Below are 1,153,433 nucleotides of genomic sequence, written 5' to 3' on the forward strand. Positions count from 1 at the left end.
GAGGCCCAACAGTTGCTATGTTTTAAGGATAATAAGGTTTGGTGTGACTTCTTCTGCTTTTTTGTTTGCAAAGAATAAAAACTAAAGAAATCTGCTGAAAGGGAAAGGAATTCTTCCTTAGCCCCACAGGGCAGCCAGCTGCCCACTCATCGGCCCCTGAGCGGCCCTGCTCCCTGAGGGAAGCCTGTGCTCTGGCTGCCGGTTTTCAAAATGTTTTCAGTCTGCTGCCTCATCTCTCATACAAGTGCAGCTTTAGAGTCACAAGCCAACCCTTGGTCCCCAGCCAGGCTGGCCCTGCAGCTGCCCAAATGACCAGTGCCACCCTCCACACCCACCGGGTGTGCAAAGAAAAATCTCTGACTTAAAGTTTGCCTTTCTTACTGGAAGAATTTTTATTAGGCCAAAGCGTTGACAAGTTTGTCATTCCCAGAATCTGCTAACACCCTCCCCCATTCCCTTCGGTTTTTAGTACTTTCCCCTCACCATTTTTAGAGGGGAGGAAAAACTCTCCCGAACAGGCAGAAAGTTTTATCCAAGGTGTTTGGCAGTGACTCTGTGCGCTGGGAAAGATTTATGTCTCCCTGCTCTGGCACGGCCTAGTGTGAGCTCACTTAAAACAACTGAATAAATGAGTTCACTTTATCCTGTCAAAATGGAACTGAGGGCGGCACGGTACCCAGCTGGGGTCCACGGGGACCCTGAGGCCACGTTCATGTCTCCGTCACTTGTGCTGAGCTCAGCTGTTTTTATGTCTGTCTGAGATCATTAAAACAAGGAGGGCAGGGAGCAGAAAGCCCTGTGGGATGAATGGTGTGATGGAAACACTGCATGGCGTCTCGAGGGCTCAGCCCAAAGCATGGATTTAGGGTTTCATTTCAAAGCCTGCTCTCACCCAGTCCTGTCCTTCACATGGGTTTGACCTGCTGTCTCTACCAGCTGTTTTGACCTGTGCTTCTTGAAGAGGCCTCCCCAGAAAGATTTCTCCATGCTGATGGTCCCGAGAATGTTTGTGTTTTCCTTTCTTAAGTCCTGTTTTTTCTTTCCTCCTGCCCTACTACCACTAACATTAGGTCCACTAAGGCAGGGCCTTACTGCTCCTGCACAAGGGAAGGTGCTTCTTCCCAGATGGACTTTCTGGGCCAGGCCTCTCACATGGGTTTGGCTCAAAGGTCACCCACATCTTTGTTGTCAACCAGAGGCAGCAGGATTTGAAATGTATCAGCTGCCCTGCCAGGAAGGATGGTGCTGCTTGATCAGGAGCTGAGGGAAGCTGGAAAACTGGAGGGCCGGGACCCTTGTCTACACATCAGGAGAGATGGCTACAGGGCCCTCTGTTCTCCCCAACACCAGGACTTCTCCCTTCTTCCAGAGTCTTCTGGCTGCAGCCAGAGGGAGGGGTGGTTTCTCTTCTAGGGTGGCAGACCTGGCACTATAATAACCTCTGGCAATTTCATAGCAGTTGAATGTTGACACTTTTGCCCCTCCTGGAATCGCAGTGTCCCCAAGAATAAAGAGCCAGGGGCCTCCTTGGTGGCGCAGGGTTAAAGTCTCAGCACTATCAAGCTATCCTCAACTACTGCAGCATGAGTTCGATCCCCAGCCAGGGAAATGACCCACATGGCACAGCAGACGTCTCCTGTCTGCCCCACTGCTCCCCTCAGCAGAGTATTTCAGTAGATCTGTCTGTTTTGCTCCACATTCTTTCTCACCCCACCCCATGCCTCTGGCCTGCACCCCAGTTCTTATATGCATAAATAAAACAAAATAAATCTTCATAAAAGAAGAAGAAAGAGCAGATGAAAGCCCTGGATGAAGCACTACATCCATGTTTAAACTAGACCTAGCCTGTGAGAGAGAATTCAGCTGTGATGGGGAAGACCCAGGAAAGCAGAGCTGTCAGACAGAACCTTCTGTGGTGGTGCAAGTGTTCAATATTTGCACTGTGCTGGGAGACCTTCGCCAGGAGGCTCTCACAATTCTGCCCATTTTGCAAGCAGGCGCATGGAATTTCTTTTTTCTGGACACATTTTAAGAGTGTTTGTATAGCCCACAGCCTTGGAAAGCAGCATCTTCCTTCAGATCCAAGGACAGCAAGCTTCCTCCCAGTACAAAATATTCAGGTTCCCTAGACACAGGGGTCCTTTCTGATGCTGCATGTACAAGTAGCATATGGTCCACCTCACGCTGCCCTGTGGGAACTGGAGCTTGGGAAACTGAGTAAGAAAAAGCTGATGCTCTGGTCACTGAGAGTGCTGTAGCTTGTCACGCCCTTTGTCTCTAAGTCTGGAATCGCATATCTTCTGCCTGCAACCTTGAAACTAGCAGATTAACTTGTTGACATGCAACTAGGGTAAACAGGAGATCCTTCACACTTTTTTTTTTAAAGATTTATTTATTTATTTCATACAAGAACTGGGGTACAGGCCAGATGTGCGGGAGGATGAGAATATTCACCAGAGACAGAGTGGGGAACAGAACAGGCAGATACACACTGACGAAATACACTGCTGAGGGGAGTAGCAGGTGCGACAGGAGAGGTCTTCTGTGCCATGTGGGATTCTCGCCGGCTGGCCGGGATCCAACGGGCGCTGCAGAGGCTGCCGACAGCTTCACAGCACTGCGCTCAACTGCCTGCGCCACCAGGGGAGGCCCCAGATCCTTCACACTTCTTGAGACATTGTCCAGCACGCATGGCTACTGAGCACTTGAAATGTGGCCAGTGTGATTAAGAAACCAACTTTTTTATTTTTAATTTTCCACCTTTATTGAGGTATAATTGACAGTTATATTTTTTAAAGTATACAACATTAAGTTTGAGATATATATATATACAACTTACAAAATGATTACCACAATCAAGTTAATTAACATATCCATCACCTCACATAGTTACCTTTTAAGATTTACTCTCAGCAAACTCTACGCATACAATCTGGTATTATTAACTATAGTCACCATGCTATATGTTAAATCCTCAGAATTTATTCATCTTACAACTGAAAGTGGGTACCCTGTGACCAAATCTTCCCATTTCCCTCAGCCCCCAAACATGGGCAGTCACTACTCTACTCTTTCTATAAGTTTGACTTTATTTTTTAAGATTCCACAAATAAGTGACAGCACACAGCACTTTTCTTTGGTTTATTTCATTTATCATATTGCTCAAGTTCTAGCCATATTTCACAAATGGCAGGTTTTCCTTTATGACTGAACAATATTCTGGTACTTGTGTGTGTATGTGTGTGTGTGTGTGCCCATATATATCATATCTTGCTTATCCATTCCTCTATTGATGGACACTAGGGTTGTTTCCATATCTCAGTGATTGTGAATTAAGCTACAATGAGCACAGGAGTGCAAACATTGATTTCATTTCCTTTGGATGTATATCAAGAAGTGGCATTTATTTTTAAATACTCATGTGTAGCCAGGGTCTACCATATTGGACCTCATAGCTTAGAATTTTCAAGTATCAACTGTCATGACCATTGGTCCGAGGGAGTTTCTACACTGAGATGGAGTTGACACTCAGGATATCAAAGTTACTTTTAATATTTGAGATTTGATGGTTCTGCAGCTCTAGTAAAAGTGGAATTGTGGAAAAGACTTTTCATTTTAATTATTTCCAAAGCTGTTTCTTGTGATAGCTGAAAGATGAAAAGTGAGGCTGAGTTTGGAGCCTGGAGATGGGGACAGGTCTTTTGCGAGTGGCCTGGAGGCCAGAGAGAGAAGATGTGGCTTAAGAAGATGAGCAGATCAAAGGCCCTGGAAGAATTTACCAGCCTCCCTGTCCCCTTCTCCCCTCAGCTTGAGAGAACCCCCATTGCCTCCTGGCTGACTGAGGACTCCTTTGGGTCCTACTCAGCACCCCCAGGTCCCTGCCCCTCTCACCTCCTAGCTCAGAACAATCTCCTCTTTGATTGCTACCTCAGGCCCTGCAGACAGGTCAGGTCACAAGTACCTAATCAGGAGGAGCCGGGGCTTGAGGGATGATAAACGGTGCCTCTGATTTCAATAAAGTTTTTTGCAGAATATTGAAAACAGCTGTGGGCCTTGGCGGATGGTGCCAGAACCTGTAGGGCCTAGTGTCTGGGGGAGAGGGGTTGAGATGGGAGAACACCAGGGAAAGATCTAAAGGGTGTTTTGCCAGCAAAGGCTGACAAAGCCCGGGAGCTTAGTTCAAGGCCAGCTCCTGCCAGGAATCCTGGGTACTGAGGAGGGTAGAGAGACTGTGGAATCAGAAGACTCCGTCAAGGCCCCACAGATCTGCTGCAATTATTATACTTACTTTCACTTATTCCACAAGGGCCACAGAGTTTTCTTGCTTTTCTCACCTAACATTTCTGTGGTAAAATAGATACAATATAAAATTTACCTACTTTACCATGTTTAAGTTGAAGGTTCAGTAGTGTTTGTTCATTTACATTGTTGTGCAGCCAATCTCCAGAACTTTCTTATCTTGCAAAACTGGAGTTCTGTACCCATTAAACAAACACTCCCTGTTCCCCCTCCTGTGCAGCCTCTGATACCCCCTCTTCCTTCTGCTTTTACGAGCCTGGCTACTACTCTTACAAGTATAATCATACAGCATTTGTTTTTTTGTAATTTATCTTTTTTAATAGTTGCATTGTATTGCATTATGTGGATATATGTGTGTGTATATATATCTCAACCATTACTAGTATTTTTGCTTACACAAAAAATGCTGGAAAAAATTTTTTGTGTGTATATGTTCGCATGCTACAGTTTGCTGTGTTGGATTTTCTTTCTTTTTTTTTTTTTTTTTTGTGGTAAAAATTCCAGAAGTGACATAGCTGATCAAAGAAATGCATCTTTTCAGTTTTCATATATGGTACCAGGTACCTTCTCAAAATTCTGGTAATTCACAATCCACCAGTCATGAGTCATGTTATTGTTTCTCCCTCATCGTCTCCAGCCTTGGTATCATCATTCTTTCTAAGTTTTGCTCTTCTGATCAATGACAAGTGATGTGGCACTTCTTAAATTTGTATTTCCTTGACTGTTAGTGAGATTGAGCATCTTTCCATAAATATATTGGCCATTTGGATTTTCTCCTTTATAAACCATCAATTCATATGTTTTGTCCATTTTCTGCCAGGTTATTTATCTATCTTATTGGTATAAAGGAGCTCTTTGTATATTAAAGATTGTAGGGTAAGGTAAAAGTATCAGGCTTTTCTGCCCTCCTGCCATTAGGACAGATGACGGAACCCTGCAGTCCCGAATGCATGCCTGATGGCGGGCACCTGGAAAAGGGTGTGGGCATATGTAGATGGGATTCACCTGGGCTAAGACTGGGCTTTTAAGGGCAGCGTCACGGGGACACCAGCAGAAGCCGAGAGAGAAGGAGAAGCAGAGTAGAAGTACCGTGAGAGAGCAGAGCAGCAGAGACTACCAGAGAATGCCAGAGAGCCCAGAAAGAGTGAAGACTTGCTGGGGGGCTGGGAGGCCTGCCAGCCTCCCAGCCCCCTGGAACCCCTACCTGCCATGTACCTGGTAAATCCCAATAAAAGCCTGAAAAAGCCACTGAGGGCTCTAGGACTCCTTCTTTACCTGGTCTGCTGGATCAGAAAACCTGCCCTGTGTCCATTCCTGCCTTTACAAAGATGTCAAGTCTTTATTAGTTGTATATATTGATATACTTCTTCCAGTCTGTAATTTGTCTTTTGACCTTATCTATCTCTTTCACCCTTCTAAAATTTAAACATTTTATGTCTATCTTTTCTCTATTGCTTCTAGATTTTCTGTTTTGTTTAGAAAAATATCCTCAAATCCTAGACTATATAAATATTCTCCTAATTTTTTTCCTCAGGAAATTATTTCAAATATTTAAGTTGTTTTAAATATTTAAGCTGTTTTAAATGTTATTTTAAATTATTTTAAATATCCTCATGAAGTTGTTAAATATAGAAAACAGCTTTAAATTGTTTTAAGTATTTAAGTTTAAATACATTTAAATCCTTCATCTGTTTTAAATTGTTTTAATGACTTGAGAGATAAAGCTGAAACTTGCTTTGTTTTTTCAGTCAGTTGTGTTATACAATTTATTCTTTCCCTCACTGACTTGAAATGCCACCTTTATATTGTATTATAATCCATATGTATTGGGATCTATTTCTGGACTTGTCTCTATTTCTGTCCCATGGATCTATTTATTTTGTCCTTCACCCTTCACACAGGATTTGATCACAGTAATGTCGAGTTAGTTTTCCTAAGGCCACTCTTACCTAAACATTCCTTCACTGATGTTGTTTTCATCATGTCACCATGCAAATTCCTTCCAGCTGTCAGGCTCTAGAAGTCAGTAAGGTTCAAGACAAGCCTGAGGAAGGCCTGCTGATGGCACTTTTCAGAATCAACCTAGACAGAGGACGATGATATTAACTGAGCACCTACTATGTGCTCAGCTCAGCTCTTTTCACTAAAGGTAGGGCTAGAAGACCAGAACTTCCTGGCCCACAGTGACTAATAATTCAAGGTTCTTGTTGCTCAGCTCCAGACCTATTTTCTAGCCACAGCTTTTCAGTGTTGACCTTCAGCCCTGCAAACCCCCACGTCTGCTTTGCCACTAGAGGGAGGTTACAGCCTGGAGGAAGAAAAGGGTCACGGTCGTTCCTCTTCGAGGTCATTGCTCCCTGTCACCCCAACATTTCTTCACCCCAGTGCATTGAACCCATCTTGAAGCAGCAGCTAAACCCAGTTTGTAGTTTTCTAACACTTGCCGCTTCATCTCCCACCACCCACCCATACCCCCTAACACAAGGACCCCAATACCTGCTGACTGGTACCCCTTCTTCAGAAGTCTAGGTCCCAGCCTCTGTGGCCTCTCAGAATGTCTATGATTTAGTCATTCTAACTACATCCTTTGGTTTCCCCAGGCCTGGGCACTGTAGCTGCCGTTGCAGCCTCCATGATACCCCAGCTTTCTCTTATCATCCTTTCATTATCTCACTAGCAACTTTATCCCTAGTTATCAATTCCTTATATTAAATTTTCCCTTTTCAGCTGAGTGGTGTGGTTTCTGTCTCTTGACAGGACCCCAACTAACTCAGGTAATGAGAAACTAAAGTTTTCTGGGCTGTGAGGGCTACTGCTCTTGGCCTTGGGCAGAGAACTCCCTCCCTCCTCCATTCCCAGAATTATTTGGCTGCTGGTCGCCAAGGAAACGGCTGACAATTTCCAGTTGCCAAGCCTCTCCCTGAAGCTCTATGGAGACATTCTGGAAACTCCCTACTCCTTCCAGTTCCCCAGCCAGAGAATCTTGGAGAATCTCACTGGAGAATCTCACTTGGAGAATCTCACTGGGTTGGGGAGTTGGGGGTGGGGTGGGGGAGGTGGGCACTTGGAAGGAGGAGGAGGATCAGGCCTGAAGAGTAAGAGATAACAGGTTTCCCTGGGGCTCTGGTTTCTCCACAGACTTCAAGTGCTGGGCCTATAGTCCCAGAGGCCCGCTACAGCCAAGGCTGAGTTCTCCAAGCAGGCTCTCAGCCATAGAAAGCTCGCCTAACATGGTTACTGCAGGTTGGGTGGAAGCCCATTGCCAGCTGGAGCAGGGAAAAGTCAGAGAGCTGGAAGGTCTGGAACCTTCACATGGGGAGGAACATTAACCATTCCTGGGCACTCCTCTCAGCAAAGCAGCATTCAAACCACAAAGAAACCTGGTCTTAAGGCCCAGGCTCCAGTTTACTTTGTAACAAAAATGGCAACTCTGATTATAAGAACAGTAGAGTAGGTGTGAAACTTCCTTTACAAACTTAGATGTGCAAGAGTAGATAAAGATCCTTTATTTCATGAAAATCAAAGTTGACTCCTTAACTAGGATCCCTGTCCCTCTCAGAGTACCCCTGGAATCCGGGAGGCTTGGGAAGTGCCAGAAACAGTAGAGTCCTCTAACCGCTCCAGTCCATTCCACTGAACTTCTTATTGCCAAGCCCCCAGGAGGTCCAAGACCTCAAGGCCAGCTCTCCACTTCTCTGCCCTGAGGGTCCTGGGCCTGCCTGGCCCCAAACTCAGGGAACTCTCTCCCTCTCTACTTTGCTTCAAAGGTATACTCCTTTCTCCCTCTCACCCCTTCCACCAAGAGTGCCTACCACAACTTTTTAGTGAATTTAGACTTTTACAAAAATAGGGAAATTTTCGCCTGGGTGATAAACAGGCTCTGCCTCCACCTCATAAACATCTCTGAGGTGATGAAGAACTATAGACCTGACTAAAGCTTCATCTGCTTTACTTTTTTTTTTTTTTTTTTATTTGTATAGATTTATTCATCAATTGTTCATTCGTTATTTACACCATATACTTTCTTTCTCCATAGCACGGAAGAAATCACAAGTGTTTAGGGACTCAGGGGCCAACTTGAAGTGGGTACCCACAGGGAAACTCAATTATTTCTTTGCATAAGAATGTGCTTGATTGTTAAGTGACCGCTTGGCCAAAGCAGGACAGGCACAAAAGAGCCCATGGGTGGTGCTGAGTTGAGCTCACCACTGTTCAACTTTCTTCTCCATGACAAACTGTCCATGAGGCCGGTCAGCGTCTGAGGGCAGAAGGGCCAGGTAGACCGGGGTCTCTGCTCCTTCTTCTGGACTTTTGGTGGCTTTGGGACCAGCCATGTCGGTCCTCACCCACCCTGGGCAGCAGGCATTCAGAAGGATCTTGTCTCCTCCCCTCTGCTCACTCAGTTTCCTGGCATGGATTCGGGACAGGACTGTGACCCCGATTTTGGACACGCCGTAGGCAGTGTTAGGCCAGCCCTCCTTCTGGTGCACCCCATTCTTTGTGTCTTCCACAAACTTGTTCATGAGTGCCACCAGCTCCTCCTCCGTGATGGTCTCACTTCTGAACTTCTGCTGCAGGTCGGGGCTGCAGTTTTTGAGGGCTCTGAGAGACACCATGCTGGATATGTTCACCACCCTACCTTGGGGCTTTATAAGGGGCAGCAGTTCTGCGCTGACATCTCTAGTTCCAAAAAAGTTTGTTTTCATGGTTACCTCTGCTTGGACGTGGAACGGTGTGGGATCATTCACCTTGAAGGCGATGCCCGCGTTGTTGACCAGCACGTCGAGGCCCCCGTACTCCCGGCGCAGGAAGTCGCGCAGCGCGCGGACGCTGCCCGGGTCGTCGATGTCCAGCGGGTGGAAGCGCGGGCGCAGGCCCTCGGCCTCGAGCTGCTGCACGGCCGCCCGGCCCCGCGCCGCGTCCCGCGCCGTGAGCACCACGTCCCCCGAGAACTGGCGGCACAGGGCGCGCGCGATGGCGAAGCCGATGCCCTTGTTGGCGCCGGTCACCAGCGCCACGCGCGTGGAGGACGCCATGGCGGGCGCGCGGGCCGGGCGGGAGGGCGAGGCCGCGGGAACCGACCCCCGAGTCCGCCCGTCCCGCGGCGCAGGTTCATCTGCTTTACTTTTGAAGCAGCATTTTAAAGTAAACTAAAGACACATCTCATCCCTGAATATTTTAATATCCATTAAGAAAAAATGAATAGATTGTCTTACATGACCTTAAAGATACTATTACACATAACAAAATTAATGATAATGTTCTAATTGTAAGCATTAAACATTTGGCCTCCTTTCTGCGGAAAAACAGATATTGAGTGCGTACATTGCTCCAGGTCACTTGGCTAGAGAGCAATGGGGAACACTGATGCGATTCTAAGATATACTCTCTGCACACCCCATTTTTGTGCAATGGTTTAAATTTTTCACTGTTGGGCCTCCCTGGTGGCACAAGGGGTTAAGCACAGCACTCTGCAAGGGGTTATCCACAGCCTCTGCAGCATGAGTTCGATCCCTGGCAGGCCAGGGAGATACCCACATGGTGCAGCAGATTTCTCCTTTCTTGCCCACTGCTCCCCTCAGCAGTATATTTCAGTCAGTCTGCCTGTTCTGCTCCCCACTCTGTCTCTGGTGAATCCTCTCACCCCCTGCACCTCTGGCCTGTACCCCAGTTCTCGTATGCATAAATAAATAAATCTTAAATTTTTCACCGTCCTCCCCTGCTCATTGACTTATCTGGCTCTTACTATAACCCTCAGAAATGTCTGGTGGGCATTAGCACCACATTTTGAGCAGATCAGGAAATGGAGGCCCAGAGAGATAGAGTGCTTTGCCCCAGGTGGCCCAGAAAGGGCAGGTTGCAGAGCTGCTCCTGGAAAAGTGAAGCCTCTGCAGGAAGGCGGGGTGAGCAGGCAGAGCAGGCAGGAAACCAGGCTCCTTCACTGCAGCCCAAGGGGCTCTAACCTCAACTTCTTTACCTTGGCCTCTGCCTCCCTGCCTCCCCTTCTTTCTTCACCAGATCTGGTTTTGGGAGAAGAGCCTCCTTGCTTCACCTCTCTATCTAGGGCCTCGCTCATTTCCTCTCTGGTCTCCAAGGAACAGTTTACAAAGTGACTAAGCAGTGACCCCTACCAGGCCCTTGTCCCTCTCGCCCCTCCCTCCTCCTCTCAGCCATGAACACAGCGGGATCCCATTTCCTCTCCAACCCTCTGCTCATCTCCTGCTGGAGCCCCCAATGGCCTAGGTTTGGCCTCCAGCAAGGCCCACATGGACACATATGGAAAAGCCATTTATTTCCAGGAGCTTTTGCTTCCTCCACTCCAGGTCGGCTGTACCCATCCTTCCACATTCTGCTCCTCAGGATTCAAAATGGTCACAACAGACTGGAGAATGGGTTAAACCCAAGCGTGAAAGGCCTACGGATTGATTCTGAGAAGCAGAGATATGTGTGTGAGGCCACAAAGGAACAAGAATCAATAGGCCCCAAATTTAACAAATGTCACAGTCTGATGTGCTATTTTTCAGAGTGTGGCAGAAGTTTCTGGAAAGTGAGGCAGCAGCAGGAAACCCGGGATCTTGTTGCAGCTACATTAAAGAGACCTGGGGAAACCAACGGAGCTGCCATTGCCTCTCAAAACACAAAGTTCAACCCTATCTTGCTCAGGGGTCTGGGAAAGTGCCCAGGTGAGCAGTAGCATGAACATTTTCTGGTGCACAGTGGCCAGGACATATGTGTTAACTACATGGAAGAACGTTTGAAATTCTTATCAGGGCAGAATGATTTTGAGTCTATCAGAGAGAAAGGACTTAGCAGTTCCAAGGCCTCTGGCCTGTCCAGAATGAGCATAGGTGAATAGCCTCAGGTGGATGGGGACAAACTGGAGAGAGTTCAAAGGCAGGGAGGAATGCGGGAAATCAAGTCATGGGAAAGAATGGGTAGACTCTGAGCTATTCATACAGTGTGGCCAGACACTGGCACAGGGAGTGTGTGCCTGGCACACCTGGGAGCTCTTGCTATGTAGGTAGAGAAGAGATGGGCTGGGCATGCTCTTTCAAATATTGGATGACTGTCACCTGAAAGAGAAATTGGAGTGATTTTGCAAAGTTTCAATGGAAGAACTCCACCCTAAGGATAGAAGTGTCAGGGAACATGGGCCTCCCCGGTGGCACAGCGGTTGAGCTCTGGGTTGCGAAGCTGCCCGCAGTCTCTGCAGCGCCGGTTCGATCCCCGGCCGCTCCCCGGCCACCGGAGGAGGGTCCCACATGGCGCGCAGACCTCTCCTGCCGCCCGCTGCTCCCCTCAGCAGTGTACTTCGGTCCTTCTGCCTGCTCTGCTCCCCGCTCTGGCTCTGGTGAATTCTCTCACCCTCCCACACTTCTGACTGTACCCAGTGCATGTATAAATAAATAAAAAATAAATTCATTAAAAAAAAAAGAAGTGTCAGGGAACAGATTTCCATTCAACTTCAAGAGAAAGAAGGCAAGAAAGAACATTTATTGACTGTGTACTGGGTGCTGGGTGCTTTCAAGGTGCTTGATGTAAGTGTTGTACTTTATCATTCCTTACTAAAGAGGACATTATTATCATTCACATTTTAAAGGTGAAGACAGGAATCTGAGAGAGGGCAGGCCACTGGTCCAAGGTCATGTGCTCATACTGTGCCTGCCCGATGTTGGTCAATGGGATAGGATGAAGGGCCTCCAGGAGGCTGCAGAAGGGTTTCCTGAGCTGCAATGGGGGTGCCACTGGGCCTCTCAGAGCCCTCAACCTGGCTCTCCAAAATGACAGCTCAAGCTTCTCAAGTCCATCCTAACCTCCCTGCTTCTGAGTTTAGCTGAAAGCCCATAGCAAGGTTGACCTCCCCATTATTCCTGAGTCCACACCATCAACTCTCCCTCCCTCCAGATCTCCCAGAGCAATGAATGCAGGGGTTGAGGTGGGCCTTAGGGATCCAGTTGGGCTGTAGATGGAAGCTCTACAGCGACAGGGGGGTACATGGGACCTGAGCAAGATGGGGTGATGAGAAGTACCACAACCTGAGAGTCTGCAGCCTTGCTTTCCTAGGGCCTAGATACTGAGCACGCCTGGAACAAAACATGAGGCTACCCTGGCTTGGCAGATGCTCCTGAAGGAAAGGGACATGCCTTACCATAGACAGCATAGTGCCTTGCACTTAATAGGTGCTCCAGAAATGTTTGTTAAATAGTTTAAAATCCTTAGGTCAAGGAGTGTAAGTAGTTTTAATAGGCAGGTGCTATATTCTTCCTCACTAATTCTTCTCAAGGATATTATATGAATGAAAATAAAGCTCAGAGGGGATAAGTAACATGCTAAGGTCACACAGCAGTAAACAGCCAAAGCTGTATTCTGACCACTGTATTCTCTTGTCTCTCAAAAGGGAAGGACCCCTCCTCACCTGTCTCTTCTGGCCCCTGAGCTCCAACTATGTCAGAGATAGGAGCCCTTGGCTTGCTTATTCATTCAAGCCATGCTTCCTCTTTGCTTTCAGACAGGGGCTTCAGCTCTGTCATGGGGTCCTGGCCTGGTTGAGCCAGGACCTACATAGGAAGGGGGATACATTTCACCTCTGTGATGATTAATTTTATGTGTCCACCTCACTGGGTCACAGGGTGCCCAGATATTTAGTCAAACATTATTCCAGTGTTTTTGGATGAGAGTAATTGAATTGGTGGGCTAAGTAAAGCAGACTACCCTCCCTCGTGTGGTTGGGCCTCATCCAATCAGTTGAAGGCTTGACTAGAACAAAAAGACTGATGCTGTTCCACCCCCAAATAAGAGTGAATTTCCTGCTTGATGGTTTTGAGCTGGGACTTTGGTCTTTTCCTACCTCTGGACTCAACTGAAACATCAGCTCTTCTTGGGTCTTGAATGAGCCAATTCATTATAATAAATCTCTTTATAAATATACACACATCCCATCGGTTCTGTTTTCTCTGGCGAATCCTAAGGAATACATCTCCTACCCCGATTCTCCTTTCCAGAGTCTCCCTACTAAGGAGAAAGAGTGGGTTGAGGAGCACCTCCTAAATCTTCTATGCTCATGTGGTCCAAATGAGAAATGGCTGGAAGGGCTAATCCACTAGCAGAATAGATCAATAGGCCCAGCACAAACCCTGGCTGCAGGCCCTAGCTGCCTTTTAAAAAGTTTCTGGATTCCCGCTGCCTAAATTCTTGTGTTCTCTCTAAAACAGAGGCTGCTGCCTTCCCACCCTGAGAAGGGCTGCAATGCCAGATCGCCAGTCGTTGCGCCCAAAGGAATGTCTAATGGAGGCTCCAAGACATTCCCAGTTCATGCCCACGACGTGGAAGCTGCCACTCTGCTGCAAGCTGAATTAGGGGGAAATGGGTGTACAAGGAGGGCATGGAGGGGCTTTGGCCCTGAATTGGGTGAGGGTGGCCACTGTCCTAGGGCAAGTGAGAGACCAAGTGTCCCACTGTGAGCCTCTCTGGGCCAGGAGGAGCTGCCGGGCACTCAGCTATGATAGCTCTTTTCAGGCCCAAGCCCTGGTGAACCTGACTCCAGACACCAGATCCCATCTCACTGGGGTCTAGGGATATCACCCACCAGAGGATGGAAAACTGACCTCATCTCAGGCTGTCAAGCACAGACGGCAGGGCAGCAGGATATGCTGAAAGCAGGAGAGAGAACTCCCTGGGAGTCAATAGCCCCAGGTAGCAAGGAAGCTGCATCTGTGCAGTCCTAAAGGCCAGACTTTGTAGGTGAAACCTGGCACAGAGCTTGAATGGCACATTACGACCTGTTGGGCACCATTCCCGCGTGCAAGTGTTCGTGCAAGTGTGTCTGCGTGCGCGCGCCTGTGTGTGTGCATGCGTACAGGCAGGTGTGAATCTTAACACCCATATGCAAAAAAGGTATATAAAAAACAAATGTAAAAGCTGATGAACTGTAACCTTTACCCATGTCATGAATTAAATATTATCAGGACGCAGGAAGCCTCCCCATATGCCAGTATAATTTTTCCTCATTTAATATTCACAGTATCTTCACAAGAAGTTGTCATTACCCCCATTTACCTGTGATGAAACTAAAGCTCACAGGGGTTCAACAATTTCCTAAAGTTTCAGTTTGTCTGTCAAACCTAAACTCTGAAGTTGTGTTCGACTCCAGAGCTCCTTCCGTGGCTCTGCCAGCCGCTCCCACGAAAGGCAAGGAAAACACTGGGGGGACGAAGGGCATTTATTTATTTATTTTTTAAGATTTATTTATACAAGCACTGGGTACAGTCAGAAGTGCGGGAGGGTGAGAGGATTCACCAGAGCCAGGGTGGGGAACAGAACAGGCAGACTGACAAAATATACTGCTGAGGGGAGCAGCGGCGCGGCAGGAGAGGTTTGAGCATCATGTGGGACCCTCGCCGGTGGCCGGGGATCGAAACGGCACTGCAGAGGCTGTGGGCAGCTTCACAGCCCAGCGCTCAACTGTTGCACCACCAGAAGAGGCCTGGACGAAGGGCATTTGAAGGCTTGGAATTTCCTGACCCCTCAGAGGCTCCCACAGGGCGGGTGTTTGAACTAGATGTGAGGGGCCCTTTCAACTCTAGGCTCAGTGGCTCTAATCATCTATCATCAAAATGAAAATGCAGGAACTTGGGGTCTGCCCAAGCACATCTCACCCTCCCAACTCTGCATTATGGATGGAGCGCATTCTCCTGGTAAATAATTCACTCATAAATGGGGCAGTGAGGGTAACAGGAGAGCAGGGGTGAGGTGTCAGGAGGGCTGAGATTGGCAACCTGAGCCAGACCCCCATCCTCCCAGGGCTGTGCCTTGCTCTGAGGAGAAGGGAACTGGAGGTCAGGCGGGAGCCTCAGACAAGCAGCTGCCTGGAAGATGGGGCCATGGTGCCTCCGGAGGTCCTGTCCAGACCGCCCGGCCTCCTGCTGCTTGTTCACTTCTGCCTTCTGCCTCCAGCGGCCTCGGGTGAGTGATGCTCAGCCACCCCAAGGTGACCCGTTCCCCTTCACATCCCATTACTTCTCCCCCTTCTTCTTCAGGTCCTTCGGCACTTGCCTAGCCACCCAGCAGTGTCCGTTGACTTTGCTCATCTGCTGGACATTGACCAACAAGCACAGAGCGACAGCTGTGCGTCAGGTAGGGCAGCACGTAGGACAGAGCACAGCTCAGGTCCGGGTTCTGGAAGCCCCCTCCTAGCCAGAGGGTTTTCGGGTGCTGAGAGCAGTTGGGAGAGTGTCCCGAGAGTCTAGGGGAGAGGGGCTGGCAGCTTGGCCAATGCAGTGTCCACGGGAGGGAAAGCACCCGGGCTGAGCGAGCTGCTTTGCTTCCTGATCAGTTCCACAGCAGACGGTCACCTTTGATCCTTTCCCCCCACCTCTACCTCCACGTCTGTCTCCTCTTCTCTCTGGAGAAGCTGAGAGCTGTGGGAAGAGACCAAGGTGGGGGTTAGATAGAGCTCCAGCCCCAGCTCACTGCCTTCCGTGTGGCTTTAGGCAAAGTGACTTCTCCCTTCCGAGCGATGTGCATGTGCTCCAGTTACAACCACTGGACCATGCCATGAAGAGTCCAGGCTGGGGCCTAGCATGATGGAGGCTGCAGTGCATGGAAGCTCGTCTGAATGACCTTGCAGCTTGGTTGTCCCTTAGGGCACTTACTTTCGCCCACACTGGCTGAGGCTCTCAGCATGTTGTGGCATCCTGGCCAAAGGGGCAGAGGCTGGGGTTCCATGCTAGGCCCTGAGCCTTACCCCACACTGACCACTTAGTGTCTGAGAGACTGAAAGCTCCATGAGCTTGGGATGTTTTTCTCTACAACTCTGGTGCCTGGTATGGAGCGGGCTGCACACTAACAGTTGACAGATAAATGGTGGATGGGCTGATGGCAACTGCTGCATCTTCCCTTTGCTACAGAGGGTCTGGAACCCCCCAAGACCCCCACACAGAGATGTCCAGGACCTGAATTGCCAGTGACAATGGCAACATCCTGATGTCAGGGTTAGGGTGAGAGTCTTGGGGGTTGTGATCTGGCTTATGATCCTATTAACATCTGGGTGCTTGTTTAAATACAGATTCCCAGGCCCTGACCTTTGGGGATTCTGACTCAGTAGTTTGGGATGAGGTCCAGAAATCTATATTTTTATCAAGTTTTCCAAATGTTCTGATGCTATTGGGAACCCTTGCGCAGGTCCATTTTCTGAGCTCTGAGTCAAGAATCCCTCCACCCCAGATATCCAGACAAGACCTGTAGGTGCCTGAGAAACTGTCTCTTGCCCATCAACTCCAAAAGGACTGTGCTATCTTATCAAATACTTACTGCCCATGTCCCAACTCCTGAACAATAAACCAAAGCCCTAGACCAGAAGGAAGGAGAGGAGAACCCAGAACCATCCAAATGTCCGGCGTTGCTGCTCTCTCCCCAGGCCAGCTGCACTCTACTCTCACAGGCCCTGGGCAGGAGGCTGCATACATCCAAGGAGTAAGGGGCAGCTTGTGTACAGCTGGCCTGTGGCTCCTGGGCCGCCCCTCTGGTGGTCTTTTGGAGATTCACCCCCCCGGGCTCACTAGTGCCCCAGCCTTTGGCGGTCATCAGCAGAGCAGAGTCCAAAGTGGCGGCAGGGGCCTCAGTTCTGGGGACTGTGCATCTGCAGAACAGCAGCCTGGTGCTGTGTGAGCTACAGGAGGGTGCCCGTGGCCACTTCTTGTGCCAGACCCTGCACACAACCAGCGACCAGCTCCATACCACCTATTCCTACCTCACACTGGCCATCCTGGGTGAGGGCCTACTCAAAGCCTAGCTAGGCTGACGTGAGCTGCTTTGCATGCAGCTTTGCATCTACCTGCATGTGCTTTGCATTTCCTCTGCTGGGCCCAACCTCCAGGGAGCGGGGGAAACCTGGGATAGGCAAGAAAACCCCCAGCTAGCAAAGGCTGGGTGACTAGACACAGGCAGACCCAGCCTGGGGCTGTGATATCAAACAGAGTTCCTCTCCTTCCTCTGGCCAGTGCCTGTATCGAAGCCTCAGGTGAGGCCGAGTGCCCCATCTCCGGAGGAGGGAAGCAACCTGGTAGCCACATGTGCTGTGAGGGAGGGCACAGAGCCGGTGACCTTTGCCTGGCAGCATCAGCCAGCCCAAGGAGCTGGGGAGGCCCTGGTGGGGGTCACTAAGTCGCTGCTCCACTTGGGTCCAGTCAACCGGACGCACCTGGGCTGGTACATGTGCAGTGCCCACAACGCTGTCAACCAGCTGAGCAGTGACCAAGTCTTCTTGGATGTCATCTGTGAGTCGTGCTGGTGTGGGTGGGAGTGAGGGGGTCAGGAGCCCACCTACCCAGACACTCTCAGGGCATCTTCCCACATGTTTTCTTCCCTCTCCAGTGTAGAAGGGCAACTGTCCCATATAGAGAAACTCCTCAATCCCAGGCAAATGGGAGAGGGAGGCACCCTACTCTCTTTTGCCAAGCCAACACCGTTCATCCCCCTACCTCAGGCCAACCTACCAGTCCCTCCCGGGAGCCTAGTAGGATCAAGATGCACTCCTGAGCTCCCATAGCCCAGGGTGCTCCCCTCAGTAGACCCCAGATCCCCACACTAGACTGTGCCTGTGGCCCCTAGACTCTGAGTTCCTTCCTTGGGGGTCTAGCACAGTGACTGACACAGTTGGTGCATAATACATGCTCTTCAGATATAAGGAGATTCAGAGATGCTTATGTGAATGAATGAGGGAGTGAAGATTAGTGGGTATGACAGAACTTTCTTGCTCTCTAGATGATCCAGAAAAACCTGTGGTCACTGTGGAGCCCCTGGGCTTCTCCGAGGAGGGTTTTTGGGCCACTGAGAGAGAAGAGGTGACCCTGAGCTGCCTGGCTGTATCCACCCCCCCTAGTCACTGTGGCTCCATGACCACACTCAGGTCCACATTGAACCTACTTACATCATCACCAGCACTGGCCGAGCCCACACAGGTCTGTACACCTGCCTGGCCCACAACAGCCACTTGGACACCCGCATGCAGGCCACTGTCCAGCTCACCATCTACTGTGAGTGTGTGGTCAGGGCTACCCACAGCTGGGGCCACCCAAGCTCTGGCTCTGGCTGACCCCAGGTGCCCTGTGAAAAGTGGTACAGAAATTGAGGGTGATGGAGGAAGATCTGGGAAAACAAACGGAGCTGCAGAGCACTATCAATGGAAGGGGGAGAGGGAAGAGGCTAAGAGAACCATAGGAAGGGGCTGGGGGAGGGAAGCCCCTTGTCCCTGTTATTATTCCCACAGAGGATGAACTGAGGCACAGAGAAAGGTAAAATGATGGCATTAGGCAAAGCGCCCAGAGGCAAAGAAGAAAATAAGAGGTGGGGGTTTCCACAGGGCCTCTGGGGTTCCTACAGGACTCTGAACTCCCTGCCCCCACTCAAACTCACCCCAACCCTTACCCCTTGATGTGAGAGCTTAGCCTTTTCTCCACCAGCTCATCAGAGGGATCAGTTTTTCTCTGCTCACCTACTTCTGACTTCCCTACCTTGCCTATGACTCCTCCACATCCAGGCCTCCCATCTGGCACTTGCGCCTGCATCAACCCCACCCTTCCTCTCCACCCAGATCCCCCTGAGGGGCAGCCCTCCTGTGCTGTGCTCCCCACCCTTGGGGCTGTGACTTTGACCTGCGCATGGCCTGGGGGCTTCCAGCTGTGCAGCTGCAGTGGGAAGGGCCCCAGGAACCTGGCCCAACTGCCTTCAGCAATGTCACCTGGAGTCCTGCCTCCTCCCAGCGCCCCAACAACAACGTCTTCACCTGCACTGGCCAGCACCCAGCCCTGGCACTGCTGGCACTCTGCAGGGTCAAGCTGTGTGAGTGGACACGGGGAACATTCCAGGCAGAGGAGTGGGTAGGGGTGAGGGGAGAGGCCTGGAGGGACTCTGGTATCTGGAGTGGATCTTAAGGCAGCCAATTCTAAGACTTGCATGTAACAGGAGGTACCAGTTCCTTTCACCCCAGCCCTGATCACCATCCACTGTGCCTGTCGTCCTGTCGAGCCTCTGACACTCTTGCAATGATCTCCCAGTCTCTAGAGCCAGCAGGTTCTTACCTACCTCTCAAGCTCCTACCCATCTCTGAAGACCAAATTCAAATGTCGTCCTGTCTGCAGTCTTTCTCCTGTCTGCAGAACCTCCTAGAGAGGTTCTCTTTCTACTTTTACTTTAGTAGGCATCACATTATGTTGTAATTGCTTGTTTGGCATCTGTCCCATTATTTCCCTGGCCCGTGCTTAGCCTCCATCCTTGATGAAGGAACAAATAAATGAGTGACTGGGTAAATGGAGGAATGAACTAACTGAAGGAGGGAGGGATGGGGTAGGTCTGTCAAGTCTGCCTCCTACTGTTGGGCCTTCCTGAGCCATTATTCCCTATCCAGGGGAGCCCTTCAGGAGCCCCACCTGCTGGGCCACAGCCACAGTGGAAGGCCAGTTCATCATGCTGAGCTGTGAGTGGCCAGGAGGCGAGCCCCCTGCCGTGCTGAACTGGCTGGATGGGGAGCAGCAGCCTCTGGGTGTCAGTAGCTCCTCGCTGGCTGTCCACCTCCTGTGGGTCTAGGAAGAGCTGGCGGGCAGAGAGTTCACATGCTGGGGCTCCCAAACACTCAGGACCCCTGCTCCCCACTGCCAGCTCCAGCTGGGTGAGTGGCGACTGAGTTCTAGAGCTGGGTGGGAGAAGCAGCCCTTGGGAGTCAGGATGAGAGGCTGGGGGTGGGCGTGGGTGGGGAATGTGCTGGGCTGCAAAGGGAGTCAAGAAATAGTCCTGTCCTTCCCAGGGACTCAATTTTTTTTGCTCCATAATATAAGGGATCTTGGTCTAGACTTATATATAATTTAAAATTTTCTATATATAATTTTGAATGTTCTAGTAACCACATTAATAAAAGTAAAAAGAAACAGGTGAAATATTTAACTTGACATATCCAATATATTATTATTTCAACATGTAATGATGTATCATTGAGACTTTTTATTATTCTGTCTGCAAAATCTCGGGTGAGTCTTTATAGTTGTATATACAGCATATTTCAAGGTGGCTGGGCCACAGTTCAAGTACTCAGGGGGTGGGGGGAGGGAGGGACACACGTGGCCTGTTGAGGGATTCAGAGTCTCCCTCATTTGCCTCAGCTTGAGGCCCCTGATTATATTCTTGACTTGCATTCATGTTTCAGGTGCCTGGGGTCTCTTCCCCTCTCTCACTCCCTCTATTTGTTTTTGCTCTGGTTTCTTTCTCTGTCTTTCTCTGGTCCTGTCAATCCTATTTATTACCAGCTCAAGAAAAAAGAATTAGATCTCACAGAAAAAAATATGAGAAAAGCAAACAGGAGCCGTCACATATGACCATTTTCACAACACGATTTTCATCTTGGTTTCCAAAGACTGGGTGATTAGCATGTTTTGGGGTTCTAAGTTGGTCCTCAATCCCAAATACCCCCTTCCTTATTACTCAGTCTTAGGGCCTGATATTAATTCCTTCATAGGAGATTCATTGACACCTGAAACTCTGGGTCTTCAGGAGTCTGTCTCAGCCTAACACTAGGAGGGGGAGGGAGTTAAGGCAGCGGTGAGCAAGGCAGGGGCCCACCCACAGAAGCCAAGCCTGGGGTGCAGTGGGCGAGACCTGCAGGAACGCCGCCATTCTCATAAACCTTGAAGAAGATTCTGACAGGAATTGGGAACCTAAAAGGGAGGCCCAGTGTCCTCTCCACTCCCTACCCCTCCACCCCTGGCCAGCACCCTACTCCAGGCCTTCCTTCTAACCTGGACTTGGGGCACATCCTCTGCCTCACCCTCTCTGTCCCTACAGAAGCTCCGCAGCTGGTGGTGGCTGAGCACCAGCTGTCAGTGCTGGAGGGGGGCGAGGCCTGGCTGGGGTGTGCCCTTCTGTGGGGCACACCACCTGCCCAGCTCCTCTGGCTGGGACCCCAGCAACAGCAGGTGGAACCAGGTGCTTCCGGATTCACGCTGCACAGCGAAGGGCCCCAGCTCCGCCTGCATGTCCAGCCCGCTGACCCAGCTCGCCATGGGGGCACCTACTGGTCCGTGGGCCGCAACGCCGTGGGCAGCAGCCAGAGGAGTGTCCTGCTGGAGGTGCTGAGTGAGTGAGGGCTTGTGTGTGCTTGTGTGGCGAGGGGGAAGGGGAACTTTAGGTCAAAAGGCACCTGCTCCAAAACATGGACACATTAGCTCCCTCAGGAACAGGCAGGCCCTCAAGAGCACAACCCTCAGTGGGCCTGGGAGCAAGAACAGGAGGACAGGCCAGCAGGATCCATGTGACCAGGAGAATCATTCCCTCAGCTTCTAGATGGAGGAAACTGAGGCTCTGAAGCTAAGTCTCAGGTTACACAGGCCGAGACTGAAAAGACTGAACGAGTCTATAAATCTATCTGGTGCTTCTTCACACCATGCTCTCACCCCACTGGACATTCACAGACATGCACAGACATCCGTGGTTGCAGGTACGAGTGCCTATGTGCTTCTCCACCTCACCCCAAGGATATCCATCTCCTCTCAATGTCACCATCCGACGCCTGATCTATGGGAGACACCGGAGGGAGGTGCAGCTACACTGGGTCACTGAGGGCCCCGAGAACCTGACTGGCTTTCTGGTGCAGCAAAGGAGTGGGGTCCCGGCCCCAGGAGCAGGGACCTAGGGACGGCAGCCAGTGGCATTGAGCCAGAGAGCAGGGGCCGGCGACTGGGTGGCTTGGACCCAGGGGTCCTCTATGCCTTCCAGGTCCTGGCTCTGAATCACCACACGGCTGGACATCCGTCTGAGGTGAAGATACCAGGTTTCAGCCCCACAGAGGGACTCACATTTTCTCCACAAAACTGAAGCCTGGCTCATCTTCCTTCTCTTCCCTCAATTCTTTTCCACTGAACTTCTTCATACCTAGCCTGTCCTCTACTCCGCCAGGTCCTCGGGCATCTCTTCTGACATCTTTTCCATTCCCCCCCAGGAAGCTCCAGAGGCCCTGAGCGTGGGGGTCAAGGCAGAGTCCCACTTGATTAAGAAGGAGTGAGGAAGGAGGCCCAGGGTGCTGGTGATATAATAAGGGTAGGAGCCCAACTCTGTGCCTCAGTCTCCCTTTCCCTCCGGGGCGTAGGTGGCCTCTCAGTTTCTTGCTTGCTCTTGCTCCATCCTGGGAATTCCTTATTTTATGACATCCTTCCCTTCTGCCCCAAGCTGCCAAGATAACTAGCCTGCTGCCTCTGTGCCAGAAATAAGGATCTTGGCAGGGGATTTGAAACCCCAAGAGCACCAGCAGGCAATGCACTTCTCCTTGGGAGATACTTGGTTTCCAGATCCTCTGGGTCAGTCAGGCCTTCCTCTTCATCGCTTGTGCAGAGGCAGGGGGCACTGGGTGAGCAGGGCATTGTCTGCTTGGTGCCTTAGGAGCCACAGTTGCCAAGTTCAGCTGTGGTTCTAAACTTGTCCCATGCAATAGCACTCTCCCCTCCTAGTGGACCCCCCCCCATTCAGTGCCTACCCAGCAGTGCTGGGTGCAGCAGGCACAGGAATGGTGGTGGCAATGGTGGCCTCTCTCCTGGTGTTCCAGTATGCGGCCCGGCACCCGGAGACTTTCCCCTGTGAGTGGGAGGCAGGAGGGTGGGGTTCACCCCATACTGTGGCCAGTAGACCGAGCCCAAGGATGTAAAGCTCCCAGGGCCAAGATTCTTGGCTCTGCTAGGATTCTGTGGCCTCTCCCCAGTGCTAGATGTCCTTTGGTGCACCAACCCCCAACTTCAGGCATCCGGGCCATCTGCCCATGGGAAAAGAAAGGGTTACTCTCCTGGGGTCTATGCCAGATTCCTCAATTTATGGTTTCCTTTACTCCCTGCAGGTCTTGGTCAATTGCTTATTCCCACGTGAGTGTGGAACCCATCATCCTGGGGGGTCACAACTGTTTTCTGAGTGGCAAGGAAGTTTGGGGAAGTGTGGTTGTCACTCACTTGACTCTCACTTCAGCCTCAGGGAGCAAAGTCACCAAGAAAGAGGTTCAAGGGAAGACCCTGGCGCACAGGCACGATAGCAGGATTTGAGCTCAAAGATACACTCAGGGAAAAGAAAGCAGTCCCGAGTTTCATGTGTGATTTTCATTCTCTCTTGTCCCCTGGGAACAACCTGGGACACCCCCAAACATCTACCATTCCTTTAATCATGTCTGCTCTCTGTAGGCACTGAAACACTCCCCACCACCCATGGTTCAGGTCCTACTCAAGACTCCATGGACATGCCTGTAAATGTCACCATCCCAGTGTCTGCGACGCCATGAGGTCCCCCAAGAGAAGATAAGCATAGGGAAGACAGGTGGGGAACACCCCTTAGGCCCGAAGAGGACTTAAAACCAAGGTAGTTAAGATACCAATTACCCCTTCCTCAATGAATACCCTACAGTGTCAGGTTCAGCTGCAGTGCTTCTGTGACCTGGTCACAAAAGAAGACCTGGCCCAGCTTGTGAAGACAGGTGGAAGGACGAGCTGGAGTGAAATCCGTGGTGTCTGATGCTTCCAGACTGAGTTTGTGAATTGAGCAACACCTGAATAAATTATAAATCATCCTTGATGCTCTCACAGTAGAGGGTTATTTTTTTTTTTTTTTAAGATTTATTTATTTATACTAGAACAGGGTACAGGCCAGATGTGCAAGAGGGTGAGAGGATTCACCAGAGACAGAGGAGTAGAGAGTTATTTCAATTGCAGCTCCCACGGGAGAGGCTGATCCCAGGTTCAGCTGGATCCCAGGTTTTCCTAGTGAGAGAAAGTGAGGGCATGAGAGACGGGTCATGTAGGCATGTTCCCTTCACTCAACTGTAGCAAGTAAGATGCTTTTCTAGTTATTTTCCAAATCTCAAAGTCCTTCCCCGAGAGCGCAAGCTTCTATTAGAGGAGCTTAATCAGTGTTGGCAGCAGCCTTAGGTGTTGACCCCAGGGTCTGTTTTCCCCTTACCTGTGGGTGGGGAAGATCATGGGGTCTGCAGCAGTCAAGGGACAGCGTGCACTAGGCTCCCAGAGTCCGTGCCAGGAAGACAGAGCCGGAGCTTTACCGATGCAACTTCCTGTCACCAGGCCTGGGGGAGCTGGATGGCAGGGGACGGGGGCTGTTTCAAAGTCGCAGTCCAGCCCCTGCCAGCATGACTCACTGGCTCCAAGTGTGTCTGAAGCCCGGGTGAAACAAACGAATGCTTGTTCAACCGGCTCCAAGAGTCAGGACTCGGAGCTGCCCCCACGGGGAACTGAGATGAGAAGAAACAGCAGGAGAGCCAAGGGATGAGCTTGCCAGGAATAAGGAAGTGGCGCCTGAAAGGAGATGGAAAACTGACAGAAACTTAAGTTGTTTCTTAGGTTCTCACAGATTTAGACTTTATTTGAAAAGGGGTCTCAAATTCCGTCAAAGCTCTTAGGACTGGGGCTCAGGTTTAAGAAACGCTTACTTAAATATGGAGAATAAAATACAAAATGGCCACACCCAATGCCTAAGATCCCATCGGCTTTCTTGTCAAAGCAGCCCAGACAGACTTTTTTAGGGCAAGCGAAAGCTGCTCCTTGGGGAGGCTATCCCTGGAGTTGATACACACATTGCTCTAGGTTGTTGGTAAAAACAGACGACAGAAGGGACCAGTCCTCCCTGTTCTCTTCATGCTTCTCTCCCACCCTCCTTCCTGCCAAAGAATAGAGAGTGAGTTCCCCCAAGGGGGTGTGCCTGCTTCCACACAGCTCCTTGGCTCAGGTATTTCCCAGGCTCTCCATAAAACACTTGTTCTGGACTCTGTTCCTTCAGGGCCTGGACTTCTGCAGTCAGAATAGAAGAGATTAAATCACTCGCTTTTGGGTGTGCACAGGGGATTTTCAGGGATGACAGGAGGTTCCAAAGAATTTCAGAGTCAGACAAACACCGGCCCCCGTCACACTTTACACAAACAGGGAGTACATGGGTATCTTCATCTTCACATGCTACTCTACAAGGAAGCAGCATTCTCTTTTAATATAAAATCATATCAATCAAATAGAACCTGTCAAAGCTACATCATTTAAAATATGTACAATTTCAAACATAATATTACAACTTTAAGGAAAATAAAACATACTTTTCAATATGATACAAAGACATGCATCTCAAAGTCATTGCTTTAAAAGAGCAACACAGGTGACGTTCAGTTCTGAAATCAACTTCTTGGCGGTCCTGCAGCTGGAATGAGGTTTGTTGCAACGCCATCAGCCTAATATGGATGCACTGGTCTTCACAGACTCATTCAACCGAAACAAAACCCAGGATGAAATGCTTTTCAAAAGACCACTCAAAAGGTTTAAAGCGTTGCAATTTAAGTTACATCGTGTACCGCATCTATCACCAGACTATCAGTGCATCACCAAAAAGGAAATAGTGAAATGAGATCACAGGCGCAGGGCAAGTTCAATGCTAAAACAAAGAATTACAGAGAATTCTAAGAGAAGGAACATGACAAGGCCTGACCGATTACATGCTTACTAAGCCAAGAGAAGATCAAGTTCCCTCCCTGGTGGGGGTTGGGGGGCGGCGGTAAGGGGTGGAGGGTGACCGGAAGAAACGTGGACTCCACGCAATAAGCATAGAGCGCTGCCCACATAGGACAGAGGGCAGCCTCCCTAGCTGTAGCCAGCCTCAGAGCAATCACACAGCAGGGGTGGGCAGGAGCATTCAAAACTGGGCTGGTTCTGTCGAAAGAGTGGATGAACCACAATGCTTCTGGAAAGCAGTGCGGAACCACAGAGAGAGCCCAGATTACAGCCCTAGAAGAATCGGGTTCCAATTCAGGCTCTGTGGCTCACTGTGTTACTTGGGGACTCTAACGCCAACTTTGCAGATCTGTCGTGAGGGTAAAGTAACGAACATCAAGTTCTTCTACAAATGTGTGTGCCATGGCCCGCACTGCATTATATCCTCTGACATTACATCCTGTGAAGTGACATCAGGTCGCACTGTTTCTCTGACTGTGCCAGGCACAGAAGTTCAGAACAACTCATAGCTCCTAAACATAAAGGCAATTTTATGTATATATATATATATATATTTATCTCTTTATATTTATATATCTCAATATATAAAGGCATTTTTTATAAATAAAATACAATAAAAGGAATAACACTTAAAACAGCGTTACTAATAATATAAATAAAAGCAGTCCACAATGAGATATTTTCTCTTCCTAGTGGACAAATCCCATATTCAAACTCAATCTTTATAAAAGCAGTTTATGACCTAAGGCTCATGCTAATACACCTCTGTTTCCTGAATCAAAATGACTGCCTACAAACATTTACTCCCCAGTTTTCTAAACTCCCTTTGTGACAGCGTCACTGTAACATGATTGGCAAACACAGGGTATATTTTCATGTTCTGTGTACTAGGACTTTGTCCTTTGCTAGTCACAGAAGTAAGGGATGCAGCTATCCCCCTCCAAAGCTAATTGCATCTAAGCAACATGAAGAATAAATCCAGGGTACTACAGGCAAGGATGTCTGGAAGGTAGAACTTGATTCTAGAGCATCCCTAACACCCGACTATGAAATTATATTCACTACTTTCTACTCGAAGTAACCCTTGCATAGTGACTCAGCCTAAACAGCACATTTCACTAACAGTTCTATTTATAAAATATATAGACATATGTAAAGGAATAGTGATGCATTTATATAGCAAGTTGATTAACATAGTATTCTAGTTTATTTCACTGCGATTTCTGGGAAACTGTAACATTTCTTTATGTATGCTGGAACTGCTTACTCCATGGACATAAAGAGAATCATTTTCTGTTTCTTTTCCCAAAGGGATGTACAATCCAAAAAGAGCAGTGATCCACTAAAGCTTGACTCAAGCTATTAAACACACTTAGTGTTTTTTTTTCTTTTTTTTTTCAAGATGTGGAGAAGAAAAGCCAAGGCAGCTGCAAATGTCCTTGTCACTCAGAGGCAGCAGTAACTGTGATTTATGAGCTCTGCTAACCAAAGCTTCATGTGACTGTTTCAAGTGACAACGTTCTGAACAAATGCCGGGGAATGTCAAACCATACAGCTCTCCCTTCAAATTAAATCTCTTCTGACATGCACCTCTTCCAGGTACTGCTCCTACTGGGAGTCAGAAGACGATGATTTGGGGTGACACAGCCCCATGAACATAATCTTACACCAGTGGAGAGTTTCTGCCAACACAGGCCCAAGGAGTCCTCCCTGGTCTTCTGAAAACATGTATCTTTCTCTTTCAAGTTGCCACCTTAACATCTTATTTTACTCCTATTCTTAGAAATAGAAGAGTCCATGGTGACCACTTTCTAAAGGAATGCACTTTAAAGAAGTAGGGTTTGAAAGCATTCTCTCTGGCCTTGGTCCCTTCCTGCATAGCTTAATAACCCAACTAGACTGTAACCTCACCATGTCCAGGACGCTGCTTAGGATTAGTGCCTAGAAAACCGAACACCACTTGTACTCAGGTGCAGACAGTGAGTCAACAGGTCAGCCATCACTTTTGCGAAAGGCACTCATACAATTCATAGGAGATCTGCTATTTAAAACACCAGGTTACAACTGTGGTTGACTTTAACTGTTCTCAGAACGTCCACTAACACAATATTGAAAGATAGCAGAAAACCTGAACAGCCTGTACAATTCCCTCTTAGCTGATCCACCAAGCTTGGTCCTTGCAAGGGGAGCTCTTACTGCCAACAAGGTCCCTGGAAAACCCTCTGATTCCACTGTTCTCTAGATGATTGAAAACTGCAAAAGTAGGTCACTTCCTACTGATCGGGGAGGAAGGAATAGGGAAGGGAATTTTTAAGGCATAAATAATATAAAAGGGCACACATTTTAGGATACATTCATAGGACATCACCACTACAAAAAAATAAATAATGATTTTCTCTGATTTGAATTAATGTCCTTCACAAAGTCCATCCCCAGGTCTTTCTGCGCAGTTCCTGGCTTGAAGTAGGATGTGGCTAGTTGTTTGCACATCCTCAGGTTTCCTGGGGTTGCTGAAGGACCCCTGAAGGGCTGTCTAAAGGAGGATCAGGAGACCATGCTGTCTTTTCAATACAGTCCTCTGAAACAGGTGGCAAAATAAGCGGATTCCAACTTAGAATTTTGTTCTCTGTTTCTGAATGGACACAGCTGTTGCCTGAAAAAGAAAAACAAAAACAAAAACAAAGGTTTGGGAGCCTTGTGAAATGATAAAGGCTGATTTTTACAAAATAGTCCAAAAACATTATTCTGAGTAGTAAAGAAGGAATCATGGGCAAAAGCAGAGCCAGGCTATGTTTAGGAAACTTGAGGGAGACAGTAGATTTAAAAGGTCTAAAATAAAGTTGAGCTCTCATGAACAGTTATATTGGCAGTTAAAGCAAACTCCTTAAATGCCCCCAAATAACCTCCTTAAAAAGAAAGGCTGGAGCTCCAGAACCCACTTTCATGACAAAGAGGCCCATGATCACACAATGCGCTCCTCCAGCAAGTCTACTTTCCAGGTACAAACTGAATCAGCGCCATTTGGATTTATTTTCTAAAAGGTAATGGGATAAACAGCTCGAGGAAGGATGTGATTAGAAAATCTACTTTCTGGGAGGTAGATATCTAACACCCTCCACTCAGCCTCTTTAGAGGAGAGGTGATCACAGAGAACAATAAAAAAAAATCACCTTCCCTTATAGAGTTCTCAGTTAACTAGAAACTTAACATTTAAAGATTTATAATGTCTCCCTGTACCTCTGCTGAACTCTGCTGTATCTTCTGTGCAATCAGAGTTGACCTCATTTCTGTTGTCCCGACAGCACCTATTCTGAGCAGGTCTTGGTGACACATCATCCTTGATGCTCTCCTCAGGGGACTGGCCACAGCCAGGGATTGTGGATGCCAGACACACAGACATCTTCATGTGACTGAGGGGCTTCATTTCCAAACCATCCTGAGCGTAAGGTGCTACCACGGGGACTACAGGCAGTGGGCTGCTGCTGAAGGTGCTGCTGGTTTTGGTGAAACACCTAGAAAGCGTAAGCCAGAAGAAACAGAATTGTGTCTAGAGGGCTTAGTAATCATTGGGCATTTAGTTTTCAGATTCTTGAGAAGATTAATGCTTAAAAATAGCTAAATAGTTCAAAATGACTTGAAATATCAAAAATTAGTTTCCTTGGGTTTCTGAATCTAGTAAGGTATGTGTATGGGATTGGGGGGTTTCCACACCACTGATAAGCAGTTTTGGACACCCTGCTGGTATCCTTTCTGACACTATCTACCTGGAGACAGCATTCACAGGTTCCAGACCCCACAGGCTAAAGGTTCAGTCCAACAAAACAGACCTAGCCACCCCCACACTTCACATACCAGTTGCAAGTCAGGTGTTACCTGGACTTTTGACCAACTGGCTACAAATAAGAGGTTCCCCCAAATTCTTCCCTCCTTGGACTCAATCTGCTAGATCATCTCACAGAACTCAGAAATATTTTACTTTCTAGATTACCAGTTTATTGTAAGTAGATCTAACTCAGAAACAGTCAGATGGAAGAGGCGCACAGGGCAAGGGATGGAGAAGGGACATGGAGTGTCCATGCATTCTCAGACATGCCGGTCTCCTAGCATCTCCACGTGCTCGCCACACATGGAGTCCTTTTGGGGTTCCATGACATAAGCATGATTATTAAGTCTTGGACCATTGGTGACTGAACTTCATCTCCAGTCTCTTTTCCCTCCCTGGAGGTCAGGGAGTGGGACTAAAAGTTCCAACTCTTCAAGCACCTAAGCTTTCAGTCTTTGGTACTTTCCAAAAGTCACCCAATTCACAAACAAAAGAGATCTGTATTGCTCTCATCACAGGAAATTGCAAGAGTCTGGGGAACTGTAAGCCAGGGATTGTGGATCTAACCAAACATACAATTCTCATTATAAACCATAATATCACACCGTTAAAGTAGAATACAACAGGAGAATATATCAAAAGGCAACCCACTTAAGAATGAAATGTCATATGACAGTCCATTCCTTATGTTTCCTTTGCCTTAGTTCCCTGTCAGAGTTGTCTCCCATTTCATAATTAACTGGCTCCTGAATAGAGCACACAGAAGGAAAATGTCACAGCCAATGGAAAAAATGAGGGAGAAAAAGAGGATAGAGTACAGAGAAGACTTATCGTCACATGAGAGACTTTATGGAAGCCAACAAAACAGCTTTGAAATCAGGTATTATGTTACCTCTCACCCTAGGGAGAAACATTATAAGGATTTTAAACATTCAGAATCCAGGTTTCCATTATTTTTCAAATTTTTTTCTTTTGCAGAATTTTAGGATTTATTAGCACTGAGCATTCACTTCAATTTTGTTCTTTTATTTCCTGCTTTCACCTAAGTGTTTTCTTTCAGTTATATTGATCTTCTAGATCACTGACTCTTCTGTTGTCTCCAGTCTGTTTTTTAGCCCATGAAATATGTTTTCCACTTATTGTGCTCTTCATAATAACTTTAGAATTCCATTTGATCTTAGTTTCCATTCTCAATTGAATTTCCCCATACATGAAATTATTGTGTGTATTTTCTTCAAGTCCTTGAATATGTTCATAACAGCTTCTTCAAAGTCACCTCCTAATTGTGACATCTGGGTCATTGCAAGGTCTGTTTCTATCGATCTTTTTTCTTCAGTATCACATTTTCTTAATTCTTCCTATGTATAGTCATAGCTTTGCTGGGTTTTTCCTTCTAATTTTCTGTTTATAGCATAGGTCTCAAACTTCATCCATTCTCTGACACTTCTATTTTGGTCTTAAGACTGGAGAATTCCCTCAAGCAAAAGCCCATAAACCAATGTCACCTATTGTCTTTCAAGGTAAGATTTACTCAGTTTCTGTCTGCTTCTGGTTACTTTCAAATTGTTCACATTTCATCATCATTACCTGTGGATGATTAAGCTATGCCAACATTAACAAAAGCTGGAGTCTCTGAAATAATATTTTTTATTTCCAAAATTGGGAGCAAGAAAAGTATGGAGAAGACATTTCATTTGGCTTTGATTTGGGCATGTTAGGAAGGAAACTTACAGCACTGACCAGCAGTATGCTGGTGCTAGTCAACATTAGGGAATACAGAAAAGAATCATTTGGGGCCTCCTGTGGTGGCACAGGTGGTTGAGCGCTGCGCTGTGAGGCTGTCTGCAGCCTCTGCAGCACCGGTTTGATCCCAGCTGGCCAGTGATGGTCCCACATGGCACAGCAGACCTCTCCTGTGTCATCCGCTGCTCCCCTCAGCAGTGTATTTCGTCAGCTGTGTCTGTTCTCTTCCCCGTTTTGTATCTGGTGAATCGTCTTACCCTCCTGCGTATCTGGCCTGTACCCCGGTTCTTGTATAAATAAATAAATCTTTAAAAAAAAATCATTTGGATTTCCATCCTGCAAGCATGGGGTGGTATGTTTCTGTGACATATGGTAATAAGCAAAAGGAAGTTCAGGTAACCATTATTAGAGGTTCTGATGGTGCAAGTTATTGGAAATACCAAATGTTAAGCGTGAGGTAGATCTGAACCTGAAAGAGAATGAGATATTTGTCAGTAAACCCAATCCTTATTTTAAATTAATAAATTTTAATTTCAAATAGAGAAATTTACTCACTATACACTTGGTGGTATTCAGCACTAGTCATTAGGAATGAAAGCAAAGTATCTCTGGTATTCATCTCTACAAAATATTACCAAGCATGACTATAATTTTAACTTTAATAATGTGTGTGTATGTATGAATGATTCAAATAAAACCTTAGTGTTCTCATGCATATCTTAAGTCCATAAAAAGTAAAGGAAGTAGTGGTAAAAAGGAAGTTTGTTGGGGCCAGAATCAGTACTGGGCTAGATGATTGTGATCTCAGACAAGTAGAGCACTCCACATTTGTTCTGGTGTACATTTTATTTGACTCAGAACTTTGTATTTTTTTCTATATGCTGAAAATGTCCATGCTTATCAGTACCCAGGAAACCCAAGAATCTCCCTGAAGGTACTCGCTTCATTGCTCATCCAAAATGTAGGGCAAAGTAGGAGAGAGGGGAAATTTCCTGAACCAAACTACTACTGATGAGAATTTAGTGGACATTATCCATCTACATAAGTAACCTTATCTAGAAGAATCTTTTATTCTAAAAGTATTTGCTAAATACTTTAAAAGTGCCAGAACGCTGTCGTAGACACTAAAAATACAAAGGTAAAATATAGCAGAGTTCCAGCCACCACTTTAGTGGAGGAGATGGACAAGTAAATAAATGGTTACAATATAAGTTTATATAATGAGTTCTAGAAGTTTACACAAGAAGATGTAAAAGACACTGGAGCACTAACTTTGAGATGGGTTACAGATGTGTGGCTGATGAAAATAGGCATTTCCCACATTACTAGCTAGAGACCTGTGTGCATATTCTTCTGTACTATTTTAGATTGTCTCATTAGGGAGCAATTACAGAATTAAAAATAAGATTCTGATTTCAAAAGCCCAGCATTATCACTGGCCAAGGAAATCGATATTCCTACCATGATTTTTTGGAAATAATTCTTAAAAATGAGATATCTGGCTTCTGGCTATGACTGATTAGTCTGTATCAGAACAATTCCTCTGCCAAGAACAACTGCACAGGATGGAGAAACTTCATTTAAATCTGTTGAAATCATCAGTGAGCCACCACAGCATTTGAGTGGCTGATTCCAGAAAGAAGGTAAATGTGAAGCAGAGTTTTAGCACTTTTCTTTTGGGGGCATTTGCCCGATTGAGTGCAAGATGAAACACTAAGAAGTCAAGCAGGAAGTGGGTAGCTAGGATGCTGAGCAAAACTTTTGGCAGTTTCATGGGGCTGGGAAGACAGAAATTGTACTTCAGAGCCTGCCAAAGAGAAGAGGTCCAATAAACATCCCAGCCATTTGACTGGGACCCTTGCTAAATTGTAAAAATAATGGTGAAACAGAAATAGAAGAGGATTTTACAAACACTGAAACTCAGCATTTAATCAGCTTAATCCCCACTTGGGTTAAAGGGATCTGTCCCTTGCCTTGTTGCCTGCCCAAATCCTTTCTGGAGGAAGAAAAGTGAATCTTTTCTGGAGAGAAAAAACATCTTCCAGAGTCTCAATGACTTTTTAGATACAATGTCCAGAACTGAATAAAAAACTCCCAGGCATACGAGGAGACAGAAACAAGTGACAAAGATGCTGACTTAGGAGGCAAAGACTTTGAAAGAAATGGATGAATACATTCAAGAAAACTGATGACAGGATGGAGGGTTTTAACAGGGAACTAGAATCTAATAATAAAAAATAACTTAAAATGTCTAAGCCCAAACATAGAATAACTAAAATTAGGAACATATTACAAAGTGTTAGGGCCAAATGGGGCACACATGAACAGAGGATTTACTGAACATGAAGCATGTCCTGGCACACTACTGAGACTGAAGCACAAACACAAAAGGATGGAAATATAGAAAAAACTTTAGAGACATAAGGGACACAGTGGAAAGCTCAAAATGGGGATAGATGGAGTCTCTCTGAAGCAGAGGAAGAGAATAGGGCACAAGCCATGGTTTTAAGAATTTCCTAAAACCAATGAAAGCTCATGACCATGGATTCAAGAAGGTCTATGAACCCCAAGTGAAATAAACAGGAAGAAAATAACACCTGTTCAAATGTGAATAATTAAACTGCTGAAAGGAAAACACAAAATGAAAGCAATAAAAAGCAGTCAGGAAAAAAAAAAGACATTATTACCTTGAAAGGGAATAACAGATGTAGAGATAATTTTTCAACATAAATGACAAGCAATGCAATAAAGGAATGATATCTTTAACATTAAAGACCATTAAAGTTTCTTTCTTTCTTTTTTTTTTTTAAAGATTTATTTATTTATTTATACAAGCACTGGGTACAGTCAGAAGCGCGGGAGGGTGAGAGAATTCACCAGAGCCAGAGCGGGAGGCAGAGCAGGCAGAAGGACCGAAGTACACTGCTGAGGGGAGCAGCAGGCAGCAGAAGGGGTCTGCGTGCCATGTGGGACCCTTCTCCAGTGGCCGGGGAGCAGCCGGGGATCGAACCAGCGCTGCAGAGGCTGCGGGCAGCTTCGCAACCCAGCGCTCAACCGCTGCACCACTGGGGAGGACCTAAAGTTTCTTTCTTTAACAGAAAGAAAGTAAACTGCCAACCAAGAATTCAATAAACAGTAAAATATACTCTTGAAAAGAAGATGAACTGAAGACATTATCCAACCAAAACCTGGGAGAATTTCTCACCCTTAGACCTGTACTATAATAACAAATAACAAAGAAATATTGTCATTTTTCAAGTTGGAAAAAAAAAAATGAGTAGCAACAGAAAGGCAATACAGGAAGCAACAAGTAACAAAAAAAAAGTAATGGGAATTCTGAATAAATTAGTAATTTTAAAATCACAGAGGGTTTAAGTATTTATAGAATTAAAATATAGCACAAAAACAACATCTAACACTATAAAGGAAATGGAGCTAAAACATCCTAATGTGTTTTACTATGTAGGAAGCAGTAAAGAACTCATGTATATGTGACTCTAATTAAAATTATAATGCCCAGCACCAATAGCAGAGTACATGGCAGGTGGTAGGCCCTCAAATACATGAAATAAATATAACATATACATTAGAATGCCAGATTTAAAAAAAAATTTTTTTTTCAGCAACAAAATATATTAGCAGGGAGCAACAGTTAAACTAGTTAGGCAAAACAGACCACATGTAGGACTATGAGAAGACACGATGTTAAAATTAACGAAACCTGGTACACTTACCCGTTCAGATTTCGTATCACAATGGTAGCTATCCCTGTCCTTGCTCAATACTGATTCTGGTGTCTGGTTTTTCTTAACCTCTGTTGACTTCAAAGTTGTCAGATTTGAACCTTAGTCTCCCAAAGGACAACACTGTCCTCAGCGTCAGAAAAAGCTCTCCCAACAGCGGGATGTACACATAGACACTCACTAAAACCCCCAATGGTGATGCAAGACAGGATAAATGAGCGACTGGCTTGATGCTCTATTTTCCAGCAAGAATCTTAAGTAATATGAAGGCACTAGAAACCAGAAAACAAAATAGTATGAGGTCAGAAAGAAAAGACTTCATTTCAAAGAAATAAAGTTAAGCTGTAGAAAAGAAAATACTTGCCAGAATTTGAAATACACGAGCAGTTCCCTAAGGAAACAAAATATTATAAATTAATAGTTTGTTTAGAAATCTAACATAAATGAAATTTCAAAATGTTGACATAAAATAATGAATGCTTACCAGATAATGAAATGCCTTAAATTCTCCTTTCTTCTTTCAATTTCTTTTTTCTGCTCATTTCTTTAATTTAAAGCAAAGGATGAGATTTTTAAATGAGGGCAGCCGACTGTTTGAGTGTAGAGTATTTTTGTGAGGATGATGGCAAAGGTGGGTGAAGTGGAGGGTGCAGGACCCACGAGGGTGCTATCTAGTCCCTTAGTGGGTCGATCCTGCCAGGGGCTTATATGCTGGAGTAAACAAGCAGGTTAAATACATAACTGCTTTCAAGGAAATCACATTTATTTAGCAACAGAAAAGTACAATTTCTTTATTATTTAGAATCTGTTTTCCAGATAAGGGAAATCAAAAATCACCACAAGGTTGATTTTTACTCTGAATTGTGATTCTCAATAGCAGGGAACAGCTTGTTCAAGTGATTATAACCCCAATTTCAACATGATAAACCAAGTTGATTTAAGATTTTCCAATACATTGAATCCTAACTTATATTGAGCAGTAATTACTATCATCAAATATAAAGATTCAGTCACGTTGCTGTTAGTTCAATTTCAGATATCTCTATGTGTCAGCATAAAAATAGCTTTAAATTTGGAGGTTACAAGCTAATGTAATCATAGAGGGCATAGTTTATAGAAAAGTGAATATAATGTTTGTTCTGAATATACCTGGGTAGATAGGATGCAAAAGCCATTCATTTATAGGTAATGCTTTAATTAAAATTTCTAAAGCAATCAAATAATCACACAAAAATATGTGGATATATGTAACTTTAAGAGACCCAAATCTACAGATAATGAAAGACAGGTTAGGATGAATGTCCATGCCTGCTTACACATGACACTCAATAAGATGCTCTTACAATATACCTTTTATACCTTTTATAGCTTTTATAGCTTATACGATACAAAGAATTTGCAATTTCACTATTCAGGCTCCTTAAATCTTTCATTTGCAGTTATTATTGGTTAAGGTGGAACAAAAATTTTGTTGTCTCTGGCTCAATGAAACTACCTTTCTTAACTTTAAGTTAAAAACTTTCAGTAACTGGAACTCTGCATCTTGCCACATAGAAAATCTGTGCTGTTTTGCAAAAACAGGTGGTCTGGGACCTGTTAGTTTACTAAGGTAACCTTTTTGTAAACAAACAGGAGAGCCTATTTGATCAACATGTATGACAGGAAAATGCTACTATGGTATCATAAAAATTAATATATTATTCACCTAACAACTTTGAAAACAAAGACTAGGAAAAAGAGACAGAAAGGTAGCACAGGATCAAGCTACTTCAGTATTTGACTTAAACATACATCAGATATTCCAATAAAAGTATACACCACTTCTGAGTATATAGTCTCAATGTATTTTTGAGAGAAGGATTCCATTTCCAATTACATAGCTGAACATTTGTGAAGCATGATTATGTGCAGAATTACTCTGATTAGATGATTATATAAATTTTGCATTACGTTTCCCCTTTTGATTATTCCTGAAGGGCAAGAACTAACCATCCATGAATCTCTTGGCTTTGTGATACTTATTTTTATGAGTATGTTCTCAAGACTTCTGAGACAGTCACATCTTGGAGGTGGTTTGCTTTACTGTTCAGCTCAACCTCTGCTGTTTCCTCTTGCCACTGTGTCTGGGTCATTTTGGTGACCCAGCCCTTATGCTGAAGAGCTCATCAGTTACCATGCAGTGGGACCCTGATGACATTCCTCCAGGGCTGAGGCTGGATTCCATTCCATTTTCTTTTTTTAAAAACTTTTTATTTTTTATAAAGATTTATTTATTTTTATACAAGAGCTGGGGTACAGGCCAGAGATGCAGGGGGTGAGAGGACTCACCAGAGACAGAGTGGGGAAAAGAACAGGCAGACTGACTGAAATACACTGCTGAGAGGAGCAGTGGGGGCAACAGGAGAGGTCTGCTGCGCCATGTGGGAATCTCCCTGGCTGGCCAGGAATCAACCTGCATTGCGGAGGCTGCAGACAGCTTCACAGCACTGCGCTCAACCCACTGAGCCACGGGGGAGGCCCATTCATTCCATTTTCATTGTACACTCTGTTGGCTGCTGCAGTGACCCAATCTTAGGGTGCAAGTTTGTTCTTGGGAATTCATGAATTGGTGGTTGTCACATAATACACCACAATGTACGCTGTGTGACAATACATGACTGAGCACATAACTGACGTGGCCAGCTGACAACAAAGAACACAAGACCAAAAGCACTATGCTATGCTATGACAATCGGCCTTTTGTCTCCACATGAGAAGTAGGAGATACATATCTTCTCTCAGAGAAACATACCGATCAATTTAGAAAATCAGTGCTCAGAACTTTTTCCTTTAGGGAATCAAGCAAAACACCAGAGGTTGGAAGAGAAACTGAGCCTTAGGTTTTGGGTGTTTTCTTCTTTTGGTTTTACAGCTAACTCTGAGGTGGCTAAGTGACTGGAAAAAGGGGGCTTGAGTCACAGCAAATTGACTTGCCGGAGGAAAGAGTTCAGATGTACTAGATAAACAGTTGTTTTTACACTTAAACTAAGTGGGTAGATAAAACCCTGCATCTGAAAGAATCGCTACTACAATGAAATGTTTCCAGGTTCATCTCTATACACTTTTAATCTTAATATACTTGACATCAGTAAAAAGTTTTAGGTTGGTGAAAAAGCATCTTCAAGTCCAACAACACACACTTTCAAGGCTATCATTATGAAAACATTTGGAGATCATTTGTCATACCTGTGTTTTCCAAAACACTATTCCCAACAGTCTTATTCTCCTCCTGTCTATCAGCCATGGATAGCTCGTACTTTTTCTCCCAGATGGATTATATACATTTTTCCAAGCTGATTTTTACTTAGCTGCTTCCTGCCTAGTTCCAGTATCTCTAGGACTCTTAAAGTTAATTTCTTTTTCCTTCCTGATGGGATCTCTTGGTCATTCATCTGTGAAGTTCATCAGTGTCCTCTCTCCTCTTTTACAAATTACTGAGACTGATGGTAAACAGACAAGATTTAATGTCAATCCCTTACCATTAAACTAGCCCAGCAACTGACAAACCACATGTGATTACAAATCCAGAACTACATTACTGCCTTTTGAACTGAGAAGAGGAGAAAGATAGAAGCATAGGATTTATTTGATTAAAACCTGTTTATCTCTTGGAATGGCCAAATTGCACAAGAACTTCTCAATGAAATCTTTAGTGTAAGGGACTGGCTTCTTGCAAAGCTGCATGAAATATGCCTCTTCCGAACTGTTCAGAGTGAGCTATTACATATTACACTTAAAACCTGAAAAAGGTTCGAATTAAGGAACACAGTCAAGAAGGCAGTTGTTTATAATGTGCCAAAAAAGCCCTACAATCTAATAAAACTCCACAGGTTGCTACAGGACACATTCCGCTCTGACCTAGTCTCAACTTTTATATTACTACTCCAATTTAGTCAGCAAAGGCAATTTTTTTCTCCAGGTAGTCATTACTAAAATTTAGGTATGATAGAAAGGGTCTAAGGTGGGCAAAGACTGGCTTCTTAAAGCCCACTCCAAGAAAACATTTATGTTTAAACCTTAGGTGACAGAGAAGAGAGAATCTATAGCTAAGGGTGAAGGGCAGGTAAGAACCCACATAGGAAAGGCAGGGAGCACAATTTTTGCAGCTTTGAGGCAGCCAAGGGACAGGAGAGCTACTGGATATCCACTTCTCTCCACCCCTACTGCACCATTTCTTACATGGCACATGGACGACTGCAACAGTCACTGACCCGGTCCTGGCCCCTCTCTTATGCAAATTTATTCTCCAAACTCTTTGCAGAGTGTTCTAGCCCACTTCAGTTCTTTCACTGACTCACCGTAGCTCTAGACGATCTGATTTCCCTCACCTTTACCTCTGAGCCCTGCCGCATTAGCCTTCTTTGCATCCCATGAGGATTCTGGCAGTCTGCTTTAGAGATTTTGCATAAAAATCTGGAAAGCTTTAATCTGATTCCCTCTCTTTTACCTAATTTTATAAATTCTTCAGTGTTACAGAACAAAAGCTTTTGCCTACAGAAGTCTTTTCTCTAATAAATTCATTATTTTTCCTTTATGTCAATTTAGAAAAAGATATGCCTCCTCATCAAACTAACAGCTCAGAAAAGGCAGAAACGACATCTGTTTTAATCACTGCTCTATGACTGCTTGGCCCACACCATACCTTTAACAAATGTTTGTTTTGAATAAATGAATGTATTCTCTTTATCCTTCTCACTCTTTTTATTTTATCATTCCCCTTACCTCACCTCCTTGAAGATACATGAATGCAAAAAATAGTATGTGCCTAGTCACTTTAAATAATTAAGAATAAGGCAAGTAAACGTGTTAATTAAATATATAAAGAAAATCAATGAGTCAAGGCTATTGTTTCCATTGGTGATCTCAACCATCTATGACTTTGACACAAATGACTACTAAATCTAGATCTCATGATATCAATCAACCCCTGAACCCAAGACCAGCATTTTCATTAGTCCTCTTGACTTAGCTATCTAACTGGCACTTGAAACTCTACATGCCTAGAATCAAATCCATCACCTTTCTCAATATATCATTTTATTAATTTTATTATTTATATGACTACCATGGCAATTACCACATCATCCATGTTTGAAACTTTCTATTTTTTTCAACCTTGTCTTTTTTCCAGATCTCTACAATGGTCAGATTTTAAAGATTTTAACTGTAGAATCATCTCTTCCTTTCTATGCCCATTCTTTGCATGAAGACTAAGGTCTTCATTACAACAACAGTCTAATTGATCTCTTCCTTCCAATCCCACCTCTATACTGCTATAAACACATCTCTAAGTAGATTACTTTATTCTCAAAAACCTGCAAAAGAATTATGCTACTGTTAGGGGAAAAAGGATGTCCTAAACCTAATTCCCTACAGGCTTTGTAGACTCCACCCCCCACTCCAGACCAAAGCCAAAAGACACTGGTAACTCCAAAGCCCACGTGTCTGGCTTTATACCAAACCTGGCTGCTTAACCCCATTCCCATTGCTTCTCAATATTTAATATGCACCCCTACCCCCACTTAATGTAAAAATCTCATATCCTTTTTGCACTCTGTTTTACAAAAATGGGAATTTTTTCCCCATTCCTTAATATAAAAGTATAAGGTTCAATGTGTTTCTTCAAATTCTGCTCATTATAGTCAGAGCTCGGTCTATGAATCACTATTATTAGATTATGAGCTCTCTGGAGGTAGGGCTCTAGTGACATGGTAGGCACTCAATAAATGTTTAAACTACAAAACTCAAACACTGTTATTCAGAATCATTCATGATATAAACTCAGTCTGGTTTTCCAGTTTTATATCCTACTACTCTCTTCTTGCAGGTTATTTCAGTGGTTCTGAAACCAAAGTTGCAGGACCAGCAGCATTAGCATCACTGAGAACTCATTAGAAATGCAAATTCTCAAGTTCCACCCCAGCCTGACTAAAGCAGAAATACTAGGGGTCCAGTCAAAAACATATAATGGCTCCTAGGAGCCAGGTGAGACTAAAGGAAACGCAGGCAAGCAAAAGACTTGCTGTGTTTTAAACAGGTAGACTCTCAGGCTGGAAGAATACTTAAACCAAGGAAAAACAGAAACCGGTTTTCTCAGACTGAAGAGAATTCACCTATGTTCCAGGTAAGGTAAAGTCCCCAAACATGAAATGCAAGAATTTATTAACTTGAACAGAAATACAACTGTCCATTTTCCTCAAGGAAAAAATATGTATAATAAAATCCACAACTACTACTACTACACACACACACACAGGCACAAATGACCATGAATGCAAGATGGTAGAGTTTATTCAAATTCCTTTAAGGAACTGGGAAGTATTTTGGATACTAAGAAGACATCCCATCATAAAGACATAATTAACAGCAAATTACCAAAATCTATAATCAGAGTATGTTGGATGTGATCTGTGACAATTTTCCATTTTTCAGATAAGGAAATAGACTCAGAAAGACTATTTAATTTTTCCTAGGACCACAAATTTAAGCAGTGGCAAAGTGTATGTATACTTACTCTTAGACCAGAGGAAAACACATGTATTTAGCAATACCATTTTTCTAATTAAATCCATTTGACTTAATTAGATGTAGAAACTATTTCAATCTGTTCTTTAACATGTTCCTGCCATGATAAACTCAGGACAAAAATATAGCCTCATCTTATAAACATCTGAAAATCTGTTTAGGATCATACAGAATTTAAAAATGTAACAAGCAAATGTCTGGTATAGCAGGTTCTCAAATAACATCATTTCATCCAACATCATTTTGCTAAAATGTTGATAAGAAAAAAATAAAGATTCCTTGCCAGACTTGGTTTTGTTATGCATCACCTTACTTAAAGTTACAGTTCCCATGGGTTAATGAGAACCGAATACCTCCAGTAAGCTTTACGACTTGTGTTCTGAAACTCTTAAAACATAGGCTGAAATAGTCAATCCTGAAACAACATGGGAGTCAGGGGCACCCACTTGCAGAAAATTTGCAGAAAAATTGTGCTTCCATATCTGTGGACTCCCCATCTGCACATTTAACCAGCAGACACCTGTGGCTGGCTGAATCCTTGAGTAAAAAAGTGCAGTACAAACCCATTCTGTTCAAGGATCAACTGTACTTTTTATAATTCTATGGTTGATCAGATCCTTCTTCATTCTGGTTTTGGTAACTCCTAGACACAACTCTTCACCTTGTAATTACAATTTTAAAAATATAAGTCAAATCTCATTTCAATAAAGAAATATCTAGACTTCAGTTATTTTATGTTTTAACTATAATATTGAGTTACTGTGTCATAATATGATACAATTATGATGTTTTAGAGCTGGGAAGGACTTTTGAGACCAAATATTAGAATATTATCATTATGTGAAAGAAAAAACTAAGATTTCTGACAGACATGAAAACTGATAACCCTGTGGAATTAGCATATATGGAGGTAGGATGACAGCTTTCTAAATATTCTGTCCAAATTTAAATGTGCTACTCTACATATTTCTTACTTAAAATGTGTATAGCTATACTTTCAAAATGTAAAAATGCCCAGAAAATTAAAGCAAGATTTTGCTACTTATCTTAAAGTTTTAAGAATTAAAAAAAAAACAACAATTGAAAATCTGGTAAGAAAATTTTCAGCTAATACTATGAAAAAGGCGTTGTTAAAGACATGGGATTTTCTTTCCCCTAACATTCAAACATGGCTCTCATTCACAACATAGAAAATAACAGGGGAGGAAAGATAAAGTCTGTATTTCAGAGAATGACTCTCAAGTTTTCAAAACATCAAACCTTTCAATAATAATCTGTTATTATTAAATTTGTGACAACTGAGTCTTTTTTTTGAAACACTTAATTTACTTTATAAGAGAAACAGATGCATTTAATTTATGAACCCCAAAACAATAATCTATGAATTATAAAAGAACACCATAAATATTCTACTTAATTTATTAATTTATTAGTAAGTTAAATAATATAGAGTCACTGGGAACGTATAGTTAAATGTTACCACTCAGCAAATGTTTTTACAAAAATGATCTTTTATTACTAACCGCAGTGGTTATTATTTGTCATCATCACCATCTTTCATAATGGTAGAAGAGAGAAACATGAAACAGTATTAGGCCTTTTATAGTGATTCCAGGAGAGAAACAGTTGACTACTGGGAATATATTTACTGGGGAAATGAGGCAAATGTTTCCTTGCAAATATCACCAAGAGAGCAGCTAAAAACTCAAAAAATCTTCAGCTGGAAGTCAAATGTTTAATATGCTGAAATAGCTAAGGAAACAGAGGCACAGAAAGACAAAAATTGTGAAGCAGGGGCAAACAACCTGGAATTTAAGACTCCATATTCTCATTTATATCTTAGGTAAAATTTCAAGAACTTCTTTTGCTGAATGAAAAACCACAATTATCTACTTTACAGCACAACCACGTGAATACCTATCAACATACCTGTTGTTGTTGCAGCAATTTCGACAGTTCACACACTCCAGCGGGTCCGTCTGGGGGATTGCTGTGTACACTCCACCGCCCTTGTCAGGAAGGAGCAGGGGAGAGAAGAAAGAGAGCTTGAAGGTGCCACACACCAGTCACCCAATTATGTCAAATATAAAAGTCGTGCCAATAATAGATGGACATATGGTATATTTTAACTCCCTAAGCAATGTTATGCTTAGTCATCTCCTTATATTCACAGATGAGCTCTGCACAGCATTAAAACTGTGTTCTCAAACCGCAACTGCCATGTTTTTTTCAACTATTTTTGTTTTGGAAAGAGGCAAACAAGTAAGAGGAGAAGTTTAGTTACTTCCCTCCAGTGTTTCAAATCTAATCGGGCCCCAATACACTATACATTATTCCCTCCTCCTGATTTTGACTTTTCTAGCCATCATGGAAGAATTTTTTGTGATGCCAATTGGAGAAGCAGGGTGGAAATGTTTGAGTGATGTCACAAGATATACCCATCTTCATTTTCCTGTAATTATTTTGATGAGGTCTGTTCACTTGACTACCCTAAGTTTTTAAACATGCTATATTTTTCCAGATGGAGTAGATTCTCAGCCAGCAATGACTTGGAAGGGAGTATTCATATTTTGATGTTGCTTTTGGCGGCAACTACCTAGCAATTAAGAAAAATGCCCAAATTAACACATACCTCATTGTAAAATGTTCACTTGACATATACAATGGCAAGCAAACCTCATAACTGAAGTAAGAATTGAACTAGCCTCCTGATCAGAGTCAGAATTCTGCTTTCATGCTTTCAGATGGAAAACGGCAGAACTGAATTTGATAAGGTTGGGAAGGCTGTCACACTGCACCAAACCCAGACAGGCCTTCAGGGTTAGGAAAAGTTCAGGCAATTGTTTTTCCCAGAATACTTTCCATTCATCTCATAACAACAGCCAAAATCTAAGCAAACCAAAAGTACTGAAAATTTCTGAGCATTCCTGATCCAAGGAGTAACTGGAATATTTTAGAAAACATCTTAAAAGAAAGAAAATTCCTATACTTTATAACTAGTCCATAAGAATAAACTCCAAAAGTTCAGAAAATGAAATTGTCACCTACAGGGTAATATATTTACTTGAATCACTAAACAAATTAAGGTTAACTCAATGATTTTTATGATTATCACAATTAAAAAAATTTCCCTATTTCTTCCCACCTGGAAAGGAAGAATAAGAAAAATTACAGATGATAAGCTCTGAAACAGTATACCTAATGGGGCAACTATATATAAATAGCAATTCATTATTCAAAAAACTGTGTTAAAATGCTAAAACAAACATCAGACTCGTTTTTTCTTCTTATGGAAACAGCATGTACTATTCAAACTTGAATGCTCCCTCCTTCAGTTTCTTGGACAACATTAGTAGTTCAGACTCGGAACAGTGACAAAAAGTTTAGAAAGTCTGAATAGAATCCATGTTTTCCATACAAAATAATGAAATCATTATTCTGTTTTGGTAATGATATGCACGAAAGCAAATTAAATATTTTTTAAACAATAAACTAAAGCCAGGTCACACGGAAGCCATTAGATTCCTGCTTTAAGATACCCATATTTAAAATTTTGTTCTCCAAACATAATAGTCTAATACACATCTTTATTAAAATTGAAGATCGAAAGAATTCAAATTTTAGTATATTGTGCATCAGGGCAAATTTATCTATAATCAGAAGCAGGACAAAAACTAAATGAACGCTTAATTTGATCAATGAAACAAATGACCTCTTTGTTTGAAAAATGATGTGGATGCGTATGCAATGTAATATATCAACCTTCCTAGTGCAAAGAATCTCCTCAACCAGCATAAATCTTAAATATGCTAGTCAGTTTATTCTCATTTCAAACAGTAAACTATATCAGCTAGTTATCCCTGAAATACTGTAGGTATTAATACTACTGTTTAAATACTATTTTAGTAATAAACTTATTACTCCTGTGGCTAAAGAAAACCAATTTTTTAAAATGCAAAAATCTTACAGGCAACAACAAAACTCAATGGGCAAAAGAAATTCCCAAGAGGTCAGAAGTCACACTGGTGGCCTACAGACATGCTTGGCCTTCAAATGCTTTCAAAAATTGGAACTAGTTGCCACCATTTGGCAATTTTTGTTGGATTTACATGTTTTGAAAAATCATAAAACCTGGCAATATTGGGCCCCCTTTTCTGCATGCCCACAAAAGGAACTGAATTATGCTTCCTTTTTAAGCTGTCCGGCTTGCTATCAGCTCTACCACATCTGTCCCAGCCCCAACCAGCTTCACTCAATTTTACGATCTGCCTGACTCCTCAAAGCATATGAGTGTCCATTCCCAGTGGTATTTCCATTTCATCTCAAAGATTACTCTGCATTCCAGTGCACCTGCGAGGATTCTGTACTGAAAATGGTCAGGTCCGCCAAGCCTGATCTTCCACGCTGGCACTGTGGGGCATCAGAAAGATGTTATTTAGAGTTAGGTGTCTTACATTCACTAGATGATGAGGATGTTCAAAATCCACATGGGTCCTGGTCAGAGAGTTTGTGCGCCCAGAGTAGAGCCCTCCATTTATGCTCCCATTCATGATCCCACTCACTCCATTGGGGACTTTGTGGTGGGGGTGGGAGCAGCCATTGCTGAGTCCCCCCTTGCTGATGAAGTGTCCGTGGACATTTCCGTTTATCCGGTTTGTACCGGGCAGGGTGGTGTATTCCACCATATGCCCATTAATATCTGACCCTTGGTAGAGATATCCTGGTGGGTCATATTCTGTCAAGAGAGAACATAAAAGGAAAATAAGAAACAAGTGAGATTCTTAAAAGGACAACCTTCTTGCTGAGCAAGTTTTGTTAATGAAATCACTATGAAACTTCAAATACACTAAAACACTACATTGAAAACTTGCTTGTGAGGTATGTGTTAATAAAGTGATCGCTGCTGTTTCCTTTATGGTCGCTGGTAGCTAGGAATCTTGAGTTAATTATGATTCTGTTAATGGAAAAATAAATGAGCGGTTCTTCTATGCATAAATAAAAATAAATCTTTAAAAAATTTCTGATTTCCAGAGGTACATCTCCCAAATATACTTATAAAAGTAAAATATCCCTTAGAAAGAACAGTATCTAAACTGCACAGGATTTGTCAGGGCTTTAGTAAATTCTTCAAAGGTATTCAAGTGTGTGTATGTCAAGACTGAATTAGGTGAGCCTCCTGTTACTGAACTTCTTACACAGGTGAATTAATGTCAGTAGACCTACATATTTTCTCCACTAAACTATACACTTTAAGACACTAGAGGTCATCTTTGTTTACATTACATTTCCACTGTCTGCCTGTATGCCTGGCACACAAGATAAAGATGAGTATCTTTTGAATGAATGACTGAATGAACACTATTCTTACAAGTTTCCATTTTTAAACATATTATCAGTTCACAAAGGAAATAAATTCTGCCTAATTAACCTTGCTCAGACAACCAGAGTAACACTTTTAACCATTCACCACATACTCACATAGTTGAAGTCAATGACATTAAAACCATTTAGGGAGGGCCTCCCTGGTGGCGCAAAGTGTGAAGCACCGCTCTATGAAGCAATCTGCAGCTTCTACAGTACTCTATCCATGGCCGGCCAGGGAGCAACCCACACGGTGCAGCAGACCTCTCCTGACTTGCCCGCTGCTCCCCTCAGCAGTGTACTTTGGTCAATCTGCCTGTTCTGTTCCCCACTCTGTCTCTGGTGCATCCTCTCACCCCCAACACCTCTGGCCTGTACCCCAGTTCTTGTATGTATAATTAAATAAATCTAAAAAAAAAACCATTTAGGGAAAAAAGACCCAATCAAATGATCCCCAACTCCTTCACTGTGGTACCAGTAGCACCACCACCTCTGCCCAGCCTATCTTCAGGAAGGTAGGAAATTTAAGAAACTTCCCCCCAGGCACTTCCCCTACCCTCCTCAGACCAAAACTCCTCCCTGCCACTCCCTCTACCCCTCCCCTCCCCAAATTACTTAAAAAGGCACCTGTGGGAATGTCACATATGGGAGGCCTGTGACTACCGTTATCTTCCTTTGCTTTTCATCCCTTATTCTGGGGCCAAAGAGGAAGCCAAAAAACTTCTTACCAGTGAGGGAAGTCCCTGCTCTGATCAGATTATCCTAGTTTACAATAATTGGGAGAATAGGAAAGATAGGAAGCTCGGGGGAAGAGAACTGAGGGAACAGACAAGTATCTCTAGACACTAAAAAAGAAGTTCTGGGTTATTTGCCTCAAGCCAGCACCCTCATGGGCCTGCGAGATGCACCCACAGCAGATACGACCCTGGAGCACAACGGGGACATCAGGGACAGGAGCAGACCATATGGTTGTCTGGGTTGTGCCATTCAGTGAAAGTAACTCAGAAGGGTCTTCACCAGCTTCCTTTCTATCCCTGTTGACTATCCCTGTTGACAAGATCTGTACCAGTCTGTAGGTGTTCCCATAGCAAATTCCAAAGCTCCTACTTCAAGTACGCCTCCGCTTTTGGTGGTCTGACAAAGCCAGAGTTTCCCAGCACTATGTCAGCTCTGTACTTAGAGACCTGCTTAGTTTGAGCTTTGTTGTTTATTTCCACTGGGCAATTTAATTGGATGCGCCACGTACTTTGGCTGACAGCTAGAACAGCTTTAAAGTCATCTCCTTTGAGTGAAGAGTAAGTATCTCATGTTTTTTATACCTTGACATTAATCATGAAAGTGTTAGAAATCAATATTTATTCTGACAATATTTTTCTACCCATCTTCAGAAAAAAAGCAGGAAATACTGATGGATGACTCACTCTGAATGGTACTCTGCTGGCGATTCTTCCACAGGCACATGGCAATGAAAACCATAAGAATGAGGACCATGACGCCGAGCACACAGCCAACGATCAGATACAGCATGTCACTGCTCCTGGCAGGGCTGGTCGCAGGCCCAGCATTTCCTCCACTCCCGGAGGAACTCGGAGGCGTGCTCAAGTCTTTGACGGGATACTCAGAAGCTCCAGGGACACGTTTCACTAGTTGAAATAAAAAGGAAAACATGATGTCAGACCGAATACAGACTCTAGGAGATGGTTTACTCTCTGAAGGAGGTCTGGTTGGAAAGCAAGCCAGTCTGTTTATGCTTGTTACTGAGATGAGGTGACCACCAACGAGTCACAAAGGGGCTCAAAAGCTTACAGATCTCAAGTGCCAAGGTTTTCGTTCACAAATCCTGGAGAAACATATGCACTTGGTCTTAACCTAAACTGCTATGTGATTATCTGCTCAAGGGTAGAAGACGCCCACAGACTTAAAATAAAAGTACTTTGGCATATGGCTGGTACAAGAACTCCTTTTTATCTAACATATTTTGAGCTTAGACAAGGAATTCCTATGTTATGCCTCTACAGCTGACTAGTATTAGAAGATAGATTATTAGACAGATTATTAGACAATTATATACGCCAAAAATCTCATACATAATATTAACCTAAAGCCAAAGCTTTTAGAATTCTCCTAAATGCTGTATTTTTACTGAATTCAGTAGTATTCTGATTACAACCATAAAAAAAGCTAATAGCCTATTTTGTCTGTATCCAAATAAAACGCTCATAATCTCTCCGTGTCGGAGAAGAGCAGTAGAACACAGTGGATGACAGCCTGGCTTCTGGAATCAGACTGCCTGGGTGTATCACCAGCTCAACCACCTATACTTAGCTGTGTGGCTTTCACCTCCATGGACCAGCTTCTGCATGTGGGAAATGGATATAATGCCAGCAGCCCCATCGAAGGTTGCAGTGAAGGGGAGAGGAGTTAAGCTACGGAGAACACTTAATAGAAGCTGGCACATTGCACAATGTAGTTATGGTTATTGGCTATTATACTACCTTTCCTGTTATGGCTCCTAACACCCCACAAGAACAGAGTTGTGTTTTTAAAAAATCTACTTCAACAAACATTATTCTATAGTTTAACTTTCTAACTTGAATTACACAGAACAAAGCAGGGAATTAGGAAAGAGGAGGCTGCCTTTCAAAGGAAGGAGCTCTCCATCACTGAAAGCTGTATGAATATTTGGCAGAGACTCGAAAGGAAATTTCTACTTCAGGAGGTATGTTGGCTTATACAATTCTAAGATCCCTGCCAGGTCTAAAGAAAACAAACAAGGTTCTGAGGCAAAATGGATGTTACACATCATACATTAAAGATCATGATTACTCATAGGGAAGTCCTCCAGGTTTATTCCCTCTTTATTTACTCTCAATTTGTTCATCATTCTACCAAGCTTGATGGTCTGGTTTCCAAACTCTTGCTCTCACACACAATGTTATAAACCAATGTTACTGCAATAAAAACAAAAAACAAAAAACTGAGGACAGAGGTCTTACAGTGGAGGGGGAGAGAGAGAGAGACCCATTAGCTTCAGTAAGAAGACACAGCTAAGGCCCTGCAGCAAGAAAGGTGAGGTGAAAAACATAAACTAAAGGACAAATGGAAGGCTCATGACAGTCTGATCTTTCAGGGTAGAGGACATGGCTGGACTTCAATGTCATTTCTGAAAACCTCGCAGATTAAAAAATCACAGTTCATGACAAGAACCTGAGTCATTTCTCAAGAGATGGTAGTATTTTACAGTTGGTGTATGTATGTAGGCAGAGTTGAGAATTTCCACTTAGAAGTAGCATATGCTAATTCAAGCTGAACAATTACAGTTAGACAAGCAGTGTTACACATATCTGCCACTCAAGAAACCATTTTTAACACAAGCATAATGCTTTTCCTTCAAATCTTACACTTTGTTTTAGTATTCCCATTCTCACAGCAATCTCAGAAATTGGTCAGCAAATACTTACGCTAACTGAGGAAAAAATATAAGGGAAATGACTTACTTTGGTCACACAGAAATTAACAAGTAGGATTAATGCTTGGGTAAACCACTTTTTATTTATTTATTTATTTTTTAATAGAAGCATGTTTTATTTATTTATTTGTTTGTTTGTTTTGTTTATACATGCACTGGGTACAGTCAGAAGCACGGGAGGGTGAGAGAATTCACCAGAGCCAGAGCAGGGAGCAGAGCAGGCAGAAGGACCGAAGTACACTGCTGAGGGGAGCAGCGGGTGGCAGGAGAGGTCTGCGCGCCATGTGGGACCCTCCTCCGGTAGCCGGGGAGCAGCCGGGGATCGAACCGGCGCCGCAGAGGCTGTGGGCAGCTTCACAACCCAGCGCTCAACCGCTGCGCCACTGGGGAGGCCCTAAACCACTTTTTAGATAAGTGTGATTCTTGACACCATATTATACTTTCTGTTGAGACAATCTAAATGTAAACACCTACAAAATGGTCCAAAGCAGACATTTCCTTAGGTAAACATATCGACAGTCAGAAGGACTAATCTAGAGTTTGGAATTTTAGGATCCTTTAGGAGAAAAGCACAAATTCTCAAAAAGCTCCTACCTTTAGTTTCACAGATCATCACGTTGCTGAACTCACTCTCTCCTCCTTCATTGAAACACTGCATTTTAATATCGTAAGAGGTTTCTGGCTGCAGGTGGCCAATCATGTGCCACTGCTTTGAACCTAGACAGGAAGTAAATAAGATAATTAGCTGTATATACTTACATACATTTAGGTACAACGTAAATGATAGTGTAATTATAATTAGCAATTTCCAAATGAAGTTGGAGCAGCACCCATCACCATAGAGTGCTGTTTGTGCAATAAAAACATACTTAACATTAAGTATCTTAGTAATGCATCACATATAAATAGCATCCCTATTATATCACAAGAAAAAACAACAAAGAGAAGAGATAAACTGAATTAAAGCTATACAGGTGTGTTGGTAGTAATACTTTGTCTCATTACAAATAAGTAGTGATGAGACTTATGAAATACATGGTAATTTTATGCAATATAAAAAAATCCTTCAAGTCTTCTGATCCCTGTTTTCAGAACAAGTCAGTCCACTCTATCCACCTGTCAGAAAGCAACAGGATATACAAAATCAGCAAAATCAGAGCAAGCAGTCATTTACAAGATAGGTGTTAGGGAAACTTTCAGTTTCATTACATTGGACATGGCAAGAACATAAAGGTAAACAAATGCCTGAATAAAAGATTACGCATAATCAAAAAGCAAATCTACAAGGAAAACTCTTAGCCACTGTTCCCCCTATTTCTTTTCTTTTGAGTCAGGGTCTCCAAATTCCACAAGTATCTCTAATAGAATGATTCTGTTATCCATGGCACACAGCCCAAATTTAATTTAGAAACATTCTTAAACTGAACACTCCAGATAAATCACTCTCCATTTTTACTTCCACAGACCTGTGACAAAATTTAACAAACAGAGACACTTCTGCCAGATTTAATTAACTCTTCAAGCACCTTTAATCCCTCTTAGAAAATACCTCTTCAAACTGTTTCTACTGTTTCTTAGAAACTCAACTATACCACCAACCGATTTAAGCATTAATTAAAGGGAGAGAAAAACCTAAACAAAACCATATATACAAGTCAAATCTACTTGGTTGACAGCACCAGTATCACCAGGCTCCTTTTTAATTCAACACAGACAAAAATATTTCAATCCAGAAGTAAAACTCCTTATCATATCAAAACCCCATATCACAATACAAATCTCCTCATTCATACAGATGTATATTCTATAAGGAAGAGAATCTGCTTGTTTTAGGATCAAGGGACTCTGAAAGGGGAATTTTGTGTTCCATTTACAAATATAAAGAGAACCCTAAAAGAATCTTGGCTCCAAATCTGGTTGAAACTGGAACAGAACTATTTTTAAACGAAAAACTCTCTAAAAAACATCTGTTTTTTTCCCTCCATCCTAAGGTAATTCTTGGCATAGTCCTGTTCTCACTTAACTACAAACATTCTATTGAATAATTACTACACTAGATTTGAAGTTTTCCTTTCATAGCACAGTAAAGATGGAACAAAACAAAGCTTCTGATATGCTGATAAGGGAAAATAATTAAAATAATACATATACTATTAGATTAATAGTCCAATGTTATGGTAACTCCTCCAATGACCAAAATTACAGAGTAAAAGAGTTTCTACTGATCATAGATAAATAAGACAACAAAGTGTATTATTAGGTTTAAATCCAACAACTAACATATCCTTCGCTTAACAGGCATTTTTTTTCCTTCAAGGGACATTTTAGAAAAGGTGAGAAACCAAAGATTTAAATATCAGGATAGCTGGTCCTCTGATTTATGCAGAACTCAACTTTATAAAATAAAATTATCTATCACAAAAGCACTGGTATGTTGGAAGCATGTACAACAAGATAATGTAATTGTTCTTCTATTACTGTATTCTTTAACAATTTGAGCTTTCTATTTTTCCCAAAAGTTTAAACAATCCTGAATACGCATAAGTAATCTAATACTTTAAAGAAAACTTTAGGTACAAAGAGTAAATACTTGTGTGCCTGGGTTTAGGAGAACAGGCCAATAGTTTCCAACTGCCACAAAAAGAATTTCAAAAGCATAAACTTGAAAATAAGGAATAAGCAAATTACACAGCACAGTGAAGCCCACTTAAACATCTAAGTGCTCCATCTACTACATTTATAAACAAGTTCTCTGTGAACCACAAGGCAAAAAAAAACACATTTGCAGACATTACTACTGGATACAAAAGCTCCCTTAAAGTAATTTCCCAGCTCACCACTCCTATTCACATCACACAAGCTCGCGAAAGTTCAAAGATTTAACTAGAGAATACAGTTTCAAAATTCTTCACCAGTGGATATTTCTAGAGAGTGGAACTAGGAAGACCAAGGAGTGGAGAGATAGAAACAGAGAGGGATATTGATTTTATTTACATTTCTCTTGTTTAGAACTGTTTTATAGCAAATGTAAAACCTCTGTCAGAAGAATTTTATTTTATTTAAAGATTTATTTATTTATTTATACAAGCACTGGGTACAGTCAGCAGCATGGGAGGGTGAGAGAATTCACCAGAGCCAGAGCAGGGAACAGAACAAGCAGACTGACGAAGTACACTGCTGAGGGGAGCAGCGGGCGGCCCGAGAGGTCTGCGCGCCAAGTGGGATCCTCGCAGGTGGCCGGGGATTGAACGGGCGCTGCAGAGGCTGCAGGCAGCTTCGCAGCCCAGCGCTCAACCGCTGCGCCACCGGGGAGGCCCTGTCAGAAGAATTTTAAAATAGAAATCTGACCATTCCATTCTCTTCAGTCAGCTGAACTAAAATGAAGACTTACCTAAGGACTAAAATGAGGAACAGTCACTAACAGTTCTCTCCATTTCTTCTTTTAAATAGCTATTTTTACAAAGTAAATATGCATACGGAAAAGTACCCCTAAGTGTACACCTCACTGAATGCTGACAAACTGAACACATCCATGGTACCGACACCTGGCCAAGAAAGAGAGTATTACTGGGGCCTCCCCGGTGGCGCAGCGGTTGAGCGCTGGGTTGCGAAGCTGCCCGCAGCCTCTGTGGCGCCGGTTCGATCCCCGGCTGCTCCCCGGCCACTGGAGGAGGGTCCCACATGGCGCGCAGACCTCTCCTGCCGCCCGCTGCTCCCCTCAGCAGTGTACTTCGGTCCTTCTGCCTGCTCTGCTCCCCGCTCTGGCTCTGGTGAATTCTCTCACCCTCCCGCGCTTCTGACTGTACCCAGTGCATGTATAAACAAAACAAACAAACAAATAAATAAATAAATAAAGCATGCCTCTATAAAAAAAAAAAAAGAAAGAGAGTATTACTGGCACCCAAGACCCAGCAGGTGTCTTTCAAGTCATATCTCTCACTTAAGAAAGCTGTCATCTTAAATTAACAGAATAGTTTGCACTAATAATTACCTCCCCTCATTTTCTCTATTCTGTATGCTTAAAGCAGATTTTACTTGTGTGCCTGGGTTTAGGATATTTTCTTATATGATATTTTCTTGAAAATATCAATGATATTTTCTTATACCATTGTCATTTTTTGTACAATATTTGATTTCTCCCCTTAGGTGTAGTCCCCATACTTCTCCCACCACCACAGCACCCGTGACTCACCACCATAGTGCCTTGTGCTCTTCCCTCCCCTGATTTGACCCCTGCTCCTCCCCCACCCCTGCTGGATGCCTCAAATCTATGGTCGATTTGCAAGTTTTGTCTTTTTCCTGACCTTTTGTTCGGTTTTTCTATATTCCACCTATAAGTGAAACCATCTGGTATTTTTCTTTTTCCTTCTCACTTATTTTGCTCAGCATAATTGGGAACCAATTTATTTCCTACTTTTACAGATGAAAATAAACAATCATTCCTTCACTTAAAGAATATTTATTGAGCACCTACTATGTGCCAGGCATGACAACTCAAATGATAATTTTTCATTTGGATAAAATGATAATTTTTCATTTGGATAAACATATGGTAACATAAGGGATGCTACCATATTTAAAGAAACATTATAGGGAATATTTAAAGTGCTTTATAATATGACTATTGTCAGCACAAACTATGCAGTACTAGATATAGAGAAATCATAATACAGATGTCAAATAACAATGCTGTATGCCTGATACTTACATAATTTTATAATTTTATCTTAAAATTAATTTTAAAAAAGAAGTCATATAAAAATAACCTTGACTTACAGCAATTTTCTAACATGAGCCATTGGCACATTTAATATTTCAAAAACATGGTATCTTTAATATTTTAAAAACGTGGTATCTTGGAGTATCTTATTCCACCCAAAATAAGAGCCCCTTTCAAGATAGTAATGAGAAATAGATATCAAACTTCTCTAAACATCTCCATAATCTATTTATTGTTTCTAGCCTATGTTAGAAATGTTATGTTAGAAGGTTCTCTCTTATACTGTTTCCTTTTAGTTGCCACATCTCTAACTGTGGAATTCTCTTCCATATATTAGTCCTTAAATATTTGAAGAAAGCTGTCATGTTGATTCTGTTAGTCTGTTCTATTACTTTTTTTTTCTAGCCTGATCACCCCCAGATATTCCATTATTCTTTGCGGTCTCCATTCATTCATTCATTCATTGACTCATTCATTCATTCAATCAAACTGAACCCCTCACCACTGTAAGGGCTAGAGATATAGCAGTGGGAAAAAAGATCCCTTGCCCACAAAGAGGTTAACATTTAATGGAGGAGACCAGCTTTAAGCAAATAATTTCATACATGTACACACATCTAAATTGTGGTAAATTCTATAAAACAAACATAAGAGGTGGTATTAGCAACTGTAACAGGTTACCTCATGTAAATGGGAGGAGGTTATCTGAGGCAAGAAAAATGTTGGTGCACACAAGGAAACTGAAAGGCCAGTGCGTGATGGGAGGCAGTGAGAAGAGGAGAGGTGCAATGGACAGGCTGAGTGTCTGCAGCACCACCAATCACATGGGGCCTGCAGACCAGAGGCCATACTACGGTTCCATTTTCAGTCAGTAAAAAGGCAGTTTAACAGACTTTACCATCTTGGCTGGTTTTGCCTTACACATATCCAAGTTTCTCAAGATATCTCTAAAAGTAGTAACATGCTCAAAATGGGATCTTTCTACTACAGACCTCCATGGAACTACTGACTGAGTTACATTATTTAAATATAGCTAAAAGTTGCAACTGATTTTTATACTCATTACTCATCTTTAAACAGAAATCAAGAATTCTTTTCAGATAAATTACTGACAAGTCATCTGTCTTCCATATTTTTGTAAATGTTTACTTCTATAACCAAAAGGTAAAGCACTATATATGTGTTAAATTGGAAAAAATGACTTTCTTTGAGAAAAACTCAAGAAAATAAAGCATACACCATTTTTCACTCTATTTTAACTGCCGGTTTTTTTTTTGTTTGTTTGTTTGTTTTGTAATATTTATAAACCTCTTCCCACCAAAGCTTCCATATTAGAACTTCAGCTTGACAATGGAACTTACCTTCTACAATATCCCTCTTGTAATCACTGTCATTGTCACTATCTGTTGGCCGGTAATAGATATAAAATCCTTGAATGGGAGTGTTATTATTAATTGATGGAATGTACTAAAAAAAAAAAAAGGTAGAAGCAAAGCCTTGTCAGAGACAAAATAAATGTAAATTTCATGTCCATTAAGATTTACTTTTCAGTGTTGGTAACATTCTTTTAGCTTCATATTGCAAACATCCCTGATGGCCATTTTTAATTCAAAGTGTTAAGAACATTTTGCTTACTGCAGAGTAATATATTTCATGAGGTTCAAAGGCATAAAAATACATGTGGTTCCAAATGAATACTTCATGAAATGCTAAATTAACACTTGTATGACAGCTGATTAAATTAAATGATAATTTTATTTTCAACACTGCTCCAATTACAAATGTGCTTTCAGACAATTATATATGTCCTAGGTTTTTTCTGCAGTTAAAAGTTGAAAGATATGCTGTTCATTGTATCATCTCATGAGAATATTAAATTGTCAAATAGGCCAAAACAGAGAACCTTCTCATCATAGAAGATGCTTTACTTACTGTCCACTTTAGCATGATCTGAGTGTCACTGACAGCTTCTGTATACGCAATGTGAGGTCCAGCGATCGGACGGTTTGAAAAACGATTGGGGAACCCCGCCACCTGATAAGGACGAGATGCTGAACTCCGAAAACTTTCACCATAGTGGTTGATGGCAATGACCCTAAATTTGTATGTTGAGCCTTTTGAGGAAGGAAAAAAATAAATAAAAGATAAATTTTAAAAGTCATAAATGACAACTGAAGGTATAAATTCAAAATATGACAATTGTACTTTAGTATTTACCTACAGTAACAGTAACATACTCTAAAGCCTGTAAGGTAAATGGCTTTCAACCCACGTGACATCTTCTGTTAACTACAGTGACTATTGAGTGCACTGCATTCAAGAATCCAACGCCTTATTAGCAGTCACTGGGAGAGAAAGCCATGCAGTGATCTGTGTCATGGAGGGGCCGGATAGAGAACAGGGAGAGTACATTTTTAACCATCCTCATCCTTAAGTCATATCTATCAGATACTGTGTAAGCTGAAGTATCTGTGCCCCAAACTAGGTTCTTTTTCCTTTGAAAGAAACCACTGAGGCGAAGTCTAATATGATGAATACATTTAAGAAGGGCACTGTGTGGGTGATGGCAGATGTCACTCTGACTACTAATAATAGGGCAAGAGGGAGCAGATTTGAACTACAACAGAAGGTATTTCTTTGGATTGGATATTAAGAAGATAAAAAAGGGCATATCTGGTAGCACAAGGGGTTAAGAACCGCACTACAAAGCAGGCCGCAGACTCTGCAGCAAGAGTTCAATCCCCAGCCGGCCAGGGAGAAACCCACATGGCACTACAGACCTCTCCTAACTCGCCCGCTGCTCCCCTCAGCAGCGTATTTCAGTCAGTCTGCCTGTTCTGTTCCCCATTCTGTCTCTGGTGAATCCTCTCACCCCACGCATCTCTGGCCTGTACCCCAGTTCTTGTATGCATAAGTAAATAAATCTTTTTAAAAAAAGGAAGATAAAAAAATCTAAGGATTATGAGTTTCTAAAAATCTGAATTTAAAAGAATAAATTAGAATTCTAAAGCATGTTTCCTAATAACACAAACATAACCACTTCTGAAGACAGTGTTTTCCATTGGTAAATGTTCTTCAGTTTTCTCCACATTTAAAACTGCCTCTACAGTTCCCAACTGTACCAACATATTTCTGCACTCCTTGTGGTACCTGTTTAGACAAACACAGACATTTCCTACTAAAACTCATCTAAAAGTCCACAAAGGAAAATGGTTCTGAGACCTAAATAAATGACAGGTTGTGATCCCTGCTTATCTCTTTTACTGTACAATTTCTTCCATATAGCCTCAACATATTGGGGGGAAGGGGTTGTCTGCTGAAACAAAATTGACAGAAAATACAAGTACTAAGTGTTGTTTTATTTCTACATAACTAAGTTCTGAGTTTAATAGCAATGAGATCAAATTATTTTGGCCAAAGGACCAATTTCCTTCATAGCAAAACACACAAAGACTTTGCCACAATATTATTTCTAATTGTGAAGAAGTAAAAATAATCTAAAATAAACCTAGAAATAAAGAATGGATAGAGTAAATGATGATCTATTACTATGGTAGACATATATAGCTACTAAAACTTGAGTTTTTGAAGCATTTTTAATGATTAGAATATATATATGAGGGAAATGGGTCACAAAATAATAATATTTATGGCATGAGTCTGTATTAAAAAGAGAAAAAAAGCTAGGGAGAAATACACCAAAATGTAAACAATGGCTATCTCTGGATGAGTAGATTTCAGGAGGCTGATTCTCTCTCTCTTTTTTTTTTTTAATTTTCAAATTTTTATACAATAAGCTTGCATCACTTTAATAATTAGAAAACTGTAAGATTATTAAAAATAAGCATCTAGGGCCTCCCCTGGTGGCGCAGCGGTTGAGCGCTGGGCTGCGAGGCTGCCCGCAGCCTCTGCAGCGCCGGTTTGTTCCCCGGCGAGGGTCCCAAAAAAAAAAAAAAAAAAAAAAAGCATCTAAAGTCAGCACTGAAGATAATAGAAGGAAATATCTAATATTACAACCTGGTTCTAAACTGCGGACTTCCACAGAGAGTTTAGAAGGAGGGATGTCTTCTGCTGCCACCAGCCAATCACTGGTCCTCATCCGCTTATATTCAACCTTGAAGGCTGTGATTGGAGAGCCCCCATTTGCCCGAGGAATCCAAGTAACGTAGACAGATGTCTCTGAAGCAGTAGAGATTGTAGGCCTATCTGGGGCCTCTGGAACTACAAATGCAAAATATTCATTTTAATAACCTGCGGTGTCAGAGATACAGATAGCTACAATAAACCAAACAGGATAGACCTCAAACCACAGTTTATTAAAGGTTCTTCACCAAACATTTTGCCAGAGTTAATAGTATTCTGAATACCTTCCCATCCTCCGCTAAAAGCTAGTCAGCAGTGAAATGGCCGAATACAAGAAGGAAAAGTAAAATAATCTATAAATTTTATAATTAGCTCTGAAAAAGGTAAAGTTAATGAGCCTGATAACTGTGACCACACTCTTCTGGATTCATGACTCTAACATTAAATAATTATTTGGTGATTCAAGTCTGCTTATGGCTATAAATTTTCAGTTATGCTATCTTATTTAAATGTTTTTCTTTATCCATCCAAGCTACACAAAACACATTCAACAAACGATCTACAAATGATTACATTAGCTACAGCTATTATGTCCTATCTTAACATAGCTTAAGGTTTCACGAATGCTACTCTAAAAAACAGACCCAGGTAACAGACAAAGTTTGATTAATGAATCAAGCTGACAAAAATGGGAAGAGAGCACTCAGGCTGAAAGCAGAAAGACACACTGTGCAGTTAAATAAAGTGCTATCAGAAAACAGATGATCCTTATGAACAGGAGGTATCAACAGGGGGTATGAGAGCTGAAGCCTGGTAGTTTTGAGTGAGCACTGCCAAGTGGAGGGTATGCCTCAAGCCACAGGTCAGTCGTGTGGATCCTGTAGCAGGTGGAAACATGGGGAGGAAGTTCACCAGCCATTTAAACCACAGACCACTCTCCTTGAGATGCTAATTGGCTCCCCACTCTGCTCCCACAAGAAAACAATGCTGATAGAAGCAATTTGGTCTCTGTAATAGCCACATCAATTAGTAAATTAGTAAACTGTCGTTCACCTGTGAATTTTTGTAAACTTGAGTTGGTTCTCTAAAGAACAGCTCTCTCAGCATATTGCTAATCAAATGTCCAGAGCTTGGATGTGAGGACCTGATCTGGGCCCTTGGTTCTGTGACTGCGGTAAAATCACTAAGGGTGTCCTGGCTCTGTCTAGCCCGTGCCCACTCCCCAGGCAACACCTCTGTCTCAACACCTTTTCACTCCACAATACAACATGTAGAAATGAAGGAAATATGGATGCATAACTTGCATGGAAAAATTATGCAGGCAACTTTGAGTGATACTTACTGTATTCCTTTCAAATTAGAAAGCAATGGAAACAGAATGAACAGAACTGTTAGTGAATCTCTTTTTTTTAAAACTAAACAGCTGAATAACTTCCTTATGCTGATTTGTATGAGGTTAAAAATCACCAAAGATCAAATAGGAAAAAGAAAATTTTGGGGGGACAGGGGGGAATGTATCTAGAAATACCATACATTTTGATAAGACACAAACCCAAAGTGTCATCAAAGTTCAAAATATGAATTTGCTCACTGATGGATGAATGGATAAAGAAGATTGGTGTTTGCACAAGGGAATATTAGCTATGAGAAAGAATGAAATCTTGCTATTTGTGATAACATGGATGGACCTTGAGTGTATTAGGCTAAATGAAACAAACAAATAAAACAAAACTGAAATCACAGAAGCAGGAAATAGATTGGTGGTTACCACATAAAGGGTTGGGAGTAAGTGAAATGGATGAAGGGGATCAAGAGGTATGAATTTCAGTTACAAAATAAATATGTCAAGGATATGTAAAGTATGGCGTGAGAACTATACTTAATAATATGGCATTACAAAATTGAAAGTTGCTAAGAAAAGATGGTAAACAGACTTATTGTGATATTCAACAATATGTACAAATATCAAATTATTATGCTGAGTTTCATTTCCTGAAACCAAAATAATGTAACATAAAGATGGAATTTATTTATTTTTTAGATTTGGCTTCCTTGCCAGAAAGGAGACAGAAAAACCCTTTTTGTAAGTTATAACAACTTATCGAAATATTTAGAACCTGAGTTCATGATCATAAATACCAGTTATGTCAGTGAGTTACTAAGATTTGAATGCAGGACATTAAAATAGTTGAAAGAGAACCTAATAGACCTACAGGGTAGCATATAATCTGAGTAACAAACATCCAGTTCTGTCCCACCCCCTAGATAATCTAAAACCAGTCAGTTACATTTGTTTTGGCTTTTTTGTTTTGTTTTGTTTTGTTTTGTTTTTCCAGTCAGTTACATTTGTAAACAAAGAAAATGAACAAGATGAAGATTCTTCTCTTTACCTCCACTATGCCTAGAGGAATCTTTAAGTACCACTCCAAAATTTTCTGCAGTCTCTGATATTATGGGGCGCTTAGGGACACCCACGGGTGGAGAGGATATCTGGGTGTTCTTCGATGATGTTGTTTTCTCTAGAAAGGTTAAAAAACATACACTGTAACATAACCTTATGTTCACATATAAAGTAAGAAAAGATACTATGCAGCTCAACCAGTATATAGACATAAATGCAGGGATTTATCTGTTATAGTGTCTAAAATCTAAGACCTAATTAAAAACCCGTTGACTTTTTTCTAATATCTTTAAAGGAAACCTAAAATGTGTCTTTCTTCATCAGTTAACTTTAATTTACACATACAAAATAATAACGCATGGGAAAAAGCCAAATAACTAAAGATTCTCAAATATTCATCCATTTTTCTTATTGTATATAAATCTTAATTCTAAAACATAAAATTCATCATTCAAGAGCTGTTAAGTTTCTTCACAGAAAAATTGTCAAGTTAAGTTCTAAAATTTCAAGAGGCAAAAAGTGAAACTGGGTGATGACTTTTAAATTAACACACATTTAATATTCAGCATTTGTAAGTTCACACTATAAATAAGGACTAATTATAAAATCAGAATACTTTTGAAGTAAGAAATACTCATTCTTCTAGTCAGTCTCAGCAATTAGAGTAAGAGTCTTTTTCAAAAATTAACATAAAATTTCTTCTCAATCATATCTCCTTCCACCCAATTCTCATCTCTGCTCGCTAAGTCTTTTTGCCCATTTATGGCCAGTGTAAGAAGTCACCTTTTCAGCCACACTTGCCCTCATAAACTGCCCCACAGAAAGAGCATCCTTTTTTTGTACTCCAGCGCTCTCTATGTAAGTCTCTCACAGAACTTGTCATGGTCTGGTCTCTTTGCCTACACCTTTGCCCTCCTCCAGTTTATCCCTCCCTACAGACAGAATCATCCCATTGAAACAGCCAGCAAAACTTGCGACTCTGTTCAAAGCCCTCTAATGCCTCCAGCTCCCTCAGAATCAAAGTCAAAGTCCTTGCAGAGTGGACCAGGGTTGTGTGATTTGGTCACTCTGCCAAGTCCTGAGAGCACTCCCTGCAGCCTCCTCACTCACTCCCATCACCGTGGCCCCCTCAGTGCTCCCTGGGCACACCAGATACCCCACTCCAGAGCCTCTGCACTAGTAATTCCCCTGAGGGGTGTTCTTTTGCTAGATGGCCCAGTGGCTTTCCACTTCACCTCTTTAAGTTCTGCTCTGCTGTCATTTGTTCACTGATAGCTCTGGCCACCTGCTTCAACAGTGACAACTGTTATACCCCTTACACTCCCGTATCTACCCCCTAACTTATTTCTCTCATTAACACTTACAACCTTCTAATATACTTAGAATTTAGGTATAAGTCTCTCCCAACTGGAATGCAAACTGCATGAGGGAAAGGTGTTTTGTCGATTGACCAACACACAGAAGAAAGTCAATAAATGCTAGCTGAACTGGAATTTTTGCCTTGTAGTTAGGATTTATGTATATGTGTGACCTTTCTGAGCTAAGTAGAAACTCTGTTAGGATGGACCTTACTTTGGTCATTTTGTTTCCCCTGTATCATCTACCCAAATGCCTTATATATCATAAGCTCGCAAAAATATTTGTGGAATATTGGCTTAGACAGAATAATGCAGCATGAAAACATGGCACAATCATAAACTTATTTAACCAATGTATATATGAGAATCTGCACTACCCCCAAAAAAATATCTACTAATAAAGTATTAGCACAATAGCCAGCTCATTCTTCTAAAAGGCAGATTATACTCACCTTTGCTAGTTCGGAAGGTAAGCATAGCAGGCTGTCCTTCACCTGCTGCACTTCTTGCTACCATCAAGACCTCATAGAGACTAGATGGCTCCAGTTCTGTTAAGTGGAGCTCATTTTCACTTCCTGGGACCCGAACAGTGTGCCAGCTTCCCGCCGCGCCAACACCATCATCTAACTGCTCCAGAGAAGTCAAGTTGTTAAAAAGAGGAGACAAAGGACTGGAAAGCCTTCCACTCACATTAGCTAAAAACTAGAAGTCATTCAATTTTAGATGAATTTTGGGAAGTGATATACTATTTCAAGTAAAAGAGACATACATCAAAAACTTGGTAACTTTCACTATAAAATGACTGCTGGCTTCTCTACTTACTCAAACACGTTCCATTTGCCTTTCTAAAGTGTGTTTCCCTTATTTGTAATGGACACAATACTCCCTTCTTGCTGGGCTACTGAGAGGATAAAATAAGTATACAATAATATGTAGTAATAACAACATGTAACATACATAATGTATAATAAATTAGAATACAGACTATATATGCTTGTATGTTTGTGAATTATACAATTATATATTTCCAGCATTCCTGTTTCATGTCTTGAATTGTTCGATCTGTATTGGAGGGAATAAAGAGATCCAATCCCCTATGTCCTGGTTACGGAGCCAACAATCTTACATGGATTTTCATGTGGATAAGAACAATGAACATTCTTCATGTAGAATCATCAGTTTAGAAACAGTGGGCAAACTTTCAACTATCACCATGTTAATCTTTCCAGATGTAAAACTGTAACTATTAAATGATGAATACCAAAATACCTTGGACAAAGAACATTAAATATGAGCACATCGAACAGAAGCTACCAGCAGGAAAGGGTAGGGATGGAACATGGGGTGGAGGTTCAGTGCACTTTGGTGAAGGACTATGGGTACTTTGTGGTGGGTGTGATGTGGTGACATACATCTGAAGTGGTATGAACCTATACCCCTAAGTCATACAATCAGCTACAGTACTGTAAACTAGTGATAACTCACAAATATATATATGAGTGCATCTCCTCTCATTTCTTTCATTTACTAGTCTTACTAAACAGAGCAAAGATTTTTTTCATTTTCCTTTAATACAAGCTTCCAAAGAGAAAGCATCTGGGAAATCAACTGATAGAGGACCTACGTTTACCATAAATAAGTAATCAAAGTGGCCACACAATGTAAGATTCTAATACAATCAAGGAGGAAACAACTTGAAATGCAGATAATTTTTAGAGATGACTCCAGACTTTGTTCAAGCAATTGTTTCTAATAAGAAACTGCTTGAGGGCCTCCCCGGTGGCGCAGCGGTTGAGCGCTGGGTTGCGAAGCTGCCCGCAGCCTCTGCAGCGCTGGTTCGATCCCCGGCTGCTCCCCGGCAACCGGAGGAGGGTCCCGCATGGCGCACAGACCTCTCCTGCCACCCGCTGCTCCCCTCAGCAGTGTACTTCGGTCCTTCTGCCTGCTCTGCTCTCCGCTCTGGCTCTGGTGAATTCTCTCACCCTCCCGCGCTTCTGACTGTACCCAGTGCTCGTATAAATAAATAAATAAACAAATCTTTAAAAAAAAAAGAAAAAGAGAAACTTTATTAAAAAAAAAAAACTGCTTGAGGGCCTCCCCTGGTGGCGCAGCGGTTGAGCACCGGGCTGTGAGGCTGCTAAATAAACTGTATACTACTATCTTAGAAAGGGAAGGAATAACCTTTTAAAAAATGGTTTATATGATCCAGCAATTCCACTCCTAGGTATTTGCCCAAAGGACACAGAAACATCAATTCCAAAAAGCACCTGCACCCCTATGTTTATAGCAGCACTGTTTACAATAGCTAAGCTTTGGAAACAACCCAAACGCCCAAAAATAGATGACTGGATCAAGAAGATGTGGTACATATACACCATGGAATATTACTCAGCAATCAAGAAAGATAAACACATGCAGTTTGCAGCAACATGGATGGCGCTGGAAGGGATCATGCTCAGCAAAATAAGTCAAAGAAAAAGAAAAAATACCGGATGGTCTCACTCATAGCAGGAATTTAGAAAACCTAAATAAGAGACCAGGAAAAAGACTAATCAATACAAAGTAAAAATCAAAATCAACAAACAACTATAAACCAGAGACACACGAGGTGGGGGGGGAGGGGTGCGGGAGGGGCGGGAAGGACTAGAGTCAAAATAAGGGGGGGTGGGTATTGTATGGGGAATATAACCAAAATGAAAATGCATACATTGTGCAAAGGTGAAAAAAGATGTAAAAATTATATAAAATAAAACATTTAAAAAAAATCATTTGCCATCCTGAAAAAAAAAAAAAAAAAAAAAATGGTTTATAGCATTTTATACCCAAGGTGTGAAAATGCTTGATTAACAAGAAGTCAAGATGTTACTGGGTCATCAGAATCTCAGTTTGGGAGGAAAATTATTTATACTTCATTCTTACTGCTTTTATAAGGCTGATGAAGCCAGCACAAATGCTGGGCTCTCTCTGCCAAAGCCAACATCCTGGGCTTTTGTCCTGTTTCCCACCACTCCACCAATGTAAAGGATAGTATATGCTATACACGCGAGGTGTGAGAAGAGAAAGATGATACATGGGAAGACATTACCTTTCGATACTTCACAAAATAGGCGTTGATGGGCAGTCCACCGTCCTTCCCTGCCCTCCACACCAGGCTGTATGTGTCTGCTGTGTGGGTCTGTGGGGGGCTCAAAATGATGGGGGCATCAGGGACCAAGACCCCACTAGCATTTTTCTCTGATGATGATTCTACCACACTGGAATGTTCCTTCGCTGGAAATGCGCTCAATAACCCAGTTTCTGAACCATCTCTTCCATCATTCTGAGTGGCATCTGAAGGTGTGACTGTGTCTGCTTTTGTGTTTGTTTCATAAGGAACTACAGAGAAAGGGAGAAAGAGAAAAAAATATTCAGAGCAATTCATGAGCTCAGGGTCGTCTGAACAACAATCCAGCTGCCAGCACTGATGCTGTTAGCACAGGTGAGCCCTAGAATTTAAAACGGGTAGCATTTCAGTTCATAGCTCATGGAAACATTGACCCTCCAGCAGCAGTCTTGCTGATGAAGGAACAATTTAACCATTTGAAAATTTCACAATGCAGTCATTTAGTGATTTACAGAATTTGTTATCCTTGTTCTACATATGTAGTAAAACAACTTGCTAGTTTAACCTCAGAAGATTTTAAGTAGAAGAACATGGAGCTTTAAATGTTGTTGGAGAAACATGCACTCCCTTGGTAACAAAGTGAATTAAATAGTGAGGGAATGATTGAGAGGCAGGCTACTATAACCATCTGGGGAACTAGTCTCCAAGGATACCTCCTGGGCTGAATCTAGATTGGCCCTGTAACCAGCTCTAACCATGGAAAGCAGAAAGGAGGCTGTGCTCTCCCAGTTCGAAGCCTTAAGAATACCTGGCACTTCTATGTTTGTGTTGCCACATAAGGATGTATAAGGGGAGGAGGGAGAGAAAAGGGCGTTAGGTAGTGCCTTCCCAAGGACATGTGAGTGAAGTCACTATGTCTGTTCCAGCACCAGACTCCATCTGATTAGAACTGATTAGAGACCCCAAGCAAGGCCAGCAGGACTGCCTAGCTTCATCCAACTGACCAGAGACTTCTAGGAGATAATAAAGGGGTTAATATTTTTATTTTATTTTATTTTATATATTTTTACATCATTTTTTATTTTTTCACAATGTATGCATTTTCATCTTGGTTATATTCCCCATATAATTCCCACTCCCCCTTATTTTGACCCTAATCCCTCCTCCTTCTCCCTCACCCCCGTAGTGTGTCTCTGGTTTATAGTTGCTTGTTGATTTTGATTTTTACTTTATTACAGTTAGTCATTTTCCTGGTCCCTTATTTAGGTTTTCTAAATTCCTGCTATGAGAGAGACCATCTGATATTTTTCTTTTTCTTTCTGGCTTATTTCGCTGAGCATGATCCCTTCCAGCTCCATCCATATTACTGCAAATGGCATGAGCTTATCTTTTTTGAATGCTGAGTAATATTCCATGGTGTATATGTACCACATCTTCTTGATCCAGTCATCTATTTTTGGGCATTTGGGTTGTATCCATAGCTTACCTATTGTAAATAGTGCTGTTACAAATATAGGGATGCAGGTGCCCTTTTGAATTAATGATTCTGTGTCCTTTGGGTAAATACCTAGGAGTGCAATTGCTGGATCATATGGAAGCTCCATTAAAGGGGTTAATGTTTTAAGTCATTAATCCTTTGGGTAGTTATGCAGCAATACTTAAAATACCTATCATCCACATGGGAAACAGTCTACATTCAAGAAGAGGCAAGAAATGAAACAAGATCACAAAGACAAAAGGAGAGTTTACTTATTTCCAACAAGCTGTCCTTCTGGATCGAACTGAAGGTTAAGAAAGTGCCAATCTGAAGACAGGTAAAAGAAGCAGACAGCCTTAATACTTACTACTCAAAGCCTACAGAAGAGACAAAGATAAAAATAATTTTCACTAGAAAAATAAATAGGCATCAAATAATCCAGAAAAAAAAAATTGAGCACATCTGTGCCAAGCATTGTGTTAAATACTTAATAAACATAGTCTCATTTAATTCTCTAAACATTTCTATGGGCCTCCCTGGTGGTGCAGGTGGTAGAGCACCACTCTGTGAAGCTGTCTGCAGCCTCTGCAGTATGGGTTTGATCCTGGCCACCTGGCCAGCAAGAATCCCACATGGCAAAGCAAACCTCTCCTGTCGCGCCCGCTGCTCCCCTCAGCAGTGTGTTTCGTCAGTCTGCCTGTTCTGCTCTCCACTCTGTCTCTGGTGAATCCTCTCACCCTCCCACGCATCTGGCCTATACCCCGTTCTTGTATAAATAAATAAATCTTTAAAAAAAATTAAAAAAAAATAAACATTTCTAGTAGAGAGTAATACTGTCACTTTACAGATGAAGGAGGTAGGATTCTGAGATATTAAGCAATAATAGGCAGGAGAATGTGTAGGGGTGCTACAGTGAAAAAATGAGAGCAATTTATGAAAACAAACACACTGCCAGTACAATAAAATAAATTTAAGAATTGACAACTTGGCTTCTCTAACAGTGTTTTTAATACTGGCAGCAAAAAGTCTCCTACTCCTGCCTACTTTTGTCGGGCAATAGAGCAGAGGAAACAATCTTACAGTTTCTTTTCCACAATGAAGTCAGATTCCTGTAAAAGGTGGGTGTGTTTTTAGGAGAACTCCTACAGTTTAGTAAAGAAGCAATAGAAAACAGGAGTAACCGGGTAAGGCCAGTTCTCTGTTTAAAAAAAGGAAAAGGTGTCCCAGAAGCATCTCCATCTAAGAAAGCAAGAAACCAGTAAAAAAAAAAAAAAAAAAAATGGAGAAAACTAATGAAGTTCACTGAGACAACTTCAAAACATTGCTCCTGGAACAGGCCTGTTTATGGAGTGAGTCAGAGTTGGGCTGGGTGGACGGGGGTGAGCCGGCGCTGCTAATGCAGAGCTGGACTCCAGCAAGTGGAGGTAATTAGCTGTGGCTTAGAGTAGTGGGACAGCCTTTTTGTCACTGGAAGTTTCACAGATTCTCTGCACAGGATACCATTGGGATGTGGTATCTGGCTTTAGAAGAGTTTAAAATACCACGATGCCTCAGTTTATATAGAGGCAAGAGAAAAAGTTGATGTGAAAGCTGGGGCTGCTCTGTGGGCATCAAAATTCCATTTCTGTTATTTATAATGCAAGGAGACTTCTCTGTAACTTGTATTTAAAAGGGGTTGCAATTAATTTTCCTCTCCAACTCTCAATAATTTAATATAAGCACTCACACTCAATTTGACACTACTTACAAATTAAATTAATGCTTTTAAGTTTTTCCGCATATGTTATCTCAATTTATCTTCAAAATAACTCTGTGAAATGGTCAGAATAGACATCTGGCATTTTTTAAAGTAAGATTTTTTTAATTGCAATAAAAGGCTGACAAAACTCCAGTTTGCTCAGTACTATAACTATGGCAATGGAACGAATGAATGACTGAATGGAACCAATTAAACAGGGAATATAACCAGATCTGTGCCCACTCATGCCAGCAACTCCCATCTCAAACTACTCAGGAAACCCAGGCCAACTTCCATTAACACCATAAAGAGCTGCAACTCTCTCTACAAACATGTGTACATCCAGGACCTCAAAAACCCAAGGTCTCTGGAAAGAAGGGGCTTTGGGCAAGGAGCCATCTCTCCAATCTTGCTTACTGCCTCCTTCACAATAAGCCAAGTAAATGGTATTAATATGCTAGAATTTAATAAGGCTCAACTTCCTGTAGAAAGAAATGGGCCGTTAGAGTCTGCCTGAGCTTTAACAAATTCAGCTGTATCTTCCTAATTATCATACAGCATGAACAAGAGCCAATGCAGGGCCATGTAGGTAGGATGCAGCTAATGGGGTTATTTATCCCCTGATAAATAAAAAGGGTCTTGGGGCCTCCCTGGTGGCACAAGGGTTAAGACGCAACCTATGAGGCTGTCCGCAGCCACTGCAGCACAAGTTCGATTCCTGGCCAGCCAGGGAGCAACCCACATGGCGCAGCAGACCTCTCCTGACACGCCTGCTGCTCCCCTCAGCAGTGTATTTCAGTCGATCTGCCTGTTCTGTTCCCCACTCTGTCTCTGGTGAATCCTCTCTCACACACCCCCCACACACACCTCTGGCCTGTACCCCAGCTCTTGTATGCATAAATAAATAAATAAATCTTTAAAAAATAAATAAAAAGGGTCTTTATCAAGACATAAAATCCTGGAAGGGGAGAATCTTGAAGATCTAAAGAAGTTTTTTATGTATTTTCTAAGGGCTTCAGATAGCTTATATTCCAAGCGAGGCAGTTAGATAAAATATTTGGTTCCATCAGCTACTACTGTAATATCTTTGGCTCCTTCTACTCTATAATTACATAAAATAATCACTTCAGCTAAAAGTTACCCAAACAACACCTGCATGACACCTGTCTTCTAGCTAACAATTTTGAGCAGAGCCACTCTTATTTTCGCTTGGCAGAATAAACATAACATACACATTCGCATATCTGTATAGATTTATACAACTACCTTCATTTGAGGATTCTTAAGGTTACTACAATCAGTGGCTATTTCTTTCTTCCCTATACACTACGATGTATTAATAATTATTAAATCATTATTATAATACATGTTAAAATAACTAAAAACAATTAGCAATAATTATGATGTAATTGAAGGCTTTCTATTGCCAGATACCATTCTAAGCACTTTACTCCTTAAATTCTTAAATCAGCCCCACAAGTAGCCACCTTCATTATACCTGTCACACCAATGAGGAAATAAGCAGAGGCACCTGATGCAGGCTACAAAGCTCCTCAGCATCAGGGCCCACATGCTCTACCTCTGGCACTCAGGGAGCATCACAAGAACATAACAAAGTCCCTGGCCTCCCCACTTCTCTTCCTACCTCTGGCTTCATCCAGAGCCAGAGCTCCTTGTGCCCGTGTGAATGGAAACACCTGAGCACACATCCAAACTGTCTAGCTCATCATCACACCTTTGCCGAAGAGCTCCCATGGCCACTCCTTTAGTGAGTTCAGGGCACCTGCACAGTGGTGAGGGGTTCCACACTCTGGAGGATGGACCTGGGGAAAGACCTGTGTGGAGCAAGACTGTAAAGTAATAAAAGGCAATTCTGCAGCCCCACACCTGTTGTCTAGAAGGAGAACATGGGCTCCAAGCTCCAGGTAAGCACAGCCCTTTGCCCTCATGAACTTTTTAACCTGTGGTATCTGAGGACCAAGGCACAAGAGGGTCACAAGAAGCCCTCCAATTCAGAGGCTCAGGGCAGGGACCCCAGCTGCCAAGACTAAGGACAGTACAACTGCTCCATGACACTGAGCCTGCCACATGATAAATACTGACTATGTGTTGGGACCATTGCTCTAAAGGTTGATATAAGGTTTGAATATGAAACTTAAGTCAAATTTGAATTGATTTTAATTGTATTAATATCCCATACATGAATACTTCAAAAATTTTACAAATTTTTTAAGCCACCATCACCAAATACCAGCAAAATAGAATTAATAAAATGCATTCCATTAGCAAAATAACTACTAATAAGATGGGAGGGGAGATACACACACGTAATATTTGACAGTCCTATGACTACATCCTTAATGAAAGCCAATTTTAGACTTTGAATGCTTATCCAGGGCTCACCTGGAAAATATCAGCAATGACATTTTCAATAGCTTAGAAAACCACAAAAGCATTAACCTCAAAAATAGGTCAAATCTTGGGGTTTGCTCCCAAACGAGAACTTTCTATATGACAACTACAAATTAAAGAAACACATCAGAAATAGAGATGGAGGCTCAGGGAAGGCCAAATCACCAAAAATACGCTTATATATTTCACGCTCATCAGAAAAATATATACATATTTAGAGATTGCTAGGTTAACAAACTTTATCCCCAACAATCAAAGGAAACTGTTTACCTGAGAAAAACACTAATGCAACTCACCAACTGTGAGGACTGATTCTGACCGTGTGGTGCCATGTGAGTTGGTAGCTTCGCAGATGTACTTCCCGGCGTGCTCCTGAGTGACAGTCTGGATATACAGAGAGCTTGAGCCAGCCCGGGACATGATAAAATAGACAGGATCCAGGTCCACACTCCCAGGTCTCAGTAAGTGTGATTTTCGGGATTTGGATCTGAGGACTTGAGACGGATGACTGGTTATCAACCCATGCCTGTCGTACCAACGAATGACTGGAACAGGCACCCCGGTGGCATTGCAGGACAAAGTAACGAAGTCTCCATCCACCACCTTCACACTTGCTGGTGCTGTGATTATAACTGGCTTCCGTCCACTGCCTGTTGGGAAAGTAATCCACATACAAAACATTCATCCACAATGAGAAATAATTTCACCCTACTACGTAAATGTTCTCAGTGTCACGTGCAAGCAGCAATCTGGAAACCTTTTATACATGTGCTTCTAAACAGTGTTTTACACGCTTAACAGTGTGGTGGACATATTCGTCCCCTGAAATCAGTGTTTGAAAGGTCACGAGCAAGGATGATACAGTAATGACAGTGTAGTGGTCTCCCTTCTCCATGGTTTCACGTTCTGAGATTTCATTTAACCGTGGTTAACCACAGTCTAAAAATACATATAATGAGAAAATCTGAGACAGAGAGAGACCACATTCACCTCATTTTTATTGCAGTATATGGTTATAATTGTTCTATTTTAGTACGGCTGTTCTTGAGATCTTAAACTGATTGATATGTTAAACTATCACGTATGTGTAGGAAAAACAGCATGTAGAGTACTCGGTACAGTCTGCAGTTTCAGGCATCATCTGGGGGTCTCAGAACACATCCCCCCAAGGATAAGGGGGCCACTATGATGAGGAGAACAAAGATAATCCCTTTCCTGTTAGTTCACTTCGCAATTTTCACCAAGTACAATAATCAATAAAAGAGTATTTCATAGTTATGGGCTCCTAGACATTTCCCACACGGGTTCCTGCCCTTCAGAAAGAAAGGAATGCACAGAAAGGCAACTGTCAAGAGGTTCCCATAGCTATCCTACATGCAGCTGATCACTGTAAACACAGAACATGTGAAGCCAAAACCTGAGACTTTAACAAAAGGGTGTAAAGGAGCAGAAAACTAAACAAGATTCTTTCACAAAAATAGTCAATTTGTTGAGGGAGGTAAGTAGATCTGATGATAAAAAGCCTCAGAGAAAACCTGTTCTGAATGAAATTGAGTAAACATATTCCTTACCACGTATATGGAGGTTATTTTTGTTTCGAGACTGAACTAGCACCAATTGCTAAGTGCACCTATGCTAGAATATTGATTACAAATGACATTTTCTCCAGCAATTTTCTTTCTCTGATCCTACTTCCTGTTTTTTTTTTGTTTGTTTGTTTTCTGAATTAAAGTAACATTGCCTTATATTGTTGTGTTTTTAGAAGGATCGATCTCCCCCTTCAAGTTACTACCCCACACCCACCACCAGAGCACCCCAGTTCATCCCCACTGCCCCCCACTATGCCCCACTGCCACTCTGTTCTCACCTCTCCCCCACTCTGGTAGCCTCAGTTCTCTAGTCAGAGTTCTAGGGTTTGTTATTAGTGTGGCTTTATCTGACCCTTTGTTTAAATTCTCTATATTCCACGTAAGATACACCACTCAGGCTTATTTCACTTAACCATCTCCCTTCAGGTCTAAGTTTGACAAAAGTAATCAATACTTAGCATCATCAGGTTCCTGAATTTTTACCCATTCAGTAGGTAAGTAGGTATCAAAATGCTGACTCACTGGTCAGAGCCTGCATTTCCTGAGCACTAATGAGGCTGAATATCTTTTCAAGTGTGTGCCACTCACATGCTCCCTCCTTTTTTTTTTTTTCTTGGTACCATTTTTTTACTTTTATTTTATTTTATATATTTTTTACATCATTTTTCATTTTTGCACAATGTATGCATATACACAATGGAATATTACTCAGCAATCAAAAAAGATAAACACATGCAATTTGCAGCAACATGGATGGAGCTGGAAGGGATCATGCTCAGCAAAATAAGCCAGAAAGAAAAAGAAAAATACTGGATGGTCTGACTCATAGCAGAAATTTAGAAAACCTAAATAAGGGACCAGGAAAAAGACTAATTATAATAAAGTAAAAATCAAAATCCCTCCTCCTTTTTGTCCATTTTTCTATTAGGCCGTTTATCTTTCTTGTAATGATTCAGAGTTGTTTGTGGATACTAGATACAGGTATTGTTCTTTTGTTAGTTATATATGTTACTAGAGCTTCACCCAGTTTATTACTTTTAATTTTTTATTAGTATGTTATAATAACGAGGATGTTTGAGTTTTAGTCTATTCATATCAATCTTTTTTAAAAGTCAGGGTTTTTTTTTTTGTAAAGATTTTTTTGTTTGTTTGTTTATACAAGGCCTGGGGTATAGGCCAGAGGTGTGGGAGGGTGAGACACAGAGCGGGAAGCAAAACAGGCAGACGGACCGAAGACACTGCTGAGGGCAGCAGCAGGTGAGACAGGAGAGGTCTGCCACGCCATGTGGGTAGCTCCCTGGCGGGCTGGGAATCAAACCCATGCTGCAGAGGCTGCAGACAGCTTCACAGTGCTGTGCTCAACCTGCTGCACCGCCGGGGAGGCCCTAAAGTTAGGCTTTTGAAAATGTATTGTTAAAAAGTTTTACTCAGATCATTTATTCTCCTATATTTTCTTCAAAAATTTTCCATTTTGCCTTTCATATTCATATTGCCTCCCTACTTAATCTTTGTATATAGTATGAGAACTATGATTTCATTATTTTCTCCATTTTGATAATCAGTTACCCCATATTAAAACTTGAAATGGATATCCTCCTTTGGGTGACCTGCAGTGCCACCTACACCAAGTTCTTATGGGCAAATGTCTTTTTGGCAGAATCTGTCTTATTCCAAGAGTCTATATTTCTGTTCCTGCACCAATAGAATAGTGTAATCACGAGAGATTGTTTTATACATTCTACTATCTGATAAGGAAGTCCCCTACAGTCTTTTTCTTCTTTTTTTAAGAGTATCTTAGCTCTACTTAGTCCTTGATCATTGATATAAATTTTAGAATCAGTTTGTCAAGGTCCTCAAAATGTTCTGATGGGATTTTAATTGGAGTTGCAAGACTCTACAGAAAATTTCTGGAAAGTATTGATAACTGTGTAGTACTGAATTCTGGTATCCATGAACTGATAATTCATTCTACGTCCTTCCCAACGTAGATGGGTACCATCTAATCTGTTGAGGACCTCAAAAGAACAAAGATGTGGAGTAAGGGAGAATTCTCATTCTCTCTCTCTCCATTGCTCCCTTCTGTCTGTCTGTCTATCTGTCTCTCTTTCCTTGAGTTGAGCCATTTTTTTCCTGCCCAAAGGACATTAGCACTCCTGATTTTCTGGCTTTAAGACTTAGGTTCAGACTTATACCATCAGCTTCCTTCCTCCCTACCCCCAACAACTGAACCATGCCATTGGCTTTTCTGCTTTCCTACCCTGCACAGAGCAGACCATGGGACTTCCTGACCTCTATAACCATTTGACCAGTTCCTATAATAAATCTCCTCCTAGGTATATCTTATATACATTGGCTTTGTTTCTCTAGAAAAATCTAGCCAGTATACTGGCCTATAGAAAGGCTACTGATTCTTTACTGGTCTTCACTGAGATATAAGAGTTTGCCAGCAAACGATTGAGGTTTCTCTATATTGACAATCATAGCAGTTGTAAACTAATAATAATTTAGTTTCTTTCAATTTTATCCTTATATCTTTTATTTCTTTTTATTTTTATTCTGCGCTGGTCAGACTCTCCAGTATGATGATGAAGAAAAGATATTTTAAAGGGAATACCCCCAATATTTCACTTTTAAATTTTTTTTTCGTTAAGTTTTTGTTAGATACTCTTCATTAAGTTCTATTCCATTTTTCTAACACTGTCTACATGGATACTGAATTAAGTTGAATTGTTTTTCTACTTCTAGTGAGAGAATAATATTGTTTTTCTCCTTTTTTTTCAATAAACACTATGAATGGTTTTAAATTTTCTGATTAAGCTTTTTGATTGATTCCTGTAATAACTCCTTAATTAAGATATATTTTCTTTTTGATAGATTGATGGCTTGCTATTATTTTATTTAGGATTTTTTGCACTTACATTCATAAATGAGACCGGTCCTTTATTTTCCTTTTTCATATACCATTCTTTTGTGATTTTGGAACCCAAATTATACTGACTGTAGAATTTCCATTTTTTCCTTTTCTTTGGAAGAGTCTGTGTATTATTTGGAGTGGTGTGTTGGCTAAACTAGTCATAAAGCCATCTGGCCTGGTGTTTTCTTTGTGAGAAGATTTTTTAACTCCTAATCAGTTTCCCTCATAAACATAGGCTTATTCAGGTTTATTTATTTATTTTAAGTGAGTTTTACTGAGTTATAGTTTTTCTAATAATGTTTCCATTTCTGTCTGTGTTTGTAAATTATTGGCATAAAATTTACCATAGTCATATCTTATTGTTTTTAATCTTTACAAGACATGGAATTATAGTACCTTCTTATTCCTAATATTGTTTGTGTTTTGCCAAATATATGACCATTTTACTAGCCTTTACAAAGAACTAGCTTTTATTTTTTCTGATGTTCTCTGTTTATCTTTATTTTCTATTTAATTAATTTCTGCCCTTCTATTTATTATGTCCTATTTATTTTTAAGTTTTGAATATATGGTGATTTAAAAGTATTTTTTATTATTAGTTTCTAAATCCATTATATTAAGGTCACAGAATTGGTCTGTATCATATTGATTCTCTGAAATCTTAAATAACATAACTCATACACAAAAGATTAGTTTCTCTAATATATTTTAAAAAATCCTACAAATCATTAAGAAAAAAATAACCAATAACCTAATTTTTAAAATGAACAGTTAATATACAGGAAAACAAATTCAAATGGCTCATAAACATGAAAAGATGTCCAAATTCACTCATAATCGAAGAAATATAAATGAAAGGGTTCTTGTTTTTAACCTATCAGATTGGCAAAGATTAAGCAACCATTTTTGAAAAAAGAAACAAAAATACTCTTTAATGGATCTATGGGAGATCTCCAAGACATATGTTAAGTGAGAAATTCAAAGTAAAGAACGCTACTACTAGTTATGTTAAAAATACATATATTTAGTTATTAAATGCACACACGTTGTGTATAAGAGATTATATATGCACACACAAGGACATTCGAGAAGCTAATTAAAGAGATATCTGGCTGTCTGGGGAATAGGAATGAGAGAATTTTACTTTTAAACTGTGTCATACCTGCTGAAAATTTTTTTTTTAATTTATTGAACTTGATTAAATATGGTGGCCTTTTCATGGAAATGCCCTGCTGCAACTAGAAAGGAATATGGAAAATGAACACAATTCTGTTATGGTGATGGTGTTATTTTTCTTTAGCAAAAGTAATTTAGTTTTTAACACCATAAAAGTTTATCTGCATAGTAAAATTTCCTAAGATTACATGGCCTAAAAGCCTACCTTTTTCAATTTCAAGTCTCCCAGTAGACTGCATAAATCCAATCCCGTTATCTGCTACACACTGATACAACCCAGAATCTTCCATGGTAACACCACTGATTTTCAGGCCATCTCCTGCAATTAGATGCCTTGGGGAAGGTTGAATGGGCAGGGCGTTATGAAACCAAGTGTGGTTGGGGGCAGGGTTCCCATGTATATCACAAGTAAACAGCACGGTGGCACCCAGAGATGCTCTCTGCTCCTGCAGTCCTTTAGAAATTGAAGCACGCTCTGAAAGAAAGCATATAAATCAAACGCTAGACCTCAAGATGTACTTTTTAAATTATCACACAAGTCATATAAAAATCTCTCTACCCATAACTACTAGTTGAAACCAAATTGTATTGTTTACTCACATTCTCCCATCTGCTGTGGTCATTAAGAAAAAATTAAAAATGTATTTCAACTTTCCTCTAGGAGGATAAACCATATGTTACTAGTATGTCACAGTGTATTTTTATAGCTCTCTCTACCCACTCAACTCCCCCAACACACAGGAGTACATACACAACCACAAATAAACATGGTTTCTTTTAGCATTTGTCTCAGGTGATTGGTTTTAAAGAAAGTAATAGTTTCCCTGGATTTCACAGTACACATGAACCAAAACTAAAGAAGAGACTGAACTATTCAGAGACTGAATTCTTTTCCTCGTCAACGCTGCTTTGACGTTAGGTGTACACTAGGCAAAAAACTTCCTTTAGAAGTTTTTTGTTATTTACACTAAGTACATCCTGCACTGGCATACAAAACAAGCCCAAATGAAATGATTATGCATGTTAAACTTATCATTAAAGTTTAAAGTCTACTTGCCACATACTTATATACATCAAGTCATTGTAAAAAAAATGCAGAAAGTTTATAAAACCATATTTACTATGAAACAACTTACTACCCATTTTTTGTTTTTCACAAAAATCTGTTCTGATAAAGAACACATATCATGCTACAAATGACAGTGAGATAAGTAGCTAAAAGAAGATATAAAGAACATATACAGAAATGGGGGTGCAATTCTTTATAAGCTGAATATAGGTAAAAATATTCCAAAACAGAAAATCAAAGGAAAGATTTCTTTTTGAGATGAAATTTTCTAGTCAGTATTCTGTCTTAGTTATAAGTCAGTACTACACACTGATTCAGCCTCTTCCCTTCTGTTGGTTTCTAATCTCTCTTCTCCATGTCATGAAGAAATACGAACAAGATCTGAGTCATGTCATCAACTTGGGGGTGAGGTTCCCAAGCACATCCCAAGTGAAATGTTCTGTGCCTACAAGAAATACAGCCTCACTGATCCATCCTTTAGAAAAATGAAGCTTGTAGATATTTCTAGATAATCATTATTTCATTCATATTTCACAAATGGATTTTCCATTCAAACATCAGTTAGACCAGGAAAATAGCCTGACTTGAAAAATATTAATCAGTAGCATCTTACCAAGCACATTAACCATGTAAGTGACATGTTTCACGTTTCCAGACTTGTTTCCCACCATACAGGAATAGTTCCCAGAGTCTGCTGGGTCAATGCTATCAGTGGCAAGATGAGAATACAACCTCCTCCAGTTGCTTCCGAGCACAGCATCCTGACCGTCCTTCAGCCAGAACACCTGAGAGCCTGGGACTCCGCTCACCACACACTCCAGGGTGACAGGGCTGTGAGAAAGAACAGCTAATGTCTGTGGGAGGGTGGGATGAAGAATGTGAAAATGATCTGAAGATGCGCCTGAAAAAAAAGGGTAAACAGAAAAAATACTATTAATAGGTATTCTCTTCCAATCTCTCCCTTAACAAAGCATTGAGCCTTCCCATTTTCCAATATACACTTCTTTTTTTTTTTTGCTTTTTAAAAAATTATTATTATTTTTTTATTTTATATACCAATATGCACTTCTTTACGCTATCAGGTGCTGTTATACTTCTTCACGCTCTCAGTAGCTAAACCATTTTGAGTTGAGAATTAGGGGCTTCTGAATGAGCAGTTTCTCCGCAAGTAGAGGTACTTGTAAACAAATACTTTTTTATGGTGTTACCTCAACTCAACTACCATCATCCAAAACTCAGCTATCACTATTATCATATCTGCGATAGAGAACAAATATATTTTTCATAATTCAGTTAGCTATCATTTGATTGCCATAATATTTTCTCTATTAATTCTTTTTATTGAGCAATGCAACAAAGTTTTCCACTTGTCATCTTGACCAATATGCCCTTCTAAAAACTCACTATATTTTTAAAACACATGTAATACTATTGCATAATGTATTTACGTATTTGATTTTTTGTAAGACTTCCTTATGATACACAAAACCTGAAAAAAATGAACTGTTTATTTCCCAGCTTCTCGATCAGGAATGCTTTCAAGAACCCTTCCTCGTTACCATTATTCTCCCAAATACTTACGACTCACAAGGAGCTTTTGGCCAATGGGTTCAACTTTTAATTCATGTGTGACAGGATTAAAAGCTGCACATTTATATGATCCTTTGTCCTCTAAAGATACATTCAAAATCTGAAGATTTCCTGATGGAAGGATCAAGTAATTTTCTGAGGAAGGAAGGGAATATGATTAAGGCCTCTCTTCATGAAGGACATCAACACTACTAAAAGCAACAAAGGTTGATAGCTATGCTTTAAATTTAGGCATAAAGGGCCTCCCCTGGTGGCGCAGCGGTTGAGCACTGGACTGCAAGGCTGCCCGCGGCCTCTGCAGCACCGGTTCGATCCCCGGCCACCTCGAGTGTCCCACATGGCGCACAGACCTCTCCTGCCGCCCGCTGCTCCCCTCAGCAGTGTATTTCATCAGTCTGCCTGTTCTGTTCCCCGCTCTGGCTCTGGTGAATTCTCTCACCCTCCCGCGCTTCTAACTGTACCCAGTGCTTGTATAAATAAATAAATAAATAAATAAACAAACAAATAAATAAATAAATCTTTAAAAAATAATTTAGGCATAAAACTAGCAGCAAAGATACAATCCAGGAAAAGTCATTAAATGAAGGAAAGGGAATATTAAGACAGGAAAGAAGTCAGTAGTAACATCCCACTCCCTCCTCCCCTCATCCATGGTTTTGCTTTTCCATTCTCAGTTAACTGTAATCAACCCTGGCCTATACCCCAGCTCTTGTATGCATAAATAAATAAATCTTAAAAAAAAATTGTATATGCAGTAACTTTGAGATAACCCATCATATAACTTTATTACAGTGTACTGTCATGATTGTTCATTTCATTATTAGTTGCTGTTAATCTCTTATTGTGCCTAATTCATAAATTTCATGTAGGAAAATCACAGTATAGGAAGGGTTCAGTGTTATCCACAGTTTCAGGCTTCCACTGGGGTCTTGGAATATAACCGTCTCAGATAAAGGGGAAACTACTCAAGTGAAAATATTAAACCCATCAGAAACACTTTGGCAACAGACCACTCACTGCACAAGCCTCTCTGATTACCTGTCATTCATTTATTTTTTTCCCCAACATTAAGTCCTGAGTGCCTATTTCCTGTCACGAAGGCCCTGTATGGCCAGGGTATAGGTAATACAGCAATGAAGAAATCAAAGGCCCTGCCCTTGAGCAGCCAGCTGCCTCGTGCAGGGAATGTGGGTGGCAAGAGAAATGGATAATTAACAAACATGCAAACAGAAAAATACATAACACAATGCTTTGCGGAGGGGTAAAGCTGAATAAAGGGGACATCAGACAGCAAGGCATACTGCTGCGGACATCAGGGAGGGGCAGTCTTCTCCAGGATGAGGACATGATATCTGACACCAGGGGACTGAGAAAGTGAGTCCTGGTGGTGTGAGACTGAAATCATTTCTACACTGTAACCATTTGCTCTAGTCTCTCCACTTGACTTCTGAGAGCAGCCACAATATATCTTAGGTATTTTTTTTGTATCCAGAGTCCCTGGCACACGGAGCTTAGAGAGTTTGTTCTGGGGGTACCACTGGCATTTTATAAAAAATCTCACCTGTGGAATGTTTCAGCCATTTTCCCCGGATTTTATAGCGCACCTCAGCTTTGGGGTTACTCTCTGGTACCCTGCAGCCAATGAAACCAGTGCTTTTTTCTTCTGCTGTAATAACAGGCTTTGTTGATGAACCAAAATCACCAAGAACTAAAATAAAGAAGTAGGTAGAAGTAAGCAAATAAGCAGATAAATAAATACATGGAAATTTGAACTCTACCAAAGGAAATTTAAACTAGAAACAACATCTGCAGCATGGTGGTTGGGCAGCTAATCCCAGTTCAGAGAGTTGCATGATCTTTTTATCTTAGAAAGCAGGTGAGGTAGAGGTGGCGTGGCTGAGGACTGGAGCCAAATCCTGGCACTCTTTTCCAGAAGTCAACACTACAAGGAGATTATAAGAAAGGCCACTGTTCTTAAAACCTTAGGAAGAACTATAAAACTTAATTGCTCCTACGCTGTCAAGATAAACCCTTTCAACTCAGCCCTTCATCAAAACTCACTTTGCCTAAGCATCTTTATTCCTTTTGTAGCTACTCAGTTGCAGTGATTTATGGGAATAAACTAGCACGTCGAAAAACAAAGCAATGCTTGGTAAGAATTATCTGAATATACTACCTAGGTCTTAACTCTCCTCAGTTGAAGTTTACTACAGATGGAGCCTGCAAGGAGGGCCCTTTATTATCTCCAATGCTAAAGAATTCAGCAGACTGACACGAGGAGCTCAGCCTGCCAGTGTGTGTCTTGCAGCTGTCCATGGGTCACAGCTCTACAAAAACATTTACTCTTCTCAGTTATGACAAACTCACTACTCCTGGGGAATCCAGATTTGTTCTGTAAATAGGGGTGCCCTTACAAAGAAGTTTTCCATTACTGGAAGCCATCATCGTTTGAAAGGCAGATGGCTCAAACTTACTAAGAAAACCACGCATTCCAGATCTTCCATAAGTTCAATACTCAACATTCCTTTCTTTACAGTCAGTTTTTCCCCCTGCTTCTTTAGCCTGGTTTCAATTAAATAAATTAAAATCACTCAGTAATCAAGGCAAATAAAACAATTCAATGTGAAAGAAAGATAAAAAAGTACACGAAATAATGGAGTGTCAAAGTAGACAACAGCAATTTTTTTGTTGTCAAAATTAAGGACTTTTAAGCAAAGAAATTCAGATCTCATATTAGAAAGCTGTCCTTGTTATGAAAAAAATCATTCCCATATCCCATGCAGTCACTACGCTAGGCTCACAGAGGTTCAAGTACATTTCCCCAAGTTAAACAAAGACAAAGTAAAAGCTGGAATGAGAATGCCCCTATGTGTTTACTCTAAAGCCTATGTTCCTCCTACTATTCAAAAACTGTAAACACTAACTGATTTCAGGGGAAAGCATATGTAACAGGGACCAAATTTAACTCACCTGCAATGGATACTGTTGCAGGGCGGCTCACAATTGCACCCACACTATTGTTGGCGATGCACTGGTAGTAACCCACAAGGGAGGGGTTAAGAGAAAGGATAGTCAAAGTCTCCTGATGAATCTTAATCTGTTCCATGTTTCTATCCAATCTTTTTCCATTATGCAACCATGAGATATGAGTAGTCACAGGTTTGGCAGAACAATGTAGTACTACAGATCCTCCAGCTTTCTGGACAGCAGACAGCGGCTCAGAAATGAAGTAAGGTGCCAAGTCTACAAGGGAACATTCCCCATGTGCAAAAGGGGTGGGGGAGAAAAGGGGAGAGAAAGGGAGAGAAAAAAGAGCACATTAAATGCATTTCATCTGAATCTTTACTCACTAAAGACAATCCCCCCTTATTTTATCTATGTATGTTATGGTTCTTAACGGTTATAAAAGTTCTAGGAACATTCTTACAAGTCCATTTTGGGAGAACAAAAGGCAGCAAGTTAACCAAGGACTTAACAATGAGGGTAAAATAGGTGAGAATACTTATGATATGAGTTAGACAAAATACCAATTCTATAAATGAAAAATAATAAATTGCTCTTTTAAGAAGCTTTTAAGAAACAGAAGCTAAGAATCTGAAAGAGTAAAGATGACTTTCAAAATAAAAAGAATTCTCTGCTCTATTACCAACAAGATTTGACTTTAAGAGCAAATTATTCTATAAAAAAAAGGTTATAGTACTTCTTTACCACTTCTCTTTAATAGAAAATAATGTTCAAGTTTAAAGAAAGCAGCACCAGAAATTTAGGAAGCCATACAAAGTCCATACATTTTGGGATGTAAGGCTAAATAGGGTACTCAGTCTTAAAACAAAATTTTGTGATGTTTGGAATAGTTTCATTTGTTATGTCTGTTCCTCCAAAACTTGGGTGGGGGTTCTTACACTGAAATATCAAAACAGATCACCCTCCTCCATCCAAAAAGTGGGGGAAGGGACAGGAATACTGTTGATTTGGTGGAATAAAATGGTTAAAAGGAAAAAAATCAATAAATTGTTGGATCTACTTTTATAGGATAGTTAATCAAAAATAAAGATTAAGAGAAATGTATCTCTTAACTGAATCTGAATTTTATGTTTAGCAAAACAAAAGCATAAACCATTAAACCACTTCTTCCTTATCAAACCTAATTTTTAACAGAGATTATAAATATTAATAAATAAACACCATTATAATATATATGCTTTTATATAAATCTTGACACAAATCCAAAAAGAAATATATGGGGGTCATGAATTAGGTTCAGGCTTAAATACATTAACAATAATCACATTTAAGTTTTTCAATAAGCAAAAGAATTAGATAATAAATGAGACAAGGTCATGAAGGAAAGAGCTAGATATGGGATTTAAACCAAGTATGCTTCACTCCAACCTGAGTACTACTACATGTTAATTCTAAAATTTTCTCTTTGGCAGTATGTAGTCAGCATTTTATTCCTGTTTTCAGAATTCAGAATTTCCAAATTCAGAAATTTGTAACATACCCACTTACTGATAAAAGCACAATAGGAAAATATTTATTTATTTATTCATTTATTTGTTTACACAAGAACTGGGGTGCAGGCCAGAGGTGTGGGAGGGGGTGAGAGGATTCACTAGAGACAGAGTGGGGAGCAGAACAGGCAGATCTACTGAAAGACACTCCTGAGGGGAGAAGCGGGTGAGGCAGGAGAGATCTGCTGCCCCATATTATGAGTTAGCTCCCTGGCCAGGGATCAATTCATGCTGCAGTGACTGTCTCAGCACTTGATAGCGCTGAGACTATTAACCAGTGTCACCAGGGAGGCCCAGGAAAATATTTATTTTTAAGGCAATAAAAGGAATAAATTACAAGGAGAGTGATGAGAAGATCTGCTAGTGCCCAGGAGGCAATGAGAAATCTTTAAATTAAGTAATTAATCAAAGTTCATAAATAACTCAGGTGGTCAAATTTCAGGAATGTCTTTAGACACCATTTTAGTTAGTAATGGAGTAAAGTCAAAGTTTGATTTTATAGGATTAAGATGAAGAAAAGCTTCAGCCAAAACATGACTCTTAGGTCCTCCCTTCAGCCAAAACATGACTCTGGTGGCGCAAGGGGTTAAACAACACACTGTGAAGTAATCCGCAGCCTCTGCAGCATGAGTTCGATCCCCGGCCCGCCAGGGAGCAACCCACATGGCGCAGCAGACCTCTCCTGACTCACCCGCTGCTCTCCTCAGCAGTGTATTTCCGTTAGTCTGCCTGTTCTGTTCCTCCTCTCACTTCCCCCCCACCCCAGCATCTCTGGCCTGTGCCCCAGCTCTTGTATGCATAAATAAATAAATCTTTAAAAAACAAACAAACAAACAAACAAAAAACCCCACCACTCTTACCTGAACTCACAGGAGAGCACAGAATCACAAGCATCACATACAGCAGTGTCTGTAAGGGTCCAGAGTCTGGATGCATAGCGCCAGATTACAGAAGCAGGCAGGACAGACTTCCAGAGCAAAACCCAGGCCTTGGCTCACTGAAAGACATCCAAAAGAAAAAAAAGAAAACCTAAAGCACAAAAACAGCTGGAAACTTTTCTCTGAATAGCCAGAGCTGTGAGCATGATGGCACACATATTTGGGTGTGGAGCGGGGAGCATGAAGTAAGACTTTTTTGGTGTGAAGTCACCAGACTTTTGAGAGGTATATAGTTTTTTCTTTGTTTTATTTTTATTGTTTTTTTTTTAATTGATGTAACATTGGTTTATAATGCTGCATGTGATTTAACAGTATAGGTTCACACCTCTTCTTAAAAGCTCTGTATACAGTATGTCAGATATAAGATACTTAATGATCCTTATCTTCCCAATTCACAAGCTAACCTCTAGGCACTAAATTTAAAGTCAGAAGTTTTGTTCATTCTTCCAAGGCTCTAAGATACCTCTTATTACACAGAATCAATCATTGCAAATGAAAACGTTAAACTGCCTTTCACACATCTCATTAGCACTTCTAAAATTCAATACAACTGAAATGCATACTTCCTCCACGTTCCCTAAAATAGAATCCATAACAGAAACAACAAAATAAGAGCTAACTTTTGTACATACGGTGCTTAGCATGTGCCAGATACCATTTCAGGGCTTTTTATACTTTAATCTTCACAACAACCCAATGTGTATTACCGGTTTTCTTCCTTTTTTTTTTTTTTTTTTTTTTTTCCAGATAGGGAACTCAGGTTCATGGATTGTTCAAACAAAAAGACTATAAAGTGAGCTTGGCATGCCTGCCGACTATCCAAAAACCACTGTGGTGAGGGAGGGAGAACCCAGGAGAAAGTAGAGGAAAGCTGGGCCAGATGATACCCAGCTTCAAAGGCCGTGGTAAAGATGACGGAATTTATCCTAAATGTGATGGCAAACATGCAGAGGACATATAAAAGGGGCGTGTGTGATCTCATTTATGCTTGCAATGCAATAAAATGTAAGGATAAAGCTACATTAGTAACATTTCAGAAACGAGTATTTTTTTTTTAAGGATTTATTTATTCATGCATATAAGAACCGCGGTATAGGCCAGATGCACGGAAGGGCAAGAGGATTCACCAGAGCCAGAGCGGGGAACAGAACAGGCAGACTGACAAACTACACTGCTGAGGGGAGCAGCGGGCAAGACAGGTGAGGTCTGCCGCACCATGTGGGACCCTCCCCGGCTGGCCAGGATCGAACCGGCGCTGCCAGGATCGAACCGGTGCTGCAGATGCTGCAGACAGCTTCACAGCACTGCAATCAACCGACTGCGTGGTAATACAAAACGAAGTGCCTTAAGTATGCTTTTTTATACATTAAACAAGGATCTCCACTTCTGTACGCCAGGGACTCCAAAATCTACACATTGCAAACCCAGTTTATCATGTACTATCAATTGATCACAGATTATCAGTTCAGGAACTACCATTTTCATTTTTTCTCTTTTGCACAATGGGAGAGGATATTTTGATACCACTCTTTGGCAGAAGGGGCCAGCTGTGTGAAAGCACTTTTAGGTTTATTTGAATTCTCACTTGGTTCATGGGGAAGAACCGCCATCCCACTGGTAAGCAGTCAAGGCAAAGTAAACATTCAAATAACAGGAGACATTTTCCTGAGAGAATGAGGACAAGGAGGAATGTTTCTTCCTTTTGCCAGATCTTTCTTCAACTATTTATTTATTAAAAAGCGGTGAAACAAATTCCGGAGTCAACTTTAACCCTAGCACATGATCTACAGAGTTACTTTTCAGCTGTCTTTTAAGACTTCACAGCTCGTTGTTGCTAACTAAATATTAACACACAGGAATACCTCTGTCTCGCTATTACATTACTCTGAACAAGATGTCAATTTGATGTTGGAGGCGGGAATGAATCTATGACCAGAACAGGCATTTACTCTGTATTGTTACCTTGGTGTATAGTTATCCATCACAAGTTTGATCAGTTTGTGAGAAAAGTGTAATAATAAGATTATTATTAATCTTAGATTTAATATTATTTAAGATTATTATTAATTTTGGTTGGGTAGCTTAAAAATCTTTCAAGAGCACCAAGAGGAAATCCAGTCCAACCCCACAAATAAACACCACAAAGAGTTACATGATATATAAATCAGAGGATATCATTAGCACTACTAGAAAACTATTCAATGCTACATCATTTTCAAAAGTACTGTCTTTATCAAAAAAGGAAATATATAATGATATTGGTGGCATTGTTATTTAACAAGTAACAGTCAATAATATTTAACTTGGAAAACCAGTAAGAAATAAACATATTTTTAATCTATCATGTTTATCTGCAGATATCATCTAAGGGTTTGCCAATTTTATCAATAAATATAGAAATATAGGTATATACATAAATTTTCCCCTGCATTGCATTAGCAAATGAACAATTTTTTTTGTCTGGCAGAAGACTGCTGCCATCTTCTTACACACAGATCAGTAGCTTTAACTATATGTCACCATTCTCTTTTTTTTTTAATATTTATTTTATGTATTTATGCATACAAGAACTAGAGTGTAGGCCAGAGGGTGCAGCGGGGTGAGAGGACCCACCAGAGACAGAGTGGGGAACAGAACAGGGGGATCCACTGAAATACACTGATGAGGGGAGCAGTGGGTGAGACAGGAGAGATCTGCTGCACTATGTGGGTAGCTCCCTGGCCGGGGATCGAACCCACATCGTTGCAGTGGCTGAGACTTTGACCCCTGCGCCTCCAGGGAGGCTCCTATATGTCACCATTCTTACCCATAAAAATTCACCTTGGCAAGGATGACAACAGCCCTAGTTCCATCTACATGAAAATTGTTCTCCCATCATCCTCTCATCCTCTCTTCTCATCTGGAAACAGTGACCAGCAAAGAAAAAGTCTGGCCCACTCCACCACACAAAACTAATACGTCACTTGCCAAAGGCTCTTGGATCTCTGTTCTAGTAAACATAATGTTCAAATATTCTCATGCAAAAATTAAAAAACAGAATTCTGATTTAAATCATATTGGAAACAGAATAGAATCTTATTTAAATCATGTTGTCAGTTTTTAGACTTCAGTGTTTTTTCTCATCTAGAATATATTTAAAGCACCCAGTGTTGGTAACATAATGCTAGGTGATTTTAAAAAAATGGTTGAGTTTTTTTCACATCTTCTATACTGAATATGTTACTTTCACAAGTAGAAAATAGTTAACAGAAGGTTTCTATAAATACTCATTGACAAAAACACACTCAACACAGAAAATATGGAAAAATATAAATGTAAAAAAAAATACACACAGCAACACCATCACCTAAAGATAACATATCAATATTTTAATGCACTTCCTTCTACTCCTTTTCCTTTTCCTATGGGTGTCTGTTTACTTACAACATTGAGATAATAACATGTATGCAAAACAGTCTTAAATCTTGACTTCCCCATTTATTATCTAGTTACTTATTAAAATTTTTCATAATCATAATTTTAACAGTGATAGGTACTTTGTAGGTCTGTACTTTTAGATACTTTTCAGGACATACTTAATTTACTTGGCTACTCCTTTTTGGATATTTAAGCTGCTTTTTTTATAGTTATGTGTATATGTTTGTCTTTTATCAAAGCTAATGCTGCAATGAATATTTGTGCCTAAAAGTCCTTAACCATTGTAAGTACGTCCTTAGTATAGATTTTTCAAAGTCAAATGATTTAATCAAGGAGTTACAAACATTTATAAGACACACTGTGTGTGTGTGTTTGTGTGTGTGTGTGTGTGTGTGTAAGGAAATCAAACACAAACACACACACAGAGTCATATACTGTTTTCCAGAAAGGAAGCAACAACATCCTCCCCTTTCCACAACCACTGTTAGCACCTGGGGGTACCTCCAGCTCATCGGCATACATGATTTAGATCTTGACTCAATGGTAAGCAATATAAACATAAAACATAAATTTGAGCAATTAATTAAAAACATTTCACAGGGCATAAGACAACACTGACTGCCTAATTTTTACTGACTTTTCTAACAATACTTTAAATGTATACAAAAGTAACTGCAAAAGAAATGAAAGCAATGGACACTGCCGGTCGCATTTAGCACACCCCAACAATCCCTGAACTTCCAATAAACAAAAAACACCATAGACACACAATCTCTGCTTTTTACCCAAAATCATCATAAAGGAGAATAAGAAGCAACTGTTATTATACTGAGAAGTTTTAACTTGTGACATATATTTCTCTAAAAATAAATGTGTGAGCAAAAACTGATGCCATTTGTAGGAATATTTGTTGGCATTTAAAACAGTAAATCACCATTCATTTCAAAACATTACCCTCCCTTCCTTACTGCTTTCCTGGTTCATAAAGCATATAAACACCTCTACTTCCCTAAATTACTAGAGGCAGTAAAATAACACAGGGGGTTGGATTTTAAATTGGGTTCAACCTCGCCTTACTATTTGGACTTTAGCAAAGAAATGATCAATTCCCTATGTGGAAAACAGAACTGTTAAACCTTATCCAACTCACTGGTCTCAGAAGGAATGAATGTAACCAGGAGGGAGTTTGACCTCCTTCCTCTCTTGAAAGGAAGTTAATGGCCAACATAACTCCCATTATTTTCACTGCAGTTCTGAGTGGCTGATTTAAGTATCTGAGATGGTCACCTGTGCCCAGAACAGCACATTAGTACAGTCTCCCCAGGAAAAAGACTGGAGGTTTCACAACAAACAAAGGAAACAGCAAAATGTACAATGGTTGTGCCTCAATAAACCTACAAATCAAGGGGCGATTCGTCCTTCCTTGCTGTAAAAAGTTTTGGAGGACTCCCCACTTTCACCAGGCATGAACAACTCCCGGAGTCCTTGTCTGACTTTACTTAGAAAAGCTGGAATGTGGGTCTCCCTGTTGGCGCAAGGGGTTAAGCACCACACTATGAAGCACTCCGTAGCCTCTGCAGCACGAGTTCGATCCCCGGCCGGCTAGGGAGAAACTCACATGGCACAGCAGATCTCTCCTGTCTCGCCTGCTGTTCCCTCAGCAGTGTATTTCAGTCAGTCTGCCTGTTCTGTTCCCAGCTCTGTCTCTGGTGAATCCTCTCACCCCTCCACACCTCTGGCCTGTACCCCAGTTCTTATATGCATAAATAAATAACTCTTTAAAAAAATAAAAAAGAAAAGCTGGAACATCCTACATATCTTCTTTAAGCCTTTCCTTCACATCCACATAGAGGGCAATTTGTCTTCCATAACCAACTACTTTCATGTCATCCCAGACTTAGAAACATTTCTGTTGGCAAAAGAAACCAAAGGTATGCCCCGTCTTAGAATAAGAAAGGAAATACTTCCCTAACATTTACTTAACTTATTGTGCAGGTTGTGAACTTAATGCTTTTATAACCCCTTTTCAACATGCTGCCAGAATAATCCTTAGGGAAAAGTCTTTCCTGAATTTCTAGATTGGATTCCTTTGTTTTTGAAACAACGCCTTTGCTTTTTCAAGGATGATCTGAATTATCCCCTCCCTCGGCTCCTACGTCCATTTTTTGATAATTTTCTTTCAAGTTTAGGAAATAACTATTGTGATTGTATTGTGAACAAAAAAATGCAGCTTTTGGATTGGCATAGTTCTTCAAAACAGAAAATAATTTTAGTTTCATTTAAAGGAATTTATTCTGGATGAAACTTTAATTTCTTCCTTCCATTAACAGTTGATCCCTATTTTCAAACAATCTATTTCAAAACATGCTATTTTTCAAGTGCTTTTTTAAAAATGAATTGTGTACACTAACCAAAAAGATAAAAAAATAAATCTACTTAAAATTTGTTAAGTATTCACAAGATTGATTCAGCACAATTTCAAGTTTATTCAACCAGTATTTTGTGCGTGGCCCCTGGCTGTGTGTCAGGCACTGTGCTTTGCTAGTCAGTCACACACACAACAGACAGGACATCTGCTTTAGTGAGCCTGTGGCCAGGTGACAACTACAGAGCTCGTTCAAACAGAGAGTGAGCTAAATCACGCCATCCACACCACAACACTTTCCCACAAAGGTTTCTACAAAGTTATTCCACTTTTTTAGGTGGCTTCTTTTTATTGTCTAACAACTTTTCAATCAGAAACTAAAAAGTATTACTTTGGTATTAGACCTTCAGGCAAAGATACATCCACCCATTTATATGACATCAGTTTTTTCTGTCATAAAACATGCCATGAAAATTTGAATGGCCTACTGTTTGTGAGTGGACACATCACACTGGGCTGTGTGTACAGATGTCAAGTGAGAGGCAGGATGGGGGGTGCTTTCCTCCGATCTTCCATTTGCAGCGCTGAGGGTGCCATTTCCATGAATTGTGGAATATTCTTGGTCTTTTGCCCATATTTTAGGCCATCAGGTATTTATCTGTGTTGTCTCTCTGTTTTTAGTGCAATGTGAATGCAAGATAAGTATGTGCCTTAAAAAGACTTCCCATCTACTGCACACATATGTTTATAGCAGCACTATTTACAATAGCTATGGAAGCAACCCAAATGCCCAAAAATAGATGACTGGATCAAGAAGATGTGGTACACGTACACAATGGAATATTACTCAGCAATCAAAAACGATAAACACATGCAGTTTGCAGCAACATGGATGGAGCTAGAAGGGATCATGCTCGGCGAAATAAGTCAGAAAGAAAAAGAAAAATACCAAATGGTCTCACTCATAGCAGGAATTTAGAAAACCTAAATAAGAGACCAGGAAAAAGACTAATCAATACAAAGTAATAATCAAAATCAACAAGCAACTATAAATAAACCAGAGACACACTACGGGGGAGGGAGAGGTGGAGAGAGGAAGGACTAGAGTCAAAATAAGGGGGGGTGCATATGGGGAATATAACCAAAATGAAAATGCATACATTGTGCAAAGATGAAAAAAGATGTAAGAATTATATAAAATAAAATATTTAAATAAAATAAATAATAAATAATAAATAAATAATTAGATAGATAGATAGATAGATAGATAGATAGATAGATAGATAGATAGATAAATAAATAAGACTTCCCACCTGAAGGGAGATTTCCTGACTCTCCGCCACCTTTGAGGGAAAACTTCCTTACCGGCCCTCCTTCACCACCGAACACCCTCAAGTGTTCTCTTACTCCTTTGCTGTGCACAACAAGCTCACTGCTTTACATTTAAGAACAACCTGTATTTATTTACTTTCAAAATATTGTTTATCACCTCACAAATTTGCTTTTATTGCTCAGTTGATCTATTTTGTGACCTGTGATAACTGGTTACTTTGGGTGGGATGGCCACGTAACAAATTATTTCCCCATCAAAATCAATGGAAATGGTTTTTCCTAAGAGGCAAGGTTTTAGGAAATAAAGGTTTTCAGCAGTAAAGTAGCTGAGGGAAGGAGGGACATGAGAGCAAGAGAATAAAGAAGTAGAGGTGCTATGGGAAACACAGAAGGTTGACTTAACCTAGACATGGAGGGTTGAAGACTTCCCTGAGGAAACAAGGATTAGTGAAAACAGATGGGGAGGTAGAGGGTGGAGGGAAGGAGGAAAAGCAAGGGGTGGGTTGGGGGGAATAACATATTTGCAGAATCTGAGGTAGAGAGAGCAAAGAGGTTAGGGATGGAGAGTACAGTAAGAGGAGGAGGGCACAAAGTCGAGAGAGACAAGGCCACGTGGATGAGCAGAAGTTAGAGCATAAAGAACAATATAGATCAAGTCAGGGAAACTTGCTTTTATCCCGAGAGGGAAGTGCTGAGGGCTTCTAAGCAGGCTAGGGGCAAGATCAGGCTTGTACCTTTGAAAAATAATTTTCACTACAATGTGGAGAATGGCAGAAGAGAGGGTAGGAGGCTGTTAGCAAAGAGAATGGAGACCTGCACTAGCGTGTTCTAGAAAAACATCAGGGGATACATTTTCAAGATACATAAAATTTTAGGAAGTGTACATATTTATTTATTTTTTAGTTTTTACTTTATTTTATATATTTTTACATCATTTTTTGTTTTTGCACCATGTATGCATTTTCATCTTGGTTATAGTCCCCAAACAATTCCCACCCCCCCTTGTTCTGATCCTACTCTCTTCTCCACCCCCAACCCCCTGTAGAGTGTCTCTGGTTTATAGTTGCTTGTTGATTTTGATTTTTTTTTTTAATATATATATATTTTTTTTTTATAGAGGCATGTTTTCTTTCTTTCTTTCTTTCTTTGTTTTCGTTTATACATGCACTGGGTACAGTCAGAAGCGCGGGAGGGTGAGAGAATTCACCAGAGCCAGAGCGGGGAGCAGAGCAGGCAGAAGGACCGAAGTACACTGCTGAGGGGAGCAGCGGGCGGCAGGAGAGGTCTGCGCGCCATGCGGGACCCTCCTCCGGTGGCCGGGGAGCAGCCGGGGATCGAACCGGCGCCACAGAGGCTGCGGGCAGCTTCGCAAGCCAGCGCTCAACCGCTGCGCCACCGGGGAGGCCCTGATTTTGATTTTTATTTTATTATAGTTAGTCATTTTCCTGGTCCCTTATTTAGGTTTTCTAAATTCCTGCTATGAGTGAGCCATCTGGTATTTTTCTTTTTCTTTCTGGCTTATTTCACTGAGCATGATCCCTTTCAGCTCCATCCATGTTGCTGCAAATGGCATGAGTTTATCTTTTTTGATTGCTGAGTAATATTCCATTGTATATATATATCACATTTTCTTGATCCAGTCATCTATTTTTGGGCATTTGGGTTGTTTCCATAGCCTAGCTATTGTAAATAGTGCTGCTATAAACATAGGGGTGCAGGTGCCCTTTTGAATTAATGTAAGAAGTGTACATATTTAAAAGAGATCTAAGATAGGATAATTGATAGGCCTTAGTGAATGATTTGGATTAGAAAATACCTCTTAGAAACCCTTGCAATCCATTACCTATCCACTGCTCTGATCCTCAGGGCCATGACCATAAATATAGGAATCATGGCCGCTGCCTGGTTTCCTGACTTGGAGAAGTGAGTGGCTGTGTGTTTACTAACATGGGAAATACATGAGCAGCAGCAGGGTTTTCTGTTGCCGTTTTAAAGGTGGTAGGGAATGGAGAGTGTATCTTAAGTTAGAGAGACAGGAGTTGAGTTGGACATAGGGGAACTCTAAGAAGAGACCTAGAAGGCAAGCAGAGGGAAGCCTGAAGTGCTTAAGAGAGATTTGGGACACAACCGCTGCTCCCTAGAGAAGAGGGGAGAATCCTCAGGCTGAATCCTAAATGCACCAGCTTTGATGGGGCAGGAATTTCTCATTTGGAAAACCCACATTATCAATACTCTTAATAAAAAAAAAAATTTTAAACAAAAAAGGAAATGATAGATAATGATATTGCAGGGATAGAATCAAAGACTCAGGCTTTCTAAAAATGACTTTCAAAATACCACTGAATTTCACCCTCATCTACCTTTCAAAGGTGCTACAGTTTAGGTTAATCTGACACATTCCTTCCCTGTTGTCACTAAAGCCTTTGATCAGTGACACTCCTCATGCTGTCCACATGGGGTCTTGAAAAATGAGAGGAGCAGCTGGCATACATCTTTCAGAGATTTTACTGGTGAACGGGGAAGGGGCAGGAGGAGGGTGAAAAAAAAAAGAAGGAAGAAAAGGGCTGTATTACGTCCAGTTGCAACAAATACACCATCTAATAGCTGGCATGTTCATCTCTGAGGGTTAGTCTCCCTTCGTTTAGAAACCCAAGAATGGGGCCTCCCTGGTGGCTCAAGAGGTTAAGACGCAACCTGTAAAGCTATCTGCAGCCACTGCAGCACGAGTTCCATCCCGGGCCAGGGAGCAACCCACATGAAGCAGCAGACCTCTCCTGTCTCACCTGCTGCTCCCCTCAGCAGTGTATTCCAGTCAGTCTGCCTGTTCTGTTCCCCACTCTGTCTCTGGTGAATCCTCTCACCCGCCCACACCACCACCTCTGGCCTGTACTCCAGTTTTGTATGCATAAATAAATCAATCTAAAAAAAAAACCAAGAACCCAAGAATGCCTCAAAGTGTTCATATGCAATCAACAACAATGCATTCTCTGGCCTGCCACTTAGCTCTGAGGCAGTAAGAGGAAAATATAAATCTTAGAAAAGCTAGAGCTGGGGTATCAAACACCCAGGGCCTCGCCAGTAACTTGCAGGGCTCCCTTCTTGCCAGAATTCAGAGCCCTCACTATGAAAGCAGCTCTTCCCAGTACCTTTTTATTAGCAAGTAATGATGACACAATCATTCAGATCAACTTTTTAAAAAACTGTTGACACCTACAGACTTCACAAACCCTCCCCCACTTCTCCAGAGTCTCAATCGAGTCAGTCAAGCATACAAGCCGATGCTGCTGCCTGCAAAAGCATTTCCTTTCACTGTGGACTGTCAAAAGTAGAAGAAGAAAATGGAAGTGACTTGGAGTTATGGCACCAAAAAGGCCAAATGAGCAAAGAAATAATCAACTCCACATGAGCCACTTCAGCTCCAACACAATGAAAAGGGCCTAGGACTAACCCCAGGAAAGGTCACTGAGATCAAAGGTCACAAGCAGAAAAAGGCAGCAGTGAGGGGCTGCCAGCTGCAGTGGGAGTCAATGTGGTCCTAATTACACCCCAAGAGAAGGAGCTTGAGCAAGAGCACAGTTAGCCCCTATTCACAATATGTGCGTGTTTTTAAAAAAAAAAAATCAAGTGTTCCTGTTCCACTCTCTTTCAAAGAAGCTATTTCTTCCTGCTTCTAGAGCACAGGAAACCAAGAATTATGGAGATAAGATGATTCTGGCATCCACAGAGAGTAGTACAGGAACAGCAGATACAAGCAGTGAAATTCTAAAAAGTGACTTGGGAGAGATTATTATAAAGACAAAACACAAGTTTCAACATGCGCTACAAACCCAATATTCTGGATTTTCAATTCTATTGGAATTGGCTTCATGGCGAAAAAAATAACAGGGTTACAGTAACCACAAAACAAATGCTAAAAGCAAAATTTTTAAGTTCGCAAAGATCTGGCTGAACTTGAACGGACCAACATTATAAAGACCCAAACAGAATTCTGGCTACCCTTCTTTGAAGGATGATGAAAGAATTTGAAAAAGAGCTCTAGATAAGGGTTAGGTAATAGAGTTGTTAATAAGTCCAGTGCTTTGCTTAGACCTCTGCAGAGAAAACAAATTTTCCCTGGCAGTTACAAAAGACTCAACAGTAGTTGTGGGGTTTGGTTTAACCTTCATTTTAATAACAAAGAAATAAAACCTCAAGGAAACACTCAAGTGCATTAAATACTTTCTAATGTATACAAACATTTAGTAAACAGGAAAATAAGAAAAAAATAGAAATCTAAGAAAAATATCTTTGCTGCAAATGTTGGCTGAATGCTAGATCTTTGTTCCAAGGACTTTTATACATTCGTTTACCTGCTGAATTATGAGTTTCCCAGAGAACTGAACACAGTGGTAACCAGCTTCCAAGTATCCTGTGCCATCTTTAAATTTGGCCGTATAAGTTACTGAAAAAGTCTAGATTTCCTAGACATCCCGGCTTTGTTACTCTGGTAATGGGAATTAGGTCAGGCATCACTTCATCAAAGCTGTTGTGGCACCATGGAAGAGTGGCCGAGCATTGACGATGGACTCTTCAAGCACATTCGTCAAGTGACATACAAGTCAATCACAGTTGACTATGTGGTCAGGAAACCATCACCACAAACGAGCAGAGAAGACTAAAGATCTGCAATAACACACCAACCCGCATCAAGAAAACTTGCTCTCCAGAAAACTTTGATAGGTAATTAAAAGCAAAGAAATGATGGAGATACAAAGCTTGGATGAACTAGAAAATAGAAAAGCAAGTAATCAAGGTCATGGTGTCTTTGTAACAGTACAACAAAACCAAGAAACTTTAGACCAATGGGGAGAGCCCAAGAAACACTAGGTCCAGATGAAGAAAGCTTGCAGAGATGTTCTGCTAGGCTGTATGTGTACAAAACAAAACTGCTGCATTGGGAAAATTACTGGCGACAGTAAACTGGATGGTTGAAAGAAAGAATTCAAGCACAAGCTAACAGAGGACAGACACTTAAAAATACAATACATACATACACCACTGGAAAAACCATAGCAGCAGACAGACTCAATCTGTAAGACAAATAAACTTACTCCAATGATGCTCCTCTGTGCAAAATTCTTCCCAAAATTTTGTGTTGATTATTTTCAGCATCATTGCATAAAAAAGCATAAAATTCTTTCACCTTGTTATAATTACACCGGATTTTTATAAACCCATATAATCTTAACTCCAACACTATCAACCAATGTATTAATTAATGACTATTTTTTAAAAATCAAAAACACCAAAATGATAAAGTAAAGATAATTCCAAAAGAACTCCAACTTTTTTGGCAAAGAAACAGCACTATGAGATTATACGGTTACTAAGAAGTCGGGAATCTATAAGGGCACAATTCTTATTTAGATATCTAAGTTCCAGTTTAATTCTTACATTTTTTCTTTATATTAGACTACTCCTGTTTCTTATTTATACTCCACTAGTCATACGTTGCACTTGCAGAATACATTTTATATGTTGGCACATCCAAATACCCTGGGTGTAGACTGCTCTTTTAAGGACTGGTCATCACAGCCCACTGTGCCCCCCCCACTTTGAGATCACCCTTTCCCTCCCCTTCTGATGTCTCAGTTCTACAGTCTGCTAGCATTTAAAACATTTTCGAGGTATAAAAATATTTCCAAAAGTGACAGGAGCCCTAACTGTTACAATAATATTTTTAAATGTTATAAAGTATTTTAATAATTAAATATATGTTGATATCATTTTTAAAATTAATAGTTGGTGGTCTAAGTTGATGTATTTGTTTTTCCTACAGAATGTCAGTCAGGTAGAACATTTACTAATTTACTATGGCTTAGGTTGTGTCTGCAAAGGGGAAAAAAAAACTCCCCAATTTTTTCCACCTTTAGAATTCTATGACATTTTACAAGTGCTGTGTTTAAGTGAAAAAAAAGACTTGAAAGCACCTCTTACACTAGTTTTGCCTCATCTTTGGCAGACTCCAAAAATGACTGCACTAATGAAAGAGGAAAAGGAAAAAAAAAATAGGCAAAGGAATCCAAAATCAACAAAATTTCAGCTCTAAAAATTAAGTCTAAAGCATATAGTTCAGCACTTGAGTTCGCAAGCAAAAGAGTATTTGTGTTCGCTCAGGAAAAAAAAAAGTCAAGCTGAAGTGGGAAAAAAAAGGAGACTAGTTTACGATTTCATTGTAAAAACTTGGAGAAGTAGCCCTTTACTCTGCGTTCAGGTAAAGAAAGTAGAGACATTTTGCTAGCGTTCATTCTTGTTTTGTGAAAGCATCATCCATCACACAAATTATCTGAGGTTTTCACACAATTCTGGAAACACTGTTAGAAACATGCATGCAATGGAAAAGAGAGTATCATGAAAACTCAGCATTTATCTTTAAAAAGAAGCACTGCTTGGGCCTCCCTGGTGGCACAAGGGGTTAAGTCTCAGCACTATGAAGCTATCCGCAGCCACTGTGCCATGAGTTCCATCCAGGGAGCTACCCACATGGGGCAGCAGACCTCTCCTGCCTTGTTCCTGTTCCCCTCAGCAGTGTATTTCAGTCAATTCGCCTGTTCTGCTCCCTACTCTGTCTCTGGTGAATCCTCTCACTCCCTACCCTGCACCTCTGGCCTACACCTCAGCTCTTATATGTATAAATAAATAAAAATCTGAAAGAAAGAAAGAGAGAGAGAAACACTGCTTATGAAGAAAACAGCATTACCAACTTGAAAACTGCTTAGCGACCAAGCTTTCCAAGAATTTACTTTTAAAACGTTTCATAACTCCACATAACCACCTCCTTTTTCTCTTCCTAGATTCCCTGCCAACCTAAGTACCTTAAAGCTCAAATGGCAGGTGTGGGTGTTTCAAAACATCAGATATTATTTTGTTTGTTTGAATTACAGTCTTTGCTTGAACAGCCTCAGGGTGCAAATAAAACAAGCTACTAATTAAAATAACCAACAGCAGTACTAATAAAACATCTAAAAAGCAGTTTTTATATAGGAACTATTTAGGTAGTGCCTCCTGACCTTACTATATAGAACAATGAAGGTGCACTTAAAACTAAGTGAGGCAAGAGTGTGCGTTTCCAGAAGCAACTGAGCAGTGTGGTTGCTACTGATGGCTGGACCTCTGTCCCTCAATTGAGATCTGCATAGAACAAACCAGAAACCTATCATTGTCACCTCCACCAAAATCTGTACTAGTGGTGTGAAAATCCCAAGACATCCCACTGATACTAATGTCAAGAAGCAGCAGCTGCATCAGCCCTAGTCCCAGGAAGGTGAGCTCTTCAACAGAGAAGGAGAAATGCTAGATGACAGAGCAGTGCAGGGTTGATCAGAGAACCAGGGAGCCACAAATTCTGTGAGAAATCAAAGCATTTCCTCAGCTCCAGGGCTACTTCTGCTCTGTGTTTGCTCTCACAAATGGAATGTAACCTCACAAATGGTTGTTCTAAATTTCTTTAAAAGAATCTAATTAAATAATACTCCACTTCAAAAAAAGTGAGGCATTTCCATTTCCATTGGAGAAAAACAGTCAACCAAAGTCTGTGGCTACAGAGAGAACCCTCCTTGAAATGGATGCATCATAAACACTTGGGCAGAAATCAGACCAGAGAGAGAACATCTTGCATAAGAAACTACACCCTGATATGGATAACTGTGTACTGATAATTTATTAAATTTAATCTACAGCTATGGTTCCCAGGATATTGGATTCAATAATCAGTGATATTTAAAAATAAAACAGGGCCTCCCTGGTGAAGCAGCAGGTTGAGTGCAGCGCTATGAAGCTGTCTGCAGCCTCTGCAGTGCAGGTTCGATTCCCGGCTGGCCAGGGAGATACCCAGATGGTGCGGCAGACCTCTCCTGTCTCACCTGCTGCTCCCCTCAGCAGCGCTTTCGGTCCGTCTGTCTGCCTGTTCTGCTCCCTGTTCTGTCTCTGGTGAATTCTCTCACCCTCCCATGCCTCTGGCCTATACCCCAGTTTTTGTATAAATAAAAAATAAATCTTAAAAAAAAAAACTTTATGTCCCATAAAAGACTGCCAAAAATTTGCCAAGAATATTTTTAAAAAATTAAGAATCGCCATCTGCTTTCCTTGTTTCATCAAGACAGAAAAGAAGCTTGGCAAAAATTAATTTCAGAATAAATTTAGTTTTCGAAGCAATGTCTTTTAGTTTCTCATTGTGCTCCAAAAAGATATAAAATCTTCATTATAAGTCCATGCTGGTTTGAAGATCAATGTGAGAAACAGCTGATGTAAACACTTTAAGCTTTCTTTCTTCAATCAAAAGATTATGTTATCACAGCTCAAGACCAACATGCAGTTATAAAATGGGCTCAACCATGTATCCCTTAATAGATCACTAAGCACAGCTTTTCATCCTGACTGTCCATCAACACGCTCCACCAAAGCAGCTCTTTCACACTTCTTGATATTGACAGGTTCCTGCCACTCAGAAAGACCCAACTGGTCCCAGAGTGCTCCTGGTTATTAAGGTTCCCCTCCAAAACAGGTGAAGCTGGGCCTCCCCGGTGGTGCAGCGGTTGAGCGCTGGGTTGCGAAGCTCCCTGCAGCCTCTGCAGCGCCGGTTCGATCCCTGGCTGCTCTCCAGCCACCGGAGGAGGGTCCCACATGGCGCGCAGACCTCTCCTGCCGCCCACTGCTCCCCTCAGCAGTGTACTTCCGTCCTTCTGCCTGCTCCGCTCCCCGCTCTGGCTCTGGTGAATTCTCTCACCCTCCCGCGCTTCTGACTGTACCCAGTGCTTGTATAAATAAATAAATAAATAAATCTTTTAAAAAAATAAAAATAAAAATAAAAAAAAAACAGGTGAAGCTTTTAGACCTGCCTAGGAAAACGGCAGGGGGCCCTTGACGTCTACATCCATACATTCCACTCAATTCTCTCCTCACTGCCATTCCCTGGTGGTCTAGTGGTTAGGATTCAGTGTTTTCAATTCTCTCCTCACGCTCCTCATTCTCTCTGCACCACACTCTAAAATCTCCTGTTTTAAAACCTCTTTCCTTCTTCAGAAATGACCTTGATTTTCATTTCAGTCTGATTTTCATTGGGTAAAAACCAGAGCCAAGGAAGTGCAGAATTTCATTTTACCTGACTCATTCTACTGTAAGAATAGAACTAGGCCAGATTTTACAGGGCACATAGGTGTAAAAAATATCTCTAGCCCCAGATTCATCACTGTTTTGTCAGTTCCATGAGGGAAGAGAAACAGGTCGACTTTGTTCACCACTGTCCATCCAACACTCTGGAAGAATCTTGCACAAATGTGTGCTTAATAAATGTTGATAAGTGAATAAACTGTGACTGCTAGAAACCCATTAACGATTTCTGAGAATTATGAAGTTGCTAACAGACCACTGATGTGACATGCTTTATAACATTCTAGCAGGCCAAAAGAAGGAGTTACAAGAATGGTCTGATGTTATTCAAGGGCTGTTTAAGAGCATCTGTAAGTACTAATGCTTTATGACCTGTTCAGTGAGTTAATTCACTTGGTCTTCTATGGAAGTGACCACCCATATTGACTTATTTCTATGCCAATTTTTAAAAATCAATAGCTAATAGTTACATGACATACATACTACTAGGTGCTGAAGTCAAACGACTAAGGAAGTGCATGGTGCATCATTATAGAAAAACTGCAAAAAATGAACAGAATTTAAATCATGGGTGTTATCAAAAGACCTTTTCAACCTAAGGAAAAAGATACAGAAAGCACCAAATTACTTTGCTGACAAACAGAAATGACTCAGTAGGCGGGAAAACATTCAGCAACATATTAAGTTAAAAAGACAGAGGCTCAACAGTGAGTGGGTAAATGTAAATCTCTACTTTGGGGGTTATTATAAGGATCTGTAGCTAAAAGAAATGCAACAGACTTTCTCATACGCATATGGCGCAGGTCAGCATTACAGTTTAAAATATCATAGTTATGTTTCCTGCAATGTGGAATGAACTTTTGTACAGTCAAAAACATGTAAGCACAATCCTACCACATAATGCTATTAATCAGGAAGTAAATTCTCTAGGAAGAATTTCAAAAATACCTGAAGAGTACTGGTCAAATTAACTAGGTCAAACCACAAAGAGTTTTATAAATTTCCTTAAAAACATCAAATCAATCTGTCTACCTCTTGCCAACATTTATTTTCAAAGTTCTGAATTTGGCAAATAGGCAAAAAAATAGTAACATACAAAGATCAAGATTTAAAGCAACCTGCCACCATGCTAATTTAATTTTACACAACATGAAGTAGATAAGTCATTCACTAATATTTGCCAATTTATTTGCAGAAATAAGCTAGTTCATCTTTATATTAGTTAATTATGAAATTAAGATTTTTAAAGATTGTTTAAGTATTTAAACTGGAGTTACTGGGCCTCCCCGGTGGCGCAGCGGTTGAGTGCTGGGTTGCGAAGCTGCCTGCAGCCTCTGCAGCACCGGTTCGATCCCCGGCTGCTCCCCGGCCACCGCAGACCTCTCCTGCCACCCGCTGCTCCCCTCAGCAGTGTCTTCGGTCCTTCTGCCTGCTCTGCTCCCCACTCTGGCTCTGGTGAATTCTCTCACCCTCCCGCGCTTCTGACTGTACCCAATGCTTGTATAAATAAATAAATAAATATTTAAAAAAATAAAATACAATAAAATAAAATAAAATAAACTGGATCTACTAAAGAAAGACTCATGTTTTAATCTGGATTAGTCATTCTCCTGCAGGGACAAGACAGGGTTCTACATGCAGTATGAAAAACATGCCAGATACCTGTAATACTCCACTCCACCCTGCCTCCTGCTTCCACAAAGCAGGGCATAATTGGTTTGGGTGAAAATTAATTATACACACACATATCTATATGTATATATATTTGATACACATGATACATAAGACTTTCATTTTATGAGATTATTTCAAAGAATAACAATCTACCAATCATTAAGCCTATGGGTGAATGATTTTACATATATTATTATTGGTCTTCTTATTAGAAGTAGGTATTATTTCCTTTTCACAAGTAAGGAAACAGAAATGCAGAAAACTCAGTCTCCCCAAGATTCCATATTAATAAGTATCAGGGGGGAAACTGGAGTCCAGGGCAATCAATCCCAGGCTTTCTCCAGCCTATAAACAGCTCCCAAAATAGAGGGGAGGCTTTGAGTTCAGGTCTGTTATTATGTCCATGGACTTCAACGTGGATGCAGTTACTTCTCATTCTGGAAGAATTCTTAAGCCTACAAGGTCTTATTTCTTTTTCCTTATCCTAATCTACAGATGGATTTCTGAAGATATAAAATTTATTTTTTTTAAATGTCATTGTGTGGCCACACTGCTGAAATGCTAATTATTATAAGCTTCCTCTGGAGCATTGGCCAGACAATGAAGAAAGCCTCGAGTTTCAATGCCCAATTTGCATTTGTGTGCAGGTCAAATTAATATTACAGGATACTATACAAAGTAAGTTTTGACACAGATTAAAAAAAAAAGAAAGTAGGAGGTGTGGACTATCTCCTAGCTCACAGCAGCACAAGCATGCCACACCTGAAAAGCAAGCAACATGCTTTTCAGCCACAGAGCCTCACACAAATTAGGGACACACATTGCAAAGACCCCACATTTCCATGGTTCACTGATACTAAGTCAATATTAATACATAAATATATTTCACTGGATGGGCTTTTTAACTTTTCAGTATTATATAGTAGGATACACTTTAAGGCAACTGCCCTTAATATTGGAACAGTGATTAAAAACAAGTTCATTATTAAAAAGAAAAAAGTAATCTCAATCATGCTTGAAATTAAAAGAACCTAATCAAATAGACAAGGGAAATGTAAAAAAGCCAAAGTATCCTTCTACTAATAAACTCAATGTTGATAATCTAAAAATAAGATTCTTGAAAATTTTTGAATTGTATTGGGTTTGTGGTTTTTTCAGTTATTTACTTTGTAAATTTTAGCTTTATAAGAAGTTTGCATCTAGTTGATCTTATACATAATTAATGAGATTATAATGTTATTCAATTACCATTAGGTGTTTATAAGAATTTTTTTCTTTCAAAAAGTCACATACTATTCAAGTTTGAGCGTTAAATCCTTTTTAGCAAGATACAGGACATTATCATCTCAGTTAAGATCTTAAGATCTAATCAAACACACAACTATGCCTTGATCACACACATCTTTGCAAATCTGGGCTACAAATGGGGTTGGATATGACAAAAACTGTCATTTCAAATACAAAATTTCTATTCCCCCAAATCTAAAAAGGTTAAAAGAATCCTGTAAATACAACTCGACTCCATACCCACAAAGACCACCACCCTAAGCAAACTCTATAAATGCAATACAACCAAGCTTTATCCTCTATTTTATAAGCCCCGAATGGAATATCTTAAGAGTCTATGCACTTGTAGACTGGTGGTACAATGTTTTCTTCTGTAAAACACATTCAGTACCACTACAAAAATCACTGTGCTTCCCTGAAAACCTGGGTCCCAGTGGTAAAAATAAAATAATTAGGCCAACCTGTGGGGTAGAAGAAATAAATGGAATTCTCAACATTTAGCTAAAAAAAATTTTAAAACAACAGTAACAAAACAAGACAAGCATGTCTTTGCTGAAGCGTTATAACTATTACTGCTGAGGATTGAAAGAAACTGCAGGATAAAGAGTGATGAGCTACAAGGAGAGAATGACAGCTCACCACTTGCCTTGTCCCCATCTTACGAGTCCTGACACTCCCAGATCTTTGAAGCCCTCTCCACTGCTAAATTCACTGAGGGGACTTTTCCTGGCCCACTAGAAACAAGAGAGGGAGTGGCGCTGGGTGGGGCTGACAGTACACAGAGCTGGCCTGTCTCCAATTCAAATATTTGCATCTGAAGAACCCACATTCACGCTATTCCTTTTTCTGACATAACTTGGAAATGGCATTTTATTGAAGGTCTTTCACATGACCAAGCCTGGTTAACCATTTATCTGCTCTGACCATATGTACTTCCCAACCAAGTAGAAAATCTGAAAGAACAAACACAAGAATCAAGCTCATTATTTAAGTATACATATAAGAATTCTCGAAAGCACTGAGATTTCCCATAGATGACAACACTTGTACTTTTGGTGGAAAATTCACAAACAGAAAAATTAGCAAAAGTTTCAATAAAAACTATCTCATGCTTTTTAAGAATATGTCAGTAAGGTGAGGTATGAAGTAAATCTCTTATGTTATTTTCCTGTATTAAACTGAAATGTTTATGTTGAGTTTAGGGAGATAAGAAAGGAGAGGACACAAAATATCAAATTAAAAGTTTGGGGCAAGAAAGTCACGATAGTGTTTAGTTGTTTGGATATATGACAATTTATTTCAAGTTTACCATTAGTCATTACAATACCCACCTCACTGCTCTCTTTGCTACCATGTCCTAAGCAATCCATGAGCAAAAACATATAATCAGTTCCAGCTTATCCTTACATCTATCTCCAAAGCTTAATCCTCATTATAGTCTCTAACTCAGCTATATCACAATAACATCACATCTGTCACCAACAGTCCTCATCTCACACATAACAATAGGACCAGCAATAGCAACTGACATTCAAGAAGCACCAAGCAAGGGCTGTGGCTCTGTGTGTGAGAACTACATGGATGAAGCTACAGCCAGGTGAGCTACCATTCCCATCACACAGAGACAGAGAGACTACATCCCCAGATGATGGTAGACTCCACTTTGACTCCCAGCGCTAGAACTTCAGAGCTTACCCTAGGTGAATTGGTTTGATGCGCTGCCTGAAGACTCCCAGGTGATGGCTTCCATTTTCTGAACACGAATTCACTCCCAATTTAATAATTCCATTAATCTGAAAATTCCTTACACCAAATTTATTTAAAATTTGGTGGGGTGGGAGAGTCCTCTATCCATTTCTACTAAGCAACATGATTAATTAAAAAAACAAGAAATGGTCTTCTTTAGTTGGATTTAGCACTACATGTAGACTAACGGTATAGTGTTAACCAAGAACATGTCAGTCACTCATAGAGTGAGTGGTAATAAATGGTGGTGGTATCAATTTGGCGGTAGTGAGAATGAGATTAAGAATAAGAAGTGTTACAATGGAGTCATCAGCAATACTAGGTAGGCCAGAAATGCTATTACCATTGTCCAAATAATTTTCATTCAGGTAGAAACCAAAGGGTTGAAAATGCCTTAAATTAAGCCAGCTAACTCAATTTCATTACCATATGAAGAGGAAAATTCCTTATAAGTTAAAAATTCTGCTACTGAAGAATAAATAACAAAGCAAACCATGTTAAAGAAGATGTTAAGGTATGAAGCCAGCTCTCTAAAATCTCAAGAATTTAAGCATGTAAAGCCAAACTAATCTGCCAACATAAAATATTACATCTAAAGCTATTAAATTATAAACTAAAAATGTACACAAATTAATTAACATACATTAATCACTATAGATAAAACCATATTACAGACTTGGCTTATTCTTGACAATTCAAGATATGAACAAGTACTCATTCTTGTTCAGTTTGTCTCTTTTCAAATTAAAAAAAAAAAAAAAAAGACTTACAAACAAAGTTCATCAATCATTGAGAGGGCCTGGTTCTGATATTATATGTGCCCTGTCAACCTTAATCAAATTGCTTGCCAGATCGGAGATAAGTAATGACTTGCTTAGGTTAAGCAAGGCCAGAGTTTTCCTTCTGTAGTATATACATCTCCAGAGTGAAAATAAACAGCCTCACACCTCTCACTGGAGCTGGACTCTGTTGCTATTATAACTCAGTCTTGACTCCAAGGGAGGAGGGGCAAAATGTGCTTTTAGGAAGATCACTTCTCTTTCTTTGTTTTTCAGTCTGGCGATCAAAACCATTTTAAACTCATTAAACAGTTAACAACTGCTTTGATCTACATCAAAATAACACAGATTAGCTATTAATATATGCTTTAGTATTAACAATTGTTTTAGCCAACATGGTATGTGATAAAAAACAAAAGAGAAATAACTAACACTTCACAAAGGCAAAATAAAAGAACCATTTAAAACTGCAAAGCTTGTATTCATTTTCTAACATGTCCAAGAAATGAAAAACCAAATTATATTTTGCCATCATCTGTCATGTTTTGGATAAAGAGGAAGAGCATATCAATTGAGTTTTATATTCACTCCACAACCAAAGACACAAATGCAAAATCAGATTTACTTCTAAAAAACTCCCTTAGCTATTTGTCTTACTTTACATATAATTGGAAAGGCCTTTTCAAACTTCATTTTCAGGTAGGATATACTGTTAAAGAATTTCTAAGCATCAAGAATTCTGCCTATGCTGAAGGTAGGATCTCTGAGACTAGGGGGAAAAAATGAAATGAACTCTTTAAAGAGTTTTAAAAAAACACTAGAAAGTCAACTTTGGGAGTGGGGGCAAAATTCACTTTAGTATCTTCTATTAGGTCTACAGAATCTAGAATCCAAAGCTTATGGTTTAAAAATGTCAAAGACAAAACAAAAGTTTTGCATTTTTAGACCATTTTAATCTTTGAACATTTCAATTTAAATCTAATTTTGAAACTTAATAAATTTTAATCTGATTTAATATCTTAATCTATTCCTAAGCACAAACAAATGTGTGATCATAAATTAAGGCACCCCTCTGCAAAGCAGTACTTCACTCTTTTGTCACCATCTATTTATTGTTAAATTGCCCACTTACACCACAGTACACTCAATCCAGGTAAATCAGATACTAGCTTTTCTCAATGAATGAGAAAGAACTTTTATAAGTGAATGGGGACGTCATTTGACTACTAAGTGTCAAATGATTTTTTTCCAGAAAACTCGTATTTCAAAATGAAGGGGGGAAAGTCCTCTTAATGGCACAAATGAAAACCTCAAAACTCAGTTTCTCATTCTTAGTTGTTGAAGGTCCCAGGAGTTTGGACTGTGGTGCCTGTTAATTTGATTACATAACCGGTTGGGATCTATATCACAACTAATCGAATATTCTGTATATATGTACAACCAGCTAAGGAAATGATTCTGCTGAAGTATTAAAATCTTTTTCTATAGGGTCAATCATTTTCTTATCTTTTCCCTAAATAATCTACCCATCTGGAAAGGAAATCACAAAATTTTAAAACATCAACAATTTTTCTTTAGAACAATCTCTCCTGTTATTCTCATGTGGACTGAAAGACAGCCTAGATTTACAAGGTTTGCATTCAGAAACCCACTTGGGAAGTTAGCTACAAGATTCCTATTAACATTAATAAGATATATGTACTCAAATCCCTGAGCTAAAATTTATTTGATCCCACAAAGCACTGATATCAAGCCTTTACACAAGTTGTATTGTATAATTAAAAACCGCAGCACGGCTGCTATCATACTAACAAACGTGAAATGATTTTAAGACCTAGCCACCACCACAATAGTTCTTTTACAATGCATCCTCAAACACAAACAAAATGACAAATGATGACAATTGTGTTCGTCTAATAAGAGACCACAGTTAACAACCCATTCTATAATGACTCAAAATCGGCTTTACATAGCCATGGGATTAAAAAAAAAAAGTTAGCTCTAAAATGTATGATGAAAATTACATGAGACCTAGAAACATCTACAAAATAGGAGTATTTGCGATTTTTTTCCAAAGAGCACTCCAATTAAATTACAAAACTGTTTAAAACATGCTCACTAGAGCTTAGAATTAGGAATTCAGGGTGAAAGTTTGATCTATTTCTTTTGTTTTAATCTTGGAAAGGACTTGAGCCATAGGAAAAAAAAATTAATTTTCAATAAACAGGAATCAAAAGAACTGACTTAGAAACTGGAACCATTCAAATCAGATTAAGACTTGAAAATATGTTCTTAAGTAGATGTCTCTATTTAGAATTAGGCTTAAATATACTTTAACTCGTCAGAACTATAATCCTCCTTACTGTAAAACAAAATTTGTAATTTCATTTTGGCCAAAAATCCAAGAATTTAATGGAAGAAACCAAAAAATGACCTTGTTTAAAAACGTGGTCACAGTAAGATGAACCCACGGGGTAAATAAGGGCAAAACATAATAAGCCTTTAGTGTGGTTCTACTCAGGAATTTAAAAATCTAGTGAGAACTATAAAAATATCTTCTCAGTATTTAGCAGTCCCAAGATCTACTAGCTCTCTTGTTTGGACTGTCGGGCATCAAATTTAAATCCTGGTATATAAGTTGTCACTAAGTCATGGTAACAGCTAAAAATAGAATTTCACAATAAGAGTAAACAGGGTAAAGTGGGCAGGAAACAAAACTATATTCAATCAAACTGATTTGATTGGCAATATGACGTTATTTACTGGTGTTTATAAGGAGAATAAATAGTTCCTTTCCTAGGAAACTATGCAGTCACGCTGATAATCAATTCACCCTCACATGGTCAATTTATAAGCCAACTGTCAAACTTTTTCAATATGTTGCAAGCCATGTAACATCAAGCCAAATAATGAAAGTTTAATCCCATTTTTATAGATCAGCCTTCTTCATACCTCCTCTTGGACTCTCAGAGTCGCCAATCTAAGGGGGGGGTGCATGATGAATACTATGTGCGTGCCAGCTGAAATGTTCACTCCCTAATTCTCATTGCCTGTTATTCACTGTGTTGTTATTTTGTTAAACACACGCCCTGAGGCCAAAACCAGGAAAACAAGCCAAAATAAATGGGCAAGAAAAATGTCTTATCCCTAGCTTATGATGCTATTTTTCTTTTTATTGGAATAAAAGATGTTGCCAAGCTCTGATGTCACTACAGTAATTTCATGGCCTGACAAAAGCAGTATTTTCTCCATTAAACATTCATCTTCCTTGCCAGTTTTACCTCCTACCAGGCAGGGTGTACAATCACTCACTGAAGAGATACTAATAACTTTAATTCTGATACCATAAAAAGCCAATAACTCGGTAAGTTCCCTGGCAAAAGACAGAAGCCAGAATGTACTTTTTAGTACTTTAGTACCCAGGAGAGCACCCGTAATATTGAGTATTAAAAAACAATGAAACAAAACATGACATCAGCTCTCTCGGCACCAAATAATGTTGCAGAGGAGAAAAATACATATTTTAAACATATAAAACCATTGAAATCGTCAAAATATTTGGCAAGCATTCCAGTAATAATGTGGCAAGAAATGTCCTAGACTCTTCAACATTTAACTATTTTTTTTTTCTTTCTCTAAACCTTTAATCCTCTTTATTTGCACTGGTGGTATACCTGAACTATACGAGTCATTCATTTCCATGATTTCCCTCAATCACGGATCTAGAGAAGGCAGTTTAGCATCTTGCTGCTTAGTGTGATATGTGTGGTGTCATTGACATCATCCAGAAACTTGTTAAAATGGGAAAATCTTAGAATGCACACCAGACCTACAAAATCAGAGCGTGCCTTTAACATCCTCCAAGAAATTCAGTCAGACATGAGAAGCTCTGCTTTAACTCTCTGGTTCATTTAGGGCATGTAGCTGTCTAGTGTTTGTTAGACTTAAGTGAAGAAAGGTGTGAGAGGGATGACTGAACACAGGGGAAGTCACATTGTCCTTAAGGAGTGAGATAAGGGAGAGGCTGACATGTATACAATGATATCCAGTATCAGTGCCATGAGAGACACTCCCAGGCTGCAGGAGACGAAGCAAGGTATTTCCAAGAATGCCAAGGGGCTGATGATGGCAAAAATACCCATGGGCAGCTGGGTGGGTAAGAACCTTAACACCCTGCTGAAAATCTCTGCTTTCGTGAGATCCAAGCCTTTTGGAGAAGTCAGTTTTAAAGGAGAGCAGTCATAATATAATCACCTTTGTGTTTTTAGGAATTTCACTGCCCTGGCAAGATGTAGGAAAATGAATGATTTGGGAAGGGCAAAACCAAGACTGGAGAGAGAGATGAGCTAGAAGTAGTTCAAGGAGAGGGGCCTCCCTGCTGGCACAAGAGGTTAAGCACTGCACTATGAAGCAATCCCAAGCCTCTACAGTACAAGTTCAATCCCTGGCCAGACAGGGAGCAACCCACATGGCATAGCAGACCTCTCCTGTCTCACCCACTGCTCCCCTGTTCTGTTCCCCACTGTCTCTGATGAATCCTCTCACCCCGCCAAACCGCCCCCCCACCCCGCATCTCTGGCCTGTACCACCAGCTCTTCTATGCATAAATAAATAAATCTTTAAAAAAAAAAAAAAAGTAGTTTGAGGAGGCATGAAGGACATTTTCTTCTTAGTTCTGAATTTCTTCTCACCCCCTCCCAAATTTTGAAAGGGTGGTTATAGGGATCCGGGGGTGATAGTAAAGAGATAAGAGAGAGATCTGCTTCTAGGTGACATGTGGGGCACACATAGATAAATACAAAACAGCAAAAACTCTGTATACTTTTCTGTTTCATAAAACTTGAGAAAATATTATTTTGGTGGTTCAGGATTCAATACTCCAATCTTTCTAAATGTCAATTCTTGACATATATTTATAGATCAAGATGGGCACATAGTTTACATTAAATAACTATGGGCCCCACTGAATATCCTGAAAATCGTTTTGTTGCTTTTATAAGTCACTTTTTAAAAAAGATTTATTTATTCATCCATACAAGAACCGGGTACAGGCAGAGGTGCAGGAGGGGTGAGAAGATTCACCAGAGACAGAGCAATTTGCAGAACAGGCAGACTGACCGAAATACACTGCTAAGGGGAGCAGCGAGTGAGACAGGAGAGGTCTGCCGTGCCATGTGGGTGTCTCGCCAGCCTGCCAGGATCAAACCCGCACTACAGAGGCTGCGGACAGCTTCACAAGGCTGCGCTCAACCACCTGCACCACCAGGGAGGCCTTTATATTGGCCTTTCTCCCCCACGAGTTATTTTTCTCTCGAGACTCAAGTGTAAAAGATGTAGGTGGAAGACAGAAGGTAGAGCATAGAGAGGTACATTTACTAATTTAACCTAGCATATACCTTACTGTAGGAGTGAGTAAATAATGGCTTCAAGTAACTTCTCGGATGTATATAAAAAGAGAGCAAATACTATACCTGTCAAGTATTATCATTTCTGATTCTGATATACAGACTACTGCAAAAGCCCCTGTTTATCTTTAAGAAAGACAGTAAGAAATTTTGACATTAGTTATTAATGATAAGCTAAGAATTACATTTAAAGGGGGAAAGGTAATAAGTAGAAGCCGCCAACTTTAAACTAGGGTTGCTCTGAAAAAAATGTATTTAATGACCGTTTGGAACTTTATAACACATCTTCTCCCTCCAAAATTACATATGTCGGAATTATGCAGTTTAGTGACCCCATAAAAGCCTATTCTATAGAATCTTATACTGAAAAGGCCCTTAGAGATCATGTGGACCAATCTCTCACCAAAGAAGAGATTATTTCCACATTACCTTTTGCAAACACCACTAGCACACATCCAGTAATGAGGAACTCATGCCTTCAAAAGGGCATTTTCTGTCATGAGGCAGCTCTATTTATCAGTTCTTCCTTCTTTTGAAACAAAATCTGCATCTTCTGAGTGCCTCTATGGAACAAAAGATGAACCATATATCACGGTATCAACTCTCCCCACCCCCATTGAAATCTTGGCCACTGGTGGTCTGATTTAAGAAAACAAGCAGACATCTTGCCCCTCTGGAGTCAGGGGACCCATCTCTGCACAGGGCTGACCATGAAGAATGACCTTGTGTCAAAGAGTTATGAATTATAAGATTTAATGAAATTCCAAATGCTGAAAAAAAATCTCTCCTGAGAGAGGAGTGGCTTGTGTTCAAGCAGAACATCAGAAAATCCTTCAACAACACTTCCAAGAAGAGAAACATAAGCTATTAACCTCAGCCCCACCCCTCTTCAAAATTGTTTTAAAGAGCTTCAGATGCATTAATATGGATGTATCAACATCATCTGGTGTTCTTGTTTCACTGTTCTGTGGAACAAATTTCACTTAGCCTGTAAAGGAATTGAATTCCAACAATACAAACAGAAATTCTAAACACATACGCAATGCCTGACAGTAAATGTTGAGGTTAACAGCCAAAATTATTCTTCCTGATGTAAGTGCATGATCCCATTCTTCAAAATTTTCCTAGAATACAACATCCTAGTTCCTTTGTTTTCTGTTTTTGATGGAGTCTCCCCCCCAAAAAATATATATATTTCATTTTCTCCTAAAATAATATTATGCTAATGCTGGGCTAGTGGGTACTTCTATACAATTCTAAGTATTGATTATAGCATTGAATCCTAAACTTGGAGGATATAAGCTAGCTTAGATGGTCCTTCTCTATTTTGTAGCTGCCCCTTCCCCTCCAAAACACACACACACAGAGAGAGAGAGAGAGATCAAAAGATTCAGTTTATGCAATTGTAACTGGAGGTTTTTATATAAACCTTCAACCAAATTTTAGACATTAAAAATAAAGATCATGGACTATGGGGATGGTTCACGGGTGTCTTGGCGGTGGTAGTTTTATGGGGATAACACCTGAGAGAATGAATAATGATGTAAAAATATATAAATAAAAATGGTCATGGTGACAGTTTTCTAAGATCTGATTTTCTAACAACTTAGGGAAAATTGTTCTTTCCTTTTTTTCCCCAATGACCATGTACTCAAGGTGCCAATAAAATGAACTACTATGAATTTCAAATGACACAATTTTAAAAGCATGAATTATTACTGTATACAATAACCCGACAAATCTCATACACATGTGAGAAACCACATATAAAAGAGTACATCCGATATGAGTCCAGTTTAAGATCGGGCAAGAATAATCTATGAGACCGATCAGAATAGTTGCTTCCTCTGGGGGGCAGGGCTGTCTGGGAAGGGGCACCCAGGAGTCTCCCAAGGTGAAAGAAATACTCCTTATCTTCATCTGGGTAATGGTTATAACAGGTAAGTGTGTATGTAAAGCCTCACCTAACTGTCTACTTAGTGTACATTAACTGCACACTTGTATACATTTTTATATCATACCTCATCTGGGAAAAATGCAACACATTTCCAAGTGCTTTCTAAGTTTCAATTGCAAAATTAGGAGAACTATAGCAAATAAGACTGTAACAATTACATATACACACACTATTACTAATTCTAAGAATTCCTCATTATCTAGTACTTTAAAGAAATCCTTTCTGGATGAAAGTAGTAGACTAACATGCAGAGGAGTAAAAAATAACAACAACTAACCTTTACAGAGATTTTTATTATATGCCAACCGATTTACCTTCATTATCTCATTTAATCCCCACACCAGTAAAAAATACCATTGTTATCCCCATTTTGCAGATGAGGAACCTAAGGCTTACATCAAGATCTCTGCCCAAGCTCATGGGCACACACACGCATGTGTGCACTAAACTATTAACAAATCACTGACAAGCAAGTTATATGTCAATTTCTTAATTCTATAAAAACAAATCAACCATACTGTTCCAAGCAACAAACAAGAACTCAGATAATCTAAGTTCAGCAATCTAACCTCTATTTTTTCTCCTTTCAAGTAAGATGTAAGGAACTTCATGGTTGCTTAATTCTGTGATTAAAAGGCACATCATTGGCTCAAGAGAACTGGAGTCCTTACTCGCAACCTAACTGATATGTAGCAAAACAAAATGTTCTTTGGGGTAGTTTTTTTTAATTATGTCCGGCCATCAAAATATATCACACCGCAAAGTGACCGAACAACTGTGAGCCAAAAGAAGCACAATGCTAACTTTCGTGTTTACTCAGTTCATTCAAGAGTCCTTTCAATTTGGCCATACTAGTAGAAGGCATGCCTAGGATTAAGGTAGAAAAAAAATTAAATATATTCTCTAAAGGGCTTCTTTATTTTCTAAACACTGTATTGTGAATTTGGTAAAGGACTACATGTTAATAGGATGGAAAGAACTGTGATGCACAGTATGATTTTAATCAGGAGTAAAACATATCAAATCAGCCATCAAATATGCCACAGCATTCTGCATTAGCTGAAAATTACAAGCACTGAAATTCACATCCCTTTTTAACTATTCTCACAAGAGGAAATCAATTAACTATATCATCCATCCAAGATTCAGAACTGCTCTTTCTTGAGAAATATACAAGAAACAAACTGGGCTAATAACTCTGAAAAATGTTTGTATCGAAAAATTATTTGGGGTGGAGAAGGACAGACAAGAGGGAGGAAGACACACTATTATCTCTCAAAAACTTAACTGCAAAGATTTTTAGAGTATTTTTGGTAGATATGTTTTTATTTGCTTGCTAGCAAGTCTGTAAAGCAATATCTTAGAAAAATACTAGACATCAGAGATAATTCTTAAAAAGACAACAGGAAAGAGAGACATACCCTAACTGAATTTAAATTCTATAATAATAACATAACAAAAACAAAATCAGATTTTTAAAAAGCCAATTAAAACATGCCCATTTAAACAAGCATTTCATTTCTGCAAAACAAATTGCCTCACATGAAAGTCTGATTTTGCTCTCAGTCTAAAAGCTATTAAAATAATATGCGGGCTTTTACAGGCAAGACCAAACTGTAACGCAATTTTACATATTTATCAAAAGATCATTTAAAAAAAAAACTTACCAAGTCTGCAACATGTATATGCTTGCGCTTCAGAGGCAAAGTAAAGCAGTGACTTTCTGTACTTAGAGTGGCGAGTACTTCAGTGCTAAAAACATCACCACAGTCCTGATGAAGTCCTTACTAGCAATCTGCCTTTGGGTTGGGCTTTTCTCTTACAAGATAAGCTGTTAAGTCATGCCTTGATTTTAGATCTGCTAACATATGGAGACTTCTTATGTAGCCTCTCTCCACCCTCCGCCCCCCTCCCATCACCACTCCGCTCCACTCCCTCTCCACACACACACATACACACATACAAAAAAGGCACTGCAGGGCAGAAATTCCTCAGGTGCTCGCTAATGGAATTCCCAGGGTCTTGGAGCCGCTTCGGGGATCAAGAGATCTCATAGCCCCTGCTGGGGTAAGGAGCAGCGAGTCTGTTCCATTTAATCAAATACAGAATGAATTTTCAGCTCTATTCACTAGCTTGTCTCCAGGGCTCTCAAAAGGCACCAGGCAGCTAGAATCACACACATGTGGCTCTTTTAGGCAAGTATAATTAGTTTGATTTTAAAAAGCCACATTAATAATATCACCTCAGGACCATTATTCAGGGGACAGATGACAATGATACTGTATGTTTTAAGCCTGACAATGGGGGAAAAGAGCACAAACAATAAGGGAAAACTTGAAGGATTAAAAAAAAAAAAACCAACAAACCAGTTTTTCATTTAATCGTAATCCAATATTTTTAAAGCAACATTATGTGTACGCGTATACCATCTCTTAATTTTAATTAAAAATAATCAAGAAAGCCCTCCTCCCCATTCTCTTGAAAGTGAATTAGTACCATACACACAACAAAAATTTATAAATGGAATGTTTATAAATAAATGGAGTGTTTACATACAATATAAAAATTTAAATAAAAACAATAAAACATTCTTTAATTCAATCCAAGTTAATAAAAATGTTTGGGGAAAAAAGCACCAATCAAAAACCACTATAAAAATCAAGTCCTTCAAAGCAATATATTTAGCAACCAGACTCCAAATTCCCTTTCAAACCTAATTAGCTCCTATTATGTGGCAAGATAAAATATGAAAAGAAAGACTACCCGGTAGACAATGCATCCACTCTTCTGATTATCATCTTATCTATACGTCTTCATAGTACAAATGCTAATCACAAGGTGATAGTTAATATAATTACATGTTACAAATAACACATTTTTCGATTAGTTTTCATTTCCTATTCCCAGCGTGATTTCACTATAGTGTCCGATTTCTGAGATCATTTCCCTAAGATTTTACTTAGAAACAATCACCAATTGTTAATCCAAATGTCTGCACAAATAAACATTTCTAGAGAAGAAATTTTCACTTCCACTTAAGAGTCTGACAAAAGCATAAATGAAATCGTCCAGTAAATCATGACAGCGTAAGGGCAAAATGGAAAAATAAGAGAATAGCATGAGAACTGGTCAACAGATTTTACCTGACCTCTTTAGAGCAAAGCCCAATGACAGAAGTTCCTATCACGACACAAAGCCTTCATCTATATATACCTCGCTGAAGGGGGGTAGGGGAGGGAGTAAGGGGGTGGGGGGCGGGGAGAGGTTCTATCTTAAAGTGAACTTAATTCTTTTCATGCAGTTCAACCACCTGCAAAGAAGGCAAGGAGTAAGATTGATTTAGAAGCCAACCTGAATAAGCTAGATCAGTATGCTCCAAGTCCTAAGAGTTCTTTGTACTTCCTGGCTTGAGAGTCAGAGCTGTTTAAGTACTTTCCACAGAAGAGGAGGCTGATGAGAACTACAGCAATCAATCAAAGCATCCCAAGTGAGTTACTACACAAACAATAGCACAGTACTTCTAGTAACTGATTTTCCTGGTTGACTAAACTATTCAAACAAAGACGGATTTCCCAAATATTATGTCCGAGTTTTTGCATGAAAGTTAAACAATATACACTTGTGTGTCTTTTATAGAAATATAAATGTTTCTGCTCTCCACACTGCCAAACACACCCAGGGCACGTCTTTACAAAATGAAACAGGTTTTCTCCATCCTTCTCATATAACTTCAAGTATGAGGCAGTTTATTTCAACATGTGCATAACAGAAACTACAGTATTTGCAGCCTCTCCGGGTTCCGGAGAATGCTTTCTACTTTAACATTAATTTAAAATTTCCAGAAAATTTCTGAAGTTTTTTTTTTCATCTTGCCCTAAAAGTTGAACTACCTCCTACATTTTCAGCTAAAACAGACTTCAAAAAAAAAAAAAAAGAGCTATAAAATGTAATAGAATGTTTAGAATTCGACTGAGAATAAACCCATCTCATTCTCCAGTCACCTCTCCAAGTTTTCCTCCCACTGTCCTCACCCTAGGTAGTCAGTAGTGAGTTTGAAGGTTCTGGTATCAGTGAGGCATGGAATCTGAATCGGCTCTTTCATCGTGACTGGCCACTGGCCTGAGAATAAATCTAACGTTATCTTTCAGTGCAATCTCCTCTTTCTCAAGGTTTGTGAACGAGGACATAGAAGTTTGTTGCAGAAGTTCCCTAAATTCTAGATCTCAACTGGAAGGCAGCCTGCCTTTAAAACACCTGCCACTCTCTGTAGCCTTGACCAGGAAAGGCAAGCCTTCTGGAGAGCTCCGTGTGGAGAGCCTTCCACCTGATTTGATGGGGACAGGGAGAACAATGAAGGGAAGGGCCCAAGACTCTATCTATGCCCCTCAGTGATTTATTACTCAAATTCCTAGATGTGGCGAGAAAGCAACAAAGGTCTAGAAGCTGCAGACTGAAATAAATAGCGAGCTGTAATGTATTTAGCAAACGATAATGCAAGCCACAGAAAGCTTTACAGAGGAGAAGGAAAAATGCACTCCCTGGGGCTGGGAAGTCACTGAGTCTGTGAAGGCAGAGAAAGATACATTGTGCAGGAAATTTCTCTTGCTTCTCCCTACGCATAAATCACTGTCTCTCGCGGGCGCTCTGCGGGGATCGAGGTTGAGAGAGGCGAGGGACCCCGCTCCCTTGGGAAAACACGCTGGCGCCCCTTGCTCCCCGCTATACAGCATCTCACCTGCCCCAGCGGATCATTGTCAAAGAGATTTAATCGTGTCACTGACACCTCACCCCGCCTCCTCCCACGAGGTGGCTCAGAGTCCGCCAGGACGCGGGACGTCGGAGCTCCAGCTGGGCATCAGTCACCTTCCCTGGCCAGCCCCAAACGCAGCCCTGGACCCCACACCCTCCCGGCCTGGCGCACCCGGGCCCCCCGCCCCCAAGCCTCGTGGTCCCCAAGCCCCGGGCCACCCCTCCCTCCGATCCTGCGGCTGGACCTCCACCCCCGCACCTCTCAGCGGGGCTGGTTAAGTCCCCCGACCTCCTGCGCGGCAGCCGGCTCCGAGAGCCACCCCCAGGTCATCCCCCGCGCGCTGGCGGCGGCTACGGCGGCGGCGGCTGCGATCCGAACGGGCCCCTCCATGCACCGGGCAGGGCGGCTGGAGGGCGCGGCGCCTCGCACGCCGGGACGGGGGCGCGAGGGCGGGCGGACCGGCGGGCTGGCGCGGGGTCCCGGGTCTCCTCGCACCGAGCCGCGCGCGCCGGGCACCCGGGACGCAGGGGAGGGGAGCGGAGCTGGGGGGCGGAGTCACCCGGCGCGCCCCCGCGGCGCGCTCCTCCCCAGCCTGCGCGCGCGCGCGCGCTCCCCGGCGGGCGCGGGGCCAGCGCGGAGCACGCGAGGAGCTGGGGGGGGGGGACCCGGCCGCGGAGGCCACAGCGCCCGGACGGCCCGCGCCCCGCCGGAGGGTGCGCGCGCAGGCTGCCAGATCAGCGGCGGGGGGATGGGCCGTACCAATGCACGGAGGGGGGACGCTCGGGGCAGGACCTTCGCCTCGTCGCCTTGCTACTTGGTCGCCCAGGAAGCCACCCCGGGAGAGCCGAGGACAGCCTCTGCTGGGGTTTGCAATAGGCCAGGAGGAGGTGCCTTAGCAACTCCCGGAGATGCCCATAATGCACGCGCCCTCGTTCCCCTCACCTTGACTTCCCCGGAGAGGCGGCATTTCTGCCCTGTCCACAAATGGTCTATTTGTTCCACTGCTCCCGCCCAGGCCCCGCCTCTGGCCCCTGCACCTAAGTTCTCCGAGAAGCCAATTAGCCCCATCCCTGCTCTTGGCTCTTACCTTAAGGTAACTGCCTTGTGTGTCCAGCTTCCCGCCGCGTCTGGTTGCTTGGCCTTTACACCGCTGTCGATATTAAATTTTTGAGGCACCCTCCTCTGAGTCCCACCCTACCTGCCTTGCATTCATTCGCATACAAGTTTTGCAAGCTGGCAGCAGAACTTTTCAGAGACCTGGAGAAGCTCTGTGTTGCCTGGTGAACCCTGCGCGTGGCCTTTGACCCCAGATCTGCTCTCCTGGGCTGTTGGAATCCTGCCCCAAGTGATCTGATCTTAGTGAACTTAAGTTCAAACAAAAGGGGGTAAATAATTTCTATCGAAAAGGTTGTCACGAGGCATAAATAAATATGATAGTGAAAGCACCTGCCAGCCTGAAGGACTGACTTCAGTAATAATCATATTAGCAGGTCGTTCTTTTTTTAACCATCATGTTATCTCCTATTAGTGAACCACAAAAGGATCCCTAATGGTGTTTGAAGTTCAAAGCTCTAGGTACTGGAACTTCAGTAGAAATATGCTAAACTTCCCCCTTACCCCCCTCCCCTTTACCTTTTACTTGAATTTCACAAAGAAATGCTTTGAAAGTGTAGTGTTCAAACAGTGTAGCTTTCTGCTTTAACTGGATCCAGGGTCTTTGTCAAAGCATTGGGGCCTAAGAAAGTCAGCAAAGGAGGGGAAAAAAGAACTCTAACTCTAGATTGTTGTATTTGTTACTTATTCAAACCAAGAATCTCTATGCTGTTAATATAGCAAGGTATAGTAACTAATTTTTCATTCAACAAATAAGATACCCTATAAACCTTGAAGGTTTAACTGAAATGAGTTTTGTGTGACTGAAAGTCTTGTAGGTCTCTGGTGGCACTTTCTAAAAACCCTAGCTGTCCCCTATGACAGCAGCTCCACAACATGTCCTTCCAGTTGGGGTCCCACTGACGCTGGGTATCCCCCAAATCTCAGCATCATTTGAATATCACTATGCCTATCAATATCATTAATCAAGCCTGAGAAATAATCATGATGTTTGTTGATGGTGATTACACCTCTCTGCCTTGTTTGGAAAGTGGAGAAATCATTTCAGACACAAAATACGTTTCACTAATGAATCACTCATTAATTCAACATTTCCCTTAAAAGTATTTACTGAGTGGGCCTCCCCTGGTGGCGCAGTGGTTGAGCGCTGGGCTGCGAAGCTGCCTGTAGCCTCTGCAGTGCCGGTTCAATCCCCGGCCGCCAGTGAGGGTCCCACATGGCATGCAGTGTATTTTATCAGTCTGTCTGTTCTGCTCCCCGCACTGGCTCTGGTGAATTCTCTCACCCTCCCGCGCTTCTGACTGTACCCAGTGCTTGTATAAATAAATTAATTAATTTTAAAAAATCTTTAAAAAAAGAAGTATTTACTGCACCTACCCTATGCCACCGCTAGGCAAAACAGTATGTAGAGAATTATGACTTAATCCCAAGCTTCTGAGAGCTCTCAGTGTAGTGGTACAGACACATAAATGTGTAAGTACACTGAGATGAACAGGGAACTGCAGGGGTACAGGTGCTGTGTTGCTAACCCTTTCTGGAGTTTGGGGGTAAAGCTTGTCAACAAATGCTTCCCAAAAGAAAAGACCCACGAACTAAGCCTTAAAGGATAGTAGGAGTTGACCATGTAAAGGTGAAGGGTGATCTCAGCAGAGGGGACATTATGAATAAAGGCAGAGGTTAAAAAAAAAGAACAAGGCTGCTCCAAGGAACTGCAAGCTCTTTGTGGCTCTAGTGTAAGAGACCAGATAAAGCTTGCTGAGTGAAAGCACTGCAGAAAGAAGCTGAAGGCAGATTATAAAAACAGTGCCTATCATGCTAGGAAGCTGAAACTTTATCCTGTAGGCAATGGGAGTCAATGCAAGGTTTTAAGTGGGAGTGTGATGTGGTCAGGTTGGTGTTTAGAAAGATCTGCTGGTAGTGATAAGGATAGTTTGGAGATAAGCAAGCTTGAACCCCCAAATTTGGAAGCTTCTGGAGCAGTTCAGGCAGTTCAGTTGTCTCAAGAGACTGAACTAGTACAATAATAATAAAGGCAGAGAGAGGAGAAATTCCAGAAACAAGAGGGGCTTTGGGCAGGACTTGAAAACTAATTGCATGTGGAAGGTAAAGAAAAGAAAGTACTCAAAGATGAAATCGGCCTTCCAGCTTAAGAGGATGGTAGTCACCCCCCCATCCCATGATTCTCGGAGGAGAATAATGTGCCCTGAGGGAAAAGCAGATTTTAGAGGAAGAACAATGTGTTCACATGTTGAACCTTTTGAATTTGAAGTACCTGTGGAACCTCCAAGTACAGTTCTCTACTCAACAAATAAGTCCAAGCTGGAGATAGACATTTGAGAGTCATCAGCATAGAGTAGTCTTTATCCCATGACAGTAAAAGTGATCCCTTAGGAAGAATATGGAACTGTGGAAAGTTATGGTTAAGAACATATCTCTAAAACTCCAGTAACTAAAATCCTCCAGGAATTAAAGTCTAAACTCAGGATATAGCAACTGGAAAAGGAAACTCCAGGCCAGAGTTCAGAAATCATTAGGAAAAAATGAGAATTTAAAATTGAAAGTTGAAAATCACTCACAGGACTGATCGGTGATCCTGAGGGCCTAGCTGAGGCTGGAGATCATGAATTAGTAGTGAGGGAATCTAAGAGATTGTGTGATTCTTCTCCAGTGAGAGTTAACCACTCTGGTGTGTATGGGGGTTAGGGGGAGCATAACACATCCAAATTTGGCATTTTTCTGTGGAGTGTGCTAGAAGGAGAATAATACATGGTGTTGATAAGAAAATAATTCAAATCATCAATGAGAGAATCCAGACTGTGAGCGGGAGAAGATTGATAGACTGAGATAAAATGACAGATTAAGAAAAAGGAGATTTCTGTGAGATCAAAGAGCAATTGTCACAAGATGGAGGAGTGAAATGCAAAGAGGTCTTTTGTTACAAACTCCATTTCCAAAGTAGAATAGTTGCAAGTAAAGATTACATCTAGGCTGTATACATGTTGGTGCATGAAATGTAGAGAAACTTGCAGTCATCAAAATGTATGCAACCAGGGGACACTGGGGCTTGAGAAATGAACAGACATTGAAGGGACCAAGAAGATGTCAAGGAAAATGCCATGAACCGAGTGCCTGAGTCTTGCTATCTTGGCAAATCGGTAGAAAGATCGATAGATGCTAAGTGACAGGGGTGTAACTTCAATGAATTTTAGACCTGAATTGGGTGCTTTTTTATAATATTATGTCAATGTGTAAAAACAAAAAAAAATTAAGAAAAGAACCCTGGTTCTCCAAGAATAATGATAGACTGAACAAAGCAGTCTGGTAAAGCAGACCTGCATCAATTGTGACTCCATTTCATTGGACGTGGTTAAGTTCCTTAAACTCCTGGAGTTTTGATTTCACCATTTGTAAAATAAGGATGATACTAAAGGCTCATATAGGGTTGGTACTGCACTTACTTCATAGGGTTGCTGGGTTAATTGAGATGATATATCTGAAGCACTTAGTACGCAGCACATAGCCAAAATCTGAATAAAAGTTAGGTGCAATAATAAAAGTAAATGCTTAGCTAGTACTGGCTATATGCCAAGTTTCACGTTAGGCATTAATCCCATATTATAACTGAGAAAATCGAGGCCAGAAATGTGACATGTCCTATCTAGGATCACACAGCATTTCAGGGTCAGAGTTGGTGTTTACACCAAGGCAGTCCAGTTCTCAAGGCTGGACTCTCAGCTACTATACATTACTAATGCTCCTGCAATGAGAATGTTTATTTTTATTAACTCCACTTCAAATGAATTTATCAATTGAAAACTTTTATTGAGGACCTTTTTGGTGGATAGCACTAAATTAAAAAGGTGTAAGAAAGCACCTGAATGAACAGGCCTGCTCTGGGTCCCTTGGCCTCGCCTGGGTCTGGGTGCCTCTGTACTCCTCTCACTCTCTTGGACACTGCAAAGAGGAAGCTGGCTTCCCTTGCATCTGCTGAGAGGGCCAAGTGACCCCAGCCAAAAGTGTGGGCATGTTCCCTCACCCATGAATGTGAGAAAGGCATGGGAGGAGCAGGACAGATTTGATTCCTCTCTGTCCATCCAGCAGACTTTCCTGAGGCAGGCCTTCACTACATCTTGTATGGAGGCATCCCCTGTGATCCAGCAGAAGCGTCTGTGGTGTGACCAGGTGTTACTCTGGGGATGTGTCAAAAGCTGTGGTCACATGGTCACCTGTTCCCTTGCCTTACTTTCCCGACTTTTCCAGCCCATTTACCTTTTCCCTCAGTCTCTTCTGTGGTCAACTTAATTGCCTCAATCTCTGTTTAACTAGAGAGTTTCTGAACACAGAAGTTAATCAGGAAGCTTTGGAAAGACTAGGTCTGTGCCTCCATAAAATAAGTAACAGTGCAAATAACTATTTGAAAAATATCAAATGAGTAGAATGCATCAGAGCACAAGTTTGAATAGTAACCTGAGTATTCACTACATGATCTTGTATTTTCCATATATATTTCCTTATATATAAAATGGAAATGGTGATGCCTGTGTAGCATGTACTTCAAATTCAAAAGGTTCAACATGTGAACACATTATACTTGGTGAGAATTTAAGAAAAGGTACAACCTCCAAGGGAAAAAAATTTGACAGTGTTTCTCAAAATTTAGCCTTTTTTTGCCATTTGATCCAATAGGGCCACTCTTGGAAATTTATGCTACAGGTACTCTTAACACTCATATGAAATGTCCCATGTAAAAGTGCATAAACTGCAACTTTGTTTATTTTGTTAAAAACAACCCAGTGTACATCATTAGAAACTATATCCACACTATGGAATACTACACAGCTGAAAGAAAGACGTCTCAAAACTGCTATGGAAAAAAACTCTAGATCTTGCCATTTATGACAATATGGATGAGGCTTGAGGACATAATGCTAAGGAAAATAAGTCAGAAAAAGAGGGATACTGTATGATCTAACATATATGTGGACTCTAAAAAAACAAAAACCAAAAAACCGAATTCCTAGGAACCCAGGATAGAGTAGAGGTTTCCAGAGTCAGGGATTGTTATCTGAAAGCACAAACTTTCAGCAGCCACAGATGAATAAGATGAATAAGAATGTATAGCATGGTGACGATAGTTAACTATATTGTGTTGTATCTCTGAAAGTTGTGTATTTGAGAGTAGATCTTGAAAGTTCTCATCACAAGAGAAAAAACTGTAATTATGTGAAATGAAAGATGCTAACTAAATTTATTGCGGTGCTCATTTCACAATACATAACATCTATCAAATACATACTCTAGGACACATTATCTAATGGGGAAAAAAAGTAAAGGAGATATAGATGAAGGATGGTGTATATAATATGCCCTATTTTCTACGAGGGAGAAACGGAACATATATATCTCTATTTGCTGATCCTTTACATCAAGAACCATTGAAAGGATCCAGTGGTTATCCAAAGATTAGCTTTAAAAATGATTACCTCTGGTAGAAGGTGGATAATAGGGTTGACAGCTACAGGGGTATGGTTAATTTTTTTTATAGCTGTTTATAATATTTTGATTTTTAAATCATATAAATGGGTTACTTACCCAAAACAAAAACACTTAACATGAATATAATACCCACCTCTCAAGGTTTAAATGAGATAAAGTGTCAAATTCCTAGCACAACATCTCAGGAAATGGCAAATACAAAATAATCTCCCATTGAAGTGGAGGAAGAAAGACTCCCAGAAGGAAGAACTTATTCTTAGCCTGGCACTAGGGAAGACTCAGAGAGAGGAAGAGAAATAGGAACAGTCTCAACAAAGGAGTGGGAGAGGCAGTGAGACCAAGTCTGTTGTCAGACTCGCAGGTGGAAGCTCTGGGGATTGACTTGACCATGGGAGAAGAGCAAAGAGGTAGAGCCAAGAAGCAGTGGGAGATGAAGTTAGTAAATTGGGGACCTGTAGGGCAGGGTTTGAATTGTAGGTGAGAACTTGGGACTTTATTCTTTGGGTCATAGTGTAACAGGGTGGTCCCCAGGAAAGGGGGAGGTTCCAGGTTCCCTGCCCCACCCAAGGAAGGGTGGAGCTGAGCAAAAAGAAAAGAAACTGTAGAAGAGACTGAGGAAGGAAGCAGGATGGAGCCAGGAGACCTGGAGGAGGCGCATGGAACCTAGAGACACGTGAAGAAACTGCACTTGTCTTTTGGTCATGGACTAGGTGACACAGATGTGGGTGAGACTCATGGGGAGGTGACAATGGCAGCTTTTATCTTGATGTTGATTTTGCTCTTTTCCTTCCGGGCTTGTCTGCTTATTTCTGACCCTTTGCTGTGGGTCCCCACTGGAAGATGCTTTAGACTTGTGGCAGGCTTTGGGGCCTTGCTCTGGGCCGACCCCATATGGATGGAGTTTTACCCATGAGGGGATGGGTAACTTTGGGTGCTTCATTTAGAAACTAGACTCTTTGTCTTACCTGTATTGTTTCCTAGTTTTTATTAAAGTTCCTTCCCATTAAATTCTCATATGTTTTATGTTGATGCGGCGGATGGCAGAACCCATTTAGAATAGACAGGTTTGCGGGGTTTGGGCTGCCCCTCTCCCTGTCCTATAACAATACTAATAATAATTTATAGTATCTTATGGCTTATGGAACCCTAATTGTAGATTCCCATATCAGATAGAAACTTAGATCTTATTGTCTGGATTGATAACATTCCAATGTTAGGAGCCTCTAAAATATTCTTGGACTTAAAAGGATCTAGTGGGTGATAAATATTAAAAAGTGTTCCTTTTAGCAAGAGGGGTCAAAGTTGACCATCACCAGTCTGGCTCAGTCTGTTGTAAGTTCTCAAGCTTACTAGTGACTTCACATGTTTTGCTTTGGTCATGGCTTTGGGTTTTATTTATTCTTATTTATATACAAAAACATAATGATCAATTTAAAAGTGAAAAGGGGAAGGGAAAATGACCATCTAAAAGTCAATGGGTTTAGCTCTCTGCAAAAGGTTCCAAAGTTCAAAACAACAACCCAGCCCTCACCATAAGTTAGTCCCAGAGGGCTAAACAATAACAGAAGTCGCTTGTCTCCATTTGGATGATTTCCAAATTTATACAACAAAGTTCCCCTTAAATATGCAGGAAGTTCTGATTATTTATGATGTAATTTAATATTGACATGTCATTAAATGACCCGACCCTCCCCCAAGCCTGTGGAATTTTACATCGAATCACTGCAAGATAATTCTCCTAGCAAGGCTGGAAAGTTGGTGATCAGCAGCTTTGCTCTGCAATATGCTTTTTTTTCCTTATAAAAGAAATTCCAATAGGTTGACTATATTCTCACTGTCTTGTACATTTCCTGAATTGCGTGCAAGAGGATTTCACGGAGAGAGAGATTTCTATGGCCTTTTTTATGCTGAGCAGGCTAAGCCCCGGAGACTCACTGCCTAAACCCATTACACACAGATCACCTAACTCTGACTGGGTTTGTGATGCTAGATTAATTTACCCACACACCAGGTCAGGAGAAAATGACTTTACACATCTTCTTTGCACTAGCAAAGAATGCGGAGATCCTCTTACAGGAAAAGAGAAAGACAGGTCTGTAATGGAGGCCAGTACTGACATATACGGACGCCACCCTCCATGTCAGTTACAAATGGCAAAGGAGTCTCTGTCCGAGATGTGAAAGAAAGCCAAGTCTCTGAAAGAGAATGATTTGGACTTGGGGACATTTGCAAAGTGTAGCAGCTAACGGCTGAGTTATTTGAGGCTGGACGGTCTCATAGAAAAAGCACTGAACGGCGGATTGGGAAACCTGTCCAGTGTAATTTATTCCTGGATCCCTCATTATCCTCCTGTCTGCTATGTGAACTTGGGCCAAACTCTTAGTCTCTGTGATAGAATTTCCCTCTTCCTCTCAGGGAGGAAAAATGAACTACAGTATGTCAAGGTCTCTGAGGGGTTGGCATTGTTAAAGCAATTTCTGGCAACATTAGCAGCTCCAGCATAGGTTGGAACAAAAGGAGTTTGACATAATGTCTTAGCTGCTGCTTGAAAAATTTGGTTTTAAGTCCCTTCGGGACATCTAACAAGGAAGGCAGCTCTGAGTAGGCTTTTACTGGAGGTGCCAGGGGTCTTCTGTTTGGTCCTGTTGCCTATTAGCTGTACCAACTAGGACAAGTTACCTCATCAGCAAAACCGGTATAAATATACTATGGTAATTGGGTTATTTTGAGGATTTAAGATGTATTACATGCCTTTGTAGAGTGGCTGACGCTGTTAGGCATGTCATAGGTGATTATTCTTCATCAACTTGGCTTAGACAACCACAGTTTCTTATCAGTTGTGATTATTATATCAGCAGCAAAAAAAATGTTATTAAAATGAACTTGGATGTTGTACAAATTACCAATTTTGTGCATCTATATTCTCATTTGTGAAACAGTAACAGTACCTATTTTCTATGACTATCGTGAGGATTAAGGAAATAATGTATAAAAAAACTTGGTCCAGAAGCAAGGATATATAAATAATAAACATTACTATTTTTATCATCATCATCATCATCGTTATCATGGTAAAATCATTATGAATTCTCTTCCTTTGGGCCCAGGATGAAAATTTTCTCTAATTATTTTAGTTGGGGATGTGTATCCATGCTGTATGAGCCGTAAAAGATTGAGCACACAAGAACGATTGGCTTGTGTTATAACTTTCCACACATTGATAATCAGCGTAGTACTGGCTCTACATATTGGTATTTATGTATGAATGACGTAAATTTAGAAGACCGTTGTGAGAATTAAATAAGCTTGGCATATGGTAAACATTAGTGTTTCCTAGCAAGATAAACACACAGGCAAGACAAGGCAATCTCATGAATCCTTAGTCTTGCTTTCACATATCTAACTAAAAATGTCTTCTCTTCTCTTGCTTAGTTATAAGTACATTTATAAAGAGCATCAATGCTGATGTCTCTCAAGACAAAGGCTCTGATCCAACCCCTTTAAATGTCCTCATGTCTTCCACCATTGCTCACCCTGTCTAGCCAGCAAGCTTTCCAGTTTCCCGCTTCTGTGCCCCATGGTCTCCCCTTAACTTCATCCTTGGCCAACTCATTGCTGCCTCCTGTCCAATTACTGTCTGTCCAGCCCTGGGGGTTCTGGGTATCAAATGTCTTGGGAGGCATGGAATCCTTTCTCTGCCACTGCCTCAGCCTGATCACATCCCTGAGGGCTAGAGAGACCCTGAACCAGAGCAGGAGCAAGGAGAGGACTGCAAGGGAAGAGACTGAAAACGCAGGCCCCTGGGGCAGAGGTGGGAGACCAGAGAAGTTAGCAGCTCCTGCTTTGACCTAAACTCTCACAGCCATTTTGGGTACAACCTTTACTTTCACATTTAGTTAGAAAGGGAGGGAAGGCAAGTAGGGAGAAAGCACCTGGGAATTAGATCCTCGAATGAGAGAAGTTTAGGTGGAGGTGGCAGGGATTGAGAATAATTTAAATTGGGGGTTATTTCCCTTCCCCTTCCAATCTGTTTTTCTCTGATGAGTCACTGCTGTTACACAGTGGTCACTCACTGTACCTTGCCTCCTTGCATCAGGGACTCCCTTGGTTAATGAGGGGTGTGAAGTGGAGAAAGAAACCGAATTTCTCCAGCTTTTGCCAAGTTGGAGATTTAAACTAGCTAAAGGCTTTTCAACATGGTTTCAGGTGGACTAATTCTAAGGAGCCAATAACCAAAAGCAGCTTTATAGTTACTTCTCCCAGGATGGGATGTGACCACTGTCCAGGAAGACTCTCAGATCCTAGAGCAGGCCCCCAGAGAGAGATTTGGGGGACACTCTGCCTCCTCCACCTTTCAGATCACAGCACACTTTTGGCTTTTTATGCTACCTACAGTTAACCTCCAATTCCTTTATTCTTCTGGCCCCAAAGCCAGTGATCTCCCAGGTGACAATTAATGCTTTAGGGACTGAGATTAGTCCCCACACTTGCGTAAGGGTCCCAGACAGGGAGGGAGCCTGAGAAGACATGTAGAAAAACCCTTTCCCATCCTCAGACCGCCTCCCTCATTCAGGAGCACCTCTAATCTCACTCCTCTGTTGTATTCATGTCATGGATTTGTCAAAAAGCTCAACATTAAGGAGCCTCCCTGGTGGCGCAAGGGGTTAAGTCGCAGCACTATGACGCTATCCGCAGCCACTGCAGCATGAGTTCGATCCCCAGGCAGGGAGGTGACCCACATGGCCCAGCAGACCTCTCCTCAGTAGATCTGCCTGTTCTGCTCCCCAATCTGTCTCTGGTGAATCCTCTCACCCTTGCACCTCTGGCCTGCACCCCAGCTCTGTATGCATAAATAAATAAATCTTTAAGAAAAAAAAATGCTCAACATTGAGCCAATCAGTCCCTCCGCAGGCCATCCCGATTACATAACCGTACAAGATGGAGGCTTTCTGAGGGAGGGAAGGAGGAAAATCTGAGGCTGAATCCAATACAAAATGTCAGGATTCTGGGACTTCTTTCCAGAGTAATTTTCTCTTCTACCTAATCTCAGGAGCCATGACTGGGTCCCTCCATGTGCTCTCGTCCGCCCTGCAGATCCCGGACCTTCTCTCCATGCCTGAGGGTGGCTCAACAAAGCTTGCTCCTGTCCAAACAGCCCTGGTTTACCTTTCTCTCTCACATATCAGTATCTGCACTCCAGATCATGAGGCAAGTCTTCTTGAGGGCCCCTTCCAGAATGGGAAGGCTGGTTTACTGCCTTCTTACACAGGAAACACTCAGGGCCTCTGAGAAGCTCAACCTGAGCTGAGTCTGGATTCCTGTCGGTGAGCCCTGCCCTCCGTCTGCGGCAGACACCACCGATAAGCTGGTTATGCCCTGGCTGCTCTTTCTGTCAATGTTAGTTAGGAGCCACAGTTTGGAGATTTAACCCTGTGTTTTTCTCTCAGGCCTGGATCTGGGCATATTTCTACCCTAAGGTTGTCCTGGAGATGACTCAGAAGATGCTGGGCTTAACAAACACTTGGAAAATAAACCAAGGGTGCCAAGGTGGTGGAATAGATCACCTTCCCTCTTCCACGACTGTCTTCTATTTTTTCCCTACCTTGAAACCACTGAAATTGCCATAATTCTCAATTTTTTAATCAATTTGCTGATTTTTAAGTATAATGAAATTTCTCAATGACCTTTGTTAAGGACCTGCAGGATATTATCAAGCAAAAGGTATTATCAAGCAAAAGGTACTTATTTATGTTTGCCTCCTATTTTGCTGCTTTCCAGGGAGGGTCAGTATCATCCGTCACCATTTATTTATTTATTTATTTTTGAGCCAGCTTTTCTGGTTTTCTCTACTTGTTCACCACTAGCTTGGCACTTAAAGAAAAACACATTAGCCTTTCTGCCCTTGAGACACACACTTTTTGGTGAGATAAAATATGCCTTTATATGGTACCTATTAAGTGCCAGACACAGACTTCTAAGCACTTTGCATGAGCTCTCACTTAGCATTCCTACGACATGAATACTGTTGTTCCTACTTTATAGATGAGGAAACCAAGGCAAGGTTGAGGACCTTGCCCAAGGTGACAGCTAGAGAGGGTAGCACTGGACTCAGAAGTGAGCAATCTAGGGCCTCCCTGGTGGCGCACGAGGTTAAGATGCAACCTAGGAAGCTGTCTGCAGCCACTGCAGCACGAGTTCGATCCCCACCCAGGGAGCTGCCCACATGGCACAGCAGACCTCTCCTGATTTGCACGCTGCTCCCCTCAGCAGTGTATTTCAGTCAATTCACCTGTTCTCTTCCCCACTCTGTCTCTGGTGAATCCTTTCACCACCACCACCCCCACATACATACACACACAAACACCTCTGGCCTGTATCCCAGTTCTTGTACGCGTAAATAAGTCTTATAAAAAAAAAAAAAAAGAACTGAGCAATCTGAATTCAAAATTTACACACTTAGCCACCATGCTATGCAGGCTTTCAAACATGTCTCCACAACACTGAGAAAATCATGCAAAGCAGTTTATAAACAAACAGTCATTTGTTATGGTGTAGACTGGGGTTATGGGTTTAAAGAGCAAGAAAGAAATGGCTCTTGGGAGAGAACCACAGAAAGAGCTGGGTTGGACTGTTTCAAGGGTAATAGAGTCTGTTTACATGCAGAATGACGGGAACAACCCCGAGATACAAAGAGGAGCCACGAGGGGAGCGGCGCCTGACTTCAGAGCAAGGAAACCAGGTTTGTTCCTCTCTACAACATGACGACAACCTTAGTTCTTCCCTCTGGTTGTTGAGGGGATTAGAACAAAGTCTTGCACGTACTCAGCTCAGCCAAAGTGTTGGCTATACTATTACTATTATTGTTCTTGGATGAACTGTGTTACTTCAGCCGGGGGAGAGGGGAGCCTGGCTTATATTATGGTGTCTTAGGTTAGTGACTGCAACACACTGAAAACCTTTGTTCCTGGCAAAGTAACACTGTGCTCTCATTTCAAATCCACTTATAAATTCTGCAATGGAAAAAGCGGGGCTAGCCCTTAGGGAACTCACGGTAAGAGCTCGAGACGTGGGCCACACTCTCACTAAACCCGCTGGCAGAGGACCTTCAGGCCACCTAGTCCCACCTGGAGGTGGAAGGCCATTAAATGGGTGATCTCACCCGGTCCCTTTTCACCACGGAGAGGGCCCAAGTCTGTGATCCTGTAAACAGACTCCTATGCAGTGCAAACCATGGGCGTTTTTGTGGATTGTTCTTTGTTCCGAAAAAGCCAGAGCAGTTTTGAGAAGTCTGCAGAATGTTAGAGCTGTCACTTCTGAAGTAACGTGACTCTGTCTGTTACCCAGCCGATCTGCAAAGCAAAGCAAGGTATATGTCTCCATGAGTCAGGGTTTATTTAATAGTCACAACCATGGCAGTTTTTTGACTGATGAAAATGTTTTGCAAACAGAACCTGGTCCTGTTTTTCTCCCTGCTCCTTCCCCCTGCCAAACGCAGAGAGAGAGGTTGGCAGAGGTAGTGCTAAACGAGAAGAGTCGATGAGATACTATCTCCATCTCCTTGTAACGCAAAACATTTCTTTTGCAGCGAATGAACACAAAATTGAAAGGGGTCCAAGACTTCTGGGAGCAGGAGGCTTGGTCTTCCCCGGAGCTGGATGGCCCTGCTAGTTAACTTTCTGCCTTTTGTGTCCTGCACAGCAGTACAGAGCTCCACCTGAGACATGTGCCATTAGAAGTGCCACCTGTACGCCCCACCTGTACCCCAGAAATTTGGAAAATTACTGAGGGATAAGGCAACATTCTGTGAATGAGAACTCTGACAGGCAAAACCACATTGGGTGACTTCTTTCCCTCCTATTTTGCCCTCTAGATGCAAACCTGGGGGTTTGCAGACACAGCTTGGGGTTCACACAGCAGCAGCAGCAAATGCACTAAGCACTTTGCTGAGGGTATGTGTCAAGATCTGTGACCACCAAGAGAATTTCAGGGCAGACTTGCCTCCCTGGCTGCACAAATTTAAGATACTGTGCGGTTCAAATCCCCGCTTTTTGTAAGGTACAAGGCCTTGGCATGTTATTTAATTTCTATGTCTGCAAAATGGGAACAATAATAGTACTTACCCCCCGGACTGTTGCTAGAAATAGAGTAGTAAGGTCAATATAAATGCTAGTTCTGCTATCAGTACTATTACAGTTGACCTTTGAACAACATGGATCTACTTAGTGGTGAGTTTTTTCTATCCTTGGGTTCCTGCGCTGACAGATTCAACCAACCTTCAATGTCAGTGCTTGATGCCACAGATTCGGAACCCATGGACACTGATGATCAACAATAAATTTTACTTGAATTTTTTACCTCGAGCACATGTATGTTAAGGGGATGGGGAAGTGGTTTAGCACTTCTAAACCCCTGTGTTCTTCAAGGGTCAACTGTATTGTGAAAGTTAAGATGTGAGCATACTTTTCATAGTCCGAGTCACTGACACCTGTTCTCAGCTGCCCCCAGTGCCCACGAGCTGAAGACTTACCTTGCTCAGCATCAGCACTGACTTTGTGTCCTCTCAAGTTTCCTTGGAGTCGTAACCAATTTCTCAGTCCTGCCTTTTGCAGGGAGTTCCAGCACAGCCGTACCACTCAGCTTCCATTTGTCTGTTCAGTTATTTATTTATGTTTAATTTTTTAAAGATTTTTTTTAAAGGTTATTTATGCATACAAGAACTGGAGTGTAAGCCAGAGGTGCAGAGGTTGAGAGGATTCCCCAGAGACACTGAGGAGCAGAACAGGTGGATCTACTGAAATACACTACTAAGGGGAGCAGAGGGCGAGTCAGGAGAGGTCTGCTGCGCCATGTGGTTGTTTCCTGGCCAGGAATGGCTGGCGATAACTTGATAGTGCTGTTTTAAACCCCTGCACCACCAGGGAGGCCCTGTTCAGTTATTTAAAACACAATTATTGTCCAAACTCTTCCTTCTGAGACAGGAAAGATAGCTGGTCCCAGATTTACAACCAGATCAGATTTACAAGTGATTTACAATCACACCACTGTGGTCTTGCTCCAGAAAATATGCCCACTCTTCAGTTATTTTTACATCTAACTCAGATTTTTGAGGACTGTTTACACCAGGATTTCTCAAACACTGTTGATACTTTGGGTCAAATAACTCTTTGTTGAGGAGGTTTTCCTGAACACCGTAGGACAATTATCTACATGCCTGGTCTCCACCCCCAAGATGCCAGCAGCATTTATTCCTTCAATTGTGACAACCTCAAATATCTCTAGACATTGCCAATGTCCCCAGGGGTAACTTTGTCAGATCTAGCAAATAAAAGTATAAAGATACATTTTATCTGGCGGTCTTACTCCGAGGGAAGATCACCCAGGTCGAAAGCACCATGCTGGTGCCAGCCCTGTATCTGCGGCACTCACGTCCATTACCTACGTGATTGCCCTGTAAGGCAGTTGTCAGAACCCCCTCCGAAGATGAGCAGCCTGGGTCTTAGAGAGGGAAAGTGACTTGTCCATGGTCACCCCAGTGGATGACCCATTTCAGTGCTCTTTCCTTCTATGCCCACAGCTGAATAGAACTTGTCCTTTTCTAGTACCTTCCATGTTCATGAACATTCAGGAGTCCCCATTCCTAACCTTCTGTACAGATGCTCTGATAATTGGGACATCAGTTGTATGATGGGTCAAACTAGACTTTGTCCTATAAACCTCTTCACCCCACATAACTCTGAAAGGCTCTCTAGGAGAGAAGGCAAAGGAAGGAGAGGAGGGGGAAGGAACAGCAGGGGGTGCAGGGTCCCTGCCTCCCACAGCTCTGCAGCCAAAGCCTGGAGAGACAAAAGGCAGCACGGTGTGGCGGTGATTATTTCCCTTGCTCTATCACCCAGCTCAATGGGGCATTCTGGATCCCTGCCCTCCAATGCTCAGGGGCCTTATTAACAGACCTCAGCTGTTGCCCAAAGCCCTTACCTCACCCAAGAGGGCTCTATTTGCATGATAATGCCCTCTTTGGGGGAATTATTGCTTAATTAAAGAACAGCAATCACTTTAATTAGCATGTCTCCTTGCTCCCTGGTACTTTCATGGATTCAAATGAGCTCCTCATTAGGTATTGGCACTTGGACAAATCTGGGGCCTCTGGCTGCAAAGAGAGGCTCTCAGGGCAGGCGGCCCCAGCCAGGACCTCAGTGACAGGGAGGCCCAGCTCTGCCAAGAGCACAACCCAGGCTTTGTGAGGAGAACAGCAGACAGGGCCTGGGCCAGCACCCTTCGGGGCCCAGCACTGGGCACACAGGGCAGGCCAGGCCCCGGATGGTGGCCTTTGCAGGCTTTCTTTGCCTCTGCCTATTTTCTGAAGCTCAACTTTTGTTTTAGCTCTTTTGCCCTTAACATTTAGCTACCTCCTCTTCCCAGGTAAATGTTTGAGTTTCTATCATAGCAACTTCTTCCCCTACACGCTCTCATACACACACACACACACACACACACACACACACACACACACACACACACACACACACACCCTCTGAATGCAATTTCACTCAGCGCACCTCAGCTTCTTTGCTCAAACAAGAAAACATCCACCTGTTCTGATCCAACAGAACCTTAGGCAAGATCATTCCCTGTCTCTAACTTCCTTCTCTGAGATCTAGAAACAGATCTCAGGAACCCTGAGAACAACTCCAGGTACCACTCTAATCCCAGTCAGGATTTCCAGAAACACAGCCTCTATTTTTTTGTTTTTTGTTACTTGTATTTTGCTTGCAGCAACAGCTCACCCTTCCCTGATTATTGATAAAACAGAAGTCATTTCGTAGATCACAGGACAACCACATTCTATACATTACAAATAAAGTCAACCTAACTAGACTTTGCTACTTCTCTTGATATTTTCTAGAAAGTATTTTCTAGGAAACAAAACAATAATCTCCTCTTCCAGAAAAAGTCTTCACTCTTATGCCTGGGATGTCAATGTACTTAAAATCAATGGACCGTCATCCTTCTTTATAAGTCACACACCTACACACACACACACACACACACACACACACACACACTGTCCCCAGGGCCCGGATCTGTAACATTATGCCTGGTGCAAATAAAGATAAAAGTGAATAGAATTTTAAAAGCATCATTTAAAAAGCATCAAGGGAGAAGTAGCCCTAGATTTGCACTCAGGAGATCTGACTCCAGGGCAAGTCAGCATCCACCATAGAACCATCCATTCTGACCATCTTCTGGGGGTCTCAAAAAGAGAAAGGGACTCACTCCAGGCTCTGGCCCAGAGAGAGTTCAAGCCCAGCCTCCCACTCAATTCAGGACTCTCTTCCACCACAGCCTGGCAAGGTCACACCCAGCCTTTGACTGTCTCCATCTCTCTGCCCTTTGTGTCCCCCAAAATGAGCCAGTGGGGGCTCCCCTACCTTCAGAGTCCCCGCTTTCGCCTGCGTGACAGAAGAATTCATGGGAGGAGTGGGTCTCTGGGAACGGTTTCAGGGACTCGGGCTGGAGAGAGATGGGGAGGGGAGGGGAGCTCGAGGTGGGGGTGTCTAGGGAGAAAGGGACTCTCTCCCCCTTGGCATCACCCTGTGGAGAGAGTAACAACAAATCAGAGGTAAATCCACTTCCTGGCAGGAAGCTGAGCCTGAAACCAGATGAAGCCACAGCAGTTCAAAGGGAGAGTGACACCCAAACAAGAGAGCAGCTCTTAATCCCCCATAGAAAGATGAGAATGGAGAGCTCAGGCCCAGGAGGGAGACCGCTCGGCTTTGTTTAACCAAGACTGAAAACACAGCCCTATTGAGAGGCTGGGACTTTGAGACACAGACCCCGAGGGGCAGTTGCCAAGTTGAAGGCAGCCCAGGCTGCCAGCTTTCACCTCTTTAGTTCTGGGCTTGGCAGTAATGAGGCGAAGGGCCAGGACTTTTAACTGGCTAGGTCAAAAAGGTTTCCTTATTAGACAAACAGTTTGGTGGGGAGTGTTGGGGGGGGGTGGTGGAGGGGGGTTATTCAGGTCTGAGGTTGGAACTGAGAACTTCCAGAGAAGAGGCAGAGCCAGAGGCTGTTCCACAGTCTCCTTCAGGACCCTCCACCCCCACCACTGAGGCTGAGCCCCTCCCTTCTCCCCATCCCCAGTCCTGTCATATTTCCACAACTTGAAGGGGAACTTGAAGTGTCAAGTGGGTCTGAAGAGAACCTAAACAGATATGAAGTGACTGACAGGAGGCCAGGCTGGGGCAGGGGCCTGCCTTGAGGCTAGTTCCTAACCAGTTGGTGGGTCTCTGTGAGGTAAAGTGTTGGGGGGCAGGGAGAGGACCCTTAGCCTGAGGCACACTGGCTGGGTAGAACAGTTCAGTGGACAACTGCGGAGACCCAGCTCTTGCCCTGGGGCCCAAGGTATCTCACCCAACTGTTTTCTAAAGCTGTTCATCAAGTCTTGCTTGGCAGAGACTTAAAACTTAGGAGTTGGGCCTACCTAAGCTACCTAAGCTTACGTAAGGTGGGCCTACCTACCTAAGCCAGGGGGCTAAGGGGTAGGTGGGAAGGAGATGGCCAGGCTGAAGGGGGTCCCCCATCCTCTCACCCAGAAAGGTGAGATTTTTTTCACTTTTTTATTTCCTTGCTCTATCTTCTGTGTAAGACTTTAGTTGAAGAAACAATCCAAGAACTTACAAAGTGTGGGAAAGCTCTGTTCTAAAGGATAAATTGCTCTGGAGGGAAGAGTACCAGTTCTCAATTCTGAATACTATCTCTGCAGAGTTAGCATCCAAGCTCAATTCATTAAATGACTGTTTACTAAGCACCTGATTTATATGCCCACTTCTTCCCCAGAAGACTTTAGGCAGCCTTGAAAGAGATGTGAATAATAAAATTGAGGTAAATTAACAGGACTAGAGAAAATATGCATGAAATGAGATCCAGACTAGGGAAGAGAGGCCTATATATGCAGGCTGTAAAGTTCTATGTGTTCACTGTTATTAGACAGAGGGACAGAGACGGGGGAGGGAGAGAGAATCTAATTCTCTTTATTAGCATGGAAACCATATACCAGATTGTCAGGCTAAGCAAAAATTTTACAGCATAAAGTTTTAAAAGAAATTGTCACAATGAACTTCATAAAGGCAGTGCTGGGTAATAGAACTGGCAGTCTTTAGCTGACTTCCTACAGTCATAAACTCCTGTGGCTGATTCTGGGATTAGTCAATAAAAACTAAAGGTATTAACATTAAAACATAACTCAGTAAAAGCAGGTTGATGAAGATACAAGATAAAACAGAGGAAAAGAATGAACTTGTGCTGTAGTTTGCTCCAAGCAAACCTATCTGCCTTAGCTAGGGAGGTGCAGAGGGGGCTCCCTAAAAACAAACCTTAGAAAAGGATTTACATGCAAGCTGCTTGTTTGGTATCTGATCCCAGGAACCATGGCAGTGGAGTGGGCATGGGAGACAGGAAAGGAAAAGAAAAAAAAATGTTATCAGGCTAGTTACTGCTGAAGATGTTGGACCTTACCCTACATGGGGAATTCTGAAAGTGTGATCAGTCTCAGAGATCTCCAACCTGAATTATCCTTTCTGGGCAGTTCTATACCAACTCCCATTCATCTTTGGTTGAAGGTCAGTCCCGTTGAGCATTAATTTCCTGTCATTCCAACCTTCCATGCACATGGCAGAGCAGGTTCCAGCAGGCAGAGAAGGCCTCTAGGCAGAGAACGCAGGTGCTGGCACTGGAATGAGGGCCAGCATGCCCAGAAATAGTACAGGCCAAGGAATTGTGGGCAGGGTGTTGGTAGTATCTGCCACATCACCCTGCTCTGGTCACATCAGCAAAGGGAGCCTATGGTGATACCCTAGCAGTCATAGCCCATAGCCTCTTTGCTCTTACTCAGACCTACTCATGCAGGAACTTTTAGTTCTCTGCAGTGTCTTCCCATAAGTAGTCTTACAAGAACCCAGGAGTGTCTCAGATATGCATATGGGCAAAGCAGGTTCCAGCAGGCAGAACCATGTAAACTCTGCCAAGAATAGCTTGTACTAAGTCCCAGATCACCTGCCCTTTCTTCTGGGCACTGGCAGCACCACAGGGAGCCCACCAGCCCTGCTCCACACCTCCACTGGACACGCCATCTTGCCCTTAGAGCTGAAAGTGAGATGGAGCGTACTTTGAAGCCCTCGGAAAACCACACTGTGTGCTCAACTGAAAGGGAGAAAGTGCTGTTATTTCCACATAAACTGTGTTCTGTTGGATGTCCACTGAAGCCTTGTAGCCTAATGTATTAATTTCAACCAAGATTTTAATGAAAATGGGTCTTGATTTTTACGTGCTGCCTCTTTTCTTCCAAGGAAGGGGACAAACCCATAAAAGAATACTGCATAAAGATTAGCTCTCCCTTCCAAAAGTATGTATTCAGAAATACCCCCTCTCCTCCTTCAATGTCAAGCTTGGATACTGGAGCAACAATGTTCCCTTCTCTTTTCCCTTGTGATTATTTCCTGGGAGGTGAGTCCTTCATGCAAGCAGACTTCTAAGGGCCTACCTTACCCGTTTGCCAAATTTGCTTAAGACATCTGCCAAGTTGCAGTGGTAGGTACAGTTTAGATCAGAACTGGAACTCCTGCTTCAAAAGGAAATTTTAAAATTGGGGTAAATGGATAAACTCTATATTTTTAAATAATCTTCCATAAAGATCACTTCTGGTAAGTGCTGGACGGCTGGTAAGTGCTTTATGCCCCATAAAGAGACCCTGGGATGCTGATATTCTTTGTTGATAAATGAGAATAGGTGAATTTGGATGGAACCCAGCTGAGCAGTCATAAAATTATTATTGTTTCTTAGGTGTCTAATCAGAACTCTCACCTGTCTCGAGGGTCATTCCAATTTGTCTTCTGAAGTTCGACACTATGGTGTACTTGGCCCCCAAGAGTATGTGTGCTGAGGTCTTCATTACTGAAGTGCAGTTTCTGAGGCAACAACATAGGGCATAAAAATCTCATTTTTAAAAAAATATTTCTTTACTTAGGCATACAAGAACTGGGGTGCAGGCCAGAGGTGCAAGGGGTGAGAGGATTCACCAGAGACAGTGGGGAGCGGAACAGGTAGACTGACTGAAATACATTGCTGAGGGGAGCAGTGGGCGAGACAGGAGAGGTCTGCTGCGCCATGTGGGTAGCTCCCTGGCCGGCAGGGGATTGAACTTGTGCTGCAGAGGCTACAGATAGCTTCACGGTGCTGTGTTTAACCCCTTGCATCACCAGGGAGGCCCTCTTTAGAGGAGAGTTTTGAATAACAAAGGATTTAATTCCCTTGAGAACATTCATGTGTCTTTGGGACATTTTTTTCAAACATGGCCTTCCTTATGGGCCTGCCTTGACTGTCTGAAGAGATAGCAGAATAATGTGTCATGTAACAGGTTTGGCTTTGTGTCTCCGCAAAATCTTACCAAAGCTTAAATCATTTATTTTTCAAATGATCTATGATGATTTTACTCATATGTAAAATATAAATAAAACAAACAAAAAAACAAAAACAAACGAAGTGACAAAGCTAGACTAGAATAAACCCTAGAAATGACTGCAAAACTGAAGCTGCTGGTGGTGGAAACACAGGAGGGAGAGGGAGGGACCCAGTGACCCCTGTGGTGTGGTGGGAGGTGGAAACAGACATTTGAGAAGATATGAACCTGTTCCCCTAAATCATGTAAAGCATTGTAAACCCCAGTTACTTCAATAAAAGGGGGAAGAACAAAACTGGGAATAACAATAAAAAACGAAATTGGACATAATTGCAATGATAAATTGTGTTCAACATAGGGTAAAATGAACTTAGTGTTCTTGTCTTTTTGTTTAATTGTCAATGTAAAACTCAAATCTACACCTTTTCCCCCACTATTTACTATGAAAATTTGGTCCTTGTTTTAAGTGCATTCACCTTTAGTGACCATTTCTCACCATCAATTGTTCTTTAATAATGAGAAATGACTGTGCAGCCCCAAGGGCCTGAGACAGGGACTTGAAGTACTTTGCCATTAACATAAAGCTTCTTTAAAGATTTCCCTTTTATCTTAAAAATTCATACAACTTTTACACTCTAGTCTACCTCTGATAAATTATGTATCTGCTAAAGTATTCGCTTTTCACTAAAAGTTTTTAATAAAACAGATATACCTGGAAGAGGAGCTCTATTTATCCTGTGCATATATATGTGTGTGTGTGTGTGTGTGTGTGTGTGTGTGTGTGTGTATACACACACATATATATCCTTGTGGCAGGCTGCACATTTTCCTTGGGGTATATGAATTCCAGTTGAAAAATCTAGTCATAAAGAATGATCAAAATGACCCAGGCCTTGACAATGTCCAGAGGGGAATGTTGCCAGTCCACTATTCTTCTTTTCGGTGATGGAAAAATCTCAAAAATGCTTTCTTAGAAATATCCAATGGGGGCGGGGGGGGGCTCCCTAGTGGTGCAAGGAGTTAAGCGTCAGCACTATGAAGCTATCTGCAACTACTGGAGCATGAGTTCAATCCCTGGCCAGGGAGGTGACCCACATGGTGCAGCAGACCTCTCCTGTCCCAGCTACTACTCCCCTCAGCAGTGTATTTCAGTCAATCTGCCTGTTTTTCTCCCCACTCTATCTCTGGTGAATCCTCTCACCCCCACGCCACTGGCCTACATCCCAGTTCTTATATGCATAAATAAATAAATCTTTTTTAAAAAAGAAAAAGAATCTTCTGATTTATTCTGGTTTAAAATGTTATTAAGGATGGTATTCTGGGGCCTCCCCGGTGGTGCAGCAGGTTGAGTGCAATGCTGTGAAGCTGTCCGCAACCTCAGCGGTGCGGGTTTCAATCCCCGCCGGCCGGCGAGAATCCCACATGTCGTGGCAGACCTCTCCTGTCTCGCCCGCTGCTCCCCCCAGCAGTGTATTTCGTCAGTCTGCCTGTTTTGTTCCCTGCTCTGTCTCCCGTGAATCCTCTCACCCTCCCACCCCTCTGGCCTGTACTCCAGCTCTTGTATAAAAATTTTTTAAAAATTAGAAAAAGAATGGTATTCTGGTTTAGAATGTTCTAAATTGTTATTTGCTCTTCCAGGAAATGCTTCCTATGCACTTTACTCCTCATGGTGGCATCAAAGCATAGGGTTCATATGAATACCAACAAGCAGGGATTTTATGTTCTTATGTGCTCCATTTCTTATCCTCTGAGTCAGGCTGATGAAAGGCTGGTGAAAAACCTCAAACAATCTGATACTGGCTTTGCTGGTTTCCTTCACAGAGAGTAAATCAGTGATCAACAACTGGCTGTGCTTGAAAACCCCAGTTGCTGACCATGAAAAACATTGCTCTGGGAAACTCATTGGCTAAGAAGAAAATTGTGCACAATTTTATTAGATATAATTTATTTCATCTTATCTCTGTAACAGAAAGGGTATTATTGCATGTCATCAAATATCACACGCACATTGCTGAATAAAATGAAAACTAAAATGAAGCTATACAAGGCCTCCCCGGTGGCACAATGGTTGAGCACTGGGTTGCGAAGCTGCCTGCAGCCTCTGTGGCGCCGGTTGGATCCCCGGCTGCTCCCCGGCCACCAGAGGAGGGTCCCACATGGTGCGCAGACCTCTCCTGCCACCGGCTGCTCCCCTCAGCAGTGTACTTCGGTCCTTCTGCCTGCTCTGCTCCCCACTCTGGCTCTGGTGAATTCTCTCACCCTCCCGCGCTTCTGACTGTACCCAGTGCTTGCATAAATAAATAAATAAATAAATAAATAAATAAATAAATAAATAAATAAATAAATAAATAAATCTTTAAAAAAAAAAAAAAGCTATACAGTCTCTCTTCAGATAGAGACACCTGAGTCTTGGACACCTTCATGGGTTGGGAGGAAGTTTCTCTCTGAAGCCTGCCTGGGTCAGTGGTGTTTGAAGAAATGAAGAAATGCAGGTCACTGCAGTCAGAAATCTAATCCAGGTCAAATGAATGTTTTCTAGTCTAATGGACCTTCTCACTGTCTACTCTTGGGCAAAATCATTTATTTTTTTTGTTTTCTCTCTTTTTTTTTAAGATTTATTTATTTATTTATACAAGCACTGGGTAAGGTCAGATGCACGGGAGGGTGAGAGAATTCACCGGAACCAGAGCAGGGAGCAGAACAGGCAGAAAAACCGAAATACACTGCTGAGAGGAGCAACGGCGAGACAGGAGAGGTCTGCATGCCATGTGGGACCCTCGCCGGTGGCCGGGGATCAAACCGGTACTGCAGAGGCTGCAGGTAGCTTTGCAACCCAGTGCTCAACTGCTGCGCCACCAGGGAGGCCCTCTCATATTTTTTAAAGATTTATTTTATTACGTTATGCATATGAGAGCTGGGATGCATACAAGAGCTTATGCAAACAAGACCAGAGGTGTGGGGGTGGGGATGTGAGAGAATTCACCAGACACAGAGTGGGGAGCAGAACAGACAGATTTGCTGAAATACACTGCTGAGGGGAGCACCAGTAGAGACAGGAGAGATCTGCTGTGCCATGTGGGACAGCCCCTTGGCCAGATAGAACTCTTGCTGCTGTGGCTGCCCATAGCTTCAGAGTGCTGAGTTTTAGCCCTTTGTGCCACCAGGGAGGCCCCTGCTTTCTCATTTTCAAAAAGAGGCTAATATCTATCTTTTAAGACTGTCATGAGGATTACAGATAATGCATTGAAGTGCCAGCCCTGTTTCCGATGAGCGCGGCAAAAATAATTAATTAATTTTTAAATAAATCAATAAATAAAAAGCATCACCAAAAAGGGGGTGAGTTGTGTGGTGGTAAATGGAAACTAGACTTTTGGTGCTGATCATCAAGTGGTATAAATAGATGTTTAGAATTACAGAAAGACAGAGACTTACAGAAAGCTATAAACCAGTGTTACTTCAGTAAAATCTTATCAAGTTTAATTCCCAGAGAAGTAAAACAACTTTTTAAAATCTTTTTGATTGTTTTGTTTTGTTAGCAGTTTTGTCAAGAAGTTAAGCACTTTTTGTAAGAAGTTATCGCAATTCTGCATCTTTTGAAAAACTATTAGTTGAAGATACTATTCATTCTGCTCCCCCTTCAGTATCCTTGTGTTCGGTATCAAAGGATCCAGATACTTTGCTGGAATATGACAGATTGCTTTGAATTTAGCACAAAAACAGCTTTTTCTAGTTTTTGTTGCTTTTTATCAATCAGAACCACAGTGTTTTCATTTTTTGTTTCGTTTCCAGGAAGTCCAGAACTAAACTACATACAATATATGCCTTTGTCTCCCTCTTCCTCCCTCTATGGTTTTTGGGGTTGTATTTCTATTTTAAGCCTAATTTATAGGTGTATTACCGCTGCTGCTGCTGTTGCTACTACTACTACTACAGAGCAGGGTTTGGATAGTGGCAACGTTGCATTTCTCTGAGGCCCATGACCTTGGAAAACAGTGAAGGTTAAGAAATTTCCCATCCTGTTTTCCAGAAAATTGTTCATTGCAAGGACCCACACTTCCCCATGATACCCCCTTGTTTGCCTATGACAAGACCAGACACAGACCCTCAAAATTCCCTGCTTTGTCTTAGAAATAATGATCTGAACTGCTTGTTCCCACTGATCAAAGAAAATGCTTGTTAGCCCCACTTTGGTTACACGTCCCCTCTTCCCCCAGCCTCTGCACTAGGGTGCACCCCGGTTGGTGACAGCTGTGCTGGGAACTGACTGACCACAAGGTCAAACCTCTGACCTATTGTCTTGGAAACCACTATTCATCCATCCCACTTCCCTATACCTGGTTCTTTCCAGCCTTGATTATTCTTCACTAGAAATGAAATGCTTTTTGCCAATTCTTGAGGTGCTTGTAGGTCTTAAGGACAATGGTGTTTTCCTTCTTGCTATAGCTCCTTCCCCTCTTCGAATTTTGCAATAACCCTATCTGAATACAAGTCTACCATTATGAAGACTGGATTAGATTTTTAAAATATACCTGGCCAGGGCCTCCCTGGTGGCACAAGGGGTAAAGTCTCAGTACTATCAAGCTATTGGCAGCCTCTGCAGCACGAGTTCCATCCCCAGCCGGCCAGGAAAAAACCCACATGGCAACAGACCTCTCCTGTCTCGCCTGCTCCTCCCCTCAGCAGTATATTTCGGTACATCTGCTTGTTCTGCTCCCCATTCTGTCTCTGGTGAACCCTCTCACACACACCCTCTATACCTCTGGCCTATACCCGAGCTCTTGAACGCATAAATATATAAATCTTTAAAAAAATATATGAGCATGCATACACATACAATCTCACTTACATGATAACCACATAATGTGGTCAATATTCTTATTATCAGCTCCGATTTACCAGTGAGGGATCCTAGTTTCAAGAAATGTCTTGCCAATAGGGGAAGTAGACTGCCAGACCCAGATTTTCTGCCTTTAAATCCCAGCTTACGGTGGGGGAGAAGGGGGTAGAATCAAAACAAGAGGGGGTGGGAATTGCATGGGAACTATAACCAAGATGAAAATGCATATGTTGTGTAAAAATGAAAAATGATGTAAAAAATATATAAAATTAAAAAATAATAAAATAATAATATGTAAATAAATACTGTGACTATTTAAAAAAAATAAATAAATCCCAGCTTACACTGATGACAGCATCCTTGACCTTTTTTGCAAGTGGGCAAGACCTAAACGAATGCTGTGCACAGGGATATTTCCCTCCGGTCTTTCTGGTCTCCTGCATGGCCAGATGGGATGACTCAGGGCATTATGATGGTTGGTTGTTTGTTTTCCCAGGAGCATGCTGCTGTTCTGGTAATTAGGAACATTCTGCCTGTTAAGATGGGGACAGGCCAAATGTGAAACATTTAACACAGAGGCCTACATGGAGTAAACACCCTGTAAATGTAAGTGTCACAGGCACCTTGTTGGAACTTACTAAAGTCATTTTGTCTCATTCCAAATGAGGTTGAGGTTTAACTTAGTTACTTCAGCTCCCAACAACTTAATGAGCAGGTGATTATCTCCACTGGCCAAATGAGAAAACTAGGTCTAATCCTTTGATGGATCTGACTGTGGTTCCAAAAATAATAGCTACTGTGTATCAGAGACAAAAGGAGCACTGTGAGTTAGGGACTGCGATCCCAACGTCTGGAGGAGGAAATCAGAGAATTAAATAATTTGCCCCAAAATAGCAGAGCCCAACCTTAACTGGACTCTGCTGAGTTCTTTTCTTCCCCTTCCTGCTCCTCCTTCTGTCCCTCATCATTTTTTTCTTTAATCAAAATTTTCTTACAAGTAGTTTAAAGATACCAACAGTTCTGCAAGGCTAAGAAACACAGCAGCCCCTGCCAACCCCTGCTTTCAGGCCAGAACTCTTCAACTCTCTGAAACCAATTCTTTACCATCACGTTATTAAATAGCAAGATTTTGTTATTACTAATTCTTGTTGTTTCGATCTTAGGTACATCTTAAATATCCTTAACTTAGGCACTACTTTATTCCCCATTACAGTGGAGGATTTCTCCTGCCTTCATACCCAGGCACATTTCCTGCCCCACTCAGCCTGCACTTCCCCTGGTACAGTTAGATCATGATTTATTTATTTATTTATACAAGCACTGGGTACAGTCAGAAGCGCGGGAGGGTGAGAGAATTCACCAGAGCCAGAGCGGGGAACAGAACAAGCAGACTGACAAAATACACTGCTGACAGGAGCAGCGGGCGGCAGGAGAGGTCTGCCATGCCACGTGTGGGACCCTCGCCGGTGGCCAGGGATCAAACTGGCGCTGCAGAGGCTGCTGGCATCTACGCAGCCCGGAGCTCAACCGCTGAGCCACCAGGGGAGGCCCCACAGTCAAATTGTTAGTGTGCAACCAAGGAGCACCCAGGACTCCCATGCTCTAAAGTGGGGTTCTGCCATCCATCACATAGAGACAAAGAAAGCAGACTCTTAGTGTGATAGATCTTTAATAGAAATAGTATGAATAGAGAAAGAGGAGAAGAAATGGTATTTCTAATAAAAGTTTTCTGATAAAACTCCCCAAATTATCTATTCCCTTGTGGGTAAATGTCCAGACAAACAGGTTTGGCCCGAAGCAGAGTGACAAGTCCTAAAAACTTGCCACACGACTAAAATACCTCCTGGAGGGCCTCCCTGGTGGCGCAGGGTTTTTTTGTTTGTTTGTTTAACTTTTTTCTCTTTGAAGATTTATTTTATTTGGGCCTCCCTAGTGGTACAAGGGGTTAAGTGTCAGCATTATGAAGCTATTGACAGCCAGCCACTGCAGCACAAGTTCCATCCCCAGCCAGGGAGCTGACCCACACGGTGCAGCAGACCTCTCCTGTCTCACCCGCTGCTCCCCTCAGCAATGCATCTCAGTATATCTGCCTGTTCTGCTCCCCACTCTGTCTCTGGTGAATCCTCTCACCACCCTCTCCCCCTGCACCTCTGACCTACACCCCAGTTCTCATATATAAAAATAAATAAAAGAAAAGAAATAATAAATAAATAAATAAATAAATCTTAAAATTTTTTTTTAAAAAGTCTTAGAAAAAAAAAGAAAACAGCTGTCCGCCTCCCCACTTGTCTCTCACCCCATACGTCTCTCGCAAGTGTCTCTCCATATCTCTTCTCCACTTGTCTCCTTCCAAGTTCCTGGTGCAAGTCAAAGCCAGAGAAGGCAGAGCCCTTTTTAGAGCCTACTTGCCTTCTGTGTTCTAGAGCTTCAACCTGACCACTCAGCTCCACCCCTAGTACCCAGTAGCCAGTCTAAGGTGGTTGCAGGTGAGTTGGATGGGATAAATGGTAACCCCCTAGCAAGATCATATGTATATAATGATTATTTCCCTTTTTCTGCTAACTTTCCCTGCTGGTGTTAAAAGATTATTTCAGTTTTGTTTATTTATTTATTTGTTTATTTGTTTAGTTAGTCACTAACTTAATCTCGAACTCTCCCCCAAATTAAGCAACCACTTCTCATTCATTTCAAATGCTGAAACTCCTTAGCTATTGTGTCTGTCTCATTGTCTCTAAGAGACAGTCAGGAATGGGTGCTCCCTAGAGCAGCTGCGAAGTCATTGACTTGGGGTATCCTTCCACTACCTAATTGGAGCTTTCCTTCTCTCTCAAACAGGGTCTGCTTTTCTCCAGGTGCCACATCTTCATCTTTTCTTTTATTCCCCTATTTTGGGTGGAGAATTTTCTTTCTGAGATAGAATGCATGGGAGACAAATTTTGGAGACTATGCGTATCTGAAAATGTCATTATTGTGTCTTCACACTCGCTTGAGAGATTAGATGAATAGAAGATAATAGGTTGGAAATAATTGCCTTTATCTTCTAGCTTCAGAATTATTCCTAGGAGGTCTACTGCTATTCTGATTCATTTGTATGAAACCCAGGTACACACAGCCCACCACTTACAATTATGGTTTGCCTTACAATTTTTCATTGATGACGATGCAAAAGTGATATGCATGCAGGAGAGACCATACTTGCAACTTGGAGCGTTGGTCTTTTCCTGGGCAGTGACCACACTCCCTCACGATGCCGAGAGCACTTCAAATTGCAACTCCCAGTCAGCCACATGATCTGTTTTTCTCATTTCAGTATGCAATAAATTGCACGAGATAGTCAAGACTTTATCATAAAATACATTTTGTGTTCAATGAGTTCACCTGACTATAGGTTCCCATAAGTGTTCTGAGCATCCTCAAGGTAGGCTAAGCTAAGCCATGATGGTGGGTAGCTTAGGTGTATTAAATGCATTGCTGACTTAGGGCATTTTTAACTTACAAATATTGGGTTTATCAGGAAACAATCCCATTGTAAGTTGAGGAAGAGCTGTGTTCGCTCTGGAACCTTGTAGGATCCTCTTTGTCTGCAATATGCTAAAATGCCATGATGATGTCCCTTTCTGTGGGGTTTTTTTTCCACTGGTTTTTCTGGGTATTCAATTGGCTCTTTTGAACTGGATACCCATATCTCTAAGACTGGGACAATTTTCTTGAATTATGCTTTTGATAATTTTTTAACCTCTATTTTGTCTACTCTTATTTTTAGAATTCCTCTAGTTTGGATGTTAGCTCTCTTGCTATAGCCTCCAATTTTCCCTTTCTCTTCTAATTATTCCCTCCACAAGTAATTTCCTCAACTTAATTTCCCATCATCTATTGATTTTTTAAAGAAATTCTTCTAAATTTAATTTCCAAGAGCTCTTTTTTGTTTCCTGACAATTCCCATGCTTGCCTTTTAGATGCAATATCACATCTTTTTTACATACATTTTCTTCTTCTGAATCATGTTTCTCTGGGATTATTTGTCTGTTATTTGTTTGAGTCTTTGCTTTTTATATCAGACGCTTAAATGTCTAGTGCTTCTTGCCTGATTGCTCAGGGCAGATCACTAAAAAGCTGTTGAACGGGACTTATCAGTGCCTGGGTAGGGGTTGTCAATTGTAGATTTCACTACAGGGTGATCTGGGCTGGGTAATTCCTTAGGGAAATTCTTGATGTCATTTGATAAAGTTTCCCAGAGAAACTCTATCTGGTCTCCTGCCTGAAGAATATAAGCCTGGCTCTCAACATTCGGTCTGAAAACTTGCACACAATCCCCATGCTTTCACATACCTTTAATTGTGCCTGCTATCCCCTGGTCTAGAAACTCTCTGTTTTATCTCCTCTGGAGAGGTCTCATCTTTGCTAGAAATGAGAGCATGGAGTAGGAAGGGATCTGGGTCGACCTATTTTTTTGAGCAAGCTTTCAAATGATCTTATGTTTTCAGTGCTAACTTTGCCCCTTCTAGAAATATCTCATATCACCCATTCCTGAGTCTCTGGGGTCTCTGTGCTATAACTTGGGGTGTTCCTGTCTGAGTTAGAATCTAACTTTCTCAGGCCTGCTTAGACAGTTTCCACTTATTAATATGGTATTTATTAAATGTGCTTTTTTTGCCTCCAGATTTTTGTTGCTGTTGTCTCCTTTCCCATGTTTTTGTGGGTTTATACTTTTTTTTTTAAGTTTCCTTTAGTTTTTGTTTTAATGAGGTTTTAGGAGGAATGAAGTTAAAGAATGTCTTTAATCCGCCATCTTTAACTGGAAGTTCAAGCCAGTGCTTGGATGTGAACTCTACTTTTCTATACTGGCTGCCCAAGAAACAACCCAAATAATAATGATAATAACAATAATAATAATAATAGCCATTATTATTATTATAAATGGTTAAGCTTTTATGGTCTGTCAGAAACTATTTTAAGCAAATGGGCACCAACCACACCCTAAATGGCCTCACAGAATGTTTGATGACCCTCTTTGGAGCCTGCCCCTGCCCCAGGGAAGCCTGAGTGAGAACTTCAAGAACTACTTAGCACTAATGATATTGAGTTCTGGGGTGATTTGGGTTTGTTTTTGGTTTCTCCTCTACTAGCTATGTAACTAACTTCTCTCTGTCTCAGCATCCACATCTGTAATATGTGGCTACTAAATAGTCCCTATCTGCCTTTCAGTGTTATTTGTGCATATTATATAATATAAGGCATATAATGTTCTTAGTGCAGCATCTAGAAATAATAAGCATTCAGAGAAAAAAAATGCAGGATTCTTATGTTCACTCTATCCTCCCACAAGTGGGGCCTCCTAGTGGCGCAAGGGGTTAAGACACAGCACTACGAAGCTATCTGCAGCCTCTGCAGCATGAGTTCGATTCCTAGCCAGGGAGGTGACCCACATGGCGCAGCAGACCTCTCCTGCCTTGCCTGCTGCTCCCCTCAGCAGTGTATTTCAGTCAGTCTGCCTGTTCTGTTCCCCACTCTGTCTCTGGTGAATCCTCTCATCCTCCCCCCCCCAAGTCTCTGAACTGTACCCCAGTTCTTGTATGCATAAATAAATAAATCTTTAAAAAAAAAATCCTCCCACAAGAGGTTCCGTGTGTGTCTCTGTGTGTGTGTGTTTCTGTGTGTATGTGTGTGTCTCCCAATGGTGAGTGTTACTTTGGCAACATTGACCTGGAGACAGATCTGGACTTGGGGAGGAAGCTGATATTCTGAGGCCCCAGGGATGACCCTGAGAAGCCTAGTTCTGCACATGTGGCCCCTGCCCCTGTGATTTGACATTTCTCTGTATCTCTCTCTGGCGCTGCCTTTCTTCTTGAACTCTACTTTTCCTAGTGTTCCAATCTCTCTGTTAATCTTATTGTCTCTGTCTGTATTTGCTAATTTAATGCACATAGAAGCCCTAAAAGGAAAGAACTTTTCTCTCTCATTGCAAATAAGGAAACTGAGGCACACTGATGAACCATGTCCAAAGTCACACAAAACTGCAGCTGGGACTCAAACAGCAGGTCTGCTCCAGGTCTGCATTCTTCACCCACCTGTCCTCATGTCCTTCCGGCACCTCGTGGGTCTGTCCTTTGGATCATCCTCTCCTCCATCACCAAATCTATTGATTATTTTTTTTTCATTCTCAACCAATTTCTTCTTCTCTATGAGCTCTTCTTATACACATCGTCATATCTTTCCTCTTCCTTGCTCCCAGTGGGACTTTTTTTTTTTAAGATTTATTTATTTATGCATGCAAGAACTGGGGTATAGACCAGAGGTGTGGGGGGTGAGAGGAGTAACCAGAGACAGAGCAGGGAGCAGAACAGGCAGATCTACTGAAATACACTGCTGAGGGAACAGCGGGTGAGACTGGAGAGGTCTGCTATGCCATGTGGATAAGCTCCCTGTTGGGGGATCGAACTCCTGCTGCAGTGGCTGTGGATAACTTCATAGTGCTGATGCTTAACCCCTAGTGCCACCAGGGAGGCTCTCCCAGTGGGTCTTTCAAACACGTTTTCGGCTCAGAAGCCCACTATATAGAAACAGAGCCCTGACAGGGGCTGCCTTACAGAGAAGATGATCAAGAAGTTTCTCGTGCCCGGTCACATGGTGGGTAGGTACATGCCAGGCCTTGTCACTTACTACACCTCCCATCCTGTGTCCGTCATGAGCCAGAATCTCAAAATCCCTCCTTCACATTTAGTCTGAGATGAGCCAAAGGGACAGAGCAGGGGATTCTGCCATGTTTATTCGGGCACAGGGAAGCTTGTCTGGTGCTGGGCTCCTGGATCATCTGCAGCCTCTCCCCAGTCACTCCCCTGTCCTGTAGCAAGTTTTCTTCATTGGCTGTGGAAATGGGGCACAGAGAAGCAGGGCCAAGGGGGCCTGATGCTTAGCATTACCATGGACCAACCTGGACCAATCTACACTTATTCCTCACCCTCCTCCCCATTTGATATTTTGAGAAATTGAACCCAAGAGAGATCTATTTATTGACATACATCCTGTAAGGTCACACAACCAGAAAATGTTAGAACTAGAATTATCCTCATATCTGATTTCAGAGCAAATGAAACTGAATAAAGAGATAGGGTCCTGGGACTGATCGGGAGGGAAACTGAGGAGGAGGAGGTTCAGAGGGCACCCAGAAAAAGCTGACGAGTAGAAAAGGTGATGGAGTCAAAAACACATTCAGTTGGATGGACACTGTAAATCTGAGTCCTCTGAACTGTGGCAACAGGGCCGTGGGAAAGGGAGACACACAGGCATTTGGGATTAGTGAGGCCATGTACTGTCATGATTACCCGAGTGTTTGATGCCTTTCAGAGCCCCCAGATCTCTTTGCCTATCCCCAGGGTGCTGGGCAGAGGCTCAGGAATTGAGAGTTAGCGTGGGCAATCCTGGCTGCTGATGTGTTAGTGTCAGCAGAGCCCAAAAGCAGGCAGGAGGACTGGCTGGGCAGCTAATGCTGTAGCCTCCATGAGGCAGCATTTCCAAAGCCTGGATTGTTCTCTTTTTCCACCTCTGGGACTCCAGGGCGAGGATAAAGGAAGGGACATTCAGTCAGGAACCTGGTTTCCATTTCAGATGGAGACTAATTGATTCGGACCTGAGCCTCTTCACTTCTCATTACCACCAGGAGCCACTGAGTTCCTTTCATGTTGCAGGAGACCCAGTCCTCTCCCTCTCCAGCAAAGGTGGTGGCTTAACCCATTCCTGGCCCGCAAATGTTAGTATGTCCAGGCCAGTGCATGCTTGCAGAGCAGAGGGCAGTGGGGAGGAATCCACGCAGGGGCAAGATACAGAATAAAGTGCCACCCACTCCACACCTCGGTTTCAGGCTATTGGACACCATCTGGCCTGAATCCCTCCTGTATGCTTCCCATGCTCCTGTCCCTGCAGCTGAACTGGACAGACCCTTAAAGGCCATCTCCCAGGCATTTCAAGGATCAAGATTAGAAATCCCACTTATTGTCCTGAGTGTGATCTTGTGTAAGTTATTTAATTCTTTTGTGTTGCATACTTCTTAATTACAGAATGTATTGGGCCTTTTTGCTTCCATCTGGAATATTTCATTTTAATAAATTTTTAAAAATAGTTTATATGGTAAAAAAAATAATGAAAGTAGTTTTCTGTTTCCAGAGGAAAAAAAAAAATACGCTTCTATGTCCTTGGAGAGATTTGAGCAGCTTTTGGATCTTCAACTGTGCACTGGAGTGTCGATTGACTTCAATCACAACTTCAGTCATTTGTTAAAACTAAAATCATGCTATAAAGATAAGTGAAGAGACTGAGCAAGCAGAAACCAAGGTTGATCAGAGCTTCTTCGGTGTGTAACTTCGACTGTCCTCAGCTGTATATTTCTGTCGGATCAAACAAGCCCATGTCACCATGAGGCACCATGATGAGCTGAGATATAGTTCAAGTGGCAACAGGCAAGTTGAGAAGGAAGATGAACCAGTGCAATGAAAGGAGCATTCATACAGTAACAATGGTGTGGCCAACCAGTTCTGGAACTACCCACTTGTTTAATTTCAAGCAACATGATCTGGCATGAATGTAACCACATTCTAAATCAGGCCAAGTAATCACGGAGGACACCGAGAGGAAGACGAGCATGCAACAGTGGGGAGACAGACAGAACCCCCCCACCACACACACACACACACACACACACACACACACACTGCCGCCACCCTCCTGCCAGACTCATTTCTATTCGTTTTCAGTACAAAATCAATATATGCCTTTGGTAAGAAAAAAATTAATATGTAAATATCTAAAGTCATCCCATTAACGGTTTTGTGTGTAGACTTTCAAATCTTTTCAAGCTGAACTTTAAATACCTCAATATATAATTACGTGGGTTTTTGCTTTGTTTTACAAATGTGATGTATATGCTACTGACTGTTCTAAAATAGGTTTTTTTTACTCAATAAATTGTGCATATTCTTCATCTAGAGTTGTATATTTCTACTTCAATCTTTATAGCAGCTGCATAGGATTCCATAAAAGGTGCCATGATTTATCTACCTGCTTTCCTAATGATAAGCAGGTAGGTTGTCTCTAAGATTTCATTATTCCAAAAATACTGTGATGAACTTTCTTTGTAACACACTCAATTGGGTTGATAGCTCAGCTCAAGATTCACATGGTGAGGGGTTAAGTCTCAGCGCTATCACCCCTAAAGCCTGAGTTCAATCCCCAGCCAAGGAAATAACTCACATGGCACAGCAAATCTCTCCTGTCTCACCGCTGTTCCCCTCAGCAGTGTGTTTCAGTCAATCTGCCTGTTTTTCTGCCCACTCTCTTTGGTGAATCCTCTCACCTCCCCCGCTTCCCGCACCTCTGGCCCACACCCCAGCTCTTGAATGCATAAACAAATAAAACTTAAAAAAAAACCTTTAAAAAAAAAGATTCAAACAATGGTAATAATGCCTGGGATACTCCTCATCTTGGGGACCATCTCATCCTCTGCACCCTTGAATCTGTAGTGTATATATGTGCTGGTTTGGAGGCCACTTGTGTCCCCACCACCCTGTTTCCAGGGCTGCCATGGGGTCCTAGGGTGGCGAGCAGACTGCAAGCTGAATCACAGCAGAGTCCCTTCCCAGGATCTTCCACCTGGACCCAGGAGAGAGAGGCCTTATTATCTTTCCAGTTAGGAGGCAAGGATGACAAAAACCCAGGAGCTGTCAGATGGCATGAGAGAAGGAAATCAACATAGAGCCGCAGAGTTAAAGGAGACTTTCTCATTTTTTAACCAAAGAACTAGGTTCTTTCCTTGGCTTCTAACATTCTCTGATTCTGGGGCAGCAGTTTGCAGGGGAAGCCAGGGCTCCTCCCACCCTTACTTTCTACTCCATCAAAGTCTGAGAGCTGGAGCTTCTGAGCCCTGGAAGATCAGGGATCTCTCTAGGAAAGCCCTTTCTTCTTCTCACTGGAGTATCTTCTCGCTGAAATTGCATCTGTACTGCATGAACTAACTTCTTTGGGAGGTCTCCTTTGAAAGCTATCACACAATATCTCAGGGCACTTTTTATATTTTTATTTATTTATTTTGTATTGAGGTAACATGGGTTTACAACAGTGTATATGTGATTTAGAGCTATAGGAGCACACTCCTTCAGATGTTCGTTACCACACCACATCCACCACCAAAGCTCCCAGAGTCCTTCACCACAGCCCACTGGGCCTCGCCCCTCGTTGCTCTCCCCTTCTCACTCCCCCACTGGCAGCCTCACTTCTGAACCTTTGTTTCATTTCTCTGCATTCCACATATCTCAGCATAGCTCTCAGGTCTTTCATGACAGCAAACATGAGAGCAGGAGAGATAAAGCAGGAGAACGGTGGACACATTCCATTATTCAACAAACATTTATGAAATACCGCCAATGTCCCAGCACAGGGGTGGAAAGTTTCCAAGGTCCTGGCCCCCCCATCATGGACTACTATCCCTCCAGGCTCTCTGATATCCTCCCTATGTCCATCCAGCCATCATTTGAGGCAGCTGCGACGTTCATGTGAGCACGCCACCCAACACCACTCAACTCCTCGCCTCCATAGACCTCAACTCCTTTTCCCTTCCTTCCTGCATAAAATGAGGATTGCCCACTTCATAGGGTTCTTCTAAGGATCAAATGATTTCGTGCATGTAAGTGTGCATTGTAAATGGACAAGTGCCGCTAGATTAACACCCAGGAAGAGGAAGCTCAGGGGGAAAGAAAGAGGCAGGAGGGGAGGGAGCGGTGGATAATTGCGAGGGCAGAGAAGGGCAGGCCCTGAGGACCCCACACTGATAGAAGTGGCCAGTAGGACTGGATATTGGGGCTGGGTCAGAGTGGGGGAGGAGAGGTACTTTGGAATGTAAAAAGCATGCAGTTTCCAACCAGGAGTGAGACCCTCCCAGCTCCAGCATTGTTTATTCTCTTGATGGGGGGTGGTCTCAAGAGATTTCTGTGACCTGTTTGGAGCAGGGGCCTCCTGAGGCCTGGCAGCCTCTCCCTGGGATATCTGTCCATCTGTCCTTCCTCTCTCCCCAGCCCTAGAATCAGGCAAGATTCTCAGCGGAAGCTCCCTCTTTCCCCCACCTGTTTCTCAGATTTCCTGAGCCAGACCAGGAGATGCTTCCACCTGGGAACACTGAGGGGAACGGAGGGGGCTAGATTTGGACACTCCCCACCCCACCACCACCTCAAGGGCCACAGGGGGCAGTTGGGGGCAGACAGCTTGGGGATGTGCGGCTCCCCTAAGGCGGGGCTGGGATATCAAAGCTGGAAGCTGGGGGGGTGGGGGGCATGTCAGCCCAGCTTTGTCAGCCCCGCTCCCATCAATGCATGAAAGCCTGGCTGTACAAACTGCATTCGCCTCGCTCTCAACCTGCATTCCCGATTGGTCATGGCCTGGCCCCAGCTGCATTCCTGGGCTAGAGGAGGCAGAGGGGCCTGGCCTCTTTGTTCTTCCCAAATCAGAGCTCAGAACCATGACAGGCTGATCACATTACCCAGCTGAGGTCAGCCTGGCAGGAATGACCCCCCTCCAGGGCCCTCCCCCACCCCACCAAGACAGAGCTACACACCCCATACCACCTAGTTCCTTACCTGTACCCCGATGGCAGGCTGCAGTGGGTCTTATTTCAGGAAGGGAAGACTCCCAAACCACAATTTTCTGCTGCCTCCTTCCAAGATCAGATGCTGGGAGCAGTGCCCAGACCTTCATTCCAGGGCTTGTCCAATTTCCCACCATCTCCAAGGACATGCAGCTGCTCCAGGGGGTCCAAATGTCCCAATAGTCATTGGACAGCTCAGAACCACATAGCATGTTCCTAGGTGGCATTTCGGTTTCAGGACAAGCCAAGCTTTCAGAGACAGATGCATTTATGTCATAAGCCCCATTTAAGCCACTGACCCTTCTCCTGGGAGTGAAATCTTTTCACCCTTTTCCTCTCCCAAGAATGCAAATTTGAACATCTGATCTGCCTGTTTTGAATCCTGGCTCTGCCACTTTTCTTGCTGTGTGACTTTGGATGACTTATTTAACTTGTCTGGGCCTCACTTTCCTCATTTGTGAAACTGGGAAAACCCTGGCAATTAAAAAAGCTCCTGTGTGAGAGGTGGATGGCATGTTGAGATATGTGACAAATGTTACTTTTCCTGCTCTCTTCCCTTCCCCCTCAAGTGAGTGGCCTCAAGCAGAGTCATCAGGATCATTAATACCCTTTCCTCCTTTCTCTGAATTCCTAAAGCCCCAAGAGTGAGGGCCAAACTATCTGGAGACAGCTATACACAAATTATCCTGTGTTGCTCTGAATAGTTTTATATGTCAGTCTTTGTCTCCCCAGCAAGCCTGTTGGTATTCCAGGAAAGACCTTTTACTTTGTTATTCATTCAACAAATATGCATTGAGAAGAAGCAGACCCCTGAGGCCTCAGCAGGGGAGACAGCAGTCAAGGTCGCTGCTCTTCCAAAGAGAAATGGGCAGTGAGTGGACAGACAGGCAGATAAGGGCCCATCACACTGTAAGTTGCAGCAAAGTTTCCCCCATTGCAAAGATGGGGAAGTCTAGGCCTTAGGGCCCCAGGAAGTTGCCACTGAGTAAATGACATTTAACCTGAGATCTGAAGTATAATGGGGGACAAGGGACGGAAAACAGTCCCCGTGGAGAGTGGAAGAGCAGCTGTGAGAGGGTCAGGGCCTCTGCAGCTCCATAAGGAATCCAGATTGTGTTCTAAGAGAACTTAAGAAGTCATTTTGAGGTGGTGATGGAGGAAAGGCCTAATCCATTGTGACCCCACACAGAAAAGAAAGTGGCTGTGGCCAGGAATGGAAAATGGTGAAATTTGTGAGGCTGCTGGACAGCAGTCCAGCCTGGAGGTACACTATCTTTTTTGATCTTAAGAGTTTTCCTGGTTTTACACTGAGGCCCAGAGAAGTTAAGTAAGTCATCCAAAGTCACACAGCAACTAAGTGGCAGAGTCAGGAATTAAACCAGGCAGGTCAGGTATCAAAGTTTGAGTTCTTGTAACTAACACATAGGAAAGGAAGAGGGTGGGTATAGCTCCACCCCCAGGCAAAGTGATATAGATCAGTGACTTGGGCTTCACAGGGGCTGCAGAGATGGAGAGGAAGAAAGGTCCAGAGGGGCTGCTCCCCAAATGTCCAATTACATTTTGGGGTCAGGTTGGTCTGGGAAGAGCACGCATTGACTTGCTGTTATTATAATTATGCAAGAAATGTGAACATCCCTGGAACTGCCCACCATCATGACTAATGGGATATTTTCAGAGATTTCCAACACCAAGGCCTCCTTTTATTACACTCACTCTCACCCATGAATTGTTTGGAACAATCCTTTTCCACTAAACAAACTGAATCTGTTAAATTACTAATTAACTTTGTTGCCTGGTGTTTTACTAATCAGAAGGTGGTTCTGCTGCAGAAGATACTGGCTGTTGCCACACTGAGATGATTGAATTTCAACCAAAGCAAAGAAGTGTGCGGTTTTTAGTTCATCTGAGCAACCTCTTAATTCATTTTTCCCAATGGATTTTATTGCTCACATATGAAAAACCACAGTCCCTGCCCTCAAGGACATTTAAGTCTTTTTGGAGATACAGACAAGAAAACAGCTGATCACATGAGAACATGAGAACATCCTACTCCAGGAAGCACAGGTTTGAGTGGGACATTCAGGAGACACCAAGTGTACTCTCGGGAGGTGTTAAGGACCAAATGCAGGAATTGAAGCTATAAGAAGTATCAGAAAGCTCACGCTCTCTCCCAAGTCTGCACCAAGGAAAGGCAATGTGATGTGAGGGCACAATGACAAAGCAGCCATCTATAAGCCGGGAGGAAGACTGTCACCAGCAAGCTGACCCGCACCTTGATCTTGGACTTCCATCCTCCAGAACTATGAGAAATAGATTCCTATTGATCAAGCCATCTGATCTATGTATTTGGTATGGCAGCAAAGCAGTCTAATACAGGAAGGGAGCTATAATTTCCCTGTGCCCCCTCAGATCCACTCAGCACCTATTATCACCCCACTCTGTACCCCAAGACCTAACTGCATCAATGGGGCTCCTCTGCCCTCTTGCTTCCAGCTGGGTGAGGTCATTTCCCTCCCCCATCAGTCACCAGGGATCAGCCAGCTGTGATCACCTAAGAATGCCACAGTGCCTGTCAGGTAGCCCCTTCTTATCACTACTGGGGTCCAGAAAATGCCCCCTTCCCTTGAGCCTTTAGGTCCAGGATTGATGAGGACTGAGATGCTGTTGTTAGCTATTTCACCACCCCTCCTTCCTACCCCTTAATGTCTTTGTTAATAGTCCCTTCTTAAGGTCTCATCAATTACCTGGTTAGAATGAGCCATCTGTTTCTGCTGGGAACCTGACTTCGGCATAAGGTTGAAAAAGACTTCCCAGAGGGGTGACATTTCAGGTGCTTTCTAAAAGGTGAGTAGGAGTCTTATTGCAGGAAATACACGATTTCTATGAAGTTTTTACTAACACTAAAATAACCACCCCCCCAATCTCCCAGGACACTCAGGGCTGGGTGTGTCCAGACTTGGACTCACCCATCCAGAGCCAAACAAGGCTGCACAGGCCCACATTCAGAGTCCGGGCTTTCTCCTTTCAGCCAGACCCAAAGGTGGGAGGAGAGAAAACTGGGGGCTGCATGCACTGGAGGTGGTTCCCTATCACACCACTCTGGGCTTTCCTGGAACATGAGGGGAGGCCCTGCCATTTCCAACCCATTCTCAGCCCCTCAGAGAGCCACCCTGCCAAGAGCACATGGAAATGATACCTTGGGAAGGAACAGCCCTTCCACCACCTCCCCTGGCCCCTCAGGCTGAAGGGGAGCAGCTGCCTGGAAGATCAGGTTTCAGGAAAAACAGGCCTCCCTCTCCTGTGGGGCAATCTGGGCATCGGGACACCTGCTGAGGGCTCACCACCCCCCATCCCACCACGCTATCCCCCCACCCCCAGATGGGAAAGGACTGAGCCAGGTTGCAAGTCTGTCACGCTCCTCCGTCCCATCGTACAAATCTAGTCCCTTCCCCACTCCCTGTCATCTCCCATCAGACAATTTATGTTCATGCTTTTCAGAATCTGGTCTTCCCACCAGCTTAATGCAGCACCTGCCCATCTCCTCCCCCTGGCCCCTGCTTCCTGGGGCTGACCTCATCCTGTGCGTCTTTGTGGAGAAAACACTGCAGTGTTCTTGCTTCTGGGCAGTTGCCAGGCCCCATCCTCCAGCATCATCCCGTCGGCCATGCACCTCCAGCCTCCTGTCAATGCTCCCTTGTACTTTCATTTAAATAACACCAGCCACTCATCCTGTTCTGGGCCAGGCCCTTCAGGAGATGGTCCTCGCAATAGCCCCACCCGCTGGCATTGTCTTCTGTCTTAAAGGCTTGGCGCTGACCCCTGCTCCACACGGCCTGACTCCCCCATACAGTGTGCATCTTTGTGGGTAGAGGCCAGTGATGTGGCAGCTCCAGCTAACCTGTGGCCCCCACAGAGCAGCTACAAGTGTCATTTAAGGCAAAAATCAGGCTACATCAGTGCTCTGCTCAGAGGCTTCTGTTGCCCTTCCTTCTCACTTAGGATCCAAGCCAGTCTTTCTGACTTACCTGCAAGACCATGTGATCTATGTATACTCACACTCATACATACGCATTCTCACAAATTCACATGCACACTCACACATTAACACACACACATACACCCCACTTACATACTCACTCACAGCAAAAGGGCTCCTTGCTCTTTCTCACGGGTTCCCAGTGTGGCTCAGAGTAGTTGGCAAAGCCAGCCCCAGGACTCCGTGCTATGGGGCCAGAGCTCTATCCATCCTGTGAGGCTGCCGCCCAATGGCCCTGTCACAGCCTTAGGTGCTGCAGAGCCCAGGAGCTGTGTCATTTCCGAGCAGCTAGCTCCCAAGTGAGGCCTTTCTCTGGGACCTGTGGCCTCCTCCAACCCTCTGCTAATAATAGAGCCTTCAAGGGATCCCCTCCAACCCTTGTATTTTGCTCCCTCTTCTCCCTTTCTTCCTGACCCCAAACATCAGGTACCCTATCCCCAGTGTGCTCCAGAGTCCCTCCCCACCAGGCTGTGTGGTCCCCTCTAAAAAAAAAAAAAAATCACCCTCTCGGTGTTACCTACTGGAGTCATCAAGGCTGCTCCAATTACAGCTCACACACCCCTTCTCCCCTTCCCCCACCAAGTCCCATGCCCCAGGCTCTTCTCCACCCTACTAGCAGCTAGTCCCTTTCCCTCTGCAATTCTCAGTGGTATCTGACACCCCCCCACCTCCAGTGCCCCCGCCAATGGCACTGTGACCCTTTCTTAGCCAACCTTCGCATAGGGACCCTGCAAAGGCAGAGGTTCCTGTGCTTACCTGGTCCCTGGCATTTGGTGCCCAATTCATGCCTGTGGATTTAAAGAGTTCTCAGAGGGGAGACTGAGGTGGGTCAAAAAAAGAGGTGACACTGATCATGAAGCCAAGTCCACTGCAGGTCTAATCCCGGCAGAGCTGCCAAGAACACACGTGACTCTGGCAGCTGTCAGTTCTCACAATACATTTCAGGTGCACATGGTAGGCAGCATTTGAGAGGACCCCGTGACTTTTGTGTGTTGATGTTGTCCCTGGGGTTATGTTACAGTGTATAGCTGAAGACAGGTGATCTAGGTGAGGCCAAAATAATCAGCCAGCAAGGAAACAGGGTCCTCAGTCCTAGTCCCACACAAGTAGGGAGCCAACAACTACTATGAGCTGAGAAGTGGGTTCATCTCAGAACCTCTGGAAAGGAATGCAGCCTGGCTGACACCTTGATTTTGGACCGGGACTGAGCAGAGGCCCCAGGTGAGGCATGCGACACTGACTTCTGACCCACAGAAATGTGAATTAATGAACTTGTGCTATTTAAATTGCTACTTTCCAATAACTTATCACACAGTAATAGAAAAATAATATAAGTATGTCCCAAATATGAGTTGTACCTACACTAATTATTCATGATTTATCTGTATAAATCAGATGTAACTAGGCTTTCTATAATTTTTTTCTTTTTTTTTGAGATTTTAATTATTTATTTTTGCATAAAAGAACTGGGGTATAGGCCAGAGGTGCAGGAAGAGGGGAGTGAAAGGATTCACCAGAGATAGAGAGGGGAGCAGAACAGGTGGATCTACTGCAATACACTGCTTAGACTAGGAGAGCAGGCGAGGCAGGAGAGGTCTGTGCCATGTGTGTCAGCTCCCTGGCCAGGGATCGAACACAGACTGTAGAATACAGGCTATCGCAGTGATAGAGGTGAGACTTAGCCCTAGGCCACCAAGGAGGCCCCTGTAATTTTTTTTTCTTTTTGCTAAATCCCACAACCCTATATCCCAGGCAGGTCACAAGGACAGGCCAGATAGGGCTGGGTCAAAGGGTCACTGGAGATTTCCCCAGTTGGCACAGAGCTCCACAGCCTGGAAGTGGTCTGCAGACCTCCTTCCTCCAGAGCCCGCATACAAGCTGTGGCCTTCCCTCTAAAGCAGAATCCCCTTAGGCACCTAGAGAGCGCCTTCTGGGGGTCTGGGTGCCTTTTTTTTCACATCTCACTACCTGAAACTTAATATTGCTTCAATAAAGAATACAGGTAACATCAGAACCTGTAGCTTCTTTACCAGCAGAAATCACCTAGCAGGTTTTGCTGTTAATCACAAAATACTGTTTTCATTGATCAGTATTTTGAAATTATGAGAGTTATTAGATCTTGTTGTTTAATGTGTTAATAAAGAAGTATATATATATATATTACTATGTAACACGTTTGCAGTGTTTTAACAACTCTATTTCAATAAAATTGGTTTAATTAGCAAATTGAATGCATTTTTAACAGCACATGATTCTGAGGAGGGAGATTTTACCAGGCTGTGTCCGAGCACAAGAAGATTAGACTCTGGTAGAAACAAAGTAGCAGGATGGAAAAGATGCCAGGTAAACTAGGTTCAAATCCCAGCTCTACTGCTTCATTGCTGGGAGAATGAGATCACATATTAACCTTTCTGAGCGCCCCCATTTCCTCATCTGCGCAATAAGATTCTTGTGAGAAAGAAAGAAATAGTATGAACCGCCCAGCTCAGGCAGGTCCTCAGTGAATGCTCATTATTATTATCAGCAACAAATATGGCCGCTGCCTCCAAAGCCACGGACCCTTCCTGTCCTTCACCCTGAGCCTTTGTACAGCGGCCTTGTGTTCCAGCCGGGATAGTGTTTTCCTGTGGCCATCAAGTGGCTTTGCCCCATAGAACCACGGTCTTCACACTAGGCCACAAAAGCCCCCACACACCCCGTCCCTGACTCAGCCCGCATATCCCCACCACCATCTACCCACTGCTCCAGCAAACAGGACAAAAATGCACCCTCCCCCCCCCCCCCCCCCCCCCCCCCCCCCCCCCCCGTGGTGATGACGTCCTGCAGTTTGCTAATGAGAAACAAGTGGCCTGCTGTGCTCACAGCAGAGGGGGGAGGACAGAGCCCCACCGCAGCTCAAACCCACATTCCTGAGGTGGCACAGGGTGACACAGCCAGGGACATGCAAAGGACTTCTCTGCCCTGTCCTCTCCTTGTGGAGGCCCTCGGGCAGAGGGATGCTGGGAGCACCCCCTCACACCACAGCCCTTCCTGTTATGAGGCACTGGACTCAGCCTGGGGTGGGGCAGGGGCACAGCCAAGGCCTGAGTCACTGGGAGGGGACAGTTACGTCTTGAGTTGTGGTCTCTGTGGGGAAGACTCGGAGCACAGGGAGGAGTAGAAAGCTCTTCCTCCAATCCCAATCCCTTCCGGCTGAGCAGAACCCCGCGTCCCCGAGGCTGGAGCTCTCTGCCCTGGCCTCAGACCTCAACTGTGCTCTGTCTCCTGGCTCTGTCTCCCCAGCCACCTCCTGCTTTAGACACCCACCCCCTCACGCTGTCTTCTCTCCTACACCCAACGTCATGGTCCAGTAGGAAAACAGACCACAGCACTGCTGACTCAGCCCAGGTCACAGGGCCGTGTAAGGACGATGGGTTGAGCTGGAGACTCTGGCTGGACCCAAAGTACAGGAAAGAGGGGATGTCCCTGAGGCCCGAATGGCCTGGTGAATGTCTGTCTGTCCTGGCCTGTTGGAGGCCCCACGCCCAGTGCTAGAGGTTCAGGCAGGAAGAAGCCAAACTCCCACGCAAGGCCTGCCTGATGCCCAGAACTCAGCTGCTGTCTGGCTACCCGGCTCATGCAAGGGTCACTGTTTCCACCCATGGGGTCACATGCTCGCACTTGCTGCCTGGATTATGGGTCCCTGATCCTTTAGTGCTCCCTTCTTTTACCCAGTCACTTTAGGGTGTCTGTTCAGCTGGGTTTTGGTCTCTTATGCAGCTTTGGGAGAGGTACTCCCTCCTTCTGGCTCAGGCAGCACCAGGACGTGTTTGACACTGTGATGTGGTTGGGGTACACTGACCCCCATGGAACTATTCCCACCTCCAGCTGCCTCCTTGTGCTCCCAGGCAGGGACTGGCTATCCAGTACCTCATCCCTTGCCCCTGCCCCACAGGACCACGGTCCTGCTGCCTCCTCCAGGTATCACAACTGAACCACCCCCCCCCCACACTTCATTGTAGTCCCAGACAGGTTAGGGACCAATCCTGGCAAAAACAAGGAGCATATTAGTCTGAGGGGCAGGGTGTAGAAAGATTCCCCTCTCTCCAGGAATGGGAGAACTCTATCAAGTACCTCCATGAGATCTTAGACATTGTTCTCAGAAGTTCCCACACAGCATCTTCATTACTCCACAATATCGATGTGTTCTCCAAGTTATGGTGAGAACACAGGTTCCGAGAGTTGACTTGCCCAAGGCCATGCATTGGAGCAGGACTTCCCACCATGTCTATGTGGTCCTATAACTCACGTTCTTTCCTATATACTAGAAACCCCCTGGCCTGCTCACCCTCATTCTCCCCTCTGCCTATTTGGTCTTGCAACAGATCCTCACTGGAAAGAAAGCTCATTGGGAATCCTTTCCAATATGACTGAAGCCCCAAGACACCTAATGCTCCCCTGTCCCTTCTCCTGGGACTTGCCTCTCCCTCTATGGTCCCCAAGGTCCACAGGACCCCTGTGCCAACTGGACGGCCTCCAAAGCCACATTCTGCTGCCCTAGCTGACTTATGTCTTGCTGTTCTGTCCCTTGCATAGGACTGGGTCTCTTTAGAAAAATGCTGGCCCCAAAGAAGGCTGGTTTGCACTATCCTTTTGGACACTGGTGTGGGGCATTAGGATTCTTCTCTGCAGCTCAGCCTTATGGCTGCCTGGCCTCTCCCTTCTCCTTCCAGATCCCATCATGCCTGGAGACTAAATCCACAGGACTCACGAGAAGGGCCGCTTCTGACTCAACCAACAGGTTCTATGCCATTTCTTTACTTCTCTCTCTCCTCCAAGGGAGGAACCAGCTTTGCCTGGAGGTCTGGACTTCTTGCTCAGGAAATGGGAATCAGGCATGATAAGAAACAGCCAAAGACAAATGTGGACGTTGGGAAGGAGGCCTGGAAAGGCCTCTCCAAGACAGCGTGGATGCAGGAAGCGTGGTAGAGAGTGCCTGGAAAAGCTGTCCAGACCCGGGCTTCCTGGGCATGGAGGGAAGCAAGACCTGGGGGGTGGAGAAGGAGCCAGGAGCCGCCCTCACCTCCCATGGTGCTGCCTGTTTACATTCTGTCTGCTCACACTGTCTTTTCCAGACTGCTGGCCCAGCTCCCTCACGCTGTTGTCAACACCCTCCTTGTTGCCTGGTGCCCCCATGGAAGGACACTGCTGTCTGTGATGGCTGCCACCCCACTGCCTTGGGAGACTAGGACTATATTCATTGCACTACTCCAGAGAGCCCAGAGACCTCACAGTCCCTGCTATGGCGCTCCCATTGGGGTGCTCCTCACCTTTTCTTTGCTTCTCTCACCTGAGTGTTAGCTCTTTCCCAAACTATACTTATCTCTTCTCCAAAAGTCCAGGAGAAAAGGCTCTAGAGGTTTTGACATCACTCTCGCCACCACACAGGAAAGTCCGAAGCAGAAGCTCATGTCCTGCTTAGCAGTGTTGCCCAGACCCACACCCCGTCTTCACTATGGTGGCTACTAAGGGTCTAGTTCAAAAAAATGGCCAGCACCTGCCTGAGCCCTTCCTACACCTAAGGCCGCCCTGTATTTCCATGGCAGTGTGGTTTCCCCATCCATTCAGGGACACCCTCGGTCAAGGTTGCCAGGAGGAGTTGTGGAGGGCTTGGGGCAGGTAGCCGGGGTGTGCTCTCTACTTCCATGGCCACCCAGGGATGCAGGAGCAGCTATTTCCTAGGAGAGAACAGAGAAGCCCCCAGACAGGCTGGGGAGAGACAGAGACATGGACAAAAGAATGGAGAGATTGGAGCTGGGAGAGACAGAGAGATGGAAACTGAGAGGCCCAAATTGACACCACATGGCCGCTAGGCTGGACCCCAGGGCCCAGCAAACAAGGTTTCGTGCTGAGTCAGTTGCCATGGTGACAAACATGCAGGAAATATCCAAGATAACTAGAATAGTGGCAATAACATGTGTTTTGGATAAAACCTCCTCCCCACCCCCAACTCTAATATATTCATTGCACTACTTGGGATAAACTTGGTTTTTGCACAATCACCTTTCCTGAGAGTTCTGGGGTGGGGGTTCTATGACCATCAGGTGAAAGCAACAGCTGTCCTCAGGAAACAGACAGACCTGAGGCAGTTTTTCTCAGGGAAGAAAGGTATGTTTCATGCTTCTCATTGCACTTCTGCCTTTTCAAGTCTATATTTGGGTTCCCATAAACCTCTGCTCCAGAACAGAGGCCCAAATGAATCTGCTTTCCTGTTTGAGGACATGTAGTAAGTCTGAAGCCAGGGAGGAGGTGGTGGGAGGTTCTTCATGAGCCCAAAAGCAGCCCAGAGGAGTTCAGATTCCACTGGGAAGCCAAAGCTAAAGCAAGGGCACAGGAAACAAGGTAAGAAGAGCCCAGAGTCCTGGGAATGCTGGCTCCCCTGGGGAGACCGCTGCCTTTATGCCCACAGCAAGGGCAAGATGATTGGGGAAGAAGGTGAAGCAGCAGAGGAACGGGGCTCTTTGGAACAGGCAACCCTGAACGAAGACAAGCTTTGGACAGTGTGCATGGGGGAAGGAGACCTGGGGAATGGGGCAAAGTTTCAGGAGAGACACACCTCTCAGAAAGCCCCTTGCCAGGGCCTCCCTGGTGGTGCAAGTGTTAAGATGCAAACTATGAAACCATCCGCAGCCACTGCAGCATAAGTTCGATTCCCGGCCAGCCAGGGAGCAACACACATGGGGCAGCAGACCTCTCCTGACTCGCCCCCTGCTCCCCTCAGCAGTGTACTTAGGTCAATCTGCCTGTTCTGTTCCCCACTCTGTCTCTGGTGAAACTTTTCACCTCCCCCCACACCTCTGGCCTGTACCCCAGCTCTTGTATGCACAAATAAATAAATCTTAAACAAACAAACAAACAAAGACCCTTGCCAGCCACTCTCCTCCTGAGGACCAGGCAGGGCCCAGGCGACCACAGAGGGTCCAGCTGGAAGCCAGTCAAGGCAGTCCCCTCCTGTCTCCAGCTTCAATCCCGCCAGAGGGCGAATACCCCCGTGTATCTCTGGTCGCTGACAGAAAGGAACCCGTGGAAAGAACCCAAGATTTCAAGTCAGGCCCAGCCTCTGCCTGCTTGTACTGTCTCCATCAGGCCCCACAACTCCCTGGGCCTCAGTTCTCGCCTCCTTTGGGTGGGGCTAACAGTGACTTAGCTCGCAGGGCCCGGAGGAGGAGTTAGCTACTCAGTGCAAGTGGGAGTACTTGGCACATGATGAAGGTCTTTGTCCAAGTTGTTGGTCACTGTCTTGACTCAGGCAGAGAGGAGTGGACAAGCCAAGGGAGCAAGGAGAGGTTCAGGCAACGAGGAGAATTCAAGAGGTTCATGTGAGGAGAATTTCTGGTTTCTCTAATGCCATTACACCCAGATTTTCCGATCTAAACAACCAGTTTCAGTTGTGAGTTCCCATTTTGGAAAGTTTTTGGGAAATGATCTGTGATAGAAATGGGTTTGGGAATGGTCCACCTGGACACAGTGGGTCTCACTTGGTTTAGAGCATTCCCCTGGGGCAGGCCAGCACCAAATCAGGGCCTGGGGGCACCAAGGAAGCCATCCTCTCTACTAACCCTCTCCAGCAACTGTGGTGACAAACCCCAGTCCCTCTGGCACCAAAAGCGTGGAGCCAGACCCCAAAGCAGCCCTTCCATAGCTCTCTAAGCTTAAATGAGGTGGATGGCCCAGCTCCCTTGGGATGTGGAAAGCTCTCAGATTGAGACCAGCTTGGCGGCCTTTTTGCTATTGGGAAGAGTGAAACCCATTGCACACACAACCTAAATTCAAAGCCTTACTTTCGCACCAAGCTGAAAGGGATGTGGATGGAGGTGAGGCAGAGACCAGTAGAAGAAAGCAAGAAGCAGCTCCACCCTTGGTGCCGAGCTTACCTGGTAACAGCCCAGCACGGGGAGGCTTAGGGGCAGGAGTCCTGTTCTATAAATCTGGGGCTCAGGCAGGACCACTGGGGGAGCAGGGGCCTGTAGTCCCATGCAGGTGGCATGCCTGCTGAGCCAGCAAGGGAAAGGAAGACCCAAAGCTGGGTTTGGGCCTCCACCCGGCCGGCCCTGGGTTCCAAGGGAGGACAGCGGGAGGTCTGCTAGGCAGAGCACCACCTCCCCAGTTGGCTGCATTTTCTGTATCTGGTTTCACTCTCTCCCCTGCTTTTTCCACACTGATTCTCTTTGGCCCGGGGGTGATTTTTCCAGCTCTTCATCTGTTTCTCTGTGGCACCAGCAGAATAGGCCGAGTGTGTGTGTGTGTGTGTGTGTGTGTGTGTTTGTGTGTGTTTGTGTGTGTGTTGGGGGCAGAAGTGGGTGGTGGGTGAAGGGGTAAGAGAAAAGGAGTTAGTCCCTTGAGTCTAGCAATCCCGGTTACCTCTCCAACCATTGTCAGGAAATCCATGAGCTAATAGAAGGCAGAGAAGACTGGAGCTTTGAGGGGCAAAGTGCCTGCCTGTCTTTTCTTCATAATTCCTCTGGCTGTTTAAGAGGCACAGGGGTAAACTAGATAACAGAAGAACTCAAACCTGAAAAAGAAGAACCAGAAGCCCAGCTGGGATCCCAGTGCAAGCACCCTGGGAATGTGGGCAGAACATTGAGGCACAAAGCCTGCTGACAGACCTTGGGGTACAGTGTTCTGTAGCCCCAGGGCAGGGGCAGAGTGCAGGCAACCATTCTTCTCTGTTTGCCAAAGAGCTTTCTCCCGGGGATTAACCAAGCCTTTCTGCCACCCCTCTGGCTAGTGCAGGAGCCAGAACACCACCCTTGGCTGCCAGCCAGCCTGCGCCTGGGGAGCCAGTGCGCTCTCAGAGACTGGCAGACACATTGCTCTGGCCATGGGGCAGGGGGAAAAGAAGAGGCGGTAAGGACCTCTGGGGAGTCCCTAGGGCCACCCAGCTGGGAAGAACCAACTGAAATTCAGCCTTTGGGGACATAAGCCTTCCTGGCCTATGACTGAGGATGGATAAGGAATCAGGAGAATCTCTTATTGGCTTGTCTTCTCTCTCTCCTGAAACAGGGGACATAGATACAACATAGAAGCTGTAGACAGAGGACAGGAGCCCAGACTATGCACTTGAACCTTGCACAGATGCCTCACCTGTTAGAAAGGCTAGCCTAGGCTGAGGGGCTTCACAGGGTGGAACTGTCCTGGGACAGGGATAAGTGCGGAACGGAGACCAGAGAACCGGTGCACACAGGTCCCATGGGATGGGAAGACACTGGTAGATATCTCCAAGCCATCTTGAAAGAAGCAATTGTGTAACGCCCAGAAAACTCTGAAGTCACCCTCACTGTGTAGATGAAGACAGGTAAGGTCCAATGAGGTTAAGTGACTTGCCAAAGGCCATGCATTATTGGTCCATGGAGCATAGATTAGTATCCAGTTCTGTGATCGGATCACTGTCCACCCCTTTTCTCCTCCAACTTCTTGCCCCTGCAGCCACAAGGCCCCCAGCATGAGGAGAAGTTGGGCCAACTGCCCTAGCGGGGAGTTAGCAATTCTACCCTGCTTGTTGGGGGGTGGGTAGGAGGGGATCAGCCAGAAATTGAACAGCTGGTGAGGAAGGGAAACCCGAACTGTGTCCCAGAAGAAGTCTCTGTAGACAGCAGCGCCTGTGGGATGGAGCTGTTCAAATGGCCCCAAGACCCACTCTACTTCTACGGAGCCTGCACTTGTCTCTCCCCTGTCCTTCCCTGCACTCTGCTAAGTAAACAAACAGCACTCCAGTAGCGCTCTGCTGGCAAACACCCCCAACTTAGCAACCACTCCTAGAATAAATAAACACACACATTGCACGCTTGCACACACTCGTTCCATACACCCGCCCGAGCTCGCTGCCGTCATGGTCCCTGGAGCCCCCTGGGCCCACCTCAAGCAGGCTGATGCATTGGACGCTGCCAGTGAGACTGCTGCCTTCTGCAGAGTGTGGGAACAACGTGGGACCCCAGATGTGTGAGGCCAGACCCCCAGGCTCCACAGCCTGTGCAAGAAGGAGACTCTAAGAGGCACTGAGGGTCCAGCTCAGCACATGGACACCCAGGAAGAAGGTGACCTGCTTGGGATCTTAAGAAGGAGTTTATAAGGGCCTCCCTAGTGGCGCAGGCAGTTGGGCGCTGCACTGTGAAGCTACCCACAGCCTCTGCAGCGCGGGTTCGATCCCAGCCGGCCAGCAAAAATCCCACATGGCACAGCAGACCTCTCCTGTCTCGCCCACTGCTCCCCTGAGCAGTGTATTTCAGTCGGTCTGCCTGTTCTGTTCCTCACTCTGTCTCTGGTGAGTCCTCTCACCCTCCCGCACATCTGGCCTGTACCCTGGTTCTTGTATAAATAAATAATTTTTTTTTTTTTTTAAAGAAGGAGCTTATAGAGGAGGATCAGAGTTCTTCCCTCCCTCACAAAACCCCTCTGCCAGTCCTGTGGATTATTTTCACCAGTTGTGGCCTTCTGCGGTCAGGATGGCCTAAAGGGATAGAGCACAATGCAGATGACAGAATCTCCAGAGATGATGATTGGATGGTAAAGTGTCCTGCCTAGTTCTGGAATGATGCTCTCAAGGGGGCCTGGGCCACATGAAGGAGAACCCTCATGAACCCTCACCCCATGTTGCCACATGGCCTGTGCCCTCACCTGGGAGTTTCCCAGGAGCTGCCCTGTCTTCTCCTTGGGAAGGGTGGCCTCCTGTGACACCCACTTCACAAAGTGCCAGGGCCCTCCTTGTCAGGAGGAGGGCAGAAGTGCCAGTCACTTAGAGCCTACCATCCCACTGGGGACAACAAAGGCAAAGTCATTTTAGGCCAAAGAAACAGGAAGTCAACACCAGAAAGTTGTGTTTAGTACATAAGAAAATGCAAAACAGGGCCTCTACTGTGGCACAAGCGGTTAAGCACAGCATTGTGAAGCTGCGCACAGCCTCTGCACCATGAGTTTGATCCCCTACTGGCCAAGGGGTTACCCACATGGTGCAGCAGACTTTTCCTGTCTCGTCCGCTACTCCCCTCAGCAGTGTACTTCACTCATTCTGCCTGTTCTGCTCCCCACTCTGTGTCTGGTGAATCTTCTCACCCACCCCACCCCCTGCTCCTCTAGCTTGTACCCTACTTCTTGTATGCATAAATAAATAAATCTTTTTTAAAAAAGAAAGAAAAATACTATCTTTAAAAAAGAAAGAAAAGAAAATGTGAAACAACCAAGAGGCTGCTGGTGGTGGTGATGGAGGTGGTGATAGTGGTGAAGGTGGCCGTGGTAGTGACGTTTCATCCTTCAATGAACCTCAGAGCACAGTGGGAGACAACTAGAACCTTCCATAGACAGAGAGCAGACCTGGCGTTGGGCAGTATGGCCTGGCAAAAGCTGTGAGACTCAGCATCAGACATATCTGGTTTGGTGTCTTAGTGGGGGACAGCGGCAATTCACATAAATTTTCCTGTTTCAAAAATGGCAATAACCCTATCCTCCATGGTTGTTGTAAATAATAATCAAAGGCTGGGGATTAAACTCTAGCATTGGTACAGTTGCCTTCCACAACAATGGGTGACTATGGCATCATTTGAAATCCCAGATCTACCACCCTTGTATGAAAAAACATATTGACTGAGTCCGAAAAAGATGATGTTCATAAAAGTGCAGTAAGATAAAAATTACCTGTAAAATTGAGGCACTGTCATATAGAATAGTCTCACTGTTCAGCTTCAGTCTGACTTCAGTATATTTCTAAAGTCCAAATCTTATTCATCAAGGAATAGTTATTGTTATTGTGATAATTACAGGCAGGTACCAATGAGCATTAAAACACCCATAAGACCATTTAGTCAGAAACATGCTGCTTGTATACTTGCATAAGTCTGCTGTGATAGAAGGAAGCACAGAAAGTAGGCCTGTGGCTCCGTAGTTCAAGTGTATGCTCTCCTGCTGCAGGTGTGAGGATAGAGACCACCAGGCATAGATCCATCTGTCCTTTCAGTCCCGGCATATGCCTGAAACTCACTGGCCTTTCCAAGAGTGCCCTCACTTCTCTTGTCTTCTCTGAATATCTGGGCCCTGAGCTGTGGTCAGCATGAGCAGGCAACAAGGTCCAAACTCAGGCTAGGAGGGCGCTGGCTTAGGGAACAGGCATGCTAAGAATGCTAGGTCTATGCAGGAGGGGGTCAGAGAAGAGCTGGGGGTGTGGACCAGGTGTGCACAGCAGGGATGAAGGCCCAGGCCTGAGCCAAGAGGCGGACAAGCCTGAGAAACCAAGGGCTATTGAGTGCTGCTGGCTATCAGCCTGCAGTGGGCAGGAAGCCGAACTCTTAGCCAGGAGACCAGGGAACAAACCAGGTGTCAGACCTGGAAGAGTCTGGGCAGGACTAGAGGACTCTAGCAGGGAGAAAGAATTTGATACGGAGCAAAGACTGGCTGAACTGGGAATGCTGAAAGCTTGCTTATCAAATACTGAAATCTTGCAGCTCTGAGTTAATAAAGCCCCAAGCAAACAATGAATGGGCGGGGGTAATGGGTTGAATGTAAAGCAGTTCAGGAGAGCAGCACCCATAATCCTTACATGCCCATTAACAGGAGACACTATAAGTTCACTGGTACTTCATTCAGAGCAAGGTTCACATCTCTTCCTTGCCCCTACTAGCTTGGGAGAGTTACTCCACCTCTCCAAGCCTCAATTTTCTCTTCCTTAAAATAAGGAAAATGACACCACTTACCTCATAGTGCAATTGTGTGAGCTACATGACATCATGAATGTTAAACTGCTCAACACTTTGCCTGACCTTATTGAAATGCTCAATAAAAGCAAGCATTATGACAATGAAACATTTATTGCGTGCCTATTTTGTGCCAGTCCCTCTGCTTTGTATAGGATCAATACTAACATGAATAGAAAGGGACGCTTCTCTGAAGAAGTTTATACTAAAAAGAAGTGGGCAGAGGATCCTACTGCAGGTCAGTAATTATAGTACAATAAGATCATTACCCCACAGGAGGCAAGTACAAAGTACAACAAGAGAACAGAAAAGCACTCAAATTTGCCGTGAGAAATCAAGGGAGACTTCCAGGAGGAGATCATGCATGCATTGTACCTAAAAAAAAAAAAAACAAAAAACACAGGAGTTTTCGTTGCAGCCAAATCAAGGAAGGGCAACATAGGCAGAGAAGGAGCAAGTGCAAAGAGCTTTCTCATAGGCAGAACTGTGAGAAACCTGCTGTGTTCTGGCAGTTCAAACAATGAAGTTCAGTGTTGCTGTAGCGTAGAGGACTGGCAGGGAGAAATGAGGCAGACTGACAGACAGAAACCAGACCATAAAGGATTTTTTTATGCTTTGCAGAAGAATTTAGATTTTATCCTGAGAGTGATGAGAAGCCACTGAAGAATTTTAAGTAAAAGAATGAAGAACAAGATTGGTATCATAAAAATTTCTCCCTTGCTCCTACTTATAGTATAGATTGAGCATGGACAAGAATGGCTGAAAGGAACCAGTTAGGAAAAGAGAGAAAAACCATCCAGAGCCTGGGCTAAGACCATGCATATGGGGCAGAACAGAGAGAACAGATGCTTACAGAGGAAAGTTGGCAAGACTTTGCGACTGTTGGGATTTAGTGGTAAGGTGAGGCACTGGGGAAAGGTTGACCTCTTCTCCAAGATGGGGGTTTTCAGAAAGGTAAGCAGATTCAAGGGTAGAGAGACACCTGCTAATGAGTCCTGCTTTGGTCTCAGAGAACTGAAAGTGGGGTTCAGAAGAAAGACCTTGGCTGGCAGTGCAGGTGTGGAGTCATGGGCCTGAGGGTCTGGTTTAGCCAGAAGTGAGCAGTGTGATTCATGAGAGAAGATATGTGGGGAGTTGTCAGCAGCTATGGGAAATCTGGTGGAAAGAGGGGAGCCCCCAAAAGGGATTAAAATGAATCTTCCAAAGTTGAAAAAAAGAGATTCAGGAAATAATAGTGTCACACAAATGAAAGGAGCAAAGCAATGTTATCAAATGGTGTCACCTTTTAAAAACATATTTATTTATGCATACAAGAACTGGGGTACAGGCCAGAGGTGTGGGGGGGGGTGCTGAGAGGATTCACCAGAGACAGAGTGGGGAACAGAACAGGCAGACTGACTGAAGTACACTGCTGAGGGGAGCAGCGGACGAATCAGGAGAGGTCTGCTGCACCATGTGGGTAGCTCCCTGGCTGGGAATCGAACTCGTGCTGCAGTGACTGCGGATAGCATCATAGGCTGCATCTTAACCCCTTAGCCACAGGGGGGGCTCCAAATAGTGTCACTTTTGACAAATGAAGAAAGAAAGAGACCACAGAGTGACTACAGTGACTATCAGTGATGTCTCAGTGTCCACTGTGGATGGCAGGCCGCTGTGGGTTGAGGCGTGAACGTGAGATAAAGGGAGTAAACACAGGTTATTCTTTCAAGAAGCTAGACCCACAGGGAAGATGTTAAATGGAAATAACTAGAGAAGGACTTTAGCTTTTGACGGTGAAATGAAGGTTTAATTCTTGCTTCTTAACATGAGTAAGACTAGGATAAACAGATCTTTCAACATATGATGGCACTATATTCTGATTAGCCCATCCTAAATTGAAAATATCTCAAATCAAAAATGCCTTTAATGGCCCTAACCTACCAAACATCATACTGTAAATGTGCTCACAACACTTGCATTAGCTTGCAGTCGGGCAAAATCACCTCGCACAAATCATATTGAACAACAGTGTTGGCTATTTCAAGCAATTTTTTGAGGACTGCACTAAAAGTGAAAAAGAGAATACTGTAGCTCACTGGTACTTCATTAAGTGCCACAAGGTGTTAAGTCTCAGCACTATGAAGCTATATGCAGACACTGCGGCATGAGTTTGATCCCCAGCCAGGGAGGTGACCTACATGGCACAGCAGACCTCTCCCGTCTCAATGCTGCTCCCCTCAGCAGTGTATTTTGGTCAATCTGCCTGTTCTGTTCCCAACTCTGTCTCTGGTGAATCCTCTCATACACACACCCCACACTTTGGTCTTACACCCCAGCTCTTGTATGCATAAATAAATAAATCTTTTTGTAAAATTGAGTATTTGGGGCCTCCCCGGTGGCACAGCGGTTGAGCGCTGGGTTGCAAAGCTGCCCTCGGCCTCTGAGGCGCAGGTTCGATCCCCGTCTGCTCCCGGCCACCGGACGAGGGTCCCACATGGCGCGCAGACCTCTCCTGCCGCCTGCTGCTCCCCTCAGCAGTGTATTTCATCACTCTGCCTGTTCTGCTCCCCACTCTGGCTCTGGTGAATTCTCTCACTCTCCTGCGCTTCTGACTGTACCCAGTGCATGTATAAACAAAAACAAAAAAACAAACAAATAAATAAATAAAACATGCCTCTATAAATTTTTTTAAAAAAATAAATAAAATTGAGTATTTGTATCACTTTTACATTATTGTCAAAATGAAAAATCGTAAGTCAAGAACAGTGTGTATATGGAGGTGCACGTTGAAGATTCAGGAAAAAGGAAATAATGAAATAAGGTCCCAGAGGACAAAGGGGAAAATAGAAACCCAATCACCAGCTCCCTCTGCCTGAAACACTCTTTCTTATCTCAGGAGGGTCTCCAGGAAATAAACTCTGAGATCATCACGCTGAACTAGTGTGGAGTGACCTGGGGGCCCACACCTTTGAGGAAGCAAAGGCGGTAGGACTGACAGAGAGGAGTTGAAGGGCAATGCATCCTCATTCATTTGCTGGGCGCTCTGAGGCTGTGCTGGGAGGGCTGCTCAGGCAGACAGGTTTGGGGACAGATAGTGAGTGGAGGAGATGCTCTCCTGATGAACTCCCCTCTCTCCGCAAAACAGAAAATTGTTGCAAAAGAGGGCTTGGGACTTTAGAAGAGTGGTGGAGTTCTGGAATGGTCTCAAAAACTCACCTAATGATGCCGCTGGGAAGTGTTAAGGGAGCATCAATCAGAGATTACAAGCCTTAAATTGGTGGTGACACCATCTTTTGGGTGGGGTGATTTTCCTCGGTAGGCCTCAGCATCCCAGAAGGTTTAGGTCAATCAAGGTATGTTTCTGGTATGTTGGCACTCCTCCTGCCCTGCTGTGCCTCCTGTCCCCAGCTCAGCCCAGGCCACTACTTCAAGTTGCCTCTGTCTTTCCAGCTAGTTATTTTGTCTTAGCCAACTCACCAACTCAGACATCAGGAAAAAAAAAGCAGTGTATATGTGAAACCTTTCCCAGAACCCAACTTGCGGATAATTTAAAGATCAATGAGTCAGATACATGTGGGTTACATTTTCCTCTAACTATATACTTAGTTAGAAAATCCTAGACTGGGACTTGGGACAGCATGTCATTACAAAGGAGAGAAGTATGTTTCATGCCCCCATTCACTGGACGAGGTCTGAACCCCTCTGTTCAGGACTGGGCCTGCAGGCCACCCGACCACAGAGCAGGAGAAGACACTAGACCCCTTGGTGATATCCTGACCCAAACCTCCAGTGAGGCCAGCTGGTGTCAAACGGGTCCTATATTTCCTGGCTTTTGCTACCCTCACCCATCCTTTCTGTTTAAGATGGGGCAGCCTTGAGACCACAGGGCAATGCCAAAATGGCCTCAAGGACATTAAACTCAAGGTAAGTCTCTATCACTTTTTTGGTATGAAGAAGCAAAAAAAAAAAAAAAAAAGAGGGTCCTGGGGTTAGGTAGGCATCAGGTAGCAGATGCTTTTCTGGAATGAATGAGTTTGCTGAGAATGCAGAGGAGAGACCATTTTGTTAGGGACAAAAAGGTCAAAAGACCCAAGTCCTCACTCTGATCATAAGAAGGTGACAAAAGTCACTGTCCCCTTGGGGTATTGGTGCCCTCCCCTAACAAAATAAATCAGATGGGAACCTCTCTGGTGGTGCAAGGGGTTAAGACGCAGCCTATGAAGCAATCCACAGCCACTGTAGCATTAGTTCAATTCCCAGCCAGAGAGGTGACCCACATGGTGCAGCAGACCTCTCCTGTCTTGCCCACTGCTCCCCTCAGCAGTGTACTTCAGTAAATCTGTCTGTTCTGTTCCCCACTCTGTGTCTGGTGAATCCTCTTACCCCCAGCACCTCTGGCCTATATGCCAGTTCTTGTATGCATAAATAAATAAATATTTAAAAATAAATAAATAAATCAGATGGTGGCCAAAGGCATTTCAGACCTCACTTATCCATGTTTTTACTTTGACTTACTCTTGTCCTTATTCTGCCTCTTCCATATTCTACTTTCTTCTTCCCAAAGGGCATTAAGGCATTTGGGGTGCTGAACCATCTTGGCCTTGTTCTTTTGTTGCTCAAACTTCAGTCAGTTCTTTAACTACCATGCATCCTCATTCATTCAGCAAAGATCCACTGACACCAAATTCCTGCTACCACGCTAGCCAGCGCTGGGCAATTAAACATGGGGTGACCTCCTGGGGAAGAAACAGTAAGTCCACTCCATGGTGGTGCAAGGGTTGAGACGCAACCTATGAGGCAATCCTCAGTCACTGCAGCATGAGTTCGATTCCCGGCCAGCCAGGAGCAGCCCACATGGTGCAGCAGACCTCGCCCACTGCTCCCCTCAGCAGTGTACTTTGGGTCAATCTGCCTGTTCTGCTCCCCGCTCTGTCTCTGGTGAATTCTCTCCTACCCCACACCTCTGGCCTGTACCCCAGCTCTTGTATATATAAATAAATAAATCTTTAAAAAAAAAAAGAAAAAAACAGGAAGTCCACTTGGGATCCCAGGGGCCAGAGAATTGGGTGAAAAATAGGTTAGGGACTAGCCCACTTAGATCCAAACTTCTTCCCACCCAGCCATCTCAGGAAGAAGTCTCCTTTTCCAGGCCCCACTTCCCCTACTCTTACCTTGCATAAAAAGGAGTAACTCATTGCTTGACCCCTCAATGAGGATGAAGAGGAGAAAAGCAATGTGATGAGACTTTGTGTCAGGTGGCAAGAGCTGGTGGCTCTCCACGCCTTGATGTCAAGGCCACAATCAAAAGAATGAGTGTGGGAGGGGCGCCAGCAAGAGTTCCTTGACATGGAATGCTGGAGCTTTCCGGATGGACAGGGTGCTGCAACAGCTGTCCTGCAGATGGGGAAGAGCATTGGAACCTTGAATTTATATTTCTAGAAAAACTGTCCACTCCCCCTCTCTTCTCTGCTCCCTCCCTTGTTGTATTATGGGTTTTTTGTGAGGTTTAGAAAAATAAACAGAATCTAACCATAACCGCCTGAAAGTGCTAAATTACCAAGAAGACATAACAGATTAGCGGTGCAAATTAAGCCTGGGAGGGAGATGGCCAGTGCACTGGGGAGTTGAGAATTACCCACAATTACCCAGGAGAGCTTTCCCTACTCTTTTCTTCCTGGGGGTGGGGGTGAGATGAGTTTTGTTTGCACACTGCAGCTTCTCCCAAGACTCTGAAGCCTGAGTCACAAGGTCTGTGGAGATGACCTTTAGGAATACTGATGTATCCACCTTAAAATCAGCATCACCCCCAGGCTTCATAAGATCTGGACTAATGCCATCTAGTCCATTCTCAGCTTTTAGGTTGGAGGTGAACTTTCCTTGCCTCTAACGCCCCTTGTTTGGAGATGAAACTTTTCTTGAATTTTAAAAAAAATCACCTCTTTTATCACTCCCCTCCAACCTGCTGTGGGGGGAAGGGGCTTATGAGTCCAAATTTATAGGGTTTCAAGGTGAAAAGGATCTTCGGATGCTGGTCTAACCCTTCACTTTCAAAGGAGTAAACTGAGATTCAGAGAGGAAACAAATTGCCCAAGGTTGCTGGTGAGGGACAGCCTGGTCTAGAACCCAGCCAGGTCTCCTTAAGCTCAGTCCAGGCACACTTTGTAACAGCCCTCTCCAAACCTCCATCCACTCACCCTGTCCCTTCATCACTTTTCTCTGGGTTCTGCTCGGTGAACTTGTATGTTCTTAACCTGTTTGCAACTGTTGCTTCCATGGTGTTAAGCCCTATTACTAAGTTTCCTCAGTTCAAATCAGTAGCTTCACTTGTTGAGACACAGTGTTAACTACCAGGGACACAAAAATGAACACCTTAAAGCCTTATGCACAGCCAGCACAGGATACCTGGTGTTCTTCCACTAACAACCCAAACCCTTCCTGCTAACTATCCCTATCCCCCACCCCCAGCCCCAAATCTTCAGGATATCTATAGTCTGTAAAGTGCAGTTCTGGGTTTGGAGGGGAGACCTCCTGTCTCTCCATATCCCAGGATATGAGAGACAAGAAAAAGGATTCTAGCATACTCACAGATTTAGGGACAGAAAACCTAGATTTAAATTATAATTTTACAACTTTCCAGCTATGAGACCATCAGCAAATTATCTAATCATCCTGAGCCTCAGTTTCTGAAAGAAGAATCATGAAAACCATCTTATAAGATTTAACAGATACAGGTTAAATCCAGCAGCTAAATACCGCAGCTCCAGGGCTACATGCCCCTGGCTCAGAGGAACTTCATTGAATGCTGGCTGCTCAGACCTCTCTTCTTCTGAGCTCCAGTTTCACAGGGTGACAGGTTATGCCTGCTGAAGGGCTTCAATGCTTGTTTGTTACAAAAACTGTTTCAATTGCTGTTGATTCCCTTCCAGTCACATGAAGGAGGTTAACACCTTAAATTTGCCTACTTGAGACCCTTAGACCTAGGCTCAACCCAACACCCCTTCCTGCTGGCCACCCTCCCTCCCCTGGGTCCACCATTGCAAACGAATGGACCCTAACTCTTATCTATTCTGAAGAAGGGAAAATGAAGGGAGTAGTCCCCCCAAAGCAAAAACCCCCTCCTTCAGGTGCCATGAAAGATGTATGGGATTTAAAGTCAGAAGATGCATGTTGGATAGCCAACTCTCCGCTTACTGTCTGTGTGATCCTGGTTTCCTAGCTGAGCCTCAGTTTCCTTATCTGTAAACAGGGCATAGAAAACCTGTTTCATTTAGTTCCTAGGAAGATTAAATTTGAAAGGACGAATGAAGGACCATAACTGAGGAAAGTAGACAGTAATAGGATGATTTTTTTCTCCTTCTGTTCCCCTAACACATCTCAAGTAAGGACAAGCCTGGACCAAATCTGGGGAGAGGCAATTTTATCTTGGCTGAGTCACCCCTCCCATCAGAAAGAGCAGGTTCTCCTCCCCCCACCTGAACTGGGGAAAGGAGGGGTAAAGGGTGGATCCTCCAGTGGGGAGCGCAGAGCTGTCTCCTTCTCCATCTGTCTTTGGGGAGTGCTCTTGGCAAGGAGCAACTGCTGCAAATGCCGAAGGTGAAATCCATCACCGGGGCCCAGGACTGAGATAAGATAGAGGAACATAAATCAAGTCTCCCTGAGATAAGAAGGCAGCCTGGGGCCAAAAAAATGCAATCCTCCTGCCAGCTGCCTATTTCTGCAAAGTTGCAAAGCATGAGACCTGAGAGCTGTGCTAGGCAGGGAGGGAACCCAAATTCTGGCCCCTTCCTAGAAAAGTAGGAGGAAGCTTAACCTGAGGCTTCTCTCCCCACTCAGCATAAGCCCCAGCATGAGAAGAACACAGTCTCTCTCTGGGAGAGAGGGGTGGGGAGTCAGGCAGAGAGAGAGAGAGAGAGAGAGACTTTCCACTGGTTTTGGAGCAAGGACAAAAGTGTTGGGTCAGGGTGCCTGGGCTAAAATCCTAGCTCTTCTGTTTACTGTGTTATCTTGAGCAGTCTCCCAGAGCCTGTTTCCAACAGGGGTAATGCTAAGGCTACTTTATGAGACTGTTTTGAAGACTAAATGTGATCCTTTTTCTGGGGCCTTTGGTAAAACGTCTGGCATATAGAAAGTGCTTAATCAGTAGGAGCTATAGTTATATACAAGGTTGGTAGAGATTAGGGAAACCCCCACCACTCTAACTTCCTTTTTATCTCATTTATGGCATCACCTCTTTATAATTCTCTCAATGGTATCCCCCAAAACCAAGTCTGATCACTGGGTCCCATTTGTTGAATGCTATGAATAGTGGCTTTCTCTCTGCCATCCTTTCCCAAGTCTTTGACATGAGTATCACCATTTGCAAAGAACTCCCTTAACCCCCCCTCCCCAAAAACACATATGTTTAAGTGCATGTCTGACTGGCTAAGCCTGGAGCAATTACAAGGAGGAATTTTGACCATACTTAGGTCAGGAAGGAGAGCAAATCGTTAACAGACACCTAGAGGCCAAAGAGGGTTCCAGAGAAGGAAGTGGCCAGAGGATACATGGGGGAGGCAAATGAATAATGACATAGGCAGGAGCCCCCACAGTCAGAGGGGTCAGTGCTGCATCCAAGCCCCTCCCGGTATTTAGCCTCTTCTTTCCCTCTCTCATTATCAACCAAGGCATAAATCTTTACTTTAAATGCTGGTAGGAGAAGTCCTGATCTAAAGTTGCCTACAATCTGATTAGAAGGGGAAACAAGGAACATGATTCAATACTGCAGAACCCTATGGTAGAGTTAAGATGTGCCCATTGGGGCCGGGGTGAGGGCTGGGGGTTGCTCTGGGGGCTGGGGCAAGTACTAAAAGACCAAAAGGCAGGCAAAAACATGTGACTAGATTGACAGAATCAGTGAAGGAAGCCTTTACCTCTTTTTTTAAAAAAAAAGATTTATTTATTTATGCATACAATAACTGGGGTGCAGGCCAGAGATGTGTGTGGGGGGAGAGGATTCACCAGAGACAGAGTGGGGAGCAGAACACATGTACTGAAATACACTGCTGCAGGGAGCAGTGGGCAAGACAAGAGAGGTCTGCTGTGCCATGTGGGTCACCACCCTGGCAGGGGATCGAACTTGTGCTGCAATGGCTGTGATAGCTTCACAAAGCTGAGACTTGACCCCTTGTGCCACCAGGAAGGCCCGCCTTTACCTCTTCTTGAGCAAAGAAATCAATTGATGAATGTGCTGTGTGTCAGGTCAGACAGACAGTGCAAGAAAGTGAAACCGCTGTAACAAAGTCCAAGTCTGCCCTCAGCTAAACACTAGCTACTTGGATGATACCCCAGCAAATTCCCTAACTTCTCTCTTAGGACTTCTCTTTGAGAATAATAAAGCCTAACTTCCAGATTTGTGAAGCCATGAGATGACGTATGTAAGGCCACTTAATGCCTTACATGGGTGGTGATGACTGGCACAGAGGAGATGGGCACTTAGAATGCAGACTGGCTGGGAATGGGAATAGGTGGGGGCTATTATGGAGAAGCAGGCAGGCAGTGATACAGGGAGAGGTGGGGGGTTGTTGAATCTCTTTGTCTATTGCTTTCCTCTTGCTCCGCACCTGAGCTGGAACCCACAGAGAAAGAGTCCCATCAACTTACACTCTCTCTTGGCCTAAAACTGATGATGGTAAGAGGCAGACAGCTGAGAATATCAGGAAGTGACAGAACATGAGTGGGTATACAAATAGACAAGATTAACTATTCCCTTTGTATACACAAGAGGCTTTGCTAACACTCAGCCAATTAGAAAACTAATCTAAACAGCCACTGGCTTCCACATCTCTTCAGAGCTCTTTCAAACAGCTGTTCAGCGTGCACTTGCTGCTGTTGCTGCAAGTGCCTAGAGCCTTCTCCTTGGGTCTGGTCCCCACTTGAACTTCAAGGGCTCCTCAGGAGCAAAGGACTGTGTCACCTCTGTTCCCTGGGCTCCCTCTAGATAGTCTTGCTACTGATATGTCCAGTGTCCCTCCCATGGACCTCCTCTGAGGAACCTTCCCCAGTGCCCACAAAACAGATGGGCCCTTATAGCACTTTCCATGTTGTATGAACATTTACCTGGAAGACATGGGGCATTCCCTCGGCAAGAGGTGCCCTCTCTGGGAAGATCGGGACTCTTGGGGCAGAAACCAGAGACTGGGAATCCTCAAGGAGAAGTGTCCTCACTGTGGAACTGAAGCTCACCTGCATGTGGATTTTGCCCTTCCTAACTCAGTTCCTGTTGCTGAAGATGAAGTAGAAACTCGTGGAAGCAGATGATGAGGGTAAGAGTTCAAAGTCTTTGAAGTCTGACAAGTTTGAGTTCAAAAACTCCTAGACCTCTAAACTGTGATCTGAGATTCTGTTCACTCAGCTCAAAATAAGATAATAATTGTACCGACTTAATAGAGATAAAAGCAAGTACATATAAAGAAGCTAGCACGGTTCTTAGCACACTATAGACACTGAACGCATTGCAATTGCCAGAGAACTAGAATCCCCACTACATTTCACCCTTGAACAATATCCATCTCCATCTAGTTGAAAGTGAGGATGAAAACATATTGCGGGCCTCCCCTGGTGGCACAGGTGGTTGAGCGCCACACTGTGAAGCTGTCCACAGCCTCTGCAGCGCTGGTTCGATCCTGGCCGCTGACGAGGGTCCCACATGGTAAAGCAGACCACTCCTATCTTACCCACTGCTGCCCTCAGCAGTGTATTTTGTCAGTCTGCCTGTTCTGTTCCCACTCTGTCTCTGGTGAATCCTCTCACCCTTCAGCGCATTTAGCCTGTACCCCGGTTCTTATATAAAATAAATAAATAAATCTTTTAAAAAATTATATTGCCTGTGATCAAAGCTACCATTGTTGGGGATTCTGAGTTACAAGAGAACAGGAAACAATTTGGCTTGTGTGTCTGGCAGACTAGGATGGTCCTGACAATTCCCATGTCACAGCTTTCACAGCCTTGAACAACCTCCTCCCCTTAAGGGTGGCAACAAAGACTTTCTTCTAATAAATAAAATATGGCAAAGGTGGCCTCATTGGTGGCATAGGGGTCATCTCAGTGCTATCACCAGCATGGCCTGAGTTTGATCTCCAGCCAGGGAGCTAACCCATATATGGGGCAGCAGACCTCTCCTGTCTCACGCGCTGCTCCCCTCAGCAGTGTATTTCAGTACATCTGCCTGTTGTGCTTCCCACTCTGTCTCTGGTGAATCCTCTCACTCTCCACACCACTGCCCTACACCCCAGTTCTTGTGTGCATAAATAAAAATAAATCTTATTCAAAAAAAAGAAATAGGTAACTAATACAACTTCTTTGTGTTCTCAAGATAGCACTTTGCATAGAGTAGAAGTCAGGTGTGGGTTGAGCATATAAATGAATGAATGAATGATGGTAACAGAAACTCATCAGGATCTGAGAAAAGCTTGGTTGGGCTACACCCAGAAAAGAGGGCTCCTTCTCAACCCTCGCAGTATTTATCTTTTGTCCTTTTCTTCTCCCTCACTTGTTACCCCAGGTCTTTCCTCCCTTCTCTAGTCCTCAGGACTTTCCTCTGCTTCTGGCTCCTGCATTGAGTTATTCCCTCCAAATTTTTATTTTCTTGCCTAAAAAAAAATCCAGTTCTCTCTAAAATATCTGACCCTAGTGAATTGAAATAATTTCTGATGGAAAGCAGTCTTGTCCAGAAAGCCTCTTACCCACCCTGCTTAGGAATGTGGTTGCTGTAGATATTAAAACAGACCTGCAGGCGTCTGCAGTGAGTGGGGAGCTGTGCCAGGAATGACCTCAGCCTGCACAGCAGGGCTCTTACCTATGAAAAGCTGCTGCTCTGGGCTGGATCACAACAGAACCCCCCTTCCCCAAACCCTTCCCTTTCAAGGTACACCAGGTTTCATCCCTCTAGTTCAATGCCTGAGCCTCAACTTCCCACCTAAGGCTGGTGCCAAAAGTCAAGAAGACGTTGCCATCAGACCTGCTGGTGAGGATGCTGTTGGTCTCTTTATCCAAGAGACTTTGGCTGAAGTGTGTGTGCCTCAGGGCTAGTGCCCCACCCCCACTCCTTCACCCTACTCCCCTCTCCCTCCCCCCACAGACAGCTGAGAAGGATCCTATTCAGGTCTAGAGGTATCAGGCTTCACTCCCTCCGCAAGAGGTGCCCTCTCTGGGAAGGTCGGGACTCTTGGGGCAGAAACCAGAGACTGGGAATCCTCAAGGAGAAGTGTCCTCACTGTGGAACTGAAGCTCACCAGCATGTGGATTTTGCCCTTCCTAACTCAGTTCCTGTTGCTGAAGATGAAGTAGAAGCTCATCAATCATCAGATTTCCCTCTTCTACTGAGATGCTCAGAGACCTAGAATCCCAACTACATTTGACCCCTGAACAGCATCTGTCTCCATGTAGTTGAGAATCTGAGTATAATGTTTTTGGGTTTTTGGGGTTTTTGGGGGTTTTTTTTGGTATAAAAGAACTGGGGTGTAGGCCAGAGGTGCAGGATAGGTATGTGAGAGGATTCACCAGAGACAGAGTGGAGAGCAGAACAGGCGGATCTACTGAAATACACTGCTAAGGGGGGTAAAAGGTGAGACAGGAGAGGTCTGCTGCACCATGTGGCTTAGCTCCCTGGCTGGGAATTGAACTCATGCTGGTTGGCGATAGACTGATAACGCTGAAACTTCAACCCCTGAGCAAGCAGGGAGGCCCCCTGAGTATAATTTTGACTTGCCCCAAATTTGACTTAAATAGCCTTCAGTTAACCAGAAGGTTTACTGACACATGAACAAATAACAGGCATTTTTATATTAAATGTATTATATACTTTTTTTTAATAATAGAGCAAGCTAGAGAAATGAGAATGTTGTTAAGAAAATTGTAAGGAAGAGCACATATTGCTTATGATTTTTCTCACAAGAATCTGACAGCATTTTGAGCTCCATTTAACAGATGAGTAAACTGTGGCTCAGAGAGTAAGCAGTGTTTTCCTGGTTACATAGTGAACAAGTAGAATAAGAATCTTTTTTTTTAAAAAAAATTGCCTTTTTTTTTTTTTAAAGATTTATTTATTTATTTATACAAGCCCCAGGTACAGTCAGAAGCGCGGGAGGGTGAGAGAATTCACCAGAGCCAGAGCGGGGAGCAGAGCAGGCAGCAGGACCAAAGTACACTGCTGAGGGGAGCAGCAGGCGGCAGGAGAGGTCTGCGCGCCATGTGGGACCCTCCTCCAGTGGCCGGGGAGCAGCCGGGGATCGAACCCGCACTGCAGAGGCTGCGGGCAGCTTCACAACCCAGCGCTCAACTGCTGCGCCACCGGGGAAGCCCCTTATATGACTTCTTGATGGAGAAGGAAGGGACAGGGACTTGGAAATCAGAGGCTCAAAACTTTGAGAAGGACTGATGGCCAGCATGGGGAGAAAGCTTGGATCCAGGAAGGATGGGGGGACTGTGGGGAGCCCCCTGGAGGAGGTCTCCAGCAGTGAGCCCACACCTGGCCCTGTGCAGGATGGAGTCTATTCTCGCTGATGGTTGGCTCCTTCTCCACCCTTGAAATTAGGATGGTGGCTGTTGTTCAGCTCCCCTGTGCCACCTAGCAGAAAGCCAGTCATTGTGTCCTCTGATGCCCTCAGTTAGATTCCCTACCAGGGGCCTTGCTGGTGGCGCAAGGGGTTAAGTGTCAACACTATGAAGCAATCCGCAGCCACTGCAGCAGGATTTCGATCCCCAGCCAGCGAGCTGACCCACATGGCACAGCAGACCTCTCCTGTCATGCCCACTGCTCCCCTCAGCAGTGTATTTCAGACAATCTGCCTGTTCTGCTTTCCACTCTGGCCTACACCCCAGCTCTTGTATGCATACATTAATAAATCTTTAAAAAATAAAATAAAAGACCCCCTACCGGCCATCCTTACAACCAGCACAGCCCTATGCTTCACTACTGCTCACACCCCAAAGCTATAGTGTTCATTGGTCTCTAACTTTGCATCTCATTCGTAAGAACACTTTATGTTGAAATGTGCACATCCTATTGCCCAGTTACCAACCTTTCACCTCAGCCTTTGCCCGTGCCAGCCCCTGGAGATCTGAGGTCGTGGCTTCATCCAGAGTGGCAAGGGGCTGACCCCTAGCCTTGAAATCAAAGACACCAGCTTTTTGAGCCCTGATTCCGATGCTAAAGAGAGTGTGATTTTGAGTAGTTTACCTCACTTTCCTAGTTATTATAATGTAAAAAAGGGATCAATTGGATGATCTCTGAGATCACTTTTAGCTCTAAAATGATAGGATTCTTTGATGCAATTCCCGGATGGACTCAATCCTGATAAGGGACAATTTCCCAAAAGTCATTGAGAAAGTGACTTGGGCTATTGCCCTATTCATGCCATCTGCATCTTGGCCTGGGATAGGAAATGTCTCGTTAGTTGCTGCGGAAAATGATAGGAGGACCCTGTCCCCCAGCTCCACCCCCACAGATCCCTTCAATCCTGCTCCTCTTTCTAGGGTTCCACAATGTCACAGTGATTGCTTTTAGGTAAGAATATGAGCTCTTAAAGGCCTCTGTCCTTGATCATTTTGACCAATGATGATTGCCCAACCCCATCACACACCAGACAGGCTGGCACTTCACTGATCTCACAGGATGTCTGTGAGCCCAGGCTGAAGGTTATTCACAATCTCCAAGCTCAGGGCGACCCGGGAGCCCTGCAGCTGCTCACAGCTGTCCAGCTGAACAATGCAGATTCTGTCAGGTCTCCCGGCTGAGCCTTCTTATTGAGGGGTATTCGGTTTGCAGTATTAACTGGAGGCATCTCAGCTGCTTCCTGCTTCTTGGGTCTCAGCACCAGTTCCTAGGCAAAGACCTTCTCTCCACACACCCCCAGAAGTTGGGGTGGGGCATGAAAGAGTTTCACCATCATCTTAGAGTGAGGAGTCAAACTTCCACGGTTGGTAGGGACCCCAAGGATCAAGGACTCCCATGTGTCTGTTTCTAGGCAGAGTGTAGCTGGGGTTTCAAAAACCTTTGCACACCTCTTTTGGTATTTAATAACTCCAACTGGAATCTTCTAATGACTGTCATTAGAAGTCAAAGTGCTTGCACAAATCACTTGTTCCAACTCTCAACTTTGGCAAGACATATCTTGCTGCCTGTCTCTTGAGCTCAGCTGTCCTCTCTGTTCCCAAAGGTAGCAAATGCTGTCTCCCAAGCTCAAATATGCCCCATGTTCACAGGCACCCTAGTTCTCCTCTTGCCTTCAGATCTCTGCTCAAGACTTATTTTCTACCCCCAACTGTTGTGATACCACAAGGCATAAACTAGCCCATTCATTGCCATTTTTCTTTCTTCCCTGCTTTCAAAATAAAGAGCTTACTAGATCATTTCTACTTACCTTTGCCAGTATTTTCTCCCTGATTTCTTTTCACTCTGTGACAGCGTGTCCCTCGCCTCCTGCCTAAACCAGGAGCTCCTCAGGTTTTTAGACCAGGTCTCCTCCTTCCCTTACTGGGCTTGTGTTTCTGATTATTGACTATCAGGAAGTTCCACCTGAGAGCTAACTTTTTGACTACAGTTTGAGATCATTTTTTACTTGGTTGGGGACTGGAAAAGTGATAAGGCCTTGACCATCTGCCAATGGGCTAGCTGGTCCCCAAGGCCAATTTGGGAATGTGAAAAGGAAAATGATTTCTATTATGTAAGTAGTATTTCAGGGTACGCCACAGTGAAAACAGTGGTCCTCTCTGCACCAAAACCCTTTCCTCTCACCCCCTTCCTCACACCAAGGATTCAGGCCTGGCAAGACCACAGTCCTCATAAGACATGCCCAGGAGGAACATTATAACTCAAAGCCACTGAGACTCGGAGTCATGTGGAAGGGAACTGGCTGGGCAGGGACACACCAAGGATCAGGGAAGGTAAGACTTGGGCTGGTTTCCGACTCCCCCTGCTGCCTCCTTGAACTGGCCAGTTTCTTCAAGGTTTTTCTTGAGTCCTAATGAAAAACAAGTCAGAGCTGTGAAAGGGAATGTTGGGGTAGGGGGTTTGCAGAGCAGAGTTTATAGGCACTTGCATTTTCTTAACGGCTCCCTCCTCACACATTCCTCTGCATTTTTACTTTTATTAATGTGGCATCTTTCCCAGGCCACTTTATGGGACCGTGTGTGTTTTTACTTACGCCCTGATTGGGTTTGATCGTGTCTCTCCTATGAAGTACCTTCAGATCTTGTTCAAGGCCCTCTACCCCTTCCCCCCTGCCCTTGCAGGGGGACCCCTGGGCTCATCTCTCAAGGGCTCCCCTGTGTTTCGACAACACTTTCCCCACTAGGGTCACACCTCATTTGGACCCCAAATAACACAACCCAGTGCGATTATTCACCCAAATCTGAAATGACTTCTGGCTCTTGCCCAAAAACCAAATCTGCCCCAGGGGGTGAAGAGGAAGATTTGCCACGACTGAAGATTTTCAAAGGAATGTGCTACAAGCCCTGAAGGCCATTGCCTAAGAGGAGCTCTGAAAATGTTTTAAGCAATAGCAGCTCTGATAGAAGACAGCTTTCCAAGGGGCTGCTCTAAAGGCATGGCACGCATTTTTGAAGAGTCAAGCTCTGGAGTGCTTATTAAAAAAGACACCGTCGTGTTCCTGTCAGGAACTCTGCTCTTCGCTTCAGAAGACAGGTTCTAAGAGGGCCAGGACTGAGGTCTAGAGATGACTTTCTCTCTTCAAGGCCCATTTTATCACTGTTTCCCCGTATGGGTCTCCTGGCATCTGCAGGATGACTCTGTCTCGCTCAAACATTAAGCAGGCCAGCCCAGGGGTGATCCTGTGACCTCTGGAGACCAACTCACCTCCTGCAGCTGCGGTTGCTTTTCTATAAAATGAGTAAAAAATACTACAGAGAGCAGGGCTGTGAGGATTACATGAAATAATGTCTGTAAGAGGCCTGGTGTGCTGGGGACACTCAGCAAACTGTGAGCACCTTTGCTACGAAAGTGGTGGGTCCCCTTCTTCAGCATCTGCTTTTGTTCCTTGATTCTGCATCTGTGTTGGTCCTGCTCCTCCTGGAAGCACCAATCCTTCCTGGGAACCCATGGTCATCACACTCCCAGCTACTTCGCAAGGCGAGAACATCCAACTCCTTTGGGAACTATAGTTCTGGATTGATTTTCCTCTTGTCAGCAGGCTCTAGGAGAGGCATGAGCTCCACAAGGCTTGATGTGGGAAATTTTTACAGGTACCATGCATCTGGCGGGCAGATGTCGCTTTTCTGCAAGACACAGCTCTGTCTTCCAGATGGGAGGGTGCTGGGACTCCTGAGGTGGGACTGATTTCTCTCTGCTCGGAGTCAGTCTGCGGACATTCTCATGGGTCTGTCTACTCCTTCCAAAGCCCTAGAGTCCTGGAGTCCACTCAGATGAAGCTGATTGTGTCCTTGTGCCCTCAAACCCTCTCATTGTAGCAGTCAATTGCCCATACCTGTCTCATTCCCATCCCCATCATACCACCACCACCCCCCTCCAACACACACACACACACACACACACACACACACACACACACACACACAGTGGTATTTGTAGGGAACAGAAGGGACATACTGGATAACATCAGTGTGTACACTAGATGTTTTTTTCACCAGGTAAGAAAATGCATTTATCCTCAAGGAGGAAGAATAAGACACAGAAGACTTCTGGAGTTAGGGCACCCCATGGTATTTGAGCATTTTCCCCAAAGGAAGGTGGAAGGAATTAATAGTAGCTGATGGCTGAGTTCTTCTCCCCTTGTAACCTCACACCGTAGAGCAGCCATCCCTAATTGTCCATTCTTGCCATGATAGAGTCAGAAAGTGTCTTGTCCAATAGCAGCTGGAGTCCAAACTTATTTGAGCTGGGTTTATTTGGGGACATTTTTTGCTAAAATGCCTCCTAGCCCATCACTTCTGGGCCAAGTACTTTTGATCACCAGGGCCAAACCCTATTCACATTTATAAAGTGAAACAGTGACAGCTGTTGTAGAGACAAAGGGGCTTCAAACAATTGAAACACCAGAGCTATCATTCCCTTTTCTCTGGGACACCCTGTCTCCCAGCTCCACTTGTCTGCGCATCATTTTAGTTGACTCATACTTTCATCACGTGACCCTAACTCAAGCCATCACTGAAACATGAAATTTTAGTTTAATTCCCCACAACAAAATGGCTACAGAGGTTTTTGTTTTTATGTCAAACTCTTGAGAAAAACTAAACGGTGGTTGCCCAACCAAGACATTGGCTGACCTTGGGCATCTATTCCCAGTCGAGTTAGCTGCGGCCGAGTCATAGTACATGTGGAATGAATCATGTTTAAGGTAGCAGGAGCTTGAAGTGTGGAATCAAGTTCTCTGGGAAGCAGTCATATCCCTCCCAAGGTATCTAATCCCCCCATGTGGTTCCAGGGTTCAATGGAAGAACTGGACCTTTCATCCTCTGGGAATCCATTCATGTCAGCAGATGAGTGTGGAGCATGAAAGCTGGGGAGACAGGGGTTCCACTGAAGCAACTGCCACCTCCATAGCACTCTGGGGTCATGGCAACTGTTCTCAAGAGTACTCCCAGAGTACTGTCCTGTGAAAATAACACCAGACTGGGAGTCACGAGTCCTGGTTCTGATCCCAGCACTGAAGTGTGGTCGAACAGCTTTGGGAAAATTGCTATCACCCTCTGGATCTTAGATTCTTCTTAAGTTTAAAAAAATAATAAATAATAACAACAATAAGTAAATAGCAATGAACAAAATAATCTCCAGGTCCTTTCCAATCCTGAAAAATTCCCTAAGCTCGTTTTCTTGCCCCCTGCCCCCAATTTCCCAGAAATGCACAGAACAGTGTTCTTTGACCCATGATTTTGGTGGGGTCTCTGCCAACTGCCTCTCCCGTGACAAACCGCCCATCCCTGGTGTGATCCCTGCTGGCGGCTTTCCAACCTGGCCCTGCCGCCATCCAAGAAAGTCCAGGCAGGGCCTTTCTAGCGGGTGGGGTCAGGAAAGCTCATTTCAATAAGCAAATTTATTTCTGTGCTTTGCAGAGTCTGCGGACAGGGTGGGAGCACTGACTATAGGACCAGGTCAGAAGGGCAGGCTGGGCACTGAGGACTCATCCAACTGGGAGGTTTCCAGCAGGGCCACTAGGCTTGTGAGGACAGGGGAAGCTGCAGAAGAGTCAGCAAAGGCTTTGGGGGGAGCAAGGATGCTAAGTAGCTTGCAGTTGGCAAGGGAGAGTGGGAAATGCTTCCCAAGGGGAAGATGGCAGGGCAGGGAGAATTGTTTGTGTCTTTTGGCCGGAAATGAGTAACATTCACAGAATATGCAAAATGCCACACTAATCAGCACCTGTTCATTTGGGGGCCAGTGGCCTGGCCCATGGCATCTGAGCTTGAACCTGGCTTTTTGTCTCCTCAGGGGAGGAAATACAGTACATTGAGATCCAGTCGAGTGTTGAATGAGGCACTGGACCTAAGTGGAGTGGAAGGAGGAAGGTACCCTCAGCCTCCACTCCTCCTTCCTGGCCCCAAATGGTCTGTTACACACCCCCAGCTCACCCCCAGGCAGATGGCTGCAAATTCTACAGGGGCCTCGGAGCATTCCCTTGGCTAATAGCCACATTCCAGGGCAGCATATGTTTCATCTCAGGCTCACAAGGTTTGCACTTCCAGGGAAGCCAAAGAGAAAACCTTGGCTCAGGCTGCAAATTTCATTGGAGAGGTGGGGGTGGGGAGGCATCAGGGAGGCTGAAGCTGTCGTGTGGAGGAATATTTGAGCTCGTGCAAGCTAGGTCTAGAATCAGTGACACCCTCATTCCTAACTCCTAGCCTTCACCTTCCCAGGAAACCGAGGACATGCAGATCACAGAACAAATCAGCTCTCATGCAGGTGCCTCGCACGCTGCCCACATGTTCGATCCCCTGAGTTCCATGTCTACACCTTTTCCTGAACTCGAGTCACTTCTAAATCAGTGGTTCAGGACCCAGGGCTGCATGGAATAAGGAAAGAAAGACAAAGGGGGTAATTCCTGATCTCTTTCTACCGCTTAAAAGGTGGCTGGACCTTCCCTCTTCTTATTCCATCTCTCCGCTCTGAGAGACCCTCAGTCGTGGAAAGACACCAAGTCTGGGGGAGGATTTAGGAAGGATCCAGAGGTGGGGTGGGGTGGGTTGGGGAAAGCAGGAAGGAGCCAGGATAGAGGGAGTAGGGGACCGAGGCCCAGAAAGGGAGCAAGAAAGGGTCTAGGACTAGAAAGAGTGAGGTGGAGTATCTTCTGGTGGGTGGGGAGCAAGAAGGGGAGGAATGTTGGGGTTCCCAGTCTCAGGGGCTCTGCTCTGTGGTAAGCTAAGGGATTTCTGACAGCAAAGTAAACTGTGGTGTGCTGAGTTTACCCAGCTCCAATAAGCAGTGTTTGGAGTGTTTAATGTTTCCTTCCCACAGAATTAGTTGACAGCACTGAACTGCAGCCGGCCCCTGCCTGTCTTTTGGGGAGGTAGCAGTGGGGAGGTAAGGAGAGGATTGTCAGCAAAGTCCCTGACCCCAACCCAGGACGTGGAGACTGGGATGCAAACTGGGAAGTCCAGCTCACATAGGCCCCAAATTCCCCATCAAGGCGAGAGCACCTCAAATACAAGTCGCTCCTTTCATCCCTCCTGCTCCGGGTGTCTGTCCCAGCCCAGCCCGCACACGCTCAGCCTCGGGCTGCCACAGAACACAGCCGGTTTACTTTGCTCACTGTACTGGCTTTATGAACGGCCTGAGGCTACAGTCTCAAACAACCGCGCTTATGTGGGGAGACGCAGAGGACACACAGATCACAGAATAAATCAGGACGACACCAGAGCTCAGCACCCATGAGCAAAATACATAAACCTTGCAGGGCGTGCGGGTGGAGTGTGCACTCAGTAAGGATGGGTGGGTTGAAAGAGTGGGGAAAGCAACTTCCCTTCCTTCCCATCCAGAGAGACTTCTAGGGAAAAAAATTGGCTTGTGAAAAGCTCATAAAAGAAGAGAAGGAGAAAGGTTTGGACAGAAGGGCATTGCAGGGAGTAGAATGGACAGAAGCACAGAGCAAAGGGGTGAGAGAACCAGGCAAGGGGTGCATTCCAAGGGAGAGTGAGCAAGATGTGAGCGTGCAAATGGGCGGGGAGCAGGTTAGGAGGAGAAGAGGAGGTGGGAAGGAGAGAGAGTGTTTTGGGCACAGAGCCAGAAGCTTGTCCCAGATGTAGCAGAGAGCTGGGGCCTGGGCTGCTGCTGCTCCTCCCCAACCCCTGCTGGGAGAACTGGAGGTCCCTCTGGGCCTAACCAGCAAAGGGAGGTGAGCACCTCATGGGGAAGAGAAAGGGACCCCAAAGACACCAAGAAGCAGTCAAGGCTGTGGGACCAGAACTTGGGATCCCCAGTAAGGATGGGCATGTGAGGGAGGAGAATGTGACCGTGATCCACGGGTGTGCACAGCAAGATGTGGGAGCAGCCAGGGCGAGCAGATTAAAAAGAAATAGAAACAACAGGAGGTCCTTGGCTGCCGACGCAGGTACACTGAAGAGTTTGAGGGTGCAGGTCAGGGTGATGGTGGTGTGGGTGAAGGTGTGTAAATGTGACGCAGCTGCCAGGATGGTGGTGCAAATAATTTAGCCACATTTAACTTGAATCTCCTCAGTCTAACATAACTCAGGTTCCGGAGAACCCACTCACTAGAACCCACCGCTGCAGCCTGAGTTTGACAGCCTGAGGTCATTCCCCAGCCAAGGAGTTAGCCCACATGGCGCAGCAGACCTCTCCTGCCTTGCTTGCTACTCCCCTCAGCAGTGTATTTCAGTAAATTCATCTGCTCTACTCCCCTCTTTCTCTGGTGAATCCTCTCACACCTGCCTCCCCAGCACCGCCCCGCCCCCCACACCTCTGGCCTACACCCCAGTTCTTCTATGCACAAATACGTAAATAACTGTTTTTTAAAAATCTTCCTAAAAGTGGAAAGGAGTAGATGAGGAGCTTCCTGGAGAGGATAGGTGGTGGGGAGAAGGAAGCTCACAGCAGAGGGGGCCCTCTGTCCTCTTCCTTTTTTTAACCAGAGAACCTCAACATTATCTGTTTATGTTTTGTAAGATTTCCCTGGAAAGTAAGACTTACCATATAAGCTTGTAAAAGAATTGTTTTAGGGCCTCTCCGGTGGCGTAGCAGTTGAGCGCTGGACTGCAAAGCTGCCTGCAGCCTCTGCAGCGCGGTTTGATCCCCGGCTGCCGGGTGAGGGTCCCACATGGCGCGCAGACCTCTCCTGCCGCCCGCTGCTCCCCTCAGCAGTGTACTTCGTCAGTCTGCCTGCTCTGCTCTCTGCTCTGGCTCTGGTGAATTCTCTCACCCTCCCGCGCCTCTGACTGTGCCCAATGCTTGTATAAATAAATAAATAAATCTTTAAATAAATAAATAAATAAAATAAAATAAAAAGAATTATTTGAGGGCCTCCCTGATGGCCTAGGGGTTAAGTCTCAATGCTATCATTGCTAAGGCCTGATTTCGATCCCTGACCTGGGATCTAACCCACTTAAAGCGCAGCAGACCTCTCCTGTCTCCGCTACTCCCCTCAGCAGTGTATTTCAGTACCCACTCTCTGGTAAATCCTCTCACACCCCTACCTCTGGCCTACACCCCAGTTCTTCTATGCAAAAATAAATAAATAAATAATCTTTGGGAAAAAAAAATTTTAAAAGAATGGTTTGAAAACCACAAAGATATAATTTCTCTCAGGAGTCCCTACCAGTTTTAAGACCTACAATTCTATGAAGGAACATGCAGAGAACACACATACCAACTCTGGGGCACAGTTCCTAAATTCAAATATTCTGGCCCATAGTCAGACCATTTGTTCTTATTTGTCTTGTTCAGAAGAACTCTGATCAGCCCGAGTATTTATCACTCTCCCTTCTTTTCATCTGTTCATCAATGGGAAAAGCAGCGGCAGATTTTACCATTCCTCCAGTTCGCACATCATCTCAGTCCATCAGAGCACTTTCAGAATAATAATGAAAGTGATGGTGATGCCAATGGTGATGCTGATGCTGATGATGGTGATGGCAGGTGATGCTGAGGTGTTGATGTTGATCATAGTGATAGTGGTGATGTAGTTTTGGAGTTGGTGGGTTTAGAGAGTGGGGTTCTTGGGTTCACTCTGGGAAAGGTTTCACCAGAGCTCCCCTTTCAGCACCACATGGTGAGTTTCCCAGGTGAGTTTCTCCATAAGACAGAGACATTAGTTATATTTAAAGGACATGTTTAGGGCCTCCCCGGTGGTGCAGCAGGTTGAGCGCTGTGAAGCTGTCCGCAGCCTCTGCAACACGGGTTCGATTCCCGGCTGGCCAGAGAAATACCCACATGGCACGGCAGACCTCACCTGTCTCCTCTGCTGCTCCCCTCAGCAGTGTCCTTGGTCCATCTGCCTGTTCTGCTCCCTGCTCTCTCTAGTAAAATCTCTCACCCTCTTACACCTCTGATCTATACCCCAGTTCTTGTATAAACAAATAAATAAATCTTAAAAAAAATTTAGAGAAGAAAAAAATATTTAAAATAAGAGCAGGTTTATTAGGGAAAGGGGACAGACACAAGTATGTATAGACACAAGCAGGCAGGAAGAGATGCTCCAAAAGGGACAGGTTTGCTGAGAGAGGTCTGCATGGTTGCAGGCCAGCAGCCTTGAGGAGAGCTGCCTCTGCTGAGGGAGGTCAGTGAGGAGAAGCTCCAGCATGGTACAAGTCATGGGCAGAAGGACAGATGCCCGGTGCCAGGGCAGAGACTGCACTGATATAGTCTTTTTTCTCTTTGGGAGGGGCTCACTCCTTTGTGGAGGGGCCTGTTTGCTGCTGATTTTGGAGGCCAGAAAGACTGGAGATTCCCCAATGGGCCCAATCATCCTATCTTCACCTTTGGGTCTGTGCTCCAGACACTCCCTACAGCAGTCTGATACCTGCTTGGGTCTTATGACCTGTGATAAGGCACTGGCACCTAAAGGATCTTGATTTCTACAGCTGGGTTAATGGTCATGTTAATCCCCTGTACCCCCACCTGCTTGTGTGAGTCAGGTTTTAGTGTGATGCCTCCTTTAGGTTTTTTATTCTTTCCTCCATCAGTGGCGGTGGTGGTGGTGATGGTGATTACAACTATATCAACACAGTCTCAGGAGCTATCTAAACAGAACACTCCAGGCAGCTATTCCCAATGAGAAAGAGTTGATACATGAGCTGGAACCAGCTCCCTTCATCTGGTGGGTTGTCTGACTCCAGGAAGGCTGAGTTAAAAGGGCACCCCCACCACTGCCCATCACAATGTCGTCCCTGGCTCCTGGATCTATAGGACAAGGTGTTGGCCCATATTTCCACCAGGAGACTAGGGTCGACCTTAACTTGGGAGGCAGATCTTTCAGTCTTGCCTGTTAGCTGCCTGGACTCTGAGTAAGGAGGCTGCACCCAGGAGAAGTGGGACCATTTTCTCATGATTTCCTTCTAGACAAGATCCAAGAACAGTCACCACGTATGATTTTGAACTCTAGCGGCATGTCTTGAGACTCTCCCCATCTGTTTATTCTCTATAGCTACCAAGAAAAAGACTCTTCAGAAAAATTTTAAAGGACTTTGAACTTATTTAAAGGGGAAGTATAAAAAGGGACAGAGAGTCTGCCTGTTCTGTTCCCTGCTCTGTGTCTGGTGAATCCTCTTACCCCCACACCTCTCTCTGGCCTGTACTCTCCCGTTCTTGTATGCATAAATAAATAAATCTTTACAAAATAAAAATAAAAAAAGGGACAGAGACAGAACTGGATTCCAAATCCAAAACTGGCTTGGGAAAGACAGATCTCTTCGTATGGGCAGCATCAGGCAAAGGATGTAGGGTATAGGAAGCAAATAGCTTTGGACTGATTTGGGGCACTGTAAATGAAACAAAGCAAAAGAGATTAAAATGGGGTGGAGGGAAGGGGTGGGTTAGGTGTTTAACTGTTTTTTTTTTAAAGATAAACAAGGTCATGTAACTCTTGTAATTAATAAAACATATTCTTCCTATTTCCAAAGCCTTAGGTTTGTAGGATGACAACTGAAACCTGTGATTTCTGCCATCAACACTCTACATTTATTTGGATTTTGACATTTTTTTTCTGAGCCTATGGAATAAAACTGCAGTTACATAACATTTTCCACGTGACATAACTGAAAAAAACCTGTCTTTGTCTATATGTTGTATGTCTGTATGTCCTTTCCTTGGGTCCTTGTCTTGGCCACTAGTGGTTGACAAATTGGTATACATGGTGCCTGTAGACATTGGTTATGGTTTGATTGTCGACATTGTACTACTGAACTAAGCCGGTGCCTTCATAGAGAGTGAATATTGTTGTTTCTGCTGTTTTCTGATATTTATGGCAAAGCTCCCCAGAAATCTAAATTCAAGTAAAAATTTGGTAGCCTGTCATTTGGTTGATCAAAGGAAATCTTGTGGAACCTCAGTAGAGCTCCTGAGTCACGCCACAAAATTTCTCCCTTTCCTCCTGGGAAAGGCATTAGATGAATTTGTCCTATTTGGCTTAATTAGTAAAGTAAAACTAGAAGGGAAGCCTTGTCACTTGGGAAAATGGTAAAATTTTGACATGTACAGAAACGTTAACACTGGTTTTCTAAAACGTATATAAAACCTCTCAGTACCTGATATGTATGTACATTGTCAATGGTGATTGTCACCTTGTAATATTGTATACTTCAATTGTTTGATATCTACAGAAATTGTTTCTGGAAAAAGTAGGGAGAAAAGATCTCAACAGATTCCTATTGATGAAACTGTTGAGTAAAAATCTCCTACAAAGGACTGGATAGACCTGGAGATACACTTGATTTTTTTACTAAGTTTTCTTTGACATAATACTGGTAATTTTTTTTTTTTTTTGCATTTTGTTCTGAATCCACGAAGTTTTCTTGTTTTGAGTGCCCAGGATCTGCAGCAAGATTGTGTTGTTTTTTTTTTCCAGCAAAGCTAACTCGTGTTTGCATTTATCTCTGAGTCTGTTTTTGCATAACTTCCATAGGGATTTTGTCTGCTTAAACTAAAAAATTGGACATGAGTTTTATTGTGTGACTTTGAGTGGAGTTCTTCCAGGAAGTTGAAACAGAGCTGAACCAAGAAGAGGAGAACCTGTTGCTTTGTTCATAGGGTTCCAGAGACCTCCAAAGAAGGTGAGGAAGCTTGCCTCCATTGGCAGGACTGGACAACCCGGCAAACGAAAAAGTCCTGGTACCCTCGAGAAGAGGAAAGCCCAGGTGGAGTCTGATGTAACCAACTTTGTTCCTGAAGCCTACGTGGACTGGATGTCAAGAGTTCGCTCTGATCCTGTATGGAGTATTCCAGCAAAGCCAGCTAAAATTGTTGTTTAATTATTCTGCCCTGTAATTATATGCAAAAATAGGTAATATGGTTTAAGAGTAGATTTAGTTTGCAAACTTGCTGTGCTGTTGAAACAATTTGGGATCAAGTTTGAGAGAATTTTTTTTTTACATAAGTTCAACCAATTTTAAGATTTTTTTTCCCTGTGAATTTGATGTATTTGCTGTCTTGTTTTAGCTAATGCCTCCAGATTTTTTTTTCTTTTGGCTGGATAATGGACTATTTTCCAGTAATGGAAAACTGTCATACTGGACATTCATTGACAAATGCTGCTGCTTAATTGTTGCTTCTCTTACACACATTGTAACTCTGAAAAAAGACTGTCTCCTAAGATTGCACCCTGAGATCTGTGACACCATAGATATGGTGGAATAAAAATTAAAAGGGGGGATTGTAACAGGGTAGCCCCGAGGAAAGGGCTGAAGGTTCCAGGTTTCCTGCCCCACCCAAGGGAGGGTGGAGCTGAGCAAGGAGAGAAGAAGCTGCAGAGGAGACTGAGGAAGGAAGAAGCAGGATGGAGAGCCAGAAGAAGATCTGGAGGAGGCACATGTTGCTAAGAGGTATGTGAAGAAACTGAGCTTGCCTTTTGGTCGTGGACTGGTTCACACAGATGTGGGTGAGAGACCTGTAGGGAGGTGACAATGGCGGGTTTTGTCTTGATTTTGATTTTGCTCTTTTCATTCCAGACTTGTCTGGTTGTTTCTGATCCTTTTCTGTGGGTCCCCACTGGAAGATGCTTTAGACTTGTGGCAGGCTTTGGGGCCTTGCTCTGGGCCAATCCCACTTGGGTGGACTTTTACCCAAGAGGGGATGGGTAACTTTGGGTACTTGATTTAGAAACTATATTCTTTGCCTTTCCTGTATTGTTTCCTAATTGTATTAAAGTTCCTTCCCATTAAAGTCTCATGTTTTGTGTTGATGCGGCAGATGGCAGAACCTATTTAGAGCAGGCAAGTTCGCGGGGTCTAGGGTGCCCCTCTCCCTGCCCTGTAACAAAACCAGTTCCTCTGGAGTTGTGGGGGCACACGGTACATCTGCAGGTACAATCCCTAACGTCCCCACCTCAGAGGGGTTTCCAGAGACTGGAAACTTTGGGCTTACTCAGAAGAGCCCCATTCCTGCCCTTACTTGGTCATTGAGCTATGATGTAGTCCTGCCTCCTCTGGATATGGTTAGCAAAAACACTTTGGAAGGTGGGCTTGAAGGGCCTCCACCCCAGCCTAACCCCCTCCCTCTTTCCCTTTCTTCCCCATCTCTGGGAAAACATGAGTGCATTCACTTCAATTTCTCTAGGACCCACTCCCTAGAACCTTACCCACTCAGGCCTGCCAAGCTTGGGACATGAGAGCAGGCCAGGTTCCCTATGGGGAGCCCTGGGGGGGCGGAGCCAGGTCTGACTGGGCCTCCAGGTTGGCCTGCCCTGGCCCCGGGGTTTAATAAACTCTGAGAGAGGTTTTCAAAGGCCACTTGATCTTCCCCATCAGGCAGCCCCTGTCTCCCTTTCAGAGCTGAGGGACTGGAAAGAAAAAACCGCTCAATGAACAAGGCGTCCAGAGAAAGCCGAGCCGCGGGGCACCTTCTATGAATTTCTGATGAGCACACGGTCCTGACTCCTGGGTCCCAGCCCAGTGCAGTCAGGGATGTTAGTTTAAGTCATTTCGCACGGTTCACTGGCTCTCTGAGAGCGGCTTGTCTCCAGCCTGGCCCTCTCTAACAAGCTCTTTTTACTCGGGGTTTCTCTGAGCAGAGACCTCAAACAATAGCCGCTTTCAAGGGGCAGGCCCTCCTCTGGCGGCTTCCTTCCCCAGCTCCATCCTCTCTCTGGTCTCCCTCCGCTTGCCCACCTGAACTGCCCAGCCCCAAGCTTGCAGGGATGGGGAGATTTCTTCTTCCCTCCTTCCTTCTTTTCCTCTCCCCTCCCTTCCCCTCCCCCTGCCCATTCCCCCTGTGAGCAGACACAGTGCCCAGTAATCATGCTCTCAAGAGCAAGCCAACTTGCCCCCCACCACCTCTAGAATACTGGAGGGGTGGTGGGCACCCCCAGAGCTGCGCAGTGAAGCTATGATCTAGTCCTGGGCAGGAGAAGCTGGATCCGACATTCCAGACCCTCTGGAAACTAAACAGTTTCCTCTTCCCTCTGCCCCAGGAGTGTGCTGGGGGCTTTCAGCCTGCGCCACAGGCCCAGGCTGTGGGGTGATGGAGGACCTCCGTGAGCCAAGCTGTGCAGGGCTTCTCAGCACAAGCCAAGAGGCTGCAGATAAGAAGTTGTTTCCAACTGCCAGCAGCTACCACCCAGACAAATAGGGGGCATGTTTCCCTTCATTTGGGGTGCTCTTTTCCCAAGCCCCCCTCTTTCTCTCCATCGTCCTGTCTCACACAGGGAAGGGAGGAGCCCACTTCCGGCCCTCCCCACAGCTGGTCTCCTTGATGGTGGGGATGCCTCTTCAGAGGAGACTGCCGAGGAAGAGGACATTGCTTATCAGCACGTGAGGGTCATGAACATGTTTAAACCGCCAGCCAAAACCAGCCAACCAAGTCCCATTCAAGACAAGTCAGTATTTTGGCTTAAATGAGAGCTTTGCCTTGACATGTGGAGCTTTTGATGGGGACCTTTGGCCTGGGGAGTGCCAGAAGCTTGGCCACCGGTCCCCTGACATTCTGCTCTGCTCCCGAGGCACCTGACAGCAGTGATAGGTCGTGCCTTTGGGATGTCTCTCCTTCTTTGAGAGCCCCAGCAACCTGACAGTGAGTCGGGTTCCCAAACCTGGCTCCCTTACCTTCCTACTTCATACCCCTACCCCCATGTTCACAGCCCACCTGCTTCAGGAAGTGAAGTTTGACCAGAATGAGCCTGGTGATCTGAAAAGACAAGAGATGCAGAAATGCTGGGTACAGCTTCCAGTGATAACGTGGTCTGGTTGTCCTGTCCCCACTTCTTTATGAGCATGGGACTGGCCAGTGTCCAGATGTCCAGTACAGGAATCCTCAGGAGGACTCATTAAAAATGCAGGATCTAAGTCCCACCCCATTCCACTAATGCAGAATTCCTGGGGGTGAGCACACCTGGTTCTACCACGTGCCCCAGGTGTGTCCTAGGACCCCTAAGGAGCAGATCCCATCTTGTTCCAAATGACAACTTTAAGAGAATCTGCCTATGTGTTCAGGTTGAACTTGCTCAAGCTCTGTTTGGGTTGAATTTTCCAGGGAGTGAATGACATTTGCACAGAGTCCCTGAAGGCCCCGGGAGCAGCCCAGGTTCCCTATGAATTCTCTTACTTAAAGGGAGCCCCACTGTATATTATAGAAGCTTAAGTTCCCCCAGCCTGTCTTGGCTCCTGGATGAACTTGTCAAATGGTGACTTTTATAGGGTCTCTAGACTGTCACACCTCTCCCTTGGGTGACAAGCCCAGCTTCAGTTTCTCTTGTAGTCCCCATTCCTCACTTAGTCCAAGGGCCTTGCACAGCCTTACCTCACCTCTGACAGTCATTTTGGTCATTCCAGAGGCCAAATTCCAACCCCTATGGCCACAAGTAAAAGTGATTCCAGAAACAGAGGTGGATCCCAGGCTGACTGATGCCTCCAAACCCAACTTTATTGGTCAAGAGTTTCAATTCCAAGTGCTTGGAAGAGGTACCATGGGAACCACATAGAGAAAGCCAGGCCGATTTTTTTGGGTAAGATTTTATTTATTTATTTATTTATGCATACAAGAGCTGGGGTGCAGGCCAAAGATGTGGGGAGGTGAGAGGATTCACCAGAGACAGAGTGGGGAGCAGAACAGGTGGACTGACTGAAATACACTGCTGAAGGGAGAAGCAGGTGAGACAGGGGAGGCCTGCTGCACCATGTGGGTCAGCTCCCTGGCTGGGGATCCATCTCCTGCAGCAGATAGCTTCATAGTGCTGTGCTTAACCCCTTGGGCCACCAGAGAGGCCCCAAGCCAGGCTGTTTTTAACATAATCAGCCATTCTTCACATCAAACCAGATTTGGGTCCAGTCTTTTCTTGGCCTTTATCGTTGAGTGATGCTGGAGCCTCAGACCCTTAAAAGCTGATAACCTGAGTCCCAGTGGAGACGTGGGCTGAGAAAGTGGATATAAAGGCATTTTGTGGTCCATAGGTACTAGCCAACTGTGGGACATCGCCAGCTGGGTGATATTTCTGCAGAGGGGCCTTGATATAACCCAGAGTCAGTGTTCGGGATGCTTAGCCTCGTGGATCATGCCCTAACCCTACCATGACAACTCCACTGCAGAGACCAAGGTGTCCTGCTGGATAAGCTCCCAGGGTAAGAGACCTGTCCATCATCACCCACTCTGCCTCTCACTGTTGGCATTGAACAGGCATTGTGTACTGCCCTCCACCCTTCCCCTGAGTGGGCCTCAGAGCTGGGCAGGGAGGCAGATGGGGAGAGCAGGATGTGGGGGGAGAGCCTCCCCCACTTTACCCCTGCAGCCCATGGCAAATCAGGGGAAGGAGGAGGAAGAGGAGGAAGTCACATCTGGTTTGAGTGAGGCTCCCAGCAGGGAAAGCAGGGATGCCAGAGGACATGTAGGAGTTGGGGAGGATGGGAAGCAGGGAGCAGGGGCGTGGGCCCCTGCCAGCCTGAGAGAAGAGAGGGAAAGTGGTTGGGGAGGAGGAAAAGCAAATAAACAGAGTGGTTGAGAGAATAACAATAAAGAGAGCTTCATTAAAGTGAAGAATGGAGACTGTGTCACACCCAAGACAAACAGAAAATAAACAGCCAGTAGATCCACTCTGCAGATGTCTGGCAAGGGAGGCAGACAGATTAAAGATGCGTGGAAGATGCCGTGGTGGACCAGGGCTCCAGCAGCAGCAGCTGGAGAGCAGGTGGACAGGAGCCCCAGCCAGCAAGGCCTTCACAGCTGGAAGAGAGCCACCTCCAGAGACCACATCTCACCCTCCTACAGCCGCAGACAAGCCCACCCCTCGCCTGATCCCACAGGACATATGGGGTATGATAGTAGAGGAAGGGCACCCTCATTTTCTGAGCCAGGTTGGGTCGGTCCTTCTGCAGGGAGGTCTCCATCCCAGCCACAATTTTCTCCCTGCAAGAGGAACCTAGTCTCCCAGTATTCACACAGAGTAGTTAACAAGGAAATACTGCTTTTCACTCCTTGGTCAACAACTCGCTTCGATGCACATTTTAATAAGTCTGTGGGGCCTCTCTAGTCTTTTTCTTCCTGGCATCTCAGGCACCAGTGTGAGGGTTGGGGGAGGTCAGTGTGCAGAGTATCCATGCCCTCATTTACACCCTGTCTGCTACATTAGGGGTTACAAAAACCAATAAGCCAGCATGCTATCCCTTAAGGCATTTCTAATCCAGGAATTAGATGGTCTGCCTTACTTATTCTTCACAATTTGATAGATGTTATTCCCTCATGCTTCTTAAAGGAGGAGGCAGAGGACCATTCTTGGCTCTGATCATAAAGCCAGGAATGGGATTCAGATCCAGGTTCATCTGAACCCAAAACTCAGTGTTCTTTCCCTGACACAATAAGCAACTAAAAGGTGAAGCAGAATTTGACAACTACCAAATAAAACCACAGGCTCCCAGAAGATACTAGAAAGGGTCTCCTGCCTCACATCCACCTCGGCTCCCTGCCCACTAATTGGAACCAAACTGCATCTTTCAGCTCCTGCACCAGCAGGGAGGAGCCGGCACATCCCATCCCCAGCCAGGGCCAAGCGCCTGCAGGTGTCTGAGGAATGCTAATGGCCATGGATTGGGGGAGGGTACGCACTGGGTTCTTCTATGGCATTTGCTTCCCATTAAGCCCTCTCCCTTCCTCTCCAGACCCTCCCTCCCCCTCCAGCGACAGGCGCTTTCATGAGCCAATTACCATGGCCAGGTTTTTCTGTTCCTCTGAACCCACTGGCACTGCTAACAAGACACAGATGCAGCGGGGCAGGCCCCTGCTGTCCACTTCAGAGCAGGGGCTTTTGCCCTGAAGGACCCCAAGTAGATAGAAGGAAGGTTCGATAGGCCCATTTCTATTCTGCCTCCCAAAAGGAGGGGTTAGCCTCAGAGAGCAACATGGCTGTGAGTGGTCCTGTTACAGAGCAACCCTGGTAAGAAACGGGTTGCGTGACTGTGGGTCCTCACCTGCACGCTTAAAATCATATCAGGGTTGCTCTGGAACAGTCTCAGAAAGGGGAGCAGAATGACCTGGACCTTCCCAGGCTTCCGTGTCACCACAGAACCCAAAAACAAAGCAGAGGACCCAAGGGGAGAATAGAAACTTAGCCTAAGGGAAAGCACACCCCCGAGAGGGTCGTGAAAGACTTTATCTCCCAGGCAGAGATCCAGAGTCTACCTAACTTAATTTAAAACAAAGTTCGTTAGGCCTCCCTGGTGGCGCAAGGGGTTAAGCACCACACTATGAAGCAATCCGCAGCCTCTGCAGCATGAGTTTGATCCCCGGCCAGGGAGAAACCCACATGGCGCAGCAGACCTCTCCTGTCTCACCCGCTGCTCCCCTCAGCAGTGTATTTCAGTCAGTCTGCCTGTTCTGCTCCCCACTCTGTCTCTGGTGAATCCTCTCACCGCCCACATCTCTGGCCTGTACCCCAGCTCTCGTATGCATAAATAAATCTTTAAAAAAAAAAAAAAAGTATGTTAAAACCTGCTCAAAAACTAGTCAGGCTGGTAGGAACTTTCTGTCTTCTGTTTCTTAGATCTCCTCACCAGCTTCACCAGTCTCTGCCTCTTAAATTCTACTCGGATTTCAAGCCTCAGTTTTCCATGAACTTTTCCAGGTATTCCTGGGCAATAGTTCCTGGACAGCCCTCCTTTCTGGTTAATCACTCAAGACAAGGGTTATGTTTCTTTAATTCCAGTTTTCAAACCTGCCTAATTCCTGCCCGGTGGTTCCTTGCCAGAGATACCTTAACATACTGTTACAGAATGGATCTCTGTAAGAGGGGACAGAGCATCACAGTGGGGTGAATGGGTGCCATTTTCCCCACCCCCACTTGCAGGCAGCCACCTTGGCCCACCAGTCCAGTATGCCCTCAACTGAACTTCCTGAGCAGGGGAGCCCCTGGGAACTAGGGGCACAGCTGAGCTGCCAGGTGACAATACAACATGCATGGCAAGCAGGTGCTCTCTCTTGCTGTTCTGGCTTCCACTTGCATCTGGCACTGCAGGAAGGAGACAGATGAAGGAGAGACATAAACAGAGATATGAGGAAGAGAGTCATGCAGAGAGAGACTTGTAGGTGACACACATGGGGAGGCTGCTCTTCCTGTAACAGGGTGGTCGCCAGGAAAGGGGGAGGTTCCCTGCCCCACCCAAGGGAGGGTGGAGCTGAGCAGGGAGAGGAGAAGCTGCAGAAGAGACTGAGGAAGGAAGCAGGATGGAGCCAGGAGACCTGGAGGAGGCGCATGGAGCCTAGAGACACGTGAAGAAACTGCGCTTATCTTTTGGTCGTGGACTGGGTGACACAGATGTGGGTGAGACCCGTGGGGAGGTGACAATGGCAGCTTTTATCTGGATGTTGATTTTGCTCTTTTCCTTGCGGGCTTGTCTGGTTGTTTCTGACCCTTTTCTGTGGGTCCCCACTGGAAGATGCTTTAGACTTGGGGCAGGCTTTGGGGCCTTGCTCTGGGCCGATCCCATATGGATGGACTTTTACCCACGAGGGGACGGGTAACTTTGGGTGCTTCATTTAGAAACTAGACTCTTTGTCTTACCTGTATTGTTTCCTAGTTTTTATTAAAGTTCCTTCCCATTAAAGTCTCCTATGTTTTGTGTTGATGCGGCGGATGGCAGAACCCACTTAGAATAGGCAGGTTTGCAGGGTTTGGGCTGCCCCTCTCCCTGTCCTATAACATTCCGTCCTCATCCTCAGCAGACACAATGTTAGCTGCTCTCTTGAGCTCATTGTGGACAATGTGTTGTAGTTTGCATTTTCTCTCTCTCCTTCTGTCCCTATTGCCTGGGGCCTCCTTCTGTCCCTGTTACCCTGCCTGGTGGTTCCTTGCTAGAAGACACCTTAGATTGTGGCAAAACTTTATGCTTCCATAGTCCCATTTTGGGTCTCATTTGCCCATGAGGACATGGGTAATTTTTGGAGTTTGCTGTTATTTGAAAGTCTCTTTCCTCCTTTTCTTTCTCCACACCAATTCTGTTTTTAAAAAATTCACACTGAGAGTATGTTTTTTTTTTTTTAGCTTGGTGTGTATGAATGGCTGAATCCCTTTTAAAACATGTTCCCCTTAAACAGTTTGGGACCCCTGGGTACCCCTCAGTCACATCCTGACAATACCTATATGTAGATATATTTTATTTATCCATCTTAGAATCCTCAATATTTCTTTTTTAAAAAAAAAAATTATTTGTGCATACAAGAGCTGGGGTGTATGACCAGAGGTGTGGAGGCTGAGAGGATTCTCCAGAGACAGAGTGGGGAACAGAACAGGCAGATTGACTGAAATACACTGCTGAGGAGAGCAGCGGAGGAGACTGGAGAGGTCTGCTGTACCATGTGGGTATCTCCCTGGCGGGCTGGGGATCGAACTCGTGCTGCAGAGGCTGTGGATATCTTTACAGTGCTGTGCTTAACCCCTTGTGTCACCAGGGAGGCCCAAACCCTCAATATTTCTTCAAGAAACTAGTCAGGCAGGTAGGAAATTTCTGTCTTTCTTCTGTTTCTTAGATCTCCTCACTAGCTTCACCATAATCTCTGCCTCTTAAATTCTACTCGGATTTCAAGCCTCAGTTTTCCATGAACTTTTCCAGGTATTCCTGGGCAATAGTTCCTGGACATCCCTCCTTTCTGGTTCATCACTCAAGACAAGGGTTGTGTTTCTTTAATTCCAGTTTTCATACCTGCCTAAGGTATGAAGGAGGAATGTCTGAGAAGGAATGTCTTCCATGAGTTCTGGAAAATTGAATATTGTCCTTTGTCCTTACAAAAAGGGGTGGGGGCTACAGTGGCAATTAGCATTCCCTCCTGCTGTAGGGTGATAAACCCGATGGGGGACCAGAAGGGAGAGCAGAAGACACAGTGACCAGTCCCTGGGTGCACAGGACCTCATCTGCCTCCAGCTTTAGGGGTTTCCTGAGCCTTGAACCGGGGACCCTGCATCTTAATGAGTCTCTCCAGCCAGTTCAGAAACAATGAATCAAAACCAGCTGGAAGCTGCCCTCCGACCCAGCTAATGACTTGTTTATTGTCAGAGCAGCAGTGTGTCATATAAGGGAATTTCAAAGTGTCACTAATTGGCAGAGGGCCAGTAAATAGCACCATATAAATCTGATGGCGCTTCCACAAGGGCTAAGGACCATGGAGCAGATATGGGGGAGGCAAAGGAAGAGGATCTGCCAGGACAGGGCTGTGGGTGCAGGGTAGCTCCCCTAGCTGCTGCTACCTCTGGTCTCTGCCATGCTGGGGAGACTGCAGTGCTTGTTCTGCACCCGGAGAAAGGAAAGGCAGCGTCCTAAGATGGTCCTAGCCCCATCTTGGCCACAAGCACATCCCCAGCCTCTAGACACCTGACTTCCTAGGGTAATACGGGAGATGTGTACTCTCTGAGGAAAGAACTCAGGATCTCTCTCTCTCTCTCTCTCTCTCTCTCTCACGCACACACACACACACACACACACACACACACACACACAGAGGTTTCTCGTGTCTGTCCTTCATCCATCTGCAGGTTTTAAGCCATCAGATGCTGTGAAGAGTCAAAAATGAAGGAGGAACCATAAAGTGGGAAACGAAAGACAAGTAGGGGAACATGAAGTCAATTTAAAGGTGGAGGCTCTGCAAAGTCTCCAGACCAGCCAGCCCATCCTGCACCTCCCGCACTGCCCCCTGACGCCCTCAGTAGGGAGGACATAGTCAGGGAGCTTTGCCTTGAGGCCCTGCTGGAGGGGGCAAGGGCTGACTCCTTAGGGTAACTATTCTGCCTGGGCTAGCTGGGCCCTAGTGTGCCGCCCCACCTAAAGCTGGCTCCGTTGAGAAGCCATGTGGGAATGGTAAGAAGGTAAAATCTGCACAAGGTAGAGTCAAAGTCCAGGGACACCTGGGGTCTCAAAGGGAGCACCATCACTGCCTGTATTTCTTGGGCATCCGTCAGATCCATGGGCACTGTTGAGAATGCCTAGCACAACCCAGCTCATTTCTCACAGTAGGTTCTGTTATTGCAATCCCTGTTTTTCAGATGAAAAACTGAGATTCAAAGAATCAGGACACAGCAGGGCCTGTCTAGGAGGTCCTGAGGCCTCCAAGCTACTCACTCAAACTTGCATCATAGCATTGGTGGAGAGCTTGTTATGTTTTGGGCACTGAGCTAGGGATTCTGGAACTAGTGTGAGCTGTGGTGTCTGTTACTCAAGGTTGGGGGGGTACTGCTCATGGTGGGGACTGGCATCCAAATAAATAAGAATGACATGAAACACAATGGAGGGAAGGATTAGAACAGAAAAAAAAGAGCAAAAAATTGTGGGACAGGATGGAGGGGGCGGATTTTGGTTTAGTGGGAACAGGGCAGAATCCAAGAGGAGTGGAATGTGCATGAAGTCTTGAGGAAAAGATGGACTTTTAACAAGTAGGAAGGCAGGCAGGGGAGAGGGCTCGCCAGGGAACCTCCAAGGCAGTGGCTGCAGCTTCCTGCCTCACCCTTGGCTCAGAGCAGCCCCTGCAGACACAGTGCTTGTGTCTAGCACACAATACTTACGCTTGGGCATAAAAGAAATCCACCCGGGATCATTCCAAAGAGCCACACACGACCTCCCCGAGGCCTTGGACCCTGTGCCTGCAGGAACCCTGCCTATTGTCCTCTGAAGAACCCCTACAATTAGCCCTTTCACTGAATTCTAGCAGCCCAACACCTTGAGGTTCCACAGTGAAGAAAGCTTGAGAAATCCCTTTCCCAGTATGTCTCCACTTTCATTTTTCTAGACTTAAAAATGGTATTTGTTGTTAAGAACTGGTGTTCTATGACGTAGACAGAACGAGAGTCAATAGGACACATGGTGAAATGCATTCCTTCGCACACTTGCAGCTACTGGTTGCTACGGTAGACTATATTGCACTATATTTTAGGAAGGGAGAGAGCTGTGTCAAGAACCTGTACATCCAGGGGAATCCCTTCCGAGCAACCTGAGTTTACAGGTCTCCCTGAGCAAACGCCATGAGGAAAGGACTTATCTGCAGCAAACATGAAAGTTAGCTTTTGGGAGGTCTTGAGAGATCACACTCCCCTTATACCCACAGCCCTGGGGACCCTCACAGATACTCTCTTTCTGCCTATCTTCTTTTTTTTTTGAAGATTTATTTTTTTTTATGTATACAAGAACTGGGGTACAGGCCAGAGGTGCAGGGTATGAGAGGATTAACCAGAGATAGAGTGGGGAGCAGAACAGGCAGACCAACTGAAGCACACGGATGAAGGGAGCAGCGGCAAGACAGGAGAGGTCTGCTGCACCATGTGGGTCAGCTCCCTGGCCTGGGTTCGAACTCATGCCGCAGTGGCTGGCGATAGCTTGATAGCGCTGAGACTTTAACCCTGTGCCACGAGGGAGGACCCTATCTATCTTCTTTAGAAATAACTTTCTGGCATGTTCTGGGACTTGCCTGCATGGAGGCAAGTGAGAAAAATATGCAATTCCTGGTCATGTGAGACAACAGAATCTGCTCTTAGATGCTATATATATAAATGATTTCACATGTTAACTCCCAGGACAGCAATCACTAATATTTGTTCCATAATGTGCATTCTCTCTTGCGCTGCTCCAAGAATCTTACTAAGGGTGAGTATTTCTTTTTTTCTTCCTATTGTTCTGTTAGTTATAATTCAATATCTCTATGGACATAAACTGGTAACTGGTTATGGACATAAACTGGTTATATTATTGAGCTCCTTTATTCTCTCTTAATCAATATAAAATAGACCTGAGGGTCAATATTATTTTCATCACCCCCGTTTTCCAGAGATAGAACCAAAGACACAGAGTGATTCAGAACTGTTCCCTTGCCAGCCAGCAAGTAAATGGCAGCACTGGGATTTGAACCCAGGTCTATCTGATCACACATCTTTGATTCAACTATTGCTGGGAAAAAGGGAGTGGAACCTGGATTTTGTAGGATGAAGTCTATGGAGGACTGGCGCGCAGAACAGAACATACAATCCACCTCTGCCTGGATGGCCAGGGAGAATTTCTCTGCAAGCAGCATTTCAGGTTAACTCAGATTTTTCTCACCCATCTCAGGTCTTGCACTATATTTCAGGAAGGGAGAGAGCTGTGTCAAGAACCTGTACATCCAGGGAAATCCCTTTGGGGCAACCTGAGTTTACAGATCTCCCTGGGCAAAGCCGTGAGGAAAGGACCTTATCTGCAGCAAAGATGAAAGTTGGCTTTTGGGAGGTCTTGAGTGATCACCCTCCCCTTTATCTTGTCCAAAGTAGCTGAGCCCTGAAAAGACATAAGTAAGGCCCATGCCCACAACCTTGGGGAGTGGGGGAGGTGTATCTGTGTGAGAGGCTTCCGGGAGAAGCTGGGGCCATCATGCCAGACAGGAATGATTGTGCTAATAAGGAGAAAGGTGGCCTGTAAGAGCCCTGTCTTGGCCCCAAGCTTCCAGTTAATGAGACTTTAAGGGGAGAAAGAGCCTCTGGATGTGTGGGGGTGGGGCCAGAGAACAGCTGGAGGCCAGCAATTGCTGGGCCTGTTTATTAGGAGACAAAGAAAGGACTTTGCTCCCTGCACCGAGGTCAAACTCAAGGTATCCCAGGGAAATGGCAGGGGAATTTATGAAGTGAGGAGGCAGCTGGTTTGACAAGCTGTCTGCTGGCCCCTGGCCCCTACACGATTTCCTGAACCCCTGAACCATCCTGGAGTGCATTCACCTTGAATGGGCATGATTCTCTTCTCACCAGCAAACGGGCAAATCCCCAAGTCTCCAGGCCAGTGGAGAGGTTTCTGGGAAATGATGCTCTCACTAGGTCACGGATTGGGGAAGGGGCTGGAAGGCAAGAAGGCAGGGACAGCTACTTCCAGGGTTTTCACAGAAGTCCCAAACCACCTACTCACTTCCTTCCTCCCTCCAACTATGACCTACGCACATTTCCCCAAGGCTGGACACCCCTCCATCACCCCAGCGCAACCCCCCACCAGCCAGATACAGGGGCAGGAGTCCCAACTCCACCCTCATGCCTGCTATTCCCACCCCAAATTCTCAGACATATAAGGAGGAAGGATGCAAGGAACTTGCATAGGAGAGGGACACTTTCTGGGACTGAGCAAGAATTTAAGCTCTGCATTTGGGGGATACCCGAGAAACAGGTGGGAGGAGATCATCTGTATTCAAAAATGCAAATTCAGACAGTTTAATGAAGGTGGGTAGGTTTCCATGGAAACCAGATTCCTAATCATTTTTTTTTTTTAAGGAAGATGGGGGGATGCAGTAGGGAGAGGATGATGACAGAAAGGAAATATTTACATTGACTGCATACTGCCTTTGGACCCAGTCGCTCCCCATACTCACACTCAGATACCCACAAGAAATACAGGCATTTTAGTCCTTTAGGAAGACTGGAAACAACTCAAGATGGTCCTCTATGTCCATGTTCTCCCAGAATATAATTCAGTCCCTCCCTCATGTGATCTGTTCTTCCTACCCCCCACTCCCGGCTTCTCAGCTGGGAAATACCCTGACACCCACCTCCCATCACCAGGTCCCCCTATCCGCCCCCCACCCCATGGACATTTTGGCGACCAGCAGCTCCCTCCGCCCTCAGCCTGACCTTGCCCCGCAGAGCTTGGGCCCCCGACCCCCAGCAGGGCGGCTGAAGCTGCTGCCAGGGCCATCCATCAGCCCTCCCTCCCCGCCAGCCCCTACCCACCCAGTCTGTAAATATCAGCAGAGCCGTCAGACAGTCCGTGGGGAAGGCCTCCTAGGGCCGATCTGCCGCCAGTCCCCCCTAGCTGTCCCCACGGTGTGATGTCAACTAGGCTGAGGAAAGTGATGATCCCTCCCCCACTTTTTCTGAGACGGACAGCCCCCTCCCACCTGGTGACCTGCTGGGACCTACAGAGACCAAAGCTTCAAGTCAACGATAAAAAATGCCTGGCTATTGACTGAAACACAATAAGGACCAATTTGCATGTCATTTACATAGCCAGTTAATGTCTGAATGGACCGCAAGCCTTCATCCCTACTGCTGTCTTCCTCAGTGGCCCTGATTTTCTCCCCAGAGATGCCCCCGCTTCTTACTGAGGCCCCAATGTGTGGTTGGAGCCTGCACTACACCTCAGTTGCCCTCTTTTCTCCTACAATCCCCCCACCAGGGTGGGAGTCTATTCCTGGTATCCTGAGGATGGCAGAGGCCTGCCTGTGTCTGTGGCCCTCCTCAGGCAAGTTTTCACAGCACCCAGAGAAAAGCCCAATCCCAACTTGCCGACCTCTCCCCTCCAGGGCCCCTACGACCTGCTATGTTTGCGCAGGAGCCCAGAGGATATAATGAGAGGCTGAAGTTCCTGCAGCTGGGCTGTGTCTGGTTTCTGGCAGGGGTGTGGGGAGGGCAGCAGGGCAGGTCCAGAAAGTGGAGGAGGGTGAGGGGGCAGCAGAATGCTTGGGACCCAGCAGTAACAGCTCACACACGCTTTTTCTCCCCACAACGCCCGCTTCTCCAAGTCTGCGGCCCCAAGTCAGAAGCTTCCAGGCCTATAACAGGCTTTAGTTTATCCACAAACAGCTGCATTTTCCTACTACTGTTTATTGCAAGGGAGCCAGGCCCAGCTTTCTCCCAGCTCCACTTGGCCTTGCCTGGCCTGCATGGGAGAACGAGGACAGCAGAGCCCATGAGAGGGGAGCATCCTGGGAGAGGGGGTCCAAACTCCTGGGTCTGGTATTTAGTTGCCTCCTGTTTTCCCGTCCATCAGGACCATGGGTTCCCTCCAACATCCCTCACCCCACTCCTAAGCACAGACAGTGGCATAGAGTTTTGGAATGGAGGTCAGTCATTTCAGAGTCAGTGAGACCATTTGTCAGGCAAAGGAATTACACATGATGATTCCAGTATCTCAGGGTGTTGTCACCTCCACTGGAGGTCAGGTGGGGGTGCACCGGACTCCTTCCATCTCCACTCTCACCAGGGTTGTTGTGAGTCAAGCAGACTCAGCCCCTGGGAACCTGGGTACTTATAACCAGGTGCTACCAGGCTCAGAGGGAGGCACGAGGAGGAAGGGGTCCCCCTCTTCAATGCAGGGCTTAGCTTGCCTCTTCAGTTCTCAGAGCTGCCAGGAGTTAAAGAAAGAGGTGCTGGCCCTGGGGGCTTTACTCCTCCCGCTCCCTCCACAGTGACCTGGGCCCTCTGGAGAGACAATTGATCTAACTGGAAATATGGGAGTATTGTGGCTATATGGCTAGGTGGTCATTCCGGGGAACCTGGGGGCAGACCCTGGGCTCCCTGAGTGGGGGACAAAGTGACTCAGCCTCTCTGTGCCTCAATTTTCCTCTTAAAATAGGGCAAAGAGCCCCGTTGCTATGGCTGTGCCTAGGACAACTGTGTTCCCCATATGACACTTGGAATGGACCGGACACTTAGAAGTGTCAATATTACCATGGAGCACAGGGGCCAGAGCAGGGGAGAAGGGGAATCAGGAATTTGACCGGGCCTTCGCTGCTTCTGTCTTCACGCTGCTAGTGTATTTCGTGTCTCCACCACCTTTCTTCAGAAAAAAAGTAAGAGGGCCAAATTTCCTTGTATATAGCCTCTTCTGAAAGTCCCTGCTCCTCATCCCCTTGATTCTGTTTCTCCATGACATCGGGGGAAGCATGGACTTTGGAATAGACAAGTCTGGGTTGAAATCCCAATTTGGGGGCTTCCCTGGTGGCGCAAGGGGTTGAGCACCACACTATGAAGCAATCCACAGCCTCTGCAGCATGAGTTCGATCCCCAGCCGACCAGAGAGAAACCCACATGGCAAGGCAGACCCCTCCTGTCTCGCCTGCTGCTCCCCTCAGCAGTGTATTTCAGTCAGTCTGCCTGTTCTGTTCCCCACTCTATCTCTGGTGGATCCTTTCACCCCCTCCCCACATCTCTGGTCTGGTACCCCAGCTCTTGTATGCATAAATAAATAAATCTTTTAAAAAAAATTAAATCCCAGTTTGGCCTGGAGCTGACTGTGGTCTCCAACAAGTGACTGATGTTACCTGATCATCGCTTCTCGGCCTTTTGGCTAAGATCAAGTGATGTTACCTGATCATCCCTGCTATAAAATCATGGCCAGTAGCACCTGTCATAAAGGTGAGACCCACCTACCAGTCAGCAGGCCCCCTGGAAGTGACCTGGGCCAAACCATCCAACCCCTGGGAGACAGGAGGGCCTCTCTCTCTCTCTCTCTCTCTCTCTCTCTCTCTCTCTCTCTCTCTTAAAGATTCATTTATTTATGCATACAAGAATAGGAGTACAGGCCAGAGGTGCAGGGGGTGGTGAGAGGATTCACCAGAGACAGAGTGGGGAACAGAACAGGCAGAGTGACTGAAATACCTGCTGAGGGGAGCAGCAGGTGAGACAGGAGAGGTCTGCTGTGCCATGTGGGTTGCTCCCTGGACAGTGGGGGGATCAAACTCATGCTGTAGAGGCTGCGGATAGCTTCATAGTGCTGTGACTTAAACCCTTGTGCCACCAGGGAGGCCCAGGGCCCTCTCTTGAATCCACTCTGATAATAAGCAATAATGTTCACAGGGGTCTTGGAGTGATGGGCAGGAGCTGAGGACCCCTGGATCCAGATTCATTATAGCCTTCCCTCTGAGAGAAAGGTGAAGCCCCATTTTCAAGGATAGCTGAGAAATTTCAGGGCCCTCTGTGAGGAGGGTGGCCATGAAGTTTTGCCAGGATCTTATCCTTCCAGGGACAGGATGAACTTCATTTCTCAGCCTCAATATGTCACACACACACACACACACACCTGGCAGGTGGACTCCTCAGTCACCGACAACCTGAGCATAGCTTCTCTCTCACCTGTCCAGAGAGAAGCATGCCTTTGACCAGGCCCTTCCACAGAGGCTCTCACATGAGGCCTCTGTGACGGGACCTGTACTCTCCCCACCCTCCTCCTGGGCAGCTCCTGAGACCCAGGGTACGCAGGGGATCTCAGTCAGGAAAGGCCCCTTGGCCAGTGGCCCTCGCCCCTTTACTGCAAGGAAAGGGGCTGAGGGAGGGGCAGCTTGGGGGAGAAAACAAACTTCAGACTCATTATCCCTTGGCTCCCAGCATGATTAAAGTTCTCTAATCCCAAGTGAAAAGCAAACACAGCTCTTCTCTTGTCCCAGGCTTCTTCTAATCAGGGCCCTGGGCCCTGGCTCCTGTTTTCAACACAAATATTCAATTAAACTTTCCTGGAGGTGTCAGTAATTGGGTCCCAAAGGGGGAGGTTCCGAGAGAGAGAGAGAGAGAGAGAGAGAGAGAGAGAGAGAGAGAGAGAGAGAGAGAGAGAGAGAGAGAAACAGAGAGAGAAAGACAGAGACAGAGACAGAGACAGAGAGACATTGGAAGACCCAGGAGGTAGAGATAGGAAGTGAGATAAGATGGAGAAAGTGGGGAGCCCAGTGGGGCTTTGCTTTAATGGTCAAGAACACTTTTCTAAAACCCTGTCTCCACAGGTCCTCGTTTCCTCTGAATTGTCCTGAGAGAAGACATGAATCTTCCAGAACTGACCGAGGACCTGCCTGGACCCACCACAAACCTGCCTGACTCCATGCCTTGGGCTTATGTAGATGGCAGCCACCTCTCCAGCCAGCAGTTCTAGCCCACCCCGGCCCCAAGGCCAGCCTCCATGTTTCCGTCAACACATTCCAGTCCAGCTCCACCTCTCAGTCCTTTAGACATCTCCCCTTTGAGGGCCTCCCTGGTGGTGCAGGGGTTAAAGACACAGGGCAATCAAGCTATCACCAGCCATTACAATATGAGTTCAATCCCCGGGCAGGTTGTTGACCCACATGGCGCAGCAGACCTCTCCTGTCTCGCCCACTGCTCCCCTCAGCAGTGTATTTCAGTCAGTCTGCCTGTTCTGCGCCTCACTCTGTCTCTGGTGAATCCTCTCACCCCCCGCACCTCTGGCCTACATCCCAGTTCTTGTATGCATAAATAAATAAATATTTTTTTAAAAAAAGATCCCTCTCCTTTGAGATGAATTGCTGCTCATGAAAATTACTCCTTTCCCTGGAGTACCTTTGAAAACGAAAGTATTCTCCCATTCCTATGAGGGAAAAATTGAGACCCAGGGAAGAGAAAAATGTAGCCCAAGGTCATCCTGAAAGTTAGGGTCTGAGCCTGACCAGCCCCCAGGGCTGCCAGCACCTTCTAGTTATTTCCAGCATCTTAGCTCCCATCAAGGCAGGAACAACCCACAGCTGAGAGCTAGAACACCAGTGAAAGAAATTTCTCTCCTTGACAACTTCCAGGACCCAGTCTCCTCCATCAGAAACTTCCTTTCTCCTCCTGAGGACGCTTCAGTACACAGGGCCTCAAGATTCAAGTAAACCAATCATGGGGTGATTCAATAAGACCAATCATGGGGTGATTTTTCAGAACACCAGGCAGGGGAACGTGGTGACTATTCTTTGTTCTTTTATTCTTTCTTTTTAATTTCTGTTTCCATCTTAAGAATTTGCAAGTCAGGCTGGGGATTGGGGGGCACTAAGGAGTCCAGCTGGCTCTTCTAATTACAAACCCTAAAGCCCTCTTGACAGATCTGCCTGACAGTGTGGGATTGACTCCTCTTATCCCAGCAAAAGCTGCACCTGGAGGTCTCTGCTCACGACCCCTAGATGAAGGGCAAGGTTGACTGGAAAAGGAAGAGGTGAGCAGAGGGGCCTCTCACCAGAGTGGAAGAGAGACAGACTCCTGGCAGCTGGTTGGTGCTGGGGGGGTGAGCTCAGTGCCCCCAGGACCCAGGTATTGGAGCCTCCACTAAAGGAAAGGCAAGTGAAGGTAGATTTTAACTAAACGTTTCCTGGTTTTCCTCCTCTCTTCACCCTCACAGGTTGGGTTGATGGTTATCTGGGCCCTCTCCCAAACCTAACCCATCAGCCCATCCCCAAAATGCTGAGTCAGGCTCTCCAGTTCCAGCACCCCCAAGTTTCAGAACTACTTGAGGCATATAGATCACCCTATACATGCTCATCCCTAGCAACCAGAGCAGGCACAAGGCCTCAGGCCAGGCAGGCAGAGCTGGCCCACAGGAGCCAGAAGTCAATGTGTGAAGTCTGCCGGGACAGAGGAAGAACAGATCAGGAGACGATCCCCATGGCAGGGAGCCCAGGAGGGGAGAGCTGAGCCAGGAGCTTCCAAGGGAGTCTGGCTTTGGGATTTACAAGTCTCTTGTATCCATTAAAATAGACTCTAGGCCTCAAGTGCTCTGGAGAGGACTGTCAGGGGGGGCCAAGACCCAGGGGGAAGGATTGAGAGGCACCATCCTTTCCCCTCCAAGGCCAGCTCCAGGCCTTCTGCACTCCCTGTCCCTGGCTGGGCTTGGAGCTTCTCTTTCTGTGATTTAGGATAAAGGATGTGCAGAAGAGGGAATAGACAACATTTCCTTGGTTTTGAACCCAAGAAGGGGCATCAAGTCCTTGAACACTGCATAGGGTCAAAGATACCTAGAGCCTGGGGCCACCTGAGTCAGAATTGGAGAGACCATTCTTTGTGACCTTGCTCTCTTCCCAGGATCACTTTTCTCTATTATCCCGAAAATGTCTCCCTGCTGGCAGTTCCCTCCCTCTGCAACTCCCCTTTTCACCTCCTATGCTAGGATTTGAGTGCCACGTAAGTCCTTTGCTTTAGATTCCACAGAAGGAATACTTTGGCTTCAGATTGTCAAATGGCACTGAGTTCTATGTGCCCTGCAGGGACAAGGGGCTGGATGGGCACTGTGGCTCCGGGTGCTGTTGTTGCTGTTGCTGAATTATCTTGTATTTATTGAAGGCTTTTGGCTTATTGAATGTACTTAGGGACTCTCCCAGGATGACTGGGGTTGTAAAGATGTGAGACCCAATAGGAAGCTAGCTGTTAGTGCTGGGAAAAGAGCAGTCCTAGGGGGCGCTAGACTACTCAAGAAGAGCGGTTCTGGCTTCAGTTTATGGGAGCAGGGGGAGGAGCAAGAAAGAAGAAAACGTGACAGGAGGGGTGGGCAGATGAATAGGCTCCAGGTTATGGTCCTATTAGATAAGGTGCAAATCCAGCAGGAGGCCAGTTATTGCAGGAGATTTTTTTTTTAAGATTTATTTATTTATGCATACAAGAGTTGGGGTATAGGCCAGAAGTGCGGGGGATGGGGAGGGTGAGAGGATTCACCAGAGACAGAGTGGGGAACAGAACAGGTGGGTTGGCTGAAATACACTGCTGCAGGGAGCAGCGGGTGAGACAGGAGAGGTCTGCTGCACCATGTAGGTAGCTCCCTGGCCGGGGATTGAACTCATGCTGTAGAGGTTGCAGAGAGCTTCACAGTGCTGTGCTTAACCCCTTGCACCACCAGGGAGGTCCTGAAGGAGATTGTTTTCAATGAAATAAAAATGCCTTGGAGATGTGTGAAATTCATCTTACAACAATTACCGATAGCAAGATATTCATGGGAATCTTTTCCTCTGTAACAGAGAAAAAATTTGCAGGAAGTATTAAGATCCCCAACCTCAGTTTGTGTGTGGTCCCTCCACACCTTTGCACATGCCATTCCATCTGCCTGGAATGACCTTTCCATATGTTCCTGCTCTTTGCTTTCCACTCCCCTTTAAGTGAGGTGCCCTCTCTATGCTCAGAGAACTGAAAGAGTGAATCTATGTGAAAGGCTCAGGCAGAGCCTGGATTAGAATACTCGAGCTGCTTGTTTTCATTTGTATTATTCTACCACAGTGCCCTGTACCGGCCACTGCTTGTGTCCATGAACTAGTTCTCTGCTGCACGCACCTGAGAGTCTTTGCCCAGCAGCAGAAACCATTCATTAGGTGCTCCCTGGTGGCGCAAGGGTTAAGACACAACCTAGGAAGCTATCCACAGCCACTGCAGCATGAGTTCGATCCCCGGCCAGGGAGCTACCCACATGGCAAAGCAGACCTCTCCTTATTTGCCCGTTGCTCCTCTCAGCAGTGTATTTAAGTCAGTCTGCCTGTTCCGCTCCCCACTTTGTCTCTGGTGAATCCTCTCACCCCCCACACCTGTGGCCTGTACCCCAGTTCTTGTATGCATAAATAAATAAATCTTAAAAAAAAAAGAAACCATTCATTAAATTCTTTCGTATCCTTAGAACCTGGGATGTGGGATGGTTTGGAGCCTGGCATATGCTAAGTTGTCATTAAATGTTGAATGAATATATAAATGAATAAATGAATGCCTACGCACTCTGGAGATGTATTAGGAGCGAAACATATGTCTGCCACCAGAGGTGGTCATGTTCTCTCGGACATGTGTTCCTTCACCCTCCACCCACTGCTTCAGGCCCTGAGACAACAACAGCCTGTGGTCCAAGCTCTTAGGAGAGTTCATTTTGCTTTTCTCCAAGGCAGCCAACATCAACAGCCATGTAGAGATGGAAAACAGACCAGGACCAATGAAAGTTGCTCCATCTCCAGATGAGGTTCCAACTGTTTTAATTCTGCTAATGAGACCCAGCTAGCAGTAATCAGGAAGTGTCTAAAATTAGCTGTTTTAATTTGAGCAAGAGGGAGAGGGACCGACACAGAAGGGGGCACAGTCTCTAAAGGAGAGAAATTCCAGAGAAGAAAGGAGCTCCAGCACCCAAGGGAACACCCAGGTTGGACTCAGTATCTCCATAACTCAACACTTGGTCACAAATGAGAACGATTCTAGATCAATAGAATTCATCGTATTTCAAGAAGTCATGGCTACAACCTGGAAAATATTAACTGGCATTTGACCAGAGACTGGTCCAACTGACCAATTTCTGCCTTCATTATTTTGGTTCTCATTTCCCACCACGAGGCAAATAGTGGGTGTTTCACTGCCCTTGTCAAACCTTCTTAACCATTCTGGTTCACAGGAATCCACATTCCTCTGAACTCTGAAAAGAAACATACTGTTTTGCCATTCATTTATCAACCTGTGGAACAGTCACTGAGCACCTAGCATTAAGTGAGATACTGGGGCCTCTCTGGTGGTGCAGGGGTTAAGGCGCAGCACTATGAAGCTACCTGAAGCCACTGGAGCATGAGTTCAATCCCCAGCCAGGGAGGTGACCCACATGGCGCAGCAGACTTCTCCTGTCTCGCCCACTGCTCCCCTCAGCAGTGTATTTCTGTCAACCCTCCTGTTCTGCTCCCCACTATGTCTCTGGTGAATCCTCTCACCCCCCTGCACCTCTGGCCTACACCCCAGCTCTTGCATGCATAACATAAATAAATCTTTTTTAAAAAGTGAGATACCAAGGTAGGAGATAGGGAGACACGCCAAGAGGGAAGAGACACAGTTCTGCCTCAAGGAAGCAAAATGTAAACGAACAACTACAAGACCTCAGGGTAACTACTATGTGGCAGAACATGTACCTGGAATAACAGGAGCACAGGCAGAGAAAACTCTAGGTCTGCCCAAGGCAATCTAGGAAGATTTTACCTGACACTTAGCATGCATTGCCTTGTGTTACTAGATTTCTATTTCCTTACACCCCCAATATGAACAACTTGCAGCCTAAGAAGTTACCTTCTAATTCCTTACTTCCCCATCTGCACAGACCCTTCCACATAGTAGACATGATTGCCTAAGTTTGGAGGACCTTCCAGTACAGCAAATGGTAACCATTTCCAATCCTTTTGAGGAGCTACAAATATTAAGTTGAAGCTGTAGTGGAAAAGAAACAGGAAGAAGTTTCCTGGACCAACCCATGGGTGGCCCAGTGAGGTTGGAGGCTCTCCCTCTTTAAAATTCTTCAAACACAGGAAAGTTTCTCAAGTATGCAGGCATTTGATGGGGTGCCACTTTAAGACATGAGATGAATTCAATGAATTTCTGAGGATTGCTGGCCCTCAACGAAGGGCAAGAGACCGAGTCCTGTGAGGAGGGAAACTCACAAAGTGGAGTAGGGCTATGGGTAAGAAACCCTTCGCTGGCTTCTCCAGTTCTTCCAGCTGCCTCGGCTGGTCTCTCCGGGCAACTCCTGGTCATTCCCCCAATGTGCCTCCATGGCTGCTATTACATCCCATGCTTAACAGGCCTTTCACCACCTGCATCCTCTCCCATACCTCATAGCTCCTCCTCCCTCATCTGGGGATGTCTACTGATTCAAAAAACTAGCAACAGCAAATGCTGGCAAGCATGTGGTGAAAAGAAACTCTCCTACATTGCTGGTGGGAGTGCAAACTGGTCCAACCACTATGGAAAGCTGTGTGGAGGTTCCTCAGTCTACTACAAATGGAGCTACCATATTGTAACAGGGTGGTCCCCAGGAAAGGGGGAGGTTCCAGGTTTCCTGCTCCACCCAAAGGAGGGTGGAGCTGAGCAGAGAGAAGCTTCAGAGGAGTCTGAGGAAGGAAGCAGGATGGAGAGCCAGAAGGAGACCTGGAAGAGGCACATGGAGCAGAGAGACACGTGAAGAAACTGCGCTTGCCTTTTGGTCGTGGACTGGGTGACACAGATGTGGGTGAGAGGCCCGTGGGGAGGTGACAATGGCGGTTTTTGTCTTGATTTTTTTTGCTCTTTTCCCTCCAGACTTTTCTGGTTGTTTCTGACCCTTTTCTGTGGGTCCCCACTGGAAGATGCTTTAGACTTGTGGCAGGCTTTGGGGCCTTGCTCTGGGCCAATCCCATTTGGATGGACTTTTACCCACAAGGGGACGGCTTACTTTGGGTGCTTCATTTAGAAACTAGATTCTTTGCCTTTCCTGTATTGTTTCCTAATTGTATTAAAGTTCCTTCCCATTAAAGTCTCATATGTTTTATGTTGATACAGTGGATGGCAGAACCTATTGAGAGCAGGCAGGTGTGTGGGGCCTGGGGTGCCTCTCTCCCTGACCTGTAACAATATGACCCAGCAATTCCACTCCTAGGGATCTACCCAAAGGACACAAAACCATTGATTTAAAAGAACACCTGTAACCCTATGTTTACTGCAGCACTATTTTTATAATAGGTAAAACTTGTAAACAACCCAAATCCCCCAGATGAGGGGGATGACTGGATCAAGAAGATGTGGTATATATACACAATGGAATACTATTCAGCAATCAAAAAAGATAAACTCATGCCATTCACAGCAACATGGATGAGGCTAGAAGGAATTATGCTTGGTGAATAAGTCGGGAGGAAAAAGAAAAATATCAGATGGTTTCACTTTTATGAGGAATATAGGGAAACCAAATAAGACATCAGGGGAAAAAATAATAACAATACAAAACACAACAAAACAAAAACAAACAGACGATTATAAACCAGAGACATTCTGCAGGGGAGGAGGGAGAGGGATGGGATGAAGGGTGGGAAGGAGGGAGGAGCACATGGGACTGAGGTGACGGTGCCCGGGTGCCTCGGGGAAGGAGATTCTATGGGAACTACACTTGAGGGGGAGGGAAAAAAAGTAAACAGTGTTTAAAAATGAACATTGAGGGGCCTCTCTGGTGGTGCAAGGGGTTAAGACGCAAGCTATGAAGTTGTCCACAGCCACTGCAGCACAAGTTCGATCCCCAGCCAGGGAGCTGCCCACATGGCGCAGCAGACCTCTCCTGTCTCGCCCGCTGCTCCCCTCAGCAGTGTATTTCAGTCAATCTACCTGTTCTGTTCCCCACTCTGTCTCTGGCAAATCCTCTCACCCCCTGCACTTCTGGTCTATACCCCAGTTCTTGCATGCATAAATAAATCTTTTCAAAAAATGAACAATGATGTGAAATATATACAATTTTCTTTTTTTTTAAAAACAGAACCAACTTAGGGGCCTCCCTGCCAGGGAGCTACCCACACAGCCAGCAGACCTTTTGTCTTGCCCGCTGCTCCCCCTCAGCAGTGTGTTTCAGTAGATCCACCTGTTCTGCTTCCCACTCTGTCTCTGGTGAATCCTCTTATTCCCTGGCCCCCCCGCCCCCGCAGCTCTGGCCTACACCCCAGTTCTTGTATGCATAAATAAATAAAAATGAATCTTTGAAAAAAAAAGAGCCAGTTCAAATACCACCTCCTCAGTACACCTCTCCCGACTTTCCCTAGTAGAGTTAGTCTCTTGGTTCTCTCGGCAGCTCTAGCATTTCACTTACATCCGCTATGACACTTGCCATGTTGTACTGGAGGAGTATTGGAGTTGAAGGACAAAGTGATCTGGACTTCAAAGCCTGGGTGATCTTCAGGGCACAACACAGCTCTCGTGCTTAGATGCTCCGGTGTGGTGTTAGCAGGCACGTTGGCATAGCAGTTATGGCCTAAAAATCAGAGGCCTCTGGGTCCCGCCTGCAGGGAATATCCCTTAACATCACTGCTGTGTTCTCCAACTTTTCTTCCCCACACACGTTACTCCAACTCCCATAAATTGAAGCCCAAGTTACTGCTCAAGTCTGTTTTCTGATCCTTGCCTCATCTGTTGCCACCTTAGTCCCAGTGGTTTCAGCTCTGAATATTTGATCACCTGGATAGCTTGTCCAACCTCCCAGTGGTTTCCCTCTGCTCTTAGGTTGCTGACCACAACCTGGCCTTGGCACGAAGGCCCTCATGGTCTGGCTGCTACCAGCTTCTGCCACCTCACCCTGGCCTCTCTCCCATGCTCACCACACTGGCCTTTCTCCTCCTTACCTGTACCAGGCCCTTTCCTCCTTGGGGCCTTCCTGGCCTCCCAGGAGAGTCCTTTCTCCCTGCCATGGTAGCTCCTTTTCCTCTTCCTCCTCTTCTTCCCCCCCTCCTCTTCTAAGGGCAGCAGAGGTGAAGAACAGGGAGCTCCAGAGCAAGATAACCTAGATTTAAATTGCAGCTCTGGACCAGACCCACCTTGATCATGTTGGCCTCCCTGAGTCACAGTATCTTCAAGATGCTGCTGCTTCAAGCTGTCCCTTCAGAAAGTGACTGTGGGCAGAGTTGTCGCCTACAGAAAACAGCCCGGTCATTTAGCTATCTGTCTCCCACTTCACTGGTGTTTATGGAAGAGGACCTGACTTCGTTACCTGGTACCTGATTCTGTCTGACACTTCCCAACAGCTCTGTGTCCTTTTTCAAATGTAAGAATGAACCTCCCTGTCACAGATCCCTGCCTGGATCTGCCTCCAGTCTTCCTGTATTTGGGGTACTGGAGCCATCTCCAGCTTTCCCAAAACTGGGCAATTTATAGCTAGAGAATCGTGACTTCCTCTTTCTCCCCCATAAAAAAGCAGAAAGCAAGTTGGACATCAAAGCCTCTTTAAAACCAACATTTTGATGACTTAAGAGTAAATGAATGAGAAACATACGGCTTAAATTTCCTTTATGATACACAAGGGCTCTTTCTGGACTCACTTTCCATTGCTGCCAAGCTAATGATGAGAGTAGAAGTTGCCCAATTCTCACATCATCAACAGATGGCTCCCCATATTTGGAAAATTTTCACGTGGCTGAGGAAGGAAACTGCCAGCTCCCCAATCAGCTATGTGCCTAGTGGTGCTTTGCCTGCTTCTAAATCTCATCCCAGTTGGAAAGATATCCCACACCCAGTGGCCGGAGGCCTGGTGCAGCAGGGAATGCCTTTCTGGAGCTGGCAGTTGGGCGTAGCCGAAAAAGCACTGGACCTAGCAAACATCCGGAGGCCCAGCTGCTAGTCTGGATTTGCCCCTGGCAAGGCCAGATTACTTCCCTGAGCTTTTCTCATTTGTGGGATGGAGATAATGATCTTTGTTTTCTTCCCCAAAGAGTTGTAAGGACAAATCAGATGGCATTCAATACAATGTCTGTTATATAGCAAAAGGTCAACATTAATTGACTGGGCAACACAAATGTAAGGTCACCAGGAATCTTAACATGCGAGCTGTGTCTACATCAGGAGCTGGTTTCTTTTGTTCCCTTCTGGTTAAGGAAACTGAGACTGCTTTGGTGGTATGGGAAGAGCGCCCAGGAGACGTGGCCCTTGTTCTGGTGTCTGAGAAGCCCCACTGTGGAGATGCAGATTTCAGGAAGTTTTTGTATATTCTCAGGGTGGTGACTTCCCCTGTGGCCCCAAGGCCTGTTCTCACTTTCCAAGTTATTGATGAATGGCTGTGATGTGAGCTATTCTTAAAACCTTTTTGATGCTGACTTGCTGTGTCAGGGCTTGAGGCAGAAAGCAGACATCCCCCAGGAGGGCCATACCCTGGGTTGGGGGACTACCCTGAACCCTGTGGTACCCTCTCTTTCCATTAACATTGGTTGATGGTGAAAATCAGTTCAACTGAACACCACACATAGCCCAAGCAAGGGCATAGGAGTGAGTGGGGTGGGGGTGGGTGAGAGATGGCATAAAAAGATGGGTGGCTGGGGTAGGTTGGCTAAGGAAAGATTTGGGAGTTGCCTCCTTCTCTCTCTCACCTCCATTTTCTCAAAATTGATTCATTGACTTTCCAAGAAGACCCTGCTCTGAACCAGGCTAAAACCTAGGCCAGAGTGAGGAAGGTAATAGATAAGGTTCCTTCTTTTTGGAACCCTGCTAACCAGGCTAAAACTAGGCCAGAGGAAGCTACCTGACAGAAGGAAATGACCCAGCACAAGGATGCTGAATGTTTAGGAAATGAGCTGGGTACTCCGTGAACAGATACCAGCCAGACCTACCTGTAATCAGGGTAATCAAGGAAGACTTCCTGGAAAGAGTGATAGCAAAGACAGAGAACAAGGAAGTCAATAGAACATACTTGGGAAGAAAACTTCTGTATGTTATAAGTTGTGGGCATACCAGGAGGCTGCTGTTACAAATCCTGGTTGTATGCTTGAAAAGCAGTGTCTGGGCTAAGGAAGGTGACACTGCAGCTCTGCCTCTCAGGTCAGATCAGCCCAGAGCATGGTGGCATGTTCTGAGTGTCACATTTTAAGAGGAGGTACTCAAAGTAAACCTGAGTCAGGACAGTGCAAGCCCTGATCATCACGTTCAAGCCTATCATCATCATGAGGATTGGTTGAAGGATCTAGCGTTTTCATCCCAGGAGAGAAGGTCCCCGGACATACTATCTCCCATTTACACATTCAAATATTTAAGGAATGCCTCTTCAGTGCTGGTCACGGGCCGTGTGTTGCCATGGCAATCAGTCTCCATTCTCAAGCCTATACTGGGGTACTAGACCCAAGACAGACAGACCCATCAGCCAGCTACTAGGAATGCTGAGGTGCTAGTAACCCACAATTGCTTCACCCAAGGTCATGCTTCCTCCTGGGGGCAGAAGGTGGTGGTCTATGCAGGAAAGAAATACCTGGTCGCCTGCCACATCTGGGAACCTGCAAGACCAGATGAGGCCTCAGCTCCACCTCGTGCAATGACTTCCCTGTCTCCTCTCATCATTCTCATTTTCTTACATGGGTGTCTCCCCAATATCTGGCCAGTGTATGGGTGCAGACAAGCCAGCAGATTGCAGTAATTGACTGGGCTAGGAATGGGGTGTCATGGGAGGACCTAGGGGAGCTACCTAATCTGGCCTTAAGGGGTTAAGGAGGCTGCCCAGAGAGGTCAACTGAAATGATGTTCAACATGGGGCATGGCTGGGCAGGGAAGATGATTTTTAATCCTTAGCAAGTCCTCAATGGAAAAAGGGAAGACCCAAGACCAGGCTTAAACCCACTCAGGAGTGGCCCTGTCTACCCTGCCCGCCAGTCCTCTGGGATCTCTGCCTGAAGCCCACACAGAAAGGGCCCCTGTTTTGCCAACTGCCAGATGCCGCCAGCCCATCCAGCTGACCTAGGACAGAGAGGACACTTCTTTGGGAGACTCAGTTTTCCTGCCTCCAACCCCCATCCCATCCTAAGTGAGGTTAACTCAGAGATTAAAAATTCATTCCCTTGGAGGAAATGAAGCACCACTGCCAGGACCGCCCAGCCAAGAAAATATGAACAAGATGCCTCGTGCTGCTGCTTAACTCCCAACTCCTACAGCCTCGGGGGAAGGCAGGAGGCGCTGGTGTCCCAGGCACTCCCATATTTGTTCTTAGCGGGGCTTCACCCAAGTGTGGGAAGTCCCTGGCTGTGAGCACACGCACAACCATAAAATGCCCTGGCTCCCAAGGCTATAAATCACCCTTTTGTTGTAGAGCACATCATTTCCCCCTAACACTTTCAGGGGGACAAAGGCATGGAGGGGTGCTGGGGCTAGACCCGCCTTGCAACCACTGGACTGTGTGATCTTGGGTGAATCTTGTCCACCTCTCTGGGCCTTGGTTACTTTATTTATAGAATGAGAATGTTGGGTTTCTAGAATTCTCAGGTTTCTTCCATTTTATTTCTAAGGAAGAAAATGGAAAAGCTTACCAATATGACCAGTCTCACAGTCCAACAGCTGAGATCTCTAGCCCCCAGTCCAAATTCTACTCTTCTTTCTAGAAGTGAGTTGGACTCAGGGAATCAGTGAAATATCTCTTCACTCCCCAGGTCCTCCCTTGTGGCACAACAGGTTAAGTACAGCACTGTGAAGCAATCTGCAGCCTCTGCAGCATGAGTTTGATCCCCAGCCAGGGAACTACCCACAAGGCACAGCAGACCTCTCCTGTCTCACCCACCACTCCCCTCAGCAGTGTATTTCAGTCAACCTCCCTGTTCTGTTCCCCGCTCTCTGGGGAATCCTCTCACACACACACCCCTGCCACAACTCTGGCCTATACCCCATTTATCGTATGCATAAATAAATAAATAAAAATCTTTGATTAAAAAAAAAAAACACAACCTCTCCAGTGTTTCCCTTGGGCATCCAGGTTGAGGTGAAGGCTGGTGAAAGCTTTAGACTGAGAAGGCAGGTGTGTTCCTCACAAGTCCAGATGTCAAGGTAGGTCACCCTTCAAGGTGTTCTGTGCAGACTCCTCCCTCTATATTTTCAGCACTTGAGCCTGTTACAGGGCAGGGAGAGGGGCACCCCAGACCCCACAAACCTGCCTGCTCTAAATAGGTTTTGCTACCCGCTGCATCAATGCAAAACATATAAGACTTTAATGGGAAGGAAATTTAATACAATTAGAAAACAATACAGGAAAGGCAAAGAATATGGTTTCTAAATCAAGCACCCAAAGTTACCCGTCCCCTCATGGGTAAAAGTCCACCCAAGCAGGATTGGCACAGGACAAGGCCCCAAAGCCTGCCACAAGTCTAAAGCACCTTCCAGCGGGGACCCACAAAAAAGGGTCAGAAACAACCAGAAAAGTCTGGGAGGAAAAGAGCAAAATCAAAATCAAGACAAAACCCGCCATTGTCACCTCCCCACGGGTCTCTCACCCACATCTGTGCCAACCAGTCCACGACCCAAAGGCAAGCGCTTCTTCACATGTCGCTCGGCTCCATGTGCCTCCTCCAGGTCTCCTTCTGGCTCTCCATCCTGCTTCCTTCCTTCCTCAGTCTCCTCTGCAGCAGCTTCTCTCCCTGCTCAGCTCCACCCTCCTTTGGGTTCCTTCCTGGCTGGCCGGGAATCGAACTCGTGCAGCAGTGGCTATGGATAGCTTCATAGGTTGTGTCTTAACCCTTGCGCTACCAGGCCCACAATTCCCCCTTTTAATTTTTATTCCACCATATCTATGGTGGCAAAGATCTCAGGGTCTAGTCTTAGGATACTGTCTTTTTTCCAAAATTTTTACTTGAATTTAGATTTCTAGGAAGCTTTGCTATAAATATCGGAAAAAACAGCAGAAGCAACAATATTTAATCTCTATGAAGGCACTGGCTTCGCTCAGTAGTACAATGTTGACAATCAAGCCATAACCTTTAGTTTTTTTCATAACTAGAGACTTTTTTTAATGTGAATAGGCACCATGTATACCAATTTTTAAACCTCTTGAGGCCAAGACAGTTAGACACAAGGACATACAGACATACAACATATAAACAAAGATAGTATTTTTAGTTATGTCACATGGAATATATTATGTAACTGCAGTTTTACTCCATATGTTATAGGACAGGGAGAGGGGCAGCCCAAACCCCGCAAACCTGCCTATTCTAAATGGGTTCTGCCATCCGCCGCATCAACACAAAACATATGACACTTTAATGGGAAGGATCTTTAATAAAACTAGGAAACAATACAGGTGAGGCAAAGAGTCTAGTTTCTAAATGAAGCACCCAAAGTTACCCATCCCCTCGTGGGTAAAACTCCATCCATATGGGGTCGGCCCAGAGCAAGGCCCCAAAGCCTGCCACAAGTCTAAAACATCTTCCAGTGGGGACCCACAGAAAAGGGTCACAAACAACCGGACAAGCCCGGAAGGAAAAGAGCAAAATCAACATCAAGATAAAAGCTGCCATTGTCACCTCCCCACGGGTCTCACCCACATCTGTGTCACCCAGTCCACGACCAAAAGACAAGCGCAGTTTCTTCACGTGTCTCTAGGCTCCACGCGCCTCCTCCAGGTCTCCTGGCTCCATCCTGCTTCCTTCCTTCCTCAGTCTCTTCTGCAGCTTCTCCTCTTCCTGCTCAGCTCCACCCTCCCTTGGGTGGGGCAGGGAACCTCCCCCTTTCCTGGGGACCACCCTGTTACACATAGGCTCAGAAAAAAATGTCAAAGTCCAAAAAAACGTGGAGGGTTAATGGCAGAAATCAGTTTCCAGTTGTCATCCTGTTATAGGACAGGGAGAGGGGTAGCCCAAGCCCCACAAACCTGCCTATTCTAAATGGGTTCTGCCATCTGCCGCATCAACAGAAAACATAGGAGACTTTAAGGGGAAGGAACTTTAATAAAACTAGGAAATAATACAGGTAAGGCAGAGTCTAGTTTCTAAATGAAGCACCCAAAGTTACCCGTCCCCTCGTGGGTAAAAGTCCATCCAAATGGGACTGGCCCAGAGCAAGGCCCCAAAGCCTGCCACAAGTCTAAAGCATCTTCCAGTGGGGACCCACAGAAAAGGGCCAGAAACAACCAGACAAGCCCGGAAGGAAAGGAGCAAAATCAACATCAAGATAAAAACTGCCATTGTCACCTCCCCACGGGTCTCACCCACATCTGTGTCACCCAGTCCACGACCAAAAGACAAGCGCAGTTTCTTCACGTGTCTCTAGGCTCCATGTGCCTCTTCCAGGTCTCCTGGCTCCATCCTGCTTCCTTCCTCAGTCTCTTCCTGCAGCTTCTTCTCTTGCTGCTCAGCTCCACCCTCCCTTGGGTGGGGCAGGGAACCTCCCCCTTTCCTGGGGACCACCCTGTTGCAATCCTACAAACCTAAGTCTTTGGAAATAGGAAGAAAAAGTTTTATTAATCACAAGAGTTACACGACCTTGTTTATCACTTTAGGGTTTTCAGTGTTCAAGCCTTTTTATTAGAAGTTAATACTGGGGTATCGTGTACGGCAGCTGAAAGAGCAAAAGCAACAGTTAACTTGTAAGCAAAAGGAGTCATCTCTTGTTAGCCACCAAGCAGGCAATACTTGGGTTTCCTGAAACAGAACCTGAAAGAGCAAAATCAAAATATCAGCAATTAAGTTTCAATTAAAAGGAGTCATCTGGGCCTCTCTGGTGGCTCAAGGGGGTAAGCACCACACTATGAAGCATTCCGCAGCCTCTGTAGCAAGAGTTCGATCCCCAGCCGGCCAGGGAGCAACCCACATGGCGCAGCAGACCTCTTCTGTCTGGCTCGCTGCTCCCCTCAGCAGTGTGCTTCAGTCAGTCGGCCTGTTCTGTTCCATACTCTGTCTCTGGTGAATCCTCCCACCCGCCCCATGTCTCTGGCCTGTACCCCAGCTCTTGTATGCATAAATAAATCCTTAAAAGGAATCATCTCCTTACTTCTGTTAGCCACTCTGGGACAGAAGCTGAAAGAGCAGATTCAACATCAAAGCACAGATCACACCTCCCCCACACTAGGGAGGGACAACAGCAACAACACAGGTATGAAAACCTGGTACAGTTACATCATGCACCATAAAGAGTGCTCTCCACAACAGACCTTCCTCAGCAGGAAGCAGAAACTTAGAATCTTGTCTTATACCAGCAGTTGAACAAATCCAGGATTCAAAAATGGCAAAACAAATTGTGTAGATAAAATACACAGCAGCAAATCATTTCAGACTCAGACAAAATCTTTTTAATTTTTCTGATCCGGACTTTGTAAAAATTTGAGTTATCGCCAAGAATCCATGAAGGCTACCAGCAATTACCAGTTACTGCTTAAGGCTACTCTTTCCTTAACACCCAGGCATACATTTGCTCATTTAAACATCACTACTCCACAGTTGGCTTGCAAAACCCCTCAGGCAGAGGTCAGGAAATAGTCCAAGACAAAGCAACATATCACTGAAGAATCATTATTGCCTTTAGAAATGCTAATGAGACAGCAGAGATCACAAAAAGAAAAAAGGTCCAAAGTCCTAGCAAAAAGAACCTCTGAGTTTTATAAGAGCCTGCCAAGTGGCCTCAGATGCCATCTTTGATCTGACCACATGGTCCAACGTACTACCTAATCTTTTGAGTAAAACTGTTGCACAGAACAATTTCCACAAAATCAAATCTCTTAGCAAGTCACTACAAACAAATTACACACAGACACACAGAATCTTGACAAAGCCCAAGCCAGTTTTTCAACAGCAAATCTACACATGAAACACACTAGAGAAACCAAAAATCACATTTGTGCTTATGGTAGCCAGTGCCATAGGGAAGCTTAATTTCCCCATGGGGCTGACGAACCATGAATGGCTCTGCCCTAAATCGTGTTGGGTGCAAATCTGTTAAAGGGCAGGGAGAGGGGCAGCCCAGACCCCGCAAACCTGCCTGCTCTAAATAGGTTTTGCCACCCACCGCATCAATACAAAACATATGAGACTTTAATGGGAAGGAACTTTAATACAATTAGAAAACAATACAGGAAAGGCAAAGAATATAGCTTCTAAATCGAGCACCCAAAGTTACCCGTCCCCTCCTGGGTTTTGTATCGGGGTTACTCTACAACAGAATCAGCCCTGGCAAGCAACGTGGGACGGTGCATCTCAGCCATTCCCTATTCCTAAAGGTGTGTGTGCCAGAGCTGCGAGGCAGAGTGGCGCATCCCAGGAGGAGCTGGTACCATGTTGCATACACTGGGCCACACAGGGAGAGCTAGACAGTGTCAGAAGAGACATGAGCAGAGGGAGGCAGGTGGGGACCTAGCCTTGTGTTTTCCCAAAAGAGGAGACAGGACTTAGTCACCATGTCAAATGTACAGAGAAGGCACTCAAATTCAAGCACGGAAGGGAGGAGGCAGCCCCTCTTCCTTGTCAGGTCACCCAATGCCTTTTGCAGGTAAGGCTCACCCAGCCCCCAGCCAGGAGCCAGCCCCACCTTTGTTTACTGGAGGGCAGAGATAAGAAGCTATGGGGTGGGGAATGCTAGGCATATCTGGCCTTTCCTAGAATTCAGTCTCCTTCAGAGACATCCTCAGCCCCTGCCTTCTCCCAAGCAGTTTCAAAGATCACGAGGCTGTAAAACAATCTCTTTCCTGTCTCATGACCGGCTCCTGCAGGAGATGCTGTAATAGGCACTTGTGGGTTTGGAAGCTCACCACTACCTGGAGAAGCTTTAAAGATGGCTTCCTCTCTCCTCTACGCAGGCAGCTACTAATGTTGTGCAGGTTGTGCGCTGCAAAAAAGGCACCAGTTTGTGGCTAAGGACTGCCTGGGACCTGAGGAAGGCTCTTGAAATTCACAGAGAAAACTAGACACATGGTCTAGTTGTCCTGTTCCCAAGTCCCATCAGGACCTGGAAGCTGAACATACAACTGAAGACATGTGGTCCTATACTGCTAAATCATACAGCATATTGTAAGCCAATGTTACCTGATTAAAAAAAAAAAAGATCTAGAAGCCACCATAGAGTTCAGCTAAGAACACAACCAATCACCCGCCCAGCATCTTTAAGAGGATCATGAAGGACCACCCCAACTTTGAAAGGATTGCTAGGAGAAGAACAAGCTAGAAAGGGGAAACAACCCAAATGTCCATTAATTGATGAACAAATAAACACAGTTTAGCATATCCATGCAATGGACTATTTTTTTAGCAATAAAAAGAAAGGAAATAGTGTCATATGCTGTCACTGGATGATCCTTGAAAACATTGGGGTGATGACCATAGGTTGTCAAGGACTTTCTGGCAGAATAGAGATTCTTAATCTGGGGTTCATGAATCCCTTGAATTGCAAAGTTCTATGAAAAGAACATCTATGTGTTTTCTATCAAGAAGAAGGTTTGCAGCTTTCATCACTTTCCCCAAAGGGTCCAGGCAACAAAAATTACTCCTTCTGTTAGGGGGAAATGATGTCCTGAGCTAATCCCATACAGGCTTTGTGGACCCCACCCCCACTCCAGACTAAAGCCATCAGGACATTGAGAAAGACAAATCCCATCACCACCAAAGGGAGGGTGGCTGGGACCTGAGGGTGGAGCTGGGCAGCCAGGTTGGATATAAAAACCAAACACGTGGGCCTTGTGGGGCTCACTGTCACTTGCCTCCTGGCTTCACGGCTCCTGGCTGGCGGCAGCTCTCAGAGTACCATTTGGGATTCCTGATCCGCGGATCGGGTAGGACGCATTTAAAACTTCGTCTCCCACTTTTCTCCCTGAGCTGTACATTTCCTCATTTCCCCTTCCCTTGTAAATAAACCTTTTATTAACCTTTCACGTGTGCCTGCAGTAGAGCATGGATAAGTCCTTTTAAGCACGCGGGTGAGGACCCACAGTCAGGCACCCCGTTTTGTATTGGGGTTGCTCTACAACAGTTCCTCTTAGCTGACCTAGGGCCAGTTGCTGGGAAGGTGGGAGAGCTCTCTGGGGAAGCCCTCTGAGGCTGGCTCCTGTGGAGGGGGGAGAGTGGGCAGGGCCTCCCCCCTCCCCCGGGGGTCCATTCTGGTCCTGGTCTATTTATTTAATACTTGCTCCTTAGTGAGGGTGTTATAGGACAGGGAGAGGGGCACCCCAGACCCCCACAAACCTGCCTATTCTACATGGGTTCTGCCATCCGCCGCATCAACACAAAACATAGGAGACTTTAATGGGAAGGAACTTTAATAAAACTAGGAAACAATACAGGTAAGGCAAAGAGTCTAGTTTCTAAATGAAGCACCCAAAGTTACCCATCCCCTCGTGGGTAAAACTCCATCCATATGGGGTCGGCCCAGAGCAAGGCCCCAAAGCCTGCCACAAGTCTAAAACATCTTCCAGTGGGGACCCACAGAAAAGGGTCACAAACAACCGGACAAGCCCGGAAGGAAAAGAGCAAAATCAACATCCAGATAAAAGCTGCCATTGTCACCTCCCCACGGGTCTCACCCACATCTGTGTCACCCAGTCCACAACCCAAAAGACAAGCGCAGTTTCTTCACATGTCTCTAGGCTCCATGTGCCTCCTCCAGGTCTCCTGGCTCCATCCTGCTTCCTTCCTCAGTCTCTTCTTCAGCTTCTCTTCTTCCTGCTCAGCTCCACCCTTCCTTGGGTGGGGCAGGGAACCTGGAACCTCCCCCAGGACAGGGTCCGGCAGCTGCCTCTCCTGGCACAGCCTCTGACCACAGCCTGCAGCCTGCAGGGATCTCCCAGCCCCTTCCCTCCGGACTCTCTTCTGTTCTTCCGCCTACTCCTGCAGGTCCTGCAAGACTCCTCATCCTCTTCCTCTCACTTGCTCAGCTATTAATTAGGAGTGTCCTGAACTGGATACTGGTATCCCCAGAAGCTGAGTGACAGTAGCCTGGCTGGCTGTGGACAGTCTTAGTTTAAGCCTGTGTGTTACCGAGTGTCATCTGTGTTCTTGAAAGTACCCTGGTTTGTAAGAGGGACTTCATTGTCCCCTTGTGTTAAGGTGATAGCATTATGTGTTCCAACACTGCAATTAAGAATTGCCATGGGAGGGGCCTCCCTGGTGGCGCAAGAGGTTAAGCATCAGCACTATGGAGCTATCAGCAACTACTGCAGCACAAGTTCGATGCCCAGCCAGGGAGGTATAGTACAGCAGACCTCTCTTGACTCGCCCGCTGCTCCCCTCAGCAGTGTATTTCAGTAGATCTGCCTGTCTGCTCCCCACTCTGTCTCTGGTGAATCCTCTCACCCCCACACCTCTGCCTTGTACCCCAGTTCTTGATGCATAAATAAATGAATCTTTAAAAAAAAAAAAAAAAGAATCACCATGGGAGATTTCCAAGTTCCAACCCAACCTCCCTGAAGCAGAGACTCCAGAGATGGGGCCTGAGAAGTTGTATTTTTAGAATCTTCCTCCTTTGCCTCTCAAATCCTGCCTCCTCCCCTTCTGTTTTCTAAAGCTCCAGTTAGGGCCAACTGAGGGGCACCCCTAGGCTGCATCCCAGCATAGCCCTCCCTCCCTCTACTCTGGGGATGAGCAACCTGGCCAACCCTGCCTTCCCTGGCTGTGGTGGGTCCCTTCTGAGGGACGCTGCTGCTGGTAAACCTCTGATGAAAGGCAAGAGGGACAGAGGAGGTCAAAGTTCACACAAGCTGCTCCGCCTTCTGTTTCATTTACAAGTGGTAGTCACCTCATTAAACCCAGCCCCCCCCACCCCTCCTCCCAGCCTACCCCTCACTTGCCCACCCGGCCCCTCCTCCCTCGGCCCTGGCCGGGACTTAGCATGGACACCAGGCCAGAGAACACGTGGTCTGAGACAATGACCTTCTGGATGCCCACCCACACCCTTTTGGGAGTCAGGACCCTCAAACTAGCGCAGTGCCTGGTGGGGAGAATGTTTTTTTAATTCAGGATGGGGGGTTCCTATATGCACACACCTGGCCTGTCAGTAGCTGTAGCAGGACTCATATCTGGAAATCAGTGCGGATGCCTCAGGCTGAATCGGGAGCAGCTCAGGGAGAAGAAAGTTCATGTGCCCCAGCTTACGTGGACCCTCAGTTCCCTCCTCTGTAAAAGGAGGCTCCCTGAGATGATTCTGTGGGGTAGACCGTCTGCAAGACACCAGTTCAGAGATGGCACATTGAAGATTTCAGCAAACATTCCCTCCCTGGGAGGGGGGTGCAAAGTCTAACAGGACACACACCTCAAAAGACAGTTTCCTCAGTGCTGAGGATGGCATGGAGGCTGTCAGGTGGTCAGACCTGCAGTCACGTGAAGGAGATAGCCATCTGCAACCCACCACCCCTGCCTGCACGGCTTTCTGGCTGTGGGACCTTGCCACTTAGCTCCGGGCTGGTGACGGTCTCTGGGGGCCGTGGCCTTTCTGCAGGAGGCTTGGAGAGCAGTGCCCATGGAAGGGAGGCCGCAAGGTCTGGAAACCTTTGCAGAAAAGGCTGCCTTGTACTTGGGTTGTTTGGAGAGGGTGAAGGGGGAAGTTATCAGGGTGCTAAAGCCCACTGCTCTCCACCCGCCCCCCACACACACAGGCCCCAGCTTTGGGGGGGTCCCAGAAAAGGGCACCATTATCTGTGGGCTCTGTGGCGGTGTCCCTAGGACTGGTAGGAGGTGAGCCCAGTGAGCTGCCACTGGGCCTCACTGAAAGGGGAACCTGAGGGGGAACAGGCTGGAGCTGCCACCCAGAGGAGGGACTAGAAAGTAACACTGAGAGGGAAACACACACACACAGACACACACAAACACACACACCAGAGGCAGAAAATATGATAGGCAGCCCGTCCTCCTTTGGAGCTTCACTTTGTTGGGGTCTTGACCTTGATGCTGGCTCAGGACCATGAGGGCCTGTCAGTCAATGCCATCCCCCAAATTTTCCACTGGGACCCTAGAGGCAGCGTCAAGGTTTCCATCCTCTCTATAAGGCTCTGGCTTTGCCAGAGACTCCCCTCCTACCCCCGGACAGGCCGACAGGGTGACAGGTCTGTGAGTGTCCCCAGGAGCAGGCCACGGGCCAACAGGGGAGGCTGACTAACAGGGGAGGGTGTCAGGAAGGAGAGCCCCCAGGCAGGACAAACGCGGAGCCTCCCAGGTGTCCCAGCCCAAGGTCGCACCCCTCAACTGCCACCCTCGGCAGGTGTTGGCACATGCTGCCTGGTTGGCGTCTGCCCAGTGGAGGGCTGAGAGCAGCGGCCCAGGAGGGCAGGCCCCAGACACATTAAGCAGGTGACCTATTCCCCTTGGAGCTTGCCCTGTCCTCATTCCCTCCGGAGGAGGGCTCTGAGCTCAGAACTTGGCCCTGAGCTGGTGCCCTGTGTGTGTGTGTGTGTGTGTGTGTGTGCGCGTTCACGTGCGTGTACATTCACAAAGTCCAGGTGTGGGGAAGCAGGACAGGGAGAGGGCCCTGGCAGAATGTGGCCCGTGACCAGCACAAAGGCGGTTTTGTTCCCACCCACCCTCCCCCGAGGGCCCTGGACCCTGCTCTGAAGTCCTGACTTTCCCAGGTGTCCTCAGCTGCCTGGCCTTGTCAGTGGTGGCTGGGACAGGAGAGCGCATTGACAGCTCTTGTCGCAGCCCCCCAGGCCTGATTCATGCTGGGGAGGTGAAGACAGCTTAATTCCCCACCCCAGACACAGGCCTGCTTGCCAGATAGGGTATGGGGCCACCACAATGACCCCTGCACCCCCATCTCAAAAGGTGCGCAGGGGGAACAAAGCCACCCAGGGCTCGCCCCTCGGCTCTCCTCCCGACTCCCCCTTCTCTGCCCCTCCCCCTGGAGTCACAGGCTTTCCCGTAATAGCTCAGGGATGAGTGACGCTTGGTGTTGAGTGAGCCGGCTTGGGAGACGGAGGGAAGAAAGTTTTCCACACAGCAGCCTCAGCCGCACCGCCACACGCGCACACAGAAATGGATTTGAAGACAGGGAAAGGAGTTGACATCAGGTCTGGGTGGACCTGGAGGCTTAGCCCTGGTGTCCTGGGCTTCTGGTCCTCATCAGGATCCAAAGGAGCCTCGTGCCAGCCCCCTCAAACCACTCCCCAGGTCCCTCAAGGACCCAGGCCCTTCAGGGGATGTGGGCAATGCTGAGTTTTCCCTTGTAGCTGGCCTGGGGGTGTTGGCTGAGGCCGCCTGCCATGTCCTTCAGTCTCTGAGTCCTGGTCGCCAACGTTCAGCTTTGGAGGACAATCCTGTTTGGGGAACACCTGCATTCTCACCCCATTCTGAGGGTGACCTCCGGTGTTACTGTGGGAGAGGGGCTCCCGCATGAACTCCCGAGGCTCTGACCACTTGGAGATTATCTAGCAACTGCCCAGCCAGTGTCTCCCCCACTAGCTTGGAGCCCCGAGTGGACATGCAGTGGGAAGGACCCACCTCTCTTTGCTTTCTCCCTTCTTCCCCAAACCATAGCAAGGATAGTGGCAGTAGCTGTTCTTTATCCCCTTAGGACTCTAGAAAAACATGCCAAAGGTGCAGAGAGCTTAACCTGATAGTTGCCCACTCTCTAGAAAAACCTGTGCTAATCTAAGCTGCCCCGGTGACCTCGGGCAGTGCCACAGTGTCATGACGGTTCCTCGAGTCAGGCCCAGCACAGTGGACAATTTGCTTGACTCCATTCCTGGTCTCTGCTTACCTGCTTTGGGGAACTGATGTGGGGATGTAAGATGATCACACAAATGAAACACACACACACACACACACACACACACGACATGCTAAGGGTAAACTGGCAGCTATTGCTTTAAATGTCCTCCCCCAAGGGCCTACCTGGTGGCACAGCAGTTGAGCACTGGGCTGCGAAACTGCCCACAGCCTCTGCAGCACCGGTTCGATCCCCAGCCAACAGGGAGGGTCCCACATGGCGCGCAGACCTCTCTTGCTGCACCTGCTGCTCCCCTCAGCAGTGTACTTCATCAGTCTGCCTGCTCTGCTCTCTCCTCTGGCTCTGGTGAATTCTCTCACCCTCCCGCGCTTCTGACTATACCCAGTGCTTGTATAAAAAAATAAATAAGTCTTTTAAAAAAAAAGAGTTTAAATGTCCTTCCCCAAGACGGCAGGTGTGGTCACCCACTGACCTGACCGGATGGTGGGCCATCCCTCACCAGTCTCGGTGCTGGGAGCTCCTTCCTGGGAGTCTCTACTCCCAAAGAAAGCCAAAAACTCCCAGCCTGCCCAAATACTGAATCGCACTGCTCTTCCCTGAGACCTTGAATTTATGGGTTCAGGCAAAGGGCTGTGGGTGTTACTCATTTTCCCAAATCAGCGATCTCAGCCTCATTGGACACAACTAGAAGGGATTTCAGAAGGGACCTGCAACTAGAAGGGATTCTAGAGACTGTCTTAGCCAAGGACTGAGATCACAGACTCTCGCATCCCCTCAGTATACAGCAAGGACATGGCGTGCAGAGAGGTGGTGGCTCAGCTCACGGCGTGCAGAGAGGTGGTAGCTCAGCTAGTGACAGAATAAAAATGGAACGCAGTGGAGTTGCTTTCCTATTCCAAACATGCCTGGCTGTCTCCTTGGGACTCTGTCAACCTGGCTGGGCTCTGGGAAGGCTGGAGCCAGGACAGGGTGACCTCTTGGTTGATGTCAAGGACCCCAGGGTCATAGGGGAAACACAGGTTATGAGCAAGGGCTCTGAGCTAATGGAGGAGGTTTCGAAAGCTACTTCTGTTCTGGAACTAGAAGAGGGCTTAGCTGACCACCTTGGGCCTCATGGGCCTCATCTGTAAAATCAAAATGAAAATTAGGAAGAATAGTGGATTCTTCATAAGGTTCTCATTGGGAACAGGGAGTGACCTAATTTACGTAAGAGGCTTTCCTTGAAAAGGTTGAAGTTTGGAGAGACTGAGGCACGAGAGGACTGCAGTTCTGCTCCCTGCTTTCCTGCCCTTTCTGGCTCTCCTTCCCCAGGCCAGAGAAGTAGGGGGGCGAGGGAAATCTGGTTTGTTAACTCCAAAAACAAAACAGGGAAACTTCTGGAAAATTCTGTAACTTTACACAGGAAAAAGGCCAGACTCCCCAGCTGGGCCAGGAAGAGCTGGCAGCCTTTCAGGCCTGGCTCTAGGAAGCCAGTGTGTGAGTGTGTGTGAGTGTGCATGTGAGAGTGTGTGTGGTATATGTATTTGTGTGTGGTGTGTGCATGTGCAATGTGCATATGCTCACATGTGTGAGCATTGTGTGCGTTGGTGTGGTGTATGTGTGTACTTCTGTGTGTGCACACGCAGAGTGTGCACTTTTGTGTGTGCGCATCTGTGTGGCTATGTGTGTGGCTGTGTGTTTGTGTGTGCACATGTCTGGTGTATATGCATGCTTTTGTGCATGTGTGTGTGGCTGGAGAAATGCAAGGTGCTCAGAGGAACCATGCCTTCCCTCCCTGTCTGTCTGTCCACTGCCTCCCTACCTCTGCTCATCTCTTCCCCACTGTGGGGACTTAAGGAAGCTCCTTGCAGGGCAAGTGTGTAGGGTGGGCAGCTGCTAGTTAAGAATATATCAATAGTTGAAGGCACAGACCACGCACCCCAACCCCTAGCACTGGGATCCTGATTCCAAGGGGTTACCCTCTTCTTTGACTCTCAGGACAGGGTGTTTCAAAGATGAAGTCACTACCACATGCCTCTCAGCATCAATTCCAAATCCAGCCCATGGCTTTGGCCCCCAAACTGGCTCTTCTTCCTGGCTCTCCTGGTCCCCATCTTCCCCAGAGCTCCCCCTTGCCAAAGAGGGGATGTGAGCAGCCCAGGCACCGTGAAGGCCAGGGAGGAGGGCCACGTTTGGCCCAGGCTGGAGGTTTGGGACCAGAAGCCAGGAGCAGTGCAGAGGTGTGGGTGGAGAACTGGCCCAGAGAAGGGAGAGATGAAAGGAGTGAGGAAGATGAGCTGGCTCTTCCCCACAGCAACCCTCCCCCTGGCCCTCACCTCCTGCTCCCTCCCTGACCTCAATGCTCACATCAAAGTGGGGACCCTTCCCCTGGCTCTGCTCCCTGAATGGGTCCAGGTCACCACTCCCTGCTCCTCAAAGCTGCTGATGGACAGATGGTAATAGCTCCCAGAGTGCTGAAAGAAGGCTTGGCTTCATCCTGGTCAGCACAGCCTCCCAGGTCCTCTGCCTGAGGCCTGCGCCCCACCTTTGCAGCTCCCCAGCTACACTCTGCTTAGTGTGTGCCTGGAAAATGGAGTGCACAGCAAGCTCTGATACTGGGGTTCAGAGGCCCTACCCTGTGGAGGTGGGAGGCTCAGGGCAAGAGGGGCCTAAAGACTCCTAAATCCTGCTCAGGAAGGCCTGGGGAGTCACAGAGGGCTCTGTAGGGGCAAAGGGGTGATTATCACTCAGGAGCAGGGGAGAAGGGAAGCGGGCAGCGAATACCTAAAACACAAGGCTGTGGCTTCCAAACTGATCACCATTGTTTTCCCTCCATTATTTATTAAATGATGTTTTGTCCATCTGCTCTTATTAGTCAAAACCATACATGGCTATCAGTCAGTGCTTCTGGTCAACAAAGATAGCAATTTTTTTATTGCGTAGAATCAAAACAAAATCAGCCAGGAGCTGAGAACTGTGCAACATTTAGCAAAATTGTATATACTTCCAATTGGCTTTTGATAGTTGGGAGCAGCTTGCTTACACTTCCCACTTTTCTATATTGGACGTGTAGCACTTTTTTTTAAGATTTATTTTTTATTTATACAATAACTGGTGTTTATGAAGCAGATTCTGTCTCATATTCACTCAGGAAGCCCAAACCTTGACCTCCTCCTACGACCTCACTCTCCACCAGAATCTCTGATTTAAAAACGAGGAAACTGAGATTTACAATATGGTTACAATATGGGGGTAACCAAAATCAGGGTTAGGAGGTTAGAAAGAGGCAGAGAAACACTCTGTGAAGAAGGATGCTTAATTAAAACTTATTTCCGACTTTTGGAGCCCGTCAACCTGGAAAGGCATGAACTCTGGGAGACTGCTGCCATCTGGTGGCCAAGTCACAAACTGCAGTTGCTCATTTTGTTTCATTCACCTTAGTATTGTAAATGAACTAATTTGTACCTTATGATGGTATCTATATTTCACCCAGTGTGATCTTTTAAAAGGGCAATTTATCAAAATGATTTCTTTGTGGAATAGTCTTTTGGACAAATGGTGCTGGAACAACAAATTATCCACTTGCAAATTTGGAAATCTTCCTTACATCAGGCACAAAAATTAACTTAAAATGCCTTATAGACCTAAATGTAAGAGTTAAAACTAGGAAACTACTAGAAAAAAATATAGGAAGGAAATCCCCATGACTTTTGATCAGGCAATGTTTTGGGTTTTTTTTTTTTTTTTGTATATGCTTTGTTTTAAAAACTAATTTTATTTTATTTTTTTTTTCTGGGGTCACATTTTTTTATTTTGGTTTCTTTTCTTTTTTTAATTTAAATTTTATTTTTATATTCCCCATACAATTACAACCCCCTTATTTTGACCCCAAGCCCTCCCTTCCCGCCCCCTACCCCCCATAGAGTGTCTCTGGTTCATAGTTGTTTGTTGATTTTGATATTTTCTTTCTTATAGTTATTCATTTTCCTGGTCCCTTATTTAAGTTTTCTAGATTCCTGCTATGAGTGAGACCATCCGATATTTTTCTTTTTCTTTCTGACTTATTTCGCTGAGCATGATCCCTTCCAGCTCCATCCATGTTGCTGCAAATTGCATGTGTTTATCTTTTTTGAATGCTGAGTAATATTCCATGGTGTATATGTACCACATCTCCTTGATCCAGTCATCTATTTTTGGGCATTTGGGTTGTTTCCAAAGCTTAGCTATTGTAAATAGTGCTGCTACAAACATAGGGGTGCAGGTGCTCTATGGAATTGATGTTTCTATGTCCCTTGGGTAAATACCTAGGAGTGGAACTGCTGGATCATATGGAAGCTCTATGTTTAGTAGGTCAAGAAATCTCCACACAGCTCTCCATAGTGGTTGGACTAGTTTGCACTCCCACCAGCAATGTAGGAGAGTTCCTTTTTCTCCACATCCTCGCCAACATTTGTTGTTGCTAGTTTTTTTAATATGTGCCATTCTCACTGGTGTAAGATGATATCTCATTGCAGTTTGGATTTGCATTTCCCTGATGACAAGTGATGTTGAACATTTTTTCATATGCCTGTTGGCCATTTGCATTTCCTCTTCAGAGAAGTTTCTTTTTAGCTCTTCTGCCCATTTTTTGACTGGATTATTTTCTTTGTTTTTGTTGAGTCTCGTCAGCATTTTGTAGATTTTTGTGATCAGTCCTTTATCATTACTGTTGTGTGCAAAAATTTTCTCCCAGTAAGTGGGGTTTCTCTTTGTTTTTGTTATTGTCTCTTTTGCTGTGCAGAAGCTCTTTAATTTGATGTAGTCCCAGCTGTTTATCTTTGCCTTCACTATCACTCAGGCAATGTTTTCTTATACATGACAACCACAACCACAAGCACAACTAACAAAAGGAAAAAAAAAATGGGCATCAAAATGAAAGGGCCTCCCTGGTGGTGCAGGGGTTAAAGATACAGCGCTATCAAGCTGTCACCAGCCACTGAAGCATGAGTTCAATTTCCTGGCCAACCAGGGAGCTGAGCCACATGGTGCAGCAGATCTCTCCCATCTCACCTGCTGTGTCATCCCTCAGCAGTGTATTTCAGTCAGTCTGCCTGTTCTGCTCCCCACTCTGTCTCTGGTGAATCCTTTCACCCCTCACCTCCACACCTCTGGCCTACACCCCAGTTCTTGTGTGCATAAATAAATAATCTTTAAAAAAATGAAAAGCTTTTGTGTTGCAAATGATATATAAGAAAGTGAAAAGGCAACCCACAGAAAGGGGAGAAAATTATTGTAAATAATATATCTGATAAAGACATGGCATGCAGAATAGAAAAAGAATTCTTACAACTTAATTTTAAAAAGACAACTGAATTTAAGAATGGGCAAAGTGGGGGGGCCTCCCTGGTGACATTAGGGGTTAAGACGCAGGAAGCTACCCACAACTACTGCAGCAGGAGTTCAATCCCCAGCCAAGGAGGTGACCCACATGGCACAGCAGACCTCTCCTGTCTGGCCCATTGCTCCCCTCAGCAGTGTATTTCAGGAGATCTGCCTGTTCTGCTCCCCACTCTGTCTCTGGTGAACCCTCTCACTTTCTGCCATCTCTGACCTGCACCCCAGCTCTTGTAAGCATAAATAAATAAATCTTAGAAAAAATGGGCAAAGGATATGAATCAATTCTTCTAACAAAGAATACAAAAAGCTATTAGACACATGGAAAGTTGCTTAATAGCATTAACAATCAGCAAAGTGCAAATCAAAACCACAGTGAGAAGCCACACATGTCACTGGGATGACTAGCATCAGAAAGACAGGTAATAATAACAAGCGTGGGTGAGAAACCTGGGCCTGCCTACATTGTTGCTGGGGACAATGTATGGTGCAGCCACTTTGGAAAACAGTCTGGCCATTCTACAATGCATTAAGCAGAGTTACCATAGGACCCAGCAACTGTACTCCAAGGGAGGTACCCTGGAGAGATGAAAACATGTCCACATGGAACTTATACAGGAAAGCTCACAGCAGCATGCCTCATAAGAACCAAAAAGTGAAGACAACCATCATTTGATGGAAAAACAAAATTTGGCATCTTATGCAATGGAATATTGTTCATCCATGAAAAGCAATTCAATCTTGATATGTGTTAGGACATGGGTGCACCTGGAAAACATATGTTGAGTGGAAGAGGTGGGCACAAGAGATCAGATGCTGCTGCATCCACTCACGGGCGGTGTCCAGAGTAGGCAAAGCTGTGGAGACAGCAGAGAGATGGGCGGTTGGTTATGACTGGCTGTGAGTGGCATAGGGCCGAGACCCCTAAGTGGCCATAGGGTTTCTTTTTTCTTTTCTTTTTTTTTAGATTTCCTTACATCGTTCTTCATTTTTGTACAATATCTGATTTCTCCCCTCAGATGTAATCCCCATAAATCTCCCATCACCACCTCACCCATGACCCGTCCATCACCATTGTCCCTTGTGTTCTTCCTCTCCCTCTCCCTCCCCTGCTGTGTGTCTCAGATCTATAATTTGCCTGCAAGTTTTGTCTTTTTTTTAACCCCAACCCTTTGTTTGGTTCCCCTATATTCTTCCTATAAGTGAAATCATCTAATAATCCTCTTTTTCCATCTGACTTATTTGAGCATAATCTGAAGGGTTTCTTTTTGTGAGAATGACAACAATCCAAAACTAGACAGTGGGCATAATTGTCCAGTTCTGTGAATAAGCTAAAACCACTGCGTTATATACTTTAAGTAGGTGAATTTCATGGTATGTGAATTGAATCTCGTTAAAGATATTTCTAAGTATCTTAGAAAACATTCTACGCACATCCACATTTGGCCTGTTCCAACCTAATGCAATACATGAATTGGGGTCTTATTACCATAAGTGAAGAACTCTTCTGGGAACTGAATATGAATTGTTTCCTTTAATCCTTTAAAGATCTGTCAACTATAGATTCTATTATTATTCCCATTTGCAGGTGAACCAAGGTTTGGATAAGTTAAATTAATGACCCACAGTGACAGCAAATCGCTGGCAGAGCCATGTATTAGCCCTCGGGTTCCAGAACCCAGAATCCAGCACAGGGCCAGGCCCATCCCTCTGCTCAGCAGTCACTTTTTCTGTTTTTTAAAGATTTATTTATTTATGCATACAAGAGCTGGGTGTAGGCCAAGGTGCAGGGGTGAGAGGATTCACCAGAGACAGAATGGGGAGCAGAACAGGCAGATGTACTAAAATACACTGCTGAAGGGAGCAGCGGTGAGACAGGAGAGGTCTGCTGTGCCATGTGGGTCACCTCCCTGGGCAACCAGGGAATCGAACTCATGCTGCAGTGACTGTCAATAGCATGATAGCGCTGTCTTTAACCCCTGTGCCACCAGGGAGGCCCAGCAATCACTTTTTGAGGTTTGCAGGTATAGGGGTTGGGGGTCAACAGCACAAAGATGAAATACTTGGGACTCACAGAAGCTCAGAGCCTGAGAGGAGGCAGATGTTGGTGCAGGAGGTACTGAAGCTGCGCTGTGGTGAGCGCTGAGTGGGAAGGATGGATGGACTGAGGCCAGTCCACTGATGGGTGTCCCCCTATGATGCACAAATGAATACAGCACTTACATCAGATTGCTCCTCCACTGCTTCATGCCAACTCAACTCATCTACCCCTAGATTGGTTCTCTCCTGAATAGTCAACCCGCCAGTCAGTTCTACCCATTCTACCTCCAGGCTGTATTTCTACTCTGTCTCTCTGATCCCAGCGTCCCGCCCTAGGGTAAGCCTCCTTCACATCTCCCCTGACTATTGATGGGCCCACTCACCATGTCCCAACTCCTACACTCATCTCCACATGAAACACTCTGCACACATCCACTGAGGAGTTCCACAGAGCGGGGAGTGGCCGGACCGTTCCACAGGCATAATGGAAGGGCATGAGCCTGGGTGGTGTTAGAGAGGCGATATGAGTAGTGGGAGGGTTTTGTTGTGTGTTGACACTCCAGTGGGGAGGGTGCATGTGTACGGACAGTGAGGTGGCACAGGCATGGACTCTGTGCACAGAGGATATGCAGGTATGAGCCATTGTGACTGCATCTGTTGCAGAATAAATTCTAGCCTTTTCGCCAGGCAGGGAAAGAACAAGCAATACTTTCAGAATGGTGAGGCCAGGAAAGCTTTATTACTCATGCATGAGGTCTCAGACCTGGGTAGTCCCATAAGGTCTGAGCACCTGTCTAGAGACAAAAGAGTTATGTAAGCACTGGGTACAGTCAGAAGCACAGGAGGGTGAGAGAATTCCCCAGAGCCAGAGCTGGGAGCAGAACAGGCAGAAGGACCAAAGTACACTGCTGAGGGGAGCAGCGGGCGGCAGGAGAAGTCTGCACGCCATGTGGGACCCTCGCTGGTGCCCGGGGATTGAACTGGCACTGCAGAGGCTGTGGGCAGCTTCGCAGCCCAGCGTTCAACTGCTGCGCCACCAGAGGAGGCCCAAGACATTTATACACAGCTACTTTACATTGATAAAGTTGGTTAGTTAGCATACAAATTCTTGACACAGGAAAAGGGGAAGGATACAGATCTTCCAGGATGGCCTGGGAGATCAATCAGCCTAGCAGGCTGCTAGACCTTGTTTAGATATGCTTATTAAGGAAGCAAATTTATTATTTACTTTATATTTCCAGGTCTAAGACTCTTTAACAGGGAAAGATTTCTTTTTCTCAGCAGTTCCCTTTCACATCTACAAAGGCATGATCCCCTGTGTGATCACTTGATTAAGGTCCCACTTTCCCTGCTGCAGATTGTAGCAGGTAGGAGTGTGGTAGTGGGGTGTGAGGCAGGAAGTGAGAAATATCTCAAGTGCCTGAGGCGCCTGCTGTTGGGAGCATCTACACAGGGTGAAGAGAGCACAGAGATGGGCCATCCAGAGATGACTAAGAGAACTGGGAACCTGGGGGGAAACTAAATGTTGTGTAAGAATATGCTTGGCCTTTGTCCCTGGCTTCTGGGTGGAAGCCTTTTAATCCCTGGAATTTTTCAGAAGATAGGAGTGTCTTTGTTATGCACCCTGGGCCCTGTGTTTATACTAAGCAGGTGACTCATGGTGGAGCCAGAGGTAGTTTCAGGATAGGCTTGGTCTTGTCTAAAAATCAACCATGCGATAAGGGGTTGGGGAGACTTTGAGATAGAGAGAGGAGCTGGGCCCAGCCGTCACATGATCTATGGCCTAATCAATCACACCTGTATTAATGAAACCCCAAGAAAAGTTCCAGACACTGAAACTTGAGTGACCTTCCTGGTGGATCATATACCTCCATGTGGAGGAGGGTGACACGTCCTGACCCCAGGAGTGAGGACTTGGTGAGCTTCATGTCTGGGACACTCCCAGTCCTGGCCTCTTCTTTTGGCTGGTCCTGGTTTTAATACAGTAATAAAATAGCTAGCCAGGGCCTCGCCGGTGGCGCAGTGGTGCTGAGCTGGGTTGAGAAGCTGCCCGCAGCCTCTGCTGCGCTGGTTCGATCCCCAGCTGCTCCCCGGCCACCGGAGGAGGGTCCCACATGGCGCGCAGACCTCTCCTGCCGCCCGCTGCTCCCCTCAGCAGTGTACTTCGGTCCTTCTGCCTGCTCTGCTCCCCGCTCTGGTTCTGGTGAATTCTCTCACCCTCCCGCGCTTCTGACTGTACCCAGTGTAGTATAAATAAATAAATCTTTAAAAAAAAAAAAAAAAAAAGTGCTACTTTAAAAAAAATAAATAAAATAGCTAGCCATGTAACACTTTCCTGAGTTCTAAGAGTTGTTCTAGTGAATTATTGAGCCTGAAGGGCAATGGGAATTTATAGCTGGTCTGTGATGGGGTTCAGGACACTCTACCCCAAAATATGGCACATTGGCATAATGAATACTTGAAACCGAGGAAGTCTGAGGAAATGGCAGAAGCAGGAATGTCATTCTAACTTCCCTCTTTGTCCCCTGAAAGCCATAAAGTCCTCAGGTGAGAGGTGCACTTTCTACCCCCAGGAAAGGAGCACCTTCATTTTCAAAGCCACAGGTATGTCAAGAAGAATCTGGACAAACAAGCCTCATGAGGCCCCCACTCCACCACCTCCCGTGTGTCACACTCAGCTCGCACTCTCACCCTGCCCTGGTCCTCCGTGGCTGTGCACACATCAGACCCGGCCAAGCACACAGGTCTAAGTTCCTTTGGGTTTTGTTTCTTTATGAAGGCCCCTGGGTCACGTCAAACTTGTATTAAACAAATGTGCACTCTTCCTCTTAATCTGCCTGTTTTTTTAGCCCCAGGCAGGAAACCTAAGAGGGTGGAGGAAAATGCTTCTTCCCTACATTGGTGAGAAGCATGGGTGCTCTGGGATTCCTGAGATTTATCTGTTGGGGTCTGGAGCAGAATCCCACAGGGTGAGATGGGTGTGCCCCTAACCTGAGGACTCTGGTGGGAATTAGTAGGTGGTGTGTGAGACCATTTCTAAGTTGCTCTGTGCCTCCCCTCCAGATCTAGCCCATCCTAGTTGAAAGTAGGCATTTCCCATTGGGTTTTAAAGTGCACTGCAACAGGTTTCTGCAGGCCGCTCCACCTACCCAGCTGCCGACTCCTGCAGTCCTGTCTGCCCTACATCTAGACTGCGGACTACTGCCTGGTCTCTTTGGGGAGGTTTCCTAGATACCTGGGGTTTCTCCAAATACACACAAGCCCAGGGGTCCTCTTCATTTGTCTCCCTAAATCAAAGTCAGTTATCAGTATTTTCCAAGTGTCATGTGACTTATAACTTTATCTTCAGAAGGCTTGAGAAATAGAAACTGAGTATTATCTAGGCCATGTGTAAACAGACATCTTGTCTGTGCATCTAAAGTTAAATCCATTATGCAATGGTTAAGAGGCTATCATGGAGACACAGAAGGGGGTTTAGAAAGCTGTGGCATCAGCAAAGAGGCCATTCTCGGTGATACTCCCAAGTCACTGCAATTTTTCTCAATTTAGCCCAAAATAATGTAGCATATTTATTGGCAAGACAGCACTGCTCACCAGAAATAAAGGGAAGCATGTTGGATCAGCTGAACAGGGAGATTAAGACAATTTCCATCCCTTGCTGATGTCTAGAAAGGCCCCCTCCTTCCTGAGACCCACAAATAGGAGGTTTGCTTCCAAAACAAAGATTTAAAAACCAGCAATTCCCTCCTAATCACATACAAAGTCATGCCACAGTCTGGTAAGGGCAGATACTACATGTAGCTCAATGCCAGTCCCTGATCCAGATTTCTAGAACGGCCATTAAAGCCTTAAACACAGACTGGGAAATGGTAGCTGGGCTGCCTAAGTATGTATGTGTGAGATTATTTTTTTATTTTATATATTTTTCACATTTTTCATTTTTGTACAGTGTATGCATTTTCATCTTGGTTATCATCCCCATAAAATTCCCACCCCCCGTTTTGATTCTACTCCCTTCTCCCCTCTGTAACATGCCTCTTGTTTACAGTTGCTTGTTGATTTTGGTTTTTCTTTATTATAATTAGTCTTTTTCCTGGTCCCTTATTTAGGTTTTCTAAATTCCTGCTATGAGCGAGACCATCTGGTAATTTTCTTTTTTCTTTCTGGCTTATTTCACTGAGCATGATCCCTTCCAGCTCCATCCATGTTGCTGTAAATGGCATGAGTTTATCTTTTTTGATTGCTGAGTAATATTCCATTGTGTATATGTACCACATCTTCTTGATCCAGTCATCTATTTTTGGGCATTTGGGTTGCTTCCATAGCTTACCTATTGTAAATAGTGCTGCAATCAACATAAGGGTGCAGGTGTCCTTTTGAATTAATGTTTTTGTGTCCTTTGGATAAATACCTAGGAGTGGGATTGCTGGATCATATGGAAGCTCCATTTTTAGCAGACTGAGGAACCCCCACACAGCTTTCGATAGTGATTGGACCAGTTTGCACTCCCACCAACAGTGCAGGAGAGTTCCTTTTTCTCCACATCCTTGCCAGCATTTGTTGTTGCTAGTTTTTTTAATATGTGCCCTTTTCATGTGAGATTTTTTTTTAATGAGCTTTAGTTGGCAATATACATAGATACCTGTTTCTGGACTCTGAAAAAAGTTAGAAAATCTGTTCCTCCATGGCAACAACCATTGCCCTCTTTAGGAAGTGAGTGTGCCCCACCACAGCCTTCACCCCACCTGTCATCTGCCAGCCTGGCTGCTCAAAACCCCGCTCACAGCTCCACAATCACGAGTGTGGAGGGGCCGTGTGGCAGCTGGAGAGAACCCCACACTCCCTCGATGTCACCCAACCCACTCGTTACAACCACAGGAACCTTCCTGATCCATCAAGAGCTTTATTGTTGGTGAAAGCACTTGCTGATCTCAGATTCAGGGCTTTACTTCTTGTCCAGTTGCTGGCCCAGTCTGCCTGGGCAGGGCACTCCCGCTCTTAGCTTTCCCATAGTGTGTGTGGCCAAACAGACTGCAGTCTCCAGTGAAAGTCCCAAGGCAACCAACTTCCTTCGCCATGCCACATCTGGCGCTGCTGGAGTCTGTCCCAAGTCAGAAGTGAGGAGAGTTCATAGAACAAACTGAAGAATTCAGGGGCCCAACTGCCCCCAAAGACTTCACTGTGCCCCCAGGTATGTTGCTTCACTGTCCCCCTCTGGATCCTGACTTGGTATGTCCAAGCCCAGGCGGCTCAGGGAGCGTACAAAGAACCTAGGAAGCTTGCAAGTCAAGTTCAGCTCCTCCTTCCGGGAGCCCAGGGCAGGCAGGATGAGCTGGCGAGCATGCAGGTGCAGGGGGATGTGGCGAGCCTTGGACTGCTGCAGCCCCAGCTTCTTCAGGGTGCCTGTGGGCAGCTTCTGCACAGAGAAAGAGAGTCCGTGAGAGCAAGTCCAGGGAAGGGCCCTGACTAGGCTCCCGGTCAGAAGGCTTCCACTCAAAGGCTAACGGGGAGCCAGCACCCACTCCTGGAAATCCCAGCACAGGCACAGCCTATTTTACTGCACTTAGCTTTGCAGATACCCAGGGGTTTTGTTTTGGTTAATTTTACAAATTGAAGTTTTGTGGCAACTGAGTGGAACAAGTCTATTGCTATCATGTTTTCAATAGCATGTGCTCCCTTTATGTGTTGGTGCCACATTTTGGTAATTCTTGCAATAGCTCAGACTTTCCCATTATCATTCTATCTGTGAGGGTGTCTGTGATCTTTGATGTTACTGCTGTAGTTGCCTGAGGGCACCATGAACCACAATAGGTAACACTGTGAACTTGACTGTAAATGCTATGTGCATTCTGACTGCATCACTGGCCAGCTGTGAAGCAGCTCCCCCACCTCTGGTCCTCCTATTCTCGGAGACACAACAATGTTGAAGTGAGGCCCATTAATAACCCTACAATGGCCTCTCAGTGTTCAAGTGAAAGGAAGAATCACACGTATCTCGCTTGAAATCAGAAGCTAGAAATTATGAAGCTTAGTGAGGAAGGCATGTTGAAAAACTAGACAGGCTGAAAGCTAGCCTGCATGTGCCAGTTAGCTGAGTTGCAAATGCAAAGGATAAGTTCTTTGCTGCTCCAGTGAACACATAAATGATAAGAAAGCAAAATAGCCTTACTGTTGATATGAGGGAAGTTTTAGTGGTCTGGAGAGATCAAAGCAGTTACAATATTCCCCTAAACCAAAATCTAATCCAGAGCAAGACCTCGTTCTTTTCAATTCTATGAAGGCTAAGAAGGTGAGGAAGCCACAGAAGGAAAGTCTGAAGCCAGCAGAGGTTGGTTCATGAGGTTTAAGAAAAGAAACTGTCTCTGTAACAAAAATACAAGCTGAAGCAGCAAGTGCTGATGTAGAAGCTGCAGCAAGTTACTCAGAAGACCTAGCTAAGGTCATTGATGAAGGTGGCTATACTAAACAGACTTTCAGTGTAAACAAAAACAGGCTTTGACTGGAACAAGATGCATCTAGGATGTTCACAGCTAGAAAGAAGTCAATGCTTGGCTTTAAAGTTTCAAAGGACAGGATGACTTGTTAGGGGTTAATACACCTGGTGATTTTAAGATGAGCTAAGGCTCATTTACCATTCTGAAAATCCTAGGGCACTTGAGAATGATGTTAAATCTACTCTGTACAACAACAAAATCTGTAGACCAAACATCTATTTACAACATGATTTACTATATATTTTAAGCCCACTGTTTAAGCCTATTGCTCAGAAAAAAAAGATTCCTTTCAAAGATTACTGCTCACTGACAATGCACATGGTCCCCCAAGAACTCTGATGGAGACAGACAGGGAGAGTCACATGGTTTTCGTGCCTGCTAACGCAACATCCATCCTGCAGCTTATGAAAAAAGGAGTGATTGTTTCAAACCTTTAAAAAACATATTTCTCCAGGTCAGAGCTCCTGTGATTTCTCTGACGGATCTGGGCAAAGTAAATAAGTAACCTTTTGGAGTGGATTCATCATTGCAGATGCCATTAAAAACTTGTGACTTGGGGACTCCCTAGCGGCCTAGGGGTTAAGTCTCAGCACTATCACTGCTGCAGCCTAAGTGTGATCCCTGGGCAGGGAGCTACTCATATATGGCAAAACAGACCTCTCTTGTCTCACCCACTGCTTCCCTTAGCAGTGTATTTCATTAGATCTGCCTTTTCTGCTCCCCATTCTGTCTTTGGTGAATCCTCTCACCCCCTAAACCTCCAGCCTACACCCTAGTTCTTCTATGCATAATAAATTAAAAAAAAAATCTGTGGGCCTCTCCTGGTGGCGCAGGCAGTTGAGCACAGCGCTGTGACTCATAGGAGGTGATCAAAATATCAACATTATAGAAGTTTAGTAGAAGCCTCATAGATGATTTGAGAGGTGAAGACTTAGTGAAGGGAGTACGTGCAGATGTGGTGGGAGGAGCAAGAGAACTAGAATTAGAGGTGAAAGTTGAAGATGTGACCGAATTGCTGCAATCTCTTGATAAACTTGGATGGATGAGAAATTTTCTTATGGGTAAGCAAAGAAAGTGCTTTCTTGAGATGGGATCTACTGGTGAAGATACTGTGAACATTGTTGAAATACAACAAAAGATTTAGAATGTGAAATAAATGTGGTTAATAAAGCAAGGCAGGGTTTATGAATATTGACTCCAATGTTGAAAGAAGCTCAGCTGTTACTAAACAGCATCACATGCTCCAGAGAAATCTTTTATGAAAGAAAGAATCAACTGATGCAGCAAGCTTCACTATTCTCTTATTTGAAGAAGTGGCCACCCCAGTCCTCAGCAACTCCCAACCCGATTAGTCAGCAGCCATCAGCATCTAGCCATCAGCCTTCCACCAGCAAAAAAACAATTCACTTAAGCTTCAGATGAGGGTTAGCATTTTTATGCAATTAAGGTATTTTTTAATTAAGGCAGATTTGAGACATAATGTATTGCACACTTAAGACTACAGTATAGGGGCCTCCCTGGTGGTGCAAGGGGTTAACCACTGCACTATGAAGCAATCCACAGCACGAGTTCGATCCCTGGCCAGCCAGGGAGAAACCCACATGGTGAGGCAGACTTCTCCTGTCTCCCCCGCTGCTGCCCTCAGCAGTGTATTTCAGTCAATCTGCCTACTCTGTTCCCCACTTTGTCTTTGGTGGATCCTCTCACCCCCCTGCATCTCTGGCCTGTGCCTCAGCTCTTGTATGCATAAATAAATAAATCTTTAGAAAAAGAAAAGAGACTACGGTATAGTAGAAAAATAACTTATATGTAATGGAAAACCAAAATTTATGCCTAAGTCTCTTTATTGCAATATTTGCTTTAGGGCAGTAGTCTGGAGCAGACCTGCAATATCTCTGAGGCAGGCCTAGAAGAGCGAGCTGGCTTCAGGGGCTTTTCTAGGAAGGATTCAGAACCCAGGCAGGAGAAAAACCACATCAGAGAGGCAATAGCTGGTGATTTATTGGAATTCCCAGAGAATGGGCTACATCAAAAGTCAAAGCAATTTCTGCCAGGGTTCTTTGGTAGTAGCACCAAGGCTGCTTCAAGTTTTTAGAGTCTCCACCCCTACTAAAGAGGAAAGTTTTACTTATAGATCCTGCAGTTTCATGAGCACAGTAGCTAACCACCCAAGAACTTCCTATACATTACACAACCAGGACGGTACTGTGTCTGAAGACAATCAACACATTATTTGTGTGACTCACTTCAGGGTTTTAATAAGGGGAAAGCGAAGTCCTCTACCTTATTCTGTTGCATATTGGTTCACACCAATATTACCTGGGGGGCCAGTCTATTCCAGTCTGAGTACTTGTGATCACCAAGGATTGGGCAATCCAACCCAAAAGACAGATGAACTCGAAGCTGATGTTTTACTCCTTAAAAAAAAAAAAAAGGAGAAAACTTATGAGAAACAATGCCATCGGCAACACTGCTTCTAATCATATTAAATCAAAGCTCAGTAAAACTGGCAGAGCCGGGCCTCCCTCATGGCACAAGGGGTTAAGACGCAACCTATGAAGTTTTCCGTAGCCATTGCAAGCACAAGTTCAATCCCTGGCCAGGGAGCAACCCACATGGCACAGCAGACCTCTCCTGACTTGCCCACTGCTCCCCTCAGCAGTGTATTTCAGTCAATCTGCCTGTTCTGCTCCCCACTGTGTCTCTGGTGAATCCTCTCACCCCCCACACCTCTGGCCTGTACCCCAGTTCTTGTATGCATAAATAAATAAATCTTAAAAAAAAAATTGGCAGAGCCCCCAAAGCAGTAAGGTATAAAGGATATCAGCACAAACTATAAGCTATGCAGCACCAACAGCTCAGGAAATCAACAGTACAGATACTGTTTTGTCTCTGAGTCCCCTCCTGGGCCCATCAACCTGGGCTCTATAGTCAGCATGCTTTTAATAATTTAACGATAACACTAAATAGTACTGCCTTGCACATTTACTTTTTATTGTGGTAAAACATATAACATATAAACATAAAACATATAACATAACATATAACATTTTAAACACTTTTAAGTGTACCATTTAGGGGCATAAAGTACATTCAATGTGTACCACTGATGTGACCATGGCATTCAGTCCCAGAAATTTTTCATCTCCCAGGCTGAAACTCTCAAACACTAACTCCCTCCAACTCTTACTAACCACTTTTCCCCTTTGTCTTCATGAATTTGAGTTCCAGGAAACTCACATAAAAGGAATCATACATTTGCCTTCTGTTGCCAACAATGGCATATTTCACTCAGCTATTTTCAAGGGCTGTTTATGTTGCGTGTGTGTTAGAATTTCCTTCTTTTTTTAAGGCTGAATAATATTCCATTGTAAGTACATACAGCATTTTGTTTATCCATTCATCTGTCGAACAGCTGAGTCACTTTCACCTTTAGGCTACCGTGAATAATGCTGCAATGAACACTGGTGCATAAACATCTTTTTGAGTGCCTACTTTCAGTTTTTTGGGTATATGCCCAGAAATAGTTTGCTAGATTTTATGGTAATTCTACTTTAATTTCTTGAGGAAGTGCTTTGCACATTCTTAAATAAATGTGATCAAACTACTTATATTCTTCTGCTACCCACTGTTTTTACCAGTTGTCCCACCCTCAGATTAGCACCAGAGGTACACTCTCAAGTCAGTCACAATCCCAGCCTCTCCCGCTAATACTGATGGGTCAGAACAAGAGCAGAGCCCAGTCTGAGGCCCTGGACAAAGCTCATCAGCAATGGGTTGCCATCCCACTGTGGAATGGGGACTCTCACCAGTAATAGGCTGGAGTTCCAGAAGGGCAGAAGAGATGGTGCTGCTTAGCACCTGGTACTGAGTCACAGCCACATGCGAGTTCCGGCTGGTCCGCATCCTCACCATTTTCCCATTGTCCATGCGGTAGCTTGGGGCGAGCGTCATCTGAAGCCAAAGAAATCAAGACATGATTCCAAGGAAGAACAGACGTCCCAGCCCTCAGAGAGGCTGCTCACTCACCTTGTGGTGTTGCTGCTGGCCTTGCACCTCCTTCTCGATGATGGGGATATCCACGACTCCCGCAGGGGGTACCGGTACATGCACGGTGATGGCCCTAGGGGTGACACATACCCTTGCTTAAGCTACAGGTGAATGAGGTGCTCCTTGGATCAGCTACTTAGAGGTTTAACACCAGACCTTCTGCACTAATGTGTTAGTCCTAAAGATCAAAGTATCCCATGCAATCTCTTGGTATAGTGTTTAGCCTGGGAACTTGATATTATTCTTACAAACATATCTTTTTTACTACCAAAGTAATACATGTTAACTGTAGAATATCTGGGAGAAAAAAAAAACAACAGGAAAACAAAATATTCTATTAATAACATGGTATTTTATTCTAGTCTTCAAAAATAATTATGTATAGTTTAAAATAAAAATTAGGACAATATGGTTCCACATTTTGGTTATCTTTCTTAAATAATAGAAAAATGGTGAAATTCTGACTGCATATGACATGAAGAAATAGAGGAATGAACGAATCGAATGGAGCACTCCTGCCCTCTCTGCCAGGGAGGTAAAACAGGGAGGAACTGTGCTCAGGAATTACAACCGCAAGTCAGTAACTCTTTCTGAATCCCTTTTGCTGGAGTTTCCTGTCATCACACCACAGACAGGTAGAAGACTGTATCGATCTATCCTTACATTTATACCTTTCCAGGTCAATCATGGAGAAGTCCTCCTGATGACCTATCACAGAATCACTGATCATGGGATCAAAAGTCCCTCAGATATAACACTTCCCACCCTGGACAGCCCACTTCAGGCTGGTAGAAAGGGGCACATTTAGCCTGAGGGGTAACTACTGGGACACCTTTCCTAATGCCATCATCCTACTGCTCTAGAAGTCCAGTCAGTAAATATTTACTGGATGTAAACAAGCACTGATTTAGGGAGGTGCTAAAAATATATAGACATACAAAACAAAAATTTCTATTCTAGAGCAACTCAGAGTCTAGTAAGAAGACTCAAATAACTATAATAAAATAAGTCGCTATCATGGTAAGTTAGCAAATGCTAATCAGTCGCATATTATGTTCTACTACTTCTTCCTGGGATGAAAGATCATCATAACTAGGCTCCAGTCTATTAGCTGCCACCATTGCCCCCTTCACATGGGACCGCCTGTGCTATTCCTTATGCACACTACTCCCACCATCTGGAACACACTTCTTCTGTCTTTCCATCTTAATCATTCATCCCAATTAACTGATTTCAACTATTCTGAAGTCTGATCCTGAAAATGGTTACCAATTCAGACAATTTTCATAAATAATACACTGTTTTAAATAAACTTACATTTTGATTACTTGTATACCTAATAATTTTGATTTTCCTATCTTTCAGCTTTTGTTATGACTTAGTACTGTGTTAAACACTTCACATGCAATGCTTCACGTAGCTGTTTCATAAGCCTACTCTTCCTACTTCTCATTTGAAGACAACAAAGCTTAGAAAAGTTTAGTAACTGGCCTCAGAGCCCACACTGCTGAATGACACAGCTGAAAGATGAACACAGATCTTTTTAAGCTCTTAGCCACTATGCTAAACTTCATCCATTATCCCTGATCTTTTATAATATTGTTCTTAAGTGTGATTCCACATCAAAGTCATTTGTGGAGCTTTTTAAAGACATAGATGCCCAATCCTCACACCCACCTAACTTATGAATCAGAAGCTGTGGGTGGGTCTCAAGCACACAGATTTTTAAATGCTCCCTAGATCAAAAAGTATCTGAAAATCTGTAATACAAAAGGACCAACATCCAAAATATAAAAAGAATACTTATAAAACAAGTAGAAATGAATAAACAACCCAACTGAAAAATAACAGCCCAAGAAACACTGTTTACAGAAAGGGAAATTCAAATAGACAACATATATAAAAAGAAAGCCAACATCGCTAGTATACAGGGAACTGGAAAGTAAAATCTGTCTTTTTTTTAAAAAAACTATCAGAGTTGAAAACCTTTTAAAAAATGCAATGGCCAGTTATAAGGGGACTTGAATACTCATCACTGCTAGTGAAAGTAAAAATGGACCATCACGGGGCCTCCCCAGTGGCACAGCGGTTGAGCACTGGGTTGCAAAGCTGCCCGCAGCCTCTGCTGCGCTGGTTCGATCCCCGGATGCTCCCCGGCCACCAGAGGAGGGTCCCACATGGCGCGCAGACCTCTCCTGCTGTCCGCTGCTCCCCTCAGCAGTGTACTTCGGTCCTTCTGCCTGCTCTGCTCCCTGCTCTGGCTCTGGTGAATTCTCTCACTCTCCTGTGCTTCTGACTGTACCCAGTGCTTGTATAAATAAATAAACAAATAAATCTTTAAAAAAAAAATAAATGGACCGTCACTTGGGAGAGCAATATGGGTGGTAACTATTAAAATTTTAAATATGTGTACCCTTTGATCCAGAAATTCCATTTCTAGCAATTTGTCCTAAAGATAGACTCACATATTGTTTGCAATAGGTTCTGAAAAATGGGACCATATCTAAATACCCACCAATAAGGAAATTACCATACATCTATAACATGGAATACTACATAGCCATTAGAAATAGCTCTAACTGTACAACTCACAATGCTCTCCAAGGTTTACTGTCCAAGTGGGGGAAAAAATGCGAAATATGCTGCCATATGATAATATGCTTAAAAAAGCCCAGTATACAACTCTGGAAGTTTACACGAGATGCTAGTAATAATGATTTGCTTTGGGAAAGGAAATTGAATATACGACAACAGGAGTGGTTTCATTTTTGCTCATATATCTTTTTTCCATTCAAAAACTTAGGGCCTGGGCTTCCCCTGGTGGCACAGGTGGTTGAGCGCAGCACTATGAAGCTGTCCACAGCCTCTGCAGTGCTGGTTCAATCCCGGCCAGCCGGCGAGGGTCCTAAATGGTGCAGCAGACCTCTCCTGTCTCGCCCGCTGCTCCCCTTAGCAGTGCGTTTCGTCAGTCTGCCTGTTCTGCTCCCCGCTCTGTCTCTGATGAATCCTCTCACCCTCCCGTGCATCTGGCCTGTACCCCGGTTCTTGTATAAATAAATAAATAAATCTTAAAAAACAAACAAACAAAAACCAAAAAACTTAGGGCCTCCCTGGTGGTGCAGGGGTTGAGTCTCAGTGCTATCAAACTGTCACCAGCCACTGTGACCTGAGTTTGATCCCTAGCCAGGGAGCTGACCCACATGACACTCTCCTGTCTTGCCTGCTGCTCCTCTCAGCAGCGTATTTCAGTAGAGCCACCTATTCTGCTTCCCACTCTGTCTCTGGTGAATCCTCTCACCCCAAAACCTTTGGCCTATATCCCAGTTCTTCTACACAAACTAAATAAATAAAAATCTTACAATAAAGGAATAATTCTTTAAAAAAAAAAAAACTTAGATAATCCTATATGCAGCAACATGGAAAGAGCCCTAAGACATAGAAATAAGGAGTTCAGTGGGAAAAGAAAGTGCAATATACATTGGAAATCTAATAGAGACACACACACACACACACACACACACACACACACAATGTATACTTAACAAGTATGTAAATACACTGAGTACAAAGCAGAGGAATAAAAAACCAAGCAAATAACTGGTTGCTACCCCAAGGGAAAAAACTAGAATAGTAGAGTGGGTGGATTTTCCAAGGGTTTTTTCCTTACCACATACTGAAGTTACCTATTATTTGTATAAATAATTTTTATGTATAGCCATAATTAAGAACAGGTGTTAATCTGTCTTACATTTATGCCTCTTTTGGGTCAATCACAGAAATGTACTACCTGGTACTTCATCACAGAATCCCTATTCTAGTAGACTCCCATATTCTGAGCACTAAATCTGTTTTTTGGGGTTTTTTTTTTAAAGATTTATTTTTATTTATTTATGCATATAAGAACTGGGGTATAGGCCAGAGGTATGGGGCTGAGAGGATTCCCCAGAGACAGAGTGGGGAGCAGAACAGGAGGAATACACTGCTGAGGGGAGCAGCAGGAGAGATAGGAGAGGTCTGCTGTGCCATGTGGGTCAGCTCCCTGGCTAGGGATCAAACTCAGGTCGCAGTGGCTGGTGACAGCTTGATAGCGCTGAGACTCAACCCCTGTGCCATCAGGGAGGCCCAGCAATTAATCTGTTTTATATACTTTTTACATGCCCACACACCCAAGTATAGTGCCTCCCATTAACTGAAGTTCTTGGTATATGAATGGTTGAATAAATGAATGGAATGTCTTTATTTAAACCACTTTATCACTATCATTGGGATTCATACCAGTACTTCTTTGCCACCTGGCGGCTTCTAAACAACTCTTGGACTTGATGCGCCATTTCCTTTTCCCAGGTCAACACCATTACACCTGTAGTTTCTTTGTCCAGTCGGTGGCACAGATGCAGGGGCTCTGCTTTGTGGCCATGAAGGATCTTTGCCAGGATAGGCAGTACATCACTGATGCAGAGCTGGACCCCAGGGCCACCTAAGAAGGGAAAAGCCAGAAGTGTGAGCAGCCAGGAAAAGATCCCATCAAAGAACTTTTCTTGTGATAAAAACTCTTAATGATTAACTATCAATGCTTTCTGTAGTCTAGCAACATCAGTATGTCTATGGAGTTTGCCAGAAATGAATCTCAAACCCTCAATCCATAGCATTAAGTCAAAATCTGCATTTTATTTTATTTTTTAAAAAAGATTTTATTTATTTTATACAAGAACTGGGGTACAGGTCAGAAGCACGGGAGGGTGAGATAATTCAACAGAGCCAGAGCAGGGAGCAGAACAGGCAGACGGACCAAAGACACTGCTGAGGAGAGCAGCGGGCGAGGCAGGAGAGGTCTGCCGCGCCATGTGGGGTTCTCCCTGGCTGGCGGGGAATCGAACCGGTGCTGCAGAGGCTGCGGACAGCTCCACAGTGCAGCGCTCAACTATTGTGCCACCGGGGAGGCCCAAAATCTGCATTTTAATAAGACACCTACGTAACCACATATATAAGGACTGTCTTCTTAGACATTTAGAAAACAAATCTATTTATGTACTCATATTAAAACTGACAATCTAACTATAAGAAAGTGAAAATCAAAATCAACAAAAAACTATGAACCAGAGACACTTTTTGGGGGGTGGGTGGCGGGAGGGGAGGGATTGGGGTCAAAATGGGGGGGTTGCAATTGTATGGGGAATATAAAAATAAAATTTATTATTAAAAAAAACAAAAAAACAAAAATAATAAAACTGACAATCAAAATGAGGAGGTCTGATATTTCACTATATAAAGAAGGGCTTGACAATTTGCCATGTAAACTTTAGTGAGAAATACAAGACCATGAAGCCATGCTGAGGCATCACATAAGAGATAAAAAGATGGGCTCTGAGGTGAGACAGTCCCGGGTTCTACTCTACATTCCCCCCCTCCTTTTTTTTTTTTTTTAAAGATTTATTTATTTATTTATACAAGCACTGGGTACAGTCAGAAGCACAGGAGGGTGAGAGAATTCACCAGAGCCAGAGTGGAGAATAGAACGGGCAGACTGACTAAACACACTGCTGAGGGGAGCAGCAGTGCGGCAGGAGCGGCAGGAGAGGTCTGCGAGCTATGTGGGACCCAGGGGCGGGGGATCAAACCGGAGCTGCAGAGGCTGTGGGCAGCTTCGCAGCCCAGCGCTCAACTGCTGCGCCACCAGGGGAGGCCCTCTACATTCCCTTTGAACTAATCATTTGACATACTGACTTGTTTCAACTTTCAGTTTTTTCATCTATAAAATGTAGATATCTACGGAATAATTATCTCATGGGGAATAAGAAAACAAGAAGCTATTAAAGGATCAAGAGAGAAAAAACACACAAAAGTACTTAGCAATGTCTGACTTAATTCCTTAACTTTATGTACAATCCTCTCCATAACTCACACAAAACATTCCTCTTCTTGCTAAAATATGCCTCCTCAGCAAAAGCCTTTCCATAAATTTTTTCTATCATTCCCGACTCAATCCACCTGTCTCTGAAAACTACATGCAACATTTATTTTATTTATTTTTTAATTTTTTTTTTTAATAGAGGCATGCTTTATTTATTTGTTTGCTGGTTTGTTTGTTTTGTTTATACATGCACTGGGTACAGTCAGAAGCGCGGGAGGGTGAGAGAATTCACCAGAGCCAGAGCGGGGAGCAGAGCAGGCAGAAGGACCAAAGGACACTGCTGAGGGGAGCAGCGGGCGGCAGGAGAGGTCTGCGCGCCATGTGGGACCCTCCTCCGGTGGCCGGGGAGCAGCCGGGGATCGAACCGGCGCCGCAGAGGCCGCGGGTAGCTTCGCAACCCAGCGCTCAACCGCTGCGCCACCGGGGAGGCCCGCAACATTTATTTTAAAACATTTGAGTGTCCATTAAATTCTAGGCAACTGGGAGTTTTGTTAGTTATACACACACAGAGAATACTACAGAGCTGTTAAAAGGGAAATAGTGTGCACACACTTTTTTTCCTTATGTTATTTCCTAGTTCTCAGGTTTTTTTAAATTTATGTATGCATACAAGAAATGGGGTGTAGGCCAGAGGTGCGGGGGTGGAAGGGTTGGGGGGAGGGCCTGAGAGGATTCCCCAGAAACAGAGTGGGAAGCAGAACAGGTGGATCTACTGAAATACACTGCTGAGGGGAGCAGCAGGCGGGGTACATAGTTCTCAGTTTTGATGGCAAAATAACCATCTAGGCTTTGTTATTTCTCTACAGCAATCCTTGTAAAGGTCTGTATACAGTGCATTTCATGAATCACTGTACTGCCAGCTATATGGAAGGTGGGGACTATAATTCATATGTGTTCTCGATAGTACCTTGTATAGGACAATATTCCACAACGGAAGTTTAATTATTTTGAATGCAGGCTTCGGAGAATACCACAGGTAATTGTGCACTTACCTCCAGCTTTAACAGAAAGCAGCACCAGTACTCCCCTTGCACCGCCACAACCCCCCCCAACCTGATCCATACCATGCACAGGGAGACCATAGGGCTTATTGATGACCACAAGGTCCTTATCCTGGTGGACAATCCCTCGGCTCAGCGCCTTAGCAAGCACGTTGGGGTGAACTCGCTGCAGTTGCTGTGTGAACCGCACTAGTTCATGCACTCTCCGCTGAACAGGGTTTGTGGGCACCTACGGGAAGAGGAGCGGCGGGAAATGCCTGGTGAGGAAGAGGTAGGGAAGATCCTCAATAAGTCAGAGCAAGAATTTGAGTAGAGAAAGACTGTTCTTTGTATTAGACTCGCGCCTTCCCGAGTAATTTGAAGGCAGGGGTCCATGTCTGCTTTACCTAAGTAGCTCTGCAGAAGCCAAAACCCAGCCCACAGCTTACTGACCTCTCCCCTCCGCTTTCTCCCACCATTTACTTGATATTTACTCGACATTTACCAGATAGCTGCCGACATCTGTCAACAGACCCTTCCTACCTCACTCCCCACCAGGGAAATCAGAGACAACACAGCCTCTTGGGAGTTGTGGTCCTTCCGGACTCACCGACTCCTTCTTCGACTTTTGTTCCCGTTTCTGGACTCGGAGCCTCTCTGCTAACTGTTGGGCATCCAGGGACCTCGAGGCAGCAGCGACGTTACAAAATGGCTTTGACCCAAGAGCAAAGAGACTCCCTGAACGCTGCCCAGTAGCCCGGACCCAGAGGCCCGGCACCTTACAGCTGGGCGCCGCCATCTTGCGAAGGGGGGGCGGGGCGAGCGCCCACGCGCACAGGGGAGCCGCGAGGGAGGCGGGAATGGGCGTGTTCTTCAGTCACGTGGGGGGCGGACTCTGGGCCGAGTCACGTGGGGCCGTGCGCGCTCAGTGCGGCTGCGCCGGCCGGTAGCTGCAGCTGGAGCGGTGGCGTTTGGTGGAGACGCGGTGAGTGTGTCGGGAAGCCGGGACGGGGCTGGAAGATGCCGGTGTTTCCAAGCGTTAAGGTTTTCGGCTCCCCAAGATTCACGTTCTCGAAGACCCCTGCCCTGGGGAACCGTTTCTCCCTTTGGGAGAGGATCCCACTCAAAAACACCTCCCCGCCCCCGCGCCCCCTTGGAAGCGATGCCCGGTAAACGCTCGCCCCACAGCCTTCTAGGGCGCCCCCTCGGCCCCCTGGGAATCACATCCCGGGGGTGAGGTCAGTCCCGGAGGGACGCCTCAGATCCCCTTTCATTTCCTCACTTCACGACCTGCGGAGATGCCCGGATCTCTTGAATCCTCTCCACTTATCTCCCAACTCCCAGCCTCTTTGTTTCGCGCTGTCCTCCCCCGGGGATGCTGTGCAAGCCCTCCCGTTACCCAGGCCCCCCATCCCGGGAACATCTACCTTCCTACCCCGGGAACATCTTGGGTTGCTTTTGCCCTTCCTCCAGAATTCGTTTCTTGGCGTCTTCTCTCCCCAACTCTCCCTACTTCCAAAGAAAAGCCTGAAAGTACGCAGCACGGTGCTTGCCTTTCGCCCTTCTGCTGCCTTCATTTTCCGATCCATAGTTTGCAGGCGCTCCACACCCGCTCTCCCTCTCTGAAAAGGTACAGCGTTGGGACGCCCGGCCCCAAACTGCAGGCGATACCCTCTGGTTTCGCTAAGGGTGGCTCGGAAGATAAACATCTGGTTCAGGATGTCGTGGGGCATACCTGCCGTTTGGAAGGAAACTGCTAATGCCGAGTTCTGAAAATGAGTAGGACCGTATTGGCGGTAGAGGAAAAGCATGTTTTTAGAGACTGCTTAGAATAACGGCTGCCTCGAGGAGTGGAGTAGGCAGTGGAATTAGGTTTGCGTCCTCCCCCCTCCAAAAGGGATTGGCAGAAGGGAGCCATGTTGAACGTGAAATAAAAGTTGAACAGGTAAGTGAGGCTAGCCTATGGAAAACTTTAAGTTGAAGAAGTGTTTGAACTCGAGTGATAAATGGTGAGGAGGCTTTGAAGCTTCCCGAGGAGGGGTGAGTTTCCTTGAAAGCGGACTTCTGGAGAGGAATCTGGCAATTGAAGGCCGGAGAAACTTAAAAGCAGAGGGCTTTGCGGGGGTATCAGCTAGGATGCTGCAATCTGTCTGGTCAGTAATGAGGTTATACCTGATTCAGTTGTCTTTTTTCCTTACACTGTAGTATACTTTCAGTTTGAATTGGTTTTGATTTGTACAAGTCAGGATGTACCGTTAGCACCTGCTCCTAAACTGTGAGTCCTCTAAGGACTTGTCTTTTTTTTTTATCCCACATCTGGCACAGTAATGGCACATATATTCATTCGAGGTTGAAGTGCATCATAGACATGTGTTAAATTTCTTATTTCTATCAGTTTTTGACCTCAACAATAGAGGTAGGATAATAATGTATTTGTAAGGAGTGGGAAAGAAGACTTGTGTATGTTTCTGTAATGAGTCGGATGTGGAGAACTCCTAGGGGTTTGAGAAATAACTCCCCTCTCTCCTGTTTTTCCTCCCTGCACATTTACTGTCAAAACATAGCTCTATAGAGGTTGAGAAATTCCACCTTAAAAGAATTATTACCTTTTGCTCGTATGCGCCTGACCCAGATTCTAATTTCACCAGTTAAGTAGTTGCATACCACATGTTACCTAGGTACATGACGCCTCCCTTTTCAAGGATGCTAAAATTTGTACACCAGGACTTAAATTCATATTGCTACCCTAATTACAAGCTTGTTTAGGGTATGGGGCTTTTATGATTTTGTGTGAGGGCTGGGAAATCCTGTTTCTGCCTTAACCTATCCTTGATAACATTCAGGAAATGACACCTATTCTGACCAGACTTAGCCCTGTAGGGCAGGAAATAAAATGAAGAAGCAACTCAGGTGTTTTTGCTAGTGACACAGAGCTTGCGTTCTTAGGTTTCAGGTTAAGCCAAGGTACGTACCATGGTGCTCAAGAATAAAAAAACACATCACTTTTTTCCTGGAAAATGGTCTTTTAAGTTTTTCTGTTGAAGCTTTGTAAGAGAAATTTGAAGAATTCAGAGTTTTTGTTTGTTTACTGGGTATCACAGTACAACTTTTCCCAATGTGGGTACCGAAGTTAACGGCTCCCTTAATGTTTCCCCTATGTGCAGGCACTAGGTGACTTAAGAGTTGGTCTCTGAGTATACAGGAATGTATTCAAATATGATGTGTGTGTTTTCTTTTTAATGTTATGTTGCCTTTCCCCATCATCAACCCAGTGGGTCCTAGTATAGGCTGTTCATTTTTCCATGTCTGCACCACGCTCATATCCTCTTCGCTCGACTGTTTTCTGAGTACAGAGAAGAAAATTCTGTTAGTGAGTTCTATAACCATATAAAGAAGAGCTTGATAATTACTTTTTAAAGGATAAGTTCCTAATGCAAGAGCAACAACGCTGCCTTTTTATTTCACATAGATATTCAAGGATTGACTTGAATAATTAGTATAAACATCACGAATTTAAGGTTAATTAGTGGCATAAAGTTAAGTTCTGAATCTGCAAACAGTGCTTTGCTAGTTGCAGACTAACCAGCAAATCAATTTCCCTAAAGAACAGGTGGTACTTGAACATTTTTTTTTTTTTTTTATGGTTTTAAAGAGATTCAGAGAAGCAATTAGCAGGAGCTCTCTGGAGGTGCCCTAGAAAGGCCAGTTGTTGGGAGCCTGAAGATCTGGGGACTAGTTCCAGTTCAGCTGCTTGTGAACTTGAGCAAGTAATTTGGGCTTTGGTTTTCTGTCTTTTTAAAGGTCCTTAAGCTTCTGTTCTTTGAAGATTTTCCATTGACACTTAAGTTCATAACGATTTATTTCAGACTTATGGTGAATACATTTAGCATTTGCACGGAGAACCAGCGTTCTGCTCTTGTCCCCAATATTTAACCTTATGCCACTGAACTAACTTCCTATTTGAAGGTACTTCATTGAGTGATGCTGGAATATATCTTAAGATTTCCCAAGTGGGATGCGTGAGAGACTGCAGGTAGAAAAAAATACTGGAAAATGATTATATGAACATTGCTATTCTTTATCTTACACCAGCATTTTAAGGAGATTCCATTATACTGTTGCCCCTCACACTTTATTCAAGTTTGGAGTAATGACCAAGACTGGTCTAACTTAAACCAGTACTTCCAAAACTTTTTTTCCTATCATGTGGGAGTAATTCTATCACTGAGGAAGACAGGTGGTGCCCCAAAGAAGATGACTGAACTGGAGTTTTGGCTGTCCCCAGTCCCCCGCTTCCATACCACAGGCAGTGGGGAGCCCTTATCTTGTGGTCCATCTGACCATTAAGAAGGTCAGCATTACACATTCAAGGTGTCTGCCCCAAATACAGCCTATCAGGAGGAACTGTGTCATTAATTAATTTTGCTAAATCTGCCTCTGATTTGTTTCTCCCTTAGAGGTCTTTATGCTTTTAGTTAGTTTATATTTAAAGGCCATACTTGTCCTTACAGTGTGACCTTTCTAGAAGGTAACTGATAAGGAGATGGGGGATGCTTCTGTCATGATGGTTTGACCTCATTAGATGATGGGCAGTCACTGCCTGTTTAGAGAAGATAGAAAATTTCTTTATATAGCTTATTTTATGTTTTCCATTGTACAAGTAATACAGAAAATGTGAAAATTGCAGAAGCAGAGTGTGAGAAAATCATTGATAGTTCTGTTTGCCAGAGACTATTAATATCACCTTTTTTCCCTCTTCCTTTTTTATCATGCTTTTTTTCCCTTAATTGTAAATTTCGAACATTTATATAAGTAGAGAAAATACTCTAATGGTCTTATCAGTTTCTACAACCAGCCAATACAGGGCCAGCCTTGTTCTACACCCCATCCTTACCTCCCAGATAATTTTGAATCAAATCCCAGACATAACTTCGTCTGTAAACACCTCAGTATATATCTGTAAAAGATAAGGACTTGTTTTTAACATAACCACAATACTATTATCACAAAAAATTCCTTAATACCACCAAGCAACCAGTGAGTGCACATATTTTCATGGCCTCATGTTATTTAAACAGTTAATTTGTTTGAATTAAGAGACAAAAAGGTCCATGTATAATGCATGCAACTTTTAATTAGAAGAATAAAGCCAAATAGACATTCCAAGGAGAAGGGTGCCTTAAGGATGCTTATAGCTCACTGCTTAAGACCTTGCACTTTGGAGTCAGTCAGCCTGCCTTCAGATTCCCCCTCTGCCTCTTGCTCAGTCTGTAACCTTGTGCATGTTACTAAACCTCCCTCACTTTAGTTTCCTTATCCTGTCATTATGGATAATATTTAAGACTTGTTGTGAGGATCAAATGAGTCAATTCAGGTTAAAGCACTCTTGTACAGCCTTAGCACATAGTTGCTGCCCAATAAATATTAGCTAAGTCCAGCACATAGTATAGCACCAGCTGCATACATTGATTGAATATCTTAAATAGAGTAAGAATCTGGAACTAGGAAATTTAGCCTAATCGGTCACATAGGTGATTCACTTTAAAGTTTTGCATTTTAAGTTTCTCATCCAAGAAAGGGTGAGGAGTGAATAACTCAATGATGTCTCAAATTCTAACATTTGCAGAAGAAAGTGAGACCGCTTGGTATTTTAGAAAGAGCATGAGCTTGGAAAACAGACTTGAATTTGCATCAAACTTTGTCATTTACAAGCATTTAATCTCCTAAACCTCAGTTATTCCATTATACATGTGGTGAGATTAATAATATCTTCTTAATAAGATTGTTGTGATGAGCAAGGAGCTAAATAGAGCTGGTGTCTAGCGTGTAGTAGATATTCAAATTATTAGTAACATTTCATGATTGTAAGATCAAATAAGAACATTACATTTGAGTATTTTCCAAACAGTAGAGAGCTGTGTATTTTATTTGCATTTATATAAATAAAGATGATCAAGTTACTTCATGGGATAAGGAATAGATACTGCAAGGGAAGTGGAGCATGCAAGCCATGTTTCCAGAACATGAATAATGGAAAATTGAAAGACCATGTGGTTGAATGAAAGCCAGAGGATATCAGGATCTATAGAGAAATTCAAGAAGGTATTTGCCACAGGTAGTTTTTTAAGTTGAATAGACTTATTTTCTGCCTTTTGGGGGAAATTTGAGCAATAGGTTAAAGATGTTGATTGTCATTTGTGCGTGTAGCGTTTGTTCTAATGATAGCTATACAATGAAAACAACCTCTCCAGCTGTCATGAGGCAGCTGCACTGTTGTTAATTGATTTAGAAAATCAAATCCATGCCAAGTTTACTGACCCCTAATAGTAGTCAGCCTTTCCCCAACTTGCATGAGGATAAGAATCACTGAGCTACCTTTAAAACTACAGATAATTCCTCCATAAATGTTGAGGTAGGGCCCAGGAATCAATTTCCCTCCCTCCTTCCTGCCCAACAAGCACCCAAGGGCCCTGGCTAAAAGTTCTTTCTTTTATGGATATAACAGATAAAAGATAAGTTTACTAAAAAATGTAAAGAGAAAAATTTTTAATTTTTATGTTGTTCCTTTTTTTTTCTTTTTATTTTTATACCAAAGTAATTCATGTTCGAGTAGTCTTAATACCTTAAACCTGAAATCCTTATTTTGTCTGCAAAAATCACATTTCTATCCCTCACTGAAATGATTGCTGGCATATCTGAAAAACAATAGTCTGAAATATACTGTGCACACATTTTCACATTTCTCTCATTTGAAAAATAAAATGTTTTTTATGGTCCTTGCTGCATCAAGACAACTAATGGGTTGTTTTGTTTACTTTAATTTTTAAAAGATTATTTATTTTAACATTTATCATTTTTACATTTTTTAGATTATATTTGCTTCCCCCATCCCCTTAATTTATTTTTAATGATTTGCAATGAAGTAGCATTGCCTTAATAAGTTGTGCATCATTACAAATCAGCATCTATATGTATTATATACATTAAGGACACCATTAAAACTCCAATTCTGTTCTTTACCATATAGTTAACTCTTTTTACTTGACTTACCTCTTCCCCCAACCTTTTGGTAGCCATTCATTTGGTTTTATCGTCTAAAAATCCATTCTTGTTTTAGTTAGTTAATTGTTTGATTTCCCTATATACCAATATGAATGAAATCATATGGCATTTGTCTTCCTCTCTCTGACTTGTTTCACTAAACTTAATAACCTTTAGTTACATCCATCTTGCAAATGGAAGGATTTCATTTGTTTTTTATAGTTGAGTGGTATTCCATTGTGTTTGAATACAACATCTGTCAGTGGGCACTTAAGTTGTTTCCAGCTCTTGCTCTTGTGAGTAATGCTGCAATAAACTTGGAGGTGCAGAGAACATTTCAAATTAATGTGTTTGGGGTGTTTTAGTTGGAAATGCTTTCTCTGTTGCACAATAAATTTCTTTCTTATAATTCTAATTATGAGCAACATCTTATATTTGAGTAGTTCATTCCACAAATATTTGAATGCCTACTATGTGCCAGGCACTGTTGTAAGATCTTGGGATACATTGTTAACTAAACAAGGATCCTTACCTTCCTTACCTCCTCTAGTGGGAGAGGGAAGATGACAAATAATAAACACAACTGGTGTATTTATTATACAAATGGTAAATATAGTTAGTATGTTAGAGGTTGGTGTGAGCTATGAAATAAAAATTAGAACAGTTACAGCCATAAGTGAAGAGGTTGCAATTTTAAATAGGTGATCAGGGTAGCAGCATTGGGAAGGTATGGTTTGAGCAAAGGCTTGGAAATTTGTGCAGATGCAAGGAGGCTGGGGAGGAGGCGGTGTGTGTGACCGGGCCAGGCAGAAGGAACAACTGATACAAAGAAAGACTCCAAAGCCAGAGTGTACCAGGCCTGTTTGAGGAACATTCAAGGGGCCAGTGAGTCTAGCAGGAGGAAGGGAGTTCCTCTACTTCCAGGAAGGGATTTTTGCATTAGTTTTTCAAAAAAATTCATAAGCCAAAGTAAATGAATAATTAGACAAAGAATTTTCATCTGACCAATGTTCTACAGATAGGAAACTGTAAATACCCAGACTAATGTCTTAACTTGAATTAGGTAATTCTAAAGTAACACAAATTTCTTAAATTCATTTTATAAGGCAACTGAACAAACAAAAAAGAATCTCTCTTTTTATGACTAAGAAACTGATGTTGGACCACATGCCTATTAACACTTAGTGCTCAGTAAAAACCAAAAGTTTTATCATAGATCTCCAAGTTGGAAAACTTTGTTTAATAGCAAAGGATGGCACACGCACTTGTCTCTGAGAGGGGCAGGGGTGGGGGGAAAATTGGACTGAGTCTGGGAGACTGGCCTTTAAGAACACTGCTAGTAACCTGCCTTATTTCTTTAAGATTCAGTGACTCTAAATTCTCTTAACATTTTTATTATCTGTTGTTTGAGTCAGTGAAATTTTCCGTGTGTTTATATGTCCCATTTTAAATTAGGCACACTGCTTTCATAAGGTCCTAATCAGTGACTATAGACTAGAATATCGCCAAAATTGTGTGCATATCAAATGTACTTTGTTGGTATATATTAAATATATCTTACCAATGTCGAGGTATATATATTAATATATTCTCACACACACTGATATTGATATATATTGTATTGATACTGGTTTTTTTAGTATCTTTGTTTCAGATGCACAGTACTCTTTAGCCTGTTTATCATAGAGTATTCTTTTGTAGTTTCTTAAACTTCTTTTGCATCGATTTCTTAATTTGTCATGGCTGTTTCTTGTTTGAGTCCTATCTGTGAATTCTGCTCGATATTTCTAGGTTAGTTTCTTACGAGGTTGAAGCTGAATTAAGATCACTAAAGAAAAGACTCAGAAGAATGGGTCTTTGACTGTTTGAAGCAAAACATTCTATTTCTCATAAAAAAGGAAAGGGGTACAAGTTCATACAACTGCAACTTGGAAGAACTGTTGACAGATTTCGACAGACCTTTTCTCTCCTTCCTGTAAGACCTGCATGTGAATCTCCCCCAGAATTAGTAATAGCCTCTTTTTCTTTAAAAGGAAACACCTCACCTTTTTAGGCTTCTAGTTCCATTGCCATTGTGAGAAAGTCAGAGTCTAGCATTTAGCAGACATTTAACAGCTGCTGAATGTTAAAATTAAAAGAGAAATTGAATGCACTCCAAGCAAGCTTATTCTTAAATTCCTTTTTATGGGATATTCTGATAACTGAATTTCAAACATAATTAAGAACCTGAGATAGGTGTTTAATGAATTATTTTTTATCTGTTAAATCTGTTTTTAAGGTTTTATACTCTTGAACATGAAATCAAAAGTGTAGTGATTAAATTGGACTTGAATGTTTTTTTCCCCTTTTAATAGCTAACAATAATCATAAAACAGAACTATACTGCGTTATCTTTCTTATATTCTGTCTTTGCTATTAGCTGAGTTTGGATTACATGACCATAACGTGGGGACCTCTGAGATGTCTCACCTGGTGTTGACAGTGAGTGCACTTAGTCACCATTAACATTCAGCTACACTTGGGGGTTTAAATCACAACATTTCCCAAGCTTCATGTTGTCAAAATAAAATACTGTTTAAATTGTCAAACTTAGTGCTCTTTAACTCAGAAATCTTCAAGAAAGTGAAAAGGGGTAGAAAATAGGTGGGATATTTTTACCAAACATTTTAATTTTTATTATGACAAAAAGTCTTCCCTTTAAGACTTGTGAAATTTCAACACATAGAGATCCTCTATAATGAGAGATCCTCTATAATGATAACATCCTCTGGGATCACCCCAACTTGGATGAATCTGAATTTATACCCAGCTTATTGTGTATACTCTGCTGACATAAAGTAAGCAGTTAGGGTATTGGCATCTGTAACCACACTGTTTTAATAGGAGGAATTTAGTTTTTAAGGACTCACTGGACCCTCAAATCTTAATCTTGAAGGTTGATTTAATTTCCTTTTTAATAAATAGTCTATCATTTGTGATGAGATTATGTGATCATACTACTTGATACCTGGAACGCATTTTTTTTTTTAAAAGGCACTTTTTTAGGATCTTAGCTTTTTATTTTTTATTTTTTTTAAGATTTATTTATTTATTCACACAAGCACTGAGTACAGTCGGAAGTGCGGGAGGATGAGAGAATTCACCAGAGCCAGAGCGGGGAGCAGAACAGGCAGAAGGACCGAAGTACACTGCTGAGGGGAGCAGTGGGCGACAGGAGAGGTCTGCGTGCCATGTGAGACCCTCCTCCGGTGGCCGGGGAGCAGCCGGGGATCAAACCGGTGCTGCAGAGGCTGCGGGCAGCTTCGCAACCCAGCGCTCAACCGCTGCTCCACCGGGGAGACCCTGGAACGCATTTTTATTAAATGTTTTTAAAGTCTCCTTCCTTAGCAACATGTGTCATTGTTTTCAGGATATACCTTCTCAGAAGCTTCAAAGGAGGGAAAGCAGTGACAAAGAAGGAAGTTATTCTTTGCACGGTAAAATCAACTTCCGTCACCACCTTCTAATTCAAATCAGGTTTTAATTTGGATGTTTCATTATTCCTTCTTGAAACAGTTTTGTTCCCTACTGTGCTGTATTACTTTGATTTTATAATTAGAAATAGCTGATATAAACAGAATGTGAACCCTTGAACCTAAAACACCAGAGTGGCTTATTGGGACTTGTGTTAAAAGGTTTTTTTAAGAATTGGAAGCTATATCTCTCAATCCTTAAAGTCTTTCAGAAACCCTACCTCTGATGAGGTCATTTTCACATTGTTCAGATAAGAGTCATTGTTGGGTGGTAAAATGCCAGGAATAGGTGGTATCCATCTGGCATTTTATCAGTGACTACCTTCAAGCAAGTTTTCAGGAAATGAGTGTAATACAGATCTTACTGACTGAGGTAGAGAGTGTCCAGTACATATAATTTAGGGATAAAAGTAGAGCAGACTAACTTAATCAGAGGTAGAGGAAATACTTCAAGGCTAGGGTACACAGAGAAATCAGTTCCTGGCACATCTAGCTGTTACTCATATATACAGTTCCATCTCTCTGTGTGTGTATTAGGAGGAAGAAAATGGAATTTTTTTTTTTTCCACACTGAGAGAAAAGGCTGCAGCCTACATTAATAGAACTGAATTTATCAACTACCTGAGTAAAATAGCTTATATAATTGTTAACTGCTGACAGACTCTTAAATGCTCCTTTGCAGCACCTTATCCTGGGTATCTTTTCCTCCTCCTTCCCCCCCACAGTTGCTAAAAACCAGATGTGTTGGAATTAGTCCTGAATCCACAATTAGATGGGTTTGTTTCTTCCAAGTTGGAGGATGACTATCTTTTTCCCTTAAAAAATGAAGTTAACCCTTTTCTGTGTTTATGCCAGAAAAATAAACCAGTCCTCATTTTCATTCACTGTTTCATTTTTTTAATTGGGGCCAGAAGGGGAGAGGCTGGAACTTGCTGGAAACTACAGCTGATCTTTTGAAGCAAGAAATATGCCATTTGTAGATCTTTTATTACCAGGCAAAAATGTCATTGTTAGAACTTTGCTCTCGATTTATTCCATCCACCCATATACCAGAGCATGTTGTTCTGAGTTCTTTCTGGCTTGTCACTTGTTTGAGCTGAGGACTATACCCTGGGAGCTCAGGGAGTAAGTAAGTAACACATCGCTCAGCTTGAGGAAGGCAGCCTGGGAGTCCTCACTCTGTTCTTAAAAGGAAAGAAGAACCTGATTTTGCTGTCTTTGCTGATGCCAAGATGCTGTGAAAGTGAGACTGCTGGGATTCTGTGTTGCTTTCAAATCCAGAGTACTCTACTTTGTACAAACTTAATTTATTCAGATAACCAGTCCCTTTTCCCTTGTTCCTTTCCCATGTTTCTTAATGGATTTTTCCTAGAACACTTGCCTAGGCTTCTCCCCTTTTTAAATCCAACAGATACCAGCTTTCTGTTTCCTGCCAAGCTGACAGGTTTCAAAATATAAATGTCCTGTTTTATAAGAAGACTTGATGATGGGGTTGCTGTTACTTTTTTCAGCATTTACCTAGTGTCTGATTTTTGTTTTTGCTAAACTCTGTTGGCCTTGAAGAGCTTTTCAGAGGCTTTTGCAGTAATCGGAGTAAAGAAGACAGTGCCACAGGAAACTGTCTTCGTTATCCTGTGGCAGAAAAGCATTTTCCATCTCTGCTGTTCATAACAAGTCTCACTAAAATGAAAACTCAGGGACTCCCTGGTGGTGCAGTGGGTTGAGCACTGCACTGTGAAGCCCTCCGCAGCCTCTGCAGCGCAGGTTTGATTCCTGGCTGGCCAGGGAGAAACCCACATGGTGGACCTCTCCTGTCTCGCTTGCTGCTTCCCTCAGCATTGTCTTCGGTCCGTCTGCCTATTCTGCTCCCCCCTCTCTCTGGTGAATTTTCTCACTCTCCCATGCCTCTGACCTGTACCCCAGTTCTTGTATACATAAATAAATCTTTTAAAAAAAAGAAAAAAAAAGAAAACTCAAAGAGTTTTAAATACATGTTAGGAACCTATGTAAATGTTTCCCAGTTAGCTTGGAAGCTCTTAACTGAATGTTGTTTAGGGTAAATGCTAAAATGGATTTTTCCCCCGAAACATTACTCTGAAAAGAATTAAAAATGGTTTGTGCTTAGATGCCACTGTGGTGTATGCATATGAGGCATCCTTGAGACTCAAGAGAAGATGTTACCCTGCTTAAAAAAAAAAAAAAAAAACAGGAAGGGTGTATGCTCAAGCAGACTGTGGGCATATTGAACTACTCTCATCCAGTTCTTTTTTTTTTTTTTTTAAAGATTTATTTATTTATACAAGAACCAGGGTACAAGTCAGATGTGCGGGAGGGTGAGAGGATTCACCAGAGACAGAGCAGAGAACAGAACAGGCAGACTGATGAAATACACTGCTGAAGGGAGCAGTGGGCGCAACAGGAGAGGTCTGCCGCGCCATGTGGGACCCCCGGCCGGGATCGAACTGGCACTGCAGAGGCTGCGGTCAACTGCCTGCCTGCGCCACCAGGGGAGGCCCTCTCATCCAGTTCTTAACCCTTTGCACTCCGCTGTCCCCTCTCAGGGGACATTGGAATTTATTAGTGATTACGGGGAATTGAGGTTATTTCAACGCAACTTTTTGAGACATGCATGTTTCCCTGAAGTTTTATCTTGAAATGGCACAAGAAATTAAATCAAAATATCATAAAATAGTTCAGAGTGCAAAGGGTTAAATGAGAAGACTGGTAACATTCCAGTAACAATTTATCAGGAAGTGTTGAACATATTTAATTCTCTTCTAGCGGATGGAACGGACCTTCAAAGCAGGTGATTCTGAAGAAAATAAATCAGAAAGTTTAATATTCAGGTACAGACATTAAGAATTGACCATTTGTCAGAAATGGAATCCAGCAAAAATGATCTTGCATATTTCCCAGGAAAGAATGCTAGACTGACCTAGGCTTCTGGGCGGTGGTTGGTGGTGGGAGCTACGTCACCCATAGTCCTTGTCACCAGAGAAGGCTGTTTGGCTCAGCTGCCGAATTCACCTGACTGCCTAGATTGCACCAGCAGAGCGCCTGGGTATATAGCCACTAGTAAGGGTCACCTCAGAATTAGTACAAGTAAGTCTGCTTCTTAGCACTGCAAGTTTTAAAAAAAAAAGACTGAGAAGCTAGTACTTTTTTTTTTTTTTTTTTATTCAAGGTAACATGAGTTTACAACACTATCTGATTCAGGTGTAGCTGTTCATTTAGCAACTGTGCTTATCACACCTTGCTCGCTACCAAATATCCCATCATCATCCACCATCCACCAGTCAACCCCTTACCTGTTCTCTTCCCTTCTGGTAACCATCATTCTGCTGTCAGAGTTTTATGGTTTGTTTTGCTTGTTTGATTGCTTTTTTCCCTTTTTATTCCACAAATGAAGATGAAATATGCCTTTTCTCCTTTGGATTTATTCACTTAGCATAATTCCCTCCAGTTCCATCCATGTTGTTAGAAATGACAGGAGTTCATTTTTTTTTCTTCAATAGCCGGAAGTATTCCATCGGGTATGCATGCCACATTTCCTCAATCCACCCATCCATCACCAGGCACATGGGATGTTTCCATGTCTTGACTGTTGGGAATAGCGCTGTGTGAGCGTAGGGGTTTGCATCTATCCAGAGAAACTAATCTTTGAATAATGTTTTTAGGTAGTAATGGTGGATTAAGAGCATGGACATGGGAGGCAGGCCCCCTTGATTTGAATTATGACACCCAGTCTTTCTGTACCTCAGTTTTCTCAGGAATAATAATAGTACTTTATAAGCTTATGGGGATTACATGTGTTTTTTTTTTTTTTTTTTTTTAAAAGATTGATTTATTTATTTATACAAGCACTGGGTACAGTCAGAAGCGTGGGAGGGTGAGAGAATTCACCAGAGCCAGAGTGGGGAGCAGAGCAGGCAGAAGGACCGAAGTACACTGCTGAGGGGAGCAGCGGGCGGCAGGAGAGGTCTGCGTGCCATGTGGGACCCTCCTCTGGTGGCCGGGGAGTAGCCGGGGATCGAACCGGCGCTGCAGAGGCTGCGGGCAGCTTCGCAACCCAGCGCTCAACCGCTGTGCCACCGGGGAGGCCCCTACATGTGTTATTTTTAAGTAGTGCCTGGCATGTTTAAGAGTTTGCGAAATGAAGGCACTATTTAAGAGTTTGTGAAATGAAACTCTGGTTTAGTAGCTGAATTCTAAAGATGTTTGTATTTCAAAACAATAAATATTAAATTTCCTCTGCATTTTACTGTCATCTTTCTTAATACACAGTGTTCTTTACAAGGGTGCAGTGTGTTCAAATCATGTGTGTCTGGAACCATATTTAGGGAAAGAGCATACGCGTGTACAGTTGACACTGTATGCTTTTAAAAAGTATCCCCAAACTGATGGGTGGTTCTGTATGTGGTGGAAGTAACCACGCTACCAACTATTTCTCCAGTCTAGATTTTAGAGTAGGAAGTGACTTCACATAATTTAAAACTTCATGGAAATATCTGAATGGTGATTAGCTCCTATTGTTATTTACAACCTAAGAACCCATTAAACTGCAGTGTATACTTTAAGGAAGGGAAGGTGGCATACAACATGCCAGCAGACCCCACATTCAGCAAAATGGTTGGATTTTACAAAAAACAGCATTCTGTTTAGGTGTTTCCTATTTGCCTCATCATAAGAATCCCCGGGAGACTCTAGAGACTCTGTTTCAGTAATTTGGAATTAGAGCCCAGGAATATATGCTGTCATTTAAATTAATAAGCTATATTTTTAAGAACTGGTACTTTTTAGACACTTCTCTGATGATTATTAAGTTAGAGAGATTTATTAAGCCCCAGCTTTCTCACCAGTGGAATTAAAGATTTGACTAGTAAAATGATCTACTTCGAACCAACTTCTGTGATTTGTGATTCCTTTTCTCCTGATTACTATGATACCAAATAAGAATTCTATTATATATGATGGAATATGGGGAGAAGAACTTCTATTTATCAGATAAGTGAATTCAACAAATTTTTTAAGTGTTATAAATTAAAACATTACTGCTGTTTTAGAATTAATAGTAATTAAATTTACCAAGTTCACTTAAGTTTTAAGCAGTTAAAACCTATAACTCATCCCGACCTGTACTAATTCTTTTACTTTTGCTAGTCCTTCCACCATCTGATTGGTTGTTTTCGTACATCTGTGCTCAGTAATACCGTTCCCATTCGTTACAGTGACACAAAGACCATCTCTGTTTAGTTGGAGGACATGCAGAATCTGCCTGTGAACACACAGTCGTTCCAGCAATGGGCTGCGGAACAGCCAGCAAATTAGTATTACTTGTTCTATTCTTTAATTGATAGGAAATGGATAATTGGGGTGGGGGGTAATGAGCACACTTATCCATGGGTTGTTTTTATTTGCTAAATCTTTCCCAAATCTGTCTCATTAGAAAATAAGTAGTTCTTATTTGATGGCCATAATTGACATGAGTTGACACTGGCTTGGAGGGGTTGGGGAGGAGGGAGAAGAAGGGAGCCTTCAGAAACAGAAGCAGGATGGTTGTATGGAGCACCAGAGTCATGCTTTTTAGGTTTCTTACCTTTCGATAAATTTAACTCAAGCTTGGGTGTTCATTAATTACTGAATTTCTGTTAAACAGAGGACCTCTCTAAAACACCTTTAGGTTATCCAGCTTATTAAAACTGTCTGATGTACATGCTGTTTTGAATGGTATACTTTACAGATCTAATCATGGTTCATGGTGTTTAATCTATTTTAGAAACTGGATGGCTTCTACAGGGAGCCAGGCCTCTGATATAGACAAGATTTTTGAATTCTTCAGTGATGGCGCACCCCCCACCAAAAAGCCCAGGTAAACAAGGGAAGGGAATCCGAGCAGCACAGTAAATTACCATTAATGGTAGGTAATGAAGATTAATCGACTTACCCAGTATACCAGTTGTTTTCACTAATACAGACTTTCATATAAAAATCAAATAACTTTGGTTTCAATTTTTGGTTTTTGTTCAAGTTAAAAATGTATCTCATTTTAAAAGTCAGTACTTCAAGGCTTCTAATGCCTCACCTCCTCTGAGATAACCACTTTCAGCTTTTCCATTTCTTCTAATATTTTGCACCCATATTTTTAAAAACTGTGTATCACTGTTTCTTTGTTTTGGGATTTTATTTGTTTCATTATGGGAGATAAGGATTGGACATGCTCTCCATGGATCCTCCTACCAGATTGCCACCCCTCACACACTTTGTCACACTCCCTACAGCCTCCTGGTATGTTTTATATCACATTTTTTGGTTAAAATGTGAAATAACATTGTAACCAAATGTTTATATCACATTTTGGTAAAATTTTATCTACATTATATTTATATTGTATTTACATTGTAAGACTGAATAAATAGTACTGAGCCTTATTTTCTTTCTTTAAACTTTCTTTGCTTTTCCATATTCTCATTTCCTGAAAGGTCCTTTCAGTCTGCTACTTTGTTTTGGGGTAACTCTGATCTTGGGATCTTTGCTCAAATGTAAGGTGATCCTTCTTTGTCTGTTCATGTTTAAGAGAAAACACTAGAAAGCCAATTGGGTAACCTGTGTGTGTATAGGTGCTTGGTCCCTATAGATTTCACTGTGATCTCTAGCATGGGCTAAATGTGCAGCTGAGGAACTCCCACCTATTGAACCTGGGGGTCTTTTCTCTTATGCTGTTTTCCCCAACGAGGAATCCCCCCAGCTCTTGACTGGGGGGGGGGGCGGGGAACAGGGTACAGGCTACCATTGTCTGGGAGTCTTCCTCTGGGGCAGGGGCCAATTGAAAGTCTTAAATTTCATAACATACTTTGACTTAATTCTCCTCCCTGAGCTGTGCACAGTATTCTCAAAAACAGAGTTCCCTCCAGAACTCTCCAAAACTGCTGCTGGCACAACCATGTACCTAAGTCTTCTCTTTCTGTCTTTCCGCTTCCAGAGCTGCCTGAGCATTCCCAAAGTTCTAAAGAGGAAATCAGCTCTCACTTTACAACTTATAAAATGTTGTTGACCCCTGTTATCTGCTATCATTCTTCCTACTTTTTACCAATTTGTGCCATTTCTAAAGGTTACTCTTAGTTGGTGGTTTTAAGAAGACCCAGAAGGGAAACACAGCTTTTACATTTTTCCTTTTTTAACTGGACGTACTAAATTAGGAAAAGTTCTGCCTCAAATGTACACATATATGACAAAAAATACAGCAATATCTGGTAAAAAGTAAAACACCTTACCCTTTCTAATTCCCAGAGCTAAACACTGTTTACAATTCTTTGTGACTCTTAGACATTTTTTATGTGAGTATATGTTTATGTATACATCCCTGTCTCAACTGGTTTGTTTTTCATTGTTTGCTTCTAATATCTATTCTCAGGCTTTTGCAGTAGATCTTTTGAGATCTATGTTCTTCATAGTTACCTCACTAATGCCTATCGTAGTGTCTGGTACTTACTTACAAGTCCATATGTTTGTTGAAAGCCTGAGTGCAGGAATGGGGGATCCAAAAGGCACTTCTCTTTTTTTTTAAGATTTATTTATTTATGGATACAAGAGCTGGGGTACAGGCCAGAGATGCGAGGGGTGAGAGGATTCACCAGAGACAGTGTGGGGAACAGAACAGGCAGATCGACTGAAATACACTGCTGAGGGGAGCAGCGGGCGAGTCAGGAGAGGTCTGCTGCGCCATGTGGGCTGCTCCCTGGCCAGCCAGGGATCAAACTTGTGCTACAGAGGCTGCGGATTGCTTCATAGTATGGTGCTTAACCCCTTGCGCCACCAGGGAGGCCCCAAAAGGCACTTGTGTTGGTTGTTTCCCCAAAATCAGGTTTCCCAAGGTTAAGAGTACTGTTCCTTTTGTTTCTATTCATTTTAATATTTGGACAAAAGGTTAAGAAAGGCAGTTTTTTGTTGGGGGAGGAATATGCCTGCCAAAGTTAATGTGGAGAAACACATTTCCAAACAGATTTTAATAAAGTTTCCAGAATGAAGGGAGGGGGTGAAGAACAAAACAGAGAAATGTGGCTCTCTGCTGTCTCACATAGAAGCTTTAGACAGAACTCTCTATACATGTGTCATGGATGGTAAGAAATGAATGTGTTTCACTTTTTTGTCACCTTGTCTGAGTAATTATTTCTTTATTTAGCTATGTGAGTCTCCTGTGTTTTCAGAATTTGGTTGGCCAGATTTATTTTCTTCTTTTCTTTCTGCCTGAGAATATCTAGAACAAAACGGAAGGCAGATTTTTTCCCATATTGGACTATCTCATGCTCAATTTTCCCTTAATAGTTCACAAAATTTGAGCTTACATTTTTAAAAATATTTATTTATTTATACAAGAACTGGGGTACAGTCCAGATGCATGGGAGGGTGAGAGGATTCACCAGAGACAGAGCGGGGAACAGAACAGGCAGACTGACTGAAATACACTGCTGAGGGGAGCAGTGGGTAAGACAGGAGATGTCTGCCACGCCATGTGGGACCCTCGCTGGCCAGCCGGGATTGAACTGGAGCTGCAGAGGCTGCAGACAGCTTCACAGCGCTGCTGAGCTTGCATTTTTTTAATTGACTTTCTTTCATCTTCTGTTTTACATTTCTCAGTCATAGGAATTTAATTTGTATGGGGTTCTTTTCTCTCTGGAATGCAAATCAAACATGTTCTTTTGAAATTCAATGTTGGATTAAAATATAATTTCAGTAGAATTCAGCTAAACTGTGATGTGATGTGATGTGATTTCCCTACTATTAGTGGGGTTTTTTTAGGTTGAAAGGACTCTGAAGGAAAAAATTGATTTTTAAGATTGTTTGTTAGAATTCTAGAATAAGTTTATTACTTTGTTTTTCAGCAAGCACTGGCTTAGTAGTCTGATCTTTTTGCTTAAGCTACTGTGGATAGGTCTCAGACACCCATGCTTGTCATCTTTGCAACTGTAAATGTAATAGCTAAAAACCGTAATTTGAGACAATCTCCCCATGAACCTCATTTGTACTGGATGTTCCCAATCCTGTTTGACTTTTTCAGGAAGCTGCTTCCAAGCCTAAAAACGAAGAAGCCTCGGGAACTCGTACTGGTGATTGGAACAGGCATTAGTGCTGCTGTTGCCCCTCAGGTTCCAGCCCTAAAATCCTGGAAGGGCTTAATTCAGGCCCTACTGGATGCTGCCATTGACTTTGATCTTCTAGAAGATGAGGAAAGCAAAAAATTTCAGAAATGTCTCCATGAAGACAAGAACCTTGTCCATGTTGCCCATGACCTTATCCAGAAACTCTCTCCTGTGAGTACCCTCCTGTGTCCCCTGGCACTTAAAAGTTCCTAAATCTGTGGTGTGCATGCTACATGCAATAGAATATTCATTTCTAGCTTCCAGATTTGCATAGCATTTGGCTGTTCTGCAAATGGTCTACTGTCCCTATTCAGGGCCGTTGTCTTGACTCACTTCAGTGTGTGGTATATGATGATGATGGTGATGGTGAGCCCTCTGTATTTACAAAAAATAAGATTGTCCCATTTTTCACTATGAAGCAACTCCAGTTTTTAACGTTCCTTTTAAAGGAATCACTCAGTATTTATTGTGGGTTTATTTTTTGTGGGTTTATTTTATTGTGGGTTTATTTTTTAATTTTTTTAATATTTATTTTTATTTATGCATACAAGAACTGGGGTGTAGGCCAGAATTTCAGGGGGGGGGGTGAGAGGACTCACCAGAGACAGAGTGGGAAACAGAACAGGCAGATCTACTAAAATACACTGCTAAGGAGAGCAGCAGGAAAGACAGGCGAGGTCTGCTGCGCCTTGTGGGTTAGCTCCCTGGCCGGGGATTGAACTCTTGGCTGTGATAGCTGATAGTGCTGACTAACTCCTGCGCCACTAGGGAGGCCCTCACTCAGTATTTGTAAGAAATTCTGTCCTTTATTGAACTGAGTCAGATATCAATTCCTGGATGATTAAAGGGCCGCCTTGTCTTGCTTTGTCATAAAAATTTCTTTAAAATCAGGATTCACTTGAGATATATTTGGAAAAATAAAATCCTTAAAGCATGTTCTAAATCATACGCGAATACATCTTGAAAAAACATACAGCTTTTTACTGCTTATGAAGTCATTTATCAGCGATGATTTTCCCCCAGGCCATAGGGCCTGTGGGAAAGAAGTCATTAAGAGTTAGCTTGAAAAATAAGCATTGAAAAGTAATATCCTCCTTGTTCATGACTCATTTCAGAAATTTAGGGTCTTTTTCTTCATTTATTTCCTTGTCCTTAATTGGGATCCATTGTTACAAATGTAAAGAATTATTAGGCTTTATAGAACTCATGGGACCTCTGCTTATACACAAAAATTAACTCAAAATGAATTAAACACCTAAATGAAAGGATGGAGACTATAACACTCTTAGAAGAAACATAGCCAAAAGGTAGAAATAACCCAAATGTCCACCAGCTGGATAAATAAACATGTGACATATTCATCCAATGGAATATTATTTGCCAATAAAAGTTAAGTACCGATTCATACTACAACAGATAGGAATCTTTAAAACATTATGCTAAATGGAAGACAGTCATAGAAGACCACATATTCTATACTTCTGTTCTTACTTTTATTCTTCTATATTTCTGTTCAAAGGAAATGTTCAAAATAGGAAATGTTCTATAAAATCTATATATAGAGAAAGTGGATTAGTGGTTGTCAGAGAGCAGGAAGGGAGGGCAGGAGAGTGGTCGTTAGGTGGTACAGGATTCTTTTTGAGATGATAAAAATGTAACATTGACTGTGGCGATGGTTGCACATGTGTGTATAGCTACAAATCATGGTTGAATTGTGCACTTCAAATAGGTGACTGTATGTTATGTGGGTTATATTTCAATCAAACTGCTAAAAATAAAGCTGGAAAGTTGGGAAAGGTGTGTGACTCAAACAATCAATAGAAAATAAGGGTGGTTAGGGCCTCCCCGGTGGCGCAGCGGTTGATCGCTGGGCTGCGAAGCTGCCTACAGCCTCTGCAGCGCCGGTTCGATCCCCGGCCACTGACGAGGGTCCCACATGGTGCGCAGACCTCTCCTGCCGCCCGCTGCTCCCCTCAGCAGTGTACTTCGGTCCTTCTGCCTGTTCTGCTCCCCGCTCTGGCTCTGGTGAATTCTCTCACCTTCCCGCGCTTCTGACTGTAACCAGTGCTTGTATAAATAAATAAATAAAATTTAAAAAAAAAAAAAAAGAAAGCTATGTTACTTTTAAAAAAAAAGAAAAGAAAAGAAAAGAAGGGTGGTTATATTACTATCTGACAGAGCAGAGAGGAAGGAAGACATAATTTTTTGAATGTTAAAAAACCAGTTTAAAAAAAAATTAAAAAAGCAGTTATTGGGATAGAAGGATAATTGAAAACTAGATAGCCAAAAACTGTAAGGAAAACATGCCGAAGAGGAGTGTTAGCATGTTAATTAATAAAAATGATATTTTCTTAAAAAGAAAGAAAAAGACTTTATGGGGAAAAAGAGTACCATAGTCTGGGAAGACTAGACTGTGGATGAGGAAGTCCTGTTTTAAACTGAACACACAGTGTTGCCATGCCACCCTATTTACATGAATTCACTCATTCATGAAAATGGTCTCCTAAGAATAGAAAGCATGATTTTGCTAGTTGGATTAGTTACTGTCCACAAGAAAGAGATTTAAAGTTAATGTGAATAAATCTGTATTGACCAAAGGTATCAAACTAGAGTTACTGTTTACTTATAGATGAAGATTTATTACTGACCATAAAGTATATTTGTAGAATCATTCCAGCGGAATCACAATTATCAGACTTTCTGGTCTCAACAGTTTCTTACACTTTTAAAGTTTATTGAAAATCTCAAACAGCTTTTCTTTATGTGGGTGGTGTCAATATCACTGTATCAAAGATTAAAGCGGAAAATTTTAAGATGCTGATTTTAAAATACTAATGAAGCCATTTTTACAAGTTACATAAATAATACGTTAATAAAAATGATTATATTTTCCAAAGCAAAAGTTACTGAGAGAAGTAGTATTGGTGTCACATTTTTGTGAATCTGTCTGACTTAATAGAAAACAGCTGGATTTTTTATCTGTTTCCTGTAGTTAGTTCATTGTATTTGTGTTGTGTTTTGGTTTAAGTAATGAAAAAAATCAGGTTTCACAGATACATAGTTGGGGAAAAAGAGTTTTTTAATAGTCTTTTAGATAACTGTAGATATTTTTTATTGAAAATCAAAAACCGAGCAAGTGGTAGCTTCCTAAAGCATAATAACAATATGGAATCTGAAATCAGATGCTAGCCAGTGATGGTAATAGGGCATCTGAACATTTCCTATTCTGTGGCATTAATATCCACTGATCCATCTTGCCTTTAGAATAAGTCTCACCCATGCATGATTTTGTGATATCATATATTGGATATTTGGGAAATAATGATTCACTAAGTTATACATATTTTCTAGATGTTGAAACATTTTACTACACAATGAAAAGTTATATTCTTAAATATCATCAGCAGTCTTATCAGAAAGGGACTTGGAAGCTGTCAGACACATGTTGGCAAATGAAAGTTTTCTAAAATTCTAATTTGTCCTCACTTGACAGGCTCACTTCATTTTTTTTTTTTTTTTTTTTTTTGTTTTCCAAATATTTATTGCAGCACAAGGTATCACATAGTTGTTGAAAAAAAGCAGTTTTATGGTAGTCAAAAATACTTTTCAGAAAGTATTCTAGCACAAGTCTCCTTCATTAACTAGATTATGCAGTAAACTCTATTTCTAATTCTTTCATGAGTGTTGGTTCTTAAGAACTAGAACTTACTCCTACTCCAAATCTATCTTGTGCTACCAAAACTGCAGCAAGGCACTTGAAAGCTGTTTCTTTAATATATGTAATTCTTATTCTTGCTGGTAGTATACTGTGGCACCAAGTGTGTGCACTTTTTATTCAAGGTCATCATGATGCTGAGAAGTTTCATTGATAACCTGTCCATCTCTAGTTTCAACCGTCTTAATCAGAAGTGTTCTCTTTGAGTGGGTGTCAACAAGAGGGAGGGATTCCAGATTGGTTTCCCTCAGGTTCAGGGAAGAAAAGTTTGGAAGAGGCAGAGCAATCCTGCTCTCCTCGCCTTCCAGCAACTTCCTGTAGGTGGCAATCTCGATGTCAAGAGCCATCTTGACATTCAGCAGGTCTTGGTATTCACGAAGATGTCGAGCCATTTCTTCCTTCATATTCTGAATCTCATCCTGCAGGCGGCCAATAGTGTCTTGGTAGTTAGCAGCTTCGACAGCAAAGTTCTCTTCCATTTCACGCATCTGGCGTTCCAGAGACTCATTAGTTCCTTTAAGCGCATCCACTTCACAAGTGAGGGACTGCACCTGTCTCCGATACTCATTTGATTCCTGCTTTGCCTGGCGCAGGGCATCATTGTTCCTGTTAGCAGCCTCGGAGAGGTCAGCAAACTTCGACTTGTACCATTCCTCGGCCTCCTGAAGGTTCTTGGCAGCCACACTTTCGTACTGCTGACGCACATCACGCAGAGCAGCAGTGAGGTCAGGTTTGGAAACATCCACATCGATCTGGACATGCTGTTCCTGAATCTGGGCCTGCAGCTCCTGGATTTCTTCATCATGTAGTTTCTTCAAAAAGGCAATCTCTTCCTGCAAGGATTCCACTTTACGTTCAAGGTCAAGACGTGCCAGCGAAGCATTGTCAACATCCTGTCTGAAAGATTGCAGGGTGCTCTCGGCATCTTCCCTCTGAAGCATTTCCTCCTGCAACTTCTCCCGGAGCCTCATGATGTCCTCGGCCAGGTTGTCGCGCTCCACCTCGACACGGCCTTTGTCGTTGGTCAGCTGGTCCACCTGCCTGCGCAGCTCCCGCATCTCCTCCTCGTAGAGGTCCCCCAGACGGGACTTGCCCTGGCCCTTAAGCTGCTCGAGCTCGGCCAGCAGGATCTTGTTCTGCTGCTCCAGGAAGCGCACCTTGTCGATGTAGTTGGCGAAGCGGTCGTTGAGCTCCTGCAGCTCCACTTTCTCGTTGGTGCGGGTGTTCTTGAACTCGGTGTTGATGGCGTCGGCCAGCGAGAAGTCCACCGAGTCCTGCAGCAGCCGCAGGCCGGGCACCCCGCTCCGCAGGCGCACCGCAGAGGAGCGCGTGGCGTACACGCCTCCCGGGGACGAGGTGTATAGGCTCCGGCTGGTGCTGGGGCGCAGCGAGCTGCCCAGGCTGTAGGTGCGGGTGGAGGTGGTCACGTAGCTCCGGCTGGCGCTCGGCCGGCTGGAGGTGCTGGGGCCACCGAACATCCTGCGGTAGGAGGACGAGGACATGGACCTGGTGGACATGGTTGCAGAGGGTGGCGGTGGGCTGGGCGGCTGCGGTGGCGCGGACTGGTCCGGGTGGAGACGCGAGCTGGCGCGCTGTGGGTGTGGGCGGTGGAGCGCTGCTGTGTCTCTGGAGCGGGGTCCTCGGAGCAAGAGTTGCAGAGCTCACTTCATTTATTTTTGCAAAAATGCATGAGGATACCCAAATGTGAATAGCAATTTTTCTGGCAGTCATTTTTTCAAGTAAAAATGATGTTTGATATAAAAAGGTGGTTCTGCTAACAACTCAAATGATCGGCCAAGCGTTTACCTCAAACCAGCCATCCGTTCCACTCTGCAGCACAAATGCTTTAAGCATTCTTCCTGTTTCGTCACACAGAAGATTGAAAGGACATGTACTCAAGGGTCAAGATTTAATTCAATTAATAATTTTACTGCTTCACTAAGAATATCCTTAAGTAAAACTGGCATTTTATCTTCCTGTAGCTCTACGGCAGTGACTGGCACAGACTCAAGCTAAGGCACCAGCAATTGTCCTCATAATTCCTTTTGTACCATCTGTGCAAATAATCCGCATAGTTTAAAAGACAAATATTGCCCTAATATGATTAAGAAAACTATTTTGAAATTATCCCCCCCCTCATTTTTTTTAAGAATCCTACCAACAGTAGTATGTCAGGGCTAATTCGCACCTTTACTGAGTCTGTTTCCTATATTAAGGAAGTGATAGTTTGTTCAGTGTGTGAAGCTTGGGTTGCAGAATCACAAAGACTGCCATTTAAATGCACTGGGGCACTGGACCAAATTACTCCTCAGAGTCTATTTTCGTACCTGTAGAACTGGTATACTTACTTCATTGGGGCTTTGCGAAGAGTGAATGAGATAATGTATAGGTGTCTGGCACGTAGTATATGCTCAATACATGTTATTACCCTAAGTGGAAAAGAGTCAGGATTTTTGTTGGTTTTACTATATCTGGGGTCAGGAAGGTGAGGGTTACAGGGTAGAGGAAATGTTTTAAATGAATGAGAAAATGTCCAAAAATTTATGTGGGAGTTTGGCATTTCCTTTAGACCGTGGAGCTCCTTGTTTGTTTTCATTCCTTTGTCTTTACTTAGAGAATAAGAGAGTGGGAAGTTTAGTTCTAGGGTCATCCACTTCAAAACATGTTCATTTTAAGTCTGAGGAAATCAGGGCAGCTACAAAGTACCCTCTCTCCCTTCTGTGGATGTGAGGATATAGTAACTTAAAGTCATAGGACTGAAAGATAGCTGGCGGAGCATGACATTTATTTCCAGATTTTAACCTTTTTATTTCTTTTTCTTAGAGGCAAGAAAATATATTCTATACCATGATTACCTGATTGTAGGCCCAGGAGTTCTTACCTATGTGTGTAATGATTAAACTGGTGTTGTATAATATGTGTGTGTGAGAATCAGGGTACAAAATGAAGTTACAGAAGCTCTTACAATCACCATATTCTTTAATTTTAAAATTAATCTTGCTTTTTTGAATAGCTACTGTCATTCATTGCAGAAATGATATAAAAAATTTTATATGTATCACCACATTTCACTCCCACCTATATCTTTGTCTACCTCTTCTCCCCAAACTCACCCTACCCCATAGGGTCATCGGTCTTAGATATTTGTTGTATATCCTCCCAGTGTTTGTTTTTGTAAAAAACAAACTAATAAGGCTGTATTTATTCTTTTCTTACTACCTCTATCCTCCATGTGAACAGGTAGCATTCTACACATGCTAATCTGCACCTGGTTTATTTTACTTTACGCTATTACCTGGAGATCTTTGCACACCCTGTCTCCTCTATATGTATAGTTGACTCATTTCTAGTTTTTTACAGAGCAGTGCTAACCTTATTTGCAATTATATCTGTGGGATATATACTCAGAAGTGGGATTGTAAGATTGTAGGTAATGTGGGTAAATAGGTTATAATTTTGATAAACACTAAAAGGATGCCCTTTTTTTTTTTTTTTTTTTTTTTAAATAACAAGTCTAGAAGACTGCCTGGATTCAATAGTAGTTGATTCTTGTATGTAGTGAAATGCCCTAACTAAGGCCAGAAATTCTTTAGTTTGTTCCTGGTCACATTGTTCATTCTGATAAACTGTGTTAGAGTGTCCAATTGGTTGCCTTTGAGCTGCTGATATGTTATGTCACTGTTTATGCTATTGCATGAAAAAGGACAAAACTTCAAAATCCCTATCTACATTCTTAATCACGTAAATTATGGGCTGCGCCATCTATTTAGCACTAGAAAAGAATCTTTGAGCTCACTGCCTATGGACCTGTCTAGTCGAAGATTAGCATGGAACAGTGATTGATAGCACCAGAAAAATTTCTGGGCTTATCACCACCAGGCATCCGTACTGTTTTGCTTTTGTACTGTGAAAATATTTACTATTTATTTTAAAGAAGAGATGACTTTTATATTTTTATGATTTTATTCTTTATGAAATATTTCATATTTTGTTTATGATTTTATATTTTATGATTACATATTTTGAAAACTTAGGAAGGGCCTTCCCGGTGGCGCAGCAGTTGAGCGCTGGGTTGCAAAGCTGCCCGCAGCTTTTGCAGTGCTGGTTTGATCCCAGGCTGCTCCCGGCCACCCGAGGAGGGTCCCACATGGCGCGCAGACCTCTCCTGCCTCCCCTGCCTCCCGCTGCTCCCCTCAGCAGTGTACCTCGGTCCTTTTTGCCTGTTCTGCTCCCCGCTCTGGCTCTGGTGAATTCTCTCACTCTCCCCGCGCTTCTGACTGTACCCAGTGCTTGTATAAATAAATAAATAAATCTTTTTTAAAAAAAGAAAAATTAGGAAAAGAATTTGGCAAATTGAAGCATGTTTCATGCATCTGCTTATGTGGTTCCATGGAAACAGATCTTTTATCATGCACTGTTAGAAAGACATACAAAGAAAACCAGGATGGTAAGGGAACTAGTATGAGGAAAAAGAGGAGGATTGTCTAGCAGCTAAGTGCAATTATGTGTGTTCGAACGGGAAAGAACTCATTCTTGGGTTATTACCTAATAGATTATATTACAGGAATAGGAAAGAGGTCAGACATTTGCTGTAGCATGTTACAAACTTACTTTCCCATTTCAGATTTTGTCCCAGAAAGCCAACTTCTTACATGAGGTTGGAATTATATTTCCTCATTGGTTCTTTTTTTTTTTTTTTAAAGATTTATTTTTTATTTATTTATACAAGCACTGGGTACAGTCAGAAGCGCGGGAGGGTGAGAGAATTCACCAGAGCCAGAGGGGAGAGCAGAGCAGGCAGAAGGACTGAAGTACACTGCTGAGGGGAGCAGCGGGCGGCAGGAGAGGTCTGCGTGCCATGTGGGACCCTTGCCCAGTGGCCGGGGATCGAACTGCCGCTGCAGAGGCTGTGGGCAGCTTCACAACCCAGCACTCAACTGCTGCGCCACGGGGGAGGCCCTCCTCATTAGTTCTTAAAGATAATTGCATTTATTTCAAATAAGTCTGGGAAAGCAGTTATTTAAATAAACCATATGCTTAAGAAATAGGGAGTCTCTTCAGAACTGGTTAGTTTTTAATGTTGTTGGCAATTGCAAAATGCAAATATTTGATAACCCTGAGAATATTCAAAATATTCTTCCTAGCATACCTGTAAACAAATTGTTGAATTATGCCAGGGGGGAAATAATCAGACAAGGAGAAGTTAAGCGGTTTTTTCCTAAACCCATAGCATCTGTAAAAAACATGTTCAATGATTGATTAGCATGGAACAGTGACTGACAGAACCAGAAAAGATGCTGGACACATTTAGCAATGTCTTCTGGTGGCTGTTCCCTAGACACGGAAAGTCTAACAGATGAAGTATTATCCTCCTACCTAGAACCTTGTTAGAGAGTAATTGGTGCTGGGTTTTCTACCTCAGCATTCCTTTAACCCTGGTAATCACACCTCTTGACTCTTTTTTTCATTCTATAAAATTGCTGATTTAGAGAGCAGGAGCTTTTTGGCACCTGCTGTAATGGTACTGATCACTTGCTGTGTCCTAGGCCTTGTGCTGAATACTTATCCTGTTTACTTATCCTGAATACTTATCCTGTTATCCTGTTTTACTTATTGTAACCCTGTGAGGTAAACATTACTTTATCATTATTTAAGTACAGAGTGTTCTTCAAGAGTGTGCTATTACTGTAATTAAAACAAATGACCTACCAAAACACCTAGGATTAATTTTTCTCTTTTAAATCCCTCCCTAGCGTACTAGTAATGTCCGATCCACATTTTTCAAAGACTGTTTATATGAAGTATTTGATGACTTGGAGTCAAAAATGGAAGATTCTGGAAAACAGCTACTTCAGTCAGTTCTCCACCTGATGGAAAATGGAGCCCTGGTGTTAACTACAAATTTTGATAATCTGCTAGAACTGTATGCAGCCGATCAGGGAAAACAACTTGAATCCCTTGACCTTACCGATGAGAAAAAGGTAAAAAGTAAAGTAGTAGTCTTTTCTTCAGACAGGTGGATTGTATCTTTATCAGAAAAACCCTTTGTTGTTATTGTATTGTGTAGTACTGGTATCCATGTAAAGGTAAGAAGGAAAATTCTTGTTCCTGGTTGGATTTTGGTTTTTGAGGTAATATATAGTAAAAGGCACAGATTGTGAAAGTGTTCAGTTCTGTGAGTTTTGACAATGTCACGCAATTTAAAGCAAGATTATAGAAAGTCATTTGAACTATTAATACCTCTTTAATGCTTAATAATATCAGGCAGGTGTAGTACTGATTTAGAGCTCCCTCTTAGAATATATTCTTTATGATATTCCTTGGAAATGTGTGAAAACTGCTTTATAAGGTCTTGGAAGAGCAATGTCTAGGCAGGTAATAGCTGATTGAGATCAGTGTTCAAGGAAGCCTCTATACACTTTTTGAAAAGGTAGCCCAGGCTACACCTAAGCCATCCACTAAACTAGCCATCCACTAAATTATAGGAGTTTTTGTTTTGATTAATTTTTCACCCTCCACCAGATGACCTGGGCCCCATACCCCATCTAAATTACAGATACTGGTCTGTGTGAACTAACAAGATGAGGCTTTATTGGAATAGTTATTTTATCTGAGTTCATAATGTGAAATCTAGTACCAATAGGAGATTCTATAGATACACCAATGTGTATTTAATTGATGAAACACAGTGAAGCCATAATAATAATGTTTTCACCACCATAAAGAAAAGTCTGAGACATAGTGAATAAATCAAAAAACAACAGTTTGTAAAACACCACCAGGTCTCATTTGTCCTATAACTTTTCTTCCACACTTTGTTTTCCCAGGAACCTGCCTTTATATCCCACTTGGAGCCCAGCTAAATAGAGTTTGAATAGACAAGTGATTTCCCCATTGGATGTATCCATTGTCACAGGGCCACCTCTGCCACAGTAGTAGTGTAATACTGCTCTTGTCAGATTTTAAAAGGAAATCAAATTTAAAAAATGGTGTCAGAGAGACTGATTTTCTCTGCCTAGAATATTTTCCCCCATGTGTTATAGTCCCACTCATTCTTTACCTGTGAAGCTTTACTTCAGTTCAGCTCCTCTAAGATGCCTTCTCTGACCTTTCTATTTAAAGTAGTTCTGAGGGCCTCCCCTGCTGGTGCAGCAGTTGAGCGCTGGGCTGTGAGGCTGCCCACAGCCTCTGCAGCGCCGGTTCGTTCCCGGCCGCCAGTGAGGGCCCCACAAAAAATAAATAAATAATAAATAAAAATAAAGTAGTACTGGTATTTAGAAAGGTGGAAAGGAAGGAACCCAGCCTTATTTCTTTGTGTATTTCCTTCATAGTGCTTACTCTGGCTTTTTAATTTTATTTTAACCCGTTTGTTTACCTCACAGGAATATAACCATTTGAATAGGAACTATGTCAGCCTTTCTTACTTTAGTGTCGCAGATAGCACATACTAAGTTATCAGTACATATTTTAGAGTTAATAGATGCTTGAATGAAATACAAAAATGAATGACTGGCAACCGTTTCCATGTGTTTCTGATGTATCTTCAGAGCTCATGGCCAACATCAGAAGTTAAGGATCTCTGTCAGACTTGACATTTTCCATCGCTGCATTTAAAATCTCAAAGCTTGAGATTTGCTTTGTGTTTTTAACAAACATTAGGGATGATATGGGTGATGGTTAAAGTCATGACTGAGCAGTCAGAACAGGGCCTGGTAATATTCAAATTCTAACTCTTTGTGCACTTAACTACTTTTCCTAATCTTACCATATTTCTCTAGAATGTTAATAATTTATATTGTCTCAAATCCATGGGAAAATGGAATCTTGAATGCAGGTGGCTGTTGGCGCAGCTGTCACCTAAATGGGTGTTCTTCATTGATAGCTTTGTAAGGAGCTCAGAGTGACTGAAGTGATTCTTTTACTGCTTATCAATTGCTGCAAGATGAAACCACCCTGAAACTTTGTGGCTTGAAACAGCATTTTATTTGCCTGTGATAACATGCACTAGCAATTAAACTGGGGAGTATCTGAACTGGGCATTTCTTCTGCTGTTTTGCTGGTCACCCACATGGCTGCAGTCATTTTGTGGTCAGACTCAGGCTGAGCATTGTAAGATGGCCTTGCTTCCTTGTCTGTTGGTGCGGTCAGGCTGTGCGCTGGGCCTCGCATCTCCAGCCGGCTAGCCCAGCCTTGTTCACTTGTAGCTGGGTTACAAAAGTAGTAAAAGGGAAGTAAGAGTCTGCCAACATTATTCCAACTTTTGTTGATGTCAAATTTGTTCATGCCCTGTTGGCTAAAGGAGTAAGTGTGAAAGCCATTTGCCCAAGTTTGGAGTAAGTGTGAAAAGGGGCAATACAAGGTGGTTTGATACCTTAGTGATCATTCCTGGGACAGTCCTCTTTAGCTGTCATATGTGAGAAAAGCCCCTACTGTTTCTACAAATGATGACAAATGAATCCTAATATTTTATTATTTTCGAAGAGAAAGCACTAGGCTTCTTTTCGTCAGTCCTAACAGTCATGCCTGTAGTGGAAACTGAGGCCACATCAGATTTGGCATTCTTGCCCTGTGATGTCATGACTTTGGTGTTATGTCGGAAGCCTCATCCTCAAAACAGCCTCTTGCCCATTGGAATCTTTAAACAAGTGCTCAGCCCTGCCAACCTGGCTGAGCTGTATTTATGTTGTGCAGGTCCTAGAGTGGGCTCAGGAGAAGCGGAAGCTGAGCGTGTTACACATCCATGGGGTCTATACCAACCCCAGTGGCATTGTCCTTCATCCAGCTGGGTATCAGAATGTGCTCAGGAACACTGAAGTTATGGTGAGTTGTGCTGACCTTGCTGGTTTGGGAAAGCCCTCCTGGAAAATCTAAATATGCAATTTGTCTTCAAGGAATAACATATTCTTTTTAATAATTAAAAATGCAAAGGCCAAACATTCTTTCCTGTGTTTCTAAGCTTGTTGGTGTGCTTGTCACCTTAGGAAATGTAGACCATCTCCTCAGCTATCAAGCCACATGTGGGGTTTTCTTTGTACCTGATTGACAGCCAGCAGATGGCACCCTGTCACTGGCATTATCTTCACATGCAGAGAATACATTTTACCCTTTATCATTTGGTTTTTTATAGTTCAGCTTTTTACTGATTCATTCCTACTAAAACATACATTTTAAGGAAATTTTGTGTAAATGGTGGTAGATTTATATTGAATTACCACACCTCATTTTTATGGTTCACTGGAAAAAATTCAGTTACAGTGATAAAATTGAGATTTTCTTCTTTGTGGAAAAACTTTCTGATCTTTTGAGAAGCAAGTTTTATACTTGTTCACTCGTACATGTTCAAACCAGAAGTGTTCGTGGCCAGTCACTGGTCCCCACTTCTGAGCATGAATACTGGCTGTTTTCAGCACTGTGTCACTGAGAATGTTAGTATCATTCCATGCTGTGGCAAAGAAAGACGGAGAAAGTATGGCATTTTCTAAAGCTTAAGAGACTTTTTCCCCACCTGTTTTTTCCTGACATCTATTGTAACTGTATTGATCACTGACATTGAGTCATCCCGTAAGCAGAATCATTTCTAATGCTTTGTATGTATGTGTATATGTATTCATGTATGTATACACATCTACATGTTCTGAGTATCATACTTTCTTTGAGCAAATTTAATGATGGGATTGTCTTCTCTGATGAGCCATGGATCAGGTCATAAGGCTTTAAAAAAAAAAAAGGCACATATGCTCCAGAAAATGGAAAGAATAAGATACATCAAAGACCTACTCATTCATTGCTCTGTGACCTCTGGGCACAAAGATCTAAAGTATAAACTACCAGACCAATAGAGTGCTTGCTGGATAGAGCGCCTACAGTAGACTATCTGGTAAAAATACAATCAAAACGATTCATTAGGTTACTGTAATGAACAAGAAGCTCATGCTCCTTCATGGGATGTGTGTACCCACTTAAATCTTGGCTAACTGGCCATCACAGTCTGCCCAGTGTGCCACATAGGACCTGATTGCCTTTTGTTTGTTTGTGCGTTTGTGGTGTCATTAATATACTGTTTCTTTTCCTGCAAGAGAGAGATTCAGAAACTCTATGAAAACAAGTCATTTCTTTTCCTGGGTTGTGGCTGGACTGTGGATGACACCACTTTCCAAGCCCTCTTTCTGGAGGCTGTCAAGCATAAATCTGACTTAGAACATTTCATGCTGGTTCGGAGAGGAGACGTAGATGAATTTAAGAAGCTTCGAGAAAACATGCTGGACAAAGGGATTAAGGTCATCTCTTATGGAAATGAATATGCTGATCTTCCGGAATACTTCAAGCGGCTGACGTGTGAGATCTCCACGAGGGGTAGATCAGGTAAGATGCATTTTGAGACTGACAGGGATCAGAGAGCAGCAAATCTTCAGCCTTCTGTGTATTTGTGATAGTCAAAATAGTTACGAAGAAGTTAACCAAATGGTGGAGGGACATCATGGTTAGTCCAGGTTAGACTAACATATCTTTGGGATAAATGGGAATTGATAAAGGATATACTTCAGTAGTTTAATAGAGAAATAGGAAGAATGAAAAAATATTCAGTCTCACCTGATTATCACTGAAATGCAATTAGAATTTAGATTTGAAATAGCTCAATTTTGTCTAAAGCTATGAGGAAAACAAATACAGCATTGACGGGATGGTAAAGTTGGAGCTTTCTGTAATGGCTTCAAAATTTTAAAATCTTTGGCCCACTCAATACAATTTGTTATTGGAGAAATTTCTCCTAAGGAGATAATTGGAAATTGTGCAGTTACACAATTGCACAAAGACTATAATCAGTGTTTTAAATAATGACAAAATATCGAAAGCAGCCTAAGATGTCCCAGGTAATAGGGAATCCTATATGTAGCCAGAGTTTATTCAAATTGATGAAATAAAATGAAGTCATAAAAGGGAAAATGTTTTTTCTTGTCCCCAAAAATGCCAGAGACATTGTACTGAAGAAGAAAAAATGAATTTTAAAACCCACCATGGCTAGTCCCATTCATAAAACTTGTAGATATAGTCTATGTTTGTGTGTTTGTATAGAAAAGTACCTGAAATATTCTGGAAGAATCTGTATGCGGTAGAATCTAAAGTGCTTTTAAATTTGATGCATCTGTGTTAGCATTTTCTATAATAAATATGCATAATCTTTATAAGTAGGGAAAAAAGCTTTTAAAGTGATATTTGGAGACAGCTTTGGTGATATTAAAGTCAGAGGTTAGCGGTGCCATTATTTGATATTTTACTCCAGGCATTAGAAAGATAGAGTCAAATGAGGATAAAAGATTCACTTTATTAATGGCTCCAGGCAAGTTCCCAGTAACTTTATAAAAAAGCAGAAGTTTTTGCTATCAGCTAAATTGAAGAGTGTTTTTTAAAACCATTTATTGACTAAAACCAGACCCTAGATATGGTTATTCTGACTCTCTTGGCCAGCTCCAAAGAAACTTTGCTTTTTACAAATAGAATTATGTTCTTGAAGGTTACATGTGTTTTTCTTGTCAATCTCAACAGGGACACCTGTTAAGGTACAGGTTATTTAATATATAAATAACTTTTCCCTGAGTCTAATAATCATTCCCAAATTTCTTTTCTGAATCAGATTGCTTCAAATGGGATTCTCCTGTAATGAATGTCCTCATTTCTTATTCTCCATGCCTATAGTTTGATGGAATAAAATTGTAAAAAGCATCACCATAAGGGAGTTTTGAAAACTCTGTCTACCCTCACTTCCGAAGGCTTTAGAAAACCCCAAGATTACAAACCTTTCAGTTTATCTCTCCTGGGAAACTATTCTTCTTTCTGAGGGATGTTTTCTGCTGTCTTGCAATATTCAGATTTTCTGCTGCTGTTTGTCCTACTTAGGACTTTGTGTAGATTTTTCCTTTGGGCATTTGTTTCATTAAACCAGAGGTACAAAACCAAACTCCACGTATTTCTTTTGACCTATACTCTGAGATCTTCTACCCAGGGAAGATGATAAATTGAAAACCACAAAAAAAAATCCCTCCTGACAGTTGTTCCTGCTGCACAAAATCATCACACATATTGTAAAGTGACTCTTGTTCTTTTTTTTTTTTTTTTTTTTTTTTTGAGATTTATTTATTTATTTATTTATACAAGCGCTGGGCACAGTCAGAAGCACGGGAGGGTGAGAGAATTCACCAGAGCCAGAGCGGGGAGCAGAGCAGGCAGAGTGACGAAGTACACTGCTAAGGGGAGCAGCGGGCGGCAGAAGAGGTCTGCGCGCCATGTGGGACCCTCCTTCGGTGGCCGGGAAGCAGCCGGGGGTTGAACCTGCGCTGCAGAGGCTGCGGGCAGCTTCGCAACCCAGCGCTCAACCGCTGTGCCACCGGGGAGGCCCGTGACTCCTGTTCTTTTATTGGCTGTGTAGATTTCTTACCAGAGTGGCTTTCCCCAAAGGTATCACTCATCAGGGTATTCTGAATTTTAAAAAACCAGGATTTTCAATATGCCTAGGGCTTTATAGAGTGATCAGCTAACTTGTAATTTGAAATCTAGCAGAACAGCCTTACATTAAAAACCTTTCATTTTGAGACAAGGCTAACTTCCGTCCTGGGTGAGTCTCTGTAGATACATTGCTAAAAGGTGCAAGATCTTTTGCTGCTGTAGCTAACACAGCATTTGCTGTGCGCCTGGCACTGTGCTGTGTGCTTACATTGCATAGTGAAAAGTACCTGGGTTCAAAAGATTATGTAAGATAATCTTACATAATTTTTTTAAAAAATTATGTACATTTATTTTTAAAAAAAATTCAAGTAATGGGGAGAAGAAAACCAATTATCTTATAATTCATTAACATAATACAAGCAGTTATTTTGGGACATTTCCAATGAAGTTTTTCCAATGCTTAGTTGTAAACAAAGTATACATTTTGATACTTGCTCTTTTTCATAGTGCACCACAGATTTTCCCACATGGCTAGTCTTCCTAACCGTTGTTTTATTATTATTATTATTTTTAATAATAAATTTTATTTTTATATTCCCCATACAATTGCACAATTGCAACCCCCTTATTTCGACCCCAAATCCTCCCCTCCCTCCCCTCCCGCCCTCTACCCCCCATAGAGTGTCTCTGGTTCCTAGTATTTTGTTGATTTTGATTTTCGCTTTCTTATAGTTATTCATTTTCCTGGTCCCTTATTTAAGTTTTCTAGATTCCTGCTATGAGTGAGACCATCCGGTATTTTTCTTTTTCTTTCTGGCTTATTTCGCTGAGCATGATCCCTTCCAGCTCCATCCATGTTGCTGCAAATTGCATGTGTTTATCTTTTTTGAATGCTGAGTAATATTCCATGGTGTATATGTACCACATCTTCTTGATCCAGTCATCTATTTTTGGGCATTTGGGTTGTTTCCAAAGCTTAGCTATTGTAAATAGTGCTGCTATAAACATAGGGGTGCAGGTGCTCTTTGGGATTGATGTTTCTGTGTCCTTTGGGTAAATACCTAGGAGTGGAATTGCTGGATCATATGGAAGTTCTATGTTTAGTAGGTCCAGAAATATCCACACAGCTCTCCATAGTGCCTAACCATTGTTTTAAATGGCTATGTTATAGGCCAGTGAGAATGTTATAGGTTACCTAATTATTACCTTACATTGGGCAATTTCTAATTTTTTTTCTATTGTAAGTACTGTGCAATGAATGACATCTTCATCCCTACAGTTTTTCTTTTAGTCAGTAATTTCCTTAGGATGAGTTCTCGGTGTAATTAGATCAAGGGGCATGAACATTTTAGTGGTTGATATATATATCACTAAAGTGCTTTCCAGTGGGAGAATGCTGACTCTATCAGGGCTTTTTTTAAAAGTCCCTAATTTGCTAATCACGTAGACTGATTTTCTTCCAAGAGTAAAATTCAGACTTCTTTTCTTTCATGTATCAGTTTTTTATTTTCTCCTGCATCATTATCTGTCCCACTCTTGTCCAGTAGAATTTTCTGCAGTGATAGAAATATTCTGTAATCTTTACAGTTCAATACTGTAACCACGAGCCACATGTGGCTGTTGAGCCCTTGAAACGTGGTTAGTGATTGAGGAACAGTTTTTAATTTGATCTAAAATGAAATAGCCACATGGCTGATGGCACCATGTTGGAGAATACAGACCTTACCCATTTTATGTATCCAGAGATACTTTTTACTATTCTTCTTGGTTGAATTTGTTCATTTGCATACTGTTCTCCACCCCTGGTCAGACTGATTTTTTTTTTTTTTCCACCTCGAGTTGGCCTTCTAGACTAGCGAGGAGCAGCAAATACCTTCCCCAGGTAGAGTATCTTGTTTATCAGCAAGCTGGGTGAACTCAGAGACCTTATTGCTTCCATTCTTTAATAACAGCAATCTGCAGACTAATCCAGTTTTTTCTCCCCACTGCCCTCTCTTCTAGAATATGCTCATTTCTAAAGTGTCATCCTTCTTAGACTGAGTATTTTCATCTCATTTTTCTGGCTGGATTTCTTTTTACTATTAATAGTTTTCACTTTTCAGTCTAATGTCTGATACTAACATACATTCTATTTAGCAGGGATGGTGAGAGAAGGTCAACTAAATGGCTCATCTACGGCACACAGTGAAAGAAGAGGTATACTATTTCCTATTCTATTTGTCGATTTGGCAGCAGAAAATGTTTTCCTAGAACATAGTTAAGACCTTGGAGAATTTGTCTTTCCTAGCAGTTAAGGATTCTATATTTTGCTATCAAGTCTATTACAAGGTATCTACTACCACTTATGTCTTGCCTTCTGAAAGATTAAAGCTTAAGTATTTGTAGCTTTAGCTGTATAAACCTGTTTTTGTGGAACTTTGTTTTATTCTCTACCTTTTCTTTCTCTCCACAGACTGTAGTACATGAAGGCTGGAGAAATCATCACCATTAGACCCAGCTATAAGGCCCACCGTGGACAGTGTTTAACAAGTAAACTTACAAGAACCCAACACAGCTCCTAGGAAGTTCCAAACCCAAAGGTTGAAGGGTGGGGGGTTGGTTGGGGGGATGAATGTTCCAACTTAATCTTCATGCCAGCCAGTTCTTGATATCCTGTGGCCTGTTCCAGTTCAAGAATCCCCAAGAGACCATGGGGCCCACGTGTAGCCCCCCACCCCACCCCACCCCACCCCGAGGCTGGACATGCCTGTTTCCACACAGCAGACCAGTGTGATACCTCCACTGACAGTGGCTGCGGCTCTGCATGAAGGACTTGGGCTCTGAAGGCCATGGAATCACGACTTGTTGCCGTTTTGTACTCTATACCTGGTTTTTCAATTAAGCTTAATGGCTTTTTTAAAACATGACTTGAAGCTCTAGTTTTCTAGATCTTTTACAGTGTACAGTATTTTACATAACTTGAGTTGTATTAAAAGCTTGTTCATTTACTTCCCAGGGCTCTACTTTTAGAGACACTTGAGTAGAAAACTCCTAAGCTGCACAGGTACTAACAAGCCTAACTTTTGTAATTCAATTTAAATTTCCTAAGTTTGTCTTTCACCGTAGTGATCTCATTTTCAGGATAATCCTTTACATACTTGCCTCATTCCTCAAAGCATTATCAATTCCTCTTTGTTTTCCTTTGTTACCATAAGTCCTAGAACTGTAGAGTGTTAGGTGGGATTTGAGTTTTGAATCCTATGTAAAATAACTCCAAGAACTAATAGGCAATTTACTTATGAAATTTATTTTCTTATATAAATTATGTATTTCTCTGGGCAGACAGCCTTCACCTTATTGCACTAATAGCACATCTGTAATACCAAGCTGCAGGACAAGTCTTAACAAGAGGTTTGGATTCTTCAATGTAGCACTTGTCTACCAGGCACTGTAGAGAGGATGAGGAAAAGCCAGGACCCACTCAGGAGGTGAAGAGTGGGGGGAGGGGGCAACGTGTGTATACCCTTCTGACAGTTGGTTTTCTCCCAAGAAGGGGAACATGCAAAGCTTACAACTGGATTTTGGGAGTGGGGAAGAGTCGGAAGGCAGAGTAGCCCAATGCAACACTGCAGCTTGGCTCCCTTAATTTCAGAGGGAATTGGGGGCTTATCTTTCACTCATTTGTAACAAATCACTCTGGCCTAGCTGATGCTTTAGGGGCATTATAGGGATTGGGGTCATCAGAATTAGCAGCAATTAAGAACACGCCATTTCATTTACTGCCAGTGTGGTGGGTGTGGTCCTGGAAGCTGTGTATCCTCGGGAGAAGGGCCACTCAAGACCCTGAGCTGGCTCTGGAAGTCTCTTTAACCTAGTGGAGCTGGGCCTTCACACAGCTCATTTATGCAGAGATGTCTCCATGACCACACTAAGCAAAGCTCTGGCAGTAGATCTTCCAACCACTGATCAAAGCTGTGATAAGACCAAGTTTGTAGGCAGAGTGAAGGGAATGCCTGAGAAGGAAGGGGAAGAGCCATGGAGGGGAGGGGGCAATGAGCAATGATTGTAACATGATTAGGCCCTCCTTGCCGATGAGGGCCAGGCTGAGCAGGGAGTGGGGTTGGGAAGAGCTCCCTTCACTCTGCCTTTGTACTACACCAAAGACAAGTTGCTCACATACTCTAAAGCACATTCTTGATACAGGAATAGGGGCATTGGGGGGTTGGGGGTGGGGAAGCAATGTTTTGGTATTGGGCAAGAGCCACATTAAGCCTTCATGAGGGCAGCCACCACAGCCTTGGCATTGAGACTGCGTAGATCAGAGTAGGTCTGTCCAGTGCCCACAAAGACGATGGGTTTGCTTGTGATGTAGGTCATAGAAATAGCAGCTCCCACCTGAAATGGAGAAAAGGACACACCCTATCAACTCAGCGCCACTTCTCTGTACTTCCTCAGTAACAGGAAGCTTCGAAAGCAACAGATCTTTAGAGCCTCAGCATCTCTGTGAGGGATGGTCACTCCCTCTCCCAGTTTTACTTTGTCCTGCGTCATCCATTTTTACCTTGTCATCAATGGTATCAAATTTGGTAAGGACGATGCCATCAATGAGCCGAGGTGTTTGAGCCATAGAATGGTCAGCCAAGGCTCTGTTAAACTTGACCTGGAAGGACAAAAGTGAGGTGAGTATAAGAAATGTGATGTGTTGGGCCTCCCCGGTGGCGCAGCGGTTGAGCGCTGGGTTGCGAAGCTGCCCGCAGCCTCTGCAGTGCCGGTTCGATCTCCGGCTGCTCCCCGGCCACTGGAGGAGGGTCCCACATGGCGCGCAGACCTCTCCTGCCGCCCGCTGCTCCCCTCAGCAGTGTACTTCGGTCCTTCTGCCTGCTCTGCTCCCCGCTCTGGCTCTGGTGAATTCTCTCACCCTCCCGTGCTTCTGACTGTACCCAGTGCTTGTATAAATAAATAAAAATAAATCTTAAAAAAAAAAATAAAATAAAATAAATTTAAAAAAAAAAAAAAAAAAAAAAAAAGAAATGTGATGTGAGCACCTAACTGGCCAAAGCTGAGGTGGAAAGAGAACAGGTCCTAGCTCTCACCAGTTGGTCCACGGCCTCATTGCCTACTAAGGCCTCCCCCACAAACAGCACCAAGTCGGGTGTGTTGACAGTAATGAGCTTGGCCAGGGCAGTCATCAGAGGGGCATTGTCTTGCATGCGGCCAGCTGTGTCCACCAGCACCACATCAAAGCCTTGGTTACGTGCTAAGGAGGAAAAACAGTGGTCAACTCAAAACTGCCAGACTCAATACATTTCCAGCTTCCTCTGAAAAGGTGTAGCCATCTTGCTTTCTTGGGTTCTGGACCTGGTTACAAGGTATAAGAGAAAAAACCTGTCTGGCCATCAAGCATGTTCAGAAAAGAAGGGCAATGTTAACAAAGGTGACCAAAGCAAGGGTTGGGAGATAGTATTAGGTTTGGTTGCAATAATACCTCCTACCCAAAAGCCAAGCTTGGTAAGTCACTCATCCTGACCTGTTATTGAGCAGTGAGTAGTAGGGTACCCAAAGGGGCCCAGACACACTCCCAGCTTTCTGCATGTTACCGAAGGAAATGGCTTCCATGGCGATGCCTGCTGCGTCCTTGCCATAGCCCTTCTCAAACAGCTGCACCATGGTGCGGCCGCCATGCTTCTCAGGGGGGTGAAGGGTAGTCAGCCGCCGGGTGTGTGTGCGCAGCTGCTCCACAGCCCCAGCACGGAACGTGTCACATGCAGCAATAAGGACGCTGAAGCCGTTCTCCAACAGCCAGAAAGAAATCTGCACAAGAGGCCAAAAAAACTGACCTAGAACCAGAGCTGCTGGGACATGGAGAGTGAAGAAATATCAGGGAAAGGCAGGAAAGTGCACGGACCTTGGCAAGATTAGTAGACTTGCCCACTCCATTAACACCACAGAAAGTGACAACATAAGGGCGCTGGCGACGCTGGGCATCCATGATGTCCCGGAGCATGTCTACACGACGCTGTGGCTGCAGAATCTGCACCAGGGACTCTTGCAGAGCTTGCTTTACTGTGGAAGTCACCGCTGAAAAGGGGAGGAAGCGGGGGGTGCATCAGTGAAACCCAAGAAATGGATTCCAATAACACCCAACACCTTTTTGAGCTAAGGGAACTAGGATCTGGATGATACTAAGATCTGTCCCAAGAGTCACACCACATCTGATACTGTCCTAAGTACTTTACAAGTATGAGCTCACTTAATCCTCCTAGCAACTCTTAAAGTGAAAGTTGTATAGCAGAGGTTGGGGTAGAGAGCTTGCCAAAAGTCACACCTCCTAAGAGTGAAGGTCAGTGTGCTTACCTTCTGGTAATTATAAGTAATACCTCTGGATCAGGAAGATACTTACTGCTGAACGTCCCCATCACCTTCCCTTCCAGCTTGTTGGCCACAGATTCACAGAGCTGGACCGCAATGTCTGCTGCCACATTCTTAGCTGAGAGAGGGGAACAGATGTGAGGGTACTGTGTCAACAGTGAACCACCTTACGGTACAGGTGAAATTCTAGGTGGTTCTCTCCATTTCCCTATCCTATGAACACTGAGTCCACCTGCTTTAGAACTCACCAATAAGGTGATCACGCATCTTGTCCAGCACAGACTCCATGTCTTCACGACTCAAGCTCTTGGAACCCACGAGGCCCTTCAGCATCCCAAACATGCCACCAAGAGTCCCCTTGGTAGCACTGCAGAAACACCACACACACAAAAAGCCAGTGGGCAGGAGTCAAGTCTCCAATCTCGAGCCACACATCCCACCAACCCTGAAATTCCCCTACCTAGGTTTGGTGGAGTTTTGAGCGGCCACTTCATCATCTGAGCTGCTGCAGTCCAGATCCTGAAGCTGCCCCCCAAGACCAGTCCCTCGAATCTGGAGGGCATAGGAAAAGAAAGGAGATGGGGTGAGGAACATTAAGGGCTGCTCTGAGAGGGCAGAAAGCCCAGGATTTGCCCTGTCTGCATTGCTCCATCTCTGGAAAGTACCAAATATAACTTACCCCCTTGCTTTAAATAAGTACCTGACTTAAAAAAATCAGGTACCGGCCCTCCTAGTCTCTACTTCCTCCCCAATTTCTTATTAATGGAACCTTCACTTTGGTCTGTTCCCTCTTACCAAATTGATGTCCTCAGGCGGAGCAACCTCTGGGGCGCCATTGGTGGTGGGAGTGCTATAATCCAAGACTTCGTTGTTAGCACCACCACCAAATGCCCACACCCGGGGTGCTTTTTTGCCCTTCTCCTTTGGAGCATCTGACTTCATGGACTTGCTGTAAAAAGTTACACACAATGGGTTATGATGAAGTAAGAAACATCTACCCAAGAGCCAGAGACAAAAATACCCTTGCCCCCAAGCACGGCTAGATAACCGTATTCATGGCAAAAGTTGGAATGCTCACCCGGACTTCTCCATACCCTTCCCATGCTTCTGAATGAACTCCTCTCGCTTCCTGCGTATCAGCTCCTCTTTGGAAAGTTCTACCCCATTCTCAGGCCCCACTGGGAGGCCTGACTTTTCTGCAGGAACTGTTTTGCTGGTAACCAAAGGGCCATCAGAACCTGTTAGGAGAAAACTCACTGAAGAAAAAGGACCAAATTCTAACAAAATAGACAATGGGTAAAACTTCCTTCTTCCTTAAGTGGAAACTAGGAGCAACTACATCTTGGGGTTACATAATGGAATGAGAGTAAGGGTGGTGAGCATTATGAGCAAGGGATGAGCAATGACATAAGGGACAAGCAATGACAAAGGACAGGCAGGGGACCTCAGTACCACACTAATAACTTTTCATGCCCCACGGTGTCCCAGGAGCTCAGACTCACCTTCCTTCTTGGCCCCCTTATTTTTTTTGCTGTTCTTTGATTTTTCCTTGGGCTTTTCACCCCGTGTCTCAATCATAGATCTCACAGGTTTCTTGGCCTTTTCAGAATCTTCAAATTTCTTCATGGTAGTGGGAGCACGGATCTTACTGCTCTCCTCTGCTTCACTGAAGAGAAAAGAAAATGATCAATGTCCAGAGAAAGGTCCCTCACACCAATAGGACAATTAGAACGAGGCAGCAAATCCAGTAGTGTCTTTCAAGACAAAGTTTACTACCCTTGGACCACAATCAGGAAGGAAGGGTGCTCATCAAGTCACACAAACTGATTTTGGAGAAGGGAGCCTCTCACCGAAGGAGCCGCATAAAGTCATTCTGGAAATCAAAAGTGCCATTCAATAGACTTAAAGCACTTTGTTGTTGGATCTCTGTGCGATACTTGTCCCGAAATAGCCGGTGCACATCATCTATCAATTTGTCTACATACGTCAGTGTTAGGATCTTCTGAAAACCAACCTGGTTAGGGAAAGAAACAGAGCCAACAGATCTGCTTACATTCAGGGCCAGAACAGGGAGGAAAGCCAACTCCACCCAAGCGTCTAGAGACTGGCTGAACACCTGGCAGGTTTCCCTGACCTGAGGGGCAACAAGCTCCCTGATGGCCCAGGAGCTTCTTCCCTTTCTCCCCCCACCTTTCTTGTCTTCTCAGTTAACTTCCCCATATAAACTAGGTACAAATGATCAAGGAAGGTCCTCTTCATAACCAAGACTGTGTTAAGAACATAATTATTTTATCTCTAAAATACCGCCACTTACCACAAACACCAGCTCAAACTGGTTGTCCAGTTTATACTTGAGTGTCAGTGCCTCATGGGTGAAGGAGTTGTTACCGCCCCTTTCCTGAAAAAAACAGTGTATCTCAGAATTCAGACTATTCCCAGAAAACCCAGACTTGGGCCTCTCCAGGATTACCTTCGGGGATGAACTAGACAAACCCCAAAATCAAACTTGAACCTAGGGCAAGAAGACGCTGGGGTATTGCTCTCTAACATCCCACCAAAGAAAAGGATGTACGTTGGGTGTAAGGGGAAAAGAGGCGAGAGGGGAGGCAAGACACGTGGGACCAGAAGGGAAGCAGCCCTGATGTAAACAATCAGATCTACTACCAGCTGTACACCGGTTAGTTTTAAAAAGGCAATTTCCCTTTCACTATCTCACTCGGCTTTCCAACAACAGAAAAGCAAGCTCCGTGGGAGAGTAGAGGGAACGATGGTTAAGTCTCAAGAGGCGCCAGAAGCGGGCTGGCGTCCCAGAAAGCCGAGAGAAGAGGGGGCGTCGCAAACTTGCGGGATTGTCCGATGGGGGCGGGAGAAAAAAGTGAAGGCCGGGTTTACGAGTGAAGGGCCAGTCTGAGACCGGCGGAGGGGGTGAAAAAGAAGTACGGGATTAGTCGAAGGGGACCATGGACCAAGTCAGGGGGTGAGTCCAGAGTTCTGATCCCGCGGGGGCGGTACCTGCAGCAGCACGGAACGAATCAACGCATTAACGGGCCCGGTGCATGAGTCGCTCACGCCCTGGAAGCACCAGAGCACGAGCCCACCCTTGGAGAAAATGGTGAAGAAGTCGAGCATGGCGGCAGCGGGAAAGGAGCCGGGGCCGGCGCCGGGAGCTCAGGCCGCGAACGCCGCCGCTTCCTGCTGCGCCAAGCGCGGGACACGTCACACCAGCGGCCCCGGAAACCTGCTCAGCCGCACTTCCGCTCGGAGTCGCCGGTTCCCACCCCGCCCGAAGGCGCGCAAGACTGACGTCAACGCCAGATTCGCCAATGGCGGGCCTGGCCGGGGCTCTCGAGGCGGTCACGGAGAGAGGGCGGCCTCTGCCACAGAGGGGCGGGGTCCAGAGGGGCCCGCGGACCAATGGGCGCGCTCACCTGAAGGCTGGCGGCGCGGAGCAGTGACGTCAGGGTGCGCGTGGTTTACAGGTTGAGCGCTGCTCCGGTAGGGGCCAAGCTGTCACCATGCTTCGAAGGGCGCTGCACCTCGGCTTTGCCCCCGGCCTTTTGAGCCGGGGACTGGGCACACGCAGAGGAGGCTCTACTCTGGGTAAAGTTGAGGGTAGCGGAGGGTATTGTGTGCGATGTGACCCTCAGAACGCGGCATCCCGGCCCACTTTGGGGAAACAAGGGATCAGCTGGGATAAGGGGTTACCTTCCTGCCAGAGCTTGTAGATCCTGATAGATCCTGAGCAGTTATATAGACTTAGGCCTTTATACCCCAGGTTACAAGTCCCAGATCGTTGTAGGCTTAGCTTACCACTGGGATAACAGAGAGCCTGACTCATTCACTGGCTGCACAGATGTGCGTTCATGCCTGCTTATTTGCAAAATGTAGTGCTTTAACCGTGGAAAAAAGAAAAAGGGGGGATTCAATATATGACCTGGGGGTGCCTGAAGTGTAGCTTGATTGGGAAGACTTCAGTAGGCTAGCTCAAGACCAGAGAGGATTCAGTTTGGAGAATGCCCTGCACTGCTAGTTACCAAAGCTCTATAATTTAAAAAATACATAGAGTAGGTGTGAACTGACATCATCCATGAAGGATAATGTTTTCTGGCTCAGGAAAGGTTCTGGGGAAATGCTCAAAGGTTCGGATGGGGGGGAGGGGGACTTGTTTTTGTGGAAGGAATTAGCAAAAAGAATCTAGATAGTTCAGGTAGCAGTAATGAACAGGTAAATGTTGTGTGGACAGGTAAGGTAAACCCAGATAAAAATAAAGAGTCAAATGCTGCTGAGACGATTTTGAATTTTTATTGAAGACAGGGACAAGAGTTGGAGATGTGTGGATTAGATGTGAATGACAAAAGTATTAATTTCTTCAAGGCATTTATTGTGCACTTAGGGTGTGCCAGGTATTGTGCTACACTGGAGATGGGAGGTAAAGAAAGGCGAAGCTTTGTACAGTGGGCCACATTAAAGATACTGAACTTTTATTTTAGACTAATAGAAAGCTATTGGGGGGTTTTAGTCAAGAGGACAACAGTAATTTGATATGATTTAGTACCACAGCTAATTCAGTGTGGCTAAACTAGTGCTTGGAAAAGGTCATGTAGAAAAGAAGCTGGGGGTGGGGATGTGAACAAGAAAATTTGTGGGAAGTCAGGAGACTTGTGTTAGTCTGGGGGAGCGATTGTAGTGGTTTGGTCTAGGGTGGCAGTGGGAGAGATGGGAAAAAAGGGGGAAAATTGAGGAGGCAAAGTTTTCAAACCTTGATAATAGATAGGACATGAATGTAGGTTCGCGGGTGGTGGTGGATATCCAGGATAAGTGCCACTCAGAGGCACCATGTTTCAGAGGATGCTGCAGCTGGGCATCTTGGTCCAGGAGCCTCGACTACCCATGCAAAGATGGCTATGCAGTCAAATATATGATCCTGGGGGCTCACAGGGAAGACAGATCTGTGCAGGAGATAAATATGTGTAAGTGGCCTCACCGAGAGAGATAGTATAGAGTGTTACTTTTAGGAAGTTGGTTCTTGCAGTGTGGGGCATGATGCATGGAAAGGAGGAGAGACTAATGACATCCATGACAAAGCTGTGGAATACTGCTGAGTGCAAGTTCAGCACATGACAGGGAATGACACTGGGACTGCCAACTCAGCATCAGTCTAGCCTTTCACTGTTCCCATCCTCTAACCCCCACCACCTGGAAAGGAAACAGATGGCCCTCTTTGACTCTGACTGCATCCCACAGACTGGGATGGAAAGGTGTCCGAGATTAAGAAGAAGCTCCAGTCAGTCCTTCCTGGAGGGACCTGGGATCCACTGTATGACACCAGCCACCTGCCCCCCGAACACTCGGATGTGGTGATTGTGGGGGGTGGGGTGCTTGGATTGTCTGTAGCCTATTGGCTGAAGAGGCTGGAGAAGCAGCGAGGTGCCATCCGTGTGCTGGTGGTGGAACGGGACCACACGGTGAGGTCTGAGGGAGGGCAGAGTCCTGACTGGGCACAGAGTCATGTTTATTACAAAGGAGGGCGGGCAGGGGAAAGATCTCAACTTTTGGAAGTCCTCGGGGCAGGGAGTGCACTTTGGACCTTGTTGAGAAATAGTCCCAGGTTCTTCTTCAAACTGGATCCCTTGGCAAAACGTGTTTGCTTTTGGAAGCAAATTTCACAACGTCGGAGATGGTTGGAGAAGTCACAGATCTGGCCAAGAGAGCCTGCGATTAGACGATAATGAACACACACAATGGTCTCCCTGCCTTTTTCGGCTCTATACTTCTGAGAGTTTTGTACCTTAGTTTTCCCTTTTTGCCACTGCCAGCCAGCTGTAACTCTTGCAATTGTGGTCAGTTTGTAGGTGAAATGTTAATCTCTGGCCCTTGGACTTCCAGGCCATTGCCATTTAGTATCACCACACCCAGCCCATTTAGAAGATGACTCTGCTCTGCACATCTGCTAATATGGATGTAATAACTTCTGTCCTCTTTGGGCTGCTGGCTGGCTTGCATAAAAGCTTTTCTACCACAGCTTCTCTTAGATTATAAACTTGCAAGTAGGACTGCCTTTAGGTGGGTGACTCACACTTCCGCTATAGTGTTCTCATTTGTGACACGGTACTGGTCTCCTCAACTTCTCTTATCTTTCCACAGTATTCCCAGGCCTCCACTGGGCTCTCCGTGGGTGGGATTCGTCAGCAGTTCTCGTTGCCTGAAAACATCCAGCTCTCCCTCTTTTCAATCAACTTTCTACGGAACATCAATGTATGTGCAATGAGATTTGGGGGTTGGGGTGGTGACCCTTTTTTTAGCCTAGAGAGAGAAGCAGCCCAGTTGGCTAAGGGAAGCAGGGAACAGGAGCAGTTGGGGCCTTTAGGAGTTGATCCGCCAGTCTTCCCTGCAGTGGTGCTTAGGGAGAGCTTGCTTGCTTGGGCCGTGGAGCCCCAGGAGCTGTGGGTGAGAAGCCCAGGAAAGCTCTCCCTTCCTCTAAATCCACTGTCTTGAGGAGCTTTTCTTTGCACACAGGAGTACCTGGCTGTAGTTGATGACCCTCCCCTGGACCTCCAGTTCAACCCTTCAGGCTACCTTTTGCTGGCTTCAGAACAGGATGCCGGGATCATGGAGCGCAACGTGAAAGTGCAGAGGTGGGTGCTGGGTCCGACCTCAGCCGTGCTCAGCCCCACGTGGGCCCTCCACTTCTGCTGCAAGCTAGGAACTGGGGTGGTGGGAGTCTTAGTTTCCTACTCTAGGACCTCACTCCATCAAGGAAGACAGACATGTACAGACCTTCCTTCTCCGGTGCTGGGTGCCATAAGAAAACACTGCCACAGTGGTTCCTAAATTTGCCAAATCATAAGAATCATGTACAACACATCTTAGACCTAATAAACCAGATCTCCAGGCAGGAGCCTAAGGATCTATAAACTTTTTCTGTAACACAGTAAGTTGGCCCTTAAGTTTTGCAGCCCATGTGGTCTCTGCTGTAGTCACGCAATTTTACAGTTGAAGCATAAATGCAACTATAGAAAAAAACAAATGAATAAATGTAGCTCATTTACGAAAACCAACAGCAGGCCAGATTTGGCAACCCCTGCCCTAAGTGGCTCTCCTGACCACTCAGGAGCGGGCATCTGTGACAGACTCTTCCACAAGCCTCACGAGTGACATTGGTATTAACTTGGTGTCAGACCATCTACATATTACATATCTTAGTGGGGAGACTAAGGCACGAGGAGCTAGTAAGGGGAGCACTGGACTTTGAACCCGTGTGTTCATTTAGCACCTATGGTGCTGCCTTGGTAGGACTCTGGAGGAGACTGCTGATGAGCAGCACTACACTAGGAGGTGTCAGGAAGGTCATTCCAGGCCAAGGAAAAGGAGTAGAGGGAACAACATGACCCACCCCGCCATCAGAGGATGCAGCACCTTTTTTTTTTCCTAAGATTTATTTATTTATGCATACAAGAGCTGGGGTACAGGCCAGAGGCGCCGGGGGTGGGAGGATTCACCAGAGACAGAATGGGGAACAGAACAGGCAGACTGACTGAAATACACTGCTGAGGAGAGCAGCGGGCGAGACAGGAGAGGTCTGCTGTGCCATGTGGGTATCTCCCTGGCTGGGGATCGAACTTGTGCTACAGTGGCTGCGAACAGCCTCATAGGTTGCGTCTTAACCCCTTGCGCCACCTGGGAAGCCCAAGGACACAGCATCTTTAGGGGATGGCATCATTAGTGTGGCCACAGGGATGCAAGGCTGGGAGGGGAAGGAAAAAGGGGCCAGAGGCCAAAGAACCTTGATTAGGAGGCTTGGTCTGTATCCCTTCAACAAGGAAAATTTGAGGGGTTTGGAGCAGAAAAGTGACATGAACAAGGTGAAACCCCTACTTGTGGAGCTGGATCCATAGCTCTCCCTTGAGGACTGCACACTTGCCCTGTCTAGCCCACATACACAGACTCATGTGTTTCTCTCAGGCAGGAAGGAGCCAAGGTTTGTCTGATGTCTCCTGAGCAGCTTCAGAACAAGTTTCCCTGGATCAACACAGAGGGCGTGGCTTTGGCATCCTATGGTGAGGCTCGCTTGCAGGGAGATCAGGGGTTGATGGGGGCCTCAGATGGGAAATGTCAGTGCTCTGTAGCCAATTCAAGGAGCACCCCTTCCCTACTCGCTGCCAGGGCCTTCCTTGATCGTGCCTGCTCTCTGTCCTTCCACAGGATTCGACCTCAGGACAGTTGATAAAGCATGACTTTCCCAGCTTACAAGCCCTAAAGAGGAGTTAGGGGTGCAAGAAATTAGTAAGAGGAGGGTCCTAGACCCTCTTCTTGAGACCTCTTTTTCTCATCACAGGGTTAGAGGGTGAGGGTTGGTTTGACCCATGGTGTCTGCTCCAGGGGCTTCGACGAAAGGTCCAGTCCATGGGAGTCACTTTCTGCCATGGAGAGGTGACACGTGAGTCTGGGGCCCCAACCCCACTTTTGTCTCTTCTGCCAGCCAGGCCTCAGGCTTAGACTGAGTCTTATCTTCATTCACAGGCCATGCTAGAGGTGGTGGGAAGGGGGTTCTCCTTAAGGCCTGGTCCTGGGCATCCTAATGCCAACTTTCAACTTGGCTTCTTCATGAGTCATGACCTACTTGCCCACATCAGCCCTCCTCTCCCTCGTGTAGCCAAGTTCATCCCAGTCACCCTACATCTGTTTGCTGTGGTGTCTATGGGAAAGCTCCCAGCCTTCCAGCGTTCTTTCCTTATGAAAACAGTGGAATCCCCATATCCTTGCTCTTAAAGGCCTTAAGGGTGTATTTTCTTTTCCTGCAGGTTTCATCTCTTCATCTGACTGTATGCAGACCATAAGTGGGGAAGAGGTGACTTTGAAAAGAATCCATGAAGTCCATGTAAGTGCCTAGACTTAAGTGTCTTCCTTGCCAAAGATGGAGGAATGAGAAACATAAAGACTGTCATTTGATCTTTTGCCACTTCCAACCTGGATAAATTAAGGCTTGGGAAGAAATGAAGTTCTAAAGGTACCCAGTGTCTGGGCCCAGCCCTGCCTCCCTCCCTGCTCTGTGTCTATAGGTGAAGATGGACCACAGCCTGGAGTACCAGCCTGTGGAGTGTGCCATAGTGATCAATGCAGCAGGGGCCTGGTCTGGGCAAGTTGCAGAGCTGGCTGGTATTGGGAAGGGGCAGCCTGGCACCCTGCAGGGCACCAAGCTACCTGTGGAGCCAAGGAAAAGGTGATTTCCCTCAGGGAGCTGAGGAGGTTGGTGAGAGAAGGAAAGAAATGACATAAAAGTTGATTAAGTTGGGAAGAGGTGGGAGTTGTCATTCCCAATGCTTCCTATGGCAGGTACGTGTACTTATGGCACTGCCCCCAGGGACCAGGCCTGGAGGCTCCACTGGTTGCAGATACCACTGGAGCCTATTTCCGCCGGGAAGGACTAGGTAGCAACTACCTGGGTGGCTGCAGCCCCACTGAGGTAAGTTAAGTGAGGTACGGGTGCTGGAAGGAGACATGGGCCAATTAAAGACATAGGAATATTTGGAGAGCACAGCCCAGTTCTTAATGTTGCTGCCCACTCTGGGTTTGAATTGAGCTGAGTCTGCCCTGTGTCCCAGGTATTATTACCAACCTTGTCCCCACTTCTCACCCCAGGGGGAGGAACCGGACCCAGATAACCTGGAAGTGGACCATGCCTTCTTCCAGGACAAGGTGTGGCCCCATTTGGCCCGGAGGGTACCAGCGTTTGAGACTCTCAAGGTAACTGGAAGGAGTCAGCTTTCACTGGAGCATCTCAGTCCCCTTGGAAAGTGTGTCTGCCGCCACTCACCCTCTACCTCACAACTGCTAAGGACCTTCAGTCTGAGGACTCATTCTAATCCCCCCTCGGCAGCTGGTAGAGGGAACCGTGTGCTGCCCCCAACCAAGAGGGTGGGTGGAGCGTGCGCAGCTTTTGAGAAGCCCGGTGCCTTCTGCACTCGCAGGTTCGGAGAGCTTGGGCTGGCTACTACGACTACAACACTTTTGACCAGAATGGCGTGGTGGGCCCCCACCCCCTCGTCGTCAACATGTACTTTGCTACGGGCTTCAGTGGCCATGGGCTCCAGCACTCTCCTGCTGTGGGGCGAGCCGTGGCGGAGATGGTGCTGGAGGGCCACTTCCAGACCATCAACCTGAGCCCCTTCCTCTTCACCCGCTTTTACTTGGGAGAGAAGGTCCTGGAGCACAATATCATCTGAGCCTGTAAGTTCTGCACTGGGCCCCACTGTCCCACCCGTCACCCACACCTCTAATTCTGGCCCATGTTCACATGCTCCTCAGTGTTCTCCGCTCCTCTTATCCAGGCCCTGCAGCCCCCAGATGGCTGGGCAGGGGTGGACTACCAGCTCTGAGGGTCTGTGCCTGAGGCCCAGGCTGACAGAGAATGATGGGACAGGACTCCAGGACTGATCCCTGGCTCAGGCTGATGCCTCCCGCCAAGGCTGTCCGCCTGGACAGAACACCACAGGGGCTGTGGCCCCGAACTGGCTTGTTCCTAATACCGCTCATAAAGAATGCCTCTGTCCTTCTCAGAGCCCGGGCAGGGAGGGGGTATTATGGCACAGCCAGGTCCAGATTTAGTGATTTGTCTGTTCCTCCTATTCATGTGTAATAAATGTGATTCATTCCTTCCAGTCTTCTTTCCCTTCCATTTTTCACCTCATGGCAGAGGCCTTGGACGCACCTGCTGGCCTCTGCTACCAGGCTGGGAGGAGCATAGCCTCCTTCCAGGAGCACTCTGAAGTCCTAGGTTTCAGCTAGTACCCCCTCCTCCCAAGCTCTTGCAGGGCTTTGGCTGTAGAAGGGATGGGTTCGTTGATCTGTTCAGTATTTACTCAGGTCCAGCTCTTCACCAGGCCCAGGACTGCATGCTAGAGAGACACTAGTAGGCAAAGCATAGCACAGACAGTGTACCCCTTATGATCATTCAACTTACAATTTTTAGACTTTATGATGGTGTGAAAACATACACATTCAGTAGAAAACCATCGTTTTGTCTTCTGCTGTTTTCCTGGGCTAGTGCTGTGCCTACCATACTCTCAGGATGCCAGGCGGAGGCGGCGAGCCAGATCACAACCCATATGCTATCATGTAGCGTCACCAGCATTTTTTGGATATTGTGTTTTGTGTCTCCCCATTCCATCTTGTCTGTATTTCATTGTCAATGCAACATTAAATAAATTATGTGAGATATTCAGCACTTTATTCTAAAATGAGGATTTTGCCCTCCTGTGGGCTAAGGTAGGCTAGGCTCAGCTATGTTCAGTATGTTAGCTACATTAAATGCTTTTTCAATTTACAGTATTTTCAACTTAGAACAGGTTCAGCAGGACATAACCCCATCGGAAGCTGAGGAAGATCTATATGTGTTCTCACTGGAGCATCCCTACCTCTCTCTACCCCTCGCTCCCTGAGCAGATGTAATGCATAACACACCTCCTCCCAGCTGGGGCGTCCTGTGTGAAGCTTCCCAGGGCAGCTGACCTCTGGGCTGAGCCTAAAGAGTGAGCAGTAAAACATACTGAAGGGAGGAGAGCAGGAAGGGGGTGATCCCAGGCTGAGGGGAAACCATATACAGTAGTCTGGAGGCGAGAACTAACATGATTCAAGGCACTGCAAGTGACTTGTCCTGACTAGATCATGGCGTGAAAGAAGGGGCAGCTTGGGAGGTAGTAATTAAGGACCCTGGACCAAAGAGCCATGCTGTGGAACTTGGATTTTGTCCTGTAGGCAGGGAGCCACTGAAAGATTTTTCAATAGGGAAGTGAGATGAGCTGATTTTTCTTTCAGGAAGATCATGCTAGGTGCCTTGTAGAGAATAGGTCACGATCCAGGCAAGAGGCCAGATGGGAGGCTGTCTCTGTGTCCACATGGCAGAGATGTCGGGGCCTACCCTGTCATGGTAAGGGCTTATGGGTCCAAGAAGTAACAATAGAACAAAAAGTGGCATCAGGTGAGATTCCCAGGCTTCTGACTCAGATAACTGGGTGGATGTGATGCCTTTCACTGAGATGAGGCACAACAGCATGGGAAGAGGTGTGGGACAAAATGAGGGGTACGGTTTGAGGCATGTTTGGTAAGGGTGCCTGTCCACCATTCAGCAGAGGGTTGAATTTTTTGCTGTGGCCCTTGGGTGATCTGGGCTGTAGGTCGGGAGATGAGCATCATGGAAGAGGATGGCATCACCCAGGAGGGCAGAAGAATTAGGGAGCCAAGGTGGAAGCTGGAGTGCTCCCACTGCCATTTAAGGAATGAACCAAAGAAGAAGACACTGAGGAAGTAGCCAAGGAATGAGGAGAAAAGCCAGGGGAGAGGTGTCATGGGGGTCTGGGAGGATGGTCGGGGTATACATACCCGTGCCAAATGGATTTGGTACCAAATTGGTCAGTGGGGACTACAGGGAAAGCAATTCTAGTGGGTTTGAGGTGTGGATAGTTATTCAGAAGGGAGAAGTGAGGGGGATAGAGGCAGCTAGTAAAATGCCCACTCCCCCTTCAAAATGGTTTTTGGAGACGAGTGAACGTGAAAGATGGGTGTGGGCTGACTAAATTGGTGATAGTGGGGGAGGGGAGACGTGCTACCAGGGAGGTAACATTAGAAGCACTGGTGCGGAGCTGGGGGTGTGGAGCAACCAGGAGCAATGAGGTGAGCAGAAGAGGAAGAGCCACCTCAGCATGGTGCTGCAAGACCGGAAGTAACTTGCCAGGAAGGAACTTGCCAGGGAGGGACACTCAGGCCAAACCCAACATCTATGTTAACCCTGTAAGGAGCCTCCTTAGGCACAGTATTCACTCACACCACTTCAGCACAGACACCCCTGTGCATGAATCAGAAGGAAAAAGCCTCCTTCTGGCTCCTCACCAGAAGCTGTTTTTTTCCAAGACAACAAAGGCTGTGCTTTTAAAGAATGCATTCACGAAGCCTCTACTCCCACAGAGCTTTCTTCAAATTACAGGAGAACACATGCCACAGGCGTCCTCCCTGTGCACCAACAACGAGCTGTCACCGTGCTTGTTCTACACTCGCTCCCCGGTCAGTGTTGCCCTGGGTGTCTCCTTGCTCACCCAGAGCTGAAGATGAGCCCTGGCCCCAGGAAAGGGTTGAGCTAAGAGAGGTCAGCTCCAAATAATGCGGGTACAATGGGGCTATGGGGAGGAAGGGCAGGGTTAAGACGTGTTTTTCCTGCTGAAGCTGCAAAAGTGTCTTTTGCTTAAAGTGGAGACTTTTGGAAGCTCAGAGCTGGAAAGAGGGAGGGCCGCTCAGGGGGAGGAAACAGCTGCACTAGCATGGGGGGGCGGGGATGTAAATGCTTAAAAGAACCCCTTCCTGTACTCCCCACTTCATCTCTATCTACACGTTAAAACTAGGCTAGAAACCAACAACTAATTTGGGTGAGGAAAATGAGCCCAAACACGTCACAAACTTCCCCCAAGTTCACATGGCTAGTAAGTGATGAGCCCTGGGGACCCTCTGATTCCAGGGCCCCCCTCAAACCTCCCAGGATTGAACACTCATTCCCTTTGGCTGGTGAGGAAAGCAAATTAAGAGAGAGCTCATGAGTCAGCTTGCAGTCAGGTGCCTAACCGTAGGAGTGTTTCCTGGACCCACGTGCTCAGGAAGCTGTCTCTGCTATGGTGAAATAAGGGTGGGAAATGCTCAGCAACAGCCCAAAAGGGAAGGGAATCCCTTCCCTTTGTTTCACGCAGCACTGGCGGAGAGCTCACCCATCACGCTATTGTAGCCGCTCCATCAGCGCTCTTCAGAAGCAGGACAGCCAAGCCTTTTGGGGACTCTGGCCAGGAGCCGGGCTTAGCTTTAGTGAACATTAATTAGGCTCCAGCTGGATGCCCAAGTAGCCCTCCAGACTTGTGCCCTGGTGGTCTGACTTACAGCTGCCAAACCACACACACCAGCTCTCCTGCACCCAGCCCCCTCTTACCAGCTACTGCTTGCGAACTTTGGAAAAATCCTTCCATCTTCAAGCCTCATTTTCTCATGTATAGAAAAAAGTGTAAACACCTCCCTTGCAGGGCTTTAAAGGACTAAATGAATGAAATAAAGGCCTCTTTCCTTCTCCCCCACAGTTCTCGTGAGTTTCAGGGGAACTCAGAGTAAAGGCTCATCACCCAGTTTCCCCAGCGGGTAGCTCCCGACACCTACCTGCTGGCACGGAAACCCCTCGCCGTGGCCAGTCCCGGAGACTCCGGAGGGGTCTCACGGAGGGCACTGCCCGCGACGCACGAGACGGCTCCAAACCTGGAGCGCGGGGCCAAGTCAGGCCGGCCGGGATCCCTGTGGCTCTGAGCTCCGCACCTCCCCTAAGCCGCGGTCCCAACGCCTCCAAGCGTCCGAGGGGGTGGAGGAAGGGCGGCGGGCCCGCCTCGCCGCTTCCGGGGGAGCGGGCGCCCTAGTGCTGGGGCCCGCGCGCGACACTTCCCCTCGGCGGGGGTCCGCCGGCACCACGCGTCGGAGCCCGCGCCCGCCCGCCCGCGCGCACCGCACCCGCCCGCCCAGCGCGCACCGCGCAGGTGAGCCAGCAGCGCTCCGGGTCCGCGCGGCCGACCTGGGCAGGCACCCGGGCCGGGGCGACGGGAGGGCGGCGGGGAGGGAAGGCAGCTCGGGCGCCGCCCGGGCCTCCGGAGGCAGCAGGATCGCGCGCCCCTGCCCCACCTCGAGCTGCGGGAATCCCCCCGCCCTGGAGCCCAGCCTGGTCCCGTGCCTGCGCCGCATCTGCCCGATTTACCGCCTCCCTCTTTCCTGCTTCCTTTACCTACTGCCTCAAACACCCAGGCCGCAGAAAGAGGAGGAAAAGGCTGCTGGAGAAGGCAGTCACCTTACTGTCCCAAAGAAACGCGTGTGCTGAATCCCTCCATTAGCTTGGCCTGAAGAGCCGGGCTGGGTCAGGTTGTTTCGATCTTTAACTGCAGCTGCTGTCTCTCCCACGCTGTGTTTCTACATCATTTCTTCACAGCCCTCTGCTCGGGTCACAGTCACTCTGCCCTGCTGATGGTCTTGGTGATGGTCTTGGCAAGAATATGGCTTTATTTAGGGTTAATGATTCCAGGCATTCCCTCCACCATCATTTCATGAGTTGACAGCCTTTCACAGAACAGATGCAGTCCTGGAGAGGTAAATTAGAAATCACAACCCGGCAGCTCTCCCACCTGCCTGTGACTATGCAGGCGTTTCTGTTCTCAAAACTTTCCCCTTTGCAAAGCAGCAGCGGAAGCTCTCGGCCTGTGTGTCCATGCAGGTGTCTCTCATGTTCTTTCTCCTTTACCTAATAAATGTAAAAAAAAAAAAAAGTAAAATGTAAAAAAAAATTTTTATGTTAAAAAAAAAAAAAGAAGAAGAAAGAGAAAAGAAATCACAATACACTACCCAGGTGCTGAATCCCTCCGTTAACTTGGCTTAAAGAGCTGGGCTGGGTCAGGTTGTTTCCACCTTTAACTATAGCTGTTTCACCCACAATGTATTTTTACACCATTTCTTCACGTCCCTCTGCTCGGGTCAGCTAAGAAGTGTGGAGAATTATGGCGTGCTCTAGGAACTAAGACACTTTACCCAGTGACTGTCAGAAGAACTTACACCTAGTTATTTTTTTAACTTTTTTTTTTAATGAAATACAACCTACATACAGAGAAGTGTACACATGGTCAGAGTACAGCTGCTTTCACACAGAGAACATGTGCCCTGCAGCCTGCATCCAGGATGAGACACAATATTAATACTGCAGAAGCCCTGTATGCCCACTCCAGTCACTACTTAAGAGTAGCTACTATCCTGGCTTCCAGCATTGCTAAACAGTTTTACTTGATTTTAAACCTTTGATACATGGAATCCTGTTGTATGCTTTCTGTATCATGCATTTTATGCTCAATATGTCAGATTCACCCATGTAGCATTTAGCAGGAATGCATTTGTTCTTATTGGTGTGGCGTGCTTCACTGTATGGCTAGACCACAATTTATTTCTGCATTCTCCTGTACTCTTGGATTCAAGTTGTTCCATATGGGATTATTTTACAGCTGCTTTGGCATTCTTGTGTTTGCTTCTAGGTGAATAGATGTGACCACTTCAGTTGGGTATACTCCTAGGAGTGGAATTGCTCTGTGGGGGGGGGGGGGGTGCGCAGTTTTAATATGAGTGCAATTTTTCAAAGTGTTTGTAGCATCTTACACTCCCACTGGCAGTGTGTGACTCCCTTTTTCTCCACACCTTTACCAATACTTGTGGTCTCTTATTTTCATGAAGTCATTCTGCTGAGAGTGAGTCACGGTGTGAGTAACGGCATGAAGGCCTTAATTTTGCTTTTCCCTGGTGACTCATGAATTGTGCATCTCTTCATATGCCTGTTGGTCATTTGGCTATCCTGTTGGTGAAGGGTATGTTCAGTTCTGCCCTGACACAAAGCTAATAAAGTGTCTCTTTTTCTTTATTAGTTTGTAGGTGTTCTTAAATACTCTGGATATGAGATATGTACTGGCTATCTTCTCTCACTCTCAAGAGATTGCCTATCACTTCCCTAGTGAGATCATTGGTGAACACAAGTTCCGCATTTTAATGTCCAATTTGTCATTTTTTCCCCTTACACCATTATTGTGTATGCCCAGTTTAAAAATATCTTTGCTCTCCTCAGACGGTGGTCAAATTTTATAAAATAAACTTTATAAAATAACTAAATAAGTCCTAAGCATGGAATTATTGCATAGTGACTATAGTTAATAATACTGTATTATCTATTTGAAAGTTGATCTTAGAGTTCTAAGATAGAGAATAGATCTTACAAGTTCTCATCACAAGAAAAAAAATTTAGAACTATGTGTGGTGATAGATGCTAACTAGACTTACTATGGTGATCATTTTGCAATATATGCAAATATCAAATTATTATGCTATACACCTAAAACTAAGGTAATATGTCAATTATATCTCACTTTAAAGACTTTTTTTTTGCCTATCCCAAAATCTGGAAAATAATCTTCTATGTTTTCCTTTAAGAACTTTATTGTTATTCTCACTTATAACTATTATCCATTTGAAATTAATATTTTTGTATTGTGTGAGATATGGATCATCATCCATTTTTTCCCCCAAGGTTATTTAAATTGACCCTGTACCATCTATTTTTAAAAAAGCAGCTTTCCCCACTTCTTTGCGGTGTCAGTTTTATCATAAGTTGGGAGATTATTTAGATGTGGGTTTGTTTCTGGACACCCTATTATTCCATTTGTCAGTTTGTCCTTTCACACTGCCTTAATTACTGTTGCTTAGTAGTAAGTCTTTATTATTATTATTCTTTTTTTTTTAAGATTTATTTATTTTTTTATACAAGGACTGGGTATAGTCAGAAGCGCGGGAGGGTGAGATAATTCACCAGAGCCAGAGCGGAGAGCAGAGCAGGCAGAGGGACTGAAGTACACTGCTGAGGGGAGCAGCGGGCGGCAGGAGAGGTCTGCGTGCCATGTGGGACCCTTGCCCTGTGGTCGGGGATCGAACTGACGCTGAGAGGCTGTGGGCAGCTTCACAACCCAGCGCTCAACTGCTGCGCCACGGGGGAGGCCCTATTATTGTTATTCTGTAAGACTTTAAATGAATGTCCTCAGCATTGTTCTTCTTTAAGTTCTTTGGCATTTTTATCTGACTTCTTTAAGGCTTTTTCAAAAATACATAAAATTTAATCATTTTGTAAGCTCACAAAGACAGGAATGTATTAAGGTATACAACTGGCGTAACTTGCAAGCCAGATGTGTGGGAAGGTGAGAGGATTCACCAGAGACAGAGTGGGGAGCAGAACAGGAGGATCTACTGAGATACACTGCTGAGAGGAGCAACAGACAGGAGAGGTCTGCTCCGCCATGTGGGTTAGCTCCCTGGCCTCACCTGCTGCTCCCCTTAGCAGTGTTTTCAGTCTGCCTGCCTGTTCTGCTCCCTGCTCTGTCTCTGGTTAATTCTCTCATCCTCCACGCCTCTGGCGTGTACTCCAGCTCTTATATATAAATAAATAAATCTTAAAAAAAAAAGAAAACTCAATGTCCTTAAAGTGAAAAATTAAAACTCATGCCACAATTGCTGGCGATAGCTTGACCATGCTAAGACCTTAATCCCTGCGCCACCAGAGAGGCCCCTGAAGCACTCTTAAAAATACAGATTCTTGGGTCCCCATCTGAACTACTGAGTAAGACTCTCCATGAGCAGCTATACTTTAAAATGTTCCTTTAGAGGGCCTCCCCTGGTGGTGCAGGCGGTTGAGCGCAGCACTGTGAAGCTGTCTGCAGCCTCTGCAGCACCAGTTCAATCCCGGCGAGGGTCCCACATGGTGCAGCAGACCTCTCCTGTCTCGCCACTGCTCCCCTTGGCAGTGCATTTCGTCAGTCTGCCTGTTCTGTTCCCCGTTCTGTCTCTGGTGAATCCTCTCACCCTCCGGTGCATCTGGCCTGTAGCCCAGTTTGTGTATAAATAAATAAATAAATCTTTAAAAAAAAGTTTCTTTAGATGATAATGATATACAACTTGGTTTGAGAACCATTGACATAGTGCACTGGAATCATCTTTAGTAACCCAGAAAAATCCTGGGTTACTTGTTTAAATTCAGGTTCCCAAGTCTTATGCTCCGAAATTTGATTAAGTAGATTTGGGTTGGGGCCCAGGAATTGGTATTTTAAACTATCATTGTTATTCATCCTTGTATTCTTTTTCTATGCTGCATAACAAATTACCACAAATTCAGCAGCTAAAACCAACACTTATTTACTATCTCAGTTCCTGTGGGTCAAGGGTCAAGAGTCTTGAGCAAGGCTTAGGGAGGTCTGCTTGGGGTCTTACCTGGCAGCAGTCCAGGTCTTAGCTGGGGCTGCGGTGTCACATTAGAGTCTCCAAAGGGAAAAGATTCACTTCCAAGTCTACTCAGGGTGTGTGTTGGCAAAACTGAACTTGCAGATCTGTTGCCTGCTGGCTGTTAGCTGGAGGCCACTGTGAGTGCCTGGAGGCTGTTTGCAGTTCCTTGAGCTCTCTCTCGACAAGCTCTTGAGCTCCTGGGCCCTCTCACGACATGGCAAATTCTTTCAAGGCAATAACGGAGTCTCTCCAGTCTGCTAAGGTAGAGACATAGATTTTTCAATAAAACCGGGGAGATAAAAGATGCTCTCTCACACACATGCATACACACAATAGTATACATGTGCTATAGATATGTCTCATATATTTAGTGTGTGTATACATCTTATGTATAGTAAATATATAGTATATGTATATATATAAATATATCTTTCCAGTGTATATGTATGCATATGTCTATAATCACATGACTGTTACTATATGTGTTTCTGTAATGTATATATACATGTACACACACACACAGAGTAATGCAATCATGTGAGTGGCATCCCATAATGTTTGCCCTATTCTATTGGTTAGAGGTCATGAATCCTGCCCTCAAATGTGTGAGCAGAGGCCCCACGCCAGGGCATGTCCATCACAGTCTTCCACTCTGAAAAACACACTATTGTGACTACTAGGTGTGAACAATGACATTCAGCACCATCGACAAGTCTCAATGAATCCTGCACCCACAAGTGTTTTAGCAAGTACTTGAAAAGAAGACTTGGGCCTCCCCAGTGGCACAGTGGGTTGAGCGCATTGCTGTGAAGCTGTCTGCAGCCTCTGCAGCACGGGTTCAATTCCCGGCCAGCCAGGGAGATACCCACATGGAGCGGCAGACATCTCCTGCCTCACCTGCTGCTCCCCTTAGCAGTGTTTTCAGTCTGCCTGCCTGTTGTGCTCCCTGCTCTGTCTCTGGTTAATTCTCTCATCCTCCACGCCTCTGGCGTGTACTCCAGCTCTTATATAAATAAATAAATCTTAAAAAAAAAGAAAACTCAATGTCCTTAAAGTGAAAAATTAAAAGAAGTGCTGATAATTTATTCAGCAAAGATGTAAAACAATCAAACAATGTAAACCTTTAAATAGATCAATGTTTAGCATTCAAAACCAAAGCTTTTGCTATTCATTAACCTGACAGTCAAAGATGGTGTACAACTTTCCTGTTGCTTCTGTAGCAAGTTACCACCAATGCACCAACGTGGTGCCTTAATACAATACAATGGATTATCTTACAATGATGTCAGTCAGAAGCCTGAAATAGATCAGTAGGGTACATTCTTTATTGAAGCTCTAAGGAAGAATCCAGATAGTTGCCCATTCCAGCTTCCAGAGGCTGCCTGTCTGCCTTTTCTCATGGGCCCACTGAGGAGGACTTCTGCTTCTGTTGTCAGATACTATGTTTATCTTTCTCTTTCTTTATTTCACTAAGCATATTACCTTGTAGATCCATCCATGTTGCAAATAACAGGATTTCATCTTTTTTATAGGTGAGTAGTATTCCATTATATATTTGTACTACATCTTCTTAATCTAATTGTCTGCCAGCGGGCACTTAAATTGTTCCCAGCTCTTGGCTAGTGTGAACAATACTGCATTGCACATGGGGATGCATATATTTCTTTGAATTAGTGTTTTTGGATCCTCAGATAAATGCCTAGAGGTGAGATAACTGAATCTCTCTCTTTTTTTTAAGATTTATTTATTTTTACAAGCACTGGGTACAGTTAGAAGTGTGGGAGGGTGAGAGAATTCACCAGAGCCAGAGCGGGGAGCAGAGCAGGCAGAAGGACTGAAGTACACTGCTGAGGGGAGCAGCGGGTGGCAGGAGAGGTCTGCGCGCCATGTGGGACCCTCCTCCAATGGCCGGGGAGCAGCCAGGGATCGAACCGGCATTGCAGAGGCTGAGGGCAGCTTCGCAACCCAGTGTTCAACCGCTGCGCCACCAGGGAGGCCCCAAGAGATAACTGAATCTTAGGGAATTTCTATTTTTAATTTTTTAAATTTTTAATTTCTATTTTTAGTTTTTTAATTTCCATACTGTTTTTGATAATAGCTGTATAATTTACATTCCCACCAATACTTTATAAATTTTTAAAAAGCACAAGGAAGTGACTACACATAAGATCACACAACAGCTCAAAGAATAGACAGAGCTACTGATTAAAGTTTCCAGTTGGAGATTTGGATTCATTATCTTCTTGTCTGTTTGACAGCTATATCTCCTATATTTCAATATGTGACTGTTACTAAATCTTGTGAAGATTAAAACATATTTGAGTGTGACAGCTGCACTGCTTTAGCTACACAAGAACTGAAAAGTAACAAGGAAGGTGCAGTGGGGTTTTAGATTCCATGAAGTAGACTGTATGGCTGATGGACTGTATCTGCCATTCTGCTCAGTCATCCAATGTCAATAGATGCTGCAGTTTCCTGTGTTTAAACTTTTCTGTCATGTTTGTCGCAAGGGCTTATGCCAATCTACTTCCAGTGGCATATGCTATTGGGCAAGTGGATTTCTTCTTAACCAAGCAATTACCAAAGATGCTCATGTATTGCCAAGAGAAACAAGTCAGTTCATAAAATGAGAAACTGAATCGTGTAAATCTGTTAAGTAGATTAAAATGTTCCCTTATACTGAGTCTCCAGTTTGTTAGTGTGTCAAGGCCAAATAATGAATTTTAACATTAAAACAAAATTGAGGGCCTCCCCTGGTGGTGCAGCGGTTGAGCACTGGCTGGGTCGGTTGACCTGGCCGCTGGCGAGGGTCCCACAAAAAAAAAAAAGAATATTGAAAAAATTATTTAAATAATATAAAAATCAAATGACGTTACGTCTACTACTGGGAGAAAAAAAGGATGACTTGAATGACTGAAATGAAGATGTAAAGAGACAGAAGAGAATTTCAAAGCCTAACACTGGCTATCAGGTACTGCCTTCACATCAGCCCACCACTTATTCTGAATCCAAAGAATATTATGTAGGAAGAGAAGCACAGATACACACTAATGATTAGTGTTTCGTGTACTTTTGGCTGGCTTAGCTGCTAACTGCTTTCCTCTTTCAAACATTTTGTCTGGTTTATGCATCCATTCAAACTCTTCTTTCTGCTTCTTTTGCTGCTGCAGTTAAAGTTTTCCCTTATTTTTTTAAAGATTTATTTTTTTATGCAAGAGCTGGGGTGCGGGCCAGCAGTGCAAGGGTGAGAGGATTCACCAGACAGAGTATGGGGAGCAGAACAGGCAGATCTACTGAAATACACCGCTGAGGGGAGCAGCAGAGGAGACAGGAGCGGTCTATTGCACCAAGTAGATCACCTCCCTGGCTGGGGATCGAACTCGTGCTGCAGTGGCTGTGGATAGCTTCATAGTGCTGACACTTAACCCCTTGTGCCATCAGGGAGGCTCCATTATTTTTTAATTGATGGGTTTTTATTTTTATATTTTTATCATTACTATCCCTTTTATATCCATCCTCTTGCATAAAAGCATTTAGCATCAGGCCTCCCTGATGGTACAGTGGTTAAAGTGTCAGCACTATCAAGCAATTTGCCAGCACTATCAAGCAATTTGTAGCATGAATTTGATCCCTGGCCAGAGAGCTAACCCACATGGCACAGCAGACCTCTCCTGTCTCACCCGCTGCTCCCCTCAGCAGTGTATTTCAGTCAATCTGCCTGTTCACCCACGCAGCTCTGGCTTACACCCCAGTACTTATATGCATAAATAAATAAAATAAATCTTTTAAAAAAGAGCATTTAGCATCAAGCAATGAACAAAGCATTATTGTCCAACACTGAATGACACTCCTTAAATAAAGAAACTGTTTATTTCAGTGCCTCTAGCAATACAAGTTGTTTCGATATGAGTTCTTTTTTTCCTTTTTTTAAATATTTATTTATTTATTTATACAAGCATTGGGTACAGTCAGAAGCACGGGAGGGTGAGAGAATTCACCAGAGCCAGAGGGCAGAGCAGAGCAGGCAGGCTGATGAAGTACACTGCTGAGGGGAGCAGCGGGCGGCAGGAGAGGTCTGCGCACCATGTGGGACCCTTGCCAGGCGGCCGGGGATCAAACCGGCGCTGCAGAAGCTGCGGGCAGCTTCGCAACCCAGTGCTCAACCTCTGCGCCACCAAGGAGGTCCTCGATGTGAGTTCTTAAGGGGTTTGTTTTGACCTCTGCAGATCCCCCAAGTGTGAGAAAGCAGTCCTCAGCCACTTGCTCCAAGTTTTAAGGCTCAGTTCTTCACCAGTCCTTTGTCTGCTCCATCATTAGATTGTGTCACCAGAATGTCACTAGCATAGGTCCATCTCAGATCAGGGCAGGCTCTGCTCCACATACTGTCCTCCCAGACACCCACACTGAAAAAGCCTTCACCATCAGGTTCATCCAGGTCATTGTGGTGTGAAGAGAATTTGGTCAGCTGCCATAAAAGTATTCTTGGCTCCTTGCATTTCTGTATGCGTTTAGAAGCAGTGTGATAAACTCTTTCCACCCCCCTCAAAACACCCACACACACACATGCACACACACACCAAAACCGGGATTTGGGATAACATTGATCTAAATATTAGCTTGGGGAAAACTGGTTATAGTACTGAGGGTTTTAACCATGAATATAATATATCCCTCGAAGATCTATATTATTTTAGGGCCTCCCCAGTGGCACAGCAGTTGAGCGCTGGGTTGCGAAGCTGCCTGCAGTCTCTGCAGCACCAGTTCGATTCCCGGCTGCTGGGCGAGGGTCCCACATGGCGCGCAGACCTCTCCTGCCGCCCGCTGCTCCCCTCAGCAGTGTACTTCATCAGCCTGCCTGTTCTGCTCCCTGCTCTGGCTCTGGTGAATTCTCTCACCCTCCCATGCCTCTGACTATACCCAGTGCTTGTATAAATAAATAAATCTTTAAAAAAAATCTATATTATTTTATTTTTTTATAATAAATTTTATTTTTATATTCCCCATACAATTTCAACCCCCCCATTTTGACCCCAATCCCTCTCCTCCCTCCACCCACCCCCCCAAAAGTGTCTCTGGTTCATAGATTTTTGTTGATTAAAAAAAATCTATATTATTTTAAATACATGTTAACCTGCACTATTTTCTGAACATTATATACTATACCATTAGCACTTTACATAAATGATCTCGTGCCATCTTTGAAATAATGCTGAGAAGCAGGATCTGCTATTATTTCACAGAGAAACTAAAGGTTAGTGAGATTAAGTCATTTGTCAAAGGCCACAGTTAGTATGAAGTAAAAAATCCAGGCAGCCCACACAAGATCTGTACTCTTCATCACTATGTGACAACTGTCATCTTCCTGAGCTGACAGCTGAGGGCAGGTGGGGTGGAGGGAAGAAGGACTGATAGATGAATGAATGACCAGATGGATGGATGGATGGATGGACAGACAGACAGATGGATGGATGGAAGGAATAATTTTTTTTTTTATAAAATGGCAGGTTTTTTAAAAGATTTATTTATTTTTATTTATACAAGCACTGGGTACAATCAGAAGCACAGGAGGGTGACAGAATTTACCAGAGCCGGAGCGGGAAACAGAACAGGCAGACTGATGATACACTGCTGAGGGGAGCAGCAGGCGGCAGGAGAGATCAGCGCGCCATGTGGGACTCTTGCCTGGTGGCCGGGGATCGAACCAGCGCTACAGAGGCTGCGGGCAGCTTTGCAACCCAGCGCTTAACCGCTGCGCCACCGGGGAGGCCCTGGAAGGAATAATTTACTGGAAGCAGACCTACAGGAAGGCTCCTATGGTTTTCTGCATGTGTTCAACCTCTTCTACTCAGCATCTGTCAACCTATACACATAATTATTTGTCCAAATACCAACAATCCTTCTTCCATTTCAGCACCTAGGCCAGAAATCTGCATCTAGAGCTGCCCGCCTGCTGCCCTCCCCCCATCCCGATGCACTCCCTCCGGACTAGGTGGAGCAGAGAACAGCCCCTTTACTGGTCATGCTGAGCTCATACTCTGTAAGTCTGAACATGCCACACACAGATCTGGGTTAACCTAGAAACCAGCATCAATCTCAGTAGTGTCTGTCCCTGATCCCATAAGAAATGAGGGATCCATTTAATGAATGAGCTTATCAAGCTTTAAGAGAGAAAGGACAGTCAGAATCCACCCACTGGGACTGAGTAAGGTGAGTGCAGCTTTTATGATCCTCTCTTTCTGTCCCTTGTAGGATGGCTGTTCCATGACTTCAAGATTGTGTCCCCACCCTTCTCCCTCTTTACCAATGCCTGATCTCATGGGGTTAGTTTTGAGCCCAACACGATGGCCTCATCCTCCCCAGCTCCTCCCTCTGAGTCCAAGAAGCCCCGGGGCAAGATGGCTGGTAGGTGAAAGCATACTCCTAATTCTACTCTTTTTTTTTAATAGTAAATATTTTCTTTTTTTTTTTTTTTAAGATTGATTTATTTATGCATACAAGAACTGGGATACAGGCCAGAGGTGTAGGCAGTTGGAGGATTCACCAGAGACAGAGCAGGGAACAGAACAGGCAGATTGACCGAAATACACTGCTGAGGGGAGCAGCAGGCGAGACAGGAGAGGTCTGCTGTGCCATGTGGGTAGCTCTCTGGCTGGGAATGGAATTTGTGATGCAGTGGTTGCAGATACTTCATAGTTTGCAACTCAATCCCTTGCGCCACCAGGGAGGCCCTCCTAATTCTACTTTTATGAGTGCAGTCCTCACTCATAAGTAGGACTGGTAGGAGGACTGGCTGGCCCATACATGGGCTGATGGTGGGTGATTCCAGCCTTGAGTGCAGTGTCTGGGTGCTTTGTGAGGAGAAGGCAGGCATCAGTGGAACCTGCAGTCCTTTTGGCGCAGGGAAAGGAAAACCTTTGGCTTTCCATGTATGTTTGGATAATTTCCCTAGCCTGGAAACCATGGTGCTGGGTGTATAACATTGTGTCTCTTAGCATTTAAATCTTCCCCAACCATTCAGAGCAAGGATCCAAGCAGGGAGAATGAAGATTTATCTGTTTAACAACAATCTAGGATTTCTCATCTGTTGATTCTCAAACAGATGCCAGTCCCTGCCTCACGTCTGCCCCCATAATGGGTAGCCCATCTTAATCTAAACCCATTTCCCTTCAGGGCTGGGAGTGGGCTTGGGCACCGACTGGTCCTTTCTAGCTTCCCATTGCGCTACTTACAGGCTCACAGTGGTTGACTAGTCAGGCTGTGTGGGAAGTCCTGGTGAAGGCAGGCTGGGTACCAAAAAATACAGGGTCTGCTGCAGGTCAAGGTCATCTTCCCCAGCTAGTCTCTAAAACAGCCAGAGTGCATATGTATTCCTGGAGCCTTTAAAGATAGTGAGAAAATTTAGGAAGGTCTAGAGGATGTACAAAAACAGCAGCGCAGTTGGTATCTGGGAATGTGTTGTTTGCCAGTGCAGGGAAGATGGACTGGAGCCCTGTGCCACCTCTGGCTCCTCCGTGGGGCCACCAGGAGGCAATAGGGTAAGAATACCAGGCCCAGCAGTGTTTCTTCCTCCGCAGACTGGTTCAGGAAGGTCCTATCAAAGAAGTCCAAGAAAATGCCTACCTCAGCAGAAAGCACCCCCAGTGACGTGTCACAGCCAAGCTCACAGGATGACCCCCCACGCATGGGTCTCAGCTCAGCCGTGTCTTCCACCCCACCACCACCACCGGAGGGTACCACCAGCAACGCTGGCAGCAGCAGCAGCAGCAGCAGTAGCAGACGCTGGAGCAAGGACTATGACGTCTGCGTGTGCCACAGTGAGGAGGACCTGGTGGCCGCCCAGGAGCTGGTCTCCTACCTGGAGGGCAGCAGTGCCAGCCTGCGCTGCTTCCTACAGCTTCGGGATGCAACCCCAGGCGGCGCCATTGTGTCCGAGCTGTGCCAGGCCCTGAGCAACAGTCACTGTCGGGTGCTGCTCATCACCCCAGGCTTCCTCCGGGACCAGTGGTGCAAGTACCAGATGCTGCAGGCCCTGACCGAGGCCCCCGGGGCAGAAGGCCGCACCATCCCCCTGCTGGCCGGCCTTGCCAGAACCGCCTACCCTGCTGAGCTGCGGTACATGTACTTTGTGGATGGCCGGGGCCCTGACGGTGGTTTCTGCCAAGTCAAGGACGCCGTCATGCGTTGTAAGCTGTGGAAGGACGGGAGAGGGGGCAGGGGCTCAGTCACAAAGGCTGATCTGCCTTAGACAGCCACTGTTGTAGCAATTCAAGATGCCATTAGCAAAGACTGCTGTTTGGACAAGTCACTCGACCCCTCTATGCCTGGGTTCCCTCCAGGTAAAAGGAGGTTAATAGTATATACCTAGATAAGTATATACACGAAGTGTTCAAAACCTGGCCTGGCACATGTGAAATACTCCTAACAGGCAGGGCCTAGCACCTATCTAGTCCTCAATAAATATTAGCCATCACTCTCATGATTAATAGTATTAGGTTGCTTTCACTGCTGTCAGGCTGGAAATGCCCACCAAGAGCTGGGAAAATGCCAAGAGGGACACAAGTTTAGTAAACCTGTGCAGAATCATAGGGAAGAATCACCTACAAGTGAATCCAGGGGAGGGGCATTTTATCACAATGGCTTTGACAGTAGCAAAATAGATATAAAGCTGGAAGAGGGTGGGGTGGGGGGTATTGGGGGAAATAAATATGCTGAGGTTTGGGGAGGGTGACAAGCCATGTGATCTGTTTGGTCTCTTTCAGATCTACAGACACTCAGCTGAGGAGTCTACCACGATGGGGCTCATAAAGTTGAAGCCAAGTTGGAGACTGAGTTAGAATCCTTGCAGCAAGGCCCTGGATTCCAGCAAGGGGTGTAAACAAATGTGACAGAGCTGGCGGCACTTTGTATGGGACCCTGGATCAGACCACCCACCAGGTTTCCATCCCTGTGGGCCCTCGGGAAGTGCATGGGGAAGCTAGGGACTCCCCCAGGAAGGTTATGGGGAAGCTGAGGACTCCTCTAGGAAGGTCATGAGGAAGTTGGGGACTCCCCAGGAAAGCCAGGGGGAAGCTGGAAATTGAAGGTGGTAGGAGGTACAGACATCAAGAGATCACTAATGTTTGACCTCCTACATCAGTGGACAAGAAGTCTGCTGTGCACCTCCGTTCCTGCCCTTGAGCAGGGCCCTAGTGGAGAGATGCACTCTTCCTACAGTGGGGTATCCAGACTGCTGGGGAGGCCCCGGAATGTGTACCCGCGGAAAGCAACAGCTTCCTTCCACACTCATACTACTGCCTTCGCAGTGACATCCATTCCCTTCAGACAGCCACGTGACAGGCATAAAGCATGGCACTGCAGTTTATTTTTGCTGTTAGCGTGTGCATGTCATTACAGACTCAAACCTAGAAACCCTCCTTTGTAGACACAGGAGGGGGCAGCAGGATGAAGAGTAGGAAAGCTCAGTCCCTTCAACTGGAATTGAAAGTCCATTCAGGGATGCTTTGACAACTGGGGGCCTTGTAAGCAGTCTGGCCAGAGGGCATGCTTTTACACCTCTGGACTGAGATGATGCCAGTTTTCTTCTGGCAGATGCACGTATACCTGTATATACTGTTCTTCTCAAGTTTGTCCTTGGAAGTGAGTTTCTTACTCCTCCAAGGTATACTTTTGCACCTCCTCTCATTTTCTCTACCACGATATGACATATGACATTGTTTTATAATGTTTTAGTATTTGTATATATTGTAAAAAAGCACTGTAGATTATGATTTATTTGATTACATACAAAGAGAATAAAAAATAATATAATGTACACTCATGTATCTTCCACCCACCTAAGATCCCCATGGTGCTTTTTGCCTTTGGTTATATCACCTCCTTTCTTCCACCAGAAGCAAGCACTATTTTGAATTTGGAATTGGCCACTGTTAGTTTTTTTTGATTTAATGTATTACACATGTGCATTCCTGACAACATATTTACTTTCTCGTGGTTTAATACTTTATATAATCAGCACTATGTTTGCATTCTGCAAATTCCTTTTATTTTTTGGTTTACCATGTTTGTAAGATTTCACCATGCTGATTCATGTAACCCCAGTTAATTCCCTTTTGTTCCATTATGTAAATATACTACTATTTAGTCACAAATTCTCCTACAAATGGCCATTTGGTTGTTCCCAATTTTTCGGCTATTAAAAACAAGGAACCTATGAACATCTCTGGGCAATTCTACAAGTAAGTTTCTAAGATATAGCCTAGATGGGGAACAGCTGGGGAGTAAAAAATACATACCATTACTTTAGTAGATTAGACCAAATTTTCTTCCAAATTATTCGTGCCGATTTATTTTCCTATCACATGTGTGTAAGAGTTCTCATTTTTTCATGTTCTCGCTAACTCAAAATTACCAGATTTTTAAATGCTTGCTAAAATGGTGGATGAAAAGTGGTACCTTTGTGTCATATTCTTTTTTTCCCCTACTTGCAATTTTTTTTTTTCCTGAAAAACTGTATCATATACTAGAAGGGAAAAGTTTAATGAAATCCCATCTATCCATCACCCAGCTTCAAGAATTTAATTACCAACTCAGAACTAAGCTGCTATAAACAATAACCCTAAACATTTCCTCACTTCCAGATGGTTTTGAAGCAAATGCCTGACATTACTTTATTCCTCCACATTTAAGTATGTATCTCCAAATTGTTACATAATAAGGATCAGCAACCTAAACTGGGGGTCAGCAACCTGAACTTGAGCCTCAGTTCTTAAAAGACCAATAATTTTCAGCTTCATGTTATGTCCATCATTCTGCTGCATCAAATACCAGTTGGTGGTTTCAAGCCACTCGTATCTAACAATAAAGAGGAACATTTCAAGCATGTCCAGAAGTTTCATTTTTAATATGACAATATAACATCACCCTTTAAAGAAGTTTTTTTTAATATAAAAAACTTTTACCTATTTGTAGTCAGTGCTTTTTGTGTCTCACTTAGGAAGTCCTTCCCTACTCTGGTATTTTCTTCTGAAAGTTTTTCACATTTACGTCTTTAATCCACCCAGATGTTTTGTTTGGGTTTGTTTTGTTGGGTTTATAAGTCAGAGATCCAATTTTTTCCCCATTTGTAAATAATGACTTACTGACTAGTCCATCCTTTACTAATTATGATGTCGTGGCTGTCATATATTGTCACATGCGGGGCTACTTCTGAGTTCTTTTGTGTGTTTGTGGATCCTGAACTTGAGCCTCAGTTCTCAAAAGACCAATGATTTCCTGGGTTCTCATTTGTGTGTTTGTGGATCTGTGCCAGTGGCACACTGGTTTAGTTACTATGGCTTATAATAAGCCTTGATAATTCGTAGGTCAATTCTTTCCACTCTTCTTACTCATCAAAATCACTTTGACTTGTCTTACATCTTTACTCTTTCATATAAATTCTTTATTCAGTCTGTCAACTTCCAGGAAAATGCCTGTTAGTGTTTTTATGGGACTTATATTGAGAGATTAATTTGGGAATAGATGGTTTTTTATGATGTTGAATTTTTCTCTCCCTAAAAATAGCATATCTCCATTTATTTATGTCTTCAATCCTGTTTCAATAAAACTTTATAAACCTTTTCCATATTGGTCAGTCACATCTTTTATTAGATTTATTTCTTAGAATTTCATGGTTTTGGTTGCCACTGTAAGAGATATTTTTAAATTATGGTTTCTTTCTACCATAAGGTTTAAATTGTTTTTATCTGTTATAGGATTGCACTTTATTTATTTTGCAATTTATTTTTTACATTGACCGGCTTAATTATTTACAAGACTGTAGATTTGGGGCCTCCCTGGTGGCACAGGGGTTAAGGTCTCAGTGCTGTCAGGCTATTGCCAGCCTCTGCAGCATGAGTTTGATCCCCAGCCAAGGAGCTAACCCACATGGCACAACAGACCTCTCCAGTCTCACCCGCTGCTCCACTCAGCAGTGTTCTTCAGTGGATCCACCTGTTCTGTTCTCCACTCTGTCTCTGGTGAATCCTCTCACCCTCCAAACCTCTGGCCTACACCCCAGTTCTTATATGCATAAATAAATAAAACAAATATTTAAAAAAGAGACTAGATTTTGTTGGGTTTCTACAAAGATAATCAAATAATTTGCAAAGCAAAAGAAACTTTAGTTCCTTCTATTTCTGTGTTGCTTAGGATTGCCAGTCAATTTGTTGAAAATGACAACAGCAGCCACCTTCTTCTCATTCATATTTGAAGGTACTTTTTTAAAAATCAAGTTGTAAGTGTTCTGCTGTTTCTAGCTGATAGTTTTATTTCACTTGAATAGGTTTTACATTTAATCTAAAACATCACATCTATTGAGATGATGTAGTTTTTTTCCCTTTAAATGATTAATGCAGTGGATAACATTAGACTTCCTAGTGTCAAGTTTACTCCATTCTTGGAGTAAACTCAATTTGACCATAATGCATTATCTTTATTATAAACCTCAGGATTTAGTCTAACATCTTCTTTAGAATTCTACATCTATTTTTACATGTAGGATTGGCTCTTTCTCTCAATCCTCTTTACATGTAGGATTGGCTCTTTCTCTTTTTCCTGATTGTATTACAGCTTTATAAAATAGTTGGAGAGTGGCCCTTTTTCCACTCATTGCAGTCTTAAGCTTGAAATTAATTGTTTCTTAAATGTTCAATAGACTCATCTGTAATCCACTTGTACCTGGCATTTGTTTTATCAGAAGAGTTAAAACTCCAATTTCAATGCCTGAGGAAGCTGCAGACGTATTTCAAATTTCCTTTTCTTCTAGAGTCAACTTGGCATAAACAGTCAATAAAGAATACAAGACAGTGGGGCTCCCTGGTGGTGCAAGGGGTTGAGACGCAACCTGTGGAGCTGTCCACAGCCACTGCAACACGAGTTCAATCCCCCGGCCTGCCAGGGAGCAGCCCATATGGAGCAGCAGACCTCTCCTGACTCGCCCTCACCCACTGCTTCCCTCAGCAGTATACTTCAGTCAATCTGCCTGTTCTGCTCCCCACTCTGTCTCTAGTGAATCCTCTCATCCCCCACACCTCTGGGCTGTACCCCAGCTCTCATATCTATAAATAAATAAATCTTAAAAAATTAAAAAAGGAGGGGCCTCCCCGGTGGCGCAGCAGTTGAGCGCTGGGTTGTGAAGCTGCCCGCAGCCTCTGCATCACTGGTTTGATCCCCGGCCGCTGGGCAAGGGTCCCACAGGGTGCAAAGACCTCTCCTGCCTCCCGCTCCTCCCCTCAGCAGTGTACTTCATCACTCTGCCTGTTCTGCTCCCTGCTCTGGCTCTGGTGAATTCTCTTGCCCTCCCACGCTTCTGACTGTACCCAGTGCTTGTATGAATAAATAAATAAATCTTTTTTTTTTTAAAGGAATACAAGACAGTCTTAAATAGATTTTTCAGTGTGAGCTTCATGGCACATGTAGATAATAAGAATCTGAAATCTTAACCTGGAGATTGGCTTGTGGTTATGAATTTTCAGGGGATTTCTTTTTCTTTCCTCTAAAGTCAGCTGTTGAGGCACAGAAGTTCCTCAAATATCTTTTGTCCTTTAATAGGCAAAAAGTTTTAACTTTAATTTACATAGTGGACCTTTTCACTGAGGTGGTGGACCGTTAGAGATTGTGGCTCTGTGGGAAATTTTCTATTCCACCTGCTCATCTTGCTTAAGCCAAAGTCTCATCTCCATGCTTTAAACATCACATTTAAAGCCCAGGGCTCTAGATTTCAAGGAACCAGCAATCACCCTGAGATGACCAGCTTTACTATCCAGTTACCATTCTATAGATTCATGCTCCCACATTTTTCATCTCTGAAGAGTTTATTTTCTTGAGAGATCAACAATGTGACCACAAAGGCTGTTTTTAATTGTGCATTCAAAATGTTGACCTTTTTTTAGTCAAGTCGTTTTTCAGACTATCTAGTCTGCCATAGTACCTGAAATAGAAGTGTCTAATCCTTCTTTAAACTAAAATAAGTAGCTATTGCTACTTTCAGGCGCATAACAAAGATGGTACATCTGGAGAAAGGGGTGGATTCAGGACAGTAGGGGTAGAGCCAGGCTGTTGTAAAAGCAGATGAAGTGTAGTCACGGCAAAGAACAGGTACAGATTTAGGACCTAGCAGGACAGAGACCAGGTTACTAGATTCTAACAAGTTATCTGGGAATTGATCAAGATTTCCAGCTAAAGTTGTTGGTGATACAGCTTGAGAGTCATTCTTCAAGTGGATCCATGTAAATAACTGTGAAGAAGATTCCAGATTTCAAGTGCTATGCCACTAACCTGCCCTTACAAAACCTGGAACTGAACCTTGCACCTACTCTGGGAGAGCATGGACCTGGTCCCAGATGAGTGGTACGGGGCAATTGCCAGTGACCACCAACATCCAATGGAAGGACAGTGTCTGTGATCTGGATTGACCCATCTCTTATGACCCAACCACCTGCCTCAACATCTGAAGTAACAGGCACTCTTTCCTCATGGAATTTGAAGATTTTACAGGTAAATCAGGTGAGAGCCAGACTAGTGGTCTCATCTGGAGTTGATGACAGTTTCATGTCAGCACAGGCCACAGCACACTACTTCCACTGGACCATGGCATGAGACTCACTGGACCTGCTTTTGAAAAACTTTGGTCAATACTAAAGATAGAACTTCCATATGATCCAGCAATTCCACTCCTAGGTATTTACCCAAATGACACAGAAACATTAATTCCAAAGGGCACTTGCATCCCTATGTTTATAGCAGCACTATTTACAATAGCTAAGCTACAGAAACAACCCAAATGCCCAAAAATAGATGACTGGATCAGGAAGATGTGGTACATATACACAATGGAATATTACTCAGCAATCAAAAGAGATAAACACATGCAGTTTGCAGCAACATGGATGGAGCTAGAAGGGATCATGCTCAGCGAAATAAGTCAGACAGAAAAAGAAAAATACCGGATGGTCTCACTCATAGCAGGAATTTAGAAAACCTAAATAAGGGACCAGGAAAAAGACTAATTAATACAAAGTAAAAATCAAAATCAAAAAGCAACCATAAACCAGAAGCACACTACGGGGGGTTGGGGGGGCAGAGAGGGAAGGGGAGAGGAAGGACTAGGGTCAAAATAAGGGGGGGGTGCAATTGTATGGGGAATATAACCAAAATGATAATGCATACATTGTGAAAAGATGAAAAATGATGTGAGAATTATATAAAATAAAATATTAATTAAAAAAAGAAAAATTGTGGTCAAAATACACATAACATGAATTTGCCATCTGAACCGTTTTTAAGTTCAGATGGTGTTAAGTACATTCACACTTGTAAATTGCAGCCATCACCATCACTCAGAATTCTTTTTCATCTTGCAAAAAAACTCTGTTCTTATTAATAACACTTTCTCCCACCCACTGCCCCGGCAATGACCATTTTACTTCCTGTCTCTATGAAGCTGACTACTGGGTACCTCATGTCAGTGGAATTTTACAGTATTGTCTTTTTATGGCTGGCTGATTTCACTTAGCATAATGCCCTTAATGTTTATCCATGTTGTAGTCTGTGTCAGAATTTCCTTCCTTCATAAGACTGCATAACATTCCATTGTATGGATAGGCCACATTTTGTTTATCTGTTCATTTCTCTGTGGACACTTGAGTTGCTGCCACCTTTTGGCTACTGTGGATAATGTTGCTATGAACACAGATGTACAAGTATGTTTTCAAGATGCTCTTTTCAGTTCTTTGGGTATATACCCAGGAAGTAGAATTGTTGGATCTTCACTGTGCTTTTTTGAGTGTATGAAGAGTCCTTAATCTTTTTTTTTTTAAAGATTTATTTATTTATGCATACAAGAATTGGGGGACAGGCCAGAGGTGCAAGGGGTGAGAGGATTCACCAGAGACAGAGAGGGGAACAAAACAGGAAGACTGACTGAAATACACTGTTGAGGGGAGCAGCGGGTGAGACAGGACAGTTCTGCTGTGCCATGTGGGTTGCTCCCTGGTGGCCCAGGGATTGAATTCACACTGCAAGGCTGCAGCTAGCTTCACAGTGCTGCGCTTAACCCCCTATGCCACCAGGGAGGCCTGAAAGTCCTTAATCTTAATATGGATGTTTTCTTTTAGTATACACACTGTTTTCTATTAACACATATACCTCAATATGCACATTTCATAATTAATCTCAAAAATAGGGTATGCCTTCAAAGCTTTGCCAGGAGTTAAAAATATATAAACTAAGTAAGGCATTCCAACAAAGAGTTTTAATGTAGATTTTTTGGGTACTCAGATATTGATTGCTAAATGTAACAGTCTGATCATGATTCTGAATAAATGTTTTAAAAATTAATAAAAAAAATTTCAGGGAAGTTTTGAGATTCCTCAAGAAGATTGCAGGGCTGATGCTTATATAGACTAACCTTTTAATACAGTAATGTCCTGGCAAACTTTCTAGGATAACAGAGATGCTCTACACCTGGGCTGCTGAATATAGTAGCCATGACCCATGCCTGGCTATCAAGCATTTGAAACATGGTTGTGTGATTATAGAACTGAATGTTAAATTTAATTTAATATAATTAAATGTTACATGTGGCTAGTGGGCACTGAGCCTTCCAGTGTTTCCAACAAGTTGACCTACAATTTGTCTGATTAACAAGTATTTCTGAAGCTCATGGAAACTTAGAGGACTGAGAACAGAAGTTTCACAAGGCCAGAAGCTATATATAGGTGGGGATGGAAATAATTAACGAGTTGTTAAAGCAGCTATGGAAGATCCAGAAGGACAGAAACCAGAGGTGTGGATATGCAGAATTGTCAGTCATTACAAAGAAGATCAGCAGTCCTTACAGATTAACCCAGCCAGATCTTAGATATGATAGATTTCACAACAGATACAATTCCACAAAGGAATGAATCCACCAAAGAATACTATATAAGGATATGCCTTGCAGCTCATGCCCTAAGTCTGTCTGCCTGTGTCTATGCAGGCAACTTTTTCCTAATATACCTGCCCTTTTAAAAATGCAGCCATTGCCTGGTTGTGTCTATGCAAACATCATTTTCCTTAACAAAATTGCCATGTGCTGCTGAATGGCGACCTGACGAAATCACTCTCAGAGGAAAACAAGAATGCACTCACTGAACCCCTGTTCCCCCAACAAAGTCAAGTGAACAGCTATGGTGTTGTCAAGTTCCTGTACACTCTCTGTCATTTTTGAATAGGTCCTTTAGTGGCTGAGACTTCCTATGAGCTCATCCTTTTCTCGAGCCACTTTTTAAACTTTTTAAAAAGTAAGTAAGGGCATCCCTGGTGGTGCAAGGTGTTAAGATGTGGGGTTAAGACTCAACCTATGCAGCTGTCCACAACCTCCGGCCAGGGAGCAACCCACATGGTGCAGCAGACCTCTCCTGACTCTCCCGCTGCTCCCCTCAGCAGTGTGTTTTGGTCAATCTACCTGTTCTGTCCCCCCCTCTGTCTCTGGTGAATCTGTTCACCTCCACACCTCTGGCCTGTACCCCAGCTCTTGTACGCATAAATAAATAAATCTTAAAAAAAAATAAGTCAAATTATGACTTTATGGATACTTTAATCAGAATTATACCCATGGTTTTTTTTTTTTTTGATTTAGCAGCTTTAATGAGGTAGAATTGTTATAGAGCAACCCCGATATTAAACGGGTTCCTGGCTGTGGGTCCTCACCCGCGCGCTTTAAAGGGACTTATGAATACTCTACTACAGACACACGCCAAAGGGTTAATAAAAGGTTTATTTACAAGAGAAAAAGAAATAAGGAAAATGTACAACTCAGGGAGAAAATAGGGAAATAAAGTCTTTAATGCATCCTACCCGATCCGATGACCTGGAAACCCAAAGTCACTCTCAGAGCTGGCCGCACGCTGCGAACTGGCCGAGAGCCCAAAAAATGGAGCGCCCCCAAAGCCCACGTGTCTGCCTTTTGTATCCACCTGGCTGCTTAACCCCACCCTCAGGTCCCAGCCACCTTCCCTTGGGTGGTGATGGGATTTGGAGTTCCCAGTGTCTTTGGCTTTGACCTGGGGTGGGGGTGGAGTCCACAAAGCCTATATGGAATTTGCTTTGGGACATCCTTTTTCCTCCTAACAGAATTAGCATACAATAAATAGCATATATTTAAACTTTTTTTTTCAATAGAGGCATTTTTTTTTTATTTGTTTGTTTGTTTGTTTGTTTATACATGCACTGGGTACAGTCAGAAGCACCGGAGCGTGAGAGAATTCACCAGAGCCAGAGCGGGGAGCAGAGCAGGCAGAAGGACCAAAGTACACTGCTGAGGGGAGCAGCGGGCGGCAGGAGAGGTCTGCGCACCATGTGGGACCCTCCTCTGGTGGCCAGGGAGCAGCCGGGGATCGAACCAGCGCCGCAGAGGCTGCGGGCAGCTTCACAACCCAGCGCTCAACCGCTGCGCCACCGGGGAGGCCCTAAATAGCATATATTTAGAGCACAAATTTTGGTGAGGATTAAATTCATATCCACCCATAAAATTATCATTACAAAATTGTCATCACAAGATAATGGACAAAACAATTATTCCCCAAATTCCATAATTTTCTTTTTTTCAGAACAAGATGGAGCTTTCTTTTTTTTTAAATTTTATTTAAATATTTTATTTTATATAGTTCTTACATCTTTTTTCATCTTTGCACAATGTATGCACTTTCGTTTTGGTTATATTCCCCATACAATTGCACCCCCCCTTATTTTGACTCTAGTCCTTCCTTTCCCCACCCCTTCCTCCCCCCCCCCCCCCCCCCGTATGTCTCTGGTTTATAGTTGCTTGTCGATTAGAATTATACCCATGTTGGTGAATTTGCCACTAGTGAATAAATTTTTCTACAATTTTGTTTCATATCTCTCCCTCTCTTCTATGCTCAGTACATTTTAGTCACAGAGCCATTCCTATTCCTGTTTCTACCAAATATCAAATTACTGCTAAGAGCTTGCATATCTGAGATCTACTCTGCCCTGGTCTCTTCACATGCCTGGTTCTTTCTGATCATGCAATTCTCAGCTGAAACTCACTTCCTTAGAAGCCATCTGACTACCTTATCTAAAATCCTCCTAGTCCCCAAGCTCGATCACATTACCCTTTTTTATTCTATAAATAGCACTCAATCATTATCTAAAATTATCATATTTATCTCACCCTCACCTGAATTATGAATTTTATGCAAATATAGATCTCTCCTGTTTTGTTTGGGACTGATAGTGTCTGCATTTAGAAAACCAGAGGCTCTGGCTGGGAAGTGATTTCCCAAAGTTGCAGAGCCAGTCAGTGGTGGGGGCAGACTTGAAGGCCCCCAATTCTGGGCTCTCCTGTGAAAACAAACCTACTCAGCTCAAATTCCTTTCCCAGTAGCTAGAAAGACAGAGTTGGGGGATGGGGGGTAGAGGAAGGGAGAGGGAAAAGACAGAGAAAGAAAGAAAATATCTAGAAATTTTCATAAGATTAGGACTTTGGATTTCTGAACAGGTTCTGCTATTGCCACTGGTCTCCGAGGACATTTTGTTCTAGTCTTGCATACAGTTCATAACCTCTTACGTGTATATATATTCCCAGGAGTGAGTAATGTATCCAGGAAACTTGTGGGCAAACAGCTAATTTTTTTTGTTGTTGTTGAAGATAATTATTCCAGATTCTAAGTCTCCCCTACTAATGCTCTCTACTTCACAAAGCGGCCTTAAATCAAACACATATTTCTTTTCTTTTTTTTAACTTCAAAGAAGAATTTCATTTCAAATGACAATTATTTTTCTGGAAAGCAGACACTTTGCTCTCCTGAAGTTTTCACCAAAGCGACCATAATTTATAACGGTCTTGCTGATAGCAAGTCATGGCAAGTGGGAGCTAGATGAGATGCTATAAATCAAATACAGGTAGCACAAATTCACCCAACAGGGTTTTAAAAACCTGCTTCTCAATATGCTCCCCACCACCCAAGTTAAAGTTAAAAAAAAGGGTGGGGAGTAGAAAATACAATGGCTTTGGCAGAAGGGAGTCACTTCTGAAGAAGTGACAGGCTGCCGGTCCCTGGAAGTAGGCGCACAAGCACTGGAGGTTGCAGAGAAATTATAAGTTAAAATTTTATATGCCCCCTCCTTCCCAAAAGAAAAAAATGAAAGAAACAAAAGAAACTCTGATAAGGGAATCAGACTCTTGACACTAATCAAGCCCAGGGTTAGCACAGCGGGCACATGGTCAAACTGCATACACACGTGGCAAACCAGCCCAACCCGAAAGAAAAAGAAACAGGCCAGGGCAATGCCTTTCTGCCCATGTTCATTTACCATTGTTTTCAGGGAAAGGCACTGAATCTATAAAGAACTAAGCACGATGAAGACTTCTATAAAATGAAAATGGTTGTAAAGTGAAAATGGGTTCAGTGCTAATTAAAAATCGACCAAGAGCTAAGATTAGTTCAGTAGATTTGTCTCAGAAACATTCCTTTCAAGCTAACGAATCAACGTAAGTATCATTTTGATTAAAATAGCTATGCAGGGCCTCCCTGGTAGCGCAAGGGGTTAAGCACTGCACTATGGGGCAGTTCGCAGCCTCTGCAGCACGAGTTCCATCCCCAGCCAGCCAGGGAGCAACCCACATGGCGCAGCAGACCTCTCCTGCCTCGCCCGCTGCTCCCCTCAGCAGTGTACTTAGGTCAATCTGCCTGTTCTGTACCCCACTCTGTCTCTGGTGATTTCTCTCACCCCCACACCTCTGTCCTGTACCCCAGCTCTTGTATGCATAAATAAATAAAATCTCTAAAAAAAAAAATAGTTATGCAGGGACTCCCCGGTGGCGCAGCGGTTGAGCGCTGGGTTGCGAAGCTGCCCACAGCCTCTGCAGCACCAGTTCGATCCCCGGCCTCCAGGGAGGGTCCCAATGGCACGCAGACCTCTCCTGCCGTGCCCACTGCTCCCCTCAGCAGTGTATTTCCTCGTTCTGCCTGTTCTGTTCCCCACTCCGGCTCTGGTGAATTCTCACAACCTCCAGTGCTTCTGACTGTACCCAGTGCTTGTATAAATAAATAAATACATCTTAAAAAAAAAATAGCTATGCAAACAAGGTGTCAAAGCTTTCAGAGATCAGCGGGTGTCTGCCATCTCTGGCCACTGCAACAACATCAGCGTGGCTGTTCAGGGACTCTGTCTTGTCTTACCCACCATCAGCACCAACCCCAACTCCGGGCTGGCCGGAATGGGGAGACCAAGGGCAGTAGCTTGAATGAAAACGCTCATTCTACGCAGGCCACAGGGCTCAGAGTTCCAAGGACCCCCTTCCCCCCTCTCCTCTCTCCCCCCTCCCTCCCCTCCCTCCCCTCCCTCCCCTCCCTCCCTCCCTCCCCTCCCTCCCCTCCCCTCATCTCCCTCCCCCCTCATCCCCCTCCCCCCGAGAACCCCGGGCTCCGACGCAGAGCATGTCGGGAGTTGTAGTCTCCGAGGCTACGCAGATACCCGGGAACGGCCCGGGAGGGGCGGAGCCACGGCTAGGTTTGCGCAGGCGCACACCTCCTGCCCGGCAGCATGGCGGACACTGTATCTCAGCCCAGCAAGAGAAAGCGCGAATTGGAGGTCGAGAAGACGGAAGCTCCCAGCAGAGAGGACAAGGAATCAGGCGCTGGGAATGGCACCTCTGACCCTGTGCGCTTACCTTTCTCCGGCTTTAGAGTGAAAAAAGTGCTCAGGGAGTCTGCGCGGGACAAAATCATTTTCCTACATGGGAAGGTACCATTAGGCACCCCCGGGGTGGCGTGCGTGGAGGAGTGATCCAATCATCGCTTTGGGGGCGGGTTTTTGGGATTTTTTTACCCTCCAGCTCTCTGCAGAAAAATACTAACCTAGTTCCTGGGGACGGTTACGATCTGAAGGCGCTGCCGGATACATTGGGGCCCGGGCGCTTAGAGGAGACAGGATGACCTAGAATGAAGTGAATTGGCTCACTTTTCTGATTCGTCCCTTACTAAAAGTAACAACTACACTTGTAAAGTGTGTTGCAGATTAAAAATCACGTGTTAAATTCCTCAAACACTCACCATTTATTTATTTAGACTGTAAAGGGGGGAGCCCCGTTGCTGTGCTGCACAGGCTTGCTCATTCATGCCTCTGGCAACGACACAGAGACTAGGCAATAGAATCCCCGCTGGACAGGACTTCAGCCCGAGCCCAGGAGACACTTTACTAAATTGGTAATTCAGTTCCACACATCTTGCTTTGACAGACCAGCACTGAGCTGCGTGCTGGGGATGTAGAGATGAAAGTTACCCTCCTTGATCTTCGGGAGTACTGAGTATCTTTAGATAGTCACAGCTGGCTCTCCTACTAGGTCAGCTTTCCTGCGGGCACTGAGGAAAGACTGGAGACCATTCAGGGAACTGGTGAGGAGGCCTGGCCATGTGCAAGTGTTAGCGTTCCCCAGAACTCCTACAGAAGCTCTCACTTTTGGGAGGATGGGGGCCTACCATGCCTCTCTGTGTGAGTCTTGTTCTTTAAAATGTTCTGCCTGGTTTTCTCTGCCCGGTCAGAACTTCTTGCTGCAGTATCTGCTGAAAACTTTAGCCATCAGAACCTTCACGCTGGGAGTTAGTTAGGGCTCATTGGTTTTTGCATCAACGTTGACTGTTCATGTGACTTTGGTCAAGCCACTTAATCTCAAGACCTCAGACTCTGCATACATTTGTAAAATGGAGAGAATTGGACAGTGATCTTGGGAGTCTAATACAGAAAATAACAGAGAAGCCTTGCATCTTTTAAGAGAAAGATTTGAGAGCTGCCCCAGGGATTTGTGTTAATGAGGTGCCTTTTCTGCAAGAAAAAACGTGAGTGCAATGGCTGTCCTTCCCCAGAGAGAAGACTACAGAAGTACATCCCAAGTGTTAGAATTTCAGAGGCCCCTTGAGCTTCCCTCTCCATTCTCCAGACCTCACCTGTGGCTCTGCCCTAATGCTATCTCTGCCCACAGGTGAACGAGGCCTCTGGGGATGAGGATGGAGAGGATGCCATTGTGATCCTGGAGAAGACGCCGTTTCAGGTGGAACAGGTGGCCCAGCTCTTGAAGGGCAGCCCTGAGCTTCAGTTGCAGCTGTCCAATGACATCTACAGCACCTATCACCTGTTCCCTCCAAGGCAATTGAGTGGTGAGCAAGTGGTGGCTCAGGTGGCTGCATGTGGGAACAGCGTGACAGTGGGAAATTAGGGGGTGTGGTGACCACTCTATTTTTTGTAAAGATTTATTTATTTGTGCAGACAAAAGCCGGGGTGTAGGCCAGAGGTGCAAGGGGTGAGAGGATTCACCAGAGACAGAGTGGGGAGCAGAACAGGTGGATATACTGAAATACACTGCTGGGGGTAGAGTAGCATGGAAGACAGGAGAGGTCTGCTGCACCATGTGGGTCACCTTCCTGGCCGGGAATCGAACTTGTGCTTCAGGGGCCACGACCTAACCCCTTACCCCATCAGGGAGGCCCTATATTAACCACTCTATAACTGATTTGTGAATTCTAATGCAGTAATTCTCAATGGCAGGAGGAACCTTTACCCCTCAGGAGACATTTGGCAATATATGAAGCAGTTTTTGCTGGAGAGCAGAGGCCAAGGGTGCTGCTAAATATGCAACGAAACATAAGATGGCTCCCCACAGCAGGAAGAGTCAGTGGTGCTGAGGCTGAGAAACCCTGCTCTGGGGGAGTGTGATTCATGAGCTAGAACAGTTTCATCTACAGAGTGAATGATAATGTCTGTCATACTCAGGAAACCCTTACCATTGTGCCATCTTGCTAAGTATGCTATTCTAAGTATTATCATATTTAATCTTCAAAATAACCCTATTGTGATAGAACTTCACAGGTGAGGCATCTGAGGTTTTGAAAGGCTAAGCAGCTTATCCAAGATCACACAGCCAATAGCAGCAGAAAGACTTGAAGATCTTTCAGAAGACTAAGGACTGGTTCACCACACCGCTTGACTGAGCAGTGTGCTGGGGTGTTGCTAAGATTAGTTTCTTCCCTGAGGGAATTCTCTATCTAATCAGGCATGTGAGGACTATGATCAAAGGGTAGATTTAAAAAGGGCAGGAACTTGGAGGTTAAAAGGCAGAGATTTGTTTTTAATCGCAAATATTTCTTCCATTATGAAGAAGAGGAAGAAGAATATCACATGCCGCAAGCCAGGTGTTAGGTGGGCCTTTTCCTGTTTTGATGGTCAGATTCAGTGGGCAGCTTTGTTGGAAGATTGGAGGAGACTGGTTGACTTTCAAGGTTCCTCCTAACCCGGAAATTCTGGGATCTGCTTTACAGCACATGACAGTTTCATAATATCCTCTTTTTATTTGCCCTCCGGCATTTAAGAAGTTTGACATTATGGATATCTTGCCATGGTCTTTTTGATAGATTTAGTGTTTTTTGCACTCCCAAGAAAGGGCACTATTGTGTCCTTTGAAAATATACGTGAGTATTTGATGTGAGACAAGCAAACCTTTCGCAACTGAAAGCCCAACAGCCTGGTCCTCTGTTGCAGGAGAGTCAGATTGATTGGTGCGAGTTGATGGAAATGACCGCTGTATTTACTTTCTCAGACCTTGACATTTAAGCAAATGCTTTCCTTAACATGGGGTAGCAGAAGTATGACAGAAGGGACGGTAGCCAAATACCACTTGGGGCAGCCCCCAAACTGTAGGCTCTGGGGCCATTCTGCTGCCACCCCTCCCCATCAGCCTTCCCAATCCTACCATATCTACCCTCCCCATCTGCAGCCAGAATTCAGAAGGTTCTGCTCCATGGAGTGACCCTGTTGAATTCACAGCCTTTCCTTTTCCATTTAATTTTTCCCCAACTTCTGTAATACATACCACAAGTGGGGTAGCCTGCCTTACCTTTCTATTTCTGTCATTTTTGTCTAAAATAAGCCTTGAAAGAGGCAGTTGTTCATCCACTCACCCCACAGGTCCTCACCACTCAGAACTCCACGTTTCTATACCTTTTTCCCAGTCCTACCTACTCCCACCTGAGAATTTGAGATGTTAGCTCCTCTTTTCCAGGGCTTAGCAGAAGCGTCAGCATACAGACAGTGCATTATCTCTCTGTTTTCCCTACACAAGCTAAGCGTGGTGATTTGGAAGTCATAATAGTTTGCTTCAGGGGTCAAGCTTTATCTCATTTTACTGTACACCCTGACCCTGGATAATCTTCTAGACTTTTTCTGTAAAAGACCAGAGAGTAAATATTTCAGACTTTGTGAGACACAAGTGGTCTTTGTCACGTATTCTCTTTTTCTTTTAACCCTTCAAAAATAAAAATGCCATTTTTTTTTTTTCATCAAGACTTTTCCATATTATATTTCTTTGAGGGACCAAAGGAAGTGTTAAGTTAAAGTAAGTTTAAATTATAAGATCTCTAAACATGCACATAAAAACTATAAAGTTTGCTAAAATGTTAACTTTGTGGTATACTCTTGTGTGATTTTTATTTTTTTTTTATTTTTTTTTTTAAAGCATATTCTTTTTTTTATTTTTTTTATAGAGGCATGTTTTATTTATTTATTTTGTTTGTTTGTTTTGTTTATACATGCACTGGGTACAGTCAGAAGCGCGGGAGGGTGAGAGAACTCACCAGAGCCAGAGCGGGGAGCAGAGCAGGCAGAAGGACCGAGGTACACTGCTGAGGGGAGCAGCGGGCGGCAGGAGAGGTCTGCGCGCCATGTGGGACCCTCCTCCGGCGGCTGGGGAGCAGCCGGGGATCGAACCGGCGCCACAGTGGCTGCGGGCAGCTTCGCAACCCAGCGCTCAACCGCTGCGCCACCGGGGAGGCCCCTCTTGAGTGATTTTTAACTTCTTTTTTTACATTAATTTTTTTTTTATTTTTTACATCATTGTTCATTTTTAAACAATATTTGCTTCCCCCCGACCCCCTCAGGTGTAGTCCCCATAGAGTTTCCTTCACCAAGGCACCCGTGCACCATCACCTCAGTCCCCTGTGCTCCTCCCTCCCTCCCTCTGATCCCTCTCCCGTTTCCTCCCCTGCAGGATGTCTCTGATTTATAATTGTCCATTTCTGCTTTGTTGTGTTTTGTACTGTTTTTTTTTTTTTACACTGATGTCGTGTTTGGTTCCCCTGTATTCCTGCTATAAGTGAAACCATCCGATATTTTTCTTTTTCCTTCTGGCTTATTTCGCTGAGCATAATTCCTTCTAGTTCCATCCACGTTGCTGCAAATGGCATGAATTTATCTTTTTTGATTGCTGAATAATATTCCATTGTGTATATATGCCACACCTTCTTGATCCAGTCATCTATTTTGGGCTTTTGGTTTGTTTCCAGATTTTTCCTATTGTAAATGGTGCTGCAATAAACGTAGGGGTACAGGGTTCTTTTGAATCATTGTTTTTGTGTCCTTTGGTTAGATCCCTAGAAGTGGAATTGCCAGGTCGTATGGTAGCTCCATTTTTAGTAGACTGAGGAACCTCCAGACAGCTTTCCATAGTGGTTGGACCAGTTTGCACTCCCACCAGCAGTGCAGGAAAGTACCTTTTCACCACATCCTCCCCAACATTTGTTGTTGCTTGTTTTTTTAATATTTGCCATTCTTATTGGTATAAGGTGAGATCTCAATGTGGTTTTAATTTGCATTTCCCTGATTATAAGGGATGTTGAACATTTTTTCATATGCCTGTTGGACATTTTCATTTCCTCTTTGGAGAAATGTCTTTTAAGTTTTTCTGCCCATTTCTTGACTGGATTGTTTATTTTGTTTTAAAAACGCCATTATTTGCTTGCTGGGTGTAGAGAAACAGACAATAGGCCAGATTTGACTTTCTGGCCATAGCTCATCATCCTCTGTTCCAGAATTTTCCCACTCAAAGGGTGTTCGGACTTGCAACATTGGTATCATCTGGAAGCTTGTTAGCAATGCAGAGTCTCAGACCCTACGCCAGGCCTCAGAATCTGCATTATAGCAAACCCCCCAGGTAAGTTACATGCATGTTAAACTTTTAGAGGCACTGGTCTGTAAACACCTTCTCTGTGTGGGTGGTGCTCACATTTATCCATCTCTGACCTCTCCGAGAACTGCCAGGTCATATTGGAAGAAAAAAAAAAAAAAACACCTACTTGACATCTCCATTAGGAGGTCTCACAGGTACCTCACAGGTAAAATGTGAGAATTAGAGGCATTAATGTCCTTAAAAGCACCTAGCACCTGTTAAATAGTAGCCTCTATGATTATTCTGATGTGCTGGGCCCTGGGCTTCAGAGATTAGTAAGATACTGTCTCTGCCTTCCCAGCCTTATTTGGAGGTGCTAACCCACAAGTGATGAAAAGAGGGAAGTAAACTCAGCAGGGTTTGGTCACTACCTGGATGTGGGAAACAGGGGTCCTTGAAAGTCAGAGTCAGGTCAGACTCATTTCCAGTCACCATAGCCAGACCTGTGTTAGATGCGCAGTAAGACCAGTGAAGAATGAGCCCAGAAACTGACCCATCGTGTCCCCTGTGGTCAAGCATCCCCCACGACCACAAGGTGGCGGTATTGCCTACACATTCCTGGGCCGGCCCCTTTGTCAGAGCCAGCCCTTCTCAGTCCTGCCTCTCCAATCTCTGTCTTGGTCACCAGCTCTTAATGTGTGCGGGGGGGTGGGGGGGGGGTGGGGGGTGTCTTAAAGAGGTTCCTGCAGCCTCAGTCCTCTGAACCTGCTGGACTGTTGCCCCTTGGAGTTTTTCTACTGTCTCTGGCAGTTTCTCCAGCCTTCCTTCCCATAGCACTGCTTGCCTAGGGGAGCCTTCAACCCCCATTTCTGAACTGGCTGCTCTCTTGATTCTTCTGGTATTTCTCTAGTCATTGGGAAATTTCTTCTAGCCTGAGGGTTTTGCACTCTCCTCATTTATTCCTTTGAGATCCTCAGCTGGCCACGAGACTGCTCCTGTAAGCCACTCAGGGCCTACACCCCATTGATGTAATTGGGAGAGTGTGGGCACCAGATTTGATGCACTGGCCAACGCTTCCCTACCTTATGGCCTGAGTGCACGTCTGCCATGTTTGAGTTTTAGTATATAGTGCAGGGGTTAGAGCAGGCTTGGCTTGCCAGACACACCTGGGCAGGAATCCTGGCAATGTCGTTTACCAACAGTGAGGACATGGGAAGTTTCTGTGTTCGCGTAACAAACAGGACGTGCCTGCTGGATGCCAAGCGCTGTGCTAGATGCTAGGTATGTACCTGAGAGTATATGAGATCATATCTCTGTCTCTGGAGTCAGAGTGGGGGAGGCATACAGCAAACAAGGAAGTAAATGTCTAAGCAACCACAAACGAATAGGGCTGCCCAGGCTGGGGTCCAAGGGCTCTCTGACCCCCAAGCAGAGAACTGAAGAATAGAAGGGAGCCAGCTGTGCCGAAAGCTGGGTGAGGGGGTGAAACAGCGTGCGAGACTGACGCAACAGATGTGTTCTGGGTGAGGAAAGAGGAACAGAGAAAAGGCCGTTGTATCAGGAGCCTGGAAGGACAGTTGGTGACTGGGGTGTGTGATCCAGAGGAAGTTGGGGAAACAGCTTCAGTTTTTTTATGTTAGTAGCTGGATATACCTCAGGATGGTTATGTAATAAAAACATCTTAAAGACATTGAGCTTCTGTCACAGTGACCTGGTATCGGAAAATACACATGGATGTAAGGGGGGACAAAAGGCTGATAAAACAATACTTAGCTTTACTTTATGAGCTGCTCTCTGGTATTCTCATCTTAATTCCAGTCTTATCTGTGTCCTTATTTAAAAATTTAAAAATGCTGGTTTTAATCTCCTAAATTAATTTCCTTCCCACTCTCATGGGTCAGGACCCATCCAGATAAGGTCTATAAAGCACTGAGCACAGAGGCTAGCATGTGGCGTGTGTTCAATAAGTGTTGAGTCATGTTCTATATTTGCTTTTCTGCCTTTAAAATAGACAAGCCTTAAATGGAAGAATATATGTACCCTATGGGCAAGGGCCTGGCCCTGACCACGGGCAGTTTCTTCCCCTTTGACAGTGTGGCGAGTGAGGACAGCAGCCAGATGAGTGGCCCCTTCTAGGTGTTCTGGCCCTTTAGGCAGGGCAGAGCCATGATCAGCTCCTGCTGAAGCTACAGCTCACGGCTTGCCTGTGGCCACAGATGGGGCTCTTGTGTTGAGACCCATTTTCCCTTTTACCTGGGGAAGGAGAGGCTAGTAGTAGGGAGAGGGGTGTGACTCAGAAATCCAGACTGCGTCTAAAAAAGCCAATTGTTTTCTCTGCTGTGGAGCAGGGTGTGGGATCTGTGGTTGAGAGGAGGAGCAGGCATCTGTGTGCCAGGGAGGCCAGTGTGGGGAACAGAACCATCCAGGGAAATCAAGTCTTCTTTGGTTGCGGAGAACGCCCAGTACTTTAGCTCCAGCCAGGGTTTCCCTCCCCATCCTCTTTACAGAGTCAAAACCTGGACCTTGGACCTCCCGGTGGCGCAGCAGGTTGAGCACAGCACTGTGAAGCTGTCCACAGCCTCTCTAGCACGGGTTCGATTCCTGGCTGGCCAGGGAGATACCCATATGGCACGGCAGACCTCTCCTATTGCACCTACTGCTCCCCTCAGCAGTGCTTTTGGTCTGTCTGCCTGTTCTGCTCCCCACTCTGTCTCTGGTTGAATTCTCTCACTCTCCCGTGCCTCCGGCCTGCACCCTAGCTATTGTATAAATAAAAAATAAATCTTAAAAAAAAAACAAAAAAAAAAACCTGGACCTCTTGAGTCCTGAGTGAGGACTAGTTTGGGAGGAGCATTTTAAAAGCTAGCCATTCTCCTTCTCCTAAGAGTTTCCCTGGCCGCATCGTTCATGGTAGAAAAAAACTAGAAACCAGATATCAACTAAAAATAGCATAGATAATAAATTAAGGTGTTTTCCTGCATGACTGCTTCTTTACGGCAGTGAAAATGAATGAACTCTGGCTCCCCACGTCAAGAAGGATGAATCTCACCACGTAGAGCAAGAAAAGCAAGACAAAATACACACAGTTGGATTCTGATTAGATAAAGTGGAAAAAACAAGCAGAACTAAGCAAAGTGCCACTAAGGAACGCCTACACACATGGTAAAACCAAGAAGACAAAAAAGAAATGGTAAACCCCTAATTCAGCAAGGCACTCTTCCATGGCGGGGGCAGGGCATACAGGAAGCTATGGTGATGTTTTGTTGTGTTAGACTTCATGCTCTATGTCCCAAGAGCATGACATAAGGGTCTTGTTATTACAGGATATTAGGTGGTACTTACTTTGCATATATATAAATATATGTAAAACACATTGTTTTTTATGTACAGTGTAGTTCCCAGGTTCTTAGAAGTGAGAATATTCCCCTACTTGTTATGGGACTGCACCCACGTTGTCAAGTTTGGTTTCTAATCACTGTATCTGAAAGTAAGAGTGGTTAAGGCCTTCTTCCTCTGGGGGTTGGGTACTAGCATAATTTAGTTCCTGCAAACTGCCTCCGCTGTGGGATGGAGGAGGGCAGGACCTTACTCAACTCCTTCCTGGTCAGCACAAGGAGGTGCATGCTGTGTTGGTCTTCTGACAATGCAGAAGACCCAGTGCCGGGCTCCGTGACCTCCCCTGCAGCACAGACTGGCACGGCCTCACCCCCATCTCCCTTGGTGTCTTCAGCAGCCTTCCCCTTGCAGCTGAACTGAAGGACAAGAGTTCTCTGAACAGCGACCAACAGGGAAAGCCTTGCCTGGCTTTGGGGTGTTGACAAGCACCTCTGTCATCTCCCGTGAGATACCCTGAGGCTTACAGCCAGTTGACAACACCAGGGCAAGTCACAGAATTGCTCTGAGATTTCTCTGCAAGATTCAATGGCTATGTGCCCTGCCCCGAAAGTGAGGAATCAAATGCCTGGCTAGCCTACTCAGGGCCTTCTGTGTCATAAGAGACCAGAGAACGGCCGAATCTCAGGATGAATGGAATGCCTGAGTTTACTTAGCAGTCTGGTTCTTAACTAGGACTTTTCATCAGCAATACTTACGGAGCTTTCTTGAATAAAGCATCTGGACCTACTGAGTCATTGGCTAGGGCTGGCATCAAAGTCACACAACAGCGTGGCCAAATAGTCAACCAGCCTCTGTAGACCAGCCTCATATCCTGCTCTGCTGACTTTACTGAAGTATCAAGAAAATCGAAAATTTCTGGGTTCAGTACCCCTGGTGGTTTCCCCCAGACCCTTAGCTGAATATTACTCTAGGACCTCCCTGGTGGTGCAAGGGGTTAAGCACAGCACTATGAAGCAATCCACAGTCTCTGCAATATGAGTTCGATCCCCGGCCGGCCAGGGAGCATCCCACATGGCGCAGCAGACCTCTCCTGTCTCTCCAGCATCTCCCCTCAGCAGTGTATTTCGGTCAGTCTGACTGTTCTGTTCCCCACTCTGTCTCTGGTGAATCCTCTCACCCCCCACACCCCGCATCTCTGGCCTATACCCCAGCTCTTGTATGCATAAATAAATAAAAAACCCTGAATAGGGGCCTCCCTGGTGGTGCAGCGGTTGAGCACTGGATTGCAAAGCTGCCCCGCAGCCTCTGCAGCACCGGTTCGATCCCCAGCTGCTGGGCAAGGGTCCCACATGGTGCGCAGACCTCTCCTGCCACCCGCTGCTCCCCTCAGCAGTGTACTTCGGTCCTTCTGCCTGTTCTGCTGCCCTCTCCGGCTCTGGTGAATTCTCTCACCCTCCCGTGCTGTATAAATAAATAATGTGACTGTACCCAGTGCATGTATAAATAAATAAAACCCTGAATATTATTCTAATACAACTCTGTTTTGATGTATCAAAATTGGACATTATCAGTTCCCCATAGTAGGAGATGAAAAGATTAACCCCTTATTTTCCTCACCCTTTCCTCTCCTGTCAACTTTTTTATTTTTTTTTTTAAGATTTATTTTTATTTATGCATGCATGCAAGAGTTGGGATGTGGGCCAGAGGTGTAAGGGGTGAGAGGATTCACTAGAGACAGAGTGGGGAGCAGAACAGGCAGATCTACTGAAACACACTGCTGAGGGGAGCAGCGGGTGAGACAGGAGAGGTCTGCCTTGCCATGTGGGTTGCTCCCTTGCTGGGAATTGAACTCATGCTGCAGTGGCTGCCGATAGCTTAATAGTGCTGAGACGTAACCTCTTGCACCACCAGGGAGGCCCTAACTTTTTGATGTTTATGCTATTACTTTTTGGGTTTTAAGAAGTTGCCTTTGGAATCCTAAGTATTTGGACATCTTTAGTCCTGATTCCATCTACCAGATGTTTTTTCTGTCAGGTGAGACTATCAGTGCCACCAGCTTTCCCTTCCCACCTCCTGGGAACTGTCCCCCAGCTTCTCTGTCAGCTGTACTTGGGCTTCCCAGTGTCATGGTATGTTCTGCCTGATCACAGTGAAGTCTTGTGTGTTTTGTCTGTCAGTCGCTGCTAAGTTGACAACCATGCATTGTGTTTACGCTGTCACGGCCATGTTCGCATGTGCTGCGCATTTAGGCTGCACACTGGGATTAGCGTCCCCTTCCATCTCCCCACTGTGTGATCCTCTTGATCTCTAGGTCAGGTGGAGCCTCTTTTCTTACATTCCAGCATTTCCTCCAAATCATGCTGCTTTTAAGTTTGTTGCATGCATCAACCATTATTCAACCAGCTTTGACTTTTTTCACAAAGTTTTCTATTGCCTTTTTTATGTGTGTGTGGTTAAAATACTGTACTTTTTACTCTGTTTTTGAAATTATCCAGTCACTCAGTTTGATAATTCATTACTTGGTAGCTCCTTCCTTTCCTTCCTGGAATCTTTTATTTCTAGACTGCCCTTTCCTGGGGTTCCTGCTAGGCAGCTGATTCCTCAACCCCTGACTTCCTTTCCAGTCTTCCTGGGGTAGACCCACTGTTTTCTGGAAACTATGTCTTTTTCTTTCTTGTTTCGCTCTCATTTAACTAAAGTTACATTCTTCAGTAGCTCCTCAGAAAGAATCCATGAGAGCTAAAATTTGAATCCTTTATTTTACTCTCACTTCTGATGTATGCTTTTACTGAACACAGAACTTAAATTTATTTCCCCTCAAAATGTTAAAGGCATTGTTCTGGTGACTGCAAGCATCCAGTGTTGCTAATGCGCATTTAATCCTCTTTTCTTTGTAGCTGACTTGTTTTCTTGTTTTTGTTTTACTTTGTTAGTTTCCTTTTCTGGACATGTATAATGTGATCTTTCTCTTTGGTGTTCTGAAAATTTTTAAGACTGTTTTGGGGTTGGGTTTTTTTCATTAATCATGCTGGGAACTTCTGGGCCCTTTGATATGAAGTCTTATGCCAAATTTTTACTCTTTGAGAATTTCCTTCTATCCATTTTCTTTATTTCCTCTTCCTGGAAATGCTATTCATTGTTAGACTTCCTAGATTTTCCCCATGTGCTACTTCTAATATCTCACTTCCCATTCATGCATATTCTTTCTTTGTCCAGACTTCTAGATTATCTTAACTTTTTCCCTTCCAGACTTTATAGAGAAGGTTTTTAATTTGGCAATTGTTTTAATTTTTCGTCCCTCTTGTTCTCTGATTATTTCATTTTCATAGCATCTTGTTCTTACTTTACAGAGGCCAGATTGGGTTGACTTTCTCTAACATACTAATGAGAATTGTTTTGAAAATTATCTCCTGACCCTTAAATGATCTCATTTCTACTGGGATCTGGTTCTGGTTGTTTATTTTGGTCATTCTTTTACAGGCTGCTGGTTTTCCCTTAATGTCTGGTGAATGTTAAGTTATTTGTCTTTAAAAGTGAAGAGCCAGTCTGACAGCCCAGCAACTCGTTGTGGGCTTTGCCCCTATGCAGAGGTAGGCCCGTTTTCTGCAAATGGCTTCAGCCCTTAATGGGCAGCTACCGGGGCCACTGTTGTGGGAGCGGGGCTTGGCCTCATTGACTGGTGGTCCTGCCTCAGTATGTGGGGAGCCCTCCTAAAGGTCCGAGTCCATGTGGGAGCCCTCACGCTCTAGTCCAGGGGTCAGTACACTACACCTTGTGGGCCAGATATGACTTCCTTGTTTTTGTATGTATTTTTTTTTAAGATTTATTTTTTTATTTATTCATACAAGAACTGGGGTACAGGCCAGAGGTGCAGGGGGTGAGAGGATTCACCAGAGACAGAGTGGGGAGTAGAACAGGCGGATCTATTGAAATACACTGCTGAGGGGAGCAGCGGGCGAATCAGGAGAGGTCTGCTATGCCATGTGGGTCACCTCCCTGGCTGGGGATCGAACTCATGCTGCAGTGGCTGCAGATAGCTTCATAGTGCTGCATCTTAACCCCTTGTACCACCAGGGAGGCCCCTGTTTTTGTATGTTTAAGATAAGAATGAATTTTATATTTCTATAGGATTATTATAAAAGAGAGAGAAAACAAAATTAAGGATATGAGAGAAAAGAATTTATGTATGCCTGCAAGGCCTATAAAATATTTGCTATCAAATTTTGCCTGCCCTTGCTCCAATCTACTGGTTTAACGTCTTTGGTGGATGAGCCTCCTGTTGTCACCTGGCATTACATGCCTGCCCCTGCGATGAGGCTGTGGTCGTGCATGGAGCTGACTGGGGTGTGTCTTCTCTAGACCGTCCTTCAGTTGACCCCAGTGTCCAACTTCATTTCCCAATCTGACCTCTGTACCCGCTTGTTCAGAGCCTAGATCTTCTCTTTGGCCAGGCTGGCATCACTTCCAGCCATGGGGTGCTGTAGCTGCAGCTCTTTCCAGGCTGCCTCATCCCTTCAGGGGTTTCTTTCCACTTGCTGACTTACAGAAATGAACTAGTCTCCCCTTCTCTGCTGCCTCCTAACACTTGTTCCCATCACTGTTATAGGTTTGCTCCCTTTTGTTCTTCATTACTACCCTTGCAATAGCTTTTTGAAATGGTCTGAGGGCCACCATTAAATAGGATTGGGGGGCATCCCACTGTGTCTAGATATATTGGGTGTGAGTTCTGCAGGTGTAGCTTATACAGCTATTGAGGCCACAACCATTATCTAGCTGACGTCGATGAGCCAAGACAAACACCTTAGTTTCCCCTAAACTCTCATGCATATAGTGGTTCCTAGGGGCTCAGGCACAGTGGGTGGGGGTGCAATTTATACATGGTTAGAACCGTAAGATTATAAAACCTGCATCCCTCTGACCAAATCTTTCTACTTCCAGGTGTCTGGCTTACACAATTGCTTGTGCAAGAGAGGTGTAAAAATGTTCACTGCAGCATCATTTGTGATAGGAAAATAAACGACTTAAGTGACTGTGGGGGCATGGGGAGGTGTCACAAGGTATAGTGTGAGCTGTGTGCGCTGCTGTTAGAGGGGAGGAAGAAAATCTGTGTGGACTGTCATGGGACATCACTGGGGTTACACACACCCCATGAAAGATCATCCCACTTTAAAGGAAAAGACCTGTCTGAGATATGTTCATATTTGTGTAAACTCATGAAAGAAAAGACTAGAACAATGAGTACCCAACCACCAGTGTTTATTTCACTTAAAGGTTAGCACTGGGGGACTAGACTTCCGAATAATATGAGAATATATTCGTGCAAGTCTCGGAAAGATAGACAATTTCTAGAACATTAAGTTCGTCACCAGACATAACAAAGAAGCAGATTAAAAGATTAGCCTGGAGTCTGGGGCCACTGGTTGCTTGCTTTTTTACAGCTGAATGACTCTCATTGTATGGAGCTTATCATGTCATCAACAAGTACTGCAAAACCCCAAGACATGTGGACCCCAGATTCTGGTGACTTACACTTTCTTATGGAGACGTTTCTGTGAGGTGCTTATTATGAGTGTGGCTATGGAGGGGGTTCCTGCGGGCTGGTGCATTGGGAGCGTGCAGAGGTGACTTCTCCCACACCTGAAGTCTTGGCGACTTCCTGGGATGAACTGGACTTGGTGACAGGCAGACAGGAGGGAGAAGGGGTGTTCCAGGAGAGGGATAGTGTGGCCAAGGGTGCCTGGCATCAGCTGGACTTTGAAATGGGATTTTGTGAATGGGGCGAGTCCACACGAGTCTCTTCACTTCTTTGGTTTCTTCGGTTGAGACCTCCTAACAATGGCATGATTCTGTGTACTTTTCTCCCTGGTGCTTCAGAGCTCACTCCTGAGGCCAGTAAGCCAGGGCCCCTCTGGGGCTTGGAAGGACAAGAGAATAACACCAAGGAGAAATTGCAAGATGGAAAGTTTCCTAAGGCCTGAGTAAAATTCTTGACCCAGAGTCTGGACTCACCCTTTCTCTTAGCTGTCCCTGTGGATGAAATCTGCCCCAAGCTCTCCTATTCCTGCCTCCTCAACTCAGAGAGCTTTTGAGTGCTCCATTCTCTGCACCCTTCACCAGTGAGAGCAGGGGCTTTCTGTCAGTTCTCCGTCTAGACTCATGGCTCCTGTGGGTGTCAAGGAGCCACTGCGATCAGAACTATTTAGAAATGAATAGATCCTGAGTAACTGAGATGAAGCCTCCACCACAGTACTGGTGTTCTCTTTCTCCCTCAGATGGGACAAGGTCCCAGGAATCTATAGCAGTCTTAGGACTTGAGTCAGCAGAAAAGCCAGCTTACTCAGGACCATTGGGAGAGGGTGAATTTCCCACAGGGTAGCTGGTTCCACCTCAGCCCTGGGCTGTGGCTGTGGCTGCCAGCCTGGGGCCTCCTGGTTCTATAGCCCACTCCCAAACCACACTTCTTCATGAGTAATATCTAGAATGCCCGTCATTCTCTGCTCCTCTCGGTAGAGGATGCATTCTTTGTTTTTCTTCTGTTCCCACCAACACATGCAGGGTCCATTGGTACCTGTGCACCTTTCACAGCAAATCAAGGAAACACCTTCAGACTGGAAGTTGGGTGAGAAGCCATATTTTAGAACTCCTGAGTGTTCAGTCTAATAACTCTTATAGTTTGGTCTGCTCAGCCCTTGTAGAGTTTCCTGCTGGGTTTGGGGAAGTAGAGGGGCTTGCTGCTCTAAGACCAGCACTGTCCGTTATCTCATTAGATATCTGCTCTCTGTCGTACTGTTCAAAGGGAACTTTGTGCAGTGATATGAGCCCCCATAACCATGTGAGCCCCCGTAGCCATCCTCCTGCAGCATTTTTCTTTTGTAAGGAACCACCCTCTATACCTTGTAACTGAAGGCCACATCTGGGCCGCATTCAGAGTGACCTAATTTGCTTGCGGGCCTTTCAGTCCTGTTCAGAGTCCCTCTTCCCCCTCCTGGGCCTCAGACAACTGAGGAGTGGGAGAGAAGGAGCCTGTGAGATCCAGGGTCCTGCAAAACTCAGCATCTGCCTCTCATCTGTCTCTAATAGCATCTTTCTTTCGTTGAGACAGGTAATTAGCGGTTTGGAGGTTTGCTGTGGAGTGGTTGAAGCTTCCGGTAGGATCCGGACCACACCCTAGCCCTGTTTATGCTTCTTCTGGAGGTCTCTTCAGGCCTCCACTGAGTGCTTCCAGTGCCCCTGCAGAGCTGAATGGCGAGGCCTGCCCCTCCTGGCCCACAGTTGGAGCAGGACAACCTCCTCTCCCTCCTCTGACTCGGTCTCTCTCGTCACCACGAGCACCACGAGGCCAGCGCTGAGGGCAGTGTGGCCCTGCCAGAGAAACCCCCTACCCCCCACTCCCACCTCCGCTCCCCCACCCTGCCTCTCTGCTGCCATCTCTCAGAGTTCTTTGATGACGCGTCATCCAGTCTGGGTCTGGCAGCTTGTTACCTGGGTGGCTGTGCTCGGCTCTCTGGAGGGAAGGTGGGGGGTGGGCCTCACACTCTCAGATCATGCTTTGCAGTTCTTGCTCCCTGGGTCTGCACATCTGGGTCAAATAAGTTGAAACTGGCTCCTATAATGAAGGGAGAGCAAAAGCCACAGACTGAGCCATAGAAATTACCTCATCCTGTAGAAGTCATCAGCAAGGGCTGGAAAGCAGTCTTGTTTGAACATGTGTATGGGAAGGAGAGCAGACTGTCTGTGGTTTGCATTTTCATGTTTCATGTGCAACAGCATTTTCCTGGGGATTTGGCTAAGCTAGCATTGGCAGAGAGCAAGAGAGGCAGCTGCTCTTTACTCTGCGTGGTCCTGCCTCCCACCACTGAAAGCAGTTGGGCTTTCATGTCTCAGTGGGGGATGGGGGGTGGATTGATTTATTGGCAAGAGCATGTCAGGAGACCCTAAGGGTCTTGATGGGCAGGACAGAGCTGTCTAAGCCAGGGGCCTACCAGCCTGCTCATCTGAGCTGCAGAGAGCAGGAACATGTGTGTGTGCAGGATGGATGGCCATTGCCACTGCTGAAATATCCCTGTGGTTGAAGAGCTGCTGCCTCAAGACCACCAGGTCCCCTGCGCCTGGGACCTCTGCGCTAGCTGTCCTTGCCTACGATCCAGCACAGTCATGTTTCTCCTATGCAGTAGGTCTGTGTTTTGGAGACCATACCATAGCACAGGTATCTTAGGAAAGGTCTAGAAGAGAAGGCCCTATGGCATTGGGAAGGCACTGTGGCATAGAGGAGCCAGACTGGCTAGGTCCACATCTCAGCTTCACCAGTTGCTAGCTGTGTGACTTTGGACAAGTTATTTAACCTCTCTGGGCCCCAGTTTTAAAGTGTGGCTTATTTTTTTGTTTTTAACATTTGTTATTTAAGTGATCCATGTTGGTTTTAGAAAGTGTAATACCAAAATAATTACCAATTATTAGTAAGCAAATAATTTAATAATTGTTAACAGCTTAACAATTACAATTGCATATGTAACTCCACCTCTTAGAAATAACCTCTCAACATCTTGGGATATGTCCACGTAACATCTTGGGATAAATTTCAGACTTCTTTCTTGCTCTTCCTTATGTGTGTGCCGTTGTGCATATACATTCGTTTGAATACATACCCTAACCTATAGGCTGTATTGTGAGGACCTGCTATGTGTCAGGTGCTGTTTCAGACACCACACACACACACACACCCCCCACACACACACAGAACAGACCACTTGCACACACACACAGAGAACAGACCACTTGCTCTCAAAGAATGTTTGCCCTGTTGGAAGAGATGGACCAGGAATAAGAAACATTATGTCAATAAACATACTAACAGCTAAGAAAAATATAAAGAATTGTAAAGGGAGCGAAGGACAAGGCCACCAGCTTCTGGTTAAAACAGGGCAATTTGAATGCCAACCTGCTTCCTTTAAAACCCTCACTGAGGGGCCTCCCTAGTGGTGCAGGGGTTAAAGTCTCAGTGCTATCAAGCTATCACCAGCTACTGCTACATGAGTTCAATCCCCAGCCAGGGAGCTATCCACATGGCTCAGCAGACCTCTCCTGTCTTGCCTACTGCTCCCCTCAGCAGTGTATTTCAGTTCTGCTTCCGCCTGTTCTGCTCCCTACTCTGTCTCTGGTGAATCCTCTCACCCCTCCCCCATCCCCCCTGCACCTCTAACCCACACCCCAGTTTTTTTATGTATAAATAAATAAATAAAACCCTCACTGAAGCTGACATTAAAGAAATTACCTTAAAAAAAGATAACCCATGGGCTTCCTTGGTGGTGCAAGGGACTAAGACGCAACATATGAAGCTGTCTGCAGCCATTGCAGCACCAAGTTCGATTCCCCAGCCAACCAGGGAGCAACCCACATGGTGCAGCAGACCTCTCCTGACATGCTCTCTGCTCCCCTCAGCAGTGTATTTCAGTGGATCTGCCTGTTCTACTCCCCACTCTGACTCTGGTGAATCCTCTCACCCCTCAAACCTCTGGTCTGTATCCCAACTCTGGTATGCATAAGTAAATAAATCTTTTTAAAAAGTTAAAAAAAAGTAAATTAAATTAAAGTAAATTAAAAAATATAACCCATAAAGACTAAGAAGAGAGAGTATACAAACCTAGGAAGCAAAGGGAGGAAGCATAACTGTCTTAGCAGATCTGAGAGAAATTCAACCGCAGATCAGCAACGTGAAAATCCCTTTTCTTTTTTTTTCTCTTTTTTAAAGATTTATTTATTTATGCACACAAGAGCTGGGGTACAGGCCAGAGGTGTGGGGGGTGAGAGGACTCACCAGAGACAGAGTGGGGAATAGAACAGGCAGACTGACTGAAGTATACTGCTAAAAGGAGCAACGGGCGAGTCAGGAGAGGTCTGTTGCGCCATGTGGGTTACTCCCTGGCTGGGAATTGAACTCATGCTGCAGTGGCTGTGGATTGCTTCATAGGTTGTGTCCTAACCCCTGCGTCACCAGGGAGGCCCTGAAAAATCCCTTTTCCCTTCCGACTGGTACCTGCTTCTTCCTCACCCCAGCACTTGGTTAGTCTCTGGAAAGTCTAAAATAGAGGTTCTGGAGAGCCTGGAGGGTCTAGAGATTGCAGGTTCTGTTGATAGTAGGGTTCTGGTACTGAAATGTAGAGAGGTTTAGGTGGAAGTTTATTCAAATGTGGAGAGGTTAAGTAGAAGTTTGTGTTCATTTCAACCCTTCCCAGCTGTTTCTCTTCCTCTTGACTCTGCTCACATCTCCATGTGCAGTCTATGAAGAATATGGTCAGCCCAAGAGAAAAGACTTAACTGTTAGGGGAGCCTGAGAATTATAAATTTATACAAAGGAATGGCCTGATCATCCTAAAATGAAGCTTCAGGTGAGCACACCTTTGTCCACAGAGCGTCCCACCAGCTCTTTAGAGCTCTGTTCTTAAATATTGAGTGATTGGCAGGCAAGGGAGACCAAACTTTTGACTGAAGGCTCAGCTGAAAAAGAAATAACAAGAAAATGGAAGGAAAAGAAAAAAATTCAAAGGAAAGAAACTTTGCAGGAAAGAAAATTTTTCAAAAACCATCAGTAATCCCAGAGAGAAATTATGACATAATGAATAGATATGAGAACAATATACAATCAGTATGAATTTCTTGAAACAGCTCTTGGAAATTGAAGGTAAAGCAGAAATTTTTAAAATTCATCAGAATAGAATATGAAGTTGACGAAATCTTCCTTTAAAGTGAGCAGAAAGACAAAGAGGTGGGAAATGGGAGAAAAAAGGAAAAAAAGCAAGAGGAATCCAAAAAGTTAAATATCCAAATAGGTATTCTAGAAAGAAAGGACAGAGAAAATGGGGAAGAAAATGATCAAGGAAGTAACTCAAGATAGTTTCTCAAGACTGAAGAACATGATTTTTGAGATGAAAGGACCCAACCAATTAACTTAGCACAGTGGGCGAAAAACCCACTGCAAGGCCCTTCCCCACCATCAGAACTTTGGAGACAATGAGAGAAAAAAACAGGTCCCAGTGACCACTAGCCCTGCAGTCTAGAAGATCATAGAGCTATGCTTCAGATGTTTAGGGTCGTTGGCCTCCTCTACAATTCTTCGGCCAAGCTCTTAGTTGTGATAGTAAGATAAAGGCATTTTCAGATGTTCCAAGTCTCTAGATAGATCTCCCTTGACTGTATCTTTGGAAAGAACTTACATGTGTGCTTTAGCACTGTGCTTCCTCTTGGGTGGTCCCGGAACCACCAAGAGTAGCCGCACGTGGGAGTGTATTAGAGATGCAGATTCCTGGGCACCACCCCAGACCTCCTGAATCACCTGGTTCTGTCACACACTTAAGTTTGATAAAAAAGACATAAACATGAACCAGGAGACAAGGTAGCCAGGTTTAGGGATAAGGGGAGGGTGCCCCCAGATAATTAGAGGTGCTGGGCTCCCAGGGCACAGCTCTGCAGTGGGTCAGAGGCTCCAGGAAGACACATTGCTTGTGTGCTTAATAAATCAAATGCAGACTTATGTAAACAGGAAAGTGGCTGTAGAGATGAATTAGTGGTGAGTTTATAGAAAATTAAGCCAATAAAAATGCAATTAGTAACTATGTGCCAGAAGTTGTGCTGAAAAGGAAAAATAATCGCTGGATACTATTATGTAGTGAATAGCATTTATATCACAATATTGTAAATGCTGACTGTTGACTTATCCAAAATTGTGATGTGGTAATATTGTGATGGTGGGGGCTTAGGCACACATGCACACATGTACACGCTTTTAGTAGAAGGCTGATAAGAAAGCTAAACTGTTCTCTTCCACAATGGGAAGTTAATAAGTAATAATAAAACTGAAAGGTCAAGGAGGAAGAAAATATAAAATCCCCCAACAGGGAGCTGACCCACATGGTGCAGCAGACCTCTCCTGTCTTGCCCACTGCTTTCCTCAGCAGAGTATTTCAATATATCTGCCTGTTCTGCTCCCTGCTCTGTCTCTGGTGAATCCTCTCACCACCCCCACCAACCCTTCCCCCCCACCCCCCCGCCCGCCCACCCCACACCTCTGGTCTATACTCCAGTTCTTGCATGCATGCATACATAAAAATTTTTTTTAAAATTTTTAAAAATCAACAAGCAACTGTAAACCAGAGACACACTATGAGGCGGGGGGAATAGGATAAAAAAAGGGAGGTGGGTGGGAGTTTTATGGGAACTATAACCAAGATGAAAATGCATACATTGTGCAAAAATGAAAAATATATAAAATTTAAAAAATAATAAATAAATTAAAAAAAATTAAAAAGAGCTGAAGTTGTGTACAATGAGGAGCAGAAACAAGCTTCATTTGTCTTTTTAATGTATGTACAAACACACCTCGAATTGAGAAACAAACACAAAACTTGTGAAAGCATGACAGGCCAGGGAAACCTTATAAGGAGTATCAGGGAAGGTTTTCAAGGGATGAGTTTTAAGGGCTTTGAGATTGCTCAGTGCTGGTTTTTGTTTGTTTGCATGTTTGCTTGTTTGTTTGAAGAATTCCAGCAGGAGGGCAGGGAGGGAGGTTCCTCATTGCTCCCCTGACTGCAGGAAAAGCTTCTGGGTGGGAAGGTGCCAGGGCCAGTCCCCTTCCAGGCAGGTAGCCCTTTAAGTCAACTTGCTTAGTGGGGTTGGCAGAGCAGGCACCAGGCCAGTCATCAGGTCACATCTGCTGAGCTGTGGAGCTATCATGGTGGTGGCGCTGCGGCCTAAGCCCAGCCCTGAGCTGTGGTACTGTGGGCACCTGTTTCCTCCTGTGTGAAATGGGTGTCATGATTCTCGCCTCCCACTGGTGGGAAGGAGTGAGGGGCAGTACTGTCACATCCGTTAGCAGTTAACACTGAGGGGGGTGTGTGTATGGTTGTCTTTTTAAAACATTTTTTATTTGGGGGGTGGGGAGAACACATTTCAACCCTACAGGAAAATTGTAACAGTACAGAGAAGTCCCTTTTCAAAATCCTTCACCTAGTGTTAACATTTTGTTATATTTGTTTTACCCATCCCCCTCCTAGTAGACCCATAAGAACATCATGTTACTATTATGATTCATTGAAAATGAAGTTGTGGGCATCATGAGCCTTCCTTGCTGAGCACTTCAGTATGCTACTCCCAGGAACCAGAGTAAAATGATCACTTTTAGGAAATTTCACATTTTTACAAAACTGTTCTGTAACATAGAAACCATTATTCAATTTAGTACCTTGCTCCAATACTGTCTGTGAATTGGCCTCTTCTCCCCCATCTAGGATCCAGTCCAGTGTTCCTGACCTTGAATCTGGAGGCGTCCTTTGTCTTTCTTTACTCTGGCACTGTTGAAGAGTTATTGAGTCGTTTGTTCTGTGCAAAAGTCTCATGATTAGAACCAGGTCATGCATCTTGGGCCAGAAAACCAAGGCACCTCCCTCAGGGGGCAATGATGTCAGCTTATTTTGTTAGGAGAGATGTTACCTCTGGTCACTTTGGTGTTTTCCCTTTGTGTTACTAGGTGATCGATGAGGAAATGGTCTTGAGTCTGTGCATGTATATCTTGTTCTCCAACATATTTTCAATCGATGGGGCGCTGAGCATTTATTGAAATTTGACTCTTTTTTAAGTTTATTTATTTATGCATGCAAGAACTGGGGTACAGACCAGAGATGTGGGGTGAGAGGATTCACCAGAGACAGAGTGGGGAACAGAGCGGACAGATTGGCTGAAACACACTGCTGAGGGGAGCAGCGGGCGAGTCAGGAGAGGTCTGCTGTGCCATGTGTGTTGCTCCCTGCCCGGGATCAAACTCATGCTGCAGTGGCTACGGATAGCTTCATAGGTTGCATTACCAGGGAGGCCCTGAACTTTGACTCTTAACCAAACTCTTCATGAAATTCGGTTGCAGGTCAACGTCTTGCCTGGTATTTGGGTAGACATCAGAGTTCACTTTTGGCTACCTCTGAGAAAATTGGCATTGGGAAGTAGATTTTTTTTCCATTTGGCACCAAAATGCTCTTTCTGTTTCTGAAGTCTGAAAAAGCCAGATTCATTTATTCATTGTCAGTGAGTGTGCACTGTTGAGCGCTGACTACATACCAGGTGCTATTTCAGGTGCTGAGGATAAAATGATTAAAACAAAAATGTAGGCAAAATCCCTGTGCCCTGGAAGGTACAGTCTAATGGAAATGGGACTGTCTCTAGTTGTTGTCATGATGATCGAGGAAAAAGCAAGATGGTGAAGGAGACAGGTGAGTGAGGGGTGCTTCTCTGGCCAGAGGTTTTCAGGAGGTCTGAGAAGCTGACCACTGGGCAGAGAACTGAAGGGGGCCGGGAGCTACCGTGACTCAGGCAGGACGGCCTGCCTGGCAGGCAGCTGGTGTGAGGCCCAGAGGCAGGCATGTGCTGACGGCAGTCAGTGGAAGTATTAAGAGGTTGGTGTGGCTGGAGCAGATGCCAACTGGGAGCCAGTGTGGTGGTCTAGCTTTGAGCCGGCAGCCACCCCTGGAGAACTGTGCAATACATTCAGCCTCCACCTTTGCTGCCCAGCACCTGGCGGCCAGCCTGCCCCTGCCCAGGGCTTCCAGTAGTGGGCTGACAGAGTCTGGACCCCCATGACCCAGGTATCCTGAATGCAGCAGTCAGGAGTTTGTCGGGAAAGGAAGAAGGATGACAGGAAGTGAGCAGCTGGAACTGCCTTTTATTTTTTCCCTGCTTCTGAGGGGCAGGTCAGAGGGGCTATTTCCCCAGCATCCTGGGTGCTTGTGGCAGTCTTTGACAAGCCTTGGTAGACATGGGCATGCTTGTAGGCCCAGCAGCTTTCTGATCTGGAACAGCCAGGGAGCTGCAGTCTGTGAGCCCAGGGTGGTATGTCCAGTGCCAGCAGGGCTAGGCTGCTGTCCAGCCTCAGCTCTGTCTTTGTCCCAGGCTGTCTCCCCAACACTAAAGGAGCTCCATTACTCAGAGCATCATTCCCCACCACCCAGCTCAGACAACCCAAGTAACAATGGACACAATAGCAGTAAAAGCCAGCATTGAGGAGCTCGGTTCTGTGTGACAGGCAGTTTCTAAATGCTTACCAGCTACTGCACACATACTTCTCACAACCCTGTGAGATGGGTCACTGCCAGGTTACACAGCTGCCAAGTGCAGAGTCAGAACTTGAACCCAGGCTGATTGATACCAGGGAATGTTTCTCTCCACACAGTTGCACTGAAGGTGCCATGGCATGTTCCTAGAGTCCACTGCAACGGCCCTGAGGGTGCTATTCCATCTATTTGAGGCAGTTTCCTGCTTTTGGGGTGCTTGACCTCTGGCCTGTGACCCTGGGCTCTCAGAGAGTGGTGGGAGTGAGAAGTAAAGCCTGGCTGCTGCTGCTCAGAGAGTGTGGGAGGTCTTTTGTGCCTCTCTTTCAGGGTCTGATCCAGAGTCCCAGCAAGTGGGATGATATTTATTTAGCACTTCCAATGTCTGCGCAAATGTTTTACTTTATGTTAACATCAACTCTGTGGGGCAGATTTTATGACCATCCTTTATCAGTTGAGGAAACTGAGGCCTTTAACATACCAGAGGGTACAGCCAGAATGGGAAGTCTCACAGTAGTGATGGGTCCATAGCCCGGTCTTCATGCTGCTCTGCCTCTCAGAGCTGACAGAGGACCAGGGCCTTCGATCCTCCCATAAGCCGTGTGCTTGGGGGAGCACCCTGGTCATCCCCACTGGACTGCAGAAAGACCAGATGGGGCCTTCCGGCAGATGTTGAAAGACCACTGACTTCAGGGTCAGAAGACCTCCATTCCTGTCTACGTGTTGAGAGCCTGAGAACCCCTTTCACTCACCTGCAAGGTGGAGAGTAATATCATATATTGCCAAGTATGAAAGTCTAGGTTGGTGGTTCTTAGCTGGGTCTTTGAGGTGTGTAGATGAGTGTGAGGATTTTCTGGATATTAAAACGGGCCTGCTGGGCTTCCCTGAGAGAGTGCCAGAGAGTCAGGGAGTCAGGCAGGATATGGGTCTTCTGAGAAACATCCGCTGGACTTTGAAACACTGTTTTCCTTTGCAGTCTCCATTTCTAGGTGGAGCACTATGTAGGAGTGATAGAGTCGTGGTAACAACTATAGCAAATGTTACTAGAAACAGGGAAAAGGACTTGACCCAAACTTGGTGGTGTTGGGCCAAGATCCCATCCTACAGCCTGTGAGGAAAATGCAAGATTCCCTTCCAATGAAAACAGTGGTCTCAGCCGGGGCAATTTGACCTGCCAGGGGATATTTGGCAATGTCTGGAGACATTTTTTATTTTCTCACCTGCAGAGAGAGTGCTGCGGACATCCCCATAGAATCCCTTACGACATGCTATAATGCACAGGACAGCCCCCTCAGCAAAGAATGACCCCGGCTAAAATGGGGGTGGTGCCCCATTCATTGAGAAGTCCCAGATTAAAAATAACCAGCCCTGATGTAATATTTACTATGTGTCAGACTGCATTGTTTTAACAACTTCACAGGTATTAACTTGCTCAGTCACCCCAATCCAACTACAAAGGAGCTATTATTATCCTCAGCTGTCAGCTGAGGAAGTGGGGGGCAAGGCCAGGTTAAATAACTGGATTGAGGATAGGGTCCCTCTTAGGTGGGAGAAAGGAACAGGCAGGCAGAGCTGGGACCTTGAACTCGAGGCTGTTTGACACCGGAGTCCGTGCCTTTAACCACCACTGCCTTGCACTGAGGGAGGTTTCCTGGCTTTAAACCAGATTTTTAGCTTTTGGGGTCAGAAAGCTACATATCTAGAAATTTCATATGTGAGAAGAGTCAGAAACTTTTCATTCCTGAGCTGAGAAACTAGAGAGGGAATGGCCAGGGTTACAGTAATGAGGGGCCCAGTGACCCATGAGAAAAAGCCTGTTTTCCAAATCTTGGGTGTGGCTCAGCTTGTGAGGATCGTGACAAGAGGCACCTTGTGGGAGCCGATCTCCACTCAGTCTAACCTGCTAGTCTTTGACTCCATTTGTTGGGGAATCAAAGACAGTGGTGATGCCTCCTCTCTGTGCTGCTGGTGGGGAGCAGAATGTGACAGGAATATGTAGAGTGGGCTTGGCCTTGAGTCCTGGGCTGTGTTGTGTCATTGCAGATGTCAAGACTACCGTGGTTTACCCCGCCACAGAGAAGCACCTGCAGAAGTACCTGCGCCAGGACCTCCACCTGGTCCGAGAGACAGGAAGTGATTACAAGAGCATCACCTTACCCCACTTGGAGTCCCAGACCCTCAGCATCCAGGTGACTGGCCACTGCATCTCAGAGGGGTCCGACACGGAGTGGTACACCCGAGGCCAGTGTTTCTTTCTTAAGCATCTGTCGAGATCTTACCAGGGGCAGGTACTGTTCCCTGGGCTGTGAGGATCATGGGGAGCAAGGGGGGCTGCCTTCATGGAGCCCACCTCCTCGTGCGGGGTCAGACAGTGTGCAGTTACATAAGTAATGCATGAATTATGAGACTGGGAGCTGTGAAGAGAGGTGAGCGAGTAAGTGACATAGAAAGTCCTGGGGTGAGGAGGTCACTGTTTCATAGAGCACGGTCAGAGGTTTCGCTGATAAGGGAATTGACCCTGGTCTTGGGCATGCCTTGGAGGCACTCAGGGGAATCTCAGAGCAATCTGGTCTGTTGGAAGAATTTATATCTACTCTACAATAACCCAGACTCAGTCTCAAAATAGCTGTGCCCTCCTATGGTCTGTAAATGTGTAAAGATTGATGCGGGACTCTGTCCCCCACCTATAGCAAACCAGCCTCCAGCAGCTGGGAAGGCCCAACCCAGAGTGAAAACCTCCCTTTGGCTCATTCTCCCTTGCATTCTTTCCATGAGGGCAGGTCCTTGGGCATGTGGTGCAGGGCCTTTCTCTCAGCGGCTTTGTTTTGGAGTTGGCAATGTCTCCTGCCAGAGGACCAGATAGAGGCAAAGCCATTAAGCTAAGAGATCCCGATTTCTTCTTGGGCCCAGGCCCAGCGCCAGGCAGAGCCTCTGCTTGGAATTGGCCCCATGTGAATGCTCAGAGTTAAACATGATGGATGCGCTGTTTCCTTACTCAATCACTGCTTCTCACTGTCACCATCTCATTATCGCTCACTCTTGCTCTCTGTGGGCATTTTTTACTTACTCTCCCCAAGACTCAGTTTACAGTGATTGGGGGTGGGGAAGTGTTATCATATGGGAAACTCTCAGTCATTTCTCCCAGGCTCAGAGGAAGCGAGAGTGTCTTGGTGTGGGGCACTGTGGGCCGAACTGTAATTGGGAGGAGGAAGGAAAGGGGTTGACAGGGCCCACAGGAGGACATGCAGTGACAGCCCTCTTCCGACGAGGGAAGGGCCAACCCGGCTTTTAGCACAGTCACCCTGTGCAGGAAGGATTTGCACAAATTCCCCTGGCTCATGCTAGCTTGGTTTGTTTTTGCTTTCATTTTTCTTTCCCTAAAGTTCCAGCACTTGCTGTCTTCTAATTGGAAAAGAGATATGTCTCCATCTTCCTAGATAGCTTCGGCTGTTCAGGATCCTAAAGGGATCTTCTAGAATATTTGTTCTGTGGCACTGACTGCACATACATGGTATTCGAGAGAGGAAGCCCTTAATACAGGCAATGCACGTCATGTGTATCCCTTCTTACACACCATTACACAGTTCCTCTCGGGACTTGTATCACACAAACTCCAGTACTCTGTCAGCACGAGCATTCATCTAGTCTTTCCTGGCCATTTTTAGCATATTTATAAGCATTCAGCTTCTAACAGTCATATTTATTGAACAACTGCCATGTACCAGTTCCTGTGGAGGCTCTGGAGAGCTCACCAAGATAGTCACTAGTGACTACCCCAGTAATCTTGTAGGGAAGGTGAGAAACTACTTAGAGGTGACACAAAGTGGGGGTGGGAGAAATGGTGAGTTCAGAGAGTGGGGGAGCTTCATGGAGGAGGGCATCCTCCAGTTTACAGGCAGACAAGGCATTCGAGCACATGAAGAGCAAGTACAGAGGCATAAATGTGATGCATCTGGAGAGGTGCAAAGAATTTGCTGTGCCAGGAGACGGGGAGAGGGGCTGGAAGGTCGGTTGGCTGGGAAAGGCAAGCAGGACCTAGGAAAGGGGTGTGCATTTTCTCCGGGAGACCAGGAGTTCCCAAACTTTGATCATCAGGATTGTCCGGTGAGATTTTTAAAAATATAGAACATGGTGCTGTCTTACATGCTTACTGAATTAGAGTATTCCGGAAGTAAAACTGGGAAATCTGCATTTTAAAAAAAATCTGTTTCTAATGAGCATCAGGTTTGAGAGCGATCTCTGTAGGCGATGAGGGTCCTGGAAGTGGTTTTGAGCATGTGGGGAACATGATCAGAAGTACAGAATTGGAGTGCAGTGAGACTCAAAAGGCCAGTGTGGGTCTGAACTGAGGCAGGGGCAATGAGGAAGCCTTCAGGAAGTAGGGGTTCGAATTTTTAAAGTTTTTTTTTTTTTTTTAAAGATTCATTTATTTATTTATACAAGCACTGGGTATAGTCAGAAGCGCGGGAGGGTAAGAGAATTCACCAGAGCCAGAGCGGGGAGCAGAGCAGGCAGAAGGACCGAAGTACACTGCTGAGGGGAGCAGTGGGCGGCAGGAGAGGTCTGCGTGCCATGTGGGACCCTCACCCGACAGCCGGAAATTGAACCAGCGCTGCAGAGTCTGGGGGCAGCTTCGCAACCCAGCGCTCAACCGCTGCGCCACCGGGGAGGCCCTCGAATTTTTAAAGTTTTAATGATTTGGGGAGGAGAGGGAAGGCTGCATATTGCTGCTTCCAGGTCTCGCTCAGCAGGAAGGAGGCATGAAGATAGTGAGCTCAGTTTGGGACTTACTGAGAACTCAGTAGGTGCCAGCAACTGTCAGCATTTTCCATGCATCACCTTGTCAAATCTTCCCAACAGTACTTTGGAGATGGTTTTCAGAGGCAAGTGGTCTGCCCTGGCCCCTGTGCTCTTAGCCTGATACCCTATCTCCTGACTTTCCTTTCAGGTACATGTAACTTCCCAGTTAAAATGCCCAGTGAAAAAATGCAGTGGGGTGTCCAGATCTGGCACAATAGGAATCATCAGGCCAAAAATGTCCATTTGTCAGTCATTAACTAAAGGTTTCGGTGTTGGCCCGGGTGGGTAGTCATGTGGTCATGAGTGACATTGCCCTTCACTTCTGAGCCCTTTTTCTCGTCTGGACAATGTGACTAACAGCACCGCCCTCTTAGGGTCCTGGTGGAAATTGAGAGAGTGCCTGTTTCCAGCACAGGGCAGGTGCCAGAATCGTGGCTGCCATTATGCACACAGAGAGGACAGTTCTGGGACAGGTGGGAGTGTGTGGAGCTGAGGCACCCTGGAGGCGTGCGCTGGGGGAGAGTCGCCAGAGGGGAGAGACCAGCAAGCGGGTGGGCAGGAAAGCATGAGGGTGAAGAGGGTGTGTGATGACCCAAAGGAGGAAAAATGCCTGCAGGGAGTTGCCACTGTCACCAGATGCACACAGGTTGTGACTGGAGTGTAGCAGAAGCTGTCGGTGCCACCCACAGCCCATTGTCAGCTGGGCTGGCTGGGTCTCCTGGGCTTGCTTTCAGAAGGTGTCTCTCCCCATTACAGAGTCCCCTGGGATGCATGTGCATTTTGTTCCCACATTCTCCTCCCTTTCTTATCTGTGTTTCTGGCCTTAACTTTATGTAGGTTCCGGGCCCTCCTGTTCTCCCAGTAACCTTCCTCACATGACCTCCAGTGTAGGCCCTGGAGTCAAGCTCTGGTTGGAATCGTGTGAATGTGGGGGAACTTCCTCACACCTGCTTTTCCTTTACCTGCAAAGTTGGGATCCTGAGTCCACCTGCCTCATGGTTTGCTGTGAGGCCCACCGAGCAGAGTACCTAGAACCAAGCCCCCCTGGATGAGACCTTTGTCAATCTCCTACCTTCTGAGAGTTGCACCCCTACCTTCAGTCTTGTTCTTCTTTGCCCTTTCCGCAGCACCCCTTCTGTGGCTGCATCCGCTTTGTCTCTCTTCCTTTCCTCAGTCGGTCTTGTGACCTCCAGCACACCACCCCTTGTGGTCAGTCAGGAGGCCCTGCCCAGCACCGCCTATGCTGGAACTTTCTGAGCACCTTCCTCTGCTTTTAAGGGCCTGTTCTCTGGTGGGTGTTTCCACGTGCATTTTTGCACTTACACTTCCCACCAGGACCTTAACATATAATTGTGATCTGCCCCATTTTACAAAGGTGGAAACTGAGGCTTTCTCAGCTTGACAGCTTACCAGTGGTGGGGGTCGAGGAGGAAACCAGTCTGGCTGACTCCACAGCCCACTGTTCTCTCTCTAATACCTCACATGGTTTTCTAAGTGGAGGCAGGAGCACCTTATCTCTGGGCAAAGGACAGCGCTCTGGAAGACCAACTTGTGGGCTAGGCCTCGCCAGGGGTCCCCAGGGAGAGTCTATATCCTCCTCCCTTCCCTTTAGTTTTGGGGTGCTCCTGGTCAGGTTCTGGCTGGCTTGCCTCCCACAGCATACTCCCAAGTTTTCTGGCCATAGAGGAAGTACCTCCCGGAGTGACTAACATGCTGTGCTATGCACTGCTCTGACCCAGGCCCGCACCAGGAAGCCTTCTCTGTGGGTTTGGCCAGACCCCCCACCCTCACCCCACACCCCAGGAAACGATTCGGCCAGGCTATTTTAAGGAGGGCCCTTTTGTAGAGGGTGGACCACATTGTGACTGGTGTGTGGGTCTTACCAGGATGGGCCGAGATACTCCCAGGCAGGTGTCTGCTGCTCTTCCTTTCCCCATCTCAGATAGTTGCACTTGACCTTGGCTGTGCTGGCTGAGAGCCAAGGAAGGACAGCAGTGTGAGTTCAGCCATTGTCCTCTCTGCTGCTCTCCAGCAGGGGCAGAGAGTTCATTGGCCTGGAAGGAAGCCACATTTGCAAGGGGCATTCAGGGGCTGGGGGAAGTGGTGAATTAGAGGTGTGTGGGTTTGAACTTTGTGAGAACAGGGACTTTCTTATCTGCTGACTGGCTGCTTCAGAAAGGCCTCTTTCTTAATTGTAAAGTGATGTTCTCGAGATCCATACAACCCCAGGGAAGGGTCCCCTGAAGACTGTGGACAGCAGCTGATCAAAGGGGAAGGAGGCCTGGAAGCTCTGGGTTAACAGGAACGGTCTTCGTAATTCATCTCCAGTGGCATTTCTGTTCCACTTTGTCATGCAGGACCCATATCAACTATGCCTGCTGTAGCTTCTGCAGGCTAAGGTGCTAATCCCACCACTAACTGCTAATGGAGAATTCCAACAGAATGGGAACCCCCCATATGCTGACTTCTAGAACCTAAGTCTTTCCTTGTCCTAATGTATAGCTGGCTCTCTCCGTGGAAGGAACTCTGTCTAGGGTCGTGAATAAAGGTCCATAGGGCCCATGGAGACACTTCCTGAGGCCTGTGAGGCCATGGTGGAGCTCCTACACACTGCTGACAGAACCCCAAGAGCAGGCCCATCTGAACTGCGTGGCCCCTGTAGGAATGTATATGGTGTTACCTGCTGTGAAGCACTGCAACTCTCTTCTGTACCCCCAAGAGCAGCTCCTTGGGGAAGGACAACCTGTGTGTAGATGTTCTGAACTTAGTGGCCTATATGGCTTGGCTGTTCTTGGAGGAGCCAGAGCACTTACCTAGCCTAGCCTGGGGTGTCATGCACAGTGTGGTAAATGGATCTCTGAACCTCCTCTTTCCCTCTTTTCCAGTGGGTGTACAACATTCTGGACAAGAAGGCTGAAGCCGACCGGATTGTTTTTGAGAATCCAGATCCCTCTGATGGCTTTGTCCTCATCCCCGACCTCAAGTGGAACCAGCAGCAGGTACGGGATCTCTTGATGGGGTTCTGGTCCCTGAGTACCCAGCTCCAAGTTGCTTCCCCCGCCTTGACCCTGCCCTTCTCGTGTTGGCCTCTCTCTTTAAGCAGATTATAATTAACTGACTCAGGGAGGTCTGAATCTCTGTAGTGAGAGTGCATACTCGTCACAAATGTTTACGTGGGTTACCTTAGTCCTTTCTGACTCCCCTCCCGCTCACGGAATAAAGGATGGATCAGTATTCACCTCCATAACCACATGACCATCCTAAACCAGCCAAGAGACTCACCCTCACTTCAGGACCTGGAGCCCTGGGGTGGACTATTACATTCTCTGCCCCCCTGGAACCCTCCAGATCCAGGCAGGCCTGCGGTCTGACGCACTGGCAGATGGCACGGTGGCGACCCATCTGGGGAGTCCCCTACCAGCCCCAGCTGAGTTATACAAGAATCATTCCCGGATGCGGGAGTCCAGGCTTCCACTCAGCCTCTTAGCTCTGCCTTCCCTGGCCTCACAGCACCCCTTACCTCCTAACCACCTCACAAGCAGGTTTTCCTTGGATCTGTCTTCACTCGCTATGGCGCTCCAGTTCCCGGTAGCCACTGTCTCTTCCTCTCTTTCCTCCCTTCCTCACTCTCCCACACTGGCCCACCACCAGAATCATCCATTGCCATCGCCTCTGTGGGTGGGCTTTTATATCCCAACTGTAGCGAGCAGCAGGGCTCTGTGTTTCTGGAAGTGCTATTCTCACCATTTAGAACTGGGCGTGGCTCAGCCTGCAGCAGCTCAGGGGGCAGAGAAGGCTGAAGAAGCCAGATTGCTGGGTAGAAGTGGGAGTAGGCAAAGTACCCCCTCTTCTGTTCAGATCTGCATGATCTGAGCCGGTTTGACGTTCTGCCCTAAGGCTGGCTCTCCAGTTTCTGGTGCTCCTCACAAGGTGACGGAATCGCAGAGCTACTGCTCTGGAGCCCAGGCCCTCCTGCCTCTCTGAGGTCACCTTCCATCTAGCCTTCTCAGTAATGTCCTGCTCCTGAGGCCTTTGGGTCCTAAGTGAGCTCACCTGAAGTGTGCTTGGTTTCAATTTGGTGACTTATAGACCTGCTTTGCCAACACACGTTGCCACCAAAAGGGCAACTAAAGGTCTGTGGTTTGGGGTAAAGAGGCAGGGTTTTGAGTTCACAAGTGAATAAACATCAGCTATCTGCTACAGGAGACTCATGGGAGGCCTGAACATGGCTCAAAGGGTGGTAGGGAATTTGAAGGGAGTTTCCAGAAGTCACAGCCCTGAGTGATGATCTGTGAGAGGCAGGTAAGATCAAAGAAGATGGCTCTCTGGTGTGGACTGTCGCATTGGACAGAGGCTGTGAGAATATCTGTCTCGACTCCCTGCCCTAGGCAGCTTATTCCACCTCAGGCCTTGAGGGAGGAAGCGGGGACCACTCTGGAGATAGTTGGGAAGTTGTGCCACCCCCACCATGGCAGCCTGTGCCTAGAGGTTCTGGAAGGCTGCCTGGGTCATGGGTGGTGGGGTGTGGGGTAACAGGAACTTCCAACTCATGAGCCCCTTGAAGACTGTAGAGCTTGTGCTTTGCAGGGGGTGATGGTCTGAGAGTTGTGCTGCAGCAACAAAAGAGTGACTTGTGTGTCTCCATCCAAGAAACCCCGAGCTCATTGAGCCCCCCGGCACTGAGAACGGAAATCCGCCGTCCTTCTGACCTGCTGCTGGCAGGCATGCTGCCTGGCCTGCCAGTGGAACTGCCCCCTCTCTGCCCCCTTGAAGGCAGAAAGGGCTTGGGGAACCGCACTGGGCTGCCAGCCACATGACTGCCCTCAGGGTTGTGAGTAGGCCAGCTGAAATGTCAGGCTTTCCTTGATGGTATAAAGGTGTGGTTGTTCTTAACCTTTGCCTAATTTGCACTTGGCTGCCAGCAGTGCCATGTTTCAAGATCTCAAATCCTTTACTTGTGACAGAACACTGACATCCACAGCCCCCTTAGAATAAGGCAGAATATCCAGAAGGGAGGCCTTTTGTTCTTTGTCCTTGCCCCCCAAGGAGGTGCAAGGAGATTGTTGCCTGGCACTTCCTTCCTCTCCTCCCTCAAATCTCCTCTCCTGCCACGTCGTCCAGAAATCTATCTTTATTGCCTCCAACTGACGGCCCGGTATTAAGGAATCTCTGTCCACAGTCCATCCAGCTGTCCATCGGCACATGCCTATGAAGTACCTGACGCTTTCTAGACTCTGCCTCCCTGGAAGTTATAACATCCCTTCCTCAGCTCTCTTTAAGTCACCTGTACATTCTCATGTACTTGCTTAATTATTTTTAGGCATAGCTCATGCAAGCACATGGTAGAAAGGTAAATAGTACAGAGCGTGAGTGAAAGTAAGTTACTTTGCCCCATATCCTCCCACTTCCCTTCCCAGAAGAGACAGTCTCTCCTTTCAAGAGGTTTTTGCAGTCTGTATGTATAAGCATGTAGATATGTGCTTATATAGACACACATGCACTTACAGCTCATATAATTTAGAGTCTTTGGTCTGAGTTCTCAGACCAGGAGATTCTTCCTTCGAGTCACTCCAGTGAGGGAGAGAGAACTCTCCAAAGCTGCAGCCTGCTAAGGAGATTGATGAATCACCTTCTGGGGTGCCATTCTGACACCCTCCCCTGCCCCCTGTCTAGCTTTTTTCTTCCCCCAGATCATTTCTCTGAGCCAGCAGCTCAATGCTGCCTGCTGAAAACTTGGGGTCACGTGTGCCTTCAAAGAATGGGTTTCTCTTCCCTGCCTCACCCAGCCTGTGAGCTCACACCGGCCCCAGGCTTCATGCTTCATTCCATGCCATTGGAGCAGAGAGTGTGATTTAATAGCATACTTGGAATTTGTCAATAGACATCATCTAAAACAAATGCTACTATTATTTGGGAGTCCTGTAACAGTAACACACAGAACAACTGGGGAGACACCCACAGATGCGTGCATACACACCCCACCGAGTGCAAGCAATTTTGTTTCCTACCTAGTGACAGAGTAAAGGTCCTGGTCACAGGCTGTGACAAGGGAGAGTCTGGAAGGGACTTTGGGCAAAACAGGCCTTGAAGGGCACAGCTCAGCCAACTGCTCTCAGATTCCCTCAGTCTGCAGCAGGTCTGGGCCAGAGAGACCAGAGTCAAAACTCGGACAGAGAAGAATGTCTGTGGCATGAAGAGACTATGGCACAGCTGGACATCAGGCATCCGAATGGAAATCCTTCTAGGTTTTAAATCAGGACCCTTGGGGGTTTGATTGGGTGACTCGTGGTCTCTAAATAATCTCCTGGAGGAGGTGGCAGCTCAGATTGCCCCTTAGAATCCTGGTATCTGGGGCCTGCTTGGCACATGATTGCCCCTCATAATCCTGGTATCTGGGGCCTGCTTGGCACATGATTGCCCCTCATAATCCTGGTATCTGGGGCCTGCTTGGCACATGGACACCAACCAGCCAAGCCTGATTGGAGTGTGCAGGGAGAGCTGGGAGGAGTTTCTGGACAAGAGGAAGAGCGCCTTTGCTCTCTGGCATAAGATCTTGTTGACTTTGGTTCTTTGCACTGTGGTGATCTCCAGGTTTGGTCACATACTTTTTCAGGAAGGGCAACAGGAAGGGCTGCCTGTGAGCCCTGTGAGATAGAGGAAGAGAGAAAAATGTCCAGCGCTCTGGTGATGCTCATTGCTGAGCTGACCCCAGGCTTCTTACACCTACACCCTCTATACCCTATCCCATGCCTTCTGCTGCAGACAAATGGGCTCCTTATGTTCTGCATTACATGCCCTGTACTTTCTTGCCTCTGAGCCTTTACTCCTACCAGCCGCTCTACTTGACTGTCCTTTCTTCAACTCTCCCTCTTTAAGACCTGGATGCCCTACTTTCTCTACCAGGAAGCCTCCCTGGATCACCCTAGCTAGGTAGAGTCTTTCCTTCTATGCTTTTATCACTTTATGCCTTTTGGTAGTTATTTCTGTACTTTACTGTAACTCTCAGAGAGAAGTTTGTCCTTGGCTCTTTCTTGGTATTCTCTCCACTGCTCCCACTCATCAGCTCTGGGAGTACATAAATGCCCCCACGTGATAGTTTCTAGCAGGAACAGTAACAGAAGTTCTGTCCCTTAGACTGGACTCTTACCTGGACACATGGCTGAACACATGGACCGGGTATGGGTCTCTGGGACTCACAATGGCTGGCACTGCAGCCCTTGGGGGTGGGTTCCCCTAGCTCCTTTGGGGTTCTAGGCATTGGCAGCTTCCCGGGCAATGTCCCCTGCTGAGCCTGTGCTCTGGTTAACCCTGGGTGTCTGCACAGCTCGATGACCTGTACCTGATCGCCATCTGCCGTCGCCGGGGCATCAAGTCACTGCGAGACCTCACTCCAGAGCATCTTCCACTGCTCAGGAACATCCTGCAGGAGGGCCAGGTGAGTCACTGAATCCCACAGAGGCCCAGAAAGACTCTACTCCCATTCCAGTTGGCCCCTGACTGTCTTTCTAACGCTTCCTAGAAGGGCGACAGGGCTTTTCTGGATGCCAGGCGCCTTAGGTGAAGTCTCAAGATCCTTGTTGCCTGGTCCTGCACTGCCTCCTGCTCTACTCAGTCCCCTGTCCTCCCGTGATGTCACTTTCCTTGGTGCAGTCTGTCGCTTTGCCTCCCTGTGTTTCCCCTGCAGGTCCCATGTGCTGTCCCCTCCCATCCTGGGATGACCTGTCTTACCCGTGAGAGCCACATGGGCAGATGTGTTTTCTGAGTAGATGGGGTACCTCCTTATCTTTCCTGGGGCAGAGACCATTCTGCAGTACCCCGCACTTTGGGATACTTTCTAGCTGGGATGTATGTTGAGTGAAATAAAATTATAGGGGTGCTGAAAGGAACCTGAGGGTGAGGGAAGATGGGGAAGGATGCAGATTCTTGGGTGGTGGTCCTGGTTCTGACTTATGACTGAAACCAGCTGAGTGACCTTAGAATACATATGGGGGTCCTTCGGGATCTATGATACTATGGGGCGGCTCTCAGCCTTTTTCCCTCTCTGAAACATTCTAAAGGAATCTGTGCCAGGCCCAGCAGTCATGAGGGTAACCACCTGGAGAGAGGCTCATTCCCTTTTGACAAGAGCTGCTCCGAGGCCCCAAGCAACCTGGAGGAAGGACTTGGGCTGGGTCTATTCTCTCTCAACCCCAGGTCCCCATTACTGTTTTCCTGAAGCAGAAAGTTGCTAAGTCTGCTGCTTGGAGTCCGCTGCTTGGATTCTGTTGCTTGCTGAAGCGGAAAGCTCCTGCGGTGTGCAGCTTGCCCACAGTAGTAGCCACAGCTGCCTTGACCCCTTCCCAAACAATAAAGAAAGTCTGTGATGGATGGGGTGACAGTGTTCTGCATACAAACTGTAAAACCTTACCATTCCTGCTATTTGGGGCTCAGTCTTTTGGGAGCTGTCCCACTCACCCCACTGGTGTGACAAATCCCTCTCTCTCCACTTCACTGAGTGTCTTCTGGTTTCTCTGAAAAACTGCTGTATCACCCCATCCTGTCTTCTCCTCTACGTGCCTGCCACATCCCTTCACCATCTCCCGGGAGTGGCTAGTTTTATCCTGAGACAGCCTCCGGATGGACTAGAGAGCCCTGGAGCACCAGTGGAGAATACAGTGGGGTATAATCTAAGCCCACTGAGGCCTAGTCTTTTTTTTCTTCACCTCTGACCCTCTTAGGGCTTTGCCCACAATGGAAACCAGAGTCTCCTCTTAATTCCAAGCCTTGGAATTAAGGCTGAATTAAGGTTGGTAGAAAAGGCCTAACCTTTGAGCACAGTAGGGGTAGGACCAAGTGAGTGGCTTTCCTCTTCTCCAGGAATCCTGGGAGGACTTTGTGGGTTCTTATGCCTCCTCTCAGTCTTTTCTGGGGGCAGCCCTTCCCACATTCTGTCCTCCATCTCATTATTCTCCAGCTCCTTAGCTCAGCCCCATGCCCTTCTCCCTTGTTTCCGGAAGCTGCTATGGTCTATGCAAAGAGAACAGGCTTTCTCCTACCCACTTGCTGGTGTATTCAGTGCTTAGAAACCTGCAGGGGAAGGTAGTCCCATAGTCCTGGGACCCTGGGCCTGTCCATCAGCCCTGGGACTTCTAGATTCCCAGCAGTGACTGTTTGAAGAGGTGTTGATCCAGGCCCGGGTGGGGAACTGTGTCCGGGCCACAGTCCCCTCCCCTGCTGCTGTTACTTGCCTGTGCCTAGAGTGAGAGGGAGCTCTGGAGCATGGGTCAGAGAGCTGTGTGCAGGCTTTTTGTTGGTGTCCAAGGCTGGTGGGGGGTTAGCACAGGTGGAGGTTCTGGCGCTGGCTGGAGGGCACACCTGAACCCTGCCCCAGCCCTGCCCTTTCTCACCAGGAAGCCATCCTGCAGCGCTACCAGGTCAAGGCCGACCGACTCCGGGTATACCTGCACTACCTGCCCTCCTACTACCACCTGCATGTGCACTTCACCGCCCTGGGCTTCGAGGCCCCTGGCTCAGGGGTGGAGCGGGCGCACCTGCTGGCGGATGTGATTGAGAACCTGGAGTGTGACCCCGAGTACTACCAGAAGCGCACCCTCACCTTCGCCCTCAGGGCCGACGACCCCCTGCTCAGGCTTCTGCAGGGGGCCCAGAAAAGCTGAGCAAACCCCAGGGCTGTGGGGAGAAGAGCAGAGAGATGAGGGATTGCGGTGGGACTGGGTGGGGGAGGGGAGGGGAGGGATGGCTGCATTTTTAGCACCAAGTGAATTTTTTTTAAATGTATTTTGTACTGGCTTATTCCTACATGTGAATAAAACCTTGATCTCATTCAGTGTGGATTGACGGCCTGGCCTGGGAGGCAGGGGATGAGGGAAAACAGTGGGTGGAGTCTGGTGGAAGGTCTTCAGAAAGGAGGAAGGTCCTGGGGTCTCCACACCTGGGCGGGTGCCAGGGGCCTCCTCCCACCTGGACATCCCATCCTTGACTTCTACATCTGAAATCTCTTCCTTCTTCCCATTTTCTGTGTCTTCCCAGTGATTTTCTAGGTTTACATGTCAATCTGGGAGTTCCCCAAAAAAACCAAGAGGAAATTGCGTAGACAGATTTTTGACAGCGCTTCTTTCCTTTTCCGAGGACTAAGGTCACACCTCCCCTTGTGTATCACTCTGTTGATAATCTTCTTGCTGACAAGGATGGGAGCTTGCCACTGCCATTGGGAGGGTTGTAACAAGAATCAGATGATGCAAGCCCGAATGGCCTGCATTTGCCTCTGTTATTTGGTCAGTGAGTCCCTGGCCTTGAGCTTATCACCTAGGCAGGAAGACAAAACAAACTCAGGCAGCAGCCAGAAGATCCTGTACAAAACAGTGTATCAGTGAGGGCACAGTGATTCAGTCACAGCTGTGTGCCAGCTCAGAACGGCTCAGAATGGCTCAGGTTCAAGGTGTGACAGCGCCACAGGCCCCTGTTCAGAGAATCTTGAGGTCAGCAAAGGACTTCAAAGTATCTGAGGCTAATGGTCTATCAAGAGCCCTTGGGTGCCTTTCTGGGAAGGGTCACGCCCACCCCTGCTCCAGCAGAGCAGGGATAGGGGCCCAATCAAGGACACGCAGGCAGACAAGCAAGCAGTGACACAGGGGAGTACAAAGAGGCAACTCACAGCAGAGGCTGCCTTGAAAACAAAGAGAGTCTGCCATAAAGGGTCACCCAGGAAGGTGACCACGGTGTGCTTTTGGACACCCCACAGGATAGCCTAAGTGGAATAAAGCTTTGAGGGTGACAAGCTGCAAGGGAAAGAGCTGGAGGGAGAGAGGTGTGCACTGGCGTGGGAGCTGGGTGCCTCGCCCAGCAATTGCAGCAGAACTCAGCTGGCATGAAGGGAAATGTGGTTTGTCTTTCTTCATATATAAGAAAAATAAGAGGGCCTCCCCGGTGGCGCAGCAGTTGAGCACTGGGCTGCGAAGCTCTGCAGTGCCAGTTCGATCCCCGGCTGCCGGGCGAGGGTCCCACATGGCGCGCAGACCTCTCCTGCCGCCCGCTGCTCCCCTCAGCAGTGTACTTGGTCACTGCCTGTTCTGCTCTCCTCTTTGGCTTTGGTGAATTCTCTCACCCTCCCACGCTTCTGACTGTACCCAGTGCTTGTATAAATAAATAAATAAATCTTAAAAAAAAAAAAAAAGGAAGAAAAATACAAGGGGAGGCCTGAAGAGAGACCCCTTTGTGAACTGTCATGAAGATAAATGAGGCTGAGGAGAAGAATGGAAGGGACATTATCCTAGAGAGCCCCCTCCTGATAGAGCAGGGGGACCCCATCATGGAAGACGTCTCTTCTCTGCAGATCAAGTTCTACCAGTGGGGGGGGGTCTCATCTGGCTTCACACTAAGGGTCTGTGGTTGGAAAAGACTAAGAGATGGTGAATCCTGAACCCAAAGGAAGACAGTGGGGAACCTCCCAGGGGCCCGGGGCTGTACCCCTGGAAATAGGACTTGACTCCTGGTCTGGTTGGGTCCCAACCCTCCTTCCTCCTCACAGGTTTACCCATCTGTCCATTAAATATCACCAATCATGTTGTGTGGGTGGGCACTACAAGGAGGATCAATAGGACATGTGCACCCTGGGCCCGCCACAGGTACAGCTTGCTGGAGCAGGAAACCTCGGGCTCAGGCTGTAGGGAAGGACGGGCAGAGAAGGCTCGCTTTGCTGCCTTGTAGTGCTGGGAGGCAGAGATTGGGCTGGTGCATGAAGATCAACTCTGCTTTCCAAGGGGAAGAGGATCCGTTCTCTAGTGCCTAGAGCTATAGGGAGTTTGGGGGGTTAGAGCCAGGGAACAGCCCTGCCAGCTGGAAAGGGCTCTGGAGAAGACCTTAGGCTTTCAGCCTCCTGTCACCCAGGACCACAACAGGGGCCAGACTCACTGCCCACGAGAGTATTTGCATTTGCTCCAGAATTAGATGCATGGTAGACTATGAAAGGAGTGGACTCTGTAAGATGCACCTATTGGGGGCCTCCCTGGTGGCACAAGGGGTTAAGCTCTGTGAAGCTGTCCACAGCCTCTGTGGTATGAGTTTGATCCCTGGCAGGCCAGAGAGCAACCCCTATGGCGCAGCAGACCTCTGCCTGCTGCTCCTCTCAGCAATGTATTTCAGTCAGTCTGCCTGTTTCCCACTCTGTCTCCGGTGAATCCTCTCACCTTCCCCCTACCCTGTGCCTCTGGCCTACACCCCAGTTCTTGTATGCATAAATAAATAAAATCTTTAAAAAAAAAAAAAAAAAAGGATGTACCTACTGGTCTTTGCAGGCATGTGCAGTTGCCCATGGTATCGAAAACTAGCTACACTGAACTGCCACTCTATCTTGTCTGAACCCCACCACTCTGGAAGAGCTCGGGGGAGGAACTGGCCAAGAACTGAAGGCCAAGTCACATGGGCACATGAGCTTGTAGGAGGCAGCTGCCCGCTAGGCCCCACCTAGGGCTCTCACCTGCAATGAAAGGAGCTTGTCTCTGAATTCTGTCTCCTGGTGTGCTCCCCATTATCATTAGCAGAACCCAACCTCCTGCCTCCCCTGAGAGGTTCCTAACAAGACCCCACAACCCTCAGCCCCACCTGGACTAGCAAATGGCAGCCCCTCCCTGGTTGGGTGCCACATCTGTTCTCTGAGCTGGAAAGCGCACCCTGTGTGTTTAACTGCCTGTCCTTCATGTGTGTGCCCCTATCCCCGCTCTGCTGGCACAGCGGTGGACATCATCGTTCCCAGATAAACCCCGGACAGCTCTGCCACTGACAAGTCTAGCCCCAGATCTGGGCTCACTGTCTCCCCAGCTGAGTTGCAGCCGGGAAGCAGTTGCGGGCGTGACTGCATCATTCCTTGGCTACTCTCCGTTTGCCCAAAAGTTTCCTCATAGAGCAAAATTGCTGAGTGTTCTGTATTTGTCAACATTCCTTCCTGAAACTGTGAAAAATAATTTCAGGATGAGTTGGACACGTTAGTTCCATTTTGCATTTCCCTGCTGACAAAGATCCCCAAACTGAGAAACACATCAAGGAGTGATTGCATACAAAGTATTGTTTTCAAATGTTTCTCTTGTGATACTTCCACATCCAAAACATGTCCTTGTAAGTGTAACCTTCTGAATAGGTTGGTGGAGGTCTTACTAAGCCTTCTCAGAAAGGGCTAAATATTCCAGTCATGCATAGAGTGTTAAAATGTCCTTTCTTTTACAAAAAGATGATGGTCATTATTGGCAGTTTTTAAAGTATGCTCACTGGAAAAATAAATGTTTCCAACACTATGCTTGTCTTATTATTATTGAAATGATAGATACTAAAATCCATATGCAAAAAATTAAATCTATATAAACTTGAAATTACTAAGTTTTAGCATGCTAGCCATTAGGAAATAAATCCAGAGTAAATCTGCTTAAAGTGTTTCAATTCAAAAAACAGGTGTTAAAGGTCTACCCTACTTTTTTCTTTTCTTTTTCTTTTTTTTTTTTTAAAGCTTTACTCTGGAGAGAGAACTCCCAGGGAACTTACAATTTACTGAGGAACATAGGCATTAATTACAAAGTACAAGAGTGATGAGTGCCTTGAAAAAAGCCTGGGAAGTTTATGCCAGTTGAAGCCAAACTTCTAGGCAGAAGCTTGATGGCTGAATGGCCAAGTGGTTCAGGGACATCCTGCCGTGGCATGGCTGGGAGCCGGAGCAAAGCTGCTAGCACAGGGCACGCATGTGCAGTCAGAACAGGAGCCAATTTCCCTTCAAGACGGTGATGAAGAAATGAAAGCCAAGACCAAGGGGAAACTTCTTGAGTTCTGTTCCCCTCCCTTGAGAGTCAGTGTGGTCTGATGGTTCCAGCAGACTCTGCACCATAACCAAGTATGATCCCCGGCCACTCACATAACTTCTACAATAGAGCAATAAAGTGCCTACCTCAAGGGTTTTGGTGAGGGTTAAGTAAGAGGATTTTTCTGGACATTGTAATTGCTTGGTAAATGCTAGCTGCTATTTTCCTATTCTGAGGACCAAAGAGGATATGACCAGATATTTGGGCCAGACGTTAAAAAGAATTTCCTGATTAGAAGGTGATGCAGGAGAGGCGTGGCAACCAAGAAACCTTAAGGCAAAAAGCAAGCCATAAACTATCTGCAGTTCATTGATCATGGCCCTGAACAGAGGCAATGGCTGTGCGCAAAGACTTCTCAGGATCTCTTCCAGCTGAAAGGTTCCTGGAATGCATTTTAGCCTTGGCCTGCGGGCAGGTTTCTAAGACTGTAACAGTGATGTCCCCTGCTATTGAGAACCCTGGGAACAGATCAGCTCCATGGTCCAGCCATATAAATCTGATAAAAATAGGAGCTGAAATACCATCCTGGAGTTGCTATTTTTAAAAGCGCCTGAGATGCTGGATTGGGTTTATTTCTTCCTCAAACGGCATCTTGCTATTCTCTCCTCTCAGTGGGCAGGATGCTAACGTGGCACATGGAAGGGACAGGGGCCAGAAGCCTGTGTGGCACATTTGTCAAGCAGTTCCACACCTCCTGCCCACACCCACTGCCTGCCAGAAAGGAGCCCCTGGGCCAGGGCTTCCCAGCTCCAGAAGCACCTGCCCTCCCTCCTATATCCCCTCTTTGCTCCTGAGACCCCTCTGTTTGCCCCAGCAGACAAGTTTCGTCCACAGCAGAGCTGGAGCCAGAGAGGTATAGGGAGGCAGAGGAAATGGAATGGAGTCTGCATGGCTTGGACGGGAACCGGGACCCAGACAATGTTCTTTAGGATGCTAATCCACTCTAGACACATGATCCTCTGGGAGGAACAGCACCCAGGAGCCAAAGTTCTGCTTGCCCCATCACTGTTTCCTCTTGTTGGGCAACATGCAGTGTCTTGTAGATGGGCCAAGGGAGTACATGAGAGCTGGAGGGGCTCCCAGTGGTTGCAGGAAGGCTTTCCTCCTGCCCTACAGATAAGGCTCCTCTGCAGTTAGCTAAGCAGCTGGCTGGGTCTGTAAGAAGCTGAAGGGGAAAGATCACAAATAAGCACACTGTGGTCTAAGGGGAGGAGTCAGAACTACAATTAGCACTGGACACCCAGTAACCAGGCCAGGGATAAGCCAGGGGTGGCGGGGGCGGGGGGGGGGAGCCCTCAAGACAGTTTATAGGTTAGTGGAGGGGTTCCAGCTGCATAATAGTAATAGCACATGCTTATATCACAAAGTATACTTTCAGAGCAAACTCATATCCATTGCCTGATTTAATACCAATAATAGCCTTTTGAATAAGCATTTATTTCCACTTTTTTTTAGTAAGAAAACTAAAGCCATTTAGTGGTGGAGGCAGAGTAGGAAATCTGGTCTCCAAGGGCAAAAGTTGGCATTTTGATTCTATTTTCCGGCAGAGTGAAGTTTACATGGTTTATAGCTAGCATCGCAAACTCTGTTTAGATCTAGTTCATCAAAGAGTTAGCAGTGTTTAGAAGTGGGGCCAATTCTCAGTTCAGCTCTGCCAGACTTAGCTAGTCACTTCTAGTGGTTGCTTGCTGCCTTTGGGCTAATTTTCCTTTCTGTAAAGCAGGGAGGATATCCCCTCTTCCTCTCAACTTCCCTAGGGCAGGGACTTTGGTCATTGTGTTCTTTCTGCCTAGCTTCGTTACAGGCCAGAACTAATATACAATACGTACTTGCTGAATGAATGGGCAGGCCATTCAAACATGTTAGACATTGGTGAAATGCAGAAAAATCATCCCACCCATGCAAGGTATGATTTAGAGTGGAACCTGGAAGTACATGCGGGTTGAATCTCTTCACCCGAGATGTCTCCACTTTGCTCATGGGGAGCAGTTTCTGGGTTATGTATTTTCACATAAGCCCTCCAGTTTCAGCTGAAGTTAACCATAAGCTAGCACATCTCTGAAGCCCCTTTGTGCTTGCTGTCAGTTATTCACACCCTGCAGTTAGTCAACATCCGGCTCTGCCTTATTCATCAACCATTCGTTGAGTCTTATCCCTGCAGCTGGAAGGTGAAGGTGAGTGTCCTGTCGTGGCGCCCACAGGCCCTCAACCTCTCATCCCCCAGATCAGTAAGCACTGCTCACTGTGAAAGCGTCTGGGGGTTGTGCAATGTCATCTGGACTGTTCACCTCTAGCTGGGCATTTCTCTGCTTTCACTGGGGATGTCTGGGCCCTTGTGGGGTTTCCCCATGGAGACAGGATGCTCGGCGCCCTCACTGAAGAACAGAAACGGACAGAAACCTTTCTGAAGGTCAAGAGAGGGTGTGCAAAAGAGGGGTGCAGAGGAAGCACTTTTGGGGTGCCAGTTCCAGACCAGGATAGAGGAAGAGCTCAGGGCACCTGGATACCATGCAAGGAAGTGTGTGTGGGGGGGCGCGCGTGTGAACAAGGCCTTCCCTCTTCCGTGCCTCAGTTTCCCCAGTAAGAGAAGGACACGCTTCGCCGCCTGGCAGAGCTGAGAACTCTTTGTTGGGTGTCATTGTTCCCGGACGGGTGTGCAGAGGCTGCGCCCAGCATATGCAACACAGCGCTCACAGGCGGCGCCCGCCCCAGCTCTACTCTCACCCCATTCGGCCTCCGCTTCAGCCCCTCCGCGGCAGCCGCGCCCGACCCCCGGGCGCCCCCTCGCTCCCCAGCACCGCCGCCCGTCCGGGCCCGGGGCCTCGGCGGCTTCCACGCGCCCCCCAGCCGGCGGCGGCCGCCCCGCCCTTCCTCCTCCCCGCCCGCCCTTCCTCTCCAGCCCGCCGGCTCCCGGAGTCGGCTCCCCGGCCGTGTGCGCAAGCGTGTCCGGCCCCTTCCCCGCCCCCCGCCCGGCCCGGGCTCGGGCCCCCGCCTCTCGGCAGGCGGACTTGCCCGCTCCCAGGCCGGCCCCGCGCCCGGGACAGGGACCCGGCGGAGCGGAGCCGCTGTGCCAGCGCCGCGCCGCCCTCCCGTGCGCCTAGCGGATCGGGGCTGCGCGCGGCACGGTCCTGCCCCGCCCCGCTCCGCTCCACCCGCGAGGGTGAGTACGCGGCGCCAGGTCCCCGTGGGGCCCGCGGGGGAGGGCGGGGGGCGCTTCGGGGTCTCCGCGGCTTGGCCCCCAGCCTCGCGCCGCGGGCGGGTGGGGGCGCGGGCTGGGCACGTGGGCGCCGCGTGGATCCAGGTCCGGGTGGGGCGGGCACAGCCGCGGGCTCCCTTTTCCTGGACCAAATTTTCGCGGGAAGCCAATTCTCTTCTCTCCCTTTGGAGAGCCCAGAGCTCCTGCCCAGAGCTGCCCAGAGCAAACTGGACGGTCCTCGCCTCCGGAAAGTTTCTAGCCCCCACCCCTACGCCTGGGCTGGAGAGGTGTCCCCACCTTCAGCATCGTCAGAACCATGGTGTCTTCCACCTCTACTAGACCTCATCAAGTCCAGGAGATGGGTGGGCTGCTTTCCTAGAGGTGACAGGCCTTGCGCACCCATTTGTGTGCAGGAGTGCAAGGTCACCAAGCAGAGCCCAAAGGTGGGGTTGCTAGCCGCAGACTGGCCTTGCCCAGGACACCGGTGCCAGGTTGCGTTGTGAGGGTCTTTGGGCCTAGGTCACTGTGCCTCAGAGCTGCTTGGACGGTGGGCAGTGGGTCGGGATGGGGTTGGCTTGAGGGTGGGGTACAGCTGGGGGCAGAACCGAGGGTCTGGGCTGTCTCCTGTGGGTGCCTTTCTGGGGCCCCTGCTGGGCAGGACCTCCCAGTCTGCCCAAAGCTGCCAACATGTCTGCCATGTTGGAGGCCAGCACTGCCCTCTCCATTCCTGGTCTCTGGGGGCAGGTTCCTGTCTGGGCCATTTGAAGCCTGTGTTGTGTTAAGGCCGCTGCCTGTCTTCCATAGACTGGGTCCTGAGGGCCTGGCTTAGAGGGTCTTTGCCAGAGGGTGGGGGTGTCAGCACTGCTCGAGTACTCGCCTGTCTGACCTCATGGCCACCCACAGCCTGGCACCCCTACAGGCTTCTCAGGAAAGCCTCTGCTTTCTACCACTGGAGGGAGGTGCAGTGTAGAAGCCAAGTTCAGGCGGACTTATTCTTTGGGGAGCCTTGGGAACGGGCCTGGTATGAGCTGGACTGTTACGAGAGGCACAGACACATGCTGCTGTTTCCTGAGCTGTGTTTGCCACACACCTCCTCCAGGCCTGGCCCCGAAATCTGTCAGGGAGATTCTGAATGAGTTGATACGCGTTGAGTGCTTTGAGAGGTGCCAGCACAGAGGAAAAGGTATGTAAGTGTTTGCCATTAGTAATGTTTCTCTCATACTCTTACTCTCCAGAGCAGCTCCATAGTTCTAGAGAGGGTGCCTAGAGGCTCCACATGTTTGGGGCTTAGAAAGTAACTTGTGGGGATTTTTCTGTCTGGGAGCCCTGCTCCAGCCAGGAGGACCCAGGTCCCTCCCACCTGTCCCCTGCTCTGCTCCTGTCTCCGTTCTCAGTGCTCTGGTTGCCCCATGTCTCAGCATCGCTGTGCTGGTAGAGAGCATAGGCTTCCCCATATGGCCTGGGCTCCATCGAGGAGTTGGTGCCAACACCCCCACCACAGTCCAAGTTGACAGGGGCCAGCAGGGATGGTGTAGATGGATGGAGATGTTAGGACAGTAAAGTGAGAATTGCCTGCTTAGACTTTGGGCTGAGGGTCCAGGAACTTGCACTTGCGAATGAATTGCTGCTCAAAGACAATAGGGACTGCCTTCCCCAGAGTGGAGGCCCAGGCTGAGGGAGCCCGGGGTACCTTCTGGCTATCATCCATTTCCTCTTTATCCTGCCTTGCCCACTCCTCAGAAATGAGGTTCCTCCATGCTCCATGCTCCCAGCCCTTTTAGATGATGAGGATCCAGTTTTCTGGGAGGAAGCAAGAATCTGCTCCTTTCTGGAATTGTAACAAATCCTGGAAAGGACCTCCTCCTCTCCCTCCCCCACCCCCCATCCTTGCCAGCAGGAGCAGAAATACTGGGCCCCCTTTCTGAGCTCCACTTAACCTGTGATCATTCTGTAGTAGGCCCACACCGGCCTGGCATCTACCCCAGTGTTGGGTACCCGCCCAGGCCCTCTCTGGACACATTCTCTGGGTCTTTGCTCAGGGGCTTCACCAGTGGAGCCATGAATTCGCACAGTCAGAGCAGCTCTAGGTCTTGTTCCCTCTGTCAGGGAAGGGGCAACTCTAGCTTTAAATAATACAAGACAACTCCAGCTCTCAGGGGACCCTCCAGATCAGCATCCCAGAGTGACCCAGAGTTGGAGGGCCAGGTCCACAGATGGTGATCCAGGGAGCCACGAGAACCCAGCGAGCTGCTGGGTCCAGTGTTGGGGAGGGGGCAGCCAGGAAGCTTATAGGAGCTGCCTCTCCCTCCTGATTCCTCAACTGCCTTTGGTTACACATTTCCCTTTAGCGAGTAAGCTGGTGGTTTAACTGTTGCTTTGATTTCCTTCTCAAGACCCAGACCTTGACCTAAAGCTTTTAATTGTTATGCGGAACTGATTGAGGCAGGCAGGTTTGAGTGTCTGTTGTCACTAGTTCCCTTCTCTCCTTCTCACCCCCTTCCTGGGAGGTGCTCTGTGCTTCTGCATGAGTGTTCTGGATGGGTGGCTGACCACCCCATCACCTCAGATCACCTCACCCTGACCCTACCACACTGGAACATATTGTGTGTGTGGGGGGGGAATGGAGGAAGTAGTCACTTGTGAAGCAGTGTCTGTGAAGTGTGGGCTCAGCAGGTGCCTTTAGATGGGTGCCCTGAGCCAGCAGGTGCTGAATCCCGCCCAGGGGTTCTGCGGAGCTGGTTGTTTTGCAGGGTGAGGCGGGCCATTTGTCAGAGCTGCAGGCTTTGTTTTAGTCAAGTCCAGAAGGCCTACAGCCAGGTTACTGCCCTATCTCTACCCTCCCCATCCCCGTGAAGCTGCCCTGCAGAATGGTGATGTGATTGCTCTAGAATCTGAAACTTCTGACCCAGCAGGGAGGAGCTATGTGAGGTGTCCACCTGAGCCAAAATGTGAGGAAGGCCTGGCTGCTAAAGCCTAGCAACCGTGGTTGTGGACAGTCCCTGCTTCCTCAGCTTCACTCCAAAGCTGAGTGAGTCAAGAGCTTTAAGATTTTGATTTCCTGGTGGGGCATGGGGTGGCTAGGAAGAGGACAGGGACAGTTCATGGAGTGCTGGACCAGCACCTTATCGTTCTACATTGGGCCCAAACTGTGCTCTAGAGTGCAGGGGCCAGGAGCTGCAGCAATGTGCTGGTGCCCACTTTTGGCCCTGTGTCCGCTACCCCTGCAGCCTCTGCAGACACCTGTCCCGATAATCAAAGGGACTCAGCACATAACAAAAGCGGTTACCATTTATATCATTAAAAACCCAGCCCAGGAAACTTAAAAAAAAAAGATGGGCTATTAACCGACCTACACGACTTATTGTAAGCCTCACCCAGCCCTTTCATGAAGCCGTTTATAAATGAAGAAATGGAGTCTCAGAAAGATTAAATGACTTGGCCAAGGTCACACGCCTCCTAAGCCGCTGAGCTGGGAATCATATCTAGGCCTTTTTCCAAAACCTGCACTTTTCAGCCCCGTTCCCCACTGCTTCCCTGTTCATCTTACCCTGTCCTGTGATTGATGAAGAAGCTGAGCCTCTAAGGTGTGAAGGGTTTGCTCAAGGCCACTGTGATGGTGACAAAGGCGTAACACAAACCCTCCTGATTCCCAGTCCAGAGCTCAGTGTGCGGCCCGAACCCCGCATCTCGCCCTGCCCATCCTGGCACTCTCCCCTGAGCCCAGGCAGTTTGCTTGTCAGCCCAGTCTCTGCTGGGCAGGGCAGGGTTCTCCTTCCTCCCTCCCGCCCTCCCCCCACCCTCCCAGCCCCCACCTCTCCCCTTTCCCGCCCGGTAATTGCTTCCATCTGGCCTGCCCGCCAGCTCCTATTCCTTTGGCAATGTGGCTCCCCCATGCCGCCCACATGGCTGCAAGGCCTCATCCGGCAACCACAGCGACACGTGGGGCAGGGGAGGGGCCCTCTGGGGTCTGAGCATGGGGAACCCAGCTACGGGTGGCTGCTCTGGTGCTGCTGGCGGAGCATCTTTGCTCCCGTGCCTTGTCCTGGTTTAAGGCTGGTCCTCCGTCTGAGCAGGTGAGCGTCCCTCTGTCCCACCCACGGTCCTCTCTGTGTCTCCTGGAGGTTGCTCAGCTGAGGCGGAGGGAAGGAGGCCTGCTTGGAGGGGACAGGCAGGAGCGAAGTGGGAGTCCGCTGAGGTGCACCCTGGGGACACCTGCTCGGGGTGGTGTCAGGTCACAGATGGGCTGAGGGGCCAGGTTGCTCTGAACAGGACTAGTTGGGGCCGACTTGTTTTCTTTGGTCCTAAGCAGTTGACTCAAAACCAGAGACAAAGCTTCCTATTTTGTCTTGATGTAAAAAAATAAACTGTGCACGTTCTAACAGTGCATTTAATGCTCCATTGACTCGCTTGCCTCAGACTCTGCCTTAGCCGCGCAGGGAAGGATGCCAGCAGGGTCCTAGGTCTGGAGACTTCTGGAGCATGCTTCTGCTGGGGTGTCGAAGACCTTCATGCATGGACCTGAGACCTTGACAGGGACAGTCCACGGCAGGAGGGGGCTTATTTGTGGTGTGGAATGGATTTGAAAACTTTTAGGGTGCTTTCCTTCCTGAGAGTCTGGGGTTTGAATGTAAGCTCCAGGAGCCTCTCTGTCTTAATGCCTGGAGTGATGTGTAGCAAAACAGTAAATGTTCAATAAATCTTTGTTTGGTGAGTGGACAGAAGACAGGTCAAATTGTCCTCACAGAGTGGTGGCTTTGCTTCCACTGTGACAGGTGAGCTGTTGTCAGACAAGGGCCAGGCCCTGCAGTGTGTGTGGGGGGTTATTTTTAGACACCAGAGAGGCGGTGGCAGCCCCAGGTGGGGGTGAGCAGGAGTCTGTCCCTGAAGAGAGCATTTCCCGTTCCACCCAGCCAGGGCCCATTCTCTGGTGACACCTCCGCCTTCCCTTTAGATCCTTGTACAAACTGGTCCTAACCTCACCTCCTGCCCCTGACATCAGCCCTTCTTATTGGGGTCCAAGAAAGGCACCCTTGAGTGAAATCCTCTCTCAGATGTGACCTCAAGAATGAGGACTCCAGAACAACTCCACTTTTATTTTCATATTGCATTTCTACATACAGTTTCATCTGAAAGTGGGACAGAGGTTTCTTGGTTTAAACATTTTTTTTTTTTAACTTGACTGTTCTCATGGTCCCATTAGCACACACTCGTGACCTCACCTCCACACCGCTGCCCTCACTGTCCCCCCATGGGGCTTGGGTTCTGTTGATATCTCCTTCCTAAATTGTCAGTGTTTGTCAGCTCCCAGCTCGAGCCCCTGCTCTCCAAAGCCTCCCCAACCACCTAGTTCGCTGTCCCTTCCTCCCTGATGGACATGAGTGCATGCTGAGCTGTTGTGAACCCTGTGTGGGCCACAGAGGGGTGCAAGCTGAGTCCCAGCAGGTTGAGGGGAGTGTGCTGTCGGTGGTAGGTTGGGAATGACCCACAAGATTTGTATTCTTGACAACAGGGACTGGTTGTCTGTTCTGGAGACTTCTGGAGCGTGCTTCTGCTAGTGCATCGAAGACTTTGGCTCATAGACCTGAGACCCTGACAGGGATAGTGCATGGCCGGAGAGGGCATGTTTGTGGTGTGGAATGGATTTGAAACCTTCCCCTGGCTGCAGGGGCTGGAGCACGACAGGCAGCCTCAGTTTCCTCCTCTGCGAAGTGCACACTTCTAGGTTAAAGCATTTCAGCTCACATGCCAGGGCCTGTAACATTTGCCATGTATTTTCTGTGCTTTCAGATCGGGGCCCAGAGACTGAAGAGCATTTCACTCTGGTCCAGGAGTGAGGGGCAGGTGGCTGGGTGAGCGGGAGCTGCTCTTGGAGACATCCTTTGTCTCCTCTCTGTCTGCTCCCAGCTATGTGACCTCCGGCAGGTCAGGACCACAGCTGTTAATTGGGGTGACAGTGTCTGCCCCTTCTCACAGGGTTGAGGTATATAAATGAGATTAACATTTACAAAATTGGAGAGTTTGTAAGCGATCAGACTACCGGACCATTTTACTGTCCTGTCCTGCCCCAGCACCCTACTGCTTGCAGTAGCCACTTGTTACATGTTCTTCTTTGCAATGAGGAGGCTGAGACTCAGAAACGTAATAGTAATGCTCAAGATCACAGAGCATTTCTTCCCCCAGGGGCCAAGACTGCTTCAGAGAGTGCCTCTGGCTATCTCTGCCCCTCCTTTGCACCCTATCTTATTCCTGTCTCTGAGATCTTGGTATCTTTCAGCTTGTGTGTTTCCAGACCCCAAAGATCCACATTGCTGAAGCTGAGCCCCCTGGGGTATGGCTCTCCATACCTGGACCAGCTACCTGCTTCTGGACTGGCCTGCTCCAGCTGAGAGGGGCTGTCCAGGGGCTGGTTGGGAGGCCATGTTCTGGAGTGGGAAGCCTGTGTTCACAGGCAGTGTGTGCCCTTCTCTGCTCCATTACTGCCCCTTCTTCTCTTATACCCCCACCCACCCCCTGCTTTCTAGTCTCTTTTTCTCTCCTGTCTTTTTTCTGCCTTCCTTCCCTATTCCTTCCTTGTGTCTGCTACTTCTTTCCCTTTGTCTTTCAGCCTGGCCCCCATCTCAGCACCTGGGTTGTCCTGACGGTATGGGGAGATTTGGGGGTGGGGTGGGCCCCTGCGGAACCATTGGGAGTTCAGGAGAGCTGCAGTTGTTGGCAGTTTCAGCATTTTAGAGTGAAAGGGCTCTCAGGTTGGTGGATTTGGTGGTGTGGCAGTGCCTGCTCGAGGGGTGGAGCGCCCTAATCAGCTCCCTGGCCCCTCACTCATGTCCATGAACATCTTCCCCGGTGCAGGAGGGGGAGGCCTGGTCCTGGAGCCTGGGGCCTCCGCGCAAGTGCTGGCTGATGTTGTTTCCCTGGCCTCTGACCTCTGCTCTCTGCCCTCTTCTCTCCAGAGGCCTGAGCTCTTTCCCCAGAGGTACCTGCTGGGATGGAGGAGGCTGGCCAGAGCAGGGAGGAGATTTCTGCTCAAACGCCTTCCAGGTGAGCACACACAGAGTGTTGTGCTTGGGCTGATGCGTGAGTTTGTGTGTGTGCTTGCATGCTAAAAGTGTGTCGGTGAGTGTGTACACGGGCTATGTGAGAGAGTACGGGCACGCATCCATGTGTGGACAAGAACATGGGTGCATTTGTGTGGGTCTGCACCCTGCTTCTGGGCCTGTCGCTGTGCAGCTCCACTCCTGGCCCGTAGCTCTTTTCTCCTGTCTTTGTGACCCTGGCTTTGCTCTGTGGCTTTGTTCTGTCTTGTGGGCCAGCTGGTTCCCTGCTGTGGTCCCACGCAGCAGTGACTGATCCCCGGCCACCCATTCAGCTGCCTGGAGGCCCTGGAGCCAGTGTTTGCCCCAACTTCCAAAATGGGGGTGTGTGGGGGCTTCCTGCCCAAGTGTCTCAACCCTGCCAAGGCGGACAGAATGGGGAACAGCTGCGTTGGCCAATTCCGGCTCCGTATGGATTTGGTTTGACAACAAAGCTCCCTCTGTGTGTTCTCAGGCCCCTTACATAACTGGGAGTGGGGGGCGGGGGAGGGGGCAGGCAGGAGGAGGTAGAGATGGGGACAGGGCGACACTAGGATGGGATGGCTAGAAAGGGGACAGGGACCAGGAGGAGAGGGGAGGTGAGTGAGAGAGAGTGAGAAGGGTGAGGGCGAAGCGTGTGTCTTGAGTCTATAATTCTACTTGTTGCCTCTGGGTGGGAAAGAGATCAATTTCCAGGTCTTTTGCTCTTTTCTTGTTGATGCTGAGTCTTCCTCTCCTTGAGCCCAGCCTGCCAACCTTGAACCCACTGGGGAGGGGGTTAGAGGCCTGTCAGGGAATGAGGCCAGATGGGGTTTGGGGCTGGACCTGAGAGGCCATCCTTAGCCCCACCTGAAATTGAACACTTTCCATAAAGAAGGGAATCATTCTCGCCCCCTCACACTTGGCCTTCTGTTCACTCCTCTCAGGCCTGGCTCCAGAAACCCCTCTGGATACCCCTCTGTGGTACCCCTGAGTGGCAGTGTGACTGTGGCAGTGGCCTTTCCCTGTACCCCTTAGGGCTGTTCCATGGCACCCAGCCACAATCTGGATCCAGAACTCCCCCTTCAGTGGCCCGTGGCTCTGTTCCCTGCGCCCCCACCCCCTTCAAAAATCAACATTTTCTTCTCACCATCACTGTCCCCGCAGCTGTCCAAATAGAATGAGAAGAAAATGTTCTATTTCTGGAACAGCTGGACTGACAGGCAAGGAAGGTCAGGTGAGCTGGCCAGGCTTGGGTGTGTTCTTGTTGGGGAGATACCATATCCCAGGGACCCTATCTCGTCCCCTGCTGGGCAGGAGAGAGCAGACCCTTGGAAGATGCCAGGAGGATTGGCTCAGCTCTGGCCTATCCCACCTTCAGATGGGGCCAGGCAACTGTGGGCTCAGTCTCCTGGGCTTTCCTTCATTTCTTTGAGTCTCCTTGGGATACCAGGCTTCTTTGGAAAGAGCCCTTGAACTTGGCTTGGTCCTGAGGGTAGTGCTGATTCCCAGAGGACAGTGAACTAATAGCCCTATTTTATTTCAACCTGAGAACAAGAACGGCTCCTAAAGCAGGAAGGGGAGCTATTGGCAAGGCCCAAGATTTTCCTGGGCCTCAGTGACAGACTACCCAGGGTGTTGGCACTGGACCCCTGGCACCGCACTCCTGGCACTGCCCTCATTTAGATTTAGGGTGTCTGGCTAAGGGGTATTCCCTGGGACCCTGGGCCTGCAGCTCTGTGGAGAGGTGCTGTACTATAGCACCCTCAGTCCCTAGCCCCTGGGCTGCCTGAGTCTGCTTTCCACCACTGCCCCCAGGTCTGGGCACTGGGGTGACCCTGAAGTTCCTAACGCCTCAGGGCTTGAGCCCAGAAAGTCTGGCCTGGAGGCAGGCAGCTCAGGGAAGGCCTAGCTGTCATATATTTATCATCATATATTTATATGTGAGTGAGCTCCTCACCCACAGTCTCTTATCTGGATCAGAATTAGGGCAGGTGCTGAGAGACAGGACAGGCCAGCAGGCTAGTGAGTGAGCTCTGAGGGTGCCAGTGGCTGCGCCTGCCTGCCCCTGCCTGTCCTCTCTGGGGACACCCCTATGAAGCCTACTGCCTATATCTGGGGCTCCTCCTAGGGCCTCTGCCTTGTATCTTCCTCCTCTCCTTTGCTTTCTGCACCTCCTACCTCCCTTCAAGTACTTCTGAGTTTGACAGGACCTGGGTTTAGCTCTGCAGAGGGCAGGGAGCCCTGGGCTTCCCTTTACCCAACTTCAGAGACAAGGAGAACCCCAGGGGATGAGCTTAGCCACTCCCTGCTCCTCTGGAAGCTCCTGGCTCCCTGGCTGATAGCTCCAGGGACCTGCAACATGACAAACAAACTCAGCTGGAGCTGAAGTTGAAGGAGCCCGCCAGGCCAGAAGAGAGGAGTTGGAAGCAGCAGCAGCAGCAGAGCGGCACCCCAGCCCCTGCTGCCCACCGCGGGATGGGGGAAGAGAGCACACAGGCAGAGGGCAGCCAGCAGGCCCCAGAAGCTGTATGTAGGGGTGGGGCAGGGCGGGCAGGGAAGGAAGTAGAATCAAGACATGTGCATGTGTGTGCGTGGGGGACACTGTAGTCCTGTGTTTCCAGGCTTTGTTTTGGGGGGTGCGCCTGTGTTTGAGCTGGGGTCCATATGTTTGTGCACAGAGATGCCTTTGTAGGTATTAATGTGGGAGGGTCTGAGCAGACAGAGCAGGGTTGACCTGAGAAAAGGCTCAGAGTGTCTCCCCTGTGCCTCTTGGTTTTGGGGTGTGGTTGGGATTGCAGGGTGCTCAGAGTTGCCCCCACAATCTCAAACCCCTTCCTCGCAGGGGCTGAAGGAGCCTGGGGCAGAAGTGGTTCTGAGTCATCCCTGACACCTGATTGTCAGCCAGCCCTGAAGCCAGTGTCCCCCCCTACTCTGCCCTGCATCCCCCAGAGGGTAAACCACCACCAGATCGGCGGTTCTGCACCTTCTCAGCAGCACCTATGCTAGCTACCCCTGCCCCCCGCCCATGTTACCCTTTACTTGGTACTCATGTGACACCACCTCAAAAGGGCCTCTGAATGGGTTGCACAGGCTGCTGCAGGAAATGAAGATCTTTAGTTTTCCTTCTCCACTTGTTTCACTTCTCTTTCTAGAGAGTTCTCCAGGGTGCCATGCACCTCCTCCAACATCAGCTGGCATGGCACTCCATTTTCCCCAGTGCCACCCCAGCTCCTCTGGCCCTAGTAGGCATTCAGGAATTGACCCTCCCCAGCCGCTGTCCTGAAACCACCCAGTTCCAGAGTCACTGTGGAGGCCAGTTTGTCCCCCTTGATGCTGACAGATGATCTGGTGGGAGAAGGAGGGTGGTATAAGTCCAGCAGAAGTAGGGTGCCTGTTGGGAGAAGGGGCAAAGGAAAGAGGTTGGGCCTCCCGGGTGGCTTAGGGCTTAAGTCTCAGTGCTATCACTGCTATGGCCTGAGTTCCATCCTGGCCAGGGAGCTACCCACATGGCGCAGCAGACCTCTACTGTCTTGCCCGCTGCTCCCCTCAGCAGTGTATTTCAGTCAATCTGCCTGTTCTGCTCCCCACTCTGTCTCTGGTGAATCCTCTCACTCCCAGAACTTCTGGCCTGTACTCCAGATCTTCTATGCAAAAATAAATAAAAAGCCCCCCAAACAGAGGAGAGAAGTTTCTATGCCTGAATCCCTGCTGCTCCTGTTGCTGGGATACCTCACATGCTGAGAGGCACCATTCCTGGGCAGAGCTGGGGTGTGTCCACTCTGTAGGAATCCTAGGATGAACTTCACCCTGCACTGTCCCTGCTCGGGGATGCTGGGAGTGTCTGCTCTAGAGAGGGGACATCAGCTAGCAGAGGGAACATTAGTCTGGAAATAAGGCACGGCTCGATGAAGGGCAGACTGCCTGGATCTGCTGTGGAAAGGGGGTGCTGCTTGGAAGAGGGAACACTCTGCCCTGGCTGAGGATCTCTGGTCTGTTCCCACTGGGAGCGCTGTCAATTGGAGCTGATTAGGGGTCTGGCACCATGTTAGGGGGTGCTGCACCAAAACGGAGTGGCTTCTCTAGGAAAACCTCCTTCCTCCCCCTCACCCCACGCTCCTCCCTACCCAGCAACACTTCTGCCCCGAGTCTGGCCAGTACATGGGATCTGCGTTTAGTGCAGGGCAGAGTCTGCATGGCAGTGTCCCTCCCTGTCCCCGGGAGCTGTGTGTCCCGGAGCCTGTGCACTGCTGTGGCAGGAGGACCGTGCAGGAGCTGTTTTTCTAGATCCTTCTCTTTGCTGGGATGGGGCAGACCTTGAGTGGAGAAGGGCTGTCACATGATCTGGGCCAAAGGCGCCCCAGACCCCAAGTCACCTTCTGCTGCCAGGGGCTGAGTGTTTGCCCTGGACTAAGGCTGTGGGCTTTCAATCCCAGGATGTGCTTTGGGGCTCACACCCCTCCCAGAACGTGGCTTTTGCCACCTCCCCCCACCCCCATTTCAAAGCTAATAAGGAACCTGGGGCTCTAAGAGATGCAGGACCTTGTCAGCGTTCCTCAGCCCATAATCACAGAGTGCAGAGGGAGCCCAGACAGCTCCCTTGAATGCAGGGGTGCAGAGAGCAGTTGCGGCCACTTGTGTTCTCTGTTCCCGGCTCCACCACCTCTAGCCATTTGGTCTTGGGGCCCTTCGTTTCTCTCTCTGCTGCTTCAGTTTCCTTTTCTGTCAGTCAGCACGAGAGAGCACTACCTCAGTGTTTGAAGATTAAATGAGCTCCTACGCTGTAGCCTGGGAACAGCGTGAGGGACCTTAGAAGATGAATTCAGTGTTGCTGTTCTGTTAGTCCCCTCCAGTGACTTCTCCTGGGACCTTGATAAAGTCCAAGCCCCTGTGGTGGCCAGTGACACGCTGTCCACCACCTTCCCAGGTGGCCTCCCTGGCTCTGCTGTGGGCTCCTCCTTGCTATCTCCAGTCCTGTCCTTCTTTCTGTTATTTACAGGGGACAAGCCTCAAGGTCTTAACTCTATTCAGTCTGGAGCCTTCTACCCCTAGCCCCTCTCTGCCATCTTTCATTTATGTCTGTTAGGTCTGAGGTCGTAGTCCCTTTGCTTTCTGTGCCACCCAGTTTCATTGGCCTCATAGTATGTATGGCTGTTGCATTATCTTGTTTGCATACTTTTTAATATTTCTCTCTCTCCACCCAGAGCAGCCTTGTTACCTTGTTACTGCTCCAGTGCAGTGCCTGAGACAGTCCTTTCCACACTTGAGGAATGGGAGACCCTGAGGGATTAGGTCCTTGCCCTGGGACACCAGCTGTGAGAGCAGTGGCTGAGTTCCACCTCAGGTCATGTGGAATTCAGATCCTTTTCCTCTGCTTCTCTGAGGCCGGAGGTGTTGGAGTCTAGAACCTGGGCTTTTAAGCTCTTGAAGTCAAATAAGGAGGAATGGAGGCTTTCCTGGGTAATAGGGTGTCTTCGTTGGTTGAGGTCAGCTTGTGGAATCACCCAGCACCCTAGGAGCTGGTGGTAGTTAAGATCAACCAAGCATGGCATTGGCCAATGCAAAAACTACCCCTGCCTCATGGTGAGGCTGTCCTTGTGAGCACAGTGGTCTTGGGCAGAACATGTGGCACCTGCTGGCTCGGCCAGCTCCCAAGCTGAGGCTCTAGGAAACCCCTGGCTTGTTAGATCCCCAGTATGTGCAAAGTGGGGTTTTTTAAACTCAATGAAGCTCTCTCTTCACATTTATTCTGCCTGTTTGCTCATTCATTTAGACATCTGTTCCTTTAAGAATTTGTTGATCACCTACCGTATGTCAGGCATTAAATTTCGGTGGTAGAGGTGCTGTGAGCCCCAAGAAGTCCCTACTTTCCTGGGGCATACAAAATCATGAGTACAGGGGACAGTGTGGTATAACTGCTGCAAAGGAAATAAAACAGGGCCATGTGGGGAGGGCAGAGTTGGGACTGGCCAGACGCGTGAGAGGGGCAGTGGCCAGGTCCAAGGGAGGCTGGGGAGGAATATCTGGGCTTGCAGCCCTGGTGATTCCAGATACCCCAACATTTATACTGTGGTCACCCCTGCCCTGACCAGGGTTCAGGTGGGAAATTGTTGGAACCAATCCCTGCCTCTGACCTGCCTCCATTCTCAAACAGCGCATGCCAGCTGAAATTCTTACCTTTCGGAGGAAGCATTGGTATGGCTTAGGAGTCATCCGGGACTTTCTCCATTCAGTGAACAGACAGTTGTATGTGGAAGGTTAAGGCTTCTTTGCTTTTGGTTACAGAACAGACTGGCTGAAAAAAAAAATGTTTTTGAAATGATGTTTTCATTCACCCCACATTCCACACAGTTGTAGCTTTGCATCCCACTCAGTGCATGAAGATGAAGTTCTGCTAATAGTTACAGAGAAGAGTTTCTCTGAGCATTTCTGTGGGCCTTGCTACGTTCTCTTGTTAACGACCTCGACCAAACTGTGGCAGGGACTCTTTATCTCCATTTTACAGATTGGGAGAGCAAGGCTTGGAGATGTGAAATAATTTCCCAAGTCACAGGTCTGGCAAGTCGCAGAAACAGGGGCAGGCCCCTTGACCGGTCTCTGGGGCACAGCTCTTGATAAGAGGAAGAGAGGAGGCTCTGGGGAGGCCATTCTGTGTGACCTGCTTGCCAGCCAGACACGGTCATCTGTGTGGGCCCTGAGCCAGTGCTGTGCGGGAGGTGAAGCTGCGAGGCCCCTGTCCGTGTGGGCCTCATGCAGGCTCTGAGGTGAGACGCCAGCATCGGGAAGGGGTTTGGTGTGGGCAGAGTGGAGGTTAGGCTGGTGGGCTGAGTGGCAGTGTCACCTCACACTGTGCCTCCACCAATAGCCCAATGGCCCGGGAGGAGGGGACAGAAGCAGCGGAAGCAAGGGGCCTTCTCCACTCTGACTTATTGAGACCTTAGGACAGTGCTCTCTGTGCCTGTGAAGCAGGCACCTCTGACTCCTGACTTAACCTTCCTGGACCCTGGAGCCTGTGGGGCGCAGTAAACTCTCCGACTGCTTCCAGTGGGTGGAGATGGGGAATGTCTCAGGGATTTCCTAGTCCAGACGCTGCCCAGTAGAAATGCAATGGGAACCACAAATGTGTGCCAGATGTGTGACTTAAGTTTTAAAAATTTAGCCCCATTTTTAAAATAAACATAAGGAGGTAAGATTAATTTTAAAATTTAAAACCATTAGAGAATAACTATAAGAAAGTAAAAATCAAAATCAACAAACAACTATGAACCAGAGACACTATGGGGGGTGGGGGGCGGGGAAAGGAGGGATTGGGGGCAAAATAAGGGGGTTACAATTTTATGGGGAATATAAAAATAAAATTTAAATTAAAAAAATTAAAAAAAATAAAACCTTTCGAGCCCAAGTAGTATTTCAGTGTATCATCAGTGGATTAATTTTTAGGGTGCTTCTTTACTCTTGTGCCATCTTTGACATCCACTTGCCTTTCACCTTGGCATGAACCAGCCACCCTGTGGGCCTTCTTGCATAGCCACGTGTGGCTGGGGCTACCACATGGGACAGGGCAGTGTTGGCACCATCCATCATTTCAGAAGAGGCATCCAGAGGCCAGAAGAGGGAGGGGGTGTCCCTGTAGGTAGTAAGCTGGCTTCCAGCCCCAGCTCCAGTATTGCATTTAGCTTTGGCTCCTTGGGGTCCAATTTACTGGCTCTGGGTGGGAGGTTCTGAGGAGGAAAACGTACCTTGGAGCCCCTGACCAGTAACCTGGGGCAGGCCCACGGCTGGCACCAGCTTTCTCCTCTATTTATTCTGGTGTGGGCCGCCCGTCGATTCCCCAGACTGTCCCGGTGTCAGCGTGCTCACCCAGGGAATGGAATTCGAAGCGTCTGCCCCTCCTGCCAGACACCAGAAGTGTGGTTTTCAAGTGGCTCCCTATGGTCTTGTGACTGGCAGCTGATAAAATGGATGATATGGTGTTTCTGGACAGGAAGCTGCAGTATCAGGTGGTCTGGGGAACAGGGTGGGGGGAGGCAGCCTGTGGACTCCAAGGGTGGGGAGCAGAGATCCTTCTTGGGCCGCACTGGGGACCAATCACTGGGCTTCTTCTCCCAGGTTGGGTGCCTGGAGAGATGCTCCATGCGCCCATTCATGGATGGTCAGTTGCTCTACCCCCCTGCTGCTGGGGGTAGGTGAGCCTGGGGCAGCCTGGCTCCCTCCTGGACATGGCAGTGTTCACACTATGCTGTTCAGTGATGATGAGAGGACAGCCTGCGGGGCACGTGTGGCCCAAGGCTGGGCCAGAGGGCTGGAGCAGGCTGCCAACCTCTTGTTACTGCTCTTCTTCTCTTCTCCGCCCACACTGTGGCAGTGATGGCCCCATAAATTCAATCCATTTATTTTTTTTTAAGATTTATTTATTTATGCATACAAGAACTGGGGTACAGGCCAAAAGTGTTGGGGATAAGAGGACTCACCAGAGACAGATTGGGGAACAGAACAGGCAGACTGACTGAAATACACTGCTGAGGGGAGCAGCAGGCCAGTCAGGAGAGGTCTGCTGTGTCATGTAGGTAGCTCCCCGGCCGGGGATCGAACCTGTGCTGCAGTGGCTGGGGATAGCCCTATAGGTTGTGTCTTAACCCCTTGCGCCACGAGGGAGGCCCCGATCCATTTATTAATTAACAGCTATGTATTGAGAGTCCACTGGGTACCAGACGCTCTTCTAAACACTGGTGATCGACGCAGTAGCAAACAAAACAACAAAGCTGTTTGCCAGCAGGGGAGAGGGATTTGAAATATCGGCAGTGTGTGGAATTTCAGATTGGAGGTGGAGAAGGTGAGGGAAGAATGAGTAGGTCCCAGGCCCCTGTGTGGGGAAAACATAGACCGAATGAACAGCTAGCGCGGAGGCCCCGAGGAGGGATGTACCTAGTTAATCAAGAGATGGTGCGAGTGGAGCCGAATAAAGGAGGGAAGTGTCAGGATGAGAGGGCAGAGAGGCACTGGCCAAGAGATCACATGTACACTCTAGCACACCTACAGGGGCTGGCTCTGTGTCTAAGTAGATGAGAAGCCCATGGAGGGTTTATACAGTGATGTGGGTTCATTCTGGAGAACTGGAATTAGTTGACCATCTCACCCAAGAGTGACTGATTAAAGGGGGTTGTGACCTTCCCTCCCCTCAAGAGAATGCCCATGACCTGTGGCCTCATCTTGTCTCACCTGGTTAATCATTGTACAAGTCATGTTAACTTGACATCCATCTTGGGTCCCTTCTGGAATATTGGTAGAGGACTCTCAACAGAGGAAGCATGTGGTTAGCTGATGCTATGGAGATTCACACACCACGACAGACTGGACACATGGCTCTAGATTCTTGACCTGACAGGTGTAAGCAGGTGTTGCCCAGTCCTGGGGTGCAGCTACCCAGCTACTCAAGTTCAGAACCCAGGAGACCTGGTTTCCTGCTGGAGGGACCTTGGTTCTGTGCTGGTGGAGTGACCTGGCAACCAAAAAGTGAACGCAGCCTTGGACAACTCTCATGGAGGCCTGGGGTCCAGATGGAGGCAGCAGCAATCCTAGAATGCAAATGCATGCACTGAGCATGCTGGAGAGCTTCCGGAGGAGTCCCAGGGGGCTCTGGACTGTGTCTCCCGAGGAGGAACCTCTGAAGGCTTCTATAAACAGTGCTAATAAACATTTGAAGGACTTTGATGTGACAGAGGACCCACTTCTTCCACTTGTCCCAAAGGGCACAGGTGGCATTCTGGGGATCTTGGCATCTGGAGAGGCATTCCTTCACAGGTTTGGGAGACAGTAGAGGGTGGAGGGCATGAGTGTGGCCCTGGCGCTAAGCCGTCTGTTTTCCAGTTTCACTCCCCACTGCCTTCAACCCTGGGCAAGTTGCTGACCTTTTTTTGCACCTCAGTGCCTATCTCTACAGTGGAGGTAATAATAGTGTTTAACTCCTAGGGTTGAGATCATACTTGGAAAGGCCTTATGGCGTCTAGCTGAATAGTTCTTAACATTCGGTAATGTCTGCAGATATTTTGGATGCCACAGCTGGGAAGTGGGGGGTCCTGCTGGCATCTAGTGGGTAGAGGTCAAAGATGCTGACAAACATACTGTGAGGCACAGGACAGCCCCCACCATGGCTTATCTGACTCCCAAAGCAATGGTATTGAGGTTCAGGGGTGCTGGTGTTGCACATAGTAAGTGCACAATTATTTGCATCAACTATTAATAAGAATGTAAGGCATTTTAAATCTCATTCCTTGCATGTCAAACGTTTATAAAACATCTGCTGCATTCTAGGCACTATATTAGAGTCTGGCGATAGAAAAAAATCCTGAACCACAGAGGTCACAGTCTTATGGACAAGACACGAAAGCACTTAATTACGTGGCATAAAGTTATATTCTGTGATAAAGTATTTCCTTCCTTCCAGCTACTGTTTTTTTTAAAGATGTATTTATTTATGCATACAAGAGCTGGGGTGCAGGCCAGAGATGCAGGGGGTGAGAGGATCCACCAGAGACAGAGTGGGGAGCAGAACAGGCAGATCCACTGAAATACACTGCTGAGGGGAGCAGCGGGCAAGACAGGAAAGGTCTGCTGCACCATGTGGGTAGCTCCCTGTCTGGGGATCAAACTCATGCTGCAGTGGCTGCCAGTAGCTTCATAGTGCTGACACTTAACCCCTTGCACCACTAGGGAGACCCCCTTCCAGCTACTCTTCATAAGACTCTTGGAATAAACAGTTCTCCAATTTCAGAGGTCAGAGGATAGTGGGCAAGACATGATGACCAGTAATTGTATAATATGAGATTACAATACTTGGTAAGTGCTAAACTTGAGGTATAAACAATATTTTGTGGGAAAATATCGGTTGTTTTGAAATGTTGGGAAAGACTTCACAAAGGAGGGGATTGTGGAGGGAACAGCATGGGGAAGCCTTGGGGCACTCCTGATGGGAGAAGTCTGTGCAGAAGTTGGTGGTGTGGGGCCTCCCTGGTGTCACAGGTGGTTTAGCACAGCACTGTGAAGCTGTCCGCAGTCTCTGCAGTGCGGGTTTGATTCCCAGCTGGCCGGTGAGAATCCTCCCACATGGCGTGGCAGACCTCTCCTGTCTTGCCCGCTGCTCCCCTCAGCAGTGTGTTTCAGTCAGTCTGCCTGTTCTGTTCCCTGCTCTGTCTCCGGTGAATCCTCTCACCCTATAGCATATCTGGCCTGTACTCCAGATATGTATGTATAAATAAATAAATAAATCAAACTAAAAAAAAAAAAAGGTGTGGAAGGACAGGGCTCCTGTGGTGTCCTGGAGAGGGGCCATAGGAGGTGCACCTGCAGGGACTGCACCCGAGGGTGAAGGACCCTGGTTGCCTTTAAGGGGCGGGGTGAGAAGGAGAGTGATAAACTGGAGAAATGTTTGATCTAAATTGTGTCTTAGAAAGATGCCATGTTTGCAGTTACAAACAAGGGGCCTGAGTGAGCAAAGACTCGTGGTCAAGAGACCAGTTAGGGGGCCTCCCTGGTGGCGCAAGGGGTTAAGACGCAACCTATGAAGCTCTCCACAGCCTCTGTAGCAAGAGTTCGATACCGGCTGGCTAGAGAGCTACCCACATGGTGCAGTAGACCTCTCCTGACTCGCCTGCTGCTCCCCTCAGCAGTGTACTTTTGTCAATCTGCCTGTTCTGTTCCCCACTCTGTCTCTGGTGAATCCTCTCACACCCCATGCCTCTGGCCTATACCCCAGCTCTTGTATGCATAAATAAATAAATCTTTTTTAAAAAAAAAAAGAGAGACCAGTTAGGAAGCAGGTCACTTGGGGGACATCTAGAATCAACCAATCTGCAACTCCAGAGGGCGGAGGGCTGCATTATGAAGTGTTCCTTAAGGTCTAGATTATGTAACTTTTACACTGGGGCTGAATTTTTTTTAAAGATTTATTTATTTATGCATACAGAGGTGGGGTACAGGCCAGAGGCGCAGGGGCGGCGGGGGCAGAGGATTCACCAGAGACAGAGTAGAGGGTGAGGCAGGAGAGGTCTGCTGTTCCATGTGGGTCAGCTCCCTGGGCTGGGATCGAACTCGTGCTGCAGTGGCTGTGCAGGCTTCATAGTGCTGAGACTTAACCACTTGCGCCACCAGGGAGGCCCCACGAGGGCTGAATTTTATAAAACTTTATATCCCTTGTGCCTGCTGCCAAGCCAGGCATAGAGTAGACTCTCAGCAAGACCTGATGGAATGAGGAAATGAGGGTAGAATGACTAGTACTCAGTAACCATTTAGTAGGGAAGGTATGAAACAGAGGGGGATGGTGCAAGACTCGGTGGAGATAATATGGGGGCTGGGGGTGGTGGGAGAGATGGGTCCAGTTTGGGATGTGCTGAGCTGGAAGAACTGAAAACCATCTGTAGGATGGTCAGTGGAAAATGAGAAATGCTTGGATGGCATCTGGGAGCGAAAGGAAAGGGCTTGAAAATAAAGGCTTGAAACAACCGGTATGAGTAGTAGTCACAGCAGATGAGTAAACCTGGTGGGTGAGAATGTGGGGTGGAGGTTCCAGGGCAGATCCCTGGAAATGCCAGCATTGAAAGGAGTGGGGGCAGCAGGAGAAGGTCAAGGGGGTAGGAAGAAAACCTGCCCAGTCTTGATGGGCAAGTCAAGAAAGAGGCATTATGGGTCAGCACTGTCTCAGGTATCTGAGTGCAACGAAGACAGAAAAGTCGCTCAAGTTTGACCTTTTAGGAGGCCACTGATGGCCTCAGCAGGAGTGATTTCAGCATAAAAATAAGGGTGGTGTCTGGTGTGGTTTAGGGGCAGGAGAGAAGAAGTAGCTTGGGAACCTGTGGGAGCTTGAGGAGTTGGAGGCATAGAAGGGGTTTGTTTTAGGAAAAGGGAGACTTAAGTATGTTTCTAAAAAGGAGCTGACAAGGAGGGCAGGAGGGAAGAAAGGGCGGGGCAGGGGGCCACTGATGGGCAACAGTGCTGGAAAGATAAGCGGGGATCCCCGGTGTAGGTGGCAGGATCAGGAGGGAGAAGTCTAGAGGTGAGTCTAGAGGTGGCAGCCAGGCGCTTCGGTTTTCCCCCACAGAACTGCTGGATGTAACGCTGGTTCCGTGGCTTGCTCAGGGTCTCTGAACCAATACGAACAATGCCTGTGCACTGGCCTTGCTGTCCCCCTCACGGATGGACCAGGGCTCCAAAGGGAGGTGTCCAGTTCTCTGCCTCTTTGTACAGCGGGTACCTGCCCGTCTGTGCTGCGTGTCAGGCTGTGAGTTCCCGGCAGCCTGAGGCATGCTGCTTCCTGTGGAGCTTTGTTTCCTCACCCACTTGTGGGTTCTGCCCTTTGGCAACTTCTCTCCAGCCTGACTAGAGCTGGGGAAACTGTGGTTCTTGCAGAGCTCGGAGAGAGAGCGAGCACTGACCTTCTGCCTGAGGGGTTGGGTGAGCTGTTCTCCCTGGCGGTTGGTGGCAGGTAGAGGCTGGTGCCCTGTGGCCGTGAGTAAATCGGAAGCCTGCTTTCCTACCCAGGTACCCTCCTGAGACTTTTTTCCTGTCCTTGTGTTCTCAGGGCTTGGTCAGGAATGTGGGATGCTTGCTGGGAGAAGGCTCCCAGTTGCTCGAGGCAGTAGTCAGCCCAAGAAACCCTGTACTTCTAGAATGTGGGTGCTGCTGAGCAATCCTTTTGGCTTGATCCAGCAAAGGGAGGGAGGATGGGCTAATGAGTTCCCTGATGGACTGTCTTGGAGCAAACCCCAACACTCACCAGTTGGCTTAGCACAATACCAGCCCAGTTTGAGAACAAAGACCTCCTTGCCAGTGCAGAACTTTATTGGGGAACTGGTTAAAGGTGGATGGGCCAATGGCCCCCTGCCCAGGTCCACCTGCTGAGTGTTTAGTTTAGTTGAATGTTCAGCTGAGTGTTTATGGTGTGGCTGAGTATTTGTCTTTCAGTTACCTTGGGACACTCTATGTATTTTTCCATCTTGGTTGCATTTTTCAATCACAAAGCCGAGAGGTTTTGGGTTTGTTTGCTTTGTACTTACCAATGCCCTACCTCTAGCCAATTATATTAGAATCTTGGAGAATAGGGGCTAGACCTCAGTGTACTTTTAAATTCAGGTGATTGCCATCTGCAGCCCAGGTTGTGAGCTGCTGATAGACAGGGAGAGGAAGTGAGGTGGCAGGAATTGCAGTCAGGAAGGAAGATGGTGAGAGAGCCCAGGTAGGAGGAGGGGTGGTTCATAAAGCAATGGAATGATAGATGATCGTGGCTTAGAGCTGTGCACCTCAGAAGGCGATCTCAGCATAGCAGCCGGCACCACCTGGGAGCTGGCTAGAAAGCGGATCTCCCTACACATCCACTGAGTCAGAATGAGACTTCAAGGTTTGAGAAGGCTGCTTCAGCCATTATCTAGACCAACCATGAGCCGTTTTCTAGACCATTATCTAGGTTCTAACCTAGGCTGCGCAAGCCTGGGTGCTTGAATAATTTCCAGTGCTGGGCTAGGCCAAGTCAGGCTTCCTAGGTATGGGATCCAGATTTATTTATATATATATATTAATTTATTATATGTATATTAAATGTATATAATATATATTAAATATTATATAATAAATATATAAATTTGCATATTTATTCCAGGTGTTTATCCTATTTGGCTAATCCATCTTGGCCACTGCTTCTCAAACTTGAATGTGCTTAGGATTCACCAGGGGAATCTTACTCAAGTGCAGATTCTGATTTTGTGGGTCTGGAGGGTGCCTGAGATTATGCATTTCTAATAAGGTCTTAGTGATGTCCCTGCTGCTCACCTGATAAATGTATTTTGAGTCACAAGAGTCTATGGGACTAACCTCCCAATTTTACAGCCAATGGAATTGGGGGTCAGAGAGGAGTGACTCACCCAAGGTCACCTGACATGTTATTCATTACCTGTGGCTGGCAGCATGCTAGATGCTGTGGGTAGACCTGGGGACTTGATAGATTCTGGGGATTTGATAGATTCGTAAACCCCCCTCCACCCCCTGCAGGGCTTCTATTCCAGTGAAGGAGACAGTTGGAAAGCAAGCAAATAAAGTAACTGAACTACATACAGATAAGAAAAAGTGCCACGAAGAAGACAAAAAGATTAAGTGGCAATTGTGTGTAGGTGAAGAGGCCCAAGGCTGCTAAGGAACCCCAGGTTCTTGACTTCTATGCAGGAAAGATTTCACGCAGTTGTCCGTATAGGTGAGTTAGAGATGAAGCTTTATTGTAGGTGAGAGTGATACCGTAGGTTTTCAGGTCTAGTCTCCCAGCCAGGAACAGATCCTAGGCAGCAGGTGCAGCTCTGAGTCCCAGCCACTAGATCCCCATGGTTGGTGTCTCACGAAGCCGCCAGGATCTTTGCTGATGCTCAGGCAAGCAAAAAAAAGAGGCAGATTTGCTTAGAGAAAGATGTTTATTAAGGAGAAAAGGAACAGAAATAAAGTGGGACAACCAGGCTGGTGGAACCAGGCCAGGGAGGGGCAAGGAAGCCAAAGTGGAGTCGTGTCTCAGGGAATATACACCTTCTTTCCCTCATTATTCTAAAGTTCCACCAGTCTCTCTGCGGTTCGCTAGATCTTGGTGGTCTCACTCACTGACCTAATGTCTCTGTGCCCAGAGCTTAGTGTCAGTGTCCCAGCCCTTGTTTTTCTTTATCGCCCTTTTCTGGCTTCCCCTGCCTCTGGTCCTGGGGTGTTTGATTAACCCCCTTTGGTAGTTGTTGCCCTTATCTCTGGAGCTTCCCTTATTCCTTTTGTTTCCCTGATCTCAGAAGCCTCTTTAACTCTCCCCAATCCCCAGCCTGCACTGTCCCTGAAGCTGCCTAATTAACCCTAACTTGCCCTAGGGCTCAAAAGTACACACTCAAGAGTGAGGGTGGGCAGATTCAGAGGAGAATCTCCCTTTGGGTCTTCAGGCTGCTGATATACTTGCTTAGTTGAGGGGCCAGGGCTCACAGATGGGATTGCAGATGGGTTTTGACAACTATTGCTTAACAAAAGGGGTGGGAATTTACAGGTGGGGTATTAAGATTTGGCCAATTTTTTAACAAAAACCACCAGGACCCTAGCCTCCTGTTAGATAAGATAGGAGAAGTTTTTCAACTAGTGGTAACTGCATCATCTATGAGATAAATTAATGGGGTTGGTCTCAAACTAATAGGGTTTGAGTCACTTTGTTCTGCAATGTGCATAGCTATTTTTCAGAAATAATGCATGGCAGAAGTAGGCGGCCACAGCCATTGTGCTGGATTTCTGTTCTGTCACAGGGAGGTGAGGCGTGTCACTTCTGGTAAATGGTCGAGAATTACTAGACTTTTACTGGGGTCTTGTGATTACACATTTATAACTTTTTTTTTTAAGATTTATCTATTTATTTACACAAGCACTGGGTACAGTCAGAAGCGCAGGAGGGTGAGATAGAATTCACCAGAGCCAGAGCGGGAAACACAACATGCAGACTGACGAAATACATTGCTGAGGGGAGCAGTGGGCGCGGCAGGAGAGGTCTGCTGTGTGTAGCTCCCTGGCTAGCTGGGAATCGAACTCATGCTGCAGAGGCTGTGGATAGCTTCACAGTGCTGTGCTTAACCCCTTGCACCACAAGGCAGGCCCTGTACCCTTTCTGTGCCACCTGCCCTTTGCCCTCACCTGAGAGTGTTTCCTGTCTCAAGACAGGCAATTCTTGCTCCCTGTGCTTCCCGTTCAAATGCCTTGTCTGCACCCAGTTGCCCTGTGCGCCTGGGTGGTGAGGGCTGGGACACTGTCTGCATTTAATCAGACTTGGGAAGGGTTAGAGGGGACTTTTCTGGACCTTCCTGTAACCTGGCTCTCACCCCAGTGTCTGCCTGAGCAGACCTGTTTGTCTGGAGCAGATGGTGATGGAGAGCTAGGCGGAGAAGAGGTAAATGTCAATTGCTTAAAATCTGAATCACACCCTGGACAGTTAACCGAACTCACTGTGAGAAGTGGGTGGAGACCCCATCTGTCCCCTGGAACTGGCCCTTTCCAGGTCAAAATGAGGAAGCAGACAGGGAGAGGAACCACAGAAGGGGGCCTAGGGCCAGCTGGTCTGCCAGGGGACCTAATTCTGGGTTTCTCTTTCTGTGGCATGGGAGCTCTTGGGACCTCCCAGACTGCCTTTGAGGGGCAAGGGGACTATTTGGGGTGAGAAGGGCCACTCTCTGGATGGCTGTTCTGGAACAGCGTCACGCTTTCTGGACAAGGACAGAGGCCGCCGTGGGTGTGTCCTGCGGCAGTCTATGTAGAGTGCTCGTGCTGCCAACCACATACCTGTGACTCCTACCTCCTAGGTGGCCCGAGGCAGCCGGGATGACAGCTCTCCCCAGGAGCCCTGCTACCTGCTGAGAAACATGGTCAGCAAGTCCCGTGAGTGTTTCCAAGTGCTCCCCCACCCTGAAGGATACGACCCCCAGAAGTGGTCTTCAGCGGCCTCCTGAGACCTCTGTGGGTTGTAGAGGGACATACAGGGCGCCGGGGCCCCTCACTTCATTCTGAAGGACAGTGGAAATGTTCAGCCCTGCTGGAAGGCTGGGGCCAGGTGAGGGCCAGGGACTGGGTGGCTTGCGTTGGGGGTGGCAGGGGTCCAAAGTGGGGCAGGTGAGAAGGTGGACCGGGGCTGGATCTGCCTGTTTCTGCCTCCAGCTCCTCTGTGCATGTGCCCTGCAGGCTGGAAGCTCCTGGCCATGCTGGCTCTGGTCCTGGTCGTCATGGTGTGGTATTCCATTTCCCGAGAAGACAGGTACATTGAGCTGTGAGTCCAGCTTCCATGTCCTTCCATGCGTCCTTCTCAGCCACGGGGCTCTAGTGGAGGGTCGTGGGCGAGGGGGCCTCGTGGGGCAGGACAGGGCACAGTGCGTGACCTCCCCCTTTGGCCTCTGATTCCTTCCTAGAAGGTGGGTGGTGGGCTTGGGGGGTAGGGTCTGGGATGACTCCCCTAGGCTCTCACCCAGGATTTGGGAGAAGGAAGAACTGGATCCACAGTGATCTGACTTCAAAGTGGAGCTTGGGCTGAGATGACCTCATCCTGTGAGCTGTTCTCTGGGCCCTGGGGACCTGTGCACCGCGGGAGAGAGGAGGCTGCCTGGGATGCTGGCCCTGGGCCGGTGAGGTCTGACTGGAGCTCCTGCCTCCTCTCCTTTTCTGTCTCCAGTTTTTATTTTCCCATCCCAGAGAAGAAGGAGCCGTGCCTGCAGGGGGAGGCGGAGAGGAAGGTCTCTAAGCTCTTTGGCAAGTAAGAACCTGGGTCTGAGGGGCCGGGACAGGGCAAGGGGTGAGCCAGTATTGAGAGGTTCATAGACTGGGGGTGGGGTGGCTGTGTTTGTGGAAAGGGGTTTGCCGAGGCCAGTGAGGGGTGGGGGAGCGGCCCTTGGACATGTCTCTGTATTAGTCAGGGCCTGACTTGGAGTCCAGCATCGAGATTAATCCCTTTCTCATCCCCACCCTGCTTTCCTCTCTGTGTAGTTTCTCACGAGATCAGCCCATCTTCCTGCAGCTCAAGGACTATTTCTGGGTCAAGACACCCTCAGCCTACGAGCTGCCCTATGGGACCAAAGGGAGTGGTAGGTACCCACCTGGCAGTGTAGGAATGGTGGACTCTCCTTGGCCACACTGCCTCCGGTTCTTGGTCCTCTGTGGTCTGGGTGCCCAAGTTCTGAGTCCTGCTCAGATACTGGGGTCAGGGGAGGAGAAGGCAGCCAGGCTCTCGAAGCAGCAGAGGCTGAGTTGGCCGCCTTTGGGATGCTTGCTGTTGTCATAGCTCTTTCCAACCTGATTCTTTTTGTAGAAGACCTGCTCCTCCGGGTCCTGGCCATTACCAGCTACTCCATTCCCGAGAGCATCCAGAGGTGAGGAGACAACCCTCCTACTCTGCCTTCTCCTTCCCACCCCAGTGCAGCATGGTCTAGTACCTCCCAGTGAGCCTTCCTGTCTCTGTTTCTCTGTGGCCAGGTTGACCCTTCCTCCCAGCCTGCCTGTCTCTAGGGGCACAGGTACACTCATCCCCACGGCACTGACGCCTGGACATCTGTGTCCATAGCAGGCAGAGGCTCTGAGGATTTCGCTGGGGCAACAGGCCAGAGCAGCAGGCGGGGGACTCTGAAATGGGGTTTCTTATCTGTCCTCCCCATGTGTCATCCCTCTTCTGCTGTCTTCTGTGCTCTGCTCAGTTTCCTCTGCCTTGACACCCCAGGGCTGCAGATTCACTGTGGTCAAAAGCTGGGCTCTCTGGAGAAGCCTCGTCCATGGGAACCAAGGATTGAGGGGCCTGGGAGGGACTGACTGTGAGCCAGGCCCAGGCAGGAGAGTTCAGCGGGGCAGGGGTTACTTCGGATTCTGATCAGCCCTTTCCTGTGGCAGACTCAAGTGCCGCCGCTGTGTGGTGGTGGGTAACGGGCACCGGCTGCGCAACAGCTCGCTGGGAGAGGCCATCAACAAATATGATGTGGTCATCAGGTCTGTATGGCCGTCCCTTCCCCCTTCTGTTTGGGAGCAACTGTAGACAGCCCCGGTGGGGCTCTGGGTGATGGGCCTCTCCCCACCAGGCTGAACAATGCCCCAGTGGCTGGCTACGAGGGTGACGTGGGCTCCAAGACCACCATGCGTCTCTTCTACCCTGAATCTGCTCACTTCGACCCCAAAGAACAGAACAACCCCGACACCCTCCTCGTCCTGGTGGCTTTTAAGGGGATGGACTTCCACTGGATTGAGACCATCCTGAGTGATAAGAAGCGGGTAAGTAGGGAGACTGGGCAGGAGCGGGGACTCGGCCTATAATCCCAAAGGAGGGTGTGTGTGGACAGGTGTTCTGAGGGCTTCTGCAGGGCATAGCAGCCTGTAGGAGTCAAACAGCAGGCACCAAGGGCACCCCAACCTTGAGGGCTGCCAGGGACAGGAAAGTTACCAGAAAGTGTGTTTGCCAGTGAGAGTCCTGGAAGCGGGGGAACTAATCAGCAGTCATCTCCAGGCCAAGGAAGGGTGTGTGTGTGTGTGTATGTGTGTGTTGGGGGGGCAGTGGGGGGTTTGGGTTGGAACAATCGAGATCTGTGCCCTTCCAGGCAATTCCCAGAAAGTCTTCTATGTCTCTTGGTCATCCAGCAGAATGCTGAACTTTCCAGTTTGGCATTTTTAACAAGTGTTTAGGTAACCCCAAAATTCTCTACCTGCTTGGATATCCCTTAAGTGGCAGCGGTTGGCCCCATGTGCTACATGTTACTTATTTCACTGGGCAGAGGGGTGCCCCCATCCTCTCCCTGTGCCTTTCCTCTGGTCTCCTCCTGTCTGTGGACTTTGCCTCCCCCCTTCTTAACCTGCATTCGTGAGGGCCTCTGCCATCACGTGGACCCCAACCCTTGGCTGAGACCACCAGATTGGATTTCAGAAACAGATTTTCATCACTCCTACCTCTCTCTTCCCATTCCGTGCCTTTAGGTGCGAAAGGGCTTCTGGAAACAGCCTCCACTCATCTGGGATGCCAACCCCAAACAGATTCGGATTCTCAATCCCTTCTTCATGGAGATTGCAGCAGATAAACTGCTGAACCTGCCAATGCAACAGCCACGCAAGATTAAGCAGGTGATATTGGGCTGCCCCAGGGCAGCTAGTGGGCTGGGTACCTGGGTGGGAAGTAAATGGGGCATTTCTAGAGTTCTACAAAGCTGAGGGGGACCCCAAGGAAAAATAATAACAGATTGCAGCTTGCATTTGAATAGCACCTGTGAAATCCTGATGACCACAACCTGCAAGCAAGGCCTGCAATCAGAATTCTAAAGGTGGCAGTGGTTGACTCCAAAGCCAAGAGTCAGAGAAGGGCATTTATAGGGCCTGAGGGCTGGAGTTAGAGGATGCTGTTGGTTGGTGAGACTTTGGAAGCTGGGGGCTTGCTAGCACAGTCAGTGGCCTTATCTTTAGAACAACTGTACACCTTACAGTGACTGTTAGCTTGCTGTGCCTATGATCTTCTCTTTGAACACACTGGTCTGGGTGAGTTAAGATGGTTTGAGCTTAGTTTGTGTAGCATGTTATGGTTTTGGCAGGTGTGTCCATTTGGGGAGTCGTGGTACAGGTTTGCAACTTGGGGTTTGCTTTCAGCTCACAGGGCCCTGGTGGTTTTTGGCTGGTGGGCTCTAACACACTCTTAAGCTTCCCAAGTGCTTCCATGTGAGTTTTGAGCCCTTTGGATGCTGTGTGAGTAGTGCACAGAGACATCTGGCACACACAGGTAGAACTCAGCTTGGACTCGGCTCTTGACTCTGATCTGGAATGGTGGAGAACATAGTATGGCTATTATAGCATTGAAAAAGGTAGTTAGGCACGCCTGACCTGGACCTGGAGATCGGTACATGGTGGATGCTCAGAAAGAGTTGCCAAATTTTGAATAAATAATTTCATTCTTTACTTAGTATCCACTATGATTCACCTTCATGTGTTGAATGCTTGCTTTTCTGACTGCTCAGTCCCAGGCCCCACGCTTGCATACTTGGGAAGAAGAGGAAACTCGGCCTCACAGAATAAAGATACAGGTTGCAGCAGGAGTGACCTGCTGCCCCAGTAGAGAGTTGTTCAAGTACTTGGGATCTCAGAGGAGGAGTGGCTTTCTGCTTGGGGCAGTCTGAGAGTCCTCCCTGGAGGAGGTGGTACTGGAGTTAGGCCTTGAGGATCAGGGGAAAGATATTTCATTTGGCAAGACCAGACAGCTGCTTCTGGTACAGAGTTCTGTGTAAGTGGAGTTGAGGGGCAGGGAGAAGGCATTTATGCCCCCAATGGGGTTTGAGGCCGAGGGTAAAGGCCAGAGAGGGGGGCCAGATGTGAGTGCCTGGTGGCAGGAAGTGCAAAGGAAAGCGTGGACAGATGTGCTGGCTGTGCTGGTTTCCTATTTTGCCTAACAAATTGCCATTATTTTAATGGCTTACAGCACCACAGCTTACTGGCTCATGGTTCTGTGGGTCAGAAGTCCAGCATGGGTGGGTGTGCTCTTTGCTGTGGGTCTGCAAGGCTGAAATTTTGGTCAGTCTTGGATTAGGCTCTTGCCTGGAGGCTTAGGGGGGAATTTACTTCCAGGATGCTCCTTCTTAGAAGAATTCAGTTTCCTGTGGTTGTGGGACTGAAGTTCTATTTTTCTCGCTGGCTTTCAACCTGGAGGTGAGGTGGGGGGAAGGCTGGGGTTCACTCAGCGCTTAGAGGCTACTCACATCTCTTGCCATTCGGCCCCTCCTTCTGCCCAGAAACGCAGGGGCATCACTTCTCAGGCTTCCTCCTTGCTGATCTCTAGGCCCAGATGTTAACATCCATGTAATTAGGTGAAGCCCGCCGGGATTATCTCCCTAATTTAGGGTCATCTGGGTCACACAGAGCAAGGTCATGTGATGGGATGTAGCTCAGCATAGTGTGCAGGCCCACTTGAGGGCACTGGGGTCATCTCAGACCTCTCCTGCCACTGAATTTCTCTTACAAGTGAAATTGAGGGATTTGTGATGACTTGGGTTCCCAACTTAGATGACTAGGTGGGTGGTGCCATGTTTAACTAATATGGGAAGTACAAAGGGAGGAGAGAGTTTGGCAAGTTTATGGAGCACGTGTCCAGGCAGAAGTGACTAGAAGGCAGTGGAAATATGGCTTAGCAGTGGTCTGACCTGGACAAGGTATGACAGTGGTGGTAAAAGCAATGGGTGAAGCAGGCAGGAAGTGACAGATGAAATGATAGGGAGGTCAGAAAGCCGTGCTGGGAAAAACCTGGCAGTCGGAAGCCTAATGAGGTCCGGGATGTGGGTGCCCAAGGGGTCTGGGAGCAGCTATGGAGCAGAGGAGGGTGAGATTTGGGAGGTTCAGATATCACATGGCCCATCCCTGGGGGTGAATGAGGGATGAACCGAGGTCCTCATAGCAGCCCATGAGGTGGGTAGGAAAAACTGCTGCTGCCCCAGTTTATGAGGGGAGAGGCCATAATGCAACATGCAGCATTGAATGCAACATGCAGCATTCAAGCCCCAGGCATTCTGAAACAGGTGAGGTCCTCCAAGGAAGTGAGCAGAGCCTTTCTATGGCTTGAGCAAGCTACTTCCCAGTTGCAAGCCTCAGTGTTCTCATCTGTAAAATGGGGCTCCTGACAGTCTCTCCCTGAAAGTGTTTTTGCAAAGACCACATGAGATCACATATTATCCTGGGTAAAATACTTGACATAGTGTCTGGCACATAGTAAGTGCTTAAAAGTAACCAGTATCATCTTCATGATCCTGATTCCCATCATCACCATCATTGCTGGAGGCCCAAACCTATCTCTTCCCCTGGACGTGTTGCGCTATATTACCTATCACAAATGGGAAACACCAGCCACTTGTGGCTATTTAAATTTAAAATGTAATTCATTCAAATAAAATGCAATGAAATGAGAATTCAGTTGCTCGGCTGTGCTAGCTCCACTCACATGCTCAGGAGCTGCATGGGGCTGTGGCTGTGGCTGCAGTTGTGGGCAGCACCAATGACGAAGAGCTCATGGGAACAGAGAGTTCTGCTGCAGAGCCCCAGCCTAGAGGGTGGCAAAAGGAGCAGGGCTCCCTCTAATACCTTCCTCATCCCTTGTCCCTCAGAAGCCCACCACAGGCCTGCTGGCCATCACCCTGGCCCTGCACCTCTGCGACCTGGTGCACATTGCTGGCTTTGGCTACCCAGACGCCTTCAACAAGAAGCAGACCATTCACTACTATGAGCAGATCACGCTCAAGTCCATGGCAGTAAGTGGCCCCCGCTTGTCAGCTTAGGGGGGCGGGCCAGCCTGGGGACACTGAGTGTGTGAGAGAGGTGCCAGGAGGTGACTCGTGATGCCGTCACTCAGAGAGTCAGATCTGGAACTGAGACATCTGGGCTCCCGGGCTGGGGAGGTACTTCCAAAGGTGGAGCGGTGGGGCGGTCCCTGACCAGCCCTCAGTTTGCTTCCTCACTGTCTCCACAGGGGTCAGGCCACAATGTCTCCCAGGAGGCCCTGGCTATCAAGCGGATGCTGGAAATTGGAGCAGTGAAGAACCTCACTTATTTCTGACATGGGCACTCACTTTTCGATCAGTCTGCCCACTCTGCTGCCTGAGTGCCCCCCCATCCATGGCTGTGGGGGTGCCTGGTGTCACTTATGACCCATTTGGACTCACCGTCTCCTGTGTGGGGAGGGAGTCCCGGGACTAGCCATGTATGAGATAAGGCCATGTCCCTGGCTGCTCTTCAGGGCCCAGATGCAGTCAGGACATAGGCCTTGGAGTTGAGGGAGCACAGTCAAGGCACAGGACTTGTTGCTGTGGCCTCGCCTCTCTGCCAGCGCTGGGAGATTATTTAATGGGCTATTTAATTAAAGGGTAAGGAAGGGCTGTGGGCTGGCCCCATGGCATCCAGGATAGGGGGCATACTACAGTGTTCTGCCCGCTTTTTATAAATACTCAGAACTCTGGGGCCCATGAAGGCCTGGACCCAGAGCAGAGCCTCCCAAGAGGGTGGGGGCTTCTGGAGTGAGCGGGTGCCCTCCAAGAGGGGCTGCTATCTCCCAGCGGGCATGGGAAGAGCATTGGTATGCAGGTTCCATGCAGAGATGGATCTCATCTAGATAAAAGATTACAAACTTACGATTAAACTATTTTTCCTAAAATGGAAGTAGTTGTGATATCCCGGGTACTTTCACTTTGGGGAGGACATGGTGGGGTTGTGGGACATGGCGGTGATTCCCCTTTTCTGGTGGTAGACAGGCCTATTGAAGGCCAGCGATGACTTGGGCACAGTGGGTCATGATCATTCAGGAAATATTGAGTGCAGTGCTCAATGCCAAGTCAAGCGTTGTTACCCTGGGTAGCAGGCCAACAAAGGGGCCCAAATAGCCCTGTCTGCTGGATACCCTGGTATCCTATATCCTGGTTGACTCCCCGGAGTGGGGACAGGCAGGAGGCCACCAGATGGGAGTGACAGAACCCTCTCCTACTCCCTTCTGCACCAGCCTTGGGTTTTTAAAATCTCGTGCTGGGCACTGTGTGTTTGAGGACAGGGATGGAGTCAGACAAAGGAAGCCAAGTTTCCTTTCTCAGATTAAGTGGGACTCATAAAATGGAGTTTATAGAAGGTCTTGCCAGTGGCCCAGGCTGCCAGGATTGGGATGGGCAGGACTCGGGCAGCGTCTGAAGGATTTGGCAAGTCTTGTCAGCCAGTCACTGGGCTAGGGGGCAGAATGTTGTTTTTCCCAGGTCTCTAGAACTGTGATGGCCCTGCCTTTTGCCTGTCTCGCCCTGCTTTGTTCTTCTTCTTCCCAGGCTCTGCTTAGCTGCCAACTGGGCTTTCTGCCACTCCTACAGCTGTTCCTTTACATCTGGAGCCAGGAGGGAGAGCTGGAACTCCCCCATAGGGAATGGGATGCGCAGCTGTGTTCCTGGCTTTCTCGGAAAGAGTTGCAGCCTTGAGGCTTTGAGATAGACTGACTGGGGACAGGACTGAAAAGGGGCAGAGACTTGGGGAACAGAGGAAGATGACACGCTACTTGACAGTGTTAGCGTGGCCTTGAGAACACCCAGCTGTATCCCATAAACTGCATAAACTGGTCCTGAGGGTCAGTGCTGGCAAAGGAATGGCCTGGAGAAGGGGATTCTGAAAGCGACAGGGTCCTAGCATCTGCAGCCCCAAGCCCTTCCCCTCCACATCGTCAAACTTTCTTAACTAGGGGTGGGGAGTAGGGAGGGGACTTGCTGACATTAACAGGGGTCTGAGTGCTGGTTGGGTGTGTGTGTGGGGAGGGGGCGGAAATGTCAATTCTGCTTATTCCTGATACTTCCCCAACTGCTTCTCAGGAGGGTGTGCAAGGGAGTGCCCATTTCTTTATTCAGGGTCACAGAAAGTGGCTGTCAGCACCTATGATCCAGCTGCCCTGGACTGGAGCCATTTGCCTGTTATTGAATGTGTCTAAACTTGAGCCAGAATCTAACACACATGGATAGGTCAGAAATAACCCCCCATGCCACCGCCCCCACCCCTAAATAAAAAAAAAAACAACAAAAACCACACCCTCGCACACACATGCATATAGACAGGAGAATTTTTCATTCTCCTCAGATCACAGATAAGAGTGTGGAGAGGGGTGGATGCACCCAAACTGTCCACTGTTCCCAGGTGGGGGTGTTTAGCTTTCTCCAGGGCGCTGGGCTCCTCTACATTGCAGCAGTGTTGGCAAGGGGCAGGCTGGGAGTGGAGTTGTAAAGTTGTTGGATGGATTCTTCGGTGCTGTGAGAGAGGGACTTTCATTCTTCATTACTCCAGCCAGTGTGAATGACTGCCTGCCAGCCTGCCTGGTGCTGATTAAACCATGCCTTGAAAATGAGGCAGGGAGGGGAAGGAGAAAGCACTTGGGTGCAAATCTGGGTTCTATCACTTAATTCTGTACGACCTTAGGCCAATCATTTCTCCAAGCGTATGCTGCATTCCTTGAAACGAGGGCGGGTCCAGCCAATGAGGATCCTTTAAAGCAAAATTATCAGTAGGTGGCTTCAGATGCAGATTCTGGGGTCTTGCCCAGGACCTTGGGCCTGGGGTCCAGGAATCTGGAATTTTGACAAGCCCTCAGAACCACTGCTTTAATAGTCTAGACTCCAGGATGATCTCACGGGCCTCTCAACTCTCTGGTCTGAGAGCAAAGCTCATTCTAACCCTGGGTGCCCTTGAGTCTTGTCTACTAGGCTCCAGCACTGCTTTAGCCGCGCTCAGTTCGCCCCGCCTCGCTCCTCCTTGCTTAGGCGGAGGGGGGGCCGCGCGTGCGTGGTCCGTGCGGGCGCCTGGCTCTCCCTGGCTGCTGTGGGAACCGGGCCGCGACTGCTGAGGCTAAGCGGCCGACCTCCCGCAGTCCGCCCTGAGGCCTCTCGGCCGCTGGGGGAGGCTGACCCTGGCGCCCCGCCTCATCCGAGGCCGGCGCCTCCCTGGCAACCGGCTCAGGGCCTAGTAACAGCTGCATAGGAAGGTGGGGACAGGCTGTGGGGTGTGCGCCCCTGTATCCGCGTCTGCGTGCCGAGCAGTTTCTCGTCCAGCGTTTTACAAAACTAGGCTTCCCTCATGTGATGGAAATTAGACTCACTGCAGAGGCCGCGATGAAACGGATCTGGTGTATCCAGTTTAGACTCTACAAGTCCAGCCCTCCTCCACAGAGGGAAAACTGAGGCTCGGAGTAGTGAAGGGACTCCCAGCTGGACCACCTAGCTGGGCAAGACAGGTCGTCCTTTTATCTGGCCCAGGAACACATTTAAATGATATTCTATGTTCACATAAATGGTGTGCTTTAATTTTGCACACTTTTGGGTTTTTATTTACACTTTCCGAGGACATAAGTACATCCAATTGCTTCCCCCCAGAGACTGTCTAGCCACGGACAGTTAGGCCTGGAAACAATTCTGTCTTTGAGGCAGCAAGGTGCAGTGCACACAAAATATGGTCGGTGGGATCCCGGGTTCTCTTTCCTGCGCTGTCATTTAATTGACCAAATAAACCTCTGCTTCTCCATCTGCAAAGCAGTGATTATGCATGCCTATCTCACATGAGATTTTAAGGTCTAATGGGAATATGGTTGTAAAAACAGTTTTTAGATTGTAATGAACATAAATGAAATGAAAATACTGGAGAGCAAATGAAACAGGTGAGATACGTCTTGGAGGGCCAAATATTTGTCCCAGAACTGTGCAATCCTGCTGGTTACAGGAAAGTCTTTGTCTTCCAATCCCCCACATTCTAAGTAGGGGAAGGTAAGACTTGGGTGAAATGACTCAAATGCAGGCTTTGCATAATCAGACAATGAACAGTGAGTTCCAGCTGCTCTCTGGCAGTGGTTTCCAAGCTGAAGTCAGACACCTTGAGGGATTTTTTTAAAAAAGCAATTGTTGGGGCGGAGGTGTGGTGGTGAGGGGGGATTAACCACCTTGATGGCATGCAGCATACCACAATAGGTTCTTAAACTGAGGTTGAGAAGTAAAACCGCAGTGTGGGTGACTGCTCCTTTAAATGTTTAACCTCGCTCTAATTGCATCTTTGAAAAACAATGTCAATTTTGAATATTCCCATGATCCTGAAACAGAAAATCTTTCTAACTTAAAAGTTGAGGGAGAGATATTTGTGTGTTTGTTTCTGTGTTATAGCCAGTTTTCCTGTCCACTTTCTTCTCTAGTTTAGCTCTCCATCTTTGGGGGCCTGAACCCAAGAAATAAGGTGGGGAGAGGAAGCTTGAGACTTACTAAATGTCAGATTTACTAGATGTATTGAAGACTTGATTTCTTCATGTAAGGGACTGCAGAGAGTAGGAAACACGTGGGAAGACATTGTAGCCCTGTTGAAGAGGGTAAGCACAGAGGATTTGTGCAGATTTCAGGTTCCCAGGGAAGACCAATAATTTCAAGTACTCCACCCCCTCAAAAGAGGCAAGGCTTCCTGTCAAGAATCTTGCAAGACTGGGAGGGTGGAGTTAGGCGGAGGGAATGAGAGAAGGCTGGATGTTGAAATCACCCCAGGGGATCGAAGTCGGAATTTCTGAACTAAGCTATTCCAGCACCATCCATTATTCTGAGGCTTCCTAAAACACTATTTACATACATCACCTACACTTGAAGAGTTGTCTTTACTTGCTTAGAAAACCGTTTCTCTCTAGAGGAAAAAAAAAAAATCAGAGCACATTAGGGTCTGGTAAGGAGATCCTCTGCTTATCCTCTGTAGGTTTCTGTTTCAGCTATGTAGCCCTGCATGGCAGGAACGCGAGAGTAACCTTAAAAGTCAGATAGGAGGTTCTTATCAGAAAATGTTGCTTTGGAAGTCCTGAATCTCTAAGTCACTTTATCTTCTTCATTCATTGTTTCTCCCAAGGGTACTGCCCATTAGTGTCACAGATACACTCTAGTGCTTGGGCAGTAGGGCCTGGCTCACATTTCTTTTCAAGGGTGGTGAAGGTAGTATCTTTATCTGAGTCCACTTAACCTTGTCTTTGCCTAATTGGGAGTGACCTTCAGGGGATAAATCCCCACAGTCAGCCCCTATCCCAAGTAGCACTTTTCCTAGATGTCAGAAAAGCTCCCTGTAAAAGCTCCCACGTTCTCCCATAGAAGACCTGATTCCTGAGGCTTCACTTACCTTCTCTGTAAACATTCACCACCACAAAGAAAAGTTAGACAGCATGAATTGAATGTTCTCACAGCATTCCATGATATTTCCAGGCACCATGGGTGAAGAAGCAGTAGGAGGAGATGTCTTTGCATGTCACAGAGCTCCCTGATAAGTGAGCTCAAGGGGTGTTTTCAGCCAGGGGCTGAGGATTCTCAGTGCGGAGTGGGTGGGTTGAGGAGACCCTCCCGAGAGAGCTCTGGGAACAGGGAGGGGCAAGCAGTTCTGGGCACCAGGGATGTCTACACAATTCAGTGACTTTTACAGATGAGGGCTGTAGTAGGACAAAAACTACAGAACTTTCAGTAATGAAAGGCCCAGCCCAAAGGAAAGGAACTGGACCAGGGAAGAACAGCAATTAGAAAGGGAAGAATGGATGGTCCTTCTCTCCCCACAAAAAAAAAAAAAAAAAAAAATATATATATATATATATATATTCACCAGGAAAACAATTCCTTATTTTTAGAAGAGTAGCTTGAAATTTTCTCATTTTTTCCCAGTTTATGACCTAGTTAAGAAATGGAAACATAGGGCCTCCCTGGTGGCGCAGGCGGTTGAGCGCCACACTGTGAAGCTGTCCGCAGCCTCTGCAGCGTGAGTTCGATCCCGGCCGGCCAGTGAGGGTCCCACATGGTGGCAGACCTCTCCTGTCTCGCCCGCTGCTCCCCTCAGCAGTGTATTTCGTCAGTCTGCCTGTTCTGTTCCCCTCTGGGTCTCTGGTGAATTCCCCTCCTGCACATCTGGCCTGTACCCCGGTTCTTGTATAAAATAAATAAATCTTAAAAAAAAAAAGATTGAAACATAGAGGGTTGGGGAAAAGATGATTGGAGCTTTCCTGGAAATGAGAAGTAACTTTCAGAGTGAGAACACTTCATCAGTGATTCTCAAAGATTGTGGTTGTTTTGTGCTAAAGCTGCAAATGGCTAGTATCTGGTTAAATCTCCTAAAAACACACACACACACACAACAACCACCTAAAATCTAGATAAGAGGCTTTTAAAAAACCTTTTTAAGGGGCCTCCCCTGGTGGCGCAGCGGTTGAGTGCTGGGTTGCGAAGCTGCCCGCAGCCTCTGCAGCTCCGGCTCCATCCCCAGCCGCCAGGGAGGGTCCCACATGGCACGCAGACCTCTCCTGCCACCCGCTGCTCCCCTCAGCAGTGTACTTCTGTCCTTCTGCCTGTTCTGCTCCCCGTTCTGGCTCTGGTGAATTCTCTCACCCTCCCGCGCTTCTGACTGTACCCAGAGCTTGTATAAATAAACAAATAAAATCTAAAAAAAATAAAAAACCTTTTTAAAAGGGAAGGTGAAATTCAAGATTAAGTTGAGATGTCATTAGGTTATGCTTCTTTAAATAGGCACACCACTGATAATTTAAATAAAAATCTATGTGCAAATTAAGATAGCTTTTATTTAAATGTTTATACTTTTATTTTAATAAAGAGTTTATGTAATAGGGAAACTTCCTAGAGAGGAGACTAATTGCAGAATGCCCCTTGGTCTTTTTTTTTCCGGTGCCATCATAAACCAACCCACACAGGATATCTCGGAAAGAGCTAAAGGAACTTGCAAAACTCGTGTCTTGGGATTTCCATTCTGATTTCAAGCTAGCAAACCCCATAGGCAGCACACAGGCCTTCCCATACAGGAAGTAAGAAACAAATTCCCATTGGCTACTTTTCTCCTGTTCTGAGAAATCTCCCAAGGACTGCATCACATTTGTTTTCATTTCCCTTCTTCCTTTCCACTCAAAGGCAGCTTCGATGTCTATTTCTTTAGAGCACTTGTTTCACTAGGCTTTGTCACACAGAGTTGATGTGGCATTCTAGCGCTTCATGTGAGAGCACTTCCTAGTCCATGAAAGTTGAAGAGGTGGTGGAAACAATCCTGGCCTTTCCAGAAAGATAGTGAGCCTGAGAATTAGGAACTGGGCTCCCGTCCAGGGACTCCAAGCCAATAATGAATTTTAAAGCTATCAGAAAACTGGATCCTGGCCTTGGTAGGGGTGAGGGTGATTTGATACACAGAATAGCTTTGTTTCCCAGGGAGTTGTGGGCTTTCCAGGTCATCTGGGGACTTGTCATTGAACCTCCCTAATGGAGCTATGGCTTGTTCCTGCTTGGCCTGCCCCAGTGCGGGTGCTACAGATCACTTTCCCGCCACCATTTTCATCGACGTTAGGCTGAAAGTGGCCTTGAGTTTGTACCGTAGGATGGAACATCTTGTGGTGGAAATCGTGTGTTTAAATCTCTTGTTTGCCACTCTTTAGCTCTATGACCTTGGGCGAGTTTTTTGGCTACCTCAAATCTCATTCCCTCAGTCTTTAAAATGTTGATACTTTGTATGATTGTGAGACTAAATGAGAGAACAAATATAAAGTGCTCCTTTCAGTTCATTTGAAATCTCCCACAGGGGAGTGCTTCACATTCCACATTGGCTTACACTTTTTTTTTTTAAACACCTCCTTTTACCAGCTACTCTGTGCCCTCACTCCTTCATGAGAAGTGAATAGGGCTGGAAACAACTGAGCAGTGACATAACTCAGTCCAGGCTCCTCAACGCTTTAGCATCCCAGAAGCCCCAGATCTTGCTCATTTTCCTTCTCAGTGTTCTTCTCTCATCAAGGCCTTACCTGAGACCTTTCCCTCCAGCAATTTGTTGTTCTATTTGTGCATGGGGGCTGGGGTGGGTGAGGGGGCTGTGGAGCTGAGTCTAGGCCGTGCAGCCCCTGTGATCTCTGCCTGTCTTTCATGATGGTCCACATTCTTACCCTGGGAGTGCCTGGGAGAAGAGTTCATTCTGTTTTATGGTGCTACAGCTTTCTTCCCAGTTCTGGTTATTCTGTCACATCCTTGAGTTCTAAGAAAGAAAAGGCACCTCCACTCTACAATGAGAGGTGTATAAGTATGTGGGTGGCAGGAGGCTATGGCAAGCTAGGCTGTGTTGAAGAGTGGGAGGTAGATTTCCTACCCATCTCCAAGGAGGGGAAGACCAGGAGAAATTAATGGACAAATTCTCTTATGTTATCCTGTTACTCTACCTCTGTATTTTGCATCTTATCCTTGTTTCCTAGGGAAAACATACAGGAAGGAAGAATGTTTGTGAAGATTAACCTGGAGTGCACAGGGGCTAAAACAGTACTTGGGAGCAAGATGTGGGATTGGGATATACATGTATGTTTCTTATCAGTTTCTACTCCTTTGGACTTGGGGGCTGAAAAGGAAGGTATCGAGAGGATTGGGGAAGCAATAGGAAATGTTGAAGCAGTAAGAAATGTTGTAGAAGTAGAAATCCCTCTGGGTAGAGGTACTATGGGGGTTATGTATGATAATCTGTGGGCTGGGGCCATCCCAGGAATCAATGTATGGAAAACAGCACAGACCTTTGTGATGAAGATGCTATGATGAGTGAGGTCTACTGGGTAAGCTTGGAAAAGAAGGATCTAAAATTGAAGAGAAACCTCCAACTTTAGGGGCAACTTGGTTCTCCAAACTTCCATTTGAACCCTACTCCCTAAACTTGCTTCTGTTTACCCAAGTACCATCCTGTCTGCACCACTACATCAAGTTTCCCACCCAAACAAGGCCATTCTCAGAAAATTATTTGAGTCTCACATTAGCATGTTAGGGTGCTTGCTGCTCATAGGTTCTTAGAAGAGGGTCTCCTCCCCTGAACCCCTAAAGGAGGGGGCTGTCTTTGCAGAATATTGCTGAGAGAGAGGCCCACAATGACCCCCTCCAGTGCTCAGAATGACCACTTTGCCCCTGCACTGCATTTGGCATGAGTCAGGTGGTTGGGTAAGTCCTGCTGCTGCAAGCTCTCTGGTTTGGGCCCAGCCACAAAGAGGCTGCCTCCAGTTCCTATTACCACCACAACCAGAGCTGTCGACTGCCTTCATTTTCCAGGAAATCTGGATCAAAGTGGGCCAAAGAACTCTGGGTTCCCAAACATACTCTAACTTGCTTTCCTCCTGTGGCTCTGCAGGAACAAAAGAACAGAACAGATTTGTTGGAGTAAAGGCCCTAACATTTATTCTCCCCTGGTGAGTAGGAGGGGTGAGGTGTAGATTTTCTTTCTCTCTTGCCTGAGTCTGGCTGAAGACAGAACCATTGCTCCTTGCACAGACCTAGTCCCCTCGAGCTTCATTAAAGACCTGATCTCTAGTGCCCTCAAACCCTACCTCCCCCGACACACTCTCCAATGACTGTTTAAAGAACCCTAGCCAGAGAAGCTCTCACACTCCTTATATTAACTGTGGGCCGTCAAGGAGCGGGGTAAACGAAGGGGGGTGGTGGATGCGGGGAGGCTCTGAATCACACAGCCTGGGGAGGGGCTTGTGGGTCAGGCATTCCCAAGCTCACGGTTTCCCTCCTTCCCCTCCCCCTCCCTGTCACAACACCAGTCTCCGATTGGGCCAGATCCACTGAGAATTCAGAATCCAGAGGCATCCAGTCCAAGGACAGAACTGCAAGAGCATGGACACAAAACACCAAACAAATGGGGGTGGGCGACGTTCCTTGGCCAGGGGGGCCACTTCTGGCTTCTCAGCCTCTGGGGTCTGGGCTGTGAACAGCAGAGGGCGCCAGGGTCTCTGGGGCAGCTGGATGCTGGGAAGCACCCTGCCCCTCTGGTCCCCAGGATTGTAGGAGCACACGCACAGGGTAGGGCTTATGGGCAACCAGGGGAAGAGCTCCGGGGACACCAAAGAGTGGACAGTTTCATTAAAGCAAAGTTATAGCTGCCTCTAGTGCCTGTGGGAGGTGCAGGTAGCGGCAGGGCCTCCAGGAAAGGGCTGGGGACCCAAGGATCCGGCACCCAGCACAGCACCCTCAGCTGCATCCTCTGACTGCTGTCCCACCTGCACGCCTCTGGCACACTGCAGTTGGGGACCCAGATTTGTGCTTGTTCAGGGCTTCGGAAGAGGTGGCAGCAGAGGCACTGGGGGCTGTCCTGCAGGCAGCAGGTTCTCGGGTCCTCTGCAAAGTACCCCCAGTCTCTGGAGAGCCGGAATGTGTCCTGGCCTCCGGGTCTCTTCCCCAGCCCTCCCCCACCCACGGGTTGGCTCCTCAGACATGAGTCTGCATCCTCCGCTGCAGGGGTCGGCTGGGGTCGGAGTTCTGGGAAGAGGATTGGGAGTGGTGAGACGAGGACGCGGAGGCCTTGCTGGCCTTGTCGAACTGCACGTAGCCGTCCTGCTTGCCACTGCTGCTGACGCTGCTGTCACACTGCGTGTCCAGGAAGGAGCTGCTGTCGCTGAGGGAGCCTCTCTGGAACTCCCGCTCACAAAGCTCGATGGACGAGCTGCCCATGCCCAGCACGAACCTCTGCCCGTAGTCGTACAGGCGGCCCTGCCCACTCAGGGTGCTGTAGATGTTGGTGAAGGACATGCCCGTGGGCACACGCTGCTTGCCTGCTGGACGCAGGTCGGGCTGACAACTGGACAGCGAGATCGTGGGGGTCGAGTGGTGTTCTTTGAAGGTGTTGACGCTATAGTAGCCGTTGGTGGGGTCCTGGGGTGGGGAGAGTTGGAACAGCATAAGGGGGTGGTTGGAACCTCCGCTGACCTTGGTGAAGGGGTGGGGTGGGGTAGGGGGGGTGCTTTCTAGGCTGGGCCAGTCCTGCCTTGAAAGAAGGAATGGGGAGCAAAGGAAGAAGGGAGCAATGGGGAATTGCTAGAAGGATTATCTGGGAGGGAACACCAAGAAGAGAGGGCTGGCCCAGTGGGGTCAGGGTACTCCTGACGGAGTATGTTTATTATGTCAGGGCAAAGAGAAATCATTTGATAACCAGACTTTCATTGCTTTTTGCATTGGACACTGGTTTTTAAATTCATTTGCAAGGAGATTGTGGGAGAGGGTGGTGGAACCTGCATCTTCTCTCCTTCCCTCCTTTGTGTTGGGGAAAGAGCAGGTGCCTTTGGCACGGGTGTGTCACACAGAAAGGAGAGGGCACTTGTCCCCAAGGTGACCTCTCACCTTTCTATCCAGCCACTGGATCAGGGGCTTGGGCTGTCAGAACCGAAGGCAGCGTCCACAGCTGCGTCTTGTAATCTGTAGCTATTCTTACCTTCAGGTTCTGAAATTCCTTCTCCTCTTCTTTGAGGACCTCCAGCTGCTTCAGCACCGAGTCTTGTTGGAATTCACCCCGGTCCATCTATAACCCCAAAATAGCTGCTCAGTGGACAGGAGGCGCGCTAAATAAGCTACTTTCCCCAGTGAAAGGATAGAGAAACTAGCTTGCCACCGATGCCTCTCCTCCCCCAACTCCGCTGCCTGGGCCACTGAAGGCAGGCGAAGATGTCAGGAGGATGTTTCAGGAGTCCTTGTGCCTAGACGCTTGTCTGAGAGATCAGGAGGGATGGGACAGGGGTGTGGGTGAGGGCCAGGTGGCTGAGATGGCACTTTTCCACTTGGGCTAGGAAACCACCTCCAGGGAGCTCACTTGGCTGATTCAATTCAGTTCATTGAGCATTTACTGAATTTTGGGCTGGGCACCGTGTTAGGGGCCAGACAGACACTGATTTAGGTTAAGATGGATCTGTGCTCTTCGGGGAGAGGGGCCTGTAGATAAATAATTATAGACTCTCCATCACTGGGCACTGGTTGGGGTCTAGCAGGGCAGTTCACCAGACAGTGCTAGGCTTAATGAAGGCCTTCAGAAGGAGGCACATGAATAATACCTGTGAGGTACTGGCGACCTGGGCCACACCTGTTCTTCATAGCAGTGACTACTTAGATGTAGTCAAAATTATTTTCCTTAACGGATGCCAAAGAGCCTGCGGGCAGGGACTGCTTTTGTTTCTCTTTGGGTCCCTGGCACATCTGGCACAATATTGTGGTCATTGGCCAAGACGCTTTTGGAATGGAATCATATTTAATTGCATTTTATTAATCCTTTGACTCTCCAGTGTCTGGCGTGCTGGAGGGCTGTCACACATTTTGTTTATGTTGGATGAACGAAAGAATGAAGAGGCATAGCTCTAAATGATTATTCTAGTTTACTGAAAATTAGAGTAATAATTAGACTTAAGGTGAAAAATAAAGGCTACTTGACCCAGTGGGTGTTTTAATTAGTCAGGAGAACCATAGTGATGCTTATCCTGTAGCAATAAGATGCTTCCCATGTGTCACTTCTGCAAATGACGTGCTCTGGGCCAGGTGCCCCCTACTCACTGACTGAGCTGAGGTATTTCTTCTCCCTTGCTTTCCTGGTGTCTTCCGAGCCCCCATGGAACCAGCCAGAGTGCCTCCATCCTGTTACCGGCTCACTCATGCTGCCTTTTTTACTTGCTGGTAAATGCTCTGGATTGGAGTTCATTCCCACTAGACCCTAACCCTACACCTGCTTCTCCTCTATGTCAGGGGCCATTGAGGGATTCTGGGGTGAAGGAAATGGGGGAACAGAAGGTTCCCCAAGTGGGGGCTTAGCTATGGAGCCCTGAGTAGACACCTCTGCCAATTAACACCCCCACCCCCGCCCTGCTCTCACTACAGAGCAACCCCACTCTTTCCTGAGAGTTTGGATTGGGGCGTGTGGAGATGGCCTGAGGCAATCAGTGTCCCAATGAGAGGGAATTTGGGATTCCATTCAGGATGAAGGGCAGGCCAGGATCCTTCCAGACTTGAGGGAGTTCATTTACAGAGATATTCACCCTCAGTCTTGGCTGCGGCCTCCTCCCTTGTAAGATTCGTGATCTACTGTGTCAGGCCAGAGGAAATAGACATGTACAGACTGGGGAGCATGACCTTTTGCTTGAGGAGCTCTGGGATAATCGGGGAGGCTGACCTGTAATTATAACAATGCATTATAAGAGCAATAAGCAGTGTTTGGGGAGAGAAGAAACTGCCTAGTTCTGTCAGCAGCGGGAGGACAAATGTGGAAAATTAGGGAGGGGTGACATTTGAGCTAATTCTCATAGGAGAAGGTAAAATTCAACAGACAAAATCAACAGACAGAGGGGACGACCTGTGTAAAACCCCTGAGGAATGAAAGACTCCAAGGCGGGCGATTGCAAGTTCTTTGGGGTGTCTGGAGGGCTGATCCATTTGGCAGGAAGATGGAACTGGAAAGGCCAGCAGCCGCCTGGCAATGAAGGGCCTCGATGACATGCTGGGCAGCTGGACACTATCCAGTGGACACAGGCTCCTCTCCAAGGGATTTGAAGGAGACTAGTGACAGGATCTGATTTCCATTTTAGCAGGACCCTTTCTGTGGGCCCATGGAGTGGGCTGGAGTAAAATGATGAAAGACTGGAGTGGTGAGGCCACTGAGTGGGCTGCTAGGAGCGTCCAGGCGAGCCAGGACGAGGCCCCAACTAAGGAGGCAGCAGTGGGGTAGAGGCAGGCACACACATTTGAGAAATTTTCTCAAGAGGAATTGGCAGGGCCTAAAAATCAATTGGTTAGAAAAAGAGCAGCTGAGGGAAAGGTCAGTTCAATCCATAAACACTGGTGAGCGCTTCCCAGAGACTAGGTAAGACTCTGGAGCCCTGGGATGGGGGGAATAGGGCAGCTGCTCACCATCTAGTGGAGAAAGGTAAGGAGATAGGTGACTTGAGAGAAACACAAATAGCTAACATTTCTCAAAAGTTTTCTCTGTTCCACAGCTCAGGCTCTTGGGGGTCATCCCATTTCACCCCCTTCTCCCCCTGCCCCAGCCCTGTTCATTACTGCTTTCATCCTGCTTCACAGATGGGGAGACTGAGGCACAGAGAGGGCCCTGCTCTTTACCCCCAGGTTCTGCTGTCATGGCTCCAACATCTTACAACCATGACACAGCAAGAATGCTCTAGAGGTTTCTAGTGCAATGTCCCAGGTTTCTGCTTGGACAGCTGGGTGGATGATGGTCTGTCTGCGGCCATCAGGAAAAGGAGGAACGGTGTTGGGCGGCTGGGGAAGTGACATGTTTGCTTCTGGTAAACACTCCAGTTCCGGAAGAGGAACCCATTCTTGCAGACATTTTTTGGGGGGGGGTGTGGCATTTGGGGGGGGGGTGAGGTATACTGAATAGAATGACTGTATGTATGTGTCCAGAATTACATTACATACAATGTATTATGGCTATTTAAGCATATCTTCTCTCCCTACTGGATAGTCAGGTTTTGAAAAGCTGGGGCCACGTTTTAGATGCCTCTGAGTCTACAGGTGTCTTTGAGTGCTAGCCTAGAACAACATATGCTATCTTATCAACTCACAATAAATCTTTGTTGGCTCAAAGTAAGTGCCTGGTCTACCATGGGGTGGGGTGCATCGTGACTGATGCTCAGCTTTGAGGGAGCATCTAGGGTATCAAGAACCTCTGGCCCCTGCACCCTCAGGCCATGGGGTTGGTGAGGGTGAGGGTAAGACAGCGTTCTTACCATCAGCTGCTTGATGGTGGGGTGTTCTTCTGTCTCCCGACCAGAGGCAGGCTCCTTGTGGACAATCTCCACTCGGATATCATTCTTGGCTGACACAACCCCTTTGAGATCTGGACATAAAAAAGGAAAGTGTAGACAACAGATTCAGCTCTCCTCCCCAGGCAGGAGGGCTTGCGACATCAAAATCCCACCACCCTGCCACCGCCACCACCACCATAGTTTACCCTCCACCCCTGAACTCAAAAGCTTCATGCCCCCACCCCCACCCGTAGAACATCTGTCTGGTCGTGCTGTGGGCTGTTGGGGCCTTGGAGTGCTTGTCTGTTGGCCCCTTGTTGCATGAACCTCACTCAGCCTTTCACTGCTGCTTCTCTGACTTAAGAAATGGTCCTCATCCATTCCCCTCTGTATTAAACTAGGTCCTTTTAATCTTTTTACATTCTCACCTCCTTCTGGAAGTCTGCTCTGACCTTTCCTCCCAGACTTTGACCTCTCCATTGAAAGAATCACAAATGTCACTGCTAGAAAGGACCCTGAGGTCCCACGTCAAAGGTGGTCTAGCACCTAAGTCAATGGAGCTTTCCAGAGCAGGCAGCGGATTTAGAGTTGGGAAATTCTGTTAGGAAATTTTTGTTAGAGTAGCTCCCCCTCTAATTTCCACTGATGAGGGAGGTCCTGAGACCATCGGTGATGGTAGTGAGGCAGTTAAGAGAGCCAGTTCTGCTGAGCTGGGAGTAGAGAGAAAATCAGGGGCACACACAGCCACACGGAGGCTGCCAGAGATGGAGGGGAGGCTTACTCTGGTTATTCATCTTGTGCCTTACGCTCAGAGAATGTTAGCACGGGTGGGGCCACAAAAGCCACGTATTCCAACTTCTGCCTATTACACATGAGGAAACTGAGGCCAGGAGCATCGGTGGCTGGCCCAAGGTCATGTGGTAGGAGAGGTGGGGACCAGAGGCTGTCTCCATTGTTACCCCATCGCCTCTACCACCCTTTTACACGTCTGCATGCTTGTCTGTGCCTTGAGCTGTGCCCAGGACCAGAATTTTATTGCTAATGACTAAAGACCTTTAAAAGTCTGCACAAAGCCATTCTTTGAGTTTTCTCACCCCCCCTCCTCCGCAGCCCCCCTGCGTGGGTGATGTGCTCTTCTGGTTAGACTAGCAGATCCTGGAGGGCAGGAACAAACCACCCCGCCCCCAACCCCCTCCCGGATTTTTTATACAGCTCCCGAGGGAGAGGGCTGTATGTGTTCATTCCAAAGCGCTGGCGGGCCGCCCTGTTGGATGAAGTTCAGTTCAGGCCAGATCAACATCAGTTCAGTGCCCACCACAGGCCGGACGCCACGTAAAGCATTGCACAGAGAAAGATGCATGAGACCCCATCCCTGTCCCAGCAGCTCACAGCACGGTAGGGCCCCTGTCATGGCGCTCCTGCTTACTTGCTCGCCGGGGCAGTCTAAGCCTGGCCTTTTTCTCTGTCCCCCTCCCTGAGATCCCGGGTCTCCCTCCCGTACTTCTCTGGGAGCGGGCACAGCAGAAGGCCACGATGGTTGCCATGAGGACGAGGAAGGCCACCCCGGCTCCTACGGCCACCCCGATGATGACGGCCATCGGCACCGACTCTGTGGGAGAGAAGCAGGCACAGCTGATGAGGCAGACCAGACCTTCTGCCTTCCCCCGGGGCCTCACCCAGTTCCCTTGGGTGCAACGCCTGCAGGTTGGGGCCAGATCACTGCACACGGATCTTCCTGGGAAATGCCTCGGGGGCCTGGGCAGGCACAGGCAGAGTCCAACAGGGGTCAGCTCAAGAGGGACATGGGCTGGAGGAGAGAGTGGCGGACCTGGGGGAGACACGGAGTGGTCATGGAGGTGGGGGGAGGTGAGCAGACAGAGAAGGGAAGGCCAGGGGAGGGACACCTGGGTGAGAGGCAAGGCTGGGCACAATTTAGCCCCTTTGGGTGTTGAACCAGGCATATTCTACCATGCAGAGACTGGACAGTCACAAATCCTGGTTTTTCTTTAAAAAATGAGTCATGGTTGCTTCCTTGTTTGTTTGATTTGTCTTTCTCTTCTCTTTCTCAGGTGCAGAGAGGATGGACATAGAAACCAGCTTCTAGGGAAAGCAGCTTTCACAAGGGAGGTGGCTTCCCTTCAGGGCCTGCTTGGCATCAGGGAAAGGAACTGCCAGAAGCCTAAGATTTAGGGGCCAGGGAGCAGGACACAGCTTCCCCTTAACTCTTTAAGGAGAAATGCCCCCTTTCCTTGACTCCCGGCCCCAGTCCTGCTCTCTCGTCTCAGGTCTCAGATGCGAGTCCTCCTGGCATCTTGCCACTGCTCCCCGCAGATGGCCTGGAACTCTGACCAGGCAAACCCTCACTCCCTGCTGAGTCTGTGTCTGTCTCCTGCCCTGGCCAGTAGTGATGGGGCAGGTGATGGGGGGAAGGGAGGCACCCTCCCAGAGAGCCCTGGTCCTACCATGGCTGCCTATGCGGGATGAGCACATAACTTGGGAACAGAACTAGGGAACGCAGAAGCAGGGGAGCTTAGGGCCCACTGAGTCCAAGTCTCCTTTACAGATGTAAACATTGAGGTCCAGAGAAGTCAGGTGACTTGATCAAGAACACACAGCTACCACGAAGCAGGGCAAATCCACTGATATACACCCCAACACCCCCAACACCCATCCTGCTCATCTCTGACCACTGTATCACATGGCACCCTCCGAACCTCACAGGCTCTCTTTGGCCCAAACTCCATCTCTTCTGAACAACTCAGGTCACCCTAAGTGGGGTCATCAGAGTGCCTCCTCAGGGGGTTGCTGTGGGGTTTGGATGACTGAAAGCAGAAAAGCACTTGGCATTGAGCCCTGTTCCTGTAGGGGAATTGTAGCAGATCAGAAGCTTAGAGGCTTGGAAAGTTCCTTTTAAAGACTGAACTCCCTCCCACCTGGTCCCACATTTATCAGTATTTTTGCCATGGGCTGAGGGTTAGCCTCTCATCGTTGCTCATTCAAGCGAGGAAGAGGGGAAGAAAACCTCAAACCCTGGCCCTGGAGAGGCTGCTGGGAGGAGCTGGTGGGTGGGGGAGGAGAGTCAGGCACCCTCTTCCGGGAGGGAGCAGGTGTTGTTGGCTGGCAGTGCTGGCGGATGTGCGAGGTTGAGACCACTGCAGGGAGTGCTGGGGAGACCACAGTAGGGCGTGCCGGGGAGAGGCCGGTGGAGAGGTTCGTGCACAAGCCCTCAGGGCCTAATAATGACAGCTGTTTGGTTTGCTCTCCAGTGGGAGTGAGAAGCCGGGGGACTTGAGCTTAGTCAGCCCTGTTGGACTTGCTTTGATAAACAGATGATTCTGTCTCCAGGTTTTAATTCCTTTAGGAAAGGACACCCACTCTGGAGCTCACTGGTTCTTTAGTTCTTAATTTCATTAAGTTAGGTTTGATTTAATATCTTCTTAGGTTCCTGCTAAGTTTCCTTGGAAAAACTTGGATCTTGTCCCAGCTGAGCTCAGAACTAAAGAATGACTGTGGAGGGGACCCTAACTGGCCACAACGTCTCACCTGCAAAAAATGAGAGAGGCAGGAAAGTGGTATCTTGGCGCTTCTGACTCTGGCTTTGAGTTGTTAACATGGGGACATGGGGTGGGAGATCAGTTTATCTGGAGAACTGTCCCCAGGCAGATGGGAGGGGCAGAGAGTGGTGGTGGGGGGGACCACCCTGCAGCCTGCCTGTGTGTGTTTCCTCCTGGCCTGGCTTCCTGCGGTCTGGCCTAGGCCGCCTGTGCAGGCTCTTGCTCTGAACAGTGCACTCCTCGGGTGTCCCCTGGGGAGGGATGGAGAGGGAGGCAGCTGCCCTCCGCTCAACTTCCTCTCCCTCCAAGCAGGTGGCTGGGCGCCAGGGGTGCCAGTCAAGAAGCACCGTGTCAGGGAGCTCCGATGGGTGTGAACAGACACAGGTCAGATGGAGACATGAAGGAGGCACCACCCCGGCACCAGGAGGGGCTCTGAGGGGTAGCTGGCCTGTGCGGGGACTGGTGTGCTGTTGCAGCAGGTCCACTCAGAGTGGGGGATGTGTGAGTCCCACAAGGGGCTCACTGAGGAAGCTGACAGCCCTGGCTTCTGACAGCAACACAACCCGGGGGATCCTGGTAACTGGTTTGCTGCTAAGAGCTTGGGAAGGGAGGCACTGCCTGGCAGTGGCCGCCTGGTGGTGAGAGGGCAATGCACAGGGACTGCAGGAGCAGGAAGGAGGCAGCGATGGAGAGAGCAAGGATTAGTGTGGATTACGCATGCCACTGCAGGGGTTGGAGTTCTGGGAAGTGATCGCCAAGCTGGTGGATGTTGGTTGAAGAGCAGGAAGATCAAGGAGACTAGAGAGAGGGGGAGGGCAGGCCAGGGGTGAGCTGACCCCAAGGGAGAGGAGTCAGGGCTTCTGAAAGAGGGGTGGAAGGCATGGTGGGGGGAGGGGCGAGAGCCAGGGTCCTGGGGATCAAGGAGCCTGTGGGGCTCTGGCTCAGTCACTTAGGAGACAGGTCTCTGGGGTCCCTAGACCCAGGCTGGTTAGGGACCCCTGCTGTTCTGACTGCACTAACCCCTGAAGAAGGGGGAGGGTGGAGAAGTTAGTGGCCTACACAGGCCTCCCTACCCTCTTTTGAGCCCCCTCCCCCACTAGCCCAGAAATCCCTTCCCCCCAGCCCGGGCAGTTCTCATGTCTCCTTCCGTACCTGCTTCCAGCCCGGCTCCCGACTTCATTTCCGAACCTGTTTGGAAATAAAGCAAGCGTCCACAGCCAGGGCCTGGCTGGCCAGGGTGGGGTGGGACTGGGGGGGACCGCTATTTGGAGGGGACTGGGGTGAGGGGGCTCCCTTCTCCATCATGACTCCGAGACCACCCGCAGGTCCAGGCTAACCCAGGTGAACTTGGACCCCTTCAGACTGACGTAGAGACTCCAGAGGGGTAGGGACCAGAGAGAGAAGTCAAGTCTGGGGGTGGGGAAGAGGGGGGTTAGCACACTAAGGAGAGGGCAGAGGGGTGAGGGCATCAAGGGGAAGACACGGAGGGTAAGTAACGGGACTGGGAAGGTTGGGAATGATGTGTGGATGATATTATGCAAATTATGGGCAAAGCGTTATGCAAAGCAGCTCCTATTAGGGAAGAGGTGTTGGGGGATGCTGTGATGCACAGGATCCTGAACCCCCAGGGACCCAACTGCCAACTAGTCGCCAGGCTCAGAATTTCTTGGGGGGAGGGGTTGGAGGGCATGACAGCCTGTGGGTGGCCTTCCTCTTGAAGGGGATCAGAGACTGCCAGGCCCAGGCCCCCTGGACCACTGGGTCCACCATGAACTAATCCCCCTGGCAAAGGGGTGAGGTCTGCAGCCCATGTCAGGACTCAGTGTGCTCTTGGCTGGTTGCTGGGCTCTTGGGGACCACCCCACACCCCACCCAGGCTCCCCACATCTGCCCAGAGGGGTGAACTTTCTCCGCCCTATCCTCCCTCTCTGCTTGGAGTCCTCCTGCCTTCAGCCTTCAGCCGGTGACCCCTAGAACACACCTAGAGGTCCACATGTCCTGGGTCCCTGGGGGTACTGCAGATGGTCTGAGCCTATTCCCCCCATGCGGGGGAATGGAACAGCTCAAGCGCTACCTCAGAGAGACACTTTTGGGTAACTGGACATGCTTGTTTAATAGGGTGAGCCAGATTCCCCAACATGTCCATGCAGAGCATCCCTGCACCCACCACCGCACCCCTGGGGGTGCTCTGGGGCAGATCAAGGCCCGCCAGGGAAACCCTGAGTGAGGGGGAGTCAGGTCCTTCGGGAGCTGCCGGGTGGGATTACTGTGCCCAGCCTCGTGGCCGCCTCTCTCGATATGTGGCCCTCAGGGCACCACGCTGCCCAGTTTTCTTCTCTCCTGCTTCCTGGGGCAGGCTAGTGGCTGTGTAGGGTTGGGGTGGGGCCGTGGGGGGACACTTCTGCTGACCTGCCTGAGGCTGTATGGCAAGTGAGGAAGAGCTGTGACTTGTCCTTGGGCCCCAACCAGGTTGTAGCCTCTAAGAGGCACTGTCCCCTCAGGACCTGAAGGCCTTGGCCAGGGCCCTGCCCTAGGTGGGGAGGGCCTGCTGTCTATGTCCAGCGGGCGGCCCACCTTGCTCCTTGAGCCGGATGATCTCCGTGTCAGAGCCGAAGCTGTTCCAGGCCGTGCAGTTGTAGATGGTCTGGAAGTCAGCTCGCACGATGTTGCTGATGGTCAGGGTGGAGATGACGCCCTCCTCTGTGCTGACCGTCTCCACAGTGTAGCGCCCCGACGTCCCTGACTCCAGCACATTCTCCTTCCAGGACCAGGCCTGTCAGCATGCACAGAATTAGGGGCAGGTCCTCACAAGAGCCACCCATACCAGGACCACTGTGCCGGCTCCCTGCTGTCACCAGCGCCAGCACGTGCATACAGGGGTCCATGCACACACCACATCCCAAGTATGCGTGCACACACCACATCCCAAGTATGCGTACACACACATCAGCAAGTATGCACCTAAGTACACACACACAGCAACACAAACGTGTACAGACACTACCACAAACGGTGCCAATACATGTACAGGCACACCACACTTCCAAACATGTGCAACCAGAGTTACACATATCACAACACACCATAAAGGAACACACAACACAACACACTCAAACGCATGTATAGAAGGCACACACAATATGCAAACGTGTCTACACACATATCTCTAACAGGTGTACACACAGGTGCATGTGCACACACATCACCCCACACCCCACAAACACACATCCTCATGTGCATACATGCAGAGGTTGGATCCCACAGGGGGTATTTCTGACAAGAGCCCCTATGTGGTTCCTGCACTAGAGGTGTTTTCCAGGAACCCGTGTGCAGCACATGGAGTCCCTCCTCAGTGGCAGTCACCCCAGCGTTACCCTCTGGCAGGTGTGCTGGGGTGAAGGCCAGCCCCCCCACCTGCAGCTGGGTCTGGCTTTGTTACTTTGTGTGTCTGTACAAGCTGTGCTCCAGGAGTCGTAGGTGTGATGATCTTTATCTTAGTCTGTAAGCACTAAACTTGAATTTTGATTTCTGATATTTAAAAATTTTCTTCACAAATGTGATTTTTCTGCAAACACTTGAGTGAGCAGGCCACTGGTGCAAAGCCTGTGAGAGTGGGGTTGCTGCCAGCGCCGGGGGCAGCCAGAGCTGCTTCTCGTTCTTGGTTGACATTTTGGACCGATAATCCTGGGTTGTATGGGGCTGTCCCACACACTGTAGGATGTTTAGCAGCCTCCCTGGGGCCAGTGGCCTCCCTCCAAGAGTAACAACCAAAAAAGAAAAAAAAAGACATCTCTGGATTTGGCCAAATGTCCCCTGAGGGGAATTGCTGGGGTGCAGGGCTGGCCCAAAGTTAGGTGTCTGTGAGGGAGGGAGAGTGTGAATGTGCCCAGAGATAGAGTGAGTGGAATACGCTGCCATGGGCTCGTGCTACACTTACAATTAAAAATATTAGAATAGTGCAGCGAACGGGGAGGCCTACGTACTAGTTCTACCCCTGAATACTTGCAATTTTTGTGTGAATCTTTGAGTGAAGGAACAGAATGCCCGAGATAGTGTGTAACAGCACAAATGCTCTAACAATATCTTAGTTGACAGCATGACACTTAGATTTACTGCCTCAGCGTCCTAGCCCCAGGCACGCAGGGTTCAGGCATGCCCACCTCTGCAGCTCCTGCCCGGCGTGGGGCCACACAGCCTTCAGGGTTGACCCTGGACTGTCTGCTAGCAGGACTGTGCTAGGCACTGGGGCTTCCTAAAAATACCACCTGCTCCCCGAAGTGTTGCAAAATGCCTGCCTCTCTTTGTCTTCCTACCTGGGCTTTCACCAGTTCCAGAAGGACTTGGGGGGGCAGACCCTGACATTTATAAATGCAAATACCACGTCCCCTTGGCTGTGCTGTAAGGGTGTGAGTTTTGAGGCAGTGGGGATGGGGGTGGTGATGGAATGATACTTCTCACTGGGAGAACTTTTGACAAATGGGGCTGGGTTCTCCAAGGTCCCCGAGCAGCTCAGGCTGAAAGAAGAGGACTTCCCGGTGCACAGCTACAAACCTCACTCTGCTCAGGAGTTTGCCAAAGCCTGGCCTTGAACCCAGAAAAGGGAAGACATCATTTATCTTTGGCCCTGAGCTCCCAGGGTGCAGAATTTGGTTAGAACCATTCATTTCGGTGCTCCCCAGAAGAGCAGGGGGGTGGCTAGCATGCTTGTGGGTCAGCCAGGAGCACTGGTTCTGAGAAAGGAGACTGCCTTTGAGTTTTGTCTTCGCGATGCCTTGGCAAGACTCACAAGACAGGAAAAATTTTCCCCACAGAGGAAAGAGGAAGCTTAGAGGTGGGCACCAAGTACTCCCAAGCTCCAGGCAGAGATGACTGGCTGCTGAGCATGCTGGCAGCAGGCCCCGCCTGCCCACCCCACCCCGCACACTCACGATTCGGTCAGGGGGCGGCGTGCTCCGGATGAAGCACTTGATCTGGCCCTTCTCTCCATGGAGGGCATGTTGGGTCTGGGTGCTGGAGATGATGGGGGGCCCTGTTGGGGAGACAGCTTCACATCAGTGATTCAGGAAGGGCAGGTCCCTGCCTGGGTAGATTCAGAGTTTATTAACTAATTCAATCAATCAGCAAACATTTACTGATGGTCTGTGTGTGCAAGGCAAGGGGTTAGAAGATAAATGATGTGCCAGTCACAACCTCGCCAGGGATGGTGGGTGGATGCTTCTGTGTCTGAATGCCCAGAAGACACAAGTAACTGTAATAAAAGGTGGTGTGTTAGCACCACAGGCAGGGAGGCGGTGCAGATGAAGTGCTAACCGACTTCAGAGCAGGAAGAATAATTTTCCCTGGTGGATCGTGAGAGCTTTATGAAGGAGGTGGTAAGCCTGAAAAAGGAGTAGAGGAGGTGTCAGGAGAAAGAGAATTGGGACTATGTCACCTCCACGTTAGCGGTTGAATTTTAAGCAATTTTCTTAGATATCCAGTAGAGGGCGAGCTTGCCCAACAAACCGAGCATGCTAGGGTGGCTGCCAGGGTAGCGATGAGAAAAGGTGATGTTCCACCATCAAGGGGAATCACCCGCAAGGTGGGATGCGCTGGGCAAGTTCATAGTGCCCATTGCACTTATATCTCAGGAAGTCCTGCAGTTCATCACCTTGCTTGCGGGCACCTGCATACCCAGAGGGTGAGTCCATGGCTCCAGACCCGCATTACCCCTCCAGTTCCTGCAAGCGTGCGGGCGTGACATGGATTTCAGGTTCTGGGAGTTCTTGTCTCGTTGACTGCATCTGGTGGTCTAGAGGGCACACCTGGAACCTGAGGTCCAGCAGCACATCCTTTTTTTTTTGTTTTGTTTTGTTTTATTTTGTGGGACCCTCACTGGTGGCCGGGGAACGAACCGGCACCGCAGAGGCTGTGGGCAGCCTCGCAGCCCAGCGCTCAACCGCTGCGCCACCAGGGGAGGCCTGCAGTTCTGCCTTTCATTTAACCTAAGTTGTTTCTCCCTGATGCTCTCCTGGAAGCGAAAGGGGGACTGGACGGAGGGGTGGGCTGCTGGAGCCAGGGGTATAGGGATGGAAGCCCTCATGCCCCCTCTCCAATCCCTGGAGGAAGGGTTGAGCCTAAGTTCAACCCAGAAAACAGGAAACGGAGCAGGGGACCTGTAGGACAGGCAAAGTTATGTTGGGAACAAACCAAAAATTGCTGCGAACATAATTGCTGTTTATTAGCCACCTTAATTAAAACAGATTTGCATTTCTATGAGTAGCTCTCAGGCAAGGGGAAAAAAGGTACCAGGAAACACTCCGATGACTTCTCTTGAGTTTTGGATGGCAAGTGGCTGGGGGCTGGGTCCGGCAGATGTGGGGGACCTCAAAGGGAGGGCTTCTACCCTCAGGAGTCTTTAAAAGTGGGTTCCCCTCCCCCAGTTCCTCTCTTAGATACCTTAGGCATATTTGCCTGAAACAGAGAAGGGCTGGATATTTTAGAAATTTGGAAGGAGCTTTGTTTTGCTGCTGGTACAAGGTGATGATGCCATCAAACCTTTCCCCCTACAGCCGAGGGGCGAGGAATTGCCTGGAGGTTTCTCAGGTGGTCTATGGTTGTTAAAACAGAAATCGGGATAAAGGTAGATGGGGGGTGGGTGTGGTGTCAAAGAGTAGCATTGTGGGTCCTCTCCCCTTCCTGCAGATCCCTGAGTTGAGCCAATGTGGTTTAAATCTGTGCCAGTTCACTTCCCAAAGGGAGGTGGCCAGCAGCTAGCCACTGTCTGGGTTTGTTTTGGTGAGAGCCTCCTATCCTTCTGTTCCTTCATCCTAGTCTGGCTCTTTCCAAAGAGCTACTCCCTCTCTCTACAAACTTCTGCTCCCTTGCTGGGCAGTCCTGCCCTCTCCTGGGCCACTTAACCCATCCCCCTGCCTTGGGCAGGATGACCCTAGTTCAGCTTCCTTGCTTCATTCCAATCCCTTGGACCTTTTCCTTCCAGGCAATCCAGGAGAGCTGGTGCTGGAAGGACTGGAGGCAGAGGAGGGAGGGTGGAAAGATGACCCAGAGAGGGCAGATTAAGTCCTGGGTAGACACCAGGGCTGTGGGGTCCCATCCAAGAGGAAGGTTCCTCTGAGAAACTGTAACAGGGGACCAAAACCACTTTAAAACCCATTCGGAAATGCCTGAATGTCCACAGTGACATTGACAAGTCAGACCCTCCTTAATATACCTCAGAAATGAGGATGTTCATTTAAAAACTTTAGGCTCAGGGGCTCTGGAGGCTGCTTGTGAGTCTGAGGGCCCCCAGTCCACCCATTCAGGGCCCGTAGGACTTCCCATGCCCTCCTGGAGGGGGTAGGCAGCGGGGGAGGCCGCTGATTTCACCAGGACCCCGAGCCTGAGTGGAGTGTCAGACGGAGCTGGCAGGAAAAGGCTGCAGCCGTGTTGCCATGGATATACAGAGGCGCGATCAGATGCTGTTATTTTTAGCCCTGCAGTGCCAATTTATTGGTGGCATCCTGGGGACACCTAGGAAAGGCAGGAAGGTGACTGAGTCATGGCTCTGCTCAGGACAGTTGACCCGTGAATGCTCCGGGGTCTGGGTGGATCCACCCTCCCTCTGGGAAGGGCGAAGAAGTAAAATGGATAGGACTGGCTACTGGGGGTAAAGAGAGGAAGCACCTAGCAAAGGGGGAGAATTCACAAGGCTGTCAGTGGGTGGCTCCTCGATTGAGATGAAGTCAACTGGGAAAATTTCTAGAATGTGGCCCTGCCATCCCTGGGATCCTGGCAAATTGGTGGAATCAGGAGGTTTGCAAGGGGCCTCCAGCAGGAAAGAGGTAAGAAAGAAGCAGAAATTCAGCAGAGTGAGGAAGCTTGGAAGCAGCAGAGGACCTCAGCCCCTTAGGGCATATTCTTTGCCCTAAGGGGGAACCCCTGTACACTTGGACCATGGGCATGGTGTCAGATCTTGCTGGCTGAGTGGTCTAAGGCAAAGTGATCCCCAGCATTCTGCACCCTTTGAAACTAGCAGCCTGGTTTTCTCCCTGGACTAAGCCCATACCTTGCAAGGACAGTGGATTCCCATCCCAGTGCAGTAAAACTCTTGGGTCTGAGCTGAGCTGGGACACAGCTTCTCCATGACCTTCTGCACACCACCATCCAGGCCTGGCCTGCCACCCACTCTCACTGTTTCACCTCCTAGGCATATAGTAACTTGCACTGCATTCTGGGAGGGGCGTAGGAGCATGCTTTCACTGTGATGATTTTTATTAATACAATGAGACATATTCTCTGCCCTAAAGGGGAGCCCCTGTACACTTGGACCCATGGGTATGGTGACAGATCTTGCTGGTTGAATGATCTAAGGCAAAGGGAAGAGGCTGAGCAGGATCGCACAGATGCTCCTTTAAAGTCCCCACCAGGGTCAAGGTCACAATGGGTGGGTCAAAGGGCACATATGGGATCAATGTTGGCTGCACAGTGACCCTCTGACCCCATTTTCCGGGCCAGGATAAAATTGATCAGTTATCACTCTTAGAATATAACAAAGAGGGAAGGAGGTGACCAGAAAATGACTCAGGCCCTTCCTTGCTTTGGGGCTGGGCTCGGATGGAAAAGGTAGACATAATTGCTAAGGGTCCATACTTGGAGGTGGTAGCAAGGCCCAGAACCAATGAGGGGGCACCCTCCTTTGGGTATCCAGGACCAAGATGCCTGGGGTGCCTCTCTGATCTCTCTCACTTCTTGGCCCTAGCACGAGTGGGGTCTTACCATTGACAGTCAAGGTCACCTCTCTCTCCCCGGCTCCCACCCGGGGGACCACTGCACGGCACACATACTTCCCAGCATCCTCCTGGCGGACAGTTTTCAGAGTGAGGGTCTTTTCGTTGCTCAGGACCTAGGAGAATCGGGGAGGATCAGAAACAGAGAATAGGGGCAGTCTCCATCAGAACCAAGAGGACTGAGAAGCAACCTTGGTGGCAATTGACATCAATAAATCCCCCTGGGGATCACCCTGGTGGCGCAGTGGGTTGAGCACAACACTGTGAAGCTGTCTGCAGCCTCTGCAGTGTGGGTTCGATCCCAGCCAGCCAGTGAGAATCCCACATGGTGCAACAGACCTCTCCTGTCGCGCCCGCTGCTCCCCTCAGCAGTGTATTTCTGTCATCTGCCTGTTCTGCTCCCCGCTCTGTCTCTGGTGAATCCTCTCACCCTCCCTTGCCTTTGGCCTGTACCCCAGCTCTTGTATAAACATAAATAAATAAATCTTTAAAAAAAAAAAAAGTCCCCCGGGGTGGGTGGCAGTGGTGGCAGGACGGAGAAAGGTTTACTACGCAGCTCGAGCTGTTGGGGATCAGTCACAGCACAGGGGACTCTGTGTAGCTGAAGATGCTGGGACTGTGCACTCCTGAGGGGGTGATGGGAAGCAGTGAGTGTGGGAGTAGAGGGACCCCCTGACTGAAGCCCCCAGATCCCCTCAAATATGGAGGGGCTGCTGACCCGACTGTACTTGGCAGACTCAGGATGAATTATCCTTCAGCTGAACATCTTGGAGGTTCCCTGCACCTGTCTTTTCTGTATCCCTTTGGGATATACTTTGGGGAGAAGAAAAGGAGACAGTTTGGCATTGACTAGCTCTGAATTCCAATCCTGATATCAGTGGTGACTGGCGGTGTGGCTTTGGGCGGTGAGTTATCTTCTCTGATGCTGTTTTCTTATTCATGGGGTGGGAGGGGAGGCGCATTAGGGAGGATGGGGGATTGAGGGAGGGGCAGTGACTCTCATAGGCTAGCTTGCACCTGACAAACTCAGAAGCACCCTGAGAAGGGCAAACATTTTCAAAGAGGAAGAAGGTAAAGCTTAACCCAAAGCTAAAGGGTGACAAGTATTTGTGGAAAGTTGAAAAGCCTTTCTCGTGGCTTTTTACTCCCAGCGAAGGTGATGCTGGGAGGTGATCCCACCTGCTTCCATACAAGGTTCAAAACCACCATGGCCGAAGGTGCTCAGGGCTGAGGGGGCACCTGGGGTTTCCTTGGCTCTTTCTGGGGTCCTTCCTTTAGCTCACGCTGGAGGCTGGCATCCCTGATCTGAGAGTGAGGGGGCTCTGGGGGTAGTTTCCTCCTGGCCTGAGGTCCCCTGACCCTGGCCCCAGAGGCCTTCTGGGGTCTGAGTGGACTACTCACCACTCCAGAGCCCCGCTTCATCCAGACGATGGTCAGGGACGGGTTGCCTGTCCAAGCACAGCTGAAGACGGCGTCAGAGCCCAGATCCACGAGCAGGGATTGGGGCTCTGTGGTCATCCTCGGCCCGACTGTGATGGAGAGAGGAGACAGGGTTCTGGTGGAGGGGAGGGCTCTGGAGCCCCTTTTTCCTACTGCTGCCTCCCTTTTCCCCACCTTGATAGGAGGGAGGGAGCAGTGGGCTACCTGTGCCACTTGAGTCCACTCAGCCCATCCCCTTGCACCTCAGTTCTCTGCCTGGACTTGGCCTGGGTCTGGAGATGAAATGACCCCCTGCCCAAGCTCAGACTCCTCTGGCCCCCCACAAGAGTCAGCAGCACTCACCTGGCCCCATTTCTGCCCCGACTGACCCCAGGGCCCTCCCACACCCTCCCTCTGTCCTGCTCCCAGGAAGCACCCTTTGCCAGTTTGTAGGCAGAGGGGGGCTCCCTCCTGACCCAGAAGTGATGTGTCTACTCTCAAGTTACCTGCCCTACCTCCTCCGGAGATTGGAATGGAGCTGCCCCGTGTAGCTGGCTAGCTCCCTGAGCCTCCCAGGGCCCTCTGAGGGCCTTCAGGTTGAGGAGCGAAGAGGCCAGGCCTCCTCTGCCATTCTCCACCCGCTGTCACAGGTTCTCTCTCATTCCAGTTCTGTCCAGCCTCTTTTTTGCCCCACCCAGTAGTAGGCAGCTCTCGGTCCATTGCCCATGTCCCACTAAGTGTCAGTGAGCTCTATACAGGGGCTTCTCTCCACTGGCCTCCAACTGTAGCCTGAGCCTCTTGCAGATGGAGCCTTGGCTGCCAGTGGGTACAATGGTGTCATACCAGGCCCAGCGACAGGAAGGTATGCAGACAACTGCTTTCAGGGAGCAGACGAGCATGAAATCTGGATCAGGAGACCCAGATCTATCCCTTGATGTAAAAAGGGAACAGGAACACTTTCTGTTGAGGCTGTTGGGGCGAGGGGAGTGGTCTTCTCTAAAGAAATTTTGTAAAAGAGCTTTTAGAACTGAGAAGGGTGTACACGAGTTCATGCTCATCTGTGGACACATCCAGCTGGCCCAGTGGCAGTGGCCCGGCTTGCAGTGGGTCCCTGGGGGGCTCCCAGTGAGGAAGGAGGTGTAGTGAGGCCCCAGTGGGAGGCAGCAGGATTCGCTCAGAGTCTGGCTCAGTCTCATTTACTCACTGCATGACCTCGGGCCTCCATCTACCCATCTGGATCACGGGAATAATAATTCCTGCCTCGGGGCCTCCCGGGTGGCATAGCAGGTTGAGAGCAACACTGTGAGGTTGTCTGCAACCTCTGCAGTGGGGGTTCGATCCCCAGCCGGTCAGGGAGATTCCCACATGGTGTCACAGAACTTTCCTGTCTCACCCGCTGCTCCCCTCAGCAGTGCACTTCGTCAGTCTGCCTGTTCTGTTCCCCACTCTGGCTCTGATGAGTCCTCTCACCCTCCCGTGCCTCTGGCCTGTACCCCAGCTCTGGTATAAATATAAATAAATCTTTAAAAGAAAAAAAATACCTGCCTTCTTGGGTTATGATGGGGGTTGAGATAAACTCAGAACTCCCCACAATGAAGCTTTCTGGAAAGTGCCCAGCATTTTGAGTTGGGAGGCGGGTGCTGTTGTTGTGTTCAATGAATTCTGAGGCGGCTCATTCCTGAGCAGAGACTACCCAGTGCCCCCTCCCAGGAAGCCCCCAAATAGCTGTACTTACAATAGACGTCCACCGTGCGGCTGATGTTGGTGCTGCCCAGGGCGTTGGTCACCTCGCAGGACACTGGCTCTGAGAAGTATGTGTAATCCACAGTGGTCCGGTACACCTCGCCTGATGCTTCCTTGATGATCTGGCCCCGCTTGGCCCACCTAGCACAGAGGCCCCCAGGGCTCCGTGAGGACTTTAAACAACCCTCCTGCCCAGGGGACTTCTGGGAGCTGATGTATCCATCCCACAGGAAAACGAGGTCTGGCGTGAGGTGGCACAGGCAGGCACACCTTCGGGTCCCTCAGGGACCATCTCTACAGAGGGGTTACTTCCAGCAGTAGGGGAAGCATCCATCACGGGCTTTGGTCTGTGGGTCACTGGGCAGTCAGTGGCACTCAACAAGTAGGTTACTCCGGAGGGAGGGGAGTTGAATGTCCTGCTAACTGGCCAGATGATGGGTAACCCAATCATCAGTCCCCAGACAGCTCAGACAGTCCCCCGCTCTGAGCTATACTGGAGGCTCCATCCTGGGCCATGGTGGCAAAGAAGAAGGCAGAGTCCAGAACCTCAGGGGCCAAAGTCCAGTGGCATGTACCCATACCTGTGTGCGTGTGTTCCCTTGAGCACACACACATTTGCACACACACACACACACACACAGAAACAAGACCAGAGGTGTTAGCCAGTATCCTGGCTGCCCCTCGCCAGCAGTCTCTCAGTAACCAGTCCTGAGGCCTGTCCCCAGGGTGGGTTCCCTCTCTCCCTGAACAGCCTTTCAGCCCTGCTCCTGGGATGGCACTAGCTCTTCCTTCTGCTCAGCTGCCACATTCCTATGGTCCTCAGCAGTGACCTGGACTCCATCCAGGGAAGGCTGTGCTGGCCTCTTCATGACCTGGTTGGCTGATCGGTTCCACCAGGATCGGGACCATCCTGGTGCTGGCCGTGGGGTGGTCACTGCTTCGGGCCAGTGACTGGGTGACCCGGCAGCCTGCTGTCCATGGGGTGGTGCCCAGAGTCCTCTGGGAAGCGTGTGCTTGAGCATGGGGATGGGGATTTTCCTTATAGGCCCCCAGGGAGAGAGACTTCATCCTTTCCCCAGGACAATAGTCACTTCTTTGAGTCACAAAATTTCCCACCAGATTCTTCCTACTTCCCTTTTTCAAGGTGTATGTCTTTATCAGAATGGAGGGGTTCTTTGGCATCCACAGTTGTTACCCCATGACTATAACTCCCTGTACCCCCCTTCTGGCCCTGCCTTTGCCTCCCTGCTCCCCGCCCTGCCCTGCCCCACAATTTGGAGCCTTTCCTGGTATCTCAGAAGTCTGATTCCTCTTGCCCTTCCCTCCATGAACCTCCTGTTCACTCCGGCCTGGGCAGCCCTGGGAGACAACCTCTCCTGGCATCACAGGGGTGGTCCAGGCTGGCCCCATGTGGTTATTATCACAAATTAATATGGGGTAATTATTAAGAACACGATTAATAATAACAATTATAGTTTAACAACAAAGCAGACCAGAGCTCCCTGAGAGCTTAAGGAGCTTCCCAATAAACCATGATGAGTTATTCATGAGTCATTTCAATTTCTAACTTTAATTTCATGACCAGACTTAATTGTCAGGCAGAGCCCCTGCCTCAATTCAGTCCCAGACACATGTTGGGGATTAGTGTCTGACCCTCTACTCCTTCACCCTGACGAAGCGAGGGGGTCGGGTGGGGTGCCAGGGGAGGCTGGGCAGCCGGCCGGCCTGGAGGAGGGAGGGCCAGCTGTCCCTCCCAGGCTGCTGCTCCTGGCTGCTACAGCACAGGTGTGGGGTTGGGGTGGGCTTGGGCCAAGGTGAACTGCTTCTGATGGGTCTTGCTCCTCTCCTCTCTGTCTGGAGCCCCTCATGGTAAGAATCTTGGCAGTTAGAAGCTTCACTGATTTGGCCTTGGGATGGGACTCGCGAGAACTGCTGGTGCTCCCGTAGGCCTGGAGACTAGCAGGGTCGGCCGTGGCACCAAACTTTCTTTTCCTGGCAGAGCTGCATTGTCTGAGCCTGGCCCTCTGTGCCACTGCTGCCCATAGCTCCCCAGGGCCATCCCTACCTTAGAGGTGGAAGGGGGAGCAGGATATCCTCTCCCAGGAGCTGGCTGTGGGTGCCAGGCAGTGAGGTCCCCAAGGTCAAGACCTTTGGGACATCCCTTGAGTCCCCTGCGCACATTTTGCTCAACCAGTATTTTTTTCCCCTGCTTTTCTCTCCTCCACACCAAAACATCCCTTTGTAGGGATCCTTCCAGAAGCTCACACCACTCATTCAACTAGCTGGCCACAGGGTTAAGGGTGAACCAGAGAGCAAGTCTCTCCCCTCTCCCTTCCCTTTTTTCTCCTCTCCTTTCCTCTGTTCTTCTGCTTTCGCTTCCTCCTCTTCCAGTTCCCGCTGCCCTCTGCACCTCTGCTTCCCCACCCCCAATGCTTGCACCAGCTCTCCCACCCTGTGAAAAGGAGCCTGATTAAGACTTTCCCAATCAATGTTTACTATGGCCTGAGCAAATGTAAGAGGATTAATTATTTATATCACAGAATCAGAAGGCCTGACAAGTCACAGCTGACAGGCCAGCCAATAGTCCCCGTTTCACATCGGGTGGTAGTCCCCTCTCCAGTTCCTGGGGGCTGGGGGGGTACTGAGACCCTCAAAGGAGAAGCAGAGAGGCAGGTAGGAGATGCACTTCGTGATGGTGGGGCCAGTCTGCTGACCTGGGGGCTCTCCTGGTCCAGCTGAAGTGACAGCTGAGTCTGGCCATCTGGCCAGACAGGCCTCTAGGATCACCCATGACCCCTTCTGGATGCTGGGGTGCAGGAGAGCATATCTCTAATTTCTCATATCACAGCATCTTCTGTGCGACAGGGAGGAAGCAATCAAGGCGTATGGACGGAGAAACAAAGACCCCTGTAATCTTGTCAAAGTCAGTTGGAAAAATCAATGCACTTATGTGAGGAGATTTGCCTAAGGCTTTTCCTTTTGGAGCCCAACACCACATCCAGAATGACCATCTCCTGCAGAGGAGACCTCAAGGAGGGAAGGGCTGCCATGTCACAGCTGACAGGCTGTTGAATAGCCCTGCACCCAGTGTGGGTGGTGCTGGGGCCTGGGAGGGGGGCAGGTGTCCTATGGCCTCTGCACCCACCTCATCCAGGCCACCCTGACTGTCCTCCAGCAGCTAGAAGGGCTCCCAGAAGCCTCTGAGGCCTGATGTGCACTGCAGTATTCTTAGGGTTTTGGGCTAATCAGAAGGACAGGAAGGAAGGCACAAGGAAGGACCCAGCTCAGCTCCAGGGAGCCCTGCCCTCCCAGCCCCTTCTACCCCTCCCCCATCCAGGACCTGCTGACCTGTGACCTTGAGCTGTGGGGCAGCTGGAGATGGAGAAAAAGCCTCAGGTTCCCTATCCCAGGAAGCCTGCACTTGCTATGTTTGTTTGTTTGTTTGCTAATTGACTTTCTAGTTAAAAAACAAAACATAACACTGAAAGATGCAAGAATAGTCCAACTAGTATTTCCTTCCCAACCAGTTGTTAATACCCTGCCCCATTTATACCTTCTTCTTCTTTTTTTTTTTTTTTAAAGATTTATTTATTTATACAAGAACCAGGGTACAGGCCAGATGTGCGGGGGGTGAGAAGATTCACCAGAGACAGAATGGGGAACAGAACGGGCAGACTGACGAAATACACTGCTGAGGGGAGCAGCGGGCGAGACAGAGGTCTGCTTCGCCATGTGGGATTCTCGCCGGCCAGCTGGGATCGAACCGGCGCTACAGAGGCTGTGGACAGCTTTACAGTGCAGCGTTCAACCGCCTGCGCCACCAGGGAGTCCCTATACCTTATTCTTGTCATCATTGTTGGTGCTCTGTTATTTTGAGGGAATCAGGCCCTGCAACCTGTTTTCTCGGGTGCTTGCTCACCCCATGGGGTCTAAGTGGTCAGAAGGAAGGCTGCTGCTGGTCCTGGGGCATAGCCTTTCCCCTCCGCCCCAACCACAGCTGGGTCCTCAGTGGACGGGAGCTCGGCGGTGAGAACTGCAAGTTGGAAGTTGTGTGTTCTGATCTCTGGCGTGCAAGAGGCATTCCTGGGATGGCTGTGAGGGTAAATGTGGGGTGTGCCTGGCCAAGGTGGTCTGTGGGGGTGAATCGCTGCCCAGGGAAACTGGCATTCGAGGGTTTTCTGGGCACGTGGTGCTGGGTGTTTCGGGATGGAGCGTGGAGAGCTAGCCAGGGAAGAGAGGATCCCAGGTTGCAGGTGAGGGGGGGAGCTTGGTGAAAGGCAGTCTTTTTGGGTGTTCTCTTTTGCATCTTTACTGGCTTTAGGCAATGTGGATTCTGGCTGAATTAGACCTGCCCCCAGACCTCCTGGGTCACACGACTTCAGGGAGCCTGAATATCATCCCATCTTCCTCCTGCTTTGAGCTCAGAGAGTGCTTAAACTGGATAGGACAGATGGATTTTCATCCTATTTTAAAATATTCTCAGGGATAAAGACTCTGGTCTTTCCTGGGTTTTGGTTCCTGCATAGTTTAATTATCTGCTCTGCAGGGAGCCCCTTCTCCAGTCTGACCTGAACCCCTAACTGCCACTTTGGTCTATTTCCTCGCCTTCTACCCTCTGCAGTTGCACTGCCACCTGTCTTCCTGTCCTCACTCCCACCGGCTGGCTTATTTCCTAGTCTGGGACCATTAGCATCCCTGGCATTGGCTGATGCTGCAGCTTAATAACCCTTCTCGATGGCAGAGGTGACACACTGGGCTCCACCTGCAAGGCTGGGCCGGCAGGAGGCACAGTGGCTGGGTTACGGTCACGGTGAGACCCATGAGATGTCAGAGGAATGTCTCGTGTCTTCCCCTGAGCACCTCTGAGGTCACCCAGACCGTTGAAATCTTGTGTGATGGGGTTGCCCAGATGGGAAGGCTCCCAGAGCCGTGTAGACCTGCCTTGCAGACCCCCTCATCTGGCCGTGCCCTGGGCTGTGTGCTGAGAGCTGCGGGGCGCACGCCAGCTCCTGCCTTCAGGAAGCCCAGTCACCAGAGAAAGACAAGCATGTAGACAGCGAAGCGCTTGTCAGTGTGCTGAGCAGGGGCTGCAAGGGGTCATGGAGATGAGCGAGAGGGGCCTTCAGGACAGGGCTGCTGTGCTCACTCCATCCCGTGAGCAGTTCGGTGAGCACAGATGACTCAGTCCAGATCCTGATCTTGTAATGGCGTCATCCCCATAGAAAGGGGAGGTTCCAGATTCCCTGCCCCACCTACGGAAGGGTGGGGTTGAGCATCGAGGGGAAGCTCAAGAGGACTTGGGAGAGAGAAGGGAGGGCGAAGACCTAGAGGAGGCATGTGGAGCAGAGACATATGAAAAAGCCCTGCTTGCTTCTTGGCCTGGGCCTTGAACCAGGGACTTGGAGCACATGGAAGGGCACTTGAAAGATAAGGACATGGGGGAGAGACCTGTGGGGAGGCAACAATGGTTGCCTTTATCCTGACTTGTATTTTGATTTTGCTCTTTTCCTTGCCTGGCCCTCCTCTGGCCCTTTCCTATGGGACCCTACCAGAAGGTTCCTTAGACTTGTGGCAGGCTTTCCGGCCTCAGTGGCCCTGCTTTGGATCAACCCTGTTTGCCTGGACATTTATCTGCAACGGTAACTGGGTGTTTAATTGGAAAATATTATTCTTTCTTTTCTTTTCTTTCTATTGCACAGTAATTCTACTAAAGTTCTTTTCTAGGGCCTCCCTGGTAGCCTAGGGGTTGAGTACTCAGGCTATCACTGCTGTGGCCTGAGTTCAATCCCTGCCCTGGGAGCTAACCCACAAGGAGCAGCAGACCTCTCCTGTCTTGTCTGCTGCTCTCCTTAGCAGTGTATTTCAGTCAGTCTGCCTGTTCTGCTCCCCACTCTGTCTCTGGTGAATCCCATCACCCTTCACACCTCTGGCCTACACCCGACTTCTTGCATGCATAAATAAATCTTTTAAAAAATAAAGTTCTTTTCTATTGAAGGTCTTACACACTAAGCATATTTCATCTTTATGTGGTGGATGGCAGAGCCTATCTGGAGCTTGCAAGGTTTGGGGGTCCTGGGGTGCCCCTCAGTCTGTCTGCTAGCAATCTTATTGGTTCTCCTGGTTGTTTTACCTTTTTGTCCTGAGCCTCTCTCCCTTGTTTCAGAAACAAGGGATAAACAAGTTATTTAAGCAGAGGGGTCATACCCACCATCTCTAGTGGAAGCGAGAAAAAGCATGCACAAAGGGAAGGAAGAGCTGCTCTGGCCAGGGTGGGTGGGAGGAGGTGGATGTGAGGAGAGGCGTCCTCACCTGCCCAGGGTGGATGGGTGTGGCATGGAAGGGAGAGGCTCTTTGACACCCACAGTGAACCAAGCCCTGTGTTGGGTGCCAGGATCACACCTGACACCACATGTGCTAGGAGGGCTCCTGGCCTCGCTGTGCCTCTTACCTGTACTGGGTGACAGCTGGGTTGGCCTTTGCAGAGCAGTGGAACGTGACCACATTATCCTCCAGCACCGGCTGTGGCTCCACAGACAGGTTGACAAGTGGGGGGTCTGTAGAGAGAAGAAAGTCCCTTGCAGACTGGGATGCTGTGTCCATGGTTGGGGGAAAGAACGGAGGCAGGAAGGCCCCCTGTGAGACATGGAGGGCAGAGCTCACAGAGCTTGACTCTCAGAGCAGCTACTATCCAGGGTGGGGGTCCTCAGAAAGTTGGGGGCCCTCAGCAGGGTCTCCCTCATCTCCAGGAGGGGCCAGCTTCAGCAGTGCTGGTGGTGGGGTCAGGGCTCCCTCTGGTCTAGGTTTAGTGTTTAAATGAGCATCCAGCCAGGAAGAGGATTACCCAGGCCCAGGTGCAGGCTGCGCATCTTCTAGATTTTAGGGAGAACAAAGCACTTTAGAAAAGAGAGGCTGGAAGCGGGCGTACAGGGGGCAGAAGGGAGAGTATAGACACAAAGCCCCATTTTAATATGAACTTTCTGTCTGTGAAATGTCTGCTTCATCTCTCTTGGTAAAAAGGTTCCGGTGCATCTGTTACTTTGAAAGTGGCTTTCACACCTTTTCATCAGCCTAATCATCTCTGCCAGTCCTGACTGGTGTCACCCAGCCCTCAGCTCCCTGGTAGGCCTCATCTTCCTCATTCAAGGTGAGGAGAAGCCAGGCTCCCAGTGCTAAATGGCGGGAGGTAGGGGAGACAGGAAGTTGGGTGGGGAGACAGGAAACAGAGACATGGAGACACACAGAGATGGTTCAGAGCAGTGGGAGGCAGGCAGAGAGGTACCTACTTGGAAGAGAGACATGCAGATGAGAGAAGGACAGAAAGACAGAAATGAGACAAGACAGAGGGACAAGAAGAGAGACAAAAGAGAGAAAAATGGAGAGACTGGAAAAGACAGAGAGACTGAGCGGCAGGAAAAGAAAGGCAGAGAGATACAGAGACACGGAGACAGAGAGAAACGCAGAGGAAGAATCTGGAAAAAAGACAGAGAAAATAGAGAAGCAGAGAGCAGGGAGATAGAGACCGATATACATAGAGACACATAATCAGGGAAAGATTTCAGACCAAAAGTATAAAGACCAAGGGGGACTGAGCAGACAGACAGAAAATGACAGGGTGTTGGGGAGAAAGACCAAACAAAGCAATGAGGACCAGATAAAAGAGAGGAAGAAATAGACACTGAGAGATAAAGATAGAAATGGAAGGATCTGCAGAGACAGTGGAGAGGCAGCCGGACAGCAGCCTCCGGCCCGCCTGGCCTGATCTGCTGAGCTGGCTTGGGACCTTGCTAAAAGCTTGGGGCCTGCACCTTGGCCCCCCATCTCCACACTCCTGGGGAGGGAGTGGCAGCCAGTGCCTGTCCTCTGTCCTGCCATGAACTGCGGGTTTGGCTGGAACTTGACACTGGCTGAGTTAAGGGCCAGCGTGTTCCCCACAGTCTGACCAGGGCCCTGGGCTGCCTCTTCTCCTGTCCTCACCAAGAAGCAGAACAAATTGCTGGAAGGTCATGAGGACTTTCTAGGAGCTCAGCCCATTTTCAGAAAAAGAAGGAAAGAAGACAGTGTCCCAGGGACCATCAAGAAAAACGTTGACCTGGATGCACGGGAAGGGCACTTGGAGGGGAGGAGGTCTCCAGCCTGCCCGACTGTGGCAGGCATGGTCCCGTGACTTTCAGAGAGACACACAAAGCCCCTAGCTGTGACCTGAGACCTGTCTGCCCACAATGGGGATTCTTTGGCCCCTTGGCCTCTGTGAGGAAGGAGCTCAAGCTGGGCCATGTGTCCCTGCCCAGTGCTGGGACCTGGGTGCTGAGGCTGGCAGATGACCTGGCAGATGGCCCATGGAGGGGCGCTGGTATCTGCAGAAAGCTTGCAAGTCACTGGGGGAGACCTCTGGGCTCCTGAGCAGCAGGTGGCTGCCTGGGTAGGGGCAACAGGGTGGGGGGGCCTGTTCTCCCCTGTTTCCAGATGGGAACTGCAATCCTGACAACATCTGCTTTCGAGCAGCTGGCTTGCCTGCCTTTTTATGGGAAATTATAAGGGAAGTGACAGGTATTTTGATGATCTCAATCTTGGTTCTGAAAGTGTAATTCCAGTGGTCACAAAGATAGGCGTGGCCAGGATTATCCCTGAGAGCTCTCCTCTCAACTCCGGGGACAGCTAAGCTCTCCAGAACCCTGTAGCCTCTTTGCAGCTTCGGCCATCACCTGAGCACTGGCCTACCCGGCTGTGGACTACCAGCTAGTCCAGGGCCAGTCTAGTCCCAAGTCACCTTCCATCCAGGGCTGGCTAGCTACGCCAGGCATGAGTGGGACTCTAGGGTTCTGATGGTGCTATCCCCAGATTTGTAGAAGCCCATGGAGGAGCTTGCATCTCACTGTGGGTTGAAGAAACATGGCTTGAGGCCTAGGAATCTGGTAATTGACCTCTGGATCCAAACACATATCTGACTCGTCCTCACATATGAAATTAAATCCCAGGAGGTTGAGTGGGGTGCCTCAACCCAGTTCTTGGTGGAGGAGGTGCTGGTGCCAGCTTGCTAGAATGTAGAAACCCACTGCAGAACATGGAGGGGGGGTGGTAGTTCCAGGAGGCCTCTCCCCACCTAGATGCCCTTTGTAAAGTAATGAGGCTTTATGGCACTCACACCTGTTGAGGGATCCTACCTGCCAGTCCTAATTTATACTGTGGACGCCTCTCTCCTGCAGTTTCCCTACCTCTTTGCAAGATCCTTGGTGCCCAGCCTTTCCTGAGGGCCACAGGAGATCAGCCCTCAGGGCTGCCACACCTCCACCCCAGGCCCAGAGGTGCCTGTGTCCCTCACTCCACCCCTCTTCTCTGGATGCGCAGGATATGAATTTTTAGGAGTCTGTCAGGCTCCAGAGGTATAAATAGTTTATGTCATATCCAACTATTACACATGATTTTAATCCCACTTGTGATGTCGGCTGCATAACTTGCAGGAGGGCAGCTTTGATGTAGCTGGTGGAACTGAGATCATATTGAACAGATGTTACAGCTGAGAGTCTGTTAGTGTTTCCATCAACAACCTGCATGCGTGTGTGTGTGTATGTTTAGAGGAAGTATTACATTGAAAGGGGGTGGGAAAAGAGAGAAACTCCATGACTCAGTGATTTTATAGCACATTCATTTGAAACTTGGCAGCTGGATGCGGAGTCCAGATGTAGCGAGACTTTGGGGGCGTTAAGCTTTCTCTCCCATTACTCAATCTGGGGGCTTTGTCTTCCGTTGGGTAACATAGAAAGACCAAGGGAAACAAACACCAAATGTGCTTTTGCTGAGTTGGGATGCTTCTTGGTTGACTGAGAAAATGAGCAGGTTTGCAAAGGCAGCGCTGATACGGCCCATGGTGTCCACAATAAACAGTTGGATGCTTATTGAACGAACAAATGAATTAATGGAGGAGGGAGGAGGTGAGGACAGAGAGTGGAGAGAGCCTGTGCTTTTTCCTGGCACGCACATGCAAACACCTTCAGATTGGGGACACAGGGAAGGAAACTGTAACTTTCTTAGGGCCCTGGGGACACCCGAGGAGGGCACCACACCCTCAGGACGGTGCACAGTAGGACAGCTAGCAGGTGTGTTTGCCATGCTGGAGACATCCCAGGCAACTTGATTTAACCCTCAGGGCCACTGTATGAGCAAGGCTGGGCGTATGAGGAGGCCCAGGCACAGACAGTTTTACCAGGCCAACATCACCCTGGAAGTGGCATGGCCAGAAGAAACAGGGAGAACGCTGTGGCTTTCATTTTGACTCCATGTTGCCGCGCATGGGGCCCATCTGGGAAACCTGGCACTTGGGCTCTCTGTTCCCTTTGGACCTCATTCCAGATGCCTCCCCTTCACGTGGCTGAGACATCCTTGTAAAGAAAGGCAGCCAGGGTAGGGAAAACTGGCAATGTGGGGTTCTCCTCCCATGTAGACTGTCATCTCTGCACCCCGGTAAATTGATCATCTCATTAGTGTACTTTCAGAGGATGGCCTTTTAATGTGGGGGAGGGTTGTTATGATGATGACTTTCTTGTTGACAGGAGAGGCTCTCCTGGTGTGATGGGCAATGACCTGGAGCAGAACCACAGCTTCCACAGGGCGTGTCCCTGTCAGGATTCAGCCCGCTGCTGTGGGGAGCTGAGTAGGTGCTTCTTTTGTGGGCTGCATGGGCTTCCTGACCTGGCTGGGGGTTGGTGGGGAAGGAGGGAGGGCAGAGGCCACACCTGGCAGCCTGGAAGTGGGAAGCTGGGCTGTCTGTGTGTCCACCCTCATAGCTCCCAGGTTTGGTTTGTGTTGGGGACAGCACTTAGGGCGAGAGGAGCCCTTGGGTGTCATTCAGTGCAGTCAGACGAGGACCCGCACTTAGGGCGAGAGGAGCCCTTGGGTGTCATTCAGTGCAGTCAGACGAGGACCCGCAGTCCCTCCTGGGGAAGGGACACGCTTAACCATGCACAGCTCCCGGGTAGTGGATGTTGGGCACCTGGTCTCCACAGCATCTGGCTTCCTCTCTGAGGCTGGGCCTGCTGCCGTAGGTTGTGGCTGCCTCACTGAAGAAGCAGGTGGGTGTGGAGAGCCAGGGTCTTGGCTTCACTACAGCATGTGGCTACTCCCCTACTCTAGACTGCTGAGTGCCCACCAGGTCCCAGCATCTCTGCTCTGATTTCCTCTCCCTGGGATGGTGTGGGGCCGCCTGGCTAGGCCATTGGGGGCAGGGGCTGACCAAGATACTTACTGATGTGGAATTCGACCTTACACAGATGTGGACATGCGACTTAAACATATTGTTGGCAGAGGGTCGTCAACTATGGTGTTCTTCCTTCATGTGACAATAAGAAGGCCAAGATGGTCCCTTGGGCCCCCATAAGTACAAATACAGCCAGTCTGTGGAGCTGTCCACCCCATTTCCTTCGGACGGCCACAGAGAGAGCCCCAAGAAGCCGGGTGTGGTTCTGCTGAGCTGGCTGTCCAAGTCTGGCCCCTTCTCCAACCTGTGCTCAGGGTCAGGGGTGCGAGTGCCCCCCCGCCCCCATGGCCCATCGTGTCAGTACTCACGCTGGATGTCAATGGTGACCGAGGTCTCCTTCCCTCCGGGGATGGCTTTGTTGGTGGCTCGGCACACGATGCTCTGCCCATTCTCCACGTCCCCGGGGGAGATGAAGAGGGTGCTCACGATGCTCTCACGTTTGCCGTCGCGAAGCAGGGTCTGGGGGAGAGGGAGATAAGGCCACAAGTCACTCAGCTGGGATGGTGGGGGAGGACATGTTTCAGCCTCAGGGAGGAGGAGGGAGAGCTGTGGATGGAGGCAGGGCAGATCAGGATACCCAGAGCTACTCCACTTAGAGCTAAGGGGCACACTGGCTGGCTGAGAGCTGAGCTATGGAAGGAAAACGAATAGGAAATTTTCCATCCTGTGTGAAAATCAGCTTGCAGATTCCAAATCATAAAAGAAACCAGTCTGGGCCCAATGAAAACCAGGCTGCAGGTGCTATGTAGAAATGAACTGGCATCTGTTCTGCCTCTGCTGTCTAGGGAAGTGTCTTGGTCTGCAGGAAGCCCTGAGCTGGGTGCAGCAGGTGTGTGCTGATATGATCTATACAAGGGGGTGCGGTTAGGGCACTGCAGGGGTGGAGGGGGAGGTCAGGGCTGGAATGGGGGCCTTTGTTTTTTTTAAATATTTTATTTTATATAATTCTTACATCATTTTTCATCTTTGCACAATGTATGCATTTTCATTTTGGTTATATTCCCCATACAATTGCACCCCCCTTATTTTGACTCTAGTCCTTCCTCTCTCCACCTCTCCCTCCCCCATAGCGTGTCTCTGGTTTATAGTTGCTTGTTGATTTTGATTATTACTTTGTATTGATTAGTCTTTTTCCTGGTCTCTTATTTAGGTTTTCTAAATTCCTGCTATGAGTGAGACCATCTGGTATTTTTTCTTTTTCTTTCTGACTTATTTCGCTGAGCATGATCCCTTCTAGCTGGAATGGGGGCCTTTGTAGAACCAATGCACACTGATAGTTTTAATACTTTCTCTATATATACCTTTCAACTTTTAAGTCTTTTCACTTCCTGACCTCTTCAGTCCTGATCAAATCATAGGCAGGAAATATGACCTCATCTTCCATTTCACAAGGGAGATCCAGAGATACTCTGAACTTGACCAAACTTACACTGCAAACTGAACTGGGGTATCATAAGAGGGTCCTGGAGTGGATTGAATAGTATCCTCCCCCTCAAAATTCATGTCCCCTGAGAATCTCAGAATGTGATCTTATTTGAAAACAGGGTCTTCACAAGACTAGTTAAGTAATTAATACAGCTGACCTTGAACTAGTACAGCTGACCTTGAATTAGTACAGCAGCCCACGAGCACATGGGTTGAACTGCAAGGGTTCTTATATATGGATTCTCCCCCCAGTGAACACAATAAGGCCTACAAATCTATGGGTTCCACACTCACATATTCAGCCAAATCTGTGGTGACAGAACCCACAGATGTGGAGGGCTGACTATAGAGAGCACCTGAGGGTTTTTGTCTGCTGGGTTTCTGAATTCAGTCCTCCTTAGATACTGAGGGATGATGGCAATTAATGGAGAATCTCAAGAAGAAATCATTCTGGATTTAGAGTGGCCCCAAATCAGGCCTCCCTGGTGGTGCAAGGGGTTGAGCACAATACTGTGAAGCTATCCACAGCCTCTGCAGCACAAGATCAATCCCTGGCCAGCTATGGAGCTACCCACATGGTGCAGCAGACCTCTCATGTCTCGCCCGTTGCTCCCCTCAGCAGTGTATTTCAGTCAGTCTGCAACAGGGTGGTCCCCAGGAAAGGGGGAGGTTCCCTGCCCCACCCAAGGGAGGGTGGAGCTGAGCAGGAAGAGGAGAAGCTGCAGAAGAGACTGAGGAAGGAAGGAAGCAGGATGGAGCCAGGAGACCTGGAGGAGGCGCATGGAGCCTAGAGACACGTGAAGAAACTGCGCTTGTCTTTTGGTCGTGGACTGGGTGACACAGATGTGGGTGAGACCCATGGGGAGGTGACAATGGCAGCTTTTATCTTGATGTTGATTTTGCTCTTTTCCTTCCGGGCTTGTCTGGTTGTTTGTGACCCTTTTCTGTGGGTCCCCACTGGAAGATGCTTTAGACTTGTGGCAGGCTTTGGGGCCTTGTTCTGGGCCGATCCCATTTGGATGGAGTTTTACCCACGAGGGGATGGGTAACTTTGGGTGTTTCATTTAGAAACTAGATTATTTGCTTTTCCTGTATTGTTTCCTAGTTTTATTAAAGTTCCTTCCCATTAAAGTGTCATATGTTTTGTGTTGATGCGGCGGATGGCAGAACCCATTTAGAATAGGCAGGTTTGCGGGGTTTGGGTTGACCCTTTCCCTGTCCTATAACAAGTCCACCTGTTCTGCTCCCCACTCTGTCTCTGGTGAATCTTCTCATCCCCCACACCTCTGGCCTGTACCCCAGTTCTTATATGCATAAATAAATAAATCTTTAAAAAATAAATAAATCGCATATTTTAAAAAAATAGAGTGGACCCTAAATCTAGTGACGGTCCCCTATAAGAAGGGGCGAAGACACAAGCACAAGGAAGAAGGTCATATGAAGGAGGAGGCAGAGATGGGAGTGAAGCCCCACAAGCCAAGGAGACCAGGAGCTACCAAGAGCTGGGGGAGGCAAGGGAGAAGTTTCCCTACAGTCTTTGGCGGGAACATGGTCCTTGATTTCAGAATTTGGCCTCCACAATGATGAGACAATAAAGTCCTGTTGTTTTAAGCACTAGATGTGGTAATTTGTTATGGCAGCATGAGGAAAGTAATACAAGTCCTAAAGCCATTGGCCTATCTTCTATTCCTTTGTTTCCATGGGACCATGAGGTCATTCTGTAGCTAGTCTCCACCCTGCTCCATCACTGCTGCTACCCTGTCCCTTCCCTTGCAACCCTTTCAGCTACCTCCCCATCAATTTGGTGCCCTGCACCCTGAGTTCATTGGTGACCCATGAAAAGTTAGAAATAAAACCCATGGTGGTCATGATAGTCTTTTCCTGCTTCTGCTTATCTTTTAAGAACAGCTTTGGAGGGTGAGACAATGGGACAAAAATACCCATATCTCTTTTAAATGACAAAAAAAAACAGATTGTTCTTAAGTTGACAAGTTGCATTCCATAGGGGAGGCCCAGAAGAGCATTTGCTGTCCTTGAGGTGACCTCTCCCTGCCCAGAAGGAAAATTGCCACAGGACAAAGGAACTAAGATGCTTGGCTCTTGGGTTAAAAGGACAATATTCAGAAGTGGGTGGTGCTCATTTTGGAGCCCAAATTTGAGTTATATCCTGATTCAGCAGAAAGCAACCAATCAGACTCTACCAACTTGCCTTTTTTTTTTTTTTTTTAAAGTCTTCTTTGTTTCTCAACTCTGTAAGCTCTGATCAAAGTCCAACCCTAGGGAGACTGATTTGTGAGACTTGCCTACAGTGTTCTGCCAGGAGAACTTGTATTAAGCTATTTCTCATCTCTAACACTGCAGGTATGGTCATTGGCTTCTGTGCCATCAGGCAGTGGATACCCATTTGGCAGGAACTTCTGGTGGGTGGGAGTGGGGAGGGGGTCCACTTTCAGGTGAGATTAGATTTGTTCTGCATTCAGCACTTCTGGTCCCAGAAAGGCACTTAATACTCACCAGAGAAGGGGTGCTGGACATAGTCTTAGAGTGTGATGATTGGAACTGGGGATTAAATAGACTCAACTTCCTCAAAACCACCCTTAAAAAAAATGGCGTTGTTTCTAGTTCTCATCAGATCCTTGAAGGAAGAGAGCAATATCTCTATTTAGGCAGAAGAGAAAACTCAGTTCAAAGTGAGTCAGAAACTTGCTGGCAGGGCTGGTGTTATAGGACAGGGAGAGGGGCAGCCCAAACCCCGCAAACCTGCCTATTCTAAATGGGTTCTGCCATCCGCCGCATCAACACAAAACATATGACACTTTAATGGGAAGGAACTTTAATAAAAACTAGGAAACAATACAGGTAAGGCAAAGAGTCTAGTTTCTAAATGAAGCACCCAAAGTTACCCGTCCCCTCGTGGGTAAAAGTCCATCCAAATGGGACTGGCCCAGAGCAAGGCCCCAAAGCCTGCCACAAGTCTAAAGCATCTTCCAGTGGGGACCCACAGAAAAGGGTCACAAACAACCAGACAAGCCCGGAAGGAAAAGAGCAAAATCAACATCAAGATAAAAGCTGCCATTGTCACCTCCCCATGGGTCTCACCCACATCTGTGTCACCCAGTCCACGACCAAAAGACAAGCGCAGTTTCTTCACGTGTCTCTAGGCTCCATGCGCCTCCTCCAGGTCTCCTGGCTCCATCCTGCTTCCTTCCTTCCTCAGTCTCTTCTGCAGCTTCTCCTCTTCCTGCTCAGCTCCACCCTCCCTTGGGTGGGGCAGGGAACCTCCCCCTTTCCTGGGGACCACCCTGTTACACTGGGACTTTCACTTGAGAATGGTGTCCCTGCGCAAGGAATGTTACTTTGGGCTGGTCAACCGCGGGTGTAACTTGGAAACCACGCTGGGCGCCAAACTGTTGTAGAGCAACCCCGATACAAAACGGGGTGCCTGACTGTGGGTCCTCACCCGCGCGCTTAAAAGGACTTATCAATGCTCTACTGCAGGCACACGTGAAAGGTTAATAAAAGGTTTATTTACAAGGGAAAGGGAAATGAGGAAATGTACAGCTCTGGGAGAAAAGTGGGAGACAAAGTTTTAAATGAGTCCTACCCGATCGGCCGATCAGGAATCCCAAAATGGCGCTCTGAGAGCTGGCCGCCAGCCAGGAGCGGTGAAGCCAGGAGGCGAGCGATTGCGAGCCAGAGAGCGAGCAAGGCCCACGTGTTTGGTTTTTATATCCAACCTGGCTGCCCAACTCCACCCTCAGGTCCCAGCCACCCTCCCCTTGGTGGTGATGGGATTTGTCTTTCCCAATGTCCTGATGGCTTTAGTCTGGAGTGGGGGTGGAGTCCACAAAGCCTGTATGAGATTATCTCAGGACATCCTTTCCCCCTAACATCCCCTGAGCCCACGATGTTTCCACTCTGTTCTTTGAGAGCTGAGGTAGGTGAGTATGGCCTCCACATAGAGCTATAAAATAGCCTCCAGGGTTACTGAGCTAGTTAGAGCAACATGTAGCCTTCTGGAACCTTCTCTAGCTTCTGGTTTAGTTCCCTTCAACTTGGGCAAAGCCTGTGATCTCCAGCTCTAGGATGTTCATTGTTGGGCCATCCTTACTAAGGTTAAAAACTAAACCTCCACTCCATGTCCAGAAAGCAAGTTTGGCAGCTTGAATAGATAAAGAGAATTGATAAGGTTGCTATGGGAACCAGGCCACAAGATTGAACACTTAAAAACTGAATTCGGAAGGAGGGCCAGGACATTCTGTGTTAAAGGCCAGTGCCCAAGACTAGACATCCCAGCAGATAAGTGGTGCACACTGGTGCCCCAAGTAAGAAAGCCTGTGAAAACAGAATATAAAAGAGAGCCTCAAATCCTTCTTCCAGTGCAGAAGTGTGTATCTCCCATCATCCTGCTCCCTTGCATAGTATTTCAATAAATCCACCTTTTTTGTACTCCACTCTGTCTCTGGTGAATTCTTGCATCCCTGCGCCTCTGGCCTCACCCTGAGATTACACCGCCACAAACATGACCTGCGTGTCTTGCTAGAACAGTGCTTCTTGCTCTAGACAAAGCCAGACTCTGAGCTGCCGGAGAGATCCATGCAGTGTGACAGTGTCCCCGCCTGCTTTTCCTGCGTGCTCCAAAGCTGCCTGGGCCTAGCAGGCTCCCCTGACATGAGACCTCACTGAACATGCTTTGTTGGAATTTGGAGTGATGGCCTGATGCCTGGGCAGAAAGGTCCTTGGAGAGGGGCTAGGGGAAAATGCTGCTGCTGGTCCCAGTGGGACAGTGGGGTAAGGGTCTTAGATCAGCCTCAGGGCCAGGGCACTATTTCAGAGCCCTGCAAAAGGGGATGAGTTGCGGGGGTGGGGGGGTTGTGGTTTCACCTCAAGCTGAGCTGGGGTGGTGGGGAGCAGCAGCTACACCACAGTAACACATTGGCTCTGGCTCTTCTTCAGACCTCAAGTGTCTATAAATAGCTAAGTGATAATAAGAACAATTTCCTGGATGAAAATAAGACCTCAGAGTAGGGTGGAGGGAGGAGGGGCGGTGGGGTAGGAGGTTGGTATTATTCTTCCCTTCTCCTTTTCCTTACTTTTCCATTGTGCTAACAAGGGACATTTACATAAGTTTGACTCTGCCAGGAACCCCTTTGATTGATCAGCTCTGGGTTGCGGAGGGGAGCAGGGCAGTCTGGGTGTCAGTGGGAGGGGAACAAGATGGCCAGAGCTCCTAATTAGCCCTCTGACTGCTTCCCCTCCTCCCTGCACCCAGGGTGCTCCTCCTCCTCAGAATGATGATTAATGACATATTTACTGTGTCCGGGCGTGTGCTTTTCTGGGAAATAAAAATTCTGGTGCAAGTTGTTTGTTCCACCTAATTAGAGAAAAGGGAGATGTATTCATTAAACAAGGGGAGTGCCAGGAGAGGGCTAACTGCTCAGGGAGGCTCCCCCCTGGAGGTAGAGTTCCTCTCCCTGGCCCCCAGCTCCTCCACTGGAGACCCCCATAGAGAGGCTGGGTCTGCAGGATGGGCCACAGGATATTGGTGGGGAAAGCTGAGCCAGCCAGAGACACCGCTGAGCCTGGGGATAAAAAGCAGGCACCAGGCCTGTCCTCCATCATTCCCTACCCTGGCTTTTCTCCCTTTCCTCATCCTTCCTTAACTTCTCACCTCTCCTTTCTTCTCCATCAATTTCTCTTTTGTACTTTTTATAATCTCATCTGCAAATGCAATGTGGACTTTGTTCCTCTGAGGGTATGGGCCAGGTCAAGCCAATGTTCTCTTTTGCTGATTCTTGTCTCCACTTTCCTCCCTTCCCAGCTCCTTGTCCTTCTTCTTGTCACTGAGCATGGTGGTGGGACACACAGGAAGGCCCTGAGACCCCCAATTCCTCTGTCAGAAACCCCCATTAATATGCAAATCAGCTTAGGAGGGTGAGTGGATTATTACTGGTGAGTCACTCTTTCTGGGTCCACCAAGGCTTGGGCAACCCTCCCTCCAGCCTGGTGGGCACCAGTGTGCCACCGGACCCCAGCCTCTGAGCCACCCAGGGTGACTCATGTGACCATGATAGTGGCTCCAACGGGTTCAGCAGGACCAGTTCTGGGGTGTGCAGATTTAGGGCAGGGCAGAGATTCAGGAGTGAGCAGGCCAGGGCATCCCAGCCGTGGTCTAAGAGGCTGGGCCTGCCAGGGACATAGTGCGCCCCAGTGCCACTGTCCAGAGTGGGCAGCAGCAGCCCCTCTGCTCGTCCCAAAGTCCCCGGGGTTTCAGAGAGCCAGGCTGAGCCCCGAGAGATGGGGGGGGTGTCTTGTGATGTCTGTCTGGGAACACAGGTGAGGGAGGCTGGAGGTTTGGAGAGAATGCAGTGGGTGGGTGTCCCAACCTTGGTGCTAAATATGGGATGCTCATTGCTATGCAAACAGCCTGGATGGGCCTGAGTGAGGCCTGATTGCCTGGCAACCAGAAGTCCTCTCTCCTCCCCTCTCACTTACCTCCCCCACCTGCAGTGTCTCTCTCTCTCTTTTAAATAATCTCTCTGATCCCCTTTTTTATAACTGCCGGGGGAATCCTCTAAGATCTGCTGTAGTGTGACTTGAATAGGGATGTAAAGGAAAGTGGGGTCTGCCGTGGGGTCTGCCATGGAGTCTTTGCCCAGACCATGCATCCTCAGGGACCCCCTTGGGGTCAGAAGGGATGCCTGTCAGACAGAAGAGCAGGATGAGTAGCAGCAGCTGTGATACTGGGGAGAGAGTCAAGGCCCCTTAAATGGACAGATAGGGTACAGGGGTGCTGAGTGGTTGGAGGGGAGAGAGTGCCCAATGCAGAGGAGCTGGCCCCAGCTCAGAGCTCCTCTCAGTGTGGGCTCTAAAGAGGCCACTGATCCTGTGGTGGGTGTGTGGGCAGCCCCTTGGGCAGGCAGCCCCTTGGAGGAAACAGAGAGGTGCATCCGGCAGGTGAGGGACGAAAGCCTTGTGACCTCCATTCTGGTGCCCAGCCTTTGAAGACAGCCTGAGTCTGGGTGTCATGGAGGAGAGGCCTTGGAGCAACACCTTGTCACCAGCCTGCATGCTTCTGAGGCCAAAAATTGGCTGTGTGCGGGAACTGAGGCTTTTTTCTTCCCGACTCTCTCCCAGGCTAAGGGGCCTACCTGTCCTCAATCATGTTAGCCTCAATCCAGCCAGCTTATCCCTCCCTTACCACCACACAGGGGAATTACAGAATGAACATTCCAGGAAACCAGGGCTGCTGTGTGACTGCTGGGGAGGGAGAGCTGGGGTGGAGGAGGCAGGGTTCTGGGAGGGGGACCCAGAACTAGCTGACATTTATGGGGCCTGAATCTAGGTTAGGCTCTTTACAGAGGGTTTGCAAATCTTCATGCCTTTCAAGACTCACAGCAATCCTAACAGGTCATTTGTACCGTTTGGCTGCTGGGGAAACCGAGGCAGAGAATTTAAGTTGATCATATGCGACAGAGCCAGGTGTGACCCAGGCTGGTCAGACCATGAGACCTGCTCTCCTGTGACCTTGACATTCTCATCTAGGAAATGTGGGTGGTAAGGTGGGTCCTGGGGCCTGAGAGGGTTGGGCCAGGAGGGGCGATGATGGTGACAGCCTATCTCTTCTAGTTCAAGTTTCAACCATCCTTGATGTGGTGCTGCTATTTCTGTACAGATGGGGACACTGAGGCACAGCAGATCAGGTAGCTGACCCAAGTCAGCCTGGAATCCCTGGCTCCCTGGGCTTAACCATCCACTTTGTGACAAATAACAGGGCTTCAGCTCTGAGAGCCCTCAGGGTTGTGTGGGGGAATCTTTTCTGTGACCCTTGGACCCTGCTTGGCTCTGTGTACTTGTGTCCTGTCTCTCAGCCTTTCTCTGGGTCTGTCTCTGTCTTTTTCAGCTGCCCACTCCTCCAGGCCCTCCTCACGCAGAGCCTTCTGGGATGATGTGGCTATCAAGGTAGTGGAAGTGTCTCAGGAACGGTCCCTGTAGTCTTGGGGAAGGAGAGGGAAGTAGGACTCTGAGGCCCCCAGAACCATTCCATGGAGCCATCTGGGTCAGTGCCCTTTTTGGTGTGATCCAGCCAGAGGATTATAGTACCACAGAGCTGGGAGGCACCTGTCAGGGGCTGCATTGTGTCTCCCCAGAATTCCCGTAGTAAAGCCCTGACACCCTATGTGATTATATTTGGACATAGGACCTTTATTAGGGAGGTGATTAAGGTTAAATGAGATCATAATGGTGGAACCCTCATCCAATAGGACTGGTGTCCTTGTCTGAAAAGGAAGGGACACCAGAGAGCAATCTCTGTCTCTGTACACAGCAGCAGCAGGCCATGTGAGGCCCTGCAAGAAGGTGGCCAGGAGGAGAAGGTCTCACCAGGAGCCAGCCCTGCTGGCACTTTGATCTTGGACTTGCAGCCGGCTCAACAGTGAGAAATAAGCATCTGTTGTTGGAATCACTGTCTTATATCTTATATCTTGCTAGGCCATCCTGAGCCTACTGAGACAGTGTGTCTAATGATGAGGAAATTGAGGCCCTGGGTGTGACTTTACTGAGGTCACATGACAAGGACTGGGGCCCAGACCCTCACTGCCTGGTGCTGTCATTCAGGCCGGCAGGAGGGTGAGCAGCTTGGGTGGGGACAGGGTGGAGCGCGGGCTCTCTGCTCCATCTGCGGTGGCTCGGGCTGGGCTCTCCGAGACCTTCCACAAGTAGACGAGAGCAAGGTGGCCCCTGAACAGGTTTGGCAGGGTGACTTTGACCTTTGTCTTTGGTAGATGGGGGTGTCCTCTGTGGGACATAAGTCTTGGCAGAGAACAGTCGGTCCAGCTTCAGGGAGGACTGGGCAGACGCCAGACTGGAAGAAACACCCCTTTCTTCTTTTCATCTTCGTCTGGATGATACATTCTCTGTGTCATATTTTTAGATTTCATAACACAACAGGATGGCTCCAGCCCAGGATGTGAGTGAGGGATTTATCTCTCTAGGCAGCTTCCTCCTGGATGGACTTGGCCTGAGGGAAGGCATTTGTCCTGGGTTCTGGCACCAGGCTCTGGGTAGGGGCCAGGCTTTGAGCAGCAGAACCTGGGTATGACTCCAGGCAGGAAAGACACACCCTCAAGAAGGGACCGTCCTGCCTCAGGTCCTACACTGATGGCAAAGGCCTTGCGCGTCTTTCCAGGATCCAGAAAGAGTTGCTGGTGGTGGGTCGGGAGCGGGAGCAGCTCCATAGCCTCCCTGCTCTCTGAGGCTGAGGAGGCCATGGCGAGATGGGAGCCGGGGCGGGGAACCCCGGCTGTGTAGCTTCAGAGGCTGGTGTGCCAGGCCGTCTGTTTGCGGCTGTACTGAGAAACACCCAAGAAACAGCGAAGCCTGGGGCGTCATGGGACTGTGACTGTGGTTTCTGCTGTCACGGCTGAGCAGGCAGCCACTTCCCTGTCAGGCCTGGGTTTTCCATCTGTTGATCAAGGTGCTGGATCACCCACCATCCTGCTCATCTTCACAGCTCTGCGGTACATAACCCCTGACTGGGGCAACTCACATTCTCTGCAAGGGCAGGTTGTTGGGGGCTGTTTTTAAATGCACCTGGAATTTTGTTTTTATTCAGGAAGGGTGAATGAAGCCAACAGACCAGGAGACAAGCACTGAAAGGGAGCTTGTCAGTCACAGTTCCCAAGAGGACAGAGGTGGGGTGGGGTGAGCTGTGCCACCCAGGCCACCCAGGGCAGCACCAGGGGCAGTCAGGAACCAAGGGTGCGAAAGGGTGTGAGCCCTGCTGTGGTTTGCATGGGAGGAATAGAAGGGCAGTTGAATGGACGTGGGGTTGGCCAGCTTGATAATTTCAGCACTGGATCTAGTGAGCCAGTGCCCGGCCCTGGGGGATTTAGTGCCAGGGATTGCAGGTGGCTGATAAAAGGAGGTGTGAGGGTGTGGACCCAAGATTGTTGGTTTGCATATCAAAGGGTGATTTGTTTGCTGGGAATTAGCTAACCTGGGAGGGGCAGACCCTCTCCTTCTGCAAGGCCCCAAGATGTCAAAGCATCATAAGATACAGAACAAAAAAGTCATGACTAATACAGGGGTCAGTTGAGGGCACTTGCAGCTCACGTCCCCTTGTGCAAATCAGAGAAAAACATCCCCGTGGCTGGCACGGAAGGACGCAGGGCTAGGTAAATGATGAGGGACCAGATTTCAGTCCCCCCTGGACCCTGAGCCAGGCACCTCAGACAGGGAAGACCCCAAACCCCTTACCTGGCAGCCCTGGAAAGATGGCAAGTAAAACATTTAGCAAATACAATGACAAGGACACTCATTCAAATTTGAATTTCAGATAAAGAATGATTTTTTTTTTAAGTAAGACTCCATAAGTATGTTCCATGCAATATTTAAGACATACATGAAAAAGTAATTTGTTATTAATGTAAAATTAAAATTTAACTGGCCAGCCTCTATTTTATCTGACAATGCTAGGCCCTGGCCACTGTTCCAGGTTTCCTCCTCGGACCGTACTCTATTCCTAGGGTCTTCACCAAGTCCATCAGGAAGAGCGACAGCTGCAGGCTTGGAGAGGGGTCAGATAAAAACAGCCAGGCCACGAGGGACAAAGTGACAGATGCAGAGAGTTACACAGAAGGAAACAAAAAGCCACACATGGAGCAAGAGCTGTGGGGACGAGGAGAGCTGGTCTCCTCCCCACCCGCCCTCCCACCCACACGACACTCCCTTCTACCCCGGCCCTCACCTTGGAGTAGGTGGCCCCGTTGATAATTTCTCCCTTCCTCAGCCAGATGATGGAGGCTGCAGGCTTGGCGTTGTCTGCATGGCAGGTGAGGTTCAGGGGGTCTCCTGCCCGCAGGCTGATGACAGGCCCCCCCAGGATGACGGGGTCATCGGGTGGCACTGTGGGGAGAGGAGTCATAAGGTTAGGCTGAGGGCACGGGGTGAATTTGATGGAGATGATAAGCAGTAATCATCACACTTTAATAAAACATATAATCCCCTTGTATTGTAACAATAACAGCGACAACAACAATAATCCCTGACATGCTTTGCATGTTTATCTGCAGTGGATGCCCACGCCATCACCTCACCAGACACTCTCAGGCCTGCGAGGGGCCGGGCAGGCCTCATTGGCCTGTTCCACAGGTCGGGAGGCAGAGCTCCTCTGCCTGATTAAAATGGTGTAGATTCTTCCTTCTTAAGGTCTCTCCCTCTTTTTTTTTTTTTTTTTTAGAACAAAGCACTGTCACATCTGTTGCCTGATTTAATCCTCATAACAATCTTTCAAGGTAAACATTATTATTATCTCAGATCTGGAAACAGGCTCAGCAGGATTAAGTGACTTGCTCAAGGTCACACAGCAAGTTGAGTTGGCAGGTCCAGGGCTTGAAGCCAGGTCCCCTGACACTTGGAGGCCAGGCCAACCCCTTCCCTTGAGGGGACAAGGCTGATGAGGGCCGTGCACCCCCTGGCATTTCCTTAGCTCTTGATTCCTTCAGAGCAGCTCCACCTCCTCATGCCCAGAGTCAGAATGAATCTCTCCTGCATTCCACTTCATTTCGTACTGTGACTTTCGGCCCGGGGAGATGGGGAATACCCAGAGGAGAGGCTTATCCGCTGTCTGGAGTGTGCCTCCCACAGAACCTGGGCCCAGTGCCCTGGGCCTGCTGGAAGCTCCATAAACATTTGCAGGCTCCATGGAGTCACCCCTTCGGTCCTCTGGGATATAGGCTGGGTGGTTATGATGATAGATGGCCATTGTTTGGAGAAGGGGCCCAGAGAAGTTAAGTGACTGGTCTAAGGTCACAGAGCCTCTTCTAATATTCATGCTTGTGGACACATGGAGGCTCTCAGGCCTCTGCTGCTCCCTGTCTCTCCTCCCTGTTCAGGTCACGGTGGGCAGGGTTCCCAGGACACGTGAGGAATTCCTGGTCTCCCTCCTGGAGAGAGGGAGGGGCTGGGTCAGTCTGTTTTGGAGGTCTGGGAGGGGCTGTGTGTTTGATCAGTGAATGAATGCAGGATAATGGGGTGACACACTTGGGATCCTAGTACAAAGGGCCTCTGACTATTTGCCAGAGGAAGCACCTCTTTCCTGCACTGTGGGCTGCCGGAGAGAGCCTTAACTGCATCAGACAGCAACAGGCCCAGACCTAGCTGGCTGCACCTTCTGGCTCATCCCTGCGGGACTTTTCCCCATACTGCATGGCTCTCCTTCCTTCTCAGGGTCTCCCCTATCTGTTGCTCTCCTCATTAATACTCAGGCTCTGGGAAACCCCAGGAGTGCAGGAGAGCCCCCTACTGGGGTAAGCCCTCAAAGCAGCACCTGTCACCAAGTGGGTCTGCCCCTCCCTTTCCAGCCTGGTTCAGGCTGGTTCCTCTTTCCAAGGAAAAGACGCAGTGCTTTCATGAGCCTATACTGATTCCATTCCACCGCTGCCAGCCCCAGAGCGCCACCTGAGATTCTGACCCAGGGCGGAAGTCTTCATAAAATCCCTCCCTGCCCAGTGCTAGCTTGGGAGCCAAGCCTCCCCAGGAGGCCCTGGGCACAGTGCAGATGGTAGGTGTGGGCTGAATGGTGGAGCCAGCCCCCATCCCCACCCACCCTATCCCCTCTTATTAGAGCTGCGGGCATCCTTGGTGTGGGTATGGCCAAAGAGCCCAGGGGGGCTAATGAGGACTTTCCAGAGATGAGTGGGTGTGATAGTGTGGGTGAGGGGAATTTTATCTCCATGCAGGGAGGGCAGGGGCTCCTGCCCCTTCTTTGTGGGGTGGCAGCTTTCTGTCCACGAGGTGCCGAGGATGGAGTTACTCCTCTGAGCTAGCTGACGGCCAGGAAAATAGGAAAAAAAAATTGAAACTTCAGGAATAGAACATAAACCTGGTCATCCTTATCCCTCAAGCTCCCTAGGGATGGGCCAAGGGGTGTGCAGTGCCCTAAATCAGAGGGCCAATGCCTAGGCAGGCCTCTCTCCTGGTATTATTTCCTCAGATAGAAATGTGAAAGTACAACAGAGGATCTGGAAAGTTCCCTCTGGCACTGACACTTCTTGGGTCTGAGACTGGTTTCTCAGCCTCAGCTGCATGTTAGAATCTTCTGGAGAGGTTTGAAGTGTCTTATTGCCAAGGCCACACCCTGACCTGTGAAATCCCAATCTCTGGAGGTGGAGCCCAGGCATCGGAAGTCTCCCCAGAGGATCCCAGAGTGTGATCAAGTTTGAGAATCACCCTTCTCTGGGCCTTTGTTCAGGCTCCCCATGCCCTGTGATCACAGCGTGGAGACTGGGGGCCTTTCCAAAAAGCAGATACAGCGAGGGGCCAGCTCATCCTCCTTCCCTAGGACTGTGCTTTGGAATATCTGATTAGAGGGAGTACACATGAGGGGAGAGGGGAGTGGGCCATGGTGTGTGTATACTCAGATGCGTGCGTGCATGCACACACACGCACACTCACAGACTCACACACACACACACACACACACACACTCACACCCACCATCCACCCTCAGAATGGGTCCTGATTACATCTTCCCAAATAAGTGGTTATCATGCCGGCTATTCATGCAGCTATGCATTATTGATTGGCCTTCGCCTCGTTGCCCACCAGATGGGGTAGGAGGGGGTGCGGATGGGGCTGGTGTGTGTGGGGGGCGGGGTGGGTGAGGAGAGAGGGGATTTGGGGGCCAGCAGGCTGAATAGAAATCAACAGTCGCTCTTGGCAGCTGGAGCTCCCACAGAAGGGGGGGCCTCATTACCTCTCCATTCAGACGCTGGCCCAGAGCTGGGGCACAGGGAGGGGGATGTTTCAGCAGCCTGAGACTGGTGATGCATTATTCATACACCCCCCCCACCCCGCCCAGGATTGGTTATTATCCTGAACCACTATAGAGTTTGGTCTCCTAATTTTTAATCACAGGGAAGGTGGAAGCGTTAGCCTTTTGTGATTAATCCAGAGATAAAAATAGTTGACTGTTTTGGTGTTGTGCTTGTTGTCAGTCAGGGAAAATGCATTAACTGTTGGGTGACTGAGACCCGAGGAAGCCCGAGTGGAGCACCCGCAGAGCCTGTCCGTGGAGCGGGCAACTCTGACACAGGCCCAGCATGAGTGGAAAAACCCTGCCTAGCAGGCCCCTTGTGAATTAAGGGCCACAATCACAGGGCTGGCTGGCTCTTCTGCAGTTTCCTTTCCTGCCATCCAGGGTTTGGCAGGCAGCTAGGAGTCTTCTCCCTCCTCTCCCGATCAGAGGAGCCCCGACTTCTGGACAGCAGATTGAGCCAGGGTAACTCTCTATTGTCCCGCTCCAAGGACATCAGCTAGATCGAGGGCAGGTGGGCTGGTGCCAAGGGTTTTGCCCTGTTCTGCAGTTGCCTCTGTGACCAGTGACTGCGTGGCATCCAGCTCATTTTGACTCATAGGTCTTGTTTGCTAGGTTGGCTTACTTGCCTGAACGTGCTGGGAAGCTTCTCTTGGGGCCAGGACATGGGTGGCACTGTGGGGGCTTCCTCCAAAGTTCTCTTGGTCACCTAAATGGCCCCCCAGGCTGGGTTTCCAGGTGTCCTCAGTTGCCCCATCAGCCACTTGGGGCACCTCTGCAGACAGAAGTCAGCAGCACAGATACCTCCCCCAGAAGCTCATCTCACCTGGTGGCTGCTGGGGTGTTGTGGAAGGTCATTGGTTCAGCCTCTGCCCCAGAGAGCAGGTGCCAAGCTCTTTGGAGGGCAGTGCTGGGTGTTGTTCAGCTTTTGCTAAGTGCCTTCTCCCCACAGTTGGGAGGGGTCTATTAAAAATTGACCGGCTTGTGTCACTGCTGTGCCTCAAACTCCGGGGCGGGGGCTGGAGGGCGGCTCCACGCTGCCTAGAACATAGCTGGCACGACTGTCCCTGCAGCCTGTCCCTGGCCACCCTCTGCCACCAGAGTTCCTTCCACCCACTGCTCACCCCTGCAGCCTTTCGTCTGCTGCAAAGCCAAGCTCATGCCTGGCACAGGGCCTTGCCCTTCTCTCTGTCTGGAGCCCTCTCTTCCGTCCTTGCTCTGCTGGCTTCTTCCTGTTCATGTCACAGCTTCAGGGAGCCTTGGCCACCCAATATGTTAGCTCCTCTCTTACTGTCTGTGACCCCACCCCACCTATTCTTCCTTACTGTTCTGTGTGCTGTCTGACTCCCCTGACCAGAAAGGAGGCTCCCTGACAACAAAGCAAGACCTTGTCTGCCTCTGCTGTAGCAGATCAGTGCCTGGCACACAGTAGGTGCTCAACAAATATTTGTTGAATAAATAAACGAAAGATTGATGGATGGGTGGTCTGTCATGGGCATTTGCATTCAAGGCCAGCACTTTTTATGCTATGTCTGTCTCTGCGTGTGTTTGTATCTGGAGCTGAGTTGGGGGTGGAGGGTGAGTGAGTGTTGGGGAGAAGGGTAAAGACTACCCCTAGCCCTTGCTGGGACAGCCATGTAGAGGCTCCCTACAGTGTAACTCTGGGAGTTGGCTGCTTCCTGCTGTTTCTGGAGAGGGAGCCTGGCTGGGAGACTTGGGGGAGGTCCTGGGGGAGGTCTTGGGGGCACCAGCCCTCTGTGTGGAGGAGGGAGCCCAGTGTGATCTGTCTGGATCATACACTGGGTGAAAGCTGCAGGCTAAACATGGTGACAGATCAGAGACACACGGCTGAGGGAGTAGGAGGTTTGCAGTCAGCAGTTTGCTTTTCTTTGGTTTCAGGCATCAGCATTCATTCAGCCCCAGGGGAAGGGTGGGGAGGAGGCTGAAGTTAGTGCTGGAAGTGGGAGAGCCAGGGAGGGAAGGCACCGGAGGCCTCTGTGCTCATCCTGATCAGTCCACTCACACCTTCGGAACCTCTCTTCTTCCAGAGTCCCCAGCTCCACTCCGCACAACCAGCACCCCCTGGCCCCCACTTGCTGGTTACTTTAGTGAAAGCGTGTATACTACTCACTGCATGAGTCTAAAGGTAGTGTTCTTTCATAACAGGCTCCTTTTGCAAATGGAATTTGCTTAATTTGGAATACAGGAGTTCCTTTTCCCCTTCTCCTGGTCACTCTCCCCCAGCCTTCAAGATTAAGATAAAGGTTGCCTCGTCCATGAGTTTTTCTTCTACGTGAGTCAAGTTACTTTGGTCTATGACCCCAAAGCATCCCGGGCATCCTTCCTGAAGCTATGGAAATGACCTGCATCAGCTTGTCTTGCCCCTAGACTGCAACCTCCTGCACCCTTGATCCCTGCCACCTGGCTCAGTGCCTGCCTCTCAGGGATTACTCTTATGTGCTTGCTGAGCCAAACATACTTGGCAAGAGGCCATTATTTTACAAGCTTTATGAATGTGGGCAAATTATATAATCTAACAACCTTAACCCTCTTATCTGGGAAGTGGGATAATAAAGACACCTGCAAGGTTATTATTATTGCCTTTACGATATGAAGAACGAGGAGAGAACTTTGTAAAGGACAATACATGCCTTGGTGATTATGTCTAATTTTTTAAGAACGATATTTAATTTGTTGCTATGTGAAAGGCACTGTGCCAAGAGCCTCTTGTTTCATTCTCAATACCCTCTGAAGCAGTACAATTAGGATCTCTGTTTTATAGATTAGGAAACAGCTCAGCAAGAGCACAGTATTTGGCTAAGATGATGCAGCAGATAAGTGGGAGAGTTGGAATTTAGACTCAGGTTTGTGTGATCCTATATTTCCACCTGAGTCAGAACAGCTTACAGACCTGACCCTGAAGCTGCAGTAGCTTCATAGCCGCTTCCATCTGTCCCATACTCTCTGCCTGTGCCAGGGGGCCATTAAGACCCTCACTTCCCTCCCCCAACCGGATTTCAGGGGGTTCCAGAAAGCATGTGCCTACTTCGCAGTAGGTGCTTGAGAGATATCTGCTAGGGGCCTGGATGCATGATTTTGGCCATTCAGATGCACTCACGGCTCACTTTTGTTTACTGTCCTGTTCTCAGGTTCTGGGCTGCTTGCAGCCCCAGCCTCCAGTTTCCGCACGCGCATAGATGCGCCACCTAATGGCTAAAGTGAAGAATTGCAGAATGTAAAACAATTGGGGAAGCACCTGTTAAGGATCTACCTCTTAGTGCAAACTCAGTATTTCTTAAAAAAAAAATTGTATTGAAGACTTGAAACCACAACCCCTAGAAGACATCGGTGGTTATCTCCCTGACATCTGTCCTGGCAATGATTTTTTAGATTTGGAAGTAAAAGCAAAAACAAACAAGTGGGACATTAAACTCTAAAACTGCATATAGCAAAAGAGACAAGAAAATGAAAACGCAGCCTACAGAATGGGAGACAGGGTTTGCAAATAAGATGCCTGATAAGGGATTAATATCCAAAGCATATAATGATCTCATACAACTTAATAGAAGCAAACAAGCCACACAATTTAAAAAACAGGCAGAGAACTGAATAGATGTTTTTCCAAAGAAGACATACAAATGGCCAACAGGTACATGAAGGCGCTTGACTTCACTAATCACCAGGGAAATGCAAATCAGATCCTCAATGAGGTATCACCTCACACTTGGAGATATAACATTGTCATCAAGAAGATAAGCGATAATGTGTTGACAAGGTTGTGGAGAAAAGGGAACACTTCTCCACTGTTGGTGGACTTGCAAATTGTGCAGCCACAATGGAATAAAGTATGGAGGTGCCTCAAAAAATTAAAAATAGATCTACCATTTGATCCAGTATTCCACTTCTGGGTACATATCTGAAGGAAACAAAATCACTGTCTCAAAAAATCACTTCATCTCCATGTTTATTATAGCAATGTTTATAATATCTAAGATATGGAAACAACCTCAGTGTCCATTGATGGATGAGTGATTGCATGAGTGAATAAAGTAGGTGGGGTATATTTTTATGATGGAGAAAGGAAGCCCCATCTTTTGCAACCATGTGGCTGGACTTATGCTTTGTGCATTATGCTTTGTTCAATAAGTCAGGCAGAGAAAGACAAATACTGTGTGATCTCACACAGTAGCTGAAAAAATAGGTTCACTAAGATAGAGAACAGATTGGTGATTGCAAAAGGTGATGGGGTAGGGAAGTGGGGGAAAGGGGTAAATGTGGTTAAATGGCATGAGTTGTAAGTCATGGGGATGGAATGTACAATATTCCTGTTGTACAACAGTTGACAATGCTGTACATTTCACTTGAAAGGTGCTAAGGGAGTAATGTTAATATTTCTCATCACAAGAAAAAAATGTGTATTGTGTAAGTAGGTTGATGTTACTTAAACCTATAATGGTGATCATTTCAAATAGATACTGAAATCATTATGCTATGGACCTTAAACTAATACAATGTTAGATGTCAATTATATCTCAGTAACACTAAATGAACAAAAGAAAATTTGTATTGAGCATCCACTATGGTCCAGGTGCTGTTCTAAGAATGAGGGGACACCAAACTCTGCTCTAGTGCAATTTATATTCTAGTGGGGGAGACAAGACAATAAACAAGGGCCTGATCCATTGAGTTGAAGGCAAACTTCCCATTCTGTTAGCACTATGCTTGCACCTTTTACATAGGGCATTCACCACTGTCCATATCACATTGATTTGTGGATCTGGTTCAGGTTCCCCAAAGGCATAGGAGCTGGGGTGGGGCCAGGGAGTCCTGATGCTTCTTTGCTTTTTCCCCATTACCTAGCACATTACCTGGGACATAGTAATTAAAAATAATAAAAAAAATAATAGCTAACATTGATAAAGGGCTTGTAATATTTCCAGAAATTACAACACTTCTACAGTTCTTCTGGTACCATACAAATAATTTCATTCTCCCATTTCATCCTCACAATTGTATCTGACAAGATAAGTCAGATATAATTATCATATTTTTGAGATGAGGAAGCTGAGGCAGAAAGTGGTTAAATTACTTGCCCAAACGTAACACAGCCGGTAAGGGTCAGAACTGGGATTTGGATAGCATTGCCACATTTAGTAAGTAAAAGGAAGTCCAATGAAATTTGAATTTCAGATAAGCAACAAATAATTTATAGTACAAGCATGTTTGTATGTTATTCAATTTCAAGTGGGCATTCTGTTAACTGAGCTGAGCGTTTCATCTGGCAACCCTTAAATGTGCTCGTTACATAGATGTAACTTAATGTAGGTCTCTTTTTGTCTTCTTCAGATACTCTTTACCTTATTTAAGGTTACATGAGGAATTGGGGGGGATGCAAATGGGATTATTTTAGGACAGCTCATCCCACATATTCTGAGGGACACAGCATAGACATTCTACTGGAACCGTGGGGACGGAAGGACAGGAGCAAAGAGAGGCAAGCAAGACATGAGCTCAGGGTGGTGGCACGTGGCATTGGGAAGAGCTCTGGGGGCTGAGTTGCAGCCCTGGCCCAGCCCCCAGTCCCTGGACTAGCTGAGCTCTGAGGACCCTTGCTCTGGAGACCTGCGAGGGTTCAGCCCCATTCTCACTTGGCACTCCTATTGTCAGGGGGGCAGAAGGGAGGTCCTGGGCTGGGTCATGGTGGGCAGATGACTTAATTCTTTGTGTGGGATGACATCTATGTTATAGACATCATGGCATCTGTTGCATGGGGCCACTGTGCCAATGACATGAGTGGACACAAATGTCTTGTCTCAGGTCTGGCCTCCATAGCAAGAACTTAGTACCAGGTGGCTCTCAATATTATGAAAATCTGTCCAAAAGGTGACTCCACGAGGAGCTAGAGCAAGTGAAACAGCTTGTTTCAGTCTCCTGATCTGTTACCCTTGTTCCTGCCCTGCCTGCCTCCCCCACCCCCCAGATGTCATGGTGGCACTCTGCCACAAGTCCCCCAGAACCACCACAGTGCTGAGGAGCAGGTAGGGGTTGGGGCAATGGAGACAGGAGGGGTAGGAGCCGCTGAGGGAGGAGGTGAGGGCAAGGAGACAGAAGCTGGGGGGCTAAGTCAAACAGAGTCACTTGTTATCCCCTCAAATTAGGAAGGGTGAGCGTTCTGCTTATTTCCGATTAAACCCTGAAAGCGGGCCAGAGCCATCTCATCAGTGAGGAGCTCTTTGTGAGGAGACGGATGTTTCATTAATACTGAGCAAATAAATCACAGGATGTATGTGGAGCAGAGGGAGGAGGAGACAGTGGGGAGGGCGAGGGTGGTGTGTGTGTGTGTGTGTGTGTGTGTGTATGCGTGGATATGCATGTGCACACGTGTGTATATGGATGTGTGGATGTGGACATGTGTATGTGCATACGTTGACACGGACGTGTGGATGTGGACATGTGGATGTGGACGCGTGGATGTGGCTGTGTGTGCGTGCACATGTGTGTATATGGACGTGTGGATATGGACATGTGCTTGTGTGCACATGTGTGTATACAGGTGTGTATGTGTGTATGTGTATGTGTGTGCATCTCCAAGTGTGGGAGGGTTGGAGGAAGCCCTCTTTGGAGAACATAGGAAGAAATCTTAGTCTCAGGGGAAGAACTTGGAGAAAGGAAGGGCAGCGTGGAGTGGCAGAGTGCGTGGGCCAGCAGGAGGAGGGAGGATGGGACACAGAGGGTGTGAGTGGCCCCCTCGGGCACCGGGGAAGTGGGCTGTCCTGCTGAGGAAGGGCCTTGCTCCTGTGCAGATGGCCACGGCACACATCATGAGAGCCCTTTTTGGGGGTGCTTGCAGGAATAACAGCAAGTGCCCATCACTTAGCATCTGGAAAAACGCTCTAGCTCTTTCTGACCTTGACTCAATTTGGGGGTTGTCCTGCCCTGCTTGGCTGAGTTTTGGGGAGAAGCCAGTTGTGTTGGCATGGGCTGCCATTTATGCCTTTAAACTGCACAGAATGCCATGTGGTTTACTGAGGCATGGAATGGCCAATTCACTTGGGGCAGGTCACACACTTGCAGTGGGGAGAACCAGGGATCGGCTTCCAGTTAGCAAGACCTTCCTAACCTGGGTGCTGTGTGGCTGCTTAGGAAGGATAGTTAGTGCATTCCCACTGCTGCTTCCACATCATCAAGGCCGTGTTCTGACCCAGCCAGTGGGCAGATCACTCCCATAAATCGAAAGCAGAACTGATAAGGCTGGTTTTGCTCTGAGCTCCCATCTGGCACCTCAACCTCCTGGAGTTCTGTGGCTTTTGCTAAGGAGGGAAATGAGGCTGGGGTGGGGGTAGGGTGGGGTATTGGGGTGGAGTGTGGGGCGGGAAGCCTCCCAACCAATAACAGGAGCTCTAAGACACTACAGAAATTGAGGGGCATGAGATAAAGAGTCACCCCATTAAGGGGTTTAACAAATAAATACAAGGAGTTCTAATAGCTGACTTTTAAAACAAGGCATTAGGAACACCGCTCTTCACATTGTGAAAACACATATTTGTTCCATACTGTGGTGGGTTGAAGGGGAGCTGGGGAGATGGAGAGGAAGCAATGAAGTGACTGTGAGAGAGACTGCAGAGAGGGGACAAACAGGGAAAGGCAGGCAAAGAGGAGAAGCGACAGGACCCGTGAGGTGTGCCACCTCTCAGGAGAAAGATAAATGTGAGCAGAGAAAATAGACTGTCCCTTATAACGAAGAACCCCATAGGGCCACGTGGCAGCATGCCAAGGAAGGAATAAAGCAAAACGCTTTCTCCAGGCTCCTTGCCACAAAATTCATTTCAGGGAATCCCAGAAAACCAGTAAATGGACCTTTCAACTTTATGCAAATCACCAAATTCACTATACACAGGTATTTCTAGAATCCTGAGAGGGAAAAAAAAAAAAGCAAAGTTGTTTTATGATGAGAGCCTGTTTTTGAAAAAGTACAAACCTCTGCATTTGGAAAAGGGCAACGCTTTTAGAATTCATTATAAGAAGGTGTTTTAATGCTCATCTAGCGTTTAGCGTGATAGATATTTTTGAAATCTCCCATCTTCCTCATTTTTCACAGAGAGAGACCACATTTCTCCTCAGAATTGGTAAGTGTTGTATTCCACTTCATGGACAGAGGGTGCATTTTATAGGTGGCTGGGCCTGCGTGGCAGTTTCTGGATGCCGCATTGGAAGAGGCAGAAAGGCTGCAGCCTCTTGCCCCCCCTCAGAGCATTACTGGAGGAATCAAGTTACCCCCAATCTGGTTGTGATCTGAGCTAGAGATCTGACAAGGTACCGGGGAGCGGGGGGGTGGGGGGGGTGGGGGGGTGGGGGGGGGTCGGGGGGGGGTGTGCTCTCCCGACCACCCCCTGAAGGGAGCAAACCAAGCAGGACTGGACAGAGGCTGAGCCCAGCTACACGGCAGCTCAGCAGATGTCTCGGCAGACTCCACAGTAGCTGTGAGGCTGCATGGCCCTTAGGATTGGCTCCCCCTACCCACAGACATTTATACCCTGTGGTGGGGGCAGTCACTGGGTCACTGGGAGTGGACTTCTTCTCTTTAGCCACAGGCAATCCCCAGAGAGGAGTAGTGCTCCCAGGAGGTGGGGGCAAGGCCTTCTCTCCCACTATGGAGGTGAGGGCGGGCATGGCTTCAGCCCCAGAGGGCTCTGTATCAGAATATAGTCCCTCAGGTGAAGAGCTTGGGTAGCTGGCAAAGGGGAGATGCTGGCCCCACTATGTGCTCAGGGCATGGAGGCATTCCCCGCCTGGCTCTGGTCATCCCCACAGCCAGGGTGAGCCAGTGTGGAAGGGCTGGGTTAGTGGTGGCCCAACCCCTGCATCTCCAGTCCCGGGTGAAGGTGATGGGGATTAGGAAAGAGCATCCACTGAGTTGCTCTCAGACAGACCCAGGTGTCACCTTGGGGTGACCTTGGACAACTTCCTTAACCTCCCTGAGCCTCAGTTTCCCCACCTGTAGAGTGGAGCTAATATAGGCTCGCCTGGGGAAGGATTAAACTTGAGAATGAACACGAGGGTGGAGCAGGTGCTTGGGTCTGTGCCAAGGGGAAGGTTCAGGAAAAGCCTGCCACCTTCTCTCCAGCTATGTGGGTTGTTCCCATGGGTTAAGGCAGAGTGTCAAGAAAGCTCAGTCAGGTCTATGATTTGCACATACTTTCCCCCCTTGATTTCTTTGCTATGAAGTAACATTTTAATTTGAAGTAGTCCCAAACTTCCTAATTGTTGCTTTTTTACCTGTGCTTTGTTGCCATATCCAGGAAATCACTTTCAAGACCATCCTCAAGGAGCTTTCCTCCTCTGTTTTAGGATTTCAAGTCTTATGTTTATGTCTTGAATCCATTTCAAGTTCATTTTTATAAGAGATGTAAGTGGGGGTCAATTTCATTTTTTTTTTTTTTTTTTTTTTTGCCTATGGCTGTCCACTTTTTCTAACTCCATTTAGTGGAGAGAGAACCCTTTCCCCCTGAGTATTCTTAACTCCCTTGTCAAATATTAGTTGGCTCTATACAGGGGGTTATTTCTGGGTTCTCTATTTGTTCCATTGATCCCTGTATTTTTATGCCAGTAACTCACTATTTTGATACTCACCACAGTTTTGTAGCATAGTTGGAAATCAGGAAGTATAATGCCTCCAACTTGGTTCTTTCCTAAGATTTCTTTGACTATTCGGGGTCTTTTGTATTTCCAGACAAATTTTAAAATTTCCTTCTTTCTAATGACTGAATATTCCATACCTATCTAGCCATGTGTGGTCTGTCTACCACATCTTTATTACCCATTCATTCATTGATGGACACACAGGTTGTTTCCATATCTTGGATGTTGCATAATGCTACAATGAACACAGGAGTGCAATATCACTACTGATTTCAATTCCTTTGGGTAGATACCCAGAAGTGGGATTGCGGTATGTATGGTAGTTCTGGTTTTATTTATTTATTTATTTTTGCATAGAAGAACTGGGATATAGGCCAGAGGTGCAGAGTGGGGTTGAACTGGCAGATTTACTGAAATTCACTGCTAAGGGGAGCAGTGGGTGAGACAGGAGAGGTCTGCTGTGCCATACATGGGTTAGCTCCCTAGGATTGAACTCTGGCTGTAGATATGATAGCGCTGAGACTTAAGCCCTGGGGCACCAGAGAGAACCCAGTTTTTAATGATTTATTTATTTATGCATACAAGTACAGGCCAGAGGTGTGTGTGTGGGGGGCGGGCGTGAGAGGATTCACCAGAGACAGAATGGGGAACAGAACAGGCAGATTGACTGAAATACACTGCTGAGGGGAGCAGTGGGCAAGTCAGGAGAGGTCTGCTGCACCATGTGGGAAGCTCCCTGGCCGGGGATTGAACTCGAGCTGCAGTGGCTGTGGAGAGCTTCATAGGTTGCATCATAACCCCTTGTGCCACCAGGGAGGCCCCCCTGTTTTTAATTTTTAAGGGACTTCCATAATGTTTTCCGTAGAGGCGTCACCAATTTACCTTTCCACCTTTCTCTACATCTTCACCAGCACTTGCTACTTGTCATCTTTTGGATGATTGTTATCCTCACAGGAGTGAGGTGATATCTTACTGTGGTTTTGATTTGCATTTCTCTGTCAATTAGTCACAGAATGTTCTTGGTCATCTGTATGTCTTCTTTGGAAAAAAAAAGTTTCTCTGCCATTTAAAATTTTTTTCTATTGAATTGTATGAGTTCTTTTCATGTTGGATATATATACATATATATATATATATATACACACACACATACATACATATATAAACTAATATACAAAATCTTCTTTCTTCACATATATAATATAGTGAAACATGTTATATATATAGAATATATAATGAGAAATTATTCTGCCAGGAGAAAGAAGGAAATCCTGCCATTTGCAACAACTTGGATGGAGCTTGAGCACGTTATGCTAAGTGAAATAAGTCAGACAGAAAGAAAAATACTGTATGATATGTGAAATCTGAAAAAACTGAGCTCAGAGAAACAGACAGTAGAAACAGTTACCAGAGGCTGGAAGAGGAAGGCTGGAAAATGGGGAGATAATGGTCAAATGGTACAAACTTCCAGTTATCAGATCAACCAGTTCTGGGGAGCTAATATATAGCCTGGTGATTCTAGTTAATAATAGTACACTATATATTTAAGTGTCCTTAAAGAGTAGATCTTAAAGAGCCTTGCCACAAAAAAAAAAAAAAAACAAAAACAAAACAACCCAGCAATTACACGACAGGATGAAGGTATTAGCTAATGCAATGGTGGTAATCATTTTGCAATATACAATATACAAGTTATCAAATCAACATATTTTACAACTTAAACTTACATCATGTTCTATGCCAATCATATCTCAATAAAGCTCAAAAAAGAAAGCTCAAGTGAAATGCTAATGAGCAATGTAAGAGAAGCAATGTAGAGAGAGTCATGGGGTCTCACAATGACAATGGCCATAGATAGAACCTCATCAAATCAGCCTGGAATGCCATACAGGGTGCAGAACAGGTTGGGGGGCTGGCCTGGGAAGGAGGAAAATGCTTCCCAGACATTCCCAATGCTTAGGAAAAACACAACTTTCCACTCAACAATGTAAGTAATTACACATCCACTGGGTGCTGCTGTGCTACATAGTTGATGTGCTCGCTTCTCTCCACAGTTAGCCCCCTGTGTAGCCACCCTCTCATCCCTAGAAGGTAGATAGGATGTGTTCCAGGGGAATAAAAGTGCAAAGCAGGGGTCCAAGGTCCAGGAGTGATTCAGCTGAAAGATGAGGTTTTTAATGTCTCTGACATTCACTCCAGCATCCTTTCTACTTGATTACTTAGGAACTGCGCAGCCTGGGGTGGTGTGAGGGCTTGGGGTACCCATAGTCACAGCGTGATGTGCCCTCACCCTGGGACGACCTGGCAGGCCAGTAGCCTATCAGTCCTGATTCTGACTCAAAGACCCCGAGCTCTGCATTCCCTTCTGGTCTGGACCCCACAGCCTCCCAGCTCGCTGACACCCCAGTGCCCAGTCTGACCCCAGCCATCCTTTGGGGGAAGGTGGATCCTGATAAGACCCTCTGTGTACTGTCACCCTCCAGAAAGCCACTCACTAGTGGTGATTCAGACCTTAATTAGAAGGTAAATTATTTTCCTCCTCAGTCCGAGTGATTATTTCCAACAGGGAAGGATGGTCTCTTCTTCCTTCTGGCCTGCCCCAACTAGGCTGGGCTCAGGGAGGCTGGCCCTCATCTGGGAGTGTGGGTGCAGTGTGGGTCTTCTCCACCATACCCCAAACGCCTTTGCACAGTTACCCTCACATCTCCAGACGCTGGGAAAAGAGGGTGTGCTTGTTCTTCCTGTAATGCCTGTCCCTTCCCATCTGCTGCAGGACACCTGCTGATATTCAGGCTTTGCTGAAGTGCCTCCTTCGGCCTTCACTGGACTGTGACTGAGGACTCATCTTGGCCCAGCAGGCAGCCCCGCCGGTACTGTGGGGCTGTTCTGGGTGGGTGCCTCCTTCACTCCCTCTCCTCAGGATTTGCTGTATGGGACTCCAGGAGGGCTGGGTAGAGGAGTCTGCCTGGGGGGCTTCTGGAGGGGAAGTCATAATCCACCTTACCTGTTCTGCCCCAGCTGAGGGCTTGCACAGAGTCGGTGCTCAACATAATAGCACTGGCTAGATGAGTGAGTCTGTGTGTGTGTGTGTGTGAGTGTGTGTGTGTGTGCGCACGCACGCGTGTGTAGGGGGTAGAGTAGAAAAACAACACATCCAGATGGGGATACTTTGAGAGGGGGCAGATCTAGAAAAATCCAAGATGTATTGAGTACCTACTATGTTCCAGAAGGTCCCCTTCGGCCCTGTTGACACTCCATGTTGGCTTCATGGCTAGTTTGGGGAGATGAGGGTTTGGGGCTGGTAAGGGCACTGCTGACTGGGAGATGGCTGTAGGCGTGGAATCGCCGAGTTTGGAACCCAGGACAGCTGTCATCCCTGGCTTTCCTGAGACCTTGGACAAGTCTCTTTCCTCTGTGTTCCCCACTCTCCTCTTTTAACCATCCCTTTCTCTGGGGGCTCTGGCAACCCTTGGATCCTCAGTCACCTCCTTCTTTTTGTTGTCTCTGTCCAAGGCTTTCCTTTCCTTTTGATTAGCAAGTGACTCACCCTGGAAAGTGCTCTGTGCCTGGAACCTGGGGAGGGGGCAGGAGGCACTATGGGAAGAGGTGGAAAGAATCCCAGAGAGTGTCCTGAGATTAGCCCTTGCCCAATAGATGGTTTCAGCTCAGACTGACACCACCACTGTGCAGGAATCTGAGGCACAAGTGCTGCATTTATTGGACCAAATGCAAATGTGTGGGTTAGGAACAGCCCATCAGCTGCTCTGAGGAGTAGATGGGGTGAGCTGTTCAGTGCTGGTTGAGGTGAAATGCGCTGGATGTGTCTGAAAGTCAGTGAGCTCCCTGCCAGGGTATTGATGTTCACCGCCAGAGTCATGGGTAATCCACATCTGGCATATTATTGAAAATATCATTTGCATTTCACTTTGGAATGCATTGCGTGCGTGTGTGCATGTGTGTGTGTGTGTGTGTAGTTGGGGGGGAAGTATGAGTATGTTTATTTTAGACTCTCATTCGAGTTAATTTGCATTTACTGGGCACAGCCACTGGGACGGAGGGAGAGCTCGCTGTGTGACGCGTTCCTCAGCCAGGACCCGTCTGTGACAAGGCTGCTGGGTTGCACAGGAGCGTGGGATTCCTGCCTTAGTGGACATGCTGTTGGGCCAAAGATGCAGGATTGGGCCTGGGCTGCACAGTGGCCTTCCCGGTCACTAGCTCTGTGGCATTGGATGAGTTAGCTAGACCGCGAGCCTGCGTCCTATGATAACAAAGTGGGGCCTTCCCTCGCCTGAGGGGTGAGAGGGCCCTCTTTCCTTTCTTCCTTCTCCTTCTGCCTCATTGCCCTAGACTGGCTCTGCGCCTACATCTCCTGGCTCCAGCGGACCAGGCAAAGCCAAGAATAGCCCTTGGAGTTGGACAGGATGACTCCCCTCTTTTGGCCAGAGCCTGTGGTCAGGCAGAGAAGGCCATCTGTTGTGAAGGACATGGGGTGCATCTGGCAGCACCATTCACAGCCCACCTGCCTGGGGAGGGGCACCGGAGAGGAGAGCAGGGATGGGGTGCGGTTGGGTTTTGTGTCCCTCAGTGGCGGGAAGGCTCCTGATGGAGAGACAGCGGGCTTCTGATTACCCAAGGCTCCAGTCTCAGGGTGGCTGCACCCAGCTGTGCGATCTTTGGCAAGTTTCTCTTCCTTGCATGTGGCGTTCACATCTGCACAGAGGGTGCAACAGTGGACGCTGGCAGAAGGTCATGAGGCCAGGACAAGATGAGCACGAGCTTCACACAGATACCAGAGCTGGACATGCCAGCTGAGTGGGGCGCTCACAGGGTGAAAGGGGGTGCTTTTTTGCTTCTCCCATTGCTCTGAGGGGGGAAACCAAAGTACCCTCTCCTCCTGCAGGGGTGGTTAAGAGAACTCATTCACGCCATCGGACTGGTTAAGGTTTCCAGCTTCGCTAGGCATCTAGCCATTTGGCACCTATCGTCAAAGTCTGAAGCTGGTAACGAAACCAGGTCAGGCACGCCTGCCCATGCCCATCCCCAGAGAGATGACCCGGAGTCTTGGCCTGGACCAGACTGAGACTGCAACATGGAAGAACCCCAGAGCTGTACCAACCCACATACTTCCTTTATTTGGTGTGTGGGAGCTGGCCCAGAGAAGGTGAGGGACCTGCCCGAAGCAACACAGCAAGTCACCATCAACCCCTCTCCCTACAGCACAGATTTGTTTTTTCAGAAAAACATATTTCAGAATCCAGGCTTTTCTTTTTCTTACTTGCCTTCTATGAGCCCAATGGCTCCCATTCTTGATTGCCTCAGTTTCCTTAGGACTTATCAAGCACAAGGATGACTTAACGGTAACAAAAGAGGCCACTGATACATAGAGGAGGGTGCAAGGGAGAACATATGGTCTCCACCTGCATTCAAAGGGGAAGATGGGCTCAAGTTGAAATACGGAGTGAGGCTAAATGCTGGGAAGAACTGTGTTAGAAGCACAGTCAGGGGAGGAATGAGTCTCATTCTCTAGAGCCTTCAACTTCTACCCGACCCCTGCATAGGTGATGAATGTGACATGCGTGTGACCCTGAGCTAGGAGTGGCCCTGGTGACTTCTCAAGCCCCTCTCAGCTAATGTCCACTTACTCTTTTTTTTTTTTTTTTAAGATTTATTTATTTATTTATACAAGCACTGGGTACAGTCAGAAGCGCGGGAGGGTGAGAGAATTCACCAGAGCCAGAGCGGGGAGCAGAGCAGGCAGAAGGACCGAGGTACACTGCCGAGGGGAGCAGCGGGCGGCAGGAGAGGTCTGCACGCCATGTGGGACCCTCCTCCGGTGGCCGGGGAGCAGCTGGGGATCGAACTGGCACTGCAGAGGCTGCGGGCAGCTTCGCAACCCAGCGCTCAACCGCTGCACCACCGGGGAGGCCCTCTACTTACTCTTGCTCGCGGGTTTTCCTGAAGTTTCTTCCCCGATCCCAATTAGTCTGTCTGCCCAGTGCTTTGAGAGATGTTTCATTTTGCAAAGGAGGAAGGTCCAGGAAGGTGCAGGGGTGGAGGGCGCAGGGAAGGGTAGGGCTGGAGTAGAAAGGTGGGGACGAGGCAGCTAATTCCTACAACAGACAGCCAGCCTTGGCCTCCAGCTCCCACTGGTGCAGGGGGAACGATCATCGGGCATTTTTTACTGCTTCCAAGCAAATTCTGATAAACTGAGAGTGAAGAGGCCTTTTCTTACAAGTGGTTTATGCCTCAACAGCTGTTAATGGTGAAGTATCAAGATGCTGGAGGGGACTCAAGGTGGGCCGTGCAGGGGAAGACTTGGGCTTCTTATCTGTCAGGAGGCCACAGCTGGCAGAGTCCCAGGCTCTGTCTGGGCTTTCTGATGCTGAGGAGACGGATGCTCAGACCGCAGGCAGTCCTGGAGGTGGCTGGAATCCAAAGGCCATAGGACTAAATACAGACCTCCAGGCCAAAAAGGGATGCTGGTCTTCCAGACATGATGGACCAGGAGGCAGAGGTGGAGGAATTAGTTTAGACATGAAGCAGAACTTACTGACTCGGCACTGAGTGACCAGAGAGGCTGTGGACTTATCTTAGGTGCTGCGGCTGACCAGCAAGGGGACTTGCATATGCATTTGCACTGTGTATTGCAGGTCCCTCCGCCTCTCAGTTATTTATCTTGAAGGTCACAATGACCCTGCAGGCAGGTAGGGCAGGGTGGACCTCATTAGCCCTCCTGGACTCAGAGGAAAAGGGCAGGCAGGGATTGGAGAGCTGTCTAAGATCATAGTGGGAATTTGAGCTGGAACCTGAATTCAGGTCCTCAACCCCATACCACTTGCACTTTGCACTCACTGTCCCCAGCCTGCCTGGCTATACACGTGGCTGGTCATTGACCCCACCTGGCTCATCCCTAGAGTTTCCTGCTCTTGCCCTAGCCTCTGGTTGAGGGCAGGCTGTCCAACACCTTCTTGCTAACCAAGACCAGGCATGAAACTTCGGGGGGCGCCCAAAGCCTCAATAATGGAAATATATTTAATGAAAATGAAAAAAAAAAAACCCAGAAATATCCATGGTGAACTAAATATCACCATTTTAAATAAAGATAGGCTCATTAAGCTAAAGTTAATTAAAAATTATTTAAGAGGGTCACTTGGTCAAGGGAAATGATCAAACATGGCAATTCCCTTAATTGAAAGTGGGATAAGCAAAGAGAAGTAGATTATTATTATTATTACTGTTGCCTTTGTTTTCAACACTCAGGGGAGTAAAATGATAATTTAACTTTTTGCTGTAAATACAATTTTTAGACTTAAAATAATGTGAGTCGTACTATACTTACTTTAAAATGTTTCAGTATATTTTAAACGCTTTCATGTTCTGGAAGGAAAATTAACTGTTAAAAAAATACATGTCTTTATTTTTCTTCTTGCCCTACACTCCAATATGGCTCAATTTGGTGCTGTTACTGTGGCCCACTTTATATAACGTTTTGTTCCAAAATTAATGTTTCTTGTATTATTTCAAATACAAATAAAATGTTATTTGTGGAGATTACTGAGCTTTTGGATACCATTTACATTTTGTACCTCCCTCTAACCTAAGTCCTGTACCAACCTGAACTTGGGTTCCAGCTCAAATTCCCACTGTGAGCTTGGGCAGCTCTCTAATCCCTGCCTGCCCCTTTCCTGTGAGTCCAGGAGGGCTACTGAGGTCCATCCTGCCCCACCTGAAAGTCACCTTTATTGTGACCTTCAAGATAAATAACTGAGGGGGACGGACCCCAAGGCGGAAAACTGCTCCTCTTTTGTCATTTTGATGGGGACAAAACACAGTCCAAACTTCCAGGACCTTGGGACCCCCATCTTTTTTTTTTTTTAAAGGTAGATAGATTTATTTATTTATTTATTTATTTATTTATTTATTTATTTATTTATTTATACAAGCACTGGGTACAGTCAGAAGCACGGGAGGGTGAGAGAATTCACCAGAGCCAGAGTGGGGAGCAGAACAGGCAGACTGACGAAATACACTGCTGAGGGGAGCAGCGGGTGGCAGGAGAGGTCTGCACGCCATGTGGGACCCTCACCGGCGGCCAGGGATCAAACCGGTGCTGCAGAGACTGTGGGCAGCTTTGCAACTCAGCGCTCAACTGCTGAGCCACCAGGGGAGGCCCATTGGGACCCCCATCTGTGACCAGTTCAGGCCTAGAGTTCTGCAGGCAAGGGGAGACTAAGGCAGGGGCAGGCTGCGAGGGAAGACAGATGGGCTCATGAGTCCCTACAGATAGAGACAGGCAGCCATTCCTAGGCCCCTGTGATGACATTCCTTGTAACTAGACCAGGAAGCCCTGGGGCCTCAGTGGCCAGGAGCAGAGACCAGCCAGATGAGCAAAGGTTCTTGCAGGCTCTGAGCTGGTGCCCAGAAGGGGTGAGGTTCAAGCAGGATGACCAGGCTGTGCACTGACTACTTCTAGGGGATGCATATTTAACTGGTTCCTCCTAGTCCCTGTCCTCCAGGCAGGCCCTAGCTCTTGTGCTCAGATCCTGGGCTGCACTGGGGGTTTGGGAGGGACTGAAGGGAGAGGGGAGGAAGTGGAGCAGGTGGAAGGTGACAATTAAGAAAGAGGCAATCGGGCCTCCCCGGTGGTGCAGCGGTTGAGCGCTGGGTTGCGAAGCTGCCCGCAGCCTCTGCAGCGCCGGTTTGATCCCCGGCTGCTCCCCGGCCACCGGAGGAGGGTCCCACATGGTGCACACACCTCTCCTGCCACCCGCTGCTCCCCTCAGCAGTGTACTTCGGTCCTTCTGCCTGCTCTGCTCCCCACTCTGGCTCTGGTGAATTCTCTCACCCTCCCGCGCTTCTGACTGTACCCAGTGCATGCATGTATGAACAAAACAAACAAACAAATAAAATAAATAAATAAAAAAAAAAAAAAAAAAGAAAGAGGCGATCCTGCAATCTTACTCTTTCTTGCCTTCTCAAGGCCCCCCTCTCCCCAACCCCATGCCTTCCCTCGAGTCTGCAAAGTTTATTCGCCCTCAGCCTGATTTCAAAGCCCTGTCACCAGCCTCTCTTGCCTGCTGACTCACTGAAAGCCCTCCCCATGTACACCCTTTTCTGCGCCCACCTCCAGGGCCCTCTACCCTCCTGGACTGCAGACCGAAGTTCATTCACGAGACCTAAGTTCTACTGACCACAAAGAGGGCTCATTCTACAGGTTCCTGCTGATCTAGGCTCCATACGTGTTGGTCGCCTCCCGCAGTGGATGCTGAATGCTCTGAGGGCCTTACAAGGGAGGCCCTCCTATCTGCTTCTCATATCTGAGGAGGCAGGGGTTTGCCTGAGGAGGGGTCCCGTCAGGACCTGGAGTGGGAGTGGAGCCCACCTGGACAGTGTGTCCCTGTGCTCAGTGACCGGGACTGTGTGCTAAGTGCTGTTCCAGGAGGCGCAGGGACCCTAAAGCAGAGTGGGTGAGGCCAGACAAGATTGAGGGACCTATGTGGCAAGGTTGGTGGGGGAGTGGGGAGAGTGAGGAGAGGAGTATTCCAGGCAGAGGAGGGCCCCAGAGACTCGTGTGCAATGTTGTGAGTAGATGAGGGAGGCGGGAGCACACAGCAAGGGGGTGGAGTTTGCAGGTAAGTGTCCTACGCTAGACTTGCCCTCCCAGGGCCTCTGTGTCTGCATTGGCCCATCCCCAGGCCTTCCCAGAAATGTCGCTCCATGGATCCAAGAGTCCATGTGGGCTCATTCTAGGCGTTTGCTACCAAGACTCTGGAGCACTGTGAGGCAGATGCTGACCTGGCAGGAGTTGACCAAGTCACATTTGGATTTGGGATCTTGGCAAACAATCTTGAGTTTCCAGCTCTCCAGAATGGAATGGAGATAGAATAGGTGCCCTGACTTCCCTGCCCCCAGCCTAGGTATTGCACACCGAAAGCAGGGGAGGGTTGGGGTTGGCAGGTGCCCACTTACAGACCGTGACCAAGAGACACTAGGGCTGGTGGGAACAAGCACGGTGCTGTGCCTCAGGGAGCAGGAGGGGCAGGGCCTCCCACATGCAGATGGTTGTCAGAGGGAAGATGGGCAGAGGCCCTAGCCTGCTCTGGTCCCCGGGGGCAACTGGGGACTTCAGGTGCATTTGCCAATGGGAACTCAGCATGTGCTTTGGAGCCCTAAACATCCATGAAGACGTTTGCTATCCTGAAGCTACCTCACTGGAGAGATCATGTGGCGAGACACAGAGATGTAGAGAGATGCCCGAGGAGCTCCAGCACTGTACCCCCAAGCTGTTCACATCTTCCCAGCCCCACTCATCAAACTAGAGGAGACTTTGAGATGACCCAGCCCCTGCTATGTCTGATTGCAATGAGAGGTCTAAGCCAGAGCCATTTAGCTGGCTGCGTGTAGCTTCTTGATCTGCAGAAACTGAGAGAGCTAATAAATAATGACTGCTGTTTTAAGTTCCTGAGTTTGGGGATGATTTGTTATATGGCAATAGACAACTGGAACAGATTTTGCAGAAATGGCCAGCGAGTCGTCAAAGGTGTCTGCTCCAAATGTTGTGAGGCACTATGCTGTCAGTCACAAGTGTTCCTATACATGCCTGTCTTTCTCTTTAGAGTGACCCCAAACACAGGCAGGCAGCTTTTTTTAAATTCTCATCTTGTAGATGAAGCATCTGAGGGTCTGAGAGGCTAGGTAGTTTGGAGAAGGGCACATAGTACTAGGGCCTAGGAATTTGATTATAAGTCTGACCACACCATGGCTCCTGTCTAGCTCACCTCTAAACTACATGGGAACCCACATTTTTGGTCAAGGTCAGAATGAGGGTTGGGTGCTATGGAGACATCTGGGAAGGCAGGGCAGAGCAGTAATTCCTTGGAAAAGAGGTAAGTATAGGGTGGACTTACTAAGAGAGCAAGGGCTATTCAGAACGCTGAACAGAGGTCCCCTGAAAGTATGTGTGTGGGGCAGACATCAGAACCCAAGACTAGGAGTGGTAGGCAGGGGGTCAGGGCTGGGGGAGCAGGGCTCAGTCAAGGGGGCATACACAGATCTCAGGTCCAGCACACTTCTCTCTGGACATCTGGGAGCTGTGGCTGGCCCCTGTGCTGCAAACACTCAGAACTGCTTCTCGGCAGCCCAGGAGCTGAGAGAGGCTTACCGGTGAGGAATGAAGTGGTGGAGGGAGGAGGTGTTGCACTTGTGGAGGAGGGTGATGGCACAGGAAATGTACTCCAAGATTCCTCTGAGGATCCTTTCAGAGAGCTGGTTAAATACTAGCCAGAGCAGCTACATAAATTAGCATACTTTCCACAGGGGGCTGCATGCTGCATGTGCTGGGCTTAAGGGCCTGTTTGGCTGTGTGTGCAGTGGGTGTGCCTTGCATGAGAGTGAGTGTGTGTGTGTGTGTGTGTGTCCCCCTCTTTACCAAACTGTGCCTGACCTCTCATCGGTATAGAGAATGTCAAGGATGTTTCAAACAAATCATTCAGGTCTCCCCAGTGACGTGTCTACAGTGACCATGTGGGTCACCCACGGGCCATGCTAACTCTCCCACAGGTATAGGGCTGGCTGCTGCTTTTTAGAATCAGCTCCAGGAGTCTAGAAGACCCATCAGGGATGAAGTTACTCGAGCCCAGAGGAGCGAGCTGACTTGCCCAGGTTTCCACTCTTTGTTGTAGATCCTCTGATGAGGGCGGGCTCCCTGTTCCCAGGTGAGGAGGCATGCTGAGTTTGGGGGTAATTCAGGTCTCCCCAGTGACCCGTAATGTGTGAGGACACCCAGTGACCAATGACATGAGGCTGTCTCTACTGGCACCTCTTTTCAAAGTAGGGCCTGCTGCTCTTGAGAGGAGATGGGAGTTTAGTGTAGCTCTTCCTCCGGTTACCAGAACTGTCTCTGAGCCAGGCCTGGAGTTGAGCTGGGAATGGCCACATGACTAAGCTGTGGTCTCGGATTCCCAGGGAGCTTGTGGGCCCTTGTTGGACACATAACCCTGCCCAACCTCTAAAGGCCTGCAGGCAATTGGGCAGGTGTCTGGCTCAAGTGTTCTCCCCATTTGACAGATAAGAAAGCTGAGGCTCGGGGAGTTCTGGTGCCTTGTCCAAAGTCTGTTTTCCAGACTGCATCACTCTGGGCTGGGCTGGGCTCCAGGCTCAGTAGAGGTGACTACTAAACCTCACAAGTCCCAGGTGGGGAAAGGAAGCAGAGGGAGCACAGGGGCTGGGGGGGACTTCAACTTCTCCCCCTCCCCCAAATGTCATCAGCTGAGACAAAAAGGAGATTGTTGAGGGAAAAAAGCACATTTCCACACTCTGAGTTTCCCCCTCATTAATTTTAATCTAATTTGATCACAACATTCCTCGGTAAACAGCCGCAGCCTCTCTTTAATAAGCCAGGCTCTTCCCCCCGACCCTGCAATTGTGTTCCTAATCAGCCAGTGTATCGGGGAAGACTCGCTGCTAATTGTCGCAAGGCCTCGTCCTATCCTGTGTGTCAGGTGAGGGATGGCAGCGAGAGATAATTATAATCAGATCTAATTAGTAATTATAACAGATCCCGACTAGAAATTGTTTTCAGTTAAATATTCCCAGAGAGGTGCTAATAGTCTCGGGGGCTCGTGGAGCGCCACAGACACGGGGGAAGGGGCTCGTCGGGAGTGGGCGACCTCACGCCCCATGGTTATCATCGTCTGACTTTTCAGTGAGTGAGGGAAAACTCAGAGAGAACGAGCCGGGAGTGGGTGCCGGTGGGGGCAGAGTGGACTGGCACCGGGGTACCTGGTTCCTGGGGACAGTGCCCCTCACACACCTGCTCCCAAGGCGCAGGTTCCTTATTCCACAGCACTGCCCACGGAGAGAGAGCCTCCAACAAATGCCAATTATTAAATGGCCCGGGATGCTGACCACGGACTCTTCTGCATCAGCACAGAAACCGTGCATTGCTTTGGATACTTCGGGTGAGAATCATTGCCAAACCGAATGGGTCTAAAGACATTACATAGGAGTCCCCTGGCTAGCAGAAATTGGGGGGAATGACTCCACCTCACTTCAGCACCACCCTGCTGTCCCTGCCTTTTCCCTTCTAGTTTTGTCTATAGCAAATGCTTCAGTTGTCCTGGTCCTACTACCTGCTTGTTTTTTTTTTTTTTTTTTTTTAAAGATTTACTTATGCATGTAAGAGCTGGGGTACAGGCCAGAGGCATGGGGGGGTGAGAGGGTTCACCAGAGACAGAATGTGGAGCAAGACAGGCAGATGTACTGAAATACGCTGCTGAGGGGAGCTGTGGGTAAGACAGGAAAGGTCTGCTGCATCATGTGGGTCCCCTGGCCGGGCCAGGGATCCGGGGATCGAACTGGTGCTGCAATGGCTGGCGACAACTTGATAGCACTGTGTCTTTTTGTTTTTTTTTTTAAGATTTATTTATTTATGCATACAAGAATTTATTTATGCATACAGGCCAGAGGTGCAGGGGGTGAAAGGGTTCACCAGAGATAGAACGGGGAGCAGAACAGGCAGACAGAGCAAAAACACTGCTGAGGGGAGCAGCAGGAGAGACAGGAGAGGTCTGCTGCGCCATGTGGGAATCTCCCTGGCTGGCCGGGGATCAAACTCGCGCTGCAGAGGCTGTGGACAGCTTCACAGCGCTGTCCACCAGGGAGGCCCAGCACTATGTCTTTAACCCCTGCGCCACTAGACAGGCCCGGTCCTACTGCCTGTTAACCAGGAGTAACTAACCAACTCTTCCCTGCCTTCAGATCCACACCCATATGTCACCTGGTTCACTCCCTGGGTGAATTCCTCAAATACCTACAGTGGTTCCCCAATGCTCACAACCAATTCACAGGCTTCAAGGCCCTTTCCTGCTGAGCCCCATCCTCCGGTACTGATCTACCTCCCCGGACTCTTCCTCATCCATTCCAGGCCCCAGGTATTTTTTCTATGTTTTCCAAGCAAAAATGCATCATGAGTTTTCCAACAACCCAATACGTTTTCTCTGTCCAGAGGCTACAACTCCCATGAGAGCACAGACGATGTTTTACTATTTCTGTGCCTCCCTTTGTATCTAACCAATGCTTTTACTTACAGTAGGAGTTTCATAAAGATTTGTTGAATAAAGGAGTGAATGAGAAGTCCCGCTTACTGGCTGTGTTATGATATCAATGAGAACGCTTCCGGGAAGCTGACCTCCACGCAGCCAGGTCTCAGCCTGAGAGCTCGTGTCTGCTGTTGGATGTAGAGATTAAGAAAACCCTGGAGATGCCCCGAGAGCTAACCACACATGTCTTTGTACCTAACCTAGCCTGCCAGTTGCCCCCACCACTTGCCATCCTGGGTTGGGGATTCATATGGTCTCTACTCCTTCACTCCCCCCACCCCAAACACACACACAGCGCCTCATTCTTGGGCAGATCCTTTGCGCCTAGCATAGAGTATGCACCTGAAGTACCCTGTTGGATCCACCCATCTATTAGGGATGGACAGAGTCAGACTCCCCATGTGAGAGGCCCCAGGGCCTGTCTGCAGTGCTGTCCACAGACCCAAGTCCAGCCCCAGCCGCAGGAAGACATAATGGGTGGCTTCTTTGTCCAGTGGCACTCAGAAGGAGCCGTCCCCTGGGTGGAGGGGTGGGCGCCTTGGAGGGAAAGCGATTCAATTAAGCACTGGTTCACAGCTAGTGCTAAAATCCTCCCTCCGGAGAACCATTTCCTGCTATGGATTTTTAAGACCAGCAGCTGGAGAATCACACTCCCTTTTCCCCTTTTTGGTGCTGTGTCTCCAGTCAATAAATAAGTGGGAAATACAGGATTTGTGAGAAAATAGAATGCAGTCAAAAGGTAAATTGTGGGCTTAAAAGGCCCTAAGAGACTTGCACAAACTTAGAAATGTTTTCTAGTTTGATGCTGTTTTCTTCTCTAAGGCCAGCTTTTGGCTCACTAATTTGCGATTTGCATCTCGGAAAGGTAATCTTTAAACCTGATTTCCCTCGGTTGCATTTCATTGGTGTAGAAACTACACAGGCTGTTGTATTACACTAATAGCATCAACATTTCACCTCCTTTCACCTTAATTATTTTTCTGTCTTGCCAATGGAACCCGTTTAATAAGATTTATAGGCAGCGGAGAGGTGGGGTGAGCCGGTGTGCAGCTCAGATAATGGGCCAAGCTGATTCCCCCTCACTGGGTGTCACTGGTATAAAAAACATGGACCAAAAGCTTTGCAGCACTTAAGTAATAATAATGTCACCATTTCACCTGCCTCCCCCTTAATTATTTTTCTCTCTCTCTTGCCACCTGAACTTGTTTAGATAAGATTCCTGCACAGATAAAAACCAAGGACTCTCATTCTCCTAGGCAGATAGCCGCTGCTTTTCTGCAGTTCTGTGGGAAAAGGATGTTGTGCATGGCGAAAGGCCTTCCTTGCTTCTCTCAGATCTTCCTGGGTGGTTTCAGAGCCCATGGATTGCAGATGGACCAAAGGCAATGGGCAAAGAGGGCAGGTGATTGTAAAGGCAGGCGTGGCACTGAGAGAGGCACCCGAAGTTGGCAGGAGAGGCGGGGCCATCTGTGCACACCTGTGCAGGGGTGCGTGCATCTTATTGGACTGGGATGTGAAGGGGTCCTGAGCACACACACACCCATAGGGCGTGGATAAAGCACCTGGGCTAGCGTAGGGTTACTTCAAGTTTGCTGGGTGGCCTTGGGGAAGCACCTCAGCTTTTCTGAGTCAGTTTCCTGGAAGTGAGGAAATTGGTCTAGATAGTAATTCTTAAACTTCTGGGATCTTACTGACTGCTCCTTTGACAACGTGAAGTGTCTCCCAGAAATGCACGTCTACATTCAGAGTCTTGCATACAATATTATAGGGATAAAAGGTCCTATCTTCCAGAAAGTACAGGAGGATGAATCTCTCTCCTACTCATTCCACAAGACCATTATTACCCAAATATTAAGCTAGATGAAGACATGACTAGAAAAGAGAACTACAGCATATAATCTGTGGGTCTAATAATGAATATGGATGAAATGTCCTCAACATGAAATTAGCAAACTAAATCCACATGTAGAAAAGATAATACACTATGACTAAGTGGGATTTATCCCAGGAACTCAGGGTTGGTTTGACATTTGAAATCAGTTAATGTAATATATCATATTAATAGAATAAAGAACAAAACCACAAGATCATCTCAATGGACACAGTGAAAGCATTTCACAAAAACCAATACCATTCATGATAAAAGCTGTCAACAAAGTAGAAATAGATGGAAACTTTCTCAACCCGAGATAAGGCAACTTTGAAAAACTTACAGCTCACATAGCTAAGGGTGAGAGACTGAATTCCCCTAAGACTGGGAATAAAAGTGGAATGTCTGCTCTTACCACTTCTATTCAACTCTGTTTCCAACTGGAAACAAAATATAATTATTTTTACCCTCAGACAAATGTTGTTGCATGCAGAAAATCTTAAGAAATTAAAAAACAAACATTAAAAACTAAAAAAATGAGTTCAGAAAGGTAATAGGATCAGGGTCCATTAACAAAAATCAATTGTTTTCCTGTATGTCAGCAATCAACAATTTGAAAATGAAATTTAGAAAATTATTTCATTAGCATCAAATATAATAAAATATTTAAGAATAAATTTCACTAAAGAAGTACCTGACATTCTGAAAGCTAGCAAATGTTACTGGGAAAAATTAAAGATCTAGATAAATAGAGAGGCAGTCTATATTCATGGATTGGAAGAATCAATATTGTTATTGAAACAGTTCTCAAACTGGTTTATAGCGTTAAATACGCCAACTCCAGCAACTATTTTGCAGAAATTGACAAGATGATCCTAAAATTTATATGGAAATGCAAGGGACAAAATAGCTAAAACCATTTTGAAAAAACAAAACTGGAGGACTTACCTTTCCTGATTTCAAAACTTACTATAAAGCTATAGTAATTAAGACAGTGTAGTACTAGCATAAGACTTGACTTCTACATCAATGTATCATAATCGGGAGTTCAGAAATAAGCCCTTACATTTTTGATCAGTTGATTTTTGACAGTCATAAAGGCAATTCAGTAGGGAATGGGGACAACCTTTTTCAAAAATAATGTTGGTACATCTGGATAGCTGTGTGCCAAAAAAGATGAATTTAGGCCTTTACTTCATAATTGTAAGAAATTAACTTAAAATGAATCATAGATTAAATATAAGAATTAAAACTATAAAACCTGTAGAAGAAAATACAGGAGTAAATCTTTGTGAACTTGGGTTAGGCTGAGTTCTTAGATATAATATCAAAAGCACAATCTATAAAATAAGAAAACTACTAAATAGGATTTGATGAAATTCAAAGCTTTTGTGTTCAAAAGTCACCATGAGAAAGTGAACAGACAAGTCACAAACTGAGAAAAAATATTTGTGAATCATGTATCTGATAAAAGATTTGTATCCAGAATATATAAAGGACACTTACAACACAATAACAATAAGACAAGTGATCCAATTTAAAAATGGGCAAAATATAAGACATATCACCAAAGAAGAAAAAATTGGATCATTATCATATCAAAATATATTCAAGATTATTAGTTATGGGATGCAAATGAAAACCCTAATGGGATGCCAAATCAAATCCCTTAGAAAGATCATAATAGAAAAAACAAAGAATAACAAGAGTTGGTGAGGATGTTGAGAAACTGGAACAATCATACTTTGCCAGTGGGAATGCAATAAAGTTATATGGCCAGTTTGAAATTATATGGAAAACAGTTTGGAAAGTTTCTTAAAGATTTAAGCATAAACTTGCCACGTGACCTAGTTATTCCACGCCAAGGAATCTACTCTTGGAAAATGAAAAGTTTTATTCACACATAGACCTGGGTGTGAATGTTCACAGCAGCATTATTCATAACAGCCTGAAATTGGAAATAATCCAACTATACATCAAGTGATGAGATTAATAAAATGTGGTCTATCCCTGATGTGGAATACTACTCAGCAATAAAAAGAAATGAGCTGTTAGTATCTGCTACAACATAGATGAATTTCAAAAATGGTATGCTAAGTGGAAGGAGTGAGACATAAAATATTTGATTCTATTTATAAGAGATGACCAGAAAAGACAAATCCATAGAGACATAAAGCGAATCAGTGGTTTCCTGGAACTGAGGGTGGGGGTGGAGATTGACAAGAGATCTTTTTAGGGTGATAAAAATAGCCTGAAAGTGGATTGTGGTTGCCTAACTTGATAAATTTACTAAAAATCTTTGAGCTGTACACTTAAAATGGGTGTATTTAATGAAATGTAAGTTGTGCCCCAATAAAACTGTTAAAAAATAAAGGGAAAGAAAAACGTCACCACCTCTGAGATATCCTCCCTGACTGCTCAGACCCCTCTTACCACAGGAAGTTTAACCCTTTTCTCCTCTCTCTACTTTTATAACACTTACTGCCTTCTAATAAAGCATAGTATGTTCTTTTTCTGTTTATTTTACATTCTCCCACCTCCTCTCCTAGACTATGAGTCCATGACGACAGGCGATTTTAGCAATTTTTGATTACCTCTGCATGGCACATGTAAGGGGCTACATATATGTTGAAAATGAGATGCATAAAGACCTCTTGATTGGGGGATTCCTGCCAGTTCTAAATGCTCTGATCAAGGTTATTTTTTTTTGGGGGGGCTGTTCCTTCTAGAACCTTCTCTTGGTCCTGAGAAAGGACACGCAGATCAAGCTGGTATTTGGAGCTGGGTCTGGAAGAGAGACAGGGCAAGCCCAGGTGACCTAGGCTCAGAGCCCAACTTTCTAGATCTTGAACAGCAGGAGGGGACTTGTTCTTCCTTCCCCTGCAATGTCATCCGTGAGCATAGTTCCTTTCCTTTTAGATCTCAGCCGACTCACCTATAAAATGAGTTCTCCAGAGCATCTGAGTGAACCTGTGTCTCTCTGTAGATAGGGGGGAAGCAAGTGGAAGGTGGAGGGAGCTGTGTATTTGGGGTAGAGCAGCACCAGCTCTTCTGGTGCGGGGGTGGGGGAGATGGCTGTGGCCACCAGCTTGCTCCCCACCCCAGAAGCTACATCGGTGTTCCTGGCACCGGGTGATTTCTCAGCTGCTAACACCCTTCCTGACATATTTACATATGGAAAGTTCTTCCTTTCTATAAACATTTACAAACACCTTGATCAACTTGTGAAAATGTGACATTCTTTTGGAAGTCAGCCTTCTTGGGCTGTGGGGCTCAGCTATTTAATTTTATGAGAGGGAGGCAGCTGTGTGGGTTTCTGGGCGCCTATGAACCTCCCACTTAGGAAAACCTTCTCCACATGGACATAATTATTTAGAGGCCCAGAGCGATGGGGAGAGAAGCAGCGGGCAGTCCCTTGATAATGAGACTTAATGGAATGGAAAATGGAAGCTGTGGGACTAGGGCCCCTGGCTCCCATGGCGCATCTGGGGAACAGGGGCAGCCCAGTGAAGCCTTTGGTTCAGTGTTCAGGCCACCTCTCTGTCTCTAGGGGCCCTGGGATCTGGGGAGGGGATGGTCAGGGCTCCTGGGGATGCCTAGGACTGGAAAGAGACCTGGATGGTGCCCACGATGTTAAGGAACAGGCAGCAGTAAGTCTGGGCAGACTTTTGGAAAAGGGGAGAGGCATGACTTAGCAGAAAGGGCAAGGTTCTGGAACTAGAAAGACCTGAATTCAGATTCTAGCTCTTTTCCTTTCTTACTGTGTGACCTTGGGCAAGGTAGTGGGTCTCTTCTAGCGTCAGCTTCCCATTTATAGAGGAGACTTCGAGGCTGCCTGGAGGGACAGTGAGCGGAAGATAAAAGCAGGTGTGGCCTGGCCAGGCGGCAGATCATGTTTCCTGACCTGGCTCTCTCTGGCTGGGGCTGTAAAGTATGTTCCATCCCAACCCAGCCCTGAAACCACAACACTCTGCAAATTCCCACCCCAGAGGTAGCTGTGCATCTTTCCCCACAAAAAAAACATTCTACTGCTCAGAGACTCAGGCCTGGCTCCTGCTTGGGGTACCACCCCCACCCCCAGCCACTCTGGTGTCCTGGGAGAGTGGTGTGTCTCTGGCAGGTTCTGACTCCTGTCCACTCTCCCAGGGCCTTCTCTCCGGCGCTGCTCCTGGTCGTGGCCTCTGTGAGTCTGCCTGACTTCCTCCCTAAACTCCATCCCAAAACTCCAGCCCTCCCTCGCCCCACTGGCTGTGGGGGGAAGGCTTCCATTTAGCGGCATTTTCCTTTCTCATTTCATGCTGTAATGGAGATTCATTGCTAGTTTTAAATCCATAATTTGCCATGAAACCTTCGTCTCTGCCGGGGCTGAGGTCAGAATGGGGAAGAAGTGAACTATTTTTAGCTCTTAGAGGTCTCCCTGCCCAGCTTGGCTGCTTGGGTTTCCCTAGGACCGGCCTGGCCTGAGTCCTGAGGTGCCCCCTGTGTCACCCAGGGGGCTGGAGGCAGGAGAGGGGAGATGGAGTCCAGGTGGGACTGCTGGTCTGCCCCGCCCCCCTCAGTCTGCGACTCTTTCCCTCCACTTCATTTTTCACTAGGGGGGAATCAATAGAGAAGCAGGGCCTCATGCTGGGGAGACCACACTCTAACTACTCTTTTCTGCCCTCGACAAGAAGGGAGGGTCAATACTCTTGTCGAGTTGCTAGGAATCCATTTATTTCCCAACAGCCACTGAAGCTGTTGATGGTGTGTTCTGAGTCTTTTCACCCTGAGGGCACTGATGATTCGGCCATGCTTTGAAGTATGTGTGTGTGTGTGTGTGCACCTGTGCTTTTGTCCTTGAGGTAAGGTGCCTGTGTGTGTATGAATCAGATCGATGCATAAACAGGGAGCCTTGCAAAGCCCAGTGCCCATGTGTGCTTTCAGACCGAGAAGCCCAGGAGGCACTAGGCCAGAGGTGGGCTCTTGCTTATGCTTTTTCAGGTGCGCAGGTGTGGAAGCCAGGCTCAGCCCACAGGAAGCAGCCCCGAGATGGAAGGGAGCATGAGGGCCTCCTCAAGGCAGCTGCACCCTAGAAGTTATGGGAAAGCTGCTCCAATTTCACGGGCAGCCTCAGCGCTGGAGCTGCTGGTTCCACGCTGAATGGTGGAAGCCAGAGGATCAAGGTCCTGACTTTTGCAAATCTCCATGGTCTGAGCTCACGCTCCCTGCGCTGAGTCGCGGAGCCTGCTCAGCATCTCCAGGGTCACGCTTGGTTAAAGCAGCTGAAGGACATATTATCCTTGCTCTCTGGAGCAAGGAGAGGACTCGGGGAACAATGTCCCTCATGCCAGACCCCCAAACCTTGATCAAACGAGGGAGAGCTGCAAACTGTGGAGTGGATTTGCACTTCTTTCCGGCTCCTGATTGTACCAGTGGGAAAGCAAGTCTTGAGAGGTTGAACATCAGTCTCCCATGTCTCACGCTGGCTGGTGGCAGGATGGGGCAAGAATCCCGGCCAGGGCCTTGGCTCTGCTTGGACTTGGAGAGGATCAAGCATCCTGGTATGGTGGAGGGTTACCCAGGAGAGACGAGAGCATTTAGTAATAGAGTGGGGCTCTGGGTGGGGTGTCAGCAGAACTAGGCACAAGGGGTTGGGGGCCCAGGGGCGGGAGGCTGAGTCCCTGCTGTGTGTGAGCACTTGGAGGCTGATGCCAGGTGGGGTCCTACAGAAACTCCCAACCTTTCCTCATGCTGGAAGTGGGAAGGGGAGGGCTGGCCCTGGGATGACTATTTGGGGTGCTGTCCCCTGCTTTAAGTGATGAGCACTGACTGCCCCAGGCAGTGTGGGCATGGGGCCACTCCAGCTATGCCACTTAACTAGACCAGTTACCTTTTCTCCCATTGGCTGAGTCTGTTCCAGTTGACCTTGGCAATGCTGGGTAGGGCTCCCTACTGCCTATATTTAGGCCAGGAGAGAAAACATCCCTGATGGATCCCCACCTCCCTCTGAAGCCTTGGAAGTCATTTAGCATCTGTGAGTCTCCTTCTCCACCTCATTTCCCACCATGATGGATGGGCCCCAGGCTAGGGAGGGCCTATTCTGACATCCCAATGAAGCTGAGATGAAGAACAGGGAAGTGGGGCGGGGGTGGCAGAGAGCCATTCCTTTCCAGATCAACATGGCAGATCAGAAGAACAGGGTCTGTATGTGTATGTGGGGGGCGATGTTAGTGAGCAGCAGAAGGGAAAACCCAGCTCCGAAATCAATACACCTCAACCTAATGGCCACAGAGTGCTCCATGAGAGCCCCCCATCTCACCTCCCCATCAATAACTGTTGTGGGCAGCTCCTTAGTGGGCATGCACCATAGAAGCCATAGAATGAATCTTGGCGGTCCCTACCCCCAGGGACGGTATAATTATAATGGTATAATTTAGAAAGCGGAGACTACTGGCCAGCTTAAGGGGCCTCAGTAACTCCATGCCATGCTCACCTTACAGCCTGTCCCATCAGGTGAGCATAGAGTTAAACCAGGAGGACCAAGAGAGGTGTGCAGTGGCTGAAGAGAGGGGGAGGGGATCTGCTTCTGGCCCAGGAGATCTTGGGGGTGGCCTAGGCCCCCCAGAAGGCCAGAGTAGCAGAAAGGGAGTGGGGTGGCGCTGGCAGCTGAGGTGAATGGGTGCGTGTGTGGTGTAAGGTACATAATAGCGCAGACACCATCTCCTATCTGGAACTTTAGGAGATAAGGATGCTGTTTTTGCTTCTCTCTCCCATCTCTGGCTTGTTTGCTGCCCCAATTTGGGGGTGATTGCAGGGTAATGAATGTGGCAGGAAGCAGGCACATAGCACAAATGAGATACGACACCTAAGACCAGGCTGGGGCCCAGGCAAAACACGCTTAATAAGGAGATAAGGAAATCAATTCTGCTTGTCTTCCCAGGCGTGCGAGGCCAGGAGGGGCTGTGAGAATCCATTCTTTTTCCCTTGTGTGCTGGGTGGAAAAGCTTCTCGAGGGCACAGAGCCTGATCCCCCAGGAAGGAGGAGTTGCGTGTTGGTGTCTCTGAACATTGCAGGAATGGAAGCCATAACAACCAGAATAATAATAACACCCATGCTTACATGCCTGGCTACCTGGCAGGCCCTGTTCTGAGAAAGTCCTTGCCTATGTTATTTCACTGCCCCCTTTCCATAACCCTAAGAGGACAGGTACAATTGTCCCTTCATTTTACACTTGGGGAAACTGAGGCACAGAGTGGTTAAAAACCTTGCCCGAGGTCATACCACTGGCCAAGTGACATGGCCAGGTTTCAGATGAAGGCAATCTGGCTCTTAATTGTGAAGCTGTGTTACCTCTCTAAACACAATAGGACACAAAACAACAAAATATACAACAACCACCCAACACAACACATATCACACAACATAATACAATTCAACATAACACAACCCACTCACAAATATTCGGGGCTTACTATCAGCCAGGTATTACTCTGTGACATGGTTCAATGGAAACGCCTCTAATTCCCTGGCATGAAGCGGTGCAGGCTGTCCCTCGAGAAAGCCAATAAGGGAGATACACATGTAAGCAGGTACAACGAGTTGAGTGTTGTGACTGAGGTGCCTACAGAACACTAAGGCAGCACAGAAGGGGGCATCATGAAGCAGGAAGTTACTAAGTCTGCTACTTGGATGCTACTGCTTGCTTCTCTGGTGTGCAGCTTGCCCACAGTAGTAGCGACAGCTACATTGACCCCCTTCCCAAACAATAAAGAAAGTCTGTGGTGGATGGGGTGACATGCTTCTGCAAACAAACTGTATAAAACCTTACTATTCCTGCTATTCAGGGCTCAGACTTTTGGGAGCTATCCCACTGGGCCCGCCGGTGTGATGAATAAATCTCTCCCTCTCCACCTCTCTGAGTGCCCCCTTATTTCTCTGGGAAATTGTCGTCACAGTCAGACATGTGGGCTTCAGGGAAGGCTTCCTGGAGCAGGTGAGGTCTAAGATGAGTTGGCCAAGGGAAAGAAGGTTGGAAGGGTATTCCAGGCAGAAGCACACTTGAGCAAAGGCACAGAAGGGTGGTTAGTGGAGGGAGCTACAAGTTAGTTGTCAGAGGTGTAGTAAGGGGTGGTGCAGCTGGGGCTGCACAGAAGAGAGGAGACAGCTCTCTGACCACTTCATGTCACAGAGGGAGCTCAGACTTTGGTCTGTGGAGATGCTTCCCCTGCTGACCAGGTGTGGGTGGGAATCTCACCACCATTTTCTGAAAGACGGTTTTAGAAGCCAGGGATCTCAGGCTGTGTTTCAGCTTTGCCTTTCATTGCTGGAGAGCTGAATTATTCAGTTTCTCTCCGGGCTCACCGATCCAGATTAGGGGACTGGAATTAGGGGTGCTGCCAACGCCGAGAACTCAGGAGATTTTGGCCCTGCCGTTCCCCTACGGATCCTGTAGTTTGAGACACACAAGATAAGGACACAGGGACCTTATTCCTTTGCCCCTCTCAGTATAGGGGCTTGACATCATTTAAAAAGACACCCTCTTTATTTGAATTGACTCAGTCTCCACCGTTAAATAATTCATGCTGATTTAGGAAGCTTTGTTTCTAATGGGAGCCACACGACAGCAGAGTTAATATTAGAACAGGCCAGGAAGAAGAGGGAAATGGAGAAGAAGACTGGGAAAATACCCTGTTTAATAATGAATGTGACATCAGCCTCCCCTCCCCTGCCACTTCCAAGCCCCTTTACCCTGCTCTACTTTCTCTTTCTCATAGTGTTAGTTGCCATCTGACATTGGACATAACTACACAATGTACTCACTTAATCTGTTTACTACTTATTGATCTGATCTGCCTGCAGGAAGACAGGCTCTATGAGGGGGTGGGGAGGCTTGCGCTAGCTTGCTGATGGATCGCAAGTGCCTAGACCAGTGCTGGGCACTTAACGTGTACTCAGTAAATATTCACTGATCAACTCCTTGGCACCCATTCCCCCTCCTTGCTCTGGGTTTCCCAGTGTCTTGTTCTCCCTGATTCCAGACAGTTAGAAGACTAAGCTCAATATCACCATCCTTACAGCTCTGATATGTTTCAACCACGGATTCCTGTAGGTAGGACAAGGAGCATTGTGTGTGTGTGTGTGTGTGTGTGTATGTGTGTATGTGTGTGTGTGTTTGATGTTAACAACTCTAGGAGATTAGTATTTTTATTATCCCCACTTAATAGATGAATAAGCAGAAACCCCATTCACCCACTCAACTCATTCCTTTATTAAAAAAAAAATAACCCAAGTATTATTGACTACCTACTCTGTACTAAGTGCTGGTTAGAGTTGAGCCAGGAGTGCTAGCCCGAAGCTCACACAGTGAGTAAGCAGCGAGCAGGTGTTCTACTTCCCAGCCCTGGACTCTTCTTCCGCCACAGCTCTGCACATGTGCTTGGGGTCATAGGACATCCAGCTTAGCTGAGTCTTTGCAGACAGGGCTGTCTAAAAGTGGGATGCTGTCTAAAAAAATCAGCTGCCTTCTCTGCCTCAGTCCACACAAATTCTGTGCTAGTAGGGGTGGAACAATTTCTTAAAATAGTAAGGTTGGACCCCTTACTGTGGAAATCAAGGCCATTTGGGAGATAGACAGATAGTTCTTCGACTTTCTATTATTTATCACTGCCTTTATTTGACAGCTGGGGAAACTGAGACCCAGAGAGGCTGAGCAATAGGGCCAAGATCACACAGCTGGTTAATGCAGGACCAAGACTGTTGCCTCCAAATCTGCTGCTCTGACCGTGATACCATGATTCTTGAGGGTGGAAAGACACCTGTCTGGACCTGCTCTGAGTCAAAGTCTGGTTCTTGGCAGCTGGTGGGTCACAGAGGGAATGCAGTCTGACCTTTGGCCTGAACTGGGGCTCCCCAGCCTTTGCTTGCTCAGTTTTTCAAGCTCAGTTTCTCCACCTTCATTCCTTCTTAGTCCCCTCCCTCCCCGCCCCCCAGCGTTGCAAAGTCTCAAACTTGCTCCTAGCCTGATTGCATCTGAGAGTTGGAAACACAATGCTAATTAATGTGTCTGTGACTCCAGGCTTGGCTGCTGGGTCTGGGGCCCCATGCCTTCCTTGGAGCAGGCCGACTCTGTGAGCTGGCCCCCTGGCTTCTCCAAGCAAGCTGCAGGCAGATGCATATTTTAACAGTGCACATCTGTTGGCCATATAATCTCTCGTATTTGCCCTCCTCGCTTGGTGTTTTGATGGAAGACCTCCGGGGTCTCCCTCTGTTCCAGCCAAAGTGTTTGCTTTGCAATTTTGTTAGAATACCATCTGATTTTGCTCTCACATCTTGTGCAGGTTCTAATCAGGCTCTTACTTTATTTAATTAAAAATCTATCGCAGGCAAATACAGACTAAATTAGGAAGCTCTCTCATTCCTGGAACACAGGGAAGGCAGCCCTCCCTTGGGGAACCGGCTGGGACATTTTCCCGGGCTGAGATGTCACAGCAAAGCAGATGGGGTCTTGGTTGGGAAACCGGCTGGCTAGAGTAGAAACACCCTTGTCCCCTCTGCTGGAACAGCCGTTCTTTTATCCACCACTGTGAATAGACCAGGGTTTCCTTTCCAGCCGGCTGGGTTAGCTTCTGTGCAGGGTCTCTCTCCAGGGCAGTAGGTGGGGCTGTACACCAGGGAAACTTGGCTAGGCTGGTTTACCTTGGCAGAGCCCACAGGGTGAATTGGGGGGAATGGGGACCTGCAGGACAGCAGCTGGTGGGCAGGGACCTGCAGGCCTGCTAGGGTGTGGGGACCTCAAGCTGTCTCTGGCTCAGGGTTTAGTTCACTTGGGAGAACGGATATTTGTGGAGTTTGCATGGAAAATGATGGACAAGATGCCTGCTCTGCTCCCAGGTTGTCTGAGGGGCCCCCATTGCAAACTCTGTCCCCCTCTTTGAATGATCTCCAGACTTGAAACTACCCTCCTGTCCCCTCCCCTCCCCTCTGCCCCCTGCCTCTTCTGTCCTCCTCCCTGCCACCCCCCATCCCACCCCCCCAGTTCTGCCCAGAAGGAGCTCCAGGCCTGCCACTGGAGAGTGGGAGGGGGACTGAAGGCTTTTAGAGGTGGCCAGAGACAAAATTGAGTCTATTCAGACCAGCTCTTGAGGCCTGCTCTCAGAAGCCCGGTTCATAACCAGGCATACATAGGAGATTCTGCCAGCATTTAGAAGCCTGGACAGCTGTGGTTAGTAGTTGAAAAATCTGGGGTCTACTTTGAGATTTAATTAAGCTGTGTGACCTCTTGTGAGTGCCTTTGCCTCTCTGAGTCTCAATTTCCTCATCTGCAAAAACATTTGGAATCATTTGGACTTTGTTATGTATCTGCAATAGTAGAGAGAAAAGAAGCTGTAAATGCTCCTTCTGCATGACTGCGTGATGTTCTGACATGAGGACCAGAAGTTAAGGACCCATGCTGGGTCTCCATCTATTTTAGGCCCTGTGTGAGGTTGGGAGCAACCAACTCACAGGTTCTTCTGATATTAGCATTCTTTGGTAGCTTCTAGAAGGGGTAGACCAGCAGAAGGTAGATTCTTCTTAAGATAGCAGGGGTGGGGGGATAGGGTGGTGGGGGACTGAGCATCCTCTGAAGGTGAAGAAGATCCCCCCCCTACTTTGCTTAGTAAATCTGTTTGGGCATTTTGTAACCCCTGAGAATCAGAAGACATGCCAGGCATTAAACTGTCTTTTCCCCCTCAAGCCCCACGCCAAATTGTAACCCTGTCCCTATTTTAGCCACTAACATGGGCTGGACAAAGACAGCCCTTTAATGGCCCAGTTCCTTTTCTGAAGGCTACTTCTTGACCACGCAATTCCAGTTTGCGTCATACCGTTGTGGCAGGACCCATCATACTGTTATTTTCTCATTTTCTTCATCACAAGCCAGAGGACATTCAAATGTTAAGGGAGGCTTCTGAGGTTGGCTCCTCTTCCCATTGCAAGAAGCTTGGGAAATGATCCTCTGGGGCCTGTCCGCTGCCTAGTTTGGGACAATCTGCCCCTTGTGTTTGGCTGTGCAGATCCAAGATGACCTGACACACTCTTAAATATTTCATCTTGGAGCTGCCGTGTGCCTTATCTACTAGGCAAGAAGGCAGCACTCCCTGCTGCTGACCCTGTTGTCAAAACTTCACACCAGCTGCTAAGAGGCAGGGGGGCAGGATGGGGACTTCCCTCTTCTGTCTGCCTGCTCCATCCCACATGCTGCCTGGCACAAAAGAGACAGTGAGGGCACAAGGGCCCTTGGCCAGGAGACGTGGGCCTGGCCCTCTGCACCTCTGAGCCTCAGTTTCCATGTGGAACAACAATCCCTGTCTGACAACCTTGCTTCAGACCAGCCCAGGTAGTATGAGTGAAGCTGAACTGAGAGCTGCCAGCTGCCTTGAGAGCTATGCAAGTGTGTCTATTATTATTCGTGTGTGAGGCTTGGTTCCCAGCCACCTTGCTCTTCACTAGCATCTGGCTGCAGGAAGGAGCTGACAGGGGCTGAACTCTAAATCTGGAGGAGGCAGTTGAAAGTATAGTCAAGCCCATTCCCCGTCTGTTCTAGGAAGCAGAGATAAAGAAAGCCATTGGTATGATTTGGAATAAGGAGTGCTGACTTAAGAACTGACTTAGTTCCTTTCAGGAACTTTCCGAGGGCTAACCTGGCATCCAGTTCTCCACCTGAGAGTCAGGATTCCCCAGGAACAGTGGAGGCTAGGGAAAAAACAGGTTCCCTGGGTGCTGAATCACAGGGAGACTCGAGCACAGGGCTGGTTCCCAGGGGAGGTGACTCGATCAGCCTTTGTTAGCACCCAGAGGGTAGTCAAGGCAGAAAGCAGGGACTCAGGATGTGTCACATTCTTCCTGTGTCTCTGCTGCCTAGCCCAGGGCCTGACACAGATTCATGTGCTGACATGCTTTCTGATGGAACATGGATGCATGCAGGAGCCATGGTTAGCTCCCAAAGCTGGAACCAAACACTCTGGGGTTGGGCAGGGTCATGGGTCAGTTAGTGTTGGCCTTCTGACTTCTAGGGCACGAGGTTCCATTTTCTCCCTTCTGGTGGGGGCGGGCGGGCACAGACGCAAGGGGATAGCGGTGGCTAAACCCTGTGGGACAATGCCTCGGAGGCCCCTCTGGTCTGGCTGGATCCCATTCCAGGATGCTCCTCACAGCATCCTCACCCCACGTGTAGACAGTGCTTACCCAGGACGGTGAGGCGCGCCGGGCGGGACCGGATGGCGGCTTGGATGGCCTGGCACTCGTACACGGCATCATCCTGCAGCTCTGCCCGCAGGATCTTCAGGTGATGTTCCCCTGACAGGTGGTTGCCTACCACCAGGTACTGTGGGTAACCTGTGGAGACAGAGGAACACTGAGGGGGGGCAGGCTGGGGTTGGAGGAGTCAGAGCGTTGGAGTGGGGGGCATCTGGGCAGGGGCTGGTCTCAGAGGTTGGCAGCACCAGGGCACAGGAGGGAGAGTTTTCCAGGGTGTTAGGCAGTGTGTGAATAAGTACAGTTGGTTTCAGGTTTAGGAATGTTGGGTGGTGATAGTAGAGAGGGAAGGCGAGAGCAGAGATGGAAATGCAAAGTGCAGACAGACACAGCAGGGTTATTATTCAGGAGAGTGATCTGCTCAGCACTGTGGCTGCCCAAGCCAACTTGCATTTTGATAAAGAGACACAAAAGGAGACAGGAGATCCAGGCTGGGATTCACAGAGAGAAGACCGAGTAAGAGGGAGAGAGAAGGAAGAGAACAGAGAAATACTGGGAAAAGGATCAAGAGGGTTTTGGGGGAAAGTTTTTTTCTTTTTAAAAGATTTATTTATTTATGCATACAAGAGCTGGGGTACAGGCCAGAGGTGTGGTGGGTGAGAAGATTCGCCAGAGACAGAGTGGGGAACAGAACAGGCAGACTGACTGAAATACACTGCTGAGGGGAGCAGCGGGTGAGTCAGGAGAGGTCTGCAGCATCATGTGGGGTAGCTCCCTGCCCGGGGATCGAACTCATGCTGCAGTGGTTGCGAATGGCTTCATAGCGCTGCGTCTTAACCCCTAGAGCTACCAGGGAGGCCCTGGGGGAAAGTTTTGTTTCCAGATGGCAGGCAGTAGAAATGGAGAGCCAGCCCTGCAGAGCCCACTTTGAACTCTGAGCAGCCCTCTTCTTGTCATGCCCACTACTACCCAGACCCTAGGGCCTGATTAAGCGCTTAGGAGGCACACAGGATACTTAGGAATTTGGGGCCCTTATACCACTGACGATGAAGAATAGATAAATAAAAGCTTAGAATGATACATCATTAATCAGTTTTCCTACCGCTACGGTGGGTTGAATATAAATACCCAGGTTTTGGACCCAAACCTCTTTAGTTGTTCCCATCAGGATCTGTTTCTATCTACCCCCTTACCCAAGCCCTGCGGCCCCCACCCCCAAGTACTAATGGGGTACATCTCCCTGTCTTGGTTCCCTTCTTTCCTTAGAGAGAGGGCTCTGGCAGCCCCTCCCTGATCCTCTGTCTGAAGGACCTTCACCGGGACAGAGTGAATTCTCAGTAATGTGCCATAGGGGTAGAGGATTGGGAATGTTGACTTTTTAAAAAAGATTTTAATTTATTTATACAAGAGCTGGGGTACAGGCCAGAGGAGCAGAAGGGTGAGAGGATTCACCAGACAGAGCGGGGAACAGAACAGGCAGATTGAAATCCACTGCTGAGGGGAGCAGCGGGCGAGACAGGAGAGGTCTGCTGCGCCATGTGGGACTCTACCCGGCTGGCCAGGAATCGAACCCGTGCTGCAGAGGCTGTGGACAGCTTCACAGTGCTGCGCTCAACCCGCTGTGCCACTGGGGAGGTCCTGGGAATGTTGACTTTTCAAAGAGAAAACTAAGGCTTCAGTAAGTGAGACAGAGACGGACAGAGGGACATGCACAGCTTTTCCATAGCTCTCTTAGTTGAGTTAGAAGTGCTCATGTAGCTCCCTGGGCAGTCCAGCACCAGTGGGCAGCATTAAAATGAGGAAATGCTTGGTAATATTTTAAGGATTTGAGGTGTCCAACAAGGGTCTAGAGAGGTGGTAGTGAGGTTCCTGTCACTGGCTATGTTTAGAGGTTCACTGATTATACGCAGAGGACATATCTACCTTGGATGAAATAGTGAAGCTCTAAGGCCCCTCCCTCTCTCTCCCAGAGGTGAGGCAGGGCTCCCTGGAGTAAGGGGGCTGTACAGGGCTGCCAGCACCCATTGGTCAGTGCAGGTAGCTGCGATCCTTCCTGTCTGGGTGCTTCCCCTGCGGCTGAGCCCTTTAGGCTCATATCTTCATGCCAGCATCGTGCTCATGGTGCAATCGATGGCCCTGCCCACCACAGCTGTTCAGCCTTGGCCAGAGATCCTCTGAGGCAATCAGCCGTACCCCGAGACACCTCCTCCCTTCCTGCCCGCCCTTCCTGCCCTCTGCTGGGCTTTGGGAAGGAGCCCAGGTAAGTTAAGCCGACTCTCCCCAGGGCCAGGGCAAGGGGCTGGAAATGGGTTCCAGTCCAGCCCTCCCCCTGCCGCTGTGCTCAATGTAGCTGGCGCAGTGCCCCTGCCCCTCCAGCCCAGCCTCTGGATCCCGCTGTCCTGTGATTAGTCCCTGGTCTCCTGCAGGCATCTTGGCTGGAGCTTATGTTTTGTTGTCTTGCAAGCTATCAGCAGCAGGATTTTGCTCTCATGAGCTGCTGAAAACATCAGTGATGGGTTTGTTTGTATTTGCCTAATTAGGCGACGGGTTGTGATGCTATCCTGAGGACTGGCAGCATCTTTGAAAAGCACAGGCCCAGAAGCACAGACTCTGAGAAGTTCTAGCTTCTTCCACAGCATCCCTACTCCTTCTTGCTACTCCCAGAGGAGGCAAAATTATTGGGAATCTGGGTTCCGATGTCAAATTTCCTGAGCTCAAATGCTAGTTCTATCACTCCCTAGTACTTTTGTTTTGGGAAAGTTACTTTAACTTCTTTGGACTTTTGTTTCCTGTTTAGCTAAATAGAGAAAATACTAGTAACTCATAGTGGTATGGTGAACACGAGATAGGATAGTCTGTATAAAGTGCATGGCATGCAATACAGTCTATAACTACTATGTCAAAAAAAAAAAAAAAAGGACAGTAAGCTAGTGGGGGGTCAAAGAGGTCCCTGTATTTAGAAGGGAGAAGACACACAGGGCCCTCTCTGGGGCTTAGGAATAGGGCCCAATGCATTGGGATTAATTGTATGTTTGAATCAATCTTTTTTTTTTTTTTTTTCATCTGTGACTTTGTTTACCTGTGAAAAAAAGAAAAAGTTCCTTTTCTCTCCATGGATCGTTGTAGGTTTATAAGATAATGTCTGAGAAGTACTAGAGCTTCTTAGAAGAAAAACGTTTTATTAATATGCAGGAACATATTTAGAAGTTATTTCCTTAAATGTGTTTCCAGCCTTTCTGGCAAGTCAGGGTTTTGTTATTGGTAGGCTGACTGGGGCCTCACAGTTAAGACACAAGAGAACAGAGCTGTGGCAGTCTGAAATTCCACAACCTGGGCCTCAGTTTCCCCAAAGGAAAACATGTGCAGTATTAAGTGCTCTGCAAATACTTACTGAATTGAATTGAGCTCTGTTATGCTCCTTTTTTTCATCAGGCAAGCTAACAGTATTTATTGAACAGGTAAGTATTTGTCATTCTTGTCGTGATGCTATTTTGGGGATAAGTGATCAAATACAGAGCAAGTACTTTACCAGCAGGTTGAATTTATTGGCTCTGCAAGGAGGGAGCCAAGCTTCTTTCTATAAATGGAGTCACTCTGGAGAGGAAGTAGACCTAGCTCATCAGAGCCACTGTCCTTCAGCAGTTAGGGGCCCCAATCTTGGATCCTAGAAAACCACTCATGGGAATGGCTACCAGCTGCTCAATTATCAGTGGGCCGGGGGTGGAGGGGGTTAAATCCATGGTGACCTGAGGTCTCTTCTTGACCACTGACCCAAAAGGACCCCAGTCCCTGACCTAAGGGAGAGCCACTGACTAGAACCCAGGGAGCCTCCTTATGTAGCAACAGCACTGGGCCAAGTTCAGAGCATGTGGAGTAGAGGACAAACAAGACCAGTTTGGGAAGGTGTTGCCCAATTTCTCTGGGGCAAGAGAGTTCAGGTCCCTGAAATTGGCCTGGTGTCCATTTTACTTAACTCTTATGACAGCGCACTGTATTTTGAGATGTTACTGTATATTTTACACTGTTCAGCTGGGCCAGCGCTCACAGTCTGTGATGTGGCTTGACCCTTGCTATAATATTGCAATATATACTTTTGGCAAGACATAACTCACATTTTAAAATATTAATTTCCCAGCCATCATGTTCCTGAGTACACTTCGATTTTTATTTTCCTGCAGCTGTACACCACGAGAGAGGCAAAGCTGATTCTCCCTTGAATCCATATTTTTTTTCCATCTTCTACTCTTAGTCATCCCTCAGTCATAGGGGCCATGGAAACTAGTTCTGAGCTTAACAGTTTATGCCCAAGTCTCACCAGCCTAACATGCCTTCTCCCGCATAAGCACTGGTGGATGGGAGACCCGGAGGATGATTCCATTCTTCCTGGGGAAGACGATGGATCGGAAGGACCTTTGTGTGGGCATAAGAGTTGATACTGGCAATAAAAGAGGATGTGTCAGGACCTGCCAGGAAGCTCAGATGCCAGCCATCAGCAGCCAGGGAGCCCGCCAGCACATCTCTGTTTAGTACCAGCTGGGCAGGCTGAATAAGGGTTGCACTTTACTGTATATGCCACTGCTTTCCTTCCTGTCACTTGGGGACCCCTAAAACCAACCAGGTTTCTCTGTGAGTTTTCAGTCCATTTGGCACCTTTTAATGCAGGGGAGCCAGGAAGAACCAGGTTGTGACTTTAGCAGGGATTCTATTCTGGACCAAGGCACAGGAACACTTGACCTCTGAAAATCTGACTGTACATGCTTCATGTTTGATGCTAGAGTAGATCCTGCAGGGCAACACTGTCAGGGTTAGGATTGACCCCCAGGGAGGAGGGTGCTTATAATTCATTAGCAGCTGTCAGGTCCTGAAGGTTCTGTGGAGCCTGGACCCAGGGCTCACGTAGCCTGACACTCTGACCATGGATCTGCAATGAAAGCTGAAGATTTAATTCCCAAACGCCTATGAAGAGGGGGTTCCCTGGGAGGGTGAGGCAGGTAAGAGTTACAGTCTTTCTGGGACATGTAGGAGTACTCACTGGAAAGGTCCCTGCCCACGCCCAGGGCCAAGCCATCTTTGATCCACAGAACGAAGCCATCATATTCGGGGATGGCACACAGCAGGGTCACCGGCTGCCCCGACACCACGGCCTGGTCCTGGGGCTGCTGGCTGAAGGAGTACACTTGACCTAGGAAGGAGAGAAGCACAGTGGTCAGTTACTTGCAGGAAGCAGTGTCTGCAGGGCTTCCCTTCAAGTTACAGAGCAGAGCCCAGGTGGACGAGGGGACTAGGCCCCCCACTGAGTGCCCTGCTTCCTGCTGGGGCCCAGCAGCAGCTGCCCTCCTGGCCTCAGCTGATTCTCCAGAGCGCCCAGCTCCAGCCTCCCTGCTCATCGAGTCCTAACACTCACCACTCCAGCCATCCTCCAGCCCCAAACAGACAATGCACAACACATTCTGACACGTGCCCCCAGCTACTGGACTAGCGCCTACTTAATGCCTCTTGCTTGACATACACTCCAGCACAGAGGCAGAAGAGACGCCTCCAGCTAGAAGTGTTGGTGGGGGGGGGGGTGCATGGTGTGTATCACAAGTGCAGTGGGTGGTTGTGGGGAATCATGTAATTTGTTTAAACCTGACAATCCATGGGAGGGAAGAGCATAAGGGACTGTGGTGAGGGATGGCACCACGTGGGTGCCGTGGTGGTAGAAGAACTATAGGGGAGAAATCAGATACTATTCAAAAATTAACAGAGACGTAAGAAAATACATAAATGAAACATTCAAAGACTACAATAACCTGAGAATCCAAGAAACAATATTATTATGACTCCTAGGATGGGCTGAGGGCCAAATCTGGAAGGAGGCGTGGTGGGGGTGTGGGCCCCCCATGCGTGGGGGTGGGGGTTGTGGTTGAGGGAGCCAGCAATCATCTCAATTCATCCTCCTTGCCCCTGTCCTTTCTGCAGCAGACCCTCCCGCAGCCTCACTATCACTTGGGAGGATCGGCAGTGTGACCCCACGCCCTCCCCATGCACACTGCAAAGCAAGACAGAACAGAGCCCTCGATGCTAGTGACTTTTATTAAATCAACATACCCACAGGGTGCACAGCTCACCAGGGATTGTTCTAAGATTTTAAAATATTGGCCCATGGTTATTTTCATCCTTGTAATAACCGTTGAGGTACGTACTATTTTCATTTCCATTTTCCAGATGAGGAAATGAGGCTCTGGAGGAGCCGTGCTTGCTCATTACTTCCCGAGCACTCGGCACACCTGGCCTAGTAGGTACAGTACCTGCAACGCTCCAAGGCTTCTTCACCCGTGTCACAGGGCTAACTAAATTCCGGGGAGCTCTAGTGGCAGGACCAGGGCTGTGAACCCAGGACACTCTGACTCTAAAAACACTGTTCTCGTCTACTGAGCTACGCTACATGCAGATCTTAAGCCTGGTCCCGGAGGGAATTGCTAAAAAAGGGGGGAGATGTGTTCCTTGGGAGCCACAGCTGAATGAACAAGGGACACTGGCACTGAGCTCCCAGCCCACAGCATATCCGTGCTCACACGCCACCCTCCTGTCCCCGGCTTACTTACTTTTCAGGGCAGAAATATTCCCCTTTTACAGCAACGAAACCAGAATCAGAGAGGCCAAGTCATCTGCCTAAGCTCACACAGCCGATGAGTGGTGGGGTGGGGCATGATCTGGAGTTCATGACTCCTGAGCCCATCCCTTCCCACACTCTGCAGCAGACACACAGCTGAGGAAAGCTGGGCACAGGAGAGGCGAGGATGGCCAGAAGACACTGGCTTGGGTCCTCAGGCTCAAGGTCCTCAGGTCCTCAGAACCTCAGGCTCGGACCACAGACAAGCCCAATATTGAGCAGCAGATGGCCCTGAGCAGGGAATGAGTAGAAGCCTCGGGGCGCTGGGGATGGAGGCAGGGCAGGTGGTGGAGGCCCCCCAAGAGGAGACACAGAGGCCCACATCAGAGGGTTTGTGGCAGGTGTGAAGGTAGCCAAGTTTACATCCTGATGAGATCTTGGCTGGTCTCTGAGGAGTCTCATTAAAAATCAAATTGGCCTTGAATTGTGGGAGTAACACTTTTTATTCTGATTTGAGCTTTACAAATTAGATTTCATAGGACATTTTAATCAGCTGTGTGTGCCGGGTTTTTTTTTTCCCCCTCTCTGTCTCTTCAAGTTCTCTGTTGTAATTAGACTGTTTCTGGCACCAAAGCAAGAGAGAGAAGGAGAGAAGAGAGGAGCGAGGAGGGAGCGTGCAGAGACTGGAGAAAGAGCAGGGGGCTGAGCAGGGAAGCGAGGAGAGCACTGGAGAAAGGTGGGAGCTGGGGAGAGGGGAGAGAAGCCAGCAGAGGAGGAATGGGAGGCAGGAGGGGAGGGGAGAGAGAGAGAGAGAGAGAGAGAGAGAGAGAGAGAGAGAGAGAGAGAGAGAGAATGTGGGGAAAGAACATTCCTTCCTGGGCCCTTGTCTCTGTCCTCTAATGGTGATTTCACAGCTCATTCTTTTATCTCACAATCTTTCTTGCAAGAAGGACAGTGTCAAAGATTGTGTTATCAGAGAGAATTATCAGGTTGTCAGCTGGGAGCTGAGGGGTTATAATGAGGAGACCCTGAATAAAGCAGTGGCCAAGCCTTCAAAATGTCCATTAATACACTGCTCCCCACCCCGTCTCTGGTGAATCCTCTCACCCTCCGCACCTCTCGCTTGTACCCCAGTTCTTGTATGCATAAATAAATACATCTTTAAAACAAAACCAAAATGCCCATTAATAGGGAGGCCTGCAAAGAATCATTGTTCCAATCCCCTCACCCCCAATCTCGCCTCCTCTTGGGGATGTTGAGAGTTGGGGTGCAGGCATCCCAGGATGGAGGTGTAGATGGGGGTGGGGTGAGGCTGGACTGCTGAAGCAGCAGTGGCAGGAGGAAGAGAGGGGCTGGTCACATGGACAGCAGGCTCTGAGGAAGGGCCGGGCTGGGAGGAGGCTCTCAGGACATGAGCCGGACAGGTGGACCCTGAGCGGTCACTATTTCACTTTGGAGGGAGAGTGTCTCATGAGGAGTTAGGGCAGGCAAAAGATCCCCTCGAAAAAACCTGGAATCTACAGAAAGGAGCCTGAGGGGTGGGGAAGAGAGGGAGAGGCCTGGCGGAGGAGTCTCAGATTGGGATCTGAGCAGGCTTCACACGAGATTTTGGCTCCTACGTTTTGTCTGTCCGGACCCCCTTGGGCTCCTATAGAAGAAATGCCTCTGGGGGGGTGAACAACACATGGGGTCCTCTCAAAAGCCACCAAAGAATATTAAACATTATTTAAAAATTTTTTTTGGGGGGGAAATGGGTAGTGCTCTGATAGACAATTTTCTTTTTCAGTCGATTTTTAATTTTTGTACGTACAGTAGAAATCAGAAAAAATATGTTTTGGTTGAAGTCCATGGGATACTTTATTAAGTAGAAGCATAAGTTTTGTCACTATCTAGAACAGATAAAAGTTGAGGTGCTGTGGATGGAGAGGAGACGGAGGGACCTGCTCTCTTTTCACTCATGGGGCAGATCCAGGCCTTTCCTTCCCACTCAAGAGCCCCCCAGGAACAGAGTGTGAAGCCATGGGTGTATGTTCTTTCTTTTCTTTTTTTAAAGATTTATTTATTTATGCATGAGTGAAATCATCTGGTAACTGTCTTTCACTTTCTGATTTACTTCACTTAACACAGTCCCTCAAGTTCCATGTATATTGTTCCCAAAGGTATGATTTCATCTCTTTTTCAGAGCTGAGTACTATTCCATTGAGCACACATCCCACAATTTCTTCTTCCACTCACATGTTGGGCATTGGGGTTGGTTCCCTGCCATCTGTGTGGCCTGAGCGGTACAGCAAGAGACTCTGAGTCTCATAGCTGACTCTTTTTTTTAATAGAGGCATGTTTTATTTATTTATTTATTTATTTATTTGTTTGTTTTGTTATACATGCACTGGGTACAGTCAGAAGCGCAGGAGGGTGAGAGAATTCACCAGAGCCAGAGCGGGGAGCAGAGCAGGCAGAAGGACCAAAGTACACTGCTGAGGGGAGCAGCGGGCTGCAGGAGAGGTCTGCGCACCATGTGGGACCCTCTTCCAGTGGCCGGGGAGCAGCTGGGGAGCAGCCGGGGATCGAACCTGCGCCGCAGAGGCCGCGGGCAGCTTCACAACCCAGCGCTCAACTGCTGCACCACTGGGGAAGCCCTCATGGCTGACTCTTTTCAAGGGGTAGAAACTAACAGCTTCCCCACTGCCTGCAGGACAGCACCCAACCTCTGGTCCTGGGTTATAAGCTTCTCCAAAATCCAAACTTTCTTTTGCCAGGGTGCTCAATAACTCCTGTCTGTGCTGGTGTTCATGGATGTGATCTGCCTGGGTCCTCCGTGTTCTACCATCTGGGGCACACCCCTCCCCATGCCTCCTAGCCATCCCCACCCACATCCCACACCTCTGCCTGCATCTGGGGCACTTTCCATCACCTGGAGGGGATCACCTTTTCCCTTCTCCTCCCCACCTCCCCATTCCCGCTTTCCCACGTCCCTTCATTTCTTCAAACGTTTATTGAGCACTTACTATATGTTAGATGCCAAGGAAATAAAAGTAACAAGAAATAGAGTATAAACTCCTTCAAGGCGGGGGCCATAGCTATTGTTTCCGACTTGCATATTCAGTGCTCTGCCCCATGCTTAGGCACAGAATAAGTTTATTTTATGTGCCTGCGCACACAGAGCTTACCTACTCTAGCTCGCCTCGTGAGCTCTGGGGGCACTGTAGGCAAACTGCTTCACATTATGGACTATTGAATAGGCAGGTGTTGTGCTGAGCACACTACATAGGACAGAGGTGAGAAATGAAGGGGAAGGATGGAGTCTCAAGGAGTCAGACATCATGGGAGATAAATACCCAAGGGATTCATGAAAGACCCTGCTATTTGTCAAAATATTACTGCAGTATGAGTTGGCTGTTTTACCACATTTTAGAGAGGTACTGAGAAGCCCAGAAGTGAGGTGATATGCCCAGGGAAACACAGTGAGCCTAGGTATCATTCGAGGCCCCATAGTGGGTTCAGGTGTAGTTTAAGGTCACAGAGGGCCCTGGGTGTAATTCAAGGTCACACAGTGGGTCCACATGTCATTCAAAAGTCTCTGGTTCCAAACCCTGTTTTCTCAGCACTAGTCCATGCTGGCTATCAAATTAAGGGTTTGGGACCTGGATTTTGATTTTCAAACAAGTACTCATTCTACTGAGTAGGCAGCCCCCTCAGATCATCTAAAGGAGGCAGCGGAACTTTGGAGTAAAAAGTGACTTCTTAATTCTAAGTTTATGGAGTCTCCTCCCTTGTTGGTGAGTTAGGGTTCAGGGTGGGGACTAGTACTGGCCACCATTGGGGCAGGGGCAAAAGAAAGGAGGTATAATAATTATTGGTACTTATTATGTACTCATATTATAACATGTAATATGAAGATTGTTCTATCACTAGTTATATTTTATAAACAATATTTTGTCATAGAAGTAATAATAGTTAGTCTTCATTGAATGTCATACATGCATCAAGAGCTTCACGTGGGTTATTTGGGTGAATTCTCTCCACCGTCAGTCCTCTGAGATGGATATCATATCAAGCCCTGTCACAGAGGTCCCACTTCTGTCCAGGAGCCTAGGACACAGAGTGGTGGAGAAGGACCATCAGGTGAGCAGTCCTACTCTGCTCTACTTTGTAGTCTACTTTGTAGTCTCCAGGCTGGGGTTGGGGTGGATAAGCACAGATGTTGGAAGCGACTGGCCAGCTGCTGTGAGCCATGTCCTGGGGGGTTGTGTGGGGAGAGAGAGGTGGCAGAACTGCCCCCATGTATGGGAACCACCTCTTAGGGTCTTTGATACACAGTCCTGGCCCCTGGGACCTCAGAAACCCCACCCCAGGCCTCCTACTCCTTCTGCCCTTGGCCAGAACTGAAGAGTCTGGAGGAAACTGTGAAGGAGCGTGTGACAAGCATATCACCCCACCTGTGTGTGATGTGCCCAGATCATGGCTCTACGGCAGATCAGAGTGGACAGGCCAGCGGACCAGCTTCATGGAAGGAGAATGCAGGCCTGCAGCTGACCTTGATAGCCCTGCCCAGCCCACCCACATCACTCCCAACACTGCTCTGGCCGCCAGTGCTGGAACTGGAGAAGTCAGTGGGAGGAGGCAGAGAGTGTGGTAGTGATGACAGAGCTCGGAGTCAGACCAACCTCCATTCACGATCTGGGCCTTGGTTTTCCTACTTGTAAAGTGGGGGTAATAACACCCACCTCAGAAAGGCACGATAGTGATCAGATGGGGTGCAAGGGGATTGTTGCCGCTGTCGGAGGACACCGGCTGCTCTCACTAGCATGCTCCTCATCCTCTCACAAGGCCACCCTCCGCCCTGAACACCAGACCCCGCAGCCGAGCTCCAGGGCTGGGGTGAGCACAGCAGATGGTTCTCTATTGACAGCAACAGGGGAGGCTGGGGTAGGTTTTTAATTAGTTTCCAATAACTTATTGAGAGACAATTTTTCACTAAAGACAAGGACAGATCCTCCTCTTTGCAGAGGGACCATGATTTGGTTTCCTTGTGTTCTGAGGCGGGTCTCCAGGCTGGTGTTGGGGTGGATAAGCACAGATGTTGGAGGCAACTGGCCAGCTGCTGTGAGCCATGTCCTGGGGGGTTGTGTGGGGAGAGAGAGGTGGCAGAACTGCCCCCATGACTGAGGGGGCTGCTGGTTGGGAGGGGGACACCCTGGGCCAATGCTGGTTATCTTTGTTCCACATCTGCATTGAATTAGTTCCATTTGTAGAGAAAGACTAAGTGCGTGTACGTGTGTGTGTATTCGCATGTATGTGCACGCGTGAACATCTCTGATCTCTTCCCCATTTGGTGGTTTGGTGAAGTGGGATGTAGTCCTCAAGGTGACTGCTGGAGGAGGGGAGGGGTCCTGTCCCAGGAAGGGAGGGTCCCTGCAGAACTGGGATCCTGGGAACCATGTCAGAGCTCAGAGGTGACTGTCCACAACCTGCATATTTTGCTGCAGGCCAGGCTGAGTGACCTCAACCCAAGAAAATGCTTTAGGAACTTTCCAAATGGACCCTAATGACACTGCCATAGGAAGGGAGGCTGTGTGTCCCATTGAGCATGGAGGAAGTGGCACCCTCAAGGTTCCTGGGGGACTAGGGTCTGGCTCTCTGCTCTACCCTAGGAGGTGAGGAGCAGTAGCAGGGAGATGTGCTGAGCAGGTGGCAACTTTTGGAAACTTCTCTCTAAACAGCAGGGAGCAGGGGCTGATTCTGGCAGGGAGGGAGGGGGGCTCTGAAGAGCCCTGTCCTGAGGAGGCACGTGTACACCCCACATGCAGGGGGCTCTGAGTCAGGATGGGTAAGCGCAGGTGCTGGTGAGTGGCCAGAGGGAAGAGGTGCGGGGGCTGCAGGTGGGGAAGGACTGTTGCAGGGTCCAGAGACCAGGGCAGGGAGGCAGCCACAGAAGCCTGGGGGGATCCTGGTCCCCATCACTGTTATCCCCACCCTGCCCCCTGCACCAGCGCAGCTTGGAGCCCTCCATTTCCTGCCCTGTCTGCCCTTCCTCCTGCCAGCGTGTCCCCAACCTTCTGTTCTCTGCTCAGGAGCACGGCAGCTCAGCTTTGCCTCGTGACTTCTCCAGAGCCTCCTCGGGTCTTCCTCCCACAATCCCTCCTTCATCTCCATCAGCCCATCAGGCCCCCCGAAGGGGCCACCCCTCTCGGCCCTGACCGCTTGCCCTTAGTCTTTGTGGGGACTGGCAGTGCACATTAGCATGGAGTGAGCCATCACCATCTGCTCTGGGAGGTCCCCACTGTCTTCCAGTAAGACATTTAAAATGCTGAAGACACCCTGGTTCTCCATAAGCTCACACACCTCTGGCCCCTGATCTGAGATCACCCCTCAATTTTCAATTATTTCCTGGGGAAGGAAGAGGGTGTTTTGCTATGGAAGTTTGATGTTTTAAGGACCAAATCACCCCAAGTAATGGGATTTTACAGCAGTGTTCCAGGGGCCTGGCTACAGTGGTGTGTGTGTGTGTGTGTGTGTGTGTGTGTGTGAGAATGTGTGTGAGTGTATGTATGTATGTGAGCCTGTGAGAGTGTATATGTACATGTGAGCGTGTGTATGTGAGTATATGTATATGTGTGTGTATGTGAGTGTGTGTTTATGTGTGAGAGAGAATGCATGAGTGAGTGTGTAAATATGAACATGTGTTTATGGGACTGAATGGCTGTGGTCCCCACTGCATCCCCAGATCTTTTCTCATTCCATTCCTTGTTAACCAGAAAAGATTTTGCTGGATTAGAAATTTGGGGGTGAAATTTTTCCTGGGTGCTAAGAAGTCCAAGATGTAGGTGTCTAAGCCTTTGCGTGTTTTGGTCTCTCTTCTCTCATGTCTCCACTTTTGCTCTTACCCCTTCTTTCCTGAACATCTCTTCAGGAACTGTCTCCTGGTCTAATTCCCACTTCCAGGGTGCTGATGCCACCCTGGAAACTTCTAGAAGGACTGTGGAATGGACAATCTTTAAGGCCCCAGGAGCACATGGTGCTGAGACCTGACCTTAGCTCTGGGTGTCTGTGTGACATGTAGGAAGATGACTCAGTGGCTCCATGCTCATGGTGGGTGGGGGCTTCCATGCCAGGCTCAGAGGAGCCATGCTACTCACCCAACACTCCCCCATAACTGTAAATTCCAAATCTTTTGGGGATGCATTCTTGTCCTCAGTGCCCCAAACACGTTACCACCCCAAAAGTCACTTGTATTTGTTCCTCTCTTCTTGCCACAGTCAGTTGGTTCCATGGGGGTGGCTGGAGGCAGCTGTCTACAGGGTCAGCAGAAACTAGTGCACAGAGCTTGGATTTTGGCTTGTTAATGTAAGGAAAAGAGAAAGCCTTGATGCAAACTCTGCATGGGAGCCTGATGTGGGGAGCAAGGTTTATCGACATCACAGTGTCCCCCGCAATACCTTCCTTTTGATTCAAGCTGATGGCAGAGTAGAGGCAGTCAGGAGATGGTGTGGGGTCTGCTTCCCTTTCTCAGACTGGGCCCTATGCCCAGTCTTTGTTCCAGCAGCAGGTGTGGGGGAGGTGACCCCTAACTGTAGGGTCAATCCCAGCCAACCCTGTCAGGACTGCCAGGGCCACCGGGAACACTTGTCCTTGCTTCTAAAGAGCCCAATGCCTTGCAGACACATGGCCATGTCCACCCTCTGCTGCTCCTGCACAGGGGGTGGGAGCTGGCAGCGGCGCCTGGGGGGTTGAGGGAAGCCCTGAGCATGGCCAGGGGTGCAGGAGCAGGTGGAGGAAGGGCCTGTAGTGCCCTGGGGAAGCATCCACTGCCACCCCTGTGCCTGAGCTTGGGGGCAGCCCAGCTGAAATCCTGCCTGCCCCGGCAGTCATGCAGAAAAGGCTCAAATGTCACCGTCTGGTCTGTTATTAGTGACCAATTGGGGAAGGCTTAAGAATACTTGTACCGGGTATATTTATCGCCAGCTTGCTCCTTGCCTGGAGCACGCAAATTGCCTCTTATGAGATTAAGGGAAGCTGAGCTGGTCCTGAGAAGCAAGCAGATGGGCAGAGGGAAGAAGGAGTTAGCTCGGCGGGCCCCTTGCTGACACCAGAACAATGCCAGGTGGGGTGGGAAGGGGCCCTGGCAGGATGACTCATTAGACCTGGATTCCCAAGTCCTGACTTCTGCTGTTTTCCTGCTGCTCAGAAGGGGGCCAGCTCTTAATGCAGGAGAATGAGTTTTGGGAAATTTCCAGAATGCCCTGTCTCGACCTACTGAAGGGAACAGAGTTGGGGGGGGGGGCGGGGTTATATTCCAGTCCACTGACTAACTAGTTAAATGGAATGTCACGGGGGCGTGTGAAGGTGCCAGGGATGGTGCCCTAGGAGGCCATGTGGCCACAGGCAGCGCAGGTCCCACCTCAAAGGTTTCCGAGTCCTCTAGATGGGTGAGAGGATGCAGAGGAGGAAGAATACACCCTTTGAGACAGGAGTTTAGTTGCTGGAACAGAAAGCACTGCAGTCTGTGCTCAAAGTGACGTATGAAGCTCATCCCAAGGAAGAAAGACTTTTCCTTCTGAGGGAGCGGGAGGAGGAGTCATGGAGGGGTGGGCATCTGAAGTGGCCTTGGAGGGTGAGTAAGAAGAAGGAAGTGGGGACTGTGCCCTGGGATGCAGAACGTACAAGCACACGTGCAGGGCAGATGTGGACAGGGAACAGAAACGCCCACGCTGCAGGCTCTAGGCTGGAGCTCTGGCTCTGCCCTTGGGCAAATGTCTTTGTCCCTCTGGCCTGACTTTCCTCATAGGGACACTAATCAGTACTTGTTGGGCTGTTGGTGAGGATGAAATGGGAGCCGTGTGTGCCCTTCACAACAGCAGCTGTTACCATCACTGAGGACCTAGTATGACTGGCCGGAGGCGGGTGTGGAAGCATTTGGTAGGGTGCAGATCTACGGGGTCATTTTAGATCTGACCTTGGAGGCCTCAAATGTGTGCTGAGAAGCTTGCATTTAATGAGACATTATCCAAGGTTTCACCCAACAGCTCAGATCTGAATTTTAGAAGGATCACAACTGGCCACAGTGAGGAGCTGATGAAGGAGGATAATGCAGGGATGGAAGGCTGATCAGGAAGATTCTACTGTTATAAGGACTCAGGCTCAGGTTGTATCAGTGGGGAGAAGAAAACGGATTCAGGAGTCATTAAGAGATAAAACTGATGACACTTGATAGGGGATGAGGGAGATGGAGGCAGGAAGACCCCTGTCCCTGACTGGCAGGGCGGGGTGAATGGTGAAGCTATGGCAGTGAGTTCAGACGGTGAGGGGCCCCCAAATGCCTCAGTCCCCGATGGCTCAGAAGATGAGTAGATGGTGACAAGTTATAGTTGTTGATCAGTAGATCTGAGTTGAGAAGGTGTAAATAAGTCTCGGTCACTGAGTGAATGACAGCCATTGACCTGACTACTTAAGAGGGACAGGGTTACTCCAGGCTGCGAGTGAGGGGAGCAGATGTCTGGGGTGGCCCATTGACTCCTTCAAGGTTTGCACAGGCCTGGGATGGCAGGAGGGCACCTAGCCCAATCTTTTTTTGGACCAGGATTAGAAACAGAGAAGCCAGAAGAACAAGGCAGGGAGACAATAGAGCTGTTTTCCATTGTCTGTTTCTCCTGAACCTTTGCTGGGAGGGAGACTTGGAAACAATTTTAACCCTAACGTCACCACTTGATGATGGAAACCCACAGATATGAACATCGCAGAAATGGTGCAGACCTTGGCTTGGACTGACGCCTGACTGTTCCCCCTGGGCTGAGCATGGAGCAGAAATTTGGAAATCACTGTCTCCCACCCTCACTCCTTGCCTGAGTTAGGGCAGCTTGGGCGGCTCGTGGTTCTCAAGCTCCATGCTGTCTTTCCCCAGGGCACGTAATCTGCCAAGGTTGTCCTGGACAGCACGGGTCTTTAATGAAGAGCAATTGAACTGGCAGTGGAAGGGTGACTCCAAAGTCACTATAAATCCTTCGCCTACTGATTATCAGCCCGTGGCCCCAGCCAGAGTCTGCACTGTGCTCATTAGTGGCAGGGAGAGGTGGTCCCCCATCCATTCAGCCAAGGCCTGGATGCCAAGAAGATGCTGATAAGTGCTGCTGGAAATATTGGCCCATCGGTACCTATGAAGGAACCCATCCATCCCTGCCCATGGTCATTCCGGAGTCTGACCGAGACCAGGAAGGGCAGAGCAGTGTGGGCTTTGGTGATAATGGTGGGGGAGGGCACGGATGGGAGACACTTGGGTGGCCCATGAAGGCAGGGACATTGGACGGTGTCTCAGGGCTGCTGGGTGCTTGCGGTGTCCAGGCTAAAACCCCTTCTTTCTCTGAGTCTCAGGCTCTGTGTCTTCGGGTTTGGACAGAACTTTGCTGGGGGAGGATGGAGAGCAGAGTGAAAGAAAGACAGCGGTACTAGAGAGCAGTCATTCTCCTGGGAGGGACTGCAGGCATCGGCTCTGGGCTTCAACCATCCCCTCTGCGAATGCACCACCTGGACACCCCTGGGATAGGCGGGAGCAGGGCCACGCACGGACTGACCCCACAAAGGCCAGCATCTCCTGTTTCCTTTTATAAGACATGCTGTCTGGCACAGGGAGTTGTGTTTTCCCAGGCTCAGAAGGTGCCAACATGGTGCTGTTCTGCCACCTCTCAGCTGTGTGTCCTCGCGCCTGACTGCCTTTCTCTTAAGCCCCAGACTCGCCAGCTGTAAGATACAGGCTAAGGACTGGTTGTCTGCCTGTCCGGTGCCGCCCTTTCAGCCCTCATATTCTATGTTCTAACTTTTTGAAAGTCTTATTTGGGAGTGGGTGGGTTGGGGTGGAGGGATGGGTCCCGTGGCTGAAAATAATAAAACTAAAGCACAAACTGGGCCTCCCTCGTGGCGCAGGTGGTTGAGCACCACATTGTGAAGCTGTCTGCAGCCTCTGCAGCGTGGGTTCAATTCCCAGCCGGCCAGGGAGATTCCCACATGGCGCGGCAGACCTCTCCTGTCTCGCCCGCTGCTCCCCTCAGCAGTGTATTTCAGTCAGTCTACCTGTTCTGTTCCCCACTCTGTGTCTGGTGAATCCTCTCACCCTCCCACGCATCTGGCCTGTGCCCCAGTTCTTGTATAAATAAATAAATCTTAAAAACACACACACACACAAAACTAAGGCACAATGAAGTAAAAACCAACCTCCCAAGGACACTTGGTTTATTTGGGGAAGATCCATGTCCTAAACATGTGTGTTTGTGTGTGTTTACATATATGTAGATATGTATATATCTATATTTAGAGATGTATATGTATATTTTAGATATGTATATATACATATTTATATATGTGTATATATAAATTTTTTAAACACCTATTTAAACTCGTTTTATGCTGGTATAGGCCATGCTAGTTAGAAATTGTTCTAAAACTTCCATATGCATTGGAATCACCTGGGGAACTTGCTAAAAATGCAATTTGCTGTATTCTAAGCCAGAAATTCCAAGATAATGGGTCTGAGCTGGCCCAAGGAAGAAGTATTTCAACAGCTTTTCAGGTACTCCTGCTGCAGGTGGCTTTTGAGAAGCACTGTTGTGTGGGAATAGCCTGGCTCCAGGGGTTTGAGCTTTGTCATGGCTTGGCCATGGTTAAGTAGCTATATCGCTCTGGGTGTGCCTTGGGTTTTTAAGTGCACGGTGAAAGCACTGGATGTGGTCTGTAGTAGTCAGACCTTTTTGAGTCCATGCAGCCCTTTTGTCAATGGAAGGTCATGTGGAACCCCAATGTGTAAAGTGGTTGGAGGCAGAGCTGGGCTGGAGTTCAAGGATCAAGTCCAGCCTTGTGGCACCCCTGCCATGGATCTCAAAGGAGTCAGAAAATCCCAATGCAGGTTTGATGGTCTCTATGTGTTCCATGAAGGGCAACGGTGCTGTGTCAACTGACAGGTACAAAAATAGTCCCAGGACCAGGGTGTGCTGTGGGCTAAGGGAGGATGGCCTTAAAGTACAAGGTACTTTTGCATCATTCACTAACCCTGCAGTGGGGACCACACCTTCAACCTGGTGTTTCTAGAGAACTCTTTTCATGGCTGCTAGAGTCATTCCCAAATGGAAGCAGATACCTCTGACAATGTCCCGAATTTCTCCCCTCTTGGAACGCACATACAATCAGCTCTTAATTATCTTTGCTAATGGGGAGAGCAGCAAGGGTGTGAATAATCCAAAATGATGGACATTCCAAAATAATGAATAATCCTAAGTAACATTTATTTTCCACTTTGGAATGCATTTTGGTATTCATGTTTGAATATGGATGTTTGTGATGTTTTGGAAATTTTTTTTTTTAAGATTTATTTATTTATTATTTATACAAGCACTGGATTCAGTCAGAAGCATGGGAGGGTGAGAGAATTCACCAGAGCCAGAGCAGGGAGCAGAAAAGACAGACTGATGAAATACACTGCTGAGGGGAGCAGCGGGCAGCAGGAGAGGTCTGCGAGCCATGTGGGACACTCACCTGGTGGCTGGGGATCGAACCGGTGCTGCAGGGGCTGCGGGCAGCTTCAAAACCCAGCGCTCAACCACTGCGCCACCGGGGATGCCCTTGGAAATTTTTAATTAAAAAAAAAAAAATCCAGTGATGGAGCTCCCTTCTGGCCTCCGGCTCAGCCAGGTGGAGAACATCCCCTCTGGTTCTGGCCCACAGCTCGAGTAGGGCCACACTCCACCCTCCCCAGCTCCTGTCTTTAAGGCTCACACCTTCTCTATGAGGGGATGGGGACATTTACTGATTTTGCCTTTAAAAGACTTTCATTCCCTTTGGGCCTCATGCAAATAAGAGCAAAATAAGAAGCTGTGAAATGTTAGCAGAGGACTTCATTAAGCAATCTTGGTGAAAGCATTTGCCAGGAATGGAGACAATTTGCCAACAGATAATTGAGAGCTGACTATATATGTGTTCTAATTAAGAAAATGATTCTTCTTACTGCCCTGGGATTCTGGCTCCTGTCTTCTGGTTAGTTTGGGATACTAACCACAACTAACTTTGTATATGTTTTATACTTCAAAAAGCACTTCACTTAAGTTATTTTACTTAATCCACCCTCATGACACCCATGTAAAGACTTGAACGCCAAGATTTAAAGCATTCAATCCAAGGCCAATGTCTCATTGCAAATATAAACATACCCCAGTCGCGCCCTCGCCCGCCACACCTTCAGAAACCCCTCGCTCTTCTACCGCACTTGGCCTCTTCTATCACCTAACCTTGGCCCTGCCCAGGACTGGGATTATTTGCATCACCCCCAAAATGCAGCAGCAAAGAAAAAAAAAGAAAGAAAAAGAAGAGGAAATCAAAGTAACTTGCATTTACTGCCTCAGTCTTTGATTGAAGTAGAAATGTTGGTAAAGGAGAGATTTTGTGCTGGAAGCACCTGGGGAGGCAGGAGAGTGACTGTACATGCTGTTGGGGGTGCCCAGGATAGGCTGAGGCTTTTCCTACTTTCTAGAATGTTTTGGTGGGGTCACCGAGCCCAGCATCTCAAAAGATGAGTTGGTGGTGGGAAAGATAGAACAGCAGGCAGACGGCTCGCTGGAAGCAGGAGTAACCCCAGCTCCAGGCTAACCATTTTCATACCATCCTGACAGAATCTCTTCCATTTTATGGACCAGGAAGCACGAACTCAGAGAAGTTAAGCAACCATCCAAGGTTATGGTGTCTACTGGAGCTGGGGATTCCAAATGTGGGCTTCCAGTGCTGGGCCTTTGACAGAGGGTGGTTAAGCTGTATGGTCTTTGTAGAAAGCAGAAACCGACCACTCTATCCTCTAGCTGCCCCTGTTGTACTCCAAAAATAGACATGAAGTTGACCAGGCATCTGCTTCTTATGCCAGGCACAGGCCCTGCCCCACCTTCTGACCATAAATCTGTCAGAGAAACCACTGCTGCTCCCAGGCAGCTCTGGGACCCAGACATGGTCATTTTAATCTACCCCTCTGCATCCTTGTTCAGAAGCCCTTTGCAAAGGCCAGTACCTCTGAGATAGCTTTCTACCCACAGTCTGGCAGGGTGCATCTGCCTTCCATTCCCCAATGCCCGGAGGGGTCTTGGGCTTTTGCAACAGCCACCATGGTTCTCAGCCTCCTATCGGCTGAGACCACCCAAGGAGGTCCAGCTGGTGTCCTTCTGCTGGGGCTCAGGATCAGGAGGCAGTGAAGGGGAGCCTTTCTGAGAGATGAAGCTCCAGTCCTTCCTGCCCCCCAGGATATCTCTATTTTCCAGCCCTGTGTGCCACTGGGTGTGCCGACAGCTCCTCTAATAGGAGAGTTACTCATGGCTTCACTGGAGGAAACCGAGCAGCTTTCAAGCCTCCTCCCCTAAACGCAACAATATTTGGTAACACTTGGCGTCTTGGGGAGAGAATTCATGTCCGTAATTAGTTACTGTATATCACCGTTAGTACTCTGCTCAGGATTTACTGGGCAAATAGCATTTAACTGCACAATAACTACAGGTCCTTGCTGCTTATTGGGTAATTTACTAAGGCTGGGAGAATGGGGCAGGAGGGACTCTGAATAGGAGGTATTGTAACCCCTTGAATCAAACTTTATGAGTTTGGGTTTGGCAGGGACGCGACTGCTGGTAGCCAGTTCTCATTGCTTTGTTTTGCAGAGTTGGCTGGCAGACTGCTTCCTTTCCTTTATTTATTACAGGCAGGTCTGGGACTGGGGTCTGGGATTGCCTGGGGCTACCTGGGGTTAGGGGAGGCTTTTTGGTGAGGGGTCTTTGGCTCTGGGCCTGCAGAAGGAACCCAGGCTGGGTGTCCTGGAGCTCCGTCCAGCCCTTCCATTTACTCCCTCAAGGGGCCTCTTTTTTATGTAGGCCAGTGGGAGGGGAGATTGGGGAGCTGTTTTTGGCAGCAGCATTGAGATATTCCTCAACCTTCTCTCTTCTAGCAAGTGCCCTCTTGGTTGGTAGGCAGCCATTCCTGGACATTTGGCCGACATTCCCAGCCTTAATCTGCTTGAGCAAAGTCTGTCTTTGTTTGGCCATGCACTGTCTAAACTCCTTTAACCTATTTAGACCATGGAGAGGGGAAGAGACACAATAATGAAAAACTCAACGTGCAACATTGCCTTACGCAATCTAATAAATTACTCGGTACCCGGCTGCCAGCTCAGACTAAGCCCAATATTGCCTGCAGTAATTATTTGGATCAAATGCAGTTTATCTGCTTCATATTTGTGCTTCTGTGCTCAGTGGTAACTTATAAATGTCATTGTGGTGTTTATTTGTTATAATGAAACTTAATGGCATTGGGAGCCAGGAGCAGAACTGGTGGGGCGGCAGGTTTAAAACAATCTCTTCATCTCTGGAGAAGGAATGAGCCAAGATAACATGAAACTGCCCTACAGGGAAGAGATTTACAGAGATGGCTGTGTCCTCTTGCGGTGTGGTGGACGGGAGAGCCAGGAGCCGCCTCCAGAAGCATCCATCAGGAGGCCGGCAAGACTTGGCCGGGTTAAGCCTGGCACTGCCCCCTTGGTTCTCGCTCCATCTTCTAAGCGTGTTATTGGGTGGGAGGTTTTCAATCTTCACTGCACAATGGCTGCCCCAGATGAGAGAGACAGGTTGTCCATGGTCTTGGGAAGCCAAGGTCCTGATGAAAGGGGTTGGATATTAGATCCCTAGTATGTAATGGGGGACACACTGGGGACAGCGCATCAGAAAGAGTGACCTGGGAGAAGCCTGAGGGAGGGTTAACAAAGGGAGGGCAATCTGGAGAGGCAAAAACGGGACAACAAGCCTTTCTCCTTTGGGTGGGGCAGGTGCACTGGTTGGTGGTAGGAAGCCCAAGGCATGGAGTGAACAGGAAAGAGCTGCTAGGGGTTGCAGGCGGGGAGCCCAGGCTCGGCAGAAGCATCACAGGCAAAGATGGGTCATTTAGTATAGAATGAAGGATTTTGACTTCATGCAGCCCAGGACTCTGCCATTTACTGGCTGTATGGCTTTGGGCAAGTTACTTATCCGTCCTGAGTTTAATTTCCTTATGTGAAAAATGGGAACAATGTTAGATACCTGTCAGAATGGGGTGATGATTGAACGAGGTGATGGGTATAAGTGATGAATGCAGTAAGTGGCTGTGGCGGTGACTGGCATGCAGTAGATGCTCAATAAATGTCTGGTGCATGAATAAATGAATAATCACATTTCCTACCTTATGTGTGTTATAAAGTCCTCTTCCAAACAGCTGAGCTTGGATTAAGACCTCACAATCGTGCAGGGCTGGTCTTACTGACCTCACTTTACAACATGGAATTAGGCCCTGAATGGTTATAGGAATTTGCCCACAGCTACCCAGTTGGTGTTTGGAGAGAGCGCTGGCTCTCCTGCCTTCCAGGGCAGAATTCTGTCTACCAGGGGACAGTTCCCCTCTGTGCTGGGAGATGGAGCTCTTTCCTCCTGACCGCTGCTCTGCTCCCTGAGCTGACCTTCCCAAATGAACCTGGGCTCTAGGAAAAATAGACAAGTGGGGGGGTCTTTCTGTCCATTTCATCTTAATACTACATTTAGTGTTTACTCATGAAATATTCATTTTCTCCCCTCAGCAACATGCTCATACAAGGTTCCTAACATAAATATGGATGAAAATTATTAGTCATTGTTAGTTCTTCCACTAGCCGATTGCCTCCCCCAACATATTTCCTGTTTTGATCTCAGCAAAAATGGGACTGAAATTGAGGTATTAACCCGGAACACTAATAATAATGCCTTGCATTTTACGGTATTTATAACTTTCTTGAAGCACCTGTACAACCATTAGGCATATTTTATCTTTGCATCCTGTGCATGGAAGGGCTTGCATTACAAGTATACCCCTTTTACAGATGAGAAAACATAGGTCCAGGGAAATCAAGGTCAAAATCACACACCTAGTCAGGAATGGAACTTGTTACTAAAAAACAAAACAAAACATTTATTTTGTTGTTATTTTGACTCCAAATGAAATGTTTTCTGGGAAACTCAGTGTGTTTGTTTCATGTGACTAAATAATAGCATCATCTTATTTGTGTTGTATTTTACAGTTCATAAAGAGTTTCAAACAGATAGCATTTATCATGTTATTTTATGGGTGCTCCCAAGCCAGGCTTGATTTACGGTTATTTGGCAAAGGTCACCAATGAGTTAGTGGGGGATCTGGGCCTTACATCATTATTTCCCAAAGTGGATTCCAAGGGACACTAGTCCTAATAGGTGCTGTAGGAAAAATGCTTTGTTGTTAAATTAGTTTGGGAACCTCCATGAACCATATCCCGTTTTGGCAATTCACCATGCCCTTTGGCATATTGAAATATCTAAGAAGTTCTGTAGGAGATACTTGTTTAATTAGGATTAACCCAGCTTCTCCCCACCTTACTTAACTACGGAGGCTGTATTTCACAGAAAACCTATTAACATGTCACAGAAATGCAGCTCCAGGGAAATGTGTATGCAGGATTCCTCCTCTAGTATTTTCAGAGGTAATGGGGCTTAGAGGGCTGGGGGGTGGGGGGAGAGCACCAAGGGTGGGGTTGGGAGGGCTTGAGGGGCCCATCAGAACTGAAGAACCCCTTCCCCAGGCTGCCTATTTTCCTTCCTGGCAGTGAATTCTAGAGATTCACTCAATATTACACAGTTCTAATACTACTCTGGCAGTGAATTCTAGAGATTCACTCAATATTAGACACAGTTCAGTCAACCTACATCTGGGGCAGGATCGAAGGGGGTCCCTCAACTGGGGGGGCCTGTGTATGTGGGCATACGACGAAGAGGGCAGTCTTTGGCTCAGGGAGAAATCTACATAGACCCACAATAGACAATTGCTCCATCACGTCTGCCCTAGCTGGTGGTGGGGACTCATCCCACCATCCTCTGTCAACACACAAGCCTCCGGGGCAGGGTGGGGTAAGGAGCCAGGACCGGAATCTTAGCTTTATTGGTAGCTGCAGGCCATTAGGTGGAAGACTGAATCTCTCAGAGCCTGTTTTATCCTCAACAGGGAGATAACACCACCTACCTTGTGATGGGGTGAGGATTAGATGATGTAAGTGTGTTCAAGTGCCTCCTCAGCCCCACCATTGCAGGTTAGTCCCTGTTTCTGTTGTCTTAAACCCCTGCGATATAGTCTTTCAGAACAAATGACTCCCTCACCTCTGTGTTTCAAGAACAAAGCACTTACACACCTCTTCAGCTCCCCCATCTCCCTGCCTTCTGCTATTTTAGTATATGCCTGTCTCCCCATTGGGCTTGGCCTTCTCTGAGGGCTATAGCCTCTTCTGTCAAACCCCACCTGTCTCCCTCAGCCCTGTCTATTTCAGTGCCCAACTCCCTTTCACCAATACCTGCAGCCCTTCTCCCCAGGTGTTTTTCTTAAACTTCCCTGGTCACTCTGCCCTCACAAGTGGCCAGAAGTGCCGAGAATTAACATCCCCCCACAAGTAGCCCTCAACCAGCTGAGGGCATTTAGTTACCCCACTCCTTGGGTGGTTTAATTCTTTTTTTTTTTTTTTTTTAAAGATTTTTATTTATTTATTTATACAAGCACTGGGTACAGTCAGAAGCGCGGGAGGGTGAGAGAATTCACCAGAGCCAGAGCAGGGAGCAGAGCAGGCAGAAGGACCGAAGTACACTGCTGAGGGGAGCAGCGGGCGGCAGGAGAGGTCTGCACGCTATGTGGGACCCTCCTCCAGTGGCTGGGGAGCAGCCGGGGATCGAACCGGCGCTGCGGAGGCTTCCGGGCAGCTTCGCAACCCAGCGCAACCTCCCCGGGTGGTTTAATTTTGAAGCATAAATTCCATAGCACTCCTCAGGGTTTCCCATGGGGATTAGGTGTCAGCCCCCCCGCAGAAGGAGCAGGCTTGATGGTATTCCCTGTGTCTGATGACTTCCCTATCCCAGGTCAATTCCCTATTCTTCTGGCACTATCTGCACCTCCCAGGGGCCATATACTGGAGACCTTGCTTAGTTAGGGTCTGCTTCCGGGAGAACCCGAGCTAAGAGCAGGGGATCCTCTGCATGCTATTCAGTAAGCCCTCAGCAGGTGCCAGCACAGCCTTCTCTCTGACAGTAGGCGGGAGGGGCTACAACAGAGCAGTGGGCCCTGGGGTGGGGTGCAGGAGCACTCCTGGAGGGCAGGGCTTGAGAAGAGGAGGTCCAGGAGCCCCTGGGCAGAACACAGCTTCCTTGCAAGCACCCCAAGTCCTGTGTGAGCCCTTCCCTTCCCACCCCCCCATTCCCATGCCCTGGACTCCTTGGTGAAACTCTGTGGAGGAGCCGTGGTCCAGCCATGTCCTTTCTCAATGAGAGGAGAGCAACTTGGTGCTGTGTTTTGAGGTCCTTTCATGAATAATGGTTGAGAAGTGCTACTCTTTAGTACTAAGAATAGTGGTTATTCCTGGTACGTTTGACTTGGAGGTGGGGAGTATTCCATTGCTCTATTTATCCCACGTTCTGTACGCAGTTACTGAAACTGTCACTGTGTCCTATATTCCATAGGCCATTATGTGTATTTCAAACCATTATATAAATGGACTTGATTTGGTACTTCTGAATGTCATTAAACTCCTCCCGTACCAGCAACAACACAGTTTCCATGGAAACTAATACATTTGAGAAAGAAGGTCTATGTAGGGAAGAAAGCAGAGAGGGCAGGAGGAAACCGGAGACCACCAGGAGGCGATTTCCAGAACCTGGGGTCCAGCAATGTGACTTAGCCACTCTGTGGCGATGGGGCAGCCTCCTTCAGGTTTTCATTGATTCCTCTTTGCAAAAAGGTCTGAATAGCTTGTCTCAGCCTGAGCCTGCTCATCCCACCACACGGCTCTAAAAACTTTATGGCACCACAGGCCATTTAGCACCCTCATTTATTCAGCCTCTTTCACCCTGGGGAGGGGCTGGCAGGAGGATCTCAGCACTAGTGGTGAAGCCTTTGAAGCTAGGTGGAGGGAGGGAGGGAAGGGGTGAGTGTGAGAAGACAGTTGGCGTAGGGTGAGACCCCAGGCTTCCGCGTGTGACTGCTACCTACCTAAGTCATTCGATCCCATTGTTGTCAGTGCAGACTGAAGGGGTGTTACATTTGAAACCCTTTTAGGAGAGCCTGGCTGGGGAGTTGTCCATGGTCTTAGTATGGCCCAGGCAGTGAATTTCCTGTCTTTGGAGGGATTTAAGCCTAAGTAGCAATGGCCTCATAAGAAAATAAGTTCCTAGGGCCCAGCTTGGCTATCACTTTCTCCAGGAAGCTCTCCTGGCCACGGCTCACTTGGCCTGCAGTCTGAATGGATTCTCCTTCTCTGTCCCTGTAGCTCCTTGTACATGCAGGTTACAGTCCCAGGACGCTGTATTGTCACTGCTGTGATGGTCTCGGGGTCAGGGACTGTCTTTACTTGCCGAGAGCCTTGCCCAGTGCCAGGCACAGGGTTGGTATTCTGTATATGATTGGTGAATATATGAGTTCACAGAATCACGGTGTTCAAAAACATTTATATCTATCGGTACTTGGCAGGAGTATTGTGAGAGAGGAGAGTGTGCACTAGATGAACTTGGGTCCCTCTGGCCTTGAGAATCCTAGATGATATGGTTCTAAACCTGCTCTGACTCTGCCTGGGATTTGAATCTAGATTTCTCTGACTCCCAAGTCAGAGAATGTATACTTAGTGAGCATAATCAGCACGATGTTAACACAAAACAGCTACAACATCAACTGGTAGAAATATAGTTAATCTCCCCAAGGGAAGGAGAAGTTCCTGAGCACAGGGCCTGAGTGCAGTCTCTCCGAGGCTCTGGTGCCCAGCACCAAGCTAAGCTCATAAGGAGCCATCCACGACTTGACTCTGCATGCTGCATGTTTAGATAGAAGGACCTATTTTCCTTCCTTCGTTCCTGAGATCCTTGGTTCTTGCCTCATTCAAAACATGGCCCCAAGCCCCTTTTTAGCAGACAGGCTTCCCTGATTGAGCCACTCAACCCTGTCGAGGACTGAACCATAAATGAAGTGTAAAGAGAACTGGACTTAGGGTCGGAAGCCTGGGTCACCAGCTGCAGCAAGTCACTTGAGTGTCAGTTTCCTCTTCGGCCGATGATTCCTAATGGCCCTTCTAGAAGTCTATGTCTCTCACATCACCCGTCCCAGCACCTTGGGAGCCACTGAACAGGGATAGAGCAGGGACCCTTCTTTTGGTGTCTACTCTGTGTGAACATTAGGCTATAGAGACCAAGCAGCTTACAGAGTGGGGGGACAGAGGGTGTTAGTTAACTAAGAGTACTATGAACTTACGTGTACAGGTGGAGCTGGGAGCTCTGAAGGAAGGAGTGTGGTTCTGAGCGCATGTAATGCTGGCACTTGAGCTACACTGGAGAGGGCTGGGTCTGAGGAGGTGTGCCTGAAGAAGCGATACTTGAGCTGACAGCGGATAGATGAGCAGGGTTACTATGCAGAGTGCTTGGGCAGGGTGGGGTGTGGCGGCATCCTACAAGAAGGGCCGGTACAGACAAAGGCCCTGTGGCAGATGGGAGAATGCCCTGAATGAGGAGCTGAAAGCAGATCAGTGTGTCTGGAGGACAGTGTCAAGGGGGCAAGATGAGGTCAAAGAGAGAGTTAGGAACCAAATCATGTAGAGCCTGGGAAAACATGCCAAGGATTTTGGTATTTTTCTGAAAAGCAATAGAAAGTCATTGAGATATTCTCCAGAGCAACGTGATGTTATATTGCCTTGTGCAAGTATAAGAGATGAACCAGGAGGGCAAAGGCTGGGCATGATAGATGCAGGAAACCAGCTGGGAGAGCCCTGCTGTAGTCCACGTGAGGGAGTGTGGTGGCAGGGCAAGGGTGTGACGGATTCAAGAGGCATCGGGGAGGTAGCATTTCTAGGAATAGGTGAAGATTGACAATAGGTCTGAGGGAAAAGGGAGCCTGAGAAGGAGCTTGGCAGGGTCTGCGGCCTAGGGGGACCTCCAGCTCGCCTCTCAGGCAGGTCTCCCAGGAGGAAGCTGGCTAGAGGAACAGGCCTGAGCAAAAGCTCTGGAATCCTCCATCAGATCATGGCAGGAGAACAGAAATAAGGGTCCCTTGCTCCAAGACGCCAAGTGAATTAAGTAACAATCATAAAGTGCCCTGAAAATCTGAGTCTTGCCATAAATAATAAACAGGGACGTTATACAAATAACCAGCTTTGCAGCCCCAGTGGAAGAAAACACATCAGTAAGAAAAATGAAATGAGAAAAAAATGCACCCATAAGCCCCAACGAACAAAATGACAGTATTAGCCAACATCCTGGGGGCTCTTGCAGGCAGTGGAGAAATGGTCTCGGGAAAATGATGGTGGCCCTTAGCACAGTCACACTGGTGACTGCGACAGCGTGGGGGAGCTCCCGTATCACCAGACCCAGGTTCTCCCCTGCCCTCCAGCCCCTGGGCCAGATCCCGGCCACCCTGCTTGTGCCTGCCTCTGCCCTGTGAAGGTGCAGCTTTCCCTGCACAGTGCTTGCTGTCTGCCAGGCTCTATCTGACATGGCTGAGTTTACTCTCCAAGGACAGATGGGAAAAAGAGCCACAGATCTGCCAGCTGAGACTGCTGAACAAAGCCAATTAATTTCCTAGTACTGGTTCCTTTGGTGACCAAAGCATTTAAATGGGTGGTGAGAACAGGGTGTGGGCTGGCTTTTGGGAGCCAAGATAGGTTTTTGAAGCATTGCATTTTAAAGCCTTGCAGATGCTGATATCCATGCAAGAAGGTTGAAAGCTGGATGATCGGGCTTGTCCAAGGTCACGCAGCTAGCTCCTGACTCTTAGATGTGTCTTTTCCTACACAAGCCAATGGCTTATCAACTCTGTTAGGGGAAAGGCAGGAAACAGTGAAGTTTTAGGCTCATTTTTACAGATTAGAGGACAGGGGTGCAGACAGAATGGCCAAGTTTCCATGCCATCACAAAGAACTTTCCAGCTGCTGAAGAGACTGGGATTCCCCTGCTCCTAGGGCTCTATCCTCCTGGCTGAGAAATGAGAACGTTCCTCCCCACTCTGAATCCTCTCACCCCTTACCCCCACAACTCTGGCCTACCCCAGTTCTTGTATGCATAAATAAATAAATCTTAAAAAAAATAAGACAGGAGAACAGGCACAGAGGAGGGGGTGTGTTTGCACATAGAACCTGGACACAGACCCTGGTGCCGTGCAGGAGCTATGAGGCCTGCAAAAGCCTGTAAGAGGCTGGGCATCCATGGAGCTGGCATTTTCTTTCCTGGGTGTCCACCCCCTCCCACAGAGGCCCTGGAGGTCTCCAATGAACAGAAGCTGCCTTTGCTAATCACTTGCATTTATATCTTGCTGGGAAGATGAAAGCGACAGTGCTGGGAGGCATTTCTGCTCTTCCTTCACTGAGCTGGAGGAAGTGCGGGCATGTGATTCTGAAGGCTAGAGAAACTGCTGCCTGGCCAGATATGCAGCCCCTGATGGCGAAGGTCCCCCATGCTCAGGCCCACCTTGGGCATGGGTGGGCGGGAGGTGAGGTCAGGGCTTTGCTGCTGCCCTCCCCTCCTTTAATCATCCTCTTCCTCGTTTCCATTTCTCAAGAGTCCTAGGGTCCCATAGAATTTTCTGGTTCCTTAGAAATGCTCTTTCCTGGTCTATGTCTCTTGCTCCAGTTCTTCCCGATTCTCTCCCATATCAACTCGCATCTCACCTGTGTTCACCCCCTCTTGTCCCTACCCCTTCCATTTTTTCTGTATTTCCAGCTACCCTGAAACACTAAACCAGCTAAGGTGTCAGAGACTCCCCTCTGTTCGTGGTCTCAGCCTCTTCTTTCAGAATGCCAAGAACACTGGAGGGGTGTCGGGGGGCTTGGGTTGTGATCCTGGCTTTTGCAGCAACTTCCCACCCACCCTAGGGAAAGTGGCTCAATGCTTCTGGGCCTCCCTGAGTTGGTGGGCACAAGATAATGACTAGGGTTACTTACAGTTCTAACAGAGCCTTGCATCTGAGACCATGTGAGACCTTTCTGTTCCGCTTATGAATAGGACCAGGCCTGGCAAGCACTGTGCACTGAGAAGGTGAATGGTTCTGGGATCTCCAGGAGAAATGGGTAATCAGGGATGAGATGGCAAAGAAAGGGGAAGGTGAGCATGTGCCTATGTGTGTCTGGGGTGGGGGTGAGGGAACAGTGACGCTGGTTCCCCTTGGAGATCTGTGACCCAGTGCTACATGGGGTGAGGAAGGAGGAATACCATCTCTGGGGTATCCAACCCCCACCCCCCAGGTCTTCTTCCCTGCTGCCCGGCCTCCCAGGAAAGGGTTATAGCACTGGAACTGGAGGAGAGTCAGACAAGTCAGACTTACAGAGATAGGAAGACGTATTTCATAGGAAGCTCTAGATTAGTTTCTGCTGCCCAATGAAGAGAAGCTCAACACCCACCTTCACCTATGAGTGACTTGGGCATCCCTGTGTTGCCACTCACAGCACTAATTAGCTACAGGTATACCTCATTTTATTGTACTTCGCTTATTGTGCTACACAGAATTGCGTCTTTACAAGACCTACCAGCAAAAAGATTATGACTCGTTGAAGGCTCAGGTGATGATTAGCATTTTTTAAGCAATCAAATATTTTCTAATTAAGGTATGCACATTGTTGTTTTTAGACATAATGTTATTGCATACTTAATAGACTACAATGTAGTGCAAACATAACTTTTATTTGTGCTGGGAAACCAAAAATTTCATGCGACCTTTCATTAGCTGGAACTGAGTCTGTAATATTGCGGAGGTATGCCTGTATTTCAATTAAAATGGACTGGTCATCTCCTATGTGTGAGAAGGCTCAGGGAGGAGAGGAAGAAAACAAGATCTTTGCCTCCTTGAAGCTAACAACTCTCTAAGTGGGACAAATAACCTAATAAATAATCACATGATTAGGTTTAGAGCCACAGAATAAACAGGCTGGTTGTCACGATGGAGCACAATAGTGGGGAAGGGATGCTCTCTTTCAGGTGAGGTGGCAGGTAGGGTCTCTGTGTGGAAGTGACAATATCAAAATGTGTTTTGATACTGACAATATCAATATGTGTTTTTATTGGTAGCTGCTTGAGGGCAGGGACTATGTCTTGTTTACTTTTATAACTCCAATGTTTAGAAAAATGCTTGGCATTATAAAAAATGGCATTATTTTTATGGTGGGTACTCAATGAATGTTTGCTGAATAAATAAATGATTTCCTTCAAGCAGTTCCTATTTAAAGTATCATGTAGTTAATCACATGAAGACAATCATGTCAAACAAATCTGATATTTTGATGATATTCTTATTCTTGGTTTGTCTTAGTTTGCCTCCTTTCTTGTCTACATTTGGTGATTTTTGTTCACATCTCCATTTGATGCCTAGATGCATCAGTCCAAACAGGAAACACACACACACACACACACACACACACACACACACACACACACACATTACCAATCACCTCCATCCCTGCAAGTGCTGCAGATTCTACCCAAGAAGCTATTAAACGCTTCCAAAATAGAGCAAACCTCTCATTGACTATCACATGTCTCCTTAAATGATCTTTGAATAGTGTTTTCTTTTATTGCTTTGTGTAGTTTAACAGCACCAATTGCGAGTACTCTAGCTTATGATAAACCCCAGATCTATAAAACTCCTGTTCATTCATTATTTTTCTCTTGCTCCTTTTCAAGCTGGGTTTTTTTTTTTTTTTTGGTACATAGTGTGGAGGGGTGAGTAAAGGAAAAAGAAAACAAAAATGATACCAAATTAACAAGGAAACTAATAAAATAGGGGATCACTTCTCCCCAGGTGACAGGCTCCTATTACACACTGCTTAACAGAACAAATATGTTTTAATACAGCACAAGTAGGTCTTTTATACTTATTCTAAATTGGAAATATAATGATCACCACCTTATCTTTAATGGAAGAAACAACTAATTGCTCTAATATCTCACTAATTCCAGCATCTGGAAGAAAAATAATAATATTTTTACTCATTCAACAATTGTTCAATTTATACCAAGGTGTATAGTGCAGCACGGACAGAGATTTCTGTTCTTTGATCTATGTCATGGCTGCTATTCCAGTTCAATTATTAATATGTGGAAGTTGTAATTATTTTGAGTATCTGTACAAGATAATTATAAACCATAAAACAGCTCCCCATGCTAGCTGATGCCTTTTCTTATCTGCAGACATGTTGGAGTCTGAGCATGTGAGCTTTCGAAGAGAGCAAATGGGGTAGCAAGACTGGCTCAGGTAGGGACAGAGGAGTCCCCCTTCCTCTTCCAGTTCCCTTCTCCTCCTCATGCATTTCTCCCCTCCAGAGCCAAAGCTAACTCACCTCATACTCACCTCTCCTTCTGCCTTACTGCTTCACCCCTCTCCTCTTGTCTCCTTGTTAATTGAGATTTGTAACTCATCACATACAGTGGCTTAGCTTGCTTTCCACCCCCTTGCCTCTGTGGTCAGCAGCAGCAGCAGCAGCAGCAGCAGCAGCAGCAGCAGCAGCAGTTACTACGGGTGTGGTTATGTGTGAGTCTGTACATGAATGTGTGTGTTGGGGGTATTTGGGAGGTGTGTGAGCAAAATGCATGGAGAGAGGCAGGGGGCATGGAGTTAGCTGCTCTGATATCCCTTTGCCATTGTTGATGCCTCTGCTGCCTCCCTCTTTCTGAATATCTTGATTGAATCTCAATTAGTCTCCACTAGGGGGAGGGTGTAGTTTGGGGTCAGGCACCTGGGATCTCTCATTCTTAACCATGCCAGCCATTGTCAGCTGAAAGGCACAACCCATCTGTGTAGACTGTATGTGTTTGCAGAGGGGACTCAGAGAGAATAGGCTTTGTTTTTAACATCTTCCCATTTTAACAAGAAAAAAAAAACTATTTAGAGTGCTGTTTTACTTAGTTGTTGCAAAAAGTAATGCTAACAGTTCTCAGACGTAATCTGGTCCTGGTCTTGCTTCCCAGCCTCCCCAGATTCCCTTCCTGCCTTCTGTACTTAAACAATATTTAAGGAGTGTCTTCTACCTAATGCTGAATTTCTTTTTATTACCAGTTTCTTAATGCCTACTTCAGAGAATAAACATTGCAACCTTTTATTAAGGCACATACATTCAGACCCTTTGCCATGGACTGAACTGTAACCCCTCCCCCTGCCCCCACCAATGTTAGAGACCTAATCCCCAAAGTGACTGCATTTAGAGATAGGGTCTTTATAGAGCTAATTAAAGTTGAATAATCTCATAAATATAGGTCCCTTATCCAATATAACTGATGCCCTTATAAAAAGAGTCACTAGAGAGCTTGCTCTCTCTCTTCCATGTGAGGACACACTGAGAAGGTGGCCATCTAAAAACCAGGAAGAGATCTTTCACTAGAACATGACTATTCTGGCACCCAAACCTTGGAATTTCAGGTTCCAGAACTGTGAGACAATAAGTTTCTGTTGTTTAAGTCACGCAGTCTATATTATTTTGCCATGAAAGCCTTAGCTGACTAGTATACTCCTCCCTTAATCACTTGTGAAATGTGGGGGAGTCAAATCAAGTTTACCGGACTCATGATATGATTCTTTTTAAGCCCCAGGATCTTTAGTCAGTATCCTTCTACTGGGGTCAGATACTTGGAGCTTGAGGTTTCAAATCTAGCCAGCTCCTGACTTTTTGGCTCCCCCCATTCCTATAGACCTCTTTTCAGCTTCTCTAATGAGCATTGCCAGCAAGAGAGCACGTCTATTCAGCACCACGGACAGAGGCATGCTGTCAGTTCCCACAAATTAGAAGTTACTGCCTGGCACTCTCATGAAGGTGGTATTGGGAATGGAGGGGGTAGGCTGAAAGAGAAAAAAAGTCAGGGAGGGAGACTGACTGGCAGGATGCAGAAGATGCAGCCCCTGACCCTGGCTGTGCTCAGCTAAGGTGATTCTACAAATGGGAAGTAACTCCTTGATGCTGCTGCATTCTTATACACACAAGTAGCAAATTCAGGGGAGGTAATTACTCCTTGTGCATAATAGTCCTGGCCTAATTCTTGTCAAACTGTCACTGTGATGGGTGCTGGCGACAAAGCTATAGCTGGCAAGGCATTCAGATTAAGTCTGGGGAGCACGTGAGGATGGGTGTCATGAGAGAGCCAGCTGAGGCACATAGAAAGGGGGCACTGGAGCTGTGCTATGGTCTAATTTTGGGGATAGATGTGTTAGAGGTGAGCTTTCTCATCCATGCCTGGAATGGGAATGAGGCTACAGGGGCCTGGGGCCTGGGGAGGGGAGGGACACATCTCATGGCAAGCTGGGCTGGTGGGGAGCCAGGGCTTCATTTGTCTGACTTTAATGAATAAATGGCATCCCTAGCCATTGTTTATCTACTTTTGAATCCTGACAAACAGTCTGTGGCATCTGATGGAGAGGGTTATTAGCTGTACGGAGACAGATGGCTGGGGATGAGGGGATAGGCTCTTTATTACACCAGACCCATAAGTGACAGCACTCCTTGCACATCCTAGCCCCCATGTCAATGTCAATACCTTTCCCAAGCCTTCTGTAACCTAGTCAAACCTCAGAGGAAAGATCAAGCAAGAGGCAGAACAGCTCATGCAGAGTAAGGGGGGAGAGGTAGGGCCAATGGAATTGGAAAAGAGGGGAGGTTTTCAAGTATAAGTTCTTTGAGAATGAAAGCTCTGACTCATGCTTCTTTAGTATTCTCCTAAGTGCCCCGTAAGGTGCTGTTTATTTAATAGGCATTCAAGAAACGTGAATGATTGAGGAGAAAGGCAGAGAGGTCTGGATTAGAAAAGATAATTGAAGCAGATTTAATTGCGCTGGGTGGGTGGGGAACAAAAGGCAGGGAAGAGAGAAGGAGGGTAGGGGACACAGAGGGAGGAGGGAAGACAGCATAAGGAAAAAAAGCGTATGAATCAGCATACTGTGTTTCAGGCACTAGTTCTCTTCCCACATCACAATGTCAATAACTCCAAGGATCAAACTTTTCTGCCTACTCTCTTTTCTGTGAGGCCTCAGGTTCTGTTTCCTGGTCCTGTAGTTGTAGGGAATAGCTTCCTTTCCACGTTACCTTCCCATTCCATGGGAAGGTTTTCACTGACCTTCATTCATCCTCCGAAACTTGTCCTTGGCCATGTAGCCCAGCACCAGACAGCATCCTCTCTTCTGGAGGCCCAGCTCTAGAAGAAAAGCAGAAGAGGGTCAGATGGAAATGGGCTGGTATCAGGGAAGGCCCCTTTGCAAGGACTGCAAAGTTCGTTGCCCTTTTGAACTTATTTAACAAATATGTACAGAGAACTTACTGTGGCGCAGTCATGATTTTAAGCCAATAATACCTCATTTGATTCCCACAACTACTCTGTGATTTACATACTATTATTATAACCATTTTACAACATCCCCATTAAAGGTGTATTAAGTGAGTAGTCTTAGATGAAGAGTTAGTAGGTGGTAGAGACAGGAGTTGAACCTAAGAAGTTTGACTCTAGAGTCCATGCTCTTTATTGGTCAATGAGGTCCTATATATCCTAGGCTTGGGGATGACTCAGGTCACACTGGAATTGTGGAAGCAGAAAAGAAGCAGAGTCCAGCCAGTGGGATCCAGCATGGAGTAATACAACCAGACATGGTGGATGACTTAGATGGATGAAGAAGTGATGGAGTGAATGTAAGGGCAGACTCAGGGGTTGAGCTACAGTCAACCTTTCAGGAGAGAGTGAGTTTCTAGAGCTGCAGATTCCTATGCAATCTTATTATATTCAGGGCCACTTGGCACTCAACAATCATTTATGAGATGTAGACTCAGTGTGGACCACAGGGACTAGGCATAGTTAATAAACACAAAGCATAGACTCTGGTCCCACAAGACTTGAACTCAAATAGAAAAACAAGACAAGACAACAATCCTAGGTAGGAAATGCAAGAGACATTTTATTATTTTTTTACACTGTATTTTGTATGTCAATGCCCATCATGTATGAGCATTGAACTGGAGTACATCTGCTTCACAAGAAGGCACGCTGGTCTTTATCTTTTATTTTTTAATTTTTTTTATAGAGGCATGTTTTTATTTATTTATTTGTTTGTTTGTTTGTTTGTTTTGTTTATACATGCACTGGGTACAGTCAGAAGCGTGGGAGGGTGAGAGAATTCACCAGAGCCAGAGCGGGGAGCAGAGCAGGCAGAAGGACCGAAGTACACTGCTGAGGGGAGCAGCGGGCAGCAGGAGAGGTCTGCGCGCCATGTGGGACCCTCCTCCGGTGGCCGGGGAGCAGCCGGGGATCGAACTGGTGCTGCAGAGGCCGCGGGCAGCTTCGCAACCCAGTGCTCAACCGCTGGCCACCGGGAAGGCCCTCTTTATCTTTTAATCCTGATTTGACTTAAGTACATTATGGATTCTGAAGTAGAATTCCATACCAAGTTTCCCTTTTGACCCTCACAACAACCCCATGAGGTAGGGAGATAGGTTGTTGCTCTTCACATTATGCAGTTGAGAAAATTGACATACACAATGGAATTTTATTCAGCAACGAAAAAGATAAACTCCTGCCATTCGCAGCAATGTGGATGGAGCTAGAAGGAATTATGCTCAGTGAAATAAGCCAGAAGGAAAAAGAAAAATATCGGATGGTTTCACTTATAGCAGGAATATAGGGGAACCAAATAAGACATCAGTGTAAAAAAAATAGTAACAGTACAAAACACAACAAAGAAAAACAGACAATTATAAATCAGAGACATACTGCAGGGGAGGAGGAGGGAGAGGGATGAGAGGGAGGAAGGGAGGAGCACAGGGGTCTGAGGTGATGGTGCACGGGTGCCTTGGGGAAGGAAATTCTACGGGGACTCAATCTGAGGGGGTGGGGGGAAGCAAATATTGTTTAAAAAAAAACTAAAAAAAGAAAACCAAAAAACCCCCCCAAAGATGTTAGATGATTTTCCATAACAGTTCTAGACTCACCACCCTGACCTCTTTGTTGAGAAGCCACACAGATGTGACAGCTGCCATAAACTGGGTAAGTGGATAAGGGTCTGATTTCCGGGAGAGGGAATGTGACTGTACCTTCTCCCAGGTCTTGCTAGGCTTTCTGGGCACCCAGGGGCTCCTCCATCAGTGTCTCAGAGAGGGAGCGTCCCCCTGAGTCACAGCAACCTCTCCCACAATGCTCTGTTTCTCTGAACCCCACCCAGTCAGCATCTAGGCTGTTAGGGTGTACACGGGGTGGGCTCACCCTCCTTCCTGCCTCCCATGCACCTCTTGTTGCCTAGGTCCACGCTCCATGGGCAGCGGGATGAAAGGGCCCATGAGAGACAGATAAGTCAAGCTTGGGGGCTTTTGCCTGAGAGAAAAACAGCGTGGCAGGCAGTGGCAAAATGCCACGGCCCAGGGAGGTCGCTAGCTTTGATCTCCTGATTCTTTAAAGGGGCTTATTGACTATCAGTAAAGAGCAGAGAAGCAGATCTGAGCTTGCTTTTTCCAAAGGCACTCACTTCTCTTCCTCTCCCTTCACGCTCTCTCGTCTGAAGGCACGGCCAAACCGCCCTCACTTCAAACAGCCTTACATCTCAAGCGCCCAAATTGATGATGTTAAGTTCCCTCATCCAAGGCCTTGGCCCTTTCTTCAGGGGCTCCTGCTCTGTCGAGGGCCGTGTGGATCAAAGCCCCTTTGATGTTTACTTACTATATTTGTGGATTCTTTCTAACAACCACCTTCAAGAGGCAGGAATGCAGCATGCCAGGAGGAGGCCGGCGGAAGTACAAGCTGTGAGGAGGCGCTGAGCTCCAGCAAACAATAGCTTCTCGCCTGAGACTATATTGAAGCCTCAACATGCTGACGACAGACAGAGTTAAGCAGCCCATTATCATTGCACATGTAGTGTTCATTAGGATGATACAATTGCTGATGATTCCTATTATATTTTCCATTGACTTCTTATCCTGTCTAAAGCACATCAGGGGTGGCTCCTAATGAGAAAAGGACTTGGGTTCCTGGACTCATCTCAGGAGTGAGCCCTAGGGAGCATGGGGGAGAGGGGAGAATGGAAGATGGTGGCTGAATTTAGGCCAATATTTCTGTTGATCTTCCTAGACAGTCCCCTAAGCAACCTCAGGGGCATAATTCCAAAGACTTAGAGAGTGTGGACAACCTGTTGAATCTGGATGGTCTATAGTTGGCTATCTCTGTCACCCCAACTCAACCTATCCTATGTAACAGAATAGGTTGTCCCCACAGGGCAACTGCCTGAGGAAAGAGGTCAGAATACAGTTGCTGTAAGTAAGAACCTCACGGACCATGTTTGATTTTTGCAAGTGAGCAGGAAAAGAAGTTTAAAAAAACCTGATTAATGAAAGAAATGAGGGACGAGGCAATTTCTCAATGTATTTGGCTCATTTAATTTGACACGTGTGGGTTAGTCTTAATTATTTAGGCGGCTACATTACAAGGCGCTAATAAGCACAATGCAGAAATTTATTAAGTGAGAGTGTTCTCTGATTGAGTCTTTACTGAGAAGTAGGGAGCAGCCACTGGGATCTTTGCAAGAAGAAGCAGGTTGGTGGATTACTGAAGTGAGTATTATCTGTCTATCCATATATGAAAACCTGGGATGTCCTTGGGAGAGATTTGCAGGACTAACTTAGAGGTCATAGGGGTTCACATGAGGAAGCATGCCAGCGGGGTTGATGTGGGGGAGGGCAGGACAGCCTGGAAACACAGGTGAGGAGGTGGGGTGTGCAGGCAAAGGTGCTGACCAGAGAGAACCAGGGGCAAGCAGAAACAACTTGCCTTGGCTTTGGGAAACATTACCAAGGTAGCAATTAGGGGAGAGTTGATGGACTGTGATAGAAAGCACAGGAATCTTTCACTTTGTGAGCTAGACTAGCCCCTAGTCTGATGCCTCCTTTGTCACACGGCAGTGGGATTGATGGTGGCATCAGATCACAGGTGCCCCTTTAAGAACAGCAAGAGCAGAGGGGCTTTTCCATGTAGGGTTTGGGGCTTCAGCCTTTGCCTGTGTGCACAGCAACAGCAGAGCCGCTGAGATGCACGGGAGGTGTCCATGGAAAATGAACAGACTTAAAAGGGAAGGAGCCCCAGTTCACCGTACATAGGGGTATGGAGGGCACCATCTGCAGAACAAAGGTGTCGGAGATGTGGCTGTGCAAGGAGACATTTATTGGGACAGAGTATGTTTCTTGTGGAGGTGGGAGGCTGCACCTTGGCAACTCTTGGTCTCTACACTGGTAACAGAAGAGTGAGCACTGAGCCCATTATGACCCTGAGGCCTTATTCACAGCATAGTGCCCAGATGTGACAAGCACCCAGGAAAAGTCTGCTGATTGAATGGAAGAGTCGGCTGAAAAATATTGGATAGTGATTAGTTCTCCCTGACTCGGGTCAGAATGAACTCAGGTGGGCTTAGATGTAGCACAATGGATTACGTTAGGTGAAGATGGCTGTAGAGTGAATGAAAGTTGTAATTCATTGCAACAGGAGTCCAGGAAATGTAAGATTTTTCTCTAGGGAGGGATGAAAAGGGATGGCTTTATAAATGGAATGGGTTTTCTTCAGTTTCAGAGGGTGAAGGTGGGACTTTCTCTACCCTTAGGATCCCCTCACCCTTACTAGTAGTAATAATAATGAAGCAATGATATTACTTCCCATTTGTGGGGTACTTATTTTTCATGATGCTGTCATATTCACTATCTTATTAGGTACTCACAGCAGCTCTGAAGTAGGCAAGGCAGGAATTATTTCCTCCATTTTGATTTTAGAAACTGAGACTCAGAGAAGTAAAATGACAATTTAAGGCCAAAGCATTAGATGGTAATGGTTGCTCAGGCTAGAACACGGGTCTGATTTCTGGCTTTCTAGGGTGTAGGGTAAGGAAAAATGTCAGGCTTTTCTGCCCTCCCGCCATCAGGATAGATGATGGATCCTTGTGGTCCTGAATGCATGCGTGACGGCGGGCACCTGGAGTAGGGTGTGGGCATAGGTAGATGGGATTCACCTGGGCTGACTGGGCTTTTAAGGGCGGCGTCATGGGGACACCAGGAGAAGCCAAAAGAGAAGCCAAGAGAGAAGCAAGAGCAGCAGAAGCTGAGAGAAGGCCGGAGAGCCAAGAGTGAAGACCTGCTGGGGGCTGGGAGGCCTGCCAGCCTACCGACCTCCAGCACCCCTGCCTGCCGTGTACCTGGTAATCCCAATAAAAACCTGCAAAACCACTGAGGACTCTGACTCCTCCTTTACCAGTTCTGCTGGATCAGAAAACCTGCTCAGTGTCCAGTCCTGCCTGTACATAGGATAAGGTATGGGATTTCAGGGGTGTCCATGCCATGCTGTGAATGGAAACAGACAAGAGAATAGAGACCAGAGATCCATGGTTCTGGCTGGGATGGTGGCATGGGTTGAGCTGTGTCCACACCTGCCCCCAATCCACGCACTGAAATCCTAACCCCAGCACCTTACAATGTGATCTTACCTGGAAACAGGAACTTAACAGAGATTATCAAGTTAAAATGGTCCCTGGGGGAGCCCTAGTTTAGATGACTGGTGTCCTCACAAAAAGGGGAAGCAGGAGACAGATGCATACACACAAGGACACCATGTGAATGTGGAGACAACCATCTATAAGCCCAAGAGAGACTCGGGGCAATCCATCCCCCTCAGCCCTAGAAGGAGTCATTCTGCCGACACCTTGTTTTGGAATTCTAGTCTCCCAAACTCTGAGACAATAACTTTCTGTTGGTTAAGTCACCCAGTTTGTGGTTCTTCAGCACCACAGCCCTAGCGAACTCACACATAGGAAGTGGGAAGGTGAGGGTCTTCTCATGGGGGCTGATGTTTTCTGCTGGTCAAGACTCTTTGAAGCTGAGTCCTTAAATCTCAGAGCTGTGACTAATCTAAAGGTTCATCAGAGGATAACTGCTGACAGGAGGGCAGCCACGAGGGCTGCTAAGGTGGGACAGTACAGGTGGTGGGCATAAGGGATGGAGGAAATGAGGGCGAAGGAGGGCTGGCAGTGCGTGGGATGCCCAAGGAGGACTCCCTGGTAACCTAGGACACCTTCAGCATCACCACCTCCAGGCTGAGGAGCATGTGGACCAGGAGGGTGTTTGCTTCTAGCCCCAGCCAGAATTGAGCAAGCTGTCAAGTAGCTGGGGATAGAGCTGGGGCAATGGATAGGTACTGCATGTACTTCACCATTTCTGAGGCTGTCCAGTGCACTGGGGAGCCCTCCTATCCCTAACTAGCTTGGTCTTGCTGAAGATTAAACCTTTTCGTCTGAAGTTTTTAGATGGAGCATGTCCCCAGACACCTATTGAGCAAGAAACAGAGTGTTATTGGCAGGCAGCCTGGTGTGGCTGCAACAAAGGTTTCAAGGGTAGAGGAAATGAGATGAGGCAGGAGACATGGGACCTGATAGATCCTGGGGGGCCTGATGAGCTATACTTCGGTGTCTGGACTTGTACAGAGGGGTAAACAGAGGAGAGATAGGCCAGTCTCGCATTTTATAAAGATCACCTGACCACCGGTACAGAAGAGAGACAGGTAAGCCCAGAAAAAGGAGCGCAGTTGTGACTAACGCAACACTCCCAGGGAGTGATGACGACTTGGCATCTGCTCTCTCTTCCTACTCCTGAAGAAGCCTGAGGTTGAAACAAGGAGAAGGACCCCACGCTTTCTCAGAGGGCCATCCTGAGTCTCTACATCCCAACCACCTTGACACAGGAGGGTAGCAGAGGGGCTGAAAATAGCTCCCCAGATGGCTCCTGAGCCATGTGGGGACATGTCAGCTGGACCCCACTGCATCACGGGCAGTCGTGTGTGTTTGTGTGTGTGGGGTGGGCAGGGTTGGTGGCTGCCAAGCTCCCCCACAGAACAGCGAGCATCCTCAGGGCTTCTTGGAGCTTCTGTTTTCTCACCTATAAAATGTGGATGCTAATAGTAAGACCCTCCTCACACAGTTCATCTGAACATCAAATAAGAGCACTTGGTGAAAAATGCCTGGAATGAGGTACTAGTTTTAGTAAATAGAAACCAAGTTGGGCCTCTCTGGTGGCGCAAGGGGTTAAGATGCAACCTGTGAGGCTGTCCGCAGACACTGCAGCACAAGGTCGATCCCCGGCCAGAGAAGTACACACATGGCACAGCAGACCTCTCCTGACTCACCCGCTACTCCCCTCAGCAGTGCACCTTGGTCAGTCTGCCTGTTCTGTTTCCCGCTCTGTCTCTGGTGAATCCTCTCACCCCCCACACCTCTGGGCTGTACCCCAGCTCTTGTATGCATAAATAAATGGATCTTTAAAAAAATAGAAACAAAGTTTCCTGTTAGGTTTAGAGATCCAATCCACACATCCCCTACTTTTTCTTTTTTAATGAGGTACCATTAGTTTTACACTTTGTTAATTTTTTGACAATAGACGGTTCCCTCCCTCAGTCACTGAGGGTCACTGTAGCTCTCCCACAACCAAAGCTCCCATAATCCTCCACCACAGACCATTGTGCTCTCCCCATGCCTTGCTCCTCTTTCTGCTCCCCCCCCCCTCCTGCATGCCTCAGATCTACGGTCAGTTTTTAAGCACAAGCCACTTGACATGACATGAAACAGACATGAAACGGGAGACACAGAGAGGTGAAAAGACTTCCCCAGGGTGGGCAATAGGTGGATGCATTCACCTAGGTGGTGTTTGGAAGGTTAGTGTGTAACAGGTCAGTAAGACCATCCAGGTGGGTGCAGTGGGAGAGCTAAGGGACCAACGTGCTGGGAACACAGAGGACATGGTGAGCCTGAGAGATGTTCTAGGGACAGACCATGGGGCTGAGTGGCCGAGTGGCTTGAGCAGGGGAAGAGGCCAAGGGTGACCAAAGCGTCTCAGCGTCTAGCTGAATAGATTGGAGGAGTCGTGGTGTCTGTGTCGGATGTGATTGGCAAAGAAAGCTGATGTGATCATGGGCTGACAATGGTGCATTTGTGGAGCTGTGTTTGAGGTGATGGAGTTTCCAAGTGAAAGGGTCTGTGATGATTAGATGAGCAGGAGTTTAGGTCTGAAGAAATACGTTTTTAAACTGCTTCATTGACCTCGGAGAGTGAAAGCCTTGGTCTGTAGACGGATCCACTATGTAATCAATTACACAAAAAAGCAGGGGGAGAGTGTGGGTAGCCTCTGCTAGGAGTGCTAGTATCACCCCTTCACAACCTGCATGTTGTAATACAATGTGACAGGTATGAAATCCAGTCCTCAAACACCCATTCAGAGGCTAACTAAGCACTAGGCACCAGACAAAAATACAAAAGACCAGCTTCCTCTCCCAATGAGATAAGCCAGTTGGTGATACAAGGCACACACTCATGGAAAGGTAAATAGGGCCTCCCTGGTGGTGCAAGGGGTTAAGATGCAACCCATGAAGCTGTTCGCAGCCACAGCAGCACATGTTTGATTCCTGGCCAGCCAGGGAGCTATCCACATGGCGCAGCATACCTCTCCTGTCTTGCCTGCTGCTCCCCTCAGCAGTGTATTTCAGCCAGTCTGCCTGTTCTGTTCCCCACTCTATCTCTGGTGAATCCTCTCACCCCCCGCACCACTGGTCTGTACCCCAGTTTTTGTATGTATAAATAAATAAATCTTTAAAACAGGTAAATAAAAGTCAAAGATAAGTAACAGTCCAGTAAAAAAGTGTCATGAGGAAATGTAGGTGTTATTTCCACGTGAAGGGCAATAATTACTGCTAGAACCCAGAGGAGAAAAAGGGAGCTGGTTGTGGCTCCGTGAGGGGGTACCCTCACACAGGCCTTAAAGCCTGGAGATTTATCTAGAGTTTGCCTTGGCCTCTCTTGTAGGTGGCCGTCCATCACAATCCATTCTGCCCAGATGCCTCACCCTTGCAGTATGCTGGGGTTTCATCTTTGGAAAGGTCTCACCTGGGTTCTGCTAAGCTGCTTTCTGCATCAGTTTTGTCTGGTCCTGTTTTCAGCATAATTACTCACATCCCTGGCAATAACAATGCCTATAAATCAGTTTTCTGATCAATCTCTATAGTAAAGAGACTTGGAGAAAGGACTAGTAAAGGTTTATTAATCCTGACTAGAATATGACTCTGGCCCTCTAGGACAAGTAATAAATGTTTAATAGCCCAATAATACCTGTTTCATAATTCCTGAATCTCATTGCTTGCTAATTCTAAGTTTATTAAGGAACTATAAACTTTACATTGTATAAAGACATAATTGCTATTTCATTGCTTATTTAATATGAGTTAATTATATTAGAACTAAGTTTTTCCCCCATTCATATTAAGTATCAATTAGTTGTTTTAAACTATTGATTTGTATTTAATTAACTATGCTATTACATACCAATTAAATTCTTGTAAGAGAAACCTGGAACAGATGTGGTCTTAAATTAAGTTTTTAAAACAATGAGCTACAGAAAAAGCTCATGTTGAGTTCTCCTTTTTCAGGAAGAGCTGACGATCTTTGTGATAATTCCAGAAGTCTTTCTGACTGCCAGGTCAATTTTCCTGGCTCTTGCAGGGAGCGAGTTTCCTCAGATCCTTGATGATAAGCACCTTGCAGAGATTAACACTGGGGCAGCCCTGCCGAGCCCTGCCTCGGCCATGCCCTTTACTGGGTGGCATGGCCCCACCCACAGTGTGACCAGGGCTGGCAGCGAGAGGGATTGTGACCCTACTCCTCACCAGCAGTGTGTGGCGTCATGACCATAGACCCCTGTGCTTGCAGGAAGTGTGGTGCCCATGCTGTCACTAATCTTCTGGATTCTCCAAATCTCTGTTCTACTCGTTTCAGTAGAGCAGGGAAAAGCCAGGTGGTCTGTGCTAACAGGACCTGGCATTTCATTTTGCTCATCTTGTCTCACCCTCACACCGACCTTATGAAGACAGGCATCATTTCTTTATTTTATAAAGAAATGGAATTTTTTTTAAATTGCATTCTTAAAAATTGAGGTAACATTGGTTTACAATGCTGTCTATGATTTAGACATTCAGGTTCTCACCTCTTTAGATGAATGTTATTATGCACGAACTTTGCCATAGACGAAATGAACATTTTTGAAGAGTCAAGAGTTTGCTCAAGGGCCTTAAGCTGTGTGTGGTCAACTTGGAACACACCTGCTGCCTGGTGCCCAGGTCTGGGGCACCTCGCCGTGCTCTGTCTGCATTCTCTGCAAGATTCAGCTTCTCAGCAATTCTGAGTCTCAGTTCCCTGGGCTGGGAGCATCCCACATCTCAGATCTTGCCTGGGGTCCTTCTTCCAGCTAATTGTCTGGAATTCCAGCATGGCCATAAGCTGACTCAGAATATGACTTTCTTTTTTTTTTCCTTAAATATTTATTTTATTATTTATGCATTCAAGAACTGGGGTGTAGGCCAGAAATGCAGGGGATGAGAGGATTCACCAGAGACAGTGGAGAGCAGAATAGGTGGATCTACTGAAATATACTGCTGAGGGGAGCAGTGGGTGACACAGGAGAGGCCTGCTGCATCATGTGGGTCAGCTTCCTGGCCAGGGATCTAATTCATGCTGCAGTGGCTGGCAATAGCCTGATAGCACAGAGACTTTAACCCCTGCACCATCAAGGAGCCCCAGAATGTGACCTTCTTCTGGGCCACTTGGGCAGCAACACAGAGTGTACCCCTCTGCACACTGGAATTGGGATGCTGGCTATCCCCCCTAGGGGGCTGGATGCAATCCTGCCTTGCCATTGCTGGTATCACAAGGTCTCACCCTCCCACCTCCCCTTGCCCCCAACACCAGGCCAAGCACAATTAATTCACCATTAAAATTAAAGTTGCTATTCACTGATTGCTTATGATTCATTATTCTCTGGGCTAAGCACTTTGCATGCATTAACTTCTTTAATTCTTATGATAGTTCTAAGATAAGTCCTATTATTATTCCTATTTGACAGAAGAGAAAACTGAGAATCCAAAGGAATGAATAACTCAGGATCAAAAGCTAGAAAGTGTCAATGAGAAATGAGCTTCTTTGGGCAACTGGTACAGTCTCTCTCAGAGGCACAGGGACGTGGGGGGAGTTTAATAATATTGGTTGCGCTTTTATGAGGTGTACAAGACTACAGCAGTCTTCCTTGACTTGAGATGTCTAATCCCAGTGGGTTAATTGTCCAAGGGGGAATAGAACAGAGAAACAGGACCGTGAAGGCCATTCCTGCCTCCCTATCCTGTCATCAGTCTACTTATCCCTAGAGGAGCAGGAACTGCCGAAGGCCATACGCCTGGAAGGCTTTTAGACTTTTCCTAAGAGGAAGTTGGGAGTTGGTGACTAAGGTCTGAATGGGGCCAGATGCTGGACAGCTGTGTGCCCTGCCCCTGGGGAGGCTCAGCCTGGTACAGCCAGTCAATCATGGCTGGGAAGCCAGGCAGAAAGAGATCATCTCTTGTCTCTTTTTTTTTCCCTAGTAGGACTAACAGAGTCCCCAAAGGACTATGAATGAGGGCAATAGGCCTGCAAAGGCTCCCTGCCACCCCAAACCTACCCCCGTTCTGTCCCTTGCACTTCTCTTGAGGCCCAGCAATTTTGGGAAGGCAGAGGCCCAATAAGAGGTTATGAACATAGGACTAATGCGTGGATTTAATCATCATGTGGATTTATGAAGACATTTTACAGGTGTCCACTGTGCAGGTGAGGCTTGAGGAAGTTGAGTAATTTTTCTGAATTCATACAACCAAGAAGTGGAGAAAGTAGGATCAAAACCCAGGCCCGCTTGATGCCAAATCCAGGCTGTGCCTTCTGCCAGGATCAGTGTTGCTGCTGCATACACAGCCCAGGGGCCAGCAGAGACCCCAGTGGGACAAGGGGACACGTGCATCCGGAGGGTCCTGAGCACAACTGGCAGATGTCAGGGCCACGGAGAAGTCTCTTGGCAACTAGGACCCTGGTAAGACCCAGCCTGGAGAAGAAGGATTGCTTTTGGGGAGGCAGAGGGGTGGGGCAGGGCAGGGAAGCATGGAGAGAGATGCTACTCAGGCAAGAGGCTGTGGCTGTTTAGTTCTGTGCACGCAAACCACCTTGTCACCCATCTAGGGCTGAAATAGAAGAATACAGCGCTTGGATTAAACAAGAGTTCCCATAAGGGTTGCCAGCTGACCTTAAAGAATTTCTCACTGGAGTGGGGAGTTATGTGTCCTGTTGAGCAGGGTGCACGAGGGAAACATCTGCTCTGACCAGCACAAAGGAAGAGGGCAGAAGAAAGGAAAAATGTTCTGGGAGGGGTGGGGGAGTATAGGGTCAAGGTCCTTGAGGTGGAAGGGGGTGGGCTAAGCCTCAGTGGGCTGGAAATGCCCCTCCACTTTCTGTATGGAAAAGGGGGCCTAGGTGATGGCATGTCCTTGCCCCCAGCCAGAGACAGCCACAGTTGCCTCATTCACGGTCCGGCAGTCATGCCTTGCCATGCAGCGCGTCCATCCGGAAACTGCACGCCTTGCTGGGGCGCAGGAGGGAGGGGTGCGAGTGAACAGGAATCCTGCCTTGGTGCCGCCTCCCCTCCCAGCTTCCTGAGCTAGGACTGACCACCAGGCATCTTCAGGACTTGGGCAGCTCTGGGAGCTGGGGCCACTGAGGAGCAGAGGACCTGGGATTGCGCAGACCTGGTCCTCTGGGGACTGGCAAAGCTTGTCCTCACTGGCCCCAGGCAAGGAGGCGGTGGGGTTAGGAGAAGAACCAGCAGAGAAGGCAGGGACCCCTGCTGTCCTCCCATTACCGAAATCCTCCTTGAGCCTCACACACCCCATTACAACTCTGTATCTTATAATTAAACTGAATCTGCCAGTTACCTCTCAGCACGGCAGCAATTCAAGCTCATTGGAGGCTGTCTTTGTTTATTTTTATCTATCTATCTATTTATTTATTTATTTAGTGATTATTTATATAGCTATCCATGGAGCTGCATGGAGGCCCTAGTACAACTTTCTCTTGCCTTCAAAAACAAGGAAGTGCAGACACCATCCCTCCCTCTTGGTTGCTGGGACAAGAAGGGAGGAGGTGGGGAGAGGCCTCAGGTGGGTCTGCGGGGTGAGCTCTCACTGGGAAGCCTCCTGCAGGACAAGGTGGGCTCATCCTGAGGGATGGACACAGGTCTGAGGACAAGGCTGGGATTGGGGATTAGCAACCGATGCACCCAAAGGACAGTGCAGTCTCAGATGCTCCCAGCAGGTACGATTCTTCTAGAGCCCTCACATCACCTGGGGAACAGTATGAGGATCAGAAAGCTTCCACGACTTGGCCGAGTCACCCACCTGGTAATGGTAGAGTGGACATTTGAGGCAAAACCAAGCCCTCAACATCCACCGGAGTCCCATGTCCAAGGTAACCCAGGAACAAGAAATCAAAGCAATTTTCTCCTCTTTAATGATAACCTTTCAGCAGTGAGGGGGCGAAGGAGAGTCTGAGAGCTTTGATTAAGGAATCAACCTCCAAAAGATCCAGGGGAGTGATTCTGAACCACCAGCGATCTTAATAAGAACATGAAGGTTTACTCCCCATGAGGCCAGCCCAGCAGGTGGCTGATTGCTAATAAGCATGCCAGGGACAGTGGGAACCCTCCTGTCAATACCTGAGCCCTGACAGGTGACTCCATTTGGGGCCAACCAACCTGGCAGCCTCCCCAGAGAAGAGGACAGAGGTGACTGGGGTGGTATAAGACAGAGACTGCAACTGCTTGGGTGTTAGAGTGGGAGAATGGGAAGGAATTCCAGACTCCACTCACACACGAGACAAATCTCTCCAGAAGAGAAACCGTATTAATTCATCACCTCCCCCCTTGCCTATGTGCCCCCACCAGTTACTGCTTGGGTTATTCCTGCACGGTCACTTCTGCTTGGAGCAGGCACGGATGACACCAGAAAAGACCTGAGCCTGCATTGGCCACTGTGGGCTGTCGAGGAGCAGTAGAGCTCACACGTTTTCAGTGCATCTGGGTGGTGGGGGCCCATGTGTGACTGTGACCTATGTGTCCATAAGAAACTGTCAGGGACCTTGACTCAGGTTCTGGCCTTTCCACAGAGGACAGTTGTAGCCACATGAGGGAGGTTGGAGACCCAGGCCCGGCGTGCAGGGCATCGACGCATCTTGCTTATCTGGGAAGGTCACCTGATGGGGCATGGTGAGGCAGCTTGGCCTAAGACGAGGAGTTTTGATTAAATGGAGGGACCTGGGGAGTGGGGGTACTGAGCTGTCCCAGTTCACCGGCTTTGGATGGGGCAGTGAGCTCAGGAAGCTTGGCCCACTGACCTTGGGGGTGTCTATAGGTGTGTGTCCCTCCACTGTGCCGGGGCACTCCGTGGGTGCCCATCTTCATCTCCTGAGTCCATAAGGTGGAGAGCTCCTGAGCTTTGGTGAGGAGGGGAGATAACTTGTGCGGAAAGCCAGGAGGTAGCATGACCAAAGGTATGGGACCAGGACTGGGCAACCATTAATGTTATTTAATGGTCTGAAGATCGGGGGTGCTGGAAGATGGAGAATAAAGTGCTCTAAGCACGCTGCTCAGGCTGCAGGCTCTGCTTCTGCAGTCTGAGTAGAGGCTCCCACACCTGTGTAAAGACAGTGCCCACCGCAGCTCAGGGGGGCTCGCCCTTCTCTGAATTTGCATACAAAACCGGGCCTTTTTCTATTTCTAGTGTGAAAACTGTGGCTTCCACAAATCCTCAAGGCAGGGGATGCTCCCCCTCAGGCCCAAACTAAGAAAAGCTCAGCAAAAGGATGGCTAACAGCCCTCTAGCTTTGGGATTTGTTGGGTTTGAAGACCTCCTCTTCCTTGATGGCTGTTGCATAGAAATGAAGCTGGCCGCAGGGAGCCGAGGGCTACGGAAAAGCTCTTCCAACTCTTTCCCATAGTGGTTTTTTCCTGAGTGTCAGGAGCTCTGTGGGATGGGGGAAATTTCAGCTCCGGCCCCTGTCTGCTTCTTTTTCTCATGCCTACTGGGAGCACATGGGGGCGGGAGTGGCCGTGAGACTTCCTGAGGGGACAGCTGGGAACTCCCCCTTTGCTTGGGGCTGGGGGTGCTAGAAGTTCAGATGGTCTCCCCCGGGGAATGACTTCACAGGCATTTCAAGAGTTGCCAGTGCAACTACCTATTGAGTTCTGTTTGCACTAGATTAACCCACGTTTCTTTGTGTATTTTCTTATGCCTCTGGCCTTGTGTACATATTTGATATTGTGCATTAGTCAGAAATGTCATAGAATGTTAGAACCAGAAGGGAACTTAGAATTCTATCACCCCATTCAACCATGTAGGAGGGAGAAGCTAAATCTCAGAGGAGGATTGAGCTCCACCAAAGTCACCAGTGCAGAGACATGTCTTCCCAGCCCGAGGACACCCCAAATGGCACAGAGCTCGGACCCTGCCTTCCTCCCCTTTCTAGTTTCCTGACTCGCCCTCTGCCCCTGAACTGGTAGTCTTGTTGCATAGTCCTGAGATCATGCCTGCTGATGCCAGGGCTGTCCACCCAGGGATTCTCGCACGCCTCTCAAACGCCTCATCCCATCCATAGCACAAGGTTTTCTCAGCAATCCCCCTACCCCCCTTCCTAACCCTCCCCTCCTCCTGCCATGGACTTTTCCCAACTGTCCACGCAGTTATCGCCGCCTCCTCTGGCCATACCTAGGCCTTGCTCAGACCTTTGCTACATGACTTCCTAGGAATGCGACGATGGCTTATTATCTTTTGTGTCATCCTTGTAGACTGCAGGGTGGGGACTGTCTCAATCCTTGTGTCCCTACTACCTGGCAAAGTCTGGCACACAGTAGGCACTCAGTAAGTCCTTAGGGATTTAGACTGGGACCATCTACTTTATGTCTGACAAGTTGCCAACAGATTTAGCACCTTAGGTCCCTTCCAAATCTTGGGAGCCAAGAGTAGGGATCAGATTTGTGAGTTTATCTGGTGGTTTGAGAGCGGGACGCTGGGCAGGGCTCCAACTTTGCACCTTCTCTCTACCTGCATTTGCTCTTCCTTCTCCAGGGATTTTCAGCTCAGGTGGTTAAGCTTCAGGTTGTTCAGGCTTCTATCTTCAATTCTTTTTTCTGGTTATCATTCATCCATTCACTCATCTCTTTCTTCCGTTTTTGTTGAGGGCTTCCTATGAGTCAGTTCTGGTTGCTATGGATATTGTGTGAACAAGACAGATGCCAATTTTTGTCTTCCTGACCTTCCATTTTAGACAGTCTGCTTAGTTGCTTCCCCTCACATACCACTCTATGGTAGGAAGTGTGACATGGGCTTGGACAAGCCACATAACATTCTGGGCTTCAGCCTCTCGGCTTGCTAAATGCTGTCCCAAGTCTCCCTCCAACTGGCAGTGTGTCCGATCTCAATGTGTGTCCAATCTCAGTGGGGTGCACCTGCACATGGGGCTTGTTAATTTGCTTCCTTCTCCAATGCTTTATTTCTGGAGCCCCATTTTTAATCAGCTGAATACAAGGGACTTCTGAGCCGCAAATGAAGTTATCTGTGTTGGGTGCAAAACGAAGGACAAGAGACTGCCATGTACTGAGTGATACTGAGTGTGGGCGCCTGACACGCAGCTGGCCACCTACTCCACAGAAAGCAGTGAGGGAGCTGTCAGTCTCCTATTTAGCAGAGACAAAACTAAGGCTCAGGTAGTCAAAGGCTGGTGCATAAAACCCCAAGCCAGTCAGCATGGATTGGGCTGAGAACCTGAGTCTTTCCAATCAGTGTCCAGAGGGCACCACCCCACATGTGGGGGAGGAAGGAAGAGAGAACCAGAGAGTCACAAAAACCACTTTTCCAGAAAGGCCTCAGAACAGGTTTGCATTGGCAGTGCTTGCGACTGGCCTGGTGTGTGGCCCATGGATTAAGTAAGCAGCTGGGTGGATGAACACTTAAAAGATGAACATTTTCTCTAGAATCAATACGTCCAGTGAGTTTGGGTCTAAATTCATCAAGATGTCACCGGAAATAAATTCAGCCTCTGGATTTCTGTGTTCAATGGCAGGGGGTAGGCAGCAGAACCCAGGGATGTCAGCTCTCTGGGAAGAAGGTCGGGGCTCCTATTGGACTCATTTAGGGTCACTGTCCCTGGGTGGGGGAGACTAGCCTCCTAAAACCTGGCTGTGTCTCCCCTGGCTAGACTTCATCCTGGCCTTCAGGGAGAGTAGCTGAGTGAGAGATTGAGTGGTGATGTGCCTGTTCTAGATTCTTTGCATAGAAATGCACTTGGAGGTTGCTCAGTCCCATCCGGATACCCATACTATACCATACTCCTCACAGCATCTTCCAGAAAGTCATGTGGCTTCTCCTTAGATCTTTCTCATGACAGGAAGCTCATCACTTTGTGGGCTGTGCTTTTTATTATTGGAAAGCCAAAATAATTTTGAAGTTCTCTACATTGAGCTTAAATATCCCCTGGCACTCTGTAACTTTGATCCATTGGTTCCCAATCTGCCCATGCTGCCATACAGAACAAGACCAACCCCTCTGTCATCCTACTAACCCAAAGTTTAAAGGATGATCTTTTTTTCCTCAAGAGAAACCACCCTTAGGAGTTAGGGCCTGGGATACAAGCAGCCCAGGAAATGCATCTCTTTCCCTGGCTTCTCTGTAAGTAGCTGGCCCTGATCTCACTCAGTGGTCCCTCCTCAATGTCTCTTGAAGGACAGGGGCAAAATAGGAATTTACTGGAGGAGATCCTTGCCTCGTGTGACTCAGAGAGGCAAGACAAGGTTCTGGCCCTTGGCATGGACTGACATGTGGGCGTGACAATGAGAGGTCTGTACTCAGACACCAGCAGCCATGTGGCTGTGCACACACCTGAGGATGGCTGAGTCGATGGGGTGTGTGTCTGCCGGTGGATGTGTGGTGAGCAATGAGTGCTGGGCGTGTGTGGAGCGTGTGTGCATGTATGTGAGCTGTCTCCCCCACTCTGCCCATGCAGAGTTCTCTGAATGTGGTGGCAAATCACCAGTCTATGAGGCTCTGCACCACTGACTCAGCACAACCCTACATCTGTCTCTATGACTGGCCTGCGTTCTTGGGATTACAATGCTTCAGGCTCACACATCACAACAGGTCTGGCCTCCTGACTCACAGAAGGAAAGAACAGCCACAAAGGGACAAAGGTCTATGAGCATGATTTTTCCCTGCTCATTCTCTCATGATGTCCCCCTCCACACTGGAGTCACACGGACTTGTGATGACTCAGGATAAGCAAAGAGGTCGATGGAAGCCACATACGAGAGAATGGAAGAACTGGATCTGGACCAAACCCAAAATCTGTGTGTGTCCATGAAGCAATAGCCAGAGAAAGTGCCAGAATTGTCCAAAGACTCTGAGATGATCCCCTACCACCAGCCTTCAGTGATGCTGGCAATGAATTATGAGACTAAACAGATGACACTATTGTGGCCTCTGGTGATTTCCACCCAGAGCCCTTAGGGTTCATCACAGGGGAGGGGAGCTAGTTAAAATCCAATTTCTCAAATCCATCTGAGCCAGGGGAGTTAGGATTGCTCTGTCAATTACAACTTCCTGCAGCTCTTCGTTTCCCTAAATCCTTCTGCGTGTCATCTGAACTTTTATTCTTCTGATTTACTTATTAGATTTCTAGGCCTTCTCTTAGAAGAATGCTCTGTGTCTCCAGAACTGGCTTTTTCATTGAACCACTGGCTTCTGTCATGCACAGGACAGGGCAGGGAATGAAGTGGGGAACCAGTGGAAGAGAAGAACTGGAGATATAGAGCCTGAGGCTGAGGGGGCAGAGAAAACAGTGGCGGGGGGCATGCAAATTTGGCCCTTGGACAGAAACTCCCTGAGCAGGATTGCCTTCCACCACATATGGATTGGCATCTGGATCTGTACAGTTCTTGCAGGCTAACCCCACTGGTCACCATTGTCCTCAAGCTTCCATGGTTACCACTGCTCCCTGCACTGTGTATAGGGTCTGTTCACTTGTCTGCCTGTCTCCTTGGATGTCAAATTCTTAAACGCAGGAGCTACATCATCTTTCTATACCTGGCATTTGTTGCTATGAATGGTCCATGGTAGATTAACATATACCTGCTGATTGGGCTGCTGGCTATTGGACAAAAACTGAAAATAGAAAGATGAGTGGGACTCTTTTCAACCTCCAGAATTCCCTGCAGTTGTGGACACAGATTGTTCACACAAACATCAGCCAGTGGACACCATAGCTGGTGTGGCTAGGGAGGTTTTCATGGAGGAGTTGGGATGTGGCCACATAGGGCTATGGGACTGCTCAGGAGAGTGAAGAAGAGCATTCCAGGCAGGAAGAATGGCTTGGGCAAAGGTTCAAGGCAGGAGAGGGCAGGGGTGTTGTGGGATGGCACACTGAGTAGGGTAGGAAGGCAGCCTCTTGCAGAGAAATCTAAAAAGGTAGGTTGAGACTACCACATCCACTTTGGATGTGCAGGCTGGGATGTGTTTTTTTTCTCCTCCTCTGATCGAGGGTCTGTGGCATGTGTAGACTGAACTCCACATAGGCCAGGGCATTTATGCACTGCCTTTCTGTGACTCTCCTGCGGGGCTGGGGTTGATTGGCATGGCCTCTCTGCCCCCTGGACAAGCAAAGTAACATGCAGTCTGGGATTTCTCTGCCCTGTGACCCCTCTGAGTCCAGGAAGGAAGAATCAGCCTGGACTCTTCTACTTGTCCCCAGCGACTAACCTGGATTAGATCTCAGAACCAGAGTAAGATATGAGGCACCTCCCAAGCAGAGCCACAGGTGTCCAATGAGGCAGGAGAGGAACACCTGGAGGGAGAAGGTGGTGGAGCTGGAAAGGGGACTGAGCCCAACCTGGCCTTGCTGGTGACATGTGGAAGGTATTCATAGTCCCATTTCACAGATGAAGAAACAGACTCTTGGGAGGTAAGCAACCTGCCCAAGGTCACAAGGTCAAGAGGCAGAGAGTGGGAACCTATGTCTGTCTGATTCCCAAACCAGGCCCCTCCCCTTTCCTTGGCACTAGTCACCCTGCATGTTTCCTCTGGCCTCACTGGGTGATCTTCACCAAGTCATTGAACCCCTCTGGGCTTCAAGCTTCTCATCTCTCCATCAAGGGTTGAGACCACTGACCTCCCAGCTCAGCCACACCATGGCCCTCTCCCACCACCCACTCTGAGGATGGGCTGTTTGCTAGGAGGCCTGCATCTGCCAGCAGCCCCAGTGGCCACTTTACCAGTCTCGATAAGCCCCGGTTTGTGTTTCTGCCTTCAGTGTTTTGCCTGCGTGAGTTGGTATCAGAACGCATTCCCCTGATGCTGCCGGAAGCAATAATCCAGACACGGTTGAAGGGTTTAGTGGAAATCCTCTGCTACAGAGGAAGAAAGCGAAGCCCAGCAAAGCAAGGATTTCAGCAGATGCAAAATCTGCCCATTTACCTTCCAAATCCAGGCTGCTGGGCAGGGACAGAGGAGATGCAGACAGACACCCTGAACTCCCGGTCAGGAGGGGAAAGGGTGAGAGCTGGATGCAGAGAGCTGTGGGCTCTCCTCAGGCTGAAGCTTCATGAGGATACAAGAGGCAGGTCACCAAGTAGTTCCTGTCTGCACTGGAATCAAGATTTGGCCTCTAAGGGGTATGACCACACAAAAGCCAGCACTTCCTACAGCCACACTAATTTTAAGTCCCCACAATACTGATGTGGAAATAGGGTTGTTCTTATTTTTGGTGTAAGGCTTAGGCAGCTTCAGTGACTTGCCCAAAGTCACACAGTCAGTAAATGGCAGCAGAGAAGAGTCCACTGCTGATGGGAAACCTGCTCACAGTTCTTAATGGGAAGACCCCCCCCCACCTCTCCCCTACCTCATCTAGCTACCTGTCATCATGGAGAAGTACCTGGCCTCTTTAGTTGGCTCCTCTGGCCCTACACTGCCAGTGCCTGTGGGGCCTCCTCCATCTGAGACACGCTCTGTGGTCTCAGATGCTCCTGCTGTCCTCACCTGGCCCTGGATGCCTTCAGAGTTAAGGGGGTTGCATGGTAGCAGAGAAAAATATGCTCCTGTTCTGGCCTTACCAGTAGCTCAAGGGCCACATATTATCTTTCTAAAATCTCAGGATGGAAGTTTTTCAAAATATTAAAACTAGATCTATCATGTGATACATCAATTCTCCTCTGGGGTATCACTCTGAATAGTGCAAAATCACCAATTCAAAGGATCACACACACTCCTATGTTTCCTGCAGCACTATTTACAATAGCCAAGTTATGGAAATGACCCAAGTGTCTAACAACAGATGAATGGATAAAATGCATGTGGTAGATTATACAATGGAATACTACTCACCTATAATAAAGATGAACTCTTCCCATTTGTGACAATATAGATGGAATTGGAGGGGATTATGCTAAGTGAACTCATTCAGAAGGAGAAAGAAATACCAGAAAGAAATAGCAGTTGCTATTGCTCATAATGGAATATAGAGAAACAAAATGAAGCAACAGACAAAACTAAACCAAAACGAACCCTAGAAATCTGACTGTAGAACTGAGGCTGTTGGAAGGAGCAGACCTAGTAGACTGTGGTAGAGGATTAGAGATGCTTGGGTGGTAGGTATGGCATGGTGACACACATCCGAAGGGCGTGAACCTGAACCTTTGAATCATACAGTGTTGTAAACCAATGTCACCTCAATAACGAAAAGAAATGAAGTTTCCTATTTCTAAGACTCTGAAACCTCTAAATGAGCCAAACTCCCCAGCACAGGGTAGCTGGGATCATGGCCAAGGCTGAGTTGCTCATGGATCCCCCACATCACCAAATTAGTGATCTGAATACTGTCCAGAGAGTCCCGTGCCTAGTGCAGCGCCTGGCACATGGCAGTCTCTCTCCCACTCTCCCTCACTATATTTACATACATGAATATGAAAAGAATACACAGAGGAGTCCAACATAATGAGTATAATATGTGCTATGGAGTTAGACTGACCTAGCTTCAAATCTCAGCTCTGCCACTTATTAATTGTACAACCCGAGCCAAGACATTGAACTCCTCTCTGCGCCTACTTCCTTCTTTGTAAAATGGAAATAATGCCACCGCCCACCTTAAGGAGCTGCAACGGGGGCAAAATGAGATCAAGCCCTTAGCACAGGGCCTGTCAGGCATCAAGGCCCCAGGCTCCGGGCAGGGAGGCAGCTGGGTAGGAGCCAGGCCTGCTGAGGAAGCTGCTGGTGACTGCCGCCTTTCAGAAGGCATTACAGGCCATTGTTTTAATCAATACTATATTATTTCCTCTGTGGCATCTATCCCCATGTTTATTATGTGTAAATAGGGTTTTTCAATGATGTGAATGCGTTAGTTTAATGGAGCTGATGTTCAGTGTGTGCAATCTGGTGGCTGCCCCTCAGGACCTCCAGGAAAATGAGATGATGTATCTGCCACAAAGCCGTCCTTGTGAGCGAAATCTAAGTAATACAACTCTGGGGTGAGTGGGGCACTGGGCGCACACTGGCAGGCTTGGACTGTGTGCTGGAGTGAGAGAAAGAAAGAAGACACAGGGACCCTGGGAGCATGGGCCAGCTGCTGTGAGAGGATGCTGATGGCTGATGCCCAGAGCTGGGAGCATTGGGGTGCCCATCTCCGGCTGTCCGGGTATATTCCTGTACAAATCTCTGCATGGTCTGGCCTTCTCCTGTTGAGTGCTCCTTCCCCTGTCCCTGGAACTTGTCAAAGCTCAGCCCCTCCCACAGCCCCTCCACTGTCTTGGGTCTCACCACCCAAGATGGGCCAGAACCGCAAGTGGCCATTAAACTCAGAGATACTAGCTATCAGACACCTCTGGATTCATCTGTGTCGCTCTCTGGAGTACATCGTAAAGAATGAAGACGGCCTGCGGAATGTTATCAACAGGGTGCGCTTTAGTCCCGTTTTCTTAGCAGTGTTTGGAAAGCAGAGAACCGGATAGGAAATGGCTTGATTTTCCACCTTCCTGCCAAATGGCAGAGAGGGCTCAAGGGAGCCTGCCTGTAGGAAATGTGGGTAGGGAGGGACCTGAGCCCAGCACTTCACGCCTGTCTGTTCATCTGTCCAGAATGCTTGTTAAACACTCGGGGTCGTCCATGCTACAAGGCACCATAGAAATGTAAACGGTGTTCTTATCATTAAGCTCCGTCTGTGTGTCTTAAACCTGGCGCACAGAATGTGATTGGAGCTGGGCTTTTGCTTCCCTTCACTGCCTGAGAGATAGGAGGGAGGTGTTTTTCTTGGCCAATAAATATGATATCATAAGCGCTGGCAGGATTCCAAGGTGAGTAATGGCCGTCTGCCTTCCCGATTCCCTCAGCAGCTTGGAACTGGAACATTACTCTTCCTCCATTTGAAAACAAACTCTCCATCGTTACTCAGCCACAGGATCCCTCCCCCGGGGCCTGCATTTCCATGATGGGATGTGCGGGGTGAGCTGGGATGACAGTGCACATGTGGGAAAACACGGCGAGGTATTCGGCCTGGAAAAGGCACCTGGGGATTTTGAATGAGAAAGGCCACTCTGCCTGTGTCCTTGTTTACGAAGAACATGGAGCCCAAGTCAGCAAGAATCCATTTTCCCAGCCTGAATTGTTATGGAGTGATTAGATAACCAGGTAGCCCAGCTGGAGTTGGATCGGCTCGATGGCGTCCAAAGGTGTCTGGTTGAGTCCCTCTTGCTGTACTGAGTTGGGGGCATGTTGTCTTGGGGCTTCTCGGCCATCTTGGCTTATAGAACCCCTTCACTCTTCGCTGGTCAGTCCATCTTTATAACAACACGGGGAGAGAGGTACCAAGACCCTCCATTTCATAAGCCTGAAACTGCGGCTCAAAAAGATTAATTAGAATTTGTTCAGGGTCATACAAGATATGTAGCCAGAAGTGAGGGTTGAATTGAGGTGTTTAAGCTTCAAATTTAATTTTGACGATGCCACATTAAGTTTTATCATATTTCCTGGGCCGTGAGGACTTTGAAGCCCCCAGAATGATGTAGTGTTTACAAGGTGGTGCAGGGGAGGGACCCGCAGTGGATATCACTTGGCCGCTGATCTTAGGGGGAACACTGGGGTCACCTGGGGAGCATCTGGCGGAGCTCACAGAGAGGTCTTGAGCAGGGATGTGGTCAGGACTCTGAAAGTGTTGGGAGAAGGGCCCATCATTGTATGAACGTTCACGACTGATTCATTCAACAAACACTTAGCGAGTATCTATTATGGCCAGCGAGGCTTAGGGCCACAACCATAAAGGTGATAGTACTGCCCTTGACGAACTGGGAGTCTAGTGGGAAAGACAGGTCCTGAGATAATTCTAGCTTGGGCGATGACGGCTCTAATGAGAGGAGTCCAGGCCCCTGAGCTGCCACTGAATAGACACGCGGTTCTTGGAGAATGTTTAGAGGGGACATGGCATCTAAACTGAAACTCAAGGACACGCAGGAACTAGCAAATGAAAATGGGGCTGCAGAGAACCCCAGGTGAGAAGATAACACCTGCAAATGCCAGGGGTCAGAAAGAATGTGCTTAGGTGGTGGCATGTCCACTGTGAGAGGAGCAGAGCTGGTGGGGAGAGAGGGAAGCAGAGCACTCAGCAGACCCAACAAGGGCAGTTCCCCCAGTAGCAACGAGTCCACAGAGCTACCATTCTCCCTAACCCACAGCCCTTCCCCTCACCCCACTTCTGTAGCCTGGAGTTTTCATTTTTTTCCCTAAACTTCACCAGCTTTTAATCATAGAAGGAGCCAGAATTGCACCCAAACCAGAGCAGACAGCACCAACCCCTGAATCAAAAAACCCGCTGTGCTTTATCTACACTGAAGGACTGTAATCTGGGAGATGTTCATTTAACATATTTCTGCTTTCTGAATGGCTTTTACTTTTCACTAAATTGAAACTGCAGTACAATATATGTGAATGATTAGACTGTGTAATACATTCCTGCAAATTTAGATTAGGAATGATTATGACTTAAGTAAAATAGTTGAACACAATTCTTATTGCCATCTATCTTTTCTCTTCTTTTTAGTGTTCATGGTGGTGATGGAATGCAAGGAATGAATGACTTCAAGGAGAGCCAGGGTCTGGGTGCAGCAGAGGCTGAGGTTGGTCTCTGGAGGGCTTTGAGGAAGGAGGGAGAGGCTGACTGCATGCAGGGCGGGCGAGCACTGGTGCAGGAGGCAAGTCTGGAACAGGTCCTGGCTCTCCATTTGCTAGCTGTGCTACTGCAGGCAAGTTACTTAGACTCTCTGAGTCTTAGTTTTGCATCAGCAAAATGGGTTTGACTATTCCTGGCTCATGGGGCTGGAATGGGGCTGGGACGTGAGTGGCCAAGAGCTCAGACGGGGAGTCCGATCTGGCCAGTACCAGAACTGCGTGACATTGAACTTCGTTACTCAAGCTCTCAGAGCCACAGTTTCCAACCCCACAAAATGGGAATAACTGCACTTGCTCACAGGTATCCTTGGGGAGAGGAGTAAATGGGGCTTTCCATGTAAAATCTAAGCCACGTGGGAGGGCTATGTGGACTGCTGGGGTGGGCACAGGAGTCGGGGGGCTCTTTGGGGTTTCTTTCCCTGAAATAGCAACCTGGTATGGTTTCATGGACCTATGTGTAGAGTCCAAGTTGGGGGACCCTGGAGCAGCGAGGGGAGGAGAGGATCCCCTGTGGAAAGTTTTCTAAAACCTGCCCCTGCCCTGGACACTCAGTTTTCATCTCCCTCCCTGCTGCATCTCTCTGCCACCCTCACCCCCCGCTTCTAGCCCTTAACCCATGGTAGCTTTTTACACAGTTTACTTATTTTTTATGTTTAGAGTCTGTCCCCCTAGTTCAACGATATGTTTTGTCCCCTGATATATATACCCCAACTACCTAGGACACAGCTTGGCATCTGGCAGTCAGACAGGAAATACGTGTCCAATGAGCAGATTGATGAAGGAGGCTGGAATTCTGTCTCCTATGCATAGCTGCGGTGAGGCTGGGAGAAGGTGGTGGGGGGAATCAGGGTACACTGAGGGCATTAGTCACTTCCTCAGGGAGATTGATGCAGGGAGAAATAACAGCAATTTGGGGTGTGTAGCCTGGAGATCATTCTTCAAGGAGCCACAGCTCCCAGGATTTTCCTGGAATCCCTGGGCACCTCCACCTGGCTGCATGTCCCCGATCCCTCCCAGTAACCCAAGGGAATGCCTTCCAATCAGAGCAATTACTGCCGCCCTGAGTCTCTGCCTCTCGAGGTGTTGGCCTCCCGCGGCTCCAGCTGAAGACAATATTTCTCTTCTGTTCCTTGTGACAACAAGGACAATAAATAACACAGTGGCAGATGAAGGGCCCTCCAAACCCTCCAGAGCTGAAGGAATCTGGGCTATTGGCTGTGTTTGCATGGAGGGGGACAAAAGTGACAGCCTTTGTGGGGTGGGCAGCCACCCTGGAACACCCCAGACATGGGTGCTTTGCTCGCTTTGTCCCTGGCCAGTATCACTCCTGGCTAGGGACATCGTAGCTGTCCACCTCCCCCCACACTGTGGCACCTGCTGTGCTCCTGATGGCTCAGGGTCCCGTGTGCCTGGGACACTGATAAGCCCCACACAGAGGGTGCTGGCATCCCAGCAGGGGCCAGCGTGTTGGGCACCCTGCTAAGTACTTTCTACTTCTACATAGTGCTGGGAAGCGGTTTCAAATGAAGAAATGGATTCCTGGGGGAGGTTGAGTCATTTATGCTCGGTAACACAACTATGAAGTGGCAGTACTGGAAAAAATCCTGTGTTCTTCAACCCAAATCATATCTTCTCACTGTGGGGTGTGTGGTCTGTGGGGTGCAGACACTCCCCATAGGATGTGAGCACAGCCCCTTACCTCATCTCCTCAGATTCCAGACTAGTCCCTGGTAACTAGTTTGCAGTTATTGATAGCCAGGAGAAGTGCACCTCAGCCCACTGGGTCCTGCCCCCTCATCTAACCTCGCCAGCACCCTCATCCCCACCAGGGCTTGGGCTGGTCCTGCTGCTTACTGAGGTGGTTTCAGTTTTCACCTCAAAGCTCTGATTTCTATTGCAGTCATCTTTAGGAATGGGGGCTCCCCCTGAACACCAACTAGGACACAGTTGCAGCAGAACATGTGGCAATCCTTTGGGTACCCATTTTATTTTAATTTTATTTTATTTTATTTTTTAAAATTTTTAAAAAGATTTATTTATTTAATTATACAAGCACTGGGTACAGTCAGAAGCGCGGGAGGGTGAGAGAATTCACCAGAGCCAGAGGGGAGAGCAGAGCAGACAGACTGACAAAGTACACTGCTGAGGGGAGCAGCAGGCCGCAGGGGAGGTCTGTGCACCATGTGGGACCCTCGCCAGTGGCCGGGGATCAAACCAGCACTGCAGAGGCCGTGGGCAGCTTCACAACCCAGCGCTCAACTGCTGCGCCACCGGGGAGGCCCGGGGTACCCATTTTAATACTAATGCCGATGTAATGCTAATCGGGATACTGGCTTGTATTTATTGAGCATTTATCGAGTCTCAAATGTGAACCCAGGAAGCCAACTGAGATCTGTGAACTTAACTACCATGCACCCTGCTCCTTCCTCATGTGACACAGTCCTTTGGCTTAAGCCACCTGGTAGCCCCTGCTTTGTTAATAACCCTTTCCAAACTGATTTCTAGAATGGAATCCAAAATTCCAGAAGTGACCTGACCAAGCAAAGCCCAGAGGATGTCACCTCCCTAAGTTCTAAACATCATTTGGCAACTAGTGCAGGCCAAGACTATGCTCTTTTCCTCTGGCCTGCATGTCCGGGGCTGGCTCCTATTGGGTTCTGAAGTCCCCAGGGTTATACTTTACACCCTCCTGGTCTTCCAGAAATAAGCTGCTCTGGGTAATTTCTCTTTTTTGCCCCTTTGCATGGCCGAGGGTGCAGCACCATCTTCCCTCCCTGCTGCAGGGCTGGTTCTGACTGCACTTGACTCTGCTATGGAGTGCAGTGAACCTCTAGATGAAAGAAAGGAACATGGTCTTGGGCAAGTAGGGGGCTGAATGGCAGGGAAATGGCCTGTGAAGGTCACTGCCACTGCTTGGTGAGCGATCTGTCCCCATTTCAGCCTCAGTGGGAAAGTGATGGAGGGTGTAATTAGGGCTGAGCTGTGCCTGTGGGGGCTGCTGTCCCCGGCTCAAGGAGGCTGGGGACACAGGCAGTCGTCTCTGTGCTCCCGGGTGGGGTGCGGGAGGAGGTGCCTGATAGTCCAGGATGAGGGGGAGCAGCTGAGGAGGCATTCTGACCCCATAATTGCAAGTGTATATCTTTCCAGTGCCTGTATATCTTTCCAGTGGTGTGGTGGGGCCTGGTGGGGCAGGGGTAAGAGGTGGGGTTAGGGAGGTAGGACTTATCCCTAGAAAAACCTTGAAGGGAGTCAAACCTTGAAGGGAGTCAAACTATGTGGCCCTGCCATATTCCCAGCTCTGGCCTCTATGTCCCACCTTGGGGTCTGGGAGCCCAGGCCTTCCTTCCCTCTCATCACTATTTCTTTGTCCTATGTGTCTTGTTTCCCTCTGCCCCCTTGAGGAGTTGCCTTATTAGAAAGTGATCTAGTGTGCTGACGTGGCAGCTGAAACCCAAGGTGTCAATAGTTGAACAAAATATTCCTTCACCTCCAGTCACAAATTCCAGGTGAAATTCCTTGTGTTTTGGCAGGGAGATAGTACTCCCAGGATACCACCTATCATATAGCTAGCCCTTTTAACTTTGTAACTAGCACTGGGTACTTTATTGCTCCTTGTGATAATGTGTCAGGTCCACCAGGTGGAATTTTTTTTTATAAGGAAATGGAAGCTCAGAGAAGTTCTGTGACTTGCCCAATTCACACAGCTTACTTTTTCTGGAGCCTAAGCAGTGGCAGACGTCTTGTTGGGTCAACAACCTGCACCCCAACCTACCCCTCAGGGAACTTATAGAATCTGGAGGGGGGCTGCTGCAATGCTAAGGCTGAAGGCTCCTTGCCATTGGACTCTCCATATATGAGTCTCTGAGACAGCTGAGGACTTGTTCAACAGCATTGAACGGATTAGGAAATAAAATTCCAGAACCTTCTGTTGGACCACTTGTATGGGGACCTAAGTGTATTGGATGCTTATGATATCTCAGACCTTATTCTAGGTATTTTCAAAACAGTCATTGCTTTAATCCTTCATCCTTCATGTGGCTGAATAAAGGTGGTGGAGCAAAGTCACATAGCTAAGAAGTGGGGGGAGCCAAGATAGGACAATTTCACCTGATTCCAAAGCTCATGCTTTTCTCTTACATGATGCAGCTTCCCAAGAAAGACTGGGGCCTGGAGGAGGTAACTTCCTTGAGTGGTCTGACCTCGCAGGAAGACAGAACAGCAGGATGAAAAGGACCATGGACAGAAAACATGACACCTCCCTTGCGTTTACCACATGGTGAGCAGAGAACCTGGGGCTGCAAGTGACCCCATTGGGTCGGGGCCAGGATGGTCGGGGAGTAAGCCCAGCAGGTTCATCAAGGGAGCACTGGGGGAGGAAATGAGTTTGGAACCAATCCTGGGTTAGGCTGCGTGTGCTCTGGGAAGTGAAGGTAGCTGCACTGAGCTGGGTGTGGCCAGAGGAAGCCTGTTTCAGAGAAGCAGGCTGCTGCCAGAGCAGTGGGCGTTTTGTGGAGGGTCTTGTCATGGGCTGAAGGGAGGAGGTGGTGGTCCAGTCACAGTGGAAGGCTTGCACAAAGGGCTTCTCGGCCAGAAACCCATGGAGACCACCCTTATCACAGGCTTGTCTGGATGGTTCTCCAGCAGGAAACCTGCCAGGGCTTTGGGGAAGCAAATGCTGTGGGCTTGGCTTCCCACGGAGCCAAGATGCTGATTTGAGCAGGTCACCCTTGCATGGACGCAGACCATGGCCAGGTGGCTCTTCAGAGCACTCCCCGACAGCTTGCCCAATAATTGACTGACTCATCGGTCACTGCTTGCGCGCTCAGCCATTGTTAACTGGTGACTTGAAAATTACCTTTATTTAGCACAGTTATCAGAAGGCTGCAGGGGCACTGGCATTTTCACTCCAGTAGCTCTCCCTGGCTGTCAGCAGTGAGCAGACTCATCACGGCCCCTAGCCCCTGGCCGCAGCCCCTCCCTGCTCACTGTGGGCACTAGGGCAGTGTGCTAAGTGGGTACCGAGGCAGGTCGGCACTTGCCTGCCTGCTGCTTCTTCTCTGGGTACAGGGTGGGCACTGGGACACCTGCCTGGCCTGGCTCCCTACTGCCTGGTCAAGCCAACTTGTTTGCCTGCTGGTCATTCCCCACGGCCACATGGCTCCGTGTGCATGAAACAATCTAGATTGGGGTCCTCAGCTGGGGTGTGGGCATGCAGAGTGGGGCAACCTGCAGGACTTATGCATTCCTTAATTTGGAGTGAATCTTCATCTAAGCTTTGGGGAGCGAGGACAATCACAGCTTTCATAACTTGTAGGGGATTCTCAAGAGAATTTGTGAACTGCCCCGTTCACCCCCCAAGAAGCTGGGGGAAGGTCTTTGTTCTCAGACCATCTCTCCTGGAAGCTGCACGGGTTAACCTGTTGGATTGTTCTCATTACTGCAGCAGTACCAGGACCTCAGGTGACAGGCAGACGTTTGCTGGCTGACTGACAAACCACAAGGAGAGTGAGGAGACTGCACTCGCAGAACTTCCTGTCTTTCCTTTTTGCCTTAACAGGGAAAAGAAATCCTGTCTTGATGTGTGTTGGCACAGCGGACCTCCCTTCTGTTCCCAGGGCCTGTCCTGCACTTGGTCACTGTTCCCACATAGTGCGGGATCTGCTGCAGGACATGGGGTCTACCTGGACGGGGAGCAGGCTAGAAGAGGCAGGCTGGGAAGGTTGGAGGAGGGACGTGAAGGGCAGGGCTTGGTTCTGGGGTGGGAGGAGAGTCCTTTCTTCTCAGGCAACATGCAGCCATCCACGGCTGGAGGTCTGGGCCAGTCATGCACCTCCTGGGGACTCGGAGGTCTCATGAGTGGGACCTTCAAAGGTAAAAAGAAGCAGCAGCAGAAACTCTTTATGGGCCTGCCAGCTCTAAAATGCTCAGATTTCTAGCACACACACTGTAGCCACGGGGCCTCATAGAAAGGCAGAGATCCTGAATTCAGCAAAGAAAATATCCTTGTGCTAAACGTCAGACAACATTCTGAAGCCACGGAGAAGGCGTTTGCCTTTAGGAGTTGCACGGTGTTTTCTGCAACCCCCCAGACGTCCAGACGTTACTCAGCCCTCTGTGCCAGTGGGCGTAGTACCTGGGAGGAGGCGGAGCAGTGTTTCCTGGTAAAAGTGACCTTGCAGCTAGCTGCCCTGCCATCCTGAGATCTCACTATAGCTGGGCCGTCCCCGCTGTAGTGAGTCGGGCACCCCTCCCAGGCAGGCACTGACTATTGGGGTGGAGTTCCCCTCAGCTACCCCTGCCATTGTTCCTGCCACTGGTGCATGGGGACAAGGTCTGTGGGCTGCCAGCCAGATGGGTAGCACAGGAGAGCCACTCATCGACCTCCTCTTCTCTTTCCAAGGCTCTTAACCTACCTGAGCGGGGAGGAGACTGAAGGGCTGGATGCCCACTTTGGACATTCAAAGCAGCCAGAGTCAACCTCATCTCAGTCTGGTTCCAGAGACCAGAGGTGGGGGACAGGGTAGGAGGGAGCTGGTAGAGCCCCTCCAGCAGAGCTGAGTCCAGCCCTGCTTGGAAAGGGGACAAGGGGGGGAATGAGCAGGAGACAACACCCAGGAGATGGGGAGGCCTTGGGTGGCACCTGTTTAGGTAATTATTTGGGTCTTAGCCTATTTCCCCTGTGTCAGGGTCTTTCTAACCATAACAACTGGCCTTTAGTTTACCAGGTAGTTACACAAATGATGTCATTTCATGCTTACAACAACTATAAGGCATGTATGTGAGACCATCTTACAGATGCTACTGCTATAACTCAGAGAGATTGAACATTTAGTTCAAGGCCACACAGCCAGTAAGGAGCAGAGACAGTACTAGAATTTCCCCAGGAAGACATCGTGTATCACTAACCCTCCCATCCCTTCAACTAGGCCACCTGTGTCCTTGAGAGTCACGGGACATGACATGAAATGACAAGTTTTGATGTCACTTAAAGCCTTAAATGATGAGCCACGAAAGAAGCGGGTTAGGACCACCTTGCCAGAAAATTCTCCAGCTCTGATGAAAAGCATCATGTGCTTTACAAAGCTTTCTTTGGGGTATGTGTGGTGTGCTCATAAAGAATTGTAATACTTTATGACTTAAGAACCAGAGTCAAAAGCTGGCATTGTGTTTCTTGGTGGTTGAGTTCTCTGAGATGGGGGTGGGGGATTTCTTGGAACAGCTTCCTGGGTGAATCCCTCTGGGCTCTGGCGGATTGCATGGAAAACCATACAAGATGAAGTTGGGGATTCTGCTTTGTGGCTGAGCTACCTTCTCCAGAGGCCAATTGCCAATTTCAAGATCCACCTGCCAGAGAGTCTTGGTAACTCTGATATCTGTTTTCATGCCTAGGTAGGACTGTGGTGACCTTGACCCTAGGGTCAAGCAGCTGATTTGACCTCTGATAGACCTTTCCACGTTTCTTAGTGGCACTGAGTCTATAGTTATTGGATGTGCTTGGAGAAAGAAGACATGGTTTTCCTCTGGGAAATAACTTGCCTCCCCCTTTCTGGCCGATACACTGGCTGTGGGTGCAGATCTTTCCATGTTCTCTTCCCTTGCAACTTCACAGCTCACTTACACACCTTGAACCCTGCTCTCCTCTTTTAGGAAGGGGGAATAAAAGCTATTACTAATAAAGTAAGAAACCAAACAGAGGTAACCTATGATCTGATCTCTCTGCTGAGTTTGATGACCTCAAGTGATGGGTCCTGGGAGAGACAGGATGCAGGAGACATGGCACATCCATCTGCCAATGACTGGCATTTTTAAAGCAGGAGGAGGGCATAAGACAGGGCATTATCCACGGGGTAGTCCTGCCACAGAAGAGACCTCCTTGCTCCAGACTCACCATTGCCATAATCCGCTGTGTGCCCCTTTCCTGCACAGATGTCTCAGTCCCCCAAGGGCTTCCTGCCCTCATGACAGCCTCTCGGCTCCCAGCGTCCAGTTCCTCTCTGCGGGCCTGGGGTCTGGGCCAGAGCCTGCCTGTCGCTCCAGAGCTCCACAGTACCGGGACCCCCCAAAGGGCAGTGCCAGCTGCCTGCTGCAAGCTGACAAGGCTGAGTTCACTTCAGTGCCGGGGAGTCGACAGGATCATCTGAATTAAGTGGCCAAGTTTAGTTTTTAATTAAGGCCCCGTGGTCTTTTAAAAAGGTCACTGATGACACCATCTTCTTTAAGGCCAATATGAAAAGACAGTCAAAGTCAAAGTTCTGAGATGGGAGCCTTGTAACTTGAAATGTCACAGGAGGAAATTTGGAAATGGGGGAAGAGGAAGCTGGTGGGAAGGATGACCCTGTCACAGTGTGCTGCCATCAGCTTCACAGTTTCCATTTGGAACACCAAACTATTTTGGTCTCAAAGGGCAAGTGGCCCGGCTCTGCTCTTCAAGTACCTTCCCCCTACTACCGGTTATGGGCTCTTTGTTTGCTGCACCAGTGCGAAATGGAACTTTGTATTCCCTGACATGGATGGTAAGTTGGCACCCGTGGGGCTGAAGGTGGCAACTTGCCACTGATCTGGGGAATTCATAAAAATATATGCAACTGACAGCCATTCTGTGGAGCCCATTCCTGCACACACTTCCCTCCAGAATCTGGCCAATGCTGTGTCATTTGGAAATACAGTTCTGCCCAGAGCAGAGCACAAGAGCCACTTAATTCCCCTACAACATCTCATCATGATCGCACAATGAAAGCAAAGACCTGTGCCTGGTTCTACACAACTAAGAGAAGTAGAATTGAGTATATTTGAGCAGAGAGGAGATCTGGCCAAGAGCTAATGGGACTTGAGATTTGGCAGGTACAATAACCATTCTCCCGGGGGCCCTGGCTTAGCACCAATGTTTGGGCAGCTGGATAATCTGGGTGCTAGAAAGTCTAGAGCAGCCAGTGACTCTGGGTTTGAATCAGGAGGCATGGTATGGTCAATGGTCTGTCCAAGGTCTGTGTAGGGAATAGAAAGAACTTTGGATTCAGATTCAGGAAATTTGGGTCTTATGGCAAAGAGTACTATTTGCCTACCTGATACACATTCTCCCATTTAGTTACTGTCAGAATCCTTATTTTGCTGAGGTGGGAAGATAACAAAGTTAACAAAATGCACATTTCCTAGCTTTCCTTGAAAAGCCAGAGGTGGCTAATGAGAATCAGAATCCATGGGTGGCCTTCTTTAAAGATGGTTCATCAGGGCCTCCCCGGTGGTACAGCGGTTGAGCACTGGGTTGCAAAGCTGCCTGCAGCCTCTGCAGAGCCGGTTCGATACCTGGCTGCTGGGTGAGGGTCCCACATGGCGTGCAGACCTCTCCTGCCGCGCCTGCTGCTCCCCTCAGCAGTGTACTTCGTCAGTCTACCTGTTCTGCTCCCCGCTCTGGCTCTGGTGAATTCTCTCACCTTCCCGCTCTTCTGACTGTACCCAGTGCTTGTATAAATAAATAAATAAATCTTTAAAAAAAAAAAAAAGATGGCTCATTACCTGGAAGGTGCACCTCTTTTGCCCTTTCCTCTTTTATTCTCCTGTCTGAAATGTGGAGTTGATGGTCAGCACGGCAGCAGCCATTTAGGACCAAGAGGTACAACCAAAGCATAGAAGCCAGTGCTAAGATGGGCTGCCTACCTGTGTCTAGACTACATGTTACATGAGAGCAAAGTTGACTCTTAGCTGTTTATGCCACTGGTACTCTGAACCTCTGCTCCTAACCACTGGATGCACACAGATTAATTGCCCCCTTTGTCATTTATTCCTGAGAGACTTTGGGTAAGTCATTGAATGTCTTTCAGTTTCAGTTTCTTTACCTCAACAATGGGAACAACAATTCCTGTTTTGCCTGGCAAACATAATCTCTGACTTCTAGGGCTTATCCCAGGCTTCCAGGAATGAGCCTGAACCCTCAGTCTGAAGATCCTGTGGTTTTGGTATCTGAGCGGTGGCTGCCTCCCTCCCATTGTTTGGTCAGATAATTGCCCCTCCACTAAGGCATATGCCTGCCTTCCAACTTCAATGGCTTGCCCGGGGCTGTTACAAAGTCCCCTTGTGGGCTCCCATTTTCTAGAGACACAATAGCTTTCCCTGGCTCACCCAGGCCTTGGCCCTCCTTGCTGGGCACAGAGACATCTGCTGTTTCAAGCTGCTGAAAAGGAGGCTTCAAAGAGCCCTGTGTTGGCCCCTCTTAGGCTCTGACTCATAGAAATGTTTCTGGAAATCCTCAAAAGCCTTATTAATCTGTTAAGATGTCCCAGGAGCAGGAGTGTGTGCACCCTATTTCCAGGGCTTTTCAGCTGCGCGCATTGTCTCGGCTGCATTGTTCCTGCTAGGTGTCTTGGCCCCTAATGGACTCTCTCTGAGACAGGCATGCTTTCGGCTGCGTCTGCTCTTTCGTTCCCTGACTCTTCCTTTTCTTCTCTGTCGCCTTTAACTCTTAAAATGGAAAGGTGACAGGCTCTTCTTGGGCTGTTTACCTCTTAGCTCCCAGGTGGGGCTTTTTCTTCACCTCTTTCTCTCCTGGCATTTGGCCGGATCTGGGTCAGGCACATAGGGGTCTGCAGTGCAACCTGGGCCGACTTGGCTGTTCCTTCAGATGAAAGCCTCTAGGATTTCTGGGATTGGCATGAGTCTCTGCAGGGGACCTGCTTAGAGCCATCTAACAGATGAGCTCTGGGGATTTTCACCAGGACACTCCCCCGGCTCCCCTCCATCCACGGACCCCCCTTCTAATGTGTGGTCTCCTCTGTGGTTGAAGAGACAGGGGAGCAGAAGGGGGGCAGCCAGAAGGCTAGGGCCCCACTCCTGGCTTCAAGCCAAAGCAGACTTTCCACTTTCGTAGTCTACATTCAGGTGATTTGACTCCCTAGCCCAGGTCCCGTGGTCGGCAGCTCACCAGTGATCTCTGTCACCTGGTATTCAAGTTCCACGTATTCCTTTCCTCTTGCGTGTGTGTGTGTGTGTGTGCACTTGTTTCTAGTGACTTGTTTCTAGTGCTAGACTACAGTAAGAGTGATGAGATGTCACATCTGTAATTAAACTATATAAGACTGTGACTTATTGGCACACACATGCTTTGTCTTGGCTTTTGGGCTGTTTGCTTTGAAGAAGAGGGTTGCTGTGTTGGAGAGGCCGGGTGGTAAGAAGTGAGCAAAGCATTTGGCCAATATCCAGTGAGGAACCGAGGCTCTCAGTTCAGTGGCCTACAAAGAAATGAATCTGGCCCCCAACCCCATGAGCAAGCCTTGCAACACATCCTTCCCAGGTAAGTTGGGGTGACTACAGCCCTGGTGGATACCTTCCCTGCAGCCTTGGGAGAAAGCCTGAAGCCAAGGCCACAGCTGAGCCCTGCCTGCATTCCTAACTCAGAGATTTCCTGGTAATAAATGTGTACAGTCATAAGCTGCTAGTTCTGGGGTCGTTTTTTTTAGAGCAGTAGATAACTAGCATGGGTCCTTACTAGCTTTGCTTCATTTCTCTCTATTTAGACTCGAGGGTCTTAAGCCTTTCATATCCATGAGAAACTGTGGTGGTACATTTGCACATGCATGCACACACACGCACACACATGCACACACATCCATAGGTCTGTGGACTGGCCAAGTCCCTTCACCTTATTTCAGAATACATTACAGAATGCATGGAAGAAAGACATAGCTGAGAGAGAGCTCAACTGAAGTGATTTCTGGTTTCTACTAGTAACCTAAGTGAAATTTGAATTTCTACCAGGACCCAAAGTGCCAGAAGGGGCTTGACCAAGGGCACCTGGGGGGGGTCTTTGTGCACCTCTGATAATTCACTTCCAAGGCTTACCTTTCAAAGTCTGGCTCCAATGTCCCCCCTCTGAAAAACATTACCTGACTTCTCCAAGGAGAGTTGCTGTTCCCGATCTGATCCCCATATCAGCTTATATCTATATCAGGACACGCATCACACTATGTTTAATTATTTCTGTATTCCCTCTCTCATCCTCCACTGATCCCCCACCCGGTGAAGCTCAGAAGACAGTGACATCTACAGGAAATCATCCAAGGATTTCACAACCTTAGAAACAAAATTTAAAACCCTTTCTAGTCCCCACCCCTCATTCCATGTTCCAGGAAGCCAAAGCACAGAGCAATTTCTCCAGTCCAGGAAGCAATAAAGAAATGTATTTATGAATCAGTCTCTATCTAAAGGAGGGAATTTATGTCTCTTCATGCTCTTGTTGACAATAATAACTGATTGCTGCATCAATGTGATGCAATATAATTTAAAAACCCTCCAATACAAGGATCAAAAAACAACTGGCAGAGACAGAGCCTTGGGCGCCTGGGTGCGTGGCTACGCCCTGGGCCGGCTCATGCCCCAGGCGACGGGAACACAGCTCTGGGAGCACCTGCAATCTCATCTCGTTTCTTCCCAAGCACCGGGGAAGAAAAGCAATTTGTTTGCTCTCATACTCTAAAGATGAACTTCCCGTGCTCAATCAAACGTTATTATCCCAATGTAAGTCAATTTACCTTTGAATTTGAAGGCTATTTTCTTCCTAAATGGCTAATTATGGGAGATAGATGGCTGTAAACAGAAGCCTTCTACTTCACCATTCAGCCAGTTCTTTTCCCTGCGGCACCCATGAGAATCTGGGCAGGCGGGCCGATATGTTTTCCTGCCCATGCTTTTCTGTCGGTCAGCCACACCATTTCCCCTCCCCACCTACCTTCCTACCTGTGTGGAGTTTTATCTCCCTGAACCTGGCTCCTGCTAGCCCCCTCGCTGTGCTCATTCTTCAGTGCTGCATTCCCTTGCTCAAATGGTGGTCCACTCACGCCTCAGTCAAGATGGGAGAATCCAGAGGAAGGACGCAGCCCGCGCCTGGCCCATGTAGCAGACAGTCAGTGAAGACCCAACCTGCCCTCCAGGCTCCCTCTGTCTGGCCTCGGCCTCTGGCCCCTTTCATGGGCTCTATTCAAAGTGGACACCTCAGCCTGAGAGCTGTGCATGGGACAGGGTGAGTTTTGGGAGAGAAGCGATCCTGTGAGCGTCTGAGATGAAACAAGGTCACCTGAGGCGGCCTCTTTGATTCTCCCGGCGGAGTCGTGGAAACCGACCCGAGTGAGCCCTCAGCGGGCAGAGGCCTTTTCCTGTTGCATGATCAACACCACGCAGGAGCTAATTGAATAGCTGCGTTTGTTTACAGAGATGAGGAATGGCTCCCCTCCCTTCTCACAAAACAAAGTCTTTCCCAGTTGCTGTGGAGAAGAGGTCAACCCCAGCAGCATTTCTGTTTGCCTTTTGATGAATGTGATCTGGCTGCTCTGAAGAAGGGAAGCAATTGTGTGTGCACTGTCAGGGGCGGCTCCAGCAGGGATACCTCAGCCCTCGGAGCTTTTCAGGTCTGGGGGTTCTGGAGCCTGTGGTGTGTGGGGTTATCGGGAGGAAGCACCCCTTCCAACTCTTCTTCCCGAGGCCTGGCCCCTGCCCTTTCAGCCTGGGGCAGAGATGCTATATTAATAGCAACTCACCTATTCCAAGTACCTCATGCATTATACAGCACGGCCTTGTACATTATCTCATAAGATTCTCAAAACCAGTCGGTGGCACCATCCTCTCCTGACTGATGACGGACAGGTTCAGAGAGGGCAAACACTTTGCCTGAGGTCACACAGCTAGTGACAGAATTGGGACTGACATCCAGGTTTTTTGACTTCACAGTTCTATCATGGAAAGGAGGGAGTGTGGCTCTGTGACCAATGTTGAAGCCTCACCAGCTTTGGGTTTGAATCACTTGAGCTGGGTCCCAGCTTGCGATGCTCATGTGAAACTTAGAACCAGGGTCTTGATGAACCCATCTAGCCCAAGCTTGCTCTTCTGTCTGGGGCCATTCATGGGGGCTGGTAAGAGAGGATGAGCTTTTTGGGACCATCACAGGGAAAATTTAAGGCTAAGGAGAGGTCAGCCCAGGAAGCGTGGCCAAGTGAAACAGCTCTCTCAATCAGCCATGTTGCAGGGGTCTCCATAAACAATTAATGGGGTAGGACTGGCTGAGGCATAGAGACCAGCCTGAGATACTTTCTCTACAAGCTTAGATAACAGGGCATCTACACTATGTTTCCCACCTGCACTCTTGGCCACCCAGCAAGGTTGGGGTCTAGCCACACTCTGAGAAGGGAATTCACTTTGCACTAGATAGACTAAAATTTTTAGAATCCTCTGCAGATTTCCAGAGCTGCTGAGCCCCATGCCAGGGTGAAGATGCTGGTGCTGCTTGTTGAGTTCAGTGCTTTCATTAAAACAAAAAATTCACATAGAACACTGATGTGCAGGCAGGTGAGGGCCCGTGCCAGCTCTGGCACCCTCCTGGCATCATCTCATAGCAGCTAGTTTGCCTCCCTTGGGTAAGCGCCCTTGCTTCTGATGCATAAGGGAGTGGAAGCTGCCCCCAGCAGAGGGATCTGGAAGGAGGGAGGGACACACAGATCTCTCCACGAACGTCCCCATCAGAGCCTCACAGGTTACCTTCTCTCCACCTGTGCGGGCTGGGGATGACTGAGCAGCTGTGTGGGAGCCTCCAGCAGAGCACTGACACTGGGGCTCCTGCAACTGGCAGCTTGGGCCACATGGCTCTCTGGGCTTGGCAGTCCTGGCCCCTGCAGGCGATCTGGGGTCATCACCTTTCCTGGCCCTGGAAGGCCAGCAGTTTTGGACTGGCCCTGCTGATGGGAGAAGTACAGGCCAGGAAGTAGGGACTGGACCCACTGCGCAAGGTTTTCACTGTCTCCAAAGAGATATGGCCCTCTTCCATTGGCCCTGGGCCCAGGACTGACTATACAGTCTTGTTCTGCAGAGGAGCCCGAATTTCCGGAGATGGCCAATCCACTTGTTTATTCGGCACTTCTCTCCTCTCTCCCTCCCTCCCTTCCCCTTTCCTTCCTTCCATCTCCCCTTTCTCCCTCTTATCCATCTACTGACATTCATTGATAATCCGTCACACAGGCAAGATGCTAGGCAGTAGAAATAAAAAGATGAACAGGCCCCAGCGCCTGTCCTTGTGCTGTCTCCTCAGTGTGTCCAGTGTTAAGATGACTGTATTTCCGAGCCAAAAATGGGGACATAGAGGTGACAAGGTTGAGTGTACAGGCGTGGAAATGACCCCTGAAAGTCCAGGACTCTGTTCCTAAACCAGAGTACGCACTACTTTCTGGTTGTCTAGTTCTATTCTACAATATTAAGACTCATGTTTGATGAACACCTACTATGTGCTGGCACCAGACAATCCATATGCACAGTAACTCACTGTGTCCTCAACAGGCGGGTAGGGAGCTCACTGTACGGATGAGATGGAGTGACAGGCAGGATTGGTCATTGGTAGCACATTGCTTGCTGGCCAGCTCTGAGCCTGCACGCCTCTGTGCTGCCTCTGTGGACAGGGGTTTCCCTTCTAACTGTCCACAGGGCCCCAGGTTCACATGTCTGAACCTGGGCACACCTGGGCATGGATGTCTTAGGTACAACAGAATGGCACACCCCAAACAAGAGCATCTAGACTTCACCAGGCATCAGCATTTGGAGCTTGATAAAAGAAGAAGACTGGAGATGAGGATAAGGCAGGAAAGGAGGTTAGATGCAAGGTCAGAGGCCCGGGCACTTATCCTGCAGCCACTTAGCATCTTCGCAACCTCACTGGGGTTACTTAACCTCTCTGGGCCTCCTCTCATCATGGGTACAAAGGCGAAACCAGACTGATGCTATCTCCCTCACAGCAGGACTTGGGAGGAGCAAATGAGATGGTCTGTGTAAAAGTGCACTGTAAATTGCAAAGTGGCAGAAGTGATTATTATTACTGCTTCCTGCACCTCAGCAAAGACCAGTGATCACAGACAGTGCACCAGGCGGGGTGGCCCGCCCCATCAGCCCTGTTTCCTGCCCTTCTTAGTCCTGCCCTTTCATCTAGTTCCTCCTACCCTCCTGCCTCTTCTCCTGCACGACTGAGCCCTCCATGGATTACCCTATCTAGTAACTGACTCCAGGGGCCCAGAAAGCTGGGACCCCACCAAACCCCATCTCTAGTGCTGCCTCCTCAGCCACAACAAGGATTCGGATCATGTTTAATGTGCTGCATTTAATGTAGTCAATCAGGGGCCCAGCAGGCAGCCCCATCTTCAGGTACAGGCAGTGGAAGTAATGGAGCGTCCATGGTCTCCAGGCCTCGGGCCACCTAGGTGCGGGGTGCCTGCCTCAGAGGGGTGCCGGGGAGGTCCTGCGGTCACCACTGGGAAGGGAGGAGTGTGGGGGCTTAGAATGGGGTCTTCTTCATGGGAAATGATAGATGGGATGCAGGATGCCAGGAGGGAAGCCTAGCCCACTCAGCAGTGTGGAGACAGCGAGAAGGGGCTCTACTCACAGCCTGCGCTGGGCACTTCATTTCCCAGGGACAACCGGTGCATTTTAATAATGTCTACTTGGGTTAATGAAAGTTGTCGGTTTCACTTAATAAATACATCACCATTCTTGGCCATACATATCCGTCATGCTGGGCCTGGAGCTGTGCATCCCTGTCCGCTTGAGCAGGAATGCTGGGAGCTGAGCAAAGGGACGGTTGGAGCTGGGTGGGCATGCTTAGGTCATGTTGGTGGAGAGCCCGGGTCTGGAAGGCAGGGGGACAGGCTAGTGAACTTGGGAGCTGAGCAGAGACATTCCACCCACTGCACCTTTCTCCAGGGCCAAATCAGAGGCACAAGGGAGAAGGCAACATACTGAGAGCCTCCCATTCATTCTTTGGCTCAGGGAAAGCAGGCACTCAAGTCTGTGCCCTCAGAAGGGAGCAGTGGGAGGGAATGTCACCAGGTTCACTCAGGGAGACTTGGGAAGGCATTCCAGTCAGTTACCCACCACCTCTGTGACTGTGGACCCATGATTTAATCTCTCTGAGCCTCCATTGCTTCATCTGTGAAATGGAGATGATAATAACATTTGCCTCTGCAGGAGGTTGTGAGCATTTCATGCAGAAGGCTTGCAAAACTCACTTAGCACAGTGGCTGGCAGACGAAGCATTCAAATCAGAGGCAGTAATAATTCTAAAATGTGATTTTTTTTTTTATGGGACCCTCGCTGGTGGCCAGGGATCGAACTGGCACTGCAGAGGCTGAGGGCAGCCTCGCAACCCAGCGCTCAACTGCTGCGCCACCAGGGGAGGCCCTAAAATGTGATTTTTATGAAGAAACACCTTAGCATGGAACTTAAGAGTGTGGGCGCAGAGCCAGATGACCTGTGGTCAGATTGCAAGTCTGTCACTTATGGGCTGTGTGATATTGGACATGTCACTTCACCTTTCTGTGTCCCATTTTCCTACAGAGTAATATATGGGGAAATAATCATACCTATTCCATAGGTTTGTGGTGGGGATTGAACAAGTTGTACAAATCCTTTAGAGCAGGGCTTGGGACATGGTAATGGTTCAAGAAACATTTCAAAGTATCTCCAAGGTAATTGTTGGTCAAACAGGAACACAAGGAAGAGGAGTTCAGGTCCTCTGGGTCCACCCCTTCCACAGTTCACTCCCTTAGATTGATCCCAGACACATTATAGGAGGCCTTACACATCCCAGGGCTGATGGACAGGCCAAGACCCCAGATATTCCAGTGTGGGGAGCACAGGACTGATGCTCCTGTCTAATCAGGAGCTGAGGGCAGGGACAGGAGGACTTCAGTTTGCAGTGACTTCAAGGTTGGCAGGAAGGGAACCAGGGTATAGGTTTAACATTCCTGAGAGCTCAAATACTGCAGAGGCCTTACAACTTCTTTGCATCCACAGGCTTGAGAGGAACTGCCTCTCAAGAGAGAACTGCCTTCTCTTCCTCTCTTCATCTTTTCTTCTTTCTCTTCTCCCTTCCTCCTCTCAAAGCTTAGACTGTTCAGCGCAGGGAGGCATCTGCGGGGTAGAGAGGGCCCTGGTTGCAGAGGAAGAAGCTCAGATGATGGGGTGGGGTAGCTGGTAGGTAATTTCCAGCTGGAATAAGCAGCTTGAGAGCTACCTGCTATGATGCCTGCATTCCAGGGGTTTATAATTGCACACCACATGTTTATCTCCCACTTGTTTATCTTATTAAGCAGTTATTTGTTTCCAAGTTGTTTTCCCTGATAACTTTGAACCAGTCACAGGGCTTATCCAGGGACTTAGGGGTATCCAGTGCCTCCAGGAGCTGACTAGAATGGGTGGAACCTGGGCCATGAGGATCAGTGGGGACACCAGTGCCCTAACCCAGGGAAAGATGAATAGCCCAACGAGATGAGCTGCCTCCTCCTTTTGCAGCTGAGGGAATATGAGGGTTGAGTGCAAGGGAATGAAGTGGCTTCATCACATTTCGGTGTCAGACAGCACAAGTTTGTGATGGTTGGGGCTGTTTTCTGATTGGAATGTGGATACCTGGTTGGAAAGGAAGGCCAGATGGGGAAGGAGAGGTGAGGAGGCAGAAGCCTGGTGACCATAATGATTGCCTTCCACTGGAGGGAGCAGCCTCTCCACAGGTGGGGCTGTCCCTCAGGGAGCAGGCACCTGCTAAGCAGATAAGCAGATCTCCGGGCTCAGAGAAATATTATTACCATTAAGCGCTCCCAGTTACAATCATATTGGCTGAAAGTGGCTTCCTCTGTCCTTAGAGTAGTAACACTCGAGCATCAAGGTCAAAACCAGGTTTCACTGCTCCAAGAATTTGTTCTATGTCCTTCCCAAGATTCTTAATTAGCCATTTTACAGATGGAGAAACTGAGTCCTCCATTGCATACTTAAGGGCTGACTCCCCAGGATGGACCATTCTCTGTTCCCTTAGGGGCCTCTTCCCCTTTCAGTCATATCCTGCTGGGCGCACAGGTGAATAAAGAGCTCGCAGCTCATAGGGACTGCAAGCCTGCGTAGTGACTCCCCATAGGACAGAATTCACCGCTGAGTAATTTCTGCATCTGCAAGGCCTTAGTGAGGGACCCAGTGCCATCATAGCAACCTGGCCAGGTTGCTCTTTCCAGAGCCTTCCTTGCCATCCTACTTGTCTGCCATGCCAATCTCTTACCAACCAGGAAGGGTTTGCTGCCCATCCACACCCGTTAGATCACCCCATATGGTGAGGCTGCCCAGGGTAAGTCTGAGCTGGGTGCCAGAACCTGGGGCTGCTGGTGTGGGTGGCAGAGGGCTCACACTAGTGAGGGAGAAAGGCAGGAGGTAGCTGGATGGGGCTGTCTCAGAAGTCTCCTGGGGAGCATCCCCTCCACCTGGCAGGCTGAATAACAAAGGCATTTGTGGAATCTAATTAGTATAGCCTTAACTTCTGACTTCCCACGCTGGGCTCCTCCTCTAGCCCCAGGCAATTGAGCTGAATTAAACTGCCTAAGATCACCTCATTAAATTCACTAACCTTGCTTTTCGACGTTTAGCCCCCGGTGCCCTTCTTCTGTCTGTGGGAGGTGCACGTCTGGCCCTTTAGAGCGCCTTCCCCGGCAGGTGTTTTAGCCACATGCCTCCCCATCCCTCCCCAAGATGGCTCCCTTAATCACAAAGCTCCTTTCTTCTGAGCCCAGTCATTACCCGGAGCTGATGCTTGCACAAAGCCCCCGGGCTGCAATGGGAACTGCTCCTTCTCACCCCTCCCCAGCTAAAGCCATGGAGGCCCCAGGAGGTGCTGGGGAACTTGACCTGAGGAAGGGGTGCTGGCCTAGATGCAGCTTAAGGATACACAGGCAAGCTGGTAACCAGCAGGAGATATGCAGGATCCTAGGGGCCCCCACTGCAATGGTGCAGGAGCAGGATTCTGGTGCAAGGACATCTGGGGTGCACAGTGAGGAAACCAACACCTGAGCTGGAGGGGCAACCGCAGCAGAGTGGCTACTGAGCCTGGCTGAGGAGGCTTTGAGTCCCCATAAACAAAAAAATGAGTCTCCGTCAGGGTGGGTAGCAGAAGCATTTGGCAGAGGTACAGTGACAGAAGAGAAAGGTAATTTGTAGTATAGGAGGTCTGGAAAAATCTTCCAAGGGGCCAAGGCTAAAATCACTGCCAACTTTAACTCCACTTCTAATTGTGCTAAATTGACAAATGTCCAACTACCTTGGGTGTTCACCTGCTGAAGGGAGGTGGGGGACCAGGAGGAGTCTGGGAGGGAGGGGACCAGGCCTCGCAGCCACATCTGTGCAGCCCTAGGTGGCTTCCCTGCTGTCTCAGCTTAGCCTCTTGCCAAAAGGGCTAATGCGTGTCTTCCCCCTGGGACTGGTGGCTGGGTTAGTTGGATATTGTTTATGTAGCCTCTATTACTTATGGCTTCCTTGTCTGTTCTGAGTGTGACAACTGTGGCGGGCTGACCTGAGCTATTTCTGCTTTGGGAGATGTGCGAGGAAGGTCTTGGTCTTCTCAACCTGCTGGAAGCAGTTTTGTGAAAGGCAAATGCCTGCCTGGGAGGGCTGGCAGAGAGGGGTGGGGAATGGTTCTGAAATGGGAGTAAGAAGATCAACAGTTTCCTCTTCGGTTTAGCTCCTTTCTAACGCAGCTCAATTGTGTGAAATCCAGCTAAGTGGACCTTAAAGGAACCCCAGTTCCTTCCTGGGATCCTGTTCTGGTGGTTCTCAACTTTGGCTGCATATTGGAATCAGAGGGCTTTGAAAAATCCTGACAACTGTTTCCCTCACCAGACACTCACATTTAATTGGCCTGAAGCGTATACGAGCTGGCACTGAGAGCTTCAGAGTCTCCCTAGGTGATTCTAACACGCAGTGAAGGTCAAGACCCTCTGTTCCAGCTCATTTCAAGGGTGATGGTTTTTGCTAGTCGTTACTAATAACAGCAGCTAACACTGAATGCTTATGATGCGACAGGCATGGTCTCGGGAATCTGCACAATGACCTGATCTGGGAAGATACTATTATTATTTCTATTTTACAGATGAAGAGACTGAGCTTCAGGGAGATAAGAACAGTGGCCCAAGGTCATATATTTATTCAGTTACAAAGCTAAGCCTGCCTCCAAAACCTGTGTTCTTGGGCACTAGTACAACGCATCGGGCGCCTTACAATCTCATGACACCTGTGATTCTTGCTCACAACTTTCCTCACTTGTCATTACATGATTTGCAGTGTATTTGGTGGACTGTCTCCCCCAGTAGCTGTGCATTCACAAGAGCTACAGGATGTTCATTTGTTCACTATGGTGCTGCGGGGCCCAGGCATACTTGACATGTAAGTACTCCATCAGTATTTGACTGAATAAATACATATGACATCAATTTGGCTGAAAGGGAACATAGCTTCAGAGTATGTAGATGAACAAAGTATATGTACAGGAACAAAGGGAACAATAAATTGAATACAGAGACACCCTTGATGTTTGAAAGGAGCCTAAACCTACTTATACTTGTTCTCACTTTGCTCTCTTCCTATTATCCTGCTCTGCTACTCTCTGGAGAGCTTCTAAGTTATGGGAGATAGCTTTTTTTTTTTTAATCATTAAGAAAAAGAGTTATAATTCACATAATATAAAATTCACCTTTTGAAATATATGGTTCGGTACATTTAAAATATATTTATAACATTTTGCAACTATGGCCATTAGCTGATTCTGGAACATTTTCATCACCTTAAAAATAAACCTTTTACCCATTAGCTGTCATTCTCTCTCTCCTCTCCTTGATGGCAACCACTAATATACTAACTCTATGGATTTGCCTATTTTGAATATTTCCTGTAAATGGAGCCATGAAAGATATAAATCATATCTTTTGTGATGATATTGTCACTGAGCAGAATAGTTACAGTGGTCCCCCATGTTGTAGCAGGTTTCAGGGCTTCATGCCTTTCAATGACTGACTAATACTGCATTATATAGATATACCCTATTTTGATGATCTATTCATTATTAGATGAGCATTTGGGTTTCTACTTTTTGGCTATTATGAATAAAGCTGCTATGAAAATTTCTGTGTGAGCATGTTTTAGTTCTCTTGTAGTGAAATTTATGACTAGGAAATACTTAGGAGTAGAATTGCTGGATTCTGTGATAACTCTATGTTTAACTTTTTGCAGAACTGCCAAACTGTTTTCTGGGGACAATTTCATTTTTTATTTTTTTTAAAATGAAAGGGATAGGTCAGCTTAGTGTTTCTAACTTTTATTTATGTTTGATAAGAAATTCCCTTAGAAACACATTAAAAAGTAGGGCATCTCTTTCCAGATAAATTAATATATACATATGTGAACATACATAATTTCAGGGGTTCAAGAACCATCAGAAACTGGTTAGGGATCCCAATGCGCTGTCAATACAGGCTCACGCATGGTAGAATTTTAAGGCTGGATTATTTTCTCAAACACAGAGCCCCATCTACATTTTGGCTTTTCCACATGGATATAGGAAATGGATAATTTGACTAATGAGTTCCGATCCATGTTCTGATTTCCATCTGGGATCCTAACATTCAGCAGCCAATCAGTTGCCTTAATTTTTTCCACCCACTCTGTAATCATCTGATTGATGTGCAATTATCTCCCCCTGCTTCCACACACGCTTCCCCTTCTCGTGTTTGCAATCCAGTGCCAGATAACCTTCATTTTTTCCCATTTATTTTGTGTGTGTTGGCCACTGTTTGATATAATTATTTTTGCAATCATCTTCTATTAGGTGAAAGAATATTGCAGTAGAGAAAGAAGGAAAAAGAAAATAAATGCCTTCCTGACAAGTTCTAATATTTTATGTTCACAAATAATCTCCCAATATCAGAGCAATAATATTATTTTCTCAATGTGCATTTATTAAAATGTAAAGTAGCTCCATCACATTGGGAACGAAAACCCTTACATTACCTTGGCCAGAAAATATCACTTATTTATTTCAGAATACATTTCTGGAATTTTAATACTGTTCCTCCCCCCCACCACCCCATAGCCTTTATCTAGCAGAGGAGTGAACCTGAGGGTTGATTTCTAAAGAGGCATTGCTGAATGCTCAGGACCTTAATTTGGTTTTAAGAATTGCTTTTGGCTCTTGATTTACGATGAGGTTCTTCCCTGTGTAATTCTTTTGGCTGAAAACTGCATAGCACTCTCCGTGTATGGATGGCATTCTGACACTACCTTTTAAGACCAGGCTACAGTGGTTTAGGGAGGAGAAAGAGAGAAGACTTAGGAAAGAGGAGAAAGATTAATATGGTGAGTTTAAGGGTGGAAGAGTTAGATTTATTATCTGTTTCTCTGCAACATCTAAAGGTACACACCTTGGATTCTATTTTGAAGTCAGAACATTAACCTCCAGGTAGCTTAAGTTGGGCATGTATCAGAACCCCCTGGAGACTGTGAAGACTATACTGAGGCCCAGGTCTTCCTTAGATCATTTAAGTCAAAATTCTCATGGGGGGCTGAATGGGCAAGGGTATAGGTGTCTTTTTTAGGTGATCCTATCATAAAGCAAGGACTGAGAATCCTGTTCAGATGATTGGAAGTTTCCTTCGGATTTCTAGCTGCCTGATGCTAGGGACTGGGCAGTGGTGTCTCACCAGTCAAAAATGGTGAGACATGTTTGCCACATGAGCCACGATTGCTAGATTGCAACTCGGAGCTGGTATGAGGTGTCTCATCAGAAGGTTGTTGGGGGTCTCTGGGGGGATCCCGAATGGAATTGAGTTTTTCTCAGTATCAGGCTTGGGTTAGGGCAGGTAAATCTTCCTTTCATTGTGGGCCCAGGGTGCTAAGAAGATGGATGAGCCAGGTTGGTAAAATAGCTTTTGTTCCTTGGAGAAAGGCATGCAGAGAGATAAGGCAGGCTTATTATTTTTAGAGTGGAATTGGGACTGTTTAGCATAGAAAAGAAGGGACTTGGGGGGTGGACATGATTTTTAGTCTTCAAGAAGCTGAAAGGCTGTCATGGGGAAGAGGAGTTGGTGTGCTTTTAGATGCTCCAGGGGGCTGAACTTGGGCCAGTTGGTAGAGAGTTGCAGAACCTGATTTTGTCGTATTATAAGGAAGAATTGTCATAATGTACAGTGTGCTCCCTAATTCCCTGTGTATGCCTCTGTCTTAGCACCTGATTTTATGACCATTTTCTGTACCTTGAGACCCTATCTTTTTCATCTTGGTATTTCTGCTATCTAATCCAGTTCCTGACTTGGTCTTTGGTGAATATTTGCTATCATTTCTATGACTATTACTTATTGTCATTCATGCCCACTATGCAAAGCACTTTTTCCCCCCTTGATTTCCTTTAACTCTTCCCATGCTTTAAAAGGCAGGTATGTTTACTCCCTCACACTACAGTGAGGAAACTGGAGCCGAGGAAGGGTAAGTAATGTGCAAAGTCTCAGCCACAATGCAGGAGAGGTGGGCTGTGAGCTCAAGTCTGCTGACTCACAACCTAGATCCCTAATTGTTGCGTTGCCCTCCTGGAAGGATGCTAATTGGGCTCTCTGGTGCACTAGAGGGCTGCCTAGCCTGGAGTTATTCAGGTTGAAGGTAGGCTATTTGGTGTCTTAGTTATGCCACAGCAGTGAGAATAGATGAGTTAGGACAGAACCGGATGATGATGGAGCCAGAGGCTGCATCCTCAGTCACCTGCTTATAGCTCCCATCAACAGCCTAGCCTAGACTCCACCAGCCAAGCATTCTGGTCCAGAGGCAGAGCCTCCCTATCTTTGGCCACATGGGCTCTAGGATAAAGCTGCTTTCTCGGCAGCTGTGGCCATTTCCAGGTAATGGGTGTTGTGGGTGTCCCTGCCACCCACTTGAATTTCTCATAAAGTCTCACGGTTACTTATCTGGGGAGCAGACTCCTTTGTATGCCCCTGGCGACAGGACAGAATGGAGAGAGGAGTCCCGTGGGTGGGTGGGGAGATGCATGACTGCTTTGGCCATGGAACATTGTGTTAGCTTCTCTGTTCATTTCACATTGACACAGTGATTGCATTACTCTGTGGCTGAGGGTACAAGACAGAGGGGTGGAAGCGAGTAATGAAGGAGGGAGTGCTCCAAGGAAGTCTTTCATCAAAGTGATGGCATAGCTAAAGGCACAGAAATAATATTCTTGGGATGGCAATGCCAATTAGTGGAAGGTTACAAGGAGAAGAGTGAAATGGCGGCTTGGGACAATGGACGAGAGAGGAGCCAGTGCAGAGCAAGAAGAGATCGGAAAGGAAAGCGTGGGAGGAAAGTTTGTAGGACTGGTGATTCCTTTAAAGATTGCAGCATTCTTTAGCATGGGCAAAAATCAAGCTTCGAAAAAGGGTATTTAGTTAGACATAGTGATGACCCGTAGTTAGATTGAGCATGAAAGTGTCCCAGAAAATTCTCTCTGGAGGGCCTGGGTGTCGGTAAGGATAAAGAAGAGAGCAACATTTGTGAACTGGGTACTTAAAATACATGATCCCATCTGTTGCTGCAAACAGACACATGGAATAGGATATAGAATTTCCACTTTATGGATGAGGAAACTGAGGCTTAGAGAGGTTCTGAAAATGAAGCTAGACTAGAGGTAGAGAGTCTTATCTTGACATGACTCAAAGCCTGGTTTCATCTCACTATATCATGTGTTCTTCTAGATGAAATGTTAGGTCAGTCTGGGTTGAAGAGGGGGTTTAAGAGGATGCTTTCTGAGGAAACTTTCACAGAAAAACTGCCTTATTCATTGACTATGTGAATTCTGGGAGAGGGTTCTTTTGACATCACCAGGCTGTGGCCACAGTCTCAGATCACAGGACAAGAAAAGCCGGGTCACTCTGCACTGGAAAGGTACTCTCATCATCAGACAAGACATGGATTTGTTCTGTGGACATACCATGAAATTAGATGGCAGGTTGTGAAGAAAAGTGGCCCCTTCTCCTATTTAACACTGAGGGATGGACAGGGGAGGAGGGGACCCCCAGATTCCCTGCAGAGATCCATAGAACTATGGTTACCCTATCGGTCAATCAGTACTTGGAATAGAGGTACAAAGCTGGACATTCACCTTTGTTTCTCTCTCTTTCTCCCCCTCACCCTCCTACCTTTCTTTCTAGAATTTACACTTCTCTACTTTCAAAAAGAATTTGAAGAGGCATATTCTTTTCTCAGGAAACTAAGATGCCCTCTGAAATGTTCTTTGAACTTGAATAATGCCAACTGACCAGCCTTCTCATCAAATGTTGACAGACTGTCGAATAGATTATGATACATAAATATTGCTGTCATTTGCGGAGTCCCTACTGGGCTCTCCACAGCCCAGCACAAAAGGTACTTTCATTCTCATTTTTCAGATGAGAAGTACCTGAGGTCCAGGGAGGTTAACTTATATACATGGCTCCCTGTACATATGTAGCAACATTAATATTTAAAGCCAAGTCTTTCTGACTTAAAGTTCATGCTCTTTCTACTCTGTGACATGAGGCTACAAAATATGTAAACATCAGTAGAGTTCAGTTCAACTCCCATACCTAGTGCCAGAAGTCTTCCCAGAATCTCCCTAATAAGGGCTGTGACTTGATTCACCCACATCTACAAGTGGGAGATTCATTAATTACTTCACAAGGCAGAAGTTCCACTATTGGATCCTTTATTTGTTCACCCAAGGAATATGTAGTAAATTACTACTATGTGTCGGGCATTATTCTAGAAGCCGAAAGCCAGGTAAAAGCCTAACTCTCATTGATTTTGATTTCTAGTGAGGGGATAAGTACTAAAAAAGGAAAATTAGTTTCAAGTGGGGATAAATGCATTGGAGGTAGTGAAGCAAAATGGCAGAGAGGGCCTGGACATGGGGACCGCTTTAGATTGAACAGTGAGGGAAGACCTTGCTAAGGAGGTGACAACTGGGCTGAGACCTAAATGATAAGGATCTGCCTACCAAGGATCTAGGAAAGAACATTTGAAGTAGAGGAAATGGTAGATGGCAAAGTTTGGAGGGGAGGCTAAGTTTATACATTAAAGAAATTCAATGACCTGGAGAACAATCAAAGAGACAAATGGGAGGGCATGAGCTCAGAGAGGCAGGTGGAAGTCAGATGGTGCTCTAGTGAGGACTTTGGGTTTTTCCTAAGCGTAGTGGGAAGCCAGAGAGTGAATGTGAAGGAGAAAGTGACATATGTGATTTGATTCATGGTTCTAAAAGATGTTATGTGGACATTAGATTGCAAGGGGGCACTTCTAATTGTTGGAAAGATTATTCCCTTTCCTACTGAACAAACTGTGTCTTTCAGTAATGATGCCTGCACCAAAACCAAACCAAAATTAGAACCAAGTCTACTGCCCTCTTGAAATTTCGCTTATCAGCTATCATCTTTCCCTACTTTCTAAATATCTCACTCTTTAAGTAGCTACATCTTAGCAGTAATTAACATGTACATCAAATACTTTTTTTTCCTTTGATAAGAAAAAAATTTAGATTTTAGATTTAAATTTAAATTTGGATTTTAGATTCCTCACTCTCTTGGTCATTCTTCATTTGCTGGTTTCTTGTTTGTCTATGTCCTTATTAAAATGTGGTACCCAATGCACTTTGTAGCAAGCACATTCTCTACTTGTATCAAGTATCAATCATTGCCTAGTTTAGGGTTCAGAGGGACTGTTAATCCCATGAACATCTATTAATGAAGAACATTAGACTGTTTTTAGGGGGCATACACTCTTAATGTGGGACTTCTGGGTCTGTGGAGGGGTTGCTCATCCTGAGCATGATGTTGTACATGTATGTGTATTGGGTGTGCCTTCTGGGGGGGAGTGTCCATAGCTTTCATTCAAGTCCACCATCATGTTCAAAAATAGCAAACTGTTGCCCTAAGGATGTCACAATCAAGGGATTTCTACACTGAGAAGAAGATACAATTAGTCTCCTCTTTGGCCCCATACTCATCCACTTTCTGCCTTCTTCAAGTACCTTTACAGGTCTGTGGATTTCTTCTTTCAGCCTCATGTTCACTTTACATTCCTTCTCTAGCTTCTTAGAAATCATCCAGACCTAGAGAAGACACCTTTGCTTTCTTCTTAGAGAAGAGGCTAGTGAGGAACACTGCATCCAACTAGGAGGCATGAGAAAATATAGAGAAATGGACATAAGACCAGAAGATTTCCAATCCCCCCAATAGATATTTGGAACTCCCCTGTATGCCTGCCTTGCAGATTTCTTGAGAGGAGAGAAGAGTCTGGCAAAAAGGACTCGAATGTAAGCTAATGCAAAGGGCAAAGCCATCTTAAAAGAATTATTATTCATTTCCCATTGCAGTTAATTTTGGCACCTTCATCAGGGTTTAAATTCTAGTACCATATCATATCAAAGGAAAAAAAAGTATTTGATGTACATGTTAATTACTGCTAAGATGTAGCTACTTAAATCAAGAGTTTAATCTTCATTTGACTATTCAGAACAGCTCTAGGTGGGGGTTGGGGAGACCCCCTTTTGATTTGGGTTATTTAAATAGGTGATGAGAACTTCAAGTAACATGGCTTCCTATTTTCTAAACCAACATGTGGAATTTCTACCCAGTGAAAGGAAAACTGGTAAGAAAAGTCCCTCTAGGAATTCTCAAGTCTGACTAGTCTATGAAATGGGAGAAAGTAGTGAATAATATAATTCTGTGTACTCAAAGACTCGAGAATCAGGAGTGTGATAGCCTAATGGTAAATGAAATCTTAAAAGCATGTGAAGGGCTTAAAAAGTCAATTCATGTAGAAAATATATACTATTATTTGAAAGCATAAATTGCCAAAATGATACTACCCTTGGATACATTCTTATTTATCAGAGCCATCTTGGTGAATCCCTAATGTGCATTTTTTTAATACCATAAAACTAGAAAACCCTTCAAAATACCAAGTTATTTACCTAGTGATTAAATCACAGTCATTTATTATAGTTTTACTAGAATGTTGTTTTCTCGGATTTCCAAAGCTTTATTGCCTCAGATATAACACTTTGCTCCTAATAATCCCTATTGATTTTGCTATATTACCTTATATTTTTAGATTTGTTTTACTGTCTTGCACTAAATTCTTACCTTAATGTGCTATATAAAATGAGATATATCATCATGTTTCTCAAAACTTCTGAAGATAATTATCTTGTCTAACATGGGTGAAAAATGCTCAGTTTTGGCTGCTGACAGAGTTGGGGACCTGGGGGTGGAGGGAGTGTATTGCAATCCCTGGGGCTATCCTGCCAGGTGTGTAATTTCTGGAGTGACAGCTCTGAGGTCCCATCTGTGTGCTGGCTGAGCATCGATGGGTATGGGAATCAGGACTCTGCACAGGTTAGAGGGAGGCTCTGGGCTGGCAATGGTGTCACAATTTTGCTATCGTTGCTGATCTCTCTTGGGGTTTGTGGCTCACGCTGAATCTTCAAGGTACTTTGCATATAGTAATTGTTCATGTGCTAAACCAGCCAGGGAGCACTTGGTGTTCTCAGACAAAGTTATCACACCTTTGGGTGCTGTTTTAATGACTCTTCTAAAGGCACCTTCTAAATGTTAAAAATGGCGATACATTCCATCTCAAGTTGAACTCTAAGTCTCCATCTCTGGACAATGATCTTGGGGTATGGAGCACAGGGTGAAGGGGGTTCTGGCTTGTGAGTGATGCTGTTGCTGACCCCGCTAGAGGAAGGGCGACAACTGAGAACCTCTTTGGGCAGCAACAGTGGCCCCCGTGACCACAGTGAGATCTCACACACTCTTATCAGGTCTCAATGCAATTAATGTGGCACCTCCATTACACTTTTGGAGAGGCCAGATTTTTGACTCCCCAGAGATCAGGTTCTAAAAGGGGAAAACAATCACACCAGCTACACTTTTTATAGTGCTAACTAACTACATGCCAGACACTGTTCTAAGTGCTTTATCTATATTAATTCTTTTCATCCTTCCAATAGATCTCACAGGGCAGATGCTATTATGGGTCCCATTTTACAATGAGAAAATTGAAGTGGCGACAAGTATTTTGCACAAGGTCACAATACAAGTAGAGAGTGATGGATTCGGAATTCAAACCCAGACAATCTGACTGCCAGAACCCAGGCTCTTCATTAATTCCATTTATATCACGTTTACAATTTACAACACATTAACCACTGATGATTTCATCTGATCTACCCAACAACCTTTGGTTCCATTTTAGAGATAAGAAAAGAGAAATAGGTAGTCATTTGTCTACAGTGACACAGCCCAAACCTGCCAGCAGGACAGCTTTCTTTTTCTCTTCCTCTTATAAATACACCTGCACAGTCAACCTCACTGGAAAACACATTCCCTCTCTGGTGTGTATGAGGCAAGCCCCCCAGGGAGCAGCATCAAAGCAGCCAAAGGTGTCGACCTGGATTATGTGCCAAAGGATGAAGGGGGGGGGTGTCTTAGTCCTCCCACATCTCCCTTGGAGTTCACTCCAATGTATTCCCAGTTCATTGTTCCTTTACTACAATTCCAAGGACTTTGAAGGAAGGGCCTATGTTATATTTTATGATGTTGATTTGTTAGATGTTCTGATGAGTGTTTGCTGCTGGTGGGGTGATTGGAAAAGCATTTGTGTGACTCTTGAATGATGGAGAAGGGGAAGATGTCAGATAAGAGTGAGAAGGGAGATAAAAGGGGCATCGGTCGACAGGCCAGCAAAGAAAGAGAGGGTACCCATCCATGTGCAGGGCTGGGCTGTAGGCAGGGCATCTCCCTTGCTTTCTTGAAATAAAAGAACAGAGCAGAGCAGCCAAAGGAGGTCAGGAGAAAGTCACTGCCTAAATATCAAGCTAGAAGACCAAGACATATGTTGAAACTCTAGTCCTCAAAAAAGTGAACAAATGAATCAGAAATGTCCTTTTCCTGTATTGGGGACTATGGTGAACTCAGCAATAAAGATGTTTCCCCCCTTTCAGAAGGCGCTGGCAGGGAGATATTTTAGCCCCAATCAAGAAAGTAATCGTGACCATTTATTTGTCTGAATTCAAGAAGCAATGCTTGAACTGGCCTGGATCACAGAGGCTGGATCCCGGATGGCGGGAGCAGGAGAGCTAGGTTTCCCTTTATGTGCCATGAGTGCTTTTCCACTGGTGACCTGGGAAGAACCATCTTCACTGGTGATGGATGCTGATTTAGTGCTTTGAGATCCCTGGAGGACAGGTCAGGCTACTAACAAGGAAAATGGCATTTGGGGTCAAATCAATCGGAAGGAAGGACAAGGACACCAGAGGAAGAGAGCCAGAATGAAAGATAGAAAGGTCAGAGAATGGTGATATGTGTGTAAACCGGGGTCATCTTTTATTCTCACTAAAAAGATTATTCTTTTCGTTTCCTCTGTTTTCCACTAGGGAAAAAACAAAACCCCAGGTCTTTCGTAGAACATGAAGCATGAATTACTTATACCAGAAAGACAAGGAAAGCACCATGAGGTACTTAAAAAGCAATTATAGTTGGAAAGACCAAGTTCATTTCTAGCAGGTAAACAAATGCATATTTATACCAGTGTAAACGCCCAGGTCTCCCCTTCCAGTCCGGGTGCCTTCACAGTGGGCTTGAAACTCTCTCATGTTATTCACCTGACAGATTAGACTCCGCGGAAGCTGGCTGCCTGGGCATGTCGTGTAATTCAGCATTAAGTATCCTATTGATTCACTGAAGTGCTGCCATGGATGTTAATGGAGACAAATATTGTGGCTGTGATTTTTCAAAGGGCTGAGTAATTCCTAAGCATCAATAACATCTGTCATGATGTAATGCGGGGCGACCTCAAGATGCTTGACTCCAGGCCAACTCTGTGGGTGGGGTTGCAGGAAGGGACCTGGGGATACTGACTCAGGGGTAGTGGAGGCTGGCTGTATTCTCGTGAGACCCATCGAGGTAAGGATGGTGGGATCCTCAGGATGGGCCAGGGAGTAGGTGGTGGAAGCAAGGGTGATTCTTGACAGCATTTCCTTGAGACTGCTCACAAACTTTTGTGATTATTTGAAAGCATGAGCATCCTAAATTCTCAACATGATATCTTGATGGGCCCTTGGAAGTTAAACCCTTCTCTGTTGCAGAGAATAGGATGGTTTGGGGCCTCCCTGGTGGCACAGGGGTTAGGTATCGGGGCTATCATGCTATTGTCAGTCACTGCAGCATGAGTTACATCCCCTGCCAGGGAGCAACCCACATGGAGCAGCAGACCTTTCCTGTTTCTCCTGCTGCTGCTCCCTTCAGCAGTGTACTTCAGTCAATCCACTGTTCTGCTCCCCACTCTGTCTCTGGTGAATCCTCTCACACCCCACACCTCTGGCCTATACCCCAGCTCTTGTATGCATAAATAAACAAAATAAATCTTAAAAAAGAGAGAGAATAGAATGTTTTTTTGCCCCTCTCTGCCCAGAGGGCATATCACTGATAATAATGAAGCAGAACACCACTAATCCCTCAGTGGAGGCCCTGGATAAATGCTCTTACCCTGTGCCCTACTTGAGCGGACCACTTCAGGGTATGATTCCAGGATGGCTTTCAGAAAGGTCAAGTTTCTTGTTCAAGGTCATGCAACAAGGTAGTGATGGACTGGGCTGGAATCCAGGTCTTAAGATTTCTTATCCAGATCTTTTCCTGTCACCTTTAGGAAGGATCTTTGGAAATGATTTGATTATATGACCTGAAAACAAGTAATATTTCCTTCCAAAAAGGCGCTGTAAAAACCTCAGCATTAGTAATTGCAAGAAATCAATTACTCCCCAAACAAATCCCATTTCAGTCAAATTCTGCAGGCTGTCCAATCTTTCCTACATTCCAATTCAGTCTCCACACTGCTGCTCACATTATCTCGCTATAAGACAAATCTGATCATGTCGCTTCCTGGCATGAAGACCTCCATCAGCCTCTCTCTGCTGACAGGATAAACTCCCTGGCATGATCCTCACCATCTCACCCCTCTGTCTGCAGTTCCATGTCCTGCCCTTTCTGTTCCCAGCTGCTCTGGACAGTGCTGACCTCTGTGCTCTTCTGTGTTCCATATGTTTTATACATGAAATTCCCTGTGTGCTAACTGTCGTTAATTCCTCTGCTACCCAGGAAGTTGCTGTTCATCCTTTAAGAGCCAGCTCTGCTATCTTGCCTGCTGAGAACCATCCTCTTCCTCAGAGATCCCTCAAGACATGGCTCATCCTTTATTACAACAGCCTTGCTATTGTACTCTATTTGATGGTTTTCTTGTCTGCTTCCATTACAGTTTGCACTTCTGTCATTGGAGATATGGCTTTTTCATTTGTGCACTCCTACTATGTGCAACTTCTTGGCACATAACAGGTATCTTGCATGTCTCATCAATGACTGGATTCTGAACTACAGTGCTATTGGGGTAGGAGGTAGTCATAGAGTTCAGGGCACATATGTTGGTCTTGCATCCAGGATGGCCCCTCATGGGACTGAGACCCAGAACTAGAAGAGTGGTGCCTTAATTACTCAGCATGTTGGGGGATTCTGAGGGCTGTATCCTTTGAAAACACTGGTTTGAGCATCTGCATAGCCACGGAGTCCTTGGGGATCAGAGGCTGATGTCCAAATGGAGGAACAGCTCACCCTACCTCAACAGACACCAGACTGAGGGGCAGGATTGATGGTCAAAGATTCAGTAACTGGCATGGAAGGGCAGTAACCAACTAGAACAGTCACGGGCCATTGCTAGGTCCTTTGTGCCAGACTTTGGGCTCTTTGGGAGTTGGATAGTGGGGGGTATCTTAGAAGGGGGTATGGAAATAGTAGGAGAACATTTTGAGTTGGGGAGCTTGGAACAACGCCTCCTTACCATCACCATGAGAGTATTTTGGTATTTGAACAATTGAACCTGGTACTGCTTTGCTGGTATATACCTGTCTATTTATAAGTCCCAGTGAAGAATAACACAAACTTTGAAACCACCCTCAAAGGAAAGTGTGTGTGTGTGTGCATGTGTGTGTGTATGTGTGTGTGTCTGTGAAAGAATGAACAAAGCTTTTATAAGAAGGCAGCACTGGTTTTCCATGCATTTCAATGGAAGGAGCTGGAGCTGAGGGAATTTCAAGTCTAGGGAACTGAATGAGTTCACAGAAGTATGAGTGGGCCTGTTTGAGAAAGGGATTGTATGCTTCATGGACTCATTGGTGGCAGTGAAGAGGAAGTGGGTTGAAAGCCACATGGAAGCACTGTCCTCATACCTCTGTCCCCCAGCAGTCCTCTGGTCAAACCTTATTGCTGGGCAGGCTTTGGAGTGGCCTCTGCTGGGACAGCCAGTGGCACTGTCTTCCCCAAGTCAAGCTGTCACCTGGACAGGGACACAAGCTTCTCCTTAATTAGTAATGTCATGGCAGCTCCGTGGCTCCACGGCGACTGACTACCGGTCCGGCTGCCACGTGGCTCATGGCTCCCACCACAGGACATCATCTCCTAATTAACACGTCTTGTCAGGTCCAGCAGTTGGCTTCAGTAAACATGCTCCTAGCAGCTGTCACTGGGACCCTGCATGGGGCCTGCTGCCTCATTAGTTCTAGAGAAGGGAGAGGCAGTGGTGGCAGGGTGGAGGGAGAGGGATGTCTTTGTGGGGGGCTGTTGGCAGGATTGGAGAGATGTCAGATAGTCAGAGAGAACTTGAGGGGCTCAGTGCATGTCTCAGCTCAGGGCGCTCTGGCTTTCTGTTCTCCTTGGTGTAGTGACAAGATAGTGTGGGTGGCAGAAATCAGGAGGCCTAGGTCCCATCCCCTAGCAAGACTAGGTGTCACCCCACCCACAAATCATGCTGAAGTGCTAACCTCCATTGATAGTATTAACAGGTGGGCCTGTGGGAAGTAGTTAGGTCTACATGAGGTCATAGTATAGAACACCATGTTGCGATTAATGCCTTAACAAAGAGGAAGAGACAAGACCCCCCCGCCCCCGCCAACCGTGAGTGTGTGTCCGTGTGTACTTGTGTGCCTGCACACCAAGGAAGGCTAGGTCAGGACATGACCAGGAAGAAAGGGCCTTGTTGAGAATCCAGCCACACTGTGGGGCCCAGACCTCAGATTCCAGCTTACAGAACCACACCTGCTGCTTATGCCATGTAGTCTGTGCTAGGTAGTTAGGCAGCTGGAAGGGACTAAGACAAAGGCCTGTTCTCCTCATTTGAAAAATGGGACAATCCCGTCCCAAACACCCTGGCAGGGTTGTTGAGTGGGTTTAGTGAGAAAATGGAAATTCTGAGGGATAAATACCATTACAAGAACAAGAACACAGCATGGTTCTAATATGGGGACTTCAGGGAATATTCTGGGCTCATGCAAGACTAACCCTATAGTGTTATTCTTAATATACCTCACCGACATTTCCAGGCTTTCTGCCTACATCACAAAACCCTCCCTCTACGGAAGCCCAGGTAACCTTAATGTTTTCTATGAGAAGGAACATGAGAGGCTCTTCTTCCTCTGGCTACTGGAGCATGGTCCAGGGCTCTGGGGGCAAGCAGTCCTAGTGACTATAGACACACCTTAATCCCTTCCCCATCCCTGGATTTTGACACATGTCTGGGCTTCATGCCCTTGAGTGAAGGTGGTAGGCAGTTGACCACTGTTGACCATTATATCCCATTCTGGCATTTCCCACAACAATGCTGGGTGATCTTACAATTTCTCCCAACAAGTTGTTCTATTATCAACCTTTTGATGGACTGTCTTCTGAGGGCTAGCCCACATCCCCCTTGGATCAATACATATCCATTTCTCCTTGTTCCCAGCAGAAAACAGACTCTTGATTGCCATCCTTGCCACCCTCACTGGAACAGACACTGACACGCTCCTCTCCCCTTGCTTTTCAGCTCTCCCTGAGTCCAGCCTGATGCTTGGCGCTAGTCCTTCACTCCCGCTGCTCACACTTGGATCCTCACTTCTTACAGGGTCTGTCCTGGGTAAAGTCTGAGCAACCGAGGATGTCACGACAGTGCCTGATTGTAGCTGGGAGGCAGATTTTCCCAACCCAGCAGAGGCATCAAACCCACACAATTTGTAAATCTTTGATAATGAGCATTTAAAGGGCACATCCTAATGAAGGGAGCCAGGAATGTCTGGCCATGGAATGCAAGCTGAAGATTTTAATTAAGATGATTCTGTCTTTTTAGTGCCCCCCTTTCCTGTCCTTTGCCCCTCCTCTACCACTGTTCCCTTCCCCCACGTCCCCACAGGATGCCTATTTCTTGCTTCTGGACCAGACCTGTGCAAAAGGTGTGTGTCTGGTGTTTCTTTGATTCAGCTGCTCTCAGGAGGTTTTGGAGTGCTTCATTAGTGTGGCCCAGCACATGGTTTGGATTTGACAGAGGATGTGCACATGGGGGTGGAGGTGGACCAGGAGTCTGCTGCCTGGAGCCAAGCAGATGTCTGTACCCCAGGAAGCACAGCGGGGATGCAAACGGGCTCATGAATGAATGGCAGCTGCCAGCCTCATAAGCTTCCTGGGGTGAGGGATGGGGGGACCAGCTGAGGGACTTCTGGGCCAAAGGGGTGTTTCTTGGGCCTCTCATGTTATTTTTCTTTCCAAATAGCTAAATAGAGTGGGGAGCAAACACAGCTGTGGGAAAGGGGCTTTGCATTGCTTTTTCTGGGCGTGGAGTGACTGAGTGACTGTGGGGCTGGAAAGTATGATTGGATTGCTCTCCAGATCCCTTTCCTCCCTGCCCCGTGCCCAGGAATCTGCCTTCAGTAGACTTCCTTGCCATAGGCCTGGGGTTAGGTCTAGTCAGCGAGGAGGCCTTGGGAGAGGACACTGAAGGAAAGTAGAACAATGAAGTTGGACTCTTTATTCTGTGGCTCTTTCTCTGTGGGATCATTTTGAAGCTGGTCTGTCTCTTGACTGAAGCCCACAGTTTCTTGTTAAGGGGTTACTCTATGAGATTTTCTCCTTCCTGGCTTTCCCACTGCCTCTAACCACTCCTTCCCCTTCCCCTGGGTCTACCTACTCCCTACTTCACCCCTGGATCTACTCCTTCCCCTCCCCCCTACAGACAGTGGGGTGGTAGGAGCTGCTTTTCTTTGGAACCCCTGGGTACTGTATTACTCTGTGCCACTTCCTGGGAAAAACCTTGGAATCAGTCCTTTTATTAAATTTCACCAGATTGCCCTGTTCATGTGTCATCTGTTTTCCGCCGGGGTCGTGATAGAATCACCTGTTACCTTTCAGGCCCCTTCTCACCAGACACATGGTCAGAGAGGTCCCTTGGCTTCATGTTATTCTTGAGATGCCAGCTTTGATGTGGAACAGAATGCAAAGCCTGGTGGTTGATTAAGGTCCACATTTCTAGGTAGACGAGTTGGGTCTGGAGACGTGCTAATGAATTTGCTTCCCAGGACTCAGTGACTGTCCTTGAACTTATCCAAAGATCTTTGAAGGGAGGAATAGGTGGTGCCCCCCCCTTGTCCCTTGAATGTGTGAGCATGCATGTGCATACACTGTGGTGCCACTCTGATTATAGATAAGGCCACTACAGTTGAATAACTGGATAATAATTTATGGCACATGCAAGGTATTCTAGCAGGAATTCTGAAGGTATTCCAGCAGGTTATTGATAGGATTCTCTCCTTTCATTGCTTCCTGTTTTGATTTGCTCCCTGTTGGCTATGAAGACTGATTTCAAGGATTTTGTGGGGATATAAATAGAGCAGTGACCTGGGATTGGGACAGACTCCACTATGATAGCACCTCTTAGCCAAGGTCCCAGGCTCTTTCTCCTCAGGAGCTGTGCCCAGCGTAGAGTTTTGATCTTGCTTAACTGACTGGCTGCCTCCTACAGGTGCCTTATTCCAGAGCCCTGAACTTAGAAGCATGGCCTGACCCCAGCCCAGGAACTCAACTTTGACTCTGATTGGCCCTTTGACCTCCTGGTTGGCATTTTCTACCTTCTAGTTAGTACTGCCACCCACAGTGGTACAATAAGCAGAGCCTGTCCCCAACCTGGTGTGACCAGTTGCACTATAGGTCCGATCACCCCTCTGTACACCCTCCTTTTCACTCTCCTCAGTTTGCCTGGGAGAGTGATCACTTTGTCTTTGATTTGTTCAGCCTGAAATATCAGTTCCACCCCTGCACACTATCCCTCAGGCCAAAACTTGGGATGAGCCTTTCTTCTCTCATACAGTGACATGGTGGTTACTCATTTTCAGTCTATGTTCAGTTGCCTATGCAGCTATTCATCTGTTCAATCATTCATTCCTTGTGCTATTTATTGAGCAAGCTCTAGGTGTCTGAATTTGCAAACTATCTCATTTTATCTTCATCTATCTTTATCAGGTATGTTCTATTATTATTGACATTTGACATATGAGGAAGCAGAGTCAAAGGCTGAGAGCCTCAAAGCTGGTACACGTGGGAACCAGGGTTTGATGCAGGTAGGATGGCACTTAGACCCTGACCTCTCAAATCTCAGCACAAGGTTCCCATTCACAGCCAACCTGAAATTGCTTATACATAGAACTAGAAGATCCTGAGCAAATTCCTCTTTCACTTTTCCCCAAGTTACATTTCCCTTGGCTCTGCTCAGAGCAGGTATACTGTTTTTTGCAAAAAGAAAGATGGAGAGAGAAGAAGAGAAAACCACAGGGGAGAAGTGTGTGGCTGGTGCAGGCAGTTGATTCACCTGAGATGATTTGCATCTGTAGCAGAAGGGAGTGCGTGTCATGCTGTCACAGCCTTCTCCTGCATTGACATAATAACAATCCCTTACTTTTGTGTAGCACTTTGTAGTTTTCAAAGCACTTTCAAATCCATTAGCTCATTTTATCCCCACAACAATCTTGCAAAGAGGCAGGAATTATTACCCATATTTTGCAGATGAACTGGCTCAGTGAGGTTAGGTAATGTGTCCCAGGAGGGGGAGCCTGGATGAAAACCTAGATCCCTGACTCTTGGTTTTATGATCTATGTGCTGGACCTCACTTTCACCACTGATTTTGAGCCAGCTGGGGGACTTTCAGAAGCCCTTCACTCCTGTATTCCAATTTAGATGAGATAAATCAGAGGTTCTCAAATTTTACTGGGCATCAGAATCACCAGCAAGGTTATCACTGCATCCCACCTCAAGGCTTCTGATTCAGGAGGTCTGGGAGGCCTAAGGATCTGCATTTCTAACAAGTTTCCAGGTGCTGCTGCTGCTGGTTGTGGTCAAGGAACCACACACTTTGAGAACTTCTGATACCAAGCCAAATGTTGCATGGATATTTAGCTGGCTTTCTCTTTCCTGGGCTCATATTCTGAGCTAAGGAAATCCCAAGGTAAAAGAAAGCATTAGCCTTGTGGGTCTCTCCCTGAGTTAAAGACTTTGTATGTGCCCTGCTTCACTGATTGCTGTGTGGCCCAGAGAATGGGAAGAAAACCTCAGGCTTTTGGTGCATACACACAAAAGGAAAAATGTCCACACATGAGATTATTAATTCATTGTTCAATTAAGTTATGATCTCGAAAATTATCACAATATTTGGCTCGGAGGAAGGCAGCATTGAATAGCTTGTTCCACATAATGTGTGAATAATGTAACTTTATTACTTTTCTCGCTAGTGAGTAATTGTGACTGACACATTGGCAATAACACAGATTACCTTCTTACCCTCCCCTCTCCCTACTCTCAGCACTGAGCATTTACTTCCTGCCTCTGCTCCTTTCTTACTCATCTTCCTCTCTGCCATCAAACCCTTTCCCTGTGCATTTTCCTTTTGTCCTGCTTACAAAGCAGACCTGGGGAGGGGGTGATATGAGGGCCTGTGAGTCCCAGGGGGGCAGCACATCCAGGCTCCCTTGATAGAAGCCCTTATAAGACCTGCTGGGAGTCTTGTTCACAAGATTCCAGGTACTTCTCCATCAGCTTCCACATTCCTTGAATGCCCACTCAGGGGCAGTGCTCCACAGCTCAGCTGTCTACTTCATGACAGGTGTGAGCTGACCTGGCACACACTATGCAGGCAGGTAATCACTGTGCAGAAGACAGGAGTCACTGTTTCCTTGCTTTATAAGTCTTTTTTAGTCCTTCTGTATCCAGACTCTCCAGTTCTGGGGATAATATGTTACTCATCTGAGCACCTCATTTCTACACCCAGCCACTCTGGGCTCTCAGGAATCTGAGGGCTGCTGTCAGCACCCTCGACAGCGCCACCTACTTTTTTTTTTTTAAACCCCCTACCGGCCTCCTCACTGCTTCTGAGGAATATGCCAATGACTCATTATTCCTTCTTTCCCCATGCCACTTGAGGTCTAAATGTTTTTTTTTTTTTTAATTTTAATCACTCTTTAGCTGCTAAAGTCTAGCTTAAACACTGTCATGTCTTCCTTTTTTATCATCCATTACTGTATGTTTTTACCGCAGGAAATATGTGTATTTAGTCACATCCTGGGTGCAAACCACTTATCTGCAGTGTAGATATGGAAAGGCCAGGAGGAATGGATCCGACAGAGTCTTTGTCTCACATGTTCAGTCATGTTCCTGTTGCAACGTCTCTGTTTAGACAGCATTTCTAGCCTCCTTCCACCTTTATTTCTCTCACAAAATGTGAGAGACCTGAGTACTGAGGGACCCTTCCACCTTGCTCTGAAAGTCTGCTTTGGTTACCTGGCTTAGCTTCCTCCAGAACTCCAACTGGAGGGGAAAATGACCTTTTATTTCTACTGTGGATGTCTACATTGCTCTAGCTGTGGGCAGGGTGGAATTATACCCCACTGAACTACCGTGACTGGTAAGAGCTGCTAATTGAGCACATACTTTGTGCCAGACTCTGAAAGGACTTGGAGTGAATTACTACATCTGGTCTTCAAAATAAACTGAAGGAGGAAGGTAGCTTTTTCCCTCCTCATATTATAGCTGGCCAGGGGCAGAGCCAGGAGTCTCTTCCCCAAAGTCTGCTTGTGACAGGACTGTAGTTGGCAGCCTCCAGGGTGACTGTCCTCACCCCGATGGCCTCCTGCATCAAGGTCATGCAGCCAGTGTGCTAGAGCCTGGACAGGATGGGTGATACAAAGCAATTCTCTGTGGAGTAGAGAGGGGAGGACCAGTTGGGATGGAGGCACTGGGGACTTCGTATAGGAAATGGCGCTTGATCCTTGGGTCCACAGGATTTAAGGTTGCCTTTCTTTCTTTCTTTCTTTTTTTTTTTTAAAGATTTATTTATTTATGCATACAAGAACTGAGGTACAGGCCAGAGGTGTGGGGGAGAGAGGATTCACCAGAGACAGAGTGGGGAGCAGAACAGGCAGATCTACTGAAATACACAGCTGAGGGGAGGAGCAGGTGAGTCAGGAGAGGTCTGCTGCACCATCTGGGTAGCTCCCTGGCCAGGGATCGAACTCATGCTGCAGAGGCTGCGGACAGCTTTGTAGGTTGCGTCTTAACCCCTTGCGCCACCAGGGAAGCCCTAAGGTTTGCCTTTCTTCCAAAAAAAAAAAAAATGTAATAAACGGAGTCAGGTGCTTTTGGTTAGACTTGTCCTGGGTACACCTATCAGGGAGTGTGTTGAGGGTCACCGTCTTCCCTCATCTGGCCTTCATCACATTCCATTTCTACTCAGCCAGGAACACTAACTCTCTGTTTAGTAAATAACAAGATTTCAGGGAAAAAGTCAGCTTTTCATATAAAGCCACCCTCAGTCCTTGGCCCAGGCGTTGTCTATGGAATCCTTCCCTGTTGGTCTCCAATAGGGGTTCTTTGCTCTATGGGATGCAAAGAGAAGGTCTATGCACCAAGCACAGTCCCTTATAAACCCAGGAGTTAAAGTTGTTCTAATTAGGAAGGGAGAAAGTTCTAGTTTCTGGGCCCTGCTTGCTCTTAAATTCTTATATCAGGAATCATGGTAGTTCTGAAAATGAACACAAAGAAGACTTTTTCCTTTAAAGGTTGACCTTCAAAGAAGTTCTAAATCTCAAAGGCAAAGGCATCTCTCCTCCTGGTGCAGAGAATATCATTATCTCCTTTTTGCCTCTTTTATCCCAGGGGATTTGCACTTAAGGTGACATTAGACTTAGAGGTAGCGGAGAGGTGTCCTCATTAAATAACCTGGGTTATTGGGTGGCTCCAGGGTCCTCAGCCTCCCTTTATCTTGGGCCACAGGAGAATGGAGCTGAAAGGTGGAACCAAAGTTCTGGGGGAGCAGATGGCTAGAGAAGAGACTGGAAGGCAGAGAAGGATGATGCCTTTTCAGTTGACCTCTGCGTAATCCCAGTGATGACCACGGCTCCCAGAGCAGAGTGAATGGGGTCTCAGATCAGGAATCGGGTAGACCTGGTCTAAGACATGGCTTGGACACCAACGTGATATTTGGCCAAGTGGCCAAGTCTCTTGGGGCCTCAGCTTCCTCATCTGTAAAATGGGGGAGGAAATACTTTCTCTAACTACCTTAAGAGGCTGTTGTGAGCATCCAATTTATAATTATCTGTTTTTGTTTTGTTGTGTTTTGTATTGTTACTATTTTTTTACACTGATGCCCTTATTTGGTTCCCCTATATTCCTGCTATAAGTGAAACCATCCGATATTTTTCTTTCTCCTTCTGACTTATTTCACTGAGCATAATTCCTTCTAGCTCCATCCATGTTGCTGCGAATGGCATGAGTTTATCTTTTTTGATTGTTGAATAATATTCCATTGCAATAATATTCCAGTGCATGTATGGACTGCCTGTTTCCTCCCAGAAACCCTCCTGTCTTTCTCATCCTCAATCTGGAAACAATAAACAAGTCTGGGGGAATGATGTTGTCACTGGAGTTACCCAGCAGTCTGCAGGTAGCGGGTGGCATCAGTGATGGAAGTGATGTGTTCTCTATTAAGACTTGACTGTCCCTGAGTACAAGCCTGCCCTCAGAAGCCAGCCCCCTCATGTAACAGATATGGGGATACATATCAGTTCTGCCACTTAGGATTTGTACGACCTTGGGAAAATTACATAAAACTCTGAATCTTAGTTTTCTCAATTGTAAAAATAGCACCCTCCTTAGATTTCCACAGACTAAGATAATGGAATGCAGAGCGTGTCATGAACTAAAGACTAGGTAAATGTGGACCATTGCAATTACTGTTATTCTAGGATACCCAAGGATACCCTACCTTAGGAAGGAGGGTGGGGGCTGAATTAATAGTTTGCCTCCCTTCCTCCTTTTCTCACCCTCCTATCTCTAATCCTGCTTTGGGGAAAGATGGAGGACAGGGTCGTGAGGCTGCCTTCCATCCAACATGATTCAGCTTCTACCCTCCATCCTTCACTCCATCACCCTCATCTTCCCACTGCACTCTGGAACACCTAAAGAAGGATTTTTAGTTGGACCTATTTTTGGAGGTGGAGAACAGAACTTCTATACTCATCTGCTGAATTTTGACTTTCATATGGGCTGATCTGAGAGTAACTTGGAAATCTCGGTAATTAGCAGCAGCAGCATTGTGAATCATATTGCAACCTCCCTCTTCTCACTTCTCTTTCACAAGCTCCAAATGCCTTTGTTAACACTGTCTTACCCTCCTTGGCTCTTGATCTCATGTTCCTACTGCAGATGCCATGTTTCCTGCTTTGCTGTACAGGTCAGTTTCTGGGCACCCTTCTTCCTTCTCATGCCCAGCCTCCTGCCTAAGTCTGTGCCTACATGTTTGCTCAGAAGCTGGCAGTCACACTTAGATAGCTTGTCTTCTTAAAAATGCATGTCTAACCTGATAAAAATATGGTTTAATGCTGTCTGGGCTGATAAAATCATCCTTGAAAAATGGTGGACTTATTTTTATTCCCTAAGGCAGGCCACCCCTACAGGTGGGTCAGTTAAAAAAGTATGAAAATGCAGAGAAGGATCTTTCTTAGCAGAAACTAATAATCAGTGGCTCCAACATCTATTCACCCACCCATCTGCCTGCTATCCATCCATCCACATATCCATCCATCCATCCACATACCCATCCATTCATCCAATAAATACTTACAGAGTATTTACAGAGTAAGTGTCTACAATAACCCAGGGCTGTGGGGACACATAGATGACAACTGGGAAACCTGGCAAGTGAACTGATGACCACTGTACAGCATGATGCATGCTACGGTACAATAAAGCAGAGTCTGTGGACAGACAGGCAACTTCTCAGAAGATGGAACATGAATTGAAGACTGAGAACTTAAATAAAGAGAACTTAACTTTGCAGATATCACTATCATTGGCAAATGTGTGATACCAAGAATCAGTAAATTCCAGAAGCTTTATAAAGTCTATACTAACCCCAGTGTGTTATAGTGAGAATTATACTGTCCTGGGAATAGGAGCTCAGAGTCACAATAACTGACTTTGGAGTTTAGCAACGACTTCTCAGAATCAGAGGACACAGAACATCTAGGTAATATTATAGCATTTGACAGTATTATCCTCAAACATGCTAGAGAGATTGGAATAAAACCACCTTGGATTCCCAAGGAATCCAAAGCCCTACCACTTCTTTCATCCCATCACGTTTTGTGTCAAAGTGAATTGAAAACTTTCTTGACTTTCCTATGAGGACCAAGAAACCTCCAAGCTTTATTACCCTCCTTTTCAACTAAGGCCAAGATTATAAGAGGTCTTTCAATTTCTATACTGGGTTCTGACCTGGGCTCAGAGTCTATACAGACATAGAAACATTTATTAAATGGATTTGAAACAGAATTTGCCAAAAGCAGAAGCACTCAGATGAAAAGGTAGTCATTCTGCCTTAAGTGGACTGGGGAGAAAAACCCCACAGTCCATGGATAATTCTCTCATCCTTATCTTTCCTGCTCATATCCTACACTTTCTTATCACTTCAGTTGTGGTCATGGATCAGCCTTGGGGGGGTGGAAGCCAAGGTCAGGGTTTGAATTTATTTAATATAGGAACCTTGGTGAGATGGCTGCTGCTGTGGGGGGCCTATTGAACCAAAGGACTTCAGTCTTGAAGTGCCAGGTGGGGATTGAAGCATCACCCAGACTCCCACAGCCGCAGTGACAGAGCACAGTGTCTGGATTTTCGTGTATCAGCGTCTCTTTCCTACCATAGGTAGTCTCTGTTTTGCATCCCAGGTGTGCCCAGAGCTTGTGACAGTATTTTTTTTTTTTTTGGTATGCAATATTTTTTTTTGGTGGATGAATTAAAGTTCTTAACTAACAGGAGAGGATTTTCCATTTGTTCTGCTGGTGTCTCTCAGTCCTGGGTTGTGTTGCCAAAGCCTGTAACTTGGCTAGCCCCCAATCATCCCAAAGCCCCATCAAAAGAAACACTTCAGTGCTAATAGATCTGGAGACTTAAGCTCTGGAGGGCCACCTCTGTCAGATGAGATTTGCCTTCAAAGGCCACTGGCTATGACCTTTTGATAACATTTTAAAAAAGAAATCTTATGTATTGACTGAATCAGTCCTATCTCCAATGAAGGTCTAGGCAGCTATTTGTATTTCTATTTGAATTTTTCGGTCCCTTTCTCTTTCTACGTCTGAGTAAGCATAAGGGGAGAAAAAAGTCCTTTGGCTAGACCAAAACTCATTTAAAAGTTGTTTGTGTGTGTATTTTTTTTTTTTAATGGAGCCCAATCCTTTAAGCCTTGAAAGTAACCTCCACTGAGCTCAATAAACCATTTCCAACGTGGCAGTTTCTAATCCAGGAGAGTTCAGAAGGCAGATGCTAAACAACCACCAATTGCATCCCAGGACAGTTGCCGGCAAGTCTCAGGGCTCTGCAAAGTGAGATGTGATCAGCTAATCCTGACTCTATTCTTGGTCCACCCTGCTAGCTGGCATGACTAGTGCAATTAGTATTCTCTCCAGTGTTGATTTTGTTCACATATATTGGGCCCATCAATCACCCACTTTCCAACTCATCTGTCTGGATCAGTCAATTACAAAGTTATTTTTGAGCCACTAGGATTTTTGTGAAATAGACACAAGAAGCTAAACTCATTTCAGGTTTGACCTCTGAGGCTGGGATCTGAGAAGGCTTAGTTTGCTTACACTTCATGGCCATCCAATCCAATCTGGCCTGTAGAATAGAAAGGCCACTTGCTTAATTGGGAACACTTTAATATAGATATCCATTAACTTATGCTAAATTACAGTAAAACATCTACGAAGGAACTTGATGTGACATCTGCATGAATACTAAATAACTTCATTACGATCAGTACTGTGACAATGAATATGAAATGAACGTGCCCAGAGAAGACAATTAATCTCCCACCTTCCCAAGCCATTACTGTTTTATTTTCCCCTGTGCTGCATTAAAAAAAAAAAAAGGCTTAGAAGCTCTATGATTTTTGGGACCATCACTTCTCTTTAGCTGCTGAGTGGTCCCTAAGAGCTCCTGTCATTTGCAACGTGGAGACTGACTTGGGCCACCCTGAGGAGTAGCTGGGGAAAGTGTGGGAGGCGGGCTGGGTCCCACTTAGGATTTGGTGAAAGAGGCTGTCAAATTGAATGCAACACACACACACACACACACACACACACACACACACACACACACAGCGAGAATTGAAAGGCATCCTCATCTGGAGCTAGCAAACAGACTGTCAGTTCAGATTAGTGACATCAAAAGCATTCCAATTTGCTCCCTGCATACATTATATGCACAGATCTGAGGGAAGAATTTGGCCTTTGAATTAAGTCAGCTGTTCCTCCTGGGCTGCCTACACCTGAAAAGTATGGCTAAGAGGGCCCAGTAGTCAGATGAATACGCCCCCATAGCTCTTAGTCTGAACCACACAACTTGATCTTAAAGATACACCTCCCGTTGTCTGCTGACAGTTCATAGAGTTTTTCTGAATTTTGGTGAATCATGGGGACCTTTATATTTAGGATGATGCCCAGTCTGTGAGGAATGACTCATGGGGTGGTCAACATGAGGAATATTCTGGAGTTCCCACTATGGTCATCTCCTGTTAGGTAAGCGATATTTCCTACTCATCTTCACCTTTACGTCAGAGTCCCCTGGCTCGGTCCATGGACTTGTTCTCTGGGCCTGCACTGCATCTTATGTCCTTCAACACCAACTCTAAACTCTCTTAAATTTATGTCCACGGCCGGGATACTCCCTTTAACTCCAGACTCATATATCTCACCTCTACTTGGATGTTGAGGGTGTGGGGTAGGTATCAAATTTTTAATTTTTTCTTGAAGAAAATTCCCCATCTTCTCCACGGATCTGTCCTTCACAGTGTTCTTCCTGTTTGTAAGAGGCTGTTTATCCTTCCAGTTCTCAGGTCAGAAACCTTGCAGTGAATCTAGACTTTTCTCTTTTGTTCACACCCACATCTAATCTATCAACAGAGTTGGCTGTCTCAAAATACATCCAAGCCACTTCTCACCACTTCCTCCTCCATTACCTTTATCACTTCCTCCATCATCACCTTGGCCAAACTGTCACCATTCTGGCTCAGACCCTGTTCTGACTTGGTGGGGCTCGTGCTTCAGGCCTGATCTTGGAGGAACCTCTTAGTGGCACATGGCTGTTCTCCGCCACTGTCACCAGATCAGGGTTCAGAGTCTCACAGGTGTTTTGCAAGTTTTGGCCACAGAGATCTGAGGTAAAGGGACATGTTTAATATTAGTAACAACGGGAAAGTAGGAAGCTGCTGTCCCCACTGCAAGCAATGAAAATTCCAGTCAGTGGGATAAAGCTCACCATGACGTCTACAGACTCTACTCCACAAGGGCCCCTCTGCTCCTCATGGGAGAGACTGGGACTCACGATATTCCATCTCACCCTTCAACAGCTAGTGCTCTTTCCCTTCTGTGAAACAAAATCTCTCTACCTACCCTCCAGTGCAAAATCCCCATCGTATTTAAGCAGTGGCTGTCATTTAAATATAATTTATTTATTTACTTTTAAAGATTTATTTATTTTTATACAAGAACTGGGGTACAGGCCAGAGATGTGGGGGGTGAGAGGATCCACCAGAGACAGAGCAGGGAACAGAACAGGAAGACTGATGAAATATACTGCTGAGGGGAGCAGCGGGTGAGACAGGAGAGGTCTGCTGCACCATGTGGGATTCTCACAGGCCAGCAGGGATTGAACCCGCACTGCAGAGGCTGCGGACAGCTTCACAGTGCAGCGCTCAACCGCCTGTGCCACCAAGGAGGCCCATTTAAGTATAATTTAAAGGATCATGAGCTCTCAGAATAAATCCAATTCTACACAGAACCATCTGATTTTCACTGAGCTTGTCACACGTCTCTCACTTGAGTGTGCTTGTCCCTGACTCCACTCTTAGGGCAACAGTGTCAACTGCAGCTCCAGGTGGTGGCTAGGAAAGGGCCCTCTTTCCATCATGCTAAAGGCAGGTGTCCTGTGAAGTGCCAGATGTCCTTGGATGCTTCAGATGGCACCACGTGCCAGCTTGCAGCTGCTGGGCCGCTCGTGGAAAGCCAAGCCCCCCTCCAGAAAGGGCAGCTCTCCATAGCGCACGGAGGGAGAGGGAGCAGTCACAATCTTGTTAGCAGTCAAGAAACTGATTTCAACAGACGCTTCCCTGCTTTCTCACCCCAACTTCAAATCCTCCCCACACTGGTCGCACTGGGGTTGGTGATTAGTTTTCACTGTTGTCTCTTCTGAGACCAGCAAGAGGTTCTGTCTGTGCCAAGTATCCCAGTAAATATTGTTGTGATGCCCACACCAGGCAAAATGTTCCTGGGAGATAGCAGTGGGCTTGCTTGAAGACTCCTATAGGGCACAGGAGGGGGAAGAAATTGCCTGTGAGAGCATCTCCTCACTGAGTCCTAGTGCAAGCTGGATGCCCAGACACTGAGACTGGCCCCTGCTCGCTCCTCTCTTCTGCTCCTCTGCTTTTTCCAAGCAAACCCTTGGTCTAGGAAGAACAGGTCTGATTTCCTTGGGTGACCACTGTCTTCAAGCTAACATTTAGGAAGAGGCCATGGACAAAACAGGAGCCTCAAAAATTCAAGAACATCTGACAGGAGAGGAAAGTGGGGTGGGCATATTGGAGTTTTGGGGGAGTAATGCCACAAAGGATGGTAGGCTAGAACCAGAAAGTAGCCTAGGAATAGTTTCTCTGAGGTAGGGAGTGGATGAAAGAATATCTTTATGTCCCTTCCAGGTAACATTTTTGGAAGTGAAAAGTTCTGAACTGTATATCCAGCTCAACAAAATGTACTAAGCCCCTCCTCTGTGACAGGATCTAAAGGAAGAATTCAAAGGTGAGCTCAGTATAGTTTCAGAGTCCAAGGATCTCACAATCGAGTAGGTAAAAAAGGGCATTTGCCACTCCTTACTTCTCCCACCCTGTCTCTGTTCCATCCAGTGCCTGGGCAGGTAACTGTGGTCTGGAATTAAATTTGCAAAGTGGCTTTACCACTTATTAGCTCTGTGATATTGGGCAGAAATTTAAACTTATTTAAGTTTACTCTTCTTATTTATTTAACAAACATTAATGATACCTGTCTTATGGGGTTAATGCAAGGATTAAATAAGGATGTATATCAAAGCTCTTTGTATATAGTAGATACTTAATAAATGTTAGTTGAACAAATGAATGATAATAAAGAAAATGTTAAGGAAACACAGAAGAAAACTCATCAATAGTTGGAGAGATAGGGTTAAAATTTATAGGAGGGATAGTGTTTGAGATGATCTTGAGGATAAAGAGGATTTTGACATGTGTAGAATGCTGTTTCAGACAAGGGAACAGCATGAGTATGGAGCGGAAAAGAGAATCACAGGCTTCCAGGAGAGGCTAGCAGTGGAAAATGAGACTGAAGATGGTGATATATTGGGGCCATTCCTGGTTGTTATGTTAAGGAAGGTGGACTTGATTCTTTGGACAAAAGTGAAACATTATAGATTCCAGAGAAAGTGGCCATGTTTTTTTGAAGATCAATGTAGCAATCAAATGAATAGGGTTGTACTTGAAATTAATTGGAGACAGGGAGATGAGTTTGGAGGCAATGATAATGTCAGTGAGATTAAATGAGATTAAGTGAGGATCTTAACAAAGCTAGTGATAAAAATAAAGAAAGGGAAACAGGCGCTGGTAACCAATGGGATGCAGAGAGAGAGGGACAGGAAGTATCAAAAGCATCCTGAGCATCTAGGGTGAGATAAGTGAGAAGACCATGATGCCAACTATAGTTCACGGAACACAGAACAAGGTCAGAGTTTTTAGAGGACGGTTAGCTATGCTCTAGATACTAAGTTAGGAATCTTGCAGGAAAACCATGTCCAAACATTCTATATACATCTGGAATTATGTACCTGAGGCCAGGTCATTGTCAAGCACTAGAGATAAGGATTTGGGGTCATCTTCTTAGGGGTGAAGACTGAAGGTATGGGAAAGGTATGTTTGAGAAGGTGCTGTGTAACTCCGTTTATGGGAATAACATACTAGGATTTAAGTGGATCCAGGGAACCATGGGTTTTGAGAATAGGAGACTAGAAAGTCCAGGAGGTAGAAGGACAAAAGGGTGAGTATTCTAGAGTGTTTGCAAGAAAAGAGGGAAAAGGTATAATCATGTGTGATATGTTTTTTTTGAAGGTCAATGTAGTAATCAAATGAACAGGGTTGTCACTTTTGTCCAAAGGATCAAGTCCTCCTTCCTTAGTATAACAACGAGGAATGGCCCCAATATATCGCCACCTTCAGTCTCATTTCGCACTGCCAGCCTCTCCTGGAAGCCTGCCCTTATCGTCACTCTAGACTGAGTGAAGTCAGGGAGGGAAGTGGGATATGGGAGAGAAGGTCAAGAGGAAGAAAGAACGTGGGGGAGGTGAGAGAGATAATTGGACAATTGAAATCAGAACATTTAGTAATTCTGAGCGGTGAGTTTCAAGGTGCAGAAGAGGCAGAGATGCAAGTCACCAGAGTGAGGACCTGAACGGAAGGGACCAGGGCTTGGGAGGATCAGACCCTCCAAGGAAGACACTGGTGATGGGAAAGAGAGGGGAGAACTGAGCACCTGGTGGTGAGATCCTAAATAAGATGGGGTCATGTCCAGAAACTTACAGATCAGGCAGGAAAAACAGACTGTGGATGAGAACATAGGGCCAGAGAGTTTAAAGTGAAGCAGACCTGGGGAAAACAATATACAGGATACATCTGTTGATTTCATACTACCTGCTAAAATACTTACAGGCTTAAGCTAGAGGGCCAAAGGACATCTATGAAACTCATCATAATCAATGGGCTAGAAAGATAACAAATATTTTAAGTGCTACAATGTGTGAAACTGGCCACACCCATCCTGGATCTACAGTCTTTTACTGACACTCCTGACAAATGGTGAACATTCCACGTGTCATGAGGTCAGGAGTGGAAGATGCAGGTGATAGAAGAGGTGGACTTGGAGTGAACCTTGAGGGAGGCATAGAAATCAAAGGGAGGAGAGCACTGCCCACAATGGGGAGATGAAATGAGCAGAAGTGGAATAACCTGGCACCTTCTGATGCTGGTGTAGGAGGGATGCAGGCTGGAGGTTGTGAAGGACAGTGCTGGGAATGATGGAATGGAACCAGAAAATAGAGGTGGGCAGACTGATGTTATAAGAACCCCAAAGCAATGGAATATCCCCAACTTGATTTTCTTGCAGTCACAGGTTGGAGTCCCCAATTGAAGCATTTAGTTTTTATATGGACCCCAAATGTCATCACCTATGATCCCATAATAATGAATACATCTCCCTCTAATGGCCTTTACCATGTGCGCTACCGGCGATACTCAGTCTTTTTCCCACTGGTGTGAGCTCCACCCTCTGGGCTGCCCTCTAAGTCTACAGGGTTCCATGCATCCTGCAGAGTGAGAGCTCTGCAAACATTTGTGGCATGAATGAGTCAATCTATGTGTAATAATTGGGTGTAAATCAGCGAATATGCACTTAAACCGGTCTACAAGTGTTTGGCCAGAAGCCTCCCACACCTGAACAGAAGCATCATGGCAGAAGGTGAAATTCTAGGTTCCTAAGGAAAAAAATGTAGGAAGGACTCTCAAAGCGTTTGTTAATTAAAAACACGAATAGCTCTTCAGGGAACATTCCCAGCCTCCCATTCTCTCTCCTCGCACTGAATGGCAGATAAGGTGGTATCTTTGCCTATGCTCTGGACCACATTTAATTAAATGCCTACATTGACTGCTTCCTCATATACCTTGTTTTATTTCCTTTCCTTCCTTCCATGCTAAAGAGGACCAGGGCTAATACTAATGCATATGCTGTTAAACCTTTTTAATTAACTTCAACTTCTTCCAGAGATTTATGTTTAAACAGTAAATTTTTTGTTGATACTCAAATACATAGGCGGCACTCAGAATGATGTACGAGTACTCTTGTCCTCAAAATGATTCTTCATGAGTTACCACCAGAGACTTTTCATGAGCCTCTTTTATTAAAATAATAATACTCAGCAAAGCAATAATGCTTTACAACCAGCAGCTAATTAACACCCCCCACCCTCCCCACAGGTCAGCATTAGCATCTGCAGGTTAGCGATATGATCACCCAGTGGGTCTCTCTCATACCTTAGAGTCAGCACTGAATCGTTCTGGGTTTGCGCTCCGGCATCTGTGAGTAATGATTTTCATTTAAAACACATCTTTGTTCTTAGACTGTAGCTCAATCTATTATTATCGTTATTTATTTTGTTCTTGTTTAGCACCTTCCCTGCACCGAGTATCAGTACGTCTGATCTGCAGTTGACCTCCTGAAATAGAAGTTAACCATGCCTTGGAAAATCCACTGGATTTAAAACTCGTGTCTAATTGCAAAATCCATTTATTTTCCTGTACCTCTAAATTCGTGCTCCAAGTATTTTTAATCATGATCTGAGCTGTCAATTGTAATTGCGATATAGTAACACTCTGCCAACAAAACCAATCTACCTCCCCAAGTTCCCGTACCATCCTTCATGTGGAAACAACATTTCCCCCCACAAGCCCATGTAGTTACATTCCATGTTGTACCATCGATGAGCCAATTATTTCAATTTTGGCATCAGATTCAGAAGAGGGTTTAATGATTCTCAATAGTAAAAACTGAATTTTTATTCCTACAGCAATTTAGTAATGATGATGACATTTAAGCACTTAGAAAGCATTCCTCATCTTTCCACTACTGGCAAGGAGGAGGCCAGATGATCATTTTTTAGGTACTTTTCTGGGCCGGTCCAAGGAGGACCTCAGCCTCGGCACCATTTAGAAATATTTATGAAGTCTGGACTTAACCTTGCTCCTCTGCAAGGGGAGGTAAAAAGAAAATCCCCCAGACCTAGGTCCTATCTGCTGGGGTTTCAGAGAAGTCAGAAGAAGGTCCCAGGTCTTGCACACCTACTTTAATTAACTTGTTTATTCACTTATTCAACAATTATTTAATGAGTTTCTACTAGGTAAGGAAGCACAGCCCCAGGAGAGGCTGGGTTGTATGAGGTATGCTCTTTTTCCTCTAATCAAATTCAGTCCCAACCCCCTGACTGAGGCTTGAATTATTTGAATACTTCATTTATGTATATGTTTATTTCATTCATTCAGCAAACGTTTACCAGGCACCTTCTGGGGATCAGGTACTCTTCTGGGAGCTGAAAAGGAAGCTTACAAGGAAGATCTGGCCTGTTAGCAAATCCCACTGGTTTTTCCCTCTAAGTAAGTTCAGAATCTGATTGTTTCTTACAATCCATCCCTACTACACCCAAGGCCAAGTTACAGCATTGCTGCACCTAGATTATTGCCAGGGCCTCTTAACTGGTCTCCCTATTTCTGTCCGTGCCTCACCTCACTCTCTTCTTAAGGGAACAATTGGGGTGATGCTTCCTAAAACTGAAGTCAGGTGGCATTTTTTCTGTGTTCAAAATCATCTTGCTCAAAGTCAAGACCCTTTCCATGATTTACATACTTGGTCTTGCTACCTTGCTCCTCTTTACTTCACCCCGCTCTTTCTTTTGTTCACTCTGTTCCTTTCACTCTTTGCTGTTCCCTGAACTCATCAGGCATGCTCCTGCCTCAGGGCCTTTGCACTTGCTGTTCTTTCTGCCCTTCCTTATCTACATGGCTCAGCCCCTCACTTCCTGCAGGACATGACTTAGTTGTATTCTGGAACTGATGACCAGCTTTAAAATTAGCATGCTATCCTAATGTTATATCCCTTTCCCTGATTTATTTTTCTCTAGAGTGCTTACCCTTATCTGACATATTATTTATCTTACTTACTTGTTTATTTTATGTCTCCCCCACTAGAATGTCAACCCCATGAAGCTTTAGATTTTTGTCTACTTTGTTTACTGATGTATCAATGCCTAGAACACAGATATTTAATAAATATTTGTTATAGATCATACATATATATAATGACTATGTGTATATATATATATATATATATATATATATATATAATAATAATAACCTGTCAGAGTCTTTAAGAAACATACAATCAAATAGGTGCTATGGCTGAAAATAAATAATGAGCTATATTTTAAGAAAGCTAGAAAAAAAACACTTTGGTAGTTCAAAGGGCAGAAAATTCATTTTACCTGGTTGAATGGGCTTGCTAAAATAAGGGCCCTGAGTTCACTCCAGGAATGTCATATTGGAAAAGAACTGCAAACTGTGTCAAAAGGAGAAAACGGTTCCTTGCTACAGGATCCCTCAACTAGACCAAGAATAGCTCTTGGGAATCAGTGGTCTTGTCTGATGTAGGGCATTTGACTGGGCCTTGCTGGCTATTCAAGTGGGGTGCCCTCTCCCTTCTCCCCCAAGGTCACATACAAGTCCCAGTGAAAACCCAGCTCCAAGTCTCAAGCAGGGAAATTTCTGAGGTTTGTGGCTGCTTTGCACAGATGCCAGTGAAGGCGTCAGGGGGATTCGAAGCCAGTGTGATTTCTAATGGCTGATTTTGACAGGACATGGCAGGTTACTGCTAGTTACCCTGGAATCTAACTGGATCTTGAGGATAAATCTCTTATTTTGGTATCACTTTAAAATAAGTGGCAGCAGTTCATGCATAATTACTTCTGAATTATCTAGGGAATTCATCAAGTTTGATTATAGATGCATAATGAATTTACTGAATTTGTGGGTATTAGGGAGATATTAATTCCATATGAAACCTCACAATTCATTCATGTGCCATTTGTTTTCATTCCTTTTTTATAATAAGCTAATTAGTTTAAATTATTTGTACTTGTACAAGGTCTTGAAACACATATAAGGAATGATTATACCAGAGAACCCAATAAATGGGAAGCTTTGGAGACAGCATTAATTGTGATAAAGGGTTCATAAAGCAGTAGATGTTCAATTTTCCCATTTGGGGTGGTAATAATAGGTCTAATCATGACACCTCCATAAAGTCGTGGGAAGTCCCTAATTAACATTTCTGAATTCAGATATTTAAAAGAAGGTGGAGGAAGGCATTGTGTTAACTGGAGAATGAGGCAAAAAGAGGAGTTCGACCTTGTGTTAACCAAAGAAGAAAAGACGAAACGCTAAGGGCTTGTCATCCTAGCTCTGAGCTGGCTGAGAACTCCTTTAAGAAGAATCTGAGTTTCTGGGCGTGACTGGCAAGCTGGGGTCTCAGTTGGGATCTCAGCTCAGAATGGAAGGATGGGCTTTTTTGGATCAGGCTCCTTTTTGATTTTTATGTAGAATTGGCATCCTCTGGCCAACAGTAAACTGCTTTCTCTCTCCGGGCATCTGGAACAACCATGGCAGGAGAGGGGTGTGGATGGAGCTCACTTAGGGAGTGAGTCTCTCCTAGTGGTGACACCCCTAGCGCACATTTTAGATGTGAGGCACAGTGCCAGATACTTCATGTCATTTCGCCCTCATAATAGCACTGTGGTGTAGATGCTATTATTATTTCCACTTCGCAGGTCAGGGCACTGTGGACATGAGGTCATGTAACTTGCCCAAATCAATCCACCCACTCAATCAATAAGCAGCTGGGCTGGGACTCTGGGGAATTCTGAGTCTGCCTCCTGGATTCCCCTCTGCCTCCCAAACATCAGTGTTGTTGTTATACCCCATCAGGGCTCTGTTATTACCATCCCAAATGGGGAATTTTGAGGATTTGCTCTTTTTTGAAAGCTTAATCCCAAATCTTTACCCCACAGGCAATCTACCAGGTCAGTCTTCAGAGTTTCCCTCCTGAGATCCTCTTCGGTGGAACAACAAAAGACCTGCCGCCTTCCTGGTCTCTAACCACCATTAGAAAAAGCTCCACAAGGGTTAATGCAAAAAGAAGTTCTGCCTTGGATGAGACACCAGTTTAATTTATATTTGATTAAAAAAGTCATTCATTCATGCATTCAGCAGCCGGTATTTGTTAAATGTCTCCTACACTCTTAATTGGGTTTTGTTGGGGGAGGAGGAGAGAAGGGAAGCAGGTATAATAAAACTTATGCCAGATACCTTGTTTATAATTTTCTTAGGGAGAATATACGTACACACCTGAAAGTTAAGTAAACAAGAGAGTGATTGAATTTCCAGGCAACTGAGAAACACAGACAATGGGTTTTCTACAGTTAAAGGAGGAGGTGCACTGGGGCCTGGTGTGGTCCAGGAAGACTTCTTGGAGGAAGTGGGATGTACATGGCTCATTGGAGGATGCACGGGGACAGGGTGGCAGGGGGGTCACCAACTGGACCCGTTAGGAAACCGAGCTCCTGGCTTTAGTCAGTAACGAGATGTTTGAATCAGGAGGAATCACTTGCTAATGCCCATATGGTGGAGGATAATGATGCCTCACAGGTTGTCATGAAATTCAACTAGGGGAATGGATATGAAAGATGTAAGGAGTAATACAAATGCCACATACTGCATGAGCAAAGGCAATCCCAGAGGGGCATTTTATACACACGAATCTCCAGGTACCACTCTTAGAGAAGCTCTTTTCGAGATCACCTGGACACTTAGGCCCAGCTCTTTCCCGGCAGCATTCAAGGTGACATGCTGCTGGCCAGGGGAGTGAGCAGAGCCCAGCTGACTAGTGGGTGAAGCTGAGCAGGATATAGTCAGAGCAAGGCCCCATCCTGAAGGTTCCCTGATGTGACACTAGGGGTGCCCAATGAGACCTGGAATGAAAAGAAGTGAGGGGCAGGATGGTTCTTGAAATTTCTCTTCTCACTTGTCCTATCATATGGAAGATGATATCTTTGTTCCATTATAGACATATGTAGCTGCACCCAAATGCCAGATAAATGCAGGCCCAGTGGGACAGCCCATCACTTCTTCCTACAGGGTAAGCAACTTGAGGGCACGAGCTGAGTCTTGTGTTTTCATTCTCCGCTATACTACACCCAAAGGCTAGCATGTATCTCACCTTGGTTAGAGCAGCCCTTAAAGAATTTGCAGTTAAAGAATTTGATGTCCCCACATCTTTCCACTGTAGGACCCTGGGCCCAAGGGGAACCCAGACATGTTACTTTCTGCTTTGCGAATCCCTTTCACTCTTTGATCTCTACATTCAGTTTCACTAGGCTCATGAGTGATTAGGAAGCCTGGCTGGAGGGTGGGTACCTTCTCCACAGGGACACTGAATTTATTGTTAACTGCTGCTGAAGGATGACATTTCTCCTGAGCATCTAGGACTTCTACCACTTCAGTGATAGGATAAAGAATAACCGCAAGAAGATGGATCTAGAATATGTAAGTGAAAGGAATTTTAAGTGGGAAACTTGTCCTTTTTTCCTACCTCCACACATCTGCTATTAAAATACTGAGGATGGAGATAGAATTGGCCTTTCTGGGAAGGCCTCCAAGGAAGGAGTTTCCACTGAGAAGAGACTATAGTAATTTTAAAGATGAAGAGGAACATGTGTAATCTAGAAAGCTCCCTTGTTTCTGACAGATGCCTGCCTGTCTGCCCAGCTGAGAACACGGTGACAATAGACGCTCCTTCCATGTCTTGTATGGAGGGGCCACTTCACTCCAGACCCCTCCAACCGGACAGACATCCAGCCTGACATTGTGGAAGGTCTGAGCCCCTTAGAACCACAGACTCTTGAACTTCAGTGGGAGCTCCACTCCCTCCCCCTCCACACATCTTCAGCGCTTTCAGATTTATTTTTAACTTTGAGAGCTTTAGGAACTTGCTTCCTTCAAGCATTTGCCTCCTTTCCGTAAATATTATTACTAACCTAGTTAGGTTACAGGCCAGGGGTCTGCAGAAGGTCCTTCATTCATCCTGGAGGTAACCCCTTATTCTTTCCTGGCCTTGAAAAGGCTGCTCAAGTTGCCAGATTTGAATTAGGATAGAAGAAGACATTGAGAGATGGTGCTAGTTTACCTGCTGGCCCAGTGCGCTAAGCAGGGGTCTTCCCCACGGTGGACAGGTGGCAGGGGGAGTGTGCCTGTCTGTCTCTTTCTGTGGGTAGCTGGCGACTTGGCAACCCTGCCAAAGATTTGTGAAAGCGAGAGGGATAGGTGGAGGGTTGGGGTATGGGGAGTGGGGGAGAAAGAGGCTTAGTCACTTGAGTCAGGATGATTTTTCCTGATGTCAAAGCCTCATCCAAAAGAGCTTTGGTGGTGGCTGGCTTTTATCCGGAAAACAATATGAGCAGTAGTTCTCAGAATTAGGTCATGGCTTGCAAAGGCAGGGGCTTGCCAAGGTGCTAACTGCTTGCATTCTTGGGGGTTTATGCAGCTCTCTGCTCAGACAAATGCTTCCTTTGTTTCTCTGAAAAGTCTGACTTGCTGAAGCATTTGTGCTGCCTCTTCTCCTTCACCCTTTCACTCCCCCTACAAACAGCTGAATTCGGAAGGTTAAAAATCATTTCACTTGTCAACTCAAAAGCTCTGCCTCCTCCTCTTAAGTTGTTTTACTTTCTACCCAGGGGAGGGGGCTTCTGGGCCATCACTCCAGGGACGGGAAGATACTTTGCGAAGAGAGTGGATCTGCAATTTTCACAAGATAATTGTCATCTCTGGAGCAGGGTATTCAGTTTACCCTGGAGAGTTGCAGGAAAACTGTGCTCCAAGGGCAGAATCAGAGGTAAGTCCTGGTGGCCAGGACTCAGGTCTCTCTGTGGCAAGGACCTGATAGAAGCCCTCTTGTTCTACTAAAACTGGGGGTTGGGGGGAGCACACTAGCAGCTGCAGCAACAACATTTTGAGGATGAAATTCACTTTCTCTTCTTATTTTTTTAAATCCCAGCACTGATGTTATTAAGGTTTCTTCATAATAAAACATCTTGTCTCTAAAGGGTGGATGGAACTCGGGGAGGGGTGGGTGGAGGTGTTGGAAGATAATCAGAATCCTCCAGAAAGAGGTGGACAGGAGAATGCAGTCCAGGAATGTCCTGTGGGTTCTCTGGACTCTGGGCTGTCAGTTATCTATGCTCTGCCAAGGAGTCAAAACCCAGAGATGACTCTGGAACTACACACACAGCAGGGGTTCTGGGAGCAATATTGAAGGTCAGGGAGGTCAGGAGGACTGTGGAATTTGGGCTCTGAATTCAGAAAGTTGCCCTTTGCTTTTGCCATTCATGCCTGTGAGTTCTTGGGTGTGGTTCTGAACCACAGTCTCTATGCTTCATTTGCAAAATGAACTTTCTTTATTTGCTGAAAGGTTTCATTAAAACAATGGACTGAAAAACTCTGGCTCACACAATAAGCCTTCAACAATGGTTAGTTATTATGATGATTGTTTGTAGCGTTTGGGAAAGGAAATAGAATAAAAGATACTATTATTGGAGTCTCCAGGAAACCTTGAATAATCGCTCCCAAGCTTTTCATCTTAAGTAGCAGATTTTTTTTCAGATGAGATTTTTACATGGAATCTCAACAAAAATTTGTACAAATGAGGGAGAAGACAGTGGGATATAGTAGGTGGGGGCTGGGTCCTGGGCCCTCCATTTACCTCCCCATTGACTCTACAGCCAGTTTGAATCTTCATGGAACCCCATTGCTCCAAGGGGTCCAGGTAGAGAACAGCTAATATTAGACAGAATATTAAAGGAATGGTGCATTTTTTCCATAGCACAGTCGATCCTACATCCACCTAGTGGACATGTTTTAGTAAATCAAGCAAACCAACCTAGAGAGAAATGGAGCAGGAGAAGCCTCCAGCTGGGGCAGGGCACAGGTTTGCAAGGTGTGAGCTGAGGAACACACCCAGGGATGTGCTTTTTGAAAGAGAAAGGACAGAGTGTGTCCTCTTCTCACCTAGAATGGGGCCAGAAATTGTGGAAACCCAGGGTCTGCAGATGGGTTGGGGGATATAGTGGAGTAAGAGGATGGAGACACTAATACATACACAGCATGTCTCTACTCCAGAGAAGACTGTGAGTGGATTCTGGGGAAGGCGTGAGAATGAGTTGGGGTCTCTGAAATTGGGGTGAGGTGGAGTTGCATAACTGCATCCATGCAGAGACCTGTGATGGCTGAACCATGGTGAGTCTTAATTCTGCTACTGTTTTTCCTTGGTTTCCTTTTAGTTTTCAGTACAATTCCGATCTAGCTTTACTTCTCTCTACTGGAAAAGACAAGGCAATGATTTGACTCAATAAGACCAGCAAAGCTCATGGAGCATATTTAATGCTCTATTTACTCCCTGGCCCTCCCTTCCCATTCCATCCCCAGGTCCAGAGAAGATTGGCATTGCCAAAGCCCAAGGATCACTCTGTGGCTCAGGAATAACTCTCCTCTTCTGGAGGAGTTCAAAGAGGGCCTCTCTCCCCAGGGGATCCCTCCTCTGGGAAGCATTTTTTAAGATTGCAACTTTAATGTCCTAATGCTGCCATGTCTGCCATGATGATGGATGAAATAAGAAGGCACTGTCTTACATGAAGAGGGGGCTTTTGATGAAATAATGTGTACATCTATCTCACTTTTGCACATCAGTGGGTACACCCAGTTTCAAGGAGATCAGTGTTTTTGTACATTTCAGAACTTGGGACCTTTAGTTCTCTGGGGAAATCCTCTGGGGAAACTCAGAACCCCACTTCCTAAGCCACTTCTAAAGACAAAGTACAAATGCCACATTTGTCCCATGCACACTTTCTGGCCTCCTTACTCCTCATCTTAGGGCTGGCGGTGACTCAGGCACATACCTTGCTATTTTCATGATCCATTGGCATCTCAGTAATGAATGTTCACCACCACAGTGCCCTCATTTAACCTAATAACCTCAGTAAGGTAATATTTGATTTGTGCTAAGTATCTGATTAAACAACATAAAGTATTTAACCTATTGATCTTTTATACCTCGCCTTCCTGGATATACTTTAATTACTGACTTGGAAAACTTTCCTGAATGGGATGTGCTTCTCATTAAGACCTTTAGGTCTGTGTCAATAGCTTTTCTTCCTCGTCACCTTATTCCACTTCCTGCTCCTCCGTCAGACCCAGCTTGATTTGATTAGGGCCTCAACACTGACAACAGTTGTTTAGTCTACCAGGATTAGGATCCTTTATATGACCATGAATTCTACTTCTGTTTTTACAAAGTCAATGATCACATAAGCAATTGGACTTGTTACTTTGTGCGCCCTGATCTTGAAGCATGGGAAATTTTCCCAAGTGACAATCCCAAATTAGGCAGCTGGTCACAGCTGTTGGATTGACCTAACCCTTACATCTCACAAGGAGAACAGGTCAGTGGGCATCTAATGAGAGGACCACAAAAAACCATTTCAACTGGTCAGTTACCTAGCCCATGCCTCTAGTCTGAATCACCTCCTAGAGCACTACAGAACATACTACCTGCTTCCTCTTGCCTGCAAGGATAGAGTCATGAGTTCTAACAACAATTAGTTCATTTGCATGCTGTCTTTCCTTCAAGAATCTCAAATATTTTGGGTTTGTTAATTTTTTTCTCTTATTTTAAAATTGGCTGAGATAGTTTTTCTCTAGTGGTCCTCCCAAAATGAGAAGAAGGCTTAAGAAAATTCAATGAGAGCCTCCCCGGTGGCGCAGCGGTTGAGTGCTGGGTTGCGAAGCTGCCCGCAGCCTCTGCAGCGCCGGTTTGATCCCTGGCCGCCAGGCGAGGGTCCCACATGGCGCGCAAACCTCTCCTGCTGCCCGCTGCTCCCCTCAGCAGTGTACTTTGGTCCTTCTGCCTGTTCTGCTCCCCGCTCTGGCTCTGGCGAATTCTCTCACCCTCCCGTGCTTCTGACTGTACCCAGCGCTTGTATAAATAAATAAAATAAATCTTAAAAAAAAAATTAAAAAAAAGAAAAAAAAAAGAAAATTCAATGAGAAAATTCATGTAGAACACTTACAATAATGCTGGCCACCTAGTACAGTCTCAATAAATAGCAGCTATTATTATTGAATATCTAAGAAGGTGTTGTAATCTGTGGCTGGCCATGTACACCTGGACTTGGTGAGACTGGGAAGAGGATATTCTGGCCCAAGAGTCTGAATGCTTTGCCCAGCCCACCTGGGAAAGGTTGTCCCACCCTCTTTCTCTGGTCCCTCCTGGATCATCCAAATCAGACTTGGATTAAGAAGTACTAGTTTGTAGAAGAAAAGGTCCTATAAATGTCAGTGTTTATTTTCATTCAAGTCATTGCCCAAAGTTGGATTAGACACAGAGTCAGTGGTTCTGCAAACAGAGGGTCTCAAAGGTGATATTCTTGAAAACAATGCAAATTAAAGGACCCACCCCAGACATCTGAGTTAGAATTTCTGTTGATCAGGGTCAAGATGTTGCAATGAAAACAAGCTTCCAGGGTAACTCATGTTCAATAAGACCACTTGACACCAAGTGGTTCCTTTCAAAGCAACCCTCAAGAACTTGCAGTGAACTTCCAAGAAAGGCTGGAGGTTGTGAGGTGCTTACTGTAGGGGAGTATCTGACAACTTCTACATCCCAGGTGGCATTCTGGTGTTGAGGAGGGCAATGGGAATTTAGGGTGGCAACCAACATGGGTTACTGTGCAGCATATAATAAGAGTGGCTTGGAGTGACAGCTGTGGGGATCTGGGAGGGGAAGGGAGCTACAGTCACTCCTCAGTGCAAGGTGGGGCCCCTGGTGGGCTCATCCTGAGCCCAGCTGCCCACAAATAATGAAGCAGAGTTCCATGGTCCTCTTCATTGCCTTTCAAAATGCTCTCGGGTATAATTTTAACTCCATGTTGGCTTCTTTCTGTTACTCATGAAGCAGTTGGGTTGCCTACTTCCACTTCTCAATGGTGTTACTTAGAGAATACAAACTCGGATACACACAAAACAGGCAATCCACAGGAAACATGATGCTGTGGGGACATGCAATCCATGCATACACATTTACATGCACTATATCACTACATTTGTTCCAAAGCCAATGAAAGTGATTTTCAGATAATCTGCTCTTTTGGATTATCTGCACCACTGCTTGCCTCCATTAGCATGACTAATTGAGAACTCTGTGTGTCTTGGACCATTTCCAATAAGGGAATCCATTGCCTGGATGATCAGATCTCCCTGAGAGCCAAATGAACGACTGGCTATGTTGGTTGATGTCCATTGGAGGAAAAGCAAACTTCTAAGGGTGATCTGACCATTCCCAGGCCAGAGAAAGCAATCTTGTTCGACATGTCACATTGATTGCCAAGGCAATAAACCATAAAACTGTCCTATAGCTAGAACATGCACTGCCTCTGAGAAAGATGAGGCTTGGTTAGTAAAGGATGAAGCCATTCCAAACAACAATAAAAGATGCAATATGGTTTTCCCTGGGCTGTATATGAACATCATCCAGGAAGCTACTGGGGATGGAGGTTTGGCAAACAATTCTGCTTTTGCTTTGAGTTTTGCATAGTTTAGAATGAGATAGAGGCCAGTGGGGAGATCATTTGAGATCAGATGAAAGGCTTGGAAGGAATAAGCCTCTATGGAATCTCAGACTCTACAGAAACCATGATGTTTATTGTGTCATAACCACACTCTCCTGTCATTTAACATCTTGGTGACATTCCCTGATTAGATCTCAAAGCCAAAACATACCAAGAAAAAAAAAAAAAAAGAAAAAAGGAAGCAAAAGTTGTAACTGCCTTCTGGTAACTGTTTTGGATGGTGTCATTTTTCTTATGACATAAGCTCCCAAATGACACAGATGCTGTCTCTTAGAATAAATAGCAACTAGCAGTGGGTCACGCCTCCTGTGGGTTTCTGATAAGCATTGTTTGGTTGTATGCTGTTTATCACAAAGAGAAGAGATACTATTGTGAGACAGGCTCCAGAGTTGCCTTTTGCAAGAAGAATGAGAAAAGTCCCCCTACAACTTCTATAATTCTGTCTTCTGTCCCAAATAATAATGAGAAATGAATCACCTGGGTTGAAAGGTAATTGAAGGAGGTGGTACATTACTTAGGAGGGTCAGAAAGCATATGTCTAAGATTAATCTGTACCCAAGGAGTTTTTTCAGTGGGTTTCCCTGTCATCCAGGGGGTCTGCTGACTCTATTTCTGCTAGGTGACGCCCTGGGACCACTCTTATCAGAATCAGGGGACATGAGCTGTGAAGATTATACATACAGGGTTTTGCAGGCAGCTGTCTGTAGCTTTGGGTGTGAGCCTGGACATAGTGGTTTTTGCTGATGGCTGCATAGATCACCTAGAGGAGCATAATACTTGCAGGTGCCCAGATGCCACCTCCAAAGATTCTGAATTAATTGGTCTGAGGTGAGCTACCAAGATGGGTAACTTCAAAAAGCACCCAGGAGAGTCTATGTGAATGGGGATTGAAAAGGCTTGCATGACTCCTGTGAGTGAAACAGGAGGGGCTGGTTCAGTCCACACATCTAGGGGTCACACTGTGTAGCCTCCTCTTTATAGGGCACCAGGGAATAAGTGGTGTGGGAGGGAGGGAGGCTGGAGAGGAAGAAGAGAAGGATGGGAGAAACAAAGAGAGAGCCAAATGCCTGTTGAGAGGAGTGAAATAAGACTGATTTTCCCTGAAGAGGTTTTTTGCAACCAGGGTCTGAGAGGTGAAAGTTGTGCTCGCTTTTACCTTCTGAAAAGTGTTATCACCTTGGAAAATGTAGTGTTTCCACCGTGATCACAGAGGAGGCAGGCAACTGGTAAAAGTGGCATTAGGGACCAATGAAAGGAAAAGTGCTTTGCTATGACTGAGAGCCCATTACCATAACAACTGTTGTGGGAATCTTTGGGGAATCTGCCCATGGCCGTCAAAGAAACCAGAAAATGGAGCCGGCCCCCTCAGAGAACATGGTGATATTAGAAATGGCAGGGTTGATAGTGTGTGTGTTCCTTCATGTACTCAACATGCATTTATCAAACTTGCATAATACTCTGGCCTGAAGTTGAGCATGGGGTTACTAAGGAAGAGCAGGAGACCCCAGGTCTCTCCATCATAGAGCATGCTCACTAATAGATTTCAAACCTATCAGGAACTGCGCATATTTGTGGTTCATTGTCATACTTACCTAACATGCGCCATCTTGAATTTTTGAGAAGTTGAATGGAAGACAGGATCTTCCATTAAAGGATTAACGATTAGGACCTCCCTGGTGGCACAGGGGTTAAGATGCAACCTATGAAGCAATCCTCAGCCACTGCAGCACGAGTTTGATTCCTGGCCGGCCAGGGAGAAACCCACATGGTGGGACAGACCTTTCCTGTCTCACCAGCTGCTCTCCTCAGCAGTGTATTTCAGTCAGTCTGCCTGTTTCTGTTCCCCACTCTGTCTCTGGTAGATCCTCTCACCCCCTGCATCTCTGGCCTGTACCCCAATTCTTGTATAAAAATAAATAAATCTTTAAAAAAAGGATTAAAGATTATATTCCTTAAAAAATAATTTTTTTAAAGATTTATTTATTTATTTATACAAGCACTGGGTATAGTCAGAAGCACGGGAGGGTGAGAGAATTCACCAGAGCCAGAGCAGAGAGCAGAACAGGCAGACTGACGAAGAAGTACACTGCTGAGGGAAGCAGCGGGCCACAGAAGAGGTCTGCGCGCCATGTAGGACCCTCACCCGGTGGCCGGGGATCGAACTGGTGCTGCAGAGGCTGCGGGCAGCTTTGTAGCCCAGCGCTCAACCTCTGCGCCACCAGAGGAGGCCCCCTTAAAGAAATAATTTTGACTCCGGAAATGATGCTGATGTTTCGATTCAACTACAGACTACATTTTATAACTCTTTGAGACACCTATTATCCAGCTTGTGGTAGTCTCTTAATCATTGTTTAATGGTAATAAAATACAGACTGAATACATTTGTAAAAAAGATAATAAGAAATAGCAAAGCTGAGAGTGTGACACACCAAGGGAGAGACCTCAGGGCAGGGAAATGAGACTTAGTATATCATGTCAGCATTAGAGTCTTCAGCTGTCTAGAATATGGCAATTTACTATTTCCGAAGTCCTCTCTTTCCTTGCCTGTTTCTCTACTTACTCATTTGTTTCTACCCAAGACAGAAAGCAGGAATCTTCTGTCCCTGTTAGCTGACCTTGCCTTGCAGACATGCTATGAAAGTGCAGGGTCAGCTTGTTGTTGGTCCAGGAAGAAGCGGGGCTGGCATCCACCCCCCCGGGATGGAGGACCTGGTGTGTGGAGAGGGTGTGGAGGAAGCTTAAACAAGACAAAGTCATTGGCTACTTCCCTCCTAGAACTCTTGGTTTTCTCTAGGGAGGTGCTGCTTCCTACTACACAGGGATAGATGGATTTGCTTGTCATAATTAAACCATCTCATGGGAGTGATGCGTCTGTGTTTCTTGGGAAGCTGCACAAATTGCTGGTTCTTAAGGAAGTAGGAAATGACATGCCAGAGCTGCCCAGCGAGGGAAGGGGGAGGCACCTACCCCCTTGGATTTCTACTTCTGAACTGCCTGTTGCCAGTTGCAGATACCACCTGAGCAACTGAAGATGGGCGAAAGAAGCTGGTAGCTTCTTTTGAGACATCTGGCAAATCCTAACCCCTGAGCCTGCTCCCATTACATGCATGGGAGAGCCGCATCAACTCCAGAGTTAGGCTGTATGGGGGTCACTGGCCTGGAGATTGGAGAGAATTTGCTGTGTGTGTGTCTGTGTGTGTGTGTGTCTGTGTGTGTGTGAGGGCCTGTGCCCCTGACACAAGGGAAATTAAGCAGACTATACCTAGCGAGGGAAATCTGCATGGCAACCTAATCAAGGCTTAGTTTTTCATTAAAATTTCCATTAATACTGGAGCTGTTTAGAGCAAGTTGAGTGGGAATATCCGTAATGCACCTTCCACCCTCTATTACCAATGTGAGGATCAGAGGGAGGGTGTGTGCTTTTGCTGGGGCCATTTGCATTTTTACCATCATCATTATCATCATCCCCTGAAACTTTATACCTAGTGGGCAAAGTACAGAAAAGATCATACAGAACCTGTCTGTGTCGGACATGACAGACAGGAGATGAATAAAAGGAGTGTGCAGAGGTGGAGAGTGAAGTTTGCTGAGACTACATGGACTGGACTTCACTTGTCAGCGCTGAGAAAAGCTTATCCCTCCTCCCACTGCCTTCTCTAAAGGAGACTGGGCTGGAGCAATCACAGTGAGGAAAGGCTGCCAGTCTCTGTGGGGGCTGGGGTTTCTCAGGGATGACACCGCTGTGGTCTTACCCTCTTGCATCATTTCAATATCAGAGCTCCCAAGAGTACCTCTGTCCTTACTGGCTCCTCTGTGCCCTTATACACCCCCAAGCCAGTTATCACTTGGAGATGCCGACTGCTGTTTCCTGGGGTGTGGGGCATCTTAGAAACTGGTGCACTGATGTCAGGATCCTTAAAGTCTGGTTTGATGACACTTGGATGAATGCATGCCTTTCCATCTTCAGAGCAGCCACCCTAAACTGCGTCCTAGTCCATGAATACTCTGCCCTCCCTGCTCCCCACTCAGTGCTGCAGCTCATTCCTCACGATCCAGCTTGCAAGATTTGTCCTCTCCAGGCAGAATTACCTGTCCTCTTACCATAGACCTCCACAGCCTCCCACATAGCACCACAGACCCTTGAATGATATAGGGGTTACAGGTGCCAACCTTACTCCGCTCCCACACCTATGCAGGCAAAAGACCCCCAAGACTTAACTACTATACACTACTTGAGAAGGAGCTTTCCTGATAATAGAGTCTCTTAACACATATGCCTTATAAGCTGTATTCTTATAATAAAGTACGCTAAAAAAAGGAAATGTTATTAAGAAAACCACAAGGAAGAGAAAATATAGTATTTCACTGTATTTAATAATACTGTAAGTTTATGCTGTTTACAGGAATGTCTACATATAAGTGGACCTGCTCAGTTCAAACCTGTGTTGTCAAGGTCAACTATATTTATAATATGATTATTATTTGGGGGTATGTCTCCTCCCCTTCACACTGTGGTAGAAATGGTCTTACTCAGTTTGTATTCTCTATGTTAAATGCAGTGCCAGTCACATAATATTTCCTTATAAAATTTTGTTGAGTTGTAACCTACCCTCCCCCTATCTGAGATGGGCCTTGTCCTGGTTACTGACAAACTATTGACATTCATGAACAAAAAAATACACACGGCAGATCAGTGTGCAAATGGGGTTTGCGGGTGGTGCATCTGATCCATCCTGTTGAGGCCCTCCTGTGTCTTTCCACCAAGGTTGCCAACTCTAAGCTGAAGTTGTAGCGCAGTGGCTTTTAGCTAGGTACGTGCTTCAGGAGATACCTTAATACAAATGTGAGCAAGTCCTTGTGGTGAGTAATGTTGTATTTGGAAACCTGCTACATGAATCTGAGGCCAACCTCCAGCAATTAGCAGGTGTGTGACCCTGGGAGGGCTTCTTAAACACTATGTGTGTCCATTTCTTCATTTGTAAAATGAGGACAATAATACAATAGATTCTATCACCTAGGGCTTTGATAAGGATTGCATGAAACAATTTATACAGAGTTTCGAGTAGTTCACACATGGATTATGTAACTACAGACACCTATTGTTTTTTATTGAGTTAACATTGGTTTCCATCTCCCCCTTCCTATTGCTTTTTTGTTGCTGTTATGAACCCAGAATTCCTAGAGGTATGATCTGGGCATTTTTAGTTTGAAAGAACTGCTTGGGAGATCCTGATTTGTACCCTTGGCTCAGAACCATTTGTCAATTGGATTGTCTACTTTACTGAAGTTGAGAAAACATTAATCCACAATAAATAAATTCAGTTGCGTCTTGGTGAACCAGAGAGAGCATGGATTCCTGGAAGTCAATTCTCACAGGCAAATTATTTCACGTTCTCCTGCCCTTCTCCTTCTCTTTGTATTGCTAATGACAGCCTGGGTTTCATCCCCCCTCTGAGTTCCAGCTCCTCTTCTGGCAGGGAAGAGAGTGAGCAAGGAAGAGCTTTAGGGCCAGCAAGTGAAGACAAAAAGCAAAACGTGTGCAATCCACCAACTGTGTAACCAGTTGCTGAAAAATCGAGGGCCCAGGTGTTAGAGCTCTTTAGGGGCTGCTAACTCTTCCAAGGGCTTACCAAGATGGGACAAATCTAATGAGAAGAAAGTTACAGCAAAGCTTATTGAACAATAACCCATTTCCTTCACTTAGAAACAATGAAGAAACATTTTTCTCACTTCCATGGCACAAAGAAAACAATATCAGTGATTTGTGCTGCCTGGTTATCCAGTCTCTTTACCAACTGGGCTTATTTTAGTGCTGCACAATATTAACACTTAGGACTGAACACAGCTCTCTTTTCTCTCTGGTGAGGTTTTTGTTTTTCCCATTTTATTTGTATTGACTGTGAGGCCTTTCATCAGAAGAATGAAAAAAGACCGTGCTCTTGAGTGGCCAGTCGTTGAACCCATGTGTTGATCAATGAGCCAGGCTGGTGCGGGCATGAGCATCTTGGGTGTGGACTGCATGAACATCTGGGGAATGAGAGTCCCGACCAACAACCCTGGGGTCAGGGTCCCCCCATTCCTATAAGATTCAGATCCCTACAAGACATCGATCCTAGGAAATGTACAAGTGGCTAGGCAAAATATGAAACAAGGCGCTGTAATTTGAAAAAGCTCTGCATATTTTTGTTCAATTTATTTCAGGGAAAAAGACCACTCTGGGTTAAAGAAAAAAGAAGAAAAGTTCCAGAGAATCTATGATGTAGGACAAAACATCTCAAGGAAAAGTCTTTGAAAGTTGAGAATTACAGGAAAAAAACAAACAAACAAAAAAAGAGAACGTGCCTCTAATGAATTCAATGACAGCGAAAGTCCATTTCCATTCCCTTGAATTCTAGACGAAGAAATTCCAGTTGCAAACTCTTTCAGAAGTACTGTATGTGCAAGGCTGGATATTAAGTTGCTTGAGAAACATTTCAGATCAAAACTGCCTGCCTGGAAGTGGTTGCTGGAACAGCAATAATGTGGCTTTAGAGAGAAGGGACTATTGGCACATAGGTGCAGCTTATGTGTTTAATGGAGTTTTGTGAAAGAGAATTGCCTGGAAAGAAGAAGGTTTTTAAGGATGAACTTTCAACTTCTGAGGTGAGGTGGAGGTGGAGGGAAGATTGGGGGAGAATAGAGAAATGCAGCCTCTTCATAATCTGTTTTCCCTGAGGCTGAGGCTATAATGACTCCTACTTTTTGCTGGACAATTTACTCCATGCTTCTGCTTCCAGACAGAATCTCAGTTCAAGTTGATTCAGCTGATAGTCATACTACCTGAATTCTGAGAGCCCCCTGCCTCTTGCTGGGGGCCTTATTTGGGATATTCATAATGAATATTTCTGAGTGTGTAAGTGTGCAGGTGAGTGTGAGCATGCACATGCATGACACTATCTTCAAGAACAAATGAGCTCAGTGACATTAGGGAAACCTCCTCACTTAGGCAGGAGTGGGGTGACCCTATGAATGTTGCACAGGAGCCTAAGGTCCTGGATGTGGCTGGTCTGGGGAGGTCAATGTTTCCTGATCTCATCACAAAGCAATTAAGAATCTGGAGCCCTTGCATCCTGGAGAGAAATTCCATAGCTTCTTCTCCCCAGGGTGTGGGGCAGGACAATTTGGTCTAACTCCTTAGAGGTCACAGACAGTGGGAACCTTGTCTCCAGGTAATCTTAGCATCTCCTGAGCGGCTGCCAGCAAAACATTTAGACACAGAAAGGGACTGCCTGTGCCCTCCTGGACCTCGTTCCCTTTCCCCAGTGGGACTGGCAGTCAAAGCATGGGGAACTTCCCCAGGGGAAGAAATGCCCTGTCCACTGGCCCTTAGAAATGGGGCCTTTCCCCCCTTCTTCCTCATTATTTTCTTCCTGACTCCCCAGCAGGACAACAGCATCCCTTCTCAGTTTTCATTATGGCTGACTCAGCTGATAACACGCGATTTGCTGTCTTGAACCCATAAAGAGCTGTTGGCAGGCCGTTCATTTTTCTAAAGAATTTAATTCCCCAGGTGACTCACCTGCACTTTTAATACCTTTTAGCTCCATTTTAAACCCCTAACCCTGAGTGTGCTGCTAAGAATCTATTCCTTGGTTATTGTAGAGTTAACAGAGATGTCAACCTTTCCTTTCCTGTCCATGGTCCACTGGGAGTAAGAATGTTCTGGACAAAGGAGGCAGTTTCCAGGGATATTCTGAAGATTTATTCAGGTGTTAGGATTTTCCATGCCAACTCCTGGCAAAAAGTTTTGCAATATGGAGTTTACTAAAGAAATTTCCAATATCTAATAGGCCTATTCTTTGTTCTTTTGCACCTCTGGTATGTGGATCTTTCTCTTGTTTATTTTATTGGCAATTCCCTTTTTTAACAACTATAAGAAGTTGCTAGACTCACTGTCCTCATGAAAGTGAAAGGAACCCCTGGGGTTTCAAGTATTTATAAGGTCTTGCCTCTCCTTTAGCTTTCAGATCTTGGATTACCTCCTCCAGGGAAGTTTTGAACCCAATTGTACCCCATCTATTTTTTAAAAGATTTATTTATTTATGCACACAAGAACTGGGGTATAGGCCAGAGGTGTGGGGGATGAGAGGATTCACCAGAGAGAGTAGGGAACAGAACAGGAGGACTGACTGAAATACACTGCTGAGGGGAACAGTGGGTGAGACAGGAGAGATCTGTTGTGCCATTTCTCCCTGCCGGGGATCAAACTCGTGCTGCAGTGGCTGAGGCTAGCTTCATAGGTTGCATCTTAACCCATTGTGCCACCAGGGAGGACCAGAAACCTATCTATTTTTAACCCATTAGATTCTTCCCCAACCTTTCCATATTGTTAGCTAATTCTTACAATAGCTGTTTACTTTAGGACTTCTTTGTTAATTGTAGGTGGCTAGAATTTTAACTCCTGGCTTGGAATGAATCTTCACTAGCACATGGCTATAGAACTCGGCAACACACACCAAGTACTTGCTAACTTTGTGGCTGACTCAATTAAACCCTCTTATGAGTCATATTACCCAGTCAGTCAGCAAATGTTGGAGGACTCCAGGGTTCAGCTGTGGCTTTCCTCCTCTTCTCCATGTATATATATATGTTTTCTCCCAAAGAAATTGCATGGAATTCTAAGACTATACATGCTATTAATATATATAAAAAATTTTGAAATGATAAACCCAGCCCTGACCCATCCTCTGAATTCCAGATTTGTATATTCAACTACCTTCTTGAATCTGACTTTGGAGGTTTGATAATTATTGAAAACTGTAACAGGTATTAACCATGTAACTTCCCTTTCTGTCCCCCCACCCATTACTTTCCCAGCCTTTGATATATCATTTTATGCAATGCCATCCACCCAGCTACCCAAGCCTCATATCAAAAAGTCATTTTTGAATCTTTCCGTTCCTTCCCCCATCAAGTCCCATTGGTTCTTGATGCAGAATACACCCAAAATCTGTTCACTTCTCTCCACTGCCACCATTCCAGGTCAAGACGCCATCAAATTGGTCTCTGTTTCTTTTCTTGCTCTCTAACCCAAGCCCTGAGTGACAAGCACAAGTGATCTTATCAAAATTCAATGTCCACTCATAACAAAAGCTGTAAAGTAACTAGGAATAGAACTTCAAACTTCATAACAGGCATAAAAGAAAAACCTGGAGCTGACATGACACTTAATAGTGAGAGACTAAATGTTTTATCCCTGTTATCATTCCTATTCAATATTTCTCTTGAATTCCCAGCTAGTGCAGTACAAGTAAAAGTAAAAGTAAAAAAAGTATATAGCTTGTAGGAAGAAATCAAACTGTGTTTACAGATGACACAATTGTTTATGTATGATGTCTCCCAAAATATATTTCAAAAACACTCTGGAATTATTAAGCAAATAGAACAAGATTGTAGGCTACAAAGTGAATATACAAAAGCTAACTGCTTTGAATAGGAAGTCAGAATCATGGCAAGCTGCCTATTTTGGCCCATCCTTGAAGACTACATTTCAGCTTTTATGGAACAAAATCAATGAATTAATGGGAGGAAACAAAAATTTATGTCTTTAATGATAAAAAGTTAATTGCCTTAATATAAAAAAATTAGCAACAACAAATGTTAGCGAGGATGTGGTGGAAAAGGAACTCTCCCACATTGTTGTTGCAAGTGCAAACTGGTCCAACCACTATGAAAAGCTGTCTGGAGGTTCCTCAGTCTACTAAAAAGGGAGCTACCATATGACCTGGCAATTCCACTCATAGGAATCTACCCAAAGGACACAAAAACATTGATCCAAAAGACCACCTGTACCCCCATGTTTATTGCAGCACCATTTACAATAGGCAAAACCTGGAAACAACCCAAAGGCCCAAAAATAGATGACTGGATCGAGAAGAGGTGGAATATATACACAATGGAATATTATTCAGCAATCAAAAAAGAGAAACTCATGCCATTCACAGCAACATGGATGGAACTAGAAGGAATTATGCTCAGTGAAATAGGCCAGAAAGAACAAGAAAAATATTGGATGGTTTCACTTATAGCAGGAATATAGGGGAACCAAATAATAACAGTTCAAAACACAACAAAGCAAAAACAGACAATTATAAATCAGAGACACACTGCAGGGGAGGAGGAGGGAGAGGGATCAGAGGGAGGGAGGGAGGAGCACAGGGGACTGTGGTGATGGTGCACGGGTGCCTTGGGGAAGGAGATTCTATGGGGACTCAACCTGAGGGGGTGGGGGGAAGCAAATAGTGTTTAAAAATGAACAATTTGTAAAAAATAAAAAATAAAATAATTTAATAAAAAAGTTAATTGTTTTAATATATACCAGCAACAAACAATTAGAAATTGAAATAGAAAGTACCATTTATGTAGCACCAAAAAAAAAAAAAAAAAAAAAAGAACTACTTTGGTGTAAACCTAACAATATAGGTATAGTATCTCTATTTGTAGAAAAGTACAAAACTGATGAAAAAACAATAAAAAAAAATCTAAATAAATAGACATTCGGTGTTTACAGAGAAGAAGTTTCAATATAAATTCAACGCAATGCCAACCAAAAATCCCAGCAAGCTATTTTGTAGACAGAGGCAAACTGAATCTAAAATTTACATGGAAAGGCAAAGGATATAGAATCATTGAGGCAATACTAAAAAGGAAGAACAAAGTTGGAAGATTCACTACCCAATATCAAGATTTACTATAAAGCAATAGTAATGAAAACAACATAGTATTGGTGAGAAAATAAATCAGCAGAATAGAATAGAGAATCCAGAAATAGATCCACACAAATATATTCAACTGATATTTTTATAAGGCAATTCAATGGAGAAAGGACAGGCTTTTCAACAAATGTTGCTGGAACAATTGGGCATCTTGATATGAAAAAGAGCCTTAATATATCATACACCCTAAACCTTTAATAAAAAATAAATCAAAATGGATGATAGAAATGCAAATGTAAAATGCAAAATTATAAAACATCTAGAAGAAAACCCACAGAGAAAATCTATGTGATCGTGGATTTATTTGGTGATGGGCTTTCACATATAACACCAAAAACTTAAAAAAAAGGATAATTTAGATGTTATTAATATTGAAAATTTTGCTCTTCTGAAAACATCCATTAGAGATTGAAAAGACAATTAACTGACTGAGAAAAAATATTTGCAGATCACTCATATGATAAAGAACTTGTATTCAAAATATACAAAGAACTCTTAAAATCTGACAATAAGAACAGTCCAATTAAAAAAATAGGCAAATGATTTGAACAGACACTTCATCCAATATATACAGATGGCAAGTAAACATATTGCAATGATACTCAGTATCATCTGTCAACAGGAAAATGCAAATTACCAAAACAACATGTTACTTCTCCACACCTATTAAGATGACTAAAATTGAAAAAACTGACAAGACAATGAAAAGATGTGGAGCAACATGAACTTTCCTCTATTGCTGGTGAGAATGCGAAATGACACAGTCACTTGGAAGATATTTTGGCAGTTTCTTACATAGCAAACATACTCTTACCATATGAGCAAGTAATTGCAATTCTGGGTGATTACCCAGTTGAATTGAAATCTTATGTGCACATAAGAACATGTGAATACTTACAGTGACATATTCATTCCCATCAAAAACCAAATGTAACCAAATGCCCTCGAAGAGATGAATAGATAAGCAAACTGGGTAAATCTGTGTAATGAGATACTGTTTGGCAATAAATGGAAATGAGCTTTCAGGCCATAACACGGATGAATCTTAAGACACATATTGCCAAGTGAAAGAAACCAGTCTGAAAAAAACTACACACCAATGATTACTCTTATGTGACTCTGGAGAAAAGCAAAACTGTCGAGTGGATAAACTGATCAGTATTTTGCAGGGGCTTGGGTTGAACAGATGAAGCACAGGGAATTTTTTAAAGGCAGTGAATCCATTTTGTACAATACTGCAATGGAGGTATGGTATAATTAACATATATCAATATATTATGTATATATTAAATAATCTTTGTCCCTGGTTCCTGTCACAGAGTCAGGAGGATACAAAAAGAAAATAAGAATAACTCTAAGAGTACTTAAGGAATTTGCTGTCCAGTTTAGATAACTGATAGTGTTTCTTTGCTTGCATCTATAGGAAAGAATTCCTCCCTTTCACTTCACCCAACGGAACCACCAGCTGACTAGCTCACTCTCTCACTCTTACGTAAATCACTGTCTTATGTCCTAATTGCATTGTGTTCACCTTTTCTTACATCTCACCCGTTCTTTTTTTAAACAATTTTCAGTAATCTGTCCGATTTATAGAAAGTAGTCTCATCAACAGCCTTGAATTTCCTCCTCCCTGATCCTCGCTCTCTGCAGATGGCATTAGAGACGCAAATGGTTCCCAGGTGTGCAGCTGGGGCCAGGAAGGAGGAAGGAGGTCAAGGGCTTGAATAGTTTAAGCAGAAGCACATCTGGACAGGTTGTTTTCAGCTAACGTGCACAGCCACGCCAGCAAAGATGAGCAGGAGAGAAGATGACCCAGACCCACGAAGTTCAAGACAACAAGGCTACATTTGACTCAAAAGGGCAGAGAGAAGTTGGTCAGCCAGAGAGCCATGCTGCGTGTGCAGAATCCAAGCTGGTCCCATCTGTTATCTGGTCAGGACAGGCAGATTGCAGGCAGAGTTTGGGCTCAGGCAGGCGGCACTGAGAGGAAAATTTATGAATAGACCTTTAACTCTGGTCACTCTGTGGCTTAGCAGCTCTGGAAATTAAATCCAGATGGATAGTATTTTGATAGCTTCTCCTGACCAAGGAATTTATGATAATTCTTGGAACCCAAGGGGAAGGAGGAAGCATCTAAAGGCAAAGAATCCATAATTGCTTCTTAATATGTTTCCAAAATTCATCTGTGTTTTCACTCATTGCCACAGTCAGGGCTGGCACAGGGACTGGGGGAGGAAAAACAAATAGGAGCTCAGGGACTTACTCATCAGATGTGTGTCTTGTGTGAGATTTCCTGCAGCAGAAAGTGAAGGGAAGAGGGTCCCAACTTAGGAACAATTCTGGGTTGAGTTCTGTAAGATCTTCTTCTACTGGGAAATTTATTAATCCTTGCACTACCCAAGGAGGCATTTAAAGAAGCTCTGAAGACACAGAGTTGCAGCCTGGATTAAGAAACAAAACCCAACCTTTTGCTGTCTCCAGGAAACACATTTAGCTACAAAAGATAAAAATAGGCTCAAAGTCAAAGGATGGAAAACAATCCTACAAGCAAATGGGCCAAAAAAGAAAGCAGGAACAGCTATACTTATATCAGATAAAACAGACTTCAAACTCAAAAAAATAAAAAGAGACCCCAATGGTCACTACATTATGATTAAGGGGACAATACTTCAAGAAGAAATAACACTCATTAACATATACTCACCAAACGAAAGAGCACCAAAATATATCAGACAACTGTTGTCCTCTCTGAAAACAGACATCAGAGAAAACACATATGTAGTGGGAGACTTCAACACACCACTATCAACAATGGATAGATCAACAAGACAAAAAATAAGTAAAGAAACTAAAGCTCTAAATAAGGACCTAGAGCATTTGGGCTTAACAGACATCTATAGAACACTAAACCCAAAAAAACGGAGTACACATTTTTCTCAAGCGCACACGGATCATTCTCCAGGATCGATCACATCCTGGGGCACAAGACAAACATCAACAGATACACCAAGATTGAAATCATACCAACCATCTTTTCTGACCACGAAGGCATCAAACTAGAAATAAATCATAAAAAGAAGGCAAGGAACTATCCTACCTCATGGAGATTAAAAGCCACACTACTGGAAGACCACTGGACTAACGAGGAGATCAAAGAAGAAATTAAAAAATTCTTTGAATTGAATGACAAGGAGGACACCAATATCCTAAATGTATGGGATGCAGCAAAAGCAGTAATAAGAGGAAAATATATAGCAATAGAAGCTCACATCAAAAAACAAGAAAGAACTCAAAGAAACAACCTAATCTCGAAGCTCAAAGATCTAGAAAAAGAACAACAAAAAAACCCCAGAACCAGTAGAAGAAAAGAAATAATAAAAACCAAAGCAGAAATAAATGAAATTGAAACTAAAAAAACAATCCAAAAGATCAATGAAACCAAGAGCTGGTTCTTTGAAAAAATCAATAAAATAGACAAACCCCTAGCCAGGCTCACAAAGGAAAAAAGGGAGAAAGCACAAATACACAGAATCATAAATGAAAGAGGAGAAATCACAACGGACACAGCAGAAATCAAAAGAATAATCAGTAACTACTATGAACAGTTATATGGAAACAAGTTCAACAATCTAGAGGAGATGGACAAATTCCTACAACTCTACAATCACCCAAAGCTAGATAAAGAAGAAATAGAACACCTAAACAGACCAATTACAAGCAGCGAAATTGAAATGGTAATTAAAAACTCCCCAAAAACAAAAGCCCAGGACCTGATGGATTTACAAATGAATTCTACCAAACATTCAGAGACGAATTAGTGCCTATCCTTCACAAACTCTTCCAAAAAATTGAGAAGGAAGGACAATACCAAACACGTTCTATGAAGCCAATATTACACTAATACCAAAACCGAATAAGGACAACACAAAAAAGGAAAACTATAGGCCAATCTCCCTAATGAACACTGATGCAAAAATCCTCAATAAAATTTTAGCTATCAGAATCCAACAATGTATCCATAAGATAATTCACCACGACCAAGTTGGATTCATTCCAGGGGCACAAGGATGGTTTAACATCCGAAAATCAATCAACGTTATCCAACACATCAACAAAAAGAAATATAAAAACCATATGATAATATCAATAGATGCTGAGAAAGCTTTCGACAAAGTGCAACACCCATTCATGATAAAAGCCCTTGAAATTCTTGGGATACAAGGAACATACCTCAACATCATAAAGGCCATCTATGACAAGCCAACAGCCAGTATCATTCTCAATGGTGAAAAGCTGAAAGCAATTCCATTAAGATCTGGAACAAGACAAGGATGTCCACTCTCACCACTGCTTTTCAATATAATACTGGAAGTCCTAGCCAGAGCAATAAGACAAGAGAAAGACATCCAAGGAATCCAAATAGGAAAAGAAGAAGTCAAACTATCACTATTTGCAGATGATATGATAATATACATAGAGAACCCCAAAATCTCCACAGAAAAACTAATTCAACTCATCAATCAATTCAGTAAAGTGGCAGGATACAAAATCAACACGCAAAAGTCAGTGGCCTTCCTATACACAAACAATAAATCTGAAGAAGAAGAAATCAAAAAAACCACCCCTTTTATTATCGAAACAAAAAAATCAAATATTTGGGAATAAATCTAACAAAAGAGGTAAAGGACCTATACAAAGAAAACTATAAAACACTGTTAAAAGAAATAGAAGAAGACACAAAGAAATGGAAAGACATCCCCTGCTCATGGATTGGAAGAATAAACATTATTAAAATGGCCATCCTACCAAAAGCAATATACAGATTCAATGCTATTCCAATCAAAATCTCAATGGCATTCTTCAAAGAAATAGAACAATTATTGATGAAATTCATATGGAATCACCAAAAACCCCGAATAGCCAAAGCTCTACTGAAAAAAAAAGAAGGAAATGGAGGCATCACACTCCCAGACTTCAAACTATACTACAAAGCCATAATCATCAAAACTGCATGGTATTGGAACAAGAACAGACATACAGACCAATGGAATCGGATAGAAAATCCAGAAATAAACCCACAGATTTATGGTCAACTAATCTTTGACAAAGGAGCAAAGACTATGCATTGGAGCAAAGAAAGTTTGTTCAATAAATGGTGCTGGGAAAACTGGGTCGCTACATGCAAAAGAATGAAGCTTGACCACTACCTCACACCATACACAAAAATCAACTCAAAATGGATTAAAGAACTAGACATAAGACCTGAAACCATAAAATACATAGAAGGAAATATAGGCGAAACACTACGGGATTTGCACATCAAAGACATCTTTACAGACACATCACCCAAAGCAGTGATAGTGAAGAGAAAGATAAACAGCTGGGACTACATCAAATTAAAGAGCTTCTGCACAGCAAAAGAGACAATAACAAAAACAAAGAGAAACCCCACCAACTGGGAGAACATTTTTGCACCCAACACTAATGATAAAGGACTGATCACAAAAATCTGCAAAGAGCTGATGAGACTCAGCAACAACAAAGAAAATAATCCAGTCAAAAAATGGGCAGAAGAGCTAAAAAGAAACTTCTCTGAAGAGGAAATGCAAATGGCCAACAGACATATGAAAAAATGTTCAACATCACTTGTAATCAGGGAAATGCAAATCAAAACTAGCATGAGATACCATCTCACACCAGTGAGAATGGCACATATTAAAAAAACTAGCAACAACAAATGTTGGCGAGGATGTGGAGAAAAAGGAACTCTTGTGCACTGTTGGTGGGAGTGCAAACTGGTCCAACCACTATGGAGAGCTGTGTGGAGATTTCTGGACCTACTAAACATAGAGCTTCCATATGATCCAGCAATTCCACTCCTAGGTATTTACCCAAAGGACACAGAAACATCAATTCCAAAGAGCACCTGCACTCCTATGTTTATAGCAGCACTGTTTACAATAGCTAAGCTTTGGAAACAACCCAAATGCCCAAAAATAGATGACTGGATCAAGAAGATGTGGTACATATATACCATGGAATATTACTCAGCATTCAAAAAAGATAAACACATGCAATTTGCAGCAACATGGATGGCACTGGAAGGGATCATGCTCAGCGAAATAAGCCAAAAAGAAAAAGAAAAATACCGGATGGTCTCACTCATAGCAGGAATCTAGAAAACTTAAATAAGGGACCAGGAAAATGAATATAAGAAAGTGAAAATCAAAATCAACAAAAAAACTATGAACCAGAGACACTTTTTGGGGGTGGGGGGGGGGAGGGGAATGATTGGGGTCAGAATGGGGCGTTTGCAATTGTATGGGGGAATATAAAAATAAAATTTAATATTTAAAAAAAAAAAGTATTAGAAAAGGAATAAATGAGGTGAAATAAAAAAAAAAAAATAAACTTCAAAAAAAAAAAAAAAAATAAAGAAGCTCTGAACTCCAGGATAGGTTTTCCTTCCCCTGCATTGTTTTTTTTTTTTTTTTTTTTTTTTTTATGAGTTAATTACTGGAAGGGTTGAGAGGAAGCTGAGCTGAATATATACTGTAGGGCTCACCTATTTGAAGACTTCTTTGAGAACAAAGCTACTTTCAGTCATGACTTTGTCATTAACCATGTGAACTTGGGTGGCCCTGACCCTTCCTGGGGCCACCATTTCCTTACTTATCATGCAGAGGTCTTGGTGAGAGGACTGGTGAGAAGACCCTCACCACCTCATCTTCTGTAATTAGAGGGTCTGCCTTGGAAACAGTCTGAATCTGCTGGGATATTATAGAAAAAAGGGAAGGGTGCTTCTTTTCTGAGCAACATTTTGGGAATTCTGTGGGTTTGGAAAGGACTTCCAAGACTACCTCCTACCTCTATGCTAGATTGATGCCCAATTTATATCTCAGAGGCATTGGATCTCACAAACACACCAGGTAATCTCTGTCCATGTTTTCACAGCTTGTACAGTACTTATGAGCACCCATTGTGTGCAAGACCCACTGCTGGCAAGTCCTGATCTCAGTGGATGTCAGGACACGGTAGTGGCACCAAGAAGGGCTTGAGCAAGCTCAGGTCGTCAAGAGTGAGGACAACTGTTGCTCAGTTCACTTCGTGAGCCACGGCTTCCCCACTGCTCACTGACTGTCAGGATGCCAACTGGGGCCAGTGCCCTTCCCTTTGCCGATGCCAGGTGAGAAATCACCCCCTAAGACTGACAGTCACCTAAGCCCCTGTACTGCTTGAGGACCCATGAAAGGAAAATAATTTTCATTTCTCTTCCAAATTTCACAGCCTTTGGAGGGGGTTCATGTGGAAGGATTGCAGAGACTTGTTAAGAATTTTAACTTCTACTTAGAGATGATCCTAAGAAGCCACTTGCCCTTTCCAAACAAACACTCTCTCTACGCCCCCTCTCCTGAACCAGTAAGGAAAATGTGTTATTAGCCTTCTTGCCTGTACTTTGGGGTGTTTTTGAGGAGATGGCATAGTGAGTTTCTTGCTCCCTGGAAAGAAGTAGGTGCAGACTGTGTTAACCAGAGAACAAGAAGGGTCTACCTTGGTCAAGCGCAGGAAGATGCACCTCGCTCACCTGGGTCACTTCCAAGCTCAGTGTTTGTGGGAAGCTGCACCTCAGGGCTTGCTGTCTGCCCACTCCAGCTGGTCTGTGCTCCTCTGAGGGGATGACAGCAGCACCACTGCTCCCCTGCTGGTTTCATTTATCTCTTAAACACGCCATCCCAGCTTTGAGGCCTTTATCTACATGCTAGCCTCATATAATCAAGTCTAACTGAGCCAGTGATCTGACCTTTTATGTTTCCAGCTACTCTTCGTGTCTTTAGAAATGGATTTCTGCTTTCCCACAGCACTCAGCATGTTTGACCTAATGGGCTGGGCCTTCCTTGCTTTGCTCTGTGATTATACACTGGGAATATTATTAATTATGGCTCCATTCCATATTTTAAAAGCCCTCAATTTTGAACTGAGGGTACAATGAAAACATTTAGCATTGGACTACATCAGCTTTCACATGAGGGTGAGGCATGGAAAGTGGGAGAGAAGTTTGATATTATAGGATTGAAGCCTGCAGGCAGGACTATTAGGCAATTTTTCTCCTGTTGGGGACCTGGGGGTGGTGAGGACAAAGGGGTCAATCAACAGCATGTTATGTGGGGACATCCAAATGCATACTGTCTGTCTTTGTCACTCCCAAGAACAAAGGGCCAGCTTCCTGGCTGACTGGGATTGGGTCATGGTAGAGGTAGGGAGTAAAAAGAGATGAGCTCACAAGGTCAGTTCATGAAAGACTTTGCAAACCACACGTGGGAGTTCGAACATTATTTGGTAGGCAATGGGAAGCCATTTGAAGTGGGGGAAACGATCACTTCAGAAGCTGGATGGATAATGGATTAATGAGGAGACATGGCAAGCTTGGAGACACTGTAGGAGGCCACAGCAGTGCTCCAAGTGAAAACGAGGAAGTTATTTAGTGGACAGAATGGAACACTTGTTGACTGAGAGCTAGAAGAAAAAGAAAAATGAGGTGTTAGGACTCCTTGATTTTGGTTTGTGAAATTGGATGGGGGATGCTACCCCCCCAGAATAAGACATCAAGTAGAAGAAAGAAGCCTGAGAAAGGGAGAGGATGACAGTTTGGGTTAAGGACATAAGGATTTGAGATGGTTGGGGAATATCCAGGTAAAACTGTAGGACACCCTTTGACCATGTTGGTCTAGAGCTCCGGAGATACCTGAATGGAGATCCAGCGAGGGGTGTCACTGGCTCGAGGGTGAGTAGATACCCTGGGCAAAGAGGAAATCCCCTGAGGGAAGAAGTACATAGCCATCTGGTGCACAATATCTCAGGGGCAGGCAGAAGTAGAAAATCTCTCCAGGATGGAGGAGACTGAGAAAATGCCTTTAATATCTTGGAGCTATTCTTGTCCTGTCAAATCCAGCCTTGTCTTAGTTCGGGGAAAAATTCCCTTCCCATGCGGAGGCCTCTCCAGGGGCTTGGGGTTGGCGGTGGAGCAAGATCTCACCAATGCTGCATTTAGACCAGCATTTCTCAAACTTGCACCTGCAAAATTATATTTGTTTTTTATTTTTATTTTGTAGCGGATTGATGAGGGAGGTGCTAAGAGCTCTGTAAAGAACTGCTCCTGTCAGTCCAGGGCTATGTATACAAGGAATATGTATGCTGTTCTCAAGCTGAAGTTTTTCTGTCTTGAACTCTGCTCCCCAGACTTGGGGTGCCCACCTTGGCCTGTCCAGACCAGACATATGTTTCCTGCTCACATGCAGCCTGTGCTGCCCCAGCCACTGTGTGGTGCTAGGTTTGCTGCTATAGCCTCTTACTTCGATTAGAGTTAATGGTTTTGTTTTTAAATGGCCTTATCGATAGACAGTTAACAGACTCTACAATTCACCCATTCAAAGTGTTAGGGGGAAAAGGCGGTCCCAAAGCAAATTCCATACAGGCTTTGTGGACTCCACCCCCACCCCAGGTCAAAGCCAAAGACACTGGGAACTCCAAATCCCATCACCACCAAAGGGAAGGTGGCTGGGACCTGAGGGTGGGGTTAAGCAGCCAGGTGGATACAAAAGGCAGACACGTGGGCTTTGGGGGGCTCTCCATTTTTGGGCTCCCCGCCAGCTCGCAGCGTCCGGCCAACTCGGAGAGTGACTTTGGGTTTCCAGGTTGTCGGATCGGGTAGGACGCATTAAAGACTTTATTTCCCTATTTTCTCCCTGAGTTGTACATTTTCCTTATTTCCTTTCCTCTTGTAAATAAACCTTTTATTAACCCTTTTGTGTGTGTCTGTAGTAGAGTATTCATAAGTCCCTTTAAAGCGCGTGGGTGAGGACCCACAGCCAGGAACCCGTTTAATATCGGGGCTGCTCTATAACAAAAGCACACAATTCAACTGTTTCTGGTATTTTCACAGGTATGTATGAGTACCACCTAACAAGTTAATTTTGATCACCTTAAAAGGAACCCTCTCTCCCTTAGACTTAGCCTACCCTCAACCCTCTCCTAGTCCGAGGCAACCACAAACTTTCTGTCTTTATAGATTTCCCTGTTCTAGACATTTCATATGAGTGGAACTGTATGATATGCAGATTATTTTAACTTTGAAAGATCTCATTATCCCATCTGATAACTTAATCTTCACTCTGGAAAAAGGATGTTGGCATCAAGCACACTGCTGGGTGCTCCCCTAGCTATTATCTCATCTAATTCTCTCCACATCTCTGGAGAGCTAGCTTCATTAACCCCATTTTACAGAGGAGAGAGCCAAGGTTGGAGAGAATAAATGACTTGTCAGAGGCCCTCCGAAACAGCGAGCAATAGTGCTGGGGGCTCTATTTTTTCGATATGGGTCCAAACTGGCTCCCAGTTGCTCCTGTGCTGAAGGGGAAGTGGGATGGGCAAGAGGAGATGAGCACCCACCAGCAGCTTGGGTGAGTGGGGACCTCAGGGTGGTCCCACGGAAGCCCCCCAGATAGGGTAGTGCTGATTCCAGAATGACTGGCTGTGTAACTGTTAGGGGGAAAGGATGTCCTGAGGACCCACAGTCAGGCACCCCATTTTGTATCGGGGTTGCTCTACAACATAACCACTGGTCAAAGGGAATATTCCTCTTTCTCTCTCTCTCTTTTTTTTTTTTTTCTGATGGGGAGAGTCTCCAGCTTCCTGGGAATGCTCTGAACCAGACAATTCAGACTCTTGTACCTGGAGACTTGCCCTGTTACCCACCTCAGTGTCAGGCCCTGGGACACAGACACCATCCTCAAGGCCCAGGTTCATGAAGACTTAGAGTCAGGGCTCCGCTCTATCTACTGCAGGGAACTTATCATCTCATTATAAAGGATAAGGCATATTTTTTCAGTGTGGTTATATGTGGTAATGAAGCATGCAGAAAACCACACAAGATAGATGGCAGCTTTCACTAGTGAAGCCGAAAACTTGGTTAACTTAATAGTCTATTTATTACATTCACTCTCTGGGCTTACAGTACCTGATTAATATCTCCTATCTTCCCCTTGCTATACAATTAAAACTAGTAATATGTGATTGCACAAGCTGACTCCAAACAGATGGATATGGGATTTGAGAGGGAATGAAGAAGTGGAGAAGGACTTTTCCTTCTGGGTCAGGGTAGTGAAGTCAGATTCCTGGCAGGTATGTGAGAAATGCTTGCAGGAAATGACCTTTCAGAAGCAAATGAACTCAAAGAGAAATGACCCTTCCCTCCCCTTTCTCAAGCCCTCAGGCAGGTCATGGCAAGACCCCTATGGGGAGGGAGGGGTTATCAACGAGGTGGCTTTCACCTTTACCCAGCAGAAAGAAAGATGACTGGGCCTCACCTCACCTACTGAGACAAGAAGGTGTGGGGCTGAATTAAATGATAACAGTAGAGTCACTCAAAACCCACCCTCAACTTCCTGCTCCCTTATGCACCTAGTAGTAAAGAACTGGGAAGAGGCAGCGTTCTTACCAATGAGCTGTAAGGTGGAATCAGGTAAGAGATTTCTAGGAAAGATCCCTTGCTTTCTGAAAAAATGGGTAAGCTGGGAAGGCTCACTAGTGCCCCTATCACCTCTCCCTTCACTGAATATGGGTGTGGTGACTGAAGCATTGGTGGTCATCTTGTATGAGGATAAAAAGGTAACATGTGAATGTTGACAATGGTGGGGCTGGGGGTGTTAGGGGGAAAAGGATGTCCTAAAAGGAACCCGTTCAATATCGGGGCTGCTCTATAACAGGGGAATACTGGAAATTTTTACCTTTTGCTCAGTTTTGCTGGGAGCCTAAAACTTTTCTAAAAAACAAAACCTATAAAAAAAATACATCTCTTTTTTCTGAAAAGGTAGCATGCTGTGGATGGTAGATAATAAAATAGAGGGCTCCTGGGCTACTGATGACATCACTCAGCTGGCAGAACTACTCTGAGACCATCTCCCCCTGGACTTTTTGTTAAGCAAACAATATATGTCCTTACGGTTTAAGCCACAATCCAAAGGGCATTGTGTACCTGTCACTGAAAAGCATTCCTAAATAATCAAATGGCTCCCATTTATTGAGCCCCTTGTGCATCTCATTCATTTTGAAGCTTCACAACATCCCTTTAATGCAGGCACCATTATTACCTCCATTTTGTAAGTGAGGACACATGGGTTTAGGTGTATTAAGGTCATGTTGCTAGGAAATAGCAGTGAGGATTTGAACCTAAGTCTTTCTGTCTCTAGAGAATTAGTACTATTAACAGTTACAGGTGTGATTTCTGAGATGATTCAATTGAGCACTGATGTGGGAATGGGTGCTGCTTACGTAACAGGGTGGTCCCCAAGAAAGGGGGAGTTTCCTTGCCCCACCCAAGGGAGGGTGGAGCTGAGCAGGGAGAGGAGAAGCTGCAGAAGAGACTGAGGAAGGAAGCAGGATGGAGCCAGGAGACCTGGAGGAGGCGCATGGAGCCTAGAGACACGTGAAGAAACTGTGCTTGTCTTTTGGTCGTGGACTGGGTGACACAGATGTGGGTGAGACCGGTGGGGAGGTGCCAATGGCAGCTTTTATCTTGATGTTGATTTTGCTCTTTTCCTTCCGGGCTTGTCTGGTTGTTTCTGACCCTTTTCTGTGGGTCCCCACTGGAAGATGGTTTAGACTTGTGGCAGGCTTTGGGGCCTTGTTCTGGGCCGATCCCATATGGATGGACTTTTACCCACGAGGGGATGGGTAACTTTGGGTGCTTCACTTAAAAACTAGACTCTTTGCCTTACCTGTATTGTTTCCTAGTTTTATTAAAGTTCCTTCCCATTAAAGTCTCATATGTTTTGTGTTGATGAGGCGGATGACAGAACCCATTTAAAATAGGCAGGTTTGCGGGGTTTGGGCTGCCCCTCTCCCTGCCCTATAACACTTAGAGTCTAGTTGACTTAATAGTACTCGGCATAAGTCAAGAGGTTTGTCCACAGGACCCACTGAAATAAGGTGAACTTCAGTCTAACTGGTGATTAGACACAACATACTTCTCTAACCTACCACATGGTCTAAACCAGACACATTTATTTATAGGTTCAAATTAGTCAAAGTAACCTCACCTGCCCCAGACAATTGACTGGTCCGAGGGAGACATGCATGGGAGGAGGAAAGTGCCCAGGAGTTCAAGTCCCCAGCTGAGCCTGTGCCAGAAACCACCTCATTACTTATGAGTCCATGGCAATTGAAAACTCGAAGAAAGATTAAGCGGACTTTGAAAACTAGATCTGGTTCTCCCAGCAACATTGCCATTGCCTCTCCTTGTTGGAGAGAGCAATCCAAGTTTGCTATTGTCCTCTGACAAAAATATATATTTGACAAAAATTTCCCCCCCAAAAGAAGCTATTTTTAATTCTCCAAGGTGCCTACTCAGTGCTAGCCAGTCTAGACTGGATAGTCGGTATATATATATATGTTGTCATTGGGACTAGTCAGGGTGATAGGGAAAAAAATGATCTCTTAATGGATTCATCCTTCTGCTCCCCAATGAAAAGGCAAAGCACATGCTTTTCTCTTGGTAAGATGTGTCAGTCAAATATGCTTTGTATGTAAGTGGCCACTTACGGATCCTTCCCCATTGGACCTATGTGCATTGACTCTGTCTATCTATCTATCTATCTATTTATCTATCTATCTATCTATCTATCTATCTATCTATCTATCTATCTATCTATCTATTATCCATCCATCCATCTATCAGCCACTGGAGGGAGTTGGCCACACAACTAATTCTCTCTCCCCTCTCTGCCCATCAGACCATTATTCAGCAGGAGTCAGAGTTTTCCTTCCCTCCTATCACCTCCAGGGCAGAAACTGTCTAGAGAGGGAAAAAAAATCAGAATAAACATATGCAAGAACTGGGGCTTAAACATCCCATGAAGATTAACTTATCGGCAGTAATTGCCTTAACTAGGGGATTTTTAATGCTTTTCAAAGTTTCTTAGAGGAGGAAAAATATGCAGAGTGAGTCTTATGGCAGCCAACAGAGGAGATACTCAGAGCAAAAAAAAAAAAAAAAAAAAAAAAAAGGTATCAACCATAAGAAGCCCATAGCTAGGAAATTTTAAGGCACTGATTCTAGGGGATTTAATAAGAATGTAATTTGTATAATTAACCATTCATCAATGTCAATTTCATTAAATGAATGCCAGAAATATTACCTTCAGCAGCACGACCTAACAGGATTGGAATATATTATATGAAAAATGAACACTTAGTGGTTTCCCCCCCTGCTCTGTCTGTCACAGCAAGATTTGCAAGGCTGAGAAATAATTTAAAGGGTAGTAAATGAAACTGGCTAAGGCAAATGTGTGCATTTTGGTAACTAACCTCCATCATGATGTATGAGAGTTCATGTCAAAACGTTTTCTTGCAGCAATGACTAAAGGGACTTGTGGCTCCCTCCTAGGTGGTAAAATGTGAGAAATAATGTCAGGAGCTTACAAAACGCCTCCTTTGTCCCCTTCTGGATATAGCTTATTCTCCCCCTAGATAACCTATCAAGGGCCCAAGCCCCAGAGTCATGGATTTCTGTATCTAGAATTTGCAGACATTCCCTAACATCTCTGGAGTAGCCTGGCACTGAATCACTTGCCTATCTGCCCAGGAGAGTGGTGATTGATGCCCAGAGAAGGAAATCATTCTGAGTTTTATTCATGTTATTGCCTACGGTCATCAGGGGAACATGGGGCTTGAGGTAGGTGGGCTGAAGAAATATTTGTAAATAGGACTTATTTCCAAGGTTGCTCATGAGGGAGGCAGTTAATGGGAATTTATTCATCAGTTCACAGTGGGAAAAGTGGAGAAAGGAGGGGGCAATTTATGTTGGCTCATGCAAATATATGCACATCACACACACACACACATACACACACACACACGCACACTCCAAATCAGCAATATAACTTGCAGGCCAATGCCTAAGCTCTGCAAATTGTCGTCACTGGAGTTAACATAGTACCTCACACATAGTAGGTACTCAACCAATATTTGTTTAATTGAATTTCTCTTAGTGTTAATCCCACTCCCAGGCTCTTCTGTTCTGGGCACAGCAAGGCTAATAATATTGGATGAGTATTTCTGAGGAAACTGCCTCTCAGAATCCCAGGTCCTGAGAGACAAGAAATACATTGCAAGCAAATCAAATGTACCTTTAGAAATGTAATCATGCAACAGATAGATTTTCCAGATTTTTTTTTTATACATTAGATTTCAAAAGTCACACAATCTAGTAGGAAGAAGGAAAACATTAGTTGGGAATCTGGAGACTAGATGTCAAAATTAGACTAAATCTCTACAGTCATTTCTGGATTTAAAGTTCTCTGTTACCTATTATTTGATGCATAACAATGAGTGTCCCACCCTCCCCTGGCCACGTGAAAGGTCAATGAAGGACTTGGGTGAAGGAGGAATGGGTGCCAAACTAGTGTGGAAAGTGTGTCCTGAGTCTGTGCCCTCCGTCTGTGCCTCAACAGGACTCAAAATCATGTGCTTTTACTTCTGAAAACTTTTTCTGGAATGCGCTGCCCCCTATCCATCCCACAGACATGTTCTTGTCTTTCTAACTGGGATCGAATGGTGTTGGGCAGGTGTTGTGTCTTCTCTGAAATAACACTGTCTTCATCTATAAAAATATTCCCCTCTCAGGGTTAAAGGAAATGGTCACAAAGCACGCCATGTGCTGGTGAGGCAGAGCAGCTGTCCAGCCCATGTTTGCTTTTATTCCTATTCTTCTTTCGGGTCCTTTCCCCACAAATGGGCACTGATCTCTGAGCTGTGAGTTCCTTCCTCAGTCTTCTCAGAGGGGACAGGAAATCTGGGTTCACCCCAAGATGTGATGAAGTTACTAGGTTACCCTTTAGGGATCCTGATATTTTGAGAAGATATGGCAGGAGAGTTAATAAATACAGCAGGAAGGGTTTTTTTTTTTTTTTAAAGAATAGAACTTATGATAGAATTTCAGGTAACTTTCCATGAGATATTTTTAGAGATGAGACTCAATGTCAAGCCCTTTGATCTACATCATACAGGCACCGTGACCCAAATGTTCCAACCCCTAAACTGGGACAGGCTGTGAAAAGAGTTCATGGAGCTCCTTCCAAGGACATGGACTGAATCCAGGAGACAGAAATGGGATTCTGAAATATTGGAATGTTTGGATAATTTGATGGTTTGTTAGTAAGTGGGGCAGACCCTGTGACATCATGAGAGCTCCCCCAGGTGGCTAATGTCCACAATGGGAAACTTCCTGACCCCGTGGGGAGCCGTGGGTCTGGGGTGTCCACAGCCTTTACATCCAGGGTGTCTGTGTGACTTTGGGCAGGTCATCCGACCTCCCCAGGCTGCTGTTTTCTTTCTGCCAAGTGGGAGGCAAAGTGGTTCTGCTCTTAAGAGGTGTTAAGGAGTAACAGGGGATTTGGCATGTAATGCTCTTAGCACATTGCCTGACACACAGGAACATCAAGCCACGTTAATGATTAGCTAGGACATTAGGCGCAGAACACAGGACCACGGAGACCTTAGGAATGTGGATCTGAAGCGCAGGAGCTGAAAATAAGTGTGCTGATATCAGCCCCTTTTCTATTTTGTCTACGAGCAGTGAAAGTCTCCAATTAGGCTCCATTCAGCAGGACTGGCAGCCTCCTTTCTCTCAGGAGGCAAAAACTTGCTTACAGAGTAGAAATAAGACACATCCTGAAATCCTGGCCAGGCTTCAGACAAGCAAGGGTCTGACTCTCACCAGTCCATCAGAATCAGTCATGAGGTGATTGCTGCCTGACGCCTTTTTTTTTTTAAAAAGATTTATTTATTTATACAAGAACCGGGTACAGGCCAGATGTGCAGGAGGGTGAGAGGAGACAGAGCGGGGAACAGAACAGGCAGATGGATGAAATACACAGCTGACAGGAGCAGCGGGTGAGACAGGAGAGGTTTGCCATGCCATGTGGTATTCTCGCTGGCCGGCCGGGATTGAACCCACACCAGAGAGGCTGCGGACAGCTTCACAGTGAGGCGCTCAACCACCTGCGCCACCAGGGAGGCCCATAGCCTGACGCCTTTCAAAGATGCTGAAGGGCTGTGGCCTCAGGGGGTCTTCACAGATAGTGGGAGCTGGACCCCGGCTTTGGAGCTGGGCCTCACCATCTTTGTTCTGAAGGCAGATCAGCTTGGAGTGCTTTGCCCACTGACAGCCCAGGGTTGACTTGAACCCGACCCCAGGACAGTGGGCTGCTATCTCAGGAGAGTGTCTCAGGCAGGACACGGTGTAGCAAGCCGGCAGATGTGGCATCTGTGCCCAGCTCTGCCACTGCCCAGGTTGGGACTCTGGGAAAACCCAACCTCCGGGACCCATTTCCTCTGCTCTAAGAGGGAGTTGGACTAGATCAGGGGTTTCAAAGTTGCTGAGTCCTTTTCACAAAATGAATCTAAACAAAGAACTGACACATGGCAATACAAGAAAGCAAGACTATCTTGCTAAACTAGCTTCCCTCCACCCCAAAGTGGTCCTAACGCACCTCCACGAAGCCTGAGGGCTCCGATGACTCAGGGAAACCCTTGGTATAAATCGTGTTCATGTCTCTAGGACTTGATCTGCCCAGTGGTGTCACTTCATTATTCTGATGAATATGTCCCACAGGCGAGTCTCACTTTCTTCACTGATGGTCAGAAAAGGGAAAACAGTTTAGATTTAAATTCATTTCTTGGGGAGATTTCCTTTTTTGTTTTACAAGACGGCATTTATGGTGTCAGAGTGACTTATAGTTATCCTGGTAGGTACTGAAGCTTGTAAAGGCCACCTAATCACATTGCTTTGATAGTCATTAGTCATTTACACCCATGAAGAATGGAAAGTCATGGCAGATTTTGTGTGTGTGTGTGTGGGGGGGGGCACAAGGGTTGGTCACATGGGAAGATGGAGCTGCTGCTGGCCCAGGTGATCACTGATCTTCAGGAGGACTGGATTCTTTGCCTTTATCACACCAGCTCACCCTCCTACGCTTGCTCTTCTCTTTCCTGCTCTTTCTCCTTCTTCCTCCATATTATTGAAGCAATACTTCTTTAGACACATATTTCTTTAGACACATATTGACACATATTTCTTCAGATAAGGGTTGGGAAGAGATGTTGGAGGATCCAGAAAGATGCAGGACATGAAAAATCTCTTTCAGGGGCTCATGGTCTAATGGGAGAGCAGGACACACCAACAAGCCCAGAGCAATAAGGACCGGGGCGAGGGTCCTCAGGCCCTTGCCCCCCACCATCCCCATCCCAACTCCGCTCTGGGGAGGAAAGGGCAGGCCGTGAACACAACCAGACACAGAATCTCCCTCAAAGCCAGCACTGTGCAGATTTTATGCAAGAGACTTTCATAAGGAAAGCTGGGGGTAGGAATTCTATGGGGTGCAGACAGGACGGCTGCTTTATAAGAGAGAGGATTTCCTAGGCTCAGCTGCAGGCTGCACTTTCTACCTCCACACGAGCTGCCAAGCTGGGTTCAGGAAGGGGCGGGGTCTGCCCCCCCTCCCCCCGTGCCTAATAATAGCAACAATAATTAATAATCTATACAGAATGAGATTAAATTAATAATTATTTTAATTATGTTGTGTTTTCTTCCTCTTCCCTCTGCCGGGGCAGGCTTGGCGCTGCTCAGGATTATAGTCATAATGGTAACAGATAAACCTTAATTAAAACATTCCAAAGTACAATGGCTGAATTAAAACACCGGGACATGTTGCTTCCATCGCATTTTGATCTCTTGCTCCTGACGTTGAGTGTTTCCCCACTGTTGGCAGCACCTGGGCTGCTCAGAGCAGTTGCCCACACCCCATCTCTTCTTCATGTCCCCAGCGATCAGGTGGCAACCTCACTGGAGTCAGGGATGACTTGTCCTTCCCCCAGCCCCTTCCCATGGCATCCTGGATCCTGTCAATGCGGAATCTGGCCCCCAGGTGAAAGCCTCCCTCCTCCTGACCCCACTGTCGCCCTGTCTCCACGCCATTATTTTTTTTTAGATTTATTTATTTATGCGTAGAAGAACTGGGGTGTGGGCCAGCACGATCACCTGTCTTTGCAGACCGGAGGAAAAGGGTCTCTGTCTGGCTCCTCACGTAACAAAGTTGGGGTAGAGCAAAGCTCCCATCTCCAGCTCTGAAAGTCTCTTTCCCCTCTGGTCCTGCTTATTGGCAGGGGTCTCCGCCTTCTGCCTCACCCCAGCTTCTCCACCACAGCCCATCTACCTGCCGAGGTTTTCTGACTTATGGCTCAAGTCTAATGGTAGGTTTTGACATATTGTATAGCTTCTCCGAGGCTATTCCCAGACGTTTACAGTGTTTAGCATTCTCCCATTAATTCATCCATGTATTCACTCATTAGTAAATATTTATGGACCATTCTAGGCATTGTGCTGGGTGCTGGGCTACAGAGACAAAACACATCATCTTATTCTCATGCGCCCTGTCAACTAACAGAAAGGGAGCTTTGCAGACAGAGGGTCAGACAGAGGGAGTCCTGTGTGCTGGCTGCTGTGGGGGAGGGGCAGGAAGTGGGGGTAGGGATAGGGGGAGGAGTGGAGGGTGGGAGTGTAGGGGGAGTTGAGGGGCTGTGGGGGGCACTAGCCTGGGGGAGGGCAGGTGAGTGACAGTTTCCTGGGCTTGTGACTCTAAGTCAAATTTTAGAGAATAGGAGTAATCCAGAGGTCACACTGAGAAGAGGGTGTATCCCATTCAAAGCTGAAGGCCCAACACACGGCCTTCTTGTAAGTGACAGGATCCGTGGCATGGGAGGCCAGAGGGGAGGCTGCAAGTGTAGCTAGGGCCAAGAAGCACCTTTGGAATATGCCCCCAAGAGTTCAAGTTCATGAGTGGGTGTGTGAAAAAGCCTTGCCACAGAAAGGAGCTAATTAATTAATATAACATTTTCTCAAACATGTGCTGAGCCTTGCCTTGTGCCAGGCAGTGAGCTCGTTATTTTCTCTTCTGGCTTTCTTGCCAAAGCTAATTTAGAGAGTTGCCCTGACTCAGGGGCCGTTTGCATCAAAAAAATCTCCTTCAGATTGGTACAGAGAGGAAATAATTCTCTCTCTCATCTCTCTCTCTCTCTCTCTCTCTCTCTCTCTCTCTCTCTCTCTCTCTCTCTCACACACACACACACACACACACACACACACACACACACACACACCCATAACAGCCTTGAATTCACCTAGTCTAAACATTTTAAAAAGACTTGTATCTTTCGACCATCAGACAATCAATCCTACCAGTTGGGAGGGAGTTCTATAAGGAAACCACAAGAACACAGACAAAATTTTAGAAATTACCCCAGCCCTTGGAGTTGTGGTTTCTGGAGAAACAGAGGGAGCTGGGTGGGCAGGGTGTGGGGAAGGGAGGATGGGTGCACGGAGATCATAGAGTTTTCTATTAGCTCCAAGCTGATTTTATAATTTCCTGGGGTATTCTCCGGCTACCATCTCTTATGTGCTTAGTTCAGAAATGCTTTTTAAAAGTTATTTCTTAATTCAGCAAACTCACATTGTTCCTACACCAGGCATTGTTTTGGATGGGAGGTACAGAGATGAATACGATGGGGCCTCTATTCCTGGAAGCCCCAGTCTAGTGAGAGAGAGTGAAAAAGCTATGGATATTATGGGGGTGGGGGTGAGCAGCCCTTGGTGAGGCCCAGTCACAGGCTCCACCACTGGCAGGGAGGATCCCCTCCCACTCACCCAGCCAGGAAAAAAAAAAAGGCATCTAGAAAAAGAAAAAACGGAGTTTAATGCCTATAAAAGATATCCAGGGCACTAGTTAAATTTGAGATAAATAATCTTATTTATGAAAATGTCAAGGGAAAGGAGAAGCATAACTTCTTCAAGAATAACTCCTGCCTCTTAGTATGTCAATACCAAGAAGCCTGAAATAATTTGGGCTTTAAGATGGATATAGCTGGAGAGCTCAGCATTATTGCCAACACTGTAAATTAGTAGTGGGAGAACATTCTTCTCCCACCTGTCCCATTTGCACTGTCTGGTTACCTTCTCACCCAGCACTGGCCGCAGTCAGATGATCTCAACAAGCACCTTCAATAACCTTCCTTTTCCATTTAGAACATGATTGCATGCGTGCTGTACATAAGAGATATTGATTGAGAATAAGTTGTTGACTGGAAGACAGGCCTCCGTGGAAATGTTAGGCGAGGGGGAGGGGAGATAAAATTAAAAAGAGCGAGAAAACACTCATGGCCTCCAGTTGGAAACTGCTTAAATATTTGAAGCTAACGATGTTTTGGTTGCTTTTTTCCTTTTTTTCTAGGGATTCTAAATGTCAATATTGCATTTACCGCTGAACAAACTAAAATCATAACAAATATAATAAAAGGAGAGTAAGCCTCAGCTTTCTTCCGAGAATGATTGGCACTTTTGAGCCCTAGATTGGTTGGGCCTTTATCTTGGCTGCGTCGGCTCATAATTAAACAATAAAGGAAGGAATTGTTGTTACTCACTTGGAATATATAGTGTCAGTTTTCTGTAAGGAGGACAGTGTATTTTATAAACTCGGTTGCTGTCCCAGTTTCCTGTGAGGAGGAAATGTGTGTATTTTTTAAGCTCTGTTCTTGTCTCTGTCAATGCTGAAAGACTCAGAGATGACACGGTAGCCGTCATGAGACATTTTTACTTCATAACATCGAATACAAACTACCCAGGGATCTTTAGGCCTCAAAGAAGAGTGGTAAGATGAGGAGGAAGGAGGAGATAAAAGCAAGAAAATGGTTGAACAGGGGATTTTTTCCCACTCCCAATCTTGCTTTTGTTTAGTGGGTTATGGAGAAGCTTTGCAGGAGTGTGTGTGTGTGTGTGTGTGTGTGTGTGTGAGAGAGAGAGAGAGAGAGAGAGAGACAGAGAGAGAGACAGAGAGAGAGACAGAGAGAGACAGAGAGAGACAGAGAGACAGAGAAACACACACACATACATATACACACAGACATAGAGACAAGGAGAGGGAGAGAGGAGTTGTAATGCTGCATTGGGCATAGCTACCATCTTTACCAGGTGATAAACTCACCCTCTGAACTTGTTGGAAATGTCAACAATCTGTGATTTGCTCTCTTAGTGACTGGAAAGAATCTGGGAAATAGTTAAGAAAGATGATTTTCCAATGAACTAGTATGTTCTATTAGTTGCCTCTGAGATTAATATGTGGCTGGGAATTTGCTCCCTCTAGACTTGGGAGAAACTGAGTCATATGCAGAGAACCAACCTAATCAGGCATAGAGTTGCATGGAATTCAGGGATCCCACTTGCCATCTCCAATCTATCATTTAACACCTTCCTCCAAGGTGTGTGCAGGAGATTGCAGACTTCTTCAAGCTCTGAGTGTCCTATTTTCTGTGTTTTAAGGAGGGGAAACTTTCAAACTCCAGCTGTCCATCTTGTCACCTTGCTCTGTCTTACCTTGACAGTTCCCAGTGTAGACATGTCTAATTATCCCATCCAAATCCAGCTTGGAGATTGGAAAAGATATCTTGTGAGTTCCGCTGGTAACTTCCACTGCAAGGGTCCAGCTTTTAGTTAGCTTAGCTTCAATTCAGAGCAAGTAGCTACCTGCATGCTGTCACTTTTCTGTGGCTGCCTGGGTCTCAGCAGAGGATATCCTAGGACTGACAGGTTAGCACCAAAGGCATAATCTGCTAGTCAGATTTCACACTGATGCACAGGGAATAGGTTCCCTTGACAGGTAAGTGAATAAATACAGGAAGACACTTGCTATTAACTGCAAATGGCAAGCAACACCTTAGAATACTCGTTAGTGAAAAGGGATAGGAGTGTGAGAGCCGACCCTTGTTTTATTTCTATTTATTTCTCTACCTCACTGCTTTTCTCTAGCTTGGACTTTCTCTCTTCAAGTCCCTCCTAAGTCATTGGAGGGAAGACTCAGCTGTACCCAGAATGGACCTATTTTTGCCTTACCTGCAGTGTAGACTATGTTTAAGATTGTTGATGACTAGTGTCTATTCTTAATTCTCTTATTTGCTGACATCTTATACTTTCTCTTAATTCTTCTCCAGAAACCCACACTCCAGCAGGGAAGTCCTTCCAAGCTTAAATACTTAACCATATCATTGGCTCCAGAGAATTTCTAAGAGAAATTAGTTCTAAGTAGATTTTTTTTTTTTGGTCATTAATCTGAGAGCAGTGGTCCCACCTTCCTCAGTGGATGGTTGGAGAGTTCCATCTCCCCTGGGAGTACTCTGGAAGGACCCAGACTTGCTACCTGAAAGTGGTACTCAGTTCTCTTTGGGAAGGATGATTATTTCATGACTTAAATTTTAGGGTTTTCCAAGGCTTGCATGTCCCTGGGAAACCATCTGTGAGAATAGCTTAGCTTTGAGGTTTTGCCCCTGTGGATACTTTTTCTGGACTCAGATGAATTCTCTAGTTGTCAAGGGGGGAAGGTAGCAGGTTTCCATGATTAATCCCCGAACTAGCTAAGGACAGACCTTAGAAAGCTGTGTCTACACTGAAAGGATTTTCCATTTGATGTTAAGAAAACTTCACTCTATGATCAGCTGGTGTTATGAGTACAAACACATATGATGGCTGACAGTAATAACTGGGAGAAATTTCTGTAAAATGCCTGCATTTCTTTTGCCAATTTTCTAGTGAGTTGTTCCTGTATTGCATATATTCTTCGTACCAGCTTTTTGTCAGCTGTATGTGTGGCGGATGTCTCATCTTGGTCTGTCATTCTGCCTGCGCCCCCCCCTTCCTTTGTAGAATCTTGATGGACAGAATTTCTTAGCATGATTAAACAAACACAAAGCTGAAAACATCTGAAGGGATGTTCAACCTCATCAATGATCAGGAAATGCACATCAAGGTCAAATGAGTGACCATCCTCATTCATTTGCCTGTTGAAATTTAAGATTTTGATGATATTAAGTAATGGAGAGAGTGTGGATCTTTCATACATTGCTGATGGGGGTCTGAAATGGTACAGACACTTTGAAACAGTTTGGCCTCATCTTGTGAAATTGAACATTCAATACCTTATAAGTCAGCAAACCTACACCTAGGTATATGCACAAGGGCATCTCACATGTGTATACACCAGCAGACATGTATGAGAATGTTTATGTTAGCAGAATTCATAAAGATTGTAAACCTGGGAAGTATACACATGGACTGTGGCAGGAGAATGGATAAATATTTTGTGGTATGCATATATAATGGAATAATAAAACTCAGTCAAAATGAATGAACAATAACCATATTGCAGGAGCATGGAATAGTCTTAGTAATAGAATTTGAGGAAAGAAAGCAAGTCCCAAAATAATAAATATTGCTTTCTACCCTTTGCAGAAAGTTAAAATCAATCCAAACCAAAAAAATATCATTTAAGGAAATATGTAGCTGTAATAAAACTTCCTTCAAAAAAGGAAAGAAAGGCAATGGCAAAAATAAGATTCAAGATAATGCTTAGTTTCTTTGGACAGAGAAAGATAGGAGATATAAATAACACAGATTGACATCAATGTTCTAGTTTTCTTGTTAGTGGTGTTTTAATGAACTTTTTTAATATTAAAAGGAAATGTTTTATAATGTTTAAATAAATGCAACAACAAAAACAAAATATCAAATAACCCAATTAAAATAAAAAAATCAAATAATGTGATAAAAATGGCCAAGCACTGGAGTCTGCAAAGATACATAAATGGTCAAGATGCATGTGTAGTGATCATCAACATCAGTAATTCCCAGAGAGATAGACATCAAAACTATGGAGAGATATCACCTCATTCCCATTGGCATGGTTATTATCAAAAACCCCAGTAAATACAAGTGCTGGCAAGGATGCAGAAAAACTGGAACCCTTGTGCAGTGTTAACGAGGATGGAAAATGATGCAACTGTTATGGAAAATAGTATGGAGAGTCCTCAGAAAATTAAAAAATAGAACTACCATAGGATCCAGCAATCCTACTTCTGAGTAGAATCCAAAAGATATGAAAGCAGAGTCACCAAGAGATATTTATATGCCTGTGTTCATAGCAGCACAATTCACAGTAAGCCAAGAGGTGGAAGCACCCCAAATGTCCATGCATGGATGAATGGAGAAACGCAATGTGGTCTCTACATACAATGGAATACCATTCAGTTTTAACAAGGAGAAAAATTCTGACATATCCTCTAACAGGGATGAACCTGGTAGATAATGTGCTAAATGAAGGAAGCCAGCCACAAAAAGGCAAACACTGCCTGATTCTGCTTACCCAAGTTATCTAAAGTATTCAAATTCATAAAAATGGAAAGTAGAATAGTGGTTCTGGGGGCTTGGGAGGAGGAATAAATGCATATAGAGTTAATGCAGATAGAGTTTCAGATTTATAAGGCCAAAAAGATATTTCACAACAATGTAAATGTACTTAAGACTACTGAACTGTGCCTTAAAATGGTTAAGATTGTAAATTTTACATTATATATTCTTTTGCTATGAAAAAAAATAAATCCAGAAGCCTCACTGTATTACACTCACTGTATTACTGTCCAGTGCTTGAGAAGACTCTCAGATTCAACTCAGCATCAAAAAAAAATCACACTCGACTCACAAAACTCCAATATAATTAATTATCTTGACCTTCCCAAAGAAATATATAGGTGAATAAACACACAAATTAAGAAATCAATAAAAAGAGCCATTTGTGGGCTGAAGATGAAAGTGCATGTTTAGTGGCTATCCTTAGTTCAATTGTGTCTCAATTTGGACCACTGGTACTTAAGAAATGGAGTAAGATCACAAATAGATATTTCCTAGATGGCTCTGATCTGGATTGAAGAAATGATTATTGGGGTCACATGATTATTGGATCTCACCACCAAGGAGGGAGATTGAACAGGGGGTGGATACTAGAGTCCCTCTAGCTCCCTTATCCTTGGTCTTTGAGTCTTTGGCCCCAGGCAATGATCACGTCAACATTTTTTGACTGAAGAAGATTTGAATTCATGTTGATTGCTTCTTAAAGGAGGCAATGAAACTTACTGGATTCATATTCAATTTACAGTCTTTCAATGGATTCACAGATGGGGTCTTTTAACAACAGGTGAAATTTATTCCTTGATCCTAATCAACTGGATTATTTATTCGACAGTAACTAAGATCTCCCCTTGAGGTACAACTGGGTCCTGGGATGACCACACCAGTGCCAAAGTTGGGAGAATTGGAGCTAGTTAGAGAGTCCATAAATAGGTATAGTTACAGCAGAACTGATTCTGGAATTTTGTGCTAGTTTATGTTATGTATCCATCTACTAGTGAGTATGACAGATGGACTACAAAGATCTCTCCCATCCTCCACCTGTCCTTGGACCTGCACCCTTTACGATGTGACTGCTCAGCATTTCCCATCAAGTGGAGTCCGTTTTCTCACCCCTTGGATCTGACCTGGCCTTGTGACTTGTTTGCGCCAATAGAATGTGGTGGAAGCGAGGGAGTGCTAGTTTTGAGTGCTCCCTTGGAGCTCTGCTGCCAGTGTGTGAACAGGCCCATGATAACTTGCCAAATGATGGCAGACATGTGGCCCAGCCACCTGTGTCCTCACTGCCAACAGCCCTCCATCAGGTGCGAGTGAGGTCACCCAAGACCAGGCATTTCTAGATTGCCTTCCAGGTGATTGAGCCCAGTGAAGTTCTGCCCGTGCTGGCCCAGATCAGCAAAATAGCATAGCTGACATGTAGCTAGATGAGCAATAAGAAATGCTTACTGTTTTTCAGCCATTGGGCTGGGCATTATCTTACACAGCAATAGATCACTCATGGAGGATGATTGAGAAATATTTGTGTGTAGTTTTTTTTTTGTTTGTTTGTTTTTGGAGAACCTAACAGACTAACACACATGAAGCAACTTGAGAATAATAAATCAAAATATAAAATTAAATGCTTACAGATGGGCCTGCAGTGTAGCTACACAGGAGAGCCTGACTCAGCAGCCACTCTATTGGGATTCTACCCTTACAGGACAGTCCTCAGGAGGGCGGTGAGGTTGGGGAGTGAAAGAAGACTTGATAGCTTAGAAAAATCAGGTCTCAGAGGCAGCCAATTTTTGGTTTTTAGTGTAACTGGAACTCAGGGTGAGGAAGAGATGATCAAAAGACTGAGTGGATTATGGGAAATCATAACTTAGAAAATTTCCCATTGAGAGGTGAAGAACGCATTTAAAAGTCAACAAGGAATGTGAACTCATGCTGGAATGCTATAGGAGTGCGGGACTCATGGCCTGAGATATGGCTCCAGCCCAGTGGAATTCGAAAGTGTGTGTTATATCACAGAAGCAGGCATGCACACACACACGTGCAACAGTACAAACAGTACAAACACGGGCACACTCCTGTAGCCAGAGTAGCAGCATTTCAAATCGGGTAAGTGTCCAAAAGGGAAATCTCATTTGTCTACGAGTACAGATTCTGGAATGTTCCCTGTTAAGCGTCAATTGGGATAGGTTCCCTCCTAGTGATGAAGTCACATCTGACATCAGAGTAAAAAGGGATAAAACATGAGGCCATTTCTGACCATGTACTGGATGGGAACACATCCCCATCTACTTACAATCTAGATGCATCTTTATAAAACTCAGATTCTCTGGTGTCAATCTCTTAGTCTTTGCCAATTCCCTGGATTCCACTGTGTCCTGCCCTGACACCTGGAACTTGAAGGCAGTGGTCTAGGGCAGGTCGGTGCAGGGAGGAGGCAGTCAGAGCTCAGCAAACAAAGTAACCCTTGGATACTTGGGAAGTTGAACTTGGCAGGTTGCAGCAGGGATTGGGAGCACAGGCTCCATCCCGAAGGGAGCCACATTCATTTGTTCCCTTTCAAAGTCATCAGGCAGTAAAAGAAAATTGCAGGGAAGGGGAAATAATGAAAAAGGCTCTTTGTTTTTCCCCCAGTCCGAACTCCTAGCTCATCAAACCTTGGAAATGCTCGCTGCAAATGGCTGTTCCTGTTTTATTGCTTATTTATGGGAATCTATTTAAAGTGAATTGCACTTTTCCATTGTATCCCGGCAAGCGTGTGCTGGGGTTGTGTCTCCCCTGGCTGTGACTGGGGATTCTGTCTGATTGTGTCAGCATCACGCTCCATGACATTTAAAAGTAGGGAAGGAAAATACTGCAGAGGAAGCAAGGAAAGTGTGCAGAGTGATTGCTCAGGCCTCGGAGGGCCCTGGGTGGGTGCAGGGAGAGCTGCTCTCAGGGCAGGGTTGGGGGTGCTGACCAGGTCTATGAACAAAGAAGAATCTGCTCTTTTTGGTTAATGAATGAAGGGCCCCTGTTCGAAGTTTTTGAAGTTTTATCTTGGCTCTGCTCTAAGCAATATACTTAATCTCTATGAGCCACATTAAAACTGTGTAAGGAGGTTATGATACAGGGCTGTCGTGAGTAATGTTAATGATGGATATTCACAGTGAGTGTGAAAGTGCTTACCTGGTATAAACAAATGCTCAATCATGCCCTTTTAAGAAGAGCATAGGAGAGAGGTTAATATCCAACCCAGGCTCATCTTCCAAACCAGTACAGCATGCCCGCACACTCTAAAGGATGAAGGCTCCTGACCCCTTTGCTTTGATTGGAAGATGAGACGGAAGGTTTGTGGTGCCCAGAATGCTCTACATCAAAGGTCAGCAAACCATGGCCAACGTGGCTGCCGTCTGGTTTTGTAAATAAAGCTGCATGGCACACAGCCATACCTCACTCTGTGTGGCTGCTTTCATGCTACAATGCAGAGCTGAGTAGCTGTGAAAGGGACCGTGTAACTCACAGAGCTAAAAATATTTACTATCTGGCCCTTTACAGCAAAAGTTTGCATCCCCTGCTGTGATGCATTGGTAATTCTGGGGTTTCTCTTGTCTGCATGATCAGAGGAATCACAGATCTACAAAATGTTCAGCCTGGAAAAGATCTGAGACTCAGAGAGAGGAAGAGTTTTGTTCAAGATCACAAAGTTGGTATCTGACTTAGAGCTGCAATCAGTTTTCTTGATTCCTGGCCCCGTGGTTTTCCATTATTTGGCTATCCCATTACATAGAGACTTAAAAGCATTTGTGTTCTTCCTCCCCAAGTCTCTAAGTTACATGCAACCTGAATTCCATTTTGTTGGCATTGGTCTGTCCCACATTTCCTAAGGTTCCATCTTCTATATGTACCCATCTCTCCAGGTTCAGCAGACTCTTCCAGAGACATCTGTGTCCCCTTGCTCCCCAGTTGTGTTGGCCAATGCTTGTCCTCAGGTTGAGAGTCGGGAGATCTGATGAGGGCCAAGCCTTTGTCTCTGTGGGATTGCCTGTCTGTGGATGTTCATGGCTCCGGGGCTCTGGGGCTTTGCAAGGTGTGGGGGGCTGGGCCAGAAACAGGAGAGGTTAAAGGAGCAGGGAGAGGAACCTTTAACTCCTGGAGAACTTTCTTTCCCTTTGGAGATATGCAGGAAGATGGCTGCTGGAGAGTCACACCCCAGCAAAACTTTATTTTAAAATTTATTTTTGGTGGGGGAGAGAATGAAGTTATCTGTAATTCATGGCAACATCCAAAATTCCTGCCTCTTTTAATGTCTTGGCTAAAAAAGACTTGATGGTTTAAAGCTTCTTTATTGTTTTAACTTGCTCTATTTTTTCCCCCCTGAACCTCCCCTCCTTATTTAGTTAACAATAACATCATACATCCAATTTCTTAGGCTGTAGCTTTGGAGTGACCCTCCACTCCTACTGGTTCCTCATCCCCTGTCTCCAATCAGATACCAAATCCTGTCTCCATCTGTACAGCCTTAGATCAAGCTTGACCTTGACCTTGACCTTCTTACTCATCTCCTGCCTCCAGACTGGTTCGCTCTTCCACCGACCCGCTATACAGACATTGCCAGTCAACACAACCTAAACTCCATGGTTGTACCACGTAACTCCAAACCCTGTCACATGGTTCCTAAGGCCCTTGGCGAGCTGATGTCAAGTCCTTTCCTGCCCCCCAGCCACACAATCCTCCCCTATGCACCGTGTGCCGGCCCACCTAATATTCCCCTTTGTCTGAACACACCTCAGCGACTCTCCCCAAAGGGCAGGAGCTGGACTCGGGTTGGACTGACCAGCACTCAGAATGGGGCTCTTGCTCACACTTCTTGAGCATCAGTTTCTTCATCTATGTTACGGGAGACAGCGATGACCCTCTCAGAGGTGCCCTGAACATCCAATGTGTGCGCTAGGGCGGGACCAAAATGCAGATATTAAAGCAACATCAGCTCCTGCCTCTCAACTTCCTGCCATACACACCTGCTGTTCCTTTGCCCAGAACACCCTTCCCTGCCTTTTCTCCCTGGTGAACTTGTACTTGTCCCTGGGCAGCTGCCCTAGCACAGATGGTCTGGCTCCTTGTGCATGCTTGGTCCCTTCTTCCTCCCGGCTCCACAGACCCATGCTTTCCTGGCTCAGAGTCCTCCTCACGTGCCACTGTAATTGTTTATGTGTTTGTTTATCAAGAAGAGGGCTGGCCTGTCCTCTGTTTCCCCAGGGTGAGGGTGAACTGTGAGAGCACTGATCTTGGAGTTAGAGATCCGGGGCCTGGCACCCTGTCAATGACTTGGGCAAGTAGTGCAACCTCTGCAAACCTCTTTTCTCATGTAAAATGTAAAGACAATAATTCCTGCTTACCAGAGTGCCTTGACTCAGAACAGACATTGAATAAACATTGGTTCTCTTCTAGCTTTCCAGCGTGAAGTTCTGCGATCAGGACACATAGTAGGGATTTTAATGACTCTGTGTTGAATGAATGAATAAATGAAGAGTGGTCACGAATGAATCCTGGATCTAGAGCCAGGGGCTCAGAGAAGTCAGAGGTTTGGACCAACCTCAAGAACCTGAATTCAGGTAAAACTGAATGCTGATGAACCCTGGTTCTTTCTTCCCACTCCAAACCATGGGTTCAGCGTGTTCCCACAGCCTCGCTCCTGAGGGGAAGGGGAAATTACTCTCTTCTGTGGCTTCAGAGTGTGTCCCAGGGGCAGAAAGCAGAACTAGAGATTGCTTTGATCACCCTCCTATTATTTCATATTAGATCACGTCCTCCTCAGCCTACAAAAAAAAGCAGCCCCACTCTTGATAGACATTTTTGCATCTCTGTTGGGGGATGAGGGGTGTAGCAGGAAAGGAGAGTGAAGGATGAAGAGATTGAAAGCGAGGAGAAGGGAGAGAGAGCGCCAGTAGGCTCCGAGAGAGAGCAAGTGCCAGGAAGAGAAGACAGGGATGCTGGCGAAGTCTGAACAAACGCAAAGTCAAGCACAATAATAATTTGGGCAAAATGGCAAATGGCACAGCTGAGGAGGAAATAGCATTGTGAATGTAAAAACTCCTAAATGGAGCGCAGATGGGAGGGAAAAGTGTAATCTTCTGGAAAAGCCTCTAATTGTCTGCCCACACTAATAATTTCAGCAAACGCTCCCTCTCTCCCTCCTGCGTATAATTACACCATTCCATCTGTCTATCAGCAGGTTTTTTACTGTGCCTTACTGCTACCACGTTCTCATGCTCACGAAGAGATGAGGGTTTTTTGAAGATTTAAGAATCCTTCTGACACATATCCTGAAGAAAAGACACTCAGGAGAGACAAATCCCTCTTCTAGGCCTGCTAAGACTCTATTTTAAAAAGTCATATAATCTTTTCAAACACTATTATTGAGTCAAAGGGAGGCAGGGCCACCCAGGTCCCCCCACTTTGGGTGTTCGCATCTGCAGGCTTGTCTCTGTGGGTCAGCCTGGGATGGATGTCAGGTCACCTGCTCCAGCTGGGAGGGGCTGCTGGTGACCTCAGGGAGATGCCGGCCCTTGTGTCCTGAGGCCAACAGGCCGTGAAAGCATCTGTTCAGGGCTATTCCTTCAGTGTTATCTGGGTGTCAAAGTCAGGGTTCTGCTACTTGAGGAGGAAGAGGGATCCCAATGGAAGGAGAGAAGCAGGTGGGAAGGGGCTGGGAGTGCTGATGGCCGTGACCTTAGCTCAGCATTCCCAGTGTCCCTGGTCAGCTCCGAGGGCCTCCAATCCTTGGCTGCTCTCCTGCTCTGTGCATGCTGAAGGCGGGTGCCCTGTGCACATAGCCCAACAGGAAAAGTTCCAGGCCTGAGATCTGCCGCTTCATGTGCAGAGGCATAGTGCTCCCCACCCCCTTGCTCAGAGAAGCGCCATGTGGGGGCCGCCATCTTGGGGTGCTGTGCTGGGAGGGGCCTGCAGACTATGCATCAGGAAGCTTTGCTTCATGTAAAAAAAATCACACCCCAATTCACAACTCTTCCTTTCCAATGAATGGATCCTCACTAGTTATTGGGCGAGGTGGGACAGGTAAAAGGGGGAGTGAGCTAGGACACCTGCAGGGGTGCAACCGATGAGCCACCTACAGACTGGACCTGGGAAACGTCCATCCAGTGCCTCCTCACACAATCCAGCATCACAGCCAAACCTCCCCTAAAATTACTGAGTGGATGCACAATTCACTTAACAAATATTGATAGTGTTCCCACAAGGTGCTATAAAAGATGAACACAACACGTTTCCAATTTTCTAGGACAGCAGCGTTCATTGGAAATATAATGCAGGTCACATACGCCATTTAAAATTTCTAGTAGCCACATTAAATGGGTAAAAAGTAACATGCGGAGTGCATTTTAATGGTCTGATTTATAGAAGCAAATATATCCAAACTAACTATAAAGTTAATGTGTGACCATTGTAAAAATTGTGAAGCAGGTATTTTACTTCTTTTGGTTGTAAGTCTTTAAAATCTGGTATCTTTGTAATGACAGCACATCTCAATTTGAGCTAGCCACCTTCCAAGTGTTCCCTGATCACGTGTGGGTAGTGATGACTGTGTCAATGGGGTTGTAGAGCACACAAAAAAGAGAAAAATGTATGCACAATAAGGATTATAATACACACATAATCATTACTGTGGTTTAACCCTGGATGGTCATTTTCTAAATGATCTCACCTACATGAATTCATTTGATTTTCTTGGCAAGTTTGTAAGACACAGCGACTTGGTATCACTCTTTTTTTAACAGACACATAAAAACGAAATTCAGAGCACAGAGGAGTAGTAGGATGGGACTTCCGAGGTTTTGAGTGTGGGTGCCTGGAAGTGCCCCCAAGTACAGGAACAGTTTGGGGAGGTAGTGGCCACTCTCTTGTAAGGCTCCCAGGATGCTCTAGGAGGGGCAGAAGCAGGGGAAGGAATGCAGTGACATCTTGATGTTTGCTTTCCACCTTACAGCTTCTAGGTTCTAAGAGGAAACAGTTTGTAAATTTTCCTTGACAACAACCTGAAGCCATTTATCTTGAATGAGGTAGAGTTCATTTCCTTTTAGGATCAGTGTAAAGAAATCCTGGGTAACTCCCTCCTGCTCTATTCCTCCTTCCCTTTGCCCTCACGCTCCTGTCAGCTCTGGAAGGAGATGACTCTATGGCTTCTTGGCAGCTTCTCCACTCTTCTCATTAGCACTGCAGCTAATGGGTTGTGTATAACCCCAAGCTCATTACTCATCTGTGGAATGGGGCTAACACCCACAGGCCCTTTTGAGAATCAAATGAAACCCTGTGTGTGAACACTGGGGCAGACACCTAAGCACTACTCGAAGGCTTCTTGATGGCTGTGGCCTTTTCTTCTTGGTGAACAAACAGTGCCAGGAAGGATGCCGCGGCCACCTGCACCTTTTGATCGTCCTTGCTGTTTCTTGCCTCTGAGACTTTATCCCATTTTGTCGAGAATATCCTTCCTTCCTTCTCTTCCTTGTGAGCTCCATGTTTACTCTCAAAAACCAGCTCAGAAGTCTTTTTTTTGTTAAAATTTCCTAGGTCCTCCCACATCCAACAGTTACTGACACAACACCTTGTTCTTTCATTTATTCTAATATATTTTAAAATGTCATGGTATTAAAACTGACGTATCCATATCTGTCCCTAGACAGTGAATTCCTCCAGGGCTGAGAAAATGTCTTTTTTTAATCATTGTTTATCATTGCATCATCCAGGTCGTATCACAGTGCCTGACACATGTCAGCTACTCAGGAGATTTTGGTAGAATCAACGCATCAGTGAAAGTTTGCAGCATCAGTAAGAGGGGTGGACAGGACCACACGCCAAAGTCATGGCTCCTGGAGGACTGAGCTCAGAGTTGACACCTTGAATCCAAGGTTGGACCACTTTCCTACGCAAGGTGCCAACACACCCTTTGGTGGCTACAGTTAAGGAGGTTGGATTATAATCACAGTCCCTTCAAACTTCCTTTTCCAAGCTCCAGGAGTTAGCAGAATGTCTCCTGGGGCTTGAACATGGGGAGAGTTGCTGAGGGGGGAACCACCCCCCTACTGTGTTGAGCAGTTGTGGGATCACCTACCAGTGTGACCTTGTTTCCTTGAGCTCCCTGGACTGCTTCACTGGCATCTCTTCCCTTCCTTACATCCTCTTTTTGCTTAAGAACCTCACATAGGTCTTCTGAGCAGAGCTCTGGAAAGTTATTTGAGGTTCCCATATTGTGCCACATGTACTGTGACTCTCCTTGACTAACTTCTGCCACTGTCACTGGACCAAGTTGGGGTACGGTGGCCCTCTTGCCAGGATGTGGCCCTCCTCTGGTTGGCTTCAGTGCTGCATGCACCTTGGGGTGGGGCATTCTCAGAGGTTTAGGGAGTTGGCCTGGAGAAGCAGCCAAGGGGCCCAGGGGAGCCAGAATGTCTCTCTGAGATTCATCTCACCATTCAGCGCATTCAATCTCTTCTACTGCAACCCTCCCAACATCCAACAGGCCTTTATTTGTGGTGGATCTCCCTGAGATCCTCTTTAGAGGCACAGCATTCATCTTCCACACCAGTGTTGGGCTAACGAGCTCAGTCTATTTAAAGCCAGCTCCTGCCTTAGCCATTGCTAGCAACTCCATGCTCTGTGTCCGGCCATGTAGACAAAGCCCAGAATTAAGGCCTCCAGATTCATTTCATTTAACGAGAACCCACAAAAGCCAGCCCAGCAGCCCATTCATCCCAAAATAGCCTCTGAAAGCCTGGGCATACGTCAGTGTCTCTTTGCAGAAACCACACTGCATTGTCATGAAAGGGCCATTTGAACAAGGTGGCTACAGAGAAATTATCTCAATGCATTTCAATCACTTCTCAACAGCAAGGTTCCTTCCTCAGTCACAGCCCCTTTGACAATAAATGAATTGCACGGTTGTCATGTGTGTGCCTGTGTGAGACCCTTTCACGACACATTCCTCCACCAGCTGACATTACAAGTGGTTGTTCGAGGTACCCACCTCGCAACATAAATCCCAAATGCTAATATGACCTGTTGAGAAACACGGAGCTTCCCGGATTCTCCAGCAAGATGTGAGGGGCAGTGGGTACTGCTGCTCCAGGCCATCTAAGAGGGCAGGCAGGCAGGCAGGCAGGCAGCAGGGTAAAGGCTACAAATCAATGGCCCTTTCCCCTGGGTGGCTTTGATTCTGCAGCCCATCATCTGGAAAGGGAAGACTCCTTGGAAAGTCATTCATTTGGGTGCTTCTAAAAGTGGTTTCTTCCCTGCTGTGTTTGGGAATTCCTGCCGCATGCTAAAGAGAAAAGGGGAGCAGTGTCCACCGAGCTCCCCAAGCTGGAGGAGGCTGAAAGGGCAGAAGGTGGAAGAGGTGGGTTGGGTCCCCAGCGTCAGCTCCAGGGGGAACCTGAGATGCACCCCCAGCCTGGTGAGGGGTCATGCCCCATGGTTCCTGGGGACAGTTTGGATGAATCTTTTCCTGGCTTGTGCTTCAGGGTTTCCATTTATAAAGAGAGACTGGCACATCTTTTGAGGTGCCACAAAAGATCCTAAGGGTTTTTGATTATTTATTTTGTTAGACTCTCAAATGCAACTGTGCTCACCACAGACAGTGATACCACCAATGCCTCTGTTTTGTCAGACCCTTATACTAGCCAGGACTGGGCAGTTTCTGGGTTCTAGACCTGTGATCCACTGGCTGTGTGCCTAAGGCAGGTTCTTTAACATCTGTTAGGCTTTTATATTTTTTGCAACCAGGTCCTATCATTCCTTCCTGTTTGAATTTTAAATAAACCATAATGAATTTGAGGGCTGGCTTTCAATCTGGGCTCTGCCACTAGGAGTTAGATGATCTTGGGGAAACCTCCTAAGGTTTCTCATCACCATCCTCATTTGTAAAGTGGGGAAGAATAATACCTGCTTCATAGATTTGTTGTAAGAATTAAATGAAAATGCGTGTAAAATGCTTAGCATGGGGTCTGTCTATAGAATGCGCCCTATTGACGGAAGCTGCAGGTTTATATACAAGCTTGTACAGAAAAACAAATTAGAGAAGGCAGAATCTCCTCGAAAAGTGTACAGGAATTCACAGGTATGTGACATTGTGATTACTATCATCATCATTATAACTGTCGCGCTTTGCTGGGAAGCCAGTACATGGGTGGGCGTCCCAACTTTGCTCCCTGCTCAGATGGGCCCTATAGGAGCTGCTCTGATAGACTGAGATCAGGGGGTGAAGACAGGAAGCGCTTTTCATTTCACTATCCCCCTCACCCTACAAGGTAGGTCCTCTTATGATCTCTCCCCCTTGTTACAAGTGAGAAAACTGAGGTCAGAGAGATTAGGTAACCCTCAGGTCAGTGAGATAGGGAGTAACGGAGCTGTAATCTGAATGCAGAACTGACTGATTCCCAAGTCCCAGGTTTTAATCTCACCCACTGTGCAGAGAATACCCGCTATAAGGGAGGCAGGACTCCTGCGTCTGGCCCTTCAGCTGACAGGTCAGTGCTCCTGTGCCAGAGCAATGTCTCCCAGGGAAGGAAAGGGGAGAGAGCCTTTGCTGAATGGGGCCGAATCCTCCCCTGGCCCTGTCATCTCTACCTTGAGGTTCCTTCCATAACATGAATAAGGGCTCTCATCTGGGGCCAGTGCTGCATGGGGGCACATATACTCTTTGTTCATCCCCCTTTTGCAAAAAGAAGAAATGGCACTGTCAGAATGTTTGCACCAAATGTCCAGAATCGCCATGTCCCTCTTTCCAGAGAGATTGCCACCAGAGTCACTCCTCTCTCTTACACACACACACACACACACACACACACACACACACACACACACACGGGAGCCTATGATCACATATTTACACATTTATACACTTGCCCTTAGTCCCTCGATAACTAGGCACATAAAGCTATCACCCCGTCCTGCACACATCTACATCTGCACATATCCCTACAACTAGCCACGTGTGCTCACATAGCACACACACATCATATGTGTGCATGTGCATGTGTGGACAACACTCCCATTTAACTGCAGAACCAAAGAGAGCAACAGCTAGGAGGAGGTATTTGTGGGGGGCAGGGAGTGAAGGGGAAGAGGAGAGGGGTGCAGGAAGATGTGAACACTGTCAGGATGGAGCCCTGGGAAGTATTGCAGGTCTAGGCCCAACTGACTGGGTCTCCTCACGCAGAAGGCCTGGCCGAGAGATGTTGGCAGCGTGCAGTTAAGCTTTGGGACCATGGCTATGCAGTCTCCTCTGGGAGATCATCTCATGCATGCCCAGCTGTCATGCACATGTGTGCACGTGACTCAGGCTGGCCCTCCATACACACGGGGTACTTAAATCTTCACATGTCTTGGTTTTCACAAATTGGGGCTAAGGGGGAAGTCTGAATCCATTCAGATACTTGGCTTTCTATGCCTTCTGGATGTTTGCATTCACAAGGCATTTTTTAAAAAAATATTTTATTTTATATAACTCTTACATCATTTTTCATTTTTGCACAATGTATGCATTCTCATTTTGGTTATATTCCCTGTACAATTGCACCCCCCCTTATTTTGACTCTAGTCCTTCCTTTCCCCGCCCCTCCCTACCCTGCCCCCCAAGTGTGTCTCTGGTTTATAGTTGCTTGTTGATTTTGATTTTTACTTTGTATTGATTAGTCTTTTTCCTGGTCTCTTATTTAGGTTTTCTAAATTCCTGCTATGAGTGAGACCATCCGGTATTTTTCTTTTTCTTTCTGACTTGTTTCGCTGAGCATGATCCCTCCTAGCTCCATCTATGTTGCTGCAAACTGCACCACAAAGCATTTTTTGATGCCATCACCTGCACCAGTCCCAAGGCTTGCCACAGAACCTATGTTAAAACTGGTGACAAGCCAAGCTGGGGGTCACTGAAAAGGAAGGCACTGGGGTTCACAATAGGCTGCCATCCCCAGGGAAGCAATCTTCTCCCCATAAACTGTGCCATAGGACAAAATCTATCATTTATGTCCAGCCACCTTCCTGCCTCTGTGAGCTACCAGTCAAGTCCTCGGAGGGTAGAACTGCATGACTAGAGAGGGAAGAGTCTTGGGGTAAAACTTTTTGTGCAGGTGGGACATTGATATCTTAATCCACTGACTATCACTTGCCTTGGCTCAATAAATGGGTTTTGATTTTCTTTTTAAAAATAGTCATTTTTTTAATCCACAAAAAGGAACACATTCACAGTAAAAGCACAAATATTACAGAGAGGTCAGTCCTTTTTCATTGATGCCAAAATTATAAAAGTTTCGTGTGTATCATTCCAGAAGCTTTACCTATAGCTACATGTCTGCAGGGATACAGATATACAGTTGACCCTTGAACAATGTGGGGATGGGTATGCTGACCCCCCGCACGGTCAAAAATCCTCATATAACTTACCCTCAACTCTCTGTATATGCTGATTCCTCATCCAGGGATTCAACCTACTGACATCTAAGGTTGATTGTATCTATGAATACAGAACACACAGATAGAAAAATCTACATCTAAGTGGACCCATGTTGTTTAAGGGTCAAATGTAGATATAGAAATGGAGATAGAGATATAGAGACAGAGATAAATAGAGATCTAGAGATACAAGTGTATGTGCACAAATGGAAAACAAACCACAAAGGATTCCAGACTGCCAGAGAGACTTTCCCTCTTCTCCCATATAATAGGTAGGAAGTGAGACTATGTAACTTCTGAGACAAAAACCTTAAGAGATGAGCCCTTCTGCTTTGGGGTTCTTGGAATGCTTCTTCTTGGAAGTCACCTGCCATGCTATGAGAAGCCCACATCACACAGTAAGACCATGGAGGAGATCTGAGGTGCTTGGTTAAAAACACAAGTGGAATCTTGACCAATAGTGAGATTTCTAGTCACGTGTGTGAGTGTCTTGGGCTTCCGGCCCAGTTGAGCCTTCAGATAACAGCAGTTTCAGCCGATCCAACCACCTGCAGCCAATGAACCAGTGATCTCAACCCAAGCCACAGAACCATGAAAGACAGAATATATGAAAGATAGTAAATGGTGGTTTTGGTTTTAGCCTATGTTTTCAGATGGCTTATTATATAGAAATAGAGAGTTAAAACATATAGATTGGTCTTAGTCATTTTAACAACAACTCAGTAACTTTTTGTTTGACTGTATTATAATTTTTCAAAGTCATATATATTAAAGATCACTTTTGTTTTATCTAGTTCCTTGTAGGACATGGCAATAGACCATTCTGTACATATGCACTTGTGCATATGAGCAAATATAGATCGCTAGGTTAAATTCTTAGACATCAAATTCTTTGTAAATGATATGCAAATTAAAATTTTTAATCACTTTTGCCAAATTATCCTCTCGCGGTGTCATGACGCGTTTGGCATTCTCACCAGTGTATACATGTGCCTGATTCACTATATACCCCTGCTCACAAAGGCATAGGGACATAATTGCACTTTTAATCTTTTCTTGTCTGATTGATTAAAAAATACAACCATATTTTACTTTGCTATCTTCAATGATGATTGAAGTAGTTTGCTTTTAATATGTTTATTAGCTATTTTTTCTTTTTTCTGTGAAATGTCCTTTGCCCAATTTCCCTGCTAGTTCACAAGCACCTTTTTCCTCACTGACTTTTAAGAACTCTTTCTCCTTATGGAATTGTAAGAACTCTCAGATGACGAATGAAAGAAATTAGTTCTTTGTCATTGGTGTTACATTACGTATTTTTTCACAGATTATTTTTTAGACTATGTGTATACAGAGCCCTGCCACCTCTACATCCACACACACACACATGTGTGTGATACATTTTCTTTTTCTCATTTCATGGTTTTGTCAGTCTTTCATCCAGGTGGAATTTGTTTTGGTATAAGGAGGGAGGAAGGGATCTTGTTTAATTTTTTTCTTCTGACATGTTTAGCCAGTTGCCCAATAACATTTATTGATAATTGATCTTTCCCCATTGCTTTAAAACATGCTTATCATGTGCTGTCTCCCCATATGTGTAACTGGGTCCATTTCTATGCTCTCTCGTTTGTCCCCTTGATATTTCTATTCATAACCAGTACCCCAAGTCTGCTTCTCTGCTGTTCTGACCTGCACTTCTTCTGGAAGTTCTAGTTCACTTTTGGAACCAGGGTCAAAGAAACTCAGCCTGTGTTAGCCAGATATAATATAATGCTCTCATTTCTTTCTAATCTAATCCACTCTTTTCTTACACAGACTCCTCACAACATTTCTTTAGAAGATTCCCCCTTCCCTGGATCATCCCCTCACCCTCAGTAGAACGTTCCTATTAATAATTGCTCCCAAACTCTTCCTTCTGGTCACGGTGTTCAGCTCCTTCAGTTTTCTTGGGAACACTTCTACCCTGAGCCAAAAACTCCCTCTTTTCACCTCCTTGGGAGAATAGTTCTCTTTCTGTGGTCACACATGAACATTCATTCTCTTCCCTGATCACGTATCTGCAATATCACAGGTGGAGTAAGTGGAGAGTAAACCAGGAGATTGATGGCCCTCTTGTAGGTGCGCCTGAATAAGGTGGTGATTTCCACAGGTCTTCAAGAACCCGTATGCCATTTGATGATCAAACAATAAACTACTTTTCACGTGTAAAAGAAATCCCTCATCAGGGAGTCAGAAAATATTCATGTCACCTGAGAGCTCATCTGCCTGTGCTTCTTCCCTTTTCTCCTTTGCAGTTTACAATGGTCTATTGCCACTACAGCAGGCAAAATGAGCATGTGAAGTCAAGCATCTGGGAGGGCCCTGAAAGTCTGAAATAAACAATATTGGAACAAAACATCCTCCTCACCAAGGGCATTTAGCCAGAAGAGCACTCCTGCTTAGGAATTCTATTTGTTTCCTCTTGGAAAATGGGAAAGTGGACCTGTAATTCAGCTGTGAATACCCTATTTTTTTTTTTTTTTTTTAAGGGAAGGACTGGAGGCAAGGACTGGAAATAGAGTCCTTTATCTCAGGTCTCAAATCCTGGCCCAGGGCTCAGAAGACCAGGAGTCATCAGCATCAGTAACAACAGCTTAATTAACAAGTTGCACTCCCAGTTGGGCTTTCTCCTGTTCAATCTCTAGGAGAGGCACCAGGGAACCAAAGAGCCTAGAGCTGCAATCTGAGCTGTGACTCCCTGGCTGACAGATCCAGGCCTCCTCTCCCATTACCCCAGGGCCTCCAGGGCCCTCCCCTCACATTGGGCATGACCCCTGTGGAGCTCACCAAGCCCCCTCCTCCACTCTCCCACTTCTGTTAACTGCACCATTCTCCACTAAGCCAGGTCTAAGACCATGGGCTCAACTAGGATCTCTGCCTTTCTCTTTCCTTCGCCCCTCCTCATATCCAAACTGTCTAAATTCAGCATTTCTTCCTTCAGGTGCCTCTTAAATGTTTCTTCTTCTCTATCCCACTGTTATTGTCCTGATCCATGTTAATCCAACAGTTTCTGCCCCGACCCCAGTACAGCTAGTGTCATCGGGTCAGATGGATGTTTCTGTAATACTGTGTGTTGCATCTCCTTCCTGATTGAGGAAGGATGGTAACACCTGAGAGTCTACGTTGCATTGGGCACTGTGCTACTCTCTATGGTTACTTTATTTAATACTGTTGAAAGCCTTATGAAGTGTTTTATTATCTCTAAGCAAAGGGTCAAGAAATTATCAGAGTCATTTCAAGTCCTTTTCCGGGCATCCAAAACTCTCCAGAATATGGCTCTGATTTGACTATTTGACCTTATCATATACTCTACTCCAAATGAACTTGGTTTCAATCAGGTCTACTGCTTTCCTTGGGGGATGAGAAGGGGGAAGTTCTATGGTAGAAAGTGCAGGTCAAAAAGGAAAGCCAGGGTTCATATGTAAATGGCTATAGTCCCAACAACCAGGCTGTGGTGGTGGCAAGGACTTGCTGTAGGTTTACTTACATCCTTCCAAATTCATGTGGTGAAGTCTTAACCCACAGTACCTCAGAATGAGACTGTATTTGGAGTCAGGGTCTCCATGAATTAAAATGAAGTCATTAGGGTGAGTTCTCATTCAAGATGCCTGGTGTCCTTCTAAGAAGCAAACAGACACAGAGAGGGAAGAGCTTGTGAAGACAGAGGAAGAAGGTGGGCTTCTACAAGCCAAGGAGACAAGCCTCAGAAAAACAAAACCCGCTGATAACCTGATCTCAAACAGCCAGCTTTCAGAACTGTAGAAAGATAAGTTTCTTGTATTCAAGCCACCCAGTTTGGGGTGCTTTGTTATGGTAGCCCTAGCAAACCAATATAGGGAGCATTCCGCATTCATCACCCTCATAAATACTCTGCAAGATAGTTATTGTCACAGCCATTAGAGATATGGGATCTAAAATTCAGCATGAGAGTAAATGTCCCTAGGACACACAGGTACTGAGCATCAGCTCTGGGACTGGAACCTGAGCTCCTTCCATGAAGTGCAGGCTCACTGTACAGTACTTTGCTGTGCCCACCAGCAGATGGGCTGGCACAGCTGACCTCAGACCTGCCCACAAGCAGCAGGGCCCTGACCATCAGGTGGCCTGTAGGAGCAGAGCCTTATCTGGGAGGGCATGCTCCCCAAATGTGTGACGACAGAAACAGGGTTTCATGAAGCTGAGAAAGGGGGGAGAAGCTCATTGTTTTTCCACTGAACCACAGAACCACACAAGCGGCTCTATTTCCCATTTATATTTAGCATGGTCCCCGAAGTGCCTGAATGGGGAGTTGTCTTAGTTTCCCAAGACAGTTCAATAACCCTCCACGGCATGCTGACATTCCTAATGAGATGAGAACGCAGTCCTTACAGTTCCAGTTAACGCGTGTGCAAATGGGAGCTTGGGGGAATACATCTCTATGTGATGCTCTACATGAATATCCATCACCCATCATATCTAGCAGGGAGGGCACCCCGTCTCTGTCCTCAGATGTGGATTCCCTCATTCCGCTGTGGACTCAAGAGTCCCTGGTGCCCTGAGGGGAAGCAAATTAGTCTCACTTATAATTAAGTGTCTCATAAAGGTTTGGTGTGGGTTTAATAAGAAAAGTGAATCCAAGTCAAACAGATCACCATCGATTATTAAGAACAGAATTACTAAAGTTCAACAACTGCCACAAACACAGAATCTTATTTCAGAGTTGCTAAACCTCAATAAATACCATTTTAAAAATTAATGAAACTTTAATTAATGCATGGCAACAGTCTCAACCTGACAGCTCTTCACAATGAGCAGAGTGTGATGGGGATGGAGGCTGCAGGGAACGTTCAGGGATAAAGAGCCCAGGGAGCTGGTAGTCCCAGGTACCCCGTCCCTGGGACAATGAGAACTGCAGGTTTCTGCTAAGTGGGGAGACATTTAGCTACTTTTTTGGCTAAGATACCTTTTCCCATTCTTGCTTCCCCCCAAAAGTAGAGGAGGCCACTGATAGTGGGGAGACACTGGCTGAGCTCATCTTCTGCTAAGAAAAGTCTGTGGTCTATACTAATAAAATTAGCCATTTAATTGTCAAACACTCTGAGAATTTGGGTTTTGAACACTACCCCCATGGGACTAGTAAGTGCTTTTGGATCCTTCAAGAAAAGTCTCTAGGGCCTCCCCAGTGGCGCAGCGGGCTGAGCGCAGCGCTGTGAAGCTGTCCACAGCCTCCGAAGCGCCAGTTCGATTCCTGGCCGGCCAGGGAGATTCCCACATAGTGAGGCAGACCTCTCCTGTCTCGCCCACTGCTCCCCTTAGCAGTGTATTTCAGTAGATCTGCCTGTTCTGCTCCCTGCTCTATCTCTGGTGAATCCTCTCACCCTCTCATGCCTCTGGCATGTACCCCAGCTCTTGTATAAATAAAAAAAAAAAACTTAAAAAAAAAAGTCTCTGTTCCATCATTTCTTGGACCAAGTGGGTGGCTGAGGGGTGGAGTAAATTACAAAAGAATGAGCTACATCCTGCCTCTTGCTTGAGCAAGTAGTCACCTGACATTAAGGTGAATTCTTAATATAATTTATTAAATCAATGGTTCTGGGTCTCCCCTGGTGGTGCGGGCGGTTGAGCACTGTGCTGTGAAGCTGTCCGTGTCCTCTGCAGCGCTGGTTCAATCCCGGCTGGCCGGCGAGGATCCCACATGGCAAAGCAGACCTCTCCTGTCTCGCCCGCTGCTCCCCTCAGCAGTGTATTTCATCAGTCTTCTTGTTCTGTTCCCCACTCTGTCTCTGGTGAATCCTCTCACCCTCCTGTGCATCTGGCCTATACTCTGGTTCTTGTATAAATAAATAAATAAATCTTAAAATAAAATCAATGGTTCCCACATAATAGGCAGAACTAGTATCCTGGCAGCTGTAAATAAAATAAATAAATCAGGGGACTCCTAGCCACTCATCCCATTGAGATTCAGATTTAGTGGGAACGGCTAAGAGGTCTGATTATAATGTGGGGTTTGCATACAGTCCCCACAGCCTCATGATACTTTGCTGGCAAAAGTCATGACTCCCTTCATGACATAGAATCAGCTTCCCACCTGCTCACCTCTGCAGGTGGTCCTGTCCCACAGTCAGCCATGGACACTTCCTGCAGAAGGAAGTAACACCCTGAAGGACACAGGGTTCCAGGGACACAGGGAGCTAACTTCCGCGGTAGCACCCTTCCGGGGTCCACAGAGGTCACTCCTCAGTGCCCCTGACATGTTCCTTGGCACACTGGTCCCCCGGCTCCACCGCCACGGGCCAAGCCTCTCCCCCCATGGTCTGCTTTGGATACGAAAGATGCCAGGGAAGGGAAAAGCGAAGCGGTTTGACTGTGGCGTTCCACTCTACTAGCATTTTCTTTCCTTGTCTCTGGTGAGTCAGAGTTTGTTTGAATGTGAATTTTCTGCAATCATAAAAGTGACAGGACAGCTGGCTGCTGAGAGGTTGGAGGAGGAACTTCGTGTTGCACATAGTGCATGTGGGTGCATGTGTGCGTGTGTGCGTGTGTGGGTACCCTGGGGGCGGGGCTGTCCTCACTTATCAGAGCGTTCCCTAAAGGGGACTTTCTGAGTGAGGCCAGGGCTGGAGGGACAAGTTGCTCAGAGTCTCTCTGGATGATGCTGTGACAGTACAGCCGCTCCTGCCCCTATCCCCGGCCTATGGATCACAGTCTCCTCTCTTGCTTGGCTCCTCTCTTTCCTAGGGATGTGGGGGGACAAGAGATAATGGAGGCCTGTGGTGGTCACCCTACTTCTTCTAACGCTGGGGGTTTCCCCTCACGAGCAGGATGCAGGTGAGAACCTGGGCGTGATGCCCTGTACCCCTGACATCAGGAACCCAGCTTTTGTCCCATCACTGTGTGTGGATTGTGGGGCAGGAGGAAAGCGGGTAGGAGGTCTGCAAGCTTGGAACGGTGGCTTTCTGAGGTTGGTGACAACCCAAAGGCTGCCAGTAAGGAAAAGAAGCAGGTGGAGATAGTGCCACTTTTTTGGCTAAGACCCCTTTTTCCATTCTTGCTTCTCCCCAAAACTAGAGGAAGCCACTCCAGTCCCCCTGCTTGTTATGTGGCAAAAAACCACAGACTAGGTGCTCTGAGGGCACCATTTAGTGAGTACCTGCTAAGCTCTGGCAAGGTGCTAGGTAGTGGGTGGTGAGAGCTAGGTATAGGTGCTAGGTACTAAGTCCTGGATGCTAGGTGCCATGCTCGGTGTAAGATGCTGGAGGCTAGGTGCTGGGTGCTTGGCTTCTGGTCTTGGGAGCTCACAGTCTGATGAGGGTGACAGACTGGTAAGTCGGCAGTTGTCATGCAGTGTAAGAAGCAGGAAACTGGGTCATGCAGTGTAAGAAGCCGGAAATAGGGAACTGGGGTGTTGTGCCAGAACAAATGGTCTGGGAAAGCCTCTCGGGGAATCCAGGTGCCTGGAGTGATGCTGGGGAGTGCAGAAAGGGAGAAAGGGGTCCATGCTGGAAAACCAGCAAGTGCAGAGGCCTGGAGGCCTCATTTTGGAACAGCAGGTAGGTCAGTAAGATTGCAGCAAAGAGAGAGGCTGAGGCAGCAGAGCAAGAGGGTTGGTGGGTTCTCAGCATGTGGATGTTCTGAAGGCAAAGCAAAGGACCACAACCCGGCAGGATCAAGGGGGCAGCTGCAGAGGCCTGGGGGTGAACCGGGAAGGCCTGGCCAGGGCTGTGCTGGCGGGGGCACGAGGATGGGAGAGACTGCAGATGTATAAGGAAGTGGGCTTAACAGGCCTTGGTAACTGATGGGAGCTTACATTCTGGGGAGGGAGACAGACATTAAACCACTAATTACACAATTAATTGTGCCATTACCACTGTGATGAGTGTTCTGAAGGAGAGCGAGGGCCGGTAAGGGGAGCTTCTGCTCTGGTCAGGGGTGCGGGGAAGGCTTCTTTGAGAAAGCCATGTTGACCTGCAGGCTAAGCAGGAAATTCCAGGGGAGGTGGTGGGTGGAGCAGGGAACTAAAGTGAAGGTGGAGGGAGCTAGGTGCACTGAGGACCTAAAGGCCAGTCTGGCTGGTGTGGGGCTGTACCCACTGCAATCTGCCCTCAGTCAAGTTCCAGGACCCACCGCACTCACTTGGGTAGATGCTTCTGTGTTGCTTTTGCTCTCTATGGGGCTGGGATGAGTGTAGGGGTGTAAGGCACCTGGGGTACTACATCTAAGGGGCTCTTCGCAGGATAATGGTGCACAGCCCCTGCCCAGGCAGTGAGCACCCCTCTACTTTCCACCTAACTTGCCTGTGGCAGAAATGAATTTGTTTTTGGCTGCAAAGTCTAAAATGTTTGCTCTCTGGCCTTTTTAGAAAAAAAGTCTGCTGAGCTGGTGCACTGCAGGCAGGAGCAGCAAGAATGGGGGCATGTGTACAGGCCGTCCCAGATGATGCTGGCACGTGCCCATGCTCCCTTACACCCACTCTGCACACAGGCACCTGGGCGCACCCCGTGGCCCTCTGCGGGGGTGCTCTCCTAACTGTGGGATCAGGCTCATCAGTCTACAAGGGGCAAGTGGGAAGTGCCGGGGAGGGGTGGGGGTTACTGCCCTGGAGGCAGCCCTCAACCAAAGATGGATGGGGATTTGTGGGGACAAGTATTCCAATTTCCTGGCTTCTCAGTGGGAGAAGGCAATGACCCCAAGTTCCCTGGTGGGGCTGAGCACAATTGCCTGCAGCGATATCTAACTAGACAATGACCCTTCATTGGCCGCTTCCCTCCCTTTCTAGCTCACCACCCCCATTCTCCTGCCAGTGTTTCCTGGAAATATCTTCCCCACCCCGCAATAAACCACATTCATTTGACTCCTTGTCTCAGAATCTGCTTTGAGGGGACCCCAAATAAGGCAGTGGGATATTTCCAACTGCCCCCAGGCAGTAGATACATGTACTGAGTACACTATAAAAAGGGAAGCTTTCTTTGGGATGATCAGCAGAGTTTCACTGGTTTATTTCCCTCTAGATCTCAAGCCACAGGGTGAAGAATTAGGTTTAAATTTTTTTTGATACAAAATTCACACACCAACTTTCTATGCGGTTGCACTGCTGGGGATGCTAGACTCCTAACAGTTGGGTCCTTGTGCAAGCGGACTGCCCCTCCACCCCAGGAACAATGCCCGAACAACTGGTGCACTCTCTGCTTTGTCCTCTGACAATTCTGCTCCTTTGTCCTTAAAGAAAACTGTGTAGAGAAAGACTCACTTGAGAAAAGCAGTCTTGGTCTACTTAACCCTGTCCATCCGTCTTGTGGGGGAAGGAAACACAACTATTTCATGCTTTCAGTTTCCTTTCCAAAGATCTCAGGGCACAATGACCAGTCTGGGCCAGTGGGGCCAGTGGGTGGGCTTCCTCCCTGCACTGGTGGCCCCTGAGGGGTCCCCTAATTAAAATGCAAGTTTTAAGTAAGTGTTCTCTTTTTCTGGGGATTGTTGACAGCTAAAGACCACATGGGCTCATCAGTGTGAGCATAAAGAGAAAAATGATCAGGGCAAATGGCTCCAAATGGAGATGAAAAAGCTTTTACAGTGACAGGGAAGAGATATTGCAGGCTGCTTGAGAAAATTCCATTTGGGAATATAGGGGAACATGGGCGATTTGCAAATCAAAAACAAGAGGAAAGACACAGAGAACACGTGAAATGATATAGACGACAGAAACAGGTAAGAACAAAGGAGAGGGCAGGCAGGCAAAGGGGAGAGCGGAAGAGGGAGCCAGCGCAGGCACACATCACAGGCTTCCAGAAGAGGGAGGGAGACAGAGCATGTTCAAACATCATGGAAGACAGGACAGTGGGGAGTCCCTGGTGTGCCAGCGTGAAGTGTGCGGGGCAGCGCTCAGAGCTCCTCTGCAGAGCACAACAGTGGTCGGCTGTGTTATGGACTCAGAAACACGGCCCCCCTCTGACCTAGCACAGGATGCGGTTTATCCTGGCGTGCACCCCAATGTGCCCAACACTAGTTCTTGGATACCATAGCAAGGGGGTGGGCATGAGAAGGTTGGAGGATGGGGAGGCAAGGGGAAATGTGAGAGGTGATGAGACAGAAGCGGGGGAAGAAAGATGGAGTGGGAGAGAGAGAGAGAGAGAGAGAGAGAGAGAGAGAGAGGAAGACCAGCCTGGAGGGAGCTAAGAAAGGAAACAGGACAAGAGTTTGGGAAGGCTAGGCAGGAGAAGAAGATCAGAGGGGAAAAATGAAGCAGAAAAGAAAGATTTTTGAAAATCTTAAGCTAAGAAGACCAAAGCAGCCAACATTTCCGGAGCATCTGTTAGATGCCACACACTGAACCAGGTGTCACTTTGTTATCTTATTTAGTCTTTGCACCAGCACCACGTTGGTGCTATCACCCTTCTTTTTATAGGTGAATTTAAGCAATTTTGCCCCACAAGTCTCAGCATGTAGGAAGTAGGGGGGCTGGAATTTGAACTCAGGAATAAAGGAAGTTTAAAATCTTTCCAGATTAGTCCCATTTCAGGTGAACAGATAAACACCGATTTTATCTGTGCCTTCCAAACTCCCCTAACCAACCCCCCCCCCCCCTGCCGGCTGCTCAAGATCTCTGGGTTCCCATCTGAAGTGACAGCAATTTAGCACAGATGAGTCGTAATATACTAGAGCATGTAAAAACTTAGGCCTCCAACCACCAGGGGGAGCTATGTCCCCAGCAGAAATAGGAATCAGATCGCTGCAAGGACAAGCCAAGTCAGGCGAAGAAGTTTTGTGCTAGTTTAGATTGGTGGGGGATTAGTTGGTGAACAGGAGGGCAACAGCTGAGAAAGCTGATTCAAATCAGCTGATTTTTACTTTTTCCTGGCCTTTATCTAAAAGGGATCTGCCCATTATTCTCAGTCAGTAGCTGCTTTGCTTCCTTTCCTCAACTTGTGACCATGGGCTTGCTTGTTTACTTGGCTAGCTGTCTTTCCCCCTAGGAGGCATGGACGGGTCTGTTTCACTCACTTCTCTTGGCCTAAGCCTTGGCCTAAGCCAGGCATTCTCTTGGCATGTTATGGATGTACTGTAAGATTTTGATAAATGAATGAGCAAATGAGAGGATGGATACACTCTTTTTTTTTTTTTTTTAAGATTTATATATTTATTTATACAAGCACTGGGTACAGTGAGAAGCACGGGAGGGTGAGAGAATTCACCAGAGCCAGAGTGGGGGACAGAATGGCAGGCCGACCAAGTACACTGCTAAGGGGAGCAGCGGGCACGGCAGGAGAGGTCTGCGCGCCATGTGGGACCCTCACCCGGTGGCCGGGGATTGAACCAGTGCTGCAGAGGCTGCGGCAGATTTGCAGCCCAGCACTCAACTGCTGCACCACCAGGGGAGGCCCAGGATTCCTCTTGAATAGGAAAAGGGATCTTGAGGAAGCATTTAATCCTACCAAGTTTGAAGGGACTTTAGCAGCAAAATAATTAATGTGGATAATCATCATAAACACCAAGAATGGAACAAATACAGATGGTAGAGAGCAGTGATGGCTAATAGACTAACCTGTTTTGACAGAACAGGTTCAGATCAGAACCAAGAATATCACAGAGGGAGTTTTCTTTGTTTTCCATAGACCTTCATGTTGGATTTCACCTTCAAGACTGTCCTTGATAGTAACTATTTAATTCACTGACTTTTGGTGGTGGAGGAGAGGGGGTGTTGTTTGGGAGACAGGAGGAGGGTGTCATGGTTACATATCCTGCTTTGTCCCGGTAATGATAGTAATAAAGGCTCCCTTGCAAGGCTGTCATCATGCAGCATAAGCATGGCTTGTAAGCTAAAGCCCTTGGGGTACCACCATTCTTCACCTTTCTCTAAATTCTCTTATGGGAGCTCAAGTGATTATGTGAACCAACAGTGATAGAACCTTCTAGAAGTTGGCTAGAAACCTAAAACTATTGAATTCCAATCTCTGGGAGTTCTTGAAACTGATCCTTTGATGATCCTTCGAAAACCTCCCCAGGCAGGTCTGCGGTGTGGCGTGCTTGGGAATCCCTTCTCCTGTACACCTTCTCTTCCATCCCTACGGTCTGTGCTCAGGTCCCCCAACCACTCCAGCCCAGCCCTTGTCTTTTACGGTGACCTTAGGGTCATTGTACAACTAAGAAATCAGTTTGCATCAATGCTGTTCTTCACTTTGAAACACAATATAAAATACTTTATTGAGATTACAAATAGCCAAGTTATTTTCTGCCGAGCCTCAGCATCCGAACTTAATAGCTTGCTGTAATGCCACCCTGAGCTGATGTGTGGCCTATTAAATATCCATCTTTCTAAGAAATAACAGTGTTCAGAAATTAGAAGGGACTTTAGCAGCAAAATAATTAACGTGGATAACCATCATAAACACCATGAATGGAACAAATACAGATGGTAGAGAGTCGTGATGGCTAATGGGCTAACCTGTTTTGACAGAACTTTAAATTTTTTCCTTGGGAGGTTCGTGGATGGAAGTTAAAACATCCCTTTCCTTATGAGAAGAACCCAGTCTTTTGGGGTAGGGGTTCACTGATGGACCTGGGCAGGTAAGCATCACAGAGATTAGGCTAACGGGAGGGCTTGCATCCTGGGAACCAGACTCTCTCCTACCCTCCCTGATTGTCTGAGGCTGTGCAGAGGCAGGTGTCCATCTCTGACAGCCACATTTCTGCCCATCTCCAGTTCAGGCAGGTTGGGCTGGCCTGGACCGGCAGCCCGACATTTACCTCTCCTGCACTCTGGCTCCGGGGAAGGGCAGGGGCTCCGTGACTGGGCTCCAATCAGTGGGAAGTAGCTTTTTGAAGATTCAAGCAGCAAACAGGTGCGCGTTACAAAACCCAACTCAAAGAGATGGCACAGACATGAAAAATCACCACAGAAAAATGACTCATCAGACTCACAGGCAAAAATCTCCTGGGCAGATAAAGGGAAGGAGTATTGGGGGGCCTGCAGCTCATGGCAGCTCCTGCTTTCAGCCCTGCTGGCCTTCCTGGAGCTTTGGAAGCAGAGGGGCCATATGTGTTTCTTGGAAGGAGTTCGGAGGTACCCAGAGAGACCTGAAGGGCATACCAGGAGATGGAGGGTGGAAGGGACTGAGCCCCTACTGTGGGGTAAGCACTGTGCCTTGCATATTTTATTTAATTTGCTCTTGACAATGATTATTTGAGGTGGGCATGGTAAGATGATATTTGAGACAACGAAACTGAGAATTGGAATAGGTGAAATGCCACATTCACCAGGGCTCTCACAGGGCTTCCTGGGCTCCAGGTGACACAGTTCTGGCCATGCACCCTCACTGGTGCGATGCTAGAGGAGCTTCGAGTCCTTTTGACTCTCAGCCCCAACCCTCCTCCGCTGTGCTGAATTCCAGCCTCTCTCCCGCCCAGGACATAGATCCAAATGGCCCTTCCCTCGTGCCATCCTTTCCCCCTTCTCTATTTGATCATCTTCCTACAAGCACACTGTATTATCTCTAAGTTTTATAAATGGAGAAACCTCCCCTGGCCCTTGTTTCCCTCTTATTATAGCTCATTTTCTGTGTTCTCTTTTATGTAACTCAAAAAAGCTGTCTCTCACTGTCTCCAATTCCCCTTCATCCACTGGCTCTTGAACGCACTCACTCAGATTTTGCTCCCAATACTCCAGTGAGACCAGTCTTTTCAAGGTTATGGCCAAGTCCAATGGTCACATCTTAGTAGATATGGTTGATCAGCTTTTCTTCTTTGAATACTTCCTTCTGTTAGCCTCTGAGAGTGCAACTTCTTTTGGGTTCACTCTAAGCTCCTGGCTGCTCTGTCTCCATCTCCTTTGCTGGATCTTCCTCATCTGTATTACTCCAGCCTCTTTGGACTGTCTACATTGACTGCTAGGTTATCTTCTATACTCCTGCAGTTCTCAATACCATCTACACGCTGAATACTGTCTCCTGGCTTGACATCTCCATTTGCATGTCGTATGGGCATCTGAAATTTTACCCATCCACAGCCAACTCCTGATTCCCAGCCTGCTATCTTCACCCCCTGTTCCCACTATCCTCTTAAAATCACCCCCAACTCAACAAAGGTCAACTTTATTTTCCTTATGTTCAGGTCACAGCCTTAGAAGTCATCCTGACACCTCTCTTTTTGTAACATGCCACATTCAACCTTCTTTTCTCACAAATGACCATCTCTCTCCATCTCTGCTGCTGCTCTGCAGGTCCCAGGCAGCATTCTCTTGCTCCTAGAAAACAGCATTATCTCCTTGGTGTCCCTGCTTCTCTGCCTCTCCCCTACAGTCCCTTCTAGCCCTTCAGCCACAGTTATCCATACACAGTACACACAGGATCCTGCTGCTCCTCTGTCAGAACCCTTCAATGTTCAGGGTCAGGATTGGTCCCTCTACCTCTCTGATCTCAGCTCCTACTCATCTTCCCTATACTTACTCTGCTTCAGGGGAGAGAACTTTCTCGCTATTCCTCAAACTTAGCAACCAGGCTTGGGATTGTGATTCTCACTGTACTTTCATTTTCTGCCTGCTATCTCTTGTCCTCTTTCCTTCATTGCAGTATCATCACTTGACCTCATGTATTCATCTGAGAATTGTCTGCCTCTTCTTATTAGAATGTAGGCTCTTGGAGGACAGGGACCCTGTTTGGTCCACCACTGTGTCCCCAGTGTTAGAATAGGACATACCTGATACCACATGCACAACAGGCACACAATAATTACTTGATGGGGGAAAAAATTAAACCCAGTGTAACTCTAGAGTCTTTGCCTCACCTGCCCACTGGCAGGCATGGTGGATTTGTACACAGATAGGGGCAGCCAGAACTGGGGATCTACTTAAGGGCTGTATCTGCCTGATTCCTTGGCAATAGGCAATATAAGCCAATGAGGCCCCAATTCCCTCCAAGAAGAGGTTGTGTAGTAGTTAAAAATCAGATCCCAAGGAAATATGCCACATTGCAGGAGATTTATAGAAAAGAATGAAAACATTAGATGAATAGAAAGTTATGACAAATCGAAGATGATTTTTGACTTAGATGCAAAGGGTTTAAACAAGTATTCACTCTCCCATACCCAGTGCTGGTAAAGACACCTATCATCAAAACGAGACACTTTGGGAAGTGACTAATGACTGTGTCAGGACAATTGCATAAGCCAGGATTGTCCTGGGCAAGCCAAGTGTGATCACCCTAAGCAGGGAAGAACGGGCTGGCTTTGGGTGGACCTGCGGCGAGATGCTGGAAGCATGGACTTGATGAAGATGCCTGGGAGAAGGGGGTGGAGGCACGGAGGAGCCCAGGAGAAAAGGAGCACCCAAGAAAGGGCAGGGAAGTGCAGAGGATCTGGTAGTGATACATTGTAAGGGCTGGGGCTGGAAGAAGTCTGGGAAGAGGGTCTATTTCAAATGCTTAAGAGGGGAGAGAGAAACTGGGATTCCTAAGGAAGAAGAAGCTAATTGGGTACCAGCTGAGCTGGTAAGGGAGGGAGCCATGAAATGACAACAATTTTGGCTGGAAGCCAAAGTGCTTTCTGGGGCCAACTAAATGAAGAGCATCATGTTGATTGGGAAAGAACACCCTGTCCAAGCGGACTTAGTCTCAGTGAACTTGGACTGTGAGGATGTCACTGGCTGTGCTCTGTTTCCTCATCTGCAAAGTGAGGTGATAGCACCTTCCTTGTGTAATTCTAAGAAATAAATAAGATACAGCACACAAGGCATCCAATGCACATGGTGCATCGCTGCAACAGAGAAAGAGCCTGCTCCGATGATGGAGATGGTGTGGAACATTGAGGCTTCCCTTTGGGTTTGTAGAGAGATATGAGGAAGAAGTGGAAGGGTCTCTTTTGAGCTTTTGTATCTTGTGTGGCTCTTTTTCAGAACCAAGCCTCTGACTCAGGATAGAGATGGAAACTCCACCTTTCCTGACAGGCCCTAGGGATGACCTTAGAGACAAGCAAGGGGAAGAACATCACATGCATCTTGCCCTTCAAAAATAAGTTTCTTCTGCCAAAGCAAGGGGAATATGGTTCCTAAGTAAGATTTCTTGTTTCCATCTCTTTGAGTTAGCTTGTTTTCTCTAGTCCTTAAATACCTGTGTTGTGGAACACGAAAATCATAAAACAGACCCCTGGTCCAGCTCACACACCATACGCACAGGCATGAGCAGACTTGCTGTCATAGCTCATTCCTCTAATGGACAAGATGCAGAGTGAGTGAGCTGGCAAATGGGTACCCTGGAGGTTCTGAGTCATGTCACTGCCTATCAGCAGCCCAAAGAACCAGGCCGGATCCAGGAGGGACTGCTGAAGAGATGGGTGGGCTCTATGAATCTTCAGCTGCAGCCAAACATTCTCACTGAGGACAGAGAAGTCTCTTCAGCTGCTCAGTAGGTAAGTCATGCCCAGGCCGAGGGGCATGGTGTGTTCACACAGGTGTGGGTTTTAGCTGCCTTCCTTCTAGAGTCCTTCACCAGTTTGAATTCCGATGAGATAGCTTTTGAATACTGAGATTGGGAAATGAAACCAAGACCTCTCTATGTGCCGAGAGTTCTCACTAGACTTTGCATGAGCATAATAACAAACTCCTGCCCTCTTCTTCATCACGGATCAGTCCATTAGTCATTTATTTACTAGGTATTTATGTGTCAGGTGGTGTCCTGCACCTTTTTTAAAGATGATGCTACTGAAGATCAGAGAATTGAGGGATTCGGTTAAAGTCACCTGCCTGGTCAATGACTGCCTTGGGAGTGAAAGACATTCTTCTGGTGTCTGCCTAATAGGCATCGCACTTTACCAATGTGGGTAACAAATGTAGATAAAAGGGCAAGGGAGGGGCCTCCCCTGGTGGTGCAGAGGTTGAGCGCTGGGCTGCAAAGATGCCCGCAGCCTCTGCAGCACAGGTTCGATCCCCGGCTGCCAGCAAGGGTCCCACATGGTGTGCAGACCTCTCCTGCCGCGCCTGCTGCTCCCTCAGCAGTGTATTTCATCAGTCTGCCTGTTTTGTCCCCTGCTCTGGCTCTGGTGAATTCTCTTACCCTCCCGCACTTCTGACTGTGCCCAGTGCTTGTATAAATAAATAAATAAATCTTAAAAAAAAAAAAAAAGGGCAAGGGAGGCTAGAAAAGGGGAGGACACAAGGGATTATTTCCCAAGCCTGTGGGTAGATACCGAGGCAGCCCCCCAGAGAGAGGCATGGCTGGGTATGATGTGTTGGAGAGGACAGTGTGGTGCTGGGCATGCCATGAAGAATTAATCTCAAGGAGATGCTATTGAGCTCCAGAAACTTAACATCAGTGCCAAGAGATCAAAGATATGATATCTCTGGCAGAGTGTGCTATCAGGAGTGATCAAAGCAAAACAAAAGGGCTCATTTCAGTGCCCTGTGCATTAGTGGCCTGACTCTCCAACTCTGGGCACAAAGCAAACTGTCATCACATGCTGGACATGATGCTAACACCTGCCTGGACCTTTTTTTTTTTTTTTTGACTTCTCCTTACATCTCATTGTTACCTGTCCTTAAACAAAACCAAACCCTGCCTCTCAGTTCACCTGGCTCACCCACAAGCTGGCTGGCCCTTCTGTTTTCTGGAGTTCCCAGTGCCTCTTCTGTCTCCCACAGAGGCCAGCCTTGTTTGGAGGATGCCCTAGGATAGACAGAATGGAGGATGCAGGGAGCCAGGGTACATGCTGGTGTCTCTATCCCGAGGGTCCCATTGGCACAAAGTCTTGAAAGGACATGGTTGAAGAGTCAGGACCTACTCACTTCAGTCAAGACTCATCTTTCAAGACTCATCTGCAAAATCAGGTAGTTGATCTATGTTAGTAATTTTCACCCCCAACCTCTCCTGTGGAAAGTTTTCAAATAAAATCATAATAATGCATATATAGTAGATGCCCAGCAAATACTTATTGAATGAATCAAAGCCAATATATAGAGAGAAAGATAGAGATGCTCTGATGGCAGTGGGGAGGGCCCCCTCTGAGCACTCCCATTTGCATTCTAAGCCCAGCCCCTGGAGTGCGTCTCTGAGGCTCACCTGTGCAACACTGGGGTTCAAATAAACCCAGTTTGGCAATAGGTGCTCTTAAATTTCCTAAAGTTCTGACAGTGATTTGGGGAGGGCCATTAAGCATAAAATCCCACACGAATCTATAAAAGATCCCTTACAAATTTTCTAGAATTTTTTCCTCAGAAAGTTCCCTGTGTTTCTTTTGGGACTTCCTTTGGGATAAATATGTGGGTTCACAGAGTCCAAACTTCTCAAGATGCCCCTCTACCAGCGGCTCCAGCCTGCCTCCGCAGTCTCTTCTCTCCATCCCATCATTTCCCTGCTCCCAAAGAAACTGGCTGCCATTTCTGAACATGCCATGTGTTCTGCCCTGCTGTGCCCATTTATGCTATTTCCCAGGCCAGGGACACCTCCCTGCCACCTTTTTCCTACTCGTCCTTCAAGGTCTGGCTCAGATGCCCCCTCTCCTGAAAGGTCTCATCTCTCACTCCCTCACCCAGGCTTCTGCTTCTTTCTCTGAGATGCCTCATCCTCTGGGCATACCTCTACCAGAGATCTCACAGAGTATTCAACAGCTAATTTATTTATTTATTTAAATATTTATTTATTTATTTATTTAAATATTTATTTATTTATTTGTACAAGCACTGGGTAGAGTCAGAAGCGCGGGAGGGTGAGAGAATTCACCAGAGTCAGAGCGGGGAGCAGAGCAGGCAGAAGGACTGAAGTCCACTGCTGAGGGGAGCAGCGGGCGGAAGGAGAGGTCTGCGCGCCATGTGGGACCCTCTGCTGGTGGCCAGTGAGCAGCTGGGGATCGAACCGGCGCTGCAGAGGCTGCGGGCAGCTTCGCAACCCATCGCTCAGCCACTGCGCCACCGGGGAGGCCCTCAACAGCTAATTTAGATAAGTCATTTTCTCCACCAGACTGACAGCTCCTTGAGGGCAGGGACTTATCTCCAAATTCCCAGAGCCAGCACAGAGCTTGGCCAGCAGAAACAACTCAAAACCGTGTGTGAGATGAACAAGACAATCAGCAATGTGCACTGAGGTGTTTCCCCTAAGGTGGCAGCTGAGGCAGCGTCCTGGGAGGCCAGGCTGCATGGACCTGCACACAGCAGCTGGCTAGTCCACACCACAGGAGACTGGATTTCCAGATGCTAAGACTCCACCTCCATCCTACCCCCCACCTTGGAAAGTGTTTTTTTTTTTTTTTAAAGATTTATTTATGCATACAAGAACGGGGTGTAAGCCAGAGGTGTGGGAGGGGCGGTGAGAGGATTCACCAGAGACAGGGTGGGGAGCAGAACAGGTGGATCCACTGAAATACACTGCTGAGGGGCGCAGTGGGAGAGACAGAAGTCTGCTGCACCATTTGTGGGTCAGCTCCTTGGCTGGAGTTTGAATTCAGGCCACAGTGGCTGGCAGTAGCTTGATAGCACTAAGATTTTAACCCCTGCACCACCAGAGAAAGTGTTTGTACTGGAAGCACAGGATTTTGCCTTTTGGTGGTCTCCTCTGGAGAAGAAAGGCCTCAGAGTTGATGGATCTTAAAATTAAAATGAGTAATAGATGGACAGCAGTTCTGTGGTGCTGAGCCTACATTTGGAAGACTTGATCCAGGGGTACTCAGCACTGCGTGTGTGCGGGTCTGGTGTGGCTGGTGTCTCCCCACTGCACTGCACCTTCCCTTAGAGGGTCTGCCATCCCACCTGGGTGAGCTGTGTTTTTCTGGCCCCCATTTTTCTAATCTCTCTGTCTGGCTCACAAAGTGGAGAATTCGATTTTCTTCCCAAAGAAAATCAGATTTGACTTAGCTCAATCCATTTCCACAATTGCTACTGAAACGCTAACTGTCACTGTGAGGACAAAAGGACCAAACTAGTGGCTTCCGATGGGGGTGGGGCGGATGGAGGGGCATTGTGTCTGAGAATGGACTGGGCACAGACCCAGGTGAGGATGCCTGCAGGCGGCAGGATCTCCATCTGAAGGCTTGTGCACAGTGATCAGGAGACGGGGCGGGAGGTGAGCATAGACTGGGGCCACCCAAGGAGTAAGCCTTTCTCCTATAGACCCCACACCAGCACGAGGTTGTCCTGGAGCACCTAGCACCTCCCATCATGGTATGGGGCATGCAGTGTCACAGAGCTGAGCGGAATCTGAGGGGTGACTAGGTAGTAATGCTGCCGGGAGGTGACACAAGTGGACACAGTGTGGCCGTCATGGCAGGAAGCCCCCAGTGAAATAAATGACTACTGTGGGCAGTGTCAGAGGAGCCATGTGTCCTCGGGTAAGTCACTTGAAGCCCTGAGCCTCAGTCCTCCCCTCTGCAGAATGGACATAGCTGTTGTATGGGTAAGCACCCCCCTATACCCTCTCTGAGGCCTCCACATCAAAGCCACCACACCAGAGGGAGGTGTCTGGGGATGTATTTTCTCCAGCAGACACCTTGAGGGGCAGGGTGTACCTTACCTACTACTTTATTCCCATTGCTAAGTGCCCACCAGGCCCATAAGGAGTCATTGGTGCCTGTTCATTTGCGCTGAGATGATATATTAGATTACTTGTTGCCTACTGCACATGGTCAATAGATTTCAGGCCCATGTAGGCCTACCCAAACCTTGGACAACCTGGACTGGAAATATCTGGGCAGTGAGGCAGGAGAAGACTTGGGTGTTTATCGAAGGAGGGAGGGCACTTAAGGTTTTCTGGTGTAGATCTTGTCCAGTAAGCGATGTGGGTTCCTGTGACAAAAGATTCTGCATCCCAGTCCCTTGCATGCCTGATTCCAGGGCCCTCTTCTCAATCAGGGCCGGGCTGAGGCTGCTTCCCGAGTGCCATGCGCCTCTCAGATGCTGTCCCCAAGCTCACTGTGTTCTGGGTACAGAGGTCAGGTTCTGAAGCTCTCGAGGGGTGGGTGGAGAAGTGGTAGTGGACTGGGAAGTGGGCTGTCCAGTGGCTGAGGGAGCCTGTGGAAGGGGCTTTCAAGGCAGGCCTGCATGCTGCAGGTTTGAATAGGGCCAAGGCATATTCTAGATGAGGAAGGACAAATGACCCTCTCCCCATTTCTACTGAGCTCTGCCTGATTTGGTCGGTGAACAAAAGAGGGTGAAGGAGGGCCTCCCTGGTGGTGCAAGGGGTTGAGCGCAGCATTGTTAAGCTGTCTGTGGCATCTGCAGCGCGAGTTCCATCCCCGGCCTGGGAGCTACCCACATGGCACAGAAGACCTCTCCTGACTCACCTGCTGCTCCCCTCAGGGGTGTATTTCAGTGGATCTGCCTGTTCTGTTCCCCACTCTGTCTCTGGTGAATCCTCTCACCCCCCACACCTCTGGCCTATACCTATTCTTGCAATCATAACAATAAATCTTTGGGAAAAAAAAAAAAAGGGTGAGGGAGTCAAAGATTTGTTGAGCAGGAAAAAAAAAAGCCCTGATAGACTGATAGAGTATGAGAAACAGAGTAAGAAATGCAAGAATTTGGTTTAACCAAAAAAAAACAAAATCTAATTATTTTAGGGAAGAGAGGTATATGTGTGACAAATAGCAGGAGAGGGAAGAAGAGAGGAGGGAAGGGAGGCAGGTGAGGGGGGGATCATTTTGGGGACATGCTGCAGGAAAGACAGAACATCCGAAACTGGGCAGTTTCACCCAACCGTCACAGCCAGAGCCCTCACACAGCCACAAAAGGGAATCAATGGGAAACAGGTGTTTCTCTTCATTGCAGCAGGAGTGATTCACCTTAATATGCCAGGGGGTTCTCCTTGTAAACACTGGCTGACAGGGAGCTGAGAGCCGGCTCCTTGGTATTTTGCTTCAGAGACAGCAGGGATGAGACCGCAGGGAGGACAGACGACAGGCCGACGGGTGGGTGTGGCCTGAGGTGCTGATGTTTGTGGGGCTGAGGTACTCCCCTGGGTGGAGAAAAGCCAGCCCGGTGGCCCCGGGCATACACCTGCTATTTTATGAGCTTGGGAGGTCACTGTGTGGGCAGATGCACAGGGAGGGAAATCTAATAATCACTAATAGCACGTCATGTTTGTCTAGGGCTTTTAACCTTTTCACATCTTTCGCATTTGTAAGCTCACCTGCTCCCAAAACAAACCTCTGAGGTATTCAGCAGACACTTTCCTGCCCTTCCCTTCCTTGACATTTCTCCGACATTTGGCTCTGGGATGACTTTCCCCTGAAAATGCTGTTTTGTTGTCTTGTGTCTGGTTCATCCTCCTGGTCGTCCACCCACCGCTCTGACCACTTCTCAGTAACTATCCCGACTCTCCTTCCTTTCCCCAGCTGCTTAAGTGTTGACATCCCTAGGCTCTATCTAGCCTGGCCCTCTTCCACTTCTGGGGGCATCTCTACGCTCCAGAGACTTTCAAATCTGTGGGCCTCAGCCCCATGAGCCAATGGCCTCATGGATATTCCATCCATGTGTCCCCCCCATTGTGATGCTTCCAAATCACCCAATCACCTGCTCCACAAAGTTTGCGCTATTCTCTCTCCCCGCCAGCTCAGTGTAGCTTCAACCTCCCCTAGCTGTCTACTGACAATCTGGAGTCATCCTGCCCCAGCCCTTCCCCTCCCACACTGGGCAGTAACAAGTTTCTCCCAGCTTGACTCCTAGATGTGTTTTCAATCTGTCCCCACATTCATAGCTCTATGTACACCCCAGAGTTCGGGATTACACCCTCTTTTGCTTAGACAAGTGGTTCTCAGCCTGGGTGACTTTGCCCCTGGGGAATATTTGGTAATGTCTGGAGACAGTTTTGGTTGTCATGGTGGAGAGTTTGCTGCAGGGATCTCGAGGATGGAGGCCAGGGAAGCTCCTTAAGACCTTGTAATGCAGGGCATCTCCCCACAACCAAGATTAAATGGTCCAAAATGTTGATGGTGAAAAATTCAAGAAACCCTAGCTTACGCAATGCCATAGGTTAGAACCCTGCATGAAACAGAGTGAGGTGCTGGCAGTACCCTTCCTGCAGAGTGGAGAATTGGGGTATAACCTGTGGCCCTCCATAGCCACAAGTTCTACATCCACAGATTTAACCGACCAATACCCGAGGTTGGCTGAATCCACGAATATGGAAGCTGCAGATAGAAAAAAATCTGAGTGGACTTGCATGGTTCGAATCAGTGTTGTTCCCCTGGAGTGAGCCTTTCTCCTACAGACCCCACACCAGCACGAGGTTGTCCAGGAGGCCAACTATCCCATGATAGTAACTCCCATCATGGGATGGGGCATGCAGTGTCACGGAGGTGAGCAGAATCTGAGGTCGACTATATTTTCCTTACTGGTCTCTCTGTCATCAGCTTCCCCCCTTCAGGTTACTTTCTTTGTTGCTTCCTGAAAGAATCCTTAACTGAGAAACAGATCTGGCTGCCATCCTCCATTTCCCAGTTTTTTAGCACTTCGCAAACTCTCCATGTTCTGGCCCACCACCACTTCAGCCACAACTTCCAGTTCTGTCCTAACTGTCTGCTCCGCCAGTACCAGATCATCTGTGGTTCTCTGGGGAAAATTATGTTCTTTCATGCCTATACCCTCTGCCTATGATCAAATGACCCTCTCCGAGGCCTGCCCTGCCATGTCCACTGTCAGCAAGAGGCCAGCGCTTACTTAACCCCTCAAGACCAGAATGTGACCTCCACATAACTTGTACACGCTCTCATGTCTATCTTTCACATTTCTGCAATCTTCTTGAGGTCATGCACATTATTATCTTTACAGACCCAACAGCCAGCACAAGGCCTTGTGAAGAAATTGATCAAGGAAGAAGGCATGGCCGACTTCACACACCCAGTTGCCAGCAGGCCCAGCACCTTACTGCAGGCTTGGACTTCTAAGTTACAGTCACATGCATGGTCCTGAGCCACTTGACCTTTCCAGCTCCCAGTCAGAGAAGCACAGAAACAAATGGAGCTGCTGCTGCCTCCCTAAGTGCTTCCATTTATTCACCAGGCAAAAGACAAAAGCCTGGACCCCCAGCATATGCCGATCAAAGACAAGGAGCAAAAAGGCCTGTGAAAGAAAGATGCTGGAAAAGTAGCTACTTTGATGCAGGCAGCTCTTTGAGGAAGCAACTGAGGGTGAGCCCCCAGCAGGGACGAGAGGGTAAAGTGGCTGCATGAATGTGAATAAAATTATGGAGGGAAGGGTGGTGTGGGCTGCTCTGCTGATTTGCAGGGAGCACCAGGAAAGGGAGGGGGGATCTTATTAATCGCACCATCCCACTGCCCCCGCCTGCCTTGGGGCTTTTCCAGGCTGCTCCTTTAGGAGACTGAGAATTCCTACAGGAATGGCAATTGAAACCAGAGATTAGGGAAGAAGGATTAAAGTAATGGCTAGAATAATATACTAATTAATATGAAACTATGATCATACAAATTTCATAGTTTATAGTAAGAAGACTTCAGTAAGTTATATTGAATTCAGGGATGCAGGAATGCCCAACTCCTGTCCCTGAAGCAGCGCCCCCTCGTGAGTCACTCTGAGAACATCTGAGTACACCAAGCACAGCAAAGCAATGCTTGATGGTTAGCTGGCCTTGGGCTCTTCCTCTGGAATTCTCTGTTCAGGAGGATGAGGCTATGTTTTCTCCTAGGCCACTGCCTAAGCCACTGTTTTAGGCCACTGTTTTAGGCCACTATTTTAGGCCACTGTCTTGTGTCTAGACAAAGGCCAATATCTGCCAGCCTCGGAAAGACTGGAACAGAGACAGAGAGACAACGAAGAACAAGCATTTCCCTGTAATTCCTGGTCTGGAGTTGGCCTGGGAAGTCTGGCCCAGAACCGGGACCCCAACTCTGGTTTGGGGTCATCTAGGAGAACATCGGACGGGATAGAGAAGATATTTTCAGGAAGGTGACCTTTTGATGCTGGGCTGGTGTCCTCCAGGAGATTTTGCCTAAGGAGGACCCCAAGGAACATGTTGGTACCTGACTTGAGGGCTCTGAGGGAGAAAAAACAGGAGTTGGATTACCTCCTCTCACCAGAAAACCCGGCAAACCAGAAGGGAGCAAGTACCTGAGCCCTAAGACAGACAATAGTATTTACATGTTCCATTTGGGACCCCAGACAGCTTACCTGCCCCTACATCACATTCATGATAGTTTTGGGGAAATCCAATGTCGAAGGCAGGAGATTAGCCTCCATTGTGAATGTTGAAGAAATGAACCCCAGGCTCGGTGGCATCTGGACATAGTTGGAGCATTTTACCCCTGAAGGAAGAGAACAAACTTCCAATTTCAGCTTTGCTGAAAAGTCAAATTGTGTTTTACCATTTGGCTCTGGGTTGTTAAACTTGTCAGATACTTTAAAGCAAGGTGGCAAAGTCCTTTTAGAGATGGTGAGGCCTCCTGAGGCCATACGCAGAGTTGGGGCTCAGCAGGTGTCCTGGATCAGAAGGAGGAGGACATTGCCATGGCTAGAGGCCTTGTTCAGATGGTCTCCCATTCCTCAGACCTGTAGGAGACTGGTGTCCTGAGCTCAGGACACCTTAACCATCCCTCCTGCCTCCCTCTGTCTGGGCCCTGGAGGGAAGCAATGTGATGGGAAGATCAAACCAGCTTGCATCTTTGGAAGGGTCTGAATTCTTTTCTTCTCCCTCTGAGCTGTCACTCGCTGTAAAAACCATCATTGATATTCAGCCATTATACTTCCATAATCATTAATATTCTTAAAAGGCTCTTGGAAACACATTTATACAAGGCTACATGATCAGTTCCTACATTTACTTTCAATTTAAATAACGGTTTTAGCCAGGGTTTTGATGTGCTGTTTACTTTAATTACTGTTCTGCCCCTATCTGTGTCTTGACACAGTGTCATTTAATATTTTATGAATTTCCTTTAGCCCATTTTTTTCCTGATATGTGTGATTCTAAGGTACTGTTGATGCGCTATTTTTTTTTTAAACTTGCACTTTTAACTTTACTGAGGCTTGCTATAAACAAGATGTGGCATGTCTGTGGATTCCCTTCCCCTAGTGATAATGGGAGGGAATAAATAAAACAGCAGACAGCTGCTTTACCAAGCTGGCACAGGGATGCCAGGGTGTTCCGGCCCTGCAGGAGTGCAGAGTGACAGGTCAGTCACCGAAACAAGTAGAAAGCGGTGCAGGAGGAGCCAGAGTCTGCTTCCCAGAGTGTGGTCCAGCCACACGGGACACCTGTGAGCACCACTCCAAAACCACAGAGTCAAAATCTGCATTTCAACAAGGTCCCTGGGTGATCTGTGCGCCCACTCAAGTTTCAGAGCACCACACTAAACTGCACTAAAGGAAATCGATCAGTGGGTGGGAAGAAAATAGTCTTTTCTCTCCAAAATTCCCAGGCTTTCATGGAAAAAAAAATGCTCTACTGTCAGAATCTGTGGCAGATTCTCAGACCACTTCTAAATAAGTCCTCAAGCTAAGATGGGGTTCACCACCATAAAAACACTTATTTCAAAAACATCTTAAATTGAAAATGCATTTAAGACACCTAATGCACCCAGCATCATTGTTTGGCCAAACCTCTCTTAAACATGCACAGAACAGTTATTTAGCACCAGCCTCGAGTTGAGAAATCCTAAGTCCAACAAGCTGAGTTAGGGACCACTTGTATTGCAAACACTGTACCCATTATTGGACCCAAGATTTTCCCCTATTTTCCATTCATCCACTTAGGAAATCTTTATTTAGTACTGCCATGTGCTAGGAATTATGGAAAATGATAAATAAGACACAGAGTGATGTCTACTATATCAGAGACATGCAAAGTGCTTAAGACACAGAGGAAATGCATGGAGAGGTCAGAGAAGACTTGCGCTGGTTCTTGAAGGACAACTAGGAGTTCACTGGATGGACGAGAGAAGGTGATGGGGAGGATAATGTTAATAGGGGTCAAGGGAGTGGTGACTGACAGACCCGGATGTGTACATGTTTAGGATGGGGTTTATGGCTGGAATGCCCTTGTCTTGGATCCCATCTTGGTTTCTGGCTCTGGCTAAGAAGAGCACAGATGGGCACTGCCTGCAGCAAACACAGCATCTGCTATAGGAAGCTGAGGCAGGGATGTTTTCCCATCCTCAGAAAGGGTTTCCTGTCATGGCCATGGTTGGCTCTTGCTGGACAGAGGAGTAAGCATTGGGACTCGGAGTTGGGAGGAATGTACAAACTTATTCCTACCAGTTATTACTGGTGGCATTTGAGGGTACCCTTGTAAAAATCTATAAAATGTGTTCCTGTGAAGGCTAGGGCACATAGACTACAGGAAAGAAGCTGGTGCTTAATAGGCATGCTATAACATTAGCTGAGCTGAGCATGAGTCTGAGGTTGAAGAGTGGAGCGGGGTGTGGGGGTGAATAATAGCAAAGACAAGGAAAAGAACAAGCCCAGGTAAGTATGGCCGGTGCCCCTAGCCACAGAGAACTGAGAGAGGGCCAACCACCAGGAAAAAGAGAGTTTTCCATTGACTTCATTTCCAGCCTCCTCCACCTACTCTTCTCTGGCAGCCAATATAGAAACTAAGCCTGTAACCCAGCAGCAGATCAATACTTCCACTGAAGAATAAGACCTCTCATGGGGCTGGCCAGCCCAGGAATGTGATCTCAGTAATGTGCATTGGGGTTTACTGGAGAAGGCAGTTTTGGAGGTAACAGACAGCTGTCAGGTCTCAAAGGATGGGAAATGAGCGAAGAGGAAATCGAAACCTGTAACTCAAATTTAAGGACAGATATTATTTCCTTGTCTCTTTCTATATGAACTGAAGTAAATTGCCCTTTGGGCAGAACCAAACCAAAGAGGAGACATGGACTCATTGTGAGTGAAGAAATCCAGCTAAAAATTACTTTTCCATTTCTTCCCTTCTCAACGATGGCATTTATCATAGGGAACAGATGAGTGGATAATTTTAATTTAATGGCAAAAGTAAGGGGAATCATTCCTGATGCTGAAGGCACAAAATAAATACTCTAATATTTCCAGATGCTGACCTTCCCAGCGTGGTCAGCCTGACAGATCTGGATATGTCCATCAGTTATTGCTGCATTATTATTTCTCTGTGCTGTTTAAATTCCTGATGCAGTGTGAGAATTCTTACAAAACTGCCTAGCATGGTGCCTAGCACATAGCAGATGTTAAAAACATGTATTAGTTTCTTTGTTTGCATAGCTATTGCAGCTGGTTGGCTACCTTGTCCTTGTGGGATTTTTGGAAAGTCCACAAGAGGGTCTATCTAGAGAAAGCAGATGGTCTAGTTCACTTTCAATGGTAATCATAGTGATAATAGCACTACTCATTGAGCCATATATTATATGCCAGAGTTTCATGTACATTTTCTCATGCAATCCTCCAATCAATTTATGAATAGATTCTGTTGTCTCCATTTAGCAGATAAGCAAACAAAGGCTCAGAGAAATGAAGTAATTTGACCAATTATGGAATGTTAGAATATGAATGTTGGAGCTGGGATTTGATTAGTGGTCTACTTTCAGTTGCCAACCCGGTACAACTGCATGTATATCACCTTGTACCCAGAGAACCTGAGAGCTGGGAGATGCTCTAGGCAGTGGTTCTCAGTCAAGGGCGATTTTGTTGCCCAGAGAACTTTTGAAGACATCTGAAGATACTTTTGGTTGTCACAAATGGGTGGAGAAGTGGGCAGGTAATACCAGCAACTTGTGGGAAAAGGGTAGGGGTGCTGCTAAAAATCCTACAATAGGCTCGACAGACCCCACAACAGTGGGTTATTCTAGCCAAATTGTCCATCATGCCGAGGTGGGGAAACCCTGGTTTGGACCAATCCCTTGATTTAGAGAAGAGAAAACTGAGGTGGGGGTGGGTAAAGGTCATGCTTATTTCACTGGTACAGAGACTGATGGGGTCACCATACCTCTCCTACCATCCTTCTGGCACCAGGTTCTACCTGGAACTCAAAAGTTGTATTCTGAGCTGGCTGTCAGGGAGTGTGGTATGGAAAGGCACGATCTAGTTATCCAGGGAGCCAGCAATTTGTTACATCAGAAACCATTATCCTTAGGAGCAGTGCCCTTATTTAGACTTCAGGAAAAAAAAAGGACCAAAGTTTTCTCAAGTGGTAAGTTTCCCACTTGGATCCACTTGGCAATTTTCTGATGCAGATCTGGTGGAATCAGGGTGAGAGCACTGAGTAGGGATGTACTTGCCAAGGGGAGAAAGAATGTGTCCTGATTGGGTGCTGGTTTCGGAGACAAGGGTGGCTGTCAGCACCTCAGGCTGGGACCCGAGGTCTCAGGAGAGAAACAGAACACCTTCAGGAAAGAGTATGTGCTGTAAAGAGTGTGTGCTGGCTACTTTTAGCCTCTCATGGTCATACACACCATGGGTAGGGCGAAGGCAGAGAGGAAATGCTGGACCTTAGCTCCCACATCACCCTGTCCCCCATGCAACCCCACCAAGTAGCCTGCCATGGCCCTGGGCATGTAGGTAAGGGGCAGCATGTGGAAGGCAGAGAACCAGGACTCCTGGATCACATATGGGTCCTGAAGAAGTATCTGGGCAAGTTCTTAGCATCTCTAAGTCTCAGTTTCCCTACTGATCTATAATGATGGCCATCATCCCAGTGGTGGACAGAATGAGGTCACTTTCAGGAATAATTAGCCCAGCAACGACACATGGGACACATCAGTACTTGTTGATTTCTTCCCCTGCCAGTATATGAGTGCATTTTGGGACACGGTGACCTAGAGGAAGCTTCTGTGTACAGAATGCTGGTGAGGGCAGTATTCGTGTACCTGAGGCTTCCTGTGTGCTAGTTACAAGCTGTGCAAGGTCATGGCTAACCCCAGGTATAAAACCCTGTGGTTCTTGTATTGCAAGGAGAGAAGACTCCCACGGCCCCCGTTAGCTTGCCCACCTACCTCACCATATCTGGTACTTTATCGTTTATCATTTCTACCCAGAGATCCAGAGAGAAGTGGGCTGCTGGGAGGGGCTGGGCCAGACCCAGCCCGGCGTGTTGGTCTCTTCAGAGCCACATAAACTGACAAGTGCTAATGGAATCCTTTAGTATTCAGGCTGAGTTTCCTGGGTTTTTCTAGGCATGCAACACTGTGGTTCAATATTTGCTGGGTGGTAATTAATAGCACTTAATCTGTACATCTTGAGCTTGTTTCTCATTTGTTAAAAAATGAAGTCACTGTAGTCACCCCAGTTTTGGCTCCTTCCTTCCTTTTCCCTTCCCAGAAATGTCCTTTCCTATTTCAGCCCCAGCAGGTCTTAGGGACGGCAGGCCAACATGAAACAAAACAAAATAAATAACACAAAAAGACATTAAAAAAAAAAAGTATCAAAAACCCAGAAAGAGGTTCACTGCTGTACTGGTGAGAAAGTTACCTGATGGAAAATTTATGAAAAAAGAAAAGAAACTCCTCTCACCTCTCCCCCAGCCCGATGAGTCAGGCTAGAAACTCCTTCAAGGCAGACTGGTGTCTCTTGTTTCTGACCCTTCCAGACAATGTCTAGTAAACAAAGCACCCTCCATGAAACAGCTACCATTTATTGAGCTCCTACTGGGTTCCAGGTGCTTAAATACAGGTCTCATGAATTCTCATAACACCTCAGCAGTCTAGAAAGGCAGGTATGTGTGATCTCCTGGTATAAAGGAGCCACTTCCAGAAAGACCAAGTAACTTGCTCAAGGCCACACAGCAAGAAAGTGGCCAAATGAAAAGTCAAAGCCAGACTGATCTGGCTCCAGAGCCAAACTCTTCCCTTCGTTGTGTGTTACTGTCTATAACACAGGCTCCACAGTGTGAACTGCCTAACTTGTGTGCGACTCGCCCGCCTAGCACTAGATGGTACTCAGGGATATCAACCTGACCTCATAGAGACATGGGGATGGGCGTCTCCATAAATCACCTCTCATCACCTGCATGACACTTGTGCCAGCAACTGAATGGGGCATTTCTGAGTCACTCTCATTTTACAGATGAGGAGACTGAGGCCCCATGACATTGAAGGATTGGAGCAAGTCAAATAACTCTTGGGTCCTATTGGTCTGGCAAATGTAGGTAGCAGAAGTTCACCTGGTCATACACCAGCTCTGCTGCTTTGGATGTCAACATGCTACCGACCATACCGAATCAGGTCGGAGTAAGGAGCAGAAGCAACTCACCGTCAAAGGTATGCAAGCTGATGCCAGCGAGGTAGCCCATAATGCAGTTTCGGGTCCTGGCAAACACCTGCAGTCGCAGACACTGCAAATCAGGCCGCGTGTGTCTGATTTTAAAAACCTCAGGGAGTTTAAGGCCAGCAAATCAAATGTGCTCCACTTTGCAGGAGCTGAGGGGACCGGGCAAGGAGGAGCACTTAGAACTTTGACACTGCATTTTGATCAGTTTGACGGGTTTAATATTATAGAAATATTTCATTGTTTCAGCAGAGACAAGGAAATCTAATCATCCATCCAGCTGAACTCCAGATTTGTCATGATTCACTGGAGAGGTGGGGGCAGAGAAAGGAAAAGAAAGGAAAGGGGAAGAAAACTGATTTAAAATCCAGTTTAACCTGAGGCAATTTGGCCCATTAGTTCCAATTGTGCTTTCTTTCCTCCCTCCTTTTTTATTTAAGTCATTGCTCTATTTTCAAGATATTATTTTTAAAAAGTGGCATCTAATTATGTTTTCTCTCTACATTCATTCTGAGCAGGTAATGAAAGCTACAGTGGGGAGTTCTACTGTGATTAATGGAAGAAAATGCAGATGGGGCTGAACTGAAGCAGTGGTATAAAACATGGTTTTATAAATAGGATGGAAAGAAACTCAAGAGCTCTATTGCTAAATTCAGTGGAGACGGCATTTCTTCTACTTTTGGTGCTGCGGTTGTCTGGAGAAAAGTCCATCTGGACATCCGAGAGTGGCCTTCAGAGGACATGATGGTCTGCCTTGGGGTTGACCTGAATGGCCCCCTGCCTTGTTGAAGGTCTTTCTCCTACCTGGGAAACATGTCTCTTATATTTGTCATTTATTCCAGTAAAGCATTGATCTCTCCCAGCAACCTCTTTTACCTTAGGAGAGACTAGTGAGATAATAATCTCATAGCTCAACTGAGGCTCCAAGCTGGAGGGACTGGTAGTGGGGGCACTTGGTGTCTCCCCAGAGCTCAGAGTCCAGGAAGGGAGTATGGGTATGGGGTCCAAAAAATAGACTGAAAGACAAATTTAGGCAAACTCTCAATTCTGTCTCTCTAGACTCAGATACAGCCTTTTCTTGCAGGAGCAGAGATGGTAACCCTTGCTATCAGCAAATAAGCCAGAAAGAAAAAGAAAAATTCTGGATGGTCTCACTCATAGCTGGAATTTAGAAAACCTAAATAAGGGACCAGGACAAAGACTAATTATAATAAAGTGAAAATCAAAATCAATAAGCAACTATAAACCAGAGACACACGACGGGAGGGGAGGGGAGGAGGGAGTAGGATCAAAATAAGGGGGGCGTTGGTGGTATAGTGGTGAGCATAGCTGCCTTCCAAAATAAGGGGGGTGGGAATTGTATGGGGAATATAACCAAGATGAAAATGCATACATTGTGCAAAAACGAAAAATGATGTAAAAATATATAAAATAAAAAAAATAAGGTCATGCTACTTGGAAGAAGCTACAGTCAATGAGCACAAGATGTACATTGTTCCAGGAGAGTCCCCCGTTGCCGAACAAGTGACAAGGCTCTTGGAAACACCACCACACAGCACACAGTTTGAGGTTGTGTGAGAAAAGGGAAGTGACAGACCAGGGAGAAGGTCTCCCACATGGAGCTCACTTGTGCAGGCACTGAAAGGAAGCCACCCGCAAGCATTAAGCAACACAGGCCAACTCTTTTCTCAACAATAGCAACAGGCCACGCAGGTCAAAGACCAGTTGTCCTTTCTTAGGCACACACCTCTCCTCCCCCGCTTCTGCACTTGAGCCATACCGTCTCCTCCCCATCTCCACTTTCACCAGCCCTTTCGAGCATGGGTCCAAGTTCTAATCCTGATTTCCAGAATACTACGCACGCAGCATCTACATATGCATTTGGATGTTAATATTCATGTGATGTTGCTGATGCAGTTGTGTGTTTACCAGCTAGTAGCTTTGGTGGGGCAAGCACAAGGATGCTTCCAGGGGCTCGGTACTTCACACACAGCCGGAGATGAGCTCTACACTTCAGGTTCCTCACTGGAGTGGGCCGAGGGCAAAAAGGGTGGTGCTTTCCATCCAGCCAGAGTGCGACAAGTGAAGATCCTTCAAGAAATATACCCAAGAGTACACAAGAGGGACCACATGATGGATGGGAACACCTAAACAAGAGTTCAGGAGGCAGGTAGGGAAATAGGAGTTGCAAAGGGACACTCTCTCTGCAATAAATTGAAGTCCTGAAGCAGACAGGAGAGATCCTTACAGATGATCTAGTCTAGTGTTCCCATACTTGGGCACATATTGGAATGAGTTGGGGAGTAGGTGAAAAATTCAGAATCTGGGGTATTGCTCTTTGATATTATAATTCAATAGGGCAGAGTTAGAAGTCCAGAATCATATTCTCAATCACTTCTAAAGAAGCTGACATCAGGGGACCATGGAGGTGTCATGTACGTCCTAAATGAAGAAACTGAAACCTAGGAAAACTCAGTGACTCAACTGATGCCATCAGGCTAGCTAAGAGGCAGGGAATTAGACTACCATTTCTTTGCTCTTTCCATTACCCCTAACTGCCATCAATTAGCATTTCACTTACAGAGAAACTCTGTGGGTCTGAGGATACCCAGGGGTTGAATGGAGGACACTTGGGCTAAGGGAGAACTATTTAGAACACATGTGAAACTATTTACACCAAGCTTTAAAATGAACTTCCCAATTTCCAGCTTCAGCTTCCAGAATGCAACCTTAATCTAGTTCATTTGCATAAGCTTTAAAATAAGCCTTTAGAACAAATGTAAATGGATCTTCAAAGAACAATATTATGATGGGTTCAGTGTAAATGACTCAAAAACATATGGACAACATTTCTTGAGGATTCCAGAGTCTTGCTGTCTGTCTGTGTGCAAGGAAGTTTATTATCAAGGCAAAACTGGGGTTGGGAGGAGGGTGGTATTCATGGAAGGTAAAGTATCTTAACCCCACAGCGGTTCTAGTTTATCTTCACTCTTAGTGGGCTGCCCCAATGAGATGGAAAGGCCAACATTAAAGAGAACTGAATCGCTTCATCTGCTGACCTTGAATCATAGGAGCAGAGCAGCTCATGCCAAGTGTCCGGACAACCATCCGGGAGGGGAGGTTCATGGTTGATTTAGGCAAACGGAAAAGGAATCTTGGAGCCCTTGGTGGCTTTGACATGCCTTTAATGCTTAAGCAGGGGACCAGACACACAAGCAGACCAGCAGGCAGGGAGGCAGGCAAGCAGCCTCTGAACCTCCCAGCCCTTGCAATCTGCCATCTCCCATGATCTCCACCCAGGCATCCATATTTATAGCGGTGTGTGCCCCATGCTTGTGTGCCCAAGCACTTTTTGTAAAAACATGTTATCACGTGTGGATAATGAAACCTAGGAGGAAAACAAAGCTGCAGGTGGAAGCTGTAGAGGCTAGCAGTGGGAGGCAAAAAAAGAACCTGAGTTACTCCATTTTCTCTACACCAGGTCATGGGACATAGAACATAGATGTCAGAACCAAAAGGAACCATGGATATTCCATGAAACCACTTTCACTCTATGGAAGAAGAAACAGGTTCAGAGACGGCAAGTGACTTATCAAGATCACACAGCCTGTGTGTGGTTGAGCTGGGAATCAACCCTGATGTGTCTAACTCCAAATCTTCTTTTCTTCTGAATATGTTCACCCAGCTGCTATGAAATAAGCAGGCAGTGACTTTTAAAACCAGATAGGTCAAATGTAGCTACAGGGAGAGGTTAGCTGGAACTTTATTGATCAACAGCTTTGCCACGTCACTGACACACTGGTTGCTAGGCAGCAGGACTCCTCTCCGAAGAGGCAAGAAGGAGATTCCAAAGATGATGGATCTACATTAAGCAAAACTCAATAACAAGCACTTTCAGGTCAAACACTTGGTTTGCTGTGGTTTGGAATTTCTAGGTCAGCTGCTCAGAGGCTGTCCCTGGCACGACTTATCTAGATGAGGCCCTTAGTAAAGACCTCCTCAGAGAGCAGAGTCGGAAAGACCAATTTAAGATTCCCTTAGACAGGACAGATGGAGATATGGCCTTGTTTTCTGCCTTGTGTTAGTACCTTATCTTACAACTAGGCTACACCGTGAGGAGCTGGCTATAAAACCCCAGTTAGGAGGCATGGCTGGGGGAGGGGGAAGAGGCAGGTTTGCTAACCTTGGGCAAAGCACTTCGCTACTATGGGCCTCAGTTGTCATTTTCATAAAGTTGGGGGGTAGTCTTGTAATGTCACTCTGTGGTTCAGGTGCTGGTTATAGTCTTGGGCACCAATTGCAGCCATTCTGGGGGACTAGAAACAAATCCATGCATTCACTCATTCACACATGTCCACTGCGAGTGGAAGAGACATTCTGGACTCTGTTAGGTACTGGGAACAGAATGTGAATGTAAATGCAAAGCACTATGCAAGGCAACGGGGCACTGAGTTGTTCAAAAAAGAATTCTCGCTTGATGGATGGCAGCGTAGTATCACATACCTGGGATGTGCTTAAAATTAGGTTTGACTCTTTGCTTTGCCACTCACCAGCTATGTGACCTTATTTATGCAATTACCTAACCTCTTTGATCTCCTCTGCAATATGGGGGTATAATTATGGTGCCTCCTGCATAAGAGGGTTGTGATGGTTATAAGAGATAATCTGGCTGAGTACTTAGCACAGTTTCTGGAGCAGAATGAAGGCTCGCCCTTGGCGGGTGCACACATGGGCTCCTGGGGCATAAATGTGAGAGTGAGATACAAGCGTGCATGCACATGCAGGTATTGCTGCAATTCTGTGATGGGGCAGACCTGCTTGGCTTCATATGGGAAGGTCTCCTGGAAGAGGTGACATTTGACTTGGGTCTTAATGACAGGTGAGATTTTGGTAAGTAGAAATGGAGAGGACAAAAAGGCAGAAACTGTGCCTGGGCAGATGGTGACCAGACCATTTGTGGAGATGAACCTGGAAAGTGGGCCAGTGTGGGGAGAGGCTTGAGAGCCAGGCTAAGGAGGCTGGACTTTTTTTTTTTATAGTCAAGGGACACAACTGGTTTTACTTTCTCTTCTAAAACATACAACCTAACATTTTGGGTGAGAAAAAGCCATTGATAAATATTTGTAGAATGAGTGACTTTGAGTAGAGAGCAGTCTTTCTGAAATGGAAAGTTCATTTCAAGGAGATGTGCAGACCAGAAGGATGGAAGGGGAGTTGGAGTCAGAGAGGCCAGGACTCATAATATTCCAGGTGTGGGTGACAGGACTAGAAAGGGGCCTGGAGATGCAGGAGGAGGGGCAGGTGGTGGAAGCAATGTCAAGCCTCAGTGGTTTGTGAGAAGGGACACTGTGGCAAGAAGAGGCAAAGATGTTAGTCTCTATAGTCCTCACATGGTAAGGCCTGGATGGAGGTTACCATATTATGGTTATTTATGGCATCAGGACAATGTCAATAATGCAGGTTTTTCTGCTAGAATGTAGGCTTCATGCGCAGGTACTATCCCTGTCTTGGTGCCTGCTATCACCCCAACACCTAGAATTATGCCACAGAGGCACTAAAAAATAGGCGAAAGATAATTGAGAGCCAGTTTACGAGGAAACCAATGATCCTATTCAAGACATATTAGGTTGCAGGTGACAGACTTCATCCTGGTGGGAATGTCCATTGGGTAACTGAATATTCTGGGTTAGAGGTCTATTTCAGAGGGGGTCTCTGGTTACCAGTGGGCACACCCTGCCATCCCAGGCACTCACCCTGACTCTTAATAGCCCCTTGAAAGCATCTCATAGGAACCCTGGACCCCACCCCCACTCTCCAAGCCCCCTAAACTGTTTTTTCCACCAGATTCTCCTTGAATTTGAGCTGTGGCATTATCTCTGTGATACAGGATAGCCTGTTTTGCCTAAAGAAAACGACTCTGAAATTGCAGACTTCCAAAGAAAGCTTTGAGGTGTACCTTATAGCAATTCAAAAGAAAAAAAAAAAGAAGAGAGAAACTTGAACAATTTCCTAGCTCATTAAAAACAGCATTTGGCTCTCATTTCAGCATCTGAAAAAAGACAGGATGGAAATCTACAGTGTGGTAACATGAACTGAAACCGGTGAAATAAGATTAAGACAGGAAAGAAGGGAGGGAGGAAGAGAGGTAAGGTTGGGAGGGCTGGGAGGGCTGACAGGTAGGGAGGGAGGAAGAAGGAAGAGAGAAGGAGGGAATTTAGAGAAAATGAAACAAACAAACAAACAAACAAATCCACAGAAATAAGCCAGATAACTAATTGGTTGTGTCATGGTGAGTCCTGTTTACTTAGTAAGGACCTTTCTAGTGAATCACGGTTTTTCACACCCAAGTCCCAAACACCTGCATGAAAACAAGTTTACAAGGCCAAAATAACTAAGAAAAAAGTTTCCAGGTAGCGTCTGGGAACCTAACCCTTGTGCTTCACTCCTCTGGGAATCTAAAGTGAGAGTGAAGACGCAGTGGCTCTGGATTCTTCTGGCCACTTCTTGGCTGGCACAACCTGGGTTTTCATAGCTGCACAACTCACCCCTTAACACATCTGAGAATTCCAGAGGCCAGTCCTGACTTGGGGTGCTCATCATGCATGCATGCTAGTCTTATTCTGACCAGGGGCAGCACTCATGTCAGGTGACCAGCTGTGCGTGTCCGCTGAGTGGCAGCTGATGCTGTCGTCACCCTGCCACTGTTGGGAGTTTTCCCCCACTCTCTCTGTCTTGTTATTATTTTCTTCTACCTCTCTAAGCTCTCTTTGTGAGATCTTCTTCTACCCACCCTTTCAATGTTGATGGTCTCAAGAATGGTCCTCAGAACTCTCCACAATTTCTCTCCATTGTCTATTTACATGACCTCATATATGCCAGACACTGCGAGGCACATGAGGACAGGAACACGAACCAGGGTCATTGTCCTTTGTCAACCTGTGGATTTGTAGAGGAACGAGTGCCTAAAACAAGCAGACACCACAGTGTGATTGGCATCACAGGTGTCGGGCAGTGCAGAGAAAGGCCTCACTCTGTCTGCGCTCAGGACCCACTCTATGCTGGACGTGGCTCTAAGTCAAGACTCAGATTCCTGTCTGAGGGCCCTCTTGTCTACTGAACTCTACACCTGAGTTTCAAATGGCTTGATCAACATCTCCTGCAGATACCCCAAAGTCAATATTTTCAAAACAAACTTCAACCTCCTGCATGACCACTACAGCTTCCCTGTCTTGCAAGCTAGAAACCTCAGAGTTATCTTGGACCGCTGTCCTCCCTTACCTTGCCTCCTATGTTACTCCATCATGGCTGCCACTCAGACCCTCAGGATCTCCTGAGCTACTGCAGGTCCTGCAGTCACTTCCTACTCATTGGTCTCAACCCCAGTGTGCTTATAAGTCATCTGGGCCACTTACTACGAGCAAACCTTTTGCAGACACTTGGCCACATGTCTTGCTTGGCAGGTCTGGGAGAAGGACCACACGGCTTCAAGGAGAGTGCTTTGTGGGCCACCCAGGGGCGGTGTTTCAATCCCCCCTCCATTCTGCTCTAGGGGCCCTCACTGTCTCCAGTGTATATCCTAAAACACAGACATGGACATATCCTGCCTAGATTTAAAAGCATCCAGTGTTTCTAAAAATATTAAAAATAGATCTACCATATGACCCAGCAATTCTACTCCTAGTTGTCTAGCTGAAGAATATAAAAACACTCATTTGAAAAGATATGTGCAGTTCTATGTTCATTGCAATATTATTTACAATAGCCAAGATACAGAAACAACCTAAGTGTCCAAACACATGATTAGGTAAAGAAGATGTGATAGATATACACAATGAAATATTACTCAGCTATAAAAAAGAAAATGAAATTTGCCATTTTGTGACAATATGAATGGAGCTGGAGGGGATTATGCTGCGGATACAGTGAGGAGAAAGACAAATATTAGAGAGTTTCTCACGCATATACCAATAACAGAACAAAGGAACAGGCAAAACCAAACCAAAACAAGCCCATGGATTCAGACTGCAGAACTGAGGTTAGCAGAAGGGGAAGGTGGCGGGTGGGGAGCGATGAGTGGAGGGGAGTCAATGGACTTGGTGGATGGTAATTGGTACTTTGGTGGTGGGGATGGTGTGGTAACACACACATCTAAGTGGTATGAACCTGTAGTCCTAAAACACAGTGTTGCAAACCAACTATGGCAAAAAAAAAAAAAAAAAAAAGTAACAACCACCAGTGGTTCCAATTTTCTTCATGTGGCATTGAAGGCTTTTCACAAAATGGTTGGAATCCTCTTAGTTGTGTAGCTAACTTGTTTTCCCTCTTGATCAAATGAGCAGGTTGGTCTCAACAGCTCCTGGGGTACTTTATAGCTCCAGTGCACTGGACATTATAATTTCAAATCTCTGCCTCTTCCTTTTGTAAGCTTAACTTATAGCAGCGGTCTGGGTATGTGGCTTTACCCATGCAAGTAGACCTCATATCCCTGCTGTCCAGACAAACTGTGACCTTCAGTCATTCCATGTCTCAGAGGGTTGTTGTGAGGCCTGAATAAAATGATGGATACAAAGCTTTGGGTCCAGGATCCAGCGTGGAGTAAGGCCTCCACACATTGTTATCTCACACCCTTTTCCTTTAGGATCACTGCACGTAGTGGTACTGGAAGATTTACTCTTCCTTGATTAAATCATGCAACCTCATTGCAATTATTTGGATTGTTCTTCTTAAACTGGAAAACTCCTATTCATCCTTCAAAGCCCCATTCACATGCCACTGTTCTGCAAAGCAGTGCTCTTAGCAGTTGCCACAGTGTTCACTAAGAAGGCTGTGTTTCTCCCTCCCTTGTGGGATATGTGTGGATGTGTATGGCTGGGAGTGCATCTCCCTCAAGTTCAAGTGCCAGACACTTGTCTGTGTGTGGAAATACCAAAATAAATAGCACTGTGCACTTGAGGGAGATGCACTCCCAGCCACAAGGGAGGGAGCTACAAGGGTAGAACACCTGTTTCCCCTTTCTATGTGTTACAGATGGTATTCTCCGTGTCCCTTGCCTTTAGAGACCCTGGTCAGCCTAAAGTCTTCACTACGTAGAGGGGTTGCTCTCTTTTCTGACCCCCAGGCCCTGGCTGTGGTCTTCTCAATGGATTTTCTCTTCAAAGATTTTTCAGTTTCCATCTGAACCATGCCTAGCGCTGGGGCCCCTGGGAAAGGCGGCTCCATTAATAATCACTTCCCTTGTGACTGATTTATCTGCTTCTTCTTCTTCTTTTTTTTTTTTTTTATCTGCTTCTTGAATCTGGTGAGGCTGAACTTTTAAGGTAAAGCCAGTGATTCACTGCAAAGCTGAATTGTTTTAGGCCCTTCCAGTTCTGGTGACACACACCAGGCCCACGGCCCCCTCATCAAGGTAAGATGCTGCCTTGGTATTTTTTGGCCCTCTGGACCTGCAGACAGCCTCACCGCCTCACTGTCCACTCCCTCTCACTCCCATCCCCAATAAGCTGCCTGGGTTTCTGTGGCAGAAGACAGTGTTAGCCCCAGGAAGCTGTGAAAGCAATAAAAGAACTAAATGTTTTCTAGGTCACCGCCTGATCAAGTCCCCACTTAAACAATAATCTTGCCATTGCATCTGCAAAACCCCAGACTCAGGCCCCAAAAGGTTATTTCATCAATAATTCTTGAGTTTGCCTACGGCTAGAATTATTCCCAGCAGGCATCTCAGGTCATCTTTAAACAGGCTCTGTGGAGGAGAGGCCTGGCTCTGCTCAAATAGTTAGGCAGGAGCTGTTAATATCGTGAAGGGGCAGGGCAGGGCGGGGCAGGAAGGCCAGGAAGTGTGCTTTGTTAGGAAGGCCAAATTCTATCCAAGGGGCCAGGACAGGGCCAGGGCGGCCCAGGTGGGCTGGGTCCTGGCTTGGGTGCCCGCCATCTGACAAGGGAAGATGCTTCATATTAATAAATCTGGATAAAACTGGGGCACGTGTGTCATCCAGTTAAGATAAAAAGTCTCACAGAAAAACCCAGCTCTGCGTGGGATCTTTTTGGAATCAGCGGCCTTCAGTCAGCTGGGTCCCTAGCTAAGGGCTTCTTTGATTTACTCAGCATATTTACCAAGCAATTGCAAGAGCAAGTAATTACTCCTCAGTTCACTGAATCATAGGTGGGAGAACCACTTAGGTCATCATATTTGACCCCATTGGGACTTTCTGAGCTTCCTCAGCCTCCTGTTCCTATGCATTTAATCTCCCCCTTGGGTGTTGGGAGTGGTGGAGACACTTGGGGTGGAGAGTCGCCCCTTCCCCACCTCTTCTTCCAGCTCTGAACTTTATAGGGCTGTGTGTTCCTTCTCCCTCTCCACGCAGAGGACTACTGCTCCTTGTCCTCCCAGCTTTGGGGCTGGTGATTACTTCATTTATACTGTTTTTGCAGAGGTATTTATAGCTCTTGATTGTGTTCCCTCGGTGCCAGATCTTTTCTCAACTATGTATTTGGCTCTCTTGTTTTCTTCTGATACGACTTATCTACTAATCCCTAGAACATTTGCTGGTATTTATGTTTGGCTTGGCTTTTCTACACCTTTGTTAAACTGCACTGAGTGGCGATGTTTATTGGTGCCTCCTTCCTCAATGCTCGGTGAGAAAGGCTCATCCGATGCCCCGTTCTCGCCACTTTTCTCTTGGGGACATCAGTGGTGCAGACCCAGAAAGATCATGTAAGGGGAGAAGAGGTTAACAGATGGCCCACAATTATATTACGAGAGCATCTCCAAAGGAAATGGGATCATTTTTCAAGTGACTTCTTTACCAAAGTAGTTTCAGCCTCCCCCCATCACTATAAAAAAAAAAAGACAACCATTATTTTTCCAAGAAGGAAATAAAAAAAGTCCTCCCAAATCGTCTTTGCAGACACACAAAGGGGAGGGAGGTAGAGAGATGGAAATTGACTGTTGTGATCATTTCCGTAGCTCCATCCTTAATGTGCTCAGGCGGCTGCTGAGCTGGGAAGGAATCCAGAATTATAGTCAACGATCTGGGCCATCCGAGACCCTAGAGATCTTAGTGTAATCTCATTTTCTACATGAAGAAACTGAGGCAGGCTGTGTGGTGGAACAAGTGTAGATTTTGATGCCATGCAGCTTGGGTTCACAAGTCTGTTCATCTGTTTACTAGCTACCAGGGGTGCTCCATTAGAACCTCTGAACCTCTGTTTTCTCATCAGTAGAACGAAGATCTTGAAAGTAATGAATATCATAAAGTGTCTGTGGCACACAAAGAGCACAGCGAAAGTGACACTGCTACTGAAGCACAGAGCAGTGAAGTAAACTGCCCAGTCACCCAGGCAATCCTGGAGCCAGAAACTCGGCCCTTGATTTCCCAGTTCAGTGCTTCTAAGACTATGGTGCTACCTCCTCAATACTGACTCCAGTGAACACACTCCCATTCCTGGAAGGTGCCATGAATGTTCTCAGTTGGGACACACTGGCTGGACGATGCGTGATACTCAAACATGTAGTGGCTCAAAGCCCTCAGTGAAGCTTCAGGTGAGATTCACCCCAGAAGAGTTCTCCTGTTAAGGCCTGTTTGGAAATGAGGGCCCTGACTGGAGGGGTTTGGTGGAGAGAGACTTGGGAATGTGTTATCAACTTGCCAGTGAATGTAGCAGCTAGACCTTTTATTTTATTTTTAAAAAAGATTTATTTATTTATGCATACAAGAACTGGGGTACAGGCCAGAGTGTGGGGGTGAGAGGATTCACCAGAGACAGAGTGGGGAGCAGAACAACAGATGTACTGAAATTCACTGCTGAGGGGAGCAGCGGGTGAGTCAGGAGAGGTCTGCAGTTAGACCTTTTAGATAGCTACTGGGCTGGGCCAGTGTCACCTGTCCAAGCTGGAATGGAAAACGTTCCATGGAATATTCTACTGGGAAAGAATCAGTGTGATTGCTAGACACTCTGCATGGTGCTTTATAAATGCTATCTAAGTGAATCTCCCTCTCCCCATAGCCAGAAGTAGGAGTAATGTTTTTCATTTTATAAATAAGGAAACTGAGGCTCAGATAAATCAGATGACTTGTATAAGCTATAATATGGCAGTGCTAGGATCTGAACCCAGGTCTTTAGTGACTGATGCTCATATTCTTTCATTTTCACGAGTGTACTAATCAAATACATAGATGGCTTTCATTTATATGACACCTATCTCTAAGGAGCTACAAACATTTATAGATTTTTATAAATCCAATTAAGTCTGTTATCTTAATATGATCTTTTCTAGTTTCTCCTAAGGATGTATACACATATGATTTGGACAGAGAAATCAATTTGGATCATTTAAGACCAAAAGTATTTTATCTTATGTCTGTGCTGTAGAATTTACCAGAAAAATTAGTAGAACATCCACCTATGTGACTGTGTGAATGCATTCTGTAGAACCATAGGACCCACACCAGCTGACCCTTCTATCTAGCTCTTTCTACTCCCTCAAGTCTAAAATGCCCCAGGAAGCAAATCGCCTTATTCAGAAAGGTCTTCAAGGACAACCTTGAAGTAGCCTCGGTAAACCATTTCCTTGTCTAACAATTCTTCACAGCCAGAAAGTTCTTGTACATAATCAGAATGTCTATTGCTTTGAGCGAATCACTTTTCCTTCTGTTCCATTCTTGCTAGCAATGAAGAACAGCTGGGGAGGTTTCAATATCTCTGTTATGAACTTGAAAGCTGTTTTAAAAACACTGTTCGAGTTTTTCTTCCGTTGGCTAAATAAACTTGATCCGTGTAGTATTTGTCACACAGAGAGATCATTTTCTATACATTTAGCCCTTTGATAAGGGAGTTAACAATAATTTTGGAATGTGAGCTCTTAGGGGGTAAGAGTAACCATTGGCTAAAAAGCTGGGAAAAGTAATTGTTACAATACCTGCTGCAAGTAGATTCTTGCGAAATTTTTGTTGAGTGAAAAAGAGTGAACTAGCATCAAATTCCAGGGTCTTTCAGAATAGTGTAATAAAAAGAAAGCCAGGGAGTAAAAAAAAAAAAAAATGAAAAGAGTAAGGTAAAAATAAGATGATTAGACAAAGAAAGACAAGAGTCCATGCCCCTCAACTTGTATTTATGGGTGAACCAGCCTAGACAGAGCAGGACAACAGTAAGAAAGTGGGCTTGAGAGCAAGAAAAAAAGCTGCTTTCAAATCCCAAGCCTGTCTAAGAGTGTCATCTTCATCAAGTGACTTTGTCTCCTGGTGGCTTAGTTTTTCTTTTGCACACTAGGAAGAGTGACTGACATCTATCACTGATCTGTGAAGTTAGAATAAGAAATTGTATTTAAACATTTCCAAGGCACATGGTAGGCACTCAAAACATTGTAGCTTTTAATTAATATTTTCCAGGGAGTAGCTGGCTGTGGGTCTTGGCTTTTGAAGCTATTGTGAGGAGACGTTTTTGCTTTTGGATTTTGTAGATTCCTTTCTCATTATCAAAAAAATGTTTTAAAAATATCAGAATTAGTTTGGCATTCATGAGTTCAAGGGATTGTAGGTGCTAGCTGGCTGGTGAGTTAATTATGTAGCTGCAGAATTAACATTTTCATTACTGTGTTAATAGTAATGATTGTTTAATAGCATTAACCTTACAGCAGACTAAGCCCTCTTGTATCTGAAAACAGAACCCAGAACTACAGAACACTGAACCCTTTCAAGTTTGGGCACAATTTACAACATTTATTGGATCATTGTTCTAATAATTAGTACCCCTTCCCTCAGCAAAAGTCCACTTATCAAAGGAAAGCAAGTTTCATGTCTCCTAACAAAGAGTGTAAATCTGTGGATTTCCCTAAGGGCACCCCCAAGAAGAATTCTCCCAGAATGGAGACTATGACAAAGAATCATTGGTTTTGCCTGTGTCCTTGTGAATTTTAGATGGAAATAGCTGGGTTGGGTGGAGTTGGAGGTGATGAAGAGACGGGGAGACAATAATAGTGCTTCTTTCTCTAAAACATGTGCCCTGTGTTGAAGTTACAGCGATGAACTTCAGTAAATGTAGCTTTCTGTGTTTTTCCAGAGTCTCTTGTGATAAATACAAAATTTGGTCTTGGGCCTCCTTGGTAGCCTCTGGGTTAAGTCTCAGTGCCACCGTTGCAAAGACCTGAGTTCGATTTCCTGGCCAGGGAGCTACCTGCATAGGTTTAGTTGTCTGGTGCCGCTCCCCTCAGCAGTGTATTTCAGTAGATCTGCCTGTTTTGCTCCCCACTCTGTCTCTGGTGAGTCCTCTCACCCCCCGCACCTCTGGACTACACCCCAGTTCTTCTAAGCAAAAATAAATAATAAAATCTTAAAAAAAATAATTTGGTCTTAGTTAAACAGCTACTGAATGAAAGGCAATAGCAGAGATGTGAGCCCACCGCAAACGGCTCTGCCTCCTTTGGTCAACATTTAGGGATATAAGGTCAGTGGACTCAAGGAGCAGCGTGATGTTCTGAGAAGTAAAAAAGGCAAAAACATTCCCCAGGACATAACATGTTGGTCAATGTTTGCTTGCGCACTCTCCACACCACGGGAGGCTGCTCAAATCCCAGTGACCTGCATCAGAGCACCAAAGCAGCCTTTGCTGCCGCAGAGGAGCTTTCTAGGACTGGAGGGGGGTCTTTAGTTATCTGAGGAGCCACAACCTCCTTCCTGGCTGCCCGCACTTGCAAAGGAGAGTTGGTGGCCAAGATTATTTAGGAAAATCAACGAACAAAAAAAAAAGGGCAACTTTATGGTAATTTTAAAATATGAGAACTATGAGACCTGAGTCTTCTTCCCAGCTTCCAGATGGAATGTCTATACTGATTCATTTACACAATAATTACTCAATTTTCCAATTTCTTGGACAGGGTAGAACTAGCTCAGCCTATATTAAGATCTAGAGAGCAATTACAAACTGAGAGCATAACCTGATAAGGCAGAAGGTTGAGAACTTGGGTGCTGGATCAGAGCTCCTGCCTCTCGCCCCCATTCTCCACAGGAGCCTGGGTAAATCCTATCACCACCTGTCTCCTGATCTATAAAATGGGAATCATCACATCTGTTCCTCTCATGAGGCTCCATGCGTCTTCATTATATGCTTGGAAAGATTAGATAGAAGGGGCCACAGATAGTATTAGTCTAAACTATAATGGTCTTAATAAATATTTAGGCTGTCCAATAAGGAAGTATATGATATTGGAAGGATTTGCTCATGTTCTATTTGAGACTGGGCCTGGGAAATGAGGGGAAGAGCCTACCTTGTCACTATTTATCTTTCTTCGTTAACAATGTAAGATATATGATAGCTGCTAAACAATTTGGTGGCAGAACATCATAAATGAAGTCTGTTTTCCCTGGAAACTGCATAACCATTTGAATTAATTTAATTTGAAATATCAAATTAAATTAAACTGTAGAATAATCCCCAAGGGAGAGCATATTTCATTTGCAATGTCTTTTGATAGAGTATTCCCTGCCAAAAGTTTTGCTTTGCATCTGGCTCCAGATCTAAATTTATTGCATTAGCTTCGAGAAGACTTTTAATAGAAAGCGAGATTAAAAGAAAACTTGATGGAAAAATAAAGATATTTGGTGCTGAAAACAGCATCCCCGGCACCTGCTTGTCTAACTTGATGCTCTCTGAATGTCTGTCTCCTATCTTCAACTCAGACTGTGTAGCTGGGCTGGGGGTTTAGTTGCAGAGGTGGTGGGGGTTGTTTTGGACAGAGCTAAGACATGAAAATGTACAGAAAATATCAGAGGGGGATGGACAAAGTCTACTTGGCTTAAGGACTAGAAAATAGAAAATGTCTTTATCAGATGCTAATAAGAGGAATCAGCATCTTGTGAGAAGCCATGATGGGGAGGGGAGAGGAGCAAGGTTAAAAGACCATCTTCAAGTCAGTAGTGTGAGGTGACTGTGCTGTTTTTCCTGAATTGTTCCTTTCTTCTTGTTTCCTTCTTCCAAGTGCAACTCTCTATTAAGGCTTTGGGTCTACAGGTTGGAAGGAGAAGAGCTGATGGTGGATCCAAGAGTTTCCTAAAATATAGGTCACCCCAAATCACCACTTAGGAAATGACTGGTCTCTTTTTCCATGGAAAGACATTGAAGGAAATTGCGCTGAGCAGCTGCCTGAAAGTTGATGCAGTGGGAATAATCTATTTCTTCTTCTTAGTGAGCAAATACACAGCAGGGGAGGCAGATGTGAGGGGAAGTGTTTGCTCAAAACAAACAAGTCTGGCCCTTTAAGGAAGGTTTGTGCTGAGTTTAAATTGGGCCCAAAGAACCCAGACAAGAGAATCTTAATCAAATAAAAAAAAGCTTTAGGTTTTAATCTCCAGCACTTTAGTGACCTCCTAGTTTGTTTTAAATCTTGACTGGAAGAATTATCCTGACAAGAAAATTAGTAGTAAGTCAATAGCCTGCGGTCCAAAGATAGGGCATTAAGCAATGGGGGTTGGGGCTGGTGGATTTATTCCAGCCCAAGGCCCCTGCCTGCCCTCCCACAGCCACAACCACTGCCCACAGGCAGTTACCTCTTGATCCTGTGCACTGCGATGGGTGGGAAGTTCATTATGATTTGAGCCATGAAGCCCTGAAGTGCAGGAAATCATATTTAAAAAGATAAGGAACACGACAAGAAAAGGACCCTGCTTCATGAAGAAATTCTAATTTTCAGCAGTCATGGGTGGAAAATCAATACTACTCTCGATGCAAAATGAGAACTGGACTTGGTATGGCACCTCCTCCCTCTGCTCTCTTTCAAAGAGAAACATAATCAGAAAGTTAAAAACCCAGAGTGGAGAACAAGGCCTGCAATGGAAAAGGCTTGCACACTGGCAGTCTTCCCTGAGTGCCGAGGTCCCCCCTCCATCCCTGTTGCTCCAGAGTTTCCCCCTGGCAGCCAGCTAATTCCAGCTCTCCTTGTCAAAACGTGTCTCCCTGACAGCTTCAAGTGACTCTTCTCCATGCCACTTATTTGCACTTTTTTCCATCACTCATCCGGACCCCACATGTGTCTTGCCACATGCCATTTAGGAGGGAGAGAGAGAAAGAGAGAGAGAGAGAGAGAGAGAGAGAGAGAGAGAGAGAGAGAGAGAGAGAGAGAGAAAGAGAGACTCAGCACTAGCCTTAATGACCCAGTGCTTTTGGAACCTCACTCAGGAATATTAAATTACATCCAGTTATTATCTTGATATAAGGATAAGTTTTGTTAATTGACTAGCAACAGAATTGGGGCTTTTTAAAATTCTATCATTAATTTAGGGTGGCAGTTTTAGACATAGTGGGAGATTTCTGTTTTAATCACCGATTATATCTGTGGCCAACAAAGCCATATTGTTAACATTAATATATACATATTTATAACTCAATGGAACTAGACATAATTAAGTAGAACTGTTCACAGTAATGGTGATAATAATCATTCAAAAATGAGACTTCCTTGATGTCCCCCAGCAGACCACCCCACCCTCCCCAGCACTGCTATGGAAACTGTGCTGCAGAGATGTCATTCTGCCTTTCCCATATTTAAATACAAGCCCTTTAAAAAGGTTTGTCAAATGTAGTAGATGGCCAGTAGAATAGTAGTGAATGCCTTAATTGTATTGTATTGAATATCAAATGTGTTGTCTATATGCCAGTTTGGGAGGAATTCTTGAAAGGGAAAGGGCTCCGGGCCTCCCCTGGTGGTGCAGGTGGTTGAGCGCAGCGCTGTGAAGCTGTCTGCAACCTCTGCAGCACCGGTTCGATCCCAGCCAGCCAGCGAGGGTCCCACATGGCGTGGTGGACCTCTCCTGTTGTGCCCACTGCTCCCCTCAGCAGTGTATTTCATCAGTCTGCTTGTTCTGTTTCCCCCTCTGTCTCTCGTGAATCCTCTCACCCTCCCGCGAATCTGGCTTGTACCCTGGTTCTTGTATGAATAAATGGATAAATCTTAAAAAAAAAAAAAAAGGAAAGGGTTTCTAGAAAAGCATGGCAGATCCCTTAGAAGACTTGCCCCCTGGATGATTAGGCCGCCAGCTGACCAAGACCAAGACAGATGCGGTATCTCTCCAAGCCCAGTGAATGCCAGTGGCATTATCTCACATCCCTGGAAGAGAGTGGAGCCATCTGCCATTTTGGCTTTGGAGATTCAAGCCAACAGTTTCCCCCAGGAGGAGGGGGCCAACTTCTGTAGGCAGCAAGGAAGACAAGGCAAGAGTTAAAACCCTTCCTTTTGATCCATGTGACTTCTGCCCTCCATGCCACCTCCGTTCCCAGTGTGCCTGAGTCACTTTCCCCTTCCTTTGCTTTGAGCAGTGTATGCTCTGCACTCAGTTTGGAGCACATCCCCAGGTCTCTGCCAAATTTGCTTGGTGTCCTCCTGTGTTATGTCTCTCTAATTACATTATAAACTTCTTAAAGTACATGCTCTTCCTCCTTTTGCTTCTATAATGCCTAAGCGGTTCCAGGCAAAGATCAGGGAAGGCTTGCTGAAAGAAGAGGTCAAAGAACAAAACTCGCAGAGCTTCCTGGCAGCAAAAGTTAGTGGTCCTGGAGAAAGCTGACTGGGGACTAAAGTCTGCTTCTTGAAGTTGAACTCAAGACACTGGTTTCTTTGGGTGCCTGGCCAGACACAGCTACTGACACAGGGGCTTCCAACAAACGTGGCTCCAATTCTCACATTTTTATATGCCATGTTACACACATCATTTCTGAACCTCTCAGAAGCCCATGCATTTCTGAGCATTGGCAATCAAGCATAAAGTTCTGGGGCAAGCTGTGAAATCTCTGAAATGAAAATCAATTCCATCTCCATTTCATGGAGACTAATGTGGCATTTACAACATAAACAATCACTTCTGTTAGGGAGGAAAATTAAAAGCTGTGCTACATAAAGGCACAATGTTTAAAGTTCTGGTGGAAATGAGCACTTGGCTTTGAGATGATTACAAAGGGAATTGGAAAAAGGTAAAAAAACGAAAGAAAGGAAAGAGTCTGCCCAACAATTCAGAAGGGCAGAGGTTTCATAACACAAATTTGCTATGACTGAAGCCATTGGCCTTAGCTAAGACCTCTGGGGGGAAAAAAGAAATAACCCCTGCTCCCTCTTCCCCTGTATTTCCTATAAGGTATGGCAAAGTCTCTTTGAGGGTTCAGGGAAGTCACATTCATGTCCTTTTCTGATGGTGTTAGAAGACACAGGGATTTTCCCATGGGAAATGACTTAAAACTTTTTTGATAGGCAAAGAGTACAGTGGTTTTAGGGTTCCCCATCCCGAAGTACAGGTCTCTTGAATCTTTGATTCAGTAACATGTGATCATATCAACCGTAGTTTGGCTGTTGTTATAATAGGGTCCCATGAGTTTCTGTGAAGAATCCCAAAGCTTATAGGTTGAAATCAAAATTAGAGGCAGTTAAAATAGTCTATTAGACGTTTAAAAGCCTAGAATAAAGCTCAGCTCTACCACTAGCTAAGAAACACTGGGCAAAGATCCTGGTCTCAGAAGACTCAGTTTCTCGATCTATAAATTGAGAAGTTAAGCCATGTGATCTCTAAAGAAGACGGACTCTAAAATGTTATTCTCTCATGCTGCATTGGACTACAAACAACCATTCAGTTGACTTCATTTGCATGGGTGGTGGGGAAAGATATTAGTTGGTGCCAATCAGGAGGTGCTCATTTGCATAATGGCTGTGATTCACTAATTAGCCAGCAAGACTTCCAGTACAGCATGCAGGAAGGCACCAGGATTCCCACTGTGACATGATTTAACCTGGCTCTTGGTTTTGGCTATTAAGACTCTAAAGTACTAGCCAGTAACTAACTGGCTTTTCTAAAAAGCTGCCCAGGCAATTAGCAGTATTAGCATGAAGGAATCTTTCTCAGCTTGCTATTTTTAGAGAGGTCTGGAAATGCTGTTTTGCCCATCTTTTGAGGATTTTTATAACAGTACTATGCTTGTTGTATTACCAGTGTCACATGTATATTTTAGTTCTATTTTTGTTCTGCATCAAATCATTTGTAGTAATACTATTTGGAGGGGTGGTTATTTTCATACCATTTGAAGAGAAGTCAGATGTATTTCTGATAAAGGCAGACTGTGTTAATTCTTTTTTTTTTGAAGATTTATTTATTTTTATACAAGAGCTGGGGTATAGGCCAGAGGCGCGGGAGGGTGAGAGAATTCACCAGAGACAGAGCGGGGAACAGAACAGGCAGACTGATGAAATACACTGCTGAGGGGAGCAGCGGGCGAGACAGGAGAGGTCTGCTGCACCATGTGGGCAGGATAGAACCCATGCTGCCAAGGCTGCGAACAGCCTCACAGGATGACACTCAACCCACTGTGCCACCGGTGAGGCCCAGCCTTTGTTAATTCTAAAGTAAACATGGGACAAGCCAGGTTATGGCTCCTGTGTATCTGTCAGCTAGTCCCTGTGAGGTATACATCAGACAGCTTGATGTACCTGCATCAGAGAAGCAATTTGCTAGACATTCCTTCCCTCACCCACAAAGTGCTAATCACCTTTTCAAGACAGAAGATAGATGGGAAACACTACACAAATTGCTTGCTATTGCCCCCAAATGCTAATCACTTACCAACGTCTAAATTATAACTTGAGACCTTGCATGATAAGGTAAAAAAACAGTGTCTGTGCTTACAGAACTATTATTTACCAGTGTCAAAAATAACTATCACATTTGCATAACTGTGGGGCTAGACGACAATTTCTCCCTCAAAACTGCTTCTGTGGCAGAAAAGGCTTTCACTGATATGTAGTGGGGCATGTTGTTATTTTTTTAACTCTTACAAAATAGAATGGGACCTTTTAGAATTAGATGTTTGAGCACTGACTTGGAAAACAGCAAAGAAGTGAGGAAACAATTTAAAATGCTTCTTTGATTATAATCATTTTGGGTACATTGGGTACCCACAGGTGCAAGCTGGTGGCCTCCAAAGTGAGTTGACATTTTGGGGTGTAGGGAGAAAGTACTGCATCTCTTAATTCTGTATTGTCTATTTTGCAGATATGGTTTTTAATGCATATAACACATTAGAACTGGAGCACATGTATATTTACATAGAAATGCATATACTCTTGGTATATGCTAAAATTTTTACTGGTGGGGTTTGGTTATAAAAGAAAAATCTTTGGCAATCATTAGCAGACAACATATTGTAGTGCTGGTCTGAAGGATGGCCTGCTTTTAAATTTTTTTTTTTTAATTTTTTTTTTTAATAGAGGCATGTTTTATTTTATTTATTTATTTGTTTGTTTGTTTGTTTATACATGCACTGGGTACAGTCAGAAGCGCGGGAGGGTGAGAGAATTCACCAGAGCCAGAGCGGGGATCAGAGCAGGCAGAAGGACCGAAGTACACTGCTGAGGGGAGCAGCGGGTGGCAGGAGAGGTCTGCCGCCATGTGGGACCCTCCTCCGGTGGCCGGGGAGCAGCCAGGGATCGAACCGGCGCTGCAGAGGCTGCGGGCAGCTTCGCAACCCAGCGCTCAACCGCTGCGCCACCGGAGAGGCCCAGGATGGCCTGCTTTTAAAGAGAATTTTCTAGAAAGTAAAGCTCATTAGCTATCTCTTCAAGCATACTGTTAGGGAAGGTATACTTCTATAACATAAAGACACTTGACTGGTAAGCATTGGACATAAATATATCTAACATTTTATATATCGTTATATTCAGACAGTAAAGAAATATGATTTTTTGAAGCACTAAAGTTATCCATAGAGTTGCTCAAAGAGAATAATAGATTTGATTCTCTTTGAGGTACAAGTACATCTGGAATAAGATTAGGTGAGATGTTTTCAGAGAATGGCCATGATAGAAAAGTAGCAGAAAATGATGTCAGCTAAGCAAGCTGAAGCACTAGCCCTAGAATCCACAGCCCAAACCCAACCTCACAGAAAGAACTGTGCGTTCTCTCACATGACTGGTTTTTATTTGGCACAGTCTTCCCCATCCCCTTAAACTTCTGCTCTGGTACCCTGTTCATTCAGTCACAAATATCACTTAAGATGTGTCCCACAGCATGCTGACAACCCCAAGGCTCTCTTTTCCTCCCTACTTCCTGTCTGGAAGTCACCATGGGTTCCCACCTTGGAATTCTGAGAGACTGACAATTTATGACTTCTATTTCTTGTTCATTGCTTCTTAACTGAGAAATTTAGATCATCAGCTACCTTTTAAACAGAGCTCTCACAGTAGCAGGAGAGGTCAGAATGCTCAGAGTCAGTGAGGCCTTCCATGACCAGCTACCTGCACTGTCTACTTCTTCCTGCAGCTGGCTCCTTCAGAGAGTTTTGTTCCAGAATGCTCTTACAGTTTGCATTCTGTGGCCCATCAACAACTATTCCTTTCACTTTTGGGACTCTCCTTCATGTTCAACCTGGAGTTTTATGCTAGAATGATCCAAAGAAACACCTAGCAGTGTCTGTTCATACTGAACTTATACCACAGCTGGAGGAATTAAATACAGATCCAGGATTTAACAGCACCCAATCATACAATCTTGGGTCAGTGCTAGTGCTCTATTCAGGGTCCACTAGGAATGGAAGCCATTGTGACACACCAGAAAAAAACTAGGTCTTGAGTCTGAAGATCATGACCTCAGTCTTAAAGCTCTATCATTATCAGCTACGGGACCTGGCAAACAACGTCTATGTCCGAGTCTCAGTTTCCTCATCAATAGAATAAAAAACGATAATCCTATTTGTAGATTGTCTCAAGGATTGCATGAAAAAATGGTATGGAAATGCTCTATAAGCTGTAAGGTGCTATGTGCATTTTGGGAATTACTACTCATAGCGGGTGATCACTCTGGTTTGGGGTGGCTAGGGAAGGCTTTGTTCTATTGTCCATTTATACCCTCTAGGATAAATGCTGTTAAACTAACAGGAAGTGGTAAACTGAGTTTGGTTCCTCTACATATTCCTTGATGTTGGACCATGGGAGTCACGTGGGATGGGCATGGAGGTGGCCCACTTCCTCCAACCTACCCCTTCTACCGCTAGGACTTGAAACTGCTGTCTTGAGTTGTCTGAGAAGAACGAAAACTCTGGGCAAAATAAGGTTGATGCCATGCAAAGCCTAAAGGAAAAAAGGATGGCAATCAGCCTTTCAGGCTCCAGGATGCCCAGGCAAAATTTAGTGACAGATCTCCCTAGAGGCTCACTGGAGGGGACCCTGATGGACTGGCTGATCTCAGGAGAGTTCCTCACCCATCCAGATTTGCATTGTATGGTGTCTTGTTTGTCCATCTCCAGTAGAGGGCAGTGTTTGGAGTCCATTGCACTTAGCTTCTCTGGAGCAAGTAACTCTAGATCCATGCCCTGCTCCTTTCACCTTCGATGACAGTTTAGCTGTTGACAATTCAATGTAAATACCCTGAGGTGTCAAGATTAGTAAATAAAAAGAGGATTTAGAAAGTAAATGCAAACCTAACTCACAGAGCAGATTACATGGTTATACTGCTATTACTTTGGGATATAGTTACTCCAAAAGCTAACTAATCTTGTAGAAATGTGATTGCCTTGTATTTTCTGTATCTCCTCAGATCTTATGAGGTAGACCAGTGGGCACCCTACCCAGCCTCTGCACACTAGATATGTGCTATTTCTTCTTGGTTTTTACCTTCTTTTCCATAAGATCTCTTGGGGAGCCTCCCCACGAGGCTGCTCCCTGCTTTCAACCTCATTTTCTGATATCTAGTTCTAAAATTCCCATAATTGAATTTGGTCTAGGTCTCCAGGTCATTCATCTGACTTACTTACCTTTCATTTTTTTGGCTGGCCTGGTGAGTGCTAGGTCCCGCAGCAAGATACTTACTCGGCTGGAGAAACTGGGCCATGCTGGGTTGCCAAGACAAGTGTGTAATATTCATTAGAAATAGTGTCCATGGGGCCTCCCCAGTGGTGCAGCGGGTTGACCGCAGCTCTGTGAAGCTGTCTGCACCCTCTGCAGCGCAGGTTCGATTCCCGGCCCGCCAGGGAGATTCCCACATGGCACGGCAGACTTCTCCTGTCTCACTCACTGCTCCCCTCAGCAGTGCCTTTGGTCTGTCTGCCTGTTCTGCTCCCTACTCCGGTGAATCCTCTCACCCTCCCATGCCTCTGGCCTGTACCCCAGTTCTTGTATAAAAATAAATGAATCTTTAAAAAAAAAGCCTTAGAAATAGTGTCCATGGAGACAAAAATCACTAGCTGTCTTTTAATCTACATCCATCTACTCTTCTGTCCCCTGCTACTAAAGAGCACGTTACATATTAGTAGAATATATGCCTGCCCTGAATAAGCCCCACATTTCCCAGTTTCCCTTGCAGCTATGTGACCAAATCCTGACCAACAGTATGTGTACAGTTTCAGGATTAAGACCTTAGAAGAAAAAGACGAATGTTCTTCCCATTTCTCTTATTCCCAAGCACAAAGAATCTGGGCATGGCAGTGGCACTTGGAGCAATTATTGTGGATCAAAGATGGGAGTTATGCTCTACTGCCCACTTCTAGACTGCCCCTGACAGTTGGGGTGCAACAGTGTGCTTTACAAGATTGGGGTTTTGCCACCTAAATAGAGACCTTTGCTATGGAGCTCCTCAGTGGAGGACCCAAGTGCAGAGTCTCCTTGTTAGTGGCGAAGGACTAAGTGGGAGGTTGAGCACAACTCCAATGAACTTGGGGCCATATTTTACAATAGTCCCTTTTAACCCCATGCTTGGCCCCAAATTCTTTTCTACTTCCCTTTGGTTGTGGCTTACAGCTCTGGGGATTCTCTCAGAGGCCACTCAGACTCAGTGGCTCTTGGGGTTCAGGTTTGAAAGCATGGCAAGGTAGGAGAAGAGGGGTAGGGATCCAGGAGTGTAGTACAACCCCCAAATATTCCTCCATAGTCTGGCAGAGAGGGAAGAGTTGGGTTGGGTTCGAGAACTGACTCTGGCTCCGCCATGAACCAGCTGTATGGTCTTGAACATCTCTCCTCCTTCTGGAGCCAAATGAGGGAGTTAGGCTAGATGGTTTCTAGAATTCTCTCCAACTTCAGCATTCTATAATGTGGCAATTCTAGGACCACTCTTGTGGCTGTGTCTCATTTCCAATACATGAAGCAAATTATCCCAGGAATCCACATGTGTGCCAAGGACTGGACAGAACAGCTCTGCTCGCCATTTATCATTCCCTCAGTACTGCACAGTGCTCTGATGTAGGGAGAGGAAAGAGACATGAGGGTGGAGGGGGTGAGAGGCATTACAAAGTTGATAGCTACAGGGGTCTTCTCTTGATTGGTCTTAAGCCGCACACACTGGACACACACACATACACACACGGAATCTATGATACCAACCTATTAAATTATCTAAGAAATGTGCCCCAGCTGAGGGTGAAGCACAGGTGGGGGTTCATGCATATATTTGAAGCCTGTACCCCTCCTACCACCTCACCACCCCGCCACTGTAGCAGTATGACCTTGAACGAACTTCCAAGACTGAGTGTGGATTTCTGCGCTTGCAAAATAGGGATGATAGAACCCTCCTTCAATATGCAAATGTGGGATGTGAGGAGAGAATGTTTGTAAAGCATTTGACATGAGGTAGATGATGAGTAAAGTCTAGCTCTGGTCTCCCTCTCCCTGCTTTCCCAGTCAGAAATGTCACACTCAGAAAATACCCCACTTAGATTCCAGCTGACACTCCAGCTCTCTTGCCTTCTACCCCCTGAATCTTTCTTCTCTTTTCCTGTATCATTTTCCTGCAACCCTGCACACTACCTCTGTCTTCCTCCAGCAAAGTCCTCCCATCATCCTTTGCAAGAGGGCAGGGAGAGGTGGGGCTTTTCAGATGCCCACTGATATTTCAGAAGCTCTAATTAAGGGGAGATTATGCATGCCATTTGAGTTTTAAAAGGGATTCAGATCAGAATGCTAACTTTTCCCCTGTCTAACCCACTCACCCATATACCTTGGGGCACCCTGAAACAGAGCTCAGTTTCTCCACGAAAGGCATTAGACAGCAGGTCATTCTGGTCGACTGGCTGACAGTAGCAGCACCGACAGTCTTGGCAAATATCAGTTCTGTCATATGTCCTACCCTTCACCAGCTTCTGCTTCTCTAGACGTGCACACAGGAATGACGACATCTGGCAGTGTCCCGCCTCTAATTCCTGTCTTACTAACAGGTGGCACTGTGGAGCCAGGGCTGGTGGCTCCTGATTTGCTCACTGCAAAGGAGACCTTTCCCAGAGGCACTGAGGACCTTCCTTCATACCCACCCCCGCCTCTGGCCACTGCCCTCTGCCACACATGGCTCCTGTCAGCCCTGTCTGAGGCTATGACAACTGGATCTCAATCCCAAAACAATTCCCCACTCGGACTCTGTGAGCCTGAGTTTATATGATCTGTTGCTAGCTCTCTCCACGCCTTCATCTGCCTCTCCTCCTCCCTTTCTCTTTTTTCCTTCTTCTCTCACTACCCTTGCCATCACCCCCTTTCTTTTTCTGGAAATGTAGTCCCCGAATGCCAGTTTTATAAGAGATTTCACATGCTACCATGTCAGCCTCTGGGGCTCCATACCAGCTCTTTCCATGGTCCTATGTCAGCACTCAAAGGGGCAACTCCCCTTGGAGTTGTCTTAGGTTGAGAGCCCACATTCCTGGCCTGGGTCCTCTTTGGTGAAATATCTACATGTCATTCCCACCCGTAACTCAGTCCTGTTTAACAAGTACCAGAGCTCCTTAGTATTCTTGGAAGAATTCTGGGGTGAGAAGGTCAAGACACCAGCTTAGAGACAGCACGAGGAGGACAACTCCTGGGGATGGAGCACAGAGAGCATACATTAAGGCCAGAAGAAGCGTCTTGACTCTTCAGCCCACCATGGCCACAGAATGGTAATGGAGAAGCCCCTGAGGGCCTCCAGCTACCCCTTTTGCAACCTCATCCCACATGACCTCTTTTCGCTGACTTGGTATCATTTTCCCCACCTGTGAGAGAGCAGCCACGGCGAGGGGCACCTTTCTAGAGTGAAAACAAGGAGAATCTTGACACAACTCTTATCCAGTTTCTCGCAGATTTATCTTTCTCCTAAATTTCCACAGCGCTGAGGCCCTGTGCCCTTTCTTGCTCTCTTGCTACTATTTCTCCTTTTCAAGGTGGCTCCCAAATGCACACAGCGCAAAGGCCAATATCTGTACATGGCCCCAGGTCTCCTGAGGCCCAGAACTGGTGTCTTCTACAAAACTAGTGAGCCCACAACCACAGTTGCTTCACCAGCCTCGTGGAGCCCACTGGGGCCTCCCTACCCCCGGTGTCTCTAACTCTGTCTCACAGGTGGGAGGCGCTGTCACGTAGGTGTGGCACAAACGATGTTCTGACCATTGCTGGGTCATGTTATTTACTTCTCTAGTTATTTTTACTTAAGAAAGCCCTTTTCCTTTGGGCTTTACTGGTGAAAGGACACAGCTATAAGTTTCTGTCTCCCTTTAAGGAGGTCAAAGGTCAGGCACAGGGAGGCAAACACCACTCACTTAGGGCCAAGCAGAGTTCCACCTGGCTGGAAGGTAAGGGAGGGACTGTGGCCAGGTACTTCAACCAGGAGCCAGCTCACTCCTTTCCCAGCTTTTATTATGAGTATTATTATTATTATTTGCTACTTGGATATAGAAGTATTCCCCCAGCCAAGCCCATAATCCAGTGCTCTGCAATTTCTACCGTGACTTTATTTCATCAACTCTATCCCCAGCAGCCTGAGCATGGTCCCACTGAAAGGATGTTCTCAGTGGAGCGAATTCACCTCCTTCTTTGGCTGTTCACTTCCAGTACCCATAACCCAGTGCAGTTACCAGCCCTCCAGGGGTGGCTGCTACTATCATTTCCTCTCTAATGTTGTGAGTGGGTTAAAATGATCATCTCTTAGGATGCCGAAACTAACTGGAATCTCCCCCCCTCCCTCCCCGTCTCCCTGGCCCTCGGTTGGCTGGGAACAGTAGGAGCCCATAACAGACAGCATGTCATCCATTCCTGACAGCCCCGGCGCTATAATATGGGCCTGCCAAACCCATTACAGTAATGACAGCATTGCAGAATTAGAACACTCACTCCTACAAAGAGAGGGAAAAATGGGGGAGCGAAGGGGTAGGGTTAGAATCTTGTGCTGTTTTACTTGTTTTCTCTTCTTTCCTCTTAAGATGAGGCATTATTTTTTTTTTTATTATTATTCCATTCAAAAGATAAACAAGCATGCAACCATACCTCTCTAACCCACAAACTTTTCAGGGAAGGGGAGGGCATCACTTGGGTCTTAGGGAACCTTCCAAAAGATTCTTGTGCCTCATGGTGGCGCGAGCAGGGTCATTCCATTATCATTTCCCCAGCTGGGCATACTCATGGGCATTCTTTGCTGGGGCTTTCATAATCTCAGCAGGCGCATATGGAATTAACTTTCTGTCTTTGGCTGGGGGAGGGGGCATTGCAGAACTTAATCATCCTTCTGACTAGAGCTCATAAAGTGCTGTTGATAATTATGATAATTAAGGTGATTTACTTACATAATTAGTCCCTAGGACTCCCTTGTGTAAGTAAGAGAGAATGTTCCATCTGGCATATGGGCAAACTGAGGCTCAGAGATGTGGGGTCAAGGACAAAGCATGGGTCCTGTCTGGCTACAAGAAGCTGGTGCGGCTCAAGCAGTGAGGGCTCTGCATAGCAAGGGCAGATGGGGAGGTCACTCCCGTAGGTAGGTAACGGGAATATTCAACAGAAGATATTTAGGGCTGGTTTAGTGCAACAAAGAGGTATGTCGGCCCCAAAGGACCCCCTGAGTGCCTGCAGAGTGGATGGTCAGGAATAATGCTGGAAATATATGGATGGAAGTGCTAGGTTTTCCAGGAGATGTCAACTTCAAATGGTGCATACTAGGACACCGGAAGAGACAGCAAACCTAGGAATCAGCCTCCTTCTTAATGATTTTTCTACCTGGTATCCAGTCCAAGGGCGAAAGGACCTCTTGGAAAGGCCAAGGGTCCTTTCTACCAAATCTGAAGGGAGGGAGTTGGTGGCATCCTTGGAGCAAGAGGCAGAGCTCATGTCATTAGTGATCAGGTTCCAGGCACCCAAGGGAGCCCTGTGGAGCTCTTGACTATACTGACACCACTGAATCTGTTTCTGGGAGAGACTCCCAGGGTCTACTAAGGCCAGGGATGTGACAGACAATTGATTGCAGGAACAACGGGAGTCCCAAGCCTTTGGTTTGCATCCTGCTCCACTGTTTTCAGCTGTAAGACTTCAGGCAGGCTGTTTATGCTCCCTAAGCCCTAGTCGCCCATGGATAGGGCTAATAATACACACTGCATTGGGCAACTGTGGGGACTGAGTATGTGAAGATGCAGCCATCCCAGCACCCAGACTTCAAAACGCTGGATACATATTATTTCCTTCTTTTCCTCTTTCAAAGAACTGCCTTGGAATTCAATCAGGCAACAGATATCTATTGAGAAACTACAATATGTTCAATACAGTGCTAGAGAGACTTAGGAGAGGAAATTTGCCTATAGAACTCAATAAAGTAATAGATGTTGAAAGATGATTCTCTGGAAAAACTGGTTAACGCTATATGACTAGAAATTTGATTGGCAAGATAAGGTTCAGGCATAAGAAACTCTCATAAAGCAATGCAAGGCAAACATAATCACATGCTGAACTGTCTGGTGAGAGTGATAACTTCCTAGTGTCCCCATCAGCTGCAGGATGAAATCCAAATAATCTGCATAACATCCAAAGCCCTGAATTTCTCTCTGTTCTTAAAACTTAGTGGTTCCTCATATCAGCCTTGTCCAAAAATTATTATCATTCCTTTAATCCATCCATCCACCCATCCATCCATCCTTTCATCCATGCACTTATCCCACAAATACTGAGGGTTTATTATGTGGAAGCATTGAGTGTCCCAGTAAGACAGGTTGAGGAGCTTAAAACTTATGGTTTATATATGCAGAAGACAAAGACAATATAAGGTGAAGCAATAAATAAGATTCAAGTAGTGAGACATGCAAAAGAGAAAGTGAAACATGGAACTGAATGGGGGAGGGCTGGAAGACAACTTCAGATGGGGTGGTCAGGATGGGGCTCTGAGGGGATGTGACATTTGAGCTGAGACCTGAATGAGAGTCCTGTCCCCAAAATGGGGTGGGAAGAGGATGTAGAGCCAAGGAAAGAGATTTCCAGGCAGATGGAACAAAGATCCTGGGGTGAGACAGAGCTGGGTGTCATCTGGAACAGACAGAGGTCCACTGGGGCTGGAGCTTGGTGGGTGTGACGAGAAGGTGGCTGCTGTTTGAGCAGAAGGCGGGGCGGGAATGTGGTGGGCCATGCCAGCCTCGGCAAGACACAGAGATGATTTTCTACAAGTGGGAGCCAGTGATTGAAGTGTTTTAAGTAGAGAAGTAGAGAAGTGCTCTAAGTAGAGAAATCTGCCTTGTTTCAAAGTCTTTTTGGATGATGGGTATTTGTGTTACAGGGCAATCGCAATGTTAAATGGGGTGACCTGAGTGTGGGTCCTCACCTGCATGCTTAAAAAGGACTTGTAATGAGACTCAACTGCAGGCACACACAAAAAGGTTAATAAAGGGTTTATTTACCAAAAGGGGAAGTAAAGAAAGGAATAACTCTGGCAGAAAAAGATAAATTGGTGAGTGTGTCCTACCAGTTGCACTGAGCTGAGACCCCAACAGCATACCAAGCCTGGCTGCTTAACTCCACTCTTAGTTCCCAGCCAACCTCCCTTCGGTGGTGATGACATTATGGTGATTTGTAGCCCTTGGTGTCTTGGATCTCTGTGGTCTGGGTGGGGGTGAAGTCCATAAAACTTGTGTTTATGGAGTTCGTTCAGAACATCCTTTTCCTCCAACAATCGTAGTTTCCAGTATACACATTTCCATGCCTCTTCTGTCCCCTGGGATCTCCTTTCTGCATCTTGCTTACCAATTGTTCTTCCACCCACTCTGGAGATCTAACTTGAGTATCTCTTCCTCTGTGAAGCCTTCCCAGGCGCAATCTCCTGTCAATCACTTCCCTTTTTTATACCTGTTTTCCTACACGCCTCTAATATTGCACAAAGCCTAATATCTTGCCATTAGTTGCTTACATGTGTCTGCTCTAGTGAAGGGCCCTGAACATGGTAGGGGCTTAATAGATTCGATACGGGCCAGTAGTCAGGGTAGACTCCACGAAAGCAAATCTTGAAGGATGGATAGAATTTTGATAGATGATAAAGAGAGGCCAGAGTCACACAAATCCTGCAATATCTGCTCAAGTCAACAGGCGACATGATTGGAAAGATATTTTCATCAAGAAGGAAAGACCACCCCAAGGAAACCATGTGACTCCCTGTTCTCTCTAGTACAACTCTAACACAGGCAGTTAATGAGAAAGATAGGTGTTGATTTGCATATGATATTCATGCATTTTGCATATTTCCATTTAACATTGAAATGCACAGACAGGCTTCTTGATCCCCTAGTTCTTTCCTTCATTTAGCAACTTTTAATTAAACATCTCGTGAATATCCTGCACTCTGCTAGGCCCTGTGAAGGATAAGGAAGTAGACCTTTGCTCTTGGTGAGCACGTACACTTCAGCTGTGGGGGGAGAGGCAAAAGAATACAGTGGCTTCCAGCTGGGGTTCTGGAATTTGACAATGTCTGATATGATTCCCCCCCACCATCCCTTATACCCTACTAACCACTAACTATTTTTCCCTCCCACCACCCTCTTAATCTCAGGAACTTCATTTCATTTATCAGTGAAGCAAGTTTTTATAAGTGTCGTGCTTTGTCAATTTGCCTGCTATATAAACATCCAGTATTTGTCTTTATCTTTCTGAACTTCTTTACCACACATAATAATTTCCACTACTGTGCATGGTAATATTTCCTCTTTCCTATGGCTGCATAGTATTCCATTGTGTGGCTCTATCTGTATCTTCCTAATTCAGTCCTCTATCGGTGAGCACTTAGGTTACTTCCATGCAGAGCTCGTCTGCATGGTATCGACTCAATTATTGGTCAATATGGGGTCTCAATTTTTTCCGTATAAATATAAGATATTGGGTCTCATTGTTGTCTCATTGTGGAGTTGTATGATCACAGGTAGCTGACTTCACTGGAGAGTGTGATTCCTGCTTTACAAAGCAGGGTAATAATATCTAGAAGGGTTGGCTTGGCAGTGTTGGGCAAGAGCTCTGTGAAGAATAGCTCTCGGTGATTGTCATTTCCCCTGCTCCTTCTATTGGAGGATTTGCAGATTGCATTAAAAATACCTGTTTACACTCTGCATGGGTGCGTCCATTTTCCTTGCTTCCCAAATTCCAAGCCTTCAGAATCCAAACAACTGCTCAGCTAGGAAGAATGCCGAGCAAGCCACAGGCGAACCTGAGTTGGGCGGGGAGGGCTCTGAGGCTTCCTGTTGCCTGCTCCTCCAGGATCCACCTCTGTGGCTTCTCCAGTCGTGAGCAGAATCCACCATCGACTTCCTTTTTCTCCTATTGCCTTAAATATGCCCCAGAGAGATCATAAATTGATTTTTTCCCTTGACCTTCAGACACCCAGGAAAAGTCTTCTGGTTGGCTCCCAAGACTTGTGCCCCAACCCTGCCAGCCAGTCACTTTCTCTTTCTGTCACTACAGTCCTCATGACATTTGGGGTCAGTGAGTGGGCTGAGAAAGTGTAGGCAGGAAGTGTGGTGTGATTCATTTGCACCAGGGGATTCTGAATGGATAATAATCATCTGCAAATGGCAATTAGCAGAATATTTTTAAAAAATGCCTTGATGGTTATAAAATAGAAGGTGAAGCATAACAGGCTTCTTGTTGCAAGTAACTGTGGAGGTGGCCTGTCATGCATAGGTTTTGCATGACTTGATGTTTTTGCCCTGTCCTGTGGAATGAAAGAGGTTTCCTCAACTTTCACTTGCTTCCTTGGACCTCTTCCTCAAAACTGGCATTTGAGGGAGAACCCCTTTGGCTTCTTCCTGATTCCCTTGCCCAGGCAGGAAAGGGACTTGATAATCAGCACCATTTGAAGAAGAAGGGAGGGGGTGAATTAATATTTGCTATAAAGTGTCATACACCAAGTCTTAAGAGTTGCCTTTTACTTTCCTTGTCCCAGTCATTGTTCCCAAAATGGCAAGCTGGTTTGGATCCCCTCATTTGAGTTACTTAATAGATGAGGACACTGAGGTGTAGAGTTGCGGAAGGTATTGGTTGAGGTCATTTAGCAGAAATGAGATTTGAACCATGAAAGTGCTTAATTGGGAAGCCTAGCCTCCTCCCCACTATACCATGCTCCTTGGTTTCTCCTTAACGCTGGCATTCATAATCCACATGTCTAGTTATTTGTTTGCCTCTTTTCTTGGCCCTATTTTGGGCTTGCTCAGGACAGGGCATCACTGCCTTCATGTCAGCATTGTTATTGCCTGTGCCTCTTTTCCTGCCTGTGGGCAGTTAAAAAATATTTGCTGAAAGAGTGACTAACTTTCTCTCTGATGATGAATCACTAGAAGTGACCAATGTCAGAGCATCTGTAGGTCAATCAACACCTTTACTAAAGAAACTATTTTTCACGTGCAGCAATAGACCTGGTAAGGTTACTTTGATTAGATGTGACTTTGTTCTGCAGGAATCCACCCTGAAACAAAGATCTGAGGTCTACCTCTGTAATTCTTTGTTGACAGGCTGAGCTACCTCAACAGAGAAACAGCATCCTCTTGTTCTGCCTATAACCTAATATCCTCCCATCCAGCTGCACTTCCCTAAGGCCCTCCCTCTCCACCTGCTTCATATCTAAGGTGACAGGGAGCAGGCACTCTTAGGGAACCATGATCCCCTACCTGCCTGGAGAGCCCATGCTGGTGGTGGTGGTGGGGGCAGGTTCCAGCTGATTCTCTGGGCAGACAGAACTGGCCCTGGATCTCATTGACTATTTAATTCTTCTCTAGTCTAGACTTCTAAGCCTGCCAGAGAAATTTTGATAAAATCAGCAAGTGTTAGTCGGGAGGAAAGAGTCACTGCAAATTTAAAACAAAAAACATTGTTAAGATTGGAGGTAGGGAGTTGTCTGGAAGAATGCTAGTTCCTTCCTGGTAATCTTTACTAGAGCAGACCCTCAAATCCAGGCTACTGAGACTGTTTCTGGGATGGAGAATGACCAGCAGCCCAAAGGTGAGTGAAACCCCAAGCTCTGCAACACTGTCCCAAGCAGGGAGGCTTAGTTAGCATTTGAAAGAAGTGGTTTGGGAGGAGGAAGTTTCAGCCTCAGGGTGGGTGGGGTGGCTAAGCCTTGGGGGTAGGAAAGGGCAAAGGGAAGTGACAAGTTGCTAAAGGATGTTCCTCCCCTTTGTACACCCTACCCCCCAATTCCTCACCCCCAGAAGCTTTGAAGAGGCCAGCCCAGCATTTCTTAGTGAGTCTACAGAGACCACCAGCTTGAAGTCACCTGGGGTTCCTAAATCAACCTGTTTCTGAGGCACAATCCTGGTGCTCTTGGCCTCTTCCTGTCCTGGGAGTATGTCTTCCTATCCCAAGTAGCTGAAATGGGGCAAACCCAGGAGACTGGGAATGACCTGGTTGATGAGTCCTCACCCTCATGCTTCAGAATGCAGGACAAGACCCAGAAGCAGAAAGGAAAACAGTGCTTTTTTACACAGGAGTGAAGAAAAGAGAGAATGAAGAGAGAGAGTTGGAAAAGAAACTATTGGCTGGCATGTGGCCAGATGCCATGTGTCCTACCCCAGAGCTGAGCTAGCTGCAAGCAGGAAGCAGCTGAAAGAGTCCCTTGCCCCTTAGCCTACCCCCACCCCATCTTTTCTGTCTTTTAAAATTAAACAGAGATCCCTGCTCTGCCCCTCAGGCCCAGCAACCCCCATTCATCAAGTCAGGGGTACAACTGCACGTCCCGTGCTCTTACATAGCTACCTCCTTGCTGGTTAGGTTTTAGGACCCAGGCCCCAAACTGTCAGGCAATATCTAATGAATGAAGCTCTTCACAGATGGGTTGGGAATCGGCTTAGTTGAAAGCTCCCAGGTGACGCCCAGGAGCAGCAGAACTGACCCACTGAGCTAAGACACAGCCTAAGGTTTATCACCTGTAGTAAGCTATGTGGAATCATCTGTGGCATCAGTGATCTTGGACAAACCACAAAGGATATTTTAATTCTCAAAAGAGTCCCATCAGGTAATGGACTGTATGTGTTTCAGGCACCAGAGTTGTCACACACTCCTAAAAACCTGGAGATGAGGGAATCTTTGGAATCACTGCAGTTCATTCAACCTCTTGATTTGGTAGGACCATGATGGTGAATTTGTGTGTCAGCTTGACTGGGCCACAGTGCCCAGATATTTGACCAAACATATTCGCGATGATTGTGTAAAGGTAGTTTTGGGTGAGATTAGCATTTACGTTGGTGAACTCAGAGAAAAGCAAATTTCTCTCCACTCTGCTCTTCTTAGGGATGGATTTCATCCATTCATTTGAAAGCCCAGATAGAACAAAGAAGGACCTTCTTGAGTAAGAGGGAATTCTGTCAGCAGATGGTCTTTGGACTTGAACTGCAACCTCTCATCGGGCTCCAGCCTGCAGACACACCCTATAAACCTGCACTTGCCAGTCTCAACTATGTTAGCCACTTCATAAAAAATCGATTCTTAAAAATCCTCTCTCTGCATCTCTCTCTATATAAATGGAAGAAATGGGGACACAGTTCTGTAGGGGAGCATAGCTCCTGCCCTCTGTGTCCAGCTGTGTGTACACATACGTGTGTGTTTCCCTGGTAGCTCCCTGGAGCCTGAGGCCGGCTTGTCTTTTTCATCTCTGTTGTTCTGCTCCCGATACCAAACCTGGCAGATAGTAAGTATCGAGAAATTGATGAAAAGTGAAAACTTTTGAGACTCTAAATTATTTGGGTAATTCTGGGGACTTCCCAAAGCTCTTGGCAGCAGGATACATTCTAATCCACCTCATCCCACCCCACGGAGTATCTTAACAGATGGGAAGAGGCCAGGGGAGACGGCTGCAGGGGCTCTGATGGAGGCAGAGGCGATGGAGATGCTGAGGAGACAGTAAATACCAAAGCCTGGAGGGAGGAGGGAGGGGGATTCCCTTGTATCAAAACCTGCTTTCTTCTTCTTTTTTTATAGATTTATTTATTTATTTATTTATTTATATAAGCACTGGGTACAGTCAGAAGCACAGGAGGGTGAGAGGATTCACCAGAGCCAGAGCAGGGAGCAGAACAGGCAGAAGGACGGAAGTACACTGCTGAGGGGAGCAGCGGGCGGCAGGAGAGGTCTGCGCGCCATGCGGGACCCTCACCGGTGGCTGGGGAGCAAACCAGTGCTGCAGAGGCTGCGGGCAGCTTCGCAGCCCAGTGCTCAATTGCTGCGCCACCAGGGGAGGCCCTTTCTTATTTTTTAATAAATGAATAGGGGTAGGAAGTAGAGACGGGGTTTAGGGATAAAGGCCTGCAAACTCCATCCTAACCAAGGAGGAAAATAAGCCCTAAAAGGACTACATTTTCTACAGAAGGAGGAAGAAATAACGTGGAGTCCAAGCCTGTGGACGGATGACCCTGGTCAGATGACCTGAGGCAGATGACCCTGGTGCCCAGGGTCTGTGTAGGCTGCAGAGTGGGGTCCCAGGGGCTTAACAGTGTGTGTATCCATTGTGTAGGCAGATGGAGGGGCTGCACTCTCCTGCCCACCCCCCTCCACCCACCCACTGCATATGCTGACCCATGCTTCCCCCAGGGCAGAGGCAGAATGTCCCTCCCATCAGGTCTTTTCAGCTTGGGTAGGAAAACTCTCTTTTGGACAGCTGAGTCCTTGGGCTAAGTTGGTTTCCCCAGAGTGAGGCACTCTCAGAGATGCTGACCCATCTTCTGAGCCAAGTGAATCTATATCCTCAATGGAAACCAAGCTGGCAGCACCACTGGCAGCACCTGTAAGCTGGCAGCACCTGTAAGCTGTTCCACCCTGCTCCACCCCATCCCACCCCACTTCACCCCAGCATGGACCCTCTGCTGGCCAGAACTCCTAAGTGTGTGTTTATCTTAATAACCGAGTTTCCCAATATGCTATTGATAACTAGTTGTCTGTGAGATGTTGGTATTTCTAAGCAGCTGGGACCAACAAGTGCCCGACTCCCCAGTTCCCAGACAGCGCCTCATTCTTAGAAATCACTGCAGTTACCTCCCTGTGATACTACAAAGGAATATGCAAGCCTTGGGAGGCCAGCAAAAGGAGCTGTTTGCCAGATGTGCTCACTTAAGGAGTCAATCGATTTAAAAATTCAGATGGATGCTGTGGAAGCTGGTTCCTGACAGCAAAATGGAATTCTCCCCAGTCCCACTGAGCTAAGCACCGAGTTACATCTCCTTCCCACCAGCATGGACACTTCCAATAAAATAAACTGTGAAGGGATATAAGCAGCCGCTCCTTGACCTAGGGGCCCATCTTGACTCCCCAGGAGATAAATATGAGTCATGGGACAGCGTCACTCCCCTTTTCTTCCCATGGCAGCTGTGAGCTGTCTGCGCTTCTGTAACCCAGGCCTCTGTGCGTGGCGGGGTGGCCTTGCAGGGTCTCCCAGCTCTCAAGCCCAGTCCTCAGTGGCCTCCCTGGCCTGGGCCCTCAGGGTCTATTCTCATGCCTGGTGTATAGCAAGTGTGAACATTCCCTAAAAAAAGAATGCCTCTCATGTATCAGCAACTAGAAAATGTCTCATATATGTGATTTTTTTTATTTTTAAGTCTAACACAGGGAGGAATGCTATTATTTGCATTTCATGGATGAGGAAACAGGCTGGGATTTGAATTCACACCTTCTCAAGCCATATTTGGGACTCTCTCACACATCATACTGCCAATGTCCCTGGTATTTTCACCTGAAGAATTCAGAGAAAGAGGCTGCCTTGATTTCCTCATTTCCGTGGTGTGAGGAGGTGGAAGGTTGAGGCTCACAGACAGCAGCTTCCCCTGTTGGTCAGGCTCCTGAGGCAGCATGGTGGGAGCCCAGGCAACTCTCTCCCCGACACACACCTGTCAGTCAGGCCTGGCTCGGGCTCTTGGGGTACCCTTCATTTCAGGGGCTCCCTGAATCCCTCTTGCTCTACTTGGGACTGGATCTGTAGAAGTCAGTCCAGCCTGTCTCCAGGGATTTTCCTCTCGGGCCCACCTCAGGGCTAGCTCTGGTCTCTGAGTCTTCAGTCAATCTGCACAGGGTATGAAAAGGGCTGGGGAGGGGCGTGTGTTCCGGAGGGAGTTTCCTGAGGTGCCAAGAAGGGAGTCTAGAGAAAGTCAGGACTCTGGGTTGTGGGCCTGGCAGGAAAATCTAGCATGATTGAATAAACAAAGCAATACAAGAGGGCAAACCAGCCTGGGACATAGGGTAAGGCAGTGATGGCCTTTCTTCTCCTGTTCTCATTTTCTTTTCCCTTTTTTTTTTTTTTAAAGATTCATTTATTTATGCATACACGAACTGGGGTACAGGCCAGAGGTGCGGGGGTGAGAGGATTCACCAGAAACAGAGTGGGGAGCAGAACAGGCAGATCAACTGAAATACACTGCTGAGAGGAGCGGCGGGTGAGGCCAGGAGAGGTCTGCTACGCCATGTGGTTAGCTCCCTGGCAAGCCAGGGATCAAACTCGTGCTGCAGAGGCTGCGGATAGCTTCATAGTACGGTGCTTAACCCCTTGTGCCACCAAGGAGGCCCTCTCATTTTATTTTTTTTTTAATGTAAGACATGCATGCTCCTTATAGAAAAAATATGAAAAAAATGATAAACAATTCAAAATAATAAAATAAAAATTATTCAACTCCTTTGAGTCCCCACCCAGTGATAAATACATTAACATTTCAGTAGATATCTTGCTAGCCTTTCGAGGGCTGTATATTCATGAGATTCACATGCACATATTTTTCTTTTTAATTAAAATGGGATCATACTATACGTGTTGCTTTGTATCTTCCTTCTTTGCTTAAAAATATGTTGAGACTAGTACAAGGGGAGGCCGGGGGGTGGGGGTGGGGTTGTCGTGAGACTGTGCTTGCATAGCAATCACCCATTTTAATTTAGACTGCATCTTTGAAGAGGGGCGAAATCGGTGTGAACATCTTTCCATGTTCATAAATATCCTTCCACCCCATAGGTTTAATGACCGCAAACTATGTGACTGTATGGTTGCTCCATGATGTATTAAAGCAGTTCTCAATTGTTGTAATTTGTATTACTTTTATATTTTTACTATGACAACAATGTTGCAATAAATATCCTTGTTGCTGGATCTTTGCACACATCCCTAATTTTTCCTTCGTTTGAATTTCGAGAACAGAAATTGCTAAAACAAAAATTGCAAGGTTTACAGCTTTTGAAAAGTATGACTATGCAGCTCTCCAGAAAGGTTGTACCAACCTGTGCTCCCACAAGCGAGGTATGGAGAATACGATGTCAGCTTTTTTTGAGAAAAAGCTCCAATCACGTAGGGTCCATGTAAACACCAAGACAAGTTACTTCAGTTTCATTCAAGGACCCATCTATATCACTTCAGCGTGGAAGAACTGTCATTCTTCGTATATTCTAGTCTACCAGATGTGTGTACATACTCAGCTTTGATATTACGGGCCAAGCATTTGTTTACATGGTACTGAACACGGGCTTTTACAATATATGTAAAAGCACCTAGCCCAGTGCCTAGTACACAACAGAAACTCAACGAATGCCCCAGCTACCTGTGCATACCACTGTCGCTGGGAGGAGAGCCTTTATCATCTGTTATCTGAATGGTTGTCTCCAGTCACCAGTCTTGGAAGGCTACAAACCAATCTACACCCTTGCAGGCGGGATTTATCAAAATTGCAAGATGGACCGTGTTTTTCCCTTGCTCCCACACTTTCAGCTGTGTCCCACAGTCCACACACTGAAATCTGGAGTCCTTGGTGAGGCAGATTTCATGACCTGCCCTGGGGCCCTGCGGCTTCATCTCCTGTGGGTCTCCCACACTTGCTGTTCTCTGCCAGTGGATCTCTTAACAGAGTCAGACCCTTGAGTCCTCTGTGACCTGGAAGCAGGGTAGTCTCTCTCTCTCCCTGAAATATATTTGTTTCATCTCCCTCCTTTTCTATGGAAGAGTCTCTTGGGAAACCACATTTTTTAAAAAAAATTATTTATGCATACAAGAGCTGGGGTACAGGCCAGAGAGGTGGGGGCGAGAGGATTCACCAGATTCAGAGTGGGGAGCAGAACAGGCAATCCACTGAAATACACTGCTGAGGGGAGCAGCAGGCAAGTCAGGAGAGGTCTGCTGTGCCATGTGGGTAGCTCCCTGCCTGGGGATTGAACTCATGCTGTGGTGGCTGCAGATAGCTTCGTAGGTTGCGTCTTAATCCCTTGCACCACCAGGGAGGCCCTGGGAATTAATGCCCTTTTCTACTGACTCCCCTCAAGTAATGCCATCTTCTCCTTCCGTATTTCCAGAAAATCTTGCCCCATCACCATTTATTACATGTCTCCCATTGTATTGCAGCTATTTTCATCTATATACCTCACCAAATAGATTTCTTAGAATCAGAATTTTGTTTTGACTTTATATCCATATTCTCAACACCTGACACCAAGCTTAGCACATAGTAGGCACTTAATAAGTGCTTTTTGAATGAATGTATGAGTGAAATAATGCCCTTCCTTCTATTCTCCTCCCTTCCTTCCATCTGCCTATCTAGAGGACTCTAGCCATAATAGTCATTATAGTAGCAAACTAGCACCATCTCATTGTCTCTTCTTATTGCAGACGATATTCTAGGTTTCTGGAACTGATGCCATGCAATACGGCTCCCTTACGATCAAGCAGAATTGACTGAACCAAGTGCTCTGCTACCCCCTGCACCTTTAAGAGCTGGCAGGGGTGGAAAGAACAAATTCTTTCAACAGGTCGATCATCATAAGCAGAGTTGAAGGGGGAAGCCGGGCTGAGCCTGGCTTCACAGCATCAGCAAGAAGCCCCATGCAGTGTTTGGAAGGGAGAACTCTGTTTCAGAGACCAGAAACGAGTCACAGCAAAGGAAAGTGATAAAACAGGACAAAGGGAGGGAAGATGGGCAGGAAGCACGGGGGAACATTGGCAGAGAGGGATTTAGATTAAAAGGGAAACAGGAAGAGACTGTGACAAGAAGGAAGAAAATGAGGAAGCAACATGAACCCAGGGGAGTGTGGGCGTGTATACAGCAATTGTATAAGAACAGCGTCTCCTGCTGTAAACACAGAAGTTTGTGCGGGAGAGAGCTTTAGCTTTTTACTCAATGTAATTAATTACTTTGTGGCTTTAAATAAAACCAGCTATTCGTGGGGGAAGCCTGACAGGATTTCTTTTAACTTAATGTTTGCTGAACCATCCCTTCTATCTCACTTACCTGATGTGGAACATATGCTGGGATCAGAATGACAGAGAATAAATCACCAGATTTGCTTGGCTTCTTTGAAAAATGAATTTGGAGGCTGAGATTTCTCATCAGTATATATCTTCCCCGAGCAGCCTCCTGACAAAGCATCAAGCTTGGGGGATGTCCTAGGCAAAGGTAAATGGGTACCCAGAAGTGCCCAGATGTCCACATCTGGTAACATATCCATCACTTCGGTTTGTAGACCAGGCCACCTGTGTGAGGCTGACAGGTGTTTTCCAGGTGAAGACTGGAGAGTCTGCTAAAATCCCAGGCATAGGGTGTGATTGTGGTCTTTATATAAATTCAACAAATATAAACATGAGATTTTAATGTGTACCCGAACCACAGGCCGGGGGGGCGCTTAGTGGCATTCATGTGAAGGTTTTGGGCTAAACCTGCACACTAGCCCTGCTACTGGAGGCCGTGAGTGTGTCTCAGTCTTTTCATTTGTAAAATAGGGGTAAGGCAGCCTCTGGCTTAGTTTGCTATGAATTCAAGTATTAATTATCCTTTCCCCACTCTCCCTTTCGCATCCTCAACCTTGGGCTTCAGTGAATCATGAAGTGCCAGCGCAATGCCTGGCCTGTCACAGAGGCTAACTGAAAGTTCCTTTCTTCTCCCTAGGGCTTTTAAAAGCCCCCAGCCTGTCCCAGGCTGCAACAGTGGTAGGGTCCAGAGCCACTTTGAACTCTAGATATTTTGAATCAGGGTAGAAAGTGGGGGTATGTGGGAATGGAAGTGATGTTTCCCCAGGATTTGCCTACATCTGCTATACTCTTAACTGGAGCTGTGGAGGAAAACAAGCTCTCCATTAATACTCTGGTCCTGTCCTTTTAATTTAATATCTGTGTGATGTTGGAGACATAGTAACTCTCTTTGGATAGTGGTTTTCTCGTTTTTATAATAGGAAGATGAGTTGGCTTGGGTAACTTTAAAATCTGTTCTTAGCAGTCCCTTTTCAGATTATGAAAGTTAGGTGCAATCTTTATAGAAAGCTGGGAAAATATGTAAAAGCATAAGTAAGATAATTAAAAACACCCATTATTCTACCACTCAAAGAAAACCATTGTTAATATTTTGGTGTAGTGTGCATTCTCTGTACATAGTTCATTGCAGAGGGAAATTATACTGTGTATTCAATTTTGTTTCATGCTTTTTCTCCTACTTAACGTTAAATTATCATAAGTATTCTCTCTGTGTCATTAAAAAATTATTTGGATCTCATACTTAGAGGTTTTTTTTTTTTCCTATGAAGAATGGGGCTCATCTCCTTTCCTATTAAAAACATTTGCTCTCCTATAGCAGCAGAAATCCTTAAGAGGGGGGTTACCCTTGAATGGTGTTTCTCTGCAGCCCATGTATCATTCCAGCACACCAAAGTGTTCCATGAACACCTGGCCTGTCTATTCCATTTGCTACCTTAGCTCTACAGAACAGCAGTGTGGACTGCTAGTTGACAACTCATGAACAAGCGATGATGCCTTTTAGTAGTGTGTGTGATGTGATACTAAGACAAATCAAACTATGAATCTGTGCTCCTGAAATTCACGTAGTATTTTAATCAATGGTAGATCGACAAAAATTTTATTTAAGGGTCTCCCTGGTGGTGCAGGGGTTAAAGTCTCAGCATCACCAAGCTATCGCCAGCCATGGAGGCATGAGTTCAATCCCCCAGCTGGCCTTGGAGATAACCACATGGCATAGCAGACCTCTCCTGTCTTACCTGCTGCTCCCCTCAGCAGTGTATTTCAGTAGATCTGCCTATTCTACTACCTACTCTGTCTCTGGTGTATCCTTTCACCCCCCACACTTCTGGCTTACACTCCAGTTCTTGTATGCATAAATAAATAAAAATAAATCTTAAAAAAATATTAAAAAATTAAATATCATGAGAAGTTTGACCTTAGGTATTAGTAGAAAATGGGAGTACCTATGTATAGATTTTCAGGGAGGGGTTACAAAATTTCCTAAAACTCTCTTTTATTTCCCCCCGATTACAAATGTTCAAATTTCCTTTTATTTATTTATTTTTGTTATAGAGTCAAAATAAGATTTTAAAATAAAAGTGGGTTGGGGAAAGCGAAAGCATTGGCCAAAATGCACAGGAAGATTAGGGTAAAGCAATACTATGTGTCAGCAGATGTCTTCCTCTTCCTGCACTCCTGGGAGATGACCACTGCCCGGCCTTCCTAAAATTAACTTTGGGCCTTGAGAATAGTCCTAGTCATTGACACATGGGTAGAAGACTGTAAATGGCTACCAGCCTTGGGTCTTTAAAAATTCCTGCATGGGGCTGCAAAGCTGCCGGCAAGGGTCCCACATGGCACACGGACCTCTCCTGCTGTGCCCACTGTTCCCCTCAGCAGTGTATTTCATCAGTCTGCATATTCTGTTCCCTGTTCTGGCTCTGGTGAATTCTCTCACCCTCCTGCACTTCTGACTGTACCCAGTGCTTGTATAAATAAATAAATCTAAAAAAAACCCAAAAAACTCCTGCATGATTTTTTAGCTCTCTCTTTTCCTCTTGTCCCCACTTTGGCGGCCACAAATTCAAAATGATAAAGATAGAGGTAGAGAAGGACAGCCCGCACTGCATCAGAATCTGATGGTAATAAGAAATAGAGCTTCCATATGATCCAGCAATTCCACTCCTAGGTATTTACCCAAAGGACACAGAAACATCAATTCCAAAGAGCACCTGCACCCCTATGTTTATAGCAGCACTGTTTACAATAGCTAAGCTTTGGAAACAACCCAAATGCCCAAAAATAGATGACTGGATCAAGAAGATGTGGTACATATGCACCATGGAATATTACTCAGCATTCAAAAAAGATAAACTCATGCAATTTGCAGCAACATGGATGGTGCTGGAAGGGATCATGCTCAGCAAAATAAGCCAGAAAGAAAAAGAAAAATACTGGATGGTCTCACTCATAGCAGGAATCTAGAAAACTTAAATAAAGGACCAGGAAAAAGAATAACTATAAGAAAGAAAATATCAAAATCAACAAACAACTATGAACCAGAGACACTCTATGAGGGGTGGGGGGCGGGGAAGGAGGGCTTGGGGTCAAAATAAGGGGGTTATAATTGTATGGGGAATATAAAAAATACAAATTAAATAAAATGTAAAAAACAAACAAACAAACAAAAGAAATAAAGCCCTGTTATGCTAAGAAAGCTGAAGTTGTCATGTTTGTTTGTTCCTCAGCTTAGCCTAGCTTATTCTGATGAATACAAAAATATAAATAACACAACACATCCTTTTGTGAGACTAAGTTTGGTATTAGAAAAGATGATGGAGAGATGTACAGAGATTGCAGGGTCTTAAACTTGGGAGGAAGGAAGCAGTTAGGAAGGAATGCAGGGATGGGACATCTTTCTTTTGTGAATTAAAAGAGGAATCCTCAGGTGAACAATTCTGATATGCTATATGTATACACTGAGATCGAACAATTAAACAAATGGATGGCAGATGGTAAGAGTCGGGTTTCTCATTGTTGGGAGGGAGGTTTTAGATAAACAAAAGGAGGCAGTTAGAATGTGGACATGTATCCATGTGGTAATGGATTAGAGCTGGAAACATCAGGATCATCTCCTGTTTAGTTTAAGATAGAGACCGATGACTACCTATGGAAATATTAATAGATCTATGTATGTATAAGGATTAATATACACACATATATTTCTTTGTTGTCTTCTGAGAGAGCCTACCAGTAACAGCATTCCAGTAGCAAAAAGCACACCTAACACTAAGATTTTGGTTTCTAGTACCATTCTTGATGAAAAGGAACCAGGTCTCCCTGAAATGGTTGAATCTAGGACTGGGGAAGGTTATACATGAGTTGAATCTGGGGCTTCTTGTAGTGCCAGAAAATAAGAAAGTGCCAGAAAATAAGAATGTTTATTTCTAGGGTTGTCATAACAAATCACTTCAATTTTAGTGGCTTAAAGCCAGAGGAACATATGTTCTTACTATTCTATAGGACGAAGTCTAAAATCAAGGTGTCAGCAGAGTCAGGCTTGCTCTGAACTCTGTAAAGGCCAATCTTTCCCAGCCTCTTCCCAGTTGCTGGAGACTATGGGCATTCCTTGGTGTTCCTTGGTTTGTGGATATATCATTTCAATCTCTGCTTCTGACATCACATGGCTCTCTTCTCCCTGCGTCTCTGTCCTCATCTTATAAGTACAGCAGTCATTGGATGAATTGGCTAACAGACTCTAGAACGACTCCATAAAATTTAAGTAGTCACCTTTACAACAGGTCTATTTCAAACTAAGATCACATTCAGAGATATTGGGGTTAAGACTTTTACATATTTTGCTCGGGCGACACAACTCAACATAGTCCCTCCAAATCCACAATGATAGGAATAAGCCAAAGGGACAGAAGTCAATTGAAAGGTCTGCCAATATCCAAAGATGGACAATTTGAACAACAAAATAGTATTGAAATATAACCTAAAATAAAATAAATATTGATGAGTTCATGCTGATATGTGGATACAGTAAGGATTCAAAATACACATGATGATTAACTAAATAAATAATATAGAGAGAATATAGAGAATTAACAAATCACTGGGGAAAAAATTCTAAATACTTTGTGTAGATACTCTGTCCTTGAGAAGAAGAACATAACTTCTCAATCCTTAAGTATGGGCTACACAGCATGACATTCTTCTAAGCATGCAGTATGAAAAGTGTGGGGGGGGGGGGCGGGAGGGAAGAGTAATTTCACAGTGAAGAATCCCAACAAAATGACCTCAGTTTGGTGATCCAGTGATATATTGCCTAGATAGAATTACCCTTGATAAAATGTGATGAAAATGGCACTTTACCCTTGTGGTCTTCCCCAAAACTCATAACCCTACTCTAATCATGAAAAAATATTAGACAAATCCCAACTGAGGGATAGTCTACAAGATACCTGACCAATATCTCCCAAAACTGTCAAGGGCAACAAAAACAAATAAAATCTGAGAAACATCAGAGTCAAGAGGAGTCCAAGAAGACAAGACTACTAAGTGTAATATGGTCCCCTGGGTGTTATCCCGGGATAGCGAAAGGACATTAAGTAAAAATGAAGGCAATCTAAGTGAAGTATGGACTTTAGTTAATAATAATGTATCAATATGGATCCATAATTATAACAAATGTACCATATAAAGATAAGATATTAGCAATAATGGAACCTGGGTGGGTTATCTGGGAACTCTGTACTATTTTGCAATTTATTTTGTACATTTAATATTGTTCTCAAATAAAAAGTTCATTAAAAAATATGGCACTCCTACCCTCAAGCTAAAGTACATGACTTGGATAGTGACTAGCAGACTGAATAGCAGTCTCAACTTACAACTTACTCCCCAACCCCCAGCTAGGTGCCCTTGTACAGTGAACAACCTGCACAACCCTACATGGCAGTCCTAAAGTCAGAATTATCCTCCATTACTATTATACTTAGAGCTTGTCCTACATACTAATTTGTGCTAGAAATAATAGTCTGTTGCATCATCAAGGGGTACACTACTGAGTCTGGCCTATGAGTTTCCATGAGAGCCCTCATGAACCACCAATGATCAAGGAATTCATCTTCAGTAAGCATTGCCTTCCGAGTCTGCACAGTTACTGCTCTGGTTTCCCATGTGTCTGGAGGTAGAAAAGACAAGTGTGTCAAGTGAGATAGCATCACATAGAGAAAGAAGATATTCTCAAAGATAAAGAGCAAGAATCTTATAGAAGACTCTGCTGAACCTCTGTGAGGGCAGAGAACGGTGGATGGTGCAGGTGGGGGCAGTGGTGGTGGAAAGCAGGAAGCCATCCAGAGCATCCTCAGAGAGTTGTTTTTCATTATGTACATGTGGCCTGGTGACAGCTAGCCAGGTGGCTCTCTGCAAGGAAATCTCTTAATACAGCAGAAACAAGCAATTTGAGTTATGCATAACAAGTCTGACATTAATTTTTGCTTTTCATTTTAACAAAGAAATGCACTGATAGGATTCTTGCTGCTTCCACCTCCAGCAAGGTCAGAGGACTCATTTGTTCTTTTCCTGTCCAAAAACTGGTGGGTGGGAAGTGCTCCAGAGATGCGTGAGAAGGGGCTTCTCAAAGAGACTTCTTTCTAAGGGGCAATGTAGCTCAGAGAGTGACCGTATTGATGCAATGCAGTGGTCATATATCCCCCAAAACATAAGGCAACATGCTGATTAAAAAGCCTACAGGATATGGTGAGTCTGAAATATGGATTAGAAAGCAATTTGGCAATATGTATCTGAAGTCAACACGATGATGATATCCTTTAACTCAGTAATCCCACTTTTGTAAATCTGTGCTAAGAAAATAATTCTAAACACCAAACAAACAACCCCCCCCCAAAAAAACCTTAGATGTATGAACTCTAGATGTACAATAGTAAAAACAGCTTAAATTTTCCACAGTTAAGAAATGGTTAAATAAATGGTGGTTTGTAGACTTGATGGAATATTATGGAGTCTTTAAAATGATCGTTTATGAGAATTACATAATAAGGAAATTGCATATGATAACTATGCTAACTGAAAAAAAGAGGAAAGATAAAAAATATAAGTGAAGATAATTACTACTATGTTAAAATATGCATAAGAAAATTACTCAAAGGAAATTCACCAAAATGCTAACAGTGTTTGTATTAGACTGGTGGGATTTGAGTTGATTCTTTTTTCTTTTTCCTAGTTTCCAGATTTTCTAAGATATTGCAATATTACATCCGAATGGAAGAAATTATTTTAAAAATATGTCAAGTCCTGTTCCCCAATGCATATGAATCCTAGCAAGGCGTTTCATTGTCTGTGTAGAAAAACATAATAATGGTCATCAATAACAAAATAACATTAATAAAAATTAATAACATGAAAAGAAACAGTATGGCAAAGAATGGTGCAATGGCTTCCTACTGGAGACCTCACTTCCTCCAGCACCAGTTTGGGGGGATTTTTTTTTCTTTCTTATCAAGGTGATTTTGTCAGCTGTTTGGGGAAGCTGGCCCATGCCAGGCATGCCACCCACCCATAGACAACCAGGAGCAAATGCCCTTCTGAGCCCTTGCCAATGCCCTTCGCTCCCCCCAGCTCCCCGCCACCCACCCCACCAGCCCAGGGCTCTGCTGGTTGAAGCGATGGAGCACATTGGGCTGGGATAGTTTGAGGGGCACCTTTGATGAAGTCTTTGCTTGATTTCTGAGTTGGGCCGGAGCTCCTGACAGGGGGCCAACTGTGATGGAGGACAGGACATGGCGCTGGTGGTTCCTAATGGGCAAACAGTTGCTTCTGCTCCTGCGAATGGGTACATGAAGGGAGAAGGAGGGGCTCTCTCTGCTTCCCTTAGCCACATCTTAGCTGATGGGACATAGTAGGCTTTGAACTGTTGCTGCAGTGAGAGCAAGGAAAGGGCCAGCTATGGGATCAGGAGGAGGGTGGACTGGATGCCATTTTAGCAGAGCCAGAGGGCCACTCCTGGTAGACAGCAGCAGATAGAGTGAACGGCAGAATGATGAAATGATGGAACCCACTGACCCACCTGGGGTGGGTTTTGTCATGCCCCACTGTGCATGTTCTCTGGACTTGCTGTGATTTGCAACTTGTGGACCACAAGGAAACAGCCTGCTGAAGTGCAGTGGGTACGTGGCACAAGTTATACTATCACAAGGGCCAGTGGCCGGGTGTGTCTCTTATTCACATAACTAAAATCCTTGCCAAATGCTGAGAACAATAAATTCAAACCAAGCCTGCCTACATTATGCCACACCCCAAACACAGCAGAGTGGTCTCCATCCTGTTTCTCAAAGATAAAGAAGGGAGACTCAACTTCTTATGCCAACTGCTTTTTTAAGTTTTTCACTAGTGGAAAAGAAGGCTGGTCCTTTTCCCCTGGAAAGATAAAATTTTAATGAATGTAGTAAATGCTCTTTCTGCTCCTTAGTTTGGAGGAAGGGATGGCACAGGTTGGACAATCAGCCTCAGGAATATAATGAACTTGTTCCCTGTTGTTTCCTCTCCCTTTCATACCCAGTGAAGCACAGAAGCTCTCTGCCTGGGCCTTCGTTTGCCAGCCTGCTGTGCCCTCGGCCAGCAGGGACAGTTTGCCTTGGAAGAGAACACTTTTGATGAATTGGCCTCACTGGACCATCCTCCAATAATGGAAGGGGGTCTCCTCTGACATCTCTTCTCCCTGCTTCCTCTTGACAGTTGTCCATTTGTTAGCTATCTACCCTGTGCCAGGAACTATTCTATTTCATCCTATAATAACCCCATGTGAGAGCCACTAGTAATACCATCACCCTCATTTTACACATGGGGAAACTGAGACACTGAGAGGTCCTGACAGATAGGCAACACATGCTGAGGCAATACACTTTGCCATGAAGATATTCTGCCTCCCACTGCAGCTGACATCAACTATTCATTTGGGTGTGGGGTTTGAGTTGGGGTTGGGACAAAGGTGAGAAATGCGTGGGCGCTGCCCTCACCATCTGGAAAGGCATCATGTCTTTTTTTTTTAAAGGTTTATTTATTTATGCATACAAGAACTGGGGTACAGGCCAGAGGTGTGGGGCGACGGGAGGATTCACCAGAGACAGAATGGGGAACAGAACAGGCAGACTGACTGAAATACACTGCTGAGGGGAGCAGTGGCCGAGACAGGAGAGGTCTGCGGTGCCGTGTGGGTATCTCCCTGGATGGGGATCGAACTCGTGCTGCAGAGGCTGCGGACAGTTTCATAGGTTGCGTCTTAACCCCTTGCGCCATCAGGGATGCCCTCTGGAAAGGCATCGTTTCTAACCATAGTTCCTACAGACACCCCTTCCCAGGGCTGCTCAGCAGCCCCCAGCTCTCTGGCTTTCATTTGAGTCTCATTGGAATCGTACTTCCCCTGGCTGAGATGGGATTGTTCTCACCTGGCTAACACAGAAAGGACACACACATCACAGTGTACAATTCACCAGGGGCTCCGAGACTTGGCTTTGAGACTGAGGCAAGCTGGGCTGCTTTCTTGCCTTTGATGTCCATTTCCTACTGTGGCATGCAAATACTCCAGGGAACAGCACGGCTGCGTCTTGGGGTACTGGGCTGGAGAGAAGGCTTTGCTTAGCTTGCCTCAGAGAGGTCTCCTTAAGGATGATGGAGAACCATTCTGCCACCTACATTGTAATTTCCATGATGCTCAACTTAAAGGACAGTTTTCGAAATCATGTTCACCAGTTTTCCACACTGCTGACCACAAAGGTCTTACAATCACTACAAAGGGAGTGATTGGTTTGATCTAGAAACAGTCAGAGTTCAACCTGGAGTCATCCTGACAGCTACACATTATAATATCAGTATTACAGGAAAAAGAGGGAGAAATAATGGTCTATTTTGCAGATTTCAGTTCTCAAACCATCACCTACATTTGTAGAACATCAGAATCCTAAATAACCGCATCATCAAAGCATGCCATCTACGAAGTGCTTTTTAGTGTGTGAGACTGGATACTGGGTCCAGCTAATCCCAGCAGCTTTCTCTGACCTGTGGATCAGCTGGGGTGTGCCTTTCTGCACCCCATGGCCTGTGAATCACTCCATCATGTAATGAGGTTGTGACAATAGCATTTGTCGTCCCCATGGAACAATCCCCTTTGTACCTAGTAGCTCTGGCACACAGTAGGCACTTAATATAGGTTTGTTTGTTCCCTGCTTTGTGGAGAAACTAGGCATTTCCCCTAAACCAATCACATCCTGACCCATCTTTTCCTTCTCCTATCTTATATTTAGTATCTCTCAGTATAAAAAAAGCCATTCCTTCAGCATGGGGTCTGTGTCCCACTTCTACTTTCTCAAGGACTTCTTCATTTATCTGCCCTCTTTCTTGTATCCTGAAACTCTATCTATGGGTCATTCCATTAGGCAAAAAAAAAAAAAAAAAGCTAGAAAACCCTTACTTAATTATCCCGCAGTCATGAAATCTCCCCTAGACCCCAACCTTATTCTGATTGTTGTCCCTTTTCTCAGCCTCCATCTTGAATATCTGGAAAAAATTAAGCTACACATATAGTATATGTCTCCTTCCATTCATTCTTGAGCCTACTTTTTGTGATTTATACCCTATAGTTACAAAAGCTTGCTTTTTAAAAAAGATTAATTTATTTATGCATACAACTTCTGGGGTGTAGGTCAGAGGTGGGGGGGTGGGTGTTGAGAGCATTCACCAGAGACAGAGTGGGGAGCAGAACAGGCAGATTGAGTGAAACACACTGCTGAGGGGAGCAGCGGGCAAGTCAGGGGAGGTCTAGTTGCACCATGAGGGTAGCTCCCTGGGTGGGGATAGAACTCGTGTTGCAGGGGCTGCCAATTCCTTCATAGTATTGAAACTTAACCCCTTGTGCCACCAGGGAGGCCCATAAAAACTTCCTTTTGTCAAGACAATTGTCAGTCTTTGACTTGTCAAATCCTGGGATCCATCTGCCTTCTGTCTCCCTCTTTCTTGAGCCCCAGGAATCACCACACAGTAGCCACTCCCCAGTCCTCCAAATACGCTACTGTTCAGCTTCAGTGATACTGTGCTGTGTGATTTCCCACTCACACCTGCCTTCAGGCATCTCCTCAGTCCCCTGGCAGGTTCCTTCTCCCTAAATATAGGAACCCCCAACCTTAATATTTCTTTTTATGCTGCACTCTCTTTAATACTCCCATCCTCAATTCTACCATAAATGGCTGATAACCTCCAACCCAAACTTTTCCCCTATAGCCAACTGTCTACTCGACCCCCTCTCTTGACTGTCTCACAGGCATCTCAAACTGCCCATGTTCCAAACTCAACTATTTAATCTCATGTCTCTTCCCAGACTTCTTTGAATTAGTGACTAAATCCAGTTGCCCAAGCCAGACTTTTGGGCGATATCTCCAGTTCCCCACCCCTCACTATGAGTGGTCCACTGGCAGACCCAGCGGATTTGTTCCCTGTATCTTGTCCAATTGTCTCTTCCACCAATCTAAGATCTCCAGGCATCACAGTGGGTCTGAGACAGATCCTGAGGAATTAACCAGCTTTGTCCAGCATGCTTAGTCAATCTATGTTGGATGCTGAATAGATGTAAAAATAGGTGGATAACAAAAGGAAAGATCCAGAGTCTTAGATTCTCTGTCAACAGCTGCAGCCTCATAGTCCTCATGGTAAATCCCTGCTCCTGATTAGTGAGGTGCCCTGGGTCATGGAACTCAATCTTGCTTAGACTCAGTTTCCTGATATATAAAATGAGACAGGCACACCTAACTCACAGGGTTACTTAAGGATTCAGTAGCCTAACACTTAGCATATAGTTAGTGTTCAATGCATGCTTAATTAAAAAAAACAACAAAACCTGTAATACAAACAACCCAACCATTTGATCAATTATTTTTTCCTCTTGTTTTGGCATGTGTTCCGCCCAGCCTGAGGTAAACCTAAACAGCATATGAACGAATGAATAAATAATGAGCACACATCATCGCTAATGAGTCAGAGGGAAGCGTGATTTCAGTCCCGATCCCACATTCCCAGACACGTGCAGTGAGAACCTTGTTAACTCAATGCAGGTTGGGGGCGCTCTCTGCTGTCTTTCCACCAGAGGCCCAGGGGGCGGGAGGGATGGAGGGGGCCTGGGGGGTGGTTCTCTGCTGTCTCCTGCTTCTGCTCCCAGAGGAGTAAATGATGGATGGAAACATCATAAACAAGAACAATGCCTATTGTGTTCCGCTTAGAAATGGCCTGTCTTCTTTTAAAAATTATGAATAAAATAATATACTGACTAAATTGGGTGGTGTGGAGGATTTGCAAATGAGAATGCAAATGGAAATGAGGTCACTTGTTAGGTTTGGGAGGGAAAAAAAAAAGTGCTCCCAGAATGGCCTTTTTCTCCTGCTAGAATGGGAAGGGAAAACCATCTTTGTGAACAAAAGATCAGAAATTGCCTCTGGAGCGCAGGCTGCTTCAGAAGAAAGGTCTGTGTTTAGGAAACCTCTTATTGAGGAAAAGAGTGCATTTTGGAGGGTGGAGGGGGGGCTGTACTGACAATTTGGCTCTTATTTGTTGACCTGATGATATGGGAAATAGTTGAGGTATTAAATCCTAAAGGGAGGACAGACAGTGTTATAAGAAAAAAACCAATTCATTGTCTCTGGCCATGGTGGAAGGCAGCCAGCTCCCCACCTACAGGCGTCCACTCGCTGGACTTCATCTGGACCCCGGCCTTTGGGAAATGAAAGCCCAGCCACTCCCAGCATTTATGGGGTTGCAGAAAGTTGTTCATCTCGTGCAGATCTATTTCCTTTTTTTGCCCTTCTTTCAAAAGAAATGAATTCTTAAGGCACCTCTAAAAATGAATGACTGTGTAGAGGAGACTGGAGCCAAATCTTTGGTAGGCAAAGGGATCTGAGAGCAGTTTCTGATCTGGGTGGACAAGACTGTGTTCCTGGCACAGCCAGCCCCACCAGTCTCCTAACCTGCCATCAAATCCAAGGGCAGGCCAGGGGAGAGTTGAATTTGCCCTTCAAACTTCCCTTAGTGCCTTGGACATGAGGAGAGAGAGAGAGAGAGAACAATGGGGTAGATCATGTCAGCAGATGTCAGCTGGGGCCCCAGCAGAAGGTTCAGGGGCAGGTGGACACCATGGTCACTGACAGTGACCTCCACGGATGAATCAATGCAAGGCCAGAGGGAGGCCTTCCTAAGAGGCTGTGATAGACAGGAGTTGCAGGAAAGGAGCAACTTTGAGAGACTAACCGATTTCACCCAAAGAGAATTAACTAAGGGAAATGTGTACATTAGCACATTGGACCGAGTGTACTGGAGTGGACAAAACCCCCGCTCATGAGAAGTTCAGATAAGGAATAGGCAGATACAAATAATCCTAGTTCTTCTGCATATCTGAGCTCTGCTTTGAATAAATTTGCAATCCAAATATACATGTTGCGTCTCTTTACACTCAGCCAGTCCCTGGATTTTAATAGGTGCCTAGTGAAAAATCTGGAAAGTTACATAAAGGCCTAAACAAATGCATTTCTAGTAGCTGAGTTTCCAATGCTGGTGACAGGCAGAGAGGTAGTATCAACAGGGCTAGGCCAGAGCTGATTTGAAACCTGATTTAAGGGTGCTAAGCAGTGGAAACATTACTGTGTGTCTCCCTGTGTTACTTAAAAAACAATTCTAATTGTAATGTAAGATAATGGTAAAGAAGTTCAACAGAGTACCAACATTTCTTATGATTTGGGACAAATTTTTTAAAATCTTAAAAGTCCAAAAGATGTTTTAGGTGCCTTTAGGACACATTCAGTCTATCTCCTGGGTAATTTGGTCCTGATACTGTCTGCTGGTCTGGGTTCCTCCTGGGGTGCCATCTTCTACCTAGTTCAATGGGATGGATGCGGCAGAACATGGGTTATAGACCCAGACAACTGCAATTTAGCCTTGGCTCTTAGAGTATGACCCCCGTGTGTGAAAAATCCTCTCTGAACATTAACTTTTTTTTTTTAAAAACATTTATTCATTTATGCATATAAGAACTGGGGTACAGGCCAGAGGTATGGGGGGTGAGAGGATTCACCAGAGACAGAGTGGGGAGCAGAACAGGCAGACTGACTGAGATGCACTGCTGAGGGGAGCAGCAGGCGAGTCAGGAGAGGTCTGCTGAGCCATGTGGGCAGTCCCTGGCTGGGATCGAACTCATGTTGCAGTGGCTGTGGATAACTTCATAGGTTGCATCTCAACCCCTTGCACCACCAGGGAGGCCCTGAACCTTAACTTTCTTATCAGTGAATGGGAACATTATCACCCTGCCTCACAGGGTGATAACAAGATCAAATGAGACAGTATGTGTGAGGATGTTGTTGGTTTGTATGGTGACAAAAATAGTCTATCCTAGGTGTTTTCTAAAAGTAAATGACAACAAATATTGGCGAGGATGTGGAGCAACAGGAATTCTCATTCAGTGTTGGTGGGAGTGCAAAATGGTCCAACCACTTTGAAAGGCAGATTGGTGGTTTCTTGCAAAGTGAAACACATTCTTACTATTCAATTCAGCGGTTGTTCTACGTATTTACTGAAACGAGTTGAAAAATTACGCTTGCACAAAGGCCTGCACAAGAATGTTTATAGCAGCTTTTTCCATAATTGCCAAAAATTGGAAGCAACCAAGATGGCCTTCAATAAACAAACTGGCACATCTAGACAATGGGCTCTTATTCAGCAACAAAACGAAATGGACTACAAATCCATGAAAAGACATGAGGAGGCTTGAATGTGTATGGCTAAGAGAAAGCAACCCATTTGAGAAGGTTATATATTGTATGATTTCAGTTATTGACTTTCTGGAAAAAAGCAAAATTAGAGACAGTGAAAAATTAGCTGGTTGCCAGGAGTGAGGTGTTTGGAGGGTGGGCCAAATAGGTGAACAAAAGATTTTTAAGGCAATGATAGTAGGTATGTGTCATTAAACAGTTTGGCAAAACACACAGAACTGTACAACATAGAGAGTAAACTCTGATACAAGCTCTGGACTTTAATAATAATGTATCAATATTGATTTACTGATGGTAACAAATATACCATACTAATGCAATATGTTAATAATTGTGGAAATGGTAGATGGGGGGGGCTTATGTGGGCATATCTTCATTTTTCCTGTAAACCTAGAATTGCACTAAGAAAAAAAAGTCTATTAATAAAAAATTAATTACAGAGCTTCCTGAACTACCCTCTACCCCAAGAGAATCAGCTTTTAGGAGGAACATGTCAGCTGGTCCACGCCAATTCAGTTTCAGTAATGCCAGATTCATTCCCACCCTGGGTAAAGACTTACACAGGCATTGGGAAAAGCATGAATCAAAAATGACAGCACATTTTTCATGCTGAACTATTACCTTGTCTGGTTACTTTGCAATTCACGCACCCAATGATAAGCCACTCTGCGATCATGTCTTCATTTAATTTGTTATTTAGACTAACCTTTCACTGGGACACTTTGTATCCATGGGGGGACATAGGTTTTATTTTATTTTTGCTAATGCAATAAAGTCAGCATACTGAACATATTCTTCAGTCTCCAGAGGGGTATAAGGGAGCGACAGGGGTAAGGAAAAAAGGCGAGACTCAAAATAAGACTTGGCTGATTATATATTAAAATGTTGAACAAAGGCAAAAAAAAAAAAAGTTGAACTGCAGGATGGGGAGCAAAGGGTAGAAGGGGTCCAGTGGACAATGATGGGGTTATGGGTGCTTGGGTGGTAGATGTGGTGTGATAATACACATTTGGAGAGGTGAACCTATACCTAAATCACAGGCAGTGTTGTAACCAACATTACCTCAATAAAAAAAAATAATTAAAAATAAATAAAATGATAAACAAAAACCATAGCTAATAGGCTAATAAAGCTCAGTCTGTGTTAGTTTCCTGGCTTCTGGGTCCTAGTTGTGTGGCCCAGAGCTTGTGGTTCAAGTGTCCCTTGCAGGAACGGATTTCATTCCATGGGTCCTGTCCTGCTGCACTGGGCTCGGGCATTGCTGGCTCTAGCAGGAAGGAGGGGACCCTGGTAACAGATCTGCCCTTCACCTTAAACAGAGCATGTTGCATACGGTGGTGTGATCTGAAAAACCCCAATGTCTCTGCCGCTGAATTCTCCTCCTTCCAATTGAGTTGCCCAGCAGGCACCACCCAGGAACAGACACCAGAGGAGTTGGCTCTGCTTCCTCTGTTGCTAAGCTTTGCCCTCTCTCTTGCTCTCTTTAAATGCAGGTGTTCCCAGGCAGAGCTGCAGGGTAGATGCACGAGGGTCCCACTGTGCACTGGCACCCAGAAGAGGCCTGTGTGCTGGTGGAATGAATGACCTCAGAGGCAAAGCTACCAATAAGACAAAGGTTATGGGGTAGAGGGAGGTTATATCCAGTCTGGGTCTAGAAAGGCCAATTCTGGGCAGATATCCTACAATCTGAGTGTAGGAGATGGTCCCTGGAGGAAAAGGGCAGGATAAAGCATCATTCAGACTCCCTGAGGCCCACATCAGGATCTCCTGGAATCAACAAACCATAACCTTGGGATGTTGCATTAGCTTCCTGATCCTGTGTCTCTGAATTTAGGGAATGCAGCATGGTGGAGGGAATACCAGTGGGGGTTCTGGATATCTAACCAATTGGACTGAACCCTGCCTCTGCAACTTACTTGGCCTTGTTGAGACTTAGTTTCTCTCTCATAAAGTAGAGGAATAATAACCCTATTTCACAGGTGATTTTGTGAGTATAAAACATCTCAAGGTCAAGTTTTTAGTGCAATCACTGGCACAGAGAAACATTTGATACAAGTAGTTTTGATGGTGTGGCTGTTGCTGGTAAGAATCTGCCTTCCAGTGTCTGGTGTCTCCCAACTTCTGCTCACAGACTTACTTCATTCACCTGAAGCTCAGTCATACCTTCTTCCCCTGCCGATCTCCAGCAGCAAACCCTAACGGGCACTTCAGTTTTATTAAGGGTTTACTGTGGAGTTTACTCCTAATCCTCCTGGTGGCCTGTGGCAGCAGGGGCTGCAGGATGGGGCTGTTCACGGGGCCCTGATAGTGAGTCTCAGCCTGCAAGCACATTCAGCACAGGGCTGCTGTCTATGAGCAAAGCACAGAATCATATGGTTGAAAAGAACTGTAATTGTAATGGAAATTCAAATCACTCCACTGAACCTGTTTTCTGTATTCACATTTTGTCCTTGTAAATCAGAAGCACCGGGAGCAATTTATTTCTAAACATCAACAATTCGGAATGGGAAGGGAAATGAAATAATTGCATTCTGACTCACTTGAAACAATTCATCTGCATGTATTTGCAAATCCTGGGGGCATGTGGACACTGCAAAGTAATGCATAGGTGTGGTTTTTGATTCTTACCTCCCCATGTGCCTAGAAAGGAGGAAGGTGAATATTTCAAAGCCAGCTGGGTGTCTACTCCCCACTGTGAGAATTTGATATGTGTAGAAGGCATGACTCATTACACCCACCACAGCCAGGTGGAGAGGAAAGATTTCCCTAGGCCTCAGGGCCCAGGACAGGCATCTGTGCACCCCCCTCTCTGCTTTCCTAATTCATGAGCCCCCAAGGGTGGCCTGGAGAGACCCACAGTGGCCCCAGGCACACAGCAACTTTCTCTCTTAAAACATACCAATTCTTCCTTTTCCAGCCCAGACTTCTCTTTTACTGCTGCTTGGGCTTAACTCGCTGATGGATGTTCAGGGGCAACTTCTGTGTGGCCTGCCCAGGGCTTGGTGTCCAGTGGGCAGTGAAATGGATGCTCTGGGCCTCAGAAAAGTAGAGGTAACTAAAGCACTGGAAAATATTTTATTGAAAGAATTTATACTTTGATATTTAATTAAAAGCACTGGAGAGGTCATTACTAGGGAAAACACAGCATCACAGGTTTTCCCTTCTACTGACTCCACAGATGAGAGTTATTTATAAGCCCATATCGGCCTGGCCCCATGTGTGGGAGGGTTGGCAATCTCATGTAATATTTTAAGCATGTAGAGTCTCTAAATATCTCACTCTGCTCCTGTCCTTCTTAGTACAAATAAATCCTTTGGATTCTCTGGTTCCAACTGGATATACAGACATGTCTTCAGGGTTAGAGCAGGGAGTCTCTGTAGAGAGATGATGAGGAGTAACATTAACCTGAGAAATGCTTTATGATTGGGGGGACAAAATGCTCTGAGAGGAAAAAGCATGGGCCTGAGGCCTACAACTGGGTTCAAATCCTCAGTGGCTCAGTGATTTGAACCATGTTCTGCCTCAGTGTCCCCATCTGTCAAATGAAGATTACTACACAGGAGTCCCTGTAAGAACTAACAAAGTGCTGAAAGAATGAACTGCAAAGCAGGTGTGTTTGTGTGTGTGCGTGTGTGTGTAGTGTGTAGTGTGAAGATGTTATTATATTAATAGTTGCCCTTAGGAATTTTCTTGAGTGGGTACAGTTTTTGTTGGAAAAGCAAGATGATAAGGGCTTGGGGTAAGATAATAACTCCCAGGAATGCAGGCATAGGTGGAACTAAGCATTCTTGAGAAAATGAGAGAAGAATTTGCTGTTATGGAGAGAGGGAAGGAGGCAGGAGGAAGGAAAGGATAAGGGGGAGAGAGCCAATAAGATGGCAGGACTTTTCATTCTTGTCTCTGGAAACCAAGCCCCAATTTTGCTTCTTCTAGTAGAAGCATTGGCGACTTGCTTTGAAACACCCTTCTAGGGGGCACTAGTCAAAGAACGAGGGATGTAGAAGTTGCACTTAAGAAAGTGCACTGCTGCATGTTGGGAAGGCTGCTGTTCACAGATTCACAAGAGGAGTTAAAACAAATAGGGATTCCCAGGCCCATCCAGACCAATTACTCAGAACCCGTATGGGTGGGGTGTCAGACCCTGGGTGATCCAAACCATATGGGAGCTGAGTAAGGACGTTGCTTTCCACTGCCCCTGGTCACTTGCACCAGATCTCCAGGGGCTGGTGCCCTGGCTGCTTTTAGGGCACATCCCTGTGCCCACAGGTTTGACATCATTAAGAATTTCCTGGGAGATCTGGGCAAGTGGCCTACACCAACTGAAAACTAATTAAGTTGGGCCATTTAGAACCTGACCTAAGTGACTGAGAGGTTCCACGTCTGTCTACCAGGCCCTCAGCCCACCCCAATGTCCTCATTTGAGCTCCTGGCTCTTGTCTGAGTGCCAAACCCACCTTCCAGACTGGGAAAAGACAAGTTTTCACCAGAAAGCAGGGACTTACACTATGATAACCTTGGAAAGAGGAGTGTAGCACTAGAGAAATAAAATCACACTAGTATGTTAATATAAATGGCACCGGTAGCACAGAGAGAGGCCCCTGGCGGGGGGGATTTCTCCCTGGATTAAAATTCAACTGTAGTGGAAAATCAGAAACCTATACCTCTTACATGAGCCAAAAAAAAAAAAAAAAAAAAAAAAAAGAAAGTGCCAGGATTCTCAAATACCTAGAATATGCTTCTTTCCTTCTTGTTCTGCCTGCAAGCAGCATTTGTGGGCCTGTGACCTTCAGGATTACCTCAAGAATAATGAGCCCCAGGCACCTTTCAGCTCCATTAGTGACTGAGAGGCAACACTCTGTCCCCAGCATACAAACAGGCCACCTCTGAGGGCTGGTCGTGAACTCCGGGCTTTCTGACTGAACAGAACTATTCAAGCTCTGGACAATGAGGAGCAAACAGGAAGCCTAGGAATCATTATACCAGGGATGCGGCTGTGATAGGGGATAATGGGACAGCAGAGTGGAGTGGCTGGATTCTGAGTCTCGGCTTAAGGAGGCTCTAGTTAATAGGATGTCTGAGAGCTGTTGGGGGTTAGTGAGGGACAGCGGCAGGTTGGAGCAGGGACCTGGGGCACCCTGCTTCAGCAGTTAATATCCCTGGAGCATGCATGCCCACAGCTCTGACATCTGTAAAACTTCAATCCCATTGGGCTTAATTTTAGTAAAACTTTGATTAACTTGAGTGCTTGAAAACGATGTGGATTTATGGCTAAGTTTATTCTGCAGCATTGGAGATTTAACCAGAAACTTCAGCCTGTTTACGCATCAATTTTTGTAGGAAACCTGTTTTAAAAATGTACTTGCTTTCTTTTTATACTAGGACTTAACTATATTTAACTTGACAATTTCTGAGTTTCTTGGTGACATCAGGCTGGTATTTCGTTTCTCATTGATTCATTTACACAAATGCTTCTTGAATTTCCACCATGAAAAATGGTGGAATCTTGCTACTACAGGTATATGCGTGCATACAGGTGATGTAACATGAATATACATGAGTCCAAGGCGAACCCCATGACTCATGGGGTTTTTCTGTGTGGGGTATCCATTGCCAAATCTCTAATAAGTAGAAGTCAGATGAGAGAGCTATTCTCCCCCAATACAAGCCAGTTAGCACTGAGATCAGTGCAATGAACACAGAGCTCTGAATCAGAGGCTCTGGGTTCAAATCCTCACTTGGTCACTCACCAGCTGTGGGGTCCTGGCCAGGCATCTTAACCTCCTCACCTGTTTCTCACCTGTAAAATGGGATCATTACACATACCCTAAAGTGTTGGACAGGAATAAATGAGAAATGAACATGTCCAGTGACATACCTATTATGGGAGACATTTTTTGTTACTATTGGTTTACAATAAAAAGTGGAACCATTCTAAAATCTAAGAGAAGTGAAAATAAAACAAGATTCAACTCCACTGCCTCCAAACACCCCAAATTCCCAATCAGTTGGTTACAACCTGATTAATTGCTATATCTATAGAAAATGTATGTCACCAGTCAGCTGCTTGTAGCCACAATGGAGGAGAATAGCAAAGGCAATATATCCAGAAATTCAGTTTCAATGTCAAGGTAAACACTCTCTTTTGTCTGCTGCCTAAATCATCTGCTGGTGGTTTTTTCTTCCTTTCTCCACCTTGGACCTACCTCAACTGGAAAAGTTAACCAATAAGGAGTGAAATACCCTATATGTGGGTGGGCATGGTGAAAGCAGGAGGGAGCAGAAACAGAGCAAGATCAGCCTAAGGAGATGGTGTTAGTACTAAAGCCAGCCTTCATATGACATGAAGAAACTGTTCCTATCTATTCCCTGGGGCCTTCCTAAGTGGGTATCACAGGGTTACCTAACTGATTCCTCCATTTATCAATTCACAACACTGAAGATGTGCAAACTAAGCACCAGCCCAAATAGAATGCAAGTGCCATGGGGAGCAGAGAATAGTAAGAGGGGCACACCTGGCCCTCTGAAGTGGCCTATCCAGGAATTGAGATTTGAGGATTGAATGGAACCCATGCCCCCACAGTAGCCTGTTCATAGGCTGGACTGCCTAAGGGAGTATAGCACATCCTCTCTATTTAGAGACATGGTAAAAGCTTCACAGACATGAACACAACTGGTCTGGGCCCTGAAAATTAGGGATGGAGGTCACCAAGTGCACAGCTAAAGGAAAAGCATTATTACTAGAAGGAACAGCTTATGAAATATGAACAGCACAGAAATATGAAAGTGCCCAATTTTCTCTTGCCTAGTCTACGAACATCAACAAAGTATTGAGGCGAGGAAACTCTTACCTTCTCCCAAAGGATTGAGGGACTATTTATTATAATTCCCACGGTTAGTTTATGTTTGATGATTATGAAATTCTCCTGTAAATTACTAAGGTGAAGATAAGCTGGAGAAGATGATCTTTTAATCAAAGGAGGCCTTCCATCCTAGCAGGAGTGAAGCTAACTTTCTACACAGACCGCTTGGGCAATAGCTGGCTACCAGCCATGTTATTCCCCTGGATGGTACGTGGGACTTATACCTCTTTTCTAACCTGCTTGTTTTATGTTCATTTTGTCTCAACTGTCAGCAAGATACACTCAAGGGTAAGCGCTCCATGGGGAACTGAGATCATCCTGCCACATGTACAACATCTGTATCTGCTGTCAAGGCAATAGCTAATAACATCAAATTGGAACAGGGTCCTTTTCAGTAGGACAGAGCTGAGTGGTACACTAAGAGTTATCCAAACTGAAAAATACAGCAAGTGGCTCATATGCTTATGTATGTTTGTGTATATACATGTGTATGTGTGTGTTTGTGTGTACAGGTATGTGTGCATTTGTGAGCATGTAGGTATGAACATATACTTGTTCGGAAGTGTGCATGTGTGTGTGTGAGAGAGAGAAAGACACACACAGTGTTTATATTCTGATAAGGGCACATAAAGGTACAATTTACATCCCAGTCAATAGCCAGCAATAGTCTAGGAAATAAACCTGCCGATACCAAAAACCCGTGACTACTGAGGTCTTAATCCGTGAAGGAAATTACAGTTTAGGAGCGTGTGATTTCTCTACTTGCTGTCAAGAATCTCTGAGTTCTGTGGAGTGCAAAAGTCTGAAGATGACCTTTTCCTGTCAGAGGCAAGAGTGGAGAAGCCTATTACGGAGCATAAGCCAATTTACTTTGTACAAATAAGTGGCAATTTTCTTCCTTAAATACATAACGGTGGAAGAGAAATGTCTATAAACTGAAAGGTGCTCTCCTATGGCGATCTCCTGTTGTTTATAGAAAGCAGAGGATGGCGAGTCATTAAGGGGTTTATGGGGAGATGTTAGAGGAAGCAAAAGAATCCTCTTGTGAACTTCACCTTGAGAAACTGGGTTCTGGTCAGAGAAGGAGGTGATAAATGTGGGTATGAAAAAAGTGTTCTAAGAAGGAGAAATAAACTATGAAATATCACTCCCTGCTTTAATCCATCACTACATTTTGTTTAGGAAACATATGGGCGTTCGTGGGCTGAACTAAATTAAACAGCATAGAGAGATCACATTTAGAACAAATTTTACTAACGGAAATTAGAAAGTCATTGCTATGTAACAAACTCTCCCCAAGAAGGGTTCCCAAACTGGGAATGCTCAGATCCCTAAAGGAGGATGAAGTGCCTCAAAACATCTGCAAATAGTGAATGTGTTTTTCTAGAGAGCAGGGTTCAGGATTCAGTTAAGTTTTCAAAAGTCTTACTGATTAAAAAAAAAAATGTCAAGGAACACGTTCTAGTGACTGGTTGGACATTTCTTGTGAGGAGTTGAGTTCAGAGGGTAGATGATGTTGGATGGAAGTTTGGTTGTGGGAAAGGTTACTAGGGGATTGATAGTAAACAAGGTAAGTTTATCATTTAAGGAGCACAGTTCATAAGGTCTGCAGAGCTTTAGTTAATGGTTCTTAACATGTAATTAAAAGATATATATATATATATGGCATGTGCATTTATATACTACATATGTATATATCTATATATTTATTATTTATACATGTACTAAAACAGCATCTTTGATTCAGACTAATTCCTTTGTAAATTAATACATAGAACAATGAAGCAATGACAAATGTCCTCAAAACCATAAAAGACTCATTTATAAATTTTGGTTTTATGCTGAAGGTTGGGAGAGAGTTGGGTCACCTCTCATGAATGAACAGTCCTGGAGGGGAAAGGAGTTTAGCCCATTAGAAGCCCTACAAGATAGAGGGGCCTTAATTACTCAGATGTGAGGTTCATCTGCCTCAAAAGTCCTATTTGACCACTTTCCTCCACAAGCCTCACCCTGCCTCATCTGGTTTTGCTCTGAACACTCACGTTTAGTGAAGAAACCTTGATCTGATTGTTGACCTTCCTCTCTAATTTGCCATTCATTAGTTAATGTATAAATTAAATGATACATCTGTACCGTGGCATCTTGTTATCTAAAGGACATTTATTTTCAAGATGATTGTTAACCTCATAGTACAAAGTATATAATCGACATTAAATATTTACTTACCATATAAATGAAAGACAGTGAGAAGAAATGAAGAGCTCTCCTAGCCATCTGTCCCAAAAAATGAAAAATGCTAATTCAAAAGGAAAATTGTGCTCCCATGTTTATTGCAGCACTATTTACTATACCCAAATTATGGAAACAACCTAAATGCCCCAATACTGATGAGTTGATCAAGAATATGTGTCATATATACACAATGGAATACTACTCAGTGATCAAAAAAGAAAAACTCATGTCATTTGTAGCAATAAGGATAGAGCTGGAAGGGATAATGCTAAGTGAAATAAACCAGGAGAAAGATACATACTGGGCAGTGTCACTAACACGTGGAATATAGAGTAACTAAATTAAGGGTTAGATACCGACAAGCTTAAAAACTAACCTTGAAAGATGACTACAGAACTGAAACATCCAGAGAGGGGTAGGGAGAGAGAAGGGGTAAGAAGAAAGAGGGAAGGAAGCATAATGGACTGTGGTCATGGACTATGGGTGATTTGATGGTGGGTCCACTGTGGTGGCAATACTTGAATGAAAAGAGCAAGGAAGAGAAAGGGAGGGAGAGAAACAAGGAAGAAAAAAAATCATGGCAGGAAGGAGGAAAGGATGGATGCAGAGAGGGTAGAGTTATTGCTGTCCTTGACCTGTCACAATTTTTCATCTCAGCTTCTCTGTTGGAGCCCCCACCCCACCTCCACAGGACCAGAGGCTCAAACCCAACCCATAGGTCGGTGGTGGGGTGGCTGGCCTGTGTGTCCCTGTGCTACCTGCTCCTTATCCTCTTAATGTCCTATGTCCTAAACTCCTCCCTTCAACTATTTCAACCCATTTTAAAAATCCACACTGAACCTGTCATGTGTCAAATTAAATGCCTGAACAGTTGAACAGCCCAACAGTTGTAGAAACAACCAGACCTTGAATCCCAATTTGAGTTCAAACTGCAAAAAGACAAAAAGAGAGGCTGGGGAATGAAGAAGATGAAAACCAAGCTAAGATCTTCAGGGAAAGCTATTGTCTTGATTCTTCAGCCTTGATGAGCCTCATGGAGGTAATAAAAACATGAATGATAGTCTCCCTCATGTACTCACAACAACAATATGAGTACTAATGGTGATGGTAATAAAAAAGAATATACTGCCTTCGAATACAATCCTTTGCCTAGCATTGCCCTAACTAGCCTTAGGATCCTGGGCTAGCAGTCACTTATCCCTGCAAACTGGGGGCATGGTAGGCTCTGACATGCCCTTTGCTCTCTGCAGGCAACCAGGATGTAGGTTCTGCCCTGGGGTGAGGATCAAATGCACACAGTTTGGGAATGGAGCCCCTTCTGAGGCTGGGAGGGAAAAGGAATAGCAGAGTCCTATGATAAGATGACTCTGGGGGACCGTCATTAACAAAGGAAAATACTTATTTAAAAATTAAACATCCTAACTTCTTTTTCACGATGTGCTTTTGGCAAGCTGTGAATAGGGGCAGCTTCCAAGGGGTCACTCTAGAAACTTTGTCCTTGCCCCAGGCTGAGGTCCCACCTTGCACACTGGGGGTGAAGTAGGGGGTCAGCATGGGAGACTTGGCCAAATTCTAACAGAGTGATTAAGGTCTTAAAAACAAAGGCAATTTTCACCCAGGTTTGTTTTTTTTTCTAGTGACCTCTGGAGGCAGCCCACTCCCCTGATTCACCACAGAGCTACTCACGGAGGTATTTTATGTCCATAGCGTTATAAATCAATTTTAATTGTAACAACAGAAACATCAGCAGCAAAATGGAGCCAAACAGGGCTGGGGCCTTTTCCTGCACTCTCTAACTAGCTCAAATTAAATGCTGAATTGTATTTTGGGGTCTGAGTTTTGTCATGCAAACGAAGAAAAACAACTTGCTTTCCAATTTCCACATGCAAATATAGAGTGAATTGTTAAGACGAGAATATATTTTGCCATCTCAGTGGTTCTAGAAAAGATAAGGGGCTCTTGCAAAAAGTTCCGTAATTTGTCAGCTGGCAGCTTATTAAATACCCAAAACAAATGTTTATATAGCATTAGAGGGACACTGTCAAGGTCGGGAGGTTCCAAAATGGACCAATTCTGCTTTTTTCATAACTGTTTGCAAAATCTCTTGTTCTTTTTTTCCCCTGAAAACAAATGCAACTCTTCTGTTTTCAGCTGCTTTAGGGAAAAAAGTGGCAAGGCGCCAACCCTAGCGTACAGGCCTCTAATAATAACCCCCAATGCATGGCTAGTTGCTCAGCAGTCATGAGCAACCCTACAATAACAGTTTCACAACACGGAGCTTTTGGCTTTGGCAGAACGTTCATTAAGGGGTAGCTCACCCACTACTGAAAACAAGCCCTGACTCACATGCCCTGGGAGCAAATGAAATTAAGCAGGAGGCCGGAGGGTGAACAATGTCCTGTGTTGGGGGAAGGGGCACTCTAAAACAAGGGTCTTCTTACCAGGGGAGTCTAATTTGATCCAATAACCATTTACTTACATGTGTACTAAGTGCCACGTATGTTGGGTGACACATAAGACAACCAATAAGCCACTGCCTGGGCCCCTGAGGGCAGAAAAGGGAGACAGACACTTAAGTAATTGTTGTGCCCAAAGGGATAATAAGGATGCTAAATGCTATGCAGGTGCAGAGGAAGGAAGAGGAAAGGATAGCAAATTAAATCATCCCATCTCTTGACTTTGGACCAATAATCTATTGGTTACCCCCATCTGAGAGATTTGTTGACTAACCAATACATTAATACTCAATGACTTTATGCTCACTGGAGAGGTTAGAAGTTTCACAGAGGTCATCAGCTGTGTAGAGGTCAAGGACAAAGTGCTTCAGGAAGCACTTTCTGTTCTGGAAGAGGTTCTGCTTAAGATCACACCAGCTTCTAGGGAATAACCACGCTCTCCCCAAGATATAACTTTTTAGCTAAGACCGAAGAAAGACAAAACACCCCAGAAAAACCACTTCGCATTCTACATCCCTGTCTCCCTTCCCCACCCAACCTCAGAATCCTCAGATCCAGTTAACTTGAAATGGTCTCAATATTGACCAAGAAAGTTCTCCCAGGACTTGGAGGGCATAGGTGTGAAAAAATTCTTTCTCTGTGAAGCCATGTCAGTTGCCTCAGCTTGTTTCATGGCTAGAAATAGATTTCTGTCATTCTTAATAATGGTCCATTGGGTTTGGGAAGGGCAGCATGTTGAGTCACTGATCACACAGGGCACTGAGTGGTAACGTGAAGGATGATGGGAGGGGAGAGCTGTCAGCACCCCCCCTACCCCCCCACTAGACTAAAAGCATGTAATTCACAACTTCTGTAAGCTGGGGAAGTTATCATTTGAAAGTTGTTGCTCTAGAGTGCCTTGACAGTCTAACAATACAAAATAAATCTTCTATTCACGCCTCTCCAGCAAGCAAGGGTTCCAGGAATATGCAGCAACAGCGGAAAAAAGAGATAAGTTCCTTGTTATGTTGTCGAAACTCCCAGCAGCTCCACACTGCCCTGATTACCATACATTAGCTTTCTGCAGACACAGGGGGACTTTCTTCGAGTCCTTCTTCCTGGACGGCACTTTCAAAATATTTTGTGTAAAGCCCCACATCCTGTAGATTCCCTCCAGAATCTCTGATTTCCACGTTTCCAAGCTGTAGTATTTTTTTTTTTCTTAAGTGGCTTGCAAACATCCCATAAACAGGACTATGGAAGAACACGGAACACCCATAAACACAGAGCTCTCCACGCTCAGTCCTTCACATGGGCATTGCTGGCATTTTGGAGGCTGGTTGAAGCCAGAAGCATTAATATGGAGGAGGGGAAATTGGTTCCCAAGGAAAGGCCCAGGAATGCTTCATAAAATGGACATCTGTTTAGAGGAGTAACTATAAGAGATGAAGACCTTGTGGGCTCCTGAGTCGGATACACCAAATTAATCAGGGAGGTTGAGCAAGAGACAGCATTTTCCACCTTTTGTTGCCATCCTGGCTGTACCCCGGGGAGTGTAATGGCTGTTTTGGAGGTTGTCTTAAGCTCCCCCAGCCCCACATGCTTTCCCCAACAGCTGTGGGGGTTTGCACGCAGGTCAGAGTGGGAGCAGGAGGAGGGAAGCCACTAATGAGCCATGCAGTTGGACTGACAAACCCCATATGCTCCATTCTCATGGCCACCCAGGCGTGCTGCCTGCTCTGGCTGCACCTCTGGGCACATGCTGGGCTCAGTTGAGGGCAGAACAGGAGCATTTAAATCCTTGATTGGAGTCTCCAGAGAAGCCAGCAAGCAACTCCATGCCTGCTTCAAGACCCAACCCCTTGGGCACCTGGGAATTCACAGTGGCCCCTCTTCTACTCCAAGAAACCTGTTCTTCTCCAGGAGGTACTCCTCAGCACTCTCCACTTTGCCCTCTATCATCCTCCGTGTCCAGGGAGAACTCTGACCCAGAAGCCAAAGGACTTTGTTATGGAGCCCTGGGGTCCTTGTCTGAATTTTCCATGTGGTTGTGCAGCTTGTAGGCTCCAAAAAGGTAGGAGGGCTGTGTGGGGCTTGTTTATTGTGACCCTAGCATCTTACAAAGTCCCTGGAACATAGAGTATTCTCAAATAGTTGTTGATGGACAGGATGGATGGATGGATGGATGGATGGATGGATGGATGGATGGATGAGTCAATGAATAGGAACCAGTGGGCTTTGGACAGGAATGGTGCTAAAGGTTTGGTGCTAAAACCAAACCTTTCATTGTCTGCATTAGCCATGAACTTCTTTCTTTAACCTAAAGAAATCAGACCAAGTCCTCAAAATATTAATTTGTAGTTGAGAGACTATTTCTGAATCTACCCTTCCCACGGCACCAGTGTTGATATTGACATACTTCAGAACTTCTGTTGTCACTGGTAAATAGGAGAAGGGTTAGGTACTTGAAGGATTGGAGAATTTTCAAACTTGATTTACATGAGAAACACTGATCCTGTTGACTAGAGATAACAGATTTTATCTGTTAAGCAAATAGCTTGTCATTTTCTACCACTTAACTCATTTTTTTCTATTACCATCATAAGAAATGGAAGACCAAAGACCTTTACTCCCAGGGCTTTGGAACTTTGGGGCATATATGGTCGAGCTGTGTATATAGCAGGCACTCATTAATATTGTTTTGCAGGTGTTGTTACTGTGGATAATGGGAAGGATGGGGCTGTGTGTGAGAGCAGAACTGGTTCAGGCAGCAGAACTCTAGTCAGAATTGACTCACATGAAATGACAGCAGTTTTTGATGAACTGACAGCATTCCACAACAATACTGTCTGGTGCACTGGTGCACTGTAAGTGTCCCATTAGAAGGTAAGGAATGTCCATGTGGGTCAATCTTTGGCATGTCCAACACTCAGCACAGTATAGACATTAATGAATGTTACTGATTTGATCACCTGAGTCTACCCGATGAGATTTCAAATGCAAAGTAATGTGGCCTAAGGTTGTCTTGATTTGCTCTGACTTTGGGCCTCTCTGTGGATGTCCAATTTCTTTTTCTTGAGATGGGCATTATGTCATTGCTCACGGAGACCTAGGCTCAAGGTAGTACATTTCAGTCATCCAGGTTCTGGCTCGAACTGACTCTAGTCCTGTGTGTACAATCTCTATTCACTTACCTGAGAACTTGGCTCTGTCCTGAAGGAAGCATGCTCAGAGAGGCTGCTTACTTCTGCTGTGATGGGGAGCTGGGGCTCTCCTGAAGTTCACAGTCCAGTGGGGACCACACAACAGAACATAATGAGCAGATCAAGGCAATGGTGCCCATTTTTTCATTTCATTAGATACAGCTCACTGTGTGTCAGATCCTGTTTTTCTCAATTCAGACTCAAAAACTAACTGAAATAGCACTGGCCTCTCCTTATAATAACTGCAAGACTTTAGGGGGGTGGTAGGAATTTAGTGAAAATAATTCAGTGAGTTTGAGTTGAAAATAACCTAATTCAAGGACTATGCCTTCAGAAACCCAGGACTCAAGGAGATGAAGGCATTTGCAGCCTTGTTTTCCTTTGTGGCTAAAGCATTTACAAGGCTTTGGGATTCATATCAAAATCATTAAAAACATGTTCATTAGTCCAGAGCACCTCTCACCACCTGTGTATGAAGCAAATAAAATGGTGGAAACTCTGATCCCTGTTGCTTGCTGCTCCTTGGGAGACTGTCATTTATCTCCTCATCACACATTCACACTGTCAAGATGATATTTTTGGTTAAAGAATTATAAATATCCTGGGCCAAAGTATTACCTTGAGATTTTTGTCCACTTGACTTGCACTGCAGTGAGTGGGAATTCTGCCCAAAGAATGCTTGAAGAATGAATTCCCTTGCTTATGGAGGACTTAATATTTTTATAGCCATTTCAAAGGGGCCTCCCTGGTGGTGCAAGGGGTTAAACGCAACCTATGAAGCTATCTGCAGCCATTGCAGCACGAGTTTGATCCCCGGCCAGGGAGCTACCCACATGGTGCAGCAGACCTCTCCTGCCTCACCCACTGCTCCCTTCAACAGTGTATTTCAGTACATCTGCCTATTCTGCTCTGCACTCTGTCTCTGGTGAATCCTTTCACCACCACCACCCCCACACCTCTGGCCTGTACCTCAGTTCTTGTATGCATAAATAAATAAATCTTTAGAAAAAAATAACCATTTTGACTGACATGAATTCTTTTGTTGTTAGGATCCTTGTGTATAGATAATTGATAGTTGATATTGAAGTGTACATATATGATTAATTTCAAGCAGAGAGGTCTGAGTTATGAATGGATGAATAGGTTCCCTAACTCAAAATTTAAAATCTACTAATAAAACCAAGCCAAAACAAAAAAGTGGGTTCTTTTAGTCACCTTCTGCAACTGTCCGCTCTATTTGGAGGATTCATTACTGGCATGAATGTATCAAAAATGCATTGATTCATTCTTTTGATGCTAAAGTCTTAGAAATAGGAAGTCAACTCCTGTGTTGTCAGAGCTTACTTGAAACAATGGAAGTCTGGTTTATACTTTTTGATGGAGGTTAAGAGAAGAAAAGTTGGAAAGGAGCCACCACAAGACCAGAAACCTGGCTCACACAAGGCCAAAAGCTGGATGTGGGGGTAGAAGGGATTAACACAGTCGTTAGACCAGCTATAGATAGGAAAAACCCTTAGGCGCCAACTGCTATAGCAAGTATGAGACTGCTATAGAAAGCATCACCAGGCACACATGATGTGTAGACCAGACGCGGGGATATGGAGATTGAGGGCCATTTTACCTCAAATCACTAGTTCTTAAATTTAACCTAGCCATGCCCTAGAAGTAATTAAACAAAAGTTAATAACTCCACAAAGGATTGAGCTCCTCCCAAAGAGAAGATGATTCCATCAGTGCTATTTCTGCACTGGCAAGTGACAGCAGTCCTTCTGCCCACCTGCTGAGTCCTAAAGCAAGCGGACACCTGCTAGGGTCAGAATGGAATACGAAAAGTCTGGGAAGAATAAGGAAGTCTTCAGAGATAAGGGCAACAAATTCCAAAGGAGACAATCAAATACCCTCCCAGGGTTAGGGGCAACAGAACATTCAGGAACAAGGATGATAAAGAAAAGTATGCTAAGATAAGGGCTGGGACACAGAGAATTAGTTCTGGGCACAGAGACTTTAGGGCAGTGAGTGAGAACACCCAGATCTAACCAATCACAAAGAAACTGGTGGGGCTTTAGAATAATAAGGGAAAGAAGGTGTATATTCCCTGAGGCATGACTCCACTTTGCTTCCTTGCCCCTCCCTGTCCTGGTTCCACTGGCCTGGGATGTCCCACTTTATTTCTGTTCCTTTTCTCCTTAATGAGATTCTCCTTATATCTATTTCTCTAAACAAATCTGCCTCTTTTCGCTTGTTTGCCTGAGTGTCAGCAAAGTTCCTGCTGTGGCTTCATGAGACACCAACCCGTCGTGGTCTAATGGCTGGGACTCAGCACTGCCCCTATAGCCTGGGGTCCATTCCTGGCTGGGAGACTAGGCCTGAAAACCGGAAATTACGGTATCACCTGAAATTACGTTATGCAGGTGTTTCTTTTTGCAAACCTGTCCCTTTCAGGGGCAACTCTTTCTGCCCACTGGTAAGTGTCCTTTATTCTTTTCCCCCTTTTTATAATAAACCTGACCTTTTGGATAGAGCCAAAGCCTCTGTCTCGTGGAGAAAGTCTCTACCTGCCGCTGAAAGGGGAGCTCTGTTGAAATGTTTCCCAGAGTTAACCTAAGAACCCTGCTTTCTGAACCTGACACCTCACCAAAGCTGGGGATTTCAAGCTTCCAGCTCAGCCACTGGGATGACTTGGGTCTGCTCTTGGAATAGAAGGGACCAGGCTATGGAACAAGACGGATCCTGCCTCTGCTATTGGCTCTCATTCCTCCCAGTGTGTGACCTCAGGCATATAATTAACACCTCTGAACCCTCAAATTACACCTCTGTAGGGGCTGGAGGGAGAGGGCAGTGACTATTTTGTAAAGGTGTGGAGGGAATGAAGAGGCCGATTTTTAAAACCACACAGTGACTGACACATCGTAAATACTGAATAAATGTGAGCTTTTATTTTTATTATAACCTGCATTTCTTGTTCTATTTTCCCCTTTGATAGAGTTCTTACTCACTCTTACTAAACAAAAGACCCATAATAACAGAGTTCTAAACTGGCTTGTGTAAAGTTCTTACAAAACCAAAGTAAGTTCATCCACCGTAGAAGAGGAGGAATTAGTGTGTGTTTGGAATATTAATGAATAAATGACCTCCTTCTTTATTATGTATCTGCATTTAAAATGCCATAGCAGTTCTAATGATAATTATTGAATTTTTCAACATTTGTAGAAAAACAGCACATACAGTATAGAGATAATTGCCCCATCGAATTCTTAAGAAAGTCAGTTTTCTATAAATACAGAATTTGGTAATTATCACTAGTGCTACGTGTCAAAATTAGAAAGTAGGTAAATAACTAAGAATGGCATTTATTCATTATCATTCAAATGCATGTTAGCTCAATTATCGGAAAATGACACAGACAATAGCCAAGTTGTTTTTCTTCTTTTAAGCAAAGACTTCTTCATTAGTTTCTCTGTACTGAGGTTGAGTAAGGAGTCCTTTGTTTGATAAACCAATGGTATTAAAATGATACTCAATTTAAGAATGGGTTGATAGCAGGTTCAACTCTCTGTATTCATCCTCAGGTTTGAATTAAGTTGCATTAGAGCTGATTAGAATTGTAAACTTAAAAGATCCACAGTGGAAAAAGAAAAGTCCTGGCTATGTTTTCATTTAAAATCTCTAATGCTGAATTTTAAGGCCAGACCTGAATATAAACCCCTACAAAAGCAGGGATCTCCCAAGTGCTCACACACGTTCAGGGTAGTCCCCACTCCAACCTACTGGCAGATCTTTGGTTGCCTTTCTCCCCTCTGGGCATTTCTTGGCTCTCCCCCAGGGGGCTCCTTGTCACCTACCCCTCCCACCCCAGCTGGGAGGTCAGCAGCCATAGAACAGTAACATCTAAGGTCCTAGGTTGCTTCCCGTGTTGCCATAGGACCGAAGCCACTGCGGGAGTTGTGGATGCTCTCCACAATCAGTAACTGTCCAGGCAACAAACTCAGAGAAGAGAAATAAGTAGTTATGGAAAAGGCACCCGCAAAATGCATGAGCGTGGCATTCCTTCCAATCAGTCTCCCCATCACAGAGGAGCGAGTGGCTGAGCAGAGCCTTGTTAAACAAATATAGATGCACTGGGCACAATCAAAAGGAACTTGTTACTTGATGAAAGGGACAACCTGCTGCATTAAAACAGGACTAGGGAAAAGAGCATGTAATTATAGGAATAGAGGAAAAGAGACCAAACAGGAAAAAGATAACTCAACTGAAATTAAGTCAACTCAACTGAAATTAACAAGAAAAATAATCAACGATTGGACCATCCATACGTAGCAGAAATGCCAAGTGTACAAACAGTTCATCTGAGATGAGAGGAAGCAGAGGGGGTAAATAGCTCATACTGTGTTGAAGAATTTAACTTTTGCATCTGTTCACCAGAAAGGCAGGAAGTAAGGATTTGCCTGACTCAGAAGAGGTTTCTAAGGACGAGGATACAGCATCCCAAGGGTGGTGGGACAGCAGAGCTAGTTAGCAAAAGCTGATGGTGACTTAGAAGACATTGTTGGCCAAGGGTTGCATGTGATCAAGAACTTATGTCTTCTGGGTTCCAGAGGCAGAAGTGGATGCAGTAGCCAAGCTGCTTCCTGGTCTGCTCAATGAAAGGGCCAGAGGGAAGGGTGGGTGGGGCATTTCTGCCCACTCCCCTGACCAATCAGACACCCATATCACCAAGCCTCTACTGTCCTATCAGTGGAACCCTTGTATCAGGGAGGAGATGCCTTGCTTTCCATTCTTTTCATCTAAGGGAAAGCAAAATGACATGCAGAAGAGTCATCAGACCCAACGTCAGGTTTTAGAGGGATCAGGAAACTCTGTTGAGCTTCGTGTTTATAGTTCTCCAAACTTGTTCATGTCCTGATATTCACAGATGGGGACAATTTGGGGGGATACATGTGTTTCAGTTTCTTAAATTTTCCTGAGTTTTGGGGTTCCTTGGTCCTTAACTGTGATCATGAGAGAATTCAAAGCCATGTCTAAGCAAAGCAAAGCTAAGCTTATTAGAGAGAGTACACCAGGGGGGAGGGCCCGGCAGGCAGAGTCCAGGGAAGAACAATTAAGTGGCATGCAGGAGGCTTAAGTGGCATGCAGGAGGCTGCTCACTCCATACCTTCCTGGGAGGTACTGTGCAGGCACCCTTGAGTTGTTGGTTTATAGGTCCAGGCAGCAGTTTCTAAGTCACTTCCCCCTCTACTGTGCTCCCGGATGAAGTTATATCAGACCTGACAACAGGCCTGGGCTGGGGGTGGGGGTGTTTGGGGCAGGTCTGCCTTCTCCTCTTTGTTTCTTGCTCTCCTCAGACTTTATAAGCCTGCCTGTAGATTGGGGTGAGGCACTGCCTTTCTCCCCTCTGGGCATTGCTTGGCTCTCCCCCAGTTTTTATGGCTCTGGCAAGTGTTTTAAGGGGTCCTGGGTAGAGTTGGCCTTTAAATCTTTCGGCATCACCCTTGCTGCTCTAACTGCCCAACACACAGAGTAAATAGGCGATGGACTCACACTTGGATCTGACTCTCTGGAGCTCTGGCTGTCTCACCCCATCCAGATTTGAGGGCTGATGGGGTCATTATGTTGACCCACTGGTAACCCATGAGGAGAAGTTCTGACTTGCTTCCCAGGAACCATCCAAGATGCAGATTGCAGCTGTTGGCATCCCTTCTATTTGGCTCTGGGGTTGTTCCTTTCACAAAGGCTGCCACTGAGCAGTCAGCTCTCTAATCAGCAACTTCAGCAGGCGGAGAGCCTCGAAAGAGTCCAGGCTGATTAAGGACAGTCACCATCCTCTGCAGAAGTGCGGATCAATCTTGATGAGAGTATTAAGAACCTTTCAAGGATGCGGAGACTTAGCAGACAACTGGCGCGGCCGCTCTCAGGTGGGCAAGTGCATCTGTCAAAGATCAGCTTGTGAAGTGTGTGTAAATGTCCAGGTCCAGGGTCTGTGTGGTGAGCGGAGCTGAGGCCAGGTGCCAGGTGAAGTGTTTGCATAGTGGGTGAGGGGAGGGGGGCCCGTAGGAAGGAAGGGCACAGAATATAGGCCAACTCCTTGCCATGGCTTCTGGTTCACCAGGAGGGTAAGTAACGACTTGGGAAGGGTAAGCCATGAAGAAAGGAAATGCTTTTAGGGAGGCAGTCTGGCCGAGTAATGAGAATTTAACTAGTTCTAGAGTGAGGAAGAAGGTACTTGAATCCTGACTCTCGTTACTAGCTGTGTGGCTTTGGGCAAGTTCCCTAACCTCCCCGAATCTCAGTTTCCTCATCTAATTATGATGTCCTCTCTTTCACAGAGTTGTTGCATATGTTAAATTAAAGCCTGTATGCAAAGCACCCAGAATGCTATAGGGTTTCAATAAAATGGTATCCACTTCACTTTTCTGTGTGTGTTGTTTCAAGTGAAGCTGGTTTAATGTGTGTGTGTGTGTGTATGTGTGTGTGTGTGTTCCTTTAGACTAGTCTGGAGAAGTCTTTGTTGACTTACAGGATTCACTATATCATATGAATTTCACAAAGTGTAATTGTTGATTCTAGGTCTACCTCAACTTAGGAGACATCACTGGGTCTCTGGTTCCCAAATTCTGCAGAACTTTGACAATGACCAATTTGTTTAGATACGAGACACTGATTAAGACTATGAGCTCCCCAATGGCAGGAAATGCATCACTATAGCCCTACCCTGGCCAAGGGCCTGGTCCATGATGAACATTCAAAACATTTGATTGAACTGAACTCCACCTGCTTGGTGGGCCACTGATGAAACTGAGGGAAATGGAGAAGGGGCAGAGTACCTAGAAAGCTCATGTCAGCAGCTTGAAGTGTCTAGTTCCCCACTAGTGTCTTGAAGCTTGAAGTGTCTAGTTCTCCTGCCTGGAAGGCAGGAGAGGGGCCCCAAGAAGATGACATCACCAGAAGGGTGGCAAGGAAGTGGGGGGCCTTAGCATGCTGGGCAGCCTGGGGCCATGGGCAGTCTGAGTCTCAGGCCTGCCCTGGAGGGCTCCTCTCAGCGTGCTGCTCTCTTCCAAGCTTTGAGGCACCGTTTTCTGATTAGAGGTCCATCCCCACACGCATCTCAGGGAAACATGCAGAAAGAGGACAAAGAACCAGGAAACAGCAGCCTGACTCGCTCCACCCTGCTTGTCAAGATGAAACAACGTGAATGTTAATTTCTCAGGCATAATGAGGTATGGACAGGCAGGAGTGGGCAGGCCCACTGTGTGGGAGGCTGTGCCTTCCTGCCATTTGTCACTGGCACAATTGATAGATGGTTCTTCCAGGCAGCTTCCCAATTATATGCAGGCACCTGCCCCAGCTAGGATCTCCTTCTGCAGCTACAATGGCACCGGGGTGCCTGGGGAAGGGGGTCAGGCCAACTGCAGGTACAGTGACCCTCACATATGCCTGTCTGAGCATAAGGGTGAAAAGAGCATTTGGTCAACCCTGAGGCCTGTCTAGAAGATTCTACCCACAGACAATCCATCAGTGTAATTTAAAGCCTTTTGCCAGATTCAGAAAGAACAGTTAAATATTCTATGGAAGAGTGGTTCTTAAACTTTGGCATGCTTCAAAATTATCCAACAACAGGGCCTCCCCAGTGGCGCAGCGGCTGAGCGCTGGGTTGCGAAGCTGCCCGCAGCCTCTGCAGCGCCGGTTCGATCCCCGGCTGCTCCCCGGCTGGGCCACCGGAGGAGGGTCCCACATGGCACGCAAACCTCTCCTGCCGCCCGCTGCTCCCCTCAGCAGTGCACTTTGGTCCTTCTGCCTGCTCTGCTCCCTGCTCTGGCTCTGGTGGATTCCCTCACCCACCCGCGCTTCTGACTGTACCCAGTGCTTCTATAAATAAATAAATAAATCTTTAAAAACAACAACAACAACAACAACAACAACAAAAAAAAAAAACCAAGAGGAAAAAAAAAAAACAAGAAGACAAAATTATCCAACAACAATAATGTCAAGAATATCATTATTTAGACCCTGCTCCAAACATTCAGATTTGGACTCCTGGACTCTGCAGTGGATTAGGGTCTAGAACGCCTGGATTCTCTTTGATCAAAGCTAATTAAGTTAGCTATTTATAGTTAATTAAGGTACACCTCTGAAATTTTGTTCAAAATATTTTCATTCATTCTTTTGCTCAGTCATGCAGTATGTTTCAGTATTTGCATTCAAAGTATTTCCTGTTCATTCATTCATGCAATATTTTTAGAGTGCCTTTCATGTACTAAACACTGTTTCAGGCACTGGGGGTGATAGCAATAAATGGAACATAAAAATTCCTGTCACACACCATTCATGTGGTAACTTTCTTCCAGAAAGATTATAGGTCAGGCCTCCCCTGGTGGCGCAGCGGTTGAGCGCTGGGCTGCAAAGCTGCCTGTAGCCTCTGCAATGCCAGTTCGATCCCCGGCCACCGGCGAGGGTCCCACATGGCGCTCAGACCTCTCCTGCCACGCTTGCTGCTCCCCTCAGCAGTGTATTTCGTCAGTCTGCCTCTTCTGTTCCCCGCTCTGGCTCTGGTGAATTCTCTCACCCTCCCACGCTTCTGATTGTACCCAGTGCTTGTATAAATAAATAAATAAATCTTCAAAAAAAAAAAAGATTATAGGTCATCCCACTGTAGGGAGATTGCTGCAGTGCCAGTAGAAGGCCTGAGTTTCAGGTTTAACACAGTCCTAGATGACTGTGATGTTAGATGAGCCCTGTCATTTCCAGTTGTTGAAACTTTATAATAAGCCTCTTCAGAATAACAGCCAAGAAGTTTTGAAGAGAAAGTAAGTCAATCAGCAGGTCAAGACAATACTCACCAGACCCCTAAGCAGCTAATGCTATGGCGACTCCCAGGATGCTCTCTAGTGAAACACTCTGGATGGTATGGGCTCTGACCCAGGGGAGTGCACAATCTGTCCTGGGAAAATGAAGAACACCCAGGGGTAGAGATGTCTAAGGAGATGTATTCACAGCACTGCCCCGGAAGAGGTCTAGGGTTTCCATCAAAACAGGGAGCAAAGTTGGAGCATCGGGGTTCACAGGGTCTAGGTGTAGGGTGATGGTGGAGGCAGAGAGGTTCCGACAGATGGGGGCTGTGGTGAGAACCCTCTCTCGGGGGACGAACAAGTCAGCAGAGGCTCAGCTGGCAGAATATTTGGGTTAGTGGAAAAATGCAAAGTGGCCAGGACATGGGGTTGGGCCAAATGGACCTGGTGTGAATTCTATGTTTGTCTTTTATTGACTGTTACAGATTATTTATCGTCATTTTTTAGATAAGGAAACTACGGGTTAGGCAGATGAACATCTACATGGAGGGGGTTTTATGAAGGTTAAAGTTCATGTAGCTCAGGTGCCTGGTTCCCTGCCTGTGCTCAGTCAACAGCTGTCATTCTGTGGTGCCTGCAGGAAGTCAGCAGAGCAGTTTGGCTGGAGAGAGGCAGACACTCAGGCAGGGAGCGGGCAGGCCCCCCAGGGACGCGTTTGAGCTTTCTAGGTCTGAGATATCACGGGCACACAAAATGTTTTTAAAGAGCTCCAAAACATTCCCTCTTTATCTCTCTGGGGACTGAAAGGGTTGATGCACTGGAACGATTTGTGGCTTCACTATGAATGGAGGCCCCTTATCTCAGAGTTCATTATCGGAAGGCTTTGCTGGATATGAGAAATGTTGTTTCTTCAATTCTCAGGGACAGATAAGCAAGCAATCTCAGAGGGTTTTCCTAGACAAAGTTTCTTTCTCTTTTGTTACAGTTGGAGATGCTGGTAGGGGGAGAGCCCTGGTGATGCTTCTCACCACTGTAAAGCTGATATAAAATGGTATTTCCATGAGTTGGTGGAAAGGCTTTCTTTTTTTCAGTTCACTTCAAAACACTATTCCTGCTTTTGGGAAGAGCTTATCTGACCTTTTACTAGGGTGCTCCTGCTAATTTTTAGCCTGGGACCCCACAGTTTTCAGAGGAGAGGACATTTGGAGTGTGGGGCCCTAGAGAAATTATTTAACTTTCCTATAACCTAGCTCCCTCATTTATAAAACAGGAGACATAATCATTCTCATCTTTATAGGGTATGGTAGGCAAAATAATGACCCATTCCCAGAAGTCCTCATCTTAATGGAACATGTGTCTATGTTATACTCCTTGATAAGGGGGAATTAAGGTTGCAAATGGGAGTAAGGTCTCTAATCGGCTGGCCCTAAAATGGGGAGATTATCCAGGAGGTCCCGTGTAATCACAAGTGTTCTACATGAAGAGGGACAGATGCAGGAGAGTTTATGCAAGAATGATGCAATATGAGAAAGACTCAGTTGGTCGTTGTTGACTTAGAAGATGAAGTTAGATGAGCTAAGGAATGTGGGCAGCCCCAAGAAGCCAGAAATGGTAGGGAAATAAATTCTCTTAGAGTACCCAGAAGTAACAACAGAGCCTTCCAACACCTTGCTTATAGCCCAGGGAGATCATGTCAGACTTCTGATTTCCACAATTGTAAGATAGTATCTGTGCTGTTCTAAGTCACTAGAGTTGTAACTTCTTCTTTTTTTTTAAGATTTATTTATGCATACAAGAACTGGGGTACAGGCCAGAGGTGTGGGGGGTGAGAGGATTCACCAGAGACAGAGTGGGGAGCAGAACAGGCAGACTGAAATACACTGCTGAGGGGAGCAGCGGGCAAGTCAGGAGAGGTTTGCTGCTCCATGTGGGTAGCTCCCTGGCTGGGGATCAAACTTGTGCTGCAATGGCTGTGGATAGCTTCATAGGTTGTGTCTTAACCCCTTGCGCCACCAGGAAGGCCCTAGAGTTGTAATTTCTTATATGACCAACAAAAAACTAATACATGGAGTTAATGGAGATTTAAACATTATAATACAATTCCAGATTTGTAACCTTGGACAAGACTCTTGCCTTCTCTGTTGCTCAGTTTTCCCAAGGGTAAAGTGGGAAAGATAATTGTTACTTTGTAGGACTGTTGTGAAGATTAAGTGGATAATATGTGTGAAGTGTTAGAACACTGTGAGGCTAGTGGTGTCACTATCCGATGAAGCCCATTCCCTGGTCATGTAGTATGATGGAGACATAATTACCATGATTGATTTTGTTACATGGAAGAAGTGAGAAGAGATGTGGCTACTGCTAGGAATTTTCCTTCCCCAATCCAGTTACTATCCACACACATATCACAAATTCTAGGAGCTTCTGCACTTACTTAATTGAGCTTTTGCACAATTCCTATTTTATTTGAATCTTAATATGTATGTCTCTTTAAGGAAGGGGATCTGACCCTGGGTATTTTTTGTAACACAGGTAGTGTTAAGGTTCTATTACTATACTATGGTATAGTAACTACCCCCAAACTTACTGACTGATAATAGCCATCATTTTATTATAGCTCATGATTCATGGGGCAGGAATTCTAATAGGGATTGAATGAGTAGTTGTTCTGCTCCACATGGTATCTACTGACCAAGCAGAGCTCTTCAGCTGCTCTAGAATAGGGGGTTCAAGCCAGCTTCATTCATGTGCCTGGTGCCTGAGTTGGCATGGCTGGAGGAGCCTGGGACTAACCAGTGTCACCACTTGTGGCCTCTCTGTGTGGTTAGGGTGGTCTTCCTCAGAAGAGGGCTTCCAGAGAGAGTGTTTGCAGAGATTGTCTTAAGGACTGGAGCAGTAAATAAACAGCATCACATTCACCATATCCTACAGGTCAAAGTAGTCAGAGATCCTGCCCCGATTCAAGGATCCAATCACTCCAACTTTCGATAGGAGAAAGGTCAAGGGCTCCAGGATCCCCCCTAATCTATCACATGTCTCTGATATTCTTAAGAGATAACCCAGAGAAAGAGCAATTGGGGCTGAATGTAAAGGACTGGAAACTACCCATTATAGGCAACACAGGCACCTAACCCATTAGCATGCTCTCTCTAGCCACTGGGATTCAACTAACATTTACTGGATATCTACTATTTGCAAGGCACTGGGCTAGGTGCTTTCATATTCATTTCTTCTGATCCTTTGAAAAGAAAGGTTATGCTTCAGCAAACCAAAGTCAGGACGACAAGGGGGTGGGTACTGAAAGTCGCTCATCAAACCTTCAGGGCATTTGATTTTCATTACTGGCTCATCTAACTTGGGCTTTTTGCCTCCATTCTTCTGGCTACAGGCAGAGAAAATGACCTCAGCAGGAAGCAGGCTATCTTAGCCATCAGCATCCTGGGAGAATCCTGGGGCACTCTGAATCCAGGTCAGACGGACCCCAAATGAGCTCATGTTTCTAAAGTGCTTTGAGTTCCTCAGAGAACAGAAGCTATTTAACTGCAGAGCCCGGCTGGTCTCACTGGTGGATCCCTGCAATGGGGAACATGCTTTGTCACTGCTAGCACAAGGCTGGAGTCTTGGATAAATAGGGAGAAATCTGTCTCCAGGGTTCTCTGCCTGCTGTCTTTTCAGTCACAATAAATTAATTTTCAGAAAAATGGAACTCAACAAAAGCAGAGAAGGAAAAAAACAGCCAATCTGACAAACCTGGAAAAGGAAACAGAATTCCTGCAGCCACGCTTTCCCCGGCTGAAGTATGGAGGTGAATGCTGACTATTGTGTGGCTGTCCAGACACCTGGGTGCCACGCAGCCTTCAGGAGGGCAGGGAGAACAGCAAGTAAGGGCCAGGTGGAGAGACAGGGAGTGTCTGGCTGGAGTTACCTGTAGACATTCTGGATTCCTTAGTATCTCTCAAAAGAAGATCAACTTGACACTGATTAAAGCTGAAAAACCCCACAAGCTCAGCATGCTGAGTGTCTGACTCTAGGGCCCCTGAACAAATTGTTTTCCCTTTTCATGCTGATCCTTGTGAACTCTCCTGTTTGGCAAGGCTCTCCCATGGGGACAGGGCTGGAAATGGAAGCACAGGTTTTTTCTTGGCACCTACCTGTCAGAGCCACCTTGCCCAAGCATCCCAGGGGCTCATGGTCCCAAGCATCCCAGCAGGAGGGAAACAAAACAGCATTCTCATCTTCCAAGCTAACACCTGCTTCTGTGACTGGACTCTAGAGCCTCGTCTGGAATTGGATTCAAAAATTGGTCTCATTAGGTGCTCAGGATAAACCTGTGAGGCAGGTATATTATGAGGATATGTGTTTAGAGAGGGTAAAGAATTTGCCCAAAGTCACACACCTAGCTGTGAAACATGGGCAGTTTCCAGATATAAATATAGGCCTTCTGGCTAGTGTGCTTTCCACCAGCCAGTAGCTGCACAGACCATGGATTGGGTACTTTAATAGTAACAGGGAGACTGGGCAAGAAATATCCTCAAAATTCTTTTTAAATCTGAACACTTGACTCAGAACAGACTCTTAGACTTTCACTGTCTGGTGACTTTTGTGGATGCCTCTTGAGAACAATGTTTTTAAATGAAACCATTTGTGTGTGTGTGTGTGTGTGTGTGTGTACGTATGCATATATACAATTACAAAAGAAAGCAATTGCTTTGAAATATAATTATAAAAATATTAAAAAATAAATTTGTGATACGGTAAGTTATGTGCTTCTCTATCAACACATTGAATAAAGCCAACCAGTAAAAGTCTAATAACTACTGCAATTTTAAGTAGTGATGAGCATAAACAATATTTTGAGATTTCTGCAAAAACAGTAATGTGGCTTGAAAATATCTAAGATTTTAATTGGCGACAAAGTCCCAGGTAACTGCTGTCACCACTGTCTATTGTCTGTATTTATAATTAAAAGGAATACTAATTTCTGTGAGAAGTTAGTGAAAATAAAATGTGATTTTCTTCCATTCAAATTAATCAACCCCCTGGATGTCCCCCAGCCTGAGCATTCCACAAATATTTACACATTTATTCCCACAAGACCTCAGTGAGGCAGGTACACTTACTCTTACTATCCCCATTTCACAGATTTTTAAAACAATAGGCCACAGAGAGATGAAGTAACTTGCCCAAGGTCACACAAGGTCATTGAGTTGATAATGGTAATCAGTTTCTTTTTCTCTCTGCAAGTAGGGATTCTGTAGCCCTCTTGGGAAATAATATTTTAAGGAGAATCTTCCATTTGGATTTTTCCCAGTTGGGGTCAGCCTCATAGATGTGTGTTTCTGGGTGTGATTTCTCTGGTTCTCCTCTGCCCAGCTTACCAGGGCAAGGATCCAGGAGGAGAACTGTAGGTGGACTCCATGGTCTCGTCCCACACCACTCCCCATAGAGCTCTCTCCTGTTTTCTCTTTCCTAGATCTGTTCAGTCTTCATTTCTTTGCTAGTCAATCTTGCGCCTACAAATTTTCCAAAATATTATTCCATATCCTAGTCTTGATGAACTCCTAACAATGTGTCAGATTCCCCTTCTTCAGGGAAGCATTTCCTGAATACACACCCACCCATTACCTACACCATTAACTTTGAATACCTCTTCCTCCCAGGACAGATGACCCTTGAATAACCTGAGGGTTAGGGGTTCAAACCCCTGTGCAGTAGAAAATCTGCATATAACCTTTGACTCCCCTCAAACTTAACAGTCCCTTTTTGGTATCAGCAGAGAATGGAATTTAGGACGCACTGATACCAAAATTCATGGACACTCAAGTCTCTTATGGTTCTCCATATCAGAGGGTTCCTTCTGCCTTCTCATATTCAATGAACCGACATTCAAAACTGTTGCTTGAATCCATGAATACAGAACTATAGAACTCATGGATATGGAGAGCCAACTATATTTTTTGAAAAAAATTGCATATAAGTGGACCTGTGCTGTTGAAACTCGTTGTTCAGGGTCAACTGTACTTATCATCATGGCAAGTGAACATTTGTAAGTGTGATCACTCAGTTAACATGTTTCTTTTGCTAGACAGCAAGTGCTGTAAGGACAATGCTGGTTTTGATCACATTTATATCCTCAACCCCCAATCTGTGTGTTTGCAATAATGCAGTTGCCCAGGAACTATTTGTAGAAGGAAAGAATGAAGAATGAATAAATCACTTTGCTTATCTCTATCATCTGTTTCCTCACTATGATTACTGCTTACTTGACCCTTCCCCTGAATTACCACAGGCCCACTCATGAGATGGATTTCTGTATGTCGGTTTATCAGATAGGTCCCTTTGTCTCTCCAAACTCTGGATCATCATTCTTTCTCTCCTCTGAATCTCCTCTAATTTTTTCAAAAGTGATTTCTGCTTTGAACTTCCAGGACTTGGCTGTTGTGGGAAATAGGTTTGAGATGTTGGGAGACATCACTCAACACAGACGCTGGTTCTTGTCCAAAGGTATGTGTTTGGATCTGCAGAAGGGTCTGATGGGATTTCCCTGTGGTGCCACCATTTCTACTTTCTTCTAGGGATATAGCTGTCAGACAAATGGGGATGTATCATGGTACCCGAGTACTTCCCCCAAACATTTAATTTCTGACCCTGGAGACATCCCCTTGGAAAAGAGACTCTGCTGCAGCTTCCTTATTGCCATGTGAAATACGACAACTTAAGCAGGGGTTACCTCTGTTCCCAGTCTGTGGAGATGACCGTGGGGAGAGGGGTTTTCCTTTGTTTGTTTTTAGGATGTTCCCCAGACAAGCCTGCCTTAGTTTAATCTACACTTTTTGTTTTTCCTGTTTTGTATTTAGATAAGTAGTAGAGAAGAGTAAATATGCCATCTACCCTTTGTGCCCCCAAATATTAAGAACTGATTGAGGAAAGTCAATTGCAAGTTTCCCAGACTCAGATGCTTCACTAAATTCCTTGCTTTGGACAATTTGGATTTCTTTAAAGGATGTCAGCACTGCCTCTTTTGGGGTAAACTGTAATATACTTTAAAGGATAGTCATTTGAACTGGTTTTGAGAATAATTTTAGAGTATTTTAAGTATGTACATGGGTATGGCTGCTTTGAAATGGAATGTGAGTTTGGGAAAATGTCATTTTTGCTGGTCTGTACCTGAGTAAGGTAAAGGGGTGTCTGGTGTGGTAAACAGACCCTTAAGTCTTAATAGAAGAGAGGAGAAATTTTCTTCCTGTATTTACCTGATGTCCCAAAAGAGGAGCTGGCATTGCCTAATTAAATGGACTACGTTGATAAAATTCCAGGGAGATGTAATGAGTGTTGAACTTTTGCTTTAGATTGACGCGGGCTCAGTCTTAACTGATTTGTGACCATGGGAAGGCATCTTCCAACGTAGTCTCTCCTCTGTACAATGGGGATAATATTACTTACTTCAGAGGATGATTATTGGCATCAAATACAGTAAGGCAAGCATTTGGTACTATGCATGATGGGTGGTAGACATTCATGAAAAGATAGCAATTTTTAAAATGAATAATTCATCCCAAGCTTCACCACGTGTCTGGTTTAGTATGAAAGTGAACCAAGTGCCTTAACATACAGGATCCCAATTAACCCCTACATCCATCCTGCTTTCCGGACATTATTTTCCCCATCTGGAGTGGAGGACTTCAGCCAGGTAAGATGACAGATGATGTGTTGGAGGTTGCAGGGGTAGTGGCTGGGAGGGCAGTGCTAGAAGGTGGGTCTCCAGGGAGCCTTTCTTCTCGCTGTGCTACACCCTTGCTCTCGCCTATGAAGACATCTTCAAAGTCACCGCATGAAAGTCCAGATTTCTTAAAATGTGACAGCCTAAAAAACTGAAATTCTAAAAATAGGAGTGGTGGTCTAATGTGCTTTGTAAATGGCAAGGCTGGGGTAAGGAGGGGACTCGCCAGGAACTTAAGGGGAGTCCCCCACTCTCAGGTCTCATCTGCACTGACATTGGACAGCCTGGGCCTCGCTGCCATGCCCTTGCCAAACCCTCCAAAGAGGCTATGAGGGCACTCTCAGGAAGGCCTAGGTCAAAGGCAGCTTGCTAAATGAGTGCACAAACTTTAAAGGTGGTTACTTTGAAAGGAACCCTCACATTTAATTAAGTGATTTATATTTCTTTTTCTTTCTTTTTTCTTTTTTTTTTAAGATTTATTTATTTATGCATACAAGAGCTGGGGTACGGGCCAGAGATAAGGAGGGTGAGAGGATCCACCAGAGAAAGAGTGGGGAACAGGCAGACTGACTGAAATACATTGCTGAGGGAAGCAGCAGGCGGAACAGAAGAGGTCTGCTTCGCTATGTGGGTAGCTCCCTGGCCGGCTGGGGATGGATCGTGCTGCAGAGGCCGTGGACTGCTCACCCGCTGCTCTCCTCAGCAGTGTATTTCAGTGGATCTGCCTGTTCTGTTCCCCCTCTGCCTCTGGTGAATCCTCACCCCCATGCCTCTGGCCTGTACCCCAATACTTGTATGCATAAATAAATAAATCTTTTTAAAAAAGCCTCCCCGACCTGTCCCCAAAAGGAAAGGAGGTGGGAGGGGTGACCCCCCACACCTGTGCCCCACTGGTTGAGGGTGGCCCCAGCAGCGCTCACTTCCAGACACTTCTAGGCACACTTTCATTCAGGCTGAGGGCACCCCCTGATATTGGAGAAGAGTCAGGCCTCTCCTGCTCTAACAGTCCTCTAGTAGGATGAGGGAGGCAGAGTCTGAACATCCCTGGGGCTGTCTCAAGCAGTTTGTGCTAAAATCAGAAGTGGATCAATGGAACGTGTCACAGGCCACTAAAAGCAGCACAAGCCAAAGAATCTTCCTCCACCTCAGGAAAAGCAGAGTAAAATTCACAAGACAAGGAGATTCTTGTGAAAAGATATCAGTGTGTGTTTAAGGCACTCATGAATAAGTAGCCCCTGCTAATCACTCCTAGGTGACTGACAAGATCTCGGTCAGTCTTAATGAAGAGTCATTTATTAGATTTCACAGCCATTAGGATCCAGGTCCACCTAAGTGCCCTTCAAAGATGAGTAGAGAAAGAAGATATGGTATGTACACACAATGGAATATTACTTAGCTATTAAAAAAAAAAGATAAAATACTTCCACTTGCAACAACATAGATAGATTTTAAGATAATATGATTAGTGAAATATTAGAAGAAGAAAGACAAATACTGCCTGATTGCACTCCTATGTGGTTTACAAAGAAAGAAAACAAATGAACAAAGTAAATAAAACAAAAACAAACTTTTAGACTGTGAGACCTTATTAGTGGTTACGGAAGGGGGTAGGGGAAGAGGGTGAATAAAGCAGGTAAAAAATGAAGGATAGGATTGGACTTTTAGTGTTGAACTTAATGTATACAGACAGATATTGATATATAATGATGCATACCTGAAACTTATCTAATGCTACAATGCAATGTCACTTCAATAAAAAAATTAAAAATAAATCTATCTGGGAGTTACTTCAAATCCATAGTTTATAGAGCAACTCCTGGCATTGGGAAGGCTACTTATTCATATGTTCATTCACATACTTACTCATTTAAGAAAGTTAATGAGACCTACTAGGAGCCAGAGAACAAGCATGGGAATTATATGCATCAAGATTGGGGGGGAAGGGGTTTTAAAGTGGATATGCTTAGGAAATTGTAATTTACATAGGAAGATAAGAAATGTAACATAAAAAGGGAAAATATGGTAAGTGCTAAATGAGAGGAACAGAGGCTGACAAATGCAAAGGGAACTTGGGGTGGATGGTTCCAAAAAAGACTGTTGGAAGAAAGCCAGCGAGGTGGGAATGATGGCCACAGCCACGTTATGATCTTACACTCCTGGCGGCCTTGCAAAATAAAAAACAAAAAAAAAAACAAAAAAAAAAACTCAAAAAAAACCATTCTATGACTGGTGGAAATCAAATTGCTGGTTTGCTTGCAAGCCATTCATATATTAACAACCTTTGCTAATCACTCCTAGTTGATATTTATCATAGGTACATTTTACAAGATGAATTCTGTCACTGATGCTGGAAGCTACTCACCAAGTCCCACCAGCAGCTGCAAATATTCATTAATAATATTTTGTTTGGGTTCCCACTTGCCACTTTCCATCCTCCTGCTTCATAAGTATGAACAGCATCATTACCAAGTGATGCCCACAGAATGGAATACAAAGGCAACTTGGAAATTTTAAATGAAAACAGATGTTGAGAAATGCCATTATCCCATGCATGCTACAATAAATAGCATTAACATTTCTAAGTGATGGCCCTCTGAATTGGACTGCAAGGAGCTCATATTTACAATTAAATGAGGGACTTATCCTTTTGCATCCCTGGATTCTACAGGTGTCTTGGTGACAGTCATCTCTTAGTGTTTGGATTTTAGTGCAGCTGTTAAGAGCCAGCTAAGCAGGGATTAGACGGGCAGGCATTTAGAAGGTGCTGGTGCCAAACACATTCATTGTCTAACTGCCTAGATGCAAAACTAACTTAGCATAGCAGTTGAAATGATTTCTTCCCAAACAGGGGACCACCTGTGCCAAGGAGTAGTGCCAAGGAGTAGCGTTATTGTTTATGTCACTGGTGACTGGATCCTGGGCCCTCCAGGTCGCTCATTATAGAAGTTAGCAACCTCATTAGAGCAACGTCATTAGAGAAGTAAGATCATATTACAATTACTGCAATGCTGCTTTATGGCCAACAAGTAGTATATCCACATGTCTTCCCATATGTGAATACTATTACCTTGGGTATTATTATCACCCAGACTTTATAGATGCTAAATCTCAGCAAAGTGGTTAAAATCATGGATAGTGGATCATGTAAAATTGGGAATTAATTCTGGTACTGCCATTTAGTAGCTCTATGATCTTAAGTGAATTATTTATTCTGTATGATCTCACAGGTGACACACTTGACGTGTTACTTATTGACAGTTCTTGACTTAGGCTCAATTTTGATATCAGGGACTAGATTATACCATTCACTGGTACAAAGACCACCTTCACCAAGATAACATTCTGGGAAGAGAGTGATGGGAAGAGAAATGTTGGACTTGATAAATTTTAAGTCAAGGCATAGTTTTCTTGGATGGTATGATCATTGTCAATTCTCTCACCCCTTTCACTCCATCCTTCCCCCTTCATTTGCCCATTCGTCCACCCATCCACCCATCCACCCACCCACCCATCCATCCATATCCATCCACCCAGCCACCTTCCATTCGTCCATCATCTTCTATTATGACTGGGCATCTAGGTCATCAGGTGGCCTCTGGCATGTACTGAGGTATTCTCTTGTACCTATTTTTCAAGCAAGTATGCACATATAGCTTTGAGAGTTGTAAGGTGCTTTAGAATCAACAAATGCAATACTTCTTAATTGGCTTAGCAATTGCTGAATCTATCCCTGTATGATTTTTACCACATAAGTCTAGGTCACATAAAATAGTTATATATAACAGATAATGTGTATTTTCTATTTTGTTTTGGTTCTTTTTTTTTTGTAAGTATACTGGGCTGGGATTATTTCCTGAGGAGACCCTAATACCTTCCTATTAAAGCAACAAACTTTAAATTCCAAATTTAGAGAAATAATTTGAAGTAATGGTTACACACAGGAAATAATTAAAGGACTAAATTCACACTACTGACTGAGCATCTGAAATGTCTTATTATTATAAAACATTGTTTAGAAATTGTCTCCCTAGCCCATAACTGACATGTAGATATTAATGCACCTATCTATCTGTCCATCTGTTCATCCATTCATCCATCATTTAAAATGAACAATTTACTCCCTAAGTCTTTAATTGGTTTTATATTGTTTAAATGCTAATTACCCATCAAATATTTTTGTGTTTTCTTTTAAAATGAGAGAAATGAACCACATGCCCCAGATTCTAGAGCAAATGGGAGGGTCAAGTTATCTCATGCTTGATGGTATATTCAGACTCACCATAGGCACACACTCTGTATGATTAGCTGTTTCTTCCTTGGTTCAGTGCTGTATTAAATGAGAATAAATAGCATCTACTAATGTAAAGCCTAGGGGTCAATGTATGTTTGTTTTGAAAGTAAGGTTCACAATGATTATACGCTTGGGAGATAAATGTGATGGAGAAAATAAATACATGAACATGTGAATATAATTCCTTTAAAATAAACCTGTTTCTACAAGGCAATCCCCTGGAAGCGCATGAACATAAAGTAGCTGAAATTATCATAAGGGAAGCTTGAGGTGAGAGTGTATTTCAAGACAACAAATTCCTTGCACATTCAAAACAACTCAGAGTTAGACCTGTGTATCTCATTAGGGCGGAACCAGACCAAGAGAGAAACCCATGGTGCCACAATATTACTCTTGCAAATTTATGTGCCTAAAGAGTCTTCATTTGGAAGGGTTCTGCTCAAAGACAACACTGGGCTTCCATGCTGGGAATGTCTTTTTTTTTTTTTTTTTTTTTTTAAAGATTCTTTTTTTTTTTTAAGATTTATTTATTTATTTATACAAGCACTGGGTACAGTCAGAAGCGCGGGAGGGTGAGAGAATTCACCAGAGCCAGAGCGGGGAGCAGAGCAGGCAGAAGGACCGAAGTACACTGCTGAGGGGAGCAGCGGGCGGCAGGAGAGGTCTGCGCGCCATGTGGGACCCTCCTCTGGTGGCTGGGGAGCAGCCGGGGATCGAACCGGCACTGCAGAGGCTGCGGGCAGCTTCGCTAACCCAGTGCTCAACCGCTGTGCCACAGGGGAGGCCCCCATGCTGGGAATGTCTTAATGAGCAGACGAGGATCCTGAAAGGGTCAGTGTCCCCCAAGACTCAGCACCCCCCTGGGAAATAGAAAACCTCTTCCTTTTCAGTCTGGACTCTTTCCCTGCACTCTTACTCTTCAAGGACCAAACAGTGGTTGTTTTTGTGTTTCTGTTTGGTGCACAGACATCTCATTCCTTTTAACATGGATTTGTTCAAGTAGACTTGACGGTGATGCTCGGACCGAGCCATGTTAAAATAACGTTAAAGGTCTGCATGGAAGCCATCCACAGCAGAGAACTCGGGTTTCAGGCTGCCACACCACCTTTAAATCAACTGAATGTGTCCATGTACAGCTGTCCACAGACTCTCCTCACTGCTGTTATCCCTATAATAGGATCATTCAAGTTCTCTTATCTAGTCTCCTAGATGCTCAGCTCCAACTATTTCAAACAGAAGGGATTTGTCACACAGCATCGCCCTTTCTCCTGCAAACAGCACAAGATGTAGCAAGCTTTCTTCAACATGGGGCCTTCTTCCCTTCTCTCGGTTAAGTATTTTACTTACAGAGGCCATAAGCTCTTAAAACACAAATAGGCACACCCACATATTACAACAAGGCACACACAAGGACCAAACAGTGGTTGTTTTTGTGTTTCTGTTTGGTGCACAGACAGCTCATTCTTTTTAACGTGGATTTGTTCAAGTAGACTTGATGGTGATGCACGGATCAAGCCATGATAAAATAATGTTAAAGATCTGCAATGAAAGTCACACAAGTGACTTGCACACAAGTGCAAACTATAATAATCTGTGGTCAGTGGGACTCACAGGTGGTCCTGAGACCGCTTTTCCCACCACAGGCCTTATGGCACCAACCCAGTTGACTATCTCTATCTGCTCATTTGCTGAACTAACTAGATTTTGTCTTATTATCCATCACTGGTGGCTCCCATTTAAAAAATACCCTTTGGAATATCAGCAGTATTCCTTTTGGAGAGCTGCAGAGTGAGTGACAAAACACTCCCTTACATGGAGACATGCAAATTGGATCTTCTCTGTGGAGACAGGTGTTGACATGCTATCGTGTATGAAGCATGTCGGCCTGCACATCTTTAGCCCATGCGCACGGTAGGTCTGCCTGTGGATAAGCAGGTTGCTGACACAGGGGCTCACTCTCATGTCCAATGTACCCTGATTTGAAATCATACACAGATCACCCATTTTCTGAGCACCACAATTTGCTCGTTGTTTTTACAGGTATGATGGGGTCTTACACTCTTGAAAACGATGCTCAGTTTACATCTGATTCCAGATTTGTGAGGAAGAATTACAACCTTGCCTCACCCTGGGGTTTTATTCCTTTGAAAGTCTGTATTTCATTTCAGCCTCCAGGGTTCTGTTCTCTCAACTTCAACTGCCCTCAGTGTCCACTCGTCCAAATGCATCCACCCAAAGGCATAAATATTTGGGGAAAAGTTTGTTTTTTGTACATTTAAGAATTTGCCAATGTTATAATGTCCCAGGGGTAGCTGAAATGCAATCATTAAATAAATGTATGTGTGTGTGTGAAATTTCAAATCTGGTTCGAGACCGGATGGCTGGATCACCTACAAAGCCCAGAGATACTCTTAAAATCTCTGAGCCCTCATTGTGTGACATCCTGTTGCAGGCTGTGTGTTGAGGTTACCATAACTCGCATGACCTGGAATTTGGGTGGAGACTGATTTCTTTTGAGAGTTTTTCTCCCAACTCCTGGAGCCTCTTGAGCAGGTGAAAGCTCAGTGGAACTACTCATTGGAATAACAGCTAACACCATATTCAATTTGGGGCTAAGCCAAAAAAGCCTGAGTCATAGATTAAATGGACAAGTTTCTTTTCTTTCAGAAGCCCTAAGAATCTTCTCTATCAGGCTCCGGCTCTTGGCAGGAGAGAGAACAAACTGATGGCACTATAGATCATCTCAGCTGCTCACTATTGAGGAAAAATTGGAAATTAGATCACTCAGGGGCATGCTGAATGCTATAACTGAATATTATTTTGAGATGCTGTTGGTTTGAAATTCTGCCATGTAAGGGTCTTGCCCCATTCCAATTTGTAAAGAATTCTCAAGACAGGAGTCCCAGCAACCACCAACTTGCAGCCCTTGCTCAGGAATGCATCCTTATCCCCTGGCAGGCTGCAAGCACCCCACTGTCAATGGCACTCCTGTATGCACAGCTGGCAGAGTGGCCCCTAGTCTGTGCTGCCATTCCAGAGACATTAGGAACACTCCACAGCTGGCACATAATTAGAAGCTCAGTGCAAACAAATCATTGCTTTTTTTGCTTGTGTTCCTCCTACTGATCATGCTCAGAGCATAGCAGCTCCACCCACATGACAACAAACAGATGACAACAAACAGATATGGGGGAAAACCAGGTGCATCCAGTTGTGCATTTCTTAGTGACTTCCCTGCCACTTCTCTACTCTTTACATTTTGTTTGAAATTTTCTGTTGCTACCATAGTGGTGTTTTCTAACCAAAGTCCTATGATTGATTCTCGGTGGGTTGAACTCTCCTACAGACTTATCTTTAATAATGTCACCGAGTGAAGAAATAACACAAAGCAAGGAATGGAATGCTTGGGACTCTATGCCTCCTAGGGTTTGGAGAGAATTTTTTCCTAAACACATCATCAACGTGCCCAGGAAGGTATATGGTATTAGTTCAGCTTTAAGAAGTTTCTCTGACCATTAGCAGAGGCTAAAATGCAGCTAAGGGTTTTTGCAGGCTGGGAGAAACTGGGGAAAAAAAAACAAAACACCAAAACATGTGATGCACAGCACTTGGGTATACTTGGGTGTAAGGGAACAATAACATCTAAAAAAAGTAAACATCAGCCAGAAAGCAAAAGAAAACCAGGCAGGAAAAGTAAAAATTCTTAGAATTCCAAACTAAGAATCCTATCAAGTAGAAATATGCAAACTAACAAAAATCTATTGAGCACCTACTGTATGCTTGAGCCTATGTGTGCTGACTGTTGAAAGCAGAGTGACTATTTAGATGTGTATTTAGCCTCGAAGAGTTTACAATATAATCAATGCAAACAGAGGCAGGATGAAGTGTGGGGGGCCAGAGAGAAGAAGCAGATTCTGCATGGAGGAGAGCTGGGTACTGAGGATGGTGTTGCAAAGGATTAACTCTGTCTTTGCCAATGTCTCTACTGTCTTTGTCTACCTGGGCACTTTGGTTCATACCAGATTTGATGTGATTTAGGTAGAGACTTTGGGTGGCATGGCAACCCAAAGCAAAGGACCAGTATACCCATATCAACCACATAGGTAACCAATCAATCTGTCAATCATCCTATCTAATAGAGCAACTGGAAAATCTTTGAACAGGGAGGCTCAGGAGAGTTCCCTAGGTTGGCAATACTCCCTGTGTACTGTTACACATTGATACCAGGAAAGTAACACATCCTGACTTCATAAGGGAAGAGGACAATCAAAGCTCTGTTTGATGCTTTCTCTGACTTTGCCCTGTGCTCCTCTTCCCTGCACTGATTTTAATCCTTCTCCTGCAATAAATCTTAATCATGAATATAATATCTTTCAGTGAGTATTGTAAGTCCTTCTAGAAAATGATCGCCTCTGATCATTTGGTTTTGGGAACCTTCTGCAACTAGCAGTTGAGGTAGAAAGCAGGTGATCGCCTGTGGGGACTTTTCCCCTAACTGTATAGTTGCTGTGACACACACAGGATGAAGGGAGTTTGGTAGGCAGACTGTAAAGGTGCTATAGAATAACTATTAAATGTGACTTCCTTAGGTTCTTGCCTGGTGTTAATCCTGACTTCAACACAAAGCCTTTGTTCTCCCTATCAGCATTCTAAGGTATCCGATAAGGGTCTGAGCTAAGAAAGATGAACAGACTGCTGAATTTAACTTAAACCAAACAGTTCAAGACTTTACTGTATTGACAATCTGATTCAAGCTGCCTGTCTGAGACTCTCAGTGGATGAACTTATTTTCTTTCTTTCTTATTTTAATCTCTTGAAAGAACATGGTAGCAAGAAGGCCAACTGCTTATTTGTAAATATGACTTGGAAGGGGAAGAGAAAATGCAGGAGATTTCCCGCTGACCTGCTTGCAGAACAGACTTCCTACTTATGTGTATGACCTTGTGTACAGGATGGACTTATCCAGGGGGATGAAACATGAAAGCATTTGAAGACAAGATTTTACATAGGGCCCCCTCCTCCAGGAAGCTCTCCCTGAGTCTAGTGGCCATGGAGAGCTCAGTATGCCCTCATGGCATCCTGTGCATGCCTCAGTTGTTGCCTTCTAACAGCACATCAGACATCTCTGTGCATGGCACCTCCCCAAACCTGAGGGTTCCCCATAGCAGGCTCAATGATCCCACTGTAGTATCTTCTTCACTGCCTCACACCTTGATAGACCTGGTGCGTAGAAGGTGCTCAATAAGTATTTTTTGGTTAAATGAATGAACAAAACAATAGTGGGCTGTAAAGGAAAGAAGGGAAGCTTTGGAGTAAAAAACAGGGTTCAAATCCAATCTCTGTCTTGATCAAATGTCTGAGCTGGGGTGAACGACAACTATCTAAAATCCAGTTAATTCAACTGTGAAATGGGTTTAATCTAACTGCCTTGTAAAACCAAAGGAAACAACATGTGAGAAATCATTTGCTCAATGTGCAAAAAAGGAAACTTCCAAATATAGCTCATGTAACATTTCAAAACCCTGAATGAAAAACTATGATCCTCATATATAGGGCTGCTCAAGCACAGTGGATCAGCGGGTTGGATTCTCTATCACTGGGTCACTTCCATAATAATTACACAGAGCCAGATCTTGTCTAGGATACGACCCTTTCCTGCCTACTCTTTCCAATCCTGACGACCATCAAGCAATCACTCAGGTGTGAAAAGATCAAAGCAATATGGGAATAATGGCTCCATTTCCTCTACACTGAAGTCCAGATAGGCTAACAAAAGTAATTTTACAAAAGACATCAGCGAGCAGGCCATGGTATTTCAATGAGAAACTATTGAGATTAAAGGTGATTTTGTGAAAACACAGCAGAACCTCTCACGCTAGAAGCTTGGTATTATTTCAACAGGACAGCAACTTGTTGGCCATTCTGACCACTCACCATCTATGTCCAGGAAAATGTCCTGTCTCTCCATACTCCTGAGGCCTGAAAGAACTGCCATTTATAGAAATGCATCTAGGATATAATCTATAGTTAAATGCTCAGTTGATTTATCATTACGTCGGCTTCTTTGGAATTCACATTATTTATGTTACTAATCCTGTCCCCAGACCTCTGAGTCATTGCCCATCATTCGTCTAGCAAATAATAATAATAAAAAAAAAATCATACTCAACATTATATTTGGACATCATCTGTCTGAAAGGTAATAAGATACAGCAACTACAATGATTGAAATGAAAGGGAAAGATTGTTAATATAATAGAGGTTTCTACTGGGCATGCTTTAAATCAATGAACAGAAGCAATTTAAATAACCCACCCTGTCATCATGTTTAAAACACATTGATTTCTCTCTTTTTCCCCCTTGTGGGTTTTATCTCTTGGTTGTTTTCCCCCTTCCTGTAGATTTGGATAGCGAGCCAATGGAAAAGAAACTTCAACAGGAAGACTGGCTGAAATAACCTGAGTGACAGACTGCCCCTTTTAGAACATTTCTAATAAATCAAGGGGAAAAATAAATCTCTCCCATAGTGCCATGTTTGACAAATTGAAATTAAATTGCACCAACTCTGGAGAAACCAAGATCACCTGCTTTGATATTTCTTCCCCAAGTTAATAGTTATCAGGTAAGACAGGATATTCGAGGCTTATGTTTTTAAAAGAATACCCCTGAACTCTGATCAAAATGTGATTCTAACCCCCTAATTCATATTCAGTGTGGAGTATGAATTCAGGGACTAGAACTAAGTATGGATATTTTTGCATATAGAAATATATGTATTTTTTTCTTTAATTCTAAAATTATTATCTGGAGAGAGTGGTAAATGGAATTTTTTGCTAGCAGTGAATTTTCAGTGTTATCAGCTGTCAGGTTGGAAAAATGCATGGCAGTTATAAAGGGGGGAAATATATGATCCATAAATAAAGAAAAACGGGACTTGTTTGGCATTATAAAGTTTTAATGCCTTTAGGTAGCAAAGACTCCAAACAAATCCCCTTCCCTTAAATCTTCTTACTCTCTCGAAGATTGTGTCTCTCCAATTCCGTCTCCAAAGTCTATAAACGGTGCTCGGGCTGGGGAGACCCTGAATACCAAGAAGGGAGAGGCATGCCTGCCTGGGCTATATGCAAGAACTTGGCTTTCCCTGTTTTATAAGGGTCAAGATGAAGCATGTGCCAGACTCACTGCCAGCGATAAGCCGTGAAAAGTTTTCATGAAAAAACTCTCATGGAAAGTGACTTTTATAAAATCTCTAAGAATTTCCACATGCTGCCAAAAATAACGATCAAGGTCATTAACAATATTGATGGGTCACCTCTAATATGCCCAGATTGTGGCTGGCCACTGCAATACCAGGGTGAAGGGCACACAGCAGCTGCCTTTGGGAGCTCATTCTCTGCTGGGGGAGACAAATATGGAACTTGACAAGGCTGCTGAAATAGTCTGGAATTGTCTTGAAATGCAACAAGTGGACAATGAATATGCGCTGAATGCCAGAATAAATGAATACAAATGTATGGTGGATGGTTTTCTTTTGTATGGGTGCAGGGGGGCGGGGTGGGGGTGAAGGACAGGTGGGTTGTTTGTGTGACAATGAATGAAGTGGTGCCTGGCCAGGGGGAAGGGGATCAAGTGTAAGTTTATTCCAGAAAACTGTTCTCCAATGTTGCTTTACATTATATATACATTTTGTTTTTAGTGAGACATTTGCCTTGGGTAACAAGATAATGATGAGTCAGCGTTTAGCAGGCAAACAAGTCCACACCATTGTGCTTGGGACTTTGCTCTGATGGGAATGTGTTATCTCCCTAAAACATCCAGGCGGGTTCCACCGCTGTCACTGTACAATTTGCATGCTTGGGTAATGTTTTATGTATCATGCTACTTAGACGCTAAAATGTACATGCACACTTCTGCAAATGTAGGTAAATTATGAATAAATTAAATCTTATCTAAATAAACAAGTGTCTTTTGAACCAAAATGCAAGCTGTCATGAATATTTAAGTGGACAAGGATGAATCCTCTTCCTGCTGTGTTTTACAGAATGCTTTCTATATTCTTGACTTCAGGAGGGGACGTGCACAAAGCAAGAGCAGTGGAATCCACTCTCACTGGGCACGTGAACACTGAGCAATCTGACCTGGAAGAATGATACATTAAAAAATAAGACCCGCGATGGGTATGTCTACTGGCACTGGGAATTGCTGCCTTTTCACGCCATTTTGGAAACATTGGAAGTGGAGGAGAGCGTTACTATTTTTAACCTTCCTAGTCGAGGAAAGTGACAATTCAAGCAAATTGCAACTCTAGAACTTACTGAAATCCATACCAGATTCTTCTCAGTTTATGATGTCTGTAGGAAGAACATGGACATTGTAATGAGAATGTTCAAGGATGTTCTAGTGCCTAGTGCCAAGTCTAAGGACCTCAGGTTGTGCTTTCAGGATACATCTCAGTGACGGAGCTCATTTCCCATCCCTCAGAGAATCTGAGAGTCTGACTTGAAAGAGCAGATGGATCTGGGTGAGAAAATAATAAACAGGAGGTGTTTCAAACTGTCCCCAGTGACCATGCTTTCATTCCTCTATATGCTCACAATTTCTTTTTTTTTTAAAAAGATTTATTTATTTATGCATACAAGAACTGGGGTGTAAGCCAGAGGTGCAGGGGTGAGAGGATTCACCAGAGAAAGTGGGGAGCAGACAGGTAGATCTACAGAAATACACTGCTGAGGGGAGCAGCGGGGGGCGAGACAGGAAAGATCTGCTGCTCCAGGTGGGTCAGCTCCCTGGCTGGGGGTTGAACTAATGCTGCAGTGGCTGGTGATAGCCAGATAGTGCTGTCTTTAACCCTTACGCCACCAGGGATGCCCCCTAGACTCTCATAATTTCTGTTTATCCAGAGAGCCCTTGTCCCCTCTATCTGTCTGCAGAACAACAGAAGCTCCTTGCTTTAAGACTCAGTTCTCTCTCTCAGGGAGCCTTGTCTGGGCTCCCCAGGTAAAGTGAGGGGTGTTCCTCTGACTATAAGTTCCTGTGAGGGTGAGGCCTGTATCCACCTCTTTCCCTGTATTCCAGGCATCCAACGGAGTACCAGGTATGCAGAAGGTACTCAAAAATGAACCCTGCCTCCTGTGTCCACAGTTTATCACATAGACTGCTCTATAGTGCTGGTAAGATTACTATACTTCATTATTTGCTTTTGTGTTAGTCTGGCCTGCTAGACAGCGGGGTCCTCAAAGGCAGAAATCCTATCTTGTTATCTGTATTCCCAGGACCAGGCATATAAGTACTTGATAAATGTTTGTTTACTGAAAGAAAGAAAGTCATAGCCATTCCATTTCCATTAATTGCAGCAATAAACACAAAGCTTTTTAGGAACAGGACTACTCGATAATATGATCTTTGTTCCTCAGAGCCATGCCAGTATCTAGGTATCTTTTAAATTATTTATTTTTTTAAAAGATTTATTTATTTATTTATACAAGCACTGGGTACAGTCAGAAGTGCAGGCGGGTGAGAGAATTCACCAGAGCCAGAGCAGGGAGCAGAGCAGGCAGAAGGACCGAAGTACACTGCTGAGGGGAGCAGCGGGCGGGGCAGGAGAGGTCTGTCGTGCCATGTGGGACCCTCCCCGGCAGCCCGGGATTGAAACGGTACTGCGGGGGCTACGGGCAGTTTCGCAGCCCAGCACTCAACCGCTGTGCCACCGGGGCAGGCCCATCTTTTAAATTATTGACCCTAGTTTTCCTGAGTCTCTCTCCACTATCCAGAAAGATCTTACCCTTATATTCACCTACCCAGCAAGTATCTTCTTTCTACATATGTCCGCAGGAAAAGACAACTACATTTATGGTCAAGGGGAGCCTTTAGGTTGAAACAGAGAGGAATAAGAGGTACTCCCAGGGAGTAGCACTCCTTCTGTCTTTCCTCCCCCAGCTCTGTGTGCCCCGGGGCAAGCTGCCAGCCAGGTAAGGGCAGAGCAGGTGAGTGGTTGGGGATGTGCAGGTTCCATGAGCTGTGCAGCCAGGAAGATGTAGGGCAGAGGACTCTGGGGAAGAGTGTGTGTGTGGGAGAAGGAGGACTCCCTGCGTCTCCCTCCATGGGGCTGCTGTGTGGAGGCTGGGCCATGCCAGGAGCTATCTCCAGGCTCTGCACCCAAGCCAGTGACCGAGACAGCACATCCAACCAGTGATGTTGAATCCAGCCTTCCCCTTGGGCCTGGCCCTGCTGGTTTGCTTGTCTATTCACGAACTTCTGAAGAACTTACCTGAACTTGTTCGAGGACTTAACTCTTCATCATGAGAAAACTGTCACTTGTAACAAGTTGAAATCTCTCAGGATTCAGATACAAATTTTTTTTTCTATGTATTTTGGTTCAAATGGAGAGGGTCAACAACCTGGGCCTCTTCCTTCTTGCAAAAGCACTTATCCACTGGACCACCATGATTGTGTTAGGGCCCACCTTCTTTGTTGAAAGACTAGCTCTCTAGTATCCTCCAGGGCCACTTTGGGACTGAGTCCTAGGAACACAGTGCTAGTGTGGGGCTGCGGTCCTTCCTCCTCAGGTAGAAGGCCACAGAGCTTCCCATCAGTCCTGGCTCTGGCCTGCGCATGATGGTTTATGCCACATAGCCAGAGAGCTCATTGTGAGAAGAGGTGGTACAGAGATGATGGCGTCATGAATGAAAGGCTGTTACTGCAGGTGAGGACACACAACTATTCCCAGTGGACTACCTCCCGCCAAAGGACCAATGTCCTTTCAGTTCCTGCCACAGACAGACACTGGGCTGCCCCGAGTCTGACTCAGCAGGACATTCTCTCAGTCACATTGCCAGCCGGCCTCTCCATCGGGAGAGAATATGGGTCAATTCAGAAGGACCAAGCATCACAGGTTTTTTTTCTCTTTCTGCAAAAGCAAGGCCTTTACTTGAGAGTTCTGAGTTCATCTGATCCATGGACCCCCTGCCTAACTGCACACAATCCAAAGCCAAAGTGAGGGGTCAGCCCCCAATTCTCTATAGCAGTGTCCTCATTCTCCCCTGCCCCTTAGGATAATATCCTGCGAGATCAGAGCAGCGAGAGACAATGCAGAAGAGCTCTCTGGGAGGGAGATACGGTCCCTGAGTAGGACAAAACCCAGAGCAAACACTAATGGGAAACCCACGGGTGCCTTTTCAATCTGACCAAAGGGAGGGCGAGTATGCAGGCTAGAGACAGGGTGTGAGCTTGCCTGAAGCAAGGGACTCTGGAAGGTCTCCCTGTTCAGTCTCACCCCCCAGGGACTTTCCACAGCCCAGTCAGGTCTACTCATGAATTCAAAGTGAACCAAACTGATAATTGGATGCCAATAGCTATGAGCCAGACCATGGAGCCTGGCAAAGACCTGGGGGTTCCAGGGAGAGTCTTCCTAGTTGCCCTCTTCTAACAGATCAGAGAACTAAATTAGATGTGAAGGAGGCAGGCTGGGGAGCCTCAGGGATGTTTTCTAGTAACAAACACTTGACCAAAGGGGTTGAGGTGACTGACAGAACTGGGGGCAGGGGCACTGCAGAGATGGAAAGAGGCCAGAGGCAGAGGAGGGGTGATGGGAGGTGAGCAGCACCCACCAAGAGAGCCAGCCTGGTTGTCTTGAACACTGTGGGGGGAGGGACGCATGAGCATAATGGCCCCACGCAGGCAGTGGTGAGGCCCATCTGTTATCACATGAGTGACACAACAGCAGCCCATCTCAGAACTTTACTCCATAAATCAAAGCTGACAACTCCACCCAAATGGATATGAAAAGGCTCTTAAGTGTCCATGACCTGCGAACGCTTTATTCATTCCACTTTCTAAAGTAAGAGGTGAATAGTAATCACAGACAATCTGTTTTTGTCAGGTAGCAACGGTGCATCTTTCTTATGCCACCAGCAGAAGGTGAGGCCCAACCATTCGGGCATGCCTGGGCCTGGGGACAGGAGTGAGAGTGGCACAGCCAGAGACATGGGTATAATAACAGTGGGGCACTGTGGGGTTTCCAGGGATGGCACCTGCTTTATCTCACATGAGCTGCACAGCTGCCCTATTGGATGGATTCTACTAGCTCTGCTTTCCAAAAGAGGTGGGGGTGCAGAGAGGACATGGCCAGGGTTCTACCCCTGTGGCAGGTGTGTGGCGACAGGAGCGTCTGTCCCTCGGTGGGGGCTTGGCAGGCGAGGGGTGGAGGCCGAGCTAACCCAGCCTACCAAGCTCTCTGCTGCTACTTTACCTCCTTGAGGTGAAGTTCCCTGCATGATGATCATGAGCTAACTAGGTAAACTGATAAGGCTCAAGATGTGAGGTAAAGAGAGATGGACCTTGTCACCAGCTCTGTTGCCAACAGAGTGACTTTTGAGCCACTTTAGAGGACAGTGTTTCAGCCAATGTTGATTATCAAAATTAGCAGGAGTCGACTGGTTGAAACACACCTGGGAATCTAGCCTGTGAGGGGCCCAGCTATGCAGGGGAGCTGAGGCTAATAGACTGGAGGATTCTGACTGAGAGAAAGCTTCCTTTGGTTCACCCAGAGACTTCACATCCAGAGCCAGTCAAGGTCAGAATAGAAGGCAAGGGGGTAAAACAGGCCCTGAAGAGGAAGGCAATGCAGAGGCACCAGATGTTGGAAGTTCAGATAAGTGATCAGGCCACAGGACCCCTGGAGGCCCCTTTCTGAAGGTGAGCCAATCTGGGGCTGTCCCTGGTAGGTGTCCCCAGAGTCAAGGAGGAAGATTCTGTGCAGAGAAGGTTTTTTTTTTTTAAAGATTTATTTATGCATATAAGAACTGGGATACAGGCCAGAGGTGCGGGGGTGAGAGGATTCACCAGAGGCAGAGTGGGGAACAGAACAGGCAGATTGACTGAAATACACTGCTGAAGGGAGCACCGTTGAGACAGGAGAGGTCTGCTGCACCATGTGGGTAGCTCCCTGGCCGGGGATTGAACTTGTGCTGCAGTGGCTGCAGATAGCTTCATAGTGCTGAGACTTAAGTCCTTGTGCCGCCAAGGAGGCTCTCCAGAGAAGGTTTTGATCTCAAATCATTTTGCTCATGTGCAATTACACCTAGGATTGGACTGCCAGTGTGTGTGTGTGTGTGTGTGTGTGTGTGTGTGTGTGTGTGTTTTAAGGTGACTTGTTGAAAGAGCAGGATGTGTTTTGAGCATGTGGGGCATCCATAGCCGCAGAGCCTGGAGGCAGTGCCAGAGGTGGACTGCAAAAAGCACTAGACCAGGGCTCAGGACATCGCTTTAAACTGCTGGCCCTCAAAAGGCTGTTGCAGGTATTTGGGGGTGCATATGCCATGAGTGCATTGGGGGAGGCACTTCTCTAGATGGCTGATGGAAGCTTTCCCAACAACAGCACTTCTGTGCTCACCTACAAATATTTTCATTTAGCTTAACTTGATGGGGAGGCTGAGGAGTCGCTCCGGTAATTCCCACTCTATTTCCGAGTCCTCTAGCCATATGGTTTGCTGCAGTCAGAGAGAATCGGCTCATTGTCCTCTTCCCTGGCCTGGAAAGCTCATACTTACCCTCTTGGTGTCCAAGGGGCCTTTATTCAGGTCTTCTACCTTACCTTCCTAATGTGCTTCCCTCTCTTTTCTGGCCTGCAGGACAAGAACTGTGGACTCAGTCTGTTTGTAAGAGCGATAAAGGATCTGGGCAGGGAGGCATGCTCGTTACTTGCTCATTTTTGATGGGACAGCATAAAGTGGGGTCATTTCTCTGCGCTCCTTTGGGGTTATCAAAGTGCTCTCGGCAGGTGACTCCAATCGCAAGCTGGGGGACACTGAGCAGCTATAAAGCAGGGCCTGGCCTCTCCACCTTGGGAACTGGGGGAGTAAGAGCTGGGAGGCCTTGGCAGCTGCCATCTCCTCATCTGGCTCTACTCTGTTTCCATTTGCTTCTTTCACGAAGCACAACTTCTCAGGAAATGTAGAGAAAAGGTTGGGGAGGAAATGATTGCAACAACCACTGGGCCGAGATGGATTACGATCGTGACTATAGTCTCAGTTTACTATTTATTAGCTGCCTAATCTGAACTCAATCATCCAATCTCCCTTGAGCTTATCTGTAAAATAAATACTATTCAATTTGCATGGTATGAAAGTCATGATATATTCCTGAGCACCTACTATGTGCCGATACCATATGTATATCACCCCTCCCTCTCCTTACCTACTTTTCACCACAACCAGAAAAAGCACTTCTTGAGATGCTAAGTCATTGGGATCAGGCCTCCTACCTTTGTGACTTCCAAGCCTAAGCTCTCTCTAATAAGGTGAGTCAGGGTAGCAATGACACTATGACATGGTGACAACACAGAAACCTCTGAATGAATTCTAAATCCCTATATAAACATGAAATGTTATACCTGAGCTCACCGTATCTGCAGTGCTTTATTACATTAATTTAAAATGAAGGAACCAAAGCATAGGGTCCAGGCTCTGTTGTAAGTCCCACAGCAAAGCAACGCAGACTCTGAACTGGTTCTACTTCCCCTTTGGTCCTTACCCTGTTCTGGAAGGCAGTCTGGTTCCCTAAGCAGAAGCTGCAAGTCCTTGGGCTGGACTGAAACAAAGATGCCTTCAGAGAATGTCAGGGGTGGAGTGTGGGGGCAGAAGGTTTTTTTTTTCGTCCTTTGCCAATTGCACCTGTGACCAGAGGAGGCACAATCTATAGGGGGTGTCATTGCTCCAGGAGAATCCTCAGTCTCCACTCACTGACAGCGAAGATTCCATGTGACTCTGGCAAGTTTTTTGTGTTGTTGCCTTTTTTTTAAGTGGAAAAAATATTTCCTTTTTCCAAATGCTATCAATTTCAATCAAATTATGTATATTGCGGAACCCAAAAAAGGATGCTTAAATTGCTGTGTGTGGTTTTTTTCTTTGCTTTCTTTCTTTCAATCCTTCCACTCAGCTTCTTGAAGAATTAAGGTTTGGTCCTTTCAAATGTAAATTAGGCAATTTGCAAAATATGTATTTTGGCATTTAGGCAAGTTGGCTTTCCAAACAAACTGGAGTCTTATTGATTCTGTGAACAACCATCTCATGAAGTTATCTCGTGGCCATAATTTGAGTCTTTAATAGGAGGAGACTATTTCCATTTATAATAGTCAGTACACTGCTTTTATCTCACCCACCTCCCATCTCTGGGTTTTTAAATGGGTAAAAATAAGTGATGTCAGTCTTAATATGCTTTTTATGGGTTTAGACTCTCAGATGTTATTTTTATCATTTTGTTGACTTTATTTATCATTAAAACAATATTTGATGTCACAAAAGAAATTGAAACATGAGAAGCATCCACCTACAGTTCCACCAGTCTCAGCCAGCCCTTCACATTTTCCCACTCTCCCTTCAAGTCTGTGTCAGCACGCACGTGCTTCGTAGGGAGTTGTAACAATATTGTAAGAATCATGCTCAAAATAATTGTGACATAAACTTAAATTTTTTTTTAACCTCTTTCAAGGTCCCTGGACTAGTTTTTCAGAAAAAGTTTATTCTATCTTATTCTAGATACATGTCAGGGCTTTACATTTCAGAGATGAGCAATATATTTGTCTTATCATAAGGATATTCATATTCAAAAAATAATACATGGCAATTGAGCCCCAAGGTCAATTAATTCAACCCACTGCATCAGCGACTATGACTATGACACAGGAATTGTCTCATGCAAATCCATGCTGACAGCACTTAAGAAGGGAGGGAGGTCAGTCTCAGTGTGGGAATCTTTTTCTTACTAGGAAAAGATCTTTGCATCTCTCTCTCTTTCTATCTCTCTCTCTCTCTCTTTTTTTTTTATTGTGGTAAATACACCTAACCTAAAATATATTATTTTCACCATTTTTAAGTGTATAGTTCAATGGCATTAAATACATTTGCACTGTTGTGCAAATATCACTGTGTATAGCTAGAACTTTTTCATATTCCCAAACTGAAACTACTCATTACATAATAATCCCCATTATTCACCCCTTGCTGACCCCTAGTCCCTGGCAAACACTTTTCTACTTTCTGTCTCTGTGAATTTGCCTGTTTAGGTACCCTGCATGAGTGGAATCTTGCAGGATTTGCCCCTTTATGGCTAACTTATTTCATGAACACAATGTCTTCACATCCATGTTCAATGTCCATGTTGCAGTGTGTATCAAGATTTCCTTTCTTTTTGAATTGAATGATGTTCTATTGTATGAGTAGATCACACTTTGCTAATCCGTTCATTTATTGATGGGTCCTTGGGGGCATCTACTTCTTAGCAATTGTGCAAAATGATTCCATGAGCATGGGTGTGTACCTCTCTCTCTCTCTCTCTCTGAGCCCCTCTGCTTTCAGTTGCTTTGGTGGTTTGCCCAGAAGTGGAATTGACATATCACATGGCGAGTCTATGTTGAGTTTTCTGAGAAACCTCTCTACTGTTTCCCATAGTGGCTGGACCATTTTACATTCCCACCAACAATACACAAGAGCTCCAATTTGTTCTCTGCACTCATTTCAGTCTCTCTTTCCACATGAAATAACTTGCTACAGCTTTCATTAAAATAATCCTCCACAAATGTAGATTCATCCTAGTCTTAAAGTAATGCCCATGTTACAGATGAGGAGTCCGAGGCAGGTTTCAGCCTGGCCCCAGGGGCCCAGAGCAGCTGGAGGCAGGATTCAGCTCAGGTAGTTTGGCTTAGGAGCTTGGGCGCATCACCAGAGTGAGAGACTCATCTCGGAGAAATTGATCTTAGGCAGCCCCTTCATGCAACCGAATTTTGCAAATTTGCTATTTTACAACTCAGAACTGTTTTGTCAAAGGATTATGTCTGCAGTTTATTGTCATCCTCTCTGAGAGCCTGGACTCTGCTTCGCCATCGGTACTGTCACCAGTACTTCCAGCCCTGCAGGTGCATCCCCCACAGTTTCTCTGGCCACCTTTTGGGGAAGTCTAGCTTACACATGATAGGGTCAGCCCACACCTCAGGGTGATGGTGTGCTTTCTTCCCTCCGACCACCTTGCTGTTCCTCTATCTCTAGCTCGTGACCTGTCAGAGCTTCTCAGGGCCTGGGCTCTCTTCAGTACTCTCCAGCGCCCTCCAGGGTCAGGTCTAGGCTTTGGGTGGAGGTAGGATCTGGGGCCCCAACAGGCACAACATGGGGAGATTCACGGGCATGGAAAGATGTCCCTGACTCAAAATAATTCCCGAAAGGGCACCTGAGAACTCTATCTTCCCTTTACCTTAGCCTGGTGTTTTCCAAAGTTGGTCCCTGGGATAAAAGTCTCAGCTGTTCCTTGAAAAAAGGGTTCCAATCTGAAGTAAGTTTGGGGAACACACTGGAGGTTATCTGTCTCCAGGAGAGTTATGATGCATGGAAAATTCCACATGAATGAAACCTCTTTTGCATCATGTAAGTCATGATATCCACTAAGATCTCTGTTAAAATGCAAAGACAGAACTAAGCTAGGAATTAAGAAGCAAAGATAAACTTTTTCTGCTTCATGACTTTGTTTCTGCATTGAAACGTGCAGCTGGGAACAAGTGAAGACAAGATGGCCTTTAAATTTTTTCTCACAGTTTTTAATTAAATGACTTGATCTTTTTAAGCCTTGGCGTTTTAAAATATCTTTTTAAAATAAAAGTAACACTTGTTCATGATAGAAAAATCAGGAAAGTATAAAGATAATTTCACAAAGAATCGTAATTCCAATGCCCAGAGATAATCACTATTAGCACGTTGAGTATTCTCTAATAATGTTTTCTATGTATATACACTTTTATAAAATTGTGAACATGCCAGGGATACAGTTTTATATCTTGACTTTTCCCCTCTCCTAACATGATATCATGAGCATATCCAGCTTTTTAACAGAGAGAAACTGTCAACGAGAGATGGGAAACTTGACAGGTATATGGAAAAGAAGGGAGTTGATATTTCTTTTATAAGTACTGACAGGTGTGGGATCATTTGCATGTGTGACCCCTTTTATTCTCACATTAACTTTACAGTATACCTATCAGTATCTGCCATTTATATGCAAGGACATGAAGCTCTGTGGGGTTGGGGGTAAAAGGGACACGATGAGGACTCCCCATTACCCCCCATCCTTCTAGCATGCCCCTCCCTACCCACCTGTGTGCTTTGCTCCCACTAGCCCACACCTGAGATTCTCCCTGTACTACTGCCCCTCGGCTAGCGGAGAGCTTTGCCCCAACTTAAGAGAATGGGAGTATTTATGCCCTTGGGAACCTTAGACAACGACTGGTGTGGGAGGCTGAGTATTTGCTTAGAGATACACTCTGAAGTGTAATTTACATTTCAGAACTTCTCTTTCTCAGGATCAGCAGACCAGGGCTCTGCATACAATTACACTCTTGCTTGGCTTCTTCTTGTCTCTATTCTGCTGCTATTTCTCTTTCCTATTTTCCCTGGGAGAAAATGGTCAGAAGTCCTTTTTAGGGACTGCGTCTGGGACTCTGACCTGAGACAGGTGCTCCTCCAGGGCCACACTTCTGGTAAGCAGAAGACTTGAACAGAGGACTTGAACAGAGGACTTCCAGATCCCAGAGGGGCACTTTCTCTATCATACCCCGTTGCCTGATTTCCAAGAGGCAGCAGATGTGTGTGTAGGAGAAGTGTCCTGGAAAGTCCCTGGTGTCCAGGCTGCCGAGAAGAGCCCTCGCCCTCTGACTTTGTCTGGGATGACTGCAAGGACTGCAGTGAGCAGAGGAGGGGTCTGACAGGGATGCAGATATGCATCCTAGCCCTCCTCCACTCCCACCTCTACCTCAGGGAAATTAACCCGGGCTGCTGCCCTCGCCCTGGTCCAGATAGCCAAAGGGCATGGAGAGAGTGCGGAAGACGAAATAAGCAATAGACATGCAACTCTACCATCTGGCACCCAGCCAGGGCCCCACTTACCACACAAACCACCCCAGCCAAACAGGCCACGAGGCTCATATACGAGAGCCTGAGAAATATTACTGTGGGCTCATGCTGGGAAGCAATTTGGTCCATTTCAGCGATCATGTCATGGCAGCGAAATACACAAATATAGACCAGACTCGTCCAAAGAAGCTTTTCTCTCATTAACCTTGAAGGACGACTCACATCCTGTCGAAGGCTGCTTTAGAGTCAGTCATTATGAGAGGCTGCTGGGCCAGATTCGATGAAGCCATAGGACTTAAACAGCAGGCATTAGCACTGCCAAATGCATTTTCCCTCTTAATACACCAGAGATCCATCATGAATGCTGAGAAGGGGGGTTGAGGTCGGGGAGAGAAAAATTGCAATGATGTGGCAAGGTGCATATTGTGGCCACTGGGTGCTGTGTGCCATCAGCTAAAGAAATGAATCTCCTAACACACACACACACACACACACACACACACACACACACACACAGAGCCAGTGTGACTCTTCATCTGTCAACACAAGGAAGGCTACTATTTTGGCTTTGATCTCCTAGGAGCCCAAGTTAGCAGGTGTGTATGTGTGCATGCATGTGAATGTGCATGCTTGTGTGTGTGTGTGTGTATGTGTCAGGATAGGCTGTGTTGGAGGACAAGCAATGGATTGGTTATAGACAACTGGTATGCAGTGTCTTCTGCAAAGTGATGTCAAGGGAAGACTCTTGTCATAGCTCTATTGATGACCGGAGAGGCAGGACAGTCTCCAGCTAGATGTCAGGGTGCTAGAAGGGACTGTGTTTTTTTCTGGGAGAAGAACTTAGGAGAGAAGCAGGGCCTAGAACAAGGCCTCTTCTGCTCTGGGATGCAGGTAGACCACAATCTCTGAGGACAGTGGTCTCAACCACTGAGGACTGAAACCATGGACAGGGATGCAGGGATCCCTCAAATTTACTTGATGGGCACAAACACCCCTGTAAAGAAGTTATGCAAGGGTTACAATTGATTTTTACTGAGTTTCCCCTGTAGACAGAGTCTCATAAAGGAAACTTTATAAAATATTAAAGAACAAGAAGCCCTTGTCCTTGGTCCTCATTTGGGAAGAAGAGAGAAGCACAGGCTGTCTGCAGGTGCAAAATAACAACCATAATAATACCGAATCTTTGCACACTGCTTATTCTGGGTTAGGTACTGTTCTCTGTACTTACATTTGCTCATTTAATCCTCACAATTGACCCGGGACGGGGTTTCTGTCATTATCCCACTTTTGTTCATGAGGAAACTGAGACATGGAAATTCACACCAGGCATAGAATTTCATTTAGCAGAACTGGGAAGGAGACCCAGTCAAATTGGTTCCAGAGTCTATGCTTCTAACTCTTAATTTCTATTCTTCCTTCTATGATTTAATTTATATCTATATTTAACTCTGTCAGTATACTTCTGCATGAAAAACACAACCCAAAATAAAGCTGTTTGTCTCATCATTGCACAGTCTTCTCACCTCCCAGCCTCACAACCACATCTGAGAGAACCAAGCACAACCAGAACAGGGAGAGACACTTTGGACCTTTACTTTAAGTCAGAGGCATTCAGAAGTGTAGAGGGGGCCTCCCCTGGGGGAACAGGTAGCTGAGTGCAGCACTGTGAAGCTGTCTGCAGCCTCTGCAGCGCTGGTTCAATCCCGGCCAGCCAGCAAGATACCCACATGGTATGGCAGACCTCTCCTGTCTCACCCACTGCTCCCCTCAGCAGTATATTTCGTCAGTCTGCCTGTTCTGTTCCCCACTCTGTCTCTGGTGAATCCTCTCACCCCCCACACCTCTGGCCTGTACCCCAGCTCTTGCATGCATAAATAAATAAATCTTAAAAAATCTTTTAAAAAAAGGAAATGTAGAGAGATAGGAGAGGAAGGGATGACATTGAATTAATTTTAACAAACATTTAATGAGTGCTTATTATATGCCAGTTGCTTGGACTTGGTGCTGGGAGTGCAGAAGATATGCTCTCCCACATCAGCTGTGAGCGTGAGTGTAGGAACTGACACATAAATACACAATGATATGCCATTTGATAAAAACATAATAAAAGTGTGGGTGATGGGTCCTGGGAGCATAGAGAAGGGTGCCTTTATGTCTGTTTCAGGCAGAAGAGCCAGGGAGAGTTACACGGTGATATTGTTTAAGACCATAAAATGATGGAAAGATATTCCCTGGGTGAAGAAGGAGGGAAAGGCATTCTAGGCAGAGTGCAGAATCTGAGTAAAGGAAGAGAAACCTGTGACCTATACAAACCCTGGGATTGTTCCTGGTTTGGTCATATAGCAGACTGTGTGGAAGCAGAAGAGCCAGCCTGCCCAGTGCCTTGGATCCAGGCTCTGGCATTGGGGCCAATCCTATAAGCAAAAGAGAGTGGGCACAGTTCTCTATGGGAGATTGGTGAGATTTTAGAGAGACACATCCTGTGAGCATGTGCAGAATGGGCAGGTGAGACCAGTGGGGAGGCTACTGTCTTGGCTCAAGTAAGAGAGGATGAACAGCTTTGTGACTCCTTGGAAACCACAAAGGAGGGCAAGCAGTGCAAATGCTGGGCAGCACTCAGGGGCATTTGAAACTGAAATGACCCCCCACTTGAGTTTTCTCATCAGCTGGAGAAATAGTACCTTCTCCACACCCATTTGGACATATTCATCATCCTGCCCAGCTCAAATGCCAACTCTTCCACAAAACCTCTGCTTAGGATTCCACCTTCAAAGAAACTTCCTGCTCTGGGCTCTCCTGCTCTGTGTCTGTACTCTACCCATGGGTACCCCAGATTTGTATCAACTTGAGTATTTAACTTGTTTGCCCTCACCTGGGCTGGGTTTTGGGAGTGCGAGAGCTTGTTTGACACCATGAGTATCTGTGTTGCCCTGGGCTTGGTTTCATCGCTTCTGGGGATGTATTAGGCTGCAGCCAGGCAAATGGAGTCTATGCCATGGAGTCCAAAAGGGGAGAGGTTGGAAGCCCAAAGGTGAGGTACAGGGGCAGCCAGACCAGGGCTGGAGGCTCAAGGGAAATATCACCTGAACTCAGAGCTAGGGCCACCCTGGGGGAGCTGGGGTCACAAGGAGTCACAGCTATTATCCTAAAGGCCATCCAGAGCTAAAATAGATAGCTACTTACCCTGGCTTGCTTCTCTCATCCTCAACCCTCTGACCCTTTGATGGTGCCTCCATTGGCTGCACCCACACAGAAGTCAGTTGGAAGGAAGTCATTCATGGTAGAAGGGGAAGGAATGGATCTGAGCATGTAAAGATGTAAATGAATGACCAATATGGGAAATTCACAAAATGTCTCTAGTCCTACCTACCTCACTGATATCAGTGAGAATCAAATGGAAAGCTATGTGGAAGGTGTGGTGTAAATTACTACCCAAATGTAGTTCTGGGCCTACATGTTTATGCATGTCCTATAGCCATAGAAAAGTCACACTTAAGTATTCAGACATGAATTCTCTCCTGGCCTGGGTCCAGGCGTGGGGATGGACTGATGGCAGTTCCTTGGGGCTAATCCATGAAATCTATCCATCCCACAGGCCATTACCAATGTCTGGGAGCACTGGGATTGCACCAGGTGATAAGATCCCTTTCTGTAGAAGATGCGACTCTGTTTAGACCTGTTTCTAAAATTTCAGTATCCAAACTGGTTGAACACTCATGGGAAGTGGGCATCAGACTTGGAGAGGGGTCCTCCCAGCCCCTGCCCTTTTGGGTGAACAAAGCCACAGCCAGTGCAGAGGCTCACTCTGTAGCCAGGATTCAGAGGAAGGAAAAGAAACACACCTGAGAAGCTCCTGGGCAGCAGCTCTACCCTGAGCATCATGCTGGGTACCAGACGGTGTCGTTTCAGAAGATAGATAAATGCTGGGTATTAGGGCTGAGGCGCTTGAACTCTGGTCTTTTCGGCCCCCATTAACCCACATCCACCCAAATGGATTCTCAGCCAGCCCCATTAAGACATCCTGTCAGAACCACCCCACGTCATTTGCAGAGTGAAGCGAATATCAATAAAATTGTAATGAGTAATTTTCCCAGCTTCACTGACTCTTACTGGAAATCAAGCCAGCTCGCCGCTGTGGGTATTGACTAAAACTCCATTCGTCCTGGGAGCTGCTGTTATTCCACTGGGTGAATCTGAATCCAGCCGTGCAGACACCAGGTGTGCTGGTTTAATGGACATGGACACCTGGGCAACAGGTTTCTAGCCTATCCCTGTGGGCAGTGAGCAGCCTGGTGAATAGAGAGGTTCAGTGCTCTCCATGTTAGGGCAACAGAAAGGGCATTGCACCAGGAGGCAGGCGCCTGACTTCTGGTCTCCAGTTACTACCAACAACTCTAGTCATCTACCTGAACCCCACTGGACCTCATTATCTCATCAGTAACACTATAGGTCTTTTTCAGCTCTGCATTCCATGATTCTGAGAGATAGAGAAGGCCTGGAGAAATCAACCTTTCAGAGAGTGATGCACTTGACAGGGTAGGCCTGTGAGGCTGAGTCTACACTGCCAGGTATTCGAGAAGCAGGCAGAGGAAGAGTTTTGCTGGCAGGCTCTCGTTGTGGCTCCCTGACCACAGAGAGCCCGGCATCACACCTGCTCCGTGGCCATGACAGCCAGCACTGGGAGATTGGAGCTGTGAGTGACAAGGTGTTAATTCGAGGCAGAGGAAGTGTGATGGTTAGGGACTGGCCTTGCCTTTCCTGTTCACTCCCTTCTGTTTGAAAGGCTGTCAGCAACCCCTGCAGGTGCCAGGATACCCTGGCCTTGCAGCCTTTGTTCACTACACAGGGGTTGTAAAAGACAGTACGGAGGAGGTGTTTCTGCAGCACCTGGGCTGCAGGTTTGGTGTATGCTACCTGGGGCAAAAGACTGGAGGAATGCCCAGCTGCTGTTCTGTGCTGGGATCCCAGGGAAAGACAGTTCAGCCCAAACCAGTTTTCCAGAAGTGTGAATGGAGGGGTGTGTGTGGGGTGTGTGTGTGTGTGTATGTGTAATGGGGTGGAAGAAGGGAAACACAGTGAAGCTCAGATCCTTGCAATCACTTCAAGTTGGATTTTCATGGGGAGATTTTACTAGCTTCTCAGAAACCCAAATAGCTGTTCTTTCCACCTTACGTAACACAGGGAGGCTGCAGGTTTCCAAAGCCCACATGGCACCCAAGAGCAAAGCGCAAGTGCTGTGGGGACTGTTGTGGCATGGCTGGCTCAGATGATATAATGTTGAAGTGGGTGCTTACTTTCTTCCCCTGATCTCTCCCGTGCATCCTGCCAGAAGCTGACTCTTGCCTGGAGACGGGAAGTGTCAGTTCAGTCCGTTCAAGCCTTTTCCTCATCTGTTTCTCTTGAGAAGTCCAGAAGATGGGGTTATTTTTTTTTTAGATTTATTTATTTATTTTATACAAGAACTGGGGTACAGGTCAGAAGCGTGAGAGGGTGAGAGAATTCACCAGAGCCAGAGTGGGGAGCAGAACAGGCAGACTGAGCGAAGACACTGCTGAGGGGAGCAGCAGGTGAGGCAGGAGAGGTCTGCTGCACCATGTGGGGTTCTCCCTGGCCGGCATGGAATCGATCCGGCGCTGCAGAGGCTGCAGACAGCTTTGCAGCACGGCGCTCAACCGCTGTGCCACCGGAGAGACCTGAGATGGGGTTATTATGACCACTTTATGGATGAGGACACTGAGGCCCAGTGACCAAGAAGTAGCACCTAAGTTCAAACCCAGTCTCCGGCTCCATCCTGGGTTCTCTGCCCCAGCTTCAGGCACAATGTCTTCACAAACTGTCCTAAGACTGCTGAAAATAGAGCATGACCCCTCCCCTTCCTCAAGGATATTTGGAGAAAGGCACAGGTTGGGTCAGGAAAGCCACCTGTCTCTCCTTTAACTTCTACCTGGCCACGGTGACATGCGACAGCCGCAAGTGGTGGTGAGAGTAGTGACAATTCTCGAGTTCTACTTATTTGAAAAAGTACAAGGCTCCTCTCCTCTTGGTAGCAACTGAAAGGCTCCTATTGTTAGGTAACTGAAAGTTACCTATTGTGAATTGGTCTGGGGAGACTCCACTTCCACCACAAATCCCCCTGCTTGAGGAATAGTAACTAACCTTCATTGAACTGAAGTCTGTGCTTTACATGTATTTGTCCCTCACAATGAGCCTAGGCGTTTGGTATAGAATTATCCTCGTTTTACAGGTGAGAAAACAGAGGGGCATAGGTGCATTCCTCTAAAGCCCCACACTCAGGTGCAGGCAGCACGGCTCCAGAGCGCATGCTCTGAGCACCCTGCCTGCTCCCTCTGTTATTGCACATGCGCACTATCTGCTGTTCTCTACAGTTTTTCTATTCACTTGTTTTCCTACTACCCGGTAGTCTACCCACAGGGCCTAGCACAGTGTTCTCTCCCCTCCCTACTTATTCGAGTGCCTGAAAACCCACCCACCCACCCACACACACACACACACACACACACCATACCCCCTGAAAACCCCCCCCCACACACACACACACACACACACACCATACCCCCTAGGGGCATAAGGGCAATTGGGAGAAGACAGGGAATTGCGTGACTGGTCTGCACTCAGAAACAGCAACTGGAGCTCCCACAAGTGTCCTGGATCCCAAGGCCTCTTTCTTTTCTGCCCTCAGACCACGTTGCTAAATATATCCCTGGATGAACCCATTTACCATCTATAGCTAAAATGCTTCTTGACTGTGCTGAGCCAAGATTAGATGTCCGTCTAAACGTCAATGATTATTTCATCGGCTAAAAGCAAATTGATCAAGGCCGTCCTCCCTGCAGACTCGAAGGCTCTCAGTCTATTTGTAGCTCAGTCTGAGAAGCAAGAGCAGCCGCTTTGAGTGAGGCTGCCTGTTGCTTTGGTACCGATGGCATTTCGCAGAGTGGGTCTTGGAAGCTTTAAACCTGGGAGCAGCCGACTGGTGGTATAGGTCAGGCGGCTGATTCCCTCACGACTTCTTAAAGTAGACCGGTTGCCATAGCAACAGCCATCCCTGCACACCTGCAGGGCCACACTGCAGGATTGAGAGGGGTTGGGAGCCCACCAGGCAAATCCATCCTGGAGGTCCCTCCCACTTTGACCAGCCTCAGTTGCTCACAGGAGGAGGTCAAACTAAAAAAATGTTCTTGAGAAAGGAATAGAAATGCTATCAATTGTACAGGCCTGTGATGTGTTTGACTAAGTCTTTGTTTTGGGGAAGTTAAGGAATAAGAGCAGGGACTTGGGTGGGAGGAAATCACATGAAGAAGTAGAGAAAAAGTTTTCATTTCCAAAAAACTTTAGCAGAAATTAATAAAAGAGTAATAAGGTGGGCTCCAGGGAGAAAGACTTGTATATGTTTCTGCAGATATTTTTTTTCCTTTTTTTTTTTAAATTTTAACTGTTTTTCTCTGTGATCCCAAGCTTCTCACCTCCACTGCGTTTGTGGCTGAGTCTGAGCTGAATAATACAGTAGCCAGTCCACTGGAGACAACCCACTGCTAGGTGGGAGTCTCCCAATACACAAGGAAGGGATTTTTCATTTCATACATCATTTAAAGGCTGCTGCAGTGATTTACCAATGTCAGGCTGTCTTTGGAGCACAAAAAAGAGAAGAGAAATACGTATGCTTCCGTTGTGAATCTGGACCACGGTCCTAGGAGAGAGATTGGGGGAGGCTGGCAAACTGGGCTTTCTCCCTTGTCTGAACACTATGGAGAAACCTGAATTGCCCAGTATTTAGGAATAAAGAGAATGGGAGGAGAAAGAATGGTTTATATCTTTCTGGGAGATTCTGTTTTCCTTCCTACCTGAGCTGGTCAGGCAGGGTGGGGCTCCCCCCCACCCCACATCCTGTGTGGTCTGCTTGGTCCCAGGTCCTGACACATCTCAGTCCCTCAGAAGAATGGCATTCTTGAAACCCCGTTGCTGGGCCTCCCTGGTGGTGCAGGCAGTTGAGCGGCAGCACTGTGGATCTGTCTGCAGCCTCTGCAGTGTGTGTTCAATCCCAGCCAGCCTCGGAGATACTCACATGGCGCAGCAGACCTCTCCTGTCTTGCTCACTACTCCCCTCCACAGTGTATTCTGGTCAGTCTTCCTGTTTTGTTCCCTACTCTGTCTCTGGTGAATCCTCTCAACCTCCTGCACATCTGGCCTATACCCTGGTTCTTGTATGCATGAATAAATAAATCTTAAAAAAAATAAAGAAACCCCATTGCTCCTATGCGATCCCCTGTTGGTAAGCACCTGAAACCATTTTCCTGGCAATGCCAAACCTTCGGGACTGGGCTTCCCTTGGCTTCCTTCCCACTCAACCTGCACTCCTGTGGATGGAGGTGCCTGGAGATGCCTGCGCACTGCCTGCCTTGGCCATCAAGCTTTCCATCGACTGTTCTCCCTGCTACAATGCTCTGTCTCCTCTCTCCCACCTCTAAAACAAAGACCAACCTGACACCCACCTCATTCATTACTTGTTCCTTGAGTAAGCCAGCCCCTTCTGCTTCTTCACTTCCCCCAAAGCTCCACAGCACCTGAAGCCAGCAGTGACTCAAATTAGATAATAGGCAATACTAATGCTGGATAATAATACCAATAAATTTCACTGAGTGATTATTGGGTACCACGTGGTTTCCATGCAATGCCTCTTTCCACTCTCGCAGCAACCCCATCAGGATGTGCTGTTGATATTTCCAGGTAAGGGAAATGGAGTCTCAGCCCCTGCTAGGTAATTATTTAAAGCTACCTTCAGCTAGGATATAAGTAAGTCAGCCAGAATCTGAATCCAGACTTTCTTTTTTATGAGCCTTTAACCACTACCTTTACTGCCTCTCAGTCCAGTATTATACTTCTGTGGTAATTGATTTTTTAGGTTTTAGTTTAGTTCTGCAATAAAAGTGTGGACTCCCTAAGGAGGCCACGAATGCCTTATATATCTGTACCCCCTACAGCACCTACCCTCAGAGCTAGACATGCGATAAGCATTCAATATAAACTTGATCACACATTGATTGGCCAGACAGCTTCCAGACTTGGGCACACACCTCTCTCTCTCTCTCTCTCTCTCTCTCTCCCCAAAAAACCTGAGCAACAGAGCATCCAAGGAAGACAAGTGAGAGATCATAACCAGTTTCTCTGTAGGAGAGTCTAATATTGGATGATTTCAAATTAATCAATCAGATGTCTATTAGCACTGACTGTGACATGCCAGCCACAGAGGACAGAGAGAATTTAAATCCTTCCTGTCTCACAAAAGGCACAATTCAGACTGGAGAAAGTTGCCATCAGAGAGCAAAGTGAGGTACAGAGCATGGGGAAGGGGAGTTAAAGGACCCCACAGATCAGTGTGGGGAGTCCAAGGGGCTGGAGAAAGCTTCAGGAGAGGGATGGCTGGCAGGGCTGCGCTGCCTCAGCGCGAAGAGCAGAGGCCTGTTGCTGAGAAGGACCCCCTTGCATTTGCCGCGCTCACTTGTAATGGTGGGGTTGGGATTGGCACAGGCTTGGCTGCTGTTCACAGTGGTTACTAAGCTAGGGGTTGCTCAGTCTGCTCTGGGGGGTCAGTCATGAGGGTAAAGCACGATAAAGTATAGGCACAGCAAGGTGTATAATTTCTTTATACATGTAGGGTCTGCTTGTTCTCTATTATTCTTTCAAGGTGCCCTGGCTTGGCTGTATCCTCCCAGCAGCATCCAGCCCTACACCTGGAAGAGCAGGTCTCCACCACGGAGGCAGGAGGCCAGATATGCACTTCCTTGCTCCTTGGCTGGGATGACTCCAAGGTTGTTCTGTGCAGACTTCAGCCCTGGCTGCCCCGGTGGTGACTTGCTGGATGACAGCGCATTGGCTGCTTCCCACTCTTCTCCAGGGTTGCTAGGGATTGCCTCTCAAATGAACTACGGGGTCTATTTCTGGGAGAATCCAAAGTAGGGCAATGTCATCTTTATTAATTATAGAGATATGCATATTTGCTAGTAAATTTCTCTAATCATCCTAATGGGCTCTGTTCAAGTATAGTAAACCAGGTCGGCCCATTCATAATGTCTAGACCCTTTGTTCCAAGTATCTTATGTGTGCACAGGGGGCTGATTATGCCCTCTCATGGTATACTCATGCGCCTGTTTGACTTATCAACCTCACCCCACTCACAACTAGATTGGAAAGTTTGGAAGCAGAAGCTGGACCATATCGAGTATTGCTTGCATGTCCCTCACACAGAACAGGTGTTCAATGAATAATCTTTAAATAGGATTGTGTTAAGCAGAAAAATCATCTCTCTGTTCAAAAGCAAGCTAATCTCTATGCATTTCTCTGGCTTCCAAAGTTCAGTTCTTAAAGCCACAGTGGCTCACAGGTGCCTTGGAATGGGTTCACTTATTTTATCCCATTATACCACCTAACCCTGAGTGGCCTTTCAAATGGGCTCATGAATCCTTTCCTTACAAGTTTCAAATGCCCCTTGAAGGTCTTCTCATCTTGAGTAAAGCTAATCCAGTCCATGTGCAGACAGGACCACCTTTGAAAATGGGGCCTGAGAACTATCATTAACATGTGAGTGTGGGTGAACGTGCAGCCCAGGTGGTCACTGTCCTGGGGCAGGACTCCTATCTATGGTGCATGGTCAAGGCCATGTCCTCTTGGTCCCAGACTCATACTCTGTCAGGGCAGCAGGATGCAGCTTCCTCTGTTACCTGGCAGCACAGACACACTATATAAAATAAGCTCCCTGAGATGCCAAGGCTGCCTGTGCCACACACTCGACAATCAATCCATTAGATGGCTGGCTATTCCTGAGGATATAATTATCAAAGGCAGAAACCACACCAGACTGGCTTCTGGTGCTGAGGCCAGTCAAGTGGCTTGCTGTCACTGGGCATGAGCTAAAGAGCTAAACCTGAGCTGGAGTACTCTCCCTGAGCATTCCATCCCTTAGAGATACAAGTCTCCTAGAAAGCGGGTCCTTCACAAAAAAAATCAGACATTGCCTTGTGAGAGGAAAATGACTTCCCAGAATGCAGTCTCTTGGCCCTGTCATGCTCTCATGCCCATGGCAGGCCCTCCTGGCTCTCCCACACCCAGGCTTGGCAGGCCACAAATTGGACAGACAGATGCTCCCTCCTCTCTTCCAACTGCACTCCTTGCAAGGCTGTAGCAATTGTGTGAGCATTAACTTTGGGAGCCTGGGGCGTGCCAACCTCCTTCTGTTGTGCAGGAGGAGAGCTGCAGAGACCACGACCTGGTGCACACCTCCAGAGTCAGTGCCCACTTGAGGCCGTGGAGCTCTGCCCATCCAACTCAAAACTCTGGGCAGAGTCACAGGAGGACTGGGAGCCTGGTGCCATGTGAGCACACCACAGGCATGTGCTGACAAGTGGGAAGTGAGTTTTCTGCACAGGGCAATGGGATTTTTTCCCCCTGCCTCCTAGAGAGATTGGACACAATGGTTCTACTTGGCCTCAAGAGGCACGGAACACATTTCTCCAGACAAGCAGATCTCCCTAGACCTGGAAGCTGGCCTGGTGTGGGGTCTGCAGCCAGGGCAGACATCAAAAGTGTCCACGGAGGCTTCTTTGGTAAGTGGAGCAGATGACGCCTGAAACAGTCCAAATGGGTTCTTCAGAAGCAATCTGCATTCCTCAAACAGCTGTGCCTTGCCGGCCAGGGCATGCTGACCACATGGTTGTCTGCATGGATGAGGATTTGGGTTGTGTGTTCCAGGGAAGGAAGGGCAAAAAGACACAGGCGATTCCCCACCACCATTTATCAAGAACCTTTAAGTCTGGGTGGGAGACAAACATGCAGGGGCAACTTTGACCTCAAAGAAATCAAGGGTGAGGGACGCCCATGGCACAGATGGCAGGCAAGCGGGGTGGTTGGGGCAGTTTCATGCTACTTTATGCTGGGTGACTTGTAAGTCACTCACCCTCTTTGAATCTTCAACTCTCCCAGATACAGATGATTCTCATAGGGTTTGGGAGAGCATGAAAAAGAAGGGGAGAAAGCCTATTATTTACGGGAAGGTATGAGGTTTCTGAGTGAAGCTTAAAACAGTCATTCTCTTGTCCTCTCATCAGGAGAGTTTCATTGCAGACCTGCGAGGAGAGAATCTAGATTATTGGAGGGGAAAAGGGTCCTCTTGCCATATGCACCAGCCTCTCTCCACAAGAAGAAACCCCTTCGCAGTATTTACTTGCATGCCTGTGTGATAAGCAGCTTGTCTCCCTCACATTGAGTGTGCGTGTGTGTTTGGTGAGGGACTAGCCCAGAAGGACATTGTTCTCAGTGACAGTAGGACATTGCAAGGAGGAGGGAAGACCAGGCCCAGCAGAGACAGAGATGCTGTGTGTCTGGAACCCAAACGAGCTCTGTCTCCACTCAAGTCATTTTCTGAGGGTCTGTTGTGTGTCAGGGTCCCCATGCAGGGTGCTGGGGGCACAGGGGAACAGAACACCCTGGTGCCTGCCTTCATCCTGAGGACAGCTCTCATCCTGAGGACACTCTGGCATCAGAGAGAGGCATTGTCTGGATAGTTCCAGATAGCCACCAAAGAGATCAGGCTGCCTGGACACAGCACAATGCACCCCTCTTTGCACTTCACACAGAAGCAACAACATCAGCCCCTCAGCCCTGTGGCCTTTGAAAAAGTTTTCCAGTGTTTAGCTTTTCTCTCTCTGTCTCCAGTCCATCCTAGTCCACTTGTTTCCACCTTCTTTGCAAGTGTGGACACTTACTTTCCTGCTCGGTGCTGCCAGCATGGTGCTGAATAGGAATGAGAAAGCAAATGGGCCACTGGCCAGCCCTCCCCCCATTTTCCCGAATAACTCCCCCAACACCAGTGTGGTCACTTGAAAGGCAGCCCAGCCCTGCAAGCAGGCCTCGCTGGCATCTAGGCCAGGGCGTTTTCACTCACTGACGCTGAGTTATTAAGCAGCTGGAGACCAACCACATCTCAGGCCACCACTCCTGAAGGCCAAGGGCAATATGCCTCCCCCCATCATCGCCTGGTCAAAAAGTTAAAGCAGCCAGATCATCCATGGTTACCCAAGCCAGCAGGTAAATTAACAAATTCCTGCAGAATCCATAACGGATACATCTTTGTTCAGCCAGAGAACTTTGATATAAATTGTAGCTTTTTAGGAAGGCTCTGTCAAAAGTGTAATATATCATGGAGTAGCGGATACAAGTTCAAAAGTACATATAATAATATAATTAAGATAGCTTGACAAGAATGTATTTTAAAAGTATAAAATACCTGCAGGTATAATAGCTTCATAAAGTCTGTCAGATTTACTTCTGCTGTGAAGAAATTTAAAATGTTTTACTTTAATGTGATGCAAATGAAGGCTGAGCTATGCATATAACACAGTCCTTAAAAAATAGGTAGAGGGAAAAGAATAAAAGTCAGATTCAGGCCAAACAAGACATTCAACTTTGCAGGTGACTGGATAATAGATCAAGTAAACAGATTGGGGAGCAGCGCTGGGTAGTTTTAGAAAACACCAATTTCACATTTCCCTCCCTTGTTGGCTACAGGAAAGTGAGTGTTTTTATTCAAAATTAATGATTCCCTCTGCACATTTTTCTTCTTGCTCAAAAGGTTCAAGCATTATTCTTATTTAAAGCAAAAGCAATTTTTATATAATTACCAGCCCATGGAAAATTATTTTTCAACGAGCTAAAAGCTAAGGAGAGGAGTGATTCACACTCAGAATTCACACTCAGTCCTTGGGGACCTGCCTACCCCCCACAGATTCAAGGACCAGATGCCTCAATCCCAGAGACAAGAATCCAAGCACCTGTCCAGTCTAACTCGGCTGCATTGCCTTTGGGCCGAGGTATCTTTTTAAGTAGAGAAGTGGTAACTGTTTACAAAATATGAAAGTACAGAAAGGAGATCAGGATAGAACATTATAAAGTTAATCCAATCAGCAAAGATCACAGATTGGGACACACAGGCCACCTCTCCCCCTGAATACATTCCCCTAAGGAATCCCAGCTCCCCCGTTTGGTGGTTTGTACCATCAACGTTAACCCAATAATGTCCACAGTTTTGCATCTCTCTGGGATGCATATATACAATGCACCAAGTGACATGGGGTGCTCACCTCTAAACATTACTTAAACAACCCCTCTGGCCTGATAGCATCTGTTGATCCTCCATGTCATCCTCATTTTCTTATTCTCTGCCAGCATCAAAGAGCTGGGACTCTGAGATTAAGTGCCTCCATGGCCATCAGGAACTCTGCTATTCTTCCTGGGACTCAGTTAGGGTTGAGAGTGGGGATAAAGGTCCTTTCTTTTGAGACACAACAGAAAACCCTGCATTTCCTATCTGACTATGCTGATGATGAGCAAGGGAAGGTGCTTGCCAAAGCAAAAAAAAAAAAAAGGTTAAAACCAGAGTGAGGGAAGGCTTTCAATAAAAGGCACCTCTTACCCAAGGTAAAAATTTCATGCTTGAATCACAAAGTAGCATCGTTTAAAAATCAACACTGCTAGCGCCTGTGCCACTGATGACTGTACCCCAAAGAATTTTCAAAGTAAATGTACTTTTTCACCATTATCTTGCTCATTTGCATTCTGCTCCATTTGGATTCTGAAACTCGACTAGACACTTTATTTTCAGGGTAGGTCTGCATGATGGCAAACAAACAGTTTGGGAAGGAATTAGCCATATGGGCCTGGGCATTATTTTCTTAATGTGGGAATTGGGTCAACCCTACAAAATGTTTCCTCAAATACTTAAACTGGCACATTTTCTCTTTGAGAGGGAAGGTTTTTAGAACTAAGCCTCCCAATTGGCTTGGACTCAGAGCCCATAGTTTCAGCCCTAGAAGCTCATGAAATGTTAAAGCAAAGCAACCCCAGAGAACACTCACTGTAGCCTCCTGGATTTGCAGCTGAGCCACAGAGTCCAGAGACATGCACTCACCCCAGTGAGGTGACCCAATCTATATCTTACTGTCCCTCCTTTCATTTCCCCCCACATCTACTGTCCTCTAGGGGACCCCATCTCAACTTGGGGTCCCTTATCATGCTCTCCCAACCAGGTGTGAATTCAGAGGTAGTGAATTTATATCAACTAATCCATCAATATATTCCACAGCAAATCCAAGTATGACCCTATGATTAGGCACAGGCCCACTGGCTCACTTTTCCCTCAATCTCCCTCTGTTCTTCCAAGTCAGAGGCAAAGGGGGAAAGCACAGCAATCCCAAGAAATCACTATTCTTCTCTGCTGACTAATGAGAGATAATATTGCAAAGGCACCATCAGAGTGTTACCGGTAAAGGATAACAATATATGAAACAGACCTTTTAAGGGCAACCCATTATTTTTGTAATTTGTTTAAACAAAACCAAGTGACTTTTTAAACTCTAATTCACATCTTGGAAATCCAATGCTGCTATCTCTCATTTCTCTGTCTAGAGTCGTGGCAATAATTTTAATGGCAGTAGAAGGCATTAGACATCAGAGGTGAGCAAGGCAGAGGGTTCTGGCTTTTATCAGATAATTAAGATGCTACCAAAGTCAAACCTTTATCAACATTAGACTAAAAATAAGCTTCTCCCATCCAAGGACCTTTCTACAGAGTGTTCAAAATGACAGTGCGCTGGGTAAGGGTTAGCTTTTAAAAAGTGTTCATTGTTTTTCAACTTTCATTGGCAATCCATTCTCATTATGTCCAACTCATCTATCTTCATAATACATACTTCACAATTACACTATCCAAGAGTTTGTATCTACATAACAAAAATGATCTACAGAATAATACAGGGAAAACATCATAACACAGTGTGATAATGAATGAAATGAATACTTTGGAAAAAAAAAAACACATGGTGTCTCATGGGAGAACTTGTCCCTATATTGAAGATGTTAGCAACAGGCAAGGGCTTGGAGGTGAAACTGAAATGAAATCTCTGATTCCCCTGAGGTGGAGAACACAGCATGTACTGCATGACTTTGATGATGAAGAGGGGGGTCTCTGGAGGGGGATGATGGCAGGCTAGGTGACCTCGTGTTGGAAATAGTCACTTCAAATCCTATCAGTTTTTCTCTGCCCATCAGAACTTGCTGGGCTAACTACTGGCTCAATAGTCAACTGAGAGAAGGCTTGTTCTCTTTCAAGAATAAGCATTGGCAAGTTCTCTCTGTTGGACAGTATTTGCTACAACAACCCTGCAGAGGAGCTGTCCAGGAGGGATGTCTGTATTGGACACGGGATCACTGAATCAATTTCCCAAGCTAAAGGAATTGACTGGTGGCACAAGGGGTTAAGTCTCAACACTATGAAGTCTCAGCACATTGCAGCATGAGTTCAATCCTCTGCCAGGGGTATGGTGCAGCAGACATCCCCTGTCTCGCTCGCTGCTCCCCTCAGCAGTGTATTTCATTCAATCCACCTGTTCTGCTCCCCATTCTTTCTCTGGTGAATCCTCTCATCCCCCACACCTCTGGCCTGCACCCCAGTTCTTGTATGCATAAATAAATAAATCTTTAAAAAGATGAACATTTTTAAAAAAGGCATTGACTAGAGAAAAGGAAAATATGGAAAAGGGATATTAAGGTGGTAACAATCAGCTTGGCAACCATCTGGATAGTTTAATCTCATCCTACACCCAGGGAAGAAGCAACAGAGCTGGTTAGTTCAGACTGTGAGCCCACACTATTTCATTCTGTTCACTGTGGCCCCGTTAGCCTCTATCATAGTGCTTGGCTCACAGTGTCATTCAGTAAACATTTTTTAATGTAGGAAAAAAAAAAGACTGTCATAAAGCCAAAATTTTTCATAATGGATGACACCTACAGCAAATGACAGACACCTCTGACAGATGAACACGGAAATGCTGCAAAAGGTTGTATTCATGATGGAGGGAAAGGAACACACAGATAAAAAGAGGGCGGGAAGCTGCTTGAGCCTGCATAAATGTAAAAGTTGGTTGTGGCACTTGGCCAAGGCAGGGCTGGGGACCCCTTGCCGGGCAGATAGAAGGTTTGGCAGATGTTCTGAATAGGGAGGGGTGAAGCCAAGCAGATGTCCGGCTCTGTTAAGAGACCATGGATTGAGAAGGAGCGCTCAATGCTTCCCAGCTGAGAGCAAGCAGCATGGATCCACTGGAAGGAAGCCTTCCCTTCCTGGGACAGCCAGCCAAGAGCTGAATTACACCTGGAACTGAGCTTGGATATGAAAATCAGATTTCATACACCCAAGTATTTTTTAAATCTTCCCGTGGCTTGTGTACATGCAGGTCAAATATCAATCTGAATGGACAGGGTTTGGCCATTAAAAGAGCAGGGAAATAGACCCTCTGATCTATAAAACCCAGCACTATAGTTAGTCTTCAGTGCTGCAGTGGAAAGAATCTCTCAATCTTCACCTCCCTCCTCATCTTCCCAGACACACCTATATGCACAGAAGGTCTACGCCAGAAAAATGAAGTAAATTACACTGAGAGCTAGTATCAACTGATTTAGATGAAAGGATTTTTGACTTGGGTTATTTGGAAAATTATCCCAATTTGCCTACTTTATTTGGCCAACATAACTCATGTATGTGCAAGTATAACTTTAAATAGGGAGAAAGCTTGGTTGAACTGTTGCCAAAATTTCTCTGGGCACAGAATGCTGTACAAAAACACCGAGGTGATAGAAACAATATGAATAGAGGAAGTGACAAACCACATTCTATAATAATAAATTTTGGATTCACCATTCACATTTTATTTGGCATGAGAAAACAGAATGTTAATATATTAGATGCCAAACAGTTTTAGTGTCAAAGCTAGATTTCTCCTTAGAGATACATTCCAAGCTCCTCATTTCACACTTAATGGGACCTAAACTCAAAGAGGTAGAGATGACTTGTCCAAGGTCGTAGAGCTGGAATTAGACCTGGATACCCTTGACTCTGCACTCAATGTTTTCCCACTGCACACATGACCTTTCATTCAAAGAGATGGCTGGGGGGTATGCAGATGAGAGACAGGTGAACAAATACATGGTTTCAAGGTAGAGTCAGTTTTCAGACACAATTATTCTGTATTCAGGTTGATTGTCCCATAGGTACATCAAAAACTCCCTGTAGGACATTTAAATTTTACTGTAGAGTTAAAAAATACTGTGGAGAGTTAAAAGTCCCCTGTTGTTATTAAAATAGTGTAGAGAGAAGAGTTGTGTTACAGGTGACTAAAAGGGTTTTACCACCTCCTACCCCCATTCTCTGTAGCTATTGATACAGCTATATATACTGTTGCATTTCTAAGCAATGTGTCCAGTATTTTTATTCCTCGGGGTGGGAGCAACTGCTGACTACATTTTTCCCCAAAAACTGCATTAAAACTTTCTTTTGTAAGAAAAACGAGAGAAAAAAAAATCAATAGAGCATGAAAGGACATGAAAAATGCATTTTAACCCATATATATTTTTTTCTAACAGTGCAATTTTTTAAAGCTTTCTCTAAAAAAAAAAAAAGAGTCAATGTGTTTCTCAAGGAAAAAAATGCAACACACCCCTGAATTCAGGAGCAGACCAAACACACACACACACACTCACACACACACATACACACACAAAGATGAAGAATGAAGATCTAAAGATCTGACCTCGTAATTTGAGGCACAAATGAAATATGGTACAAGCCATGGCCACCTCTGGGATTGACAGGTCAAAGGGTACATTAAATGTGACAAGAAATAAATTCTGTTTTTGGATAGTTCAGCATATATTCATAATAAAGCTTTTAAGCTTCCCAGCTCAGTGATATTACTCCCAAAGAACCAAGCGCTCCTACATGGACCTCACTGAGCTTCTTTTTTCCTCCCTCTAAGAGAAATGGCATGGCAAAGAATGTGAGCTATCCCTTTCAGGGCTCAGGTGAAAAGGAAAAGGGGGGAAAATAGTGCAGGTTAAATGCAATATTAAAGATGAGCTCTCCTAATCAGTGTATCTTTCTTCCTTATAGCTAAGCAATCTTTGTCAATTATAGGGCATTACTCTGCAGGCCAACTGGCAATTACAATGGCGTCTTTCTTCTCATCACTGACAGCAGAAAGAGGGAATGGAAATATTCTGAGTCCAGCTAAATGTAAAGAGGGAAAGTGGAGCTCAGTTCAGAGGTACTGTAGCGGGAACCTATAACCAGGATGCAGATGCTATATGCAGCTGTTATGCAAAGAAGCTCCTGCTCTAAGAGCTGATGTGTTTATTTAGACTAGTGCTAAAGCCGAGTTAATGCCAATTTCCAGAGAGGATTAATATACACTAACGTGGAATTATTGAACAGTTACACACATCTGGAAATGGGTATTTTAACTGTTTCTTTTTTGTGGCTGCCAGCTGCACTGGAGAAACAGCTGATAAAGTTGCCACTGCTCCTGAGAGCCCAACTGAATAGATGTCCTGCTGTTGGGATAACTATAGACCCTCCTGATCAAGACCACGATGCTTCCTCCTTCTGATCCTGGCACAGCTTCTCTTCATCTTTGTCTAAATGTGAGCTTCCCATCTTCAGTTTCAAGGTCAGGCGCAACTCTTCCATTTCTCTCCATTCTCTCACTGCAAAGGACTTTCCATGCAGCCCCGAGTTCTCCCAAAAAGGAGAGAGAAATAGCCAAAGAATCAAAAGGCTTTGTATTTCACCTTGATTTTTGTGGATCAGTCCTTTAACCTTGGCCCAGTATGAAGGGATCATCCGAGAGAATAATCCTTTGGCAAAGAGGCCACTTAGATTCATGATAAAGGTCATCTCAAGGACTCAAATGATCTCATGATCCAGAGTCTTCTATTTCCAGAGATCTACATACCATGTCTTTTACTGAGTGTCTGGCTCTCTATTGTGTGCTTCCCTCTCAGAAAAGACTCCATCTCAGTTACTCAAGAAGAAGGCCTGGTATTTGTTGGGAAGTAATGTGTCGAAGAAAAATCCTGGCAGTGAAAAGCTAAAGGCATGAGTGATGGCAAAAGTAAACCTGGCCCAACTTTCTCTTCTCTCCCTCACTTCTCTGTGCCTATCCTTTCTTGGATGGAGGTTAATCCAGATGTGCAAATGGTCATTAGGCATCCTAGAAAGATTCTGACTATTTGACCTTGGCTGCCAGAATTTGCTCATCAATAATTACAAAACTCACGACAACTCAAAGTGCCCTACAAGTATCAGCCATAAAACCAATTTATATTTTGAGATTCTGCTGGGGACTTTGAGCAAATGTTGGCTTTCACCCAGCCAACCCCACCTTTTTCTCCCTAGCTATCCAGCTGTTCACACAGATCCCACTGAGTGAACGTCAGTCAAATCTTCCCTTCGTCTCTGGTTCCCAAGTACCCTGCAATCATTTGTGCTTTCCTTCAGAATACCTCTTTCAGTGCTACATCAGAAGAGCTCTTTAAACGCTAACAAGAACCAATATTTTAGATTCTACTGCTAGGCGCTTCAGCTCAAGTCACTTTATTGTAAAATTAGATGTCATTGTGAAAAGCATGGATATAAATATAAGAGCAAAAGGCCCTTTTCTTAATGCAGAAACCAAGGTAACAATATCCTATTTTTTTCTTGTCGTCAAAAAGTTCTTTTTTTTTGATAGCTCAGCCATTATAATGCATTGCATATTTACACTTAGCATTAAATAACTATTATGCAAAAGTACTCCACAGTTATATCTAAGTATATTTATGGAAAGCTAAATTATATTGCCAAGTTTATTTTAGACCAAGGAAGCCCCTGGGAAGGGATATTGTGTATTTTAAAGAGTAAATGTAAACTATTAAATAGAGAGAGCCTTTGTGGAATGTAACACATTCTACCTAGGTAAATCACAGAGCAATTACACAGTAAACTTTTCTTTGATGAAGCACTGAAGTGATGACATGTAATTACTTTTCCAATGCTGCACCGTGTGTTTATCAAAATGTTAATGCAAGCATAATAACAGGCTGTATGTTTGCGCCGAGAATGTCAGAGCCATCCAGCTGTCAATCACATCTGAAAATAAAATCGCAAATAAGCAGGCAGCTTGATAACAGGAGTGACAGCCAATACTCACTCAGCTGACAAGTACTTTGCTCCCTCCACCAATCACAGTGTCAGTGTAATGCACCTAATAGGAGGAGTATCTCTTTTATTAGCTGGAATGGAACCAACTGGCATTAATGGGCTGAACTTTGTGCGTGGCTCCCTCCCCCCAACTCCATCCCCAGGCATCATCCACTGATGGCTCATGGGGTCTCAGATGCCAACCCATCCCATTTCCTTATCTCCACTCCTCCTAAGCAGCGCCCTTGTTAAAGGCTGCAGAGGCCACAAACAGGCTGGCCTTGTGAACACTTAATGCAGACTGGGTTTCCCAGCCAAGGTACCTGTTGCAAACACTTAAAAGCAATCCCCACTCTACTTTCCTTGATTGTGGTCATCGAAACGGAAGTCCTATTTTAGGTCCTATCTTAGCAATTGGGCAAGCAAGTTTTGCTTCAAACTCTTAATGAAACTCAAAATTTAAAAAATGACAAAAAGATGCTTGGTTTTGAAAAATAACTATCCAAACTTTCAGGGAATCAAGTTGAACTAAGCAGTTCTTGGAAGATAGAAGACCCCACTTAGGAGCTTTTCTGGGGTGTAAAGGTGGGATGGAGTTTAAATTGGCCCCTGACAAGGTCATTTGCCACATCATTTCCTTGTACCCGAGAACATCTGGGAAATGAGCATTCTCCTTCTGGAAACTTTGTGTTCACCCTGACTCATGCCCTCTTGACATTCTCTGAGAACACTTTTCACCGAAGGATCCTTTCAAATGTATCTAAAAATTGCCAACCACTTGTTAAAGTATGAGCAGGTGCATATATCACCTTCTCATTTAGATTAGTAATTGCAGATCTTTTCAGTATGGGCACAGTTGAGAACTTCATCTGGCTCGTGCACAGTAGGGCAGTCTGTTGGGAATTAATCTAGCCCTAGACAGATAATAACATTCACTCCCCTGGTTAATGGAGCTCACAATTCCAGACATAATTATGTATTTGCATTTTGCTGTTCTAAAATGCTATGGTGGCCTGTCCATTTGATCTTTTGTGTGATCATGCAGTTTAACCAGAGGAGATAATTTGGTTCTCAGTACAAAGAGAACTTGGGAAACATCTCAGAAGAAAGCAGAATACAAGGAGGAATTATTAGCATATCCCTGAACCTCTGCTCTTCAACCATCCAATTTTCATTGTTTTTCATGCTTTCTGGTGATGTCTACAAATGCAATGGCAACAGCTAATCTCTGACATTGCTGACTACCCAAAGAGCAGTAAAGAGCTGATTTTAACCCTCTTCTCTGACTACAAGGGCTGCAGGAAGATTTTCTATCATATGCTTCAACTGACTAATGGGTGCAATTTGAGTGGCAGCCTTTCACAAAGTACCCAAACAAAGAAACCTTTGGAATTTCTAGGGACCATAGATTCAAAGACCCTAACCTCCCTGGACACAATCTGTTGGGCACTCAAAGACTGCAGTAGCAAAAAGAGAGGAGAGTTTAGATAGACCCTAATGGTCTTCCTGCTGAGCTCAGCTGCTAATATCTTAACCTCAATGGACAGGCATGCTTTTCCCATTAGAGAAATATCATTTTAGTTCAAAGTAATAAATGTCCTCTTTTTAAAATGAAAGTAGGCAGGAGCCCTTACTTTAATTTACTTTAATTTACTTGTCTCCCCTTTTCCAAAAAGGGACTGAGTCAGATACTGAAACTGGACCTAATTCTTTGGCAGTTGAGTGGAAGATATACTGGTCAGAGTTCTGGAGAAGCCAGCATTAGTTGAGAGGAAAGTGAAGCTAGCTGGAAAGGCAAAGGTGGTGTGAGAGATATATTCAAATAGCACAGCTTGAAAGCTCTTGACAATGTGTTCCCACAAAAGTTTCCAGTCTCACTTCCTGTCACCTCTGTCTGCTGCATTCCCATCTACCTGTGTCTTATGCACACAGATTTTGTGCCAGTCCTAAAGTAGCACGGTGGCTGTTATAATGTCCATGAGTTGACTCATCGTGGTACTGCTGCTTGGAATGTACTTTACTCATTTCCTTGCCTCGGAGAAAAAAATCCAACATTCTTCAATTTCACAAAGGGTATGCTTTCTGTGGCAAAGAATGCATTGTTCTCACCCTAACACTCCCACAATACCTTATTTTAGCATCTGCTACCCCACACACATATTTTTTTCTCCCCTACATCACATTACAAAAACCTCATGGACAAGTATTAGGTCCAAAAGTTATGTTTGGAACTCAGGGATCTAGCCCAGGTTGGCTGATGGATTCAGAGATGGTACTCAAAAAGGCTCAAGGATTTGAATTTATGATCCACTATTAGAAAGCATGTGGCATAAAAGAAGGGCTGTTATATATTTATTTCAGAGTCAAACTGGAATGGGGAGGTGAATATATATGTTTTGAATCAGAACAAAGAACTTTCTGGTCATTAGAGCAACTCAACAAAGAAAGTGTCTAGAAGACATGACTCTGCAGGTATTGAAGTGGGGGATGTCTGGGTGCACAAATGACCTCAGTAATCATGAGGATACTTCTCAGTTTCAAGGTTCTATGATACATCAAGTCTATGTAGATGAACAAAAAATTATTTGAGTTTGCTACTTAGAAAAAGTTCCTGCAGTATCATGGTCCAGCTTGTGTAAGATTTACTGGTGTGACTTGTTAAAGTCCTAGGTTCCTTTCCTGGAAATTCTTTTCAGTGGTACTCCAGATGACTGTGTTGGAAGCTGCTCTCCACTGGAGACAAACTGCTCTAGGGTGGGTCAATCAGTGGACCCCAAACTCTGTCATGTGACAAATTCTTCCATGTGTTGACATGAAGTTCAACCCTACCTGTAGTTATCTCCAAGAACATGTGTGGAATTTGGGTTCAAAGGTTAACCACGGAGAGGAGAAGAAGTTTACAAAGCCAGATTATGAGGATGAAAGACTAGCTTAGAGAAAATATGCTTGGAGAGTTCTAAGGAAGGTTGGATAAAGGACAACAGATACAGGGCCTCCCCGGTGGCGCAGTGGTTGAGCGCTGGGTTGTGAAGCTGCCCGCTGCGTCTGCGGTGCCGGTTTGATCCCTGGCTGCTCCCCGGCCATCAGAGGTGGGTCCCACATGGCACACAGACCTCTCCTGCCGCCCGCTGCTCCCCCCAGCAGTGTACTTCAGTCCTTCTGCCTGCTCTGCTCCCCGCTCTGGCTCTGGTGAATTCTCTCACCCTCCCGCGCTTTTGACTGTACCCAGTGCTTGTATAAATAAATAAATAAATAAATAAATAAATCTTTTAAAAAAAAAAGGACAACAGATACATGCATGAAAGTTGCACAGGTGTCACCTCTCTAAAGTCAATATAACACTCCATGGGGTAAATAGAAATGAGTGAGCACCCAGAAAACTAGCTAATTGATTAACTAGATGGCAGATGCTGAGGCCTATTCCTAGAAAAATGAGGCAAGGAGTTTTGCTAACATTGTGGGAGAGCTCAAAAGCAATGATGTCACCTCTTAGTAGAGGCTACAAAGGTGGAAGAGGCATCTGGAAAAGTACAACAGAGGAGATGTGATCAGCAAGTATCTGAGAAATACAGCCAGTGGGTGCCTGACAATGGGATGTCTTAAGTTTAGACAATCAACACAATATCTGCACAGTGTAACATTATTTGGAGTTGATCCAACCTTGGTGAATAAAGGGTGAAAGGGAAAAATGTCAAGAAGTTAGTAGCCTTCAGGAATTCAAAGAACTCAGAATCCCCACGTTTAGGTTGAACAGTGGCATGGCTTGGGATTATTTCAAAGACTGCAAAGACCTTGACTATGAGAGCGGAATCTGATGTCAATAAAAGATCACAGGGACTATAGTCTTCATTCTAGAGCAACAGTCATTTCTATACTTTTCCATTTCAGCAGTGGGGAAGATCCCAAATGCAGAGATGGGTCAAATCTCAGAAGTTTCACTTTCAAGTGCATCCCAAAGCAGAGCTATGACAGGAAACGTAAGAAATCTCAGCATAGTGATGTCTTCCACAATGTCCACAAGGCTGGCTTCATCGTTAGTGCAGCCTTCACAGAGAAGGCTATGTAAACATGTAGATGTGTTCCTAAGATGGAAAGTCTGGGACATTTTCAGATTATTTTTTTATCAAATGGAGTGACTTTCTTATACAGATCATGCTAGAATCCCAACATCCCTTAGATCTACTCAGTTTTTGTTTGAATTGTTTGTTCATGCTGATGATCACATTAATCATTACCACCATCACTGCCATCATCATCACTACCATCATCACTATCATCATCAACTTCATCAAATACTCTTCTCCCAACTGACAAAACCCAGAAGTACCAAATCGGCCTTATTTTCTTGCAGGCAATTCTTTTCTGGTAACTGGGAGTCCCTCCTTTTCTGAACAAAAGAATTCTGGTTAGCTGGGCACAGAGCAACGGGCAGTCAGCTGGCTCCCAAGCTGTCTCTTGTAGGTCTTGGGCATGCCCCATTGTGCTGTCTAATTCTGGGTATTTTGAGCTTTGAAAAGAGGTTTCATTTTTTTTATTTGGCAACAAATGTTCCCTCTAAAAAAAAAAACAAACCGTGAGAATCACAGGGTAAGCAGGATTTCACTGTCTGAATTCTATGATTATGGGTTATTGAAACTGATCAGTGAAAATGAGGAATGAGGGCCTCCCCTGGTGGCGCAGACAGATGAGCGCCGCGCTGTGAAGCTGTCTACAGCGTCTGCAGTGCTGGTTCCATCCCAGCCAGCCGACGAGGGTCCCACATGGCGCGGCAGACCTCTCCTGTCTCGCTCACTGCTCCCCTCAGCAGTGTATTTTGTCAGTCTGCCTGTTCTGTTCCCCGTTCTGTCTCTGGTGAATCCTCTTACCCTCCCGCGCATCTGGTCTGGTCTGTACCCTGGTTCTTGTATAAATAAATAATAAAATCTTAAAAAAAAAATGAGGAATGAGACTAAGGAAGAGTTTCTTTTCTTCTCACAATCACTCTGCTTCTCACCTTAAGCCTGCATTCTCTTTCTGCCCTCACTTTTCTCCTGCTTGAGAGCCTTCTCTTTTTCATCCTCTCCTCTTCACTGTTCTTTGACATCCTGATTCCATCTTACACCCACTAGTATTAATGCAGATGCCAAATGGCTTAGACCCCTTTATAGCACTTAATGGTGGTGCAAATTGAGTGTTGAGGGACAAATCATGGGTTAAGGGTATGGAAATGTGGCAATGTTTGGGTGCAACCCCCTAATGTGCAAATCCTAAACATTGCTTCTCCAATGATATTGATGTATTTATTAATAATCTATTTCAATACAAAGTAAAAATCAAAATCAACAAGCAACTATAAACCAGAGACACACTACCAAGGGAGAGGGAGAGGAAGGATTAGGGTCAAAATAAGGGGGGGTGCAATTGTATGGGGAACATAACCAAAATGAAAATGCATACATTGTGCAAAGATGAAAAATGATGTAAAAATTTTATATAATAAAATATTAAAAAAAAATCTATTTCAAGCAGCCCCTTTCCTCTCATTTAGAATCTCTCCTGAGGTTTAAGTGTGTGGATGTTTCTTTTACTGGCTACATTTGTTCTGCCTCCGTTCGCTACTTTCTCACATACCAGGGCCAACCAAAGGATATGATTCATCAGACAAAAAGTAGGTTTCACTTTTTCCCCTAAAGACAAACTTTTTCCTAAACTGAAGGTCTTCTGCTTGAAAACACAGTCATGTTGCAGTGTTCCATTCCAAAACAGGTGTTGGATAATTCAGTAATTAGTATGCACATGTAACTCCATACAGCCTCTGTTGATCTCTCAATTATACTTAGCTGGGTCCTCTGAAGTTTGCAGTAGTTAATTAGAGCATTATTGAGCAGTTGGGGCTGGAGAGTCAAGCTCTGCGATCGGCCGACAGCTTGGTCCTATGCACTAAGCCCTGTGCTGGTCCTTGACTGGGGAGTGCCAGTCTGCAGGGTGACCCAGTGCCAGGAGGGCTTACGTTGTCTTTTGAATAACAGCTGGAGGGAGCCTCTTTTATGAGCAGAGAATAATGGTCACATTTTTTATTCTGTCCCACCCTTGACAGGAAAATTCACATTCCAATGGTGATCAGTTTCATAAATGTCTCCTCGGGGGAAAAAAGAAATCTTCAACATTCAGAAAAGAGGATAATGGTTCCAAGTAGGCTCAGCAAAGTCAAAATCTAAGGTTACCACAGGAGTGAGAGATCAGTTTCCCTGTCCCACCCTGCTTCACCTTGACCACCCTGTGTGAAGGCTCTGGTGAAGAGCTATGGTGAAAGAGAGAAGGTAGGCATCCATATAAGGCGAGCTGAGCACAAAATGATAGAAGGGAATTTGGAAATAGCTGCTTCTGAATAATTGAGGTTCCATGTCACCTGCAACATTAGAGTCTGACTTTCCCAAACTCCTGGCAATTGCCCAGTTCCATTTTGAAGGTAGCCCATGAATATTAGAGCAAGCAAGCGTTCATCACTCCAGGAATAAAAGACAAGCATGTATTGTCACTGGAACAGTGAGGAGATGTTTTGGGGATTGGAGGCTGAGGAGTAAGCAACATTACTGCTGATGGGCACAGTCAGCATGCTTTCCAAGGAGGATTTTCTTATCTCCCTAAATTTAGCTTCCATGATGTTCTTTATCCAAATCCATGAAGTCAAAGGGTCACTGCTTTCTCCTCAGCAAGTTGTGAGGCGTGTTATTCTGTAGCCCATCCATCACTGCAGGGAGGGCACCGGAGGGGGAGGGGGTCTGGGCTGGTCTACTGAGTAGGTTTCACTTTCCAGTCCCTTCTGCTACCTCCCACCACTATGGTTCTCCAACCCTGGTGAGATATGTGAAGGCAACAGAATGACATGAGAAGTAAAGTTTGAAATGAACCAAATATTGAAGATGAATTGGTACTGAGGAAAGAAAGCTGTATTTGGCAAGATCTAATCTCTATTTGGCCATGATGTGAAATTATGCATGTCACAAACTTCTCTTCTTCATATCTTAAAAATGGCACTAGGCATAATGTTGCCTTCGGGATCAGTTAACCAGAGATGAGGTCATCCATTTCCTGTGGGAGGCGTGAGGTGGAAGACTAAAGGAATATGTGTCAGAGGGTAGAGGCTTAATTCCTCTCTCCATTCTATCCAGTGAGGGATGGTGGGCAATTCCAGTATCGATAGAGACATTCATTCCTTTAACCATATGTAGGACTTCTGTGATACACCTCACAGAACTAAGGTGACACCTAAATGGGATAGCTATGTGAAAGTATACTCTGGACTCTGCAAAGGGAGACTTCAACAAATGCACAGTACAGGCTGGAGTGATGTAGGTGTGTGATCAAGTGGGTTGAATTGATTGCTAGAAAGCTAGGGACAAAATTCTGGGGGGTTAAGACACTAATCGAGACAGCAGCCACAAGACTAGCATCAGACAATTTACAATTCAGAGCTCTCTGGGGTCTGAAAGACTCTTTGAAGTGAGAGCTGAGTTCTACTGCCCATCTCAATTTCACTTTGCGGTGCTGTGACTTTGAAGGGCTCTTACCATTTTCTTACCAGGCTTTCTGCAGATCAATTTCTAGAATAGGAAGAGCATAGGAGAGTTCACCAAAAGCTCCAGGACTTTTGTCTGGATTGCCCTAATCACTCTCTTTCATTAAGCATCCTTTCATTCTTTTTAAAGGCTGGGCCAGTGGCCCAACGTTAGACATCATTGTGGCTCATCTACCTGAAGTTAAAATGTGGTGCCAGATTCTTTTGCTCCCTTCATCCTGAGAGCTACCATTTCAGGATTCCATGAATCTCCATTAGAGGTTCAATGAACAGATAATAAGTAAGTTTAGGCTTTACTAAATGTTAAGCCTCTGATGTCCTCCTTCAGTGCAATTAAGCAAAGATCGAGTACTGGCCATGTGCATGGTCACAGGCTAGACCCTGGAGCAATAGCCGTGTCCCTGCCACCTCTGTGTCATTCAGGATGATGGGTTCAATCATGAATTATTAGTATGTACATGCTTGAGTTGCTGTTTTCTCAAGTCGATGTTGGTAACACCCCTAAGTGGAGAGCAAAGAAAGCCTTATTCCCATTGTGCAGATGTGTTAACTGCCACCCAGAGAAGTGAAAGTCATTTCACTTAATAGAGGGTGGAGCCAACATTTAACTAAAAGATGGTTCTGCTGGGAACAGGTTTAGCAAAATATAATCAACCCACAATAAAATGCGTACAACTTAAGGGTACAATTTGATCTTTTGATGTTTTCACCCACGAAGCCATCATAACAAGATGATGTGCATACCATCACCCCCAAAGTCTTCTCGTGCCCCTTTGTAACTTCTTCTTTCTGCCTTCCCCCACGTTAGTAAGTGAGCAGCTTTCTCTTTCTGAAAAGTGTTCGCTTTTTCAGGGCTTGCTCTACGTGGAATCACATAGCTCCTTTTGCCAGGCTTCAGTTGCTTGGTTTAGCTATTTTGAGATGCATCTATGTTGTTGCAGGTATTAGTACTTCATTCCTTTTTGCTGCTGAGGTGGATTCCATTGAGTGAACACACCATAGTTTGATTTGATGGCCAGTGAATTTTTTAACTTCCCCTTTCCGGAAAATTAAAATGGAAAATTAATAACCAAAAAGGTCAATTTTCCCCATTCTTTTTACAACTGTAGACTATGACAACTCAACTCTTGTTTCACAGATATTTCGTGGTACATGGACAAATGTATTTGACTCTGCACTGGGACTTCTGAGCACGGCATCAGGAGAAACCATGTCCAGGAGGTCTATTATTGGGACATGCTCATTGAGAGGACAGTTTCTTTGCTTGTAGACAAGAAGAACTCACAAGGCATAAACAATAGAGAACTTTGGAAAAATTATGAGAGCAATTTAGGAGTGGATAATTAGATATCTTTTGCAGGGTGTTTGGGAAATTAAATTAGCTTTTTTTTTTAAATGAAGGTTTAGGGGGATCACTTCATAAAAACTATGCTGTGACTCATTATTTTTCTAATATTCTTCTCCTTCCTTTGTCGCATATCCAAGGAAGTGGCACTTCTAGCCTTTAGCTGTGGCAGCCAATCATAGGCTATAATTGCATTTGCTGCATAAATTGTCAGTGTCATGAATAATAAAATTAGTTTAAATAAACCCCCAGCCACAATCACAAATAACAGTCTGGTGGAGGATCCCACGTCCTTTCATTCTAGGGGGAAGGGTCAGTGTAATCTCTGTAGTTAAATTCTCGAATTAAAATGAAGAGAGAATTATTAGTGGGGGGCAGGGTGAAGGAGGAAACTGAGAGGTGGTGGTGGGAGGAGAATGTTTGGTGGTGCTCATTGGAGATTTGAGACCTTCAGAGGGTGCCTGTGCCTGTGAGGGACCTCCCTGGCTAGCAATGATGGCCAGGAACGGGCTGCCTGACCAGAGGCAGAAGCCCTGTTGTCTGTTCCCTTGGCTCTCCTGTGCAAGGTGTCTAGAAAAGTAAGGTGCCCACGTCTGCTCACTTCTTCTTCATGCTTCTGCTGCATCCTGGAGTATTACCCCATCTGCTTCTGAAAACACATGCACTGACCTGGCACTCCCTGTGCCTGATGTGCTGCTCAGTGTCCAGCTGGCTCTCATGAAGAACTTTCCCATTTAACAGTAATGATGTTTCCCCCCAAGTCTCCCACTCCCTGGCGATGCACAGAGGTGCCCTGAGGGGTGTCTAGAAGTTCTTTCTCAGCTTCTGTTTGACAGAGTGACTGCAGGTCCTAATCAAGGTCTTTAGGAAGTTCCTGTCTGGAAGTTTCTATCAGCTTCTCTCTTATTTTACAGGCCCTGCTCAAAACTGCATTTTGTACTTTCCTGAAGCTGCCAGTCAGTAAAAGAGGAGGCAGTGTCCCCACTGTGGAAATGAGGGTGAATCAGCACACAGTTCTCCTCCTGCCACGGGCCAGCCCCTTATGCTTTGGTCTGCCTGTGCCCTGCACTTCCCTGCTTCCTCCCTACTTCTCCTCAGTATGTTTTCTGTTTGGATCACCTGATTTTTCAAAACACAATCCCCTTTCAACCCTAACCCCAGCTCCCTGATGGGGTGAGTTCTCTGGCTGAGTCTATCCCTGTCAGTCCCCCACTTAACTCAGTACATTGCTGAGCCCACTCTGCTGACTTCATTTAATGAGGTTTATTGTTTGTGCTTAGTAATTTTCAAAGGCCCATCACCCTCTTTGAGTTCGCCCTTAGATCTTCAGGCTGCCAAAGAGGGGGGCTTTTGAAGCTACCTTCATTAATTCAGTACCTAGCTTCTGCATTTAACGGCACATGGGTTTGAAGTGTACATAAGCCACAGTGGAAACATCTGAGAAGTGTCCCGAGATACTGCAAATTATAAAGGGTGATTAGAAAATAGCACGGCGTGCCATCTTCTCATGCCTCACAACTTTATTCTTTATATCAAAAAGATTCTGGGATATCAAAATATCACTGTCTGACTCTGATAATGACTTCCCGGAGTTTGAGACATTGGTGGAACAAAGATTTAATTTTAATTATCAGCAGCTCCATTTTTAAATTTTTCATCCTCAGCTATTGTAAATGACGGGGGGCGGGGGAAGGACAGAAAGCGGAGGAGATTGCATTTCGGGGCAGTGCTGTCCAGGTCCTGGGTAGGGGCTGCACTGATAGGTCCTGCCATCTTTGTATGGAGTGACACCTGGGCTGCAGATGGCAGAGTCGTTCCAGCTGTTGGTCTGTCTTGCTGGCATGAACGCTGTCAGGCAGCGAATGGCAGGAGCTTATCTCAGAGAAGCCAAGATGCCCAGCCATCAAAGCAAATGCACAGACTGTAGAAATCACACGGAAGCAATTTAGCTCCTAAAATTCAGCCCTGACCAGCTGAGTCAAGGAAGAATGGCTACCAGGATCTCTGTCCCTAGAGCGGTGGCAACAGTGCTGGTAATGTTGGGATGGGGGTAGTAGGCAAAATCAAATCCCACCCCTACCTTGAGGACCCTGTTATCCATAAAATGTACAGCATGTGGTCCTCGGGAAATCTAGCTCAAGGAAGGGATTCTTATGTGTGAATGCTTAAGAATACCTGCAAAAGGCAGGTTAGGGGTTGATGTCTTTTAGGAAGTCACCAATATTGGATTCTAAGCCATCACCAAGTCCTCCTTCCCCAGCCTGGAGACACCCAAGTAGATTGCATTCCTAACGAGAGCACTGCCAGGCACCCTGGCAAGAGCACTGCTGGGCAGCCTGGCTGCAGATTTGCGCTGGGTGAGTGCTGAGTATTCTAATTGCATGTGGAATATAATTTCACTGGATCCCTGCACAGCTGTTTTCAGGCTTGGGATGGATTTTGGTGCTATTGTAATTTTCCCCTATTGTTTGGCATTCCTGCATTCACATTAGAGAAGTATAGGAGAAGAAATGTGTTCTCAGGAGAAAATTTCAGCATTTAGGATTCATACAAATAAACATAGTGGCTGCCCATGCTTCTCCCATTTCGCTCAAACTACTCACAACAATTCAGATAAACACCTTTTCAAACGGTTTTTCTCCTATAATTTCACTTCCTTTAAAAATGGTAAGAGGGTTATATCTGGTGCCCTGGAATGTCCATCATGCATTTATTTTATCTAGCTCAGTGCTAAGCAGCAATTAGCAAAGGTAACACTAATTAGGTTTTACAATGTAATATGTGTCCCTCTAAACTTAAGTCATAGCATTTTAAGCTTCTAATGATTGCAAGGTCATTTTACAATTCTTCATAATAGCGGGGATGCTAATGAGCACATTTGGTATGCACGGGGATGCCCCTGTTTCCTCTTGGGGCTTATTAGCATTTATTGGGGACACGTTACTTAATTTGTTACTGAGCTCATGCCCTAAACAGAACCAGTGAACCAGCCACCTGAAAGGGTAGAAGTTTTAGACGGTTATGGAATCGACCCCATGTGAATCCTTTCTCTTTGGGCTACTATGAGAAAATCATTTGTTTCTCCCCGGATTTAGAAACTTCACATCTTCTTTGTCCAATTGTCTTAAGTGGCCAAACTTCATCTCCCACCTCCAAATGTTGTTCCCTCCAGCTGAAAAAAATGTTATTAAACTATGGATATTTTAAATACTTTATTTAGCATCCCTCCACACACTTTTGCGCCCTCCCTGATAGATTCTTGACTAGTGATCAGAAGAGCACTTGAACTTTTGAGGCACTAATGTGGGAGTCATTTTACCTAAGAGTGGAAGATATAAAATCATGCCTAAGGTGTCCCATCTGTGGGGTTCCAAAGCACTTGGCAAGAATCAGCAGAGAAGGGGAGGGAAAGCTGAGCTTCAAAGAAGATAGCTCCCAGGAACAGATTCTTAGCTGTTGTGACATGTGTCCATTCCTGGTGTTGCCATCGTAAAGATACCTCCTTATTCTGGAAGGGATAAGAAAAGGGAGGAAGGGTGATGGGTTTGAGGGGTGAGGTGGGAGGTAATAAGGCACGGCCAAAGCAATGCTCTTGGACAAACTCTTGGAATTTTCCCATCAACCCTTCAAGAGAACCTAATGGCAGACCGTGAAAAAGAGGAATTAGTCCCAGGTCTCAGACTGAGCAGGGGGCTGGGTTATGATTTTTCTGGTTATTGAAAGTCTATGTGAATAGGGCACTGAGTTCTTCAGCCTCTGGAGCAGGTAGGGCTGGGCAAGCCTGTCCTGTCCTGTCATTTCCCTGAGCCTCTTACTGCTGTCCTGAGGCTGACCCAGCACTCACTCTGTTAGGGGCCACAGGGGCCCCAAGATCCAGCCACCCCCATTGGGCAGGCTGCCTGAGCCTCCAGGCAATAAACGCTCCTTGCAGCACACATTTAATATGGCAGGAAGAGAAGAAACTGCAGTGGCTTTGTCACTGGATCGAATGGCAACTTCTCATAGCCAGATAATGCAGAAATAAGTGCATTTGTAATAGACAACAAAAGGATTATCCCCCATTCATTTCAAAGCACCCTTCATTCCACTCAGGGATTACATTTCTCTTTACTTATCTTGCAAATAGTGTTTTTATTCTTGTTTTCTCTGAAGAGCACATGCACAGCTTATGGCAAATATAAAATATAGCTGGGTCGTTCAGAGGCAAGGCCTCCATTAATCACAAAAAGTCACCCTCCAGGACCCAGAGTCCTCTAATCCACTGCTATGTGGCTGATATCTAAGAAACTAACCCCACACCACCTAATGCAGAACTGCTTTTTTGTTCGTGTCTGCAAGGAGGAAAATTATCCCGAGAAATAGCAGCATTTCAGGGCAACCCTGAGCTGGTCAGGAGGTTTCTCAGAATCCTCCCAGCATTAGGCTTTGGGCTCTGAGGCTGGCTTGATGGTGCTGTATATCACTACCAGGTGCCTATGCTCCTCACAGAAATTCTGACAGGTGTGCTTTTTAAAGACATCTGATCTTTACTTGGAATGGAGGAAACAGCAAAGTCTGAGAAGCAGGCAGAGCTGAAGATGATCCCAGTGGATGGAATAATGGCACTGATGCCCTAGAAAACTGTGTGAAGCATGTGGGCTTCAGCGGCCACCATTCAGCTTTGGGGGCACTGAGTGAACAGGAATGCGGCAGAGTTCTGACTCCACAGACCTCCAGGCGAGGGACAGCACAGTCAACAGTTCTCTCTGGAGACCCCTGACATGGGGTACTGACTTGCGCCATACCTCGTCCTTATAATCATTTCCAGATAAGGTCTGAGCAAGCGCAATTTCTCCTCCTTTACTATTCTCTACTCCGTACCCCAAACACACACATCATGCACTCCACACACATGGCTGCTTTAATAAGCACTGTCCTGGCTTTTGTTTGCTGCTTCTGACTCCTTCCGTTCATCCTCCAAGACTCCACAGTCACAGGACAGTAGGGTGAGGTCAGAGTAGTGGCAGGGGTGGCTAATGTGCCCCAGTGTCCTTATTGTGCTGAGCTTCCCCTTCTTCCCTGTTCTTGAAATGACCCAAGTTATCAACATGTGAAAAATCACTCCCAAATACAGGCCACAGGCAAGGCACTCCATAACTAAGACAAACTTTCTGTCCTCGAGCAGGTGAGGACAAAGGGCACCACTGGGAAGAGCAGGAGTTTGGGCCCAGGTTGGGGGTGCAGCTTGCTGAGTGCCCCTCTCGGGCTGGTGGGAAATTTCAGTCTTGGATGACATAGGTTAGTAGGTTAGGACCATTCAACTCTGTAGAAAGTGAAAAGCCCCCCTCCAGTGTTCTCTTGTTTTGGGGAAAAAATTACAGATGAATGTGCAATTCAACTGGACCCCAGCACAGTCTATCATGAACTTTACATCTTTATCCCTCACTTGTCAAATTCCTCCCCAGTCCCCTCCCCACCTCACTGCCAATGGAAAGGGAACTTCCGCTCCACAGAGAGTTAACTTCACAGCCTGCTCCTGTTTGTGTATAAGAGGGCCATTAGGGTATTTTTATTTCTCCACTCTCTGTGTTGCACAATACCACATCAAAAATACATTTGCAGTGGAGCTTATTTTCAGAAGATGGATAATTTGGTTAAATCTCTTCCACTTTGATTTCATCTCCAGTTTCAGACGAGTAGCAGTACAACATGCAGCAGCAAAAGCCCATTTTATGCTCATGAAAAAGAATTTAATGACCCTCTGATATAAAATTGATCCTCTGATAAGATGGCACTTGTGGGCTACTTTGACAGAAACATTAAACTAAGGGAGTCTGCACAGATCTACTGATGTGCGACACCTCAAACAGCAGCAGGGACTGGGGGGAACATGCAACCTCATCTCTGCTCGGAAGGGAGAGTAGATGTTTGGGGTGTGCAAGGTGGTCAAACACTACTGAGTCATGAATGCCTACGAGACCAGAGCAGTCATTATGAGGCCTGCAGCTCCCAGCAGTTGCGGGGTTCCAACAGTTGCTTACAGAGATGACTCTATTTCAGGCACCCCTGGTAGTCTGCACAGGTTCTATTTTCTGATGTCACTGCATCCCATCTTATGGACAGTTGAGAATGAAGATTTTGCATCATATTTATCAGTAATGAGAAAATGAATATAATCATGAAAGATTACTTTATACCAATGAGGTTAGTAAGAATCAGAAAACTGGAAAACACTAAGAATTAGTGACCTCACAGGGAATGGGAACCTCCGTGAACTAGCAGCAAGAACGTAAATGGGGCAATTATTTTAGAATACGCCTGGCAGCACTTAATGAAGTTATGTATACCTATATCCTAGCGCCCGGAATCTTGTCTAGCATAATGCAGGAATTCTCAAACAGGTTTCTGAGAGTGGGGAGGGGAATTAAAAGCAACCTAGAGATCCACCAAGAAGGAATGGATAAATAAAACTTGGTGAAGATATCATTTAGAAACTGTACATGGATAAATACTTCATTACATGAATAATTTTTTTTTAATTAATAGATTTTATTTTTATATTCCCCATACAATGGAGGGATTGGGGTCAGAATGGGGGGATTGCAATTGTATGGGGAACATGAATAATTTTTAAAAGAAGTAGTGGGTAGAAGGAGAAAAAGAATTTTTTATTTATATATGTGTGTATATTTATATATGTGTGTAGATGTATATATGTATATACACACATACATATACATATATGTATACACACATACACAAACATGTATACATATATGTGTGTATGTATATATACATATATACACATATATGTATATATACACACATATACACACACACACATATATATACACATATAACACATATACACACATATATACACATATATATGCACACACATATGTATGTATAACCACAATGGCATAATGGTATGTAGGTAAATTAATCTCATTCACATAGAAAAGGCTACATATTTTATAGATATAATCACACACACACACACACACACATATATCTCAAACATAACATAGTTGTGTAGGGGTAGGAGAAAGGAAATGGGAGTGAGGGACAGCAATGAAGGTGGAAAAAAACAGCAGAGTTCTCAGATAGATGCTAAGGTATCATAAACTGAGAAATATGATTAACGCAAATCTTTGCAGTTCAGTGTCAATTTAAAAATAGCACATAACTTAGAACATGGAGTAAATACCAACAATCTAAGTGTTGATTCTGATGCTTACAATCCTTTTCCAGCTGTCCTCTGAACCTACTCATTTTGTACTAACAGTAGGGAAGCTATAAGATGAGGGGACTCAAAAACAGGGGGAAATATCTCTCCCATTTCTGAGTTCCCTGTTACTGTGAGTGATAAAAGCTTGCAGAAGGTAGAGGGTTAATTAGAGTCAGTTATAAATAAACTGGCCCACCAGGATGGGAACAAACAAAAAATATGGGCTGCAATCCTGTAAAATGGAGATTTCCTAAATATATCATTCTAATTTGGGAAGTGCACTGACTTTTTGACTTGAGTATAACCATCATCCAGATATCCTGATCAAAACAGGAGCCTGTCTGAATTCTTTATAACCTTTCATTCCTTGTAGATGTGAAGATAGCTAAGAAGAAGGGATGAAGGCCATCAAAGTCATCTGCACTTGTAAAAAGTGACCCAGTGACCATTAAACACTGAATCTCGAATAAAGGCCATAAAAACATCAAAAAGTGTCATTTATACTAATGGACAAAAGAAAGGCAGGCACTGAAAGTCACATGTGGGATGCTGATAAGCTTGCTGGCCCTGGGATTTTAATGGTGCTTACTTTTCTCCCTCCATCTAGCCAATCCGAAAGAATGCGGTGGAAGATGAAACTTCCTCAAAGCTGAATCACCCCTCAACCTTTGGAAAGCCATGCTGTTCTTACCCACTGGCATATACAAACAGATGAATCCTAGCTCTGAGATTCTGGGAGCCTCTGTAGGAAAAGGGCCAAGTAAGGAGGTCGCTTAAGCCCGGGGCTAGCAAAGCAGCCGGCCTGCAGCTCTATAACATTTGACCACATCGTTTAATTGACAAGTGATCCCCAAACCTTGCCCCAAATGTATCATAGAGGCCTAGTGGTTAAGTTTTACATATTAGAAAGAAAAAGCAAGCAAGTAGAGAGCTTGGATGAGGTCCTAGGCATATAGCATCTTCCAGAGCTCAAATCTCCTGCACAGTGAAACCACACTTGAATTAAGCAAATTTCCTGGTGGGAGGAAGCAATGAATAGGCTTATTAATTGTGTGGTGGTTGGTGCTTTGTAAAAGGATAGTCAGTTGCTAGATCACCTTCTTCAATCTTCAAACTAGCTATTTTGCATGGTAGAGACACACTTTTGGGATCAGGGAGCTGAAGGGATCTGTCCCTGGTGGATGGACCCATAGCTCCCAGGTGCTAATTTATAGCAAGTAGTCCAATACCCAACACTACTCCTACAGCACTGATCCCTGAATTTTCAAACCAAAGCCCCCTACATCACCAAAGATCCAGGGAAAGTGGATTCAGTTGGGGGACGGTCAGGACTCCTCAAAGTTTTTGTTGACTGCTTTATTTCTCTTGCACTTGAGAAATGCAGAGAAGGATAAGAGCAGAAATGACCAAACAAAGAAATATTGCTGTCTGCTGCCGGCAGCCTGGTCAGTACGCACGTTCATTTTCCAATAATGCATTCCCGCCCCCTTTCCTTCAGCTAAGGGTTAAACAGAAAAGTAATTAAACAATGATTTCTTTATAAGTGCTGGACTTCTGAGGCCTGTTTTCTCTGTTGGAAAAAAAAAATAGATTTAAGATAATGGCCCTATTCTCCTCAGAATAAATTAAGCTCAGAGATAAAGAATTCCATTACTAATGCCTTTCAGCAAAGCCCAGGCATCCTTTAAAGTCAAACTTTAAAGTATAATGTGCCGTGATCTTGTTGAAATCTTTCCTGTAATGATATTTAAGTGACGGGCAAGGGTATCAATGGTTCAGGCAAAGTATTGATTGTGTATCTGCAGGGCTGTTGAGCCCTTCCAGAGTACTCCGTTTGAGGGACTGCATCGCATTTATTAAAAGACACTTTCAAAACAGTTGCAAGTTAAGTCAAGTAACTGCTTTTTCTGGGAAACCACAGGAAAAGAGGGCAAGTTAGGGAAGAAGGAAGAGAGACAAGAAAGGAACTCAGAGCAGACTCCACATAAAAATCAATGGCAAAGATTGAAATGTAGAACCAGCAGCCAGGCTCTGGGACATCGGCTGGAACCAGCACACTGTACCTCCTTCAAGCTATAGATTCTTTTTAGTGGTGAGCTCTCCTAATTTTTCTTAGCTGTAAGAAGAGCTGACAAAGGAGACGTCTTCACCCTTGCGACAAGAAGTTGTCCTCTTTTCCTTGTGGAACAAGGACTTCTGGAAGGTGAGACAACCAGTTGCTAGTCTAAACAATCTGCACAGTCTAGCAAATGCAGCCGCATTCTCTCAGGAAGGTAATTAGAAGAGTCAGAAGGAGCCCAAAGATGAATGGATTAGCAACAGCAAACTACTGACTGCAGAAAGAATGGGCGGCTGCTGGAGAAAATCAAGGTTCTGCGGGGAACCCCTTGGGGGTTAAATGCCCTCAATACCCCATCCAATCATTTGAATCATGCCTCTGTTGAAGACACATCTTAAGTATCTAAAGCCATCATATATGATGCTGAGAAATTGACCACTAGCCTCATAGATTCATAATTTAAATTCATCTCCCTTACATGACTGTACACTTCTTGAGGGTAGAGATAGAAAAAAAGGCTTTTTCTTACTTGATTGTCTCAATAAAATACATGCATCTGGGGGGGGTCCCAATACAAGTCCTTCAATAAGTGATTGTCCCCTTTGAAACCAAGAAAACAACCAATGAGTTTGCCTGGCACTGATGCTACCTAGAGTCACAGCTTAAGTGGCCCCAGCCACTGGCCAGGTAGCTTCTTGGAGACCCACACTGCCCTGGGAACTTTCAAGAGTGGTGGAGTAGGGCTTCTGGAGTTCTATTTTTCCCTTCTACAGTAACATCCCCAGTGCCCAACATCCATGGGTCTGCAAAGCACTTGGGTGTCACCTTTAATCAGAAGCACCTACAGAGTCTGGCTCTGGTGCTGATACCAGCATGGCACAAGTACAGGGCTTGGGTCACCTGACCAACCATTTGGCTCATTCACTGTGGGTTGACACTAGCAAGGAAAGTCCCACTGCTTGGATTGATCTAGACAGTTGACACAAGAGATCCAGTTTCTGGCCAGATGGAACATATTTTTGTGTCTTTACTAGAGAAGTTCCTTCCCATTGTTTAAAATTGTGACCTTCACTTACTTTGATTCTTTGGCTTGAATTAATCTATTTGAAATATGTATACGCACACACACCTGTATTCATTCATTACTTCATTCCTTTAAAGTGTATGTTTCTTATGAAATTAGTTTAAGGCTTGATAAAAGGGCATTTCAAAGAATTTACTCATAATTACCCTAATACAGCAAATTTATTCAACAAATAATTATTTCATTCTTGTTCAGGTAAGGTGCTAATTCCAGTGGAAATGGGAAGCAAAAGATACTCCTTTTCCTTGAGTTCAACCATCTATTTGGGCAGATGGTGAAAAAACCAAGTACAACATAGTATGTCAGGAAGTGGACAGAACATGGGAAAGTTCTAAGCCACTGCGCCTTTCAGTATTCAGTTAAGTCTGGAAAACCTAATTCTCATCTGGCCATCATGAAAGAGGAGATGCAATTTTATATTCTATTTTCCTCCTACCTGCATTTTAATCACATTTCCTTCTGAGGATCTGTGGATATGCCTTCCCTCTCTCAGGGAGGCTTTTCTTTAAATAAACAGAATCCGGTTACCAAAATGCTACCATCCACTGTCTTATATTTATTCCATTACTTCATCCGAATAATAATTTTTTAGAAAGGAAGCCCAGAATTCTCTGACTTGGTGAAATAAGCAAAAAATAGTATCATCATTTATCCAGGAACATACTGTACCCTCTGTCTGTTGTTTTCTTGTCTAATTATTCCAAAAGAGAATAGCTATGGTAAAGCATGCTCTTATCAGCAAATATGCTTGGAGTTAGGGAATTATTATAGAAAAAGGCTAGAAGACTTATAGTCATCTTCGCTATATTTAGAGGCAAAATAATGTCCTTTGCAATAACCATTTGGTATGAAGTTTAGGCACTCACATTTTTCTTTTCTTTATGAACTCCCTCCTCCCCACCTCCCTGCCCCCCGGCTCCTGCTCTGCCTTTTCCCCTCTGGGTTAGTAATGCAGGGATCACAGTTGCACAATTATTAAGAAGAGGCCACTTAAATTCCACCCGCCATAGCTACAGTGTCTGTGGCAGTGTTTAATTAGAGATTAAAACTGAGGAATTAAATAATTGAGGTTGCTAATGAATTTGAAACTCGGCAAAGCAAGGAGAGTTGGGCATTTTTTTGGCTTTTCTTTTCTTTTCCTAACTCTTTTCTCATTTCCCCTTATTATCACATCGCTGGCCTTGACTGCCGAATTTATTACTACTCATAACCCAGGCCTAAGTGGAAGCAAAAAAGCTGGAGCCTCTTTGCTGAGCTCCTAGAGCCATTTAGTCTATTGGATTTATGACATGTTCAGAAGTCACGGTTGCAGGAGGCTGGCAATGATGAAAATGAGATATGTTGGGCCACCAACACTTTCTGTAATCATCTTAATAGGTCACCATAACAATGAATTGTTGCTGGCTGGAGAAATAAGAAAATGGTCTTAAATCAAAGAAAATTCAATATATGTAAAGTCCTATCACCACCCCCTCTAGGGAGACTGGATTATTTGGGTCCCTGACTTGGTAGCCTGGCTTGAATTAGCTTCAGGTGCTCACCAATGAACACACTCCCTCCATTCACCCTGCAACTCACTCAACCTGTAACAGGGTGGTCTCCAGGAAAGGGGGAGGTTCCAGGTTTCCTGCCCCATCCAGGGGAGGGTAGAGCTGAGCAGGGAGAGAAGCAGCTCCAGAGGAGACTGAGGAAGGAAGGAAGCAGGATGGAGAGCCAGAAGGAGACCTGGAGGAGGCACATGGAACAGAGAGACACGTGAAGAAACTGCGCTTGTCTTTTGGTCGTGGACTGGGTGACACAGATGTGGGTGAGGCCCGTGGGGAGGTGACAAAGGCGGTTTTTGTCTTGATTTTGATTTTGCTCTTTTCCCTCCAGATTTGTCTGGTGGTTTCTGATCCTTTTCTGTGGGTCTCCACTGGAAGATGCTTTGGACTTGTGGCAGGCTTTGGGGCCTTGCTCTGGGCCAATCCCATTTGGGTAGACTTTTACCCACGAGGGGACGGGTAACTTTGGGTGCTTTATTTAGAAACTATATTCTTTGCCTTTCCTGTATTGTTTCCTAATTGTAATAAAGTTTCTTCCCATTAAAGTCTCATATGTTTTGTGTTGATGCGGCGGATGGCAGAACCTCTTTAGAGCAGGCAGGTTCATGGGGTCTGGGCTGCCCCTCTCCCTGCCCTGTAACAAACCCACCCTATAATGGTAACCCTGTATTATGCCGCCCTTGGTACCTACCTCACTGGAGGCAATTCTCAAGCAGGGGTTTCTGCATGAGGAGGACACTGGATTCTCAGACTCTGAGTGCCCTTCCCACTCTAAAATGCTACCTTTTTATGAGGCTGGCAAGATCAAATTGCCTGGCTCTAAGAAGACCAACCCCTTTGAAACCACTTTTTAATACAAAGGCAAAGCTTTTAGGACAATTTTTATCAGTTGGACGCTGTACTTGAGATGATACATTTCAAGCTTCATTTGGCACACAATCTATGTGGTTTAAATCAACATTCAAGGTAAACGTCTGCATTTTTATGGCCAAAGGCCCCCACACTTGTGATTATTTGCTACTTTGCTGTTACTGGTTAAATTATGCCTTGATATTTACTGCATCTCAGGCTCCAATAGGACTGGGTACTTGTAGGGATATTATAGCTGATAAAAGGGACTTGGTCTGGAGCAACAGCTATACAGCGACTTTCAGCCACAAAATCTTCTATGAATAAGAGGTCATTTCTAATAACATTTCCTTAAAACTTCTTAGCCACACTTCTTAGCTCAGCTGCTGATGGCTTTCTAGTGATGACTTTAAGTCTGTGTTTTTGACAGCGGGGAAAGAAATAATCTGTCTTCTAAGATTGTTATTCCTTGGACCAAGAAAATCTGTCTGCTGCCACTGTTTAGCATGTCTATAGCTTGGGAGGAAGAGGGTCAAAGAGGGGGTTTGCATAATGTACATATTTAATCTTGCCTTATCTGTATTTATTCCATGTTCACTCAATATTTGTAACATTTTCTTTGCATCAATGCTATCCCTCTGAGACATTAAGACGCCAGAGAATAGAATCTGTGAAAATGCTCTTTGAACGTATCTAGGACAGCCCAAGTAGAGTTAAATGTGTAATAAATAATTGACTATAGATGATTATGAAGAAATAACAGGTAACATAAAACCCATCTTCAGATGGGTATGTGTGGCAATGCTTCCAAGGAGAAAGCAACTTGGGGGAGTCTAAGTTGCTCCCCAGGCAGGAAGGTCAGTATGGTGCTTGGTGTCTAGGAAGTGTAATGATCACAGCTTTGTGTGATCAATGGAAGGTTTGATCTGTAGAGTGGCATGAGGCTTGATTCAGGGTCTCTCCTGGAAGGCAGGGCTTGGGGACACCCAGTGGAGAGTCATGCACAGGTAGGGTGGGGTGAGGGAAGAATGGTTCATGTTCTGTAGGGAAAGACATGCTTAGCTTGGACTGCTCGCTGAGGGTCTGGACCAGGTATGCAGGCTTTCTCTGAGATTCTTGGAAAGCCTCTAACCTTCAACTGCCTTGTTTTTTCATTTGCAAAGTGGTATTAAGCGATAAACAGCTTGAAATAATCTCAGTGCATCAACTTGACCTAGGGGCACACATTAGCTAGGGGCTTCTATAATGCTCTTTCTCATTGTGATGCTAAGCCCTAGAAACAATGGGTGGCATTTGCTGTTCATTGCTCAGGGGTAGAGGGTGGGAGAGAGTCCTTCTTTGTAGGTCTTATCAGACCGGTCCCTCTTGTGACCTGCAAACCTTGCAAGCCTCATCCCACACACTGGATTGGCATGTGAGTTAGTGTGCTGAGAGGCATCTTGCCATTGTCTGAGCTGTCTGGCTGTGAACTCCTAACAAAACACCAGAGACACATGTGAAATGGAGTTATCGCCCACCTCTGACAACACAGTCCTATCTGCCGGCTGTCTGTCTGTGCTGGATGGCCAAGGAGCACATCGGGAAGCAAATGCAGCAGGGATGTGACTCCCTCAAATGCTCCAGGGGTTCCCTTGTCCTTGTGCAGAATTCCTGGTGCTGCAGTCAAGGGGACATGCACCTGGGGATGCAGCAGGCTGACAGGCTTCAGCGACTGTTTGGGGTTTGTACACAAAGTTATCAGCTGGGGTCTTCAGGTTAAAGTTATTTTATCTGCTAAAGAAGATGCTTTGTCGAAGAAAATGCTGGCTTCAAGGCTGGCTTCAAGGCTGAGAGGTGTGCAGAGCCCAGGATCTGATCACACTTGCAGCGGGCTCCAGCTCACCCTGCCCCAATCTGATTCTCACTGCAGACACCCAGCTTTTTGTCCCCCATGCTCTCCATTATTCCTTTGAAGATTTTTTTTTGAGGTATCCTCTTACTGCCCACTGACCACTCAAGAGGCAGGAGGTTCAAAGAGGTGACTCCAGTCTCCTAAAATCAAAGCTTTCCTAGCTAGGATGGCTGCAGAGGTGTTTTTGGTGGTGTTGTAGAGCTTGTTAAAAAGAAGCACTAAAAGGTAGTAGGTTTGGTGAAGAATGGTGATCCTTACTCTTTTATCAAGAAGGGGAAACTGAGGCTCAGAGACAGGAAGTAGTGCCAGCATGATTACCTCCCAAAGGGATGAGTTACAAGCACCTACCAGATAGCACAAGCCTTAAAAATGTTTTTTTTTTTTTTTGTTTCCCTGTCAAATTAATGGATATTCTTGCAGCAGAGAAGTGGATGGGGGCCCCCCTATCACAGGAGCAGTGTTTTTACTTCAGACCTCATTTCCTTTCACTGGGTTTAGCATGAATGGGATCATTATATTTATATTCACTAGTAATCAGGAATAGCATTAAGAACAGAAGAAGTGACTTGCATCACTTTTAGACTTGAGTTGGGTCTGAAAGTTTACAACCTCTTCCAGCCCCAATGCTGCCCTATGAGGTCCCAAGTGTGAGGTTGCATTTTGCTTTTTTCTGGAGTGTCTGCCTTTCTGAGGTCCATGGGGGACAGATGTCAGGGTGGCTTAGGTGAACCCTACATTTTCTGCTTTTGACTTTATTTGACAAAGGAAAGCATGAAGAATAATTCATCATTTGGATATCCACGTTGAAGAGGGAAGAAAACCCAGGAACGTATTCTCAGTGTCCCAATTTTTGTGAATGAGGGCACCTCTCCCAGACATGTGAAGTTACTATGCTACATGTGGAGCCTGTGACACAACCAATGTACCTGTCAGTAAATGGGTGTCACTATGACTTTTATTGTTGGACTCTATGAATTTTGAATGGAGAATGGGTCAAATGTAAAATGTCCTTTTTTTTTTTCTGGCTAGAAACATCCTTTCTTCTGCACTCTTCCTGTAGACATTCCTCTGATCAGACATGGTGAGTACCTGTGGGCTCCATGTGTCCATCATGTCTGCATGAAGATGCCCTGGATGCTATACCTCCTCCTGAGAGGGAGGGGTCTATACGCTATCAAATCATAACAGAATTGTGATTATTTTCACCCAAGGAGATCATAGTTTCCCCAAACACTCTGTGATGGTGGCAATAGAGAGGAAACTGAAATGAAAGGTTATGTCCAATGGCACAGAGCACAGAGAAAAATAAGAAAAAGTCATCTTGTAGATGCCAAGCTCTGGCAAGGAACCTTTTCCTGGAAGGGCAGGTTGAACCACACAACAGAACTTCAGCAATGGAATTTAGAAAAAAAATATGATGGGAGTTCTTCTAGCACTATAATATTTACTCAAAAAGCATTCGGAGGCCTCCTCAGTGGCGCAGCAGGTTGAACACAGCGCTGTGAAGCTGTCCGCAGCCTCTGCAGTGAGGGTTCAATTCCTGGCCGGGCAGGGAGATAACCACATGGCGCGGCAGACCTCTCCTGCCATGCCCACTGCTCCCCTCAGCAGTGTATTTGAGTCAGTCTGCTTGTTCTGCTCCCCACTCTGTCTCAGGTGAATCCTCTCACCCTCCCACACCTCTGGCCTGTACCCCAGCTCGTGGATAAATAAATAAAAAAAATTAAAAAAAAAAAAGCACTCAGAGTACCAACTGTGGTCAGGCACAGAAGTAAACTCTGGAGCTACAAAGATCAACTTGTCTTTCCTGGGACCATGAACCTGATATATAAACAGAAAATTTAGAATAAAGTGACAGAGCTGAGCACATACCAGCGGGACCTGTCTCCCCTACCTTTCAACCTCATCTCTTTCCACTGGGCCCCCTGCTCATTTCAGTAGTTTCTCCATCACTTCCCTCTGTTCTGCCTGGGATGCTCTTCCCCCAGGGACCTGCAGGGGTTGCTACCTCTCTGTCTTCTACCTTCACTCAAGTTACATTTTTCAAGGTCTTCCTTGACCACCTTAGGTAAAATTACACCACCACCCACAAAGACCCCCTGAACCTCCTCCCTGCGGGATTTTCCGCCATAGCATTCATTATCTAATGTACTAAATATGTCATTTATTTTCCTGACTCCCCCCATTGAAGTGTGAGGAAGGGATTTTTTACTGCAGGCTTTCCAGTTCTCAGACATAACAGTCATTTGGCAATATTTATTAGACAAATCTTGGTGGACATATTCCAAGAAGGAGCTCCTAAATTTATGAGTATCATGATCTAAAAAGATCTTTGTGATCACTTAGTTCAAACAAAGCTAGGGCTTTGAAGCAGGACTACCTGGGTTCTACCACGGCTCCTTCACTTACTAGCTGTCTGACCTTAATCAAGCACTTAACCTCTCTGCCTCAGTTTTCTCATAGGTAATATAGGAAAATAATATGTATGACTGTCTCATAGGGTTGTTACCAAGATTAATTCTAATTATTATATAAAATACTTTCAGCACTGCAGAAGCTTTGGCAATTATTACTACTATTTAATTATTATATATAATCATATATAATTATATATAATAATAATAATTATATAATTATTAATTATTACTACTGTTTCAGAAAAACTGAAAGTCACAAGGGTTAAATAATTTGTTCAAAATCATTCATTCATTTGTTCATTCATCCATTCATTCAACAAATATTTCTGTCTCCTATATGCCAAAAACTAAGAATCTGCAAGACTAAATAGCACAGTTGCTGTTTTTATGGAACTTGTAATCCAAGCAGGGAGATGAACACTGAACAAAAAGCCATGTAAATATATGATACAACTCGAGGAGCACTATGAAGACATGAGGCACCATGACTTTGAAGGATGGGAGACCACTTCTGCATTTTCAAGGGGTTGAGGGGAAATGCGAAGGTGTTTTTGACAGTGGCATGCATGTTGATATCTGAAGGCTGAGTAGAAATTGGTCATCATGATGTAAGTGATGGGAATGGGTGGGGTCGGAGGAGAGGGAGTTAATGGGGGTCTTGGGACTATAAACAAAGTCCAGGCAGGGCTTGAGTGTGGACTTCTTCATAGACACTTGTCTGATATTTCCTCAAGACAAGAAAGCAAGAATTCTTTATAGTCATGCAAGACTTCATGTAGCTGTAGAAAACACCTGGCAGAGGGCATTTTGCACCCAGGAAGAAGGCAGTACCTCTTTTTCACAATGGGTGACTCTGATGATGAAATGGTGCTGTAGGTTTAGACCTGCACTCCCACACCTACACCCCCTGGGTCATTTACAACTGAGAATGGGCTCTGCTGACTGGGGTTCCAACAGCACCCATCTCTGTGTTGTCTTCTGCTCTTTCAGTAAGCGAGTAGCCAACCAGAGGAGCAAGAAATGCTCTTTGTTCTTCATAAGCCCAGAAAAAGCAGTATCCTGACCTCAGAGATGACCTTTTGCTATCTGAGCATTCATGGAAATGGCTGTGCACAGGGCCGAAGCGTCACCATTATAAAGCACTTGGTTAAAATATGGATTAATCCCTGGGAGGGTGTTATGCAAGATTCAGATATATGGTCTGTGATATGGATAGGATATATTTTTTTATTGCAATAATAAGTTTCTCAACTCCTAATGGACCCTGTATTAACTGAAGATGACAGGGAGCGTGGAATGGAAAGCCGGCAATTTGTTAAGGTTGCAGAGCAGCAGTTCCTGGGGTTGTAAAAGATAAAACATTTCAGAGTTATTAAAATCACTCTCGATTGTCTATCTGAACTCAAAGCAACAAGCCTAACTCTTTTTTGAGTCTATCACTAGACAGCTTTTCCTTTCAGTGCTTCGACTTCCCTGGAACTGACACATGATTCAGCCTTCCCCTCTGGAGGCACCTGGGCTTTGAAAAGGGCTTCCTGGAGGAGGTGGACTTTGTGTGCCCAAGAAGAGAAAGCTGACAGCTACTTGATGGATGCACATCTATTTGATGGGATAAAGGTTCTCATTTGAATGAAGAGGCAGGGGTCAGGCAAGGAGGCTGACTGGAGAGAAGGAACCAACCAGTGATCTTAAGACCTTTTTGAAGTTGAGGGTTAACAAGCAGAAAATGACTTTAAATCCTTGATTGGAACATTATATTTGTCTATATGGGTAATGAGGGGCATAACAAAGATTTGAGAAGGACTGTGTTCAGACTCATGAGTCACTGGGTAGTTCTAATGATAAATCTTACTGCTATCTACTAGGAGCTTAATAAGGTCTAGACCCATGTTTTCATAAACTAACTTACTCAATTCTTAGAACAATCCCATGAGGTAAATAATAGCATCCCATTTTATGGGTGAGAACATTGGCAAGTTTCTTAGTCTCTCCACGATTCAAAATCACATGGTCAATAGGCAGCTGGGTAAGGGTCCAAACATGAGCCAGTCTACATTAATGTTAGGCATAACACAACACAATAGTATATTTACCCTGATGGAATTCAGTAAATTCTCAACACATCATGCCCCTCGCAGCTGGCAGAGGCAACATCTTTGATGGAGGACACTGCTGGTTAGCCTTGCAATCAGGGGACATCAATAGCAAAAAAAAAAAAGACCAGCAAAAAAAGACTAGCCTGGACTCTTGGGCTTAGCAGGGAGCAAGAAAGAAAGGTGCATGTTCCAATGGTCAGGAGGAAGAAGGGTGGACTCTATCATACCTCACTGCACCTGTCCTGGGCCACAGTCACTCCTCCCGTATTTCATCCTCCGGGGCAGGAAGTTACTATGACAAGAAGGAGGTGAAACAGAAGAAGATGAGAAGCAACAAAAATCAGGAAGCTCCAAGGTCTGGCAGAGTGAGACCACAATGCTGATTACACATTTCCAGTTCTACTTTCTCCAAGGACAAGACATCAAAGGAAAAGAAAGCAACCAAAGTAAGGACAGTCCCCATGCTGAGCTGCTTCTTCGAAAAATAGCATTGTTGTCAAACCCAGAAAACAGTTTCTCACCCAAAATACAACATTGACATTTGTCTAATTAAAAAACCTAATAGAGATTTTGCATTCAGAGGAAAGCGGCCAATGCATCTGCTGGTGAAGTCTCCATATGGCCCACTCCAATGTGTCTTCTGCTGCAGAGACAGAGCAGGGCACTCTAGTATTAAAGCCGCCTGGCCATTAAATTTCCTCCATGACCTTGCTGGCCACTGTCAACCAAAGTAGGGAAGGCTCAGAGCACATTTCTGTTTGTTCCTCTCCTCTCTCCCCAAAATGATTTGACATGTGCACAAACCCCCAGGAAGTGATGGGGACAGAAGGTGGAGGCAAGAGGGCAGAGGGACTGTTATGAAGGACTTTCTTCTGCACCCCAGCAGACAGGGGGGACACTTTAATAAAAATAGCCATGCAGGATGACTCAGAGAGACTGGGAAAGAAGCCCCTCAGAGCTGCTTCCAGCCCCAGGTACCTATGCAGAGGCCCTGATCATCATCAGACCCGTAGCAAGAGCTCAGCAAAGTCTGGAGGCACAGGTGAAGTGGATTAAGTCTTTGGAAGGTCAGTTTGGAGACCAACTCTCCTTCAGAAATCCAAGGGGGTATGAAAGTCCCATCAGCAGCATCATAGCCATTTTCCCTGGAGACATGAGGATAATCCACACCTCCAAGTAAGCTAATCTGGGAAGGTGGGCCCTTCTCTCCCATCTTCTGATGTCTTCCCTCCATGAGATATTTGGGATCAGTGGTGACTGCATTTGTTACCAGACTTTCCAGAAATGGCTAGGAAATGCAGTTTATTCTTTCAGATCCTTCCTATTTCCCCTCCATTGAATGACTGCAGTGCTCCTTAGGGAGATGACCAGCTCACTGGATGAGTGTGATTGGTCAAAGGGCTATATAAACCTCCTCTGCAGAGCTACCTTGGCTCTGAGGACATGATCTTGCTGCCCACCTGTAACTTAAGTTAGTCCTCTCTCCAACTCCTCCACCACCCTGGACCAAGTCTGTCACCTTCTCAGGAATTTTTTCACATCTCTCCATACTAATTGCTCCTTTGCAACTCATCACACTCTTTTAGTGAATATATATATATATGTATATATATATATATTTTAAGATTTCAACACTTTTAACAGCCCCAGCTCTGATCAGCTCTCACTTTAGGCATCAGCCCAGAGACACTGCACACACATACAAAACAAGCAAACCACCAGGAGGGGTGAGACAGAAACAACCCATCTTGTCTATCAGTTTGGAATAAGGTGCAAATGAACAGAGGAAGGAGAAGAGCTTTGCCTTTCTCCAAGAGGCCACGCTGTACAGCCAGAGGTCTCCTGCCCCTGTCATTCATCATATTTCTAGGGTCTTTGTTTCAAGTCTGAGGCCCCATGAGGTATCTTGCTACATCAGCTTAATTACCAGCCTCTCTCTTCGTTCCCACTGGCATGGCAGGTGAAGCGTAGCCAAGAAGGACTTTGTGGGATAATGAAACCTAGTGATAAATGTCATTTATTATCATAACTCCCAATACTGTTTTGTCATGGTGACACATGAGGGGATGCTGAGTCATGACATCTGGGAGGTGCCAACCAGTCATAGCAGGCAAGAGACACCATGCCTCAGGGAACCTCCAGTTCCCTTAAAGAGGCTCTCAGTCGGCAGTTGACAGAAGTGACTGGGAGGCAGGTGAAATTCACAATGCGCTTCTGGAGTTAACTAACCCACAAGACTAACATGCTATTGTTCTCCAACACCTGGATTAGGGGCCAGGAGGGTGGGCCCTTCTCTCCCATCTTCTGATGTCCTTCCTCCATGAGATATTTGGGATCAGTGGTGACTGCATTTGTTACCAGACTTTCCAGAATGGCTAGGAAATGCAGTTTATTCCTTCAGATCCATCCTATTTCCCCTCCATTGAATGACTGCAGTGCTCTTTAGGGAGATGACCAGCTCACTGGATGAGTGTGATTGGTCAAAGGGCTATACAAACCTCCTCTGCAGTAATCAGTTAGGATTGGGTTAGTGATCCTATTTAGACCAATGAGATTCAAGAGCGGCTTGCTGAAGGGTATTAGAGAAATGTTCTCACTCTTAAGAAGGAGTGATAGATGTAAACCCAAGAGCACATTGCCCTGGCAGTGTTGGCAGCCATCTTGTGGCCATGGGGGAGGCTGGCTTGGGAAAGTCAATTCATAAAAGAAGGAGCTAAGACACAGATAGAGAAATACACCCAGTGACTTCATTCAACAATGCCTCATTCTGGATTTCTTATGGTTTTTCATCAGTTTCTATTTAACACCCAACAAATGCTTTCTGTAAGATAACTTGCTCATCTTACAGAACACACTGGGGAAAAGGCCACCTCCTAAGAGCTGACTGAAGAACACTAGAAGTGAACATGCATTGTGAGGTTCGCCAAGCAGAGCAGGGGTGTCTAAATGGTACCTCTATGCACACTTCAGAGGGAGCTCATTCCTGGGTCACACATCAGCCCCTGCTCGTGAAGACGAGCTTACCTCCTCCACCTTGCACAGTGAATCAGCAGTACTACTATTCCGACCCACCCCCACAAGTATGTGACTTGTGGAAATCACAAGGAGGGAGTTTTCTCCTTTATCCCTTACATCAACCTTTTTTTTTTGTTTTGTTTTGCAACTTGCTTTGGATAGTAGAAAATGAGTGGATGTGATGATGTATTTCAACGTACATGTGATCCAAGAGCAGCCACTTTGAATGCAGGTGTCTGATTTGCTTGGCCAGTTTCAAACCCCTGCCAGTTTCTAACCCCTAGGGTGCTAAAATGAAAAGTCATGTGGAGCAGAGCCATAGCTGACCCACAGTCTGCTTGTGACACGAACGAGAGGTTCTTATTTCTTGTGTAGGCTACTGAGATCCTGGAGCTGTTGGGTATAGCAGCCAAACTAAAGGAAGCAGACACCAAGAGCAACTATATTCTTAACTCTGCAGAGTGATCTGGAAGACAGGCATTATGAGCTGTGGTTTCTGTTCTTGGAGAGTTAACAAACACCTTGAGCATCAGAAAGAATGAGAGTTAACAGGATTCAGGGATCTCATGAGCTCACAAACTGTGGGGCACATCAGAAGTCAGAGGGAAGGACTATGCTGGCGGGGCAAACTTGGAGCCTGGATGTTCCTGGACAGTAGTGTAAGGGCTTGATAAAAGGAGGGAGTCAAGATCTGACCAGCTTAAGATTCCCCACCCATTTTGCCATGGGCCCTGGGGAAGAAGGGAGGACATCATAAATGCCTGGGTAGCACATACTCCTTCCTTCCATTTTTCTTCTGCCTGCCAGAGGCAAAGATGCTGAGACTTTCACTTTCATGTTTGAATGAAAATATCTTAGTGTACAAATTATCACTTTACAATTAATTATGCAGAACAAGCAATACACATGAGACCTCAATATTATGACAGCTTGGAAATTTACTGTTTTCGAACTTCACATGCAACAAGTCTTGCCAAATGTATGTTGAAAAGTAGCACAGGATTAGACAATTAACATTTTAATTTTGTGTATTCACAGCACATCTGTGGGTCAGTGTAAACATCACAAACAGCTCAGCATATGATAACTTGACATCCCCCTAAGACTTTGACCTTAAAAACCAACGCTCTTTAATTAGGCCTTTCCTTCCCCTTCTGCCTTTGGGGAGGACGGATTGTTATGAAAAAGATGTGATTACACCATATTGGAGTTCACTAGACATCTCAAATGGTTTGGGTTTGATAAAAAGCAGCAGATTTTCATTGCTGGAATCTTCCCTCCAGAATCTGTAAGCACCATGTGGATATCAAGGGGAATTGCATCAGCACGTTTCTGGTTCCTTTACACTTAAATCATTTAAAAGATTTTTGAGGGTTTTGAAGTCCAAAAAACTCTCCTGAGCCACTCTTTCTCCCCCAGCATATTTTTCATTTCTTTTCATAAAATTTAGGAAATTGAATTTTAGCTTGCATTTAAAAATAAAAAAAAAAAAAAAGTCCAGCTGCTTGTCAATGATAGTGGCTAAAGATTAAAAATCCCAATTCTAAAACTCTGTCCTGGGGTCCATCTATCTGATGAACATTTATCTATTCTCAGATGGTTTGATTCTGGAAAATAGCCCAGAAATTATATGCTTTGCTTTTCTCTCTGTAGTATAGAGTACTCTTGGTAGTAGGGAGCTCAGTCCAAGGCAAGTCAGAACCGCTGAGTCACAAGGATGGTAGAAAGGTAGGATTATATGCTGGTTGAGACTTAAAATACATCCATCTCAGTTTCCTGCCTGGGTTAGTGGGTTAATCCCATTTGGCAAGTTTTAAATCTCTTTCTATGTTCTGTCCTGGTAGCTGATATTGCTTTAGTTACATCGCAGTCAACTCATTCTTCGTTTTGCCTGACATAACCTGATCTTACTCTTAGGTAAGAGCATTTCTTATTTCTTCATTCCCTTGAGAGATGTGAACCTAATCTTGAAATGGATGCTATAACTGCTAGAAAATATCAAAATATTTCACAAAGTGTCTTCAACTGCCTTCTACATGGAGCCTTCTCCTGACCTAGAACAGTGTCTGGCATATATCGATGAGGGGTGAAATATGTTAAATGAATGAATGAATAAAACTCTAATCACATGTAAAATATAGTCAAACCTTCCCCAGCACTTCCACACCTCCTGATGAATTGCATTCCACTGATACTGCAAATTGTAACAAATGTAAAGTCTCCTCAGTTTATGGATAAAAAAAAATGAGACCCAGATATTAAGTGAATAACTTAATATCAATGGAAAAACTAGATTTCAGGTCACCTGATTCTCAGCATATGCTGTTTAAAAAAAAAAAATCAGTGTTTCTGAAGGTTTAGCAAATCTCAGAATTACTTGGAGGATTTATTAAAACACAGATTGCTGAGTCCCAGGCCCAGAGTGTCGATTCAGTAGTGGAGTGGAGGTGGGGTGGGGTTGGGGCACAGAAGTTGTCATTCTAATACAGTCTTCGGTGTTATTGATAATGCTGATCCTAGCACCACATTTTGAGAACCTATTTTTTTCTTCTTCATTAAAAAACAAAACAAATATTTGACTGATATACAGGAGGGATGGGAGAGCCCATCTTAGGTATATTCCAACTGGATTTTTTCTTGAATAGAAACTTGGAGCTAGAGGGGATATTAGCAATCACCTGGCCCTACCTCATTTTATTTTATTTTATTTTGTGGATTTTTTTTGAAACTTTCAATGCATTTTTTATTTTTTTATATTTTTTACATCATTTTTCATTTTTGCATAATGTATGCATTTTTATCTCGGTTATATTCCCCATACAATTCCCACCCCCTTTATTTTGACCCTAATCCCTCCTCTCCTCACCCCCCCACCCCCCGCCCAGTGCATCTCTGGTTTATAGTTGCTTGTTGATTTTGATTTTTACTTTATTATAATTAGTCTTTTCCCTGGTCCCTTATTTAGGTTTTCAAATTCCTGCCATGAGTGAGACCTATCTCATTTTAATACCTATAAAAAGAAAATGCATCTCTGGTTCTCCCTGGTGGTGCAGGGGTTAAATACAGCGCTATCAAGCTTTCCACAGCCACTGCAGCACAAGTTTGATCCCCAGCCGGCCAGGGAGAAAACCACATGGTGCAGCAGACCTCTCCTGTCTCACCTGCTGCTCCCCTCAGCAATGTATTTCAGTCTGCCTGTTTTGTTCCCCACTCTGTCTATGGGGAATCCTCTCACCCTCCATATCTCTGACCTGTACCCCAGTTCTTGTATGCATAAATAAATAAATCTTAAAAAAAAAAGAAAAAGAAAGAAAATGCAGCTCTGGACTGCCTCTCCTGGTGGCCCAGCTTCTCCCAGTGCCTGAGGCATCAGCTGCTGGTTACAATCAAAGGGAGGGGGCCTCCCCCAGCCTGCTTCTCTGGCAGCTGCTCTTGCAGGGACTGTTGATCACAGACAGATGTCGAGTTTTGTGGGTAATGAGTAATGATGAACTGGAGCAATCCAGTTTCTAGTATGAGATTTTTGGTGGTTGCCATGAGTTCTGGTGGCAACAGATACGCATCATGGTGCCCTCTGCTAATTTCATAAGCTTAGGGATGGACTTCGGTGTCGGTGCAAAATTCCTGGAAAATGGGATGATTGAAGCAGTTGGGGGGGTCTATTTCTCCCTCTAACCCAGCTGTGGGCCGGGCACATGTTCCTGGCTCTGCCTCTGATAATTGCTTAACTCTCTAATTCACTTGGTATGTGATTACACAGCTTATTGGGACAGGGCAGAATTTAGATTCTGTGACTCATCTCCCCAAGCTGGGCTTCCATAAGACTCCACACTGATCTCTGGCATGTTTATTGCTGCCTGGGAAACTGGTTTTGTGCATCCTCAGAAATATGAGGTTAGTGCATAATGATATACAAGCCTCTTGGAGGGAAGACAGAGGCCCGTATTATAATGGCTGAAGGGCACACAAGTTGAGTGAGAAGGATGTAGCTGAGGCAAAAGAAATGTTTCTCATTCATTTGCTGTTAATGTTGGTCCTCTTCCCTGCATGTGTCCAGCTAAGTCTCAAAAACAGGGCTGGATGTTGGGGACATCCAGTGATTGCAAGTAAGCCGATAAACATGATTTAATAGTAGAAGAGAGGAATACGCCACGCCACAAAACTTCCCCCCTCATTTATTTTGACAATTTTGTGTCCAGTTTTTATGATCATTCTAAGATTATCCAAGTAGTTTTAATATAAGGAGTAAAGTCTTAAGTCTTTGCAAACGGAGTTGCTCATTCTCTGACAAGGTGCTAAGCACCTACCTGGCAGAGGGCTAGCAATGGATTTTAGGTAACTAGTTAAATTACTGTATTTCTGCATAAATATTCTTCACCAGTACTGGTAATAACTCCTGACATCTGCCAGGTACCTTTATACAGAGAAGTAAAATGATACATCCCCTGCCTCCTAGAAATTTATGATCTAAGATAGGGGTTGCAGAGACACAGAAAGGAGACATCCATTCGTCATTCCTGGGCCCAGAGCAGACATTACTGTTCAAGTATAGGGGTTTATTTTTCAGCATCTTTTCCTATAAATGCCAGGCAGTCACTACCGTTTGATTGCAGTGAGTGTGTGCCAGGTTCTATTTTCACTAGAGAGAGTGGGATTTAGACCTCAAGCCATTCCCATAGCACTAAATGGGGAAAGAGATGTATTGTACCTGACCAAAGGAAATGCACTTTTATGGAATCAACTAAATGTGCAACCTAGAATTGAGAAACTCTGTGGGGTTCAGTAAGTCTGATGTTCACTGTGGACGCTCTCAAGTTTCTGATAGGAGAGAGCACTGTGGTAGGTGTAGGTCTGCCCTCAAGATAGGAGAATTCTGGGCCCCTTGGTTAAATACTGATCACAGCCACACACTTTCCTGACTTCCTCCTTTCTGTAGTTTCAGTTGAGTAATTAAAATCACTTCTGTTAAACTAGTGTGGTTGGCTCAATAAGCCAAGGGCAAGTTTATGGATCTGGAGGATGGAAACTACTTTAAACCTTGGCAGTCTTGGCTATGGTGAGGAATAACAATTAGAATAATTGATAACCAGGTCCTTGATGTTGCGCCACCACCCAAGGCCTTAACGCATCAGTGGCGAACCTGATTCTCTGGCTGTAGTAGATAACAGGGCTGAGATTAGGTTATTTGGTTGCTCAAGCTGAGGACAGGCTTCAGTTTAGTGAGGCCAATTGTGCAGAAGCTTTTCAAACTCACACCGTCAGATGAGGTCTGGAGGAGACATGCTTTTCCTGATGAGACTAGGTAGAAGAGCATGATTTTTCAATTCGATGCTGAGAAGTCTTAGAGCTTAAAGTTCCAAAAATGTCAAGCAGGAGCTGCTAGAGCAGGCTTGGGGGAATGTAGGGTATGCATGGGACTGGCTAGGTTGGCTGTGCCAAATGAAGATATGATGCTGATATGTGAAGATGAACTGGAGTCTTACTGGTCTTTCCACCTTAAGCAGGAACAGTATCGCTACCATCACCAACCACCATCGACTGATCACTACCTGCCCAATGTGGCACTGAATGTGTTTCTAATCTTACCATTTAATTTCCTCTTTTAATTATCTCACTTAGTCTTCATATTAGTGCCATGAAGTACTTATTCTTCTCCCTATTGTACAGATAAAAGCTCTGAAAGATGAAATTACTTTCCTAAAATCAAACAAATACTAAGTGGCTAGGTTAAAAATTTGACCCCCAAATTCATGCTCCTAACTACCATACTTTTTGTCATTACAAAGTCTGATGTATTCTCCCACTGCTGACACTACCTATAAAATGTCTTTTTTTATCACTGTAAGATGCATCTGTAGATCCCAAGAGACCCATTGATTAGACAGAGATAAATGTAGAGCATTATAATAATGCGATCAAGTCACTGCCCTGGTGAACAAAAGGTAGAGTCAACTCTCTCCAAATGCAAAGAGCCCCATTTTCACTGTGGATTTTAATCCATTTGATCTGGATTTGGAATTCCCATTGAAGAAGTCTTCATGGAAACAGATGTGACTAGCATTATTATATTTTTTTTTCCCTTGTGGGGCAGTACCTTGGGCCTTTTTGTTTAATGGATATATTTGGATACTCTATTTCCTGTCCACAGTTTCCTAGTTTTTCTGCTCTTACCTGGCTATTTCTCAGAATGTTTTAAGACAGGTATGCTCCTGGACATCATTGAAACCCACCCTCTCTGGCCCCTTAATAATCTTCCCACCACACAGACCTCACACATTCACTACATTTCCTGCTCTGCTCCACCCTTTGGTCCATTACTTCAACCACTGCACTTATCCTTGTCTTTAGGTCTTACCATCTTAGGAAATCCCAACCCAGCTCCAAGATCGCATTGACTTTCTCTATGCCTAATTCTTGGAGTTGAGAATTGCAGGACAAAATTCTCCCAACACTCAAGTTGGTCCCATTTGTGCTTGTGAACTCCAACTTCAAGTGACCCATCTACACCATCCTCCCCAAGGCCTTTGTGCTCTGTGGCCCTGTCTGTCTGCCAGGCTCTGGAAAGATGAGACCAAATCTTCCTCACTCTTCCTGAACATTCCTACCACCTTCCCTGGCTCCCACTCTCTGCAGATGATGGCGGTCTACTTCTCAGACAAAACAGAAGTCAACAGATAAGTATTTTCTCAATGCCTTTTTCCCAAATCTTCTTTCACCTTCTCTCCTGTTACATGAAAAAATGTACCACCATCTATAAAGACTAATTCCCCCTCTGTGCTGTCAATTTTACCTGCTGTCCTTCTTCCCAATAGGACTAAAACATGTACATGCCCCTTCCCATTTTAAAAATCAACAAAAGGCAGCAACAGCTGTTCCTGTTTCCTTTATTCCTCTGTAGCTACTTCTTCCTTTTCTGCTATTTACTCTCCAGCTTTTTTTTTTTAATATTTATTTATTTATTTATACAAGCACTGGGTACAGTCAGAAGCGTGGGAGGGTGAGAGAATTCACCAGAGCCAGAGCGGGGAACAGAACAGGCAGACAGATGGAGGACAGTGGCTGGCATGGCAGAAGAGGTCTGCGTGCCATGTGGGACCCTTGCCGGTGGCCGGCCCTGCAGAGGCTGCGGGCAGCCTCACAGCCCAGCGCTGAACCGCTGTGCCACCAGGGAGGCCCTACTCTCCAGCTTTTTGAAAGAGTTGCTTATATTCCCAGGACCCTTTCTCATTCTGAACTCCTTCCTCAGCCTGCAGTATTCTGGCATCCACGTCTTCCTTCCTCCTAAAGGTCTCTCTCCGGTGTCTGATGACATCATTGCTCTGAATCCCAATGGCCTCATCAGTCTTTATGTCACTAGAGTCAGTTCCTGCCTTGACTTCCATAACAGAATGTTCCTCAGGTTTTCCTCCTACATTATTTTTGGATGTTTCTTCCCACTTTGCCAGGTAGACCCCACTTTTTTGCCCCTTTCTTAAACATTGCTATTCCTTGAGAGTTCTGTCAAGATTCTTTCCACTAGCCCAGAGCAGGTGTCTCTCCTAAGCTCCAGCCCCAATTAATCAAGTATATACTGAACATCCCATATAGGGGTCCCATAGACAGTTTCCACTTGACTTACTGGAACTCACTGGCTTTGACCCCAGACCTTCTCAGTCACGGGAAGTGACTCTTCTACCCAGCCAAACAGAAACTAGAGCAGCAGCTGCCCATGGCTCCTTCCTTCTTCTCAGGCTGCATGACCAATCATCCACTAACTCCTTTTTATTTTACTCCTAAATATTGTTCATTAATCTATTCCCTTCATTTGTCAAAGTAAGGCTTCATAGATAGCAGGCAATAAATTGTGGCTTTTGGGGTGGTGGGTCAGACATCCTTTAACTCAGGCCCTTCTGCCCCTTCTCCATCTTCCTATTTCAGGCCATCACCATGGTCTGCTGGATGATTCCACCCTGCTGGGTTTCCTGCCTCTAGTTCTCTTCAGCTCATCCATGTTCTCACTGCAAAGAAAGTGATCTTTTGAAACACCAATGAGGTCTTTGCACTCTCCCGCTTGCTTGTATCTTTCAGAGAGCTCTCTTCCAACATCAAGCAGAGTACCAGGCCCTTATCAATGTAAACATTGCCTGGGCTGCCTCCTGGATGCTTCCCTGTCCCAACACCCTCATCTAATTTCTCCAGCCCCTCCTGGCTCAGCTCCTCTGAAGGTTGAGAATGAAAGTTATTGGTATGAATCATTCCCCAACAGCATGGATATTCAACACGGCTGGCTGAGTGGGGGGTGTGTGTGTGTGAGTGTGTGTGTGTTGGTATGGGACAGAAGGCAGGGAAGGAGTAAAATAAATACCTAGAGCTGCGCTATTAGGATAAAGGGAAAGGGAGTCATACTGTCCTAGAGACCACTACTCTATTTCACAACTTCCCACTTCCATAAGAGGGAAAGAACAGAGGGAGGGAGGGAGGGAGAAAGGAAGGGGCTTACAGGATTGTGCAAGCTCTTGCAAAGGTTTGGCCATCCTTCTACCTGTCACATCCATCACAATCCACTGGTAACTGGAAGGTTCTCCTGCCCTCTCCCAGGCAGTCAATACCCTGGAAATCTCTTGCTGTGTGCACATGTCCCAGTAGGCTGCCAGGCAGTGCATACTCTACTTTTTTCCATATTGGTATGGGAGTCTAGGAATGAAGAAAGGATGGAGTAAGAGCAGAAAATTTCAGGGGCTGCCCCAGGACACAGGCGCTGGCGTCACAGAGGTCGCCTGAGGTGGGGTAGGATGGGGGATTTAGGGCTTCAATGGGAGAGGCTGTCAGGCCAAGCTCAGCTCAGCAGGAGGGCTGGGCTGGAGAGCAGATGTCAGGGACTGGGCTCTGGCCCAGCCTGCCCACTCCTCCTTGGCACTACATCTTCCTGTTGTCAATGACCGCCAGTCCCCCAGCTTCATTCTCTACCAGACCCACAACTGTCAACTTTCCAGCATCACCACCAGGAACTTGGCTAAGGTGAGAGCATAAACATTGCCTCAGCTGCCTCCTCCCACCTCCCTTTCTTTCGTACTGCTCCTGGCCAAGACCCACGCGCACAGGACCTATCTTATCCTTCCTGCCTCCTGCCATTGTGTGTTCCCTAGCACCCAGCCACTCCTCAACGCCTCCCCAACAGTCAGAAAATAGGATTTTTGCCAGAATGAGACAGACAGAAAAGCAGACACACCGGCATCTGGGACATCCTTGCATAGCAGTGGAACCTGGCCTGTTTGTCTCGGTCCTATTGCCGAGGCACTCTGCGCCTGCATCCTTTTTATCACTCCAAGCTTGGTTCCTTCCCAGCACATGTCCCCAAATCTCAGGCTCCTGATGAGCCAACATGAGTCTCCAGCCCACCTTTCCAGGAGCAGAGGGGATGTTGGCAAACAGAGCATCAGACGTCCAGCCTGAACCGCCTGGATTTCAAATCTGGGGGGATTGCATGCTAGCTGTGTGACTTCAGCTACACAATTCAGTTTCTTCTTCTGTGAGACAGGAAGGAGAAGCTCTAGCTGGTGGGTTGTGAGAATGAGGGTTAGTTAGCATTCCACATTCCTAACAGGTTAACTTATGCATAACATCAGTGACCTAACTGCGAATTTGAGTGTCTTCCTATCCTGTGGTGATCTGCATGGCTTTCTATGGAATCACCTCCAAACCCACTGTGTGCCAGTTTCTGAGTTCTGCTGAGGTAGGTACATGCCCCTGGGGGAATGTTGAAAGACTCCCTTGGGAGGTTTGTACAATCAGGGTTACTCTTCACTTAATTCACATCTACACGTCCTCTTTGCCTCTGCAGAAGGCCCTCAGTTGTCTCCCTGATGGCTCCAGTAACTTGCTGCCAGAATCAGGCCTGAAAGTATGACAGAAGCCACCTGGCACTGGCCTGAAAGCAATGGCAAAATCTCCAGTGAGAATTTTGTTCCCACCCTGTGGTTGGGATGCCGCGCACAGCCAAGCATCACGGGAGCCTCTGATGTTCGGGTGGCTTCTGAATACTAAAGAGGGTGGGAGAAAAAAATGGAAGAAGAGGGAGAAAGATGTCTCGGTCAGAAGTATTTCTAATCGCTATGGATTTTCCCCGTTTTAGTGGATTTGTGAGAGGGTGTAGGGAAAGGAAGGGAAAAAAATCAAAAGCAGATTATTACCCTGAGCTGCTCTTCCTTTTCATCCTGAGCCGTGACAGCAGCTTTCTGCCTGCCCTATCTGCATCTTAAAGGCAGAGGGATGATGCAGGCAAAATATTGACAATTGCACTAAGATTATAGGTTACGTGGATCTTGAAAGATAGAATCAATTAAAATACAGCTTTCCACTCACCAGGTAAATTAGGTTCTAGAAAAAAAGTCTGTTTTCCCTTTGTGTTTAGAACATACCATAGGCAGATAAGGTGGGGTTATACAATTACTGAGATGAAAATCTCCCTAGGGCAGCCCATGGCACATATGTGTGCAAACACACTCACACACAAACACACCCACACATATTTGGTTCACAGCAGCTATGCAAAAAATATTGGTTGAAGGTGTGATGGTGTGTGCACACACTCATATATTTATATGTTCTAATCAATTCTACATTTGTTCCCACTCACCAGTCCTAGGCCTGAGATCTGTCAGACTTCTGTGGGATTCCACCAGACTTACATTTTTCTTTTTGCCTTTATCATAAAATAATACATTGTTTCAATGAATGAAAAATGAAAGTTCTCCTTTGTCCAGTCTCCCCTTCAACTACTTTTTTTTTTTAAAGATTTATTTATTTATGCATTCAAGAGCTGGGGTACAGGCCAGAGAGGATACAGGCCATGGGGTGAGAGGTACAGGCCAGGGGGTGAGAGGATTCAACAGAGACAGAATGGGGAACAGAACAGGCAGATTGACTGAAATACACTGCTGAGGGGAGCAGTGGGAGAGTCAGGAGAGGTCTGCTGCGCCATGTGGGTTGCTCCCTGGTGGGCCAGGGATCGAACTCATGCTGCAGAGGCTGCGGATTGCTTCATAGTGTGATGCTTAACCCCTTGCGCCACCAGGGAGACCCCCACCATTCAACTACTTTTACAGGACATTTGGACCTCATGTTTACTACAGTAACCTAGCTACACAGAGTAGAAAAGGAAGCAGGATGTCAAATGGTTTCCTCACCTTCCTGCTGCCCTTTAACTCCTAAACCACAAGCAACCTCCAGCAACCTCTGCACCAGAGCAGGCCTGGGGTTGCTTTGTCTTCCACCGGGTGCTATCTGGGTCTCCCCTCTAAGAGGGTCTATTATGCTCGAACATGTGACCTTGCACAGTAGAGACTGTCCAAGAAGCATTCCCAATACTGCAACTGTTCAGTTCTATCAGGTTTTGCCACCTTTGGGATTTACAGTCCTCAATTGGCTCAGATGAAATCTCAGTCTTTTCTATTTGTAAGCAGAGAATTTAGTTGAGGAAAAGTAAAAAACAAAGATTTAAAATAAAGCTTCTCCCTGCTGGATGACGTTTTAAAGATGCTGCCTCTCAAGGAGTCCAGAAGCTGAAGGGGGAGCCAGAACTGTGCCCTATGATACACAAGGCTTGCGCTGAGTGCCCCAGGCAAGGTATTTTTCCAAAATGTCTAGAGAAGGGAGAATCACTCTGCATGGGGGTATCCATGGCCTTGAAGATAAGAGGGGGTTTGCTAGGTAGAGAAGAGAGGGGAGCAATTTCATGTGAGGGGAGATTAGGAGCAAAGGCGCCACCACAGATGCACAGGAAGCATTCAGGGCTGAGGGGGTGTGGGGGATAGATAGGTCCTGGTAGGGGAGAGTGGTCAGAAATGAGAGTGGGGAGATTGACTGAGGTCAGATTTCAAGGGGCTTCAAAGTGCTTCCTACTCCATCCGAGGCAGTGGGAAGCTAATCCATGCCCACAAGCAGGGAAGGCCCTAGTAGGGCCCTGGTTTTGGAAAAACAAGTCTAAAGTCAGTGTGAGGATGGATTAAAGACGGGAGATCCTGCAGGTGGATGCTGCTTCTGAGAGAGCTATACCTGAGCTGGAAAGGCTGGGCTGCTGCAGTGACAGGGCAGCAGGAACAGGGGGAGGGTCATAGCTATTTCAGAGTATTATCCATGTAGGAGAAGAGCAAGGGCCGGTTAACACAAGAGACCCCTCCACCCCCATCCCCTTTGCACCACCAGCTAGAAGATGCTATTTTAAGGGCAATAAGGAATAAAGGAGAAGTAGAGTTGTTATGGCTTTTTTATTTTTAAAGATTTGTTTATTTATTTATATAAGCACTGGGTACAGTCAGAAGCACGAGAGGGTGAGAGAATCCACCAGAGCCAGAGCAGAGAGCAGAACAGGCAGACTGATGAAATACACTGCTGAGGGGAGCAGCGGGTAAGGCAGGAGAGTTCTGTCTGCCAGGTCCGCGCCAGGTAGGACCCTCGCCCGGGGGCTGGGGATCGAACCGGCGTTGCAGAGGCTGCGGAAGCTTCGCAACCCAGCGCTCAACCACTGAGCCACCGGGGAGGCCCATGTGTTGGCTTTTTAAAAATTTCTTTCATTTGTTTGCTTGGGGAGGGTGCGTGTAGGAGAAGAGACTTTTGAAAAGAGGGGGAATTGAGTTTAATTTAAAATAAATAATTTTGTGGTTCTCATAGGGTATAAAGGTGGCGACAGCTAGTTTGTTCCTTGGCTCTTAGGTAGAAGGTTAAGGCCAAATTATGGGTTTGACAGTCAGAAGCAAATCTCTGATTGGTAAAACGACAAGAATGAATGAATGAATAAATGAATAAAGTCATCCAGAAAAGACACGAAGAGACAGAGGGGAGGGAACAGGATAGGAGAGGCAAAGCACACACAGTGGGAGGAACGGGGAAGTGAAGACCCTAGAGAGGAGGGGAGGAGAGAGGAAGGAACAGGACAGATGGAGAGACCCCTTGAGAGTCTTGAGGAAGGTGGGCAGGGGAGTGCAGAGGTCACAGCCTATGTGACTGTGTGTGATCAGAGAGATGAGTAAAGGCAGAGGAGAGGAAACAGTCTCTCAAGCCAGTAGAGAAGAGAATTTCAAGAGGGATGGGGTGGTGAATCCCCAGGTACCCCACTGTAGTGCTGAGTCCTAGCTTCCCCACCCTGGTCTGAAAATCATGTTATAACTCAGAAGTCATCCAGACCTTTGAAGGGGGAGATGTGTGGACACAGGTGGGTGATGACGGTGTGAACAGGAGGTGGGATGGAGAGATAAGGTGAGAGAGGGATCCATCCTGTGTAGAATTGAGACGGTCTATTCCACACAGGCCACTACCTGGCAGGATTTTTCTGACTTGTCCAAAAGATGCAGAACGAAAGCAAACAAATTGGAAAACAACAAATAAAAACCACCACCAACAAAAAAAAGCAGTCACATAAGACAGAAGAATCCACACAGAATCTCCTCGAGTTGGAACAACACGTAGCCCAGTGTCAGCCTGGGGACCCAGAGCTCCATCAAGGGAGCAGGCAGCCTGAGTGAGTCCACTAGGCCCAGGAACCAAAAAACCCGGCCTGCCTGGAGTCTCCGTGGGTATGAAAGTTTCTGAAGAATCTGTTCACGGCTTCCAATTTCCCCTCATCACACTGCACATTTGCCTAAGAGCGATTCCATACTAAACATAACTCAGCCCAGAAAAATGTCCCTGTGTGCTTTCTTTTCAGAGCTGAATTTCAGCTTGGCTTAAGTAACACCACGTGATATCCACAGAGAAGCTAGACGAGAGCTGGTAATTGCATCACAGGCCTGTGGGGGAGCCACCCTGCCCCCCCCCCCAACTCCTAACTACACTGGAGGGAGGAGGAAGGAGGGGCATGCAATTTGTTCATTTCTTACATTTTATGGAACACTTCACTTTGCTCTCAGCATAATTATTGTTGTACTTTTTGCTGTTTCCCATTTGCTGTGTTTAAAAAAAAAAAAACCCTTCACTCCCCCCTGCACACTTTTCTTAATGCATTAAAATTAATAACTCGTAACAGTGACCTAATTTGCTTTGAGTACTGTAACTCAGGGGTTTTTGTTTTTTTCTTCCTCCTCCCAGATCTGCAAAACCCTTGACATGTTACTGTGGTAACAGGAGCAACTTGGTAAGTTGGTGAACGAACCCTATTGTGCTCACCAGAGCCTTCTCATGCCCCATTCGTTGCAATATCTGGATCTCCCTTGTGCCTGTCCAGCCCCGTGTCCCCAAATCCATGTGTGGTGCCCCACGTTACCATCCCACCATGGAGTCTTATGCATGCAGCCCTTCCTTACTTTCCTGAAGCTCTCCAGAGCTCTGGCAGAGGCGTCCCCTTTTTTCTTATGGTATCTCCAAACTTGAAAGTTTTCTTGATAATAATAGGTCCACTTTATTGGCTTACAACTTCTGGAAAATTTGTTAGGGGAGCCTGCTGAGGGGTGGGTCACCCCTAGACCTTCTTTGAGTGCAGGACACGGTCTTCACAAGAGTCTCCTTCATTCAGCCCTGCTCCCCGCAACTCATTTCATCCTCCATGCAGCCCGGGATGGGGAGTCTCACTGAACTGCCTGTTGGTCATGTGACTCCCTGGCTTAACACCCCCACCCTAATGGCCCTCCTTGCTCTCCAGATTGTGTCCAAATCCTTCACACAAGCTCTTGCGAGCCCCCTAAGGATCTATAGATGGGTACCACGGCCTCCTGGTGCTGCACCTCTACTGTACAAGCTCTTTTGCAGTCACTCAGAGTTTCCAGACTGGGCCAGAGAGTGTAGGTGTCACCTCGAATATCCCACCTTCGAGCTCACACAGCCCTCTGTGCTCACCCAGCACAGAGCTTCAGTGTGTTGTCTGTTCATCTGCTCACATTTCCTGTCTGCCTCCCCAGCTCATCATCATAGGAAGGTCCCACTTCACAGGCATTGCTGTATCTCTGGCATCTGTCATAGCGCCTGGCACATGGTATGTGCTGAGATCAAGAGTGAATGATGACTGGACAGAGTGGAATCTATTGCCCACCTTCTCCTTTACTCTCTCCTGTCCTCTCCTTCTTCCCTCCTTCCTCTCACCCTCCCTGCCTTCTGTTCTTTCTCTCTTCTTTCCTGCCTATGGCTCTGCAAGCATCCACTCTTGGTTAGGTGAAGGAGAAGAGGGAGACAATGATGAATGTCCCTATTTTGAGGAGCCCGTGACTTTGTAGGATACAGGTTTGGGACAATCTGATAATAAGCTCCTTTTGAATGTTCCCCTAAATGAACCCTCTAGAATGAACCAGTTTTGTGTCGAAGTCTACTTCCTGGTATTAAGTGTAAGGGTGAGGATGCTTATAGTACCAGGGGTCTAAATCATTCAAATATGGATGGAAACGGTCATATACCTGCATCCGTCCTTAAAACTTCCTAGGAAATATCATCATGCATTTCCAGATGGTAGCATCAGGCAGGAAACCTCCTCATGGCAAAGCAAGAACTTTAACTATTGTGACAAATGATGCAGAGAACTGAGAAGCTCCCCATCTCCTGCCCGGCAGTTTCCCCAAGAGTCTGCTGTGGTCTCACCTGGATGGGTGTGGATGAGGTACACTTGTACCAAGGAGAGTAAAGGGATTTTATTTCCACAGCTACCTGGAGAAAGAAATTCATCACCACCCTCAGCAGACAGCAAGAAAGGAAGGAAAAGAATAAGAATGTATCAAGGAGACTTGGTATTGATTTTAAAATCCTGGCCGACAAGAAAATGATTTGAGTCCATTTCCATTTTGCAGCTGAAGGCTGGTGCTTTCTCTGCCTCTGTCTGACCTTCCACAGCAGAGTTCATCAAGAATCTCCCAGGCTGACACTCTAATCCTGATTTTCAAACAGTCTCTCGCCTGTTTGTCTAGAATGAGCAAGGACATACGTGTGAGGGGTGCCTGGTGACTTTCTGGGCTTTATCTGGGAAGCAGTCAAGCAGGTCAATTTGGAGGGTCTTATTGCAAGGCTGATTTAGAACAGTACATTTGAAAAGCCCTGCTAAGATGCACACAGGTATGGCCATGACCTTCAACATTCCTGTCCTGAGGGACGTTGCAAACCCACATGGAAAGGGCAAGACTCAGTGTATCCAGCCCAAAGAGCATCATGCTCAAGCCTTGAGCAGTCGTTACAGTCTACTTCCTGCAGGACTTCCCAGAAATGACCAGGGACCGTGTATCCGCTGAGAGGTCCTTCTCTCAGCCTGGCCAGAATTTGGAGGAAGAGCAATAGGCAGTGTATTTAATTTACTTGTAAGTGAACAGCTTCTTTGTGTTAGAAGAAAATTAACTCAACCTAAGAATTTGTAATTGCTTGAGATTTCACCTCCTGGCCACGCTTCTCTTCCTATGGAGTTATTAAAACCCACACAATATGGCCTAATAATTTATTAATAGTCAACATAAATAGATAACAGCTCACAGAGCCCTAATAGCCATTGCATGTTAAATAATGAGGGATTATTTAAAAGGCACTTCACTGGAGAGGAGGAGGCATGGTTGGTTCAAGTTCGGAGTCCCTGCTGGAGAAGTGAGTGGCTCAACATCCCACTGGCTACCTTTGTGTTACCATATCCCAACTTCATCTGGAAGGGGGTGGGGCCTTCAGTCTCTGCTTAACAGGAAAGGACATCAACTTTAACGGTAAAGGTAAAACCATTTCTCTATGAAACAAAGAGAAAATACTGGGGTCATTCAATCTCTCTGAAGGGGGGTTCAATGATAAAATGTCTTCTGTCTCATCAGCAAAATATAGATCATCAAACCATCATGCCTTTCTCACAGCAGTCCTTCATCCTAGCATCTTGGAACATGAATAAGGAGCCTAAGTTTGTTTCAGTACAACAAGGGACTCCCTAGTCCTTCTATCCTTTCCACCGCCCCAACCCCAATTTGCAAGCCCTGTCTTCCCTAAGCCATTATATTATTTTCCCTGAGGAACTCCTCTATATTCTTTTTGGCTGTTTTGTAAAATTTCAAATTCAGTAATATACTTGGCAACCAGACTGGAAAGAAGATGGAAGTAACTATCCTCATTTGTAGATGAGTCTCTATGTTAAAATTCTTATGGAATCTACAAATATTACTAGGACCAATAAATGAGTTTAGCAAGGATACAAGATCAATACTCAAAAATTAATTTTGTTTCTACATGCTGACAGTAATTCAAAGATGAAATTAAAAGAAAATCCATTGACAGCAGCATGAAAAAATAATAAAGTACTTTGGGATAAATTTAACAAAAGAAGTAAAAAATGTTAAGAGATTTAAGAGAAGTAAAAAATATTGTTAAGGGAAATTAAAGAAGTTCTAGATAAATGGAGAGACATTTCACATTCATGAAAGAAGTCTCAAAAATGTTAAATGACAGTTCTTCCCAAACTATCTTTGTATTTAATACAACTCTTATCGAAATCACCAGTTTATTTTTGCAGAAATTGACACTCCCACCCCAATATTTGTATATAAGGAACTCAGAATAGCCAGAACAATTCTGCACTAGAACAAAATTGGGCTACATCCATTTTCTCATTTTCAAATATGCTATATAACTATAGTAACACCTACGCAGCATGGTACTGGCATAAGGATAGACAAATAGATCAGTGGAACAGAACTGAGATTCCAAATTCTAAATAAATCCTTACATTTATCATAAATTGGTGGGTTTTTTTTAAGGCATGACAATGAAAGAAGAATGGTCATTTCAGCAAAAGGTGCCAGAGCAATTATATATTTACATGCAAAATATAAGGTGAGACCCTTGCCTCACACCATACACACCAATTAAGCCCAAATTGATACAAACCTAAATATAAGAGCTAAAACTATAAAGCTTTAGATGAAAACACAGTAGAAAATCAATGTGACCTTGGGTTAGGCAAAGGGTTTTTTTTAATACACAACTAAAAATCCATCATCCATAAAAAACACATTAAGAATTTAGGCTTCATCAAAATGAAAGACTTTTGCACTTCAAAGTATATGTTAAGAAAATGAAAATATAAATCACACACTTGAATAAAATTTTTGTAAATCATATACTTGTTAAATAACTTGTGTCTAGAGCATATAAAGATCTCTTTTAAAGCTCAATAAAATAGTTAACAACCCAATGAAAAAATGAGCAAAAATCAAGAGAATGGGAAGACAATTGCAGGTTAGGAGAATATATTTGTAAAGGACATATTTGGTAAAGGATCATAATCTAAAATGCACAAAGAGCTCTTAATAAGAAAACAAACTCAATGATAAGAAAACAAACAGTCCAATTAAAAAATGGGACAAAGACCTTAACTGTCACCTCACCACAAAGGATATACAGATAGCAAGTAGGCATATGAAGGGATACTCCCTATTATACATCATTAGGGGACATCAAATTAAAACAATGAGCTACCAGCACATACTTATGAGAATGGCCAGAACCCCAAACACTGACATAACACCAAACAATGGGAGGATGTGAAGCACCAGGAACACTCATTCATTGCTGGTGGGAATGCATTTGGTACAACCACTTTAAAAGAGAATTTGTCCCTTTTCTTAGAAAACTAAGGGTACTCTTACCATATGATCCAGACATCACACTCATTGATGTTTACTAAAATGACTTCATAATTTAGGCCACATGAGCACCTGTCCATGGATGTTTACAGAGATAACTTTATTTATAACTGTCAAAATTCAGAAGCAATCAAGACATCCTTCAGGAGGTGAGCATATATTAATAGGTTGTGGTCCATCCATTCAGACAATGAAATTTTATTCAGTACTAAAAAGAAATGAGTTCTCCAATGATGAAGAGACAAGGAGGAAACTTGTTACTAAGTGAAAGAAGTCAATATGAAAAGGCTACATACTTTATGATTAACTATATGACATTCTAGAAAATGTAAAAAATTCGGTAGTTGTCAGGGGTTAGGTGTAGGGTGAGATGAACAAGTGAGGCACACAGGACTTTTTAGGGCAACAAAACTATTCTGTATGATACTGTAATAGTGAATATGAGTCATCATATATTTGTCAAATCTCACAGAATGTATAACCCCATGAGTGAATCCTAATATAGACTATGAACTTTGGGTGATAATGATGTGTCAATATAACCTCATAGATTGTAACAAATGTACCATTTTGGTAAGGGATACTGATGATGGGAGAGGTTTGCATGTTTGGGGGAAGGCAGTAAATGAGAATTTTCTGTACTTTCTGCTCATTTTTTCTAAGAACCAAAAAATGTTTTAAAAATAAACTACTTAAAAAACACAGAAAAAATACTTTAAGAAGACATTCACTAAATGCCTATATAATTAGCTATATAAATAGCTAATAAGCACATGAAAAGATGCCCAACATCATTAGACACTAGTGAATGGCAAATGAAACCCACAGTGAGATCCCTGCTTATCCCCTAGGATAAGGACAATAACGGGTGTTGATAAGGATGTGAAAAAACTAGAATCCTCCCACAGGACTGGTGGGAATATAAAATGTTGCAGCCACATGTTAACATGTGGGGATGTGGCAGTTTCTTAAAACAGTAAGTATAAATTTATCATATGACCAGCAATACTTCTCCTAGATATCTAGCCAGGAGAAATGCACATTTATGGCCACAGAAAGTTGTGTACACAAATGTTCATAGCAGCAGGGCCTCCCTGGTGGCACAAAGGGTTAAGCACTGCACTATGAAGCAATCTGCAGCCTCTGCAGCACGAGTTCCATCCCCAGTTGGCCAGGGAGCAACCCATATGGCGTAGCAGACCTCTCCTGCCTCGCCCGCTGCTCCACTCAGCAGTGTATTTCAGTCTGCCTGTTCTGTTTCCCCCTCGGTCTCCGGTGAAACCTCTCACCTCCACATCTCTGGCCTGTACCCCAGCTCTTGTATGCATAAATAAATAAATCTTTAAAAAAATGTTCATAGTAGCAAAAAGTGGAAGAAACCTAAGTTTTTGTCATGCACTGACTAATAATACAATGAATTACTATTAGCAGTAAATAAAGAACCAGGTACAGATACTTGTTATAAAATGAAGGAACTTCAAAAACATGCTAAGTGAAAGAAGCCCCACACAAAGGAGCAGATGTAAAATCCCCCTGAGATAAATGTCCAGAAAAGGCAAATCTAGAGCCAGAAAGCAGCCAGGTGATTGCCTGAAACAGGTTGTCTGCAAATGGTCACAAGGGATATTTGGGAGAGATGGAATTATTCTAAAATAGGAGTATAGTCATGATTGCACAACTGTATGAATTTACTAAAAACCATTCAATTGTACACCTAGTAAATTTTGCAGTATGTAAATTATACCTCGATAAAGCTGTTAAAAAGTAGCAGATGCTTATTAAGGATGTCATGAGGGTACATGAATGGGAGGGTGCACATTAAGGAGACTACCTATGATTAATTTAACATCACCCCATTACTGACAAATGAGTCTTTCAGGAATACCTCCTGCTGGTGCTGGAAATTCGCTGTATTTATCTAGGAGATAGCCTCATACTTACATCAAGCAGAGACAATTGAAGCCACCAAGCCCATTTCAAACATCATCTCACTGGCAGAATGAAACAGGATAACCTCCAGCTTGGTCAGAAAGAGGCTGTGACCTGCTGGCTGGTATGATAACAACCATTGCCTTCCAAATGCCTTTCGTTTATCTCAGTGTGGGTTAAAGGCCCGGATAATATAGTTACCAGTTGCCTGGCCTCTCCTTTGTACAAGGGCTAGGGTAAGGATAACAACTTACTCTGGTAAAGCACTTACAAGAAGCTTTAACATACACTAGCTCACCTGTTTCCACAGCACCCCTGGCAGTAGCTGATCATCCCAATCCTCATCTCAGTTGTGGTCAATGTGATGTGAGCACAAATTTGCCCATGAGCTTTAGGGAAAGCTTTTGCTTTTCTGACACAAAGAGACAGAACCCTTTCTATTTCCCTATCTCTGTGCCCAGAACAAGGATGACAAGGGAGAGGGGACATATTGGGGCCAGGAAGGGAAAAGCAGGTAGAAAAGGCCAAGATAATCCCAGAGAGTCATGGAGCTGCTGGTCCTGACAGGTTTTGCTGCTGAACCAACTCTGGAAGCATCTCTTCCCAATGTCTAAGAAGGTCAATGACTCCCCACTTGCTTAAACCACTGTGGTTGGGTTTTTGGTTTGTTGTTGCCAAAGCTATTCCTAACTGCTAAGGTAGAGATTGTTAGTCACTCTCTGCAGATGCTAAAATTAAGGCTTTGAAAAACTATACAACCCCTCCAAGGTCAAACTGTCAGCAAGTGGAAGGGCAGCAACCTAGCCCAGCTTTCTGATCTAGTTATATAACTGTAACCACAGTGACAACAACAGAAATCACCTGCAGGGCACTGAGCTGGTGCCAGGCCTTAGACTGTCTTAGGCCCTTGACATTCATATTTTCTTTAATTTTTACAACTCTGCAAGCTAGGTATTATTATCCCCATTTTATGAATAAGCTCGTTAAGTTTAAGAAAGTTCAAGTATGGCCTCGCTGGTGGCCTACGTGCTAAGTCTCAGCGCTACCACTGCTACAGCCTGAGTTCTATCCCTGGCCAGGGAGCTGACCCACATATGGTACAGCAGACCTCTCCTGTCTCACCCGCTGTCCCCTCAGCAGTGTATTTCAGTCAGTCTGCCTGTTCTGCTCCCCACTCTGTCTCTGGTGAGTCCTCTCACCCCCGGTGCCTCTGGCTTAAACCCTAGAGTTCTTCTATGCATAAATAAATAAATAAATCTTAAAAAATGTTCAAGTAAATTGCTCAAGATTACACAAGATGGGTGGCTTGCGGCATGTGGAACTGTTAGGGGTCTGTACACACTGGGTTGGAGTTGGGAAAGGGTGGTAAAAAGTAGTTTGGAGGAACTTAGTAAGTAATGTTATTGCCAACTGCTGTCTCTTTACAAGAAGTAATCTCCCCTTCTGCATTGGGTTGCCACATCATTCATCTCCATCACGCTGAAATGGGTTTCTCAACCTTTAAGAGTTTAATTAGTTTTTCTTTTTGGGTTCCCTGCCTCCCCAAGGATGACTGAATAATTGGTTCACTTAAACAAAGAGCACCCAGAATGAATGTCTTTTCAAGGGATTATGGACTCCCTTTCTCCCCAACCTAGACAGATCTTTGAGGGCTCAGGTGGTGCTGCTCCTCTACCTCATGGTCAAAGCTTCCAGTGCTGACAGGCCTCTACTGGCCACCCATTGCTGCCTCCTGAGATAGAACCCTCTGCCAGGTGGCCGGCGTCTCTCTGCTTTGGGAGATGAGACACAACAGAGAGCTGGAGAACCACGCTGTGCCTTTGTGAACCAAGCCTCTCTCCTCCCCTCAGACAGAGCATGTAGTCCCGAATGTTTCCTCCACATGGTGTGGTGTCACTATAAATGATTGATTCAGCATTTCTACTTGACAAGAAACTGAGACTACAGCAAATCTTGTCTCCGTGAAGGAATCTTCCTGGTCAAGTTATCACCCTATGTCCTTCAGAGGTGCCTCTCCTCATTCAGCCTCACTCTGATGATCTAGAAAGTCAAATGAGGACCATGGGCAAATCATAGGAGAAGTCCAGCAGAAAGAAAAATTTTTTTTCAATTTATTCATTTTTGTGTAGAAGAACTAGGGTGTAGGCCAGAGGTGCAGGGGGTGAGAGGATTCACCAGAGACAGAGTGGGGAGCAGAACAGGCAGATTGACTGAAGTACACTGCTGACAGGAGCAGCGGGCGAGACAGGAGAGGTCTGCTACGCCATGCCTGGGGATTGAATGCAGGCTGTAGTGATGATAGTGCTGCGACTTAACCCCTAGGCTACCAGGGAATCCCTGGAAAGAAAAATCTTGGAAACTTCATCTCCTCTGATGTCTCACCTCCTCCTTCACCTTTAAATCTCCTTAACCTCCTCAAACTTGAAGTTTTTCCCAGAGTCCACCAGATAAAAATGGACCCTTTTAGATACAGAAGAGACCAAATGCCTGTTCCCCTAAGACAAGAAGTGGTTTGGACCACAGGCAACACAGGCAAGTCAGAATATTCCAGCATTGCTACAAAAGCTTTTTTCCCAAAGGAGTATCAAACGTGCAACAAACCATTGTTCTTCCATCAAAGTCATCATAACTCATTTAACATTGAGGATATTTTTTAAACGCTTTTTTCTAGATTAAAAAAACAATAGTTGTTTCTTTTTCCTTTTATTTCAGCAGGGTTCCAGATAATAAAAAGATTTATAATTAAGTCAGTAGATTTACTTTTGCTATGCCGCCCTAGATTATGAAAAAGTATAATTATATGCAATTAAAAAATGAACAGTATTTCTTACCCGAGTGAAGCTTTAGAAGTCATTATGAATCCATTAGCTCAGCAGACCTTACAAATGGCCTTCACTACTCTGGACTTCATTTAAATTTGCAACAGAAAGAAGTAACTTTCCTCCATTGCTGTGGCATGCATGCGCATGTGCACGCATGCACATGTGTGGGTTCAGCCTCCTCGGCTACACCGAAGAGTGGTCAGTCCTTCATTTTACATCTAAGACCACGTTCTCAGTATTGAAGGTGCTATATTCTTCTGGTCACATGACTCATAGTGCTTCACTTTGGGAGTATGTCATCTGGAAAGCTGAGGGGTAACCTTGGAATTCTTCAGACTTACCCATGTTCCTGTCTCTTTGCTCACATAAGCAGTAATTTAGTCCATTAGTGCCAACAGGACCAGCTGAGGCCATGACTGTTCTGAAGCTATCTGGGCAGGACTGTTACCCACACATCTCCTCCAGCTACATCGGCATGGGTTGTTCCAGAGGATTCACTCACGGCTGGGTCACTGTAGGATTAGTTTTTATTGTTATTAGTTGCTTCACTTATCCAGAAAATTACCTAGCATGATGGAAGCTTCATCTGTTGACTACCAGGAACAATACATGTAACAGAATTGACCTATCCAATTCAGACACCATTCATGATTTTATTTCAACTCAGTCTTCTTGTTTGACAAGGAGTTCTAATTATCGAAATGGTATCTGCATTTATTTTTTATTTATTTTTTTTGTGTGTGTGTGTGGGACTGTCGCCGGTGGCTGGGTATCGAACTGGCGCTGCAGAGGCTGCAGGCAGCCTCGCAACCCAGCGCTCAACCTCTGTGCCACCAGAGGAAAATAATAGGTCTTAACCATAGTTCTGTTTTCTCTTGTTCCTCAATGTCAGGATCACCCTCGGTGTGATTTTTTTGGCAATGGCTCAGGAGTTAAGTTAAATAAAAAACACAAAACCAAAAGCTATATGCCATCTTTTTCTTCATTTAATTAACTAACCATTATGGTCACTTGATCTCTCCAGCATCCACTGTGTTTTTCTCACAACATTCAAGTCCTTGGTAGTGACTCCAATTTTGGCCAATAATCAGAATTACCTGGGAAGCAATTTAAAAATATACAGATGAATCAGAACCCAGATTTAGTGAATCAGAGGTTCTGGGAGCAGGGTGTAAAAAGCTGCCTTTAAATTACTCTCCAGGTAATTCTTAGGCAGCCAGCTTAGCAGGTGTATGAACATCACTCGAGCCCTGAACACACTCAGGTTCCTAAAAGAAAAGGCCTTGGTCATTTTCCCACTCTATCCTCTTCACATTCAAGCCTGGGTGAACCTGGATGGAGTCCTGGACCAGAATAAGATACTACAAGTCTTACAGCCTTCCATGAGTGGGCTGAGTGGAGGTGGCTGCGCCATGTTAGGTGATCATCTCTGGGGAAAATGGGGGCTTCTTAGGTATCTATCTCAGTGCAATTACTGCTCAATGAACACAACTTTCCCCTTGTTTATTTTACAATTTTTAGATGTTCTAGTTCCAACATACACTTAACACAAGCCAACCAGTTACTTACAATTTAAAATGCTCTAATACTCCATACTGAAAGACACTGAGATAATAAGTGTGCCAAAGGGAAAAGAAAAAAAGGGCTGAAACTATCTGTAATACCATCTTTACCACTTCCAGTGGTTAACCTTGCAGAAGTCACTTCAATTTTTTTTTACCCAGAGTAATAAGAAGGATTGGGCAAGAAGAAATCTAAATTTCTTCCTGTCCAAGAACACAACATACTTCTATAACACAACATAACTTCAAGCGAGTTCAGTACATGTTCTTTCATGATGAATACCATCGCATTCTCTGACTGAGATCAATCTCTGATATTTTTGAGCCTTAGTTAGCTTATTCAGTTCACACATGCATCTATAACCCTTAGGGTCATACCAGGCCCATGGAGAACACTGAATGCATGTGCATTATCATCATGATCTTATCATCACATCATCATCACGGTCATTGTATATTTAGCATAACCAGTTTCAGTGTTCCAAAGGATCCAATTCACACTGGCTGCCATGTTACCATATCAAGATACAAAGTGACCTCCAGGACATGGAAACAAGGGAACAAGGCATAGCCCTAACCCTGGATTCAGAAAACAGAGGCTGACCCATTTTGTGAAAATCCAGGTCCCACTCCCTCCCTTACTCTCCCAGCTGCAGAGGGTCACTCAAGCACCACAGAGCAGTAGCCAGAGGGGTACAGTGACCTGCATTCATCCTGGGAATTGGGTAGCATGTGTTGGAGGACGTTTTGCATATCATTTTAAAGAATGAAGTCCTTCAGTGGAATGAAACCTCAGAAATCTCTCCTGGCTCTCTGTGTGGCCAACTCTAAGAGCAGGGACTGTCCAGAGACAAGTGAGAGAGCCTAGGGGCTCTCTTTGAGTCTCAGGGCTCGCAGGGAGGCAGCTTCTTCCTCCAGGCGTGCTGCTCTCCACGCAACCTCATCTTCCTTCTCTGAGCATCTCAAAGCCAAGTTGTTTGTAAATCCACACCCGGCCCCACCCCCCACACCAAATGGCTCCTTACTGGGGCTTGGCTCATTAACATGCAGGCGGTGAAGTACAGCAGGAGCTCCGATTTGTCATATTAAGGAGGCTATATTGCTGTGGAGAGGAACATTAAAAGATTTTATTCGAAGATATTCCCTCTAACCTCCCCATCCACTGCAGACAAAGTCTCTTGGGACAAGCCTCTGCTCCATGATCTCATTTGCAGATTTCTGATACATTTCTCACCAGTGCCATAGGTCCTGGTGTTGCTGCATTGGGCCTATCCCTTGGGGGTCTCAGCACTGACTTTTGAGATGCCTTTGGGCCTTGAGCAGCCCCCATGGTAAAACATTCATCTTCATCCTTTTTCCTCCTTAAACCGGCTCACTTACAGTGAAAGCACTGTCCCAGGGAGGGATCGGGGAACCGGGAGAGATTCCGTCTCTGCCACTGAATGCCTCATTCCTGGAACTAATCACAGCATTTCTCTGCCCTTCTCAGTACAATCTGATACCATTATCATCAACACCATCAAAAGAAGGTCCCTTTACAGACTTCATTGTACAAATACAATTGCCTAGACATGGCCAACATTGCCTATTAGGAGCGTACAAGCACATTTACACAACGTCATGGAGCATGGGTGAAGGACGAGCCCGGGACAAAATTAAATCAGCAGATCAAAAGATAAATGAGCAGTAACACATTAATATCAACTACATCTCTGAGCATAAATGCCATGTGGGTGGAAGGTGGGGAAAGGCCATGGCTTCAGGGTCAGTGTGGCCAGAATGACTGATGTGAGGGGTCAAGGGCAGGCATTTGCTCTCAAGGAAGCATTAAAGAACAATCTCCATAAGTGAAAGGAAGGTCATCTGTGGATCCCGATGTCCTCTTGGTTTCATTAACATCGTGTTGGAATGAGGGAAAATAAAGTGGGGAAACAGCCAGTGGGGGAGTCCACCATTACTGGATTCCATTTGGATAGCGCTACTTAACTAGACAGTAAGTGCCAAGTCAGGGATCTCTTTGAAGACACAGGTACCAGTTTGGCAGGAGGAAGGTGAGATAAAGGAACTGAATTCTCTTGGAGGAGATGGAGCTCTGACATTAAAACCTTCCAGAAGAGAAAGGGCCTCACCTGAGCTCACTGAGCCAAGATGGCACACACCTGTGTCCCAACTCTGAGACTTGAGCCTGAAAGTGAAATCGGGGCCCCTGTTCTCCACTACCCCCTCCCAATACCTGCCTGCCCTGGAGAGACTGGCCTCCAGTGGCTTTGCTCTTGCTCTGGGGGCTGGAGCTGAGTCGAGAGAATTCAATTCCCTCCTCCATTGCTCCCGGGGCTGCTAATTCATAGTTGCATTAGCTTTCATTTGGATAACAGCATGGGGGATTGTCAGATATTGGCTCCAACCAAATTTAATCTACAGGCTGTGCTCTGCCCTCTTTCTACTTGCTTTTATTCAGGACCCTAATGAAGAGGTTTATCTGATTGGTTTACCGGAGTCCTATCTGGAATGAGCAGCTCAGCCCTCCACGCTGCCACCTCTCTGCTGTCCACTCCAATCAAGGACAGGAGCCTTCGCAACTCTCTTGGTTCTGAAACAAATTAAATCTCACTGACAGACTCTATCTGCCTCGAATTCTCCATTATGCTTCGCTTTGGGTTTGCTTTTGCAATGACAAAACTGCTTTGACACATTCGCAGATTCTCAGGGCCGTGTTTTCTGCTGCCCCCATCCCTACCCTGCTGCTGTCCGGTGTGATTTTTGTAATGACAAAACCATCTCGATCTGTCTCAGGTGTTCGGTGTGCATAGCTTTTCAGCTCCACATCAGCAACTTTCAGCCACAAGTGTGATCTGACGACTCAGCCCCAGGGCTGGAGGACACACTTAGTTCACGGAGGGACCTGAGGGTGATTTCTGCACCTTCTTTCTTCACCATGCTCCTTCCAGACAGCACATCATCATTGGAAAGAAGTCCTTCCTCACCTCACATCTCCCAGCTCCCATTCTCCACTGCCTCCCCACCCAAGCCCTAGAAGAACTCAGCCTGGGGCCCTTCAGTTTCATTTTAATCTGTACTTGCAATTTAGCCAGTCTTTTTTAGATATGTTCCCCCAGGCTGCGGAGAAGCAGATCTCAGGTTTCCCCTGCACCTGGTGCCATAGGGGAAGCTGCTAACTTACCACCACCCTAATAGCCTCATTAGACTCACAACAGATGTTTCCCTCCTCCACGAGGGCTCCCATACTAAAGCGTTCCCACCTCCTTAGGACAGCTGGAGCAGAGAGGGAAGTAAGCCCAGGTAGTACACCATCATGATGGTGCCAACAATAAGCAAGTTGATAATTATAAATCCTGCACGTTGAAGCTTCTGTTAATGCTTTAAGAGCTGCTTTATTGGAATTAATAATTGCAACAGCATTGGTTATATTAATCACTTGAGCTCCATTAAGGTTTCTTTTAGCTTTACAATTCTGTTCATTCATGGGTTCATTTATTCATTCATCAAACACATATTGAGTACTTGTCATGTGTCAGGCCTTTTGTGAAGAGTTCCTGCACTGAATTCCCAAGGGAACAGGCTGCAGTAAACCAGAATAAAAGGAGAAATGAGACCAGTGCTTCCTGGAGGCAGGCCCTCACATACCTCTCTCACCCCTTGCTTTAGTGCTCCCCTGACTCATCTTGTTTTCTCTTCCTGGGTTCCTGTTTCTGTGCAGATTCCCTTTGATCAACCCAACACGTAAGTCATGAAAAGTCCAGATGTGCTGCCCAAGGAGAACTACCACTGCCCTACCCAAAAGCAACTGACCTATTTCATCTTCCTCCCAGCCCTCTTCATGTGTCCTTCACCTACGGTTGTCTGCTGCTAGATTAACACCTCCCCAAATGTCAGATCCTGAATGGGGTGTTTTAGAATTTCACATAGAGGCAGAAGTCTGAACTGAAACAGGCTACATCCTATATCTGGGGCTCAGCCCCCTTTTAAGAAACAGAACCCCGTGTTTAGATGCCAGAACTCAAGTTGCAGTCCTTTCTCTGAAGTGACAGTGGAGACTTAAAACTACAAAATGAAAAGTCACATCTCGGGCAGTGGCCTGGAAGGGAAGATCTGGAGGATGTGATGTGCTATCACTGGGAGTTGCAAGACCTGGGCTAAAATTCTAATTGGGTCATCATGTCCTGAGACACCTAGGTCACATGCTTAACCTCTCTGAGCCTCAGCTTCCTCATTAATAAAATGCTACTTTGCTTTATTTGTTTATACATAATCAGAAAAGTATTCATAGGTTATGTTTATAAAATCTACAGGTTTAGACTAGGTATTTAGCAAGGTGACTTTCCACTCTAAAATTCTATAAATGAGTTGATTCACTTATTTCACATATTTTAAGAACATATTTTATGTCACTCACTATGCTAAGACCTCATAATATTTATCCTAATATTCATAACAGAAAGTAAATTATTTAGAAAATAAAATTAAATGGCTACAGAAAGTGAAATGTTAGTACATTTTAGTAATAGGTATGATAATAATGATTGCTATTATTAATTTTATAGTTATTATGTACCAGGCTGTACATTAAACATCCTAAACTGGTTTTTGTAATTTATTTGCATCAAATCAGCAGAGCAGGTAGATGTCATCATGTACACATAGTTCAACCATTTACTGTGGCAGGCCTTGCCCTAGGCAATTGATTGGACACCATAGATACTGCATGACCAGGAGTAGAGGGGTTAAATTCACTTCCCAGTCACATAGCTAGCAGGTGACAGGAAGAGCCAGACATCTAGTTTGCTAGGCTCTAGAGCCCAAGCTCCTATCTACTAACTATCTGAGTTACCTAGGCTTGGTTTTATAATCTTCCTAAAGTCACCCCCCCACCCCAGCCAGCGTTTTCTGAGTCAATAGCTTACTCACTCTTATTGTCCTTTTCCCACTCAGCTTCTCCCACTTGTGAGCTCACCCTCCCCACTGAGCTCCTCTACCTATGAAATAGCCTCTCTGTATGCTCCCTGCTTCACTGCTTCTCATTTTCAATTGCCACCTGAACACTGCTATTTTCTTCTTGTCTTCCACTCTTTGCTCTCTCCTTCACCTCTCCTGTATCACTGCAAAATATCTGTGAATTGGCTAAACTGAAGGACTCCACCATGGTCATATTTGAGAGGCACAAACTGTGAACTCCTCTGAAAACACGAGCTGTACATTATAGAACACAGAGCAGAAGTAGAGACAGGGAATTCCAGAACAACTTTCAATGAAGCCAGAAGTGTGGGTGTCTTGGCAGGTTTTGAAACTGGATGGCTCCTTCTTAACTTGAAGCCACATATGATTTGACAGGGTAGTGAAAAGAAGATCATGAATAGTAACTGAGTTGGCTTATCCATGCACGCTGTACAGAAAACCCTGTTTTAAGAGAAAGATCTCTGGGTTGAGTCATCCCAAACCATGTGGGAGATGACAAGGCAGACATTGGAGACTGGGTCTCTAGAGACTGGGATGGGACAAAAAAAAATGGATTTCTTGGCTATTCATGTCACAAAAAGAAACCTGGAGGTGTTAATTTCATAAAGCACAGTGTCATTTTAGGGAGCTCTCCAAAATAATGATTTGCTACTTCAGACCATTCTGACTTCAGGGTGGTCTTTGATCCTGGTTTAGATGGAATGATGCTTGGAAACTGCACGGCCATATAAGCAGTCAGGGGACACTAAGCCAGAATGGGAAGTGAACTGGGCCTCACACACCATGAAGCTGAGATACTGTTTGATAAAACATGGCGTCAGGTCCTTCAAGAGTTAACTCAGATATCCCAACTGTTGCTTGGCTACCCCAAATTCCAGCACAGCTCATGATTTCATAAGAGGTGTTAAATATGAATTGTTCATTAAAACACATATTATTGGATGTTTAACTACCGTGTAATTGATTTTCTATCCATTGCCTAGTGGTTAACCCTCAATAAATGCTTTTTGTAATCAACTTAAAGTACAATACCTACCATGCTTGATATCTTTCTTCTTTGATTTAATAAGAAACCAAGTCTATATTATTGAAATTGTACTTAATCATAAGAAAAAATGGTCAAGTTTCAAGAACAGCATAAGAGAAACTCTGGGGCAGACATCTGCACCTCTCTGTAGAAGGATCTCTGGGCAACTGAGAACTTGGGGTCCTAGGTCCAGTGCAGGCAAATGCTCTGCTGAGAACTGGAAAAACAGTAGGGCAGAACGAAAGCCAGCATACAGGAACCCTGGTCCACAGGCCAGTGTATACCCTAGGACAGATGTTCCTTAGCATTGAGATCAGAAAATAGGAGGGAGTTCAGGCTTCCCACAGGGCATCAAAACAAGTAAGCAATAAAAGGCATTTTAAAAACCCATGAGAGGGCCTCCCTTGGTGGCGCAGTGGTTGAGCGCTGGGCTGCGAAGCTGCCCACAGCATCTGCAGTGCCGGCTCGATCCCCTGCCACCAGCTAGGGTCCCACATGGTGTGCAGACCTCTCCTGCTGCGCCCATTGCTCCCCTCAGCAGTGTATTTCGTCAGTCTGCCTGTTCTGTTCCCCACTCTGGTTCTGGTGAATTCTCTCACCCTCCCGTGCTTCTGACTGTACCCAGTGCTTGTATAAATAAATAAAAAATCTTTAAAAAATAAATAAATAAAAACCCATGAGATTTTGTTTGCATTCATCAGCGCTTTGTCCAATGCTGTTTTCCTTTTCTTCAAAGCCCTCCTGAACATCCCACTGCGCCAGTGTTGCTCCTTTGACTGGATGGTTGTCAAAGGTGAGTGACCCCTCCCATGTGTAAGCAAAGCAGAAAAATATTTTCTTGTTCAACTCCAAGGAGACAGACAGCAGGAGGGAGGGGCAGCAACTGAGAAGCTGGCACAGAGGTTGTAAGGGAGAAGATACCACCAGCTGATCCTCAAAACCTCTAAAATGTTCACAGGATCCTCCGAGCCTCCAAACACATTCAGAGATACACACATATCACCCAACATGCAGGGATGAGAGAAAAATAAACAAAACAATAGAGATAATCTCTCAGAAAAGGTGCGGAGCAAGTGCTAAAAATGATAGCTGTTACTGGTTTTCTATAATAACATTTATTATTCCAATAGCATGGTTTTTAACTAACTTTATCTCCTAACTCCTTGACATTGAAAAAAAATATTATATACTTATTGATTCACTCATTCATTCATTTGTTTCTCTAGATCAATTCCTAGTCATGAATTTGCTGGGTCTGTAGGTATGATTTTTGTTGAGCTTTTAAGACACATAACTCAAGCTCTTTCTCTAAAAATTGTATGTAAGCACTCTATGAGCTTTCTGAGCACCATGGATTAGAAACCTTTGTAAGGTGGTAGTCTTCTCTCAGAAGAGGCTAGCAAGGAATAGAATGACTCTTACTCAGAACTGCTGCCAAAGGAGCTTATGTGATTTGTAGATTCATAGGTGCTTTCCAGTTCTTAAGTTTTCTGATTCTGATTCTTCTGGAAAACTGAAATGGTGATCCACATGGAGTGACATCAAGGCGTATTTCAGACTCAAATCATAACAGGCTGCTTAGCTTCCTCCCTGCATGCTCTCACCCTTGGCGGTCAAAGGCTGAACATTTCTCCATTCAGACTGTGACAAAAAAGAGCGACAGTCCAAGCAGCATGCTGTTGTTAGACAAATCGGAATCCTGTTCTCAAAGGGCATTCTCTTCTGCATAGTGAGTAGGAAGCTTGCAGTATTTAGGACACATTCCTAAAATAAAATTCAGTGGCCACCAAATGACTCAGTGGAGGAGCCTTCATTCTCCCAGAGAGGAAGGCTGCTAAGAATGGCAGGAACCACCCACAGATGGTCTGGGTACCAGTTGCATCAACAGATGCATACACAACACAGGCCTTCTCTCTGAAGCATTCAGCCAAGCTCACATCGAGTTCTCTACTGTGTACATTAAAACCAAAATAAATAATCCAAGAAAATCTGCACATGTCTGTGTTTTTGAGGTCCAAGACAAATCAGGCAATAGGCCCAAGAAGAATTAAAGACATTTGGCCACTGTTTTCTACTTCTTTTTGGTTTATTATTTGGGTTATTATTATTATTATTACTTCTTTTTGGTTTATTATTTATTATTGGTTTATTATTTTGGAAAGCATTAGATCACTTTCCAGTTTTAAAATATATAAGAATATCTGATGTCTCTAATACCAGAGCTACTTTTTACTGGCTGGTGACTAAGATACTTTAGAAGCTGACCACATTTCCTTAACTCCATGTCTCATAAAATACTCCAGCTCAACCACGCTAGTCTCATGATGGCTACTTTTCTCCTTATTTATCCTTTCGGGATGCTACTCAAGCTTGAGACATTACAAATGACACTGACACTTCCTCTTTCATGTAGGAATATACATCCTTCTCTAAGGTTCAGTTGGTAACACCTTTTTCAGCTGGTGCTGATCTGAGCTGACCTATCTCTTCTCTCATCTCACATCACACAGATGGTGGGAAGGTGGGGACTACCATCTGCACACATATTGTAGGAATTCTGGGATGCTGGTTACCAGGTCTGGTTACCAGGAGTACTACTTTCATAAAGCATCTCAATTCCTTGGTAGAAAATGTTATGAAACATACCTGGACGCGGGCCTCCCCGGTGGCGCAGCAGGTTGAGTGCAGTGCTGTGAAGCTGTCTGCAGCCTCTGCAGTGCAGGTTTGATTCCTGGCTGGCCAGGGAGCTACCCACATGGCACGGCAGACCCCTCCTATCTTGCCCGCTGCTCCCCTCAGCAGTGCTTCGGTCTGCCTGCCTGTTCTGCTCCCCACTGTGTCTCTGGTGAATCCTCTCACCTTCCTGCACCTCTGGCCTGTACCCCAGCTATTATATAAATAAAAATAATTTAAAAAAATACGTGGACTAAAAGATCTCGTGGGAAACAAAGATTGGTCCTCCCAAATAAAAGGGAGCTTCTATGACCATTCCAATTTAGAGAGAGGATTCTTGCCCCAAGGAAGGCAGAGGAGTTAGAGACAGGAGATTGTCCAAAGAGACGTGTCCTGTTCAGGAAACATAGTTTCTGAGTGGCAGAGAAAAGCGTTCCCAAGTACAATACAGTGTGTCATCATTCAAATCATCTTTGGCAAAGCCCTAGAATCATGTTCTCAGAAAGCCAGGGTTGGAGAAGGTATGGACAAACATGTTTACTATATAGTCCCTGTCCTGAAACACCTATTTCAGAAATATATACAGTTTCTTCTGTATGAGCTTGTTCTGGAAGACTTCATGCATTTGACTATGTCTCAATTGAGCACTGAAGGAAGAGTAAGTTTAAAACAAATGGAAACACAGGAAGTGGTTCACTCAGATAAAAACGGTATCTTCTCTTGGGCAGCTCATGTTCAAACTTAAGGACATTCACTCTTAGCTTTAGCAATAGCATGCTAATGGACTTAGGCCCCCAGAACCCTCAAAAAAGGAAGTTTGCTCCCCATATGGATTCTTAAACTTTATCAAAAGAAAAATTGAGAGGATCCTGCTAACTAATAGAATGTTGAGGGCACATTTTGAGCCTGGTTCACAGGGAGATAAGACCTCTGGCTGGCTGTATAACCTCCATGAGCCCAAGGTTCCTCATCTGTGAAAACAGACCTAAGATCTGCTGGGCTTGTTATAAAGACTAAGATCATCTAACAAATAGTATCTTTTTTCTAGACTAACTTAACATTCATTTGGGAATGTGTTGCTCGAGTTAAAAGAGAGGTGTGAGCAGAAGCTGCAAGTTTAAAAGTAGTGCACATGGGAAGGAAGTGCCACTATGGTGCCATGAGACTAGCTGAGCTCCACAGGGAAAGGAGATGGATAACACAACTACTGAGGAAGGCAGATACACAGGCAGATGGCTGGATGGGTGGGTGGTGAGTGGACGGGTGGATGGCTGGATGGGTGGGTGGATGGCTGGCTGGGTGGGTGGGTGGATGGCTGGATGGGTGGGTGGATGGCTGGATGGGTGGGTGGATGGCTGGATGGGTGGGTGGGTGGGTGGGTGGGTGGATGAATGGATAGATAGCTAGATAAAAAGAAAGAGATTGATTCATTGATTTGTTGACTAGTCTTTAAGGTTAGGAATAAAATAAATGAGAAATTAGTGAGAAATTAAGAGAGCCAAATGAGTGAGGAACTTACGAGCTAAGAATCTCAGGAAAATTGATTAGCAGAGAGTTAGCACATGCAGGCTGAGGAAAAAACAATGAATTTAATGAGTGTAAAGATGTTGGAGAAGGGGTAACATTAATTTCATTGGGAATAGTTTCACTAGTGTGGTAGGTATCAAAGATGGCAGGCCCCAATTCTCATGTCTATGGAGGTAGCTGGGCAGATGTATTACTTAGAATCTCTTCATGTGATTTTGGTGACAGACAGATTTGAGAATTACTGTGAAGTGATTCTAAAGTAATTTGGTTATAAAAGAAAAAAAGATAAATGAGAGAGGAACAATGAGGGTTTAAAAATAATAAAGTTCCATTTATTTGTTTAAGACCTAAATATGCTGACAATTCAGAAGCCCACAGAAATGAACGATTAAAGATGCAAATTTGAGTCAAGTGATCAAGGATGGCAGAATTGGTGTATTAATTTTCTACTGCACCAAATTCATTACTGCAAAAAACACCAATTTATTGTCTTACACTTCTGGAAGTCAGAGTAGAAAATGGGTGGGCAGGGCTCTGTCCCTTCTGGAAGTTCTAAGGGAGAAATCTATTTCCTTGCCTTTTCCAGTTTCAGAGGTTGTCTTTTGTTCATGGCCTCTGATAACTCCAAACTCTGTTTCTGTTGTCATATCCCATTCTCTGACTCTGTCCTTCTTGCCTTTCTCATATAATGATTCCTGATTATACTGGTTGAGCCCACCCACAAAATCCAAGATAATCTCCCCATTTTAAGATCCCTAACCTAATCTCATCTTCAAAGTCGCTTTTCACAGGTCAGGTAATGTATTCACTAGTTCTAGGTTAGGATGCTAACATCCTTGGGAGTCATGATCTGTCGACCACATGAACTAAATACAGGTTCTGAGGATAGCCTTGGAAGAGAAAGAGTCACATATACCATTTGCTTTAAGACAATACAGAAGAAACACAAAAGGCATACCAATCTGGAGACTTGGGCTTAAAGAGAAAGGCGGTGCATTGAGGGAAATTCTTCAGACATTTGATAATGGACTCTCATATTTCTGGATTTCCTTTAATTAGAACATAAGCTTCAGAGGGGGCAGAAACCACGTCTTCCATTTTCCAGTTTATTGCCCATAGCATCTGGCTCACTGAAGAACATAGAGTAGAAGCTCAACAATGCCTTCCTGACTAATGTGAGTTTTGGGGCTTTAGGAGGAAGTTATTGGGTATCTGGTAGATGGGTGCTTTCTCCTTAGGAATGACTCAGAGTGCAGTAGACAGCTGAACAATAGAAGTTTATTGTGTCCAGGCTATGATTTGAAACCAACGTCCCAATGAGAACAATGCCTGCCTCTTCACCATCATGGAAAGGCTAACTGCACTTGATATGTTAAGATAGCATGCCAATCATTATGTTGGCATATGAGAACTGGATCCAAAACAACCAGAAGGAAAACCAAGCCTCTGAGTGACGCAAGGAAAAGCAGGAGCCACAAACTGACTGATTAAATCAATCTGCAGAGGGGCAGAGGAATTGGCCAAATGTTCCCAGGACACCCTTTTCTTTTTATCAAAGTCCATGGCGTGACTCAACTGGAGGAAAGAAGCAGCTGACCAAAGGAAAAGAGAAAGAGGTAGTGAAATAGGGTGAAAAAAGCAAAAAGTGATTACTTTTTAAAAAGCCAACCATGAGCTATATTAGCTAGGACATTCTATGTATTAGCTAGGATAAACATATGTATTTATCCTATATATTTGTTCTGTAAAAGCTGAAAAAGATAGGAACCTGAGGAACAATGAGAGTTTAAAAACAAATGGAATTTTGGGGCCTCCCTGGTGGCGCAGGCGGTTGAGCACTGCGCTGTGAAGCTGTCCGCAGCCTCTGCAGCATGGGTTCGATCCTGGCCAGCTGGCAAGGGTCCCACATGGCACGGCAGACCTCTCCTGTCTTGCCCGCTGCTCGCCTCAGCAGTGTTTTTCATCAGTCTGCCTGTTCTGTTTCCCGCTCTGTCTCTGGTGAATCCTCTCACCCTCCCGCTCATCTGGTCTGTACCCCGGTTTTTGTATAAATAAAATAAATCTTTAAAAAATATGGAATTTTGTTTATTTATGACTTAAACATGTTCATAGACCAGAGAGAAGAGCTTGTAGAAAAATCAGATACACACATGAGTAATGCATATATATATACACATATACATATGCACACTTATACATGCATATCCAGACATATACACACATTTGAGAGAGACCCACCTATCCCCTAGGTACAGTGATGAAACAAAATGACTGCTGACAAAAAATAATCAAATTGATTGCTAAATTTTCACAGAAGAGTAATTCTTACACATTTAAACCAAAGACTAGCCGAAAAGAATTTTCATGATTTCTGCCTCTCAGAAGTCTCTCAAACAGCTTTTCTGATATACTGTTTTTATATAAATTCTGCAGTGACTTTTCCCTGGTGTTATTAGTTGTTTGGGTTTTTCTCTGCCTGTCACAGGCTTATTTATGCTATCCTGATTTAGATCTTTTCTTTCTCCCGTTCTTTCTGTGCTGAGACTGGGTTTCACAGCACAGTCTGCTGAGTGGCATGCAGACAAGGTACATGTCTGTGTATATGTGTGTGCATGTGTTGTATGTATGTGTGTGCAAGTATGTACGCATGCATGTGTTGTATGTGTGTCTGTGCATTCTCGCAGAGCCTAAATTCTCACTAGGGGCTGTGACCATCTTTCATAGCTTGTGTCATTTCTGGGGTTTCCAAATGAGGAGAATCAAGATATTGAAGTCATCACTATAGAAGATATGGTGTTGGTGGTTGCCTGTAAGTAAGTAAGAAATAACTGGAGAGGAATTTGGGGAGTTCATATCAGATCTGTCCAAAAAAAAAAAAAAGGCTGCTTCAGATTTGATATTTTATTTTAGTTACGTTAGTATTTAGTCCTGACATAATTTGTGCTATTATAGCTGATTGATTATTTATCACTTTAATGGAGAATTTATTGATTTACTGAATATTCACTGCTGATAAGATAAAGATTTACAAATCACAAATTATCTGGGGGTTCACAAAGGTTCAATCTGCCCTGCTTTTCTTGTGTTCTCTTATCTATCTCCCACTCCCATCCCACATCCCCCTCTAGCCCTTCACACAGGTCACCCAGAGCAGATGGCTGTTTATACAGGAGGGGAAAGTGTTTTCCCAACTCAGCTCAAACCTCACAAGATAGCTTGATTTACACATTATATTTTAACTTAGGAAGGGCTTAGAGGTCATCTAGTAGGATGACATGGGTAGTTCATTTCAACAGCCATATGTGAGTGCCTTGCAGGGTAGGCTTCATTCTACAGACAGCCTGACTCACCCTTGAACACCTCCCTCAGAAAGTTCTTTCCCACATGAAGCAGCAATGTCTCTCTGGTTGTGCTCACTGCCACAGGGTTCAATTCTTTTGTAATGGACAAAAGAGAGTTAACTGAGGTTGTATGAAGGAAACAGCCCTGTCTTTTATCTCCCCTCTCATCAGCACACCTAACCATGGTTGATATATACTTGATCTTAGCCAAAAGGCCGAGAAGCAATACAGTTGATGTCAATACGCATGCCTGCACTCAGCCAAAGCTCAGAGGTAGTGGTAGCAGGGGAAATTGACCCACTCACTATACTGTCCTTGTCCTGATTACATCAGGTACCCAGAGAGGCAGGTCTGTCTAAGGGGGTACTGCTGTAGGCATGTGGCATTTCACTGGTTTTCCTGTTGCAATTGGCTTGAAACATGCATTAGGGGAAGGGGCCAGCAGGGTAAAGAGGTAATGGGGAGGTGGAAAAGTAAAAAGCAAGTCACTTTAACCCCTAAAGAAAGTATTTCTCTAGCAAATAACAATCACTTTGAAAGCAATTGACAGAAAGCTGGCTTAATCCTTGTTCTGGAGATACTTAGAGCTGCCCGCAGTTTTTAATTAATACACTGGGCTCCCTAACAAAGGGGAGGAGGTTGGAAAGCATTAACAGATTTACTTACCCAAGCTGAGGAAGGCACTTTGGAGCAAATGCCCTGGATACCTGTAGACCGTGGGCCTAGCTCTATCTTTGCCCTCCCTTCCCTGCATGTCAAGACAGTGCCCTGGTCCTAATTGGACCCCAGAGGGAAGGCAGCTGATGCAGATGGATAGGCAAGGAGACTTCCCTAGCTATATTTTATTCCACTCTGCCTCAGTCCATTCTGTCTTTACATGAGGTATTCATTCATTCATTCACTCACTCATTCATTCCATAAATATTTATTGAGTAGCAGGCATGGTGTCTGCACTGAGGAACTGCACTCATATACAAAGCTAGAGCTAGGTGCCTAGGCTTTAATGAGGTGTAAACCAACAGAAGGTGCCTCCTTACAAAGCTTAGGTCTAGTGAGAAAGATACAAGCAGGGTTTACATTCCAGATGTCCCAACTGGGTTTTTAGCCAGTGTCCACTTGGATTACCTCTGCTCTGGTTGGTTGGTATCATCAATACACCAGTTCTTAGATAGTCTGAATATTACCTGGGAACATGAGTTAAATAATTACACAAATAAAGGTATAATGTAAAAAGTTCTCTGAAGAGGGGAACATTGACCGTGGGTCATTATGCCACCAGGCACACTGTCAAAGTCTCTGGCTGTGATCTTAGATGGCCTCTGTTGCTGAGTGCCAACTGTGCCCACCTGGCTCTAGCCCTGCATCTCACTGCACCAGCCTTCCAAGCTGCGATCGGCCTCCTGTTTCCGTTGCACATCTGTCTTGTTTGTGGATTCATTGATCATTCATTCATTCACCCATTCATTTACTCATTCACTCACTCAACCAGTGAAGACAGGCTAGGAGCCAGCACTGAGTTCTGCACTGGGAACTCGATGCTTCCTGGACCCTTCCAGAGGCCAGGCGTAGCTCGCTCCCTCACCCTCCCATGGCAGGATCTTTCTCTTTTGGTTAGCGAATCTGATGTCAGAGTCATTCCATCTGACAAAGTCTCTCCTCATCTGAAACTCCCTGTCTCCTCATATCTTCATCAGTCCATTTCCACATGTCTAAGCATTTTAATGGCATATGGTTCCAGGGGGGATCTCCAAATGAGAGAAAATTAGCAACTGTGCTTATTGGGCTAAAGAAAACGACTGGAGGGGAAGTTTTCTTTAAAAATATCCACAAGAAGTAGCAGCCCAAGGAGATGTGACTGCAATAAAAATGATGATTTTCGTTAGGGGTGGTAGTGGGGGTGGATTATCAACTGCATTTGCTTTCCCTGGGAATGCGTCACAGTCATTAATTTGTTTAATTTATTTTTTGCCTCTTCCCTAGTGAAGCAGCCCAATTCACTGTCGGCCTACCCATCAGAACAAATTACACTTTGGAAATATGCGAGGACTTCAATTTTCCATTAAATATAATAAGAAATCACAAGGCATTGTTCTGGCCTAATGACTTCTCGCCAAGGATCTACAAGCACTTTTTACAATTGCTGCCAGGCAATTGTAGTTGTCATCCTTGGTGACACAGACGCAGGAAAATAGGCGATGACCACCAGGCCCTGTGTTAATTTGTCCTTGCGTGCCTGTCTTCCAGGTGCTGTTCTTAATCCACTTCACTTTGTGCATGATCTGATTCTGCCACACAGTTTCAAAGTTTTCATTGCAGGGACCACACTTTCTGCTGCTTTAGGGTCTCCCCTCTGTGTCTCAGGGAATCCGATGTAGGCAAGCCAGTGACCACTGGAGACTGATGAACTCACAAACCTAATTCATAGAACTGTCCCATGAGGATGGACCTAGCTAGTGATTCATGAAGCTGGCCTCCTATTTTCCTGCTGGTGATTTATCACAAGTCTCAAATGTCCATCTTTCTTCTTCCTTTGACTCCTGCTTCTCACTTAGAATCAATCATTACTCAGATGGTGAAAACTGCTCACTACTGCAGATCAGTCAGTCCTAAGGAACACTGCTAATTGACAATTACATTTCATTTTCAAGATGTTATCTTACTTGCGCAGTTTGGAAATTGAAATGTCCAGGGGGTTATGCATATGGTATATATACCTCTTTCAAGGCAGAGATTAATTGTTGAGTATTAATATTTAATTCTGTATTGCAAAAGCTTGTCAAAGGTTGCCAGGGGAAGGTGAAAACTCAGACCCATCTCACCTGATGTTCAGCATTCCTGTGAAGAGAGCATTTAGCATTGCTAGCTCTGCAATTTCTGAGTCTAAGAAAGAGCTAGGCTGTGAAGAAATGGGTTGCGGGGGGAGTTGAAGCAATCTATAAACTTCTCTTGTATGGGGGGAGTTTCGAAGAAGAAATAGGAGGCATATTTGCCCTGTTGCAGATCACAGATGTCTGCTGAGCCAGTGTTGACTTCTATCTGGACAGGAAAGACATCTTGACCTCCTGCTACATAGGCACTTAGTGGTAACCTGCCAGACCTGGCTGGCAGCTGAATACTTGGGGGTTTGATGCCACCTTTCCTACTCGCTAGCAAATCAGTCTTAGGGAATGTTTGTTTCCTCCTTTGTAAAATGAGCAGGCTGCCATCTATCTCAAGGGCTGTCATGTCTCTTAGTAATAATATTGTTTGATTGACTAATTGAGTGCTATTTTGCAGTTTACAAAGTGTGATGAAGAAGAATAAAGGGCCTCTGTTGTTTCTAAAGTCTTGCAGACTCTTGTAGTCTCAAGGGGATTCAACTTTCAGGTTTTGCTGGACTGTGCTGAAGGTTTGCTGGAAGAGTTCAAGGGGATAATGTATGTAGAGTACAGTGCCTGGCATTTAACAAAAATGCTAACTTAGCCCTTCTAGTATTTACAGCTTAGAATTTAAAAATGAAATATAAGGACATCTGGGAGCATGAACAGAAAAGAACAACTGTGTGATCTTAATGCTTTATCAGCACAAAGACCACATGCTGGGAACCAAGAGCTGGCCCCAGGGGAGCTGAAATCCTTAATGATGTCTACATGGATTTGTGTGCCATGGAAAGAGCCTCCTATGACAGTAGACAAGTATCTATAAGAATCCCACTTGAGCCACCTCCCATTCTTTGTCTCAGGGGGCCCCTGTCCCTTTGGTCATACTTACGGATGAGATATAACAGGGATCCACATCAGGGCCCTGAGCCTGGATGGCCTGCTATGCAGACTCACTCAGCATCTTCACCAGCCCCATCTCCATCCATTGGCATGTCCATTCACTTGCCCATGGATGTACCTGTCACTTCTCAACTAGATGGCATGGAATCATCTTCATCTATGAAGTCTCTGGTGATAGCTAGCACAGTGTCTTTCACACAAAGTTTTTTTTTTTTTTTTTTGTTGTTGTTGTTGTTGTTTTCTCAATCACATTTAACTCATGCCTTTGTCATGCCTTTGGTCTTGAACTGAAACACTCACCTTTCCAGGTCTCATTCTGCCTGCCTCTGGACTAGAACACAGACCCTCGGTGCTTCACAGATATCAGATTGTGGGGGCTTCTCAGCCTCCCTGATTGCATGAGTCAGTTCCTTATAACCAATCTCTTCCTCTTAGGGTACATATCCTACTGGCTCTGTTTCTCTGGAGAATCCTGACTAAAGATCCCTGAATAATGTGTTAGCTTTTTTTGTTCTTCACTCTGCATACTGTATGTGACTCCTACTCTAAGCTTTTCTCTTTTGTCCAGATTCCTCCTGAGCTTCAAGCTCTACCCTCAAATATTCAACTGTCACTGGCTATCGTTCCTTAGACATCTCGAGGTCTCCCAGTTCAGCCTGTCCAAAGGCGTTGACAGCACTGTCTTACCTACCTTCCATGGGTCCTTACTCTGGAGAATTCTGCACCTTCTTTTTTGTTACTCAACCTTGGAGCCAATCATCCGACACTCCCTAATCTGATTCTGCAAGTAGCAGACTTGATTTCTTGACCCCCAACCCCACCCCCCCGTTCCATACCGAAACCCTGCCCTCTCTGTTCGCAGGCCCTACGCTAGGATACTCTTCATCATCTCTTCTAAGTGTGTATTTGCTTTCACCATCTATCTACATTAAATTCTGTCCTCCTCTGTGTAGGAACCCTGATGGATCCATTTTCCTCATTTCTCAATTCCCAGCAACGTCCATGGCAAATATCAGATATTAAGTGGCTGTTGTCTGAATGAATGCCTGAGTGAACTAATGAATGGTTTCCACTGGAAGTTCATCAGGAAGAAGGCAGAACACCTGATAAGACCTTGACTCAGAAGATGAGAAACAGAAAAAGGAGTTAACTTACTTGGCATAAATAAATAAAAGGCAAATTCTCCTGAATAAATGTGAAAAGAGGAAAATGGAAGCAAGCAGTTATCCTAAGAGCAGGGTAGCTAATAACCTACCTACCCGCTGTGGGCAAGGAGAAACTTTGCTAGAAGAGGTTTTGTTTGTTTTTGCTTGTTTTAGAAATGGAGCCCAAGACACTGGCTCCATTAAAGTTCTCCATTAAAGTTCTCCCAACACACCCTGCCTGGGATCTTAAGACTTTGATTCAAAGACCTACACAAAGCAAAACTCTGGAAGCTCAATTAATCAAATTCATCAAGATGGATTTGATTTGAATTGTGGTTCCATGCAGCTGCTAATGGTCTGGGGATGAGACTGCTGAGCTGGTTTCTGGACGGAGACAGTGCGACCCGGGTCACCCACACAACTCAGACACCATAGACCCTGCTTGTGAATAAGGCCAAAGATCCCTTCCCTTCCACCCTCTCATCAAGGTATGACAATTTGGAACTCAACTATTTGGAAATATCTAAAAAAAAAATAAAGTAAAAAAGGCAAGAAATAGGCCTATGAAGCCTGATTTACAGAGAAGACTGACAAATTGATGGAGAAGAGGAAGAGTTGTAGGAGTGAAGTACTTCCCAACATTTAGTTTTATAAAATAAATGAAGTGCTAGCCTTCTCCCTTAGATTCCTTTGCCAACGGAAGTACACACACACACACACACACACACACACACACACCATTCTTGAAAGTTTGGAAGCACGGCTGCTTGCAAATGGGCCCATTAAAAGCAGATAAATCAATGAGAAATGCATAAAAAAGTCTCATTTATCATAAGACGTGTTGGACAGGGTTTTGAATTTTACATACATTTATTCTAGAAATCTGTTTATCTGTGCAACATTTCAGAACAAAATACTTTGTGATGAACCATTCTCTCTCCTTGAATCTATATGGAAAGCAATTAAATTCAAACCCCAAAGACAAAACGTGATGAACGCAGCAGCCATGCTATTGATCTGGCATTTCACAACTGCCCTTCTCCCTCTTGTATATAATTTTTCCATAGGCCCCCAAAGGCACACACCTCCTACTCTTAGGAAATGTGGTTCTTATGTCTCTCACCAAGGCAAATGCCCTGAAATCCCCAGATGCTGACAACAGATCTGAAGGTGGCCAGAGGGCTGGTCCAGGGTCAAAAACCTTCCCCAGTACTAAAGATCCTCACATATGCCATCTCCCCAGTCTGTATCTATTCACTGTGGGAGAGGTATGTGTGTGTGTTTGTGTGTGTTTTTGTGTGTGTGTTTGTGTGTGTGTGTGTAGAACTGGGGTATAGGCCAGAGGTGATGGGGGGGGTTGTGAGATGGAGACAGAATGGGGAGCAAAATAGGAGGATTTACTGAAACACTCTGCTAAGGGGAACAGTGGGCGAGACAGGAGAGGTCTCCTGCACCATATGTGGGTTAGCTCACAGCTGGAATTGAACTCGGGCCCTAGCAATGACAGCACTGAGATTTAACCCCTAGGCCACCAGGAAGGCCATCTCACCTTTTTATTTATTTATTTATTTTTAGGGACTAGGCACCATTTATTTATTTATTTGTTTGTTTATTTATTTATTTTTAGCCCCCATAGAGCTTCCTTCACAAATGCATCCATGCACCATCACCTCAGTCCCCTGTGCTCTTCCCTCACTCCCTCTGATACCTCTCCCTTCCCCTCCTCCTCTCCTATAGTATGTCTCTGATTTATCATTGTCTGTTTTTGCTTTGTTGTGCTTTGTACAGTTATTATTTTTTTACACTGTTGTCTTATTTGGTTCCCCTATATTCCTGCTATAAGTGAAACCATCTAATATTTTTCCTTTTCCTTCTGGCTTATTTCACTGAGCATAATTCCTTCTAGCTCCATTTGCATTGCCGCGAATGACATGATTTTATCCTTTTTCATTGCTGAATAATATTCCATTGTGTATATATGCCACATCTTCTTGATCCAATCATCTATTTTTGGGCATCTGGGCTGTTTCCAGGTTTTACCTATTGCAACTAGTGCTGCAATAAACATAGGTGTACAGGTGTTCTTTTGAATCAATATTTTTGAGTCTTGTGGATAGATCCCTAGTAGTGGAATTGCCAGGTCATAGGGTAGCTCCACTTTTACTAGACTGAGGAACCTCCAGACAGCTTTCCATAGTGGTTGGACCAGTTTGCACTCCCACCAGCAATGTAGAAGAGTTCCTTTTTCACTACATCCTCGCTAACATTTGTTGTTGCTTGTTTTTTTGATATGTGCCATTCCTTCTGGTGTAAGGTGGTATCTTAATGTGGTTTTGATTTGCATTTCCCTGATTATAAGGGATGTTGAACATTTTTTCATATGCCTGTTGGCCATTTGCATAGCCAAAGCCCTACTGATGAAAACAAAGGAGAAAGGATGAAAACAAACTTCAAGCTATACTACAAAGCCATAATAATTAAAACAGTTTGGTATTGGAACAAAAACAAACACACAGACCAATGGAACTGAATAGAGAGTCCTGAAATAAAGCCACACTTATATGGACAACTGATCTTTGACAAAGGAGTAAAGAATATGCAATGGAACATGGACAGTTTGTTCAATAAATGGTGCTGGGAAAACTGGATCACCACATACAAAAAAATGAAACTAGACCACTACCTCTCACCTTGCACAAAAATCAACTCAAAATGGATAAAAGAACTGGACATAAGACCTGAAACCATAAAATAGATAGAAGAAAATATAGGTAAAACACTACAAAATATACATCTCAAAAACATATTTAAAGACTTATCACCTAAAGCAAAGAAAGTCAAGGAAAAGATAAACACCTGGAATTATATCAAACTGAAAATCTTCTGTACAGTAAAAGAGACATTAACCAAAATAAAGAGACACCCCACTTATTGGGAAAAAATCTTTGCACTCCATACAACTGATAAGGGACTGATGACAAAGTTATACAAAGAACTCACATGACTCAACAAAAACAAAGTAAACAATCCAGTCAAGAAATGGGCAGAAGAACTTAAAAGATATTTCATGCCTTTTTGTATTCTCAGCCCCAAAATGTTGGTGGGGAACCATGGAGACTTTGAGAGCAAGAACTTTATCTATACTAAGGATTGGGCACAAACATTTCTTAAAAAAATATTCAATGAACATGAATGACTAAATCTGCACATGACAAACAATAGATCCCAGCCTAGCTGATAGACTATTCCAGGCAGGCTCATAGTGAAGAGTGAAAGTTACATGGTTCTTTGGTCACAAAGAGCATTTCTGATGACAGGCAGCATGTTTAGATTAAGGTCCGAAGTCTACAGACCGCCTGCATGAACACAGCACCCATTCCCCAAATAGCTAGCAAGCTCTCATATGTTCAGGAAATTAATTGTCTAGTTTGACAGACTCTATAGGGAGTTTTCCTAGTCTACACTTTATTCCATATTGGGTAAGGACACCTAAAAAGCCCCTCTCTGAAAGAAGAGAAGTAAGAACATAAGATCAGAAATTCTCTTAGAAGATCCCTATTGCCCCATCTCAGCTTTTCTACTCAAGTACCCAGGGATATACCCAGCAACTTCCTCCTGAGGGCACGCCAACAGCTTGCATTATAAACTCCTGCAAATAAGGATTTATTAGAACAGAATCAAGTGACAGACGTGGAACTAAGGCAGCACAGATGAGAAGACCCTGAGGTTCTGTGGTGATGTTGACTTTTATCAAGGTCAACACTGAGATTTATTGATCCAAGAGGTAAATATTGATGGAGCCTCAGGAGGTCAATATTTGCCCCAAGGCAAAATACATATCAGTGACCCCCAAACTGAAATCTGTATTCAGCAGACTCAATTCCAAAGTGAATTATCTGGGACATAGATTAAGACACCATTTCATTAGATTATCTGGGGCATTGGAAAGCACTATTGATACTAAGCACTTCATGTTCAAAGCACTTTCCAAGCATTCATTAAAGCATGCCATTCTCTGCCAGACACATAGGAATGCTGTTCTCTCAGCTCAACAGATGGGTCAGTATTGCCAAGAAAAGGTTAAAATCATTTTACCAAGGGACACAGAAAAACAGCACAAGAATGGACAAAGGATTGGGGAGAAGGGTGGGAGCTCATCAGGTGAAGGGGGCTGGTTAGCAAAAGTCTACAAGACAGGGCTTAATTAAACCCCTGATAAAATCATAAGTTCTCTTAATTGAATTGAATTGAATTTAGTGAATTTATTTTCCACTGCTGACAAATCTTGTACTGGTCAGTTGCATTGCTTATTTACAGGGGTGCTTTAGGGTGTTTATATATCATAAGCTCTCTCTTTTGAAAATTGGTACTCAACTCTTCAGAAGAGTATGCTGGTGTTCACTGGGGGGAACAGAGTCATAGCCTCATCTTCTATTCCATAATATTCATCACCATATTTCCATTCTCATGAGTTCTGAGGCCTTTACTGGGGAGGTTCTGATATGTTGATACCAAGAAACATCATGTCATACTACATACAGGCAACTGGCATTTGAATGCATGGATCAAATGATGATCATTTCCTATGTATTGTCTCAAAGTTGAATTTTATATTCTATTGAGCTTTGATCATCTTTGTTAATAGAGAGGACAGACACCTGGATAATCCAAACATCTACCAATCCAACAATCTTACTTGAATTCAAAAAGTCATTTCAATCAAGTTTCAATCTGTCAGAGGGAAGGAACGGGCTCTCTGTAACCTGTCTATTCCCTTTACTTGGAGAGAAAACCCTTTGAACAGAGGTGAGGGGTCAGCTGAGGCCAGGGTCTAGAAAAGAATGTAGGAGTCCTGATCTGCAAAGGCTTAGGTAAGACATAGTTTTATCCCGAATAGGGTTTTGTTGTTGCCCAGGGAAGTCAGTATGATTTGATACTGCTACAAAAGGGTAATTTGACTGACAATATGGTACAGACAAATGAACGTGTTTACAGGGTTTAATATTTAATAACGTAAAATGAAAACGTCGGCAAGAGCAGGCTGGAGATGAAAGGAGCTGGAGCGAGTCAGAATTTCTGGGGATTGTCAGAGTGAAAAGCGTCTCCTGGGGGTCTGGATAAGCAAGGCACTGTTCTGCAGAAATTGTTATCTTGGGCGTATTGATTGTGTGTGCTTCAGTCAGGCTGCCAGCTTCCCTCTGCTGCCTTTATTTTATTTTTCTTACATCACAACGCATTCTTAACCCCTCAAATATGGCTTAGCCTTCATACTAAAGGCATGAGGGCCTGGGTAGTGCCTGGATAGCCAGCTCTGTCTGCAAGTGCCAGCTCAGTGCCTCCCCCCTTAGTCATCTCTCGCTCCTCTGCCAGGAGACCACGGGCTTGGAATGCAACTTCCAACTCAGACAAGACACTGACACACTGGTTCTCACAATGGCACCCATTCTGTGACAAGTTACCTCACCTGTAAATACCTGGGCTTCCTCATAAATAAGATAGTTCACCTAAATTCTACACGCTTTAAGGCCCAGAACCCTCTTAAGTGAATGGCAGATGCTGCTATTGACATTCTCCACAGAAATCTGTGGCATAACTAAGGGAGCATGGGGCCAGCCAACCTGGCCCTAAACCCAGATTCCTGGAATTCTTGAATAAGAAAGGCCCTCGATACATCATCTCATCCATCTACCTGACTTCCTGTCAGCCCAGACAGTTGACAACCTCTTTACTTTTACAAGACTGTTAGAAAAGATCCTGAAACTTCCTCTGACTTGGAGCCTAGAATATTGCAAATTCTAAGTGACCCTCAAGTTTTAGAGTGTGGGAGAGGTCTGTGCTAGCAAGGTCAAAGTTCTAGCAGGGAGGGACTTCCCCTGGGGGTTACCAACTGTAGCCTTTCCTTTCAGTACTCATCTTATAGAGCAAACCATCTCAGAGATAAGGAAGCAGATATAGAACAACCCAGGCATTTGGTCAGGGTCATATGTTTAGAATGAAGAGATGTCCACTTAAATGCAAGCTATCTGAGGCCAAGCCCTGCGGTCTTTTCTTCATATTAACAGCAAATGAGAATGACAGAGTTTCTCAACCAGGGGTGATCTCCCACTTTCCCCAGGGACATCTGGCAATGTCTCCAGATACTTTTATTGGTCACAGAGGATGGGGTGGGTGTCACTGGCATCTAGTGTGAAGAGGTCAGGCATGCTACAAAATATGCCACAATGCACATGGCAGTCCACAACAAAGACCCTTCTAGTCCAAACTGTCAACTGAAGATCCTCATCCAGACTGAGCAAGCTCTCCTCAGATTCATCATGAGGGAAAAAAAAATGACCAATCAGCCCAAATCTGCTTTCCCGCCCAGCCTAACAAGCCCACCAGCTTCTCCCAAAGAAACTTCAGAGATGTTTGCAAAGGACTTCGGGATACTCAGGAGAAAGTTATTAACGAAATGTAGAGTAGTTGGATTTTGTATAGGCGCTGGAAAAGTTATTTTCATTTTGCTTTTTAAATTAGTTTGGGAGTTGGTGTTTCTTCTTTACATAATTACAAGCTGACAAACATGCTTCTGTATTTTTTTTTAATTAACAGATATTTGTATTCGAGTTCTCCAAATTACATACCGCAGCTTGCACATTACAGGACAGCTGCCATGCTCCAGATGTGGGCAATAACCAGAACATGATAATGGCAAATGCAAAAGAAAGGAAGGAAAAAAAAAAAGAAGAAGAAAAAGTTAATGTATCTGGATGGAGAAGAACAATTTTGTCAATGTGTTTGGATTTTTTACAGAGATAAATACCTTAGATTCCCCCAATTTTCAGCTCAGTTTGAACATGTGGGATGAAGCCGTCTGGGTCACTCAGTGCTGCCATCAAAGGCTCACCAGTGCCTTGTAAAAGCAGATTACAGATGAAATGGGGCACATATAAATGTTAACAGTGAGCAGGAGAAATTGCTCCTGTTTACAAGCACCCTATTAAATGGGCTAAGTTCCTCCCTAAGAAAGCTGCTTTAAGATGCGTGAACTGTCATATTTATTTATTTAGTCATTTATAAGAGGGCACCCTTTTTGCTCACTTTATCCCAGGAGTAGGTTGTCAGGATGAATCAGGATGCCCAGGAGGACTTTGCCACAAAGGGACTAAGGGTAAAGGATGATAGTGCCAGTTCCAGGTCTTTCTGGAAGCTGTATGACTCCAAGAAAGGGTGTGTCCCTCAGTTTCCTCAACTATAAAAAGGGGTGTAACTGGACAATCTCTAAGGACACTTCAGATCTAATAGATTACTATTAGGTGTGTTTCTGACAATCTTATCAAATGCTGAAAAACTCTGCCTTACCCTTGACTAGGTGCTGAGGGGAGGGGATAACTTCAGGCTGTATGTGAGACCCATGCTTTGACTCACATATGGAGAAGCAGCCTCATACACAGCAAACTTCTGCTTGAGCAGAAGAGAGTGCTCAGGTGCCAATGAAGTTACTTCTAAACTGCAAAAACAGGTAGGAGGCAAAAGGAACAGTAGATATCATTGAGGTCAAGGAGCAATTTATTTCATTTACTTATTCAACAAACACTTGCTGAGTGTTTCCTATAGGCACAGGGGGTGGAGTGAGAAGACTTTTTTTAGAAGATTTATTTATTTATGCATGTAAGAACTGCGGTGGGGTGAGAGGATTTATCAGAGAGAGTGGGGAGCAGAACAGGCAGATTTACTGAAATACACTGCTAAGGAGAGCAGCAGGTGAGACAGGAGAGGTCTGCCGTGCCATGGGGGTTGCTCCCTGGCTGGCCAGGGATCAAACTCATGCTGCAGTGGCTGGCGACAGCTTGATAGTGCTGTGTCTTTAACCCTGAACCACCAGGGAGGCCCAAGAAGACATCTTCTACCTTTAGGAATGCTAGCCTTCCAGGGAGAAGATTTGTCTCCTGGGGAACAGGCACTGACAAGTCAGTATGGCATGGCCAAGTACTAAGAAGGAGGGAAGCATGGGATGCTATAGAAACTCGCAGGAGTGAAAGAAACTACCCAGGAGGTGATCTCAAGTCAGAGTTTGGAAGAGTGAGAAGGCATGAACCAAGGCAGGGGGAGTGAGAACGTTTCATCAGGGCTGTGAGGCAGTGGGTAGGGTGATACTGTAACAGGGTGGTCCCCAGGAAAGGGGGAAGTTCCAGGTTCCCTGCCCCACCCAAGGGAGGGTGGAGCTGAGCAGGAAGAGGAGAAGCTGCAGAAGAGACTGAGGAAGGAGGGAAGCAGGATGGAGCAAGGAGACCTGGAGGAGGCGCACGGAGCCTAGAGACACGTGAAGAAACTGCGCTTGTCTTTTGGTCGTGGACTGGGTGACACAGATGTGGGTGAGACCCGTGGGGAGGTGACAATGGCAGCTTTTATCTTGATGTTGATTTTGCTCTTTTCCTTCCGGGCTTGTCCAGTTGTTTGTGACCCTTTTCTGTGGGTCCCCACTGGAAGATGCTTTAGACTTGTGGCAGGCTTTGGGGCCTTGCTCTGGGCCAATCCCATTTGGATGGACTTTTACCCACGAGGGGACGGGTAACTCTGGATGCTTCATTTAGAAACTAGACTCTTTGCCTTTCCTGTATTGTTTCCTAGTTTTATTAAAGTTCCTTCCCATTAAAGTCTCCTATGTTTTGTGTTGATGCGGCGGATGGCAGAACCCATGTAGAATAGGCAGGTTTGCGGGGTTTGGGCTGCCCCTCTCCCTGTCCTATAACAATACATTCACAGCAACACAAAGAGTCCCATATTAGAATACAAGAAAAGTCACACAGGCAAATTTTACCCAAGTGAATGAAGAGAGGAAAGAGTTGTAATGAAGGAGTCGCCTGTGAACCACACTGCTGCACTGATGGTCTTTCATAATGGCTGGTTCTAGACTGACTTGAGTGATTGAGTCATCCACATGTCACCCCTGAATATGACTCATTTTTGTGGGTCTATTCAATGTTGAAGATGGGGTCCTCCCAGAATTCTCCTGTTGGTTGGAGGAAATAAGTAACAGAGGAAACTTTCCATCTTTTCGCCTTCTACCAGTTTTGTGTTAATGTGTGTAAAAAAGCTTCCACTTGTATTCGAACAACACAATACAAAAGAAAACCTGGCTGAAATGCGGCTTCTTTTACCCAAGTCACAGGGCAGCCCAGCTGCCCTAGGTTGACACTGCCACCTAGAGACAGAAAATGGAAGTGTGAATTTCTTGACCCTCACCCTCCTCCCAGCAGGGCTAGAAATTATGTATTTGAAAAATTCTCTGCTTTCTATTTTTCACTCTTCATCACTCAGTTAATTTTTTTTTTATAGAGGCATATTTTATTTATTTATTTATTTATTTATTTGTTTGTTTGTTTGTTTGTTTGTTTGTTTGTTTGTTTGTTTATACATGCACTGGGTACAGTCAGAAGCGCGGGAGGGTGAGAGAATTCACCAGAGCCAGAGCAGGGAGCAGAGCAGGCAGAAGGACCGAAGTACACTGCTGAGGGGAGCAGCGGGCGGCAGGAGAGGTCTGCGCGCCATGTGGGACCCTCCTCTGGTGGCTGGGGAGCAGCCAGGGATCGAACCAGCGCTGCAGAGGCTGTGGGCAGCTTCCAACCCAGCGTTCAACCGCTGTGCCACCGGGGAGGCCCAGTCCCTCAGTTAATTCTTTTCCCCATATTTACACACATTTCTCATTGCCTCCCTTTTTGTCTTTCTTCATTTAATTGAGTTTTCCAGGAAGTCTCTCCTTTTTCTTCTTCCCTTCTAGTTATTATTCTAAGTATTACTGATAGCTAGGCATAAAGTGACACAGTGTCATGTAACTTTGACATTAGGTGACATAGTTATATCAATTAAATGGAAAACCTTAGGTTTGGATCAAAATTAGATAGAAGGAAATCAGTAAATCAACATTTAAAATGCCTGAAAATACCCTTTCAATCTTTCAGAGGTTCTAGAAAAGTCATGTACTGCACCAACATACTGTCATGTAAAAGAAAATGAATTTTTATTAAATACCAAAATACAAAATAGTTTTGATTTTACTTTTGTTTATTTCATTATTGAACTGCTAATGAGTTTACTGATACTGTGACAGTATCAGCTATATTATAAACATATAGCATTTCAACTACCTTCCTAGGTAAGTAAAATTTTGTGAATAGGTAAAGAAGTCTAGTTTAATTTAGAACATTGCTTTTATGAAAACAGTGTTGGCTGCCTTCCCAATAAGTGACGTCTAAGAACTGCAGAAACACACCAGAGTTAGAATCTGATGAGGCATCTACAGAAATAGACAAGCACTGTGGGATCCTGTGGCCTCTACCTTGGCTTTGAGTCTCCCCCACCTCCCTCACCACCTCCTGCACTCACTCACAGTGGCTACAAAGGGCTCAGGTAGTTTTAGGATTTGAAATACTAAACAAATATTGCTTTTCAATTTTCCCTTATTGTTTATGCCCTGACAACAGTTTTTGCCTTCCTTCATGTCTTTTATTGTCATCTCCTCTTGAGAAGCAGATTCTTATTTAGGTGGTTTTTGACTATTTATGAGCAGAATGTGTTATCTACATTTCTGGTGACATAAATTCCAGAAACAAAAACTGGATAAACATCACAAAAAGTGCAGTGTTCTGCAGGTTAAATCATTCATGAAAAACCATCAAGGCATGTTTCTGATTATTGAGTGAAGAGGGGTTGCAGAGGCAACTTATGCAGCACCCCAGTTTTCCCGGCTATAACTTGAGAATCATGATCTCTTTCTAAAAGACTGTCATCATTACAAATTGCTTTGAAATTATCAAGAGCTAACAGCCAGATGTGAAGATGAGAATCCACTGGGAACTGGAAGGCTTTGTGTGTTCTGTCCTGGGTGCCCTCTCATACTGTCATATCAAGACTCTTTTGTGCACCCATAAAAATAGGATCACATTACCTTAAGTCAGCAATCTTAGGAGGGGAAATTACAGTAGTTTGAGCTCTTAAAGGAACAGTACAATTGTCTGTTTTTGCTTTGTTGTGTTTTGTACTTCTCCTATTTTTTTTACACTGGTATCTTATTTGGTACCCCTATATTCCTGCTATAAGTGAAACCATCCGATATCTTTCTTTTTCCTTCTGGCTTAGTTCACTGAGCATAATTCCTTCTAGCTCCATCCATGTTGCTGCAAATGGCACAAGTTTATCTTTTTGATTGCTGAATAATATTCCATTGTGTATAGATACCACATTATAAATCAGAGACACACTGCAGGGGAGGAGAAGGGAGAGGGATCATTGGGAGGGAGGGAGGAGCACAAAGGACTGTGGTGATGGTGCCCGGGTGCATTGGTGAGGGAAATTCTATGGGGACTACACCTGAGGGGGTGGGGGGTAGCAAATATTGTTTAAAAATGAACAATGATGTAAAAAATTAAAAAAAATTAAAAAAAGGGACAGTACAGTGGAAGTGAAAACAAATTTAAAAAAAGCAACAGTCTGATGGTCTGCTTTGAGCTCAACTTAAGGTGTTATAAAGGAAGGCACTCATTGGGCTTCCCTGGTGGCGCAAGGGATTAAGACACAACCTATGCAGCCACTGCAGCATGAGTTTGATCCATGACCAGGGAGCTACGCACATGGTGCAGCAGACCTCTCCTGACTTGCCCGCTGCTCCCCTCAACAGTGTATTTCAATCAATCTGCCTTTTCTGCTCCCCACTCTATCTCTGGTGAATTCTCTCACACCTCTGGCCTGTACTCTAGTTCTTGCATGCATAAATAAATGAATTTTTTTTTTAAAAGGAAGGCACTGATAGTAAATCTATACCTTTGACTCTGATTAGCAAAGGACACCACGGAAGTCCTTCATCTTTTCTAGTCCCTCTGCATCTTTCCTATAGTCCATCCCATAAGGTTTGTAGATAAGAGGCAGGACATCTTGTTACTTTTCTTAAAAGACTTCAATGATTCCCTTGCCATGATTTTCCAAATCTGCCTCCTCTGTGTGACATGGGCTCAGTACAGATGAGATGACCAGCAACTGAACCCAAGGAGGTAAGAGCAATCTGAAGATTCAATCAATCTAGCATAGACACATTCATGGTAGAGAATTTACAAGGCCTTTCTCCAGTTTATGACGATAAGCTCACTGCTGCAGAAGAGACACAGAAGCTCATCTGGTTTCTCTTGTTTGGAAAGTTGGCAAGTCCAGATGAGTTAGAGGGTGTGACACATCAGCATTTTTCTCACTGAAAAATATCACAGGGTACAATCAATTTGTACACATCTCCTAGACCTGATGATTATGCAGAAAAGGTCTAGGTAGAGCAAGAGAAAGATTGTACACACCTAGACTGCATGTGCTGTGCTTTCTCTGGGGTCACAGTGAGAGACCATTAGGCATGCCTGTGGTGCTTATTCCTTATTCCCTTTGGCTGCCCAGCTGTTGTAACCCCTCCTATATTGGGGGTCTTCACTCTATGAGTCTTGGGGGGAACCAGAGGCTCCTTCCTGCTCCAGGTAGAAGTTGTAAAATTCCAGATCCTGGTTTTCCCAGCCTGCCTTACATCTAGAGTGCAAGCCAGGAACTCATCTCCACTAACCTGACCCACTTCCCAGACTCAGCCTGGAGAGCTGGTGATGAGGTTAACAGAGCACCTCTTCCAGCTGTGCTGACAGCATTAGCAAGATCGATGTTGGGGTCAGCCACTGGCAGGAGTGGAATTTCTGACGATGGTTTAGGGCATTATTTAGAACACCTCAGAGCCTGATTCATCAGCCCTTCTGGCAATTCTGTGACCTGTCCAATATTCTTTTTTGCTTATATCAGCAGATGGCTCCTGTTACTAGACTGATATAGGACACACACATATATGCAGACATGCCACATGTATGCACATACCATGCCACATACACCTTGTTCCCCACATATGCTTTTATATTTACCTCAAAAAATGTTATGGTATAGCTAGATGAAAAGAACTGCAGAGGAGTGAAAAAAGTCCTTCATTCATTTCCCTCCATCATCCACATAAAAACTGACAGAGAAGACAGAACAATACACTGCTCTGATTGAGTTGATAGCCTTAAATCTACGCCTCCCTTTCTCTCACGCAGGACGCTGGCCAAAGTCAATGGGAATTATATTTGTATAACTAAGGGCAGAGCTGAACCCATAGAGACTGGAGAACAACTTAGAATACAACTTATTTCACTGCCAACTCTGTTTGGAAAAAAAGAGGCAGAAATTGAGTCCCGAGGCCAATCTGCATGAGCATGTTAGTCACAGGCTTCTGAATAACAGGCCGAATGTCCCCTGGCATAAAAATCTGTTCATTTTTATGGTGGAGGAGTCTTCTTAGGACTTCTGCTTCACCATGATTACCAGCCCCAATAGCCAAGTTCAAATTGACTCAACCAATGTCGAGGTAGCCTCAGGGACCCCACTCAGTTGCAAAGAAAGAGCGGGCTGAGGCACATGCTCATCAGTGTGGAGATGGAGGGCCTGAAAGGGTCAGCGGGAATGAGTCAGTGGGTGGAGCAAGGTCAGCGACGGTGCTGTGCTGTAGAGCTCTGGCTGCTGCTGAAATCACTGTTCAGAGCTTAGGTCTGGACCCAGTTCTGTAACAACCTATTAGGGTGACCCTGAACAAGTCATTTCTCTGAATCTCTATTTGCTTGTCTGAAAACAGAGCTATTGACCAGTACGGTGGAGTAGGAACAGCATGAATTTAGGAGACAGATGACTCAAGTTCAGGAACTCAGTTCTGTCGTTTACAAGCTTTATGACCTTGGGCAAGTCATTCAACAGTGCTTCCATTTTGATATCTATGAAAGGAGGCTAATAATACATTTCACAAAATTTGTTAAGTATTAAAAGTAAAGATATATATAAACTGCAGTCCACTGCTTGGCTCTGTGAATGTTGGAGATTGATTAAAGTTATGTACTATGTCAAATATTGCAGGTGTCACATCCATCACCATAACACTCAGTGCCTTACGGTAAGTGCTTCTTCAAACTTAATCATCCCTTCATATTTGAAATGTTTGCTTCTTACTCTTTTCTGTAGTGCCGGCAACCATCTTCCCTTCCTCTACTGTACCTCTCCGACTCCATTATCGCTGTACTTCAGTCAGATATTTTTCAGTATGTTATTTCTTTAACTGAGTTTTAAGAATGTGGAAAGTGCTAGAGGTCACTTTAGCTGAAACTCTCTTCCAATATAGCAACCTCCTTTATGTTGGCACTTACGAGTCTTATCCAGTCTCCCCATAAATGTAGTTGTTGTTGGCAGATTGGCTGCCTAACAAGGCCACCTATTTCATTTTCAAGAAACTTTCACTCTTGCAAGGTTCTTTCTCCCACCTTTTTGTAAGTTCACTGAAGTACTTGCTGACCACCTACTGTGTGTCAGACGCCACATTCATAACTAGAGATACAGAGCCCACAGGGGTCCCTCCCATGGCTGACAGTAGAGTTGAAGATTTCTTGATGAGGGGTCTATCCTCTAACCCACACAAGAGGGCCTAACTTCTCTGTCTGAAGACAGTTATTTTGTTCCTTCTAAATCAGTGTTTCTTAAAATACCATCTTTGGACCACTGGCATGAGAATCACCTGGAATGTGTAATTTCAATTGTAATTTCCTCAGCTCCTCCTGGGATTAATGAAGCAGAATCTCTACCAATCTAGGGATTGGAGTCTCTGGCATCTGCAATTTAAACAAGCACCCTAGGTGATTATCATGCACAACCAAGCTTGAGAGACCTAAGTCTTGCCTTTCCTGCCCAAATAATGCTCAGTTCTCCCACCCTTCCTCACATTACATAATTCCCAGGCTTTTTGCCATCCTGTCTCCATCTCCTATCTCACCATGCTGGCTGGCTCCTCCAGACTGCCACATATGCCCTAGTTTGTCAGTGACTTTTTAAGATGTGCATGCTTTTTAGGGTGAAGCATGCTCATCGCAGATGTGGTCACGTTTGGCTCAGGGTACCACGGGATGGCTAGCATCCCCCATATGAACACAGTGCTGAGGAGGCCAGAGCCCATCACTTGTAACTATGACACATGGGTAGCCTATATTGAGATTTCAATAAATAAAACTTCTTCAATTAAGACTCCAGAATACCCCTGAGAAAAGATTTGTCAAATGTGGGAATATCACAACATCACAAAGAAGAGACAGATTATGAAATAATAATTCCAATTATTTTCATCTTCAATGAGATGTTTGTCTTGCTCATAGCAAATCCAAGTGGTTTCTGGTGACCATGGATGACTTTCTGGTGTTTTCCAGCCATCAAATTAATCTTTCGCAGATTTTTTTTTTTCAGGAGGTTTGTATGAAGTTTACTATTTCCAGTCTACTGCAATCTTCTCCCTTTTTAAAAATCATGGTATTTTTCCAGGCTCTCCTGCTTTCCAGTATTTCTTGCCTATGGTTCACCCAGAACAGTTCCAGGATCATCTATTCAAATTGTTTCTATATCCTGGTAGGTAACTTTTGTTGAGCCTAGCAATCAGATTTGTTTGAAATATATCATCATCACAGCTAACATTTATTAAATGTTCAAAATGTTCTTATGTGTCAGACATTGAATGCTTCACTTATCATATCTTTTAATCTACACAACAGATCTAGAATACACATACTTTTGTTACTTGTATTTACAGGATACACATCTGAACCAGGAGAGCTTACTCCTGCCACGAATTCTCAAATGAATGAGCTTGCACTTAAGCCTTGATCCTGTGACTAAACCACTCCCTATGTCTCTTGCCATCACACCCCCATCTCAGGTTTCAATTCTTTCTCAATCAACTTTATTTCCAACTATGAAGAGCATTATAGAAAAACAGACCAAGAAAGAAACTGGGGAGAAGTCTCTGTAACTAATCAATATTATGATCATTCATCAGGAAAATGAGAAATTTTTATTTTTCCTCTTTCTTGGAGGAAATCACCATTGGATGGTTTCTCACGGTCCTTTTTCTTTTTCTGCAAGCTTAGCTCATTCCAGATCTTTCTCTCTCCTGCCATGTTGGTCACAGGCCCCTTCTCTTCTATCCTTACCCTTTGCTAGATCCTTCCATCCTGTCTTTAAATCCTGTGCTCCTGGGAGACTTGCCTGGGTCTCCATGTCGACTTCTTTGGATGCTGTCCCTTTGCATCTTTATCAGGATCATAGTGTCAATACAAACTGTTTCCTGAAGGGCCAACCTTTCTTGAGTCACCTTTCTTTATGCTATATCTTCCTTTTCTATGGACTTCAGTGACAGTCCCAAAGCCAAGAGTAGGTCTCTGGCCATGCCCAGTGTCCTCGTTTTGGAGTCCTGTTTTTATTATAATCCCTAATACTAGTATTTAATTTCCTTCAAGGTTCCCATGATACTCATTTATTCATTCCTGCATTCCTGCAGCAAACATGTATTGAATGTTTATTATGTGCCTGCCTCTCTACCTCTTTAAGATGTTTCTCCCTTGTTGGCACAATGCCTGGTACATAATGGGTGTTTGATACATATTTGTTGAAAAAGTGAAAACTAGGTAGACTTGAGTCCGAAGTGGCAGAATCTCTCATTGATTTATCCCCCCAACCTTTTGTACAATCAAGCTGCCTATAAGGCAATTAAAAATACATGAAGAACTAGCAGGACTAACCTTCCAGCCAATGTCTGTACCATGGTGGTATCTTCCTTCTGAGCTCAATTTATACTTTGTGTTAGGATAGAGTATCCAGAGCCTGGGTGCTACAGTGTCAGAGCAATCACTGTTTCTTTGCTCTGTCCACCATGCTTTCTGCCCATTACAGCATGGGTTTCTGTATATCAGCTCTGCTTCCTGACACTCAGTCAACTGACAGCCATCTGCCCTCACGATGGCCGCCCGGTGGTACCTCCTACCAAACCTGTGACATCAAGCGCAAGGGATAATAACACATTGGGGTGTCAGATTTTAACACTCCAGTTAGTGTCATGTACTATGTAATGGAAATCAATCATGTGGTTCTTTGGTATGACTGTCCCTCTTTCCCCAATACTTTATTTGAAGAGTTACTGGTTCCTTCTTCCTCCACTAACACTCTTTCTGTGCCATACCCACTTGTCCCCTCAATGTTCTTCCTTCCTTTCAAGAATCAATTTAAATTAGTTTTTCTCCACCCTTATGCATGAACTCTACAAAGGCAACCTGCACTCCTACTTTCTTTCCCCTGCCCCTTGCAGCAAATTGCATCTTAAAGGAAAGTGCCCTGCAACCTGGCACTGGATTTAGCTTCTCCCACCCAACATATTTATATTCCTTGGCCAGGAAGCTTCCTTACTTCAGTTCTGTGCACAGTGCACTAAACCACAGGTTCCTTGTGGGAGCACACCTCCCCCATCTTCTCCATCTTTCCACACTCTAAATTTTTTTTTTTATCTTATCTTCTCTACATGGGATACACCTGCCCCAGTGGCCTTTGGTTCTGGCCACACCAAGCTCCACACAGCTCCCTGAGTCAGCTCCATTCCCTCACACTTGCAGGGTATAACATGTGCTGTTCCCTATGCCTGGAATTCCCTTTCCTGCCCATCGACTCCCCCTTACCCCCTCCCTCTGCTTCCATTCTGAGTTATCTCCAGCTCAACCCTAGAGCTTTGATTCAGGGAGGAAGTTTCCTCTGAGAGCTCTCCCCACTGGGTGCATGAGCGTCCTTTCCTCTGCCCCCACAGAAATGACTCTGGACATAATTCCTCCCTCATCTTTCCACATTCTAATTGTTCGTTCTCTTATCTGTCTGCCTTTCTGTGCCCTGGGCTCCTGGAGGCGTTGGGATGCATGAGGGTGTGCCTGCCTTTCTGGAAGTGTGGCACATTTTCCCTTGTAGACTGAGAAAACAGCAGGAGCCTATAAGAGGTGGGAAACAGAAATGTGAGGGAGTGAATGGTGATGGCACCACCCTCAAAGCTGAACTTCCCAACACAGTCAAAAGCACAAACTCTCAGACAAGCAGCTATGAACAGCCTAGAGTCCAAATTCACATGGAACAAAAGACCCATCTATAGTTGTTATTTATCACCCAGAAACACTCTCTGTTTGTTCCATTGTCAATGCTCCACAGACCACATCTGCTTTTGGACAGAGAGGGCAGACAGAGAGGGAGAGAGAAATGAATAGAAATGAGAGTATGAGTTTCATTTATTTATTTATTTTACATATAAATCAGCTAATCTGTTTAACATTCATATTAAAGTTGTAATCACCTTTGCACACATTAAAATACAAACTAGCACAAGTAATAGGCCTTAAGAACAACATTACAATAGCTATTAACATATAACAGCTACCTTATCAACTTACAACATCCCTATAAAATAATAACTGCTTCCAGGATTGATTTGAGGGAAACTCATTCTCCCGGAGCACTGAAGCCTGACCCAGAGTCTGGGGAAGCTGGGAGCCTGCTGTTTCTGGCTGACTCAAGAGGGAGGTTTGGGGTGTGCAACGCATACTCCATGGAGGGGCAGAGCCCTCCATTTCAGACAGGCCAAACCCTCATTTTCACTCTGTTACCCATTGGAGATGGGACCTGGGGAAAATTTCTTAACCTCACTGATTCTCAGTTTCCTCACCTGCAAAATGGAAACAAGGAAATTCTCATCATAGTGTTTTTGTGGGGAATTAAGAGTGGTCACAAGAAAACACCTGGCCTCTGGTGTTTAATTGTTTTTTTTTTTTTTTAGGATTGATTTATTTATGCATACAAGAACTGGGGTACAGGCCAGAGGTGCCAGGGGTGAGAGGATTCACCAGAGACAGAGCAGGGAACAGAACAGGCAGATTGACTGAAATACATGTCTGATGGCAGCAGTGGGCAAGACAGGAGAGGTCTGCTATGCCATGTGGGTTATTCCCTGGCTGGGGATCAAACTTGTGCTGCAGTCACTGTGGATAGTTTCATAGTGCTGACGCTTAACCCCTTGCACCACCAGGGAGGCCCCTGCAGCAGAAGTTTAATGAATGCTAGTGTCTTTTCAAAACAACGTGGTGCTAGAGTGGGGCAGGCCTGAATGGGATGCCACAGAGAATGGGAGAAGCTCTTTAATATTGTGCCTTTTCTACCCATTCATTTCACTCACTCATTAATCATTTCTTGAGCAGTGCCATTGATGATCATATGATATAAAAATGTGAAAATGATAGTTTTCCTCCTTATGGGACTCACAATTAAGTTGGTAAGACATCAAGTACACAGCAAGTTGGACACCATGGACAATGCACATCATGTCAAGGGAGAAAAAGAAAGAAGCCACGTGCAGCTGGACAGATGAAATGCTTTCATGGAAGAGGTGAATTTGAGCTGAACCTTGAAATTTGGAGAGTATTTCTTTAAGCAATGAGGAAAGAATATTTTAGGCCAAAGGAAAAGCAAAACAAAGACATGAAGACAGGGTATGCCCAGGGGGAAATCATGTAATTTTTTTTTTTTTTTTTGGTGGAAGCTTGGAGAGCAAGAAGGAATAGGGATAAGATAATGCTGGAAGACAGTTGGTGCCAGGTGGTAGGGCAGTGTCTACCTTAAATGACCAGAGGTAAATGGTGCCCATACATGGCTGAAAAGCCACACATAACTTTTGACTCCCCCAAAACTCTACTAACAGCCTTCTGTTGACCAGAAGCCTTACCTGTAACATAAAGAGGTGATGCACACACATCACATATGATATGTGTTATATTTATAGCTGACCCTTGAATAACATGAATTTATTCTGTGTGGGTCCACTTGTACATGGATTTTCCTGTAAACAGACAATATACACTTATGGAATCAATAAATATAGTCCATTACTATAAGTGTATTTTCTCTTCTTTGTGATTTTTGCCATCACATTTTCTTTAACTTACTTTACTGAAGACTATAGCACAAAGTACATACAAAATGTGTGTTAATTAACAATGTGATGCACACCTCAAGCTATTAGTAGTTTTTAGGCAGTCAAAAGTTTATGTGGATTTTTGACTCCCCCACTCACACACTGTTGAAGGATCAACTGTATAATATTCTTACAATAGAATAAGAGAAGGGGAAAAAATGTTATGAAGAAAATCACAAGGCAGAGAAAATATGTTTCCTGTATTTATTCTCATGGTAAGTTTATGTTGTCTGTTTATAAGAAAAGCTGTGTCAACATGGACCTGCACAGTGCCAACCCATACTACTCAAGGGTCAGCTACACTTTAAATGTGGGGCAACAGTGTGGACCCGAGATGGCAGCTGGGGGTGCTGGGCTCTGCTTAATAGGCTGAAGAATCAATCTGATTTGAATCCTAGGAAGACATGAGTTTTGAAGAATGACCATGATAAATGTCAACTTTGGGAAAAATGTGAGGAACTTGTTAAGATGCTCTAAGAGTTTGGCAGAAAATGATGGGGATCAATAGGGCAATAGAAGAAAAGCTAGGGAGACAGTGCAGCTAAAATTTGTAAAGACAAAAGGACTGACTGCATACAGGAGAAGAGAAAGGCTGGTGATGACTCAGGTTGTACAAGTAAGTATTGGGAAGACAGAGGTGCCCTTTACTGAGATTAGGGGGGATATCTTCCCCAGTGGGGAAATAAATGATTTTAATTTTCAGATAGTTGAATTAGAAGTGACAATTGTTGAATTAGAAGTGACAATTGGAAGAAAACTCATGGAGTAAGAAGCCAAATGATTCACAAGTCTATTTTCATTGCTTCTTGCTCTCATAATTAGCCACTAGAATGGGTGCCAAGAGTGTAAACTTGGAACTAACCAAGATTCAGTTAGGACAAAATCAAATAATCATGGGATCACTTGGAAACACTGATCCCCAGTACTTTGGCAAAGAATGATGGTATATTTAGAGTTCTATACAAAGGACTACTGTCAACCCAGTTTCAATTGCTAGCGAGTGCTATTCTTAAGTGATGGGCCTACAAATTTTGATGCTGAGTTTTAAGTATTTGAAGCCTAGCTACCACAGCCCCATCTCTTAGGATAAGTTATTACTCAAATGTCAGGACAGAGAAAGGAAAAGACAGTCACTTGAACCCCAGCAGGGGCTCTCTTGTGTTTACAAGCCACTCTATCTCATTTATTCTTGGAGGTTAGCCCTGGGCCTGCTCACGCTACACAGACATTAATGCTGATGTCACCATACCAAGCTATCTACCAGAGGCTGGAGAAGGCCGGATGGCTGTTAGGCTCACTGACAGTATTACCCTGTGAAAATAATGCAGTGATTCTCCAGAGCCCCACAGGTGTTCCTTGGCCTATTGCTATAGAAATCTAGGATGAGAGGGCCCAGCACCTTCCTAGGCCACTGAGGTAGAGCTCCACATACCTGGAGCTCTCTGGTTGAATGTGACTGTCCCTTACTGTCCAGTTCAATGAAGGAAAGGCAATTAGACTTTCTTTTTTATGTGGGAAAAATGTCTTGGACTCTATGGTAGTATTAAACCATGGCTGGGTGTCTGAGTAGGTCTCAAGACACATACACGCAGGGGGCTCTTGTAAGGTAACCCCACACCCCTGTCAAGCACATGCTGGGGAGCTTGGGGAGGCATGGAGGAGGCCTCCATCTTCATCCCAGAGAACCTGCTTCCTTCTGGCCAGGCCTCTGGTGGTGGTGCTGGTGGTGCCAGTACCCAGAAGAGGTTTCTGAGCTTCTGCACCACACACTACACTGCCAGGGGACTCTGCCAGCATGGCAGCCTTTAAATGCCTCATTAATATTCAAATCTATTCAAGTCATTTCAATTTGAATTCTATGCATATTATCAGATAGAACAAAATGCAAATATATACAAATTCATCCATATGAAGAAATAAATAGGGGGAGCTCTGCATAATGGGATTATAATCATTCTCAGGGCTTGTCTCTCTCCTTTATTCTCCAGAGTCCTAGGCCAAGAGCTCCCTTGGGACTGTTTAGCAGTAACATAACCTTTCCTGGACACAGACTTGAACATTTTGTAAACCTATTTAGAGATGCTATCACGCATTGTCCACTGATTGTTCTCTCTCTGTCCTTCTACGGAAAGGGTGGGGGATTTGAGAGGTGAGTGTGGGATGCAGACAGACTGAGAGGCCAGGAGTTGGCCTCAGATAGCTCAGACACCAAGGCCAGGGTCCCAAGAGCCCCCAGTATTCCAAGAACCTTAATGCATCTGATGGAGGGGAGTTATCTTCCAAAATCTTTAACCTGAGGGGGACTTCATAAAGCCTCTAGAGTGTGTCAGCTGAATCCACGTCTGAAATGATCCCAAGTAGTGTCTAATTCCAAAGCAATACAGACACCCCATGGCTTTGGCCTGTGGTAAGACACACAGACTCCTCCTGGAGCCTGCAACCCCACGTTCAGTTTCACGCTCTGTTTACACCCACTCCCTCGTTCTTCCTTCCCAGACAGATCCTCTGTCAAGAGCCAGCAACTCAACCAGGCACAGAAACAAGGAGAAAAATCACAGAGCAGGCTGTAAACCTCTGACCCTGCAGCAAATCACATGTAGGAAAACACAGCACTCACTTGTCCTTTGTTTTATATTATTGTTATTGTTGATCTCCGATTCATTTCAATTACTCCGAAGACAGGAGGAGGCCAAGCTACACGTACTTTAAAGGAGAGTTCCCATACGCCATGCTAATGAAGTCAAAGTAAATCGCTATTAAGAATCATTTAGTGAGGCTTAACTACAGAATCTAATAGATGTCCCCCCTAATCTCTCCCCCACGGGACCCGATGATAGTTGCATCTAGTAGTAGTTCTATTGATTAATGTAAGCATAATTTATTTCAAGTCATAGTATAATGTTATAATAACCATTTGCTACTGAGCAACTTTTACTTGATAATCCCAAAGTACTTTATAAATATAAATGGGAAGAAGATTATTCTAATTTGCAGACAGAGGGACTCAGGCACACACTTCTCGCACTGAGAGGCGGGACAGGAATGCCTACACTTTCCTGGAAGAGAAGGTCCTCCAGCTCTGTTTTGTCTGTGGTCTTTGGGTAGCAGGTAATTAGCCCCAAAGATGTTCAGGTCCTAAGCCTTGAATGTGTAACCTTACAAGGCAAAAAGGACTTTGCAGGTTAAAAGATCAAGAGAGAGGGAGATTATCCTGGATTATGGTGGATGAGGGTGATGTAATCAGGATCCTTATGAGGGAAAGACAGGAAGATCAGATTCAGCAGTAGTAGTGGTGATGACAGAAACAAGAGTGATGGCCAGGAAGGAGCCACAAACCAAGAAATGCAGGCGGCCTGTCTGTGGAGGCCAGGAAAGGCAAGGACAGGCATTTCCCCCAGAGCTCCAAACAGAACCAGTCCAATGTGACCCACCTGAGACTCAGACTTCCAGAGCTATAACACAACATGTTTGCATAATTTTAAACCACTGAGCTTTGTGGTCATCTGTCCAGCAGTCTCAGGACCCTAATGACCCCATATGACCTTTCTCAACTGGGGTTTCTCTTCTGAATCAGGAAGCCCAGAAAATAAAATGAGGAACTACTTTTTCCTCTTCTCCCAATGACAGACATACTGGCACCATTTCAGATGCACAAGAAATAATTTAATCCATTAATAAAACAGATGCCCTTTGGGCATGAGCTGGTTATCCTGATGACCCCCTGAGAAAGTCTGTCTGGCTTCATTTGCCTCCCTAGAAAGCCACACAGTATCTTGCCTTGAAAGAGACTGGAGATGCTGAGCAGATATGTTCCTGCCCCAGGCACTCCTCAATACACCTGGAGACATGAAGCAGAGGATGGCAAGCACCCCTTCTGCAAGGCACCCTCCATCATGTTTCAGAGCTCTCCCCCATAAGGGTTCTCTCCCAAGATTCAGAACCTGCGAAGTGGGCAGGAGAGAAAGCCTGATTCCTCTTGCACTGCAGGGTCATGGTCAGAGCAGGCACAGACCTGTGACAAAGCTGTGGCCTCCCTTCTAGGATCTGTGTCACAAGAGTGGGATGAGGATTTGTGGGTGCTCTGGATTCTGAAGTTCCTCCCTGACTGACAGGCTGACTGTCCAGGCAGATGCACTGTAGGGAGGGTCACAGCCAAGGAGCACAGTGCAAGCTCCCTGGGAGGAGATTCTGGCCCTGCCAGGCACCATCGAGTCCTTACTATAAAGGAGCTACTATGTTCTCTTTATTATGTCTCATTTACAAGAGAGTCTCAGTCAAGAGCAGTGTTTCCCAGCCTCTGCACAGACGCCCTGTGCCTTAGTTGGCACCAGCCAGCACTACTCCGCCAGGGTCCTTGAACTCCCCTCTCCCGGGGCTCTCCTGCCATCATCCTCCCTGCAGAAAATGCCTGCAGGGCCCCCTCAGCCAAGCACCCACTAAGTACACACTCATGGGGGCAGGACTCCAGGGGAGATATGGAGGAGGGGGGAGCAGGATAACCCCTGGACTTGGCTGGGATTTGGGATGTTTTGGTTTTCATCTCAACTTTCACACCTAGCACCTGTGTGACCTTCAAGAGGCCACTTAACATAACTTGGTTTCATTTTCCTTATTTTTTAAAGTAAAGATGAGAGTTGACCATAATAAATGTGGAAGTGTTCTGGAAACCATAAAGTGCTATATAAATGCAAGCAGGGATTAAATCATTATCACCTTTCCCCCAAGGAATATTCGGTGCTCACAGGTACTCTAGGAGCAGACGGCAATAATAATGATAAGTAGAGCGTTTTCTCTGATAAAGCACTTTTCTAGGTTGGCAAGTGAAATGCAGGTGCCGACAGGTGGAAGCTAAGTTATGTTCTTTCCCTGTCTAATAAGCAATGGTCATTATGGACTCTCCCCCCAGGTCCAGTGGAGGCACGGTGCCAAGAGCTGCAGATCCTAACCCCTGCTTTCCGGAAGCTCACAGTCAAGGAAGGAAGGCAGATAGGAAAACACCACTTGCATATAACAAGTCCTACAAGGGTTGCCACAGAGGGCTGTGGAAAGGCACTTAAATTTTCTTGTGAGGAGGGAGGTCAAGGAAACTTCTTCCCTGAGGCCAAGTGAGCTGGACTGGAGAGTAGGAGTTAGCTGGACTAACACAGAGGACAGAGGAGGTCCTTAAGAGGTAAGAAAGCCAGGAGGTATAAGGAAACTGAGACACTCGGTGAGCTCCGCTTGCTGGAGTGAAGGGTGTGTGTGGGTGCAGGGAGGAGAGGAGCCAGACTCTGGCCTGGAGGCCTTTACCCAGAAGGTGTTGGGATGGCATCAAAGGAACATGCTCTGTCCAGACACAGAGACCTCACATTTGACTGTCTTCATGGCTCAGCTACTGAAGTGTTTCACTGATGAATGGAAACTCCAACGCTTCTTGTGTATAAGGAGTGTGTCTTCACAGCTCCCATCTGGACTGGGAAGAGTTAAAACTGTATTTTTGGACCCAATGGTCCTATGATCTCTGGGAGACTGAGATGTGTGCTCTGTCTTTCTGTCTGTCCACCTGTCTCTCTTCCTAGCCTGACAGTCATACACACCTGTGCTTTTCTTCCACCACTATTAGACACGCAGGGAGGCCCCAATCGGTGGGGCACAGCAGCCGCCAGGGGCTGAGGATGTCCTCAGTCAGGCCGGCTCCGCCTCTCTCTCTCCTCTGCGTGTTACACTCCTGCATTTTGTATCCCATTGGCAGCTTGAGTTGAAGAATGAGGCCCAGAGACCCAGTAATGAGAATATCTTTTTTTCATGAGTTGAAAAATCAAATGACTAGTAGATCCCAGTTTACCACAAAGTGCATATCAATGTCGGTGGTTGTATTGACCTTGAAGATTTTTATAAAACAGAACAAGAATTCTCAGGGTGCGTTCTTCCATACATTCTGAATCTCTTCACTGTACAAAGCAGGAAATCCATCCTTTATGGACACGAACCTCTCTGGTGGATAGCATTGACTTAAAAATAAACACTCTAAAGTGCAGGAGGAAGAAAATCTATGGCCATTCTTAGCACATTCTTCCCTGTCAGCACCGATGAGCACATTGTTTTCCTGGCTCTCGGGCGGTACGCCAAGGCTGAAAGCCACACGGAAAGGGACATCGCTGGGCCTCCTCTGGTGCCTGGACAGCAGTGATGCCACCATCTTCCCAATTGTATGCACTTGGCCTACTGTATGTTTGGTTTCCCACACCCAGCACCCTTGGTGGTCCCCGAGTCTAATCTCACAGTGCCAGACCCCTAGGATGATGTGGCATGCAGACTCAGCAGCCCCCATGGGTCACCTTAACTCCTCTGGCTACAAGCTGCTCTCAGATGCCTTGCACAGTGCACGCCCCCAGGGCTGTAGTCACATGGAGCTGGGGTGGGGACAAGGCATGGCAGACAAGACAGTGTTCTCTGTACTGACTGAGACACAGTCAGCTGGAAGGTGACACAGGCCACTGGGACACGCCCCAGGGATCCTAACTCAGGAGGCCTGGGATGGAGCCTGGGAATCTGCATTTCTAACAAATTCCGGCCTCCTGATACTGCAAATCTATGGACCACTGTGATAGCGAATCCATGAATTCAGTTAAGCTGGGAATGATGTGAAAGCCCTACTGCTCTCTTATACAGAAAAGAATAACCTGTTAGGTACAAACCACTAGAGTCCATACCCACAGGAAAGGGGGTATATTGACTTGCCAACACTGTATGGAAATCTGGCAGAAACTACACTATGTCTAGTATAGAATTACTTCTAATATAGAATTATGTCATTATATAACTCTTCTTGTTGCTTAAATATTATTAAACACCTGCATTGTACCAGGCACTGTGCTAGGCCCCCCACAGTATGCTATTCCTTTATCACAATAAGCTGCTCAGAAATTAAAACCCAAAAAAGGAACATGTGGTACTGGGGACGGGGAGAACAGGAAAGGGCAGATGCAGGCAATACCCATGGCATCAAATCATTCATGGGCCTTGCTTTCTTCCTCAGGACAAGACTCTACTTGGTGGGTGTTTTAAAGCATCTCAATATTTACTGCAAATGAGGCTGTAACCTCCACGCCTCTTGCCTAGTGCCGGTGGACATTCAACTACTCTGAATGCTATTCAGTAAAAGGTGTAAAAGGCCCCAGTGCGAAGGATATTTCTATTTGATTTGGAAAATACTTCCTTGAGTTCATGCATTTACAACAGCTCTTAAGAAAGATGGGGCCATCTTTGTGCTGACTAGTTAAAGGTTTAAGGTAGACAGCATAGCCTAGCATTGCCTAGCATAACACGACAAAAACTACAACAACATAAGAAACCTAAGACAATTTAACTTAAAAAAGACAGCAGTATATGTATTTTTATTTTCCTTGGCAAGAATTGAATGCTCTGGTTGTTGGAAAATAAACATGTGTTGATAAGGAGAGGGAAATAAAGATTTCCTATAATTATTATTAGCAGCAGAATGAGGGAGGAAAGTGATACCCTTTTTCTGGGTGGTATTTTTTAACTTTGATCATCTCAGCACTCATTTGTTCTCACCTACAAAGTATGGACTTGGATGTGTCTGCCCTGGCGAGATGAAGAAAAACCCAAAGCAAAGCTCATGCCCCAAAAGAGGGGGATCCGTGTGGATTGGGGGCCTTGATGGTGGCTGACAGTGCAGGGTTGACGTGATCTGCAGGTTCCACTGAAAGGTGCAGACAGTGGAATGAAAAGAGAGAATTTCATGTCTTCCACGTGGAAATCTGTTTGCCTTGCATTCTTCCTCAATATCCTTCAGATTTGATCTAAAGGAGCTTTGAAAAGTTTAAAGAGCTTTTATGTTTTACTGGTTTACCATACGTGTCTAGTTTATAACAATGTTATGATTTTAAGCATGGCCTAGGTAGAGCCATGCGATCTTCAGAAATTATTTCTGACACCGGTAAAAGTGTCAAAGTGAGAAAAATCGAAGGGTGAACGGCATCCCAAAGCTTTTATCTCTCCCAAGTGACCATTATTAATCATTTTAGAACCAGGTGGTCTCCTGACATTTTTATTATTCTAGACTTGACAAGAGGTAGGTTTTGATGTCCTGATGCTTTTTATGTAGAGTACCTCCATTCTTACCCACACAGCTAGTACCAGGCTCTCCTCACACTAAGCAGAATGGGCTTTACATTTTTTTTTAATCCACTAAAGGAAAGTTAAGTGGTAATGGCTTCTTGTTAAGAAATCAGTATCTGGCTTTCAGAATGTTAAGCTAAACAGAAGCTGGCCTGTGGAGGTAAAGAACAGCCACAAGGCATGGAACAACTCAAATTCATGCTTTTGTATCAGGGGAGCTGTTTTCTTTCATTCTTATAATCTCTTCTTCCCAAGTCCTACAAGTAATGAAGGAGGAGAGAATCACAGGCCAGGTTGGGGCTTTCTGAGACTTACTGATAGTAACACAAGCTACTGAGGCATCTAGGTCATCAGATGTTCTCTTGAAGGAATGGGCAGCAAGGGTTTTGAGGTCTGCATAGGCATATGGCCCACCTCCAGGGAAGTTAGGGAGTCCACCTAAGCCTTAGTAATTCTCACTGGCAATTGGTTATCACAATCCCTGCTATATCAGATGCTATGAGGAAAAGAGAGGAAAGCAGGCAAATCTCAGCAAAGGACCTGGCCCACAGACCCCACCATTGCCTCCCCATCGCTGGTCCAACTCAGCAACCACAAGGTACTAGTATTAGTAGAGAGAAACACTATAAGGCTCAACACGGCCCCTTTCCCCTGTTCAGCTTTCTACTGAGATCCCAAAGCACCAATGAAGGTCTTGTGTATTCAAGAAGAAAGGAGATCAGGCAGCCAGATCAAAGAGCCAGTAAGGCAGCAGGGACCACAGCACAAACCACATTGGAACAATATCTTTTTATATGGCAAGATCAATCTCTATTATGTTTAGTCAATTCTCAAGTTATGCAGTCCAGTTGTTCCCCTCTGACTTTCATAGCATCAAATCTGTAGTCTGAAATAAGATTTTGCAGACCTTATGCAAAAAGATTTTGTCTTTGACATGAGATGCTTAAGAAGTCACCTGCCACTGGAACCACTTAGTAAAATGGATGGCACGATCCTACCTTCTCTCCAAGTCGGCTGTGCCCTCCTACCCAGGCAGCAGTGTGAGCACAGATGCATCAGGCAGGTGGCAGTTCACCTTGCTCCAGAGAAAGTGGCAAGGGCTTTGATGGTGTGTCACAAGTGGGAGAATGCAAACCATCTCTGATCCCAGTGGCTACCAAAACCTAGTCAATGGTCAAATGATGTCTGATGACTTCTGGCAACATGAACAGTCAGTTCAACCTGCCAGTCTGTGGCCACACAGAGAAGACAAGGAGAGAACACTCAAGGGATGGCCTCGCGCTTCTAGTACCTGATTTCCCACTATCTTAATTTATGCTGCAAATGGACCAACCCTTAGATACATTTCACTTATAAATCTCCAAAGGTCAAAAAGCAAAAGGCCACCCCCCAGGAGACAAAGAAAGATGTAATGAGTATGTGGGGGCCAACAGGACCCCTCTACCTTCCTCCGAATGCCTGTTTAGGCATCTGCTTACCATGCCTGGAAAGACACACTTTCAAGCAAACAGCCATGGCTCATGGCCATTTTTTAATGGTACTTGTTTCTGTCCAGAGGTGAAAACTGAGTAGCACCTCTTCAGCCTGCCGGGGGAGATCAGGAATAATGAGGACTAATTTTAGCATCTGTTTGTTTTGCTTTTTCAGCATGAAAGGGGAGCGGCAGCAGAAATATTGATTCTCAGATCATTACAGGGGCAAACACCTGGCAAAGGGGCAGTGGGTCCAGACATGGGGATGGACTTTTTAGGGAGAAGCACAGGGCTGCTACTACCAGCCACCCTCCTAGGGAAGGACTAACACATTCATCACCCACGGGAAAGGCATCACCGCGGGGATACGCCTCGCAGCAGGCAGTCAACACGACTAGCTGAAGTTTCTCCTGCTCCCTCTCTTTGAAGCTCTTCCAAGCCCCGTGAGCATTTTGAATTGTACCCATCTACCTCTTGTCACTCTTTGTAGGCAGTCCCCTTAACACTGCCCTCACATCCACCACATAGAGAAAAGGACTGGGCCTCTTGGAAGAACTGCTGCCACCTGAAGGCTTGTTCCAACCATCCATGCCCTCTGTCTCACACTCGGATGCTCCAGGCTTGTTGTCCAGGGGCAGAGAAGGGCCCAGGCACCCTAACTAGAGTCCAGCTCCCCTAGTTCAAGGGACTTCCCCTCCCTGGGCCTCCTGCTCCCATCTCATTCCTGGGCTTTGCAAGCGCTGCTGCTGCCACCATCAGGCGGATATAGGAACTGCAAGGAGCCCCAGGTTTCATATTTCAGACATTGTGGCAGCTCTTGCCTGGGGTGGTCCAGGGAAAGAACGGGTCTTCTCTCCCCAGCCACCCACCACACAGATGCAGTGTCCTATGCAAGAAAAAGGCTTCCTGCTCAGCTCCCTGGTTAATGTGTCTTTGAGTGAGGAGCAGAAAAATGCAGGTTCTAGGAAATGGAGAACAAAGCTGCCGGGAGATTAACTGGAAGTTGCTCTTTCCTTGTCTTGAGGGCAGTGAGGTGGGGAAGGGTGGGAGTTGCTTCTTGTGTGGCACCTGGGTCTCCAGGACAGAGCTCTGTGCCCTGAAGTCCTGCATGATGAGCACACCAAGGCCCAGAGTCACTCTGAAGCTGTCACAGCTCCTAGCATCGCCAAGGGTGACAGGTGGATTCTCACACTGCACCAGAGTTGAGTCACCTGTGACACTTTCAGGTGACTGACAGATGGGAACTGACATGTATTAAAAAACAGAAGACTGCAATTGTTTCTTGCTGAAACTGAAGAGTGGGTGGCTTGCCAGAGGATGTTTCTCTTGGCAGTGTTTCCGGTGACCCCATGGTCATTCAAGGCTGCACTTGGATAGAAATGACTTCCTATGGGGCAGGAACCTGCTTTAAATATTTGGGTTCCTTTTTCTGCCTGCCCGCGAGGTCTTCCAGCTTTTGCCTGTGGTGATCTCGAAAGCATTGCTCTTTTCTTTCATTATTGTTCATATTTCATTCCAATATGTTAATATTTATCCATGGCTTTCTAGGTGCCCAATAGTGGTGGGTATTTTAACCAAGCAATAAAGAGAAAAAAAGTACCCTGCCTTTGCTTTTTTGTTTTATTTGTTTTTATTTTGGTTTTGTTTGTTTGTTTGTTTTTCCTTTCTATTCTTTCTTTTCTGTGGGGGTGGGGCAGAACAGCCATAAAAGGAAGTATCCGACTAGCATACCCCTTGATTGCTATTCAGTGCAAAAGGCTGGTCCCTCTTCTCCCAGGCAGGAATGGCCTGGAAAGGTTGGGCCCTTAAGGGAAAGCTGAATACAAGAAAGATCAGGAACCAATTAAGAAAGAGTCTGGAATCAAAACGAGAAAGCCAGTTTGCCAACTTTCATAGGGAACTCCTAAAGCCCCTTATCTATACTTTGACACTGAGAACTCCCGCAAATTATAAGGACATGACTTGACTAGAGCCACAGCTTAGCATCTTTGCATGTATCTTTCAGTGTTGTGATGTGCAGCAGCCGTGGACCTACCAACATCTAGAGGTTCCTCAAGGTCATGACAAAGTGAACCAGACTGGGAGAGACTTTGGTCAAGCAAGGTAACTTGACTAAGGCTTGAAGTGATGGCCCTCTCCCCTCAGTGGTCCTCACCTCTGATGAATAGAGGTGGTGCTTGTGAAAGGCATACACAGCTTGTCAGTCTTGATGCAAATGCTAACGATCAACAAAATCATCATATAAAGAATACAATTATTACCATCACTACTACTACCTCCGCCAGCCAAAGAATCTGCCTGGTACCTACAAGAAAATGTGCAGGACAACGTTCTGTAACACATCATCTACCTTCTAGGAATTTGTTCTCTAAAATAGATTATTTCTAACAGATCATATTCAGGGAATCTTAGTGTTTCAGAGAACATAGATGTCATCTAGTTTAATCTCCAACCCATTTCTTAGGAATTGACTTTTACATTCTTGGTGGTCCTAATGCAACTCTTAGAATGCTTCCAGCAGATCTCTAATATCAGGGTTACTATCAGAAGTCTTGGAAATGTCACTGTTTCTTGCAGAAATATTGAGTTTGTCCTGCTAGGCCAAAGTGTGGAACACATGGGTGAGATCTGATGATGTTCTTGTGAATAAAAGGTTACTTGGCCCTGGAGACTTTGTAAACATTTCTAACACTTTGAATCACATCACTTAGCTTGTAAACTTGTTTTTTCCCCGAAGCCAGTATAGCTTAGCTTCCTCTTAAGAACAGGAAGTAAAATGTCCCTAGGCCTCTCTTGCTTGTCTCATCCTTGTCCCCCTTTCTGGTTTGCCATTCATCCCCCATCTTTGGCTGTGATCTCTAGCTAGCCTTCCTTGGTGCCTTAGAAATGGGAGAACTCCATTTCCCAGGGAACCCCATCTGATTAATAGCCCAGTGTTTACTCAGTGATCCCTGGCTCTGTCTGATCCCTGCTCCCTTCCAAATCCTTTATTCAAAACACCACTTGTCAGTATATGTCCACCTTCTATGCCTCGCTGGCTCTTTCTGGAATGTAGCCCAACTGCTAAGGTCAATTCCACCATACTTATCCTTTTACTCACTTTTCTATTCCTTTACATGGGATAGAAGGAAGACAGGTATGAAGGAAGATGGCTGCAAAGAGCTAGTATATTTCCATTCAAATCTACATTTTTAAAGAATTTCAATGTGAAACACAGGGAATACCAAGAAGAATAAACAATACATTGATCCTTCTTTTTGTTATAGGCGATGGAACTCAGGCTAGAGAGGAGACTATGGACAAGCTGCTAACAACCTTTAATCTGACAACCTAGCCTCAGAATACAACCATGTGGTATGCATGGCCTTTTGCAAGTGACCATCCCCGTCCCCTGCTCAAGCGCCCTCTCCCAGTTCCCTCAACTGGGTTCCCTAAGCTTCTAGCCTCCCACCATGCAGTGTGTGTGTGCAGTGCTTCTGACCAGACACATTCTGTCCTGCCTTCCTGCACACTCAGAGGCACAGACCAAAACACTCTCCTTCATCTGGAGAACTCTTAGATAGCCTTTACCATTAAGTCACCCCTTCTGGGCAGCTTTCACTGATGCCTTCAGCCATTCCTGCTGTTCTCAGGACACTTGGACAACTCTTTGTCCATCATATTGTAACCAGCAGCCCACAGGATGGAGAACTCCTGTGAGGCAGAAAGAGGGTCTTAGGCCTCTCATCCTTGCATTGAAAGCCACTGTCATAGTGCCGAGCACACAGTAGGCTCACAATGAGCACTGGCCATGTGACCAAAGGCAGTTTGATCAGTAAGGAGGAAGTAATAAATGTGCCTCTGGGATACCGGCCCATTGGAGCCCCTGGAGAAAACGCATGGAACAGCAAAAGTGAGGTTTGCTGGTCATTGCTGTGACTCCCTGCCTCTGATTGCAAGTTCCTGTCTCCTGGACATAAGTTATAAAGAAACTGACCTTGCAAGGACTGTCCAGTGAGCAGGCCAAGGAAGCAGATATGTGCCCATCCTTTTATACCAACAAACTCAGGGCATTAGGTTTGAGTTTCAATGTTCTGAAAAACAGCCTCAGGTAAATCGACTTCACTTTGCCTCTGAGGATACCACACCAGGTGGAAGAGGAGAGTGAGCTCTCACCTCCCATTTGGGGAGGAAAATGGCTGATTTCTTCTAAGTTCTGGACATTACTATGCTTTAGTAGTGAGTTGGGTGTGTGTATGCGTGCATGTGTGTGTGTGTGTGTGTTAGTGGGATTACAGGTAGGGGAGGGCATGGCAAGGCTTCTAGAATGCCAGGGGAAACCTCCACTGTGCTCTGCAGGGAGGTGCCTGCACTGAGCTGCTTCTTTGCCTCTATGTCCAGGGAGGAGATGGATGAGAACCCACCTCCCAGTCTGCAAGTCCCAGCAGGGCTGCACCAGAAGGACTGGCCAGCAGCAGGACTCGCCATGCTGGCCCTTGTTTCCATGGCTTTAACTTGTTACCCCTGTACCTGGGGAAAGCTGACATTTATTTAATCCTCATAGTGGTGTTGACTGTGTACTCACGGAAACATTGTATGCTTACGGAAGACATTTGTTTCCAAGCAGCTTATGCTAAATTGCAGCGATATAAAGAAAACACTTATTCAATATTGACATTTACTGACTTCTAGAAGTATACAGCTAGAATACTCATCTTTACCACTGGGAGAGGAGGGGGGAAAGCATAATGTTTGATCCCTAGCTCTTTTCTGTGGGTTAGAAGTAGAAAGTTAATGAGAGTTAATGCTAAATGTAGTGTTGGAGATGTTGACTCTGGCAGCTGGGTGGGTTCTGAGAACATGGATTGCTGAATCCCTTCTACCCTCAGTCCTTCAGCTTGGGCAGAAAACAGAACATAACATTCTTTGCTGAATGTGAGGAAAGTATTCCAGTGGTCTACGGGGTATCTCTATTCTTATTTGACGTGCACACCTAACTGGGTAGATTCTTGCTTTCCCCTGGGGAAAAGAAAATGACATGTAATGATATATGGGATGGTACGGCGTCTTGATGCAGGAGGCTCTCTGCAGCATTCCCCTAACTGGAAATAAAATTCCACTCTATTTGAAAGACAGGGAAGCTATTAGAACCTGGGCACAGGATACTGGCTGGCTGTGCTCCTGGCTCCCTTGCAAATAAGCAATGTTGTGATATGAAGCCGAAGAGAACAGACAGCCCCCGCCTCCCAGAGCTGTCGGACCCGGACCCTGCTCCATGACTGCCTCAGTGGGGGGCTCAACCTTCCCCACTGCCTCGGAGCAGGAATCACCATTAAAGTCAAGGTCACTACAGAACTGAGAGTCCAATGTGGACTCCATGGTGTTTCCAGTTTTCCCAACCTGATCTCTCTACCTCTGAACCAGAGTGTCCCCATTTCTGGGCTCTGGGGGAATTTAGAGTCTCGTTGCTTCCAGGTTGACCCCAATGAAAAATGCCTGCACTGGCCTTTCACTTAAAATTCATCTCAGTATCATATAAGGATAAGAACTGTAGTTGCAAAATGGTGCCTGTGCCCATCCAATGCCTTCCCCACCCCCACTGGCATCGAGACCCTAAAATGAATGTTCTTGGCCCTCCTCCCCACTCCTCCATCAAAGGCAATTTTCTTTTCCTCCTTCATGTTTCCAAAACAGTTTATCTTTTTATCTCCTTGGAAGAAAAGTACTCCGCAAATCAAAGGTATCATTAGTATTGTTATTATTTTGCTATTGAAATCTCTTGAATTCACTCTGGATTATTCATGTGCTTTTTTGGGTCTGCAATATAATACTGCCTAAGTCACCCCCACTGGGCTGAACAAAAAAGAAAAATTGCATCTTCAGGCCCTAATCCCCTGCTCCACCCCATCTCCTGCTGGCCCTGGCTCCTACCAACACAAGCACCCACCAGGCAGAGCTGCTCCTTGGTACCAGGCCGAGCTCGCTGCTGCCACGTTCCAAGTGAAATCCTCCTTTGTCACCCGGAGGGAGGCCCCATGGTTTCCTCTAAGTGCAATGTGAAGGCGTGGACCCTACCCAACACCCCTTTCCCCCTGGGGAGTTTCTCTGCCCTCCCCAATAATCTGGCTGGTAGCTGAGAACTCCCTGCTGGGCAGCAGACACCGGGACCACCCCACACCCCACAGACTAGCGGAGGAGTCCCAGTGCCCCTCACCCAGAAGGTCTGTGAAGGAAGCGGTCCCACACCCTTGGCAGCTGGATATCGACATTCCAAGACAAAAGAAGAGATTCTTCCTTCTCTAGACAAGACGTCATACCACTTGGGGTATTCGTGGGGGGGAGAACTGTACTTATTACTGGCCTCATCTTTTGTTAGATGACATTTCTGGGTTCAGATAAATGTTTCCAAAGTTAGTGTTCACTCCCAGTTTCTTGTTCCAATGCTTCCCTGCCTGTACCCCTTTCAATCCCCTGATTTCTTTTGGCTGCCTCCGAAATGTTCCTGCTCGTTTCTGGTGCCCTGTCCCAACACCCCCAAGAGAGCTCCTGGCAAGTTAAAGTCTCCTGCAGTGGTTCCTCTCTTTCATGCTTCCTGCCATCTCTGTGGCTCCCTTCAGCCTGGCCAGTTCTCTCCACTTGCCTCTAGTTTGTCCTTCTGTCTACTTGGAGGCTCACTTCCCGATGCCCCTCTGCTGGCCATCTGACCCTTTTGGTGATTGCTGCCAGCAAGTCAGAAGAGGATATGGCTTAGATTCTTCCCACTGGTGATAATGGCTCCCCAGATAAATCCTGAGCTCAAATATGGCACTCACGGGTAAATACAGGTGCTTATTTTCATGCCAACACACACAGAGTGGCATGGCATGCAACCCAACAAGAGGTCTGGGTTCATCAGACAGAACATTTAGACCCACAAAGTAACTAGGAAGGGAAGGGCACTCCAGTAATATGAGAGCAAAATGTCAGACAGGGGGAGGACAACACCCTTCCTGAGAACATCTGAAGTTTGTACCATGGCACATTCCCCCAACTGTCCCAGAACTCCAGATCGAGGGCAAGCAAGGTGTCTCCAGGCCTGCGAGAACATTATTCCCTCAAAGCTACTTAGAGGTGACTATGCAGGCTGGATGGAATGGGTCTTGAAGATGAAGGAAGGCACAGGAAGAAATAGTTTTGGGCAAACTGAAATGATAAAGGGAAAAAATATAGCAAGTCCTAAGTTTATGGATGACAAGAGAATCGATTCTTTTTCACCCAGGGCCTGAGCATGCCTCTTCTCTGCGGGAGGCAAATTGTGCTGTGACATTTTCCCTCTCTATACAAAGCACTGGTCCTGACAGCTGAAGGAAGAGGCATCCCCAGCACGAGAGGAACCCATGAGCACACACCCTGGCAGCTCTCCATTTCCTAGCTGGGAGTCCACCCGGGGATGTTGGCAGGGGCAGACGGAGGGATGTCATTTGACTTTTCTATGGCCACCTTAAGAAAGATAAGTATTTGAAAAGCGCAAACTGATCATACCTGCATTTCACTCTATTACGGGTCATGAAAAAAAGTAAAGGTGAGTAAATGTTTGATAAATTAAGAGAGAGGGGATGACCAGAAGGGACTTTAAGTCTTTACCTGTTTTGCTGTGGGAGCTGTTGGAGCTCTGTTTGGAGTGTTTCCTCTGGATGGGAATTGAGACAAGCAGGGCAGGAAGTGTGTGAGCTGTGTTTCCAGAAACCCCAAAATGACATGCAGGTCCCCGCTATGAGAGGTGTGGAGCAGCAGATGGGTATGTCACCTGAGGGCCAGATGATGCCCTACAGAGAAGGCTGGACATTTGTTTTCTCTGAGCTGAGGGCCATCCCTGAGTCCCAGCACACTGCCTTGGAAAGCATCCCAGTAGGAACAGCATGTGAGACATGGAGCCAGATGACTGGGGGTGGGGGGTTCTCTGTGGGGGTGCCAGGCGGGATGCAGCCTCACTTAGGGGGATGACAGCCAGTGCCATCTAGAGCCTGTGGGCTGGCCTTCTCATGACCTGTTGTAAGTGGATACACTCAACCCACTAGCTAAATAAATGCATGGCACCAGGAGGAGCGAGCACAGAATATGAACTAAGCAAGTATGTGAAGAGGTCAAATAGAATCCTTTGGGGGAATTCACAATACTCAAAACAACATCCACATTAAAATCAATGTCCACGGATCAGGTCAAAAGACATCCCATCACAATGAAGTCTGTAAAACATTATCCCACTTGACCCTTATTTTCTACAGTCAGGTGCCATCTCTTCGAGGGAACTATAGTGTCCAAGGATGTAGGGTGTTCTGACTGGCTACCTCCACTTTGATCTCATTGTCTTTCTTTAGACCTTGGATTCTTGTGTTCTATGCATCTACTATTTGGGAGGGTGGGCAGTGCTGGCCCAACCCAGAACCTTCAGGAATAACAAGGAACAGTTGCATGAGGCTGTGGTTTCTTCCTAGTGCCCTTAGGGCTAAGGGCAGATGAAACTGAGCATTTAAATTGACAGGTAAATATTTAAAGATTCATAGGAGGCAGTCAAGAAATATCTCCATACTGAGAAAAGAATAAGCAAAGTCGGAGATGCACACTTAGATGATTTAGACAGCGAGAGGCACTTAAGACACACCTATAGGTTCCTAGTGTCAATCTAGAGAAGACTCATCTCATGGCTCAGCTACTAAGAACATAAAAGACTTTAAAATGTGCACTGGCCCTATGAACATGTGTGGGGGGAGGGGCATGCTGGATCCTTGTTTTAGGGAATCTATATGCAATCTCTTGTGCATATGATTATATGTGTGCACATAAGCTAGCGTGCACACCTCCAAGAAAGAGGGTAATCTCCCAAATGGTAATATAACTCAAACTGTTTCTATACCAGTGTTCTGAGATAGTTCTTATTCATTCAGCCTGAAAACTCTAGGGAAGGCAATTTATCTTCTTGCTGCTGTAGGGAGTCCTGGTGAGAGGCACACAACCACATGCACACATGAATGTGTGTGTGTGTGTGTGTGTGCGCACATGCACATTTTAATTATAAACAGACATAACACTATCCTTACTCCTATGGAGAAAGAGTCCCTCAGGTGTCATCAGGATGGTTGTAAGCAAAGTTCAAGAAGGAAAAAAATGTGCAGTGACCACAGGGCCAGTGGAAGAGCTGAGGAAGGAGACCTGGGTTTCTGCTTACACTTGGCTTCTCCCTGGAAAGGAGACATGCTGTTTGCTTGCAAAGTCAGTCACCCATGGTGGTGCTCTGCTTTCTCAAAAACTTTTACCCTTCATTTAATCAACAGATGGACGTGCTCTGTGGTGGATTTTTTTCTGAGAGAGCCCTGTCCCTCTAAGAGCTGAGCTGGCTGGCACAAAAGCAGCCTCAGATGGCAGAGGCAGCCCTGGCATTCCAAAAGAGTGGGAAGGAACCGGTTTAGTTCTCCCCTTCAAACTCAATTCCACAGGTGACTTTGGATGCCTTTGGCTAAGCAGGCACTCACAATGCCCCTCCTGCATTTCCCATCCCTCCCTTCACCACTACCAGCCTCAGGACTCCTGGCTCCCAGTGGCAGGGAGTCCAGAGCTGGTGGCAAAGTTCTTTTAGGAACGTCCATCAGCTCCTCTGCCCCTGCTAGGCTGCAGAAAGGAAACAATCAGCACCAGGGGCGAAATTTCATTTTATACCCGGAATCCAGTGCTGTGTAGGACTCAGAATTCAGTTGTATTCAGAGAACTCAATTAAATTCAATGAAACTCTTAACAAGCTTTTCTCAACCACCGCAGATTACCCCTATGGCACATTCCGTAATTGCAGCCCCTTCTGCAACTGTGCAAACACACACATTCGCCTTTGAACACACTCATGCAAGTCAGACCTTATTCAGCCGAAATATCCACCTAAACAAAGCTCTCCTGCCCTACCCGCGCCTTCTCCAACGTGAGTCTGAGCGAGAGAGGAGGTGGCCAGAAGTTCAGGGCGGCATATCCACATAGATCCTGCCTAATTAACACACTCAGAGCATAAAGAACTCATTTGCATTGGAGAGTTTGAGCAGGATGCTGACAAGTGAGGGGAGAAAGTCATGCCCCCTCCCAAACCCCTTCCTTCCAAAGGAAAATAAACAGTACCATTTTGTTGCATTTTCAAAGGCAAAGAAGCAATGCCAGTGCCTCTCCGCCGGGCAACGAGAGACGCATCCATCAGTCGAGTTTCCAAAGCCTGCCCAGATTCCTGCTCTCAGCCTCCCGCGCCCTGACAACCCAGCCGACTTTCTTTGCAACTCCGGCAGCGCGCATGGGTCCTACCTTGACTGAAAAGGAAGAAGCAGATGAAGAGCAGATCCAGCTGGAAAGGTTTCATTCCTTAGCGCGGCGAGGGGAAGCCGGCGGGGCAACTTGGGTTTGCAGTTACTTTCTCTTGCTCGGCGGCTCGCGATGCTCAGCCTCCGCCGTGGTCCTCTCGGGTTCGCGCCGACCATCGGTCTGTCCGTGGGCTCCTCCGGGCGGCCTCCCGTCTTCTGGTGCCTCGGGGGTATCCGCAGCCAGCCCCAGACAAGTTGCCTGTTTCTAGCCGCCTCGGGAAGCTGGGATTCTCAGCGACATCCCTCCTCCGAGCAGATCCATTCTCTGGCTCTCGGCAGCCCGGGCACACAGCTTCCTCCGGCGGGCTCCTCCCACCGCGCTCGAGGGAGCGAGTGACGAGTGACAGAAGGGCTCCTTTCACTGAAGCTGGGGCGGGGGGAGAGGGAGGGGAAACAGGTCATAATTAAAGAGGAAACACTTGGAAAAGGGAGAGCTATGCGAGGCGGAGGGTGAGGGGCAGGGCTGCGTTCTTCCTTTCCCTGGCTCCCCCTCCGCACTAAATAGGGGGAAATTCAGCCTTTGTCACTATTATTGACCAAAAGGCAGGTTGAAGGGGGAGCGGAGCTGTGACTTCTTGTGCAACCGACATCATGTTGTTTAATGGGAGGGAAGTTAAGGGTGACTGTATGTAAGCACACAAATTAAAATATGCATGCCTTGCTTTGGTACCAGGGACTGGAAACTGGGCTGAAAGGGAAATAGGGGGGTGGGGGGTGCTGGTGCATCTTTCTCCAGGAAGGACTTGGTCAGTATGTGCAGAGGGAGTCTTGGAGTTGGGGAAGAGATAAGCATGCTTTGCATTTTTGAGACTTTCCTAGGAGGGTTAGGTAGGTAATAGAACCTCAACGTTTGGACCTTAGTTTGCGTTGCTCTACTCACAGAAAACAAAATGAAGGAATTGGAGGGAAAACAAGTAGATTGCTGACACGTGCCCATTTATTATTATTATTATTGTTCTGCTTTGTGCATTTCTAACAAGGATAGGGGAGCAGCTCATCTTTGCATTTGGAGTCTTGGCTCTGAGAGTATCTTTTCTCCAAGAAGTGCTGTGAATCCTATTGCAAAGGAGAGGCCAAGGTCATTGGCAACTGCCTCCTAAGAACCTTCAGGTCTTTTACCTGTCATGAAACCCACACTCAAATCAAGTGCTTTCCTCCAGGATAGCAGGGTGAATTTATTTAGGTCTATTTACTAGATAGACATTTAGATATGCCTGGCATAAACAGGGCATTGGGCAGCATAAAATCATAGACACAGACCATGCCTTCAGCAACTCGTCGTTTAATAGGGAAGCAGAGTATTCACATAAGATACAAACTATGAGGATAGTTCTGAAACAAGTATAAAAATATGCAGCATTATACAGAAGAAAGGGTGGTAATGAGTAAGGAGAGGGATATGAAAGATGCTCTCTCTCTACTTGTGTTATTCAATTATAAAATCAATCATTACTTTGTTCAGTCACTAGACCAGAGGGAAGTCTTTTGGGAATCTCTTAGGCTTTCTTCCATCTGTATTACATATTTGGGGGTCTTTTCTGGCTGCAAGGCACATTACAACTCCTAGCGTTGATGGGGATGTTAACTTTAAAAACTTATCCCTTGGTAGTTATGAACAAGAAAGAGAGAAGTAGGGGCACATGTGAAAGGGTGTGCTGGTAGGAGCTGACATGTGGTAGCTGACATCAAAGATCTACAAATTAGTAGGTGTCTGCTTTGTTGACTTTTCTATTCTTAACTTAATAGTTTATTTAACTGCATCCCTTAGAGGCTGTTAAACATATCAAAGGGAAATTTGTAAGCAAGCCTGGGGGTGGGGAAACACCAAGCAACAGAAAGAAAGAGGACCCTAAAGAGGCACCCCATCAGCTACATTCACAACAAGGCACAGAAGCAGTGTGTCAGCGCTGTCTTAATCCAGTGACGATGCAATGAAACAGAAACATACAAAAGATGAATAACAAATCTAAGAAACCTATGCCAAACGACATATTACAAAGGAACATGCAGCATGTATACTTTTGTAACTTTAGTAGTAGCTTTCTATTAAATCTATAAGAGTGGGGAGAAATTTAAGGTCTGGGTACCATTCCTAAGGTCAAGTCTTGCAATGAGTAAGACTAATAATATCAGACTGTAGATTGTACTGTATAAAGCAACATTTCTTGCTTTAACTAAACATCCTTCAAACTGCTGTTTAATTTTGATTGCTAATGCCTCAGTGGCCTGGGGCCCAGATTTGCTTAATTCAACCCCAGAGGGAAATATTACCACACCAGGGTCGTAAGCAAATGAACTGTGCAATATATGAAAATCAGGCCACGTAAGGTGTGTGCATCACACACACACACACACACACACACACACACACACACACAGAGTCACACACACAGGAGCAGATGGGTGGTGAGAATTCCGGGTTGGAAAGACCGAGTTTTGCTTTCCCACTGGTCCTGACGACTGGCCTCATGACCCACAAACTGGCTCTGCATTCCCCCAGCCAGCTGGACCTGTTCCCTGCCCCATCCCTTTGCTGCTCCACCCCCACCCCACCTGCAGCCTCCGTCCCAGGCAGAAAGGAAAATAACGCTTGGATTAAGTGGTGAGCTGCTAGCCTCTAAAAGGAACGGGAGGCGTTTCAACCCTGAGTGCCGGAAAAACCACGGCACTCTTCGGCAGCCACCACGTGGGGCGGGGAGAGCGACAGCGGTACCTGCAGGACCCACAGCCGGCCGGGCTCTGGCGCCAGCCTCGACGGCGGCCCCGCCATCTCCGCCCCGGCGGTCCTTGGCCTCACCTCCTCCGGGGGCTCGGTTAACCTCCTGGCGCTGCAAGGTGCCTGCGCGCGGTTCGCTGGCGGCTCGGAGCGGACGGCTCCACCTGATGGAGGCGCGTGGAGTCTTGGACCTGGGAGCGCGCGGCTAGGGCACCGCAGCGCCGGGAGCAGGAGGACCGCCGCCCCGGCTGGGAGCCACCTCGGGCTGCGAGCGGGGGACCCGGCCTCCGGGCAAGGCCCGTGGAGGTGCCTGCCCTAAAGAGAGAGCAGAAAACCGGCACCCTGGGAAACCGCCCGAATTCTGGTTTTCTGCACATGTAGGCGCCGGGTCTCCGTGGCGCCCACCATGCAAGCCGGGGCCCCTCGCCAGCAGGTGGCATCCTCTCCAGCGTTTCTTCTCCCGGCCTGCAGCCCAGAAGGCGGAATTCCTCAGACCCCAACCCCCTTCTCCTGGTCTTCAGTGCCTAGGGCTGTGTCCTTTGAACCACCCGCCCCCTCCCCCCCCGCCCCCCCCCCCCCCCCCGAGGCCAGGGGGCGAGAAGGGGGCTGGAGGTGGGATCGCCCAGAGCTAGATGAGGCTGGCCCCACGGAGAAGGAGCGCTGGCTTGCTGGCCAAGAAGTTTCAGAAGGACAAATCTCCACCGGGTAGTGTCCAAGTCCTGTCTGCTGGCAGCACGTCTGCCCCCGCCCCCCCCCCCACCCCCACCCCCAAATTTTTTTTTTTGAGTTGGAACACTGAGAGTATGACACCAGGTTGTGGGTCCAGGTGCAGGAATGTAGGAGCCTGAAGACGCTGACTTCATGCAGACCCTGGCACGCCACAGTCAGATGTCTGTGACATGCCTTATTCCCTCTTTGTGCAAAAACCTGTTTGGGGTACTTAATAAAGACATATGGAGTGACCCCGAGAATTCCTGTTTCTGAGTTTGTCCCACACCCGTGTCAAGTATACATATGTATAGACATGAAAAAATTTTTCATGAAACATCTCGTTGACTTTTTAATAAGACAGAAATTGCCCTGGAGGTCATCGGTCATGCTTCTCTCTTTCTAGATGAATCCTTCCGAGCCCACTTGCCTGAGGCCCTACAGGAAGCTGTAGAACTGGGATGTAGCACTGGGTCCCAGCAGTCCCTTGTCCTGCCCTCCTCAGTCTCTGGCTCTTGGTGCCCTCCTGGGCTCACCGGCTCACTGGCTCTCTGTGTTCTGGCTCCAGGTGCCCTCCTGGGCTTACTGTCTTTCTCTGTGCAGGAGGTAATTTACCACCAGTGTGGGGTGGGGGTATGCAGAGAGGCGCTGTTTTATGAGCTGGGTGGCCACTGTGTGTGCAGTTTCCTGCTTAATGCCTCTTCACAATATTTGTTGCACAGCTACATTATAAACCACATTTCCTTTCGTTTTTCATCTATCCTGCCAGTACTGGTTAAAACCTCCTTGTCCAGGGATTTAAACACATTTCCAATAGCCCCCTCCTGGGAGTTCAGTGTAATCTGACTCTCCCATCCTGGATAAGTTAATAAGGGCTCCCAGCTACATCTACTTCCCGAGACCAAATGGTCTTCAGAGGTCCTACCTGGGTGGCAGCCTGTCTGACCTGGGCAGTCACAATCTTCTAGCCTATTTCTTTTTCATTTATCTGAACAAATTTCTTGCTCACATCCCTGTAGGTGGATTATAAGACCTTAACCCCCGTTCACTGTGATCTGTCTCACCACAGAAGTGTGAAAGGCACAAAGAACCAGATGTTTGGCTTTTAGCAGTATCCCCCAAAGGCAAGATGAGTCTGCCCACCCACCCTCCCAAGGCCAGGAGTGAGTGAAGGGGTCGTGGGCAGAATTTTGGTCTGGGCTGCCACCTGGAAACTGCCAACTCATGTAGCCACTTCAGGAAACTGAGCATATCTTTCTTCATCTATAAAATATTGGCAGGAGGGAGACAGTGACTATCTGGGTTCCCTCCCAACCCTAAAATCCTGCGTCTGTTTTCCAGAGGCCACCCTTCTCAGCTTGGAGAGGCTAGACGTGCTTCCCCAGTGCCTTCAGTGGCTGTCTCCCACCTCCAGGGAAACAGGTGGCAGCCCTGGAAACTGCATGGACCCCCCAGCTCTCGTGAGTTCTGACTTTTCCCCAAACTGTTTTACATTCATTTTGCATCGAGTGCCCTTCATCTTTTCTCAACTTGGGATTTCCCTCCTCTCGTGGTTTGTCCAAAATCAGGCCTCATATCCACCCTGTGGCCTGGTTCTGGGAAAATGTTCTGGGTTCCAGAACCAATTTTATTCAATGTACATTCTATAATTGCACGGGATGCCAAGCTTTTATGACAGCAAGGGAATGATGTTATCAGGGTGGCTAGTTGTAAAGACTCCCTTTCAAGACAAGAAGGGCCTTGGCAATCTTATATTTTAATTCAATCCTCACGGGATTCATGGGTGGCTGTAACATGTGTCTGTCACCTCTGTGTCCTGGCAGCTCCACCAGGGCATAAGCCGCATCACAAATGTGCCCCAGCTCCTACCCGGGTAGGCAGCAGGCACTAGGTACACACTGCTGAATGAATGGTGGAGTTTTACCTAGTGCCCCACATCCCATTTCCTGTTTTTTGAATGCAATTTCATGTATTCTTCACTCTGTTATTAAACCATTGTCAAACATCTGGCATGTGCCTGCCACTGCTCTGGCTGTATTTTATGGGGATGGGTAATGAATTGAGCCTATGTATAGTTTGCAAAATGTGGAACACACTTTAAGATGCAGAGCACTATAGAAATGAAAGATATTTTTATCTCTTCAGCATCATTTTGCACAAGGAGACAATTCTCTGGCAGCACTGTTTAAGAACAATAGACCTGTTTAGCCTTGACACACTCATGCATGCAGGGCACTGGATATTCAATTCACATGGGAGCAGCATTATCTCTCTCAGCAAAGGCCTGAAGAGTGTATAATTTACAGGGAAGAAAAGATATGAGAGGCATTATGAAAGGAGGTGGCAGTGCCCATGCCTGGTCAGATCGCTGGCTGAGGGTACAGGCCAGGACCTTCACCCATGTACCAGGGATGGCACCAAAGGGAAGCCTCAGCCTCCTTCTGCCGGGCTTGCAACAAGTCTGTGTCATTTTGGAGTATGCCATGTGCTCTTTTTGTGTATATGAATAGGATAATTATGTGGAAAATATTGGAAGACAAAGTGAAATTCCAGTTTATGACTCATTTGTGGTATGCAAAGTCTTAGAAATTATACCACATTTATTCTTTCTCTCCATTATTTTTTTTATCCCTCTGTCCCTCCCCCACCACACACCCCCCAGGCCAATGTTATAAATTCATAAATTTTATAGCAGCCAAGGGAGCAGCTGCATCTCACTCGAAGTCTCTTTAAGCTTTCTTCCTAAATGACAAACATCACTTTCTCCTCTCTGTTTATTGTATAACAACATGTTTTCCTTCCTGCCTGTCTTCCTGTCTTCCTGCCTTCCTGTCTTCCTGCCTTCCTGCCCTCCTGCCTTCCTGCCTCCTTGCCTTCCTGCCTTCCCTCCCCATAATAAACTTATATAAACAGGTTTCCCCTGCTATCTGAAAGTAGAGCGTTCCTATGAAATTTTTCTTAAATCTCAATGGCAAACAGCAAGGAAGCGATCATTCTCTTACATGGAAAAATTTTTGAGCATTCCCAGACCCAAAAAATAACCTACAAAAATCACACCAAATAACACATAAAACCTGAAAAAACACTAAGATATAGTAAAAGCAGGAATGAGAAGATAAATACAGTCTGCATAGGGTAGAAACGATGTAGGCACCTGGTAGAGGCAGCCTCACTTACCAGCATGGGAGGACAGCGCCTGGGGGAGGCCTGGAGGGGTGCTGGGGGTATGTCACGCTGAGTCCTTGCTGGTTCGGGTGGGGGAGGTCAGGAGATGGGGAGTAGGAGATCTGTGAGCTGATGCTCGCACACAGTTCAAAGCTGTGACGCTTGATGCCCAAAGGCTGAGAGTAGTTCCAGGTCACCCTGGCCAGGCTAGTGGCTGGTGCACGACTTCTGGCACCACTGCCACAAAATAAACACTGGACTCTTCATTTTCTCCCGTGTGGTAAAAGCCAAACCCTGTCTTCTGGGTAGCGAAACAAGCACTGCCGAAGGTCTTTCATAAAAGTAAAGGAGCGTCATCCAAACTTTTGAAAAGTGGAAGACATCTGTAAAGGTAAACAGAGATGTAAACTTTATGCATGTAATTTTAATATTATTCTGGCTTTATTAAGTTACATGAGTTTGGGTAGATCTAAAACTTCACACACACATGTATGTATAACTTTGGTATTAACATGGGGCTGTGAGCTTCCACCTAAGTCTTCTGTTCTCCTGAGCCAAGGCCAGGTTCTAGCCATCTCTACCTGAACTCAGAGCCTCCTTGACTCCTGGCCTCATGTGCAGATGCACAGGTTCTCACCCCACCTTCTTGCCCACAATCCCACACATTTGTCTGTTTGAAATTCAGCTCTATAATATGTTCCCTATGTTTGAATGTGTGGATGGTCCCTAAGAGGTTTTATTTATTTATTTTTGCAAAGAAGAACTGGGATGTAGGGGTATGAGGATTCACCAGAGACAGAGACCAGAGACAGAGTGGGGAGCAGTATGGGCAGAGCCACTGGAATTCACTGCAAGGGGCTCAGTGGGCAAGACAGGAGAGGTTAGCTGTGCCATATGTGGGTTAGCTCTCTGGCCAGGATAAAACTCAGGCCCCAGTGGTGATAGCACTGAGACTTATCCTTTAGGCAACCAGGGAGGCCCAACTATCAACTTTTTATTATGATATAGAGGAGGTGTCATGATCCCCACCCACTCCTTCCCAACCCATACCTCAGTCCTGTCACATTTCTCATTTATTAGAGACAATCCTCACTTCTAATTTTTCATCTTTCTTGTGCTTTTTCCTTTACTTTTGGGCCACTCTGCCTTCACTCATCCCTTTGCCTAATAAACAGGTAGTCAATTGCTCAAGAATAAGTTAGACTAAGAAATTTGCTTCCCCTCTCACTCTTGCTCAGCCAGCCAAAATGAACAGCATATTCATCTAGATTTGCCCAGAACTCTAATGACCTTTTATTGTACAACTATTAACATTGCATTACAATTATTTATTTACATGTCAACCTTCCAAACTATATGCAAGATCTTTCCTGCAACCATCCAATCTCAATCTTGAAATTTTGGATTTGATTGACCATCCCATCTTGAAATTTTCTTTCTTCATTATTTGGTTCCTGTAGGTCCAGGAAATTCCAAATCCATCTTCTGGATCTAGATGTAACAGAAGAACTAGAGGAAAGATTTCCAACTATACATTTTGAACCCAACCCAAAAGATAAGCGAAATATTATTTGGTTGTTAGAAATCCTAGTTATTCATATTACTTAACAGCACAGTCCCAAAGAGTTGAGGAGCTAGAACATTTCTTAACAATTATATACAGGCCTCCCTGGTGGTGCAAGGGGTTAAGCACCACACTATGAAGCTATCCACAGTCTTTGCAGCATGAGTTCCATCCCCGGCCAGCCAGGGAGCAACCCACATGGCACAGCAGAACTCTCCTGTCTGCCCGCTGCTCCCCTCAGCAGTGTATTTCAGTACATCTGCCTGTTCTGCTCCCCACTCTGTCTCTGGTGAGTCCTCTCAACCCCTGTACCTCTGGCCTGTACCCCAGTTGTAGTATGCATAAATAAATCTTAAAAAAAATTATATGGACATAGGTTCAAAGCAAATTAGGAAAACCAACATTAATTTTTTCTAAAGTCAGTCCAGTTTTAATTGTGTTAATGGTTCAGAGCTTTTCCTGTTGCCTATGATTCTTTTCTGTCTGTCTGAGATTGTGTGCGGGTGGAGGACACTTGTTCCCCTCCATCTTGTTTTGTTGTGGTAGCCCAGTTTGACCCTCTTTGATTTTTTAAAAATCACACAAACAGAGGGAGTATAGTATACCACAGTGGTTCTCACTGACCCAGAAGCCCCACAGTGAGAACCACTGTGGTATACTATACTTCTGACCCAGAAACACCAGCAGTCCCTGAGGACTTTTTAGAAATGCCAATCCTGGGCCTCCCTGGTGCACAGCGGTTGAGCGCAGCATTGTGAAGCTGTCGGCAGCCTCTGCAGCACAGGTTCAATCCCTGCTGGCCAGAGAGATACCCACATGGTGGGACAGACCTCTCCTGTCTTGCCTTCTGCTCCCCTCAGCAATGTATTTCAGTCAGTCTGCCTGTTCTGTTCCCCACTCTGTCTCTGGTAATCCTCTCACCCTCCCACACATCTGGCCTGTACTCTGGTTCTTGTATGCATGAATAAATAAATCTTAAAAAAAAATAAGAAATGCCAATCCTCAGGCCCCACCCCAGGCCTCCTGGATTAGAAAATTTGGGGTGGGGCCCAGCTACTGGTGTTTTGACAAGTTTTCCAGACAATTCTGGTGCATGCTAATGTTTGAGAACCACTCTCACTAGAACGCCCATGTGGTCATGCAGCATCAACAATGATGAAGCAATGGCCACTCACTGTGTCTTCCCCTCTCCCCATACAGCCTCCCTCCCACCCCACTGAATATTTGGAAGCAAATGCAGACATCATATCCTTTCATCCATAAGTATTTCAGTGATGAGGCCCTTTAATGTGGATGAAAATAATACTTTACAGTATACATTTGTTAGCTATCTGGGCAAGACCATTCATCTTTAGACAATTCAGCCTTAGAATATATTCAGCAGCCTTAATATGATAGTTTTCAGTCAAAAAAGACAGCTCAACTAGATAAGATAGAAAAACATCCTTTTTTCCTTTTTGGTTAAGAATTTATTATTTAGAAAAGGATGAATCTAGTCATTACGACAAGGAATATCAAAGAAGCAGCTTCAGCCAAGGCCCTAACGAAAGGATATATCTTCCCTTTGAAAGAGACTGACTCCTTACAGCTTATATAAGTTTCCAGCTACATCCTATTCAGACAGTATGTGGGCTGATTGTTTTCCCAGTATTGTGGTAGATCCACAATTTTTATCCTTACTCTTTTGCTGATGTTCTTTTTTGATCTGCATACATTTATCTAAAAATTGGCCAGAGTTAAGAGGCCACCTGTGGTCATGACCTGGTATTACCTGAAAAGCATGGGGAATGAACACATGGATTTTTTCTTATCATCTGAGCATGCTAACCCTCAAGTTAACCCATCGAGGTATGTCATTGCTGGGTCCCTGCCAGTCCTGTGATACCCACCAGTACTTATTAGCCTGAGAAACTCAAGAGAGTATTTGCTCCCCTCTTTAGATGTGGTAAAAACTGACAGTTGCATGGAGCATGATTTGATAGCAATATCTGCAAAGTGTCAGAAAGGGGAGGGGATCAATACACTTAATTTACTTGGAATAATTCATTGCCTAACTGGAGTTTTTAGCGAGGGCAGACAAATTCCAAACTAACCTCACTCACCCACCTGGATCCTGAGGAGTACAGCGAATCCATCTTTTGAATGAGATGTAAAACTGAGTTTCTTGCTTTCAATGACTCCCTTGGCTCTCTCTTTCCTGAGATGGAGTGTTCACTCAGTCAGCCATTTTTCAAAGTGGGTGATGTATGCTATTGACCGGAAGGCCCCTTACTCTTCCCACCTGAGGTGACTGTTTTCACTCCTGCCCTTCTATTTGGGTGTGTTCTTGCTCAGAGGCCATCAGTTTGGAGCTATATTCAACCTCAAGAAGAAGGAAAAGTGGAAAAATATTTCTTTGGTTGAGGATGGTTGTGATGATTTTTCTTTCTTCTCAAGGCTAAACAAATAGGAAAGCTGTTTGTCATAAGACTGGAAGGTAGAAATGAGGAGAATGGCAGGGAGAGCAATGCTCTCCGCCTGATGTGCTGAGGTCAGAGTGCCTCTGAGGTCAGTACTGAAGAGGCACCTCACCTTAATGGTTTCCCGATGATCTCTCAACCTCCTGCCTCATTTATCTGACACCCCCGTGAAATGTTTGGAAGTAGCATTTATGATGTAGGGGCAGTGAGAGCCTGTGGATTCTAAGTTTTTGAGAAAATTCACTAGAGAGTTCTTCCCTTATTAAAACACTACCAACCCTGTCCCCATATGTGCCCACTGACACAGGACAGGAAGGGGACAGGAACCAGGGATCCCAGTTGAAGTAACTCCAGGAGCTTGGGGAGGAGGGATGTAATTATAAGGCGCCTTCAAATAATTACGCTATTACTCTCTAATTATGAAGTGCCAATTTCTACTTTAACTAAGTGGAATGCAGAGATCACTTAGCAATAGGCTATCTACTGAGCTTTGATATAGTCCCTAAAGGGGAGGAAAAGTACCTTGTACAAAGTACACTGGACTCTTGGGGGGCTGGGGGAAGTGGAAAGGGCCTGGGAGACTAGTTTGAAAAGGTCAGGGGGTGAATTTTCATTCTACTCAGTTGTCAATACTTCTTACTTTTCTGTGCCTCACTTGAATTATGTACAACATGAGGCAACCCAGATAGACATAATACTCTCCTCCCCTTATTTGTCAGTAGACTGGCAAAAGAAAAAAAAAAACTCAAGACATAAATCTATATGAATAATTTTATCATCTTTTAAAATAGGAGAAATCCATCAACACATGTTTGTTGAATGCTTTCTTTTCTTAGGGCACCATGGGGGATGCAAAAGTTGAAGACATACAGGCCCCTACCCTGAAGAATGTTCCAATGTAGTTGAAGTTACGATAGGATACATCAGTTGTTTGATTCAGCCAATCACTTATTCGTTCAAATGTTCATGTGACATGGGTTTGCTGAGCACCTCCTTTGGCTCAGCCACTGGAAGAGCAGACACGAAAAAGATTTACATTCTGTCCTTACAGAGCTTGACACAGTCTAGGGATCACATGCGTTTGGGATACCCTGAGAATGATCTTGTGAGATGGATATTCTGTGAGGCAGCAGTCAGTGTGGGCTGGGTGGACAGGAGAGCTTCACACAGGTCCTCAGCTGAGCATCTGGGGCAGGAAGGGGACAGATTCAAATCTGACATGAATCCCAGTTAAATTTGAAGCCTGATCTCCATTATCCCCTTATTCATGTTCTAGCTCCCAGAATATAAGCAGTGGAACTCCATAGGAGAAGCATAATTGTGGTAATAGAGGAGGAGATTAATTCCTAATTTTGATTTCATTTGAACTGCTTTTACTTGACTGAGTCAAACTTACTGTGGAAGATGATTCATTACTATCTATTTTAAATCATGATCAGGAAGCACAACGACACCCCACGATGATGGAGAATGCATTTCAAGGGAAGAAATTTTTTAAACTTAAAAAATTGGTTCTTCATAAAAGAAAGAAAAGACCTAAAAATGAGTTAGAGAATTCACTATTGGTGACCGAACCCCTATATTACTTATGTAAGCAAAAACCAGAAAAGGATAATGTCATTCTAAAAAATATACACAGAATAAATGGGAGAACATTCTTTGACCTCTCTTCATTCAAACCCACCCCCAGGGGTAACCATTATTAGACAGTTGGTATGGACCCTTCCAGCTTTTATTATGGTTCTACACTTATACATAAGAAGATGCACTCTATGCATTTGCATAAACAGACTCACTCATAATATATATTATTCTGCACTTATATCTTTGATGAATTTAATAACATATCCCATAGATTTTTCCAATGATAGTCTGCTTTAATCTGCCTGAAGGAAACAGAAATTGAAACACTCATTTCCTTTGTCCTCTGCTTTCCAAGGGAAGACTCGCTTCATGTACTCATATCCCATAGGTTCCCAGTGAAGGAATATTTTCTGTCCTGGTCAGGGAAAGGGAGAAGAGGGAAAGTGTGAACAGGGCACAGGGAAAAATAGGAGCCATGCTGAGTTTCTAGTTTTTTTTTTTTTTTTTTTGGTGAAGTTACAATTGTATTTATTTTATTTTATATATATATATATTTACATCATTTTTCATTTTTGCACAATGTATGCATTTTCATCTTGGTTATATTCCCCATACAATTCCCACCCCCTTTATTTTGACCCTAATCCTACCCCCCTCCCCCCCAGCCCCCTCCCCCTAATGTGTCTCTGGTTTATAGTTTCCACATTTTTTTTTAAGATGGTGTCCAAATGTAAAGATTGGAAATGGGACCAAAAGTGAACCGAAATGTTTAGGCAAACAATGCTTAGCAGCAGGGAGTCAGGCAGCCCTGACCTCAAACTAATCACCAGCAAGCTCACATTTATTCATTACTTTCCTCATGCAACAATGTACACATGCTTTGTGGTGTTCTTTCCACCTCTGCCCCTTTGTTGAAGAAAGGGAGGGAGGAAGAGAAGAGAAGAGTGGAAGGAAGAAAGGAGTGCACAGGGCGGGTAGGCAAAAGCCAGCTCTCTCTGCTCTTTACATCTTTACAGACTTGAGCCTGTGAAGACTCAAGGGGGCCTCTTTTTTTTTTTATTAAACTTTTCTTTTTTAATTTTCTTACACTGTTGTTCATTTTTGTGCAACATTTGATTTCTCCCCTCAGGTGTAATCTCCAGAAATCTCCCACCACCACATCACCTGTGAACTGTTCCCATAGTTCCTCTGCTCTTCTCTGTCCTGTTTTGATCCCTTTCCCTCCCGCCTCCTTCCCAGCTATGTGCCTCAGATTTATAGTTTGCCTGCATGTTTTGTCTCTCTCTCCTTTTTTTTTTTTTGATTCTCTATTAGTTTTCCCTATATTCCTCCTATAAGTGAAATCATCCAATATTTTTTTCTTTTTCCTTCTGACTTATTTCCCTGAGCATAATCCCTTCCAGCTCCTTCCATGTTGCTACAAATGGACTGAGTTCATCTTTTTTGATTGCTGAGTAGTATTCCATTATGTATACATACCACATCTTCTTGATCCAGTCATCTGTTTTTGGGCATTCAGGTTGTTTCCATATTTTAACTATTATAAACAGTGCTGCAATAAACATAGGAGTATAGGTTTTCTTTTGAATTAGTGTTTTTGTGTCCTTTGGGTAGATTCCTAGGAGTAGAGTTGCCATAGTGGCTGGACCAGTTTGAATTTCTGGGACCTCTCTTGAGGGCACAGAGCAAAGTGGAGAAGCTTGAATTTGGGGGTAAGGGGATTCAGAGAAGAATCTTCAGTTTAGCTTAGTGGGGATTCAGACTGGAGTCTACTGAGTTTCATGAGGCTCAGCCACAAATCCAACAGGCAAAAAAGACACTGCTATCTATGACACCCTGGTACTGAGAACTGAACCCACAGACTCCAGAGCCTTTGGTGGGTAACACCATCATGGACTCTACAGGCTGGAAGAGAATCCCAGACCTCACCCTCCCAGGAAGGCAGTTCTAGACTTCCAGGGAAATAGGAGGTCACAACCTTTGAACTTACATGGTTTTGAGATGTTCATTTTCACCCACGATAAGCCATGCAAACAAAATGAAAAAAAAAATTCAATTATGAACACAGGCATTCATGATGGAATGTACAGAATTTTCAGCTTTATACTGGATATGGAGATAAACAAGCAATGGTCCTTGTTCTTCTGATGCTTATATTTTGCTGAATGAGGCAGACATGTGCATGGAAAATTATAATTCAAAGTGGGGTGTTACTAGTGCTTTAAAAGAGATAAAAACAATATGTTTTAGAAGAATAGAAAGTTGCAGTTAATTCTGACAGTAAACAATAGGCAAAACAATATCAAAGAAGAGACATGTTTAAAGCAATGGTGGGCCATGACATGAGTAGAAAAGCAGAATACCTGCTCGGGAGGGCCCGGAGAGCTGTGGCAGGGTCAGTGCAGGGAGTGAGTGGCTGGGACAGTAAGAGTAGGGACTGAACTGGTCAGCTGGGGCAGGACCAGGACCATAGATTGTCGGCATGTTATTTAGCACTAAGGTATTTGGGGCTGAGGTTATCAATTGCCTATTCAATAGTCACTTTCCTCCTTATCTTTACTAACAGAATCCCTATTTTTTTTAGAGTGGCATGATGTCCATTTTAACATACGACCTTTCTCAGCTCCCTTGCAGCTAGAGGCATCATTTGATCAAACTCTTTCCTACATCATGTGAACAGAAGTCTACCAGGTGAGCTTTCTGGGAAATCTATTCTATGGCTGATCAAAAGAGGTTTAACCAGGCCCATGCCTTACGCTTGTTGCCCTGCTCTCCTTCCCATCTGGAATGTGAACTGGAGGCTTAGAAGCAGAGTGGGCATCCTGTGACCTTGAAGCAGAGGCCCATGTGTAGGAGAACAGAAAGGCATGAAAAAGAGCCCATCTCTCTGGAACGGCAACAGCAATTTTGAAATGCCTACCTCCTGCTTCTTGCTATGAGGGAAAAGCAAGCCCTGATTTTTTTAAGCTTCTATAGTCATTTCTGTTACAGAAGTTGAGTGTAGTCCAGCGTGTGAGTGTGAGAGTTACTCTAGCAGCTGTAGGATGTGGAAGCCCTGAAGACTGGTAAGTAGTGGTGTAGACTTGGTGTTAGAGGACTTTACTTCTAGTCCAGCTTTATCCCCAGACATGAAAAGTAATAGTATAGATCGGCATTAGGTGATCTAACTGTGTTTAGACTAGCCCTGGCTTGAAGGTGACTTGGGCTGATGCACTTATCTGGGAATGGAATCCTCATTTATAAACTTGGGATTTTCTTAGAAGACCCATGAAGGGCTGTGGAACCCCACTGTTTCCTGAGCTAAAGCAGCACATGAAGAATCAAGCAGGTGGTCATGTGGAGGCTGGCTGCAGAGGCGAGAGTCCAAGGTAGGAAAGCCATTTAAGTGGTTGTCACACTTGGAGAGGAAGAAAGCAGCCAGGACTTGAACCTGGAGTCAGATGCAGGAAGAGGAGCAGGCTGTGTGATCAATCAGTCTCCTGGATTGACCAGATGAGGCTGCATGTATCAAAGAAAAACCGTAGCTGATGGATCCAAAAGGTGAATAAAACACAGGGAATGTAAGAAAAGACTGAGTAGTCTTCAGTATTACAAAGATTTTCAAAAGATTGTTGGAGATGCTGTAACAGTGTAGTCTCATCTAACACCGAGGAAGTCCTAGATGCAGAAGCCAACCACAATAAAAATAACTTTGATTCATGTCACACTCTCCCCCTCACGAACCCAAAGCATGTTTGTATAGTTGTTACAAGCTTATCATTGCAACGTCCTTGCACAGTGAAGACAAGGAGAGAATGTCATCTCTCCCTGCTAGATGGAGGGAGAAACTGCTGTCTGGAGGAGGCACCACTCAGGGGCAGAGCTGGCACTTGGAAGGAGCGTTCCATGAGCTGGGCTCCTCAGAGCCCATGAGAAAACTGAGGATTCTGCTGCTCCCTCCTCCAACACATTACTAGTTCCAGCATGCACCCCTAATTAGATATCTCTCTACCTCTTTATTTCACATGTCTGTGTTGATATATGGAACAGATCTGCAGGAGCAAGGGTACAAGTGTCTGACCCAATACATGAAAGTTTCACATGGAAAACAAGAATAGCGGGTGCTGAGAAAGCACCATCATCCCTGGAGCTGTGCATTTCTTCTTAGTTTGCTCCTCCAGTTTGTTGTACCCGCCAGCTTTGCCTATTCTGAAAATTCAGGGCTCTATTCCCACTTTTTTTAAACCTACACTTGATTTTGGTCCAATCCCAGACACAATTCCTTTCACAGATCTCGCTCACAAACAAAGGGGGCATAACTGGTGTGTTTTCATCCCAAAATGGCATCCACAAGCATTCTGCAATGCCGCCAAGCCAGCACTTTTAGGAGCATCTGACGATATTAATTTCAGTCTATTTCCTGAGGTTTGCAGGAAACTAAAATGTAGAAAGTGCTGTGGCAAAAAATTAAAGCTTCGTGGGAAAAAAAAAGGAAGATTGACAGGAAACGAGGCTTCAATAGGACAGCTTGCAGGAGCAGCGCTGAACTCCTTTCCGCCTATCAACATATGTGGAGGGGAAATAGCTCTCCCTCACTTGCAGCTCTCTGGTTGGGAAGGGCTCAGCCTAGATGCGGTGGGGTGTGAGCCCTGGGGTGCACGCTCACAGGATGGTGGACACTGGGTCCTTGGACCGGGCTGGAAGCCGTGGCTGGTGGCCAGACTTTTCCATCACAACAAAATTGCATCCAGTATTTATCCAATTAAAAAAGCAATCTAGGGAGACAATGGGATCAGTTTTTCTAAAACCCATGATTATTCTGTGCTATTTCATTTCTTACTTCTCTCTATTTTTGAAACATTTGAATCTGATATTTTAATTCCAGACCTTTCTCTAAACCTCTCATGGGCAATGATAAGTGGAAGCAAATTCTACCCCTAAAGATATCATCATTCCTTCTAAAAGCATCTTTCTTCCTCTGGTTTTCTTTCTTCTGAAGTTCCCAGTGCTGGGTCTCTTTTTTGAATTTTTGTCTATATTTTTAAATGAAGGGCTATTGTTTTATATCCTTGTTAATACTATGACAGCGTAGGATGTCTCCCTCAATTGTGGTCACCTTGGCTCTCCCACCACCAAAGCACTGGACAGTTTCCTGCATGGCCTCAGTCATGTCTTGCTGGGGCTCCTTCGGAGGGTCTCTTCCTGTTTCTCACCAGTAGGTGGACACAGTCCTGCTCTGTGCAGACAGGATTTCTAGCACGTTCACTGGTAGACCCTGCACAGTCTGTAGGGATCTCCGGGAAAAATTTGCAAGCCAGCTACTGATCAGTTATCCCTAAAGTCTGTGATAGGCAGTGAGTGGGGGTGACATGCTAAGTCTCCTCAGGAAAAAACAGTTCTGTACATCACCTCCACTGGGCCACAATCTTCCAAAGTAAGGCATCGTCCTCCTTCTCACTGTCTCTGCTTCTTGATATGAGCTCAGCAAAGGCCAGGGGACAACCTGCATTTAGAGTAAGATGGGGACATTGGATTTTAGGAAAAGGCTAAGGAGTTCATGAACCACAGACTTGGTGTTAGGTCCTGCAAGGCTGGACCTTCTGAGGGGACCATGGTGTCAGGTGGGTGAGCTTAAAAAAGCAAGTTAGTAAGAGAGTTGGGGAAGGGAGAAGCACAGAATGTTCCCAGACTAGGCTCCACTGGGACAGCACACCCCTGAAGCGTTTCTGCCCTTTCTATGTTGCAGCCCAAGTGAGACTTTTTCTTTTTTCAAATTGATAGGTGCAAGACATGCCCAAATGCCACCACGGATAGTGTTAAAACTATTATGATTTGTTGTTATTGAGACTAGGTGAGATGAGGAGGTGAGAAAGCAGTGCTACCTCACTCCTTGCTGTGTTTTAATATAGACAGGGAAGCAAATTCAGCAAACACTCATGCCATGGTGGCCCCTTTCAGGAGAATCCTCTTCCAAATATCCAGGATTCATCAGAAGCCCATTACTGGCCAGACTCCCATGATATAAATGAGATATAGCAGCTGACAGAGGTTAAGCCATGTTCCCAAGGCCAAGGGGAATGGGCTGGGGGATCAGATCAGCAGAGCCCATTCTCAAGGAAGTGTGTTGTTAATCGCAGCTCACTTTGCAAACTTTACTCTTATCTGGTTGCTTTGCAGAAGCATACACAAGCAGGAGGCATTCTGAGTTAGAACAGCAACTACTGGGCCCACTGAGTGAATGATAGGGTTAGAACAAGACTTTTGAAAAGTCCCTGGGATTCTTCCAAGCTTTGTTCCTCTCTGATGTGAGCCAGATTGTGTCACTGTGGAAATCTGGATCCTGACCTGGCCTTGGAGAGCCACAGTTACGCACAAGACCCAAGACAAGGCATAGCCTGGCCCTCAGAGGTCTCTGCAGAATAAAGGACACAGGGGGTGAGTGACTTCATTAAGAAGTGGAGACTTCAGAGGGTGAGCTTCCTTCTGGGACCTCTGACCCTTTAAGATTTGGTGAAGGTCCTGTGACTGCATCCTGTTCCATGGCTCCTGTCCCTCCACTCTGTTCAAGCTCTGGGACACTTAGTTCTGGCTTGATCATTATTGGCACTGATGTTAAAGGCCATTAGGGGGGAAAATGGAAAGCTTTCTCTGAGCTAAAAAGTAAGTGTGGGTTTAGCCTATTGATCTGAGCACAATAGATAGTTCTCATAATTTGAACTCCTGTGTTGTCAGACACACAAAGCATTTGCTAAATCACAAGCACAATAAATACAACTTAGAAGTGTGAGTGGCAGGGGTGAGCCGAAGAGAGGAGACAGTGGATGAAAATTCAGGTGCAGAGTTTGGAGACGCAACTTTCAAGGTTCTAAGTATCTTATCCAAAAGCTGGTATTTTCAAGCCTGCTTGACAGAAGATTTGGAAACTCCGTCTTCTGCTTCGACCCATCATTTCAGCACCACGACTCCCCCAAATCTGATATTATTTTATCTTATCAGTAACCCTAGTGGACCTTGCTCATTTGAATTACTTGTCCTTAGTTCTGGGAACTTGCATTTGTCACCTTCCATGGGGGGGTCCTAATAAGAGCTGGGGGTTATGGTGCAGGTAACAGAGACTGAAACGGATGGAGCTAGCGATGGCAGGTCTCAGTCTGATGGGTGATTGAATTGTCTATGTTCCATGATCCCTTTCTGTGAACTGCTCCTATTGGAGATCCAGGGAAAATCATTTTAAAAGCTGAAGCCCTTTGAAGTAACAAGTGGCTGCTTTTTTCCCTTCTCATTTCAAGCATGCTGAGTTTTAGTCCAGAGTGGTTGCAAGGGGACCTCTCCATCATAAATCTGGAAACCCTCTATTGTTAAGGATTATTTCACAGATTTCCTGAAAGTAAAAGAAAAACGGGAAAGGTAAAAACTTGTTATTTTCCAAATGCTCGATGGTTGAAGCATATGGGAGTGGTGCACTTTCTGCAGGAGTGTTTTTCTCGGGATTTTTTCCTTCCTTACTTCGTACCACTCTGGATTTATGCCATTCTCCAATTTCCTGGGACCCATCCGTGTACATCCACACACTAGCTTGCAACTCTGTTGTGAACTCCAAATCACCCACTGTTTCTTGTTAAGCCATCAGACACTGTACTTATGTCACCTGCCCACTAGCCACATGCAGCCAGTGGCTGTGGTACTTGGAGCGTAGGCATTACAGACCATCTTATAGACTATTTCTGACATCACAGTACTGTTGGGAGGTGCCACTTTAGTTTCTTGACTCAATTTTAAGCTGGCCCCATATGGTAAAAGGATGCATAATTGGGGTTTGTGCCTTATGAAGGATAGTCACAGAAATGGCCAAACCTTGGTTTGATAACAATAGTACTTTTGAATAGACAGTGCAAAAGAATGCTTCACAACATTAATGATGTTCCTGTCTAGGTCTCCAAGCCCTAATGAACAATTAGGAAATTTATGTCCATTTGCAAATAAGTGGCTAGGCACCAATAGATCACAACAGCTGTGTTTCTCCCCAAAACTCTTGTGTCAGGAAGAGTTTCCCCAATTAATATACTGTAATTGGGGAGAGAGCCTATGAGGAGATGCTAAACATTAAATGAGGTCACAAGGGTGGTCCTAATGCCATGGAGCTGGTGTCCTTCTGAGAAGGCGGGACAGAGCTCATATTGTCCAGCATGTGAGGACAGAACTAGGTGACTAACTACAAGCCAGGAAGAGGGCTCTCAGCAAGCTGACCTTGCTGGCACCTTGATCTTATACTTCTTAGCCTTCAGAACTATCAGAAAAAAAAAATCTATCATTTATGCCACTCAGCATAGACTATTCTCTCATAGCAGCAGAGCAGACTGGTATAATGACCTTGTATTTGACTTGTGCTACTAATAATGGCTAGTATTTGGATAGCATTTTCAAAGGTGATTTTATGTATCTTATTTGCTTTTCACAAAAGCCCTTGAAGCTTGTTTTACTATTATGATTTTACGGATGAAGAAAAAGAGGCCTGAGAAAGTCTTAGGTAATCAAAGGTCAAACTGAGTCTGGAAACCAGGGCTTCTGAATCCCAACCCACTGTTTCTGCCATCTTGCTTCAGGCTTCTTGCTTATGGCTCTGCATAGACTGCACCAGGGCACCCTGGCCCTGGGGGCTCACCCACAGCTGCTCATGTGGTATAGTCTACCCAGTTGAAATAACTAAGTTTGGGAGCATGGAAATCAATATTGCATTGTCAATATGGGTTTTGTTTCCAGAGTATTAGGAATATTTTTCTACAAATTGAAAAAGAGAGAGAAATTGGCAAGGGAGATGAACAAGAAATTACAGAAGAGGAAATGCAAACAGCTGATGAAGATTTTTAATTGTGCAAAACTTGTTAGTAAAAAAAGAACATGTATATTAAAACAAAGGTCATTTTCACCCCCATCCAATTAGGAAAAAAATTAAAACATCTTTTAAGATCAAGCACTGAAGAGGAAGGAGGACTGTCATAAACTGTGCAGAGGAGTATAAATTAATGCAGCCTCTTTGGGTAACAATTTGTCAGTATTGAGTGAAGTTGAAGATATACGTGGCCTGGGAAATATAGGAACTGACTTCCAGATGTAAATCCTAGCGCAAATCTTGCACTTGTACATAGCAGATATAATCAAGCATATTCATTGCCATCTTATTAGTAATTGCAAAATATCTGAAACACTAAATGTCCATCCATCATGTAATGGCTAAAGTGTAGTCCATTCATACAACAAAATGTTTTCTAGCAGTTAAAAGAAGATGAAATAGATTTAAATGCGTCACCATCATGAATCTCAAAAACATGTGTCTGAGTGAAAAGGGCACGTTTCAAAAATATGCATCGATGACATCACTTATATAAAATATAAAATCAAAGCATATAAAATGCTATATATTGTTTGTGAATACATAAACAGTAAACTACAAACACATAGATATAAAGATAAAATTCAACTGCAAGATGGTGATTACCTTTAAAGAGGGAGAGTAGTGGAATGGGGGGGATTTAATTATATCTGTAAATTTTTGCTTTAAAATCTTTTTCTAAATCAGACAGAAAAAAAAAAAACACTTAACATGTAAATCTGGGTGGTATATGAGTATCTATTAAATGATTCTCTGTAGTTTTATGTCTTGTACATTTTTCACATTTAAAAACTCAAAAACATCTTGCAAGATCAGAATTATCTGATCATTTAATATTCACAGTGTAAGCCTTATAGTCTCCAGAGCAAAAAGACAAGGCAGCAAGAGGCACTTAGAGATACTGCCTTCCTTCCAAGGACCTCCGGTGAGTCCAAGGCAGCGCTGGGGTGATGTCATAGGCTGGAGGCCTGGGGAGTGCTCATGGTGTGAGGGGGCCAGCCAGGAGAGGGGAATCTGAAAGTCCTACAGCGTGAAAGGGTCGGGAACGATGCCCACAGTTTTGCTTCTCTTCCTTCTGGATGAGAAGTCACCACCTGACTTAAGACTTGTCTCTAACACTTACTTAACATCTTGAAAAACCGCACCTAAACTAAAACTTAAAACTACTTTTTAAAGCAATTAACGTTAGACCCAGGCAATTATTTTCTTGGGTCTCCAGAAAGCTCAGCATTGCTAAAAGTAGTTTGTTTTATGGGGATACAAAGAATAGAAAATTTAATTAGTGTTTCACGAGTCATCCAGCTGACACACACCTTTTCTTTAAAGAAAAAACAAACAACTGAGACACCTTCAACATTAAACTTCTCCCCCTTCACTGCTTCCTCCTGTCTCCCCACCCTGATTTCAAGGGTCTTGCAGTTTGAGGAACTTTATGTGATTAGCTGTTTAATGTTAGTCATCCTCTTAAAATACATCTTTTCTACATTCTTCTTGAATGTCAGTTGACTTAACCATTTTCACGAGTAAATAAACATCTACTGTGCACCTATTAGGTGTTAGATGCTTCCTCATTTCTTATTTAATTGAACTTTATTCCATTCTTAAAACAATCCATAAGGGTAATCATTGATAATAACATTATTGAGAATTAAGAAAACTGAGTTCCAGAAAGAGTAAGTGACTTGTCTCTGTTGACAAGGCAATCACCCTGTTAAGCAGAGCTGCAATTTAAGCTGTAATTGGGACTCAAGGTCCTGAATCTACCACTAAGTATGTGACCCTCTGTAGGTCATCAAAGCCTTAGTTTTCTCATCGTTGAGATGAGGGGTGGGACTAGCTGATGTCTAAAGTTTCCTTCTAAGAACTTTTTTTTCTGCTGCCTTTTATTAGGAGAGAACAGAAGACCCAATTACGTTTATCATCTCTCTTTTCTGTGGCCCATAACTCAAAGAATGAGTTGACAATTGAAAAAGATCAGTGAATGAAAAATATCTCAGCGAGGCGATGCCCAAAGGAAACACTGATTTCTTTGGGGAGGACTCACATCTGACTATTCCCTAAAACACTATATATTTGGAAGTCAGCCTGCATTATTATAATTGCGGAGTGTCTACTAAACACAAAGTATGGGGAGCTGAAAAAGACCCTCAACACATAAACAGTTGAAACGCAATGCCCTGAACTGCATCCACTTGAATACTTTGATATGTTCTTCATTCAGAGATGAAGGGTCTCCTCCTGTTGAAAGGATGAGGACTTTTTTTTCTCAAGCCAGGGTTATAATAGGACTGAGTAGGGCAATTCAGGTCCGGGGAAAACAAGCTTTAGGTCTGGAAGGACAGTCATTTATTTACCCCAGTAATAATCCTGGCTCAGGAGACTATAATAGGTTGAACTTGAGTGGGGCCTTAAAGGAGAGAAATAATTTAGACATTGTATCAGAAGGGGGTGTGCATGTGTGTGTGGAATATCAAGCTCCAGGTGTCTAGTATATGCTTAAATGAGGGCAAAAAATGGAAATAGATCAGAGCACACAAAGATGAAATTAGAAATAATTAAATTTGTCAATTGGTAGTATTTATGTTAGTTTAGATTAAAGATACTGGCATTAGTACTTGAGATGACTTGCTACCAAGTAGCTCTTGGCAAGTCATTGAACCGTTAAACTTTAGTTTCCTCATCTATAATCTGTTATGGGCTGTTATGAGGATTAGAGAACATTTTGAAAGGCTTTTAGAACAGAAAACAATAACACAATGAATATTATTAGTATGGAGTTAGGGATATTGGCCATTGATTTCAGAGAATACTGTCTAAAGGTTTTGAACATGGGAGTGATGATTTTAAGGCAGTGGCAGAACGGAATTGAATTTACATAGAGACGAGAGAATAGTTTGGAGGGCATTACAGTGATCTGGGTATGAGGTAATTGGGTCGTGGCTTGGAATGATGTTAATGAAAATAAAAGAGAAGAAAGGGTAAAACTGACAGTCATTTCAGGACTTAAAAAATTAGTGAAAAAAAGGGGACAAAGAGAGAGATGAATAAAAGATAATGCCCAGTCGTTGGACTTTGCCTACTAGAGGGCATTGAATAAGTGGAGGAACTGGTTTTAGGGGATTCATTCATTTGAGATTAATTTACTAATCTCAAAAATTTATTTGAGAGCACCATGGACCATCCAAATGGAATACCCCAAGTGTTAGAAGTACATATCTGCTGAGGAGAACTGGCTGTTTTTATTACTTGAGAATCCATTGTCTATTCCTTAAACCTCATTTGTGTGTTACTTACATTTCCCCCCATATTTCATACCTCCTGCAGTACTGTTTATTGAATATTTTACTTTAATTTGACTTAAACTGATTTATTTGGTTTCATCTAAGCAATAGTATCAGTGAAATATCAGGCTTTATTTACTAGTTATGTTTTGTCTAAGATACATTAAAATAAAATCATAACTGTTAAAATAGTAATATTCATCCATATAACTCCTAAAATTATTCCAGGTACCATCACTGTTATACATCCATTTTGTGAAACATGGGCAAAAATGAAAATTAAAGCCATAAAATGCACAGATTTTTCTCATGGAAATTGAATAGCAAGAAGATCAGGGAGCTAAAGCGAGGGAGAGGGAGAGAAAGTGGCCAGCAAATTATAAAGAAAGGAAAAGTAAAGGAGGTTGAGGACAGTATAATGTCATGCAAATAGGCTGGGGTCAGGGTGAGAAGGGGTTGTGAGAAGATTGTAAAGAAAGGGGGTAAAAACGCTAATCTCTAGAAGAATGAAGTTTTGAAAAATTCATGGTATCTAGAATTAAATAACCAAGGGAGGGTCAGATACTGGATATATTTTGAAAGTAAAATCAGCATGTCTGATTTGCAGATAGATTTATTATGGGGTATAAGAGAAAGGAATGAACAAAATACAGAACTTTGACCTGAGTCAAGGGGACACTGCTAATTGAGGTATGGATGATGGGGGTGGTCCATGGCTGGGGTGGGGGAACAGCATTCCATTTTTCATATGTCTAGTTTGACACATTCATTAGTTTGAGAGAGTATTTAGAGAAAACGGGATAAATGGGTCTGAAGCCCAGGACTATGAATCAACTGAGAGACAAAATGTGGCAACTGTCAGGCCTCTACATGTGAATGTTGGTGCCCAGTCTGCATAGGAAGCATAGCTCAGGGCTAGGTGATGGGTGGTCCAGGGGAAACTAGATTTTATGACTTATTGTCCAAGTTCAATTATATTCTCATTACTGTAGTTAAGAAAATTTTCAACTGTAGATGTACAAACTGTAGCTCAGTGCTTTCTTCTAGATTTATATGTGAAAACATTACTCTCCTAACTATATTGTTAGTGTGCTTCAATGTATATAGGCACATATGTGTGCACATGTCTTCCAGGAACATAGGCACATTTACTTCCATAGATATCATAGATATGTTAAAGCCGGAGCCTCCCTGGTGGTGCAAGGGGTTAAGATGCAATCTATGAAGCTATCCATAGCTACTGCAGCATGAGTTGGATCCCCAGCCAGGGAGCTACCCACATGGTGCAGCAGACCTCTCCTGACTCGCCCACTGCTCCCCTCAGCAGTATATTACAGTCAGTCCAGCTGTTCTGTTTTTCATTCTGTCTCCGGTGAATCCTCTCACTCCCCACACCTCTGGCCTGTACACCAGTTCTTATATGCATGAATAAATAAATCTTGAAAAAAAAGATATCATAGATATGTTAAAGCAAAGCTCTCATTTCATCCTAAAAAAAAAAAAAATTTGGGAACTGTAAAAATATAGTTTATAACCAAATTTACAAAGCTAAATGCTTTCATTTAATCAGAATGGGCTTCATTTTGCTAAATAACAACCCCCTCTCTCCTCCCAAAAAAATTTCAGTGGTTTATAATGTGAACATTTTTCTCTTTCTTGTTTGAGCGATATGTCCACTATGGTTGACAGATCTGTTCATTTCCTCATTTCAGGGCTCAGGATGAGGAAGCAAAAGCAGGCAGAGAGAAGAGAACTCTGGAGAGTTTTGTGTCAGCAGTGGAAAATTCTGGCTCAAAAGAAGCATCATTTTTGCTCACAATCACTAGACAGAACTAGCCACATAGGCCAACTCACATATAAGACATGTTGGGAAGTATGGAAAGCACACTTTCACCATGTGCCAGAAGCAAGAGAGGCAGAAACTTCTGGAATATTGGTGGCCATGGTCCCCTTAACCACTGAGGGAGAAGGAAAGGCAGCTGCAGGTGAACCCTGGACACCTGGACATTCAGAGGGTGAGCAGGAACCAGCAAAGAGCCTGAGAAGGAAAGATGAAATGAGGAAGTCAAATGAAGCTTTCATCGCTTGGAATTTGAAGCTTCAGAAAACAAAAAGTTGACAGGGTAAGTAAAGTCAACAAGCCCAAGATGTGAGACAAAGGAGAAAGGGCCTGGACCTTCCACTGAGAATAAGTATTAAATGAGCACCAGGGGAGGCTAAAACAGAGAGAAGAGCTCCAGTTTCCCAGGTGACAAGGACATGGAGTCCCAGCTGTTACTTGGCATTGTCATGGTAAGTCTCCTCAACAGCTTCCACATCAAAAATGAGCCTGTTGTGAAGATTAAAGAACATAGTTCCTCCCAGGCAAGGAGGGAAGCAAGCTAGTGGTGACTAGCATCACATATTGGTAGGAGTGTGAGTTGTTAGGACCATTTGGGAAAACTGTGTGGCAACATCTATGATAATGGAGCACACACAGGACCTATGCTGCAGCAGTTCCAACCCTATCTCTCTGTTTGCTGGAGGCTTGTGAATGTGATTCACCAAAAGGAATGCTCTAGAATGTCAGTGGCAGCACTACGTATAGTCCCAGACAGGAAACAGTAGAAGTTCCAGCAGCAGAATGGGGCAGCCAATTGTGGTGCAGGCACATGATGATATCAATCAGTGATGGAAAGGAAAAGTGGAAAACAGCATTCCAGCAAGTCTCACAATCCGATGTGAGGGAAGGAGATGGATACTTGTAGCGTATACTTTAATATAAAGGACAAAAACAGGTCAAATTAAGCTCTGCTGATAAAATTTGGGACAGCGGTTACTGTTAGGAAGAAAGCAATGAGTTACTAAAAGGGGTGAGACTTTGGGGTGCTGGACATGTTCTGTGTTTGGTGCTAGTAAATGTCTATTTTCAGCATGGGGACATTGATTAAGTCACACACTATGACATGTGCATTATCGTTGAAAACATAAAAAGACTTTTAAGGAAAAAGGAATCAGATGTATTTGAGCCTCCAAGTGAAGCTTAGTTACTTTACTTGGTGGGTGGAGATTTCAGATCGTCAATTGTTTTTCAAGCACCAATTTTCACCTCCTCTGCCAAAGGGCTGCTTCCAACCATGGGCGTAAAGATTTGTATAAACAGGATGCATATCATTTGCTTTGATTGGCAGTTTCATTAGGCATTTGTCCTTTCACTGCCACTGTAATTAGATTGGTGGAGAATCCAGAAATTCCAAGTTGTTGCTTTTGTCTCTTGATTGCTGGAATTTTTAAAAAGGGTTTATTATGTTTATGAACATGCTGTTGGCCTTGGCTTGGAGAACACTCACACTCACTGTGGCTAGAGGCTAATCTTGCTCTGTCAACCAGGACATGTTGAGGCTAAACAAAGAAGTGGGAAAAGGGGGTGAAGTTGCACCCTAGCTCCCTGCCTTTAACACTGAGTGTCAGTCAGTAACAAAACAGGGCTGCTGGAACATGAAAATGAGCCTTGAATTTCAGCACCAGCAAAAAGCAAGTGAAGGTCCTTGCCAATTTTACAAGGCAATCTCCAACTCCTCTCGCTTGCTTTTTTTTTTTTTCCCCTCCTTTTACTGCAACTAGTTTAAAGTAAGGCTGTAACTCTAATGGTAACTAGGAATAAACACAATCTGGATCCAGCAAGAGTTATCCAATAAGCGTGGACGTAGATTCAGAAAAAAAAAATTAAGGGGCCATCTGGTTTGTGCCCCAGTCTCAGGGCTGCATTGTTTAGAATTCATTGTTCAGGAACCAGGTCATCTGAGTTGGGAAGGCAGGATGGTGAGGAAGATTTGTCTCTCTTTGTCTGCTCTGACCCTCCTGGATTCAGTCTGGATCGTCTCAACTAGGTAATTTTAGTTTTGTATAATTAGGAATTAGTGAATGTCTTTTTATTTTTTTAAAAAAGAATTCCTTTTTCTCTTAGACATTTTTACTTAATTTAGGGTAGGTAATTAGAATCCCATTTTCTCGCAGAGTGAACTATAAGGTGTTTGAGTATAAGTATGCACTTGTGTTTTGAGATTTCAATGGGGATTTCAAATCAAACCTACACACTTTATAAATATGTTTTTCAGATATTAATCACAATATATTATTTCTTTTCTTTTCTTTTCTTAAATTGTATAATTTTTATTGAGGTAACACTGGTTTACGACACTGTATATGATTTAGAGGTAGAGGTTTACAACTCCTTAGATATATATTACCACACCACTCCCACACCTCCTCCACCACTGTCCATTGGGCCAAGGCCAACTCCCCCCTGAGATCTCCACCCCCACCTCCTCTTCTGGGAAGCTTAATTCTACAGTCAAATTTTAAGAATTTGTTTTGTTTTTGGTTTGTCTGTTCCTTTGTATTGTTTTATTATATCCCACATAGGAGTGAAAACATCCAGTATTTGCCTTTCTCCTTTTGACTTACTTAGTCCAGCATAATGCTCTCCAGTTCCATCCATGTTGTTGCCAATGACAAGAGTCCATCTTTTTTTACAATTGGATATATACACCACATCTTCTTTATTCATCTATTATTGGGCACTTAAGTTGTTTCCACAATGTGGTGCAGAGATGGCAGGCAATTTATCATTTCTAGCACAAAGGCCGGACATTGTTGAGTCTTACATATTAAATTAGATAGTACTATAGAGCCATTAACATATGGATAAATTTTTATCACTAATTGTTAGCTATTATCCATCACCTCTTAACCTAATTCTGATTTTGTATTATCAGGAAACTTCTCTCTAATTCAACCTCAACATTGACTTGGAAACAAAGGCAATCATTTCAATTCCCTAAACATTTACTTACCATAGTCAGGCACTGTGCTTGGTATTAGAGGAATTCACTAATAAACTGGCCCTATCTTAAAGGGGCTCAAATTTAGACAGAAGGGCAAACATATTAACAAAATGTTTAGGGATAAAAGTAAGTATAGTACAGGGGAGGTAGGAATTGACTTTGGGGGTGGGAAGGGTCCTCCCTGGTGGCCTAGGTGTTAAGTCTCAGTGCTATCACTGTGATGGCCTGAGTTCAATCCCAGGCTAGGGAGCTAACCCAGATATGGCACAGCAGACTTCTCCTGTCTCACCTGTAGCTCCCCTTAGCAGTGTATTTCAGCAAATCCACCTTTGCTGCTCCCCACTCTATGTCTGGTGAATCCTCTCACTCTTACACTTCTGGCCTATACCCCAGTTCTTCTATGCAAAAATAAATAACTCTTAAAAAAAATAAAGGTGGGAGGATAGTATGAAAATCTTCCTGAAAAAAGGAATACCTGAATCAGATTTTGAAGTATAAAGAAGAGTTTTCCTAGTAGACTTCAAGACAGAAAGAATGCTATGAGTATAGGCACAAATACTGACACAGCCTAGCAAGTCCTGGGAATTAGGTATAAATGTAGATTGGTAGGTGGAGGTGTGAATTGTACCTTGGCTGAAACCATGGCCATTATCCTATAGGTGCGGGGGCAAGTGTGAGATTTCTAAGTAGGCAATATGATTAGATCATTCCAGCAGCATTGTGGAGGATGGACTGAGGTTTTGCCAGGAGGTGGAAATGCTATTTAAGGTAAAGAAAACAGTTAAGAGTTGCTGCCTTAGTTTAGGTAAATGATGATGAGAGTTTGCAAAAAAATGTTAGTGCATTTGAAAACAAGAGGGTAATTTGAGGTACCTTTAGGAGAAGGACCAACAGTACTTGGTAAAGAGATGCCTTAGCTCAATAATCCATTTCCAACTCTTTGTGATATTTCATTGGCTTCTCCTCATCTGTGATTTGTGATTGAATAGTAATACTACCCAGAAAGCAGAACCTCCCATCCCGGTGTCCTCAAACCTAGAAGGCTTCTCAGGCATTTGTTAGAAGATGAGTAGAACAACCTGGAATATTTCTCTCCATCTGCTCTTTGAGCCTTTAGCTGGCAGCTGCTAAAGGTATAGCATCATTTAAATGCTTTTCTGAAGAACATCTTGAGCTCATGGTCTGACTTGCTTTAGAGAATTCCATTTATATACCTAAAGACATATTAGAATAGAATCTCTAAAAAAACACATTTTCATAAAACAGGAAACTGAGCAATTCATGAACAGATATTAATGGGTTTATTCATTTTTTTTAATCACAAAAGGAAATATTCCTGAAAGAAATCCACCTTAGGCATAACAGTAAGGACATTTAGAGCTGCAGAGAGCAGAAAACTGCCTCAAACTGGGTTAGGTCCCAAGGGGGAATGTATGAGCAGGTGCAGCAGGGACAAAAGCAAGCAGTGTGATAAGATAGTCTCGACTCCTGGCTCTCTCCTCCAGGTGGACTTTGTCCTTAGCCTCCAGATATTGGCCACAAAATGTCAGTCAACAACTCTGTGGCCATACACACACCTCGGTTAAGGCCAAGGATAAAATTGGAGGCAGGCAGGTTTGGTTCTGGGGGAAAATGGAGGGAGCCCCCTGACAACATGAACTGAGAATGGTGGAGAAATTGTTCCTCAAAGGAAATCCTAAAGGGGAGACTAGATGAAAGCAGGAAAAGACAAGGAGATATCTGTTCTACTAGGAATCCCCAAAATTCTGATAGTAGCACGAAATTTTATACTTGAGTCTACAGATTCATCTGAGGAATCAATTCAATGATAGATGCTCACTAAATATTTGTTGAATGAGTCAGTTGATAAATTGGTGACTGTGGTATGCTCTTCCTGTTAGAACACCTACCTAGTTTCCTAAACCTGAGAGGTAATTACACGGGAGACTTAGGGTGTTGTATCTCAAGTATTCCATATCACTCACTCAGAACAGCAGTGAGTCTCAAACTGTTTTGCAGACTAGGGGAAAGGGGAAAGAGCTTTATTTGTTTATTTATTATTTTTGCATAGAAGAACTGGGATATAGGTCAGAGGTGTCGGGGTGAGAGGACTCACCAGAGACAGAGTGGGGAGCAGGAAAGGCAGATCTACTGAAATACACTGCTGAGGGGAGCAGCAAGTGAGACAGGAGAGGTCTGCTGTGCCATATGTGGGTTAGCTCCCTGGTAGGGGATCAATTAGTAAATCACATTATTTGAGGGTTATATCAAGCATCAGCTATTTTTGAAACTCCCTAGGTGACGTCAATATAGAGATAAGTGTGGGAAACACTGCTTTATATGTTTACTCAGAAAGTGTATCTATGAGTGCTCTTTCCAGTGAGTACCATGGATCATAGCCTGTATTCCCTGGGCCTTTCACAACCAGGCAAGACACCTCCTGAGCTGTTATAACCAGGCTTAGGGTTATGTGGGTTTGTCTCCATGGATATGGGAAGGCAGAGAAGGAATGTTTATTAGGCTCTAAAATTTAAACTCATAGTGGTCCTAATCTTCTGCTTTCTTTTATGCCTGTCATTGCAGAAGCGTGAGCTGGAACAGATCACTAGTCTAATAGTCATTGAAACGGTGCCTTCTCTTGGTCTCCCTGGCATCTTCAAAGCTTTGGTGATGTTAAGGGTCTGAATAAATGAATAGTCAGGTTTTTGTGTCTCTCCAGAACCCAACTCTGCCAAGGCAAAATGGTCTAGGCCCATCCAATGCAAATCTTAGAATTTAAACCTCAGCTATCAGTGAGTCTTCAGAAAGCATAGCCCCAATCTCATTGCCTTCAGAGCCTTGTTATTCAAAAGGTAGATGATGGGCGAGCTGCCTGGGCTTCTACCAGGAGCTTTTTGGACATATAGACTCTCAGGCTCCACCCCACACCAACAGAATCAGAATCAACGCTTCAGCAAGAACCCTCAGGTGATGTGTATACACATTCACTTAGAGAAACAGAGCTCAAGCCTACCTTGATGGGATAAAGGAAAAAGTTAAGTTTTGACATTTTCCCCATTGTTCAAAGTCTAAAAATGTTTTCCTTTGGTGGGACTTTCAGTACTTTGTATCTCTACTGAAAAATGCCCAAGATAACTTACATTTGCTTGTGAAACATAGACTTACCTTTAGGGCTCTCAAAACAGCATTTGATTGTCTTTGCCTTTGACTAGAGAAATTCTAGAATCTTTACTTCTAGCTTTATCACATGAGCAGCTATGTGAAATGGGGAAATAGTCTGAAGGCACGTAATGTGGAGGGTTCATATTGTCACATCGTTCTCCTTTATATTTGCACTGTAAGAGCACTCTGGTTTAGCAGAGAGAAAAATGATCTGAATGAAAATGCAATAAATGTAAATCTGTTCTTGGGCACGGGGATTATGAAACAAACACTGCCAGGATATAGAAATATAATTTGCTTGATTTCTGGAAAGATGGGGCTAAGGAGATCAGAAGTCAGAAATTGACATTTAAAGCTAAATCCAGGTGGAGAGGAAGAGGCAGGTGGGGTGGAGGTGGAGTATTGACCTGAGGTTGGGAAAAGTGGGAGGAGAGTTCAGTGGTTTTCGTGGCTCTTGGATATGGAATATGCATAAGTGCTGGGAAATGAATATGCATCAGAGCTGAGCATTGCCTGAGGGGTTGCAGCAGGGAAAGGCCCACTTCCTGGAGAACCTGGCTACTGGAGCTAATTGGTCTGATATTGAAGAGAGTTGTAATAAGAAGTTAGATTTCCGTACGTGGAATTGAAACTAGATTCCATCACAAAACTCAATTTGAGTGTATCCTTAGTTTTCTAGGACTGATATAACAAAGCACCCAGACTGTGTGGTTTAAACACCAGAAATGTCTTTCCTCACAGTTCTGGAGTTTGGAGTGGCTTTTTGGAGGCCTCTTGGCTCAGCTTGTCAATGGCTATCCTCTTATTTAGTCTTCCCTCTGCATGTGTCTGTGTCCTCACCTCCTTTTCTTGTAAGGACACTAGTTATCTTGGATTAGGAGCCACCCTAATCACCTCACTTAGCTTCAATTTCTTCTTAAAAGACCCTATCTATGAAAGTCACATGCTAAGGTACTGGGGGTTTAGGGTTCCAGCCTATGCATGTGGAGAAGGGCAGGTACAATTTAGTCTACAACACTGTGTAAATTACCAAATTAGAATCATAGGAAACAAAGAAAGGAATCAAAAGGATTATTTGCCCCTGTAGTTTATAAGGATTATAAGGATTTAGCGTATAAGGATTTAGAAATGATTAGAGATGAAGAGCGCGTTTTATCACAAGTTATCTGGAGAGATGCTAGGATTAGAACCCAGGTCTTCTTGCAGACCTCCTCCCCCTTCAGTAGTCTGCAAGGCAATGCAGACAAGCCTTTCAAGGTCACACTTCTGGAGCAGAGCACTGAGGGATCTGGTTCATTGCAGATGTGGATTAGTTAGGTCTGAGGTGGGGCAGACCTGTGGCTGGTGCTATCACTGCGGTGCTGACAGTGGACCTCACCTGTGTCTCTGGAGCAGCATCACCTGGGGACTTCTTAGGAATGCATATTATCAATCCCATCCCAGTTTGACTGATCAGAAGTGCGGGAAGTGGGGCCTCGCCATCTGTATTTTATCAGGTGCCCCAGATGAATCTGATCCACATTCAAGTTTGAGAGCCTCTGCTCCGGGAGTTTTCCTTAAACTTTTTCTGCCTCAGAATCACCTGATGGGTAGATTATAAAGGCAGACCAATTGAATCAGAATCTATAGTGACTTGTGTGTTTGGGAGAGATGGGAAGGAGGGTGAAATATCTAAAAAACACTCCAGGTGATATTGCTAGGCAGCCAGGTTTGGGACTTACTATTCTTGTATTTTGGAATCATCAGGTTGAAATTCATCATTTTTTATAATGTTTCATTTATTGCCAACTGAGCATTTTGATGAACTGAGAGGACTTCCTTTATCCTGCCTCTTCACATCTCACACCCTCCACCCTCTTCTTCCAGCTGGGTCATTCTGGACTTCAGATAATAACTGCCACTAGCAGAAGGCCATTGAGGTGCATTTCATTAAGTTCTGATGCATTTGTTCTACAAGTCTGTGATGTTCTGTGTCTCATCTTTATGTTAAATTAGTTCTCATCTGCCTGAATTATTAAGTTATTAAGTATCCTTTTGCATTGCCATTGTTCTTTACCATCCTGAATGCCCCCTCCCTGTTTCTGCAGGCATCTCAGGTCCATGGGACAAATTATGCTTTGGATCGGGTTCTTAGACTGTATAAGATGAGGCGTATCACAGTGAAGGTGGAGCAAACATCAGAATGGCGAAGATGGAAAAGTTTGATAATACTCAGTGTTGGTGAAGGTACAGGAGAATAGGCACTCATGCATCATCAGAAGTCTCAACTGGCATAGCCTATTTGAAAGGCATTTAGGTAATAGCTATCTTTTTTTTTTTTCAAATCACATATTCTGATTTGGTAATGTTATTTCTAGGAATTTATCCTGCAGAAATACCCAAACAATTCACCAAGAGGTATGGATAAGAATGTTCACTGCTGGGTTTTTTGTAGTGTCCTGAACCTGGAAACTAGTACAATGAGATTACATGGTCAAAGGAATTTGTACTATATTTGTACAATATATTTGTACTATATATTTGTACAAATAATTTGTACAATATATTTGTACTATATTTGTACAATGGCAGTGTTAAGTAAGAGATGTAGTTATGGAAGTATGGAGAAATCCGAAAGATCTGACTGTTGTCCAGAGTGTCAGACTGTAGCATTTCCAGCAAAGGAGTCTCAGGAAAGCTGAGTTTCTTAAACAGCAGCTCAGGGTTGCCTGAGAGTGGTGTTGGATGAATGAGGTTGATGCTCATGGCCTTTTATGATTTATTTTTACGCCCTTTTATATTATTTAATTTATTTTAAAAATGCTTGCATTGCTTTTGATACTAAAAGAAAGATAAAATAAGAAGTAAGAAATTGGAGGAAAAGGGAGACTAGTGGTAGCTATTTGCAAGTGGAGTTGGGGATGGAAAAAGAGGAAGAGAGGCTGGCAGTCCTGAGAAATGAAGCAGTGAAGGAGACATGTGCATTGGTGAATGTGGAGGGTAGCAGTTTGGCTTGTGCTTATGCTGTGTGAAAGTGAGAGAGCCTTCAGCTCACTGTCCCTCATCACCTGCCCTTGAAAATACTACTCATTTTTAAGGAACAATTCAAATATCACCTCTCTGGACAGCAGAACCTCCCAGCCAGAGTGGTTCTTTTCTGCTCTGTAGGTCTAAGTCATTAGTGAGGGTTCATCTGCCTATAGTACATACCAGCCCTACCTTCTGGATTATTTGAATCGACTTCTATGGCCCTCCAAAAAGTGTCCTTAAAGGCTGACATAGTTCGTTAATTTTCTGTATTGCTATATTGCCTAACACTATGTCATACAGTGGCTTGTGGCTATTCCATAAACTTTTCTTAAATTTGCAGTTCTTACTATGCACTAGGTAATGCCCTCAGATAGTTCATTTCCTCCCTTATGACACCCTCTGAGAGAGGTACCATCGTAAACCCCACTTTATGGAAGACAAATTGATAGGTAGAGAAGCACAAGAATAGGGTTGCAAACTTAATAAATAGTAGGAGTTGGAGTTGACTCAAACAGCTTGGCCCTAGATTCTGTCCTCTGACCACTGTGCTTTCCTCCACCCATGCATAATGCAGCACATTCCTAGATTTCCCCATGTGTGAGTCAAGCAGAGTTTCATTGTATTTTGTAAAATGTACAGCAACTTGACAGAATTGAAATTCCATATACAGTCAGCCTCTGGATGGCTGTGCAGTAAATAAGTAGAATGGCACTAGGGCCAGTTGATTAGAACTTCAGTCATTTAGCCTTCTCTGTCTCTTCACTGACTTCAGCCTAGACTAAACAAGGTCCCCCAGGAAATGTGCAAAGCTTCCATGACCCAGAAGTGTCTACAGAGACAACATGACAGTAATGTCTGAAGAAATTACTTAAAAGAAGGGACTAGAAGCTCAGGAAGGTGCTGGGATGTGGGTAGGAAGTAATTTGAAAGAAATATTTACAGATCAGGTGTGAAACAGTCCTGTGGTTGAAAACTTCAAAATAAGGACATCACAGATTTATTTTTGCCAATCCCCCCAGTCATTGCAGTGCTACTGTTATATGAAGAAAGAACAAAAGTAATCAATTTTAAGATATGTCATCATGGCCTGTATTAAGATAACAGGGAACTTGGGTAAGCCACAAATCATTGAAGAGTTGTAAAGTTGTAAGGAAATTGGGTAGCCAGATAGTTTCGCTGAGTCTGACTCAGGTCTTTAGAAGGGAGCTTAGAGGTAAGGGTTGGCACAGAGGTTAAGCTTTGCATAAAGTTTTTGGTCCACCTTGCTATGAAGTTCTACACACAGCAACAAAAACACAGGAATGTCAAAAATTAGCCCTCTTGCTTGCTTGCTTATTGCTTTTTATCTTCTAAACAACTCATTGCTAATTTCTAACATTCAACATTTATGGACTTCCAGAAACTCATAAATGTCACATCAGGCTGCCCCTTGGTGAATTTTTAATCAAGGGGGAGAATTTCAGCTACAAATAGACCAAGAATCAAGAGGCCCAATATTGATCGGTCAAAGTGGCACTTATGAACTTGAGGTTGAAACAGTTTGGATAAAAGGATGCTGGGTTTTCAATGGCCCAGAGTCATTTTTTTCCAGCAAGTCCAGGTGAGTATCAAATATCCCCATAAAGTTATTAAATAACGCCCATCCTAATAGCTGTAAATATGAGAAGGAAAAGTTGAAACTCCACTCCAGGCCAAATATTGGCTCAGTGGGAAGTCTTTAGCTGGCACACACAGCAATCCCAAACCAGATTATTCTTCTCCACTTAGGGCAGAATATCTCCTTGGGTGGAATGGCCAAGGCCAGATGCTCTAGTTATTCTGCTCCACACACAAGGTCTGGTCTCTGAGTCTGAGGCCTTGAATTGTCCCTGCAGAGACACAGAGTAGTGCTTGTCATGTCAGGAATCACTCAGCTCAGTGAATGATGTCTCTCACTAATGCCAAGCCATGAATCACTGGTCTGTGGTACTGTAAAATTAACATGCACCGCTATAAATAACTCATCTGTAATGGACTGTCATTGATGGCTTTTTGGAAAGGCTTGACTCAGGAGTAAGGGTTTTAATGACTGTAATTGAAATTAGATGAAAAGCATCAGTATTGGGCTTTTTCCTGACCCACGCGAGGACAAATCCCATCATATGTCAAAACAATTATGTGGTGTCAAACCTGAGGGACAGGATGCCATGGCGCCTCTCCTCTGGTGCCTTTGGCCTGCCTTCCCCTGAGATGTCCCCTGGTGAGTGGCAAGTCACACGTGCGTCGCTGCTCGTGCTGTCCCTTCACAAAGAGCCTTAACAGAGCCAGGCAACACTGGACAAGCAACCCCCACAACTCCCAGATCACAGCTATTACCAGTGGGGAGAGTCATTATTATTAATAATGAGGACTTCCTTTGTATAGTGAGCGCTGCCTACGAAGATTTTCACATGCATTAATCCCATTTGATCCTCACCCAGGCCCTGAGAGGTAGTTCAGACATGGCGGCCGTGATGGTCCTCAGATGTCTGAAGAGACAGAGGCTCAGAGCACTGATGACTTGCCCAAGGTCACACAGCTAGTAACTGACGGTTCAGGAAGCAAGAACCTCTGATCCAAGCACAGCCACACCCCAGTGTCTCCTAGCCACAGGCTAGTGGTTGGTGTCAGATATCTTCCTTCCTCTTGCCTGACCAGCATGCTTCTCGCATCTGTGAAACACTTGACCTAACTAATCCCGAGAGGCCCTACTTCCCCATGGTTAAAAGGAAAATAAAGACAGCTGAGGATAAATGCAAGGTAGGGTGTTTTTCGCTGACTGACTCAAATTCTAAGTAGCTTTTTAGTACAATTTGTGAGTGGAGGTTCCAAGCAAGTAGTAGGGAGTTTTTGAGACAGGCTAGATGGCACTTTGGCACTCTCTTTTCATGTTGCCACTGGTGTAATAGATAGCTTCGAGAATTTCATCTTAGGTGATGCTGAGAATTACAGAGGACTGAGCTTTCACAAGAAAAAGCCCCAAGTCTGGAGTTTAAGTCCCTCAGGAACACTCATTCTCCAAAGGCCAGCTTCCCCTCATTGCCCAAAATCAGATATAGCTCTTTAGTGGTTTCCTGGTCCCGGCATGTGTGCCAGGAAGGAGGGGCTCTGATGCCACCGTCAGGTCCTTCAGTCTGTGGTGGTTACTGTCAGCCTTTTCCTCAGGAGGCAGATGACCTTAGGAGCAATAGAGCAGAGACCATACACTTTGGCTGGCCTCTTCTGAATCTCCGGGCTCCAGACAATTAGTCGGAGGAGCTGAGACCACGTGCACCTCCAGCTCGAACATCTCCCCAACCGAGCCTGCGCCAAGCCGGCAGGTTTGCAAATGAACACACAGCATACCTTTGTTCATACAGCATGTCACCATTCCCCACCTGGAGAGAGCTCCGTAATCCTCCTGTGCCAAAATAACAAGTCCCACATAGGATTGCGTACATGGTCTAATTACACGTAACAAAACATCTCCTCTCAGGAGAGAAGGAGTGTTTGGTAGTAAATTAAGAGATGCAAAAACCACTGTGAGCCGTGCTGATTAATCCAGTTCTCTAGCCATGGGAAGGATCCTTGAGAAATGGGTTTGCAGTTTGATGATAATTATATGCCCACTATGGGGGCTTTGCCTATGCACTGGCTTTTGTGTGGAGGGGAGGGAGGGTGACTGAGATGGAGACTGCAGAGCTGATTCATTCAATGTTGTGTTGATGGAATGGAAATTGCTCCACAAAACACTAATACTTATTAAATGGGTAAAGCACTAGGGAGCCCACCTGCATGGGCTCTCAATACCTCTCGTTGCATTGTCAGACGGGCTAGCCATCTGTGCACGCTGAAACCTGTATTCAGCTTTACCCTTAAGAACTCTGGGTTTATTTGACTTTGCTTACCCCTCTCAGCACCAAGCTCAGAGAGCCACTCTGGACTGCTGTCTGTGGGGACCTTACTGATTAAAGGGAATACAGAACAAATACGTTTGAAAAACAGAGAACAACATGCTTCCAACTAATTATACAGATAGACTCCATGGGCAATGTTTTTGGGAGGAGGGTCTGGGGGTCAGGACGAGCATGTACATGCACCTCCAAGAAGCTTTATGGATCATAAAAATGCCTAAATGAGGTCTGTGTTTGACTTTTTGGCTTATTCCCATCCTTGCTGTCACTTGACAACTCAGAGCCTTAGTTTGCTAATCTGCAATATGGAATCAGTAGTTATTTCCACCCTTCCCACTTTAGGGGTTATTGAGGAGACATAAAGGAGAAGAGATGTGAAAATGTCTTGCAAACTGTAAAGTATTATACATATTTTGCTTAATATCATTTCCTTCATATTAGTACAGTGTCTAGCACATAGCAAGTGTCTAATAAATATGCTGCTTGATAGATGGGTAGACAGATGCTAAAGGGTGAGAATAGAGCTATTTGAAACATTTGGGAAACTCAAGGGAGATTTGCTATAAATCATGGGTTTTTCATAGAATTTTTAAATGAGAAGGGGGGGGGGATAGTGTCTTGCCTGGGAGAGCAGAGGAATATGGGCTGTAGAATGAGTGGATCTGAATAGGAGTACCATATTTCTTTGGTTAGAATCTGCGTAGAGGAGAAGTTAAGGGAAGTTAAGTAAAAGGTAGAGAAAATGAGAAGAATTCACAGAGGCCCAAGAAGTCGGAGGCCAGTTTCTGGATTGGAGCTTGTCCTTGAGAAGACAAGTCGATTGCATGAGATTCTATGCAGAGATGGGTGTCTCTGAGAGAATGGGTGTTACACAGAGAAGGAGTACATGTGAGCCTGCAACACCCTTGCAAGAGAAATACAGGTTTGCATTTAGTGATCAAAAACAAGACAGAATAAATGGTGCTGGACCACCACAGGCAAAAAAATGAAACTAGACCAATACCTTTCACCATGCACAAAAATCAACTCAAAATGGGTAATAGAATGGGACATAAGACCTGAAACCATAAAATATATAGAAGAAAATATAGGTAAAATACTACAAGACATATAACACAATAACATCTTTAAAGACTCATCATGCACAGCAAAGATAGTCAAGGAAAAGATATACACCTGGGATTATATCAAACTGAAAATCTTCTGCACAGCAAAAGAGACATTAACCAAAACAGACACACCCCACTGATTGGGAAAAAAAATCTTTGCACTCCTTTCAACTGATAAGGGACTGATCACAAAGATATACAAAGAACTCACAAGACTCAATAAAAACAAAATAAACAATCCAGTCAAGAAATGGGCAGAAGAATTTAAAAGACATTTCTCTAAAGAGGAAATGCAAATGACAAACAGGTATATGAAAAAATGTTCAACAACCCTTATAATCAGGGAAAAGCAAATCAAAACCACACTGAGATACCAACTTACACCAGTAAGAATGGCACATATCAAAAAAACAAACAACAACAAATGTTGGCAAGGATAGGGTGAAAAAGGAACTCTCCTACATTGCTGGTGGGAGTGCAAACTGGTCCAAACACTATGGAAAGCTGTCTGGAGGTTCCTCAGTCTACTAAACATGGAGCAACCATATAACCCAGCAATTCTACTCCTAGGGATCTACCCAAAGGACACAAAAACATTGATTCAAATGACCACCTGTACCCCTATGTTTATTGCAGCACTATTTACAATAGATATAACCTGGAAACAACCCAAATGCCCCAAAATAGATGACTGGATCAAGAAGATGTGGTATATATACACCATGGAATATTATCCAGCAATGAAAAAAGATAAAATCATGCCATTTGCAGCAATGTGGAAGAAGCTAGAAGGAATTATGCTCTGTGAAATGAAATAAGCCAGAAGGAAAAGAAAAATATCGGAAGGTTTCATTTATAGCAGGAATATAGGGGAACCAAATAAGACATTAGTGTAAAAAAATAATAACTACAAAACACAACAAAGCAAAAACAGACAATTATAAATCAGAGACATCCTGCAGGGGAGGAGGAGGGAGAGGGATCAGAGGGAGGGAGGGAGGAGCACAGGGGACTGGGTGATGGTGCATGGATGCATTGGTGAAGGAAACTCTATGGGGACTACATCTGAGGGGGTGGGGAGAAGCAAATGTTGTTTAAAAATGAACATTGATGTAAAAAATAAATAAATAAAAGAGAAAAAAAGAAGACAGGATGAACACATGTCGAGCTCAGGTACAAAATCTAGAATTAAAAATTGGGCCTCCCTGGTGGCGTAGGCAGTTGAGTGCTGTGCTGTGAAGCTGTCTGCAGCCTCTGCAGCACGGGTTTGATCCCCACTGGCCAGGGAGATACCCACATGGTGCAGCAGGCCTCTCCTGACCCGCCTGCTGCTCCCCTCAGCAGTGTATTTTAGTCAGTCTGCCTGTTCTGTTCCCCGCTCTGTCTCTGGTGAATCCTCTCACCCTTCTGCACATGTGGCCTGTACCCCGGTTCCTCTATGTATAAATAAATAAATCTTTTAAAAATTGTGCCTCCCCAATTTTTTGTGGTGGTGACAATTGGTGGAAATAGGTGGGATTAATCATGAGCTAAAACTGCCATGTCCCGATGGGATGCCAAATGGAATATCCCATGCCAATCAAACAGTCCAATATGTCAAGGCATGGATCTGTTCAAGAACTTAGTCCTGAGGCAGTAGAATCCCCAGGGAATCAAAAGCAGCTTTTGAAGTTTCTAGGGGAGCTGCACCCCCTACAGACTCCCTCATCTCCTTTTAGCAGGCACTTCTAGAGTTGTAATCCCTCAAGATGAGAAAAATACATTTCCACTACAATAGAGGGAATTTCTGTGAGAATGGAGCTCTGTTTTGAATGTTTTAATATACAGAAATTGACACCCATCTACTTCGGTATTCAAAAACCCTCTCCCTGGAATAGAATAACAATGCTTTCTCCTCTATATTTTCCTTGCATGATTCCATGAACTGTTGTTGTGAAGCAAATCCTTCTGTTGCAGCCCTTTATTTTTACCTCCCCCCACCACTTTGTAAATCACTTTCTTTCTCTAAAAGATTAAAGTGTGGTAAAAGCTGCTAAGTGACTAAGAAATGGACCCTTCTGAGTCAACAGATCTGTCCCCCATGTATCTTTGAGTCATAGCTGCTAATGTTTCTTGACACAATCCAGTGTTTCTTTTGATTTTTTATTCTCTCCTGGTGGCAAAGCTTACAGAAAATTTTCAAAGCGTTTGGGGATGGAAGATTTACCCCTGATGCACGAACCAGCCTGACCATCTTGTGGAGCTCCCTGTCAAATATGATGTGGTGTGTCCCTTTCATGGCACAGCCTGGTTATCTCTTTGCTCTTTCACCTGCCAAGTCAGGTTGGGAGGCTCTTCCACTGTGTCTCCAGGAGCTTTAAACAGCCATTTCCACTTGGTGAGCATCCACTCTCTGTATCATGCCCAGCACTGCATGGAGAGGATACAATGCAGACTCAAATCCAGATCCTCCCCTTGCTGCAGAGATCTCTGGAAAAGTACTTTACCTCTTGGAATCTCAATTTCTCATCTATAAAATGGAATGGATATATGGAACCCAGAGGAATGTTGGAGGATGAAATGTCATCATTTTTGCATGCTTGGCACTTACGGGGCTTCAAGATATACAAGTTCACTTTCTCCCTCTTTCATTTGAGACTCTCTCTCTCTTTTTCTCTGCATAGGCATACATTATGTGGATGATACATAGGAAACTGGCAGCAGCAGTTGCTTTTAGAGAGGCTTTAATCTAACATAGGTGGGTAGTTTACTTTTCATTGCTCAACATTTTGTACTATTTTAAATTTTTGTCATTAGAATGTGTTTCTTAAAAATGGTCAGCAAAATATGTATATTTAGAAACTCTGAGCTCCTAACCCTTGAGCCCTTTTTCTTTTTCCCTCAGCATCTTCTTTTGCTTTCAGGACTTGGCAGCATGATTCTGAACAGGCACAGAAAAAAAATTCTGTATGTGTTGATTTCTGTTTTGACATGCCTAATATTGACATGCCTGTAGGACTTGTTCAGTTCAGAAGGTCTCCAAATTCAGGAGTCTCTGAGAAATAGATGGACTTTTTAATAAAGGATTAGACAACTGGTTAGCCATTTGGGAAAAGATAAAAATGGATCCATATCTCACACCATCTCCCAAAATAGACTCCAAATGTTTGAGAGATTTAAATGTAAAAAAAAAAATGAAACATGCAAATAATAGAAGAAAACATGGGTGAATTTCTTTATAATCTAGGGCCAGAGAAAGCTTTTCTATCTTGAATCACAATCCAGATATTGTGAGAAAAGATTGATAAATATGACTACTTAAAAAAATTTTTTTTTGCCTGCCCAAAACTTCAAAGTCAAAATATAAGTAACACACTTGGAGAAAGTATAGGAAGTATATATCAGAGATAAAGGACCAATAGCCTCCCTCCCCCACAAAAAGAACATTTGAAAACCAATATATCAAAGACCAAAAACCTGAAAGAAAAATGAGCAAAGAGACAGATACTTCAAGGAAAAATACACACAAATGATCCTTAAACATGAAAAATGCTCAAACTTCTTTTGTTTAAATGGAGTGTCCCCAAAATTTAATCCAGGAGAAAACAAACTCTTAATAAGAGAAATGCAAAATGAAATTACCCTCTGATTCAATTTTTCACCTCTCAAGTTGGTACAATTCAAAATGTTGGCAACTCATACTTTGGAGAAGGCTACTGTCAGAAGGTACTCTCAGAAATTGCTATGAACCAGAGACACTTTTTGGGGGGGGGGGCGGGAGGGGAGGGATTGGGGTCAGAATGGGGGGATTGCAAATGTATGAGGAATATAAAAATAAAATTTATTAATTAAAAAAAAAAAGAAATTGCTGGTGAGAGAGCAAAATGGTCAATCTCAGTGGAGAAGAATATAGAATGTTGAGCAAAACTATGCAGTTAGCTTTTTTTTTTAATTTTTTTTTATAGAGGCACGTTTTACTTATTTATTTATTTGTTTGTTTGTTTGTTTTGTTTATACATGCACTGGGTACAGTCAGAAGCGCGGGAGGGTGAGAGAATTCACCAGAGCCAGAGAGGGGAGCAGAGCAGGCAGAAGGACCGAAGTACACTGCTGAGGGGAGCAGCGGGCGGCAGGAGAGGTCTGCGCGCCATGTGGGAGCAGTGGCCGGGGAGCAGCCGGGGATCGAACTGGCGCCACAGAGGCCGTGGGCAGCCTCGCAACCCAGCGCTCAACCGCTGCGCCACCGGGGAGGCCCGCAGTTAGCTTTTGAGCTAGTAGTTACTCTTGTGGGATTTACCCCAAGATACATTTCCACATGTATGAACCTCTGTGATAAAGTTATTTATTGGGATGTTATTTATTGTAAGAAAATAGAGTCAACATAAATGCCTTCGTGCAAAGGATATGTTGAATAATCTATGGCATGTCCACAATGGAGAGCGTGCATAGTGCAGAGAAGAATGAAGTGCTGCTCTATGAGCTGATGTGGAATGACCTCCAGGACATTTTGTTAAGAGCAAAAAGTAAGGGCCTCCATGGTGGCGCAAGGGGTTAAGATGCAACCTATGAAGCTATCCGCAGCCAGTGAAGCATGAGTTTGATCCCCAGCCAGGGAGCTACCCACCTGGTGCAGCAGATCTTTCCGGTCTTGCCCGCTGCTCCCCTCAGCAGTGTATTTCAGTCAGTCTGCCTGTTCTGTTCCACGCTCTGTCTCTGGTGAATCCTCTCACTTCCCCCCACCCCACCACACCTCTGGCCTGTTCCCTAGTTCTTGTATGCATAAATAAAAAAATCTTTTAAAAAATTTATTTATTTTTTTTCTTTTTTCATAGACCTAAATAAATAAAACATAAAGATTTTTATACATATTTTTACAAATAATTACATAGTCTTCCTGGTTATTCCTTTTTATTTTTTTTTGCTTTTATTTTTTTTTAATAATAAATTTTATTTTTATATTCCCCATACAGTTGCAACCCCCCCTTTCTGAAAAAGCAAAAAGTAAGGTGTGAAAGAGTTCATGTAGCCTGTAACCTTTTATATCAGAAAGATACCAGAAAACTTGTGCTTACTCCTTATTTTTGCAAAAAGAAATGCAAGATGCATAAACCAGAGACAAAGGAAAAGGGTGGCCTATTGGGAGGTCTGAGGCAATAGGGAGGCAGCAGTATTAGGGATGAGACTTCTCTGGATGCCTCTCTTCATGTCGCTTTGACTTGTAAATCATATAAATGTCTCATATATTTTAAAATAAAATTAAATCTGTAAGGATGAATAGCAAATCTTCAAAGTGAATACCAAATAAAACATAGGAAGACAACCACATATCAAATTGATAACCTAACCATACAGAAAATAAATAATTAATTCAAAACTCTCCAGCACAGCATTCCAACCGTATCTCCTGAGTGAATTAAAAAAATGAATTGTAGGACCTCCCTGGTGGCGCAAGGGGTTAAGCACAGCACTGTGATGCTACCCGCAGCCTCTGTAACATGAGTTCAATCCCTGGCCTGCCAGGGAGCTACCCACATGGCACAGCAGAATTCTCCTGTCTCACCCACTGCTCCCCTCAGCAGTGTATTTTCAGTCAGTCGGCCTGTTTCTGGTGAATCTCCTTACCACCCCACCCCCACACCTCTGGCCTGTACCCCAGTTCTTGTATGCATAAATAAATAAATCTTTAAAAAAATGAACTGCAAAGAAAACATAGTAGGTTTGTTCCTGGTGGTGGTATTGACATAGTAATCACCAACTATTTAGGATATATTGTTAGTAATGAGGGGATGAGTTAAATACATTGAAGGGAATAAGAACAAGGGAGAGGGCCTCCCTGGTGGCACAGCAGTTGAGCGCTGGGCTGTGAAGTTGCCCGCAGACTCTGTAGTGCTGGTTCGATCCCCCTGGCCACCGGGGAGGGTCCCACATGGCGCACAGTCTTCTCCTGCTGCACTCACTTGCTCCCCTCAGCAGTGTACTTCATCAGTCTGCCTGTTCTGCTCCCCACTCTGTCTCTGGTGAATTCTCTCACCCTCCCATGCTTCTGACTGTACCCAGTGCTGCTATAAACAAATAAATAAATAAATAGATCTTTAAAAAACAAAAAAAGAATGAGGGAGAAGGGTGTGCAAATACAGCATGGGAAAAGATGAGGCAGGATCCTGTTATATTGGATTTGAATTAGAGGAATCAGTCTGAACTCAGGTTTGTCTATTTAACAGACCTGGAAACCATAAACTCACCTAGCATCTAGTATCTTAGATTCTAAAATGAAAGGAATCAAGACTCATTGGAGGAACATTTGGTTACAGGTCTGGGCCATGGAACATCTTGTGCCAGAAAAATATTGTACCAGAAACATGGTGACTTCTTAACAAAACCATGAGCTGGCTTCAAAGGGATTCTCACTAGTCAAACGTGAGACAATTAGAGCATTAAAAGGAATGATGGCAACAGATTATAAAAATGAAAAAATAAGAGTCCAAAATGATGTAAAAATTTTATAACAAAAAACATTTTAAGCAATAATGAAATTCCAGTGACATCTTCAGTCTAGTTAATCATACCATGCCATGAAATTTCCTAGATTTGAAGGTGTACTGTGCAGGGGAAGCTGGATTTTGGGTACATGTGTATCTCCGTAATGTTTCTGTAATCTTTTTTAGGCCTATAATTATTTCAAGATAAAGGTTAACCAGTAAACATGTGGGTGTGCATGTGGTAGGGCAGTGTTCTTTCTCAGAAGAAAGTTAGCATAGGTAGAAGAAATGGTAGAATTAGAAAATATCACCCCTTACAATCACCAATGCAATAATTCATTCAGACAAAGATCATCAATGGATGATAAATCCATTGTATGAGTGTCATTAGAGAATGGGGTGTTCACATGGTCTCATCTCATAGATTATTTATTATCTACAAAGGTCAGAGGAGATTTTATGGTGGAAAAGTCTGTCAGACATCATCTCAACCAAGTGACAGAAAGGAAGCGTCTCACATGACTGTCTCATTAGTTCTTGCTCCTTCAATGCCAGGTGGGGTCGTTATCAATATTGAAACAAGATGAGATTGTGAACTTGCTGATTTGCTGGGATGAGAAGGATGCAGCAGCACTGATGCAGTACTTAGACCAAAATATCTAATGTGAATTTGATGGCAAAAATACAAACACCCTTATTTAATTATTTTATTTTATTTTTGTTGAGGCAACATTGGTTTACAACACTGCTAGTGATACAGACGCATGGGACCAAACCTCCTCAGATACATGCTACCACGCTGCATCCGCAGCAAAGGCACCCAGCCCTCCAAGAACAGGCCTCCTATCATGCTCTTTCTCTTCGCCCTCGCACACCCCATCTTTCAGCCTCAATTCTAGAATCATGTTTCTGGGGGCTTCTTACTGGTTCAGTTTTTTTCTGATTGTTTTACTTCTCTATACTCCACTTATAAGTGAAACCATTCAGTGCTTGTCCTTCTCCTTTGGACTTATTTCACTTAGCATGATCCCCTCCATTCCATCCATGTTGTTCCAGTGGCAAGAATTCATCTTTTTATAGCTGTGTTGAATTCCATTGTGTATATATATATCACATTGTTCTTCTCCAATTTTTGTCTCTGGGCACTTAGGTTATTTCCATAATTTGACCATTTTAAATAGGACTAAATGAACATGAACATGTGCTGGAGTCCGGCACAACCCAAAGGATGCAAAAACACTAATTCAAAGGGAAATAGACAAGTAGCATGACCCGCACCAGGGTTGATACTTAGAGATGAAATTGCTGGATCTATTTTAGTATTTTGAGAAACCTCCATAATTTTTTTCCATAGGGAATGTAGCAGTCTACATCCCCACCAACAGTGTACCAGGGTTCCCTTTTTTCCCACATCCTCACTAACACTTGCTGGTTTTGGTCCTTTTGATTTGAGCCACTCTCCCAGGTGAGATGGCATCACCTTGTGGTTTTGACTTGCATTTTCCTGATGATTAGTGATGATGAGTAATTTTTCATCTGCCTGTGGTCATCTGTATGTCTTTGGAAAAATGTCTACTTAGCTCTTCTGCTCATTTTTTGATTGAATACTCATATTTTGATTATAGGACATTATATTTGAGACTAGCCTGGACTCCAAAACTATCAGTGATAAGAGATTAAGTGGAAAAAAAAGAAAGCTGGAGACATTCTAAATTAACAAGACAAACAAGACTAAAGACAATGACTGTTAAGCAGAGTAGATTATTCTTGTTTGTATCCTGGATCAGAAAGAAAAGTTATAAAGATCATGACTGACACCACTGTGAAACCTCACATATATGGGCAGTATATTAGATAATATTATTGCATCAGTGTCTGGGGAGGTAAATGTCTTGGGAGTGAAAAACCATTGTGCTTATATAGGACATGCCTAGTTCTTAGGGGATACATATGGGTGGATTTCAGGGGACAAATTTCAAGATACCTGTAACTAATTTTCAAATGGTCAGCAAAAATGTTAAATTGAGGGAGAGTAATCAAGTAAATAGAGCAAAATGTTAGCAGTTGGTGAACCAAGTATAGAGAAAGGTATATGCGTAATATACTTCTAGCCCTTCATAAGTTTGAACGCTTTAAAAATAAAACCTTGGGATCATTAAAATTAGCTGACATTGGTTGATTTATAAATTTTCTTTTTCTTGCACTGGGATTGGAATCCCTCCCTCAGTTCTCAGCATGATGTGGCAAGAGTTGCTAGTGACCTAATTGCTCAATGAGTCCCAGGCTTCCACTGTATCTATAGAACAGGCAGCCCAGTCCTTTCACCTCTGGGCTCTGCCACTGTACCAGCAGGGACCATTAGTGGAAGCTGCTTGGCTCATCACTGAAGCTAAGAGAGCATCTGGGGAGTGATAGGGCTTCAGTGGCCTAAGGGCTTGCTGAACCCTTCAGCCTTAGGGAGTTAATACCTGGTGGATTACTCCTCAATCATAAAAGCTGCCTCAGTCTCCCTCACCCATTTGGTGATGGGTGAGGTGAGGCTTATAAACACAAAGAGGTAAAGATGTACTCCTGAAATTATATGATATTGTAAATCAATAAAATTTTATTAAATAAAAGAGACTTCTATTAGAATTGTATTGGAAAACATAGGATATATATGACTTTTCCTCAATGAACCATTTGCATTAGGCTTATTTTATGTAATATAAAGAATCTTCTCTTATTAGTGTTCTATCGGAAAATCTAGAATTCATGTTACATTGAGAGAATAATGTGGAGATAGCCAATTTTTTGCGATATTAAGAATATTGTGGGAGAATTCTATTGCAAAATCTGGAATAATAAAATAAAATAAAAATAAAATAAAATAAAATGGGAGACAGATGGAGTTGATTGTTTTCAGGAGGAGGGTCTTCTTTTTGGATGTAGCTGTTAATTACTGTGGCTATTCCAATAGTGAGTCACAATCACCTAACTGGCCTACGAAACTGGTCAAACAAAGAAACAGGTAAGAACATCCATTTACTCAACAGCAGGTTGTTTGCACTATGCTTTATATTGAGGCCGCAAAGATGAATAAGACATGGTCCATGGCAGACATGTGTTAATTGCATATTTGGGAGCATAGACTATAGATCACAGCCACATGGTAGTGGGTAAATGCACAGAGTGATCTTCATATTGTAGCTGAGGAGCAGCACCTAATTTAGGAAGTGAAGGCATGAGAGGAAGCCTCTTAAAGAGGGTGAAACAATTTTCTTCAGTTGTAAAACTACTTCCTTTTGTCCTCAAAGATGACAATCAGGAAATAAGGTCCATGAAGGGCAGGCGGGAGTGGACAGTGGTTCTAAAAAAGTTTTGCCATTTGACTACTCTTACTTTTCTCCATCCCATCACCAGCCTTGAGAAGCTGTTACTCCCCAGAAAACTTGGGGCAGTTGGTCATTCTCTGCTTTCCAATCCCTACCCTAGAATCTTCAGTTATAAATGATAATGTAAGAAGAAATAACTCAGATAACACGCAAATTCTGAAGCAGACACAGAGGGAGGAGGAAAAAAAGAGCTCACTCCATTTTTGCATTTTCTGCACAGATCAGACGCAGAAAACAAAGCCATCGCTCTTTCTCAACTCCGTGCTTTGCATTTGCTCTTCCTTCCTCCTGCAAGGTCCTGGTCTCCAGTATACCCAAACTCTGCATTTCCATCCCAGCTAAAATTGCATTTTCTCTTTAAAACCTTTTCCAACCATTCTAGCTGAAAGTGAAGGTCCCCTCCTGAGAAATGTAATAGCGCTTATTGTCTGTGTGCTCATGTGGCACGCATCAACTCTTATTTTAGAATTAGAAGAACCTCAGAGAAATCATAAGGAATTCAGAGATGTATTCATTCATGTGTAATTCACTCACACTTTCATTTGTTCATAACTAGGTACCACGTTCTGTGTTAGGCACTGGGGATGCCAAGATGAATCAAGTCCTGTCCTAACAGAGTCCACACCGTCCAGGTGAGATGGCCGGATACATAAGTAATGACAGCACAGGTAAAATGGGCTGTGATCGAGGCTACGCACCAGTAAGCAAAAATCATTGGAGCACCTACTGAATAACAGACACTGTTATCTGCCAGAAGATTTCAAAGCCCTTTATGAGGTTATGATCAGTTTAGAGTTAGAGGCAGATCCAAAAGCACATTATTTTAATAACATGGTGAGTGCTCCAGAAAATGTAAACTCAGGGTCTCTGAGGACACAGCAGAGGAACACTGAACAAAGCATGAGGATAGGTCGGGGGAGGTTTCCTGGAGGACGTGGCACCTGAGGTGGCCAGTTTGAGGTCAGAGAAAAAGATATGGAGGGTAATGGACACAGGGAGGAACTGGCAGATCAGAAATGACTTAGTAGAGTATATCAGTAGTTTTGTGATTGATTTTAGTTGCAGTGAAAATAATCTCAGACCTTCTTGTTTCTTCTGGAAAGTCTTATTTAACATGTATCTGTTGAATGATTTAGGCGAGACATTACACAGTATCTAGGAGGATGTCTGACTTGATTATCCAGGGGGATCTTGTAACTAGGGTTTCCTGAAACTATGAGGAGCCTAAGATAAAACAGTACTCATTTCCAATCTGAGCAACGTAACTTAAATCTCGTGTGTGTGTTAGCATTATACAATGGATCAATTTTAGGAATCAATGTTGTTGATGCCTCTTGGGAGGATTTATGGCATGAGGGAACGTGGGCGGGTCCAGCAGGAAGAAACCTACTCTTTATGCTTTTGTCCTATTTCCTTATTCCTTCCAAGTCCCCACTGATTCTGTTAATAATGATTAAGAAGTAAAATCAAATTAAATAAGTATACTGTCCTAGCTTCTCACTCCCTCTATCCCAACACATGCTCACACTCATACACATACATGGAATCAAACTCATCACAACACACAAACACACACACAGACATGGGTTTATTATGTGTTTGTTTTTTTCTTTTTCTTTTTTTTTAAAGATTTATTTATTTATTTATCTATCTATCTATCTATCTATTTATTTATTTAATCTTTGTACAATGGACACATTTTCATTTTGGTTATATTCCCCATACAATTGCACCCCCCCTTATTTTGACTCTAGTCCTTCCTTCCCTACCCCTCCCTCCCCCACCCTCGTAGTGTGTCTCTGGTTTATAGTTGCTTGTTGATTTTGAGTTTTACTTTGTATTGATTAGTCTTTTTCCTGGTGGGAGTGCAAACTGGTCCAAGCACTATGGAAAGCTGTGTGGAGATTTCTTGACCTACTAAACGTAGAGCTTCCATATGATCCAGCAATTCCACTCCTAGGTATTTACCCAAAGGACACAGAAACAGTAATTCCAAAGAACACCTGCACCCCTATGTTTATAGCAGCACTATTTACAATAGCTAAGCTATGGAAACAACCCAAATGCCCAAAAATAGATGACTGGATCAAGAAGATGTGGTACATATACACCATGGAATACTACTCAGCAATCAAAAAAGATAAACACATGCAGTTTGCAGCAACATGGATGGAACTAGAAGGGATCATGCTCAGCGAAGTAAGTCAGAAAGAAACAGAAAAATACTGGAGAGTCTCACTCATAGCAGGAATTTAGAAAACCTAAATAAGAGACCAGGAAAAAGACTAATCAATACAAAATGTTTGTTTTTTTTCATCCGTGCCAAACTCATCTGCCTTTCTTATTGTCAGACTATAAATCCCTATTGTTGGTGAACCTACAATGAGACTGCCTTGATGTCAATCTCCAGGGGCACAGCCTTAATGGTCTGGATTTGAAGAGGAGGCAACGAGACATTGCTGTGTTCAAACGAACAGCTCCAATCTCAAATTCCTTGCCCCCTCCTTGAATTGCTGGGAGGCGTGGAGCAATGGAGCACAGGGAAGAATTTCCCCTCTGCTTGGTATCTGTGCCAGAAACTTCCCAAAGCCCCTTTCAATCTGTTCTCTCCAGTGAGGCGCCCCTCCCAAACATGTGCCTGCTGGTACTGCTGCAGTGTCAGCTCCCTGGAGGTGGGGGTTCCGGCAAAGCAGCTTCAGTCTATCCGAGAAGGTCTGGGTGGGGGTGGAGATAGTTGGGGTGACTCTGGGGGTTCCAGCAGAATTTGGGTCAGGGAAGCATGAAAGGATGCTACTGTCTGATCCTCTTAACTTCTACTTTGACAAATGCAGAAACTATAGGTTTTTATGGTAATCGCTGCATCTTGGGATATGTGGCTAGGATTCAGGTGTATCTGATGTTTGGGACTTCAATGAAGAGCATAGTGCTGATCTAGGAATCAGAAGAAGCCAAGTACTCCTTTCTGTGTGGCCTCTGACTGGCTGGATGACTAACTACTATGCCTTTGGTCATGAGCATGGTCTACTTCACACATGGAGTGTCCACAGCTATGAAATTCTCTATGGAGCACTGGTTAGGTACCCAACATGATCATTTAAGTTAACTGCACCAACACTCCAGGACAGGCATTATCACTGCTTTACCACAGAAGAAATCAGAGAGAGGGAGGTAAGACACCTTATTTAAGGCCTCAAAGCCATCACAGATTTGGTGGCTTCAACACCTGTCTCTCCTGTCTCCCACAGTACCCAGAGCCCCATGTTCTGGGCAGTTAGGAAGTTACTTATATACCACACACTGATCTATAGCCCCATTAGTTTGTGAAGGGGTTAAAGGTTGAGACCACGCCTTGTAAGTATTTTTGGACAGTCTTCTTACCTGTGAAATAGGAATAATCACTCCATTTCTTCTCAAATGAGTCAATTCAAATAAAGGTCACCTGAGTCTTTGGAATTTGAAGGAGAAAGTGCAACTGGGGGTCTAAATACAAAGATGAGTCCATGCAGTCCCCCCAGAAACACCTCTTCTGTCTCCTGAATGCCCTGTTAGAGCTCACTCAGTTCTGCAAATTCCTCCTGGAGCTCAGTGCCAAATAAACATTCTCTCAAATTTCTTACATGTTATGAGGCATTGCAGATGACTCTGTATAATCAAATATGCCATTCCACATCTCATTTGTAATTTCACAATTTAGCTCTCTGCACCATTTAAGCACATATAGAGCCTCTAGAGAAATACTTATTTTTTTGCTAAAGCTTTTATATGTGAGCTTTGTGCTGATTTTGGTCTTTGCTGTGTCTAATAAGATTCTTGCAAAGTTTTCTCACTATGAAAGGCTTTACAAAATTTAAGGAACCATGGAAATAAGCCCTGGCCTGATATAGGTCAGGTATGCCAAGGAAGCAGCAGGCAGGAGGGCCAATGAGGAGTGACTGTTCTTTTCCTCTTCTATCTGTTGCTTTTATGTTGGGTTTGACTAGGCCTCTGGAGAATGCTACAACTGCTTGACAATGATGCAGAGCTTACATCTTTCAAAGCACATCTGACATGTCATTTTTGACTTGAGTTTCATAACTACTAGTAAGCAAGATAGGGCGGTTACTATTATTCCCACTGCATGGACAAGAAAACATGTTTGGAGAGGTTAAGTGACTTACCCAAATTCCATAAGGCCAAATTTAATCATTAATTAATTAATTGTAAGCCTAGACATCAAATAGAGATCTTTTGATAAGTCCAGTCAGTATCTTTCTGCTAATGCAGTTGGCCTGCCTAGTAGTGGTGCCACATAGTGGCTGAGCTGAGTTCCAGAGATGAGATTATGGTATATGGTCTCTATCTCCCATTTTGTTCTTGAATCCATCCCCACTGTCCAAGTCCTGACCACTGCCATCTCTCATCCATCCTTCTGTCACACAGTACTAAGTTGGTTCCTTAGTTCCAGTCTGGACCCATGTGGTCCAATAGCCACACTACAGCACAAATGACTTTCTTAAATGCAAACTTTCTTTATGTTCAGGAAGGCAATCAAAAGAATGTAACCACTTATTGATCAGAGCTCTGAGCCTGGGCACCTAGAGACTCTTGCTTCCTCACAGTCCTTGGAATGTGCATTATGCTTGTCTTCCCTGCTCCCAGAAGCTGCCCAAGGTCATATCCCTGAGGTCATATGTGCTGGAAAACATCTGGACAACATGTGATTAAGCCCAGTTAAATTTTCCATAGAATTTAAAAAATTTTTTTGGCTTCCGGTAACACTGGTTTACAACACTGTATATGATTTGGAAGGGTCTAGGACCAGCCCTCTTTATGTATGTGTTACCACACCACACCTACCACCAAGATACCCACAGGCCTCCACTACAGTCCCTTGTGCCCCTTCCTCTTTTTCTTCTCCATTCTCCCCCTCACCCTATGGTAGTCTGTTTTACTCAGATTTCTAGGAGATGTTTTTAGCTTGGTTCATCTGATACTTTGTTTTGTTTCTCTGTATTCCACATATGCGTGAAGTCATCCAGTATTTGTCTTTCTCTTTCTGGTTTATTATACTTAGCATAATCCCCTCTAGTTGCATTCATATTGTCACAAATGCAAGGGTTCATTTTTTATAGCTGCATAGTATTCCAGCATGTGTGTGTGTGTGTGTATTTACTTAATCCACTCATCTTCCTAACTGGCTATTGTATATAGTGCTGCAATGAATACAGGAATGTACATACTCCTTCAAGTTGGTGTTTTTGCATTCTTCGGGTAGATACCTAGGAATGGAATTGCTGGAGCATATGGTAGATCTATTTTTAAAATTTTAAGAAATCTCCATTAACTTTTAAGATTTGGGGATAGTGCAGAAAACTCTTATCTTCAAAACTCTTATCTTCAAGAAAAAATCTATTCTCTTGATTATTAGAACTGCCACCTACCAATACGGAGTGACAGGGGCCAGTTTCAGATGAGACAGGGTGCTTTCAGGGTAACATTGCCATTGACAAGGGGCTAGTTTCATATTATATCTGGGAAGCTCCTGAGGTTGTGACTCAACAATTTAAAGCACTCTTTTAATTTTCATGGTCTTTCACACTATGGGGGTGGGGAGGGAAAGAGGGATTAGAGTCAAAATAGAGGGGGTTGGAATTGTATGGGGAATATAACCAAGATGAAAATGTATACATTGTGCAAAAATAAAAAATGATGTAAAAATATATAAAAGAAAATATTAAAAAGAAAAAAGAACAATAATTTTCATGGTCTTTAATAAAAAAAAATCAACAATATCTAAATTCTCTACTGTGGCCTCCAAGTTCTGCATGAAAGGCTGCCGTTTGCTTCCCCATACCCACCTCCCCCTGCCACCCTCTCCTGTACTCTAAGTGCCAGCCCCTTCCACCACCATATTCTCTTGCCTTTGGGCCTTTTTTCTTTCTCTCTCTTTCTTATGACTCACTGTCACCTTCTATCTGCTACATCTTCATCTTGACAATGTTTAATAATTTTGGAATAGTTTGTAACCAGCCCACCCCCCACCCCAATGAATACAGTTTATAACCTGTTACTATTACCAGTGATAAAACATAAAGTTACCTTCATTTTTTGTAGCATGATCGATAGAGTTTATAAAATGCTGATCTTACTCCAGTAATTAGCATAACGAGGTGGGTAGGGATCTGTTTTATAAATGAAGACACTGAGGCTGGGAGCAGTTAAGTCGCTTGCCCACCTTCATGTCACGGGCAAGTGACAGATCCAGCACTTAGACATCAAGACTTGAGATTTTTAGTTCGCACAAAATTATGCAAGCTGTCCGCCTCATTTATCAGCTCCTATAAAGCATTTTGGGATGTGTAGTGTAAGGAGGCACAATAGAAAATTGAGTTGCCTTTCACAGACTAGAAGGGCTCTTGTATAAGATGTGTTCCTAAACAGAAGGAGAGAAAAAAAGAAAGGGAGAAAAATGATGTTGCTGGAACAGCAGGCACATGGGCTCATTAACCTTCCAAACAATCTCTAATCTCTCCTAGGTCTCTGCTGACCAGAAACAAGTCAGAGGGGAGTTTATGTGGTAAACTTCGACCCGCAGGGACAGGATCTCTGGAGAGAAAAAACATCACCAGTGGCCAGAGTTTGCTGTTCATGCTGAGTCATGGGGGGAGGGGGCAGTTCTTCTTTCTTGGAATAACTGGGAATCATCCTCCTGGAAAAAATATCAGTGTCCCCACCACTGTTGCCCAAATGCCATGAGTGCCGAGGGCAGTACAGCTCCAATTAAAAACCCCAGCTTACCAAGAGCCTTCTCTAACTCGATCACTCATTTATCATGTTTTCATACCACTCATTCAGCAACTGACAGGCGCGCAGTGAAGGAGCCACAGAGGACTGGGACATAGCCCTCAAGGTGGTTATTAATAGCAGTTGAAGAAGGGGAGGAAAGTACCCAAGAGGAGGGGAGAGGCAAAGGTTGGGTGACAACACTGGAAAAAAATATATATTTTTTATTATTTTTCTACAATAGTTTGGAGGATGAAAGTTCTAAGGCAGAAATTGATTGGGCAGTGGGAGGGGTGGGTGGGGAGACGGGGGGGGGGGTGCTAGGGGAGTGATTCCCAGGTGACTTCCCAGAGCATCTCAGCAGGTAGCTGGGTTATTTCATGAGAAAGGGGATTAAAAAAATACATTTTGTTTCCTTATTTCTTTTGGATCTGATGATCAGCACAGTTCCCAACACCTTGCATTTGATGTGCCTGTGGATGTTTGAGTCTGGGACACTGAGGACAGCTATAGCCCGGAGATACAGATTTAGGATACCTCAGCACACAGATGGTGTGGATGAGATCACCAGGGGAGTCTAGAGTGGGAAGAGTCTTCCTGAGATGGCTGAAGGACACATTTCTCATTCCAAAGCCAGAAATGGAGCTACAAGAGACTAAAGTCACATAGTTGTAACAGAGAAGACAAAAGAAAGTGGCGTATCCAAAAGATTGAAGCAAGGATGAAATAAAGAACTGGAAGAATTGAAAAGAGAAAGATGTAGTTAAGTGGTGAGGACAAGAGGTAGAAGATTAATGAATGGGGTGGACTAAGTAGCTCAGGCTATTGTTGTTGAAGATGCTGTGGGCCTGCTCAGAAGCCCTTTCTGGTAGTGCCACTGGAACTCTGGAAAGTAGCACTGGGCTGGGCACGTTACCCCTGACATTGTCAGTGATCATGGCCAGATCAATTTAAGGGAAAAGGGTCTTCAGGTTTGTGTTCTGGTGAATGCCTTATTAGTCCCAAGATGATCAGTCTTGGGATGCTATTGACAAAGGCATTTGTCAATATCAAATTTGTTAGGAAGCATAGCTTTTGGATCCCCTCTGCTTGGGAGGCCACTTGCACCTAAAATGAAGGCCACCTGCTCACATCAGTGTCAAGTGAAGGAAGGGTTTTGGATCCATTCTCATTATACCTCGATGTTACAGCTTGGTGGTTCAGTGTCAGAACGCTTCTGGCATGCTTTCTAAGTTTTCAACTCATGACCTTTTGAGGTGCAAGGATCAGCACTTTTAAACGTCACAAGGTCTTCTATCCAAGGTTCTGATTGCACTCTCCATGTGGCTCTAACAAGCATTGCTTCAAATCTCAGTTGCTTAACCCAATCAAAGTTTATTTGCCAATGATGCCAAGGTGAGGTAGCGGCTCATGGAACAGCAGCTATGGCATTACCTGGGAGCTTGTTAGAGTTCCAAATCTCAGGCCTACCCCAGATCTACTGCATCAAGGTCTGCATTTTAATAAGATCCCAAGTCATATGCATGCACAAATGCTTGAGAAAACACTGCCCTAGATTACCAAAGACCGCCCTCTTTGGTGAGCAACATATTTTTCAAACATGAGGGAGAGGAGGCAATCAGACTCAATGCAATAGGGGCAGGGAAAAACAAAAAGCAGCAGTTTTGGCCTGCTAGGAAATGCTGAATTATGCCAAACTATGCAGTCTCTTCCTAAAATCCCAGCACACTGGTGCCCAGTGCATGGACGGTAAGAGCCAGCCTTGATTCAGGACCCACAGCATTGTGGAGTTAGATGGCCTGGCTCTCCTATGCCTGCTTCCTGGGATAGACTCCATGGCAGGCTGATTTCCATTTCTTCAGTTTGCCTCTTTGCTGTTGTTGCCTGGGCTTACAGGTGGGAAGAAGAGGAACTGATTGACTGCTGTAAGTCCTATTATAAAATTGGAAAATCTAGCCCAGTTTTTTTCCCACATGGCACCCCAAAGTGCTAACATTAAGGGGGTGATTACTGGCCCTTTATTATTCTCATTTTGGCAAAGCTGTTTTTTCACCCCCACACCTAGTTCAAGGTTAATTCTGTGTTATTTTCTCCCTGCGGGCCTGTGCTGAGTGCCACAGGGAATAGCATTTAGCAACACCAAGCAGGAGAGGCAGAGAGAGCAACATTAACTCCGCACAGGGCTTGGAAATTGGCTTCATTTGATGGCAGGAAGATGTGTGTTTTTATGGTGTTAACTGTGAAGGGGTGCAAAGCAGCCGGTGCTGAGAGCGCCAAAGCAGCTCCTTCCCAGGGGCTCTGGCACATGAGGCTGCCAGGGGTGGCTCCTGGCTGCATCCCCATTGTGAGAGTTTTACTGGAAGGAGTACTAAGGGGGAGAGGAGAGAAGCTTTGCTTTAGTAGGATGGGGCCCTTGGGAAACTAGGTGAGAGCGAATTACAGAGGGTTTGGGCTGAATATAAGGGATGAGTGGAGAATGCATCCCCAGAGGGGGAGGTGGGTGGAGGGGATTCCAGCCCCTCCCATGACATCTACACTGTGACCCCATAGACCACTGGAATCAGAAATAGCCCTGCCTATATAGGGGACCCAGAAACCACATACCCAGTCCATTCGATTCAAAAACTAGTATCCTCTCCCTTCTTTTATCAAAGACTCCTAGTCTCCCACCCCAAATCCATTCTCCCTTCTTGCTTACTAGCAGAAGCTTAGTTTTATCCTGGGTGGCAAGATGCCAAGGGAAAAGATGACATTTGCCAGGCTTCTTTGCCAGGAGGCATGGCCCAAGGATATTAACAGCAGTCACTAGATAGGGCTTTTGGGTAAGCCTTTCAGTGGACTGGCTCAGTCAGGGGACACTGCTTCTCTTCCTCCTTCCTTCTGTCTGAAATATGGGTGTCTGCTAGGATCTAGAGGCAAATTCAATGTCAAATCCTATGGTGGAGAAAGTGAAGCTGGTTGCTGCGTAACTGCCATACCTGCAGTGTTTCTGGACTTTTGCCTAAGAAGCCATTTGCTTGAATTTTCTGTGTATGTGGGAAGCTCAATTCCAAGTCGGCACCTGCCATGTTCAGAGTACTGTGGTTATAACTCAGGGGTGGGGATGGCTCCTTGGAAGTTAGGGTGGCCTCACAGCCTGCCAAGGATCTGACAGGAAGAGGCTGTTTTGCCTAATGAGTAACTGGCTCAGAAGTTGGATGGATCACACTTTAATGCTTTGCTCCTAACTACCCCTGTAGCTGACCTTGGGCAAGCAGCTTCCCTTTTCTGAGCCTTGGTTTCCCTGTTTCCTCTTCTGCAAAGTAGAAATAATAACTTCCCCCTGGGTTTCTCTATCTCTGTCTCTCTGTCTTTTGAGAATTAGAAGTAACGCAGGGAAGTGTGAACCCAGAGTAGAGGCTCAGGGATTGGCAACTGTTGTTTTCATCTCCTTCAGTCTCCTCTTTAATTTAACCTAATAGTTCAGTGTACAAGGCCTTTATCTCTGGCTGAAATCTACATTTCCCGCACCCTCTCCTGCCCTGGCCTTCATTCCCTTTATACTTCTGTTTTCCACTTGAACGTCTACTCGTCTCGAAACTTGTCCAACCCTTGTGCAAGTTGATGCCTTTTACATTGTCCCCTTTAGTAAAGAGGATTCTCAACTCAGTCCTACTGACATTTTGCATCAGCAGCTGCTCGATGGGGGACCTATTCCATGCATTAAAGGATGTTCTGGAACATAGCTTACCTCTACCCAATAAAAACTAGTAGCAAATCCTAGCCATGGCAACCAAAAGTATCTTCAGACATCCCAAATGTCCCATGGAGTTAAACGTGCCCCATTGAGAATCCCGATCCAATGTTTTTCACTCCTGCTCATTATGGCGCACTCCTACTCATCCTTCAATGCCCACCTATAATGTTACTCCCTATTACAGCCTTTCTGGTCTTCTCCAAAAGAAGTAAAAATTAATTGCTTTGTCTCCTGTGTTCTCCTGCCCCCTTCTTTTTTATTTCTGTGTTTACTGTTAATTTCTTTCATGATAATGCATCTAGCTACTTGGTACTTATTGAGGGAACTGTCTTACTTATCTTTTGACCCCCAGCATTTAGCACAGGTCTTCCACTTAGTAGATTTAAAAAAAATGAATAAATCAGAAACAACCAAGTGAAGAAATGTCTTCTCAAAGACGATTTTGTGCTTAAGAGTAATTTGAACAGGAACCACCATCTGATTGAAGTTAAAAGAAAATGTGCAGGTACTACTGAGTACTCCTGGGAACATATGTTGATAAGGTGCATTCTTTAACAATATTTAGTTTCAAGGAAGCAATGGAAAGATGCTTGGGTGTTAGAAAGGAAGAAAGGATGAAATGACCACGGGACTTGGGAAGAAAGAAATCTTTACATCTGCTTGGTGTAAAGAAAACATGTGTGTGAAAGGGTGAAGCTGCAGAACAGCTACGTCATGAATCACTTCAGGGAGGATCAATATAGGTGGTCAAAGAAGAGTTGTCCACTGGGACTAGAAAACCTGGAGAAGAAATGGCTTCTGATCAAAGCCCTGGCTGCCCCTTTGACCATGTATATTTCTATGACCAAAAATACCCCACACTAGCTCCAGTCCAACAAAATTGGTCTCCTTGCTGTTTCTCAACACTCGGTTTTTCTACCTCAGGACATTTGCACCTGTTGGTTCTTCTGCCTGAGAAATTTTTCCCTTGATCCTGACTTTGCTCCCTTATTTCATTCGAACTTCTGCTCAGATGTCAAACCATTGAGTCTCTAGATCGATGATAATATCCTTCCCAGGCATTCTTTACCCCTTGCCAGTGTTATTTTTGTTGAAAATACTAAATCATCTGTTATTGTTTGTCACTTCCTCATTGAAAGTAAGTTACATGAAGACAGGCATATATTTTCTCTCTCTCTCTCTCTCTCTCTTTTTTTTTAAAAAGATTTATTTATTTATACAAGAGCTGGGGTACAGGCCAGAAGCACGGAGGGTGAGAGGATTCACCAGAGACAGAGCAGGGAACAGAACAAGCAGATGGACCAAAAACAGTGCTGAGGGGAGCAGCGGGCGAGGCAGGAGAGGTCTGCCACACCATGTGGGAATCTCCCTGGCTGGCCAGGATTGAACCCGCACTGCATGAGGCCATGGACAGCCTCACAGTGCTCTACTCAACCCGCTGCGCCACTGAGGAGGCCCCCATATATTTTCTCTTTTAGTCACAGCAGTATTGTCAGTACCTAAAACAAAGCCTGGCCCATAGTAAGTGCTTAACAGATACTTATGGAATGAGCAAACAGGTGAATAAATGGGTAAGATTGGCTGGATCTGGCCTTGAAAGGTGGACAGAGATGTAAAAGAAGTTGAATTTTCCAGCCAGTGAGGGAGTGAGAATGTGAGACATTTCAGGGACTCTGTAGACCCGGCTGATCTCTCAGGTCTACCAGGAGTCACTTCCTCAAAGGCTGGCAGGCTTTAGGGAGGGCAGAAGGATTTACATATGACCTGCTACTTCTGCTATGGCAGACGTGTTAGAAAAGATAATTGCAAAATATCAAGTGCCATGGAAACACTTATTAATACCGGGGGCTGGTGCTCTGATGGAGCCGAGGCTCGCTCTGGCTCCGATGAACAGCCAGCAGTTCTGAAGCACGTCCAAAGCATTTGGTTTCTTGGACCAAAAATTACAATCCTCAGTACACAATGATTTAGTGCCTTCTGTCAGAGCGTCTCAAAGCATGTCACCAACAATCACCCTGCCCACGTCCTTGGGAGGAGGTGGCACTAAGCCGCAGGTGCTCAGTCCAGTTTGTTTTCGATTCACATGCTTCTGGAAGCTCATGCCCCTTTTCCACAATTTCAGACCCATTTTCCCCTTCACTTCAGCCCCACCTCTGAGCTGCCCTTTGCTCTTCACAGTCAGGAGAGCTTCTCTCTGCCCCTCTACATCAAAACCAGCTCCTTACCCAGCCATTCTAGAGGTTCAGGGCCCCCTGTGAATGAGAAGGAGGTGCTGGGGTGCAGCTGTTGTGACACCTTGAGCCTTGTGTTGGTACCAGAGAGGCCAGAAGGTGGCCTCCCTGCACAACTCAGGTAGGGGTGGAGGGAGGAGAGGGGCCAGGAAGGCCTGCTGGACAGTGGTTTGCCCCTGGCCGGTACTTTGTGGGGATGACATGTGCTCTCTCCATCCGAGCCAAACTGCTTTTGTCTCAGTGGACTGGCAGGGGAGGTGGGGGTGGGGGACAGGAGCGTAGGTCATGCCATGGAATGCCAGCAATAAGTGCCCCCTCGGGGCAGTGGTGAGTTAGATTGGCCTTTCCCAATCTTCCCTGAGGATGGGGGGAAGAAAGGGAGGAGGAGGAGGGAGGGAGGGAGGGAGGGAGGGAGGGAGGGAGACAAATTCACCTAGAATTTGCACTCTGGGAATCAGTCAGAGCTCTCCGAGTTCTAGCCTCTCCTGTTTCTCTTATGGTAACTCTTGTATTCTCTTGCTTTGATTGTGGAAGAACAAGCAAATCTGTTGCTTTTCACGAAAATACTTTAGAGTCCAGAATGAGGAAGTCCCTCCTCCCTCATGTCCATTCTAAACCTCTGTGGACCACGTTGCTAATCCTTCGGGGTAGGTGTTTTTCTGTGGGACTCAGCAGAGGTGCTCAAAGCTACTCCCTGATTGGCCTTGGTGCCAGGCCAGGCTGGACTGCAGGTGGGACCCTAGCCTCTGCGCTCCTGGGTGTCTGGCTGCACTCAGTCCAGAGCAGTGGAGCTGCAGGTGGGCTCTGGGGACAGTAGAAGCAGGTGCAGGGTGCCCAGGCCCCTCAATGGCCAGGTGTGACTTAGGTGAGCTGCCATTCTTGTCAGAGGCCTGCTGAGCCACTGGCCAAAGGCCAGTGCTGACTCAGAGGCAGGCCCTCTTATAATTCCTGTCACCCTGTTGGCTTTAGTTTCAGAGGCCACGGCAGGAGGCGGAGGGAGGAAAGCGTGAGGATGACAGTGAGGGCAAGCCGGGGAATCCTTGAGGAGTGGAGGGTGGGGCCGCTCTCACTTGCTCAGAGCACCCTTATTCGGGCCTGCCTGCAACTCCTTTCTCCTTGGGCCAGCCCCATTCGACCTGAGAACAGTGTCCTGCCCCGTCGCTCCCTCTACCTGCTCTGAAACCATCTCCTGCTTTTCCTTTTGATGAGTTCTCCTTAGTTGCCACGAAGAAGTGCTCGTATCAGCAAACAGATGGCGGCTGAGGCATGTAGCATAAAATATATTTATCAAGGCAAACAGCTGTAGCCCATTTCATTCTGCAGATTTCTATTAAAAGTCCTCACAGCTACAAGCCGCTCCGAGGATGCCGTCTGAAAGCGGCCCAGGGAGCTGGGCTTTGTGCCGCTTCCTCCAGGTCCTTCCTGCATGGGGCCAAAGAGACAGCGGCTTGTCTCCATTGTCATCTTTGCCACCTTCAATGAAAGTGCCACAGTTGCATCATGGGCTGGCCTGGCCTGCCTTCTGCAGCAGGTGGGGGGCGGTTCTGAGGTGCTCCCACTTGCAGGCACTGTGACAACGACTGTGTGGTCATGCAGCAACTGTGTGCTGCAGGGAGAGGGGCTGCTCCTGGCCTCAGGGCCTGTCCTCCATCTGGGCAGACAAGACCACTCGTGGAGGAGAGCCCAGCCGTGCTGGAAGCCATGAGGCATTCTCTGCTCCCGGCTGGGGCCATCCTCCACTCTCTCACTTGCTGTGCTTCCTGTTTACTTTCTGATGGCCAGGACGCGGCTACTGTGAGTCTCCCTTCCTTGTGGTTTGGAAGAGCACCAGTCTGGGACTTGGGAGAACTGGGATCTCTTCCAGACTCTGCCACTAATTTGCTTTCAACTTGGACCATCCATTTCATTTGTCTTGGCTTTTTGTTTCCGCTTAGAAGTGCAGGATTGGATTAAAGGAACAAACTCAAGTGTTTTTAGAGGCCTGGGGAGGTAATATATGTGTGAAATGGCCAGGTGTGCACCAGGCTAGAGTGCATGGTGTGTGCCTCTCCTAAAGCACTTCAAGGTTGTGCGGGCACATCTGGTACATGGGCCCCCAGACTCAATGTTACAGAATAACTATTTAGGGTAGGCCTGAACACAGAGAAAAAAAAAAAATCGGTAGGGTGGTTTTTAGGAAAATGACTACATTTTACACATGTATTTTCATAGACTACTTTTTAGAGTACTTTTAGCAAAAGTTGAGGAGAAAGTACAGAGAGTTTCCATTTGACCCCTGACCCCCAACATGCATAGCATCCTCCACTATTTTTTTTTTTAAGATTTATTTATTTATTTATACAAGCACTTGGTACAGTCAGAAGCACGGGAGGGTGAGAGGATTCACTAAAGCCAGAGCAGGGAACTGAACAGGTAGACTGACAAAATACACTGCTGAGGGGAGAAGTGGGTGCATCAGGAGAGGTCTGCAGTGCCATGTGGGACCCTCGCCGGCTGTCCGGGATTGAACCGGCGCTGCAGAGGTTGTGGGCAGCTTCGCAACCCAGCGCTCAACTGCTGTGCCACCAGGGAAGGCCCAGCATCCTCAACTACTAACATCCCCCAGTGGACTGGTACATTAGTTACAATCAATGAACTTACACTGACACATCATTGTCATGGGATGTCCATAGTTCCCATAAAAGTTGGCTCTTGGTCACACATTCTGTCGGGCTGGACAAAAGTATAATGATACGGATCCACTATTGTGTTGTCACACAGATTAGTTTCACTAATCTGCCCACAGATCCTCTGTGCTCTGCCTGTTCTTCCCTCCTATTTCTACCTTTTGCACTTTTTGAAGAGGGATAATGAAATAAATAACTGGAGACCCTGGATATTCTGCTTAGGAATGTGGGGACCACCCATCCACTTGAGAAATCATGTGGTTGAATGGATCAGAAGTAAGAATCTGGTGTCACACTGCTGGGTACAAAGCCTACTTTTGCCCCTTAATAGCTCTGTGACCTCTCACAGAAAGGACTGAGGGTTGAGGGGTGTTAGTGTTTAAATATATCTACTTACATCTCAGGTTCCCCAATAAAAACAGTAACTATTTCTGGTTTATAGTTGCTTGTTGATTTTGATTTTATTATAATTAGTCTTTTTCCTGGTCTCTTATTTAGGTTTTCTAAATTTCTGCTATGAGTAAGACCATCCAGTATTTTTCTTTTTCTTTCTGGCTTATTTTTCTGAGCATGATCCCTTCCAGCTCCATTCATGTTGCTGCAAATTGCATGAGTTTATCTTTTTTGATTGCTGAGTAATATTCCATTGTGTATCTGTACCACATCTTCTTGATCCAGTCATCTATTTTTGGGCATTTGGGTTGTTTCCACAGCTTAGCTATTGTAAACAGTGCTGTTATAAACATAGGGGTGCAGGTGCCCTTTTCAATGAATGTTTCTGTGTCCTTTGGATAGCAGGAATTTAGAAAACCTAAATAAGGGACCAGGAAAAAGACTAATTATAATAAAATCAAAATAAAAATCAACAAGCAACTATAAATCAGAGATATACTACAGGGTGGGGAGGAGGGAGTAGGATCAAAACAAGGGGAGGTGGGAATTGTATGGGGACTATAACCAAGATGAAAATGCACACATTGTGCAAAAATAAAAAATGATGTAAAAATATATAAAATTTAAAAAAATAATAAATGTTAATGACATGGAAAAGCACTGATGATGTATATAGTTGAAAATACAGTTAAAGTTGTAAAAAAGTAAAAAAAAAACAGTTAACTATTTCATGGTCAAGATTAAATTGATCAGCCTGAATGATTCATCTAGAATTATGCCTGATGGAGAGCCAGTGCTCCATAAGTGCTAATTGTTAAGCATTGAGATGACCTTACAGTTTTGGTGTGTTGGCTCAAAAGAGAATCATGCAATCAGTAGTTTTGTGGAGTTAATATTTACAAAGAGCTGGAGACTGTGGCAAGGCTTATCTCCTCCACCAAATGGATCGTCTGTGGCTTTTGCTTCCAGTCACGATATCAAACTGAAAATTCCTCCCCTATATGACGCACTTTTACATGCATCATCTAATTAGATTCCTCAGAGGGGAAGAGATAAGCAGTGCTGTCCTTCCTTTACAAAGGCAGATGCACAAGTTCAAAGAGGTTACATCATTTGTTCAAAGCCTCCCAGCTAGCAAATGTGAGAGACAGGATCTGAGTCCAAATATTGAAAGTCTATCCCCTTTCCGGGACTGCTTTTCTATAAGTTTACTCCTGGCTCACAACTAGATCTAATTAACATGCTATCCCAGGATAGCTTTGTGGATTTGCAGGATTTCTCAAACTTGCCCAAGGCATCATGCTTATTCAGAAGCTTGATTTCGGGACCTCAACCCAAGCCTGAACAGGATTTCCACAGAAGAGATTCTACAGGTATATTTAATAGGCACCCCAAGTGATTATCATAATGAGTGTAGATTGGAAAGCAAACCTTGGGTCAGAGAATTGTGTAGAGAAACTCCACTAAGTAGCTCTGTACCTTGTCAGCTATCAGAATAGCTGTCTTTGGGATATGTGATAAGGTCACGAGGAGGTAGGCAGGGGAGTGTGGCTAGCTTGAGGGGCCAGAAAAACAAAGAAAGCAAAGTGCGGGCTTATTAATTCAATTTGCCAAGTAGTATTGAGCTCTTATTTATGAGCAAGGTGTCTTGATACGTCCTGCATGTCAGGTCAGGAATGCCATTATGGAAAACAAAAGAACCAGTTATCAGAGCTGTAGAGCATTTAGTGGTTTAAGACAACAAATGTACTCACTTGCCTGACCTACTTCCAAGGAAAGGTACTGACATCAGACGAGGACGTTCTCTCTCACTGTCTATTAGATTGTGTTCAATCGAACATTGCAATTAGCTTTAAGCAATTTTTTTGGTCAATGAGTCTTTGGGGAATATCTGTAGAACATGGTGCAATATGCTAGAGTGTGGTGTACAGAGCAAAGGCTGTGGCCAGCCTCAAGGAGCCTTGAGTTCAATAGGTGAGAAAACAATTGGAACGTGTCATTGCGAGATGTAACTCTGGACAATTATAATTCCATAATTATAGCACTGCAGGTAATGGTAGTTCCCTCTTCAGTTAATTGTGTGTTGACACTTCAGGCATCGAGGGAGAGTCTCTATATACACCAGTAGGCTACCTCTAGTGCTTTCCTGCTTCTGCCCCTCCATTCATGCTCTTTATTTGACATGCTCCTCCCTAATCCTCAAGCTCCATCCATGAAGACTCTACCAATATTTTAAGGCTTAAGTTAACTCCAGCAAAAGAATCATTTCATTTTCTCTTAGCAAGATATGACCTGTCATTTTGACTATTGTCATTGGTCACTTTCTGAAACACCCAGTGGTTCCTTCTTCTCAGGCCTGTGTCCTGCCCTACTATTTATTTTCTGTGCTCTAAGATTCTAGAAGTTGCCCTGCTGGTTCCCTGGCAAAGGAAGGGTGCTGGCAGATATTAGCATACAACCCCACTCACAGGCATTAGGTAAATGGACAGCTTCTCAGTTAGCCCATTTGCAGAGGACATAGGAATGATGAACCCAAGACTCAGAATTTGATTCTTGAAGGCAGTCTAAGTTAGCTAGACAATTTACAGTGTACCTGATGGAAACATAATTCAAATAATTTTTAATTAATAAAGGGATTTCAGGAGTTACATAACTGAAAGGATTGTGGGGTATGGTTTTCTTAGCAGAACAGGCAGATCTACTGAAATCCACTGCTGAGGAGCACAGTGACAAGGCAGGAGAGGTCTGCTGTGCCACGTGTGGGTCAGCTCCCTGGCCAGGGACGGAACCCAGGCCACAGCAGTGATAGCATGATAGTGCTGAGGCTTAAACCCTAGGACACCAGGGAGGCCCCAGAAGAAAATCCTTCTTAATGAAAAAAAAAAAATAAATAAAATGTGTATGTCCTCAAATTTCTGCACAGCTCTGTAGGGTAAGATAAAAAAGTATCAGGCTTTTCTGCCTTCCCGCCATTAGGATTGATGATGGAACCTTGTAGTCCTGAATGCATGCCTGATGGCAGGCACCTGGAGTAGGGTGTGGGCATATGTAGGTGGGTACACCTGGGCTGAGAGACTGGGCTTATAAGGGTGGCATCATGGGGATGCCAATAGGAGAGAGTGGAACAGCAGAGCCAAAGAGAACCAGCAGAGAAGCAGAGGCCACGAGAGAACACAGGAGAGCCCAGAAAGAATGAAGATATGCCAGGGCTAGGAGGCCTGCCAGCCTCCTGGCCCCCCAGCACTCCTGCCTGCTGTGTACCTGGTAGATCCCAATAAAAGCCTGCAAAAGCCAATGAGGGCTCCAGGACTCTCTCCTCCTTCACCTGTCTGCCTGATCATAGATATCCTGCCCTGTGCCCATTCTGGCCGCTACAAGATCCTATCCAAGAAGACTGTGTGTTTGGAGGGGAGATGGAGTGCTTGGATACAGTGGTTGCTTGATAAATTCAGTATAATTGCAATAAGTACAACATTTATAATATGGAATACTTTATATATTGATGTATAACACCGCCTACCCCTCGCATTCATGCTCTCTCTCTCCCCCCCACCCAAATATACAACACTCTACATAGTTTATAAAGTACTTGCAAAACATCTCTGCAAGGATGCTCTGTTACCTTGTGCCCAGAGAGCGCTGAGTCTTTCTCTACAGGTGTGTCTCCCACTGCCTAAGGCTGGGATGTCTGGCCCATTTTCCTACTCAGCATGGCGAGGACCTACTCACCTTTCCTGCCGCCCACCCCACCTGGCTTTCACTGGCATTGTAAAATCTCCCCTTCCACTTGTCCCTACTCCTCATGCCCTCAAAAATGTTATTTAATAACATCTACTACCATTCTATACCATTCTGTGCTCTGCTAGGCACTGGAGACAGAGTCCTGTCCTCTAAGATCTTCTGTTTTTAGATAGTCCCACCACCATCTTCCTCTTTCCTACTCTTCAAGTCATCCAAGGTGAGCCCATCATGGTGGTAACAACTCTATACTCAACTAGCCAATAAAGCTTTCAACCCTCCTTCAGGAGCAAGGAGAGAGAATAATAAATACTTGAAGTTTATTTATTTATTTATTTTTAAAGATTTATTTATTTATTTATTTATTTATACATGCACTGGGTACAGTCAGAAGTGTGGGAGGGTGAGGGAATTCACCAGAGCCAGAGCGGGGAGCAGAACAGGCAGAAGGACTGAAGTACACTGCTGAGGGGAGCAGCGGGCGGCAGGAGAGGTCTGCATGCCATGTGGGACCCTCCTCCTGTGGCCGGGGAGCAGCCGGGGATGGAACCGGTGCTGCAGAGGCTGCCCAGCGCTCAACCGCTGCGCCACCGGGGAGGCCCAACACCTGAAGTTTCATTGGTCTTTGACTGTAGCCTAAGAACAGCAGTGACTGGGGATAAAATCATGCATAGAAAATAAAAGTAAAATGCGCCCACTTCATTCTTCTGGGCATCGTATTTAACAATGATCATATCTGTGATAAATGCCTTTCCAGGGAAAAGCCCCAGGTTTATTAGAAGTTACCTACAGGCTAGAGCCAGACAACCTGCTGTCCTTCCCACCCATATTTTGTTATCAGTAGATCCCAAGGCCAAAAGGCAAAACTCATCCTCCTCCTAGGACACAGAGGGAGGGTTATTTGTGCTCAGAACCAGAGATAAGGCTGCTTGGAGTAGTTCCCCATCTTCTCTGTGAGCAAGGACACTGCTGCCCTCCCATGCCAGCCTCCACATGAGACAATTGCTCAAGGCCACTCTTGTCACCAAAGAGTCGCCCACTGACTTGCAGCTGGTAATAGTTTTACAGGATGAGGCAGATTCCTGCTGAAGCCAGGAAAGCAATTGTAGGGTAAATGATTGTCAGGCTTTTCTGCCCTCCCGCCATTAGGATTGATGATGGATCCCAGCAGCCTGAATGCATGCCTGATGGCGGGCACCTGGAGTAGGGTGTGGGCATATATAGGTGGGTACACCTGGGCTGAGAGGGGGCTTATAAGGGCGACATCATGAAACAGAAAAACCAGAAGAGAACAAGGCCATGACAGAATGCAGGAGAGCCCAGAAAGAGTAAAGATTCACTAGGGGCTCGGAGGCCTGCCAGCCTCCTGGCCCCTGGCACCCCTGCCTGCCATGTACCTGGCAAAATGGCAATATAAGCCTGAAAAGCCACCGAGGGCTCCAAGACTTCTCCTTTACCCATCTGCATAGGATCATACAGATCATGTACTGTGCCCTTCCGCCTCTACAGCAATCCAGCTCCTTTTGGGGTCAAAGCAAGCACTGTGCCCCACTGCTGTTCCCTCAGCCCTCCTCCTGTGCCTTCCCACAAACCTGTGGCTCCAAAGCCCCAGGCAAGTGCTGCCTATGCCCACCTTGGTGCCCAGAACACTCCCACCCACCAGGGCTGCTCAGGCAGCGGGAAGGCGATTATAACCTGTAATTTCTCCACTCTGTTAGCAGGTGACAGGCTCCTATAACATGGTATCCATATGGCGTCACCCCTTCTGTCGAGCACAATTTTAGGGCAAGATTCATACCGCTTCTCTCTGTGCTCAAAATAGATGCCCAAAATTGGGATAGAAATTTACATAAGTTGGCTGAAGAGACTGTGTTCAATTAAAAAGCTTTTGTTGCCAAGGAATTTTTTTAGTTGATACATATGCTCCTTTATTGCAGTCCTATGGGGGGAAAGCTTTTCTCTCTCTCTCCCTTCTCCACTCTCGCCTTCCCTTCCTTAATAAATGAAGGGGTGGATATCTACCCTGAGGCTGAGTGAGCAGCAAACAAAAAACAATGCAGATGGAAATAATAGGGAGCATGGCCTATAGAAGCTAGTGGTGTCCCCTTGCTTAGCCTGGGGCAGGGAGGCTGCAAAGATCTTCTCTGTGTGTATTCTGGGCTCTGTCCCAGAGAGGATGGCTTGTCCCACTTTACAGTCACCATAAATTCAATGGGATAAGCTTTTAGTAGCACTGACACTCAGGCATGAATTTAGAAATAAAACACCTTTTTTCCTCAATCACAAAATAATACTGTTCTTGAGCAAAGATTGGGAGACAGAGAAGTATAAAGGAGGGAAAAATTCACTGGTGATTTTATACTTCAAAGATGAACTCTATTAACAGCTCAAGGTTTTTCTTTCAGCCTTAATTGCAACTATGTATATGCACACAAATTGAGTTGCTATGTATAAACACTTTTGTATCTTGCCATTTTGTTTAACATTGTATCATAATTACATGAGCATTTTTTCTATATCACCTTTAATGTATATACTATAATGTATTTAAACATTTCCCTATTTTTGTATATTTATGTTATTTCCCATTCTGTTACTATCCCTATATAAATATTGCTTAAATTAACAGCCTTGACTTTGCACGCGCCTCTGATTACTTCCTTAGGCTAAATTTGCATGGGTTGTGATTTGAGGTGCGTATTCTATAGTAAAGATAAGATACACTGAGCCTTTTGCATTCCTTGGGACTGGTTCATCATATGATTAATGTGTGCATTTTTTATAATGCCTGTTTAGAATCTGAAATGAAGATGGTTTTTTTAAAAGCAATTAAGGGCCTTCCTGATGGCTTAAGGGTTAAGTCTCAGCACCATCAGCACTAAGGCCTGAGTTCCTATGAGTACCATTCCCAGGGAGGGAGCTAACCCACATATGATGCAGCAGACCTCTCCTGCCTTGCCCACAGCTCCCCTTAGCAGTGTATTTCAGTAGATCCACCTGTTCTGCTCCACATTGTCTCTGGTGAGTTCTCTCACCCCCTGCACCTCTGGCCTGTACCCCAGTTCTTCTATGCAAAAATAAAACTAAATCTTTAAAAATAAAAGGATTTTCTTTCATTTGCCCGAGATATAATTGACTTATATCATATTATGAATTTCAGGTGTACAACGTAGTGATTTGATCACTATGTCAATATCACCATATATAGTTACAAAATAATGTTCTTTTCATGGTGACAAGTTGTAAGATTCACTTTCTTATCAACTTTCAGTGATGTGATACACAATGATTAACTTTAGTCAGTATTCTGTGCATATCATCTCCAGAACTTAGGCCTACTTTTGCTTTTGGAAATAAAGCACCCAAATAAAGCACTCAACTGTCACTGAGAAGCGTTGGGTCCAATGGTTAAAGAACAGGCTAGATATAGGGATCTCTTTGCCTAAAGTCAACTGAGAATACGAAAGCCATTTACTTCGCCAAGATTTCTTTGTCTTTGTAAAATGAGGGTGCTATATCAGGTAACACATATCAAATGATTGGTTGTTCAGTAATTCCAGACTCCAGTATGCTCACTGATCTTGTTTTTCTTTTTCCTGGATGAGAGTTTTGGGGTTTTATAAGATAATATTTGTTATTTAAATGACTCACCTGGTGTGGCCTAGGGGTTAAGTCTCAGCACTATCACCACCTTGGCCTGAGTTAGATCTCTGACCTGGAAGCTAACCCACACATGGCACAGCAGACCTCTCCTGTCTTGCCTGCTGCTCCCCTTAGCAGTGTATTTCAGTAAAATCTACCTGTTCTGCTCCCACTCTGTTTCTGGTGAATCCTCTTACCCCCCTCACCTCTGGCCTACACTCCAGTTCTTTTACTCAAATAAGTAAATAAATAACAGATTGTTCTTCCCTCTATTCCTTCCATTTTATCCTTTCTTCCCTGTACTATAAATACTCATTGAACACTTACTATATTCCATAGACCACGATGTTTAGTTGGGATTAAAAGAAATGAATGAGTCATGTCTGACTTCAAGGAATATCAAAGATTTAGTGAAGGAAACTAGTGAGTTCTAGTGAAGGAAACAAGCAGTCAAATCAGTAGTTATACTAGAATGATGTGTGTTTACATGGATATATGTAGGGCTATGGAAATACAGAAACAAGATATTCAAGTCAGATGGTCAACTCTAAACACATTAAAAGAGGTTAAAAGCTAGTTTTTAAGATTCTGTGTGATGGGTGTACATGAGAGGATGGAAGAGAAGAAATATTTCGTACAATATATTCTTTGTGTAAGATGCCATTTATTGGAGAAGCCATCTGTGATACTTTTACCTTTCAAAAATGTTTTGAGGAAATGCATGTGAACTACTTATAATGCCTGGCTCATGAAAATTCTCAAAAATAGTAGTTAGTGGTAGCAGTCACAGTAGTAATACCACATTAAAAAGGTATGAAGTAATATAGAAAATGGGATGCCTAAAATAATTGGAGTAGTCTGACAAGGGTTTTAAAGGGTGAATAGGAGTTTGCTATAGGTACAAAGAGTGGGGGTAAGGAAGGCATGGTGGGTGTAGGAATAAACCAACTTGTTATATCCAAGGAATTTGCAGAGAATAGATAAAAATTATTGTTGAGGATGGAAAACTTGTCAGCAATGGAGTAACATTTTTAACAAATTACCCTCCAGTAAGGGGCCACAGAGTGCATATTTCCATTATCAAACTCATTCATCCATATTGTAAGTTGTCTACAATTGTCTTTCCTATAGGATTGTGAGCTCCTTGAATAAAGAGGTGTTTCTTATTACTCCTTTTACCTCTATGCCAAGCACACTATGGACTCAATATTTGTTGAATGATGGATCAATTTTTTAAAATAGTTTTCACATATATTTTCTTTTTTTTTTAAAGATTTATTTATGCATACAAGAACCAGGGTACAGGCCACAGGTGTGCGGGGTGAGAGGATTCACCAGAGACAGAGTGGGGAACAGTACAGGCAGATCAACCAAAGTATACTGCTGAGGGGAGCAGCAGGTGAGTCAGGGAGGTCTGCTGCACCATGTGGGTTGTTCCCCAGCCTTCCAGGGATCGAACTCATGCCACAGAGGCTGCAGACAGGCTTCACAGTCTGTGTCTTAACCCCTTGTGCCACCAGGGAGGCCCCGGATGATGGATCAATTAAAGTTAGAAGGGAATCCTAGACTTTCTTCCATATTTGCTTGGCATTTCTGGTAGTTGGGCCTCTCTCCCAGGGTTAGTCGCCGAGAACACTGAGGGCCTATACTGCATAGCTGAAGAGATCAGGCTGAAATATTTGCATGTAGTAGGGAGATTGGCCATTTATCATTAGGTGACCCAACAATAAATGTTTATGGGGTACTAAATCCAGGTTGATTCAGAGTGGCCGTGGGATCATTTTCTTAGTACATGATGCTGCTGCTGCTGCTGCTGCTTATTCTTACAAAGGGCAATTCTGCTTAAAGGACTGAGTTGGAGATTCATTCTAAGTGGAATGGTTCTCTTAGGCAATAGAATCCAGAGTTCTTGGCAAGAAGTAGTAATTTGTAATGTTTTAATAATTTGTAAACTGCAATAGGCTTTCAGAATAAGGGACCAACTTTGAAAACTGATGACCAGAGAAGGTTCAGAGAGTGACTCTCCTCCTCTGCTTCTTAGGGAGAAAAAGTTTGAATGATCATTTGACATAACACCATGGGAAGTGGGAAGGTCAGAGACTGCTGTTTCCACTTCATAAGGCAGTTTCCATGCTCTGGAGAGGTCCCCAAGATGCTCATGGGTTGTGTCTATAGAGTCTAAGCATCTCAAGGGCAAGAAGGAAGTTGGTTCATGATCCTCTCTTATGTCTCCAGTGCCTGGTGCAGCACCTGGCACATAGTAGGTTCTCCTTAATTATTCATTGAAGTAAATGAATGAAAGTAACCATTAGCACTTGTGCAGAGCTTATTCTGTGCCAGACACTGTTTTACGGGCTTTGAATGGATTCATCCATTTCATATCACAACAAACCTATGAGCTTGGTCCTACTGTGAATAAATGCCAATGAGATGATGTTAGATGAAGCAAGCTGAGCGGCGGCGTCTGAGCACTGCGACAGTGATGAGGCCTCCGACCTGGGACTATCTCTTTGAGTAAATACAGAGCAGCCAATGGTGGAGATGGCATCTTTATGGTTGTTCCCTGAATCAAACCACTTGAGAAAGTAGGGAGGTTGTCTAATGGCTCTGGGTGATCTGGGACAGTGAGAAAAGCTTATGACAGTCATTTACGCAGCTGCAGCAAAAGCTAGACAAGTCTCAGGCTCCCTGTCGCATGATCACATCGATGGTAAACACGTTCCTTTCCTTGAAAGCAAAGCATTCTCTGAGCTGAGCTGTGGGGCTGAGCATGCCGGAACCTCTGGGGAAGACAGGTCACCCTAGACAGTTCATGCAAACACAGCTGTGATCCCAGTGGAGAATGGTCTCTTAGTAGCAATCTGGGCTAGCAGCCGATCAGTCTCTTGCAGTGTAATTGATGGGAGTGTGTCAGTTCTCCTAAGTGTCTCCTCCCCCAAGATAAATGCCCCACTGAATCTGAGATTCAGAGGTGGAATGAGCAGAGAGCTGGGAGAAAATGCAGACTCTGGGTCTTGCACCTGCTTCTCTCTCCCAGGAGACTGATGGAGCTCAGGGAGGCTTGAACCATCTTTGTTTGGCACAAAGTGTTTTCTTCCTGTGGCTGATGTCACCATCATGACTGCCCCTAGTGGATGGTCATATGTACTGACAGCTTTTTATTATCCACATCCAAAGAGGGGAGCAGAGGGTGTGATATCCAAGCACAGAGTAGGCAACCCAAGGCCAGTTTTGACTTCAGGATGCAATAGCTATTTTATTTCACAATGATGGCACAGAAATTTAGATATGAATAGCAACAAAAACAATTAATTCCAAATTCTTTGTTTTATAGTGGAGAAAAGAAAAGACTGGGAAGAACTGCTATATAACATTGTTTCACAGGGTAGTAGATGACTCCCAGTCTGCTGCTCATCCCACTGAATGCTTTTGTTTTCCAGATACAAATATATTTGTAGCAAGCTGATAGGAATCACTGCCCTGAAGGTTCCCTGAACGCTTTAGCCAGAAGAAGCCAGAAGCCTGAATGTCCCTTGCAGGAGATGTCTCTGCCTTGGGTTTACCATCTGGGCAGAGACTTGCCAGAGCATTGGCTCTGGGCTGCAGAACCCTGGATGGCACAGAACTTTAGGCAGCCATTGGTCTTAGCCAAGCCCAGGTTTGTCTTCTAGTTCTACCACTTCCTTTAACTTTTGTGACTTTGAGGAAGTGAGTCCACTTTGCCGAGCCTCAGCCTTTTCCTTTCAAAAGTTGATGACATGTATCACGATTCCGTTCCCTTTGTCTGTCAACACTGGCCCAGCATGATATGGGACACTGAGCTGGATGTTCTCTATGCAGTGTCTTAATTTTGTCTCCACCATTTAAAAATGTATTTAAGGTATTAATAAAAATCTCCATTTTGTAGAAGAGGAAAGCCAACAGTCTAGAGCAGTCAAGATTCAGATCTTAAAGGCAGGCCTTTATTTTAACATGGATATCCTACCTTGATGGGATAGACGCTGGGACTACTGAGATGAATGACAAAGACCCTCTGTTTGAATAACTTACTCCATCAAAGAGACAGACAAGTAAGCAAAGGCTCCTAATGTGGTGTGCTAAGTGCCCTTTAGGATTTGAGTAGGAGCCCTGAAACCAGAATGGAAGATCAGGGAGGACTTCCAGGAGTAGGTGACATTTCTTCTCACTTAGGGAGCAAAGAGAAATTATCTGGCTATAGGAGATATGCTACGGATATTGGGATTCCAGATATTCTATAGAGAAGGAAGAGTTATAAAGACCCAGAGGTGCAGACTAGCTGGGCATAGTTTGAGTACCTACAAATAGCTGTGAAGCACTGGAGGGGCCATGGGGACGGGAGTGTGAGGGTGTTAGCCAGCAGTCTGATTAGAAAGTGCCACACACTTCATGTTCAGGATGGGATCTGGACCCTAAAGCACTGGAGCCCCATGGAGATGATCAGATTCATGGTTTAGAAAGTCACTCCCTACCTCACAAGATTTCTGCAGGAATCAGATTATGGCTGAGCATGAAGCCAAAATGACATAGATGCAATTGGTTAATACTATTTCCCAAACCCCTCTCCTAAATGTTTCCTCCTATTTACCTCCCAGGCATGCCTGGCCTCAACCCAGACCCGAAACCTAGTCTGAGAAAGCACTGTAGACACTCCAGATCAGGGCGGGAAAGGACAGGAAGTTGGGGAATCACACTGTGGAACTTGACATCTCCACAGCTCTGCCTCCTCTGGATCCGGGGAAGCCTGAATGTGCCAGCTCCCAGTTGAGGACATCTGTCATCTGGGTCCTCATCCATCCCACAGGGGGCAGACTATTGGCCTACTTATTGCAGGTACATCTACAATTCTGCTTAATCAAATTCTCATCCCTTTAAAACTATGTTTTCGTATTGTGGCCTAGAGGCATTCAGGTCATGGGTGCATTTTTAATAAACCAAATAAATAAACAACTGCTCCCCCCCCCCCCAGGAAATCCAGAGGGATTAGAGTTCTATCGCAGCTTTAAAAACAACAATACCAGGAGTGGGAGGTGGAGATAGTCACTGGCTGGCACTCATCATTGTCCTCAGGTTGGATGGGACTCAGCTGTCCCAAACACAGGCATGAGATAGCCTGGCACTCAGCTGTGCTGGGGATGCCCTTTTCCAGCCCCCTGTGTGTTCACACGCTGGCAGCTAACCCCCTCTAGTGTTGATGAGAACAGATCATTTGTAGCTGTGTGATGGGAGCTGCATGGTTGGGTGATCAGTCTTCCAGTGGGTTCCCCACCCCACAGCCCACTGCCTGCATCTCAGGCCTGCTGTTTAGGCATCTTCTGTGTTGTGTGTTGTCACCATATCAGTTTTGCTAAGCTGCCCCTCGTTTGCTGTTGTACCAAGGTCTTCAGCTCTCTCTGTGCCTGCTACAGCTCAGGCTGCATTTGCATGCTGTCCCCTGCCTGCCATGGCCAGCTCCCATCCCCCACTCCCTGTATCCTGCTGTGCTTATGTTTAATGCTGCAGCAACTTAGTTCATATCACCTTCTGTGTCCTGAATGCCTCCCCTACTTCTGCTCCAGTTCCTCGAATTCCAGATCCGGCTTCACCTCCTCTTTGCCCCACTCTATGATACATACTCCCTCCCTTGATATCCTGCAGCATTCAAGCCTCCAGCATTTTCCATTCGGGATAGGCCAACTTGTGCTTTTATTGAGCTGTTTTGGCTATGTAAACTCACTGAGGGTGGAATGTTGGTTGATGTCTTGCACATAGCAGGCGCCCCATAGAGCTGCAGCAACCTTCACTTTAACGGTTGTGATAGAAGCATTTTAGATATAAAGTGGCCTCTCTAAACCCTCCACACCCTGGATTGTCATCCCTGCCACCCCTAACTCAAATCTTCTCTGTGGCCTTCCAGAAAAGTCTGTTACCAGCACTGCCAAACCCAGAGTGAGCTCTAGGGCTTGGCCTAGAGAATTCTTTTTTAGTCACAAAACTGTTTTCAGTTGTGAAGAATGATGCTTAAGTGACAATAGGGCAGTTGTCTTCAGCCCCCTGCCCGTGACCTGTATTGTTTATGTTGTACCATTGATATTCTTTCTAAGAATAAGAGAGGAGGTAAGGTCAACCCTAATATATAGCATAGCTCTTGTTAGAAGCTTTCCAGGATTGGTGCTCAAAAATGGTTTGGTGCCCTTTTACAGATGTGCCAATGGAGGTAACTGAGCTCTGAGTACATCTTAGAAGACATCCTGGGGATGACAGATGCCAGGACAACTTGGTTTTGGTTATGTGGCAGTACCAGGCTGTCACCATTACTTAGTGGTCCCTGGGCTTTCACCCTTCCTTTCTAGTTTGCTAATGGATGTCAGGTAATTCAATCACAAGAGCAACCCTTTGAAGTGGAGGATTGTCTGAGGTGAGGATTATAGACTTTGGTTTCTAAGGAAACTTAATGGAGCCCTTCTTTTTGGTAAGATGTAGAGCAGCCTTCCAGAACACTCCATTCAAACCTCTGCAAAAGCTGCCGGTCACAGCTATAGTAGCATGTGAGCAAGTTTCTCTATTGTCTTTCACCTAATGAATGGCCCCCTCACTCTCCTGCCCACGACCTCTGCTCCACTTTAGCCTCCTATAATTCCTTTTTGCTGGATTAGACAATGTGGAACCTTCTCTCAGAGAACAGAAGTCAGTAAAGGGGGTGCTGCAGGGTCCCACTGCCTGCAGAGCCTCCTCAGCTGAATCCCAAAGAAAGCTCAGCGGCTGATGGGGAAGTGATTTATAATCCCAAACACAGTTTCTTTCACTGCTGGTTCCGGTTTCCTGCATCACAAATCGCTTTGCATATTAGCATTACATTGATGACATTCAAAACAGGTGCGCCTGCCTATGAACAGCTGCCGCGGCCCACTGAAAGCGCCAAGCCGAGACCCCGGGTGCGTGAACCCTCCTTCTGATAAGCTTCAGAGCAGGTAAAATCATCATTAAAGGAAAATTGACTTGTAAGTACGTGCAAGATTCTAGTCATTGCATCTAACCACAAAGAAAAGCGAGGCGGCGGTGGCCAAGGGAATCGTCTTTAAAAATGTATTCAACAGAACAACAGAAAAGAAATTGCCATCTCAGGAGAGTGGCATGACACAGCTCTGAGATGCCAAGAAATCAGACTGTTTGTGTTCTGGAATTGGGGGTTGCCGTCCAGAGCTGGTGTCTCAGTGCCAGTGTGGCTCGGGAGGCAGGGGGAAGCAGGGTGGAGGGAACTATTTTAGAAAAGGAGGTTTAGAACTTGTACTAGGAGGAGAAAAGAACACAAAGAATTCATAGGACATCAGATTCAGAGTCATTTTAGCTAATAATGGACTCCAATATGTCACTCCCCTCATGAGGTAGGATCCTGAAGAGTAATTGTGAAAGTGTCTTGCACTGAAAACACAATGACCTAAAAAATTTGATAATAACAGGCCAGAACTCAGAAGTAGGGTGAAACTTAAGGCAGTCTTGGGTGTGACTTCAATATGCAATTTAGGGCCCTATGTCCATCCCTGAAGTGCCACTGAGAGCCGACAGCATACCAGGGCCAAGGGTAATCCTCACCACGCCCACACTTGACAGATACACATTTCACCCCTCTTACAAACAAGTAAGCTGAGGACTGGAGCATTTATTACCTGAGCTACATCATACAACCTATAAGAGGCAGAGCCAGGATTTGAACACAAGCTGCCAACTCTAAAAATTAAAGAATTTAACTGTCTTTTTTTTTTCTTCTCCAGAACAACACGTAATTTATCTCAGGGCCATAACAGAGTGAGAAAACAGAATAGAAAAAAGTCTTTTGCATAATCCCCTCCTGATGCCATCCTGCATGTAAATAGAAAAATGATACTGTAAAAATGGTGGAAGAAGTATAGATGTTCACTTATAAACCATACTTTTTTCAAAATTTAACTACTTTATTGAGGTGTAATTGAGAAGCAATGAAAGGCCTGTGCAAACAGACAAGTGAAGCATCAATTGGTAGGCTCCTTTTACAGATCACCATCGCTGTGGGTTCAGATTCAGTTGCTCAGCTATCATCTCACCTACTTCACTACTTGAGCTGTTCTAAACCTAGAGAAGGGACTAGAATGGAGGGGTCTGCAGAACTGTAGGTGTTGGCAAATGATTTCCAGGCTTAACCCTCTTTTGTGAGGTTCCTGACCGCTCTAACTTCTTCCAAAGATTTAGAGTCTTAAAAGTGGGAAGGACTCAAGGCACACCTGGTCTTGGCTCTTTATCTCACAGATGAGAAAGTTAAGGCCCAGAGAAATGGTAATAAAAGAATGATAACTCACTTTTGCTGATTCGAGGCTACAAATTGTTATGATAGCATCTTCATGTCTACACTGCAAAGCTTCGGGCCTGGTTCTTTCTCTGGAAGTGTGTGATGGTTGGGGAAGGTGTCACTCCTTTTTAAGAGAAGAAGACATGTGTGTGGCCCTTGGGTGCCCCAGCTTGGTGCCCTGGGAGGGAGGGAGTACCTGGTGGCTGGCGGTTTGCAGCCTCAGCAAGGTCCCTGTCCATAGGCGGAGCTGTAGGGAGGTAGGTGTTAGTAAATGAAGAAGCAAAGAGCTCTTCCCATTGCTAGGCTTTCTAAGAACTGGGGAGAACACAGCTCAAAAGGTTAATAAAATCTGCTTTTGTGTCTACTACACTCACCAGGCTGTGGGCACCTGCTATGCGGGCACCAAGGCACAAAAAAGTGGGCAGTGGAGAGTCTCAGAAATCTGCTGTGTGTGCAAGAAGGCAAGACACCCCACCCGGGAAAGAAAACAGTGAGTTGGGAAAGAGTGCATGGCAGTGAGTGAGCTGTCACAGCGTGGCTTGGGGCTTCTTGTTATAACAACGCAGAACATTAGGTTCCGTCATCTGACCAGTAAAAGACCAAGTCAGCCTTAAACCTGGACCTCCGGGTCCTTGCATGAGCCTCTTTGCCTCCATCTTTCGTGCTGGTCACACCCTCCTTGCTAGGAGCCCAGGGGAAACCTGCGTCAGGCCCTCAGGTGACAGCCAGCGCTGACAGAGCCTCTGGGAAGCAGACCGGACTCTGTACCGTTCCTCCTTCTGCAGACAGCTGCCCCAGCATGAGCGCCTGCCAAAGCCCACTGGATAGATGGGGGTCGCTGGGGACGACCGAAGGTTTTAATCAAGAAGCTGAAGTAGATTTGCTTTTCCAATAATCCCCATATTAATTAGTGTCATTTGAAAAATGGCCCAGTGCACACTTACTCCTGCTGGAGCAGGATTTGGCAATGGGCAGGCAGTGATGCCCCCTCATTCCTGCAGGCTGAGTCTGCCCTGCTGTAGGAAAAATGTAATATTGTTTCTAAACCTTGGGGAGGTCTCAAGGTCTCTCTCATGGAGAGGAAAACAAAAACCGGAGATGGTCTACCAGGTTCCTCCTCCCCTGGCCTTGGCCCAGCGGCAGTAATTACACAGTTTAAAAGTCACGGTTAAGAAATCTTCTTCCTCAGGGGCCCCCATATCACTTCCTCGTGCCCCACTGAGCTTCCTTCCCCTTCCTGACACACTCAGGCTGGGGACCCCTCTAGGATCACCCTCTTCACTCCTCACTAAGACTTCTTAGGACTCAACAAATTTGGCTTCCATCCTTCCCTTGGAATATTTTCCTGACTCCCCTTCCCCAGGAGCTGAAAGCAGCATTTTGGAACCCTCCATAGGAAAAGAATAGATGACAGCAGTTGGGGGGCTGAGGGGAGAAGTTGTAAGAATAATAGCTACATGAACATACTACTACTAACAGGGCTTGCTTACTAAGGGCAAGCCATGAGGCACACGCACTAAACACTTGGCACTGACATATTCTTGCCTTAAGTAGGTTGTTATTACTACTTGAGAAACGAGGCAGCTGAATCCCAGAGATGTTAAGAAATCTGCTCAAAGGCTACAGGTTCCAGATTTGACTCTCCAAATCCCAGACCACATCTACTCAGCTGCATTTGTCCCTTGGGGTGACGCGCCCCCTTCTGAGGATGCTCTTACCCTTTTTGTCCCATTTCAGCTCCATCTCTGGCCCTGCACTGTTTCCCTCAGCCTCACCAGCCTGGATGTGGCCAGGGTTGTCTTCTCGGCAGGACTCAGCAGTATCTAAACCTGTCCCCCTTCCTGTCTCAGGATATCACCCCCGTGGCCCTCTAGAAGCTGACATGGGACACTGGTGTCGAGTCAGAGTCCCCAGTCCTCCTAGTCCACATGGTCAGAAGCCCCCTGGGGGAGGGTGTGGAGGGTGCAGTGGGAATAATTCTGCTTACAGCAACACGTAACCCAATACTTTCCAATATATGGTTCACATAATCTAATGTTTATCTCACTACTAAAAGAAAATGTAAAAAATAAGTGCAGTAGAGCACCATCAAATTAACCTAGCCTGTATTATTAATGTTAATAATGGGGCCCCTCCCAAATAATGTCTCCCGTTTAGTGGAGACCTTTGGTTTAATGAGTAAGGCCAAAGGGAAGTTGACTTTGTGAATTTCGGATGCACTGATGAGTCTCATAAGTGTGATATTCAGTGATGGGGCTTTTGAGGGAGTCTGTACATTGTGTTCCCTTGGTGAGACCGGTGAGGTGGTTCTTCCATTTCCATCCTGGATGGGCAGAAGGCACGTGGCAGGTGGATATGGGGTGAACAGCTCTCCTTTTCATGGATCACCTCATATCCTAAGCTGAAGCCTTTATTCCCCTTCCTCATACTTCCTGGGGGCTCTGGGCACAAATCTGTTTATCTCCCTCTCTCCTCTCCCTGGAGCAACTTCCCACAGGCCACCTGAGCTTCGCCTCTCCACCTTGTCAAAGAAGAAAGCTGCAACCAGGTAATTATGACATCCTGGGGGTAATTTTAACTATAAGTCATTATTCTAAAACAACCGATGCAATCCCCGTTTGCCAGCACAAAGAGATGATTCTCACTAGCCTGAACTCACTGTCAAACATGCCAGGAGAAATAAAAAGGTGCTAATGCAATATAGCCCAGAAATAGAAAATAAGATTAGAGGCGACGCTTGAGATTTCAGGCTGCGGGGTGGTGGTGGGGGGGCAATAGCACAGGGTTTAGTTACCAGCAGAACTGTCAGACAAAAAGCCTCCGAGGTCATTAATACCGGAACCTTCATTAAGCCAAGTGGATAAAATTAAAGGGTGTTTGGTGAGGATTTAATTTTTCCTGGAGGTTTGCTGTCTCTGAAGGGCATTTGGGGCTGGTGATGAGGCCAAGGCAGCAGCAGGCCCTGGAGTGAGGAAATCAAGATATTGGAGTTCTCTTTCTTTATCATCTTCTTGGGAGCCCACTGAGATGGGCTGTGTGAGGAGAGCCTGCTCAGCTCCCAGCTGCTGCAAAATCAGTGAATTGAGTCTCCCTGATCCTGAGCCATGTGCTTTGAAACAGACTGGAGGCTCCATAGTTTTAACCAATCAGAGCTCAGCATGGATGGGGTAAGAAAGACCAGGTCTGGCCAGGGAGCCTTTGGAGACCAGGTGAGTTTTAAGGTCAGCCTGGGCACCCCAAGTGGGCCATAAAGGTATGGATGGAAACTCAGAAACAGGCCTGACTTTCTCCATGCTGGGAAACAGGTGATGGTAGCCCTTGGTGCTCCTTTTTGGGGTCCTCCCTTACCCTTCCTCTCCCACCCTCACCTCATCCTAGTGGTATATTATCCGATGGTTACCACAAGAAATCTAACATATAAATTCTTTCAATGTTGTCAAATGATTAGAGCTCAAGGTGTTAAATAGGCCTCCTGGGATGTTTATAGTTTTAGAAAGACCATTTTTTTTTAGTTTTTTTTTTAATTGTGATAAAATGCAGATGACATAAAATTAACTACATCCACCACCTTTTGTTTTTAAAGATTTATTTATTTATATAAGCACTGGGTACAGTCAGAAGGCGGGAGGGTGAGAGAATTCACCAGAGCCAGAGCGGGGAGCAGAACAGGCAGAAGGACCAAAGTACACTGCTGAGGGGAGCAGCGGGCGGCAGGAGAGGTCTGTGCGCCATGTGGGACCCTCGCCCTGCAGCCAGGGATCGAACTGGTGCTGCAGAGGCTGAGGGCAGCTTTGCAACCCTGTGCTCAACTTCTGCGCCATGGGGGAGGCCCCTACATCCACCACTTTTAGGTGTGGAATTCAGTGGATCAAGCCACCACAAACACCACCCGAGGAGTTGCTTGCTCTTACAAAATTGAAACTTTGGGGCCTCCCTGGTGGCCTAGGGGTTAAGTCTCAGCGCTATTACCACTCTGGCCTGATTTTGATCCCTGGCCAGAGTTTGATCCTGGGCCAGAGAGCTGACCCACATGGCACAACAGACCTCTCCTGTCTTGCCCGCTGCTCCCCTCAGCAGTATATTTCAGTAGATCTGCCTGTTCTATTCCCCATTCTGTCTCTGATGAATCCTCTCACCCCCCCATTACCTTTAGCCTACACACCAGTTCTAAGCAAAAAAAAAAAAAAAAAAAAAAAAAAAGTGGAAACTCTGGACCTACTAAGTAGGACATTCTCCTTCCTCTTCCTGTCCCCTCACCATGTGCCACCTCCACATAAGTCCTGCGCCCTTGCTGGCATCTGCTATTCTACTTTCTCTGTCTCTGAAACTACCTCTCCTCTGTATCCCAGACTGTGTGGAATCACACAGTGTGTGTCTTTTTGTGTCTGCCTTATTTCATTTAGCACAATGTCCTCTGGGTTCATCAGTGTGGGTTATAATTTCCTTCCTTTTTTTAAATCCAAAATATATTCCCTTGTATGATCACATCTAGGGCCACACCACCCTAAACACACCTGATCTTGTCTGATCTCAGAAGCTAAGCAGGGTCAGGCCTGGTTAATACTCAGATGGGAGGAGTGCCTTTTATTTATTTTAAATATTTTTATTTTATATATTTTTTACATTTTTCATTTTTGCACAATGTATGCATTTTCATCTTGGCTATAGTCCCCATATAATTCCCACCATCCTTGTTTTGATCCTACTCCCTTCTTCTCCCACTCCATAGTGTGTCTCTGGTTTATAGTTGCTTGTTGATTTTGCCCCAAAATAAGTGACTGGATCAAGAAGATGTGGTAATATACACAATGGAATATTACTCAGCAAACAAAAAAGATAAACTCGTGCAATTTGCAGCAACATGGATAGAGCTGGAAGGGATCATGCTCAGTGAAATAAGCCAGAAAGAAAAAGAAAAATACTGGATGTTCTCACTCAAAGCAGGAATTTAGAAAACCTAAGATACCAGGAAAAAAACTAATTATAATAAAGTAAAAATCAAATCAACAAGGAATGCCTTTTAAAGCAGGCATTGTGCGTGGCTGGCAAGGAAGGACATGGGAGCTGCTCTCTGTGTAAACTCTGACATAATGTGGGGTCAGACTTCAGGAATCAGGGTCCTGTTTCTATCTGGTTCCAGCAGGTTGGTAAAGTGCCTCTTTCCCTCGGAAAGACTGGAGTCTGATACCTATCTGCTCACATTTCTGTAATGGCCCAGAATATGGTGATGAAGCTGTTGAGATAAGTGAAGAACAACAGGGGGTCAATTTCCTTGTGTCACTGTGAATGAGCTGCTTTTAGACTCTCAGCTGCTTTTAGACTTCCAGGACCTGTTGGGAACTTTTTAAGAGCCAGATGCATCGAAATCAGGAGTCTTCTCTATATTCCTCCAGCACTCCAGCAGGATGATAGTGCCTTGCTTGATGGAGACAGATCTATCTATCTATCTATTTATTTATTTAATATATTTTTTACATCATTTTTCATTTTTGCACAATGTATGCATTTTCATCATGGTTATAGACCCCATACAATTCCTATCCCCCCTTGTTTTCATGGGTCGTGATGTGTGCCGTCAGTGAGCCAGGCACGGGAGGTGAAGGCATCTGCCACAGCTGATCCTGCTCCCAGAGCTAGGGACCACTCGGTTCTCTCAGACCTACTGGTAGCATCTGTTCTAGAATTTGAATAGTGTAAATTAAACACTCTCCTGGCATGTGTAGAGCCCACAGTCTGACTTTTACTGAGACCAGTCTTTCAAACCTAGCACCATGGAGATGGTCCAAAGTTGCCTACTCAGAGTGTGATCCCTGCTGCAGGAGGCTCCCAGCCTCACCTGGGAGTGTGTTAAAATGCAGAGCATCCGGCTTGCAGAATTAGAATCTGAATTTGAAGTTCCTCCCCAGGTGAAGTCTGCAGTAAGTCTTAGAAGCTCTGGCGTGAAACCTCACAACAGGACTAAAGGAGACAGATGTTGGGGATCTCTTGGACTTTAGTTAACTTCTTCAATGGAGGGGGAATAATAGCATGTTTTCTGCTTTCCACTGTGGTGCTTGGAAGATCAAATGACACAATAAATGGCAAAGCACTTTGAAGAGTGCATGGTGCTTGGGAAATGCAGTGTTTCTGTGCTCACTGGCTGCAGGCCTGTCCTCACCCCCTTTAGCCAAGGAGTCCTCTTCATTTACCCAGCCAAATTAATCTATTTCTTTGCTCTTGCTCCTAAAACCTCTTTGAAACAACATCAATTTTAGTTGCTTTCATCTAAACTGCAAAGAGTATTTGAATTCACATTATTGCCTTCAGTGACATTCTCTTCTTTGCCTCCATTTTTGTTTTTTTGACACATTTGCTGTGGTGCCTGGGCCCAGTGCACAGGAGATTAGCGTGGTGCTCAGCCACTGGCCATGCCTCTGAGGAGCAAAGCTTTCTGTTTATCTCTTAGAAGCAGATGGTTGGATTTTATCCCAGGGGGAATTTATCAGGGTGCCCTGAATTCATTCATTCATTCATTCCCACCTTCCTCCCATCCCCTTTACACACACACACACACACACACACAAACACACACACAACCACCTGTCAGCCATGTCACTGCTGTTGGCTATATATTTGGGAGGCTATTTTGCTACAGAGTCATTTTGGGATTGTCTGTAGTTTGGTTTTCTTCCCTCTAAGCCCATTCTTGGGCTGGGTTTCTTTACCCATCAGTGACAGCTTGGATTGGCCCCTGTCCTTGCTCTCATATCTATCCAATGCATATGGATTTCTTCCAGCCCCCACAGTCCTTTCATCTGGTTTGGCATTTTCAGAGCAATGCCAGTGTTTTCATTTCCTTTCATATAGGTACCCATGCTAAGATGACTTGCAGGACTCAGAGAAAGTCACTACCTATTTGTTCCAAGAGCAAGCCTTTCTGTCTTTTTAAGCAGGAGTGTATGTGAGTGTGCAATTACATACACACAGGTTGCACCATGCCAATACTATGAATGTGTGTTTAAGTGATTGATAAACGTAGTGATTGATTCATATTTCTGTTGCCATGAATGGCTGCATGTTTAATGAGCAGGTATGAACTTTCATTCACCTGTATTTTTTCCTATGTATTTTCATTAATTCAGTGCATCTTAAGCACTGACTGTGTAGAATACTGTAGCCTAAATGTTGTTGACAAACAGCTGTGCATGTGTGTAAAGATATTGTCTTGGTTTTCAAGGACTTTCTGATTTCTAACAGAGATGAGCTATTATCATGCAACTTTAATACAAAGTTGAAAGTGATAAGGATCATGGGAAAAAAAAAGATAGATGAGGTCAGATGAATATAACCTCACTGGAGAGCAGGGATGACTCTAGGGAGATGGCATTTATGTGAGGTGTCTGCATGGGTTGAAGTGGGCACTGCGGCTCAGACTAGTGAGCCTCAGGAACAAGACATGGGGACGGAAATGTGGGTATGAGTTTAAAGTTGAAGGCAAGCTGAAATGCCCAGGGCAGGCAGCAGAGCTGTGGCCAATTGTGTTAGGCTGTGGGGGCCTGGGGGTGCAGATTAAGGAGTTTATTATTAGACTGAGGGAATCAGGAGACATGGAATTTTTGTAGACAGGTAAGTGAGATGATCAGCACAGTGCTTTGGGAAGAGCAAGCTGGCAGGGATTTATAAAATGAATTAGAGACGTGGAAGACTAGAGGCAGCAAAAGCAGTTAAGAGGCTATTACAGTCACCCTGGAGGTAGATGATGAGTGTCTGAGTAGGGTGGGGGCAGAGAGAGATAAAGGAAATTCATGGAGCCAACACTGACAAGGCTGCAGAGGAAAGGGGAAGGAGGTTGAAGACTTGGGACTTCAACTGATAGAGGTATCCTAACAGGCACAGGGAATCTTTCAGTGAGTGCACTTTAATTTCTGCTGGGGTATAGGAGTGGTGAGATGTATTGAGTCTAAGTACTGATGGGACCATTTAGATGGAGAAGTAGGATATTTGGAAGTGGTTCTTGGAACTAATTTCAGAGCAGAAGTCAATTTGATAAACATATTTATATATGTGAGACTTGAAACCTTATGGACCAATGCAGTTGTTATGAACGAACATACATGGAAAGGATTAAAGGGTTGATGGTGGTAGAGGGAAGAGATAAATGAGAACAAGGAAGCAGACATATATCTGTGTATCCAGAACTGGCATGACCATGCACGCACCTACTTTAAATGAAATTGCACACACATCCAGATGATGGGAACATTCAATTCCCCGTAGTTGGAAAAGCAGAGTTAAGTTTTAGTAACCCAGGGAAGAGGGGTGATCAATAATGAAAGAGCAAAAGTATAAAGCACAAGTCTGGATAAATAGCTGGTTATGCAGGTGAAGGTGGTGTGCTCACATGAGTCTGAGTACCTGTGTGCATGTGACTATACATCCCAGAGGCGGCTGATTCTATAAGCAAGGAATACAGAAGAAGTGGGTGAAATTGCTAACGGGGAGGTAGCAGGAAGTGGAATCATTGTGTAGCAGAACAGATGTATATCCAACCGAAAATTTTCTTGATTGTTATGTTGATTCCTCAAACCCTTAGTTTGGGTTCTGAACCTTGATTAGATTCTGTCTGGTGTACTCAGCTAATTTTGTTTCATTTTAAGCTCCTAGTTTTTTATTAGGTACGGAATTGTCAGGTCACATGCTTTGTCCCAGTTCTCATCTTATGTCAATGAGAACCTTTCAGTAATTAGGCTCTTGATTATAAAATTCACTCTGAATAGAAAACTGGTCAGAATACTTAGCTTGTTCCAGCCTATAACCTGAATGGTGGGGATGGTGTTCTATTGCCAGTTTGAATTATTCCCTTTACGGAGGGGTGGCTGTGTTCCACTTAGTTTTCTGGGTTAGAAATCTCCTTACCTAAATTTAGTCAAATACACACCACATTGAATGTGGAGAGGATCTATTTTGGGACAAGAAACCAAGACAAAGGATCATTATGAGCAACAAATAGGATAATGGACTTAAATCTCAATAATCTCTCATCATTCTTCTTCTATTGTATTCCATCTGATTTCATTTCTCTCATATTCTCATTTTCTTAAAGTTTAGTTAACATTACACTCTCAGAGCCAAATCCCAGGGCTGGCTGGCTCAGGGGATGAAACTCCAGTCACTGCTTAAATGCCATGACTACAAAAATGATGAGAGAAGGAAAGCAGGTGAGACAATTTGGCCCATATACTGGTCACCATGCACTTTATCTCCCTAATTACTCTTTTCATTTAACAGCATTTGACTGAGCTCATATTCCTCTGTGTCTGTGAGTCTTCTTCCTCTCCTCTTCCTGCCACATTCCCTTCTTTTTTTCCCCTCCCTCTTTAATTATAAAACAGTAGGTAAAAGATTCTGATCCTGAAATCTCATTCCAGTTCATAGAAAAACTAAATTCAAAGAACCTTGCATTTCTTCCTCCTTTCATGGACTTTTTCATGAATTCTTAACTGATTTCCCTTGTGGCATGCCAGAGTCACATGGTAAGCTTGAGTGTGTGTGTGTGAGTGTGTGTGTGTGAAGGAGATGAACACAGGCTTTCTTTATAAGGTATGGAGCAGGTACAGTATTTCACAGCTGGCTGAATTCGAAAGCTACTTTTCTGGATCTTTCAGATTATGAGACTGAAATGATGCCCAATGCACAAAGAAGGCACCCTGGATTCTGAGCTGATGAGCAAATGCAAATCTTATGCTGTGTGTTGCGGAAACTCAGCCACACACGTCTGTGTAGCTCTAATGGCACATGTATGCCTGTGCACACACACACTATTCCTACACACATCCATGTGATTGATACATTCATTTGACATAGCTGGAAGTCCTTCCCCTTGCAGGTTCAAAAACTAGTTAGACAGAAGTTATTTAAAAGGATGAAAGGAGTATCTAAGGGACCAATAAGGATGGGGGTATTGGATGTCTAGGTTCTCTTCATAGGGGAGAAGGGGTTCTACCAACCATGAATGGATTGCATTCCTGCCATCCTCTTTGTCTCCCCAGGGGTGCGTGTGTTATCAAAGGCCAGTGCATGTTTTTCTCTGGGCCAGGAATGGGCTCTCTTCCATGACTATAGCCTGACCCCTTCTCCAACATCATCCTTTTAACAATTAAACTCCAACAGTGACTCTGTAATAATTTGGTTGTACAGTTATTTGCATCACCTCCTGCCCTTCTTGAAAAGGTGAATTGCTAGAAGTCAGGCCCTGGCAGCAACGTGACAGACCCTGTGTGCTCAGAGGTGAGGGCTGATGTGGCGCTTTTCTTTTCCAGACAGCACAGGGCTGAAGCTTCTGACCCAACCTTTTCCTGGCCTGCCACTCCCCTCCTCTGGTTGGGTCCAACCTGCCCGCAGGGGCCCCAGTGTCTACACAGGCCAGTGAATGAGCAATGAGCCAATGCTCATTTCTTGACCACAGCTTCTCCTTCTGTCTTCATCCAGACTGATCAGCGAAAAAAATGGCACATCCAATCTTGGTCTCATGGGGAGGCCCCTTGCATGTAGAAATTAAGAATATATGGGATTTCATCTTGTATCAGGATCAGGGTCACATCCTTCTCACAGACATTCAGCTCAGGGCTTTCCAGAAGACAGATCTACCTGCAACTCCCCTGTCCTTTTCTCCTATCACTTTCCCCTATCTCACCCTCCTTCCCTTCCCAGGATGGAAGGGGTTGGGGTCTGGAAGGGAGGGGAATTGAAGAACAACTTTGTTGACAAAATAATTCATCATGAGTATAGGCTTGCTTCCATCCTGCCTGGTCAGTGGAGGTAAAATGTGGTTTGGCACAACAAACCAAACTTCTATTTAGCTGATGCCAGGCTGGGATCCCAAAACTTTTCCATAATCAAGAGTCTTTTTTTTATACTTTTACCTAGCAGTTTTCCTTCCTAGACCTCAGTGCAGTACCTGTTGCTCCCAACGATGCCAGAATCAAATGAGTCACTATTGTTATGTGGCCAATTTGGGCAAATGCACTCATTAGTATAAGGACAGAATCTTGATGTGAGATGTCACTTCCATTTTTCACTGTGATCGTCACATTTTGCCTTTCACATATTTTATGTGAAATGAAAATAGACTCAATGAACGTGGCAGCACCAAACTATAATTCATATGGCCATTCCCATGGTGACACGTTTCAAACATTGCACACGAGAGTGGCTTCATGAACATTGTTTGGTGCTGGCAGGTTAATTGTTAAGCATCACAGGGACTGACTTGTGAAAGAGACTGGATTTACCCTCTGGCCCCAGGAGTAGAGCCCGGGGGGGGGGGGCATGGGGACAGCCAGGGAGGAGGACACTTTCAACACAACAGATTTACCTTCAGTATGAGGAAGCATTTATAAGTTAGATGGGATGTTGGGGAGAGTGGCCCTATAGGGGAAGTATTTGGGCAGGCTACATGGCTGGTTATGGGCATTAGTGGAGGGCTGGGCAGAGGCTACTTACACTTTGTTTCAGGGCTGGGAGTCTAAGTAAAATGGCTAACAAGCATTTGCTCTGGAGGCCATGCCTGCCGTGGCCCTCTGCGGTCATTAATCTTAAGCTAAAATGAGGCCCAAAACTGGGATTTTTATTCCCTGACAGGATATCTTCATGAGGATCTTATTCCTGGAGCCAGGATTCTGATCTAGTCTGAGAACTCATGGAAGAAGTTAGCCAAACATCTGGACCAAAAATTAGGGAAGCAGAGGTAAGGCCTGATCCAGTAGGGAGCAAAGTCTCACCTTCCATTAGCCCCACATTCCAAAGTGAGAGATCAATGTGCTCAGCTGCAATTTAAAGCAATTAGTCTTTGTTCCTTCACATTCTCAAAGAATGACTTAAAGAAGCTCAAATAAACATTTTCAGAAAAGAGAGCAAATTTGTATTACTTAACCCAAGGAATGCAAACAAGTGTAATTAAAGTGAATACCCATAAATAAAATAAATACATTAGTTAGGAAATGAATTAATTAGTTGCTTAATTACTATCAATTACTAAAATCACTACAGAATTACTTGTAGAATGGATTGAATCTCTTGCTCCTATTAATAATTTCCATTGCTAATTGTATGCAATTGTATTTTCTTTTCTTTGGGTGCATCTTAGCAGAGCTAATAGGAGGAGGAACAGCACAGTGAACAATGACAGCAACATTTTTTTTCTTTGTTCAGTGAAAAACAAAGGGGTTTGAGAAACATCTGCCTGGGTGTCAAAAGCCAAATTTGGGGTGGAAGGTGCAGAGATCAGAAGCTGTCCTGTGGCCAAGGGTGAGTTTGCCATCTCAGTGAGGGGAGCCACTGATCCCTCAGGGAGGGCCTAGGGGTGTGTGTGTGTGTGTGTGTGTGTGTACGCGCGCATGCACCAACGTGCACACACACATATATAGAGGGGAGAAAGGAAGGTGTTGGGGGATTCAATGTCTCAATAGAGCTCAACAGAACTCACTTCTAATTTGCTTTGAAGCACCCAAACATGGGCAACATATGGTTTGTCAGGTGAGAGAACAGGTTTGACCTTCACCCATGGTGGACAGAGAACCCTATCCACTGCCTTCCAGATAGGGAGAACATGTCTGATGCCATGCTCCCTAATAAGCCCTGTATTAGGTTGAGTGGGAGAAACATGCCTGTAAATGAGAGGAGAAGGGTAAAGAGAGCGCCTTTCAATGGGATCCTTACAGCCCACCATAGACATTCTCAATTTCTTATCTTCACAGCATCCTCAGCCCCCCTCACCTGCCTTCTCCTTCCCTGTCTTCACAGAGCACAAAGTGTGGGCAAGAGCATCAATTCTCAAGTCAGACTGCCTGGGTTTGATTCTGTGTGACCTTGGACATAACTACATAACTGCCATGTGACTCAGTTTCCTCATCTGTAAGAGGGGAAGAATAACAGAACAGACCTCTGAAGATTATGGGAGCTCAGGTCTGGACCTGACACACAGTGCTCTCTATCTAGATTAGCTTTTATTATGACTGCTGCCACCTGCTTCTTTGCAGAGTCAAGAGCCCAGTGGGAAACATATGATATAGAGGTGAAGGTGACTTGGGAGATGGAGGAGTGACTTGGGAGGGAAAAGAAGGTGCAAAGAGGGGTTGGTCCTCAGGGTGCTGACCTGCTTGCATAGAGGCAGCATGGATTGTTGCAAGAAGGACTGTGTAACAAAGTCTGTTCTACCCTGACTCTCTGTGCCACCCACCTTCCCCACACCCTCCTGGGATGGTAAATGCAGGTTTTTCCTTTTCAGAAAGTGTCAAACTAGACTTGAATCCTTGGCAGGGCTGTGGCTTTTCCTCCTCAGAAGAGTTATGGTCTTCAGAGACACTTGGTGCCATAGTCTCCAAGAACTAGAATGAGGTTAGCATCCTGATGGTGCACCCAGGGAGAAATGCCACCTCCTCTAGTCCATGCAACATTCTCTAAATGACTGGTAAATGCAATGCTGAAGAAGACGCTGGCTGCCTAGAGAAGCTCAACCTTTTGAGCACTGTATTGCCACCAGACACTCCTGCCCGAGACCAAAAGACAGAGTGACCCCAGACATGAGGAAGCATTAACATACAACTAAGTATCTTTGTCCTGGATGACTGTGATCTTAGCTTACAGAAGGGTACAACTGTGAGCCTGAACATCAACTTCGAAGCTGACCCGGGCAAAATTGCCAAGGGGGCGAGTGGACCTAATCTCTGGAATGTCTTTTGTGTTTCATATTTTAGTCCTTATTATTTGTTTGTTCGCCCATCTATCCATTCACTCCCCAAACCCACCAACCACCCATCTATCCATCCATCTACCCACACACCCAGGCATCCATCCAACTAGCCCCATCTATTCATCTATCCAACTAGTCACCAACCAGCCATCCATCCAACCAGCCACCACCACCATCCATCCATACATCCCATCAGCCACCATCCATCCATCCAACCAGTCAACATCCACCCACCCACCTATCCACCCAATGTTTATGAGGTATCGAGGTTTCAGCAGTAAATAAGATCCATATCCTGCCTTTAGCGTGCTAAGACAGGGTGACAAGTACACTGCATATATCATCTATTCAGAAGAGGGTAAAATAGTTGTGAGGTGAAAGGTCAGGAAGGTTTCCAAGAGGAATATATCCCTAACCAGAGACCTGGGTGAAAGGGGGTCTTGTTAATCTAGTCACCAGTAAAGGGAAACAACAGACAAGAGAGTTGCCTAAGGACACATGAAGCAGAGATGATTAATGTCAGAATTGAGATTCGAATCAGGGTTGGTGTTAGACTACGGACATTAATGGTTCAATCACATCCTATTCTCTTTCCACCACTGCTTGAAGCAAAATTTCCCCACCCTTTTTTTTCCCTTTCCGCAAACTTTTGCTCCAACCTGTAGCAAAGGGAGAGATGGGCAGACTCCCAGGGTTTGGCTCCTGACTCCAATATATGCCATGTGTAACCCTGGTCATTGTGAGCCTTTCTCGATGTAAAATGAAACACCTGCCTCAGAGCTGAGGTGAAAAATTTAAAAAAAAAGTAGGATGGAAGAAAGATAGTGTTTGTAGAGAGTGTAGCATAGTGCCTGGCACATAGTAATTTTTCAATAGATGATAGATAATATCATTATTGTGGATGCTAAGCCTCATTTTTAGTCTTGGCTGATTGTTATTGAGCCAAGTTAATGTGTTGCCTGATGAGGCATTGGCCTAAGTTGCATTTGCATTTCAGATGGAAATGCTTGAAAAAAAGTGTACCCTGCTTGGAAATGAGACCAGCCATCTTCCTCCCTACTCTGGGCTGGAATAAATAAAGACTGGACACACCTTTGCAGTGATGGCAATGCACAGGGCCAAAGTCAATTGATTTGTTATTGTGTAAAAGCTGGTGAGATACACTTAGGGTAACAGTAGAGGAACCTGGACTCATACCTTCACCCCTTCTGTGCTGACTCAGAAAAAACATAAACCCACAGCAAGAAACTTATCCTTTGAAATATCAGAGTCAAAGGGATAAGCCTGAGTTGCCCTAAAGCATGGTCACTCCCAGATGCTCATCCAAACCCTCATCTTGTTCAATTCCTCCTCACAGGGGAGGCTAAATTACCTTGGCAGGCACCCCCTGCAAAAGGAACATCAACAGTGGTCTCCAGTTTTCATTTGCTGAAAGCAGCAATTTTATGCTAACTTAACAGAGCAGGAATCTCTCCCTTACTGGGCAAAAGCTCTCCCTAAGAATGATTGAATTTCACTGGGTGCAATGAAACAAAGGACTTCTGCTGATTCAGGCATTAGGCTCACAGACATTCAGGCATTAGGCTCACAGACCTTGCTCTTCAGGTGGGAGATACTATCTCCATCCAGCCATCCCTTTCCAGTCCCCTTTATTTCCACAACCTCCCCTCCTAAGGAGATGACCCTATGTAATACATCCCATCCAAACTCAAAATGCAGTGTGACCCTGGGTCCTCATTCATAAAACTTGTGGCAGAAGTTAAGTTTACACACACACACACACACACACACACACACACACACACACACGTGTCCTGGATTCCAGACTTTGTTAGTGTCAAAATATCCCCAAGCTGCTCATTGCTGCACAAATTGATTGATGGGACTGAAAAGAGGGACGATGGAAAGCAGACCGTGGAGAGAAATTCCAGTCCAGGTGTTCCCAAAGACACAGCCTTTGGAACCAGAGAGCAAAGCCATACAATCAATTCCCCAGAGACCTTTAGCTTAGCAGGGTGTGTTCAAAAAAGGCTGTTGGTTAGGATAAAGCAGAGAGCTAATCAGCCAAGAGATTTCCTTTAAATGGGAGTTTTCAGGATCTGGTGTTCAGCAAACATCAGGCATGGGAAAGAAATGAGATTGACAGAAGCTAAGACCCCCAAATCAGTGCTTCTCTGTTCATCCCCAGTTTGACCTAATAGATAGTACACGCTAAAGCCGGTTACTCTCCTTAAGAAGTAACACTTCGTGTTTCTCTGGGAAACTCCAGTTGGGGAAATAGGAGAGTCAGAGGATAGGGGATAAGGACTGTAGTTCCTGCTTTGTCCTTACTGTGACCCCTGAGAAGTTGGGTCACAGTTTCCTTCTCAGTGAACTGGAAGAGGAGGTAGACTAGTTGACTAGATTGTCTTTGAAGCCTTCCCACTTTTTATATGTTATCTCAGCTCTGGGAGGCAGAGTACCTTCAGGCTCTGGGAAGCTAAAGGAGCAGTATTTCCTATTCTAGGACACAGAGGGCAACCAGAAAGATCACCTTTTACCTGCTCCCCCAACCCCCAAATCTGTAAAGCTTGTCTAGGAAAGCTGCCAGGGAGATTGGTGGAACATCTAGAAGGTACTCTCCAAAGCTACATGGCAGAGACTATGGTGGGGAAAGAGGTGGCTCCTTCCCATGAACCCTGCAGCACCCTCTGCACACCTCCATCCTACTTCACTTTCTGTCGCCTATGTTCAGCGTGGGGTGAAGAGTAAGAGTGTTCTGGGTCTGGAGTCACTGCTTGAGTGAACCCTGTGACCTTGGGTCACTTAGCTCTGACCTCACAGGCTTACTCTGAGTTAGGATGTGACATCTGTGAAGAGAAAAGGGCAGGGACTGGAGCTGGCTGCATAAGATTAACTCTGGGAGAGAGAGGGGGTGCTGTTGCCTCTGTCGGGTATAAACTGCTGGTGCTGGTGGGCAGGGCCTGGTCCTATTAAGCTCTGTGTCCTCCGTTGGGCTACAGTCAGCTCAGCTGTGCTGAGCCCCAGGGAGGAGCAAACTTGTAGGTGAATGTATAGATGAAGTCAGACATAGCTGATTTGGTGGCCATGAGTTCCTGGCCCCTGTCTTGGGTTGAGATCACTGGCAGGAGGTCAACCAACTATGAAAATTGTCTTTTTCTGGTCTTAAAGAAAAGTTGCTGCAGATTCTCTGTTGTATCCTTTCCTTGATGCTAAATGTCACCCCACTTTCCAGTACTGATGCCCTGGACCCTTGACTAGCTACAGCCCAATCAGGATGAACAGGACCTGAGAGCCTTAGAGCGCAGGACCCAGTGTGTTAGAGGGGGTCTCCATGAACGGGGAGGTTCCATGTTCCCTGCCCCACCTAATGAAGGACGGGACTGAGCAGCAAAGGGAGGCCAAAAAAGACTCGGAGGAGGCACATGGAACAGAGAGACACATGAAGAAAAAGCCTCACTTGCTTCTCTGTCTTAGACTTATACCAAGGACTCGTGGAATGTGGAAGAAATACATGAGTGAGAGCCACATGGGGAGGCTGACAATGGTAAGCTTTAAGTTGATTTGCCATTTGATTTTGCTTCTTTCATTCCAGACTTGCCTGACCACCTTCTGCCCATTTCCTATGGTCTCCACCAGAAGGTGCCTTAGGCTGTGGCAGGCTTTTGGGCTTCAGTGGCCCTGCTTTGGGTCAACCCTGTTTGGCTGGGCATTTACCCACAAGGGGGTGGTAACTTTGGGTGTTTTATTGTGAAACTATTACCTTTTCTTCTCTTCTCTCTCTATGCACACCAATCCTGTGAAAGTTCTTTCACACTAAAATACATTTTGTCTTTATGCAGTGGATGGGTAGAACCCAGGTAGAACATGCAGGTTCAGGGGTCCTGGGGTGGGGTGTCCTTCAGGCTCCACACTAACAAACGGGTTTCTTTTTTCCCTAGAAATGAGTCATGGTGTCGCTCTCCTATACCCTCTTAGTCACCTAAGTCCTAAATAGGGGGCCCATGGCTTAGAAGAAACCATGCCTATTTTACTCCTAGGGATCTACCCAAAGGACACAAAAACATTGATTCAAATGACCACCTGTACCCCTATGTTTATTGCAGCACTATTTACAATAGGTAAAACCTGGAAACAACCCAAATGCCCAAAAATAGATGACTGGATCGAAAAGATGTGGTATATATACACAATGGAATATTATTCAGCAATCAAAAAAGATAAACTCATGCCATTTGCAGCATCATGGATGGAGCTAGAAGGAATTATGCTCAGTGAAATAAGCCAGAAGGAAAAAGAAAAATATTGGATGGTTTCACTTATAGCAGGAATATTGGGGAACCAAATAAGACATCAGTGTGAAAAAAACAATTATTACAGTACAAACCACAGCAAAGCAAAAACAGACAATTGTAAACCAGAGACCTACTGCCGGGGAGAAGGAGGGAGAGGGATGAGAGGGAGGGAGGGAGGAGCAGAGGGGACTGAGGTGATGGTGCACGGGTGCCTTGGGGAAGGAAATTCTATGGGGACTCAATCTGAGGGGGTGGGGGGAAGAAAATATTGTCTAAAAAAATTAAAAAATGATAAATGTTAAAAAAATACTCCCCCCCCCAAAAAAAATAAACTATATTCTTACCAAAAAAAAAAAAAAAGGAAGAACCCATGCCTCAGGGACTGGAGCCAGGGTTCTAGCATGCTCTTCTGTCTCTGAGGATCCTCAGGAAAATCATGTGCTTGCTTGGATCTTAGTTACCTCAGCTGTAAAAGAAAAATAATCCTAATGCAACTCCCCCCTGTGGGCCTACAGGTCCAATAAGTGTTATCTGGTTATGAAAAGTGCTTTTACATGTGTCTGTCACCCAGGAAGTTTGCCTGATCTGTCTGGCAAATCCTGAATTCTTGCAGTGCCCCACCACTGTGAAGGTCAAGGACAGCAAGCTACCTGGGACATCCCAAGGGGCCTCTGCTCTCTGACAAGGAGCTTCTTCTTCTGAGACCCCGCATATTCCTGAAGTGTCTTAGTCCTCTGTGGCAAATCCAGAACTCATGTCTCAGAAAAAAAGTGGAATCTTTTTTTGAATGGAATGGAATGTGGAACAAATGCAGGGATGTGAGAAACCTGTCCCTTTAAGAGGTAGTTTTGGGGGTGAATTTTCCAGACTGTTAGAGATGTGCCACTATCTCCCTCCACCCCCACCCCTCCAGGGAGCCCTGATTCACCTCTCTGGAAGCCAAGGATGGGATGCTTACCTGGCTTTTATCACACAAACCCACCCTCACTGGGATCCTCAAAGTCTATACCTGTCCCCACACCACTCACCTGTCCCTTGCTCCCTCCTGCCACCACTGACCTACAAGTCTCCCTGTCTCCAGCAGTCATTTGGAGGGGTTTATGGGACCTCCCCAGCCCTCAGGCAATACTGGTATGTGAAATGCCAGCCCCCAAAGTAATTACCGGGATGGACGATGGCAGGAGGACATCAGTCAGCTCTGGACTGAGGCGTCCATCCCTTGTGACCCACCTCGGGGCCTGTCAGAAATAGAAATAATCTTAATGAAAAGGCACATTCCTCGGTCCTTCACGTGCTGACCAAGCAAACTGGAGGGGAGATTTTAATAATAGGATGGACTCTCATTTGGGCCAGAAAGCAGCCCTGAGGGTAGGGTGGATGAGGCCGAGAACCTCCAATCCCGGATGTGCATGCCTGTGTGTATGCACGTGTGTGCGCGCGCAAGCGTGTGCAGTTCCTCCTCTTCCTTCCCTGATCTCCTTTCAGTGGCAGTAGGATAAGAGCAGGCATCTGTGTCCCCAGAAGTTAAACATGGAACTATTTATCAGAGACAGGGCTAACCTGTGACAAAAATGGAAAATCATAAAAATGTCTGTCTTCAGTGCTCCCCGGCTTCCTTTTATTTATGCTCGGCCCACCCTCCCACGGAGCCCAAATTCTCTTTCTCCATGGTGTACCTCTACCTTACACTAAGCTGCACGGCCCACTGTGGATTCTTTGGGTCCAAACCTGCCTTGTTCACTGTGGTATTCCCACAAACTAGCACCAGGCCTGCCTGGGCGAAGCTGCTTTTCAAATATTTGTTAAAGGAATGCAAACCTCTTCTCAGAGCGCCAATCAAGCTAGGTAGGAATGACCCATCACAGGCTAGAGTGGTACCTCTTAGGGACATCTGTATTTTAAAAACAGATCAAAGCAGCATGGGAAGAAGTCCAATTAAATTGACTGTGGAATTCCAGACAGCCTTCCATCCTTCCCTGTGAGCAAAGGACCTTTCCATTCCGGAAACCAAATCACAGAGGCCTGTGGTCCTCAGAGGCCGGTGGAAAAGGGTGAGGTTGCCCTCTGCTTTTGCAAAAAGCTGCTGTCAATTTTAATGCATCTAAGGCTGTCTCCAGAGGGGAGGGTGAAAAACCTACACTCTATTCTGTGCTTCCTGAAATCATTCCATTTAAATGCAGATTGAGAGTCTACCTTCCTCTAAATGGTCACAGGGAAGACAGAGCAAAGTTGAAATGGTAATTTCCTTAAGAAGAAAGGAAACAGTTTGGTTCTTTTCCCCATGGCACCAATTGTCATTTCTCTTTACTGAAGCACTCCCCATTCCACACTGCCACCCCCTTCCCCTGCCCTTAGGTAGTCTTTCCTGATCAGATCCCCAGTCATCCTGGTTTTTGCCTCCATAGGCTTTTAATTATGCAAATCTCCCAAGCAGCTAGTACCTTCCTAGTTTAAAAAGAAAGACCCAGCTCCAAGTCCTGCGGTTATCTCCTTCCTCCTATCTACTTCTCCAGCCATCCACCCTCTTTCTACAACCCCAGGTAAAAGGACAGTCCATGTTGCCAGAAATTAACAGGAGGGGGCCAAGATCACTGAAAAGAAGACATTTCCCAAAACTTTCATTTCCAAGAGACATTTGAAAAATTCTCTCCACCCTGAGCAGTTGACCAAGGCAAGGAAAACCTCTCCCAGAACAGAGTAGGAGTTTGCTCTGGCTGCCAGGAACCCAGACCTTGACTTCTATTGATTACTTTTCCATGATCATGTACCGGAAGAGCCAGCTGCTTTCCATGGGCTATTTTCATAATTAGGGACTAGTTGGGTAGTTGGGTCCTGTGCGGTCTGCCAAGGGCTAATGAAAATTTGATGCTCATGGAGGCACTGGCTGAGACTCCACTAATGACTGTTCCCACCTAAGCTCACTAGTGGTTATGACATAAGAACTGGACAGGTGTCCCAGGACAGTGTCAGGCCAGGTTATCTGTTCTATCTCTGGCTGCTACCAGCCTCTGTTGGTGGGAGGAAACTTAATTCTTTTCCTGGGAAATTCTAGCAGTTTACCATCAGTCTCCTCCAAAATCCAAGTCCCTCATCACCAGCTCTTTCTCTAAGTTCAAGGTCTCTCTTTCGGAAGAGGATACGAATCTGAGACTGTACAAAAATACCCCTGTCATATAACATCTCCTTCTGTGCCTGTGGCTGCAAGCTCTTGCTTGCGAGAGTGACACTGAAAACAGCCATAACTGCAAGAAGACTTCAGACAAGTTTATGGACAGTCAAGCCACAAGGGATTACTAAGGGCAAGGTCAGAAAGAGTCAGAGCTCCATCTCTAGATGGATCAGTATGAAGAACACTAGAAAACTGGAGTCAGGATGCTTGGCTTCTAGTCCAGGCTTAAGTACTAGCTGGTTTCATGATTTTAATCAACTCACTTTGCTTTTCTGTGTTCTAGTTTCTGCATCTGAGAAATGAATGGGCTGGTCTACATGATTTCACACCTTTCCAGCTCTGACATTCCCAGAGTCTATGAAGTGTATGTGTGTGAACACAAAACAATGAATTGCTTCTGCATGGAAGGAAAATGAATTTTCTTGATCTTTTTAGTTCTGTGGCTTGAGCTTAGGTATAGACTAGGTAGATTAATGGAAGAAAAGATTAATGGAAAAAAGTTTCCTTCCAAATTTTATTTAATATTTTTGCATACACCTGGGAGTCTTTATGGGAAAAATGAAGACTCCAAAGAGCAGGTAGGGCTCAGATCTTATATATCTTTTTATTTTTATTTTTTTAAAGATTTATTTACTTTTTTATTTATTTATATAAGAACCTGGGTACAGGCTAGATGCATGGGAGGGTGAGAGGATTCACCAGAGACAGATCAGGGAACAGACCAGTCAGACTGACTGAAATACACTGCTGAGGGGAGCAGCGGGTGAGACAGGAGAGGTCTGCCAAGCCATGTGGTATTCTGGCTGGCTGGGATCAAATCTATGCTGCAGAGGCTGCAAACAGCTTCACAGCGCTGCACTCACTGCCTGCGCCACCAGGGGAGGCCCCTTATGTACCTTTTTAAAAAAGAAAGATAAATTTGTGGAGAAATAAAAGACCAAGGAAAAGGAGTTTAAGCTCCTAAGGATATCAAGCTGTGGGAAAGTGACTAGGAAATACATGGGGGAATCTGATTGAATGAGTTTGTTTGTATCCAGCCATTCTGGATTCAGCTTCCAGTTTCTGGTGATAAGGACATTTTTCTCTTTTTGCTATAGGATGGGCACTTTTCTCCTGGAAAATGTTATAGCCTGCTTTTAGGTAGAAAGGGGGAGGGCAGAGAGTCTTTATGCACCTGCTGTTTCTCAATTACTTTCAGCACAAAATAATCAGTATGCCAACATGGCGTATTTGGGGGTGACATGTTCTAAGCTTCTTCACTTTCCAAAAGGAATACAAAGGCCTGAAGAGCTCAGAGAAGGAACAAGGACCTTCTTTGCACAAATATTGTCTTTCTTTTCTTTTTCCCTCTTTAGCCAGAAAGCTACCCATCAGACCTTGAAACAGAGAAAGGAGAATGAAGGTGCAGTGAGAAGCTTATTTAGACCGTGCCAACATATCAAGAGAGCGTTTGACACAAATGGGGTATCTAGTTACCATAGATCTTAGGAAGCTCAAAGAATGTTGCAAAAAAAATCAAATAATAAATGATTTAGAGAGATGCAAAGATCTCTCTCATTCTCATTCTTTTGTTCTATTTGCTATCTCAAGAGGAAAAAAATAGATGGAAAATAAGAGCATGAAGTAAAGAACATTACAGAAAAGAAAAGGGGTAATGGTGAGAATGAAGGAAAAAAATCCAAGATTAGTGGAAGACCTTACACAAAGGCCATGTACTGCTAACCTAATATGATTCATAAAAAGAACAAGGACAGAGATTTTGTAGGGAACGCCTTTTTAAAACAATGGGGTTGATAGGAGGGAGTACTGTAGAGACAGAGAGAGTAGTGGTGTGGGTGGAAGGGCATCAGGATCAAACTTTCCTGCTTCCTTATTTTGCTGACGTTCAAAGGAACTGTGTTTTTGGCCAGAGAGCCATCTGTGTGACATAACCAGGCACAGGCCTATTCTCAGCACACCCCTGGAGCCACCTCCATGCTCTGAACTACTTTATCTCTGCTCTCAAAACATGAACTGGCCTATGTGGAATGCTTCCTCTGCAATTCTGCTCTTTCCCAAAGAGCTTTCCAAAGAGCATTCCCCTATTTATGCTCTATGTTCCAGAACCAGCGCTCTTGTCCATACAGAGTATCATAGTAGAGAGTCTTCAGTGTGGATCAACTCTGTCTACCCTTGAATCAAACCCCATTGGCTGTTTGATGTGGGACATGGTAGTTTCCTCTTGATAGAGTAATGGTAATAAAAATACTATCTTCCCTGGAGGCTTGCCATAAGGATTAATTAAGACCATGAGTGTGGAAGGGTTTATGCAGATAGGTACTCAGTAAAACTGGGTAGTGTCTCCCTAAGCCAGATCAAGCTCCTGAGATGAGAAAGTAGCAAGAAGCACCACCAAGATCACAACTGTCTAAACATACTGATCTCCAGAACTCCCCATTCTGGTCACCCATTGTGCCCTAATGGCTCCCTTGTGGGATTTGGATCCATAACCTCTATTTATTTATACAAGCACTGGGTACAGTTAGAAACGTGGGAGGGTGAGAGAATTCACCAGATCCAGAGCGGGGAGCAGAACAGGCAGAAGGACCGAAATACACTGCTGAGGGGAGCAGCAGGTGTGTCAGGAGAGGTCTGTGCACCATGTGGGACCCTCGCCCAGCGGCCGGGGATCGAACTGGCGCTGCAGAGGTTGTGGGCAGCTTCGCAGCCCAGCGTCTAACCGCTGCACCACCAGGGAGGCCCCTGATGAAATTTTTAAAGCCTGTGATCCCTCAGGTATATTAGCTGATTATGAAATCAAGTTGTTCATGAAAATAGCTATCCCAAGGCCCACATTCTAAGATCAGGGACACACGGGCCGCTGAGAGAGTACAGAGACAAACCAGGCTCCTCCTCCACTTTGAAAGGCTCCTGTTCTCACTTCCTTCCTCAGTGGGGACAGGGCTGAGAGCAAAAGAGAGACCAGCAGACACTACCCTCTCTGCTGTTCTGTTCACTTTACACTTTACAGGTCAGAGTCGACCCAGTGGTGACCCCAAAGCAAGGTTGGGCAGAGGCATGTGCTCTGCGAGTCTCCTGGTGGACTCTCCTAGGCCTGATTTGTGCTCGGAAGAAGCCAGGACAGGAAGCTGAAAAGGGACAGAAGCCTAGCCTTTGTTCTGGGGTCTTCCTCCTCTCTGAGTAGTCCTGCCCCTAGGAGATGGTCAGGAGGAAAAAAGGGCAAGGAAGAGGGAATCACACTGAGCAGCGGCCCGCCATAGGATGCTGTATGTACTTGGCTTTTGATTTTTTTCTTTCATTAATGTGGATTATCTGTTTATCCTCAGCGAAACTATAAACATATTAAAAACTCATGTTATATATTCTGTCTGGCTCACTACTACCTAGTGATTGCTTCTGATGGTGGGAATGTTCATTTTATCTTCTCTTTCTTCCGTTCAAAAATCTGCTTATAACTTACGTCCTTCCCTAAGTAAAAAGTCTCTTTAAATAACATCCTGTGGCTACTATTCCTCTATTTTATTCCATCATCATAACACACCTTTATATATTTTTTGCTACAATCATTTGTGCAAATGATATGGATATATATCATAGAATGTGTGTGTGTATATATGGCATATATATGTGTATATATGGCATATACATCTATATCTCTCTCTATATACACAAACAACATATGTGGCGCACACACAATGTTATATGCACTGACATCTGACTATATGCTCCATGTGGTTTATTTGCTTGCTTTGTCCACCGAAGAGCTGTACACAGACCTATTCCTAGCAAATTGTGAGGAACCTGGGAAATTGTCCCATGCTCTTCTTGTAAGTGCAGTGTGACTAGACAACAGCAGCTGCCTTAATCAAGAGAGAGCCTGGAGAGTAAATGGCAGGGAAGCATACTCCTTGTGAACATGTTGGAGGAAGAAGTTATCACAAAAGGGTAAGAAGCTTGAGGCGATGCCAGGAGGGAGAGTGGTTGCATCCTGGCTTTCAGCCCACAGGGGAATTGACCCCTGTCTCTTTTCTGTAGGGGAGTGCTAGGGGAGTGAGAATGTGCAAAGACTTGCCCATCACTCACACTAGCTTTCTTGGCATGGTTTTGATAGTAACTTCTTTGCAATGACAGCCTCTAGTGCTGCAGAGAGATTGCTAGGGCCCTGGGAAAGGAAGTACACACCAAATATTGCCTGCACACCATGTACATGAAAGGGCAACTACTTTTCTGAAAATTTCTAGAAATTTTTTTGGGGGGGTGCTGGACATACAAAGAGGTCTTCATATTTGAAAAGCATTGAGAATTATTCAGTAAGCTGAAGAGCCAAGTCTTGTAATTATGCAGATCATAGGTGGATTCCAGGTTTTGCTCATGCTTGGCATACATTAAATGTTCACTAGCAGCTGTTGGGAATACTATCCACCCATTGTAAGTTGCCCCCAGGATACTTCAATTTGTACCAAGGGCCTTCAATCACCTTAACGTATTAATAACTGTAATAAGAGCATAAATTACAGCATTCAAGTCTGGGCCCAACCCAAGTCCTTGATCTTGTGCTTAGTGCTGTGGCCACCTCTTTTCTCTGTAAGCTTTCCTTCTGCTGCTACGCTCTGCTGTCCACACGAGGTCCTCTATGAAGCTGACCCTGAGCTGGTCTTTACAGTGAAGATCTGAGCGGTAGGACCTGCCCAGGGTCAGCAAGAGGCCCCCTCCCTACTTCACAGACCATTTTTGGTCTTTTCCATAGATAGCACCTACTCATTCATATCTTGTGGAATGTTTCTATTATCTCGCTCTTTTTGAAAGTCATATATAAGATGAATCAAAATAAGAAAACAGAGATAGTCAATAACAAACCATGTGGGGAACAAGCGCTCCAGCCTTCCAGGCAGTCCGACTGGCCGTGCTATTTAAGTCCTATCTCATACCCACTGTAGTGAGTAAATTGGATTGCTGAGCCAGAAAAAAAATGACACATTCCCCTTGTCGTGGAAGAAACTAAAAGGCTCTTTTCTGATTTTCAGATTCTGGTCATGCATCCAAAACCTCTTCTTATCTGCTTTTGTATGTATTTTTTTTTTAACATCTCATGATTAAGTTTGATCTACTTAAATGCTTTGATTAAATAGTTTTTGCACTTCCTGATGTGCAAGTTCATCATTTTCTATGGGAAGATGTCTTGATGTCTCATGTAGACTTGAGAATGAAAATGTGATTTTCGCCCTCAAGTCATAATGGGCATTTCATCATCAACATTATTATTATTATTATTATTTTATTTTCTGACAGAGAGACAGTGGGGAACGCCTCTCCCCGCCCAGCCGGGCCCTCGGGGGCTCCCCTCCGCAACCCTGAGGCGGGAGGCCAGGGCGGTGCAGCTTCTGGTCCACCTTTCCTACTCGGGTTTGACCCACCCGCTCGTTAATGGAAGAACCACGGCGTGCAAGTTCACCAGCGGAAGTGTGCCCTCCCAATCGAAGGCCATCAGCTCCCCACCCAGGACATCCAGGGGCTTCAACTGCATCTCTGAGGGGTCAACAGTAGTTTCTAGGACATGCGTTTGTCCTTGTGGAACTTGGAATGGCGGACTCCAAGGGTGATCAAGTCTGGAGAGCAGTACCAGAGTCTCAATAAAACCACTGAAGTCTCATTCCAGTTGACTTCAGACTAGCAGGTGTATACAGGAACCCACACAACCAAATGGCTTATTTGTAGCATCAAAATCAAAGGTCACAACAATTTCCTACCAAGGACGGGCCTTGAGGGCCAAACCTTGAGGACTTCAGAAGCATTTATAGTCAATACCCAGCTCTCTCTCATGGGTACACTTGGGTACACTCTACTCCTCTTGAATTGGTTTATACCCATGTATTGCCTTACTTCCTGACATAAATGTGTTAGCTCCTCATGAAGAAGGGCTGTATCTCACATATCCCCTGCCTGTCTATTTCACTTAGAACAATTTGAGGCACAAGCTGGGGATTTAATCCATATTTGTCAGTCAGATCTTAGTATATCAAGGGAAACAACTTACTCAGTACTGGCTCTGACTTTGGGGTTTTGCACTGATCCCCTTTGGCTGTTGACATTCAATGTCTGTGAAAGAGACATCTGAACTTTCCCTCTGCTTCACCAGGGAACGGTGAGGCTGCCTGAGCTAATGTCTAAGAAGCACTTAGCACGTTTAAGACACACGTAAACACACACACACATGCACACACATACAGGATGGTGAACTATTATTATCTCCATCTCTTATGCTTGCTAAAACGGAAGTTTCACAAGCTCTCTGTGGCACTTCTTCCTGGAAATAATCTCAGGATTCGCTCCATGCTTTTCATCTACCTTTCATTCAGTCAGAAAGCAGGGGTCAGAAATAATGATGGGAAGGTTTACTAGAGTTCCTTGAACCTCAGATAATTAAGAGACCCAAGTATGAGGAATTATTCATCTCTCTGGTCTCCATCAAATGCCAGACTATGTAGTTTTTCTATAAGCCTTCCACTGTAATTGGATAAACAAGGCATATGGGTCCCTCCTTAACTTACAACAACTGCCTCTCAATAGAGGCTGATGCAGCTGTGGTTATGGGAGAAAGCAAATGACCAGACAAGTCTATGCCTCTGATGTCCATAGATTTTTGGGCATCTGAACCTAGCATCATCTCAATTCACAGGCTCACAATGGGGTGAGGCACCAGAATTTTGCAGCTTGATTTTCAAAACCATGTGTATATGTGGTCAGTGACAGGGCCACTGATTCCATGTACCCGAGTGACCAGTTGTTTGCTTTACCTAGTTTAATTATTTTTTATTTCTGACTGTGGATCAGACCTGACTTGGGATTGAGAGATCAAGAGCAGAGATTCACCAACTCATGTTTATAAGGTTCATATCATCAGGCATAATGAGACACAGGAATTGGCCCATTCCATGAGTGTGTGTGTAATGTGTGATGTGTGTGTGTGTGAGAGAAAGATATTGACTGATTGCTGGTTTTGAAGTCACACAATTCCATGGCCTTTTACCCTGGATTGTGTCTCATAGCTCATTCTAGCTGTTCAGAGCCACGACTTGAAAAGATGGGCTGATTGAAATGCTGGCTGTACACTAGAGAAGCAGTCAGCCCCATACAATTAACAAAGAAAAGGGTCCCTCCCAGCTTTTCCTACTGTTCTTATTTTTCCCAAAACTATTTCTTTCCTTGCAGAAAAAAGGAAATGTGCAGAGGAGCAATTAATTATAATTATATATGTGCTGGAGTATGGGAGAACTAGTCACAAAGAATTTTCAAGTCCCAAAATTGTCTAATAAAAACTATCCAACAACGTCATAATTTTTGGAGGAAGTTAAATTTTTATAGAGTTTGGTGATAAGAAAAATTTGCTAAAAGTGAGCCTTCTTAATCACTACACTGTCACTTTGCAAAGTAATTGTGGAATTAGAAATAATTATACTCCAAAGAAGGAAAATGAAACAATCTGCCTTATGATATTTTAAAATAGAATTATGATTCTGGTTTGTCCCATAAATCAAAGAGAAGCAAAGCAGGAACTTGTGGGTGAAGCAATAACCTGGGATCTTAGAAACTTAGGTTTAGTGCTTAAAGTGTCAGATGCTGGGACTTGACTTATTGAGTTGTAGGTCGCTCTTGACCCAAGAAATAGGGAGAAGTTTGTATGTACAAGTGGAGAGGACATGGGGCCTCTGGGATGGGGCATCCTATCTTCCAGGGAGATATCTGCATCCCACTAAGCATCAGGAATGTGAACTGTATGATGAAGTATTCTCTGTCTGCACACTCTTCTGGCAAAATTTCAATATCTCTGCCAATTAAATCTCAGTCTAATAGTCCCAGCCTACCCAAGATGATGACTGTGTTAACCAGCGTTCTTTAGCGAGAGACAATACACACTTCCTCCACCTTTTTGTTCTATTAGGACCCTTATTGGATTGGACAATCACATGGGTGAGGATGGTTTTCTTTTCTCAGTTTACTGATTCAAATACTAAATCGCTTTGGGAACAGCCCTCTTCAATGCACCCAGAAACAATGTCCACCAGCTATTGGGCATCCAGTTGACACAAAATGAGTCATCACAAGAAATTGGTTAGAATGGTGTTGGAAATCATTCTAAGGGCCCCTATGTAGAGACATAAAAAGTCCAAATGTGCTCTTATGTTGTGGAGATTATGCCTGAAAATTTAAAAAAAACAAAAACAAAAACATCTCTAGTAGTTCCCTCCACTGTGGCATGAAAATCAAGGCAATTTAGAGAACAGGATCAACTCCACTCACTTATGAGTATTGTTTCTAGAAATTTCCCTAAAGCATGGTGTGGTACTGATTCTGTTGTGGAGAGGCCTAAAATTGTCATCCAGTCAGCCGAAGACTAAGGGTTAAAAGTGGACAATTGGCCCATTGAATGCAGGCCTGGCAGGAAATAAAGAGACAAAAACACAGGTATTAAGGGAATAATAGCTGAATAGTAATAATAATACATTATGTCAACAGCAGTGACAAAAGAAACACTCAATGCATTTATAGAGCTAAATAAAAGACAGATCCAGGTCCTACGTTTTTGACTCTGAACAACCTTCTCAGTTGGATTTTGCTTCTGCCTAAGGATTATTTTGGAAAGAGCTATTATTATCCATGATTTATCATGCTGCACTAGGGGGAACTCATACTTTTCACAGAGACAATTACTGAATTCTCACTGGAGGCTCTTAAAGGGGCCGAGACCTGTTCAAGGGTTCAAGAGGAAGAGAGGACCCAGTAGGTGCCAGGATCATGGGGGCTGGCATCATGTTTGCTGAGAACCTCTTACTCTGAGGTGATGCCTCAGCCTCTACCCCAGGAAATGCACTCATCAATCCCTTCATTATAATAAAAGGACAGAAATGGAATCCACATTCATGTTGCATCCCTTCAGCAAGTGCCCATCACCCAGGGTCAAGACTGCAATAAGTTCTGAAGCACCATTGACAGGGAAATGAAGACAAAAGTTTGGAAGAGAGTCTTCATGTTAGTAGGCAGACACTTCAACAAGCCCAATGTTACAGCTGTGTTTGGGTGGAGGTCAAGAGAGGTTCAGAAAAAGAGAGAAGTCATTGTTAATTTTAGAAGAGTTCTGTGATACTGGAAGAATAAAAAATGCAGTATTCGTTCTAAGCAATAACTGTGAAAATAAACAATGATAAATACTGTATTAAATCTAAAGTGCTATGTTAGAAGATAATAACAAGTAAGAGAGCTAATAGTCAACTCTTAATATGGGCAAATTTATTATTAAAACCTTTATTAAGATTTAACAATAGCCAATCATTTTTGTTAAAGTTATTAAACTGAAGACCTGTATACATTAATCAACTGACATTTAGACTGTAGATATTTAACTGACATTTATTTTTAATGATTTATTTATGCATACAAGAACTGGGGTACAGGTCAGAGTTGTGCAGGGTGAGAAGATTCACCAGAGACAGAATGGGGAGCAGAACAGGCAGACTGACTGAAATACACTGCTGAGGGGAGCAGCGGGCGAGACAGGAGAGGTCTGCTGCTCATTGTGGGTCACCTCCCTGGCCTGGGATTAAACTCATGCTGCTGTGGCTGAGGATAACTTCACTATGCTGTGCCTAAACTAACCCTTTGTGCCACCTGGGAGGCCCTGACATTCAGATTGTATCTCATTTACCCAAAGGGATAGACATACTTCCAAAACAAACTTTGAAATTTAAAATGAACTGTAGCTCATTTTTGCTAAGTGTCATCATGTGAAGATGATTGTTTGCCAGCTGGGTAGCTAGACAGTGGATTGGACTGGTGTAATTAGGAAAAATTGCCAATAAATAAATTCTTTCCTTTTATAAATCAATTCTTTCCTCTTATAGGACATTTAGAATTTGTTTTAATTTCTAATCTGATTTTGCACATTGTTCTGCAGCTAAGGGAATTCCTTGAAGCCCTTTTAGATCATGCACATTTTCCCATCAAATACAAAAAGCGTTATTGCTGTTTTATCAGTCATGCAAATAATCCAAGATCTTGCTAGTCATCTGTTCATATAATTCATGCAAAAATTACATATAATTTGGCACCCTCAATCCAGCAAACATGACTTAATTATTTACCTAACACAACTTAATTATTCACCTAACACTTTCTTACTTATACTATTTCTCTCTCAAGGAATGCCCTCTTTTTCATCATTGCCTATTAAAATCCTTCCTAGTTTTCAAGGATTCAAAGATCCTTGCCCTGATTTCTTTCACTCAGGTATGATCTCTCTAATACTCGAATCTCTGATTTTCTCTCTTATGGTGCCTAGCTTGGCACAAGGACATTTTCTGGGAGTGATAGTTGGAGGCAACATAGGAACTCAAATCCACACATGGTCAGATGAATGCAGGGGATGGCACATCACTCATCATCACTCATAGGGAGGGGTTGGCATGAAGTCCTCATCTTTTTCCCCCAAGGTTTGTAATTTGGATGGTTCTAATTGCCTGAGGGGAGTGCTTTATTTTTTGGTTTGCAAATGTTAATCTTCAACAATTAAGGAGGGAAACATCTGCCTTCCACAGTAGGGAGCAGCTAGGTCTCCATCTGACAGATGAAGTACAGGTCCTCTCTGCTCAGCAGACATGGCGGTGGGTGAGCAATCTCTGTGCAATGGATCCAGGTCAGGAGACCCAGGGAGTCTGCTGCCCCCTGAGCAATTAGCCTCACAACACCACATGCTGTATGTTGTCCAATTAGTCTGCAAGAGAGCAGAGACCTTGGACTTAATTACTCTAAGGGCCTGTTTGTGTACTGTATGGGGAGCAATTTTAAATATGGCTTCTGTTTTGCAGAACCTCACATTCTAAATGAGTGGTGATTTGGGAACCCTCCTGGACACTGGAAGCCATAAGTGTCAAGGAAGAAAAATACACACTGGATTTCAGCTCTATCTCCTGGTCAGTTTCACCCAGTAATCACCTGTGGGGGATCAGAAGAGTTTGTCACTATCTGGTCACATACTGTGACCATACTGTGTCACGAGTTTCTGCCAGTGAAACCTTTTGTTTCAGAATTTCTGTGACTGTCCGTAGTAAGTTGATATGCTCTCTCAGTTCACACCATGCTGAGAATAAAATAGGTTGGGTTTGCCCTTGTAAACTGAATATCCACAACTTGACCATTTATGACTACAAAAGATGTCACTCAATATCATGAAACATACAGGAGCTGTCAACTCACGTAGATTTTATCTCTAACATGTTTTGGCTCCAACTTTTTAGTTATTGCCTTCTCAGTTCAGGACATAATACCTCTTACTGAGATTAATGAGGTAACCTTTGCCTGGTTGCTCCACCTCCTACCTTTCCCCACTCCGATTCGGTCTTCACATTTTATTAAATTTTTCTTCCTGGAGTACAGATCCATCTCTACTCAGTTCTCTCTGGTGACTATTTAGTGGGGTTTTTATGTCACTGTACAATCTGACTCCACCCAGTTTCTCAGACTTTATTTCTTTGCATCACCTACAAACATTTTAAGAGCGAATTCAGGGGTGCCAATACATTGCTTCACACTTTTGGCTTTATTCCTTTCTGGATTTGCAGCATTGCCATGTGGAATTTTCTTCCTATTTATGTCAATCACACATCATTGGATCTATCACTTACAGACCATGTCAAGTCATACCACCCACTTGAACTTATCCAAAACTCTCACTAACTAGAACACTTCCTCTGTCTCTCTAGCTTTTATAACATGTTAAATTTCACTCAATTTGTATTAGAGTCATTTGTGTATCTGTCGTAGTTCTCCAATCTGGTATTTCCCAAAGTATCTTTATGGAACACTAGAACTATGTGATTCTATACTAGTAAAGAGTTTTATGGTTAAATATGTTTTGAAAGTGCTGCAGACTATTTTTCTCCTATAAGAGCTTTGTAAGGTAAATAAGCATTATAAAAATTCTGAGAGTGACTGAGAAGTCAAGAAATCTATTTGCTTTAGTTTAACTTGATGATTCTCATATTTATTTGCCCATAGAACATTTTTTATGTAACATCTATTAATTAGTATTCCATGGGAAGAACTCTTTTTGAAAAAGGGGAAGAATAGAGACATTATACTCTGAGAATTCAAACAATACTACAAAGCCACTATATTAAAAACAGCATGATATTGGAATAAAAAGAGACATACAGACCAATAGAATCAAATTGAAAGCCCAGAAATAAAACCATACATATATGGTCAACAAATCTACAGCAAAAGAACAAAGAGTGCACACTGGAACAAGGAGAACCCCTTTAATAAATGGGAAATGTGCTTTTGTGCATTATAATCTTTTGGAACGTAGGGAATCTCTCATTTAGTTGACTTTCTTTCTCATAGTATAAAGCAAAGTGTTTATGGTAGGTGCTCAATAAAAATGAACTTAAATAAATTTTATTGGAATCATATTTGGGTTTCCTAGGGATACATTTCTGTTTGGTAATATATATAGTTATGGTTTGGTAATTCATTTGTATTGTGTTCACTTGGGCAAGTCACTTTTTATTTCAGTTTTTAATTCTATGACATATTTTGCCATTTGTAAGCTAATTATAAGATTATGCTAATTATAATAGAGTTCTGATAAAAGACATGAGGAGGACTGGGCAAAGGAATAATTGAAGTGCTGATCATTATTATTATAATTATTTTATTTTACTTTTTTCTGCTTTAAGAGTAAGAACAGGTGCTACTGTTTAGGGAGCAGGTATGATGTGCCAGACACCACCCTGGGCATTTTACATACATTATCCCATCTTGTCTTTATTAAAATCCTCCAGAGAAGACATTGGCATTCTCATTTTATAATGGGGAATACAGTATATAGTCTTTATGGAACTGGGGCTCACAGTGTTGGAACAGTAAGGCTCATAGTCACAGATTTAGTAAGTAGTAATCTGCTTGATGCCCGAGCCTGCTTTCTTTTTTTTATTATTATTATTTTTAAATGTTCTTTTTTTTAAAGATTTATTTATTTATATAAGCATTGGGTACAGTCAGAAGCGCGGGAGGGTGAGAGAATTCACCAGAGCCAGAGGGGAGAGCAGAGCAGGCAGACTGACAAAGTACACTGCTGAGGGGAGCAGCGGGCGGCAGGAGACATCTGCGCACCATGTGGGACCCTCACCCGGTGGCCAGGGATCGAACTGGCGCTGCAGAGGCTGCGGGCAGCTTCACAACCCAGCGCTCAACCGCTGTGCCACCGGGGAGGCCCAGAGAGCCTGCTTTCTTAAACATCATGCAGGACTGAGTTGGATGTCTGGTGGACTCCTCTGCTCTGTCCTCTCTTTGCTTTCACTGATGACTGAAGTGTGGTCTGCCCATATGTGTATCCTTTGGTTCAAAGCTTTTCAGGAGAAAGTTCCCCTTCTCCTTTTTTTATTTTTGTGTAGAAGAACTGGTGTGTAGGCTGGAGGTGTGTGTGTGGGGGGTGAGAGGATTCACCAGAGACAGAATGGGGAGCAGAACAGGCAGATCCACTGAAATACACTGCTGAGGGGAGCAGTGGGTAAGACAGGAGAGGTCTGCTGTGCCATATGTGGGTTAGCTCCCAGGTCAGACATTGAATTCAGGCCTTCCAGGTGACAGATCTGAGACTCAACAGAGAGGCCCCTCCTCTTTTCCTTTTTAATTATTGACTGGTTGTGATGTCCTGGTCTTTTGTGATTTTCCTGGGCTTCTATTTTATAAGCATAGTGGAATTACAGACCTCAGAGTAGTCTGTTATCCTTACATTTATACACAAGATGGATCAAGCTTTTGTGATGTCCAAAATGTACATAATTTGGGGAACTCTTTTTGAAAAAGGATGCAAAATTGCAAACATAAAATCAGTTGTAGGGCCGAGGAATGAGTTCTGCAAGTGAGAGCACACAATTTATTAACTTCTTAATCTATTCATCACTGTTCAAGTAAACAATCCTATGTTGGGAATTATGTAGTTTCAAAAAACAGAAGCCCCGTCCTTTGCCTAAAAAGGGTGAATTTATTGTTCTATGTAAACATGATTTGAGAAGAAACAAACAAAAGGTCAGTGAGTGATCAGTGTCTTAGTTCCCTTGAGGAGATGCTGAGTAAAAACAGGATAATTTGCCAGATTTGATAATCTCTTTGGTAAGAATAAAGCTAAACCATTTCAGATGGTAGACAAGTGAGAACATAAAAGGAAAGATGTCATAACTGTATTAAGAATTGATAGTTCATCTTATGTTAGAGTCTCATATTTATGATTATGAAACTTGGTATCACAATCAGAAACACAGAAACTTGACCTTGTATGTAGCCTTTATGGAACAATTTGCTGTTTTAGGGGGGAGGCATCAATTTGTCTTTCTATGATCTACCTGTAGATGGATCATTATGGTAAGAGTTCTGTGGCCTGTATGGGGACATCAAGCGCTGGCCTGGATTTCCCCTTTACATAAATGCTGTCAAAGCCCATGTCCCCAGCAAGATGCCCCTCACAGAACTTTCCAACTCTCATTTTAAGAACAAAGGCTCCAGGGACAACTTCCGCCAGGAATGCCTAAAAAACAGACTATCTGTCCAGATGTTTTGCCCAACCCCATTTATTCTAAATCTAAGACCTTTCTGAAGGTCACAGAAGTGTTACAGAAGATGGATCAGATGCAGCCAGAGGGTAAATGCAAGTAGTCTGTTCTGGAGGGCTTTGTGGCAATTTTGCTATATTTCTTTCATTTCACTTTCACCACCCCAGATTTCTTAAAATCTGAAAAAGCATGAGTCCTCGAGGCATGACATGCATTCTACGGACCTTATTCATATTTGTAGGATTATTTTAATATTAAAAGAGGAGAGATAGAGAGATTGACATCGAGATTGTAGGCTCATAAAACATTGAAGGGAACTTGGAGAGTGTCTGGTTCACCCTTCATTTTACTTTATTTTTTAAATTTTTATTTGATTGCTTTTCTGCTAAAAGGATCTGGCCATATCATAGAACTTCAGAAAATGGAGAAAATAAAAAGAAAACCATTCATCATCCTCATGTCCTATTATAGCCAAGGTTATCAATTACCATATGCATATTTTACCAACTTATAATCACAGTGTACAGATAAGGTTGTTTCCTTTTATTTTGAGTTTTAAACTTAACCAAGTTTTAAACTTAACAAGACAGATGAGGTCACCAAGGCCTTAGATTCCCACAACTACATAACATCCACTTTTTACAGCATTTATTTTTATATGAACCATGAATACACATCTCAATTTCTTCTATTTGTCTCTTGAGGCTTCCTCTACTCTAGTTGTTGAGTGGACTGGCTCTTGAATAAGGCTGCGTGGGTTTCAATAACTGCCTACTTCCAAAGCAAGTTACTTACTCTAGTTTGAGTCTGTTTCCTCATCTGTGAAATGGGAGAATGGAGGGCTGGTGAAAGGACTAAATGATAAAATGCGTGTCAACACATATCTTCCAGCCTCCCTCTTTCCCACAGCCCTGCCTTGTAGTTGGGTTTGGTATCTGTTGAATTAAAGAGAGTCCAATTTTGACCTTAGTTAAGAGCTCTGGCTGGTGATGAAGGGAAGGAGGAGCATGAGGTCAGAATACTAATTCTCAGGCCTTTCCTTGCCAGGGAACCGATAGCTCTTTGTATTCCTTGATCAAAGATTACTACTTTCAATGCAGTCACCTCTACAGAATTCTTTCTTGCCAAGTTCCAACAACTGTTTCTCTCTTCCTTGTTTCCTCTGGCCTAGGAGTGGTATCAGCTTAGCTGCCACTAAGCCCAGGTTACTGTGCTATCCCTTGTGGTTCCCTAACACCCACACATCATACACAATCTCTTTGTAAATAAACCCTCCTGGAACATTCCTATTCTGAGTGGACCATCTGTTTCCTGTTGGGATGCTGACCGACACAACATGTTGGGATTACTTCATCCCTTTTTCAATGAAAAATGAAATGACAAATTTTAAAAGACTTAAAATTAAGAGGGTCTGTTCAACTCTTACAGGATTTGGTGGAAATATCCTTCAAGGACACAAAGCTAGGTCAGCAGAGAACAGGGTGTCCACACACACAGCCACCCAAACCCACAGTGCTATCAGGATCCCTGGTCTGAATCTAGGGCTTTTCATGTGCTTGACTTTTTTTTACCCTCATAGAAAGTGTACAAGGCAGGTATTTGAACTCTATGCATTTTGTAGACAAGAAGATGGAGATGCAGCAAAGTTGTTCAGTATTGGGCAACATGACTTCTGGTTCTAAGACAGTAGCTCAACATATCTGGTCATCAAATCAACTTCATCTGGGGTCTTGGGAGATATGCAAATTGTCAGGCTCCACCCCAGCTCTACTGAGGCTAAAGCTTAGGGCATGGGGTCATTCATCCATGTTTCAGGAACCTTTCCAGGTGATTCTGGTATTTGTTAAAGCACCTGACAGGGGCTTATGGCTGCTCCTTCTCTGCTGGGTTTATTTTGAGGTCACTCCAGGAACCTAGAATAATACTGCGGATGTCATATATTAATGAAGACGATACAAGTAAGCACTCCTGGGCAGCTCCTTAGAATTTATAAAGTGCTTTCACACCCCTTCTCTCAGGAGCCTAAGAATGGACTTTTGTGCCTAAGAATGGACTCTGAGTTGAACTAATTGGGATGTGAACTCTGTTCTCTTGGGCAAACAGCTATCCAATCTCTGTAAATCAGCTTCCTTATTGGGAAAGTGGGGAAAATAACAGTGTGCATTTTCCAGGGTGACTGGAGGATTAAATAAGAAGCCCCCATAATACACAGGACTGGTACACAGCACACTCAATAAATGCCAGCTATTATTGTCATAAAAATCTGCTGAAATGGGGTTTATCTCCATTTATTGGTGAGGAAACACCAGCTCAGAAGGCTGATTTTTCTAAACTAGAACAGGGTTTCAAAACTAGGTCTTCTGACTAAAAATCCCCATTCTTTTCCACACTCTTTCAAAAGCTGCCTTGGAAAATCTAGTTTAGCAATATCTTTGTGAACTGATGGATAATGAATTTGGAAGGTAATGTGCCCAAGGATATTTGAGGCCTAAATTATGTTCTCTAACCCACATGATCAACTTTCCCCTGTGAGTTGGAACTCAGATTACGAGACCATCCTCAGGGACCAGGCAGACCCTGTCTCAGGAGATTGGTGGCCCCCAAGTGTCCTAACTGAAGTTTGCACTTTTTTCCATCTTGTCCTGTCTCTGGAAGGTGACATCTCTTCCTTGTTGGAGAAGGCGGAGGGTTAAGAGCAAAAGGACAGAGAGGACAAGGTTTGCCTAGCTGACTAGAGTAGATTCTCAGGTGTTTAGTCCCCTCAAGACTTCCAGAACCATGGAGAAGGCGGCCAAACAGGAATGGAGACTTTAATAACTTCCTTATTTGAAAGCTAAGCCTTTCTAAACCTATCACCTGCACTTTTCCTCATGCAGGATTAACGGCCTGACAAGGTTGAACTTTGAAAGAAAAGCTATTTGTGACTTATGGGGAGCTGGGGAAAAAAGGTCTTGACTTTTTAAAAACAAAACAAAACAAACAAACCCAAACACGTTAATTTTTCTCAGGTCTATAACTGAAAAAGGGCAGCTCCGCTTCAGCCGAAACTTTCTACAATGACTCTCCTCTGAGTCAAAAGGAGGTGGGAGCTAGTGGGATCCCCACTGAATTGATCTGGTAATATTTATAAGAGTTGAAAATAAAGGCTCACTGTGGAATTGTTTTTAAAGCCTAACGTGAGGGAGCATTTATAGTAACTCAGTCCCTGACTCCCAATATCCCAAGGCACATATGGTGACATTTCCCCAGCGCTAACCACCTTCCTTCCAGGTTCCTAATGATTTGGATCAGGGCTTGGAATTAAATTTAGTTTTACAGGGATTTCAAAGTCAATTAATAAAATAAGTAATGTTTTAGAAAGTGAGGTTATGGGGTGGGGTGCTCAAATAGTTTTTTGCAACATTTAGTTGCACCTCTGTGGGCAAAGAGCTTTTCCAACCTCTTAGTTGCCTTCTTTTTAAATGGGCATAATCCACAAAAAAAAATCAAATAGTTGGGAATAAACCTAACAAAAGAGATAAAGGACCTATACAAAGAAAACTGTAAAACACTGTTAAAAGAAATAGAAGTAAAAATCAAAATCAATAAGCAACTATAAACCAGAGACACACTGTGGGGGGGAGGGGGAAGAGGAAGGATTACGGTCAAAATAAGGGGGGGGGTGCAATTGTATGGGGAATATAACCAAAATGAAAATGCATACATTGTGCAAAAATGAAAAATGATGTAAGAATTATATAAATTAAAATATTAAAAAAGAAACTGAAAATGATATCCAAAAATATTACTGAAAAATAAAAAAAAAATGGGCATAATTCAAATTCTCTAATTAGGCACCAATGGAGCAGTCTTTTTATTTATTTATTTGTGTAGAAGAACTGGGGTGTAGACCAGAGATGTAGGTGGTGAGAGGATTCACCAGAAAACAGAGCAAGGGAGCAGAACAGGCAGATTGGCGGGTGAGGCAGAGAAGGTCTGCTGCACCATATTAGGTTAGCTCCCTGAAGGGGGATCAAACTCAGACCATCTGGGTGATAGTGCTCAGACTTAACCCAAAAGCCAGCAGGGAGGCCCCAGTGGAGCAGCCCTTAATGAGTACATGATAAAAGTTAACTATTTCCATTTCTGCTTATGAAAACTGGCACTTAAAATTGGTTTTGGATGAAGTGAGAAATGCCAGGTATAGAGACTTTATTTATCTTAAAGCAGGTCCCTTTGGATCTATATCCAATCACAACTTTTAAGTCTTCTTTTTTAATTAATTGTTTTTAGAAGAAATTGAGCTGAACTTCTTTACTGGGTGTATTTAACTCTGATTTTAAAGCATGTCTAATATTTCTTTCTCACCTTCTCCTAAGGGGTTGCAATTGTATGGGAAATATAAAAATAAAATTTATTATTTTTAAAAAAAATAAAAAAAATAGTAAAAAAATATTCTTAAAAAAACAAACAAACATGTATGATTAAGATTGACTAAACCAAAACTTTAAAATAAAGATTATGGTCCTCTAAAATTTATACTTCAAAGAATTCATAAACAAACAAAAAAAATCATGACAGTTTTATATATATATTTTTGTAAGGTGGGGTTGTCCCAAGGTGCTGGAAGAAGGATTGAAATAAACTTAATATATCAGCAGCAGCAGCAGCAGCACTTCTAACAGGTGTTCCCCTGCCATCTGAAAAGAGGGTGTTGCCATAAAACCTGTCTTAAGGACCTAATAGTGTAAATCACAGAAACAATTACTTTTAATTTATGTGGGAAAAATTGTGAATGTTCTCAGACTGCCAATGTAACTCACTAAATCATAGCAAATAATGCCTAAAACCTAAAACAACACCATTGATAGTAAAAGCAGGAATGATGGGGTAAGTACACTGCCTGCGGACAGCAGTTCCTGGGAAGGAATTTGTAGGGTCACTCTCCTTGTTGGCATGTGAGTTGCTTCTAGAACGACTGCTGTAGAACCAAGGCTGATTGGTGTTTATGCTTTTTGCCTTTAGTCATAAAAGAAAAAGCCTTCTTTGGTTTTCTTTCACTTAGTGCAAACAGGTACTACTAAAGTGGGTTTTTTGTAAAAGCAAAGTGTTTCTGGTGACTCCTTTCACCCCCGTGCCTCTGGCCTACACCCAGTTCTTCTACACAAAGTAAAGTTATTGTCCCTGATTTCATGAACTTTGTAACATAAAGGGCAGAAAGAAGAATCAAAAATGAGTGGGCAGTTGAGCTCAGCTAATAGCACGGAGACACACAAGTGTTTGGGTGGGAAGTGAAAAGAAAAAGTTTTTGGGCAGGGAAGGTGGTTTGGACAGTTTGTTGTGCTAGAACTTGGCAGAGTAGGTAGGAATTAAGTAGGGTCCTAGAGGAGATGGGTGCCCTCCAAAGGGGGTATAGCTATTTATTTTATAGAAATGACTCATAAAAGAGAAAAGATAACTTTCAGAACTTAAGTAGAAACCACAGTTTATTACAGTGGACATCCAGAACATATGGTCAGAGCAAGTTCTACTCTGGTCTTTACAGAGTGAATCATACCTGACTCCAAACTGAGAGAGGAAATAGAGTAACAGAGAAAAGGGTGAATGGTGAAGTGCTAAAGTTAATAGGTGAATAGTATGCTCTGAACAGTCAAATTGTTTCTTTCTCACCCAAGTGCTTGGAGCAGTTTCACAAATCCATGGGTACCTCACAATTTGAGTCCATATCTAAATTTTGGGTCTTCTATTTAAAAATGCAGCTTTGTTATTTTTCAAGTACTAGCAATACCTGGGCTATCCACTAGTTTTTGAACTAGTGTTGGGGAAAAAAAAAAAAAAAAAAACAGTTCTGGGTTTTTCAAACCACAAGCTGCCTCTCATTAGTGGGTCACAAAATCAATATTTGTGGTTTTTACTAGAACATTCTTGTATTGTTTATTTGGGACTATCTCAATATTTCATTGAGTATTTGATCATATCAGCATCATATTTAATATTAATTGCATTTTTACTTTATAATATTTTGTGAATTTCCTATTGGTTTACATATATACAAGTCCACACTTGAATCCTGTTCTCTGCAGGGGAATTCTGCAAACCTGCCCACATTCTCCTCCCTTGGCAAATCTTTTCTTTTGACTTCAACCAACAAATCTCCAGTTAGTTTGTGTTTTGAATGATTTATATTTTTTCATAACTTTCATAAGTTTGGGGGGAAGGAAAGATAGATGATGAAAGGAAAATGGGAAAGAACATTAAACGAGAGTTTGCACAGACAATGCCATGCAAATAAACATGAGTTTTATAGAAAAATGTCAGAAAACACCAAACAGGCTGTAAATGACTTGAATTTTGATCTCTAAAACTTAAATCTGTTAAAGATTTTTTTCTTTTCTTTTTAAGATTTATTTATTCATGCATACAAGAACTGGGGTACAGGCCAGATGCACAGGAGGGTAAGAGGACCCACCAGACACAGAGTGGGGAACAGAACAGGCAGACAGATGAAATACACTGCTGAGGGGAGCAGCGGACAAGACAGGAGAGGTCTGCCATGCCATATGGATAGCTCGCCAGCCAGCCGGGATCGAACCCGCATTGCAGAGGCTGCGGACAGCTTCACAGTGCTGCACTCAACTGCCTGTGCTACCAGGGGAGGCCCAAGATTTTTTTCTTATTGAAGTCTAATGTTGGACATTTAGGACTTTTATTTCCCTTTCCCTCTCTCTCCCTCCCGCCTTTCCATTCTTCCATCTTTCCTTCCTTTGTTTAGGTTGTGTATGTTTCCATCAGTATGATAAGGTCACCAGAACATTCAAAAATGACACTACTAATCACACATCTGACTAACATTGTATTGATATAGTGTAAGAAAACGGATACTTTTTATTACATTCCTACTTTCGATAACAATGCAGTTTCTTCATTATTCAGTGAAATTTTGGAAGCATCTGCTTTGGACCACAAAATGCGATACAGCAGTAAATAAGACAGATCATGTATCTGACCACGTGGAGCTTACTATCTAGAAAAAAACTGTGTGATTAATGGCAGATAATGGGAGCTGCTATGAAGATGGAAAAACAGGGTTGATGTGATTGAGTCGCGGGGGTCACCAGGGAAACCCTCCACCTGGATGATGGGGACAATAATACAAGTGAAGTCTGGATGGAAGGACCTATGTAAAAGCAACTGTTGCTTTAGTCTTTTTATTTCTTTCTCATTTGTTCAGTAAATACTTGCATAGCGCACAGCCAAGGGCAGGTCGGCAAGGTCCTGCCATTGGGGTAGCTCAGTATGGAAGGGATACAGACATCAAACAGTCACTCTCTGCTAAATATTATGAGTGAGATGTGAATGGCATGCTGAGAGATTATACATAGAAACCTAATTGAGATGTAAGGACTGGTGAGAATTAAAATGAGGTTATGAGTTTGAACAAATAAGTAAATGGATTTTTTTTTTTTAATACAAGCACTGGGTACAGTCAGAAGTGCAGGAGGATGAAAGAATTCACCAGAGCCAGAGCAGGAAGCAGAGCAGGCAGACTGACAAAATACACTGCTGAGGGGAGCAGCGGGCGGCAGGAGAGGTCTGTCGCACCATGTGGGACCCTTGCAGGCAGCTGGGGATCAAACCGGCGCTGCAAAGGCTGTAGGCAGCTTCGCAGCCCAGTGCTCAACCGCTGCGCCACCAGGGGAGGCCCAGAAAATGCATTTTATATGATGGGAGAGAACTGTCAGAAAAAGAAGTTTCTAATAAGTCAAAGGGGCAGAGGAAGGCTAGAATGAAGCCTGTGGCACTGTGTTCATGCCACACACATCAGTATTAACTCACCTCTATGCAAGCACACACACACATACATACACATGGATAGCTAGCTACAGATATGTGTGCCTACCTGGGTTAGCATATACTATATTTCTTAGCTCGGTTTCTGGAATGGCCTAAAAGCATTGAAACCCCAGTAACAAAGAGCACAATCAGTATCAAGATTTGTTTTCTATTTACCATTCTCCAGTAAAAGGAACTAGGATCACTTGGAGAATTATCTGCTAATAAGTCTAAGTCAGGGAAACTGCAAGATCAGTTTGTTAAAACATGTAACATTGTAGTAGTACCAGGAAGCAAGGAAGTGCTAAAACTTTTAAAAGAAAGCAAGAAAGGGGTCTATGTGTGTGTGTCTGTGTGTTTATGTATGTGCACATGCATGCGAGAGAGAGAGAGAGAGAGAGAGAGAGAGAGAAAATGAGAATGAATGAGAGGCAGGGGGGAAAAGGAAGGAGGCAGGCAACATGGGGGTATATCAAAAGAATACAGGAGTCAACTGAAAGAGCTCCCAGTGGTGAACACTGGGAACATTAAGCAAGAAAGTAAATAACACAGTAAGAATTACAACCCAGAGTCTATAACAAATACATGTAGGTCTACACTCATACAAATAAATAAATGGTAACAAAGAACAGAGCTTCCTTGCAAAAGAATTCCAAATATTGGTAACATCCATAAGTACCATACTGAGAGATAGAGCATGCTTCCCTTTTCTTGAGCGTAGACTGGGAAACACAGAACAATTGTAACTTTAAGAAGATAAAATGGAAGACATCACCTAACCAAGGAATTGAGGTCCACACAGTGAGAGAACATGCCATCTCTTGTGACATTCACCCCCCCAAACTCATAACTCCTGTCTAAAAATGGGAAAAACATCAGATAAACACAAATCAACAGACTTCCATAAAACACCTGTCTAATACTTAAAAAAAAAAAAAACTGCTACGGGTATGAAAAACAAGGAATGATAGAAATTGTCACAGATTGGAGGAGACCTGAGATATGACTGCTAAATGCAATGTGGCATCTTCAAACAGAAAAAATGAATGAATGAGGAAAACATTAAGAAGGAAGGAGACATGATTCCCAAATTTTTTTCCAAAGGGAAACTGACCTCCAAATATTTTTGGGGCATTCGGGAACTCAAACACACTTAGTATCTGTTTGCCCATGGAAAATGCCAACCCCTGGAACAGTGTGGGGAAGAGAAACACTGCTCCTCAGAATGTTCAGAGGCTTCTGAATCTGCCTCACACAGATGTACATCCCCAGGTGAAGCTCAGACTTTCCAAGCTGAGCAGGGAAGGACATGAAGTGCTGATATGGCCGAGGGACATGTCAGAGTTCACAGGCAGAAAAAAGGAGTTCCAGGCTAATAATCTGCCTTGACTGGTCCTGTTGCTGCTTTTTCTATCTGATATCTCTTTGCCTATACACATGCCAAAGGATTGCTCATATTTGTAAATAAATAGTCTAATGTTATTTAGCCCTTTCTGTTGGCATTTCCATGTCTTTCCTTCCAAAAAAGCAAATAGCTCTCTAAGGCAGGAAAAGATAGCCACAGCCTCAGACCCCTCTAGTCTGGAGGAGCTGGTGCCTATGAATTTGCTCACTGTAGCCATGAACCTGGCTTTGGTAAGTAGACCCTTCTGTAGATTTTTCTAAAAGCAATGTTTGTTTCTATGGGTTGATTAAAATACAGAAGAATTTAAGCACATGTGTTTTTTATAGTTAGTAGTAAATTAGAGAACGTGGAACACTAAAAAACACAAGAGCCTTGCTTTTGGTCACAGAGGGAAGTCCATAACTAATAGAATTACCCGAATGTCAAATCCACCCCTTCCATCTCCACACCCCTACTCCACCTTTCTCTGCATTTATAGATCAGGGTGAACCATCTTTCCTGGGGTTTCTATAACTTGCTTGTTCCAGCAGCTTTTTTTTAAAGAGGTATGTTCAGTGGGAAGAAATTATAGGTTTCCAGTACCCAGCCCAATGGTAGTGCTCCCTAAATGTTATATGTTATTAGCAGCAACAATAATAATAATCCCTATGATGTGGTGGTGGTGCTAATGATGATGGTCATAATGGATTCCACAGAACTTTGTTACAAAACCATCACCATTATTATTATCTAATTTGCCTCAGCACAAAAATGATTTAAGTGCTACAACCCAGGAAAGATTCCCCCTCTCTCCCCGCTTTGAGGAGCCAGAGAGAAACCTAACAAAAGATGTTGAAAGGGACCCCTCTGTATGGTTCCTCATCATGACGCCAAGCTACAGAGTTCTAAAAGGCTCTCATCCCAGTGGAAATTCATCCCACGTCTCAGGCCAGTTGAGCCCTTGGTTATTTGGAGGAGCCCTTAAAACTGCAAGCAGAAGTGAAGAAAGGAGCAAAGGAGATGATCAAACTCAGGAAAAGCTGGAGATGGGAGACTCTAGGTGGGTAGCAATTGTTGAGGGGTTTTAAACAAGTACATCCTCCATGGCCATCTGGCTGCGTTTGGACACTAGTTTATGCCACGAGGATGAGCAACCTCCCAGATCACACTTTATGACATGCCCCGTGTGCCACCCGGGCTCCATCATCACATCCATCATCACATCCTTACCTTCTGATCTGGACGATGGAGCTTCTGCCACCTGAACATCTCTAGTGGTGGGGTCGGGAGATGAGGAGACACTAGGAATGGCATGTGGGTGCATCCATGAATGTTCTCCTCTGGGGTGGATGCCTGTCACTTTGGCAGACTGGAGACTGGCCGAGCATATGGCTGGGTAGCACAGTTCGTGTGGTGGAGCAGCATTGTCCCTCCCTGTGGCTGGAAAGAGAGAAGAACCAGGATGTTCACAAGCTGGCATGGTGTCTACCTGCTCCCTGACTCTGCAGCAGGCAGGTGAGGTGAGCTGCAGCACTGCCAGCATCAACGCCTGTGGCAGGTACCTCAGGCGGACTCAGTACAATCTCCACACCCTCTGCCTTGACTCCTTTCCTACAGAGGCTGGAAAAAGCAACACTTGACTTCCCACCTTTCCTGTACCCATGACTGGCTGGTTCTGGGAAAACCAGAGGTAGTTGGAAATCTGTTGGGAGAACATCTCTTTTATTTTTTAAACAAAAGACAAAGGCTCAGGAAGAGGCTTTTTCTTGCTTGTCCCCTTGTTCTTGTATGGATGATAGAGGTCACACCTATGGCAGCGGCCATCTGGGTGACCATCAGGTGGCGAGATGAAAAAAAGTCCTAAAGGATTGCAGAAATGCTGATCTTGGTAACTACGAACTGCTGAACCAATGTCAACAGTCACTTATCTCTAGCTGTCTTATGATGTCACACAAAGAACACCTCTTTTTTTCTATTACTTGTAACAAAAAGCATTCCTAACTGTGACAAAGTCACCAGAAATTTTTGAGATCAAAAGGACTCATTTAGCAGATAAGAAAACATATAAGGGGCCCAGAAGTTTAAGTGAGGTACCCAAGACTCACAGCAAAATTAGCAGAAAATTTGCCCAGGGATTAGAAATTTTGTGATACATTGATGGTCCTTGCTTCTAGCTCTTCTGGGTTCTCTGGGTCTAAACCGACTCAGCCATCACACAACAGACACCTCTTCTCACACTTCATAGGACTTTTGCCTCCTTAGTCTCCCTGGCCCATTATAACCCTTTCCCCAATCTTGAACCTTTCCAATCGAGTTAAAAATCCATCTGCTGAAGAGGCACCATCTTCCCAGCCAGAAACGAAGCTATGGGTGGCTACATGCCCATCCGGCAAATGTAATCACTCTGAGACAGGATGTGTTGTAATGCTCTGCGAAGTTTTCCACTTTCAAATTACTACTTGAATGTCAAGGGCAAGAAGAAAAGGCAACCAGAGTCAGTATGCTGAGGTGCAGCTCATTCCACAACAGCATATGCAGTACGGCAGAGAATCATAATTGATTTCTAATGGCAGAGAACATTTAACCTGGCCGTGTGCAGAGAGAGGAACGGAGTGAGGAGGAGAATAGAAGCTGAGCTCCAGCTCCCACTTAAAAACTTCTTGAAGTCTAAATTAATTTGGTCCTATCTCACTTACAAGGAAAGTATCTATTTCACTTGCAGCCAAAGTGAGCATTTGTTTAACCTCTTGGGGGATAGGCTAAAACTGCCTGTAGACCTTTGCAAGAAGTGGCACGGTTATCCAATTTCCCTTTAATTGCTCTAACAAGGATGAATTAGGACTTTCATCAGCAGGCCTGAGTGATCAGTTTGGAGTCAGCCATGGGTGGTGAAGCTGGTTATTAAACAAAACTACAGTGTTAACTCCTAATAATACACAGTGAGAGCAAATTAAGCAGAAGACAAATATGCTATACTGGTGACACTGGAGATTATGTTCCCTCGACTTTGTTTTAAAGCGATGCTATTATTAGTGCCATCTAAGTTCATTTCCAAGGCACAATAGGGAAGTAAATGTTCACTTGGGCCTATTTATTTATTTATTTTCTTAATTTATTTTTTTAAAAAAGATTTATTTATTTATACAAGCACTGGGTACAGTCAGAAGCACGGGAGGGTGAGAGAATTCACCAGAGCCAGAGCGGGGAACAGAACAGGCAGACTGATGATGTACACTGCTGAGGGGAGCAGTGGGCGCTGCAGGAGATGTCTGTCGCGCCATGTGTGACCCTTGCCGGTGGCCGGGGATCGAACTGGTACTACAGAGGCTGTGGGCAGCTTTGCAGCCCAGCACTCAACCGCTGCGCCACCAGGGGAGGCCCTGGGACTTTTTTTTTTTTTTTAAAGATTTATTTATTTATGTGTAGAAGAACAGGGGTGTAGGTTAGAGGTGCTGGGGGTGAGAGGATTCACCAGAGACAGAGTGGGGAGCAGAACAGGCAGATTTACTGAAATACACTGCTGAGGGGAGTAGCGGGTGACACAGGAAAAGTCTGCTGTGCCATATGTGGCTGGGGATGGAGCTCAGGCATTAGCAGTGAGAGTGCTGAGAATTAACCCCTAGACCACTAGGGAGGCCCTGGGCTTTCTTTACAGTTAGAAAGAACTCATTTGACAGGGGAACACAGTAGACTGTTGCAATATACACTTGGGTCCACTCTGATATATGCAAATTATTTCAATAGTGTCACATCTGGAGAACTTACAGAAAGTCATTGTAGCGGCAGGAAGGGCACAGTGCAGGATCTCTATGACCCGAGAAGACGGAGTAAAGGAGGAGTCCTGGAGCCCTCGGTGGCTTTTACAGGCTTTTATTGGGATCTACCAGGTACATAGCAGGCAGAGGTACTGGGGGGCTGGGAGGCTGGCAGGCCCCCCAGCCCCCAGCAAGTCTTCACTCTAGGCTCTCTGGCCTTCTCTCACATTCTCTCTGCTTCTCTTGTGGTTCTTCTGGCATCCTCGTGATGCTGCCCTTATAAGCCCAGTCTCAGCCCAGGTGTACCCACTTACGCATGCCCACACCCCACTCCAGGTGCCTGCCATCAGGCATGTATTCAGGACCGCAGGGATCCATCATCAATACTAATGGCAGGAGGGCAGAAAAGCCTGATAGCTTTTCACTTATCCTATGCTCCCCAGATAAATGTTTCTGGCTGAGAAGGATGATGGCTTCCCCTGACATTGTTGTCACTGAGCTTATTCAAGGTAGCAATAAGACACTGTTTCTACCCAGTTTATCTCCAGCCACATCATCCCACCACTGATTCCCTTGCTCAAGTAACCGAGCAGACAGGCTGACTCTGGGATTAGAGGTCACTGAAAATGCATTTTAAGTTAAATCACTTGATCACATATCATGAGAATGGAGGAGGGGAGAGGGAGCCATTCTTGAGTCTTATCAAAATCTCTGAAGCCCATTCTGGTGGAACCTTGTTAATTTGCACTAAGCGCTGGGATCGGCTTGGCTAATTACTGAGTAGATTGGATTAGACTGTATGGGAGCAAACACAATTGAGAAAGCTGGGATTGTGGATCAAAGAAATGGACTTTATTGTACAATTAAAAACCTACTTGAACACTGACTGAAATGAAATCCAATAGCAGAATAAGTGCTTTAATAATAACACCTTCTAGAGTGCAGTTGACGACAGGCACAGTGCCTTTGGGAACCAACATTTCACTCTGCTAGGCTTTGCCCAGCCACCAAATCCCAGTTGATCTTCCAAAATTATTTACTTCTTCTGGGCTCCTCCTTTATACTCTTTGATGAAGGGCTGGTGTGTGCAAATCTTCTTTCCACTCTACTTACCCTTCACTATTTGCAAATTAATGTGGGAGAACATTTTGAACGTGGCTCAGTCAAATGTAATACAAGAAGCTCTTCCTTAGAGAATCTGTTTTCCTTTCCCCTTTTTTATTTTTTATAGCTCTGCAGAAATCAGGATTATAGTTGTTTGTCTGTTTCAGACACACCTGCTGGTCATTCACCACCTGAAACCACAATCGGGTATTTGGACACTGTGGTGAGTCATGACGTGGCCAGCAGAGGATTAGCGCTTCAGGTGGGAGAAAGCAGCAGGAGTGAATGAAAATCTTAAGTAGCAAAGATCTTGTTTTCATCTCCAGAGCTCCAATAATAAAGGCCAGTGGCAATAGTCTCGCTAGTATTACAGTCTTGAAATGAATTACTTTCCCCACAAAGTTTCATCTATAATTTAGCAATGACTGTCTGCTTTCTCCTCCCACCCCCATGCACCCATTTATATGACACAAGGGACTAGAAGACCAGCAAGCCTTAGAGGTCAAGGAACTACACAAACTCAGTTCCTTGACCCTACTTCTAACTTGGTGTTGAACTTTCAGACAACTTTCAGAATTGTACAGGGCCAAGTATAGGCAATGAAAAGCATATTTAAGTTTCTAGGGATTAGGTCTGGACTTTCTAGATCTCAGTTAAATATCATGGGAAGCTGGCAGTCTGGAGGTGAGGTAAATAGGATAGAATTAAGCATCATGTGGCTACAGTTGTAGAATATACATTCCCTCTCTAATGATTTCAGGTTTGGCCATGGGACATGCCTTGGGAACAGATGTGACAAACAGAGGTTTTTCTATAGTTGACTCTTGAATAACACAGGAGTTAGGGGAACAACTCCTGAGCAGGCAAAAATCCAAGTATAATTTATAGTCAGCCCCAGTATCCATGATTCTGCCACATTTAGAGATTCAACCAACCAGTAACCTGTTGGTTGAATCTGTGAATGTGGAAACTGCAGAAAGAAAAAAAAATCTGTATATGAGTGGACCATAGAAGTTAAATCCCTTGTTATTCAAGGGTCAATTGTACTTGCAAAATTTAGCCTGACCTCTTGCTCCCCTGTTACTCAGCAGAGGAAAAGCTTGCCTCAAGCAGCTGCTACTTCTTCAACCTGGGTCCCAGACTGAGAGCCCCGTGAGCCCCTTAAGAATTGTCTCCTTGCACTCTTCTGCACTGTTGGTGGGAGTGCAAACTGGTCCAACCACTATGGAGAGCTGTGTGGAGATTTCTGGACCTACTAAACATAGAGCTTCCATATGATCCAGCAATTCCACTCCTAGGTATTTACCCAAAGGACACAGAAACATCAATTCCAAAGAGCACCTGCACCCCTATGTTTATAGCAGCACTGTTTACAATAGCTAAGCTTTGGAAACAACCCAAATGCCCAAAAATAGATGACTGGATCAAGAAGATGTGGTACATATATACCATGGAATATTACTCAGCATTCAAAACAGATAAACACATGCAATTTGCAGCAACATGGATGGCGCTGGAAGGGATCATGCTCAGCGAAATAAGCCAAAAAGAAAAAGAAAAATACCGGATGGTCTCACTCATAGCAGGAATCTAGAAAACTTAAATAAGGGACCAGGAAAATGAATATAAGAAAGTGAAAATCAAAATCAACAAAAAACTATGAACCAGAGACACTTTTTGGGGGGTGGGGGGCGGGAGGGGAAGGATTGGGGTCAGAATGGGGCGTTTGCAATTGTATGGGGGAATATAAAAATAAAATTTATTATTTAAAAAAAAAAACAAAAACAAACAAACAAAAAAAAGAATTGTCTCCTTGCTAGTCAGACTTCTGAGTGAAGAGAATCAAAACTTGTTGTTGTAAGTCAGAGGAAGTTTGGGCATACTTGCAAACATTAGAAGTGCAAATGAATAACCAAAAAAAAAAAAATGACTAATACAGGAAGATGCCAAAATGAATTTGTCATATTAATCCCGCCTGCAAGGAGCTTGCAGATGAGCTTGGAGAATAAAAGAGATGCATTTAATAGCAAACATGTGAGATAAAACAGGCTAGATGCCCACAAAAATGCTCATGGAGGGTCCCTTCCATTTTGAAACTGGGGTTGAGGGAGAGGGGGAAGGAGAAGGAAAGCTTCATGCTGGAGCTGGATCTTGAAGCAGGGAGGGTTGAGGACATATGGAAAGGCGAGGAATGACATCCCTGCCAAGGGAATAGCACAGATACAGGGAAAGGAATAATGGTGTGAAATTCCTGAGAACGATTTTAACAATCAGTTGCATTTGGCCAACTCAAAGGAAAATGGTCAGTCGAAGGCTTTGTATAAATAGATCAATGTGTGCCATTCAGTTTGCTTAAATAATCTCACAAGATTGAGACTGAGTCTCATTGAAAAGGACAAGGGGAGCAGATATGGAGCACTTCAGAAACCTCAGTCTTTATATCTTTAAAGAGAAGTACATTTTCCCTTCCTCTTTGTTCAGCGTATGGAATATGAAATTCATCTCAGAAAGCCCCAGAGATGACTCTATCGACTGTCCTTTAAATAGAATTAAAATTGACTCAAGACATATCTGTGAATCTATTGAATTACATCGTCCACAATTGAGCTGCAGTAGGTCTTGCAGGAGGAAATTAACAGATGAGGGGAAGAATAGCATGGATAGGCTGCCACTAGATGCTGAGGTTTCTTGTAGGGGATGAAGGGAAAGGGTTGAGTCAGATGTGAAACTTGTCTCATACTGGGAGACTTCAGCTGGTTGGCTGAATGGATGGGCCAGATAATTTTCCTTAAAGAAATAGTGTTCATCGCTTTGTATTGTTCCCATCAGATTTCAGGAAGGTGTGATTGAGTTAAAAATGGAAATATCCAATATTCTCCTTGTATCATTGCAAAATGTGCATTTTCTAGCTCCTGTGCATGGACAGGAGATACAAGGGAAGCAAGAGGTTGACTCACTCCTCTCTCTCTTATTTTCTTCCCTCCATCATTACCTTTTCTTACTCCCCTTCCACTCCATACCAGTGAATATTTCTTGATATCCTGCTAGGTGCTCTTCTAGGCTTTGGGGATGCTAAAGCATCTCCCCAGCAAATGGCCCATCTGAGAAGAGCTCAGTCTCCCCAGTAGGACATAGGCTGAACCTTGCACTCATGATTTCCCAGCGGTATAGAGACAGCCATAACCTCCTTGAAGTGAGTCCAGCCAGACCCTTCCAGTGACTGATGACACAGTGGAGAGGTGACAAGCCTTCCCCAAATACGCTTCCCTATCAGAACGGTACTCCTCCCTGAGACAGGATGAAACATCTACTTGTGCTGCTTTGCATTGTGTTAAGTGCTCTGCTTCATTATTATACTTATTGTTAATCCCATACTAGATGTGATCATGTTATTTATGGTAATCAAAGTTTGCAATGCAGTTGCATGATGGCAGGGGGTAGATTTTGCCTGTGAAGGGACTACATGTACTCTGGGTTTTCTATTTGTAGAAAGAAGGACAACTTTGCCAGGGTGATCAGTTTGAGCATTCCTGACACCATACCATGACATCCACACATTTTTCTTTTTATTTTGTGGATACAATTCAACAAAATTTTTATAACACCTGTTGTGGGTTCGGCACTGTTCCAGGCAGGCATTTGGCATAAAACAGTGAGTAAACCTGTGATCACACTTTGCCCTCATGAAGCTTACAGCAGGGAGGGACAGATATAAAACTTGCAATTATGTAGCAGATCCTTCATTACAACTGTGATAGAAATCCAAAGAGTGTCTACACTTTCTGCTCTGGACTCCAAAAGGAAGCCAACCTGGGTCATTGGATTAGAATTCCCATAAAAAGCATTCTGGTGGCATGGAACTTCTTTAGAAAAATTCTAATAGTACTCTCCCTTTTTAGTGTTTATTTATTTGTATTTTTAGGTCAGATACGGTTCATTATAGGGGTGTATGGCTTGGGGTGATTAAATGTCCTGGTTTGCCCAGGTCTAAGAGGTTTCCCAGAACATGGGAATGTTAGTGCAAAAATTGGGTGAGTCCTGGGCAAAGAGACAGTGTCTGTGTGTGTGTTTGTGTGTGTGTGTTCCAGGCACATGCATGCATGCATGGGGTATTATGTGCATGCATGTTCTTGCATAAGTTTAGAAGTTTCACTTTCCTTATCACTCAAATAAGAGATGGCTAAAATAGACTTGCTTTCCACTCTGCTGAAACTTCCTCATGAGTATCTAAATATGTTTAGTGGTATATATTCCAAAGCTGGTCAGGAGAGTGTCTAGGTAGCTTTTGGCATATGCAGGTTGGGGGTTAAATAAGTGCGGTTCCCAGTGCATGCAATAAAAACACAACCCTCCCCATCATTTTCTGTGAATTGCAATTGAATGTAATTTCTATGGGAGCTTTGAGTCCAACGCTAAACAGTTTAGCTCTCTTTGTGCCACCCTAATCTACTGTACTCGATTGCAAATGGGCTGCCATTAGCCTTGCTGTTAGAGCTGGAAAATCTGTGTAATTGCTTGGTAATTTTTAAAAACTTTTGAATGGCGTGTCTGCATGTGTGGTTGTGCAAAGCCCATCTATCTACAGGCCATTTAATGGGTTCCAATGGGAGTGTGCACAGCGTACCTCCAGCCCGGCTACTCGCAAACTCATCAGTGCTTCAGGCATGAGTGGCATTTTAAAGGACCTGTGCCATGAGTGGAATTAGCATGCACCGTCCCTCTGGAGCCAGTTAGCTTTTTGAGTCTGAACCCCATAGTGAAAAATAAATGCATGTAATTTAGTTGGAAAAAATGTCTTTAGGGCATTTATATAACTCCTGGTTCTGCTCTATAGGACAGATCCTTTTTAATTTTTTTTTTTTTCTTATCAAGACCCCCAATGGCAGTGGTCAAAACTAATACAGGTCACCATCCGGGAGGACAGATTATGGCCCTGTTCACCTGCCTCCCTCTGCCTGACACTCACAATGGCCCTCGGGTTTCTGTCACCCCATTCTTACAGCCTGGGGTCTCTGCTGGTGTCTTCTTGTGTGAGGGCATGAATTTACACCTGGTTCCAATGGACGGGTGATAAATACAGTTTGTCACAACTCAACAGTGCAGAAGGATACTTAGACTTAAAAACAAAATATTTCCAAAAAGCCTCAGGCCTGGAGGCCTGGTTCTCTTGGAACTCAGAGCTTCTAGCACCATTTAGGATTCGGCTCTGTCTTCCCTCCTCTGAATTCCTAAAGTGATTGTGCTGTTTCTTTAGCACATTTTTGTAGATTGCCTTGTGTCAAGTCTTTTTAAGTTCTTCTTGAGTGCTTAAAATATTTAGCTATGGGAATACGGGCCATGCTTCTGAGCCCAAATGATTTTAGAACTGCTTACCACCTGCCTCACCCCCAGTTTTCTTGAGATCTAGGGTCAATCCATCTATTACAGACTAGAGTATGAAGTATGTTAGTTCCACGCCAAACTTTTCATTCTTTTATTAATCCTTTCTTAAAGGATGAAATGATAGAGGTGAGATGAAATATCAGATGGCAGATGTTAAACAAGTTTGGAGTCTGTATTTTACTCTGGGACAAATCCTTTACTGAATATATTTTTCTTACAACTTTCTATGACATTAAGGAGAAAAAAAAAATGTGTCCTACCAAGCTGTGATTGTATAGAATCCTTGTTATCCCGAAATTCATTAGCATAGTCATTTATGCATGATATCTCTGAGAATTTTACGCAGATTATACTGAAATGGCCTTCTCTGGCTTAGTATTTTATTTTTATGCATTTTTATCAATAATTTTATTTCTTTTCCCCTCTAAACCCTTTTGCCCCATCTGGCCTTTAATGGAGGGAAACAGGACTAAGATCACAAAGCATCCAGATTTATATCCAAATACAATCTAGTTGCATTTGGAGCCCTAGAGAGTCAGTCAAGGCTATTATTGGCTGCCAGGATTTTTAGAAAATACATAAATCTCCCTTTGTGCCATAAATACATTTCTGCATTCGGAGCTCACAGAGAGACCTCATTATACATATCCTGAGAGAGGGAGACGCACATCTCATTCCGAGTGACAGGTGACATGTTCTCTAGAAACATGTAAAAAGATTGCAAGCTAATTTAATTCCCTTCTCATTTTTAACCATGGTTGAAATAATTGTAGCTGTGCAAATAACACTTGGTAGCAGAAATACAAGAGTTGCGCGTTAAGTATGTCCAAAGCCCAGGGTGACTTTGAGATCACACCTCAGTGGCAGAACTCTTTTACGACATTTCCCTGTTTGTAAATGGCTTGCTAATTCTTGGAGTAAAGTTTGCTTAAACTATATGAGGGCCTTCAAAGTTAGGTTTGTAAAATGAAAACCATCCAGCATCAGGTTTCTTGGTCATTGGCAGTGTATTAGAAACACCTAGGGAGCTTTAAAAATGACAGGGTATTGGGCCTGCCTGGTGGCACAGGGGTTAAAGGCAGTGTTCTCAAGATATCACCAGCCACTGCAGCACGAGTTCCATCCCCAGTCTTCAGGGAGCAACCCCACATGGTGCAGCAGACCTCACCTGTCTCGCGCCTGCAGCTCCCCTCAGCAGTGTATTTCAGTACATTTGCCTGTTCTGCTCCCCACTCTCTGTGGTGAATCCTCTCACCTCCACACCTTTAGCTTACACCCCAGTTCTTCTATGTATATATAAATAAATCTTAAAGAAAGTGACTAGGTATTCTGCTGAGTATATATTCCACAAACTTCTTCTTCTTCTTTTTCTTTTTTTTTTCAGCACAGCAGCATATAGGACTTTTTTTTTAATTTATTTAAATTTTATTTTTATATTCCCCATACAATTACAACCCCCTTATTTTGACCCCAAGCCCTCCTTTTTCCCGCCCCCCACCTCCCAAAGAGTGTCTCTGGTTCATAGTTGTTTGTTGATTTTGATATTTTCTTTCTTATAGTTATTCTTTTTCCTGGTCCCTTATTTAAGTTTTCTAGATTCCTGCTATGAGTGAGACCATCCGGTATTTTTCTGTTTCTTTCTGGCTTATTTCGCTGAGCATGATCCCTTCCAGTTCCATCCATGTTGCTGCAAATTGCATGTGTTTATCTTTTTTGAATGCTGAGTAATATTCCATGGTGTATATGTACCACATCTTCTTGATCCAGTCATCTATTTTTGGGCATTTGGGTTGTTTCCAAAGCTTAGCTATTGTAAATAGTACTGCTATAAACATAGGGGTGCAGGTGCTCTTTGGAATTGATGTTTCTGTGTCCTTTGGGTAAATACCTAGGAGTGGAATTGCTGGATCATATGGAAGCTCTATGTTTAGTAGGTCCAGAAATCTCCACACAGCTCTCCATAGTGGTTGGACCAGTTTGCACTCCCACCAACAGTGCAGGAGAGTTCCTTTTTCTCTTCAACCTCGCCAGCATTTGTTGTTGCTAGTTTTTTTTTTTATGTGTCATTCTCACTGGTATAAGATGGTATCTCATGGTAGTTTTCATTTGCATTTCCCTGATTACAAGTGATGTTGAACATTTTTTCATATGCCTGTTGGCCATTTGCTTTTCCTCTTCAGAGAAGTTTCTTTTTAGTTCTTCTGCCCTTTTTTTGACTGGATTATTTTCTTTGTTTTTGTTGAGTCTCATCAGCTCTTTGTAGATTTTTTGTGATCAGTCCTTTATCTTTAGTGTTGTGTGCAAAAATGTTCTCCCAGTCGGTGGGGTTTTTCTCTGTTTTTATTTTTGAGTTTTCTGACATTGGGCATTTGGGTTGATTCTGTGACATGGCTATTGTGATTAATGCTGCTATGAATATAAGAATGGATAAATCTCATTGTATTAGAGTTTTCATACTCATTGGGTGCCTCACCACCAAGTTACATAGCTTTGTCAATGATTGACAATATCATTTGTGAGGAAAAAAAATACTGAGTAGCTTATGCTTCTCCAGTGGACTTTGTCTTATTTGATCCAAAGTGGGCCTTTGTCGGGGCCTCCCTGGTGACGCAGGCAGTTGAGCACAGCGCTGTGAAGCTGTCCACAGCCTCTGCAGTGCTGATTCGATCCTCGCCGGCCTCAGAGCAACCCACATGGTGAGCAGGCCTCTCCTGTCTTGCCCGCTGCTCCCCTCAACAGTGTGTTTCGTCAGTCAACCTGTTCTGTTCCCCGCTCTGTCTCTGGTGAATCCTCTCACTCTCCCATGCATCTGGCCTGTACCCCGGCTCCTGTGTAAATAAAATAAATCTTAAAAAAAAAAAAACAAACCCAATACCAAAGTGGGCCTTTGTCTAAGATTGAGAACCAGTGGTCTATTACAATAGTTCTCAATTTTAATTGTGTATCAGAATCATCTTGTTAAAAACTCAGATAGCTGGACCTGCCACCATGGATTCTGATCCTGTCTGAGTGATGTTGCTTTTCTGGGGTCCAGGCTTTGAGAACTACTGATGCAGTGGACTGGGATTTTAAGGCAATTATTCTGGTGCATTTTTGGGCTGAATTTCAAATTATCTTGAAAGTTCCTTACCCTTCACTTTGAGTTGTGTCAACCTGTTCTATTAGTACTGCCTTTAATCAAGTAATTAGTCATTTTCCTAAAAATGGACTTTCTGGAACATGTCTTCCCACTCTAAATATCAAAACAAAAATTCAATCTTCAAATGTCTCTATTTTGTTATGAATTAGAAAATGAAGATGACAAGACTTGTGCTTTTGGGAACATGTATAAATAAAGTCCAAATAAAGATAAAAATGCTGAAATGTCAAAAACAATCTTTCTGTCTTATCTACCTCAGAAGAGGGGACTCTGGAAGAAGAAGATAATTCTAAGACCTGAGGTCAATTCCTCTGATCCTTTTGGAAACCTCGGCACCAAGTATTCAATAGGTGGAAAGAAAGATATCTAAAATATGGAATCTTCTGAGTCAGTCTTCATTTACTTACAGGGTATAGGCCCCTCTCTACCTTTCCTCATTCAGGGATCTCTGGGTTGAGAGTCAGAGGAACTGTTTCATATCTTAGAGCCTCTTAACATCCTCTAAAGTCCCTCTAGCACTCTTCATGTTGCCTAGCAGCAAAGTCCTCCAATAATAGATACCCTTTAGCTCAGAATCATAGCCCTGATCAATGCTGTAGTGTCTTCAGTAACTGGAGTCCAGGGGCTATGACGCAAGGATAATTTGGAATAAAGTAGGCCTTTCTCTAACTGTACCTTACTGAACAGAATTAAACAGAAGAGTGAAGCCTGCATTTGCAAACCATTATGTGGTAAGTGGAAGCTGATAACCAACTTTATTTTTTTTAAGATTTATTTATTTATGCATACAAGAACTGGAGTATAAGCCAGAAGTGCGGGGGGTGAGAGGATTCAACAGAGAGAGTGGGGAGCAGAACAGGACAGTCTACTGAAATACACTGCTGAGGGGAGTAGCGGGAGAGGCAGGAGATGTCTGCTGCACCATGTGGGTTGCTCCCTGGCAGAATGGGGATTGAACTCATGCTGCAGTGGCTGGTAATAGTTTGACAGTGCTGTCTTTAACCCCTGCCCCTCCATGGAGGCCCTGATTCCCAACTTTAAAATGTTTTGATTATCTTTGATTTTCTTGACCTACTTTGCACTGGGCTTGCGTTCTTTGGTATCACAGTTGTGTTTTTTGTTGATACTCTCCATGGAGCTCCCATATCCATTCAAGGACCAGGAAAACAGATGTGAAATAACATCATAGCCTCATATGCAGTGGGAATGACTCATAGCTAAGATCAGATTTACTATGAGCCACCAACCAACATCAAGGTGCTCGCTCAGGCAAGAAAGGCAGAATGCAAGTACAAACTGACTTTGTACTAGAAGTTTATCTTTAGGGAAGAGGGAGAAGGTCAGAGGGATGTAGGCTATTTATTGCCATTACGGAGTTTAGACATAGGCAAGATATGTCTCTTCCAGGCTCCACATTTAGGTAACACTTCTGAAACATCACTGTGCATTCAGTGCCTCTGGGGATCTTATGAAAGGCACCCTGACTCTCCTAGGTGATGCAAATCCATGGAGCAATTTCTGAGGCAGGAGAGAGTCCTACCTCTCCCCATGGAGCTAGGGGTCTGTGTGCCAAGGAACTTAATACTCTTGAGTATCCACCCCTCTTCTAGATCATTCTCTAGCTACCCAAGATTCTAACCAAATGCCTCTTAGCTCACTTACTACATCTGAAAGGGCCTCTTTCCTAGTCTGTCCTGAGGATGTATTGTCCCACTGATGTGCACACCACTGGCCTGAAGGGAACCTACAGAGGCCATTGGCCGTAGGTGAGAGGATACATGTGTGTGGGGCTGGAGACCCATAGACTTGTGCATGAGATTCTTTGTGTGGTGGTGTGGGTCAGAGCCATGAGAGAAGGGGTACAGGGGCCAGTTCTTGCTTTGCTGCCAGACTGTAATGTGGCACTCAAGATCCCAGTGTTTCTAAATTCAAATTTGCTTTATAAGCCATAATGAATTACTTTTGTTAAGGTAGGAAAATAGAGCAGATTGTATTATTATAATAGTTTATTGTTTGATTTAAAGTGTTTAAATATTTAGACACACACACACACATATATATGTATATATTTATGTCTCTTACATAGACCTCACAGTGCTTAGAGGCAAGTCTAACTGGCTGATTATGTGTGTGCGTGCATGTGTATGTGTGTGTGTGTGTGTGTGTGTGTGAAGCTGCCATATATCTAATTAATATCTTCCAATTCATGAAAATAAAGTAAATCCCACTAGTATATTCTGACCTGTGCAGCACACATGTCACATTCATTGGAAGAAAGTAAGCTGTCATCATTTTTTCTTTTTCAAAATCATCCTTCTTAATTGGTCCTTTAAGCCTCTTCTCCAAGTTGCTACTTCAGCGTGACAGACGCTCTTTGTTCTACTGAACCTTTTTCTTTGTCAGCTTTATTTATTAGGAAATTTGACTCATGTGTGGGCACAACACAAACCAGAGTTAAATGAAGTGTAAAGGGAAGGCATATGTAGGTCTTCTGTCCTTTCCAAGAAACGAGAGGTGGAGGGAGCCAATGAATCTTAGCTGTGTGGTGTTGAGCCACCACGGAGTTGAGGATCTTTGCTCCTCATGCTAAGTGTGCATGACAGCCAAAGGGAGCTGATAATTATTATAAACAGAGTAGAGGAAAGACATGCTCAGAGAACAGCTGGAAATGATCAGTGCACTGTGTTGAGAGATACCCCCAAACACTCAGAGATGTGTGCCAAGTGGGAGAAGACCTGGAGAATAGGTGGGTGAGAGCAAAGAACAGGTTCAGTGGATCAAAGGGGAGCAGAAAGCTCATTTTGGGTGCAGTTAGGTCAGGAAATGGGCTCAAAGAAGTTGAGTGGCTTCCTGGGGATCAGCTGCCCCTCATTGAGATGGCAAACTCCTTGAGGACAAGGACCGTCTTTTATTTTTACAACCTGAAGACTGTTAGGCTCAATAAATACTTGCTGAATTGAACTGAATTGAGAGTAGAATTTGTCTCTACTTTCCCCCTCTGGGCTTACTGACAGAGCTAATGTTTCTTCTAAATTCCTCTGAGATCATTCTTTCTAAAGGCAGTTCCCAGGAGGGAATCAATGACTCCAGTCCCTGTGGGGAATTGATGATTTCCTAAGGATTTCTAGGGCTGAGAGCTAACCATGCTTCATTGACATTCTGCTGTGTATTATGCAAGGCTATGCTAAGAGAGAGGTCTTGTCAGTGGCAAATAAAGCCTAAATGGAAGATAAGAAGTTTGAAAAAAAATTCTTTCCTACAATAGCTATACAATAGATTATAATTGCCCCTAGCATGAAATACCTACTGCCACTCCCCTCCATCTAAATATAGCTGGCTGCTGCTCTGCCTAGTGTGTGTCCCTATAGCTACAGCTGTGTGAGTTATGGAATATCATCACCACCCATTTTGCAATCTTGTTAAGATCTACCTAAAACAAAACAAAACCAAAAAAGAATGAAAAAAATTAGGCTGATGTTTATCATAGAGTGGGGTTGTAAGAGGTCCATAAGCTAAAGCACCAGAAACTGCCTGTGAGTTGGGCTTACCGACAGCATTTCATATCTGATTGCCTGTGCTCATTAATCATAAGTATGCTAGTCATTAATGTTGGGCTTAGCTGTGCTGATGGATCCCCATGATTGTCAGCCCTGAATATTAGCTGAGTCTCAGGTCTTTGCTAGTTTATTCACATTGCATTGTTTTCCCAGTGAGGAAGACAGAACTAGTTAGCAATTTGATTTAAGTGTTTTATTGATGTAGTTCAGTTTAGCATCAAGGGATGTAAAAAGGTCACTATTAATCTGAAATATTCGTAATGCATATCCTGTCATTCTGGATAATTTAGTTTTCTTTTACCATCATCACCATTACTCTTCCAATACTGTTTGATATAAAACCATCTGAAAATTTCAGACCAAAACAGCTTAGGATAGATTCCAATATATTAAAATAAAATTTGGCTTCAAGATCTCATACTTCCATTTTTTAGCTGTGCAACTCTTGTTCAGCTTAATCTCTAGTTTTCTTATTATAAAATGAGAAGAATAACAAGATAAAACTCATAAAATTGTTTAAAGAGAACATAAATAAAATACTGGGTGTGAAAGCATTTTGTAAACTCTGGTAAGGTGCTAAAAAGAAAATGTTAGGCTATTGTAAATGACAATTGTCAGAAACTAGAATGTCTTTAAAAGACCTTAATATTGCTGGAGAAGAGGTTCCTTATAAACAAACTCCACTATTATTTCTGGAGTTCAGGTCAGAAAATCATCCGATCCAAAGTTTATTTGGGGGATTGAATATCCAGCCAATTGCTGTCACTAATTGGTTGATATCGCTGTGCTATGAAGTTTCACACTTCCATAGCACTGCTGGCAGGATGAACTCCCTGAATCTGATCAGAATCATTTAGTGAACGTACACACAAAAATGTAAATTGCTTCCAGTGTTTAAAAAAAAAAACACATTTATTCAAACCTTTGAAGTGACTATTTCTAATAAAAGATGATTCCCTTGGGAAAGCATGAAGTTGGGAAGTTTAGTTTTGTTTGAATTATTTGTATGCAGAGATCCCTATGGGCGAAACAGAAAATGGATATTTCTTTGCTTGTTATTAAAGGGGAAAAGAGTATGCTTTCCACAAATCAAAAATGACTGTTTACATATGTGAATATTTTTTTCAGGTTTGGTCAGCTCTGTAGCTTCTTAACAACTTGGTGCCATTAATTAACTACTTTATTTGACACCTATCTCTATAAACTTCTTTTTTTTAAGATTTCTTTATTTTTATACAAGAACCGGGGTACAGGCCAGATGCGCCCGAGGGTGAGAGGATTCACCAGACACAGAGTGGGGAACAGAACAGGCAGACTGACAAAATACACTGCTGAGGGGAGCAGCAGGCGGAATAGGAGAGGTCTGCTTCACCATGTGGAATTCTTGCTGGCCACCCAGAATCGACCCTGTGCTACAGAGGCTGCGGACAGCTTCACAGTGCAGCACTCAAATGCCTGCGCCACCAGGAAGGCCCTATCTCTATAAACTTCTAAACAGCAGGAACTGCACAATCTCTGGGTTATATAGTCCTTACAGGTTTTGCTTCAGTATAAGACACCGAGTGAGCTGTTCCATAAATAATTATTGATGACAGTGATAGTATCAATGACAGATTCAATAACATGGGCATTATTAAGAATGAAACACCTGAAATTAGGCTGTGTGTGTGGTATTGGAAGGAGAGCTGGACCTAGGGCTCTCGGATCCACTGATCTGAAAAAAGAGGCCAAATATTCAAGAAAAGAGGGTACAAGGCTTGCTTAACTAAGATTGTCAATTGATGGAACTCAAAATCATTGCATCTGCTGAACTCTGTACAATCAAGTTCACTGAGGAACAGACTATACAACTCAATAATCTGTTGTTGAATGAACAAATTAGTGACAAAATATTTAGTGTTTTCCATGCTTTGTATTTCTTTTGACCCTTTCAAAAAACAAACAAAAAAATCCATCAATTATCCAATGACAGAAAAACATCAATGTTGTTGAGTGTACTGTGTGTATGCAAGTGTGTGTGCCTGTGTATTTGCCTGTGTATGTGTGTTCCAACCAAGCCAAACAGGTGACTCCCAGAATTTCTAGGCCTTATGGCAATTTGTGGGGATATACGAGCATAAATGATATCTTCTCCTATGTAGGTTACTCTTGGAGACACAGAATCTAATCGGCCGAGACAAGGTCATGAGACTAGAGTCGAAAGAAACTTTTCAGCTCTGATAGCAAGGTGAAGGTCAGTCTAGGTGAAAAGGTGTGAAAGGAAACCTGGCCAGATTTGAGATAGATGGGAAAATAATTACCCCCACAACTTGAAAAATGATGATGACCTTTTTCAAGAGGTCAGTGTTACCTGAGACTGCTTCTCTGATATCTGAGCCATTGTTTCACACTGGAAATTCTAACTCCAGTTACCCAGGACTACAGATGGGAAGAAGTTATACGGGAAAATAACTAGCAAGTCATTCTCTTATCTCTGGGGAAGGAGGGCTGATGTGTCCTTGAGTTTAAATTGCACCCATGATGCAGACAGCTTTGGGGAGCCTCATGCCATTTGCAGGACACCCAAGGTCATATGTATATGTCTAGTTGGATTCTCTGCAGTTTCTAACCAGCTCTTTGCATCCTCCCTACTTTGAGTCTCAATAATCAATCCCTCCCCTGCTGGCATTGGTATCCTTGGCATGTCTCACATATTCATCATTTAGCAAGCCGCCACACATACATTCCTTATTTTACTCTCCCCTTGGAAGCCAGCTCCTTGATCACTGATGAGGGTAGAGAACAGGACATTCTCTGAGGACTGGCAGGATGACCTTGGGCCAAGTCAAAGTTTGTGTCTCCCTTTGTCCCAAATGGTTAGAAACTTTATTGATTCTTTTCCCCTTATAAAGCACTTTGCCATTGCTGAGTAAAACAAAACAAAGAAGCATAATAAACAACAACAATCACCAAACCTTCAAGTAGTTACACTCTCGCAATTGCTATGATGACGGCATTAAAAAAAATAATAAAGGTACCTGAAACCTGATGACTATTTACCCTTTGAAGTTTCTATGCTTAGATGGAACATTTTCTTTCAATGTTAATAATTAAAGTAAATTCCAAGTGCATAATACAGACTCTTCAAATAAGCATATGTAGAGAGGGTTTTTAAAAACTTTTCTTGATGACTTAGTATTTTTCCTCTTTTCCTTTCTAGTATTCTGTGGCACACTCTAATCTTTGTACTACAAAACAGTTCTCTTTAAGATTCAGAACCTGCCAACAGTTGGATAAGATGTAATAAAGTCTCTTGTAATAGTACCCTGCTGACACAGGCACGGATCTAAAGGAGGGCGAGAGAACCAAAGCCTTCTGGCTGAGGGTTTTAATTTTTTCCCGAAAGTCGAATCCAGCACCGGGGCTCCACTGCAGCCAGTTACTGCCTCTCAAGGAAAGAGGGTGTGCTAAGGCACGGGGTTTGTGGGAGAGGGAGGAAGATAGTCACATTGCACATCATTTCAGACATTAAGAACGAAACATCTGATCTTCCTGTCAGTGCTGTTTTTTATACTGAGATAAAATGTATCTTGAAACAGAAAAAAGAAGATGAAAGTCATATAGTCCAGGTACCTCTAAAGGGCAAAGGGAGGGAGGAGGTTATGGCAGCCATCTTGGAGGCCACGGCATCCATGTTTCAGGTTGGATTTAGGTGGAAAATTTGCATTCTGGGGCCTTTTTTTTTTTTTTTTTTTTTTTGTGCTGTGAGCTAAGGTTGGCCAGTGAGAGGGCCAGCTGTCAAGTTGCTGAGGGTCTGTAAGGCACTGCACATTTGGAATTTCCTCCAACACCTTTTCATCTAAATCTGGTCTCCCTTCTAATACTGTTTGCTTCCATCAATACAAGCCTTTCCCTGCAACAATTCACATTTGAAATCTTGGCATGGTCTTCAGAGTTCCATCTTCATCCTGTGTGGGAATTCATTCAGGCCTGTCAGTTGCCTCCTGTGACTCCCCGTGGTCTCCCCTTTGCTTTCTAATCTCATCAGGTCTGTCCTTCCTGAGAGTCTTATGTTAGGGTTATTAAGAATGGCTTCTTAACTTTCCCCTCATTTTGAGTGTCTCTTCCTCGACTTAATCCTGAACACCACCACTATTTCTTTCACGTTTGTAGGACTGTTTGTTAGCTATAGGCCTAAATAGTTTCCTGTAACCCACACCACTGATTTTCAACCTCCTTTTTGTGGTAAAATCCTGGTAAAGCAATATATTAATGCAGAATCCATTTTTTTTTTTTCTTTTAAACAATGCTGAGCTGCTCTGTTCAGGGGATTTTTTTTTTCCAGATTTTATTTATTTACTTTTGTGTAGAAGAAGTGGGGTACACCAGAGGTGCAGGGGGTGAGAAGATTTGCTAGAGACAGAGTGGGGAACAGAACAGGCAGATCTACTGAAATGCAGAGGAGAGCAGGGGGTGAGACAGGAGAGGTCTGCTGCACCATATATGTGTCAGCTCCCTGGCTGGGGATCAAACTCAGGCCTTTGTGGTAATAGCAGAGAGACTTAACCACTAGGCCACCAGGGATGCCTTGTTTAGGGGATTTTTTTTTTAAAGATTTATTTATTTATTTATTTATTTACACAAGCACTGGGTACAGTCAGAAGCCTGGGGAGGGTGAGAGAATTCATCAGAGCCAGAGCATAGAGCAGAACAGGCAGAAGGATCGAAGTACACTGCTGAGGGGAGCAGCAGGCAGCAGGAGAGGTCTGCGCGCCACGTGGGACCCTCGCCCAGGAACCGGCGCTGCAGAGGCTGCGGGCAGCTTCACAACCCATCGCTCAACCGCTGCGCCACCGGGGAGCCCTGTTTAGGGGATTTTTGAGGGGGAAATCTGGAGTACTTACAGTTTGGTAAGTTCTACTCTGCTGCCTCCTTCATGGACTGAGATCCTTGCAAACCCAGTGACTCAGATGTTACTGGTGAGAACCACTGCCCAACACGTGTTGGCAAACTTTTCATAAAAGACAGAAAGTTAGGTATTTTAGGCCAGAAACCCCTATATTATCACTGTTGTCATTGTTATTGCTCTTTATAATTCCTTTAAACTGCAGAAATGCATTCTTGGTTCATGGCCTGTGCAAAGACAGACCAAAGTTCGCCAGCCCCCTTGCAAAGGATAATCCTAAATTTCTTATGGCTCATGGGGCCTTCTACAGTCTGCCTCTGAACACCTGCTGTTTTATCTAGAAAAAGCAGATGATTGAGGCTCTGTCAAACCTAGGTTCTGGAGTCACAGTACCTGTTTTCCATTAGTAACTTTGGGGCTTTGGGTCACAGAGTTAGGGAGACTCTCAGTGCCTCTGTGTTCTCATCCATTAAATGCAGCCAGTAATATGGAGGAAGTGAAATAAATCCATGCATGTGGAGTCACCAGAGCTATGTGTGGTAAGTAAATATTTGATAAAAGTCAGCTATTAAAATCCTATCACATTAGTGTTCTCTTATCAGCTTACCCTGCAGTCCTTACTGGCCTTCTTATTCAAGAGCTGTTACTTGTATTGTTTTTCTACATTCTCAGTTCTATCCACCTTCTAGATGCTAGAACCATTAAATGAGTGACTCCCTACCTCACTCATCTGGTGGTGAGAAGCACAAACTTCACCGAAACCTAAGAGTGGACAATCAGTCTCCCTCGAAGGAAGCTCTTCGTATGATATTATTGGAGGAGAGGGGCCAGAATCAGGTGCTGGAATGAGCTTTGTGTCCTATTGAAAGGTTGGTTGACAGCAAATGCAAAGAATCAGGACCCCAGTAGTGAAGGGACAAATCCCCATAGTTACCTGGGGCCCTTGCTGGCCTGACTCAGTGTTGCTACTCATGATTAAACATGTGTGCTTGGTAGTATGGGGTGGAGACACATATACATGTGTGATAGGAATGTAAAATATGACTCTTTGTGGTTCTGTTTCCCTGAGGCCTGAAAGGCTGAAAACAGCACAAGAACAGGTAGATCTGCTTCCAGAAGGGTTTCTAGATCGCTCATGCAGGGCTGGCTAAGAGGCTCTGAAGCTGCTTCCCTATATACCGGGACCACTCTTGTCCAGCCCATAGGAACAGTGAAAGTTGGAGCTTTGGGGGAGAGAGTTTTTGGAGGATTAAGCCATTTCTCTTCATTCTTATCTCAAAGAAGATGCAGAACCTTTCAAGGAGGTCACTCAGAGAGCTGTCATGGATCCGTCTAGAGTTGGGGGAATGTACAGACTCATATTTCATTTCTGCCTGAGGAACTCTGAAGATCAGGCTGGAGATGGTTGCTTGGTATCAACACAAGGAGACCCCTGGCGGGGGATATTTCTTCTCCTAATGGTAAGGGAGCTATTTCCCAGGGCTCAGAGGTGGATTCCACAGGAGGAGCTGTCTGAGGGATTAAAGGAGATTTTGCTTGAAATGAGCCAAACCCCTAAAATTAGAGCTGGGTGGGCTGGTTTTCTGGAAGAGGAATTCTAGGTGGTCTTGGGGAAAGGACTTTGCTTATATTGAGGGAGGTACAGAGAGAAGTTCCAGCAGGATGCTTTTGAAGACCAAAGATAACAAACAAAATATAGCACAAAGCTAGCCAGAGGGTGCCCATTGCCACATTACAACTGTACATTCCATGAAAAAAAAAAATGTGCTTTTTCCTTTAAATTTCATCCTGGGTAGGGGGGTGGGCAGTAGGGCAACAAGATGAGGCCTGCATACCCACTTCCCACCTCAGGCTGCAGCCTAAAGGAGCTCAGACATGGGCTTAAGGAGAATCCTGGAGTTGAATGAAGTTTGGCGTTTTGATGATTACAGTGTACTGGATGGTGTTGGACTCCATTACTGAATTGAGACTGCTTTTGTGATTAAAAAGAGCTTGGACAGCTTTAAGACTTTCCTGAAATTTTATCCTAGGGATAGAGACGACTAATCCAGAGTGATTTTGTAGGGACTCTGGAAGAAAGAATAAATTTACTCTTTTGGTTGTACTTATCAAGTTCAGTTCATCCAATAAAACAGTTACACATCTGAAGCTGTTTTCAAGTAATATAGAAATTGTTGTCACTAAAATATAAATTGAGCCCAAAACACTCTCTCTCTCTCTCTAAAACACACACAAACACACACACACACACACACACAGAGGGAGAGAGAGAGAGAGAGAGAGACAGATCCTATAATCACAAAGATCTTCCTGGCTCTTCTGCCCTGTTAGTTACTTTTGTTTTTATCAGTTTATTAATATTTATTTTATTTACTTTTTTTAAAGCTTAACTTTTACTTCTATTGAGGTAACATTGGTTTACGACACTGTATGATTCAGAGATATAGATCACACCCTTCCAAGTACGTTACTACACCACACCCACCACCTGCCCTGCTAGTTACTTAAACATTCTGAGCCTGAGATAGTTTCTCCATCTGTAAAATGAGCATAATAATAAATAATAAATAAATAAGCATATTTCATAAAGGCCATGTTGGACTTGAGATAATGTTTGAAAAGCACTTAGTAAAGCATCTGTTATTAGTAAAGCATCTGTTACAGTAAGTGTTCAATAAACTTAAGCTATTATGATTCTATACCTCTTTTCCAGTTCTACCCACTTCCCCCACCTTTTAGCCTGCACACGCATCCTTTCCCAGGACCACCTCCAATCAGTGTCCTTGCTAGAGAAAACAGTATGGACCTAATTTATCTCTTTATTCTTTAAAACTCTGAGAACATTAGTATTCAATTAACATGTGTTGAATGAGTAATATAAAGATGAAGCAAACACAGATTTTTCTCTAAAGAGCTCATTACTAAGTTAAAAATAAATATAATTTAGAATGGCAACTGCTATATAAAACATAGAAAAGTGAGGATGACAGGGTGATACCCCCTGGTCAGATGGTGAGATTGTAAGTTCAAGATTCAAGGTTTAAAGTAGAACGTTATAGGAACTTCCATTCATTTAGACTCTCAAGAGATATTTGAGTGCCTGGTCTGTATATACAGTCTTTTTGCCAAGGCTTATGACAGAGTAAGTTAGATATGAACTATGGAGTTCTCGAAGCTTCTTTGCTCAGGGAGGTGAGTTAGAAGACATGGGCTGGAAGCTCTGTGATGTGGACCATACCTTCATGGTGAAGTCTATGCTTCTGGGGCATGGCAGGGTCTGCTAGGAGAAGGCTGGCAGAGTTCGAGGCTCCAGCTGTTTGGATGATGAACAACCAATACTGGTCTGCAGGTATAAAACACCCTTCCTTGGTCAAGGTCATTCTAGCAGGAGCGCCCAACTCTAACTGGCATTACAGGGGAGCAAAGGCAGGGCTCAAACCAACACAGATTCTACACTCCTCCCTCTTTCCTTTGTTTCCTCTAAGAGACATTTGCTTCCTTCTAAAAGTGCTGACCAGTGAGGTTACAGGGTGGGGTGTTGGTGCTGTCAATGTGTGAGCCATCTGACTGTCCAACTGTCAGTCCTCCTGAGGACCCTGGAGTTCACTGAAGCCAGATGGAAGTCCTCTGGCCTGTGTGGAGTTGGGTGGGTGCCAGAGAAGATGCACCCACAACAGTCAGTGGGCCGGAGGACTCGATGACTTTTGTGCCCTTTCTCACCTGTTGAACGGCGGACCACTATTTCGTGTTTAATGTCATCCCTTGGTTTCAGAACCACTTATGGCCCAAACCGCATCAGTTTTCTCTGCTCTGTGTCATCTGTCATTTGGTTTAAACAAACATTTTTTTTTTTCTGGAAGAAGAACATCATTTTTAGGTCAAGGTTTCAGGGTTTTCAATGACTGCAGGCTATTGACCATTAGGCATAATGCAAACCTTTCTTTTGATGCCAAAACAGCTTGATAGATAAGCAATTTTTCCCCCACCTGCCATTTGTATGTGTTTTAGAGAAATGTGTATTTATTGACTGTTCTCTGAGAATATGGTGTCAGGCAAATATTTTGTTTAAAAGGTACATTATCTCTCATAGATTGGCATCTACTTTAGGAAACAAAAAGAAATAGGTACTTTAAAAACAGAGCTGTGGGGTAGGATCAGAATGTCTGCATTGCTTGTTTCAAAAATTCCCTGACAACTTTCCAGCTAGGGAGAGGCCCTGGAGTGGTTCGGGAGGCCTGGAGTCAGAGATCTGAGTTCTTGCTTCCCTCCTCATCTCTTCCCCTGTCTGGGTGACTTCAACATAGAGCACATGCAAGGGATAGAAGACATCATGGCATGAGGAGATGATAAATTGAAGTCTAAGTTTTCTTCCTGTAATAAAACTCTTGGAACACCCAAAGCAATGCTCAGCAGCTTTTCTCCCTAAACTACAGGAGTTCAGAATTGACAGTTTTAACAACCCAACTGTTTCATCACAGTCTATTTCACTCACTGTTTTCTTTCATTTATTCGTTCATGAATTCATTTATGCACTTATTCGTTCATGCATTCAATAATTCATTCATTTGTGCAACAAAGATACAATTTGATGGCATTTTTTTTTCTTAAGCAAATAGTAGAGGCACCCATGATGTTGTGAGATCAAAAACGCAGCAGATTCCTTGTCTTTCTCTGAACACTGCCTAAAGACCACAGCCTTTAGGTCTGTCAAGTGTCTTTATGTTCTTAAGGATGCCCATCTCTATAACATTTCGTTCAAGCACCTGTCCATTTTAGGCAGTAAAGGGCACCGAGGTAAAGACTATCTAATTAACAACCAAAAAAGAAAACTGAACTCTCAACAAATTGACAGTAACTTAGTTGTCAAGATGGGAATTTGCAGGCGATACTAGAGAAACCAGTTATGTCTCAGGGCAAAGCTAGAATAAGAGTATTTGCTTCTACTGAGACTTGACAAAAAGAAAACAATTCTTCACGATCCTTTCAAAGGTAATGGACTAGAATTGGAGATCAGGTGATGAATTGTAAGAACAGAAGAGAGAAAAGGCACTATTACCTTTCTTGCAACCTGGTGGGACTTGATGAATGTGGGAAAGGTTAGAAGGACCCAGATGGAAAAGTTCATTTGGGTCAGAACATTTTCCAGGGGCTCAGGCTACAATGGAACAATTCTATCCCCAAGCTGATGCATGAGCAGGAACAGTGCTGTCAGAATTTCTAAGCAGAAAATGACTCAATTCTTAGTACAGAACTAAAAACCTTGGAGGGCTGGACAAAATAATACAGATTTTTATTTATCAGAGAGGGAAGAACACAGCATATGACAAAAGGCACCTTGAAGAAAAAGTACCTCTGCCCCTAACTCTCTGGGTCTTGTTGTCGTCATCAATTCGAGATAAAGAAATTGAAGTAAAATCATAACTAATAACAAGACCAAATACATACAATGCCCTGCAGGTGAGTAATAGACATTACGATAGGGAATGTTGGGGAGTATGTTGAATTAGAAGACTGGAAGGTGAGAGAGAGAGAGAAAGAGAGGGAGGGAGGGGGAGCAGGGGAGAAGGAGGAAGAAAAAGATTAGCTATTTCTGGACCTGTTGCACATTAGACTTGGGCCACTAGTTGACAACCCTTAGACTAAATGATTTGTTTAACAAATATTTATAAATTTCCCTTGGGCCTACCTGGTGGCGCAGTGGTTGAGCGCTGGGTTGCGAAGCTGCCTGCAGCCTCCGCAGCACCTGCTAGATCCCCCTGGCTGCTAGGTGAGGGTCCCACATGGCGCGCAGACCTTTCCTGCCACCCACTGCTCCCCTCAGCAGTGTATTTCGTCAGTCTGCCTGTTCTGCTCCCCTCTCTGGCTCTGGTGAATTCTCTCACCCTCCTGTGCTTCTGACCGTACCCAGTGCTTGTATAAATAAATAAATAAATAAATCTTTAAAAAAAATAAAAAAATGAATTTCCCTTATGTCTCTAATTTTCTATCATTAGAAATTTATCGATTTCCTCTAAATTGAACAAGGCATGACAATGGCCATGTTGCTGAAAATAATCTACTGACCAGAGGCAGAGGCAGATTTGATGGCCTCTTTGTAAATAGCTTCTTTGTAGTCCCTTCCCCAGGAAAGTCACTCTACAACCCCAACACTTTCCATCCCCTGGCATGATAACCCAGAGGAAGATTCCAGGTGGAGAGCCAGTCACTGAACTCCTCTAAATGGGCGGGTGGTTGCCAAAAGTCACCCAAAAGCCTGGTTGAACTCTCACATGGGGGCCCCAACATGTGCTCGCCTCTTCACTGCAGCAATCCCACTGCCAGCTCTTGCATCATGAATGCCCTCTCTCTCTCCTCTTTCCCCTCCCTGCCTGATCCTCCAGTGGCAAAGGCTTAGTCTCCACTAGCCCTGCCTGCCCCTTTCCAGCTCAGCCCTGCGCTGCACAGTGGAAACTAGGCAGCTACACTCCTGCCTCCCTCCCAGTCTAGATACAATGAATCCCCTCCAGTGTGGACTCACCCAGGCTGTCAAGGTCATGGTTCTGCCACTCATCCAGGTCTGTAACCAGCTCTCTAAAGCTCCCTTGGCTTCTCTCCTTGTCAGAGCAGCTCACATGCCGTACACTAGGCCTCTGTGCTCCAGGGCCCCAGCACAAAGAAACCATCTGACTTACTGCCATTTCTCATACAGAGGTTGGAAGGTGTTGGTACTCGCTTGTAGCCCCTCTGTGTAGAATTCTCCAGATTTCCTGGTATAACCAATCGGAGGTGAATGAGCTAGTTTTTTCCACCTAGGAACCCCAGAGGCCTGGGAAGCTTCCCAGTAAATAAATAATTTCCTTCGATTCTATTTATTGGCAAGCAGAAATGCCTCATTATTCACCTCTGGATATAAGAGACTCTTTACTCTCTCTCTAGCAGGGCCTCAGATCTTTCTTTTCCTGTCTTGGATATCAGCCAAAACATCTCACCTTTCCTCTTTTTTTCCATTTGAAAGCTAAAAGGACGGAGGAGAAAGTTGGCACTTTAACCTACTACCTACCTCCACTTTTGCTTAAGTTTGGAGGTGAGGAGGCTGAATGATTGAAAATACCCTCTGGGCATCTTTATCTTCCCAAAGGTTAGAACAAAGAAGGAGGGCACAGCCTGGAGCAGTGCTACTGGTCTACACCAGGCTGCCATAGGGCAAGTGGGAATCTGGGTACTGGAAATGAAGCCAGGTGCAAGTTATATATGAGGTCTCATTTGCATCTTTAAATGTAACACTAGGGATTTTTTTCTTTTTGGTAATCTTTTCTATTTGCAGGATTTCTGGCCCTTTTTTCTTGAATTCCTCTTTGGGGACTGTGCAATATTTTACAGACCAGGATGGATTTTCTCTGGAGATGGGATTAATAGGAGCATAGGACCCGATTAGTTTTATGTTGGTCCTACAATCTCTGCTCTTTGAAAAGATGTTGCTTTGTTCTCAAGACATTTCAGTGTTTCTTATAGGAAGCCTGCTCCCAAGAGAGCAAGGACCTGATTATAGGTATGTAACTGGGAGACAGAGTCCTTAGGAGTGGTCTATGGGGAAACCATTGTGTAACACTCTGTAGATAATTTTCTCTACTTGTAAAATACATTGTGTCATCATAAATCTGATGTTTAGAGCAAGTTTCTTGGATAGCATTGCACTGCACTAGCATACATACATGTTTATGTGTGCACGTGCCCACATGCCACACACACACACACACACACACACAGTCATTGCATTTTGAAAAAACTTGCTTAATATACCATCCAGATACAGAGCTGTAAGAAAGAAGAGTTGGGGCAGAAATTTGTAGGCCATACAGCTGCTGGCTGTAGCAGTAGTAGCTAGGCTTGAATTCCTGACATGGGACTATCTGGACTTTCACTTAGAAACTGACACTATTCTGTGCTCCCTCACTGTGAATTACACAGCTTAAGTGGTGTTTCAGTTGCTCAATCCACTTCACAAATAAGAAAATGGAAGTCCAGATTATCAGGGGACAACTGCACTGCACTGCAACCTGTATATCTATGAGTGTACAGGGCAGAGAGGTACTGGTGATGGGGGGGGGGTGTAAATTAATCTACCCCTAGTCTACACCTGCTTTTGTCCTACCTTTGCCACAGTATTGGTTCCTAAACCCCGTCCTTTATATATTGGTGGTTCTAAAAATTATTTTGCTTTCAAATAGGCCAATCCAGGCATTATGAAGAGCTAAAAGAGAGATTAGCTTTAAAACAGATTCCATCAAAGTGTCAGCTAGTCATGGGCTTTTCTTACATGTCATCCCAGCTGCTTGTCCACTGGTCTTTCTGGGAACTCTTCAGCGTTCTGTGATCCAAGGCTCCTTGACTTTCCTTTCTGTTACTATTGCTTTGGGGGTTTGGGCTGTTTCAATTTGCCGCCTTCTGGGAACTTTCTAGCAGTACAGAATCTCCATTTATTATAATTTTGCATTTTGTTATTTATACTAAAAAGCCTTTGGGTGTGAGCAGCTGCATATTAACATTTATTATGCTTGCAATCTAATTCATCAACATTTTTAAGAGCTGCGCAAGATTTTCATTGCACCAATATCAACAGGTGTGGGTCAAAGGGAGCACCTTCTGGCTACAGACAATGTTTTTCTATCATTCCCCTTTTTCCTGATAGAAGACAGGTATAGGGTTACTAGAGCCATTCTGGTATATTTCCTCAGGTCTTGAGCTACTAAAAAAGAATTGTTTTTCTCTTCTCAGTACACTATTTCTCCTGCCCCTTTAAAATGGGCAATGTTGACAAAACCTGATACTATGAACTGATCAGCCAACTTGATAGCACGAATAGCAATTTCTTCTGAGAGGAGATTGAGCAAGTATTACAAAGCATGGTGAGGATTAGAGATGCTCAGGAGTTGTTTCTCTATTATTAGAGAGATGATGAGGTGAGATTAGTGGGAGAATCAATCTATCAAGAATCAATCAATCAGTCAAGGAGTATTTATGGACAATATACTCTGTGATAGGCCTATGACAGGACAATGAGGCAAAAAGCATATTTTTAATTTCAGAGACCTAGAATCAAATTGGATACTACAAGGTATATACACTGTAAAGTTCCATATAACTTAAGGTGGACCCCTCCCCCACCCTGGATGTTTTGTGGAACTGAGGAATGGTGCCTCTGGCAAGAAAGCTTAAGCTGAAACTGGAGGATGGCTTGGTATTGATGTATGAAGAAGGACAAGAAAGGATTTCTAGATAAGAGAGCACAGTGTGTTTATCTTTGATTTCTCCCTAATTCCCTTATTTCTTATTAGTTGATAGATTTGTCTTTAATCTCTGCAATGCTACTCAATGCATTTTTATTTATTTTTATTTTTTTAAATATTTATTTATTTATTTATACAAGCACTGGGATCAGTCATAAGTGCGGGAGGGTGAGAGAATTCACCAGAGTCAGTGCGGACAGCAGAGCAGGCAGACTGACGAAGTACACTGCTGAGGGGAGCAGCGGGCGGCAGGAGAGGTCTGTGTGCCATGTGGGACCCTCAGGCAGGAGAGGTCTGTGCGCCATGTGGGACCCTCGCCTGGTGACCGGGGATCTAACCAGTGCTGCTGGCCAGGGATCGAACCAGTGCTGCAGAGGCTGCGGGCAGCTTCGCAACCCAGCGCTCAACCGCTGCGCCACTGGGGAGGCCTACTCAATGCATTTTTAAATGACGATGTGTGGTGTGTGTGTGTGTTTGTGTGTTTCCTGAGTATAGACCCTTACTCAGTAAGGTGGAAAAAACTTTAAAAAGCTATAATCATACTGTTTTGATGAAACAGAAGACAGTTTAGGCCATTCACACCAGTTAGAAACTAAGGAGGAGGGGAATCCTTCAAAAGCAAGCACCAGACAGGGAAACTCTATTCTTTGTACAAATAAACTGCCCGCATCACTGACTGACCTCTGAAATATACATTCAAAGGCAAACTCTACTACAAAGGCATAAAGAAATTAAAAGAATTTTGCTGCTCCCCACCAAAAAATAGATTGAGCTTTAAATGTGTGTCCAGTTAATTGGCTACTAAAACAAACAAACAAAAATGAAGACTCTTTGTAGGTATATAACTGGATTCAGAGTTTCCATAATGTATCATATACAATGTTTAGAAGACAATTCAGATTTACTAGACACAGAATAAAATGGCAACATAGGAGACTGAGTTACCTTTGTCTAACAGCAATCAATAATTAGACAATTATCTATGAAGAAAAAAAAAACAGCTCTGCAAGAGCTCTGGATTACATATAAGAGACTTTAACAACACAGTAAAACAACAACAACAATAAAATCCCCCATAAAACTCCTAGAAGAAATCATGAATAAAAGCTATTTAATGTTGTCTATACTATCGAAAGTGGCAAGCATCAAAAACAAAACTTAATAAGTGGGATGAAAACAAATGAAAAGACTTCTGCATAGCAAAAGAGACAACAAATGAGAAGGCAACCTATGGAATTGGAGAAAATATTTGCAAATCATGTATCTGATAAAGGCTCAATATTCAAAACATATAAAGAGCACCTATGCTCAAATAAACAAACTAAGAATTCAATTAAAAGATGGACAGAAAATGAGTAGATATTTCCCCTAAAAACAACTTGCTTAATTGCCAGCAGGCATATGAAAAGATGCTAGACATCATTTATAATCAGGGAAATGCAAATCATTAGTTATCAGCTCAAGCTTCCTAGAATAACCATTATCACAAAGTTGAGAGATAACAACTATTGATAAAATGTGTAGAAAAGGGAACCCTTGTGGATTTTTGGTTCACCATTATGCTTTCTAGAATATATGGACTGGCACATAGAAGATCCATCGTATATGTTGTTATATAAATGAACAATGGGCACAATCGAAATCTTTTGGTAAGGAACTACTTATTTTCATAATTTAAAAGAATGCCATATACAAAGAGCATTACCTCTGCATTGTCTGTCATGACTAACTCTTATCTTTTGATGTGTTCAATAATTTCTTGTCTCTGCTTTTCTTGTCTTTGTACCTTAGATGACTTTGTCACTTCTGTCTACTGATCCCACCCTATAAATTTGTCTCTGTGCTTTCAGGAAAGCCTCATTCTGTGACTTCCTGCATCCTCACTCCCCTGTTCTTGCTAGGGAAACTGCTTTAAATGTTCACCTAGTTTAAAGCTTGGTTATAGACAGGGGTCATGCTGTCATATGATAACTGTGAGTGCTCACATTCAAAAATGTACATTATTTAAAGTAAAAGTGATAAATGATATATCCTTACCAATTTGGCAAATATAAGATTAGAAAAATGTCATTTATAAGAAGGAGACATTTGTACATTATTCCTGAACATCTCTCTTTCTGGGAATTGCTTGCTCTTTCTGTGGTCCTTATAAATTGCAACTATAACTCATTTACTCTGTGTTTATGTTACAGCAATAGAGGTGCCAAGTGTCAGTGAAGGGGAAGATCTGAAAAAAGTTGATGAGCTAAGCCTGGTGCCACTGGAAATGGAAAAAAACTGTAGAATTCTGCCTGAAGAAAAAAAAATAAATCAATTCAGTTACTTAAAAATAGAAAGGAGTCCATAGCCCAAAATAGGCATTAATTGGGAGTGGTTTTCAAGTGCTTTCCCTGTTGTGTTTTTTGGAGGGAGGTGTATTAAGGGGAAGCAGCAAGCAGTACTTTTTACTTTTTAAAATTTTCTTGAGGAGCAATTTATATAGCATACAATTTATCCACTTTAAGTGTATAATTAAATGATTTGTTTGTAAGTTTATTAAAGTTATGCAGCCATCAATATAATCTAGTCTCAGAGTAGTTTTAGGACACAGGAATACCCCTCATGCCCATTCACAATCAATTCCCATTTTTTCCTCCCCATAGAAACTCTGTTTCGTATTCCGGACATTTCATTAAAATGGAATTGTACAGTCTGTGATCCTTTGTGTCTTTTTACTTTGAGTATGTTTGCAAATACTGCACAAATACGTATACGGAAAATATTCAGCATAATTTAAAAATAGCCAAGAAAGTTGAAAAGAAAGAAAGAAAGTGAAATGAGTAGTGGAAGATGGGATTGGAAAAGTACCTTAAAGATTTATTTATTTAAGCATACAAGAACTGGGGTACTGGGCCTCCCTGGTGGCACATGGGGTTAAGATGCAACCTATGAAGCTATTTGCAGCCACTGCAGCACGAGTTCAATCCCCGGCCGGCCAGGGAGAAACCCACATGGCGCAGCAGACCTCTCCTGACTCACATGCTGCTCCCCTCAGCAGTGTATTTCAGTCAGTCGGCCTGTTCTGCTCCCCGCTCTGTCTCTGGTGGATCCTCTCACCTTCCACATCTCTGGCCTATACCTCAGCTCTTGTATGCATAAATAAATCTTTTTTTAAAAAAGAATTAACAGCCCATTTAGGGAGCACTGATGGAGCTTATGATCAGTGTTTGGACCAGAGTTAGAAGGGGCCTATGCGATGGCAGACAAAATTAAGAACAGGACATAGATTGAAAAGCAGAATTAACGAGCATTCAAAACTGCATGGTTGTAAATGGCAACAAAGGGGAAAAAGTCCAAGTTGACTCTGATATACTTACTAAAAGAGAAGGTTTGGGAGCTTATCTGATACACGCTACTTGCAGGCGAAACTGACTGTTAGCATTCTCATTAGGAAGAAAGCTGACGTCTTCACTAGACAAAGTTAATACAGTTTGATGGGAAATTTTTACCAGCCTAATTTGGTTTTCCTATCACATTATTAAGATATTAAAGAAAATGATTAATAATAGAAAATCCTATAATGTGAAAGAAATCTCAGCTTAGAGGAAACATTCACACAATGATTTTAATCCCTTGATATGGAGATGACATCTTTTCTAGAACTGAATGAGCATATTCAAACACGGTCTGTTAATATTTGACATGTCAATTGAAATATTTGCAACCTATGCTCTGAATATGCTATGAATATGATCGGTTCTAGACATTTTTCTAGTTTAGGAGGGCCATATGTTGGCTGACATTTACTGGGTCCCTAGGTAGGTCTTTTAATTTTAAAAGTTAATGAGTCATGGAGAGCAAAAGTTCCTTCTTTTCTATGTCATTGGAAAACAACAATAACAATCATAAAATAATAAAAAGTACAACATATTGACTATTTACTATATGCCAGACATTCAAAACTGCATGGTTGTAAGTGGTACCAAAGGGAGAAAAAAAAAAACAAAAACACATCCTATTAGATCTGTCTTATGCTAATGACTTTAATTCTTACACATCTTTTTGATGTAGGTACTATGTTTAGCCCAACTTTGCACATACACAAGTGGAGGCACAGAGAAGTTAATTAGTTACCCAAGGTCACACAGCTAACAAGTACTAGAACTTAATTAAGAATCCAGAGATGGGACTTTCACTGCTCTGATGCATTTTCTTGCAATCAGGGTATGAAACTGGAGAAAGTGTGCATTTGGAGAACATGGTCTGACAAGAACCGAGAGTTTAGGCATAGAGGAATAGCCAATCAGTGGGAGGAGCTGGAGAAATTGATAATCTGAATCTGCCCTCTGTATGTTCTTTTGGTTTCTCCCATTGGCTGATCTTAATTAGAAGCTAGAGGAGAAGGTAGTCAACTGATTCGGCCCATACAAGTTGTGCTTTGCAGTACAAAGTATCTCTGGAAACTTCCTAAGTATCCTGATACTTGGGTGAATTTCTGAAGAGAAGCAGTCTTCTGATTCTCTTCCCCACAGAACCCCTGCCTTGCCACTATTTCTAAACCTCAGAGACCCAGAAACGAAACTCAGCATTTCTGCCAGGTCTTCGCAGAGATGCTTATAAAAACATCAGGGTGCAATATAAAAATAAACATCCTATTAGATCTGTTTTCTTAAGTATTTGCCTTTACTCCATTTAGCTCCCAGCCTCCACAGGTGTTCTCCTTCCCTTCTTGGTCCCCCTCCTTGCACTTCAGTATCTTGCTGCTCTTTAATTCAGTGCCATACAGTTCTCTCTGGCTCCATACCTTGGAATCTCACTCCTGACAAGTAACAATTCAGATCAAAAGTCCATCTGTCTCAATGCTCACTCTATTTAGAATTATATTACATTTACCTGCTACATTTAGGGAGTAGCCTGTATGTATGGGAAGTTGATGTCTGGTATTTCCACTAAAGAATACATGATTTTATTCATGAAGAAATGTCCATTGTCCCTAAAGATTACCTCTATCTTTGTCAGACAGCATGCAATAGTAAAATAAAGAATGTAGAGTGAAAAGATATGCATTTAAATCCTAAGCCACCTACTAACTAGTTTAAAGCTACTTAACTTTGAGCAAACCCTAATTCCTGCTTAACTTAGAATTACATACATCTTACATACAGAAATCCTGACTGCCCTTCTTATAGACTCATTCATAGTATATATGTATAGCAGATGTCCTTCTGGAGAGAAGGGGAATGTTCTTACTGTCCCGTATAATAAAGATAGCATGTCCCTCCAGAGCAAAGGGCAGGCTTAGTTAATACACAATTAAAGATTTGTGTTCCCTATAGTTAGTGTTACTCTCCTATAATGGAGTTTATCACAAGTTCAGGAGTCATCTGGCCCAATTCAATGATAAATGGGACTGTCGGAACTGGGATAAAATGCTATTATTCTGGTTACGATGATTGCTGTAAGTAATAATCATTTGTCTCTGAACGAGGAGTTTCATACCTTCTGCCAGCATCAATAAGACATGTCAGTCTAATTTGTCAGTTTACAATTAGGGTAAAAGCTGTCCTATTTAATTTCTCAGTTCTTACCACTTGGCATCTAGGAATATTGCAAGAGATTATAGTAGAGACAGCATGGAACCATGTGTCAGGCTATAATCCTAGTAGTGTGACCTTGGACAAGTCACATAAGTAGACTAATTCACAGTGTGTTTGCCAGGAACATGGGCATATAAAATATATCTTATCTACCTCATAGTATCTATGAGAATCACATATGATAATACTTTTGCAAGTACTCTGAATAAATACAAATAACTTAATTATATGGAAAAACAGCAGTCTCTAACATACTTTTCAAAGGCGCTTGTATTTTTCTAGTGTAATTTTGGGAAGAACCATCATATTTGCATACGGGGCATTTTTGAGGATGAACATTTCTCAATATTGCATTTGATTTGCCTCCTGTTAGATTTAATAATCATGTAAAATTAATCCCAGGTCCATTTAAACATCTGAAGAAATAATTTCAAGGAATTAATATAAATGAACTATATAGGGCTCTTGAAAATGAGCAGAAGAGATTTTTAATTAAATTGTTTATAGTTCCTCATGAGAAAGGCACATGGGTTTATCAGGTTCTAAAAGTGAAATTTCATCATGCTAAGGGTCAAAGGGGATATAAGTTGCTTAAAGCTCAAAACAACTATTTTTTTTTTAGTAAAGATGAGTTGTATGATCACAGTGATCAAGCTAAAGAGAGATTCTAGAGAAGTGGGCTTAAAAAACTGGCTAGAGTCACAGCAAACCTCTCCTGCCTCGCCCGCTGCTCCCCTCAGCAGTGTATTTTAGTCAATCTGCCTGTTCTGTTCCCCACTCTTTCTCTGGTGAATCCTCTCACCCCCCAACCCCCCACACCCCACACCTCTGGCCTGTACCCCAGCTCTTGTATGCATAAATAAATAAATCTTTAAAAAAAAAAACTGGCTAGAATGAGAGAAAGGCCATTAACTGGGATAGTACAAATGAGTAAACCAACCACCCTGTACTTTTCCAATTAATTTCTCAATGTGTATACATGGCTATTAACAAATTAACTAGACTAAAGAACAGTTTTGACATCCCCTATGACCAAGAATAGTCTGTATATGTTCTATCTAGTGCGAGGAATAAAAAAAAAATCATCTTATACTCCTCTAGGTTCTTCTAGGCCAGCAAATAAACAAGCAGCAGATAGATTGATAAAAGAAAATGTCAAAAAAAGTGTATTAATAATGTGTCTATCAGCTGTGTACATGGGAGACACCCAGTGTAACTGAATAATTTGCATAGGAGGCTTTCGATGCTGTCTTAAGTAGTTTAGCTAAGACTAGGGAGTTTGGGGGGAAAAAAGGGGAAGTTCAGTTAGGGAGTTCACTAAAATAAAAGGTGTGCAGATTGTAATTTCTGTCTTTATCACCAAAAAGTGATAAAGAGATTAGGTCTTCCTGGGAGAGACCCTTACAGAGAAAAGTTTATATGTAGCTATCTTTTTCAAAAGTAACACATACCCACCTTTCAGAGCCCTTCCTATGAAGTTAAACTTTGATCAAACAGGCATATTTTGGGCTGGCAGATTTTTGCTCTCATATATCAGGAATAACAATAACTGTTCCTCATGGTCCGTGTTTGCCCTCATGTCTTCTATAACTTTAATTATTTCTTTGGTGTACATTTTGTGTGCACAAATAGACTAGATTTCTTGATAACGTAGATTATGCCTTCTGCTTTGCTTACAAGTCTCAGAGTAATTTTCATAACACTAGGAATATCATAGGCTCCATATTATTCAGTTAAAGTGAATTGTTTAAAGAAAAATGGTTGGGGAAGCACAGAGATTCTTCTTAAGTTCCAATGAAAGGACTGCAATGAGCTATGATAGAGAAGGTGCTAGAGAAAAACAAAGGAATCAGTGTGATCACAGGAGTGCTGGCTCTGGCTGCTATCCAAGTTGAGTAATTGCATCTTGTCTACCAAAAGCCCCCTGCAGTTCCAATCAGATATGGTACTCAGCTTCATTTTTTCCCCTAAAATCTGTGCTCTGATAAATAGAGGCTGCTTGCAAGGAGTGGGTGAAAGGCCCAGGAAGCTGAGTAGGTGTGAGAACTTCAGTGTGTCCCCACAGTTCCCTGCATCCCCACACTTGAATGGCATCTCTTAATTCCTCATTCTTATCTTCAGCTGGTATCTCGCATCACCCCACCCCCACAAAAAAAAAAAAAAAAGAATAAAAACAGAATACAGATTTTTGAAGAAACCCTATTTTGTTTAAACAGTCTTCCTCCAGGAGAGGATAGGACAAGTATCTGATGAACTGTGTATCACACAGATAGATATTAGATATTGGAAATTAAGATGTCCCACCAATTGACATTTTGTCTAAATTATTTAGACACTTGATCTCATTCTGGTCACAACGCTGCTCTCAAAGAGGTGGAAGGGAGGAGGTGGGGAAATGGACTCTCCCTTCCCCATAACCACCCCCATTACACTTAGTCCATTAAGACAAGCTCCTCAATGATTTCCTCTTCTTGGCCCATAATGAAGTCAAATTGACTCTGATTGTCATCAATAATTAATAAGTCCAATGGTTCTCTGCATCTCCAGGCCATTTGGCAGATGGCACTGTGGATTTACTATTGTGCTTGCCATTCTGGAAGCTTCTCAAAGTGGTTTATATTGTGAAATCTAGTTATAAAAGGTTTTGCACTTCAGGCATTCTCCAGATTTTGACATTCTCTGTGTTACTTTTTCTCTATGATTGTGGCAGAAGAAGAATAACCAAGTTATATTGTCAGAGTTCATTTTTCCCCCTCCATTGCAAGGTGAATAAAATGAGAAAACATATATGTATTTATACAGTCAATGAGAAAATACATTGGTTAAGATAAATGACATTGTAAGAATGTATGCACCCAGTGACCCGATGATAAAAAAGAAAGATTTATTTTGAAGGCTGAGATGTGTCCAAGGAGCAGTATTCAACCAAAATTTAGCATATATAAGCTTAAAAAATTTTGTTTGAGGGCCTCCCCGGTGGCGCAGTTGTTGAGCACTGGGTTGCGAAGCTGCCCACAGCTTCTGCAATGCCAGTTTGATCCCTGCCACTGGGCGAGGGTCCCACATGGTGCGCAGACCTCTTCTGCCACCCGCTGCTCCCCTCAGCAGTGTACTTCATCAGTCTGCCTGCTCTGCTCTGCTCTCTGCTCTGCCTCTGGTGAATTCTCTCACACTCCCGCACTTCTGACTGTTCCCAGTGCTTGTACAAATAAATAAAAAAAAAATTGTTTGAGTCTACACTAAGATAAATGGCTCAGGTATTAGTGAGCACTGAGTGAAATCAGGTAAAAGTTTGAAATAAAAGGAATGCATTGGCAGTGATTGCAGATTAGAAATCCTAAAGGAAAATGATTACTGTACTTATCATAATTATCATTGGGACAGGGGTGCTGGTATACAATTTTGTTTCATGTCCCACTTGTTAGTGCAGTGTTAGAAAAGGATCAAGAGGGATGCCCAATAAAATAAAGGCACGCCAGACAAAAACATGCCCTGTAAAAGTAAAGAACTCCTAGGATAGACCCTAGGTCCATATTATAAACCTATCCCTTTCCCAAGTTAATTTAGAAAATAAAATTCATGAGTTGTTCACATTCACCAAAGAATATTCTCCATGATTCTCTCATTTGAAACTGTTCTTCTAGTTAAAAGGTAGATATAAGTCTGGTTCTAAAGTGAACAGTTCTTGAAACAATATTTACTTTTCTGTTTAGATGTTTAAAAATATATTTTCTAGTGATAGAGCTTCAGAAAAGGCACATCCAAGATCCTATCTTTGGGAACAGGTTAAATCCTACAGTCCAAGAAATTTATCTCTATTTTTAGAGCCCTTGCTTAACTTTGCCAACAGCTAGCTTCCCATAGTCACTGCATTAAATTTCAAGTCCTGCCTTCCTATAGGATCTAGAGAATTTACTATCTGATCTATAGAATTTACAATCTGACCTTAATTTTGCACTGCAGTTCCCTGTTTTAGCCCACAATGACCGGTACATTTAAAATATTTAGCCTTTCTCTTTGGGAGTGTACCACTGTTTACTTTTCCCAAAGCAAAATCCTTTGGTATACCTCATCCACCATAGGAAAAGTGTCAGACAAACAGATGGAGGCTTCTCTGTCCAACAGATAATGGGATGGAGATGACTGGATTGAGAGAATTGAAGCCTTCCATATATGCAAGTATAAAACAAGCATGAGGGACTTTTGCCATTGATGGGAAGGCTGAGAGCTTGGGATTGAATGAGTCAGTGTTTGGATAGAAGTCAGAGCAGCTTTTAGAAGGGCAATGAACACATCCAAACAGATTTTGCAAATAAAAAATGGTTATTTTCCTAAACCTGATCTCCTTGTGTATCACAAAATACCATATTCTTCTCAGTTAAACTTCTTTTACACAAGTCTATCAAGACTTGTGTGTTAGTTTTGTCAATTCCACCTTGGTTGAAACAATCAGCTAAAGTTTCCTCAGTGATCAATGAGCACATTAAGATCTTGGCAGTATTCGTAAGGTGACAGTTGTTCCTGGCCTTTGCTTAAAATAGCATTTTATGTTTTCTTTAAAATTATGAAAATATTACTTAATCATTGTTGAAAATTCCTAAAAGTCAAAAAAATCAAAATCAGCAATAACCTCACAAATTGGAAATAACAGCAATCGATATTTTGAGTATTGATATTTTAGAGATTAATATTTGGAGCATATGAGTGTACAATGCAAATAATCAGGCTGTATATAGTCCATATAGTTTTGTATCTTGCTTTTAAAACAATAAAGAAGAACATTTTGTTGGACTATTCAAATTCATTAAAGGGATAATTATTAAGAGTTGCATAGGAAGTATTTCATTATAGGGCAGTAACATGTTAATTTTGAGAGGTCAAAGAAATGACTTGTTGAAATAAAACATTGGCAGGGGGTGGTTTCAACATATGCAAAAAGAATGGGAATTCAATTGAGTCATATCCCACAACAGTTCATTTCCTAACCACTACGTGCAGTCATCTGTTGATTCTGGGGCCACATGGATGAGTGGTCCATATATCTTGTCCTCAAAAGAGATTCCACAAGTTATAATAACAACCATTTTATTTATTTTTTAAAAGATTTCTTTATTTATTTATTTATACAAGAACTGGGGTACAGGCCAGATGCATGGGACGGTGAGTGGATTCATCAGAGACAGAATGGGGAACAGAACAAGCAGACTGACTTTTGAAATGCACTGCTGAGGGGAGCAGCGGGCAAGACAGGAGAGGTCTGCAGCCAATGTGGAATTCTCGCAGGCCGGCTGGGATTGAACCCACACTGCAGAGGCTGCAGACAGAACTGCCTGCACCACCAGGGGAGGCCTTATTTTTTAATATTAGTTCATAGTTAAACTAACTTCTTTTGCATATCACTTAATCTTCACAAAGACTTAGAGATAGACAGAGTCTATGGTGCCAATTTTACAGGTGAGGCTCACAGAGTTGAATGATGTGGATGTAGTTGCCAAACAACTCAAAGACAGCAGCCATCTTCTCTGCTATCCACATGTTTTTCTCTACATCCTGATGCCTCAGAGCCTGGTGCTCCCTGGCTCCCTAGCAGGGTCCTCTGTCCCTATTTTAACTTTTTACTTGTCTTTCATCTTCTGTTGCCTCTGGCTCATAGGGTTGCTGTGATAAGGAATAGCTGTCTCTTAATTCCTTTGCTCTTTGTTCACCGCCATCCTCACCATGTCCTCAGGATGTTGCTCTTTTTGAGATTTAATAGTATGCATACTCAGTAACATAGCCTATGAAATGGCTGACAGGAAAAGAGGCTGAGGTTGAAAAGGGAAATCTTGGGCCTCCCTGGTGGTGCAGGCAGTTGAGCACTGCACTGTGAAGCTGTCCGCAGCCTCTGCAGAGCCAGTTTGATCCCGGTAGGCCGGCAAGAATTACACATGGGAAGCAGACCTCTCCTGTCTTGCTCGATGCTCCCCTCAGCAGAGTATTTCAGTCAGTCAGCCTGTTCTGTTCCCCCGCTCTGTCTCTGGTGAATCAGCTCAACCTCCTGTGCATCTGACCTGTACCCCGCTTCTTGTATAAAAATAAATAAATAAATCTTAAAAAAAAAAGGGAAGGGCCTCCTCCCCTGGTGGCCAGCGGTTGAGCGCTGGACTGTGAGGCTGCCCACGGCCTCTGCAGCGCCGTTTCGATCCCCGGCTGCTGGTGAGGGTCCCACATGGCTCACAGACCTCTCCTGTCTCGCCCGCTGCTCCCCTCAGCAGTGTATTTCGTCAGTCTGCCTGTTCTGTTCCCCGCTCTGGCTCTGGTGAATTCTCTCACCCTCCCGTGCTTCTGACTGTACTCAGTGCTTGTATAGATAAATAAATAAATCTTTTTTTTTTTTTAAGGGAAATCTTTCAGGGAAAGAGGGAAGGAGAGAAGGATAGGACAGTGGAGGGAAAAGTAAGAGAATGTGGAAACCAGGTAGTCAAATGGGGGAGAATAAAACCACTGAGGAGGCAGGAGGGGGAGTGATTTGGAGAGAAAGTGGCCAAATAAGAAAGCTATTGAGAAAGAGAAGGAGGACTCCTTCAAGCCACCTCAGCATTCTGAGCCTAGGGTTATTTTGCTGTTCTATTTTAATGGGCTTTGGCTCTTTTTCTCTTTCTTTCTCACTGCATTAGTGGTACCATTCAGATGGGAAAGGAAAAAAAAAATAAGAAAATGATAATCGTCAATTTAGGGGTGGGGGGGCAGGGAAGAAACCACACACACAGGGAAAAAATCACCAGACGCCAGCACAAAGATGCACTCACCTTTCCATACAGGTCTCTCTGCCAGCTGGTACAGAGCTGACACAGCTCTCCTCAAAATGCAGGCACCAGAGATCAAGAACAGAGAGCCTGATGGGAGGGCACAGAAAAGAGGCAGAGTGGGGCCTCCGGGGCAGAGGTGGAGGGAAGGCAGGGAAGGAAGGATCAGAGGGGTCCAACTGCAGGTTATCACCATCTGGAATGTCTGACTGCTCTCCACACAAGAGGGAGCGTCAGGAGGGAGAGTCCCTAGAACTGGCTAGAGAGGAGCAGGGACTGAATGTCCACAAATGCCCCCAGGGTAGACTTCCTGTGTGAATTCTTGGTGGTTGTCACTGCCTTCTCCTTCCTTACTCACTTTGTTGTTATTGTTGTCATCACCTTTTGGTCTCCACTCCTAGAGACTTACATTACCAGCTGAGCAATCTTATTTATCCATCCAGATGTCCCAGATCCAAAAGAACTTATGTGCCTAGGGGCCTCCCTGGTGGTGCAGGGGTTAAGGACAGCACTGTCAAGCTATCCCCCGCCACTGTAGCATGAGTTCAATACCCGGTGCTAACCCACATGGCCCAGCAGACCTCTCCTGCCTCACCCGCTGTTCCCCTCAGCAGTGTATTTCACTAGATCTGCCTATTCTGCTCCCCACTCTGTCTCTGGTAAATACTCTTAACCCCTGCACCTCTGGCTTATTCCCCAGTTCTTGTATGCATAAATAAATAAATCTTTTTTAAAAAAGTATGTGCCTAAATGAAAGTCTGACTCTTTAGAAAACAATGGACAGAGAGAAGAATAGAGTTTCTAGTTTTATTTTTAGATCTTATGGTAACATGTAGACATACAATGACACTGACCCCCTTGATTAAATATGTTATCAAAGTATACATGATGATGATGATGATGATGATGATGGTTTACATTTTTGACCTTTCAGAAGATCCCAGGAACTCTCCTAAGCTTTTATATTTTACAATTATCTTGTGAAAGGCATCATTGAGGGAGGCACCGTTCTCCTCATCATTTCTTAAGTAAGGTCCTAAAAATGATAACTTGACTCAGATATTAAGCAAGATTGGAAGTTGTAAGGAGATTTTGAGGAGAACATTGACATGATCTAATACATTTTAAAAGGGTTACTCTGGCTGCTATAGGGGCTACAGAGGGAGGGGACAGAAATCATAGGGTCAGAGGAAAGGGGCAGAGCCACCTCATCATTCTGAGCCTTGGGTTATTTTGCTGTTCTATTTTAATGGGCTTTAGCAGGTGAGGAATGGTGGTGACAAGGACCACGTGGGAACAGTGTAGTTGATGAGAAGCAGCCACATTCTTGATGATAAAAGAAAAAGTCCTTTTTTTTTTTCAGTTAAATGCTTGGTATAATTTTTATTTATTGACATACTCAGATCTATAGGGTACTGTTCAATCAATTTTTTTAATTTAAATTTTATTTTTATATTCCCCATACAAAAAAAATTAAAAAAATGCATGTGACATTGAAAAAAAAAAAAAAGAAAAAGTCCTGATGAATTAACTGTGGGAAACAAAGAAGGAAAAACACTGTGTATGAAACATAGTTTGTGGCTGAGCAAATAAAGAGTAGATTGCCTTTAACTGAAATAGGAAAAATTGTAGGAGGAGTGGCTTTGAGAAGGAAGATCAGGATGTCCTTTACTAGACTAAGTTTGAGATGACTAATAAATATTCAAGATTTGAAGTTAAAGGTAGACATGAGGGCTGGCTATATAAATTTGGGAGTCACTCACATGAACACAACATTTACAGCTGTCATGCTGCATAAGACATCAGGGGACACGCAAGTGATTAAAGGTTAAGGAATTGAGAAAGAACCAGTAAAGTAGCATCCCCAGTGAGGTAAAAAGAAAATCAAATATGTTCATTGGAGTCCTGGAAACCAAGTGAAGACAGTATATGGAAGTGTTCAATTGTCAAATTGAATAGAGCAAAGGACATGAGGGTCCAATGAGGGTCCAATATTAAAATTTTGACTTAAACACATGTTGAACTTGACAAGAACAGATTTACTGGAGATGGATAGGAGGTGTGGAAGTCAGATTAGAAAAAAAATTCAAGAAATAGAAGAAAAGAAATTGGAGACAGTGAATATAGACAATCCTTCCAGAGAGTATTGTTTAAAGGAATCTTCAGTAGGGTTGGTAGTTTGAGAGAGATGTAGGTACAATTTAAAGGGAGTCTTTACACTAGCACATTTAATTCACAGGTATAGGTTCACACACCTTCAGATGTATGTTACCACACACACCTGCCACCAAGGCACCCAGAGTCCTCCACCTTTGTTTATTAATCCCCATCTACACTTTGCATTTTACCCTACACATACTCCTTTGGTAGACTCATTTTTATAGTCAGATTTGTAAGGTTTGCTTTTGGTTTGGTTTGGTCTGACCCTTTGTTTTATTTCTTTTTATTCTACATATGAGTGAAACTGTTACAGGACAGGGAGAGGGGCAGCCCAAGCCCCGCAAACCTGCCTATTCTAAATGGGTTTTGCCATTCGCCGCATTAACACAAAACATAGGAGACTTTAATGGGAAGGATTTTTAATAAAACTAGGAAACAATACAGGTAAGGCAAAGAGTCTAGTTTCTAAATAAAGCACCCAAAGTTACCCGTCCCCTCGTGGGTAAAAGTCTATCCATATGGGATTGGCCCAGAGCAAGGCCCCAAGGCCTGCCACAAGTCTAAAACATCTTCCAGTGGGGACCCACAGAAAAGGGTCACAAACAACCGGACAAGCCTGGAAGGAAAAGAGCAAAATCAACATCAAGATAAAAGCTGCCATTGTCACCTCTCCATGGGTCTCACCCACATCTGTGTCACCCCATCCACGACCAAAAGACAAGCGTAGCTTCTTCACGTGTCTCTAGGCTCCATGCGTCTCCTGGCTCCATTCTGCTCCTTCCTCAGTCTCTTTTGTAGCTTCTCCTCTTCCTGCTCAGCTCTACCTCCCTTGGGTGGGGCAGGGAACCTCCCCCTTTTCTGGGGACCACCCTGTTACAAAACCATCTGGTATTCATCTTTCTCCTGATTTATTTCGCTTAACATAATCCCCTCCAGTTTTATCCATGTTGTTGCAAATGACAAAAATTCATTTTCTATGGGTGAGTAGTATTCCATTGTGTATATGTTCCACATCCCCTTAATCTATTCATCTGTTGTTGGGCACTTGGGTTGTTTGGATAACATGACTATTATAAATAGTGCTGCGATGAACATGGGCATGCTTATATTCCTTTAAATAAGTGTTTTGTATTATTTGGGTAGCTATCTGGGAGTAGAATTGTTGGATCATATGGTTGATCTATTTTTAGTGCTTTGAGAAACCTTCTATTTTCTGTAGGGGATGGAGGAATCTACATCCCCACTAACAGTGTATAGGGATCACTTTTCTCCCCATCCTTGCCAATACTTGTTTCTGGTCTTTTTTTTTTTTAAGATTTATTTTTATTTATTTATTTGTTTGTTTGCTTGTTTATACAAGCACTGGGTACAGTCAGAAGCGCAGGAGGGTGAGAGAATTCACCAGAGTCAGAGCGGGGAGCAGAGCAGGCAGAAGGACCAAAGTACACTGCTGAGGGGAGCAGCGGGCAGCAGGAGAGGTCTGCGCGCCATGTGGGACCCTCCTCCGGTGGCCGGGGAGCAGCTGGGGATCGAACCGGTGCTGCAGAGGCTGCGGGCAGCTTTGCAACCCAGCGCTCAACCGCTGTGCCACCGGGGAGGCCCCTGTTTCTGGTCTTTTGATATGGACCAGTCTCACAGATTTGAAATGGTATTTCATTGTGGTTTTGATTTGAGTTTCTCTGATGATGAGATTCTTTTTTTTTAATGTGAAAAATTATAGTATGCCGGATATTAATGGGAATGATCCACTGGTACAGAGGAAACAGGAATGATATTATAGGAGAATACTCTTAGTGAAGTACTTGAGTCAGGAGAGAAGAGAATGTCTGTGGTGATGTTCCTGAGTAGGGAGAGGTAATGTGATCTGGGATGTTGGGGCTAGTTTATTTTTTTCCTTCTCTTGTTTTATATTTATTGAGCTAATGTTGATTTACAATGCTGTATGTTTTAGGGTATAAGTTGTCATACATCTCTACCAATAAAGCACTAATAATATTGCAACATAGTCCACTGGGCTCCCTCCCCCCTTTCTTCCCAAAGCCACCTGTCTTGGGATTTGTTTTGGCTAGGAGTAAGCTCTGTTTATCATTGATTGGCATAAAGGAGGTCAGAATAAAGAATTGAATGGGAGTAGATATAGTTTTATGAAAGTTCTCCACTAGCTCTCAGAGAGAAATTAGAAGGAAGGTCATTAGCTAAAAGTAAGGAAGATGAATAATTTTTTGAAAGTTTGAGAGTAGAAGTTATGAAGGGTTAACTTGTTTCTGTTGATTATTTTATATTTTCTGTGTTGGACACTGTTTTCTGGCATGAATATACCATTGAAAATAAGCATAAAGATCCTTCTCTTTTGAGTCATATGCATTTGGATTTTTTTCCATGGTAAGCATATGTAGTTGACATATTGTGTTACCTTTCACTGCATGCCACTAGCTCCATATAGGGTCTAAGTGTGAAGCCTGTGGATTACATCACAAGAAGACCCTCCCGCCCCCTTCACAAAGTTACTGCTATAAAATGTTCCTACAGCAAAGGGTCTTCAGTGTCCAGACAGGAGAATTGCATAGCAATCTCTTGATCCTTGAGCTCTTTTAGGTTTTGGATTGAATTGGGTGTTTCATATTTGGAATTCCTGTGGATTTCACAATGATGAGTGTGAAGCACAGCTTAAACAAAGATGTAAAAGGCTGTAGAGAGAAGCAAAAACTGAGAACACAAATGGATTGCAAAGAGACACTGCTGGGAGCAGCTGTTACTGCATTTTAAAGTGCCACTTACTTTAATTGAGGGGCAATAGGATAATAATAATGTTCAATAATTGTGCACCTTTGTGAGGGACCCTTGGAGACCTCCCCATGCATGATGTAATGTGGCCCTACATCTCCAAGGGAAAGAATCAGGTAGAGCTGCCTTATTTTTGCAAAGCAAATGAAAACTGGGTCATAGACTGAGTATGCCTCTTCCAAGAATATTCTGAGAGACCTGTACCTCTGGACTCCAAAAGTAGCAGTTCAAATAAGAGTGACCATGTAGAGACAATAGTTCTTGTGTGACTCTGCAGATAATAGAGGTCAGAAATAGTCAGGAGAACAGTTAGCTAAGCATGCAAATTTATCCCCAGGTAAATATCTGACAGATAGGGAGGTGTCAGAGATCAGGGCAAAGCAAAAGTTCTGCAAGCCACAGAGAACAGGAACTCAAACTAAGGATGCAATATAAAAACAGGGCCATGGGATTTCAGGAATGCAAGAGACATTTAAGATGAATAGCTTTGATTTAGATCTTATTCTTTCTACCGCTATGAAGTCTGTTTCTGAAGCAGAGTTTTCCCCCAATCGTGGTCTTTTTATATATGTTCTGTCAAGACAAGAGCCAACTAGAATTATGGTAGACAAATTAATAAAGGCAATTGGATGGATGTCCACAGGGAGAAGATGAGGGTAGGTAATTCAGTAGGTAGAGCCTAAAAGTCCACTAGGTCCCGCAGTGTAAAGTAGAACTCTTCCCTGACAAGATGAATTCAGGATTATATCAATAGCAAAATGATTTCCTGTCTGAATGATTCCAGACCAGTGCTTCTCAAATATTAATCAGCACATGAATCAGCTGGGAATGCAGGTGTTAAAATGCAAATTCTGATTCAGTGGGTCTGGTGTGGACACTAAGATTCTGCATTTCTCATAAGCACATAGGTGATATGATACTTCTGATTTGAAGACCACTCTTTGAGTAGAAATGGGAGAGGCAATTTTCTAGTCTCCATTTTCCTATTAACTACATTTACTCCCCCACTGATTGTTGGTTGTGTATTTTCTTCCCTCAAGGAGAATTCATTTGCATGAGGTATTTTTAGCTAAAGGGCTCTCTCCTGCAGCTCAAGCAGCAAAGTTTCTCTTTCCAGAGGAATGCTGATGGATGGCTGGGGGCAATCATATGTCTGTTGTGGATCTGAAGTCATTTGCTAGTTTCATTTGCTAGTTTCCACCTACTGTATGCCTGACCTTGCCTGACCTCTGGTTGGTCACAATCTCTCTGGGCCTCACCTTCCGTTCCTCATGACAGAGAAGGAGATGGACGGTCCCTGATCCATTTACTTTACCGGGTGGAAGTGATCACGTTAGATAATGGATGTGAAACTACTTTGCAAAGTAAAAAATGTCTTCTATGTAGAGAGTAAGTAGCCTTATCCTGTCACTTAGGCCCAGTATCCAATCTGACCCCTTTTTGAGTGAAAGTGCTTGATAAATTTGTAATGTGGGATGTAGATGCTAAGTGTAATGACTATCACAGTGTTCTGCATGTTGCCTGTTGCCTACATTTGGTTCATTCCTGCTTTCAGAGACCAGATGCTGGTCTTCTCCATTCTCATTGCTGCCATTCTGTTCTTTCCTGTGGTAGCAAGGCTCCAGTCAGTCAAGATCCAGACCCACTTCCAGATGAGCATTATGACTGGACAATTATTCCCTCTTTGCATCGGATGTAGCTATACGTCTTACATAAAATAGGTGCTTTTCCTGAATTACCTCAGAATCAAATGCTGTTTCCATTTCCAAGATGAGGCACCAAGGGCCTCAGAGAGCTTAACTAACTTGTCCAGTTTCACACAAAGACTTCATATACAATGCTACAGAATTTCAAGTGCTAGTGTTGTTGACCTCAAGCAAAGAGCAATTAGTTATTCCACCGTCAAAATGGGTTTGTTTGTAAACAACCACAGAAGACAGTTTGGTGAGAGCAGACTTCTGGGGAGACTCCTGGGCACTTCCCCTTTATCCAAGACAAGCACCCCCTTATACATCCCTTAGAGGGTCAGCTATGTAAAGACACCATCTGCTTCCTTCCTCCGGGATACCACTTCCCGTGGGAGAAACAAGGCATGTTGGACCTGTAGTTTGTTCACTCCACATGTGTGGGAACGCTCTTCTAGCTTCCGAACATCATCAAAACAGGGTTTCTGTGTATTAATTTTCACAGTAGGTCTGGCTTCAAAGCCTGTCTCAATTTCCTCATGAGAAGCTATTGTCCCTCCCTGCCGTCCAGGGGTTTTCTCAGTAGAGTCTGTTGATGAGTCTTAACCCAAACCTTGGATTCTAATAAGCTTGGGGGAAGGCAGGGTATGTTTGGCGAAATGTGGACAAGTTATGGAAGTCTCTTACCTGCATGTGACAAGGCCTGGTTTGGGAATAAGAGAGCAGTGTTGTGGCTTTTTCCCCTGGAGAAGTTATCAGCGACAGAAACAGAGTAGAGACTCTTCTGAGGAGACTGAGTTCATGTGTCACTTACAAAGTAAATGAGAGCTGCTATCAAGTAAGGAGAGGTGACCTCCACTCCTGCCTTGAATAGAAAGAGGCTGAGAACAACCCTAGAGGAAGAGTTTAGGGAAATGCATGTAAATTGCATTCCCTATGGAAGTCAGGGAGGTCAGTGTAACACTGGGTATTTATCTTTCCGGCCGTGGTCTCCATCCTTGGCATGATATCTGTATTTGTTAGTCACACTGCATTTGTCTTCCTCTTGAAGGCTTACTTTGTGAGATGTGTTTTATTCACCATCATTCTCAGAAGTGCTATTTCTATGATTTATTGCCCTTTGGTATTTATTTTACTCTCCCACTTTTACCTTTTCTTCAAGCATTGTCTAACATTTTAGGGTTTTACTTTCTGTATGGCCCAAATTTGTCTTCTTTTCATATTTATTTCAGCATTTGTCTGGTTCTCCCAACATGTTTCAGTCTCAGAATTTATCTTCCTTATTGTAAAAATATGTCTCAGAATATGATCTTTTTGTTTTCCCTACTTGGTCTTTATTTAATATTTTATACCCTTTCTGTATTTTGCTCTGAGCCTGAAAGCTTGGGCTTTCTGCAGGGTGTTCTCTCAGGTAGGAAGGGCCTGGCTGTTTCTAGCAGACATGGATTTGGTGCGAGCTGCTTTATATTTCCAGGCACCTCAATTTTTCAATCCATACAAATGGGGGATATTAAAAGCCCAGGAGATAAACTGTGATCTCTGCTTTGTCTCAGAATAGCTTTGAGAGTTGGCAAGAATGAATATTTAGTTGGAAGACAGTAGAAGGGACATTCCTGCGAAGGATTGAGTCGGTTTTTCATTTTTCTTATCAGTATGAGAGGGAGGGCAGATCGACTTCAGTCAAGTTTCTATAATTTTCTTTTGACAGATCTAGAATGCTTTAGGTACCTCAGCAGTGACTATAGTTATAACATCAGCATTGTCATACCTTTTAATGAATATGCAAATGTATGTGCCAGAATCACCTTTTTATCAAACATGATGATAATACCAATTATGGACATTACCATTTGAATAGCTCCATTCATAGCCTGGGAGGCACACTCACACGCCATGGTGTTCACAATAATCACGTGAGTTAGGATTATTACCCCATTTACTAAGGCGAAGCTGAGATGCCTGGAGATCAAGTCATAGCTAATAAGTAGCTGAATCAGAATTTGAACAAATTTCTTTTAATTTCCAGTTTTGTGCATTTCCCCCAATCACATTTATTTTATAATAAATTATTTTTATAATAAATTCACATTTATTTTATTTTTTTAAGATTTATTTATTTATGCATACAAGAGCTGGGGTGTAGGCCAGAGGTGCAGGGGATGAGAGGATTCACCAGAGACAGATTAGGGAGCAGAACAGGCAGATTGACAGAAATACACTGTTGAGGGGAGCAGCGGGCCAGACAGGAGAGGTCTGTTGTGCCATGTGGGTCAGAAACACGGCCAGGGATGGAACTTGTGCTGCAGTGCCTGTGGATAGCTTGATAGTGCTGAGATTTAACCCCTTGTGGTGCTACCAGATTTATTTTGATCTGCGGTATTGGATATAATTTACATTTATTTTGATTCACATTTATTTTGATCTGCAGTATTGGATATAATTTTTTTAAAGATTTATTTATTTATGCATACAAGAGCTGGGGTACAGGCCAGAGATGTGGAGGGGTGAGAGGATTCACCAGAGACAGAGTGGGGAACAGAACAGGCAGATTGACCTAAGTACACTGCTGAGGAGAGGAGCGGGTGAGACAGGAGAGGTCTGCTGTGCCTTGTGGGTTTTCTCTCTGGCCGACCAGGGATGGAACTTGTGCTGCAGAGGTTGCGGACTGCTTCGTAGTGTGGTGCTTACCCCCTGGCACCACCAGGGAGGCCCTGGGTATAATTTTTTAAAGTTACTTTTCATTTCTTGAACTTTCTTTTTGGACTTCCTTGTATGGTTTTACTTAGCCTCATCCCTTTTTCTTCTCTCTGTACTTTGTCAGCCCCTCCCCCTCTAGCCTAGCAACTTTCCCTCATTGAGAAAATTGGCAAAAAGCCTGGGATGGATGGATGCGGCTGGTATTGCCTTCTACCATAACTTATGTCCCATCTCTCTCTCTAGAAAATACTCCATCCTTTCCTGATCATCTTCAGTTTTCTGTGATGACTGATTATAGAAAAAAGTTTCCAATGGGGAGAAGTTTCATAAAACATCTCATCCTAAAAACAGATTCCTTGGGGCTCCCCTGGTGGTGCAAGGGGTTAAGCACCACACTATGAAGCAATCGGCAGCCTCTGCAGCACGAGATGGATCCCTGGCCAGCCAGGGAGCAACCCACATGGCACAGCAGAACTCTCCTGGACTCTCCTGGCTCACCCACTGCTCCCTTCAGTGGTGTGCTTCGGTCAGTCTGCTGTTCTGTTTCCCACTCTGTCTCTGGTGAATCCTCTCACCCCCAGCATCTCTGGCCTGTATGCCAGCTCTTGTATACATAAATAAATAAATGTTTAAAAAAAAAAAAACAAAGAGATTCCTTCTCAGCTCAGTGTCTTTATGGTGATGCTGACTGCCCAGACCTGGCCTCCCTTTCCTCTATGCCTTTAAAGTTTCTCTGAGCAGGGACCTGAGCTTTTGGAGGGCTTGATCCTTTGTAAGTGACCCTGCTGATGTTTAATAAATATCAAACTGCTGCTCTGATGTCCCTGAGCATTTGATAGAGCCTACGTGCTGAGATCAGACCATTCAATCCTGGGTTGGTTTTTAACATTTGAACTCACTCCAGGGACAAGAGTTTGGGGATTGAGGGAGGACTTTCTGTAATCATGCCAACAGGGGCAGGGATGCTAAACTCTTCGCACCTCTATCCAAAACTCTTGTTATTACAGACTTACCCTGGCTGTGAATATCGCAAGGCTGTTTTTGTTTTCCTAGTCAGACTACAACAAATTCAGTTCACTGGATTCTCTCCTTGCTCACATCAGTCCCATTGGTCCCACTTCCAGCCTGCCTGGCATAGTCTTTTTTTTAAAGATTTATTTATTTATTTACACAAGTACTGGGTACAATCAGAAGCGTGGGAGGGTGAGAGAATTCACCAGAGTCAGAGTGGGGAACAGAACAGGCAGACTGACGAAGTACACGGCTGAGGGGAGCAGCGGGTGCGGCACGAGAGGTCTGCACACCATGTGGGACCCTTGCCTGTGGCCGGGGGTCGAACCGACACTGCAGAGGCTGAGGGCAGTTCGCAGCCCAGCGCTCAACCGCTGTGCCACCAGGGAGGCCCCCTGGCGTAGTCTTTGAGGCAGTTTTCAGGAGCTCCCTCACATGCCATTTTTCCTCTTTTCGCCTCCTGTACTTGCTAACATGCCTCCTTCCTTCCCCTTGTCTTTGCTCCTTTTTTTTTCCCTAAGAAATTGGGAGAGGTAGAAGGAAAGGTATTTCAAACAAATAAAAACATATCCACATTTAATATACCTTTGCTTATACCTAGGAAGACTTTCTTCCCCCAATTTATCTTCCAAAGATATTGTTTTGCTCTCTTGCTCCGGGAGTCGGTGCCATATATTTCTCCTAATACCATCAGTCATCTTCATCTACTCACTATCCATCTCCAAATCTAATTCAGAATTGTCCCCTAGGTTCACAGATCTCTCCACAGAAATGCTTTTCCTAGAATTTATCTTTAGGCAGAAATGCTTCTAAACCTCAACTTCTTCTTTTATTTCTCCTTCTCCCCCCTTTTGTTTATTTTTTTTTCTTTAATTCCATTTATACCCTCAGCATTTCCTTGGTCTTAGTATTAAAACTGATGATGGATGTAAGAATGCTTTATAAATTGTTGAGTGCTATTTATTTTGACCTATAAAATCAATGTATTTTGATATTAATTATATATGTTATCCCATATTATAAATATTATTATAATCAGAATGCTTTGATCTAAAAGCATTTACTCATTTTATCAGCATGGCTGAATGGGTAAGTAGGACTCAAGAAAGACTCAGAAGATAGACACACACACATTCATTCAAGCAGAAGTTAGAAGTCATCAAATTAGGCGGCACTTCATAACTACGTTATTATTATGGCTTTGCAGGTCTAAGAGTGTTAGCTTGATGGCATTAATTGTCCT

The 1,153,433-nt window shown here is 45.3% G+C and overlaps 13 protein-coding genes, 2 long non-coding RNA genes and 1 pseudogene across 49 annotated transcripts; 9 read left to right on the plus strand and 7 right to left on the minus strand.

The window, feature by feature from the left end:
* Nucleotides 1-8,274: 8,274 nt before the first annotated feature.
* On the minus strand, nt 8,275-9,343 carry LOC119239950 (carbonyl reductase [NADPH] 1-like). The gene has a single exon (XM_037504340.2). It carries the CDS (start codon nt 9,333-9,335, stop codon nt 8,502-8,504), a length of 834 nt encoding a protein of 277 aa, XP_037360237.1. The 5' UTR covers nt 9,336-9,343; the 3' UTR covers nt 8,275-8,501.
* VSIG10L2 (V-set and immunoglobulin domain containing 10 like 2) lies at nt 9,334-23,599 on the plus strand. Its single transcript, XM_037507902.1, is given in 17 exon segments — nt 9,334-9,444; nt 15,336-15,432; nt 16,715-16,779; nt 16,781-17,066; nt 17,298-17,573; nt 18,061-18,180; nt 18,183-18,332; nt 18,890-18,967; nt 18,970-19,137; nt 19,703-19,963; nt 21,130-21,420; nt 21,819-21,971; nt 21,974-22,114; nt 22,788-22,913; nt 23,168-23,192; nt 23,299-23,345; nt 23,496-23,599. Coding segments are annotated over 17 exon segments (2,499 nt in total).
* CDON (cell adhesion associated, oncogene regulated) lies at nt 23,020-120,429 on the minus strand. Of its 9 annotated transcripts, none has more exons than XR_008551066.1 (21): nt 119,723-119,818; nt 85,528-85,664; nt 83,124-83,396; nt 81,715-81,861; nt 80,145-80,288; nt 79,177-79,464; nt 77,700-77,969; nt 72,112-72,465; nt 66,171-66,460; nt 63,538-63,712; nt 61,717-61,845; nt 59,261-59,464; nt 57,176-57,357; nt 56,605-56,710; nt 51,118-51,240; nt 48,476-48,697; nt 46,148-46,428; nt 43,623-43,702; nt 29,058-29,332; nt 24,274-28,473; nt 23,021-24,074 (listed from the first exon to the last, which is right to left on the minus strand). XR_008551066.1 is itself a non-coding variant. In XM_054693190.1 (21 exons), the coding sequence occupies exons 2-21, from the start codon at nt 85,601-85,603 to the stop codon at nt 35,365-35,367; spliced, it is 3,468 nt and encodes a 1,155-aa protein (XP_054549165.1). In that variant the 5' UTR covers nt 85,604-85,664; nt 119,723-119,818; the 3' UTR covers nt 34,436-35,364. The 9 variants fall into 9 exon arrangements, 8 of the variants coding, with proteins under 8 accessions (XP_037361469.1, XP_037361467.1, XP_037361472.1 ...); XM_054693190.1 differs by lacking the exons at nt 23,021-24,074; nt 24,274-28,473; nt 29,058-29,332 and adding exons at nt 34,436-35,401; nt 35,494-35,520; nt 35,614-35,673; XM_037505572.2 differs by lacking the exon at nt 119,723-119,818 and adding an exon at nt 120,407-120,429 and having other exon boundaries at nt 23,020-28,473.
* On the plus strand, nt 114,685-120,635 carry LOC119242125 (translation initiation factor IF-2-like). The gene is made up of 2 exons (XM_037507903.1): nt 114,685-114,697; nt 119,521-120,635. The coding sequence occupies exons 1-2, from the start codon at nt 114,685-114,687 to the stop codon at nt 120,633-120,635; spliced, it is 1,128 nt and encodes a 375-aa protein (XP_037363800.1).
* A 33,911-nt stretch (nt 120,636-154,546) lies between these two features.
* Nucleotides 154,547-154,872, minus strand: LOC119239951 (protein cornichon homolog 4-like; annotated as a pseudogene).
* A 98,193-nt stretch (nt 154,873-253,065) lies between these two features.
* Nucleotides 253,066-267,295, minus strand: RPUSD4 (RNA pseudouridine synthase D4). The gene is made up of 7 exons (XM_037505576.2): nt 267,091-267,295; nt 266,565-266,730; nt 263,865-264,066; nt 259,569-259,662; nt 259,349-259,493; nt 257,859-257,956; nt 253,066-254,461 (listed from the first exon to the last, which is right to left on the minus strand). The coding sequence occupies exons 1-7, from the start codon at nt 267,277-267,279 to the stop codon at nt 254,222-254,224; spliced, it is 1,134 nt and encodes a 377-aa protein (XP_037361473.1). The 5' UTR covers nt 267,280-267,295; the 3' UTR covers nt 253,066-254,221.
* A 65-nt stretch (nt 267,296-267,360) lies between these two features.
* Nucleotides 267,361-305,313, plus strand: FAM118B (family with sequence similarity 118 member B). 5 transcript variants are annotated; one of them, XM_037505583.2, is made up of 9 exons: nt 267,361-267,465; nt 276,931-276,997; nt 282,810-282,902; nt 286,089-286,341; nt 295,639-295,866; nt 298,577-298,705; nt 299,962-300,247; nt 304,466-304,522; nt 304,779-305,313. In XM_037505583.2, the coding sequence occupies exons 3-9, from the start codon at nt 282,817-282,819 to the stop codon at nt 304,790-304,792; spliced, it is 1,053 nt and encodes a 350-aa protein (XP_037361480.1). In that variant the 5' UTR covers nt 267,361-267,465; nt 276,931-276,997; nt 282,810-282,816; the 3' UTR covers nt 304,793-305,313. The 5 variants fall into 5 exon arrangements, with proteins under 5 accessions (XP_037361480.1, XP_037361478.1, XP_037361477.1 ...); XM_037505581.2 differs by having other exon boundaries at nt 267,406-267,465; nt 304,463-304,522; XM_037505580.2 differs by lacking the exon at nt 276,931-276,997 and having other exon boundaries at nt 267,406-267,465; nt 304,463-304,522.
* Nucleotides 289,698-291,539, minus strand: LOC119240827 (vimentin). The gene has a single exon (XM_037505579.1). It carries the CDS (start codon nt 291,400-291,402, stop codon nt 290,002-290,004), a length of 1,401 nt encoding a protein of 466 aa, XP_037361476.1. The 5' UTR covers nt 291,403-291,539; the 3' UTR covers nt 289,698-290,001.
* A 278-nt stretch (nt 305,314-305,591) lies between the features above and the next one.
* Nucleotides 305,592-311,894, minus strand: SRPRA (SRP receptor subunit alpha). Its single transcript, XM_037505577.2, has 14 exons — nt 311,687-311,894; nt 310,989-311,072; nt 310,525-310,688; nt 310,177-310,340; nt 309,753-309,912; nt 309,470-309,623; nt 309,135-309,226; nt 308,923-309,041; nt 308,706-308,792; nt 308,211-308,383; nt 307,903-308,116; nt 307,399-307,562; nt 306,867-306,965; nt 305,592-306,700 (listed from the first exon to the last, which is right to left on the minus strand). The coding sequence occupies exons 1-14, from the start codon at nt 311,801-311,803 to the stop codon at nt 306,572-306,574; spliced, it is 1,920 nt and encodes a 639-aa protein (XP_037361474.1). The 5' UTR covers nt 311,804-311,894; the 3' UTR covers nt 305,592-306,571.
* Nucleotides 311,895-312,130: 236 nt separating this feature from the next.
* On the plus strand, nt 312,131-319,981 carry FOXRED1 (FAD dependent oxidoreductase domain containing 1). 6 transcript variants are annotated; one of them, XM_037505587.2, is made up of 12 exons: nt 312,131-312,274; nt 313,919-314,139; nt 314,819-314,929; nt 315,191-315,309; nt 316,637-316,731; nt 317,010-317,111; nt 317,476-317,552; nt 317,734-317,894; nt 318,008-318,137; nt 318,314-318,418; nt 318,643-318,901; nt 319,003-319,981. In XM_037505587.2, the coding sequence occupies exons 1-11, from the start codon at nt 312,190-312,192 to the stop codon at nt 318,895-318,897; spliced, it is 1,461 nt and encodes a 486-aa protein (XP_037361484.1). In that variant the 5' UTR covers nt 312,131-312,189; the 3' UTR covers nt 318,898-318,901; nt 319,003-319,981. The 6 variants fall into 6 exon arrangements, with proteins under 6 accessions (XP_037361484.1, XP_037361483.1, XP_037361485.1 ...); XM_037505586.2 differs by having other exon boundaries at nt 318,980-319,980; XM_037505588.2 differs by having other exon boundaries at nt 319,719-319,977.
* Nucleotides 319,982-323,193: 3,212 nt separating this feature from the next.
* TIRAP (TIR domain containing adaptor protein) lies at nt 323,194-339,147 on the plus strand. 2 transcript variants are annotated; one of them, XM_037505589.2, is made up of 5 exons: nt 323,194-323,226; nt 333,447-333,572; nt 333,785-333,937; nt 335,110-335,718; nt 336,295-339,147. In XM_037505589.2, the coding sequence occupies exons 3-5, from the start codon at nt 333,877-333,879 to the stop codon at nt 336,312-336,314; spliced, it is 690 nt and encodes a 229-aa protein (XP_037361486.1). In that variant the 5' UTR covers nt 323,194-323,226; nt 333,447-333,572; nt 333,785-333,876; the 3' UTR covers nt 336,315-339,147. The 2 variants fall into 2 exon arrangements, with proteins under 2 accessions (XP_037361486.1, XP_037361487.1); XM_037505590.2 differs by lacking the exon at nt 323,194-323,226 and having other exon boundaries at nt 333,328-333,572.
* Nucleotides 339,148-349,076: 9,929 nt separating this feature from the next.
* On the plus strand, nt 349,077-387,463 carry DCPS (decapping enzyme, scavenger). Its single transcript, XM_037505592.2, has 6 exons — nt 349,077-349,321; nt 350,556-350,730; nt 374,975-375,120; nt 380,617-380,730; nt 385,056-385,166; nt 387,121-387,463. The coding sequence occupies exons 1-6, from the start codon at nt 349,121-349,123 to the stop codon at nt 387,385-387,387; spliced, it is 1,014 nt and encodes a 337-aa protein (XP_037361489.1). The 5' UTR covers nt 349,077-349,120; the 3' UTR covers nt 387,388-387,463.
* Nucleotides 387,464-394,570: 7,107 nt separating this feature from the next.
* ST3GAL4 (ST3 beta-galactoside alpha-2,3-sialyltransferase 4) lies at nt 394,571-426,498 on the plus strand. 12 transcript variants are annotated; one of them, XM_037505602.2, is made up of 13 exons: nt 394,671-394,732; nt 401,719-401,806; nt 404,663-404,772; nt 419,160-419,235; nt 419,512-419,620; nt 420,020-420,100; nt 420,331-420,428; nt 420,653-420,713; nt 421,225-421,320; nt 421,410-421,599; nt 422,296-422,439; nt 425,451-425,594; nt 425,813-426,498. In XM_037505602.2, exons 4-13 carry the CDS (start codon nt 419,220-419,222, stop codon nt 425,897-425,899), a joined length of 1,026 nt encoding a protein of 341 aa, XP_037361499.1. In that variant the 5' UTR covers nt 394,671-394,732; nt 401,719-401,806; nt 404,663-404,772; nt 419,160-419,219; the 3' UTR covers nt 425,900-426,498. The 12 variants fall into 12 exon arrangements, with proteins under 12 accessions (XP_037361495.1, XP_037361497.1, XP_037361499.1 ...); XM_037505603.2 differs by having other exon boundaries at nt 419,536-419,620; XM_037505604.2 differs by lacking the exon at nt 394,671-394,732 and adding an exon at nt 395,934-395,951.
* A 5,921-nt stretch (nt 426,499-432,419) lies between these two features.
* Nucleotides 432,420-974,553, minus strand: KIRREL3 (kirre like nephrin family adhesion molecule 3). Of its 5 annotated transcripts, none has more exons than XM_054693197.1 (18): nt 974,524-974,553; nt 971,671-972,093; nt 556,908-556,985; nt 526,210-526,359; nt 521,169-521,318; nt 479,288-479,445; nt 467,424-467,574; nt 462,313-462,418; nt 455,857-456,005; nt 454,104-454,231; nt 452,692-452,818; nt 448,869-448,969; nt 446,515-446,713; nt 445,093-445,128; nt 441,888-441,995; nt 440,369-440,478; nt 437,077-437,163; nt 432,420-436,520 (listed from the first exon to the last, which is right to left on the minus strand). In XM_054693197.1, exons 2-18 carry the CDS (start codon nt 971,723-971,725, stop codon nt 436,077-436,079), a joined length of 2,337 nt encoding a protein of 778 aa, XP_054549172.1. In that variant the 5' UTR covers nt 971,726-972,093; nt 974,524-974,553; the 3' UTR covers nt 432,420-436,076. The 5 variants fall into 5 exon arrangements, with proteins under 5 accessions (XP_054549172.1, XP_054549170.1, XP_054549173.1 ...); XM_054693195.1 differs by having other exon boundaries at nt 441,813-441,995; XM_054693198.1 differs by lacking the exon at nt 445,093-445,128 and having other exon boundaries at nt 974,524-974,546.
* Nucleotides 825,915-831,646, plus strand: LOC119240837 (uncharacterized). Of its 2 annotated transcripts, XR_008551067.1 has the most exons (5): nt 825,915-826,059; nt 826,614-826,708; nt 827,370-827,506; nt 829,417-829,454; nt 831,167-831,646. It is a non-coding gene; the product is annotated as an uncharacterized LOC119240837 (long non-coding RNA). The 2 variants fall into 2 exon arrangements; XR_005124204.2 differs by lacking the exon at nt 829,417-829,454.
* A 25,290-nt stretch (nt 974,554-999,843) lies between the features above and the next one.
* On the plus strand, nt 999,844-1,028,486 carry LOC119239953 (uncharacterized). The gene is made up of 3 exons (XR_005124040.2): nt 999,844-999,941; nt 1,022,478-1,022,553; nt 1,028,437-1,028,486. It is a non-coding gene; the product is annotated as an uncharacterized LOC119239953 (long non-coding RNA).
* Nucleotides 1,028,487-1,153,433: the final 124,947 nt, after the last annotated feature.

Source organism: Talpa occidentalis, unplaced genomic scaffold (assembly GCF_014898055.3).
Source record: "Talpa occidentalis isolate TD23 unplaced genomic scaffold, MPIMG_talOcc4v2.1 talOcc4.12, whole genome shotgun sequence".
Taxonomy (NCBI): Eukaryota; Metazoa; Chordata; class Mammalia; order Eulipotyphla; family Talpidae; genus Talpa; species Talpa occidentalis.

Excerpts from the sequence above, each read along its gene's own strand:
- LOC119239950 (XM_037504340.2), bottom strand. The coding sequence starts at position 9,335 with ATGGCGTCCTCCACGCGCGTGGCGCTGGTGACCGGCGCCAACAAGGGC.
- CDON (XM_037505572.2), bottom strand. The coding sequence starts at position 85,603 with ATGCATCCAGACTCTGGACCCTTACAGACACTGCTGTATGTGATGCTT. Across the intron at positions 72,466-77,699 it reads GAGACTTGAAATTGAAAAAG|GCAGTGGACGGAAGCCAGTT; the intron begins GTAGGCTTTTAG and ends CTTTCCCAACAG. Across the intron at positions 51,241-56,604 it reads CAAGAGGGATATTGTAGAAG|GTTCAAAGCAGTGGCACATG; the intron begins GTAAGTTCCATT and ends CTTCCTGTCTAG.
- RPUSD4 (XM_037505576.2), bottom strand. The coding sequence starts at position 267,279 with ATGGCGGCGCCCAGCTGTAAGGTGCCGGGCCTCTGGGTCCGGGCTACT. Across the intron at positions 259,663-263,864 it reads CAGGTGGCAAAGAAGTACTG|GGCCATCACCGTGCATGTAC; the intron begins GTATGAATCCCA and ends TGTCACCCCTAG. Across the intron at positions 254,462-257,858 it reads GGAATAGACTGGCCCCCCAG|AAGCTGCCCACAGGCACCCT; the intron begins GTAATATTGGTG and ends TTCTCTGTGCAG.
- FAM118B (XM_037505581.2), top strand. The coding sequence starts at position 282,817 with ATGGCTTCTACAGGGAGCCAGGCCTCTGATATAGACAAGATTTTTGAA. Across the intron at positions 282,903-286,088 it reads CCCCCCACCAAAAAGCCCAG|GAAGCTGCTTCCAAGCCTAA; the intron begins GTAAACAAGGGA and ends TGACTTTTTCAG. Across the intron at positions 295,867-298,576 it reads ACCTTACCGATGAGAAAAAG|GTCCTAGAGTGGGCTCAGGA; the intron begins GTAAAAAGTAAA and ends TATGTTGTGCAG.
- LOC119240827 (XM_037505579.1), bottom strand. The coding sequence starts at position 291,402 with ATGTCCACCAGGTCCATGTCCTCGTCCTCCTACCGCAGGATGTTCGGT.
- SRPRA (XM_037505577.2), bottom strand. The coding sequence starts at position 311,803 with ATGCTCGACTTCTTCACCATTTTCTCCAAGGGTGGGCTCGTGCTCTGG. Across the intron at positions 309,624-309,752 it reads AAGGGTATGGAGAAGTCCGG|CAAGTCCATGAAGTCAGATG; the intron begins GTGAGCATTCCA and ends AACTTTTTACAG. Across the intron at positions 308,117-308,210 it reads AGTCTACTAATCTTGCCAAG|ATTTCTTTCTGGCTGTTGGA; the intron begins GTCCGTGCACTT and ends CCTCTTGTGCAG.
- FOXRED1 (XM_037505584.2), top strand. The coding sequence starts at position 312,190 with ATGCTTCGAAGGGCGCTGCACCTCGGCTTTGCCCCCGGCCTTTTGAGC. Across the intron at positions 312,275-313,918 it reads CAGAGGAGGCTCTACTCTGG|ACTGGGATGGAAAGGTGTCC; the intron begins GTAAAGTTGAGG and ends TGCATCCCACAG. Across the intron at positions 317,112-317,475 it reads CTGCCATGGAGAGGTGACAC|GTTTCATCTCTTCATCTGAC; the intron begins GTGAGTCTGGGG and ends CTTTTCCTGCAG.
- TIRAP (XM_037505589.2), top strand. The coding sequence starts at position 333,877 with ATGGCCTCATCCTCCCCAGCTCCTCCCTCTGAGTCCAAGAAGCCCCGG. Across the intron at positions 333,938-335,109 it reads GCCCCGGGGCAAGATGGCTG|ACTGGTTCAGGAAGGTCCTA; the intron begins GTAGGTGAAAGC and ends CTTCCTCCGCAG. Across the intron at positions 335,719-336,294 it reads CAAGGACGCCGTCATGCGTT|ATCTACAGACACTCAGCTGA; the intron begins GTAAGCTGTGGA and ends GGTCTCTTTCAG.
- DCPS (XM_037505592.2), top strand. The coding sequence starts at position 349,121 with ATGGCGGACACTGTATCTCAGCCCAGCAAGAGAAAGCGCGAATTGGAG. Across the intron at positions 380,731-385,055 it reads TCAAGTGGAACCAGCAGCAG|CTCGATGACCTGTACCTGAT; the intron begins GTACGGGATCTC and ends GTGTCTGCACAG. Across the intron at positions 385,167-387,120 it reads ACATCCTGCAGGAGGGCCAG|GAAGCCATCCTGCAGCGCTA; the intron begins GTGAGTCACTGA and ends CTTTCTCACCAG.
- ST3GAL4 (XM_037505593.2), top strand. The coding sequence starts at position 419,377 with ATGTTCAGCCCTGCTGGAAGGCTGGGGCCAG. Across the intron at positions 419,621-420,019 it reads GAAGACAGGTACATTGAGCT|TTTTTATTTTCCCATCCCAG; the intron begins GTGAGTCCAGCT and ends TTCTGTCTCCAG. Across the intron at positions 421,321-421,409 it reads AAATATGATGTGGTCATCAG|GCTGAACAATGCCCCAGTGG; the intron begins GTCTGTATGGCC and ends TCTCCCCACCAG.
- KIRREL3 (XM_054693195.1), bottom strand. The coding sequence starts at position 971,725 with ATGAAACCTTTCCAGCTGGATCTGCTCTTCATCTGCTTCTTCCTTTTC. Across the intron at positions 448,970-452,691 it reads GGTGACCTTGACTGTCAATG|GGCCCCCCATCATCTCCAGC; the intron begins GTAAGACCCCAC and ends TCTCCCCAACAG. Across the intron at positions 445,129-446,514 it reads CATCCGGCTCAAGGAGCAAG|GTTCGGAAATGAAGTCGGGA; the intron begins GTGGGCCGCCCG and ends ATTTCCAAACAG.